We start from the raw sequence: 1,013,253 nt of genomic DNA, 5'->3' as shown, positions 1-1,013,253 counted from the left end.
AAAAAGGGACTGGAAAATAGTGTTGATGAGATAGTTGTGCTATATGTGAAGGTCCCAATCCAGAAGCCTGACTTCATATGGCCATCTCTACAAAGGAGCCATGGTTGCTAGCTAGCATACCATACTGGGAATATTTAGAGGAAAATCAGGATACATTCAAAATTAGCTCATAATTTTCACCTTGGTCTTTTTGAGGAGTCAAAAAATAAGTGTAAAGCTCACAGCAGATGTCATCAAAATATAACAGGTGCTCCTTAAATGTTTGCTATCGACAGGGAATTGAATTTTTGTTTACTGAATATTTTTATACTTCAAAAGCTATAACGAGAAATGCTGGTAACCTTCATGGTGAGTGAATTTATCCATGCAGGCCTTTTATTCAGTTCCACAACAGTTGCAAATTCATGACCCTTGCCAGAGAAAAGATTGATACCTCAGTGATAGAACTAACTAAACCTAAAGCATACATATACCTTGCTGACCTAAAAGTATCACTTTTAAAGGACAAGATAACACACCCAGCTCCAGATAACTGAAGGAACGGATTGAGAAAGGCAAGTGACCAGTTTTTCCAAATCTTGGATCTACCCCCCAAAACACCTCTTCATTAAAATTGGACAACTTCATCTACTTCCCATTCTGCCTTGGACTGATGTCAAGTGGTTATCAACTCAAAACTGAACCTTAGCAATAGCTTGGTTCTTAATGCATAATTAATTGAGAACGGCTGACAAAAAATGAACATTCAAACCATTTTTTATCTTTTATACCAAAACAAGACAAACCAATACTTTGGATAATTCTAAGTGGGAACCTACAGAAACATGCTAAGCACTACATTATGCTTAGCAATACAATTATTACTCAGCTGCCAGACTTTCAAACGTTCTCGATTTAACTACTTTTACATCAAAAACAGTTGAATTCAAATGGTTTGGGATTTTAAAAATTAAAATACTAGTACCTTGATAAGAGTTGTTCCCTGATTTGCCTCAAGGTGATGGTCATCTACCTGAAATGCGTGAGGACTCTGTCCTACAAAGTATGGTACAGTTGTGCCAGTTCAGAGAAGAAGCCATCAAACCAAATACAGTCAAATTCAGATAAACACCTGTTGATATCCCAAAAGCAATAAACTAATTTCAGGGACATTAGACCTGGTAAAATGCCAAACGGAAAATGGTGCTCTAAAAGGCATCTATTTACAATGTAAGGAATGAAGTAAAACCTCATTCACTTGGAATTTTTATCACTCAGGTCAAGTATTCTAGTTGAAATTAAGAGAACAGTTCAAACTAAGGACAAATTTTTACTTCGGAAGTGTCTAGTCCCCTTAAATGTCAGTTACGTATCTTACCTATTCATTAAAGGGAGTCTATAAGTAATTGTACTAAGCAAGAATGCTGGCAGTATCTTGTGCCAGTTTACTGTATGAACTTGAAAGCAATAAAAATGTTTTTTTAAATAATTGTATGATACAGACTTTTCACTACTGCAGGTTAACCTTCCAACTGGTAAAGCTTCTTGGTACCTATTTGTCTCAATGTTCACTTAGAAAACCAAAATTTCATGCCTTGATTTAACTCCTTTCCTATTCATATCTTTCTCTGTCCTTTAGAGAGCTCTGCTCTGCTTCTTTCCAAATGGTATTTTCCACAGTAAAGCTATAATTTTACCTTTTTTTTAGTATGTGTGACTAATCTCTTCAACTGAGTCCATGATTTTTCTGTGATGTATAATACTTAATGCAAGCTTATTTTTCAAAGGAAAACAATATTCTTGGAATGTTCAAGCTAAATTCTGCCACCATCCCACTTTGAGATGAAGCATGTCTTAGTCACAGAGATCACTTGAGGTGTCTTCATAATCGCCTCGCTCACTTCGTATAGTCTCAAGCATGAAAAACCTTTGAAAACTGAAACTTGGGAAGGGAATTCTAATAGCCAGAAACAAATGTCAATTTTTATTAATCCTAAAGAAGGAGTTAATAGCTGTTGGCAGCATTTCAGAGACAGTGCCATGAGACTAGCGTTTTATTTAGTAGTATAATGTGGCCAGTTAGTGTTATAAGGCAAACCTACTTTGGTGACTGAGGAATGGCCGGCTGTGATGATTGGTGAAAGTCAACATGCTGATGCCTAATGGCTGTTCTAGCATTTCCAAGTTGTTAACATGAAGGTGGGGAAGGAAATAGCACCATGGCCCATTGTGATCTAGGAAACTCTTCAGTAGACTCGCTCCAAAACAGTACAAAATAAACAAAGTTACATTAACACTCATTTTCTGGGAAACCCTGTCAATGTCACCGGGTAGGTGGGAGGAATCCTGGTCCTGGTCTCTCAGGTCCCCGTCACGTTAGCTTTTTGATAGCTTCGATCCACTCGGCTCGCTCAGCCTTGCTGCTGGCCTGGATGTAATAGTGTGTGTCGTCCTTAGTAATCACTTTGAAGAGATTTCCCTGGACATTCCCTTTAACACCTAGGCAGAAAATAAATCAGTGAGGAAATATCCATGTCTGCTTTCAGCTGGAAGCAGCTGAAAATCAACTAAGATACAGACAAACACAAATAATGACATATTTATTAAATACAAATGTACATGGTTAGGGAATCCCACCAGATGCGTGGTGCTTTCTTCTTTACCTCCCTCCCATCCCTCCCTTTGCCTGTGCCTCAAGGCCTGCCAGTGGTATGTCTAGACAATTGTTTTAAATATTTGTATTGATTTCAGAGAGGGAGAGAGAGAAATATCAATGACGAGAGAGAATCATTGGTTGGCTGCTTCCTGCATGCACCCCACTGGGGACTGAGCCCGAAACTGGGACACAGGTCAATGCTCAACCACTGAGCCACTCCGGCCAAGCTGTCTGGACATTCTTGGAAGCCTTCATGGTCTGCCACTTATGCTAACCCTAGATCTACAATGTCATTCACATAAAAGAATCTAGTATCCTATATAATAAAGAGGTAGTATGCAAATTGACCCTCACACCCTTGTGTCACAAGATGGCTGCCCCCATGTTGTCACAAGATAGCCACCCCCACATCACAAGATGGCCACCCCACATCATCACAAGATGGCCACCCCCACATTGTCACAAGATGGCCAGCAGGGGAGGGCAGTTGGGGGTGATCAGGCCTGCAGCGGAGGGCAGTTGGGGGTGATCAGGCTGGCAGGGGAGCAGTTAGGTGTCAATCAGGCTGGCAGGAGAGCGGTTAGGGGCAATCAGGCAGCCAGGCAGGCCAGTGGTTAGAAGCCATCAGTCCCGGATTGTGAGGGGGATGTCTGACTGCCGGTTTAGGCCTGATGCGGGATCGGGCCTAAACCGGCAGTCAGACATCCCCCGAGGGGTCCCAAATTGGAGAGGGTGCAGGCTGGGCTGAGGGACATCTCCCCCCCACCCCACCCCAGTGCACGAATTTCGTGCACCGGGCCTCTCGTGTTTATATAAAGAGAAGGTACAGATTTAGGATTTAACTTTAAACTGTTTAACTTCTTTGAACCTCAATTTCCACATCCATAAAATGGGAATGATACTATCTTCCTATCCTAGCTAGTTAGTGTGACAATAGATATTAAAGTATATCCCTAACCCTTAAACACTGTGTAAGCTAATATTATTCTTAGGTGGAAGCTTATGGACCAGTAAACACCGAAATTGAGGGGAAAGTATTAAAAACAAGGATTATATAGCTATATTGTTAAAACACTAAGAACACATGCCCTTTTCTCTAATTCTGAAACTGGCTTCAAAACTCACACCATTCATGGTCTCATTGAGAAAGCCCCACTCAGCTCCCACAGCTCAGTCCTTCGACAACAGAGCATTATTGAGAGTGCAGGAGGGAGGCCCTTGAGCTCTCAGGCCGGGGCCAAAGTTGGACCTTACCCGTGGGAACGCCATTGTCCTCCAGAGCAGACACGAGTGAACCACGAAGGGAAAACCCACCCACTGGCCGGTTCTCTTCCTGCAGAGGGAAGGAGACCTATTAGGAATTGTGTGGACGGACAAAAGGGAAGAGCTGCACTCTCGCCTATAACACCCTCAGTCGTGCCAGCCAAGGAAGTTGGCGAGAGTCACGTGTAACGAAGATGAGGCAGAACTTGGCCTTCTTGCAGCCAACCTACAAGCACCAGTGAGGAAGTTGGGACTCTGTTCACACCAGCTACAGCAGGGCCACAGCCTCCCGGACCCTCGGCTCCCGCTGTGATCCGTCAGGACCCCAGGCCCGCTTCACGCTCCTTCACATCCTGACAAGCTCAGTGAGGGAGGAACTGCCCAGGCTTCACTCTTTCAAAAAGTGAATGAAATTCCTACATCTTCCAAAGTCAAGGTTGAACAGGCCATCTGAAAAGCCATTTTTCTTCTCCTTTGACTGAAATTAGATACAGTTGGCATGCAATAATACTATTATCTGAAACTCAGAATAGCAATTCTTTGATCAATTAGAAAAAAATAAAATTAGTAAATTATGGCTTAAATATTAACGAGTAAAAGAAAGTTTGAAAAACATTGGCAGAGACAAGAGGTTGAGGGAACAGAATCCCTGGGATCTGAGGAGAGAAAGGGGTGAAGAGCTGGGAAGCACCAGGTTGGCGTCTGCCAGCCCCTCCCCCTCTGCAGCCACGTGGCAAGCTTTGGAGAGACTAAAAGATGCATTTCCTCACAAAATAATGAAGATCCACGGAGCAGGCAATGACGTGATGAAATCAGAGAGCAATCCTCCCCTTTAAGAGTAGCTGGATGTGGAAGGAGAGGCACAGTGCGGCAGAAGTTGTGGTAGGGATGCTGAGTTAAGGAAGGATGTGGAGCCAGCTGCCTGCGGTGCTTGGGAGAGAAGTCTCCGGAAGCCTCACACGGGGACCACGCGAGCACGCGGTACTCACTTTGGAAGGGTCGTAGTAATGCAGGAAAGCCGGCTCCTTCCTCAGGACAAAGCGCCGCACCTTCCAGTTTTTCCTCTTGTGGCCCTGCGGTAAAGGAAGGGTCAGGCTCCCGGGGACAGCGCCGAGCGCCTCCCGCCCACCTCCTGGTATCGAATGCCAAGCCTCCAAGCCAGCTGGCTCCATGGGACCACTTCCTAAGAAGAGGCTGCCGGAGCCCCAAGGACGGCAGCGATGTGTCATGGACTTCCCTGCTCAGTGGCACTGAGCAAAAACACTGCCGCCTTTAGCCGAGTTGACAGAGCCGAGGAGGGTCAGCGCTGAAGGAAGGGGGGACATTGCCCGGACACCACGCAGGACACCAGGAGGACAGGGAGGCAGCAGGTGCCAACTGGACTGAGAGCTCACAGGCGAAGTTGGACCCAAGGGCATCAAGTCAAGTGTCAACTTGTTCCCCAAACAAACCTGCAGCTGCACGTACACACGTGCACACGTGTACAGTAAAAAGCACTTTACCATTCTGCATCAGAAAAGTAAGAAATGACCAATTAGGTGCTAAAATCTAAACGTGTAAGATACAGACGAGTGTAGGATTCCCTTTGGCGTCAGCCCCTAGACCAGTGGTCGGCAAACTCATTAGTCAACAGAGCGGCAAACCGCAGCTCGTGAGCCGCATGTGGCTCGCGAGCCGCAGTTTGCCGACCACTGCCGTAGACCACTAAGCTTCCTTCACCCTCCAGTCTGGAACACCGAGTCCCCCCCACGCCCTCCTCGTGGACTCCCGGGCAGTTTCATAATGTAAATAGTCTGAGACCAGATGGGGATCCTCGTGTGCAAGAAACAGGTGACAGCAACAGGTGCTCTGAGAAACACGGGAATGGTGCTCAGCAGCACACGTGTCCGTGGTGCCGACAGGCACGTGCACACGTGTGTGAGGTGCACACCAACACAGGGGACATGCAGGGGTCCACGGACACTTCCTGCGCCGCCACGCAGTCCTTTTGTTCCCGAACAGCCTTTCTGTCAGGCGCAGGTAGAAATGCCGCGGTGTGACTGTGACATGGATGTCTCCTGCTTGACAGGGCTGCTCTCCCAAACACGGCTAGGAGTGGTGGCCCTGGTCAGTTTTCAAACACTGAGATGACCCTGTAAAATTTCATCTTCCACCTACGGAGGTGGGCTGTTGGGAAAGTGTATCAAGGGGGCGTGCAGAGACCCACAAAAGAAGGCAGAGACCCCAGAGAGCCTCAGAGAGCAGAAGGCAGCAAATGCAACCACCAACCCAGGAGGCAATGCCCTCCAGACACATATGAACGTAGGCATTTTTAATGTTGTCATCATTACTTGTGTACCTGTTCCCTGAACACCCCTGTGTCTGGGACTCATGGGGGGGGGGAGGGTGTTGGGGGATGAGGGCGGAGTGAGGGTGGGCACATGCATCCCCTTGACCTGCTCCCTGTGGCGCTGCTGGACCCCCGCTTTAGCTCATCCTGCTGATAATTAGTGCCTCCGGCCGTCTCAGCCCTTCCCACCCTTTGGGAAATTCCTGCCTCCCCTGAGGTTGAGAACTGTCCATCCCTGCTCCAAGGCAGCCATACCTGCTTGGCCAGATAGCCTTGTTTTATCACCGTGCCACTCAGCTCCATAGTGCTCAGATTAATGTCTTCCCTGAGACTGATCTTCTGCTTGTAGCTCTCAGCCTCGTGGGAAGAAAACAAGGATTCTGTCACAAAAAGTCCCAGTTACAGGCTGTGGGGGCCACCATAGGAAAAAGGAAAATCCTGCACAGAGAAGCCCATTCCACCTGGGGTGAAGCTGTCCCCCAAACCCGAGGCCTCACCCATGACTGTGGACCCCTTGCCCCCGCTCTGTGGCCGCCCCCTTCCCTCTGCCCTGGTGGCAAGAGGAACCCTCTCCATAACTTACAAAGGTGTACAGGGCCGTGGAGTCATCCAGGAACTGCTCGGCCAGGTCCCCAGAGCGAACGGCTCCCGTGCTCCGGGCGCCGACCGGCTTCAGGAAGTTCTCCTCCAGGAGCATGGAGGCCAGGGTCACGGCCTCCAGCCGGTTGGCTGCAAAGCCGCTGGAGATGAGCCAGTCCACCAGGGAGGAGCCTGCATCAGAGCGAGGGCAGCACCCGTCAGACCACAGCCTACCGACCGGCCTCCGTGGGTGGGGGCCTGGCTGTGTCCTCACTGACTTTGACCTCCTGGGCAGCCTTGGGGCTCTGCACAAGAGCAGACCAATGGCCACCCCTGCTGCGTGGCGCTGTGGCCACTCCCACACGTGGCCATCTCCGGCCAGCCTGTTGGCCAGCAGGCAGCTCTGGCCTCAACACGAGCTGGGCAAGCACCGCTACGTCCCAGTTCACCGCGCCCCGGTTTCCACTTCCCTCCGAGAGGGACGGCTCACCAATGAAGGTCTTTTTGTAGGTGCTTCCCTGTTCCACGTTGGGGCTTGGCCGGATTCCACTCGCGCTGTCGTGCATCTTGTCCACGATGCGACTACACGGGAGGAAGGCAAGGTCAGGGGCCCCGCATCACACTGACAGATATGAGGAAGTGGCAAACGGTGGATACGCACCACAAAGAAAGAGGGGGCAGACTGTGAGAGGTAGGTGGGATTTTGGATCTTTTTTTTTTCATGCTCATCTAAATGTCCTAATATTTCTATCCGAGACAGTTACTGCTTTTGTAGTAAAACTCAAGAGCTGTGACTGCTGCTGCTTGGGGGTTAGGAGCTCCTCCTGTAAATGGGCTGCTGTAAGTTTCCAGGATGGGAACGCCTTTCTTACACCCCTACTTTATACTCGCGCCTCCACTGCCAACCTGCTCTCCTTCTGTTCGGTGGGATGATTCCTGCCACCAATGGAAGGTCTTTTCTCATTTGCTAATTACGTACTTGGGCTGGAAAGCCCCTGAGACAGGACCTTGCTTATCCCCATCTGCATCTCCTGAGGATCTAGTGCTGTGAATGGCGTGCAGTGGGCGCTCAAGAGCTATGTCTTGAGTGAATGAATGAATGAATGAATGGATGAGGAACACTACTGGGCAAGAATGCAACTGCTGTCCTAACCGGTTTGGCTCAGTGGGTAGAGCGTCGGCCTGCGGACTCAAGGGTCCCAGGTTCGATTCCGGTTAAGGGCATGTACCTTGGTTGCGGGCACATCCCCAGTAGGGAGTGTGCAGGAGGCGGCTGATTGATGTTTCTCTCTCATCGATGTTTCTAACTCTCCCTCTCCCTTCCTCTCTGTAAAAAAAACAAACAAACAAACAAAAAAAACACAAAAAACAAAACAAACAAAAAAAAACAATAAAATATATTTAAAAAAGAATGCAACTGCTTCCAGAACACATCATTCTTGCCACCAGGGGGCGAACATGCCCATGACTGGTGAGCGGAGGTTCCTGGAGCTGTGCTGTAGCCCTGAGCACCTGGCTGAACCTGGAGGGAGGCTCTCAGACGCTGAGGTGGGAGGAAGCAGCCGAGGCCCCAAAGGGTTACGTAGGAGCGGGGCCACTCCCAGGCGGAGAAAAGAATACAAACAGGGCAGTGACAGCAAAAGGCCCTGAAGCAGGTTGGCGGAAGCAGTCAGGCCCAATTAGCAACCACAGAGCCCCCGCCCCACTGCACACAGACACAGACACAGACGGACAGGCCGCAGCAGAGGCGGGCGGAGTGCGGACAGCGGGCCGGGCACTCACTGCAGGCTGATGTGAGGGGGCAGCTTGAAGGAGTTTCTCTGTATGTGGAGCTGCTGGACCTTCCCCGGCTGCCCAGCGTGAATCGCCCCTGTGATCTCAAAGGCCCAGGCGTCCCTGTCCTCCCGAGAGCAGGCCTCCAGGAAGTATTCTGTGGATGTGCGAGTCTTCAGCTTAATGAGGAGCTGCGGGAAGAGACAGCCAGCCAGGCCGGCACTTAGACCTAAGGTACCTTCTTTGTGGATCTAGCAATCTTACTAGGAGCTTCCTTCCTCCTGTGGGTCTTCCTAACAGAGGTTCCATCAGTCCATTCGCTCACTCAAAACCTTCAGGGGCTCCCCGTTCCCTCCACTGGCCCCGGCCATTCGCCCGCTGCTTCCTCAGGGAGCGTTCTCCCTGGCCACACTGGCCATCCTCATCTCCAAATCTACCCCTCCCGCTCCCCGCACTTCTCCTTAAGCCTGGAACGTCCACCGGCCTGGAAGGTCTGCCTCTCTCCTCTTCTAGATCTTTGCCCCCCATCTCCATTCCTCGCAAAGCCACACCGGACCCAGCCGTCTCCCTTCTCTGCGGACACAGTGCTCTCTATGGCTGATAATGTTGGAACCACCATTTGAAACTGAATGTTTCTCGACTAACCACTTGCTTTCCTAATAAGATTATTAACTGGAGAAGAAGCAATTTTACTATTTCCTTCCTCAGCTCCTCCAAGCCTAGCTAATTTCTTGGCACACACTGGGCCTTCGATAAATGATTGAGTCAGATACTTTTTTGATGGTAGGGTGGATGCTGCCCCTGGCTTTTGGAACATGCACCCCTTGGGGACGAAAGCCATCACATTTTTTTCAGTGCCTCCTAGCCTACAGGATCCCCGTCGCCTTCATGGGACATAGGTATCATTTTTTATCCCATTTTATAGAGGAGGAGCTGAGGCTCAGAGAGGTTCATTACTTGCTCAAGGCCACATACCCGGTACGTGGTGCAGCCAGGATTGGAACCGGGTTTTTCCATGATAGCTCAGCTCTTCCCATTACCCACACCCCCATCACCAGAGGCCAGCGGGGGAGGAGGCTGGGGCAGGGAGGAGCTGGGGAGCCAGCCTTCACTTACCGGTCGGTTTTCATACTCCAGGCAGGGGCAGGTGATGGTGCAGCCATCCAGGAGGATCTGGCCCTTGGGAGGGGTCACCTTCCGACCCCCCTCGAGCTTGTAGTACAGCAGCGTGTTCTGCCGAAGGACGAACCATCGCGCCTTCCAGTTGTGGACAATGTGACCCTGAGGACAGACAGCAGAGCCCTGCAGTGAGGTGTCTGGGGGACAACACTGTGTCCCCGGAGAGGAGTCCCAACGGTGCAGGGAGCCAGCCTGTGCCATAGGACTGACTCTCCAACAAGGGGGGCAGCATTATCTTTTTTTTTTTTGGCTTAATATTTTTTATTTTGAAATAATTTTAATTCAGAAAAAAAGATGAACTTTTGTTTTTTTACAGATCCATTTAAGAGTACATTTTTAACATGATGCTCCATCACTTCTGAATATTTTATTGTGTATCTCCTACAAAAAAATAAGGATGTTTTCAGCATAATCACAATGTAACCATCAACATCAGGAAATGTACATGAATATGTTGTTTTTAGCTATTCCACAAACCCAGTACAAGTTTCACCAGTTGCCCCGATAATGCCATGAATGGCCAAAGGATCCAGTTCAGAATCCTATGTTTTATTTTCATTTTCATGAAGAAAGTATTCTTTGTCTGGATATCTTAGTCATCTCCTTTGAGTATGTAATAAAGACCTGTGGCACTGGCCTTCTCATTCCTACTTGGCCTTTTTTTCCGGCTATAAACCTTGGAAGACACTGCTAAGTATTATCAGGAGACAGACATTGCTAACATTCAGTACTTCCTTCTAGTCTTTTTTTCCTTTTAGTATTTACTTTCTAGTTGTTTTTTAAATCAGGACTGTATTACATATACTTTCATTTTCTAGTTTTTTTGTTTTGTTGAGCTTTGCTGAGTATCATCTCACACCATTACATTTCTCTAAAATGTTTTTAAAATATATTTTTATTGATTTCAGAGAGAAGAAAAGGGAAGGAGAGAGAGAGAGAGAAATATCAATGAGAGAGAAACATCCATCAGCTGTTTCCTGCTCGGCCCCCCTACTGGGGACTGAGCCCGCAACCAGGAGAGGACACTCAACCAACTTAGCAACACCAGACAGGCTAAATTTTTAAATGACCACTAGGTGGGTGCATGATTACTTGTCAATCTCCTGCATTTGTAACAGGTCTTTTGTTTTTTATTTTGAAGTAATTTTTGTTTTGTTTTTTACTATTATAAACAATTCTGCAACGAATATCCTTGCATATAAATTTTGCTCTGCATTTCTGATTTTTTTTCCCCCTTAGGATATATTCCTAGAAAGACTATTGCTAGTCAAAGGATGTGGGCAATTTGTCAAATGGAAGCCACACATGGTCTACCAGTGCTAAGGATGCCAAGTCTTACCTGCCGCGCCAGGCCTAAAAGGCAGGGTAGTTTGGGAGCTCTCAGAAGGACCAGAGAGTCCATGGATAGCACAGTCCAATGAAGGCAGAGAGCCTGTTTCTAGAACAGACCAGAGGATGGGGGGGTGTCTGCTGAGGAATCAGAAAGGAATGGATTTAGAACACACTCATGAATCTACTTTCTTGGCATGTTTTCCGGAGCAGAGCCTTATACGGGCTAGATTCTAACCAAGAGAGGCACTTCACCTGAGCCAGAGACCAATTCCCCGATTCGCTCATTTCCTCACCGAGCGCCTATTCCCTTCCACCCTCACTCCTGTGTGCTGTGACTCTATGCCATGCTCAGCGTGGGCTGAGTGCTGTTAGGGAGCCAACAGCTGTAAAAAGGAGTTCGACTCAGGAGCACTGGCCTGCACCCCAAGAGAATTTACTGTGACAACGAAATCAGACTTCTAACAGAGTTCATCTCACCGGAGCTCATTACTTCGTCCACGTGTTCCCACGCTGCGTGCTGATCAGCTGTTCACACGAGAGCACTCAGGCAGTCAAGTTGAACTTGACACCTTTGCTCTCTCCACTCTGTCCCGCACTTGGAGCCCATGAGATGACAGCTAACAGCTTTCCTTGACATGTCAGATATGTTTAAAGAAACAAAACATTTGGCTCTGACTCCTCAGCAGGTGGGGTTCTCTACCGCCCTGCCCCTGGCCTGTCCCGATGACCCTGCAGGGGCCCCTGCAGTAGTGTCGGCAGCAAATTGCTGGCACACGGATTACGGCTGGTGCATCGAGAGGAGAGGGCGACCTAAGTTGATGATATGGGAGCTGATGTGAGGTAGAGAAGGGGCAAGGATGGAATCATCTTAAATGTAAAACACAGGTGTTAGGAGCTGAATTATGTGTCTCTCCCCAAAAAGGATCATACATGGAAACCCTAACCCCCACTACCTCAGAATGTGACTATTCAGAGATAAGGCCTTTAAAGAGGTGATGAGGTTAAAATACGGCCTTGGGTGGGCCCTAATCTAACCTGTTTGGGGTCCTCAGAGCAAGAGGAAATTTGGACACACAAAGAGGCATCAGGGAGACGTGTGCACAGAGGAAAGACCGTGTGGCCACACAGCCAGAAGGTGGCCACGTGCAAGCCGAGGAGAGAGGCCTCGGAGGAAACCGGTCCTGCTGACACCTTGATCGTGGACTCTGGCCTCCAGAACTGGGAGAGAGTAAATCTCTCTTGTCTAAGCTGTCCTGTCTGTGGCATTTTGTTACAGCAGCCTGAGCAAATTAAATCGCCAGGGAAAGCCCTGATGGGTTTGATAGAGTGGATGGAGTGTCAGCCTGTGGACTGAAGGGTCCCGGGTTTGATTCCAGTCAAGGTCACATGCCTGGGTTGTGGGCTTGACCCCCAGTGGGGGGGGGGGGGGGTGTAGGAGGCAGCTGATCAGTGATTCTCTCTCATCATTGATGTTTCTATCTCTCTCTCCAGCTCTCCCTTCCTCTCTGAAATCAATAAAATATATAGTTGTGGGTTTTTTTAATCACCAGGGAAAGAAAAAAGGTGGCAGGAGAAGTTACAGAGAAAAGTGTAACCAACAGAGGTTGAGCAGAACAAGCCAATAAGGAGATATTGTTCCTTCCTGGACACCATGCTACATTTCCCAGAATCCCTGGCACAAAAGGAGCAGGTAGCTGACCAAGTTGCTTCCAGTCACATGCATTGAGGCCTGTTTGGCAGCAACCAAACATGAGAAACAGGAATTTGTGGCAAGGACGAGCTGGAAGAACAGACGCGGTTCTGACACCAGCCCCAGGGTTATCGGGCACAAGTGGCAAACAGTGTCAGCCGTGGTTCCCACTGGGAACGTCTGGGGGCGCTGTTGGGCATTTTTGTCTGGCTGCAGCATCCCTGGCTGTATGGCATCCCAGCCAGGTTCTCTGGCCCTCCCAAATACTCCGGAGTTCCTTCATATTTATTATTCTCCGTGAAACCCCTACTGCTCAAACTCGCTAGTGGTGCGTGTTAGAAGCGGCTAAGAGTCATGACTGCTGGCAAAGGAGAGAGGCTGAGGAGAAAGGCCGATGAGAGGGATTGACTATGTAGGTAGAAAACTCAAAGCAGCTGGTGGTCCTGGTAAAAATGTTCAGATTCTGTGACCCAGTAATTCCACTTACGGGGCTCTGTGCTAAGTAAATATTAGTTTTATGTATTGAGACCATCAAAGGATCATAACTTATGAGAGTAAAAACATGCAAAATATAACAATACTGTGTGCTGCCGTGGAGGGATTCCAGTCCTAACAGATGGCAGGAGCGGCCACTGGGGGGTCCCCAGGTCAGACCAGCGCAGCCATGGCCTCTGACATGAGCAAAGCACTCTTACTTGCATTACTTCGTATGAGACCCCAAAAACAACTCTACTGTTAATTTAGAAAATTTCTGGAAGGATACCCCCGAAATGTTAGTGCTCATCCTCTCTAGGCACTAAGACTGGATGTGTGGAGTTAAAATGGAAACTTATTTTTCATATTCCCACCCTTATGTTTCTAGTGTGTGTGTGTGTTTTTTTTAAAATAATATGCACGTGTTGTTTTTATAATGGAAAATGAATTTAAATTCAAATAAACAAAAATCCTGCTAGAGATTAGGGAAAGCATTCATTCATTTTGTCTTTCCATTCAACGACCAGTGACTAAATGCTACTGCACCAAGCACAGTGCTGGTCGCAGGAACACCAAAATGAACAACTTCGGACCCGAGACAGTGGGGGTGACAGGGGACGACCCCACTCAGGGTGGTAAGTTCCAGGGCGGATGATGGATGCCCCCACGATCCCCACCTCCTGGTGTTCACACCCTGTGCAGTCTCTTCCCACACGGTACAGGGGTTGGTCTTTGTGACCAAGAGAATATGGCAGAGGGATGGTTTGTCACTGCTGACATCAGGTTATAAGACTCTGTAGCTGTACTCTTGGGCTCTCTGTCTCTGTCTCTCTGTCTCTGTCTCTCTCTCCTCTCCCTCCCCTCTCTCCGCCCCCCAACTCTGGGAAAATGAGCTGCCACATTGTGAGCGCCCCTGTGCATAGTGGAGAAGTAGAAACGGAGGCCTCCAGCCACCACCCATGTGAGTGAGCTTGGACGTGGGTCCTCCAGCCAGTCAAGCCTTGGGCAACACTTTGGCTACAACCTCACGAGAGTCTCTGAGCCAGAATCCTGCAGCTGAGCTGGTCCCGGTTACCTGACCCTAAGCAACTGTGCGAGGTGATAAATGTTTGTTGTCTAAGACCTGAAGCTTTGGGCTAATTGTTACACAATCACAGATAATCAATGTAGGGCATGATGCAAACGCCAAGGAGGCGCTCAGATGGAGGACGGAGGTCATTCTGAGGTGGAGGAGGAGGTGCGCGGGGTGAGCAGGCCCCTGAGGAGCGGATCCTGGGCTGCGTGCTGAAGGTTGTGAGGAGTTGGCCAGGTTAGGAAGGCAGGAGGGGAGAGCAGAAAACTGCTGCGAATCTGGAAAACTCCAAATAGTTCTGTAGGGAGGGGCTCAGGGGCTGTGAGGAAGGGATGAGGGACCAGTCGGCTTCAGGTCCTGTGTTGCAGAGTTTGGTCTTTATATTGCAGCCGGAGGGGAGTCTTTGAAGACTTCTAAGCAGAAGGACGACGAGCCTGAGTCCTCCTGTTAAAAAGGTCACAGGGCCACGCTGTGGCAGGGCGGGGATGAAGCAGCCACACGCGGGCGGCTCAGCGGGGCTGCTGCAACAACCCACAGGACGGGATGAGAGCAGCGTCACCGCCACTACAGATAAGCCTCGCCGCGCTCAGAGGGCACCAGGGGCTGGTCCAAAGTCCCAGGCCAAGGAGGCCAGAGGCTGATGACACAGTGGGATAAGCTGAACAGGGCCCTCTAGCTCCTTGTCTGCAAGTGGCTGGCTGGGGCCAGAAGCCGGCTCACTCCTGAGCCCCTAAAGCTGCTTCAGGGGAAGGAGGGGAGTCTGTATGCTGGATGGCGACCCTCGGTACAGAAGTTACAGCTGGAGGGACCCTTTGAAAAAGCCTATACTCCGCAACTGTCATGATGAGGAAACTGAGCCTCAGAAAGGTCTTGCCCAAGACCCTACAACCCCAAAGAAGCAGATATGCTACTTGCTATGGGTTGAATTACGTCCCCCCAAAAAGGTATTGAAGTCTTAACACCTGGTACCTCTGGATAGGATCTCACCTGGCAATAGGGTCTTTGCAGATGGAATCAGGTTGAGATAAAGTTACATGGATCAGGGGGGCCCCAGTGAGGCTAATATGACTGGTGTCCTCATAGAAAGAGGACCATTACGCACTGAGAGACACACGGGGAGAAGATGGTCATGTGACGCTGGAGGCAGAGATTGGGGAGATGCATCTCCAAGCCAAGGGACGCCAAGGATTGCCTGCTTTGAGATCACAGGAAATACATACATTGGTCTCCGCCCCTGGCACAGAGCTCCTGAAACCCTTGTCACTTCCCAGGTGATGTCATGTCTTTATTCTAATGAGGCAACTCTGGGTGAGCTCCTGATGGCTCCTGGATAGGGGCTGCTCACTGGAAAGACCAAGCCAGGATGAGAAGCTTGGAATTTCCAGCCCAGCACACCCATTCTCTTGAGAAAGGGGAGGGGCTCTGATGGAATGAATGATCAATCGTGCCTATGAGATGAAGCCTCCATAAAAATCCACACAGGACGGGGTTCGGAGAGCTTCTGGGTGGTGAGCACTGGGAGAGTGGTATGCTAGGAGAGGACTTAGAATTGCACACACCTTCCCATATACCCTGCTCTGTGCGTCTCTTCCATCGGGCTGTCTATCATACCCTTTAGCATATGCTTTAATGAACTGGTAGCCCTAGCCGGTTTGGTTCCGTGGATAGAGCGTCGGCCTGTGGACTGAAGGGTCCCGGGTTCGATTCTGGTCAAGGGCACATGCCCAGGTTGTGGGCTCAATCCCCAGTGGGGGGGCGTGCAGGAGGCAGCCAGTCGATGATTCTCTCTCATCATTGATGTTTCTATCTCCCTCTCCCTGCCTCTCTGAAATCAATAAAAATATATTTTAAAAAATAAATAAAATAAAATAAACTGGTGAACATAAGTAAGTGTTTCCCTGAGTTCTGTGAGCCACTCTAGCAAATTAATCAAACCCAAGGAGTGGGACAGTGGGACCTCCCACAGGCTTGTGACTATGGCTGAAGTGTGTGTGTGTTGGGGATGGGCAGTCTTGTGGGACTGAGCCCTTAGCCTGCGGAATCTGACACTATCTCTGTACAGACTGTGTCAGAATTGAGTTAAATTGTAGGATACCCAGCAGGTGTCTCAGAGAATTGCTTGGTGGGGGAAGACATTTGGTGACCAGAAGTGTCAGCAGTGGAGTGTTCTGTGCAAAAGTAAAGGAGACTCACGGGATAACCCCCCCCCCGCCCCCCCATCACACACACACACACACACAGAGTAGGGAAGAACCAGGTTTCTCCCTACACCGGAAGGAAAAAAATCTGGGTGATTCCTTGACAGCCTGCAAATGCCAGAAGCAAAAGAGGCAAGGAGGCATTCTCCCCTACTAGTTTCAGGAGGAAAACCCTTGATTTCAGGCTTCTGGCCCCCAGAACTCCTTCTAGACTTTTCTCTGCTACATTTTCCCTTACTTATACCTTTAACATTTTTACTCTTTAAGTTATAATATTAAGAACATTTTAAACATCATTTCCTTAGTCATTTGTCTGTTGGGGGGATAGATAGGTAGTTTCCAGTTTTTCACTACCTACGCAACACTTGGTTCATAAACCTTTCACGGTGTTTCCTTGGGCTAGAGCCCCACTAATGACATTTCTAGGCCGAAGCACGTTAACCTGGCCATTTTCTGGGCGTGCCATTCAAGGAATGAAGGGGGCAGCAATGTCTGAAGTGCCCCCGCCTCTTCTGAGAGGAAAAGCGGTCCTCCCCACGCGGATCCTGGCTTCCTCCCCTCACCCCACCCCTCCTTTAAAGCCAGGCCTAGGGAGCAGCCTGCGTGTTGCCTGGAGTTCTACTTCTTGTCTGGGCAGAATTAGGAGCCAAAGCCTTCATGCCCCTGCCTGCCCCTGCTTCACCCTCAGCGCGATGACTGTTCTGTGCTCTGGGCTTCCAGCTACGGCCCTGCCCACCGCGGCACTGCAAACCCTCCTAAAGCTGGAATGAGCTTCAGGTATTTAAGCCAAGCCCCTATCGTGCGTTTCTGGGGTCAGGCCCGTGGACTGTCCTCAGTTCTCTGCACCCTGGACTCTGTGGGCTGGACACGCAGGCCTGGCAGCCTATGCAGAAGGGAACTCACATCCTCCCCTCCTGTCCCCTGGCTCTGCCTGGCCGCAGGCGGGCAATCAGGTAAGCTAACCCCTGGGCATGTGGGGGGTGGGGGGGGGCGGGGGAGGAGGTCCACAAGGGGTGTTCTGAGGGAGTCTGGCCTCCACAGGCCCCTGCCAGGACCCAGCTTCCCAACCATCAGTGATGCCCAGCAAACCCCCCTGCCCAGCTCAACACCTTCCCCCAAACTTCAGAAGCTGCAGGAGTGGAGACCTCAGAGGTCCCCTCACACGTGGTCTCGCTGAGCTGCATCTGCCTCCACAAGCCATAAGGGACCAGCCTACGGCCTTAACCACAGTGGCATGAAGCAGGAGTGGAGTTTTGTACCTGCTTTATGCCGTCTGACCCTTGATCTGGCATCAGCACTCCTCTGCTGACAGTTTTGAGCAAACAACACACCCACCTTCCTCTATCAAACAAGGTGTAACATACCAGGGCCCCATTACCTACGGGCCTGGAGGCGACTTGGGACTCCAGGGCCCATCTGGCCCCCGGAGGAGGCGATGGGAAGGAGAGCACAGCCATCCCTCTCTGCCAGCCCCTCCCAAAGCTGTAAACGCAACAGAAGCACGGAAGGCTCACCCCCAGGGCTTATGGTCTGCCCCTATGTTAGCAAAAATGCTGAGCATGCACATCCGCGCTAGGACTTCATCGTTTTCTACCTCGATCCTGTGTCCGGTTTTTGTCTGGACTCCTGCCTGCTGTGGGCAAGGCCACCTGGGCCAACGGGGAAGCGCCGGGGATGGAGGGGCCAGGTCCTATCTGTGGTTCGCCCTGGGGTTCTGGGAGGAGGATTTCGTCTTCCTAACCCTCAGTCTCCTCATCTGTGAGGGAGTGATAAGAATGCCCACCCTTCGGTGGGCAGGAAGAGGTCTGGGGTAGACCTGAGTGGGTTTGATCCTGCCCCATCACTCGCTGGCACCCAGGTCCTGAGCCAGTTACCCGGCCTCTGTGCGTTTCCTCCTCCCCTTGGAGAAGGGGGATCCTGTGGTACCACCCTGGGCTGTTGGGGGGATTGAAGGAGACAGTGTCGTCCCCCTCTCACCACCCCCCCCCCCACACCCACACACACACACACACAGTACATAATTAAGAGGCACAGGCTTCCTCCTTGCTCCCGGGTTACTGTGAAGCGTATGGGCGGGAATTACATGGATGGGCGCTGTGAACTGCAGGCGCGTTTACGTTGTTTCCATCCATCGTATTTAAATACTAACTACTCTAATAAGTTGTTGTCATTCAGATAGCCACTTGGGTAGCCGCCACCCGCACCCCATCCACACTGATCAGGACTGGCCTGGCCTGTGCCCTGGCCCTTTTCTGTAGACAGCTGCCCGCCGGCTCTCCCCACGGACACGCGCTCTGCCCCGCAGAGCCCCGGGCGCCCGCCCCGCCCCGGAGCCGGCGCTGGGGACGCCGCTCAGGTGCGCGGGAGCCCGCCCGCCGGCCGCCCCGGGCAAAGTCCGGAGAGGCTCCGGGCGCTCACCCTCTTGACGAGGAAGCCCTCCTTGAGCACGCCGCCGTCCTCCATGTCGCCGCCGGCGAGCCCCCCAGGTGCGCTGTCCCCGCGCCGCAGGCTCCTCCGCGCTCCTCCTCCGCGGCCCCCGCGCGCAGGAAGCGCAGGAAGCGCCCAGGACCCGCGCGGGTGCCGCCTTCCTGGCCCGCGTCCAGAACCTGGGCGCCCGGGCGCCCAGGGAGGAAGTCAGACCTGGTTGGGATCCCTGACGTGCCCCCCGCCCCCCAGGTGCCCAGGTTAGTCCTGAAGGTACAGAGTCTGCCGCCTGGAGTCGCCCCCTGGAGAGCCTTCCCGCCTCAGCTCTCTCCACCGGGCAGGGCGCCCCATCCAGGCGCCCCGGGGCGCTCGGTGCCTCTTACTTTTTCTGTCTCTGCCCATCTTCCTCCTCCCCCAGCCTTAACCAGGTGCCTGCCTGGCACTTAGTGTACTGCCCCTGAGTAATAGTTAGGGAATTAAATGGAACTGAAAAGATTTCAAGGATTTTGAGCAGCGATTCCCAGCCTTTTCCATCTCATGGCACATATAAACTAATTACTAAAACTCTGCGGCATACCAAAAAATATATTTTTTGCCGATCTGCCAAAAAAAAAGTAGGCATAATTTTGATTGATTTACAAAAAAAAAAAAATAATAATAGTGATTACCTACCTACCCTATTTGTTCCAAAGTGACTTTTTTTAAAAAACCAGGTGCCTATAAGAGTATATAAGGGTTTCTGGCACTAAGAATTAACCAATCAGATGCAACCTTATTATGTGGCATGACCAATAAGATGCACTCTATTGTATGACCTATATACTAGTATTTATGGTCCAAGACAGGGCGTTCACACTCCAAAGCTATTGTGTTGGCTGTTGTCATTTTTTTATTCGCCAATCTAAGGGACAAGGGCTCAGTGCCCCGGACTAAACAGTCAGTTTTTTGCATGTTTTAAAAATTCTTATGGCACACTGGCTGAAAATCACTGATCTAGCGTCATCCCTGAGTTCAATTGAAACGGGGGTGCGAGAGTGGATGCGGTGGCACCAGGGTAGGAACTTACCCTGGACTCTGGCAGGGGCAGAGAAAAGCCCCCATCAGCAAGGTCACAGGTTTAAGGAAGCAGGCACTCACTGTCTGCGGGGGCCCTCTGCCCCCCAAATACATCCCTCCCCAAAGGGCTAGAGCTGAAGATTTAACCCTTGTGCAAAATTTAAGGGCGTGCCAAGGAACTCCGCACTCTAAATAAATAACATTTTAATGCAAAAAATTTTTTTTAATTAAAATGAATGCAAAAATCCATGTTGAAGAAAATACCAAATTTTTAAATGACGACTGAATCAATAGCAGACCACATGGGAGCCTGAAACAAAAGGAAACCTCAGTAGCACTGATTCTGTCCAGTAATCCTTAGGACACAGTCGTTGCGTTCATTGTGTTCACTGCTCGCTGAAGCACCCCATTAGGATGGCTCACCAGGAGGGGGAAGGGCCCCAATGCCTAAAAGGGAAGAGAAGGCTCTGGATTGGGAGAAGGTGCCTCCAGCTGTGGAAAACCAGCTGTGCCTGTCAAAACCAGCCTGGAGCTGACACCTAAACCACGTGAGATGTGGGGGGTGGGGGGTGGGGAGATGGGGGACGTCAGCCTTCTGCACGGACTGACTCTCGATCTCCCAGCCAGTCCCAAAGCAATGGTGCTTCCGCCGGGTTTCAGCCCGCAGATTGGCTCAGCACCTTCTGAAGCCAGGCCTGTGGTGGGTGCTAGGTTTTATGTAATGCACAGCAACCCACGAGGTGAGTTTATTATCCCATTCTTTCCAGCCAAGGAAACTGAAACTTGAGGCAGTTAAATAACTTGCCCAAGGTCACCGATTTTTTTAAAATATATTTTATTGATTTTTTTTTACAGAGAGGAAGGGAGAGGGAGAGAAGAGAGAGTTAGAAAAATCGATCAGCTGCCTCCTGCACACCCCCCCACTGGGGATGTGCCTGCAACCAAGGTACATGCCCTTGACCGGAATCAAACCTGGGACCTTTCAGTCCGCAGCCCGACGCTCTATCCACTGAGCCAAACCAGTTTTGGCCCAAGGTCACCGATTTTAACGCCAGGGCAGTGTGAATGCACTCGCTCCTCAGTTCCTGAGCAGGGAGAGGAAGAAAGGGTACTCTGAGCTCTGAAACGTGGTGGGCCGGGAAGTTGGAATGGGGATTCTTATCTCCTTTGGCTCTAACTAAGCTGTTATTCTCCTTCTTCCTCCCAGATGCCAGGGGAGCAGGCAGTGGGCATACAGGTTGTTTTAGTCTTACCCAAGCACTACCTTCTGAGGCTTAGAAGGGGTGGCATTGTCTTTGGCAAGAAGAGTTCCTGAATGAGTTCACAGGAAGATTGGTTCTCTCTCCGGGCAGTGCCCCTCAGGACGGAGCTAGGCCTCTGTATACTTAGAGCCTGCTTTCCATCCTAGGACAGCCCCTGTCCAGCCCACCCTAAGTCTGACTCACCGAACCCAGGGCATGAGTCATCCCCCGCTCCCCTGGCTGTGGTGGCTGAGCCATCAGCCCACCAGGGAACCACACTGACAGAAGCCCAGCTCAACCACAGGGAAGAGGATGCAGACAGAGGAAGCAGACAGAAGGTTACGAACAGCTGACTCGGGGAAGGAGCAGGGAAGGGAAGGAAGCTCAGGACCCGGGAGCTTGTCTCCTCTCCTCTGCTGCTCAGGGTCAGACACCGGTGTGGAAGGGACCCTGACTCTGTCACAGGGGCCCGATAATGTCACACCGTTTGAAAATTGCTGACCTACACAGAAGGAATTTTTACATGCACATATATTTTATTAAATTTTATTTTAAAAGTTTGAGCCCTGCCTTTTTCATTTATAGTAGCAAATAAACGCCTTATCAAATCATTAAAAACAACTCAAAAATATAACTTTAATGGCTGTATAATATTTCATCATGCCTGTATCATAATGTCTTTAATCATTTCCATTTAGGTTGAATTTCCTGTTTCACTGTATAAATGTTGCTATGATAAATATCTCTGGGCATAACCATTTTGCCACATCTTTATTTCATATAAATATGTGGAGCATACTTTTATGTTAAAGGGCATACATTTTTAAAATTCTTGATACATATCTCCAAACGGCTTCCTAGAAATGTACCACATGATGCCCTCACCAGCTGTGCATGATAAGTCCAGCCTCCGATGTCTACCAGCACGAAGTGCAGTATTTCTAGAAACTTTTACTGATTTTATCAGAATAAATGGAGACCATCCCAGTTTCTCAGGCTCTGTGTAATCCCTGTCAGGTGGACCCCTTGGGACGCCCAGGAGTCAGCCAGCTGGAGGAGGTCCCCCTGGAAGAGACTCAGAACTGACAACTGGCTGGGGAAGAGGGGGATATTCTGTTCAATGACGCAAGGCCTCAGTCATGCACTGGAATGTCCTGGCTGACTCCCTGCTTCCCCACCAGCACCATCAGCCCTGCTGGCCCCCTAGAGCCCAGCCCTGCAGGAGAGATGGCCCCTGGCAGCTGTGTCATGGCCAGGAGGGGTGGAGCAGGATGCAGAGCATGACTCAGCTGTGCAAGCAGGCAGAGCTGGGCCTGTTTAATATAGATAAGGGCCCTCCCTCCTTCTCTTTCCCCTCCCCGCCTGTCCCTTTCCCTCCCCTTCTTCCCTCCATTCCCTAAACGTTACCCCTGGAGGTCAGGCTTCCTTTTGCTTATTTTGTGGGGGCGAAAAAGAAAGGGGCATAACCTTGGCCTGAGAATGCCTGAGGAACCCCAGCAGGACGGTGGTGGCCAGGGGGCCAGGTGCTGGCCACAGTGGATCACATCGGTCACAGCCGCTCTCCAGCCTCAGAGGCTCCCTCTTGGCTGATCATCAGACTCACCTGCAGGGCTTTAACCAGCCCCACCCAGGCCACTGCTCACAGCGAGGCAGGTCGTGTATTGTACAAAGAGGCACGTGGCAGTCCACGCTCCACAGTCCACGGCATGCTCCCCCCGCCCCTCCCCGCCACACGGCTGCATTGCCCAAAGGGAGGAAAACTTGTTCTTTACCTAAAAGTCTCTGTCTACCTGCCAAGCCACATCCCAGCGGGGCTGCCCCTGCCCCGCGTGGGGCTCCTTTTTCTATTTCCTACAAAAGCAGCAGGGACCACGTCCATCCCCGGGAGATTCTGCGTCATGGGTTGGGGAATCCCTGGTTTAGAAGTCTTGAGAAAAGACTCTGGGAGGTTGAGTTGGCTCTGGGAACCCCAGCCCTGGAAAACCCCTGAGTTTCTCAGCCCGCCTCTGGGAAGGGCCCTCTCCGCTCCAACAACTGAGGGTGTCCGCTGCAAATCAGCCCCCTTGCTGAGGGGAGCCCTGACTACAGTCCTGCAGCTCCCCAGTGATGAATACTTGGCGCTAAACTCAGGTGAGCAGCCAATCTCCAGCGTGGCCTCCATCTGCACCCCGAGGCTGGCGTGAATGCATCCCCAGGCCCCTGCACCCAGCTCCGCCCACGGAGCAGTTTGCTGGGGACATGAGAGGAGGGTGAAGCCAGCCAACCCCAGCCATCTCCAACACAGAATTTAGATTGGTGAGAGGTAGAGGGTAGCCGCGAGCTTCCTGGGGTTAGAAATGGTAAGAGATGGTGGGGGGATTGGATTCTGAAGCTGAGCAATCACGCCCCTTTGGGGAGGTGCCCCAGACCAGAAATGCCCAGGGCTTGGAGCATGCTTCCAAAGCGTCCCAAACGCACCACAACGAAGGCTGCCAAAGAACGGGTGGTCCCAAGCTCCAGGTTTTTGTAACGTCCCCATAGCACCGGCGTGTGTGTGTGTGGTGTGAGGGTTGGGGGGTGGGGGGGGGGGTTGGGGGGGTGTGGGGGGCGGGGTGAAAGCAGGAGCCTAGGTTGCAACGTTTAAGGAAGCACGTGCTCTTAGTAGTGCAGGTGCAGCGCTGGTGCCTGGAAGTGCGTGCTTCCTTAAATGTTGCTCCTTAGGCGTCTGCATGCCAGCCCAGGTGCTGGCAAAGTCCCCATCCAGTGTAGGGGCAACCTCTGAATTTGGCGGCGCTTCTTACAGCCTGTGGGGTGCCCACCCGCCCACGCCGCCATTCAAAGATTTGGGGGCCCTAGAAGCCCATCTCCCATAGGCGGGTGAATCTCCAGTCTCACTTGCAGATCAGACAGTGAGGTCTCAACTATGCAATTAAAGATACTTTCCAGTAAATGCAGACATGGAAGAAAATAGCAAGCAGTGATGGGATTGCAGCTCTGAATGTGATCTTGTTAAAGTGCAGATCTGACTGGGGCGAGGGGAGAGCTATGGGCCTGGGACTCTGCATTTGTAACTAACTCTCAGATGATGCCATTGGATGGGGACCACAGGAGCATTTAGCTCTTCCAATGGGGAGACTTTGAACCAGGACTGGCTGCGTAATTTGCAGGGCCCCATACAAATGGAAAGGTAAGATCTTGGTTCAAAAATGAAGAATTTCAGCAGAGTATTAAAACAACCACTGGGCCCTGTGCCGCTATCTGATGGGGTTAGAGTTAGCTTTGTAAAGCGCCCCGCACCTGCGTGTGGCAAATCCGGGGTAACGTTAGTGACCGTTACTGTCCAGCCCCAGACAGCCTCTCCCTGAGCACAGGCTGCGAGCTGATGTACTAGTAGTTCAGCCTGCATTTTACAGAAGAGGAGATGGAGCCCCATGATAGGATAACAGGAGCTCAAAGAACTAATGCTGGGTGCGTGGGGCGACTTGTTGAGGGTCCCACTCAGGCCTGCAGTCAGCAGGGCTCTTCCTTTCAATGGGCAAAAATAAAATAATAAATTAAATAAAAAATAATAATAAAATACATTTTAAAAGTTGATGACAGCTGGGAGCCATGGCCTCTCTCCGAAATGCTGAGGAGCGCTGGCCACTGGATGGGTGAGAGTTGGCCCCGGACGAACCCAATTCCAACCACTGGCTCGTGCACCAGTCGGACTCCTAGAGGAATGTGTTCTGAGCCCGCAGGCAAGAGCACGGAGTTCTGCGGGGGCCGCGCAGGGGCCTCCCACGCTGCCTCTGAAGCAGATCCAGCTGCTGCGTGTTGTGGGCGCTCGGTCTGCTCTCCATAGTTTCTCCATCTCCTTCCTTACGGCCAGTTGCCACTTCTCCCGGCTGTCAGGGCTCCCGTCTTCACCAGCTACGCTCTAAATCACTTACAATCGGATTAGACTCAGACGAATAACCCAGGCTATTAGGATGGTGTCGAATGGTGCTTAGAATACGGATACAGGGCATCAGAAAGCATTAGTGCTTTCATCGTGTCTCTTTCAGCTTCTTCAGCTCTTTTTGCTTTTTTTTTCACCTGACTTCTGATTCTGGGCTTTGTTTTGCACGAGTGAGGTTGCCAGATACTGAATTCTGGGTGAAGGAGTTGTCACCGTAGCAGTAGAAAACTGATAACAGAAAAAGTGCAGGTTTGAAAAATGATTGCCATTATTCTTCACTGCTTATTCCACGTCAGGGGAATCCATGCTGCAGAGGCAGGGAACCTTCTCTTCCTCGAGGCCACCTTCAGGCAGCTTCCATTGAGGACAGCACTTGGCTCTGACCCCCAGTTGCACTTTCGCAGGGATGTGCAGAGGTATGAAGATGGGTGGAGAGCTATCCAGCCCTCAGATTTGTGTCCACACCAGGGCACAGATCATGGCCACTTCTTCCTTCCCTCCCTCTTGCCCTTCAAGCTGTCTCATGACTGGCCTGGGAAGGGAGATGGGTGAGACTCTGGCTGTCAGCCCAGTCCGGTAACCCCAAGGGCTGAGCAAAGCAACTGTCCTCTTCCCACAATGGTCCTCCTCACTTCCCTCTCCAGCATGGCCCAGCGTGTCTCTCAGATCCACCTCAGTGGCCCCCTCCAGCTACCCTCAGAGTTGTGGCTCAGTCCTGTGTGTCACCGCAGCTTTAATAATAATAATAATTATAATAGTTATAGCTACCATATTTGGGGCACCGCGCTGTCGTCCATTAAGCCCAACAGCCCTACGAGGGTAGCTTCTGTTGTTCTTTGCATTTGCAGTTGAAGAAACAGAAGTGACTTGCCCAGGTTGCACAGAGCTAACTCCAAAATCTGGGCTCCTAACCTCAGTGGTGCCCTGACCGTGTATCATATTCCATGGAGATGATTCCTCTAAGGAGCAGACCCGCATGGAGGCCTGGAGCTCCCATGACTTCTGAATGAAATGAATGCATGCATGAATGCATGAATGAATGAATGAATGCAGGTGTGGATGCAGGGGATGGAGGCATCTCGGAGCGCAGGCATCTCTGCAGACAATTCCAGGGAGTTGCCTGGGCCTCCGGGGCTGAATGCTCTGCTTCTCCTTGTGGCCACGGCCTGCTCAGGATACTGCTGGTTCCTGGAAGTGGACTTGGGTAGGAAGCTTGTCCCCTATGATGCCGAGGTCTCTGGGAAGTAGGCCTGATGGAGAGGAATAGTTGTGTTTCCCTCATGACCAGGAACAACGTTAGAGAATGCAGTATGTGTGAGTGAGAGACCCAGAGGTACTCGGGGAGGGCAGACCTGGCTCCCGCTCAGCCCAGTCCCCTCTTATGTGACCTTAGAGGACAGATTCCTGGGAAGCCCACTTGTGTTACCCACCGAGGCCTTGTCTCAGAATCCAGGTAGCGGTTGGGGCTGTACACTTGCATCTCGTAGCTTCACATGAACTGTCTTCCCCTTCTGCCTCGGAAGCAACACTGGGGGGCTCTTTCTTCCTGGGGCCCTGTGTCAAGACTGGATTCCGGGGCTGAGGGCTGCCCCCAGCCTTGCTGTCTCACTCATGGGGCAGGTTGGGGCCTCTTGGTGGGCTTTCATTCTGTGACGTTACCCCCATCCAGTCCTGCAAACGATGAGTGTCGATGAGCTCATCGGGGAGGGCTGAAGGCTGGGCCCCTGGCCTGTCTACCACCCATACACACATGCCCGTGCGCACACATGTGTGCACACACAGGCACACACACACACATGCCACTCTCCCAATGAGTCCCTAACAGCCAGTTCATTCTGATCGCTGACGTGGTCCAGCAGTGAGATGACCATTAAAACAAACAGACCTCCTGTGTTGTCCAATAAAACTTTCTGTGCTGATGGAAATGTTCTCAATCTGCTCTCTCCAATGCGATGAATGACTACTGAGCACTTAAACTGCGGCTAGTGTGAGGGGCTGAAGCTTAAATTGTATTTCATTTTCATTGGAATTTATACAGCCACCAATAGGGACCATCATGCTTTCGAAATAAAAACTCAGAACCTGGGCCCGGGAGGTGGAACTGGACCTGTAGGGCAAACTATTTGAAATTGGGATTAGACTGCTAATTCCTGAGGCTAGATCTGTGTTTGAGCCCTAGCTCAGATTTTAAAACCTCATCTTTGTCTCTCTTTTATACCATTTTATTTATAATCCTCACAGCAACTCTGCAAAGATCATTTTATATATGCCCTTTTTGCAGGCGAGGCAACTGAGGCTCAGAGAGCTAAGTGACAGCCCCAGGCCGTGCAGAAAGCTAGGGTTCGGCCTCACCCCAGAGCTGTCTGGTTGCAAAGCCGGGCTCCTCCCAGTGGGCCACAATGCTCCTCCTTAGGCCTTTGGGAGGCAGCTCCTCTGGAAGGTGGCCCAGCCCTCCCTCAAAGCCCCAGGCACTGCTTGGGTGAGAACCTGGGAGGAAGGGAGTGGCTGGCCCACCCACAGAGCCCAGCCTGAACCCCAGACTCTCCCAAGCAGAGCCCACAGGTGTCTTGAGGAGGAGGGCAGGAGACTGCTTTGTGGGAGGTGGGCCCCCCTCCTGTCTAAAATTCTTTGCTTGCTGTATGAATTCCACCAGTGACTCTCTCTCTCCTCCCCCCTGCCTCCCCCACCTCAGAAGAAAATATAGGAGAAAATATCTTGGTTTATGGGGAGGAAAGGGGGGTTTTGATAGTGGGAGAGCCATTTGAAGGGTGGGGTAGAAGGAAGAGCAGGTCTGGGTGGAACCTTGACACAGGGTTCCTGGGGGACGGGGTGGGGTGAGCAAAGAAGCAGGCGGCAGGGACAGCTGGTAGGCCAGATTTTGAGAAGGCACTGAAGGTAAAATTTTCAACCCATTTAAATTCAGTCTACTCCTCTCAGGGATCTCAAGCCAGTCCCGGGCCTTTGCATGCACTGTTCCCTGTACCCCGAGCCCTCCCTCGCTTCTGCCTGGTTCACCCCTTCTCCTCCTCCAGCTCCCAGCTTAGAGATCACTTTCTCAGGGACAGACATTATACTGTATGTGTTGTTTCACATGTCCTCACAGCGTCTGCTCCTGTCGTCCATGTGCTTAGCTCAGCTTCTAGTTATTTGCTGGTTAGGATGACTAGTTGGCTACTGTCTTACCCCCTCATGCTTCAGGAGGACTGGGACCATGTGTGGTTTTTCTTGATTTTAGCTACAGCAACTCGCTATGATGCCTGGCACATGGTGCCACTCCATCAGTATTGGCTGAATACGTTAAGTAAATGGGTGAAGTGGGTCCATCCACCATGGGAATGTCTGCCCCTTTCCACAAAGAACTTGGGTTTGCCCATGCTCAAGTCCCCCTGAACTTCCTTCTCTCAGACACAGAAGAAAATCAGTTATCATGCGTTAGGCTGCAAGTAACCAAAAAGTCAACCAACAGTGGCTTAAACCCCAGGGAGACGTTTTAATCTAATTAACAAGGAGTCTGGAGGCAGGCGATTCCCTTGGAGTCAATGGCTTGATCTGCCACCAAAGAACAGGCTTTCCCATGTTTGTGTCTTGTCATCAGCAGTGCATTTGTTGCCACAGCAACCAACATTATTCTCACAAAATAGTATCCCAAGCAGGAAGGAAAAGAACAAAAAGAGATTGGGAGAGCATTTGCTTGTAAGATTGGATTTAAAAAACAAAGCAGCCACCTGTATGGACCTTCAGGATAGTACTTATGACGTGGTTCTATAATTATTTCTTCAACTATGCCCACCCCTCCCTAGTATCCTCCAACCAGCGGCTTTATAACAGAGACTGTATTTGGGGAATCTCCCTCAGCAGCCCCTAGCTCAGCCCAGGCACCCCTGGTGCTTTCAGAAGGGGGAGACTTTCAGGGGAGCAACGTGAAAGGTGGGAGGGGCCACGGAGGGGGAGAGGCCAGGCCTGAGGAACTCCGAGGGAAAGTGGGCTTCGGGATGCTGGAGCCCAGCAAGGAGGAAGTGGTAAGTCTGAGGAAAGACAGGAGAGAGTTGTGGCAAATACTGGCCCAGTCGGCAGGGAGATGCAAAAAGCGGAAGGGTGTAGGCCCCGAGGTTTGTGCCAGTGCAGCGTCCTCTAGGTCCCAAGTGTTTCCTCCATGTCAACGGGCGTGTTTTCCTCCCAGAGAGGACGAATGGGTGGCTGTCACCCTACTCAAGCATCCAAGTGCACGTAAGCCCTTGGGGAGGGGGGCGGCGTTACTTCTGATGGCTCCTACAATAGTTGCAGGAATTAAAGGATTTTAGATCCACCTCCCTCTTTGCACATCGTAGGGTCCAATGGAACTGAATGCTCAACACCAGGCTCTTAAAAAAAAGTAGAGGGGGAGAAGCTAAAATGTTGGGGGTAGTTAAGAGAGAAGGAAGTGGAACCAATCCCCTGTCCCACCCCCATCTTCCCTCTCCTGTCCATTCTCAGCATCTGGCATTCTCCCTGGTCTTGGGTCATGACCTGTCCCTGCAGAGGCTTCCATGGGTGTGGGGGGTAAAGCTGACAGGGTCGAGCTGGCTCTCAGGGTGCCATCAGATTAGGTAGGACACGCCCACTGCTGTGATCCACCTTGTGTTTGCAAGTTGGTTCCCCCAGGACCCCAGCCCCGCTCTGTCCCTCAGAGCAGGCCCCGCTCCCCTGCCTTGCATCCTCCCCTCTCATGACCTATTCGGAAAGGAAGGACATCACCCCCATTGGCGCCACTGCTTTGTCTCGCCTGGGGAAACAAAGTTAAATTCTAGGGATGAAATCATCTTAATGGCTCGCTTACGCTGCCCAAAACAAAACATCTCTAAGTGGTTTCTCAAAATAACACATCAAAACCCAAAAACACAACATCAAACATTTAAAATATTCAGTGTGACTCTCAGATGACCTTTTCCTGCAGGGAGAAAATCAGAGCCACAGTGTCTAGGACATGCCCCACAAAAAAGGAGAATGTTGTCCGGGCGGATAGCATCTGGCCGCGCTCCTGAGGAGGGCGGAAGATTTGAGCTCACCCTCCGGGTTTTCAGTGATCTCAGCAGAGGAGTGAGGAACCAAAGACCAGGGACCGTGGTGGGGAGACCCTGGAAAGTGCGGGAACCTCTGTAACCTGCCCTGTCGGGGGTTTCAGACCTGCCACTCCCTTCCCTGTAGAGACAACCCGTCAGCTCTCGAACGGTCGGCTCTCGAACCTTCAGCAGTGGCACAGAAGGGGCAGACTTTGTGTCCGGTTTTAAGAGGAACTGAAAGTCTGAAGATGCCTGGGGCTTGAACTCGACAGCAAAGACAACTCTGAGCAGTTCTGGCCTGAGGCATGTCCAGGGTGCCAGGACCACTGTGTGAAGGGGACGGTGTGGCTGAGTGCAGGGGGCTGTCACATTCTCCAGCCCACTTTTGGGTCCAGTGGATGGAGCGAGGACCCAAGGTCCCAGAGGAGTCGGAACTCACCCAGTCCTTCCCAGGCTGCTCCAGGCTCCAGGCTCCAGGCTCCAGGCTCCTTCCCTCCACCCATGAGGAGAAATCAGAGAAGCTCAAGTGGCTGAAGACTATGGGGAGTGGGACGCACACTCAAGCCATAAAGCTAATATTTGTGACAGTGCCTTATAACTAACTGTAAAGCACTAACCAAATGCTATCTTATTCTTATATTAATTACATAATATAGACTTTATTTGTAAACATATATTCCAATTTTAAGAGAAGAACTTCTACATAGTAGCCACTAGGGGGCAGACAAGCCCCATATGGTGGATTTGGTCCCTGGCCTGCTAAGGTCCCTGGTCCACTAAGGGCAGGAGAGGAGCGGGCAGCCCGGCAGCCCGGGCGGGCTGTGGCCCATGGAAATTCTGCCAACAATGGACCTGGTCGCCCTGAGGCAAGACTGAAGCAGGCCACCTTTGTTGGGTGCTTCCTTCCTTCCTCTCTGGAATCTGCACACTACACCCACAACACTCCGAGCTTCCTGCCTGCACCCACGGCCCCACCCACCTGCTGTCCCACACAGAGCTGTGCCCAGCGACCTGCCACATCCACTTTTAGTTCTTATTCCCTCCAGTTCCACCAAAATATTGGCTAATCTGAGAAACTCATTTGCACCGAGGAGCCAATAGCAGATGACAATTCCCTTTTTGGTCCATCCAAGGGATTTGATCCCTAATAATGGTGGGGTAACCTTCGTTCTCTCAGGCCCCTGCATTGAGGGCTTACAGTAACTGTAAGACACAGTTTCCTGGCATATTCTGCCACTGTTCTGGGACCGTCCAAAAAGTTTTTTGCACACATTTCTGAGACTTGCCAGAGGGTGTTGTAGGGAGTTCCACCTACACCCCAGAACTCCACAGTCAGCATGGAGATGCCTCTGACTGTTTCTGCTGCAACATTATAGGGACTCTGCTCCCCCTACACAAAGCCCAAAGCAGTACCTTGTTTTCTGTCTATAATAATAAAAGTGTAATATGCTAATTAGACCAGACGACCTGCTGGACGAAGCTGTGGTGGTGAGGGCCGAAGCGGAGGTGGCGGGGAGTGGGGGGAAGGGCGAGCCTCTTGCATGAATTTCATGCACCAGGCCTCTAGTTATAATAATACTGGTGACCTGATGCACGAAATTCATGCACATTAAAAGGGAATTAATTAGAGGAAATATTTTAATATTGCTATTTGTCCTTTCTCTATAATAGAAGTGTCAGAGATGAAAGAAAATTAGTAACATGTATATGAAAATCTTCCTCCTGTCATAGTCTGGGGCACGCCACAGGAACCAGAGTCAAGTCCCTGCCTATCCACATGCGCCTTGAAATTGTGCAAGACCCAGACCCGACTGCCCCTCCCCCATCAAGCCCCACTGAGTGGAGGGGCACAACAGCAGGTCGCCTGGCCTCAGCGCCATGAAGCCTCAGGTCCATGCTGATTGCTCATTAAGGTTCATTACGGGAACTGGGCCTCAGCTGTGGGCACAGCCAGCCTGTGCTACGGGATCCCCACCTCTGCTGTGGGCATAGCCATCTTGTGTTATGGAATCCCTGCCTCCACTGTGGGTGTAGCCATCTTGTTATGGTGTGATGGTCAATTTACATATTCCCTCTTTATTAGATAGGATTCATTTCACAACAAGCACTCACATAGTACTTATCACATGCCAGGACTTTCCTAAATCCTTATGTACATTTAGTCTTCATAATAACCAGTAGGGGAAACTGTTGTTACTACCCTATTTCACAATGAGAAATTTGAGAAAACCAGAGAGGTTCAGTACTTTGACTAAGGTCACACAGCTGGTAAATGGAAGAGCCAAGACCCAAACCCAGGCCTTCAGGCTCTGTAGCCGGGTGTGTAACCAGTGCGCACACTGCCTCTTCAGCCTCTCCTCACAGCCTCCTTTCTCATTAGGGCTCCGTGTGAGGCAGACTCCTGACATACTCAGCACTACCCCTTCCTTCGGATCTCAGAATCTGCTTTCTCAGGTAGGCCTGGGCCTGGCATTTCCTCCTTTAGAATTAGCTATCTGCCAGGCTTCTCCCACAGACAAGCTCCCCACGGCCCCTCCCACCACTGCCCTGGGATGCAGACAGAGACGGGCTTGGGTTTGGAGATCCCCATGGACTTTGGCAGCCTCTCCGATTTCACCCTGTAGGAAGCAACCTCATCTGATGACACTAATGGCAGGAATGACCTCATTGGGGTCAAAGGGAATTCCGACTTTATACCCATAAGGCAGAAGGAATATCAAGGCTCAAGACCTATCCTCTCATTTTACATCAAAAAAGAGCCAGCCGAGGTAAAACACTTACTCAAGGTCACAAAGCTCTATAGGGCTGAAGCCATGACTAGAAACAAGACCATTCTGTTAGTAACAACATCTGACATTTGTTAACCACTTACCACCTGCCAGGGACCAACACTACGCCCTTTGTATGCATTATCTCACTTAAGTCCTTCAACAGCCTTGGAGCCCAGCTGATCTTCATTTTACAAATGAAAAACAAAACAAAACAAAACAAACAAAAAAATGCCAAGATTCCAAGAGATTACGTTACTTGCTCAAGATCACGTGGCTTGTGAACTGTGGAGCTGGGATTGACTCCAGAGCTGAACCATCGCAGTGCGAAGGGAGTCACAGCTTCCCTATTAAACCCCCTCAGAGGAGAGCAAGCCTGGTTATGTCTCGGGGGGAGCCCAGGCTCGGGTCCAACGGCACATGGAGACAGGCCATCGTCACACATCCCAGTCCCCTCTTACGCTCCACAAAACCGCACACCTGACCCAGGGCTGCCTGGGACAGATCCTGAATCCTGGGCACAATTTGCGTTCATCGGTATACAGTCGGGGCTGGGGGAGGAGGTTTGGGAATTGACACCAGGGCACAGGGAGGGGAAATTGCTGCCGGGGAGGAAGGGTCCTGGCCTGGTGGCTCTGACTCAAAAACAAAGTGCCCAGCTGAAAGGGCCTTCCTGTTGGGGGCTCAAGTGACTTTGCTATAAGCCCCCCCCACCCAAAATAAGGAAGGAAGAGGGCCTTTCTCTGGGGGCAGAGAGGCAACCATGTGGCGTGTCATATTGACCAGCTAGAGCTGATGGTCAAGGGGACAGAGCTCAGGGGGAGGCCAGTGGTGACATGTGGAGAAGTCGGAGTCTTGGCAGTGAGGGGCTGGTGACAAGTGTCAGATATGGCCCCAGGACATAGAGCCAAGGGGGAGGGCCCAGATGAGACCTCAGGACCCTGGAGGGCCCCTCGGCACCTGGCAGGGGTGGGGCAAAGAGCTTCATTAAGTGGAGTGGACCTCAGGGCTCGGGTTTCTCTTTCCAATTCCCTGGGGATTCCCAGCAAAGCAGTCATTCTCTATGCCTTTGGGATGTGCCTAAGACCTCAGCATGCTCTGGGAAAGCGTCTTCCCGAACATGCCTTGTCTTTACACGCAATCCTGGAAGTTGCCCCAACCCCTTGGCAGGAGGGTCCCCATTCTCTCTAGACTCAGAAAGACAAATCAGACCAAGTGAAACCCGTGGCAGGGCTGGGCACCCAATTCTAGTTCCCACACTCTGAGTTAACAGGAGAAGGAAAAGATGGCTCAGGAGGTGTGACCTGGGTTGTATCCCAGGAGCCTCCACACCAGGAGCCAGGGTGGGGGTGGAGGTGGGGAGGGGGACGGAGGTTCCCACTAGAGGCCATCGGTGTTCACACCTCCAGATGTCATCTTTGGGTGACATTGGAAGCCACGCAGGTTTTTTTACTTTCCCCGCTTCATTGCACATTGAAATGGTTTTTTAACAAATGGTTTTCAATATATCCAAGGAACAAAAAGAGGTACAGTGTCCCCGTGTCCCTCCCACACTTTCACCCTGTCCCTCCTGCCCCGCAGGCAACCACTATTGGCGGTAACACCTGCCCAACGCCTTCCCGTTTAAACAATGATTTCCCATAAATTATCTCATCAGCTCCCGGGACAACTCCCTAAAATATGTCAGGGATACAATTTTATTGTCTCCATTTACAGATCGGGAGTCTAGCTCGAAGAGATTACTCGTAAGTGACCTGCTTAGAGTTACGCCTCTGGTAACAGGCAGGGCAAGATTTAGACCCTTGGTCTGAGCCCCGCTTCTGAGCCCTCCGGGTTATGCCACATTGCCTCCCTGGAGAAGGGTCCTGGGTCCTCAGAACTTGGGATAGGCTATAAATAGTTCGCCTTCTACAAAGAGAGACTTGTGGCTGGTCAGGAAACAGGAAAACTCTCATCATTTCTTGAGTATTTACATTCCAGAGGGGACTGTTCATTCTCTGCGTTGGGGCAGGTTTACAAGGGTGCCTCTGCCCTGCGAGCTAGATAATCCCACAGTGAAGTCAGGGCTGGGGCGCTTTCGGGCGAGACCGAGGATCCTGCGTGGGCCAGCCTCCTGGGGCTGCCAAACACAAGACCACAAACGGCGTGGCTTACATCAACAGACACGTATTCTCTCACAGCTCTGCGGGCCAGAAGTCTGGAATCAAGGTATTGGCAAGTCTGGTTCCTTGTGGAGGCTGAGGGAACGTCTGCTCCAGGCCTCTCCCCCAGCTTCTGAGTTTCTGGTGGCTGCCGACAATCCTTGGCATTCCGTGGTCTGTAGACGCATCACTCCCATGTCTGCCTTTGTTGTCACATGGCATTCTTCCTCTGTGTGTGTGTGTGTGTGTGTGTGTGTGTGTGTGTGTGTCTCTCTCTCTCTCTCTCTTTCTCTCTCTGTTGATCCTCACCCAAGGATATTTTTCCCATTGATTTTTAGAGAGAGTGGAGGTGAAGAGAGAGAGAGAGAGAGAGAGAGAAACATCGATGTGAGACATATCAATTGGTTGCCTCCTGCATGTGCCCAACCCAGGGCCAGGGATTGAGCCTGCAACCAAGGTACATGCCCTTGATTGGAAGTCAAACCCAAGACCCTTCAGGCCACGGACTGACACTCTGATCACCGAGCCAAACCAGCCAGGGCTGTTTTCTCTTTTGTAAAGACACCAGTCATTGGATTTAGGGCCCACTCGAATCCAGGTATGGCCTCCTTTTCACTAGTTACATCTGCAAAGACCCTATTCCTGAATATGGTCACATTCTGAGGTTCTGTGGGGACATGAGTTTTGAGGGGATACTTATTCAAGTACATGATAGCTTCCTGTTGTTGTTTTTTAATAAGTAGGATGGCACTTCTAGAACTCTCTGCGCCTCCCTTGACCAGCTGTGTCCTAACCCAGGAAGAGGGTGCTGGGACAACTCTGCCCACCTTACAGGGAGGGAAAGGAGGAGGAGGGAGACAAATGGGGTCTCCAAGATCAGCTCAGAGGCTGCTGGCCGAGGCCAAGAAGCAACATATGCTGGGCCGGGTGGGGGCGGGGGGCGTGGAGAGGGGATAAGGGGAAATGTATCACTTTATCTTCATGGCTTTTGGGTCAAAACGCCTGTATTTTAGTGAGCATGAGAATAAGAGTAAGAGTGGGATTGAGCGAAGGAAAAGGCGAGCTGCCTTCCCCCCCAGTAACTAGTTGGAAATTAATTTAACTTGGAATAAATGATACTTTTTCAAAGGAAATTTTAAAGGAAAACATGAGTGAATGAAGAGCTACCCCCTGATTCTGATTATGAAATCTAATTAAAGTTAAATTACAATGGAATATAAATTAAAGACACAGATGCATGGTAGGGTTTAAAAAATTAAAAGTAAGCCCTGTCCAGGTGGCTCAGTTGGTTGGAGCATTGTCCTCTATACCAAAAAGGTTGCGGGTTCGATTCCCAGTCAGGCCACATACCTAGATTGCGGGTTCAATTACCGCTTGGGGTGCGCATGGAAGGCAACCAATCAATGTTTCTCTCTCACATAGATGTTTCCTCTCTCTCTCTCTCTCACCCTTCCTCTCTCTCTAAAATTAGTAAAAACATATTCGTGGGGGAGGATTAAAAAAGAATAAACAGTAAAACTCATTTGGAGTATGAGTGGGCTAAAAATGTTTTGGGGGACTTAGACTAACTAGACAGCTGTCACTATATTTTATTGGAGTAAAGACAAGAAAAATAGAATAGAACATATAGAGACAGATTCAACTTATTTAAGGACTTGATGTGAGATGAATAGCATCAACACAGAAAGAGTCACTATTTAAAAAACATCACCTAAGTGGTAGGACATCAGCATGGATCAGAATTAGCTTATATCCATATTTTTTCACACCATGCACTACAATGCATTTCAAATGGGTCATAAAAAGCCAGAGAAGGAAATGGAAAAGGAGATGTATTTTGATTGTGATGAGGCGAAAACATTTTGTCTATTGAAGAAATAGATACCGGGGACAGAATAGATGGAACGAAATGTGTTTTAAAAAGCCTTTTGTGCCACAGACCGTAATAAAGCAAATACAAAAAAGAAAGCCACAGAAGCGGGAGAAATACATGCGGCAAATAAAGCTTTTTATCCAAAATAGCTGAGGAATTGATATAACTATAAAAGGCCGGCATCCTGCTCCTTTTCTGATAAGTGGAGAGAGGAAATGAGCGGATCGTTCACACACAAAGCTTTGCATAGAAAAATGAGCAGCCCCACTATAAATCTTGAACTTGCAATTTGAGCAGCTCTCATATTGTTATGAAAATCCATTTAAATGCTAAAAGTTAATGTTCAATTATTCAAATTCCCTGGAGACTTAGCTTGGCAAGAACTACAAAGCAACTGCTATCCTCTGATTCCATAATCCTACTTTTAAGGAGATGTGTAAAGAGAACAGTGCAAAAGAAAACATGATTTCTACAAAGTCTTCATTGCTTTAAAAATTAAAAAAATCAACCACCTGTACAATGATGTCTAAGTCAGCGTTTCTCCAAGGGTGGTCTGAGGCCCCTCTGCCTGGGAATCACCTGGGGAGCTTGTAGAAATGCAGATCCCAGGGCCGTGCTTCAGACCTGGAAGATCAGAACCTTATCAAGCGACTCATGTTCTTCTCAGGCTGACTCGGGATTTCAGTGGCGTTCGAGAGCCACTAAACTCAGCAAACTGCAGACGGTGGGAACGTTTGGAGGACTACACTGTGTTTCAAGCGACAGACCCTGGGCACGCACAGAGCTTGGGAGGGAATAACGATGACGGCAGAGCCATGGCCAGGGCCCCTACAGGAGAGAGTAAAGTCGTGGGTGCATCCTGTTCTACAGATTGTTTTAGAAATTCATCATAGTCATACAGGTTTTCATATATTTGTCAAACTCCCAGGAAGGTCACTCGAAGAGTTAACAAGAACACTTCCGAAAAAACTCCAGGATTCCCGTCTCAAGCCATACCTGCCTGGATGTCACCCCCTCCCTTTTCTCACCTTGGACCCCCAGTTCCCAGGTGATAACTGTTATCATCCTTTCTCGTGTTAGAGCCCCAGTGCGGGGTGTAATCCTTTCATCAGGATATTTTACTGACCAGGCATTTTTGTCAAGATGGCTGAATTGGGGGGTAGAGGGAGAATTGAGCAGACAGCATGCTGAACACTGTGGAGTATTTTTTTCAGGATGAGAATGGGAGGAAAAGAGCTTGTGTTCTAGGAACTGCCAGTTCATTGGGGTTGGGGTTCAGTGGATGAGGGCAAGGTCCTATGGGCTGAGATGATTGGAGGGGTGGGCAGGGGCCAAGCCAGTCAGGCCAAGTTTAGGATTTTGGTTTTTGTCTGAGTAACATGGGAAATCACTGAAGGGTTTTAAGCAAATGACATGATCTGATTTAGATGTTCAAGCATCACTGTGGCTGTAGGTGAGGGAGGACAGGGGCTTGGACTCCGGGATGGAGTGGAGAGAGAGGTGGGGGGTTGAGACATATTTTGGAGGTTGGACCTAGAGGACTTGCTGATGGGGTGCAGTGAGGAAAAGGGAAGAACTGAGGCTGAATCTCCTACTTCCAGCATGAGCAGCCTGCCCATGGGTGGTGCCACTTATGTCGGTGAGGAAGACCGATAGGAGGGGAGGGTACCAGGAGTGGGTGATGGGAACAGGACAAGGTCTTCAAGGAAGTCATTGTCTCGTATTCCTTCCCAGCCTCTCCCGTTAGGCCTGTTAATCCCATTTTGTGGGCTGGGAAAACTAGGCTGAGCACAGTGAGTTAAGACCTCAGTTGGGTAGAGCATCTGCCTGATACACCAAGGTTGTGTGTTTGATCCCAGGTCAGGGCACATACAGGAATCAACCAATGAATCCATAGGTAGGTGGAACAACAAATCAATGTTTCTCTCTCTCTCCCTCCCTTCCTCTCTCTCTAAAATCAATAAATTAAAAAAAAATTTTTTTTAAAGAGTCAGGGCTGAGAGATAACACCAAGAAGCCAGTTTGCACTTGGGACCTTCTGCACCCAACCTAGTACCCTCCTTCCCAGCCCATCTATGGACTCCCTCCCCGCAAATGTCTCACCAAGGCCACGTTGAGCCATCTTGGCAAGAGCTCTCAGGATGGGATGCTCTGGACCAGCGTCCAGAAGGTGGGGTGCTCCTGCACTGGGACAGGAACCTCAGAAGCACAGAGACCTGGGCCTGATGCTGTTTTCTGCTCCTACCTGGCTTGGGTCTATTACTTCCCTTCTCTGAGAACTTCCTATTTCTGACTGCAAAATGGGACATAATCCCTCCTTTCTTTATGAGGTTAAAAGTAGGAGCTTTAGGGTTAGGAAGATCTCAGTTCAAGTCTCAGTCAGCTCTGTGACCTTGGGCAGGTCACCTCTCTAAGCTGCAGTTAGGTCACCCAAGAAAGAGAAATGACACCTTTCCTATGGGAGGGAGGATAAAGCGAGAGGATGGAAGCCAAGTGCCTCGCACACAGACCATCAAGATAGATGGTGACCAGGGCTATTGTGTTGTTGTTGGACACTTAAGGAGACCATCCATCAGGGGACTGTGGACAAGCAGCAGGTCCTGAAGTAGGTGGGATTACAAGATCCAGGATAGTGAGCCTCCCTCTACATGCCCCAGCCTTAGACACACACATACATTTTAGTCTGACCTCTGCAGAGTTAGGAAAGTCCAAGATCAACTCAGTACTATGTGGCTTCATTATTTTGTCTCCGTGCCGCAGTGTCCTCCTGGGCAATCTGTGAATAATTATTATGCCCTTCTCGTGGGGCGGGGGTGGTGGTTGTGGTGTTGTGAAATTTGAATTAGCTTTTTAAATACTAAACATGTAAAGTGTTTAGAATAATGTCAGAAATGGGCTCTTGTTGGATTTTAGTAGCAGCTGTAGCGATAGCAGTAGTAGCAGCAGTAGGTTTTCATCAGCATGTGTCCTTTAGGGGGAAGGATGGCTAAGGGCTGGGCTACTGACAATGCACAGACTGGCAATTTCTGAAAAAGGTGCAGAGCTGAAAGATTGATCCTACCACATTAGAGCCTAAAGATGGACCCGGGAGTGCATGAAATTCAATAGTCACCAAGCTCCGGGCATCGGAGCAGTGCCAGTCTATGATGATGCTTCCTCTCAGTCTAGGGCAATATGGGGGGAAATTGCAATCAATCTAGTGGATTTTTTTAAAATCTAAATTTGTTCCATGTTCAATTTTGTCCCTTACACTTTTGGTGTTAAAACAGTCTTTCTTTTATTTTTTAAAATATATTTTATTGATTTTTTACAGAGAGGAGGGGAGTGGGATAGAGAGTTAGAAACATTGATGAGAGAGAAACATCCATCAGCTGCCTCCTGCACACCCCCTACTGGGGATGTGCCCGAAACCAACGTACATGCCCTTGACTGGAATCAAACCTAGGACCCTTCAGTCCGCAGGCTGACGCTGTATCCACTGAGCTAAACTGGTTAGGGCAAAACATTATTTCTTTTATAAAATGTTGGAGATAGTTGTTAATGATGTGGTTCTTTATGATTATTTAAACTGGTTCATGAAATCCAAAATCTAAAAACCACTCATCTTTTTACAAATGAGGAAATTGAGTCCCGGAGGAAGAATGACTTGCCCAAGGTCACAGCCTGGCTTGTGCCAGAGCCAGGACTAGAACCTGGGTCTCCTGCCTTTCGGGCTGATGTCCTTTCACTGGACTCTTCCACAACCTGTTTAAGGATCTTGTACTTACCATGATTGAAACCCAACTCAAACTGGCTTAAGCAAAAAAGAATTTCAAGAAAAATTTCAACCCAAAAAAGGAGAAATCGATTTTTTAAATATACATTTTAATTGATTTCAGAGAGAAAGGAAGAGGGAGAGAGAAATAGAAACATCAATGATGAGAGAGAATCATTGATTGGCTGCCTCCTGCAGGCCCCCTATTGGGGATTGAGCCCGCAATCCGGGCATGTGCCCTGACCGGGAATCCAACCATGACTTCTTGGTTCATAGGTCAACACTCAACCACTGAGCTACATTGGCTGGGCAAGAAATAGGTTTCTGCCAGGGGGGAATAAAAACAAAACATTGGATGTCCATTAACCCCCTGGAATAGACCCTATCATGACCAGAGTCTCCCTTCTGTGGTTCATAACCCATGACTAGATTTCCCCAGTCTCTTCCTTATTCCCCACCGCACCCCCTCAAACACACACATCACACAAATACACACACACCACACACACACAAACACACACCACACCCCTCATTCTGAGAAGCCCATTCTTTGACTCATTCCACCCTGACTCGAGCCTTCTCTCAGGGTGCACTGTCCACCTCCACCTCCAACCCATCTCACCTGTTCCTCAGACACAGCTACCTCCCCAGCAAGGTCAGAGCACACACTGTCCCCAGCAGCCTTTCAGCCATGATTTATTAGCCAGGTCATTATGGGGAGCATCTGCATTTTCTTCACTGCGCTGGTGACGATCTGCACACATCCAAAGAACTAAAAATAAACAGCAGGAAGGCTGACGTTTTGGAAGCCGGGTCAGTGTTTATTTTCCCAAAGTTCAAACCTCCTTGATATGGATGTAAAGTCACATGAAATGGACCTCAGCTGCATGGACCATAATCTGTGGTTTGAATATGCAGGTGGGTAGGATTTAACTGAAAATCTCAGCTGTGAAATCTCTGTTCCTCTCACCTTGCCCTGCGCCCAGATCCTGCCTAGAGCGTGGAAGACACACTTGGCAGATCTCCAGTTCGCCCTGGTGCTGCCTTGATTCTATTTCACCTCCTGCCTTGACACATTGAGCGAATGGGCACCCTTCCCTAGGCCTTCCTCCACCACCAAATGGGCAGATGGAAGAGAGGGTGGGGAAAACGGCAGAATATTGATCTTAACTGTCGGAGTGTCATTAGCCTCTGACAAAAAGCCTCGGAGCTGGCCCTTCTCTCTAACCCACTTTTCTCCCAGTCAGGGGGCCAATATTCCAGGAATAATGAAGCCATGGGATAAACACGGAGCATCAGCTTTTACTCAACAAAATAGGGGGAAAATAAATATGAATATAATATGGTATAGAATGCAAAATTTAGAGGACATTTTAAAAATGCAAGATCAAGTTGCAAAGAAAGCAAACCAACCTGCGGTCCAAGTTCATGCTCCTCTGACTTAGAGGAAGCTCTGCTCCACCCCGTCCTGCTCGGCAGACTTCACCTCCTGGGGGCTCAGCCTACACCAGAGATGTGTGACAAGGGGTGGAGATGGTTTGTGACAGATAGATGAAAAGTCAATCCTGCAAGGCCCTATTCACACACACACACACATACACACACACACACACACACACACACACACACACACACACACACACACTTCTCCCAGCTAGAAATTAAAAGGCATGGGCACCAGCCCCCAAGCTCAAGACCCCTGGCAGCAAGCCCAGGTAACCTCTGTGTGTGCAGAGCCATCTCTCCTGTGGGGCCCATTCATGAAGTGGTAACGCCAAGAAAAGGCCCTGGGCACTGGGCGGCGGCGGCGGGCGGGGGGGGGGGGGGGGGGGGGGGGGGGAGGGGCGGGGGGGGGGGGGGGGGGGGGCCTTCTCCAGCAGGCTCACTAGACAGAGTGCTTAAGGTCGTGCCAGGGTTAATTTTATGTGCCAGCTTGACCTGGCCAGGAGGTGCCCAGGAATTTGGTTAAGCATTACCCCGGCTGTGTCTGTGTGTTTCTGGACAAGATTGGCATTGGAAGTGGTAGACCAGCAGAACAGATGGCCCTCCTCAATGTCGGTGGGCCTCGTTGAATCTGTTGGAAACCTCAATAAAACACAACAGGGAAGTTCTCTCTCCCGGACTGTCTTCAAACAGGGACATTGACCTTGTCCTGCCTTCAGTCTCAGACTGGACCTTACACATTGCCTCCCCTGGGCTCAGCCCTTTAGATTCTAACTAGAACTATACCATCGGCTCTCCTGGGTCTTCAGCTTGCTGACTGCGGACTGTGGGGACTTCTTCGCCTCCAAGACTGCTTGAGCCAATCTCTTATGATTAATCTCTTTCTGTATTTATATATCTATATCTATAGCTACGTGTCTCCTATTGGTTCTGTTTCTCTAGAAGACCCAGACTAATACAGATCCACAAAATTTTAGAGGCCCATAAAATGTTTTAACTTTAATTTCTTTCAAAATCAGGAGACTATAATAATAATGAATATATAAAAATGAGTCAGGGCTGGATGAAATTTGTCTTTATACCAATGTAATCTTTTTTTTTTTTTTTTTGAGCCAACATTTAAAAATTTTTTATTTTAGAGAGAGAAACATCAATGTGTGAGAGAAACAGCAATTGGTTGCCTCCTGCACTCACACTGACCAGGGATCAAACCCACAACCCTTTGGTACACAGGAGGATGCCCAAGTAACTGAGCCACACTGGCCAGGGCCAATGTAGTCTTAAAATATAATTTTTAACATATTTTTTATAAAGTAATGGGCCCGCAAGGACACAACTGCCTAAGGCCTATGAAAATATACCATGACCGCCAATACCGCCAGTGCCCCATCCTCGAGGATTGGGGGTCTTTTTACCTGGGAGCCAACGTCCACCCATTGGTTCAGTGGGTTGACCAGCATGTGTCTCTATGGCCTTGCACTGACCTTGGAAAAGAGGTAGGTTATTTCTGGAGCTGTCAGTCTTGAGTTATATCTGTCAATAGAACCATGTGTGTTTCTAACGGGGGATGGGTCTAGCAGGGCAGAAGGTAGAGCAAACCAGAACCAGGCACAGGATAGCAAGAGCTTCTCCTTTGAAAGAGGGTGACCAGCAAGGAGCACCCTCCTTGGTTTCACCGCCAGTTCTCCTGTGTCCTGTCCTGGCTCTTGTCTAAGCGGTGGACCTCTCTCCCTTACAGACCAGGACTAGATATGTAGTGAGCCTACATGGTTTGTCCGATCCTGCTCAGGGCGAAGATAGACAACTAGATGCGTACAGCCTTTGCCGGCAAACAGCCTTGGCAGGCAAACCGGCAGCTAGAGCCCAGAGTCCACAGGGCTGTGGGATGAACCGCAAAGGCTGCACAGAGGAGGGAGCACTGGATCAGGGCTTGGAAAAATATGATTTTTGACCACAAATATAGCTTCAGAGAAAAAGGGAGGGTGGGCATGTGTCTTTCCAACCTCCCATAGGGAAGAACTTGTTGGTGATGGTCAGAAAGGTGACAGAACCAACAAAAATCAGGTTAAATGAGTTCTGTAAGTTGTAAAACAAAATGTACAGCTCTGTTTGTTCTGTGACCGTGTAAAATGATTTATTCCAGGCCCCCACCCAATGTAAATTAAGAGCACCATGTCTTAGAAGAGCTACCGCCATCATAAAGTATTCTGTGCCCCCAAACCTTTTTATACACCTGCAATCTGATGGGACAAGAAGGGCATTCCAAACAGAAGGCGTGGCACAGGCAAGGGGAGGAGGGCCGGGTTCTGGGCATGGCAGGAAGTCCTGTCTAGTCAGAAATGGGAGTGTGAGAATGGTGTGTCCCTCATCAAGCTCCTTACCCTAAGGGAGGGAATGGGTACTAAGAAAAGGAGTATCCTGCCCTGGCTGGTGTTTCTCTGTGGTTAGAGCATTGGCCAGCACACCAATGGATCTCAGGTTCAATTCCCAGCCAAGGGCACCTACCTGGATTGCAAGTTCAATCCCCGGCCCTGGTCAGGGCATGTGTGGGAGGCAACCAGTCCATGTGTCTCTTTTACATCAATGTTCTCTCTCTCTCTCTCTCTCTCTCTCTCTCTCTCTCTCTCTCTCTCTCTCTCTCCCCCTCTCTCTCTTTCTCTCTCCCTTTCTCTCTCTGTCCCCCCCACCCCCACCTCCTTCCCTTCCACTCTCTCTAAAAAGCCAATGGAAAAAATATCCTCAGATGAGCATTAACAAAAAGAAAAAAAAAAAAAAAGCCTGGGATGTGGCTTAGTGGATTGCATGTCACCCTGTGCACCAAGAAGCCACCGGTTCGATTGCTGGTACAGACTCCTAAAACCCTTGGGCTTTCCTTGATAAGAGTGTCTTCCATTTATTTATTAATTTTTAATTTATTGGGTTACATTCTCAATAACATTATATGATTTTCAGGTGTACAAGATTATAATTAGACACCTGTGTACTTTGCTATTCATAACAAGCCCCTGTGAACACACCGGAGTTATGCTAATGAGGTGACCCTGGGCGGGGGGACCATAGCTTCAGGATGGGTGACACACCCAGAGAGGCCATGGAAGCTCCTACTCCCCCCACCCCCCCATTTCGCCCCTTGCCGTCTTTTCCATTGGGCTGTTCCCTGAGCTGCATCCTTTATAATAAAGCGGTAATCACAGTAGAGCACTCCCCTGAGTTCTGTGAACCGTTCCAGTGAATTCTCGAATTTGAGGTGGGGAGTTGTGGGAACCCCCTGTTCGTAATTGGTCAGGCAGAAGTAAGGGTCATCTGGGACCCCGACCTGCAGTTGGCATCTAAAGAGAGGTCAGTCTTGTAGGACTGAGTCCTTTATCTTGTGGGATCTGATGCTAACCCCAGGCAGCTACTGTCAGAATTGAATTGAACTGGATTGTTGGACACCTCGTTGGTGATGGAGGCATGGTGCGGGCAAGGAGAGGAGGACCTCTCTCTCTCCTCGGAGAATTGATGTGGGAAAACAACACATATTTGGTGTTGGGGAAAAACCCGCACTTTATGTCAGGAAAAAAATGCATATAGGAATGGCAACTCACAAGGAAACGCCATCAACCGGGTTTAAGAGAGACACATCACAAAGCAGCTCATGCACTTCACAGTTGGCATTGGCTATGGCTTTAAAGCCAAGCCTATGAGAAACAGTCCACACACCAAAAAGGGGCTTCCCAGGAAAAACCAGGTCTTCTGTTCATTTTATTGGCAGGCGAGGAGGCCCAGATACACAGCTCCCCCGTCCCTGTCCTCCCTGTCACTCACTGGACTGGAGCAGCAGGGCTCCGGGGGCTTCGGGGCCTGGAATCTCACTGGAGCCGGGTTCCTCTGGAAGGACACGGAAAGAAGCAGCAGGACCCGGGGTTCCAGGCTGGCTCTCCCACAGATGCCCTCCGGGCCTTTGCGCAAGTTGCTCCCACCTCGGCTTCAGCGTTCTCCTCCGTAAAAGGAGAGGCGCTGGATTAGATGGATGACGCTAAGGTCCACTCAGCCCTCAGAGGGGGATTCCATGGCTCGGACTCAGGGAGGGGGCCCAGGTTGTTGGAGGACACAGTAGAAGAGTGGCTGGTAATTATTCGATGGTCACATTGAATAATGAGTGTTGAGAAAAGAGTTCTTCAGAGAAGCAAACAGCCTAGACTATGCCTTCTCCTCCAGATGCCCTCCACGAAGTGAGAGAGAGAGAGAGAGAGATGGCCCCGGGTCAGCAGAGGCCGAGCTCCGTGTGGTCCGAAGGGTGCCCTGTCAAGCATCCCACCCTTTGCGGCCCTGGCTTCTATGTCCTCTCCCAGGAGAGGTAGCACGGTCACCGGCCACCGCAGTTTCTGGGGCCTGCGAGTCTGATGGACCATTAAGACGTTGAAAGCTCATGCGATATGCGCAGGACACAGAGCTGCTCCGCTGGATGGTAGAATCAGGGTTCAAAAATACGCCTGCTGCCCTAGCCGGTTTGGCTCAGTGAATAGAGTGTCGGCCTGCGGACTAAAGGGTCCCAGGTTCTATTAGGGCCAAGGGCACATGCCCGGGGTTGCGGGCTTGATCTCCATCCCCAACCCCACCCCCAATAGGGGGTGTGCAGGGGGCAGCCGATCCATGATTCTCTCTCATCATTGATGTTTCTCTCTCTCTCTCTCTCTCTCTCTCTCTCTCTCTCCCTTCCTCTTTGAAATCAATAAAAATATATTTTTAAAATATACGCCTGCTGACTTGAAAGATGGGTTGACGCTAACAAGGTTCTGTTTGATAGGGAGACTTGAAAATCCCAAGCTCAGATCAAAAAAGACCAACTAGACCAGGAGTTTGCAAACCAAGGCCTGCGTGCTAGGTCCAGCCTGCAGTGCAACCAGGTTTCCCTGGAACAGCCACACTCATTGTTTATGGACTGTCTGTGTCGCCTTTCATGCTACAGCGGAAGGGAATTGTGTGGTCCACGGAGCCTAAAATATTCGTCATCTGCCTGACCCCTGAACTAGGCAAGGAAGTCCAGATGGGAAGATTTGAAGTGAAAGGTTTTTGTTTATTTTTAAACTTGTGATTATTTAGTCTGTTAATAACATTATAATGTTAAGACAATGATTGTGTTATACCGGTCTCCTTTAGATGTCAGTGACCAAAACTAAGGCAAAATTAGCTCATTTCAGGAGGAATGCACGCTGTGGTATCTCACAGATAGCCAAGTCCCGGGGAAGGCGGGTGAGCCTCAGATACAGTCTCATCGGGGACTTTCTCTCCACCTCTCACCTCTTCTGCCTGTATTTGCTCCCCGCAGTTAGACCAGCTTTCTGTACGTGGCAAAAACCATGGTGGCTACAAGTTTCCTGTTGCTAGTTTGCTACTTTTTAAAATATATATATATATTTATTGATTTTTTTTTTTTACAGAGAGGAAGAGAGAGGGACAGAGGGTTAGAAACATCGATCAGCTGCCTCCTGCACACCTCCTACTGGGGATGTGCCTGCAACCAAGGTACATGCCCTTGACCAGAATTGAACCTGGGACCTTTCAGTCCGCAGGCCGAAGCTCTATCCACTGAGCCAAACCAGTCAGGGCTAGTTTGCTACTTTTCACCAGTCTTTGTTTTTTTTCTTCTTCCAGCAGGTAGGAAAATGACATCTCCATCTCCCAGCCTCCCCTCCAGGTAGTTACGTGAAGCTATAGACTGAAATCTGACTGGGGATGTGGGTGGAAGGAATGTGCATCACTTCAGGCAGAAGCCATTCAGAGCGGGTGGCCTTCTCCGTGCCCTCCCCTAGCCCTCCCTCCCCTCTCCCCCTTCCTCACAGCTCCAAGTGAAATGCATCCTTTGAGGACAGAGCCTCAGGATAGACGGTTCTTAGATCCCTGAGTCACCCGTTGGAGGAGAGCTTCCCAGAAGAAGCACCCAACACCATTAAACCTAGGATGAGAAGGAAATATATTTTATTTGATTAACCCACTAACACTTCAGGGTTGGTTCCACAGCCTAGCCTACTGCATCCTGGGTGACATAGCTGCCAATAGCCACTGCGTTTTGTATCTCACAGTTTCAATCACCAGAGAGGCACTCAAGCCCCCCGATCCCAGAAAATGAATTGATTGGAGTGGCTCACGTGTCGTGCCAACGTCTTGGCCAATCAACTCTCCTTGAAGGCAGAATCATAGGTGGATGTGGCAGCCCCTACAAGGGCCACACGGATGAAGTTTTGGGGTGCAGTTTCCAGAAGAAGGCCTGGAGAGCTGGAGGGCGGGGAACACAGGGAGACAATAAACAATAGTGCTGGCCTACTGAGTGCTGGCTCATTGCATTTTGCAAGGGGCCCTGAGTCAGGATTCCTGACAAATCCATTAGAACAAATTGGGAAGAGAGGGAGTGGGGAGGCGAGGAAGAAGCCTCGAAGGACTCTTGCCTAAGAGGCAAAACTGAAACAAGTGGGGGATGTTTAATCTAGAAAAGAGAAGACTTGGCAGGGGCTCTCTTCAGCTTGGCAGAGGACTGTCCCAGGAGGGGGGCCCCGCGCTCCTGCACACGGCCACACTAGGCCCAGAAGGTGGACCTGACAGGAGAGTCAGGTTGCAGCCCAACACCAGAAAGAACTCCTAACTGTCTGGCCAGCCAGGGAGGGCTCAGACTCTCTTGGAGGGGCGGAGCTGGCCGTCGGAGGGCACACCAGCCATCTTGGCTAGAGCTGCTGAAGGTGAGATTCTGGTGTCCTGGTTAGCCACACTTGCCCCTCCAATACCAAGAGTCTCAGAATTACTTTAAACTGGTCCCAGTGCAACCAAGAGGCCAAGGAAACTCTAATGCGGGGAAGGATACGACCCATCAGCCTGGTCCACATTGTCCAGAAGGCAGACGCTGCCCTCGCGGCGCTCTGGAGATTCAGAGGAGGGTGCGTGGGAAACCCTGGGACAAGCATGTCAAACTCGCAGCCCACGGGCACATGCGGCCCACAACGAATATTTCTGCGGCCCAGCCAACATAACGGTATGTAAGAAACGTTTTGTTAACAATTTTGTAACTTAATTTTTGCAATATCCTATTATACGTAATCCTATATAATAAAAGCGCAGTATGCAAATTGTCCCCTCGACCGGGAGTTGTCTGGGAGTTCGACCAGGGAGCGGGATCGGCTGGCTGGGGGAAGGAAGGGAGGCCATAGCTGGCAGGAAGCTGGGGGAAGGGAGGGAGTTCCTGGCCAGCAGCCGGCAGCCACTAGGAACCCTACCAGTGCACAAATTTCATGCACTAGGCCTCTAGTTATTAATAACGAACTGTAACATTCGCTAATGACTGGTTACTATAATTGTGTTGCATTCATTTCCCTTATGCACCTTACACGCAGGCGCACCATTTCTCTCCACTAATACCAGCAGCAAATATTTTAGCAGCCGGTTGCCACGTCATTAGTCTTGCACTGACTTGTTTGGTGTGTGCAACAGGAAATATTTCGCTTTCAGAGAACAAGAAAAATAGGTTTATTTGCATTATGCTTATTAATTTGTGCAGTTATTCAGTGTCTGGTAAGTTAATGTTCAAGAAAAAATATTAATTTTTATTAAAATGTTCTATTATTTTATGTTAACGATCACTCATTTATTTCAGCCCTTTGTATTCAGCATGTCTCTATCGAAATAAACCTACGTTTCTATAAAAATTGAAGCTTTTTTTTTTGCGGCCCACATAAACTTAAACCTTGTTTATTTGGCCCTGTTAGCCTTTGAGTTTGACAAGCAGTCCCTCACTGCTTACCCTTGAAGCCAAGGCTAGGAGGCAAGGTATGGCAATGTGGGGCAAAGGGGGCGCAATCTCCTGATAACTGTCCCCCCACTTTGTGGGCCAATGGGCAGAGACAACACACTCCCAGAAACATCTTAGAAGCTAAGACAGTGCTACATAGTGTAGAGTCAGGAGTCTTCTCTCCTCATTTTACACACGAGGCTCAAGGGACGCTGTGACCTAAGTTACTGTCAGGTCTAGGATCAGAATTCTGCTCTTCAAGGTGTCCTAGGAAGCAGGGCAGTGCAGGGTGGTGATCAGGAGCGCAGGCCAGAGTAAGGGGGTGTACTTAACCTCTCTGCTCCTAAGTTTCCTCACCTGACTCTGCTACTTCCAAGCTGTGTGACCTTAGGCAAGTTAATTTACCTCTCTGTGCCCCAGTTTCTCAAGTACAAGATGTGACTAGAGATAGCACCTACCTCAGAGGGTTGTTTTGAGGATTGGATTGGTCATTATTTCCAAGGCCCAGAGATTCGCATAGACAGGAAGAGGCAGATCTAGGATTTGAACCCAGAGCTGCCTGATCCCGAAAACCACGCTCCTCCTGGCCACCACCCTCACCCTGCTGCCTTCCTCAGCCCACAAATGGAAATTTTTCCTGTTATTGTCTCAGGGAGGACTCCCTTGGTCAAGCCTGTGTGTGCTAGAAGCTTGCAAAACTACATGGGGAAACTGAGGCACGGACTGCCACAGTGGCATGTCACCTGCAGGAAGGGGAAATGAGTAGTGAAGCCTGCATCCGATGTCCTTTGAGTCGGGTTCTTGAGGTGAAAGTAACCCGTGTTCGCAAGCTGTTCAGATGACCCTGGCAGGCCTGGGTATGTGCTTGGCCCTAGGGCTCTGTGTCAGAGAGGCTGGGTTGGATCCAGTTCCCCTTTCCCCGGTTTCAGGTGCATCCTGAGCCTGTCAGCCCTCGTGCAAAGGCAGCCCCTGAGGAATGGAGCGGGAGAGCAGGATGGGCAGCCCCGGGAAAAACATCCCGGCCTCCAAGTGGTGAGACAGAGGGTCTGCCTGAGGCTCCAAGCCTTGCCTGGGAGGCCTCCCATTGGCCTGCAGGTCCCTGGGATGCTGACTCGCTGAATCCTTAATCACCTTCCCCTAGGTCAGGCTGTCGTCTTCCTGTCCAGCAGGGGTGTATAAATAATTTTAACTGCACCTATTTCCCCCCCAAAAGTTGCTGATGGAATTAGTTGTTCCTAATCCCGTGCCAGGTTGAGATGGTATCCCTGCCGCGGTCACTGTGGGTTAGCAGCTCGGAGCTGGGATGGCGAGATGGGGAGTAGAGAAGGGGCTGCCGTGTTGGAAATGTACACGTCATCTGCCAGGCCTTGGCCGAGGTTCCTGAGCTGCAGAGGGAGTGGCATAGAAAATCCCAGGCTCAGAGCTCAGCCGAGAGCATCCGGGGGACACAGGAGGCAGTGAGGGCTGCTATTATCATAGATTCTGGCTCTGCCACTTACCAGCTGGCTGATCTTTGGCAAGTTAAGCTCTTTGAGCCTCAGTTTTCTCATCTGCAAAATGGGAAAGAATAATTTCTCCCGCTCAGGAAGATCTTTTAAGAGATAGCTGGAGGGCAGCACGGGTAGGGGGTAAGAGACTGGCTTCCAGAGCCTGGCTCTGTCACTTCCTGGCTGCTCGGTCCTGGGAAGGGGCGGGGGGTACTTAACCTCCCTGCTCCTCAGTTTCCTCACCTGTAAAATAGGCACAGCCATAGTTAAATGCTTCATGCAATTATTATGAGGGTTTAAGTGGTTTAATACTTGCAAAGCATTTAGAACAGGGCTTGATGCATAATGCACAAGAGGCTGCTGCATACCCAGCCAACGTTCTCATTCATCCTTATAAGAGCATGTAACTTCACCAGTAGAAATTCGTTTTAAGCATCTGGTAAACAAATCCTCCTTGAAACTGTCATCCCTCCTTCCTTTTAAAGATGCGCTGTCAATCCCTTCTTTCTTCATGTGGCACTAACTGCACAGCTCCCCTGACCTTCCTTTTCTCTAGCCATCTGGATCCCTTCTCCTCCAAAAGGCAGCGGGGACCCCCATCCACACTCTCCTGTTTGCAGCAGGGCTGAGCAGGGGCTTCCTGACTAGAAAGCCAAACATTATCCAATGCATTCCTGGTCTGAGGGGACTTCATTCACTCATTCATTCTTTCATTCATTCATACATTCATTCATCAAGCACTAATGGGGCACCTACTATGTCCCAGGAACTCTGTGAGGCACTGGTGGCATAGGAGGACTAGGCAAGGTCCCTTCCCTCAAGCAGCTCACAAATGGAGAGACAGGAAGACAAAAAAGTAAGAAAACAGAACATTAAAATAGACGTTTGTAAGTTAAATGATAAGGGGCAGCTGGTTTCCATGGAAATACAGAGGAGGAGCCCTAACCTAGGCTGAGGGGTTGGGAATAGGCTCCTGGAGGAGGTGACATCTCTCCTGGCCCAGGGCATCGACTGAGCACATCTGGATGCTGCCGGCATCTGCTGCTGCTCTGGCCTCACCAAGGGGGCTGACCCGTCTCCATGGCCTTCCTCACTTCCTGGCTGTCCCCTCGCCCCGCTTTCTCCTCCATGCACACTCCCTCCCATCACCAGGCCTTCTTCCGTCCCCACGTTGGCTTCAGTAAAGGACTTCCTTCTTTCGCATCTTGGCTCACACAATACTTCCCCAAGTAGCTTCCGCTGACCTCTGACTGGGTCAAATGCCTCCATCACAGATGCTTGTAGAACTTCGGACTCCTATTTTGTAGCTCTGACATGCACATTATGTGACCACAGATCAGACACAAGGTTGAAAGAAAAATTGAATCAATAGTCAATGAATAAGGCAGGACACTGTATATGTTATTACTCCTTATGGACTATGGAAATGACTACCTCCTTTTAAAGTCACTTATAAATTATTTATAACTAGTGGCCCAGTGCACAAAATTTGTGCACATTAAAAGGGGATTAATTAGAGGAAATATTTTAATATTGCTATTCGCCCTTTCTCTGTAATAGAAGTGTCAGAGATGAAAGAAAATTAGTAAAATATATATGAAAATCTTCCTCCTGTCAAAGTCTGGGGTGCACCATGGGACCCAGGGTCAAGTCATCGCCCACCCACATGCGCCTCAAAATCGCATGAGACCCAGACCCGGCCGGCCCCCCCACATTGGGCTAGATCCAGACCCGGCCAGCCCCCCCACATTGGGCTAGATCCAGACCCAGCCGGTCCCACCCTTGTCAAGCCCCACCAGGTGGGGAGCACAGCCTCAGGTCCCCAGGCCTGGTGCCAGGGTGGGGGCGTGGCCTAAGGTCCCCTGTCAAGTCCCATGGGGGTGGAGGGGGGTGCGCAGCCTCAGGTCCCTGCTGATTGCTCGTTAAGGCTTGTTACAGGAACTCGGCCTCTGCTGTGGGTGCAGCCATCTTGTGTTAAGGAAACCCCACCTCCGCTGTGGGCACCGCCATCTTTGTGGTGGAGTGATGGTCAATTTGCATATTCCCTCTTTATTATATAGGGTAATTATCACTTGTATATAATAAACATTGCAAAAGAGTTCATTTGTGGGTTCGTTTATTCATTCACTCATTCACAAATACTAATTAAGCACCTGCTTTGCTTAAGGCACAGTTCTCAGCACTGGGATGAGTTAGACACGTTTCCTGCCCTCTGGACCTTACATTTCGGTAGTGAAGACAGAGAATAAATAGAGAAATGCATGAAAGCAAAGAAATCAGACTTTGGAAAACGACCAGTTTTCACAGCCCCACAGCTGTAGACCTCACAGCTTGTCTTGTCCTCTAAGGTATCACAAGGAGAAGGATGACATTGACTTAAGAAATACAGGAAAACTCCCTGGGAAAGTCCAGCCAGGGGGCCAGGTGGAAGCCACTCCAAACTGGCTCCTTAGCACAGGCTGGCCAGCGAGTCTCTGTTGTGGGTACCAAATGCCCAGGAGCAACAAGCTGGCTGCACCAGGACGGAACGTCTGAGACTCCAGCTGGTGGCGGGGAAGGGCATGGCTGCTCTCCGGTGCCAGGCGTCCTCAGCTGGCCGGGGAGCCGATGTTGGCTGCTGACCCCTACGGCCTGACATTTCCCTGCTCAGCAGCCAGGAGCGGGAGCTGAGAGCAGAACTGGTCAGGCTCTTGTGACAGTGAGTCGTGCAGCCCTTGAAACCCGAGGAGATGGGCCGAGGGCAGTGCCTGCCTCTGCTCCGTTATGGGGGGTGAACTTTAGGCGTGGGTCCTTGCTGCCCTGAATGAGGGGCTCCTTAGAGTGGATTCAGGGGTGGCAGGATCAGGGTGGGGACTGCTCTCGGGATGACAGGTGTGGGGTCGGGTTGGAGAGGTGTCAGCCTCCTCCTCGGGCTCAGGGTTGACGGGATGATGTGAGGTTCTCTGCCCTTGATGGACTCACAGTAACACCTGCCGGTTCTCTCCTGGTCCACTCATCAAACGCTTATGATGCCAGACCCACACGGTGCGGGGTGTTGGGGTGAGGCGGTGAATGAGATGTGGTCCCCAGGCCCTCTCAGATCATTTGAGCAACGTTTTGTTCTTTCTGAAGCACTTGTCAGGATTCCAAATGACCTTCCTTCCAGTCCTGCGTCCTAGGAGAGCGGCCTGTCATTCCTAGTTGATGGGTGGGCAGGAGGAGGCAGAGCAGGTTAACTAATTAGCTTCAAGGCAAGTTAAACAGGACCAGCAACCAGGTGTTGTCTAGTCCTTCGCCAACTGCCCCCCTCCCACCCACCCACCTCCCCAACAAGGGGATTCAGGGAAGTGGTGTTTCATATTGATTTTTAAATGGACTTTGAGAGAGAGGAGGAGGAGAGAGAAAGAAACATGGATGTGGAAGAGAAACATCCACCGGCTGCCTCCTTTGTGCCCCACACTGGGGATCGAGCCCACAGCCCCAGCCTCTGCCCTGCCTGGGTACTGAACGGCAACCTTTCCATGCACAGGGCAATGCCCACATGTTGACTTTTAATGGTTCCCCCTGACTGTGAACACAGTGCAAGTTGATGAGTTAGGAAGGGCTTCCTGGAACCCCTGGCCTTGTTTTCCCTTTGCACCAGGTCATTTTTAGCACCTTCCTCCTGAGCATCACAGGCCCTTGGCAGGCGAGGGACACAGCAGAGACCTATTTAAAGTTCTTGCTTTCACCACTCTGGCCACACCCTTCATGTAACCCAGTTACCTTAACTACTCCCCTAGCGCACCTGCGCCGCCCTCTTAGAAAGCCTCACTGGCTGGGCGCGCACCCGGCCTGGCGTGACGCTGAAAGGCCTCTCGGGTGACACACAAGCTTTTTAAGGGTCAGTGACACGGCTTACGCTCCCGTGCCTCCTCCAAGCACCGAAGAGCGCCCTGCTCCCCACGGAGGCACTCAACAAACCCTAATTGATTCGTTGATTGGGAACAAGGAATATATAGTCAACGTGCCTGGAAATACCATCTCCCAAAGGCTGCCCGCCAGCCGGGAGCTCCAGGGACAGGTGTTTTCGGATCAATGTGCTTGCTCATCCCCAAAGCGGAGTTTAAGTGCGTGACTGAGCGTTATTTTAGAGCAGTGCAAAATTGGAAACATGCAAATGCCCAGCAATAGGGGAATAGTTAAGCTAACTGGGTTATATAACGATTCTGGAAAACTCTATAGTTTTTAAAAACGACAATACACTACACTGCATTACATTACAAGACAATACAGAGAAATATGTACCACCTACCAAAGTGGGAAATGAAGAATATGAAAAGATTGTAGAAATGTACCTATATAGCCCTAGCCGGATTGGTTCAGTGGATAGAGTGTCGGCGTGTGGATCAAAGGGTCCCAGGTTCAATTCCGGTCAAGGGCACATACCTTGGATGCAGGTTCCTCCCCAGCCCAGGCCCCTGGTCGGGGCTCATGCAGGAGGCAACTAATCGATGTGTTTCTCTCACATTGATGTTTCTCTCTTTCTTTCCCTCTCTCTTCCACTCTTTCTAAAAATCAGTGGGAAAATATCCTCGGGTGAGGATTAAAAATAAAAAAAGGAAGGAAGGAAGGAAGGAAGGAAGGAAGGAAGGAAGGAAGGAAGGAAGGAAGAAAGAAAGAAAGAAAGAAAGAAAGAAAGAAAGAAAGAAAGAAAGAAAGAAAAGAAAGAAGAAAGAAAGAAAGAAAGAAAGAAAGAAAGAAAGAAAAAAAGAAAGAAAGAAAGAAGGGAGGGAGGGAGAGAGGGAGGGAGGAAGGAAAGAAAGAAAGAAAGATTCCTATATACACTTATGAAGATGAGAAGAAGCTACTAAACTTCATTATTTAGTAGCTTCTTTTTTTTCTAAGCTCATTAAGCAAAGGGAATGGTTGTAACAGGGTCATGTCCATCGCACTGTGTGGTATGATGCAAAGCGTCCCTGAGACAGATGGCCTGGAGACCCAGGGATCCTGGTGCTGCCAATCATGGACCATGTGATCTTGACCAGACCACGACCCTGATCCTTAGTTTGTTATCTGTCAAGTGGGAATTTTATTACGTGCCCTGCCTTTCTCACAAGGTAAGGATGTAAAGCCACTTAAAGTCTTTATTACCTCACTTAGTGTGATATTCAAAGGTTATATTATAGAAATAATAATGTGTTTGACTAAGGGGTGCTGACTCACACCTGGCTCAGGAGTTACAAAATACAGTATATATGCCTTAGCTGGTTTGGCTCAGTGGATTGAGCATCAGCCTTCAGACTGAAGGGTCCCAGGTTTGATTCTGGTCAAAGGCACATACATGCCTGGGTTGTGGGCTCAATCCCCAGTAGAGGATGTGCAGGAGGCAGCTGATCAATGATTCTCTCTCATCATTGATGTTTCTATCTCTCTCTCCCCATCCCTTCCTCTCTAAAATCAATAAAAATATATTTATTTCAAATAAAAGTACATATATATATATATATATATATATATATGCACATACATACATATATACAGCATATAATTTTTTTTCTTAAATCCAAAAAGTCTTGCAAAGTCCTGTGGGTTTGGAATAAGAAATCATGGACCTGTACCAAGAATATTAGACATATTATATTTTTTAACTTAACCTTTATAATAATCCTATAGAGTAGGTTCTATCATTCGCATTTTATAGATGAGAAAACTTATATGTATAGAGGTTACTTTGCTTTCCTATCCTATATAATAATAAGGCTAATATGCAAATCAACCAAACAGCTGAACTACCGGTCGCTATGATGCACACTGACCATCAAGGGGCAGACGCTCAATGCAGAAGCCGGGCTCATGGCTGGAGAGCAGGAGCCTCTCCCGCCTCCGCAGCAGCGCTAAGGATGTCTGAGTGAGGGCTCCGGACTGTGAGAGAGCGCAGGCTGGGCTGAGGGACACCCCCTTCCCCCAGTGCACACATTTTGTGCACTGGGCCTCTAGTTAACAATAAGTGGCCCAAGTCCAGGAATCCTTGCTAGAGCTTTGACTTCTGAGACTTACAAAGGAGAACACATCTCCTAGTGTCTGGCATTGATTGCATGCTAAGCTGTTGATAAGCATCATCCCATCTGATCTCCACAGCACTGGAAGGTATGGACTATTATTAGCCCCATTTTTAGATGAAGAAACTGAGGCTTAGATAGGTAATGTAACACACTCAAGTGAGTCAGGGACCTTGGATTCAAAGTCAGGTCCAATGAATGACCTTAAAGCCGTTTGCATCTTTTATTGGGCAATCAGGAAGTTCCCAGAGGAGTGTGGAGTGCGGAGGGCCACATTCTAGAACGACCGAGAAAGGGGGTGGTTGCAAACAGTCATAAATGTGAAGCAGTCTGGCTCCTTCTGTTTCCTGGTCTTGCCCTTCCCTCCTCCCTCCCTCGCCCCCGCTCTCCCTCCTTCTGGACAAGGTCAGCTGTCATCCAGGATGTGAAATGTAAGCCGGGATTGGGTGTCAAGTAATTCGGCAGAGTCATAGGGAGGAAAAAAAAGCATGTGAATACCGAGAAGGGCTGCACAAACATGTCCATCGGGAGGAGAGGAAAGCTGCTTCTCAGGAAGCTCGGAGCCTCCACAAAGGCAGAGGGATGAGATATTCCTGCAAAGGTGCCATCTGGTCCTGCTGGTCAGCAGCCCCGAGGTCCTGGGGCACGGATTGAGGGAACGTCAGCAAAATAACACCGAACGTCCTTTGGCTTTCACTTCTGAAGGGATCCAAGGAGGGAGCTCGCCCTTGGGTGTTGAAGAGGTGCAGACCAGGTTCTGCCTCCGGCCTTGACCTTGGGCTTTGGTGCAGCAGGAGAGACTGGGCAAGCCAGGGAGGCAGCGGGCACTCGCTGTCCTTGACTGTGTCCCCAGAGAGGCTCGGCGAACTGTGTGCCTCTGAAGGACTCCTGGGGACCCCATGCAGGAGAGCAGCGCTCCTAAATCAGATTTATCCCCGTTTCAGCAGGAAAGTCCCAGGTTCGGGGAAACCCCTTAATTCCAGCACAGCTGGTCACCGGACACCGGCAGGGTGGTGGGCAGACTCAGCAGGGGAAAATTCCCCCAAGGCAGTTCCCACAAGACTTTTAATAACAGAAATGTCCACTTTAAGATGTTTACTGTGCTCCCCTGGAATCTCGTGCCCCCTCTGGTTGCTCCAAACCTTCAACATAGTTCCTTTTACATTCAGCCTTGGAGCGGGGGCAGGGGGAAGGCTAGAAAGTGCTCCCAGGAAATAAACCAAACTACGCAATTTGCACTAAATCCACAGAGCGAAGTCCCAGAGGGGCTCTGTGTCTTGTCAAAAGTCAGGCAGAAAGTGAGTGGCAGAGGCAGGGTTCGAATGAAAGTCTGTCTGAGTCAATACCTGAGCTGTTCCCCCTCCTCTGCCCTGCTCTGTGTGTGTGTGTGTGTGTGTGTGTGTGTGTGTGTGTGAGAGAGAGAGAGAGAGAGAGAGAGAGAGAGAGAGAGAGAGAGAGACTTAGTTTGTAAAGCCTGGTACAAGCTGCCCCGGAGGGCAGGAGTCTTATGTAACAGGAGGAGAGAAAGGTTTGCAGAAACCAAACAGACCCAAGTTTTAGTTATGCTGACCCCAAACCATGACCCAGCCTCTAGGAGGACAGGACAGATGCCATGGGCACAAGGGACCCCAGACTCTGCCTACCAACTCCCCCTGCCTGGCCCTGCCCCTCAGGAAGGGTTCCCTGGAAGGGGCTGGGCTAGCGCCCCCCCCCCCCCCCCAGTTCTCCTTTTGAAAATCTCTCATATCCATCTATCCACCTGGTCCCCTCCCCAGACCCAGGCCTCCAGAGCCCTACACACTCTGACCCCTGCCCGCCTCTCCCACCCGCATGCTGCATTCCTCACCCGCTTTCTCACCAAGCTCCAGCCATACCAACCTTTTATCTAGTCCTCAAACTACCCAAACTCCATCCATCTTTGGGCTTTTGCCCTAGTGGTCCCTTCCACATGGATTAGTCTTTCCCCATCTTCACATGGCCGATCCTCCTCATTTTCAGGATTCAGCCCAACTATCCTCTCTTGCCAAAGACCTTTAAAAATAAATAAGTAAAACTGCATTTCTCAGACTCCCTTTCAGCTAGACGTTGAGTGCGATTTTTAAATATATATATATGTTTTTATTGATTTCAAAGAGGAAGGGAGAAGGAAAGAGAGATGGAAACATCAATGATGAGAGAGAATTGTGTGTCTCCTGCACCCCCACACTGGGGATCGAGCCCGCAACCCAGGCAGGTACCCTGACTGGATATCGAACTGTGACCTCCTGGTTCATAGGTCGACACTCAACCACTGAGCCAAAGACCTTTTAAGGGCTACCCAATCTAATGAGCTCCCTGCTCACTTACATACCACTCTGCTCTAAGGCGATACAGCCTGTTATTTTCTGTTTGTTTATCATCTGTCTCTCCCTGCCTTGCTTTACAGACGTTTTGTGACCCAGGTCTGGCTCCTCGTGGACTCCATCACTCACCCCTGGCTGCTTCAGCAGACCCACGGGCAGCCTGCTATCTCTGGGTTCCCCGCCTTTGTGTGTGTTGTCTTTTCTATCTGGAGGCCTGCTCTTCACCTCCCCTCCCACTTGCCCCCTCCCCTGGCTCTACCAGACATAGAAATATTTCCTGACCCCCTAAATCAAGTTAATTCTTCTTTCTCTAACCCAGCTCATCACAGTTCTTGGCGCCCTGTATTTCAGGGGAAGGGAGGGCAGAGACTGGGTCTGCCTTGTTCACCGTAGTCCCACAAGCCTAGCGCAGGTCCTGGTGCATGGCAGGTGCATGGGCAAATGAAAGTCTGCTGCATCGACTGCACTGGAAGAACTTAGCTCCTGCTGCTAGCGGGCTGTCACATGGAGAGTTTCCAGGGAGACAGCTCCCATCCTGAGTTTGCTGAACTAAATCGAGAGCTGGGGCCAGGGAGAGCTGGAAGTAAACAGACAACCAGTGCTGCTGGCTGTGAGTGAGCGCCCCGGTCTCTGGTTGGGCTAAGAGAAGGAGTCAGAGTGTTCCAGGGACAGGATCACAGGGGCTGCTGGCCCAGGGGCAGGGAGCAGGGAGCTGGTGGGGAAACAAGTCATTTTCCCTGGATCGAGTGGGACTGAGGGGGGCGGGGGCCGAGAAATGAGGCCAAACCGCAAAGGGCTGTGTAAGCCTCGCTAAGGTGGCGAGCTTGATCCTAAAGGTAATGGGAACTCATTAAAGCACCTGGAGGAAGGGTGAAATGGTCAGATCTACATCTGAACAGAAAAATCACAGCAGCCACAGGAGGTATCTTGGAAGGGAAAGCTCCATCCTCAACCTAAGTCCTTGAGTTCTCTCTCTCGAGTCACACCACACGGTACTTCCAGTTCTCACTCTTAATGAACTCCTAAATGGGTACAGGATGCAAGGGCTCCAGCAGGAATCTCCTTCCTTAACCCCCATGGAGGGTTGAATGGTGGCCCCTCAAAAGATATGTCCACATCAAAATCCCTGGAAAAGACTTAATTTGGATAAAAGGTCTTTGCAGGTGTAATTAAATTAAGGATCTTGAGTTGAGATCCTCCTGGATTATGTAGGTGAGCCTTAAATCCAGTGATAATGGGTTGAATTAGGAAGAGGCAGAGGAGAAGACAGAGACAGAAGAGGAGGAGGCCATGTGGCCATGGAGGCAGAACTTGGAGCGATGCTGCCACAAGCCTAGAAAACCAAGAAGTGTCACAAGCCACCAGATGCTGAAAGAGGCAAAGAACGATTCTCCCCTAGTGCCTCCAGAGCCTCCTGCTGACACCTTGATTTCGGACTTCTGACTTCCAGAACTGTGAGAGAATACATTTCTGTTGTTTTAAGCCACCCCATTTGTGGTACTTCATGATAGTAGCCCTAGAAAACGAATACAACCCTACATTCAAACTAAGACACTTCGTTCTCAGGAACCTTCCTCGTGGATGGACCTTTACAAACCAGAAAACTTCCTTTCTGGTTGGGAGGTGTGATTGTAACACAGGCAAGGAGCCAGACCAGACTACCCGCAGATCCTTCTTCTCTGCACTGCTTGGCACTCAAAGGACAGCTTTTCCCACACTAAGAAATGGTATCACCAGAGTGAAGCTATGGACAAATCAGTGGGGCTGGGTCTTTGGCCAAGGTCCAAAGGCTCTAAGAGTGAAGCTGGGGTGCTGGCGGGGCTCTGCAGAGACTAGTGGTTTGGGAAGAGAAGGGAGGACAGTGAGTTGCTCTACTGTGGTGAGCAAGATATGGTAGGGAGGTTATCCAAACAGGATTCCTAGCTTCAGGTGCCAAAGGAGCCTTGGTGCTCTGGAACATTCTGCCCAGCCTTTAGGGTAAGCTTACTGAGATTGAACCCTCGATAGGACTTCAGTGATCACGAGTTCCTTAGAGCACCCACTATGCGCTGGCTGTGCTTTGCACTATACCTGTTTAGGCACCTCCTGGGGTGGCGTCCCTGTAGACCAGTCCGGTTCCTCTGTTGGAGGCTTTTCCTTCGGAGGACTATTAACCCTGCAGTGATACAACGTCTTTCTCCCTGACGAGCTGTACACACCCCAGCTGTGGTGTCCAATAAGAAGTTGAAGAACTAGCCACGTCAATTCTCAGATCCATCTGAGTTTTCAGAAGGAGAAAGTTTTCCTTTGGTACTTTCAAACCCTCTGAGAATACCTACAGTTAAGGGGCCCAGACTTAACCTCAAGTAATAGAAACAGGGTCAAAGGGAAAAGGCCCAGGGCATAAACAAAACACTTGTAGGAGGGAGACGTTTCAACTCTTAAGCCCAGGGTTTCAAGAGGCCAAAATTTCACAGGGATGGATCCTTGTGGCAATTGGTTCAAGTCCTGGCTAAGATGGCCTCCCATACCTTCTTCCTCATGACCCCAACTCTCCCTCTCTCAAACAATAATTTTTCTCTGCAAATAGCATTTGGTCTCTAACACCCATAATCTCATCGAAGTACAACAGAGTACCCTGACTCATCACAAACCCTCCCAGAAGTGTCTACTGCTTCCGTTGAAACAGAGTGCTGCGGTAAGTCAGGGTTGCAGACCGGCTGCCACCAGACCTCCTCTGTGGGACAGGGAACCAACAGTGCCCACCTCTCATGGGAGAAAGTGTGCAGATGCCCTTGACCACTCATTGCAGGGCCTGGCCGCTGCGGCAGTACGCGGCATCGTGGTAGGAAGCGCAGCTGTTGGTAAAATTAAGCCCGGTCCCTCTAACCGGCAGTATGATGAGTTGGTCACTTTTGCTGGACCTGTTTCCCTGCCCACCAAACAGCCGTCCCTGGGTTGCACCAGGGGGCCGTACGGCCAATACACCCTCCTGAGACAGGCACCCCCAGCAGGCACGGCAAGGTTGTGGTCATTCATTCCTGTTATTAATTAGGCATCAGGCTTTGGCAAAGCTGGGGCAGATTTCATAAGATGCAGCCAAGGGCCTTGACCTTAGCTTTCCTAGAGAACTTCGCTCAGTGTAGTGTTGTCACAAGGTCCCCCTGGATTGGGCGAAGGGAGTAAGGAAGGAAAGTATCAAGAAAGGGAGGCACCAGCTGAGCGGAGGACAGAAGGAGGGTCTTGAGCCCAGCCGGTGTGGCTCAGTGGTTGAGTGTTGATCCATGAACCAGAAGTTAATGGTTTGATTCCCGGTCAGAGCACATGCCTGGGTTGTGGGCTTGGTCCCCAGTGAGGGGGGTGCAGGAGGCAGCCGATTGATGATTCTCATCATTGATGTTTCTATCTCTCTCTCCCTCTCCCTTCCTCTCTGAAATCAATAACAACAAAAAAATTTTTTTTAAAGAAGGGTTTTGAGTGCCCTCAGTCTTCTTGTTCTGAGCCCCACCTCATGCCTCTTCTCTGAAGTTCCATAACGTAGACCGTTTCATTATGCTTGCCTCTTTCTTCCTATAGAAACCTGCTCTAAGGAATGGCCTTATAGATTTATTTACACTAACATGTAAAGGACTGCTGGGGCTTTATACTTGCTCACTTTTATAAGGGGGAAAGCTTTCAGTCAAAGAAATAAGTAGCTTCAGGTGAGTGGGGGAGGTCGAGCGCTGTCTCAGTGATTCAGAAAGCACACTGCCTACTCCATCCAGACAACCAGCCAGGGTGCTACAGCCTAGCTGTGGTGGGGGTGGGGGCTGGAGTGGGAGGGGTCAAGCCATGGGTGTTTAGTTGAACTGAACCCTCCACCCTCTTCCTGGAAGTAGGGAAGCGGTCAGGAGAATCGTGGGAGGAAGGGACAAAGGCCGCTAGATAGAGCAGAGGTACACGAAGGAGGGAGGGAAGGCAGCGCTGCCAGGCGAGTGCAGACTTCTGTGTCTTCCAAGTGTGACTGTTAGCACAGTGGCAAGTAGGGAGTCTGGCCTTCCGGCTCTTTGAGGCATCCTCAGCCTCCTCCCTTGTGCCTTCCCACCCCGAGACATCCCAGGTCATGGCTGGCATGTTCGAGAGGAGCTCATCTCATGGGCAGAAACAGCCAACCTGTAGCCACTCTGGATACGCCCGGGACTCCCATCTGCCCTGTATCCTGGGACCAAAGTAAGGCCTGGACCAGATTATGCTCCTGGTGGGCAGGCAGGGGTTGGGTGGAGAATTCAGGTTTCCAGAGAGGGTCAGAGCAAAGACAGTGAAAAGGACTGGTAATGCCACCTGCCCTCCCCACAGGGCGGCCCCACCCAGCAGCCCTCTGGGTTCAGGATAGGGTGATGCCTGGGTGTGAATGGCCTCGCTCCCGGCAGCCCTGGGGAAGGGGCTCCAAAATAGAAGAAGACAGACATGGGTCAGAGCCAGTCCTGGAACACAAACACCAGTATATTTTATGTGCACGGATGTGAAAAGAAGACAGAGACACTAACGGAGACAGAGCAGGCAATGGGCGCACAAACCAGTCGTGTGTCCTGCTGAGGAGCTACCGCAGTTGAGAGACAGTCCCACCTGCCTCAGAGCCAGGACCTGCAGCTCCTGCAGGTCGGGGTGGCCTCAGGGTGGCAGGTGAGCTCCCCGCCTTCCCCGTAGCTCCTCCAGCGGGGGGCCTCAGCATCCCCTGCGAAGACACTCTGCACAGCCCAGAGCTCCATAAACACAGGTTCTCACGAACTGACCCACTCAGCGGCTGCCTCTCCGGGAGACCCATGCAGAGGGCAAGAAACCAGGACAGAAGGACTCATGGCCACGCCCTAGGTATTATTGCTGAGAATAAGCACAGGCCATCGCGATGCCATTATGACTCACTGGCATCCGAGGGAACAGGGCACAAGGGGCAGGGCAGCCAGCAGACACGGAAGCAGTCCAACCATGCGGGGCAGCACACGGCGGTCTGTGACTCAGAGATGCTGGGATGCCCAGCCGAGAGGCCCAGGACACCCAGCAGTTCGTAAACAGCAAGCCAACTCTCTCGGCAGGCACAGGATTACTCTAAACCTTGAGGCCCTGGGCACTAAGGAATTGGGGCCCTGGAGATACTAAAAATAAAGAGGAGTGGAGGTCTGGGCTATCCCCAGTGAGCTCTGAGCCTGCAGACCCTGTGGCCACGCCCTGGCTCGCTGCCTCCCTTTGCAGGGGGCTCCATGAAGCAGACACACGATGCTCTGCACACTGCCAGGGAGGCAGGCCTACTCCAGGACCTCCTGCACAGAGGAAAGAGGGTGCCAAGGCATGTCCATAGGGCAACATCTGGAAAGGCCAGATCCAGTGGGCCATCCAAGGGCTTGGCCAGGCTGAGAACTGTGGAGGCCTCACGCTGAGGCCAGATGACATCCACAAGCTGACCACCAGATGCCATCGTGGAAGGGGAAAGCGAAGGTGGGCGGTAGGGTCTAGGGGCCCACATGGGGGGCCTGCAAGGGTGTGGGGGTCCAAGAGACTGAGCATGGAGTTGAAGGAGAGGACCAAGGGAACCATTCCCTAGAGGGAACAGGGAAGCCAGCCAACAGTCTCCCTCTGGAATCCCCCGCAGCTGTACATGGAGCACCATCTACCCCCACTGGCAGCCTGAAGCCCCTAGGAGCCCCAAAGCCCTAGAATTGGGGCCACAGGTAAACCAAAGCCAGGGCTGGCCCCTGCAGAATGCAGTTCGTGCCTGGATGTAGCCTAACCAGGACACGGAGGCTGGGAAACGCCCTTCATCCCGTCCCGGACAAGGTCAACTGCAGAGAGCAGCCCTGCCAGAGAGTCTCCCCGCCCCTCTCCCAATCCTGGACACCACTCCTGCCCACACCCGCCCGCCTGCCCTGGCCCGGGGCTGTCCGCACGATCTGGGTGGAGCAACACAGCAAGGAAGAGGAGGTTCTCTCCACAGGTGGCATGATCACTTTTTAATGTTCTATAAAAAGGGAAAAGGCTAATTCCTACCTAAGAGTTCTAGTGTGGTCAAGTAGAGACCACGTACCATGGGAAAGGCTGTGTTCTGATGGACCCTCCCCTTGGCAAGTGGGGGCAGAGCCGGAAGTGGGCTGGAGGGAGGTTTTCACCTGTCCACTGCCAGCAATGGACCCGTCATTAACCATGAGCGTGGTAGGGTTAATACTGTTTGAGGAGCAAGCTCGAAGTGTCAGTCTTGCTGGGGAGGGTGAGGAGGGGTGGCCCTGAGGAGGTTTTGCTGCAGGGCTGGGGCTATGGCAGATCCAGAACTGATCCCTTCCCACCAAGGATGGGAGGGTCTCCCTCACTCATTCTCCATGGTCTGCAACACTGGATCCTGCTCCCCCATCCCCTAGATTGCTAGACTGCCCCTGACTGGCCTGAAAATAAACCAGCAGGCGTGCCTTTACCGCCCTCCCCACAGCACCCCCCCCCCCAAACACACACACACAGATTTGTCTCTGGGTCCCCACTGTGGATCTGCAGGGCCCATCTTGGCCTGACTGTGTTGTGGGTGTCATTCACGGTTAGCTGGGCCACGGCGAGGAGGGGGCATGGATGGAGAAGAGCACCAGGCACTGCCACAGCCCACCGGATTGGGGTAACAGTGGAGGGAGGGCGGCGGAGGGCCGGTGGGGTGTCTCAGGGTTCTATCTCTGGCAGCTGCTGTGTTGGCCTGGGAGTTGGGGGTTGGTGGGTAATTGACATGGATAAAGGGCTGATAGTGGAAAAGGCCTTAAAAAAGAAGCGAGAAAGGGGGGAAACGCCACCAAAAGCACAGGGACTGAAACCTCCAAAAGCCCAAGGTTGGTGGGAATCCAGCACCAGGGGGCCCCCAGGAGGCCGAGAGAGCAGCGTGGGGCCCTGGGGGAAGGGAGAGGGGCCAAGGGGAGGCCTCCCAGCCCTGCACACTAGCACGGCTCCAGGCAGCTGCCTGGCTGCCCGGTCTGTTCTTAGGCTGCCGTCCAGCAGGCCCCCGGGGAGGTATTGGTTGCAAGCAAGCACCTGAATATTGCCTAACGGAACCAGCCAAAGCCCAACTAAACCAGGCGAGAAGGAACCAGGGGGCCGAGGCAGCAGCCCTAAGCCTCCTCAGACCTGCCTCTCGCCTTTTGCCCATTTCTCAGAGTCCCTTAGCCAGGGCAGGGCCTGCTGCTTCCAACCTCACCCATGCAGTCTAGTCCCTGTGAAGCCTCAGGCCTCCTGCCCCAGCCTCTGAGCTGGGTGAGATCCACGGACCAACCCCCAAGTCCTTCTGCTGCCTCCACAGCCCGCCCCCAACACCAGCCCACAGTGGAGGGCTGGGGCTGTGTGCGCCCCGCAGGGCTGAGGCTGGGGCTGTGTGCGCCCCCCAGGGCTGAGGCTGGGGCTGTGTGCGCCCCGCAGGGCTGAGGCTGGGGCTGTGTGCGCCCCGCAGGGCTGAGGCTGGGGCTGTGTGCGCCCCGCAGGGCTGAGGCCGGGCTGGGGCTGTGTGCACCCGCAGGGCTGAGACCAGGGTGAGGCAGGGTTTGTGCTGTACAGAGGGGGCAACTCCACCAGCTTCGTACTTTCCTCCACAGGGTCCATGAGAGACCCCAGCCGTTCCCCCACGAGTCCCCCACTCAGTCAGTTTTGATGTGGCCGTTGGCCAGGGCCAGGGGGCCCCCGGGCTCCCCCGGCTCCGCGTCCTTGTCGAAGCGGAGGCGGAGGGTGTTCCGGATGATGAACTGCTCCATGATGAGGGCCCCGCAGAACCAGGGCACGGCGTACTCCAGGGTGATGAGGCCCATGAAGTCAAAGTCGAACTGGGAGTAGTCCCAGGGGCAGGCGTTGAACTGGCGCAGGATGAAGCCGGTGGTGAACTCCCACAGGTAGGTCCAGAGCGTGTAGATGAGGCAGCGCACCAGCAGCGGGCAGCGGGCCCGCAGGCGCAGGTACATGCGCTCCACGATCAGGATGGAGGTGCCGTAGATGAAGAGCGCCCACACGCTCGTGACCCCCGGGAACTTCCAGTTAAAGTTCACCACGAACTCCCAGGCCGCCGTGAACATCACCTCGCAGAAGTAGCCGTGGATGGCGTACAGGTACCAGCGGGACAGCGCCGTCAGGGGCTCCACGGAAGCCATGGCGCCCACGGGAGCCAGCTGCTGGGGACACGGAGGAGACAGGTGAGGAGGGGAAGGAGGGAAGGAGGGAGGGAGGGAGGGAGGGAGGGCTGAGCCTCTCCTGCTGCCTTCCCACCATCCAGGCCAAGGCTCTGATGCAACCAAGGCCGAGCGGATTTCAAACCTGCCTCTGCCTTTCCCTTTGGTTACCAACCATACGCTCGACCTGATACCATGGTCATGACTTCATCCCATATGCCTTACCTGAGCCGTGGGCATGAGAGATGAAGAAAGCAAACCACCCCACTGGCTTCCTCCGAGTAACTCTATGCCTCCGCAAATCCCATGCATTGTGTTTGGTGTGCCTTTCTCCTCTCACCTGCACAAGCACAAGCCCAGCTTCCAGGTTACCTTTAGAGCAAAATCTTTTTCATCCTCCCAGACACAAGTCCTCTCTTTTTCCTCTGAATATCCACAACACTTAATTCTGTCTCTCTTTGGTACATCTAATTTTCAGTTGGTTTTTATTTGTTTTTAATATTTTATTTATTTATTTTAGAGAGAGAGGAAGGGAGAGGGGTAGAGACATAGAAACATCACCGATTGGCTGCCTCCTGCACGCCCCCTACTGGGGATTGAGCCCACAACTCAGGCATGTGTCCTGAGCGGGAATCGAATGGGGCCCCTTTTGGTTCATGGGTCGATGCTCAACCACTGACCCACAATGGCCGAGCTGATATTTTGTTTTATCACGTGCCTCAGTTTCCCTGCAGCCCCCAGCCAGGCATCTTTCTTGTGTTCTGCACCTACATATCCCACTCGTTCCTGGACACGTCCACTTAAATGTCCCATAGGCACCTCCAATTCCTTTCCTACATCAAACTCATTATCTTTTCCTCAAAACCTGTTATCCGGGGGGAAGAAAAAATGGCGACGGAATAGAGTCGGGTTTGGAGTCTGTTCCTGGGGCGGAGAGTCGGAGCAGCAGAGGCTCGCAGAGGGAGTGTATGTGGGCAAGCCAAGGGACAGCTAAACTCCAGGAGAAGGCGGGGGAGTGCTGGGCAGTGTTCCTCTGACCGCGCAGCACCCACAGGGGCTGGGTCCCCTCCTGGAGCTGCGGGCTCGCCGGGCGCCTCGCCATCTTGCAAGGAAAGGAGGATTTTAGGGGAAACCTGACTTTCCGCGACAACTGCAAACACTGAACTGCTGGGAGCACCAGACCACCGGTCCCCTATCAGCGCAAACATTTGGATTCAAAGAAACTCTTCACTGCACCACCGAAAGGTCAGATTTTGTCTGAAATAAGCTGCGGTTTCTAATCCCCGCGGTGGGTGAGGGAAGCGCTGGGTGAGGGAAGTGCGGCAGCCGCAGGACCGGCAGGAGCCTGGAGGTCTGTGCCTAGAAAAATCGGCGGCAGTTGGAACTGCCGTGATCCGTGAATGAGGAGGGGGGTCTTCTGAGCTGCTAACAGAAGTGACCTCTTGAAAGCAACTCATTTTAATCTGACGAGGAGGGTCAGACTAAGAATTTTCAAAGGAGTGCAGGCTCCTTAGTCTGGGGCACAGACCCACGCTCCGCACACCAGGGCTCTTTCCGACTCTGATTGCTAAGCCCAATACAGAGGTAAACCCAGGTGGAAACCCTGAAAGACTGCAGAGGGAAGGTGTTTTTTCGGAACCTGGGGCCAGAGCTGCGTGTGACCATCAGAGAGGCAGCTCTGAGGCGCAAACCTCCACAAGCTCTGAGGCGAATACCTCCACAAACCTGTAGTGAGTGCCATAGAGGGGAAAAAAAAAAAAAAAAAGAGCTAGAGAGGCCCGGAAGTCAATTCAGAAACACTGCCACCCAGGGGCTGAAACGCTAATTGTCTCTGGTGTAATCAAAAATAATTACGAGAAATTAAGACAGGGCTGGCTTAAAAAGCAGGACTGGCTTCCAACACTGAGGAGCCCTGGAATGAAGCTGAACTGAAATACCGCCCAGACTGGGAAAAAGGCGTACCAAACAAAATAATAGAGGAAGTGAATGACAGCCGCTACTGCACATTTTAGTCTTCCTATTTTTTAATTTTCAATTCTTTTTTCAATTTTTTAAATTTTTTATTCTCATATTTTTTTATTTTCATTTTTTGCATCTTTTACTTAAGAAACTAATATTTTTTTCTTTTTCCTCACTTGATTTTCACCTTTTTAATTATTACATTTTTATTTTCAATCAGCACTATTATTACTATTATTTTACTTTTTTTTTTTTTTTAATGTCATTTGATTTTCTCTTTCTTTTATTTTTGGATTAGTGTCCTACATTCGACTTGCATCTTTCCCTTACAATCGCTTTACCCTATCTCAAAGCTAACATTATGCCATCACTCTCCTCCTAACCTTTCCCCTTTTGGTCCCCAGTTTATCTTAACCCTTTCTGGCTTTAGATTTTCCCTACTTTTTCAGTTTACTCCCTGCTAAAACTTCACCCTACTTATATATCTAATTCCCAACCCCCTGCTCCAAATCCATACAAACCTCTCTCTACGCTACCTTTAAAAAATTATTTTTCTCTCGGGCCTTTTGTTGTTGTTTGCTTGAATGTTGATTAGATTGAATTTTTATGCTTTTTTATGAGATTGTTTTGATTATTCTTTTTGTTGGTTTGGTTAGTTCTTTTGTTTGCTTTGTTTTTGTTTGTTTTTTACTTTAGTTTTCCCTTGCCTCACTTGATATTAGCTGCTGTTGCAGTTAGTATTAATCTCCAGGCTCGTGTTGCTGGAATTTGCTGGGAATAGTGGTTGTTCTAGTGGAGTTTACTCCCCATATATATAGTTTGTTCCCCTTTTCTCTCTTAGTATCATTCTTGTCTCTCTTACTTTTTTTTCTTTTCTTTTTCTTTTCTGTTATTTCTTTTCTTTCTTTCTGCTCTTTTCCCAAGTTCAGATTCACACTCTTTGTTGTTGTTTTTTTTTCTTCGTTGTTATTCTTTCTTTTTACTCTCCCTCTTCCACTCCTATTCCCTAATTTGTGTTTCTCTGGTGGTTACCTTTATTGGAGGTTATTAATATCGTGAATACAATTCTGTTCAGTGCCTTGTCTGTTGTGCCTGGTTGTGTTGTATTTTATACCTTTAAATCAACGCCAGAGAGAGAAATCTATATAACCAGACATCCGGAGAAGAGAGACCATGGGGAGACAAAGAAACAGCCCCCACAGGAAAGAGAAGCAGGCATCACCAGAAAAGGAAGTAAACGATTTAGAGGCAAACAACCTATCAGAGAAAGAATTCAGAGAAATGGTCATAAAGTGGCTGAAAAGGATGGAAGACAAATTCGACAATATGAGTAAGAACCAAGAAGAAATGAAGAAGAACCAAGAAGAAATGAAAAATGACATCGCTGCTGTAAAGAACTCAATAGAAAGCATCAAGAGTAGACTAGATGAAGCAGAGGACCGCATAAGTGAGCTAGAAGACAAGATGGAAAAAAATACCCAATTACAACAGCTTCTAGAAACAAAAGTTAGAAAGATTGAGGAGAGCGTAAGGGAACTTCGGGACAATACAAAACAAAACAACATCAGGATAATAGGGGTGCCAGAAGGAAAGGAAACTGAGCAAGGAATAGAAAACCTGTTTGAAGAAATAATAACAGAAAACTTCCCTGATATAGGGAAGAAAAAACCCACACAAATCCAAGAAGCTCACAGAGTTCCAAGCAAAATGAACCCCAAAAGACCGACGCCAAGGCACATTATAGTTAAGTTGGCAAACACCAACGACAAAGTAAGAATCTTACAAGCGGCCAGAGAGAGACAGACAGTTACATACAAAGGAACCCCCATCAGACTAGCAACTGATTTCTCAACAGAAACTCATCAGGCCAGAAGGGAATGGAATGAAATATACCAAGTCATGCAAAGGAAGGGTCTAAATCCAAGAATACTGTACCCAGCAAGGCTATCAATTAAAATTGAAGGTGAAATCAGGAGCTTCAGAGACAAAAAAGGACTAAGGGAGTTTATCACCACCAAACCAGCAATGAAAGAAATGCTAAAGGGTCTGCTGTAAAAAAAAAAAAAAAAAGAAAGAAATAGGAAGCAAAGAAGGTACACAGGGGTATAGAATAAAAATGGCGTCAAATAAGTACCTATCAATAATAACTTTAAATGTAAATGGACTGAATGCCCCAATCAAAAGACACAGGGTAACAGACTGGATAAGAAAACAAAACCCAGATATCTGCTGTCTACAGGAAACCCACCTCAAAAAAAAGGATGCATACAGACTGAGAGTAAAGGGATGGAAAAAGGTTTTCCAGGCAAATGGAAATGAAAAAAAAGCTGGGGTTGCAATACTTATATCTGACAAATTAGATCTCAAAGTGAAGGACATAACAAGAGATAATGAAGGCCACTTCATAATACTAAAGGGAGAAATCCAACAAGAAGAAATAACTCTGGTAAACATATATGCACCCAATACAGGAGCACCAAGATACATTAAAAAACTCCTGGAAGATATCAAAGGAGAGATTGACAGTAATACAATCATAGTAGGAGACTTCAATACCCCACTATCACCATTGGACAAATCCTCTAAACAAAAAATCAGCAAAGAAACATCAATCCTAAATGACTCACTAGAACAGATGGAATTAATCGACATCTTCAGAACATTTCACCCCAAAGCCACAGAATATACATTCTTCTCAAGTGCACATGGGTCATTTTCAAAGATAGACCATATGTTAGGACATAGGCAAAGTCTCTCCAAATTCAAGAAGATAGAAATCATATCAAGTATCTTCTCAGATCACAGTGGCATAAAACTGGAAATCAACTACAATAAAAACAACCCAAAGAAATCAAACACTTGGAGACTAAACAGCATGTTATTAAACCATGACTGGGTTACCAAAGACATCAAGGAAGAAATAAAAAACATCATGGCAACAAACGACAATGAAAACACAACAATCCAAAATCTATGGGACACAATGAAAGCAGTCCTGAGAGGGAAGTTCATAGCTCTACAAGCCTACTTCAAAAAACAAGAAACAATGGTAATAAATTACCTAACCCAACAACTCAAAGAGTTAGAGAGAGAGCAACAAGATAAGCCCAGTGTAAGCAGAAGGAAAGAAATAATAAAGATCAGAGCGGAGATGAACGACATAGAGACCAAAGAAACAATACAAAAGATCAACAAAACCAAGAGCTGGTTCTTTGAAAGGATAAACAAGATTGATGGACCTCTAGCCAGGCTCACCAAGAAGCAAAGAGAGAGGACCCAAATAAACAAAATCAGAAATGAAAGAGGTGAAATAACAACAGACCCCGACGAAATACAAAGGATTGTTACAAAATACTACGAACAACTCTATTCCAACAAACTGGACAACCTAGAGGAAATCGACATATTCCTAGAAAAATACAACCTTCCAAAACTCAATCAGGAAGATTCTAAACAGCTCAACATGCCAGTAACTATGGAAGAAATTGAAGCAGTCATCAAAAAGCTTCCGGCAAACAAAAGCCCGGGGCCAGATGGCTTCACAGGAGAGTTTTATCAAACTTTCAAGGAAGAACTAAAACCTATCCTCCTCAGACTATTCCAAAAAATTCAAGAGGAAGGAACACTTCCAGGCTCCTTCTATGAAGCCAGCATCACCCTAATACCAAAACCAGATAAAGACAATTCAATGAAAGAGAATTACAGGCCAATATCCCTCATGAACATTGATGCCAAAATCCTCAACAAAATTCTAGCAAATCGGCTCCAGCAGTACATCAGAAAGATCATACACCATGACCAAGTAGGATTTATTCCAGGAATGCAAGGATGGTACAATATCCGCAAATCAATAAACGTGATACATCACATAAACAAATTGAGAGATAAAAATCACATAGTCATATCAATAGATGCAGAAAAAGCATTTGACAAAATCCAACACCCTTTCTTGATAAAAACGCTCAACAAGGTGGGAATAGAAGGCTCATACCTCAACATAATAAAAGCTATTTATGATAAACCCACAGCAAACATCATACTCAATGGGCAAAAACTAAAACCATTTCACCTAAGAACAGGAACAAGACAGGGATGCCCACTCTCACCACTCCTGTTTGACATAGTACTGGAAATATTAGCTATCGCAATTAGGCAAGAAGAAGAAATAAGAGGCATCCAAATTGGAAAAGAAGAAGTGAAGCTGTCCTTATTTGCAGATGACATGATATTGTACATAAAAAACCCAAAAGATTCCATCAAAAAACTAATAGACTTAATAAATGAATTCGGCAATGTAGCGGGATACAAAATTAACGCCAAGAAATCTATGGCTTTTCTATACACCAATAATGAACTTACAGAAAGAGAGACTAAAAAAGCAATCCCATTTACCATCGCACCAAAAAAATTAAGATACCTAGGAATAAACTTAACTAAGGAGGTAAAAGACCTATACGCAGAAAACTACAGGACACTGAAAAAAGAGATAGAGGAAGACGTAAACAGATGGAAGAACATACCATGTTCCTGGATTGGTAGAATAAACATCATTAAAATGTCCATACTACCCAAAGCAATCTACAGATTCAATGCACTCCCCATCAAAATACCAACAGCATATTTCACAGACCTAGAAAGAACTCTCCAAAAATTCATCTGGAATAAAAAAAGACCCCGACTAGCCTCAGCAATCCTCAGAAAGAAGAATAAAGTAGGTGGGATCTCAATACCAGATTTCAAGCTGTATTACAAAGCCACTGTTCTCAAAACAGCCTGGTACTGGCACAAGAACAGACATATTGATCAATGGAACAGAATAGAGAACCCAGATATCGACCCAAACCACTATGCTCAATTAATATTTGACAAAGGAGGCATAAACATACAATGGAGTCAAGACAGTCTCTTCAATAAATGGTGTTGGGAAAACTGGACAGATACATGCAAAAAAATGAAACTAGATCACCAACTTACACCATACACAAAAATAAACTCAAAATGGACACAGGACTTAAACATAAGACGGGAAACCATAAAAATACTAGAGGAATCCACAGGCAACAAAATCTCAGACATATGCCACAAGAACTTCTTCACTGACACTGCCCCTAGGGCAATGGAAGCTAAAGAGAAAATTAACAAATGGGACTACATCAAAATAAAAAGCTTTTTTACAGCAAAAGAAACCATCAACAAAACAACAAGAAAGCCCACTGCATGGGAAAACATATTTGCAAATGCTATCACTGATAAAGGTTTAATCTCCAACATCTACAGGCAGCTTATGCAACTCAATAAGAGGAAGATAAATGATCCAATAAAAAAATGGGCAACAGACCTAAACAGAATATTTTCAAAAGAAGACAGAAGGAAGGCCAAGAGACACATGAAAACATGTTCAAAGTCACTTATTATCCGAGAGATGCAAATCAAAACAACAATGAGGTACCATCTCACACCTGTCAGAATGGCTATCATCAACAAATCAACAAACGACAAGTGTTGGCGAGGATGCGGAGAAAAAGGAACCCTCGTGCACTGCTGGTGGGAATGCAGACTGGTGCAGCCACTGTGGAGAACAGTATGGAGTTTCCTCAAAAAACTGAAAATGGAACTCCCATTTGACCCAGTAATCCCACTCCTGGGAATATATCCGAAGAAACTAGAAACACCAATCAGAAAGGATATATGCACCACTATGTTCATAGCAGCACAATTTACAATAGCTAAGATTTGGAAACAGCCTAGGTGCCCATCAGCAGATGACTGGATCGGAAAACTGTGGTACATCTACACAATGGAATACTATGCTGCCATAAAAAAGAAGGAATTCTCATCATTTGCAGCAACCTGGATGGAATTGGAGAACATTATGCTAAGTGAAATAAGCCAGTCAATGAAAGAAAAATACCACATGATCTCACTCACTTAGGGATAGTAAAGAACATTATAAAGTGGTGAACAAAAAGATAGATACAGAGACAGTAAAGCATCAAACAGACTTTCAAAGTACAGGGGGAAAGTTTGGGAAAGGTGGGGGAGTTATGAAATCAAACGAAGGACTTGTATGCATGCATATAAGCATAAACAATGGACGCAAAACTCTGGGGGGGGAGGGCATGTGTGGGTGTGGGGTGGGGGGGTAATAGTAAGATATGTACACATATAATACCTCAATAAAAATATTTAAAAAAAAAAAAAAAAACCTGTTATCCTCCTACGACCCATCCTGACTACTGGTACCACCATGCACCCAGTTAGCAGCCAGGAGTCCTGGCGTCATTCTGGCTTCCTCTGCCACATCCCCCCTCTCACATGAGCTCCCTGCGCGTAAGGACCTTGTCCGTCTGGTTCAGCACTGTGTCTCCCGTGCCTAGATAGTGCCTGGCACACAGTAAGCATTCCACACAGGAACCAAGACATTTCTTATCAGTTAGCAACCATCACATAACAAATCATCCCAAAACTCAGTGGCTTAAACCTACTCATTTAAATCTACAGCTCACGTGTCCACGGGTTGGCAGATCTTGGGACTCATGACTTCCATCCTAAGAGTGCGAGTCCTCTGGAGGCTTGTCCTGTTTGGCTGGGGTGACTCTCTTCCACTTGTCTCTCATCCTCCTCCTGAGCCCAGGGGACTACCCCCAGCATGTTCTTCTCAGGACAAGGGCAAAGGCACAAGAGCAGCAAGCCCAATGGCACCAGCGCTTTTCAAGACTTCGGTTAAGCCCAGCCCATGTGGCTCAGTGGTTGAGCATCAACCCATGAACCAGGAATGTAAAGATCCAAGATAGAATCGATTGAGCCCACAACCCGGGTGATTCTCGGTCAGGGCACATGGCCGGGTTGCAGGCTCAATCCCCAGTAGGGGGTGTGCAGGAGGCAGCCGATCAATTATTCTCTCTCATCGTTGATGACTCACTCTCTCCTCTCCCTTCCTCTCTCTGATAATTAAAAAAAAATAAAAATAGTCTATTGAAAAAAAGATACTAATGGAAAAAAAAAAAAAGACTGGTTAAGTCACGCCCACTAATGTCTGGTTGGCCGACACAAGTCACATGGCAAAGCACCAAGTCAGCTATTAACGCCTGTCCTTTCTACCTCTTAAATATCTCTGAAACCCATCTTCTTCTCTTCATTCCTCTTTCTCATTGCTGCTGCTCTAGTTCAAGCCTTTGTCTTCTCTCACCTGGATGACTCCATCATCTCCTCGCCTCCTTTCCAATTCACTCATCACACGATGAAAGAGTGTGTACAAACAGCAATCTTTCCAAAATGCAAATCCAATGTTTATCCCCATTTAACCATTAGTGGGTCTTGAACATAAGGCCCAAACCCCTGGGGATGGCAGGTAAAGTCGTGAGTGACCCCCCTTTGCCTCAGATTCTATCTTAGGTCTTTGTGTTGCTGTTTTTTGCTACCTGGGGTACCCTTCCCAACTGCTACCTCTACCCCCACCCCCACCACCGCCTGTGAATTCACAGTCCTTCAAGATCCAGCTCCGCCGTGAAGACTTCCCTAAGCGCCTCCACCACCAGAGCTGCCCACTGCCCTGCTGTCACCTCTGCAACAGCCGGCGTCTGTGACGACACGTCACACTCAGCTTTGCCAGACCTCGCCCGGAGCCGGCACTAGTAGCCGCTTGATGAATGTTGACTACAATGTTAAGAGAAAAAGCTGGATTCAAATGTGAATAGTTAATATAATTTTGATTTGGCAAAGGCACACACACACACACACACACACACACACGTGTAAATAATACCAAGAATTTCGCCACAATCACCTCTGGATGGTGAGTGATATTAAGTGACCCTTGCTTCCTTCTTTGTAGTTTTCTGTAGAGACGAAAAAATATTTCCAACAAGAATGCATAATTTTTATAAAAATACATATTCTCTTAAAAATCGTTCCATGAATATGTATTACTCATCTTTGTGCCTTGTAAGGAGAAAATGCTCAATAAATCTGCCAGGCAAATGAACCCAGGAAACCTGAACGCATGTGAAATTAACACAGGTTCTTCCCTCCTGAGCCACCCCCTACAACAGACCATGGCTCCCAGGTTTGGATCAGGTGTGGGGGTTAAGCGCAGGACTTCTCTATCCTACCAGCCTGGGTTTGCCTCCTGGCTGACACCCTCCACCTGCAGGATCCGTGCCTCCGTTTCCCTACAGGTAAAGTGACGATAACAAGAAGAGCTATCCCTGAGGGTTACCGTGTGGACGAATGAGCGAACACACTACTGAGAATACAGCCAACACTCAAGAAAGGGTGGCTGTCGTTTCCGGCACAGAGCCAGGCTGGCTGGTCAGCTTCTCCTACTGCGAGAGCCCCCTCCCCCCCTAGGCAGGGTCCTCCGGCCCCTGCCCTCACCAGCGGCCGGGCAGCCTTCTTTGACAAGCAGGTCAGGCCTTTACCTCCACCCAGAGCACCAACCTGGCAGTCACATAACCCCGTGAAAACAATAACCGCACAAGCAGCCGCAGGGAGAGCACCACCTCAGGTGAGGACGGTCACGAGCTTCCGCGTGGCTGAGGCGGGGAGGCCCGGCTGGAGGAAAGGGGCTCAGCTTCTCACACCCTCATTGTACCCTGAGCTCCCAACAGACCACTGTCTCCCGCCCCCCTCGCGCCTCTGAACTCGGGTCTGTCCACCGACCTGCACTTGAACCCCACGCTCCTCCATCCCACAGGATCCGGAAGGGGCTTCCTACTCAGCCAAGCACACAGCGACGTCCCTCGCTCAAGTCGGCTCCCACCTTGATGCTGATGTTTAAATCCTGCTCGCTGTGCCCCTTGGTCTCATCTTTTGGGACGGCCAAGCATGGGCTCCCCGATCGGTAACAAATCAGAGGCTCCAGAGGCCCCCGGAGCAGGCCACCTGGAAGAGCTGGACTCCCAAGCCTTACGAGCAGAAGCAAGAATAAAGAGAGAGCTGTCACAGGGGGAGAGAGAGGGCAAGCTGCTGAACAGGAGATAATGAGGGAGAGAACGAGGTGCCAGAGGCCTGGGTTCTGCTTCTGGAATCTTCTGTGCCAGGACGTAGGTGGAGGGGAAGCATATCTAAGCAAGGCCAGACCGCATCTGAGGTGTCGTGGCCAGAGAACTCGCCTGGTTCACGCAAGATAAATGGGAGAACCCGGAAGTCCTGGCTGGGGCCAGGAGATGGGGGTGAAGACAGGGAACCGCGAGGTAAGACAGTGTAGTCAGCTGGGATGGGACAGACACGAAGGTTAGAGGCAGGCAGTGGCTCGGGTGGGTTTTCAGAACTCCATGTCTGATCACCACAGGTGCCGAGCTTACACTGAGCTCACCCACCCTCTGCTGGGTCCAACCGACACCTCTCCCTGCCTGGCCTCCACCCACCTGCGCCCTTTGCCCCCGGCCCCTTCCCGTACCTCCTTGCTCGGCCCTGGGATCGGAGCCCTGGGAAGAAATGGGTCCGGAAGAGCCCGCCGCGCACTGAGCACACTGGATGTTGGCCGCTTTCTCCCGGTGACAAACACACCATCCTGAGAACCAGGACACAAAAATGGAACAGCCCGAACAAGAACATGCAGGGTGGAATAAAGAGGAGAGTGTGGGCAAGGCTGAAGGCAGGAAAAAAGTCTGGACGGTCTCACAAGAGGGATTTGGGGGAACAGCACTCAAGTAAGTACAAGTGTTGATGAAACTCCTCAAACCTGTTGGTCCATGGGCCTGGGAACACGGAGTTCCAGCAAAGGGCTGGGACTCAAGGGCTTTCCCGGCAGCACACTGCTCCTCCAAGGACGGGTGGTGGGAGGGGAGAGGGCTGCCCTCCAGAGCCCTGCTCCCTAGGAGTGTCTCCCCTCCTGAGCTATTCCTCAGAGCGAGCAGTTGAGAGGAGCAAAGAGAATGCATAAAAGCCCAGCGCAGGCTAGAAGCAGAACCAGATGAGATGACTGTCCTTGGTTTTGCCAAAAACTCCCATCTTGTTCCAGGAAGCTGAGGTGCCGCACACAATGACTCGGGGAGGTTTTGTCCAGAGGAGCACCTTGCTAGAAAATCGGGCTTCCCCTCCATGTAGCCAGGCCAAGTAAGCCTTCCTCTTTCACCCCATTGACTTCCCAAATTTCACTCCCCATCCCCAGGTACACAAATCACTACAGTTTTATGCTCTGGGGAGGTGTGGTGGGGCACAGTCCTGAGAGCAAGGCAGTGGGGGTGGGGCTCGAGTGACCGTGAGCCCAGGCCCCTGACAGACCCTGTACTGCAGGTGAGTGGAATCCATGAGCTGCCCTTGCGTCTGGGCAATCTGGGTGCAAGATGCAAGGTCTGAAACCATCTTGAGCTTCCCCTGTGGTTATCAAGTTGCGGGGGAGGGGACAGCATGAGCTTGCTTCCGGACCGGAAGGGAAGCAAGTGGGGGAAAACACCTGTAGTCACTGGCTGGCCCCCATGCCAGACTTCCACCCTCTCTTGCTGTGGGCATCCCCTAAGAAAGTCCCCTGGGATGGTCCTCCCTCCACCTCTCAGTCACAATCTTCTATGTATATAAAAGGCTAATATGCAAAGTGTCCCCGTGGGAGTTCGACTGGGAGTTCTATCGCTTGCTATGACGTGCGCCGAGCACCAGGGGCCGGCGCGGAATGAAGGAAGGCCCCAGCTGGCGGCCAGCAGCGGCAGCCGGAGAAGGGAGGCCCTGGCCGGCAGCCAGAAAGAAGGCCCCAGCCAGCAGCCAGAAGGCCCCAATCAGCCCTGATCGCCAGCCAGGCCTAGGGACCCTACCCGTGCACAAATTTCATGCACCGGGCCTCTAGTAATATTAATCATCAGGCATTCTTCTCAGCATTTTTCATGTATTAACTCAGATACTCTTCAGGCCCATTTTACAGATGGGAAAAATTGAGGCAGAGAAAGACTAAATAATTAGCCTAAGTTCTTACAGCTATACAAGGCAGAGGTGGGATTCGAGCCCAGCTCCAGAGCCTTCAGTCCCCCCAGGATACTGACTGCTCGAAGCTGACTACAGGCTCCTCTGAGGGCACTACCATTTTCCGAGTTTCTGCTCCCGGAAGGCTGGACGGTATACGGAGAGACACCAGGGAACAAGAAGGATATGAGATTTAAGGTAGATCATCAGTGAAGCTCAGAACGGGTGTCAGAGCTACCAAAGGCTTTCAGACTGTGGTGGGAGACCATGTTCTGTTCTGAGGCCAAGGTCTGGCAGGATCTGCACAAGGGTCCCCCAGGGTCACAAGCTGACCCTCTCAGGACCAAGGCAGCCACCTCTCAGGGCCTCAAGGGTGCCCTACCAGGACACACAGTACCTGCAGCCCCCCCAACTGCCAGCTGCCCCAATACTGCTGGGAATCTCAGATGGCCCAGCCCTGCCCGCCAGGAGCAGTGGCCAACGCGCAGGCTGGCCAGAGAAGCCCTGTGCCTGGACCAACAGCAGCCAGAGTGTCAGGGGCAACCGCTCCACACAGGCCAGCAAGCAGGGGAGGGTCTCAGATGCTAAGCAAATCCCAGCGGGCAGGCGCAGGGGGAAGGTGGGCTTGAGGGACAGTCAGCCCCGACCCAGAGGTTCTACAGGGCTCACGCAACAAAGGGCGCTCGCGATGGGCCCGTAGGCTGGGCATCCTGTGCAGTGCCGCAAGGCTCCCCCAGACCTCAGGTGGCTGCCTCCCTGCTGTCATTTAGGTCTCAGTTCAACGTCACCCCTCAGACCTCTGATCTCCGACCCAAAATAGCCTCCCTATCACTCACATCACCCCATTTTGTTTTCTTCACAGCACTCTCACATTCTGATATTTTGCTACTTGTTCATTGTCATACCGCCCCCCCCCCCCACCCCCGCACCCCATTAGAGAAAAAGCTCCATCAGGATAGGAGCTCTGTCCGGTGCCTAGGACAGTGCCTGGCAACAAGACCCACTACTGCCTATGGAATGAATGAATGAATGAATGAATGATTGGGCCCAAGCAGGCACAGCCCCTTAAAACACTGATGAGAGCAGATATAAATAGCTAGCCAGCTTAACCTTTCTATTCTCCTCTTTCTCCTGTTTTTTTTTTTTAATTTCAACTCTATCATTTCAAAATATCTTTATTATTTTTTCTGATTACAAATGTAACATGCTCACGGCTAAAATTTAAACATTACAGAAAGGAATGACTTAGAAAGCAAAGTCCCCCATCACCCCACATCGTAAAGAAAGTCACCACTAATGGTGTGTTGTGTATTCATCCAGATTAAATTTTGTTTTGAGAGAAAAATCCAGGCATCTTAGAAAAGAAAAGGCATGCCTAATTCCACCAAACTAGCAGCCATTATCATTTCCTCTTTGCAATCTTTTCTCACAAGTTTATTTTACAAGTTACCCTAACGTACTTGCTCTGTAACCTGATATTAGCACTTACTATATCACAATGGCTTTTCCACATCGGTGTATTGCCTATGTGCTCATTATTACAATGGCTGTGTAATACTCCACAAGTAGAAAACTGTCATTTGCTTGACACAGATGTTCAACAAAGGGAGAACAACTGTTTCCCATTTCCACTGTTACACCGACTCCACAAGAAACGTCTTGTTTTCTGCCTGGAACAAAATAGTTCAGCCCTTTTCTTCTCTGGGACTATCTGTTAATGAGGAATTCCAGAAGTGGGCTCACGGGACAGAGGGTACCCCGTTTGAAGGCTGGTGATGTAGATTGCTCTGGGGACGTCTGTGCTATGTGGGGAAGAGGTCTCCTGACTGAGTCACCGCATTCCCACAGCGGCCTCCAGGGGCCTCTCTCCACCCCCACGCCCCTCCCACGGTCCAGGCACACTCACCACTCGCCGGCCACAGAGCAATCCCAGAGCACGCTTCCTGAAAGACCCTCCCAGCACAGACTGATTTTGCAAGCCCAGACTCAGCCAACACAGATGCTAGCCCTGAGTTTTATACTCTCAGCTGCCAGTCGAGTCAAGCTCCACCTAAAGCTGAGAAATACCTGGTTACTCCTTTCCCTCCCTGCAAGCTCCTCCGTGGAACTAAGGCTCCAGCTCCCAGGGACCAGCCCAGCTGCTCCTGAATGCTTGTCCAGTCAGGAGTGCACCCCCTCTCCCTGCTGGTCCCTGGTCCCACAGACAGAACAGCCTTCAGGCCTCTGGGGCTTGGAAATGCTGACAATTGCCATGTTTAAAAGCATCATCCAGGAAAAGCCAGAGGCCAGGGCTGGAAAGAAAGGCCACGTGAGGACAGGCGACGCTCCACAGTGGGGGGCCTCTCGCCCTACAGGAAGCTTATCTGGACTGAAGAGGAGACGCCCCGATGGCCAGTTTTATGGCAGCTCGGGTGCCACAAATCCCTCACCTCCCAGGGCCCTGGATGCTCTACCTGAGACACAGAAACTGACCGTGGCATCTGGGCAGAGACCAGTCCCAGGGGAGGCACGGTTCCTACTGACAGAAGGGGAGCCCAAGGCTCAAAGCATCCGTGAGCCTACAGACAAGGAGGGTTTGGAAGATGCGTCTCCTGGGTGCTGGGCGTCTCATGCCACTCACGTCGCCTCTGAGTCTGGCCTTGTTTTTCGAGGCCATGACTCCAGCAAGGGACATGGCCTGACACTGCTGGACCCTGCCTGCCCATTCCCGCCCTATTCTCCTCTGGGACTACTTCTTAATGCACAATTCCACAGGGGTTACAAGGGCCCTGGACAGGGGTTATGGGGGCCCTGGACAGGGGTTACGGGGGCCCTGGCAGGCCCTGGGGCAGAAAGCAGGCTCAGGCCAGACTTCCAGACCTGGTTCCACGCTGCCGAGGCCGCGAGGGCTGGCTCTCCCCGGGGAGCCCGTCACACACTCACTTATCACACCCTTCAGTGCGCAGCTCAGAACAGACATCGGGATCGCTGTCCAGGAGTGTCCTGGGTTCACCTTTGTCCTGGTGCCTGGTTGGGCGACCGTGCCATTCTCAGCAGCGTGGGCAAGCATCAGTCCCAGGGCTTAGCCGATCCTCGGCTAGTGGGCAGGTGGCTTCCATGTGTCCCTGGGAACAAAAGAGAAGGTGTTCGTTAGCTTCAACTGTCCCCAGCTCCGAGCCACCGGGGCCAGCCAGAGAAGCAGCCTCAAGGCGAACACCACAAGGCCCAGCTCCAGGCTCAGCACTCGACACTCGTCCTGCCCACACTGCCTGACCCCTCCCCTGGAACCGGCCACCTCCTCCAGGCCGCCCTGTCTGCTCGGGGCTGGTTAATCCAGCAACGAGAGCCCTGGATCCATCTCAAGTCACATCCCCAGGGGGGCCAGGACTTAGGACTCCTTTTACCACGAGGGAGTGTGTGCTCACTCATAAATCAGAGAGCGGATATAATTTTACAATCCAGCTCCATTCTTACTTAGCTTCAGCCGACACTCACCTTCACCCTGTAGTGGGTACATCTGTTCCCAAGGGTGGTCACGAGCCCCATGGCGGGGGAGGCAGTGTCAGAGGCTGGTTTTCGCATTTAGGGAGTTAGGACAACACGCACACCATCAAAATAGGTGCTAACCCCTCTACCCACAATCCCGCCACCCCGACACTTACTTCATTCCATTCTTTTGTCATTATTGTTGTGGAGGCCTTCCTATTAACACCTGTAACTGACTACAGCTGCCATAAATCTAACCTGACAACGTCCCTGGCCACGTACGTATTTCCAATACATCCCTAGGACTTGACCGTTGGATAGAGATTCCCAGGTGTTTTGTTTTAATATGAAGGGGCGGGAGCTTCCCGGAAAACCCCTTAAACACAGCACCACCTGCACAAGCCCAAGGTCAGGTGCAGCACGGCCTACGGAAGGACGCACTGGCCACTCGGAAGCGGAGGAGAGTGTATGACTGGGGAGGGGGAGAGTGGAGGGCAGCTGGCACCATCCCGCCTGGATGGCCAAACAGGGTGGGCCACAGAGGGGCTACCCGCTGCTGACACCTCCGGTCACCTTCCTCCCTGCCCCACCCCGGGCCCTATGAGCAGAGGGGCCTCAGGCCTTTGCTCCCTAAGCTGACAACTTGCAAGGCAGCGGGGGAGCCAAGCAGCGACAGGGCAGGGGTTGGGGACCTGAAGTTCATTGTGTGCACATGGGCTGGTGGGTGGAGACGGTGTGCACCCCCGGGTCTCTCCCCTGCACTGAGAAATGGAGGGCAGAGGCTGTGCTGGGCACTGTCCCTGTCCTCTGTCCCTCCCAGCTCCTCCACACACAGGAGCCTCCAACCCTGCCCTGCCCCACCCATCAGCCTCCCCCCCCCCCCGCCCCCGTCTCCCTGCCTGCCTGATAGGGGCAAGAGGTCACCAAGGCACATACCTATCCCCTCGAGGAAGGGCTTGAATGGGGCATGTCCGCCACCCCAGCACCACCATGACCCTGTGCCTGGGGAGTTCAATGCCACCCCTGGGTACGGGCACTTCCCCTTCCCTGGGCCCTGAGCAGGCCACATCCACCGCACAAGTCAAAACGAAGACAGAAAGAGAAACCAAAGCCCACATCCTGGCAGCAGAGCCTGCTGGTCGCTGCCGTCAGCCCTGGGAGCCCAGCCCACTGCTGGTCGAGGTACCACCCTGGCAGACGAAGCCGTGGCGGTCAGAGCAGGCTCCCTCCTGCTGGGCACCTCCTGCTTCCTAGTCTTCCCCAGGGAGCTGATGGGGCTGGATGAGGAGGTGATGGTATAATGGGGGGGGGGGAGTCCCAGCCCCCTCCAACACTTCCTGCCCCCTTAGAGTAGGTCTCAGGGTGCACAGGGCATTAGGCTCCTCTGTGGACTGCATGGCCTGAACCAGTTTTGAGAGTACATGCATGTGTGAGGAGCCCTGAAAACGACTAACATGTGCGTAGAACTTAGACTTTTTGGAGTATATCATCTCTCATGATTTTGCTGAGACTCCTGCAGGGAGGGCAGGAATGATCACCCCTCACTCCCATTTTAGAGATGAAAACACTGAGTCTCAGGATATTAAGAAATGGGGCCACATCCACACCTTTGCTTCAAACCCTGGTCCTCAGGCTCTAGAGCCACCCCTCTCCCCACACAGCAGGCCTTCAAAATGCTTTCGGTCCTGTCTCACTCTTAAGGCACATGTCTGCACTTCATTAAGTGTCACCTCCTTAGTCCGTTCTGCCAGCTTCGTATTTGTAAACATACAGCCGAGTCTGTCCGTACGGTTTTCCCCTCGACAGGCCAGGCGCTGCTGGGAGCCTGAAGAGCAGAGACCCCGACACGGGTTCAAGCCTCTCTACCTGCCCTCCTCCGCAGCCCACCGCACCCGCTCCTCCTCCAAGACCCTGCCTCCCACCTCACCCCTTTGATGATGCTGCCATCTTCCCACAGTCCCCCATCACCAAGGTCCCCACGGGCCCTTTCCTTCTATTGAAACGTAATTTTCCAGACTGTTGAATCTCAGAGGGAAGGCAGGGGTGAGTGGGAAGAGATCAACCCAAGGATTTGTATGCATATATGCCTAACCCATGGGCACAGACAATAGGGTGGTGAAGGCCTGGGGCAGGGGGCGGGGGCAGACTAGAAGGGGTCAATGGGGGGAAAAAGGGGGGGCATATGTAATATTTCAACAATAAATATTTAAATTAAAAAATAAGTTTTAAAAAAGAAACACTGTTCCATCTTTAAAATCATTATGTGTCTGTTTCCCCCTCCACATAATGAATTCCAAGACCATGAAATTTCTGTTCGGTGGCTAGACAAACAAGGAAGAGAAGGGCCCAGCTAAATTCTTGGGGGATTGCACGGTCCAGTGTTATTAACCAAACCTAGTGATGGCTGGGAATCGTCCCTCATTTTCAGGCTCTCATCATGGAAGGGCTTTCTCTGGAGATGAGGGATGAAAGAAGGATGCTCATGCTCCTTTCTCCCACCTCCAAGAGCCATCACCTGGACTGAGCGGTGTGGATAGACGAGGTGGGTGCCTTGGGTGTAGACCCGTGGTCGGCAAACTGCGGCTCACGAGCCACATGCGGCTCTTTGGCCCCTTGAGTGTGGCTCTTCCACAAAATACCACGGCCTGGGCGAGTCTATTTTGAAGAAGAGGCATTAGAAGAAGTTTAAGTTTAAAAAAATCTTGCTCTCAAAAGAAATTTCAATCGTTGTACTGTTGATATTTGGCTCTGTTGACTAATGAGTTTGCCGACCACTGGTCTAGACAATCCGGAAGACGTGTCACATGAGAAAGTCTGGGGCAGGATTGAGGCGTCCCAGGCGTCCCCCGGGACACTGCAGGCTCCAAGCTCAGGGTCAGGCCGGAGAATGACAATGCCTATTCTGTTATTTCTACAACGTGCTGGCCCTCTCAAAAGGCACATCCAGTTTTCATGCAAGTGGAATTCATTTCCCGAAGAGGTTTACCCACCGGCTGCTGGCAGGAAATTCCCTCTGCATCATTCTCGCTCCTCCCCTATAACTATGTAGGGTAAGCTGGGTTTGCAGGATTGAATCTCTGCTTCTCTGACCGGAACCTAAAAACCAAATCTGGCCCTGGCCGGTTTTGCTCAGTGGTTAGAGTGTCAGCCTTCTGACCGAAGGGTCGAGGGTTCGATTTCTGGTCAAGGGCATATACCTCGGTTGCAGGCTCGATCCCCAGGGCCCGGTTGGGGCAAATGCAGGAGGCAACCAATCGATGTGTCTCACACCCTCTCATCCACTCTCTCTAAAAAATCAATGGAAAAATATCCTCAGGTGAGAATTAAACAAACAAAAGCAAACAAACAAACAAAAAACCAACAACAAATCTACCCCAACTCACCGCCCACACCTACATGGCCCAGAACCTGAGACTGGAGCCAGGAAGCAGCAGGCAAAACACTATCCCTCTCTCTCTCCCACTCTCCTCTTCCTTAACTCTCCCCAAATCTACTTCACCCCGGGTTCCCACAAAGGAAAGAGAAGCTGCCCCGAAGGCCCATTGCAGAGCCCTCTGGTTACTCCAAGTCCTCCCAGTACTTCCCATGTGACACAGAACGAATGCTTGTACTTGTCCTGTAGTAAGACCGGCCCTGAACACAAGTGGATTTGGCAACTTCCCCAACCCAGGAGTGACCACACACAGCTACAAATATAACTGGAGCTCCAAATACCCCGGGGAGCGAGGAGACCCAGGCCCTGGGCACCCGACTGGCATAGGCAAGGTGGGTGAAGACAGGGGGTGGACGCCACCTGACCTTGCCTTCTACTCTGGGCCCGCTCCCTCAGGGCTTGGAATCTGGGTTTCCCCGTTGGCTGGACATCTCGCCACCCAGCCTTCTGTCTCACCTGAGGCCACCTGTCCTCTCTTCCTCCCCGCCTCCCCCCCCCCCACTCCAGTTCACTCTAACTACATGCCCCTCCCATGTTCCCTCTGCATGAACCCTGACAGCCCAGTCCCTGTATCTCAGAGGGTGGTCTGGCCCCATGCCCCTCTCCTGTCCCCCCACCCCCCTGACTCCTGGCACTGGTAACCACTGCTTGCTGCCTGAAAGGCTGGACAGCTGCTGGGCTCTCTAATTAGCTGCCTGGCCGCCGTCCCAGGGCGAGGCATGTGTTACTGTAAAGAGCTGCCTCCCGCCCCTTCATCAATAATCCCCTATGCAGCTCCCATCAGGTGGCAGCTGAAGGGCCCTGGAAATCCTTGTCACATGAGACCAGCGAGCCTCCTCCTGCCAGCCGTGCTCTCACAGACTCGCTGACAAAGTGACCACACATTTATTTATCTGGGTGCTCCCTGTTATCGCCGTGTCCTTAGGGTGTCCTCAGGTTACCCCATTGATTTTTAGAGAGAGTGGAAGAGAGAGGGAAAGAGAGAGAAATATCGATGTGATAGAAACACATCCATTGGTTGCCTCCGGCACGGGCCCTGACCAGGGCCCAGGCCGGGGGAGGAGCCTGCAACCGAGGTATGTGCCCCTGACCGGAATCAAAGCTGGGACCCTTTGGTCCGCAGGCTGGCGCTCTGTCCACTGAACCGGCTAGAGCTATACCGTAATTTCTGATGTCGGGGCACAAAAAAGGGGAGAGGCCTGATAGGGGACAGAAAGAAACGGGATGTTAGAAAGTGAGTCTTAGCCGAAACCGGTTTGGCTCAGTGGATAGAGCGTCGGCCTGTGGACTCAAGGGTCCCAGGTTCGATTCCGGTCAGGGGCATGTACCTTGGTTGCGGGCACATCCCCAGTGGGGGGGGTGCAAGAGGCAGCTGATCGATGTTTCTCTCTCATCGATGTTTCTAACTCTCTATCCCTCTCTCTTCCTCTCTGTAAAAAGTCAATAAAATATATTAAAAAAAAAAAGAAAGTGAGTCTTAGACTTCGGTAAGGAGGTAGCATTTGGGCATAGGTCAGAAAGATGAGAAGAGCTTTGGGAAAAGCATTCCAGGCAGAGGGAACAGTCAGTGAAAAGACCGAGGTAGGAGCAAGCTAAACCAGTATGGGAAACAGCAAGGCCAGAGAAGCCAGAGGAGGTGTAGTTAAGCAGACAGACATGTCCTACCCCGTATCGCACACGTCTTCTCGTGGTCCCTGCAGTGCCAGCGGGGCCAGCGCAAGACCCCCAGTCGCCAAGTGAACATGGCCAGTCCACGAAGATTCGCCCGGCAGGCAGGGGCTGGAAACTGTGGGTCCTAGTCAGCGGTGCACCGTGTTCATTAACAAACGAAAGGAACGTGAGATCATATGACTGATGGCCTGTCGTTTCCATCAGCTTCTGAACAAAAGAATTTAAGTAACTTTACCAGGCCCCTCGCTGGCCTGGGTGTTTCACTTTAACAAGAAAGTGAATGTTCCTTTTGACTCCAGCTAGGTGGTTGGGCTTTCTGTCACTTGCAATCAAGAAAATCTGGACCAACACAAGTGATTTTTTCCCCCGTTCTGGAACACACCTCGTTGGCACGAGGATCACGTATCTGAGCACCACCTGCCTACCTCTGCTGCTGCAAAAACCAGACGGTAAGGTGCGGGACGAGAAGACAGGTCAGACGCCTGGCCAGGCGGATCCATCTCAGCAAGGTGGCCATAGCTTTGGGGGCGTCCCTTCTGGCTACTACCCCGACTTTGTCATGTCCTCTTGACTGGTAGAGAGGATAACTCACCTGACTCTTGCTAGGAACCCAGCACACCCTGACTATCTTCTGTGAACAGGATACATGAAAACTAGCAGCCGGGAGATCAGGCACAAGCCAAGAACAGGTAGTGCACACATATATTATTTCTCTACAGACTCCAGAACTGCACTATTCAAAGTGATAGTCACTGCCTACAACTGGATATTTAAATGTTAATTAACTAAAAGTGGGTAATATAAAGAATTCCGTTCCTCAGCGGCACTAGCCACATTCAAGTGCTCAGCCGCTACGTGTGGCTGGTGTCTACCAGACTGGACGGTGCAGAGGTAGAGCATGGCCATCACCACAGAGGGTTCTACTGGACCGCACCGCTCTAGGACTGACCAAGGGTGAGCAGAAGGCTGCCCAGCACACAGACCGAAAGCTGAGCTCCGTTTCCTTGCTCTTGGAAATCCTCCCCTTTTGAACAGACACCCCTGCCCTGGCTCTTCCTCAAGCTCAGGCCACGTGAACCAAGGCTGTCACTGTGAGATGGGGGGAGGGTCACCCCTTGTTCCATGAAAGTCACTGTCCACTGCCTGAGGAGTGACTTACATCCAAGAGCCCAGGAGGGGGTCCTGCCTACCGGTGAATGAGGCCAGCCACTAGGTCTCTGGCTATAACTCAGTCTAGGGATGCTGCTTGGGGTGTTAAAAACTCCACACCATTTACTGGGCATCTTCTATGTGCCAGGTTATCTCATTAGTCCCCTCCACACACAGGTCACCTCATCACTCCCCTCCACAAGGCTATGAGGCAGACATTAACTCTGACTTTACTCAGGAGGCAAGAGAAGCTCAAAGAAGTCAATGGGAGGGCCAGCACTTTGCCCCCCTACATCACTCATGAGATGGGGACGTGTGGATGGAAACTAAGAGACTTGATTTACCTGTGGCAACAGGCACCTACAGGTGGCAATAGGTTCTCATGGCAGACAGTCAGTCTTACGTGAGCTGCCCTTTCCAGCCTCCTCGAGTCCACCCAGGGGCTTGGGAGGGCCGCCTTCCAAGGGTCTGCTCATGGAGGCCCAGGCACTGAAGACATCCCATCAGAACCACAGGAAGGCCCTAGCACAGATCAGCCTGGGACGACGGTAGGGGGGTCAGAACACGGACATGTGGCATTTATCCTGGGCAAAGAGGGGAGGGGCGTGATCACACGTTTGTCTCAGAAGGCAATCTGTTCCTCATCTCCGCTCCCAAGCTCTGGACAACACTTGACATACAGGAGACACTCAGTATCCACGGGTGAGGGGGCCTGGCCAAGGGGAGCCAGAGGGCAAGTGCATTGGATGAAGGACTGAGGAATGCGAGTTTTTCCGGGGGAGCTGTGACGGACGCTGTTTGCTCTACACTTGACCCCAATCCAACTGTCTCTTTCGCTGATGCCCTGCCAAGGCATTCGGGGTGAGTTAATGAACTGACCAAATACAGCAGGCTGATTTTTAAGTTGATAATTTTGTATGGCCCGGGAATAATGTTATAAATATCCAAATGGCCCTTGGCAGAACAACGGTTCCCCACCCCTGCGTTCCTTTAAGGAATGGCACAGAGGAAACGGCAGCATCCACTGGGCTGGGCACTGGCTGCAACCAGGCCCTTGCACCATGGGCCTCAGCCAGGAAGCCTGGCTCCTCACTCCGTCTCTCACACGACAGCTCCATCTACCTCTAAAGAAGTGAGCCTGGCAACATGCTCAAAATATGGCTCCAAACAGCACTGAGGCAAGAGTAATTAAAGGGAATGTTATCTCACTCCGTCTCTCATTAGCCACGTAATTAGACTGCTGAAAATAATTAACATTCCTTTTGACAAAGGAAACAGAGGACCCATTACATTCATTAGGACAGCCTCAACAGCCTCAGCAAGGCCCCTGCAGGACAGAGTCAGCATCCGGGAACTCTAGGGCGAGCTGGTGCTCACGGGCCCTGATGTATGCACTACAGATAACAATAACACTTGTACACAATCAGAGGAAAAGAACTTGGAGGAAATGCATGGCTGTTTCTAGACGGGAGGCCAGGGGCATATGCCTGCCTCCCCGAAGGCCCTAGAAAATGACCAAAAAGGCCTTTTCTATGGAAAATAAATCCATTACCGTCCTAGAAAACAGGAAGGAATTATATGGATTCCCTGAAGATGGAAGGTCGATGGGAATAAACATGGAGAAACCACAACCCCCCCAAAATAAAATCATGATAGAATAATCATAATAATCGATACTCCTATAGCACATATATATGCCAGACATTGCTCTAAGAACTTTGGCACACATTATCTCATTTAAACCTCACCAAAAATCCTTTGAGATAGAGAATATTATTATCCCTACTTGATAAATCAGACCCTGCGTCACCCGGCTTTCCCAAGGCACAGAGCGAGGGAGTGTCGGGGCTGGGATGTGAACCCAGGCAGGGTAGCTGAGGACTCTATGCTCAGCCAGATGAGCAGCTCCGGGGGCTCGAACTCTGGAGCCTGCAGATCAGAGGCCCAGGAGGAGTCCTGAGTGGAGGGATTCTCATTAGCCACGTAAACGGGCTTCTGTCCACAAGCCCATACTAATGAGGCCCATACTAGTGGTGGGCCGCTGACCACCTCTCCACCCAGGCCTGTGCCCTGGACACTGGGCGAGGGACAAAAACCAAACCTCGAAAGAAGCACCAAATTTAAGAACAGAAGTTCTAGCTAGAAAACAAAATGAACAAAGTCAACAGAATAAATTATTTTTAAAGGTTCGATTAATAGCCTCTGAGGGGCAAGAAGGGCTACTGAATCCATGAAACAAAACAAAGCTATTTGCAGGAAAAAAAAATTAAAGATCTTAGAAATGAAGGGACTACGCAGCGGTTAACTGGTTACCTCTGGATCAAAAATAGAGGGACTTCGTGAAAATTTTTCTTTACGTATTTCTATCTTTCTAAACTCCCTATACTGAACATATATTACTTTAGAATCTGGAAAGTTTTTTTAAAAGCCCGAGGTAGGTGCTCAGTAAGATTTGGTTGCAAAGTAGTTGTTCTGCAAAGCAAAAGGGGATGGATTCTAACCCTCCAACAGCCCTTGGCCCTATCCAGGCTGGTCCCTAACTCACACCATCCATGCTCCATCTCTGGGTCTCTGTGCACACGGTTCCCCTCCTGGAAGGCCCTTGTCTCTCCTCCCCGTTTGCCCGTACTTGCCGGTTCTTCAATGCCCACTCAAAGATCAGCCTCATTAAGGAAAGGTCTCTGCATCCTGCCAAACCCACACGACCCCTCCTCCCCCAAACTCCGAAAGGCACCTAATTCTCCAGGCACCTCTGGTTGAGCTGTCCTGTGGGGTCACCGTACTGATGACTTTTACACCCTTTACCTTCCAGGGAGTCCAAGCCTTGTCTCCCCAACTCTGTGGCTGGCTCCTTAACGACACCGAGAGGGCACTGGCCTTCTCTTCATGCCCCGCTGTGCCCAAATAAACCTGAGGCGCTTTCGCAAGAACATCCTCATATGTCAGTTGAGTGGATGACGGATGAGCTTCTGTTCCTGGTGGGAGTAGGAAGAGGAAAACGACTGTCGAAATGCCAGTTTTCAACAGGGCTGTGCCCACCATCGCACACGGGCGAGGCCCTCGTCAACGATGCACCTGGTCCCAGACAGCTTTGCGCTCCCACACCCGTGTGGGCTCCAGAAATACCTGCAAACCCGGAGTGGGCGGTTGGGAAACCTAGGGGTGACACGTTGATGAAGAGCAGGCTATTGACACGGTCTTACGGTATCTCCCCCTAGATTATTAGTAACGAGGGAAAACAGTGAATGCACGGTCTTACGGTATCTCCCCCTAGATTATTAGTAACGAGGGAAAACAGTGAATGCACAGTGCAGAAGCTGGGCCACACCGTGACCGAGTGGTCCAACTTCACACACAAAGGGCAGATGGGCATCCAGTGCCTCTGGATGCAACACTCTGAAAAGGACGCACATCACCCTGTGTATCCCAGCCGGGAATGCATAACCACGGTCTACAGAGGAGGCAACATCAGAGAAGGGCATTCTTTTTTTTAAAAAAAAAAGGGGGGGGGGGAGGCTACATTCTTCAAAAATGTCGATGTCATGAAAGACAAAGGAAGGCTGAGGACCTTTCTAGATGAAAGGAGACAAGAGACATGACAACAGGATGCAGTTTGGGGCGCCTAGACTGGATCCTGTGCTGGGAGGAAGCATGCTGTAAAGGACATGACTGGGTCAACGGACAAAACCGAAATACAAGCAGCAGATGAAAGTATCGCACAATGTTCAACGTACTGCAGGTGAGATAAAGCGATGTCCTCTTCTTAGGAAAGCCACACTAAAATGTTTAGCGTTTAAGGGCTATGATGCAGGCAACTTACTCTCAAATGGCTCAAAAGAGAGAATGAGAGAGAGAAAGAAAACATAAATGATAAAGCAAATGAGGCAAAATATTTAAAAGAGTGACTCTGGATAAAGAATATATGGGTGTCTTGTACTATTCTGGCAACTTTTCTGTAAGTTTGAAATCAATTTCCAAATAAAAAGTTTGGGGGAATAACAACGAGCGAGCCCCTTCCATTCGACAGGGGTGGGGTGAGGGTGGAGCCAGGGAGGACACCGGTCATCCCATGTCTGCACTGGACACAGACGATCCAGCGCTGCCCAAGTGTCCCTCGCGAACACATTCCCTCTTCCAATGTGGCCTCCTCCTCGTACTTCTTCATCAGGCCACTCCTTCCTCTCCCAAGGCCAGCGATCTTCCAGGAGGCCTCCCTATGATACCGGCGTTGAGTGGCCCTTTGGGTCTATTCTTATATAGAGTTAATATTTCCTGGAAATGTTTCAACGCCTCTTTTGTCTACAAGCCCATCCTAATGAGGCAAGTTCTACTTATTAAGCCTTCTAGGTTTTATAAGGTCTCTCTCTCTCTCTCTCTCTCTCTCTCTCTCTCTCACACACACACACACACACACACACACACACATACCATTTTGTGGCTAATACTACTCACACTGCCTGAGTCTAGGCGTTTAGGCCACGTTCCTCCCTTCTGAGACCTCGTGCAGGCTTTTTAGGTTGGATGCCCTGGTTCCCACACCACCATCACCATCACCAGTGTAACCCCAAAGTAATCCCCCCCCAAATCCACACACAGGCACGCCTCCCTCCCCCAGTTCACGGTCTGTCACAGCTGGGTGTGGTCACTTTAGCTCACAGACAGCCAGAGTCTCTTTAAGCTGCCTCACAGCGGGCTAAAGGGAATCATTTACTTATTAATTCAGAAATGCGCATATGCATCTTTCATGTGCAGACTATGCAATGGTGGGCAGGCCAGAGTGTGAAAGCTGAAGCACTACTGTGGGGCTGGCTGTTTTTAACACAGCGGAAACATAAAATCTTGGAAATTGTACTGTTCTATCAAACACCAGAAAGCTAATAATAATAACAACTTACATCTGACAGTGCCTTTTACTTGAGGCCTTTTCAAGTCCATCTCATTATTCATGCATGTTCATCCACATGTTCATTAAGTAACTAGTGTCTATGTCATGTTACCAGGTACATGCAAAGACCCAAGCCCTGGCCACAGGAGGCTGACGTTCTAAGTGGCCCTGGATGGCCCAACTGGCCCACGAGACACCTGCTTAGGGTGCCGCCCAGGATGGGGCACCAAAGAAAACTACTTCAAAGAGGAGAGGAGAGAGCATCAAAAGGGGCTTTGTGGCTTCACTGCGCAAGTACATTCTGTGGTTTCTAAAACCACGATTTTCTGTTATAACTTAGACCTCTACTAATATATTTTTAAAGACTTACGGGACCCTGACCTGGTCAGCGCTGAGGGCCTCTGAAGGTGTCCATCCAGCCCACAGAGCAGAGGCTGCAATCCCAAATGCCAACACAGGTCAAGCAGGCAACTCGACCGAGTGACGTCCTGAGAGCTACCAAGAAAGCAGGACTGACAGGACTGGGTGAGGGACTCAGCGGAGGGGGCGAGAGGGAGGAGTGGTGGATGACTCCTGACTTCTCACTTGGGCCATGGCGGTGTCATCCCGAGAGCAGGATACAGGAAGAGGGCGCGTTGGAGGTGACTCACGGGGAGCCGCTGCGTTTCAGATGCTCTAAGTCTGAGGTGCCCACGGGATTCCAGGCTGGGCAGGTCTGGGACCCCAGCAGCAAGGAGCAGCACAGGGGAGGAGCGTGCTGGGGAGAAGGTGGGAGAGGCACCGTCCAGGGCTGGCAGAGGTGCTGTGAAGGGGCCTGAGGAAGGGCAGGGAGGCAGGAGGACACCCCGGAAAGGGCCCTGTCCGGGAAGCGGGGGCAGGAGGGTTTGGGGTGGTGGTCAGTGCAGAAGCAAGGCAGACAGGGCAGGAAGAGATTCAGCAGCCGAGGCCATTGGGGACCACTGTGGGAAGAGCAGTGGCTGCAAAGGAAGGTGACTGAGACAGTGTGTATGGGAGACTCTTGAGAAATTTGCTTGTGAAGGAAAGAGGACAGAAAGCTGCTGGAGAAGGAGAGATGACAGGGCTGTCCTTCCCCTCCCTCCCTCCCTTCCTTCTTTCCCAGGTAAGAGAGACCTCAGGATGTTCAAATGCTAAGAAAAACCACAGCGAGGGGGAGCTTGTGGGCGGGACATAGACCGTGGGGTGCACATGGATGCTCTGGCCGTCCTGAGGCACTGGACGAGAGCGCGATGAGCCACAATCCCGAAGGCCAGCAGGACACGTGTGTCATTAACTCCCCTTTACAGATAGGGGACCCTAACACGCGGTGTTAAGGTCACATAAATATCGGGGCACTAGGGCCCAGACCGAGGACATAGGTCTCCCAGTTCCTGGTCCTGGTCCTTCTTCCAGATCAGCAGTTCTCAGTGGGGGGCCCTCTCTCAGCCCCACGGGAGGGAGGGCGTGCTCCAGGTACTGCGGACATCCTCCAGGTCACATGAGCCCACGAAAGGACTCTCTCACGTGACTTTAGAATGGCCCACTGGACAGCCGGAGGCGAAAAGCCCTTTGTAATGATCTGCATCTAGAGCCAAACACCCTTTCTAAAATAAGCACAGAGGATTTTCTGCTGGGTTTTAACACAGACAGGCAGTCCTCGGGTTACGTCGGAGATCCGTTCCTACGGTGCGAGGTAATGCGATTTTCGCCTTAAGTCGGAACCCGCCTACATAAGCACCTACGTCACGCACATGGAGCACTTACACAGCAGTAATGAAGTGAAACAGAAAAAAAAATGTAAAAGAAAGATAACAATTCCTGACCTTTACTTGTGGTAAATAAATAATAAAAAACATAAAGCACATATGTACATACATCGAAATGACGGAACTTTTTCTATATATATATAAATAAATGAGTAATGGCAACGTAACCACGAAACGACGTACGTCGAGTCCGACGTAACCCGAGGACTGCCTGTACTGAGTTGTCCGGGAATGCCACTAGAGTACGAATCGAGGGGGTACCGTACTTTATGTTCGTTGGAACTTTACCGAGAGTGGCTCCCCAGTTTGGAAAATCACACTGACGTCAGCACCTCCTCCCTTGGGATTCGAGTCACCCACACAACACACCTGTATCTGGTGGGTACTGGGCTGCTACCTTCTCAGTGCGCAGGTTCAAGCATCTGACTCCTTCCTTCTGGCTTCGTGTAGTCACGCTCGAGCAAGTATATATTAAGAAACCAGATATTGTATAACTAACTTGTCCTGTATTTCTCTCTTACTATATAACAATTGAGGCATTTTATTGATACTTGTAAATTTATATAAGTAGGTAGGTCATATTATCTAGGAGTCCTAGTCAGGGTAATTAGGAGGCATTGCAAATATTGGCTAAATAAAAAGGGGACACCATTCCGCACCGTGTACCCCTAGAAGCAAGAGAAACTGCGGTGTGAGGCAAAGGCAGGGCTGAGCAGAATCGGAGCGGCTTCATGGGATCAATCCCACAGAACAAACTCAGTGGTCTCGTACAGAGACCTACATGAAGCTCCTGGATGATGGGTCTCCTGGCGATAGGGCCACTGTGTGGGGCTTAAGAAAACTGTTCAGTTGGGCACCCTGGGGAAACTTCATTTCTGTGATTAATTTAAATCGTACCCTGTCTCAGCCTTTTCCAGCCCAACGACACTGGGTAAAAGACCACGAGTCAACCTGCAGGGGCCAGGGCCATGGTAAATGGTTCAACGCCCAGAGGCGAAGAGGTGCTTACCAGAAGCCAAAGCAATGGGTGCCAGGCGCGGGCTGGGGAATATCTCCTTAATGGGCGAGAAGATGAGCACACAGTTCGTAAGAGGATGCTCAAGGAGGTGTATTTATGGAAAATGCTACAGCGTGAGGAACTGTGGGCAGGCGCAGGGATAGAGACATCATCTCAGAGGACCTCCGATAGGTGAAAAAGGCAGGCCAGACATACTCAGGGCTCAGATGCTGAGAGGGGCTGGTTATTTAACGGTGGGGATAAGGAGGCATACATTCCCATGGGCGTGCCCAGCACTGCCAAACAGGGACAAAGGGGAAATAAATGTGCCCTCGATCAGCTAACTGACTCGTGTGCCTTCTCCCTACGGAGGGCAGGGGGGCCTGGGGAGAGAGGAAGGGGCGGCCTGCTGGCTTGGAGTGCACATGGGCGGGCTCTTCCACTAACACTCGCCACTCGTCTCCTCTCCTCTCGCTTTCCTCATCAAAAAATGAATAAGACACTTCAGATTCCATCATTTTCCCATTGTTTTTGTATTTTTCCAGGAGCACTTGTATATTTAAAAAAAAAATTTTTTTTAACATCAGGTCAAAGCAGCTGTAGGCATGAACAAGCAGTCAGACTCTCAAATGAGTAGCTGCCTCACGTCCCCGGAGAGAGCAGAGGACCCAGGCTCAGTGGGGCTCCAAAGGCACACCCACAAGGAGGAAGTGCATCCAGGAATCAGTTTACAAGTCCTTCTGGGGAGCTGACGCGGCCGAGGGGCCAAGAGGGCCCACACCCATGACATAGGGACACCAGCAGGTACCTCCCTCCCCGAGGGCACACCAGTTCATCTCCGAGATGAGGCAATGGGAAGAGGAAGAGCCTTCCAGGATTCAGAGTCATGCAGGGCCAGGACTGACGAGGGTGAAGCAAGAGAGCCATTTGCTTCAGGCACAAAATTTAAATTTAAGATGTGCCAAAAAAAAAAAAAAAAAGCTTAGTAATCAAGATACATGATATTGTAATGCAATATTTTACAAAATCAAGTTGGTCAGCTAAGGTGCAGGCTGTAGGTGTACTGGAACCAGGGCCAGGATTCGGGCCAGGCCAGTGAGGCAGGGTCAGGCGAGGTCCTGGGATGTTGAAAGCGTCGCACATCACGAAGCCCGGTCCCACCCCTGGTGCCAATCACGCCGCTGTGGAGAAACAAGGCACAGCACCCTATCCGAAACCCTTACAGTTCAGGGTGTTGTTGTTGTTGTTAATCCTCACCCGGGGATGTTTTTCCAAGGGAGACACTTCGACTGGTTCACTGGTTGCCTTTCATAAGAGTCCCGACCAGGGCCAGGATCAGGGATCGAGCCCTTGACCCAAATCAAACCCGAGACTCTTCAGTCTGTGGGCCAACGTTTTATCCACTGAGCCAAATCAGCTAGGGGTATAATTCAGGATTTTTTTAAAAAGGTAATGTCGAGTACATCTCATAGATGACATAGTCCCATAGCAGGGTGCAGGCAGGAAACCCCTCCTACCCCCCCATCAAACGAGGGAACATTTCTTCGGCCACATCTGTGAATATTCCACACTCCACAGAACAGACAACCAGCGGCCTCACATTAGTCCAGGCCAGGTTTTGCCGTCACGCGAGCTAAAGAAAAGCTTTCCGTTGTAGACCATCGTGGATTTTGAGAAATATAAAGGAGTGTGAGTCTTAATAGCATTTACATTCGTTTTCTTATAGGAAAAAAACCCCCAGCAGATTGGATCCAAATCTTTTGTTATAAACTTATGCAGACAGGACAACTGCAAAGTCCTCACCAGTGATCCTCCAGAAGAAGGCAATTTCTAACGGCTGGTCAAGCCCAGAGCAGACTCACAGCAGCATTTCCTACCAGCCAACCAACCGCTATTATTAAACACCGTCTGTGTGTAAAGCCTCGTGCAGAGTCCTGGGCGGTACTAAGACGCACAAGACACGGTTCCAGCCCTCAAGAGCTTAAAGGTAGTAAGGACAAGAAGGGAAATACAAACCATAGAATTCTGACGACTGAAAGGCACTAGTCCACACTCACACTTTAGAAATGATGAAGCCAGGCAGTTAATGGCAGAAGGAGAACAGAATCTGGGTTAGCTAACTGCCCTATAAAAATAAAAATAATAATATAAATAATATATATATATATAGATTGATTTGAGAGAAAGGTAGAGAGAGAGAGAAACACCAACTTGTTCTTCCACTTATTTGTGCATTTATTGGTTGCTTCTTGTATGTGCCCTGACCGAAGATGGAACCTGCAACCTTGGCATATCGAGACAACGCTCTAACCAACTGAGGTTCGGGGCCAGGGCCTTCACTGCTCCTTCCATGTGCTTCTTGCATAATCATTGCCCACGCAGGGATGAAATTACGAGAGGAGTAAAAGATCCCAGCTCAAGTAGTTTGGGTCAAATGTACCTTTGAAGCGAAAATGGCCTCTGACTTGAAAAAGAACTTGTGTTTGGGGAGCCAGCAAAGCAGACGAGGGCCGTCCGGGCAGGAGAATGACAGGAGATACAGGGTGGGCATGTGTGTGGCAGCTGAGCCAGGCATGTGGATTAGTCTCTGGCAAAGGCACGGAAGGAGTTGGGAAAGCAGGGACAGCCGATGCAGGGAGAGCTGACGTGCCAGAATGGAGAACTGATGATTACGTCCGCAGCAGCACTTCCCAGCCATTCGCCTCCCCCTCCAGGACCGGTCACGGCGGCCCACCACCCCGGAGGGAAGAGCTGGAGTGTGGTGGCTTCCGACCGTACACTCTGAGGTCAGAGTCTTCCCATCGGAACCCAGGCTCTGTGGCCAACTGTGACTTTGGACAAGCTGCTTAACCTCTCTTTGCCTCAGTTTACTGGTTTGTAAAATCAAGGCCATGCAGGTGCCTCTCTCATGAGGGTCGAATGAAAGAGCATGTTGATTGTACTGAAAACAGTACCTAGTATTCTAAGTACTCAATAAAGGTTAGATGTCGTTAAGACGTTTTATTTAAGTTAAAATTTCAGTTAAGTATATACTGTAGCCTTATCCTAAGCAATAATATCCGAGAAACCATGGGCTTCTCACGACAGTTATGGCTTTGATGATTCACATATAACAAGAGGTTAAATCAAAAGTGTTCACTAAGGGACCAAGCACAATAGGTCTGACGCTCCCAAGCTGGCAAGAGAGGCTTCCACAGGACCAAGAAACTTGATGCCCGACCCTGCAACTGGGAGGGTGGGGTGGACTGGCATCTGACCACCACCTGAAACACCCGCGGTATGAGACACAGCCTCGCCACCCGCTATTGGAGGAGCCGAGGGAGATGGCTGAGCTGGGGGGGGAGGGGGGGTCAGCCTGCATGCCCAGGTTCACAGTGCCAACAAATGTGCGATTGTTTCCTTGCACTTATATACGGGCCACTTGCAAGAGAGGCCCCTGTCCAAAAGGGCCCCTCTGACAGACTGAAGGACCTTAGCCGAAAGAGGCCGAAGGTGAATCTCTAAGTTTTAGAGGCTAAGGAAAGAAGAATGATTTAGAATAAAGGATAATTTGCTCTTTTCAAGACAAATGGAAGTGAATGATCCCAGCAACTCACGGCGGGGAGAGATGTCTGAGAAACTATGAACTTGGCCAGAAGAGAAAGAATCGGGGGAGGCATGGAACAGACTGACATGCCTCGAGGTGGGGTTGCGGGGGACAAGAAGAGATTAAACCAAAGAATTTATATACTTACTAGAGGCCCGGGTCCCTCAGCCTGGCCTGCGGGAATAGAGCCAAAACTGGCTCTCCAACATTCCCCGAGGGGTCCCAGATTGCGAGAGGGCGGTTCTCGGGTGGGAATCTGGCTCCCTCTTCTCTGGTTCCAGGTGCGTCACCCGAGAACCTCAGCTGCCAAGTCACCGCAGCTCAGCAGCTCCTGCGTTGAGCATCTGCCCCCTGGTGGTCAGTGCACATCATAGCTACAGGTCAGACGGTCGGCTGGTTGCTTAGGTTTTTATATATATAGATATGCATTGCCCATGGACACAGGCAATAGGGTGGTGAAGACCTGGGGTGGGGTGTGGGGGGGGGGTAAAGGCTGGGAGGAGGGGAGAAAGCTGGGGGTGGGAGATATCTGCAATACTATCAACAATAAAAAATGTATTTTTTTAAAAACACACCTCTGTTATATTTTTTATGGACAACAAATAAACACACAATCAAACAAAAAATAAATATATACCTCCAGGCCCAGGAAGCTAGAAGCTGGCAGACAGCAGTGCTAAGCCAAATGAACGCTTTCCTGTCCCTCCCAGCCCACTGACAAAGGACTGGACACATGAAATACTGAATTGTGACTTAAAGTGACCACAAGACCTTCTACTGCCTGAGAATGCCCATAAAGGTATGGGGACTGATCGAGTTTTCATCCCAGGACAGGGAAAGGACTAATCCTGCTGAAAAAAAAAACATAAAGGGGCCGTAGAAGACAAAATTAAGTCACTTTATGAACACATCCCAATGAGTCATGTTTCTTTACACTAATTAGAAACATAGTTATTAAAACGGAACGTGTGTCCCTGTACCAACTAAAATCATCTCTCATATTCCCACTGGTAAAGTAAGCACCATTAGAAATAACTGGTATAGGGCAATAAGGAACTAAGGGAAAAAGCAAGGCAGGCAGGGGCAGAAAAGATTAGTCTGGTGGCTTCAGTGGGAACTCATTTGCTCCTCAACTCTGAATATGATGGAATAAAAATAGAAGTGTATCAATGGATAGCAGAACCCAAGAGTCCTTGGACAAATGGCTTTGTTCACAGGGAAATCCAGGTGGCCCAATTGCATGTACAGAGAAGCTGTGACTCCCTGGGTTCCTAAAATGAGTTTATGATATGATCTTGCTCTTTTAGGCCAGAGCAAAGGCAGCAGAGAAGAGGCGCGCTCTCAGGACACTGAGTCACCTGGGACGCATCAGCCAATGTCCCCGAATCCTGGAGCCCTGGAGGGGTCTGGAGCCAAACCAGTCCCTGGAGTCTGCCAAGTCCAAGTGCAGAATGTAAAACACACCACTGCACAACTTCCCTGCTGCCTTCACTGAGGCAGCTGGAACGTGCCGGGGGACGGGGGGGTGAAGTTTACGTTTAAGACAAGATACAAGGGGTGCTTGCTCCCCATGGTTTAGGACATGGAGAGTACACACCTCGCAGCTGCCCTGTTTACCAGCACACAGTCAGGGGAGAAATTACCTGACCCAGTCCCCTTTTGCAAGAAGGTACTTACTCCAGCTCTCACTTTGCCCCTTACCGTCCAATTTGGCTTCTTTCTTCTGGGGTTTCTCCTTCAACCCGACCTCTGTTTCCCTAGCTCTGTCTTCTGAGTTATCCCCTGAGTTGGGACCAAATTAATCAGATTCTACTGGATCATCCAGCATTATTGTGCCAACATTCTTATTTTACTAATAAGGAAACTAAAGGACTCAGAGTCACTGAGCTGAGACAGGAGCCCAAGTCCCCTAACCCCTAGCACAATACTCCATAACACACCATCGTGCTAACTCTCCAACGGGGCCAGCTCACCGCCGCCAGGCCACCGCCTCAACCTTCATTCTTCTTCCACAAACGCCTCAAAATGGTAGGAGAGCCTCAGAGTTAACTTGCCTGAAACCAACAGGGATGAAAGAGATGAGAATCATCTCAACGAACTAGCTGGTCACCCTTGAATAGACTAACCAGTGGCCACAAATCCTTTCTCAGAAGAACAGGATAGTCGGCTATACTCTGCAGAGCGTACCCGGGACCCAGAGTCATGATAGGTCTCCACAGCTGAACTGTAATAATGGGCAGGGGGAGGCGCAGAAATGAGGTTGGAGGATGAGGACTGGAGTCAAGAATCTGAAAAGATAAGCTGCTGTGACTAGTGACAGCGGAGTGACAGAAAGAAAAACGCTGCCCAGAGAGCCTGTTAAGCAAGAGAAAAAAAAATTGGCACCAAAATGAAATGGGGTTTACGAGATACATTCTATTCTCCTTACAGCAACTCCCAGGCCATCTGGTCTACTTCCTCCATGCAGGGTACTGACCTCTCTCTTCTTCCCCGACATTCACTGGGATGGTTTTCAAACGAGAATCTGGAATGCCAACTCCTTTTAACGAGCTGTGTTTAATCCACATAAGCCCTCCTTCTTATCGTTTAACTAACACCACCTCCACTTTTGCCTTCTTCCCAACATGCAATTCATAGACCACGATGGAATCAGGCAGATCCCAGTTCAAATCCCAGCTTAGACCCTTGCTAGCTGTGTGACATGTGCAATCATTTTAACTTTCAGCGAGCCTCAGTTTTTCTAGCTGTAAAATGGGGACAAATAAGTAGCTATCTCATTGCTATGAAAGAAGAAGAACATATATCAAGTGCTTAGCCCAGTGCCTGGTATATAGTAAGTACCTAATGAATGATGGCTGTTACTGCTACTATTGCTAAGAGCACTGAAACCTGCTGAAGCTCCATTTGCGGAATTAAGTCTCAGAGGGCTGAAATGGGTTGTCCAAGGTCACACAAGTGAGACAGGAAGGAATGCAGATGTCCTCATTCCAGAAGTCTTTGTCACCTGTCAGCTCCTACACAAACAACATCACTGCCCAATGACCTAGAAATCTGGGTATCTGATCACATCCTAGTACCACAGCTGATTAATAAGCCCTCACCATGTTCTAGAAACCATGCAGGCTATATGAAAGCTTTAAGGCTTCTACAAATCAAGGCAGGAAAGTCATCTTCTGTTATGGCAGGCAAAAGCACAATTAAAATACAAAAATATGGCCTGGCTGGTGTGGCTCCGTGGCTGAACATTGACCTATGAACCAGGAGGTCACGGTTCAATTCCCCGTCAGGGCACATGCCTGAGTTGCAGTCTCGATCCCCAGTAGGGGGCATGTAAGAGGCAGCCAATCAATGATTCTTTCTTGTCATTGATATGCATCTCTCTCTCTCTCTCTCTCTCTCTCTCTTCCTTCCTTTCTGAAATCAATACAATATATATTTTTTTTAAAAAGAGAGAAGTGTCTATATATATATATTTTTTTAATTTATTTATTTTTTTTAATCTGGAGCTGTTGCCCTGTCCGGTGTGGGTCAGTTGGTTAAGTCTGTGGTCGGCAAACTGCGGCTCGTGAGCCACATGCGGCTCTTTGGCCCCTTCAGTTTTTAGCAAAGGCCAGCTTAGGAGTACCCTAATTAAGTTAATAGCAATGTACCTACCTATATAGTTTAAGTTTAAAAAATTCGGCTCTCAAAAGAAATTTCAATCGTTGTACTGTTGACACTTGGCTCTGTTGACTAGTGAGTTTGCCGACCACTGGGTTAAGTGATGTCCCATGCACTCAAAGGTTGATGGCTTGATTCCTGGTCAGGGCACGCGCCCCAGTTGCGAGTTTGATCCCTGGTCGGGATTCATACGGGAGGCCACTTCGATGTTTCTCTCCCACATCAATGTTGCTCTCTCTCTCCCTTCCTCTCTCTCTAAAATCAACAAAACATTTTTTTTTTTTAAATCTAGAGCTGCTGCTTGCTTGTGTTGCCCAGTGGTAACAACACTTCTTGTCCATATTTAAGAAAGTAGATGAAAGTAAGACCAATGCCCTGACTGCCTTTTTCCCAGCTTAGGAAAGGCACTTTTGATTGGGAATAAGAGGGAGAGAGATCCGAGGGACCAGGGACTAAAATGGGGCTTGGCTAAGGACAGCAGTAAAAAAAGAAGATGGGGATAGCAGTGGGCTAAATATAGGCCCCTGCCACTGCTCCAAAGAAGGGCAGTTACTGTCTACAAGGTGGGCTTCGTGCTGCATCAGGGCCTGTCCCTCCAGGGATGGCACAAGCCACGAAGCCATGAAGCCCCAGGAAGCACATTTATCTTGAAGCATGAATCACCCTCAGAGGCCCAGAAAAGAATCCTCTCTTTGTGGCCCTTCCATCTCCTTTTTGGCTGGCATCCCTCTCTCCTCGGGGCTGGTGTCAAGGCCTTATGAAAACGCAGGCTGAGTGACCTTTCTGATAGAAATGAAGCATTCCAGAAACTCATGTGACGGGGTGTCTCTTAAACACGGAAAAGGAAACAATGAATGAATGAACCCGCTCGGAGGCATTCGTCATTCACGTCCAACCACGGAAGCGGTCAGAAATGGCTAGTGTGTTCTGACTGCAGGGCTTCTGGAGTGGAAAGAAAAGCAGAAAGTGTACTTTCTGATTACGCCCCCAATCTATTCCATCTCCCTACATTAAGTTCGTACTTGGCCATGCAAGTCTTTTTTTTTTTTTTTAATCCACCATGCTTCTGTGGAGCAGCAGGAAAGCGCAATCTGAGGCCGTGTCCACGTAGACTGTGTGCTCTAACATCAAGAATGCTGTCCCTTCGACCACACCAGGCACACTGGGAGCCAAGAGCCCGGCAACGATATCAAACTGCCTGTTGGGGAGCCAGCAGAGTAGAGGATAGTGGGGAGCTCCATGCTCAGAAACAGGGCTTGGCAATGCCCTTGGTTACTCCTCAAACTGTCACACTGGACGGTGACCGACTCCAAGGTAGAAGCACCAACACCCGCGGCGGGTGGGAAGTCACCTTTCGGAGCCACCCTTCCAAGGAGCAGAGGGCCAAGACCACTCTGGGACCTCGACCCCACTGAATTGCACACAGGGGAACGGATGTTAAAATGAACCACGAGGACAGCCTTAGGGTGGAAGCGAGCGGGAGTCCAACCTGCAGGATGGGACGAGAGCAGACGGGAGGGAGCGGGGCCTCCTTCCGCCCGGGAATGGGATCGATCCCTTATTCTGCCTCAGTTCTATGTACGGATGGGAGTTGCAGGGGTGGAAAACCACACCGTTTCCTTAAGTCACAGCAGCACGGAGCTCCCCACAGCTCAGAGTCCCAGGCCAACATCTATCTGAAACCAAGCACCTGGGTGCCTGAATTCTATCAGCCCGCGGAACGAATGAAAAAGTGTAACCCCTGGGTCTCTTCCAGTGCTTGAGTCCAAACACTCTGAAATGCCAGGAAAGGAAAACTTCCCCAACACAGACGTTCAGTCAAACCACGGCCAGGGAGCTCACGCTCAACGTGACTCGGTTTCCCTCCAAGGAAATCGTAAACAGAAGTGCCAGCTCCTAGCCCTTCCCCAGAAATCAGCTACACTTGCCTTTTCAAACACCGAGCCTCTGATTCCCGAGAGGCGGTGGTGCAGGAAGCAGAAGACCTGACCAGAAAGGCTGACTCCTCCTGCTCGGAATCCCTTCCAACATTCCCTCCTCGGCCAGGTGTCGCCACAAAAAAGCGCTGAGAGTTTGCCAAGTAAGAAATTACCCGCACCTTAAAAGGAATGTTCCTGCAATGAAAAAAATAAAACTCCAACATCCTTGTCTGTAAATTAGGGGGGTGGGGGGATGAGGGGAGGAGGGAGGAGAAAAGTAAAGAGATACAAATTTGAATACAGCCTGGCTGTTGTTGGGAGGGTTAGATTTCCCTTCCCTCAAGGACAGCCAGATCTTCTATGGTTGCTGATAAGACCAAGCAGCTTCACTTTACTGCCCTCACCCAGGTCTCAGCTTCTAACATCAGTGTCCCCAACCTCCTCAGAGACCCTTCTCCCAGCGTGGAGGGTGGACTGTCCCTGCTGCCCAGACTGGACCCTGTCTGGGGAAACCCTGCTAGGAAGGAGCTCTAAGACACCCGAGGGCAGAGGCAGACACAAAGACACTTGCTGCCCATGTGCTACCACAAGCGCCTTTCTGATGAAAAACTATCCTTTCAAAAACCAACACCGAGCTTTCCCTAACCACAAACGCTGTCACTTAGCCCTTTCCCCCAAAGTGACACCTTTCCCTCTAGAGACAAGCGGCAAATCCGACACAAGTGAAATAAAAGACAGTGTAAGGCTCCCTAACTCATTTGACATCTTTCATTCAATGACCTGAGGCTCTTAAAGTCACTTTACAAATGCAAAAATTCACACCTCATCACTTTAAAGGAGGGAGTCAGAGGAAGTATCATTTTCCCATGCTACAGTCAGTGCATTTGAGGAACAATCCACGGAAAATCCCCTTCTCTTATCATTGGGGGTAGAGGGGTCAGGACTCCATATCATTATCCTCATGTTACAGTCAGTACATCTGAGGAGCAACCCTCAGCTATAAGTAAGTAGCTTGGGACAAAGCCAAAGGGTGGGGGGAGGCTGAGCAATAGCCACCCTGCCCGTGTAGAGGGGAAAGGGCCCCAGAAGTGGGACTGGTGGTGCTCTCTGGTCTAGAACCTGCATCTGACTTTCGCCACAGTTCCAGGACCACAGATCTATAGCTCAGGGGCCTTCTTTTTCCCCTGCTGCTCCTTGGTGGTCCTGAAACATCCCTCACTCCTGTACCTTTAAGTGACCGAAGTTATTTCGCTCCAAGGATCAGATGAAATACATTGGTCCAGCCCCCACGGTCTCCCACGTACCCATCTCTGTCCCCAAATACAAAACCTTGTAAAGGGGGGCCAAGCCTCATCTCAGCCCACCCCTCCATGCCTCTATAGACCAAGATGTCCTGCAGCACCCCCCCCCTGCCCCCACCTTCCTGGCCCAATCACTTGTATCATTGGCTCATTCACAGGAGCAGGCAGGAGAGAATCCCAGCAGACCAGCTACCCCTCCTACCCAATACCTTCTGTCTCCACAGGCAAGCAGATGTAGCTCGGCCTTGCAACCAGAGGGAAAAGCCAACTGTCAAAGGGCTATCCTTTCTGAGGGAAAGAAAGGCAATGGGCAGTCCTGCCACAGGATAGAAGCTGATGATGGTCACATGCAAGCGGCTTGGAGCTGGAGGTACCTCATTCCTGAAGACACAAGATCAGGGATCAGGGACCTGGGACCTGGGACCTGGAACCTGGCCCATTGTTTTTCTAGAGAGAAAGACACTGTACCACCCCCAGGGCAGGCCATTCAGCCCTCCCCTCGATCCTTCTTCCTGGTTACACAAAGACAGAACCCAGGCCTCCTGATGACCCAAGTCTGAAGGCCAGAGCAACAGCTCATTTGTTACTAAGTGCTGTGAACACAATAGAATTGATGAGCAGAGCCCCCAAGGTTACACTGGCCCGGATCTCCCAGGGTCCCGCTCTTCCCCCCCCCCCACCCCCCCACCCCCGGGCGGGCGTGAAGCAGCATCAGAACCACCTGCCACCCTAGGCTCTGTACCTGAGGCAACTAGACTTCCCCCCAAGGAAACTGGAGAAAGAGGGAGACATAGTCCTGAGAAGGAAGGGAAGGGGTCAGCTCTGCCTGGGCATACACAGAGAGAGGGAAAGAAAGACACCTGGGAAAGAGGCCAGCATCTCTCTGCCCTTGCCAGAAGCAGGGATGAACGGTCTTCATGTCAGCCCTGCACCTCCCACCGATGAGTGGAGATCAGAGAGGGAGAGAGAGAGCTGGCAGCCAGGGGGCTGGGCTGGGCCGGGCCCCAGGGTGTGCGGTCCACCATCACCGAGCTTCTCCAAGCACCCCGGAGAGAAGGCAGCAGGGTCCTTTTGGACGGTTCCCATCTGGAAAGCTCTCAGCCTCAAACTAAGGAGGGTCTGTGATTTCCACTCCCAAGCACTGGCTCCCTAACTTCCAACAGACTGGCGCCCCCCTTTGCCCTCCCGAGGTGGCCTCGTGGGGTGCTCTCCGCCCGGAGGAAGGGGGTGTCAACCTTCTGCAGCCAGAGCTGCCCGTCTGGCCCCTTCCCCTGGCATCTCCTCCATGCCCCTTTGTTTTCCGGCGGGGAAAGTTGCCAGCAGGCACCCCTTCCCCAACACGCCCCCCTGTGTGCCCATCCCCCTCAGGGAATCCAAGCCCCGGCGCACCCGCTAATCTGCCGCTAGCTCTCGGGCCGGGGCAGCCGCTTCGAAACCGAAAGCAAAGAGGAAGCGGGACGGGGCAGCGCCCCCAGCCCGGTCTCCCGGTCTTCCCATCCCCGCATCCCGCCCGCACCTCCTCACTCGCGCCGGCCGCCCCGCGGGGCCACCTCTCCGGGCGGCGGAAAGGCCTCTCTGCGGGCATCGGGGGCACCTACCAGTGCGGGGCCGGGGCCGGGGCCGGGGCCGCGGGCAGGGCAAGGCTGGGCCGGCCGCGTGCGGGCAGGTGCGGCCAGGAGCGCCGTGTCGCCGGCTCGCTCCCGCTCCTCCTCCCGCGCCCGGACTGGGGCGCTCGCTCTCCTGCGCCGCCCGCTCCCCGCCCCCACGCCGGGCGTGGGGCTCCCCCCGCGCCGAGTGGCCGGCCGTGCCTCCCCCACGCCGCCGGCCTCCGGCGCCGCGCCTAGTCCCGCATGGAGTGCCGGCGCCCGCCGCGGGGGCCGGGAGGCTGCAGCCGCCGCAGCCCGGGCCGCACGGAGCCCCCGGCGGCGGCGGCGGCGGCGGCACTCACCCATAGTACGGATGCGAGGCCGACTGCACATGCTCGCGTCTGACAGGCGCCCGGCCTCCGGCCCCGCTTAACTCCTTGCTCGCCTGCCGGCCGCCGGGTGCGCTCCCTCGCTGGCCCCGCCGCCTTTCGCAGCCCGGAGTCGGCCGCGCCCCGGGCGCCAGGAAGCGCGCCCCCCGCCGGGCCGCGGCGCAGGTGGCTGCAGCGCAGAGCTCCCTGGCCCTCAAGGCCCCCTGCCACGTGTATTTGAGGTGTTGCGGGAACCCGGAGGAGGGGACTACCTCCCAGCTCATAGGAGTTGTGGGGGCTGCATGTACAAAAATCCACGGTAGGTATCCTGCAGGCCATGACCCATCATTGTGTTCTGTGCATCATTGTGTTCTGTGCAGTTCATCCATTGAAACAGCCCTGCAAGGTTGTTTTCATTAGCCCCATTTTCAAGGTGGAAAAACGGAGGTCTATGGAAGTTAAGGAATTCACCTAAGGCACATGCTGAACCTCCAACGTCCACAGTGTGATCTACAGCAAAGATTAAACAAGATATTTCTGAGGCCAATCTAGATTCCTCGGTTGGGAGGTAGAAAATACTGGATGTCGGTTGGAAAGCCTGGAGATTCTGGAATGTGGACGGGCGGTGGGGAATCCTGACAGAGGGCCCTGCCTTGAGACGGGCCCCTCTGATGGGTCCTTGGTCAGGTCCTAGTTCAGGTCCTGCAAAAAAGCTGAGCAGGGAGTGGGAATGCAACCCAGCCCTTGTCCCCACGCCAAGCCTGAGTCCTGGTACTGGGTGCTGCAGCCAAGGGAAAGGGGCATTTTAAAAAATGTGCAAGGCTTTGTGGGGTGTCCTTTTGTAAATAAGCCATGCAGAGGGGGTGCCCTTTTCCAATTCTCACACAAACCCTATGGGTGCCAAGGGCCTGACCTGAGAGGTCTGATTGCCACTCCTCTCCTAGCTGTCTCCCCCTTTTTATTGCATGCCACAGTGACAAAGCGTTCTCAGAGGTCTAAGGCAGCATGGAGTCTTCTAAGAAAAGGAACCTGAGGTTCATCCAGCTGGCCTTACCCCACTCTGGGTGAGAAGCTGGGCTGCCTTCCCACTGTCTGAACCTAATCCGATCCTGTGTCTCCCTCTAATTGCCTCCTGGGGCCGGGGGTCTTCCATCAACCTCCTGTGCCTGGCCGGGATATTCAAAAGTGCACCCCAAACTAGAGATGAGTGATGTGGACAAGGAGTTCTAAGCCCATCCCAGACACGCCCTGTTCTAGAGCTGGCTTAGTCATTCTTTCAATGGGGGCAGAAGGAGTTATGGGGAGTTTCTCAAACCAATGGAGGAAGTACATAGCGGCCATGTGGTGTCCCTGTCAAGAGCGCTTGGCTTCCCTGAGTTAGTTCCTCCTCTGTGAAATGGAGACAGTACTGCCTGTTTCATAAGTAGATTTTCATGACTCAATGCATACAAGGTCCTCCGCACTGGCCTTTGATCATAGGAATGTGTTTTCTGCTAGGATTACTCTGCAGGGAGAGGAGAGAAGGGATCAGGCGGCGGTGAGGCAGGTGAGCTGTCCCTAGAACACTGTCGGAGAGGCAGGAGACCGCCCTCTCTGGGGAGAACCTTGGCAAGAAGCGGCTTTAGTTAATCTGGCCGCAAAGCCCACCTGCTGAAGAAGGACCTCCCTGTGGTGCCTGGCCTTGGAGGCCCAGTTCTCCGGCTCTGGTTCTCTCTCTGTCTGTGACTGGCAGCTGGCGTGGCTCCCTCCCAGACTCTGGGAGGCAGCATTGCATAGGCAGTGGTCGGCAGACTCCTTAGTCAACAGAGCCAAATATCAACAGTACCACGATTGAAATTCCTTTTGAGAGCCAAATTTTTTAAACTTAAACTTCTTCTAACGCCACTTCTTCAAAATAGACTCGCCCAGGCCGTGGTATTTTGTGGCAGAGCCGCACTCAAGGGGCCAAAGAGCCGCATGTGGCTCGAGAGCCGCAGTTTGCCGACCACGGGCATAGAGGAAAGCATAATGGGCTGGAAAGGCAAAAGATCTGAATTCAGGGTGACTGAATCCACGAGGCACAGGAGGTGCAATGCCTAGTAACTATCATATTTGGGGACCCATAAAATGTTTGACTTTCTTTTAAAATCAGAGATAAAAATTAAACTTGGAAGTCTAGGAAAATGTTTTCATATATAATGTTCATATTTTCATCCTTAGTGTAGAAGCCATCGCATACATTCGCCAAGGTGCCAGTTACAGAACCAAAAAGAAGGAAGAGTTAGTTAGGAGCTAAGGCAGAAGACTTGGCATCAGCCCGTCCCTACCTTGTCCAGCTCTCCCATGGATGTAACTCCATGATCTGAGTTTTCTTCATTCCTAAATTAGGAATCATTTCTTCCTAGCAAAAATGTATGTAATGCCTTACAATTGACATATCTTCTCTCTTTGGGTAAGGTAGCTATTTTACCCCCGTTTTGTAAGTGAGGAAATCAAGGTAGATTATATGTTTTGGTCAAGGTTATACTAGCAAAGGCAGCATGCAGTTCAAACTCAAGTCTTCTGGCACCCCATCCACAGTCCTTTCTGTCTTCCCTGAGAAGATTTCAAGTAAGATCAAGGCCGAGCAGTCTGCTACAGAATCAGACCTAAAAATGCACTGAGTGCTCCCCTGGCTTTTCACGCAACGAAGGCTGAGACGTGCACCCGGTGTTGTGTGAATGGGTGAGGAGGGTGACCCTGGGTGCAGGTGGGCACAGTAATGGTGGACAGGGGTTCACATACAGACTCACGTTGAAGGGCCCTGAGACAAACTAAGCCCCAACAGATGCCAGCCCTTCCTTTGCCTTCTTGCCTTGTCAAAGCAACCTGGAGTTGATTCAGACCCCACATCCTAGGCAGACAGCTGAAGGCAGTCTGTTTAACCTTTGTGAGCCTGCTTCCGAACCTGAAAAATGGAAATAGCAACAATAACCAAGCCCATGACCGCTGCAAGCATAAGTAAGACGATGCATGTTGGGTAGTTAGCATGGGGCCGGGCACATGGACATGCTTAAAAGTCCCTGCCGCCGTAGGCAGGTGATGCTAGTTCCCTTCACCAAGCAGGGAGCAGAGTCTTTCAAATGTCTTCGCAGCCTCCGCAGTGCCCTCAGTGTGTTAGCACCTCAGCCACATTTTCTGAAAGACAAGCAGTTCCTACCCTTCTATGAAGTCAGCCATTCGCGAAGGGGTTGCTCTCCTGTAGGTGATTTTCTTGATGACTTTCTGTACTCTTGTTAGTGCGGACTGGTTCCCTGCGGGTTGCCCTCTGACTGTAAGTCAGGAGCCATGTGGATCATGAGGGTGATTTCAGGGGCGGGACTGGCCCGCAGCCAAATTGGGAAGAGCCTCCTAGGGAGCATGGAAATAGGGGGCCAAGAGAGACTAAGTATAGTCTGTCCCAGATGCTGGAAAAGGGAGCAGGGAGGTCGGAGCAGGGAGGCAATGGAGCCAAAATCAGTCTTGCGTTTGAAATCATTTGGACCAGCTTTACAGGAGAAAGAGCTGCTGAGAGAGAAGGGCGGGGCGGGGGGGGGGGGGGGGTGTCTCCGAGGGAACCCAGGCTCTCTAACAAGCATACAGAAATCTTTCTGTTTCCCCTGAAAGTCATCAAGAAATTTACTGATGGCGGACAAGAGCAACTCCTTTATGGATGGTTTGCCTTTTAAAAGTTCTTCTCTTTCAAAAACTAGAGACAAGGTCTTGGCAGTAAGAGTGGACGGCAAGGTAATTTGCGGGAGTTGGAAAATGGAGGAGTATCTTGGTAAGAGTGCCCTTTTTTCATCTTTATCGAATTTATTGGGATGTCACTGGTTTACAAAGCAGGTTTCAGGTGCACAGTTTCACATCATTGTGTGTTCACCACTCCAAGTCAAGTCTCCTTCCATCACCATTCATCCCCTCTGTACTTTCCGCCACTTCCCCCTAACCCCCCTCCTCCAGCAATCACCACTGTTGTCCGTGTCCATGAGTTTTTTTCTCTTTTTTTTTTTCTTTCTTGCTCAATCCCTCCACCACCACTTCATCCAGCCCCGTCCCCCACCCTGACAGCTGTCAGCCTGCTCTCTTCCTAGGACTCTGTCTCTGTTCTGCTTGTTAGCTCATTTTGCTCATTTAGATTTCACATATGAGTGAAATCATACGGTACTTGTCTTTCTCTGACTGGCTTGTTTCACTTAGCATAATGCTCTCCAGGTCCACCCGTGCTATAACAAAGGGTAATATTTCCTTCTTATTTATGACTGAGTAGTATTTCATTGTATAAATGTACCATAGTTGTTGTTTTTTTTATCCACTTATCTACCGATGGACACTTGGTAATAGCCCCTTCTTGAAATAGGAAGGCAAGAGGCTCAGGTGTGTGAACTAGCATCATTTGGAATTCTTTGATTCCAAGCAACAGAAGCCAGCTTTAGCTATCTTAGTCTGAAAGGAATTTATTGGAAGGATATGATCAAGTGGCTCATGGATCTCAAGAGAATGTTGGGAAAATGCACTTGAAAAGGCTAGGACCTGGACAGCTCTGGGAGCCCAGATAACAGGAAGTATTTGAAAGTCTCCTCAGGGCCCTTCTGCCAGAACAACTTCCATCTTTTTACCACTTCTGCTCAAGTGTGAAAGAGTCAAACTTGCCTTAGTTCAACCATGCAGCCACCAGGAAGCTCTGAAAAGTGCCAGGACAGGAAAGCATGGATGGCTGAACAAGATCACTGCTTGTTCTGGGTTTGGTCTGGCACTGGAGACGGGCAGGCCAGGAATGAGTGAACCTTGGCAAGTGCAAAAGGTCGTTAAGGATGTCCTTGAGTGCTCATAAATTGCCTCTGAGGGTTTGAAGGGAGCACCCGTGGAGGGAGGAAAGAGGAATTAGACCTGGGAGAAATGGTCACGTTGACTAAAGCTTTATCAGGAAGGTTTGCTGTCCATCTGTCCGTGTGGGAAAGGGGTATGTACTTGCACAGAGCTCTCAGAGAATGTGTGTTCCTGCGTTGGGGATATTTAAAAGTCATGTCCTCCCTCTTTTTGTAGTCCTCAAAAGAAAATACACTGGGTAGGACTATGCAGTATTCATGGACACCTTGAGCCTGAAAGTGAAGACCTCACCATGCTGTGATCATGTGAATTCATCCATAAAGCATTGAGACACTAATGTGTGTGCACTGAGACAGCCCTGAAAATTAATGCAGTTTCATACGGCTAGCGGCAAACTGAGGTGAGGGTGGGGGAGGCCAATGCTAAAAGAAATTGAAGTGAAAAATGAACATACATGGAAACGACACTACTCCTTCCTTCTAAGTGTGGGTTTGACTGTGAAGGTTGTAAATTTGAGGCCGGGGTAGGGGGGGGGGGGGCCACGCGGGTAGGGTTGATTATGAAACTTGGGAATCATGGGGAGAGCCACCCCCACTCCCCAGCTGCTCTCATTTCCAACTCAGCATTCAGCCCAAGTGCTGGGCAAATTTGAAAGAATTTCTGCCCTAGAGATTAGAAACCAAACTCCAGGCTGGTCACCTCCCCTTCGTGCCTCCCTTTGCCAGGATACAAGGAGCTTAGTCGTCTGAGGAGGGACAAAGGGGTATTGTTGAGGGGAGCCTGGTTACGAGAGGCTTTGCGACTAATAGCTTTCATGCTGCTATCTAAGCCATTCTGCCCGGGGGACACTGCGTGCCTGTCCCCACTCCACTGTATCAGTTCAAAGAGAAATTTCAGCCAGGCGCAGTGATTGCAGAAGGATATCTGGGGATTTGGCAACATTAATAGGTTAAGATTTCCTATCGGGACATCTCATCCAAGTCTCAATGCCTGGCCCGTACTAGGTCCTGGGATGGGTTCGAGTGGAATAATCTTTCTTTTTGTAAATCTGAGTCAAAAAGTTTCTCCCACGGGCTGGCTGAGAGGCAGCCCAACCTTGGGGTGGGGTAGGGGTGTAGGTTGCATCCTCGAGGGTAGGATAAAACCCGTTTCAATTCTTTCCACCCTCCTCATCTAGGCCCTTCTAGGAGAATTCTGCCACCTTCAGGAAAGGCTGCAGAAGCCCGATGGGTGAATGCTCCCAGAGACTCTGTCTTGTCTGGGGAATTGAGTTGCCCTGTTCGTCTCAGACGCTAATTGATTAACAAGTAGGTATTTAGTGTCTTCTCTTCCCTAGTGCTGCGCCGTGGCAAAGAACTTGCTATCCAATTCAGCAACCATTAATGTGTCGTGCACTGTACTAAGGATGAGGGTCAGACAGGTAAAAAGATTGAGAACTGCCGTATGGAGATGGGGACAATACACAATGGTCTTACCCACACTCCCAGGGATTGCTTTCAATGCTGCACCTCCCATGCCGAGGGAGGTGCGTGATTGCTTGTGTTCTATGATGGGGCTATTTCTATGTCTGGCTGTATAGCTACCACACTCTATTTGTCAAGGAAACTCCCAGGCTTTGGCTCAAAACTGACCAGTATTTGCACATTTACACACCTCTTTCTGTCAAAAGAATCTCAGCCCCTCTTTCTTGCCCACAGCTTAGGTCAAGGTTTGCTTCCTCTTATGTCCTTCAGCAAGACGCAGACATAGGAAGGGGGCAAGGCCATCTTTGGTGGATTTTTCCAAATCTGTGGGCAGTCAGGTCAGGCACAGAGGACTGTAACCTCCCAGGGAGTACAGTAGATGGGTCTAGGGACAGGAAGGGCAGATGGTGGGGTTTCTACTAACACAGGAGAAGGACACGGACGTGCTCAGTGCCCTGCTCTGGAGCTGCGTGTCTGTGCTCGGATGCATAGCCTATGAAGGAAACTGGTTGCTCAGGGCCTCATCTCCATCCAGTAAGTGTCCTTCTGGGCGTTTCCGTGATGGAGATAAATACTATAGCATATCCTTGAGCTTTTACTATCTAAATCCCAGTTGGTGTTCTAGGAAGACACAGGGCCCAGTGGGTCCCACTCCCTGTCCTAACGGCCGCTTGCCCCCTTGGAATAGAGCTGAATGATGTTCCAGACACTAAGAATGTCAAAGGAAGGGTCAGGAGGTCTCCGGTGCTGCAGTGATGGGGCGAGGAGGAACGTGGGAGGGCGTGGGAGAGTGAGAAGGGGTACAGGGAAGGAAGACGGCTCCAGACCTTCTCCTGGAACTCATTTACCGCACTGCTCCCTCTCAGAACCTCACGAAGTCAGGCCTCTGGACTACACCCAACTAGCTTCACGTTCCTTCTTTCCTCAAAAGGAGAACATGGCTGAATACGGCATTTCCCTTGAAGGATGTAAAATGGGTTTGGATTAGAACTAGGCCCAACTTAACTCTGTTTCCAGACTTGTGTCTGCTCCTTCAAGACCTGGACAACTGCCAGACCACAAGAACATGGTGTATAATAGGAATCCAGTAACGCTGTTGTGGTCATAGCTTAATTGCTCTGAAGAGGTAACAGAGATCCAGCAATGTGAGTCCCTCTGATCAGAACACTGATCCCCCCCCCCCCACTCCCCCAGGTCTCCACTGGCCATATCCCTCCCCAAGATTTTAACCAGTTAGAGGCAGTTACTCTGAAGGAATGGCATTAAATGTAAGGGATAGAAAGTTCTGAGGGCAAATTCTGACTCTTTGACGGGCAGATTGTGGCTTTATTGAGTTATTTCTCAACTTCCCTGAATCTCAGTTTTCTACTTTACTGGTGAGATCAATGCTTTTAAAACATTTTAATAGCTTTCTTAGAAAAAATGATTCATACTCCTTATAAAACATTTCTATAATATAGAAAAGAACAAAGCAGAAACTAAAAGCATTCAACCAAATTTCTATACCCAAAGATAATTGCTGTTAATGTTTGAAAAAAAGATACTCTACCCATATTTATATACATAGATATACATCTAGTTATGTATATACATACATACCATTCTACATAAAATAAGCCATGTTATACATACTTTTCTAGAAATTGTTTCACTTGAAATTAAGTAATAAATATCTTTCCATGTCACTAAATATAATTCTTCAACATAAGTTTTAATGGCTGCAAAGTATTTTATTTTCTAGATGAATCATAATAATTTACTTAGTAGGTTGAAATAGATGGATATTTAAGTTGTATCTTTTTCTCTATTTTGTTATTATTGCTGCTAATAAATATTGGGGACAATATATTCCTGTCAACCATCCTTCTGCTAACACAGACTGTGAGGAATATTGAATGATGTAGCTCAAGAAAGGACACAAGAATCCTAAAACCATGCCAGTGAAAGCAGGGGTTTAAAGTGGAGAGCCCTAGCTGGTTTGGCTCAGTGGATAGAGCGTCAGCCTATGGACTGAAGAGTCTTGGGTTTGATTATGGTCAGGGACACATGCCTGGGTTGGCTGTGCGTTTGATCCCCAGTAGGGGGTGTGCAAGAGGCAGCCTATTGATGAATCTCTCTCATCATTGATGCTCCTATCTCTCTCTCCCTCTCCCTTCCTCTCTGAAATCAATAAAAGTATATTAAATAATAGTAATAAAATTAAGTGGAAGGCAAGGTCCTAGAAAAATTTTAGTGATCCTCACCTCTATAAATGACTTCCCATCTCAGGACCATCACTGCATCTGCACAATACTATCTCACTGGCTTTGAGTGGCAAGTGTATTTAGAGAAATTTCTTACTCTGAGTATTCTAGTGGATTTATTTCAACACTAATATTTTGTTTAGAAACAAACAACCTCTTCCCAAGAGTATGTTTTGTTCCAGAGAACCTGGGTCTACATAGGAATGATCCTAATGCCCCGCAGGGAAATTCCTGCTTTCAGGATCAGATCATTCTGGAAGACAACCGAGAGTGTCCCCAATGGCCAGTGGGACAATGTGTAGTGTTTGAGCAATGCCGGTCAGTTTCCTACCCTAGGAAGCTATGTTCTGCTCCATCCCAGCCTCCCTTCTTATGTATGAGGCCTGTCTGTAGGCACCACCTGGTTCCTTTAGGTGAGCTCCATTCCGTAAAGGGAAAAGGACGAGTTGTCCCTCCTTTGGATGTGGCTCACAAAATTCAGAAGTTGGATATGTGGAAATTCCTTTCTGGAAAGGTACACTGTGCACACCACTTCTCTGTAAACTCCAAGGCTCACTCCCACGTGAACAAAGCTCCCAGAATGTGGATTCCCTCACTATCCCGCGCTGAGCAGTTTGGTTCCAGCTCTATGTCCTGTTACTTAATCTGTGGCAAAGCAAAGGTGATCCTTAACCTTTTGCACTCAGATGTCGAGTGTGACTCGACACGGTTAGCATTGGTAGCAGCTCGAGAAAGAAGCAAGCGAGTGCAAAGGGTTAATCCACGGCTTGGACTTTGCCCGGAAGAGACTCTTCCAGTCCCTTGCCCTTATGGCATGACTGGGTGACATGGAATAAGTGCCCAGCTGGTGGTCTATGCATTGCTGGAGCCAGGCATCCAGAGCTGTGAAGGGGGAGGATGTTCTTTCCATCTTCCCTACTTCACCCCAGTCTTAATACCGTGAGATTTTCCAATCCCCTTTCCTGAAACTATGCAAAATTGAACAGGAACAAAGTAGGCAGAGTTTAAAGTCTCCACTTTAGGCAGAGATTAAAGGCCCACTAACCACCTTCTGAGGTGACTAAAGCACGCTGTGGTCAGATCAGAAGGGAATAGATCTGGCCCTAGGTGTGGATGGGAGTAGAAATGCTGGGGCTCAGGGCCCTTTAAGAAAACAAGCCATCCTAGGTGTCAGACAGGGGGGTGCTAGACTCATCAGGGTGATCACTTAATATAAATGTATAATCACTGGGTTGTACACCTGAAATTCATATAATACTAGAGGCCCGGTGCATGAAAATTCATGCACTGGAGGGGGGGTTCCCCTCAGTCCAGCCTGCCCCCTCTCACAGTCTGGGAGCTCTCAGGGGCAGGAGGCGACCTGGTGATCAGGGAAGGCAATGCCCCCATCACACCTCTGCTGCAAGCCTCGGCCGGCCCTGGCTACCTGAGCCTCGGGCAGCCGCCATCCGAGGCTTGCCTGCGCCTTGGGCCGGCCCTGGGCACCGCCATCTTGTGGCTGTGGGCACCACCATCTTGTGGCTGTGGCAGTCAATTAGCATATTCCCTCCTTATTGGCTGTGGGTGCTGCCATCTTTGTGAGGGTGTGACGGTCAATTAGCATATTCCCTCCTTATTAGATAGGAAGGATTGTGTGTCAACTGTAACTGAAAAATTTTTTCAAAGAAAAGCCACCCTGACCACTAGATGGCGCTGAGAGATAGCCTGCGATGTCCCAGCAGGTCAATGGTCACCACCAGGACTTCGATAGGGAAGACAGGTTATGTCATCTGCACTAACCCCCCTTCACAAAAAGGATCTAGCAAAGAGAGCTCCCAATAGGACATGAGCCCTGATGCTTCCAGTAAAAACCCTGAACCTGAGCATGATGATCAGAAGCACAAGATGAAGGCCTGATTGGTCAAAGGAGATAACAGACCTATTGGTTTCACACCGAGACACTGAGGGAAGGAAGGGGGAAGAGCTGCAATGGCTGCGTCCTCTGAATCTATTCATGCATTTCCTGTCTTCCCTTCTCTGTGAATCCTGGAGCGCTGGTTGGCTCACTCTTGTGGCAACCACTCAGCCGGGAAGGCACCCTGTGGAGGGGTGCGTGCATCCCTGAAGCAGAGGAAACACTCTCACAGCCCTACGTGCAGGTCCCCACCCCAGACGGCAGGCCACTTCCTGTCAGGTGAAGCAGCTGCTTCCAGGAGGAGAGGCAGAGAGGCTCTCCAAGGTCCGGTTCGCCCTGGAGTGAGCCACCTACTCCCCCACACGCTCCCTCCCCTGCATCCTGGCCCACAGTGGACACTTCCCAAACATGCGTTAAATGCATGAAAGCAGAACCCTGGCTCACCAGCTCTCTCACACTGCTCGACTCTGGGACGAGCTGGTGGGAAACGCAGGCAGAATTGAGTGTGGGGGTAAAGTAAGGGGTGCGGAGGAGACTTTTCTCTCTCTCAGCTTGGGTCTGTCATCAGCGGCAGAGATAATAATGGCCAGCCTCTATGGAGTACTAACTAAATGCCAGTCCTGAGCTACGTGCCGGAGCTGGGATTTGAACTCTAGAAGTAGGACCCCAGGGGCCAAACACGGTCACCTTGAGAATTCAAGTGTCTGGGACTGCTACACACAGGACACAGAAGGAGGAGCCGAGGTGCCAAACCAGCTCCCTGGTTGGCCTGAGCTTCCTTGGCTTCTCAGAAGCTGGCGTCTCCCCCCACACGGGCTCTCCCAGCTGCTTGAGAACCAGCCTGCTACTTGGATCTGGGCCCTGCCCAGCCCTCCTGTGAGCAGCCATTGTTTACGATGGAGATAAGATGGCTGGTTGAAAACCATGATGCTACTGGTACAATTTGTAAAATGATCTAGAATCCCAGTCAGAAGTCTAGATTTACCCAGTCCTCATTCCCTGAGTTCCATCAGCTCCCAACTTAGCTCCCATTTCTCCCTCCCTGCCATCTCCCCTGCCCCTTTTTCACCTCCCCTTACTGAGCCCCCCTCCTCCTGACTCTCTCCTGCTTGGGGAGCCCACAGCTGCACTGGACAAATCATTTTACGCTGATGTATGTTGTCATTACATCAGCTCTACCCAGTTCTCCTCCACTGTTGTTGCTCTCTGAGAAGATCACGGAGTGTTAGAGATGATGTATGACAAACCAGTCACTGCCAGGCACCCTACTGGTCCTAAGGACCATGAAAATACAGATCCCTGGGCCTGCTGATCCCAATGCCCGGGATCTGAATCCATATTCTAATCAGTGCCCCCAGGATTTTATGACGTGAGGTTAGATGGAGAATCACTGCCTACCTTCTCACTGGAGTCCTTCTCCACCAGACCCCCCTTCCACCCGTTCCTCTTTTGTTACTTTCCAAGCCCCTAGTCTGTGGGCATCTTGCTAGTCCTTTACCCCTTTAATACTTTCCTGGCCTTTCTAGAGACCCCATGTCCCAACCCCATTTGTTTTCTCTGAACTGGGCTCTGGGCTCCAAAGAGATCCCTCCTGACTCACGGAGGCCCTCCTAAATTAAGCACCCATTGCCTTACCAGGTGCCTACAATATGCCAGGCACTAGGGCAGACCCTTCATCTCCACCTTCACAACCACCCTGCAAGGAAAGAATTCTGTTTCCTGCTTTACACATGAAGAACACCCCCCAAACCCTCCCCCGGCATCATCCACCTGGCTGTCTGGCTCCAGAGCCCACAGCTGCCCCGAACCGATCATTTGCAGTGATATGTGTGGTCATTGCATCTGTTCTTCCCCATAATCCCTGCCGGGAACAGCCAGGACCCAACGGCAGGCAGGCCTGGTTCGAAAGCCTGTGCCCTGAGTTTATTGGTCACACTGTTTCTTCACACAGTGTCTGGGAAATGGTAAATATTTGTTAATGAGCAACTGAAGGAATAAGTGAAAGAAGAGTCCATGCTCAAAGTTAGGACATCTCTCCCTCCCCCAACATGCACACACATACACGCTCACACACACAGAACTCTGCCTCTGGGCCACCTCGTTTTCTTCCTACCCTGCACCCTACACTTTGCATGTCTGACCACCGCCCTCCCAGTCCCCCTTGGACGGTGACTCTGAGCCTCTGTGAGTGGTTGCCCTGGCTGCTTCCAGAGAATCAGCAGAACTAGCCTCCTGACTCCTCTGTAACCCAAGAGCCCCCAAGCTTTGCCCCTAGCTCTGGGCACAGGGCTGGACCAGGACTGACCAGGCCTCCTGGGAATCCGAGGCCCTCTCCCCCTTCTCCTCTTTCCTCTCCCTCTTTCCCTTTACTCTCTTTCCAAGCAACAGAACCAGGCCCTGAAGACAGAAGAATGGGTGCTTAATTTAGGAGGGCCTCAGTGAGTCGGGAGGGGTCTCTTTGGAGCCCAGAGCCCAGTTCAGAGAAAACAAATGGGGTTGGGACGTGGGGTCTCTAGAAAGGCCAGGACATGGGGAAAATGAATTGGCAAACAAACGCGTCACCAGTTCTCCTAGTTCTTTTTGTCTCTCAGGCCATCTTGCTTATCTATGGCAATCTTATAACAGAGAGAACGCCTTGGGAACAGATACCACCTCTGACGCAATAGAGCAGATACCTGGAAACCTAGTAGAGTAGCTGGTAAACATTAATCCTCCAGCAAATATTTGTTCAAAGAGTAACAAAAGCTACCCTTTATATAGAACTTGCTACTGTACCAGACATTATATTATCTCATTGAATCCTTTCAACATCCCTAACAGTTAAGAATTACTGTCACCATTTTACAAATAAGAAATGAACGCAGAAAGCACTTATGCAAGGCGTGCCCCCCCCCCCCCCCCCCAGGATTACATCAGCACAGAAATGGTAAAGCTGGGATTGAACTGAGGTCTGGTCAGTTTCAAGGTCCCCATTCTTTCCAACGGTGCTGCCTAGGGAACCAGGCACAGATTCTGTCGAATGTATTCAGTCCAAACCATTGGTGTGTGTATATATACCCTGACTCTCCGCTCAGCCCTAGAGTGGTTAGTTAGTCAGCCTCTGAAGCACTCTAATCAGGAATCCATACTCTAGAGGGTGGTTACATAAACACTTCAGCCGTCATCCAACTCTACACAGCGGGCTGAATGTGCTCGAGGGATGCTAGAAACAATCCTCTGTTGGTGAAATAAGTGGTTTTCAAAATATGGAGAGAGCCAGAAAGATGATCTGGGCCCTCGCATGAATGATGTGCACAAACCAGGTAGGCCAACTCCCCGGCTCCCTTGAGGATTGCGGGGCTTTTTGTGCCTGCCTGCTAATAAATGTTTGCATATTTGCCAGACTTTGGCCTCGGCCATTTTTAATATCCTACCTGTAGGAAGGGACAAATGGCCTCCACTCACCTCTCATCTCCAGTGGCTGCAAATAGATGAGCCTGAATTTCGGGTTCAATCAATCCCAGGTCGGGGCACATACGGGAAGCAACTAATCGATGTTTCTCTCTCACATCCATGTTTCTCTCTCTTCTCTCTCTAAAATCCGTAACATCAGCCCTTGCTGGCTTGGCTCAGTGGATAGAGTGTCAGCCTCTGGACTGAAGGGTCCCAGGTTCAATTCTGGTCAAAGGCACATGCCCAGGTTGCTGGCTCGATCCCCAGTAGGGGGGCATACTGGGGATCCCCAGTAGGAGGCAGCTGATCAATGATTCTTACTCATCATTGATGTTTCTATCTCTTTCTCCCTCTCCCTTCCTCTCTGAAATAAAAAAATAATAATAATAATAAATTTTTTAAAAAAAGAAGAATGTTTCACTCTCTGGCCAATAAAAGGATTTAAAAAAAAAAATCACATTCTTGGGTGAGGACTAAAAAAAGAAAAGAACTTGACAATTGCCAAAGGGCCACATTGGCCCAGACCTGTTCCCAATGAGTGCCCATCCAGGCCTCATCCTCCCCTCAGAAGAGAGAAGGAGGCCCTCAGTTTCAATGACCCAAGTGACCCTTGGACTCTGGGCACATGGTGGCTTTCTTCCTCTCTCTCTGCTGTAAGGCCACTTATAAGAAGCTAACACCTGCCGAAACCGGTTTGGCTCAGTGGATAGAGCGTCGGCCTTCGGACTGAAGGGTCCCAGGTTCGATTCTGGTCAAGGGCATGTACCTTGGTTGCGGGCACATCCCCAGTGGGGGGTGTGCAGGAGGCAGCTGATTGGTATTTCTCTCTCATTGATGTTTCTAACTCTCTATCCCTCTATCCCTCTCCCTTCCTCTCTGTAAAATATCAATAAGATATATTTTTTTAAAAAGAAGCTAACACCAAGCGGAACGAGCTGTAGGTGTGGTGGGTACCATTTCTCCAAGGATCCTTGCAGGGGTCTGGGGGTCAGAGCCTTCCCAGCAGGCTTCCCAGGCCCCTGGCCTCCCCAGCCCTTCTTGCTCTCCTCCCTCTCCCGCTACAGCACCAGTCCAAGATGGGGCCCAAGATGGGGCCCAAGACGGCTTTTTCTTTACTTCAGTTTTACAAAGTCCCCCTCTGCTGTGGTAACTCCCTCATAATCCTGCCTTTTTCTCCTGCTCTCAAATCCTCTGACCTGAAGGTAGCTGGGCTGACAAAATCATTTCTCCCTTTACAACAAGACATATGGAGCCAGGAAGCAAGGAGATGGTTCATCCAAGCTTAGAGTTGGGCATTGAGGGGCGCACCTGGGACACCTTAAAAGTCATCTACCATAAATGAGGGGGGGAGAAGAGGGGGACTTAGGTGTCAGTCAGCTGATGTCATTGTCTGGATTTGGCCAGAGGCCACAATTTGACTCTCAGCCTCAGTTCCTCTATACGGCCCCTCAGAAGGGCCATATAGAAAGTGCCATAAGACAGAAAGATCACAGGAAAAAGACAGTGACTCAGTCATTCCAACCCTTAATCTCAGGTTTCAGTTGGGGTACGCCAGCCTAGAGGTCATAGGGATTCATTCCTGAGGTGGGGTGGGTTGGGGTGGTGTGGTTCAGGGTGATATAGGAGCCAGGTCTCATTGGAGTCAGAACAGCTGCCTCTGCTGATTGGGGACCAGTGGGGTTGTTAGAGAGGACACCAGAAACCCAACCCGAGTTGCAAGAGGTGGGGGAGTTGCTGGTGGCCAGCATGGGGTGGCTGGGGTCAGGCAGAGGAGGCAACATCAGCAGCGGTGGCTGGTGGGACAATCCTGGTATCAGATGGGGAACTGCTTTCCTGTGAGCAGCCCTCATGCCTGGTTATTGCCTACCTACAACCCCCAAAGAATGCCAGCGTCTAGGGCTGTGGGAGTCACTCTCTCGCTGGAGCAGAGGCGGGGATGAGCCCATTTTCTTCTAACCATCCATTCACTCTGGTGAGTAGTAGCTAGGAACTAATAAAAATAAACAGAAGCTCTAACCGGTTTGGCTCAGTGGATAGAGCATCGGCCAGTGGACTGAAGGGTCCCAGGTTCAATTCCGGTCAAGGGCAAGTACCTTGGTTGCGGGCACATCCCCAGTAGGGGGTGTGTAAGAGGCAGCTGAATCGATGTTTCTCTCTCATCGATGTTTCTAACTCTCTATCCCTCTCCCTTCCTCTCTGTAAAAAAATCAATAATATATATATTTTTTAAAAATAAACAGAAGAGCTATAAAACTCAGCTATAAAGAACATTATTGGGACAACTGGGGACATTAGACTATGTCTTGCATCGAACATGATAGTATTGCATCAGTGTTAAATATTCTAAGTGTGATATTAGGGTGTTCACCCTTGTTCTTAGGAAGGTACATGCTAAATATTCAGGAGCAAAAGGTCGAATAATTGTGTAAAAAGGGGGGATAAAAAAGTGGTATGAAAAAAGAAGATAAAGTTGTGTACAACTAATTATCAAATGGGTGAGAGACAGAGAGGGAAAGAGAGAGAAAGTGGTAATATGTTAACAGTTGGTAAATCTAGGTGAAGAGTATGTGGGTAATTTTTTGGTAACTTCTGTAGATTTGAAATTTTCCAAAAAAAAAAGTTGGGAGGAAAGTTTGAGGAAAAAAGAATAGCTATCACTTATTGAACAATAATTGGATCCCAAAATTTATGTAACTCTTTTATCTGACTTAATTCAGAGAGAGACGTTACCATTCTCATATTAAAGTTAAGGAAACTGGGTCCCAAAGAGGCTAAGGAACTTGCCCAAGGTTACCGAGCTGGGATTGAAACAGACTTCAAAGCAGGGGGCAGTCACACAGAGGAGTGTGGTTAGGGGAACTAACCTCTAACACTTTCTTGAGCCTTTCTGTGCGTTAGCAATGTTCTAAAACTGTCCGTGCACATCAACTCATTTAATGCTCCCTTCCTAACAGCTGTGTTCTTTGTGAAGTCACTTCACTGGGGGTGGGGGTGGGGTGGCAGGGAATGAAGGGCGAATCACACACGTTGATAGAAGTGTAGGTTGGTGCAGTCTCCTTTGAGAGTAAGTTGGCAGCATCTGTTGGAATTTAAAATTCCCATTGTGTTTAGAGCCGTAATTCCACTTCTAGGTATTAAACCTTAAAGATAGTCATACATGTGGAACAAGAAGTATGTACAAAGACAGTCATTGCAGCAAGATATATAATAGCCAGAGATTGAAAACATCCTAAATATCCATCATTAAGAATATTAGGGGACCATCCTATATAATAAGAGGCTAATATGGAAATCAACCGAACAGCGGAACGACCGGTGGCTATGACACGCACTGACCACCAGGGCACAGATGCTCAATGCAGGAGCTGCCCCCTGGTGGTCAGTACACTCCCACAGGGGGAGCGCCACTCAGCCAGAAGCTGGGCTCACAGCTGACAAGTGCAGCGGTGGTGGCGGGAGCCTCTCCCACCTCCGTGGCAGCACTAAGGATGCCCGACTGCCGGCTTGGGCCCGCTCTCCCAAAGCCATCAGTCGGACATCCCCCGAGTGCTCCCGGGCTGTGAGAGGGCACAGGCCAGGCTGAGGAACAACCACCCGCCCCCCCTCCCCCCCCGAGTGCACAAATTTTGTGCACCGGGCCTCTAGTTAAAAATAAGGCGTCTCTATTTGTGCTGATATGTCACACTCAGAGTCAACAAATGGTAATGTCAGGGGAAAAAAGCAAGGGATATTTCCTAGTGTTGAAAGAAGGATATGAATACATATGCATTTATGAATACATGAATACTTATGCATGCATAAATATCTTGAAAGGATACACACAAAACTAATGACGGCCCTGGCCGGTGTAGTTCAGTGATTAGAAAGTTGACCAGAAAGGGTCTTGGGTTCGATTCTGGTCAAGGGCACATACCTGGGTTGCAGGTTCTATCCCTAGCCCATATACAACCAATCAATGTGTCTCTCCCACATCAGTGTCTCTCTCTCTCTCTCTCTCTCTCTCTCTCTCTCTCTCCTTTCCCTCTCCTCCTACTCTTTCTAAAGATCAATGGAAAAAATATCCTCGGGTGAAGATTAATAAAAAAAGATACCAAACTTACAACAGTAGTTGCATTTGGGGAGGAGTGATGTGATGTGGGGGGCAAGGGAGAGGGTGGGAGGAAGACTTTTCATCGTTAGCCCTTCTGTATTATTTGAAATTTATACTATGTCATGATTACCAATTCAGTGAAGGAATCTATGAATGAATGAATCTCCCTTACAAACGGCAGACTTGCTTTTGGGCTTCCTTAGGCAATTTCCAGAGTGTTGAAGGGGACAGGAGAGGCCAGCGTCCCAGACTGTGAATCTATGTGCAAGTTCAGCCCCAGGAGTCCAATTGGCCCAGTTGAACTTTCACCCTTGGCCACCTGAACTACTGGGACCATCTTTTCATAATGTCTGGGCTCTCAAAACTGTGCATGAGAATCACCTGGGGAACTTGTTAGCCGGGCGATTTGCCAGCTTACCTCCAGAGATTCAGATTCAAACCTGGGGTGGAGCCAGGGGATCCCTCACCACCACCTGGACTGCGTCTCTTTATTAAAAAGCCCCTTTGGAGAATCCGGTCCTGGTGTTGTTTGCCTCTGTTCATTCCTTTGGGGAGGAATGTTTTTACCCCATTCCCACCTATCCTAAAATTGAGTGATCCACACATCCCCTCACCCCACCGTGTAGGATTATACTGGTGTGAGCTGAGGGACTGTAAGCCCTTGAAGAACAAGGGTGCACTGAAGAAACTGCCATAGGCAGTGTCCGGTGTGCCTTTCTGCCTTCTGGGCCGGCTCCTTTAAATAAGTAAATACATACATACACACATACATACATACGCAGGCAAGTTACCGTGGGCTGCGGTGACTTTTTTTTTTTTCTTTTCTTTCCAACTTACAAGTCAGAACATTGGTCCCCGTGGGACAGATGGTTTGCAATTAGAACTTCGGCTTAAACATCTGGGCGTTAACGTTTTCGCAGGTCGCCAGACCCGGACTGGAACCTCCTTCGGCGGTGGAGGTGCTCGGGGGCTGGTCTTGCGCCCTTCCTGCGAGGGTCCCACGCTTGCTGGGAGCAGGACATACCCAGGGGCGCCCTCGCCGCCCCTGGTGGCAGCTGGTGGCGGCCTCCGCAGAGAGCTCGGGGACGGAGATCGGGAGAGCCCCCCGCCCACGGGCCCCACCGCCCGGGCCGGGACGGGACGGGACGAGCGGAGCGGAGCGGAGAGGTGGGAGCGGAGCCTGCTGAGGTCATTTCCTGTGCCCGTCCGCGGGCCGCCGAGCCCCGCCGGCGCTCTGCCTTTAAGCGGCGGGCGGGGCGGAGGGAGCGCGGCGGAGCGTTGAATGGGGCGCGGGGAGGTGCGGCTCGCCTCGCCTCGCCTTTGTGCGGCCAGCCTGCGGGCACCCTCCAGGCCCCAGCCTCTCCCCGCCCCGCCCACCCCGACCCCTGCTGCCGAGGAACGGAGACCCGGCGGCCGCTGTGGACGAAAACGACGCAAGGTCAGCGGCGGACGCGCGCGGAGGGCGCGCGGGTGCCGGGTGCGCGGCGGGGACACCCGCGAGCTCGGCGGAGGTGAGTGGCACCGAGCGCCCCTCGGGCAGGGACGGGCTGAGGGCGTGCGCCGGCCCGGAGGGTGTTTGGCTGGGCGGGGAGGGCCGGCTCCCTGCGGCCGGAGGGCGATCCTGGAGCAGGTGCCTCTCCACCTGGAGCCGAGCTCCCTGCCGCCGGGAGCGCCGGGAGCGCCGGGAGCCGCGCGGGGCAGGCGGACCTGGGAACGCACGGAGAGGCGAGGCGTAGGCTTTCTGGGGAAGACCGGGATTTGGGACCGGCTGGATCCAGTTGCTCCCGGGAGGGGCCCTCGGAGCGTACTTTTGCAGGCGTTCCGCTGCGTTGCCTGTGCTCTCTCTCCGTTTCACCCCTCCCTCCACCCTCCCCACCTCATCTCAGATTGTTCTCTTCTGTGATTTCTCGGTGGTTCTCTTAGGGCTCCTAGAGGCAGGTCAGCCGTGCAGAAAAGAAAACAAGTTGGGCGTCAAGTGACACCAAGAGCTTTGTGTCCTACGAGCCTCAGACAGGAATCGGTCACCGGGGACCCGGGGGGGGGCGGCAGAGGCATGAAGACCCTCATCTGAGAGTAGAATCCGCCCTCTGTTGGATCTCTCCCCACCAGGACATCTCCATAAGCTTTTACTGTGGATCCACCTCGTAAAAAACTCTTCCAGGCAGAGCCGTAGTTCCAGCTAAAACTTCTGCTTGAAAGATCATTTTAATAACAATTTCAATGGAAAAGTCATGGGTTCCTTCATCAGACTTTTTGGGACTATATCTGATATGGGCCAGGCACTGTATATGGTAGCATCACCTAACACTGTATAAAACACCGATCCTAATGTTTCTACATATTATTATCTCCATTTTACAAAAGAGGAAACACCCAGAAAAATTATTTGCCCAAGTTCATATAACTAAAAAGTGGAAGAGGCCAGACCCAAACCCAAGCCTCCTAAATTCCAAGGGGTTTGGTCCACTGTCCAGTCACCCTCCCTCCAGTAGGCTGCTGGGGTGGGTGGGATCTGCTCAGAGTTGGGTTACGGTGGGGTACACCCTGTGCTCCCCAACTCATTAAAACTAACAGCTGAGAAAATGGGATGCCCCTGCCCGCTCCAGGAATCACCAGCCAAGAGGGAGAAGTTTGTACCTTCCACTCTCCTCCCCTCCTCCCCCTGAGCGCCCCCTCCTAGTCCCTTCTTGTCTCCGTGAGGCTGCGAATCTGTGTGCAGAAGCTGTGCTCGCTGTGGGCGGCACGGTGCCTTCTGCGTGCTGATGGCAGGGTGCCTTCACAGCAGCCTGGCTGCTGAGCCTCCAGCCGGCATTCTCAGGCCAGCCCAGCAGAGCCCTCCCTCCCTTCGGTCAAAAACTAATTCACAGCTGCCCCCCTCCCCTCCTCTGTGGAGAAATGGGCACTTGTTGCTGGCTGGAGTATGAATTAGAATAGCCTCAAAGGAGGGCAGTTTGGCCATTTAAAAACGTAAATTGCTTAACCCCGCAATTCCATTTCTAGGACTTTGTCCTTCGGATATATTCTGATGTGTATACTCACTGAATATTCATTGCAGCATTGTTTATTTTAACAAAAGGTTTCAAACAACCAAATACCCAATGAGAGACTCGTAAATACAGTCACGCACCACTTAACGATGGGGGTATGTTTTGACAAATGCAGCGGTTGGCGAGTTTGGCGATTTTCCGATTTCATCGTGTGCGAACATCACTTAAACAAACCTAGGTGGTAAGCTTACTACACATTAGACCCGTGGTCGGCAAACTGCGGCTTGCGAGCCACATGCGGCTCTTTGGCCCCTTGAGTGTGGCTCTTCCACAAAATACCACGGCCTGGGCGAGTCTGTTTTGAAGAAGTGGCGTTAGAAGAAGTTTAAGTTAAAAAAATTTGGCTCTCAAAAGAAATTTCAATCGTTGTCCTGTTGATATTTGGCTCTGTTGACTAATGAGTTTGCCGACCACTGCACTAGACTATCGCTCCTAGGTTATAAGCCTGGACAGCATGTGACTGACTATACAAAACATGAGATTAAATCAATCACAAGACAAAGTGAGGCCATTAAGAGACTTTAATAAGTAGAAAGAGTACAGTCTAAAATAACAATAAAATGTATTGTGTAGTAAATACATAAACCGGTAACAGTTGTTATCACCCAGGATTATGGACTGGACATGATTGTATGTGCTGCACTTTTCTACGACTGGCAGTGCCGCAGGTTTGTTTACATCAGCATCCCTGCAAACACATGTCATGTGCATTATGACGACAATGACATACCTAAGCGAAAGGAATTTTTCAGCTCCATTATCTTTTGGGAACCGTTGTACATGCACTTCATCACTGACTGAAGCATTATTATGTGGCACATGACTGTAAAATCATGTAGTAGACACACAATAGAATACAATAAAGCTGTTAAAAAGCATGGAGGGGAAATGTGTATCGATACAGGAAGAGATGTGTATTAATACAGGAAGATCTCTAGGTTACATTAAATTCAGTATGCCACCATTTTATGTGTGTGTGTGTGTGTGTGTGTGTTTGTGCGCACACGCGTGTATGCATGCAACATATACACGAATGCTTGTTTATACACTGAATATCTCTGAAAGACACAGAAACCCTTAACAGTGGTTGCCTCGGAGTAGAACTATGGATGAAGTACAGGGGTAGGAAGAAATCTTACTTTTCATCATTTACCTTTTGGTTCAGCATTCAGAAATAAAGAGAAAGTCATTTTAAAAAAATCCCCTGACCTCTTCCAGATGGAGCTGGTGATACATCCGCGGGTCCATCTCATATGCCCAGGGCACGGTGGGCTTGCCTTTGTTTGCTGATAGTAGCCATCATTTATTGAGTGCTTACTGTGTGCCAGGCTTTAGTAGTATTTCCTTTAATTCTCAAAAACACCCGGCAGAATGTGGTCTGTGAAACTGCCAACTTTGTTTGGTTCAACCTAATGTTATTACCCTCTTTTGCAAATGTTATTACCCTCAATTTCAAAATGGAACTGATGCTCAGAGAAGTTGAGCACATGATTTAAGGTCACAGGGTTAATTAGGGCTGAGCCAGTATTCAAACCGAGGCCTGTTTGGCGCCAGAACACGGGATCTTAATGACGATACTTTGCTGTTCCTCCTTACTGGTTTTGTTCTCAGGAGACGCTCCTCCCGGTTGTCCTCGCCCCTTCTGTGGGGCACCATCCTCAGAAAGGCGGCACAGAGCGCTTCCTCTCTCACAGTTGGGCAGGTGACAGTCTAATTTAGTGGAGCATTTTCAGAAGGTGGTTGTAGCCCATCACTAGCAAGTGGAAATCACAAAAGGTGCTCACACAGAGGGAGTGAACCGTAGTGAGGTGCTGTGGGAGAGCCCAGTGGAAATTCAGAACAGGGTCCCTGTTACCCTCTGATGCATCGACCTCTGACCTCTTTCTTTTAGGCTCTTGTATTGATTGGCCCCCTTTGCAGAGAAGTTCCAGGATATTCAGCCTGTAGACCTGAGCCCAGTGGTCGGCAAACTGCGGCTCGCGAGCCACATGCGGCTCTTTGGCCCCTTGAGTGTGGCTCTTCCACAAAATACCACAGCCTGGGCGAGTCTGTTTTGAAGAAGTGGCGTTAGAAGAAGTTTAAGGTTAAAAAAATGTGGCTCTCAAAAGAAATTTCAATCGTCGTACTGTTGATATTTGGCTCTGTTGACTAATGAGTTTGCTGACCACTGCTTTAGCCTCACAAACCACCAATCTTCATTCATCTTTATGGGCCCGCACATTGCACGTAGGAATCACTTAACAAAAGTGGGTTGAGCCCTGGCTGCTTTTGCTCAGTGGTTAGAGCATCAGCCCACGGACTAAAGGGTCTTGGGTTCAATTCCCAGCCAAGGGCACGTACCTCGGTTGCAGGCTCAATCCCCGGTCCTGGTTGGGGCGAGTGAGGGAGTCAACCCGTCGATGTCCATGTGTTGATGTTTATCTCTCTCCCCCCTCCTCTCTCCCTTCCACTCTTCCTCTAAATCTCTGAAGATCAATGGGGAAAAAATATCCTCAGCTGAGGATTTTTTAAAAAGTTGGTTGAATTAAATTTAATCTCGGCATTTTGTCCATTTCTGATCAAACTCCTCAACTTGCCAGAGCCATCCCAGGTCAAATCTGTTTTCTCTGATGCAGGCCCCAGAGTCTAAAGTCACCTGATAACTAACTTCGTGTCCTCTTTTCACCCAGCCTACCCAAAGCCCCTTCCTCCGAGGCATCTCTCTGCCGCCTCTGTGGCTGTGCCAGCCCCGGGTGCTGGGGACTTAGGGAGTCCAGAGCAGGTGCCAAGCCGTGGCAGTCACTTGCCTCACGTGCGAAGCAGTTTAGCACGCTGGGCACTAGTGGGAATCGAGAGAACTGGTTTCACAAGAGTGGCCGTGAGTTGATAATTGTAGCTGGATGGAGGGTACTTGTGGATTTATTGTACTGTTCTCCCTACTTATGTGTGTTTGAAGCTTTCCAGAATAAAAAATGAAAGAAGTGTTGAGCTTGGTTTGGTCCCGGTCTCATGTCCCTTCTCTCACTCCCGCATCTGTTTTTGCCATCGATGTTGTACGTGTGTGAGGCTAGCCTGGCAGCATGAGACTCCACCGTCGCTGCTGAAGCATCTTCGTGGAAGGAGGATGCTCTGTCTGTTGGGAGGTGAGGATTCTTGGCCCAACTCTGACACGGTATAGCTGTGTCTCCGAGCAAGTCACAGAAGGGATGAGTTTTCTCGTCTGCTCCTTGTCCTGCTTCTCGGGGATACTGAGAGGGGAAGGAAAGAACGATCGCCGGGGGCAATGCTTGGAGAAGTTAAGGACCATTCTCTAAATGTATTTCTGCTCGTCCTTGTGCATCTTCACGGGGAAGTACAAGAGCAAGGTGACTTAGCAGGTGAGATTCAACTTACTGGCACCTTCCCTTAGCATCTCCGGTTTTATAGCTGCTGCTCTGACCACCTGCTTCTGTCGAAAGAGCTTCCGGGCCTCGTGCTTGCCAGCAGGCACCTTGTTCCAGATGTGTTTCGAAATTTCTTAGCTCTCCTCCCATGTGGAGGCAAGCCTGGCACGAGGCCAGCCCTCTGGCCAGGACCCCCCAAGGCAGGGAGAGGATTAGCCGGCCCCTGACTGGTTCAAAACCATGATGTCGTGAAGATGCTTGACTGGGGAAAGCACTCCCTTCGGTCTAGGTGTGATCTCGGATGTCAGGGCTAGGCCGAGGCCAGTGATGTGTCTGTTTTCTTTCCAGAGGCCCTGGAGATTGTGATGATTTGGGTTTCTACTCTCCCCCATGGAATCAGAGCCACAGCTTTGACAATAAGAGGCAATTAAAATCCACCAACCTCTTTCCACACCACAAAACAATTAAGTTTCTCCTGCCCCTTGGTTTTACTTGGGTGCTGATTTCTTTAGCCCTAGGCTAGGTGTAAGACCTTCGGATCCTAGTTTCAGATCTATCACCTTTTTTTTTTTTTTAATCTAAGGAAAAGCAAAAACTCCCTTCAAGGACAAAGCAAAGCAAGTGCAAAGCCTCGGGGCCTTCTCTCCAGGAGGCCCCACAAGTTCTGTTTTGTCTTTTCAGCGGTGACCTTAGCTCAGAAGGTCATGTTTTGTTTCTGTCTTTTGTCTTCCTGCCCGTTCCTGTTGGTCCAGTCCTTTGAGGTGGGGATGGCTGGGAGGTCACAATGTCGGGATTGTGTGGGATGACAGTTCCGGCAGAGCAGGGCTGAGATCATACGTCCAGTGTTCCGAGCAACCCAGAACCGAGAGCCCTCAGACACCAGACCTGTCAGTGGTTTCATTGTTGGGCCTTTCTCTGCGGATCTATTGACCCTGTTTCTTAAACGAGTCGTCGGGACGCGTGGCAAATGCCTGTGCTTGTGGAGTTTATGGTGTCAGAATAGTTGAGACCATAAACTGGAAAATCCGGAATATAGGCTCCTCTTAGCGCCAACGATCCTGAAAGATCTTATAAAATATTTCTTTCCTCCTTAATAATCCGCCCCACCCTTTGTGAAATCAGAACCTTTCCAGTTTCCAGGTGGGTTCAGAGCACAGTGCGTAAGAACAGGGGCTTTGGAATGAGGGTCCAGCTGTGGGACTCTGTGTAAGCCAGCCAGTCCCTCGGCTCCTCCGTGTCCTCAGGTGGGTCCGGGGACTGGCGCCCACCCCGTAACTCATGGGCTGTGAGCACTGAAGAGCACACGCGCCTGGCGTACGGCAAGAACTCAATAAACGATAGCTATTTGTGGTGTGTAATGGGAGAAAACTATAGAAGTCACATGTGAGGTGAGAATCGGTATTGGTGGTTAACCCATTGGGGACAGGGTCTCCGGGGCACCAGGGTAATCCTAGTATTTGGCGACAGTACAGGAGGTGGCTGGGTTTTCTGAGGCCATGTGGCTCCTGTAGAAAGGGAAAGGGGGGTGGGGGGGTAACAAAATAGTCAATTTGCATTACGGAAAATTCCAGGCATGTATTCAAGTAGAGAGACCAGTATAAAGAACCCTCATAGACCCATCACACAGCTTCAGAAATTAACGTTTTGATGCCCCTGTGTAGTGTGGCTCAGTGGGTTGAGCGTAGTCCTGTGCACTGAGAGGTCACCCGTTTGATTTGCAGTCAGGGCTGCAGGCTCAGTCCCAATGGAGGGCATGCAAGAGGCAGCTAATGATATCTCTTCTCGTCTCTCTCTCTCTCTCTCTCTCTCTCTCTCTCTCTCTCTCTCTCCTCCTCCCCCCTCCCCTTCCCCTCTCTCCCCCTCTTTATAAAATAAAAAACATTAAAAAAAATTAACTTTTTGATAAATCTTATTTCATGTATCTCCCTCCCCTCCATGGAAGTGTTTTAAAGCAAATCACAGATATTATCATGGTACCTATAAATCATTTGTATTTCTAACAGATGACATTTTAAAAATACCATCCTAAAAAAATGAACCATCATTCTTTAAAATCACCTAATACTTGCGTTATCCTCTGTCATGGTTTGGGACAGACCACAGTTACGCTTGTTGCCAAACGTAACTATTGGTAGCGCTTTAGGAGGTTTTTTTGGTTTTTTTTTTAAGTCCTGCGGTGGCCGTGTCCTCCAGCCCTTCTCTCCTCTGTGCTCACCTGTGCCTGTATCTCCTCCCCCGCGTGCACACATACATCCTTCCTTCTCTCATTCCAGCTCCGTTTGTCTTCTCTAAAAGATGTTCAGGGGACCTCTGGGTAAATTCCCCTGACTGGAGAAATTATAGGTGTCTTCTGTTCTGAATTCGTATAAAGTGTTTCCCAAAGATTTGTGGCTTTCTCCAGCAGCTGCAGCAAAAATATCTACCATTTTCTGGTCTTTATTTCATAACTTAAAGGAAGGAATGAGAATCTGTTCCCGAGCAGGACATTCAATGACAACCACTGACAAAATCCCAACTCAATAGGAAATTCAAAGCATTACCTTTTCTTTCCATGTGTCCCCATCTGAAATCCACACAGCTGTGGCAGAACCAGGACTGACCTGGAAACCAGAGTTTTGCCTTCAGTTAGCTGATTGAGCTCAACATCCCGCCCCCATACACCCCCACAGTCGGCCCCATTTCCATGCTCCTGTTTATCTGTAGACTGATTAGCTATTGTGACTGCATTGTAATTTTGCAGTTAGACTTTCTTGAAAACGGCAAAGACGAGAGACCTCTGTTATGTATCTTTGCATCTCCAGTGCTTAGAACAGTGTCTGGCACATAAATGTTTGTTGAAGGGCTAAAATCTTGTTACATGGAATTATTGAATGAAAAACGAATGAGCCCCATGTTTCACTTTTGCAAAAATGATACTAGGTTCTCGTTATGGTTTCTCGGGTTTTGTGATCCCCTGAAGTTGCTCAACGGACTTAAGATAAGACGTGACACACCGAGCTAACGACGGGGGCCATGGGACAGAGGGACGGGCTGACTTACCTCCCCAGCTCTGTTTTTCTCTGGTCTCCTCTCCTCCTTCCCCACCTAACCCTTCCTCCCACACTTATTTGTCGTTTCCTCTCTCTGTGTGCTGGTTCTCAGGGGCCCCTGAATATCCAGAAGTTGATTCCATCATGGCTGAGCCCAAGGCAGAGACCCGGACCAGCATGGACTGGCAGAAACGCTACCTGGCCCTGGAAACCCAGCTTGTGCGGTTCCGCCTGCAAGCCAGCAAGATAAGGGAGCTGCTTTCTGACAAGGTGAGTTCTGGAGATCAGGGAGCTGCCTGCCCTCACTGCAGGGGTCCGAGTCAGAGAGGGCCAGCATTAGAGAGCGAGAGTTGGGGAGGGTGATCTTCCTTTTTTGGGGGGTTTATTTTATTTATTTATTTTTAATTGAAATATATTTGACATAACATTGTGTGATTTAAGGTGTTCGACATGTTAATTTGACACATTTATATATTATAATATGACTGCCATCATAGTGCTGATTAGAAGCTCTATCACATTATACAACTATCATTTCTTTTCAGTGGTCGGAATAATTCTAGTCTTGTAGCAAGTTTGATGATTATAATACAACTAGAGGCCCAGTGCACAAAATTCATGCACTGGTAGGGTCCCTAGAGGCTGCCGGCTCCAGCTGGGTACTCCCTCCCTTCCCCTGTTTGCCTGTTGCCACCACCGCCACTGCCCGCCAGGGCCTCCCTCCCTTCCCCTGGCCAGCCCCGCCTCCTGGTCGAACTCCCAGACAACTCCCGGTTGAGGGGACAATTTGCATACTACGCTTATATTATATAGGATACTGTGGTCTGTATTCACTATTCTGTGCATTTGATCCTTAGGGCTTACTACTCATTGCAGGAAGGTGAGCTTTGAATAAGATGTTTTTCACACATGCAAAATGAAACTCACCCAAGGTAGTTGTTGTTGGTTTTTTTTTTTTAAGACCAAAATCAAAGCTGTCACCTGGCATTCTTCCCTGCTCTGCTTCATCGCAAGGCACACCATTGAAGTGACACAAATCTTGGTTCTCTGAGTCACATGTGGCTGCAGTGAAGGTTCTAATAATCCCTTAACATCTCTTCAGTGGTGGGGAGGAGGAGGTTTTAGGAGAGAAGACTGGAAACCTCCATCCTACTGCTCACCCTCTACTAAGCATAGGAGCCGAGGAAGGCAGCTTGCTTTCCTGGTGACAAGGACACAGGCTTTGGAGCCAGACTTACCTGGCTCGGCCACTTACTAGCCCTGTGACCCTGAGCAAGTCCCTTCACCTCTAAGGCAGGGCCACAAATGTCTGCCTGTTGGAGTTATTTTGAGAATTTTACCAGATCACATATACAAAGGTTCTGGCATAGAATAGGTTTAAATGGGTACAATTATTATCTTTACAGACTTGGATGGGCTGGTCTGGGACCACCATTTATAATGTTTCTATGGGAGGATACATTCTAAATGGCTGAGGTGTTGTTGTTTTTTTATGTTTTTATTGACTTGAGAGAGAGAGGGAGGGAAAGGGAGAGAGAAATAGAAACATCTATGAGAGAGAATCATGTATTGACTCCTCTGGCATGCCCCTTACTGGGGATCAAGCTAGCAACCCATGTCTGTATGGGAATCGAACCCGGGACCACTAGGTACATGGGCCAATACTCGGCCAACTGAGTCACACTGGCCGGGCTAAATGGCTGATTCTTTGGAGCATAACCCATCTAGAGAATAGACACCTGCACTTAAATATATATATATATAAAATCTTAATTGAATCAACCATTCTCTCTATAGTTTTGTTTATAGTATCCATCTGCTGAGCAAACCCTTCTTTCACAGCATAAAAGTAAAGTTCACTCCGCCCCTCTCCAAGTAATGTCGAAGTCTCGATGAGTAAAGCCTGAGTAAGTGACCTGTGTTCGGAATAGGCCCGCAACCTGGAGCCCAGGAAGATAGGTTTCTGGCGTCACCTCGACCTTTTCACTGCTGAGGGGCGTGGCCCTGGACTAGCCAGGACTAGAACTCGTGAACCTTGGGCCTGTTGGCATTGCATTCTCATTCCGGCTTTGCCGAACAGGTTGGCAGGGTTCCTGCGGGTATGGTTCAGGCGCTGCAAACATAAAGGGCAGAATCCGACACCTCGGGGAACAGGAAGCGGGCCTTGGACAGGTGGTTCTCTGGACCGCCTGTGCCAGAAACCTGCGTGCTTGTTAAGCAGATGCATTCCTGGGCCCCACCCCAACCCTCCTGACCCGAGTCTCCTTGTTAGTTTGCATCTTTAACAATCTTCCAGAAATGGGTTTCAACACTGCAGAGCTTGAAAACCTTGCCTTAGGTAACGGTTATTGGGAAGGTGTGTGAGGGAAGGCAAGGATCCGTGGGGATCAGCCAGCGGCTCTAAGCACATCTCAGAGGGAAGAGACTTCCTTTTGGTTATATGGACAACAAATAACTAAAACGTGGCTGTTATGAAACACCCAGGCACACTGCATTAAACGTTTAAACTACCCTTCTCAGTTTAAAGTTGCACAGTGAAAAAAGGGGAATCCTCAGCGGGCAAAATAAAGAGGAAAAACCCACGTGGGACTCCAGTTCTGGCAGCTGAGTGGGATGGGGTGTGTGACTGGCCTCCCTTGAGTCATGAAAGGCTTGAGGCTTACCATCTGTGGAGATAGAAGTGAGGTCTGGCCATTTGGAAGCTGGGCCTGACACCGAACCTTCCCTGTAAAGTCAGGCCTATTAAAGGGCTTCACCCTAAATGAAAAGGTGACAGAAAACATCCACCAGCCCAGGGGGATGGCGGGACAGCGTCTCATACTTAGCCAAGGCTCTGGGCCAAAAAAAAGCGCCCTGAGAACCTGATGATAATGGTTTAACATTAGAATGGATACTGTCTGTGTGACTTAGGAACCCTAAATCCTGGGCCAGAGGTACCGGGAGACCTTGTAAGAACAGACACAGAATCCCCATGGGGGGGCGGGGGGGAGCCTCAGAGAAGATGAATATATGATCTAAAATGACTAAATATTGAGAGACTAATGTGTGAACTTAATATTTTCATTAATAAAGAGCTCTACCACCACGAACTCCTGCCGGGGCTTTGCCCCAGGGCCCCATTCCGCTGTCCTTCTAGTGGATGCCTCGAGCACCATGTGCCCAGAGGAGGTCCTGGGGGGCAGCAGTGGGACCTACAGACAAGACTTAGAGCCCTTTCTCTCCTTCCTCGTCTATAGTAAGATACCAGGGCAGCCCCACAGTCGTGTATCTCTATATATAAAAGCCTAAGCGACCGGTCAACTGGTCGCTATGACGTGCACTGACCACCAGGGGGCAGACGCTCAACGCAGGAGCTGCCCCCTGGTGGTCAGTGCGCTCACACAGCGGGAGCTCCGCTCAGCTGACCAGTGGATGCAGCTGCGAGGGCGCAAGCCTCTCCCACAGACGCTCCCCCTGTGCGCCCCTCCCCCATCCAGACTGGGCGTGGCATCGGGACTGACTGAGCGTGAGCCCGCGGCTGCTTCTTGGTCATGGGCGCACCGGTATCGCACGTGGAGACTCTACATAGAGCCCGCCACGGAGCAGTGGTGGCAGGAGCAGCAGGGCTGGGATGGGCGGGAATGGCGTGGTGCCTGGCCGGGCTCGCGCTCCTCCCCGGCCACCTGCCACTTCTTGCAATACTACATCCCTCGGGGGATGTTGGACTGCTGGTTTTGGCCCAATCCCCCCAGGCCACGCCAAGGGACCCCACCAGTGCACGAATCTGTGCACCGGGCCTCTAGTTTCATATATTTGGGAATAAGCATATGATTTAAATTGAATAAAAGAAAAGATCTACTTTAAAAATAAAGTTGAAAACCATTATCTTTGATTAAAGCAGATTTAACAGCTAAAACTGGGGTTTGCAAACTCAAATGCTTGCAGGTATCTTAGATAAGGGACAGGGTGGGTTCCAGGGAGAATTCAAGGGAATGTGCGATAGCTAGAGGAGGGAGTGGTTATTGCCACAAGAAAATGTAACTCTAGTGTGTCCAGACCTTCTTCTGAGTTTTCAGGAGAAGCTGAAGTCGTGCCTTGTTTGTGGAATGTGGCTCTTCCCGGGACACGTGAGAGGCACAGTGGCCGCCAGTACAGTAGACTCGGGAGCCAGTCCTCCTGAGTTTGAATCCTGGCTCTGCCTCTTAGCTGTGTGACCGTGGGCAAGTTACCTGATTGCTGTAGTCAGTTTCCTTCTCTGTACAACAGGGACAATAGTACCCGTCTCCTAGGATCGGGATGAAAGCTAGACACGTTAATACACGGAAAGCTCGTGAGCCAGTGCCAGACACATAGAAGTGGCCTGTCTTTTCTATGTCTGTGTCGGCTAAATGCCCACCGCATTGCTGGTCTTACAAGACACTCTGTAGGCTAATGGTTGGCCACCTCTGGCTTAAAGCCATTCTTTCTGTAAATGGATCCTAAGTTACCTCTAAACCAGGACACCTTTGAGACAGGAAGGAGGCCCTATTACTAGTTATTCCAGATGACAGCCTGTCCCAGCCAAACTGTGCCTGGTCCCACGTGCCATCCTCGTGTATGAAAAACCAACAAGTAGCTGCTACCTGTATCCTGCTGGGTAGGTGCCAGGTTGTACACATGAGTTTACAGGAGGCGTCCTGTGCAATCTTCACCAGCAACAACCCTGGGGGAGAGGGGGCAGAGACTCGTCAACTCCCTTTTTTACTGGTGGGGAAACTGAGGCACAGAGAGGCTAAGGGACTTATCTAAAGCCACACCATGGCAGAGCCAGCCGGGTTCCAGAGCCTTCGTGCTTGCCTGTACCGTTTTCTCCAGTGGGTGCAAGGCGGTGGTAAAGGACATGGAACCTCCTTTTCAAAGGGAAGCTAAGACCCAGGATGGCATGGCTCTTGGCTCGGGCCACTGCCCAGCACACTGGGCTGCGCTGGGAGCGCAGGGGAGCACCGCTGCTCCCGCCGCCGCCGCAGGGCTGGTATTCCACAGCATCACCGAGTGTTACGAGGAGCCGTGGACGTGGGGGTTAAGTACCAGGTCGGTGCCAAGCGCATTTCGTCAGGTCACTGCAGCCAGTTCCCAGGCAGCTCATGAGTCATGTGCGCGCCGCAGCTGGTGAAAGTGGATCCTGCCCGAGAGCCAGCCGCCTACACCTGACACCTCCGTGGCTGGCAGGGCACCCCAGGCCCACAGGCTGAAGGACAGCTGAGGACACGATCCTAAGGAACCCTCTGAGAGGAGACACAGGACGCAGGCGGGGTGGCCCACCCACTCCAGCATCGCAGAGCTCCAGGTGCGGCCCTGTAACCGGTTCAAAGAAGAGTGATCTGCCCTCGTGTAAGGGGTGGATGCTGGCATTGAGGGAAGATACTCCGGCATGGACACACTGAGAGCTGTTTCAGCGGCAATGGGGAAAGTGTGTTTTCATAAAAAATGGAGGGAAAACATTCTCGTCAGACGCGGACAGCAGGGTTTTGACAATAGTTGGAGTGCAGCGATAGATGCGTAGATGGTTCTTACACTCTTTTTAAAACATTTCCGATGTTCAGAATGTTTTCCACATTCAGAAGCTAGTTTCAGAGGAAAAAGAAGACGCCAGCGTGAAGGTGGATACAAAATGCTCTGAGTCTCAAGTGTCCTTGCCGAGAAGATAAGAGCGGGCGGGAGGATCCGCAGCCTTGAGGGCTGGGCGGAGACCTTCCTTTCTCTCTGCTTGGGTGATAGCGCACTTTAAAGGGGTATTAAAATCTCGAGGGGAAAAATGCTCACTATGTTGTCAATAATGGAGTGATTGCTGGCTCTGACCAGTGTCCTTGGCCACTCTTGGCCCAAATGGAAAGGTCTAGCTGGGAAGTAGGACTCCGTTCATTCTGTTCTTCACGCTACCTTGGTTCTCCATTTGTAAAGTAGGAAGACGAGTTTTTCCATCCGACGAAGTGACAAGATATCCAGCAGGCATTGCAGAAGGTCACACATAGGAATTCCCACTCCCTATGGAAAACCTCTGTCTTCTGAGCTACAGAGCAGATGTTAGGTCTAAATGGTCCAGCTAACGGTCAATCTAGGAGACTTCTCAGGAATCCAAAGCCTTCCCATTCAGTATTTCATTGAATTCTTGAAATGCGCCCGGTCGTTGCGTTATTTAGGCTTGTTTCTGTTGAGGGCAAACTCCAACTCTGGCCGGCCTAAGCCCGCAGGGACTGTATTAGGAGGATGTGGGTCAGCTCACAGAACTGAAGGAACTACCCAGGGATCGCGTTGTGGGGACGTCGGTGTGTGTGCTCAGATGCAGTCCCCTGGCTCTTGTCTCTGGCCTCTCGATCCCAGGTTTCAGATTCCTGGGCGAGAGAACCTGATTGGCCCAGTTGGATCTGGTGTCCGAGTGGGGAGAGTTATTTGGTACTAACCTGGTCACTATGGGCCACCACTGTGTGTCAACCACCCCCCACCAAGTAGAATTCTTTTTGTGTCGGGCAGCCACCCTGAAACCATCATGTTGTTTTGTGCTGTGCTCTTATCTTCCTTGTAGCTGCAAGCGTATGTCTGAAGGTCAAGGGACTCCTGTGAGACAGGCCCCAGGACGGGTTGGTTTTAGAAAGATCGTCTGGCTCTGATGCCTGTGTCTGGCCAGAGCTAACCCGCCACATCAGGTTTGAGTGGAGAGGTTTGGTCACGATTATTAAACCCCGGAGAGGAAGGAAGAGATGTAGGCAGGCACCCTTGGCCTGAGCACATGAATACCTGTCCCAGGTGGTCCTGTCCATTGGGAGCCCAAGGAGCCTTTTGTTTTAAATCTTGAGTTTTACTTGGGGACATTAGACCCTTTCAAAGGGAATGTGCACTGGAAACATCGGTGTCTCCCCCATCCCCAAAAAAGGGGGGGAAATGGATGAGGCAGGGCCGCCCTGAGGAAAGAGGTGCCCCAGGTTCGCAAGTGGGAGCTCCTCGGAGGTGCCTTTCCGCGCCTCCTCTTTCACCCTTTTATCGGGGAGAGAAAGCAGAATTTGAGCCGAGAAGGTGAGAGATTGGGAAAGAAAAGGAATCGCTCAGTTCACGGGTGAATATCAAGTCGGGGTCCAGGCCAAAAGGAGAAGGTTGAGTAGCTGGAGCCAAGGCCACATCTGCAGAGACGGGTGGGCGAGCACTGGGGGAGGGCTTGGACAGCAGGGCCTGCCCGGCCTCAGGGAGGACGAGGCTGGGATACGGTGCCTCTGATGGATGTTTAAGGCATGTGTGTTGCTCCGGGGCAGGGCCGGGCCGTTGACTGACTAGGCGTTGGCATGTGGCGTGGCATTTGGCGGGAGAATTGGACGTGTGACTCAGCTCTGCTTCTGCAGGGCCTTTGTGTGATGGTGTGTGGTTTGGGCAGCACACAGCCGAGCCCTGACCAGGGGCAAGGTGGGAGCTGAAATGCAGCCACACGCCACTCGCCAACCCGCGGACTGGCAAAGCTGCAGAGATGCCGTGTGGGTCGGGCTGCTGAGCAGCCCCTGAGACTTCAACGTGGGTCTGGTCCCTGACAGGCATCTGTGTATAAGGACCTTGGTCTGTGTGCTTGGGCCAGTTGGCTGAAGATTCCAGAATTACCAGCTTCCTCAGGCCTGAGTGACATGCCTCTACGGATAGCAAGATAGAATTTTTAAAATGTGTCATGAGCCCCTCTACTTCTTTAAGATTAAAGAAACCCAACAGAAAAATAAAATAAATAAAAAATAAAATAAATAAAAATAAAGAAACCCAACAGGATGATATCTATGAATGCCATTACAGTCAGGGTGGGGAAGTCTTTGTCCCCAGCCAGTGAGCTCTTCCGAGGTGGGAAGGGACATTCTCACTGATGACACGATGGCAGCTCCATGCCAGGCACACGGGTGAGCAGCGGCAGGGCACTGTCTGCGACCCAGGGTTGCGGGAGGGAGGCCTCAGGGAGAGGAGACCGGAGGGGGACTGAGACTGGGGTGGGGGTGCCTCCGGAGGAGTGATGGCCTTCCTGCTGACCCTCCCTGGGAACCTTGCACAAGGAAGGGGAAGAAGGCTTTTACTCCCCCAGCAGGAGGACAGCTCCATGGGCTCTTCCCCTCCCGTGAGTTCAGGGTATGAGAGCCAAGTGTTACCCAGACACCCTTGAGCCCACTCGAGATGGGCGGTTCCAGCCTGGCCTTGGGGAGGGTCTGCACAATTCACTTGCGTTGCCCTGATGTCATGTGCACAGTAGGGACACCTCACCCACATGTCCTCTTTGTCTCCGGTTGAGCAGATGCAGGAGCTGGAGCAGAGGCTGCAGGAGGCCGAGCAGAGAGCAGAGAACGCGGAGACCCAGGTAACAGGGGAGAGGGGATTGAGAAGAGTGTGCAGGGGAGGTGACCCTTGGCCGTTCCTGCCCCTTCCCCTGAGCTCATGTGGACCTACTCATCACACGGATGAGCTTACAGGGACAAGGAAAACCCGCAGTCATGCGTCAGAACTGCTGAACAAACTAAGGTGCAGGGAGCTTTCTGTGGGTGCGAATGAGTCTTTGGTTAATGGTCCGTGCAGGGAGTGGGTGAGTGGACTAGTCCAAATAGACTAGGTTTTATGCTGAGATAACAAGTTAAGTCTGACATCTCAGTGGTTTATCACGTTTCGTTCTCACTCGTGGTACTTCTCCAGGGCAGGTGCGCCGGGGATTCTGCTCCACACGGGGACTCAGGGATCCAGGCATACGGAGCTCTCCATCCTCTAGCTGGGCCATCTGGAGCATGCAGCCTCCTTGGTTGCCATGCCAAGGAAAGGGAGCCGGGTGCTTGAGCCCAGCAATACGGGTCCTTCCCCTCAGGCCCACTGACTGGACAGAATCCCATGCTCCTCTCACTGCAGGGGCTGGAAATAATCGGGAAGCCATGGACATGCCGTGAGCAGCAAATGTCTGCCGCAGTGAGGCCGGAGCAGTTCCTCTCCAGGGCTGTCTGTCCTGCCGGCTCATCCCCACCAGGGCTCCAGCATTAGGGGACCCAACACCCACCTGTTTCTCCCTGTCATTTCCTTTTTTTTTTTTTTCTGGCCCAGATGAGGCTTAGTAAATGGTCATTGAATTAATGGGCCCCACTGCTCTGGGTACGGGCTCTGCCTGGGAGTCACGGGCTGGGGTATCAGGAAGTGTCCCCTCCCGTGTTAGTGGCCGTTTCACACAGCACATCCCAACCCTGTGAGGTGCTTGGTCCTCTTCAGGTGAGTGTGATGGAAGAGAAGGTGAAACTCTCCAACCTGAAGAACGTGGGCTCCGCAGGCAGCCTGCACCGGAAGTACCAGGAGTTACTGAAAGCTGTGCAGGGCAGAGACGAGCGCATCGGCCGGCTGGAGGCACAGCTGGAGAAGCAGGTAAGGGCTCCACGCAGCGGAGCGCCGGTGCCCACGGCAGCACCTGCGCCCGTTGGCCCAGCTTCTTGAGCAGAGCCCCTCGGCTTGACCCTCCCGTGGTGGGGCGCTCACTCCCTCTTGAGCCTGTTCTGTCCTGCGCCGATTTCATTCTTGGGAGGCACCCTAGGAGCCAGGCAGGGGATACCGCGGGAGAAGGACCTTGGAGGCAGACGGATCTGGGTTCCAGTCCCGCCTCTAGCTCCCGCTGCTCTCGAGCTGTGGGCAGGTTACCTAAGCTGCTTCTCATTTTGCACGTCCATAGTAGAGGGGCTGTCACACGTCAGAGGGCTGTCAGGAGAATGAGCTAGTGATACGTGTGTTGTGTCAGGCCGGAGGTTGGTGTTTGGTAAGGAGAGCTGTTCCTTCCCCTCCCTGGCATGTGCCCTGCCCGCATGAGGGACATAACCCCGGGCCGGAGGATCGGAGCAGCAGAGCCGTCCCAGCAGCCTCGGGTGGCCAGAGTCTCTCAGCGGCCCTGAGTCCATACGTTGCTGCTGCTTCTGAAACGCGGCCTCCTGTCCTGAGCACACGGGAGCCCAGGAGGGCCACTGCCCCGCATCCCAGCTACAATCGCACCTTTGCTCCGGAGACGACGTCTGGAACATCCCCCACCCGCTCCCCCTGCCCAGCTCCTCCCTTTCACAGTCTCATTAACTTCGTCCTAGTTCTGCCCCTCCCCTCTGCCTTTGGCCGTGCCTACCAACTTTTCCTGGTGCCCCAGCTCCATCCTTTCCAGCCCATGACCCCGCCGCGTGGCCAGATGACTTAACTTTCCACATGTGCCCTCTCCATACAGGTCCCCGCTAATCCTGGCCGGACCTTCCCACCGTCAGGGGCAAACACACCATCGTTCGCCAGCGTTCACTGACGTTTCCCTTGTGGGTGTGGCTCTGTAATCTGCGCGGCACCAGGTGTCCCTGGAAAATCATGGGAAAATAGAACTCTGACACATGGACTCTAATCTGTTCCCATGGATTTCAGAGATTCCTTCTCTCGAGTGGTTCATAGACGTGGCAGATCTGGCGATTGTTGGGCAACAGAGTCCTGCTGGAGCTTAGGTCAGAAAAAAAAAAAAGGTTTTACAGCCATAATAGGTCAAGATCAGGCTAGGAAGAATGCTGCTCTGTAAGTCAGTAGACCTGGTTTTAGTCCCAGCTGTGCCAGGAGCGGACCGGGGCAAGGCATTTCACCCCTCCGGGCCTCAGTGTCCAAGTACGTCAGGGCTCGGTCAGCAGACTTTTTCCATAAAGGGCCAGAGAGGAAAGATGTTCGGCTTGCGGGCCACATGATCTCTGTTGCAACTACTCAACTCTGCTGTGGCAGCGCGAAAGCCGCCCTTGCCCACGTATAAATGAGTGGGCAGAGCTGGGTTTCAATACACTTTATTTCCAAAAGTAGGCAGGCAAAGCGGGTACGGGGAGGGGCGGGGGGGGGTGGGGGCAGGGACAAGTGGAGGCTGGGTTTGGCCTGTGGGCCAGTTTGCAAGCCCCTAACCCAGATGACCTTAACTTAAGGTCCTTCCAGCTCTGCAGTTGTGAGTCGAGTCGGACATTTCCATGTTCCCATCTCACTTGCACAGACGCCCTTGTTGGGAGCGTCTGTCCGTCACACGTTTATGAGGCAGTTTTGCCCGGGAAGTGTAGCCAGAGTCGGCATTGCTGGTCTGTACGCTGCTGCAGAATGTCCCGCACCCCCATGCGTTTAGGTCAGGGCACTTGTGCTCGCTGTGGAACTGGTTGATTACCTGGGCCGCCGGCACCGGGCTGGGCACTTGTGACTTCGTGGTCACAGTCCTCCCGGAGGGAGCTGTGCCGCCCCCCAGCCTGGAGATGACACGCAGGCCCGAGGGTCAGGTGCCCACGGCAGGTAAGCCTCAGAGGCAGAATCAAAGCCCCAAAGCCTGCCTTTCCTTCTAGCCCGGGCTGCTGTGCTTTCCATACAAACCTCGCTTTTCTATCACCTTAGGTGCTCCCCTGATTATGTTGAGGGAATGGTGGTTCTCATGAGCTAATTCAGCTTCATTTTCTGTTTTTAACTGCCAAGATAATACATGAGTCTGGTAAGAAGAGCATAAAATGACATTTTCCCTCTGTCCCCAATCCTTCCTTCCTTCTCCTCCGTTAACCACTGTTGGTTGTGAACGTGTCTTGGGTAGCAAAGCACAGCATCCTGTTTTCATGTTTATTTCTCCCTTATGTGTGGAAATTTGGTGATTTTCAGTGTTGAGTTGTTTTGTCTTTGTTGCTTTATCAAACTGCAGCCGACGGTTCCTGAGCGCAGGCGGTTTACTAGTTCAATAATATGTACATTTAAAACGTTGACAGATATTCTCAAATTGCTCCCAGAAAGACTTAGCCAGTTCATGTCAGAGGGTTATTTTCCAACATTCTTGATAATTTGGGACAATATTAAACTTTTAAGTTGTGTTAGTCTGATAGAGGAAAGTGATGTCTCGTTTTTATCAGATTTCTTAAAATTATGATGGAGGACGAACAGCTTTTTCATGGGTTTCGTTGCCTCCTTTTTCTGTTGATTTCCTGTTCATATCCTTTGGGTTGTTTATTTCAAATTAGACCTTTGTGTGTGTTGCAAATCATCCTCCAGTTTGGTCTTTTGATTTTGTTTAAGGGATTCTTTTCTTTTTTGGCCAGATAGTAATTTTGGCCAGATGGTATAGATTTATTAGTCTTTTCCTTCGTGACTTCTTGGGATTTCTCTGTGCTTAGGAAGGCCTTTCCCACGTTAAGAATATTAAACATATTCGTAAGTGAATTTATGTTTTTCTATTAGGGCGCCCTGTCCAGTCGCCTGATATTTCTTCTCAGGGTTTCCCGCCTCCAATTAGTCACTAAAACAGTGACTGTTGTCATTAACTGAAGGTCCTCTCTTTCTTGTAGAAGCAGATGAGAGCCGAGGAAGCAAAAATTGTTCAAGAAAAAGCTGCAAAGATCAAGGAATGGGTGACCCTAAAGTTAGCAGAGGTGAGTCGCACACTCTTCCCCGGAGCCTGGGATGGACATGAGTGCTCACGCCCCTCAGCCTTTTTCCGCCTCCTGTGTGAGGGGCCTTGACCGTCCTTCATTTTGTTAACCATTTGCCCTTCTTTCAGCCCAAATGCTGAGACCCGCCACTTCACTTTCCCCTTCCTCTGTTGTGGCTGGGTTCCCAGAGCTCCTGAGTAGCTCTGTGCTGTGTGTAAGTTTGGGGAAAAGCAACGAGCCTCACTTCTGTAGAGTCGCATCAGTTCCCGCTGAGGCGCACACGCGGCCCTTAACCATCCGCGCTCTCCACTTTCTCCTCTGTCCTCTCCATTCCTTTTAATGTTTAAAAATGTACCTAAGTTGTACCATTGTAGCTGGGTTTTAAGTGTAAATTGTAGTGGCATTAAGTACTTTCACAACCATCACCACAGTCTGTTTCCAAAACGTCTCAGCACCCCAAATAGAAGCTCAGTACCCATTCAACACTAACTCCGTTCTCTCCTCCCTCCGCCTCCCAGCCCCTGACAGCCCCGGTTCTACTTTCCACAAATGGCATCACCTTCCTAATTCATCACTTGCTATAGCTTTGTTTAGGAAACTGGGGACTAGACGCTACAGTGCTACTAACAAAACAAACAAACAAAAAACAGAAACAATAAAAAACCTTCCTAAACACAAGGAAAAGGAGTTAAAGTTTGGGAAAGGATGGGAGCTCATTTGTTCCCCTCTGTCCTGACACGTGTGGCTCACACCTGTAGGGGGTCATCTGTCCCCTTCGATGGACACACATCTCAGGTCACCTGCTAGGCTACAAGTTCCTGGGGACAGAGCTGATGATTGCACAGCCCTGACCTCTTGCTAAAAGGTATGTTGGATTTCATTTAAAAGAAATACATCCTTAGCAGTGGATAGAGTGTTGGCCTGCAGACCGAAGGGTCCCTGGTTCGATTCCGGTCAAGGGCACCTACCTCGATTGCAGGCTCCTCCCCAGCCCGGGCCCTGGTCAGGGCTCGTGCAGGAGGCAACCAATAGATGTGTTTCTCTCACATCGATATTTCCCTCGCACTTCCACTCTCTCTAAAATCAATGGGAAAATATCCTCGGGTGAGAATTAAAAAAAAATTTTTTTTTAAGAAATGAAGCAACCATGAGGATGGATCTCATGGACATTGTGTTGTTTGAACGAAGCCAGACACAGAAGTACATGGTGTATAATTCCATTTATATAAAGTTCAAAAATGGGTACAAAATCCATATGGCCTTACCTGTTTGGCTCAGTGGGATAGAGCTTCGGCCTGCAGACTGAAGGGCCCCGGTTCGATTCCGATCAAGGGCACGTCCCTCAGTTGCAGACTCAATCAATCCCTGGCCCTGGTTGGGGCACGTGCGGGAGGTAACCAATCTATGTGTCTCTCTCACATTGATGTTTCTCTCTCTATCTCTCCCCCTCCCTTCTACTCTCTCCAAAAATCAATGGAAAAATACCCTCGGGTGCGGATTAACAACATTTTTTAAGAATCGATATGTGTAAGGATTCATACTTAGATGGTAAAACCCAGAAAGCAAGGCAGTGAGTCTCTTAAGCTTAGAAGAAGGGTTGTCTCTGGGAGGGAGGGACGTGTGATTGGAAAAGGGCAAGCCCAGGGTGGTGGAAGGCTGGAGAATTCCTTGACCTGGATGGTGGTCACGTGCGTGTTCGCTTCAGCATCATTTGTTACGCCGTGCATTGACGTGCTGTGCAGTTTTCTGTGTGTGTGTATTTCACAATTTTAAAAAGCTTAAAAATGAAACTAGAAAGAAAAGGGCAGGGATTGCCAAATGGAACTCTATCCCAAACGAGACTGGCTAGCCCAGAGGAAGGGAGGAGCTCAGGGCAGCACTTTCCGAAGGTTTGGTCTTTAAAAAGGATTTTAAGCTTATTTTGAATGATGTGTCTAAAGCGGTAAGCTGAGGATTCTCAACCTTCCGCTTTCCTTGTGCCCAGCTGGAGATGGAGAACCAGCACCTGAAAAGCTGTAATCAGCGCCTGGTGGAGCAGGTGGCAGCCCTTCAGGAAGCCCTAGAAGGTAAGTGGGCCAGTGTGTGTGTGTGTGTGTGTGTGTGTGTGTTGTGTGTGTTGGTGTGTGTGTGTGTGTGTGTGTGTGTGTGTGCTGGTGTGTGTGTGTGTGTGTGTGTGCCGGTGTGTATGTTGGTGTGTGTTGGTGTGTGTGTGTGTGTGCGCGCGTGCGCACGCCAGGGTCTGTGTGTGTGCCAGTGTGTGTGTGTGTGTGTGTGTGTGTGTGCGCGCGCGCGCGCGCCGGTGTGTGTGTGTGTGTGCTGGTGTGTGTGTATGCTGGTGTGTGTATGCTGGTGTGTGCGTGTGCACGGTGTGTGTGTGTGAGTGTGTGTGTGCGCGCGCGCGTGTCCCAGGGTCTATGTGTGTGCCAGTGTGTGTGTGTGTGTGTGTGCGCGTGCCGGTGTGTGTGCCAGTGTGTGTGTGTGCGTGCGCCGGTGTGTGTGTGTGTGAGTGTCGGGGTGTGGGGCTGAATTAAGATAGCTCTCGACATGCCTGCTTTTGCCCCAACCATAGCTCTTCAGATGGCGCTTTCCGAGAACCTGCTGGTGGCCCCCCAGGAAATCCCAGAGCAGGATTCTGTCCCTGCAGGGCCAGGAGCCCCGCTGATGGGGCAGGACAGTGGTGCTCAGGCCCAGGACGCTCTGAAGGCCGCCCTGCCGGCACCCGCCCCAGGCTCTCTGCAGAGCGAGGACTCTGTCCCTGAAGTGAGGAGCGCGCTGGAGGAGTTCAGTTCCATCGTGGTCCGTCCCGGGGGACTGTCAGAGGCCAAGACCCTTCCATCTCGTCTGGGAAGAGAGGGCTCTCCTGGCCAGCTGTGCCTGAAGACTTGCACCCCCAGACATGCTTTGTCGTCCTGGGGTGAGGTCCTGGTCACTGCTCAGGGAGGGTCCCTCCCTGGGACAAAGACCTCTGCCAGGGAAGGTGGCCCCGGCTGCAGCCTGACCCTCCCGAAGGTGCGGGCTCCCGGCACCCCCTCCGACAGTGTCCAGCTGGCCAAGCGGCACCACAGCCAGCCCCCCGTGGGCCCTGAGCGCTCCAACCACGTGGTGAGCGTGGGGATTGGGACCCTGGCCGCCCCCCCACACTCCGGCCTTCCCGAGGTGCCGGCCCCCGTGGGGCTCGAGGAGGAACCAGAGAAGATGGAGATGGAGGAGCCGCCCCCAGCCGGGAGGAAGGAGGAACGAGAGAGCCGGAAGGTCTCCACAGCGGAGCTGGTGGAAGTGGATTTGGGAAGCAAACCACCCACACCCCCCTTGCACCGGTTTCCATCCTGGGTAAGAGGCCCCCTGGGGGCTGGGCAGGGCTGACGAGGGTGACCCGCGTCCTCGAGCACAGCCACACACTGAGCAGGGGCCGGGCGGTCGTGCTCACGGTGCTTCCAGGAGCTGGTTCCACGGGGCCTGCCCAGAGCTCCCAGCCAGCCAGGGGCAGAGCCGGGATGGGGGTGATTGGGCGGAGGCCAGCTCTCGTGTCCTAAGCCAGCGCCCGCCGTGTGCCACTCGCCAGGTTGGTGCTGTGCGGGGCGGTGTGCACGCCTTCTCGTCCGGCCTCTCACTCTTAGAGGTGGTGCGGCGTGGGCGCTAAGGGCAGGGCTTCCAACGTCAAATCACGAGGGTGGAGTCACTACCTCTGTGACCGGGGCAAGTGGCTAACCCTCTGTGCCTCGGTTTCCCTGTATGTAAAATGGGGATAATGGTGCCCGCTTTATCGGGTTAATAGTAGCAAGTACTTGCAGGAGTGGGTCATGGGGAGTGGCACGGAAGTGTTGGCTGTTGTTACTTCTGAGCCTGGGCTTCCTCCCTTGCACCACAGGGTAAAACGCTGTGCTGTGGGGGGGCTGCTTCAGAATCGGTGATCTGGGTGGGGGTACCGATGAGACGAGACCGCCACGCACTAATCCCTGTAGAGCTGGGCGATGGGTCCGTGAAGTCGTACTCGATTCTGTTCTCTCCACTTTCGTGTCTCACGTTTTCCATTAAATGGGAGGGGGGTGGGGATGGGCGTTGCTAAGGCTGCACGGGTCCGTGGTGAGGGTGAGATGAGATCACGGATGTCGGAAGCTGAGCACGGAGCCCGCCACAGGCCAGGACTCCTCGCCGTGTCTGCGCAAGGAGTTGGGTGCTGTTTTTCTTTACAGATCGGGGAACCGCTCTCCCTGCAGACTTAGTTACGTGGCCAAGGTCATGTAGTCGTTAGTGAGGGACCAGGCTTTAAGTAAGACACCCTCACGTGGGGCAGTGAGGGTGTTCCAGGAAGGGCCTGGAGTGGGGCAGATAAATGGGCACCAAGTCGTAAAATTAGGCACAAAAAGATGATTACTCCCAGTGGTGGTGGACCGGCCCCCTGAGCCCGGCTCTGACTCTCCAGCTTCCTGCCTCTTGGAGGACGTCGGAGAGTAGCTGTCAGCCTCTCCCTCAGGGTCTGACCCCTGCATGCTGCAGGGGACGTCCGTCAGGCTCCTGGCAGCACAGGGAATTGTGTGCTGGGGCGTGCCCCCTCCCCCTCCTCCCCATCACTGCCTGGGAGGCCCACCTTTCAGGGTCTCCTTTTGAACTGCCTCATCACCCAAGCTTATGGGCTGCGTGCTTAGCAGTGATTTCCACAGGGAGACCTGAATGACTCAAGACACACCTGCGGGGGGAGGGCCAGGAGGTCCACAGGCCAAGGATTGCCGAGCTCCCTGAAGCCCCGGGGTCCCGGCAGGGCCCCAGGAGGGTAAGGCAGGGAAGCAGCAGGTGGACCAGGAGCGAAGGGGCAGGTGGGACAAGGTGGAGAGGCTTTGAAGCTGGGGGAAGGGCCAGGCCGGGCTGGAACGCCATCGGGACCATCCCTCCTCTTGGTCACTGTGGTCTTGTAATTACAAATGCCCTTGGAGCCCTAAAGCCGAGGCGGGCAGCGAGGGAGCTCTCAGCAAGGGACCGGCAGGGGGCTTAGCTCCACCCAGGCCCTGAGACAGGCTCTCCCATCGGCTTAGGAAGCCACAGTGGCCAGGGCGCCCGGCCTTTCTTCTCAGGTGAGACCAACTGGGCAGTGACCATGGGGCGGGGGCGCGCACCAAGACTGAGAATTACAAGGCGATCCCATCCGAGGGAGTTGGATAATCTTATTTGCCAATTTAGGGTTTGCAGAGCCCTTTTTCTGTGGACCTCCGAAATAACCCTTGTTAGACATTAGATGGCCTTTTGTGAAACACTCCTATTTGTCCAGTGATAACTGCCTAAATCCCTAAATCATGGTGAACCTGAATTCCTCAAGCTTCGCTTTTTCATGGTCCGCCACCACTGAGAGTAACAATCTTCTTGATGCCTAATTTTACTACGTGGTCCCAGTTTGTCTGCCCCACCCCAGTGCCCCAGGAGGGGACCCTAACTGCCTCACACGTCCTACCTGACATTCCCAGGCCCTTATCTGGGGATCTCATCCCAGCCCGGCCCTCCTCCCAGGTGCCTCAGCCCCACTGCCCTGCCCCCTGAGCTGACCTTCTTGGTCCTTGTGACTCACCAGTCACCTGACGGGGCCTTGTTGTCCGTTTATCTTGACTGGAGAAAAGAGATATGCAAAGGCGAAGGTGGGGCCATCCAGGGGAGAGGCTAGAGTTGAGGGTGGGTGTTCCCCATCCACGCCTCTAGCGGCTTGTGGGTGGGGTTCTCCGTTTGACACAGGCTTTGTGGGTCGGACCAAAGCCTAGCCGTGATGGGGCATTATTACTGTAGAGAAAAATCTGTGTCCCAGCTTCCAAACTGACTTACAGAAGGTCATGCCCTCACCTCGGGGCTCTGACTTCCTGGTGGTCCACACCCCACTTCTAGGGGTGAGAGCCTGAGACCCAAGAGCTGGGAAATGGGTCAGGCTCAGAGACACGCCACCGACCCCTCCCCTCAGAGTCTCCTTCCCCCCGAAGGGAGGGGTCAGAGAGGTGAGTGGCTGTTGGGCACTGGTTAAAGTCCAGGTGTTAGATGTTCACATCAATAATTTAATTGGATTCTCACAACACCTGAGTCTGTTACCCCCCATTTCAGAGCTGAGGCCCAGAAATGATGTAACTGGCCCGATTCTCCCTCCTGTAAGCGGCCGAGCCTGGATGTGGACGCAGGTCTGGCTGCCTGCAAAGCCCTGCTCTTCCCCACACCCAGGAGGGGCTGGGGTGGGCGTAGCCATGGGCTCTGACCCTCCTGGGACCTCTCGTTCCAGGAGAGCCGCATCTATGCCGTGGCCACGTCAGGCATGTGTCTCTCGGACGTACCTCCCCGAAGTAGTGCCACCTGCTTCGGTGAGTCCCAGGTGGGGTGCCCATGGTGGTCAGGGTGGACGTGCAGCGGAGGAGAGGCTTCTGGGCAACACCCAGGGCTCTGGTCACCTGGCACCCCATTTCCACTTCCCCCCACCCCCCAACAGGTGAGTTTCAGGGGAAATCCCACAGCCAGGGCTGCCTTGGAGAGAAAAGGAAACTGCAGATTCAGCCCATTACCTGCTGGGTGGGCGTGGTCTTGAACAGGGTTGTAGCCAATCAGAGAGCTGGAGGGGACTATAGAGGAGGGGTCCCCCAGCCCAGCCCTCTACCTGCACTGTGGTAAAGGCGTGGGGGGAAGGGGCCCCAGTACCTTGATTTATGTGAGCCCCTGAGAGAGGCCCATCCCCACCACAGCCTCCCGAGTCCCCGGGCCGGCCACAGAATCCCCACGGGCTGTGAGCGCCACGTAGCGCTTGACGGGTAACTCGCTTGACGGGTAACTCGCCTTGGCAAGAGTGGGAACAAAGGCCGTGGCCCTTATCCTAAGATCTGTCCCCGGAGTGCTGTTCCAGGGAACTCCGTCTGCAGCTTTCCTCCTCCTCCCTCTGCAGTCCCCACACCCCGTCCTGGGCCACGGCCTGGAGCTCATCGCGTCCCCCTTCCCTGCCCCTCCAGGTTCAAGGCCTCCCTCTCTTTCGTCCCCTGGGCCTTTCTCGGGCCTTGTCTACAAGAACTGCTCGGTGCCTGTCTACACAGTCCTGAAGGGGGTAAGAACTGCTCTCCAAGGACGGCTGCCCCCCCCAACCCCCCCCTGCCCCCGGCTCCTTGTCCAGTCAGTGGCTGGAGTGGGGCCCCAGGGTCAGGTTTCTGTACACACACACACACACACACACACACACAACACACACAACACACACACGCACTCACACACACAACTCTGGGCAAGAAGCACAGCCCACACCGTAAGTCGTTTTTAGTTTTATCATCTTTATCAGACTTCCAGTAGAAAAGTTCTATATTTACAAAAATTTGAATAAATATGATTGTGGGCCAAGGAAAAAGTGAAAGGTTAAGCCTATGGCTGCTCCGCCTGTCCCCCCATCTTGTCACACGCGTGTCCCGGAGGGTGGGGCTCCTTTTAGGACTTTTTACGTGTTCAGACATACACTCCCATATAAACTCCATACATCCCCACACTTTTTAAAACAAAAATCAGATAAAAGGGCAGCAAGTTTTATATGCATTTTCGTCTCCTTTTATGATTAGTTTTTGAAATCGTAACGGTTATACGTGGTAAAACTTTTTATGGAAGAATAAGAAGCCGAGAGTGGAGTTTCCTCCCGCATTGCTTTCCCCCAGCTCCCCGCCCGGGGCCGCTGTCCTTCGTGGTCTGGAACTTGTTCTGGAAGGCCTTCTGCTGTGTTTGCAGCTGCGTTCACAAAGAGTCGCTCTCTCTCACTTGCACATACACGTGCGTGCACACCGAGGGGTCACACTGCGTGTCATTCTACCCCTTGCTTGTTCTCCCAGCCGTGTGCCAGGCCCTCCTGCCGTGCCTCCCCTGGAGGGCTGCCCAGTCCCCTCACGCAGATGCCCACAGCTACCTTAGCCTGTCCTCCACTGATGGACAGTTTAGGACACATCTCTGTTTCTCTCTAAAATCGATGGTGTGATGAACATCATTGTGCAACTCTATCTCTGTGCACTTTCGTATACATGTCTCCGGAGGACGGAGGTCTAGAGGTGGACTTTAAAGGTGACAGACAGTGCCAAGTTGTCTTCTAAAAAAAAGCCTCATCACACTACAGAGAGCCCTTTTCGCTCCAGTTTCACCGGCATGGAGAGAAGCAATCTGAGCAAATGTCTGTCCGTGGAGATGGTCTTTCCTAGTCCCCGCACGTTTGTGAAGCTCCTGTCCTTATCCTTAGGCTGTGGCGTGGCTTTCTGGCCCCCTAGTGGCAGGGAGTAGGGGTCACAGTGGTTAGGAGTTAGCTGGGATGGGGCAGCTCTTTTAGGGACCACAGAGGATGGTGTACACTCCCCCACCCCTCCAGTCAGCCCAAGGGGGAAGGTTGGGAAGGGACAGTTGTCTGGTGGGTGGCCTGGCTGGGTGGCGGCGTCCTTGTGCCCAGACAGGCTGTGCTGGCCACACCCTGAGCACCTGGAGCCAGAGTGCAGGTCAGGGGGTGGGGGTGTCTTGCAGCCCGAGCTGCATGGGCCGGGGCCTGTCTTGCAGAGAGTCACCCAGATCAGCACCGTGCCCTTTGTGGACGAGTCCTCGGGGTCCGATGACGACTGCAGCTCTCAGGCGAGTGTCCAGAGTTCGGTCCCCTGCTCTGAGCCCAGGAAGACCAGTGGACTAGGCAGCCCCCGGGCTATCAAGAGAGGTATGGAGCAGGGGAGCTGAGGGGTGTGGGCAACAAGGGGCCCCTCACCTCCTCCCATGGGCAGCCGTGCATGGGGTCCCTGCTTGATCTCTGCCCGTGACCCTCAGCCCCAGACTCGGGGGTCCCGGGTGGCTGAGGAGCTGGGGTTGGGTGGCATGGGACACAGGCCTCGAATCCTCCCCCTTGGCCAGGTGTCTCCATGTCCTCTCTGAGCTCGGAGGGCGACTACGCCATCCCCCCAGATGCCTGCTCCCTGGACAGCGACTACTCAGAGCCTGAGCACAAACTACAGCGCACCTCCTCCTACTCCACTGAGGGGCCGAGCCTGGGCAGGGTGAGCTCAGGGTGGCCCCACCGGATGGGGCTGAGGCGGGGCAGGGCGGGAGCTGCCTGCCCGGGACCCTCAGCACACTGGCCCACCGAGCCCCAGGGGTTACACAGAGTACCTCGTTTTAGCTCCATGCTGACGCTGGGATGCTGGGAGCTAACATTTCCTGAGTCCTTACAGTGTGCCAGGCACCGTGCTCTGTGCTTCTCACGTACTGTCTCAGTTGTCCTCGCATCCTCTCAGGATTATTACCCCATTCTGTGGATGAGAAGCCTGAGGCTCAGAGACATGCTTCTCCGGAGCCAGCCGTAAAGCCAGATCCCATCCCCAGCCCTTGCTCCACACCACCGAGCTGCCCTGTCTGAATCTGCCCCGCCCCGAACCCTCCGCCCCAGCCTGATGGACGTGCCCACTGTTCCCCAAACCTCTCCCTTCCCTGCTGCCTCAATGGCCGCCCTCCTCCTCCTCCTGGCTCATCTTTGAGGGAAAGGCTGACCTTTCCTGAAGGCCCCTCTCCCAGCCAACCTCTCCCTTGTGCAGCCCCTGACCTGCCGCCTGCTCATGGTCAGGTGTGCTCCCCAGCCAGCAGGACTCTCCCACAGCAGGGCCACCCATGTTTGATGTAGTCTTCCCTGAACCCTTAGCAGGACACAGTGCCCTGAAAATACACACAGTAGGTACTCAATTTTTTTTTCTAACTGGTGACAAAGCAGTGACTCAGCTGGGCTCCGTGGGCCTGTGTGATGTCCACACCTCAGTGAGTCCCCCTTTTTGCCCTTCCCCTCTGCACCCTTCCCCCCGGCAGGAGTCGCTGGAGAAGTCGGGCTACCTGCTGAAAATGGGCAGCCGGGTGAAGACGTGGAAGAGGCGCTGGTTTGTCCTGAGGCAGGGACAGATCCTGTACTACAAGTCCCCGGTGAGACCCTCCTCCCCAGGACTGTCGTCTAAGGGACCCCACCCAGCCCCAGGACTGTGTGAGGAGAGCTGGAAGAGGGGCAGTGTGGCCCATGCCAGGGGGCAGAGGTCTGGCAGGTGGGAGAGGCTTTGAGCCACACCCAGACCCTGAGACGGGTCATTGGTTCTCACAGTGAAATCAAGCACTGAGAAGACAAAGGCAATTCTAGATGAGTTGGCTTGGACACGCCTTCCTTCAGCAGCTGAGTTCTTCTTTTACCTGGTTCTGTAAAAGAACTGTTCTAAAAGGCGAGCCCAGCCTGGCCAGTGTTGCTCAGTGGTTGAGCATTGACCCATGAATCAGGAGGTCACGGTTCCATTCCCGGTGAGGGTACATGCCCGGTTGTGGGCTTGATCCCGTGTGGGCGTGTAGGAGGCAGCGATCAATGATTCTCTCTCATCATTGATGTTTCTATCTCCCTCTCCCTCTCCCTTCCTCTCTCTCTGAAATCAATAAAAACATTTTTTTAAAAAGGAGAGCCCATTTCCTCCTCCCCATCTTTCCTAACACTGTTCAGAATTAGGGAGCCTTGGACACGGGGACTTACTTTGACAGGCCCTCCCTGATCAATAACCAATGTTAATGTTTTAGGGGGGGCAAAAAGGCCTTGTCTCCTGTGCAAATCTCGTTGATTGGTCGTGGCTGTCTCAAACACCTTGTTAAGGATTCTGGGCCTGGATTGCTCAATAGGCAGGCATGCTCTGATGGATTAGTAATGTCTGCAGTGGCACTGGAAATGGGAATGGTGATATTTAAGCCACTTATTTGCCACACTTGATATAAAGGATGTAGTAGGAAAAAAATGTAAGGGCTTTACAGCTTAGTAATAACTTGGTGGCTTTGGACCCAACATTAAAGGCTCGGTCGAAAAAGAACAGAATCTTACCATTTGCGACAGCATGGATAGACCTAGGGGGTATTTTGCTAAGTCTGTCAGAAAAAGGCAAATACCACATGTTTTCACTTAAATGTGGAATCTTAAATACAATATAAATGAACAAACAAAACAGAAACAGACTTAAAGATTCAGAGCACAGACGGATGGTTGCCAGGGTGGAGGGAGTTGGGGGCTGGGCAAGGAAGGTGAAGGGATTGAGAAGTACAGGTTAGTCGTCACGAAACAGTCACAGGGACGTGCAGTGCAGCCCAGGGAGAACAGACGTGCTGTAACCGCGGGGGGTGGTGCCCGGTGGGCACTGGAAATGCCAGCAGGACACCTTGTGAGGCCTCTGATTGTCCAGCCGCTGTGCTGTACACCTGACACTAACACAAAAGGATAGTGATTGTAAACTGTAGTTTAAAGTAGTTTTAGAATTTTTTTTTAAAAAAAGCAAAGAAATACAGGCTCAATCTACGCTTTCTGAGCTGGGTCAGAGGGACCCAGGTCTAACCATTGCTCCATTTGGCCAGACCCAGGATGCAGAACACGTTACCCACCATGCATAGCCCAGGGAAGCGTGGAATCACTTCCTCCTTTGCCGTGACCTAGAGTGAGATCATTCCTTTCTTTACAGAGTGATATCATCCGGAAACCTCAAGGGCAGGTGGACCTGAACTCCCGTTGCCAGATTGTTCGAGAGGAGGGTGCACAGACCTTCCAGGTGAGCAGGGAGGTGCTGGTTTGGATGCGGCTGTGGTGGTTACAGAGGTGGGGCAACGCGGGCATGAGTGAAAGACACCTGGGTGTGACCCTAGTTTGTGAGTCCGAGGAAGGAAGAGGACACAGAATGGGAGCGAGAGTGAAGGGAGGAGAGACAGGGAGAGCAAGACGAGGGGGGAAAGAAGGGGCGAGTACCAGGGTGGGGAGCAGGATGGCCCAGTGGGCGCTGCGGTTTGTGCCGCCCAGAGCCAGTTTCTGTTACTCTACCCTCCTGTCTCCCGGCCCCGCCCCATCCCCCCTCCTGCACAGCTCGTCTCTGAGAAGAAAACCTATTACCTGACGGCGGACTCGCCCTGCCTGCTGGAGGAGTGGATCCGAGTGCTGCAGAGGCTGCTGAAGGTCCAGGCCCTCGGGCCGCCGGCCCTGCCTCAGGGGGGCACCAAGCCCACCGTGAAGGGCTGGCTGACCAAGGTATGGCTGTGGCTGGCGCGGGGGAGGAAGGCGGGCCTTCTGAGAGTCGCATTCAGGCGCGGGAGTGCCAAGGGGCACGGGGTCCCCTCTTGATCCACGGCTCCTCCAGGGATTTCCTCGCAGGGATTAGCTGGTTGGCTTCAAACACCGTCTGACCCCACAGGGGATGGATGGTTCCCTGGAAACAGGGTGGGGTTGTTAGAACAACAGCTATCCTCAAGACTGAGGAATGTGCCCATTTTGAGGTCATTAGGGGTCCCCCACCCCAACCTGAACCCGCCAGTATGAATAGTGGGAAGCTGGGACCTAAGCGAGGTGGGTGTGGCCACTTAAAAACGTGTAACATCCCAGGCCGGCCCTGAAGACGGGTTAGTTAGGGCTCTTCTGGTTGCCAAGAGCGGAGAAGCACATGTGAACCCCAAGTAAGGGGGGACGTTAACAAGGAAGCATGTGACCTGGGCCCACAGCCGCCGGGAGGCAGAGCGGCTCGTCGGAGCACGCTCGGTGGGTGCTGCGGCTCTCTCTCTGCCTCTGCGTCCCATTCGGTCCCCTCTATGCGCGTCTGCTGTTCCCACACCATTTATACTGGCCTCCCTGCCCTGCCCTTCCTCTCGGCTTTCTGACCACTCCAGCCTCTGCTAACGCAGGTCCTTCCTCGGTCACGTTCCTGGGACAGGACGCCCGATTGGCCTGCTCTAGCTGGGATGGACGGGGCGTGCCCTGGGGCACACCGCGGTCCCTCGCTGTGAAAGGGCTGGTTCCCTCCGGGAGTCTGGGCGTCTCCACTGAGGACCTGAGCTTGACCAGGGCCTTTTACGTCTGCCTCCCTGTGGCTTCCCTGTGCCAGGCCCGGATGTACTTCGGGGCCCCCTGGTTCTGGTGATGCCGGCTCGTTTCTGCCTCGCAGGTAAAGCATGGCCACTCCAAGCTGGTCTGGTGCGCTCTAGTCGGGAGAACCTTCTTCTACTATCGGAGCCATGAGGACAAGGTACTCCCGGCCTCGGACAGCACCGTTCCCTCTCCCCCTAGACCCCAGTCCTGGGGCTCCACTTTCCCTTCTACCCCGTAACCCCACAGCCAGTGCAACGCCAGCTGGCGGGCTCCCTCCACAGAGCATCCCCCCTTGCCCCCCCCAAGCAGGCAGCCAGCGAGCTCTCGTCTCCTGTATCTGTCCTCACCCACGATTCCCAGCCCTGAAGGGCCGAGGGTTCCGAGAGAGGAGTCCCCTGTCCCCGGGCTCTCCCATTCACGGAAGCCTCATGTCCGCAGCGACCCCTGGGCCACCTGCCTGTGCAGGACGCACGCATAGAGGAAGTCGACCGATCCTGTGACTCAGATGAGGACTACGAGGCCGGAGGAACCGGGCGGCTGCTCTCCTCCCACTGCACCCTGGGGATCCACCCCCCGGAGCACAGCCCCACCTACCTCCTCATTGGCACCAAGCACGAGAAGGCAAGGGAGGGCCGGGCCCCCACAGCCACGCGTGGACCTGTGCTTCTCGTCGCCCCTTCTCTCTTTCCCCGCATCTTCCCCACGTTCACGTTTATTTCCCTCCCGGACATCTTGGCAACCAGCGTCCCGGGTTGGGAATATTCCATACGTTGACTTGTTCCCAGTGACCACCTCTTCCCTGAGGTAGAACCACAAGCTTAGAAACCTGGGTTCGATCCCAGGTCTTTCCTCTCCGACACTGGTGGCCCGGACTTCTGCTCACCAGGCCCAGCTGAGCCCCACCTGGGCTTGGCCCCTTCAAGGAAGCCCCTGGGAGCTCTTGCCCCATCTCCCCGCCCAGCCCCAGCAGACGGCTCTCTCTCCGTCCTCTTCCAGGACACGTGGCTCTATCACCTCACCGTGGCCGCAGGGGGCAGCAGCGCCAAGGTGGGAACCGCCTACGAGCAGATCATTGGCAAACTGATGGATGATGAGGGAGACCCAGGTAAGGCAAGCACGGCCCTCTCGGCCCGGGTTGTAGGGCGGTGGCTGGGTAATGGTTGGTCAGGAACCCAAAGAAAGCACTGCTGGACCCTGACGCTGTTTTAAAACCGTCAGAGCCGCAGAAGGGCATCCCCATCCCGAGCTCCAGAGCCCCTGTCTCCGATGAAGGGACTGAGGCGACCCCTCAGGCTGCCCAGTGGTCTGGGCCAATGTTTGACTTTGTCACCTGCAGCTTTGCTGGTGGGGAGAGGCCTGATGAAGGAGGTAGCTGGTGGATCTATAGTGAGGGTTGTAATAAGCGAAGCCTAAGCCTGGGTCCCTGGGGTCTTTATTTTGCTACTGATTCTGAGCCGGAGGCACTGACAGCACACACCACACCCCCTCCACTGCAGCCACAGCTCGTTTATCCAGGCTGATACGCACCCCTCCATCCAGGCTGACCCTGCAGGCCGGGCCTCCCCTGCACACACATGCTTGCACTCAGATGCCCACGCCTCGCACACTCGCCCTGGGGCAGCCCCAGGAGCAGAGCAGTAGGGGCTCTGTGAGCTGTGCTTGTGAGCCCCACACTCTAGATGTAAACCCAGCACCACCGTGGGCCCCAGACGTTAAACCCTTGTCTTCCCCGCAGACGAAAGGGGTGGTTGGGAGGAGAGCTCCCGCCCAGGGCTAACTGCTGCTGCTCTCTGCTGGCAGACTCCCCCCTCTGGAGGCACCCCATGCTGTGCTACAGCAAAGACGGGCTGTACACGTCCCTCACCACCCTGCCCTCCGAGGCCCTGCAGACCGAGGCCCTCAAGCTCTTCAAGGTAAAGTGGGAGGGGAGCCCCGGCCCACCCACGGGTGGGGGCGCCCTCGCCATGTGCCCAGGCTCTGCCCCACGCAGTTCTGCCCCCCATGGTGATCCTCGGGTGAGGAGGACATGCAGTTAGGGATTGGCCCACAGAAGGATCTCAGAGGAGGTGGGGGAGTCCCACAGGGTCCCCACACGACCTGTAGGCCAGGGAGGCGGGAGCTCTGGGCCTTCATTCCCAGCCTGGGGGAGCGCCTGTGAAACTGGCCCTTGAGCTCCCGCCCCCTGTGATGGACAGGAAAAGGCAGGCCTATGTTGTTTCTGAACCTGAGGGATTCTGGCCTCTTTTAGGATGTTCTTTGTGCCTGTCTTGAATATTCTATCTTTTCAGAAAATGAGTCTGTCTTGCTTATGTAATAGAAACATTTAACGAAGGAAAGATTCTAGCCCGAGGTAGCCTTCCCCGCGAGCACAGTGCTCCCTCTTAGAAACATTCTCCCTGTGAGCAAGCCTCCGAGCCCTGGGGCGGCCCCGTCTGTCCATTGGCTCAGCACCTGCCAGTGCCCGCTGTCATGTCCCTGCCAGTGCTGCCAGCTCTTCATCAACGTGCCCGTGGAAGCCGCCTCGGTGGACTACCACGTGTCCCTGGTCCAGAGGGCCCTGCAGGTGTGCCTGGTTCACCCTGAGCTGCAGAGCGAGATCTACTGCCAACTCATGAAGCAGACCAGCTGCCGCCCGCCTCAGAAGTACTCCCTCATGCAGGTAGGGGCTCCCGGGTGAGGAGCGGACAGGAGCCATTGGCCAGGGCCACCCAGGAGGCGGGAAGCGGGAGGAGGTGACTGCGCGGGTATCCTGAGCCTGGTGGCCAGTGGGCCGTGCTCAGAGCCGCCTCGGCACAGCTGCCCTCCCTGTGCCCCTTTGGGTGAGGTCTGTGTGCAGTCAGCTTGTGCGACTGCTGCTCTGGTCAAAGCCTGACCCAGTTGGCTTTGGTGCCCGGAGAAGGTGGGGGCTCCGGTTTGGAGAGCGCCCCGAAGGCTCTGTAGCTCAGGGCCCTGAGGCGGGGCATGCGGGCCCAGCACTCACCCCACTGCCTGTGCCCTGCAGTGCTGGCAGCTCCTGGCCCTGTGCGCCCCGCTCTTCCTGCCTCAGCACCACTGCCTCTGGTACATCCAGCAGCAGCTCCAGCGCCACGCAGACCCCCGGTGAGTGAGCGCCGTTTTCCCCGCTGCCCCTTCGCTCCCGCTGTGGCATGATTCAGTGTCACAGGGAAACGGGTCGGATCCCCCCACCCTCTGAGACTTGCTCGGTGGCCGTGGGGACTTCACCGATGGCTGTAAACACAAACACGCACGTGGAGTTCTGGGCAGGCCTGGGCTTCTGCACACCCGTTCACGTGCGCATGGATGTTTTGTGGGGGCCGTTGCCTCCGGATTATTCCCAAAGTGCCATTCTCTGTTGCCATGTTCATACGGGCCCTGAATGGCAAATTAATACCCCAGGCCCGTCTTCAGGGCTTGGCTCACGGCCTGCCCCAGCGGCTGACGTGGTCCTGGCCGGGTCTGGGCTGGGAACCAAGGTGGCAGGGAGGTGTGGATTCCGTGGTATTCCCTTCTTCCTCACCTGTCCTTTTAGAAATGAAACTGGCCAGTATGCCACCTACTGCCAGCGGGCCGTGGAGCGGACCCTGCAGACTGGGGAGCGGGAAGCCAGGCCATCGCGCATGGAAGTGGTGTCCATCCTGCTGCGGAACCCCTTCCACCACTCCTTGCCCTTCAGCATCCCCGTGCACTTCGCCAACGGGACCTACCAGGTGAGGCAGGCGTGAGCCCTGTCCTGCGTCTCTTCCAGAGGGGAGTACCTCAGGGCCAGGCGGGTGCTAAGCCTCCTTAGGATTGGCAGGTTCTTGATAAGCAAACCAGCAAAAGAATGGGCCTGGGACTTCGGGGTGGGAGAGGGGGTTAGTGCCCGCGTGGCAGGAGAGAGGAGCTTGAATCGCAAAAGCGCTCCACTGTTGGATGTCCTGGAAGTACATCTTTGAACCCATTGTGTGAACAGGAAACTGAGACACTGACCAGGAAGATGGCATGAAAGGGCCTCCCAAAAAGTGACAGTCAAGGGCACACAGAGCTTTTGTCGGGTTCGTCTCCAGTGGGCGGGCTCATCCCCTGGGCATGCACCCTCTGCGTGTGAATCCAGAACAGACGCCTCCTTGGCCCTTGCATCCGCCCTTGCTCCTTTTAGGCAAGCCTCCCCACCTCTGGACGCAGACCCCTCCGCGAGCCCTGGCGGGCGTCCCTCAGCGAGCCCCCCCTGGGGCTGATACTCTCCCCTGCAGGTGGTGGGCTTCGACGGCTCCTCCACAGTGGATGAGTTCCTCCAGCGGCTGAACCAGGAGACAGGCATGAGGAAACCGTCCCACTCCGGCTTTGCCCTCTTCACAGACGATCCGTCCGGCCGGGCCCTGGAGCACTGCCTGCAGGGGAGCGTCAAGGTGACGGCCTCCCCGCGGAGCCCTGAGCCCCGCTGACCCACCGCCTGGCTTCGGGGTTTTGGTGGGGAAAAGCCTGTCCTGCTAGGTGTCTGGCTGCGTCCCCCCTTCTATGCCATCCTTAAACGTACCCAGGTGGGCAGAGAAAAGATGTTTGTGCTGTTGTGTCTGGAGAGAAGAGCTCTGTATCCCTCTCTCCCTGGGGTGGCTGTGCGGCATCCAGGGGAAGCTGCTGCTCAGCTGGTGTGGGCGGGATAGGAGGCACTTCTCAGCAGCAGCCCGACCGAGCCTGCCCGTTATACGCACGCGGGCGCACACGCGTGCACACGCACACAGGGACACGGGTGGGCACCTGCATGCCCAGCGTCCCTGGATGTTGTGTCTGCCAGGGCCTCTGCTGTGTCTACAGGTTCAGCCACATTTTTAGGAAGTAGGTCCTTATGGTACTTGGGTATTAAAGGCTCTTGAATGGGACTGAGGACTATCTTGTATTGTGGTCTGAGATTAGAGCCGTGGCGCGTGTTAAGTGTTTGAGGGAATGTGCTGTAGCACTTGATGAGCGTGAGGGTTTGGGTCCGTCTGCTTTCTTTATGGCAGCAGGACAAAGGCCTGTAGTCCTGTACCATTGCCGGAAACACTGTGCTACATGCCTTCCCTGTAGATGTCGGGGCATCTGCAAGGCTTGGCTGCACAGCAGGCCTCTGGGCATATTTGCTGAAGAGGAGAGTGGGGTGGGATGGAAAGGGAGCTGGTGATGTGAGGCCATGGTGTTTGACTGGGGCCTGCCTTGCCTCGGGGTGGGTGGGGCTCAGATGGTAAGGCCAATAGGGGAAGCTGTGCTTTGCTGCTCACGCCAAGTCAGTGAGGAAGCGCAGGCACCTGGGGTCCTGGCCCCTCAGGTCATCCTCTCCATGGAGGACAGTCACTCCACTCTGCCCTGCTGCTCTGCCCGAGTCCAGCCCTGCCTGGACCTCATGCCCCTCATCAGGTGCTTTTCTGACTTTTGTCTTTTGCCTCTTCAAGATCTGCGATGCCATTTCCAAGTGGGAGCAAGCCCTGAAGGAGCTGCACTCCAGGAAGTCTGAGGGTGGCACGCGTGTCGTGAGGCTGATGTACAAGAGCAGGTCCTGAGCACCCCCAAGGGTGGGGCCAGGCGTGAGGGCTGTGCCTGGGGTGCACAGGCAGGAGGCCCACAGATACACTACCACATGGTGCTCATTAGCTGGGGAGCCAGGCCGACTGGGCAGCTCAGCTCTCGGTCCCTATACTGCATGTACACACACATGCATGCATACACACACACAAACATGCCAAGAAAACAGACCAACCTCATGAGATGGCTGCATGTGTTACCTTAGGAGAGTGAGATTTTGTCTGAGCACTAAATTTACGACTAGAAATAAATCGCTCCTATACCAATTCCAGGGAATACAGAAGTAGGCATCCTGACTTTTTACCAATTTGAGTAAGAAAATTCCATCCCAGCTGTCTCCAGGCAAATAGTTTCCATTAGTCTCTTGGCTTCTTAACTCATCCAGTTCCCTAATAAGTTGTGATTCCTGGTACCAGATCCCTTCACCAAATCCCGTAAGTCTAACAGTGTATCCAGAATTAACCACACGCTACAGTTGCCATGAGAACTGTGGGCTCTGTGTCATGCTTGCTTAAATATTTTGGAGGCAATAGAAAATAGGCTTACAAATGGCATAAAGAGTCATTTCTTTCTTTGGGAGTCAAGATAAACAGATGCCAAGATGACCTCGTCCTTTGGGGATCCCAGCTGACCTGGCTTCTCGCCCTCTTCCCTGCAGGCTGTACTTTCGGGGTCAAGTCAAAGGGGAGACGGAGCGCGAGCGTCTGCTGCTTGCCTTCCAGACCAGTGGCGAGATCGTGGCAGGGAGGTTTCCTGTCAACAAGGAGCTGGCTCTGGAGATGGCTGCCCTCATGGCCCAGGTACGGGTCTGTTTGGGAATCAGGAGGGTCAGGCACCACCTTTGGACTCGCAGGCGGAATGCGCCACACAGCCTGGAGCAGGAGATTCTGCAGATGGGCGGTGCCAGAGGAGAGGGTGGCCTTGACCCTGGCTCCTTACCCAGCTGAGCTCCTCATGGCTGCGTGCAGAACTCTGGGCGGGAATCCAGAGGCCTGGGTTTGAGTCCTGGCCACTTCAAGCTCTGAGGTCTTGGCCACGTTACTTTACTTGTCTGTGCTTTAGTTTCCATTTCTGTGGACTGAAAACAAAGACACCTCCATACCTACCCCCACAGGGTTGTTGTACTAAGTATGTTCTTAATGCATATCACATAATGTATGCGATAACATTTGTACTTAAAGTTGTCAAGAATTTTAACTAGAATTAGGAAAGGAACACACATTCCGAATTTGACTCTTCTCCCTGTTACCTTTAGGAGGCCATCTTGCCAAAGGTATCTGGGATACTGTATGGTTCCCATAGATCTACTTGCTGAAAAAGAAGAGGAAATAATAATAGTTGATCTTTAGCCCTACCCTGTCTGGCTCAGTTGGTTGGGCATCATCCCATGTACCAAAAGGTTGTTGGTTCAATTCCCTGACAGGCCACATACTTGGGTTGCAGGCTCCATCCCTGGAAGGTGCATGCAGGAGGCAGCCAATCGATGTTTCCCTCTCACATCAATGTCTGTCTGTCTCTCTCTCTCTCTTCTCTCTCTCTCTCTCTCCCCCCTTTTTTCCCTCCCTCTCCTTCTCTCCCTCTCTCTCTAATAACTGATCTTTAATATAATAGACATGTATTAAATACTCTATAGAGAACCCTGTGCTAAATATTTTATACTAGAGGCCTGGTGCACAAGGTATTCGTGCACTTGGGGGGGGGGGGGGGTACCTTAGCCCAGCCTGCACCCTCTCGCAGTCCAGAAGCCCTCAGGGGATGTCCAACTGCCAGTTTAGGCCCACTTGTACTCAGGCCCGATGCACAAGATTTGTGCACTTGCGGGGGGGAGGGGGGGGCGTCCCTCAGCCCATCCTGTGCCCTCTCGCAGTCTGGGAGCCCTCAGGGGATGTCCGACTGATGGCTTAGGTGGGGAGTGGATCTAAGCTGGCAGTGGGACATCCTTAGTGCTGCCATGGAGGTGGGTGGAGGTGGGAGAGGCTCCTGCCACCGCTGCCTGCTTGCCAGCTGTGAGCCCAGCTTCTGGCTGAGGGGCGCTCCCCCTGTGGGAGTGCACTGACCACCAGGGGGCAGCTCCTGTATTGAGCGTCTGTCCCCTGGTGGTCAGTGTGTGTCATAGCGACCGGTCATTCTGCCATTCAGTCGATTTGCATATTAGCCTTTTATTATATAGGATGTATTATCCCATTTAGTTCTCATCCCCACATAATAGGTGAGGATATTGAAGCTCAGAGAGTTTAAGTAACTTGTCCAGTATTACAGAGCTGGTAAGTGGAGAGTGGGATTTGAGCCAGGTGTCTGACTCTAAAGGCCACATTTGGAACTCTGCTAAAGTAAGTCAGTCCTCACTTAGCATTGTCAACTGGTTCTACAGCTTTAAGCGAAACATCTCATCAACATTACAATGAAGTGACATTGAACAAAACTGTTCTTCGAGGACCTGCTGTACTCTAGGATCTGTAGCATCTTCAATCCTATGTCCCATACTTTTGGATTGGAAGCCAGAATTTCTACATTGTTTTCCCTGTCTGCCCCTAATTAACTGTGTCTTTGGATAAGGCACTTAACCTCAGCTGGAAAATGCAAGTTGATCTAGATAATCTCTAATATTCCAGGACCCTAAGGTTGTTTGTTTATCTCTAGTATCTGTGAAACGAGATAAAGGGCCAGTTCACAGGAAGTGTTTTTTCACATCCATTCACACCTCCCCAGTAAAGTTATGAAAAAAAGGGTGTACTACACCTTTCTCAACAGCCTACCCCCATCCCACCCCCACCATGTCCAGAGTCTTGACTTGTGCTTCCATGTGTTTCTATCACAGGTAGAGTTTGGGGACTTGGAGAGGCACCTCTCGCCAAGCCCTGGGGGCACACCCCCTTCCAAGGCTCAGCACCACCTACAGCAGGTGCTAGACAGGTTCTACCCGAGGCGCTACAGATACGGGACACCCACTGAACAGCTGAGGTAGGCTGAAGGGCTTACGGGGTCTTGTGGGAGATGCGGGCTGCGGGCTCGGGGAGGTCTCAGAGCTGCCATGAAAACACTTAACAAGCACCATTTCTCTCCCTCTGTCCATCCAGACATCTAGTAGATCAGCTGACCACAAAGTGGGCAGCACTGCAAGGCTGCTCCCCTCCTGAGTGCATCCGCATCTACCTGACCGTGGCCCGGAAATGGCCCTTCTTTGGTGCTAAGCTCTTTGCTGCTCAGGTAAGTGCACGTGGTTTCCAGTGGAAGGAGTGGTGACCACCCCCTCAGGAATGCGCCAAGTATCTTCTGGAGCAACTGTCCCTCTTTGGTCATGTTTGAGTCTGGTCTGCAGTGCCTGCCTGCAAACTAGCAACCACCAGGGGTCGCTATCTCTCCAACCCATTTCTGACCTACTCCCAATTCCATGGTCCAGAGCAGTTGTGAGTCATTGCTTTGGGGCCAGGATTCTTTCTGGGTGTCCCTCATCTTTCTTTTATTGACTTCTTTCTCAATGCTACCCCTGTGGGGAGAAGATAGCATCAACTAGTTATAAGGGCATATAACACAGGGTCCCACTCGGTCTGGGAAGGTGGGGAAAGCTTCTGAAAAAGGTGGCATGCCTACCTCCCCAGCCTTTTGGGGATTGCCCTACTGCAGCGCTGGCAGCGCAAACAGTCGTTCCAGGAACTGTCCACTAAATAGCCACTTTTCGTACTGGTAGGGTCTATCGCCCGTAAGATTGCATTCTTGCTTTCCTGTTTCGTTTACCGTCCCTGTGAGATTGATTGAAGTAAGATGCACTCCAGCTGGGAAAGGCTGTGGGCGGAGTGCCGTCAGTGTCTGAGAGCTGGGAGAAAGCAGTCTGTTCCCCACGCCCATGACAGAGCAGCCAGGGATGCTCTCTTCTACGCACAGAGCTTCCCAGTCGGTGGGCTGTGGCGGGATAGGCTGTGATCTCCTCCCACTCGGGATTGTTAGCAGGTAGCCAGGGCCCCAAGGCCAGAAGCCTCCTGTTCGCTCCAGCATGCTGTCCAAATGCCATCTTTTACGTTTTCCAAGATAAGGAAAAGGTTGGAAATCACTGCACTGCCTAGCAGATCCCTGTGTGCCTTCCTCCTCACAAAGCTCTCATGGTTCAGAATCCATCGCTGTGGATGTGTCTGATGGGGTTTTCCTGTTTCCCCAGCCTGTACCTCTGTCTTCCAAGGAGAATCCTCTGGTGTGGATTGCTGTGAATGAGGATGGTGTCAGCATCCTGGACCACAACACGATGGTAAGGAAGGAGGAGGGCTGGCTCCCCGATCCCCTCCTTCTCCTAAATAGTATTTTCTTCTCTCTCGACTCAAAAGCCTGAGTGAAATGACCATGCCCCCCGCTCCTTACCCCCTGCCCAAGCACCAAGCACCAAGCACTGCTGTTCTCTAGTCTAGACACAGCGTGTAGACATTGGAGATGCGTCTCTCTAGATTATGACCACTGCAGAGTTCTTTCCTGGTTAAGCTCCCTGTGCCCCGAAGAGACAGGATGCTGGTTCCTAGCTCGGGAGGCAGATGGAAAGTTTCCCCGGGACTAACTAGCTCTTTCCCACAGCAAGTACGTGTCACCTACCCCTACTCTTCAGTGACGACCTTTGGTGGCTGCCGGGACGACTTCATGCTTGTGATTAGATCCATTCCAGACCAGAGCTCTGGAAAAGGCCACATTGAAAAGCTGACCTTCCGGATGGCCGCTCCTAAGGTGCGTCTGAGAGCTACTGAAACATTTTGCTCTGAGCTGTAATGTAGGAAGAGGTGGACTTGGAGCTGAGAAAGGAAGCTGGGGTTGTGACCGTATCCTAGAAGAGCCCTGCCCCAAAGGAAACTTGGCCTTGTCTGTAATCATGGCTCCAAAGGGTTCAGGTGGAATTGCTCGGAAGTCACCGCTGGGCAGGCAGGGAGGGCTGGCTAGGGAGGGCACTCACGCTGGCCCAGCTGCTCCTGTGCCCTTCACATGACCTTTCCTGCTCTCAGGCCTCCGCACCGTGCAGGCTGGAGTTGGGTGCTCACTCACTGTTCTCCTTGCAGCAGGACCAGGGCAGCTGCCCCCTCAAGATGTTCTCACCTCGTCCGTCCTGGGCTCTGCTGTCCCAACACTAGTCGCAAAGTGGGACAGTCTGCACATGCTCCCCTGTCCTCCGGGTCTTGAATTCCGCCCAGAGACCTCCTTTGCCTTAAGGGCTTTATTCCCACAGGAAATGTTGACTAGCAAAAGTAAGAACTACAAAGACTCAGAAACCTAAGTCCTCATTTTTAGGTTCCTGACTCCCTCTGAGAGTTCACTGGAAACCCTGTTGCTTTGATCCTGAAGTTGGAGGTTGCCAGGTCTCCGCCTCCTTTTAACACTCCCCTGCCAAAGGAGAAGATATGCGGCCCTTTGCTCCAGGGAGCCCCTGCCCCAGCTGGGAGCTAGCCAGAGAGGAAGTGGCCCTGTTCTTGGGGGTATTGTGCATCTCACAGAACCTCCAGACCAACAGGCGCCCATTTCTTTGGGCCTGTGAACCACAGTAATGACCCCTTTGGACGATTTCTCCCAGGGGGGTATTTTAAGAGATGAAGGAACTGAAGCCCAGGAAGGCTGTGTGAGAGAGCCCGTGTTCGAGCCAAGGCTAGTTCATGTCCTTTGTTTCTGTTTCTCCTTAGATTGCAGAGGCTACTCTCCTCATGGCCAGCTACATGAGCCACTGCTCCATAACTGTGAACACTCCCACCAAGCCACCTGCTGCCCACCAGCCATGGGAGCTGGCTGGACAACAGCTCTTCGCTTCTCTTCCACGGGCTGCCAAGGGGCCAGCGTTGCTGTGAATATTTCTCCTGGCCCGTTCCCCATACGAATCCTGGGGTAACACTACTGTGATGGGTCCAACACCCTCCCCAGCCCGCCCTGGTTTGTTCTGTGAAGTGTGTGTTTCAGCGTCCATGAAGCCTCTATTCTCTAGGTGCCTTACGTTTCAGGGCCCAACTTTTAAGAAGCCAGGCCCAGTATAAAAACCACTGTGTTTTTTCCCCACAAGAGTACTGAGCTCTGGATTCTGCCTGCTCCTAGACAGACAGGGAGGTCTGTTCCTGAGGGTGTCAGTGCCATAAGTCAGAGCTTTCCCCAGTGGCACCCTCGGGGAGGCAAATCTGTTTTATACTCTATACGGTCCTCATGTGGGGATTTATACTTGAAGTTTTCCCAACATCCTCAAATTCTGAGGACCAAAATTTCCCATTCACCCCAACTCTGACAAAAGCCTAGACCTCACTAAAACTAGACTTCCTTTCGCAGATGGGAAGGGGTTGGCAGGGCTGGAGGAAAAGGAGCAGAGGCCTGTCCCTCCTCGACTGCCAGTGAGTAGGCACTCTGCAGTGCCCCTTCCCTCTGGGCAACAGCTCCTGTCTTTGTGGGACAGGAGCTCTCCCTGCTGAGATCGAAGCTGCTCTCCCTCACACTGGACTAAGCCCAACTGGGTACAAGCTAAGGCAGGGCAGGTCTAACTTGGCCTCCCCATGTCTCCTTTTAACTACTGGACGGGGCTCCATGAAGGCTGTGCTCACTGCTGTAGGACGAGGTGGCCATCACTGTTCCCTGCTCTTTGAAAGACCAAGCAAATGCACTCTGCTTTTTGCTACTCGGGGAGCCACCAAAATGAGTCAGAAACAGGAGACCTCTTAGGGCTTGTGGGCCTGGATCTGCTCCTCAAGACGTCTGGCGAACTTCTGCTGGGAATTAGTTTGAGGACAGAGGACATGTGATGTCTGTCCCAGAAACTGAATGTTGCTTTCACATTTGCCTCCCTAACGATGCCAGTATCCCCCTATCCCTCTGAGACCTTCTGTTGCGTGCAGAGGAGATGATCATTGTTTCCACCCTCCCCTAACAAAGTAAGACGAAAGAGTTCATTGGTACTCTGATTTTCCAACATCAGAAACGGAGTTTTATTTCATAGCTCTAAGACAGTCTTACCATTTGTCAATAAAGTGCTGAAAACTGTATGGTTTTAGCAGGAGCACCCAAGAACCAAGCATTTTACCCTGACTGTATGTGTGTGTGTGTGTGTGTGTGTGTGTGTGTGTGTGTGATACTGCAGAACCACTCGGCTGGAACTAGTTTATGTGAGCACTTCAGCTGCTGCACGCTTCCCCTCTCATCCCTTATACCAGGGGTGGAGAACCTTTTCTCTGCCAGCAGCCACGTGGATATTTATTACATCATCTCGGCCCATACCAAGTTATCAACTTAAAAATTAGCCTGTTGTATTTGGTCAAACATTGCTGTTCCTGCCTTTCGCCCAGCATTTGGGTTTAGTTGGGACATTCCTACCTGGAACACATTAACACATCACACATACCACAGGCTTCTGAAGAACCCCTCCAGGGCTGGTGTAAAAGGCAGAAATGGCAACTCTGGTTTTGTGATACTTGAGTGTCTCTAAGGCCCATGAGGATAATATTATCTACCTGGGAGTTTTTAAAAACTTAGGATCTGCCCTGGCTTGTGTTACTCAATGGTTAGAGTGGCAGCCCACACACCAAAGGGTTTAATTCCTGGTCAAGGGCGCATAGCTGGGTTGCAGGTTTGATCCTTGACCCCAGTCGGGGCATGTGCAAGAGGCAACCAATCAGTGTGTCTCACATTGACGTTCTTTCATTCTCTTTCTCTTCGCCCCCCCTTCTCCCTTCCACTCGCTCTAAAAATCAATGGAAAAAATATCCTTAGGTGACGATTAACAAACAAACAAAAATTAGGATCCCAAAGAAAAAGTAAGGGAGAATGGAGCTGTGTTCATACTGAATTTGGGGGTCAAGTTATTTCCCCCACCGTGTCTTCTTCCCAATCCTTCAGGAATCCTCCCTTAGTTTATGAATTTTATACAGAAGAAACTGTCTTACCAACAAAGGCTTCTATACTTTGCATGTTTATCCTTCTTTAACATGTTCCTGGAAACCAAAGTCAAATTTCTGTCTGGACTTTTGTCTCATTCCTCTTAGCAAAAGAAGTTTTTGAGCAACAGAAGAGTATTAATGTGCTTCACACCCTGACTGAAATGCCACATTCATGTTTGTCAGTCAAAAGCAGATGTCTGTGAACCAGGCAATTACTGTGACGTTTATTAAGAGAGTCACCATATTTAACCCTTACAGACAAAGGAGATAGGGGGCCAGAGTCTAGTCTTGTAAGACATTTCTTCCCACTAACCCAGTGCCTGAAGGCCTGGACTATTTTCTTAACTTTGATATATCTGGAAATTGTCTTTCTCAAGAGATCTGACATCAGTTTCCCAATGTCTTGCTCCACAAATTTCAACAAAAAATAACCTTGAATGTGCTTAGAAAATTCGCAAAGTGCTCTGTCAGCATGACCTTTGACATACCGTTTCTTAAGGTCTCCTCTCAGTTGGTAATGTACACATACATACCTTACGAGGGGAACACTGATATACCAGGAACACTTGGCTCAACATCACACAATGAGCTGAGTTCCAGTCACCTGCTCTGTGGCTCTCAGCTCCACTGCATCCATCCTGGTTCCTAGGACCGTGTCCACATGATGTTTGAATACAGTAAAAAACACCAGCCCAATGGCTTAGGAGTCATTTCCCACGGAGACAGTACTGGCCTTCTGAATGCTGGGGCTCATGGGCTTGTGGACGTGGCTTTCTGGTGTGCCAGGATCTCCTGGCAGCTCCTGTACACTTCAATCAAGCAGTCCAGCCGGGGCTTGGCACTCTGAAGGCCAAAGGGAAGAAAGGCACAGTCAAGGTGAACAAGGGAGAGCTTAGGAGTGCTGCATCCATGTGCAACTTCAATCTCTCACCCACACCAAGGGGTCTATAGGCACAGGTGGGAGCTCAGAAGGGCAGAGTTCAGGCCTCACAGCACCTTGCTGGGGAGTCCCTTACTAGGCCCTCAGCCCAGCCTGTGAATTCTGCAAAGCCGGTTCTCAAAAGACAGTTTGTAATCTGTATAAATTTCATGATCTCCATCTAAGAGCAAGAAAGAGGATTAACAATGAGACCCTCCTGGGGAGTGTCACAAGCTGTGGAACAGTCCTCAGAGAAAAGAAGGGCAGCTTAACTTATAAGTATTGACAAATACTGTTTATAATGAAATGTAATACAACTGAATTAAAAGGAAGTCACAGAATGGGAAAAAGATGAGGATGGCATATTTAATAAAAGTTTGCTACCCAAATATATAAATTGTTATCAATACATAATTAGTATCTAGATTCTACTTGACTAAAAGAGAAGGTACAGATAGTTTAAAACAAGAAGAAATTGTAATAGGTAGATACAAAGAAATATGAAAAGTCCCTGTCTTTAAAGAAGTACAAATTTAAAAATTTTAATTCCTTTACCAACATACTAAACTAAAGAAGCTATACCCATTGTTAGCCAAGACTAGAAAAGCACAAATCCCCCCCCAAAGCAGTGGTCGGCAAACTCATTAGTCAACAGAGCGGCAAACGGCGGCTCGCGAGCCACAGTTTGCCGACCACTGCCCCAAAGTGTATAAAGTTGTCCAATCTCTAGAGTCAAATCTCAAACACTGTAAAAATCCATGAAGTACCCTAACCAGTTTGGCTCAGTGGATAGAGTGTTGGCCTGCGGACTCAAGGTTCCTAAGTTTGATTCTGGTCAAGAGCATGTACTTTGGTTGCGGGCACATACGCAGTAGGGAGAGTGCAAGAGGCAGCTGATCGATGTTTCTAACTCTCTATCCCTCTTCCTTCCTCTCTGTAAAAAATCAATAAAATATATATTTTTTAAAAATCCAGAAGCTATTCATAAATGTTAATAAAATAATTTTGAACTATAATGCAAAAGAATTTTAGGTTAGCTGCCTTAAATCCTTTGAGAAACAGGGCAATGAGGCAGTTAACTGCATATGTGAATTATACACCTAAAAGGGATTTATTACAATTATGTTTGTATAAGTGGTTTTTTATAAGAGAAGAGCAAAAAATACCCTGGATGTGATTTCAAAAGTTAGCAATAGAGTGGCTAAATAAACTGATACTTGAAATGATAGTAAAATCCTACCTAATAAAAGAGTAATATGCAAATTGACCCTAACTCCGCTACACCCACAAGCCACGCCCACCAGCCAATCAGGAGCATATATGCAAATAAACCCCAACCAAGATGGCTGCCACCACAGAGAGCAGGAGGGAGGCTTGGGTTTCCCCAGCAATAGAGGAAGCCAAGCTTTCCACACACACTGGCAGGCCCAGGCCTCCACTCAAGAATACAAAGTTTCAATTATAGAAGATAAATCCCAAGAAAAATGGCGGCAGCCACGGAGCTGGAGAGAACAGGCTAGGGTTGTCCCCGGTGACTGAGGAAGCCAAGCTTTCAACCTTCCCTGGCCAGCCCAGGCCTCCGCTTAAGGCTACAAAGTTTCAATTATAGAAGGTAAACAAATCCAAACAGAAATGGCGGCAGCCACGGATCGAGCAGAAGGCTTGGCTTTGCTCCAGGCTACAAAGTTTCAATTGTAGAAGATAAATATATCCCAGATACCAGGGCCTCCGCTTGGGTCGCCAGGGGGCATGGCCGGCCTGCAAACCACCACAGGCCTCTCGCCCAGGCTGCCCCATGCCCCAAGGGAATCCCCACCCTGATCCGGGACACCTTTCAGGGCAAACCAGCTGGCCCCCACCCATGCACCAGGCCTCTATCCTATCTAATAAAAGAGTAATATGCAGATTGACCATCACTCCAACACACAAGATCAAGATAGCTGCCCCCATGTGGTCAAAGATCCTGCCCCCATGTGGACACAAGATGGCCACCACAAGATGGCCAGCAGGAGAGGGCATTTGGGAGGGACCAGGCCTGCAGGGGAGGGCAGTTAGGGGTGACCAGGTCGGCAGAGGAGGGAAGTTGGAGGCAAACAGGCTGGCAGGGGAGCAGTTAGACATCAATCAGGCTGGCAGGGCAGTGGTTAGGGGGTGATCAGGCTGGCAGGCAAAAGTGGTTAGGGGCAATCAGGAAGGCAAGCAGGTGAGCAGTTGGGAGCTAGCAGTCCTGGATTGTGAGAGGGATGTCCCACTAGCCTACATGGGCAGTGGGACATCCCTCAAGGAGTCCCAGATTGGAGAGGGTGGAGGCTGGGCTGAGGGACACCCCCCGCCATGCACAAATTTCATGCACCAGGCCTCTAGTTATTTAAATAAGTACAGTGGCCTTTTGTATATGCATGAAAATATTCATGTCAAATTTAAAAAGCAAGATGCAAAACAGTGTATTAACAGTATGTGTAGATCAGTAACATCTACATAAAATCATATTGGTAGACTGACAGAGCCCAAGGAGATGAATAGTGATTTACAGGCCGAAGTTGCTATCTATTTTTTCCCTAAAATATGTGTAAATTTGTAATATTTCTGAAAGCCTGTATTTGCCTCAAAAAGGAGTTCTTGAAAGAACTAAAATCCTAATTCTCACTAAAAATAGCCGTCAGGTATCCTCAAATGTTCCTGACAACAAAAGTTTACATTGCTACTGTACAGAAGTAGCTGTGGATAGGCAGAGGGGTGGGGGGAAGGTAGAGGATTTCTTTGGAGAAGAAAGTTAAGCCAAGTGTTCTGTGCTCACCTGGAAGACAGGTACTACTTGGGATATTCCATTTGGTTCCATCGGATCGTTCAATAAAATACAGAGGTAGTAAATCACCTTCTGCTGTAAGAAAATACACCAAATAGAGATCTAAGTGAAACTCACTTTGTTTTATTTTTCTTCAAGGGATGGCTAAAACTTTTTCATAAATGGTTATCTTTAAGTAGAACACTTGATAGTTTTTGAAGTGAGGGATAAATACATTCTCATGCCAACAATCACCACCGAGATGATTCTGAAGCTGAGCCAAAAATAAAATTGAAATGCTGACTCCCTATCCATGAGAACCTGCTGTGTCTCTTTAAAAAGGGACACCCTGGTCAGGCAGCTCTATTGGTTAGGGCATCATCCCCATATGCCAAGGTTGTGATTCAATCCCTGGTCAGGGCACATACAAGAATCTACGAATGAAGGCATAAATAAGTGGAAAAACAACAAATATCTCTTTCCCTCCCCCCTTTCTTCTCTAAAAATAAAAAAAATAATATAAAAGGACATATCTTTTTTTCAATATAAGTTACTTTTATGGTTTCAGACATGCCAGCCCAAAAGGAAACACTGCAAGTACTGGAGCAGAGTCCTCAATTTTAATTTTTTGACATTAATACTTTAGGTACTAAAACAGTTCAAATCCAGGCACACTCCATGGGCTACGCCTCCAAAGAGGCCTGTGAGACCACTTACATACTTACCATATAAATAGCCTCATTAATGATGACATCCTTCACCTTGCCCATCTCAATGAAGGTGGTGCTTTCTTTGCCAGAGGCATAGGATGAAGTCATCTGGATGCCCAGGGAATCAATGATTAACAGAGTCTCCTGATCAATCTTCACAAAATGGAGGTAACCAAGAAGGCCTATGAGGGTGATGAAGATTGCAGCAGAGAGGATCATGCTGTTCTGAAGAGAGAGCCAGACACCGGCAGTAAGATTACCAGATGGTCTTCTGCATATGCCACTGTTTAATGAGTCAACTCTAGGCCATGCAGGAAAAGCCTTTGTTCTGCTGTGAGTTGAACAGGTAAGAGGGACATGCATGGAGGAGGAGGAAATCACTTTCATTTGTGCTCTGTAGAGCTATGAAAGCATGATGAAATACATCCAGACAACAAACGGACAGATCTGTGGAAGAGAACCTCTATCAGAAAATATCCACCATCAGAGATTTTTCTTCCAAAATTGCAACTTAAGGACTCAGACCTTTTCCTCGCACTCTCCCTCAGAATAATATGTAGTGCAAAATCACAAAATGAACAATCAAATGCTTAGCACAGTGTAATAGATACAACCCAACCACTCCTCCTTCCTAATACAACTTCAAGTGAATCATGATTGGTTCCCACTTCTGACTGGTTTAGAAATGGACACGTGACACAACTCTGACCAATGAGATGTGAGGGACGATCTCCTGGAGGGGTTTCTGGAAAACCAAGTCCATCTTAAAAAGAGATCTAAGGAAGATAAGGTCCCTACATCCTGAGGGCTTTTTTTGTTTGTTTTTAATATGTTTTTATTTATTTCAGAAAGAGATAGGAAGAGGGAGAGAGAGACTGAAACATCAATGATGAGAGAGAATCATCAATTGGCTGCCTCATGTACAACCTCTACTGGGGATCAAGCCTAAAAGCAGGCATGTGCCCTGACTGGGAATCCAACTGTGACCTCCTGTTCATAGGTCAATGCTCAACCACTGAGCCACATTGGCAGGTAATCCTGACGTTTTGATATCTGCAACTACTATGGACTCTGTCAGACCATGTGGAAAGCTAGGCTGAGGACAAGTAGAGTACACCAAGATGAAAAAAAGAAAACCAATCTACTGAGCCTTTTATGCCCTCTAGAGCCCTCCTACCTCCTGACATCTTGTTTTGTTAAATAACAGAAAATAACAGAGATTCTCATTTAGATTTTAGTTGTTTTGGGTTGTGACTAAATGATGTGTTAAGGTTGACTGATGAGCTGATATGACTACCTGATGTGTTAAGGGCTCAAGATGGCATTTATTCCTTTGATTCTAAGACACATTTACAACCTTTTATCATTTCTGATGTTGAAATATGTTCTTCTATTGATGTGTGTTTCTTTCATGAGGCACTGTTTTCTTTTTTCCATAAAGCTATTATATAGAAGGATGGCACCAGCAAAAAATCACTGACCTGGAATCAAAAGAAATTCAGCAATTTGTGACTGTCAGTCCTTGAGGGCAGGAAGTGTCTTATTATTCTTTGTGACTGACAAGGTGCACTCCTTGACCTAACTCTAGTCAAGCTCTTCTAAGCCCCTGACCCTGGTGTCCATCATTGTTGGGCCTGCATTGCCCAGTTGTAGCAAGAATCTTGCAAAGTCAGTTTAGAGAGAACTCCCACCTGGCTGGTCTTCAGCAAGAATCCTGTCAAGTCCGTTTAGCCGCTGATGTTTCCTTTTAGTAATTTCCCATCCACTGACCCCCACCCTGCTCCTCGACTATAAATTCCCACTTTTCTAAGCTGTATTCAGAATTGAGCCCAATTCTATACTGAGGTCTTTTTTCTCCTATCCCAATGGTTTCTGAATAAGGTATGTTTTTACCACTTTAACTATTAACCAGCTCTGATTTTCTTTGAAAGTACCTTCCTTTAAATTTTTTAAATTTACTTTTAGAGAGATACAGAGCAAGGGAAAGAGGGAGAGAGGGAGGGAGAGAGGAAAAGAGAGAAGGAGAGAGAGAGAAACTTCAATCTGTTGTTCCACTGGTCATTTAATAAGTATCTGTTCCCTCCTCATATGACCATATATTATAAACTAGAGGCCTGGTGCACAAAATTCGTGCACAGGGTAGGGGGGGGGTTCCCCTCAGCTCAGCCTGCACCCTCTCCAATCCAGGACTCCTTGGGGGATGTCAGACTGCCAGTTTAGGCCCAATAATCCTGGACCACTGGCTCCTAATCGCTCACCTGCCTGCCTGTTTGGTCGCCCCTAACTGACCCCTGCTGCTGGCCTGGATGCCCATAACTGACCCCCCCTGCCGGCCTGGTCTCCCCCAACTGCCCCCTCCCCTGCTGGCCTGGTCGCCCCTCACAGCCCCCACACCGGCCTGGCCGCCCCACACTGCCTGGTGTTCAGTCATTTGGTCGACCCTCACTAACCCTCCTGCTGGCCTGGTCGCCCCACGCAGCCTGCTTGTTCAGTTGTTTGGTCGTCCCTCACTAACCCCTCTGCCAGCCTGGTCATAGGCAGCCATCTTTTGAAGGCATGACAGTCAATTTGCATATTACCTCTTTATTATATGGGATTAAATCTTTTTTCTTTTTTTGGGGGGAGAGGGGGGAACAGGACTGTCCTGGCAACTTAACTGACTTACGAAGAAAACTTTTAGATATAACTTGACACAAATTAGGCAGTCCTAATTATGCACATATCTATGCTTGAATGGCAAAAAAGCTAATGGATGCAATAAATGATGCAGTAATGGAAGCAATATCCAAATTAAAGAATAGTCCTGCTGTGCTTACTCTGACCAGATCACTCCTGAAATAATATACTCAATTCAGGGCACTACATACGAAACTGAAAAAGGCAATGAGGGTGACTCCTTCTATTTGAGGGCTGTCACAAAACCACTGTACGTGACCCTCACAATACTGTGGAGCTGGCATGGCAGACATTAACTCCATTTTAGAGATGTGAAAACAACTGGGACAATAGGAATGGTCTGGAAATTGAGCTTAAAAAAACCTACCCATCTCTGAAATGTCCTAACTCTTTAGAAAGTACTTGAAGTTGGGGAAGCAGTTGGGAGGAGGGGGATATAGACTGCCTTGAAAAAGAGAGATTAGGAAGAACTGTCAATGTGAAGCTCTTAAATAACGTGTGTGTGTTTGTGTGTACGTGTGTGTATACTGCCAGCGACGGTCTCTGCGCAACTATAGATGAGGTCTGGGGAGCAGTGACTCCCGAGGAGGGGAAGTGATGGGTGAGGACGATTCACCGAACAGCTCTCGGGTCCACGGCGCATGGAAGTTGAAGTTTTAGGCTGCCGTGCAAGGACCCGGTGTATACTGGGCGGAACCAGAGCCCAGCAGCGATCCAAGGGAGGGAGAAAGGACAGGGCACAAACGCCACTAAGCGGAATTTAAAGAGCTGTCCAGCAGCGGGAGGGCGTCCCCAGAGCCAGCGAGTTCCCGCCCGCCGGCCCTGCGACTGTCGGAGGGTCCGCCGAGAGGTCGGGGCTCGACCCCACGACCCCACATATCCTTCCAACATCGAGTCCGGACGCCGCCCGCAGGGAGGGACGGCCCGGCCATTACCTCGCAGAGGGAGAAGAGTCCGTAGGCCGCCAGCCACACGGAGCAGGTGACAGCGGTGAGCGAGCGCAGCGAGAGCCGCGGGCAGCTGAGGCAGAACTCGCGGCAGGACGGGGAGTAGTAGCGGCGCTGCAGGGCCAGGCGGCCGCCGTAGATGTCCGAGAAGCTCAGCTCGTCCTCCATGGCCGGAGGGCACTCACCCCGCCGGCCCACCGCTGCGGCCGCCCGCCCCAGCCTCCCGCCCGCGTCCTCTCGCGGGCTCTGATCCACTTCCGGGGAGGGGGTGGCCACGCCCCCTCACGCTCCACGCAGTCTCAGTTCCGCACGGCCAGCCGGAGCGGCGGTCCTGTGGGTTCAGTTGTTGGCACTCCCGCGGGGCTGCCATCCTAGGATTGTCTGCTCCAAAGCCTCAACGTGCTGTGCCGCGATGAACTGGTTTCTGTTTCTAAGCCAGAGCACACCCCAAGGAGACAGTCCACAGGTGTTCATCCATTCCCATTCATTCATTCAGGAGCGGAGGGTGCTGCGGTGAACAGTGCGGTCAAGGTCCCTGCCTTCAGGAAGCTTCCTTCCTGGTGAGAGAAACAAAATGGAAATCACTTCAGAGTGCTCTGGGCAGTAAGGTGACTCGCAAGGATGACAATCAGCAGTGCGGTCAGGAAAGCCACTCTGCGGACCGACCGATGCTGGAGCGACTCGGGTGAGGAGGAGCAGACTGTTGGGTGGGATCTCTGGAGGAGGAACTGGCCCGGAAAGAACAGGAAAAGCAAAGCCCCTGAGGCTGAAACAGGGTGGGCTTACTGGAGGAATAAAGGTCCGGGAGGCTGACGCCCGAGGAATGCAGTTGGGAACTGGGGAGGTATAGGCAAGGGTCAGATCCGGGAGGGTCTTGTAGGGCCTGGTAAGGATTTGGGGGAGTAGGCAGACCTAGCTAGGAGGTAAGCAAAAGGGGAAGATGCAGAATGTATGGATAATAAAATTAATAAACTCATGAGTAATTGGGGCCTGTGGGTTCCCTCTTTCTCCTTAGGATATGGCCCAAGAATGGCAGTGTGGCCTGTTAAAGAGTTATGAAGCTTCAGGCCTGAGGCAGCATCATGTATGTATTAAAGAAGTGATCCCTTTGTGTATAAAGATATGTTGTGTAACGACCTCACAACTTCAAGTCTTTCTGATGAAAGTGAGGTTAAGTTACCCCATCGTCATCCAAGATTTTTGTTTCCTTTTTTTTATTTTTCCTCCTAAAGGATTTTCTTCAAGTATTGCTTTGTTTTTCCAATTTGTCTATCGTGAATCTTACCAAGCAATACACTCCTCTCGGTTTGGAAAATATCGTGTGATATGTTTTATGATTATAAAAGTTTGACTATGGTGGAGATTTTGAAAAATACAGAAAAGAAGAAAAATGTTTTCACCACTCAGAAATAAACACCGTTGATGTTTTGGGGGGACCTCTAGTCCTGGGAGTTCTTAACCTGGGCTCCATGGATAAAGAATAGAGTTTCATCTTTGGTTTCATTAACTTCTAAATAAAATTTAACATTTCTTTTTATTATGAATGTAGGCAATAAACCAATTAGTATTAGCAATACTTGTGATTTTTGTCACTGATAGAAACCCCAGATATTTTCATTTCATAATAATTGTTATCTCAATGTCATTTCCACTCATCACTACTTCAAAATTGCAGTAATTTTTAGACCCACTGCTAGATCTCGTTATTTAATGTGTCCATAGAAACACATATTACTATAATACTTAAAATATGTTATAACTGTATTTTAATTTTTTAACCCTATGTATTTTATTCATTTTTAAAACATTATTGTAATTAGGGGTCTGTTAGATTTATCAGAATTACAAAGGGTCTGTGAACCACAAAAAAAAGGCTAAGAACCTGTGCAGGCTCAGAAGGTTCATAATACAGAGTCACAGAAAAAAAGAAAAAGACAGCAAAATGTACTTAATTTTTTTGAATATTAAATTATTAGGGATAAATACTGTGGTGATAGAATTCCAAAATCTTTATAGCCACTTTGCTCTGTCAGATCACAGCGTCATCTTAACTCTGTTATGCAGTTTGGTATCTCAGTAGAAATTGAAACCTATGTGTTTGCCATTTACCTAGAAGCCAACTGGATGTAAGTGACCAGTTTTCTTGCACATGACCCTGTGGAAACGGCAAAGAATGATTCTTTAAGCTCTCAGTGTTGGGCTTCAAAGTACTAACCAGCCTCCAAAGTTCAGTGGACTGTACAGCAAGGAAGGGCAGCTAATGAAAAGAACGTCGACTTGGTTGGCAAGTTTCTCCTGGGAGTTTTAATATCCTTTTGCGGGGTCACTGAAAGAATCTCGCAACTAATTCCCTAGTACAGTGGTCAGCAAACTCATTAATCAACAGAGCCAAATATCAACAGTACAACGATTGAAATTCCTTTTGAGAGCCAAATTTTTCAAACTTAAACTTCTTCTAACGCCACTTCTTCAAAATAGACTCGCCCAGGCCATGGTATTTTGTGGAAGAGCCACACTCAAGGGGCCAAAGAGCCGCATGTGGCTCGTGAGCCACAGTTTGCCTACCACGGCCCTAGAAAATTCAATTGTGGAGAAGCAGAAAATGGAAGCATGAGAAACACGTGTACTTGATATTTGTCAAAGTAGGCTAACTGCTATTTTAAAAAAACACACATTTTAGTGGTTTAACACAATAAATGTATATTTATTGTCTGTCTACAATGCCATTTGGGTGCTCCTGGTCACGTGGCTGGTAATTTTTGCGAAGTGGTGGTTCAGAAACCCAGGCTCCTTCAATCTAGTGGCTTCACCATGCTTGGGCCCCGTCATGGTCCTCTCCATTGGATCCTCTGCACCTGGCCAACAGATGAGGGGCAAGAATGGAGGATCATACCTGGGAGGATGTTATGGCCATGCCTTCCACCTACATTCCATTGGCCAGAACTCATTAACATGTTTTAATTTCAAAGGAGGCTGGGAAACATGGCCTATTAGCTTGCCTGGTGAAGAAAGAGAAAAGATTTTATGAACAACTCATCAGTCTTTTAGCTATAGTTGCCAAGAGTTCTGGCTACAAGAACCAGAAATATGTTTGAGTGAATTGGGCATCATGATGGCAGTACACAGGATTAATCTGACATAAGATAGGTAGTTAGTTCTACTGGTAAAGTTATTCTTGGAACATGAGTGTCTATGAATATGAATAATAATTCTATATAATAAAAGCCTAATATGCAAATCGACCGAACATCAGAACAACCAGTCACTATGATGCGCACTGACCACCAGGGGGCAGACGATCAACATAGGAGCTGCCCGCAGGCTCCAGGCCAACCAAGGTGGGTGCCAGTGGGGGACCCCCAATTGCCCCACCACTCATCCCACAGAGGTGACCAGTGGCAGCGGCAGGGGGCGGGGCCAGCAAGCAGGTGGCGCCAGGCCAGCCAAGGCGGGTGTCAGCGGGGGCCCCCTGATCACCCCATCGGTCACCCCACAGAGGGAGGCTGTGCCATGCCAGCACAGCCAAGGGTGAACCTGAAGAGAGGCGGTAAAGGATTACAGAAGGCAGACAAGAGAATACAGCTGGGGCCCGGTAGATTTCCTGTGCCTGGATGAGGACACAGAAAGACCCAGCCTGGAAGCCAAAGCTTTATTTTATAGTCAGATCAAAACAAGGGTAGTGGTCAACATGTTTACAATGTTCTTGTGAGTTTCACCCTGTTTTGGCAGCACTTGCTGCACCTCCCACAGCCCATTAGCTACCTAGGAAAGAACTAGGGAGGGCTATAAGAGTCAGCTTAATTATGCTAAGAGCTGGGACTTGTTTTTGGCCCTGCCACAGGTCAATCCGAGGCTTGACCCTATAGCCACTCCCTACAGGAGGCGACCAGGGGTGGCGGCAGGGGGCGGGGCCAGTGAGCAGGTGGTGCCAGACCGGCCAAGGCAGGTGCCTGTGGGGGCCTGCCTGTCACACCACAGGTCGGCCCTAATCGCCAGCCAGGCCTAGGGACCCTACCTGTGTATGAATTTCATGCATCAGGACTCTCATCTTACCTAATAATAGACAAACATGTAAATTGATTGTACCTCCGCTACACCCACAGCCAATCAGGAGTGAGTATGCAAATTAACCCAACAAAGATGGTGGGTTAATTTGCATATGCAGGCGTGGAGCGGCGGGGCGGGACGACTACTATGAGGAATTGCGGGGGGGGAGCGCAGAGGGAGCTACAGAAGCTGTGCCCCGCTGGGAATGGGGACTTGGCAGCTCCCGGGCAGCCCAGGAGTGGGGACTTGCAGGCTCCTGGGCGGCCGGGAGTGAAGTCAAGGGAAGGAAGGCCTATTCTTGCACGAATATTGTGCAACGAGCCTCTAGTCTATAATAATAAAAGTATAATATGCTAATTAGACCAGACAGCTGAATGACCTTCCAGATGAAGCTGGGGCTGCGAGGGCCGAGCCCTTTGCACAATTTCCGTGCATCGGGCCTCTAGTCCTATCTAATAAAAGAGTAATATGCAAATTAACCATCACTCTGCTACACCCACAAGCCACACCCACCAGCCAATCAGGAGCGAGTATGCAAATTAACCCAACCAAGATGGCTTCGAGCAGGAGGGAGGCTTGGGTTTCCCTGGCAATGGAGGAAGCCAAGCTTTCCACACACCCTGGCGGGCCCAGGCCTCCACTCAAGGCTACAAAGTTTCAATTATAGAAGATAAATAAATTCCAACACAAATGGCAGCAGCTACAGAGTTGCAGAGAGCAGGAGGTTAGGGTTGCCCCCAGCGATGGAGGAAGCCAAGTTTCTGCAACCCTGGCTTGCTTTGGTCTCCACTCAAGGCTACAAAGTTTCAATTATAGAAGATAAATAAATTCCAACAGAAATGGCTGCAGCCACAAAGCGAGCAGGAGGCTTGGCTCCGCTCCAGGCTACAAAGTTTCAATTATAGAAGATAAATAATTGAAGGAGGGAGGCTGTGCCATGCCAGCACAGCCAAGGGTGAACCTGAAGAGAGGCGGTAAAGGATTACAGAAGGCAGACAAGAGAATACAGCTGGGGCCCGGTAGATTTCCTGTGCCTGGATGAGTGGTGGTTCAGAAACCCAGGCTCCTTCAATCTAGTGGCTTCACCATGCTTGGGCCCCCTCATGGTGTCCCAGCTTGTGCATGTGCAGCAGCTGCTGAAGCTCAAGATACCAGGGTCTCCGCTTGGATCGCCGGGGGGTGTGGCCAGCCTGCAAACCACCACAGGCCCCTCACCCAGGCCGCCCCTTGCCCCAAGGGAACCCCCACCCTGATCCGGGACACCCTTCAGGGCAAAGCGGCTGGCCCCCACCCATGCACCAGGCCTCTATCCTATCTAATAAAAGAGTAATATGCAGATTGACCATCACTCCAACACACAAGATGGCTGTCCCCATGTGGTCAAAGATCCTGCCCCCATGTGGACACAAGATGGCCAACAGGGGAGGGAAGTTGAGAGGGACCAGGCCTGCAAGGGAGGGCAGTTGTGGGTGATCAGGCCAGCAAGGGACGGCAGTTGGGAAGGACCAGGCCTGCAAGGGAGGACAGTTGGGGCAATCAAGCCTGCAGGGGAGGGCAGTTAGGGGTGACCAGGCCAGCAGAGGAGGGAAGTTGGGGGTGACAGGGCCTTCAGGGAAGGGCAGTTGGGGGGGACTCAGGCCTATGGGGGAGAGCAGTTGGGGGGGACCTGGCCTGCGGGGGAGAGCAGTTGGGGGGTACCAGGCCTGCAGGCAAGGGCAGTTAGGGGCAAACAGACTGGCATAGGAACAGTTAGGCATCAATAAGGCTGGCAGGTGAGTGGTTAGGGTGTGATCAGGCTGGCAGGCAGAAGTGGTTAGGGGCAATCAGGAAGGCAGGCAGGCAAGCAATTAGGAGCCAGCAGTCCTGGATTGTGAGAGGGATGTCCGACTGCCCCCGAGGGGTCCCAGATTGGAGAGGGTGCAGGGCTGGGCTGAGGGACACCCCTCCCCCGCCCCCCCGTGCATGAATTTTGTGCACCAGGCCTCTAGTCTATATAATAAAAGCTTAAGCAACCATTACGGTGAAACGACTGGTTGCTATGATGTGCACTGACCACCAGGGTGCAGATACTCAATGCAGCAGCTGCCCCCTGGTGGTCAGTGTACTCCCACAGGGGGAGCACCACTCAGTCAGAAGCCGGGTTCACAGCTGACAAGAGCAGCTGCCACAGCAGGAGCCTCTCCCGACTCTGCGGCAGCCCTACTGAGCAGTGGCAGCAGACACAGCGGGCTGAGATGAGCACAAGTGGCGCAGCGCCCACCCCCGGTTCGGGCTCCTCCCTGGCCACCTGCCACTTGGCGCACTGCTACATCCCCTGAGGGGTCCCAGACTGCGAGCAGGATGCCCAACCGCTGGCCTAGACCCAATCTCGGTGCTGTTCTCTGTAGAAGGCATTCAATCTGAACAACTCAGGGAAGTGCAGGGAACTCAGGGTGAGCCTGCCTCCACGCTTCACTCACCCACTCGATGGTGTTCACAGGACAGACCATGGTGGCCCAGCTTGTGCATGTGCAGCAGCTGCTGAAGCTCAAGCAGCAGGCCGTGCAGCAGCAGAAGGCCATCCAGCCACAAGCCGGCAGTCGGACATCCCCTGAGGGGTCCCGGACTGTGAGAGGGCGCAGGCCAGGCTGAGGGACACCCCCACCCCCCAGTACACAAATTTCATGCAGGGCCTCTAGTAAACATATAATCAAAGAATTCAATTAACTTAATTTTTATGGTTCATGCTGGATTCTTCTTTTTAAAAAAATATATTTTTATTGATTTCAGAGAGAGAGAGAGAGAAACATCAATGATGAGAGAGAATCATTGATCCGCTGCCTCCTGCACATCCCACACTGGGGATCAAGCCGGTAACCCAGGCATGTGCCCTGACCCTGACTGGGAATTGAACTGTGATGATGCTCAGCCGCTGAGCCATGCTGGCGAGGCCATGCTGGATTCTTAAAACCCTTTTAGTATTTACTTACACTTACGGGTTGAAAGGTTGTTCTAAGACTACCATCTTATACTGTAGTTTTTAATTCCATTTACTTGTTTATAATTAACTGAGAGTAGGTCTCCTTCTATTTAGGGCCACTTATTCATAGGGGAGGAAAAATAAAGACCCTTATAAATATAAAGAAATCCAAAATAGGCTTTTAAAAAGATAAGTATTGCTAATTATACCTCAATTTTACAAAAGCAAATGGAAAGAAATTATAAAACTTGTTGCAATTTAGTGAAATTGATCAGTAAATTAATTTACTTTGCATAAAAAGATGAGTATAGCATATTTTATCTTTCCATGTTTAGAATTCCATTTTGCTTTATCTATACAGTGTTTGGGAGTATCTCTTTATGTAGCTTTGTGAGTGGTTGCTCTAGGTGTTACATTATACTAGTATACACAAATATTTCAGAGAAAACTCAGCCTTCCTCTTGTGTTTCTCCTTTACTCTCACACTGCTACCACACTCACAACACTTCTGACACCAAATGTGTGTGTGTGTTTTTTCCCATATCAAGAGCAATTCTCTGTGACCAGCTGGGTGGGTATCCTACAGTTTAGTTCAGTTCTGACACTATTTACCTGAAGATAACATCAGATCCCACAGTTGCTTACATTTAAGATTTTAAGGCTTGAAATTCCATTATATGTATCAAAACTACTAGGGATAAAGGAAACAACTTTGCAGTGAAGTAACATGTTCTCAGTAAAAGAAGGTGTAAGGTATGGAAATACGTTTTTGAAGGAATTAAAAGAAAGTGGTATGTTCTAAAATCTTTTATTGTCACCTTGATTAAATGGATAATTATCCTATCTAATAATAGAGTAACATGTAAATTACCATCACTCCGCTACGCCCATGATTGGGCGGCGGGAGGCTGGGGGGCGGGACTCGAGGTGGCCTATCTGGCCATTGAGAGGCACGGATCCGCTGCCACTGAGGGGGGCTACCCTGCTGTTGAGAGGTGCAGGGGGCGGGACTCCCGCCCCCTGTGCCTCTCAATGGCCAGATCCACGGCCGCTAAGGGGGCCTGCCGTGGACACCCAGCTGCGCCTCTCAAAGGCAGGGTAGCCAGGTGTCCACGGCAGCCCCCCTTAGCGGCTGTTGAGAGGCGCAGGGGGCGGGATTCCCCTGCGCCTAGAGAAACTTCTCTCCCCCACATATAAACTTACAAGTAAATTATATTAAAAATTAAGATAATGTGCATACACTTAAAGCCTATCATTGCCTAATTATTTTACTAAATCTTATTATTTATTTACTAGAGGCCCAGTGCTCTGATTCGTACACATTGAAAGGGAATTAATTAGAAGGTGGCCGGCAGGGCAGGACTGGGCGAGATGGGCTGGACACACCCTGGAGCCAACCTCCTGTGATCCCTCCCCGGCCGGACCTGGGGAGGCGCCGGGGCTCAAAGGCCATCTGGGGAGTGAGGGGGGTGGGGGGGGAGAAACAGCGATCAGCTGCCTGCTGCATTTATATGGTTGAAATATAATACCATGTTTATATGGTTTACTTCCTCTATCTGAAGTAAAATTAAAAGAAGACCTGCTATTTGAACTTTGGGTGGTTGTTTTTTTAATGAGTTATAAGGTATTTTAGACATATAGAATAAATTTAATTTTAAAGAATAATAATAACATAACAATTTACTATTCACTCCCCTGATGCATAATAATGAGGAGTTAGTAATTTACCTCTTACTAAACCATGGGTAGTGGAAAGCCACTGGAAGTGACATGCAGGATTAATTTAGAATGATCAATCAGGTGGCTCCCAGTAAGTGCTCAAATAGAGGTTTTTGCAATAATCCAGGAGATACTGAGGTAGTCTGTGCCAGTACTAACTTCAGAAAACATAGGAAAGGGGAGAAATTGGATGTGGTGATGGGCAAGGTACCAAAATAATTCCAAGGATCTGAGCAAGCATGGCAGTAACCGTGGCTGAATCCCTGACCACATCTCTACTGTTCCCTACAGCTCCCCACCCTGGAGAACTTCTTAAAAGTTAGGTTGCTGGTTCCCCATCCCCAGAGTAACTAAGTAAGCTTGGGGTAGGGCCCAATAATTTGCACTTCTGACAAGTTTGCAAATGTTGACGCTACTGGTCTGGGACCATACTTTCAACATTGCCTAACAGTAGTACCTGCTTTATTTTGCTAAGGCTTCAAAGACATTTCTTTGTTAAACCAGCAGGGGGAGACAGGAATAAAATTTATCCTTAAAATAAATATACTGCCTGACACTACTACAGCTGCTTGAAGTTATGATGTTGCCATGGAGACCTCTGAAATAATTTGAAAAGCAGCATGTAACTTGGCATCAGGAAATATTTTTCAGGTGTTTACATTAACACCCCTCTCTCTAAAAATCAATTAAAAAATTATTTTGGTAGGACGAACGTCCAGAATCATACAAGCTGTGGTGACATAGTAAGAATTTAGAATCTGGAGTCCCAGAGCTCTGCCACTTCCAAGCAATATGACTTTGGGAAAGTTACTTATCTGATCCTGATTCCTTGAATTTAAAATAGTCCCTATTGTAGTCCCCCTTTATCCCCGGGGACATGTTTCAAGACCCCCTCTACATACTTAACTGTCACTTAAAGGAAGCACCCTGCAGCTTCTCTTTGGCATATTTGAATCGCCAGCATCACTACTCTTGCACTTGAGGCCATTATTGAGTAAAATCAGGGTAACTCCAACTCAAGCACTGTGATGATGCAATAAGGACCAGTTGATCTGATAGCCGAGACGGCTACTAAGTGACTAATGAGCGGGTATCATACATCTGTGGATATGCTGGACGAAGTGATTCACAGCCCAGACAGGATGGAGCAGGACGGTGGAGATTTCATCAGTAACTCAGAATGACATGCAATTTAAAACCCATTAAATTTTCCATTCAATCTTTTTGTACCGTGGTTAAATGAAACTTGGGAAAGCAAAATCAAGGATAAGGGGGGTGGGGGGTGGCTACCGTACTTTATGGAATTGTTAGAGGGCTAAAAGTTTTAAGAAACTTTGTTGGTTATTGCCCTAACCTGTTTGGTTTGGCTCAGTGGATGGAGCCTCAGCCCGAGGACTAAAGGGTCCTGGGTTCAATTCCAGTCAAGGGCATGCATGCACCTTAGTTGCAGGCTTGATCGATGTTTCTCTCTCATTTATGTTTCTAACTATCCCTCTCCCTTCCTCTGTAAAAATCAATAAAAATATATTTAAAGAAAAAGAAAGAAACTGTTGGTTACTATTATTAAAATACCAGAGACCCAGTGCATGAAATTAGTGCACGGGGGGTCAGGGGGGCAGGGAGGGAGTCCTCTCAGCCCAGCCTGCACCCTCTCCAATCCGGGACCCCTTGGGGGATGTCCAACTGCCGGTTTAGGCCTGATCCCAAACCGGCAGTCGGACATCCCTCTCACAATCCTGGACTGCTGGCTCCTAATTGCTCACCTGCCTGCCTGCCTGGTTGACCCTAACTGCCCCCCCTGCCGGCCTGGTCACCCCTAACTGCCCCCTGCTGATGGCCAGGTTGCCCCCAACTGCCCCCCCTGCCAGCCTAGTCGCCCCTCACTGCCCCCTCTGCCAGCCTAATCGCCCCCAACTGCCCCCTCTGCCGACCTGGTTGCCCCATGCAGCCTGCTGTTCTGTCGTTTGGTTGTCCCTCACTAACCCCCCTGCTGGCCTGGTCATAGGCAGCCATCTTGTGAGGGCGTGAGGGTCAATTTGCATATTACCTCTTTATTATATAGGACTAGAGGCCCAATGCATGAAATTCATGCAAGAGTAGGCCTTCCTTCCCCTGGCTGCCGGCATTGGCTTCCCTCTGGCACCCGGACCCAGGCTTCCCTTGCAGCCCCGGCTTCATCCGGAAGGACCTTTAGTCTAATTAGCATATTATGCTTTTATTATTATAGACTAGAAGCTCGGTGCACAAATTCGTGCACCAGTGGGGTGCTCTCTGACATCCTCTGAGGGGTCCCAGATTGCGAGAGGGCACAGGTCAGACCGAGGGACCCCACTGGTGCAGAATTGGGATGGGGAGGGACATGGGAGGTTGGCCAGCCAGGGAGAGACTGCGGGAGGGCTCCAGGGCATGTCTGGCCCATCTTGCTTAGTCCCGATCAGCTGGACCCCAACAGCAAGCTCACCTACCGGTTGAAGCGTCTTCCCCCTGGTGGTCAGTGCACATCATAGCAACTGGTCGACTGGTTGACTGTCTGCCCCTTGGTGGTCAGTGCACATCATAGCGAGCAGTTGAGTGGCCTTAGCATATCATTAGCATATTACACTTTGACTGGTTGAACGACCTACTGGACGACCAGACACTTAGCATATTAGGCTTTTATTATTATTTTTTAAAATATATTTTACTGATTTTTTACAGAGAGGAAGAGAGAGGGACAGAGAGTTAGAAACATCGATGAGAGAGACACATCGATCAGCTGCCTCCTGCACACCCCCCTCTGGGGATGTGCCCGCAACCAAGGTACATGCCCTTGACCGGAATCGAACCTGGGACCCTTGAGTCCGCAGGCCGACGCTCTATCCACTGAGCCAAATCGGTTTCAGCTTAGGCTTTTATTACACAGGATTACTAATACTCTAGTTAATTGTTACTTTCAGCTAGTCCAGAGATGTTGCTATGTTTGGTTTTTAATAACCAGTATTCCCATTATTCAGGTAAAGAATTGAAAACACCTGGAAGGTAATTGTAAATCCTAAGCTCCCCATCCAAAACACCCAAACTAGGTGGGATTTTGTTAATATGCCTGGCCCAGAGGGCTCTGATCTAGATTTGATTTCCAAGCCTTCAATTCCCAAAAGTAAGCGCGTTTTTTGGACCTTGAGCTCTGAGATGGACCGGAGCAGGTGGGTGCAGGCTTGGTCTCGGCAGGGCACTCACTTAGGGTCGGGTGAGACCAATCTCAGCCTAGCCTTCCCTTTTCCGTGATCAGCGAGGACTGGCCGCTGCCCAGAAGGGACACACCTGTTTGTAACCATCTCTTAATGGCCAGACCCTGATCCTGGTTTCACGGTGTCAGCCGCTGGGGCTCCCTTGGATGGAGAGCCGGCTCGGCGTTGGGGTGACATCAGTGAGCGGTGGGCGGGGCCTGCCGGAAGGTGTGCGGGAGGCTGGTTGGGGGCCCGACCGGCGGGGGCGGGGCGGGGCCGTGACGTCTCGGGGCTGCGTGGGGCGGCCCGGGCACCAGTAGGTAAGCGCAGCTGCCGGCGGCGGCGCTCACTCCAGGCGGCGAGCCGCACGGAGCAGCCGGTCGCTGGGCCACGTTCCGCGCTGCCCGTCATGTCCTTAAGCGGCAGCCTCGCGCGTCTCCGGACGCAAGTGCATCTCGTTCTGAAAAAGTCCGTCCACTCCGTGGCTGTGGTCGGAGCCCCGTTCTCCCGGGGACAGGTGAGCGCTAGGACCCGGCACCGTGGAGCGGGATCTCCGCCCGCTAGAACCCGAGGAAGCGGAGCGGGTGGGGGTGGGGGTTCGAAGAACCGAGGAGAGGATGGGGGGAAACCTAGCGGTTCCGGCGATTGGGCACCGGGGGAGCACGTGGGACTTTTTTTTTTTTTCTACTAGAAAATAGGGAAGGCGGGAGCGGATGGAGGGAATCCTGTGTGCGATTCGGCGGGGGGTTCCGAGCTGGCGGCTTTGTGCGCCTCCCCGGGAGCGCGAGGGGGCGGTGGGTCCCGCCGAGGGTGATGGAGGAGGAGGAAGGAGGGAGGGAGGGAGGGAGTCCTTGGAGGGGCGGGAGGCGGAGAGACCCGCCTGGGTCCCCTGTGTAAAATAGAGAGAGTGGGGGGTAAAGGGAGCGATTTCTAAGAACTCGGGATGCATCCTCGGAGCATTGCCTGCGGAGGAAATTGGCGCTGCCGCTCCAGCGCCCGCAGGGCGGGAGGGGCTGTTTGTTCCCTCTTCGCGAAAGGGAGCCCGGCGGAGCCGCCAGGGACCTGGCCGCTGCCAGCCACGTCCTCCCGGCCGCCAGATCCTCACCTGGCTCGGCCCGTCTCGGCTCCCGCTTGCCCTTCACACATGGGGCTCGGAAGGTGAATGTGACTCCGGTGATGGCTGTTTTCCCCTCCTTCCCTGCAAGCGTGTGAAATGATCAGGCCTCGGGGTGAACATATTGATAATGTCAGGTGTTGAGAGGGTCTGTGGGGGACTGAGATCAGTCGTCCTCTCTTGGTGTCCCTTTCCAATAAATATTTCAGTGACCACACTATCAAGTGTGGTCCGAAAACATTAGATTGAAATTCTAGACATAAACAGTTCACAGGTTTTAAATCGCAGCTATTGTGTGCAGTTGTGGTGAGTCTCAAGCAGTCCTGCGCTGTCCTGTCCAGGATCCTTTGTCCCGTGCGTTCCTGCTGTTGGGCACCGCCCGCTGGTTCGTCAGTCTTCTTAGTTATCACACCCAGATACGGCACTGCTTGCTCAGCTAACCCTTATTTTATTGTTGTAATTATTTTATCATTAGTTATTGTTGTTAATCTAGTATTGTGCCTGATTTATAAATTCAACGTTGTCACAGGGCCCAGGACTATCTGCGATTTCAGGCATCCACAGGGGTCTCTTGGAATACCTTCCTTGCGGATACATCCCGTATAGTGTAGCGGATGTCTGTATGTTTGTGAACTATAGTTGTCTTCTTTTCAATCATCTCCCCTCGCATCTCATTGTGTGATTTGTGTGACAGAAAAGAAAAGGAGTGGAATACGGTCCCGCTGCTATCAGAGAAGCTGGCTTGATGAAAAGGCTCTCCAACTTGGGTAAGTGGGGGATCTGAGATGTGTGTGCAGGGAGGTAACAGACGTTCAGTCTTCTCTCTCACATGCAGGGACCGCACGGTGTCAGCTGTGCATGCTGGGAAGTGTCTCTCGTCTTCTATTGGATTCCACCTGCAGTTGAAGATCTATCAGAGTCTTCAGGCGAAGTCTTGTGCAGTAAAAAGTGTGTGTGGAAGGCAGGGAGGTAGAGAGGCAGGGCCTGGAACAAGCTGCTAGTGACTGCAAAGTGGTGCTAAGAATGCTAGCCCCAACTCTAACTGTACAATCTTTCCCCCTAAAATTCTGACTTTCTGACTTTCCCAACTCACTCATGAGGTGCTTATGACTCATCAGTCTAGCCAGTTTCCCTCTTTGAATCATTCATTTCTTCCCGAGGATTAATAGCTTTATATTACTATAAGCAGAGCCTTAGATCAGTGTTTTCCAAACTTTCCTGATTATGAAAATCCCTTGGGCTATTTGTTAAAAATACTGATTCCTAGGCGACTCCGTGGAAGAGTCCGGTTTATTGGCACTGAGGTAGGACCCAAACAAGTGCTTTTCACCAACACCCCAGGTACTCAAAGTTGCATTCTTGTAATTAGTGTGGTACTCAAATGTACAGGAGCAGAAGTCAGTGGAACCCAGCGATAAATGCCATTTATGTAGTAATGGAGAACCCTTTTTTTAGTAACAGGACATCTAATTCCATTACCTTTGTAGTAGGAAGGTTCTTCCTTATAGCCAACCCAAGTGTTTCTAGTAGATGTTAGGAGCCATTTTCTCCATTCATATTAGGACCATTCATATATCTTTTCCGGAGCTGTAAGTGCAAAAGGCATGGCAGCAGGAAGCTATAGATCCTGGAGCTAGTAATACAGAATCTAGGTGAGCATGTGCCCTGACCAGGAATCAAATCGTGACCTCCTGGTTCATAGGTCAACTCTCAACCACTGAGCCATGCTGGCTGGGCAATAGGGTCTTTTTTCTTTTCTTTTTCTTTCCTTTTCTTTTCTTTTCAATATATTTTATTGATTTCAGAGAGGAAGGGAAGGGGAGAGAGAGACAGAAACATCAATGATGAGAGAAAATCATCCATCGGCTGCCTGCTGCACACCCCACACTGGGGATGGAGCCTGCGACCCAGCACCCTTCAGTCTGCAGGCCAACAACACTCTATCCACTGAGCCAAACCTGCTAGGGCAGTGGTCGGCAAACTCATTAGTCAACAGAGCCAAATATCAACAGTACAACGACTGAAATTTATTTTGAGAGCCAAATTTTTTAAACTTAAACTTCTTCTAACGCCACTTCTTCAAAATAGACTCGCCAATGCCATGGTATTTTGTGGAAGAGCCACACTCAAAGGGCCAAAGAGCCACCTGTGGCTCGTGAGCTGTAGTTTGCCGACCACGAGGCTAGGGCAATAGGGTCTCTTTCTTAATCATTTTATTTACTCTCCAAGTTCACCACCAAAGATGAAAGATAAATTGGTAAGATTTAGTGTTAATGTGGCACACATTACTTAATGGAGGAGGTTTTTGGTCCCGCTTATAAATGAGGATACTGTCCCTTTATATCAGCTATACACATTCTGCCTTTTAAAAAAGCAATCTCTGGCAATCACTGTTTTTTAATACTGGATCAACCTGTGCAGCCCATCTGATAAACTGGGCCTGGCATTGCTCGACTTGCCTGCTCATTGCTGGATTCTGCCTCGAGAGACTCTTGACAAGAATCCTTTTCAGCCTCACACAGGAGACAGTATTCAGCTGAGGCTGCTGAGCGAGGGGGAGGGGCACATTTGTAGCAGCCTCTCCTCCCCAGCCTTGCAGACCTCCTTTCCTGTCCCAGCTCATGGTATTTTTCCACTCCACCCTGGGGCAGCTGTTCTCCCTTAACTACCATAATGCTTCCTCTGTAAACGCTCAACCTAAAGTGATGGTGAAGCTTCAATTTATTTGGTTTTCCCTTTCATTAAAAAAAAATATATTTTTTTAGTTTTATCATTTATATTCTTACCTTGCAGCTGATTGGTAGCCCAGTTGGTAGCCAGACTGCTGGTGAGCGGTCAGAAATAGAATCTCACTGCATATTAATAAGATTGTGGCACTCAGCAGATTTCCAGCCTGGGGTTGGGCTAATCTCCAGGAACATGTTAGAGTAAAATAAAGTACAGGGAAGTTCCAAAGCTCTATTCAGAAATAGTACCAAAAAAATTTAAGTTCTTCGAGCACTTTCACATAAGCAAGATGGATAAGTTTCAAAGGAGAGGAGACCCACGGAAAGGTTCACTTCCACAAATCCCTTTGTTGTTTGCCTTCTGCTCTGATGTCGCGGGCTATCAATGTTGCCATGGCAATGGTTAAACTTCCCGTTTTCTGGAATGAATGTATTTGACCTGGCGTGGGGCTCAGTAGGCACACTCAGTGGCTCCTCTCTCAAGTAACCACTTACTTTGAATATATAAAGAGAACCTGAGAGGAGAAATGAAAGAGGCCAGGGCTCTGGCAAGGCTCAGGTGGAGTGCCTCTGCTCCTGATTGTGGTCAGCGCTGCCAGCCATGGTCATTTGCCCCTTTTTTCTTCAGAAGTAGAATGAGTGTGGGGGAAAAGAGCTGTAAACTAAGGTAAATAGTTTAAGGTCTCCCTCATTATAGTTATGGTAATTTGACCTCCCTGTGGTACTTAAAAAGAGGTGACAGACAGCCTCTGGCACAATTATCTAATGTGCCACTGTGACCAGGCCAAGAGTCCTGGAGTTCAGGAAGTCATTTGGGAGCTATCCTGACCTATTTGGGGCATCTATTCCCATTTACTTGTCCCAATTTGGGACATGGGTTCTTTCTGTTCCATTTTAACTGTGTTAATGCTTCCAATGCATGAACAGGAGCTATATGTCCATTTCTTTGTGTCTTCTTCAATTGCTCTCAACAGTCTCTTACAGTTTTCAGTGACTAGATCCTTCACTTCCTTTGTTCCTAGTTTACCCTTTTTTGTTGCAGTTGCAAATAGGATTGTTGTTTTTGTGGGTTTTTTTCATTTCTTTTTCTGATATTTCATTGTTAGTATATAGGAACCCAGAAGATTTTTGTATATTGATTTTGTATCTTGCAATTTTTATTGTTTCTAATAGTCTTTTGGGTGGAGTCTTTAGGGTTTTCTCTAATAGAATCATGTCATGTGAAAAAAGTGACGGTTTTACTTCTTCATTCCCAATGTGGATGTCTTTTATTTCTTTCTCTTGCCCTAATTGCTCTGGCTAGGACTTCCCAGTGCTATGTTGAATAACAGTGGCACAAGTGGGCATTCTTATCTTATTTCTGGTCTTCGAGGAAAAGCTTTCAGTGTTTCACTATTGAGTATATTAGCTGAGGGTTTGTCATATACGGCCTTTATTATGCTCAGGTACTTTCCTTCTATACCCATTGTATTGACTGTTTTAATTATAAGTGGGTGTTGTATCTTGGCAAATGCTTTTCCTACATCTATTGATGAGACCATAGGACATTTTATCTTTTATTTTGTTAATGTGTGTATTACATTAATTGATTTGCATATCTTGAGTCATCCTTGCAACCCTGGAATGAACCCCACTTAATCATGATGCATTATCTTTTTAATGTATTGTTGTATTCGATTTGCTAGTATTTTGTTGAAGATTTCTGCATCTATGTTCATCAGATATTGGCCTGTAATTTTCTTTTTTTGTGTGTTATCCTTGCCTGGTTTTGGTATCAGCATAATGTTGGCTTCACAAAATTGGGAAGTATCTCTCTTCTTCAAATTTTTGGAGGAGTATATGACCAAAAGAACCTAGAAGGCAGAGGAAGTGTCTTCTGCCCCCACAGTTGGCATCACGAATAGGATACCTCACCAGCTGGGCACTGCTTATGCTGAAGTGCCTGCAGGAGAAAGATCCTGGGACCTCTAGAATGAGCAGGCAAAGGTAAGAACTCCTGCCTAGGCACACTCCCAGATCTCTGTCTGCAGAGTCCGGTCATGCACTCCTCCAAAATATTTATATTAGAAGGAGAAAATTTAGAGTCATATACCACCTAATTTGTCATATTTACTTTGGTTTTTATTTTTTTAATTAGGTCTAAAGCTTCCTACTTTAAAATATAACTTGCCCCTCCAATAAACAATGAAATCTCAGGCTGTGTTAAATACATCTTTCTAATATATTTTCCTTTTAATGGTTTTACATTTTGGTATTTGTCCTTTGATCACTAATGGCATGTGTTCCACACTTAACAGCCTATAGGATAGGTCCTCCATAATTTGACCTTCATCTACCTCTTAGACTTATTTCCACCCACATTCCACCTTGTTTTCATTGCAGCTAGGCTTGTGGGCACTTGACGGAGGCTCCACCACCAGAAGCACCTATCCTAGACTTTGATTCGAATTTCAAGGAGACGGGGCAGCAAATAACTCATTTTGCGATGGGCAGTGATGGCAGCAATTGGTCCGTAGCTTCTGTCCATGCAAGCTGCCCTTCCCTGGTAGTGGAGGCACCAGCAGCATCTTCACTGTACCATCCTGCAGTGTGATGGATGGGCCATTATTTCTGGGCAGTGTGGCCTTTAAACCAGATTAGGGCCCTCGAGGGCCCTAATTAAAGATTCTAGGAATTACAATAATTAAACAGATAGATTTTCTGCTGGAATTAGCCAGAACAGGTTTCTGTTGCCTGAAGCTTAAAGATCCTGATTGATGATAAAACAGTTTACAAATTCCAATGAGAAACAAAATTTTGGGACTTGCCTGGTTGATCAGTGAGAGCATTGTCCCGATTCACCAAGGTTTCAGGTTCTATCCCCACTTAGGGCACATACAAGAATCAACCAATGAATGCATAAATAAGTGGAGCAACAAATCGTTCTCTCTCTCACTTTCTCTAAACAAACAAAAACATCAATTTAAAAAAATGTGGACTGGAATCTTCCAAGGTCTTTGTTAATAAATTCTTGTCCTTTTGCTTGCTTTTTCCCTAGTACTTTACACAATGTTCTTGATAGTTAATGTAACTCATTAGGTTACAGTTTCTTTGTCCTTTAATTTATGACTATATTTTAGTCCCTTTGGATTTTAACAACTCTCTGTTCTCTTGGTGCTTTGATTTTTGAACCATCATGTTTCTTAATATGACTTTTGAAAACAGCAGCCTACAGTTTTAATTAAAGATATCTCCAAGTTCCGGGCCTACCTGTAGTAAACAGACCTACCATAATGTGTGACTGTGAATTATTTTAAACTAGAGGCCTGGTGCACGAAAATTTGTGCACTGGAGGGGTCCCTAAGCCCAGCCTGCCCCCTCTCACAGTCCGGGATCCCTCAGGGGATGTCCTACTGATGACTTAGGCCTGCAGGCCTAAGCCGCAGTCTGGCCTCCCTCTGCGGGAGGCGACCGGCCCATCAGGGGAAGGTGACGCCCCTATCACACCTCTGCTGCTGCCATTGCCAGCTGTGAGGCTGCCTGAGCCTGAGCCCTCGCAGCCACTGCAGCTTGCCTGAGCCTTGGCCCAGCCCTCATTGCCTGAGTCTCAGGCCCTCACAGTGGCAGCCGCCATCCGTGGCTTGCCTGAGTCTTGGGCCAGCCCTGGGCAGTGGCAGCCACCAATGGTGGCTTGCCTGAGCCTCGGGCCGGCCCTGGGCAGCGGCAGCCGCCATCCGCTCCCTCGATGCACCTCCTGGTCCAGTCCCCACTGGGACGCAGTGTCAAGTCCCCGTCCACCCACGTGTGCCTCACAGCTCACACAGCCCCGCCCACCCGCATGCACCCGCTGCACACGGAGCCTCCTGGTGATCGTTCATTGTGGCGTGAGGGTGTCATGGTGTGAGGGCGTGATGGCCACATAGGCTTTTATTAGTAGAGAAGATGTTTCATATCTTAAGTGTGGTGGTGATTACAGGACTGCATATATGCCAAAACTCATTGAACTAAAAATGTGAATTAATATGAAGTATGCATCAAAACTGTATAAACATCCTTTCCAGGTTTATTTTTCTTAGGAGCTGCTTTTAGTCACTAAAACCTATAACATGTTCATTCATTCACTAATTTGTATATTCAACAACTTGAGCACTACCAAGTCCTAGGTGCTGAGAATACAACAGTGAACACAACAGAAATTCCTGTTCTAGAACTCTGGGGGATGGTTTGAAACAGACAAAAGTAAAACATATAGTATCTCAGATAATAATGAGAGCTAATGAGTGAATATGGGGACAGGGGAAGCCTTGTATATGTAGATCGGGAGGCCATACTGAGAAGGTGTCATGTGAACAGATCCCTGAGGCGAGGAAAGGAGCCGTGTGCATAATCGGGAGAAAAGCATTTCAGGCAGAGGAAACAGTAAGTGCTAAGGCCCTGAGGTAGAAAGGTGCCTAGAGTGTCCAAGGAAGAAGCTATCGCTGGGCTCTAGCCAGTGGATCCCACGTGGGCAGGGGCGGGGCTTCTATTGTTTTATTTTTGGTTTTCCAAGACAAGCCAGAAATCTGGATTTTTTGTGGGAGATTTGTTTAAAAAAAAAAATTGTGATGTAGCCATACAATGGGTGAACCTTAAAAAAGCATTATACTAAGTGAAATAAGGCAGACACAAAGGCCACATAGTGCCTGGCTGGTGTGGCTCAATGGTTGAGTGTTGACCAATGAACCAGGAGGTCATAGTTCAATTCTCTGTCAGGGCACAGGCCTGGGTTGTGGGCTCAATCCCCAGTAGGGGGCGTGCAAGAGGCAGCCGATTGACTTTTCTCTCTCCCTTCCTCTCTCTCTAAAATCAATAAAAAACATTTTTTAAAGAAAAGTATTGTGCATTTAAAGATACCTAACATTATATGATTCCATTATATGAAACGTCCAAAAATAGGCAAATCCATAGAAACAGAAAATAGATTAGTGGTCCCCAAGTGCTGGGGGGAGAAAAGGATGGGGAGTGACTGCTCATGGGCACTGGTTTCTGTTTGGAGTGTGATGAAGCTCTTCTGGAATTGGTAACTTGCTCATGTCTTAGCAAAGGCCTCCATCACCAAAGATGTGCCTGAATATAGGCAAATCTGTTATTAAATTTCAATATAACTATATATTTCCTGCTTATATGAGCAGCAAATGGTTTAATTTACATCTTTTTATTTCAAAGTTGTTCCATATCTAACATTTACCATGTTCTCTAGACAATGTACTAAGCTCTTGCTATTATGTCATTCTTAATCTGTTAAAAGCAAGTTAATGATGCCCATTAGGATAGCTAGTGTAAAAAAACACACAGGTTGGTAAGAATATCGAGCTATTGGAACCTCTGTGTCCTGTGTAAAATGATATAGGCACTATGGAAAACAGTATGGTGGTTCCTCAAAAAATGAAAAGGATGATCCAGCAGTTTCACTCTGAGCTTATATCCAAACATTGAAAGTAACGTCTCGAAGTGATATTTGTACACCCTTGTTCATAACAGCTTATCCGTAATAGCCAAAGGGTGGATGTAACCCACGTGTCTATTGATGATGAATGAATGAGCAAAATGTGGTTAATACATACAATGGAATATTATTCAGTCTTAAAAGGGAAGGAAATTCTGATATGTGCTATAGAATAGGTGAACTTTGAAAACATTGTACTAAATTAAATACACCACTCTCAAAAAGACAAATACATGTTGGATGAGACTACTTATGAGGTACCTAGAATAGTCAAATTCATAGAGACAGAAAGTAGAATGGTGGTTGCCAGGACTAGCAAGAGAGGGAATGGAGAGATATTGTTTAATGGGTACAAAATTTCAGTTTTGTAAGATGAAAAGAGTTCTGGAGATAGATGGTGTTGATACTCACAGAACAATGATGAATGTGCTTAATACCACTTAAAAATAGTTTAAGATGGTTATTTTATGTGTATTTTACCACAATTTAAAATATAAAAAGGAACATTTAAAAGTAAATTAGACGGATCAGACTGTCGGGCTTCAGAGAGAGGGTAGGGGAGGGTGGGGGTAAAGGGGAGAGATCAACCAAAGGACTTGTGTGCAAGCATATGCGCCTAACCAGTGGTTGGGGACAACAGGGGGGTGGGGGCATGTGTGGGGAGGGGTGTGGGATGGGAATGGGGGGATGAGGACAAATATGTGATACCTTAATCAATAAAGAAATTAAAAATAAATAAATAAACTAGAATAGAAATGTATGAAGAACGAGGAAGGTCACTTGAGGCTGTAGCTGCTTCTCATATGGCCATGACAATGTGGTAGGTACAATTGCACATGATAATAAGAGTCCAAAATAGAGGTTTAAGAAAAATAGTTCATTTCACTCTCCAGGGAAGAGAGTTTAGAGAGAAGTCCGGAGCTGGTTTAGCAGCTGTTCCTGGAAGTCCAGACCTAGATTCTTATCGTGCTGCGCTAGCAGTGGGCCTGGGTCTAATGGTCCAAGATGGCTATGGCCTCAGTTCTGGCAGCAGGATGGAAGAATGAACGAAGAAGCAAGCAAAGGGAGAACTTGTGCTTTCCCTTAAGGAATGTCCCCAAGAAGGTGCTGCAGGACACTTAATGGGTCACATGGCCACACCCAGTTACAGAAGGTGGTGGTGAAGTTAGTCTCTCTTCTAAAAAGTCATGCTCCCAAGTAAAACTCCTGTCTCTGCAGAAGGGAAGAACAGATATTGCACAAGCATCCCTTGGCCACATCATCTCCCTGTGCTCTAGATCCCTAACCCTCCTGTGTTCTGAGGGTCCTTGTTCCTGCTGTTATCCCTTCTCTCGCCTCGTTTCTCAACTTCTCTCCATTCACCTGTCCCTGCGATAATTAATCTTATCTACCTGCCCTCTCTCCGCCCCCCCCCCCCCCACCCTTGGCCATATGTAGCCTTCAAACTGTTGTACAGTTTTGTTCTCTTCAGAGCTGCCATCCTGGCTTCCTCACTGCCCTTTCACACTTCACCTTGCTATAATCTGGTGTCCCGGGCTATCATTGCAATGGAACTGGTTTTCCTGGGGTTGGAGACCAGCTACATTCCATTCACCTTATTTCCTTATTGAAACTGACACCTCTCTCTTCTGGTTTTAAGTCTTCAGGTTCCTTTGCCAGATCTGCTTCCTAACCCTTACATGTTGGTGTTCCTCAGGGTTCTGTCCTTGATCCTCTTGTTTTATGCTGTGCTGGCTAACACTGTCCATTTCCATGGCTTTCCTGTCACCTGTATGCTGATGTCCAAAGCTTTGTCTCCAACACGTGTTTCCCCGCCCAGCTCCATACATGTACACCAGCTGGCTTCCATGTATCTTCTCTTTTTATTATGGAAGTGTTCAAACATAACAGTAGTAGAGAAGGTAGCATAATGGATTTAATACATATATCTCCCAACATCAGTCATCAGTACACAGGAATGTTTTTCACTCTACCGCCATACCTTTTGAAACAAACATCATATTGTTTCATCTGCAAATATTTCATTATCTTCAAAATACAAGAATTCTTTAAAACTTATCCACAATACCTTTACCTCATGTAAAATAAGTTAGTATCAAATACCCAGTGTTGGGGAAATATAATTTTTTAAAATATATTTTTATTGATTTCAGAGAGGAAGGGAGAGGGAGAGATAGATACAAACAGAGAGAGAATCATTGATCGGCTGCCTCTTGCACACCCCCCTACTGGGGATCGAGCCCACAACCCAGGCATGTGCCCTTGACCAGAATTGAACCTGGGACCCTTCAGTCCGCAGGCCAGCGCTCTATCCACTGAACCAAAACGGCTAGGGCGGGAAATATAATTTTTTAAAAATCTCCCAATTGAGAAAACCCCTTCAAGAAGTAGAGAAAGAAAACAGTTTATATTGAATAAGCCTTAAATCAGGCAACCTGCTAAAAGATTACAAAGATAAAGAAATCCACTCATTTATATAGCCAAGAAGGTGCAAGACTTAGATGTTTTCAAGATAAATGATAACTGGTCCTCCAGTAAGAGAACTTGATAGTACCTTTTGTCACATATAGGGCATCCTAACTTAAGGAAATTGGAGTGGCCACCTGTGTTAGTTGATTCCATTTATCTGAAGGGTAAACAGATTTTTCATCTTAACAGGGGAGGCAGTTTTGCAAATTGGAGCAAGGCACTCACCACCTTTTAGGTGTGGTAAAGGTATTGTGGATAAGTTTTAAAGAATTCTTACATTTTGTGCCCAGAGAAGTTAGCCTATTATTCTCCCACTAGAGGCCTGATGCACGAAATTTGTGCAAGGGTAGGTTTTCACAGCCCTGGCTGCCTCAGCCCTTGAAGCCCCAGCTGCCTCGTGGCCCCACCCCCTGCCCACTGGTCTTTCAGGAAGGTCATTCCACCGTTCAGTCTAATTAGCATATTAGCTCTTTATTATATAGGACTAGAGGCCCGGTGCACAAAATTCGTGCATGGGGGGGAGGGGTGTGTGGGGGGTTGTCACTCAGCCCAGCCTGCAGTCTCTCCAATCTGGGACCCCTCAAGGGACCTTCATTTTTTTCTCCAGGAGTGTGGTGGAAAAACCCTAGATCACCTTCTTGGATTCTTATAATCCAAATTACCAAGAACAATGCAAGTGGCGGCCTAAAGGGAGCTTAGTCAATGAGTTATCAGAAAAGGTATTTACTCTCAAACTGGTTTGGCTCAGTGGATAGACCGTGGTCCTGCAGACTGAAGGGTCTCAGGTTTGATTCCTGTTAAGGGCATGTATCTTGGTTGGAGGCACATCCCCAGTGGGGAGTGTGCAGGAGGCAGCTGTTTCTCTCTCATTGATATTTCCAACTGTCTATCCTTCTCCCCTCTTCTCTGTAAAAAAATCAATAAGATATTTTTTAAAAAAGGTGTATCCTCTGCAGCTCATGCAGCCCCTGGGTTGTGACCACTGGGCTAGGGGCGTGTCCCTGCCACCTGGTGGTGGCTGCCAGGGTCTATGCACACCCCAGAGGCCAGCAGCCCTCCCCCTGTGGAGGGCGCTAGGCTGGGGGTGTGGACACAAACCGCCACTTGGTGCTGGAGCTTGGAAAGCCTCTGGGGTGGGGCGGGAACATCCCCGTCTCCAAACGCCCCGAGGCCAGCAGCCAGCCCCACCATGGGCCCCAGGCTCGGGGCATGCAGGGACCCTGGGCAGCACGCAGTGGTGGCCACCAGGGTCTCGGTACACCCCAGAGGCCAGCAGCCAGCCCCTGGTCCTGGGAGCGTGGCCCCAAATCGCCCCTTTGTTCTCGAGCCTTTGCAAGCTGCTGGGGGCAGGGTGGGAACATCCCCGCGTCGCTATAGCTGTTCCTGCCTGCCAGGCAGCTTGGGGCCTGCACCCATAGGCTTTGAGTGGCCAGGGGGCGTTCTGGGACCCCTGCCGCTCAGGACCTAAGCGCGGGCCTACAGGCTAGGAGAGGCCTGGGCCTGGAGGATGTTTCTGGGATGCAGGCCGCTCAGCGCCCGCATATGCAAATTAACCACCATCTTATTTGCTCTGATTGGCTGTTCGTGTAGCGAAGGTACGGTCAATTTGCATGTTTTTCTTTTATTAGGTAGGACAGGAACTGGGAAAAGAGGGCTAGATGTTTGCATTTCAAAAAGATGGTTCCAAAAAAAAAAAAAAAAGATGGTTCCCAGATCCTTGAGGAAACCTTCTTGGGTTGTGAGACTGGCATGGGCTCATTTAGTCATTATAAAGATTTAAATAGATTTGAAAAGGACAGAAAGAGAAATTTTGAAACAAAGTGGGGGCGGGGGCACGGGAAGAAGGTCTAATTTCAATAGGGACAAGTAAAGTCTCTTCAATTTGTATCTGCCCTTATACCTTTTAATGTTCACACTACCCCATTAACTTAGATTTTTAATGTTTATTTTTACAATTTGAGTTGGGATCCAAATATTGATTGCTATCTCTTAAGTCCTTTATAGGTCCCTTCTCTGTTATTTCCTTCTTCTTTGCAGTTTATTTCTAGAAGAAACTAGGTCATGTGTCTGCAGAATCTCTTAGTTTGGATTTTGCAGATCGCATCCTCATGTCAACCTATGACTTGTTCTTTTGTCCTCTGTATTTCCTGTAAATTGTATTTGGACCTAGATCCTTGGTCAGATTTAGGAATAATTCCCTCCCCCACCCCCCGGCAATTCTGCTTCCTGGATAGCAGTATACACTTCCACCAGAAATGATGTTATCAGCCATTAAATATTGTCTAGAATAGAAAGATTGAAACATTAAGTACTGCCTAGGCTAGAGACATAGAAACATTTTGATGAGAGAGGAACATCAATTGGCTGCCTGCTGCATGCACCCCTACTGGTGATCAAGCCCACAACCCAGGCATGTGCCCCACCCGACAGGGCCTGGCTCATGGGCCCATGCTCAACCACTGAGCCATACCAGCCAGGCTGCAGTTTCTTATTAGAGGACTAGAGGCCTGGTGCATGATCAGGGCCAGGGAGGAACCATAGGAGGGCTCCAAGGCGTGTCCGGCCCATCTCACCCAGTCTCCATCGCTGGACCCCAGCAGCAAGCTAACCTACTGGTTGGAGCATCTGCCCCCTGGTGGTCAGTGCGCATCATAGCGACTGGTCAAACGGTCGGACACTTAGCATATTAGGCTTTTATTATTACAGGATAGTTATGATTATGTGCTTTCTTGAGGGTGGTCATGCCTGCAAGGGGTCTAAAAAAAGGATTACTCTGGCATTATGAAGGTGTGTTAACCTAGAAGCACAGAAACAATGGACAGTTTGCTTAAGGAATAGATATACTAAAGAAGTTATATGTTTGGGCCGTGGCTATCCACCATGACCTGCCCAGATAGTAATATATGCTCAGATCACCCTGTGAGGTTACTTTCAGTCATGAGACCTGTCAGATTTAGAGCCTCGCTTTCGGTCACATTTCATTCACATGTGACCTATGGGATTTTCCCAGATCACTATTTCCTTTTTCTTAAAATGATTTGCTCCTAGAAACCATTTGGTTTTCCAGATTTTTAAGAATGTATGACTCAAAGAATAACTCTCATATATCAAGTTAACTCTTACCAGTTGATTAAATTCTTCAAGCTTAAACGTTAGTAGGTGATAATGGCCAGGTTTGCTCCCTTTTTGAAACATACTTGTTTTTGAGCCAGGACCTGAGTAGCTAATTACGGCTGCTTCAGGTAAGGCTGACCTCTAGTTATTTAGACAGCTGTTGCATTATTCCTTCAATATCCAAAATAACACAATTCAGAGGCTCGGAACCTAAGGAATTACTGTGATTGGTTTAAGAAATTTGCTCCCTATTAATGACCAAACTCTTGGTAGTGTGTGTTAATAGAATAGGTATGGCAATGCTCAGATTTAAAGAGAGACGGAATCTCCCTGGCTCCCTCCCTCACCCCAAGAGGCCAGAACCACTGAATAGGAAGAGAAGTAGAAAATACTTTCCTGTGTGACTTAAGAATTGAGTCACAGCAGTGTGTGTCATTGTGGTTAGGGCTTAGGGTTTCCCAAGATTTAATTAGCTGTCTCCATACCTGTAGATTTTTGTTTGTTTTATTTGAGCCAAACTGATGACAGTTGCTGAGAAGCAAGATCTCAAATGCTCTTGAGAATGACAATTTTGCAGTTGCTTTTATACATTTGGAATTAAGGAGGGAATGTAAGAAAGATGACATGAAGGTGGGAGAAAGCTAGGTGGGGTATGTGTGTGAGTGGGTCTCTATGATTGGATTGCAGAATAGTTAACAAGATATTCTCCCTTGAGGGCGGGAAGGAAGCTTGGAAAAGACTTCTGTCATTTTAAGATACACAAGAACAATGGACAGGATTTGCTTAAAGCAAAGATAAAAATTTTATAGGCTAGGGGTGTGACTACCCACCATGATCTTCCCAGCTAAGAATTTATGATCAGATCACCCTAGCAACTGATCATACTACAGAGTCCCTTTTTCATCCACAGTTTCCCCCTTTTGGTCAAGTTGTCTGTGACAGCTGGACTCTTTAGGAACCATTTCAATGAGAAATCAGTGGATCTGTATTTGTTTTCTAATTCTTACCCAAAAGTCTATCTTTTAAAATGACAGTCATATTACAAACATGTTTTGGGAAGTCTTAGGTTACACCATCAGTTTCAAGGGAAAGAAAAAGGGTCGGGTGAGAGTGAAGGGGTTCAGAATAAGCCTCCCCAAAATTGCCTCTTTGGCATGTGTATTACTTTCAGAAGTCAATCAAGGCCCAGAAGACTCAGCAAGAGCTTTTCACTTCCCCTTTAACTACTCAAATAAATTTAGATAGAAGGCCTGGTCCAGGAAGAGAGTTATTGCCAGAGATAACTGCAAAGAGTATAGGCAAGGCGTGGCAAGCTGGAGGGAGGTCCTGTTTGTTCAAAGTCCAAGGTCCTCTATTTCTGCCTACTATGGCAAACAATTGTTTACCAAAAGTTGGGTCTTCCCATCTTCCTGTGAATTGTCTTCTTTCCCTTTGAAGCCCCAATCACCTACCCCCTTTTCCAATTGTTTGGGGGAGTTGATTTAACCAGCCTAAGAACCTAGAAGGGAAGAAAGGAAACGTTTTCTTCCCCTGCAGGAGAAAAACCACCAAGATGCCTCACCCAGTTAAACTGATATGTAATTCTTGGCATATATGGGCTTTTTCTTATTTAATCCTTGTAACAACTGTAGTAAGGTTTATTTTTGCCTTAAGCAAGCCCTGTCCTTGAGGTAGGACAAGCTTGGAAACTGTACTTGGTTGGACATCTTGACTCTTCTAAGAGGTTACGGGCCGGGAATTTTTCCTTTGCATCTCGTGTGGCACTGGACCCACTGTGGCAAGATGGGCAAGAGGCGATGTTGCAGCCCTCGGCTCTCAGCCCAGAGTAGTTTGGAATGCGTCCCAATTTGAGGTTCTTGGAGAACACACATCATGATGCTAGCCCAGGGTCTGAGGCATGGAGCTACACATCTGGACTGATAACTGGCAGAGCCATAGTCACTAGCCTGATGCCTCTTCCTTTAAATCCTTTCTGGAACAAGGTGAAGTATCAAGAATTTAAAAAGGATCACATTCTGAAGAGCAGTACTTTATCCCCAGGATTCTTGCTATCTCTTCCTGTGGTTATTAGACATTGGAATAGCTTGAAGTTTGTCAGCAGAACGTTTTGCAGTGACGCTCAACCGTCTTGTCCTGAATGAGGGAAATTGGTTTTGTTGTAGTGACTTAGGAAGCCAGAGAAACCCTCCTCTTACCTCCATCCTGCCTGCCCTGGAACCAGGCTGCTAGGGTGCCATCAGCTGACAGTCTGCAGAAGACCGAGCTGACTCACTATGACCTATAGGTGTTCAGAGGGTTGACATGAGTTTGGTTCATAGCAGCATACATTAGTAAGCCTATCTTCAGACAGTGATACTCTGTTCTCCTCAGGAAAGAAGGACAGATGTAGCTGGAGAAGCAATTATCAGGAAACCTAAATGGTGTTACAAGTCATCTCAGTTACGTGTCGGGAGCCAAGTTTTCAAGTTTATTTTTTTACTCAATAATCACATTTATGCAAAGGCATTTATTAACACCATGTTTGTATCAGCTAATCTTAACTGTGGTATATGTTAAATGAACATGTCCAAAATCACTGGCCAGGATGCCCGGGGTCACCTTCTTATCAAGGCCAAAGGTGACATCTGGGTCTAAAAGGTCTTAATAGTATTCCGTGTATTTTTATCACCAGCACTAGGAGAGAAGCAATGAGGCTGTCAGTCTATGTAGAGCTTTGCTTTTTTTGCAAGGCAAACATGAGAGCCCTTTCAAGTTGGTTCCAAATCTGTTTGTCATTGGAGCTCTCAGTACCACTCTCCCTGCCACGGTGGTGGTCTCTGTGGCTGACAACACCTAGCTGTTGCAGAGACAACAGGAGAGCAGAGTGGGGAGGAAGCAGATGTTGAGAGTGCTGGTTAGAGTCTTTTCAGGAACCATGAAGGAGTGAACTAGAACAAATATGTGTACCTGTGTGATATGACCTCTTACCAAATATTTTGGAGACTGGGCCTGAGGAAGCAAAGAGCTGATACACACACACACACACACACACACACACACACACACACACATGTGTGTGTATCTATTAAAATATATATATAAATATTTTTTTATTGATTTTAGAGAGGGAGAGGGGGAGAGAGAGAGAGAGAGAGAGAGACATCATTGATGAGACTCATTGACTGGCTGCCTCCTGCACATCCTCCAGTGGGTACTGAGCCCACAACCCAGGCATGTGCCCTGACTGGGGAATTAAACTGTGGCCACCTCATTCATAGGTAAGAGCTCAACCACTGAGCCACACGGGCTGGGCAACGAACTGATTTTTAGATACCCCAGCACATTACTTCATGAGACTTTACAGCCTTAGGGAGTTAAATAAACTAAGTAAAATTCAGACTTCTTCATTTTATTGGTGGAAACCATATGAGTTTACCTTAAGTAACAGTCTCTTCAAAAGTTCTTACCCAAACCACATTTTAGGGATAAGAGCGATTTTGCTTACTTCAAACGGACTGAATGGCCTGTGGCACTCCTTTCCTAGACTGCCTCCAGTAACACTGCAGCTTTGTTTTCAATAAACTGGTTTTCCAGGCACAGCTTTGGGGTTCTAAGAATTAGCAGGAGCAGGCCTTTAAAATACTAGAATTCCCTTTGCATGGAGCTAGATCTGTCTTACAGAGTGTTTGAGTCTGTAATTTTAAAAGCCATTAGGATTAGTAGTCTCTCAGCGCCAAGTGAGATCTCAGCATCTTTGTTTTTCTCCAGGTTTTACTGATTTGTTATTCCTGACAAGTCATAAACACTATTCTATTTCAGGCACAGTCTGAAAAAAACAAACAAAAAACTGCACACTGATGGGCCCTGAGCTTTCCTCCAAATCCACTCTTCTGCCCATGGACTGCCTGGGGCTCGGTGGGTTATCCCGGGTCAGCCCATCCCCCTCCACTTGCTGGGAGCCTTGGGAGTAGCTGGAGCTCCCCATGAGCGGAAGGCAGCAGTAGGGAAAATGAGTTACCTTTATGCTATTGACAAATGCCTGCTCACTTTTAACATTGTCTTCTATGAGTCTCCAACCAAAGGGTGATTCAGGCTTGCTCTAAACAGCTGGAGCTATTTAACTGCTGAATTTCTCGGGTGAAGTATGTGAGACCCACGAGGGTGTGGAGATGAGCAGCTCTCGGTAAAGCAGCTAGCACAGTGTGGTGTGTGGAGGCAGATACTTACCCTCCTCGTTCTTCTTTCCTGTCCCTGGCTGCTTGCCGGGATTCACTAGTGATCAGGACCCTAAATAGAAGTGCTGTCTGCAGACACTGCTAAGGTCAGGTAGGGCTGTTTTGATTTCTTCCCTACCAGATGGTTGCATCATTCTGTTGATGCACTTGTGTTCTCGTTTCACTCCAGTGGAGCCTGGAGATGTTTATCAGGGCCAAAGGTGACACCTGGGCCTAAAAGATCTTAACAGTATTCGGTGTATTTTTTATTGCCAGCACTGGGAGAGAAGCACTGAGGCTGTCAGTCTATGCAGAGCTTTGCTTGTCCCCCCTGCATGTCAAACAGCAGAGCCCTTTCAAGTTGGTTCCAATTCTGTTTGTCATACGAGCTTCCTTGCAGTTTCAGGTCCATTCTGTCCTACAGTGCCTTCTTAGAAGACAGGAAAGAGCAGTAATAAAACACATTATGTCTTAAAAAAACAACAATAAAACATTGTCTTGCCATGGTGGGTTTTGTCCAGTGATTAGAGTGTCAGCCCACACATCAAAGGATCATGGGTTCGATCCCCAGCCCTAGTTGAGGCACATGCGGGAAGCAACCAATGGATGTCTCTCTCTCACATCGATGTCTGTCTGTCTGTCTGTCTATTCTCGGGTGAGGATTAACAACAAAACATTATGTCTCATCTGATCTAGATTTGCAGAGGGTTGACCTGAAGCACAAAATAGTTTAAGAAAGGGACAGCTCCCTCAAGCTTGACAGGCAGACATTCCTTCCATATTTATAATATTTGCTCTTTTCACTATTACTCTAAGATTCTCTAAAAATTAATGAGTAGAGCCCTGGCTTCAGTGGATAAGGCATCAGCCTGTGGACTGAAGGGTCCCGAATTCAATTCAGTTGCAGGCTCCCGGCTCTGGTCAGGGGCATGCGAGAGGCAACCAATCGATGTGTCTCTCTCATATCAGTGTTTCTATCTCTCCCTCTCCCTTCCACTCTCCCTAAAAATCAATGGGAAAAATATCCTTGGGCGAGGATTTAAAAAAAAATTAGACCATTTCTTGTGCCCTTTGAACTAGATTTGCCACAGCACTCTGACAAAGTCATAGCTTCATTATTACTCAGTTCATCGGGCTCTTACAAAAAAATAACCTCCCATCAGCCTCCCCACTTCTCAGAAACTCTGGCCTGTGGGTTGCAAATCATGTTCTCGACAACCTCATATTGCATTGCTCCAATATGCAAACTTCTCATTTCTATTAAATTGCTTAACTGTTTTCCAAACATGGAATGTACAGTTCTTCTTTCAGGCCCTTGTTCATCTTTAGAAACCAATGCTGTGCTCTACTCCACTAGTCCTTTGGGTGCCACAGTGCTATGGGAACAGTAGGTGTTAGAGGAGAAAGCTCCTAAGAGGCTGTGGCAGGATGGCATAGTATATTCACTGATTCAGCTCTGTAATGATTAGAAGTTAGGATTACCATAGTTAGGATCCATAACGTAAGCTTTACTATTTGAGTTCTTAGTTATTAAAGATTATGGCAGGTGTGGCTCAGTTGGTTGGGCATCATCCCATGCACTGAAGGGTTGCTGGTTCAATTCCCTGTCAAGGCACATGCCTGGGTTGCGGGCTTTATCCCCAGGAGGAGGTGTGGTATGGGGTGTGCTGGAGGCAGCTGATTGATGTTTCTCTCTCACATCGATGTCTCTCTGTCTCCCTCCTATCTCTCCAAAAAAATAAATAAATAAAAATATTTTAAAAACAAAAGGGTATGGCAATAGAATTTAAAAGAACTCATTTTGCTTCTGCCAAAATCCATTCTCATCATCTTCTGGACATAGCTTAGACCTGCACTTGCTGGCTAATGTCATGTGAGCAGGAGTGATGTGTCACTTCTAGAGCAGGGCCTTTAAACGTAGAGGTGTGCCTTCTCAACGTCTTCTTCCTCTCCCACTGCCTTGAACCTGGGACCCTAGGCGTGGCAGAACCATAAGTGAAAGAAGCCTGGTCTCTGAATCACTGCGTGAAAGAAAGCCTCCTGCTAACCTATAATATCTACCTGGATGTTAAATGAACAAGAAACCAATTTACTGTGTTTGAGCCATTATTTTGGGGAGGGTTCATTACAGCAGTTTGGCCTACTCTAACAACTTTATTTAAAAGAATAGTGCACAAAATAAAATAAAAGAATAGTACAGATTATGTTTGTGCATAAAGGTCTGGCTGGATAGAGTAGTCAAGCCTAGGGAGTAGGATAGGGGTCTGTCACCCTTAGGCACTTCCTTATCAATTTTACAAAAAAATTTCTATTACCAGTAAAGAAAGAAAACAACGAAAGTTAGCAAAACAGTGCTGGTACTAACTTTACTGGTTGTAGGAGTCATTCCTTGACCACCCCGATTGTCACTGAATTTCCTTTCATTCCTTTAGCACTCATTTTCCCTAGTACTTACCTGAAACTTATTGTGGAAATGAAAGAGCAGAGTTGGGAGTCATATAGGGAAGGCCGCTCAGATAAGGCCTCTCAAGACATTAATCCCTTCAGGGGGTCTGACCATCCAGGAACAGAACTCTTTTTAAAAATATATATATTTTATTGATTTTTTTTAAAGAGAGGAAGGGAGAAGGATAGAGAGTTAGAAACATTGATGAGAGAGAAACATCAATCAGCTGCCTCCTGCACCCGCCCCCCCCCCCCCCCCCCCCCCCCCGTTTTACTGGGGATGTGCCCGAAACCAAGGTACATGCCCTTGACTGGAATCGAACCTGGGACCTTTCAATCCGCAGGCCGACACTCCACACACTGAGCAAAATGGTCAGGGCCAGAACTCTTGATATGTGCAGAACTTAGCATGCTCTCAGACCCAGAGATTCATGCTAACCATGATGTATAACCCCAAATGCGTATGCGTAATTATGGTGAGCAACAGCTTTCCAGGATCCACTGTCAGGAAGCCCTCTTGCTTATATGAGGGCAATTGGGAAACTAAATAACCAGAGGCCTGTTCCCTGAACAAGCAGTCAGAGAAAATGGAGTTGCATAATCATGAAGAACCGACCATCCAGCCTGTGAGTTAATTTAGTGTTCCACTCCACAGTTACATATTTAATGACCAAAATCCTTTTAGGAAATTCAGTCTCTCTTCCTTGAAGTGTTGTTAGAAGACCACCAAATTCTCTTTAGGTTCCTTTTTAAGCTTTCCACAGCTTCTGATAAGTAAATAATAGTCAAGTACTGTTTGCTGTCACACTTCTCTGAGTCCACATCCTAGATTCCATGATTGGACTTGAGTGCTCCTCAAGTTCTGTCACTTATCCACCAGGTTGATGGCTTTAATTTTCATGTGCTACTTCTTGGTCATGTAAGGATTAAATGAGTTAAAAGTAGTTTTCAAAAATTATTTAATATGAACATTATTTAGATTATACAACCCATATAAAACACCAGACATGCCCTGATATCCTAAACCTAGTATGAACCTAAATGCTTGATTCGGTTTCAGGAGGTGCTGAGGTAAACATGGATGTGGAAGTAGAAGCATCCAAGTGTAGGTACTGCCATTCAAAATCTGCCCGTCCCAAGAATGTGTTGTCAACAATGGCAAGATCTGATACTGATTTGAAAGTTAAAGCTTCATTTCTCTTAAATCTAAAGTGTCCTGCATATTTTGAGATTTGGTAAAGTGCATAATGACTTTATGCATGGCTTTTTCCCCCCCTTGATTTTTAAAGATTTTTATAGATGTTTTATTTGGTCTTTTTTTCTCTAGGTTCCCAATGTCTTTGGTCTGTTATCATATTTTTCTTCTCCTATTTCAACACCTTCCCCCTTTCTTCTGTTTAGTTGTCCAGATCATCTCTAGTTCTAGGCCTTTTAAAAAATCATTTTTTAAAATTCAGTGACCAAAAGACACATAGAATTCTAGCTGAAGGTGCATTTTACCTTTAAAAGAAAATAGGATAAGGTTTTGCTTCCAGATCCCTTTTAGTGGTGATCCCTTGGTTGATCAAGATGGGTCCATGCTGGTCTTAATCCAAATCTTTAACACAAATTTCTGCAAATATTAAGATGTCTATCCTGCCAAGCCAGTGTAGCTCAGTGGTTGAGCATCAACCTAGGAACCAGGAGATCATGATTTGATTCCTGGTCAGGGCACATGCCCAGGTTGTGGGCTCGATCCCCAGTAGGGGATGTGCAGGAAGCAGCTGATCAATGATTCTCTCTCATCTGATGTTTCTATCTCTCTCTGCCTCTCCCTTCCTCTCTGAAATCAATAAAAATATATTTTTAAAAAGAAAAAAGATGTCTATCCTGGGACCACTTCCCCTCCTCCCCCAACATACGTGTACTTCAGTTTAAGCAGGACCTTAAGGATACAATCTATGGTAATGTTCTGTTCTCTGGTAATTCAGATTTTTTTCCTGATAGAGTTAGATTATTTAGTCCTCATCCTAAACATGGCTAAGATGGAAAGACTAGTTTTCCACCAAAGATAAAAATTAATGTTGTAGTGACCGGTATCCCAGTTCTTTGAAATATGTGAAACCTTAGTGGGGAGAAGTTACAGCTTATTGTCAGAATATATCACTAGTTCTTTTCTTGTTTATTCTTTTAAAGAGAAGTCAGTGCCTTCATTGGCTGAAAAGCTACTTGAGGGAAATGAAGCAGGAGTGGGTGTCTCCAATGCCGGGCCAGCCTTGCTTCATGGGCTTTGTAGGCAATGGAGAACTCGCCCAGGTAGTGCCAATCATCTTGGGCTTGATTCCTACCTGGGTGAAGGTCTTGCCAATGGAGACACCCACCATGCTGTCCACTGTCCCCTGCAGGATGATCCTGTCCCGCAGGTGTGTTCACCTTGGCCTCTCTCTCCTGGTTGGCTTTGTACAGGGGCTCCAAATGCTGCTTCGGCCTCTGCTGCGGGGTGCTGTGCAGCTGTGTCACGGTGACAGCTGCTAGGAGGCCATGTCCAGCAGCTGGTCAAGGTGCACACCGCGGAAGGTTTGCTTCTGCTCCAGCTCCATGTCCGCTGTCTTGTTGGCTCTTCAGAGAGGACTGTCTCGTTCTTAAAGTGGTGCAATCAAGAGGGATTCTTTGGGCCCTAGCTGGTTTGGCTCAGTGGATAGAGCATCGGCCTGCCGACTGAAAGGTCCCAGGTTCGATCCATAGTCAGGAATACAAACTTTGGGGGCAGATAGCCTGGATTTGTTCCTGATTCTGGCATTTAGCAGCTGTGTGACCTTGAGACCTAGTTTATAACATGAAAATTTCTGTATGTGTAGTTTTGTCCTAAATTAACTTTAAATCCTGTTGGTATTTTACTCCCATGCTATGACTCTGGAATAGAGGTTTAATTGCTCCAAATTTTGTGATTGTTAATGTCAGTTAACATTTCCGGGCTTCACTTTCCAAAACCTCTTCCTCATCTGCAAAATGGTGTTCCTGATAGGATCTACCCCACAGGATTGCTAGGAGGTCATCCTGACAGTCATGTTACATTTTGAATTTTACTGAGACAAAATGAGGTTGTGTACTTGGTCACAAGTTATTATTTGTGGCCCAGGCCAGTAAGAGTTGGAATACCATTTCCAATTAATCTTATCATCCTCCACTTGTTTCTAGGCTGCCACCTAAAGGACTTTGGTGATTTGAGTTTCACTCCAGTCCCCAAAGATGATCTGTACAACAACCTGATAGCAAATCCTCGCTCGGTGGGCCTCGCCAACCAGGAACTGGCTGAGGTAGTTAGTGGAGCAGTAGCAGGTGGCTACAGCTGTGTCACAGTGGGAGGAGACCACAGGTAAGTTGGGAGCCAGTGGTGGTGGTGGGCTACATTGCATGGTGCTTTGGGCTAATCAATGACCTTGTCTCAGTTTCCTGAGTGAACTATCCTTCATTATTTTTAGGGTATGATGGGAAAAAAAATTAATAAGCAGAAACTCATATGAAATAGAGAGGCCAGAAGCAAAAGCTGTCATGCCCTGTCAATTGATCTTGAAGCACAGCAGCAGGAACTCTTTGTAACAGCCCTTCCAACTTCTTTCCCCCTGTATAAAATAATTCCCTCTCCTGTTTTAGTAAATTTGCATGTGGCCCGCCACGGTTACATGTTCGGGGTTACAATTCTGTTGTTTCTGAAGAAACCCATTTTCCTGGGGGAAAATCTGGCTGACTTTTAAAGTCAACAATGCATAACAGCATTTTTTAAAATAAGCATTTATTTATTTATTTTTACTTAATTTATTTGTTAATCCTCACCCAAGGATATTTTTTTCCATCTATTTTTAGAGAGAGTGAAGAGAGGAGGAGAGACAAAGAGGAACATCAATGTGAGAGAGACACATTGATTGGTTGCCTCCCACACATGCCCTGACCAGGCCACATGCCATGACCAGGGCTGGGGATCAAGTGCACAACCAAGGTACATGCCCTTGACCGGGAATCAAATCCGAGACCCTTCAGTCCTCAGGCTGACGCTCTATCCACTAAGCACAACCAGCTAGGGCCATAATAGCATTTTGATGTAGAAGATTATGAGCTGCTGGAGGCACATGTAGTTTTTTTTGTATAGTAGGAGGACAAGTTCAAAGTAAACTAAGCAAAGCTTTTAGACACAGTCCAGTGTTTCATGCTTACCTCTTAGAAAGCTTTCTTAAGAAACTGTCTTACGACTTTCATTTGGCTATTGGGAGGATTGGAAGGATAGGCTGGACTTTTTGAGTCTTTTTTTTTTTTAAGCATTTCTGCTCATAGGTTTGTTCCAAATTCCCCACTTGTCATATGAATGCATTCTCTGTCTCCACAGTAACTGACCCTAGGTGATTGACACAATAGATTCTTCCTCTCTTAGTGAATCAGCATGTACTGTATTGAGCACTGTTCTGATGTGTTCTCAAGGGATTGTGGGAAACTTGTGACCGATTGGGCCTAGATAAAATAAATATGCATGGAATGAAAGAAATTAAATTCTACAGAATTTCAGAGATCAGTCTGGACTAGAGTAGTCAGATTTCACAGGGGAGCTAAGAAATGACAGTTTTTGTTAGAAAGAAAAAAAATGGCATTTAAGTATTAGGAATATTAAGCACTTCATATATATTCTCAGTTAATCATCATAATAATGACATGAGTGGAGCAAATATAGTTTTATCTGACTTACTGCTGGGAATACTGAGGGTCAGAGGTTAGATAACTTATCCAAGGTCTAGAGCCAGGAAGTAGAGCTGGGATTAAATCCAAAAGGCAATTCACTTTTCTTTTGAATTCCAATTTAGCAACTTTCCTTAAGATGCTTAGAGAGCTTTTCAGATCACTTAAAAGAAGTTAAATCTTTGTTACAACTGGAAAGCAGGTAGATTCTTCAGTATGAGTAAAATTTTAGGTAGAATAAGAAAGTAGTCCTAGGTTCTCTAATGAGATGTAATTAAATCAACCAGAGTGTAGGTCTCCTGCCTCTTAGCTTAGTGCTCTCAAAGTTCATTTATATTGTCTGTCTTCTCATTTTCTCAATGTTTGGAGACTGCTTATCAGTATGATTATCATAGTCCTTGGCTTTTCTTTTGTCTGTAGCTATCTATATTGCAGCCCTGTCACTGCTCCCAATTTCCTATTCAGTGCTAAAACCTAGGCTATCTGGAAGATTCTAGACAGGAAGGGATGAGTGTAAAACCTGAATAGCTATTGAACATTTTAAAGAGGAATTTTTTGTTGTTCCCAAGGATATTTTCCCACTGACTTTTAGGGAGGGAGGGAGGAAGGAAGAGGGGACATCAATGTGAGAGAGACACATTGATTGGTTGCCTCCTGCATGCATCCTGATAGGGGGCAGAGGGGAGGGGAATCGAACCTGCAACCCAGGTATGTGCCCTTGACTGGAAATGGAACCTGAGACCCTTTGGTGCACAAGGCCGATGCTCTGACCCTCTAAAAACTGAGCAATACCGGCCAGGGTGAGGAACAGGAATTTTTAGGGTCACTGCTCCTTTTATATACAACATACAGTATGGACTTAATCATCAAACCAACTCTGACGTAAACAGACTGAGATTAGTATCCCTGCCTTTTAGAAAAGGAAACTGAAGTCTAGAGAAATTAGATGACTTATCTTAGATCATACACCTCTTCCTGGGGGCGGGGGCGCGTGAGGAACAACACAGCATTCTGACTTAATCCACTGCTTTTAGCCCTGGACCATGCTATTTCTCAAAAAGGCCCTATGTGGGGCATGCAGGTGAACATGCTTTCGCATGCTATCCTGACCAAGAAGGATGACTACAATTAGTTCCTAAGATGCTTAAGCTGCATTTCCCATCTATGTCAAATTCTTTGGTTACAGAAGATGGGAAGCTTTCCAACCACTATTTCATCTGCTATATTTCTACAGCTGAGACAGGCTAATGTAAGGAGATAACAAGGATAAGGAAAGGCAAAAACAGAAACAATGATATTTGAATGTCATACTAATGTATATAACATGCAAATAAACTTGTATTTTATTCAGTGATCTAAAAGAGGTTTTTAATTGGGTTGCTCTGTTAAAGACTTAACTTTGATTTTTCATTTTAGAAAGTATCACTTATTTTTAAAAGCTATAAGGCTGACTTTTACCCTTAAAAAGTTAATGTAACTAATTCTTTGAAAGTGATAATTAGATCTCCCTGGTTTCCCTTAAAGAGGTATTTATGAGTTGTTACATATAGACCACATCCTTTAACTGGATTTCCTTCTTGAACAAATATTTAAGGTTCCTCTCTGGATCAAATTTTAAGGATTTGGGGGCAGTCTGTCACACCGCACGGGATAACCAGTGGTTAGCTTTGAACGTTTAGAGCCTTCCATTTCTCCCTAACTCACTTAACCTCAGCCCCGTAGATTGTGTCTCATCCAAATCCTGCCTTAGTCTGGGGCCCCGACTTTGCCCCGAGGACAAAGGATGAGCTGCATTGGCTGGGGATATTTGTTATTGGTGATGTTTGCCAAGCAGAGGGCCTTGAAGATTATTGGAGACTGGTGACCCTTGAACAACTCAGGGGTTAAGGGCACTAACCCCCCTGCACAGTTGAAAATCCAAATACAACGTTTGACTCACCAAAAACTTAAGTTGTCCCTTGGTATCTGCAAAGGATTGGCTCCAAGGCCCTCCTGCCAATACCAAAATCAGTGGATACTCAAGTCCTTTATCTAAAATGGTATAGATCAATGCATATAGTTGACTCTCTGCACCCAAACTTCCAATTGTGGATTGAAAATAGTTACGGTTTGTTTCAATGGTTAGAGCATCGGCCCGTGAACTGAAGGGTCTTGGGTTTGATTCTGGTCAAGGGCACATACCTCGGTTGCAGACTTGATCCCTGGCTCTGGTTGGGGCACATGTGGGAGGCAACCAATCTCTCTCTCCTCTCTCTCTCTCTCTCTCTCTTTCTCTTTCTCTCTCTCTCTCTCTCTCTCCCTCCCTTCCTCCCTCCCTCCCTCCCTCCAACTCTCTCTGGAAAATCAATGGAAAAAAGACACTGAGGTGAGGTTTAACAAAACAAACAACAATAAAAAATAGTTACAGGTATTTATTGAAAGAAATCCATGTAGTTCAAACCTGTTGTTCAAGGGTCATCTATATTTGTTCTTTACAGCTTGGCAATTGGTACCATTAGTGGCCACGCCCGGCACTGCCCAGACCTTTGTGTGATCTGGGTTGATGCCCATGCTGACATCAATACACCCCTCACCACTTCATCTGGATGTCTCCATGGACAGCCCGTTTCCTTTCTCCTCCGAGAACTACAGGACAAGGTCAGTAGGCCAAGATGAAAAGAAAGTCGAATGGCTTGCAGGGGCTTGAGGGTACAGTTCAGTAAGATTTCTGTGAAGGATGGGTTGCCAATGGTAGAAATGCTTACAACGCCTTCATTTGTTCATCAAACATTATGGGCCAGGCAGTCTGTTACATGCTAGGAATATAAACATGACTAGGGATATAAAGATGGTCCCTGCTCTTGGGGGTTCATAATCATCTAAGAAAGGAAGGTGGTCCTGGGTAACTCTAGTGATCGATACACCCACAGCTTGAGGACTTCTTGGTTACAGGCTCCCAGGCCTCACTTTCAGACGCATTTGTCTAGAATCCAAGTAAAACCATGATTACCTCTAGGTAATATTTTTCTAGGCTGTTCAAAAGACACTGGAGTCTAGGCATAGACTAGAATCTATTTATCCCTCCCCTCAGTGAGGGGCCAAGTTAAACCAGGAATAACAAAGGTTATTCATTAGGCAGAATTCATGTTTTGGCTGTCGGCAACTTGAGATGACAACTGGGTTATGTTCCAAGAACCAATCTGTAAATAATTCAGTAATATGAAAAGGGCTAATCAGCAGTATTCCTGCTATTTAGGTAAGTTAATGAGAAACCAAGACCACCTTAGGAGAAGAAATTTTTATTCTGCTTGAGAATGCTATACTGTGTTCTTCAGTTGCCTTTCTAAATCATTTCTACTTGTATCAATTTTCTTCCCAGATCAAGTGTGTCTTGTGTTGCTTAAGCATATCTTGTAGATGGATGACAAAGCAAACTGCATATAATGGGAAGCACGTGGTGATTATCTTGGCGAGACCAAAAATCCTTGATGAATCCTGTTCATTCCTCTCTCTACATAGGTGCCACAGCTCCCAGGATTTTCCTGGATCAAACCTTGTATCTCTTCCCCAAGTATTGTGTATATTGGTCTAAGAGATGTGGACCCTCCTGAACAGTAAGTTGAGATATAGGGTTAAACTTTGGGCCCATCCTGGCCACTTCCGTTCCATTTGATAGGTTGTTCCTTGCCTTAACTTGTTGTAGACCACTGTAGAGAAAAACCCCATCTAAATGTGCATTTAATTTAACTTGCTATTTAAACTAACGATTCCTTCCTTTATATCTCATTACAGTTTTATTTTAAAGAATTATGATATCCAGTATTTTTCCATGAGAGACATAGATAGACTTGGTATCCAGAAGGTCATGGAACAGACATTCGATCTACTGATTGGCAAGTAAGTAACTACAACAGATGTCTACACTAGGTTCCCAGGGTAATATAGCAGCTCCCAGGGGGCAGCATACTTTAGCTTTTCTCTTGATAATAGCTTTTCTTTCAAATAAAAGCAAAACATGTACATATAAAAATTTCAAATAATTTAGAAAGGGAGAATATGAAACATAGGTAATATTCTTCCTCTGGGGTTGCGAGGGGGTTTCCTTGAAATCATTGCCCAGATTCTCTCTCTCTCATGAATTTCTCTTTAGCTCCATTTTTAATGCTTATCTTTTGAGATGAGGAGCATTCATTGTTCTGATTGTACCATTCTTCCTAGCCTCACTATTTCTTCATCTGAAAGGAGTTTATTTTTGTTTTGAATCCTCATCTGAGGATATGCTCTTTCAAATTTATTTGAGAGAGAGGAAGGGGGGAGGGCAAGGAACAGAGAGAAAGAAAGAGAGAAAGAGAGAGAGAGAGAGAGAGATGTGAGAGAGAAACATGGATCAGTTGCCTCCTGTACATACCCCAACCGGCGATCAAACCCAAAACCTGGGTATGTACTCTGACCGGGAATCAAACCTGTGACCTTTCAATGTACAGGATGATGCTCCAACCGAGCCACACTAGCCATGGCCAACTGAAAAAAGTTTTATATTAAGCAAAACTTGGTAGTGGATAAAGATGGCAGGTGAATGCTAATCAAATGCTAGTAAGAGCATTTTCTCAGTGCTGAGTCTTTTTAACTGCCATCTGCTAAGAAATTTAGTTGTTTAGCATATAGGTGTCATATGTTAGTTTCAGTCATTGAACACCTGGGATAAATTAAAGTTAGAATCGGGAGATGATAAGATTGCAGATCTAGCCTTGGCCGTTGTGGCTCAGTTGGTTGAGCATTGTCCCATGTGCCAAGAGGTCACCAATTCGACTCCCAGTCAGGACACATGCCCAAGATGTAGGCTTGATCCCCAGTAGGAGGAGTGCAGGAGGCAGCTGATTGATGTTTCTCTCTCTCTCTCCCTTCCCCTCTCCTTCCTCTCTATAAAATTAATAAAAACATTTTAAAAAAAGATTTCAAATCTAAAGTCAGAGTTAAGTTCAGCTGCTGTTACACTCTGAGAGAATAAAAGCAAATGTAATACAAATGAAATTAGAATCTATCAGAGCCCACGGTCATATGAAAGTGAAGAATTCCCTCTACTGACAATTGTTAATGTAAGAGGCTTTAATTTAATTCTCAGGGTAAGTCAGAAATATAAATTGGAATTAGTCTGAGGCACACAGAACATGGCAAAATTATGGAATGGGGTATAAAAATTAATAGGCAAATACTCAGTAACTTCTAAAATAGAAAACCTGGAAATCTGATGCATTAACAAAGTACCAGGACTAACAGCAACAAAATCAAGAAGTTACATCTGCAGGGAGCATGAATGTTCAGGCACAACCAAATGACTATTCTCTTATCCTTCTCCTTTCAAGAAGACAAAGGCCAATCCATCTGAGCTTTGATATTGATGCATTTGACCCTACACTGGCTCCAGCTACAGGAACTCCTGTTGTAGGGGGACTGACCTATCGAGAAGGCATGTATATTACTGAGGAAATACACAACACAGGTAAGTAGTGATTAACCTGTTCACTACATAGGTAAATATGGTGAAGCCTCTTGTCTGCCAGAGGAATCTTTTCTCCTTTTCATGTCATTGTAGACATTGTTTTTGCCTAACCTGGTTATTGCTAAAAGTCATGTGGTCAGGCTACTATGGGATAGTCATTTAGAGGCATGTTTGCATCTGGCTCATACCAAAATATGGTAAGGAAATACTGAATAAAAAGTTGTCTTCTTATTTTTTCCACTGCTTTTCAGAGAGAGTAGAAGGGAGGGAGGGAGAGAAAGAGAAAGATTGATGTGAGAGACACACATCGATTAGTTGCCTCCTATGCGCACCCCAAAGGGGGGTTGAGGGGATCAAACCTGCAACCCAGGTACGTGCCCTTGACCGGGAATTGAACCCGAGACCCTTTGGTGAGCAGGCTGAGGCCCTAACCACTGAGCAACACCAGTCAGGGTAGCTGTTTCCATTTGTCTGAAAGCTTCTTAGTTTTAAGGCTACTTTAAATGACCTTTAATTGCAAAATTTAAACAACTCCCGCATGATACTTCAATATCATCTCATGAAATTAGGGTCTAAATAGCATAAAGACCCCAGACTGAAAGGTCTAGCCAGGGCAATAGGAATCCCTTGACCAGTTGGGATAGATGTGGGAATTGAGAAATGGTCTCCCTGGCTCTGGAGCCAACTAGACTCTTAGGCACTACAGAAAGGAAAATAATGCTTATCTATCGGATCTGACAGAGGCAAGGTAGTCTCATTCTCAGGCTCACAATCTTAGACGTTAATCGTCCTTGGGTTGGTGACAAGTGAACCTGTGAGTTCAATCCTCCATTTTGGTTCCCAGTGACACCACTAGAGCCAGGGCTTAGTAACAGCTAGTACTTAGAAGGGGCGGTGGTCATACCTTGACCCTCTCTCTCCTGTTGCAATGTTTGCAATGTTACTCTATTCTAAATGACTGTCTATCATGACACTGTCAATTAGACACATAAAATAGTTTGCTTAAATAATTTACAGGGTGGCAATAATATAGAAACATGGGTAATATATGTTTTTTTAAGAGCTCAAACCCTTTTGATTACTTCTGGGCTCTGCTGAAGGCCCAGCTTTAGTCATTGGAATTCGGACACACAAATTATCAGAGATGCAGATGCATGTGCAGGAATTGGTGGAAGTGGTACAGTAATGTGCTGCTCACCAAAGTTTTGCACAGTGCACTGAACTACACATTGCTAACACTGAACAGATGTAATGGCAATGAGCATATCATCTATAATAATAAAAGCGTAATATGCTAATTAGACTGAACAGTCAAACAACCTTCTAGAGTCCTTCCTGACGACCTTCCTGACGAAACCGGGGCTGTGAGAGCTGAGCCCCTTGCACGAATTTCATGCACTGGGCCTCTAGTGTACTATAATGTAATACCAATAAACCATTAGCAATATTCACTCATGTTTCCAGGCTTTATGGCCACTCTTAATATTCTCAGATACTTGTATTCTCAAATACTAGTTTGTTCAGATAACTCTTGAAAAGGTAGATTAACTTCACTCAGAATACCCAACTAAAAAGTTAACTACCCCAGAGAAGTGGGGGTGAGGGAGTGGTGGTGGTGGTGGGGAATAAATGTAGAATCTGCCCTCAGAGCTCAGACCTGTAGGAGTGAGAGTAAGATCTACAGTAGTAACTATACTTCAGGGCACGTGGTGCCTTAAGTATGTGGATACAGCATCAGAGTCAAAAGTGGGAATAGAGATCTGGCTACATGTAGGCAGGCATCTGGAAAGTTCCTTAATATTGGAAATGGCACATATTTTCCCAACAAGTAGGTTGGGAACTCCTTGACCCACAAACCCCCAGCTATGCCTTGTATGTCAGTTGAGGAGGGATGATTGATTTTATTACCTTAAAGGTTTCTTTCAATTCTACTCTAATATAGTAGTTTGGTGCTTTGTTTTTTTGGTGTGTTTTTTTTTGTCAATCCTCACTAGAGGATATTTTTTCCCCATTGATTTTAGAGAGAATGGGAAGGCAGAAGGGGGAGAGAGAAACCTCGATGTGAGTCACATCAATTGGTTGCCTTCCCCACCAGTGAGGGTAGGGAACCTGCAACCCAGGTACATGCCCTTGATCAGAATTGAACCTGTGACACTTTGGTTCACAGACTGATGCTCTAACCACCAAGCACGCTGGTTAAGGCTGGTGTTGTGTGTGTGTGTTTTTGAATGTTTTTTTTTTTTTTATTTGAGAAAGGGAGAGAACCATCAGCTGCCTCCTGCACGCCCCCTACTTGGGATTAAGCCTGCAACTTGGGCATGTGCCCTGATGGGGAACTGAACTGGTGAACTCTTGGTGCATAGGACAATGCCCAACCAACACTGGCCAGGGCGATAGAGCAGTATTTTAATAAGGTATAAGGGGCTTCCTGACAGTGGCTGTTATAGTAGAAAATGGTTGTTTTTTTACCTTGGTTTATTCTGTCCAGGTGGTACGACCCTTACTGAAAGCAGCAGCTAGGGGATTTTCTGAGGTTTTGTCACACTTTGTTCTTTCAGGGTTGCTGTCGGCACTGGATCTTGTTGAAGTTAATCCTCAGTTGGCTGCTTCAGATGAAGAAGCCAAGGCTACAGCTGGCCTGGCAGTGGATGTGATTGCGTCAAGTTTTGGTCAGACAAGGGAAGGGGGGCACAATGTCTATGACCAACTTCCTACTCCCAGTTCACCACATGAATCAGAAAATGAAGAACGCGTGAGAATTTAGGAAATACTGTATGCTGACACATTCGTCACAATGGGCATTCCAGAGTTGTGAGGTGTTTGAGGGGGCATACTACAAGGTCATCTGGGTCAATACTGCCTTAATGAGAACATTTGCGTATTCTCACAATAGTAAAATTTCCTTTCCCTCTCCATTTTGGTGACCAATGATACTAATTGTAAATGTATTCGTGGGTTTTTTTGCAATTCATGGGGTATTAATATGTTGGAGTACATGTAAATTTAAAGAAGTCATAAACAGCATTTATTACCTTGGTATATCACATTGGTCTTGTGGCTGTTTCTTCACATTAACTGGTTTTCCATCTTCCCTCCCTCTTCCCACAGTCTGGCTACACAGTGCATCCTTGAACCGTTAGCTCACAGCAGCAATACACTTATTCCACATCTGTAACACTATTCATTCTCAGGGTCAAAGTTCTGGTCCACAAACGCTTCCGTGCAGGAAGTTTAGTGCTTGCGAAAGAATTTGTAATAAACCAGGCCTCCCAGGATGGCTATCTCCAGTAAGATGACAATGGAAAGTAGCAGCTTGTTGGTTGTCACTCTACAAACAGAAATAAGTGAGCAGTCAGAAGTCTTGATAACCTTATTTCTTTCCATTCTTTTTAAAAAAATCTATTTTTTATTTTAGAGAGGAAGGGATAGGGAGAGAGAAATAGAAACATCAATGATGAGAGAGAACCATTTATCAGCTGCCTCCTGCACACCCCACACTGGGGATCTGAGCTCACAACCCAGGCATGTGCTCTGACCGGGAATCGAACCATGACCTCCTGGTTCATAGGTCAATGCTCAACCACTGAGCCATGCCAACTGGACTCTTTCCATTCTTAATACATTAAGGTTTGATGTGGGACCAAGGCTAGACACTGTGAAGTAGACTGAATTTTTGTTTGATCTCATAGCCACTTAGCAATAAGTATATACAGGCATAACACAAAAATATTGCGGGTTTGGTTCCAGACCACTGCAATAAAGCAAATACAGTAACAAAGTGAGTCACATGAATTTTTTTGTTTCACGATGCATATGTTATGTTTACACTAGACTATAGTCTATTAAGTGTGCAATAACATTATGTCTAAAAAAAACAACACATGCATACCTTAATTTAAAAATGAGCTTATTGGAAAAATGGCACTGATAAATTGCTTGACACAAACCTTCAATTTGTAAAAAAAAAAAAAAAATGCTGTATCTGCAAAGCGCAATAATTCAAAGTATGCCAGTATAAGGTTCTTTAGCTGGTTAAGAGACAACTCGAAAGCTTCTTTAGCTATCACAGAGAAAAAACACTATCTACCTCCCAGTAATGTTGAAAACTGGGACTATATCAAAGGTAAAAATGCTTTTTTATTCTAAAATGTCTTCAAATAGTAGTTACTTCCTCACTTTCTTTTTTTAAAACCTCACCTGAGGACATGTTTTTATTGACTTGAGAGAGAGAGAGAGGAAGGGGGAGAGAGAAACATCAATGTGAGAGGTTGCCTCCCATAATGCAACCCAACCAGGGATCAAACCATGCAAACTTTTGGTGTACAGGATGATGCTCCAACCAACCGATCCACCCAACCAGGGCTACTTCTTCACTTGAGAACTAGCTTTTCTAGGAGGGTCTAGTTAGGAAAATAGTATTAAATATAATATGAAAAAATATACCTATTCTGAAATCAGGCTGAATCATATTTCAAAGTTAACACAGTATCATCTAATCATATGGAGCCATATCAGTTACAAACTACAGTTGTGAGCATATGTTAGAGGAGTATTTGTGGCAGACTCGCCAGGGCTGACGTGCAGCGCAGGAACAGGTGCCAAGTAACCAGAAGCTGGGTAGTACCTCTCTTACCTTCTCTTTTTCCCATGGGTATCTCTACAAAGGCAATATAGGAGCTTCAAAGAAAAATCCACTGTCTTTTGTTAATACAAAGAATCCAATCTCTGGTTCTCATGTTCACTCTAAACTGAAGGTTTCCCCCTATTCCATAAGGAATTTACAACTGTTTAGGAAAATCTCACTCTTCTGATAATTACATGACTCAGTTGTGATTTTGATCCATGCACACTACCACTTACCCCCAATTCATTTTGTTGTTAGCGCTTACATCAAGGGTTTTTTTTAAAACAACTTTTTGCTAACAAGACAGAATTCCCAGGTAAGGGATTGACTCCGATGAAGAGCAAGCAGAGCCAAAAGTAAGTATTAAGCAGTAGCAGTGAAAATAGTTTTCTAATCAAGTTTTTACAAATATGAAGCTGTATTACTCCCATGTGCTGTTTTCTTTAAGGAATGTAAGTTGGGAATAAAAGTACTTTCAGTGGCCTAACCGGTATGGCTCAGTGGCTGAGTGTCAACCTATGAACAAGAAGGTCACAGTTTGATTCCTGGTCAGGGCACATGCCTGGGTTGCCAGCTAGAGGGCGTGCAGGAGGCAGTGGATCAATGACTCTCATCATTTATGTTTCTCTCTCTCTTCCTCTTTTAAAATTTACATATATATATAGATATGGACAAATTTTACAATGTTCCAAATCAGAGCAGCATACACTTTTAACAAAAGATTTTGTCTTGGGATATTTAACTACACGAGACAATATTATTTATTTCTTCAGCTTTGTTAGAACCTTTGCAAGTCACAGTTTAAAGCTTTTACACTCTTGGTTGACAGGCATGAGAGTTAAGAGAAATTAATTTTGTGACTATTTTTAAAACTTACTTTCTGGACATTGACCGGAGAATCTTTCGACTTTTGCTCAAGTTTTCATTTGTGTTTACCAGCTGAGAAGAGAAAATAGCGATTATTTTCCCCTTCTTTCAAAAGTATACATTCTAGAATTTGAACATTCCTAAACTGACAGTGGGCATTGAGGATATGTTGAAATCAAACCAATTTAAAAGATGGCCTCTGAGTATAATTAGAAGAAACTGGAGAGGACAAGATACTTTAGTACTTGTCAAGTAGGTTTAGGAATTATATCCCAAGGCTGTGTGAGGGACTTCTGGGACAGAGCTCATGCTTGGCTACTCAAAACAGAAAGGCTTCAAGTGTACACCTTGCCAGTAACTGAAGCAATTTAAGATTTGAATTTCACCAGTCTAACTCCAGGAGAGCCTCTTGAGTTACAGTCTGTTTTCATAGGCTGGTAGATTACCACTCCTGGAATATGGTTATTTTTTTCTTTATCCCTTTAAGAGATACTTACATTGAACTGTGAAAGGAATTAATCCTTTTAAGCCTTTTATATATTTTTTAAACCTTTCCCTTTTGCTTGCCTGGTACTAATCTATATAGCTGGAGGATATTTCAACAGATGCCACTTGCCATCTGTCTCCAATCTCCAGTGGCCTTGGTAAGTTGATCTCAGACCATTCCTTGGCTTTTGAATTCAGCCAATTCACCTGGTATGTACAAAAGTAAAAAATCAAGTCTGTAAGTAAGCTACCTTTTCTAGAGTTTACCTTAAATTTTGTACTTTATTGTGAATTTTCACAGAAGGAAGGGCATCAGTCTGACTCATTTTAAGAATGGAAAATTAGAGCTATTAAGATATATGAGAAAATTATCTCAAACCCCCACACTGAACCATATTTTCCCATTTAAATCTTGCCCACAGTATCTGTTTTTTAGTTTAGATTTGCCTCGTGCTATTAAGAGCACAGCATTCCATTGGCAAGTTGTACTATTTCCAAAATTTCCATGCAGATGTATGGAAAGGAATGTTAGTTTTCAGAGCCTTTTAGAGTGATAGATTAGAGGCCCCAATACAGCCAACACTGGCCTATTTCCATTTGCTTCCCACAATGATCCAGCTTACCTTAGGTAACAGTACAGAGTTACAGTCCAGGATTGAACCTCTACAAATTGTCAGTGGTACTATTTTATGACATGTGGAAAATAGCCTTGGTTCTAAATAACAGGAAAGCTAGGATCTTGTCAGATGATACTTTCATAAGAATAGCAGAATATCCCACTAGATGTAAGAGAAACCAAAACCTCAGAGTGGTAATACAGGAATAAAAGGATAGAGTGGCTGCAATCTTGTTTATTTGAACAGAAATGCAGAAATCAAGTTTCTTCAGTCTTTCTTTTTTCCCCCTCCAATGATCTCTAAATCTCAGAGTTAAAATTACTTCCAAGGGAGATCTCTCAGCCATGCAAACTAAAAACAGAAAAGTATAAGGCCCTAAAAGGCCATTTACTCTGAATTCAGAATTGCTGAAGCTTTGGGCAGGAGCAAGCCATCAGGGTTTAATGGGCCCACCTACTTTACCCACTCTTGCCCCTTTCCTCATTCGCCCATACTTACTCTATTTTTGGTACGTTCCAACTGGTCACGTTGCTCCCCCAGCTCTTCTATAATTTCTGAGCCAATCTGATCAGTTTCTGTGGCAATCCGATGAGAACGCTCAATACTCTGGGTGGCCCGGTTCAGGCTATCAGTGCCTTGCAAAAGCAATACCCTCTGAGACTGTAGCTGATTCTGACAGGATTATGAAAGAGAAATGTTAGACTTCTTCCACTATAAAGTAATTGCCAGCACAATCCTTATGACCACTCACTCTTATGTAAGAAGGGATATAGTATGCAATAAGTTTCATTATTTTTATTTTTAATTTTTATTTTTTATCAAGGTTAGGACTAGGGTTAGTGTTAGGGTTAGGGTTAAAGTTAGGTTTAGGTTTAGGGTTAGGGTTAGGGTTCAGGCTCAGGTTCAATTTAATTATTTTTTAAAATAAGTTTTTATTGATTTTAGAGAGAGAAGAAGGGAGAGTTAGAAACACTGATGAGAGAAAAACAGCAATTGGCTGCCTCCTGCATGCCCCCTACGGGAGATAGAGCTGAAACCTGGGCATGTGCCCCAACTAGGAATCGAACCAGTGACCTCTTGTTGTACAGGAGGACACTCAACCAACTGAGCCACACTGGCCAGGACTAATTTTCATTACTATTATTTTTTAAATATATTTTTATTGTTTGGCTGCCTCCATGCTACCTAATGGGGATTGAGCCCAAAACCCGGGCAGGTGTCCTGACTAGGAATCAAAGAGTGACTTCCTGGTTTCTAGGTCGACACTCAACCCTTGAGCCACGCTGGCTAGGCTAATTTTCTTTATTTTAAGACATACAAGGATAGTAATGAACTCTAAGATCCTATTCAAGGTCAGACTAAAGCAGGACTTGGAATCCAATCAGGATCACAATACCTCTCACTGCACTGCTTGTTATACCTAAGTGAGGCAAGGTAAGGAGGATTAAAAACATCAGAGCATTTTCCCTTGTTTGTAATGAATTTGAACTGGTTCATGTGCTTCCTGAACTAGCAACTTCTGAGAAGCAGTGGCCCAGATTTGGGGTGTAGGAGCTACTTGAAAGTGCAGATAGCTTATAACTGATGGGCAGCAACCAAGCCAACTAAACTCTACAGCCCTAGAACATATTAATTCACTGAAGATTCCTACCTGATTGGTACTGAGGATTAAGGGACCAAGCATAAGCTAATCCTTTTCAGTACATATAGAAATCAATGAGAAGTCTGGGTGGGACACTGCCACATTCTGGAAGAAAAAACTTAAGTGGCCACACTCTTGGTAAGCCCCCAAAGAATTTCACTTCAAGCCAAACAGAAAACAAAAACTGAAAAAACTTAAGTGGCCACACTGGTGATTTGCTCTCAGGGAAGAAGGTATTTAGGGCCAAGTAAGGTGGCCTAGCTGCCCTAATTTCCCAAGTGCCCTAATTTTCTAAATCCCCATCAAAGTTTTACTCCACCTATAATCCTAAGCACAGAAGACATGAGGAAACAAGTAGCCTTTGTCAGGCCAGAATTAACCACTGACAGAAATAGGTATAGCTCTAGTTTGTAGTTATGGCCAGGTAGCTCAGTTAGTTAGAGTGCCGTCTCAATACTCCAAGGTTTTGGGTTTAATCCTGGTCAGGGCACATGCAGGGTCAACCAATGAATGCATAAATAAGTGAAACAATTTATAGATCTCTCTCTCTCTCTCTCTCAAAATTATAAATACAAATATTAAATTATTAAAAATATTAAAGTAATTAAAAATACTTTTAAGTAATAAAAATATTTTTTAAAGCATACATGTATACACACACACACACACACACACACACACACACATTAAGGGGCCAGTTCACAGGGCCTATTACTGAGCACTAGATCCCACCATTAAGAAGCCAAAAATGGGCCCTGGTTGGTGTGGCTCATTTGGTTGGAGCATCGTCCTGTAAACCAAAAGGTCATGGGTTCGATTCCCGGTCAGGACACATACCTAGCTTGCAGACTCAATCCACAGGAGGCAATCAGTTAATGTTTCTCTCTCACATTGATGTCTTTCTTCCCACCCTCCCTCTCTCTAATATATAAACATTAAAAAAAAAAAAGTCAAAAACAGGTTCCCAGGTCAGAAGTAACAAGAAGTCCTTATACATGGTATATGGACCAGGGGATGAGGAAACTACTGAATGAGGTTAAACTAAACCCCAGGTACTTTAGCTTAAAAGAAGCAGGAATAAGGCTTTTTAAAAATAAAAGATGGGGTTTTCAACTGATTAGGTTGAGAAAGAACAGGAAAAGATGGTAAGATCACATAAATCAATCTCAGATTTGGAACAATAATTCTACTGAAAGTGGTATATATCTAAATTGTGTTTATAATTTCTGAAACTGATCATTTTAAAGCAAATTTATTCTCTGGACTTATCTCCCCCTTTTTTGTGTTGGGTGTGTGTGTGTGTGTGTGTGTGTGTGTGTGTGTGTAATAAATGACCAAAGTCACTTTCACCTCTCATCTCTCTTTAACAAGCTCCACCTGCCTTTTTCCAGTCCCTCCCTTCACAAGTGAACTTTGAAAATTTTACACCATTCTCAAATACTCTAGTTTTGACATCAGCAATGTCAGGCTAGTAGCATCTGAATGTCTCTTCAACTATAATAAGGATGCATTATGAAATGGGACTTTTTTTGTTTGTTTGTTTGTTTTAATATATTTTATTGTTTTTTTACAGAGAGGAAGGGAGAGGGATAGAGAGTCAGAAACATCGATGAGAGAGAAACATCGATCAGCTGCCTCCCGCACGCCCTCCACTGGGGACGTGCCCGAAACCAAGGTACATGCCCTTGACCGGAATCGAACCCGGGACCCTTCAGTCCACAGGCCAATGCTCTATCCACTGAGCCAAACCGGTTAGGGTGAAATGGGACTTGTTTAAAATGGTATTATCAGCTTTTCTACATATGTGCAATCTGCACGTCCATTTCTCTCCTATGCTACTTGCAAGGCCATTTCAACTTTGCACTATGGAATACAACCCAAAAAGCAACACATTGTTTAAGCTTTGTGAAGTTTTATTCCTTTAACTCTCTAGCTTCTCTAGATAGTTTCAGAACATAGATTTTTCTATCCAGTCAGTCTAACTTAATAAATCAGAATACTGAGGCAAGAGGCAATCTGGCTCACTTTCTATTGCAACAGAGCAAGGCATTAGTCCCTTCTTAAGAAGCATCCTGCCTTCTCTACTGTATCTGGGCTACTGAGTCATCATATAAATGTAAAAGAAAGCTTGTGTTAATTTTGTAACAATACTCTGATAAATTAAAAATCTAACTGAATTTTTTGGGCATATGTGAGAAAGAAACTAGATCAATGGGTCAGAATACAGAGTTCAGATATAATAAGATTAGGTAACGCGTACCACCGCTACATACCAAGCACTGTTTTACATATAAAGGATACAAAGAAAGTAAATAAGCATATGGTTTGGAAAGATCTGCATTACATACAGTAGGGTAAATACCCAAGAAAAGGAGAACTGGATGCAGGAAAGAGGACGGTGGGGGAACGAGTGTAGTGCAGTATACACTGTAACATGAACTGTACTCCACAATATGGTTAATTCTTGTATACAGGCCCAAAGGGGGAAAAAACAACTGAAGCTTACCATATGCTCATTCTCTGCAGTGTATGTGCCATATTTCATGTCTCCTCGGCCCCCAGGTGTGGCTGTCAAAGGCGTGCTTCTCACTTCCCGGTGGAGTTTGGCAAGGTCCTTCCGGTAGTTTCGAAGCTTGGACATCATAGGGTTACGAAAAGACAGGGGTGCATAACGTAGTTCCTCTTCCATCTCTGCCAGCTAGGAAGGCAGAATATAGTGAGTGGACGGCCTGGTTCTTTTCTTTTTCATCTTGACATATGCCTAGTTTGGACTAATCCAACTCCAGACAACCCAAAATAAGTACTCAATGCTATGCTCCACGGGGGCAGGGAACACATGTGACACACTCACTCCACTGCTCTGATGTCTGCCCAGTGCCTATCAAACACAGAACAGGTATTCAAAAAGTATGTGATGAATGAGTGAAAAAATGAACAAGTACCTTATAGCTTATTAAACGTTTTTATATGCATTCATTTAATCCTCATAGCAAATCAACAAGGCAGGAAATATTATTTCTATTTCATATATAAGACTTGAAAAAAACTGCCCTGGCCAATTTGCTCAGTGGCTACAGCGTCAGCCTGCAGACTGAAGGGTCAAGAGTTCGATTCCCAGTCAAGGGCACGTACTTCGGTTGCAGATTCAATCCCCTGCCCTGTTTGGAGCACATGCTGGAGGCAACCAATCAATGTGTCTCTCTCAGGTTGTTTTTCTCTCTTTCTCCCCCTCTACCCTCCCTTCCACGCTCTCTAAAAACCAATGGAAAAAACATCCTGGGGTGAGGATTAAAAAAAACAAAAACCTGGAAAAACCTCAAGATTACATAAAAAGAGAAGTCAGGATTCAAACTCGTCAAATTCTTTTTTCAGTATACTGAGTTCTTAGCCTGTTTTGGTTCAGGTGCTATCATGAAGCACTTTGAGGTGTACTGTACAAAAGTGCTAAGGATCTGGCGTCAAGGTTCTTCCCTTCTTCCTCCTCTGTCTGAAAATCGATGGTCTCCATGTTAGAGATTTCCATCTGTTTGGGATAAGTAAAATATAAAGCCTGAACATGTACACAAGAGGACATAAATTATTTTCATCTGCCTAGGATGGGGTTACTTTTGCTAAGTTCAAAGAAAGAAAGCACCAAATAAATCGGTGTAAGCTAAAAGATTTTTTAAAATGCTACCAAGATGTTAACCAAAAAAGAAGACTGGCTCTGTAACAGGTACCATGGATATGCCCATCTATACTCAGGTATTAAGAAAAGTTTCTAGCTCAGCCGGCATGGCTCAGTGGTTGAACGTTGACCTATGAACAGGGAGGTTATGGTTCGATTCCCGGTCAGGGCATATGCCCGGGTTGTGGGCTCAATCCCCACTGTGGGGTGTGCAGGAGGCAGAGGTCAATGATTCTCATCATTGATATTTCTGTCTCTCTTTCCCTCCCCCTTCCTCTCTGAAATCAGTAAAGATATGTTTGGAAAAAGAAGTTTCTAGTATTCCCATTATGAAGGAGATAGGCTCCACAGTCTGATCCTTCTTAAAGTAGATGTGCACCAGAGAAAAGGATGCAGATAAACTTAACTTCTCAGAACTTCACTGAAATAGGGAAGTTGTTCTTCAAGCAATAAGGAAGTTCTCTGGTTTAAAAAGAATTTTTCTTCTCAGTCTATGCTGGGGTAGCAAAAACTAGGGGCAACTATTTCTGCCGAGTACTACTAGGGACCCGGATGTTAGCCCCAATCTCCTGAAGGGTCTGCTAAAGCTACAGCATAATGGAGACAGAGGATTCTTCTGATAGGTAAGAGCAAAGCTTTATTATTATTATTTTTAAAGCCTCAGGTTAAGAGAGAAGCAGTTGTTACACTGCTCAGCAACCTGGTCCAACTTCTGACAGCTTTGGGTTCTGATTGGGAACTCATTTTGTCCTTGTATGTCTTTACCCAAGATGCCAAATCCAGTCACAATGCTCTTTTAAAACGGAAGGGAAAGTGACTTAGAACCACCTGTGAGCTACATTTTGTGACAGTATGTTTAACAAAGAAAATGAATGATCTTGGTGGACATCTTTTTTCTTTTTTTTTTAATGTATTATCAAAGCCTCACTTTGGGACAGTCTAGCTTTACCCATTTGTGTTTGTTAACCCCTACCCCCAACACCCATCCCCATCAACTGGTCTCATTTAGTCAAAAATAATCAAAATCAGGATCAATAAGCAGGAACAATTAATCTGTGATCAGGTCATAAGCATCAGTTTTGGAAAAGATGAACACCAGATAAAAGAAACAAGGACCTGTTCTCTGTTCTCACCGTTTCATTTGCTTCCTGTTGCTTTTCATCAAAATCTCTGATCAATTTCTTCTTCTCTTCTGGAAAAGATAACACCAGTCTCAAATGCTCAGTCCTGCTTCCATACATTTGTAGATCCCATTCCCTCTGAGTAGAATAAACTCCCCATTCCTTCCTTGTTGGGGGTAATAGCTCTTAATCACTTCTAAAAGGCATTTAGAAAAGTACGGGAACTTGTTATGACAATGACTAGGGGAAGGGGAGAGGGAGAGTATTAGTACTGGCATTTAGTTAGTGCCTAGGGAACAAGAATATCCATGCTTGGGACAGTCCTGCATAGCAATGGCCTGGCCCCAAAGGCCAATAGTGTCCGTGTTAAGAAGCACTATACTAGTAGGTCTAAGTTAATCACTGTTACCCAATCCTAACCAAAAGACCAGACACACTATCATCAATGAGAATGCTTAACAATACTTCTTCTGAAATCCGGATCCCCACCTTCACGCACACCATAAAGCACTTCTCTATTTAACCCTCATCCACTGCTTCTCTACAAAACAAATTAAAAGCCCACCTATTCTGCTCACTGGGGAAGCAGCACATTGTAGCACTTGTTTCTCTGCCATACCCACTGGTGGTGGTATGGAACTGACTCAGTGAGAAAGTCACCCCTTTTGATTCTCTTTCAATCCTTCGTATCACGTCTTTTTGGTGCTAGTATGTCTTTAGAGGCTTCAGCTTCAAAGCAATTGACATCGAATTAAGACAGCATTGTTTTGCCTTCCCTGTATTTTTCTGACCATTTAGATAGGTTCTACAGATTTCCCATTTAAAGTAGTGATATAAATTTTTATTTTAAGTAACTTCATGTATTAAAAAATGTATTTTACATGAAATAAGTTGATATAAAGAAAGCAATTAAGTAATAGTGAAAATGGTACTTGGACATGGCAGAAAGGATGAAGGGAGTCCTGGCATGCTGTCACCTGGTAAACACAACAGGAGAACCGCAATAAAATGAGGTATGCCTGTGTTGCCCTTAACAGGGTCTCTTCAGCCTATCCTATCTATATATATAAAAGCCTAAGCAACCATCACAACTGAACAGACAACCAAACAGGCTGCGTGGGGCGACCAGGCCGGCAGGGGGTTAGTGAGGGGAGACCAAATGACCAGAGCAGCAGGCTGCGTGGGGTGACCTGGCCTGCAGGGAGGGCAGTTGGGAGTGACCAGGCCAGTGGGGCGGGGCGGGGGGGGGGCTGGGGGGACAGTTAGGGGCGATCAGGCAGGCAGGCAGGTGAGCAGTTAGGAGCCAGTGGTCCCAGATTGTGAGAGGGATGTCCAACTGCTGGTTTGGGCCCGATCCCCAGGATCGGGCCCAAACCAGCAATCGAACATCCCCCGAGGGCCCCGGATTGGAGAGGGTGCAGGCTGGGCTGAGGGGACCTTCCCCCACCCCCCCGTGCACGAATTTCATGCACCAGGCCTCCAGTCCTATCTAATAAAAGGCTAATATGCAAATTGACCCAAGGGTAGAACCGAGCTATGACGCTATGACACACACTGACCACCAGGGGGCAGATGCTCAACACAGAAGTTGCCCCCTGGTGGTCAGTGTGCTCCCACAAGGGGAGCAGCTCAGCCAGAAGCTGGGCTCACAGCTGGCCAGCCCAGCGGCAGTGGTGGGAGCCCAGCGGCAGTGGTGGGAGCCCAGCGGCAGTGGTGGGAGCCCCACCTTCGAGGCAAAGCTAAGGATGTCCGACTACCCACTGGGGGTCCCAGACTGTGAGAGGGCTCAGGGCTAAGCAGGAATCTCGTGCACCAGGCCTCTAGTATTTATATATTATCATCAACCCACTAAAACGGGGATTGTAAATCTTTTCATTCCAATTTGCAGTATTAACAGCATCTGGAGCAGAACCGGGCACCCAATAGCCTCTCCCAATAAATACAAGTTAAACAAATATATGAATTTCACTCTCACCATTCAATTCATATGACTCTGGGTAACTCACATAGCTAACACAAACTCTGACCCCTGAACTTATCCACCAGACCAAGAACTGTGCTTCCTACAGATTTTACAGAACTCTAGCTCCTCCAGGCAAAGCTTGCAGCAACCTGAATTTTGAAATAATGGGGCAGGAAACAGTCTAGCAGAAAGTTCCTAAAGAGGACCATATGCCTAAATGCCACAATCCTGATTTTAAAGACCAACCCCCCAAAACTGATATTTACCAACCCCCAAAACTATTATTCCTTTGGGTGTTCTTAACCCTTTTGGTGCTACGAACCCCTTGCCAGTCTGTTGAAAACTATGGGCCTCTTTTGATAATCATTTAAATATATAAAACAAAATACAGAGGGCAATCCATTTTACTGAAGTACAAAACCGAATCTTTGAAGTCTCCTATCCTTGCCGCAGTGAAAGTGAGATGAGAAAAATTTGGAGGATGAAGAATCCCAAGGAAACGACACTGAGGCCCACCACTGAGCACCCTACTTGGCAGCGGGGAGGTCCTGGGCCCCGCCAGCTCTAGAGGGGGGCGTTGGAACACCAGGAGAGCAGCGAGGAGGGCTCGGGTCTGGGAAGAGAGTGGGGGCTTCTCCTCCTAGAGCACGCGGCACAGGGCTCGGCCTGCCCTACCTCACCTGTGCCCCGAGCCCCCGGCCCGCCCCGCCTCACCTGTCCCCTCAGTCTCCGGCCCGCCCCGCCTCACCTGTCCCCCCAGTCTCCGGCCCGCCCCGCCTCACCTGTCCCCTCAGTCCCCGGCCCGCCCCGCCTCACCTGTCCCCCCAGTCCCCGGCCCGCCCCGCCTCACCTGTGCCCCCAGTCCCCGGCCCGCCCCGCCTCACCTGTCCCCCCAGTCCCTGGCCTGCCCCGTCTCACCTGTCCCCCCAGTCCCCGGCCCGCCCAGCCTCACCTGTCCCCCCAGTCCCCGGCCCGCCCCGCCTCACCTGTACCCCCGGTCCCCGCCCCGCCCCGCCTCACCTGTGCCCCCAGTCCCCGGCCCGCCCCGCCTCACCTGTCCCCTCAGTCCCCAGCCCGCCCCGCCTCACCTGTCCCCTCAGTCCCCGGCCCGCCCCGCCTCACCTGTACCCCCGGTCCCCGGCCCGCCCCGCCTCACCTGTGCCCCCAGTCCCCGGCCCGCCCCGCCTCACCTGTCCCCCCAGTCCCCGGCCCGCCCCGCCTCACCTGTCCCCTCAGTCCCCGGCCCGCCCCGCCTCACCTGTCCCCCCAGTCCCCGGCCCGCCCCGCCTCACCTGTCCCCTTAGTCCCCGGCCCGCCCCTCCTCACCTGTCCCCCCGGTCCCCGGCCCGCCCCGCCTCACCTGTGCCCCCAGTCCCCAGGAGCCGCTCCGGCACGCCCCGTAGGTCTTCATGGAGGCCGCGGAAGATCTCGTGCAGCTTCTCGAAATGCTCCGAGGAGGCGGCGGAGGTGGCCATGGCGCAGGCCGCGCTCGAGCAGCGGCCGCCGAGATTCGGGACCCGGGCCCGCTCCACCCGCGGTGGTCAGCCACCCAGCCCCGCAGGCATCACGGCGACCACCACCGCGGCCGCCCGGGAAGAGACGTTTCCGGGGCCGCGGCAGGGGCCTCCGGACCGGAACGCCCACCCTCTTCACGCCATCACTGAGGGGGCGCCGGGCGCAAAAGCCTGACGGAAAGGCGGGCGGGCTGCGCTGCCCGGGAGGCTCCTGTGAAGCCGGCGGCGCGCCCTGGCTGGCGGGAGTCTCCCGCCTCCGGAAACACCGGGTGCGGGCTCGGGGAAAGCGTCACAGCCGAGGGGCTGCGGGGACCGCGGGTCGGGCAGCGCGGCCGCCCCTCTCAGGGCCCCGCCTCCGGGCGTAGGGCGGGCGCTGCAGTGCATGCCGGGGGCTGTAGTTCGGCGGGGAGGGCGGGCCTACCCGGAGGTCACGAGTGGAGGGGCGCGGTGGTTCCCCGGGCGCCGCTGCTGCCCGCGGGTGACGCTGAGCGAATTGGTTTGGTGTCGGCGTGCGACTGGACGTTATCTTGTCATCGCACTTTCTGGCCCCCCTGACTTCGTTCACGTGCTGACCGAATGTTAGTTTTCGGCCCTTGAAAGGTGGCCAGGTTCCTGCCTGCCCTCGAGGGGAGGTCAAGCAACCAGGGGACACCTGCTTTCAGAAGTGGTCACCGGGCATGGTGACCCCCAAAATATGAACTCAGCAGATGTCTAATGGTAATGGTCACTGTGCAGGGTCAAGGCCATGCGTGGGTGATTGAAAGATCCGCTCTGCGCCTGGGTAATTTACAACGTGGCGAGCAAGGGGGACCCGGCTTCAAGTCTCATTCCCACTCAGTGTAACGTGCTCAAGTCCTTTCCTGCACTCCATGGGTGTTCCTGGTTCGATGGAAGGGAATTCCTATTTTCACCCATTTCATGGTCTGCCTATGGGGCCCGTTACGAAATGTGTGTTTGGCAGTCCAATATTTAAATCTGCCCACACACATGAAAAGATACATGTCTGTTCAGGACGACGATTTGGTGCTTTTAATCTCCTGGACCCTTATTTTTATTAGATTGAGTTCATTAACCATTGATTCAAGAAACTTTATCTCCTAAAATTAAGCATATGGACAGAGCAAAGCCTGAGATTGTCAGCGGCAGTGTACTATGTTGGAGAGTGGGAATTTTTGAGCACTCCGGAAAGGCCGTGGACTATACCCCAGATAGAGTTGCCAGGGTTGACACCAGGCCAGGCCTTGAGATATGGCTTCATGGCCCCTTCCCCTTGCACCTCACAAAATAGCCTTGCTAGATAGAACACTGTCAGCTTTCTGAAGAACAGGATGACCCTGTGAGTAACATGGTCGTCATTGGCAGAATCTTGATGTTACTTGGGAAAAACTGTTTTGTCTTAGGATTACTTGTTCTGCAAAAACAGGATGTGGTTAATGTGCTTAAAAGTGGTCCTACACAAAGGGTCGCTGCTGCTCTCTGACCTACCTCTCTGGAAGGCAGATCAGCCGCCAGCCAGCAATAAAGGTTCCCTAAATTTTAATTTGGTTTGGACTCCAGTGGTCTTTACTCGCGTTTGCTGCACAACATACTGTAAGATCCCATAGTTACCGAAGGGGCAAGTACAAAAAGGAGAGCTAACCTGGGGTGGAAAAAGTAATCTTTGAACAGCATCACCAAAGAAAAGTAGAAAATGGGTGAATGAATGATCAAATTATCACACAACTGAAGTTAATGGCATTTCAATTGAGACTGTATTGTAGAAAGACTCTGGGACAAATTATTCTTAGAATGAGAAATGATTGCATACCTGTAATAATGAAGTGTTTCTTCTTTCAATTATAATTAAACTTTGTTTTCTTCTGTTGACTCTAATTAAACTTTCTTTTAATCCTTACAGTTTTTATTCTGGTAAATTAAAACACAATAAATAATCAAAAATTTTTATTTGTCATTGACACATCAATATAAATTAAGTAAAATATTAATTCAGTTATTCCACTGCACTATTACAAAAATTTTTCCAATTTTTCCATAAAGTGGCCACTTCTAAATATAGTCAAAACAAGTTCAACAAAAGATTATTAATTTACAAATATGAGAAGACTTGGTCCTATAACGCTTTTCCCCACCAAAGTATATATATAATTGTTGGTCCAAGAAAATCTCAAACTCTTACTAGACTAACATACTGTAAACAAGTGATGAAAACAGTAGCAATTCTTCAGATTTCCTTTGGCAACATTACTTTTAAAAATATATTTTTTTTTATTGATTTCAGAGAGGGAGAGGGAGAGATATAAACATCAGTGATGAGAATCATTGATCAGCTGCCTCCGGCGCACACACACCCTCTCTCCCCCGGGGATCGATCTGGCAAGCCAGGCATGTGTCCTTTACCGGATTTGAACCGGGGACCCTTCAGTCCACAGGTTGACGTTCTATCTACTGAGCCAAACCACTGGGCTGGCAACATTACTTTTGATAAAAAGTTCTCCAAATAAGCCCTGGCCAGTGTGGCTCAGTTGCTTGAGCGTCATCCCATGCACCGAAAGGGAGGCCACCGATCAATGTTCCTCTCTCACATTGATGTCTCTCTCCCTTCCTCTCTCTCTAAAAAATTCAAAAACACATTTTAAAAAGTTCTCCAAATACAATGTAGATTTTTTTTTTTTAGCAAATAGTCATTTTAAGCTTGTCAAGATATGTAAGGAGATACCCTAAAAGGGTATTAAATTGACTGTAACTACCAATATCAGTCCTTAAGGTAATTTCGCTAAATAAGGAATTGAGGGTATTTTTTTCTGCCACATTGGTTGACTGGTGCTTAAGATAGTGCCCTATCAGCCTTGCTAACTCGGGTGCTCACCCTTAATTCTAGAGCTGGATATTACCATCTACAGCTTAAAAAAAAAAAAAAAAGTCCTTTAGTCCTTTCATTACCTTCCAGGCCTATTATCTTTGAATTTCTTTCCTGCTACCCATGTGCATTTTGGTGGATAGTTACCAGCATAAATAGTATCTGCTTCCCCTTGCAGCTCTACCCATTTGTATCAAAGACTGGATGGCACTGGCCTACTCCATCTCTAATCATTTACCTGCATCAGGGTCCAGTTTAATACTGTTCCTTTGTGGCCATTTCAAATTTTGTGAAAATACTCCCAACTGCAAAAGTACATAGGAACACATATATTCAATAACAATCACCAAAGAGAAACTACAGCATAAAAAGGAGGCCTCCATGGGTCTGGGGCAGTAACTGATGTCAGGAGGCCTACCTTCTCAAACTGAGCCTTTCATTACCTCCTTGGTGGTCAGAGAAATAGCAGGAAAATGAGAGTTTAAACTTCATTTTTATTTCTGCCTTCCCCCATATTTCTGCCATCTTCCCAAACCCCCAAACTTCTTAGAAAAGGAAGCTTTTCCATGGTTTAGGCATGGGAACGTGTCTGAGCAGTGGCTTTAGGTTGTCAGAGATACAGCCATGCCACAATCCAGATTCAGTTACATTTTCTGAAAGAATCCAGATGTTGGCACTATGATGGTCTTCTTAAGAGGTGAGGGACAAGCCCTGCTCTTGCGCCAAGTAAGCCACTGTGACTCCTGGAGTTCAGCTCCGGCTGTAGCGTGGCCCTCTCAAAGTGAAGGTTGTTTGATTGGGAGACAATACACTGTGAACAGAGAGGGTAGAAACGAGTCCAAACTGCCACAAATCAACCCTGCCATCGCTTAGGTTCTCCTAGGTAGTACGTCTCAGAAGGAAAATATGAGCTTGCAGGTCCTGAGGGGGTACTTGTCCTATGATATCTCTAGTAACTGGCAAGAACGGGAGCAAAGTCAATGTGGACAAATGCAAGGCGTTTCGATGACTCGGGCAGTGCGCCCTGGGCTTTTCTCAGAAAGCTGCCACGGCTGGAAGGTGTGCTCCCTTTGTGCTCCAGGTTCTGGCCACCCCGAAGGAGGATGATTTTGGCAGGGAGCACTGAGTAGTCTGCTGCACACTTCTCGGGTCCAGCTGCCACCACCTGTCAATCCATAGGGATGCCCAGCAGGTCACAGCTGACGTCCCATAGCCGCCTTGCTATTGTCATATTCCGAGCCTGGGCAGAGACCCACGTCACACGGCAGTCACTAGAAGGGAAAGAGAGAGGTTAAGAATGGAGTCTGTTCTCTGCCTGGGATAAGGAATAGGACAGAAAAACAACCCAGGGATGACATGTCCTCTAGGCACTTCACAGACCCAGTGTTTGTCCTAGCTCTTCATCCTCCAATCTTTACCCCAGAGAAAATGTAATTACCATTTTACTATTTTTTTTTAACTACCATTCTCTGGAGTATTATCTCAATCTATTGAGATTTTTTAATTGATTTCAGAGAGGAAGGGAGAGGGAGAGAGAGAGATAGAAATATCAATGATGAGAGAGAATCATTGATCAGCTGCCTCCTGCGCGCCTCGAGCCCACAACCCGGGCAAGTGCTCTGACTGTAAATCAAACCGAATTGAACTGTGACCTCCTGGTTCATAGGTCTACACTCAACCACTGAGCCATGTCAGCCCAGCTGTAATTAGCATTTTAGATCTCACTAGACCACCTCTGATCAGAATGCTTTGTTTGATATAAATGCCTATCATTTAGTCTTAACATTCTCCTTTGTATGTATATATTTAATTGTAATATCAGTGCCTGCTTGACACCTATGTATGTCCATTTTGTTCAAATAAATCTCTGAGGTCCATTCTATAGGACCTTGTACAGTGTCATGGACCTGAGATCCTGCTATTTACATTGGTCACAGATGCTTAGAATAATAAATAAAACAACACAAAAACAACACAAAACACTTATTTCTGGTCCACCTGTTTTTAAACTAAAAAAACACACAAAGCAAGTCAGCTTCATAAATAATGAAAGAAGAAAAAGAGGATAGCAGAAAAGAAATGGTAGCAAGGCATCCAGTGTTTCATACACCTTCTCTTCATTGCTGTAATTCTAATTATTTTAAGTCTCCATTAAATGCAGGGAGATATCCCAACTTTGCACCACCCAGAAATTTTTTTCAAGGATAATACTTTTATTCAGTTTTGTATTTTCTGCATCTAGAACACAGTAGATATTCATTCAATGAAGGTTTTTTTGTTTTTAAATGATTGAGTAAACAGATCACAATCTTTGAAATAATATAAAAAGCAAATTTTAAAACTAACAACCTCAAGAAAACTGCTTCCTGAACATACTAAGCAAATTCCAAAGGTAAAAAGCTGAGTTGCTAAGTCTGAAATCGTGACGTGAAGCAAGCCCCTGACACTGTGTCCAATACGACAGTGTGGGCTGTGGACCAGCCGCAGGAGCGTCATCTGGAAACCCGTGAGGAATGCCAATTCTCGGGCCCCACGTCAGACCTACTGAATCGGAATCTCCGGGGAGAGGCCCAGGAATCTGTTCTTCACCAGTTCTCCAGATGGTTCTTAAATGCACGAAAGTTTGAGAAAAATGACTTAAATAAATCTCTGCATTTAAAAACAAGCCTCACAAATAAAGTGCTTCGGTTTAATGAACTCACCAGCACGGCCTGCCTTTTCTGAGTGAAAAGCTCATCACCGAGAAGCAAAGGCTCCGCGTGCCTCTGGGAATGACTTGGCCTCTGCAGCCTCCACTGCACTGTGCCTCCCACTCTCCATCGTTTACGGTGAAGGGCAAATGACACACGAGGCATCAAAGTGCCTTGGAAGCTACGATGTGCTGTAAAATTTATTCAAATACTATAGCCTGGCTCTTCCGTCTCCTCTTTGGACCGGGGAGTATCCTCAGATTTTAGTAAATTCCCTTCTTGCTTATGCTAGCTAGAATCCAATTCCACTGCTGTGGAATCAAAGAACCCTAAGTTATACACATTATTTTTCATGTATGCTGTCTCAGTTAATGTCACCATCAATCTCCTAATAACTCAGGCCTGAACCCACGTCACCAAATCTTCCCCTACTCTCTCACTCAGTTAAGTCAACAAGTGGCAAAAATTCTGCCTTTCTCACCTAACCGCTCTTTTCATTCCAATTGTCATTACCCTAAATCAGGAACTCATTATCTCTCACTTGGGATACTTAATTCATTAAACAAAGTCACCAGGGATGTTTTTTTAAAGCACAGACCAGATTATGTCTCTCTCTCTACTGAAAACCGTGGCTCTTCTCAGTCTGGCATTATAGGCCTTTCATGATCTGACTTCCTACCTCCAAATCCAATATTAATTTATTTATAGTCCATCCTCTAAAATTTCAGGTCATTTCCATAAAATCTTGAAGGTAGAGGTAAAAACACCCTAAGAATTTGATCTTATGTAATATCTGGGATTTTCTTCAAAATAATATGAGATGAGAAAAATATGGGAAGGGTAGTGGTTTCATGAGGGGTTGTAGATTGGGATGGGGCAGGATTGGCCGTGGGTAATGGTTCTTGAGGCTGGATTATGGGTATATGGGGATTCAATATGCTATTTTGTCTACTACTGTGCATATTCAAAATTCTCTAATAAAAAGTTTTAAAAAGTCTTCACTTATTCAAGAAATGAGTCCAACAACAACAAAAAAAATAACAAAAAAAAAAAAAAAAAGAAATGAGTCCATTGATAATATTTCAGTCCTGAAGACAATAAAAAAAATACAGGTTCAAATTCTTTAAAAAAATAAATAAATAAATAAAACTAGGATTCTAACAAGGAACAAAGAAAACTGGATTGACAGCACAAAATATAGGAATAAAAGAAACAACCAGAAAGCATAAAATAAAAGATGACATGAATAAAATCAAACCTAGCAATTATCATAAAAAAAGTGTGAATGGGTCAAATTCCCCTATTAAAAGGTAAAAACCCTAGAATTAAAGGACAAAAACTATGTCAGACAATGTGCTTTTTAAAAAGGGTATACACCACCAAACAAATCCAAATTATTTCCTTTAGGCAATAAAATTTCATCTTCAAATACCGATACATTCCTACCTGAAATGATTCCCACTTAGGATCTCAAGACCTTCTGCCAAGGCACAGTGCAGGCTGGTCTGGGCTCCCTGCTCAGGGGTCTTGATGAAGAAGGAGAAAAGCCGCCACATACATCTCATGAAGAATGAGTGCCGAACCAGTTCCGAGTGGACTGTGCCAGGGTGTACAGAATACACTGAAACGCCAGAGCCTGATGGGGGTGCAATAAAGGGAGGGGAAGACAGGACTTAATGTTGCTGAAGGGCCAAAGAGAGCAGAGGACATGAATACACACTGCCCTGTTTCAAATCCCAGCTTTACCACTCATTAGCTGTGTGACCTTGGGCAAGCTCTGGATGGTGTGACTCAGTTTTCCTCATCTGTGAAATGGGGATAATCATAAGCTCTGCACCTCACAGGATTGTTCTGAGGACTCAATGAGTTCATACAAGAATGTACAAGAGTTTAGAATAGTGTCTGGTGTTGTCCTGGGGGGTGGGAGTGGCCAGGGAGGGGTCCATCGGGGTGGGGGGAAGGAGACATATGTAATACTTTAAACAACAACAACAACAACAACAATAATAATAAAGAATAGTGTCTTGTACATTTATACATTTACCAGTATAAATGGCATTTATGCATATGCTATTTTAGGTCCCCAATTCTTCACTGGAATCCTTGGGGCCAGAAATGTTTCCAATTTTTTTCTGTATTATAAAGGTAATAAGATACATATACATATTCTGTCTATTACCTACTCTCCCTAGTACAGATGAAGTTTTGTTGCCCAATGTGTTCTGGTGTCAACTTATACAAAAACTGAATTTTTAGTCCTTTGTAGATTTCACAAGTGACAGATAAAGGACTGTGGATTTTTATTTATTTTCAACTCAAGATGTACTCTTAATGACCCATATTTTATATTCTATGTTTGAACCATACCGGTCCTCCTTCTGTTTCTCAAACTGAGCCCCGAACTTCATGCATTCTTCCCCCTCACCCCCCTCTACCTGGAATGTTCCCCAGCCCCCTCAACCCACCCACACACTATAACCCATTTAATTTCTAATCAGAATGTCATGTCCTGGGCATAGACTGGACATGTGAACAGAGCTGACCAATGGGGCTCCTGTCTGAGACCTCCGGCCTGAACTCTGCCCACCTCAACTCCAAGGCAACTCCAACTGTCCACCCTGGATTTCCTTTGTCTTTACTGGAAATCCAGAGCGGACGATGCTAAGGAACTGTGTTTATTTGTGACTGGAGTGTCCCCTCCTCAAGCATACATTTCCCTCTTATTTGACCCTTTGCTGTTAGGGAGACACCCCCCACTTCCCACCCACCCTTGCACTTGGCTTTATCCTAATGACTGTATCTAGTGCCAGTTCAGGTCCCTCGCTTCTACTTAGTTTCACTGTGAGTAAAAAACCTTGACTTGCTCATGAAGCCTGAATTAATTATGACAACAACCCGTGAAGTAGTTCCACTTTATATATGAGGAAGTACGTAAGCCTCGAAAAGTTAACTTGCTGCAGGTCACACAGCTAGTAAGTGGTGAAACCAAGCCTTCAGCCTCACAGTCAGAATGTCTCATCCCCTGACGGCCATCTCCAATATTCCCTAATGGGCGGTTTACTAAGCCTAGACCCAGTTACAGTCATGGACGCAGGCCCTGGCCGGAGGACAGGCTCCAGGAAACAGTTTCTATTCCTGTGGCTTTGAGCTACTTCCCCGACTCATGTCTCCACACTCATTTCCTCTAAGCTTACCTTCCAGCCTCCGGGCCAGCTCCTTGGTGAAGAGGATGTTGGCTAACTTGCTATGACAGTAGGCCAGACCTGCACTGTAGAATTTCTCGCCCTGAAGATTATGGAAATGGATCCTTCCCAGGAGATGTGCTAAGGAAGACACATTCACTACCCTTGATGGGGCTGATTCCTTCAGCTTCCCTAGCAACAGATGGGTCAGGAGGAAGTGACCTGTAAGAAAAACTAGAATTAACAAGAGTTCAGGGCCAATGCAGGGGTGAAGGGAGTAGCAGCGAGTAGGGCTCAGCTATGGGAAGCAGAGGACTCAGGAATAAGGCTTTTTGCCTCATTAATTCATTGTCAACTACAGAACAAGTTCAGTGAGGGTTTGGGGAAACAGAAACAGTCAAAGATTTTCAGCTGGTGTGCCGCAAGAATTTTTAAAACATGCAGTGCCTAACTATTTAGTCAGGTGCACTGACCTTTTTTCACTTAGGCTGTCAAATTAAAAAATGACAACAGTAGCTCTGGCTGGTGTTGCTCAGTGGTTAGAACGTTGGCTTGCGCACCAACGGGTCGCAGTGTGTGCAGAAGGCAACTAGTTGATGTTTCTCTCTATCTCTCTCTTTCCCACCCCTCTCTTCCACTCTCTCCTAAAAGCAATGAAAAAAATATCCTCAGGTGAGGATTAACAAAAATGAATGAATGAATGAAATGACAACAGCCTACACGGCCCTCTGGTGGGTAAGCCCTGTCTTGAACCAAAAATATATAGGTCATATAATAGAGTTTCATCTTCTTGTTCCCATTGCATAATAAGGTTGCATCTGCTTGATTAATTGTTGGTACCAGAAATCCTTATATAGAATTATAGGCCCCTGATTTTTTATTTTAATCTTTATTGTTGAAAGTATTACACATGTCCGCATTTTCCCCCCATAGATCCCCTGCAGCCCTCCTTGGCCCCCTGCCCCAGGCCTTCACCACCCTATTGTCTGTGTCCATGGGTTATGTATATATGCATACAAGTTCTTTGGTTGATCACCTCCCACCCACCCGCCCTCCCGCCACAAGATTCTGCACTCTGTTCCATGCGTCCATGTCTCTGGATCCATTCCATTCATCAGTTTATTTTGTTAACTAGATTCCACAAGAGTGAGATCATGTGATACTTGTCTTTCTTTAACTGGCTTATTTTGTTCAGCATAACACTCTCTAGGGGCACCTGATTTTTTAAAGTTACTTTGGACCAAAAAGTTAATTACTATTATTTGTAAATCAATTGAAATTATACCTTTTTTTTTTTTTTTTTTTCTGGTCAGGTTGGCAAAAAATATATTTTTTTGGGTGCCACAGAATCTTAGTAATTAGTTTATGTGTGCCATGAGATGAAAAAAGCTGAAAATCGCTGTTGTATGAGGTAGGTCTGGATTATGTGAATATGAAGTCCCATCTCATTCCAACCTTGGGTAACACCACTCTTTAAGAGCAGGCAGCCTCTATCTGATGCTGGCCACAAGGGTCACTACAAAGAATGCAACACAACCCTCAATACAATTACACTGTTCAAAAAGGCCCCATGGTAAACAGAATCTGAATCACAGATTAAAAAGTGGTGGAATTGAGTGAGCCTCAAGTTTATCCCTGAGCTTTCAGGAAGGACCATGATATTTATTATTTACTTACTAGAGACCCAGTGCATGAAATTTATGCATTTGGGGGTTTGGGGGGAAGGGTCCCTCAGCCCGGCCTGAGCCCTCTCGCAGTCTGGGAGCCCTTGAGGGATGTCCGACTGACAGCTTAGGCCCAGGGGGAGCAGGCCTAAGCTGGCAGTCAGACATCCTTAGCGCTGCCATGGAGGCGGAAGAGGCTCCCGCTGTGGGAGCGCACTGACCACCAGGGGGCAGCTCCTGTGTTGAGCATCTGCCCCCTGGTAGTCAGTGCAAGTCATAGCGACCAGTCGTTCTGCCATTAGGTCGATTTGCATATTAGCCTTTTATTATATAGGATGGTCTATTATGGCCGAGAGGTCTAAACACACTATAAAGAAGGCTCAATCTCGCCCCTAAGTTTTCCAGGGGGAACTTCAGGCTCCTTCTAGCTTTTGTAGTGAGACCAGATTTCTTACCCAAGTGGTTGACTCCTATATGCATCTCAAAGCCATCTGCTGTCTTGGAGTAGGGACACATCATCACTCCTGCGTTGTTGATCAAAATGTGGAGATGCTTTTCCTCTGTAGGGAAGAGGGAATGGAGCCATAGCTATTACATCTTAGACATCTGCCTCACACCTAGGCTCTGAAAATGGAGATGTAGGACTTCAATCTTTCCTCCACGTTCCCTTCATACTTACTTTGTATTGTTTTTATTCTAAGCCTATAGTAGAATCTTGCATACTGTACTTTTACTACGCAGGACAAAATTCCATCTTACACTATCAAAGGGCCTTTCCAAGATTTCCAATTCAGGAGCTAAGTACTTACTCTCTGCTTCTGGGAAGTGTCCCATCCACCTCTCCCAACAGAAAGACTTCCCAGCTGGATGGGAAGATTCCAAAGCAAGAGAAGAAAGGACATTCTGTATGCACCCCCACCTCTGAGGTTCAGGCACCAAAAGAAGTACTGGCTTCACCTTTTTGTTGCATCTGCCAACTTTCTCTCAGGTTTCCCTTTCTCATGTGGTTAGTAATTTCTGACTAAAAGCTCATTATGCTGGAAGTTCTTTTTCTTGGGAGGCCTAGCTCCCTGGGTTATGAGGGGATATGCCTATAGAATGCTCTCGGATTTGCTTTTCATGTGATACTACGGGGTTTTATGTTAATTTCTCAGCTTAAGATTCTTAACACTATTCAGAGGTGTAGATTCCCCCGCCTCATAGATGCCAGCTGGGGGTTCTAATTTCCTGCAGATGATTCTTTATCCATCTGTGTCCTGAAGAGATGATAAGCTTCTTTGTCATGTTCCTCAGCTGGTAGCCTGGGCTTTTTTAAGCTCCTGTACCATGGACCAGATGGCCTTTTGTGAATCCCAACCTTCCTTATGTGGAGCCTCAGATACAGCTCCCCAGCTCTCAAGGGCCTAAGACCTCATCTCCAGACCCTGAAACCCATGTTGAGTTCTGACACTCCTGTGAGATTTTTGGTTTTAGTTCTTACTCACTGCCATGACTTTTCAAAATTCACTTTATATTTCTGCCTCTAGAGGATTTCCCTTTGTTATCAATGAGTTCTGCAATGAATCAAAAGGTGTTTTTGTTTTGTTTTGTTATATTTTATCTAGCATTTCTATATATCAGACAGAAAGAGGGATCTTTTCCTTTTATCTAGGTCACAAGACCCACAACATAGTCTCAGGTTATGCACTCACCTGCTAAGAAGCCCTCAGCAAAGGCTCGAATAGATTTAGTATCAGCCAAGTCCAGTTTCCGCACGAATACTTGTTGGTTCCCTGTCATGGTCTGAATCTCTCTTGCCACCAATTCCCCCTTTTGCACATCCCGGCAAGCTATATAGACACGTGCTCCTGTCAACCAATGCATAAGAGACAAACTGTCAGCTCTGTTGTTGAATGGGTATTATAGACGTAACTAGAGGCCCGGTGCACAGATTCGTGCACTGGTGGGGTCCCTTGGCCTGGCCTGCACCCTCTTGCAATCCAGGAGCCCTTGCGAGATGTTGGAGAGCCAGTTTGGACCCATCCCCACAGGCCAGGCTGAGGGACCCCACCGGTGCACGAATCCGTCTGAGATTCATCAGTCTGTTCCATGTTTCCATGCCTGTGTGTTAAGCATCTGCCCCCTAGTTGTCAGTGCACATCATAGCTACCGGTTGAACAGTCGAACGGTCGCTTAGGCTTTTATATACACTGAGTGGCCAGATTATTATGATCTCTGAACGCATAATAATCTGGCCACTCAGTGTATATCCTATATAATAAAAGACTAATATGCAAATTGTCCCCTCAACCAGGAGTCTGACCAGAAGGCAGGCGGGCCAACCGCCCATGTCCCCTCCCCCTGGCCAGGCTGGCAGGACCCCACCTATGCACAAATTCATGCACCAGGCCTCTAATAATATATATATATATATATATATACACATACATACACACACACACATACACATACACTGAGTGGCCAGATTATTATGCGTTTGGAGATCATAATAATCTGGCCACTCAGTGTATATAGATACTGATGATGGATGTTATTTCTAGTGTTTTATTTATTTTATCCCTACTTCACAACAGAGGTATCTGATGAGTAAATCAGGAAAGAAGATTAATCAATAATACTCATTTAGTGCCCATTATATAGAGACCATTGTACTAGGCTCACACCAGCAAATCAGTGGGGCACTTGGAATGTTCTTGAATTCCAGGATTGGGAGGAAATAAATAGGAGGTAAAATGGCAGTAGCAGCAGAGAATTAGAAGTAGATAAACTTGCCTCTTTGAGCCAGCTCTTTGGCTGTCTCCTTCCCAATGCCTGTGTTGGCACCAGTAACCACTGCCACCTTCCCTGGAAGCTGGGCAGTCGATGTACACACCCCGTTGGATAGCATTTTCCTGTAGACACAGAAGGAGAGCTCATCAGTTCTTCATTTTCCTTGTTTCAACCAGAGGATCCTGCAAACCCCTGTGTCTTCAGATCTGAAGGATAAGATTTGCTTTGGTACCTTCTACGGCTGTCCTTTTTAAAAAAAAAAAAAAAAATATATATATATATATATATATATATATATATATATATCTTTATTGATTTCAGAGAGGAAGGAAGAGGGAAAGAGAGAGAGAAACATCAATGATGAGAATCATTGATTGGCTGCCTCCTGCACATCCCCTCTACTGGGGATCAAGCCCACAACCTAGGTATATGCCCTTTCCAGAATCGAACCTGGGACCCTTCAGTTTGCAGGCTGATGCTCTATCCACTGAGCCAAACCAGCTAGGGCCTATGGCTGTCCTTTTATAGGTTTAAGGAAGGTTGGAGGAATGAAAACAAAAGTTTTCTGTTCTCACTCAAGAATGAAAGTGAGGCTATTACAGGGCAATAATAATTAGAGCAACTGCCTACAGGATAAGAACTGAATGAATATTTGATTAGCCAGGCAACTGGCTTCTGTTTGAGCTCTTCTATGATTTAGGGAATCACAAGACTCAGCCTGGAAGAAGAAAGAACTAGTCCACTATATCAATCTGTTTATAATTAGAACTTAATGGCCTCGAAAAACAGCTAATCCAACACAAAAGTTAAAATTATGAAAGCTTGTCAACCTGGGACAAAACAAACAGAAAACACACACACACACATGCAATTAAAAATAAGACAAAATGAAACCTAAGTACAAAAAGGGAGCGAAGATTCAAGTTCTGGTTTAATTCACTAGAGTCCTTGTCCTTAAGCAATGCACTATTCTTCATTTCTACAGAAATGAATATACAAACAGTAATTGGCAGGCCTCAGATTGTTCGTTTCTCTTCTCTGCAAATCTTGAAGCTCAAGTTGAAAGAATCTGTTCACTAGGAGATGCATTTTTAAAGGGCATTTCAGCTTTTTACATTGAACTTGGAATTGCAAGGTACACACTCCTAGCCACTAAAGTTACCCGCTTAGTGCAAAGTGGGCAGATAAGATGTAAGCCTCCCCGGCTCAGTTTCCCACATCTCTTCAGCTTTAGCTGCAGGAGGGACAATGTATTAGGACCTCTACTCAGTCCTTTCTTCCCACTAACCAGCAGGAATGAAAGACGAGCTCTGGCCTAGCTCCCATGACCTAACTAGGTAGCTGGGAACATGACTCTTGGAGTATAATCTTCCTCAGAAATATCTCGCTGAGGTCTGAGCACTATTTTCATTTCAGGTTCAACTTTCCATTGAGAATCTATGTAGATAAGAGGTTCTGGTGTTGGAGAGATAAAAAGCAGCCCAGCGGAGTGGCTCAGTGGTTGAGCGAGGACCTAAGAACCAGGAGATCACAGTTCAGTTCCCGGTCAGGGCTCCATCCCCAGCGCGGGGCAGGCAGGAGGCAGCCAATCAGCGATTCTCTCTCATCATTGATGTTTTTCTCTCCTTCCTCTCCTTTTAAAAAAGCAGCCGTTTTCTGCTGAGTCTGGGCACCCAAGTGTGCCTAGAGGTAGGAGCACTGAGTGTTCAGAGGGGAGGAAAAATACAACTGGATGAGGGGCAAGAAGGAGGTGGGGAGAGGGGAAGAAGAGGTGAATTCAATAAGAAAGAAGAGAGTCGTCTTGCGCGCCTTCAAGTTCCTCCGGGCAGCGACTGCATCCCAGCTTCCGCCCCTGCACCACCCGCCCCTCAGGAGGCTGTGTCCTTCCAGTCACTGGTTCGTCGTCACTACTGGTGATTTACTCAGGCCAATCGGCAGGCGGCCTGTTTTGCAGCTCGCTGCTGATTCTCTGGGGACACTTAGCCAGCGATTGCCTGATGTATCACCAGGTTAATAGAGCGCTACCCTCATCCTCTCCGCCCTACCCTGAAACCCCAGGGACTGACTCCGATCCCGATAATCCTGCTCTGAGGACAGGGTTGGGTGCAGGGTATCACGTTTTCTCCTTTACAACATCGCCCAGAGAAAGAGCGCATCTAATAGTAACAGGAGAGCAAGAATGGGCTGCAATGTCACGATTCCCATGGAAGGCCAGTTTCGAAAAGCAGAAAGTTGAACGGCTGCATTGTACTTTACAGGCTGGAAGCAAGAGGCTAGTTAAGGCTGGTTCAAGGCGTGGGGGCTACGGGGAAAACAGTCTTGAGGTGCACACCTTATTTTGGGGTCTGAAACCCCCAACGCGGTAAACTTAAGTGTCTGAGGTAGACCTGCACTCGGGGTTTGCTGGAGCCGGAAGCAAAGGCTGCTTAGAGGCAAAAGGGCGGGGGGAGGGGGGGCAGGAGAAGCAAAGCAGGGTGCTCCGGCATGCAATCCCTTCCCTCGGCCTGGGGTCTGATGGTGTGTAGCCCTCCCCGCATCCAGGGCAGCCGGACCTCCTGAGACCAACCAAACCCGGCCTAGGCCTACATGGAGCCCACCGGGGAGTTTTCCTTTTCCTTCTTTTGAAGAACAGAGCTTCCGTGAGGATTGATGCCTGCCCCCCCCCCCACCCCCCCACCCCAGAAGATTCACAAGAGAAGACATTACATTTGCACAGACCTGATTTGGGGTGCAGCGATGAACAGGAGAAGGGGGAGAAGGAGGAGCAGGAGCAGGACCCCAATCATCTTGCAGCAAGCAACACAGCGAGATGCCCCGGCGGCGCTCACCAACTGTGGTTTCCCTCCCCAGGCGCGCCCTAGTACTTCACAGCCAAGCCCGGGAGCAAAGCCGTCTGGGAAATGTAGTCCAAACCCTGGCGTGGGCTAGCGGCAGTGAGCTTGCTGTTCCCAGTCACGGAGAAAAGTTGAACCGTGCGCCAGATACACTGCAGATCCCCAACCGTCTAGCGTCCAAGGCCTTTGGGATCATCCAGCCAGCTCTCCCACAACCCTTCTGGCCACCTGCAGTTTTGGGGATATCTCCCCAGACCTCTATCTCCCGGTGCCCAAGTCTAGACTCCGGTTCACTTTTCCCCAATCATTGTTAGGCAGTTACCACATCGTTTGTCCTGGAGATCAAATATTGGCATCTGGGATATGTTTTAAGGCCGATTACACAGAAGAGGAGCGGTTGAGTCTAACAGTTGGTAAGGCAGGGAGAGGTGAGAATTCTTCCTCCTTGGGGATTCCAATGGAGCTGAAGCAATTGGTTCCTGAACCCATTCCCAGGAGAATCACTTGATTGTGTTTATTTTGATAACTATGATAATTTTCCTGGCGTTTGATGAATAATTGATAGTATAATATAGTTTTCTTGATGACTTCAGTTAGTTATGTTAACTCCCAAGGTAGCAATGAATTTCTCAGGTTAGCAGCACAGTTGGTTTTGCCAATTCATGAAACTGTTTAATCCTGTCTTCAGGTCATGATTATGACCTGAGAATAAGCAGGTTCCCTGTTCAGTCATTTATTTAAGTTTTGCCATCTGGGGCTTATATCTGGTTTCCAGTGGGTGAAGGTGAGGGATGTTTAAGTAGTCAATATCTTGCTGTGATTCCTGATGGCACCACCCTAATGTATTCTGGATCTTTCTTCCAGATAATTCATTTTCACTTTTTTGAAAGACATGTGCTCCAAGGTCAATTTGAATGATGAGAATATGGAGCAACTGGCATTCTGATACACTTGGCAATTTCTCAAACTGTTAAATATGTTAAACATACACTTATTATTGTGACTCCTAGGTAATTTTCCAGGAAAAATAAAAAGTTATTCATAAAGATATGTATATGAATGATCATAGAAGCTTTATTTGTTATAATCAAAAATAAGAAACAAGCCAAATGTTCATCAATAGATGAATGGATAAACAAATTGTGATATATCCACATAATGAAATACTACTTATCAATAAGAAGGAATAGAGTTTTGATGCACTTAACAGCTTGAATGAGTCTCCAAGTAGTTATGTTGAATGAAAGAAGCCAGGACCCCCCCCCCCCCCAAAAAAAAAAAAAAAGAAGTGCATACTTATGATTCCATCCTATGCAATAAAAGCCTAATAGGCTAAGTGTCTGGTCATCTGGTCATTCATTCAACCAATCAAAGCATAATATGCTGCCGAAACCGGTTTGGCTCAGTGGATAGAGCGTCGGCCTGCGGACTCAAGGGTCCCAGGTTCGATTCCGGTCAAGGGCATGTACCTTGGTTGCGGGCACATCCCCAGTAGGGGGTGTGCAAGAGGCAGCTGATCGATGTTTCTCTCTCATCGATGTTTCTAACTCTCTATCCCTCTCTCTTCCTCTCTGTAAAAAATCAATAAAATACATTTTTAAAAAAAAAGCATAATATGCTAATGATATGCTAAGGCTGCTCAACCGCTTGCTATGACATGCACTGACCACCAGGGGGCAGATGCTCCCACCAGTAGGTTAGCTTGCTGCTGGGGTCCAGCAGATAGAGACTGAGTGAGAAAGGCTGGACACGCCCTTGAGCCCTCCTGCAGTCCCTCCCCAGTTGGCCAACCTCCTGCGTCCCTCCCCAGCTCAGAGTGCACTGGTGGGGTCCCTTGGCCTGGGCTGTGCCCTTTCAGGGGATTTTGGAGAGCTGGTTTTGGCCCACTCCCACAGGCCAGGCTAAGGGACCCCATTGGTGCACTGCCGGAAGCTAATTCCAGAATGTCATAAATGCAAGAAGTTTCATCAAAAGGTTGATGGAACCTTGAGGACTGCCTGCTGGAAATGGCTAAGGGCATTTCCCCACACCTAAAGATTTGCATAGATGATTGCTTGCTGCCAGACAGCTGAGGGCATTTTAATCTACATGTTATTGCCTCCTACTGGCCAAACACCTGAACAGCTGTAGGCAGTTCCCCCAATCTGACAATGGGATTTTGTATACTAAATCTTGCCTTTGATATGTATATCTACCTTGCTTTAGGACAATTTGTGTTAATAAAAAGCAAAGGGTCCAGAGAGACAAGAGACTTGGTTTCTTTAGCTAAGTCTTCTCTGGCTCCCCAAAATGCCTTCCAAAATTATGTTTCGTCTCTAGACTCTTTAATAATTTACAGCAGCCCTTCTCCAGATTTCTGCACCCTTCAAGATGCTGGATTAAGATGGTCTTAGGTGACCCTGCTAGCGGTTCTCAACCTGTGGGTCGAGACCATCGGAAAACACAGATATTTACATTACGATTCATAACAGTAGCAAAATTATAGTTATGAAGTAGCAACGAAAATAATTTTATGGTTGGGGGTCACCACAACATGAGGAACTGTATTAAAGGGTCGTGGCATTAGAAAGGTTGAGAACCACTGTTCTAGAGTAACCAGGACAAGGATGACCAGGTGGCCAGTGCATTATGACCTCACTTGAATCCAAACCAAAGGTCAAGTCATGGAGCAGCTTTCCATCTTCACAACATGCCCTCCCCTCCGAGGATTGCGTTACCTTCTGACCTGTGATTCATGTAGCAGGAAGAGTGCTTCTCAATTCTTTGCAAGCCCTAAGTGAGTTCTTCATCGGTGAATTATAGGTCCATTCCTGCACTGGTTCCTCTGGTGTTTTCATCATCCTCTCTACTGAACCCCGTCCTGCACTGCCAGGGGTGAACCTGAGGAGGGACGGTGAAGGATTAAAGAAGACAGGCAAGAGAATACAGTTGGGGGTAGGTAGGATCACTGTGCCTGAATGAGGAAACAGTGACACAGCCTGTAATCCAAAGCTTTATTTCATAGTCAGATCACACAAACCAAAACAAGGGGAGTGGTCTTTGGCAGCACTTGCTGCACCTCCCATAGCCCATTAGCTATCTAGGAACAAAGGAGGACTATAAGGTCAAGCTTAATTGTGCTAGGAGGGCTCTGCCCTCCAAGCTGGGACTTCTATGTGGCTCTGCCACAGGTCAGTCCGAGGCTTGAACCTATAGCGGCCGCTCCCTACACACTACCACATATTTCTATTCTATCTCGGATTGAAAGTCCCTAAAAACGCATGGATTGGTCTATGACCCTTTTGGTGTCAATGACAGTGATAAAGTAGGTCATGATGATGGCTTTGCTTATGCGTCAACACACGTTTAAGAGTGTCTCAACACCAATGTGAGAAATAGCGTTGTTTTGTGATATCACAATGATTAATTTAACCAAAATGAACAGGTTGTTTCAGAGTTATCTGGTTATTTTTGCTATAAATTTTAATATTTAATAAGCCATAGGTGAAAAGCCACCTAATCCTGTTCCCCTGTTCTCCTAGAAGCAACCATTGCTATCCCTTTCTTTTATCTTGTTTCTTGTCATCTGTTACACAAATATGTCCATCTATCCCCTCCATTTATTTTTATTTTTTTTAAATATATTTTATTGATTTTTTACAGAGAGGAAGGGAGAGGGACAGAGACCCAGAAACATCGATCAGCTGCCTCCTGCACACCCCCTACTGGGGATGTGCCCGCAACCAAGGTACATGCCCTTGACCGGAATCGAACCTGGGACCTTTCAGTCCGAAGGCCGACACTCTATCCACTGAGCCAAACCGGTTTTGGCTATCTCCTCCATTTTTTTATCCTCACCTGAGGATATGTTTATTGATGAGAGAGAGAGAGAGAGAGAGGTGAGAGAGGAACATTAATTGGTTGCCTCCCGTACGCACCCCAACAGGGACCAAACCTACAACCTAGGTATGTTCCCTAACCAGGAATCGAACCCAAGACCTTTCGGTGTGTGGGATGATGCTCCAACCAACTGAGCCACACCAGCCAGAGCTATTCCCTCCTTTTTAAAACAAATAGTAGCATATTGTAAACCGTGTTCTGCTCCTTGCTTTTTCACCAAATATGTCTCAAAGATTCTTCCATATCAATATGTTAAAAATAAAAGTATTTCATAGCTATATAGTAGTCATTGTGTGGCTGTACTATTGACAGGCATTTAGAAGGTTTCCAAACTTTTGCTATTACACACAATGGTGCAATGACATACGTGGAAGTGGAAAGTTCAGGTCAATGAGTACGTGCATAGCCTTATTAGATGTTACCATACTTGTCTCTGGAGGCTGTAACAATCAACTCTCATACAAGCAATGCATCATTATTTCTTCACACTCCTGTGAATGGACTGCCTGAAAGTCTTTTTTTTTTTTTTTAATCCTCATCGAGGACATGCTTGAAGAGCGGAAGGACATGCTGCTCTCCCCACATGTCCTGACTGGGAATCGAATCGGGAACCTTTTGGTGCACAGGATGATGCTCAACCAACTGAGCCACTCCAGCAGGGCTATGTGATAGGCTTTTTGATCTTCGTCAATCTGATAAGTGGCTCCCAGTGTAACTTTAATTTGCATCTCTCTTATTCTGAGTTAGGTGGAAGAGCCACTTATATTTCCTTTTCTGTAAACTGTTATTTCCATTGGGCTGCTTATTCTTTTCCTTAGTGATTTGTAAGAGATCTTTATATAATAAATAAATTAAACTCTTGTCTACAATACGTGTTGTGAATAGTCCCCACTCCATTTCCCCAGTTTCTCTTTTGTTTTGCCTTGTGTATGGTGGTTTTTGTCATGAAATTTTTATTTTCTTCTTTCATTTTCTGTGTTTCCTATCTTATTAGAAAGATCTTACTACTCAAAAATTATTTAAAAATTGGCCCAGCTGTCATGGCTCAGTGGTTGAGCGTCAACCTGTGAACCTGGAGGTCACGGTTTGATTCCCAGTCAGGGCACATGCCTGGGTTGTGGACTCGACCCCCAGTCGAGCCCACAGTGTGGGGCGTGCAGGAGGCAGCCGAACAATGATTCTCTCTTGTCATTGACATTTCTATCTCTTTCTCCCTCTCCCTTCCTCTCTGAAATCAATAAAAATATTTTTAAAGATTATTTAAAAATTTGCCCAATGCGTCTTCTTAATACTTAAATGGTTTCATTTTCCATGTTTATATTGTTGATATATTTAAAATTTTGGTGTAAATAGTAAGGTAAGGATCAAGTTTCTCTTTTCCCAAATGGATAGCAAGGTATTATAATACTTGATTAAATAATTCATCTTCTCCCAACAATGATTTGAAATAGTATTTTTAAAATTATATCTAAATTTCCATATCTATTTGGGTCTATTTCTTGGTTTTACCTTCTGTTCTAGTGATTTGTCTGACTATTCACCTGCATGTACCACACAACTTAAATTATAATAGCTTTGTAATATAGTTTAACATTTGGTAAAATTAATCAATCACCTAATGGTAAGCTTTGGGTAATAATATTTAACATGTTTTTAATAAAACCATTTGTATATTTCCATAATTCTAGATGTCTTATATGCCTTCTATATCTTCTCTATGTTGCTCTAGAGCACCACATGCTGTTTCTTAGGGTTCTTTGCTTTGCAGACAAACTCAGGATAAATTGAGCATCATCTCCACAAATTCAGGGGATCTTGGATTTGATTCAGTAGAAATGCAGAGCTCAGAAGACATTATTACAAAGGTACCCTTATTTGAGCTATCAGATGTATGTCCCTTGCATGACATAGCATTGTGTCTGTCCCATTGGTTGACTACAGGCCTGATTACATGGGAAAGGGAGAACTCTAAGCAGAAAGCACCATCAGATCTTGTTTTTACCTATAATCTTTGAGGTGTGGCAGACCCAATGTGTTGGGAGGAAAGGACTCTGTCCAATCAGCAGGACCACGTTGACCCAGTGGACATTAACTTCTAGGAGGCTCCAGCAACACAATCACAGGAGCTTCTAGAATGTTGAGGTCTCTGCAGTTGACACTCTAGATTTCTGTAGGGAACTGGAGCCAGAGTGAGAGAAGTGGGAAGAGATGGGAGAGGCCCCTGGGAATCAAGAGAGATTCACCTGTAAATGATCTGATTACTCCTTGTTCTATTTATCAGGTCCTTGGGATTCCCACGAGGCAGGAGTACTTGGAGTACTTGGCACAATGCCTGGCACCAAGAAATATGCAGTAAGTATATTTTATTTATTTATTATTTTTAAAAAATATATTTTATTGATTTTTTACAGAGAGGAAGGGAGAGGGATAGAGAGTTAGAAACATCAATCAGCTGCCTCCTGCACAGCCCCCACTGGGGATGTGCCCGCAATCAAAGTACATGCCCTTGACCGGAATCGAACCTGGGACCTTTCAATCTGCAGGCCGACGCTCTATCTACTGAGCCAAACCGGTTTCAGCTGAAGTAAGTATGTTTTAAATGGATGGATGAATTGATGAGTGAGGGAGTGGGTACCTGCATGCCACAGGAGCCTTCTTTCATCACATGTGTCTTCCTGGGGCCTCCAGTAACTTCACAGGAAGGAGCAGAATGGGGACATGACTACTAAGGTCTTGTCCTGATTCCTTTGTCCTGTCCTATTGTCCTGTCCAGGAGAGAAATGCTGAGTGAGCAAGTGCTGTAAGCCCTGCTCATCCACCTCCAGAGGGCTCAGAGAGTTTCTGCTAACTTTTTTTCTTGTGTTTCCTCTTTTCTTCAATAATATTCAATATTGAAATGTCACCCTCATTCATTACATCCCCCTTTTCTACACCAAATCCTTGGGTAATGCGAGGAAAACAGCTAATTTTAACAGCCAACTCTTATACAGTGTTTACTATGTGGTAGTCTCTGTCTCAAATTATCTACCTATTTAATTATCTCTTTAATAGTTAAAACAGGTAGGTATATACTTTTATTAAGCCCTTTGTACAAATGAGGAAACTGAGTAACACAGTTTAGTTACTTGCCTGGGGCCATGGAGCTTGTAAGAAGATCAGTTGAGATTCGAACGAGGAAGTCCATGCACTGAAACACATACCTTTCCTTGGTATGTTCATGGATGTGTTCATTGAAGTATCACATAAAGCACAGAAAAGTGCACAAATCAAGTGGATGACTCAATAAATTTTCACAAAGTGAGCACACCTGTTTAACCAGCACCCACCTCAAAGAGCAGAACACTACCGGAGTTCCCAACACATATCTTCCCAATCTTACCCCTTCCCCACCAAGAGATACCACTGTCCTGACTTCTCTCACCATTCTTCTGGGCTTCCTTGTCTTCCTATTTTATTTAATTTATATTTTTATTGATTTCAGAGAGGAAGAGAGAGATGGAGATGAGAGAGAATCATTGACTGGCTGCCTCCTGCATACCTCCTACTGGGGATCGAGCCCGCAACCCAGACATGTGCCCTTGACCGGAATCAAACCCAGGACCTTTCAGTCTACAGGCCGACGCTCTATCCACGAAGCCAAATTGGCCAGGGCTTGTCTTCCTATTTTAATCACATTTGTATTTCAAGTATCATGGGGCCTGTTGCTTAAGCTAAAAATATTCTATCTTTCAGGGGTGGAGGTGGGGGTGGTTGGAGAGAAAACATTCCCTAGATAAGAGAAATAATTGAGGGTAGGAAAGTTGCTGCATTGCCCCTCATTCTCTTTGCTGGTTAGTGTGAGGTTCCACGCCTTCCTCCGTCCTCCTCTCTCAGGACTACATCTCCCAGCAGGCTGTGCTCTGACAGCTCTCGGATTTAAATAGGATTCTGGGCTACGCTGAGAGCCAGGCTGTTGCTGAGAGCTGAGAGGAGCTAGAAGAGGGAGAAGCAGCCCGAAGCAGACAAGAGTTGGAGGCAGACCAGGAGCCCGAACCCGAGTTAGAGTCGAAGGTGTTTTTGCTCAGGAGCAGAAACTAAAGAAGTTGGAAAGATGATGGTTATCTTGGGACTGCTCACCTCCTTCCTTTCCTTCCTGTATGTGATGGCTCCATCCATCAGGTTTGTCTTAATTCAGTGACTCATACAATATTTTACAAATCCCTAAATTGGGAGCCATGGAACTTGTAAGTAGACGAATTCTCTCTCGGCTGCTGAAAGAAGAGGAAGGGATAGAAGTCAGGGGAGAGAAAGCCAGGGCAGAAGAAACAGAAAGGAAGGAGGTAATTATGGAAATCATGAAGGAAAATAAGAAGGAAGCACCTGGGCTGGGAGGAGAGGGGCTGCTTTGAATCCCGATGCTAGTGGAAGGCTGAGTGGATGAGTATGAAGTTGCTTGACAGACAACTTAGGGGGAAGTCCTTGCTCTTTCACTCTGTTCCCCTGGGTTCCTTGGAAGGTCTTCCTTTCTTCATTGTTTCTAGTGAAGGTGGCCCTGCTGGGTTACTGTGGGTGTTCATTGCTGAGGGACTCATTAAGTACCAGGCATTTGGGGAAGGAAACAAACTCTCTTTCCTCAGCTAATGATGTTTTGGGATGGCTCTTTTGCTGTGGGATTTCTGGAGGTGTCGAAGAAATGTGTGTCTGAGTAGAGAATTTTCAAATTGCTGATGATTATGAAGGTTACATGGACATATGAGGGACAGAGTGTTGCTCTGGGTCCTGGCATAGAAACCTGGGTTCACATTACAGTTTTGCCACCATTAACAAGTGACTTGAACTTCTTTGAGCCTCATTCCTCCCCCCCCCCCCCACCCCCCTTGCCACTGTAATATGGGGATAGTAAGAGATCGGTTGAGAGGATAAAATAAATTCCCTCTGGAAAGTGCCTGAGAGTTAAATGGTGCTCAGAAAATCATCTGTCCCCACCTCTCTCCTCTTTTTGGAACTTGTCAAGTAAACTTTATGTAAAAAGATGCTCTCTGCACAGAGGTCTGGAAAGAGAGGGTTTCTCAGTGTGCTGATAGCTAGAATGGAATCTCTGAAGATGGCAAAAAAACATGTGAAGATGCTGTCTCTCTAAAACTGGAGAGGGAGCTCAAGAGCCACACTTGTATGTGGGACCCCTTGAGGTGCCATTCATCAGTTATTCACTGTTGATGCTTATTGAAGACGGAGGGCTCAGGACCAGTGAATCCTTTAATGCTCTTTGCATGTTTTTAATGCAGGTTAGAGGCAGCTGACCTCCAGGAACCTCTAGAGATAAGAGCTTTGTTATCTTTATCTAATAAGGAAGGTCTCCCTTGGCCCCAGCTCAAGAGCACTTCCTCTGTTTGCCTAGATGGCCATCTGTAGCTTCTGGACACATGCCCTTCCCCCCCTGAGCTGATGATCAGGAGACCCCCTTTCCCACTGGGAAAACGTCCCCTGAAGATTAGCTTGTTTAGGTCTCCCGATGACAACTGGAAGAAATTCTTCTTTGAGGCCGGATGGATGTTATGTATCTCAGCTGGGATTGGGAAGGATGGCACATGAATGCTTTTGCTTCCTTTGCCCATAGGAAGTTCTTTGCTGGTGGGGTTTGTAGAACAGACGTGCAGCTTCCTGGGAAGGTCGTGGTGATCACTGGCGCCAACACCGGCATCGGCAAGGAGACGGCCAGAGAGCTCGCTCGCAGAGGCAAGTCCCTCCACTTCCATGTCCACAGGGCAGCACCTCCTGCCTCTCTTCCCCGGGCTCTGCCCACATTTCCTTGTCTTTTCTCCTGGGCTTGGAGGCTCTGGTCAGGAATTCAAGGGACCTGGGACTCAAGTCCCCCTGTGATGCCAACTCACTCTCTGGCCTTAAACAAACTTCCCTTCCTCCCTGCTCCATTATTGTTTGTCTTATATAAAGTAAGACAAACAATGATGTCCATGTATAGTACTGGTCAAGTCCGTTATTCTAAAAAGAGATACTAAGCAACATTAAATGCCAGAGTGTAAAAACCAGGGTTCCCAGCCGGAGTTAAGCTAGTAGCAAGGAGAATGAGCAGTGCTGCAGTGGAAATCCTAAAGAGTGGCAATACAGCACTCACGGCTTTAGAGATGGCTGGAGAACACTCTGTATACCAGTCCCAAGCTCACTTACTATGCTCTTCCTCAGCCTACGGTCTGAACACATTGCCCTCTTTTTTTGCCCCAGGAGCCCGAGTATACATTGCCTGCCGAGATGTACTCAAGGGGGAGTCTGCTGCCAGTGAAATCCGAGCTGATACAAAGAACTCCCAGGTGCTGGTGCGGAAACTGGACCTATCGGATACCAAATCCATCAGAGCCTTTGCTGAGGGCTTTCTGGCAGGTAAGGCCCTGGTGGGTAGCCAGAAAAGCAAGAAGCTGGGTGTGGGAGGGGCCGTTCCACCCAGACCTGTCTCTGACCCTTACATCAGAACTATCATGGATTCCACTGGACGGGTTCTGCCACATGAACCAGAAGGGCAGGGAATTGGCTAGGGGACGGCGGGTGGACCAGCTGGGCAGGATCCTTATCATGGGAATGCCTCTGCAATGGGAATGTTGGAGGTATCAGCTCCCTGTCTGGGCTTGTACCTTGGCATCAAGGTGTGGCTTTGATGCCACTCTCTTCTTTCATTCTGAGAAGCAACCTTCTGTGGCCACAGGCACCAAATGAGGTTATGTTGCTGCCAAAATTCTGGTGTTATCTTGGAAAATAACCAGCTTTTACTAATGACTATGAAATCCATGAGGTTTAGGGACCATGCCTGCCCTGTTTTACCACTGTATTCCCAGCAGAGTGGGCCTGGCCCAGAGTCAGTACTCAGTACATCTTTGCTGAATGAATGGATGAGTGAATGAATGAATGAATGGTGTCCAGGAAGATATCAATAACTAAAGTTAGAAACCCAAATAATAGTGGTTACTGAATATCACTAAGATAGGTCCAAAGGCAAGAAGTAAATACTCAGGACGGTGCTGGGCAGCTAGCAGGCTTCTTGCTAACTACAGGGTCTCCTTGGTTGTGTTACAGAGGAAAAGCAGCTCCATATTCTGATCAACAACGCGGGAGTGATGATGTGCCCATATTCCAAGACGGCTGATGGCTTTGAAACCCACCTGGGAGTCAACCACCTGGGTAAGTATTTCTGAGTGACTGAAAAGCACGGCTGACCCCATCTTGTTCTCTGTAGGTGTAGATGACCGTACACTAGTGCTGAGAATCTCCAGTGGTCCTATTGGAGGCCAGGGTTCCAATAGACTGGACATACTGGATTTTTGTCCACTATCCCTCTCCTGACTACTCTAAAAAAGTGAGGTCCTCCTACACATAGCATTAAAAAACCCCAATTATCAGAGGGAAAAGCGGGTGGGGGGAGGTAGGAAAGGGTATGAGGGGATAAATGATGATGGAAGGAGACTTGGTGTGTCGAACACACAATACAATATACAGATGATGTATTATAGAATTGTATACCTGAAACCTATATAATTTTATTAACCAATGTCACCCCAATCTATAATAATAAAAGCATAATATACTAATTAGACAGGACGTCCTTCCTTCCGGACAAAGCCGGCGGCCACGGCAGAGGCCCTGCGGTGGCGGCGGGGGCCGGGACCAAGGCCCTTGCATGAATTTCGTGCTTCAGGCCTCTAGTAAATTCGATAATAAAGTAAAAAGAAAAGAAAAAGAAAAAAAAGAAACCCCATAACTTTGAAGATACCAGGAAGAAAAATGCCATTCTTGGATGAGGCTGTGGTAGCACGAGGCTTGCCAAGCAGGGCCAGGCATGGGGGCTGCAGGAGCCTATGTTTGGCTGGAGGGAGTCACACCTATAACTGAGGGCTCAGAAAGCCAAGGGTTGGTCGATGGAGGAGGCAAACCTTGAAGACTTGAGGTATGAGAGAGGCTGGGGTTCAGAGTTCAAGGTGATGGCTCTGGAGAGGAGATCATGGAATATGTTCTCTGATCCTAGACAAATGTAATTTTCCCTAACTCTTCCACTCTTCCCTTTGTACACAGAAATACCTGAACCCACAGTTGTGTGATCATGACCATAGTGGGGTCAGGAGGTTGTGTTGCTGCCAAAATTCTTGTGTATCTTGGAAAATAACCAGCAGGTAGCCTTTCTCCTGATTGGGGCAAGGGCAGAGCTTCAAACAAGTACAGATTAAGTCTATATTGCCTCACCTATAGGCTAGCTCTGGCCTTTGCCTTAAAGAATTCACTAACTCAGACTGCCTGACCATTAGCACTGAGTTACATAAAAATTTGTTCACACCCAGAAGATAGGGAGCTAATGCTGAAGTCCTGTCCTCAGCTCCCACATCCTGAGCCTGGGCAGCCACTCCACACTTTTTTTTTTTTTAAATATATTTTTTAAATTGATTTCAGAGAGAGAGGGAGAGGGAGAGCTCGAAACATCAATGATGAGAGAAAATCATTGATTGGCTGCCTCCTGGGAGCCCCCCACTGGGGATCGAGCCTGCAACCTGCGCATGTGCCCTTGACCGGAATCAGTCCGCAGGCCGACACTCTATCCCCTGAGCCAAATCAGCCAGGGCAGCCACTCCACTCTTCAATCTTCCCCGCTGGCTCTCCTTGCAGGCCACTTCCTTCTCACCCACTTGCTCCTGGAGCGGCTGAAGGAATCTGCTCCTGCACGGGTGGTGAACCTGTCATCAATGGTCCACATTGCTGGCAAGATTCGCTTCCACGACCTCCAGGGTGAGAAGCGCTACAGCCGCGGTTTTGCTTATTGTCACAGCAAGTTGGCCAATGTGCTTTTTACTCGTGAGCTGGCCAAAAAGCTCCAAGGTAAGTCGGGAGAAAGGGCCAGGGTTAAGGTGGCGAAAGCAGGGTTTTCAGGTTCACAGAAATTTCTGAACACCTCAAACATGAACACTACAGTGGTAGGTAGCTCTATGCACTGAGGAGAATGCCCTTGGGAAACTTAAAGTTGAGTAACAGTTAGGGACCTAGGAAGTTACCTTACATTTATGTCAAATCTTTTATCTATTATCTGATATTATTTTTCACAACAACCTCTTGCAACAGGCAGAGCAGGTATTATTATTATATGGTTCCAAACTGAGGTCCAAAGAAGCAGCCAGTCCACGTTTATACGGCTTTAAATCCAGGGCACTTCCTTCTGAGTGCTATTTGCTGAGATTCACGTGGTTAGCTGAGCAAGAGAGGTGCCACTGCCCAGAGTCAGGGAGCTAGGGCTGGACGTCAACCCCCCGGGTCTGAGTTCTTGCTCTACCACATAGTAGCCACATGTGTAAGGACATGTCCCTTTATCTTCTCCTGACTTCATCCCCTCAACTTTAAAATGAGGTGGGGCCTCTCTTAATCCTGATTCTTTTTTAAAAAAATTGATTTCAGAGCGGGAGAGAGAGATAGAAACATTAATGCAGAGAGAGAATCATTGATTGGCTGCCTCCTGCACACCCCACACTGGGGATCGAGCCCACAACCCAGGCATGTGCCCTTGACCGGAATTGAACCTGGGACCCTTCAGTCCGCAGGCTGACGCTCTATCCACTGAGCCAAACCGGCTAGGGCTAATCCTATGATTCTTTCCCTTCCTGGAGTTTTCCTTGAGTTGCTGGCTTTGGGATCTGGAAATCATGGGGACTATTTGCTACGCTGAATAAGCCAGAGTTCGGGACAGTGGTATTTGCTATCAGAACACAGAAGGTAGAAGAATAGGGCAATCATTAAAAGAAATAACAATGATGACAATAATAATTGAGAGTTTTGTGTGTGCCATGTACTATACATGTCTTAACTCATTTAATACAACATCCCTATGAGGTAGGTGCTACTGTTTTCCCCTGTTCCACAAGCAAGCAAGCAAACAAACAAGATAGGCACAGATATATATACAACTTGACCTAGCAAGTTTCCTAGCTGAGCCAGGACAGTCCAGCTCTGGAGTTCATGCTTTTTACATCAGAGTCCAGACCTTGGCCCTGTAACCTGCTAGGGTATGACCTTGGGCAGTCACTTTACTTAACCTCACTGTGATGAGACCTCAGTTTTTTCTGTGGTAAATGGGCATCTTAATATCACTTACCTCACAAGCCTCTTTGAGAAGCAAATGAGATAATGCAGGTAAAGCACGTAGTAGGCCCTTGCACATAATAAGTACTAAAAATAGTGGAGGCACAAGTGGTGTCTGGGGGGCATGTTAACCCCCATCATCTCCATCAACACCTACATAAAATGTGCTTGCCCGGCAAATGCGGCTCAAGCCACTAACTTCTTTTCTTTCAACCACATTTCTTTCAACCACATTTCTGCCAAGGGCCATTTGGATATTTATAACATCATTCACGGGCCATGCAAAATGATCAACTTAAAAATTGGCCGGCTATATTTGGTCAAACGTTTCATTAACTCACCCCTAATGCCTTGACAGGGCCAGACCAAATGGTTTCGAGGGCCTTACACAGCCCGCGGGTCAGATGTTCTCTACCTCTGGAAGGCTTTCCTACAGAAATTCCAAAGATGCCACTGTCAGTAATTGACACTACTACTGCTGTAGTCGTATTAGTAGTGCAACTGGTACATGTTGTTGTTCCCTATTATTAATACTTAAGTCACAGAGAAAGGTGACATTGACATAGAAGGACCTTCAACCAAGCATTCATTTTGGAGCACAGTAGGCTGAGAAGGCTATAGATCTTTCTGGAAGAGATCAATTAATTACTAGCCAGATTTTACCTGGCTAGGCGTGGCACCTTCTAAATCATAGAGTCCTGTTTTCTGAGTCCCTTCTTCTCACTTGTGCATTTTACAGCAGGAGGTGAGCTGTTTCGGGGGCTCAAGAGTGTGAGGGGGTTCAGTGCTCTAACTGTGCTCTCACAGGGGGCTCAGTGCTCTAACTGTGCTCTCTTTGCCCTAGGCACAGGGGTCACCACCTACTCGGTGCACCCGGGCATCGTCCGCTCCGAGCTGGTCCGCCACTCCTTCCTGATGTGCCTGCTCTGGCGGCTCTTCTCCCCTTTCCTCAAGTCAGCGCGGGAGGGGGCGCAGACCAGCCTGCACTGCGCCCTGGCTGAGGGCCTGGAGCCCCTGAGCGGCAAGTACTTCAGGTGCGTGGAGGCCGAGCAGGTTCTCTCCCCACCTGTGCGCGGTGAGGCTTTGCACCCCAGGTGGCCGAGTTTGCGCCTCCTAGCAGAATCCAGGATTGCGTTCGGTTGGGCCCGCGAACCAAATGCTGTTACTTTGCCAAGGGAATTTACATTAGAAACTTGGCAAGAGAAGCTTTCCTGGCTCTATTTTATATCTGTGTGCCATGTTTCCCGGAAAGAAGGCTTTGCAGCTTTCTGAGAGCTGTAAGAGAAGGCTGTGCCTCGGGAAGGATATCAGCAGGCTCCCTCGTTGACCCTTTTGGCTGACGTTTCCAGGCATTCCTTAATACCACTTAGCACAAGCACCAGGGCAAGGCCACGCTCCCCAGGGTGAACTCTGTCTCCCCAGGCTGCCAAGATCGGCACTGGCTGTTGCAATATAGAAATAGACATTTCCGTGTTGAGTCTGATCACAAATTCAGTCTGGGAATAAAGGGGAGTCTGGGATTAAAAGAGGGAATCACTATATATCTATTTCTGTACAAACAAAGCAAAGAAGAGTGTAAGGAAAAGTAATCAACGCATAGGCGTTTCTTCTTTATCAGGACTGCATTTTCCATGAATGTAGGCAATGAACTGCAGGATTAGTGGTAATACCTGTGACTTTCTCACCCATAAAACTGTAGTGTTTCCATGCCACATGGCGGTTGCAGATTTCTCAAAATGTCACTTCTGCTCGCCACTACTTGGAAATCCGGTGGTTATTAGACCCAGTACTTGCTCTTGTTATAGAATATATTAGCAAAGAAGCTTATGTATTACTATGCCATAGATTTTTTTACAATATTTAAAACTGCACCCCAATACAGTTAGTTTCTTTTCATGCAACATATTTTATTTTATTTTTTAAAATATATTTTATTGATTTTTTATAGAGAGGAAGGGAGAGGGATAGAGAGTTAGAAACATCGATGAGAGATAAACATCGATCAGCTGCCTCCTGCACAACCCTTACTGGGGATGTGCCCGCAACCAAGGTACATGCCCTTGACCGGAATTGAACCTGGGACCCTTCAGTCCGCAGGCTGATGCTCTATCCACTGAGCCAAACCGGTTTCAGCTCATGCAACATATTTTATACATTTAGAAACGTATTCTGAGAAGAGGGCATAAACTTTTCCAGACTGTCAGTTTGCACTCCTGGATGTTTACATTCTTTCTTTGCCCTCCAGTGACTGCAAGAGGGCCTGGGTGTCTCCCAGGGCCCGAAATAACAAAACTGCCGAGCGTCTGTGGGCCGTCAGCTGTGAGCTTCTAGGAATTCAATGGAAGTAGAGCTGGTAGAAGAGCCGCGGCTTTATCAGGTCCGGTCCGCGCCATCACGAAGGGGGACCAAGAAGGCCAACCCTGAGGACTGTCCTCCCGGCTGGCTGCTGCTGTGAATCCTGTCCTCCTCCGATTCTCCCGACCCTTCTGGAAACCTCTGTACACCCAACCCTCTTGTGAGGCTGGCTCGTGGTATCAGATGTTCACGTCTACAGAGCATTCTTCTCCAAGACTTGCGGTCGGCCTCCCTCTCGTGGCAGGAGGAGCAGGCAGAAGCCAGGCTGAGCACAGGGATGGCAAAAGAGCCTGGGAAACTGGGTCAGTTTCCTCACCGGAACCAGGAACGCCAGCCAGCAGGCTCCGCGGAGGTGGCAGGAGCACCAGCGTCACGTATTTCCAGGGACTATAAACTCAAACTCGTGACTAATCTCTTTCCTCTTTAAATTCTGCATCCCAATTCTGGTCACAGCTCTGGAGTCTGGACCAACTAAGGAAAATCTTGGCTTAACCTTGGCCAACTTTGGTTCCTTCCTCTGAGCACCCTGAGTCCCTGCATGAAGGTGGGCCTTGCCGTTTTCTTTTTCCACTTCTTTTTTAAAAATTGAAAAAAAAATCTCTAACTTTATTGAGATATAATTTTTAATCATGCAGATGGTTTCATTTTCTAAAGCATTCCCTTTACCTCATTTTTAAAATAGTTTGCTGATTTAAAAAAAAAAAATAGAGACAGGAAGGGAGAGGAAGAGAGAGATAGAAACATCAGTGATGAGAGAGAATCATTGATCGGCTGCCTCCTGCACGCCCCCTACTGGGGATCAAGCCCACAACCCAGGCATGTGTCTTTGCTGGGGAATTGAACTGGCTACCTCCTGGTGCACAGGACAACACCCAACCAACTGAGCCACACCAGCCAGGCTTTACCTCAATTTTTAGAGAAAATAGAATACACACCCCATTGCCTTACTTATTTTCTCAGGGTAGCAAGAGAGAAACGGAACAAAATGGGGGAAGCCAGCCTTCTATTTTATTGAGTAGTATCTCACCCTTCTCACAACCCATAACCTTGTTATAATATCACATCTTAGAATGCATTATTAAGATGGTGTAAAATAAGATGTTTCGATTGGATATTTCTTCAAGTTGCTTCCAGCTCTCACGTTTTATTATCTAAGTGACTTCAGTTACACAGTTGCTACATTTCACTATAGATTGAGGCCAGAGGGAAGGTGGGACTTGATTGAATTTGATACACAGATGCAGAAAAACCACGCTCTGATAAACCCTCTACCTGAACTCAGAGGTCTTCTCGCTTCTGGCCTCCCTGCTCTCCTGTGCTTCAGCCCCTGCTGCTTGCCTCAAGTGCTGACGTCACCAAGAAGAGGTACAGAGATTAGGTACTAATCTGTAGCCAATTAACCCATGAAGTCAGGTGATTGGTTTCTGTTCTAAAGCATCCAAAGAGCATCTGGTGACAAAAATGCCCTATTCATCCATAGCAAGTAGACTTTTTTTTTTTTAAATAACCTTTTTATTAAGGAAATGTTTAAATAGAAACAAAGTAGAGCAAATGGTATTTTGAATCCCCATGTACCTGCCTGTCATCCAGCTTCAACATTAATGTTCTGTCAGTCTTGTTTCATCTATATTTCCTTCAGGACATTTTTTGGGGGGGTGGGGTGAGATAATTGAAAGCACATTCTGGACATCACACATCCATTCATAAATACTTTTTAACGTGTGTACCTAAGTAAGAACATTTGTTTGTTCATTTGTTTGTAACTAAATCACAATGCTCTATGTGAATGAAAAAGGGACTATGTAATAAACCTGACAGACTCAGTGATCAAAAGTAACCACACAGGTTGCTCTGATCACAAAGTCCTAAATGAACGGGTTATAGCAGTCAGTCACATCCCAGGTCTATAGCTTCCTTAGCAAAGGTCAATCTTTTTTTTTTCTTTTTTTTAAAATCCTCACCTGAGGATATGTTTATTGATTTGAGAGAGAGAGAGAGAGAGAGAGAGAGAGAGAGAGAGAGAGAGAGAAAGGCAGGCACTGATGTGAGAGAGAAACATTGATCAGTTGCCTCCCGTATGCTCCCCAATCATGGACCAAACCTGCAACCTGGGCATGTACCCTGACCAGGAATCAAACCCGAGACCTTTGGTGTATTGTACTAACTGAGCAACACCAGCCAGGGTAGCAAAGGTCAATCTTTACCTTAAGTGAGCTCTGTCCATTGCTCTTATGTGCCTAGGATAATATGTTTTTGAAATGTCAGAGTAGTTTTATTTTCTAGACCCCTCTTAAGGCACAACTACCAGCCCCAGAGCACAAAACCACAGAATCCCTCGTTGTTACCTTGTTCCCCATATACCATTTCTATGTGCTGTGAATGTTTATTTTTAACTATTCTCTGCCCATCAATGTAAAAGTGTTTCTCCATTTTGCCTTTTATCCAGTCCCATGTTTCTCTCCCCACCCTCTAGCCCATGCTTTCTCCCATCTCCTTAATCTACCACCAATGGGTTTCATGTAACCCTTCTTATGACTCCTCCTTTGATTCCAATCCTATCTATGAAAGGGTAATATGCAAAATAACCGTCACTCCATCACAAAGATGGCGGCGCCCATAGCCACAAGATGGTGTCGCCCAGTCCTCTCAGTCCCGCTGGAGTCCCCCAGTCCTGGGGGGGTGGCCGCTGAGAGTGGGCAGCATGAGTGGCCTGGTGGAATGCTTGCTTCGTCGCCATGAGGCGAGCGTTCCACCCCGGCCAAGGAGGGCCTCTGGCCAGGCTGGGGTGCAGAACGCTTGCGTCATCACCGCGGCAACGAGGCATTCCGTGCCCAGCCACAGATGTGCCTCTGGCCAAGCCAGGGCATGGATGGGCCTCTGCGCCATGGAGAGCCTCTGGGCAGTGGGCGTGGAGCGGCCAGGCCCCGCAGAGAGCTACTAGCACACGGATTTGTGCGCGGGGCTACTAGTGTATAAAATAAGCTGCAAAACTGCCATTCTCTGGAGCATTTTCTCTATCTGTTAAGATTTTGCTTCCTGTCATATGTCATCAGTTTGGCTCAAATAAACTCATAAAAATTCTATAATTTTGAACTTTCCTTATGCTGACATGTAACTGCTAACAACATGAATAATTCCTGAGTATCATTTACTACTTGAGGTTCAGGTTTCCTTGGTTGTCTCACAGAAGTCTTTTTACCACTGGTTTGTTTAAATCAGGGAAAGAGAGATGATTCTCCTGAAAAAAAAAGAAAAAGAAAAAAAGAAGTGGAAGTTTTTCCCCCAGAAGCCCCAGTAAATCTTGTGCCTCATTGGCCTGAATACATACTGGGCCCTCTCCTGAACCAATCACTATGGCTAAGGACGGGCTACGTTAATTAGCTTAAACCAATCACATCCCACCCCTGAAGCTGGGGTCCATCTCACCCACCCCACCCAGTGGGGAAGAATAGTAGCTAATATAAAGCACTTACGTTAATTAGGATGAGCAGTCCCCACAAGTACCCTCTAGGGTAGTTACTATTGTTATCCCCATTTTACTGATAGGCATCGAGACGTTCAGTAGCTTGCCCAAGTTCACAAGGCTGATATATGGTAGAGTGGACCCTGGTAGTCTGACTCTAGAACCAACGTTTTTAACAGCCATGCTCTATGGCTTCCCAAGGTGGAGGAAGCAACAAATTCCCTCAAGGAAAACTCCGGGAACATGAATGAGCAGAGGGGTGAGGGGAACAGTGGGGAAGCAATCAATATGTGCTCCCTCCTGAGACCCGGTGCCTCATAGGCTGTTGGGTCCACTGGAAAACCCGGTGAAGAAGGAAGGGGAAAAGGAGGAGGGGGGTGGAAGCAGGGAAAGGCCATGCAAGGGTGGGAGACAGGGCTGGTGAAGAGCATGCAGGGCATCGATGATCCCGGATTTCTCCTCTGGGCTGGAAGAACAAGCAAACATCGAAAACCGGAAGCATGCAGGGCTGCTGTCCATGCAGGAAGAGAGCAAGCAGCCCATGAGTGTGAGAGCAAAGATTCACACCTGTGTAAGGGTTTAAGCGAGGAGCAATGCAAACACCGAGGCAAGAGGCATGGGTTTGGGGTGAGGCCTTTGATGCATGTCAGAGATGGCTGGTTGTAGGTAGAAGAAACAAAAGCCATGCACATTGTCCCAATTAGGCCTCAATTAATTGGTTATCTGTCTAGACTTAGTGGGACAAACGCAGGTGACCAGGAGTCAGCAATAGCGGCCTATCCCCTGTTTACTTCAATGTCTAGACAGCTGAGCCGAACCGGAACGCATGACACACAAGACAGAATTAGTATGCAATCGCACAGGGTTTATTTACCTATTCCTAGTGGGTCCTAGGCTCCATCCAGCAAGGGCCCCCCGGCGATGCACACTGCAGGACGGACGACGAAAAAAGACAGGCGGCCGCAGTTGGTTCAGGCTCACACAGCAGAGCAGTTAGGGCCTTGTCTCACGAAGCGACGTGGAGTCCTCCTCTATCAGGCAGGAGACGTCGACTGAAGAAGGTCCTAGGCTTATATAGCCAGCAGTAAACAACTTGTGTCCTTATCAGTGTGGGCCAGGCGGTGTGCCTTATGCTAGGAGCAGGGCATTTATACTTTAAGCGCTCAGGGCTTTTACATCAAGATAGTGGGGTGGTGATCAGTTTTGGAAGTTACAGAGTATTGGGGTTTCCACACAGCAAACATTTCACACAGTAATTATTTTATACATTAGAGGGGTTTCCTTATGACCGTAACATTATTATCACACACGGGCTGCAAGGAGTTGGCTCCAGCTGCCACTTCTAGGCAGTACGCTGGCATTGCTGTCGGTAGCAGAGGGTTTTTTTTTTTAAAATATATTTTATTGATTTTTTACAGAGAGGAAGGGAGAGGAATAGAGAGTTAGAAACATCGATGAGAGAGAAACATCGATCAGCTGCCTCCTGCACACCCCCTACTGGGGATGTGCCCACAACCAAGGTACATGCCCTTGACCGGAATCGAACCTGGGACCCCCTGAGTCCGCAGGCCGACGCTCTATCCACTGAGCCAAACCGGTTTCGTCAAGCAGAGGGTTTTTGAGTAAACCTGCTCACAAGGCTGGTTTCTTCCACTTCCACACATTCAACTACAGTCATTTTTTTATTAAATTGGACTCTTCTCTCTATAGAACTTTTTTTTTTTCCTTCAGAGAGAACAGAATGCTAACACATTCAAAAGATTGTTCCTTATAATATATGGGATCCTTATAGCATGTGTGCTTGGAACCCTTTGGACTATTACATTTTATGACTTTTCATGTTTGTCAGACTTCTTGTCAGTATGATTCGCTTAATAAAGGTCATCCTATTCTTGATTTGTAGCAAATATCTGAAATCTGAAAAACCTTTTTGTTTTTTCTCGAAGATGCACAGAGGCCTGGGGGCTGAGTGCTGGGGACAGGGGGCTCATAGCCTCAACCTGGAGGAGAGGGGCTGGGCAATAGTAAGATAGCAGGGCCTGGAATTCAGGGCCAAGCCAGGAATCTACACGTAGGATCCGCATGGTCTATAAATGCTAGGAGGAAAGCAATTTGAGTGAGATTCTGGCACCCAAGAGGGAAGAACTTTGCTTTCCCACAGTATAATGGCCTTAGGAACTTTGGGGGGCTGAGGGCTGATCTTAAGGTCACAGTGTTTGGTGAAGAAATCCTTCCCATTGAGTGTTAGGGCAGGGGAGCATTCCCTGCATTATCATCTAACCATGATCTGGGAAACACAGAAATTGCCCCAATTCTACTTTACTCATCACAACGTCCGTACTGTACATGCTCTTCCTTCCTGAAGAACAGCTCTGCCTGAAGTATGCATCATTTCCTGCCCTCCTTGGCAGGTGGCACAGCTCAGCCAGATCAAAGTAGTACAGGGCTGGAGTGCTTACTTCTAATCATAAGGCCTAACCTCATTGAAAGAAGTCTGTGGCCCTAGCTGGTTTGGCTCAATGGATAGAGCGTTGGCCTGCGGACTGAAGGGACCCGGGTTTGATTCCAGTCAAGGGCACATGCCCATTTTGCGGGGCCAATCCCTAGTAGGGGGCGTGTAAGAGGCAGCAGATCAGTGATTCTCTTTCATCATTGATGTTTCTATCTCCCTTTCCCTTCCTCTCTGAAATCAATAAAAATGGTTTTAAAAAGTAATAAAAAAACAAAGAAACCTGTGCAATATTACCTGGCCAGGGAAAGTATTTTAAATCTGAAGTTTTCTATTTTATCTCGAATTGTTGGGTGCACTTATACTCAACAGTAGTGACACCAAATATGCAAGAGCTAAGCAGCAAAGAATGCCAAAAAGAAAAAAAAAAAGTGAGTATTGGTTTTACATGTTGTTGGCATTTTCAGAATGTTGAACAATCGTTGTTCTCCTTGCTTAGATTCTAGGCTCTGTCACTTCTCTTGGTGGTCCGGTGCTTCCACAGACTCAGCCTCCCTCAGCACCGCTCCCTGGGAACCAGCTCACGCGCCAGCTTCATCTTGTCTCTGTGTAGCTGACTGTCCAACACCGAAAGTGTTGTCTAGTCTGCTCAGCCCGGGCAAGGAACAAGTGCCAGCCTTGGCCTCCTGTCATGGTTCCAGAAGAGACTTGCCTCACGTTAACTATCCAGCAAGGGAAAGAAAGGCCTTAGCTCAGCATACATGACTTTGGGAATCTGGTGGCTGAGTCACCATTCAACTTTCCCACCTCTGCTCCTTAGATTTTCCCATGACCACAGAGGCCATTTCTCTTGAAATCTGTTTGTGCTAAGGATGTGGCTTCCTGCCTGGCAGAGTGCCCTTAGGTTACAGGAGGCAAGATCTGGATGGGAAGGGCTCAGGGATTACAGTCATCCTAGACTTCTCTGCAACGAGGTGCTTCCTTCGCTGCCCCAGGCCCGCTGCCTTCGCTATTCTTGGCTTCTGTTAAGCTCTGAAACCATTGGCTAGCCTAGTCCAGGTGAGGAAAACCTTTCCCTCTGGCTTGACAGAGACTGGCCTAAATTTCTTCAACATAAAACTTGTCTGGGACACTAAAGGAAAAGGAAACAAAAGAGACATTTGAAAATCAAGAGGCAAAGAGTTCCAGAGCATAGATGACCTATGTGATGTCTAACTGCACAGATGACCTTGGCTAGCGCCTGGCCCTCGTCAGATTCAACTCTGTATTCAGCATGGAGACTCTAGCTTACATCTTTGCCTCTTTTAGTTACAAGACAGACACCCACTTTGAACAAGCTTAGGCCCAACACCATAAAACATTTTGCTCATAAATTCAAGGAAGGGATGAGAGTAAAAAGTGGGAAAGGGCTCTTTCTCTTCTGGTCCCAGATGCTTTGAAAACTGGGTGCATCGGTGTAAACACGGCCAAGTCCAAGAACGACACCATGCACAACCAGTCCTGAAAATGGCACAGAAATGGCATCAAGAAATCCCGATCACAAAGATATAAATCTCTTAGGGGGGTGGACCCCAAATTCCTGAGGAACATGTGCTTGGCCAAGAAGCACAACAAGAAAGGCCTGAAGAAGATGCAGGTCAGCAATGCCAAGGCCACGAGCGCACATTCCAAGGCTATCAAGGACCTCATAAAGCCCAAGGAGGCCAACCCCAAGATCCCAAAGGGTGGCAGCTGCAAGCTCCATCAGCTTGCCTTTCATTGCTCACCCCACACTTGAGGAATGTACTGTGCCCCCATCGCCAAGGATCTCAGGCTCTGTCGGCCAAAAGTCCACGACCAAGGCTCAAACCAAGCCCCAGGCTGCGGCTGCAGCTCCAGCTCCAGCTTAGGCTCCTAAAGGTTCCCAGGCTCCCAGGAAGGCTCCACAGTAAAGGCCTCTGCCTGCTGATGTGAGGGCAAGAAGGACTAGTGTGATCCCCTGGGCTGCTGTTGCATGGAGCTGATGTCCTCCTGTGCTATTTGTACAAATAAACCTGAGGCAGGGTCTGTCAGAAAAGAAAAAAAGGAGTCTATGTAGCTCAAAAATAACTGGAATTCAAGCATCAAGCACCACCATGCTCCCCTCCCTGTAATAGTCACTTTTCTCTGATTGTAGACCTCACTTTAGAGTAAGTGGCAGAAACTTGGCTGTTGAAAACTCAAGCTTCATACCTTGTGGTTTCTACTATGTGTGTGTGTGTGTGTGTGTGTGTGTGTGTGTGTGTGTGTGTGTGTGGTTTCTACTATTGAAGAGACACTGCAGGTATTTTTTATTTGTAGTATTTAAAGAACCTCAGGTTTGGCTTGGGTTAGATGCTCACTGTGAAGCATTCAGCTATGGTATGGGAGGGAGAGTCAGGTAAGAATGTGACAGCTGTAGGAGTGGCATTTCAAATCAGTGAGAATAATATAAACTATTCAATAAATGGTGTGGGGCAAATGGCTATCCAAATGAAAACATAGGGTAGATTTTCTATCTTGCACTAGTCATAAAAATAAGTACTAGATGGATTCAAAAGCAAAAAATTGTAGAGGTTGCCCCTGGAAAGGATTGATGGGAGATAATATTTCAATTTTTAAAAAAGCAGAATATTTTCACTTTTCACTTGGAAATAAAAAGTTAATAATTTTAACAGACATTGTTGGTTGCCACTGTCATTGTCACTGTCCATGACTGATTAAACTATTGTGGTGCTCTCAATCCTAGCTGTATTTTAAAACATATAAAGTGCCATTGCCTAGGTCTTACCTCAGAGATTCATATTTCATTGTTCTATTCTTGGGCAAATGTTTTTGAAAGTTCAGAGTGATTCTGATGTACAGGCTGGGGCTGTGAACCGCTGGTCCAAGGAATCATGGTGATCACATTTCCTTTGCAAGTGATTGGTTATGGAAAAGGCATGTGCCTCAATCATGGCCCATGGGCTGTGGAAGGAGTTACTTTAGTAGCTTCTGAGAGGGGCTTCCTCATTGACCAAAAGTGAGACACAGGAAGAAATTTTCTGTCTTCTTTTGTTAGCCGTTGTCATGGCCAAATCTACCACAATTACCTTGAGTCGTGACTGAAGCTGAGCTGGCCCAGCGGCCAAGCTCACATGCTGAGGACGTTAGAGGGAAAGATGAAAGGAACCTGGGTTGCTGATGATAAAGCCATGAGTCACTGAATTAACCAAGACTGGAGCTGCCCTCCCTTGAGACATCTTGTTACATGGCACAATAAATTGTTGAAGTCAATGTCCTGATGCAATAGTATTATGTTGAGCCATATAAAATTACTGATAGTCTACCATTTTTGTGTTTTCCTTTAAAATTTTTTATTAAATTTATTGGGGTGACATTGATTCATAAATTTTATAGGTTTTAAGTGTACAATTCTATGACACATCATCTGTATATTATTGCATTGTGTGTTTACCATCCAAAGTCAAATCTTCTGTCACCAAATATTTGATCTCCTTTACCCCTTACTAACTCTCCTCACCCCCCTTCCCCTCTGGTAACCATCATACTGTTATCTGTGTTTATCAGCTTTTGTTTGTTTGTTCTGTGTTTATTTGCTGCTTTCAGTTTTATAGCCCATATAAGAGTGAAATCATATGGTTCTTGACTTTTTCTGACTTATTTCACTTTAGCATGATATTCTCAAGATCCATCCATGTTGTTACAAATGGCAGTATTTCATCTATTCTACCATTTTAAAACCCACTTTGCCCCACCAGTATTGTTGATCCAAGGCAGATGTCTTTTTGACCTACTTTCATCACCTTCAATTTCCTCATCTGTAAAGTGAAATTTTGACACCTGTTTCATTATATTTTTCCCCACTGCAAAGATTTGTCATCTTCTGTTAATTTCAGCATTCAAAGGGATAACTGAACTAACATCTCAATACATAGTCTAAATCAGTGGTCGGCAAACTCATTAGTCAACAGAGCCAAATATCAACAGTACAACGATTGAAATTTCTTTTGAGAGCCAAATTTTTTAAACTTAAACTTCTTCTAACGCCACTAATTCAAAATAGACTCGCCCAGGCTGTGGTATTTTGTGGAAGGGCCACACTCAAGGGGCCAAAGAGCCGCATGTGGCTCGCGAGCCGAGGTTTGCCGACCATGGATCTAAATAGTTTTGGCATACTTTCACAGGGGTTCATCCAAATTTTAATCTATGTGTACAATCTATTTTTTCTACAGGTAAATTATGCTGACTCTTAACCAAAACAATCAGCTAAGAAGATCAAAGAACATGAGGTACAATTTGTTCTGATAGGAGTAGATTAACTGCTAAAACAAACAATGCTAAACGTTAGTGGCTTAATACAATAAAAATTGATTTCTTGTTCACATCACAGTCCAATACAGGGATGGGAGTGGGTGGGAGCTCTGCTCCACATGGCTTTCAACTCAGTAAAATCATTAACATTGCTATCATCATCCAAAATTTTGTGTGCTAATGGCACTAGTTAGTTAACTAAAGGATTAAAGAATACAAAATGTAATTATATTCAAAGTATATACAATTTAACCCTTTGCACTCGCTTGCTTTTTTCTCGATTCCTTTATTCTAATGCTAACCGTGTCGAGTCACACTCGACATCCGAGTGCAAAAGGTTAAACATACTTTCATAAAAATGTAAATTATCCTTGGCTGGTGTAGGTCAGTGAGTGGTGTGGGCCTACACACCTAAGGGTCTCAGGTTCGATTCCTGGTCAAGGGCACATACCTCGGTTGCAGGTTTGCTCCCTGCCCTGGTTGGGAAGGGTGCAGGAGGCAACCAATCGATGTGTCTCTCTCACATCGATGTTTCTCTCTCTCTCTCTCTCTCTCTCTCTCTCTCTCTCTCCACTCCCTCCCTTCTTCCCTTCTACTCTCTCTGAAAAAGCAATGGAAAACATATTCTCCGGTGAGGATTAACAACAACAAAAAAGTAAATTAATGAAAGGCAAAAATAAAAATTATTTTTAAATGTCTTAGGTTATTTTTCTTCTAAAATATTTAAATTATCTATCAAAAATTAAAAGGCAAAATACACTATTGCTATGAATATCAACATTTTAAATCAAAGCTATTTCAATAAAGCTGAATTTTTTAGTTTTCTAAATTTAATTAGTTCTATGAACTTTTATAAAAATTGAACTATTCATGATCTTAATGCTCAATGTCCATTTAGTTGCCAATGTAAACGTGGATATCATGCCTCATGCATGTTTCCTCTACACTAGTGGTTGGCAAACCGCGGCTCTCGAGCCACATGCAGCTCTTTGGCCCCTTGAGTGTGGCTCTTCCACAAAATACCATGGCCTGGGCAAGTCTATTTTGAAGAAGTGGTGTTAGAAGTAGTTTAAGTTTAAAAAATTTGGCTCTTAAAAGAAATTTCAATCATTGTACTGTTGATATTTGGCTCTGTTGACTAATGAGTTTGCCGACCACTGCTCTACACCTACATGACATGTCTATCAATTTTAAAGCAATATGAATTGTTTATTATTTAACCCCCATTAAAAGTGTTGCAAAAAAAAAAAAAAAAGTGTTGCAGCCCTAGCCAGTTTGGCTTAGTGGATAGAGCGCTGACCTGTGGATCAAAGGGTACCAGGTTTGATTCTGGTCAAGGGCATATGCCCGGCTTGCTCCCCAGTTGGGGGCATGCAGGAGGCAGCTGATCCATGATTCTCTCTCCTCATTGATGTTTCTATTTCTCTCCCCCTCTCGCTTCCTCTCTGAAATCAATAAAAAATATATTTTAAAAAAAGTGTTGTAAACATACATCCTATCTAATAAAGAGGGAATATGCTAATTGACCATTACTCTGTCATAAAGATGGCTGCACCCACAGCTGAGGCCAAGTTCCCTTAAGGAGCCTTAACGAGCAATCAGCAGGGACCTGAGGCTATGCCCTCCCCCACCCCCGTGGGGCTTGACAGGGGACCTCAGGCCGTGCTCCCCACCCTGGTGTCAGGCTGGGGGACCTCAGGCTGTACCCCCCGCCCCAGTGCCAGGCCAGGGGCCCTCAGGGCACCCACCGGCAGGGCTTGACAGGGGACCTCAGGCTGCGCCCTTCTGCCTGGCTGGGCTTGACGGGGGACCTCAGGCCTCACCCCTGCCACGGCGCCAGGCCAGGCAGGGCTTGACAGGGGATCTCAAGGTGCACTTCCCGTTCTGGTGCTGGGCTAGGGGACCTCAGGCTGCTCCCCCCACCCCGGCACCAGGCCGGGGACCTCAGGCCGCACCCCCCAGTCCCAACACCAGGCCAGGGGACCTGAGGCTGCGCCCCTCTGCCTGGCGGGGCTTGACAGGGGACCTCAGGGTGCACCTCCAGTGCTGGGTTGGGGGAACTCAGGCCATGACCCCTGCCCAGCGGGGCTTGATGGGGGACCTCAGGCCATGCCCCCCACGCAGTGGTGCTTGACTGGGGATCTCAGGCCATGTCCCCCACCTGGCGGAGCTTGACGGGAGACCTCAAGGTATGCCCCCTGCCCAGGTCTGGCCTGGGGGACCTCAGGCCACACCCCCCATCCTGGCGCTGGGCCAGAGGACCTGAGGCTACGTCCCCTGCCCAGCGGGGCTTGACAAGGGTGGGACTGGCTAGGTCTGGATCTAGCCCAATGGGGGCGGGGGCCGGCCGGGTCTGGGTCTCACGTGATTTTGAGGCGCATGTGGGTGGGCGGGGATCTTTGGCCCCTTGAGTGTGACTTGACTCTGGGTCCTGTGGTGCGCCCCAGACTCTGACAGGAGGAAGGTTTTCATATACATTTTACTAATTTTCTTTCATCTCTGACACTTCTATTCTAAAGGGCAAATAGCAATATTAAATTATTTCCTCTAATTATTCCCTTTTTAATATGCATGAATTTCGTGCACTGGGCCACTAGTTAGTATATGAAGAGACAAGAAAATAGATTTAGCACTACTGAAAACAAACCTGTTTCAATACAAGCATCTACTAAACTCACACTGAGAAAGAATTTGACAAGTTCATTAATTTGTCTTTTCTCCTCTCCAATTGCTCTCTGTTCAAATCCTTCTTGCACTCAGAAGTAGCAGCATAATCTACACAGCTTCAAAACATTTGGATGCAGTTGAGACATGTTTCCCTGGAGTTTAGTGTTAGTCATGAGAGCAGATGTTCAGGCTATTTGATTGTGATATGTCAGAACTTAGCACCAGAGCCTCAGTAACAGAGATGTTCACTTAAATTCATTTACAGACTGACATACCTCGATGTGGGGTTGGGGGGACGAGAAGAGATAAACCAAAAACATATATATTTATATGCGTAGCCCATGGACATGGGCAATAGGGTAGTAAAGACCTGGAAGGGGGGGGGAGGGGCTGGGAGGCAGGTAGAGAAATGGGAGGTATCTGTAATACTATCAACAATAAAAATATATTTACTATATGCTTGTGTAATCCTAAATAAATTTATTATATTCTTACATGTTTTTGGTGAAATGTAGGGCTTTCAAAGGTGCATGACCAAGGGAAGGAGCCCTTCTTGCCTGGGTGTAAGGGCATTACTGTTTATATAGTCCTGGAATGGGTACTGGGAGTCCAGCCCTGGGAATTCCCAGAAAAGAGGCCCTTTTCATGTGCCTGGACCCATGTCTACCATAGAGGTTTACCGTCAACCTGGGATGTAAGAAAGTGTTTGCTGAACATATGGTAATTTTGCCTCACACAGCATCTGAGAGAGTACGAGGCAATAGTAAATAACTCAGATAACAATATGGTACTGTAGGGAGACAAAGTGAATGGTGAGGGTGTATATGGGTTGCCCAAAGCACTAGTATTTGAAAGTGTGCCACATGCCTACTCAGATTTGGCTCCCTGATTTCCTCAGCACTGAACTTATTCCCTCCTCTCAGTCTCCCATTCCCACGATAAGGACTACACCTAGACACCTTGTTATCACACGAGCTTGCTGCTCCTCAGATATCTTAACTTCCAACATCCCACTCCAACCGAGCCTCCTACTCCTCCAGCTTTTCCCTTTGCCAGTTCTCCAGCTACACTATTACCCATGTCTAGCAATGGCCAAGCATGGAAGGATCCAGCTCTCTGATTTCTATATGCCAAGAGTGCTGCAGGAGAAAATCACGCCACCCAGCGGACTGGGGCCACTATCAATCACCAATCACTGATCAACGATGTCAACTGGGCTTTCAACACTGCCTGATCATCTGTTCTCCCATACCTAGGATGGATGCACGGAAGCTCATACAATTTGTGGGGCCATCTTTAAGAAGAGAATACAAAATTAACAGACACAAAATTAGGTACAAAAGTGGATGTTGATCTAAAATGAGAAAACAACAACCATGCATACCGGGGGAGGTGGAAACTTAAGGTCTTCTGAGATCTCTTTAGGATTTTACCTGCAATGCTTGCATGAAAATGCTTTCTGATAGCAACTTGGTTTCCCCTCCCCAACTAGAATACAATCCCAGCAACTCACAGAGGCCAGGTAAATTTCAAAAGCTTCACAGTGAACCTGCCTCTGAGTTTACACCTAATTCATGTCCTCTCCTATTCTCAAGCCATTCAACCCACCAGCTCCCTTGAACCATTAACAGGTGATTTTTCCCTCTGACTTCATAGATGATATCGAAGCCATCAACTCCCTCAACTATCTGCTCCCAAACCAGGAAACTTACCTGCATCCCACTCATATTTTCTTCCTTTTCACCTTCTACATTAGAAGAGGAGTTACTCCATCCATTTTTAATCTTCATATTGTGAATTTCTCTTACAGTGGTCTTTTAGTTTCATCAAAGATAGAGTTTGCTTCTGTTTGTTGCCCTCCTTGGCTCTTTCCTGCCCATCTAAGAGGTGCCCACCTTAGTCTGGAATAGGGGGCTGGAGGGTGTCAATTGGGGATATAGAGGGACATATGTAATAGCTTTCAACAATAAAGATTAAAAAATAAAAAACAAAAGAGAGATCACAGAAGACTTCCTAAACCAAGTGGCCTGTGTTTAAGCAAGACCCAAATGATGAGTCGCCAGGTGAAGAGGAGGGAAAAAGTGGTCTAGGCAGCTGGCTCAGAAGGCAAAGAATATGTCTCCTTTGGGAACCTGAAAGAAGGGTGTGGGGTGGAAGGTGAAAAATGAGCCATTCAACCTTGAGAAGCTTAGTTTGGAAAAAGACCCTTAAACAGATACTTCAAAATGTTCACTTTATCAACGATTTCTGATTCAGTATATGCTACAGTCTATACAATTTAATTCAACAAACCTTCATTTACTGGTAAATAATGCATAAATAATTTGTAGGTAACTCAAGGTGAGCAAGAGGTGATCCTTGCCCTCAGGAGGTTATGGTCTATCAGGTAATCAAATAAATACAATTGACTATCAAGTGGGAAGAATAAGAGAGCTTTAAGTGACACAGAAGGGTTAAAGGAGTACATTTTATGTCATTTATATTTTAACCATAATAAAAACAATTAAATGTTCCATGGATTCTGGGGTTTATGTCTACTTAAGACATTTCATACCTCAAGATTATAGAGAAGTCTGTTTATTCTTCTAGAAGTATTATTTAATCTGGAGTTGGTTGGAGGTGCACCTTTTGGATGGGTGTTTGAGGTGAAGAGGCGTCTGTGACAGTCATGGAGGAAGTGACAAGGACCTGAAGTGAGGTGATGAAGCAGAAGGACCAGGTTCTTCCAACTGGGAAGGTAGGATAGGAACTGGCTTTCAACTGGATATGTGCTTAATGCATGGTAGGTATTTAAATGTTTGTTGAATGAGGAAGTGGAAGAAATAGTCAATACAGAGAACTCCTGAGGTTTCTAACCCAAACAGCATGCATAATCCAAATATCCACTGAAGGAGAAGATAAAGTTTATGGGTGGATTAGGATGTGTTACATTTTGGATGTGCTAATGTTTTTAGGTGCAAGTCAGTCATGTGGGTGAGTTCCAGAAAGCAGTCAAAAGGCAGGTCTGATGTGGAGAAGAATTTAGGCAGACAAATTTAGTTTAGAACACATGATGACTGCTGAAACTATGAGGTTGTATGGGAGAGTATAAGAGTGTCAAGAGAGAATAGAACCGTAAAGAATTTCAAGTGGAATGAAGAGAAAGTATAGCAGAGAAGCGAATAATTTATAGAGATGGCACTTGAAATGGGCTTGAAGAAAGGGTTTTGACAACAGAAGACTGCAGGGTGAGGTAGTGGAGGTGGTGAAGGAAGGGTTCCAAGCAGAAATAACATGAAGAACAGGGAGCAGGGAAGCACTCCACCAGAGATACCATTCAGAAACCAGAGGCCATTCAGTAACCAGCTGAATGACGTGAAGAAGAATTGAAAGTTTCAAGGATGGGTTAGTCAACATTATTACTGTGAATGAAAGGATGATGACCAAGAAAAGGCCATTTTCCTCAGGGACACTGTGACTATTGCTGTTTGGTTGCTTGGATATGAAGAGTCTAATAGCATTTGATCTACTTTGTTAAGTTCAAGCCAAAGATATCTGGTAACTTTGGAGTGTCTCAGGTTTCTAAACATAGTTAGTGGTCCTGTATGCTAGATTTAGATTGGGGTCCAATTTGCTTTGTTGTGACACATCTCCTTTTGTTTTTTATTTTTTAATCTTTATTGTTGAAAGCTATTACATATGTCCCTCTATATCCCCAATTGACACCCTCCAGCCCCCACCCCAGGCCTTCACCTCCCTATTGTCTGTGTCCATGGTTGGTTACCTCCTACCCACCCACCTTCCCTCCAAGATTCCACACTCTGTTGACACACATCAGGTGGTTTTCAGGTGTACTTTTATCATTACTTTTGTTTGTGTGTTTTTTTAAAATGAGGAATTGGAAGAGATCATGTTTCTGGGGAAGGGAGATAATGGTAGCAATGTCCATGGCTCAAATGTTATACTGCAAACACGTGCTCCAAGAAGGTGGCAAGAAAACAAGTTAAGCCAAGTTCTGCTTTCCCCAAAGACCCTATACTTGGTTTCAAAGAGTCACAATTGGGTTGATTTTCAAGACATAGAATTTAAAAAATGACAAACAGCATTACAAAATATTTCAGAGTGTCATTTTTCATTCATCACATAGGCAAAGACCTGTCAAGTTTGATAACTGTTGAGGCAAGGGTGTGGGCAAGCAGGCACTGCCCCACACAGCTGGGGGGACATTTATTTGCTTGACCTCTTTGCAAGGCAACTGGCAAGACTTCCTAAGGGCACATCCCCTCTGACCCAGGGTATTCTGGACAAGATAATTAATTGCAGTATAATTTGTTGTGGCAAACGATGGCAATGACCTAAAAGGTCCATGAATAGCCCTAACCGGTTTGGCTCAGTGGATAGAACGTTGGCCTGTGGACTGAAGGGTCCAAGGTTTGATTCCGGTCAAAGGCATGTACCTTGGTTGCGGCACATCCCCAGTTGGGGGTGTACAGGAGGCAGCTAATCGATGTTTCTCTCTCAATGTTTCTTACTCTCTATCCCTCTCCCTTCCTCTCTGTAAAAAATCAATAAAATACATTAAAAAATATATAAAAGGCCCATGAATAGAGCCTGGTTAAGTAATTAGGGCATATCTTTTGGTTGCAGGCCATGGGATACTTTAGTTGTTACTGCTGTTTATGCATGAAGTAGCTCTGGAACTAGAGACAAGAAACTGTGGACACTGGTAGTGTTTGAGAGGGGACTGGGCTGAGAGGACAAGGATGGGAGGGACTTTTCATTTACCTTCTATACCTGATGAATGTGTGATCTCCACCTACTACCCAATTAAAGCAAAAAAAAAGTTTCTGGTAGTAGATTGTACACTAATAGTCTTTAATACATAGGAAACTTGAGATAAAGTCATTAGTTATAATGGGAATCATTTAGAGAAGTTTAAGAGTTCAAGGCCATCTGATCTTTCCCACCCACTTTCTCCACACAGACCATGAGGCAGGAAGGAAGGGAAGGGTAAGAGCAAGACAGCACAAAGAAGTCATGAAGCCAAGCTGGTAGGAAAGAGAGTTTATTGTGGCTGCTTGTAGTAAAACATTCAACCATTCCACATGTTGTTTGCTTTGCTGGAGACCACAGTGTGATGCTCAAAGGCCTTTAACTTCATCTTATGTCAGTCTAGTCAATGGTTGCCTATGTTATAGCTCAAGTAGTTGGAAGAAAAAAGTCAAGAAAATCTGGTTTAACATCCCAAGTCAAGGGCTGCGAAATCTGCAGACCATTCATATAAAGTGCTTATGTTCAGTGCAAAAAGGGCAGGCTCAGAGGGGCAAGCAGATACCAGGGAATGACGCTTCCCGGGAGACAGGTGCATTCTATGACTCAAAGAAGGAAAAGCCACTTGTCAAACTTCCCCCAAAAGGGATCAGTTATTTTGTTTGCAGACTTCCTGCTATCAGGATGAACACTCTCAACCTGATAGATGCCTAATACTCGTTTATTTTACTATCAAAATACCTGGCTCCGAGGGAAATCCACAGGGTTCTAAGCACCAAAGATACTGACTTCGCTTCTGGTTCCTGTTTGTCTCAGCAGCAAATGTGAGATCAGCAGGCTGAGCTCTGGCCGGTGGGAAGCTCAGAGCTGCGGAGCTTCTCTTGGGCCTCTCCTTTGCAAATCCACGTCACTGGTCACTGCGCACGACAGACCCTCTCTGAAACATTGTCACATCTTGGGTGGGAATACAAGCCCATATGAAAGGAGCTCATCACCTCATTTCACCAATGGATGGGACCTATTCATTGTCCCCTGGTCTGACTCTTGCCTGCAGGCCACCTCCAAAGCAAACCCTTGACCCCCATGACCCTGGGTCTCTGCTTACCCGCTCTGAGGCCCTGAAGAGATTGCAGAGAAGCAGGAGAGGAGAGGAAGTGGTTTCCAGTTGAAGGGGCACGAATAGGACTGCCACTCAAATAGGCAAAGTCTTGCCATTCATTGTAGGATTCTGGCTACCATTTCTCGCCCCAGACTCTCAAAGAGGGAGCCACATCCTCTCACTATGCAGCAGGGATAGTCACAAAAGCCGGCTGTGCTTGTAAGCAACCCCTGCATTCCGTTTGGAGAGGCTAGCCCTTCTCTCCCTGTTGGATGAAGTCAGTGGTGCCCCTCCTGTCGTGTCTGGGGTTCCAGACCTGATCACTTGTATGTGCACCCACAGCTGTCAGATGCCAGCGCCTGGGGGAGGACCCTTCTGTTCAGACCACCATCCAAAGACTCAGGGTAACTCCTTGTGCTTTGAGAAGAGACACTTGGAGCAGTTTTATTCCACAGGTAGCCTTTGCCCCAAAGCCGTCTCTGAATGCTGGGAAGGCAAGGGAGGGGAAGAGGCAATCCTTCCGGTGCTGCTCTGTAATTCATGATGGAACCCTTTAGTTACGAGGAGCTACTGAAGGACATGTCTCCACAGAGGGGACTGTACACAAACAGGACGACCCGGGTTAAGAACCAAAACGCAGGGGAGGTCTCCAGACAGGCAGAAGTCTAAATAAAGTGCCTCTTTTCAGTAGGGGAAGAGTTTCATTTGTTCAGAAATGCTTGCGCGTAAACATGAGTGTGCAGGAACATCCATGCCATGCACTCACTCTGAGGTAGGAAGACTGGCCATCTCCAGACAAGCGGCGTCCACAATCTTAGAGAAGCCTGGCACTTGTGTGAAAGGCCCGGTCTTTGCCCAAGATGGCAAGGAGGGTCCAATCCAGCTCTTCCAACCTGGGCAGAGCCAGAGAAGTCTCTCTGTACAGGAGGAAAGAGGTGGAGAGCATCCCGATCACTCCTGTCCCAGTCCTCAGGGCCCACTGCCCATGGTCACTTCCGGGAGCCGGAGCCAAGAGCACCCCGGGCCTGGCTTGTCAGTAGCCACTGGGTGCAGATGTCTTGCACGACAGCGTCCCCACTGCTCTTGGCGGCCTGCTGCACCTGCTGGACGAGGGCTGTGGCCCGTGAGTGTTCCTGCTTCACGGCAATCAGATAGGCAGAGCGCAACTTGCAACATGTCAGGTAGGCCTGGACCTGGCAATGGGTATGAGAAGTGGAAAGGAAACGTCACTGACGGATCACCGAGAAACACACAGCACTGCACCAGAGCTCAGGCACACAAGCTGCCCCTTCTTGCCCACCAGATTAATCACTGGGTTCCTACTTTTCATTATATTATTAGAGGCCCGGTGCATGAAATTTGTACATGGGTAGGGTCCCTAGACCTGGCCAGCGATCAGGGCCGATCGGGGCCTTCTGGCTGCTGACCAGGGCCTTCCTTCATTCCTTGCCACCCCCTGGTGGTCAGCACACATCATAGCGAGTGATAAAACTCCCGGTCTCCTGGTCAAACTCCTGCAGAGTTTGCATATTAGCCTTTTATATATATAGATAGCAACTCCTTAAACATTCTGGACACTAGGCTATCTACACTAATAAAAGAGAAAAATGCTAATTGACCGTACCTTCGCTATGACCACAGCCAATCAGAGCGAGTATGCAAATTAACCCAACAAAGATGGCGGTTAATCTGCATACGCTGAGGGAGGGAGGAGTGAAGACTGAAAACAGCATAGAAGGAAGAGGGAGGGAAAGCAGAAAGCAAGGTGGCTGCGGGAGGGAAAGCGCGGGCGGGGTGGGCGGCGGGCGGCGGGCAGCGGCAGCGGTGGTGGGAGGGAAAGCACAGGGGGCGCGGAGGCTGCAGGAGGGAAAGTGTGGGGTGGGGGGCAGAGACGGCGGGAGGGAAGGGAAAGCACCAGGCGGTGGCAGGAGGGAAAGTGCAGGAGGGGGGTGGCGGCTGCGGGAGGGAAAGTGCGGAGGGTGGGGGGCAGTGGCGGTGGGAGGAAAAGCGTGGGGTGGGGGGTGGGGGGCGGGAGAGGTGGCGGTGGTGGGAGGGAAGCCTGCCGGAAGCCCTGTTCTTGCAGGAATCTTCCTGCATCGGGCCTCTAGTTATAAATAAGATATGAATTTCAAAGAGAAGGAGGCAAGCAGGAAGGCAGAGTCTGGCCTCTGCCTTTCCCTCCTCACTATCTTGGGCTCTCCAGCTTCCTCCTGGCTTCACTGTCTACAAGTTGTGACGTTAGTTACTTGGATGATTATTTGATTGATGTCTGTCTCTGTGACTAGAGTTTAAGATCCCTGAGTACAGGAACAGTGTCTGCTTTTCCTGCTGTGAGTTCCTGGTGCCTAGCACAGGGCCCGGCATGTAGTGGGTGTTTAATTAGTATGCATCAAGTGAATGAATGAATGAACAATTATCCCTGTCCCCTACAATGGGCACACAGATCCCACTCCTTGCTTTTTGTTTTTAACCTGCTGGATTTAAAATCTTTTAGCAGGAAATTTGGGGAATAAAACTTATAAGCATAATTAGAAAAGGTCTAATTTTTGTTGTTTGGATCAGAGAAAGCTCTGTTTCGGGTACAGGTGGTGTTTCTCCTTTTCTCTGCACACCCTCGATCTCATGAATCCCCAGCTTGGTGAAGACAAAAACCCCTTTTCCCCTGGCCCCGATCTCACACCAGCACCTCCCCGATTGGCCAGTGTGCCAGGCCAGCCAACAGTGAGGCCCTCACAAGTGCCCCGAGCTCTCATTAGAAGCTGCCTTTCTGCTGTGACAGTCCCTCCTGAGGGATGGAGGGGACCCTTCTCTTTCCTAAGCTCAATTCATCTCCTAAAGCCTGATGTCTAGCATGTTCTGAGCTCACTAAAGTGGTCAAGTCCTGCTGTTTGGATAGCCACCTGTTGCCCCATGATATTGTCCTCTCGCAGGCGCCTATGTGTGTTAAATATGTTACACAAGTTGGTAGGCAAAATTTCTACCAAGAGAAGGAGGGCATTGTGCCAGAAAGGCTGGAATAGGAATGAAATGAGCCTATTTTGGGGCAAGATTTTGTAGCCTGAGATTACTAAAGTGCATTAAAACAGCTGCTGAGCCCTGGCCGGGTGCTCAGTGGTTTGAGCATCAGCCCGTGCACTGAAGGGTTGTGGTTTGATTCCACTCAAAGGCAGGTTGCAGGTTCAACCCCCAGCCCCAGTTGGGGCACATGCGGAAGGCAATCAATAGATGTGTCTCTCTCACATTGATGTTTCCCTCTCTCTCTTACCTTTTTCTTTCTCTTTCTCCCCAGCTCCATTCTCCCACTCTCTCTAAAAAAAAAAAATCAATGGAAAAAATATCCTCAGGTGAGGATTAACAAAAAAAAACCAAACCAAAACAAACAAAAAAACAACACTCTGAAAAGCAATGACTCTCTGGATATTAGTGCACGTCTTTCCCAGGGACAGAGCCCCTGTACTGTTGAGTGGGAGGCTGACTGAAGGCTTGAAAAAGGACCACAGTCTGGGAGTCAGGGAACCTGGGTGTCTGGCCCGGCTGTCGGCTTCTCATTTTGATTCTAGAAAAGTAATCTTCCACATTTCAGAATGTCAATTCCATCCTTTCCACAGGATCTCATCAGGGTGTTGCAGAAATAAAGAAATGTTAAGAACATATTTGCCGTAAGCCCTCACATGAAAAATGCCCTGAAAACGCACTCCAGGGATTAGCACTATTGTCACTGGAGCGGCTCTGTGGTTGCTTAAGAAGTTGTTTGCCTGACACTAGTTTTCTTCACACTCAGCTGCTGGATCATTCCTCTGCTAGTGGCTGCAGAGGGCTGGGTTTTCCTAAGCCTGTCCGGTCCTCTGGATGGCAGGTGGATCGGGCCTGCTGTGAGCCACAAACAGGGGTAGCTGGGGATACTCTGACTCTGGCTGGCCCTCCTTGCAAAGGCAAGGCGAAGCAAAGGTTCCCTGGTTTCTTACTAAACAGGGAAGAGCTCAGAGGCCGCAGGAGAAAGGCTTGTTCCAGGGAATGTGACACCAGTGGCTATTTGTTGGTCAAGGTTTGGTGTGTTTTTTTCCTGCTGTAGAGAGTACCTTTTTCCTTCCAGAATAAAGAAATGCCTGCCCACTCTGAGAACCTCGTTCAATCTGTCACCTGATGATGAAGTGAGGGACTTCAGAGGGCTGCCCGAGAGAAGACCTCCACAGAAAATGAAGGTTCAAGAGAGGCCTAGGGCATGTTTGTCTTGGGGATAAAGAAATGGAAAGGCAAAGGCTCATGCGGTCAATGGCCATGCATTCCCCATCTATTCCCTCCCATCACACCCCATCTGGGTCCCGCACCCCCTCTGGATAACAAGGAAGCTGAGAAGCAGGTTGAACAGAACTGCCAAGGGGAGCAAGGAATAAAGGGGACAGGGCCAGTCTTGGTGATGTGCATGAGCATCCCGGGGTAGGAGGCGGTGCTGCTCACCTTGTTGTCGTCGTGGTGTATTGCCTGGATCAGGCCCTCCAGCTCCTGTGAGGACAGAAACACAGCCGATGTGAGAGCAGGAAGCGTCCCTGGGAAAGCTGGGGCCCAATCCAGTTTTAGCCCAGCTGGTCTGACTCCAGGATGGTGATGCCTGCCCAACTTGTTCATAAACTCAGCTCCTGCCTTAAGCGCAACAAAGGGAATCTGATGATAACACTAAGCTTAGGAATTTGAGAAGGATCGGCTCTCAAGAGGCATGTCCTTGGTCTTCACCAATGAGGTGGCTCTGCCACAGGGGGACACTCTCACAGGCAACATGCCTCCAAGGCCATCTGCAGACCTCGCTTTGAGGCATAAAGTGCTCAACTCCAACAATCCATAGATACTTCCAGGTGCAAACAACATTAAAAATGGAGTAGAGGGCCACTTTCCGGTATGAGGTTATCACCATGACTTTTCTTTCCAGAGAAGGGTTGATTAGAGTGAGGCCGTTATTATAGTGGGTTAGAAAAATAAAGGAATCCTGTAGAATTTCAGGTGCATTGTGGGAAACAGAAATCTAAAGAGGGGATGTGAAGATGCTGAAACGGAGGGAGGAGCCAGAGGCTGGGAGTGAGCGCACCTGGGGTGGAATTCTCTTGAAGGCTTCCAAGCAGTTGAGGAGGATGGTGTCCCCGTCACTCTTGGCTGCCATGCCTGACTCGGAGACACATTTGAGCAGCTGTCGGATCTCACTGTATTTCTCCCTCTCCACCAACTGCCGGGCAGCTCGGCAGTAGGTTGCGGCAGCATCCAGCTGGAAGTCCTAGAAAAGAACGTGGATGATGGGCTTAGGGTGGCATGGGCATCAACAGAGGAAAGAAGGCAACCTATAAAAAGCTCCCACTATGTTTGGTGAAGTAAGCCATATTGATTGTAGTTACAATAGAAAACACACATAAACAAACAAAACGAGCCAAAATTCCTCTTTTGGAGTCCAGCAGACATTTAAGAAGCAACCATAAAAATCATAACCTTAACATCTAAACTGGTACATCTTACTCGCTGTTGTATCACTTTATGAAAATATTCTAATCAGATTCACAACAGCAGTTCATTCTCTCTCTAATGAGCCACCTTTTCTTGGGAAGACGGATGTTGGGGCTGGTATTTGCTGTCCTGGACACTTGGTGCTGTTAAGAGGTGCCTTCGGAAACAGACCAATTCATCAAAAGACTGATTTGCTGGAAACATCAGATAGCCTTGAACTTTAAGCCTGGTCTAGGACAATCCTCCCTGGGGTCTGGGAGCAGCTGCCACTCTGCCTGTCACCAGGGGTGTCTGTGTGTGGAGAGCTTTGTCCAACACTAAAAATGGGTGGGAAGAAATAAATGTTGGGCGTTCATGAAGTCGTTGATCCTTGAGACACGCATAAAGCTTACGTTTATGACCCTGCCTGCCCAGAATGATGGTCCTCAGGGTTTGGTGCAGCTGTGCGGTGGGGGGTGGTCTGGAGAAACCGCTCAGCTCCCTGTGGTGTCAGTGCACTGCTCTAGCGCTGCTCCAGTGACACAGTTGTACCTGCGTCCTTTACTCACAGGCAACAGAGAATGTGCTCATCAAGCCAGCTCCTGGGCAGATGGAGGATGGAGGGCCAGCCCTTGTTGCCCGCTGAAGAGGAAACCCCCCGGCCACCTTCTCTGGCCATGCTCCCCTGCGAAGGCGAGCTGAGGCTCTGCAGGGAACCAGTGTGGGCAAGTGTCCTAGACTTGTTTCAGGAATTTATTTGATAGCTTTTGATGAATTTGTCCCTGGTTACTTGGCTTTTGACAAAGTGGCCTAGCGTCTTGAATTTGACCCAGTTCTGTAACAACCACCTCTTTGATTTCATCCTGATACACATGTGAATCTACTATTCTGGGGATAAAGTTTTCTGAAGAATAATCTGTCACAGAGCTGGTCAGGTGCTGATCGCCCTCAGCATAATCTCGAGTAATCCAAGTCATACCTGCAGAACACGGAATGCCATTCCAAAACCATCTTCGACATTTTTCCCTCCTAGCATGACCTGAAAAGGAGAGGGAAACAACAGAAGCAATAATTACAGAGTAGCCCTCAATCAAGAGGGAGGGCCCCCATTTATTCATTTATTAAAAAAATATTTGTTGAGATCTACTAGGGGCCAGGCACTAGGGATACAAGAGCAATCTAAATGGACTTGCTCTGCCACCTCCTGTGGCCCACATTCTGGTGGGTGGTGGCCATCAAACAAACAACTGAAATAATATAAATGTTATATATGTTCCGAAAGAGAATAGTCTCTGCAGGTCTGAAACATTGTGCGTACCTTACAGGCAACATCCATTTTCATGTGGTTATTTCCAAACAGGGTTGGCAGAGGCAAGGTGGTGATCTGAGAGGTCCCGGCACTTTCACACCGGTGTAAAAACCTGGTCACTTCCATCTGCAGCTGGAGGGTGTTCATGTGCCTACAGGGACAGGAGACGCACAGGCTAGCCTCCTGAGGGGCTCCAGGAATCACATGACTAGGGCTGGGGACTGAGAAATCGTAATGAGATGGCAATGGAAAAGGCCAAAGAAATGATATGGAAGGAGAAGAGATCAAAACACCCTCTGAGCAGTTATAACAGCACAGAAACGGTGGTCTAGTGCCCTGAACAGACTCACAATAGTTCAGGTGCTCTGTGGAACTGGGTGAGGTCCAGTCCTTGAATCAGTATTTACAGAGCATTGATGTGCTGCTAATAACAGAGGTCAAGAGAGACATGAGCCCTGCCCTCACAGAGTCCATCAGCTGAGGAGAGATGAATAATGAACAAACACATAAAGCAACTAGCAACTGGGTCTATGAGGCAATAAATGGTAGCGGTGGAGCATTTACTTAAAAAAAAAAAGTTTTTATTGATTTTAGAGAGAAAAGAAGGGAGAGGGAGGGAGAGAGAGAGAGAAACATCAATGCTGAGAGAAACATTGATCGGCTGCCTCCCACACGCCTCCTACTGGGGTCTGAGCCCGCAACCCGGGCATGTGCCCTACCTGTGATCTCCTGGTTCATAGGTTGACACTCAACCACGGAACCATACCAGCCAGGCAAGGAGCATTTATTTTGGTGTTGTGCTCTAGGCAACAAGATCAGTAGGAATAATTCCTTTTAGATGAGTATTCCCCGACTCCCCCCGACCCCTCCCCAAGGGCTTAGAGATGGGCAAGAGCAGCTTCATTCCCACAGACACTCAGCTCTAGTCTTTCTGGCCGCCCTGATTGTTCCCTGAACCCGCCCCGATTGTTCCCTGAACGCGGAGCTACCTGGACACATCAGCTGCAGTCATCTTCTTTCGGAAGAAGTTGGTCTTCTTCCTTTTAGAGCTGCGGGAGGTTTCTTGGAGGTAGATCTTCAGGTGGTCCTTGGCCTTAAGCAGCCACGAGAGCTTCTCTCCCAGTTCCGTGTATGTCTTCGCTTTGTGACTGAAGAACCGAATACAGGTCATGGCAGCCCGGACTTGGTCCTAGAAGAGAAAAACAAAAGTTTAGGTCAGATGAGGTCAGGGATCTGGGAGGGTGGGGTGTAGGGGAATTCTGATCTGACTCCCACCCATGACGCTTGCGTGCCAGCACCCATTCCCAATGCCACCTGCACTGCTCTTTGGCATCAGTCCCTCCTAGGTCCAAGAGACCCCACAGTGAAGTGACTGGCTAAGATCTTGGGTAGGCTATTATTCTACCACAGAAGAGATCTTAAAAAAGATACTTTTGATTTTCCATTCAACTTGGCTTCGCTCTAACTGTGGCATTGAACAACTCGATTTCGCGTGATTTAGTTGGCTAACCTCAGACAGATTGGGAGAAACTTGTTTCCTCTCCCTTCATGCATCTTCTCTGAAAACACTCCATCATTCCTTATAAATCCTCATTCATGCCTCATGTTTATCTTGAAACTACTATCTCTGACATGCCTTCACTTCTGAAGAATGCCATTCCTGACAAGATTCAGGTCTCCCTCTTTAGAACGGGGAGAGAAATCCTCTTACTTAGCAATGCTAGACGGCAACCTGGATTGCTCTAGCATGAGCCGATTAGCAAGGCCAGGGACCAAACGACAGTCTTGTTCCCTCCCCTTTCGCAGTCTCCCCTTAAGCATGGCAGGGCCTCAGTGACAGAGACAGCAGGCAGGCTGGGCCACCCTTACCTTCATAAACTGCTGCAGCTCGTACAGAATGTGGTAGTAGTTCTTCTTCTGCAGATGCTGGCAGGCGGCAAGCAAGTACTCTCCCCAGCACTCCAAGGTTGGATCAATGGATTCTAGCAAGTTTTCCAAAACGTGTAGCTTTCCACTTTTATAGCTTGGCTGGAAAATGCCTTCTATGAAGACTTCTGGAGGACTCTCCTGGAGCAGGGTGAAGCAGAAAGTCAGAAGTCTTGAGCCTGGGTCTGGAACTGCCTGGGACCCATTCTGAATTTCCTTCAGCCTCTTCCCAGGGCAGTGCTTCTTAATGACTGAGGGTCACAGACACCTTTGAGAATCGCAGGTGGGGTCACAGACACCAAAGGGTCACAGACACCTTTGTGACTGTCCTACTCTTTCCTTCCCTTTGCTGAAAGATCCTCAACAGAGTTACCTACGCTCACCGTCTCCTATTTATCTCCTGGGGCTTTCTCTTCAGCCCACTCCTCCATACCTTTGTACCCACAGCTCTGAAACTGCCCCTTCGGTCACCAGTGACTTCTATAGTATTAAATCTAAAAGTTAGTTTTTGGTCCTTGTTTCTGTTTGATCTATCAACAGCTTTTGATAGAGCTGATGGCTTCTTCCTCCTTGAATAATTTTCTTTATTTGGCTTCCAGAACGCCACCCTCTCCAGGTTTTTTTTTCTACTTTTCTGGCTACTTCTTTTCAATCTCCTTTGCTGATTCTCCCATTCTCCCCAGGGCTTAAGAGAAGACTGTTCATTTTTCTACCTATAGTCGTTCTTTTGGTGATTTCTTATAACCTCACTGTTTTAAATACTATTGATTTGCTAACTATGCCTAAATTCCTATTTCTAGCCTGTTCGTTCCTTCTGAGCTCCAGCACTGCATAACCAACTAATACCCAATTGCCTATTCAACATGCCCTCTCAGGTGTCTAGTAAACCTACTACACCTAAAACTGCTGGTGATTGTTTCTTCCAAATTTGCTCTTTCTGCAGTTTTCTCTTTCTTAAATGATTTCCTTCTAGTTGTTCAGGTTAAACACCTCAGTCATCTCTTTTCCATATCCCAACATCAAAATAATTAGCAAATTCTATCAAAACAAATACAGAATATGCAGGAATCTGACCACTTCTCACCACCTCCACTGTACTCCCTGGCCCAAGTTATCATCTCCATTTGCCTGGATTTTTGCAATAGCTTCCTCCCTGGTCTCCCATTTTCCACTTCTGCCTCTCTTTTGTCTAAAGTCAACCTGAGTGATTCTGTAAAACCTAAGTCAGATCACGTTATTCCTCTGCTCAAAATCCTCCTATGGTTTTCCCTGTCACTCAGCGCGAAGTCCAAGTCCTCACAATGTCTACCAGGCCCTATGAGACCTGGTCTCTGCAACCTTTCTGACCTTTTCTGCTCCTACCTGTCCCCAGCTTACTGCTCCAGCCACACTGACCTTTGTTGCTCCTTCCCCCTGGACTGGGCTTCCTCCACAATCTGCACGGCTCACTCCGACCTCCTTGAGGCCTTTGTTCAGATGTCATCTTCCCTTGGCATCCTATCTACAATTGCACCCCGTCCCCTGTTTTATTTTTCTTATTATTACTCATTACCTACACTATATATTTTATTTACCTGGCTTACTGTCTCTCTCTGCTATAATGTAAGTTTTATGAGGACAGATATTTGTTTCTGTTTTTTTTTTTTTCCACTGCTGTATCTTTAGTGTCCAGAAGAGTTGTTGGCTATTTAATACATCTTTCTTGAATGAATGAATAAATGACAAAGAGTATGAAACTTCCCATGAAAGTAGACACATTTACTAATCCCCTTGCTTCTGAAACTCATCTGTGGTTCAGAGACCCTGAGTCATAAACCCCTATTCCACAGTCATGGAAAAGAAAATCACTTTGGCATTCAGATCAGGAGTAACTAATGGAGGGTAAAGGATGGCTATCCACTCACGGCAGTAAAACCATCCCAGCCCAGTAGCGCTGGGCACGAGCTGTATAGACGTGGATAAGACTGGGCTTTGAGAACGTCCACAGTGGGTGAGCGCTCCTTTCCTGACTCTGCCTGTCTGAGAAACCCAGACCTAACCTCAATGTTGTAGGACAGACTCTCAGAAGCAGAGGCCTCAGCTCCATAGAAAGGTGGAATTCCTCATAAGAGCAACATCTTAAGAACTTCTACTTCATCCATTCATCTATCCACTCATTCATTCATAACTAGGCCAGGTGCCGAAGACACAGATTAGTAAAATACAGGCCTTCTCAGTCCAGATGTGAAGACACAATTGTAACTAACAGTTGCAATCCAGGGGGATAAATGCAATAACAGAGCTATAGCCTAGGTATCATGGCGGTGAAAAGGAAGGATTATTAACATCGCTTGCATGTTCTATGAATGCACGTTCTGTGAACACACAGAGAGGGCCTGAAAGGATAGATAAGCATTCTCAGAGAACGTAAGGAGGGGCAGGGCATTCTAGGCAGAGGGAACAGACCTGTGGAGGTAAGAAAGTACACGGTACAGCCAAAAAAATTTAGGTCATTGGGTAAGTCTGGAATGTAGGTTCTAGGTAGCATTTGTATGAAAATAAACTGGAGAGAGAAGGGGGCTTGATCCTGGTGGGCCCTGCATCTAAGGCATTTGGACTCCATCCTGTGCCATGGGTCCCACTGAAGGCCTTTCAGAGAGGGAATAGCAAGAATAATGAGTAACAGAAACAGCAGGTATTCATGTTTTAGAAAGCTCACTTTTAGTGTGGCAGGTGAAGGGGTGACAAGGACAGGGAATAGGTTAGAAACATAGTGTCTTCCACACTCTCTGTAGGCATTCAGTTGTTGTCACAGTGTGTGTGTGTGTGTGTGTGTGTGTGTGTGTGTGTTTCTGTTGTTCTCAACCTGCTTGAGATTAAGGTAAGATATTTCAGTTCAAGGGTACTTGAGATCACAGGAGATAAAAGAAAGCTTCCATGCAGCTCTCACAAATGTAAAGCAGGGGCAATGCTATCGTCAGCTTTTGCCAAGATGAAGTAAGTAAGCAGCTTAGCTCTCTGGACTAGTCCTTAATTACAAGACACGGAACTGGGTGATTTCTGTTGTCTACCTGTGCTTGGGAAAAGCAGATTTACCTCAAAACTCATTTGGAAACTGAGGAAATGTTAGCAATTAAACTCTAACTGATAAAACTTTCAAATTATTCTTGAGACCTGGTTGGTAGCTAAGGCAGCAGAGAAAACATTTCCCTCTCACCGTCCTGTAGGGGCATGGTCATGAAGACTCTGACCTGCTGACTTCACTTGGAGCAATCCTACATGATCTATTTGCAAATCTTCATCAGCTGCCATTCTGAATTAGAGTGGCAAACTGAAGTGAAAGCATACCTTGAGGTCTTTTACTTTTATATGAAATTTGGTATGAATCAGCCAATACCCCATAAGGTTTTCATAGAATGTACAGATTAAAAAAAAAAAAAAAAGGCCTGCCACAGGGTCATGGTGAAACCGAATCCTGACTTAGCTTCACCATGGCTCCAAAGAAATGTTGCACTTCGTGGTGCCTGTGCCTTTGTGGGAGGAGGGCGGCGGAAGCCAGGGGTAAAAAGAGCACACTCTCCCTCCACAAGACACTGCAGCCCAAACATAAGATGTGTCCTAGGGGTGATCCTGGGCCTGTGGGAACAACTCTGAGTGATGAGCAGCTAATCGGCAGCGGGACACAGTCCCAGGGCAGGTGGAGGTGTGTGGAAACAGAGAGGTTAAGCAATTTGCTCAAGGCCACACCGCTTACACCAATCATCTTATTCCAGAGATCATGCTCTCAACCACCATTTGATTCTGCTGTGGGCTTTGGGAGAAGGGATGGAGTTTGTCACTGCCAGTGGAGGGCAATCTGGGATCCAGGTTAAGACTTGCTGCACACTCATCAAATCATGATCTGTGTAGACAGAATTTTCCATTGGGCCTCCCTCTGCCAGAGGTGTCTCATAGCTCACCGCTGGCTTTAGTGGAAGGGGGTTATCGCCCCCACCCTGTAAAGCTGAGTGGCCCACCGAGGAGGGCAGAGCAGGCATTGCCGCTTGAGAGCTGCATCTGTGTCTCACCTTGTTGAGCAGGTGCAGCAGGGCTTCCCGCAGACAGCTGTGCCTCACGTAGAAGCTGATGATGGCCAGGTTGGTGCTATAGTTATGCAGGTAAAAGAGGCACTCTTGGTAGTAGGTGTTGTTCATGATCTTCCCTTCAGGGATCACCTCCAGAGAGAGGCTCTGGGTCCGAAGGGTAGCTTCCAGTTCTTTCAAGGTGGCCAAGTAATCATCATCTTGCTGACAGGGAAGGAGAGAGTGAGGGAAAATGGAACTCAGTATGCTCTCTGCAGTCCCCGAAACTGTCATTAAAGAATATTTAATAATGTGGAAAAATGCTCAAGATACAGTTTTAAGGGTAGAGAAATAGGCAGGATACAAAATTCTATAATACTGTGTAATATCAATTTCATTCCAAAACACAACATAGAAAGTTCACCAAAATCTAAATACTATTTAAGTCTGGGTATGAGATTATATGTGATTTTTATCAGTTGAAAGTAGTTTTCTGTAGTTTGCTTTAATTAAAAAAAAATGTGACTCTGTATTACTTATCTAACCATATCTAGTTCTTATCAAACTATAATAGAATGAACAAAACCCAAGCCTGCCACTGTCAGCCGAGTGGAACTTGATCTTGTCCCCAGATCATTACTGCTCCTGGGTCTCCCTCCCTGAGCGGACCCTTCATCCACTGAGCTCTTACCAAGGATAGGAGTGGCCTCACTGTGGACTCCAAGTACTCAACCACATCCTGTACCAGTCTTGAGCCATGACTCAGCTGATTGAGGTCAAAAGGGGGCTTCAGACAGCGACTGAACTTCTCCCGTGCGGCAGTGAGGTTCCCAGCTTTGAGGCAGGCCATTCCCCAAGCATGCCACGCCCCAGTGGGATCCAGTCCAGTCTTTGTGGAGACCTGGAGGACAAATAGCTCCTGTAGTTAGAGGTACTTACATCAAGGCCCGAGAGTCCCGAAGACCTATTCTATCCCCTTGTTGCCAATCATCTCTCCCCACCCCCCACCTAGGCAAACTGGTCATGCCTGGGTACTTGCTCATGGCCAAGAACTACTGAGATGCAATACCTGTTTGCAAGGCAATTCATTACAGTAGGGTAGAAGTAAGCTTTGTCTTTGTCTCACCTCAACGCCTAGTTGGTAGTACTCAGCTTCCAAAAGCTGGTTCCTTAGCCTGGTTACTGCAGCTGGCTGCAAGATCTGATCCAGAGATGGGACATGGCGATAGGCAGCAGCAACTAAAATATTCAGTACGTCTACCTTGCTGATGTAGCTGCAGGGAGGAAAAGGACAAGGCAATGAGGCTCCACAGAGTCTTACTAAGAATAGTTGCTGCTTAAAGGTGTGCTATTTATTTCCAATGGAACTGTGATAGTGAGAGCTGAGAGGTACAGAGACACTGAGAGATGGCTGGAGCCAGACTCTGAATCTCAACTCCATCATTTAGCTGCTCCATGATCTTAGGCAAACTAGTTAACCTTTCTCTGTCTCAATTTACTCATCTGTAAAATGAATATAAAAATGAAATAACCCAAGTGAAAGGGCTTAGGACAGTGTCAGGAGCTTCGCAGGCACTCATTAAACGTTAGGGATTAACAGGTGGAGCGGGTCACTCAGGTCTTCTACTTGAGGCAAGGCCTTTACACTGAATGTTGGAAGCTCTTAAGTTTCCTGTTTGCTTTTTGGTCCTTTTTAACCCTGCTTGCGTGGGACAGAGCACAGAGACTGTATGGACGGCCTGCACTCCTGGTCAGCACAGGGCTCACATCATTACCATTCCCGGAGGTGCTGCTGGGCAGGGCTTCCTGGCCTTTTCCTCGGATTCTAGTCTCCCGGACTCGACATCCTTTCCCTGGGCTAAAGATGGGCTCTCATCACCGCCTACTCAGACTGCCACCTTTCAGTGCTCCTGACACCTGGTGATTGCAAAACCTTATCATAACAGAAAGCCCAGAGAGCTGGATTATTCTGTCTAGTGCTCAAGGTTCTTAAATCTTGTAACATAATTCTAGCAAAAGACCCTGTGGATCCTGACTTGTCCACCGATTTCCTTGAACAGGGATTCAGTGCGTTACTGATTCTCAGCTAGTGGGAATGGAGTAGGAAAGAACAGTGTGAAAAAGCAAATTTGTTATCGCTACATATTGTTCATTTGTAACAGAGGGTGTGAGTTTTTTATGAATTAAAGACGTAGAAAAATACTCTGCAAACCAAGAATTCTCAACACACATGGGAGATGTATCCACTCCCCTCAGCAAACGGGCATAAAGACAGTGATTCTCCAGAGTGGGTGTCTCTGAATCCGGGTGGGGGGGAGTGAGGGAGGGCAGGGAGGAGGGAGAAAGGATGTGCAATCTGAAACCACTGCTGAAGCCCCAGCCACCTGGGGGTGGGTGAGAATCCTACTGAACTAAGGACTTCCTTAACTTATGCTGCCCTCAGCCTAAAGTGGCTATTTCCTCCATCCTATATAATAAAAGCGTAGTATGCAAATTGTCCCCTCGACTGGGAGTTCGTCCAGGGGGCGGGGCTAGCTGGGGGAAGGAAGGGAGGCCCCGGTGGTGGCAGGTGGCCAGGGGAAGGGAGGGAGTACCTAGCTAGCAGCCAGCAGCTGCTAGGGACCCTACAGTGCACGAATTTCGTGCATTGGGCCTCTAGTCTATAACAGATTTTGAAGGAAGTATAGGAATTAATGTTAAGTCTATTCCCCTTCCCAATCTGAGTATTTTTAAAAAAATAAATAAAACTTTAATATCATTTACATTATTAATATTCAAAATATTCAGGGTGGGGCAAAAGTTGGTTTATAGTTGTTCATATGGAAAATAACACAATAATTAATAAATACAAGAATAAACTGTGTTTCATGTACTTACAACTGTAAACCTACTTTTGCCCCATACTGTATTTAGACATATTTTAATTTTTGCTTTAAGTTTACCTTTTTGCTATATGAAGGGGTTTCTGTCCCTGTGTACCCTTCTTTTCCATTTCTGATAATTGGTAGCTTTTTGGTTCTTTTCATGGTTATTTATAAACTTTATTTAACATGTTATATCTATTTATTAATTTATCAACTTGAGAAATGATGTAGAATCTAGTACCTCTTGATATGAGTGAAATTAACTTCTTCAAACTTCCTTCTATTTTTTGTCCCACCTCCTTTTATCTTTCTCAACCTTTTGTTTTTTGTGAATAAAAACAATAAAGCTGCTTGGCTGGTGTGACTCAGTGATTGAGCTTTGACCTATAAACCAGAAGGTCACGGTTCCATTCCAGATCAGGGCACATGACCGGGTCGTGGGCTTGATACCTAGTAGGGGGCATGCAGAAGGCAGCCGATCAATAATTCTCTCTCATTGATGTTTCTATCTCTCTCTCCATCTCTGAAATCAATGAAAATATTTAAAAATAATAACAAAGCTAACATTTTTGGAGTAGTAGGCCCAGTTCTTAGCCCTTTACATGGATATTCTCACTTTGTCCTCGTAACAGCCCTATAAGTATTATTGTCATACCCATTTTATAGAGGAGGAAACTGAGGCCCACAGTGGTGAACAGACTTGTCCAAGGTGACAGAGCTTGGAAGTGGGGAAGCTGAGATCCACTCTACTCTATGCCAGCTGCTGAGTTTGCAGGCAAGTGCCCGAGGTACTTCCTTCCACTCAGCTAGGACTGAGTGCTGGGAACACACAACATGAGTCACACAACTGGGTGGATAAGCTGAGAACTGGGAGTTTTCACTGTCAAGTTAATAAAAGGAGGCAGAGCAGGTTGTGCAGGGACCTGAGGCTTAATCATACCTTTTCCAAAGATATTTCTACTTTATGACTCAGATTCCTACCTGTGACACAGGGATACATCAGTCCCCAGCGTGCTTTACAGGTCTCTCGTTAGAACTCCCTGAGGCCACAGTCTGAATTTGGTCAAGGTTGGGGTAGAGTTTTGGTCAAGGGTAAGCACTGGACAACTCAGGGAAAACACATCTTTAAAAGCCAGAAAGTTCCACAGCGATTAAAGGTGCTCCTCTAAATTGACTCTAACCACAAATCAACCAGAGTCTTGGAGTTCTTTCTGACTGGGTACAGCTAGAGAATCCTTGCCTTGAGGATGCACTCAGGGACAGAGAAGGACGGACACAGGCTGCTCAGGTAGGGTGAGGAAGACCACTTGTGATCTGGTAACAGCATGACATTAACATCAAATTGCGATGTAAACATTTCAGTATGTCTTGGCAGAAAGGATGGTGAGGTGAAAACTCACAGTGGGGCCAGGAAGAGAAGCTGGATAGAAATGACTGCCAGGCAAAAGGACAGACACTTACTCCCATTACCTGTCACAAAGAGCCAGGTCCTGGCTGCGGCCGGCCTTGACAAACATCACCTTGGCGCTGAAGAGCAGCTGCTTCATGATGTCTGCGAGCAGCCCTGCGTCCACCTCTGGGTTGGCGAGGCCCTGGGACAGCCTGCAGCAGTGCTCAATCAGCTGGTGGCCACAGGCAACGCTGTCCCGGTGCAGATTCAGGATGGCGATGCACAAGGAGGCGCTGGGGGCCTGGCCAGTGTGGAGGAAGAGAGAAGCACACAGGGAGTTCAGGGACCCACGCGTTCTTCACAGGCAGTTAGATGGTGGGAATTACTCTTCCTGCTTCACAAAGCGTGGAAAACACTGAAGGAGGAGCCAACATTCCACAGCAAAGCGGAAGTGGAAATGAACAAATTCCATGTGTTCTAAGCAGCACCGCCAAAGCTCTGGCTGCTAGGTTTCATCACCTTACTGGGAGGAAAGCAGCTGTGTTCACGTGTTCCCTACTTCCTGGGAATGTTCACAGGACCCTCCTCTTTCCAGTCTATGTCCCACTAACACAGGTTTTCTTTATTACCGGCTTGGAGTATGATGGTCACCTTGCTTGTCTGACCACCTGGAGAAGCCTTTGCTTAAAGTCACTGAACACACTGATGATAATTCATATTCCAAAAGCACATTCCAGAACCTTTCACTGTCCCTGATGCCTACTAAGGACATATTCCTTACTGCAGAATTCAAGTCCCTAAACATAAATAGCCTGTTTTAATCCTATCTTTTACTACCTCTCTACCTACACCCTATCCCTTAAAATTAAACCATCTCCAATTCTCCACCTGACCTGCAATTTATGACACTGAACCTTTGCTCAGATGTTTTAGTTTTGCACTCTTTGCCCTTCCCCTATCTTCACTCCCCTCCTAACCCCCAAATTTCTGCTTGTCAAACTTCTACACACTTCTAAGGCTCATCTTAAATGCTACCTCTTCCAGGAAGCCTTTCCTGATCTCCTCGTGTGCATTTCCTATGATGCTCTTCATTTTCTGCCGTAACTGGTATACTTGTCTTAGCTCCCATATTGTTTAAACTAAGCAAGTGAAGGCCAGGCTGTGTTCACCTATCTCTGCATTTCCCACCATACTACTACACATCATAAAGAAACTCAAATGGCCATTGAATTTTATTGCTGTTACCTGTTCATAGTAAAATTCATTCCGCACCAGCTCATTTTCCTCCTCATTCAAGTCCAAAATCCATTCTACCTCAGGTGCTTTGGGGACTCTGACCACAGCTGAGTATGGTGGGCTTTCATTCTTGGCGCTGTCCGGGGCTGGGAAGAGAATGCCATCTGTGTCAGCCACTGGCCAGCAGGCGATTCTAGCCCAGCCCCATGAGCTGGCGTGAGTTGCAGGCAGATCCTAGCCTGCTGAGTGCCCTTTCTCTTTGCTTGGTCCTTTTTATTTCCTCTAGGAGACCTCCTTAAGGAACCTCAAACTTCCTTCCCCAGGGGAGACCTGGGATGAGTATTACAGTGTTTGCCACACAAACCTGAACGGTTCATGTCAAATGGACTGCTGAGCCACTGGCTACTCAAAAATTGACCTGCTGTGGAAGAGTATAGGCCAAAGCTATTAACAGAGGTTAATTAGGAGGAACGAGGGAGCCTTGGGAGGTAGTATGATGGTGAACAGGAACCTAGGGGTTAAAAAACACCACAAAAAAACCACACTCTGGCCGGTGTTGCTCAGTTGGATGAGCATCATCCCATATACCAAAAGGATTCCTGGTCAGGGCACAGCCTGGGTTGTGGGCTCAATCCCCCAAAAGGGGGTGTGCAGGAGATAGCCGATATATGTTTCTCTCTTACATCGATGTTTCTCTCTCTCTCCCTGTCCATTTCCCTCTCTCTAAAATCAATAAACATATATTAAAAAAATTTTTTTTTGAAACCTACTATAAGTTAAGGTCCAAGTTATTTGGTTATTGGCCTTCTCATTGCTAGAAAGTAATGGGCCAGAATGATAGACTAATATGATGATAAACTTTTAAGGGAAAGAGCTTGATTGAAATGCGAAGAATTTTCTTGGGCCAACCGGTTGGACTGAGGGGACCTTCATGAGCGGCCCGCTGGTCAACCCCAACCCATGCTGTCAAAGGGCATGCCAATTGCAGCTGACAAGGAAGGAAAAGCCAATCTGAGCATATAAACAAAGAGTCCCAGGCAACGTGGTTCAGCCTTACCTTCTGGTTGTCCTGGATTCTCCTCTGGCCCACTGGAAACAGAGAAAGAAAAAATGAAATGCCTGAATCTCCTCGTTCTCTTTGATTTGAGCTTGGTATAGCACTGACCTTTACTCCGTTACCCGGGTGAGATAGGAAATTATCCAAAACTCTTTCCTCTCCCTCACTTGTCAGCCAATCACTCACCAATTCCTGTCCATTCCATCTCCTAAATGCCCCTTTAAATATCCCCATCTCTCTCTCTATCCTTGCCTCAGAGAGGGTCCTCATCATTTACTGGTAGAGCCTTTTCCATAGCTTCCCATTCTGTACTTTACAGCTACAGCAACCTTTCAAAAGTGCAAATCTGGTCAAACGATGCTTGTGCTTAAAATTCTTCATAATTTTCAGCTTCTCAGTAGCTTCTCAGGGTAAAACCATTTCACATTGCAGTTCAGCAGACAATGTCCCCTGTGACCTGACCTGGCTACCTCCTGAGACCATCTCCTGCCACTCACAACCTATGCTCAACCCATAAAAGTCCAAAGGAGTCAACTCTACCATTGACTCTGATCAACTTCAGGTGACACTACAAGCCAGAACTCAGGTCCTGAGTCATAAATCGTGACCTGCATGAGCAGCCCGCTGGTCAACCCCAACCCATGTTGTCAAAGGGCATGTTCCAAGCCTTGTGCCACTGCCCAAGTCCTCCTGGCTCAGCTGCCAGCCTCTAAGTCCAAGGTACACTGGCCAGAATCTTAGCACATCTCCTACCTACTTACACTTCCTCAATGACCCACACGTTCTCCTACCCTTACCCTTACCTTTGCAGTTGTTCCTCCCATTTCTGGGCATGCTCTGTTTTTGCTTCTTTTCCTACTAACTTCTCATCCTCTAAGACTCAGCCCGGGTGCCACACCTCGGAAACCCACCTGACCACTGTGCTTATTCAATGACTGTGTGGTCTGTTTGTTGGCTGCCTCCCCGCTAATTGGGGGCTCCTTGAGAGCAAAGTGATTACTGCTGAGTGACTAATGAGTGAAAGAATCCCCATCAATACTAACTGCTCATTTCAAATCTCCGCAGTATGGTAGACAGATAATTCTCCCGTCCCCACACTGAGGGAGGCAGTGGTATGCCAGGGTCACAGAAACTATAGTATAAGCATGGCATGTCTTCCTTCCTACAAGATCAGTAATCATCATGGTAAATAATGACAAAAAATGTTCATTTTAAAACAAACACAAAAATGCTGTTACACCTCTGAAGAAAATGTAAAATCTATTTAAGTCTGTAAGTAAAACATGAAAAATTCAAAGTAATTTTGCTTTTGGATAGTTGCTTAGTTTCAGCCTCCTCTGCTGCTAGAAGTAGTGGGAATAATTGAGCAACACCGAGTCAGCCAACACAGCCCTAATCTGTCTTAGCAGAGGGATGAGCAGTTTCTGAAATTTGTCACCAAGTGAACTGTGTGTAGGAACACACAGGATTACTGGAAAGACTCTTGTAATTACGGATAACAAGCCAGGATGACTAGATAGATTAGAGCTGATGAAAGTGATGCCCAAACATTCAGCAGGTAGGAATATGTCCCTTGAAGTCCAGCTGAGACCATCTGGAGCAAGAGTGGCTGTAACACAGGTGAGGAGGTTGGTGAACTGAGATCAGTGACCCGAGTCAGGGCTTGGGCTGTAGAACAAATGTCCTAATCTCAGAGAAAACGTCACGTAAGAGCCTTATACTTGGCTTCCTCTCACTCTTATTTCCTTTCTTAGAAGTTTCTCTGACCAAGGACAAACGTTTCATTGTAGAGTTCATGGCATTTCAGTGTGAATGTTAAGTAAAAACATTTTTAACCAGATTTGAGATTCTCTCCTAGGAGCCTCCTAGGAGTGCAAGGACTTGAGGGAGGGTGTGTGGTCAGTAACAGTAGCAGCCCCACTGCAGAACACTCACTCTTTGTTGTAGTAACGGTAGCACTGGTCACACACGCGAGTAGGGTTCTCCCTGCAGCCTTCCACAACCATTTTCTTAGTGGAGCAGGAACTGCACACTAGCCGGCCGCAGCGGCGACAATGATGACGTCTGTTAAACTGAGGGGTGTCAGAGGGAAGAGAAGGAAGGGGAGGAAGAGTAGGTAAGACTGTGGGAACTGTGAGTAGAAGAGTTAATCCATTTATCCTTGGTGTCAGCCCCTGTGACTTATGAAGAACACCAGGTGCCTGGCCTCTGTTGAGAAAGAACACACTAGTGCTTGCCTTTGAGAAGCTGAGATTTAAAGATATCTCTCAGCTGAGGAGCAAAGGTGCCTAAGTAAGTCATGAGCAGTTTAGCAATGGCTCCTGATAAGATCTACCTGTCTGTGGAGGCAACATAGAAATATATAGCAAAAAACAGTGGAGAAGGATGGACTTTCTCAGCCAACGCAGATCAGATTTCTCCATGGTATTCATGATGACGAAAAAGTGTTCTTTTTTCAAAGTATGTCACAAGCACTACCTCATTTCATTATAAGAGGTTGGTAAACATATTCACCTCTTTTATAAAAGAGGAGGAAACAGACACAGAGAATTTACATCATCCTCGTTTTCATCAGCACTGAGTAATATACCAGTCAGGCACTGTGTTAAGTGTGGTGACATCTGTTATGTAATTACCCCTTACAATGACATGAGCCAAATGACATATCATCCTGAGTTTATAAGTGAGCATCTGAGACTGAAGAAGTTAATGGTCACAGTGCTAATAAGAGGCAGAGCTGAGATTAGAACCCAGGTCTTCTGCTTCCAGAGACAGCACATATAACCATTACCAGTCACCCGTCTTATTGTGAAAGACAGGGGAGCTTGGAACAAGGTCTTCTGATGTTTAGAGTCCTGCTCTATCAATCTGCCTCTTTTATGTTTTTTCATGAGAATGGCAAAGATTTTAGAATTTAAGGCTCTTTCAGGACATCTACCACCTGCTTGAATCCAAAAAATACACTCTGGTCAGGTCAAAGATAAATCCAAAGTCTTAGATTTGGTAATTCTTCTGAAAATACCAATAATCTTGGGGACATGAGGTGATTACAAACTCGAGTTTCTCTTTAGTTTCTCCCTCAGACAGAGCCGGAGTCGGATGCTGCTCACCATGGTGAAGTGCTCCCTGCAGCAGACCATGCAGAGGCTCTCGCTCTCATCCGGTACCCACTGGTGCCTGCCCGGGGGCGTCGCTGGGGGCACAAACTCCAGAGGGGGCTGGCTCTGTGGGACACTCCTCTCCTTCGGACTGGGGGAACGTACAATGGAGACACCTGGGAATCAGAGGCAGAAGTCAGAGACAAGGTGATGAATAGTTCAGCTCATAAATGAGGAAGGAATGAGAGAATTAGAATTTCACCACTTTATGAATCCCTAGTGAAATAACAAGGCAGTTAATGATCATTACTGGGTGATTGCATCACAAGAAAAGAGACAACTGGACACTGTGTATCTCCTCATGGGGGGCACACAAGCACCCATAAAACATACTTACCCCAAAATATTAGGCCTGAATCAAATCAAGTTTCTAAGATATCTCTACCAGAGTACACTACAAATATAGGGATAAAGACCCAGATTGCCACAGGGCAGCAGCCAGCAAAGTCCAGCATGTGGGATGCTCTTCAGGACAAATGACCCACTTTCCTCCACAAATAAAAAATAGGGGGTGAGGGGAGAGGGAAGATATTGATTAAAAGAGATTTAAGAGATATTTTAGCCAAATGTCATGTGTGAGCATTATTTAGATCTTGATTCTGGAAAAAGCAATTCTAAAAAAAACTTTATGAGACAACCGGGGAAATTTGAATAGTGACTGGGTAGTTGATAATAGCAAGGAATCATTAACTTGTTTTTAGGTATGATAATAACGTTATGGTTTTGTTTTATAAATTTCCTTACTTTTAGCAATATATACTGATATATTTATAAATAAAATTATATCTAGGATTTGCTTCAACATAATCCAGTAGAAGGACAGGGGTGTAGATGAAACAAGTGTGGTCATCACGGGACGATAATTTTTTTTAATTACTTTATTGATTAAGGTATCACATATTTGTCATCAAACCCCCCCCCCCCCCGTTCCCTTCCCAAACCCCCCCACACGCATGCCCCCCTCCCCCTGTTGTCTGTGATCACTGGTTAGGCTCATATGCAAGCACACAAGTCCTTTGGTTGATCTATCTCCCTTGACGGGACGATAATTATTATAGCTGGGCAATAAGACTTCATTGCACTATTCTCTCTATTCTTGTGTTTTGAAACATAATAAAAAGCTAAAAATAAAAACCCAAAAACATAAACCAAAGTTGCTCAGGCCGCCTTGCGGAGACGTGTGAAGCTGCCCATACACCTGTAAGTCTGAGCCCTCCCCTCAGGTCTGATGGTTACCATGAAGCATGACTAATTCTCAAAGCATGGCCATGAAATGCCACAGTCTTTCTTTATGGCATCTAAGGAGATTTCTTGTCACCTTGCAGAGCAATGTTGGCAGGTCACAGAAAAAGAAAACTGAAGAACATAGTGACTCTCAGCAGCACCCAAAAGAACAGAGGCTATAGATCTCTCCCCAGAATCCTGCTCCAACTGCTGGCAAAACAAACACTTGCTGAGCTTCTTTCGAGTGTAGGCCATTGTGCAAGGGGCTGGAGTGTAGGCCATTGTGCGGGAGAGCGGAAGGGATGGTAAAATGGGGTGACCAGCACATGGCCGAGCCTTCAAGGAGCTTGCCTCCTGTGTGGGTGACGGACATAAGTAATTAAGTGCAGCACAGCAGCAGAATAAACACGAGGACTAAATACAATCAATCCTCCTTATGAACAGATTCCATATTTGTGAATTTGCCTACTGGCTAAAATTTACTTGTAACCTTAAAATCAGTATTTATAGTGCTTTCAGAGACATGCAGAGCAGTGAGTAATTTAAGCCTCCTGACAGGTTGAAAGGGTGATGTTCTGCTTTCTTGTTTTAGTTCAGAGGACGGAAGATGGAGATGGTAGGAGACAGGACAGTGCATGCAAGACGCTCAGCTCTGGGGCTGGCTAGACAGGGCTTGAATTCCAACTCTAGTACCAATAGTGGGAGGCCTCAGGCACGTCACTTAACACTGCTGAACCTCTTTTTCTCTTTTGTAAAATAAGTAAAATAGAATCTACTGGTACAAACTGTTTTCAATTTAAGATTATAATCTGTGATATATATATCTAATCTGTATATATGATATATATGTGATTGCCCCTCTGGCATGCCTCAGTGGTTGAGTGTTGACCTATGAACCAGTAGGTCACTGTTTGATTCCCGGTCAGGGCATGTGCCCAGGTTGCGGGCTCGAGCCCCAGTGTGGGGCGTGCAGGAGGCAGCCGATCAATGATTCTCTTTCATCACTGATGTTTCTATCTCTCTCTTCCTCTTCCCTCCTCTCTGAAATAAATAAAAATGTATTAAGAAAAAGATATATATGTGATATGTATCTATATACACCCGTGTACATAGTTTTCCTAGCAGCAATGGTTCAGTATTCACTAAGTTAATGTTAGTAGAAACTAAAGATATACCACCACAAATAATGAGGGTCAACTATATGCTGAATTTTCTGGGGTATACAAAGTGGAACAAACCAAGAAAAACAGTGAGGATGTTGTAATGGGAAATTTAAAAAAGGGGTAAAAGAATCAGAAAGTCAGAATTCTGTAAGATTGAACTAAAAGTTGGGAGACTCTCAGAACCGGTCCTTACCCTGACCAGGAGTAGTAGCGGAAGAGAACTCTGCTGATGGTGACCTAGTCAAGGTCTCGAGGTCTGAAGCCTGACCCACACTTTCCTGGAGGTGAATCTCAGAATCTGTAGAGGGGAAAATGCTGTTAGAATATCGTTCTACCGTAAGCATCTTCACTGTGCGAGGTATTTAGTTCAAAGCCCTGTTCCTTTCACTGGCTATCACTCCGTGATCCTACCAGGTATAAAAGGAATGGTAGAGCACTTCTAAGCCTACTTCTTAAAGTCCTCAACAAAGTATGTTTATAAAGGCATGTGAGAAAATAAAGTAGGTGCTAGGACTTTACAAAATAAATCCAAGTACGTCCAGAGGGAAGTGAAAGATAATGCCACTGGAGGATAGGGAGTAAGAACAAAAGAGCTGGCTGGGAGCATCAGCCCATATTGACTTCATTTTCTTCATTCTTGGAGACCAAGTCAGCTCACATGCCAGTGGTAGCTGTTGAGACCCTCTATACATTCTGGCACTTAAAGGCCTTCTGCACCAAGGCCACACAGAGACCACTTCCAATACGTTCGTTTCCCAAACCTTTATGCCATCAAGCACACAGTGATGATCTACCATTTAAAAATTCTGGTTAGCTTGCTACTTCCTCCAAGACCAAGATCTCTCCTACTCTCTTTCAATCCCCATCAACTCAAAATAATAAAAGAGGATAAATTAAAACTAAGGATGTAGCATAGTACTTCTTACTCCATGTAGAACCGCCCCCCTAGGGTGTTGGCAGTTACCTGATTGTTTCTCCCTCAGAGAGTATGGGAAGTCCAGGGCTTTCCCCGCATATCTGGAGAGCAGTGAGTCAACCTCGTCCATGGTGAAGCCGATCTCCTGCCTTGCTAGCAGCGGGTGCAGAGTCTGCACAGCCACGGTGGCCCAGTCTACTTTCATGTTCATGAGCAGTTGCTCTAGCATGAGCAGAGGCTTAGAGGACAAGTGGGAATAGCTGGCCCGGTGCTGCTCAGGCAGGGTCAGCAGAACCTGTTTGTGGGGTACAGAGTAAAGAAAACTGTACCCAAACCTCAGAAGAAAGCCGAGATTCTTACTGGGAAAGGGAAGGTGCTAGGGACCAAGGGTACATGGCTAACTACTGAAACTGGCTAGTAGTCTTGTAGGAAGCAAGGCTGGACTCCTATCTAAATCCTCCAGGCGGCAAACAAGAAGCACATGCCAGCCCGGCCGGTGTGGTTCAGTGGTTGAGTGTCGTTCCATGCACCAAGAGATCACTGGTTCTATTTCTGGTCAGGGAACATGCCTGGGTAGCAGACTCCATCCCCAGTGTGGGGTGTGCAGGAAGCAACCAGTCCATGTTTCTCTCTCATCGATGTTTCTATTTCTCTTTCTCTTTCCTTTCCTCTCTCAAAAAAAAAAAAAAAAAATCAATAAAAACATTAAAACCCTAACTGGCTTGGCTCAGTGGATAGAAGGGTTCCAGGTTCGATTCTGGTCAAGGGCATGTACCTTGTTATGGGCACATACCCAGTAGGGAGTGTGCAGGAGGCAGCTGATCGATGTTTCTCTCTCATCGATTTTTCTAACTCTCTATCCCTCTCCCTTCCTCTCTGTAAAAAAAGCAATAAAATATATTTAAAAAAATATTAAAAAACTAGAGGCCCAGTGCACGGATTCATGCATCGGTGGGGTCCCTTGGCCTGGCCTGTGGGGATCGGGCCAAAACCGGCTCTCTGACAGCCCCCAAGGGGTCCCAGATTGTGAGAGGGTGCAGGCCAGGCAGATCGGGGCCAAGTTTATTTATAAAAACCAGTATGAAAATTATCAATTTTTTCTTTAGGTGATAACTTATAGATCTGATATACTATGACTGATTTGTTGAATTAAATTTTAGTCCAGCCTGGCTGGATAGTTCAGTTGGCTAGAGCATTGTCCTGATACGCCAATATTGTGGGTTTGATCCCCAGTCAGGGCACATACAAGAATCAACCAATGAATGCATAAATAAGGGGAACAACAAATTGATGTTTCTTTTTTCTCTTTCAACTCAATAAATAAAAAATTAAAAAAAAAATTTAGTCCAGTATAGTAGTTAGCAAGGGAGTGTATAAAACTAAAAGTGGTTGAATAGGTGGAAATTTTAATTACTTAACATAATTAATATGTATAATATGTTTTATGGCATTTAGCAGCCTAATATTTGATATATATTGAACCAAATTTAGTTTTAGGGTTAGAAATGATACTTAAAATTCAGCAGATAAGATTAACCAAGTGGTAATAAATACTGTCAGGCTATTTTAGAAATGATATAGTTGTTTCATATATAGATGTTGTTATTTATGTTTATATATTTTACTAGAAGCCCAGTGCACGGATTCGTGCACTGGTAGGTTCCCTTGGCCTGGCCTGTGCCCTCTCACAATCTGGCTTGGGAGGGACCACGGGAGGTTGGCTGGCTGGGAAGGGACTGCGGGAGGGCTCCAGGGAGGGCTCCAGGGCGTGTCCGGCCCCTCTCGCCCAGTCCCAATCAGCCGGACCCTAGCAGCAATCTGAACTACTTGTCAGAGCATCTGTCCCCTGCTGGTCAGTGTGCATCATAGAGACTGGTCGAATCGCCGGACACTTATCATATTAAGCTTTTGTTATATAGGATATGACTCAGTTGAAGCATTGTCCCATACACCAAAAGGTTGTGGGTTTGATTTCTGGTCAGGACATATACTCAGGTTGTGGGTTTGATCCCCAGCTGATCAATGTTTCTTTCTCACATTGATGTCCCTCCGCTTCTCCCCTCCTCTCTCTCTCAAATCAATAATAATAAAAAAAAGTACACTCCAAGTACCTTCACCTAGAGGAGGGGTCAGCAAACTTTTACTGTAAAGAGTCAGACAGTAAATATCTTAGACTTTGTGGGCCATATGTCAGTGTAGTGGGAAAAAAGCCACAGATAATACAAGTGAATGCATGCACTTGTGTTCCAATAAATCTTGATTTCAAAAGTAGGCTCAAGAGTGCATTTAGTCCACAGGTGGTAGACTACTGACCTCTGGCCTAGACCCTTCAGAAATAGCTGAGCTCTGTCTCACCTTAAAGCCACAATTCTGTCCATTTAAGGCTTTATTAGAATGAGCAATTTAAGATGATATCCATGGATTGCCTAACCTGGCATCTCCAATATCCTACAGGTGAATGATTATTCTGAATTTCTGGAGGTTGTTATCACTAGCCTTGAAATACGTTCATTAGTTCTGCTCATTGCCAGTTTTCAAGGAGTCCCCCATTTAGTTACAATGCATCAAAAGAAACATTTTAGGAACATTTTATGTAGTTGAACTCTTAGCAAGTGGGCCAGTGGTCATATTCCTGGCTGTCCCAGTGCTCATTCTGTTTGTGGGCAGTCTATCTGACTGCCAATCAGAATTGTTAGAAGAGTGTCAGAGGCCCCATCTCTCTCCAAACACTCCTTCACTGGATTACTTTTTCTAGTTTATGATTTTTTTCTATTATTGTCTCTAAGGTTATGTATCAAAGGTAAGGGCCTATTTCCTCATCATATTACCTAGACAATTAACCCTTTATCAAGCAGTAGTTTTAAATCCTCACACCAGAATCCCTTTGGAAGACAGCCAGGCCCTGTTGCAAGAGATTTAGTTCTAATTGATCTGGGGGTGGAGGTCAACTGCTGGTATTTTTAAAAAGACCAGGTGGTGCCATGGACAGTGTGGTTCAGTGGATAGTGCATTGGCCCAGGTCCTGGGTTCACTTCCTGGTCAAGTTCACGTACCTGGACTGCAGGTTTGATCCCTGTCCCCTGTTGTGGCCCAAGCAGGAGGCAATCAATTGATGTTTCTTCTTCTTCTCTCTCTCCCTCCCTCCCTCCCTCCCTCTCCCTTCCCCTCCCCTTTTTCCTTTCTCTCTCCCTCCCCCTCTCCCCAGCCCTTCCTTCCATTCTCTCTAAAAATCAATGGGAAAAATATCCTTGGGTGAGGATTAACAAACAACAACAACAAAAAGTCCAGGTGATTCTAATACATGCTCAGAATTGATACAGCAGATGCCAGGGATAGCATAAAGAGAACTTAAAAAGACCAGATAAAATTCACGTTGGAGGTGGGGCAGTAAAAGAATGACAAGTCCTAAGGGACTCAGCTAGGATACTAGGATATGGTGGGCTGCTAGGGTACAGATTTTATATAGCACAGGCCAAAGATGGCGGGTAAAGAGCCACTGACAGGGCAAATTCTGTCGTGGGAGCTGGGCCAACAGTCTCTCCCTCGAGCATGCTTTCCCAATACCCGCTTTTCCTCTTTACCTTGGATCCCATGTACAGTGCCTGGATTTCACGGTGTCGAACAGCAGTCAGTTTTCCATAGAAGTGGGTGGTGAGGTAGTTGGCCAAGAAGTGAGATGTGGCCAAGCTAGGGTGTTGGTCAAGGGATTGCTCTGTGACCTCAAGGCACATGGAAGGGTCAGGAATTCTTCGCAGAAGCTGTTGTAGGAGAAGGGTAGAGGAGAAAGGTGAAGCTTGTAGAACATGTAGTCCAGCCTTGCTTTGTTTGAGAACAAAATATTTATGCATTTTAGACTAACTCCTTCTCTGCACTCATTTTTTTCACCATACCCCTCAGCTCCACAAATGATGGCTTTGACAGGATCCAGCAGAATCCTGGACCCAGTTTTCCCTCTGCTACCTAATGCGGAGCTAGTCACAGTCTGCTCAAGATTCAGACTATAACCACCTCCTGAAGGACAAGAAGGGGCAGACCTGAGATCGCAAATATTTGCACAAAATTAAGCAGGAACAAAGCCATCTGATTTCACTAACCTTCCTGTATCACCCTACCCCCGCCCAAATGGAAAAAGTTAGAGGCTTACCTGCAGAGCCTTTTCATGATCTCCTCCTTCTAGAAGATAAAGAAGATGCTTTTGATGTAGGCTGATTAAGTGTTCTCTTGGAATGGGGTACAGGCAGCCCCACTCCTCACACAGTCCATACTCCTGGAAGGAAATACACACACACACACACCTTCAATACCTTTGCATGACTGGCCTTGGCATTCATGCAGCTTTTGCCTGATTTTTCTCAGCATTCTTGAGTCTGCTAAAGCCCCAGAAAGTTTGGTAAGTGCTGAAGGGAATTTCACTAAAGGGTTAAAGTGGGATCATAAACTCAAAGGACTAGAGGGGCAGATAAGTTATGAAAATGATGGAAGCAGAGTGACTGTTAACGATATGATTTTCATCTCAGCTGTATTATAAAAAAGAAAAGCAGAAGACATACAGTGACTGACACTTGGTGTCAGCCCTGAGAGATACAGTGTAAGTGGACAAGACTGAGAAGGCCATCCAAAGGAGACAACACCTACTCAGCTTTGACTATGGCCACAGGAATGTGCCCGTCCAGAGGTATTAGTCTTAAAAAAAATTAAAATAATTTTTAAATTAAAAAGGTCCCTATTTTAAAATGTTGGCAATGAAATCAATATAAAAAATAAAAATTCTGCAGACCAATACTGCATGGGCCAAACAGACATGTGTGGGGTTGGATTCCACCCATGTCCCTCCTTGCTACTCCTCACCCCCAATTTGTGAACTCTGGATCACAATTCCAGGGAACAGAATCTCCTGGGCTTTGTCCAAGTATTCCAGCATGGTGGCATTGGGGATGCCCTCCCCACAAGTCTGCCTGGTATTGTCTTCTTCAGGATGCTTCCTTGTTTCTCAGGCTACGCAGATGCCCCGCTGATGCTCCTGCTACAATCTGGGCTTACTTCTGTCACTTGATAAATAATAATTTCCTAGGAATACTGTCTCTCATTGGCCCACTTCCCAAAATGTGAGCTGCTCTAGCATAAGGACTAAGCTTAATCATCTTTGTTTCACCACCATCTAGCACAGAGCCTAGCAAATAACAGGCACTCAATAAATGTTTCCTGGATGACTGAACATCTGAATGAGCATATCTACATTTTGAACGATGGTATATCAGCTCCTTAGAAGGTAGACAAATTCTATATAGCTTTCAAATGTCTAATAAACACATGAAAACATATTCAAAGTCATTACTAATTATGGAAATGAAAATTAAAACAATGAGATACCGTCCTATTGGCAAAAAGTGAAAAGTGGGGTAATACCAAAAGTGAGTAAGGATATGGCGCAATAGGAACTGGGAGTGGAAGTATAACCGGGGCAACTGATTTGAAGAGCAGTTGGCAACATCTTAATGAAGGTGAGATGCTCCAGGCCAATGACACAGCAATTACACTGCTACGTATACATCTTGTACCCAGTGTATACAGTGCAGAAAATGAATGCAAGGTGATAGCACAAAAGCATCAACTGTTATTATTATTATTTTTTTTTTTTCGGGAACTGTTATTATTTTTATACTTCTCTGTATATTGGTAATTCTCTCTCTCTCTCTCTCTCTCTCTCTCTCTCTCACACACACACACACACACATACACACACCAGAAAAAGAATGTGATGTAGTTATAAAAAAATTTGGACATTGATAAGGGGGAAGGGTCTACACAACTAGCCAGAGAGATGTAACTCTGAAAAGAGAAGGAAGGGGAATATTACTCAGGAAAATGGTACCTTTGCTTCTAGAATCACATTCATGACAGTTGATGGGTCGTCAACACAACAGTTTCTCAGGGTCTGCCAGTCACACCACTCTGGGGTAGCCTGCAAACCTAGAATCTAAGAAAAGACAGGAAAAGCTATCAAACCACAATGCAGCTTCTTCCTCCATGAACGAGTCATTGGAGTTTCCAGGGATGAGCCATCCTGAGGTCTCTGTGCCAAAGCCAGCTGTCATAACTTGCCAGGAGAGAGAAGGAATGGAGCAAATAGGGCAAAGACTGTTTAGAAGAGAGTGAACTACCGGGGAAGCACAATCAGGGCCGAAGACTGAGTGGTGAGGTCTGGATGGGGGCCTTTCACTTGTGTGGACAGTTCTCAGAGCTTTCTGTAACAGCTTGTTCTAGGGTCACTTGCCCCATGCTCCTCCACCTCAAAACTCTACCCAAGACATTCTGCTGGTCTGAATGCTCTGTGGGATCACCCTGCATGCAGCATTTAGCTCCTAATGAAAACTGCTGAGCAAGAGTGGAAAGAACCTCTTTTTCATCTGCCTTTCCCTGGTGGGGCTCTGTTCAGTTCCAAGTACACATGGAAAATTAGCTTATATTTTATATTTGTTATCACCTAAATCTGTCTCCCTGAGCCTCTTGATCTTGAATGTAATACATATCCTGTAATAATCTTTCACTTTTGAAATAAATGCATCCTTTCAAAATGGTTTTTGAAATTTAGCTGAGATTTAAAACAATCTTTTAAAAAAACATATTATGAGATAAGCTCTAGAAAAACTCTTGAAGAACAACAACAAAATCTCCACATTGGACATAAAACATACACAAACTCAAATATACAGGGTGGGGCAAAAGTAGATTTACAGTTGTTCGTATGGAAAAAACAATAATCCTATATAATAAAAGCATAATATGCAAATTGACCAGATGGTGGAACGACCGGTTGGCTATGATGTGTACTGACCACCAGGGGGCAGACATTCAATGCAGGAGCTGCCCCCAGCCCGCAGGTCCTGATCACCCCATCGGGGCCTACCGGCCAACCTCTTGGTCTCTCTCCCCGGCCAGCAGGCTCTGATTGGCTGATGGGGAATGGGGAACCGGGGGTGGGTGGTGGTGGATGCGGGCGGTGCCGGGGACCCCACCAGTTGCTCCACACACAGAGGGCAACTGGCTGTGGCGGCGAGGGGTGGGGCCGGCTGCTGGCAGCCAGGGAAGATTGGCCGTGATTGCAGGCCAGGCCTAGGGACCCTACCCGTGCATAATTTCGTGTGCTGGGCCTCTAGTTAACAAATAATAATACAAAAATAAACTCTGTGTTTCATGTGTTCACAACTGTAAATCTACTTTTGCCCCACCCTGTATATGAGAAAAGGCTTTGTGGACTATAAAGCATCATCCAATGTTAAAATTATAGGAGTAAATAAAATAAGAACCAGACAGGAGGCCTCCTCGTTATTCACTTAAGAACAGAAGCCAGATGCAAAGCAAAAGCCAGGCCTAGATTTTGTTTCTTAGAATCCACCATCACATGAGAATAGACTAGACACAGTTGGTAACAGAGTGAGAAATCCAGGTCCTTTCTCTTGATGCCAGGATCTGTACCTTCTGATACATCTGCAGCTCCGCCAGCTTTCTCTGTAGTTCACACCTTAGTTCAGCTTGGACAGTTGTGTCTGAAATGCAGTAGGCCAGGATCTCCAGGCACGACTCCAGGGGCCACCTGTCCACAAACTTTAGGGTTAGCTGACTTCTCAGGGATGCATCCTTCACAGGAAACAGGTACTGCCAACCTTCTTGGTCTACAAGACAAAAAGATACCCAGAGGCAGCAAGCCTGGCACCAGAAGAGCTCCAGAATCCAGATTACTTTTTAATTTATTTAATAATTTATTGACTTTTAGAGAGAGAGGAAGAGAGAGGGAGAGAATCATCGACGTGAAAGCAAAACATTGCTGCCTCTGCAGCCCCCCACTGGGGACTGAGACCACAACCCGGGCATGTGCCCTGACCAGGAATCAAACCAACAACCTTTCAGTGCAGGGATGACACGTATCCAACTGACCCACACCGACCATGCTACGTCACTTCTTAAGAGAAGGGCCTTGTTCAATTTCAGGAAACAGAAGTTTGGAGGATCTTTAAGATCCATCTGACCTTAACTAGTTTTGACACTTGGAAGCACTACTTCATGGCAAGGAGAAATGTTATACCCTCTGTTTCTCTTTATGCAAACTTAGTCATGAGACTTTATGAAAAGAGAGGAAGAGAAGGAGAAAAGAGAGGAAGAATAGGAAGAAAGAAAGGGAGCACGAAGAGAGGAGAGACAGAACAGATGAAGCTCTCCATGTTCTGGCGTGCTGCACATATAGCAATATTTCAGACTCAACGAGTCAGTGCAACTTTTAGTTTTCCCTGCAATTTCCACTCTGTGCCACACATAACTACTTGAACGTTATTTCAGGTAAACTAGTTTCACTCCCTCAGTATCCTCTGTCATTATCAGATCTCTCTCTCCCCCCCCACCCATTTCAGAGCTGAAAAACAGACTCCAAGCGGAGGAAATTGCATAACCATTCAGTCAGGGGATTTCTTCCCCCTTCTCAGGATGGATTTTCTTCTTTCCACAGGGAAGCCAGGCCCTCTACCCAGAAACCATTCACCACACTACACGATCTTGCTCCCCCAAGTGGAGTGTTGTAGGTCATTGGCTCTCAACTCTGGTCACACATCAAAATCTCCTGGGGAGCTTTTCAAGTAGGGGTTTGTCAGGCAGGCCTAGGGGCTGTTTCTATAATTTTTTTTTACTAAAATATAGGCATGCTCATTTGTTTCTATATCCTCTATGGCTGCTTTCATTCATGTTACAATGGAAGAGTTGAATAGTTTCAAATGAGACTTTATGGATTTCAAAGCCCTTAAAAGAAAAAATTTGCCTGGCCAGTGTGGCTCAGTGGTTGAGTATTGAACTATGAACCAGGAGGTCATGGTTCCATTCCCGATCAGGGCACATGCCCGAGGTTTCAAGCTCGATCCCCAGTGGGGGACATGTAGGAGGCAGTCAATCAATGATTCTCTCTCATCATTGATGTTTCTATCTCTCTCTCCCTCTTCCTTCTTCTCTGAAATCAGTAAGAATATATTAAAAAATAAAATAAATTTGCTGATCCTCATTTTAAAGTAAACATTTACCTAATTCCATCCCAGGCTTTTGGGGATGGAGCTCAGATATTTGTGGTTTACTGAATTTTCCAATGATTCTGATATGCAGGGTTCAGAATATTGGTTATGAATATGTGTTCTAAGGTTAGACAGACCTAGGTTATAAGCGCTGCTCCACCACTTACTATCCTGGGCAAGTTTCCTACCCTTAAGGTGGCATCTTCCTCTAGAGCCGTGGTCAGCAAACTGCGGCTCGCGAGCCACATGCGCTCTTTGGCCCCTTGAGTGTGGCTCTTTCACAAAATACCATGGCCTGGGCAAGTCTATTTTGAAGAAGTGGCGTTAGAAGAAGTTTAAGTTTAAAAAATTTGGCTCTCAAAAGAAATTTCAATCGTTGTACTGTTGATATTTGGCTCTGTTGACTAATGAGTTTGCCGACCACTGCTCTAGAGTTACTGTGAGGATCAAATGTGATGATACACTCAGTGAATGCTAAATGTTATGAACAGTAGTGAAGGAGAGAGATGTAGCTTTCTGCTCACCACTTGCCACAGCACAGCTCAGGACTGCATCCCGTATGCTGCTCAAGTCGTCCATGTCTCGACCATACACTTCAGTGAGCTGAAGGGCCCGGGGCCAATCTCTGGCCACCAGGGCTTCCTTGAAGGCCTCAGTGAGCACATCCAGGGCAACAGGAGAATGCAGGCCCAGGAGGACGGTAGAGAGACTAGCCTGGCCACAGAGACTCGCTGCCAGACTCTGCTCCTGCTTGGAGGACCCTCGGAGGGGCTCCCAGGCGGCCAGGAGCGAGGCCTCCAGCATAGGGAACTGTTCCAGAAGGCGAACACACTCCCGGGCTACCTGTTCTGCGGTGAGAGGTACCTCCCTGCGGCCACGAAGCTCCTTCCATGACAAGCTGGGCTTGGTGACCTTTGATCCCCGGGAAGCCCCCAGACAGGCCACTGTAGCCAGCAGCTTAGAGCGGGATTTAAGGAAGGCCAAGGCAGAGGAGGTGAGGGCTGAGGGTGATGAATCCTTTGAGGAGGAGCTGGGCTTTTTCTCTGATGTGGGGTTCTCAATTGGCTTTGGGGAGCTCTTTGCAGAAAGGGGGAGGTCCTCCAGGCAGTGGGAGGTGTGCAGCTGGGCCAGGATGCCCAGGTGGGTCAGGAGAGATGACATCTGTTGGCTCTGCAGGGAAGGGCAAAGGGCAAGGGGCTCACAGCAGCAGTTGACGATGACCTGAGGCACACTCAGACTGAGTCCCTCTCGGGCCAGAAGGGCTGCAAGCCTGGAGGGAGAGAAGCAGAGGGAATGCAAAGCCTGAGTGCATAGGCACCATCACCTAATCTCTGACTTTTCCTAATGTTCACACGAGCAAATGTACATGCAGGCTCTTTAATGCTCTCCCCTTTTCTTTCAAACACAAAAGGTTGCCTATTAGACATGCTGCCCTGTCCTTTGCTTTTTTACTTAATAACGTATCTTGGAGATCTATTCATATCCCTCTACAGAGAGGCCCCTCAGTTCTTTTGAAAGTACATATTACTCCATTATGAGGATGAAATATAATTTAACTAGTCTCCTGTTAGGGACTATGGGTTTTTCTGATCTGTTGCTATCTATAATAATAAAAGCGTAATATGCAAATCAACCGAAGGACCGAACAGCAGAACAACCTTCCAGACAACCTTCCGGACAACCACACTATGACACACACTGGCGCCAGGCCAGCCAAGGCAGGTGCGATGTGATTGGTTGGGGAGTCATGCCATTGCTCCACGATCGCTCCGCAGAGGGAGGCCCAGGCCACCCGGCTGGCAGTGCTGTGGCAAGTGGATTGGGCCTCCCTCTGTGGGGCGATTGATCTGGGGGCCCCGTAATCCATCACCCCATAGAGGTAGACCCAGGCCACCGGCCAGCGATACTGTGGCGGGTGTGTGGGGCCAGCCAGCGATCACCCTGCAAAGGGAGGCCCAGGCCAGCCAAGTGATCGCATCCCACACCTGTCGCCTGAAGAGGGAAGCATTTGGTGGTGGGGCGGGGGGAAAGGGGGAGGCAGCAGTGGCAGCAGCGGGGGCGAGGCTAGCTGCCAGCAGCCAGGGGAAGGAAAGCCCTGATAGGCCCTGATTGCTGGCCAGTCCTAGGGACCCTACCCGAGGAGTCCTGGATTGCGAGAGGGCGCAGGCTGAGCTGAAGGACACCCCCCCCCCCCGTACGAATTTTGTGCACCAGGCCTCTAGTTACATATAAGGCTGTAGCAGACATCATTTTTCATATGTATAATAAAGCCACAGGATAAACTCCCCAACATGAATTTTTAGGTCAAAGGTGAATTTGTAATTTTCGTAGATATGGACAAACTGCCTTCACATAGGGGCTTGTGGAAATTTATATCCCACCAACCCATGAGAACGCTTGTTTTTCTATAGCCTAGCCAACTAATGTGTTATCAAATTTTTAGATTTTTGCCTATTCCTAAGATTCTTCCCTTAATTTTATATTTGCGATGTAAATTTTAGTGGTGGCAAGAGAGAAAGGAATTTCAATGTAGCTGTATAAGAATAAATGCAAATCAAGGGCAAAGTCTAGAAGTAACTTCACTCCCTATACTGAACCCAGGCACCACCCCACGAAGCCCTCAGTGTCCTTGATGAAACAGTTAGGCAGGCCCATGCTCGACTCCCATGGGGGAGCTCCTACCTGTCTGGTGGAACTTGTCGCTCAAGCAGGAGGTGTGACACCAGCTGGGAAGAGCTTTGTTGCAGGAGAACAAAGGGATTTCCAACTCTGACCTCCACGTGATCTGCAAAGGTAAAGAAAGTGACCACTGACTGCATAGTTCAGAGCCCTGTTTTCCAGAACCAATAAAAAAGCAGTGAGCTCATCCTGCTCATCCAACGTGACTGGAGTGCATGCAACACTCACTCTGCTGACGTAAGTAGGAATCTGGCACTCATATCAGAGACTTGGTTCCTCCTCTGGGTCCTCACGCCCACAATGGGCTGAAGGTCTTAGGTCTTTTTGAGGCATTAAAGCTGTCAAAGTTTATTGAGCACTTCATGTGCTGCACAACTATACTAGGTATTGGGGAGACAAAGGTGAATAAAACACCGAAGACTAAGAGAAGACCTTATGAATTGAGTGTCCTTGGCTACAGAACCTCTTAACTGAATCTTACCTCTTCCTCGCTCTCAACACTTGCAGACCACTCATGACTCTTTTTTCCTCTTTCTTGCTACTTACCAGGCTCAGAGCGCAAACTCTGAACAAGAACTGCAGCCAAGGTGTTGCAGTAACTGGAGAAGGTGCCCATGTAGTCCGTCTGCCCGCTGCCCACGGGGGCCTGTCTGCCCAGGGTCTTCTGGAGGAGCTCAGTCTGGATGTGCACAGGGTGGGCCTCTGCCTCCGGAGTTTTCTGGGACGCCTGTTCCACCAGGGACGAGAGCGGAGAACTCCTGGGCTCTGAGAGCAGCAATGGTGGAAAGGATGGAGGCTTTAGTCTGTGTGTCCAGCTTGGGTCAATTTCCAACACAATTATGTGAACTGGGCTTCCGTCCACTGCATGGGGACTTCCATAGCTCGGGCACTACACTTACAAGGCAGCTACAAACTCCCAAGTTGATTCCCAGCCAGCAAGAGCTTTGAGTTGGGAGAAATCAGGGTGAATGGTTCTGTGCTTACCCCTGTGACTCTGGGGTTGGAATGGCTTTTGGGGAAGGGTTAACCAATATTTACTGAGTAACTTTGGGGTATATTGCTCCTTAGGGATAAGAAAGATGTATCAGCTAATGAGTGCTAACCATCCCTTCACTTGAGAGGCAGGGGAACAGTGGAGTTAGCTAACTGGAGGGCTAGTAGGGCTCACTGCTGAAGTCCTAAGCCTCTGCTCCAGTTTCCTCTCCCCAGTTCAGTCCTCAGCTCCCACGCTTGGACCAGTACCTGGCAGCTCCAGTGCCTCCCTCAGCGACTGAAGGATCTGGTCCAGCTGCTGGGAGAGGGCGGCATGGCTGGCGGCGCAGTCCTCAGTTAGGCTGGGCCAGCACGTCTGAAGCAGCTCAGCAATGCTGCACCGTGCAAGGCCTCCTCCTTTTTCTTCTACACTCTCTACGGAAAGCAAACAAGAAAGAAAAAGTAAGGTTGATGTTGACCTAGTGTTCCGAGTCCGGGAGAAAATAAAAAGGGAGAAAAGCAACTCACCTGATTTAGTTTGTCCGGCTGATATAAGTGAATAGTTGAGAATCTTACTGATTTGCTGAAGAACAACTGGAAAACCTCGAATGCCATCAGCACTGAGGAGGACATGGTCTAGCTGCCGACCTGGGAACAGATGAAGGAAGAGGGAATGCAGAAAAAATAAGGTACTTTCAGAGACTGCTCCTCAGTCCTGTGCTTACTTGTGCAATTTTATCTTCTCCAATATTAAAGAGGAAATAGATGCTGTGCCATTTTGGGTGACAGCCAGCACAGCCGGCTTCTCTGCGCCTGAGATGCCAAGGCCATCTCCTGAAAGATGCCTCAGCTGTCAGTGCAGCAGGCCGAGAATCTCTGGCACTGCCATGCAATCGCCATCCCAGCCAATCAGGCACTTCCTGTGGGTTTGCCTTGGTACTGCCCTCAGCTGAGGACTTGACCTGAGATTGTATCTGTCTTCTCTAACTGCTTTAAGTAGGATCTTGAATCTTCACTATGAACAATTTTATGAAGAGATGACTCATTATACCTCCCCTGTACCCCATATACTTGGGGATAATCTGGAGACACAGTAGGTACTAAATTAATTTCTGATTGACTAGCCTGAAACTATTTCAACTACTAACAGTTTGAGTAATATCTCCTTTTATTTTAGAACTAGAGACCCGGTGCACGAAATTTGTGCACTCAGGGGGGAGAGGCCCCTCAGCCCGGCCTGCATCCTCTCGCAGTCCGGGAGCCCTTGGGGGATGTCCAACTGCAGACATCCTTAGCGTTGCTGTGGAGGCGGGAGAGGCTCCCGCCACCACTGCTGTGCTCACCAGCGTGAGCCTGGCTTCTGACTGAGCGGCACTCCCCCTGTGGGAGTGCACTGACCACCAGGGGGCAGCTCCTGTGTTGGGTGTCTGCCCCCTGGTGGTCAATGCGTCTCTTAGCGACCGGTCATTCTGCCGTTCGGTCAATTTGCATATTAGCCTTTTATTATATAGGATAAAAGTGCTAGATGAGGGGGAGGAGAATTGTTCCTCAAAAGAGAATCACAAGTGACACAGTATACTTTCTTAGAAGGACCATGTGGACGGCATTAAAGGACGGTTTAACCAGCAGCTCAAAAGTGATTTGGAGAGGTGTGCAGAAGAGAGTTAACACAGCAGGCCTGAGACTTCTGTCCTCAGAAAGGCCTGCTCACAAGGTGGGCCCTCGGCGGTATCTGTGACCTTCACTGGCAAACGATTTCCTATATTGCATAAAAGTTCCCCTAAATGATGAGAGTGTACAGAAAGTGTGTACAGAGAGCGTAGGCACAATTCCTCATTGTGCCTACGCTCTCTGTACACCGTGGTTCAGTCTGAACACCTGCTTTCCTTCTGAGAGTCTGGAATTCTGGGACACAATAGGCAGAGGGTGCCTTTGTTACCAGCCCAGTAAAAACCTTGGGCTTGTGTCTCTAATGAGCTTCCCTACAGGCAACACTCCAGCCTTGTCACAACTCACTGCTGGGGGAATTAAGCCTGTCCTGTATGCCTCCACCGGGAGAGGACTCTTGGAAGTCTTTTACCTCATTTCTACAGATTACCCCATGAGACTCTTCCCTCTGCTGGTTTTGCTTTGTACCCTCTTGCTGAAATAAATCTTAGTCATGAGTGTGACTACATGCTGAGTCCTGTGAGTTCTCAAGGAATCACTGAGCCCAGGAGAGCTGTTCACATTGCAACCTGTTCACCGTTCCTCGTCCCCATCACTGAGAGAACAGGTGCCTTTCTCCATCCCGGGTCAGTCCTTCCAATGTTTGCTGTGTGTGAACTTTACCCAAATGTATCTTCACATTCTTCTACCTTCATTCCTTCAAGAATTCCATGTACACATTTTGATATCATTTACCTCAAGGTACAATCTTCCCTCCATGTTTTCCCTTATACGTGGTTTACAAACTCAAGACTATTATAGGCTAAGTGGGGTTCACTCAGGAGGGGGAATAGTAGTCTAAAGACAAATTCCATTTACACCATTTTTGAATGTATATTTATTTTTTAAATTTCTCTGTAAATCAGAAAATAACTTCTCAATCGACTGCAGAATGCTATGTCTAGTGAGAAGGTGAAGTTCTCAACAGACTATATTTATGCCACCAGGCTGCACATGAGGAAATTAACTAATCCGTTCTCCCTGCCTCTCATTCCCCAGTAAGTACTTTCTTCTTGCACATTTTCTCAAGTACCTCAGAAATCCATTTGAGAAGGGAGGACTAAAGCTGAAGCACTCACCCCGGCTCTCAAGGCTGCTGTTCAGACGTCGCTCAGCCGTTTCCAAGAGCTGCTTGCAGGTTTTCCAGAGCTGGCACTGAGAGCAAGCGAGGTCGAACGCAGCCATGGCGGGGGGACTGAGCTCTTCCAGAACCTCTCTGAGGGGGTCAGTGGGCTCCAGCAGGGTGCTGCTTATCCAGAAGTCCTCCTGGAGCGTGGGGATGGGGTCTCCAGAGGAGCTGAGCAGCTTGTCAGTCACGTCTGAGATGGAATAAAATACCATCCCTGGACACCAGCAGTGGAGCAGAAAGTAAGATTAAAATGATTCTATACACCACTTCTATTCTACTCTATTCTATTCTATTCTATTCTATTCTATTCTATTCTATTCTATTCTATTCTATTCTATTCTGGTCCTTCTGCACAGGATATCTTCTATGCATATTAGTATCATCATTGCAACCCATTCTTATGGCGTCAAAACTAGGGCATGGAAAGAAAGACCAAGAGAAACCAAAATGGACAAGATGAGTGAGGGCTTCTTCCAAATGGGATCTAAAAGTAGGCTGAGAAAGAGTGAGGTGGATCTGTGTGTTAATCAGAAAAGATTTCTAAAATATGCTGTGAAAAAGCAAGGTAGACAACAGTACTTGCTGTAAGAGCCCATTTATATTAAATGGCAAAAAGTGCATATATATTTTTGAATAGCTATTAAAAATTCTGGGAGAACAGAGAAGGAGTAACATGGGATGCTACCTGGTACACAGAGCCTAGGCTAGTAAGATAATGTGAAAACGTGGTTCAAGAGTCCACTTTCAAGAAAAGGCATAGGTTTTTAAGAAAATGGCAGGCCCCTCCGCCTGGCTCTCTCATAGTGTCCCATGCAGAGCAACTGTGGCCTTGAACCATTGCCTGGCCTCTGCCTGTGGGCTGGCTACAGGCACTGAGGCAGGTTGCACAGTGGGAAAAAAAGAAATAATGAAAGGATCAGTTTTTGCAGTGCAGCCAAAGTTGAGAATTGATACCTGTGAATCGCAGGCCATGAGTTAAACACAACTTTTTCACTTTACAGAAAACTGAAATAATATGCTTTATCCTGAATGGTTACATGGAAGGAAATAAACTCATAACCATTTCCCAAAGCACCATGAAAACACATGGTGAAAAGAGCATTCACATTCTTCAGTGTTGGTCACACTGGACAAGCTTAATGGAGTAGCTCGAGTGGTAGGTACGTGACCGCCATGGTCAGGGAAGTTGGGCACAGCTAGAAACCGACTCTCAATATGCTGTTCTTCAAGGCAAGTGTCCTGCCCGGGATTTCTGCTCACCTTCATGGTGATGAGCCTATTCTTCGGGTGGCTTGTCCCCTGAGACCCTCCTTCCCCAGCTACCTCCCCACCTGTGGTGGCAACGGGGAAGCCTGACCTGCTGCCGCAGCGCTGCCAATGGCCTGTAGAGTTGAGCGGCCACTGCCAGTTCTTCGAATGGTGCTGCTACCCCCGTCTGAGTTCTGGTTCTCAATCTTGTGCTCGACACGGGCCAGCTCCTGGATCACCTCCTGGTAGCGCTCCACGAACATCAGTTCCCCTGAGCTGGGCGAGGACTTCAGGTCGAACATGAACACCACCTGGTACAAGACAGGCGGGAGTGTGGCTGTGATGGGCCCATGCCTAGAGATACGGGATCTTGCCTATCATTAGACTATGGCCCCAAAACATCCGCTTTGTAGGGTGGGAAGAGCACTGCATGTTAGAAGAGTAGATCAAATATAGAAATTACTTATCCAAGCCAGCATGAAAGCCACCACAGCCCCAGTAGAAAATTGGCAGAAGATGTGGACAATATCAGAGAAAATGAATGACTAATACATAGATGAAAAATGTTATCCCTTTTAGTAATCTAGGGAATTTCAGTCACATTAATACCATTTTGCATCTATCACAATGACAAAGTATAAAAATAAGCCCTCAGGGGGTGGTGGTAAAATGAACTGTCACAACCTTCTTTGAAAAGCAATTTGGCAATCCATAAAGCTTTAAAAACGTTTATATTCTTTGACTCAGTAATTTTCATGAGAAACTTTTTTAAGGAAACAATTCAAAAGGCTTAATGCCTAAAGGTGATAATCCTGGCACTATTTATTACAAGGTTGAAAATAATCTACATGTTGAGTAACAGGAGAATGGTCAAATGCAGCTGCCTGCTCAGACTACTGTAAGGTCATTAAATCAGGTACAAGGCAAATGTTAAGAAGGCATTATATAAAGTTTTAAATTCAAAATAATCTTGGCTATATAAAAGTCACATGGATCTTGGAAAAATAATGGCAAAGAGTATACTTTACTTTTAATATTGGTTCTGGACAATACAGTTACAAGTAATATTATTTCTTGTTAATACTTTTGGTATTTACTTGTAATATGCATGGCTTATTCTGTAACCAGGTTAAAAAAATAAAGCTTTTATTTAAAAAAAATCAAGCCCTGCCGAAACCGGTTTGGCTCAGTGGATAGAGCGTCGGCCTGCGGACTCAAAGGTCCCGGGTTCGATTCCGGTCAAGGGCATGTACCTTGGTTGCGGGCACATCCCCAGTGGGGGGTGTGCAGGAGGCAGCTGGTCGATGTTTCTCTCTCATCGATGTTTCTAACTCTCTATCCCTCTCTCTTCCTCTCTGTAAAAAATCAATAAAATATATTAAAAAAAAAAAAAAATCAAGCCCTAGCTAGTTTAGCTCAGTGGATAGAGCATCGGCCTGTGGACTGACCAGGTTCGATCCTGGTCAAAGGCACATGCCCGGGTTGTGGGCTCGATACCCAGGAGGAGGTGTGCAGGAGGCAGCCAATCAATGATTCTCTCCCATCATTGATGTTTCTATCTCTCTCTCCCTCTCGCTTTCTCTCTGAAATCAATAAAAAATATATATATTTTAAAAAGGTGACTTTCATTAAAAAAAAAAAAAAATCAAGGGCCCAGGAAAGGAAGCGGAAGTGAGGACATTTAGGGGTAAAGGATCAGGGGCTCACAGTTGACTTAACTCCAGATTTGGGTGTAAAAAAGGCTGGTGAGGGTCCTATCCTTCCTAGAGGGTCAGAATTACCATTGTCATTAAAGTATGGAACCTACAATGACCAGAGGAAGCTAAGCAAAAATTCTCCTATCGCCTAGATTTTATCCTTGATTTATTCTTCAACAACTGAACTAAAATGGAAGAAAAATTCTGACCTGCATGTTAAAGGACGAGCACAGTATGATAAATATACCAACGAAGTTTTAAAAATTAGAAAGGTAGGTTTTCATGCTATTAAACTTAAACAATAGCAGAGGATTCTTACATTTCTCACAGCTTGTACAGAATCCTCTTAACCCCACGAGGTAGAACAAGCAGGTATTATATTTAACTCTGAGTTTTAAGTGAGGATACAGAAGCTCAGGGAGGGCAAGTCTTTCTGATTTCTTCTTGCGCTCATCCCTCGACAACACGAACATTTTATTTTATTTTTTTAACATTTAAAAAAATATATTTTATTGATTGTTTTACAGAGAGGAAGGGAGAGGGATAGAGAGCTAGAAACATTGATGAGAGAGAAACATCAATCAGCCGCCTCCTGCACACCTCCTACTGAGGATGTGACTGCAACCAAGGTACATGCCCTTGACCGGAATCGAACCTGGGACCCTTCAGTCTGCAGGCCGACGCTCTATCCACTGAGCCAAACCGGCCAGGGCCATCACGAACATTTTAGTTTGGTAGCCCTTACCCTTGTATATTGAACCGGCATTCTATTTCTATTTTTTAAAATATTTTTAATTGATTTTTTTTTTATAGAGAGGAAGGGAGAGGGATAGAGAGTTAGAAACATCGATGAGAGAGAAACATCGATCAGCTGCCTCGTGCATACCCCCTCCTGGGGATGTGCCCGAAACCAAGGTACATGCCCTTGACCGGAATTGAACCTGGGACCTTTCAGTCCGCAGGCCGACACTCTATCCACTGAGCCAAATCGGTTAGGGCGGCATTCTATTTCTTATTAAACATTGTCTGCATCATGACTTTTAACTATTAAAAACATGTATGTGTTCAGAGAAAGCTTATAAGGAAACAAAAATATTTCCATGTTTTGAAATGGTGAGCTTGTCGGTAAATATTTTATCTTGTTAAACACTGTTTATGTAAAACAAACCAATGATTCAGCAGCTTAAACCTCCTCCGATCTGGGTCTTGAAATCTGCAACGCTGGGGACTGGGCCTTGTACGAGGAAACTCTCTCCTGTTTCTCCTGCTGGATGTGGCCCCTCAAATGCTCCCAAGTGGCTCTGGTTGCACAGATACCCAGCTTTGCCTGAGGCCCAGCAGGTTCCAGATGGCTAGAGATAGACTTCACATTCTTTACTATGACAAGGTGAGGCCCAGGCTACTAACACCAGCTGCCCAGCCCCTTACCTGATGGGCTTCTGCAAAGTTCCCCCGGAGGATGCAGGATGCCAGCAGCGACTCAGGTGGGGAGAACATCATGGGGATGAATGAACTTTGAGTTTGGGGCTGCAACAGGCCATCCAACTCATTCCTTCCAGACACGATGTTCAGGCTTCCCTCTGTTGAGTCATAAGAACGTGGGGCCAAGGAAGCAATAGAAATTGAGGAAAAACTATACTGCTGTAACCTCCCACCAAACTCTTTATCTTCAAAAAGTTTCTTTTTTAAAAGGTGTGTAAGTGGGTATTAATTTTCCCTCAATTGAAGGGCAAACCTATGTTATCATGTTTGAATATAATACTTAAGTACATTCTTAGGTAGTCACCTCTGTTCCTCTCTGCTAATGGGTAACTTGATTGATAGTGAAACAGCCTTTTCCCTACTGAAATCTGTTTGGCCATGGGCAGAACCAAACTTCTTTTTAAAAAAATTGATATATAATTGACATATAACATTGTATTAGTTTTAATATGTTGTGATTTATTATATTGTGAAATGATCACCAAAGTTTAGTTTTCACCATCACACATGGTTGCAAATTTTCTTGAGACTTAAAATCTACTCTTAGCAACTTTAAAATACACAATACAGTACTGTTAACTATAGTCTCCACGCTGTATGTTACATCCCCAGGACTTATTTATCTCACAAATAAGAACTGCGCCCTAGCCGGCTTGGATTAGTGGATAGAGCGTCGGCTTGCAGATTGAAGGGTCCCGGTTCAATTCCAATCAAGGGCATGTACCTTGGTTGCAGGCTCCTCCCCAGATCGGGCCCTGGTTGGGGCTGGTGCAGGAGGCAACCAATCAATGTGTTTCTCTCACATTGAAGTTTCTCTCTGTCTTTCCCTCTCTCTTCTATTTTCTCTAAAAAAATCAATGAAAAAATATCCTTGGATGAGGATTAAAAAAAAAAAAAAAGCACTGCTCAGTCCATGTTTCTACACCAGGGTGTGTGGCAACTCCGTATCAGGGCAAAGCTGCTTGAAGTTGGCAACTGGTTGGGATCCCCATACCTGAAGTACTTGTGCTCAGCTCACTACTTGTACTTTCCAGGGATGGATTGGAACCTCTGTCCCGGCCATCTAGAGGTGACAGGAAGGAGAGAGAAAATCAACCACCAACTCCTTAAAATGTAGAAAGTGAGAAGTTGGCTTGAAAATTAAGATCTGGGTAGTAAGAGTGAAAGGATAATGGTTAACTACTATATCTACTGCTTCTTCTACAGCAAAATGCAAGTTCCTACAGACCAAAGGTGAAGGGTGGGCTTAATATGGCGCCAATGCTCATTGGGTAGCAGCTTATACCAGTGGTTCCAACCTGTGGGTCTCTCAGAGCCCCAGGGCTTTCAAGTTACTTCTAGGGGTCAGCGACCTGTCTGCTCACTAAGCACTGTCAATATTCCGAAGGAAAAGAAAAAGCATAACTATTATGACTAGAAAGTAGGAGGGTGCAGAGGGGGGCACAAGTTTTTCTGACATTGCAAAAGTTATTCTAATGCTAACGACCACATTGTTTAGTGCCCTTGTGGAAAAGCTCCTTCGTAACACCGGCTCTTCATAGCAAATGGAGGCTCACTCTTCCTAGGGTGGTCACTCCAGGGTAATATCAGCCCTACGCAAGGGTGTCTGCTTGGTTCACATTAGGAAAGGACACACAGCTGTAGGAAAGATGGCGTGTGCATTCTTGGGGTGGATGGGTCCAGTGGATGCAAGCCTTTCACTCAAACCAATTAACTGAGCAGCTTAAGGGCTTTAGCAACTCAGCCTTGAGGTTTTCCAGGTTTCTCTCATAATATCCTCCATTCTACCCAGTATGTTCACTTTTCTCATCGCCACTGCTGGAGCCTTCTCATTCTGAGCTTGGTTCAGGAGCCAAGTTTTCCAAAAAACCTGTTTCCCTGACTTCTGTAGGCTATGCTAATCTCTCCTAGAGACAAATTCTGTTTTCAGGCAGTGCCTCCGTGCAGTTGAAGTGTTTCATGTATACCATCTGTGCAGGTACATTATCAATCATTTGAAGGCAAAGTCCTGATGTAAGCCTCATTCACTTCCCTCAAGATACCTCGTGTTATTTAGCACATAGGAAACTCTTAAGGATTCCGTTAATTATTTAAAAACAAGCACCAAAAATCATAATGGAAAATTTATTATCTAAAAATTTAACACACCTGTATAATGGTCCTGTATAAAATTCTGTAAGAAAAATTCAAATTCAAAATGAAGGGGAAAAAATTAGCATATAATGACAGAATATTACCCATAATGTATAAAAAGCTTCTTACAAGTCAATAAGAAAGATGAACTCAACAGAAAATATGGACCTCAGACATGAATAGGCAGCTCAGAGAAAAATATAAATGGCCAATAAATATATAAAAGACATTCAACCTTAAACTAAAAACTAATATTAAAACAATGATAAACATTGCTATATTAATCATATTGGCCCAGATTTGAAAAAATCTGATACTACTAATTTTTAATGAATGTGTGTGCAAACAGGCACTCATATACATTTGGTGGGAATGTGAACTGGTCCATCCTTTTTTTTAAGGCAATTTGGTGATATCTTTATTTTATCTTCACATATCTTTGACCTTGCTATTCTACTGCTAGGGTCTTATCCTATAGCTATACTCACACAAGTATGCACAGACATATGTACAGGGTTGTTTACTGAGGCATTGTTTATAATAGTAAAAAAATTGGAAACAACTTAAGTGCCCACAAAAGGGTACATATGACAATGGAATATTAAGCAGCTTTTAAAATAAGTGAAAAAAGTCAGTTGTCAATATACAGTATGAGACATATAAAAGGTGAAAAAAGTTAGTTCTCAATGACACATATGAATACATGAAATGATATATATACTTGTACTGTGTGGAAAATTTCTAGAAGGAAACTATTAGCAAGGGTTACCTTGGTGGAGTGGGACTAGGATAAGTTTAGGTCACTTTTTGTGTGTGTGTGTACCATGGGCTTTATCTTACAGAACATTAGACAAGAGGCAGCATGCCACTTGCCTGGTGCATGGGAATAAGGCATGAGGAGAGCTCATCAATTACCTGCCCGGCTCCTTCGTGTCCGACGACCCCGGCGGAGACTAGGGTGCCGTGTGGCGATGGGCCGGTATCTTCGGAAAGGTTGCTCCTCTGAAACAGCAAACCCAATGGGTAAGGCGGCAGAGAGATCAATTTTGCTTTGACCCACCTCGTGGGGTAACAGGTAGGGGAAGATTTGGACTGGGCTCTGAGGCATGGTTCTGACACTAGTTGCTATGTTATATGCCTTGAGTTATGGCGTGACTCCCAAGCACTCCTCCTCGCTCTCTCCCACATTCCTGGGGTTTTTCTCCCTCCTCATTTTCTGGACCCACTGGTTCTGATGCCTCCTCTCACCTGAGCTCTGGTTGCTTGTTACCACCTTGTATCTCCACTGGGCCTCAGAGAGAACCTTGGAAAACCGGTGCAGGCGGCTCTGCGGTCCCTGTCTGCTCTCCGGGCAGTTCTGGCCTTCCGGCAGCGCTGGGTCCTCAGGTGGACTGTGGCTGCTGAGCTCCTCCAGCTGGTCCTGGAGGAGCCTGAGGAAGGCCCCCATTGCAAACTCATCAGCCAGGAACCCGCTGACACCACTGGTAAGGTGCTCGAGGTCCAAAAAGCTGTGCCCGTGAGGCTCTGGGGAACTGTCTTTCGGCTCTGTCTTCAGACAGCTTGGAAGTGTATCAGCAAGGCTCCTGGGGACTCCTAGGGAACCCCGTTCTGACTTCCTTTCAGGCTGTGCTATGTGCTGAGGGCTCTCTGGTGGGGACCTCAAACCTAACGGGTCCTTCCCCTCAATGTCATCCTCCTCAGCATAGTCCTCGGGCAGGTGAGGCTCTGGGTGAAGATCGGCAGAGGTGATGAGGAGCAATGAGAAGATGTTTTCTAGAAGTTCCAGGCGCAAAGAGTCAGGAACACGGCACAGATACTGCTGACACCTGGCCAGGTATGTTGAGAAGAGATGTGAAGCACCTAACGTAGCATGTATCAGAGAAGAGGGCAGAGAAAGTGCAGACATTAGAAACATTACTGGTCAGACTCAAACATTCACACAACTTTAACTCATTTATTTTATGTTTTAACGACTAAAGAAATTGCAGTTACAGTCAGAATAATAAGAGACTCCTCATGAATGTCTTTTCATGATTTGCAGAGTTTGTACGTTAATTAGAAGTACAGCTCACTGAACACTTGTTATTTTGTTTCTGCTTTTTAAATATTACATTACTCTTCATCTCTCACAAGCACTCCAGCATACAGGCTCCTTATTCCTCAATTCTATTTTCACTCATTGTTACACTAAAGATCAAGGGCTACCTAGATCTCTTAAGAAATACTCACTGGTCAAAAATGACCATGCTCAGAGGAGAAGGTCCATCCCAAAGCTACAAGAGAGAGAGAACTGACCAGCAGTCACACAAGGCAAGTTAAATGTTGTAAGCTATTAAGAAAAATGAGAGAGGATAGGAAATAGGTCCTTTCACACTGTAGCTGTGATCCATGACACTGACTTAGAGCAGGGGTGGGGAACCTTTTTTCTGCCAAGGGCCAGTTGGATATTTATAACATCATTTGCGGGCCATACAAAATTATCAACTCAAAAACCAGCCTGCTATATTCAGTCAAACATTTAATTAACTCACCCCCAATGCCTTGGCAGGGCCAGACAAATGATTTTGTGGGCCTTTATACAGCCCAGGGGCTGGATGTTCCCCACCCCTGACTTAGAGGCTGCGTTTAAAAAAAAAAAGAAATGTCATACAATAGAAAAATAATCAAGAGTGCGCTCTGTTTGGAAGGGTGAATATATCGTTTCTCAAAAGTTTAGTTTGTATATCACTTATCTACACATATACACATACATATATAAACACACAAATTAATACCTAGGTGCAAACTGAAGTGTGATGTGAAATGCTATTTTTATTGCAGATTATGAGGGCGGGAGGGGGGAAGCATTTGGAAAACAATGCACCAGGTGATCAGATTCCATTAGAACTTAGGCAAATCACTTGCTTTCTCCATGTCTCTTTGATTAACGAAGGCGGATTAATGGAAGAAATTATTACTGGGCATAATAAAACCAAGGGCCACCTCCTCCATCCTGGTGGAAAAGGGTTCCCACATAAAGAACTCTGTGGAACAGGTTGCATCAGGGATCGGCAGGGAGGGGGGGGGGGGGGGGGGGTTTGGGGAGGGGTTTCTGTACCTGAGGAGGAGACAGAATCATTCACTGGCTCTGTAGCCACAGCCAGGTCCTCTGGGAGACTGTCTTTGCATTCCTGGCACTGGGTGTGCTGGTGTGAGTTCACACAGAGGGCATAGATGGCATACTTCATGGCACAGAAGCTCCGGTAGAGTGTCAGGTTCTGGCACTGGCTCAGGTGCTCAGGGCCCGGAGCACCAGCTGAATCTGAGTGGGAGAGAGGAACAGGCAGCATTTCAGAGCTGTTTTTTTTTTTCAGGACGCAGCAAGCACGCTGGACTAGAGACGCTGCATTGCTCTCTCCTTTCCGCCAGTTTGATCTTCGACCCTCCCAGGCCTTTTCCTCCACAGCATCAGCTTTCAGTCCTCTCCATTTCCTTTTTCCCACCGGCCTCTCTCTACATGTCTCTCTAACGCAGCCCTCATGGCTATTTAATAAGTCTTTTCTTTATATTTCTTAACATTTTGTTCTTCCTTTTTTTTTTTTTAAATTAAAACTTAAAGTAAATGTTTGGAGGAGGTATGGGGGGAGTTTAAAAGGAAAAAATGTTTAGTCTATCTAGTGCCACATTATCCAAGAGGCAGGCTTAAAATGTGTATAGATTGAGTAACGAGAGCAAAGGCAACAAAATTTTTTTGGAAAAAAAATTGATATACATTTAAAAAATACATATTTTATTGATTTCAGTGAGGAAGGGAGAGGGAGAGAGAGATAGAAACATCAATGATGAGAGAGAATCATTGACTGGCTGCCTCCTGCACGCCCCCTATTGGAAATCAAGTCTGCAACCGGGAATTGAACTGTGAACTCCTGGTTCATAAGTCGATGCTCAACCACTGAGCCATGCCGAACAGGCAAAAAATGATATTTTTAAGAAAGCACTGACACAGACATCATGGGGAAAAAACACAAATGCTGTTAAAATTCCTTGTACTTATTTAATAATTATAATTTCTCATTTAAAAAAACTGAGGAGAAAGAGAGGGCATCATAATCTTTTAGGATCTCTAACCATCTTAATCTGGCTTGAATCCCTTTCATAGTAAAAGTACAACTTTCTTAAAGAAAAGGCATTAAATGTAGCAAAGCAAAAAAGAAGAAAATATCACCCATGATATTACCAGCTAAACACAACCATTAACAGTCTGTTTTAACCCCTTTGATAATTTAGCATATACGTGTGTATGTTGAGTATAATGACATTTTCTATACTATTTAATTTTCCTACTTCTTAAAATAAATGATAGTATAAGCATTTGATTATGCTTCTTCATACACTGCATTTCTGATGGCTGCATATAGTTCTACTGAGGCAGGGCACTGCAGTAGTTAGGAATGCTTTGCTACTAGGATGGTGCAATAAATCCTTGTGTGTATAGGCTTCCTAATAATTACTTCTTATAGGAAGCTCAGTTTTGCCAAAGTCAGGGTAAGAAACAGAACGAGATCAATATTGTTCCATGCCCCTGGCCTCTATGTGGCATTATTGCCCAGGGCCAGGACTTGCAAGCACTGCACAACCCTGAGAGTAAGCGGCTCCTTAAATTTTGTACCCCAGATGCCTCTCTTGCCTCACCCTAGTCCCTGTCCTATTATTGCTCCTCTTTCACCTTTTATAAGTTCTAAGTGTGTCCTGGTGGGTCACCAGGGATCAGATTTAAACCACTTCTTTGGAAGCCTTTTGTACTTGTATGCAAACAGAAAGTTCCAGTTCCTTTATGAAATCTGTTAAACAAGTTGCCTACCTTCCTGGAAAAAAATATAGAATGTAGTGACATGGGTTTTCCAGTTAGTGGTACATCCTTTCTCAAAGTCAATCTAAGTGATATCTAGGCTGAGCAACATCTACTGCCATATGGGAAGGTTTGTTTCTCTCAAAGCCAAATGTCCCAGGCCTGTTGTGACTACACTATGATACCATTTTTGAGAGCTAAAGAGCTTGTTAATGGGGATTTTAAATTTAAGCAAAGATCTAAGATTAAAACAAGACTTTGCTATTGTTTCATGCAAGTCTTCTAAACTGCTTTATGTGTTCAATAGAGTATGAGGGAGCTATGGGAGGGAAAGAGGGTAGACACAAAGTGTGCTGTGAGAAAGCATATGAAGAATGGAGAGACTCTCCAAGAATTGCATAAGTATTGCCAGAGATAATGCTGCGAATTCAGAGGGCAGTTCCTAATTCTGTTCCTTGGCATGAGGGTATCCTAGTGGTTCTTGAGATGGTTCCAGAGGATAAGGTTCCTATGGAGCTGTTCTCATAGGGTTCCCTATACCTCATCCAGAGAGGGGAGGCACATTCCTACACCCCATGATCACACTGGGACAAACAGCACTAATTTAGAGGCACCTGCTAGCCCATTTTGACAGATTACACCTAGATAAGTCTTTGCTGAAAGGAACCTGGGCAAGATTGTCCTAAGAGGAAACCATGCCCGAGTGACTCCATCGGCAACTTACCGTGCTCTTGCTGGGGCTCTTTGGCTGGCACCTTCTGTAAGAGCTTGAGAACTTCTTCCTCCCTGAGGGCTGGAAGGTTTGTGAGGTGATGGAGAGAGTAGAGCACTGAGTGGCTGTCTCCACCGTGTAAATGACACAAGAGATCCCTCTTTGGTATGGGGCTGCTGGAAGGGAGAGATGGGAGGATGCGAGGAGAGGCAGTTTATAAAATTGCTCTGAGAAAAGACCATTCTTGATTCTTTCTCTTGCTGTCTGGCCCATAACACCATGGGTTTCACTTACCCAAACACTACATTTCAGTTGGTCTGGGATACAGCAGAGCATTTATTTACCCTCTGGGAAGTACATCCATAAAATCAGCTCTACTCATCTAGAAAGGCCCTAGAAAGGGCCTTCTTGGTCAAGAGGGTCCAGAAAAAGCCTGCAGAGTAAGCTTCCCAATTTCTGTGCTCTTCTCAGCTCAGAAGCGGCACAGCTTCTCTGCTTTCCTTTGAGTAACGGCCTCTCACTACTTCCCACTTTGCCTACTCTACTTCAGGAAGTGCTAGGGAAGCAGGTGAAGAACAAAACAGGAACCCAGTCCTGGGGAAGCCCTGAGGCTAATTTATCAGGGAAACAGGGCTTAACCAGTTCAACAGGTTACTGAATAAAAGTGTGACCGGCATAACACATGGCCAAGAATGTGGACCACATTACTGTCACTTTGGGCATGTCATCCAACACCTCTGGGCTTCAGTTGCCCACCTTTAAAATTAGGATAATATTGGTAACCACTTCATAGGATTACTGTGAGGGTTAAGTGAAATCATCCACATAAAGAGCTTGGAGCTATGCCTTGCATATAGTAAGTGCTCAGGAAATGTGAGCTATTGTTCTTTATCATTGTCATCCTTAAATTATCCTCTAGTTATAACCTTATGGCTATAGTGAAAATAATTATTACTTATGTTTCATTCCTGGGTTAATAGTTGGAATAATTATGAGTTGCTGGTCAACATTGTCAACTCAAACCGTTATGTGGAAGATGTCTTGAAATGGTCACATGCAGAGAAAACAGGATCAAGTGTGCCCAATGGTGGGAAGACTACACAGGGCTGTACCTGCTCTGCTGTACACACCACTCCAGGACCTCCAGGTGAGCCCACAGCCCATCACAGGCATCCCTGAGGAGCTTATCACCACCTTGGTCCTATACAGACACAGAAGAAAGAGATGGTGACTCAGGCATCTGGGGTCAGAGACTGTAATGAACTTCAGGACCTCGCATTCTGCCTCAGCCCGAAGTCCCACAGCACTCACTTCTGAGCAGCTCAGGCTGCAGAGTAAGTTACCTGGGTCCTATGCAGGGTCTGCAGCAACCTCTTGGCTGATGCTAGGCTCTGGCAGTGTGTCCAGCCCAGGAGCACAAGCAGTCGACTGAGAGGCCTGAATTCTCTATCCAGTAGGCAGCCAAGACTTGGGAAGTCTTCCTCTTTCAGCAGTGTCAGGGCTGTCACCTGTAAGTCAAAGGAGGCTGCTGTAGGCAGTTACATGGACTTGCTGCTCATTAGGGGAAGAAGCTTTTGGGCATAGCAGGGAGATTTCTGACAATGACAGAAGAGGCCAGTTGAATTAAAAAGGTCCACAAAAACTCTAGACCATAAGCTCTTTGAAGGCAGGCACTGACTTTCACAGTACAGGGCACAGAGGATGAGGTTAACAAACATCTAATAAATAAACTGAAGCTCAGTAGCAATCTGGGAGAAATTTAGAGTAATGAAATTCCTGTCAGCTAGACAATACACTGTTACCGTCTTTTCTTCCTCGCACCCTCCAGAAAGCTTACAAAAATCCAACGTTGTAGTTCCTGCCAAAGGACTGATATAAAATGACTGCAGCTCTAATTATGAATGACGCTGGTTCTCGAAGACTTCTTCCCCTGGGACTATGGGATGGACAGAACCCAATGCTCACCACTGATTAGACTGCGGTGTTGGGTAAATGAGAGGGAGGGAAATGAGGAATGAAAAAGCCTGTGGAGTCCCTGGGTACCTCTGTGATGGGAAATATTTATGTCTGACCTACCAGGATCTGCTCGAGGAAGTGCTTGCTGTTGCTCAGGCAGTAGAAATAGGCCAGTTTCCAAGCCTCGGCTGAGTCGGGATTGGAGAACAAGGCTAGCATTGCCCGCTCGGGATCCAGATGATCCGGTGAGACTGAAAATCAAACCAGACAGGGTCACTGGGGAACCAGAGCTCTTCTTTCCTAAGCTCAAGCCCATTGGAAACACCAACGTTAGAGTTCACTCTTTTAAAAACTTAAACCAGGCTTCCTATACTTCTATATTAAAGGCCCTTTCCTTCTCTCAGTAGCTTCTGAAAAGCTCTTTGCTGCTACTGTTATTACTTTGTTTTTTTTTTCCATCACCACTCCATCCTAGACTATAAAATCTGTGCTTTTAAGAAAATGCCTCCCCCTTTTTTGCTTAGCCTTTCCTATTAGACTCTCTGAGCAACATGAAAGGCCCCAGCCGAGGGGAACTCCAGAGGGGCCGGGCACAGTGGGATTTCCAGCACACAGGAGCAGCAGCAAAGGGAACACACCTTCTCCCGACGATGAGGCCTTCAGTGGCTTCACAGCGGCCTTCTCTGCATAGGCCTGGCCGTACAGGGAGAGCAGGCCCCGTCCGGCCTTGTGCAGCAGGCAGCTGAGCAGCCGCTCCTCCTGCAGGGGACTCCCCTCCGTCCTGCAGGCCTCCAGTAGTTCCTCACACAGGAGACGCAGCTCAGCCCCCAGCGGCTCTGCAGGGCAACGCAGAGTCCGCAGGGCTCCGTAGATGGCCTCCACGTCCCCCAGGGACCCAGGGGCAGGGTCCTGCAAAGCTCGCAGTGCCTTTCGAATGAGGTCCACCAGTGCCTTCTGCAGAGGCCAGCCACCAGGGCCGGTGCCATCGTCTTCCCTAAGCAGAAGCTCCAGCAGGGCCTGAGCTGGCTGGGGAGCCTGGCTCAGAAGACCCAAGAGCACAGAGACAGCTTCTGAGCTGAGCCGAAGGGTCCAGCTTTCCGGCCTTCGATTTTCATCAAGCACGGGGTCTGCGGTGTCTTGTGATAAAGCCTCATACAGCTCCTAAACAGAGGATGAAGAGAGGGATGCATGCTCCCAATGTCTAGAATGTTATCACAATGTCTAGAATGTTATCGGCTCCCAATGTCTAGAATGTTATCACCTGTATGCCTTTATGTTTCCTCTTTTCAGTACATATGTGTGTGTGTGTATAAAACAGTAGCAGCAGCAAACACTTCTGTAGTAGTTACTACATGCCAGGCCCTTTACACAGAAAAATAAACCTTAAGAGGAAGACACTACTATTATCACCATTTTACAAATGAGGAGACTGAGGCAAAGAGATGAAGTCAATTGCCCAAGGCCTCCATGCTCACACTTGCCCCTCTTACTGCTTCCAGAATGTGCACTGTTGCTCTAAATCAGGGACTACAAACTCATAGGCCAAGCAAGTAACAAATGCGTATGACACTATGCCCAACTCAAGGCATTTAAATTCAATTTTTAAAAGAACATTACACACCCTGGACTGTGTCTCAGTTAGTTGGAGCATCGTTTTGTGAACCAAAAGGTAGCAGTTTGGATTTCCAGTCGGGGTGCATATTGGAGGCAAACGATCAATGTTTCTCTCACATTGATGTTTCTCTCTCTCCCTCTCTCACTTTCTATATCTCTCTCTCTCTCCCTCTCCCTGCCTTTCTCTCTAAAATCAATTAAAAAAATAAAAAAATAACATTACGTATTAGTTTTAAATCTTTGATCTAAATCCTAGTCCCAATATGTTCAACCCACACAACTCTCCCTTTTTAATGGGCTTTCAATGTACTCACAATTAGTACCACATGGTTTATAATTGTCTCAAGTGTCTGTTAGTCCCTCCTCCCTGACTAGACTAAACCCTTAAAGGCAAGAACCTCTATAGCAAGAACCTCTATAGCAACCTCTATAGACATGCTTGCTCTATAGCCTATAATTTGTTTGCAGGGTGGGTGCAGAGGGAGAAAAGGGAGTGCTTTAATACCATGCCTATGGATGGTGCTCAGGGATGCTTCTTCTTGAACTGCCTCCAAGATGGGAACAGAACCATGAGTCCTTGACTTAATATAAGTGAAAGCATGTACTTTAAATCCTACAGCTAATATGTCTTTGTTAGCTGATGGTAGAGTGATGAAGAAAGTAAGTACTGAGCCTCAGAGCATACCTCAGGCACTTAAGTATAGATCTAGTTAAGATTTAGTTTAGCCTTGGCCTGGTGGCTCAGGTGGTTAGAGTGTCATCTTGATATGCCAAGGTTGTAGGTTCAATCCCTGGTCAGGGCACATACAAAAATCAACCAATGAATGCCTAAATAAGTGGAACAACAAATAGATGTTCCTTTCTCTCTCTCACCCTTCTTCTCTCTTTCTAAAATCAATAAACAAAAACTAAAAAAAAAAACAAACAAAACAAAAAAACTTAGTTTAAATCTAGCCCCAGAAGATTGTTAACTCTAACACATTCAGTGTAGCTCTTATAGAACCACGTATTCAACAAAAACTATTTACTGTCTCCCTTCACATTCCTTACCATATACTGGTGGAAAATTCAAATACCTAGTTTAAATCCAAGTTATGTATTCCTTTTACATGAAATGAAAAAAACTTTAATTCATAGTTGTACTTAGTACTTCTGGATAATACACCTCTGAGAATTCTAAAATCAGTTAAGTTTATCCTAATTTTAAACTCCCCTCAGAGGGGCCTCTATCTAGCCTGGTCTTGCCTGAGAACAGAGTACACAGCCAGCATCTAGGGGACCTATCTCCGCCGGATCCCTGGAAGCTGAACTGGTTGAGTAACTGTGACTCTGGGCAGACGGCTCCCAAGCCCTCTCTCACCTTGAGGATGTCCTCTGGAATGTTACCTTGAAGGTCTTCCGATAATAAAAGAAATTCCAGCTTTCTCCGGAAAACAGCTGGGAGCAACTTCTAGAAAAATCATAAGAAGTAAGCACAGTGATTAGGCATATGCTTTAGTTAATAAATTATAAATAATTCTCTCCAGTGACTTTTTTTTTACTGCGAAGAAAATTTTATTTTATACATCACTAGCCATGCATTCTTGTCACCAGTTATTACATAAAGACTACTTGATACCATTATCCAAGTGGCATGATCATCTTCTGTCCACAATTCACTTTGTCTTTACAGAATTTTCATGATTTACATATATACATCTATCAGTGAAGGTTCAACATGGAGATGCAATCTAGCATCCATAAAATCTGATGTTTTGCAGATACTAATGTAGAAGAGATGTATTTTTAGTCACCTTTTTATTTGAGTCACCTTATGTTAAAAAATCAATAACTTAGAGGTTCTAAATCTCTAATGGAGATTCTCCAATGTGCTCATAGAAATGGTTAAACAGTAAGACTGACAGAAACAACTCCCATGTCCACATCCTCTTGTAGTTTCTGTACCACTTTGTCTGCCAGCTGCTTTCCTTTGCATGCAAAAGGGGCCTGGAGGAGATCCACGTTTTGCTTGACTTCTTTGATGTCCTGAGCTTTCTGTAGTTCTTTATATTTCTTCAACCTACTCATTATAAATGTTGCTTGATGTCTCTATTTGAGCTCTTCGACTCTCTTCAGTGCAGTAATCATTTCATTCCACAGCTCTCATGGCTATTTGACAGGTTCATTTCCACATTTTTCAAATTCAAATGGATTATCCACTGTAAGCTCTTTACCAGCTGCTTAACAGAATGCTTTAGTCCACCTGACCTTATAAGGATTGAGCTTCTTTTTAAAGTTTTTATGACACTGGGATTTACAGAACCTGAACACCTTGCAATTGTTGCAGATGAACATCATGCGTGGCCGGGGTATATGGGCCCGAAACAGAAATAACACTTCTTGATCTCTCCAGTTACTCTTATTTCTGCTGTTTCTCTAAGATAATCATTAAATTCCTAGAAACGTGTTGAGATCCTTTTTTTTTTTTTTTTTTTTATAAACAAGACAGCTAAACTTGGATGCATACCCCTCTTAAATACTAACACTTAAATCTCAGACTCCCAGGTTTGCTCATTTCATGGGACTTTTTCTGTCACTTGAAGTCCTTCTCCAAGAACCTCCCTTGGGGACCTGGAGAGTATTATGCTAAGCAAAACAAGCCAGTTGGAAAAGACAAGCATCACATGATCTCACTCATATGTGGAATCTAATGAACAAAATAAACTAATGAACAAAATAGATCCAGAGACATAGAAGCATGGAACAGACTATGGAATTTCAGAGGGAAGGTGAGGGTGGGTGGGAAGTGATCAACCAAAGAACTTGTATGCATATATATGTATAACCCATGGACACAGACAATAGGGTGGTGAAGGCCTGGGGAGGGGGACAGGGGTGGGCTAGAAGGGATCAATGAGCGGAAATAGGGGACAAATGTAATACTTTCAACAATAAATATTTAAAAAAAGAAGAACCTCCCTTGCAGTGACCAAAATACCCAGTTATGAGTAAGCCTGCGAAGGCGTGAACCACATCCTCCTCTTTGGTCCAAATCCTTGATTTGGTATTATTTTAAGTTGGAAAACAAAAGGAAACAGAAAGGATCTAATGTTTATTAAACGCTTATTATGTGCCAGGAACTGTGTGCTATGTTTTAAAAAATCTCATTTAACCTCTAAATCAAACAAACCTCTGGGATAAGTAGATATTAAAAAAAAAAATCTTTACTAAAGATGAAGTGGTTAGGAAGTACTTTCCAATTACTTCAAGCATGAAAAGGAAAGAGTGATCCCAGTGTTGGCTAATGGCACTCGCCATGTATAAAGGAAGAGAAAGCCTCTGCCTGTTTCGGGACTAACTTGTTTCACAATTACTTCCCTTCACCAGGTTCTTAAAACTAAAACTACAGTCTCCTTTTCTCCAGACACAAATACAAATAGATCAAGCGTAGGAATCATCTTGACAAACGCAGCTTTATATCAGAGACACCTGTAAATCATGTAGCTGGTTAAAGCTTCCAGAAGCTGGGTTTTATTGAAAGGTCTCCCACCTCAAGGCAAGAAGGACTTGCAGGATTGTGTGGGAGGGGAGTTTACAACACAAGATCACACTTATTGTATTCGTGCCATTCATAAATCACATCAGAGGCTAACATGATCTGGCATGTTCTTGGTTCAAAATTCCTATTTCTTCTTACCACACCCTTCTCTAATGCACCTGCGCCATCTGAATGCTTGCATAACACTAGTGATTCGAAGTTGGAGAAAATTCATGCCGGGAAGCAAAGATTAGTGCTTCTATTGAGGACTAAAGGGAAGGAACAGGTAAGATGTCTAGACAGCAGCCCTTAATAAAAGAACAAAATCTGGTTAAGATTTTAGAACTTTAATCTAGAATTCTAATTAATTTATATTTTATTTCACTGGTGAAATTATATTATGCATATGCATGGCCATAAATGACTAACATTCCTAAAACAAGCAAGAATTTGTTCCATGTTTCTAAGCACAGATTTTCTTACTATAAAAGCAAAGCATGTTCAGTGTAGAAAAATTAGAATATACAAATAGGCAAACGAAACCCCCTCCTCACCCAGAATCTTTCCACTTAAAAAGAACTATTAATACTGTGGTATAAGGGCATTCAGACCATTTCAGACCATGCATCTAAGCATGCATACCAAAGCTACTGTTTTCTAAACCTTTTTTTCACATGGCAGAACATGAACATTTTTTCCATGCCACTGAAATTCATTTACCACCCAATTTTCATAATGGCATTTTACAAACAGATGAGTCCATGCTGCACTGTGGACATGGGAGTTGTTGCCAGCTTTCCTCTATCAGAAGCAGCATGGCAGTGAACATTTCTGCAGTTACTCATGTAGAGATAAATCACTACAAGATATAAAGGAAAGGGAAAATGGAATCATCGTTTCAACTAATAATTACAAAGGAAGCTTTTGGCAGGAGGTGGGAGACTGCAAAAGGATAGGCCGCCAGCTAGTGCCCGGAAGATGAAAGCCACTCCAGAATAATGACTGGCCTTGAGGAACTACTCCAAGAATTCACTTGAAATCTTAGTCCTTGTATAAAGTTTTAAAATTCTCTGAGGTCCTTGTTTAAAGTTTAAAAGTCCTACAACTTTTTAAATAACTAAGGCATTGAAACCTTATGGACCGAAGGAACTTCGGTGCTGGCAAACGCAAGAACAACCCTGAGTCTGTGCTAAAGAGTCAGGGAAGTGAAATCCACCACCTGCCCTGGTTGAGCCAAGTGCCCATAAAATAAGCAACCAATCAGCCATAAAGTAAGCAAATACCCTTCAGCGAGAGTAAAATTCATCTGGTTGATAAATTTCTTGTTTGTACTGTAAATATCCTTAGTAACAATAAAACTTTTTCTCTTTGAAGCTACTATTAAATATTTTAGCTCAAGTTTTTCTCTTTTAAATCTGAAACTATAGTGAACTCTTAATTATCCTGGGGTTATTTTTCGATTATGCTTCTCTTTTTTCCTCCTAGTTTTTTCATCATTTCTTTTTGCAGACAACTGGCAAACAGCTGAATAAGAAATATATTTAGATTAGTAATTTCTGTTACTTTTGACAGCTCTGTGGAGAGAAGGGTAGGGGTGAAGTACAACTGGAACTAAAGACAATATTAGTTCTGATGACTGATGGGAGTAAAGAAGAAAATTAGGCTAAATTATAGATATTTACAAAATAGAATATATAGTTTCTTACATTTAAGCCCATGAAGGCTAAAACTAATATTGAGGTGGAAAAAGCAGAGGAATGGGAATTCAAAGTCAGAAGATCTTGGTTCCAGCTCTAATTTTGCCAGCTTCATGGTATGACCTTGGGCCAGTCATTTTTCTTCTGAATCAGAGATTCCTCACTTGAATCTTAAAATCTTAGGTTTAATAAAAATTGCCTCAGAGCAATACCTTTAATGGCTATCAATTTCTTTCTCCTTTTTTTTGAATCATATATGCATGTTTATTTCAATATTGCTGGCAGTATGGGAGGGCAGCAGGTCATTCACAAAAATCTGCTCTGCAGCCCCCCCATAAGCCATCTGCTTATATAGAGTAGGACAAAGATTACATGGGAAAATATGGGTTATAGGTATGGCGGAAGTAGGGATTACAGGCCTGGGGAGGTAGGAAGCTGGGATGGGACTCCACTGTTTGGGCAACAAGGTTGTTAATCTTTCCATGAGAATGGACCGCATTCCAAGGTTGACTTCCAGGTAGTATGGTAGACCAGAAGGTGGCGGGTTCGATTCCTGGTCAGGGCATGTACTCAGATTGCAGTTTCCATTATCAGTCAGGGTGTACTGGAGGCAACCAATTGATGTCTCTCTCTCTCTCACTCTCTCTCTCTCTTCCTCTAAAACCAATAAAGTTAAAGTTAAAAAAATTAAAAAAGGCTTTTCATGGCAATTTTTCTTTTGGGGAAAACAAAGCACTTCCTCACAAGTTTCTTTCAGGATTTATTTGCTCACTTTGTTTTTATATTTAGTAAGTTATCATCCAATTCATGTTAATTAATAACTTATTAATAATGAGGTTTAAATCTACAAGATTTCACTGCACTGGTCTAGTGAAAATAAGATTTTTGGAAGAACAAACAAGTTTCAGCGCAGTCCATTCTCTATTACTTGGGTATTACGAGAGTCATATGTCACTCCCGACCTTGTCACGTTCACTAAGTTCTGCAAAGCTCTGTTCAGGCACAACTCTCATGATGGTATTTAGCAGAATGGTATCACCTCAAATGGTATTACATGCTAATGTTATGTTAGTGAATTAACGAGCGAATTTAGGTAAGAAGACATCAATAAAAATGTAAGCCATTCTAATGTAAGCCATTCTCACTGTCAGTACAGAGAGAGGATATTACAAACCTCATAATAAAGGAAGTAACAGACAGAAGGGAAATCTCATAACTACTGCCAAACTGTTCTCAGTCTCGGCCTCAGGAGAAAATTTGAAATAGAAACCTACTTACTTTTTCTTGGGCAAACCATTTTTCCAGTACAAGAAGCCAGACCCAGGCTAATCTTTGAGGGTTGATGTCCTGTCCACATCTGAAAAACGTAAAAAGAAAGAATTTCTACTGACTTTTTCTCTTTTGCCATCCAAGATTTAGATTTTAATGCTCAGTCTATTTTAAACCTGAACAGGCAAGATGTTGTAATGATAAAATTTTCAAATGTACATGACAGATCAATAAAACTAGAATCAGAATAGAGCTAGCAGCTTTCATAAAAAAGAAAAAAAAAGGTCTTAACTACCTCTACGTCCCTATCTAGTCTTTATTATTTTTAAACAAAATATTACATAGAAGACCATAAAAGCAAAGCTATCTAAAGCATATTCTTGAAAACAGAAACTGAATCAATTAGTCTTAAAGAAAAAAGGAACTTGACAAAAATTTATTTTTAACTCTATGCTACAAAGAGGGTTATAGGAACTCATAAGCCTTTCTTTGATGTTAGTAATATAAATTAGACAGTAATAGGTTGGAACACAAATTTTAAGTACTATATTAACATATATAGGGTGGGGCAAAGGTAGGCTTACAGTTGTTCATATGGAAAGTAATACAATAATTAATAAATAATACAGGAATAGACTGTTTCACATACTCACAACAATAAACCTACTTTTGCCCCTCCGTATATGTTAATACAGTACTTAAACAATGTAACATAATTGCCAAAGTAATGAAAATTGAGGGAGAAACTGAATAGTGCATTTAATTCCTATACTATTAGTTATTAGCACTGTCAGAAAGAATTTCATTAAATATTTAGATAGAGAACAATGGTTGTCTGTGGGCAAGGAGAGATCAAAATACAAAGAGGTATGCCCAGGGAGTGACGGAATCCTTTTGTGGTGATGAAACAGTTGTGTATCTTGATTACAGAATTCTTTTGTGGTGATGAAATAGTTGTGTATCTTGATTATAGTTACGTGAATATCCGCATGAATAAAGTTGCATAGAACCACACACATAAAAATGAATGCAGATTAAATCATGGTGAAAACGGAATAGTCTAGTTAACAATCATTACCTATATTAATTTCCTGGTTTTGCTATTGTACTATTATGAGATGTCACAACTGGGGGAAGCTATTGAAAGGGTACTTTTTGTATTATTTTTGCACTTCTTGGGAGTATAATTATTAAAAAAAAAAAAAAGCTTTAAGTGAATTCACTCCCAGTAGTTTTGAAGTGAATTAATTCACATCAACTTCATAAGTCAGAAGAGAGTAGGGTTTGTTTTTTTGGAGGCAAAGAAAATGCTTTTCAATGCAGTCCCACCATCTACTTTAATGATAATAAACAAGAAATGGTGGTTCCATATACAATTTGCTGGCCAGGCTTACACACAGTTCCAAATGATAATTCAAAGCCAATATTAATTAAGTAATAGGTATGTATTACAGAGGTAAAATTTCAGAGCATGTGAAATACACTCCCCCTCTGCTAATTCTTCAGGGAGTCGTTGAGTGAGGCCCATGGACCAGAGCCCAAACATTGAACCTTGTGTCCTCTGCCCCGTGACTGCCTGCCAGGAAGAGAGAGATCCCTTACCTCAGCTGATGTGGACACACCACCAGCGCCTGTAGAATATCCTCCACCTTCTTGGGGACATCCCCTTGTGCCTCGTGTAGCTGAGGTACACATGCCTGTGCCAGCTCCCACTCTCCTCTCCGAAGGCACTCACAGAAAAATCCAAAAAGCTCCTTCTGGGAAGCGGTTTCCTCTGTTCCAAATGGATGATGCATTTTCCCAGCACGGAGTGCAGGGAGACAGAAAGGGATGAATTACGCAGAACACATGGTCAATTTTCTCCTTCGTGGATCACCACCTATGCACAGGATACACCAGAGTGGGAGGAAATGGAAGGAGTTGTATTTAGACAATTAGTAACTGGGAAAAGCGGGACTTATTTTCCTCACTATCACTGCAAGATCGATTTGACAGGTTCCCGTCTTTGAGAAGTTACACCTTTCCCCCAAGGGTTGGATCTCATCTCTCTAGGAGCATCTGACACTCAATTAATAGTAACGGTCGTATTATCCCGAGGCGCAGCCCCTCAACTCCAGTTCGCAGCCCCTCCGGAACTTTAGACGCCGTCCGGCTCCGAATCCCCAGGTGGTCGCCCCCTTAAGGATGAGAAATTCAGCAGGACCCCCCCCCCCCCCCCTAGTTGGAGCCCTCCCGTAAAGCAGAGGATTGGGGGTCCGGAGATGAGTCCGTGTCAGAAGTGGAGGGCGGCGGGGTGGGGGCGCAGGGGCGCTCCCTGCACGGGTCTTGGAGAGCGCTCCCGCCTTCTCTGGGGTGCCTCACCCTCACCTGCTCCCGGTGCCCACAGCCACAGTGCCCCCAGCGCAGCCATGTTTCAGTCCAGTCAGGTGACAGGTCCCATGCGGGGCTTGCGAGGCAGGGGGCGGGGCTGACGATGGACAGCGGCCACTCCGATTGGCCAATGGAGGGAAGATGCAAATAAGGCGCCATATTTGTTTGGGTCACGTGACGCCACCTCTAGGAACTAGCGAAAGCTCGGAGGCCGGGAGGGAGTGCCTCGGCTACCTGTCTGAGGAACATTCCTTTTAGTCTGGACGATTCCTCTGCGCCACGCCTTCCGTTCTGCGTTCGGCGGAGCGGGTGGCAGGAACTGCTGTCTTCCTGGATTTTGTTCTTCCGCCCTCTTTTCTCCCTAGCGTTTGAAGGCAGCGTTTACTGAGCTCCAATCGGTGCTTTGCCAGGCCTTGGGGGGTTACTCAGAGCAAGACTTGAATCCCCCTCCATTTTTTAGTCTGTATACCTTGGGCCCTTTTATAATCCCAGAACCCTGCGTTCTGAATTCCCATTTTCTTCTGTTTAATTCATGTGTTTGCTCATTTACCCGACAACCGTTAACTGAGCGGTGTGCTAGCCTTTCGAAGCTGAACAGGTTGTGGCCCCTGTCCTCAAGGAGCTCAGTTTAGTCGAGTCAGGTGACAGGTCGAGGGGCGCAATAATTAGGATAAAGTGGGCTACATTGTAAAATAGAGGTATTCACAGGGGAAATGAGAGCAAAGCATGAGCAAAAGTTCTTCGCAGGTGGAATAATCTGAAACTGAGAAAGTGACGGCTGGAGCAATTTTATTTGGCATTGCCCAAACTATAATCACTACCAAAGGGTGGTGAAAAAAGCCAAAACAAACCAAAAGCTTCTTCCACAACCTCTCCTGTGATAGATGGATTTCCAGAAAACTAACCTAGTCTCGGATCCATTAAGCAATTTTTCAATGTAGTGACAAAATAAAGAAAACACTTCAAGCAAGGTTTATCCTGGTTTCATACCCTTTTTGCTTATGTTCCCCCACCGCATTTTGATAATCACTAGACTGAGAAACTGGCATTTATTTCAGAGTGTGAACTACAACTCCCAGCAAGCCGCGGAGCCGACTGGCTCCGCCTGCCTCTGATTGGCTATTTCCCCGGACGACGACCCAACCAGCGCTTAGGTTGTTGCTTTGCAGCATTTTCCGCGGGGAACTGAGTGATGGGTGGGGGAAACTTTGAAAGTTGGATGCTGCAGACCCGGTACTGGAAAGTCTCATCTTGGGGGCAGTTGTGGGGAAGTGGGGTGCGCGCATTATTTTCTGCTCCCTCTCTGGGCCTGTGGTATTCATATTGGGGTAGCGGAGAATCTTTCTTGGGTGCCGGGCACGCCCCCTTAAGTCCGTAGGGATCTTAACTTGAACCCTGTCGCGGATCTGGGAGCTTCTTTGCAGGTTTGCGAGGAAGCTGGGCCTTGTTGAAACAGTTTTTTTTTTTTAGGGGATTCTGCGGTGTTGTTTTTGCCTCTTGATGCCCACCCACCTTTTACTTCCGGGCAGTTTAGGGGTCTAGACAAGGGAGCCCGTTTTTGGGGGAAGTTTAGGGCCTGCCTGTCTTCAGGTAGATAATAGCGTGGAATCTGGAGTCAGATCCCTGGATTCGAATGCCGACTCCATCATATGCTAGCTGTTACAGACTGTGGAAGTTTTCAACTCAGTGCCTCCGTGTCTTTAATCTGTAAACTGGGGTAAAACATCCGAAGCGCTTGGAACAGTGTAGTGGGCGTCATAAGGGCTCAGTAAATATTAGCTATTGTTACTTCACATTTTTCATTGAACATCTAACAGGAGGAGTTTTCTTTCAATGAGGAGGAGAGGATTCAATCTCCAGGGTTGAATATCTTCCATTCCCACTCACATGAGCGTATGCACACACATACAGAGCAGGAACTTACAGTCTCTGGTGGAAAAATCAAACATGCAAGCCATAATAATACGTTAATCATCGGGCAAATATATGTACAAAGATGAGAAAATTGGAGAAGAAGAGGCTGAGTTTGGTTAAAGCTTTGTGGAGGCAAGTCAGGGAGGCAGGATGGCTATGATTGCCTAATCTACCAATATACTGTTGTGGCTGGAGAGCAGGTCATGTGAGGCAGCAAATGATGTTTTGCTGAACAAACTGATAATGATGATTAACCTTGAGCATTATGTGAAATCCTTTAACCTTCATTACATTCCTATGGAGTAGATATTTGAATTACCCTCGTTTTACAAACGGATAAACTAAGGGAGGTGAAGTAACTTTGCCGGGAAGGTCAGGATTTGGGCCTTGCGATTTGATGTAGTAATGAGGGGAAAGGAGGAAACAATTTATGAAGCGTCTTAATCCTGAGGAACTTACCCTGTAGGCTGATGGTTCCATGGGCAGTTTTAAAGGATGAGAGTGACAGGATTGGAGCAACTTTTTAGGAAGCTACCTTGCAGGCCAGTTTGGTGTGCCCCCCTGTCCACAGCACATTTAAATACCAATGGCAATACTTATTGCATGACTAGTTATTTTTGTATACATTTCTTTTCACCTTTTACTGTGAGTTGCCGAAGGGGAGGGAATATGATTCTTGTATCCCAGAACTTAGCAGAGTGTGTATTTAAAAAGTGCCTGTGGTCCTGGTGTGTGGCTTAGTTGGTTGGAGCGGGGTTCAAATCCTGGTTGGAGTGTGTGTGTGTGTGTGTGTGTGTGTATGTTTTGGAGGGGGGGCATGTTTCTCTCTGCCCCTCTCTATAGAAATCAGTAGACATATCCTTGGGTGAGGATTAAAAAAATGAAGTAAAATAAAATAAAGAGTGCCTGTAAAAGAGGCAAATGAATGGATTTTGCATGTGTGTGTGAGGCAGTGAATGACCAGAGCAACATGCAATAGTCCAGGCAACTGATGGGAGTGGCCTGAATAAAGGCAGAGATAACAGAGTTGGTCATTGTTTTTTCTCTGTGTGTGTGTGTGTGTGTGTTTGTTTTTTAAAAAATATTTTTATTGATTTCAGAGAGGAAGGGAGAGGGAAGAGATAGAAATATCAATGATGAGAGAGAATCATTGATCGGCTGCCTCCTGCAAGCCCCCGACTGGGGACTGAGCCTGCAACCTAGGCATGTGCCCTTGACAGGAATCAAACCTGGGGCCCTTCGGTCCACAGGCTGATGCTCTATCCACTGAGCAAAACCTGCTAGGGCTGTGTGTGTTTTTTAAGATTTTTAACTGATTTTTAGAGAGGAAGAGAGAGAGAGAAAAAAACATTGATGAGATGGTAAAACATTGATGGATTGCTTCCTGCACACCCTCCACCAGGGACTGAGCCTGAAACCCAGGCATGTGCCATGAGCAGAAATTGAACCAGCAACCCTTCAGTACAACACAGGATCCCCAACCGAGCCACACTGGCCAGGACTAGAGCTGGTCATTGTTAAAGTCCAGGTAGTTTGGGTTTACTGTTCTCCTTTTTTATTGAATTTATCACTCTAAATGGTGCCCTTTTCCAGAACTACCTCATCTGTAAAGACACTAGGCAATGACATAGCACATGTCACTTAGTAAAATTCCTTCTGCGGAAAGAGAAATGAGTATTGACAAGTTCCCATTAAGAGAATTGAGAGGGATGTATTCTGTGTTTGTGGGAAAGGGTATATGAGTGTATGAGAGAGAGAGAGAGAGAGAGAGAGAGAGAGAGAGAGAGAGAGAGAGAGAGAGAGAGAGAGATATTGATTTTTAATCTGATACACAGAGATGATCTGATTCAGAGAATTTAGGTAGAAATTTGGGTCATGGTATTGAAAATAAATACCCACATTCTCAGTATATATTTTTGTTTCAAAATTTTACTTTTCTGATAATTATACTGCTTTATCCCCTGAAACAATGAAGAGTTCCTGTTTCTATTCTAACCAGAGAGTATTTTGCCATCTCAATGAGGTACACAGCCTTTCCTTTGCATACATTACTAAGGGAATCACAGTGATTCTGTTCTAGCACCTAGTATAGGCGAGTGTGATCAATTAGTATAGTATGTGGGAATGTGGGAAGCTAGTATACTAAACAGCAATTCAGCTTGTAAATACTGATAACACCTAGGATGATAAAATCTAATTTGATTCAGAAGATTTGCTTAGACTCATAGAAAAAGAAGTTAAATATGATCATGGACTTGCAGTAGAGTACAAAGGTTAGGAGGATAGACCTCAGAGTCAGACTTCCTGGGTTTGAAGTCTGGAACCATCATTTACTTTTTCTGGTGATAATAGAATAGCTAAACTTTCTAGGCTTTTGTTTACTCATATGCAAAAATGGGGTCCATAACCTTTCTTACAGGGCTGTTGAGAAGATTAAATGTGATACTTTATTTATAGCAACCGTGCCTGGCATAGTAGACGCTCAATAAATTTATTATTGTTACAACCCAATGAAAGTAAAGACTTTCTAGGAGTGGTTTCAAACTATGCCTGGAAGGTTATTTGTACATCCAAATTTATAAATGCATTGAAAATCTCAAGATGCTTTACAAATGTCAAGTGGGATTATTATATTCATGTAATAACTATCTAAGAATGGTGTGAACTGTATATTTTTATCTTGCCTTGCTTCTCTGTGTACTAGTATATGCTTCTCTGTGTGTATGTGTGCCTTCCTTTATTTTATCAGTAATATTTTAAATACTATACATTTCACTATGCACATGGAAAAATTTGAAGAATTTTTTTTATTGTGTAAAGTGTTTTAGAAAGTAGCCATTTATTATTGCTTATGCTATTTTCTGATGTTTTTTCAAGGTGTGTTTCCCCCATCCCCCCACATCTGGAATCATGGGTAGCAAGAAACTGAGACGAGTGGGTTTATCACAAGAGCTATGTGACCGTCTGAACAGACACCAGATTGTTACCTGTCAGGTAAAATTTATTTAATTTTTTTCAATGAGAAACATTAAGTACAAATTAATTTTAAGTATACCTTAATAACTCTTAAGTAGACCTGAAATGTAAAAACTTAGGTTTATAGAATAAAAAGGATAAATGATGGTGTTTCTCTGTAGACTAATTTTAAATGATGAGCCATTTAGGTTATACTTCCAAGTATGATTTCATTTATCCAGGTTTAATATTTTTACATTTTGGGGAGAAGGATGCTCATGGGATAAGGTGAAGTACACATGTGCCTTTATTTGGGGTTCTAGAGAAGTTTCACCTACTTAAAAAGAAATTTTGTAATTACATGAGAAATATGACTCGAATGAGGAAATGGTATTCAAAATGGGTAATTCCTCTTGAAAGCAAGAGAAATGAATAGTTAGGACCATTTTCCTATTGATGGAATGAGAAATGTATAGAGAAGATGTTGCATTTGTAAGCTCAATAGTGAAGCAAATCTCTTTTGGGTTAAATGAGATTTAAGGTTTTAGATTAGGATTTAATCCTTAATAACACAGACTTTCAGAATATGTTGTAATTTTAAGATATTGCTCTGTGTGTTAAAGGTCTTTTTGGTTCTTCTGTTATACATATAATAGTCCTCATGTTCATATTTTGAAACACCCTTAAAAGTATGAAATTTAACATTTCATTCCATAGTCAGTTTTGCTCTCTGTCAATTATCAAATACTTCCTCTGAATGATCTCATGTAGCTTAGGAAGAAACACATTTCCACCTGACACTTTCTGGGTATTTGTGCCCAAACTTTTCAGGTACTAGTGCAGTGTTCAAACACAGATGGGTTGGATGCTGCTGCTATGTGATGTTACTCAGTGAGTCCTTTGGCATATGCCAACTAAATAGAATAATTACAAGTTAAGACTATCATATGTTTTAGTTAAGGCATATTTTGAAGGGCAAGTACTATAAGGAGCACATAAATCTTTGATCTGCAATAAATTTCACTTTTATCTACACATGGATAGTATCATTTGAAATTTTCCTTTTAATTCCATTATCTTTGTTTCATATATGTTTAAAACATTTTCTTTATGTCTCTTTAGGACTTTTTTTTAAAAAAAATCTTTATTGTTGAAAGTATTATATATGTCCGCCTTTTTCTTTAGGACTTTTTATGTCTTTCCCCATTGGAGCTTATGAAGATCACTGGCCTTAGTTATCGAGGTGTCCATGAACTTCTGTGTGTGGTCAGCAGGGCCTGTGCCCCACGGATGCAAACGGTATATTATATTTTAAAATTATGATTTGGTTATTATTTTTATTTTGATATTATTCTTCATCTCATTTAAAATCTTATTTGGGGTGAGGTAGAAACAAAAATAGAGATGAGTACCTCAAAAATATTGACTCTTACACCAGAGTTAGTCTTCTAATGAGAACATATGTGAAAATTTATGTAGTTTATAAGCTCATGGAAGATAGTTCCTAATTATGGGAAGGAGGCGACAACAAAGTTTTTTTTCTTTGTAGCTGAAAGTGATATTTCAAATGGTCATCTTTCTCTTGTTTGTTTGGGTAGGACTTGTGGTCCTCATGGTTAAATTTTAATATACTTCTAATTATAGATTCCCCTATTTCTATAATACTTTTACCATCATCACTTACTGTACATCATAGGGTATACATATTAGGCTTGCACTTGCTTCTTAATTGAATAAATAATACTTAAAAACTTATCCTCACTCTTGAGAAAAGTAAAAGTCTTATAACATCAGGTTGTACTATTTTTTCATATTTTCTGTCTCATGACTAGCTTTTCAAATTGTAAGTTTATGCATGGTGGAGAATATATTGTTTTTCCAGAATAAGAGTTGCCTAAAAGTCTGTTTAGTGATTTGCAAATGTATTTATTTATGTGGATTGTAAATTACTTATTTTACTCTCTCAGATTGAAATTTGGTAACCACTGAGCAATAAAGTAGAGTTCAATTCTACGAAGTAGGAAGTGTCATTTGAGACTTGTGAAACAATGGACGGATGAAGTACTTTCTTTTGTTCAGCTTTAGCTTGTGATCTGAGGAAAATATCTTAAAGGCAGAGCAGGAAGAAGGAGAATTAGAATCGCAGTTGCGGTTTGGCACTACTATTAGCTTAGCCAGTGATCTCTAGCTTTGGACAGCTCACTTTGAGCAGAGAAGTTAGTTAAAATAGTGAGATGATTTTGTGACTAGATTCAGAATAACCTGCTACTATTTCAAAGGTTGTAAAACACCAGGAAAACCTTTTAATTAGATATTTTTTTATTGCATCCAGTCAATATCTATGGCCTATTTCTAGTTAAGTAATAAGAGAGCATGGGCAAGAAATTCACTTTAGCCTCCACTTACATTATAACTTCAGTTGCAATTCGATACCATTCCAAATGCCAATTCAGGAATTCATCTTTCCCTTTTGCTATACATTCACTCTTGTAGCATTCTTTAGATTTGAGTCCTGCCTTAACATTGGCTTAGCCTTAGTTCGTTCCTTTAGTAAATTTTTTTTTTTGCCTATTTATTCAGTCATTTATTCTTTCCACCAATATTTATTGAGTCCAGCCATGTGTCAGGTACTTTGTCAGGTACCGGGGATATTGTAGTGAACAAGATTGATAAAGTTCCTACCGTCCCGTAACTTACAGTCTAGTGGGAGAAGTCAGACATTAACAAATAATTACGTAAATATTTAATTAATTGTAGTAAGTCCTGTGAGGGAAAAGTTCAAGGAGTCTTGAAAGTTAATAACAGGAGACATTACTTAATTTAGGGAAAGGCTCCCACAAGGAGCAACACTGGGGCTAAAACCTGAAGGAGGAATAGGAGAGAGATAAGCAAAGGAGTTGGGAAGGGAGGTGAGGGGGAAAGACTTCCCAGGCAGTGGGCCAGTCTGTGAAGGGAAGCAGAATGGTGCTTGCATGGTCATAAAATCAAGCTGGTGTGAATGGAACGCAGCAGTGAGGAAGAGAATGGCAGGAGATGAAGTCAAAGAGTAAGCAGGAGTCAGATCATTAGGGCCTGCAGACAATGTTAAGGGTTTTAGACTTTATTCTGGGAGCATTGAGAAGCCATGAAAGGGTGTAATCTAATGTGTTTTTAGAGACTCAGTTTTGAACATAGGTGATTGAAAAGGAGCAAGAAATATTTGTGAATAATAGTTAGGTATCTATTAATATATTCCAGACAGAAAGTGATTGTGGCCTGGATTATTAGTGTGGTATTAATGCAGATGGTCTAATGTCAATTAATTTGAGAGAGACTGAGGAGGTAGAATGCATAGGATTTGGTGATTGTCTTTGGGTGGTGTTGAGTACAGGAAAGTGTCAGATGATGCCTTGAGTTTTGCTTTGAGAAACTGGGTGGTACCCTTTCCTGAGATAAGGAATACTGGAAGAGGGTCAGGTTTGAGGAAGGCAGATCATGAATTCAGTTTAGTACTTGTTGAAATTAAGGTGCCCGTGAAACTTTGAGTGGAGATGTGAAGTAGGCAGTTAAATGGAGGGTGGGGCAAAAGTAGGTTTACAATTGTTCATATAGAAAATAAAACAATAATTAATAAATAATATAAGAATAAGCTTTGTTTTTAATGTACTCACAACTGTAAAGCTACTCTTGCCCCAACCTGTATATGGACATGGAGCTTGGAGGAGAGGTCTGCACTAGAAAGATGCATTTGGGAGACTCAGGGTAAGTATGGTAGTCAAAGCCATGGGAATGGATGAGCAATTCCCTGGGAAGTTTTTATAGTTAGAAGGTAAATATACCCAAGTCCTGACCAAGATCAAGTCCTGATTGAAGCCAACATTTATTTATTTATTTTATTATTATTTTTTAAAAGTATTTTTATTGATTTCAGAGAGGAAGGGAGAGGGAGAGAGATAGGAACATCAGTGATGAGAGAGAATCATTGATCGGCTGCCTCCTGCACACCCCACACTGGAGATCAAGCCTGCAACCCAGGCATGTGCCCTGACTGGGAATTGAACCGTGACCTCCTGGTTCATAGGTCGACACACAACCACTGAGCCATGCTGGCCGGGCGAGTGAAACCTACCTTTAAAGATGAGCTTAGACAATAATGAGTCTGAGAGGAAGCAAGCACCAAAGTAGAAGAAAAGCTGGCGGGATGTCATATCACCGTATTACTCTGTCTCATTTATGCACATATGTTATTTCTGGAGTTTTGGTCTTTTAGTTTATTTTATTCTCTTTTTCTTAAAAAGAGAGTCACAAATCTATTATTCTAATAATTACACTTGTAGTTGCAAGTGAAGCACTTTAATGCTGACAGATGGGGCTGCCTTTACATATTTGACTAAGTATCCCCACCCGTGTCCACCCAAGTTGCCTGATTATGGATTGTGGATAATATTCATGTATTTTTAAATCAGATGCAAGCCATACAACTTTGAAAGTTTTTCTAATTATTATATGTGCCTGAATATAGCCTTAAAAAAAAATCTGTGGTAATCGATGGTTTAACTAAAATAAGAATTCAATAGGTAAAGTTAGAGAAGAGTGGACACATTTATGGCTCATAAATATTAGTATGTTGGTCTTCCTACATCCTCACAGGGGCAGAAGAGTCTTGGATTTGAGACATTGATTTATTAAATTGTAAACTTTAAGTGGGTAGACTTTGTTTATTTGGTTTACCATGTATTTCCAGAGCTAATCATAGTATATGGCATCAGTAGGCCCTCTAATTTATTGAATGAATGCATTTTTATGGTTTCATTTCATTCATAAAAATGAAAATTTTAATGGTAGAGATTGCAAGAGGCAAGCATACTCATACATTACTAGAGGGCAGGTAATCACGTTAATCACATCTGCAAAGGTTCTTTTTCCAAATAAGGTAGCATTCCCAGGTTCCAAGGATTGGATGTGGATATTTCTCAGCCTACCACACCTGCCTTTTAGCCATTCCTCACAAACCAACCTCGGTTTGAAATGACAGCTTGATCATGTCATTCTGTTGCTCTCAGCATAAACTCTAAACAAGGCTCTTTATGATTTGGCCCCTGCTTATTTCTCCAGCCTCATTGCTTTTCATACCACAGCCACACGCCATCTTTCAGCTGTTCTAAATGAAGTCTTTATTTTTTGTAGTTTTTGTTAGTTTCCATGTCCTCCTTTTTTTGCTTCTTGACCTTTCTTTGTACATTTTCTCTTTGGCAGGAACATGCACACTTCCTTTGCTTGTCCAACAGTTATTTCAGATTTCAGCTTAGTCCAGCTCTTCCAGGAAGTCTTCCTGGATTATACAATCCAGGTCAGGTGTACTGCCTTTATGTCTCCGCTTTCCCTTTCACAATCTCTCTTATTAATTGTATAGAAATTGTCCAGTTTCTAGTCCTGATGGTTGACTATAAGTACTGTGAGGGCAGGGGCTGTCTGCTAAATCATATCCCTATCATCTAGCCTAGTCCCTGGCAAAGAGTAAATATTTGTCAAACAAACAAATAATAGAGGATAAAAAGATGGAATTGGCATTCTAACTGCTACAGTTTGAGGTTTGGAGTTGGTTTATGTTTTTGAGTAGATATGGAGGTTGAAAAGAACTTAATCTTTTTCTTGTTCAGGCTTTTGAGATAAAGGCACAGAGGTCTGCTGCTGTCTCGCCAGCATTCTTACCTACAACTCTTTCTGCTTTGGATGAAGCCCTGCATGGCGGTGTAGCTTGCGGATCCCTCACAGAGGTAAAGGAGACACTTTACGAGCCTTCTTTCATTAAACTATTACTTTCAGAGCAGGGGAAAAACTTTAGTTAAGAAAACACATTCTTCCTTGAATATTAATCTGAATTAAATTATAAACACCCAGGACATGGTTTTCTACTCGGTGTCTAGTATAGTTGCTCTGCAACAAGATGTTAAAAAAAAAAAATCCTTATTGACTGACTGGTCTGCTTTGGTTGCTGTTCGTTTGAATTAACTTGGAAAGAGATGAATATTATGAAATAATATTAAACAATTTGGAGGAATTAAAAAAAGAATCACTAACTTAGTGTATTAGGAAAGAAAATTTGAAATTTTATTGACATGTGGGAAAATTACAGTGTTAAACTGAAATGAGCTATATTTATTTCCTGTTGAGGATAGAATTTGGTTGCAGGAAGTGATAGATCTTAGTTATATACTGTTGCATAACAAATTATCTCAAAACTAAGTGGCTCAAACAACAAAGAGCGCTTACTGGTTTTGTTTCTTTGGGAATGGCTTAGCTTGGTGACCTTGGCGAGGATCGCAGTGTCTGGAGGCTTGATGGGGCTGGCGGCTGTTTCCAAGGGGACTTACTCAGGACTGGGAAGTTGGTGCTGTGTTCACAGGAGGTCACAGTTCCTTCCCAGGCTGCTTGAGCCTTCTCATGACATGAGGGCTGATTTGAGGGCAACAGGATGGATGATCCAAAAGAAGGCAAGATGCAAGTGGCCATGCCTTTGATGATTTGACTGTGGCAGTTACACATCATTACTTCTGCCACATTGTCTTCATTAGAAGTGAGTCAGTAAGTCCAGCCCAAGTTCAAGGAAAGGGAAATTAGGCTCTACCTTTGAAGGAAGAAGTGTCAAGAAAGGATCTGAAGACATTTAAAAACCAGTTCTTTTCCTTGAAAGCTGCATTGGTTTGCTCACTGGTCCTGATGTGGTGAATTGATAGACTATGTTTACCAATACACTCCTGAGGGACTTCTTACCTGAGAGTTCCAGGGGCGTAGATACTTTAAGCAGACTTCTAAACAGGAGGACTCTTACATTCCGATAGTCATACATTTAACTGTAAATTTTTTTCCTTGAAGATCTAAAACCCTGTTTTAGATACAAAACTATATCTTATTTCCTGTCTTTCAGGAAGGATTAAAAAAGGTGTGTGTACTATGCCCAGTATTTGCCTATTAGATAGTTGGTAAATGAATGAGTGAAGTAACCTTTAAAAAAATAAAATTAGAACCTGCTGTTGCAGAGTACCGCCACCAGATGGTGCCAGAATTCTATTTTATTTAACCTTTTTGTGATTTAGTTGGACTTTTGCTTGAAGAAGTTTAGGACAATAGTGATCCACAGTTATAAACTTATTTAAATAACAAAAAATTGATGTAAGGAAGATTAACCAATAACTACTTCTTGTTTCTTAAGTTTTAGAATAATTTTCAATACATTTCACTCAGTTTTTATCAATTCTTTCTGAATCCAAGCCATAGTTACAAGCTATTTTTAAGTGTTTTTCTTTTTCATGATCTGCTGGGCTGAATTGGAATAGAAATCTCTGACTATTTATTAGTGGAAAATTCTCTAATTTTTGTTTCAGCCAAAGGCAGCCCCTTCCATCTTCTTGGGAGTTTTCAGCTGAATCTAGGAGTATTTCTGTTTACTTTTTATTAAAAAACAAAATATTTATTTTATGTATACAGATTTAAGTGTATCCTGCATGTGTAAGTTGTGAACTCCTGGAGCTCATGAGCGAATATAAGAAGCAGAACAATACCTAAACCATTGAAACTAGCTGTGGACTCCTCCCTGATCTTTGGCCTTCTGTTGGGAGATAACCTCCATCCTGAATTTCTGCCATTCTCTATTCCCCCCCTGTAGTTTCCTTTACCTTTACCACCTATATACATTAGAGATATAACATTTTACTTAGTTTTGGTTATTTTTGAGCTCTATGAAGTCATATATCTGTGGTTAAATCATATCATATCTCTTCTCTCTCCTTCTTTAACTTAGTATTGTTTTCTAAGTTTTATCCATGTTGTTGCAGGTAGCAAGAGTATAATTCACTGCTGTATCATATTCCATTTTGAAAATATGCTACAATTCATTTATTCCTTCTCTTGTGAGTGAACATTTGGATTGCTTCCCGTTTGCTCCTAATGTAAACAAGTTCTGTGAACCTTGCACTTGTCTCCTGGATCACCCGTACAGATATTTCTGTAAGGCAGTGATTGGCGAACTACTTACTGCTCAGTGGTCAGACCTGGCTCACTGCCTGTTTTTGTAAATAAAGTTTTATTGGAACATAGCTATGCTCATTTGTTTACATTTTGTCTGTGACTATAAGGCAGAGTTGAGTTAGTTGTGACAGAGACCTCATGGTCTACAAAGCCTAAAATGTCCCTATCTGGCCCCTATCTAGGGTATCTACTAGGTGTACCGGTTAATAATAGTGGATTTTGTAATCAAAGAAAACACGATAATTTCAAGAGAAACATCAAAAGTGCTTTATTCAAAGAAATGTCCATCGCTAGCTACACATTTCCCCATCTTTCAGGTAATTTGTGGATACCATCCCAATAGAACTTTTGTTTTGAGGCAAACCATTCAGAGACCCAGTTTTCCATTTCTTCGCACGATATGCATCTTTATCCAATAATGCTTGTAATTGTTGGTCTTCAAACTTTTTTGGTTGACCTGGACATTCTTTGTCTTTCACGTCAAAATAATCACTTTTAAAGCGTTTAAAACAGCGTTCACAAGTATCTTGAGATAGAGCATATTCACCATAAGCTTCCCAAAGTATATGATAACTTTCAGCAGCACTTTTCTTCAAAATGAATTAAAACTTCCCGCAAATGCTCTTTTTTTGGTATGAAATTCGACATTTTTAAGCGTAAAAATATCTATGATGTTAACACCTTCAGAAAATTTGACATGTGAAGTTTTGAAGCTTGTTGTCAATACAACAAAATAGCATACATATAAAATCACATATATATCAACATATGTGTAACTCCATCTATTGAAAAAAATCCTCATTATTAACCGGTACACTTAGTATATAGTGCTTGTTTACTATAATGCTTGCTTTCTGCTGCCTCTCTTATACTTCCCCCTTTGATCTTTGAATAACCTAAACTTTAGGAACTTCTAATGTTATTGCTATTGCAGGGTATAGTATTTATTTATTTATTTATTTATATATTTTATTGATTTTTTACAGAGAGGAAGGGAGAGGGATAGAGAGTTAGAAACATCGATGAGAGAGAGAGACATCGATCAGCTGCCTCCTGCACACCTCCCACAGGGGATGTGCCCGCAACCAAGGTACATGCCCTTGACCGGAATCAAACCTGGGACCCTTCAGTCCGCAGGACGACGCTCTATCCACCGAGCCAAACCGGTTTCAGCTATAGTATTTATTTTACAGTATATACCATTTGTTTTTTCAAATCATCAAAATAGCACATTTAAAGAATATGATTTTTCTACTTAATTAATTTTCCAATGAATACCAGTAATTCTTTTACTTTAGGAGTGTTTTTATTATATGTTTTTAAAGTTGTATATCTCTAATGTCTCTGTATCTATATATCTATATATTATTTTTGTTATGTATTGCTGTTTAACAAATCATTTCAAAGCTCAGTGCCTAAAAACAACAATAAATATTTCTCTCACAGTTTCTGTGAGTCAGGAATTCAGGAGCGGCTTAGTCAGGTGTTTCCTGTTACAGTCTCATGAGGTTACGGTCAAGATACTGGCTGAAGCCCCCGCTCTCTCAAAACTTGGCTGGCGCTGGGGGAGATGCTTTCGAGATGGCTTCCTTAAGTGGCTGGGGAGTCGGTGCTGATTGTCAGCAGGGGGACTCGTTATTGGCCACATGAACCTCTCCACGGGGCTGCTTGAGTGTCTTCCTGACGTGGCATCTGACTTTCCCTAGAGTAGGTGGTCTCCGAGAACAAACTAGAAACGGCACTGTCTTTTAGGGCTTAGCCTTGAAGTTGTAGACCATCACTTCTGCTGTGTTCTGCTGCTCACACAGGCATGTCCCATACAATGTGGGAGGGTGGGGGATCACAGGGTCCTTCTTAGAGGCTGGCTATCCCTATACACGTGTTTGTGTGTTTATATATGTACTAGAGGCCCGATGCACAAAATTCATGCAAGAGTAGGCCTTCCTTCCCCTGGCTGCTGGCACCGGCTTCCCTCTGGCACCTGCACCCTGGCTTCCCTCGGGCCGCCAGCAGGCACCTGGGACCCGGGCCCTGCCCACCCCCCACCGCCCACTGGTTGGTCGGTTGGTCGCAGCTTGCCTCAGCCCTCCCAGCTGCAGCGTCTTGCCTCGGCCCGTGTAGCCCCAGCTTCAAACAGAAGGTCGTCTGGAAGGAGGTCTGATCTAATTAGCATATTATGCTTTTATTATTATAGATGTATGCATGTATGTGTATATGTGTGTGTGTTTAATTTATTGCCTCTCTCTTCCTTGAGATTTTGTGGTAGGCAGAATTTCGAAAATGTCCTACAGATGTTCTGCTGTGATCCCTGTAACCTGTGAATGTGATGAGATATTGCTCCCACAGTTATGGTCTGTTATATGTCACAGTTGACTCTAAGATAGGGAGATTCTCCCAGTCTCAGCCCATGAGCCCTTAAGAGCAGTGAGTGTTCTCTGGCTAAAGAAGAGGGGGAAGCCAGAAAGATTCAAAACATGAGGATCCAAAACATGAAGGTGGAAGGGGCCATGTGAGAAGGAATGTAGGTGGCCTCTAGGCTCAGTAAGCAGCCGTAAAATGACAGCCAAAACGGACACAAGATGCTCAGACCCACATCTGCAGAGAAGTGGATTTTGCCAATGACCTGAATGAGCTTGGAAGGTGATTCTACACCCTATCCTCCCCTCTCCTCCCAACCTCCACAGAGAATCCTAGCTCAGCTGACATTTTGATTTTGGCCTTGGGAGACTGAGCGGAGAACCCAGGCCAGCCCATCAGGACTGCTAACCTACAGAACTGTGAGATAATAAATGGGTGTTGCTTTAAGCTGTTAAGATTGTGGTAATTTGTTACATAGCAATGGAGAAGTTGTCTAATGAATTGCATTGCACACTCTTTGTTTCTGGTTAAGAGGTGGAGCCTAGAGTCCCAGACATCAGGCAGAAGGTAGATCCGGTGGACGTGAGGGATAAGGCAGCTGGTTGAGTCAGCTTAGACTGGGCCTGGAGATGACTGAGGGAGGAAGAAAAATCTGGAAATATTCTGCTGTCATTTGTATGGCTGCTCCTTCCTGACTCTAACGTCAAAATTCCCTGATTTATTTATCATCAGTTTTGATTTATGAGAACGTCACCGAATCTGTGTATATTCAGTTACAGACCAAAAGCAGAAGCCGCAGAGGAATATATGAGCAGATAATTCTGCGTCTGTTATAACTGAATATTGGTAGCAAAGACATGTTTCAAGTTTAAACTTTAAAAGTTTGCATTCTGTGGAGATCACACCATGTGGTGGTGGCTTTGCCATATGAGAATAATAGAGATCAGACCCATGTTTCTCAATCCTTTTTTCATTATTGCCCCCTAAGGAGCTTTATAGACTTTTCCCCCTTAATCATCCCGCCATGCCATGAGATTTGAATACTACACATATACTGTATATTAGTTGATGTACTGAATGTATATCAAAACCAAGTTTCACCCTTGGGTTAGTATCACCCCTCCTGAGAATGCCTAACAAAGATGCTAATGTGATTAGGTAAATTTAAGACTGTGTTTAAAGGGACCATCAAAAAAGGTATTTTCGTATTGTAACCCAGAGATTACAGGACTAGAGAACTGGCCCAAGCTCAAGTTAGCAAAAAGAGATGTAACATCTATGTATCTTAGTTCAAGAGTCCCTCTGGGAAAGTAAACCCGGGAAGCACTGCCAAATCTTTATAGCATTTGAGTCATGATTAGATCCTTGCTCTAAGTAATAAGAAACACTGTAGCACATTTCTACATTACTCGCTTTGTTCGTGACTGCAGGAGACCTGGAGTCCTTGAGTGAGGCAGTTTTGCTTTGGAAATGACTATCCTGTCCCAAAAAGGTAGAGGCAAGAGGCCAGAGTCCTATTTTGGCATCCTAATCTTCCCTCCAAACGGTTAAATGTGACAGTTCTTTTTCTTTCTCTTCGGCAGAGTGAGCTGCGGCCTATAGGGTCACAGGGGTTGTAAACTCAAATGCCTACAAGGGCCAGACACGTAAAAGAAATGCATAAACAGCGAAGTGTAAGACATAATTGTTTTGTTGGCCAATTTTGGTTGCTTACACTCTTACAGCAACAGCAGAGTTTGCTTTTCTTGCTCATAGGTCTGCAGGCCGGTCAAGGTGGGTCTCGTCTCCCTCAGCTGCAGGAAGGGTCAGGCCAGCTCTGCGTACAACAGTAGCAGCAGCAGGAACGCTAGGAGAGATTTCTAATTGGCGCTCCTTGGCTGTAGCGTTTTGAGCGGCAGGATAATCAGGCGTCTGCAGGAGTTTAGCATATGTTGTTGATTGGAGTATAGTCCCCAATTTTTCACTTACTCACTGATTTGACAACTTTCTCCACGAAGGTTTTGTAGCGTCTTTCATATGGCACATGTTAATTGAGTGTCAAATGAATGATTATAACCGTTGATACTGTTCTTTTTTTTTTTTTTTTTTAGATATGAAACTTGGGGCCCTTGTCATTTCCATGTCCTCTTGCCTTGTTTTCGGATTTATTCCCCTGCCTTCTCTTTTCCCCTCCCTTCCCAATTTACTCCAAAAACAGCAGTTGTCAATATGAAATAAGAGGGACTGGTGGAGAAAACCCAAGATATAAAATCTTCCACATGTTGGTGTAAAGTAATTTAAGATCAATGTTTCTTTTACAAGGCAAAGTGCTACCTGGCCTTTCTGAGCTTTTTGTTTGTTTTAAGATTTAGAGAGTTCGTTATTTTTAAAATGAATTCTGTAGGTCTGAAGACCTAATCATATTTCTATAAAATTGTAGAGCAAATGGAGACAAATAGTTAGACGCTGGGGATTTGGGGTGGCCATTAAAAAAAAAAGTTTCCATATGCTTCTTTCTCAGATCAGAACCAGGCAGTCCTTAAATTGTCTTCTGTAAAGTATTGGGCTTTAGGCTGCCCCCATCTTGAATGTGGGAAGAACGAATATGGCTAAGAGTTTAGGCCCTAACAGGTCTGGTTTCACGTTCATCTCAACCGTTTAATCTCAGTTAAAATTAAAATGATGAGGCTTCATTTTTACTTTAGTACAATTAGACTTCTTGGGAATAATTCTCTTTCCTCTTTAAACCAATGAATAAATCAATTATTAAAGCAATTGTTAATACTTTGTATTTGGTATTTGATGGTCTTCACAACTGGTTATTTCCTCTCAGTTCTTTTACATTTCTCAGGCAGGTTGAAACGCAGGCTCTCACTATCTGAAGCTAATTGTATTTTACTGGTGTCTTCTGTGTGTAAACGTTGTATTCATTCTGAGTTTCCAAGAAGCAAATAACTTAGACTATTCTGGTTTGGCATGTTCTCTCTCTCTAACCACATTGGAGCTGAACCTGGGAACAGAACACAACTTGAAATTTTGTGGTTTGGCTGCTAGAATTTGGAGCTAAACTATCTGAAGCTAAAAATTATTAATGTTGAAATGTTTTAACCTACTAAGTAAACCTGAAAAATAACGAAATTTAACTTTTATCTGGATGTCAGATGTGTGACAAATGCTTGAAAATGATACCAGTGTTGCTAATTTTATATAAACCTGACTGGAAAAGCATGGAATTTCTATAGTACTCTGTAATGAGATGGGGAGTGACCATGAAGTTCATTTGCATTACGAGAGCTTCTTTGGTTATCTCCCAGCAAAGATTGTAAAAGAGTTGTTGAATTTAAAGATGGACAAAGAAAAAATTTTTTTTTTAAATGAAAAGATATGTCAAATTTGCCGACCTTTTCTTATGACCAGTGGCTACATTACATGCTTCATAGCAGATTAAAAACCAACCGACCAACCAACCAATGGAACACTCTTACTCCATCCCTTCAAAGTAAAAGTGATGTTTCAACAATAAGTGAGATAGTAATAGCCTTTTTAAAGATAGAGATTAAAATGCAGAGAGACTGTTTTTTAAGTCATTGCTTGGAAATGTTTCTTTTGTAATGTGATTTTTGTTGTCAGAGATATGTGTGTCTAATGAAAACTTTGCCATCTGCACACTGTAAAAAACTTATAACAATATTTTTTATACTGTTGAAAAGCTTCCAAATAGTTTCAGTTGATTTCTAAACCAATTGTTAAAAATGCAATATCTTTTGATTACTTTGTAAGAACATTGATAGGAGGGAAGACAGACATTTATTAGCCAAATTCAACAAGAACTAACTAATGGAATTTATTGAAAAATGAAAATACTGGCTTAGTAAGTACAAAAATGACATACTACTTTAATTTCAGCCCTTGCAAATTTGCAATCAAGCCCTTCCCTACTATATAGCCATTACAATTAAGTACTGAAATAAGCAGAACTTAGGTCCTGACATTTCAATCACTGAATTACAAAATATTTAAATCAATATTTAAAAAACTAGAGGCCCGATGCATGAAATTGTGCAAGAGTAGGCCTTCCTTCCCCCAGCTGCCAGCACTGGCTTCCCTCTGGCACCCGGGACCTGGGCTTCCCTCCAACCGCCGGCAGGCACCTGGGACCAGGGCTTCCCTCGCAGCCCTGGCTTTGTCCGGAAGGTCATCTGGAAGGACGTCCGGTCTAATTAGCATACTACACTTTTATTATTATAGATAATATAATTTCATTTATTTTCATTATTATCATTCCTCTACTGAAAGTATTAATGCTTTTATGAGAGTGAAAAGACCTAAGCAGCTGTTGGCAGCAAGACAGTACCAGGTGTTAGACCGGTGGAGTCAGACCAGATCTTGGTACTTGAGTTCTGGCTAAGAAAGAATTCAGAGTCAAGACTCAAACTACAAGAGAACCAACCCAGATGCATTGGCGAGAAGTTAATTCATTATATACAGTGGACATCTCTGGAAACCCAGATTAGTTGTACTGTGTTTGTGGGAAGTTCTTAAAGGAGTTTGCTTGTGATAACAGATTATTTTTTTTAGATTACAGGTCCACCAGGTTGTGGGAAAACTCAATTTTGTATAATGATGAGTGTTTTGGCCACATTACCCACCAACATGGGAGGATTAGAAGGAGCTGTTGTGTACATTGATACAGAATCAGCATTTAGTGCTGAAAGGTAGGAGATTTTATTGTTTTCCATTATAATACTCAGTTTTGTAACATATATCAGCATATAACATTTTCAAACAGGTTGACATTTTTTTTTTTTTGAGAACACAGAATTTAGATACTGTTTTAAAGGAATTGTCCTTTTACCATTGATGGAGCAGTTTCCTTTTACCTTTTCTATCCCTTTATTCGTTTAAGTGGGGTTCTGGGATAAGGTGTGTTTTGCAGAAAGTCAGGAAGAAAGAAGTTCAGGAAGAGGGAGAAATGTAAGTGGAAAATGGGGAAGAGGGAAAATTAATAAGAAAGACAGAGGTAAGCTGCTTTGTAACTAATTTCTAGTTGGAAGTAAAATATTAGTGAATGGAAAAATTGCAAATTTCAAAACATTTTTTTGATTGCCAAGTATTTCACTTTAGCCTTTGAAATAGTATGGAACACACTGATAGTAAGTGTATCTGCTTGGAAAGAAAAGATTTACTTAGTTTGGAAAGGACCTTTAACATTCCATGAGAGAGGCATTTAGTCATGTGTGTATTTCTGCACACCTGAAAATAAGTCTGGTCCTCATCTTTCCGTGCTCTAGTTGATAGTCATAAGCAGGAGTGCTTGTACATCTGGAGACTGATTCTATTCTGTTCTCTTGGTCAAGTTATATTATAGGTATAGTGAGTCTTTCTCTCACTATGTTATTGTGAATCATCTCTTCCTTATTGCTCTCAAGGAATACTATTTAAATCAAAGCATATTCCCTGACCAGATATGTTCCAAATGGATTATTTTGATTAGAGTTTATTTGCTTTGTTTACATCACTTGGGTATCTATTCTTTGTAAGTATATACCACAGGGTTGTCAGCAATTTGTTTTGTTCCTGAAGTATCAGCATGAAAGGGTTGTCAGGTTGAAAACTGAAGTTTTGGTTGACAACCGAGAAGTTTTGGTGAACAATTTGGTTGAGAACCGAATTGTTCAAGATGGGAGACGTTTGAGAAATGAGGTTTCACTGTATATTTTAGCCAGGTCTGTGTGGATTCCAGCCTGAGGTGCGGGCTTGAACGTCAGTAAAGAGCATGCAGGAAGCAGCCCATAGATTTTTCTATCTCTCTCTCTCTCCTCCCTTTCTCTCTCTAAAATCAATTTAAAAAACATATTTTTAAAAGCTGAGTCTTAGTACTACAAATAGACATGTGAGGAACACTAAGGGAAATGGGGAAGGAAGAGATGGGACCCAGGACCCTGGAAGGGGACATGGGGAGGTAGGGTATAGAATCGGAATATCATGAAGTAGAAGTAGACATTTCTGAGTTGTCATGAAATCAGAAAAGCTTTGAAAACTAGGAAGAAGATGTAGTTCAAAAGGGGAAGAAGCCAATCAAATAATCACAAAAATGTAAAATTATAAGTCATAACTAAGTATACACAGGAGAGGTATGTGTTGTATTGGTACTGTATGGAAGCCATGGCTATGCTTAGGTCTGAAGGAGTTGTTGTACTTAGTATGTATGTCACTTCTGAGGGTGTCAGGTACCCCAAAGCCAGTGCCCTTTATTATTTATTTATTTAACAATATATCTTCATTGATTTCAGAGAGGAAGGGAGAGGGAAAGAGAGATAGAAACACCAATGAGAGAGAATTATTGATTGGCTGCCTCCTGCCCACCCCCACAGGGGATTGAGCCCATAACCCGAGCATGTGCCCTGACCAGGAATCAAACTGAGACCTTCTGGTTCATAGGCTGATGCTCAACCACTAAGCCACACCGGCTGGGCAAGCCAGTCCCCTTTAATTCTTTTTTTTTTTTTTAAATTTCTTTATTGATTAAGGTGTCACATATTTGTCCTCATCCCCCCATTCCCATCCCACCCCTCTCCCCACGCATGCCCCAATCCCCTGTTGAACTTAACCGTTGGATAGGCTTATATGCATGCATACAGGTCCTTTGGTTGAACACTCCCCCTCCCCCCACCCTCCCCCTACCCTCCCCTATCCTCCCTCTGAGGCCCGATAGTCCGATCGATGCCTCCTTGCTTCTGGTTCTGTTCTTGTTCCTCAGTCTATGTTGTTCATCATTTCCCCTAGATGAGCGAGATCATATGTCACTAGATATATACTAATAAGAACTGAATGTGAGACGAGCAATAATAGTTATGCTGACAGGCAAATGAATCAATCTGTAGCGAGCTTCCCCCTGGACCAACAGTTCTTTTGAGACCCAATTTCGATGTCCAGTAGTTCCTTATGTGTACATGTCAGCACTGACCCCTCAGCTCTGGATGGTGGACAAATGGTGGTAATGGAGGTCCGACTCCCTCTGGTTTGGTCTCGGCCGAACCCAGGGGCACGGCGTCACCCGGACTCAGGGGCACGTGGCCTCACCCATACCCAAGGGGCGCGTGGTCTCACCCGGGCCTGGGACCCAGCCTCACCCGGATGGATCCAGGGGCGCACGGCCTCACCCGGACCCAGGATCTGGCTTCACCCGTACCCAGGGACGCTTGGCCTCTCCCAGACCCAGGGCCATGTGGCCTCACCCGGGCTTAGTTGCACAAGGCCTCACCTGGATCCAGGGACACATGGTCTCTCCCGGACCCAGGGACGCTTGGCCTCTCCCAGACCCAGGGCCACTTGGGCTCACCCGGGCCTAGGTGCACGAGGCCTCATCCGGATCCAGGGACGCATGGTCTCACCCGGACCCAGGGACGCTTGGCCTCTCCCAGACCCAGGGCCACTTGGGCTCACCCGGGCCTAGGTGCACAAGGCCTCACCCGGATCCAGGGACACATGGTCTCACCCGGACCCAGGGACGCTTGGCCTCTCCCAGACCCAGGGCCACTTGGGCTCACCCGGGCCTAGGTGCACGAGGCCTCACCCAGATCCTGGGACACATGGTCTCACCCGGACCCAGGGACGCTTGGCCTCTCCCAGACCCAGGGCCACTTGGGCTCACCCGGGCCTAGGTGCACGAGGCCTCATCCGGATCCAGGGACGCATGGTCTCACCCGGACCCAGGGACGCTTGGCCTCTCCCAGACCCAGGGCCACTTGGGCTCACCCGGGCCTAGGTGCACGAGGCCTCATCCGGATCCAGGGACGCATGGTCTCACCCGGACCCAGGGACGCTTGGCCTCTCCCAGACCCAGGGGCACGTGGCCTCACCCGGGCCTAGGTGCACGAGGCCTCACCCGGATCCAGGGACACATGGTCTCACCCGGACCCAGGGACGCTTGGCCTCTCCCAGACCCAGGGCCACTTGGGCTCACCCGGGCCTAGGTGCACGAGGCCTCATCCGGATCCAGGGACGCATGGTCTCACCCGGACCCAGGGACGCTTGGCCTGTCCCAGACCCAGGGCCACTTGGGCTCACCCGGGCCTAGGTGCTCGAGGCCTCACCCGGATCTTGGGACACATGGTCTCACCCGGACCCAGGGACGCTTGGCCTCTCCCAGACCCAGGGCCACTTGGGCTCACCCGGGCCTAGGTGCACGAGGCCTCATCCGGATCCAGGGACGCATGGTCTCACCCGGACCCAGGGACGCTTGGCCTCTCCCAGACCCAGGGGCACGTGGCCTCACCCGGGCCTAGGTGCACGAGGCCTCACCCGGATCCAGGGACGCATGGTCTCACCCGGACCCAGGGACGCTTGGCCTCTTCCAGACCCAGGGCCACTTGGGCTCACCCGGGCCTAGGTGCACGAGGCCTCACCCGGATCCAGGGACACATGGTCTCACCCGGACCCAGGGACGCTTGGCCTCTCCCAGACCCAGGGGCACGTGGCCTCACCCGGGCCTAGGTGCACGAGGCCTCATCCGGCTCCAGGGACACATGGTCGCACCCGGACCCAGGGACGTTTGGCCTCTCCCAGACCCAGGGCCACTTGGGCTCACCCGGGCCTAGGTGCACGCGGCCTCACCCGGATCCAGGGACACATGGTCTCGCCTGGACCCAGGGGTGTGTGGGCTCTCCCAGACCCAGGGGCGCTTGGCCTCGCCCGGGCACGGGATCCAGCGTCATCCGGGTCCAGGGGCACATGGCCTCACCCGGACCCGGAGTCCGGCCTCACCTGGACCCAGGGGCATGTGGCCTCACCTAGACCCAGGGACGTGAGGCCTCACTTATACCCAGAGGCGTGTGACCACACCCGAGCCCAGAGGCGCGCAACCCCGCCCGCACCCGGGTCTCAGCGGGGCCCCGTCTTCCCGATCCCAATTCCTGCCGGTCAATCCCCCCTCAGCAATTCCCCTGGCCATCCTTCCAGAGCTCCAGTATGGCTGCTGCAGAACTCGTCGGGCGGCGGCTCGGCGAAGCTCCAGTGCACCCGGTGCATGGCGGTGGGCCGGTCTGGCGTCGCTGCGTCGGCCCTTGGGTCTGCATCGGTGGCCGGTCGCCGAGCATGCGCACCTGGCCGCTTCCGGGGCGTTGAGATTCTTGACGGACTCAGAGGTCAGGAAGCGCGGAGTCTCCCACCCCATGTCTCATAGGGGCTCGTTTGTCCGTGCTTGGCTGCCAGTGGAGCCGTCCCCTCAGCCGGAGACCGCCGGGGGAACTGCGCCGCGCACGTTCCAGGCCGCTGTTGTATCGCCTGAGCCATAGTTCTTTTGTGTCGCCTGAGCCGTAGTTCTTAAAGTGTGGTCTTTGGGTCACCGGCATCAGCATCATCCCACATACCCCTCTTTTATTCTAGTTGTAGAGCATCTACTCAGCCAGCCCTATGGTGGTCTTGGATGGTGTCTGCTCTGCTCTCTTGTCGTAGTCTCAAAGTTGTTGTGGTAGGCAACAATCAGGCTTCCGCCCTATGCCTCCATCTTGGTCCTCCTTTGTATAGTTAAGTCTTGATTGTTGTTGGTGTCACTGGGGGGGCTCTCTTTGTCTATAAAGGAAGAGTTGCTGTGCAGGAGACACGTTTATGGGCCGGGTCTTGGTGCAGCAAAGCTTTGGCGCTCACTGAATATTCCCGTTGAATGTGTCCCTTATGCACGTGGTTGAAATCTGGTGTCATCTCCCACAGACCACTAGATGCCCTCGTTTCTGGGTCTCCAATGGGGTGTAGATCAGCTACTGCCTTAGGCACTCAGCAAGGATTACAGCAAAAACTGTAGTTTCTTCCTCCTGTCTGAGTGGCCCTGGAGCAGTCCGACTAGAACAGCAGTTCATCTGGTCCGCTGCCAGAGGGCAGGCCACCCACATGCATAAGCCGTTGCTTGGGGCGCAGGTGTGCCTGCAAGACTTGCGGGGCAGGTCTTCAAAACGTGCGGGGCGGGTCCCAGGGCGGGGCGGGGTCTCAGGGCGCCAACAGGCCATGGTGCGGCGAGCCGCGATGGCTGTGAGTCTGGTCCTTCTGCCTTCCACGTATCTAAGTCCCCTCGTTCCGCACTCCAGCGCAGCAAACACTGATTGCTGGGCGCACCTCCGCAAGAGTCCCGCCTCTCCCCGCAGGCATCTGGGTCTCCCGGGGTTCGCCAGAAGATGGATTTCAGGGTGATGGAGAGCTAATCTCCCCCAGGTTTGGAACAAAAGCCCCTTTCCCCCGCCACCAGCCAGACCCACGCGCCTCCACACCTCATCCCCTCCGATTTCGCTGGGTGCGAGGCAACAGAACAGCCTTTAACCTCCGCCGCCATCTTTTTCAAACTTCCCAATTTGTACTTCTTAATCCCTTCATTTCAGTCAACTCTACTGAAGTCTAGCGCCGCCGGGAGGTGCACGGAAAGGGCGCCCGGGCCTCCGTCCGGTGCGCGGTGCGCGCGTCCCGCGGAACCAGGCGCGCGAGGGCCGCGCGGCTGGGACGGGCGCTGGGCGGCCGCCGAGCTCCAGGCACCGCCATCGCCGCGTTCCGGACGTCGCCGCCGCGGCGTCCCCCCAATTTGTACTTCTTAATCCCTTGAATTCAGTCAACTCTACTGAAGTCTAGCGCCGCCGGGAGGTGCACGGAGAGGGCGCCCGGGCCTCCGTCCGGTGTGCGGGGCGCGCGGCCCGCGGCACCAGGCGCGCGGGGGCTGCGCGGCGGGGACGGGTGCTGGGAGGCCGCCAGGCTCCGGGCGCCGCCGCTGCGGCGGCGTCCCCAGCGTCCCGGGCCGGGCGGCCTGCGGGGGCGGCGGAGTTGCGAAAGTGAGTGAGTTTCCCAGGGTTTCGCCCGGAATGGGGTTCAGTGCAATCGGAGCCGGCGCTCAGCGCACTCCGGAGCCTTTATCTCCTTCCTGCCAGTGAACTCCGGCCAGGTCATCAGCCGCCCCTTCCTCTCCGGTTCCATCCTCCCCGCAGGCGCGTGTGCTCGTGTCTCCGCCCGTTTCTCCATACCTCAGGCTTTTACTTACGGCTTCCCCGACTGTCCCCGTGGCCTTCTCCTTCCCCCCAGCTGTGGGCATTTCAGTCCACCAACTTTCCTGTGGTTCTGGACGATGTCCGTTCTGACCTCTAGTTGTATTTTTGAAATTGTTGTGCCCGGCTGCAGGTTAGGTGTTTAACCTATGCCGCCATCTTGGTTTCTTCTCCCCTTTAATTCCTGCCAGACTATGTAAAGTGTCACTCTTTCTGATTCAGTGTATCAAGAGTGAGGCATAGAGGGGTAGTGGCCAGCCATGACTTTGGCTGATTTTGAAGGCAGTACTAGTGTGGTCTTAGTCACTTATTTGCTAGTTGGTACAAATTCAGGATCTTGGAGTCAGAGGTAAATAGGGGAGATAAATTCCCTTACCATTTTTTTTAGATGGTTTCATGAGTCTGGCTAGGTTCTCCCTAGTCCAACTTCAGCTGCCTTATCATTTGTGGATCTAGGTGAATTAGTAGGAAGGGAGATCTTGAAGAGTTCCTAGGATAGAAGATGGAAATTAGTTTCATGTACTTATTATTACTAAAACAGAACTTTGGAATCTGCTGGAATCTGTAAGGTACTAATAGATTCACATGTTTAGTCATCTCACAATGCTGAGCAAGTACATATTAAATTAATGAACAGGAAAATATTACATAGGTACAAGAAGCTTTTAAAAACCATGAACTTGTATTTTAGCACGTTAAAAGGACTTTTTTTTTTACATTAAGAATATGTTTTATTTCAAGTTGGCATGTGGTCACTAATATAAAACTTAAAAAAATTATTTTTATTATTTTTTTTTAATCCTCACCCGAGGATATTTTTTCATTGATTTTTAGAAAGAGTGGAAGAGAAAGGGAAAGACAGAGAAATATCAATGTGAGAGAAACACATCTATTGGTTTGTACCCCGACCAGGGCCTGGGCTAGGGAGGAGCCTGTAACAGGTGTGTGCCCTTGACTGGAATCGAGTGTGAACCCTTCAGTCCGCAGGCCAATGCTCTATCCACTGAGCCAAACTGGCTAGGGCTAAAGCTTTTAACTTTCCACTTATACAAGAGCTGTGAAGTAACAGGGAACTAATAACAGAAACCTTGATTCGAATCCATTGTTCTCCACTTCAGTGAGTGGTGAATTCCGTTCTTCCAGATGCTGACCAGTTAGTCCAGAAATCCACTCAGCTTCTCTTTTGAACTAGATCTTGGGTTCAGTTACTTCTAATCACGTGAGCTAGTCTCTAGTTGAAGACCCCATCTGGACTACTGCACTTGCTGATCTTACTTGCACCCTGGCCCATCTACAGCCTCTTCTTCATTTGTATTTAGAGTGCTTCTTTAAAAAGAAAAGAAGTCAGGCTATGTCTGTCCTGCTCCTAGGCCAGTGATGGGCAACCTTTTGAGCTTGGTGTGTCAGACTTCACCAAAAAACTGAGCATAACTCGGGTAGTGTGTCACTTTGAGGAAAAAACATTATTTAGCAAATGTTTCATCCTCAGGAGCAGCAAATGTTTCATCCTCAGCGTGCGGCCGCTGAGTGTCATCAGAAATGGCTACACGTGTCAGTGCTGACACGTGTGTCATAGGTTCGCCATCACTGTCCTAGGCTTTCACTAAATAAAATCCAAATAAAACCCACGGACCCAAGGATCTTGTGTGTTTTGCTCCCTGGCTAGCCCTCTGACCTTACTTCTTTTTATTCTCCCTCTTGCTTTCTGTGTTTCAGCTACGTTAGCCTCCTTATTATTTTCAAATGCCCCAGGCATCTTCTTACACTGGGCTTTTGCACTTATCGTTCTCTCTTCCTATGCACTGTTCCACTGGACAGCCACATGGTTCATTTTTTTTTTTTTGGTCTCCCTTAAACCTTTGCTCAAATGTCACCTTATTAAAGAGGTTTTCCCAGACCACTTTACATAAAATGTCACTTGCTTCCTTCCATCTGTCACAGCCTGTTCTCTTAAAACTGGTACACTTTTCTTTAGAGCATTTATTATCTGATGTATTTTATACTATATTTCTTTGTTTCTCTCAGTAGAATGTAAGTTCCATGAGGGAAAGAATCTTTGTTTTGTTTTTGTTCATTGCCATATCCTTAGCACTAGAACAGTGCCTGGCATATAGTAAGTCCTCAATAAATATTTGTTGAATGAATGAATCTTTTTAAAAAATATATTTTTATTGATTTTAGAGAGGGATAGAGAGATAGAACATCAATGATGAGAGAGAATCATTGATCAGTTGCCTCCTGCACGGCTGCTACTGGGGATCGAGCCCACTACCCAGGCATGTGCCCTTGGCTGGAATCGAACCTGGGACCCTTCAGTCCGCAGGCCAACGCTCTATCCACTGAGCCAAACTGGCTAGGGCTGAATGAATGAATCTTAAGTGCATTCTTTGAAAGATGTCCACTAGATGGCATTGTTTTCAAACTTAATGTAATTAACGTATGGAGCAAAAGAAGGGTTCTTTTCTGTTGCTTGCTCCAAACAAAACAGATCTTTGTTATGAAGATTGTCATGAGAGATTGCTATGATTAACGTAGGCATATAGAATATTGCATTTATATTTGGTTTTTGATTTATATATTTTTAGAAATCTTTTCTAAAATTAAAAAAATCACTTAGAGAAACTTAAAGAAAATCACAGCATACTGGTATGTAAATAACCATTTGATACAATTGTTTGGTCTGGTAACTATGGTTATTATTTTTATCTCTGTGCACAATTCCTAAGTTTTTCAGGTTTATTGACCCTAAGTTAGTCTAAGCTCATTAAGCTTGACCTTAAAGGCACCACCACCATCCCACTTAAACCTTCTGGCAAAAACCCTGTATGATTTTATTTCCCTCCTGCCATCTCCAATGTTTATTTAAGTCAGTAAGGCTCTTTTAGTTTATTTCCTACTAAACTAGATAAATTGTGCATTTTTAAGATGGAAAGAAAGAAAATACTCCCATTGCCTAGTAATGGAGTACCCGATATATTTAATGTCCAGAAGTAAATTCCATCATTAGCAAGAACTGTGGTTTCTATATTTCGTGGTGTTAGTGATATTGCCCCTAACCCCACTCTCCACCAAAGTATCAGGGAAAGAAGGGGGCATTACTATGAATAAAGTTAGCTCATGTCCATGCCATGGCCACCTTCCTTCTGAGGGACGTTAATGGCATGAAGAGCGGTAATGAGTTCCAGAGCCTTTCACCACTTAAGCCACTAGTTGAAATCCAGTCTAGTGTTGGAGGCAGAGAATTACTGTCTGTCAGCTGTTCACTTGTTGCCAATGAGTTAGGTACTCTCAGTCTGGTTCCTAATCAGCTGGGCATCCAAATTTTGAAAAACTTCTATGTTTCAGATGGATGTTGTCATTTCTATCTTGTTAAAATTCAGTGGGTTCCAAGTACCAGAGCTTTTTAGCTGATTTCTCTGACTAGCACTAAATTCAATAAATAATTGTCCTAATAAAAATATTTACACATTTCCCAAACCCTCAAAATATACCTGTTCTACCTTTTCTAATGCCATCTTATTTCTTCTTGCTTTTATCACTTACCTTATTTTTAAAAAATTTCCCAATTCCTATGCCTTTCTTAGGAACTTCTCTTGAATGATCATTTGATCCATTTTGTTCTCACTCTTTACACATCTTTTAGTACTATTCCTTACTCCTAAAATAATTTTTCTTCTTCCTGTTCAACCTAATGTTTTTTTTTCTTTTCAAATTGTTCAAAATATGCTTTAAAAATGTTATTGACTAGATTTCTTTAATGTTTCTTCCTGTTTTAGATTTTTCTCTTTTATTTCTGATTATAGCATATGTGAGGAACTTATTTTGTTTATTTAAAGTTCTCAGCCTCTTCTTGGAACTCATTAACTGTCTAATAATGAAAAAATACTGTCCTTTTGTACTTTGTGTCTTTAAATGGAACATAAAATATAGGATCATTTTTGTGTTCCCAGGCCTTCTTCCCGGTCACCCTTGGATGATAGTTCAGTATGGGGCTGATAAAGTATCATTTTAAATAGGAGACAGTTATACTCTAAGGTTTACATTTTCACATTTTTAATCCGAAGTTTCTGGTGCTGCTCTCCATGTCTTGTACTATTAATGGTGGTAGTTGCATGTGTTTCAATTGTCACTCTCCTATGCTTGGCCTGCCCCATGCATTAGAACTAGCTTTGAGGTCAGAATTCAGTGTTTAGAATATCATTTTTTACTTACAACATTTGTTTGTGAAGAAAGTAATTTTCTGTCTACCAAGGACTTATTGGATAGCATTTTTTGTTTGTTTGTTTTTGTAATCCTTACCCGAGGATATACACTGAGTGGCCAGATTATTATTATTTTAAAAAATATATATTTTATTGATTTTTTACAGAGAGGAAGGGAGAGGGATAGAGAGTTAGAAACATCAATGAGAGAGAAACATCGATCAGCTGCCTCCTGCACACTCCCCACTGGGGATGTGCCCACAACCAAGGTACATGCCCTTGACCAGAATCAAACCTGGGACCTTCAGTCCGAAGGCCGACGCTCTATCCACTGAGCCAAACCAGTTAGGGCTGGCCAGATTATTATGATCTCTGAATGCATAATAATCTGGCCACTCAGTGTATAACCTATATAATAAAAGGCTTATATGCAAATTGTCCCCTCGATCAGGAGTTCGACCAGCAAGCAGGCCGGCCAACCGCCCATGTCCCCTCCCCCTGGCCAGGCTGGCCGGACCCCCCACCCATGCACGAATTCATGCACTGGGCCTCTAATAAACACACACACACACACACACACACACACACACACACACTGAGTGGCCAGATTATTATGCGTTTAGAGATCATCATAATCTGGCCACTCAGTGTATTTTTTCCCATTGATTTTGGAGAGAGTGGAAGGGCGGGAGGTGAGAGAGAGAGACAAAGAGAAAGAGAGAAATTTTGATATGAGAGAGACACATCGATTGGTTGCCTCCAGCATGAGCCCCAACTGGGCCCAGGGATCAGACCTGTAATGGAGGTACATGCCCTTGACTGGAAATTGAATCTGCGACCCTTCGGTTCACAGGCCCATGCTCCAGCCACTGAGCCAAACTGGCCAGGGCACATTTATTTTGTATGTATTAAGTTTTAATGGACAAAACATATCTTTTAGGTCTGTGACATGGAGACCTATTGATATTTGAATGATAATGTATTTGTTCAAATATATTTCATTCATGAAAATGCATTTTTCTTATTTATTAAACATATGTTATAGCTACTAGTCAGAATATCATTTATTAAAAAACATGTTTATTCCCAGAAAGATAAACCTGAGAGGCATTAGATGCAAATTAAAAGCCCTTGCTGGTCTCATGCTCCATCTGCTAACTGCTCTTAGTGCTTATAAAGCAGGGCTTACATTCCAGACTAGTATATTAGGCCGTTTTACTTATACCTGCTCTATTGATGAGGCTTTCATTCTAGTGTTCCTTGTGGCTTATGAGTTTCCTAAGTAAAATTCATTTAGAGGTTCAGCAATGTGGCCTTAAATATCATTTACTATTTTCACTTATTCTGTTTTTTCCCCCATAGACTGATTGAGATAGCAGAATCTCGTTTTCCCAGATATTTTGATACTGAAGAAAAATTACTTTTGACAAGCAGTAAAGTTCATCTTTATCGGGAACTCAGCTGTGATGAGGTTCAACAAAGGTATGCTGGTTTAGATTTCAGTATTTTAGTAACACTTTGAAGATTTTTGTTTTTGTTTTTAGTTTCTGAGTGAAAAAAATCCCTACATATTAGGTTTATGAGCAATAAAATTATTTCCATATTCTTTATTCACTATGGCCTATTAATTGAAGTATTTCTTTAAAAATGAAAAAACACAATAAAATGTTTTATATTTAATTACCTAAGTGGTGTATTAATTATGTATTGTTTCATTAACAAATTACCCCAAAGTTTAGCAGCTTAAGGCTCACTTGGGATTGGAGAACCTTGAAGAATTCCAAGGTCACACATGTAGATGCTGGAAGGCCTCCCTTCCTTTCTCGATGTTAGCTAGAGGCCTCTGTTCCTCACCCCATGGGCCTCTCCACAGGGCTGTTTACAACACAGCAACTAGCCTCCCCCAGAGTGAGGGATCTGAGAGAGCTGAGAGGTGAGAGAGAGCCCAAGGTGAAAGCTGTAGTCTTTTATAACCTGCTCTCAGAAATGCCGGACCATCATTTTGTCATACCAACCCTAGTACAAGGTGGGAGAGACTCTGTAGGGTATGAATTCTGGGCTATTTTGGAGACTGGCTACCACAAGTAATTTCACCCTAAGATTGGAGCTTTAGCACTATCAAAGGCTAAGGAATGAAACCATTTTGGTTTATTTCCAAAAGCATGCCATATGTATAGAAGAGATATATGAAAATAAGTTATGTTTATTGAATACTTGCGATCATCACTATAACTTAGGAAAGAACAATTTGTTTTTAAGTTGGTTAACCTTTGCAATGCCCTACTTTTTAAAATTATGTCTTAAACTTTTCTACTATTTTACAAATTCTGCTTTTACAGGATTGAGTCCTTAGAAGAAGAAATTATTTCGAAAGGAGTTAAACTTGTGATTATTGACTCCGTTGCTTCTGTGGTCAGAAAGGAGTTTGATACACAACTTCAGGACAACATGAGAGAAAGGAACAAGTTCTTGGCAAGAGAAGCAGCCTCCTTGAAGTATCTGGCTGAGGAATTTTCAATCCCAGTAAGTTTTTATTTCTCTCTCTTTTTTTCTTTACCATTCTTTTATTATTATTATTAAAGTCCACTGACATAATATCAATTAATATAATTAGAAGGAAATGTAAAACAAAGGACTTTCTAAAGGTAGCATAGTGTAATAGCTAGAGTAAATGTCACCATCTTATTAAATTCATTCTTCTATTGAGATTATTTCATCCTTTTTACAGTTTGAGCCTGGAATAGAGTTATTTATTTATTGGCATACAATATTATACTAGTCTCAAGTGTACAACATAGTGATTAGACACTTACAAAAGTTACAAAGTGATCAGCCCATTACTGTTGGCATGACTTTCAGTGGTGGGAGTTGTGATGAGGAAATCTGAAGATGAGGATATGTTGCAAGGGTTTGCGGTAGGTGAACTACAAGATGCAAGTGTTCGCTGAGTGTTCGCATTCCCATTACCAGTGTGTGGGAGAGTCCTGCTTCTTCAGCCTCACCAACATTTAGTATTATCAGGCTTTTCAGTCTTAGCCATGCATTATCTCCACAGAAGATAAGAAATTTCTTAAATTGAGATAACATTAGTTATGATTTTATCATTTTTAGATTTGTGTTTGGAAAATTAAAATCTTGGATCTTTTTAACATAAAGAATATGTACCAAGAGTGTTTATGTTTATGACTTGTGAGAGGGAAAAGAATGTATGTACCAACTTTTGACATTTGTTCTTATCACAAGCAAAAATTCAGGGCTTGCATTTCTATGAAAGTCTAATGAACTTTCTCTGATTGTAAAATAGGAATCCTAGACTCTAGATATATGTAAATAACCCATCAAAACTCTAGAGTTATATTTTGCTGTTGTGTAATGCTATTGTGTGATTTTCCAGAAATTGTGTAATTTTTGGTTTATTGTGATAATTTTCATATTAATTCCGGACAGCAAACACTATAAAAGGTAAGAAAAGTCCTTCAAGTTTTTTTCTTCAGTGCATTTTATTTATTCACTCACATTTAAACTCAGATTATTTTTAAAGCTACCCTTTATTCATTCAGGTAACTGAAACTCACACAGTAGACTAAACCTTTAATTCATCTTTCAGTGATAATACTTCTAGAAAAATTATATCTTTATTTTTTGTAGCTCTTTATAATTTATAAAACTTTGCTTTTTTGTTGACTAGAGCAAAAAGGTAGAAATAACTTAAAAGTTAATGAGTAGGCGATTGGCTAAATAAATGGTAGTACATCCATATAACAGAATATTGTGCCAATATTAAAATGAACGAGGTAGCCCAGAAATGCATTCACAGGTTTTATAGGAAAGGACTAGCTCAGCTGGCTTGGGGTGCTGAAACCAGCATATTCCGAAGAAAGGTCTGTCTTCAGGACTGGTCCTCTACTAGCTCCTGGGAGATGAACTCAGCCACTGGGATATTCTGCCTAATAAGTGTGTGTTTGTGTGCCTGAGGCCCTGGACCACATAGAACCAGTTATATTCGATAGTTTATGCAAAACATGTGATTTATGGTGAGCACCTATGTTACTCTGGGGACTGGAATCTGAATAACTGAGGTCAGTGATGCAGGCCCTGTGTGCCTTCTGAATGCCCCCCCCCCCCCCCCATAAAAACCATGGACACCAGGGCTTGGGCAAGCTTTCCTGGTTGACATCACTTCACTTGTGTTGTCACACATCATTGCTGGGAGAATTAAGTACGTCCATGCAACTCCACTGGGGGATGAACCAGGAAGGTTGTGCCTGGTTTTTCCTGGACTTTGCTTATTCTTTTCTCCACTATTTCAGTCTGTGTCCATCTGCTATAATAAGCCACACACATGCGTGTACAGCTTTTCTGAGTCCTGTGGGTCCTTCCATGGTGAATCATTGAGCCAGAGAATTGTCTTGGGGACCCCTGCCACACAGAAGCATCAATAGGCATGAGCAAGCATATTTATGGCAGCTCTATTTGTAATTGCTTGAAACTGGCAAAATGTTGTTACTAGTTTTGCCTCAATCTTAATGTATTGGTTTTGATAATTGTACTATGGCTATGTGAGATGTTAACATTAAGAGAAGCTGGATAAAGGGCATATAGGAACTCTCTGTGCTCTTTTCGCAACTGTTGAGTCTCAAGTTATTTTAAAATAAAAATTGAAAAAATGGGAGAGTGAGTTTGGGTGCTTTTATATGCATAAGTTGGTTCTGGAAGCTCATAAAGAAACTCCTTTGGTTGCATCTGGAGAAGGAAAATAGGGGCTAGAAGGAGAGTTACATTTGATGCATTGGATCGCATCCGTTTAGTCATCTGTCTATAGATGTTATAATACCTCTTTAATTTAAACACTGCTCTTCATCTTTCAGCAAATCTAGTTGGCTCCATTTCTATATATAGTCTATACTTGATTACTTCCTACTCCTTCAGTGCTGTTACCCTGGTTCCTGGTGGTGCTGACTTTGGAATTAGATGTTGGTTTGAAGCACAGCCTCTCTGCTAATTTTATTACGTTGAGTAAGTTATTTATCCTTGCTCCAACTCTTAGTTTCCCATTAGAAAAATGGGGGTAATAATATCTGACTCATGGGGTGTGAGGATTAAATGAGATAATGTCTGTAATGTTCTTTGCACAATGTTTGACACATTCAGTAAAAGGTAGCCATTAATGATTAATTTTAGTAGTTAAATCCCAGATGCTTGGTGTCTTTTCTCTATCTTCTCCTAATATTTTGTTTCCACAAGGCTTCAAGCTCCTCAAAAAGGAAAATCATCTTACTCACTATTGTGTCTCCATTGGCTGTTTTGTTGATGGATATTGTTACTGTCTGGACCCTCCTATACCTGGTTAACTCATTCTTGGGACCTCAGACTCTCTCTTTTTCTTTTTAACACCACGCTCAGCAATTGTGTACAAAACTCTGTACCAGGCACTGTTAGATCATAAAGATGAATAAAACATAGTCTTTGCCCTTAAGGCTCTATAAATAAGTTAACTTTAGGAGACAAATAGCTTTCTGTGGCATAATGGAGAATGAAATAAGTATCTTGTCTACTGTTCTTTTTTTGTTTCCAACAGATGTAAGTAGCTTGGTATCCAGTTCTCTGTTTTTTCTTGGGACTGTAGATTACACAGAGAGAAATAAAGGCAGGTAGCATAGATCTTCATAAGCTCTAGTTAAATTCTTTATTATGTCTAACCTTGCTGTCCATTCTTATTCAGAGAGTGCTTGTTTAGAGATACAGTGGTTAAACTGATAAAGCACAAGCATAATTCCAATGTTGTTGCTAAAAAAAAAATGAAAGTAAGTTGCTGCTCTTAGTCTTTAGATTTACTTTACATATAGTACACAGTGCCTAGATGTGTTTGTAAAATTTTCCAGTTGAAGGTTGTTGCTGATGGCAAATTTCAGTTCTCAAGTGAGAAGAGGGATGCAGAGAAATGCAGTGATTTATCTAAGATTGTTCAAGAAGCAATTGCATAATTATTATCCATTGCTACTACTCTCCTGGATTATTATTACAACTAGAGGCCCGATGCACGAAATTTGTGCAAGGGGCTTGGCCCCCGCAGCTGCGGCGGCTTGCCTTGGCCCTCACAGCTCCGTCTTCGTCCGGAAGGTCGTCTGGAAGGACATCCGGTCTAATTAGCATATTATGTTTTTATTATTATAGATGTCTTAATTGGCCTGCTTATCTTCCTCTCCCCCTCCCTCCCCCCAATAGGGACATACTATTGACCTTAAACAGACAGATATGGTTTTTATTCTGGAACAATATGCTGTTTAATTGCAAATAGCAAACATTCTTTATAGAGAAAAGGGGAGTTCAGGGGCTGCTATAAAGAAGTAGTCCATTGGAGGAAACTGGGTATTTGAAGTGGCTTTTCTTTGGCTGAGTGGTTGCTGGGTGAAGAGAAGATTGTCCTTCTTCCTGTTGGGGTAGTAGAGCAGAAAAGCATCTTCCTGTTGAAATGGGAAGTATGTCTCTTCCTGTTTGGGGTAGGTGATGACAAGTGGTAGAGTGTATAGGGTAGAGCCCCACAGGCCCTCTGAACTCCAATTTAAATAAAGTTTCTTTTTATTAATCTTCACAATATTACTGCTACATAATTTTCTCAGAGTCTATCTCTCAACACATCCTCCTCTGCTCAGAAGCATTGCATGGTACCATATTTTTTTATAGAATATATCTACTAGACTTTAACCACTATGAGGGCAGAGAACTTATCTGTTTGTTCACACTTGTATCCTTTGCATCTAGGACAGTTCATGGCACATAATAGTTACTTCAGTTTAAATTCGTTAAATGGTTAAGACTAAATTCCTGCTATGATGTTCATGGTTCGCTTCCATCTTGCTCCAACCCACTCTTCCTATCATTTTTTTACTCTTCTGTGCAGGCTGCTGGTCTGTCTGTTCCTTTTTATGTTTATTCTAGCTGTGGATGTCTTTTCCTTTCATATATCCCTTTCTAAATTTTACTCTTCTTTCATGTCTGACCGCTCAAGTTTTGTCTCTTTCCATAGATTTTTGTTCTGCTCTGTTTTAGCTCCAGTCAATTTTACCTTTCTTTGTAGTACACACACATTTTAGCCCCCACCAATTCTATCTTCTTTTGTAGTATATATGGTCTTAACTTTTTTAAAAAAATTAATTTTATTGGGGTGACATTGGCTAATAGGATCATATAGGTTTCAAGTATACATTTCTATGATACAAGATCTGTATGTACTGTGTGCCTACCACCTAAAGTCAAACCATTTTCCCTCATATGTTGTGCCCCCTTTGCCCCTATTTCCCCTCCAACCCTTTCCCTCTGGTAACTACCACACTGCTGTCTGTATCTACGAATTTCAGTTTTATATCCCACAATATGAGTGAAATCATCTGGTTCTTAGCATTTTCTGACAGACTTATTTGTTCTTAACTTCTGAATTAGAACTTTAATCATTTATTGCCTTGCAGTGCCATTTTATTTTATTTATTTTTAAAATATATTTTTGTTGATTTCAGAGAGGAAGGGAGAGGGAGCGAGAGATAGAAACATCAATGATGAGAGAGAATCATTTATCAGCTGCTTCCTGCACATCCCCTACTGGGGCTCGAGCCTGCAACCCGGTCATGTGCCCTTGGCTGAAATCAAACCCGGGACCCTTCAGTCCAAAGGTGGACGCTCTATCCACTGAGCCAAACCAGCTAGGGCTGCAGTGTCATTTTAAATTTTGATCTCCTTAGTTTATTAGAAAGCTCCCTCAAAACAGAACTGTCTTTTTTGCCTCCTCCCTAGTTGCCTACATCGAATAGTGTCCATGTTCAATAGTGCTCTGTATTGAATAAATGTCTAGTACATATTTGCATAATGATTGCATCACTTTTTCTACTTATACAATGTCTGAAATGCATATTTAACTAAGTGCCTACTTCAATTCTAATACTTCTTAAAGGGAAAACATTCTAACATTCATTCTAAAAAGTGAAAAGATATTTAGAAGCCAAACTTTGGTGTTTCTCCCCTTTCTCTTTCTTCTTTAAAATTAAATGGAGAGGCTTTGTTGATAATTTGAAAGCTCTGAACTTTTGATTGAGTATGATGCATAAACTTGGTGTGAGATTTTATACAAAGAGCTACGACCATCAAGCTGGGATTGTAACATTAGTGCTCTGTATATACTATTAATATAATGCCTTGTCTATAAGTTTAACAGTGTCACATTATATTATACTTACGATTTCTAACTTATCAAAAAAACCCCAAACAACAGTGCAGAGAAATTGGATCTGTGTTTAATGGAATCGACTGACAGCTCACTGTTTAATTAAATTCAAATAAACAATTTGAAATACAACCTTGGCTGTATGAGAGATTGGTCAAAGGACACTATCTTATGCTTTTTAATCAAAGACAAAAACTGTTTCTTTGGTTAATATTGTTGCATGCTCTGTGTCTTTCTTGAATATTCCCATTGAGTTAATATACTGATCTTCCAAGTATATGTTTTTTATTTTACTTTTTTTCCTTTTAAATATATTTTTTATTGTTGATAGTATTACAGATATCTCCCATTCCCCTCCTTTACCCTCATCTTCCCAGCCACAAACCACCCCCCCTCCCAGTCTTCACTACCCCATTTCCCGTGTCCATGGGCTATGCATATCTATAATAGTAAAAGCATAATATGCTAATTAGACTGGACGTCCTTCTGGTTGTCCTTCTGGACGACCTGGACAAAGCCGGGGCTGCGAGGGAAGCCTGGGTGCCAGGTGCCAGAGGGAAGCCAGTGCCAGCAGCTGGGGGAAGGAAGGCCCTACTCTTGCACGAATTTCGTGCATCAGGCCTCTAGTAAGTATATTAGTTCTTTGTGTTTCTTTTTTTTTAAAATATATTTTATTGATTTTTTACAGAGAGGAAGAGAGAGGGATAGAGAGTTAGAAACATCGATGAGAGAGAAACATCGATCAGCTGCCTCTTGCACACCCCCTACTGGGGATGTGCCCGCAACCAAGGTACATGCCCTTCACCAGAATCGAACCTGGGACCCTTGAGTCCGCAGGCCGATGCTCTATCCACTGAGCCAAACCGGTTTTGGTGGTTCTTTGTGTTTTTTATTTTACACTTTAAAAAACTTGGTCTTTAAAAAAGAATATTTTATTTTGCTTTGAACTTAATTTTTGAGGAGCTTAATTCTTTGACATCCTAAATCTTGACTTCTTTTTGGAAGCTTCCAGTCTTATTATTTTTGTGTGTTTTTTTTTTATTCAGTCAGTAAATTTATTTCTCAGATAAATTTATAATTTTAATAGAGTTTAAAGCCCTGGGCAATGTTTTAGTCTTAAAACAGAAACAACTTTAATTACTGCAGTTAGAATATTTTCCTTTATTGAGTATAAGAATTGAAGTAGGTACTTCACTTTGTAAGAGTTGAAAATATTTTTCAAACATTTAAGAGTCTAGGCAGGGGTCCTCAAACTACGGCCCGTGGGCCACATGTGGCCCGCCAAGGACATTTATCCGGCCCGCTGGGTGTTTTTGCCGCCGCTGCCTGTCCTGCTTAGCAGCCGACTCGTCCCGGGCCCGCAGTGCGCATGTGTGGAATGTGCTCCGCACTCTCCGACTCCCCTCCTTCTCTCTGAGGGACAGTGAACTGGCCCCCTGTTTAAAAAGTTTGAGGCCCCCGGGTCTAGGGAAATAAAAAGAGTCTAGGAAAACCCATAATAGCTATGTTTTAAAGGTTTTATCTGCCTTCCAATACAACTATGATAATTTATAGTAGAGGATATTAAAAGTTAGATATTTCGTCCTGGCCTGTGTGGCTCAGTTGGTTGGGCATCGTCCCATGCACTAAAAGGTCACTGGTTCGATTCCTTGTCAGGGCACATGCTGGGATTGTGGACTTGATCCCCAGTAGGGAGCATGCAGGAGGCAACCCATCATTGTTTCTCACATCATTGTTTCTCTCTCTCTTTCCCTCTTCCTCTTTATGTCTAAAATCAATAAAAAATATTTAAAATAAAAGTTAGATATTTATCACTTGAACAGTTTGTTCCCTCCCCATTTTTGCCTTCTGATTATCCTTGATATTGAAAAATATATAATCATCAATTTTATATTTTCCTATTTGTTTTGATTCTCTTACTGTTGATTCAGTCTCTACTGGGCAATGTCTTATTAAAAATAAAACATTCAAATAAAATGATAGCTCTTTAATCCCAAGACTGTTTTGATAGTTATAGGAGAGAAAAGTGTGTGTGGTTAGAAAGAGAGCAAGGACTCTTGTTCTTATTAATGGTTCGCAAAACTGGCCTCCTTTTAAAATTACCATTTTGATCATTAATGATTTTTTAAATTTCTTTATTGATTAAGGTGTCACATATTTGTCCTCATCCCCCCACTCCCATCCCACACTCCTCCCCACGGATGCCCCAACCCCCTGTTGAACTTTCATTAATGATTTTTTAAAAATTGAAATCTGTTTTTATTGATTTTAGAGAGAGAGGAATGGAGAGAGAGACAAACATCCGTGTGAGAGAGAAACATCAATCAGTTGCCTCCTGATCGGGCCCACAACCCGGCCATGTTCCCTGACTGGAATGGAACCGGCAACCCTCCCCTGCATGGGACAATGCTCAACCAACTGAGCCACACAGACCAGGGCTAATGATTGTTTGTTTTTTAATTTTTAAAAATTTATTGATTTGAGAGAGAGAGAGGAAGGGAAAGAGAAAGAGAAACATCGATTTGTTGTTCCACTTATTTATGCACTCATTGGTTGCTTCTTGTATGTGCCCTGACTGGAGATCAAACCTGAAACCTTGGCATATTGGGACAATGCTCTAACCATCCGGCCAGGGCTAATGACTGGGTTTTGAAGGTCAGGGACCTTACTTAGTACATCAGAGTTTGTGTTGTTTTTACTGACAAATGTAAGTAGTTGTTGAAATTGTTCTAGTTTATTTAAATAACATATAGTCTTAAAAGGCTGTTAATAAATAGCTGAATCTTATTGAATACTTACTTTTTAAAAAAATATATATATTTATTTATTTCAGAGAGGAAGGGAGAGGAGAGAAAGATAGAAACATCAATGATGAGAGAGAATCATCGATAGGCTGCCTCCCACATGCCCCACACTGGGGATTGAGCCTGCAACCCAGGCATGTGCCCTTGACCGGAATCGAACCTGTGACCCTTCAGTCTGCAGGCTGATGCTCTTTCCACTGAGCCAAACTGGCTAGGGCTTGAATACTTACTTTTGTTCCAGGTATTGTAGTGAGTACATTTCAAACATTTTAAAATACTTGAAAAACTTTGTGAGGTAGGTAATATTATTCCTGTTTTATAGATGAAGAAATTGAGGCTTATTAGGGTTAAATAACTTTCCCAGAATCACATGGCTAGTAAGTGGAAGGGGTAGGGTTTGAACTCAAACCTGTTTGATTCCAGTGTATGTGTTCGTATTCACAATGGGACACTGCTTCCCAGTGCAGAAGTCAGTACTGTTCTCCTCCTTTGCTTCTTATTGACTAAAAGTTATTCAATACTCAGAAGTCTGTCTTCTAATTCTTTTTCAATGAAAAGTTTCACACCTTGCCTTATGCTTTTTTGCTTTTGCTTCTGTTGTGGTATCAGTATTTCAAGTAAAAGAAATACTTAAATACTTCAGCTTTGATTGCATTTTCACTTGCATAGAAATCCTATGTGTATGTTAAGATTATAATTAATTAGAGGCCTGGTGCACGACATTCATGCACTGAGGGGTGGGGTAGGGGGTGGGTCCCTCAGCCTGGCCTGCGCCCTCTCACAGTCTGGGAACCCTCGGGGGATGTCCCACTGCTGGCTTAGGCCTGCTTCTCACGGAGAGGCTCCCGCCATCCCTGCTGCACTCACCAGCCGTGAGCCCGGCTTCTGGCTGAGTGGCACTCCCGAGTGGCGCTACCCCCTGTGGGAGTGCATCTCAGCCAGAAGCTGGGCTTGCTGCTCCTTAGTGCTGCCTCGGAGGCGGGGGAGGCTCCCACCACTGCTGCTGCGCTCCCCAGCCTTGAGCCTGCTGGTGAGCCCAGCTTCTGGCTGAGCGGCGCTCCCTCTGTGGGAGCGCACTGACCACCAGGGGGCGGCTCCTGCGTTGAGTGTCTGCCCCCTGGTGGTCAGTGCGCATCATAGCAACCAGTTGTTCCGCCGTTTGGTTGATTTGCATATTAGACTTTTATTATATAGGATGCCTTTTATCTGCCAGTCAACATGCTGAAGATTTGTTGGGTGTCTGTCTTCTTACGCTGAAATTGGCAAACTTGTAGCTTACGCCGTGATAAGTATGCTGTGTTAGGAAAATAATTACTAAATACTTGTACTTTGGACCTGTTTTGGGGAACATCTGAATTATGGACAACCTCCTAGGATTCTGCTTTGAGGTTTAATGAAGACTCAGTCTGTGCGGTGACTGAACAGGAGGCTTTTAGTTTCATGGCACTGCCAGATGTGTCCATAAAACTGGCTGTTTGTGAGTTTAATTAAAAGTCCCTAGGAACTTATAACCTAAGGTAGTTTTTATAAGCATCATGTTCAAAGGATCTTTGGCATATATATTTGAGGGAGGGACAGTTCTGACATGAACTGGAAAGGGATGCTTGCAGTTATGTGGACCAAAGTGCAGTATTTTAAAGAAATACTGAAAATGTTATAATGTGAAAAGGTGTGCTTAGTTTAATGCGCCTCAGTTAAAGTTACTAAAATTGGTTTCATTTCTTAGCTTATATTGTAGTGGATCTTTTTTGTTTTCTTTGTGATCTATAGTTTAGTTTACTGGGTTGTCCAATAACATGAGATGACCTTCCCTGCAGCCTTAGAAATGATAGTTTTATGCCCATCAATAGACCTCTCCTTTCACTTTCTCTTGTAATCTTTGGGAATCATGCTTTTAAAGTAAACATTATACAGAAGCAGCATGATCCACCAGAAAGTACCCAGAATTTTACATCAGAAGATGAGTTTCAGTACCGAGTGTGTTTCAGTTGGCTATGTGATCATGGACCAGTCACTTCTCCTTTCTCAGCCTTAGTATCCTTATCTGTAGAAAGGGGATAAAAGGTCTTGCCTCATTAAGACTTATTATTATTGCTAATAATAATAGTAGATGACTAATAGTAAATATATATTGCTAGATTACTAACCTTTATAGAGGTTTTTACAGTTTGCAAAAACACTTTTATATAATAATTTTATAGGAAAATAAACCTATCTAGATATACACATGTATATACAGGATACCCAAAAAATGTATACACACTTTAATAGCTGATAGCTCAATTTTGAAAACGAAATGTATTTTCATAAACACTGCCTTTATAATTATTCAAAATGAGTGTATACATTTTTTTGGGACACCTTATATATACAGTTGGCCCTCCATATCCACAGGTTCTGCATCTGTGGATTCAACCAACCTGGGATTAAAAATATTTGGAAAAAACCAACAATGTTATGTTGTTGTTGGTATGTACTGTGTACTTAGGCCTACCATGGTTGCATCTGTACTGAACATGTACAGACTTTTTTTTTCTTGTCATTATTCCCTAAACAATACAGTATAACAACTATTTACATAGCATTTATATTGTAGTAGGTGTTATAAGTAACCTTGAGATGATATAAAGTATACGGGAGGATGTGCATAGGTTAACTGCAAACACTATGCCATCTTATATAAAGGATTTGAACATCCTTAGATTTTGGTATCTGCAGGGGGTCCTGGACCAATCCCCCATAGATACTGAGGACGACTACACCTATACCTATACCTATACCTATACCTGTACCTGTACCTGTACCTGTACCTGTACCTGTACCTGTACCTGTACCTATACCTATTTATCTATATCTATAATGTGATATATATATATATATATATATCTATATATATATATATATATGAGAGCACTTCATAAATTCTGAAGCTCTATGTGAATATTAGTTAATATTTTTACAATAAACTGGACCTGAATTAGTGGCTAATTTCAGCTGTAGTTATTTGAATGATGAATGAGGGTTTTTTTTCCCCTAAATTCAGATAATGAACCTTTATTTAGCTAAAATAAAAGTTTTGGAATGTTTTTTGTTAAGATTTATTTTAAAATTAAATTCAGTAACATCTGTCTGGTTTCTATATTATTCTTATTATTTTAAAGAAATAGATATATTGGCTCAGTATAACTCATGAGTGGTCAGGAGTACTTGGGGGCTAGTATCATTTTGGAGAGTTACAGTGAGGTTCCTGCTCCATTAAGAGTAAGTTTATCATTTAGTTATAAATCAACATGATTATTTAAGAATAGATATTTAGGAACTTTATGTTTACAAAGTGCCCTGCAGTTGTTAATTAGCTTACACTAGTGTTTATCTCTATATTTTGTGCAGGATTTCCAAATACTGTTGCAATGACTTATTCTAACTCTGGAGTTGGTTGATATTTGTCTGTATAACATAAGGGATCTTTAGAGATTATTCGATTGTTCAATTGCACCAGCATTTTCCCAGAGAAATTATTCTGGAAAATTCCAGAAAAAATTATAAAACCTTTTCTCTTTATTTGTTTCAGAATCTCACAGTTTCTAGGACCTGGAAGTTCTAAAATGAAATCTAAATATTTCCATTCAGAAGTTAAATAGCTAATATTTTTAGAGTAACCACTATTTAAGGCATTTTGTAATGAAATAGTCTTTGCCTTGAAGACTCTATTATGTTCTATTAGTGAAGAAAGACATATATTTAGGAAAAGATCAACATGATATAAGGTAGTACATAACAGTTAAGTAAGTGGTTGTGGCAGGTACTGCTCATTGCCTATCCAGTACTCATTTCCATCTTCCCCTTGCTAATAGAACCCTGATTGTGTTTTAGTGGCAATGTGCCCACCTTAATCAAAAGTTTATGGCAAGCATGTCCACTGATTTCCCAGGGTGTTCTGCAGTGACAGGTGGGCCATGAGATACAGTGCTGGCCAATGATACCTGTTTTCATTCTGTATCACCGTTTAATAAATCATTCTAAAATGTCGTGACTTAAAACAATTACCATTTATTATTTCTCATATATTATTTCTCATCTGGGCCTGGGATTCAGATAAAGCCACTGGGGACAGATTGTTTCTATTCCATGATATCTGAGGCCTCAAAGACTTAAAGTCTAGGGGCTGGATTCGTATGAAGACTGGCAGTTAATGTTTCTGTCTACTGGGGGCCCAGCGAGAACAGTCACTCATGGTTTCACCGTGGTCTTTTGGGTTTAAAGATCTTCTTGAGAGAGAGTCCCAGATGGAAGCTGCCTCAGAAGTCCAATGGCATTACTTCTGGGGTACTCTGTCGAGACTTCACACACACCCTCCCAGATTCAAAGGAAGAGAATGTGACTTCTCAGTTGGAGTATCTATCACATTGTAGAAGGAACATGTGGGATGGGATAAATATATTGGTGTGATCATCTTTTAAAAATACAGTTTGCCACACATTTAAAGGAAGACTTGTTAGTAGGGAGGGGAAAGCTACTAAGAAAGCTTTTATTCCCCAGGTAAAGGGAGTGATATTTCTGGCGTGGTCCTTTGTTGTTCGTTCTGTCCTTCTGGCTGGGAGGAGCAGCAACCACCTGTGCCCATGCTGTGACAGACCAACATGCTAAGGATGTTGGCATTATTGGATGTCAACTCTGGACTCTTTGCTTCCAGACTTCCTCTTCTATGAGGCAAATAAATACCTGTTTGTTTAAATTACTGTTGTAAGGTGTGTGTGTGTGTGTGTGTGTGTGTGTGTGTGTGTGTGTGTGTGTGTGTTTAAATAACCAATCATAATGACCAAATCTCATGGTTTTCAACCTTGAGCATACATAGGATTCACCTGGGTGGCTTCCCAGGGCTGACTTAAAGGGAGATAAGGAACGTGGGATAGATAAGATTTGGACAGTTAGGATGAGGGGAGCAATTTAAATATCACAAATGGTATGAGCCAGTATATGCAGGCAGAAAAAATGTAAAGATTATTTTTTAGGACTCTGAGGCTTTACTCTTTGACCAACATTTCCCCATTTTGCCTACCCCACCCCTGCTAACCACCATTCTACTCTTTCTATGAATTTGACTTTTTTTTAAAAAAAAAGATTCCACATATAAGTGGCTCATGTCTTTCTCTGTTTGACTTATTTCACTTAACATAATGTCCTCCAGATTCATCCATTTTGTCCCAAATGACATAATTTCCCCCTTTCTAAAGACTGAATAATATTCCTGTGTGTGTGTGTGTGTGTGTGTGTGTGTGTGTGTGTATCACATCTTCTTTATCCATTCATCATTTGATAGACACTTTGGTTGTTTCTATATCTTGGCTATTGTGAATAATAATACCCTTAACTTTTTACATTTCACTAGATTTGTGTAGTGCCATATTTATGCAGTGACTTGAATTAGGTACCAATTAGAATTCAGGTTGAAAAGCATAGATCTATATCTGAAGATAGCCTTGTGTAATAATTTATATTGTGCATTGCAGACCTGGAAATAGTGAGCCCAATCTGTGAAATGAACACATTCCTTTAGTATTACTAGTTTAAACAAAAAATATCTCATCTGTTAGTGAATTATGACTGAGATGTTTGCCAAGTTTTTCCTAGCAGCAACTGTTGTGCAAGCTCTGAGCCCACATAGTTGACTCCAGCCTTTGCTTTCTGTTGACTATCAAGGAGTGCTTCTTACAGAGAACATTACACTTCCTGGGTCTCAGAGTACTGTGAGGTAGAGCAGCATTAAGGATCAGATCACATGGCCCACGTTTTTGGTCTTGCTTTCAGGGATCTCTGCTGCAGTTAATGCGACCCTGATTTTTGTTTAAACTAAGTAGTAAATGTTTGGCATTTGTGACATATGTGGCTAAGACTTCTTTAGACATTTTTCTCCACAAGTTGTTGTTCTGTATTATTAGAGGGAAGTGTTTTTTTAAACAGCCTTATCTATGCCGGAACCGGTTTGGCTCAGTGGATAGAGCGTCGGCCTGCAGACTCAAGGGTCCCGGGTTCGATTCCGGTCAAGGGCATGTGCCTTGGTTGCAGGCACATCCCCCGTAGGGGGTGTGCAGGAGGCAGCTGATCGATGTTTCTCTCTTCTCTCTCATCGATGTTTCTAACTCTCTGTCCCTCTCTCTTCCTCTCTGTAAAAAATCAATAAAATATATTTAAAAAAAATAAAAAAATAAAATAAAACAGCCTTATCTATAATAATCTATAATAATAAAAGTAATATGCAAATTGACCGAATGGCCGAATAGCGGAACAACCGTCTGGATGACTTTCCGGATGAAGTCAGGGCCGCGAAGGCCTGCTCTTGCTCAAATTTCATGCATTGGGCCTCTAGTTGAGGTATAATTTACATACCACACAGTTCACCCTAAGAGGAAATTTTGCTTCCATGTGAAGATTGATAGATTCATGACCAAAGCCCACACTTCTTCATTCATTCACTTATTCATTTATATATCCTGCAATATGAATTTATTTCTTACTTTACTGCTAGGCTACCATGTATCCTGTTGTCATTATTCTTATTATGCTATAACTTTATAGATTTGGAATAATTAACTTCTCATTTTGGATTGATAAAAGTATTTTGAAATTGTTTTTATAGTTATACTCAAATATAAATAAATGCTAATAGATGAAGGAGCGTAGGGAGCCATTGTATAGAATGATTTTTAAATACTATAAGCCATCTTATAGTAAAGATTTTAAATATGTGCCAATATAGTAGAATTTCTAAAATCAGAAAAAGTTGATACAGTAGATTCTGAACAAAATGATAGCTTTGATGGGATGAGGGAGGAAAAAATTTACTTATATTGGATGTTGTTTATTGCCTGCTAAGCATCTGTTTCTCTTTCTTCATCCTAATGACCCATGATATATTTTTTTCTGTAACCAGTAAGAATCAGGAAACTTGATCTCACCCTCAGTTCAGAGATAGGCCTTTTTGGCCCAAGGGTTATCTACTCTCCTTTGCTAGTCAGTGGTTCAGGCGTGAGCACATGACCTAATTCTGGCAACTAGGATATAAGAAAAGCCTTTTAAGCTTCTGGGGATGTTCTTCCTTGCACTTAGAAGAGATCCATAGGAAGATACTTTGTATCTTCTGCAGGACATGATCAAGGAAACATGTAGCCCTGGTTATTATTGTCAGCCATACTGTTTCCAAGAAGGTAGAGCTAAGGTTAGGATGAAGCTGACATTTTAAAAATTTAACTATTTCTTAAAACTTTTATTTATTGGTTTTAGTGAGGGGGGAGGGGAGAGAGAGAGAGAGAGAGAGAGAGAGAGAGAGAGAGAGAGAGAGAAGAAGAGAAGAGAAGAGAAGAGAAGAGAAGAGAAGAGAAGAGAAGAGAAGAGAAGAGAAGAGAAGAGAAGAGAAGAGAAGAGAAGAGAAGAGAAGGGAAGGGAAGGGAAGGGAAGGGAAGGGAAGCAAAGGGGGGGAAGGGAAGCGAAGTGGGGGAAGGGAAGCGAAGCGGGGGAAGGGGAGGGGAGGGAAGGGAAGGGAAGAGAAGAGAAGAGAAGAGAAGAGAAGAGAAGAGAAGAGAAGAGAAGAGAAGAGAAGAGAAGAAGTTTGTTCCACTTATTTATGCATTCATTGGCTGATTCTTTTATATGCCCTGACCTGGATCGAACTTGCAACCTTGGTACATTGGGACGATGCTCTAACCAATTATGAAGCTGACGTTTTGGATGGTAGAGCAGAGAGATAAAAAAGTTATGGGTCCTTGATGACATTTGTCTTTTCTCTCAGTTTTCAGATATGTTAATCTGTATATTTCCTTGTGGTTTAAGTACTTGGTACTGAAATTGTGGTTCATTTACTGGCACATTAGCATCACCTGTGAGCCCATTGGAAAGGAAGGATTTTTGTCCCAACCTGAGTCCTACAGAATCAGAATCTCCATTATAATAAGATCCCCAGATGATGTACATGCTCAAAAAAGCTGGAGAAGTGTTATTTTAAGCCACTTTGAATTGAGTTTTTATTTACTTAAAAATGAAAGCATTTTGATATGACATCCTAGAGTTTTTTTTCTCCGAGTTAAACTTCCTTCAAGCCTGCCTTATAGAAATAATTGGGGGAGGCACTATTTCTGATTATAATGGAAACAGCATAGATTGGATCATGGTAGAGTTTTAAAAATTCTCATCACGCTTTGACTGATGTGTGGTTTTTTATTTTTTGTTTTGTTTTGTGTGTTTTTTTTTTGTTGCTTTCTATAGTTATTTTAGATGAAACCTAAAGCTATAGTCCTTACTACTTGTGGTCACAAGACCCTAATGTTATTTTTGGCAAGTCAGGAGATGTGAGCTTAGCAGTGCTGGCTGAAAGCCAGCTTTGAGAGTTGCATTTTATCTCCCTTAGGATTACTCCTTCTCATTCTCTTCTCAGCTCCATTCTATTTCAAGTAAGGTCTGTACTGTATTTCTCTTCCAGAACGTTCATCTCTGGGGAGGGACTCTTGTAAACTGCTGACTTTTAGACCAGATGTGTGTTTTGGTCACATGAATAGAGAAGAGAATTTTGTTCCCCTGCTGTAAATTGTAAATTATCTGAGTATATGAGGGTTAAAGATAGCATGAATAAATTAAATCCTGTAGCAATCTAGGGATTTCATTTGTGAATCCCCCCGCCCCAAGTTTTTATAGTTAGATGCAACATTCTAAAACAGCAAAACATATAATAAAATCCTTGTTTTCCCATTTTCCAAAGGTCTTCGTGAGCCTGTGACAGTATATACTGAATGATCTGATTCACAAATTAGGTTATCATCTCTATAACTAATTGAGAAGGAACTGTGTCCATGGTATGCTTTAAAGTGAGGATTGCCAAAGGTCTGTATCCACTCAGAAAGACTTAGCTCTAAAAGGAGTGCTTTTAAGGGAATTGCAACTATGCTGATTAATTTTTATTATTGTTATTTGTTGAGTTTTTAGTATGTGTTAGGCATTATGCTAATTACTCTGAGAATTTAATCTCTGATCCTAAAAAGTAAATAATTTTATCCCCATTTTAGACACGATAAAATTGAGGCTAGAAAGGTTAAATAATACTCCCAAGACCATGTCGTTGGGCCCAGGACTGGTGCTCCTGAGCCCACACAGGCCCTTAAGGAGCTTCCTCTCTACTGAATGGGAGACTGGCATGTAAACAGCTCCTGTACAATGTGAGATGAAGTAAAATTTAAAAATGAAGTAAAATTTAAAAATAGAGATACAAAAGGCATTTAGTGAGAACATAGAGAAAGAGGGAATTAATTCTGACCAGGAAGATCAGGAAAAAATAATTTATCTCTCTTCTTATTTCTATAGTTCCTTAATAGGCTCCTAATTTCTCTCATTCTGTTAATGGTGTCACCATTTTTTCAGTAATCAAAGCTCAAAACCTTTGATGTTTTAATTTTCTTTATATTCTTACATTTCAGCAATCTGTAAAGCCTTTTAGTTCTTAATAGAGTTTCTAATTATCTCCTACTGTCCCATTCTCACTGCTAATCCTAGTTTAATCTATCGCTAGGTCAGTAGTTATTAACCTGTGGTGCACCTAAGATTCATCTAATGGTGCTTTGTCCATGTAGAGATTTGATTCATTAATTCAAGGTCACAGGTGATTCTGCTGCACATCAAAGTTGAGAACTGCTTACCTAGGGAAGTGGTCTTCAAAATTTGATCTGGGGACTCCTGGGTGGTACTGAGAGACCCTGGGAGTGCAAAGTGATAACTATTTTTATAGTTTTATTAAGATGTTATTTGCCTTTTTCACTGTGTTGACATTTGAACTGATGGTGAAAAGCCAATGATGGTTAAATTTGTAGTGCCTTACACAAATTAAGGCAGTGGTACCAAACTATATTAGTAATGAATGCATTCTTTGCTGCCATACACTTGTGGAGTTTTGCTAAGAATGTTCTTAATGAATTAGTAATAATTATTAATGCCATTGAATCTTGCCCCTTGAGCACTTACTTTGTTATTATTCTGCTTGATGAGGTAAATACTCATAAGGCACTGTGTGCCCTGACACAGGGTGGTTGTCTCGAGAAGCACTTGGCAGTTGTTTGTGAACTAAATTAGCTGTGTTTTGTTTTTTTGTTTTTTCCTCGTGGAACACCATTTTTGTTTGAAAAATAAAAGACTGGTAGACAAACTATGGTTATTCAGACTTTGATATTTGACAAAAATTTTCAAAAGTCTTCATGAACAAGAAGACTTTTATCATTGCTAATGACACAATTTAAGCTTTCAAACAGAAATGAAAATGTGGAAAACCTCCCAATACTTGGCGACTTTTCCGATGAGATTGGTGGTGTTTGGAATGTGTTAACATTGGGAAGATCTTCACAACAAACAGATTCCACGTGGTCAGTGCATGGGATTATAAAATCATTCAAAGTGCAGGTAGAACAATGGATTTCAATGTAATAGAAGTTCGTTGATAAAGCTTCAGAATCCAAGTTGCAGCTTACCTCTAAAAAATGACCACTTGAGTTTCTCAAGGACGGATAGCCATAATTATCTGAAAAAGCCATTGAAGCACTTCTTTTCCCACCCATGTATCTGTGTGAGGCCAGATTATCTTCAGATACTTCAACCAAAACTATACACTGCGACAGATTGCAGAAGTAGGTATGAGAATCTAACTGTCTTGTATTGTGATTTGTAGACATATAAAACAGTGCCATTCTTTTCATGAGGTTTTTGAAAATAGTTATTTTTCACAACAGTGTGTTGTTTAAATTAAAATACAAAGAGTTTATTATTGTTACATTAAAATAAATGAATAGATAAGTATTTAAGCACTTAATTAATTTTAATTTCTAATGTGGCACATATGGATAGAAAAGGGGCTGTGCAATAAATCTAGCCAAAAGTAACCTCGCAGGGTGATCTGATCATACATTCCTGACTGGGCAGGTCATGGTGGGTAGTCACTCCCCAGGCGTAAAAAAGGTTTATTTTGCCTTAAGCAAGCCACGTCCATTGTTCTTGTGCATTTAGACCAGCAATTTTTAACTGGTGTGTCGCAGGAATTTTTAAAGCATGCAATGCCTGACTATTTAGTCAGAGGCACTGACCTCTTCTCCCTTTGATTGTCAAACAAAAAAAAAATGAGAACAGCCAATACAACAATAGCCATCCAGTGTGAATGAATAAAAATTATACCTATATTTTCGGTAGATCAGCAAAAAACATATATTTTTTTTTTTTTGCAGAACTTTGGTAATTAGTATATGTGTGCCATGAGATGAAAAAGGTTGCAAATCGCTGACTAGGTTAACCCATATTTGAAATGCTTCTCTTTTAGACCCCATGGAAGCATAGCCATCTTCAAGAGAGTACATAATCTTGTGAACCACCTGTAATTCAATCATAGAGATTTCCCTGCGTTGCTTTCCCTCAGGTTCACGTAATCATCCTCACTTCCCTCCCTAATTCCAGATGTATAAAAGAAACTAAAATTGTCATTCTCTGGAGCATTTGAGATCTTGCTTCCTGGCATGTCATCAGTTTGGCTCAAATAAACTCTTACAAAAATTCTCTACAGGTTTGGATGTTTCTTATGTCGACACAAATATCAATGAGTATAACCCTCATATAGAAACGCTCTTTGGGTCCTGGCCGGTGTGGCTCAATTGTTTGGGCATCATTCCGTACACTGAAAGGTTGCAGGCTCAATTCCTGGTCAGGGCACATACCCGGCTTTTGGGCTCAATCCCCAGTAGGTGGCATGCAGGAAGCAACTGATTGATGTTTTGCTTTCACATTGATGTTTTTCTCTCTCTTCCTTCCTCTCTCTCTTAAAAAAAAATCAATAAAAACATCTTTTAAAAAAGCTCTTTGGGAACCTCAATAATTTTTAAGAGTGTAAAGGGGTCTGTAGTGGGCTGAGTGTCCCCCCAAAATATATGTTCAAGTCCTAATCCCTGCTCCCTGTGAATGTGACTTGATTCCCCCCGCCTCACCCTCTACCCCTTTTCTCCAATTCCCTGGCAGGCTTTTCTTCATGTTACTTACCAAAATCAACCTTTGCTTCTGACTAAAATACTACTTCTTTTAAGATTACTCTAGCTGGATATAATCCCTTATTTCTATTTCTGTAACACTAATTTTATTCTATAATACGTTTGCACTGAGCTGTATTCATCACCTGGCATGTAGGATGGACAGATCCTACTAGCTGATTGAAGGTAGGAACCTTGTCTAATAGACTGTGGCAGACTTACCATCATATTATAGTAGTCTAACTTCAATCCAGAGGGTTCAAATGATTCCATAAGGACTTGGTCTTCTTTCTCTTGCTCTTTCTGTCCTACCTTCCTCAATGTTCCCCTCATTCTCAGGGTCTACTTTTGGCAAAATTGCTTTAGACCTATGTTGTCTCTTCTTTTTAGATCCTGCACACGTCCTTGAAGTTCATTCAGATTGGACTAGCCTGGTCATCTGCCCACTGTGGATGGGGAATTTGTTGCTCCTGCTGGACCTGGTTGGCAGGCTTTCCCTCTATTGTTAGGGATGCAACCCCTCCCCAAACACATGGAGAGTCTGGAGGGGTAGTTTTCTAAAAGAAATGGGATATATTTATCAGAAGAAGGTGGGATTAGATACCACTCAGACACAACTAGCAAATCTTTGCTGCAATACCTGAGTAAGTTTTACTGGATAGACTTGAGTTTAATAGTGAATAAAAAACATGGTGGTACTTTGGAGAAAGTAAAGGGCGGGAATGAATTCTTTGGGAATAGACTCCTGATGGCTTGCTTTCTCCCTTGCTTTGGCAATAGCTTACTGTTTCTCCCAGAATTGATTTCTCTAGCTTTGTGGGCTCTATCATCCTTGCTGGAGGGAAATGATATCAGGTAAGTGGGGAGTGTGAAGGAAAATAAGCATAATGGTCTATTTTCCTGCAGCTTTAGTCCTTCCTACCAGACCTACTGCCAAAGACACATAAAAGGCCTTGTCCTAGCTTTCGTCTTGACTTTAGGGGGTGAAATTTGTCATTCTTACATAACACATAGAATATTTATCAAATTATATACTTGTACCACAGGAGTTTGATTTTCTTTGTTAGTATTGTCTAAAATTGCAACATGTAATACGTCTCTATCCTTGCTTTCTATGCTTGCCAATGCAAAAAAAGTATTATTTCCTTTTGGAGCCTGAAGCTTTTTTTCTCTCTAGCTCTTATTTAAGGAGAATATGTAATTTAGATGTTTGAATAGGAATAGAGGAAGTAGCCAAAAACTTTTCAATAGTGCAGTTAAAATACATAATAGCATGTGTTTAAAGTAAATCTTTGGAGGAAAGGTTGGAAAATTCTGGATAAAGTCATATATTATGTACCTCAAAGGCATGCCTTGCTAAGTAAAAGTGGGAGGAAGCAGTATGTATCCTAACAAGGGGTCAGGGGTTCTTACTTAGAAGTTTCTGTGGCAACATTGTTCCCATCTTGGTAGTTGAAGGTAGTTTCCAACGCTTAATCTTTGGGATTTTGTGTTGAGTTAAATGCCATCACATTCTATACCTCACAGATTTGCATAAACACTTTCCCTCTGAATTTATACAAAGGAATATTTTTTTTCCTGTATTAGAAATATGACACCCTCCTGAAAAATAACACCCCCACCCCGCCAAAACAACTTGGAAGTCTGTGGAGAATTCATCTCATTTTAATCACAGACATGGATGAGGGGCAGTCTAACTTACTAGTATACATGTGGACTTTGGCCCCAGGCCAACATAGGTTCTAACCAGGTTTTTTAATGTTTTGGGTATGTGTCCTTACACAAGTTAATCTCTATAGACCTCACTTCTTCCATATATAAAATAGTTGTTCACTTATTCATTCCACAAATATTTAATATTAATCACCTTGTAGGTGTTGGAGATACTGATGTAGAAAAACAATGACGATCTCTTTCTTGGTGCAGCTTATGTTAGGGGGGAGAAGCAATAAACAGAAATTGTGTGTTAAAGATAGTAATTACTGTAATAAAAGAGCAGGGTCGGGGAGATATGGAATAAGGCAGATTTAGGGTAGTCAGGGTTGGCATCATTGAGCAAAGACTTGAGTGAGGTCTTCAAAGGCTCACTCTGGTTGTAGGCTTGAGGATAGACTGTAGGGCAGTGGTTCTCGACCTTTCTAATGCCATGACCCTTTAATACAGTTCCTCATGCTGTAGGGGGTGACACACACAAGCAGAGAGAATTGTTAGGAGGCTCTCATAGTAACCTAGGTGAGAGAGGATGGTGACTTGAAGCTACTGCTGCTGAAGTAGCTCCTAACAATCTCAGCTATTGAAGATGGTGAGAAGTGGTTGAATTCTGCATTCATTTGGGAGGTTCAGCCAACAGGATTTGTTGACAGTTTGGGTATGTTACGTGAAACTAAAAGAGGAGCCTGGACTTTTGTCCTGAGAAACTGGATGGATGGAATTGTTATTAACTGACAAGAGAAAGACTGTGTAGAGCAAGTTTTAGGGGGAAAGATCAGGAGTTCAGCCCTGTGTATATATTGAGTTTCAGATGTGCGTTAGGCGTCTACATAGGGATAATGACATTTACCTATAGGTTGGTGGATAATAAAATATGGTGGATGTAAATCACTTAGCATAGTACTTAACATAATTATCGCCATGACACCAGAGAATACATTGTGACATGAAACAATAATAATGGGTTGTAAAAGGGATATTCAGAGCAAAAGAGCTCATATAATAGGAGAACTTAAAAAATATTAGATTGAAAGATTGAGGAAATCTTCCTGAAAATAAGAGTCAAAGAGATGCAAAAATATTAGAAACATATTAGAAATGATAGAGAATCTGTGAAAGAGGTCTAACTCTTTGCTAATAGGGCTTTCAGAGAGACAGACCAAAGAAAATGGAAGGGAAGAAACTATCAATGAAACAATACAAGAAAAATTTCCAGAACTGAAGGATACGAGTTTCTAAATTGGAAGTGCTAACCACGCTGAGTGGGGGAAGAAGGGAGAGATACATTACCAGGACATTCCAGAGCAGTAGAGTAAAAACAAGTCACACAGAAACGGGGCTTGGCAGGGTGTCAGCCTTTAAAAGTGACACTGGAAGCTAGCAGACAATTGAGATGTGCCTCGAAAGTTCTGAGGGAAAATGATCACAAACATGGATTTCTATGTCTCTGAGGAATAAAGATATTTTTAACATGCAGGTTCTCAAAAAATTTATTTCCTATACATCCTTCCTCAGGAAGTATTGAGGGGTCAGAAAGAGAGGTGCAACATGAAAGAGACATGAAAAAAGAAGACACGAAACCCAGAAAAATGGGGTAGAGCACTGGGGAGAGATGAAGGAAATTCCTAGGATGATGGTGAAAGAAAGTCCAGGATGACAGCTGGCAGCAGGTCCTAGAGATGACCAGTCCGGACTGGAGCAGGAGGATGTAAGATCCAGGGAAGGGGTCTCTAAGAAGGAAATTGAACTGAAACATGATGTATTTGACCATTCTGAGTTTCATAGGGTTTTTTTGTTGTTGTTTGTTTTGTTTTAATAATTGGGCATAAACTGTTCCCAACTTAAAGGAGTTTACAACTTTAAGGGGTACACAAATAAATAGGCAATTATGGTATCCTGTCAGATTTGTAAAGTTTAGCACCCTGTTCCTAGATTCACCCAGAGTTGGAATGGAGGCTTAGAAACTTAATATTTAGCTCCCTGAGCATCTGTAATTGAACTGTCAAACCAACAGCTTGGGGCTGACTGTTGGATTAGCTGAGAAATAGTCCTGCCACACTTTAGAAAAGAAAGGTTTTTGTTTTTATTATTAGTTTTAAAATATTCTTATTGATTTCAGAGGTGAAGGGAGAGGGAAAGAGAGATGGAAACATCAATGACGAGAAAGAATCATTGATTGGCTGCCTTCTACATGCCCCTTGGTGGGGATCGAGCCCACAACTCAAGTATGTGCCTGGAGTTTTGCCTCACAGGTGGCTTCCCCCGCTGGTCCCTCTTAGTGGTCCATTCTTCATAGGGTGGGTGTACTCCTAAGCACTCCCTTTCCTCATCTTCCTTTTACTTCATGCTTCTGCACTTGGATCATTGGCACTGATAAGGCCCTCTTATGTGCCCTCCAAGGGCTGCTGTCTTTTTCTTGCCAGGCAAGCTGCATACTCTACAGCAGCGGTCGCCAACTTTTCAGACCTCATGGACAACCAGTGGTCCGTGGACCACCAGTTGGCGACCGCTGCTCCACAGTCCTTTTTGGGGCTTTGGGCTTTGGGCTTGTACTACTCTAGCTAGTTGTCTTCTTTCAGAGATCTCCAGACAATTATCTACATACTAGTGGCCCAGTGCATGGATTCGTGCACATTGAAAGAAAATTAATTAGAGGAAATAGTTTAATATCACTATTCGCCCTTTCTCTATAATAGAAGTGTCAGGTTGTGCCAATAGTTGGTCTTCACACATATGCTGTTGACGCCGCTGCTTTCTTTCAGCTTCAGAATGTCAACAAAAACAACCAAGTTCATGATCGACAATGACAGATTAAAACACATGCATGCAATTGGCACCAGCGAGAGCTTTATATGTACCATGCATGTGTTAGTCAACGTTTATTTTTAAATCGCCAGTGTGCATTGGACGTATGGCAGGTCACTTAGTCTTTCATGTATATATCCATGTTCAGCTGCATATAGGTGCTGCAGCTCATTAAGCAGCCAAGTTGGGACCAAGCTGCCAGCCTCTCCTTCTTCCAAACATCTCTGCCTCCAGTCTGTATGAGCTGCTCTTCTTGAAGTGCTCACCTAGTTAATGATGCCACCCCCAGGAACCCAGATTCCAGGCTCTCCCTTCCCCTGCCTTAGTCTGTCCTTGGAGGGTTGGTTGAATGCACCACCAGTTTTGTTACTTCTTAAACCTTGGGGGAGATATCTGGACATAATTTTTGGTGCTTTCTCTCAGATTTGGTCGGTTTACTGCCTCTTGCTCTCAGCTGTGGGCCCTCATCATTGATTCTGGGACAATAGGACAAGTGCCACTTAACATCTTATTAGATTATGATCCAGTAAGTTTAGGAAACATTATTGCAGGTAGTGGAAAATATAATCAGATTTGTATTTTATAGTGTTTAAAGTATAATTGAAATAAAAGATCTCAATTGAATTGTACCTTTGCTAATTCTTTCAGACTTAACACAATTTGTGTGCTTTAGGGTAAAAAACTAAATATATGTATGACTATGAATCTTTGTAGAGTGTCAACATTAGTAACTTCTGACAGCTTGGTTGTATATATGAAAATACATGGGTTCATGGTGTCTAATGCTGCCAAACTGGCACAACAGAAGAACTGAAATTCATATGTTACTGATTTCAGAAAGGAAGGCAGGAGAGAAAGATAAAAACATCAATGATGATAGAGAATCATTGATTGGCTGCCTCCTGCACACCCTCTATTGGGAATCGAGCCTGCAACCTGGGCATGTGCCCTGACCAGGAATAGAATCATGACCTCCTAGTTCATAGGTTGACACTCAACCACTGAGCCACCCAGGTTGGGCTCATCGATGTTAGTTAGCTTTCAGGTTTTCCAGTTTTATTATCTGATACCTTTTGGCTAAAGGGAGCTTAAACCACTAGGTGGCACTTTATAATTAGAAAATGGAAGTGCTTTATTGCTACCTATGGCCAGTGACACGAACAGCTGGTGGCAGTCCTAAAACATAGGTTTAAAAATAAGAGAGTCAGATAAACAGAGAGAAAAGAAGTAGGAGGGAAAGAAAAGAAGAAAGAAAACATATTTTGTGAAGGAAGTTGTAAAATGCCATCAATTACCTCAGGAAAGTGGTTCCAATGGCATTTGTTGCAGGCTCATTTCTTTGGTTATTCATTTATTTGACATGTATTTAATGAGAGTCAGGGAATCTGGCTGAGGATACCATAGTGAAAAGATTTTCTCTCTACCCCCTGAGTTTATTGGTTACGGGAGCTTAAAACATTTGAACTTAAAACCTTAACACCTTCTTTGTAGAGTATATTAAATAATATGGAAAGTAATACTTTTTATTTTTATTTGTTTTATATACTTTATTTCCTTTTTTTTCCTATCAGATAAAACCCCCCACCAGTCCCTGGCAACTACTGTTTTCTGTCTCTATGGGTTTGCCTATGCTGGGAATTTCATAAAAATGGAATAGGTGGTCTTTGTGACTGGCTTCTTTCACTTAGCATATTATTTTCAAAGTTCCTCCGTGTTGTAGCACATAATCAGTACTTCATTCCTTTTTATTGCCAAATAATGTGCCATTGTAAGGATATCCTCATTGTGTTTATCCATCTATCAGTTGATGGACATTGGTTTGTTTTTATTTTTTGGCTATTATGAGTAATGCAGTTATGAGTATCCATGTACACGTTTTTGTCTGCACATATGTTTTCATTTCTCTTGTTTATATACCTAGGAGTAGAGTTGCTGGGTCACATGGTAACTGTGTTTAACATTTTGAGGATCTGCCAAACTATTTTCCAAAGTGGTGTCATTATTTTACAATCCCATCAGCAATGAATGAGGGTTCCAATTTCTCCACTTCCTTGCCAATACTTGTCTTTTTTGTTGTTGTTGCTTGTTTGTTTAATTATAACCATCGTAGTAGTGGGTATGATGTGGTACCTCATTGTGGTTTTGATTTGCATTTCCCTGATGGCTAATGAGGTTGAGAATCTTTTGACATGCTCATCGCTCATTTGACCATTTGTGTATCTTCTTTGGAGAAAAGTCTATTGAAATTCTTTGCACATTTTAAGTTGAATTGCTTGTCTTTTTATTATTGATTTGCAAAAGCTCCTTACATGTTCTAAATATGCCTTTTACCAGATACTTGATTTTCAAATGCTTTTTTTTCATTCTGTCTTTTCACTGCTTACTTCTCTGAAGTATAAATATGTTTATATGCATATAGATGCAGTATTTACAACCTAATGAAATAAGGAGGTTTAGACTTACTGCAGTGAGTGTGCTTGGCTGTGTCATGTAGGTTGCCATGAAGTGGCATGAACAGGGTGTTGACAATTGCTTTTACTGATACTCAAAGCTGTTCCTAAATCAATAGGGAATGCAGTTATAGGAGGCCAAAAAAGAGCTAGCCTACTGAGAGTGAAACACAATGTCCTCTAGCCTATGACACCCTTCTTCATACTGTTATCCTAGTTACAAACCAGTAGAGAAACACTAGAGGCTGGGATAGTGAGAAAAGAATAGTTGTTTCCTTCTTTTGTGGCCCACACACGATATACTCTTAGAGAGATAGCTAAAAATGAAATAAAAACAATGAAGGTTCCAGAAGGGATTATAGTAGTTCTACTTTTATTAAGTCACCATTGGAGAAATAAATGCCTTCACAATTGATCTACATCATACTGCTGCAAGCTGTTGTCTCTCTCTGAATTTAGGTTTAGTAAGAGTGACTCTTTGGATACAAGCTCATATTTAGGTGGTGGAGGGGAGGAAGGTGGAGAAAATGGAGTATGTCTTTGTCACAGCCTGATTGGAGCTGCTTCCCTGTTATTGAGTAGGTAGACTGCTTTGATGCTCATGGAGTGACATACTGAGACGGTGGCGATTGCTTGCTCATCCGTTTGGCTAGTATCTCTGAGTAGCACAGTTGAGGGAATTCTTTGACCCCTTACTGCACTTTCAGCCTGATACCAAAGTGCAGTGGTAGTAGTGCAGATGTTTTTAAAGTTGACTTAGATAAACTAAGAAATGGCCATATCTGACAAACGATAGGGACAGATGAGTGGTCTTTTTTCTTTTTCTTTTTTTTTTTTTGCATTAAGAGTTTGAAATAGAACACTAAAAGCCTTCTGAGAAAGATGTTTATCTTTTCAAGGTTTTTCCCTGGAATGATCTATCAAATTCAATGTGGATTCTTGACCAAGACTTCTCAGCTGTATTGTTGGAGAGATGTGGGCTTTGTAAAGTAGCCTGGTGTGTGCTGTAGTGCTTGTAATTTTTTAAATTTTCATTTTTTTTTTTTACAATATGAGAACTAATTCCAGATTATAGTCCAAATTTTTGTGAACAGTTCTTTAAGCTTTGCTCCCTAAAGTGTAACAAACCCTTAGGAATTACAATGCAGTTGTCTCTGAAGAAAAATACTTGAGATTGAAATCTTATGACCGGTTTAAGTTCCTCAGGCACATTTTTTCTTGACTCCGCTCCACACCCAGAAAGATATTTTGGACCCTTTTCATCTTAATCTTGTGCTTTGATCAGAATGAAGAGATGAGTCAGAGGAGTTTGCTAACACTAATACTTCTGGGGGAGATCACACAATATAATTTTGAATCTGAAAGCGGCATTAACTGTCAGTTTTGCTCTTTCAGGCTGATGGACAAATTTGTAATCATGAGCATGTTGCATAATGGTGACATAATTGAGGGTGTAGGCTCATCCTTTAGAACATAGCCCCCAAGAGACTTGTGTTCAGTACATAATGTAAAGCTATTTTAAGGTGGTTGTGAAAGTCTTTGCTGTCAAATGGCGGGGACTTCTCAGTCAAGTTGTGTATAGTTTTCTTTGTAGATGATGTCCTTGATTAGAGAACAATCGACCCGTCCATGTCTTACTGGCCTCTGTGGTTAAGTATGGCTCCAATCAAACTTTTGTGTGATAGCATGCTCTCTCAGACTTGGGAGTCAGCACTCTCTGAGTCCTGAGGAAACCGTCTCATTTGACAATTTTACTGCCACTTAAGATTTTATCTAGCGTGTGATGAGGTGATGCAGTGACTGTTATATTGGTTCATGGTCCGGGGAGATAATTGGTAAACGTGGGCCTGGGGCTAGGAGATAGGAGACCTGTCACAGAAGAAAGCAATGATGGAAAGAGTAATCTTTGTTGTTGACCAGCTCTGCCTGTGAAACATTTAAGGCATTTGGGCTCTAATTTGAAAGACTAGTTGAAAAATAATTATTTGACACTTATTCTGTGCCTATCATTCTGCTAGGTTCTGGGAAGTTAGAGCAAATAAAACATAATTCCTGATCTTGAGATGCTTACATTTGGGGGAAGGCAGACGTACAGGTAGATGCTATTTTTCATGTATTTGGATAAGGACCTTTTCTTCCCAATGTGAAAGCATACACAAAGAGGGGTTTACCAAATACATTTGAATACTCCATCAGCTGAGGTGAAAACGATTTTTTTGAAATGTAAGAATAAAATAAATGCACAATTCAGAATAGTGCTGGCCAACAGGAGGGAGGCTGAATGATGGGCTTCAGGCGGGAACCCTGTGTAACTTCATTGGGATGGGGAATATTCTTATTGATGAATTGGGTGATGAGTTCCTAGGTATGTAGGTTATCATTATGCTGCTGCATAACCTACATTAGATATACAGGGTGGGGCAAAAGTAGGCTTACAGTTGTTCCTATGGAATATAGTATGATAATTAATAAAAAATAATATAAGAACAAACTCTGTCTCACATACTCACAACTGTAAACCACCCTGTATATATTTTTTTGATTATCAAATGTATAGAATTTCAAAAAACCCCAAGATATTTCTCTAAACATTTCCCAATCTTAATTTATGAAAAGCTTTCATTCACCTAGGATAAGTTGTGGGAAAAGAGCTCACTCAATTAGCCAAAAGATTTCTGTCTGTCTACTATCTATTCATCTATCCCTCTTTTTTTTACTTTGATTTTTGAAACAGTGAAAATAATATAGAAGTCTTTTCTCATGACCTGAATGTCCTGTTTCCCTAAGGTTCCATGTACTCTGTCCAGGCTCAGTTTATAGGTCAAAAGGATTCTGTCTGGGCTGGCCAGCCAGACATCTAAGTATTTAGTGTGTGTGTGTGTGTGTGTGTGTGTGTGTGTGTGTGTGTGTGTGTGTGTTTAATGTTTGTGCTTGGCTTAGCTCGGGATTTTGAAATCTTTGTAGGGTTTTCCTATTTGCTGGGTGGTTTTAGAATTGAGGGCCATGAGTAGAAAAAAACAACAAAGAAAAATACTATTTCCTCTTTCATCTATGTCCCACATTATACAAGTGTTCTGAAATAGCACCAGTTTTCTGGGAAAGGTCACGACTGAGACTTTCTCACCCGTTACCCCTTCTCTCCAATTCATGTTTCCTTCTTATAACATGGTCATGTGCTCGCCCAAGTCTGGCTTGTGAACCGTGTAGAATATTCGTGCAGTTTTGTTTTTCAAGCCCTCCACTGTGCACATGATGCAGTATTTAATTTGGAACGAGCTCCAAGTTTAGTCACACGTGCTTCTTGTGGTGTTTATCTTGGAATGTGCAAGTAGGAGGGAAGTATTTTTGCATTTTATACATCTGGACATTGTTCATGGTCCTCCTGTGACTTGGGAATTCTGTGTGGGGCAAAATCCAAAGAACAGTATTAAAAATAACATGGACTTACAATGGCATCTGAGTAAAAACCCCCGAGAATACGCCCCTAATCCCAGCAGAGTTTGATTTTGGTGGTGAACTTTTTCAATTATGTGGTTCACTGTTGGCCTGAATAGATTGCTGGGATTATAAAGTTACCTGATACCCTCGCATGTAGGCTAATGGGCTGCCAGACTTTCTGAAAGTCTACAGCAGATTTGGCTTGCGGGGGGGGGGGGGGGGGGGGGGGGAAAGATTTTTGCCTTGATTTTGTATGGGTTAAGACAGGTAAATTCTGCTTACTGCTGCTGTGCCTCTGCTACTCTCTTGCTCTACAAGCATCTGAAGAAAGACATGTGAGGTCACTCCCTAATTCTGCCTCATTCCACCTAGCTTAGAGCTAAAGGTTGGCCCTGAAAACACCTCAGAAATTTGTCAGGATGGGAGTGGGTGGGTGGGAGGGACAGTGTATAGTATAGTAACCTTATCTTTCCCCTATTCCATTTGATAGGACAGTACATACAGTACCTCCTCCTTTTGGCTAGGGGTCTGCTAGAATGGAAAAGTGGGAAGGAATGTAAGGAAGCATGCTGCTCTGTGAATGAGTTTGCATATGGACCGCATTGCTTTTTGGCCTTCATGGAGTTTTCGCTCATTCCACATCTCATCATTGATGCAGCTATAGAGAGCAGACTGGGAAAGCACAGTAAAGGCTCCCAGCAGATTTGCACTTGAATAAAAGAGTGATTTCTCTTGTTCAGAGTACAGACCAGTTTGGGGAGAAAGTTGTTTGCTTTTTTACTTTCTGGTTAAGGACTGTTTGCTTCCCCCTTCAAAGGTAATAAAGAGTGTGTGTGTGTGTGTGTGTGTGGGGAAGCTAATAAAGTAGTTGGACCTGCTAGTTATAATTCATATAGAATTTTCAAATGTGTTCAATAAGTTTACTCATATGATTATGAAAGAAGTAAATAATTGGAGGGCAAAGGTCACAATTCTGTTGAAGTTTCAGAATCAGTTGACTCGGAGGCAGTTTGAGTGCTTGGATAAGACCACTTGAGTAGAAGCTATTTCTCTTTGCTGGTTATTTTGGCCTTCCCTTTGGGAATTCTCCCCGCCCTTTACTTTTGTAATGGATTTTGCAACTTTCTGTTAAAAAAATCCATTAAAGTTTAAACTTTTAGTGAATAAACACATCCTGGGAATCACCACATTGCAGGGGATGGGGTGACTTCAGCTGGAGAGAGGTTAATAGTAGGAACTCCACAGGCTGATACCAAGATCATGCTTGTTTAATGTTTTAATGACTCCAAAAGGAAATGGTGAAATCTGCTGATGACTCCAAATTGTTTTTGCTGATCCAAACACGGATTTCTGGGAAGCTTCTTCAGAGTATTTGGAATAGAGGAAGAATTGGGCAATGTGGTGGCAGACACACTGAACTTGAACTGAAGGTTTGTGTGAAGTAGCAGCAGTAACGTCAGTGTATTGACATTACAAAGCCTGCCAAGTCTCTCAAAGAAAGACTGTGGAGTCCCTATAAAGGGCTTAGCTTTGATTCCGCTTGTGAAAGGAACACTCAGGACAATGAACATTTTGATGTATAGAAAATGAAAACTACTGTGGTGATCATTGTAATTATGAAGTGTAGTGATTGAAAAGTACTGTGTCTGAATTTCCTTATTAATGCCCGCAGTAGTACATCCAAATAAAAGCTGTTTCCCTTGAAGTGGTCACAGAAGATTACATACTCATTTATGCATGTTCCTTTTTGGGGGAGAACAGCTCCTTGTACATTCTTTGGACTACTTTCTGTGGCAGCAGGTCTTCATTTTTTAGGTTACTCTCTTTTCTCTGCTTCTGTGAGCTTGACTTTTTAGATTCCACATATAAGTGAGATCATGCAGTAGTTTTCTTTCTCTCTCTGGATAATTTCACTCAGCATATGTCCTCCATGTTGTCACAAATGGCAGGATTTCCTTCAGAATAAGTCCCCGGTTGTTTTATTTCACAAATGTCACTCATTCAGGTATGCAAGTTATAGAGGCTTGTTAAAATGCTTGTTTCATTGCACTGGAGGTACAGTATGTTTGTAACTGACCTTCTTTTTAAAAAATTGTTACAGTTCTATGTCCCCAAGTAGACTCATAGGGAGGAAGCAGGAGGCTGTGTTGTAATTGGAGATTCCTTTAAGGCATTGATATTTTCTTGCTGGAGCCTACATCTATGTAATGAAAAAGACCCTGTGGGTTAATAAATAAGATAGCCACTGTCACAGGAGCTGTGGGCTGGCCATCTATATCCATCCATCCATCCATTTACTTCCAAAGAACATGAGTCACAACCCCTTACCTCAAGATGCTTGGTTTTGTTTACATGGTGGTATTTCCACCAGTGTCCAGGGAGTACTTGCTTTGGGTAAGTGAGGGAGAGATGGGAATGGTGCTGAATCCTTGCCTTCTCTTTTTTCTCTCAATGGAAATCCTGGAATAACTTTTGAAAACCACTAATTCGGAGAATAAGTTATCTGGAGGGTCAGAAGAGTTTGTGTTCAGAAGTGTCTAGGGATGCTTCATTTCTCTCTTACTCTTCTGAGATTATTAAAACAAAATAAAAAATGTCCATTTACCAATCCTGTGTCTCTACTTTGAAAGTCAGTTTAAACACAAAATCCCCACATATTTATTTATGATTATTTTTATTTCAGAGAGGCAGGAAGAGAGAGAGAGAGAGAAACATCAATGACGAGAGAGAATCATTGATCGGCTGCCTTCTGCACGCCCTGGGATTGAGCCCGCAACCCGGGCATGTGCCCTGACTGGGAATCAAACCGCAACCTCCTGGTTCATAGGTCGACACTCAGTCACTGAGCCACGCCGGCTGGGCCCCCACATATTTACGTTTATGACCGAGTTTTGCCTTCACAATTCTCTACATTTAAACTCTTAAAATAGAATAAAGCGAGGAGGACTTTAGTCCAAGAGTAAAATATGTCATCAAGCTCTGTGTGCTAAATACAGGGCCCACACAGGCTGTGTCAGAGTCATGAGGAGAACTTGTTAAAAACGAGGCTTTCAAATTCCAGGGCAGACATCAAATCAGAAACCAGAGTAAGGCCCAGGTATTTCAACAAGGTTTTCTCTGCATAAAACAATACCCCCTAAATACAGATGTACACAGAATAGTCCGAAGGTGGAATGATGCTAGAATGGATTGAAATAAGCTTGATGTCAAGTTTGTCTTATGCACTTCAGATGACAGAGTGTGATGAATAATTCTTTGAACCACTGATAGTAATGGAAAGTTTGGTATCATGGTTAACGGATTCTGGAGCCAGAATATCTGTGTTCAGCCATAGTTTGTCACTTAATAACAGTGTAACCTTGAGCAAAGTTTTAATAGTAATTTCTCTGTGCCTCAATTTCCTTATCTGTAAAATGAAGATAATATTAATGACATCTGCTTCAAAGGGTTTTTGTGAAGATTATAGGAATCACGAGTGAAAAGCACTTAAAACACTATTAGGCACACAGTATGCCCTCAATAAAAATTGCTATTATCATTACTTGTACCTCTAATTTATAAAAGTAAGCATTTTGCTTCCTATTGTGAAGTTTTTTCATAAAGAGCTCAGGCCTACTTAAAAAGAAAGTGGAAAAATAAAAAAAGGAAGGAACAATGATTGCTCAGATGAGAGAGAGAGAGAGAGAGAGAGAGAGAGAGAGAGAGAAGATATGCATTTATATCTAAATTCATTGTATTAAAGTATGTAATGGGGAAAAAAGCGCACCCTCTTTAATTTTTTTGGAGTAGGATTTTAAAGTAACAGATTCTAAATTTGCTACATTTTGCATTTCTGCAGCACTCTGTGATAAAACCAACAAAAGTGATATAATCCAGACAGACACGGTAGATGGCGCTTTAGACTTAGTTTTAAAAGCAATCAGTACAAGATGGGGAAAACTGAAGCACATTTTAATTGGGCTTTATTTTTTCTTCACCACTAAGACGATTTCACCGTAGAGTACGTGCCTCTAAGAAGTAAGGACTTTTTGGAAAGAACTGGATAATAATTTTAGCAAAAATAAATCTCCAAGTTGCTATGTTTGGGCCAGGTTTGTCACTTGGAAAGTATTGTGTTTTCAGTCACAAATATATATGGAAGTTATTTTATTTCAAAATACTGCCTTATTTTATGAGAGTTTCCCCCACAACTTTGTCTTGGTATTAGATATTTTTGCTCCTAGGTGTGTTTTTTTGCCCATTATTATTATTTATTTTATAAAAATGTAGTCATATTTAACAATTCAGGTATAGTTATTCTAATAGGTCTTCAAATACAAGTCTACATTAAAGGATGATTATAGGACTTTTATTACCACTGTACTGTGCTTTACGTACTTGATCTTAATCTTAGTAATAACTCTATGAGGATTATTATTTCCTTTTTCAAATGATAAACAAACTGTTTCAAAGATGTTTAGTAACTTGCCAAGCTCACATACTTAATAGCTGCTTTAAGAGTTACATTCATGCATTAAAGTTGTATTTTTTGAGAACCTACTGTGTGCTGGGCATGCTGAGCACAGGGCATACTATAGTGGCCAAAGCTGCCAGGGGCCCTGCCCTTGTGGACCTTGTCGATTATTAGATACCTGATAGAATCTTTGAAATCTATAGGATTGGAAGTAGGTCATGGGGATGCAAAGATGTATTCAGTCACATGCTTGCTGGATAGACCAGGGAACACTTTCAGCAAAGAGAAAGAATCATACCTACCTTGAATGTATTACTGTATTAAAATATTTACTTAGGTGCATTCATTGTAGCCAAGGAAAAGCAAGACCTCCTTTCTTCTCTCCAACTCTTGACAATTAAATAATTGAATCAACAGTAAAAAACAACATGAGCTAACTGTCTTCTAGATAAGAATCAGGACGAGTAAGAAAATATGAGTATACCAGAATGTCAAAATTTTCCATTGGTTAAATAGTACTAAAACATCTAAAGCAAGACAGTGCCAGTCAGTAGTGGGTGTCTGAGAGACTAACGTAGTTTGTGCACAGTAAGAACATGGTAACTTCTAGATGGCTTGTGCCATTTGATGTTTTATGTACAACCAGGCTAGTGATACCCTGAATTGCTAAGAACCCCTTTCATCTTGGGACATTTACATTTTTCTTTTAATTACTTTTTCTACAAAAAGTTTTACTCTGTTTTTTTCATATATGATCCCAAGCTCCCGTGGTATAGAAAGGTGTGTAATTGATGGGGGAAAATAGACCAAGAGTTTAAAATCAATTTTAGAACTCCTGACATGGTGTAAAATTTTATATATATGTTCTTAGAAGCATTACTGTTTTTTTGGATACAGGTTCAAGGGGCAGAGGATGCATTTATGGCTCCTTTTCCTGTTACTTGTTTTGTCTTAACTTTTGCATATATCTGCTGAAGAGCAGGCAGTTATAACTTAAACTTACAATTAGCTATTTCTGATAAGCTGTTACCTGTGGTTCTAGGTAGAAAAATCAAGAAGTAAAAATAGTTTCTTAATTTGGTGTATTTAGGTCCCTTGTTTTGATGTAATATTTTTGGAATTAATAGTGATCTTTTAATACTAGCCCTGTCACACATAATAATAGTATCTATCCAATAGTGTATGAGAGGATTCAACTAAATAATAAATGTAATGTTTAGTGCAGGATATGGAATGTAATAAAGCTTAATGTGTTAGCTATTGTCATCATCATTACCATCATGAGTAACATATAGTATATATCCTTATGACTGAATGTACAACATAAAACATAAATAATAAAATCACCTAAAGACAAAGAAGAATGGGAAGGTCAAGTTGATTAGCCTCTTGTTTCTAGGAGCAGATTATTCTAGGAGTTAGGAGAGAGATTTTGCAAGACATGTTTAGCTTTTATTCATGGATTGATGACAATATGGATAGCTCTGTTGATGTAAGAAAAATATAATAATGTTATCAAATTGATTGTAAGCCTCATTGAGGGCAGGAGCTGTATTTTATTCACTTTGTATTGTTAGCTCCCATTTTAGTGTCTGGCCCATGGTTAATACTCCATTAAATATTTGGATTCATCTGTCTATGTTTTCGTATTTGTTTTTCATTTAGTTTCCAAAATAGTTGCTGTTTCCCTATTCAGAATTTCTTATGAGTCACATGAGCAATGTGACTCTTTTAGAATTATTGATTAAAATACACATATTTTAGGGATGAGGCTATTTTGTTTGAAGCAAATTACTTGGGAGACAAGAGTTAATTCAACTTAAGGATATTTAGGCTTAGCACGTTTTCCATAGAAAGGCAAATATTTGGTCTTAAGAAACAAAAAATCTTTATCTTCATTTTGTACACAGGGTGGGGGAAAAGTAGGTTTACAGTTGTTCATATGGAAAATAATACAATAATTAATAAATAATAACACAAGAGTAAACTGTGTTTCACGTACTCATCACTGAAAACCTGCTTTTGCTCCATCCTGTATACCAGGCAGTCACTAATGTTTAACACTTAAGTTACCTTGTGCACTGGTGTATATATGGTAATGGAAAAACTTGCTGCCTAAAAAGCTGTATCTTCAATAAGATATGTAAGATATCTCCTATTTTAGAGAATTTCACATAGCCCAACAAAACATTCACAACTATAGGATACATGGTATTTTTCAGAAATGAATACTGATTGTAGAGAAGTGTGTCCACAATGACTAAGTTAGGCAAATACTTTAAGGAAAAGCTCTCTGTCCTTTGGAGTTGTATTTAGGGTAAGTACTAAATTGGACATTGGGGTTAGTTAGTATTCCTATTGCATACACAGGCCCAGAGTGACTCATCATGGTCTATAGGAACATTGTCGATATGAACCTTTGAAACAATGGACTATCAGGCTCGGTTGTTCTAGAATCCCCCAAGGTCGAGTTCAGATTAGGGGACATTTTGTACTTCTTTAGTCATAGAATTACTGTCTCCTTATTTCCTACAAATAGACAATGAACTCTGGGATGTCTTTGGGACAGAGTAGAAATAGTATGGAACTCTTGCAGTAGGAATTGGGGTCTGGAGATAAATGCTACTCAGTATGCAGTGTTACAGTGTTTTTGTTTTGGTGGTGAATTTGCTTACAGTATATGCAGTTTGTAGCTGTGGTTTTGTATCCATTGAAATGTACTATCATTCATTGGTCTGGAGTTGGGTGAGGTTTGGAATATCATCTAGTTGTCAAAGGGCTTTTGGTCTTTTTCTTCTATGGTAGTGTGCTATTAGTCAAGGGAAATTTTTATGAACATTTTCCAAAGAACAGAACATGAAAATTAAATTATTTATTAATCAAATAAGGCAACTGCCTCTAGCCTTTAATGTAGCATTCATTTTTCCCTAAAACTTACTGTCCCCTTTGTTTAAAAGACTTGGGCAGAGAGGAGTAAGAATGGTTAAAAATTTTGAAATTGAAAAGTTGAAATCTGTCTCCTCTTGATCCTATGATCACAAGAGGTGCAAACAGTGGACCTCTTTATTAGTAGATTAGAGTTCAAGTTTATCTGAATTTAGAATATTAATTATATTTTAACCATAGTAGCATGTTTTTAAAATTTCTGTAAAACATAATTGCCTCGATACTATTCTGTTGTTTTGTAAGGTGATCTTATGTGGCTACAAAGTTGTTTATAGTTAACCCCAAAGTTACCTCATTTTCAAAAGGGCACCTTCTCCAGCTTAGTGTTTATTTGCAGAATAAACCACATTTTCCCTGTCTTATTAAAATGATGGAACCGTTTTCTAATACATGGGAACATTTCTGCTTCTCATGTTCTTTTGAGCACACAACTCCATGTGATTTACAAATGTTGGTTAATGCCAGGGTGATATCCAGCATCTAGAAGGGTTCAGGAATCTGGAGAAAGGCTGTGTGTAAATTAATAAAGAGCCTAGAAATATAATACAAATTTGTCATCCATGGGGGAGCCAGAGGAAGCTTAGCTGTAGTAGCTAAGTTCTCTCTCCCTGGACCCAGGGCTCTTTTTATTCCCACATTTTTCCCTATAGCAAAGTAGATATACATATCAAAGGTAAGGTTTAGTATATAGTAGGCATTGTCAGGTTGGGGGAAATGCCCTCGGCTGTTCAGCTGTTTGGCCAGCAGGAGGCAATAACATGTAAATTGGAATGCCCTCATCTGTCTGGTAACAGGCAATAATATATGCAGATCTTCAGGTTTGGGGAAATGCTTTTGGCTATTCCAGTAGGCAATAACATGTATTCAGCCCTGGTGTATATAGAAGCCCATCAACCTTTTGAGGACTTCTTGCATTTATGATGACATGCTGGAATTAGCCTCCAGCATTGGTAAAAGCAATCGATAGTTCCAAATGCTATTAGAATGTTCAAACTAATATGTAGCTATTAGATTTTTTTTAATTGGGATAAACAAATGAATGATTATTAGTCATTCTTTCCAATGTTTTAATTTCAGAATTTCTTTAGTTTTTATTGCTAATGTAGTATCAGTATCATCACTAAAGATACAATAGTCATCTCCTCATGTTACTGAATGCTGCTCAAACCAAAGGCAGAAAATTCTCCCGGTTTCATTATAGAGAAAAGCATAACTAGGAATTTTAAAAGTTGTCCGAAGTTTTGAAAGTATCACTGTCAATAACAAAGTGCATACCATTGTTCGACTTTAAGCAGATAAAATCTATGAAGTGTTTCTGTAATATTAATGAACTAGAGGCCCGATGCACAAAATTCATGCAAGGGCCTCGGCCCCCACCTCTGCGGCAGCCGGGGGCCTCTGCTTGGCCTCCGCCTGCCGTGCCTTTGTCCCGAAGGATGTCCGGTCTAATTAGCATATTATGCTTTTATTATTATAGATTACCAGCTATGCAGGGAGAAGTGATATTAAACCATGTCATACATTCTGACCGTGTATGAACATAGCCAGGGCGCTTATAAAAAAACAGAACATATCGCTGCAGCAAGATGTGTGCCTCTTGTGGTCTAAACCTTTTTCTAAGTGACATCTTGAAGTTTGGCCCAGTCTAAAAACATCTTTTGAGGAAGGACAGATGGTATAGCTGCTATCTTCAAGGAAAAAAGAGAAGTGACATTACAACCTTATATTAAACTAGAGGCCCGGGTGCACGAAATTCGTTCACTTGCGAGGGGGTCCCTCAGCCCTGCCTGTGCCCTCTTGCAGCCTGGGAGCCCCGAGATCAATTGCCCTGCAGAGGGAGGCCCTGCCCACCCACCACAGCCTGCCGGTGTGTGGCCTGGGCCTCCCTCTGTGGGGCGATCATGGGGCAATGGTGGGGCCCCCCCACCAATCGCATCGCACCCGCCTTGGCTGGCCTGATGCCAGTGGGTGTCATAGTGTGGTTGTCTGGATGGTCGTTCCACTGTTCGGCTGTTCGGTTGATTTGCATATTATGCTTTTATTATTATAGATTATTATAGATGTAATGAGATGAAGTAAAGATGTCCTCTGAAAGACTGAGCAGGAAATAGTTGAGGATTAGGAAAATATCTTTAGTTGCAGTTTGATCCATGGTCCCTCTCCGGTCAGGGTGAGTATGGAAGGCAACCGATCAATGTTTCTCTCTCTATCTCCCTTTCCCTTACTCTCTCTCTAAAACCAATAAAAGCATATCCTTGAGTGAGTATTAAAAAAAAGGAAGGTTTGGTGGTTTTGAAGTCACTGCTGGTCTTTTTTAGTACAATGATAGGGGTGAAAGCATCCAGGAAGATAAAGATGAAATAAATTATAAAGAAAATGAATGAGAGAGATGAAATGTTATCTATAGGAGCACCAGGGTTGAAGAAAGGCTATTTTTTCCCTTGTCTTTAATTATTATTATTATTTAATTGGAAAATGAGCACATTTGTAAGCAGAGGTAAAGGAGCCTTTGGAGGAGGGAGAGAAGGTCCTGGAGAGGAGGGTGTTGATTACTGACGGACAGATCTTGGAGGAGTCTGGAAAGAACAAGATCAAGTGTATGGGTTGAGGTTTAGACATTGGGAGGGAATATTTAGAGGTCAGAGGAGAAGGAGGACAAAAGATGGATGAGCTACAGAGGAGCTTCCTAGTGGAGGACAGATGCTATGGGAGGATATGCCACATGACCTCAGACATCTTATTAAAGAAAGGTAAGGCCATCATCTGGGAATGAGGAGAAAGGAGAGAGGAGGAAAGATGTGGTGTAGTTGCAGTGATAAGTAGTTAAAATGAGATAAGTTGCTGAATTTCAGTGAGGACACAATTGAGGATAAACAGTTAATTTTATTTCTTGCCTTTCTTTAGTAAAATTCTTTTTTTTTTTTTTTGCTTGAAACAACAAAAGAAAATTTCATGAAAGCTCTCAGATTGTAACTTTTTTTTTCTTCTCATAATCATTTTCAGGAACCTTAATGACTTCAGTGTCTTTAAAGCTCATAACATGGCTTTACTATTGCCAAGAATTGTGAAGGCTTCTGTTGTCAGATACTTTATGCTGATGTACGTCTTGGATTCAGAAATACAAATGATGCCCTGGTCAGTGTGGGTCAGTTGATTAAGCATGGTCCATGCTCCGAAAGGTCGCCAGTTCAATTCCTGGTCAGGCACATGCCCAGGTTGGGGGTTTGATTCCTGGTTAGGATGCGTGCAGGAGACAGTCGATCTGTTTCTCTCTCACATCTATGTTTCTCTCTCTCTCAAAAATAAATTAAAAAATTAAAAAAAGGAAATATAAATGATGATGGTATTGTTACTGCTTATAGCTGGATCACAAAAAAAAGCAATATGTATACTCAGAACCTGAAGGTATTTTCAAATGTTACAAGAAAACAGAATCTCTCCAGGGACTTGTTCTAGGAATGTAGGTTGGGATTTTTCCAAGCGTATCGCTTCTGTCACTTAGTGGCATAGTTTTGCATGACACAATGTCTGACTCCTCTTGTTTCTGACTTCCTCTGCTTCATATGAAAGATATGCTCTAGGTTTGGAAATACACCAAATCAAGAAATAGGCTGATGTGTAAAAGATGTTTGACTCAATCCAAGAAGACTTTTAATTTTTAGAATTTGTGGTGATAATAAAAATGAAACATTACATATAGATATTGGTGATAGTTCAGGAAAGTGAGACATTAAATTCTACGTGGCTAACATTAATTGTATTTCATAAACTTGATGAACATCTATAGAACAAAGCAGAGGGCTCTGTAGGTAAGACAGATCCCATCCTTTTACCAAGGTGAATGCTTCATGAAGGAGGGGTTTGTGAACCAGACATTGCAGTAGATGTAGAATTGAGGCCGATTAGGATGGGATGGGGCTAAGAGTGAGACTGTTGGTGAAGAAATTGGCACGAACAGAGATGGAACAGAGGTGGAGATGTGGGACGTATTTAGGAACCTTCTTTCCTTGGTTCCTTCTCTGAAAGGAAAGCCTTTAGGTCGTTGCTCATTGATACTACGGAGGACACAGTCCAGACAACATAGCATCTTTTTTGTTTTGTTTTACTTTAATGGGAGTTGTCTGGTTTTACCTGCTACTCTTAAACTGGAAAGAAACTACAAGAGATACGAAGGTCTTTACATTTGAACAGGTGGTATCTCAGTTCAGCTTAACTGTACAGTGTTTTCAAAATAAATTTATATATAAGATGTTATATATAAGATGATGATGAACAAGATAAAAATCCTGCTCTCAATAATTGCATATTCTGTTAAGAGAAATTTTACTACAGAAATTTTAATTATTAGAGCAAACTGTATTAATGTTCAGTATATTAAACTGTGTAAGCAAAACAAGTTATGTATATTTTATATTCCCATGGTGATTCTAGAGCTGCACTGTCCATTATGCCTACCACTGGCCACATGTGGCTGTTAAAGTGAATGAAAATTAAAAAATGTAAAAAATAAAAATAAAAAAAATAAAGTGAATGAAAATTAAATAAAATTAAAAATTCAGCTGCACTGTCATATTTTGAGTGCTCAGTAGCTACACATGACTAGCGGATACTGTACTGGACAGCACAGATACTGAGCATTTTCATTATTGCAGAAAGCTCTGTTGAGAAGTACTGGTCAAGAGGTGTAGAACGGCCCTGGCTGGTTTGCTCAGTGGTTAGAGTGTCAGCCTGCAGGGTCTCCGGTTTGATTTCTGGTCAAGGGCACGTACCTCAGTTGCAGGTTCCCCATCCCAGGTAGGGGCACATGCAGGAGGCAATCAATGTGTCTCTCTCACTTGGATATTTCTCTCTCTCTCTCCCTCTCTTTCCTCCTTTCCACTCTCTCTAGAAATCAATGGAAAAAATATCCTTGAGTGAGGATTTAAAAAAAAGTAGGTTTAGAACATATTTTAATTGTTTGGGTCACATGATTGGCTAGTCATTCATCTCTTCAACAAACCTTCTTTAAATGCTTCCCATGTGTCTGGTGTTGTGCTAGAGCCAGGAGATAAAGAAAAGTCCTACTTCCTGCCCATATGACATTCTAGTCTTGTGGATCATAGAGATGATAGATGAATAAAATAGGATGTGGCACATGCCAATGTCAGAGGAGAAGTCCAGGAGGCTGTGAACATATTTAAGAAAAGGAAAGAAGCAAAATGCAAGACTTACCTCTGGGGAGAAGTGAGTAGGTATTGGCCTGGTTAAGTTGGAGAAAGTGAGTGAAAGGACGATCCAAATAGTGTAAAACACCTGGATATAGAAGAACATGGCACAGCTTAGGTACTGAAAGGTGTTTTCTGTGCCTGGATAATCTCTTAGGTCTTGTAATTCAGTGTCATTTTATGATGTTTTTAAAATATTTAAAAAACAGGCTCCTTCCTTTTTTGAAACTGGAGGGAGAAAGGTCCCTCTATTTGGGGAGCCTCTTATAGGCACCTTATCTGTGTAGATCCCACAGTTAGAGGAGAACAACAACAACAAAAAAGGTGAAAAGAAAAGCAATTGGAAAAAATAAGGAACAAAGAGATGAAGATGTCCAGAGGAAGTTTCAGAGAAATAAAACAGGTAACATTTGATGGGGAATGACAGTACTGTTTATAATACTCATATTCCCGGTCTCTAATCAAAAGTTCAGGTCAACCATTTCAAAAGTTCATGTCCCCAGATGGTTAACTGGTATCACCAAGTATATCATGGGAGAATATTTGTGATGAGAGATTTAAAAATTGAATTTCTATCCTGATTCACTTCATTAGAAATCATAATAGAGTTTTCTATGCTATATTCTCATGAGACTATGCACTTATAGTATATACAACCTGGAAGAAATTTGAATGCTATTATTTCATTTTTATAGGCCAACAGATAGTCACTATAAGATTAAAACCCAGGGTTACACGAGGAGTCGGAGACAGAGCAGGATCAGGACACAAAAGAACTGCATCTTTACCCTACCCCCACCAATTCCAGAGACCATTCCACGTATTACACAAAATCCACTGCACATCATAAATCTCTCACATTTTGTAAATATTTAGCTGTTGTTGATTTATTTCTGCCCACTGGCAGCCATCATGTCTCTGTTCTACACTGTGAAAGTCTGTTTATATGTCTGTGTCGACACCATCTGCTTTTGCATGGAGGCCTCTGGAAGGCAGGAATCATGTCTGTTTACTTTGCATAATGCTTAGCATAGAGCTGTGTACACGAAGCTTTCTTTTTATTTGATGACACTGATTTCCTTTATGCATTTCTTTCCTTTCCTGTCTTCAGATTGACGAGATCTGCTGATAACTATTAATCCAGTAGAATTACAGAGAGGTGGAATTAACTGCCGACTGCCTGGTCAGGCCAGGCAGCAGAATGTCTCACACAGCTCTATGAGGTCTCATGCCACTGCAAAGAGGTACCCTTTTGTAAAAACGATGAAAAATACAAAGACGCCACCCACGTTGGTTTTTATGAAGGAAAAATCTGGTGTCTAGTTTTACCACCAAGTGCTTGTCAAATAAACTTGGTATGAAATCAAGACTGAATATAGTAAACAGAAAATTCAGATAAAAGCTGCAGTGAAGAAATACTCCTCTTTACTCTCTTCCCAGTTCTTATTTGGGGCAGGCCTCTGGAATAGTGCTGACGGGGAATGTAAATTCGGTGGAATGGAGCTGGAGCCAAGTGAAGAGTCTCAGTTTATTTTTGAAGATGCTCCAGCTCTTGTTTTAGTAAAAACAAATTTTACTACTTTATCCTCCTTCACAGTGTCCATCTAGTTACCTCGTCTCACTAAATTGTGAAACAGGGCATCCACACTGTTACAAGATTATTAAATTTAGTTTTCTTTGTTAGAATGTTCCAGACACTAAAAAGAAACTTCCTAAACTGGTATGGTAACTTTTAAGTAATTCCTTTAAATCCTTTCTTTTCCTCCTTATCTTGCCTTGTCTGCCCTTTATCTAGATTTAGCATGAAATTTTAAATTATATTTCAAGGAACCTTCAGGGGTTACTAGCTACCTTTTTTTTTTTTTCCCTTCTATATCTTTTATTGTCAGTTTTTCACGTTCCTCATTTTTATTTTAACCCATTATAAGGGACATTTCTTGTATTATTTGATTTCTAGATTCTTCGGTTTTATGTTTATTCTGTAACCTATTGAGGTTTATATGTGTACTATAGGAACCAACGGCCAGTGTCACCACTCCTGGAATTTAGGTTATGATTTTTGTTATCTCACAATGCTTGTTTGATTCTCCTGGCTTCCTTCGGTTAATACGTTAGCATTGAAAAATAAAGATAGCCTTTATCAATTATATATTTGCCTGTTCCTGCCAAGAATCATCAATCATATATTTGCTTGTTTTTGCCAAGAATAATACCTTCTTTGTAAAATCACTTTATAAACTTTATAGAAATATATAAAGTTAATATTCTATATTAAACATTTAAATGGACTACTTGGCAGAAATAATACTGTTCACCTACTGAGCAAATGAAGAATCAAGTTCAGAGAAGCTAAATGGCTTATTCAGAATTCACACAGCTTGGAAGGAGCTGAGACTCAAATCCAGGAATGGTTTGACTCCACTTCACTTGATCTTTCTATGACATCATTTTTCTTCTTCCTAAAAAAATGTTTTTTCAAATATTTTATGATTGTTTTCTATAAATCACATTTGTTTTCTTAACCATCAATGAAGGTTCTTGTTTTTTTTGCTCAACATTTCAGATAAACAACATTTCAGAGCCTGTAGTGTTTATCTTTCACTTTGAAAAAATAGGTTTTTGTTCTACGACCCTGTCCCAAGGTTTTAGGAATGTGCTAGTATCAGAGTATCCATATATTAATACACCCACAGTATATCTAAGAGGAAATACATTTAAGAGAGCTATCTTTTCAAGAACCCTGAGTGGAGCCTAGACATATTAAGCAATAATTTGCCAGACTGAGAGGAATTTCCTTCTCTAGATTCAGTTCTGATGGAGAAATTATATGAGGTCTGTAATTGCTGAAACCCCTGAAACAGAAGAACAAAATCAGTCAGAAGAAAGCAGGAGAGGTTTTCACTCACATTCATTGTGTATCTGAAACGCAGACTGTGTGCTGGTGATCAGATTGCCGACACAGTTCACTTTCCTGTTGTTCAAAGACTACCACTACATGTAGCTTGAGGAAAAATATTATTCTTGGAAAATTATACATTTTGGATCATTGATGTAAAGATGTTTAGTCCTTGGCTGGATACTTCACTTCTCTTAAAATGGTAGCTATCATGTCAAGCAAATATCTTAGAAACAGCATAATGTAGTTAAAGGATACCATCCCACCAACTTTATTTAGATGAATTATTTCACTTCTTTGGTCTCAGTATTTTTACGTAACATGTGATTTACACATACTTTTTACGTTTACAAATAATAAATTTTAAAAAATAGTATTGTATTGATGAAAAAGAGATTTCACAGGACTGAGGAAACAAATTGAAGACTGGCACAACACCATTGAAGAACTAAGTGATGTGGAACCAGTAAGGAATAGAATAGAGGTAGCTGAAAAGTTAATGCTTTGGAGCAAGAGCCTGAAATAATCACAGTAAACACAGGGACAAAAGACTAAAGCAGTTTAGTTAACAACGATAGGACACAACGATGAATCAAGAGGATTACTGGTGTCTGTGAGGAAGAGGACCCAACAGATTGAACTAAAAGTTTTTAGAGAAGTGATACAGCAAAACTTCATTGAAATTGAAAACTAAATCTGCAGATCAAAAACATACATTGAATACAGAAATTGGTAAAAAAGAATCAGTATCAACTAGAATTCTGGTTGTTACTGAGGAAACACTTCTTCAGTCTTTCTGGCAAATAATAATAATAATACCAAAACTCTTGTATAAGGCAGAGAATTAGACTGGTCTCAGACATCACAACAAAGTGCAATACTAGAGGAGCAGTGTCAACAAAGTTTTGATGAAAGCAAGTATGGCCCAAGAACATTGTTCCTGGTCAGGATGTCATCCCATATAATAAAAGGCTAATATGAAAATTGTCCCCTTGACCGGGAGTTTGACCAGGGGGTGGGGCTGGTCCACCAACCACCCATGGGCCCTCCTCCTGGCTGGCCCTGCCCCCGATTAGCCCCACCCACCCCAATTGGGACGGGCCAGCCAGACCCCACCCGAGTACAAATTCATGCACCACGCCTCTAGTTGAGGAATAAAGGAGACAGGCACATAATCCTCAAATGTGAAAGAATTCAGAGAATATAGCATCAGTGAAATCTCACTGGGAAATCTACCTGTTAAAATTTAGCCAACCAAGAGATGAATCAAAATAAAAGCTGATTGTGAATCTTAAGTAGATTTACATATAAAGCTTAAGATTTAGAAACTATAGACACTGTGTTAACAGAACAGAATGGGAAATGTTATACATCATGGCAAATAAAATAAAAGTTGAGAGGTGGAAAGGAAGTGGAAGTTATTAATCTACTTATCTTTTACTAGAGGCCTGGTGCACGAAATTCGTGCACGGAGGCCGGTTGTCCCTCAGCCCAGCCCGTACCCTCTCCAATATGGGACCCCTTGAGGGATGTCCGACTGCCCGTTTAGGCCCGATCCCACTGGGGACATCTCTCTCACAATCCAGGACTGCTGGCTCCCAACTGCTTGCCTGCCTACCTTCCTGATTGCCCCTAACCGCTTCTGCCTGCCAGCCTGATCACCCCCTAACCACTCTGCTGCCAGCCTGTTTGCCCCCAACTTCCCTCCTCTGCCGGCCTGGTCACCTCCAACTGCTCTCCCTTGCAGGCCTGGTCCTTCTCAACTGTCCTCCCTTGCAGGCTGGGTGCTTCCCAACTGCCCTCTCCTGCTGGCCATCTTGTGGTGGCCATCTTGTGTCCACATAGGGGCAGGATCTTTGACCACATGGGGGCAGCTATATTGTGTGTTGCAGTGATGATCAATCTGCACATTAGTCTTTTATTAGATAGGATAGAGGCCTGGTACAGGGGTGGGGGCCAGCTGGTTTGCCCTGAAGGGTGTCCTGGATCAGGTGGGGGTTCCCTTGGGGTGTGGGGCGGCCTGAATGAGGGGCCTGTGGTGGTTTGCAGGCCGGCCATGCCCCCTGGCAACCCAAGCGGAGGCCCTGGTATCTGGAATTTATTTTCCTTCTACAATTGAAACTTTGTAGCCTGGAGTGGAGCCAAGCCTGGGGCTCCCTCCGAGGTGGGCAGCCATTTCTGTTGGGGCTATAATTGAAACTTTGTTGCCTTAAGTGGGGGGGCCCAGCCAGGGTGTGCAGAAAGCTTTGCTTCCCCTGTTGCCGGCAGCAACCCTGGCCTGCTCTCTCAAGCTCCATTCTGCCACCATTTGTTTGACTTTGTTTACCTTCTATAATTGAAACTTTGTAGCTTGAGTGGAGGCTTAGGCCTGGCAAGGGCAGGCGGAAACCTTGGCTTCCTCTGTTACCTAGGAAACCTTGCTCTCTGTGGCTGTAGCCATCTTGGTTTGGGTTAATTTGCATACCGGCTCTGATTGGATGGTGGGCGTGGCTTGTGGGTGTGGCGGAGGTATGGTCAATTTGCATATTTGTCTATTATTAGGTAGGATAGCAACAATTCGGTCAATACTGTCTAAAATTTAATAGTTTTAGCCCTAACTAGTTTGGTTCAGTGGATAGAGTATTGGCCTGTGGACCCAAGGGTTCCAGGTTCGATTCTGGTCAAGGGTACCAGCCCGGCCCCGATATACAGCTTTTTAAATCATGTTTTTTCCTCAAAGTTAGAGGGATTTTTACAATTAATATTCTTGGAGTAAAGAATTTATCTAAGGCTTAAGTTTTCCTAAAAAATGTGTGTGTGTGTGTGTATATATATACATAGACATATATATATACACATATATATGTTTTAAAAGCAAGTAACACTCTTATCCCAGAAATAATAAATTTATTTCTGTTCATTCATCTACTTGAAATAGCTGTCTGGAGTGATTCTCACTAAATGTTAATACTGAATATTTCTCAATGGTGAGATATAGGATGATTTGTTGTATTTTTCATTTGTTATTATTTTATATTATTTGAATATTAATAGTGACAATGTTTTAGTGACAGTGATACAATGAATTTATTAGCCTGAAAATAGATGTATGCCTACATGTTTTTTATACACAGTTTTATATCCTCATTTCTTCTAAAGCTTTTCATGACCTTTCTTCTCTTGCCATCATGTTTAAGAGCTGAACCATATTTTATGGATGTGTTATATTTCTTCTTCCAATCTTGATTTCAGTTTCTTCATTTGGAATGACAGTAAGATTAGATGAGTAGTTTGCAATGTTTTTCTTTAAACTGTAGAACATTCCAATAAATAAAACAATTTATAACTCTTGGAATATAGTTTCAAAGCTGTACAAATTAGGTAATTTCTGAGGTTTATTCCAATACCATAATAACTAGTTGTTTTCTTCGGAATATTTTTTTGAGTGACTGCTTTCCATGGTTAAAAAAAAAAAAAATCAGATAATAGCCATAATCTTGAGTCAAACTTTTAAAGTGAAAGGGAGGGGCATATAAAAACCATCCAGTCAACTTTTCTAACTTTTAGATACAAGGAAACCAATTTAAGTTGCTTGACTAAAACGAATGAGACTTGAGCCCAGCTCTCCTGACTTCCTGTGCTGTTCTTTCTTCAATAGTACATGTAAACACATACACACACACACACACTTAATCGACGGGCAGGAAAGATACAATTTTATCTTAACCTATTTCACATGTAGACTAACTTGTAAATGTCAGGAACTGTACCTAATTTATAGTGTATTTATTTTCTTCCTCATGAAAAGGGATCAGCAGTGCAGGCATTGTTGAACTCTGAAGTTCCAGGAGTTAGAAAGGAAAGTGAGTGGGATTCAAAAGCATTTACTTGTCAAAGATTCGGAATTTACTGTGGTTACTGAGATTAAAATAAAACTAAAACTTGACTTGGCAGAGGATTAAAAACCAAGCAGCTCCAAAGTGTGTGTACATCATCGAGAAGATGCCATTTTCTCTTCTGGCGTCCATGGGGGGGGGGAGGGGGAGGGAGTATTGTTTCTTTGTGTAGCTGGAGCTGATTTATTTAGTTTATGATTTCAACATGCCTACAAGGCAAACCCCAGAAAACAATGCATAACAACACTCACCAGAACAAATGGTGCTTTTTTCCCTATATCCCCTTTAAGGTTTTTCAAATAAAACAGCAGTGTTTATTTTTTTTTAAATTTCAAATTGTTTAAGTGTCTTTGATATGTTTGACTATTGGGTGTGGCAGGTTTTAGAATCTTAAGTTGTAGTACAGGTTCCTGAACAAGAAAGAGAATGAAAGGTGATGTGGCTTGATTAATGGAATGTGCAGAATGTAAAGTTGTGACAGGTATTAGAGTCTGCCTGAGGCTGCTTTTAGTAATAGACCTTCTTGTTAAAAGCCCTATTATTATTGGAAATTTATTTTGGAAACAACGAAAGAAGAAATTTGACAGAAAAGTAGAATAAACCACTTTGTCTCATATTTCCTTTCTACATAGGCACTTTGAAGAGATACCTTAAATATTGTGAAGTCTTAATTATCCTGGGAGAGAATGCCATTATCACTGTCCTCACAAACTTGAGTAAATGCACATGGCATTGCACTAGGTATAGCACAGAGAAAATTAGCAAACAAGATCCTTATCTTTTTGGAGCTTACAAAGAGTTGATATCCTAGCATGCAGTTCCACAAACCCGAAACTCATTTCTCCACTACTCTGTAAACAGCCCCTCCCTTCCTGTATTCTCTATCTTCAATGGCCTCCCGGTCCTCGCAGCTGGCAACCTCATATTCATCTTGAGTCCTTATGTTCCCTTAGTCTCCACAGTGAATCTATTGACAAGTGTTGTCTCTTCTGTCTCCAAAATTGCTTTTGAATATCTTTGTCTCCTCGTCTCCATTCTCATAACCATTGCCCTGTTTAGGCCCTTTTTATCCTTCAGTCCCATTCTTAGGAGCGCTGCTTTTCCCCGTTTAGGCTTTCCCAGTCCATCCTCCCTACTTCTCTCAAATCTCTTCTTTAAAGACAGATCTGATCATACCATTCTCTGGCTTAAAAACCTTTGGTGGGTCCACATTACGTTAAGGGATAAAGTCTAACTCCTTAGCTTATCATGCACGGGTTTCATCGTCTGGCTCCATCTACTTATTCTCCACTCATTTTCTACCACAATTTCTCCCTCCCCAACTCTCTGTTGCCAAGCACACATGTTTACTCTTGTCCCACCAACTCCCTCATAGTTTCCTTGAGCTTGCTTTTTCAATGTGGTTTGATCACACTGTTCTTTGCTGGAGCTTATATGGAGGAACTGAAGAAACCAAGATTTTACAAAGAACACTCTTGAAAGAGTAGGACAGAAGAAAAAAGCCATGTTCCCAGAACCAAGACATATAGTATTGCTTTATTGCTTTGTGTTTGTGTGTACTTTCCCCACAAAAACAGTACATACTGCCTCTCATTTGGCAAAATTGCTTTTTAGATTTTACAATATATCTTGGAGAACTTTTCATATTGGTAGATATAGATGATTTATCACATTTTTTCCCAACTTCTGCCTGGTATCATCTTTAATGCTAGCCTGACTTTTTCCTCTTCTCTTGGTGGTCTCACATGGACAATTAGAAGGTAAAAGGGGGAAAAATTACAGCAACCAAGTATTGATTCTGATGCCAATTACGTAAGGAATAAGCTTGCAATTGTTGGCTGGGGGAGGAATGTTTTCCTTAAAAATTAGAATGTTGGACCCAGTTCAAAGGACATCTTTGACATTAACACTCTCTCCCCTCTGTTTACTTCCCCCCTCTCCCCCTCCCAATTACTGGCATCGCTGGAAATTAAATGGAACCAGGGATCTTTGTGGTATATATATATATACATCTGGTTTTTCCTTTTCCATATGCCTAAGTCCTCCCTTCTCCATTGCTTCTGTTTAGCAATTAATTTAAATTCCCAAATTAATTCAAGAAGCAAATTTGAAATCTGTAAAATGAGGGGATTAGATGATCTTTTAGGGCTTTTATACCTCTAGGATTCTTTTATGTTATAGACAAAAAGAAGTATAGGACTGAGTCAAAGTGAATGGGAGGTTCTGAGACATTTGCACTTATTATATGCTTTGATTTTAGAGATTTAAGAGGTACTATCATATACCAGGAGCAAAGGGTGAGGAGTCAGGAATTGAGGGAATCAGCCCCAGCCCATCACTGACTCTCTGTGATTGCAGGTCACTCCTTGCTCTTAAATTTTCCATCTGTAACATGTAATAGATTATTTCTGGCTCTTAACTTGCCCAGGGATGTTTTGTAAAAAAAAAATAAAGATAATCACTGCCTGTTATTCTGTGCTCCTTGGTACAGATTCTACATAAATTAATGGCAGCAGTGGGGTGGGTATTTAAGAAATTTCTTGAGAAGTACCCAGAATAGGTCACCTAAAGTTTTCATTTTTTTGTCTTAGGCCAACGAAGAGTGTTCTATTTTAGGTAGAACAATGCTGAAGACTGATAGAAAAGTAAAAGGTTTGTAACACTGCAGGAGCCCATGGATGCTGGATATGGCTCTTTCCAACTGTAATGTTCTGAGTCATTTGGTGCCTTTTACAATAATTAGCAACCTATCTTTTAGTTTAGTTTTTTTTTTTTTTTTTTTGTATATTTGTATGTTATGTTGTTCAAATATTCTCTGTGAGTAGTCATTTAGATCATCTTGGGATAGAAAGTCATATGTAAAATTTGCCACTTTACTTGAATTCTAACCCTTCTTGTCGACTTATTGTGTCAGATTCTCATTCTAAACTCCCTTTTTCACCTTCTTGTGATTGGTTGCTTTTTGTTATAAGAAACATGTAAGAAACTCCTTGAAAAATACCTGTTGTTCTTTCAGTTGATACAAAACACCAGTAAACTTTCTCTTTAAAGAAAAAACAGTTGTAGAAAGGAGCTATTTCTCTGAGGGAAGACTTTGAAGAAATGGATTCTTTTCTCAGTGCACTGCTTTCCAAACTGTCGTCAGCCCAGGGGGTGTGAAAATTCTTCCCAAGCTTCCTGTCCGTCGGGTGAATAACACTGACACACGATGGCATGAAGTCCAGACGTGCTCACTGTGTCTCTTCTGCATCTGGAGGCTATTCTGTTGTGATATGAAAAATTACGATTACAATTTTCAAAGTATATATTTCACAATCAGAGTATTTATAAATACATATGAAACTTGTTCTGTGTATAACCTATGAGAAGTGGAATGGTCATGTTTATAACTCAGTAGGTAAACCGCTCTGGAATGCATCCGACAGTCTCAACTGAGGCGAGACGTTATGAACTGATTTGGTCAGGAAGGGTCTGTTTCCTTATTCAGCAGTTTCATATGAATTTAAAAAGATGGCTGGTGTTCGCTTTAGTTTCCAACTTAAGTTTGTTATGTCAATAGAACATGTTTTCTTTCCATCTGTAGATTTAGTAGAATTGGCCTTGGAATGTGGCTTTGCAGATAAAAAATAAAGGTTACTTATTTGATTCCTCTTGAACTTTAGAATTCAAATCAGTCAAGTAATCAAGAAGGGCAATTGGGAGGATACGCTGTTGTTTTTCCTTTCTTTACTTGAAAACGTAAGCTGAATTTTTTACTTTAAAAATTACTATTGAAGTAACAGAAGTTTAATAGCATCATAGAAAATTTGGAAAATGGTGAGGGGAATGAACTGTAAGAGACAGGATTTGCCCTGGTCTTGAGGAATACAAAGTTCTTGATGTATTCCAGACTTCCCGTAGCACTTTTTTTTTTTTTTTTTTTTCTGTGTGAATGTTGTATGTTACGTTGTATGCCTGCATGGGTCATCCTGCCTTGGGGGAAAGAGTGGTATATTTATTTTCTAATTACAATATAATTTTTACATGTGGACTTGGATGAGTCACATCATTCTGCCTTCATTTCTTCATCTGTAAAATGATAATGGTTTTATAATTTGAGATTTATTTAATTCAGTGGAGGCAAATCTTTTAAGTTACAGAGATTACTTTCACTGTGAATGAATTTAAGACAGGAAGATAGCATTGCCACATTTGTGCATTCTTCTACCTTTAAGAATGGAACCACTTTTTTTCCTTTGGCATAAAAATAGTGATTAGGCTCCCAAGATAGTTTGAGTGCCTCATGCATGTTCTAGCTGGCAACAATCTGAACCATCTTGCAATTCAGCATCTGGTTTATACATGAGACCCCTATAATTAGCCAGTAGTATTTCTCGGCCTTGTCTTTCAGGAAGATTTATGGCATACCTCAGGTGGTGTCAGATAGCAGGCAGAAGACTAAATAGCGAGCTCTCTTAATTTAGAAAAATTCCGTCCCCCTGATACCAATATTGCTAAAATAAAATATTATTCTTTATAAAAAAATCGGTTTCCCTCTTCATTTGAAATGATTGATAACTTTACTATCTGAGCCACCTAAGAGGTTTAAGCTCCTTGGGTGTGGTTTTAGAGTTTTAGGAAATCTTGGAAGAGCTGGCTTTTGGAGGGGATAGGCTGGTGGTGTGTTCTGGAGTGTTATGCAAGGAAGACTTATTAGGCCGGGTGCTTTTCATGTCTGTATCTGCCAGAGTGAAAAACTGTGGAGGCAAGAGTTTGTCTCAGTAAAAATTTTCATGTGTTCTCTTCCCAGGACAAAATGACTTTTTAATGCATGCAAGAATCCAAATAATTTATAGGTAATCAATATCAACAAAAGGTGTGCTTATTTCTGATGAGTTACAAGTTAATACACACTCCTATGGCTGTGTTCTGCTTAAACTGTAATTATCAGAGAAATCTTGTTAAACAGATTTTCTGAAACGAAGCCCGTTAATTATTTCAGACCCTTTGGTTTTATGTGGCACTATTATCATGGCGTGAATTGAAAGCTGGTTGTGCAACCTACTTATTTGGAAAGTTCTTCACCTCAAATTTGGCTTCAAATCCATGACTTCTATTAGAAAGGGCACAGTGAGAGGAACAGATTTCTAAGCCGAACTCTTTCCCTTAAAAATCCCTCAGTGATCAAATTGCCTTGTATGAGTGGATTCCCATCAAGGGTTTGGGTTTGGTCAGTTTCAGGACATCTTATCTAAACATTCTTTTAGGGATGTTTAGACCCATAGAAATCAAAATTATCAACACAGTGATGACAGTGTAATTAGCCACATCTATCAGCAGTGCTTAATCAACTATATCTGAAGCTGCTGAAAAGTCTGCTGTGGTAAAATTCTGGTGCCACCCTTGACTCATATTAATGACCCTAAGGATTTTGAACTGAGCTCTGTAAATGGCATTGACTCTAACCTGGAATTTACACTTTACCTATAGGTAAAAAGTGTACAAAGTTAGGAAACTAGATCAAAACCAAACTCACCTTACAGCTAGGATAAATGATGGTAGAGTGAAAAATGGACAGTAAGAAGTTTTAGTGAGTAGGACCCTCAAAGGAAGCTTAAATAAGTGCTTTTTGCATTCAGGTTTAAAAAAAAAAAATCACCGTCTAAACTGTTACAGTAGATTTTATGTAAATTGTTCGTGCTAAATATTTGCAATGTATATTCCTATTTCTTTATACTTCCCATTTGATGAGGTTTTTAAACCGTGGTTTGCTGGAGGGGAAAAATAAACCCAAACCTAAACCACATAGAACAAATTGAATTACAAACCTGGTGTGGTCCTTTAACTCAATTACATCTAATTTGTGTTATTTTAGCCATCCCGGGTGGCAGCTGTTCTGTGTGAATGCCCACAAACATTTTCAATGTAAGAATTTGTCCTGATTATAACTCCTTAAGGTTAGTAGTAGTCTATTTCTATTTTAATGGGCAAAGTTATAGATTAATTTGGTGTATCAGGACCTTTTTAAAAACTAAAAATTTAGTTGGTTTGTTCTTTAAATAGGCTTTTAAAAAATTAAACATCTAATGTGTACTTTAAATGTTAATTTAAAAATATTTTTATAACTTTACCTTATTTTCTTATTTCTTATGCTTCTACTTAAGTTTCTCCTAAAAAATAACCTCTTAACTACTTTATCCAGGCAATTATGAATTTGAGGGCAAGGAAATACCAAATTTTAGATTTTGATATACTCAAATATTTTGACATCCTAAACCAAAACTTGGAATGATCTGGGAAGAAAGACATGAAAAAAATATTGTTCGGTTCAATATAGTTCAGTTAGAATTGAGTTAGGGTTGAGTCTGAGCTTGCAGAAATGAAGAAATTGGAATCCAAGGGATTCATGCAAAAGCGGATACAGGAATCACTTATATGATTGGTGTCTAACAACTGATAGTACATCCTTCACTCATCTCCCTTTCTTTAATTACTACCTTTATTTTTTTCTGGAGATTCATCTTTTGAGCAAATACTTAGTTTAATTCATTGCATATTACTAACTTGAATAGGAAAAGGACATTTAAGTGTCTATAATCTTAGAAGTGAAATATGCAGAATATCAATGCAGAAGAGAACATGTGATAGAAGGACTTCAACTAATTTTCTAAGGTGGACAAATGCTAAGTAGAGAATATAGTGAAGCAATACTATGTAACAAAGAGAAATGGAAGAAAAATCTTAATTCTTCAAAAATGACCTGTGAATATACTTGGAAAGTCATTGTTTTTCTACTACATTCAGTAATTTTCTATTAGCAACTGAACTGCTGCTGTGGGTTAGGTATTGTTCTAGGTACTGAGCCTTCAAAGATGAGTTAAGTTACAGGTCCCTACTTTGGAGGAACTTACCTGTAATAGTGATGGCAAGCCTGTAAATAATAATTTCTAGCACCATGTGGTGAGTGATAAAGGTTTGAATAAATTCAAAGCTTCATATTTTGTTATGGGGAGAATATAGGATTAAAGTTAGGATATTAGATCAAAACAAGTGTATTTAAAAAAAATGTGCACTACTGTACATGTGACATACTTTTCACAAGCCATTTACTCAGTTGCTAGTTGATCCATAGACTTAGGAATATAAATTGTTTAAATTTATGGTATCTATCACTGTCTACACTACTTCCCTACCATTCTCTCCTTAAGGTGGAAAGTAACAACATGATCATTCGAGCACTTTCTTTTACATTATTTCACTTTAATTAGTTTTTAACTATATCAAGTTCAATAACATTTTTTAAAGTTTTCATCATCCTGTATTTCTCTTTCATGTCTGACCTTGACTGTCTACCTTTCTACTACTTAAAGCTTTCCCCCTTGGGAAAATGGCAGTGTGTTTTTTGATTCCTCTCTCCTTGCTTTTCTAACCTTACTTGGTGTCCCCTTTGCTGGCTTCACCTCTGTATTAGTTATTCATTGCTATAACAAATTACTTTAAAATTTAGAATCTTATAATAATGAATATTTATTATCTCACAGTTTCTGTGGGCCAGTAACACTCTATCTTTTTTTAGTGTTTTTTTAATTTAATTTTTTTAAAATTCTTTATTGTTTAAAGTTTTACATACGTCTCCTTTTTCCCCCCATTGACCTCTACCCAGCTGCTCCCACCCCTCAGCACAGGCCCTCAACCCTCTACTGTCTGTGTCCATTGGTTATGCTTATATGTATGCATACAAGTCCTTTGATTATTTTATCTATCTTATTCACATTCACGTGATAAACGTTTCAGCATTCAGTAGATAGTGTTGAATGCTTCATAAATGGATGCTATTATTCTAGTTGAGGTTCTCATCACTTCACTCTTAAATGTCTCCACCATCTTCTTTGTGGCTTCCAATCTTTACCCCCATGCTGCTGTTAAACCACTCTCTAAAGAGATTCATGCTGCTGCTTCCCTAAACAATGACCAAGTATGACTCTCATTGGCCTAATCTTTAAATTTACATTGGTCTTCTTGGCATTCAAAGCATTCCATGTACCTATTTATTCAACCATGTTTCTTAACAAGCACATACTTTACTTAAACTGATTACTTATATCTTATACCAGTCCCTGTCCCCATCCCTAATACTATGTTCAATCTTTCTTCTTGACTTTATTATTGATTTTTTCCCTCACCTATAATGCTTACTCTCCTTTTTTTCCCCCGTATCTTAGTATTCTGTCTCTTAGCTCAGATCTTGTTACATCACTTTCAGTGTTTTTTTAAAATATGTTTTTATTGATTTGAGAGGAAGGGAGAGGTAGAGATAGAAATGTCAATGATCAGAGAGAATCATTGATCGGCTGCCCCCTTGGCGCCCCCCAGTGGAGATTGAGCCTGCAACTCGGGCATGTGCCCTGACCTAGAATCTAACCATGACCTCCTGGTTCATAGGTCAACACTTAGCCACTGAACCATGCCGGCCAGGCCCTTTCACCTTTTTCATAAAGCCATTTTGAACCTTCCTGGCTCAGTCTAATTTTTATTTGAATTTCTTTTATATTAATGCTCAATATCAAACACTGTACTTCTTTATCTTTAGTTTGAGTTAATTTCCCTTCTCAACTAGAATTTCAATTATCTCAGAGCAAAATCCTTTCACTTATGTGTCTATTATACTGAGCCCTTTAAGTACATGTTGGTTGATTGATTGAAAATTAGAAAACTTGACTCAGCTGTAAAAAATTCTCTTTGTGGTGCTTCTGGATGAATTTTAACTCCCAGAGCCATAAATGAGGATAAACTTGGACTTAGGATAGTTTGGAACTACACTTCATCTTCATGGAGAAGTATTGCTGTATAAAGAGATTAATTTTTAAAAATGTTCCCTCTGGCCAACTATCAAAACTGGCTTTTAGCCTTGAACTATCAAAGCTAAAGCTTCAGTGTAGCCTGGAGCAGAACAGGTATTAAGTAGCAAGCAATTCAAGGTCTCTGATCCCTAGCCTACTTCAGCTCTAGGTCTGGCCAAGCCCTTTGGCACAGATAAGTAGAACAAGGAATGTACTTTTATCTTCTCTCTCTTGAAAGTTTCATGGATTCGATTCACAAAGAAAGGGCAGTAATTAAAATTTTGTGTCAACATCTTCTCATTCATCTAGAAAAGTTAAAGGCAGGTAATAATAATCAAAATGCAAGTACACGTACAGCCTGAAAAGAACGTTGGGGTTAATTGTGTTCTATAATATTCTCGGTGTATTTTGTACCAGCCCTGGAGAATGAGGCCCAAGAGCCAGGAGGAGCTAAAGCCTAGGTTCTTTTGGTAACTTGAACTTCAGTTCTGTGCTTTTGCTGAGATGGAACACCATTCACACTATTAGTTTCTATTAATATTACTTTGTATCTATTGCTTAGAACTTCTCTGTTTTCTCTCTTTCTTTACCTTTCTCTCTTCATTATCCCCCTCCTAAAGCCATAGGTAGGGTATTTAGTCATAGTTAGAAAGGGGAACATTTCAAATTTTCATTACAGCCATCTGTAATTCTTATTAGGTTTGTATTTTAGGGTTATTTATAATATCAGGTCTGTGATTTAAGTTATGATTTGCACGTTTTTGGTTTCCCTGTGGCTGAATTACTGGTGTTTATATAAAAAAGTTTCCCCCCCTTGTCACTTGTTCATGTAGGTGTTTCAGTCAAGAGTGCCAACTTTAGCACTGGAATATTAGAAGTAGGGAAATTGAAAAGGTTAAAGCTCTTGATTCTTGCCTTTTATCCTTACAGTAATGACTTTTGGACATGTAGCTTGGAGAAGATACAGAATATCAGTTGTGAATTTACGTGGTTACTGCCCAGATCACTTTAATTCATACATCCTGCCTCTGCAGTTCCTTCCTCTAGAACCCCTGCACTTGGGGGCCTCCTCATAATAGCCATTCCGGTGGTAATAACTCTATTACATCTGAGTTTTCTTCTTCTTCTTCTTTTTAAAAAACACACATATTTTTAGAGAGGAAGGGAGAGGGAGAGAGAGAGAGCGAAACATCAATGATGAGAGAGAATCATTGGTCAGCTGCCTCCTGCATGCCCCACACCTGGGGATGTGACCTGACTGGAAATCGAACCATGACCTCCTGGTTCATAGATCGACGCTCAACCACTGAGCCATGCTGGCCGGGTTTAGTTTTCTTCTTTATTCATCCTCTACTTCTCCACATGTGCTCCACTTATCTACCCAGTGAGCAATCTCCAGCTATATTAAAGGTAAAAGTGGTTAAGAAGTCAGAGGAGGGAGAGAGGCAGGGAGGGACAGAGACAAACATGAAAAAATGTCAGGGAGCAGCAGTGTGATGTCAACCTCAAAGCACTCTAGTCCAACTTGATCTTGTTGCCACCCCTTTAAAGTTTCTAAAGGGAGTTTAAAATAAAAACTAAATAAATGTGTTTGTATTTCAGTCCTCAACACACAAATAAGATACTTTTCTGAAAATCTTCAATGATGTTCTTAAAACCAAATCTTCTGGTTTTTGCTTATTTCCATCTTCCTTGATCACTCAACTGCATTTGATGCAAATTTGAATATTCCCTTCTTGAAAAAAGGAAGTAACTTATTGCACACAGCTTTTGCCACATGAAATCTTGTCTAATCAGCCTCATTTGAAAGTGCATATTTTGTTTGATGGCATTTGCAAATTATCCCGCCCCCACCAGGACTTGCCATATGAAAATGCTTCCATATGCTAAAAGTTAGCTTACTCATTTTGCTGAAGGAGGAAAAAAAAAAAAAAAAGAAAGAAAGAAAAATGTACTTTACTGACATGCTGTCTTATAAACAGGAAGCTGCAGCGTGGGCAGGGTTGGCCGTGGCAGCCCCTCCGAGCTCACTGTAAACAGCGCTGCAGCCTTGGGGCCTCCCAGTTCAACATGAGTGTGCAGTGTTGTTTTTGCCCCACAGAATTAAATGGTTAAAAATGCAACTGATTCGTATATGATTGGAAAATACTTAAATACAGTTAGCATATAGCATTTAACTCTGATTTCTAACAGATCCGAACATTTTAAATACTAACTGCTTTTGCTTTCAGATTCTTTGTGTATCTCAGGGCATTTGTTTCAACAGCCACAACTCTGGTCTGGGCCCCCAACACCTCATGCCTAGATTACAGCAATAGTCTTCTCCTTGATCTCCCTAACATCAGTCATTCTCCCTTTTAACCTGTCCTGCTGCTGCTATAAGATAATCTTTCTTAAACAACATTATGCCTTCTCCCATCAACTGATCTCATTTATCGTGATCTCACTAATATTTCTCTCAAAACCTGATTTATAATTTCCTGTAAGGAGTCTTTGTGATAATCTCATTTGGCCCTGTTTTTCCACAGTATTTTTCAACCACACTCCTACTCTATTACATTTATGTTGATTTATTGCAGATTTTAAAAAATTATTGTATGTGTGCTTTTCTTTCCAAGTGTATGTGAGTGTGATGGAAGTACTGTCTTCTATTTCTTTTGAATGGAGTCTAATATACATATCTGGTATAATGAACTCCCATATGACATTCACATAGTTTTATCTACTGTTAACATTGAGTTACATTTCCTCTTTCTTTCTCAAACATACATATATATACATCTCAAATTATACATTTATTCAGAACAATTTGCTATTAAATTACAGAGGTTGTGACCATTCACCCTAAATACTTTAGCAAGTGTCCATTAAGAACAACGACACTGTTTTACACAGTATATTGATCAATTACTGTATTGTATTATTATCCAGTATATGACTCTGATTAAAATTTTAGCTATTGTCCCAGTATGACCTTTATGGGTGATTGGGGATATAGGATTTTTTTTTTTTTTTTAGTCGTGTTTCTAGTTTTCTTTACTAGAGCAGCTTCTTAGCTTATCTTGTATGACATTGACATTTTTGAAGAGTACAGGTCCTTATTTTGTGGAATGCCTCATTTGGATTTGCCTAACTATTCCCACTATACTTGATCTCCCCGCTTTGTTGTAGTTTAATTCTCTGTATGTGTGCATACATATGCTATGTGCTTATGTGTAAGTCTTCTTTTCCAAACTAGACTATAAGTTCCTTGGAGACAGAAATTATTCCTCTTGTTCATTTTTGTTCTTCATGCTTTCAAGCACATATAAACTTTGCCTTTAACAAAAATTAAACATATTCATAAGCCAAAAGTTCTTACCTATTCTAGATTAAAAGGATGCTTTAAAACATACAGAGAAAAATATATCAGATTAATTAAGTCTCAGTAATTAAGGACGTCAACGAATGCTATGGAACAATGGAAGCATTATGTTTTTCTTTAGAGTCTTGAAGGAAATTGGCTACTGCAGAGTGTAATGTAATATGGGGCATGCACAGAACACTGTGAATCCTGTACTAATTGACCTGTGTTGTTTTCATCATTCCTCTAAGAAAACCCTTAGCAATGGTATTAGAACTCTTTTCCATAAACAGAGTTCCAAATAGCGTTTGCATCTGACCTGGTATTTCAGTGGGCACTGAAGTTAGCATGAAATATCTTAGACTTTAAAAATATGTCTCACGAGATTGCAAATATCTAAGGTTGTCAAGAAAAAGGTCTTTTATTATCCGTAGTTATTCTTTCATTTTTAACTAAGTAAAGTTATAAGAAAGTGACTTATCCAAAGTTTTAGGGACAAGCACAAGTCAGAAGTTTTTCATTTTGAAGTCAGCATCTGAAAAGAGTATTTTAGAAGCTCTGAAACCCATTACTTATTTGTAAAGGTCCAGAATAAGTTTGAATTTGTTATTTAGGATTAGGATTTCAGGAACTTTTAGAACATCATTTTCTCGTTTTGATGAAGAGCATTTAATATACTGGTTTTCTTAGTATTGACTTTCATAGCTCATCTGGAGGCAGTTATTATCCCAGTTGATTATTTATCTCTGAAGGCCTAGTCTAACTCTACATTTGTCTGAGCTTAGTAAATAGCTCCACATTACTCAGCACACACTGCCTTGAAGATACTCTGAGGAGTAACGGCTGACATTCTCCATACTGTGGTTTGTCTCTGTGTATGTGCCTGTGGATAACTTGGCAATCGCTTCCTCAGTGAAATAACAGTCAGTATGGTTCAGCCAAAGTTTAAAGGAATAAAATAACCGAAGTGGGAGTTTTTTGTACAATGCCAAATGATACTATCCTTGCTTCTTTCTTATTGAATTGTTCAGGTAATAGGTAGTGTTTCATTGCCTTGGAAGGTCTTAAAAACAAAGCAAACAAACAAAGAAAAACCAACAAACAGGAAATACCAGGTAATTCAGATAATCTCTTTTCTTGCCACAGTATTAAGCCAAGAACACTTCCTGTAACTCAAAAATGTATGCTTAGATCAGAATCTGATTTTGAGAATGAAAAACATCTATTTTTTTTCCCCAGGATCACGTTTAATAGAAAAGTGGTGATGCACTAATTTTTTCACAGACATGATTTGAGCATATTTCATATGTTTGTCAATTAAAAACAAGTTCTTTGAGGTTTGTTCCTACTGCAGCAGGCAGAGGCACTGTGATTCACTGAGATGTGTGAATTACAGGCATGATCAAGGAACGGGCCGTGGAACGTGATGGCCCCTGCAGTGTTAAAAGTGCTTTGATCTTCTGTTTTGACATGTTGAGTTTATCTTTAATTATATGTGATGACATTTGATTACTATACACTTAGATTATTATACTGTGGTTTGTAAAATGCAGTTTGTACTCTATAACTTCAGCACCCGTTTTTCTGTAGTTTGCAGAGAGATGTTTTCCTTTTGTTTATGTGGAAACGATTTGATTTCTGAATTAGTAGACACTTCAAAGGTGAAGTAGTTGGCTGTCAGGAAAAGCATGCTTCGTGTATAGTAGAGATTATCAGTGTGTTCTGTTGGACCTAGTGTCTTATTTTACAGAGGTGACAGAATTATATGTGCTTATTATTTCTGGTAACTGGCTGCTTGACTTCAGGTAAATCTCTTACGTTCTCTGGAGCTCTGAAAAATGAAAGCTTTAGACTACATGTTATCACAGGTTTCAACTCTGAAATTCTATGATTCTACTCTTCTTTAAAAGTCATGACAAACATAATTCAGAATACAATAGAAATTCCTGACACATTTTTTAAAAGAAAGATGTTTTAAAAAATATTGCATGAGTTACTGGCTTTTGACATTGCATTTTGATATGAAATGAGGTACTTTTTAAAAAAGCACAATGACTTTTTCATTGCTGGGAAGAGGCAATGTGGTTGGTGGCAACCCCACTATAAGGCTACAACTGAAGAGAGAACTTTCATTTAGAATTTCCTGTATTATGCCATCACCTTAGCCTTGGGGATATGATGCCTTTCCTTGAAATTACCTGCTTTGCTTGCATTTACACGCCAAGCTCTGGATTCTTCCCAAATATATGCCCCACCTATGAAAGGTCCTTGAGAGTTTGAACTGATTGTAATTCTCAGAGGAAATTACAAAATAATTCTTTCTTTTTGAATGGTAGCCAGATATAGTGATTTGACTTTTAACACCATTTAAATCAGTTTTGCCAGTGTTCCTAATGGGACAATTAGGCAAAAAAACAAAAGCAAAAATGAATAAACAAACAAAATCCTTTAAGTTCAGCGGCTATTTTATTTGTTTAGTGATGAGAGAGAGAGAAACATCGATTTGTTGTTCCACTTATTTATGCATTCATTGTTTGCTGCTTGTATGTGCCCTGACCAGAGATTAAACCCACAACCCGCAACCTTGGTGGATTGGACACGATGCTCTAATCAATGAGCCTCCAGTGTCTTATTTAGAACATATCATTAGAGAGCATAATATTCCATCTATTTTTATCCTGGATTTTGTTTATTTTGTCACATAACCAGTTCTTTACTTGCTAAGAAGGCTTCTATTGCAAGACACCTGTTCCTAACTAAGGTTAGGACCTTCTAGATACATATATAGTGATAGATCCATAGTAGAAACTTAAATATTTAAGTGAATTGCAATATCAGAAACACTTTTTATACATAAACCTGAAAAACTTAAAAAACTGAATTAATATTTGAAGTTATGAAGCTTCTTAACCAATGCTAGAGTTATCTTTGTAGCATAAATTAGTTGTATTTTTTTTCCTTCTATTGGCTATAAGATTTATTACTTTAAATTCTCATCTGTCAGACACAATTATTATTCTTTTTAAAAATAATTCTTTATTGTTTAAAGTATTACATATATCCCTTTTTCCCCCCATTGATCCCCTCCAGCCCACCCCCCGTGCCCCGCCCTCCCATGCCTTCAGCAGCCTATTGTCTGTGTCCATGGGTTATGCATATATGCATAAAAGGTCTTTGGTTGATTACCTCCCACCCATCCACCCTCCCCCACCTTCCCTCTGAGATTCTGCACTCTGTTCCATGTCTCTGGATCCACTCTGTTCATCAGTTTATTTTGTTACTTAGATTCCATATATGAGTTCCATTATGTGATACTTGTCTTTCTCTGACTGACTTATTTCACTTAGCATGATACTCTCCAGGTCTCTCCATGCTGTCTCAAAGGCTAAGCGATTCTTCTTTTTTACTGCTGCATAGTCTTTCATGGTATAAATGTACCACAGCTTTTTTATCTACCCATCTACTAATGGGAACTAGGGCTGTTTCCAGATCTTAGCTATTGTAAATTGTGCTGCTATGAACATAGGGGTGCATATATTCTTTCTGACTGGTGTTTCAGGTTTCTTAGGACAGTGGTCGGCAAACTGCGGCTCGCGAGCCACATGTAGCTCTTTGGCCCCTTGAGTGTGGCTCTTCCACAAAATACCACGTGTGGGCGTGCACGTACAGTGCGATTGAAAATTCGTGGCCCATGCGCAGAAGTCGGTTTTCAGCTCTCAAAAGAAATTTCAATCATTGTACTGTTGATATTTGGCTCTGTTGACTAATGAGTTTGCCGACCACTGTCTTAGGATGTATTTCCTAGAAGTGGGATCACTGGGTCAAATGGCAGTTCCATATTTAATTTTTTCAGGAAACTTCATACTGTTTTCCATAATGGTTGTACCAGTCTGCATTCCCACCAGCAGTGCACTAGGGTTCCCTTTTCTCCACATCCTCACTAGCACTTATCATTTGTTGACTTGTTGATGATAGCCATTCTGACAGGTGTGAGGTGATACCTCACTGTCGTTTTAATGACTTTGAGCATTTTTTCATATGTCTCTTGGCCATCTGTATGTCCTCTTTGGAGAAGTGTCTATTTAGGTCCTTTGCCCATATTTTGATTGGATTGTTTGTCTTCCTTTTGTTAAGTTGTATGAGTTCCTTATATAATTTGGATATTAACCCTTTATAACAGATGTATCATTGCCAAATATGTTCTCCAATACAGTGTGCTTCCTTTTTGTTTTTTGATGTTTTTTTTTTTTTTTTTTTTTTTTTTTTTGCTATGCAGGAGCTTTTTATTTTGATGTAGTCCCATTTGTTTATTTTCTCCTTAGTTTTCTTTGCCTTAGGAGATGTATCTGTAAACATATTGCTTGCTATGAGAGATGTCTGAGATTTTGCTGCCTATGGTTGTTTTTTTTAAGGATTTTTATGGTTTCACGACTTACATTTAAGTCTTTTATCCATTTTGATGGTGTAAGTATCTGTGTATGGTGTAAGTATCTGTCCAGTTTTCCCAACACCATTTATTGGAGAGACTCTCTTGACTCCATTGTATGCTCTTACCTCCTTTGTCAAATATTAATTGAGCATAATAGCTTGGGTCAATTTTTGGGTTCTCTGTTCTGTTCCATTGATCTATATGCCTGTTCTTGTGCCAATACCAGGCTGTTTTGATTATAGTGGCTTTGTAGTATAACTTGAAATCTGGTATTGTGTTTCCTCCAACTTTGTTTTTCTTTCTTAAGATTGCTGCAGCTATTCGGGATCTTTTTTGACTCCATATAAACTTTTGGAGTATTTGTTCTGTGAAATATGCTGTTGGTATTTTAATAGGGAATGCATTTAATCTGTAGATTGTCTTGGGTAGTATGGACATTTTAATGATGTTGATTCTACCAATCCATGAACACGGTATATTCCACTTGTTTATATCTTTTTCTATCTCTTTTTTCAATGAGTTTTCCTGTAGTTTTCCAAGTACAGATCTTTTGCCTCCCTGGTTAAGTTTATTCCTAAGTTTTTTACTTTTTATGTTGCAATGGTAAATGGGATTGTTTGTTTAGTTTCTCTTTCTGGGAATTCATTATTGGTGTATAAAAAAGCCACTGATGTTTGGGTGTTGATTTTGTATCCTGCTACATTGCCAAATTCATTAATTAAATCTGGTAGTTTTTTGGTGGAGTCTTTAGGGTTTTCTTTGTACAATATCATGTCATCTGTGAATAATGAGAGTTTTACTTCCTCCTTTCCAATGTTGATGCCTTTTATTTCTTCTTCTTGTCTGATTGCTGTGGCTAGGACTTCCAGTATTATGTTGAATAAGAGTGGTGAAAGAGGACATCACTGTCTTGTTCCTGTTCTTAGGGGAAATGCTTTTAGTTTTTGCCCATTGAGTCTGATGTTCTCTGTAGGTTTGTCATATATGGCCTTTATCATGTTGAGATATGCTCCCTCTATTCCCATTTTGCTGAGAATTTTTATTAAAAATGGGTGTTGGATTTTGTCGAATGCTTTTTCTGTGTCTATTGATATGATCATGTGATTTTTGTCTTTCATTTTGTTTATGTGATGGTATCACATTTATTGATTTGTGAATAGTATTGTACCAGCCTTGCATCCCTGGAATAAATCCCACATGGTCATGGTGTATGATCTTTTTAATATATTGCTTGATCCGATTTGCTAATATTTTGTTGCAGATTTTAGTATCTATGTTCATCAGGGATGTTGGCCTGTGATTCTCTTTCTTTGTAGTGTCTTTATCTGGTTTGGAATTAGGATAATGCTGGCCTCATAAAAAGAGTTTGGAAGTGTTCCTTCCTCTTGGATTTTTTGAAATATTTTGAGGAGTATAGGTGTTAGTTCTTCTTTGAATGTTTGGTAAAACTCCCCTGTGAAGCCGTCTGGACCTAGGCTTTTGTTTGCTGGCAGTTCTTCTTATTATGGTTCTATTTCATCGGCCTATTCAGGTTTTCTGATTCTTCCTATTTCAGTTTTGGGAGATTGTATTTTTCTAGGAATTTGTCTATTTCATCCACATTGTCCAGCTTGTTGTCTTTGAGTTGTTCATAGTATTTTCTTACAATCCTTTATATATTTCTGTGGTGTCAGTGGTTACTTCTCTACTTTTGCTTCTGATTTTATTTATTTGGGTCCTCTCTCTTTGTTTCTTGTTGAGTCTGGCTAATGGTTCATCAATTTTGTGTATCCTTTCAAAGAACCAGCTCTTAGTTTCATTAATTTTTTGTATTTTTTTTTTTTTAGTCTCTATATATTTATTTCTGTTCTAATCTTTATTACTTCCTTCCTTCTACTTACTCTGGGCTTTTCTGGTTGTTCTCTTTCTAGTTCTTTAACTTGTAGGGTTAAATAGTTTATTGCTGATTTTTCTTGTGTTGTTTTTTTTTGAGGTATGCCTGTAGTGCTATGAACTTCCCTCTCAGGATTGCTTTTGCTGTGTCCCAGAGATTTGGGGTTGTTGTGTGTTCATTTTCATTTGTTTCCAGGAACTTTTTGATTTCTTTGTTAATCTCGTCAATAACCCATTCATTGTTTAATAACATGCTACTTAGCCTCCATGTGTTTGAATCTTTTTGGGTGTTTTTACTGTAGTTGATTGCCAGTTTCATTCTACTGTGATCTGAGAAGATGTTTGATATTATTTCAATCTTCTTGAACTTGCAGATACTTGTTTTGTGTCCTAACATGTGGTCTATCTTTGTGAATGATCCATGTGCACTTGAGAAGAATGTCTGTTCTGCTGCTTTAGGGTGAAATGTTCTATGAATGTCAATTAAATCCATCTGATCCAGAGTGTCCTTTAGAGTCACTGTTTCCTTGTTAAGTTTTTGTCTGTAAGATCTATGCAGTGAAGTCAGTGGGGTGTTAAAGTCCCTACTATGACTGTATTGTTGTTTATCACTCTGTTAAAATCCTTTAGAAGTTTTATTATTATTTAGGTGCTCTTATATTGGGTGCATATATGTTTACCAGGGTTATATCCTCTTGTTGGATCGTTCCCTTTAGTATTATGTAGTGACCTTTGTTGTCTCTTGTGATGACCTTCATTTTGAAGTCTATTTTGTTGGATATGAGTATTGCTACTCCAGCTTTTTCTTTTCTTTTCCATTTGCATGGAAAAAAATTTTTCCATCCCTTTACTCTGTGTGTGTCTTTTGTTCTGAGGTAGGTCTCTTGTAGACAGCATATAGCTGGGTCATGTTTTTGTATCCATTCAGTTACCCTATGCCTTTTGACTGGAGCATTTAATTCATTTATATTTATGGTTTGCAGGCCGGCCACGCCCCCTGGCAACCCAAGCGGAGGCCCTGGTAGTTTCTTAAGGGTTATTATTGATAGATACTTATATATTGCCATTTTAATTCTGTATGCCTAGGTTTCTCTCTCTGTTTCTTTTTCTCATTACAGCAGTCCCTTTAGCATTTCTTGTAATGTTGACTCGGTGGTGATGTACTCCTTTAGCCTTCTGTTGTGCAGGAAGCTCTTTATTTGACCATCTATTTTGAATGATAGCCTTGCTGGATCTAGTAATTTTGGTTTCAGATCCTTACTTTCCGTTACCTTGAGTACTTTATGCCATTCCCTTCTGGCCTGTAGAGTTTCTGATGATAACTCAGGTGTCAGCTTTATGGGAGCTCCTTTGTATGTTACAGTTTGCTTTTCTCTTGCTGCCTTTAAATTCTCTCTTTGTCTTTAATTTTTGGCATTTTAATTATTATGTGTCTGGACGTGGGCCTGTTTGGGTTCTTCTTGCTTGGGTGCCTCCTGAACTTATGTGACTTTTTCATTTATCAGGTTAGGGAAGTTTTCTGCCATTATTTCTTCAACCACATTCTCTATCCCTTCCTCCCTTTCTGCCTTTTCTGACACACCTGCTTTCTAGTATTGTTATGTTTCACATTGTCCCATAGCTCCCTTAAGCTGTCCTGTTTTTTACTTTTTGGTTCTATGAATGAGTTTTTCAAATCTGTCTTCTAATTCACTGATTCGATCCTCAGCTTCCCCTAATCTGCTGCGTATTCCTTCCAATGTGTTCTTTATTTGTGCTATGTCATTCTTTATTTATGTTTTCATAGTTACTATATCTTTTCTCATGCTATTGAACATCTTTACCATCATTACTCTGAACTCTGTTTCAGATAAATTTCTTATCTCTCCTTCATGTATCTCTTCTTCTGGAGAATTCTCTTGTTCTTTCATTTAGGGGTTCTTTCTTTGTCTCCTCATTTTGGCTGCCTGTTTGGGTTTGTTACTATGTATTAGGTAGATCTACCATGCCTCTCAATCTCTCTAGTTCAGGACAGTGTCAAATGCTGTTTCTGACTAATTAGATCAGGCAAATACTCAAAGCCTCCAGAGACTACCTCTGCTTATAGATCAGTGGTTCTCAACCTTTCTATGCTGTGACCCTTTAATACATTCCTCATGTTGTGGTGACCCCCACCATAAAATTATTTTCGTTGCTACTTCATAACTGTAATTTTGCTACTGTTATGAATCGTAATGTAAATATCTGTGTTTTCCGATGGTCTTAGGTGACCCACAGGTTGAGAACCGCTAGCAGGGTCGCCTAAGATCATCGAAAAACACAGATATTTACATTACGATTCATAACAGTAGCAAAATTACAGTTATGAAGTAGCAACGAAAATAATTTTATGGTGGGGGTCACCACAACATGAGGAACTGTATTAAAGGGTCACAGCATTAGAAAGGTTGAGAACCACTGTTATAGATGGATAGGATTCCAACTTAAATTGCCCTCAGGCAACTGTCCTCAGGTGTGGCGAGAATTTTTTCAACAGGGTGGGCAGTTGCTTTTGCTTGGAGGCTAATTGTTATTTTTAGTTTCTTAAGTGGCCTCGGGGAAGGTGTTTTACAATAGGGTGGGCCAACCATTTTCCTTCTAGGCAAGGCCGCCTGCATAACAAAGTCTCTGTGGGAAAGATGTCCTCCGCTGCATGAGGGAATAACTCAACACAGGAAACTGAGGGTGTCTGCGTCCTGAGCTCTAACCTCTGAGTCCCCAATCCTGGCTTCTGCTTACACAGCTCCAGTCCACTCTGCCTTTTCTCTGCTGGAGCACAAGGTGGGTGGCTCCACAGGGAATTTTGTGCATTGTTCCTTTAAGAAGGTGCCTGAATTTCCAGCCATCACTGCCTGGCAGATAGCAACCCTGCTGCTTTTCACAGCCAGATGTTATGTGGATACTCTTCTCAGTTCTGGTGCTCTCTGCCCATCAAATAATAGATGAGTTCTTAGTGGCAATCACCCACAGCTGAGATATCTCTCTGGGACTTCAGTTGTTGTCTGTGGGCTCCCGGCCAGCTCTTTGACACCTCCGCCCCTCCTACCACTCTCTATGTGGTCTTCACTTTCGGTCTTCAGCTATCAGGGTTCTCTCCTTGCAAGTCTTCCGTTGATTATTCAGGAAGTTTTTCTGTATTTTAGTTGTAATTCCAGTTTGTTCTTGGGAGTGGTTCATGCAGCATTCACTTACTCTGCTGCCATTTTTAATCTCCCTGTTGTTCTTTTTATAGTGTTTAAAAATAGGTAAACATCCCTAGCTGGTTTGGCTCAGTGAATAAGAGCATTGTCCTGTGGATTCCACAATTATTGAATACTAGAGGCCCTGTGCACGAAATTCGTGCATGGAGGGGGGTTGTCCCTCAGCCCAGCCTGTACCCTCTCCAATATGGGACCCCTCGAGGGATGTCCGACTGCCCGTTTAGGCCCGATCCCGGTGGGCAGTCGGATCCCTAAACGGGCAGTCGGCCATCCCTCTCACAATCTAGGACTGCTGGCTCCCAACTGCTTGCCTGCCTGCCTTCCTGATTGCCCCTAACCACTCTGCTGCAAGCCTGTTTGCCCCCAACTTCCCTCCTCTGCCGGCCTGGTCACCCCTAAATGCCCTCTCCTGCAGGGTTGATCACCTCCAACTGCCCTCCCTTGCAGGCTTGGTCCCTCTCAACTGCCCTCCCTTGCAGGCCGGGTGCCTCCCAACTGCCCTCTCCTGCTGGCCATCTTGTGGTGACCATCTTGTGTCCACATGGGGGCAGGATCTTTGACCACATGGGGGCAGCTATATTGTGTGTTGCAGTGATGATCAATCTGCATAGTACTCTTTTATTAGATAGGATAGAGGCCTGGTACAAGGGTAGGGGCCAGCTGGTTTGCCCTGAAGGGCGTCCCGGATCAGGTGGGGGTTCCCTTGGGGTGTGGGGCGGCCTGAATGAGGGGCCTGTGGTGGTTTGCAGGCCGGCCACGCCCCCTGGCAACCCAAGCGGAGGCCCTGGTATCTGGAATTTATTTTCCTTCTACAATTGAAACTTTGTAGCCTGGAGCAGAGCCAAGCCTGGGGCTCCCTCCGAGGCTAGCAGCCATTTGTGTTGGGGTTATAATTGAAACTTTGTTGCCTTAAGCGGGTGGGCCCGGCCAGGGTGTGCGGAAAGCTTTGCTTCCCCTGTTGCCAGCGGCAACCCTGGCCTGCTCTCTCAAGCTCCATTCTGTCGCCATTTGTTTGAATTTGTTTACCTTCTATAATTGAAACTTTGTAGCTTGAATGGAGGCTTAGGCCTGGCAAGGGCAGGTGGAAACCTTGGCTTCCTCTGTTACCTAGGAAACCTTGCTCTCTATGGCTGTAGCCATCTTGGTTTGGGTTAATTTGCATACTCGCTCTGATTGGATGGTGGGCATGGCTTGTGGGTGTGTCGGAGGTATGGTCAATTTGCATATCTGTCTATTATTAGATAGGATGATTATTTACTGCCTAAGAACTAAGCATTGTACTTACATTTGAATTTTGTTGTCTTGGGTTTTTTTTTAACTGAAGAATCATAGTAAGCACTTTGGGATTTTTTAAAAGCTAAAAGCCTATACATACGTATAATTGGTAGTAACTAGGTGACAGGGTGAAAAGCGAAGCCTGTAAGATATTATTGTATAGCTGCATCTCAAGCCACTCTTTCTTGCTCACAGACTATGTCTGTGTTAAGATTTTAGCATTTGTTTCTTTTTAAAGAGAATGGAAAGGTGAAGCCTTAATATAAACCATTTCAAGGTAGTTAACAAACAGTAGATAATAATTGCTCTTCTTTATTGGTATAAAGAACATGGGAAAGGCATTTGGGAACAGGAGCTGGGTGGACACTGCACTTAAACATGGGGAACCCATTGTTGGTGTTTTCTCTCCCTCTGCCTATGTCTGCAGCTTGGTCAGGATCCTTTGAGATAGAGCTTCAGGCAGGAGGATGAGGGGAGAAAAGAGAGAACAAATCACTGAGCCTGAGGTAATAGCATCTGTAGATTCTCTTTCTTGTTCCCCACCCTGGTAAATCTTCAGTAAAATTTCAGTTTAGATGATTTAGCAGATGGCTATTCAGTACTCAGAAGGAAAAATGTTGATCTCTAGGTACCAGCTTGAGTTTACCAAAAAAAAAAGTTATTATAGATTAACCTAATTTAATTCTTCTTTGGAGGGTTATTAGACCATTAATCACACAATGTAAGTGTCTTATTTTTATGCAGCTTTTTGGCATGGTCTGCCATGATATCATTGTGGGTAAAATGGACAAGAATGATGTGATATGATAATATAGTTATGTTGATATGTTACTGGCTTAACAACCTTCTGAAAGAGTGTTTAAGAGAAAAAGTGTTAACCTGGAAGGAAGATTCTGGGATGCCACAGGAATTAGGAATCAGTCTTCAGCTTCATGTTACATAAACAAAAAGTTAAAAGAAAATATAACTAGCACACTGATCAAATTTGTAGATAATACACAATTGGGGAAGGATGGCTAAAATTATTAGATGATAGACACAGGAGTCAAAAAAGGTTTAAACATACTAGAATGATGGACTTGACCAAGAAGGTAAAATTTACTGAGAACAAGTTTATATATTACTAGAGGACAAGTTTATATATTACAAGTTTATATACTACTGATTCGTGCACCGGCGGGGTCCCTTGGCCTGGCCTGCGGACATTTCCCGAGGGGTCCCGGATTTTGAGAGGGCGCAGATCAGGCCTAGGGACCCCATCCGTGCATGATCAGAGCCGAGGAGGGACTGTGGGAAGGCGCCAGAGCATGTCTGGCCTGTCTCACCCAGTCCCAATAGGGGCCAATTGGGCCGGCCACCTACTGCGGAGAGACCACAGGAGGTTGGCTGGCTGGGGAGGGACCATGGGAGGGCTCCAGGGTGTGTCCAGGCTGCTTGCCCAGTCCCCATCAGCGGGGCCCCAGTAGCAAGCTAACCTACTGGTCGGAGCATCTGCCCCCTGGTGGTCAGTGCATGTGATAGCGACTGGTCGAATGTTTGAAAGAACAGTTGGACACTTAGCATATTAGGCTTTTATTATATAGGATTATATATAATACTATGTGTTACAGAATAGTGGAGAAATGGCTTGGATGTAGGGGTAGGAAAAAAAGAGACAACATCCTTAAGTTAACTAAAAATATAATATGAACAACTTTGTTATATTACTTTCCAAAAAACACAGTATGATCTTAGGCTACATTAACAGAATGTCTAGAGTAGGGTTGGTGAGAGTCCTGCTTTATTCTAAGTGACTATTTTGTATGAGATTATTACACTTTGAGGAACAAGCTTCAAGCACATCCAGAAGAAAATGGCTAAACTAATGAGGGGATTTTAAAAAATATAAGCAAGTTCAAGCAAGACAGGATGTTAGCCTATAGGGGGTCATAGTAGCCATGATCTGATATTTGATGGGCAACCCTATAGGAGAGAGGTTAGAATGAGATGGTGAGGTTCCAGAATGCAAAATGACAACCAGTGGTTAGATGTTGTATAGAGATAGATTTTTGCTCCATATAAGTGTCCCTGAAGGTAGAATGGACTGCATTTGGAATTAAGTAGTGAATTTTCCAGGGTGCTGCTGAATATACCTCTGGGCCTGTGGTAGTAGAATAAATTTATTCATCAGATAGAGACTAAAACTAGTTGATTTTTAAGATGCAGGGTGACCTTTTTTGGTTGTGTGTTCTCTATTTATTTATAAACAATTTTTCTGTCATTTGGCTAAGAAGCAGAGAATAGAATCTCTTTGACCAGAAATTGAGAAGCAGGAGTCATCTGTTAATATCAAAACACTAGAGGCCTGGTGCATGAAATTCATGCACTTGTGTGGGGGTGGGGTCCCTCAGCCCGGCCTGCGCCCCCTCACTGTCTGGGAGCCCTCAGAGAGGCTCCCGCCACCGCCGATGCACTCACCAGCCGTGAGTCTGGCTTCTGGCTGAGCGGTGCTCCCCCTGTGGGAGCACACTGACCACTATGGGGCAGCTCCTGCATTGAGCTTCTGCCCCCTGGTGGTCAATGCACATCATAGTGACCAAGTTGTTCCACCGTTGGGTTGATTTGCATATTAGCCTTTTATTATGTAGGATGCCTGTTGTTTTTGCAAGGAGCTTTATTCTTATCTATTCACTCCTGCAATATCTTTCTGAAATTCAAAGTACTTAATATAAGAGTTTAGAAAGGATAGTAATGTTGTTTCCAGGAAACATTATTTACATATTTTGCACATTTTGATTAGCACCAAAACCAAAGTGATCATATGGCAGCTATTAGAAGATAGTACTATGAAATGAATACACACAGACACATCAGGATAACCAAATTCATTGGTTTATTAAATCATTTGTTCTTTTACACATTCATTCATTGATATTTTTTCTACCTGGTAGGTGCTGGACATTCTGCTAGGTGCTGGGAAGTTGATATATACTACAGTTTCTGATTAAAAAATCTGTTAATAGGCATTGTTTCTTATAATGTGCCGAAAAAACCCACTTTTATTTAAAAAATAAACAAGTACCACTTTTATTTATTTTTTTATTTTTTCATGATATAAACTAAAAAGGAAAGTATAAAAGAAACTGTGGGAAATCCTGAGTTTACTCTATATGTCAACTATTGTATGTAGTCATACACAAATCACACCTTTGTGCACATTGTCAGTGTGAACATTGCTTTGAAAGTGAATTCTGAGGTGGAATGTTGTTTTTCAGGATTCTCTTCCTTTAGTACCAGAGTTTTGCATATTTTTTCTTTTTCTTTTTTAGAAAAGAGTGGCTTGAGATGCAACTTCCATGTTCCTCTTTGAAAGGAAAAATAAAATATTTTATAAGGGGTTTAAAAATACATACCAACCACTATTTTTTGAAGGAAAAAAGCCTTTCTAGCTCTCTTGGCTAAGTGTTTTCAGCTAGTTTTAATTTCAGTGTATATTACTGCTAGGCAGACAAGAATGATCTTGAAAAGAGAAAGCTTTTGAAATATTAAGCCAACAAAGGTATTGCCTGCAGGATAAGTTTATAGTTGAACATATTCACTGGTTACACTGCCAAGTTTTATCTTTAATTTATTTTAATACAAGATGGTTTGCTCTTTGTCTTTCATCTTAAAAATACACCTATTAACACTAGCTTATAAATCATTATCACACCCAGGTAGTGGGTAGATTAATAGTACCTAGTTTTACAGTTAGAAATATAAAATGAGAAGCCAGTGCTTCTCTGTGTGACTGTAGCCAAGCAGGGTGTAAGGCCAGGAGGGGTCCCCACTAGTTGATCTTCAGGTCATCTATACATGTCCAAGACTGCTGTTCCTGCCATGCTGTCTTCCTCTGAAGTTCACCAGGATTCTTTGGCAGAATGTTAGCTCCTGCCCATCAGTCTTCCCCTCTGCAACTTATAGTCTTCTCTGACATTTCCCATAATCATTTCAAGATTGCAGAGAAATGGAAGAGATAATTGTACACTCGTGTTTCATGGCAGCAGTATTCACAACTAGAGGCCTGGTGCATGAAAATAAATGCACTCAGGGGGGTCCCTCAGCCCAGCCTGTGCCCTCTCACAGTCCGGGAGTCCTTGGGGGGGTGGTGTCCAATTGGCAGCTTAGGCCCACTCCCTGGGAGATTGTGCCTAAGCTGGCAGTCAGACATCCCTCTGACAGCCTGGGAGTCCTTGGGGGATGTCCGACTAACTGCTTAGGCCCCTGGGGAGCGGGCCTAAGCCATTAGTTGGACATCCTTAGCACTGCCGCAGAGGCAGGAGATGCTCCTGCCATGTCTGCTGTGCTGGCCAGCCATGAGCTGGCTTCTGGCTGAGCAGCGCTCCCCCTGTGGAAGTGCACTGACCACCAGGAGGCAGCTCCTGCGTTGAGTGTCTGCCCCTGGTGGTCAGTGTGCATCATAGCGACCAGTTGTTCCCCTGTGTTCCACCATTAGGGTTAATTTGCATATTACCCTTTTATTATATAGGATAGCTAGAGGGCGAGATCAACCCAAATGTCCAGGAGTGGATGAATGGTTAAACAAAATGTGATGTATACATACAGTGGGATATTATTCAGCCTGAATGACACATGCGACAACAGGGATGAACCTTGAAGACATGGTGAATAAGCCAGTTGCAAAAACACAGGTTCACAGGACAACACTCAACCAACTGGCCAGGGCTGGTATACTCTAACTTTTGGGAATTACTATTGAGCTTGTTTAGCTTTGCTATCAGGGTGTGACTCTTCTGGAGTGTCCATGCAATGCTCTAGATCAGTGGTTCTCAACCTTTCTAATGCCGTGACCCTTTAATACAGTTCCTCATGTTGTGGTGACCCCCAATCATAAAATTATTTTTGTTGCTACTTCATAACTGTAATTTCGCGACCCACAGGTTGAGAACCGCTGGCAGGGTCGCCTAAGACCATAGGAAAACACAGATATTTACATCACGATTCATTAACAGTAGCAAAATTACAGTCTTTGAGGTCTCTACTTTAGCTGGTCAAAATGTCTCACAATCTTGTACGAGTTCTGGATATTATTCAGATTACCACCCATGGTACTTTGCTTGACTTGGTGCCATTTACTCTATGCATATGCAGTTTAGTTTTCACCCATAGTCTCAAGAGGACATCTGTGCAGATTTCTCAAGCTCTTCTCTGCATAAACTCCCTCTCATTAGTACGTTAATACTCTCTTCTGTAGATTCTATCTCTTTCCTCCTCGTTAAACTCTGAACTCTGTTCACCTGAAGTCAACAAGACATTTATACTCTGCTTGAGTTATCACTGCCTGTGTTGCATTACAGACAGTGCTTTCAGACACACATCGGGGGCCATTTGGGAGATTACCTTTTTAATTTTCCTTTGTGTAGGGATCATAGTCCTACTCTGACTTTTGTCCAATGTGTGACAATAATATTTTTTGTATATTTTGTCCAATTTTCTCACTGTTTATAGGAGGACAGCTGTGGTCTCAGTTACCCTGTTATGTCTAGAATCCATGTCCTTATTTTTTAAGGTCTCAAGGTCACATGAGAGCTAATTATATGAGAAAAATGAACATTGTATTAATTTCTTCACATTATTTCTCCGACTACTAAAGTGTTGTATGTTCTACATACCAGACACTGTGCTAGGAGCAGAGGATTCAAACCTATAAAGCCTCTAAAGCTTTTACCTTCCAAGATCTTTTAACCTGCAAAAGCAGACCAATATATAAACAACTCATTGTAAACCAGTGTATGATAAAGGCTATAACAGAGGCAGCATGAAGTGATGTAAAACCCATGGACTATGAAATCAGGTAGGCTCCATTTAAATCTCAACTCCGTGACTTATTATTGTGCTTTGTAGCCTCTCATAGCCTTAGTTTCCCATTCTGCACAAGGGAGGAAACAGTACTTTGTAGGATGTTGAGAAGGTTAAAATAATATATATATTTTTTATAGAGTACTTGACATGCAGTAGAGGCTCATTAAGTGCTGGTTTCTTTCTCCTTAGAATTAGCATAGGACAGAAGAGCAGTTAAATATTACTGTAGAATTCTTCAGGGAGGAAATAACATTTAAATTTTGCATGGAAGATCGAGTAGGATTTTGATATATGTTAGACAGGCTCCAAGGACATTCTACTTTAAAGGAACTGAGTGAGCCATGGCTCTAAGGTGTAAAAGGTGGGGAAGCCTGCAAATATACTTAGAGCCTTAAGTTTGGATCTTAAAAACAAATAAAACAAAAAACCCACCACCACCAAGAACAAAAAGCCAATAGTAGGAAAGTAAAAATGAAGAAAAACAAAACAAAACAAAATATAACCCATGGTAAAAGTATACTTCCTTAGGCCATTCCTATTTACTGCCATGACTAATAAATTTGGGAAGGCCTGTGGAAAATTCCTGTGGGCTGATATTTTTCTAACCACTATACAAAACTACTTTAAGTTGATATCCTAAGCTGATCATTTCATTAATATTAAACTCCAGAACGTGTCCCCAAGTTTCCTAAATTGTTTTTTTCTGTTATCTGTTTCCTAGGGTTACTTCATTGTTTTTCTTTCTCATCCTGTAAAAATTGATTTCCTAGGTTTTCTAAGAGATTGATAATATGAAAAAACTAAAAAGACTTTTCTTAGCCTCTGGTATGTCTTTCTGTGTTCACATTTGGTAGGAATACTGTTAAACAGGCGTCCTCAAACTACGGCCCCCGGGCCACATGCGGGTGTTTTTGCCGTTTTGTTTTTTTACTTCAAAATAAGATATGTGCAGTGTGCATACGAATTTGTTCATAGTTTTTTTTAAACTATAGTCCGGCCCTCCAACGGTCTGAGGGACAGTGAACTGGCCCCCTGTTTAAAAAGTTTGAGGACCCCCTGCTGTAAAATATATAATGTACTTTCGACATTTCTTTGTGTGGGGGTTTCTAAACTTAAGTGCCTGTGGCCGGCTGGAGGGAGGGAAGCCCGGATCCTGGTTGCTTGCGGCTGGTCGGAGGAGGGAAGCCTGGGTCCTGGGTGTGGGGGCCGAGGCAGAGGCAGTTAGGGGTGATCAGGCAGACAGGCGAGTGATTAGGGGGTATCAGGCAGGCAGGTGAGTGGTTAGGGGCGATCAGGCAAGCAGGCAGGCGAGCGGTTAGGAACCAGCTGTCCTGGATTGCAAGAGGGATTGGGCCTAAACCGGCAGTCGGACATCCCCCCAAGGAGTCCCAGATTGTGAGAGGTTGCAGGCCAGGCTGAGGGACGCCCCCTCCCCGCCCATGCACGAATTTCATGCACTGGGCCTCTAGTATGCATAGAAGTTTCCCTTTTAATCTCTCCCCACCACACCTTCCCACCCCCACTTTCCCTCTGAGATTTTTCAGTCTGTTCCATGGTTCTATGTCTCTTGATGTTTTTTACTCATCAGTTTTTTAAATTTAAATTCTTAATTGTTTAAAGTATTACATAAGTCTCCTTTTTCCCCCATTGACCTCTCTGGCCCCTTCCCTACCCCCCCCCCCCCCCCCCCCCCCCCGCTCCTGGTCTGTGTCCATTGGTTATGCTCATATGCATGCATACAAGTCCTTTGGTTGATCTCTTACCCCCTCACCCTCCACCTTCCCTCATAGGTTGGACAGTCTGTTCCATGCTTCTATGACTCTGGTTCTATTTTTGTTCATCAGTTTATTTTGTTCATTAGGTTTCACAGATGAGTGAGATCATGTGATATTTGTTTTTCTCTGATTGGTTTATTTCACTTAGCATAATACTCTCCAGGTCCCTCCATGCTGTCTCAAAGGGTAAGAGATCCTTCTTTTTTACAGCTGCATAGTATTCCATGGTAAATATGTACCACATCTTTTTTATCCACTCATTTACCGATGGGCACTTGGGCTGCTTCCAGATCTTAGTTGTAAATTGTGCTTCTATGAACATAGAGGTGCATACGTTCTTTCTGATTGGTGGTTTAGGTTTCTTAGGATATATTCCTAGAAGTGGGATCACTGGGTTAAATGGCAGCTCTTTCACTCTGCTATGCTGCTTTAAAAAAAAAAATCAAAGGAGATTCCTGGGGAAGGTAACATTTGAACTGGCTTTGAAAGAAGAATGAGAGTTTGCTTGGGGTACAGTTGGGAGAAGGGCATTCTAAGCAGGGGGACCACCATGAATGATGCTATGAATCATGGTTGTACAGGTATATTTGTATAAAGGACCATGTCCTTGCTTCCAACTCTGAAGGACATCAGCAGAATTTTATAACTGGGGTGTTGTAGACACTCTGGCTGCCAACCTTGTCAGCTGATTTAAAAATATTTAATGTTGTCCACCTCTGGCCCACATACAATAGACCTAAACTGCCCAATACGGTAGCCAGTAGACACCTGTGGTCACTTAAATTTAAATTAATTAAGATTTAAGTAAAAAATTCTGTCGATGCACTGGCTGCATTATAGGTACGCGGTAGCCACAGGTGCTCAGTGGTTACCATACTGGACAGCACAGACACGGAACATGCCCATCTTTGCAGAATGCTCTACTGGACAGCATTGTTATAGATAGTTAACAAATGACTAGATAGAGGACTCTAGCAAAACATTTACATAGAAGAAGAGAATAGTGAGGGGGAAAAAAGTTTCCCAAACTAATAATGCTTTAGAAAACAGAGTGAGGAGCAGTTATTGGAAATTCTAATCTAATCAAGCTTTAAAAGGCCAGTTAGGCTTTTGTTTTTCTTTATAGATGAAAACTTCAGTTTATTTGACTTGGATAGGGATACAAAGCCAAAAGCTTCATGGTCTTGGCAAATCACTTTATGGATATAGATTAAAAATCATCTAGTACGCCGCCTCCCTCCTCCCTTTAGCCTGGCTTGCCAGAACAAATGGCGTCAGCAACTCTGGATAGCCAGTCCTTGATCTAGGTTCTGAACCATTTAGTCTGATCATTCATTAAGTAAAGAACTGATTTTACCTAATATGGATCTATAATCATCTTCATAGTTATAGAAGTTTATATCCTGGCTCTTCTCACTTTATAAAAACTTCACATAAATCCTCAACTATCCCCATGGAGGTTGGCTTTATTTCCTCAGACACAGAAATAAGAGTGCAGACTGACTTGTCCAATATCATATAACCAGGAGGTGGCAGAGCCAATATGCACTCTCCGGTTTTCTGATTCGGAAGTCAGGTGCTCCCCAAATTCTCTTTAAGGATACATCTCTTTAACTAAGATAAAAAGGAATGTAAAACTGTTATGACCAAAATCAGAAGAGCTCAGATGAAAGGTAGGATGAGTCATTAGAGAGGTGACTATTTTGGGAGCAACAGGTTGACCCTCAAAGTCATTGGAAGTCACCAAAGTCTTCTCCTTAGAGTAGAAAGAGAAGCATGATGAAAGTAGTCTGTTGACATTTTGGTAATTTATTTGCTCTTCTGAGGAGCAACTGGGTGAGAGATTATGTTTGATGTTGGGAGTCATGGAGTATTACAAACAAAAGATGGCCTATGCTTGGACTTTGTTAGTAGAAAGAGATTTAAGCAGGGTAGATTAAGATACATTTTGAAGAAAGAATATACATTATTTGGCAAAAATACCATTATTCCAACTGACACTCAGGTTTAAAATGAAAATGTTGGTCTTCCCAGTTCTACTCAGGATTGTGTCATCCTCTGGGCTACAATAGCCTGTTGTTGACACAGTATTATAATATTCATTTTGGGCAAATTTCATTTTTTAAATGGATATTATGTCTCCCTTAATAGATTTTGAGCACCTTGAGAGTTTATCTATATTTATATTTTTGAGTGCCTTGCACAAAGTAGGTTCTCCATAAATGTTTGCTGAACTGAAATTAATCATCTTTAACCATTCTATCTTATTCTCATACTTAATAAGTTACCAGTTTGTGACTATTTTCAGGCTCCCTCAATCTATTCACTTGTTTCTATGCTCATTTTCTGTTTCCCCTCCCACCATTCTATTCAGGCACCAAGCACCTAATTTGTGGATAATTGGATAGTTTCTCTTTTTATTTTAAACAATTTTTTAAAATATGTTTTTAAAATTGATTTTTTAGAGAGGGGGGGGGAGATAGAGAGAGAGAGAGAGAGAGAGAGAGAGAGAGAGAGAGAGAGAGGTGAGAGAGAACCATCGATCAGTTGCCTCTTGTACACATCCCAGTGATCCCAGTGACCTTTCGGTTCACAGGACGATGCTCAACCAACTGAATCACTCCTGCCAGGATGATAATTGAATAGGTTCTTAATTTTGTCTTGTTATTTTCTCCAGTCCTTCAAAACTCTCCAACCTGCACAAAACATCTGGAATCTTCTTCAAGTAATTGTTATTATCATTTTCCTCTTTAAATGTTTTTATTTATTGATTTTAGAGAGAGAGAGGAAAGAAGAGAGAGAGAGAGAGAGAGAGAGAGAGAGAGAGAGAGAAACATCGATTTGTTGTTCCACTTATTTACTATGCATTTATTGGTTGATTCTTATATGTGCCCTGACCAGGCATCAAACCCACAACCTTGATGTGTCAGGACAATGCTCTAACCAACTGAGCTACCCGGCCAGGACTATCATTTTTCTTTTTTTTCAGTGGCTTGCCATGATCAACTGAATTAAGTGCAAATCCTTAAATTGGTGTGCAAAGCTCTTTGTATCCTTAGTTGATACCTACTTTTCCACAGCACCAAAGAAAAGTTGTTTTAAAGCTTTATTGTTGAGATTATTACAGATGTCTCTCTTTTTTCCCCCATTACCCTCCTCCTCCCTGATCCTGCCCCACCCTAGGCCTTCATCACCCTATTGTCTGTGTCCATAGGTAATGCATATATGCATATAAGATTCATTTAATCTCTTCCTGCCCCCTTCCTTCCCTCTGAGAATTATCAGTCTTATTTCTATGCCTCTGATTCTACTTTATTCACCAGTTCATTCTATTCATTAGATTTCTTATTCATTTATTTTGACTTTTAGATTCTTCCATTTCTTTCATTTGTGACATGTTTCTTTGTCTCCTCATTTTGACTGCTTCTCTGTGTTTGTTTCTATGTATTGGGTAGAGCTTCTATGTCTCCTTGAGTTGGTAGAGTGGCCTTGTGTAGCAGGTGTACTATAGGGCCCAGTGGCTCAGCCTCCCCAGTCACCTGAGCTGGGCACTGTAGGCGCACCCCTTTGTGGGCTGTGAGCACAGTCTTGTTGTAGTTGAGACTTGATTGCTGTTGGTGTCACTGGGAGGAATTGACCTCCAGACCAATTGGCTGTGAGGACCAGCTGCGACTACACTGGGAGAGCTGCTGTGCAGGAGACACCCCTAAGGAGCAGGACTTGCTTCAGTGGGGCTTTGGTGCTCACTGAGTCTGCCCCTTGAGTGTGTCGCTTATGGATGTGTAGAGTTGTAATCTGGATGGTATGACAATGACCACTGGGTACACTGGTTCTTGGTTTTCCAGAGAGGAATACAGTCAGCCACTGCCTGGGGCCACCCAGGAGGAGTTAAAGAGAGATCTCGAGATTCCTCCTCTTTGTATCTTCTTTGTATCAGGTGTGGAAGTGCTCAGATGAAGTCCAGCTATGAAGCAAGGCAGGCTGGTGCTGGTGCTGGGTCTTGGGCCTTTTTTTGATAGGTGTGGGGCTCCCTGACCCAATTGCAGCTTATTTGAGAGCTTTTAGCCTGAGCAAGGACAGGCCATTCATATGTATATGCAAAAGCTGCTGCAGGCAGTGTGGGTGGGGTTGTAAATTGGATGAGGCAGGTCTTAGAGAATCACCAGGTTAGAGCAAACATAAATGGCTGCTAGTCAGCCCTGCAACCAGAGAGGTCCCAGCTTAGGAACAATGATCCCTACAAGCACCTCCATTTGAGAGAAAGCCGCCCCCCGAGTTCCTGCTCTGATGCCAGACAATCCAGTTCCTCCTCATCTGTGTCTCTGTCCCTAGAGCCTCGCCCAGCACTGGAGCTCAGAGGAAGCGGGACCTTGTAAGTTCAGTTCATAGTGCCAGCCTTTTAAAGGAACAGCTGGGTCTCCAGCAGCCTCTGTGTCACTGAGCCCCAATCTGCACTGTTTTTACAGCCCATAGTTCTCACTACCCTGTAGGGACTTCTTTTCCCAGCTCTGGGACCCTGGGCTTGGGGTTTGGTGTGGGGCTGGGACCCCTTGCTCCTCCAGCAGCCTCCACAGAGATGATCTCCTGCCCGATTAAAAAAGCGGCCCATGTGGGTGCCGGACCAGCCCGTTCTGTACCTCTGCACCTCCTACCAGTCTCAGTGTGCTTTCAACTTCTCTAGTTGTAGGACTTCCATTCAGCCAGCTTTCCAGTGGTTCTGGATGATGGTTGTTCTGTATTTTAGTTGTAATTTTGATGTGGTTATGGGAGGCAGCAAGTACAGCTACCATCTTCCTTAGGACCAAAGAAGAGTTTTAAGAACATCTGTAGTTCATAAGATTTGCTTATTGATATGTTTAGATAGCTATGTGATTCAAAAACTTTTAAAGACATATAATAACAAGAGATTACTTGAAAACCATACAAACCAATATAGTGTTATCGAGTGCTTGACCATGTAACTAGTCCACAGAGTCTATAGAAGGTCATTGAAAGCTTATGTCATCAGACATGCAGCTTCATTGGAGAAACTGATAGTTGTTTGGGATCCTATAACCCATCCATTTTATTTACTCAGACCAAGTCTCCCCTTATTTTTCTAATACAAATATGTAAGGTTTTAGAGTAATAGGATCTGTTTCACCAGTATAAAAATACTTCCTGTGTCAGAATTCAGATACTTATAAATAGATACTCCTGCTTAAATGCCATTATTTTAAATTTTATTGGATCTCTTCCCAGTACTTGGAAAATGTATATACCTGAGCTGTTTCTTCTGATCAGCTTCTACTGTGGACACTTAGTTTGAAGTCATATTGGAGTAATTTGAGGAAAAGTAGAATTTGGCAAATATTATTGCATTTGAGTAGCCATCATAAAATTTAGGTTTTAAACAGGGTATGGCATTGTTTAAGCTCAACTTATGATAGAGTTTGTCAATTATGTAGTAATATAAGTTCAAAAGTGCTATTTTTATAGGTGATAGATTTTTCTCTATGGTTAACTGCTCTGTTTTGTGTGTACTTAATACAAAGAAATTTATATTGTTTTGTCTTTGGAAGTAAGAAATTTAGAGAGTCATACACAATATTAGAAATGTCAGATGCCTTGAAATAATACTTATAAATTTTCAGGGATTTCTAAAAACAGAGGATGTAAAGTGGCTAGCTGTGCCTTTTTAGTGATTGGATTGGTTATTTTTCTCGATGACTGTTCTATCTAATTGATTTAGCAAGGCAACTAATTTCATTAACATGATATGGCTAATACCTTAGCTACTAGTAATCAACTCATATCTATTCTCAGTCTGTAAAGAGGGCTGTCTATAAACCTATACTTATTATTTCTTACTTAAACTTTATTTACTTTTGTATTCCTAAGAAAAATGAATAAAACACTTTATATATATGAGTTCACTTCCTCACTCCAATACTCATTCCAATTTCTAAGGGCCTTCTGATTTATAGGCTCTCAAAAAGTTTTCCTCTTCCAATTTGAATTTAAGTAATTAGCTTCTTCCTAATTTGGAACCTCAATTTGAAAACATGTGTGTTTGATTTGGCATTAGGGTGGTCATCTTATTCTTAAATCAGATCATGTAACTTCAGTTTTAGATTATCACAGACATGTTTGCCAAGCAACAACTTTGTAGCTTTGAGGAGACTGGAAAATAAAATGTCTCTACTATTATTGTGATTCTCCTTGACAGTCACTTTAACTAGTTAGGTATGGCTGTACCAATTTCAGTTTAAACAACTGGACTCTGAACCTGCTTTTGTTCTGATTAAGAAGCTTATTTATATATTCCGGAATACAGAGGCACAACCTGTTAACAGCTGTAAATTTGCTTGATTAAGCTGTGTGTGGACAAACTTATAGACAAAGAAGAATATGTGATAAAGACTTCAAAGACTAAAGTATTTATTATCTGGGCCTTTAAGAAAAAGTTTGCCAACTCCTGGTTTATATTAGCAATAGTCATAATGATGATCCATTACAAGGATTCAAAGAGTGCCATCTGAATCAACAAAGCAAGATGAAAGTATAGTTTTTTATAGCTTTAGTCTTGGGATATTTTATTTCTGATGTGCATGGGAGGTATAAGATAGAGATGATACAGTATCCTTATAGGATTTTTAAGAGTGTTAAATCATGGCTCTTTACAGTACTTTACACATGGAGGACAGTAACAATTATTGCTGTTGTTATAAAAATATGTGTATTCTTGACAGTTGTTTCTACTTTGTTTTATGAGTCTCTATTTGTTTTATCTCTGCTCTTTTTGCATAACATTTAATTTTGTAATAGACTGAGAAAAATGCTTCTCAGAATGATAGCTTGCAGCCTCTTTTATGCATTTGGAATTAAAGAGAGAATGTAAGAAAGATTACATAAAAGTGGAAGACAGCAAGCAGGGGGTTAGATTATAAAATAATTAACAGGATTATGTGCTCTTGAGTGTGGTTTCTCTTCTGAGGGATTTGATAAGAGGCATTTTAAAAGTGTGTTAACCTAAATGCACAGAAACAATGGACAGGGCTTGCTTAAGGCAAAGGTCAATCTTTTACTAAAAAAGTTAATATGTCTGGAGCGTGACAACCCACCAAGGAATTTATGATCAGATCATCCTGTGAAGTTACTTTCCATAAAACCCCTTTTCTGTCCACACCACTTTAAAATCTTTTTTATTGTAGCTGACAGGCAAATCTTAAGTATATCAGTTTTATATTGTAGGATAACAATGGCAGTGTAACAAATTATCCCAAAATTTAGTGGCATGAAACAATCAGTTATTATGTTTACAGATTCTGTGGATCAAGCTTTTGGACAGGGCACAGCCAGGATGGCTTCTCTTTGTTCCACAGTGTCTGAAGCTGGAAAGCAAAAAGGCTGGGAGCTGGACTATCGGAAGGCTCATTCATTCATATGTTTGGCAGTTGTTGTTGGTTGTTGGCTAGGAAAGCTCTCATTTCTCTCCACATGTGTCTGTCCTTGTGATCTCTCCAAATGGACTAATTTGGGCTTCTTTAAGTGGTGTCTGGGTTCTTTGGAGTATGCATGCCAAAAAGAGAGCCAGGCAGAAGCTGTATTCTTCCTATGACATAGCCTTGGAAATCCCAGAGCAACATTTCTAACCTTCTCTGTTGATCAAGGACAAGAAGTCACATGTCCATCTAGGTTCAGGGGAGAAAAATGGACTCTCTCTTTTGATGGGGAGGGGCAAGGTTCTGGAAGAGCTTGTGGAATCAGAAATATGCCTGAGGACATTTTTGGAAATGCAATTTACCACAATTATATTACTTAATTTAATTAATAATCATATAGCACTTAATCTATATGCCAGGTATTATTCCAAGTACTTTATAAATATTAATTTTTTATTTTTAATATATTTTTATTGATTTCAGAGAGGAAGGAAGAGGGAGAGAGAGATAGAAACATCAATGATGAGAGAGAGTCATTGATTGGCTGCCTCCTGCACGCTCCCTACTGGGGATCGAGCCCACAACCTGGGCATGTGCCCTTGACCGGAATCTAACCTGGGACCCTTCAGTCTGCAGGCCGATGCTCTATCCACTGAGCCAAACTGGGTAGGGCATAACTAACTAATTTATTTAGTCCATAACAGTCTTACTTAACAGATGAACAAACTGAATCAGGATATGGGATTAACTGGAATATAATTTTCTCTGACCTTAAAGAATAACAAATAAGTTATTGTGATTTTTTTAAGCTTGCATAGTATTTATTTAAATGTTTAAAAATATTTCAAATGCATATTTATTTTCTTTGTGTTAGTTTGATTTGAGAGGCATGGTTTCTAATAAGTAGTTTTTTAAAAAAATCTTTATTGTTGAGATTATTACAGATGTCCCTCTTTTTTCCCCCAATTACTCCCCTTCACCCAGTTCCCACCCCACCCCAGGCCTTCACCACCCTATTGTCTGTGTTGCTAGGTAATGCATATCTATATATATACTAGCTAAAGCCCAAGTGACCATTGCAACCAAACCACTGGAACGACCAGTCGTTATGACACGCACTGACCACCAGGGGGCAGATACTCAATGCAGGAGCTTCCCCCTGGGGGTAGGTGCGCTCCCACAGTGGGAGCACTGCTCAGCTGACTGACCTGTCCCAGCAGCCCACCAGCCCAGCAGTAGCCACTCACTCCCGCAATAGTCCTGTTGGTCCAATCTCCGGAGAACTGGCCAGGCACTGATAGACCAGCGCCACCGGCACAATCGCAACAGCGGCGCCAGCCTCCTGGAAGTTGGCCTCGGGCACTGCAGCCGCTTCCCCTCCCTAGATGCTTTGCAAGGAAGAAACGATATAAAAGCAGTGGCCAGGTGGCTCTCGGCAACTGACGCAAACATCAGCAGGACAGATCCCGATCCCGGGCCAATCCCGGGCAGCAAGGGCGTCCCACCACGCACCTGGAGGGCCGATCACAGATCCCACCGCCCCCTGGGGACCCCACCCATGCACGAATTCATGCCTTTAGTATGCATATAAGGTCTTTGTTTAATCTCTTCCCATCCCCTGATTCCCTTTCCCTCTGAGAATCATCAGTCTGTTCTATTTCCATGCCTCTGATTCTATTTTATTCATCAGTTTATTCTGTTCATCAGATTTCTTATTCATTTATTTTAACTTTTAGATTCAATTGTTGATAGGTATGTATTTGTTGCCATTTTGTTGTTTATATTTTTGATTTTTTCTTTTTCTTCTTCTTCCTCTTCTTAAAGAATACCCTTCAACGTTTCATATAATACTGGTTTGGTGGTGATGAACTCCTTTAGATTTTTCTTGTCTGTGAAGCTCTTTATCTGACTTTCAATTCTAAATGATAGCTTTGCTGGGTAGAGTAATCTTAGTTGTAGGTCCTTGCTATTCATCACTTTGAATTTTTCTTGCCACTCCCTCCTGGCCTACATAGTTTCTGTTGAGAAATCAGCTGACAGTCGTATGGGCACTCCCTTGTAGGTAACTAACTGCTTTTCTATTGCTGCTTTTAAGATTCTCTCTTTGTCTTTAGCCCTTGGCATTTTAGTTATGATGTGTCTTGGTGTGGTCCTCTTTGGGTTCCCCTTATTTGGGGCTCTTTGTGGTTCCTGGACTTATAAGTCTATTTCTTTCACCAGGTAGGGGAAGTTTTCTGTCATTATTTCTTCAAATAGGTTTTCAATGTCTTGCTCTCTCTTCTTCTGGCACAATGTGAATGTTGGTACACTTGAAGTTGTCTCAGAGGCTCCATACACTATCTTCTTATTTTTGGATTCTTTTTTCTTTTTGCTCTTCTGGTTGGGTGTTTTTTGCTTCCTCATATTTCAAATCATTGATTTGATTCTCAGAATCCCCTACTCTACTGTTAAATCTTGGTATATTATTCTTTATTTCAGTCAGTGTATGCTTAATTTCTGATTGGTCTTTTCCTTTATTTTTTTATTTTTTTTTTTTAGGTTTCTAAAAGATTCTTGAGTAACCTTGTAACAGTGGTTTGAACTCAATATACAGTAGTTTGTTTTCTTCCATTTCTTTCATTTGTGACATGCCTCCCTGTCTCTGCATTTTGGCTGCTTCTCTGTGTTTGTTTCTATGTATTGGGTAGAGCTGCTATGTCTCCTTGAGTTGGTAGAGTGGCCTTGTGTAGTAGGTATTCTATAGTGCCCAGTGGCTCAGCCTCCCCAGTCACCTGAGCTGGGCAATCTAGGTGTGTCCCATTATGGGCTGTGAGCACAGTGTTGTTGTAGTTGACACTTGATTGCTGTTGGTGTCACTGGGAGGAATTGACCTCCAGACCAATTGGCTGTGAGGACCAGCTGCGACTACACTGGGAGAGCTGCTGTGCAGGAGACTCCTCTATGGAGCAGGACTTGCTTCAATGGGGCTTTGGTGCTCACTGAGTCTGCCCCTTGAGTGTGTCGCTTATGGGTGTGTAGAGTTGTAATCTGGTATGGTCTGACACTGACCACTGGGTACACTGGCTCTTGGGTCTCCAGGGAAGAATACAGTCAGCCACTACTTGGGGCCACCCAGCAGGAGCTACAGAGAGATCTAGAGATTCCTCCTCTTTGTACTGGGTTTGGAAGTGCACAGATGAGGCCCAGCTGTGAAGCAAGGCCGGCTGGTGCTGGTGCTGGGTCTTGGGCCTTTTTTTGATAGGTGTGGGGCTCCCTGACCCAGTTGCAGCTTGTTTGAGAGCTTTTAGCCTGAGCAAGGACAGGCCTTTCATATGCAAAAGCTGCTGCAGGCAGTGTGGGTGGGGTTGTAAATTGGATGAGGCAGGTTTTGGGAATTGCCAGGACAGAGCAAACATAAATGGCTGCCAGTCAGCCCTGCAATCAGGGAGGTCCCAGCATAGGAACAATGATTCCCTGTGAGCACGTTGGTCTGGGAGAAGGCACCCACCCATCCCGAGTTCCTGCCCTGATGCCATACAATCCAGTTCCTCCTCGTAAGTGTCTGTGTTTGCCAGAGCCTCACCCTGGTGCTGGAGCTCAGAGGAAGTGGGACCTTGTAAGTTCAGTTCCTGGTGCCAGCCTTTTAATGGAACAGCTGGGTCTCCAGCAACCTCTGTGTCACTGAGCCCCAATCCGCACTGGTTTTTACAGCTTGTAGTTCTTACTGCCCATAGGGACTTCTTTTCTTAGCTCTGGGACCCTGGGCTGGGGGTCTGGTATGGGGCTGAGACCCTTTCTCCTCCAGGCAGCCTCTGCAAAGACGATCTCCCTCCCAATTAAAAAAAAGGCACACATGGTTGCTGAACCACCAGTCCCACACCTCCTACCAATCTCAGTGTGCTTTCTTTTTTATTTCTCTAGTTGTAGGACTTCCATTCAGCTAACTTTCCAGAGGTTCTGGATGATGGTTGTTCTATATTTTAGCTGTAATTTTGATGTGGTTGTGGGAGGCAGCAAGTACAGGCGTTTACCTTCACCGCCATCTTCAAATCTCTCTAATAAGTAGTTTTTTAAATAAGTACAGCAGTCAGGCCTTCAAGATCCCATCCTTATGTATCCTTAGAGCTGGGTTATGGTAAATGAGTTGGAATTTGTTCATGAAGGAGTGCCCAAATGAAGCAATAAGTTATGAATACTGTTCTGTTGGACAATAATTTTGTACTAACTTACCAAATTTAATTGATAAATTTATTCTATGTCCTTTTAGGAAAACAAATACAGTATCTTGGCCTTGCTGTGATAATCTTACCTAATGGCTATCTTTTCCTTCATTGATATTGAAATGAACAATATGAGTGCTTGTTGTACATATTTCATGTGCTGTTTTGTTTTTGGTTTTTTACATCCATTGATTCTACCTTGGAGATTTGGTAGTCTCTGATTAAGTTGCTTAGAGGCTTTTCAATCTTGTTTGTCCCTCAGAACTTAGTGGTGCTATTTTAAGGTTGGGCCAAAGTGACTTTCACCCTGGTACATTTGTGACACAGTTACTATATCTCCTCATCTCTGCTACATATATAAATATATAACAAGCGTAAAGTACACAGATAAGAAGAGGGTATCCTTGTTAGATGATCAAAACTCAATGGAGTATCAACATTCTTTTGGAATATTTACATATTTTTCTTTCTAATTGGAAGATTGGGGATAGTCTTTTAAAACAGATACTTGATTAGGAGGACATGTAGAAACTTGCATGATCAAAACCATATCTGAGCTAACTTATTTTATATTTTTAAATATAGAGATCTAAGAGAGAGACCTGCACTATAGTGAATATGAATTAACAGATTATATTGATGAAATTAAACTGGGAAGGCTTTATAATAATGTGGGAAAATGGCATATGTTTAAGTGGGGAACAAAAGGAAAAGATAGAGTATCTAATTCATATGAAATGATCAAAAAATTTTAAAAGTATAGAAATATGCTAATTAGAGGGGAAATATTAGTGTTTGGAGAAGATGAAGATATAGCTGTGTTCTTTTCTTTGTCCTCTTCATCATTTTCCAAGTTTCCAGTAATGAATGTATTTTATATTTATAATGAAAAATAGTATTTTTGTCGCAAAATCAAAGTATAATTAATAGGTCTAATTTTTGTTGAGTTAAAAGGCATTATTGAACTAGATCTTTTCTGTTTAGAAGTTATATATTTTCTTCTAACAACCAATACAATATACAAATTAATTTGCTTTTTATAGATTAATATTGGATTCATTCCCCCCACTACATCATATAGGCTATCACAGATTTCCATGGAAGAGTTTGAATTTTTATAAAAGCATCCTACATCAAAATTGTTATTGATTTCAGAGTGAGGAAGGGAGAGGGAGAGAGAGATAGAAACGTCTATGAGAGAGAAACATTGATCATGCTCCTGCATGCCTCCTGCATGCTCCCTCCTGGGGATTGATCCCACAACCTGGGCATGTGCCCTCACTAGGAATGGACCTGGGGACCTTCTGGTGCATGGATGATGCTCACCCAACTGAGCCACCCTAGCCAGGCCTACATTAAAGTTTTTTAAGCTCCAGAATTATCCATTTAAAAAACTGCTTAGTAACCCTACCAGTGTGTGTACTGTACAAAGTTCACTGCCTCCTGCCTCCAGCATACTTTGCACACACATCAGGCAGCACTCCCGGGAGAAGCCCTTAAAATGCAAACACTGTGGCAAATCATTTGAGTACTCAGGACAGCCATCTCCGCTGCTCACACAAGGAGGGCCAGGGCCGCTCTTGTGGCAGCTGTGGGAAAACCTTCCCAGATAAAGACGCCCTGTGCTCCCACATAAACTTCATGAAGACTCCTAGCCCTCAGAGAGGTTGGGGACAAGGAGGAAACTAAGGACTTGGGTTCTGCCTTTATTTTTCTTGTGCATGTGTGTGTTGCGTAAACAAATGTTTCTACTGAGAGAAGAAACAGAAAAATGGAACTGACCGATAAGCTGCAATGACCAGATTTATCAACTGTGGTTTTAACAGATTTTGAAGAAATGTTTTTCATAATTTCCAATAAGAATAAAATTTTGGTGAATTTACCGATAAATAGTGAAAGCTGGCTGTTAATAATTCTTGAGCAACCTGGAAAATCAGAAACCCTGAAAACAGGGCGGGCATATTGAATTTCTGGGGTGAAAGAGAAGCCTTTTCTTGCACCCCCAATTGTAATATGGCTGTGGTCATCACCTGTTAAGTATCTTCATAGAATAAATTATTTTAAAAATTCACTAAAAAATAAAAATTAAAAACTACTTAGTAGTTCAGTACCTATCGTTTTAAGAAAATCAAAGATATATTGTTCCAAAATAGAGGCTGGGTCCTCTGTGTCCCACAGTCCTGTCTAATCCATTCATTGTTAAAATTTTATTTGACCATTTATAGCTCTTCTTACTTTTGTGAAGAAATTTTTCAGAGCGTTTCAAATTATCTTCAAATACAAGCCGATTATCTAATTTCACACACTGCCAGAAAAGAGTTTTAAATTTTTCCTGTACCTTTTTAGTCAATAACTGGTTAACTTTAGTAGACAATTTAGGAAAGCTAAGCTTCTGTGTAATTTCTCCCCTCCTCCCTAAAGATTAAGATGTGATGAGACAAAACACCTGTGGCATACCTTATAGAAGGAAATGCTTTCTTAGTGACTTTTAAAAGGTACTAATTTAAATGTCAAAGTAAGTTCTTTTAAGGTTTTTATCTTTAATTCAAGGTTATAATGTCTCTTACCACTTCATTTACTAAGTTTGGATGGGTTTCAACAAGGATTTGATTTAAAAGTAATTTTCTATATGTTTACGCAGGAGAAATTGAAGCATTTCATAATCTCTTGAACTCAGCAATCTCTCTCCCCAAGTAGTTATTATTTCTGTGTTTTTCTCATGTATTATTATTAACTGTTTGAATTATTCACTTTATTTGTCTGGATCTTCTCTCTAAAATACCATAAACTCCTTGTAGAAGAGACTGTGTGTGCCATGAGGTATATAATGTGTAGTAAACTTTAGAGTAAGATAGACCAGGTTCAAAGTCTGACTTCCACTTACCAGCTATGGGATCTTGGGTAATTATTCTTCTGGCCTCAGGCCTCTTATCTATGAAATGAATATAGTAATCTCTAACTTGTGGGGTTACTGAGAAGATTAGTGATAAAATACGTAACATTCCTGGCCTATAGTAGGCATTCAATACATAATTAGTTATGTATTCAGCAATAATTGAGTGAATGACTGTATATGAGTATTCTTGAGCTGCTAGAAAAAATATCATAGGCTGGGTACTTAAGCAACAGAAATTTATTTTCTCACAGTTCAGGAGGCTTAGAAGTCCAAAATCAAGATGCTAGCTAATTTATTTTCCCTTCCTGGCTTGCATATGGCCAGCTTCTCACTGTGTCCACCTCACATGGTGGGAGAAGAGAGAGAAGAAGCAGCAGCAAGCTTTTTGGTGTCTCTTCTTATGGGCACTAATTCCATCATGAGGGCCCCACCCGCATAACCTAATTTAAACTTAATTACCTCTCAAAGGCCTCATCTTTAAACACCATCACCTTGGGGGTTAGGATATCAACACATACATTTTGAAGAGACATGATTAAATCTATAGAAGACTGTTTCAGGGAAATCTTGATTACTAAAACAGCCATTAAATACACATACAATATTTAATCATAGTCAAAATAGTTTAGAGAAATTGACCATCAGATTATAAAGAAGCATTGTAAGGAAACTGAAAAATAGCAAATAAAGGCATGGGCGCAAACTCTACAAAGTATTGATTCAGTGGAGAAAAGAGTGTCAGAAAATTGGCATGGTTGACAGTGGCAGATTCTATAGGGAATTCAAGTGGAAGATGGTTGAGAATTGGTCATCTTTGAATTTGGTCATGATTATTATTTACCAGTTTCTCTTGGTATTTTTTATTTTATTTTTTAAATTGATTTGAGAGAGAAAAAGAGAGAGAGAGATTGAAAGATTTGTTGCTCCACTTATTTATGCATTCATTGGTTGCGTTTTGTATGTGCCTTGACTGGAGATTGAACCCACAACCTTGGTATATAGGGACAGTGCTCAAACCAACTGGCCAGGATCTCTATTGGCATTTTTTAATGGTCATTGTTGATAAAGATATAGGGCTGAATATAAGACATGCTGGAAGGAAAACTGTCTAAAAGGTAATTGCATCAGTTAACATATAACTAAAAAAGAGTGATCTATCTTACTGCTCGCTCTCTGCTTCCTCATTCCTAGCATCTTGCCTCCTGGTTCAAGCCACTGAGATCATAGCTGGACAGAAGGAGAGAAGAAGAAGAGTATGCCCCTTCCCTTTCAGAGCACTTCCAGGAAGTGGCACATGGCACTTCCTCTTCGGTTAAAATTTAGTTACATGGCCACAACTAACTGCAAGAGTGGCAATCAGGAAATATTGTCTTTTGGTTGGTATTAATGTATCCAGCTAAGAATTGGGGTTTTTATTACTAAGAAGACGAGGAAAATGGGCAATGGGGACAGTTAGCTATTATGCTGCAGAAATAATTTTTATTTTGAAGTATTGCAATGTTTATTAGGCAATTGATAATGGTTGGCTTTTTCTTTTTTTCACTCTAAACAACAAATAATTTTAGTTGCTTCAAATCAGTCATGGAATAAATTTTAGTTACTAGTCCGAATCTACAGAAGGTGATGAGTATGGCCTCTAACCCTGTTTTGCTTTTCTTTCTCAATATTTGAACTTTCAATGTCATTTAAAAATCATTTAAAATTATTGTTTTAAAATTACACTAGAATGCAGTTTCTTTTAGACAAAAATCAGAAAATATAGAGGACTAAAAAGTAGAAAAGTAAAACTACCTATAATTTTACTATCCATCATTAGCATTTCTGGTATATGCTTGTTGAGACTTTTCTCTCCTTTCATGTCAGAATTCATTGTTTTCATGTAGTGGGTACAGAGATTACATTTGGGAAGATGAAAAATTTGGAGATAGATGGTGCGATGGTTGCACATCAATGTGAATGTTTCATGATACTGAACCGTATACTTGAAAATGGCTAAAATGGTAAATTTTAAATTATGCATATTTTACCATGATAAAAAATTTATTGTTTGCAGAAATGAGATCATATTCAGCATCTTATTTTATAACCTGCGTTTTATATTCAACAATGAAAAGAGAACCCCTTTCCACATAAATATGTTTTGCACTGTGATTTTTGTGGCCAAATATTTATTTTATCCTTTGGATGTACCACCTTTTATTGAGGGCAGTGTTAAAGCAAATAAAAGGAGCACTAGCCCTTTCCTTTTTAAGTGGATTCACAGAGAGCTTTGTGATGCATGGCAGAGGACTGGGGAAATAACCAGATGGTGGAAACTGAAAACCCCCCTGGGTCCTTAGACTGTGTCTGCCTTGTTCGAATGACTCTCTAAGTAAACTGCTTTACTGTTCTGATGTCAACATGGCAGCTTCACTTTTTTTTTTTTAGCCAAGTATAATTTTTTTTTTATTTGTCTAAAAGGATGTTTATTCCAGACCAGTGGTTCTCTTGGATTCCTTCCCTACTACGTTAATGTCATATTAGAGGAATCATGGCAAAAGAGAAGCATAGATAGAGAACATCCCACCTTGAGAAATGGTTCCTTCACACAAGGATCAGATGCCAGTGATGGCAGGCTCGTCTGAAATTTCAGCATGGGTAATACACTCTTAGGAGGAGAGTTTCCTCCCGACTTGAGGTCTGGCTCTCCCCTGGAAGCCATTGCCCCTGTGGTCTTTCTGAGAGGATGCTCATCATTTTCCTCACCTTCACTGTCACAAGATCATTGTCCTCCTAGGTCCCCCTACCACTTACAGACCACCGTCTCTCTGCCTGCTGTGAAATATTCTGCTCCTTTGAGTATACTTTTGCTACTTAGCTAAACCAACTGTTATTTCTTTTCTGTGCTATCCTTTCCCCTACTTCATTCTTTGTCTTCTTATACAGTAGTCCCTCCTTATCCATGAGGGATATATTCCAAGATCCCCAATGGATTCCTGAAACTGCAGATAGTTCCAAACCCTATATGTACTATGTTTTCTTCCTATATGTATATATCTATGATAAAGTTTAAGTTATAAATTAGGCACATTAAGAGATTAACAAAAATAACTAATCGTAAAAATAGAACAATTATAACAATGTACCGTGATAAAAATTGTATGAATGTGGTCTCTCTCTTAAAATAACTTATTGTTCTGTACTAGTACTTACTCTTTTTCTTGTGATGATATAATCAACCAGATGAGATGAAGTTAGATAAATGACATAGGCATTGTGACTCAGCAGTAGGTTACTGTAAGGGTTACTTAACACAAGCATTGTGATATCATGACAGTTGGCCTGATAATTGAGGTGGCTATTAAGTGACTAAGGGGCAGGTAGCATATATAGCATGGCTCTGACGGACAAAGAGATGATTCATACCCCAGGTAGATGGAGAGGAATGGCTTGAGATGTCATCACACTACTCAGAATGGTGCACAATTTAAAACTTAGGAATTGCTTATTTCTGAAAATTTCCATTTAATATTTTCAGGCCATAGTTGACTGGGGGATAACTAAAACCCCAGAAACCAAACAGTGGGTAAGAGGAGGGACTACTATACTTGTACCTCCATTTCTCCCATTCTTCTTCTTTTAATACCCTGGTCTTTCCATTAAAAAAAAAAAAATCACATGTTTGAAATCCTTTTCTTCCATGCCATTTTCCTACCATCTTTTTATCTCTCTTCTGAAATTCAGATGTTTTCCTCTTTGGCCAGAATTTCTTTATCTTTTCAGTATTATCTTGAGCCTTATACCATAATCCCAATTGCCTAGAATAGGACCCAATAGGTAGTGGGCACTCAGAAAATTTTGTTCAGTGAATGAATGATAATTTCAGTATTTTCTACTCTTCTCAAATGTCTTACTCGTTAATTCTGTCTTGATACTTGGCAAATGATTAGTTTTAGGTCAATAGAAAGATAGAAATTTTTAGATGGAAAACTCCTTCCTCATCTGCCATCAAAAGTGTAAATCTTCCCATGTGGTTATCTGTCCTCTGTCCCTTCTGTTGTGAAAATAGATTTTCCTTCATTTCTTAAAGTCCCATCCTTTTCCACCATTGAGGGATCTTGATTTCTCTCTAATCCTGTCTCTCTCCCAAATCCTGTATGTAGTCTAGTGATTATGAGTGTTGGGCTTTGTAATCAGATACTTGGATTCAAATTTGAGGTCTGTCTCTATGAAATCTTGGGTACGTTATGTAATCTCTCTCAGTCTCTGCTTCCTTGTTAGTTTGGGATAAACATACCAATGTCATAAGGTTGTTGTGAAGATTAAAAGAGATAATATCTTTGCCCTGGCTGGAATGGCTCAGTTGGTTGAGTGTGGTTGAGCGTTGTCCCATGCACCAAAAGGTCACCAGTTGGATTCCTGGTCAGGGCACATGCCTAGGTTTTGGGTTCGGTCCCTAGTTGGGTGCCGTACAGGAGGCAACTGATCAATATTTCTCTCTCTCATCAAGGTTTCTCTCTCTCTCTCTCTCTCTCTCTCTTTCTCTCTCTCTTGTTCTCTCTCCCCTTTCTCTTTCAAAAACCAATGAAAACATAGTAAAAGGGCAGGAGCAGGGTGGAGTGAGGCAAAGTGGTGGTGGTGGGGATTAGGGGACATCTATAATAGAGTCAACAATAAAAAAATTAAAAAAATTAAAAAAAGTGGTAATATCTTTAAAGTGCTAAGCTCTGTGGCTGGTACAAGGCACTCAGAAATAAAGGCCCTTGTATTACTACTACTACTACTACTACTACTACTACTACTACTACTACTTCCCTTTCTACTGGCTCCTAAACTTATTAAGTTTATCTTTAAAAATTGTTCTAGTTCGCCCTGCTGGTGTGGCACAGAGATTGAGCGTCGACCTATGAACCAGGAGGTCACGGTTCGATTCCCAGTCAGGGCACATGCCCGGTTTGGGGGCTTGATCCCCAATGGGGGACATGCAGGAGGCAACCAATCAATGATCTCTCTCATCATTGATGTTTCTCTCTCTCTCTCTTCCTCTCCCTTCCTCTCTGAAATCAATAAAAAATATTTTTTAAAAATTGCTCTACTTCAACTACATATTTAGCACTCAATCTTTTTCTTTCCCATCACACCTATTCTCTACTTTTTACCTCCCACTCACTTTGGAAGCCACTTCAGTCTGGCTTCCCAAGCATTTCGAATTTTATTCCCATTTGTGATCTCATTACTTCCCCTCCCTCTCTCTCCAAGCCTATTCTGCCTGCAGTGACTTCATCTCCCAGTGGTTCCAGTCAGAAACCTGGAAGATACCCTTGTCTCCTTCTTCTCCTTCCCTTCCTCTATTCCATTACCAAGCAGAATTCTGATAATCTTGCCTCCTAAGTATTTCCTGAAATTTTCTACATCTCTTTTACTGTAGAAGCCACCATTCCAGTCCAAGGAGCTATCATTTCTCACCGAGTGGTGACAGTGGCCTGCTGCCATTTACTCCTGCACCGCACTATTCCGTATCCTACACTGTACTGATCTTCTGAAAACTGCAAAGCTGGTGATGGTGTTCCCCTCCTGAACACCGCAGGGCCTTCTTATTGTCCTCAGGGCAGAGCCCTTTTGATCAGGTCCTGCTTATCTCTTCAGCTCTATCTTGCACCACTGTTCCCCTTGTCCATGCCCTCACCTTGTTGAAGTTAATTTTTTTTGCATTTTGTTCAACTGTCTCTTAACTCTGAGCTATCTCACATACATGTTCCTCTGCCTCTTTCATCATCTCTTTTAAAAATTTTTTTTTAAAATTGATTTCAGAGAGGAAGAGAGAGGGAGAGAGATAGACACATCAATGATGAGAGGGAATCATCGATTAGCTGCCTCCTGCACCTTTCACCCCCACCGGGGATCGAGCCTGCAACCCCAGCATGTGCCGTGACAGGGAATCAAACTGTGAGCTCCTGGGTCATGGGTCGGTTCTCAACCACTGAGCCACACTGTCCAGTCTCATCATCTCTTTTTGTCTAATTCCTGCATAGCCTTCTGGTCTCAACCTAAACTTTACTTTCTCAAATAGGACTTCCTGCACGCTCAGCATCCTCATTGTCTGTTCCATGTGACCCATCATCTTAGTGTTTGTTACATGTTATGGTTCTTTGTCTCCTGGCAAGACCCCTGATGGCAGAGCCATGTTCTTTTGTTCATCGATATATTTCATAGTAGACACTCAGGAACATTTTGTTAAATGTTGTTGTTAAATAATTAATTCAGTGAGGAGAAAAGCCATCCTATATCACATTTGTTAGGGTTTAGAGCTACATATGGTATTCCTGTGTTTAGCTTTGAATATTTCTTGAAACATAAGTAAATGTGGAAAATAATAAGCCTCCTTCAACACATGCTCTTATTTTTCTGTCCTCGCACATTTTCTTACTTTAAAGTCTTTTAATATTTGTTTTTATTCTGTACTACAAACACCAATCTCCCCCCCTTCCCCCCCCCCGCACACACACACATCCCCACTTGGATGCTTTTGAGTGTAAAATGCCACTTAATATCAGCACTTCTGCCAACATTTATTCAGTCTTCCAGTTACATTTGGGTGATATTTCCATGATTATTTTGTGAAGTTTTTCAACTAGAAGTTGAGTTTAAATTATGCAGCGTTCAATTCTGTGCATACTAAAAGATAATGAATTCTACTGAGCTGTCTTGTTCTCCAACAAGCTAAGTAGAAAGCACCAGGAGGGCAGAGGGCTGAGGCCCTTTCGTAGCCAATGGGACCGGCTGCTGCACACCCAGAGACTGGTCAGGGGGACCTGTCCATGGATTGCTGGTCCTCTCCATTCCAGTCACCATTGGGCTGAAGCAGGCAGTGGAGCTGAATCATCTCTGACATGGAAACATGAATGCCATGGAAAGACCTGGGCAAATATACCTGCTGGCTAAGAAGCATTTCCTTCAAGTTTATTATGAAAGCTTTATTGTGGAAGACAGTTGATACTTAACGTGTTTTACTGTGTTGCTCCTAGGACAAACGTCTTTTTAAAAAAATCTGAGGTACAAATGGGTCATTGTACATTGTTTTCTTTGCCTTACAAGTATGACCACTAGCTGTTTGACTGTTTGATAATATATTTGGGGGGAGCTTTTGTTCCTTTTTTAGTGCATCTTGGATAAAAAATATAAGTACAAAAATTTTACAGGGAAATATTGCTAATCTTGCCATGACTGGGCCTTTCATACCATTGGAAGATGGGGTTTGTTGGAACTCTTTTCTGCCCCAGCACAGTTTATACTTTTATTTTTCAATCAGTAATTATTATTTGCCTTTAAGTTAAGCCCATAATAGCAATGTTAGGACGATAGTGTATTTATATAACCCTGTTTGATACAAAATTATCATCACCTAGAGTTAATTAAATAATGGTTGTTCCTTGTGCAGTTTCAGGCAGACTGAGATACCACTCTTAGCATAAAAGGTAAATCTGTTGTTTTAAAGTCCCCCAGAGAAGGGCATGCACAGTTATGAAAAAGTCCTTTAGGGAGACAGACGGAGCCATTCCATTTTTGTCAAATTCTTCTCTGACAATTGTCTGCACCCAGAGAACCGGACAGCTCGCTGGAAGAGCTAGGAAGGGATTCCTAATGTTGCAAATCAGGTGAACCTACCCCCATGCACCTTGGATTTCAAGCCGAAGCAGTAAGGGGATATGACTGGAAGGACTGACTTTGGGTGTCCAAAGTTAAATAAATTCATGCTGGGATAGGTCTGGTTTCTGGTTGCAACGTGATCTCTGATTCGTTTGGACTCTGATAATTTAATGTAGCCAGTTTTCCCCCTTATATAGATTAAACTGTGGAGAGTTGTATTCATGAATTTCATCATTTTATCTTTTATTTCCAGAGGCTGACTCTGTTTTCTTTTTTTATCTGTTAAAAAATAACAAGGTGTTTGTATATTAGGAAGGTTGGCAGGATGGCAGTTTTAAAGTGTTCAGTAACGAACGGTTTTTGTTTTCTGTACATGCTCAGATACTCTGTGAAAACATCAATAAACAAGTTAAATTAATTCAAGTCTTTAAAAAGTGAAGAATTACTTTCTCACAGGTTAATAGATTCTGAGTTACATTCTTGGGTTGGATACGGAAATAAGCAAATATAATGTTGATCTCCCGTTTTTGAGTATTAATATGCAAGGGAAGCATACCCGTTACTCTTTTACAGCTGCAACACTGCAGAAGGTGGGATCTGGCTGCCATTTGTAAAGTTAACTCGATTTGTGTGGGAAAAAATCTATCCCGAGTTACATAGGGAGCAGCAATCAGAACAGTTTGCGCATCTCACCATTTCCCTCTGCTTGATCGTGGTACGAAGCTGCCACTGATAAACTGGACACTGCGAGGGTCATGCCTCCCTCTGGTAATATAGGAAACACTGCTCACTGGTGGCAGGTGCCATGGCATCGCGGAAGAAACACACACATCGGAAGCTCAGATCCCTAGTCTGCAATTTACTTGGTGTTTCATCTTAAGCAAACCGCCTTTTCTGATGCTCAGAGAGATTAAATGACTTTGAAATGAAGAGTGAGAAAAATTATGACATTTTATTTTTATGATCTGATTCATCAGGTAGAGCATCCCTCCTGTTATAGAGCATTTTAGACACGATCTTCAGAGGTCTGCTACTATCATCCCCTATTATTGACCTTGATACCAATTAATTAATGACATACACTGAGATTTATAAGAAAACATAACGTTCAGGTATCCTGGTAGCACAAAGAAAACATCAGAATCGGTTAAAGCTGGAAGAATTTATAAGTGATCTATCACTCTTTCCTAGTAGATGGTAACGATTAAAGATTGATTATATGGTAGATTTCAAACCCTAAGGATTAAGATTGTCAATGGAACAAACACAGATTATGTCAAAATATAGATGTTTTGCTAAGATTGTTTAATACTCAGTTATTTTCCTTTTTTTATGCTGTGTGGTTTCATGTCACATTATAAATCTCTAAATGCTGTTTTGTTGTCGTATAGTATGTTAGTGAGAATCTGGCATTTGAAATGTGTGGCTATTGTGAATCAAATGTCTAGGGAAAGAAAGAAATAAACAGTTGCCATAATTTTATGTCCAATAGTTAACAAATAGAAATTATGTATATTACAGACACAAGAGACTTTGGAGAGAAGATTCCATTGAAACCATTGTATCCAGTAACTTAAATGCAAATACTGGCATATATCCAGGAATTAAGGTCAATGAAGTGTAATTGTTTCATCTTGCAAAATCGTTTTTCCACCAAGAAATCTTGGCAGCCATATTGATGACTTCTCATGAGAGAGTCAGAGGGGACTGTAAAGAGACCCAAAATCTACTTTTTAAACTAACTTTCTAATTCCTCATTTTTTTAAATGTCAAGAGGAGCTAGGTCTAGGGATCAAGCACCCTGGTTTTTCCTCTGGTTTTCCAATCATGAGTCTAGTTACTCTTACCTGCTCAGATGTTATAATTTGTAGTGATGGCATAAGTGGATGTAAAAGAAGTGAAAATTGGATATGATCTAGATGGCAGATTATGGGCTTAGTTTCAAAGGCCATTTTTACCTGGAGAATAAATAAGAAGAGTGAACAGGCATTTTCCAGTGATCAGTGGTTTATCTGTTCCTTGTGTTCCACCTTGACTTCACAGTGCAGTCTCCGGACCCTCTCAAACCTCTCCTGCCTATGTCAGCACTCATTTTGTTCCTCCTGAAGAGATCAAAGCTTTTATGGGCATTATTTATTGTAGCCTCGCAATTCTAAGGAGCTAAGTAGAGGCTATGTGGCTCCATCTTGATTTTTAAAGCCAAGTAAGGGACAGATAAATCTCTTCTCTGAGGTTACAAAATAAGGCCTTGCTAGAGGCAGAAATAGCCTCCTTAGTCAAGCATAACCTAGTTCTGGCCCTTGTGTCGCAGATGCAGTAGATTGTTTGGCCTTTCTCTAAACAGGCCTTGACGCTTAGAGTGTGTGGAAAGTATGCGCTTCCGTCAAAGAGTTGTGCTTGTTTGGTTTTTCTTCGCCTGTTAAAGCAATGACCAGAGGACTGAAGAAAATAGAAAGAACATCCAAGACTTATTTCAGCCTCTGCACTCGGTACATGTGAGCTTTGGACAGAGAGTGCTTTTATTTCCTTGGCATTACTTTTCTGTCTTTATACTCGACTTAGAATTTTTCTTCATGCCCTTTGATATTCAGAAATTTGGGGGAAATTATTTTTTATTAAAGCTTTATGTGTACAAATTAGACTTTTGAAATAATGTATAATTCAATACCAAACCACCCTGAAAATGTAGGTTTAGTGCCCTTTTTACTTTTTTTTAACCTAAAAGTCATTGTAAAATGGATTCTGTTTTAAAATTGCCTTAATTTAGCAATTTACATTGCTATGCATTAACATTTTTAATAAACCAAATTGTTTGTTTTATAAAAAATATTTGGTTAAAATGACTTTTCTGCATTTCCATTTGAGCACTTATCGCTCAGCAGCTATTTAATTTATGATTTTAATTGTTTTACTTCTTTTTATTTTGAGAATCCATAATGCTTATTTGGAATTTTTAATACAAGACAGGAATTGTTTTTCTTCTTTCCTCTTTTAGGGGCTATTTCTCAAATTAGCCTGCCTGTCTAAACCTGTGTTATAGTTCAGAAACAACAGTGGAATCTTTTGCATACAATCTTTTTGTAAAGCCGGGTTAGCACCACTGTCCCCCTGATCTCTTCAACATTATAATCTTTGTAAACTCTTCCATGGGCCTCCAGCACCCCCAACTTGTGAACGAATCTCACTATATTTATCCCTATTGTGTATGTCCACATGTTTGTTCTGCAGTATGATAACACTTGACAGTTATAAATTTTTCCATATGCTCCATCTTGTAGAGATAAACAGTGTGTGTGCTGTACATTTCCCTCAGCTTTGAAGACTTGCTTTGGAAATAAACAATTCCATAGGATATTCCAGTCGGTTTTGGAAAGTCATTCATGCAAACATATTCTCCATGAGAGGGAAGGTAGTGGATTGTCACCCTTTTAATATTAACTGGTTAATTGAACTTTTTAAAGGGATTGAGAGCAACTTAGCTGCTTTTAGTTTTTCAAAGATTTACCAGAGCAGTGCAGACCTGTGTTTGAAAGTCTTTAAAAGTGCTAGTTAATATTATACATGTCCATTTTGTGGAATAAATTCTTTCATTCTCTCAGTGGTTTACTTTTGCTAGAGGGATTAATGAAATAGCTTTGGATTTCCTCATAATTTCCCTTTTATATTTTACAAATTAAAAAGGCATTGAAATGTAATGATGACATCTAATATATGGTGGTTGTTTGTCTATAGGGAAAATCTTTATGATTCATTATAAGAGTTATTTCTTTTTAAAAATTTTATTGATTGATTGATATTTAGAGGCACAGAAAGGAAGGGAGAGAGACAGAGAGAACCAGACATATCAATTTGTTATTCCACTTATTTATGCATTCATTGGGTGCTTCTTATACGTGCCCTGACTGGAGATTAAACCCACAGCCTTTTCCTATCTGGATGATGCCAACTGAGCTACTCAGGCCAAGGCCTAAGCAGCTATTTCTTTTATTTTTAGTTCTCTTTCTGACCAGTTTTATTTGTAAAAATTGATGTATATATCTTTATTCTTAGTTTGATGTCCCTTTTTACCCAAGCAAATATCTATTGCCTGCATTTCTTTCCCCCAAGATGCCATGCTGCTTTTATTAGTTGATTTCCTAAAGGCTTTGTTGAATAGATGTTCATAAGTTTTCTATTGTTAACTACACACTTGGATGCATACAAAATGCATATTACAGTATCTGAGGTTTTTTGCTGTTGTTGCTGTCTCTTTAGCACATAAAGTTTACCGCATTTCCCAAGAGATTTTCACCTTAGAAAACTCAAGTAATATGTAAGACTGGCGGTGTTAGCAACAATATGTGAGATGTGTGTGTGTCCAGTGGTGTGCTGGAGCCAGCCCCCACAAGCTCCCAAGAACTAACCATTCAATTTTCAGAAATTTTGTGAGATGGTTATATTAAAAATTAAACTATATGAGATTATAATTAAATAAAAATTATACAAAACTCATCACTTCATAATTATTTTGCTATGTTTTATTGTTATCTCTGCTCTGGAAGTAATTTGTGTGTATTGTGTCTGTATTTGCAATACTATCTAATGATGTATAGAATTGCACATCTCTTCCAGCTCTGTGTTCACTATTGCATGTTGGTAACTTGAAAGCAGTCATAGAAGTATTAACACCATGGAAACTGGCAAATGCAGCAAATCAAGGCTTGATTTGTTGTTTCGTTAATTGTCTAGACTTAAGAAAGTGATGGAGAAAATGTCTATAATGCAGATTTAAAAGAGTGTGTCACGTGTAGAGCCATTATGAATTGCACACACACACAAACTTTGAGAACATATTCTTCCAGTATTTGAACCTGTTATGGTGGTTCACATCATGGACGAATGAATGCGTGAAGTTCTGACATGTATCTGTGTTCACTTCTTCTGTTCATTAACTTGAACAAAACCAACTACCTACAGCAGAATTGTTCCAAGTATACCAGACATCAGATGCTGAATACAGCAGGAAGCCTTTCATAGTTCTCTTTGGAAACTGTGCTGCTCACAAACATGCCGCCCCTTTTCCAACTCACAGGACTTCAGACTTCCTCTCTTTGCTCCACAGGTTGTTGTTAAAGGGTATGACCAATTCCTTTGTAAAGCCATCGGTCACTCACATCCATTCCTTTGCCCACAAATTATGTTAGGATGGTTTTACAAAACGTTGGTGGGAAAAGAGAAACATCATAATACTGGATTTATGAAATCATAGCTGTCCTTACTTGGAGGCATAATTCTATTAGCCCACTGTTGGGAAGTAGTTTATATTGGCTAATTTGTGTATTAAAAGGGGAAATGGCTTTATTCTGTGGAATTTTTTTTTTTTAGAGTTATGGATAGTTTGATGATCTGTGGTAATATAGTTATGCAATATGCAGAAGGATGGGTAAGAATATAATTTGGTTAATGTGTGGCCAGTTGGAAATACATTCAGAACTCTCTTACATACTTGTTCTTTATGATGGGCTAATGGAGTAGTCTGGTCAAGCTCCTGCCTTTAGAAATGCAGTAATCTTGTGTTAATTGACGTTTCTCAAACTTTAGTCCGTTGAGTATCACCTCCATCACTTTTGTCATATCCAGGTACCTCTTGTACCTTTATTTAGTAATTTTTAAAGTTGACTTTTTCTTTTAACCTTAGCTTTATCTTAAGTGATAACACACATGAAACCATGAGTTTAAGGTAACGGTTACTTTTTTCCTAATACCAATTAAAATATTGCTTAATGATTATAAAGTTTAGAAGTTTGTTCTTGTACCACCCATGGAATGTGTACCACACTGAAGGCAATATTATGCAGGTGATGGTAATAACTAGGCATTAGGCTAGCTAGTTGTATTTCTCATGTCAACTTTATGAGGTAGGCATTACCACGTACATTTAATTAAGAAGGAAACTGAGAAGTTAGAGCAGGTCAGTAACTTGCTCAGGGTCATGTGGTAAGCCAGAATTTACCTGACCAAGATCTGTGCTAACTCTTGCTATTCAAACTATGATGTGTGGAGCGGCAGTCTTAGCATCACCTGGGAGTTTGTTGGAAGTGTAAAAACTCTGGCTTTACTCCAGACCTGATTAATCAGAATCTGCATTTTAACAAGATTCCCAGGTGATTCTCCTGCACTGTAAAGTTTGAGAAGCTTTGATCTAGACTCCAGAGCCGTCTGCCTCCCAGAAGAGAAGGTGGATGACTTGGCCATTGGTTTGGCTGGGCTCCTTGTCTCTGCAGTGTCATTCCTACCTGTCTTGCTACTCTGAGCCACAACTATTTTAAAGAAATTTGGTATTGATGGGAAGGTGATAATGTTCTCAATCATTTTGATTATTTTTCTCTCTTAAAGTCATCTTTTGTCTGCTTTCCTTCTTTCCTTAATTGGTGTAACAAGATTAAGTTGAGAGGTCGTCATTTCCACTCTTTTCTCTCTCTGTTTCCTTTCCCAGCATCCACAGATCAATTTCTTGCCCTTTGCAGTGGCCTTGTGGTGGTTCTTCTTCCTCCTCACTCCTCCCCTGCTCCCCTCCTCCCCTGCTCCCCTCCTCCTTTCCTTCCCTCCTCTCCTCCTCCTCCTCCTCTTCCTCCTCCTCCTCCTTCTCCTCTTCCTCCTCCTCCTCTTTTGCCTACCTCAAACCTACATAGGCCCTGAGAAATGTCGGTAGACCTACAACTAATTTTTAATTATTCTTGGATGTTTTAATGGTATGTATACCATCCTGACTCTTGGCTCCTTAACTTCTTGCTCCTGCTCTCTGCCACTCATCTAGATATTTTACTGCTTGCTTTCTTTTTATTAAGGTGTGCCTTGGCGTTCCTAAGGCCTCGGTTTCCATTCTACCATGGGTCTCACTCTTGCTGTTCTCACAGTTGTAAGTTTAATACTGGCAGAAGCCTCAGGAGATTCCATAAAGACAATTTTCTGGAAATGGTCAAAGTGTTGGGAATTTGATGGTTGGATCTGGGAATATCAGGGTTGGCAGTGACTGACGAGTGTAGCTGGCTGTAAGTTCTGAAGTATTCCAGTGTGTCATCAGCATTTCATCAGAGTATTGTCTTTGTGGTTTCTTCATAGAGTTTCCCTGTGAATCCTATGCCTGGAGCAGGATTTCTAGACACCTCGCCCAGTTTGTACATTTACGGCCCTCTTTCTTAGTATTTATATAGTTGTTTATTATATCTCAAAATGACTAGTTACTTGGGATGAATAGAAGTTGGACCTATTCATGAAGCCAGAGCTTGCCTTCCTGCTCACTGGCGGCTCCACACAGGTTATAATAGTATTTTATTTTCTTAACTTTGAATAGTGTTAAAGGGAAGTTGACTCATTTGAATTATACGAGGTACTGAAAGAAAACTACATTATTCATTATATTTTATAAAGCAAGAAACAAAAGAGAAATAGTTGCTTCTTACCACAGTAATTCCAGACTCTGAAAGATTTGTTTATCAGCCAACTGTAGACACACCTATCCCAACCCAGATTTTTTTTTATAGGTCTTCAGCTTTGCAATCATTTCGAATTGAGGGTCTTTCCTTCTTTCTGCCACATTTTTTTTTTGTACACACCCTTCTCCCCTCCCTTTTGTCCTACTTTTGTTTCTTTGAGAAAAGGAGAGTCCCTCTTAGCGTGTAGAATAAACATTTCTTTGTGAAGTGTGACTTATTTATGCTCCAGGGGTTGTCAGTGTCTACACAATAGAGAAGGTGATGGAGGCTCCTAGACATGCCAAGTCAGCACTCTGTGCGTGTTAAAGCCAGAGAGCACGTTAAGCAGGCTGAAAAAAATTTTTAACAAGTCAGAACATTTTACCATTTCCATATTTATCAAGCATGTCAGGAGATGGGATCACAAAGCCTTCCAGGGATTAACTGCCTGGAGGACGTGAACTGTTTTATTAAGATGGAGGAACCCAAGTTCTCAACACCCCAGGATTTGCTCTAATAACCACAAGAGTTAGAATGTAGGTGATCTTTGTTGAATGAAAGGTAATCCTGGGGCTAAAACACGCTTTGAATGGGGGGAAAAAAAAGAGTCTTCTCTCAACAGATGAACTGTATGTGAATCTACTTGACAGAGCTTTGGAGTTTAAAGTTTATTTACTAGAGCTTCAGCTTGATTAATTCTTTCGTTGGTGGTTCTTGACCTTTGACACTCAAGGACTTAGAAGATGAAGCCTAAGTAGGTGTTCAGAAACATACATTCTCAAAGAGGGGTGGCCACTGGCTTTTTGGAGCTTGGCAAAGCCTCCTACAGTCATTATTTGTTTTCAAATGTTTGGGGTTTGGCAGATACCTATATGCATTTTGCCAAGCACTTTCCTTTGAATTTTAGTACAGGAATATCTTGGATGGAATTTAATTGCTTTATTGGTGATTCATTTGCGTTGTATCGATCAGAGTGGTGTTTTGGAAAAGGTATTTGATGACAGAAATGTTAGGAACTTTACAAACAGTTTTTTAGTACCAACTTTTTCTTAGATGGGGATCAAATTGGAATTCAGGCCCCAAATAGTTTCAGTAAGATCTGGAACTTGGAATCTTTAAGTAGTGCTTTCCAAATTTGTCTGTATCACTTTTTCCACAAAAGCAAACCAGACTCTACTTCTCTGGCTTGGTCCGCAAATCTTTAGAAAAGTTGCAGAGCTGATCTGCAACCCTGGACCAACACTTAAATGGAAAATTAGTGTTAAAAAAATGTTTTCAATAAGTCGTAAGAGAGCAACCCTCAAATAAGTTGGAATTAGAACAACAACCCTGGGAGACTAAGCATAGGGTAGATTTTTAGTTCTAAAGCCAAATTACCAGGGATGACAAAACCCCTGAGAGGACTAAAGTTATATAAGGTGCCACAGAGTAGCTTTTCCATTACAGTTTGTAGGAAAGGTTGTAAAAGAAGGTAGCATGCTGAGACTTTACAAATGAGGACGAAGCCATAAACGTTTTAAAGAACCAGGAAAGGACCAGACTAAGTATGGCACTGAACTTCTTATTGCCCAGCAGGTCACAATGAAGCATGATGATAAAAACAGGTTTCTGACCGTCTGTCAGCTTCCTATCTTTTGTAACAGGCCCCCAAAAAAACATTGCCAGCAACTTGAATGACTACTCACCATATCTTGGAGAAAACAGTGCAGATAAGCATCCAGCAGGAGAAGGAAGAAGCATGGAAACAAATTGATCTTGGATGTTTCACGTTCAAATTATTTTGAAACCAACTGGTAGGAAGTGTTGGGAAATTCTAGTTCTGAATTCTGCAAACCAGTGTAAGGAAAAGGACACAGTGATGCAGGCTTATATGTGCTTCAAATAGTGGAGTGCAGGAGGTTATAGGCATGTCATTGGGCTAGTGTTCATGGTTTTCTCTTCTCCCTTAATACACATGTTCTGTAAACTGTTTACAATGTCAAAGAAGCAAGGCGATCTGTTTTGAGTGCGTGTCTTTGTCCTGGCATTGGTGTAGCTGGTGAGAGTATTAGGGTGGTCTGCCGAGGTCCACACTGGTGTAGGCCTAAAACGTTTCATTTGGGCCAACTTTCCATGTATTTCTTTAAGTAATTCTAAGTGTTTCTCACAGTATAAGAAAGAATTTATGCTTTTCTTCTTAAGCTTTGGTCCTGGCTACTTAAAACAGACAAGTTATTAGTAAAGATAACATTTTCTTTCTTATTTCTCTTCATTCTCGTCCTGTACCCCTCTTTTCGTGTCCCTCCCTCCTTCCCTTTCTCACTGGTTATACTCTAATTAGTAAGTGTTTATGATGACCAGTGGGAACATTGTGACATTTTACTTTTTGCCCCACTGGGGTCTGTTCTAACAGGCAGGATTTGTGTGAAGTGGAGAGGAAAAGATGGATCCCATGAGTCTGATGCTATTACTTGTTAGAAAATTGAAATGATTTGTCACATTGTTGAGAGCTTACCTTAGGTTTGGGTAACAGAGAATATAAGGAAACATTTTAAGGGCAGCTCTTGTTTTATACTTCTTATCTCTCACAGTGCCTTTTAAATAGAAGCTGAATTTTAAAAATTATTACTGATTTTAATTCAGTTGATATCTTAATATGAGGGAAGATTACTTAATTCTCTATCTTAGTATGTTCAGGAGTGGTGAACAATATTTTCTGCCAAAAATCCATTTATCTTACATGAAACAAAAACCAATGAGGATCATATAATGAAAAAATAACTTAATTTAGTTTTTATAAGTTGTTGTTTTTTAGAGAGAGAGAAGCATAAAATATTCTGTACATCTGCATTTAAAATTAAAATCAAGGAGCAAAGCATTCTCATGAGTAAATATACCCTATATAATAAAAGCATAATATGTAAATTGTCCCCTCAACCGGAAGGTGGTCTGAGAGTTGGACCGGGGGCCGGAGCTGACTGGGGGAAGGGAGGGAGTACCCAGCTGGCAGCGGTAGCCACTAGGGACAGCTACCTTCTTGCTCTGTACTCACATGGCCTTTCTTTGTGCATGTGTGTGTGTGTGGAGAGAGAGAGCAGGCCCCTAGTGAAACAATAATGTGGAACAATAATGTTTTGTATTTATTGCTATTCTACCGTCGGTATTGGTGATTGGGGGACAATATGTGATAGGAGAAAAGAATGTCTTAGCTCAGGTTGTTATTCAGAACACCTTAGACTGGATGGCTTAAACAACCTATCTTTATTTCTCCTATTTCTGGAGGCTGGGAATTCCAAGATCATGGTACCTACAGATTCAGATCTTGGGGAGGGCTCTTTTCTCCGGCTGCAGATAGCTACCTTCTTGCTCTGTACTCACATGGCCTTTCTTTGTGCATGTGTGTGGAGGGAGAGAGCAGGATCTCTGTGTTCCTCTTCTTATAAGGGCACTAATCTCATCATGAAATCCCTACCTTCATCACCTAATCTAAACCCAGTTACCCTTAAAAGGCTCCACCTTCAAATACCATCACATTGGGAGTTCCGACTTCAATATAGGAATTGGGATGGGGGCACATTCAGCCTACACTAGAGAGCAAGTTATGTCAGCCCTCATGGATGATTACTTAAACTGCTTAAAAAGAAAAGCCTTGCAGTTTTCTTAAAGGTTTTACATTGTTATGTTTAAAAAATATAGGTATTTTAATTTTACTTCAAATCTGGAAGTGGAGGCCTTCCTCATATTTCCTCAGTTTTTCTTTCCTTAGATTTAGCAGGAGCAGCACGCTAAATCTGTGGCTTCCTCCTATGGAAATTGCAGAGTACCATAGCTCATGTGGAGAAAAAGGTTCTGTGGAATAGCTTGTTTCCCTTGTAGCCTTTTGGAGCTTCTAAAAAAAAAAACAACAACAATAAAAAAACGAAACTTAAAAAATACTCATAAAACTTTAAAAGGCATCTACAAAGTTTGTGATTTTCAGGATAAAATGGGATTGTTACACTTCTCTACAAATCAGAATTATGCTTTGCTCCAGCCCATTGGATGAAAGATCTTCCATTCTAGTATAGTGTTTATAATATGTGTATGTTTTTAAAAGTTTTAAAAAATAGGATAATAGGAATCTGGGGATTTTTTAAAATTCTAACATTTCTACCGTATAAAGAGGCCATGTCACATCATATACTCACTACTGGAGACTTTTATTAAAATATGTATCTACATAAAGAAGATTTCTACTTAGAAGTAAGCTTCTTTAGAATTAATTTTTGTTCATTAAAAACTTTATTCTATGAGATCAGAAAGCAAAAGAGAGAGTAGTAGGTAGACAACTTTCAAAGTCGTAGAAGGAACAGTGGAAGGAAAATAAAGTTATGAGAAGAGGTAGGTCTTGCCATTCAGGGAGCCAAGGTGTCCGGCAAGGGGAAAAGACAAGACTCTACCAGTCTCTACTTGCCAAGAGCAGTAAATTCCTCTCAGGGCCCCTTTTCTGTGCAAACTTCAGTTACTATTAGATATTTTCACATTATGATTATAAAAGTGTGTAGAACTTGAAAAGAATGAGGAAAAATAAAGAAAAAACAGCAACCAACCATTGAACACTACCACCTAGAGATAATGACTATTTTTTATAGTTGCACAACTTCATTAATATAATTTATTTATTCACCTTTCAACTTTGTTGAACTATAATTGACATATAACATTGTGTAAGTTATGATGTACAGTGCAATTACTCGATACTAGAGGCCTGCTGCATGAAATTTGTGCACTGGTAGGGTCGCTAGGCCTGGCCTGCGATCACGGCCAATCCGGGCCTTCTGGCTGTCGGCTGGGGCCTTCCTTTGTTCCGCACCGCCCCCTGGTGGTCAGCACATGTCATAATGAGCGATGGAACTCCCAGTCTCCTGGTCAAACTCCCGAGGGGAAATTTTGCATATTAGGCTTTTATATATATAGATATGTATGTGTTGAGAAATGATGACCAGAATAAGTTGTTAACACATGCATCACCTCACATAGTTATAAGTTCTTTTTTTTTTAAGATTTGTTTTTAAGATCTATTTTCTTAGCAACTTTCAAATATACACCATATTATTGTTAACTATAGTCACTGTGCTATGTATTAGATCCCCAGAAATTATTCATCTTAAAACTGGAAGTTAGTACCCTTTAACTTCCTTCACACCCCTATCCTCAAGCCTCTCACAAACACCAATTAGCTCTCTGTTTCTAGGAAAAAAATTTTAAATATATTTTTAGTACTTTTTAGTGTTGATAATATTACAGATATCTCCCATTTCTCCCCCCCTTAACCCCTCTCTTCCCAGCCCCTACCCATCCCCCCATGTCTTCACTAGGAATTTTTTTTTTTAGATTCCACATATAAGTGAGTTCATATAGTATTTTTTTTTAGGTTCCACATATAAGTGAGTTCATACTTTGCCCGACTTATTTTACTTATTAACATAATGCCCTCAAAGTCCAACATTTTGTCACAAATGGTAGAATTTTGAGATATATTTATCTCAGTACCACATTTTCTTATCCATTGATGGATACTTAGGTTATTTCCATGTCTTGGCTGTTGTAAATAATGTGGCAATGAACATGGGGGTGCAGTTATATCTTTGAGATGATGATTTTATCCTTTGGACATATACCCAAAAATAGAATTGCTGAATTATATGGTAGTTCTATTTTGATGTGTGTGTTTTTTTTTTTTGAGGACCCTCCATACTGTGTTTCATAGTGGCTGTACCAATTTACAAACCCACCATAGCATACCGGGGTTCCTTGTTTTCCACACTCTTGCCTGTACTTGTTATCTCTTGTTCTTTTGATAAGAGCCATTTTAACAGGTGTGAGGTGATATCTCATTATAGTTTTGATTTGCATTTCTTTCCCTGATGACTAATGATGTTGAGCATATTTCCTGTTGCCCATGTGTATGTCTTCTTTGTAAAATGTCCATTTAGGTCCTTGGCTCAGTTTTAATTGGACTATTTTTTTTTTCTATTGAGTTGTATGAGTTGGTTATAGATTTTGGATATTAGCCCCTTATGGTAAGATATATGATTGGCAAATATTTTCTCCCATTCAGTAGGTTATTATTTATTTATGTATTTATTTATTTATTTATTTATTATTTATTTATTTATTTATTTTTTGCTGTGGACTCTTAACTTACTAGCGTATTTCTTTCTGATCTTTTTCCATGTAATTTAATATAATTGAAATCAAGCTGAATAAACACTGTTTGGGGCTGCTTTGTTTTCGTTGACCACTATTTTATATTTTCATTCTGAGTAATTACAGTGTGCCAGGAACTGTGTTGAGCAGCTTATAATGATCTCCTCTTATCAACACTATGAGGATAGGTATTATTATGCCTTTAGCTTAAGGTGACCATATTTTAACATTGGTAAAGCGGGACACCATTGACCGGTGGGGGGGGGGGGGGTTCTTTTTTAAAAAAAATATATTTTATTGATTTTTTACAGAGAGGAAGAGAGAGGGATAGAGAGTTAGAAACATTGATGAGAGAGAAACATCGATCAGCTGCCTCTTGCACACCCCCTACTGGGGATGTGCCTGCAACCAAGGTACATGCCCTTGACCGGAATCGAACCTGGGACCCTTGAGTCTGCAGGCCGATGCTCTATCCACTGAGCCAAACTGGTTTCGGCCCGAGGGGGGGTTCTTGATTAAAAATTTGGTCTATATTGTAATCGCTTTTGTTTTTTTTAATAAAAGGAAATTCACTTCTTAGATCATCGTTGAATTTGCACCCTCTTTTCTTACTCATTATGTTAAAAATCTAAAAAAAATAATTTAAAATTATATTATAAATTATTATATACATATTGCTTAAAAACACAGTAAGTAGGTACATAATTACATGAACATATTTTGTTGTTAGTTTATAAATTAAATTAATTTGATTGTTATAAAGTAACTATATTTTAAAAATTATTTTAATCCTATATTTCTTTCTAAATAATAACAATACTAACTTGTATTATTTTTCCTCTGAATTTGCTGTAATGTAAGTCGTAAGTGTCACTTTCAAGGCCGGCGCTAGACTTTTTGCCGCTACTATAAAATATAAATAATACGAGTACTGTCTGCTAAATTCAAGAAAATTTATGTATTTATGAAATAAATAAATAAATTACTTACCTAAATTATCTGAATAGCTGATTTGTAATGACATCACTTGTTTAACTAGCTTACTAGCAGCAGTATGATTTGTATCATCTGAGAGACAGTTACAAAATGTTTTCATCGTTGCCAATCCCAAAAAATGCCATTGTTCATTAAGTCCAAACAATGGTGGTCGAATTCTAACAACTGATCAACAATGCGAACTTTGATAAGCAGTTCTCGATAATCAGTTCTCAACAATTATTTGTTATTATTAAAGTTTAACATTATAAAATTAACAAAAATAATATAAAACTCATATCCTGGCTAAATAGCTACATGGCCGCCGAAAACCGTATATTCCCTTCCCGTTCTCCCGCCGTTCCCTAGCTTGTCGTGCATTCTTTCCAAAAATCGGGACTTTTTAAAAACGCCGCGGGATGCGGGACAAATTGTTAAAAATCGGGACTGTCCTGCCAAAAGCGGGATGTCTGGTCACCTTACTTTAGCTTGTGTGTCAGGGAAGGTCTGTAAATAAGTTGGCTTTTTAAAGTAGGCCTCACTGTATGGAGAGAATAGAGACAAAAGGAAAGAAAGCTAGACATTTTTCATGTGTGCTCTTTCTCTCTGAGGTTTTATTTTGGAGAGAAGGAAAGGAACCTGACTTATTTAAAAAATTTTTAATTGATTTGAGAGAGAGAGAGAGAGAGAGAGAGAGAGAGAGAAGATATCAATTTGTTGATCCACTTATTTATGCATTCATTGGTTGCTTCTTGAATGTGTCCTAACCGGAGATTGAACCAGCAACTTAGGCATATCAGGACTCTAACCAGCTGAGCTACCCAGCCAGGATGGAACCTGCACTCTCTTTAAAAAATAAGATATTTTTAACTGAAACCATATCTGCAGTGTTTAGTGTGTCAACAAATTGTAAATTGTGAAGAAGTCTTATCAGAAGAAATGCTGCTTTGAATTTGATAAGGGCATATTTATTGAGTGTTCACTTCTCCAATGCCGAGATGAAGTATACAATGGAGCAACTGTGAATTTTACAATATTTAGATAGCTATATAGTGAGTAATCAAAACATTCCTTATACATTTAATAGGTTAAGATCAGCCTATGTAGAGCTTACATAATAAACTGAATCAAGGACTCAGTAACACGGACACTTTGTTAGCTGTCAGAGATGCTACACAGACCCTGGGCCAGGCCAGCACTTCCCTGTAAAGTTCCAGGACACGTCAGAGTGCACAGAGACTGACTGATACTTCCCTCAGAAAACCTATCCGACAAAGTGCCCCTGCTCCTCCACCAACACCCAAGGCCTCTCCATCTTTCCTTCTCAGGGTCACTCCTTGCCCTAGCCTTCCTAATGAATTGGTCCATACTCCCAAGGTTCCAAAGTAAACTTTAAGAGCCCATTTTTTTCATACATAACTCAACCTTGCAGAACCATTCATGAGAAAATACCCCCCTCCCCAAACTACATCTAAAGATCTAAAATAAAAGCAGTCCTCCAGCTTCCCAATTCTGAAAGGACTATTCTATTAGAAAACTAATCAGTATTTAAATGGCAGCACCCACAGCTCAATTAAACATGAAGGTAAATAAACATTCTTTCCAACTGAAGGGGCAGTAGAATTGCTGATGTGAATCCCTTTTTCTATGGATGATCAAGTTTAGGTAGGTGACATATAAATATGGTTCCCTGTAAAACTAATGGGTGCTAAGATACAGAACAAAAAGAGGCAGAAAGGGCACAGTTTGGTGTCCATATGACAGGGAGGCATGGAAGTGAGAGATAAAAGGAAGACACTAAGACCGAAAAAGGAATAAGGGTAGAAAAGGAATGCCTAGGCAAATCTTTGGCAAGAATAAGGTGTCTTTGTGGTTATCCAGTTTCCCCAACACCTTTTATTCAAGAGACTGTTCTTTTCCCATTGTATGTACTTGTTGTAAATTAATTGACTGTATATGCACGGGCTAATTTCTAAGTTCTCTATTCTGTTCCACTGATCTATGTGTCTGTTTTTATGCCAATATCACACTGTTTTGATTACTATAGCTATGTAATATTGAAATTAAAAATCATGGTGCCTCCAACGTTGTTATTTTTTCTCAAGATTGCTTTGGCTATGTGGGACCTTTTGTTATTACATGCAAATTTTAGGATTGTTTGTTCTATTTCTGTGAAAAATGTATTTGGAATTTTTATAGGGATTGCATTGAATCTGTAGCTTGCTTTGGGTGGTATGGGATTTTTTAATGATATTAATTCGAATCCATGAGGACAGAATATCTTTCCATTTATTTGTGTCATTTTCAACTTCTTTCATAAGTGTCTTATAGTTTTTAGTGTACAGGCCTTTCACCTGCTAGGTTAAATTTATTCCTAGGGTACGGCTGGCATGGCTCAGTGGTTGAGCTTTGACCTAAGAACCAGGAGGTCATGGTTCGATTCCCAGTCAGGGCACATTCCTGTGTTGCAGGCTGGATCCCCAGTATGGGATGTATGGGAAGCAGCCAATCAATGATTCTTCCTCATTATTGATGTTTCTATCTAGTTTCTATCTACCTCTCTCTCCCTCTCCCTTCCTCTCTGAAATCAATAAAAATATGTTTTAAAAATTTATTCCTAGGTATTTTATTATTTTTGATGCAATTGTAAGTGAAATTGTTTTCTTCATTTCTCTGTCCCATAGTTCATCAGTATAATAGAAACACAACTAATTTTTGTATATAGATTTTGTATCCTGCAAGTTTACTAAATTTGCTGATTAGTTCTGACAGTTTTTTGGTGGAGTCTTTAAGTGTTTCTATAATTAATATGATGTCATCTTCAAATAGAGACAGTTTACACATTCCTTTCTGATGTGAATGCCTTTTATTTCTTGCCTAATTGCTCTGGCTAGAACTTCCAATACTATGTTGAGTAAAAGTGGTGAGAGGGGCATTTTTGTCTTGTTCCTGAAAAGCTTTCAGTATGATATTAGCCATGGACTTGTCATATACGACCTTTACTGTGTTTAGGTATTTTCTCTATATCCACTTTGTTGAGAGTTTCTATCTGAATGAATGTTGAATTTTTACAAGTTTTTTTCTGCATTTATTGAAATTGTCATAGGATTCTTATCCTTAATTTTGTTAATGTGGCGTATCATACTTATTGATTTGCAGATGTTGAACCATCCTTGCATTTTTGGAATAAATCCCACTTGATCATGGTGTATGATCCTTTTAATGCATTGTTAAATTCAGTTTGCTAATTTTGATGAGGATTTTTGCATTTAATTAGGGACATTGGCCTGCAATTTTTTTTTTCTTGTAGTATTCTTGTCTTATGTTGGTATCAGGTTAATACTGGCCTTGTAAGATGATTTTGAAAGTGCTTTCTCCTTAATATATCCATCAGGGATGAGTGAGTATTTAGTTATGTATTTATGTATAGCATGAGTATCCAAGAACTCTGATGATATTTCTGATCTACAGACAAACAGTATTAGTATATATCATTTACTACCTACATTAAAAGAGAATAATTTTTATCATGAAAGGCAATAGTTCTCCCCTAAAATTTGTTCTGAAAAGAGGTTAAAATGCCAACAAATTGGACAACCTAGAAGAAATGGATAAATTCCTAGAAACATACAAGGTGTAACCAAGACTGAATCATGAAGAAATGGAAAATCTAAACAGACCAATTGCTAGTAAGGAGATTGAATCTGTAATCAAAACCTCCCAATGAACAAAGTCCAGGAGCAGATGGCTTCATTGGAATCCTATCATGTGAGATGGAGAGCAATCATGTGATAACAGCAGCAAAAGATCAATAATGCTAGACACAGAATTCTTGTTGAACATTAAAAAATATAAGATCACATCTTATATCTTTATAAAAATATAAAATAAACACACACACTTTCTGGATATTTATAATGCCTATTAGAATTGGGTTACAGTATTGTTGTTTGCCAGTAGATGCCACTGTCTGATATGATATTCTCTTAACAATCAGAATGTTATATTTCTTACATTCCAGGACTCAAATGCTCTTAGAAAGTTAGTTTCCACCATAATCTATTTTATAGAATTGAAAGTCTATATTTCAAGTTTATGGAAAATGAAGGTTATTCCAATTATCTTAAATATTTAGCATGTACTTCTTCCTAAACTTTGGTATGTTTGAGAAAGCAGAGAATATCATAGTAGTATTTTTCCCTTCATTATTAGTTGTAGTATACAGAGTAAGGCAAAAGTAAGTTTACAGTTGTTTGTATGGAAAATAATACAATAATTAATAATACTACAAGAATAAACTCTGTTTCACATACTCAAAACTGTAAACCTACTTTTGCCCCACCCTATATATTACTAACAATGTAAATAGTTTAGAATTAGAATGAGCCAGCCTATCTCAATGAAATCTAAACCTTTAGTTGATTTTTATTTTATTGCTGCTGCACCCATGTTATCTGAATATTTAGTCAAAATGCATTGAAAGTATGAAAGGTAAAAGACAAAAATTTCTTAAAGTGTGTATTTTTCTCACTGTATATGATATTAGACTAAACCTATGTCATCTATTTAAAAATGAATTTTACCCATTTCCATTTGTTTCCCAAAAGAAGATTGCAGCTCGTTCCCTATCTCTCTCTCCCTCGCCCTCTCCCTCTCTCTCACACACACATACACACACACACACACACACACACACACACACACACACACCTTACCAAAAATTAAGGTCCACGTATTTTTCTCCTTTCTCCCACTTCTTTTACACCTGGCTAAAATTATACTCTGTATGCATGGAGGTGATACTTACATATTATCTGGTAGTTATTAAGTAGTTCACAAATTTCCTGAAGAACAGGTAGGAATGACAAAAGGGGACCTTCTAGGATAAAAACCAATTAGAACAGTAGAGTATGACATTGGGAAACTTAGTGTTCTTAATCCTTACTTTTATAGCCTGTAAATTTTTTCCATTTTGTTACATTTCTGCTTCATACCTTGATTTTTCTATTTGCAAAATAAAGATGGAAAGAGTTGCTTCCTATTTACTTCATAAATAATTTAAGGACAAATAGGCTATTGTTTTTGTCCCCAGATGTATCAACTTAATCTTATTTGTATATTTTCTGTCCATACTTCTGATTCCATAATGCCCACTTGTGTATATATTTTCTATTCTTTATTTACATTCTTTTCCTTCTCTGGGATTTTTCAAAATCAAAGTGTGTTAATCACATTCCATAATGCACTTGAGTATTCAAGATATTTTTCAAATATGGGCAAATGTTTGAGTAGCTGCATTTGTTCTTTGAGTGTCTATCAACACCCAGGCTCCAAACCTTTGAAGGGTATACCAAGAGAGGTGTCCCCAACTTGAAGTGCAGATAGTTTCAAGGTAAGTGTTTCAGCCTTTTCTGAAAGCTTTTCTCTGGTCTACTCGGACATCTTCTGTTAGATGATCATTTATGAAACAATGGTGTGCCTGAGGTTTGAGGTTTGAGTTTGATGGTCTCTTCAAGAGCATTAACTGAAAAGTCTAATTTCTCATCTGAAGGACAGATGTTTTCCCACAATCCTGGATATGTAACTGCCTGGTCTGTCTTACACCGTTTGAAAAAAAAGAATAGGTTAGTGGTCAATGTATGGTGTCACCATCAATTACTTATAAACTATTAACAGTTAAATTTCAACATAAGTAAAAAATAAAGAAGGCATTGAAACTTACACATAAACTGTTCTTTGATAGAATTTCACTGTAGGTCAGAGCCAAAGTAATGCCTTACCATTTATTAGGCTGTCCGAAAACTGGGCCGAATCTGATTTATGAAGTCCAGTGAAAGTAAGTACTTAGGTGAAGAGCCAATGTTTTTTAGCATTAACATGACCTGGAAATATTTATCTTGTTCTGGTAGCTTTTGAAGTCAGGAGTTCACAATTATAAGTCTCTATCACTTTAATAGAGAATTCAAAAAAATTTTGTCCTATAATGAGATGCTTTTAAAAGTGTGGTACCTGCTCTGGCCCACGTGGCTCACTCAGATGGTTGGGCATCATCCCATGTACCAAAAAGTTGCTGGTTTGATTCTTGGTCAGGGCACATGCCTGGTTTCAGGCTCCATCCATGGTAGTGGGGCATGCACATCAATGTTTCTTTCTTTCTCTCCATAAAAAAAAAAATCAATAAAAATGTTTTTTAAAAATGTACGTAAGAAAGACAGTTAATAGGGGAAAAAAGCCATTAGAATGGTTATATATTACATTGGCTTGATGGTTACTTGATTAAGATAGTAATGGAGAGTACTATATTTCTTATTCTCAATTGTGAAAAAATCAGTTTTTATTCATGCCAGAAGCACTTTGATTTAGGTTTTTTGTTTTCATCTTTTCTGTGAGAAATATAATAAATTCATTTATTTATTTTTTATCTTAGGAATAGGAAGCATCAACAAGTACTACAGACAATAAAACATATTTCCCAACTATGTTATGATTGGTTAAATAGAGTGGAGAAGTTAGAGAGAGGATGTGAGGGAGAAACAATCTTTTTGTTTTCCAAAGCCATTAAAAAACAAAGATAAAACACTGTGTATGTGCATATACGTGTTGGAGTATTTTGTTACTGTGTTTATTTTTTATGTCAGTGCATAGAGAAAGAAACCCTTCAATAAAGAAATGAATAAATTATATTGGAACTCTCTCTCTCTCTCTCTCTCTCTCTCGTTCCAATATATAAATATATATATAATCTCCAGAGCTGGAATGTTAAACCATTATTTAAATTTTATCTTCATCTTTTTATTTACTCTAGCAAGTGGAATGTGTCATATTTCATTTTACAGAGGAAATAAATAGGTTTATTATCTTATTGTGACATCCTGGTGCAATTTGGAACTAGTATTACTATGGTAGTGCCTTGTTTTTGTAACTGGAGGCTTGGGCATTTTTGACATTTAGGGCTGGATAATTCCTTTTTGTGGGCAATTGTTCTGTACATTGTAGAGTATTTGGCAGCATCCCTGGCTTCTATCTTCTGGATGCCGGTAGCAATACCCTCTGTGGGACAAAATCATTCCCAGTTGAGAATCGCTACTGTAGACATACCTGCTGGTTCTACACAGCCGATTTAATGTGGCTCCCACACAGTATTCAACAGTCTCCAGTATTCAAACACCTCCCTAGTCTTTGTGATCAGGAATGGCAAAGCAATATAAAGACACAAATTTGGAGGCAATGTTTTTTTCCTAAAACCACTACTCAATTTTTAGTAAATTTTCCAAGAAACATTAAAGCTAACTTGGGGCTCTGAATTGATTGGTTGATTGGTTGATTGATCAATTGATAGATTCATTTATTCAACAAAAATATATTGAGCCCCTGCTGTAGGCCAGTCTCAGTGTTGGTGAGTTGTGTAGTGCTGTGTGGCTCTTGTGGCTGTATATAATGATTGGTGGGTAGTCAGCCTGCAGGTAGACCAGTTAAAAGCTGTTGGGTGTAATATAAGTAAAAAATGATGTTTGCCTGGATTTGGGTAGTGACAGGGGGATGATGATAATAGATTTTATGTAGAGACTAGAGGCCCGGTGCATGGAATTCGTGAACTCGGCGGGTGTAGGGGGGCATCACTCAGCCTGGCCCTCTTGCAGTCTGGGAGCTCTCTGGGATGTCTGACTGACAGCTTAGGCCCGCTCCCCAGGGGGAGCGGGCCTAAGCCGTCAGTTGGACATCCTTAGCACTCCTGTGGAGGCAGGAGAGGCTCCCGCCACCACTGCTGTGCTCACCATCCGTGAGCCCAGCTTCTGGCTGAGTGGCGCTCCCCCTGTGGGAGTGCACTGACCACCACCGGGCAGCTCCTGCATTGAGCATCTGCCCCCTAGTGGTCAGTGCACGTCACAGTGACCAGTTGTTCCACCGTTGGGCCGAAACCAGCTTTCTGACATCCCCTGAGGGGTTCCGGATTGTGAGAGGATGCAGGCCAGGCCTAGGGACCCCACCAGTGCATGATTGGGGCCGGGGAGGGACAGGGACATGGGAGGTTAGCCAGCCGGGGAGGGACTGTGGGAGGGCTCCAGGGCATGTCTGGCCCATCTCATTCAGTCCCGATCGGCCGGACACCATCCCCATCTCATTCAGTCCTGATCGGCCGGACCCCAGCCCATCTCATTCAGTCCCGATCGGCCGGACTCCAGCAGCAAGCTAATCTACTGGTTGGAACGTCTGCCTCCTGGTGGTCAGTGCACATCATAGTGACTGGCCAACCGGTCGACTGTCTGCCTCCTGGTGGTCAGTGCACATCATAGCGACTGGTTGACCGGTTGACTGTCTGCTCCCTGGTGGTCAGTGCATGTCATTGCGAGCGGTTGAGCGGCCTTAGCATAGCATTAGCATATTATGCTTTGATTGGTTGAATGGCTGAACAGATGACTGGACACTTAGCATATTAGGCTTTTATTATATAGGATATTTAGGAGGTACTAGGTGTACCAGTTAATAATAGTGGATTTTGTAATCAAAGAAAACACTATAATTTCAAGAGAAACATCAGAAGTGCTTTATTCAAAGTAATGTCCGTCACTAGCTACACATTTCCCCATCTTTCAGGTAATTTGTGGATACCATCCCAATAGAACTTTTCTTGTTTTGAGGCAAACCATTCAGAGACCCAATTTTCCACTTTTTTGTATGTTTTGAAGTGCTGCCCAGAAAGTGCGTGTGCCATTGATCGGAACAAGTGGTAATCTGAAGGAGCAAGGTCTGGTGAATATGGCGGGTGGTAATACTTCCCAGGCAAGATCTTTTAACGTGTCGTTAACTGGTTTTGAAAGGTGTGATAGTGCATCATCATGAAGCAAAATTAATTTGCCATGTCTTCTGGAACATTCTGGTCATTTCACGATCAAAGCATGGTTCAAATTGATTATTTGTTGTCGGTAGCGATCAGTATTAACGGTTTCACCTGGTTTTAGAAGCTCATCATACACCACACCTTCCTGATCCCACCAAACGCAGAGCATTGTTTTCTTTCCGAAGCGATTTTGGCCTTGCAGTTGATGTTGATGGTTGACCTGGATCAACTCATGATTTTGTGCATTTGGGATTCTCAAAATAAATCCACTTTCATCGCCAGTCACAATTCGATGTAAAAAGACTTTCTTTCGTGCTGTTGAAGCAACATTTTACTGATGATTTTTTGGTTTTCCATTTGTCTTTCGTTCAGTTGATGTGGCACCCATTTTCCTTCCTTGAAAATCTTTCCCATTGCTTGTAAACAATCAGAAATTGTTTGCTGAGCAACGTTTAATCTTTCTGTAAGTTGTTTTTGAGTTTGACACGCATCTTCATTCAATAATGCTTGTAATTGTTGATCTTCAAACTTTTTCAGTTGACCTGGATGTCCTTTGTCTTTCACATTGAAATCATCACTTTTAAAGCATTTAAACCTGCATTCACAAGTATCTTGAGGTGGAGCATGTTCACCATAAGCTTCCCAAAGTATTCAGCAGCACTTTTCTTCAAAACAAAGTAATGAATTAAAACTTCCTGCAAATGCTCTTTTTTTGACACAAAATTCAACATTTTTAAGTGTAAAAATATCTATGATGTTAACACCATCAACAAATTTGACATGAAGTTTTGAAGCTTGTTGTCAATACAACAAAATACATACATATTGCATATATATCAACATATGTGTACCTCCATCTATTGAAAAAAATCCGCATTATTAGCTGGTACACCTAGTAAAAACTTTAGGATTTGGTGATTCATTGGAGAAAGGGAGGATTCAGAATAAATTCCCAGGTTTCTGGCTTAGTTAAAACGGTGAAGAGTGGTGGCATTCGTTAAGATGTGGAATAGAGTGGGAAAAATGTTGTTTTTTTAGGTGTGGGGGAACAGATATTGATTTCACCTTTTCACACTTTCAGTTGGAGATGCCTTGAGGACCTCCAAGAAGATGAGCTGGAGAATGAACTTGGGAATTGCAGGAATCATGTCTGTTTTGTTCCTTGCTGAATCCGTCATTCTTTGGGTGGAGTCTACATTTCCAGTGATGGAGACAGACTTAGATTTGGTATTCTTCGGAGTATAGCCAGTTTGATTAAAATCAAGGAAGCAGCTGAAATTGTCCAAGAGAATGCCAATAGGGCAAAGAGGGCCTAGCATTGCAACATTCTGGGAGATATGTTTGTTCAAGGAACTGAAGAGGAAGGGCTAGAAAGTATGAGGAATATCAGGAGTGTATGGGTCTGGAAGCCAAGGGAAGAGAGCATTTCTAAATGAAGGGAGTGTTTAATGGTTTTGAATTCAACTAAGAGGTCAAGTAAAATGAAGACTGAGAAGACCATTGACTTTTGCAACCAAGCAGTATTAAATTCTTAGAGCCTTTTTGGCAGACCAGTGGTTGCAGAAATTCAATGCATTTGTTTAAAGAGGAAGTAGAAGGAAAGTGGATGGAATCAGCAGGTGCAGGTCATGCTTCCATTATTTTGGTTATAAAGAAGAGAAGAGACTTAAGACAGTTTATGAAGGAAGTATGGGCTGGGGGAGGTATGTGGTGGGCTTACATATGTTTAAATGCTGATAGGAAGGAAACAATGGAGACAGAGGTTGATATAGGGATGGATGGGTGCAGAGCACAGGGAGGAGTACTATTCTTAGATAGGGATACCCTTTAAATGGAGGGATCTTGTTAATGATGGAGAAGGTCCATGTTCTTCTGGAATTAGCTTCCAGTCTTGAGGCCTTTCTAGGGAAATCTACTTCTGAGGCTTCCTGAAGGTTCAGAGTTACAGAGGCATTCAGAGACTCCTGACAGAGTCCATACAATTTATAAATTCCCTAAGGTCTTTTGGTCCTCCGAGGTTACCATTCATTTAGTGGCTCTCTTTATTTTGGGTAGCAGGGATATACTAGAGTTGGATTCTGAACCTATGGATTAGGTGAGGGCTTGGGATCCAATTCTAGTCTAAATAATCTGAGATGCTATGGAAACACACCCAGCTGTTGAAGTACAACCTGGAGGTCAACTATGACCAGTCTACTTTGATTAGCAAATATGTCATTCTCATTAGGACTTTTGATTATTACTGATCTATATGATTGATTATTAATTGTAGAAAACTCTGGGTTATTGTAGTACTAAGCTTAAAAATCTGTACTGTTCAAATGTGAAAGGGTTTTATTACAGCTCAGTTTCTTCTGTGTTTTAACAGAGGTAGGCTTTGGAATAAGAAAAAATTGGGTTAAAGTCCTGGCTTCATCATTGACTAAGCTTAAGCGGCCTTGAGCAAGTCGTTTACTATATAATATCCTCATTGTGATACCTGGTAATATCTAACTTGTATCCTGGTTGCAAAGATTAGAGGTCATGGATATATGCCAGCACATTGTTGATATTAAATAAATAGGAGCTGGCATTATTTTTTAATTACTTAAAAATAATGTATTATTTGCTATTACGAGGCCCTTAGCGAACATACTCTGAATTTGTTGTTAGAATTCCAAATCAAAATCAAGAATCTTATTTCTCTGTGAGTCTAAGAGAGATTAGTGGTGACGTTCTTGGTCTAAGTTTTGGGAGGGGCCGAAAATTACATAAGTAATCCTGGGCCAGCTGAAAACATCTTTTATTGGCCTACATGTCATTACAGTAAATAAAGAGAAAATAATTAAAATTCTATTTTCTTAAGGTATATGGAAGTAAATAAATTTTTTATTGGATCCCTGTCATTTTTCATTAATGTATCTCAGAAGATGTTTTTTCTTTTTTTACAGATTTAGCTTCTTCAACCGTCTTTTCCTCTAATAACTCCTTTTCCCTTCTTGTCCCTCTTCCTCCTTTTCTTCAGATTATTGGGAACTTTCTCATGCTGCAGCATTTGCTGCAATCAATCATGCCAGGAAAGGGATGTGTGCATGGAAGAGAGAGGGGTGGGGGCAGGGAGAGGAGTGGCGGAAGTTGGAGGGAAGAAGGGAGAGAAATGGTGTCTGGGGTACTTGTGCTGGTGTCTCTTCCTCCCTGAGAGAAGCTTCAGATGTCTGCTTTGCTCTGGCTCCATTGCTCTGTGGGTGCAACTGGAGAAGGGGGCTGAAGAGGGGGAGGAGGCAGCTAAAGCCTTGAACACTGTAAGGCTCTTAATTAAGTGGTGAGGATGGAAAAATAAAATACCTTGGGCTTTATTTCTGTTCTCCCTTTAAAAGTCTGCTGAGGGATTGGAGTTCATATCCCTTAGAAAACATAAAGTTCAAAGTGACAACACTGGGAAAAATATTTATGTGCTTTCCAGATAAAGTCATCTTTATTTGATTTCCCTGTATCCTCCTCCCACCTGCACCATCTCCAACACTGAATGAAGCACAGCTTCTCTGGAGTAGCAGTGGAGACACCTCCAGTCTAACTGCTCCTTTGTTCAGCTTGCTTTTGGTCCTCGCTGGGAAATGCTCTGAAAACCGAACCGGCTACTGCACACAAAGCCCGACCTGTGCTGTCCCTCCCTGTAACGCACCGTGTGACTTGTTCCCACCTCCTGTTCATGACTCATTAGTCCCTAAGTACAGAAAAGGTTGCTCCTCTGGAATAAAAGGAAGGGACCCGGCTTGGAGTCCTTTTTCGCCTTTTCCTGTGTTTTATTTGGGTGCACTCACAGTTCTCCACTTTCATTAGTGACCTGCCAGGGGGCTGGCACGGTGCTGAGACCAGCTTTTGCTGGTTCCCTGGGGTGTATCAAGATCTCAGAACTCAATACCCTGCTACAAAAATGAAATACTGTGCTTCAAACGACCTTTTGATGGAACAAAGCCATGCGTCCCAATCTGCCTGGGCCTCTCAAGTTGCCATTCTGGCTAAGAGTCGCTCTTGCATTTTGCACAAGCCTCCACCCCCAGCTTTCCGCTCCTCTGAATGTGGTTCTTTTTTGGTAGCCTCTGTGTCAGGTAAATGTTTGTGTGTGTGTGAAAGTGCAGGCTTGGGGCAAGGACCCTTTGCGTTTAAAGCATACCGCAGGATAGTAGTTTCTTATGAGCGATGTAGGAAGCAGATATTTGTGGGCTTATATGCCTCAAGTATTATTCATTTCAGATTTATATGTGAAGTTTAGGAAAGTACGTGAAAACTAGAGATGCTATAGAAAACAGAGTTACATATTTATAATTCAAGTTTTATTCCCTACTTGCCCAGAGTGACCAAATAGTTGTCTTATTTAAAATCCCCGGCCCTGGTGGTGTGACTCAGTGGTTGAGCATCGATCAATGAACCAGGAGGTCACAGTTCGATTCTCAGTCAGGGCACATGCCCAGGTTTTGGGCTGGATCCCCAGTTGGGGGGCGTGCAGGATGCAGCCAATAAATGATTCTTATCATTGATGTTTCTATCTCTCTCCCTCTCCCTTCCTCTCTGAAATTAATACAAACAAACAAAAATACCGGCACCTGGAGAACTTCCTCTGACTCCACAGCCACATGTGTGTGAACTCCATAATGGAGCACGACACGAACAACATTGCCCATCAAACCTTTCTTTAAAGCACGTGGGATATGCAGAGCATTGCGCCTTGGTATGCTTCCGGCAGTTGTGTGTGTAATTCCTGGGAACTGATTAATATGCTTATTTTTAAGGTAGCATGGGGAAATAAAAATAGGAACATTTTGTTGTTAACAGACCAGTATAACCTTAGAGAACTCAACTCTCTTACCATTTGATTGTTACCACATCATAGCTATAATAATAGGGTAAGATTTGCAGTTTTAATAAATTATTCTAAATTCCTTAAATACAGTCTCAAAAGTAGATTGCTATTACACTTAAATAATATTATTCATGCCTGGCTGCCGTGGCACAGTTGGTTGAGCATCATCCCGTACAACAAAAGATAGCAGGTTCGATTCCTGGTCTGCGCACCTACCTGGGTTGCAGGTTTGATCCACAGTCCAGGTGCGTTCAAGAGGTGGCCAACTGATGTGTCTGTTTGTCTCTCTGTCTGTCTGTCTCTCCCTTCCTCTCTCTCAAATCAATTAAAAAAAAAACTTTAAAAATATTATTCAGACTGAATGAGATATTTAGGGCCTTTGTAGAGAGTATTCAGTTAATTTAAGAAAAATTCCCTTGATTCTATAGAAATACAATAAACATTTGCAAGTGTGAGATGTTATTTTTGCTTTGTGCTTCAGGTGTGCAGGCATGCTCTAATTTTCTACAGAAAGTTGGTGATAGACTCTTTCTTTGAAAGAAGTTTATAGAGATAGATATTGTCATAGTTTGGGTCTACACAACTGTATATGTCCTAAAAAAGGAGTGGCTTGTCTCTTCTTTCCGCTGTCACGGTGGTGTGAGGGGCATCTCTGTGCTCTCAGGCGTTTGCTCAGGAGTGGGACTGCCGGGTCGCCAAGAACACACGTTCTGAGTCACTAGCTGCTTCCTGGGAGGGCTGCACCAGTCATCCCACCCACAGCAATGGATGCTCCTTGCCAAGGTTTCATATATCTAGACTTTCTCACATTTCCAAACTGAGGGGTGTAAAATGATATTTCACTTTAATTTGCATTTCTCTGATTACTAATGAAGTTGAGCATGTCTCTATAGACTAGTTATTTGGCTTTTTCCGGTACTACCGTGACTTGATTGAAGGCTTTATGATGACGGAGACCATTTTGGTTTTTCAAATCTGTCACTTTTTCTGTTTCTTTTCTTCAGTCTTACAGTTTATGCTTTTAGGATTCAGGGCCACAGGATTCCCCTCTGATCTGACAGTTCTTTTCTGTTTCACGCCTTACACTCAAACTCTAATTCATGTCAAGGCCACTTTTGGATGTAGCAGGGTTGTTTGAGGTCGCAGATTCATGCTCTGGAATACAGTGCAACAGTCTGATCTGAACTAAAGGGCATACTGCCTTATGGTTACAGTTTGGAAAGATGATTTAGTGAAAAAGAAAAAAAGGCTGTGCATAGTACATTACCAAGTTATGAAAAATTTAAAACGTGTAAATTCTCAAAACATAACTTTATATATTTCAAATAAACAATCCTTTTCCAAAGACAGATGCCAGACAATTAAGTGTTTGCTCATGTAGGAGGAGAGAATGAGGATTGGAAATAAAGGCGAAGGGAGAGGGGTTTAAAATAAAATAATAAAATCCCCAGTCTATGCAAGAGAGGGGCCTTGCATAGACGGATAGTAATAGTATACTCTGGACTGAGAATTGTGATTAACCCTGAAGTCTGGGGATGGGATGAATATAATTTAGGAGAGATGACCAGAAAATAGGTTAGGTGACCAGCCAAAAAAGGCTAATTGAAGGAGAAGAAAAATACAATATTTTAAGTGTTATGATTTATAAGTAAGATGCCTGTAAGGAAAAAAAAATGCTCCTAAATAACTACATCTGGTTGTGCTTTTTTTTTTTTTGGCTTTTGAAGCTTTTTGGGAGAAACAGGGATTTCTCTTTTTTTCCTTAGGTGACGATATCTGTAAGAAGGAGAGCAGATGTTACTTCTCAAGTGCATGTGTGCACCTGCCGTAAGACAAAACGAGTAGTTACTATTGAGAACAGGCTCTGGTTGTTTTTTTTAAATGTTGCTCGTTAAATTAAAATTCTTTTCCTGGCAAGTATAGGTTTATAATTAAGTCATTTATCATAAGGGTTCTCTTGGCTGCATCTTACATTTGATGACATACAGAAGTGATATGTGGGTGGTTACTTAGAAATGAGATGAATGAGTTATTTTATTGGCCTTTATCATTTGATATATAGGTTCTTCCTATTTATAACAAACATTGAACACTGATGAATTATATGTAAGGGAGGGAAGCAAAAAAAAATATTGGTCTAGGACTGTGTTCTCAGCTGATTTTCAACCCACCAACACTCCTGAGCAATATGATACAATCCCAGTAATAGAAGTGTGCTCTCTAGGCTTCATACTCGGTTATGTTACAGTATACACGTCCTTCTCAGCCAGATGTGGATTCCAAATTTCCCTCTCCTGACTGTCATGTATACTATTGGTAGTCTGCCCTGCACCCTCTCATTTATTTTATGTTCACATACTCAGTGCTATTTTTTATCTCATTTATTCCTCATTACAACCTGCACACTATGCACAGAGGAAACAAATTCACAAAGGTCAGGTGATTTTTCTAGGGTCATATAGCTATCAGTAACAAAACCAGGATTTGAAGCCAAGTGTCCCCTTATTTCTACCTAACTACATTATATTTTTCATGGGATGTCTTCTATAAATCCATATTTGTGTAGAGTGCAATGTCTTCATTAGGCCTCTTAATTTTTAAATGTATTTTTATTGATTTCAGAGAGAAAGAGAGAGGAAAGAGAGAGAAATAGCAATGATGAAAGAGAATCATTGATTGGCTGCCTCCTGCACGCCCCCCAGCAGGGATTGAGCCCACAACCTGGGCATATGTCCTCATTCATAGGTTGATGCTCAACCACTGAGCCATGCTGGATTGGCAGGCCCCTTAATTTGTAAAAGAGGACTTGAACCCTATTCTGCTCCAGCTATTTATTGCTAAAGGATATGAGCACCTTAAAGTTAAACCACAGACAAATCTGTGTTCTGGTTTCTTTGAGAAAGATTTGAACTTGGAACTCTCTGCTAAATGCTCAGAAACCTCTCTGTAGAAGATGTTACATCCTGGCCTTCAGTGATGGATGTTCAGCAAACAGCTGGATGAAGCTCACTATTTTGCCTGGGGTGGAGTTTTTGAGGAAGCCATGGAGGACACTGCACCTCGTCGTCTTTGAGAGACCTGGAAGATGGAGTTCACCTTAGCTCTCAGGGTCAGGAAACATTAACCTAACCATAGCTTCACTAGAGAACTGGAATGACCCTGATATCTGTAAGAAGGAGAGCAGATGTTACTTCTCAAGTGCATGTGTGCACCTGCCGTAGGACAAAACGAGTAGTTACTATTGAGAACAGGCTCTGGTTATTTTTTTTTTAATGTTGCTCATTAAATTAAAATTCTTTTCCTGGCAAGTACAGGTTTATAATTAAGACATTTATCATAAGTGTTCTCTTGGCTGAGAGAAAGAGATAGAAATATCAATGGTCTGATTTAGATGCCTTTTCTCCTTGCTCTCATATCCCTTTATGCACAGTGCCACAACATGTCCATATTAAACTCCTAATTATATTCACCCATCCTCGGACCACTGGGTTAACTTCCTTAACCAGAGGCCTGTTCTTAACATAGGTTCTTTAGTCCTAGACAGTGTCCAACATTTAGTGAATAACCAAAAATAGTGAATTGACTTATTCTGTGAACTAGAATAAGTATGTAGGTTATAATCCAGTCTAATCATGTATTCATTCAATGCCAGATATTGCTTGAGAGGCTGGGCTTACTGCAATGAACAAAAATAGTATCAATTAAAAAGTAAGCAGGAGGATATACAGTGTTCGGTAGCATTGGGTGTTGTAAGGACAATGAAGAAGGATAAGGAGATTCTAAAGCATACAGTCAAGTAAGGCACATCTAAAGAGGAAGCCTTTGAGCAGAGACCTGTATGAAGTGAGAGAGGAGCCATGTGGCCATGGTGGTCACATGGTGTTGGGGAGGGGTGTTCTGGGCAGAGAGAATAACATTGCTGAGTGCCTATTATGTACCAGGCCCAATTCTAGGGCTCTGGAAATGGCAATGAGCAAGACTGTTGAACATCAGCATTGTTTATTGCTTAACTGTGCAGTCTGTTCTTTTTCAATATTATATATCACACCTTTCTTTAATTGCTTGATTTTCTGAAATTGAAAAAAGTCCCTTTTTTCTCCCTAACTGCTTATCACTTCCTTTCTGTTCTCAGAGGAGAGCCATGGCTATTTATTTATTAATTATATTTTTATTTATTTCAGAGAGGAAGGGGAGAAGGAGAGAGAGATAGAAACATTAATGATGAGAGAGAATCATTGTTCGGCTGCCTCTGGCCTGTCCCCCACTGGGGATCAAGCCTGCAACCCAGGCATGTGCCCTGACCTGGAATCGAACCAGACCTCCTAGTTCATAGGTTGATGCTCAACCACTAAGCCAGCCTTGCTGGGTAAGCTTATACTTTTTATGCTGGCTCCTAGCACAGTAGGATACTGATTAAGGTGACAGACTCCAACCTGTCCATATTTAATCATGGTGTTCAGGGTTGTGTGAAAGTGTCTTTGAGTTGATCTGAATTGTGGATGTATGTAAAATTTCATTACCTACTGTTTCCTAGGCCCCCAATCCAGCCCACAACTTTGGATAAAACCTTCTTAGACCCTTTGACCTCAGTGAGACAAGAAACCATAATTTTTGGATGCTATTCCTCATTCTGTCTCCTGCTTACTGCCCAAGTTAAGTCTGTTCTGTGGCAGTTTTCCATTTGTAAGAAGGGTACCCTTCCAGTTAAGTTGTAAAAATCTATGTTTAAATAAGCCCCCCATGGCCTCAAAGAATAGGAGCTACAAAGTCCAAAGAGGGGGAAAGAGAAAACATTCCTAAGAAAACTGTGTAAATTTGCAAATTGGTTGTTCTCTGGTGGCAGTGACAGGTGGAGTGACACCCCAACCAAGTAACAGTGGGGCCATTGTGATAGGAGGGCACCTAATATTGTTATTGTTCCACTCAGATGATGCTGGTCGGGGCTCTGCCAGCTCCGTATTGAGAAAGCCCAGTCAGGCGGAAGACCTTTCTGTTTCTGCAGTTAGAGCGGCCACAACTGAGGAACACGATGAAATGTGGAAGGTGGCTAGCTCACTTGACAGGCTTCTCCAGGCGCCTTTGCAGAGAATCAAAGATAAATAAATACCACGTTTTACGAGAGGAGTATGGGGTGAGAGGGAGTGCCTGGACAGGAGTTAAAGTTTCAAAGCGCAGGGAACCATCTCACTGACTTTCTTCCTGATCAGACTTGTCTTGTGACCTCGTTCACGCTCGGATTAGAGCCGGCCCTTGTAAACGTGTGAGCTCCAGAGGAGAGGAAGGAGATGGAAGTGCATTTCCAACAACCCCAACTGGAGAGGGCAATGATCAAATGCAAACTTCCTTATTAGGAAAAGATGGCTTTTAAAACTTTTATAAATCACATTGAATGCTCATTTGCCTTCGGAACATGTGAAAACTCTGGCCTGTGACACAGACATTTCATTTTGAAAGTCTGTCATTTCTTTAGGGAAAGTTTGTGGACTTTCATATGGTCCTTGTTCCAAGTTCAGTGAGCTACCTCAAGGTCAGATGGTCCTTAACTCCTCTCTTTACCAAGTATGGACCCTGTGTTCTCGTCCTGCCATTGTGCCTTACTTATTTTTGAAAATTCTTTATAAATAGTATTTACTTGAGCTTGACCTACCCCAGAGGGGCCATGGATATTTAATTGGCTAAAAATAATTCATTTTTTTCATATATTTATAGAGCTTTGACCCACCTCTGCCACCTTGCAAAGAGTAAACGGAAGCCCAGAGAGGTTAAGTGGCTTGCTTGGTGATAGGGGCAGAAATAGAATATTGGGGACCAGCTATAATTCTAAGAAATATTAATCATGCTCTGATAACCATGATTGTTTTGTTCTGATTTAAAAAAGCACATTCTAACTTGGCTGGGAGTTGCATGTGGGACTTGGGAACTCACCTGAAAATGCAGCCCATCCTCCCCATTAGGGAGCTGCCTATGATCATGGAAAGATTAACAGATTTGTGGCAGAAACCAGAGCTGCCAGCTCTTTGAAGACCCCCAGACCTTGGCATATCACTAGCCCTTTGAAGACCCCCTCCTCCCTTCCCCCCTACGTCACCCCCCCCCCCCCCACCGCCTTTTCATACCTGCAGGCCTTTGCAAATCTCCAGCCTGCATTACCTGTTAACTGCCCATTTGGCATACCCTTTTGCCTACTTCCCCATGTAATCTTTGTCCTTCTACCCAATATAAGCAGCTGGCTTATGGTGGGGGGCAGAGCAGGTTTGTGTGAATGACCCGCTGCTCTCCCATACTTCGGGCAGTATTGGAATAAATGCTCATATATCTGTCTCTGCTTAATTGGCTCAAGTAGTGACAGCACGGACCCATTGATGATCGGGTTACACAGGAGACTCTGATCAGATCCTGACCCCAGTGTGCTTTTCTTCCTGTACCAATGCATGTCTGTTTTAGCGGCTTAGGCTTCGATATTACATACAGTGGAGAGCTCTAGCAGCTTACTGACTTATAAAGAATAATTAATAAAATAATTAAAGGCGTTTCTTGTATAATTCAAAACTTCATGTGAGTCACCAAAATAGTTTCAATCTTTTTTCCATCAAACCTTTTATGAGAGCAACTAGGAAATAAATTACCACGTTGGGTTTCAATTTGTTATGTTTTTCTTCCTGCTGCGGAGAATATTGTTATTAAAAGTAATAAAATGAAGTAGCCCAAAGTTAGGCAACTGGGAGGTAAAGAACAAAAGCAAAGGTTTTAGGTTATTAGGTGCCAGTAATAGAGATTCTAAACGGTTACTCATATAAATATAGCGTGGGTTGCTGTGACTACCGTTACAATGTTTTTTATCTGTCTCCACAACCTGCAGTGATTTCTCATTCCCTTTTCTCCAGTGTGCAAGTTAACTTAAGGCGTTAGTATAAACTGAGGAAGCTTTTCTCAGTTTTATTAGTGGATAGCTGAGTAAGGACGGGTCCTTGCCCCAGGTAGGATAAAGAAGCTGTATTATCGACTACTTCTGACAGATTACTTTAGACAGATTTTTTTAAAGAATCAATGAGAAAAAGACATTAGTATAAAATAAGTCCTCAAAGAAAGGTGCTTTATGAATAAAACATAGTTAATTATGCCTGTAAAACGCAGGAAATTGTTCAGGTTCAATATATTTTGTTCCCTGTTAGAAGTGATAGTCGGCATTTGTCGGTGTTAGTTGTGGCTTGCCTGGCCCATCGTCCTCCTGTCTTTGTTGTAAGGAATAGAACTCCCCAGTCCCGGTGTTCAGAGGACTGATGTGGCCTCCTTCAGAGTGACAGTCTTGTTGTTTTTGTTGGAGACAAACCCCAGAAACCCAATGTAACAACATACACAGAGTGAGAGAGTATACGAGGAGGTTTTTATTTGGCATTTTTACTGCTAACAATCTACAGAAGCTTTCGTATTTAGTGCCAGGTCAGGCTGAAGGGGCAGTTTCTATAGCTGTGTGATTTTGAAAGGTTTAAAGAATCAGCCACAGATTACATAATAGATAATAGAGACTGGAGAGCCTGACTTCTATAGCAACTTGAAAAGATAGGAGGGAAGGCAAACAACTGCTTCTTGTTCTTGTTCTGGGTCTTCTTGTTTTTAATGAAAAGAGCTCACAAAGAACAGTAAGTGTCGTGGTTCTTTGAGCAAGGCCTTTGTCAAGAGTCTCTGAAACCCATCCCCTCTCCAAACTAATAAATACTTTTGTGGTCCATGTAAAAAACAGGTAAACTGAGAAACAAAGCACTTAGAAGATAGGCCTGGGTTTCTTGGTGTGACCAAAACAATTCCGTGTCTTAAAGCTCAGTTATCTAATCTGCCCCCTCCATTGCTTCTTCCGCTAGCATTTTGAATCAAGAGTCTTTTCATCACTTTAGAGTTTTGCTGTGAACACGGAGCAGGGTTATCTCTAGACTCTGTTGACATCATGTCTCTGCTCACATACCAATTGGGTGAATATAGCCCACATGATTCTGGTAAGCGGATTACAAGGGATCCACGATAGATTTCATTTACTTCTGATGAAACCAGGAACTTTCTCTGGTGCGCTTCCTAATGAGATATCCTTGTTCATTTATTACTCGAGGTGTATGTTGGGGCTTGTTAGCTCTCTGAATTCTTAGGCGCTCAACCGAGAAAATCAAATCCATCATTTTACTGTTCTTGCACAGGAGTTAGCTAAATTCATAAGGTTTCCACTTTATTTTCACTTGTTTCCATAAGACTTCAGATGTGCATAGGGCTGTTGAGCCGGCCTGGGAGGCAGAACTCCTGTTTTGGATGAAACGGAATGATAGAGTGAGAGGAGTGAAACAGTGGGAGAGACTTTAACATTTTGTATCTTCTTCAATTTAAACTAAACTTCAGGAAGTTTATTTTTCCGTTTGAGAAAGATGTTCTAAGGTCCATTAGGAAATAATAATGCTTTTAAAATCATGCAAGGAAGAAAACACTCCAGTAGTGAGTTAGGAATAGCTCTGGGAGTTAACTTTGAACAAGTTAGCTAATTAACCGAGTTTCAGTTTCCTGAACTATAAAACAAGGAGATTGGCAAATGTTCTCCAAAATTGCTTCAAGCACCTAGGTTCTCTAATTACTATGTTGTAATCATATACAGATAATTATAAAAAATTAGGTATATGCATAATTTTATGTTTTAATAAAGGAGATTGTTTATATTTATCAGTAGTAGAATTGCACTTTCTTTTGTGTATGTATGATTGGTTATACTCGCCAATGTATGGAAAATTTCAGGTTGTTAATAAGGTATAGTTAAGAGTGATTTCTTTGGGGGAGTAGGGATACGGGTCTGTGGGTAAGAGCAGGAGAATTTTACATTTATTTTATACTATTTGTTAGCTAATATATATATGTTATATATAACATGTTATAACATATATATGTTTAGTATGTCCATGCATTATTTAAAAGTTACAAAATTAATTGGTCTTATTATTTTTAAAAAGATAAAAAGAAAACTCAAATCATCACAGAGCATACCAGGATAAAAATATTTGGAATTTAATTTCAGACTCCAAATATCTTATCTAACCTTAAAGTGTTATTTGAAATTGTCAGTAGATTTTTGCTTTTATCATATTAATAAAGGTCCTTTAAATCATGTCTATCAAAGAGAGCAGCTACTTTTGTTTGATGGGACAAGTAGCTTTAAAATCACAGCAGCAAGCTTTAGCATGTTAATGACAGGATTACAGAGCTTCTATTTATTGGTCCTCTGTCGATCTTATTATTTCTTTATCCTATTTGTGACAGTTTCTAAAATCAGCTTTCTTGGATTTGCAGCAATGGGAATGAAAGAGGTGGGAAAATATTGGTTTTCAAACCAATTAGTAATGAGGAGCATCAAGTTCAGAGTGCCTCCGTCTGATTGCCAGTCTTCAATGTAAAGCAGTAGCTCCCTCATGATCTTTTCAGAAGATAAAACTACAGGAAATGAAAAAGCCTGTGGAAACACCAGAAGGCATTTTTAGAGGCTGCACATGGCGGCTTGACTCAAATTTTGGTTTCAGCATTAGTTTTTGTCCTTTTTCCCTATGTTTATAAATGCTTCCATGAAGTTTTAAGAAACTATAAGAACCGAGAAACTGGATGTTTTTAGCCTGGCATATTAATGGATTCTTTTTCTTTTTATCTTTTTTACTTACCTTTCTTTCTTTTTGAAAAAAATAAACTTTACAGAGAACCTCAGGAACATTCCATTCTATTTTTAAAAAATTAGAGTACTTCTTAGCACTGTTAATGTATGTATCTTATAACTAGTATAATATAGACGTGGTACTTTTTTTATTTCCAGTTATTGTATCAAAACTTGAACATTTCCCCATATCTGAGACAATGTTTTTTAGACTTTCCCATATTCAACAATAGCAAGTAAGCAAAAGATGAAGTGCCACATTGGTGTTAAAGTTTTCCTTTGTTCTTATCAGATTTGCATCATTTCTGGCTACATTTATTTGTACTTTCACTTCATTCAAGTTATGGTATCACTGTAATTTGGTTTACTTATTACTTCTTTGGAACATTAGGTTATTTATGCTAATGTTGATCATCTCATGAAAATGATGATTATAACTATTGCTGTCGTTTATTAAGCCCTTAATTTTGCTAGATACTATGTCAGATGTTTTGTTAATTCATTTAGTAAGTATTTATTTAGTACTTTCTATGCCCAGGCATTGATGTAGGGCTAATGATATAGCAGTGAATAAGATAAAACCCTTAAGAAGCTATGTTTCATATATTGTTTCTAATCTACAAATTGTACAAGGTAGATTCTGTCTTAATTTTTAAATGAAACAGCCGAGGCTAGAGAAGGAGAACTTTTTCCAGCATTCTGCAGCCTGTATGTGATCATGATTTAGTTTGAACCCGTCTCATTTGATTCTGGTCTGCATTCTGCTCCATTCTACTGCCTCATGATAACCAGTACTGTTTCCTTCTTCATTAAAGATGTTTATAAACATCCAGTATTAGTCTATACATGCTTGGCTATGGATGTAATTATTCCTTTTTAACCTTGGTGCTTCAAGAAAGCTAGAAGAGACAGTAAAACCTAATACGTTGCGCATAAAAAAATAACACCATACCTAGGAATAAATTTAAACTAAAAAATTTGTAAGGTTTATACACTGAGAACTATGAAATATTGTTGAAACAATTAAAAAGCTTAAATAAATGGAAAGAAATATCATGCTCATGATCAGAAAACTCAATATTGTTAAAGTGGAAATATTACCTAAATTGATCTATAGATTCAACACAACCCTTATCAGAATTGCAGCTGACCCTAAAATTCATTGAAACCCAGAATAGCCAAAACAATTTTATCAAGAACAACGTTGGAGGACTCACACCTTCTAATTTCAAAGCTTACTACAAAGCTACAGTAATTCAAATAGTGTGGTGCTGGTATAGGCTAGAAATATGGATCAATGGATTAGAATTGAGAATCTACAAATAAACTTTTATTTATGGTTAATTGAGTTTTGACAAGGTTACTAAGACAATTAAGTGGAGGAAAGAATAGTCTCTTCAATAAATAGTACTGGGATAACTGGACAGCCACATGCAAAAGAGTAAAGTTGAGCCCTAGCCAGTTTGGCTCAGTGGATAGAGCGTCAGCCTGTGGACTGAAGGGTCCTGGGTTGGATTCCAGTCAAGGGCACATGCTGGGGTTCCGGGCTTGATCCCCAGTGGGGGGCGTGCAGGAGGCAGCCAATCAATGATTCTCTCTCAACATTGATCTCTCTCTCTCTCTCTTTCTCTCTCTCTCTCTTTCTCTCTCTCTCTCCCCCCTCTCCCTTCCTCTCTGGAAAAAAAAAAATATATATATATATATATATATATATATATATATATATATATATATATATATATATATTAAAAAAGAGTAAAGTTGAACCCCCTACTTCACACCACATACCAAATGAATTAGACACTTAAATGTAAGTTATAAAATTCTTAGAAAAAAACATATGTGTAAATCTTCATGATCTTAGATTGAGCACTGTTTTTTTAGGTAAAACATCAAAAGCATAAGCAACCCAAGTAAAAAAAAAAATAGAACTTCATAAAATGAAAAATGTTGTGGTTCAAAGCACATTATCAAGAAAGTGAAAAGACAGCCCACAGAATGGGAAAAATAATTGCAAATCTTATATCTGATAAGGATCTAGTATACAGAAAACATAAAGAACTCTTAGAACACAACAATAAAAAGATAACCCAAATAAAAACAGATAAGACGTTTGAATAGACATTTTTTCAAAGAAGACATACAGATCAATAAGCAGATGCTCAACAGAATTAGTAATTGGTGAAATACAAATCAAAACTATGATATCACTTTACACTATTAGGATGGCTTCAATGAAAAAGACAGTCTATAATAAGTGATAATGAGGTGTGGGAACATTAAAATTCTCATGCTCTGCTAGTGGGGGTGTAAAATGGTGCAGCCACTTTGGAAAACTCAAAAAGTTAAACATAGAATTAGCATATGACCCAGCAGTTCCACACCTAGGTCTGTGCCTAAGAGAATTGAAAACATGTCCACAAAATTTTTTAAATGAATATTCAAAACAACATTATTCATAATAGCCCAAAAGTGGGAACAACTCAAATGTCTGTCAGCTCCTGAGTGCATAAACAAATGAGGTGGTATATCTATACAGTGGAATAGTATTTGCCAACGAAAAGGAATACAGTATTGATACATGCTGCAACATTATGTTAAATGAAAGAGGCTAGTCACACACAGCTACATATTGTATGATTCCATTTGTATGAAATGTCCAGAATAGGCAAATCCATAGACAGTAAATAGATTAGTGGTTGCAAGGATCGAGATAGAGAGAAATATGGTCAGTGTCTACTAATGAGTTTCTTTTGGGGGTAATGAAAATGTTCTGCACTGAGGTATTGATGATGGTCACAAAACTGTGAGTATATGAAAAAATACTGAATTGTATACTTTGAAAAAGTGAATTTTATGGTATGTGGATTACTTCTCAATAAAACCGTTATATGTATTTTTAAAAAGCTATTACTTTGGTTTTGGGGGTTTGGATTCAAATGAATTACCTATTTCTGTTTGAATTATTTCGATTTGAGTACAATGGAAAATAGACTTTTTATTATCCACGAGGACCTTTAATCTTTATTTTTATCTTTTTCTCTTGGCTTACTTTATACCAACTAACCTTATTACACAGGCAAAAACTACGAAAGAACATTATGATGTAATTTTCTTTATACTTCCTTCTTGATCCTTTCAGAGAGAGGAAGGGAGAGGGAGAGATGGGTAGAAACATCAATGATGAGAGAGAATCATTAATCAGATGCCTCCTGCACGCCCCCTACTGGGGATGGAGCCCGCAAACCCTGCACGTGCCCTGACCTGAAGTTAAACTGTGACCTCCTGATTCATGGGTCAACACTCAACCACTGAGCCACACCAGCTGGGCTTGATCCCTTCTTTAGAAATCTTAATGTTATATTAATTTCAAACCAAGAATGGCATATTGTTTTAACTGTGTCACTTCGAAATGTAAAATGTGTTTATTTTCAAGAGTATGAATTTGATTTAGACATTGCTTTTTGTTTTGTTTTGTTTATTTGCTTGGCCAGTGTGGCTCAGTTATTGAGCATCAACCCATGAACCAAAAGGTCACCAGTTCAATTCCCGGTCAGGGCACATGTCTAGATTGTGGGCTCAAAACCCAGTAGGAGGTGTGCAGGAGGCAGTCAGTCGATGTTTCTTTCTCATCGATGTTTCTATCTGTCTCCCTTCCTCTCTCTCTAAAATAAATAAAAACATAAAAAAGAACAAAAGAAACTGCTTTTTTTGTGGCCATGGCACTTGATGGTCACACACTTGAAATGCTCCCTGGCCAGACCAGAAGAGTCTTTGAGCAGTTGGGGTGGGGGTGTGGGTGCAGTGTAAAAATGTTCATGGTTTGATAAAGTGCAGGCAGGTTGACTATGACTTTTATAATGTGGCTGTGAGCCCAGCTCATGGGATGAATTCAGACATGTCTCTTTTATTTGTAAATGTGGAATTGAAGTAGATTTTAGCATATTTCTTGAATGTCCTGGCATGGTGCTACTGAGAAGTGTGTATCCAACTCAAAGTATCGTATGACAGGAAACAGCATTTTCTGAGAGAAATAAGGAACTTGGTAGGAAGAGAAGATAATCTTTGCTGGGGAATAGTTCTTTTCCATTGATAGTCCCAGTGCATTTTCCCAGGGTGTGCCTGGGATCTTCTGCTGAATTGCTAGACAATATTCCCTCGTATCCAAATGATTGGATAAAGAAACTAGTTATTTGGGGCTTGAAGTATAGACAGCAAGGAGCCATGGTTCTGAATGTGGGATCTGGCCCAGGCCTCCTTGCTGGGGATGGCTGCATATGCTGGGCAGGACAGAGTGAGTGGCAATACTTGATAACACCAGGCATTGGCATCACCAATTTCATTTCTGGTCTTCCCTTTTAAAATAGGTTATCTGTTAGCCTCTTGTCAAACTGAATGCTGACATCCCTGTTGCCATTGCCTGGCAAGTCCTTGATATATTTGGAGAGGATTCTCTAAAGCAGTGTCATTTCCAGCACATTTGAATTGTTCATTGTAATCAATTCTTTCTGCCCAATTCAAGTGATAGCAACCTCCAAATTTACCTCCCCAATTCCTGACTGACCCTATAGTTGTTGCTTTCAGTGGCCCCACTGGCGGTTGGCATATTAAAAAATTTTTTTATTTTCTATTCTTCAAAGCAGTTTTGAACCTAGATTAGTATGTGATCCATTTTACTTAAACTAGCATAGATTATTCAACTTTTCTATGTGGCTGTTTGTTCACCTGAGTTTCTAAACAAAGAGGTTTCATGCTAAAAACACATTTTTTTAAATTACTTTATTGATTAAGGTATCACATATTTGTCATCAACCCCCTGCCCCCGTTCCCTTCCCAATCCCCCCCACACGCAAGCCCCCCCTCCCCCTGTTGTCCGTGATCACTGGTTAGGCTCATATGGAAGCACACAAGTCCTTTGGTTGATCTATCTCCCTTGTCCCCACCCTCCCCTACTTTCCCTCTGAGGTCTGACAGTCTGATCAATGCTGTTCTTGTTCTTCAGTCTATGTTGTTCATCTTTTCCTCTAGATGAGTGAGCTCGTGTGATACTAGGAATACACTTATAGGAACTGAAAATGAGACAAGCAATAATGGTTATGCTGAGAGGCAAATGAATCAGTCTACAGTGAGTTTCTTTCTGGGCCAACAGTTCTTTTGAGTCCCGGTTTCTATGTCCAACAGTTGTTAATGTGTTCATAACAGCAATGATATTTCAGTTCTGGATGGTGGACAAATGGTGGTATTGCAGGTCCGACCCTCTCTGGTTTGGTCCTGGGCAATCTGCAGTGACGCATATCTGCTGACTGCTAGTATGGCAAGGCATCATCAGCATCTTCCATCTCTGGACTGTTTCTCTTCTGACTTCATGGCTGGAGCACTCCTGTCAATTCCTCTCTGTTGCAGGAATCCACATGTCTCGGAGTTGTTTTCTGAAAATATACAAATAAAAACACATTTTAATTATTTCACCATCCTAGAATTGAATGGGATCTTGAGCTATCATTCACCCTCTTCTTCCTAACAGAATGCTTTAGCTAAAATCATCCTAGGAAATGACCAGTCTTAAGTAATTTTAAAAACCTCTTAGATAACTCATTCCAAAGTTTACCAGTTTTCACTATCAGGAAAATTGTGCTCTAAATTTTTGTTGTTGTTAATCCTCACCTGAGGAAATTTTTCCATTGATTTTTAGGGAGAGTGAAAGAGAGAGGAAAGGACAGAGAGAAACATCGATGTGAGAGAAACACATCGATTGGTTGCCTCCTGCACGAGCCCAGACCAGGGCCCAGGCCGGGGAGGAGCCTGCAACCAGGTATGTGCCCTTGACTGGAATCAAACCCAGGACCTTTCAGTCCTCAGGTCGATGCTCTGTCCACTGAGCGGCTAGGGCTGTGCTTTAAATTTTTAAAAATTAATTTCCTTTGGAAGGTTAATTTTGTTTTCTCATTAATTTTCCCCTATTATTACCTGAGGTAGATGTTGTATATATTCAACCTGAAGCAAATAATTCTTCTCTACTTTACACTCAATATTTCTTCCCCAAATAGGGAAAAATCCTTTGGACAAGCAGCTTTGTAGTCACCCTTGGGTTCACATTGTGTTTGAATTATACATAGAAGTCTGGCTTTATAACCTGGAGAGATGCTGAGCCTTAAGTATGAGAGTCTTTAACACCAGATTTTGCTGAAGTTCATTACTGGATGCCTGTTGTTCCCAAGGACTGTTATGTTCAGGAGCTAGTAAGAAATGGAAGAAGTAAGTTTAGTGTGTCTTCTGTGGAAGGTGGAAGTTTAAGGGCAGAGGGGTGTACAGGGACAGCTGGCCTGTTTTTGAGGCACCTTTGGCATTTGAGATGGGTTAGAAACTCAGAGAGAGGTACAATGAGCTTCAGGGGGTTGGAAAAAAAAAAAGTGGAGGATGAGGAGATTCTTAACTGTGCTGAAAGAAATCAGAAGGTACGCACTATTCCAGTCCTCTCCTCTTACCACCCTGCTTAGGTGAAGGACAAAACGGCATTTCCTCCTTTTTCATGTTTATCTCGATCGTTTCCTACATTGGATGGAAAGGAAGTGGGAAGGGAACAAAGTGGCATAACTTATTTTAGTTTCGTTTTTTTAGGTCTTTGGGTGCCAAAGTCTTATTGATGGTCAAGTTAGGTTTTCATGAACAAAAGAAGGAATAAGAATTATTACCATTTATTGAACACTAGAGGCCCGACGCATGAAATTCGTGCACGGGTATGGTCCCTAGGCCTGGCCTGCACCTCAGAGCCATCTTCCCCAGCTGCCGGTAGCCAGCCCCTCCCCCGCCACCAGTCACCCTCTGTGTGTGGGGCGACTGGCGGGGCGGGGGCCTTGGCCTGGCACTGCCTGCATCCGCCACCACTCACTCCCGGTTCCCTGTTCGCCATCGGGCAATCAGAGCCTGCCGTCTGGGGGAAGGAACCGAGAGGTTGGCCGGCAGGTGATCGGGGCCTGCGGGCTGGGGGCAGCTCCTGCATTGAGTGTCTGCCCCCTGGTGGCTGTTCTGCCATTCAGTCGATTTGCATATTACTCTTTTATTATATAGGACTAGAGGCCCGATGCATGAAAATTGGTGCAGGAGTAGACCTTCCTTTCCCCCAGCTGCCAGCACCGACTTACCTCTGGCATGTGGGACCCAGGCTGCTTCCATTTTCCAGCCACCTGCAGGCACCAGGAACCTGGGCTGGCTTCCCTCAGGCCTCTCGCAGGCACCCGGGACCCAGGCTGGCTCCCTTGGGCTGCTCACAGGCACCCGGGACCCAGGCTAGCTTCCATCCGGCCCTGGCTTCATCAGGAAGGACATTCGGAATGACATCCCATCTAATTAGCATAATACCCTTTTATTATTATAGATAAGGATTGTGCTAAGCACATTAGGTACATTCTTTTATTTATCTACTAGAGGCCCAGTGCATGAAATTCGTGCAAGGGGGAGGGGGGTCCCCTCAGCCCAGCCTGCACCCTCTCCAATCTGGGACCCCTCGGGGGATGTCTGACTGCCGGTTTAGGCCCAATCCCAGGGATCGGGCCTAAATCGGCAGTCGGACATCCCTCTCACAATCCGGGACTGCTGGTTCCTAACTGCTCACTTGCCTGCCTGCCTGATCGCCCCTAACTGCCTCCCCCTGCTGGCCTGGTTGCCCCCAACTGCCCCCCCTGCTGGCCTGGTCGCCCCCAACTGCCCCTTGCCAGCCTGGTCGCCCTCAACTGCCCACCCCTGCCGGCCTGGTCACCCCTCACTGCCCCCCCTGCCAGCCTGGTCACCCCCAACTGCCCCTTTGCTCACCTAGTTGCCCCCAACTGCCCCACCGGCCGGCCTGGTCACCTCCAACTGCCCCCCCCTGCCAACCTGGTCACCCCAACTGCCCTCCCACCAGCCTGGTTGCCCCCAACTGCCCCCCTGCCAGCCTGGTAGCCCCACGCAGCCTGCTGTTCAGTCATTTGGTCGTCTCTCACTAACCCTCTTGCTGGCCTGGTCGCCCCACGCAGCCTGCTGTTCAGTCATTTGGTCGTCTCTCACTAACCCTCTTGCTGGCCTGGTCGCCCCACGCAGCCTGCTTGTTCAGTTGTTTGGTTGTCCCTCACTAACCCCCTGCTGGCCTTGTCGCCCCATGCAGCCTGCTGTTCGGTCGTCCATGTGGTTATTTCGGTTGTGACGGCCCCTGGCTTTTTATATATTAGGATATAGCTCTATAATATAAGCATTTCTCTAAGTTAATACATGTAAACACTTAGAATAGTGCCTGAAATATAGTAAGAGCTAAATAAATGTTAATACCCATTTTGGACATAAAAGAAATGTATCTTAGAATAGCATTGGAAGAATTTGAATTCATGACTTTTAAACTCCTTCAAGAATACAGCCTCCTTTACAAAAATCTTTCCTGATATTCTCCAGTATGTACATACTAGGATCATACATGTGTTTAATTCTGTGTTCTGACTCGTTCCAATTCGTGAGTTCTATTTCCTCCCCCCACCCCTGCATTTATCCCCAGGGAAGTTCATTTTTCAAATTATCAAGGTCTGGACCAAATTTATTTAGTGAGAATGTAGAATTTTTCTTACAAGATTTTAAAAGGACAAGTCAGATCATTACATGAAAGGATCTGTTTAGGCTCTTTTTGCATGGCAGGGGGTGGACCAAATAACCTTTGGATCACTTCCACTCGTATAATTCACCGTTCCAGCAGGACGGCAACATTTCAGGCCAAAGTTCAACTTTTTTTTTCATTATTAAATTCTTTTATCGTCGCCAGGAAACTAGAGAAAATGAATTCTTCACAGTGTGCTTGTGCGTGCAACATGAAACGGTTTGCACACTAAATGAAATTAAATGAAAGACAGCTGTTTGGGAAAGAGCCGCCAGAAACTGATTGGGTTCTATTAGAGGAGAATAGAGGCTGGGAACACATTTTCAGAAACAGGATATCAGTGGCTTAAAAAGCAAGCACATGTACATGCACCAAAGCTCTCCTGCGGTCGTGCTGTTGCCTGTCTCTTCAGTTCATCCACCTGAAATTATTATTTGCTCTTGGCGAGTGGGTGTCTGCTTTCAAGGCCTCTTTGCACATATCAAATGTGGGGCAGCTCTTTCTTTTCTTAGAGGTAAATACAGCACAATCCCACTACAATGCCTTTTTTAAGTACTTTGGTTTTGGCTAAATTGCAAACCAAACCACTTCCTTTACCCAGACCTTTTTTTCCCTGTCAAAATACTGAAGGTTGCCAGAGGTGCCACCAGGGTCCCCTGAAATGGCTACCAGCAAAAGGGGAGCAGTTGCACCCCCAAACAGACTCAAAGCAGATGGTTACCTGAAGTGATAAGTATCACAACTTTTTTAAGCCTTGATTTGTGACTGCTCTGTACTTCCCAGGCACTCAAGGTATGTTACCAGGTGATGCTCCTCCCCACCCCACAAGACCTCATTGCTCATTTTTTGGGCATGTGCTCTTCTATTTTACCCCAAAGCTCTGCTATGCTGACCTTCCCACCTTCCTGCTAGATGGTAGTTCACAGTAGGATTTTAGCCATACAGTGTTACACATGGAACTGCCTTTAAAGGAATTTTGTTGTTGTTTTGTTTTGTTAATCCTCACTTGAGGATATGTTTTCCATTGAATTTTTAAAGAGAGTGGAGTGGAAGGGGGGGGTGGGGGAGAGAGAGAGAGAGAGAGAGAGAGAGAGAGAGAGAGAGAGAGAGAGGAGAGAGAGAGAGAGAGAGAAAGAGAAAGATCAATGTGAGAGACACATCACTTGGTTGTAATTGGTTGCCTCCCAACCAGAGCTGGGGATTGAACCTGAAACCCGGGTACCTGCCCTTGACCGGGAATTGAATCTGCGACCCTTTGGTCCATGGTCTGATGCTCTAACCACTGAGACAAACCAGCCAGGACTAAAGGAATTTTTTTTAAAACCCCAAAAGGGTTTACTATTGAAGCATAACCTATGTACAGCATAACCTCATACAGGAAATTCAGTTAGCATTCAAAGTTAGGAATCCTCGTATAACAGTGCACTCGTACAGCCTTAGTCTCTGGAGGCCCTGCTTACATTCAGTGTTTACATTTTGACCCTTTTTTAACAATGGTCTTCCATAATTCATTCAGGCCCCATCTCAACTGCCTTCCTTTGAGATCTCACTTGCTTATCCCCTCAATCCCTTCTTTATTTTTCTCATTCAAAATACAGCCTCTTCTTTGGCTGAGATTAAGGAATCACTCCATCATAGTGTGACCAGCTACAGTCCTTCCTTATCACAGTGTATATCGGGTCACCGCTCCTGGGGTACTTGGACCCAGGTCTCCAGGAGACATTGAACTAAACGTTCCAGGACCTGCTGTATATGCATAAGCTCCCATTGATCACAGCTCCTACACTCCACAGAATAAATGGGCCGACGTCCGATCAGAGGCATCAGCAAGGTTCCCCATCTTTAAAATGACGTGTACTTCCTTTTCCTTCTGGTTACAATCCAGTGTAGATACTAAAAATATTCTGCTGTATAATTAGGAAGTTCTCGAGTGCTCATTCTGTGAGAGGATGGTTGGAAGGGACAGTCTATGGAAATTAGGAATATTCTACTTATTGTTTCTGCATCACATGAAGATTCATATCATCAGACTTGTCCCAGAGTCACCTAGTTTGAGATTTAACTATTGTATAACTTTTCTCATTCATTCAGAATGCATTTATTGAATACCTGTTTGTATGCTAGGCACTGGGGAAGGACTGATGTCAGGAAAATTGGTAAGCTGTGTTCCCTTCTCTTGGGAGCTTATGGTCGATGAGTTGTGTTGAGAAAGTATTTTTCTGAGTGTTGACATGATTGCTTGCTCTTAATGGCATTTATGTCAATAAAAGGCCTTAATAATATATTTCTCTTCTTTATCTGGACAATATAATATATTTGTTCCCTTTACAAAATATAATCAGCCCTTTTGTCTACCTGCCCTCAAATGAGGTGACCAAATGTACATAAGGATATGTGATGACACAGCCACAAACATAATTCTTTATGCAGATAGTCTTTCTGAATTCTTGGTGAATTAAAAATGTTTAATGTTGTGAGTCTTAGCCATAGTCATTCAGATTTCATTATCACGTGATTAAGCTGGGGTGATTGGTTTTAGTGCAGCCATAGGAAATCAAAGCTGACAGCTGGGCTGCAGCTGTGTCCCAGCTGGTTCTGTTGAGCTGTATTCAGAGGGAGCAGTGGTGGCAGCTCCCCAGGCTCCCCAGTGCCAGGAGATGGTCTCTTTGGTTATTCAAGGCAATACCTACCAGATGCTTTTGAAGCCAGTGCAATTAACACTCAGGAAGTGAGACTGCAGTGAAATGAAGAATATAGTGCTTGTTTAGTGGCATGTCATCATTGCTTTCTTCTTTACAAATTCAATAAACTCACTACATAGAAAGAATATTTACCTTATATAATTAATGAGGCACTATTTCCCCTAAATTATAAGGATATGCTTTTAAAATTGGCTGTCTTAAAGTTCTCTGCACTGTCATAAGATTTTTAACTGGAAATCTTTTATAGATTCTTGTGGGTAGACTAGCACACTTACGTTTGAAATATACTCAGTTGGTTTACTGATTTTATTAAATCTCACCAGAAATTGCTTTAGCTACTTTTAGTTTTCTTGGAGGAAAGATATTATTTGTAGCTCAGATTAATCAATGTTGTACCTATTATAAATGATACTGTAATGAGAGCTGGAATAAAAATTTTGCAATGCATAACAAATGACTGGTCTATTTAAGCAGAGAATTTGAGAGTCATGAGATTATATTGTGAACCTCTAATTTTTTGTACGTAACTCTGTAAGTCATTCATTGCTGGTACAGACCCTAACTAGAAATGCTGAGTGAATGTGCTTAACTGTTACTAAGGTGCATTTAGTACATGCACAGGCTTCGAGCATTTGTGAATACCACTTGGTTTTCGGTTAGTTGTGTTTGTTCCTGGTTCTGCGTCCTGTTGAATTGGAATTTGCTTATATAAAGAAGTGTCTATAAAGCCACAGGCAAGTAAAGTTGGAATTTCTTCCTTGGGGAAATCTGAAGTGTAGAGTTATAAGCAAATATTAAGGTTCAAAGTAGGCAATATAATGAGCACATTCAAGGAATTAGTAAGTATTTATGTAACACTTCATGTGTGCAAAATGTTTTATAGCCATATTCATTAATTTACATAAGTCCCCTGGAAGGTAACAATGTTATTACATCTGTTTTATAAGCAAGACGGGCAAAATATAGGCAAATTAAGTGGCTGAAAGGAAAAGAAATTAAGACATTGATTCTAAGGTGTAGTCCTATATTGTATGCCATGTTGCTTCATTAGGGAAAGAAAGGAATAAAGTGCTTCCGTTGTGTGTGTGTGTGTGTGTGTGTGTGTGTGTGTGTGTGTGTGTGTGTAATCTTTATTGAGATTACTAGAGGCCTGGTGCACGAAATTCGTGCACGGGGGTGGGGCGGGTGTCCCTCAGCTCAACATGAACCCTCTCCAATCTGGGACCCCTCAAAGGATGTCCGATTGCCCGCAGTGGGATCGGGGCTAAACGGGCAATCGGACATCCCTCTCACAATCCAGGACTGCTGGCTCCCAACCACTCACCTGCCTGCCTGCCTGGTTGCCCCTAATTGCTTCTGCCTGCCAGCCTGATCACCCCCTAACCACTCCCCTGCCGGCCTGGTCACCCCTATCTGCCCTCCCCTGCTGGCCCAGTCACCCCTAACTTCCCTCCCTTGCCAGCCTGGTCACCCCTAACTGCCCTCCCCTGCCAGCCCGATTGCCCCTAACTGCCTCCTCTGCTGGCCTGGTCACCCCTAACTGCCCTCCCCTGCCGGCCCGGTTGCCCTTAACTGCTCTCCCCTGCCAGCCCAGTTGCCCCTAACTGTCCTCCCCTGCAGGCCTGGTCGTCCCCAACTGCCCTCCCCTGCTGGCCTGGTCACCCTTAACTTCCCTCCCCTGCAGGCTTGGTCACTCCCAACTGCCCTCCCCTGCAAGCCTGGTTGCCCTTAACTGCCCTCCCCTGCTGGCCCGGTCACCCCTAACTGCTTTTCCCTGCTGGCCTGGTCCTCCAACTGCCCTCGCCTGCAGGCCTGGTCCCCCCCAACTGCCCTCCCCTGCAGGCCTGGTTCCCCCCAACTGCCCTCCACTGTAGGCCTGAGTCCCCCCAAACTGTCCTCCCCTGGCTGGCCTGATCGCCCACAACTACCCTCCCCTGCTGGCCATCTGTGGTGGCCATCTTGTGTCCACATGGGGGTGGACATCTTGTGTGTTGGAGTGATGGTGAATTTGCATATTACTTATTTATTATATAGGATTACAGAAGTCCCTCTTTTTCCCCTGCTCATTGTTCCCCTTCACCCGGTTCCCACCCCACCCCAGTCCTTCACCACCCTATTGTCTGTGTCCATAGGTAATGCATATATGCATATAAGATCTTTGTTTAATCTTTTCCCGTCCCCCCCCTTCTCTCTGAGAATCGTCAATCTGTTCCATTTCCATGCCTCTGATTCTATTTTATTCACCAGTTTAGTCTGTTCATTAGATTTCTTATTCATTTATTTTGATTTTTAGATTCAATTGTTGATAGGTATGTATTTGTTCATATTTTTTATCTTTTCTTTTTCTTCTTCTTCCTCTTCTTAAAGAATACCCTCCAACATTTCATATAATACTGGTTTGGTGGTGATGAACTCCTTTAGATTTTTCTTGTCTGTGAAACTCTTTATCTGACCTTCAATTCTAAATGATAGCTTTGCTGGGTAGAATAATCTTGGTTGTAGATCCTTGCTATTCATCACTTTAAATATTTCTTGCCACTCCCTTCTAGGCCTGCATAGTTTCTGTTGAGAAATCAGCTAACAGTCATATGGGCACTCTCTTGTAGGTAACTAACTGCTTTTCTCTTGCTGCTTTTAAGATTCTCTCTTTGTCTTTAGCCCTTGGCATTTTAATTATGATGTGTCTTGGTGTGGTCCTCTTTGGGTTCCTCTTGTTTGGGACTCTTTGTGGTTCCTGGACTTACAAGTCTATTTCTTTCACTAGGTAGGGGAAGTTTTCTATCATTATTTCTTCAAATACACTGAATGGCCAGATTATTATGATCTCTGAATGCATAATAATCTGGCCACTCAGTGTATATCCTATATAATAAAAGGCTAATATGCAAATTGTCTTCTCAACCAGGAGTTCTATCAGAAGGCAGGCCGGTCAACTGCCCATATCCCCTCCCCCTGGCCAGGCTGGCCAGACCCCACCTATGCACAAATTCATGCACTGGGCCTCTAACATATATCCTACCTAATAAAACAGTAATATGCAAATTGACCGTACCTTCGCTACACCCATAAGCCATGCCCACCAGCCACGCCCACCAGCCAATCAGGAGCAAATATACACATTAAACCAGCAAAGATGGCGGGGGGTTGGGATCCAAGTAATGATGGTGGACTGTGGCAGGCGGTTAGCGCCAGTAGCTGGCTGACCAGGTCCCAGATAGGGGCTTCAAAGCCCCTATCAGGGATGACGGACCAGGGCAGGCGGAGTGGGTTAGCGCCGCCAGCCGGCTGACCAGGTCCCAGATGCCAGTGGCGGCTGACTCGAAGCCCCTATTAGGGATGATGGACCAGGGCAGGCGGCATGGGTTAGCGCCACCAGTCGCCTGACCAGGTCCCGGATAGAGGCTTGGAGTCTAGCATAACAAAAAGAATATTCGGCAAAAGCAGGAGACAAGGTTTCATAAGTTCTCCCCCAGGTCACCACTGTTCTCTTATACATTTTAATTATCCCAGACTTTGCCTGATGGGATTTGATTTGAATTATGCCTGATAGAGATTACATGCCATGAATTGTAGGCTCATTCTTTTTGTGGTTGCCTGACTGAGAAAGGCCTTGGAATAAGAGAAGACACTTTTATTTTCCTTTTTCATTCCATAGAGACTGAGGACTTACAGTTATATGAAGAAATTAGTGAGAGAATGAAAGTCTCATGCTATATTTTTCTGTAAGTTTTATCATGTGGACTATCAAAAACTTGGTGGGATCCTTTTCAAGAGGTGTTACAAAAATTATGTTGGAATTAACATTCAAGAGTAAAAGGAGAGAAGTGAGTGGTGGGTAAAGGAAAGAACTTTGTCCTAGAAACCAAATAGAAGCCACATAAACCTTCAGATTCTTACTCATTGTGCTTTGGAGGTATTAAAGGATAATTTTTTAAAAAGGTAAAATCATGACTCATAATCTGTATAGATAAAAGGCTAAGTGACTGACATTTGTCCATCCATCCGACCAACCGGTACACATGACGCACACTGGAAATTTAAAAATAAACTTTGACTCGCACACGTGCCATACATATAAGCTCTCGCTGGCGCTAATTTGAATGTTGCATTTGGTGGGAAAGTTGTTTTCAGAGGCAATATTTGTGTCACCATGCTATACGATTGGCCATAGTACAAACGAGTTTGTGACCTAACATTATCAAAGCTGAAATATTAACAGGATCTGCTGAGGGAGAGATTTTTCTGATTCCAAGAATTGATTTGTCCCCATCTGACACTGGCCACTCACTTAAATTAATTCAAAGATAGTTTCCCGTTATGCCAACATTTGTGATGACCATTAATAAATCACAAAGACAAACTCTAGACAGAGTAGGAATATTCCTACCTAAACCCGTTTTCGGACATGGTCAGTTATATGTTGCTTTCTCTCTCTCTCTCTTTTTTTTTAAAAATTATTTTTAAAAAATATTTTATTGATTTTTTTACAGAGAAGAAGGGAGAGAGTTAGAAACATCGATGAGAGAGAAACATCGATCAGCTGCCTCCTGCACACCTCCTATGGGGGATGTGCCCGCAACCAAGGTACATGCCCTTGACCGGAATCGAACCTGAGACCTTTCAGTCCACAGGGCGATGCTCTATCCACTGAGTCAAACCAGTTATGGCTGTTGCTTTCTCTTGAGTTCAAAGAGCATGTTACGTTAAAGTTAAAGTTGTAAATACTTTATCTCAAGGGAAATTAGTCAAGCACTCTGAAAGTGTTTTTACTCTTAATGTGGTATACAGGGAGATATTAGAATAAGTTTAATCACTTTATCAGTCATTATTTGCATCAATGTTGTTTTTATATTATGAGTTTGTTATTGTTGTTATATCATTTTGTTATTGTTTAGTTACTAATAAAATTATGTATTATTTTCATATACATTGTACTCATTTCCTTTTATCTCTCACACTTTTATTATAGAGAAAGGGCAAATAGCAATATTAAAATATTTCATCTAATTAATTTCCTTTTAATGTGCACGAATTTCGTGTACTGGGCTACTAGTATATATATATATACTGAGTGGCCAGATTATTATGTGTTCAGAGATCATAATAATCTGGCCACTCAGTGTAGGTTTTCAATGTCTTGCTCTCTCTTCTTCTGGCACAATGTGAATGTTGGTACGCTTGAAGTTGTCCCAGAGGCTCCTTACACCATCCTCACATTTTTGGATTACTTTTTCTTTTTGCTCTTCTGATTGGGTGTTTTTTGCTTCCTCATATTTCAAATCAGTGTATGCTTAATTTCTAACTGGTCCTTTCTCATTTTTTGAAGGTTTCTAGAAGATTCTTGAGTAACCTTATAACTGGTTTTGAACTCTATATCCAGTAGTCTACTCTCTCCCATTTCTTTTATTTGCAGCATGCCTCCCTGTCTCCGCATTTTGGCTGCTTCCCTGTGTTTGTTTCTATGTATTGGGTAGAGCTGCTATGTCTCCTTGAGTTGGTAGAGTGGCTTTGTGTAGTAGGTGTTCTATAGGACCCAGTGGCTCAGCTTCCCCAGTCACCTGAGCTGGGAGCTCTAAGTGCACCCCTTTGTGGGCTGTGAGCACAGTCTTGTTGTAGTTGAGACTTGATGGTTGTTGGTGTCACTGGGAGGAATTGACCTCCAGACTAATTGGCTGTGAGGACCAGCTGTGACTACACTGGGAGAGCTGCTGTGCAGGAGACACCTTTGTGGATCATGACTTGCTTCAAGGGTGCTTTGGTGCTCACTGAGTCTGCCCCTTGAGTGTGTCGCTTATGGATGTGTAGAGCTGTAATCTGGTATGATCTGACACTGACCACTGTGTATACTGGCTCTTGGTTTTCCAGGGAGGTGCAAAGTCACCTGCCTGAGGTCACCAACCAGGAGTTAAAGAGAGATCTGGAGATTCCTCCTCTTTGTATCTTCTTTGTATCAGGTTTGGAAGTGCCCAGATGAGGCTCAACTATGAAGCAAGGCAGGCTGGTGCTGGTGCTGGGACTTGGGCCTTTTATTGATAGGTTTGGGGCTCCCTGACCCAGTTGCAGCTTGTTTGAGAGATTTTAGCCTGAGCAAGGAAAGGCCATTCATATGCAAAAGCCACTGCGCACAGGTTGGGTGGGATTGAAAATTGGGAGAAGGTGGGGCCTTAGGGAATCACCAGGTTAGAGCAAACATAAATGGCTGCCAGTCAGCCCTGCGACCTAGGAGGTCCCAGCATAGGAACAATGATCCCTGCGAGCACATTGGTCTGGGACAGTGATGGGCAACCTTTTGAGCTTGGTGTGTCAAACTTCGCCAAAAAACTGAGCATAACTCGGGTAGTGGGTCACGTTGAGGAAAAAACATTATTTCGCAATATTTATAGTTTAAATAACATAAATGTTTCATCCTCGGCATGCGGCTGCCTCAGCGGCCGCGTGTCATCAGAAATGGCACTGACACGCATGTCAGAGGTCCGCCATCACTGGTCTGGGAGAAAGCCGTCTCCGAGTTCCTGCCCTGATGCCAGACAATCCACTTTCTCCTAGTATGTGTCTGTGTTCGCCAGAGCCTCACCCTGGTGCTGGAACTCAGAGGAAGCAAGACCTTGTAAGTCTGGTTCGTGGTGCTAGTCTTTTAAGAGGAACAGCTGGGTCTCCAGCAGCCTCTGTTTAACTAAGCCCCAATCCGCATTGGTTTTTACAGCCTGTTGTTCTTACTTCCCTGTAGGGACTTCTTTTCCCAGCTCTGGGACCCTGGACTGGTATCTGGTGTGGGGCTTGGGCCCCTTGCTCCTCCAGGTTGCCTCTGCAGAGATGATCTTCCCGATTGAAAAAGTGGGTGCCAGACCAGCCCATTCCGTGCCTCCATACTTCCTACCGGTTTCAGTGTGCTTTCTTCTTTACTTCTATAATTGTAGGTCTTCCATTCAGCCAGCTTTCCAGCAGTTCTGGATGATGATTGTTCTGTATTTTAGTTAAAATTTTGATGTGGTCGTGGGAGGCGGCAAGTACAGGCGTTTACCTACGCCACCATCTTCCGAAATCTGTGTGCTTCCGTTTTATTTAGACTTGGACATAGTGCCTATTTGGGTAATTGTTTATATATATATATATATATTACTTCCTTGTTATGTGATGCAAATATATATTACTTCCTTGTTATGTGATGCAAATATATATTACTTCCTTGTTATGTGATGCAAATGCCTTCCAACACAAATCCCAGTAAAAGGATATCTGAGGTTATTATCTGATGGATAAGATACTGGGTTAAACATTCTCAATAAAATGTTGCAGCTGTGATGCCCAGCAGATTAGTGAATATGTCCGGTGGATGCTTCGTATTGATCTTGGTAGAATACGCTGTGAGACCAACAGAGGCATGACCTTGTTGACTACACGCTGCCTGTAGGCAGCTCTCTCTCTGTCACTCTGTGTTCTTATTACCTTTCTCCCCCAAAGAATAGCAAATTTATGACAAAGAGTAATATGTTTGCTTATTCCCTCAAAAAGTAAAACGAGAAAATCTGCCATAACAGAAGAGATTAAAAAATCACCCAGACTCTTGCATTAGAAAGCAGGAAACATGGTAAATTATTGCATTCAATTAAATTCTCGTTTGCTTACTGAGTGCACAGAAACTGCTTTAACACTCTGAGGTGTGACCATAAGGTAATGAAGAGTGATTTTTTAAAATAAATATACCTTCAGGTACACTGTTTAAATGAGTGCTATTCTTCCACATAGCCACTCTACACTAATCCAACAATATTGTCACTGCAAAAAAAGTATTTTTAGAACTTGTCCTTTTGAATTGCCTTTAGAAGCCATTTATGAACTTTAAAAGAAAACAGTCTCCTATTTACTTAAAGTCACACCATGCTTTCTTAATCAACCCTTCCCCTGCAAAGAAATTTGTTACCCAGATAGATTATTGACCTAATAAAAAAATATTAACTTATTTTTTAAATTTTTTATTTTGAAATAATTTAGACTTACAAAAAAGTTATAAAAGTATATCCTTCACCCACCTTCCCTAATGTTAACATCTAACTTAAGCCTAGTGCAGGTATCAAAATCAGGAAACTAGCATCAATAAAATACTATTTGTTAATCTATAGACAGTATTTAATTTCTCCAGTTTTCCCCACTGATATCCCTTTTCCACTTCTGGACATGGTCGCGGATCCCACACTTCATTTAGTTGTCATGTCTTCTTAGTCTCTTCTGATCTGTGACAGTTCCCAATGAGAACATTTAAAAGAAGTACCCCACCACCACCACCACCACCTAAAAAAGAAGAGCCATAGAATCTGAATGTCATTCCAAAACATCTCTGTCTCTGTCCCTGTCTTGTCAATCCTTTCTCTCACATATGTGATTGTGAGCCTACTATGTGCCAAATTTGTGCTGATTGCTGAAATAAAAACAAAAGTAAGATTTGCTTGGGCACAAAGGAGCTCCCAGTATATGAAGGCAACAAGCCTGTCTATCCAAAACCATGTTGCAGGTATATATCGAGCTCCGTGCATTTTTTTATGATGCTCAGAGTCTCTGCCCTTCTTTCCACTTCTTCTGCCATTACCTTATTTCAGATTCTCACTCCCTCATGCCTTATCTATTGCAGCTGTTTTCTAACTGGTCTCTTTTGCTATAATTCCCCTCCCCCCACCAATTCATCTAAAATATCTCTTTATATGTATTCTCCCTCTATTCAGTACCTCTTTGTAGCTCCCCCCAATTTTAATTTCTTAATAATGGTCCATTTTCTTAACTTAGCAGCTCTAATGTTTCTGATAATCACTGGGACTTACCCTAATAGCATCCTAATTGGTTAACCCACATCTGCTCTTGTATCCTCATGTAGTCAGTGTGATCTTCTCAAAATATAGATCTGATCACATCATGTTTCTGTTTAACTCTTTCAGTGGCTTCTCATTGTTCTTAGGATGCCATCCAAAATCTTTGGCAAGACCTATCTGCCTGTATGATATATATAATATGATTGCCTCATAGGGCTTTTGGAAGTGTTAGAGCAGTTAGAACTAATAACATGCTTAGAAAAGAGCCTAGAATGATTTCACTTATATGTGGAATCTAAAAAACAAAATAGACAAACAAGCAGAAAGAAACAGACTCATAGATACAGAGAATATTTGGATGGTTTCCAGATGGGAGGAGGTTTGGAGGATGGATGAAAAAGGTGAAGAGATTAATAAGTACAAAATTTGCAGTTACAGAATAGTTATGAGGATGTAAAGTTCAGCATTGGGAATATAGTCAATAATCCTATATAATAAAAGGGTAATATGCAAATAGACCAAAGGGCAGAATGACCAGAATGCCTATGGCCCGTTGCCCTGGCTGGCCCCGCCCCCCAGCGGACCCACCTACCTCGATCAGGAGCGGGGCTGGCTGGTAAACTGCCTGAGACCCCTCGCCCCGGCCAGCCCTGCCCCTTTTCAGCCCCCTGGCCAGCTGGACCCCACCAGTGCATGAATTCATGCACCAGGCCTCTAGTATTATAATAACTATGCATGGTGTCAGATGGATATCGGAATGATCACTTAGTTATATAATGTCTGATCACCTGAAACTAATATATTATATGTCAACTATAATTGTACAGGAGGCAACTGATAGATATTTTTCTCTCACATCAATGTTTCTCTCTCTCCCTCCCTTCCTCTCTCTAAGATTAGTAAAGAACCCCCAAAAAACAAAAACCACTCATTGTGAAAAAAATTATTTAAAGTAAAAAAAAATGAAATTAAAAAATATGAATAATAAAACAACAACAAATACATAACTATGAACAATTACTTTAAATGCAAATGGATTAAATGTTCCAATCAAAAGACATAGTGGCTGAATGGATAACAAAACAATACCCTTACGTATGCTGCCTACAAAAGACTCACTTTAGATCAAAAGACACACCCAGACTGAAAATAAAGAGATGGAAAAAGATATTTCATGAAAATGAGAAAAAAACAAAAACAAACCTGGGATAGCAATTCTTATACCAGACAAAATAGACTTTTAAAACAAAGGCAGAGGCCATTGTTCCTTTGTTTTACAGACAGTGAAGGACACAGCAATTCCACTTCTGGATATTCATCAGAAGAAACCCAAAACACTAAATCGAGAAGATATATACATCCATATGTTCATTACGGCATTATTTACAATGCCAAGATATGGAGTAACCTAACTCCATCAGTAGATGAAAGGATAAAGAGGAGGTGGTGCATACAGGGAATGAGATATGACTCAGCCATAAATAAAGAATGAAATCTTGCCATCTGCAACAACAGGATGGACCTAGGTGGCATTGTGCTGAGTGACAGACAAATGCCACTTATATGTGGATTCTAAAAAACAAAATAAATGAATAAGCAGACCAGAAACGGACTCATAGATACAGAGAACTTGAAAGTTGCCAGATGAGAAGGGGTATAGGAGATGGGTGAAAAAAGTGAAGAGATTAAGAAATATAAATTATTGGTTACAGAATGATTGCAGGGATGTAAAGTGTAGCATAGGAAATATAGTCAATAATATTGTAATAACCATGAATGGTGTCAGACAGGTACTAGATTTATTGGGGTAATCACTTATTAAGTTATATAATGTCTAATCACTGGGTTGTACACTTGAAACTAATATGTCCATGAGCTGTAATTGAAAAATAAAAAATTATGTAAAAATAAAATAAGGCTCATAAGTCATAGTTGAAAAGTTACTATATGATTAAAGATAATATATGTAAAATGCCTGGTATATAGTAATAATAAGTTATAGCTAGTGTTATTAATCTATGAGATAATAATAAAAAGGGTTCTAATTTGTAATACTAAAGAGTTAAGTCTATAACTTCCATGAGGTAAAGAGATAATGTCATGAATTCAGAGACACTAACTTTCTTATAACACATCCAACCTCTCAATTTTTACATTATACCATTTTTAAAGAAATGATTATTAGAGTTCTAATTATGTTAGAAGATGAATACATTACACCTAAAAATTCTGGTTAAAATATAAAATCTATCTTTTTAAAGCATGGTTCAGTTGGAGATAAAATAAGAGAAATAACTATAGGCCAGAAACAACATTTCTCAGAAGGAAAAACTCCAGGATTTTCCCCTGACAGCAGCTGCACATCCTTTGTGAACTAAAGCTTGGTTTCTACTGGGCACATGACATACTTGTAGTTGGGGGAACAGGTCACAAAGCTGGGGCCCAAGCAAGATAAGAGGTTAAATGAGAGACCTCTACTTATAGCTGAGACTCCCAAAGGGTGACACCCTCAATGGATAAATTAGATAAAACACACCCTTCTCAGCCATGGCTATGGATGGATCAGGGAAAAGAGGTGTGTGTGTGTGTGTGTGTGTGTGTGTGTGTGTGTGTGTGTGTGTGACTTTCATTAAAAAATAATGCATGAGATCCTAACCCTAACTCTAAACCTATCCCTAAATCCTAACCCTAAATCCTAACCCTAACCCTAACCCTAACCCTAAATCCTAACCTTAACCCCTAACCCTATAAAAAAAACCACACAAACAACAACAATGCATGAGCTCCTTTGGTCCACAAGTCAGAGACCTAAAATGTTCTATTCAAATCATCTAGCAAATAGATGTTTAGAGGTGGAATTCCTCCCCCATTACAAAATTTAATTTTGTAGGGTGACTAATTGTGTGATAAGCACGTATGAAGATTGGAGCCATCATTTTGGAACTGTCCTTAAACAGAAGGAAGGAATGTAAACCCAGTCCCACACTGTAGTGCAAGTCAAGCCTTATTTTTTCATCCCCTACTACTGACCTACCGGGTAACTCTGAGAAAGCAGTTTCATTCAATCTTGACCTCAAGCCTTTGTATTCCTCATGAAGGAGCAATCCTGTCGGCACCTCTCTTATGCAGAGAGTGGCAGATTAATGAGACTGTGGGCAGTTTCAAGCTTCTAACTAGACAAAAGGACATTTCTATACAAGCTGGTGTGATTTTGCACTTACATATTCATGTGACCATCTTCTTTGAGGCTATATAAGACAGTCTTTCCTAAGGTAAAAACAGTGAACTAGCTCCTTGATGTTTCTGAGTTTGCAAACTGTTTTGAAGAGTAAATACGTCTCACAAGTTAATAATAATAAAAAGAAGACAGGTTTTTTACTGTCATTTTAATGATGAGATAACGATACAGTTGAAAGAGATTAGGTAACTTTCTCAAGGTCTCATGACAAACAGGTGACAAAGCTAAGTTTTCCCACATAATGTTATACTGGGTGAGAAATGTGTCCTTATTTAAAATATTACATCAGCGAGTCTTAGGCTTTATGGAGCTCTCAACGCCAGCAGTAACATTTCTGAGCCCCTACTGGGCACATGGCAACGTGGTCTGAAAACTGGAAAGGGCTCTAGCATTCATTTATACGGCATTCAAAACAAAATTAATTTAGAGTCAAGCCAGTGGAACTGCAGAATTTAAGGGGGTGAGAAACGAATTGTCTGTGTCCACTTCTTTTTTTATCCTCTCATTTTCTTCAGTTGATGTTCTTCTCAGATGCCAGAGACCAGTCATGGTTGCCAGATGCTGGGCTCGGCTGGCTCGTCAAGGGGCTGCGCAGTGCCTGTTTCCATGAGCGCTGGAAGAAAGATGCAATGGAAAAAGCACACGCAGCCGTTTTTAAGTAGCTGGCTGGGTAGCTCTCTGCCCCGTGCTCCTCTAAATGGGAACTCAGTCTGATCACTCTTAGAATTGCGGCTTCACGAATACCAATTTCAGTGCATGTGGGCTGAGCTTCAGTGCGAGCAGGGGCAGAGCACTGTGGTTAACCATGTCCACACCCAGGATTATGGGGATAATCTGCGCAATTTGACTTTGGTCAATTTGATTGCCAAGAGGATTGGATATGCCTGGGAAAAGACATCATTGTCTCATGGCTGGAGATATTGTAGCCATTTAGGTATTTAAGAGATGTATTTTTTAAAGGTAAATCTCTTTTTTTGGGTGATCAGACAGTTGGTCTGCCATGTCATGCCATCGGCCCTGAAATTTGATGGTAGGCTCTGTTCTTAGAACTGTAGTTCTGTCAAAGCGCATTCTCATGGTGACATTTAGAAGTGTACTAAATAAAATAAGGTCCCATAGTATCGCATATAAACGGTGTCTATAAGGTAGTTTCTGAAATGATACTGATGAAGTCAAAGCAAGATGTCTCGTCCTCCAATCTGCATAATGACCGTCAGTATTTATGTTGTTGGGAGCGTGAACTCAACCTTTCCCGTGGCTTCTCTAGTGCTAGATCTGACGTGAACAGTGCAGCTGCAGTAATTGTACTGAAGTGGAGATTGAATTATATACATCTATGTCTCAGGGACGTTCAGTTTCTTTGGACTGTGTGTTGTTTTTTTTTGACATAGTAACAAAAATCATCTTTTAAAATCAGTTTTTAAATACTCATACTTAGCTTTCAGTGTGTGTGGCCTACTCTTCTGATCACTTTCATGACGTTGGTTCTATTGTTCATATTATTTTTCGGGGGGGACCCATTTAGTTCTTGTGTATGCCAAAACACATCACACACGCAGCGGCTGCATAGCTTTCTTCTGTATGGATTATTCTATATTCAAGTCCTCTAGTCCTAAATCACTGTCAGCAAAGATTAGAAGCAGCAGTCAGAAGTGGCCTAACTCCTTTGAGCAACTATATAAAACTATACCCTCCCGCCTCCAAGATGTGTTGTATGTTGAGACACCGCTGGTCGGTATGAGACCGCTGCTGGCCTGGAGAAGAGGCTCTGGAGAGCAGAGGCGCTTTTCACTTCCTTCATCCCAAACGGCAGCATCTGCGCCGTCCTCAGAAGTGAACAGCTTGTTTTCCAATCAAAATGGATTCTTCTGCAATTCGACCTTTTTTGGAAATTAGGTATACTTTCCAATGTATATGTTTTGAGGCCCTTGGGTATTTGAACCATTTCCTGGTCTACTTTCCCAGACATAAAAGATACCATGTGTGAAATATGTGGAACAAGAATGTCAAGGTGTTTGGGCGGATTCTTTCTGCAGAAAATATATTTGCTTATTGCAGTTTCTCTGTAAAGACTTTAAAGTCAGTGAGGGAAAGTCTAAAAGCACCTCTTCAGAACTGAAATCATTTACGTCTGCTGTATAAATAGAACCTTCCAGAATATAGGCCAATGAGCCACCTCCAATACCACCTCCTTTATGAAGCCCTCTTCAGCGCCCTTGTGAAAAGAAAGCAGACCTGCCCTGCCCTGCTTTTCCAAAGCACTTTCCACTTCCTTAAAAGCACTTATCTCATATCTCAATCTGCCTCGAATTCTATTTTTCTTTTTCTTTTTTTCCCCGTCTACCATTTAAATCAGAATGGAGATTTTGTCTAATTTTTGTATCCCCTCTATTGGTGCCCCCAGCCCCTTGAATGTAGTCATAGATCAAGCATCCGCCCCTACCCACCTGGTTTCCTCCACTAAGAAGGTCTGTTCACTCCCGGGTCTCTGCTAGGAGTATGTGCTCTTAAAGCACTATTCACACAGTATTCCAACGGTTTGTTTGCATAGCTGTTTCTTCTATTAGACTGTAAATTTCATGGGGACACGGCTATGCCCTCCATGTGTATTTCCCCAGGGCCTAGCACGGTGCTGGGACACAGAGAGTACTCATTAAATTTCTATTGAATGAATGTTGGACTTATTCAGTATACACTGACCTTGAGTTATACACATGGAAAAGGTAGGGGCCCGTTTTCCAAAGTTAGCTTGACTGCATAATAATAAGGCATACATAACAAGTGCACATTATAATACATATACATGCTATAGTGGGTTTTATCCCTGAAAAGCTGTAAGTACCAAAGAAGTATTCTGCTTCATTATGTTCATATCATCATGACAGGAAGAATATATTGCTTTTAACTCTAAAACCCAGAGGTGGTAATGTGCCATCTCTTAGAAGGTTAAATAGAATTGATGCTTATGGTATTTTTCCTTTGTAACCGGATTTAGACTTGGATTTTTGGTTTTCATTGTATCTATTGATAGAATTGCCTGTTGATCACTCTGTGCCCCTAGGAATGTAAGCACCCCGAGTGCAGGCACCATGCCTCTTATCCCCAGGTTGCTAACATGGAGCCTGGGAAATATAGATGATCAATATGTATCTATGGATATAAAGTGGAATGTGATCCACTTAGAAAAACCTATACAAACTCTTTATCTTAACTTTAGAGTGAAAGTTCTTTTTACTGTTTGGGAAGAATCGCTGGGACCACATGGCTTTCAAGAGAAATGTTGGCTCTTTGCAAAGGTGCTGGTATTTACAAGTTAGAATGTGGGTCTGGTGTTGGTTGGTCCCAGATTTCTTCCTTTAGCAGATTAAGCTTCAATTATTTAGAAACTTAATCCTACCTGTTTTCTCTCTCTCTCTCTCTCTCTCTCTCTCTCTCTCTCTCTCTCTCTCTCTCTCTCTCTCTCTCTCGGATTCTCACCCAGAGAAATAGACTTCCAGAAAAGGTGATGTGAGGAGACATCAATTAGATCACAAGAATAACATTGTCAGCAATCAAATTTTTTGTAATTTGCAGATCGAATCTGACAGAAGTGCAGATTTTATGAATAAGGGGTTTATAGATCCTGTTCTGTATCGCTATTCTCACATGAAATGAACTTGCTAATAAATATAAAGCTCTTAATAAGTTAGTCCCTTACTCTTAAAGTGGCATTGAATTTAAACTCTCAAGCTAGATTTGGTAACCTTCTCTTTAAAAGTTAACATGTAGTTTGTCACTGAAATTAACATCTCTTTACTCCAAGAGATAACTTCCTTGAGACGGAGAGGTAACTAGTCTTTTTTTTTTTTAAATATATATATATTTTAATTGATTTCAGAGAGAGGGAGAGAGAGATAGAAACATCAATGATGAGAATCATTGATCGGCTGCCTCCTGCATGTCCCACACTGGGAATCGAGCCCGCAACCCAGGCATGTGCCCTGACCTCCTGGTTCCCAGGTCAACGCTCAACCACTGAGCTACCTCAGCTGGGTTCTAGTCTTTTTTCATTTCCTCTGAGATAGTGTATAAACTTAGTCACGTGCAATGGCATTTACTACTTTGTATCTTTCTTTCATCATCATGGACACTGGCCTTGCTTCTGCAGGAATGCACGGTGAATGAGAGCAGGCACACACCAGAAGACCTGAGGACACAGAGGCTCTGAGATGTTAACTGACTGCTTAAGATTGCACAGCTAGTCCATGGGAGAGCTGAAACTGGAACCTAAGTCTCTTCATAGCTCATTCAAGACCTTTTATTCTGTGCCTTGTGGGTTTTGTTTATTTAGTGAAGCAAGATGCTCACTTCCAGACCAACACCTGCTGCTGAAATATATCAGAGTTGTATGAGTTGAGAGCTTTAGGTGGCCACACACAGCTAAAATGTAAAGGCTTAAATACATTACATTATTCTTTCATTAGAGAGCCAGACACTAGGTGCAATGTAGGCACCACAGGGGAGCCATAGTGAGGTGCTTCTTACCTAATGAGGGAAAGGTTTTTCCTGAGAGAGTTAAACGGGGAATCAGTACGTACTGGGTCACAGTGGAGAACTACACAATTGTCTTAAAGAGTTCAATCCCAAAGCAAAGAAAGACTTAATTGCAAAACTAAATGCCAAGTATTAACACAGCCCACATACCCAAGGGTGTGTCAGTCAGAAAATATGTCGGTCCGCTGTTGAAGCATAGATAAGGTGGAGTCACAAGGCGAAGGGTTGCCGTGCTTACTTAAGCATCATGTAGTGGTCCTCAGACTTCAGTGTGCTTCAGAATTACCTGGAGGGCTTGTTGAAATACGATTGCTGAGCCCTACGCCCAAATTCCTGGGGCCCAAGAATTTGCATTTCTGTCAATCCCTAGATGATCCTGATGCTGGTTGGGGGGGCTATACATATTCTGAGAATTACTATCTATAGGTATATTAGTTTTTTATTGCTGGGTAACAAATTACTAACCTGTAACCAATTTACAGTTTAAAATAACCCCTATTTAATAGCTCACAGTTCCATAGGTTACAGATCTGGGACAGCACGGCTGAGTTCCCTGCTCAGGCTGAAATCAAGGTGTTGGCTGTCAACATCCTCATCTGGAGCTCGGGGTCTTCTTCCAGGTCCACTTCTGTTATTGGCAGGATTCACCCCCTTGCAGCTGTAGGACCGAGTCCTGTTCTCTTGCTGTCACCTGGGGACGGCTCTCAACTCCTGGAGGCCACTCTCAGGCCCAGAGAGGCTGCATTCAAGGGAGAAAATAGGCTAGTCTGGCTGACTCAAGTGTTCCTGGTTTAGGCAGTATTGACTTTCTCTCCAGAGGTGAATAAATCCGTATTCTGATCATGTGCATCAGCCTCTGTGAACTTACTTAATGTAAGGTCCCATTCCTGCTGTGTTGAACAGATTGGGTTTTGAGACTGATGAGCTGAGATTCAGATTCTGGATGAAAATAAATTCACCAGATGAAAACCAACGTTGGAGAGCAGTTGGGGCAGCCCTCCTGGGCATCACCCCTCTCAATTGCTTCACAAGGGTACTTGGTCTTCAAACTTCTCATTATAGAGCCTATCCTAGATTAAAGCCACGATTAAAAGTAAAATGGGCCATTATTCTGCCTATAATTTAGTATTAATGTTATTTTTATTGCTAATTTTGTAATAAAAGAGGTTCTATGCTGTTCTTTACTATGCCACATAATGATAAGATGGTCTGCCACATATTAAAATACACTGAGTGGCCAGAATATTATGATCTCTGAACGCATAATAATCTGGCCACTCAGTGTATATCCTATATAATAAAAGGCTAATATGCAAATTGTCCCCTCGACCAGGAGTTTGACCAGTAGGCAGGCTGGCCAACTGCCCATGTCCCCTCCCCCTGACCAGGCTGGCCGGACCTCACCCATGCACGAATTCATGCACCGGGCCTCTAACACACACACACACACACACACACACACACACACACACACACACACACACTGAGTGGCCAGATTATTATGCGTTCAGAGATCATAATAATCTGGCCACTCAGTGTATTTTGGTTCTAAAAAAAAAAAAAAAAAGTAAAACGGAAAAGTTCTCAGAAATTCAAACAAAATATCTAATGATTTTTCTTTAGTCAGCTCCCCCAAACTCTTCGTACTGAAGCCTTGAGATCTCTGAGCAATATTAAGGCAGGCGTTATATATTTATCAGAATAGTCGTTCCCAGGTTACAATGCTGCAAAACAAACTGGCTTCCTGATGGAGAAGAGCATTGCGGTTTCTCTGAGTACTGGCCTCACTTTCTCTCTCGGCACTCTCTCTCGTGTACATCGTGTGAAAAAGTGCCTGAGCTTCGCATCTCACACCATTCCAGAGAAATGTCCACTATCGCATTTAGCGAGAAAAATCTTGGGAAAAGAGTCAGACACCAGCTGTTCAACTTTAAGCAGACCAAACCACGCCAAGGCAGGGTATGCTCAGTTTGGCTCAAGTGCCTTTTCTGCACTGAACCGGGGTATGTGGAAAATTGGCTCTTGGTAGAACCACAGTTGAGAAAAGCAGCTCGCAGAAGGCAGAGGGATGCTTTTGTCAGAAGGGAATGTGGTGGGCAGGCCAAACATTAGCGTGCCGTGCTCTGTCACTGTGTGTCCAGACGAAGGTTGGATCAGTCAGAGGTGTTATAGAGAGGATTCTTATGTTGGTGGGAATCTGAACGGGAAGACTTCTGAGTTCTTTCCAACTTGGAGATACAAAGATTCCCGCTTTCTAGTTAAGGCAGGCACATACTGGTTTGGGGTTATATCTGAAATTGTATTATTCTGTGTGTTTTTAACTCAAGGATTACCCTGGTTGGAAGCCAAAGAATGTTTACTCAACTATTGTTTTGAGTTTGAAAATGGAAGACAATATTTTATTATTTAAAAATTAATGTCCAACAGAGGAGGAGTCATCATATTTAAAAAAAAAGGTAAAGATACCTAGGGACTTAAAATCACATAGATTACCTTGAAGGGACAGAACACTCTGAAATCTGCATGATTTATTTAAAGGAATCTGTTTTTTTTGTGTGTTTTGTTTTGTTTTTTAGTTCATCACCGCCAAACCAGTATTATATGAAATGCTGGGGAAAAAAAATCTGTGTTTTTTTTTAAATTAATTTTTAAATATTGAAACAAGTATAGATTCACAGGTAGGTACAAAGAAATGCCCAGGAAGGTCTTACGTACCCTTCACCCAGCCTCCCTTAATGCTAACAACTTGCATGGTTCTAGTACAATATCAAAACCAGGAAACTGACATTGGTAAAACCCATAGAACTTACTTAGTTTTCACCAGCATATGTACTCATTTGTGTGTGTGTAACTCTTTGCAGTTTATTCACACATAACCACCAACACCATCAAAATACTTAGTACTTAACTGTACCATTACCGCAAGAGTCTCTGTAGCCACATCCACATCATCCCCCAGTCCCTAACCTCGGCAACCACTAATTTGTTCTCCATCCCTATAATTATATTATTTCACAAAAGTTATATACATTGAATCATGAAGTATGCATGTTTTAATTGACTTTTTTTACTCAGCATAATTTTCTTAAGGTTCATCCAAGTTGTTGCATGGATATAAAATCCATTCCTTTTTATGGCTGAATATTATTCTGTAGTATGGATGTGCCATCGTTGGTTTAACCATTCACCCTTTTAAGGATATTTGGGTAATTTCCAGCTCTGGCACATTATGACTAAAGCTGCTAGGAACATTCATGTACAAGTTTCTAAATGAAAATGAGTTTTCATTTCTCTGGGATATGTGCCTAAAAGTACAATCCTGGGCTGTGGAGTAAATCCATTTTTAGTTTTAAAGGGAACTGTCCAATTATTTCCAGAGTGGCTATTCCATTTTACGTTCTCACCGGCAATGTGTTAGTCATCTAGTTTCTTTGCATCCTCTTCAGCATTGGTGCTGTCACTGATTTTTATTTTAGCCACTTTGATAGGTATGTAGTGACGTATCATTGTGATTTTAATTTGCATTTTTCTAAAGGCTAATGTTACTGAACATCTTTTTATGTGCTTACTTGCCATCTGTGTATCTTCTTTGGTGGAATGTCTGTGCATATTTTTTTGCTCTTCCAAATGGAGTGTTTGTTTTCTAAATGTTGAGTTTTGAGAATTCTCTTCATAGTCTAGATAGACATACTTAGTTGGCTATGTGGTTTGCAGATATTTTCTCCCAGACTGTTAAGTTGTCTTTCATCCTCTTAACAGGCAGGGTCTTTTTTAGGGCTCACGTTTTAAATTTTGATGAAGCTGATTCCATTTGAAGTAATGAAGGAATAGATTTTGCATATTTGTGATTGATCTAAAGAGTTGTAGATTGCCAAATTACCTGCTCCATCTTCTCCTTTTTCAGGTTATACATGGTTACATTTAAGATGAATAAAATCATTCACTATACAGTGTTCAAGTGTAGTGGGATGCCTGTGTATTCCAACACCTGTTTTTCTCATCAGTGGCCTTTTAATTAACAAAGAAAAAGAAAGAAAATTTAGCTGTTTTAAGGAGGTAGTTTCATTTTGAGTTTCAGTAAGATTTCATTACAGACTGGAAAGAAGACATGTAATTGTACTTGTACCACTGACTTTGCAAATAAAGACACCCCATATTACTAATATTTCCCTCTCCACATACCCCAAACATGACAGTGCCTTGTGTGTACACATGTAGTCCATGTTGCCTTATGTGTACACATTTAGCCTGTGGCCTCTCCCTTTGTCAGTGCATTTGTTGATTACACAAATACTGCACACCTACCAGGATGTCATGGTTGTGCCCAGTTCAGGGCTATAATGAGGAGCAGGATACACAGGTGCTGTCCTCATGGAGCTTATACCTTTATTCTTATTTCTTACCATTTTTGGCTTGAGTTGTATGTCAGTGTTTCACGGATTCAATTAAAGATTCTTATTCCCCATCTCTATTTGCAGAATCGTTCTCTCTCATCTGAAATACAGTGTGTCTAAATCTCAGTGAATGGTTTTAATGCTTTGGGAGTGGTTGCATTCCATTAAGATGAAAACCAAGCTAGGCAAGTAATACTTACAAGCATACACATGAGAATATGTTATGAAGAGGAATATCCTCATATTTAGTTACTTCCTTGCCAATAAGGGAGGTTTTTGGCAGAGACTTACGTTACCTTGAGCCTGATTGAAGAGTTCAAATATGATATCTCAAAGGCTACAATTCACCTTATTCTATTAAATGAGGCTCAGCCATTTGAATGACCCAGTTAATCAAATACCTGTTGGATAGTCCATGATTTTAAAATTCTGTTCTTGTATTATTTATAAAAACTGTGATTGCATGTTGGTTTTAGGTTATAAATGAGATACTTTTCCTATCTGTAAATTGGCTGACTTATTTGTAGTGTGGCTTAAATGTAATGTGCCCAAACACAAATGTGCCTAAAATAGGATCTAAACTGTGTTAGTTAAAAACATAAAAAATAAAATAAAAATTAGTTAAACATTCTGAGTTGAAGATTTAATTTTGAATTAAATTTCTTTTTTGTTACCCAGTAGTCTTTAATATTTTGTTTGTGGTGAGTAGTTTTATACATGATAGGTTGTAGATAGATCAGCCATATTTTAAGAAGTTTATTATAACACTTACATACTGCTTACTCTGCACTGGGCATGTTTTATCTTCTTTACAAATACTTACTAATTAAATCATCATCCTATTATTAGGTAATATTATTAGCCCCATTTTATAGATGGTAGAACTGAGGAATAGAATGGCTAGATTATCTGCCCATAGCCATACACTTAATAGGCAGCAGAGTCAGGATTCAAAACCAGTCCATCTGCCACCAGAGAGGCTGTGCTGTTAGCCACTACATGGTTTCATATTGTAGCTAATTAATTACTCTTCCTTATAACACAATAAAGGCATTGAACTGAGACTTTCCTATCTTTGAGAAAGTAGTACAGGAAAGGAAGTAACAGCAGTTTTGGTAGGAGAAAAACTGGGCCTAGAGTCAGAAGATTTGAGTTCTAGCATTACCAACACAAGCTGGGTGATTTAGGGGAAGGCAACTATGTATATTAGTTTCCTATTGTTACCATAACAAATTACAACAAATTGAGTGGCATAAAACAATACAAATTTAGTTCTGGAGGGGAGAAGTTTAAAGTCAAGGTGCTGGCAGGGCTGCATTCCTCCTGGAAACTGTGGGGAGAAATCAGTTCTTTGCCTTTTCCAGCCTCTAGAGGCCCTGCATTCCTGGGCTCATGGTCCCTTCTTCCATCTTCAAAGGGCATCACTCCAACCTCTGGCTCTGCTGTTACACCTCCTTTTACTGTCTTCTACCCTCTACCCTCCCTCTTATAAGGTCCTTATAACTACATTTGGCTCACCTAGATAATCTAAGATAATCTTCCCATCTCAAAATCCTCAATTTAAACACATTTAAAAAATCCCTTTTGCCATATTAGCAAATTCTGGGGGTAGAACATGGTCATCTCTGGAAGTAACCACAGTTACTTTATTTCTATGGACCGCAGTTTTCTCACTTGTACATGAAGGAGCTGAACTCCGTGATCTCTGAGGATACTTCTAGTTCTGAGAACACTGACCTTTCTACTCCTCCCTGGAATTCTTATTGCCTTCAGGAAAAGCAGAACTTTTACTGTGGAAATCTTGTTTGGAAATGCAAAATATTTTTTATATTACATTTCAATATTAAATTAAGGAGGAAAAGGTGACAGGATAAATGGAAATGAGTAACACAGGGAGAAAGACACCAAGGTGCTCAGATCTGTGAGACAATATTCTTTAGCGTTATTGTAGCCAAACATTGGGACCTACATTGAAGTGGAGAGTTCTTGGTAGATTTTAGTAGTGCACTGACTGCTTAGAACCTTTTTATTAGAGAGTAAAAAATATCAGCAAAGCTCTGTTATTAGGTTGCATCTGTCTATAAGTTACCAAAGCTTCAACTACAAAGGACTTAATAAGGACATTTATGATTTTATTTCACATGATAAGCGTACAGAGTTGATAACAATTAAGCAGCTCTGTGATTCCATTAAGGATTCCTATTCCTGCCACTGCTCTGCTCTGCCATCTTTAGTTGGTAGGCTTTGCCCTGAGACGGGCTCCCCTCATGCTCACAAGGTGCCTGCAGGATTTCCATCACCTTCTAAACCAACATTTCCGAAGACAGAAGAGAGACCATCTCTTGTGTAACTTTTTTAGGAATGAGGAAATCTTTTCCAAAAACCATTTGACAGACTTTTTCATTTGTTTTATTGCCTGGAGTTCCCTTACATGCCCATTTTAAAATCAGTTTTGGGCAAGGAGAATAGGATTACTACCTTTGACTAGATCCCACACTGTCCAGTAGAACTTTCCTAGTGATGGGAATGTTTTGTATCTGTGCGGTCTAATATAGTAGGCACTAGCCACACTTGGCAATTATTGAACACTTAAAATGCGGCTAGTGCAACTGAGGAAATGAGTTTTTAAAATTAATTTAAATTTAAGTAACTGTATGTGGCTGGTGGATAGCATATTGGACCACATTGGACCAGATCAGTCATTTGGGACAGAATGGACGTTGGGTAGTACACTAACTACCATGTTCATTACATCTTTAAATAAAACCGCTATGTATTTGACTTTAAAACTTAAATCTAATCCACCTGGGGAGCGTTTTTGGAGACCAACCAATCAACCAAATACTTAAAATCAGTGCATGTTTGCAAGGGCTGACAGTGGCAGAATCTCGGGATCCTGGTGAGCAGAATCTCGGGTATCCATGTGTGAGCATGTGGCATAGTTCAACCAATAGTGTAGGTCTGGTTGGGATAGAATTGGCTGGGAACTCGGCTGGTGAGTGCCAGGCTGCTATTTTCTGTTAGGAAGCTGGTTTGTTTTGCAGTATTGTAAGCAGGGGGTGACAGTCTGATTAATATATAATGCTAAAGCCTGCCTGCCTCGGAGATTGTACTGGTGGGGAAATACATAGTTAGTATCTGGCAGGATTCATTCAGACAATAAATATTTAAAACTCACTTGCTTTGTGCCCAGAACTGTTCTAGGTCCTGAAAGATAGTAAAGGAGATTGAGTCCCTATCCTCATGGGACTTAGTTGTTACAAACAAAAAAGTAATACATTTTAAATTGTGATAAGTGTTAAGAAGAAAATAATGCAAGATAATAGGAGAGAGTGAATGAAGTAAATCTTAACAGATGCCTAGATCTGTGACTTTCTTGTCAAATGCTCAGGGTTTGTAAATTTTTCCTCTGGGAAGAGGGCATTTGGTTTATAGGGTTATTTAGTTTTACAAAAAATAAAAGGGCTCTGTTTGGATTAGCTCATTGTCAATAGAAAGAAAAATTAAATTTGTCCCTGAGAAGGCAGTTTATTTCTCTGTTTAAAAATTAACTTTTGCCTGCTAGGGTGAGCCTTGCAAGGCCCAATAATAGGATGAAGTTTATTTCCAGTTTGATCATATTCTGCATCCTTTGCATTATCGGGAGAACTTTGGCTATTTTAAGGAAACTTCTGGGCTCCAGCTTTCTCAACCACAAAATGGGATTATGATTGATAATTACACATTTTCATTAAGATTGAGCAAGTCATTTAACCTCTCCAGGTCTTAGACTTTTTAGTGTTAAAACATAGTATTTGTAATATTGTTAAGAATGTTAGTAAACAGATCCTCTCTTTTAGTGCTGGTACAGATGGAAGTTGGTAACCTTTCTGGACAGCCACTTGGCAGAATAATTACCAATTCTTTTGAAAATGTGCATAACTTTTTGCCCCAAGGAACAGAACTAAACAAGTGTTCAAAGGTGCATGTTTAAGGATGTTCATTATACCTTTGTTTATAATGGCAAAGGACAGTAAACAAATGTTGAGCTATAGGAATCTGGTTCAATTATGGTGCATTCCATGTGGAATTCTATGCAGCTACTAAAGATGACGATAGTGTTAATAGGTATTAATGGAATTGGAAAGAAGTTCACAGTGTACTAGCATTTGTGGCAATTTATGCCTCTTCACTTCAGGGTACTATAATCAGGGGTAGTAATTAGGGTCACTTTAAAAAAAAATCTAGCAATAATGGCAGATAATAGTTGAGCACTACTGTGCTCCAGGCACTACACTAAGCTTTGTCTCTTCTCTGGAAGTTTCATATTAACCCCATTGAATAAGAACAATTTGGAACCTCATTTTGCAGATGAAGAAACCAAGGAACAGAGAAATAAAGTAACTTGTCTAAGACCTTAAATGCAGAGGTGGCAGAGTAAGAATTTGTATTCAGGCATTTGATCCAGAGCCTACATTTTGAAACCCTCAGCCTGACTGCCTTTCTGTGAACTGTCTTCAGGTTTTACATGGGATCACCATCACAGGTATATTGTGCAAACTCCTTCACATCCTTTCCTGCTGTAACTGCACTAATATTTGAGAGTACTTTGGCCCAGGTGTGTGGCGGAGGGAGGGGTGGTCCACACTGTAATACGGAGGCCAGCTAACTATGGTCCATGGGCCAAAGCCAGATGCTGCCTGTTTTTGTCAATCAAGTGTTACTGCCTACAGCCATGCTTATTCGTTAGGTATTGTCTATGGCTGCTTTTGCACTACAAGGGCAGAAATGAGTAGTTTCAACAGAGACCATATGGCCTGCAAAGCCTAAAGTTTGTATTATCTTGTCCTTTATAGAAGAAGTTTGCTGAGCCCCGCCTCAATACATTAGAAATCTGGAAGTTATGTTTGCCCTATTACAGTGACCACTTTTCTTTCTTTAAAGAGCGTAATTTAAAAAAACAAAGCGAACCCATTTTAGGGTTCCCATCCTGTCCAAGTTCAGGCCACAGGCACACAGGCAGTTGCTGATGGGCTTCTGAGCCGAACAAGAGCGGCCTATTGCAGCCCTACTGAAGGCCCTCTGTGTAGGGCAGACTGGCATTCTCTCCCTGGGCTGATTGGCCTGGAAGCTCCGCCTGTTGCTGCCCCTCTGAGATGGAATGTGTATTCACAGAAAATGAGGCACTCCATTAGTCATGGTGCATTTCCTGGGCCCTGGAGACATGGGCATGACATCACCAAGGGCCAATGAGAAAGGACCCTCTGGCCCGCAAGCCCTCCGACCTCTTTAGAGGACTGTAGACTGTGTGTTCTGTTCGCGGGCCCTCGGGGTGTGATTTGAGACTGCCTTCCTCATCCAGCCATATTCTGGGCACAAAAGTCTCGCTTCCAGACCCTAGGGGCCAGGGCAAGCTCGAAAATCTGCAGAGCTGGAGGCAGATTCCCATTTAGTATTTTTTTCCAGGGCTCAGGTTCGTATTCCCACAGTTTTCCACTCCTAATGACGTTGTTACTTCATGTGGTGAATAGTGGGTGGTGAAAGATGAAGTCTGCATGAGATAAAAGACACTTGGCAGTTAGAATTTCTGGATAAGTATAGGTTGGTAGCATAACGAAATCAGAAGCATATTTTGCCGTTTCGTTACATTGCTTTTGTGTGGAGTTTAACATAATAAAACAACATCTTTTAGCAGCAAAGGCTGCTAGCAAAATTAGTGTGGCTTAGCATAGGGCAATTACCAAAGGAACTTTACTGAGGGGATTAGTCGCTCATTAAATCTTTTATCTTCAAGAAGAAAAGAAACTTTTTTCCCCCCAATTCTCTTTTCTTAAGATTTAAGAATGAATCTTGAATAAAAATCTCTCTCTCCTTTTCTATCTATTTATGAAAATGATTTGTGGAATTAAGTCTCAGGAATAATAACTTTGTTAATTCTAGGTACCAGAAAGTTTATTCAAAGACTTGTTTTCTAATTGGTACTAGCTTGGTCTCTTGTTAACAAGCCATAATTGTAAAACCCCCCTTTTAAAAATTACTTAAACAAACTGAGGCTCAAGACCCGATGTGAGATGACACTAGACAGATTTTCATAGTTTAATTCAAGAGGTGCGTCTCCCCATCTCATTGGCAATCTGTGGTTGAATGCAAATGGTCCCCCTAGTACTGGTTCATGTTTGCATCCTGTTTTGGTGAAGCCTAAGAGAAACTGGGAAAACGGCCGTTTTTGTTAGTACATTATCTGTGGCTGCCCTAAACCACAGAGGATGCCACCCCTACCGCTTTAAAAAAAAAGAAACTCCTTGTTGTTTCTGCAAGATGAAGATGAATTTTTTTGTAATTATAGAAGTTTTTATTTTAAAAACATCACCTGAAGGCATATGCATTTATTCCTAATTCTTAAGAACAAATACACCAGTAATTGAAGAAATTTTTTCTAGAACTGTGCAATGTACTAAAAAGAGGGCACTTTGGAGAGCCTCCTCAAAGATTTGTGCAATTCAAAACATTGGTTATGACAATTTCCAAGTGTCTCTTGGAGATCCTCTAAATGGCATTTTTCAAGCTTGTATAGATGGGGAGCTGGATGCTCTGCTGGGTGTTGTTCAGAGAAGCGGATATGGATGTGTAAGTCACCCTTATCAAAACCCTGAAGAGGACATTCCTCTTTGTCTTTAAAAAAAAGTTCTTACTGATTTTTTTTTTTTTTAAGAGAGAGGGGAAGAGGGATAGAGAGATAGAAACATTGATAAGAGAGACACATCATTGATTGGCTACCTACTGCATTCCCCACACTGGGGATGGAGCCCACATCCCAGGCATGTGCCTTGATCAGGAATCGAACCAGTGACTTCTTGGTTCCTGGGTCAACGCTCAACCACTGAGCCATACCAGCCGGCTCCTCTCTGTCTTCACATAAAATTGTCCTCCTTTTCCTGCGACTGCTTCAGGCTTTGCCTCATTAACAGCAGTGCTTGTTTTTCACAGCCCTTAGGTTGGGACAAAAGGTTGGTCTAGCCTCCCAGAACCGTGGGAGCCCTGAAAGGGGTCAGTTGTCCTGGGGGTAAAAGTAGGCTCTGAGAGCTGGCCTACTGCCTCACTCTTGGCAGAGGGCTTAATTCTCCGCAACCCTACCCCCAGTTTTCCCCACCTGAACTAATATTTGCCACCTCTCGGAGGGTTGTCATGAACAGTGATGAATTTAATGCTGATAAAATGTGTGAGCCTTGGGGAAGAAAGGTCTTGTATAAGCACACCATTAGCCTTGGCCCCATGACCCGTCGCAAGTTTCTTGAGTGGGCTGTGGGCACCCTGGGAGTAGGTTGACCAGACCCCCGTTTTGGTGGGGACAGTGTCTGCAATGGGACCTGCTGCTGCTTTGAGAATACACCGCTGGTTTGAAATGTTGAAATCCAGGTAGATCCTTAAAGCAGCTTCGCAGTAACGTCTCCTCCCTGCTCCTGTTGCCTGCGAATTTGGGGAGCAGCAGATGCCTCCCTCAGAAACCCTCCTGGAGTGTCAGCATTACCATGTTCATCATCTCACTGACCCCCCAACTTTTCCTGAAGAAAAGGCTAGTCCAGACTATGACAGCGAGAGGTCACGACAGGACTGGTTTATGTAAAGTTAAGGATGAGTCACGTCACTCCTAAAGGGATTGGCATCAATTTATTACACAAAATCAAACTCTGCAAGAAGAAAGCCTTTAGCCTCATTAAGGAACCCAGACAAAAATCCCACTTAATCCATCTTACTTTTCCTTTTCCTCTAACTCAGCTGGTGCGCAGGTGTAGGGCAGCTTGGCAGGAGCTTTGAACGTTTGGAAAAGGGAGTCATTACTGAAAGTCACTGACACACACTTCCCTTGGAATGCTGCTGATGTCATGGAAAGCTGGGACCTTCGCCGTCACCCCTGACAACCAGAGCTACAGTAAACAGTAACTGTTACCCCCACCAAGGCCCTGGGTTTTGAAGAGTTTTAACAGGCGAGGGCTTGCCAGCCACAACTCGTAAAAATGTTCTTATAATTTCACCCTCCTCTCCAACAGCACTGGGTGACTGCCGAGGTTTCTCTGCCACCTGGGGATGGGCAGCCAACTTCATGTCAGCTTCAAGGTTCACCCGTCAGAATTTACAGCACTTCTTTTCCAGTCCTTTCCGCACCCCCTGCCATGCTCACCGGGTTCAGCCTGGTAGGCTGAATACTTTTTCAAAGAGGTCTCTTGTCCTGCTGCATTGCCTCAGTTTCTGGTGATTGGCTGAATCTCTGTGTTAGGTTTTGCCTAGTGTTTTATTAGCCTCGTGGTTAACCCAGTCTGGTTCATTGGTAGCCCTCAATCTATAGGTTATATGCTAACCAATTTGAAACAGTTGGGCCGAGTGACACCCTATGGTTCAGATTCCGAGCTAGGTGCATCGGGAGAAAACAAGCAGCACGTGTTGTCAGGTGGAACTGTCAGGGATGATGGTTGTCAATAGTTTAGGACAGTGGTCGGCAAACTCATTAGTCAACAGAGCCAAATATCAACGGTACAACGATTGAAATTTCTTTTGAGAGCCACATTTTTTAAACTTAAACTTCTTCTAACGCCACTTCTTCAAAATAGACTCGCCCAGGCCGTGGTATTTTGTGGAAGAGCCACACTTAAGGGGCCAAAGAGCTGCATGTGGCTCGCGAGCCGCAGTTTGCCGACCACGGGTTTAGGAAAGCAAACGAAGACACAGAAACCGAGGGATCAGGAGGAATTTCTCCCACGATTGGCTGCCTTTTAGGAGAAGTTGGTGCAGTATCACCGTGTATACCAAATGCGGCATGGCTGCTTCTAGGCCTGCCCACGACAGGGGGAGAAGCAGGATCTCGCACTGCTTTGGCAAGGCATTGTCAGGGTGACCACATAATTTATCACTCAGACGAGGATACTTTTGAGAGGGAAGGGGCTCTACTAGTCATTACTCTGGGACAACAGGAATAAACCAGGAATGTCCCAGGCAAGGGAGCCATAGGGTCACCCTCCTCATTGTGCCAAGACCCACCCGGCCTTTCGAGAGGGTAGTCTTCACAGTGACAGAGAGGGTGCACTGACCCGTTCGTGCAACCTGGGTTGTCTCAGTTACAAGAAAAGTCCACTCTTAGAATTAGCAGGCTAAGTAATGAAATACGTTACTGCAAGATATCCCTAGGTCAAAATCTCGAAGTCATCTTGAATTCACACTCTGAATATACTAAGTTTTGAACATTACTTTTATTTCTATCGACGAGTGATTCTTAAAATGTAGTCTGAGATCTCTGGGGGTCCCAGAAAATCCTTGCAAGGGTGTGTGTGAGGTCAAACTATTTTCATCAGAACATTAAGACATCATTTGCCTTTTGTGTTCTCATTTCCTCGTGAATGTGTCGTGGAGTTTTAAGGGGACATGGGAAGTATGATATTATAACACCTGGAATGAAAAACCAACTACCAGATTCTAGCTCTCAGCTAGTAAGCCAGGCGTTAAAGGGATTTATAAGAATGTGAAACAATGCCATTCTCCCACTAAGCTTTTTTGTTTTAGAAAATATAGTTCTCTTTATAAAAATACATCGTTTTTGTTAAGATGTTATGTGTTTACTAGTTTACTTTTACATGAATGAATAAACGCTTCAGAAATTCATCAGTTTTAATTTCTAATATGGCAAACACATGCCTCATAAGTAAAAGCTCTTTGAATCCTTAATAGTTTTAAGAGTATGAATGGGCCCTGAGACCAAAAGTTTTGAGAACTGCTGCTCTAGACCTTTCTCTCTCCCTGAGAAGGAACGGACAGGTAACGTGAGATGATCCATTCCCTGACGAGAGAGACCAGCTTTCTTCATTATATTCACTATATTCACTGCATCTGCTGCCGCACCCAGCACGATGCCTGGCATCCAGCTAGTGCTCTCTGTGAAGGTGGGAGACAAAGCTCCTGGGACACTCTGAAGCGTGGCCATGCTCTCTCATGTCTGGGCGTCACTTTAACATTAATGTCTACTTTGTTTTAAGTCTTTATCTTCTGATATTTAATATGTTCTAGTACTCTGTTAAAAATCTTACTTTGACCTAACAATAATAATGTCATTTTTTTCTTCAAAAGTTTTATGGAATAGATCAAATCCTCGTATGAAACAAGTACTAGTATGTTAGGTAAGAAGACATAAAGAATATTAGAAGAGGGAGTTGTTTCCCCTCCCCCCCCCCACCTTTTTTTTTAAGCCTGGCTAATTCTTGCTTTCCTTCATCTCAGCACCTTCCTCAGTTAGCCTTCCTGACCCTTCCAGGCTGGCCTCGTACCCCTCCCAGGAGCTTCCAAAGTATCCTTTATCACTGATGTGCTAGTCGGGGGCAGTCCATGCACATTTTGGTTTCCCCCAGTTAACTTTCAGTTCCTTTATGTCAGAAGTAGTGTCTTTAATCTCCATATTCCCAGAATTGGATAGTGTTTTGTTGTTGTTAATCCTTACCAGAGGATATTTTTCCATTGATTTTTTTTTTTTTTTTTTTTTTTTTTTAGAGAGAATAGAAGGGAGGGGGAGAGACACAGAGAGAGAAACATCGATGTGAGAGAGACACATTGATTGGTTACCTCCCACACTCACCCAGACCAGGGCCAGGGATCAAGTCTGCAACCTAGGTATGTGTCCTTGACCGGAGTCAAACCCAGGGCCCTTAGGTCCCCAGGCTGACGTTCTGTCCATTGAGCCAAAATGGCAAGGCTAAACATTTAAAAAATAACTGTTAGATGAAAATGTACTGTAGGAAGGAAAAGTTAGCTAATTTCACTAGTCAAGTGTCTCCTCCATCCCATCCCAATCAATGAAGGGCATTTATAACATCTTTAAAATAGCTTTGGAGCCATTCAGCATTTTGTTTCCATAGCTGGACAGTTTTTAGATCTTATTTATCAGCCTGCTGAACTGTCCTTTTTTTAAGACATAGATACCATCCCAAAAGTTGGATATTCTTGTTTATAACTATCGTGGCTTGCTGAATTAAAGCAGCAGAATTTGACACAGGTTCAGTGTTGTTTCCTTCAAGAATTAACTCATCTTTCTGGGCTTGAGATACCTTGGGTATGTTTTTCTCCCCAGGAAATTTTGGATTTCAACAAGAGATCTGTTCTGAACAATGATGCTGCTGGGGCAGCGGGCATACCCAGGCTTCACCTTGTGACAGAAGCCCAACGGAAGGCCCTTGGTCATGTTCAGTACGTGACTGCAGATAGCGTGAACCATAGCAGTCATTTCCACTCCCACCACTTGCCAACCTGGAGCCTCCTTCAAGGAGACTGAGTTCTACGTTGATGTGACTAAAGGGTTCCCCTGGGACCCTTCACAACTGTGGTCGCTTCAGCGTGATGTCGGCATTTTCTGAGATGTCCACAGCCTGGTTGTTGAGAATGGTATCTTCACAGTAGATGCAGCAAAAAGAGGTGATGTTTTTGTTTTCTTAATATTATATAACATGGTTTCCATCGTACTGAAAACTTTAGTAGAAGAAACTAATTTGAGGAAAGAAGATAGATTGCTTTGTTATGATGTTCCCTGTAAACTGATATATATCCACCTACCCCTCCGCACTCACACACTCCCTTTCAGAGTCAGACGCTTCTAAGCCTTTAAAGGTTACCTATTTCTGAGAATGTAAATCTTTCTTAGTATCAGAAGTTATTTCCATTGGCAAAAAGGGGAAAATTGTGAAATAATTTTTGTAATGCAGGTTCAGTTTTATCATAAGTAACATTTCATTCTGTTTTGTGTGTTTTTTTCTTATTTACTTTCAAGTGAAGATATTCTCTTCTGATTTTTAAATTTGTTTCTTGAGCTAGAAACACTATTTTTTCCCCAAAAAGTACCTGCTTAATTTAATTTTAAAAATGTCTCCAAGGCCTGAAATTAACCTGCTACTTTGTAAATCAATGTGGCAAGATAAACTGAGGTCACGGTTTTTGTGGATAGCAACATTACCTTATGATTTAATAATCGTGGCAATCTATAATAATGAAAGGGTAATATGCTAATTAGACCAGACATCTTCCGGACATCACTCCAGATGTCCTTCTTGACAAAGCGGGGGCCCGAGAGAGGCCAGCCCGGGTTCCGGATGCCTGTGGGCGGCCCGAGGGAAGCCAGCCCGGGTCCTGGGTGCTGGAGGGAAGCCGGTGCTGGCAGCCGGGGGAAGGAAGGCCTACTCTTGCATGAATTTTCGTGCATCAGGAATCTAGTTATATATAAGTGAAAGTCAAAGTCTGAGTTTATGTAGCTAATTTTTTAAAAAATACATGTTTTTATTGAGTTTTTTAGAGAGAGAGGAAGGGGGAGGGATAGAGAGATAGAAATATCAATGAGAGAGAAACACCATTGATTGGCTGCCTCCTGCACGCCCCCTACTGGGGGTCGAGCCCACAACCTGGGCATGTGCCCTGACGGAATCAAACCAGTGACCTTCTGTTTCCTGGGTTGAAGCTCAACCACTGAGCTTCAACTGGCTGAGCTATGTTGCTAGTTTTTAATGGCATGCATTCTGTGAATGCTATTGTCTCTGAATGCTGTTAGTAATATAAGTTTCCAAATTCCTTTTTCTCAAGATCTAACATTTTGGATAATTGTTTAAACTTTCTAGTACATGAGAATGTTTTATCAGAAAACAGAGGGAGAGAGAATGCATTACAATTCTCATCAAGTCCTCCTAAAGAAAAGGGGTGTTTGGGGGGAAATAAGCATGTCAGCTGAGACGGAGCCTAAAGGAGCACCGATTTTTGCAGGCAGGACACTGGCTGGATGGGAATGGGACAGCTGGACACTTGCCCTGACTTTGCTGCTCTCTAAACGCTAGTGCGATTTTGCAGATCACCTTACTTCTCTTAATGACTCCTAGCTCCCCGTCTGTAAGAGGAGGCTGCCTTAGATGGTCTCTGAGGTCCCTTGCAGATCATCTCATTCTGCAGTTTGTTTTGTACCCCTGTCAGGATTTCATGCTCTTGAAGTCCCCAGTGGGTAAATACGGCGTGGGAGGAAATGACACAGTGTTGAATAACCAGAATGGATTTTGTCCACGCTTACGTGCTAATCCCCAAAGAAGAAGAAAACACAGACGAGCCAGGGGCTGAACATGAACACGGTGACAGTGAGGCAAACACCGAAGCAGACAGCTGAGCGCTTCGTTTCCTGGCCCGCCTGCCATGAGAAAGGCCGGCCTGCCAAGGCCTCCCGGCAGTCAAGGCCAGAACTTTGGCTAACTCTTATTTTGAGCTCCCCTCGTACCACACACACAAACCACACAGAAAAATGGTCCCTCTGCCTTCAGATTTGTGCCTTTTGGCTACACTTCTGTTCATGCCAAGTCCTCGCCTAAGCCCGGTCCTTGCAGCTGGCATTGTCTCTCTTCTGTTGTTTCCAGGGGCTTTGAGAAGCAGCTGCAGTCATCAGTGGGAGTTCGGGGGTGGCAGCCTCGGTGGTGGGTGCTGTTAGGGTGTGTGGACTCTGGCAGAAGCAACAGTCACTTTACCTTGTTTGTAGGCCGTTTGAACAGTGTTCTTACTCTCCTTGCTTGGCAAATGTCAGAGCTGATGGCTTTAATTTTTCCCCTCCCTCCTCCTGGGGCAGTTTCCCTCCCCCTCTACATTCCTCAGCCTTTTTGTCTGCAAACATCCTGTGGAAGATTTGGTTTGTCTTAGGTTCTTTTGCCAGGCTGCTCATCTTTTTCTTTCTTTTTCCACATAAAACATATTTCTCTATCTAGAGAGCTGAAGATGGAGAACCAGAGCCTGTGTGCCCTCTCAGCCTAGACATTTGGCCCCTTCTCATCTCTGACAGAATGAGTATCAGACCAGTAGGTCTCCCCAGGCCCAGAGAGCTCTCGCTGCTGGTTGTCTGTCCGCCCCAGACCAGTAGGTCTCCCCAGGCTCAGAGAGCTCTCGCTGCTGGTTGTCTGTCCGCCCCAGCCAATGCCGTGCCCTTTCACCTCCCACCTGTGAAGTTTTCCTATGAGCGTGTCGGCGTGCATCTCCTGTTGCCTCTTAGTGATGGCAACTAAGCAAAGAGGCACTTGGTTCTCATCGTTTTAGAAAACAGAGGAAGAATCAGGAAATCTGATTGAAGAACCTTGGCTGAATAAGGAGGAGCCATGTATTCTGAAGGTTTTAAATCACTGTATTATGCACAGACTGACCTTGCTGGCCTGAATATTGAAAGCAAAACAAAAGAAACCCTCCCCAGTCATTGTCTTTTCTAGGAGAGCTGTGTTGTATACAAACTGTTCTCTGCCACTCTTTCCAGGGACTCCATCAGTTCTCTTGCACCACACCTGGCAGTGCCAACCCCCCACTTCTGTGTATGTAAGAGGAACCGCTATAAGTCTCCAAAACCTTGTGAAAAAAATAAGACTCAAAGCATGTCTGTATTTGGATTTGTCTGATGGTTTCTCATGTCTGCATGTATTTTGTATTTTATTTCAAATAATTTAAAGGTTAATTGATGTTAAATTTAAATAGGTGAGTCTATTTGATAAAATTTTTTATTTAAAAAATATATTTTATTGATTTTTTACAGAGAGGAAGGGAGAGGGATAGAGAGTTAGAAACATCGATGAGAGAGAAACAGCAATCAGCTGCCTCCTGCACACCCCCTACTGGGGATGTGACCGCAACCAAGGTACATGCCCTTGGCCGGAATCGAACCTGGGACCCTTGAGTCCACAGGCCAACGCTCTATCCACTGAGCCAAACCGGTTAGGGCTCATAAAATTCTTCTGTGTAACTTTATATATACTATATAAAGTCTTTTCATTCATATTGGGAATATTATATACTACAAAGCCATTTTTATTTCATTTCTGCCTGTCTTCCTCAACCCCAGATTTGTGTGGCTATATTGTTGCTACTGCCCAATTAACCCTTCTGTCTCTCATCCTTCCCCCCTCTTCCATGTTTTTGCCTCATCTATAATATAGACTCATGCTTTGGTAGAACATTGGTGCTGGAAGGGCCCATAGATGTTAACTACCCAAACTCTTCATTTTATAGATGAGAAAAAGACAGCCGACAAAAGGAACATGATTAGGCCAAGGTCACACACTAGCCAGCGCCTAGACTCACAAGTGTTTTTCCAGTGTACTAGTCCAGGCCCATGTGTGAGGAATTTTCCAGAGTACTCGACCAGTAATAAATACTCAAATGGAAAGGGAGTGCATCCTACTGGAAAGGGCACAGGTTTGGGAGCCGGACAGATTTGGGTTTGAATATATTGCTCTGCCATCTATTGGCAGAGTAAGTAGGGTAAGTCACTAAAGCTTTGGGTGACTCTGTTTTTTCCTCTGTAATATGGGAATGATTACAGTAATACTTTGGGATTATTGTGAGTGTTGAATTATATAATCTGCATAAAGTGGCTCTTATGTATTATGTTCAATAAATTATTATTATAATAAAATATATTGACCATAGGGATATGTTATATCATATGTATAAACATAATTTAAAATAGGTACTTTATAATTGGCTATTCTGAGTCTCTCTTATATAATAGTATTCTCCTAAACTCAGCATTAAAATATGAATGGAGTGAGTTGTCGGGAAGTGAATTCCTGAAGGTTATTTATGCTATGACTGTGATTCAAGCATTTCCTGTTTCTTTATGGCTTTCATCTGTACTTAGCTGCAGTGTATCTTGTCCAAAAATTTTTGTACAAGTTGAACTCATTCAAAGAAGACATCTGGAGTGTCTTTTGGTTTGGTCCCTGCTTTTCATTTAGCTAAACACGAGGATATAAATCTAGAATATAATCTGTAAGGAATGCTACACTCATATTTTTGAGACTTTTGAGATGGTTAGTGTTATTCTGAAACTCATTGAACTGTGTGATGAACAACCTCCATGTGAAATTGTATGTACCTGTTTGAAGTACAAGTAGATGTTATCTTATGTTCAATGTAAAGGGGCCCAAGATTGTTCTGTTAAAAGGAAGCAAAACTACATTGTTGAACCCCATAATATGGGGAAAAGGAATGAGTTAGAAACAAAAGCTAAGATTGAATTAACAAAGGCCAGAAGCAACAAAAGAAAGTTCGGAAGCTTTAGAAGAAGTGATTCAGGGGGAATTTCAGTTGAAGGCTTTTCAGATTGCATGGATGTCGTTGGCTGACTGGAATGTACTTTAAGCTTGAAGTGGATATAAGGACCTTGAGAAACTCGATAGAAAGAATTTTGCTTCTCTAATAAAGAGAGGGCTCAGGAGAAAGAGCTTTGGCGTAGATTGTAGACAGAAGTGCAAGTAGAAAGAGGTACTGTGTACTTTTCTCCTTATGGAACCCTTAATTGCGGAGGAACTTTCAAGCTCATGTAATTTGGTCAGTAACTGTGATTAGATACGTAAAAGCTGTAAACACTCTTAGGGGTTTCTTTATGATTTTTTTCAGTGAAAGTGGGTGCAGCAGTGATGGAGAGTAGAAAGGGTCTTCCTTGTGCCTATTTGTACCTAATATCACATATTAGCTGAAGAACTGGAGGCCAGAAGTTTCTTAAACATAAAAGTAGGCATCCATCCTTTTGGAGGAATATCGGACAATCTAATATAGCCAGGAAGTAGAGGTGCTATTTTGCTATATTTTGGGTTCACTCAGATGAGATCAAACCAGAGGAATTTGGCAAGCATTGGGACTCACTGCTTAGAACCACACTGAAATAGTTGTGGTAGCAAAATAATTTCTCCAGGAGTCTTATTCCACTTGAGGCGTAACAGCCAGAGCTTCCTGGTCCTTGAGTGGAGAGTGCCAAAGTTGATGAATTTTAGAATAATCCACTGAAGTCTATAAACTCAGGAGAAATAGTTCAATTAGGTGACACTGGGACTTGTGTGTTTCCATAATTGTCATACAGAAGACATACGCTGAGTAAATGTGTCTTAGAATCCACTGTTTAAAATGAACTCTTCCCTAATCTCATATTCTCCCATTGAGATTTAATATACTGCAGTCTATTAAATGGGAAGATTATAAAAGAATTTAACTTTAAGAACTGGTATTTGGCTTTTTCTGTATTCTGTTTGAAATTCTGACATATTAACCTTGCCATTTTTTTAAAAAAGCTTTCTGGCAAGAGCTCTCCATGACCTAAAATTTGCCTTCCTGTTTAATCATCTTCTAAGCCTTTTTATACTCTAGCAAAGTAAACTATACCTGCCAATATACTTCATCATCATCAAGGGTATTACTTGTCCCTTGAAATCTGACATCTACCTTATATCATCCAATTATCCCCTTTAACTACCCAATGCACTGACTTATATAGAGTCATTGAATCTTTTTTATTTAATGACGAAGTAGTTCTTTATATTTTAAACAATTATTATGGAAAGAGACATAAGTATATTTATATGAGTCTATTTCTGGGCTCTCTATTCTGTTCCTGATCTAGTTATCTATTCTTTGACTGATATCACATTGTATATATTATTGTAGTGTTGATAGTAAGTCTTGAAGTTGGGTAGTTTCAGTCTTCCAACTTGGTGTTTTTTTTTCTGTTTGTGTGTGTGTGTGTGCTTTTTTCAATATTGTGTTGACTATTATGGGTTTTTGTTTTTCTGCCTTTCCATATAAACTTTAGAATCAGTTTATACATATCTATAAATTGAATGGAATTTTGATTGGGATTGCATTGAAGCTATACTAGTATATCAAGTTGAGAAGAACCAACATCTTGACAATGTTGAGTCTTACTGTTCATGAACATGGAATATCTCTTCATATACTAGTATTTAGATTTTCTTTGATTTCTTTAATCAGAGTTGGGTGGTTTCCTCATATAAATCTTGTACATACTTTTTTAAGTTTATGCCTCAGTATTTCTCTCTTTTTTTTGTGGTGCTAGTATAAATGTAGTTATGTTTTTAGTTTGAAATTCCAGTTCATTGCTAGCATGTGAGGAAGTTACTGACTTTTGTAAATTAATCTTGTATCCTGTCTTCTTTTGGATTAATTTTTTTTATCCCACTTTACTTCCTTTCTTGTCTTATTAGCTGTAACTCTTTGGTTTAGTTATTTTTGGGGTAGCCTTAGTATTTAAAGTATACATCTTTAACTTACCACAGTCTATCTTTAAGTGAAATTGTGCCACTTCATATGTAATATAAGAACCTTACAGTAGTTGTCATATATTTTACTTATATAAGTTTTACATAAGTATAAAACCTAAAGTACAGTTTTGTTTAAGCAGCCAGTTATCTAAAATATATTTTAATAAAAAAAAAATTTACCGTTTTCAGTGTTTTTCATTCTTTTGTATAGATCCAGATGTTATTTTCCTTATGCTTGAAGGACTTACTTTATCATTTATTATAGTGCAGGTCACCTGGTGATGAATTATTTCAGCTTGTATACTTTTGAAGAGATCTTTATTTTACTTTTGTGTTTGAAAAATAGTTTTGCTTGGAATAGAATTCTAGGTTAACACTTTTTTCTTTCAGTTTTATAAAGTTGTTGCTTCACTGTATTTTCACTTTGATTGTTTCCACCTAGAAACTGCACTCATCCTTATCTTTGTTTCTCTGTATATCACATATTTTTCCCCTCATTTTTTGTTTTTTGTTTTTCTCTTCTTAATGGTTTTGAATAATTTAATTATGGTGGACCTTTATGTAATTTTCTTCATGTTTTCAATGCTTGGGGTTTGTTGAGGCTTTTTGTTTGGTTGTTTTTAGCTCTTTTTTTTTTTTGATATGTGTTTTATAGTTTTTATCAAGTTTGCAAAAATCTTGGCCATTATATTTGAAAATAGCTTTTCTTCTATCTTTATCTTCTCTTCCTCTTCCATTGCACTTATATTAAGCCACCTGAAGTTGTCCAATGGCTCACTGGTGCTCTTCATTTTTGTTCTTTTATTCTCTGTATTTCATTTTGGATAGTTTCTATTATTATGTATTCAAGTTCTCCAATGTGTAATTTACCATTAATCCTATTCAGTGTATTTGTCATTTCATACATTGTAGTTTTTATCTTGATTTGAGTCTTTTTAGTATTTCTAACTAACTTTTCCGACATATGAAGTATAGTTATAGTCACTATTTTACATAGTTGTCTGCTCATGTCTGTTACATAGTTGTCTGTGTTAAGTGCTGAGTCCATTTCAGTGATTGAATTTTCTCCTCATTACTTTCCTGCTTCTTTGCATGTTTATCTTTGATTGGATACCACACATTGGAATTTTATCTTCTTGAGTGCAGTGTGTTTTGTATTCTTGTAAGTCTTGAGCTTTGTTTTGGGGTGCTGTTAAATTATTTGGAAACAGTTCGATCTTTTTGGATCTTGCTTTTAAGATTTGTTTTGGCAGGACCAGAACCATTTAGTTTAAAGATAATTATTCTCCACTTTCTGAGCACTCTTCCCAGTGCTCCATGAATTATGAAGTTGTCCAGTCTGGTTGGTAGGAATAGGAATTATTCCTGGCCCTGTGTGAGTGCTAGACACTCTTCTCTCTACTCCTCTTAGATCATTCTTTGTCAGGCCTCAAGTAGTTTCCTGACATGCATGCACTCATCAGTGCTGAATGTTTAAAGGAGACTCTCCATAGATTCCTCTTATGAATTATAGTTGCCTTGTTTTTTCTGGATGTTAAACTGCATCTCCTCAAATCAGGGAGTTTGCTGGCCTCCACCTGGGTTCCCTCTCCCTGCACCATAGCTTTCCAGTAAGGTGGGGCAATGAGAGAGCTCCTCTAGTTTGTTTCTTAATATTTAAGGGATCACTGTCATTCATTGCTTGTGGTCCAGTGTCTTAGGAAGAAAGTTGTTTCATGTTTTGTCTTTAAAATATGTGTGTGGGGCCTGGCCGGCATGGCTCAGTGGTTGAATGTTGACCTATGAACCAGGAGGTCATGGTTCGATTCCAGTCAGGTCATATGCCCAGGTTGCAGCTCAATCCCCCGGTGGGGGGCATGTAGGAGGCAGCCAATCAATGATTCTCTCTCATCATTGATGTTTCCATCTCTTTCCCCCTCTCCCTTCCTCTCTGAAGTCAATAAAAATATATATTTTTAAAAACGTGTGTGTGTGTGTGCGTTTTGCAGGGAGGATTGTTATAGGTGGTAGGGTAAATTTGGTTCCTGTTACTCCATCTTGGTCAGAAGCAAAAGAGCTTCTTTTAAGTTTTCAGTGGTGGTTATAGAAATGACCAATAGCAGGACAGGGAATCTCTAAATGAAATAACTGTGATGTTTCATCATAAATTGAGAGTTTGGAAAGAGAATTAATTTTAGAATTACATTATCTATTCTTCCTCCCACTTACATCCTTCACAAACATTTGCATAACAAAATTCCTTGTACACATTGTTGACCACATCAATGGGTAGATAATTGAATTTAGGGGGAATAGATAGATGAGCCACTAGATTTGTAAGTTTCATGAAACACAGAATATAAAAAGGAAATGATGCAAAGGGAATTGAGTTGGTGTTATTTTAATTTACTTACATCACTAAATAGCTGTGAGATTTTTGTTTTGTTATTTGTGCTTCACTGGGAAGCCAAGTGATTTTTGGCAAAAAAAGGAGAAAAAAAATACCAAAAAACTAGAGAAAAGTAGGTTATTTCCTTCCCTATAATGTCAGCCAAGTCAATAAATGCTTGCAAAAATCAACCAGAATGTGATAAGGTAGTTCCTGTAACTGCTTTCTCCTTTTAGAGACAGTTTGAAAAGTAGAAAAGTTCATGGATAAACAGAAGTGATTAGAATGTAATTGTGAGTTTAGGGTGCAGTTTGCTAGTGTAAGTTTCATATTGACGAGGCATACAGCGTAGAAAAAGACCCTTCTAAGTTTTACTAGTAACACACAAGATTTGGAGTTCATCTGCCGAGTTTTGTGCGGCTAATTAGCACTTGGAGTTTCTTCCATAGAGGCTAGTGAAGTAAGAACTAGATAATATCTTGTAAGATCTTTTTTCTCCGCCTTTCTTCTGCCTTGTACTTCTTAAAAGAGGGACTTGGACTGTTGAACTGGAATGGAACAATTAAACAGACTTAAAAATGAAGCCTTGACATGCTGGCTGCTTGCCTGCTCTGTCAGAGCAGCTCTGGCTCCAGGGAGAGAGAATGCTTTTTTTGTTTATTTGTTTGTTTTCAGACAATTTCCTGCGTCATCACATTTTTTTGTGTGAGCCAAGTGTTGGAAGTTGGTGATGTTGACAGAGCCCTTGAAATGGAAGGAGTTCATCTCCACAGAGAAAGGCTTTTATGTTTCAAGTTTTAAAATTTCAGAATATTTTTCTATTACTTTGTTATTCCTAGTTTTTTTATGCCTCTTTGTGGTGGTCTCCCATTTACCTACTTATCAGGTGGATCCCTCTTTTAAGCTGAGAAAGCACTTTAGAAAAGCTGTTTCTTTTGGCGTTTATGAAGCTCACAACAGCATATTTTGCTCTGCATGGGTCTTAGTTTGGCAAGTTGTGCGCGCACTATATCCCCAAGGGTTAGAGTACTTTTTATTATAAATTCTATGTTAATTCATATTTAATTTTACTCTAATGGGAACATTTATTCATAATGTGTTTAGGAAAATGAAAATATGCTTGAATTATGATGATTTTCATTTATTTACAAATTTCCCTTTATTAATAATGTACCCCAGGTCATTCTTGACAATTTGAGAACAAATTTTGATACTTCTGTTTTTCTGATAAGATGTTGAACTTTTTTTACATATAGTTTTAAACTCTTACTCATAATTGAGTCAGTCCTCAGTCTGGTTCCATGCCTTTGATCTAAAGAGGGTATAAAAGACTTACCTTGGGTAGTGGGGGTGGTAGTGTTGGGAAGGTAGGGGATCAAGGAGGAGGGGTTAGGTATGCAAACATTTACCAAGCATCTAGTAGGTGCCAGGTGCTGGGCCAGACAGCTATATATTATCATTTTATAAACTACCATTTGTGAGGCTCAGAAAATGGCCTGATGGATCAGGTGGGATTTGGAGGGAAACTAGAAAAGATTCTTCTATTTTTTAAAAACTATTCCTATAAAAGAGTGCTATTAAAAGGTCACTTGATAGGAATGCCTTTTTTTCTTTGCTTCAGATTTAAACAGTTTTCCTGTAAGCTTATCAGTAAAGCGATGATTCACGTCTTTAAGCATGTATATGAAAGGGCTGGCATTCTGAAAAATGGGGGCACTGCATAGAAGTAATAGAATAAAAGGCATGGAATTATGTAGGTAGTCTAAGAATTTTAGAACTGAACATAATCTTAGAACTCACTTGGACATTGTATGTCACCTGACAGATGAGAACACTGCTGTCCTCAAGGACACTAGCCTTGCCCAATGGAGACAGTTGGGAACCTAGGTTGCTTAATTACCAGTTCACTATTCTTTTTACTATATTTTAATTCTATTTTCTGCCTTATTTTAGAAGCAACAATCCACATAAGCTCAACATCCTGAATAAAAACAATAATAACAGCAATACCAAACTATGCTGTTAAAAACATAATGTAACCCGATTTATTTGTTGATTGGTTTATTTATTTTTATTTGATTTATCAAAAAGCCTTATGGAGCCAGTTGTTGGGCAGGTCATGGCCTCTAAAGTTTTTCCAAAGTTGGAGAGAAATAATTGAAGAGGACTCCCCTTCTTCCATAAACATTTAAACGATTCTTTTGAATGTTCGGGGAGTTGTGACCTCTTCTGTGGTGGTCCTCAAAGACATTGCTTGGGTTGCAGCTCGGGTTGAGGCCATAGAAGAGAAAACCTTTGCTCCGATGTGTTCCATGAAATGAATAATAGGCAACTTTAGGGAAACGTGGCTCATGGCAACCTATCATCACTATACCTTCCCTCAGCTTTTTTCCCCTTTCCCCATCCCATCCCATCTCCACCTGCCTTGACTAAATGCAATGAACAGGAACCATGGCATGAATCGGAAGGAAAATGTTTTAAATATATGAAGTTATAATGACCTGGTAAGTGCTATAAAAAAACACCTCTGTAACTGAGTTGGAAGTTGCATCATCCACGCCTGTGGCACTGTGGACTGGGCCCAAATGGTATAATCCTCAAGTGTAATACTGAAGTCATTTTTCATCTGCCAAGTAAATATTTTAGGTTTCAAACCTATGAAATGGCAAGCTATAATTATTCAATGCCAGTGAACCACATGTGCATTTAATTTTCTTCCTTTACTTTTTGCTCTCAATCTTTAGGTAGGCTGAAGCAACCAACTAAAGATTGTGTTCCTATGTGAATCCACAAAGTGGGCATTACAATCAGTCAATATATTTAAATGCCTACATATTATATAGCATTACTTATTTAAATATAGAAACTCCTTAATAGAGTCTAAGTCCATTTCATTGAGAGAAAACAATCATTTTCATCCCCATAGCTACACAAATAAAAGAGTAACATACTAATTGACCATACCTTCGCAATGCCCACCAGCCAATCAGGAGTGAGTATGCAAATTAACCCAACAAAGATGGAGGGTTAATTTGCATACACAGGCACCCAGTGGCCCGGGGGGAGGGGGGTCATGCGTCGTTGCCATGGTGACGACACAGGCGTTCTGCACCATCCCAGCCGCTCCGGGCCTCTGGGCAGCATGGGAAGGCGGAAAGGCGGCTCTGGGCCGGAGTGGAAAGGCCGCTCTGGCCAGAGTGAAGGCAGTGCTGGCAGCCAGGGGAAGGAAGGCCCATTCTTGCACGAATCTTCGTGCATCGGGCCTCTAGTCTTATAATAAGGATAGAGGTGGCATATCTTAATGACAGAACATGGGGATCAGGAAAAAATGGATTTATTTTTGTCCCAACTGTTGATTTTTCACTTGATCTGGTTTGAATCATTTCCTTTTTCTTTAATTTCAATATCTCCTAAAGATGAATAATAATACTTTTATTTGCCACACAGAGGTGCTGAGAGAATGAAAGATAATTCTCCCAAAGCACTTAGAGCTGCTTCAAAGAAAGACTTATTTAAACAAAAGTTTATTTCATGTTCTATTTTGTTTTTTTCTTAGGTTTAGAAACCACATAAGTGTTAGAAAGGGCTCAGAAATTTTGGTTATTTTTCCTAACTTTATTTGTAGGTATAAAGGTGAGTGTAATTGCCTGCATTTTACAAACAAAGAAACTAAATCCCCAAAAGATTTGTTCATTTTGAGGCTTAAAATGAATAGCCCTTTCTGAGAATTGGGGGAAGTTTGTGGGACTACAGATGCAGTAATATTGGCCATGAGTTGATGATTATTGAAGCTGTTAATGGGTATATGAGACATCATTATACTGTCCTGTATACCTTATCTGTGCTTGAAATTTTGCATAATAAAAAGTTAAAAAATAATATTGATTAAAAAATAGACCCTGTTTTTATTGACAAACTCCTTTTAAAAAGCTTCTGGAGTCCCTTTTTCTCAGAGGCATGGAGAACTCTTTATTTCTTAGGGTTCAGCAAAAAAAAAAATTATGTGCATGGACCTGAGCACAGACATTTTTTCATATTCAGTTTTTATGTTTCCAGTGTTTTCTAAACCACTTGCTACTTTTAGCAGTTTTAACTTAACATGCTATTTTTAAGAGCTTACTTTTTGTTTTAAAATCCTGTTCCAGATGCTTGTCACCTTCTCTTTGTCATTGTTGATTTTAGATGTTCATTTTCCTATTTCTGTAAATAGTTGGGAATTATGAGCAATCACTTATTAACCCGATTACTTTATGCTTCAATGAACTTGTCAGTGGATTGCCATGGGAATTATTTCAGCCTTTAGAGACACAGATCAGCCATGATACCCTATGCCCAAAACAGAAAGCCACCGGCCTCCCCATTGTAGGATCTTCTAATTGAATGGCACTTGGAACATGTGAGAACACTCATATCAAACAACCAAAAAAAAAAAAAAAAAAAAATCACCCTCCACCTGGGTTATTTTCACTGGTAGAATTTAATCATAGAACTTCAGAGTTAAGAAAGATCTTAATAATCATCAGGGATAGCTCAGTGTATATAGGAGAAAACTAAAGATTAGAAAGGCCAGCCTGGCTGGTGTACTCAGTGGTTGAGCATCAACCCATGAACCAGAAAGTCACAGTTTGATTCTAGGTCAGGGCACGTACCCGGGTTGTGGGCTCGATCCCCAGTAGGGGGAGTGCAAGAGGCAGTTGATCAATGATTCTTTCTCATCATTGGTGTTTCTGTCCCTCTCTCCCTCTTCCTTCCTCTCTCTGAAATAAATAAAAACATTAAAAAAAAAAAAAAGGCAAAGTAATTTGCTCAGTTATAGACCTTAGTTCTGGTTTAGCTTTCTATTCAGAGTTCTTCACTGGGTTGTCCTTCAAGTGCATCTAGGCCCATGATGTTAGTGAGCACTGGATGTGTCTCTGCTTCTTACAGCTTAGAAATTTCACTCCACTTGCAGTGCCATACTGCGCCATCTTGGAGTCTGAGTCAAAATGAAAAATCAGTGACACTGATCCCGTCGCTGTTTTTAAAAAATTCTGTTATTTTCTTCATCATGGACTTTTGGCATTTTTGAATGTTAAAAATATTGCATTAAAATATAATTTATCTTGATTACTGAGTTTTGGGTAGCCTCTAAAATTTTGCATCTGAGGCAGGTGCCTCACTTGGTTCATCCTAGTCCCAGCCCTGCTATTTTGATTTAATCCACAAACTCTATAAATACTTTTTATCCTTCTGGCAATAAAAGAAAATCAAGTTGTGGAACCTTTCTACTCAAAGCAAACTCTTACTGTTGGCCACCTAAAAATGATGGTAACAAAGAAAACAAACCAGAATGTGTATGTGCTATTCATTGACTTGATTGTAGGGAACTTGATGTTCAACAGTGTTTGGCTCCATGAATTTGGGCTCTGTTAGAATGTATACCAGATTACTGAAAAGTATCCAAAGCTAAGTCATGGGTCCTATTGTCTGATCCTTCACTGTATTGTTTTTTGAACTTTTACATAATTGTGTTTGTTTTGATTTTTATAAATTGGAAGTCAATGGAAGGAAGTGCTTTATAGGCCTATTGTGTTCATTATTTTACTTGGTCCTCTCAACAGTTGTTTGAGATAGTTAATTTATAGGATAGGACTCTTTTGGTTCCAAGTGATAAAACCTAACTCATCCTACCTAATAATAGATAAATATGCAAATTGACCATACCTCCGACACACCCACAAGCCATGCCCACAAGCCACACCCACCATCCAATCAGAGCCAGTATGCAAATTAACCCATCCAAGATGGCTACAGCCACAGAGAGCAAGGTTTTCCAGGCAACAGAGGGAAACAAGCTTTCCGCCAGCTGTTGCAGGCCTAAGCCTCCACTCAAGCTACAAAGTTTCAATTATAGAAGGTAAACAAATTCAAACAGAAATGGCGTCAGAATGGAGCTTGAGAGAGCAGGCCAGGGTTGCCACCAGCAATAGGGGAAGCAAAGCTTTCTGCACACCCTGGCCGGGCCCACCCGCTTCAGGCAACAAAGTTTCAATTATAACCCCAACAGAAATGGCTGCCGCCGTGGAGGGAGCCCCAGGCTTGGCTCCGCTCCAGGCTACAAAGTTTCAATTGTAGAAGGAAAATAAATTCCAGATACCAGGGCCTCCGCTTGGGTTGCCAGGGAGCGTGGCTGGCCTGCAAACCACCACAGGCCCCTCGCTCAGGCCGCCCCATGCCCCAAGGGAATCCCCACCCTGATCAGGGACACCCTTCAGGGCAAACCAGCTGGCCCCCACCCCTGTACCAGGTCTCTATCCTATCTAATAAAAGAGTAATATGCAGATTGATCATCACTGCAACACACAATATAGCTGCCCCATGTGGTCAAAGATCCTTCCCCCATGTGGATACAAGATGGCCACTACAAGATGGCCAGCAGGAGAGGGCAGTAGGGAGGCACCCGGCCTGCAAGGGAGGGCAGTTGAGAAGGACCAGGCCTGCAAGGGAGGGCAGTTGAGAGGACCAGGCCTGCAAGGGAGGGCAGTTGGAGGTGATCAACCCTGCAGGAGAGGGCAGTTAGGGGTGACCAGGCTGCAGAGGAGGGAAGTTGGGGGCAAACAGGCTGGCAGCGGAGTGGTTAGGGGGTGATCAGGCTGGCAGGCAGAAGCAGTTAGGGGCAATCAGGAAGGCAGGCAGGTAAGCAGTTGGGAGTCAGCAGTCCTGGATTGTGAGAGGGATGTCCGACTGCCCGTTTAGGCCCGATCCCTAAACAGGCAGTTGGACATCCCTCCAGGGGTCCCAGATTGGAGGGGTACAGGCTGGGCTGAGGGACAACCCTCCTCCGTGCACGAATTTCGTGCACCGGGCTTCTAGTATAGATATAAGTTAAAATGGAATTCCTTGGCTAATATAACTGAAAAATCTGACGGGTAGATCTGACTTCAGGTATTACCTACTCATCATTTCACCAGGCCTCTGCATCTCCTGAATGTATTTGCCAGTAGCTTGGCTTTTCTTACACAGAAGCTCTAGTCTTATACTCTATTAGAGGCCCAGTGCATGAATTCGTGTACAGATGGGGTCCAGCTGGCCCACCCTGATTGGGACTGATTGGGCCGGCCGGCTGGCCGTGGGAAGGGGATGCGGGAAGTTGGCTGGCTGGCTGGCTCAGCCCCCGATCAGGGTGTGGGGGGCCGATCAGGGGCAGGGCCAGCAGGGGGGAGGGGCCCCAGGCAGTTGGCAGGCCGGCCCCGCCCCCTGGTCAAACTCCTGGTCGAGGGAACAGTTTGCATATTACCCTTTTATTATATAGGATTAGCTTAACAACTTAAGTAGAAAGGGGATGAATCTTTCTTGATTGCTCCAGCAAAAGCCTTCACATTGAGTACAATAGGCCCAGCATGGGTCACATGTCCATGCCCATCACAGGCCTGGGGGATGCAATTATTTTGTTGGCTATATCTGGTTCACACACTCAACCCTGGAGCAGGGACTAGACTGAGAGTGCTGAGAGTGGAAGGACTTAAAGGAGGAAAGGACTTACCTCCTTTCCCCCAAAAGGGATGCTGGATGACAAATGTCTACTAGAGTGTTATTTCCATTTCATTAATGAGGAAGGCAAGACTTAATTAAGTTAATTTTCACAAGGCTCCACAGCTAATGAGTGAGAGTCCTAATTTGGACCCACATCTGCCTAACTCTAAACCCCATCCTCTTTTCTCCATTCTTTGTGTCTCTTAGGATACCACGCTCTCCTAAATGAAACTGGTGGTCACCATTCCTTATAACAACAGTGTTCAACTGGGGGGTGATTTTGCTTCCAGAGGAAACTTGGCAATGTCTAGAGACATTTTTTGGTGTTTAGAACAGTGAAGGGAGGGTAGAGGGGTGCTACTGGGTAGAAACCAGGGATGTTGGTAAACATCTTACAGTGCACAAGACAGCCCCTCACAACAAGGAATTACCCAGCCTAACATGTCCATAGCACTGAGGTTAAACCCTGCTTTATCAGTCCCATGTCCAGGCTATTACTATTAACATAAATTTCTAAAGAAATATGTGATACAGAGCAAGATTGAAAGAATTCAAATATCTAGGTACAATTAAGTAACCTCAATTCAGAGGAACTTTGTTTTATTTTCATAGTAGCCAATTTTAGAATACTGAATACTTTTTTGTTTAATGAGGGTAAATTGGAATAGTCTCTACGTTCCTTTATTTTTAAAAAATACTGTTGTTTACAGGTTTTAGCTAACTTTCCAGGTGTAATTGTTTTTATTCCAAAGTCATATAAATTGTTCTCAAAATATAAATCTTGGGATATAATAAATCAAATACCAAATACTTTTAAAACAAATACATGTTTCTCTTAGAAGCCCTTTAAACATTTCAAGTAGAAGATCCTATACCAGGGGAAATAATTGTTTTTAAAACTGTCAGCCAAAGCACTTTTTAAAATTCTGATGATAATAGATTTAACATACAAGAAAATACACAAAAATTTTCCTTCTCGAAGCAAGTGCTTTTTGAACAAATGATGAGCACAGAAGAGTGATTTTAATGTGCTATGGCTGTGAGCTTGGGGTTTGACACTCCAGAGAAATCAACCTTCTCGCTTAATGACAGGAAAATAGCCTGAACTGCCGACCTCCTTGAGGCTGCACATGGTTTCTGAATTGTGCAAATCTGAGTAATCCTCGGAAAGTTGCGCAGATAGTCAAACCGCAGATAGTGCTCCAGTAGAATAATTGAATGATTAGAGGGATAGTACAGATGGCATTCGCATAAGAAACCTTCCCCAATTCAGCAAATCAAACGTATTATTGCAGTTGGAAGATTTGGGACTTAGCATTTTCTAATTTTGCCAACTTACACAAATAATTTTTCGGTATTATGTTCCAGAGGCCTCCTTGACTCTGTGCCCGCATGGGATTCCAAATCCATCCCTCACCCGGGTTCTTTTCAGTCTCATCAGACCCAACCCAGATCAACAACATCATCTCTGATTTCAACTAAATAATTCCTACTTGCTTTGAAATCTCACATGGAAGACCCTGCCGTCTCTCTTAACCACTTGAGGTTCCTCCGAGTCATGCCTGTCATCCCCAGGGTGGCTTCTCTTCTTCACCTGATCATACTGCCGAATCCAGGACATATTCACAGCCTTTTCCATTTCTCCTGTTTTTCTTCTTTGTTGTATTTCCTCCTTCTCCCTTCAGTTTCCCAAGCCTTATTTCCTGGCTGCATGTCCTTAGACTTGCCCATTTCTTAGTTCATGTCCACACTAAAGTGTCTGAGGTCTACCCCCTAGCATATTGTGGTAAGGTATTGTGTACAGGCAAGCCCTCTATTCCTTAGTAGATCCAGTTTGCAGATAGTCAAACTGGAAGTGAGGCAGCGGCTGGTCTTCAAACCACTCAAGGTCTTAGTCACTAGAATGTAAGTTCCTTTGTCACATTAAGGGGACAATGATATTTGTCTACAAAAAGATGTTGGAAAAATACCTCGCTAAATGGTACCGGGTAAAAGGTTATAATTTATGATTAGCAAAGTTCTGTTTTTCTTGAGAAATGATCTTGGAGACTTGGAATTTTTTATGTATTTATAAGCATTTTCCTGGTGCTGTCTGAAGTTTACGTCTCTCTTTGTGATGTAGGTTGGTATTCCCAGTTTTATAGAGCAGAGAGATGAGAGGGCACTTTTCCAATAAACAAGTCATCTGACTTGTTTAGAATTTCACAGCAAGCTAATTGCAGAGCCCTTGAGTTTCCTGTCTCTTAGCTCCCTGGACATAAATAAAACATGATTTATTTTGCATTGCTTATTTATATTGAGTGCCTTAGAGCATTTACTTTCCTTTAATAAAACTGTGAAAACTATTACCTGGTAAATAAATTGTTAGGATGGAAAAGAAAATGAACTAGACACAATGTACCTCAATTTGGTTGCCGCCTTTTCAACTGGCTTGTTTTTCATTAAAAAAAAAAAAAAAGTTTAATCTTTTTTTTTCTGTTTTATCTCCAAATTTTTTCTTTATTGTTCTCCTTTTGAATTGAGAAAACTGTACTCATTTTATCCTTCGTTGATGATGTTCCTTGAAGTCCTTTGAAGGGGAAAAAATAGAGCAAAATGTTGTTACTGATTAACTTGAAATGACCATGTTTGTTTGCAAAGCTCCCGGTGCTCACTGAGGCAAGTGATCCCACTGGTGAGTTTGGCGGAGTTTGGTGGGAACCAACCATGTCTTGGGAATGTTTTTGGATTTCTAGAACCATTTTCCTGTCGATTGGAAGTGGGAAAATAGTTTGTGGAACTGTTTTTGGTGCTGCCACGAGTGTGTGTGTTTGGGAAGAAGGAGTACATTCCGATGGTATGTTAGGGGGGTATTAACTGTTCAGGAAAAATAACCCTTACCAAAGTTAATGGCTCCCACCAGCATTTTCAGTAACATGTACCAGATGTGGATAGTTAATTATTCTCAGATCTGATAAGTACCTGCCAGCCAAGGCTAATTTTATTTTCAGTAAACAGTGGCCAAAGGTCCTTAGCTGTTCATTTGATAGGATGGGGCCTGTTTGCACTTATCTATTAATAAAAGCACAACACTCCTTTAGTTTTCCTTTCCCAGGGCCAGATAAAACATTTCAGACACTCAACGTATTTGTCTTAGTAAATCAGACAAAGTAAACAAATCTGGTAGATTAACTTGGTAAACAGAGAGCGGTTAAGTGTTACCTCTCAAGTTTAGCTCAATGCCATTTAAATAGCATTAATTGCGTGATATTTTCAAACCCTTATGTAGCAAGAGTTTTTCTTTCTTTCTTTCAAGCACTAGGGATATAGCATGTTTCTTAAGTACTTTCAGATGTCCTTCTGTAGGGGAATTTGAAAATCACTCTAAAATGAAATTTATTATTTTGTCCCATTAGTAACACATTGGGAGCTTTGCACCAGTTAGTATATAAACCTGGAAACTCTGTGGTTCATCTCAGAAGGAGAGAAAGACTGCACAGTGGTGTGCAAGCCTTGGCAGACAGAGATAATGACCACCTAGAGGTTATTGATTTGGATGGAGCAGTGAGAAGGGGGTTAGTTAGCTTTCATGATGGAGAGAGAGGGTAGGTAGGCGGAAATTCAGACTTCATTCATCCAGATCTTTTTTCTCTTGGGAAGAGTCCTGTCAAGGTCAGAAGTGCTATTTATTTTGTGGTGTAGATGCTTGTCTTGTGAGAACTGGTGTGAAACAGACCAGTTATTTCACACTGGCCAACAGAGCACTATTCTATCAAAATAATGTCTAGCCTCACTCAGCCTGGACGAGATTGGTGCTGGTGGCCTGGTGGTGCAGGGCTTCGAGGCGCACGCCAGCTTTGTATTGTCTGGTCTCCCTCGTTAAACTTTCTTTTCTGGTAGTGACCAGAAACAACTCTCATGTATTATCTTTTGCATTGAGGTTGCAAGTACTTTAATAAAAAAAAAAATGTAGTTTTCTAAGCTATGTAATAATCCACTTTATTTAGTAATAATGACACATAAAAGAAGTAGTTGAAAGGCCACAGAGAAAATTCTCTACTTACACCTTTAGCCACCCCTCTGATAATCTCTGCATTATTATCGTACTCTATAAGAGGGCGGCTTGGCACAGTGCCATGAATGTAGTGCCAGGCACCCAGCTGTAACACCCTATGGGTGACTGATGATGACAGTGTAGAGGAGAGAGCGAAAACCAGGAGTCCAGATGTCTGCGTTCTGTTTCCAGATTCACTCTAATGACCTGCTGGGAAATCACAGGCACATTATTTCTACTCTTTTTTTTTTTTTTTTTAAATCCTCACCCAGGGGTATGCTTTTATTGATTTTTAGAGAGAGGAAGGGGGGGGGGAGGGGGAGAAACATTGATCGGCTGCCTCCTGTACGCTTTCCGACTGGGGATTGAACCCACAACCCTTTGGTGTATGGGATGATGCTCCAACCAATCGACTCAGCCAGGGCTTTTTTATCTGTATGTTTTAGTTTTTCCAGCTCTAACATGAAGATTAAAGTCCTAGTTCATTTGCCTATCTGACAGGCATGTTGTTAAAACTAATGAGAGAAAATATAAAGGTCTTATAGTTTGAAGGAAAAAAGATGCTTAAACCAATGATAGAAAATATTATTTATACAGTTCAGAAGCGTAAGTCTTTGGAGTAAACTTTTTTTGCGTGTGATTTTTACCAGTCTTGTATTTAACAATCATTTGCCATATTTTAATGGTTTTTCTCTTTTAATTAGACCCAGAGAATAATAAAATCCATAGCATGACTTTAAGAAGCAGTTATGTTATCTGTACTAACTCTTCAACCAAATAATATATTTTTAGCTATAAATCAGGTTGCATCTTCAAAGTGTTGTTTATTTTAAATGGTCTGAGAATACATATCTGGTGGCATACACTAAGTAAAGTAGGAATAAAGAGAGTGTTAGAAAAGTGTTGCTGAATTCATAATTAAATAGTCCCAGTTTGTTAATTATTCTCAAATCTATATTTATACTCCAGATCCTGTTCCTGAGTTCTAGACCCATAAACCTGAGTAGACATATTCTCTACCTGGATGTCCTATAATAAGTTTCTAGTTCAACATGTACAAAACTTAAGTTAATATACCAGTCCTGAATTTCCTCTCTGTGAATGTAATCACCTACTTCTCAAGCCAGAAAACTCTCCCCCTTTACCCTCCAAGTATGTCAATTTGACTACTTATTATTTTATGCCCCTTTTCACTACTCCCCTGTTATTATTGTAATTAGACTTGCTCTTCTTTCATTGGACAGCTGCAATTGTCTTCCTGCCACGAGACTTATTCAATCGCAGTCTACTCTCATACCATTTCCATATTAACCTTCCCCAAATGCAAATCATAAAGTATTACTTTCTCACTTAAAAAGTCCATAGTGGTCTCTTATGTCCTACATGATTTAAGCTTCTTATGTTCATTATTGAGGTCTCATGATTTTCACTTTGTTTCTGACTTTGAACCCTGTTGTCACCTGTGTTACAGTCGAACATGAAGTTTGTGGGTCCTTCAACATGTTGTTGAACATGCTACACATTCTCCATCCACTTCTTTGATTGGCAAACACCTATTCATTTTTCAAAACCCAGTGCCAGCATGAAATCTCTTGTAACTCCCATGGAGTTAGCTGCTCCCTCCTCAGTTCCCATCATACCCTGTGCATACTTCTTACATCGCTCCTATGAAAACTATGACGCTTATTTTGTGGATGGCCTTCTCTTTATACTTGATGACTTGAGGGATTGTATCATGTTCAACTTTGATTTTCATGTCCTGCTCAGTGGCTGGCACAGAGGGAGGACTTGGTGCATTGATGGATGGATAAAGTCTTATGACCATATCTCTTTGCTCAAATTCCACTCCCTTGTCAGTGTTGCATGGAAATGGCCTTAAAAAGTACTCCAATTAAGACTGGCTCTTCTTTGAGCATGGCCGCACCACCTTTCTTCGGGTGCTTCTCCTATCCTAAGCTCTAAGGGTCCCCATGAGACTTGCCAAGGGGAGCAATGGGGAACAGCGGCTCATCCCAGGCTTACTCCCTGATCCTGTCTCTGGGGGCTTTTCCTTTGTCTCACTGTCCCAAGCTTTAATAAACTTACTCTCGCCCGGCCGGTGTTGCTCAGTGGTTAAGCATCAACCTATGAACCAGGTCATAATTCAATTCCAGTCAGGGCACATGCCCAGGTTGCAGGCTCCATCCCCAGTAGGGGGTGTGCAGGAGGCAGCCAATCGATGATTCTCTCTTATTGATGTTTCTATCTTTCTATCTCCCTTCCTCTCTCTGAAATCAATTTAAAAACATTTAAAAAATAATGTACTTACTCCCACTTAAAAAAAAAAAAAAAAGTACCCAGATTAAGATTTGGTTGTTAGGCTAGGTCTTTACTTTATTGGTATGATTGAAGGGCCAGCCTCTGCATACTCACTTATTAGTTAATTAAGATAGTTTTCCAGTGCCTGGTAGAGCACCAGTGTGAGTTTAAAAGTTTTCCAGTGCCTGGTAGAGCACCAGTGTGAGTTTAAAAGTGAATTCGGTTGGGCTGCCGCTCTGTGACTTTGACACAATTCACAATTTTTCCGTTGAGTTCTCCACACGGGACAGACTCCACATGTGTAAGGTTGGAGTTATGCCTAAGAGAGTTGTTATGCCTGGGAGGCGTGATGTTCTTTGTCTGTGGTCTGCACCCCTCGGACAGTGAGACTGTTCTGTTAGAATGTGAGAGCTTGGAGATGTCCCATCATCTTGGCAGTGGAGGTTATTAGTTACAAAATAGGCATCTATCTCCCCTTGGGGAGGGCTGCATGCTCATGCACCCAGAGACACCAGGCAAAGAGACATTATCACTTTGTAAGTGAAATTTTATTAAATATAATAGAAATGGACTTCTAGGGTTTTATGCCACCTAATTAGGAACAAAATACAAGACAAAACTTTGTGTATTGTCTAGTGTAGTGCTTAGCTCCGCAGAGCCCTTGCACGCTTTTCGTGATGGTGGTGGTGAAAACTTAGAAGCGGTTTTCGCCCACATATGTATGCCATGGGAGGTAATTTTCTTCCTTCGCAGTCGAGGAAGAACATTATTTTTATGGAACTCAGATACAAATTCTGTCCGCCAGACGATTTGCCCGAACCCTAAAAATATGGCATGATTACACAAGCACTCCGGAATTTAGATTAAACGGCATTCAATTTGAAAATCTAATCACATCATCTAAATATCATTAAGTTATAATAGGCTGATTGATAGGGACCAAAGCTGTTTTTGCCTGGTGCTTGCATGCCTTTCACTCAGCCAGCCTTTTCAAACCAAGATGGTGATAAAGGCGTCTATAAATCTTAATAGTTGGAGACAGTTTAAAAGCATAGTTCACTGAGTAAGGTCACACCCACTTAAGTGACCTATTTTGTATACTTTTCAAAAATAGGTTAATTAACTTAATAGAAATAATAGGACTCTCGTATTGATGTGCAATTACTACTAAAACAAGTTTTTTTTCTTTCCAAGTGAACATGATGTTCATGAAATTGAGGGCATAATAGCCATGACAAGAACCAGGCTTAGCGAGGCAGGTCATGTTCAGCGAGTCCATTTCAGATGCCTTTTAAAACCCTCTTTCATTCCGGTCCTGGGATGTGGGCATCCCTCCACCGAAGCATTTCGCTCCTGGCGCTCTTCTGTTCCAGTTTCCAGGAGGGATTAGTCTAGCTGTTGTTGTCCTGATCACTGCAGCAGCACTTTGTACGGGCCCTGCTCCCTGAAGAATGCATCCTGCGCAGGAAGCTCCATGAATTTGGGGCTCTGTTCTTTTTAATCTGAGACTGTTTTCTTCATTCTCCCCCCGATGGCTCCTCTGGTACCCTGGGAGAAGCATGGTTTCCGAGGAGGCTGCAGTGTTGGGGGGCAAAGGAGTGCCCAGGCCAGAGTCATATTTGGGAGAAGTTATATTATCCTAAAGTACCCTGGCTTCACTTATTTGTGTAGTGCCTGATTAAAATGTTTCACTCCCCAGTCATTTTACCCTATTCCCCACCCTGTTGTTGATGGTTATAACCTTCTTATTCTACCATGAGCCACTTAACTTTAGACAAGTTGATTTTTCTATTTGTCTGTTTCTTAAACAATACCTCATTAATATCTTATATTTTAAGTTGAGTACATGGGTGTTTACTATAGTATTTTTCAGAACTTTTGAATATATTTTAAGTAGCATATTACACTTTAAGAAGTTACTCCCCTTGTGTCGCAAACACCTCTCTCTGTGGATATTGCTGCGTCCTCTTGGCTTGAATTCCCCTGAGGCCCAGGTGGTCTGAGAGGCAGTCAGTGACATCCCTTCACACAAGGGGAGGGTCCTGCAAGTTAGTCGTGATGGACACATTTTGAACTGGTGGGCGAGAGAACCTAGCTGGACTCCTAGTTCGTCTGACAGCAATGCCATTCCCCACTTGCACTGTCCTCCCAACACAGCCTTTTCTAAGTGGAAACGTCTTGTTTGTATGTATGTGCTCACGTACGCAGAAACTAGAAGGTAATACTATCCCAGGGAGTCTTAGCTTTGCTAGAAAGAACCTTGTAACCATCTCTCTGCCTTAGGTCCTTCATTAGGAAAAATATATATATATTTTTTACAGAGAGTTGTAATGACTGTGAAGTTCCGTTTCCTGACTGCTTGGTTAGAGTGCAGGCACCTGAGAGGACTCTTTGGTGTTATGTTGAGCAATGGAGCGGTTCATTCTCCTGTGCAGGAGGAATATGAATATGCTATATTCCTCTGTTTCCCAGGTGGATGTTGGTGGTTTTCTCTCGCAAACATTATCTCTGCAATTTAGTAGCATCCCTTTCTTGAAAGGAAAGACCTCATTTCCCATTTCTGTTATATCCTCTAACTTGCCTAGTACAGGGTCCAGTTCTGAGCAAGCATTCATTAAAAACTTTTTAGTAAATTAACTACAAAACTTCTAGATTGGCTTTAGGAGAGAATGAAAGATTGGGTAAGATAAGTCCTGGCATGCAGGAAAATTAAAATCAAGAGATTTTTGTTACTCTTTTTCTTTGATAACAAAAGTATTATGTGTACCTTGTGGGAAATTTGAGAGCACAGCAATGTTTTAAAAATCACCCATCTGCCTAGCCAGTGTGGCCCAGTGGTTGAGTGTTGACCTATGAACCAGGAGGTCACGGTTCAATTCCTGGTCAGGGTACATGCCTAGGTTGCAGGCTCAATCCCTGTGTGGGGCGTGCAGGAGGTAGCTGATTGATGAATCTCTATCATCATTGAGATTCATCATCTCCTCTCTCTCTCTCTCTCTCTCTCTCTCTCTCTCTCTCTCTCTCTACTTATCTTTGAAATCAATAAAAAAATATATTTTACAATAGTAAAAAATAAAAATCACCCATCTGCTCCTAGGTGTATGCCTGAGATAACTGAAAATAAATTGTACACAAATGTTCACAACATCATTATTTTTGTATAAATACAAAAAGTAGAAACAACTTAAATATCTATTAATGATGAATGAATAAATAAATGTTGCATGTCCATGCAATGGAGTATTACTTGACAATAAAAAGAAGTAAAGTGCTGGATAAACCTTGAAAACGTGATGCTCAGTGAAAAAAGCCAGTCACTAAAGACCACACATTATATGATTTCATTTATATGAAATGTTCAGAACAGGGAAATCTAAAGAAGCAGAAATTAGATTAGTGTCTGCTTAGGGATGAGAAAAGGGGGCACTTGTAGGTAATAGCTAAAGGATATAGGATTTCTTTTTGAAGTGATAAAAATGTTATAAAATTGATTGTGGTAATGGTTGCACAACTTGGTGAATATATTAAAAACCACTGAGATTTTTTTCAATGGGTGAATTGTTTGGAATCTGAATTATCTATATACTAGAGGCCCAGTGCATGAAATTCGTGCATCGTGTGTGTGTGTGTGTGTGTGTGTGTGTGTGTGTGTGTGTGTCCCTCAGCCCAGCCTACACCCTCTCTAATCTGGGATCCCTTTCACAATCCAGGACTGCTGGCTCCCAATTGCTCACCTGCTTGCCTGCCTGATTGCCCCTAACCACTTCTGCCTGCCAGCCTGATCACCCCCTAACCACTCCCCTGCCAGCCTGATCGATGCCTAACTAATCCCCTGCGTGGCCCGATTGCCCCTAACTGCCCTCCCCTGCCAGCCTGGTCACCCCTAACTGCCCTCCCCTGCCGACCTGGTCACCCCTAACTGTCCTCCCCTACAGGCCTGCTCGCCCCCAACTGCCCTCCCCTGCTGGCCCGGTCACTCCTAACTGCCCTCCCTTGCCAACCTGGTTGCCCCTGACTGCCCTCCCCTGCAGGCCTGGTCCCCCCCAACTGCCCTCCCCTGCAGGCCTGGTTGCCCTAACTGACCTCCCCTGCCAGCCTGTCACCCCTAACTGCCCTCCCCTGCTGGCCTGGTCACCCCTAACTGCTCTCCCCTGCTGGCCTAGTTGCCCCCAACTGCCCTATCCTGCAGGCCTGGTTCCCCCCAACTACCCTACCCTGCAGGCCTGGTTCCCCCCAACTGCCCTACCCTGCAGGCCTTGTTGCCCCCAACTGCCCTCCCCTGCTTGCCTGGTTCCCCCAACTTCCCTCCCCTTCTGCTGGTCCCCCCAACTGCCCTCCCCTGCAGTCCTGGTTGCCCCCAACTGCTCTCCCCTGCAGGCCTGGTCTCTTCCACCTGCCGTCCCTGCAGGCCTGGTCACCTCCAACTGCCCTCCCCTGCAGGCCTGGTCTCTCCCACCTGCCCTCCCCTGCTGGCCTGATTGCACACAACTGCCCTCCCCTGCTGGCCATCTTGTGGCGGCCATTATGTGTCCACATGGGGGCGGCCATCTTTGACCACATGGAGACGGCCATCTTGTGTGTTGGAGTGATGGTCAATTTGCATATTACCTCTTTATTATCCTCTCTAATAAAATGGCAATATGCAAATTAACCATCACTCCGCTACATAAACCACGCCCACCAGCCTAGTCAAGCCCACCAGCCAATCAGGACGAGTATGCAAATTAACCCCAATCCAAGATGGCTACAACCACAGAGAGCAAGGTTTCCCAGGTAACAGGAAGCCAAGCTTTCCATAGCCGTTGCAGGCCTAAGCCTCCACTCAAGCTACAAAGTTTCAATTATAGAAGGTAAACAAATTCAAACAAATGGCGGCAGAATGGAGCTTGAGAGAGCAGGTCAGGGTTGCCGGTGGCAATAGGGGAAGCAAAGCTTTCTGCACACCCTGGCCGGGCTCAACCGCTTAAGGCTACAAAGTTTCAATTGTAGAAGGTGAATTAACTGCCACAGAAATGGCTGCCGCCCCGGAGGGAGCAGCAGGCTTGGCTCTGCTCCAGGCTACAAAGTTTCAATTGTAGAAGGAAAATAAATTCCAGATACCAGGGCCTCCCCTTGGGTTGCCAGGGGGCGTGGCCGGCCTGCAAACCACCACAGGCCCCTCGCTCAGGCCGCCCCACACCCAAAGGGAACCCCCACCCTTATCTGTGACACCCTTCAGGGCAAACCAGCTGGCCCCCACCCTTGTACCAGGCCTCTATCCTATCTAATAAAAGAGTAATATACAGGTTGAACATCACTGCAACACACAATATAGCTGCCCCCATGTGGTCAAAGATCCTTCCCCCATGTGGACACAAGATGGCCACTACAAGATGACCAGCAGGAGAGGGCAGTTGGGAGGCACCCGGCCTGCAAGGGAGGGCAGTTGTGAGGGACCAGGCCTGCAAGGGAGGTCAGTTGAGAGGGACCAGGCTTGCAAGGGAGGGCAGTTGGAGGTGATCAACCCTGCAGGAGAGGGCAGTTAGGGGTGACCAGGCTGGCAGAGGAGGGAAGTTGGGGGCAAACAGGCTGGCAGCAGAGTGGTTAGGAGGTGATCAGGCTGGCAGGCAGAAGCGGTTAGGGGCAATCAGGAAGGCAGGCAGGCAAGCAGTTGGGAGCCAGCAGTCCTGGATTGTGAGAGGGATGTCCGACTGCCCGTTTAGGCCCGATCCCAGGGATCGGGCCTAAACGGGCAGTCGGACATCTCTTGAGGATTCCCAGATTGGAGAGGGTGCAGGCTGGACTGAGGGACAACCACCCGCCGTGCACGAATTTCATGCACCAGGCTTCTAGTATAGGATATAAAAGGCTAAGTGACCGACTGTCCATCTGACCTGCTGGCCAGTACATATGACGTGCACTGGCAATTTAAAAATGAACGTTGACTCAGACATGCGTGATTCATATAAAGCTCTCCGTGGTTCCAATTGCACGCATGTGTTTCAATCTCTCATTGTCGATCGTGAATTTGGTTGTTTTTGTTGACATTCTGAAGCTGAAAGAAAGCAGCGTTGTAGACAGAATATGTCTGAAGACCAGCTATTGGCACAATTGTCCCCATCTGACACTGGCCACCCATTTAAATTAATTCGAAGACAGTTTCCCGTGATGCCAGCATTTGCGATGACTATTAATAAATATAAGGACAAACTCTAGACAGAGTAAGAATATTCCTACCTGAACCTGTTTTCAGACATGGTCAGTTAGTTATATGTTGCTTTCTCTCAAGTTCGAAGAGTGTGTGACGTTAAAGTTAAAGTTGTAAATACCTTATCACAAGGGAAATTCGTCAAGCACTCTGAAAGTGTTTTTACTCTTAATGTGGTATACAGAGACATATTAGAATAAGTTTAATCAATTTATCATTGTTTTTATCAATTTTTTTATAATGTTTTTGTTTTTTTATATCATGTTTTTGTTGTTTTTATATCATGTCTTTATTGTTATATCATGTTGTTATTGTTTACCTATTAATCAATTTATATATTATTTTCATATACATTTTACTAATTTTCTTTCATCTCTGACACTTCTATTATAGAGAAAGGACGAATAGTGATATTAAAATATTTCTTCTAATTAATTTCCTTCAATGTGCACTAATCTGTGCACCAGGCCACTAGTATCTTCATAAAGATATTATAAAAAATTAATTACCTAAAACCACACCCTGAAATATCTACTGTTAATAACTTTGTTATATTTCCTCATAGTCTTATTTTATATAAATTTAAATTTTTACATAGTTTAGCTCATATTTCATGTAGTTTTTATATAGTACTAGAGGCCTGGTGCACAACATTCGTGCACTGGGGTGGGAGGATCCCTCAGCCCAGCCTGTGCCCTCTTGCAGTCCAGGACCCCTCAGAGGATGTCCATCTGCCAACAGTCAGACATCTCCCGAGATGTCCTTAGTGCTGCCGTGGAGAGGGAGAGGCTCCCGCCACCATTGCTGCGCTCACCAGCTGTGAGCCCGGCTTCTGGCTGAGCAGTGCTCCCCCTGTGGAAGCCCACTGACCACCAGGGGCAGCTCCTGCATTGAGCATCTGCCCCCCTGGTGGTCAGTGCACATCATAGCGACCAGTCGTATATTAGCCTTTTATAATATAGGATTTTCACTTATTTTATCATAAATATTTTATTATCTTATTAAAAAATTTTCATAAACTGACTTCTAATGTCAGCATAATCGTCTATCTCATGATTGTAACAATTTCCATAACTATTCTACATGTTGGACATTTAGATTGTGTCTGTTTTTCACAATTGTAAATAGCAAGTTGCATTTTGGAAAGGCTATGAAAACTTCTCTATGCTCATTTCTAAGCATAAAAAGTTTTTATGTGAAAGGAAAATAAATGTGTAAAGAGTAATGCCTTCATTTGAGTTTGAGACCAAGGTTTCCAAAAATAAAAGCTTTGTGTCTTGGTTGCAGCCTTTGGGTGGCACGAAGTGAATTTTTATCAGGAGTCACTGACCGGGCAAGCCCCACCTGTGCAGGAGTTCTAGGTCAGCACACAGAGGAGCTCCTCTCCACACCCCAGCGAGTAGCAGAAGCCTCTGGCTTTTCTGTGTGCACAGGTGGGCAGCTTCTCAGCCTGACAGAGTTCATGTGTTTATATAAGAGTTCTCTTTTTTCTTGAGGAGGTTCGGCCTTATTTGATCCTTCATCATTTTCTTTATTTTTTAACTCTAGAGCCTGACAGAATGAAAAAGAAATAAGACATTCTGCAGTAGAATCCTTCCTGGAGAAAAGGATTAAAGACTACAGTCTCTTACTAGAAATTTTTATTTTATTATTTTCTAAATAAAAAATTAAATACAGTGTTTTGGGTGGTGATTACCTTTCATTGTATTCATCGTATTTCATATTCCTATTTTAGGCTGATGAAAATATTTAAAACTTTAACTCCTGTGTATCATTTAAATCTGTATATCCACCAGCCAGTGTTAATGAACTTCTTTCCATTACATTCTGTTTGGTCTTCATTTGGGCAGTACCTCCCCCAGTTCACTTGGGCCTTTCCTTCTCCTTTTATTGTCCAGTTCTCCTTTAGAAGGGTAAGGAAGTGCTTTGTCAGTTTTTGAGAGGAGGATGTGGTTCCTGTATGTTTTCCTGTCATTACATTCTTCACCTATTACATGTATATTTGTCCTGTCTTTACTGACTTGACCTCTGACCACATTGCCAAGTGCAAACATTACTTAAAGAAAGGAGAGCCAGGCACTCATGGGCTGGTCCCTTCGTTAGCCAGGGCCCAGGTCACAATTTCTCTTTTCTAACTTGGGGGAATAGAAGCTTAGCTAGATGAGGAGACTTGTCTAAGTCACATAGCTGGAAGGTTGATTAAGAACTCTTGCCAGCCCAGCCGGTGTGGCTCAGTGGTTGAGCGTCAGCCTATGAACCAGGAGGTCGTGGTTCGATTCCCGGTCAGGGTACATGCCTTGGTTGTGGGCTCAGTCCCCAGTGTGGGGCATGCAGGAGGCAGCCAGTCGGTGATTCTCTCTCATCATTGATGTTTCTATCTCTTTCTCCCTCTCCCTCCCTCTCTGAAATCAATAAAAATATAAAGAATAATAATTAAAAAAGAACTCTTACCAAACTCTTCCACAAGAATTCATGAGCTTGTGGGGCTTATTTGTATTATAATAGGAAGAGGTGGTGTAGGTAAGAAAATTGATCTATATATTTGGGTTGAACTGATATCTCCCCAATTTCAAGTGAAGAAAGTACCTTAACAGAGGAACTTAAGAGAATGAAAATGATGTGACCTGAACCATGGTTTCTTTCCCAGTTGATTTTTTTTCCTTTTAACCACCCAGAGCTGTTTGTGCTTGGCTGGGTATGTTTCCAGCTAGTCAAGCCCTTGTTATGAAAGAGAAATAAGACACTTAATCCTGTGAATGATTAACCTGCACTGGCCTCCCTCCCCAGTAGCTTGCCCTTCCTGTAGTGTAGTCTGTTTACTCATTTCTGAGCCAAATCTCCAAGGTCTTTCATTATTGAGTGTAGAGACACCCAGATCGCAGGGAGTTGGGCCTTTGTTTTATTCTGAAGATGATGTGACTGATTATACAGCTCTAGCATTTGCATTTTTCAAAGGCACTTTAAAGTTTATTGGTTGTGAAAACCCAGTTAGTGAAATATCATTTTTAAAAATGTTACAGATGAGGAAGTTGAGCTCAGGGGAGTTTTGACTTGCCGAAAGTTCCACAACAAGTCAGTGGCAGAATTCAAGTGGGTGTCCACTCTTATATGCTTAGCTCAGTGTCTAACTCTTGGAGGCACATTTTTGTTTCTTATTTATATAGCCAAAGAGGGCTGGCTTGAGTCATTTGTGGTTAATAAATTTTGGTGTTTGATCTGTTGCCACTGAAGCCTAGGTGAGCCTTAAAGAGAGAATTCTATTCTCCGCATTCTTTGCAAAGAGCTGATTGCCATTTGGCCACACTGTTTGCGGGGGAAAGCTGACCTTAAAACCAAGACTTGATTCTCTGAGACAGCAGTCAGTGGGTGCGGGGAGACCTCATTGGAGAGTAACCTTTGGGCTGCAGGTTTTCCTTTTGTGAACAGGAAGTCCTAATCGGGATCTCAGAGGTGACAAGAACAGAGTGAGTGATTACTCCTTGATTTAGATTCCAGGGTCAAGGCACCTTCTGTGGGGTAAGAACCACGTGGAAGGTGAGTCATGTAGTGTAAGGCCTCTAGAATGTGGTCCAGGGGCACCGATGGTCTCAGTTCCTCTGTGGAGGAGACTTAGAGAAGAGAGGACTTCTCCGTTGTCATAATGAAAAATGGTAGCAGAATATGGGGCAGCATCCTTGTTCTTTGGCTTCTTTCCTTGGGCTGTAACCACTGGACGGCAAAGATAAATATTTACTCAAGGAAGAATGCATAGCACTGAAAGAGTGAAGTCTTAAGATGGGTAAAATATACAAAATACTCTGACATGGGTCATTATATTGACATTTGTGGCCACATGTTGGTCCATGAAGGGGAAAGTTGTAGCCACTGAAACCTCCGTGGCTGGAAACTGGCTCTGCAGGGTGTCTTTGTAATTATGGTGTTGACTGGCCTCAGCTTTGGGTGATTTCATCACGATGTTTCCAGTGTAGCACTGACTATACAATGTGATTAGCAGTTGCCTATTCCTCCTCTCCCCCTCCCCTTACCTTCCTAATTTTTTTTCTGTCTGTTCTCACACTGCACATACCACTAGTAGTTACTCTGCATGTTTAGACTTCAGCGGAGGTGCTGTTAAGTTCTCCTTTCTGGCAGATTTCACAGTCCAGGATAGTCAAGGAATAAAGAACAACAGTAGAAAAGAGAAAAAAATATCATTTTGACTAAGACAAGGATATAATTTTGATGGGCTTCAGTGACCCCAGGCTAGGATAAGAGCAACTTAGATTTAGTATTTTGAGCCTTGATGAGAGATATTTAAAAATAAAGCATACGGGCACAGGATAAGGATACATCGGAAACAGAACAATGCTGGAGTAGCCAAGGGCATGTGCTGAGACTCTATTTAGTGAGGCCAAGGCCAGGGGCATTGGATTGGATCAAGGTTAGTGACTAAAATGCTCATCTCCCGGATACACACATAACTAACTCCCTCACTCTCTGCAAGTCTTTGCTTGAAGGTCACCTTCTCAATGAGATCTACAAATGTATTCTGACCTACATATTTGAACTTGCAATTAATTGAATGAATTCATTGAAAACTCGTGTTAATGATTAATCCTGCATTACACAAGAAAATTTAATTCTATATATGGTGAACTTAGTGGTATAATCCATTGTCTTGGTTTTTAGTTTAATGCTCTTGGCAAATAATGGTATTTAGTTAGTATAAATAGTAATAATATTAGCCCCTCAGAAAGGAATCGGATGTTCCCCCCCTTTCTCCAGCTGTACTTTGAATCCTGGTGATAAAAATGAAATAAAGCAATAGATCGATTTAGTTGAAATATGTGGTCTTTGTATATACTGATACACCACATTTTGTCATTTCATTTGTTTCTTTCCTGTGTTTTTTCCCTTCTCACTGAACATTTGCAACTTCAAACTTTTTCTATCCTTTTGCTGTCAGTGATGAGGGAAAGAATTCAAGGTGCATTTGTTGAACTTAAAGCTACCTGGTGTGTTTATAGTAGAAATAAAGCATAACAAAGAGGCACAGTTTTTGAGTTTCATCAGTCATATGGGGCAATTTAAGTATTAAATGCGTCAGACTGATTGTTTCCACTCTATTCATTGTAGGCATGGCTTACTAAGAGTTGGTAGGTACACTTGTCCATGGTCCTCCCACCTGTGTTTGGGCTGAACTCATCATACCTCATAAACCTAGCTGACAGCAGAGTCTTTACATAGAAAATAACTGGGAAACACCTGTTTGGGTTGCACAGGATGAGCTATGACTGACTCATTCTGCAGTGCTTTTCTGTCCGAATCAGTGCTGGGGCACGACATGAAGTGAGCCAGCGCCTCACCAGCAGGACCAGGGTTCTCTTCAGTTCCCAAGCCCAATTCAAGTTCTGGAGTCCTGGTGTCTGTTTAAATTTCAGGTGGCTGAGCTAAGTTCTCAGTTAGCAGTTTACACTTCGGAATTTTATCTCCTTGTAAATTCAGAGTATTAGTAGAAAATGCAGACCAGTCTGACCTGATTTCAAATCCTTTTACTACCGCATATTGTATGAGTTCTGTTGAGTAAACCTCTCTGGGCCTCTACTTCCTCCTCTGTAAAATCTGACAGTCCAATTTCTCAACTACATATTCACTTTTTAGAACAGTTGCAAAGAATTTGTAGTATCTGTTTTCCAAGTGTTGCCTGGTCTTCCTCCCCTTGCTGGGTGTCATGATAGCTGACCTAGCAGCCTGCCCACTGCAATCACTCTAATGGGCTGGCTCCTCCACTGAGCTGGGCTTCCATCTGGTGCTGTGTTCTGTTAGCTGGGCTCTCAGAGTGTGTGCCAACTTGCCAATTAATCTAATCCTTAAACTACCTCTAGGAGTTGAGGAGGCAGATCTTATCTCTTAGGTATGCATTTTGGCAAATAGACCAACTCACACCTATCTGGTTTTCTGGGGCTGTGCGTGGATGGGTGGAAAGGGAGGCAACAAGAGGTTAAGCCACACGTCCAAGATCCACAACAGTGGGTAGTGGAACTGGGATTCATACCAAGGTCCAACTAATTCTGAAACCTGTGTTCTCAAGAGTTAGCTTTCAAATCCGTCATCATTTTTAAAAATAAGATACAATCTAGTGCTGCAATAATGGATCAGGAAATTCAGACCCAACTTCTCAGTTTCATCAGCAACTCCCCTCAGGCTGCTCAGTCCTCCTTGGAAATGAGGGTCATGCTGTCTGTCCCTCAGGGGTAGAATAAGCATAAGAAATGAAACAAAATAGCATTAGGAAAGCCCTATGGCCTCCTGAGAGGATGAACATGGCATGAATTTACAGTGTTAACAGTTCATATTGAAGACTTCTTAGCATGTCCATTTTAAATACAAAAAGGTGAACTTTGGACCATGAATATCCTGATTCTGGGAATTAAGTGGTACCCAACCTTGAAACAGTTACAGCAGTGTCCAAAGAGGGTAGGCTCATGGCTCAGTATCACCCAGGTAACTAGCAGAGAAGCCTTCTGGATTGTTTCAATTAGCAGCGAGAGATGAATTTCATGGGCCCAGGGCATATTAATCAACTGCACTATGCCAAGATGGGGTTCTGTTTTTTTACTAGAGATCTGTTCTAAATCAGTTTGTTCATAATATTGTCATCGGGTTTGCCATCCACAAATGAGGCACGTCGCAGAACGAGCAAAGGAGATTTTATCCCCCTCAGAGCACTACCAGAATGAGCCAAGAGAGAGAACATTGAGGATTAGGATGTGTTTCTGTGAGAGGTTTTTCTTCCAGACTCTGGAATGCCACTGAATGTACATTGCCACATCCACTCACAAGGGCAAACATCACAAGCGTACCCTGGGAAACTTTGAAAAGTACCACCATTTCCTGGGTGCCAGGAAGGCACTCAGCCCGCTGGAGGCGGCCTCTGCGTGTGCAGGTGTGTGGGCACACGCATGTGAAAGCACCTGGGTGTTCTGTTCTTGTTTCTTAGAATGATCCTTGTTGCTGGCCAGTGCCAGAGTGATCTAATTATACTTATGCTTTACTGATCCCCATTTACCAAAATCCATTTTTCAAGTTTAACTAGGATTCCTCAGTGAACTTTTCCTTAAAAATATGCAATCAATCACATGTAGTTATCTCTTCTCTCACTAGGATAGAACAGAAGTCCATTCATAAGGAGAAAATATACAAAACTGTTTAAATTTTTGTATTGTCGTTGAAGCTTCTCCATGCAACTCTAAATTTATGAGAAAGGCGGTGGGCGGGGGTGGGGGGCACGGTGGGAAGAAGAAGAAAAAGGAGGAGGAGGAGAAGGAGAAGGAGGAGGAGGAAGAGGAGGGGGGGAGGAGAGGAGGCTGAAGGAGGTGGAGTGGGGGGAGGTGGAAGAGAGGACAAAGGGAACAAATGGAAATGAAAAGCAATTAAACTTTACAAAGTCAGCTGAAACTCCTGGCAACATATATAAATAAATTTGCTTTAAGAAAGCCTTTCAAGGGTTTACAGAAGTTAACTCTCCTGCCAAGAGGTTCAGACCTTCTGACCTTTGGCTCACCTTTCACCCTGTCCTGTCTATTGATCATTGAACCACTGTTGAGATGAACAGATGACCAGGTGCTGAGCTCACTTTTAAAAAAGTTTCTTTGCTGGGAAACATTTCCCTCTTCAAGTATCTGTAACAGCTCAGTGCGCATGACCTTGGCTTTACCTGAAAGGAGGCAGCTCATCCAAGCAGGTAGAATACTAGGCCATCTTGGCACTGCTTTTATTCATAAAGCTCTTTCTCTAAATGGAGCTGGTGACTATGCTGCCTTCTCCATTTTGCAATAATTACGGTCTTCTTTTTCCTTTCCCACCTTCCTTCCCTACCCTGAGGTTATTTTGACAACAACAAGCATAAACTGAAACCCATATCTCTTTGCAGAACAAAGACTTAGAATGAATTCATTAATAAGTAGCTTTTTTTAGTACTTAACCTTTGGACCCATTTATCAAAAATTTTCTATAAAAATTGTTTCCTGTTGACCCAGTTAATTGATATATTCTCTCTGAAGCAGTGGGAGAAAGACTGGTATTATTTTAGATGCTTTTATCATTAGTTTTTATTTTGCAAAGTGCCATGAATACTTACTTTTTTCTGTCGTTTCTCTCCCTGCCTCTACTCTCCGGTCTCCTGAATAAAGAAATAGTATGTTAGCTGCTTCACCTTTACCACACGAGGAGCGTCCATTAGGACTCCAGTCCTCCACGCATTGGGCAAGGCACAGCCCATTCAGGCCCTTTCCTTCTCAAATCCTTCTTTGTTCACAGTTTGAAGGTCAGGAATTTTGATTTTCTCTTATTCCTTTAAGTCAACAAAGGAATTTTTAGGCTGTGTTCGGGGGTTTTGACTTCTTCCCAGTTCTGGTTCATAGCTAGCATATTGGAATGGGCAGAAGGTAGGATCAAGAGAGTAGGGAGTTCTCAGTAAAGCACCACAAAGATGCCCCTGCACCACTACATCCCTTTCCTTCCCTGTTTGGTAGGACTGACAACCCATGTTGTTTGGGTTGTTAAAAACACAACTGCGCTCAGCCGGTGTGGCTCAGTGGTTGAACGTCAACCTATAAACCAAGAGGTCACGATTCAATTCCTGGTCAGGGCACATGCCTGGGTTGCCAGTAGGGGGCGTGCAGGAGGCAACCAATCAGTGATTCTCATCATTGATGTTTTGCTCTCTCACTCTTCCTTCCTCTCTGCACACACACACACACACACACACAACACACACACACACAAAACAGCACCACATCTTGCCCCATTTTTTTTAAGGCAGACTCAAGACAGGATTCGTTGAGATCAGAACTAGAGGAAAGTATCTGATTTTGTTGAAGAGCTGAAATAGGAAACATTTGAGGGAGGTGTGTAGATCTACGTGTTGCTTTGGTCTGTAGCACAGAGAATGTCAAATGTTTGGTTGCAGAGGGATTGTGGGTGTGCTTCTGGAGTGGCGTTTTAACCTAGAAGCGGGTGAGATCAATGCCCCTTCCTGCAAAGCACTCTAAAACCCCTTCTTCCTTCATTAACATTTTCCCTTTGAAGATAAAGGAGCTGCTCTCAGTGCGTGTTATCATTCCTTTTACAGTCAAATTACTGTTTATTGTTATGTGATTTCCTTGTTGTAGTAGAATGTGGTAGATATTCTTTGGGTGTAATCCCCGGATTTCAGGCTTTGTTTTTAGGATGAGGCTCTGTTATCTTTTTTTTTTTTGGAAAGAATCTGTTTGGGGATAAGACACATTTCATCATTTCATGTAGCAAATTAAAAATAAATATTTAAATTCATCATTTGCTTTATTTAAAAAGTTCAAAGCACTTATATTCTCAGGTCAATCCTCTGAGACAAATGTATTTATTTTATCATTGACCTACGGATAGAAAATCGAAGTACGGAATATTAAAGGCATAGATTCACATGACTTATACTTATTAGGTTCTTAGTAAATGTTTGGAATTTACTGAATAGTAGCTTTCCTTCTGATAGCAGTCTAGAGCAGTGCTTGACAACCTTTCTTATGTCTTGGTACACATAGAAATTAGTATGGAATATATTTTTCAAAGAATATCTCTAGTAACAATTTGAGAGACATACAACTTGAAAAATGTTTTGCTATGTTATTATTGCATTATTGCATCTGTTGGGAGGGTACTACCAGAGAGCCCCTGTGTTAGAGAGCCTGTTTGTGACGTGGGTAAACAGACAGTACAGCCTCCCACGGTGGGAGGGCTGTGCCTAGCACCTGCTGGAGATGCAGATGGCTTATAAGGGACCGCAAGCACTGGGACTCCAGCCAGTTTAGGTCTTACTTCAAGACAGTGGGTTCTTGTGCAAATGGTAAAAGTGGGTATGCTCCACATTCTACCCTGTATTGAGATCTGGAATTTTGTGTCTAGAGCTGGGCCTATGGCACCAACCCTTTCTCAGTCCTAAAGAACATGAATAGGTGAGAGCATTGCCTAACTCAAGTAGCCATCCGAAGGGTCAAGGAAAAACGTTTTATCACCTGTCACCTTCACATACCCCAGCTTCCAGGAGATCCTAAACCATTGCCTAGATTTTTAGAGCATTTAGTTTACTGGAGTACAGTGTTTTGGCAGCTCCATCTCCTTCATCATTATTTTGCCCTTGTGTCGTATTTTGCCCAAACTTGCTTATCCTGTAGCATGCTTACAGAGGCCTCCGTTGGCCCTGGCTAGTTGTGGTTTGGGAGTAGGAAGTCATCCTGCCCATTGATAGACAAGGGAGTTACACTGTTAGAGAGGGCCAGCTGGAGTAGTACCTTTTAAAAGAAAGTAGTTAACATTGATAGTGAAGGTATTATCACGGTCATCATCATGCTAATTGAGTGCTTTAGGACTTTCTAGTCACTATTCTAGGATTCTAGATTTAATCCTTACAATAACGCTAAGTAGCATTATTACCCCCATTTTACAGATAAGGAAACTGCAGCAAAGACAGGCGGAGGAACTTTTCAGTCGTCATACATGTAGTGAATTACAGAGCCAGCATGCAAAACCAGAAGGTCTCATTCCAGGGCCTGTGGCCTTTTGCCCTCCTTCTTCCCCAATGATGGGGTTGGGGAGAGGCACCTTAGGGAGCAGACGCACAGAATACAGTAATCATAGTGGCAGGGCAAGCCCTATGCTGAGCTTCAGGGGTACAGAAAGAGGTTGGGAATTGTGGGAAGACAAAGGGATTTTCTGAGTGGGAGCAGCCGTACTGCACTGGATGCCATGGATTGGTGGGAGCCGGCCTGGCCATACGGCAGGACTTTTTCTCCATCCAGGCTGGGGCACTAAAGTGGAGAACTGGCAAGGCAGGTGATGAAGGGGAAGCAAACAATAGAGCATTGGTGTTTTGTACTTCGATGAGCACGTAGCCTAATGCGAAAACTCACTCATTAGTTACAACAACAGGGATGCACTTTAAAAGGTTTCTCAGAAGAGGTATGAGAATGATTTGAGGGTGGGTTCTGGTCCTGACCCTGTGCCACAGCAAACAGAATGAAACTTTCCTTGAGCTGAAGGTAATTGAGATGAAAGTGTGTTTACAGAGATGAGCAGTGGGATTTATCCGATGACTCTGGAAGGTAATCCCAGGGTTCAACACTCCATGAATACCAGGCCGTGTTCCTAAGCTGGTAAATGACTGTGAGCTTTTACGACAATGGATTGTGGGAAGCATCTCGATGACATCCAGCCCGCTTCCCCTCGAGTCCGGGGCCCACTAATGCAGTCCAGGTGTGCAGGCTGCCGAGGCTTTCTGCCTGGGAAGCCTCAAAGAGGGACTTTCATCCCCAAAGGGAAGCTTTGAAGAATACCAAGGGCCTTTCTATCTCTCCTTGTTTTTTGTGTTTTTCTGCCCACATTTGGTAATTGGAGATATTTGTGGTGTTAAAGCCAGACTTGTTCCTTCTCAGCCTGCCCCTTCAACGGTGAAATTTTAAGCCTGATTTCTCTGCAGTGTCCCCTCAGATGTAAAAGGAGAACGGCTGAAATCCTAGAAAGGGGGATATAGGAAATCACCAAACAACAATTTTCCACGTCTATAGATCCTTTCATCTGAGGGCAAAGAAGCTGGAGTGGGTGCCTCCACAAGGATGGGGGGCACAATTTAAAGCTCTGGTTATGGGCTAAGGAACTAAAGATCAAAGGGCCGTGTCCTTAGAATTGCACAGTGAGTCACTGGAAAAACTCTGACTAAACTCAGGCATCCTGTGCTCCAATCTTATATGGCGAATAAGTACAATTGGCTTTAAGCAATACGTTTATTTATTTTTTCCAGTTAGACCCAACACTTTCCTGAAGAATATAATCACATGTGCCTTATAGATGAACATTTTGAAGCTCTAGAGTATTAGGAGCTATTTTGCCGTGATGGTAATAGTGGGTGAAGTGAAAAGGTACTTGAGATGCCCTCACATGTATTGTGTAGTCCCTGTGCTCCCCTGGGATATCAGCCCCTTTACAAACCACTGCCACTATTCAGGCTTCCATGTAGAAGTTCCCCTTTAAGAGAGACTTTCCCAAAGCTAAATTAACAGCTATGACGTGTACTGGGTATGTTCGTGATTGACTTTTCCCAATTTTGACTGCTATAAGCATTTCAGTCTGTTGCCCACCAGTTCAGATGAGCATATTTGTTTTAACTTTATCTCCTAATGTGATCTAACATATTATAGACAGATGTGTTTGCAGAGTTGAGGGCAGCAGGATTTGCTTGAATAGAGAATATGTAAGTCCTATAAATTACGTTTGGTATTCCATTTTATTTGGATTCTATTTCATATGTCCTCTTAATACAGGGGTGGGAAAAAGTAGGTTTACAGTTGTTATGGAAAAATATATAATACAAGAATATATAATGCAAGAATAAATAATACAAGAATAAACTTTGTGTTTCGCATAATCACAATTGTAAACTTACTTTTGCCCATTCCTGTATATGTTGGTTTCTGGTTGTGGGTGATGTGATTGAAGATTAGGTGACTTGAAGTGCAGATGGATAAATTGCGTGTGTGTGTGTGTGTGTGTGTGTGTGTGTGTGTACTCATACATGTGCATGTGGCTGTTCATATGGTAAAAGAGAGCCAGAAAGATGTTAATCTTCTTACCAGAAGCTGGAAGAAACATCCACTGCAGAGATGGGTTTCAAGGCGCCTTTGCCAAGCATGTTCTAAGAGGTCACCTCCTAGGGTAAATTTTGAGTCATTTGCCTCTTTGTTTCTTAGAGATTCAAGGGGCATTGACTCTCTGTGACTGCATATGGAGCGGGGCAGTCACCTTTGGGGTCATCCAAGAAGTGCATCAGCGTCAGGGAAATTTTTGCAAATCTCTTGAGAGGTGTGCAAATACCAGGATAGCAAGAGTATGGTGAAAAGAACATGAGCTTTGCAGTCAGACAAACTAGGGCTAATGTTGGCCCACCACTTCCTAAATGTGTGACTGTTGGTTGATTACTTGACTGCTATGATCCTCAATTCTCTCCTTTGTAAAAATGAAGATAGTAATAACTACCACACACACTTTTTGTGATGATTGATTAAGAATATATATGTGAGAGCTTCTAAGATATAGTAGACTTTCAGTAAATATTCGTTTTACTTTCCCTCTGTCTTAGCCACCTTCTCTCTCTAGCCTCACATGGCCAAGAGCAGAGAGAGAGAATAAAATTATCTTGGGTCTCTTCTTATAAGGGCACTAATTCCATCAAGACCTAATGGCCTCCCAAAGGCCCCACCTTCAAATACTACCACAGTGGAGACTGGGGGTTCAACATACAAATATGGGGAGGGGGGGGGCAAAACCAATTTATAACACTTTCCCTCCCTTTTGCATATTGATTTGGAAGATCTGTATGCTCTGATTTCTTTTAATTATGTTTTTCTCCCCATAAAAAACGATCAAAGTCTTCTTAAAGCTTGAGTGGACATTTGGATTTTGTTGAAGCCTTTCATGATTTGCTTATAACATGTGTCTGACTCCATCTGTCACTTGATTTTCCTAACCCATGTGAAATTTAGAGTAAGAGTTCACAGGCAGGAAGTAATGCAGCGTGCTGTTGGCATCTGCCTATCAGAGCCTGTCCAGCAGGTGTGGCCCTAGACGGAGGAAGACAGGCTGACCCAGGACTGTGTCAGAGCCTGGCTTTGCCCACATGGCCACCTATCAGGGAGCCTGTAACACTAGTTGTTGTTATCCATAAACCCCCAGATTGAGACGGCTTAATAAACAAACATTTATTTTTTGTTCACATCAAGTTTAATTAGATGTTCCTGATTGGTGGGAGGCTGTTCTCCAAGCACAATTTTCTTCCATCTTCTGGCTCATTTTATATTATGGCTCCACCATTTGCAACAAATGACTTCTCAGGTCACCCCAGAAAAAGAAAGAGCATGAAAGACTGCAAATGGGGGGTCCTTAGGGGCCAAGCCACTCCCTCCATTGCCTAGGACTTATGTGGCCATACTGAACTGCAAGGACAACTCCCTCCATTGCCTAGGACTTATGTGGCCATACTGAACTGCAAGGGCCACTCCTTCCATTGCCTAGGACTTATGTGGCCATACTGAACTGCAAGGACAACTCCCTCCATTGCCTAGGACTTATGTGGCCATACTGAACTGCAAGGACAACTCCCTCCATTGCCTAGGACTTATGTGGCCATACTGAACTGCAAGGACAACTAGAAAATGTGGTGTAGCTCTGTGTGCAGGAAGGAGAGGAACCAGTTTTGTAATCAGCCAGCAGTCTCTGACAACGAATTTGTTGGTTCGGCCTGATCCTTCCAGACTTGTACTTCTTTCCTCTCCCTGATTGACCCTTGTTCCAATATATGACAGTGGTTTGTGAATTTGATTCTAGTTTGGTTAACTCCTTAGTTATGGGAGTTTGACTCACTTAACTTGCCCTCATATGCTATCCTTTTGAATCAGATTCTGGACCCTGCCCTCTGGCCATTTTTAATTCAGAGATTCGAGTTGTTTCGGAGTTAAAGAGAATTTTAGAGATAATTGAATTTGACAACTGTTTTAGTCCTAGAGATGCATTTTCCCAAAGACCATTGGTAAGTTCACTTAGAAGATGGAAACAAAGCATAGACATATCAAAATCTGTGTATGAAGTTTCTTCTTTATAATGCTTGGGCATTCTGAAAGAGAGACAGGTTAGTAAGAGGAAAGGGACTTACTGGTGTGATGGAAAGTGTTCATGAGTTTTAGCCTTAGCTTTGACTCTCATTAGCCATGTGAGAATTTTCTCATTTTTAAATGGGCTTAGTGGAATACAGAGAAGAAATATTGGAAGCCAATTCAATCAAGTATGAGTAATGTTACATCTGGTGGTGACACTAGGAATGGTTCTTGGGTTTGGTTCTTTTTCATTTTTGTTTTTGAATTTCCCCCCTCCAATTTTTATGCACTGGGAATGCCTTCCTTTTGCATTCATTGCCCCTCCTGAGCCAAAAAGCTCTTAAAACGTAAAAATCATGAAGAACAAAAAGGATGGAGATAATTTCCAGCTTGAACTACCTCACAGAATTAGTATGAGAGTCACATGAAACAGTGCATAGGAGTGCACTTTGAAAAATGAAGAATAACCGTATGATAAGGTGTAGCTCGCAGGCCATTGCCAGCAGGTTCGATTTAGCTGGAACATCTGTGCAGGGGAATGGGGTACATGCAGGAATCTTGACTCTTGAATTCACCATTTGGCTTTGTTGCTCTTTCAAGAGGAGAAATTCTATGGGCTCCAAATGTGTATTTGTTCTCACAAAGACAAACTGAAGATAATTTGCTGCCCGTACAAACTGACAATAAATTCATCAGCATTACCAGTCCACATGAAAAAAGTGATGTTAGCAAGGCATACTATGTTCTTGACTCAATTAGGGAGGGAGAATAGAAGGCAGAAAGATGAGGATTGCCTGATAATCTGCAAACTCCCTTTGGTTTGTTGCGTTGACCACATAGAAATGTGTCGAACATGCTTGTTAGTGTGCATTTCGTGTGGATTCTCTCTAGCAATGGGCTGGTGAAAACGAATTAAATTTAAGGGTGATGTTGTTCTGCTCTGGAAAGATGGTATGAGTTATCCACCTAGAAACAAATGTGATCCAGTCACTCTCCTATTAAAAAACCTTTCTCGAATTCTCCTCTACAGGATAGAATCCAAATGTATTAACTTGGCATGCCAGATTTTCTTGGCTCACCTCTCTAGCCTCAACTCCTAGCTCCCCATTCCATGCACATATGCTTCAGACACACTGCTTTTCTTTTCCCGTGTCTTTGTGCATTGACTTACTCACTGCCGGGATGCTGTTCCAGCTCGTTTGCTTGGTGAAGCTCCTATGTTGATTGGTTCTTTGGTGAGGCCTTGCTAGATTCCCTTTTCTCTCTTCTCCATTTCTATTATGGCGGTTCTGATGCTACAGTATAACTTATCTATCTGTCTTAATCGTTTCTTTTAATTTTTTATTGTGGTACAAATCTTAACTATATATATAGCTGATGAGTTGTCATGTCTGAATTTGTACCTGGACTGTGAGCCTTCAGAATTTAGAGAAACCATATTTTAGAGATACTCAGTAAGTGCTGAAATGAGTGACCACTATGATTTCTGCAGTTTAGTATAGATTTCTATAGGAAAGGACAGTAAAGGGTGTTTTTTGTAGGACTGTGAAACCAAATAATATTTGTTCACTTCCTTGCCATTAGCCTCAAAAGTTAAGAGATAAAACCTAAAATATTATTGATTTTCTCAGTCACAGTTATGGATCCAGGAATAGAAACAAATTTCATGCATTTTTCTACTCATATGATAAAGTTTATTAGAAACTATAAATCTTAAGACGAGATATTAGACAGCAAAGAGATATGGTTAGGATCCAACTGCCTTTCCCTTATTATTTATTCTTTGTAGAAAAAAGCCACTAACCCCTACTTTAAATTCCTGAATCTAGGTTTAGATTGCTTAAGAAATGGAATGACATTTAATTTCAAAGTTGCTTCTCCCTCTAAAAGTTGCAGACATATTAAAGGAAATTGTATTAATGCCTGTGTTGTTGTTTTTTAAGTTAGATAACAGAAAACTTGCTCAGAGTAATTTGATTTAACAAAAGGGTTTAGTAGTCTTCCTTGAAAGACGATCCTGAAATCAATCTCTTTAACTTCATTAGACCCTCTGAAATAAACACATTTCTCTATTTAAAATGAGGCTGGCCCAGTTACCTCTCCCATGCTAGGAAATCCACGCTGAAATATCATTACTTTGCACTGACTCAAATTTTAAACTCTTCTTTGGAAAAAAAAAATGTAGACACCGGTCAATAATAGCACCAAATGGACATTTTTTTTCCTACTATCCTTAGTGACTTAGATGGCCCTTCTCAGCTTTTCTTAGTTTTATTATACTGCCCATCTTCCATTAATTAACCAATCAATCATCTCATTCATTCACATAATCAGCTGTTAGTGATGCCTAGTATGAACTAGATACTCTGTACTCTGGAGATACCAAGATGACAAGTCCAGATTAAAATTTATTTCAACTCTCTATTTTTAAGAAATTATTTGGCTCCCTGTGGTTAATTGGCTTAATTTAAATGAGTGTCCATTTAGGATCTAGTGCTCAGTTCTGTTCAAGATCATTAAGTTCTTCATGTGGTTAATGTTACATATTTCATTAGTAATAATGAAATTCAAGCAAACTCCTCTTTCCTGGGAAATATGTATCTCTTTAGTTCCCATCCCATTACTAATTGTCTAAATGCTATACCGCTGTAGGCCTTTAAAAAAACGCACACCAATATCCTTTTTAGAAAGGGTATTGTAAATTCACCAAGACTGTGTGTTAGATAAATGTTATGATTCATTTTTAGAGGAATGGAGTGATTTGTTGGCAGAGTTGGGAGCAGAAATGTGACTGTGTAAATCTTAAGTTGTGCTAAGATATAAAGCAGTGACAGACAAAAACTAATCGCATGTGTCTCAACCATCATTTTGTAGAGGCCGAGATCTGCTTTATGGAAACTTGAGTTTCTGTGTAACAGAATTTAAAACAATTACTGATCAACCCACTCAGTAGAACAACCCAATAAAAGGTAATTTGAGGTCCTCTGATAAGAAACTGTCCAGGTACTAAGTGATGTGACGGCTTACCAACTGAAATGAGAAAAGTCAAGCTCTCCCTTTAGTTTTCATGTGTTATGGCCCTGGGGAAGGTAGTTCTTAGAATCAGGTCCTGAGCCCACCTAACTAAGACTTGAGGGGCTCTGGTAACTTTTCAGAGCATACTTTCTAGGGAGAGAGATCATGGAAGCCCCTCTTCCCTGTCTTCTGTGGTCTCCAGTTGAGAGGCCAGGTCTTACACAGGAATAGATTCTGATACAGAAAACAGATTGCTTTGGTCCTAGCCTATAAATCAAGAGGCAACGCCTTTTCTGTTCTCTTAAGAGAGTCTTGCCTTCAGTCGAGGGCAGAGGAGTGTATGCTGTTAATCACTCGAGACTTGTTTACCATGTTAATCTAGGGGGCACTTGCCCATGGCAGGCAGTAAAGTTACCTTGGTTGTTTAATAATAACCTGAGTGGTTTACTCAGACTCAGACTATTTGCAAATGTTTGGACATTATTCAAGGGCTGTCCTAGACTGACCAATTAGCTTTATTTTTCACTGCTTTTCTCAGATTCACCTTTACACCATCCAATCACGTTGAGAGGAGCAGGGGTTCCCCGAAATTGCAACATTACTGACTTTCCAGCCATGTGACATAGCTTTTCAGACACCGAGTTAAATTTCAACCCAGACATTGCTCTTCAATTCAGGTCACCTACAGGCCAGACAAAACCAAGGTCATGTGTTGAACCAACAATATAAGGAGTTGTGTTGGTAGCAGTAACTATAATGTTATTCACTGAGTGAAATGCTATACCAGGGTTACTCATAAGTTGCAGCTGTGGTGTCCTTGTGCTTAGGAGCCCTTGATCAGGACACAGCCAGGGCCGCTGTTTGAAAGGGGCCTTTCAGAGGGTCTTCCTTTTGGGTGCTCCTTCCCTTTCCTTGTGAAAAGAAGCAGCCCTGCAAACAGTTCTACCGGCTTCTCTGAAAACAGATTTTTCTCTTCCAGATTGAAAGGACCAAACTGTAATCTTTATGTTTCAGCTCATGACAGCAGCAGCACTAAACCAGTGCTCTCCAGATCACTCCTTTCCGTTGGCCCCAAACTCGATTAATTCTTAAACGTCAGTCAGACATTGGCTCTCTGGAAACAGATCTTGTGATCTAGAATTCAGGTCGTCTGTTTCTAACCATATGTTTCCACTGATGTTAATGTAAACAGACCAGATCTCTCCAGGTATCTCTTTTCACTGCTCTCAACCGGATGGATGGGACCTTCAATCAGTCAATCTCTCCCTCTCTCTCTCTCTCTCAATTTTATATCCTACTTTACTTTATGAGAATTCATTTGTGAGTTACCCTTGAGGGGTGGGGAGGGGGGTTCATATTCAGGAATCTTAAAAGGATCACAAAAGGTTTATTTTGGAATAAACCATTTAAATGAACGGATTTTTAAATCTAAGAATTTCGTAACAATTTGTTGGTTTGTCAGCCTCGTCCCAAATTGCATCTGTAACGCTGACGCTGGTGTAGCTGCTTTTCCTTGAGGCACTCAAGATATTTCCGAACGTTAAAATCACATGGACTTGTACTGATAGCGCTTTTGTGGATTTCACTCATGTGGACTCTGTCTCCTCCCTTGATGTTCCCTAATGAACCCTCTGCCGCAGACACTCAGTTTTCATGTAGTTCCCCTGAACAGAGCGTATGCTCACACACCTTTATGGCTTGGATTATGCTGTTACTCCAGGCTGATATTGTTTTCTCATCTCCTTCTACAATACTTACCCTTCAAGCAAGGCTCAAATGTGTCTTCCATCATTCCATTCCGCCCCCTGCTCTCCACCTGCTGCTCTTTGCATCACTGTGACCTGTTACTGAAGCACTTGGCTCACTCGGCCTTGTGTTTTAATTAATTTTGCACACATTTCCTCCTCTACGAGAGACAAACATATTGAGGACGAGGACCATATCTTCACGCTCCATCCAAATGAGTGGCTTGACACAAAGTTGCATGCATCTCTTATTTTCTTATAAATACATGGAAACAATGATATTTAGATTTCTCAGAGCTGCAGCGAGGTAGGGCTATGAGACTGTCAGTAAAACACTGGTCAAATTCAAATTTCTCTTAAAATTTGTTTCTTTTTTCCCCTTTCAAAATGAATAAATAACTCAAGTTTTCAGGGACAGATACGTGGCATAACAATTTGTGTTTTTGTAAGATACCTAAAAATCAAGATGGCTAGTTGGGCATCATAAAAGGCGATAATTGCCTTCAGTCCCCATTTTGACCACCTCAGGTTGAGGCAATGAGTATCTCTGACCGAGCATGTTTGTTTAGACCCCCTTCAAGCTTCTTAACCCTGGCTTCCTCTCTGCCATATCCACCTTTTCAATGCCTTTTTGGGGGAGACGGCACACTAGCTCTAAGAGATAACAGGAATTATACTCACTGCACCAGCGATAGTCTGTCTTCTGTGATCACATTCAGAGGGCAGTTGACTACCAGGGACTCCAGTGGAAGCAGCAGGGGACATTAACCAAACAAACAAGCCTCGAGGGCTGTCTGGGACCAAAGGAACAGTTACTGGATTTGTTTAAAGAATTAAGCTTATGAGTTACACTTTCCCCGTTTGCAGCACAGATAAAAATCTTCGCTTCAGGAATATTTCAACATCACAGCTGCAAGGATAACTTATAATGGAAACTGTTTTTTATTTTGAAAAGTGGCAGTTGCTATTTGGTAAATGGAAGACCCGGATGTCTGGAGATAAAGCTTGCATGCAAGACCAGCACAGCTCAATGAAGGGAGCGGTCTGGTGTAACAGCCTCTAAATCAGGAGATCTCCATTGTGATCTTACTGGTAGCTCAGTCAAGAAATATTAAGTGTCTGCTGGGTTCAGGACTGCTGAGCATCATGGGGAGTACAGTGAAAGAAGACGACGCGGTGTCTGCCCCTGAGGGGGTGGAAATTCAATAGACAGCTCATATGTACCAGGGTCAACAAAGAATGGTGTTAGACAGGGTGACATCGAGTGCCACATGGCTGACTACAAACCGGAGGGAAGGAATGAATTACTGCAGGCTCTGGTGCTCCGTTGCTTTAGATTTCTTGGATATTCTCCATGACTCGTTTATTTTCTTTTGAACTGAGGATTATACCTGCCTTCGATCTCTATACCAAGTATATGGGAATCCTCTGAGTAATGTTTAGACTGTGCATTTAGAACTTTGAGTCTCTTGCAAACCTGTAAACATAAGTGAGAATAAGAGATGACGGTGTGGTAGAAGAGGACTCTTGAAGATTTATTAGTTCTCTCTGAAGGGAAAGGAGTAAGAGTGCTTTTATAGTATGGTTATAAAGAAAGATATTTTTCTTTTCGTTTTATAAAATGTGGGAGGAAAGGTAAAATCTATCCCAAGTTCATGTACTCTTTCTTGACTAAGAAATACAGGACATTTCATTTTCCTGTAGGCTGATGACTATTTCATTTTTATTTTACTCCCTGCATTAACTGATTCAGTGGGTAGTTACTGAGCATGTGCTATGTGTAAGGTCCTGTGGAGGGGCCTGGGGTATAAAATTGAAGAAGGCTTGGGCCCTCACTCTAAAAGGTTCATGAGGAGACTGAGAAACCACAGGAAAACAAAAACTACATTTTTACTGTTTTAAACAGGTAGGATAGATTCCCCCCCCCCCCCACCCCACACACACACAGTTAAATTTAAAGAGAACTATAATTTTAGCTAGATTTACTGTGCCATCTTCATTAACATGTGTGTTCAGTCACCCGTTCATTCATTTTTCAAGTTAATGGATGCTAGAAACCTGAGTCATCCTTGACTTCTCCCTTTTCTCCGCCCTGGAAATACAATCACAGGTCCTCCTGAATGTCTGTCTCCAGGACCTGTTGAATCTGTCCACTTGGCAATATATTTACCATCTTGACTACTTCATTCTTGACTACTTCACTTACCTCCTAACTGGTCTCCCTGCTTGATTCCCTCTAGCGGCTTTCAAACTTTTTTGACTGAGTCCCCTCACCCCCCACCCCCACAATACATTTATGATACCCCAGTACATATATATATATATATATATATATATATATATATATATATATATGTAAATCTGGAACAAAAGATTCATAAAATAAGACCTTTACTCTGTGTGATGCAGTTTGATATTAAAAAAAAATTTCTACTCCTTTTTCATTCTGGGCATGATCAACTAAATTCATTTCATGACCCACGAATGGATTAAAACATGCTGTTTCAACACAGCAGCAGGGTGATGGTTTTCTATCGTTTCCCTGCTTAAAATATACATATATTTGTTTGGCTTCCGTTTGCACTTAGGATTAAACCCAGAAATAATAGTGTGGTCTACAAAGCTCTGCCTGGCCCTGCCTCCGCTTCTCCTTCACTCTTTCCACCTCTCAACACCTTTATACATGTTCTTTCTTCTCCGTGAAAATGTCTTCCTTCCCTCGATCTTCACCTGGCCACCTCCTGTGCCCTTTCATTACTCAGTATGAAGATCATTCCCTTAAGAAAATTAGATTTCCCTCATACTTCCTCATTCTTCTCTTTATTTTTTGTTCATGGTATTTATTGTGATATTATGAGTTTATTTGTATGGATTTCTGTTTGATATTGGTGGCTCCCAACAGGACTATAAGTTCCATGATAGCCAAGGCCAGGGCTGTTTGGCTTATTGCTGTATCCATAGCACCTGGCACAGTCAGCAAATAGTTTTGAGCATCTACTCCGTGTCAAGCTCTGTGCTTGGCCCTAGGAGTACAAAGGTGAATAAGATGTAGACCCCACTCTCAAGGAGTTTGGCTTTTTTTGGCATTTAGTGTGTCTGAAGATAAGATATCTGAAAGGCACAACAGGCTAATAAGTATGTTAGAAAGGGTGTTAGAATGTTGGAATTCCTAAAAATAATGCTTTCTTCAGTTGAAGACCCTACCTGGAGGATGGTTTTCCTTATTCACTCATAATACAAACCCAAGGAACTGAAGTGGAATGATTGAATGCCTGTGAGCAAATTTATACTGACATGAAGGGTTTAAGCAAACGATAAGTGCCTTTAAAAAAAAATAAAATAAAAAATTGATTTTAGAGAGGGAGGAAGGGGGAAGGGGAAAGGGAGAAAGAAAGAGAGAAATAGAGGTGAGAAAGATACATTGATGTGAGAGAGACACATTGATAGATTGCCTCCTGCATGCACCCCGAACCCTCAACCTTGCAGTGCATGGGAGGCCGCTCCAACCAACTGAACCACAACTGCCAGGGCTGGTGTGTTTTATTTTAAACTAGAGGCCCGATGCACGAAGATTCATGCAAGAATGGGCCTTCCTTCCCCTGGCTGCCAGCACCGCCTTTGCTCTGGCTGGAGCTGCCTTTCTGCCTTCCCATGCTGCCCAGAGGCCCGGAGCGAAGGCGAGGACACAGGCATTCCGCACTGCTCCAGCCGCTCAGTGCCTGCATATGCAAATTAACCCGTCATCTTTGTTGGGTTAATTGGCATACTCACTCCTGATTGGCTGGGGGGTGTCATGAAGGTACAGTCAATTTGCATCTTTCTCTTTTATTAGTGTAGATGTTATTTCTATCTCATCCTGTAGTTCACAGACTTAGAATCTTTAAGTCTGAAAGAATCTAAGGAGGCATGGAGCCCAGTCTCCCACTTGATGCTGGAATATTCAGTTATAACATCCCTGACGTTAGGTGTTCATTAGACTCGACTCCTTCTAATGCCGGAGAAGTAAATGTTACACGAGACAGCCTACTCCATTTTATAACAGTTTGAATTGTTAGAAAGTTATTTTGTTATATAATTTCTGCCCATTTGTCTGCCCTTTGGAGTGGGGGAGATAAGTTTGCTCTCTCTTCCACAGAACAGCTCTCTGGATCTTAACAGATAGCTAACCTGCCCAGGAAGTTCTTTCCCAGGGAACAATAATCATTTCTCCAGTTATTCCTCATATGACATGATTTCCACCCTTTCTCTTCCTGGGACACTCTAGACATGCTCCAGTTTTCTTGGGTATTCCTTAAGGCTTGGCCCCCGGAATGCGGCCACACTCCAGCCCTGTCTAGACCAGTGCGGAGCCCGGGGACTGTTTTTTTCCATACTCTGAACACTATACTTCTGCTAACCTGGCCTTAAATTGTATTGGGTTTTTCAGCAGCCAAGTCACACTGTTGGCGAATGTAATGTCCACAGTCATCTAAAACCCCGAGATCTCTTTCACACGAACTCTTGCTCAGCCTGGTCATTCTCATCCTGCACGTAGTCATGGAATAGTTTTCTCTCTTGTATCCAAGCAATAGATTTTTACATTTATGCCCCTTCAGACTTATCTTATTAACTTCAGACCAATCTCCTCTTCAGTCTTTTGTGGAGTCCACAGGCTTGGCCAAAGAAAAAAAAAAAACTCCAACTCCAGTAAATACCACAAACAGTTATTTGCTTTAAGTTCAGGAAATGAAAAGTTATGCTGGTTTTAAGTTTCTCAAGTTGCCTCCCTCCTCCATCCCTCCCCCTCCAGTGTTTTGGTCTGAGGCCCAGGGGAGGATGTCTGCAGCTAGACTCTGAATTCAGGGAGGGCCCAGCTCGCATCCTCCACACACCATTCCTGAGCAAGAGCTGGGGTCTGTCCCGGGCTGCGCCGGGGGAGCATCCAGCTTCCCCAGAAAGCCTTGCTGCCTAGTGATAGGAAACATGCCCCTGGCTTTGTTGGCCAGGTTTGGCCCATTGTCTCCCAGAGAAAACAGAAAGCAGCCTCCCCCTTCCCTTCCCACAGCCTCTTTTGTCCCCACAATCCAGCTCTGGAAAGTATCTGAAGGCCACAGAAGTGGGAGTACCCTTTGATGTTTATATTGGCTGGCTCCTTTTCCTTTTTACTCTTTTTTTTTTTTTTTTTTTAATAATCAGAGTAGTAGAAAATGTGGAGAATTAACCGCATGACAGCAGCGGAGGAATTCATTAGAGAAACCGAGATGAATTCTGCTCAGATTTCAGGCTCTCCGGCGGGAGTCACAAAGGAGTAATCGTCTTCGTGTTGTTTTTAATCATTTCTTTTGTGGCACCTTCCTTGTCCGTGAAACCAATCTCAGTGTCCGGCCTGAGAACACGGCCGTGGGACGGAGGCTTTGATTTGGGGATTACTGCAGCGATATTAACTACTTCCTTCTAACCCCCCCTTGGAGAGACGGAACTTGTCCTTCTTGGAGAAGGCCGCTCTGTGTCATTGCTTTTAAGTGTTACCCGTTGCAGATTCGTTTTAAAATTGTAAATAATGTGCATAAGCTATAACTGCAGAAGCTTCTTCAACAGCCTCCAGAATTCCGAGGAACCAAATTTCGCAAGTGTGTTCTCTAACTTAATCCTCAGAAACCTTTCCTTTCATGAGTCTCAAAGGCAGCTTCACTGATGGCTTTGCCCAGGACTTAATTTATGCTTAAAAGTTCCCTTGGAGGAACTCCGTGAAGTAAAACAATGATTTTCTCTGTAGCTGTTTAACGGCAACTAACTGCTTTGCTAAGTATCGCAGCTTCACTGCTATTCTCATGCCTCCCAAATCCGTTTTTAACATGAAATCCCATAGGAAGTTCCCTATTGGAACTATTTAAGAGAAAAACCTTTTCTCAAGCATTTTCCCACACTTCAGGAGTCCCTATTAATATATAATGTATTGATCTAATAAATGTAAATCATTTGTACCTATTGACCGAAGCAGGCTCTGTGAAGCCCTGCTCAGTTAGACATTGTAGCACAGTTTTAATAAACACATCTACAGAAAGCAAGGAAAAGGACAGTTGTTGAATCTTGATGTTTTTGGGCAGAGGATTTGTTAGCCTGAGGTACTCGTGCATATAATGAATTTTAAGCCATCTGGTTTTAACTGTAAGCTGGCCTGGTCAGCTTGTGCTTTCATCAGACATTGAGGCCTAACCAGGACAGGTCTAGTATCACAAATCAATTCCCACGCAACTCTTTTCTCGTGGCTCGTCTTACGGCACAGACCGGAGACCCTACTCAGAGACTCAGCCTCAGACCATTGGTGAGCTAGTCACCTTTTCATGTCATGCTTCTCCTACTGGCCAAGTGGAGACGCAGGTACTTGTCACCTGCTTGTCAATGAGAGAGAAAATATGTCTTTTTTTGTCTCCGTGCTAAGCAGGAAGGAGTGACAGCTGTGGCCTGTGGAGGTTATAGGGAGACTCTGTGAAGGTGGGAGACTTTTTGAGGCCTGGAAGAATACATAGGATGTCAGTCATTCAATGATCAAAATGATCAATGATTAAAAAAAAATACACAACAAGATCCTCTTTTGAGGACTTCTGATACAAACACATTTAAGATATGCTGCCTGCTTCTGATTTGGATTGGCATAGAGGAGGCCTGAAGGCAACATGAGAAAGGGAATAAGAGCATATGAGTGAAAAAACTCATAGTGTGTTTGTATATAGTACGTAGTAGAAGATGTGATCCAATTTAAGTTTAAAAATCCAGCCATTTATTCTAAGGAAATCATTGAGTTGAGTACAAATATGTATGTAAAATATTTTTATTTATGCTATTTATTCAAATGAAAAATTGGGAAACAAAACCCCACAGAGAACCGATTAAAGAAGTTAGATTACAAGGGTATATTAATAGCTCTATAGCTATTAAAAATCATGTGTATAAAAATATGTATTGAAATGGGGAAATATTCATGGTATAGAGTGGAGTTAAAAATCTAGTTTATAAAACAGAATGTACAGTATGATCACAGCTTTATAAAATAGATTTATTATGAGGAAAAAGTCAGGGAGGCACACAATAAGCTATTAGTGGTTATGCTCCTATTCTGAGAGTGAGTTATTTTGATTTTCTTCTTTGTGCTCTTCGATATTTTCAACAATGAAAATACACTATTTTGCAACTAATTTTTTTAAGTTAGGCTAAGAAGTTAGGCATTTATTTGTTGTTGATTTATTCATTTATGTTGAACAATATAAAATCCATTGTGGAAAATTGGAGTAGATGAGTGACAGAATAGAATTCATATTGTTGGGGGACAAACCCTATATAATAAAAGCTTAATATGCTAAGTGTCTGGTCGTCCGGTTGGCCATTCAGCCAATCAAAGCATAATATGCTAATGATATGCTAAGGCCGTTCAACTGCTTGCTATATGTGCACTGACCACCAGGGGGCAGGTTCTCTTACTGGTAGGTTAGCTTGCTGCTGGGGTTCGGCCAATTGAGACTGAGCGAGATGGGCCGGACACACCCTGGAGCCCTCCCATGGATCCCTCCCCGGCTGGCCAACCTCCTGCATCCCTCTCCACCTCTGATCATGTACTGGTGGGGTCCCTCGACCTGGCCTGTGCCCTCTCGCAATCCAGGCTAAGGGGACCCCATCCCCATGCCAAGTGCATGAATTTCGTGCACTGGGCCTCTAGTGTGTTACATAAATGCAAGATGTTTTGGAGAGAGCCTAGTGCTGGAGTGAGGAATCTGTGGATGGTAGCAATACTATATTATACAACGATAAACATATGAAATAGGATGATGGTGATGGGGATTCAAAAGATGGGACAGATGTGAAGCATTGCAGAGGGTGTTTGCAATGTATGGTGCAATGGCTTTGAGAGGTGAGAATCTTGATAACAAGTACAATTTTTCAAGCTTGCTTGGCAGAATAAAGTCAATGGGAGATAGAGGCATCTTGCTTGGAAGCTGGGATAAACAGTTTCAATCTAGGTTCACTTGTATGGTTGGCTTTTTTACTTTTAATTTGGAAGTACAGAAGAATTACAAGAATAAAAATAGCACTCCAATACCTTTACCCAGATTCAACTATTGCAAATATTTTACCACACTTGCTTTATAATTTATTCTGTCTACCTACCTACCTACCTATCAATCATCTGTCTACATGTGATATACATATACATAATATATTTCTGATCTATTTGAGGATAAATTACATTCATCTTTGTTCTTCACTCCCAAATACATCAGTATGTATTTCCAAAAAAGGAGATATTCTCTTGTATAATCATTGCAGAGTTCTCAACTTCAGTAAATTTGATTTAATCTACCATTTGTATTCCAGTTTTGTCAATTGACCTAGTTACCCAATAGTGTCCTTTATAGCATTTTTTCCCTTTAGCACAGGATTCAATCTAGGTTAGGTATTGCAAGTAGCTGTCATGTCTCTTTAGTCTCCTTTAATCAGAAATATATCCATAGCCTTTCTTTAACTTTTGTGACTTTGACATTTTTGAAGAATATGGGTCTCCTCTGCCCCATGCCTTTTAAAACTTGGTTGTTTCCTCATGATTAGATTCAGGTTATGACTTATCAGCCAGGTGATGTTTTGTTCTTCTGAAGTTATCGTATCTATAGGCATACAATGTCCATCTACACCTCATTGGTGATGGAAATTTTGACCACTAAGTCAGGTATTATCTAATTTTTTCTCTACATAGTTACTACTTTTCCTCTGCAAGCACTAAGCAGTCAGTGGAAAGAAAATATTTTGCTCCTCCTCATCCACACAGATGCTTCTTGCATAGTCCAAGCTCTAAAAATAGCTGCAAAATCATGATTTTCCAACTCTGACATTCCCTACACATTTGCCAGTTATCTCTAGACATTTTCCTCTAAACAAGGGAGCTCTCTCTTCTCCTCATCTCTCCATCTATCCATTCATTGATCAGTTCATCGATTCATTCCTTACCAGTCTGGACTTATGGATTCCTATTATTTTGGTGCTCAAATTGTCCCAGATCTAGCCTGTGTGTTCTTGTATTATATGCCCACCATTCTTTTTATTTATTTATTTTTTAGACCTTCCTTACTTCTTGGCATAATAGGTTATCTTAAGCTCATCTTGTACCTATCATTTCTCAGCTCTCAAATTGCCAATTTCTCCAAGAATCCTAAGGTTTTTGTAGTGGAAATGGTATTAGAGACCAACTTTTGGGGAGTAAGTGTACTTGTTACTGTTGACATGTCTTTGCTTCTTGGCCCTTTCAATAGACAGAGCTGGGAAGCGCGCGTGCGCACACACACTCACACACACATACACACACATTCATATTTTAGAAATCATGAATTCATTCTGATACTTCCAATTTCAGTCCATTCCACTAGGGTTTTTTTCTTGCTTGATTCAGTTTTGTATAGCTTCCAACTTTGAAATAATGATGAGGCAAATGGTAAAGTTGCCTCCCGTGCAGTGGAGGAGAAAGAAAACTGAAACTCACATGAGAGAGTCAAGTTTAGTGGTTAAGGTTAGGATGTTATTCATACTGAGTTAGGGGTAAACACAGCCAGAGGTTGCCAAGTCCAAAGATGAGACTGTAAAAGAAAGATATTGAAAGAGAAAAGCGCAGAGGGTGGCCACTAAATTTTGAGATTCATGAAGAAGTGGTGGTAGGAGGAGAAAGAGACAAATAAGAATATCCTAGCGAGGAAGATGTAGAAAATGAAGTACTGTGTAGAGACATGGTCAAGATCGGGAAGATTTTCAGCAAATACTGCAAGTGGTCAGAGGAAATTGAAGACTGAAACTGGACCTCTGGATTTGATATTTGGTTACCACAGATTTCTAAAACTGGATTTAAGAGCTCATTTGAGTTTATAACTTTAAAGTAGCAATGCAGCTCACACTAATTAAAATTTGATTAATGTTTTGGGGACATTTACATTTATTTTTTAGCTGTGTTCACCAAATACTATTTTGTTTCTAATTACATGCTAGGCAACTTACACTCTGTGTATGAAGTGCCAAATATAAGAGGCATTGTAGACAGGCTATTTTTAGGGAACTCATGTTTTTCTTTAAAAGCTCGGTTAACATTTGGAATTGATATACAGTATAATATTTAAAAGAAAAACAACATATTTCCTCATCCCCCAAGAGATTTCTTTAAATAGCATGTAATCTTACCTACAGTGGGAAAAGTCTCAAATGTTATAAATTGGGTCGAATCTAACTCAGATTACCTGACCAGGAGAGTCCCCAAGAAAAACAAGGGTGGTGAAGGTTATAGTAATGGTAATTAAGAAATTTGTGTCCTGCGTTTTGGGCCTTCCTCACTAAATGCAATGACCCAGCTTGTGGCTACTGGCATCATTTCTGCTGCGGAGACATGCTGCTTTTTAGAGAGAAGTCCAAACCAAACCTTTTCCCAATTTGAAAACCAAAATATTCTTCTCATTCCTTTCAGCCACAGAAAGGGCAGAGCTTTTGCTAATAGGATCCATGTCTTTGTGACCTGTCGATGCATCAACCTGCTTTCTCTGTAGCGTGTAAGCAATAAAAGGTTTAATTTCAGTTGCTTTTCTTCACAGAGCCATGGAGTGTTAGAAAGGATCTTCAAGGTCAACCACTTTAAGCCTCTCAGTTTCCAGATGAAAACACCAAGGCTCAGGGAGGTGAAATAATGCATCCATGGCCCCTCAGCTGGAAAAGAGTGGAGCTTGAATTCGGGCCAACTGACCCTCCTAGGTCTGTGCCATGCATTCTAGCATCTCCATTCAAACCTCTTCGGCATTGTGCTTTATACTCTAGATGTGTGTCCAGTCTGTGTTGTGACAGGCTGTGCTGTATTAGGTACGATGTGTAGGTGCAGTTTGGTAGCCAGCACCCCACAAGCAAACCCTAAGGGCAGTTTCAAGGTAAACTTTTTTCTGAGTTGAATGGAATTTGAGGAGGCTTTTGATGGGCTTGTCTTGAGGTAAAGCCTGAAGTGGTTGAATGGTTGATGCTATTCTCTAGGCTGTAGCACTTGGTGAAGATCCTTTCCTCTTTTACGATGGATGACTCAGTTCAGGGACTCTGATATATGAGGGGGGTTTACTCATCCTTAACATTGCAAGACTTAAGGATATTAGATTCCAAAGAGTATTTATTTCTCCTTGATTCCAATAGAGAATAATTCTACTCTCGTACATCAGTGTCTAACACTTTGGGACAAAGGGAAGCCTGTTTCCATTTCATCTGATTTCAGTGGGAAAATACGTACAGAAGCTATGTGAGCCAGGCAGCGTGCTAGGCACCGTGACACTAATGATGGTGTCTGAAAACCACAGGGGCAATGACCTAGCGCACAGCGACCACTGCTGACCGGCCCTGCTGTGGCCTTGGATGGGTGCTGTCTCTGGCTCTCTCTGGCTCTCAGGGCCTCGTATTTCCACAGCTTCACTGGTGCTCCCTCAGGGAGACTGTCCCTCCCACCAAGTTTCCCTTCAAAAAGTTGAGGTTTTCCAGAAGAACTTTAAAATGTTCTTTGTTGTCTTATTCACTTCATTTTTCTTTAGCATTTGGAAGATCCAAAGTGAGGAAAAGGAGAAAGGGAAATATTTAGCTTGACTACACTGAAAAATGTAAAAGTCCCCTTTAAATCTACAAAATATTCTATACCCTCTGGGTTCTACTGCCCTTTGGATACATATGCCTTAACTCCTCTCAAGTTAGAAGATGCTGTGTTTAGGCTTCAAAGACAGGAATTATACTGGGAACTTTTGGTGGTAATTCTTTTATTGTAACCTTGGTTTTCTTCCTCCTGCTAATCTTTTTAAATGGGTGTTGCAGGAAGCAGCTTGCCCGGCTGTAATGTACCTCCAAGGAATGTAGCACATGATCTCTTTCCTGATTTGGCCTGAAATTTCATCGGGCTATACTAATTTGAGTGAAACACACTCTAGGAATATTTTTTAAATAGCTCTAGAGTTAGAGAAGTTGAGGCCTGGTAACAGTGGAACCAGAGTTTTCATATGCCACGCCCGAATATAAAGGTGATCACTACTCGTGTTGCCATATTCAAATACAGCAGGGGCAAATGCGTTGGCTGCCCTGCACAACATTCATGCCCACGTGTGTTTTATTGCTAAGATGTTAGGGATGATAGAACAACCTTGTGTGTGTAGACATGAGTCATTGCAGAAACTGGCCTTGCTGGTCTGGGTGACTAGGCCTCAGCTAATGAAGGTAGTAAAGTGATCACGTGTGTGCCCTGGTTGTCATCAGTGAAGTCTGGGTGGGTGTGGTAGCAGCTCTAGCTGCTGTGGTATCAGGGAGGGAGGGGGGATTTGAATTTACAGCAGTTTCTTTACCTGTAACAAGTTCACAGAATCTCCACCTCCCAGAGTATGTGTGAGGGTTCAGTGAGAACATACTTGGGAAAGTGCTCCGTAATCTCCACAGCCTCTGCAAAAGCGAGGAGACGTGCTTGTGGTCATTATCACTGTGACCCGAGTGAGTTATTCCCCAGGTATTCATGATAAGGTTGTCAAAAGGGAATAGGTGGGTCCCTTTACCAAACAGAATTCTGAATGTGCCACAGAAACTCCCAGTTTGTGTCCTGAGTGACCGGGGGCAACGAGAAGTGTGCTTCATTGAAAATGCTCATTTCATTTTCACATTCTATCCTTCCCCAGCACGTGGTTTCACTTCATTTCCAGTAGCTTTCACTTTCCAGTTCTCAAGCTTTGGGTTAGCATCAGTGATATTCCCACACTTAAATCTTTGCATTTTCTTCCCTGGTCTTCTCTGTGGGAAGTCTGTTTATCTGACTAATGGTGCGCTGTGGTCAGAATGAGAGCATCGCTCACGGGTGCGTGTACTAGGTAGGAATGTTGAAAATCAACAAGTGACTGAGCCCTTCCTCTCCCCTCCCCACCCAGTGCCTGGGGACTCTGATTTGTTTGTGCTTAGGGCTATTCCAGTTTTAGTTCCAGGACCCGATTCCCTGTGCTCAGGGCCCTTTTCGTGGACTGTGGTTTGGAGCCCTTAGTAGTGTCTGGCTACCTGCTTCTTTCATAAGTGAGAGTATTGTAACAGGCAGGGGACCTTTCCATGACTGACCCTTGAAGACCCATGGTGGTCTGGCTCAACCTCAGGAGTCATGGTCTAGAAAAGATGCATCACATATATCTTTCTGTCGTCTTTCAGTACCCTTCTCATAAAACCTAGACAATATTTAGCCTACAAGACAAGCTGAGCACGTAGGATTATGCTTCGTTTACTCTCTATGCTGGTGTGGGGCCTCTAAGTGTCTAAGGGGAATAGGATGAGATGTGTCCTTTGGGACCCCAAGTGATAGAACTCAGGCCATGGGTGGAAGCTACACAGAGGCAAATTTTGACTTAACAATATGAAGATTGTCCTAATAGAGTTATCCAGAGATGAAATGAACTGCCTCAGAGTCTGAGTTTCTATTACTGGAAGAGTGTAAGAGTAAACTAGACAACCAGTGAAATATATTGTGGAGACTACTTATACTATTGAGCTAGGTAACTTCTGTTTTATTTTTTAAACTGAATTGGAATTTTAACTATGAAAGTAACACATGCATTTTATAACAGATAAAAAAAACATGGACTAAGAATAAGTCAATAATCATTTTTCTTTCGCTTCTCTCTGCTCATATTACCCTCCCTATGCCTCATTTCCCCGCTGAAACCAATGTTTGGAGGAGATAAAATAATGTCAACAGAAAACAGAGAAAAGAACACCTTAAATTCTATTTTTGTACTACTTTCACCAACTGAATATGGTAGATATGTCTTTAAGAGGTAAAAAAAAGAAAAATAAGAATGATAGTAGGAGAGCTCCTAGCTGTCTAGCATGGACTAAGATGTGGGGGTTACTCAAGGGAAATAATAAATATGCTGGAGGATGGATCAGAGCAGAGTTGGCCAAGGTCACCTAAAGGGAGTGATTGTCTCCAGGCCACAGACTGGCCTAAACAGAAGTAAAGCACAAATGTGTCAGAAAGGGAACTGGTCATCACCAGAAGTACCCAAAGATGAATCCTGGCTCTGCCCCCCCCCCCCCCATACCTGAACAAAGGAATGGGGATGTTGGCAGCCTTCAAGTTTCAGCTCCGTTAGCAAGAACTCTCCTTTGTGGGAAATTCAAGTTAACATCAAGTCCTATAGTGAACGCCTCTTATTTTTATACCTTGTGACCATAATTTGCTTTTTTAGGAAGAACTGTCTGAAGGGGAAGATGTTTTGGCCACTCTGTTGAGAGTATCTGGTCTGTAGAATAGATACATCACTAATTGTAAATTGTCATCTGCCCCAGTTTGTTATGAATGTTGTAGGGTGAGACACCATGTCTAAGTCTAGTCAATTCTGGGATCCTGGCAGTGTCAAGTTTCTGGGCCTGCGAGGCTGGTACTAGACCCTCGTTGTACAGTTCACATAGCCATAAGATGCCATTGAGCACCACAGGGAGATATTATAGCACTTGGAACGAAGTTTGGGCTCTAGAATCTGATTGACCTGGGTTTGAATGCAAGATCAGCCATTTACAAGCTATATGGCATAAACCTGTTTCCTTCTCTATAAAAAGGAGAAGATTTGGCTCAGTGGATAGAGCGTCGGCCTGTGGACTGAAGGGTCCCAGGTTCGATTCTGGTCAAGGGCATGTACCTTGGTTGTGGGCACATCCCCAGTAGGGGGTGTGCAGGAGGCAGCTGATCAATGTTTCTCTCTCATCGATGTTTCTAACTCTCTCTCTCCCTTCCTCTCTGTAAAAAAAATCAATAAAATATATTTTTTTTAAAAAGGAGAGAGATGATCATAACACCAACCTCAAAGGGTTATTTGAAGAATTAAATTAGGTATCCATGTAGAATGCTTGGCTCAGAGCTTTACATATAGCTGCTATCATCACCACCCTCACCCCCACCCCCACCCTCACTACCCATTGAAACATCAATTGATTTTTCCACTTATTTATGTGGCCTGACTGGGGATCAAACCCTCAACCTCGTTGTATTGAGACAACGAGCTAGCCAATTGAGCTACCCAGCCATGGCTATGATGAATATTAAGAGCCAATATGAGCTAAGAACAAAGCATTACTATTTCTAACATCCTTTCATACTTTTACAGTTCATCTGATTGGTTATGGGAATGCCATGAAGTGGATTTTTATTTCCAGGAGAAATATGGCAGAGACTTTTTATGATTTTCTTGTTGTCTAGTTGGGGTTAATTAAGTAGATTCACATCTGGCTGACCAAGTGATTTTGAGCTGATCGGTGTCCACCATGAAGGAGGTCATCATGGTAAGCCTCAGGAGTCTGTTTGCTGAATGCTATTCTGTCTAATTTTCTCATTTAAAAATTTTAATGAAAGCACAAAGGATGTGCTTTATAACATGGGTGGCTCAGAGTTGGCAGAAATGGCTAACACATCCTGTAAAAGAGAGACAGGACTTTAAAAAAGATCTGTGTAGGTTGACGGGAAAGATTTTTAAATAATAACCACAGGTAACATTTATTGGGCACTTACTATGTGCCAGGCAGAATGCTAAATGTGTTACGTAGATTCCCTCATTTCACCCTCACAGTGACCCTCTGAGGCTATACTGTTAATATTCCATGTGATAGGTAGATGGAGAGGCACAGAAATGTTCAATTATTTACTCAAGTCCCACAGCCAATAAGAGGCACAGTGGGGCAGGAACCAGTTATCTAACACCAAGCCTGCGCTCTTAACCACAATAACGTGCTAGAACCGGTAAGCCAGAATTTTACAGAGGTCAGTGTAAAGTCCTACACTTAAGTTGACAAAATGCAAGTGACAGGTAAAAGTTTTAAGGATGTTTATTGATGAGAAACTCAAAGTGAGTTAACACTGTCATGTACTTGCTTAAAAAAAAAAAAAAGGAACAATGACTTTTGTCCTCTGAATGAGATAAAGGAACGAAATTCGAAATTCGTATCTGCACAAAAATCCTTCTTGGAATCCTTGGAGAGGGCTGCAAAAAAGGCTGTGATGTTATTGTAGCTGGTGGAAGCCTTAGGGCAGGGGACTTGTGTTACCCGTGGTATTTGTCAACCGTAATTCCAGGGGGCAGCCACGCTGGTGGGAGATGTGTCCCTGAAATGTCCAGGGTCTGTGTGGAAAAGACTCTTCTGGCATTGGGGCCTTTGGGGTCTAGATGAGTTTTAGAGCCCCCCTCCCTAAGATTCTCTGACATCAGTTAAGACATGCATTTAACAATAACAACTCAGAGTTAAGCAAGTTGGTGGTTTAAGAGCTGAGTTTGTTTGAGCAATGAGAAATGGTCAGTGATCTGAGTAATGCTGCTCATGTTCTGAAGGTGGCTTTGCTCCAGCTGTTTGTTCACCAGTGTTTCGAGTTAAAGGGAATGACAGTCTACAAATTTATGTACATGGCACTTCACAGAACAGAAAAGGCCAACTTCTGGTCTCCTGTCCACATGTAACAAATATAGTTATGTCCTCCCCCAGGACTCAATTTGTAAGCCTCTGTTGCATTGTGCTGTGTAACAAGTTCCCGGTTTTGTGGGCATCTGGGAAACTATCTTTCCCTTCATTTCAACTTTGTTGTTATTGTTTTGCATTTACACTATGAATTCAATAAACCCTTAGGGGTTCCAATTATATTATGGAAAAAAGAACTTGGAGTTCTGAGAACCTGAAGAACATTCTGTTTTCCTCAGCTAGATGTTCAGGACTTTTAGGATTTGGTTACCATTTTCCAAAAATTTTGAGAAGATTAATCATCCCTGTCATTTCAAATGGCAGAGATAGTATATTCATTTCACTCCTGAGTTATAATCGTAATAACCCTATTTTTATATGGTCTTTTACATTTTACAAAATGCTATTTTACACATGATAATGATCACAAACAATCCTGTTTGGAAGACTGAACAAAGGAGACAAGACAGGTATTTTGCCCCATTTCAGAAACTGAGAACCTGAAACTCAGAGAGTGCTGGTGGTAACAATTATAGTAGACTAGAGGCCCGGTGCACGAAATTCGTGCACGGAGCGGGGGGGGGGGGGGGTCCCCTCAGCCCAGCCTGCACCCTCTTCAATCCGGACATCCCTCTCACAATCCGGGACTGCTGGCTCATAAATGCTCACCTGCCTGCCGGCCTGGTCACCCCCAACTGCCCCCCCCCCGCCACCGGCCTGGTCGCCCCGAACTGCACCCCTCTGCAGGCCTGGTCGCCCCTAACTCCCCCTGCCCCCGCTGGCCTGGTCACCCCTCACTGCCCCCCTCTGCCAGCCTGGTCGCCCCTAATTGCCTCTGACTGCCAGTATGATCACCCCTTACTGCCTCCCTGCTGGCCTGGTCGCCCCCAACTGCCCCCCCCCCCCCGCTGGCCTGGTTGCCCCTTACTGCCCCCCTGCTGGCCTGGTCGCCCCCAACTGCCCCCCTCCAGCCGGCCTGGTCACCCCCAACTGCCTCCCCTGCTGGCCTGGTTGCCCCACACAGCCTGCTGTTCAGTCGTTTGGTCATCCCTCGCTAACCCCCCTGCCGGCCTGGTTGCCCCACACAGCCTGCTGTTCAGTTGTTTGGTGGTCCCTCGCTAACCCCCCTGCCGGCCTTGAACGCAGCCTGCTGTTCGGTTGTCCATCTGGTCGTGACGGCCCCTGGCCTTTTATATATTAGGATGTTTTCTGAACACCAACTCATTGCCAACTTCCTGCAATAGTTCATTTAATCTTTGTAATAATAGGTTTGCGAATTAGGTATTATTATCTCCACTGTGATATGGGAAAGCTATGGCTCAGACAGTAACTTGTCCAAGGACACACAGTAGTAAACAGAAGAACTGAAATCAACATGGGACTTTTTGATTCTGAAATTCATGCTCTCAGTCAATAGGTTATTACCACCAGAGAGGTTGTGAACCTGTCCAGGGCCATCTGGCTGCCCAGTGGCCTAGGCAGGGTCAGAATCTATGTCCGTAGACTGTTTCGTGTGTTTTCTACTATACACTGCGCTGCCTCACTGGTTTTCATTAACAGTTGTTTCTTTTCAGTACATAAAGAGGAAACAAATGAAAGCTGAGCCAGATTTTACTTTTATAACATAGAGAACCCACTCAGAACTGAAGAGAATTACAGGCACTTACAGCATTTTTAAGTGCCTGCTGTTCTTTTCAGATTCTGTTTGTTCTTCCCCACTACCACCATCATCTCCAGTTAATGCAGGTGGTTCTTGTCTGATAGAGATTCACCTGCAGTCTTATGTCAGGTACACCTATTTTACTATGTTTGACATTTGTAGAAGCAGTAAGTTTCCAGATCAATTTTTAGGAAATAAGTTCTGATATTAACTGTAGCAGAAAAATAAATAGGAGAGGCAATGAGGTTTAGCAGAAAGCTCAGGCCAAACTTTGGTATCAATCCAAGCAGAGTTAAAAGTTCCAGCTCAGGCCCAGCTGGCATGACTCAGTGGTTGAGTGTCGACCTATGAACCAGGAGGTCACAGTTCGATTCCCGGTCAGGGCACATGCCCAAGTTGCAGGCTTGATTCCCAGTGTGGGGTGTGCAAGAGGCAGCCAATCAATGATTCTCTCTCATCACTGATGATTCTCTTCTCTCTCTCCCTCTCTCTCATTCTCTCTTTTTCTTCCTCTCTGAAATCAATACAAATACAAATACACACACACACACACACACACACACACACACACACACACACACATATATATATATATACTAGTGGCCTGGTGCACGAAATTCATGCACTGGGGAAGGGGGGTTGTGGTGTTCCTCAGCCCAGCCTGCACCCTCTCCAATCTGGGACCCCTCAAAGGATGTCCTACTGCCGGTTTACAGGGATCGGGCCTAAACCGGCAGTTGGACATCCCTCTCACAATCCAGGACTGCTGGCTCCAGCTGCTCACCTGCCTGCCTGCCTGCCTGCCTGCCTGATTGCCCCTAACCACTTTGCCTCTCGGCCTGCTTGCCCCCAACTGCCCCCCCCCTGCCGCCAGCCTGCTTGCCCCCAAATGCCCCCCTACCAGCCTGATCACCCCCAACTTCCCCCCTGCTGGCCTGCTCACTCCAAACTGCTCCCCCCACCGCTGTCCTGATCACCTCCAACTGACCCCCACTGACGGCCTGCTCACCCCCAACTGGCCCCCCTGCTGGTCTGCTTACCCCCAACGGCCCCTGCCATCCCATCCTGGCCTGATCACCCCCCCACCCCACCCCGGCAACCCAAGGTCCCAGCCCCTCCTTTTTTTCTTTTTCTTTTTTTTTCAGTGCCTCCTTGAGTGGAGGCCAGGGCCGGCTGGACAAGTATCTAGGATTTATTTATCTTCTATAATTGAAACTTTGTAGCCTTGAGCAGAGGCCAGGGCCCGCCAGGGTGGTCGGGAAGCTTGGCTTCCTCCATCACTGGGGGCAACTCAAGCCTCCTGCTTGCTCCAGCTCCATGGCCGCCACCATTTTTATTGGGATTTATCTTCTATAATTGAAACTTTGTAGCCTTGAGTGGATGTCAGGGCCGGCCAGGGCAGGCAGGAAGCTTGTCTTCCTCCATTGCCAGGGCAACCCAAGCCTCCTGCTTGCTCCAGCTCTGTGGCCGGCCACCATCTTGATTGGGTTAATTTGCATACTCGCTCCTGATTGGCTGGTGGGCATGGCTTCGTGCAGCGGAGTGATGGCTAATTTGCATGTTTCTCTTTTATTAGTGTAGATATTTAAAAATCCCAGCTCAGCCTCTTCCAAAAGGAGGCACCTTAAATAAATTACTGAATTTCACTAAAAATCTTTATGCACCTTAACGTGGGGATAACACTTGACTCATGGGTTTGTTATAAAGAACGAATGAAAGAGGTAATTAAATGTTTATTGGGCATATAGCATATGGTAGGTGCTGTGGTTACATTTAACCCCAATCACCATGACAGCTCTAGGAGTAGATATTATTAGGAATTATCCCACTTCTAACCATTAGATAGATAAGGGAACTGAATCTCAAGGAGATTTTATAACTTTCCCAAGGTGAACTCTACTTTAGTGTCTTGTAAAAGTTTAAGAGGGCATCAAATCAAACATACCTATTTCAGTTTCCCCAGAGCCATGAACTATCACTAAGTCTCCCCAAAAGATTTCATGAACAAGGCTGTCAAAGTTTTCTTAAAGAATCTCATCTAAGTTTTAGTATATTGGCTATTTCTTCACCTTTTTATTTGTTGTCATGAAATTAATCTAGAATTACATGGCAATATTTTAAGTGTATATGATATTCCTCTGTTGTATGGATTTATATATTACCTCCTTCATCATCGGGGATCAAGAGAAGTATATATACTTGGATAGGATCCCATTTTCTTGGATTTCCTCATCTCTATCAACAGGGGTCAAGGGGATCTCAGACAGTCACCCCTCTCTGAGAGCCACTCTCATCTCAGCTGAGTCACCAGTCTCTGCCTCCAATCACTCAGATCTAGTCTTATTATGCTTAGAGCATGATTCAGATGCCATCATAAGAGGCCCAACATGTAGGAAACCCTTTATCTCCCAAACTCTAATTCCTCTCTTCCACCCCTTATTCCCTTCTGCCCAAGCCCTGTGTCCCCTAGAATTCAGAATCCAGCATCATCAGGACCTTCTGTGTCCCCAGCCTCCTCATGGAACATCTCTTTCACCTTCTGACTCTGACAGAAATGTGTCAGTTTCCTGAGCACTCTGCCCTCTTAAGTGGTGACAGTTTCATTTTCCTCACTCTCCTACTCTAGGCCTTTTCCTCGTTGCTGTTTTCACCCCAGTCTTCATCCCTTCTTCCTAAAAACCCCGGGCTTTGAGTCTCAGGTTATCACCAATGTAGAGACCAGAGAGCTGAATCCTGTGCAGTGTAAAGACAAATCTTTTATGGTTGATTAATATAGATGGGGTGTCTCTTTTACAAAGGAGGCTCCTTTGTAGAAGGCCCCTGATCAAGAACATAGCTGCTGTTTCAGTCACTAAGTCAGGGTTGTGTGATGGGTGTGCAGGCAGGGGAAGTGGTTTCGGTTTCCAACAGGCAGACTGGGAGGTGGGACCTTACCCCACAAAGAGTGCAAGGGCTGCTGTATTCACAGGTGGACACATGTCTGAAGCATGCTACTAGCTTCTGTGCTAAACATTGAAAGTACACAATTCCGCTCTGGCTGGGTGGCTTAGTTGGTTGGAGTGTCATCCTATACACCAAAAGGTGGCAGGTTCACTCCCTAGTCAGGGCACATATCCAGGTTTCAGGTTTGATTCTCGGTTGGGGCACATGTGGAAGGCAACCGATAGATGTTCCTCTCGCACATCAATGTTTTTCTCTCTCTCCCTCTCTATAAAATCAGTAAAAAGTGAAAGAAAAGATACAATCCCAGGCCTAGAGAGATATTCACAAGATACTTTATTTAGTGGGATTATGTGGCTGTGAGCCAAATTAAATTTGACATAAACCTCATTTTCATAGCCTTTGTGGAGGAACGGGACTTGAAAAAATGTGGTGTAGAGTTGGGTACTCATGTAGAAGAATATTTTTCTAAAACAGAGGAATTCATGGAAGGCTCAGGGTCTGGAGTGTAAAGTGCTTGTCTACCCAGTTTTGAAAGGACAACTCTGCATATACTAGCAAGGCCTTCTTGTTTAAGGTGAGTCTCAAACAAGTAAGAGAGCCTTGTTGGATTTCTCCACACTTCTCCGTCGTTCCCAGAGGTCAGAGTGGCTCCTTATCTGTACACAGCAGGTCTTAGATTATAGACCTACTGGGGATATAACTTTAATGTCGTTCAGTTAAGCCAACTCCACACCATTTACCAGACATGTCATACAACACTGAAAACAAGAAATTAGACTATGTGGAAACTATGCTGCTAAAGTTAAGCAGCATAAGGAAAATTAATATAAGCCTATAAGTCACAGCTTGACTTCAGTTTCAGGAGCTGACCCAGGGGCAATGGAGCCAACAACAGTTTTAAGACCTGTTCTGTTCTGACTTGTGAAGATTATTTGATGTTGTCTCCCCACCCCCATCTCACTTCCAAGGTAGTACTATGGGTTAGGAAAAAGATTGGAATACAGTCTGATTTATGTCTGCCCTAACTTTGATTCTGGCTTTAGTAAGGTGAGATGTCTACTTCTTGTTAAGTATCACTGGAAGTTGGTAGTACATTTTCTAACAGTTTATGCGCTGCCAGTAGTATTTGTGATACTCTGAGGATGAGCACTGGAGAGATATGTGCTCATCAGAACGCACGCAGTTTGTCCATGAAGACGTAATTTTGCTATTGCCTGCTCATGAGTGCTAATGATGTGGCATTAACATCGACGTTATAGCTATTTAATCAAGGGACAGACGTTTCAAATGTACGATTATGACATCAGTATATTGGTCTTTCATTAGAGGTGAAAAACACATAGTTAAGAACCATGAAAAATTGCCCTAATCATATAAAAAATGTCCATGTCGAAGAAGTAGGCAGCGCACATAGTTTACAACATAATCCAAAAGCTTGGATCTGTGGAATTTTCAGTATGAAGAGATGATGTGTTAGATGGTGGTGTGTGTATAGGTTGTCAAGGCACAATATTCCAGCCTGGCTCTACTGGACATGGTAGGGTGTGCAGTTGATGGAGAGTGGCCGGGAGCAGGCGCGGGCCAGACAAGCACCAAGTCTGCCGGGCGCTGGGAACATTCCCACAGCCTGACACACGGGTGGCTGTCAGGCTGACAGCAGAGGCACTTTCAGAATTCAGGAAACTACAAAATTCTACAGAGATTAAGAAAGAGAAAGGAACTTCTAAGTAGGTAAAACTTCCAGCATCTGAGTGTGGCTGAGAGCACCAGAGCCTTGCATATCAAAGCTCCTAAGTTCATTTGGAACAGAGCTTGATAATTCTTTTTCTTCTTCCAAGAGGATGCTTTATGAAGGAACATAGTCAGAAATGGTAGTTATTCTGAAGAAATGTACTTTAACATAAACCTGTTTGGACTTCATTACATCTTCCCCTCTATCCCACTCATCAGTTACTCTAAAATAAAAAGGGTACCCCCTAGAGAGCCCTAAGGACAGATTCCCAAATGTGGCTTTAGAACCGTTCTCAAAAAATCCTGAAGCCTCCGCCTTTGTAAAGAGACCTGCAGAGGCGGGGCAGCCGCAGCCTCCGTTAGTAGCATTGCTGTAAGTCTGTTCGCTCTGCCTCTGTCTTGAGTCCCTTCTGTTATCTTTGAGCCTCTTTCTGCTCTATCTTCAGAGGAGATGGGAAGCAGCTGGTTACTATTCTCGGCTTAAGAACCCCTATACACTTCAAACTGTTATTAACTCTCCCCCTTTGACTTTGGATTTTTAGATAGACTCTTTCCTGTTTCTGAAGTCTTCCATATAAGTCTTATTTTCCAAGTCTCATCAGCTTCCCGGCTGTCCCGTAAACCATCTGGATCCCAGAACTTGATGCGTTAGTGCTAGGGCCTGACCAGTTCTTTAATAAAAAGAAGATTGTTTGGGGATTCCTACGTTTTCCTTTTTTATGACTCTCATCTTCTTGCTTGATTTTTTTTTTTTTTTACTTATAATGTTTAATTGAGCTAAAATCTACATACCATAAAATTCATCCATTTAAAGTCACAATTCATTTCTTTTTCAATATATTCACTGGATTGTACAACCATCACTATTCTCTAAGTCTAGAACATTTTTATCCCCCCGAGAAAGAAACCCCAGTGCCTGTTAGCAGCCACTCCCTCTGACTTGCCGGAAACCACTCTTCCATTTTCTGTGTGTATAGATTTGGAAGAGTCGCACATTCATATACATGGAGTTATTTCTTTTTACAGCTGAACTTTATTCCTTTTTATGGCTGAATAATATTCCGCTGTATGAACACATCGACTTTTGCTTATTCTTGCTTGATTGTTCAACTCAGAGCTCCCCCAGGACGCTCTGTCCAATTTGAGTTTTTGAATATTATTTAGCTTTTTAATCCTTTATTCTTCAATTTAATAAGATCCATTTGAATCCCTAATTTTACTGCCCAATACGGTATTATTTACAAACTGAAGAAAAGACCCAGTGCCAACCTGCAGACTGCACAGAACATTACTTGTTCTATTTTTCAGGTAGACATGTTCATTATGTGATGGTAATGGATACAATAGCCCCCTTTCATTCATCCAGTTTTCACTCCTTCAAAGTTTGGACATTCACTAAATGGTCTTAGAGAGGAGACCGTTCTCAAGGTGTGCCAACTAGTTTCCTGTTCCTGAGGTGGTCCTGGGAGTGGGTGGGGGTGGGTGAGGGGGTTTGATGGCAGATCCTCAGTTATTACAAAATGTCCCTCTATCCCTGATGTCGATCATTTGTTCACTCTTCAGGAAGAGTAGATACAGCATGAGGACATTTTTAAGAGCATTTGCTCTGTGAACATGAGGCAAATGTGGGTGTCTTGGCAATGCCTATTTGCCAGGTTTTGTTCTCTGCTGATCTATGAAATGGAGTAGAAGTGACAACCTTGTAGGATTGTCGTGACGCTGGAATAACTTCTCCAGAGCACTTAGAAACAGTGTCTGGCACGTGTCTGTGCTCAGCAAGTAATAGTGATTATTCACATGCGGAGTCTAGAGAACTTTAAAAAGAGCCAAATGGTATAGTGGCCCCTGATCTCAAGGGGCTTAGTATTCTAATGGCAGAGACATTGATAATTCTCAATTTAAGAACAAAACAAACTTAGAAAAGTATACTGAGAAGGTATAGAAGGCTTAAAATAATATTTTCTTATGCCACTTTAGTAAATATTGGGGGCTAGTATAGGAGAAATACCACTGATATCAAGAAAGATATTGCTGTCTTGCACTGGCCGGTGTGGCTATGTGGTTAGAGTACCGGCCAGAGGACTGAACTGTGGTGGGTTTAATTCCTGATCAAGGACACTTACCTGGGTTGCAGGTTTGATCCCCAGTCCCAGTTGGGGCTCATGCAGGAGGCAACCAATGGATGTGTCCCTCTCATATGGATGTCTCTCTCTTTCTCCCTTTCTCTTCCCACCCTTCCTCCCTCCCTTCCACTCTCTCTAAAAAAATCAATAGAAAAAAATCCTCGGGTGAGGATTAACAAAAAGAAAAAAGAAATGTTGTCTTAGTCAAATACTCATAAGAATAGTAATCTCCTTAAGGGCTGGAACTCCATTTTCTTTTAAATATGTGTTTATTAACTTAAGAGAAAGAAAGGCACAGGGAGGGAGAGATAGAAACATCAATGATGAGAGAGAATTACTGGGGATTGAGCCTGAAACCCAGGCATGTGCCCTGACCAGGAATTGAACCCTGACCTCCTCTTAGTTCATGGGTCAAGGCTTAGCCATTGAGCCACACCAGCCAGGCATGGAACTCTATTTTCTTTATCGCTCTATTCCTGAAGGTGTTGACTGAATTGCTGTCTATTACAGCATTCTAGATACCATCCTGGGTTCTCTTCTCACTGCACATTCTCCCTTGGCGATCTCTCATTTATGTCTAGGGAGTCCACCCAGGCCCAGACCCGTCTGTGGTCTCTACCTCTAGCCCAGACTTCTCTCCTAAGCTCCAGGACCATGTGTCCAAATGTTTGCTGGAAATCTCCTCCTAGATGTGGTACAGCTACCTGCAACTCAAAATGCCCAAGCCTCAGCTGTTAGTCTTTCTTCCCAAAATGACCATCTCACATTTTTCCTGTTTTGGTTAGTGGGAAATCATTATCTACATAGTTTCCTAAGTTACAATTTGGGGGCATAGGAACTCTCCCTCCCCCTTACCACCCACGACCAGTCGAATGTGTTTACATTCCTTTCTCCTTCTGGTTTAGGATCCCCTCCAAGACAGGGTCTCTTTCTCATTACTTATTATTATCTCTGCCTAACCCAAGGCCTACTCCAGGATATGCATGTTTTTAATAAACGTCTAATGAATAGGCACTTTTTTCTATAGTTTTTCATTTTTTTATTGGAAGGACATACACCCACAAACACATGTGTATGCCCGTGAGCCCATACATGTAGTATTCACATAAGTCCTCCAGGTCCACCAACTCCTGTCAGTCCTCAGCTTATGGGTGACATTCTTATATAGCACAAGCCTACAGTCGTGTGTAGTTGTAAAGGGGCTGCGGACTGAGAATCTGCCATGATAAACTCAGCATTCCTTCTGGCTAGTTAAGCCACATACTCCATTCTGCCAAACCATTCTCAGACGTTTCTCAACCATTTTCCTTCTCCTCTGTTAAACAATTTTCAAAAATTTTTTTAAAAAAGGGGGTGGGGAAGAGAGAGAAGAGAAAATTGTACCCTAAGAAATGATCTTGGCCACGATGAGAATATAGTTTGGATTCCCCGTGGACCATTTTCCATTCTGTCATTAAGATGTATTTGGAGAACAACAATAAATAACCCCCGAGCCCGGCCATTGTTTCTTCATGGTTTACGTTTCATGCTCTGCTGCTTAGCCCGCAGGGAGGGAGGCTTAACTGACAAACCCAATTTCTGTAGCTGCGCTGATATCATCCATGATTCAAAGCCGCAGTGAAAAATTACAAATCAACCTCAGCCACATTTTTTGTTGTTGTTCTTCTTGCTGAGAAACACACATGCACAGACAAAGGCGACCCACGCTTGCCAAGTGGGACCAAACAGTCTTGGTGCGGAATGAAGAAAAATTGTGAAACCGTAGCGGGTGAAATTACTGAAACCATAAAAAGCAAATGACTCTGTTTCCCTGGATTGCCTGGCCTTTGAAGCCGCGTCCTTTCATGCCGTCTCCATCCTGCACGAAGCCTGTTGCATTAATTAGTTGTTTTCTTGTCCTGAGATTGCCCTGAAATGGCGTGACTCTGTTAACAGCACTTGGATGACTTCTCGAGAACAGCTTTTAGTTGGAAAAGTTATTGTAAAAATAGCATCTCTCCAAAACCCCATTTTGTTCTGTTCCGGTCACTCCTTTGGCCGATGTCTCATGAGCTGTGTGTGTGTGTGTGTGTGTGTGGTGCTGTCCTGCCTTCCCTCGTTCACTGTTCGTTCTGCGTGGCATATGTTTCTTCAGCTTGACTGTCAGCTGAACTCCTCCTCATGCCTCATGTTCAACTTAAATGTCATCTCCTCTGGAAAGCCTTTCGGGTTTATGTTATGCTTTGTTCTGTCGTCCCGCTCTATGCGTACCTTGTGTGTGCTCAGCAGGCATCTGATAAATATTCTTTAAATTGATGTTCATAGATGGCTCAGGAGATTGCTACTTTCATACCACCATGATCTTAGTTTTTTATGCAAACCACAAAAGACATCTTAAAAAGATAACTTTCTTTTCAAGCCTCGATAGCATGTATAGAAAATATAAGAGAAAAGTATGTTTGTTAAAGAAAAATTTAGACATGCTATTATGGAATTTAGGAAATTTTTTAAAAATATTTTTATTTCAGAGAGAAAAGGAGAGGGAGAGAGATGGAAACATCAATGATGAGAGGGATTTATTGATTGGCTGCCTCCTGCATGCCCCCCAATGGGGATCGAGCCCACAACCTGGGCATGTGCCCTTGACTGGAATCAAACCTGGGACCCTTCAGTCCCCAGACTGACGCTCTATCCACTGAGCCAAACCAGCCAGGGAAGGAAAATTTTTTTTATAAAATATTGTAAATTTAGAAAAATTGTGTAAATAAACAGAAAACACTGTAGGAATGATACATGTTAAATAAATTGTGCTTCAGCAGCTCATTCCTTCTCAGGTACTACTGAATTCCCTGTCTATACTAATGTAGGAACAGTGATACACAAAACCCAAACCTCCTTGCATTTATATCCATACACAGTTTAGGATTCTTGTTCGGCTAGTTTACTTTCTTCGTCTTACTTGGGTTCTTATTAAAGTTTGCCTCCCTAGCTGCTTGGAGGAGAGTATTTGGAAGTATGCTGAGAGTTGGGAGATTGCCAGTTCAAGTTTAAGTTTGCTGTGGATGGGGATGCAAATAATCTCCTTTTAGCCTAAATTAGTGTGGCCTATAGTTTTACAAACCAAAGCCCAGTCTCGGAATGCTAATTTAGGGAACTGTCCTGTAGGCGCCGTGGCACAATCAGCTTGCTAGTAGACATTCAAGTCATGGTTGGAAATTGTGCCCAGTGCTGTGATTACTAATTCATGGGGAGGGGTTGAGTGGAGAGGTGCCTGAGAGTTCAGCCACAAAGGTGATTAAAGGATTGGGAAAGAAGAATTATGAGGGAATTTAAAGAAACTGGGATTAGTCAGCTTGGAAGGAAAGGAGGACAAAGGGCAGTTTAATAGCAGTCTTTGTGTGCTTAAAAACATTTAGAAGAACATAGTGACCCGTGTTTTCCATCTCACCTGAGAATAACCAAGAGGCTTAAATTGCAGGATGAAGGATTTGGGATAGACACAAGGAAATATCTACTAACAAGCAACACTGGAGTAGACTATTGAGAAATACGGTACAATTTTCATCTCTGAGGATTAAACTTTATATACGCTATTTTCTTTTGGTGTTTTATGATGAATCTTGCTCAAGACAATCATGTGTGTTGTTATTTTTAAAGGCTTCTTCCTGGACAGCAGGAGAGAAGCAGATACACCTAACAGGCCAGGAAGCAGTGTGTGGAGAAGAAAGGCAGCAGGCTGAGGGCCGAGGGGCCTGATTGCTGTCTTAGGTGTACTGTAACTTTGGGTGATCTTGGACTTGTCTCATACTTCTCTGTGCTTTAGTTTCCTCATCTGTAAAATGAGGGAGCCAAGCTAAACGAGAATGGAGTTTATAAGATGGAAAGCAGCACACTACGTTAACACAGGTTTTTTTTTTAAAAGCCTCTTCTGGGACATTGAGCAAGACTCCTTTACATATTATCTCACTTATAGATCATTTCATCTCTAAGTGAGATAATATGAGCCAACTGAGGGCCAGAGAGAATAAGAGACTTGCCAGTTTTATACAGCTGGATTCAGACTGGGTAGAATCCAAACCTCCTACCTCCCAGGCCAGTACCACTAATGAGCCAGGCCTCTGATAATCATGCGGTGATATACTCTTTGAGCATCCTAACTTTCCTCTTCTTCTCTCCAGAAATGTTTACTGTGTCTTATCAACGTGGTAGGCACTGTGCTAGGTGCTGGTCACACAGAATAGAATTTTGATGGAATAAGCCTTCAAGGATATTTTAATTCAAAGAAAAAGTGTTGCAGGCCGTGAACAAGGCTTTTGGATTTTTCTAGGCATGGAGATACCTTTAATGATCCAATGATAGCTCCTTGTCCCAAGTTTGTGGTCAGAGGCAGACTTATAAGAGGTAGAGATATATGTCCTTCAAGGCTCTGTCTGAGAAGGCAGTGGGGCCCTCCTGCCTTTCTCCAGACAGTCCCTCCCAGATTTTCTTGCCATTCCCTCTGGTATGGACCGCCACATGTCTGAGACAGAGTAGAACTCTTCAAACTCCCAGAACCAGGTTCTGGAGCCTCAGGATCACACCCTTGGGGCTCAGGCTGGAGCCAATCATTCTGTCTAAAAACTCACAGGATTTAAATCCCTACTCAGCCACCCAACAATAACAACTCCTCCTCCTCCTCTCCTCCCTCCTCCTCCTCTCCTTCCTCCCTCCCTCTCCTCCTCCTCCTCCCCCCCCTCCCTTTCTTCCTCCTTCTCCTCCTCCTTCAATATTTCATATAATACTGGTTTGGTGGTGATGAACTCCTTTAGCTTATTCTTATCTGTGAAGCTCTCTATCTGACCTTCAATTCTAAATGATAGCTTTGCTGGGTAGAGTAATCTTCGTTGTAGGTCCTTGCTATTCATCACTTTGAATATTTCTTGCCACTCCCTTCTGGCCTGCATAGTTTCTGTTGAGAAATCAGCTGACAGTCGTATGGGCACTCCCTTGTAGGTAACTAATTGCTTTTCTCTTGCTGCTTTTAAGAGTCTCTCTTGGTCTTTTGCCTTTCAATTTTAATTATGATGTGTCTTGGTGTGGTCCTCTTTGGGTTCCTCTTGTTTGGGACTCTCTGTACTTTCTGGACTTGTAAGTCAGTTTCTTTCACCAGGTAAGGGAAGTTTTCTGTCATTATTTTTTCAAATAGGTTTTAAATATCTTGTTCTCTTCTTCTGGCACCCCTATAAATGCGAATGTTGGTACACTTGAAATTGTCCCAGAGTCTCCTTACACTATCTTTATATTTTTGAATTCTTTTTTCTTTTTGCTCTTCTAGTTGGGTGTTTTTTGCTTCCTCATATTTCAAATCACTGATTTGATTCTTGGTATCCTCTAATCTACTGTTGAATCTCTGTATATTATTCTTTATTTCAGTCAGTGTATGCTTAATTTCTGACTGGTCCTTTTCCATTTTTTTGGCATTCTTACTCAGATCCTTGAAAGTCTCACTCAGTCCCTTGGAGATTTCTACAAGATTCTTGAGTAACCTTATAACCATAGTTTTGAACTCTGTATCTAGTAGTTTGCTTTCTTCCATTTCTTTCATTTGTGACATGTTTCTTTGTCTCCACATTTTGGTTGCTTCCCTGTGTTTGTTTCTATGTATTGGGTAGAGCTGCTATGTCTCCTTGAGTTGATAGAGTGGCCTTGTGTAGTAGGAGTTCTATAGGGTCCAGTGGCTCAGCCTCCCCAGTCACCTGAAGTGGCCACTCTAGGTCAGTGGTTCTCAACCTTTCTAATGCCTCAACCCTTTAATACAGTTCCTCATGTTGTGGTGACCCCCAACCATAAAATTATTTTCGTTGCTACTTCATAACTGTAATTTTGCTACTGTTATGAACTGTAATGTAAATATCTGTGTTTTCCGATGGTCTTAGGCTCTACAGCAGCAGTTCTCATCCTGTGGGTCGTGACCCACAGGTTGAGAACTGCTAGCAGGGTCACCTAAGACCATCGGAAAACACAGATATTTACATTACGATTCATTAACAGCAGAAAAATTACAGTTATGAAGTAGCAACGAAAATAATTTTATGGTTGGGGGTCACCACAACCTGAGGAACTGTATTAAAGGGTCGCGGCATTAGAAAGGTTGAGAACCACTGCTCTAGGTGCACCCCTTTGTGGGCTGTGAGCACAGTCTTGTTGTAGTTGAGACTTGATTGCTGTTGGTTTCACTGGGAGAAATTGACCTCCAGGCCAATTGGCTGTGAGGACCAGCTGTGACTATAGCGGGAGAGCTGCTGTGCAGGAGACACCCCTATGGAGCAGGACTTGCTTCAGTGAGGCTTTGGTGATGAGTCTGCCCTTGAGTGTGTTGCTTATGGATATGTAGAGTTGTAATCTGGTATGGTCTGACACTGACCACTGGGTACACTGGCTCTTGGGTCTCCAGGGAGGAATACAGTCAGCCACTGCCTGGGGCCACCCAGCAGCAGTTACAGAGAGATCTGGAGATTCCTCCTCTTTGTATTGGGTTTGGAAGTGCCCAGATGAGGCCCAGCTGTGAAGCAAGGCAGGCTGGTGCTGGTGCCGGGTCTTGGGCCTTTTATTGACAAACTAGAGGCCCAATGCAGGAAATTCATGCAAGGGGCTCAGCCCTCGCAGCTGCGGCTGCTTGCCTCAGCTCTTGTAGCCCTGGCTTCATCTGGAAGGTCATCCAGAAGGCTGTCCAGTCTAATTAGCATATTATGCTTTTATTATTATAGATTTAGGACTTCCTGACCCAGCTACAGCTTGTTTGAGAGATTTTACCCTGAGCAAGAACAGGCCCTTCATATGCAAAATCTGCTGCACACAGCTTGAGTGGGGCTGCAAATTGGATGGGGCGGGGGCTCAGGGAATCACAAGGGCGGAGCAAACAGAAATGGCTTCCAGTCAGTCCTGCGACCTGGGAGGTCCCAGCATATGATCCCTGTGAGCACCTCGGTCTGGCAGAAAGCTGCCCCTGAGTTCCTGCCCTGATGCCAGACAATCCAGTTCCTCCTCAAATGTGTCTGTGCCCTCCCAAAGCCTCGCCCTGGTGCTGGAGCTCAGAAGAAGCAAGACCTTGTAAGTTCAGTTTGTGGTGCCGGCCTTTTAAGAGGAGCAGCTGGGTCTCCAGCAGCCTCTGTGTCACTGAGCCTCAATCCACATTGGTTTTTACAGCCCGTAGTTACGGGGACTTCTTTTCCCAGCTCTGGGACCCTGGGCTGGGACCCCTTGCTCCTCTGGGCGGCTTCTTCAGAGACTATCTCCCTTCCAATTAAAAAAGCGGGACATGGTGCTAGACCTGCCCACTCTGGGCCTTGGCACCTCCTACCAGTCTCAGTGTGTTTTTTTTTCTTTACTTCTCTAATTGTAGGACCTCCATTCAGCCAGTTTTCCAGAGGTTCTGGATGATGGTTGTTCCGTATTTTAGTTGTTATTTTGATGTGGTTGTGGGAGGCAGAGAGTACAGGTGTTTGCTTATGCCGCCATCTTGTTCTCTCCCATGTATTTGTTTTCATTTCTATAGAATTGTTCTACAGGTCATATTATTATACCATTAATTATTATTATTAGTGGTGATAATGATAGGTAATATGTTGAAGACCGAGGTAAGTGATTTATATACATTGTGTCTATTTTTTACAGTAATCATCTAGAGTAAATGGTTTCTTCCCCATTTCAGAGATGAAAAAAGATGAGAGTAAGGGTGGGTTAATAATTTGTCCAAGGTCACAAACTATTAGTGGCGGAGGCAGAATTTAAACCCAGGTTTCTCTAGCTCCAAAACTCATGTTATTTTCACCATCGCTACCTTTTAACCGTCTTAGGCAAGACTAGAGGTCTCATGTCTAGGCCAGGGCTGGAGGTCATAATGATTTCTTGGCCTTACTAGGAATACTTTCTAGGCCTTAGTTTACTAAATTAGTCAAAATGTTCTCTATTGTTAGCAAAACAATTCACACCCTGCTTAATTGATGTTGAATCATTATTTTTAGGATCGTACAACATTATTTCATCTTTTGTCTCAATTCTCTTGCCTTTACCCTAGTGTGAAAATATACTAAAACATTGAGAGATATTACTTTTAGAAGCCAACTTTGATTTTTTTTTAAAGGAACTTAGTTCTATTCATCATTTTGTGCATACCTATAACAGTTCCTGGGATATCAGATGTGTTTCATAAATTTGTATTGAATGAATGAATGAAAGAGAATTAACAGCTTTGTTCTAAAGCACTTGATTATAGTGAAACAAGCTCTGGACATAAGTCAGATAACCTGTGTGTGAGATTTATCCTGGCCAATGACCAGCTGTGTGACTTATATCAAGTAACTACTTCTTTTTTTGGGGAAGGTGAGAAGGATCAAGGTAATTACTTCTGGGTTGGCCCTCACATGCAGTTAGACATTTGCAAAATGATGGAATTTAATCTAAGTGATTGCTAAGGTTCATTCTAGGTTTCAGCTTTTGTAGCTTTTTATAGACTGTGTGGGAGTCAAATATGATATTCTCAGTGACCTACCTGGAACCCTAGAAACTAGCAGATTTGGGGAGAAAACAATGTGTTTGAAAAATTCTACAGAAGTTCTTCACTTATAAACATATAGGTTCCAAAAGTCTACTTGTTCCTAAGCCCCCAAAGCTACTATCTATGCAGGAGCTAATCTCTTTTGCTGATGGGCAAAGTGGACTGGCACATTTTGAGACATAGCTTTTTGTTTTTGAAAATTCATAAACTGTAAGCTCACTTGTAAATAAATGTCTATAGCCAGCTGAGAAGTAATTATTTTCTCTTACATTAAGTTATATACTATATTTAAATCTTTTACATTGATCTACAGTTGTCTTACTGATCAAGCTAACATTTTTAATGGCCAGGAATTGGAGAACCTAGTCACAATTAGCCTAATTGTGTTCTTTGCCCACCTGTGGAATTCTTGGCGGTTAGGGTTTCTTATAAAACTTTTTTCTGTCCTGGCGGGGTGACTCATTTGGTTGGAGCGCCATCCCATGCACCAAAAGGTTGCAGATTCGATTCCCAGTCAGGGCATACCTAGGTTGTGGGTTCAATCCCTGGTCGGGGTCCATACGGGAAGCAACCTAATGAGGTTTCTCTGTCACATTAATGTTTCTCTCTCCCCCTTCCTCTCTCTCTAAAAATCAATAGAAACATATTCTCGGTGAGGATTAAAACAAAAACAAAAAACACCCTCTTTCCTGGAGGGGCCTTTGTGGATAAGATGAGCAACACATTGCATTTTAGATCTGTACGTGATCAGAATCAAGATGATGAAACTTCTGGGCAATTTTCAGTGTAGGAAAGAGTGTGACATTATATAAGATGCCTCTGGCTTACTCTTCACTGTGACAGGAATTACCACTTTCACCATCTTATTTGTTGCAAGGTGAGAAAGAAAGAACCTCATGGAGTAGATATCTGCAATGAAATCTGCGCAAGCCAGTGTCAGAGTAGAGCAATCTCTAGGATGTTGGTAGTAACAGCCCCAGTCTCCACGCCTCGGCTCAACTACCTTCCTACAAGGCCCTTGGCATATGCTGGACAGTGCTCCCTCTTCAGTAGTAGGTCAGTCCCTGTGTCCAGACAGAGGCTGGCCCTGAAAACTGTAACCAACAGGGAAGTATCCCAGCTCCAGTGTGGGGCGTGCCGTATCTTTTTGGTTACACAAGCCTCCCATCTGGGGCCAGGATCAGAGCTGTGTTGTGAATCAGTTGCATCTTTGTATCCCACCCTGCTCTCTAGATTGCCACATCTCCAAATTAAAGGCTTAGGATCTGACAGAATGGTTTGGACCAGTGTCTGGTACTAATACAGGTCAGGCTACGACATCCTCATCTCATACTAAAATTTCAACTTGGACTTGAAATATCTCATATTATTTCTAGCATGTCACTGCATTCTGCCCTTGCTCTTCAGAATCTGTTAAAAACGTTCAACTGTGTTTCCAGGGCTGAGAAGGTACAGAGAACAGGCTGGTAGCTAGTTGAGAGGTTATAAAGGCATCAAACTGTAGGACAGTCTTACACAGATGACTTTTTGATTCAACATAATGTGGATTGCATTGGTTGAGACTTTTTGGTTACAAGCAAAAGAAACTAACTCTGGCTAACTTAAAAGAAAACAGGAAGTTTTAATGGCTATGGAAATCTAATCTAATAATAGACAAATATGCAAATTGACCACACCTTCGCTACACCTAAGCCACGCCCACCAGCCAAGCCACGCCCACCAACCAATCAGGACAAGTATGCAAATTACCCCAACAAAGATGGCGGCTAATTTGCATATCAAGACAGCGTGGAAAGAAGCTAAGAGCTGCAGAAGGGAGTAAAGCTTCAAAGAAGCAAGCAAGCTGGGGGGGGCGGGTGGGGGGAGGGGAGGAGAAGGGAGGAGCGAAGTCAGGGCTGGGGGCAAAGGGAAACGCAGGCGGGCTGGCGGAGAAGGTGGGGCTGGCGACAAGGGCGGAGCGGAGGTGGGGCCGGGGGCGAAGGGAAACGCAGGCAGGCTGGTGGAGAAGGCGGGACGGGCGACAAGGGAGGAACGGAGGCGGGGTAGAGTGCAGCAGGAAATCCTATTGCAGGATTTTTCCTGCAACAGGAACGCTAGTAGGTCATGTAATTGAAGAAAAAGTAGTAGCTCTAGGAAAAGGAAACAGAAACTAGTAGTTACATCATGGTTCCATTTCTGGGAAGAACCCACTCCAGACATTTCCTGATCTTTATTGTTCAGCTGATTATTCATATTTCCAGGAGAGGTTCTGATTGGCTGATTAGTTTGGGATATAAGCCTGCCCCTTGGCTGGGGAAGTCCCTGACCTTGATTGACAGTCCCACCAGCACCAGCTATAATGAGGGTCAGGCTAGTTCCTCAAACCAAATCAGGGGAGGTTCAAAGACAACCAATGTCCACTACAAATCTGTTTCACAGGATTCTACAGGGTAGGAATCCATTAATCCTTAAAGCCAAAGAAATGGGCAGCTATGCAGGGATTTCTTTTTCTTAGGAGTTGCCATGAAGATACTTATTCAGTTTTGGAATGCATGGCTATACTTTTCATGTCCTTTTAGAATTTACATCAGTAATTAGCAGGAGGCATCATTGGTTACCGAAGTTGTCTGTAGCAAAATGAATTTTAAGAATTCTTTGAATGTGATAAAAATCACCACCATCGTCATTATCACACATGGAAGGCCAAAATAAGGGCCAGTCATTAGAGGTAAACTATGGGAACATCCCAGTGAGTTGCTTTCTCACTTGTGAGTTGTGTAGATTGACAGGATTTGAGTCTTTGAGGGCTTTGATGAGAGTGACTGACTTCAAATGAATCAACAAGGAAGCTATTTCTGGTTCTGTAGGCAGAGGGATTTATAACAAGAAGCCATATTGTGGAGAGTAGATTACAATAACAAAGGGGATTTTAAAATGAGAATGACACATTGATTTGGAATGTTTTCTCATCTGTATTTACTTATTCCTAAATATTTTCCTTCATGCTTCTTTTTCAAGTGGATGCATAGCCAGCTGTGTGCCACCTTTTCCTTTCCTCTTTGCCTCTGTTCCTGATTTCTTTCTTTTCCTTCACCTCTCCTCTTTCCTCTCTCTAAATCTTCTTTTCTCCAACCCTATTTCACCTCTCCCTTTCTTTTCCTTATTTGGTCTGACAGTCCATAACTTATGTTCCTTTTCTTGAAATTCCCTCCATTTTTCCTTCTCCAAGTCAGCATTCTATTCTCCTTCTCCCAAGCTTCTTATCTCTTCACTGTTAATCCCCAATGTGTTTACTGACCTGTGGGCCGAAAGGCAAAATCCCCAGGCCCTCTCTTCATGCCAGTGCCGTGAAAGCAGCAGCTATCCTTGCTCTGCAAGTGCCCCAGGAGGCATGAATCAATGCATTGGAACCCTGTCAGTGAAAGTTTACATATATATGTTTCTGGGCGTCTTTGAGACATATGACAATGTTCAAGCAACTAGTTTGCTGAATGGAGAGGTTTTTGGATTTTTTTTTTTTCTTGGCAGGGAAGAGACTTCAGCAGAAAGCTTTACCTAAATTTATTTCTTTATTAAGTTAATGGATGAGATCCTAAGAAACTATGTAAGGAAAATAGATGATATGAAAGAGAAAAACAGGGACAAGAGCCCAATAAACAATCAGGCATTAGGATATCCTCTGACAGGTTAGTGATAGTGGACATGAAGAATGCATCGTGATGCAGTGACAGAACAGAAAACAGAACCAGGAAAGAGAGGGCAGTAAATGGCACTAAAATCCAAGTGATTGATGTTTAAGTAAAAGAGAAGAAGAGGGCAGTGTGCATCTCGTGAAAGGGCAAGAAAATGGAAGTAGAGACATACCGGTGGAGACAGATCAGAAATGTGAGAAGCTCTCCTCACATCATAATACGCTACATGTTAAATAACAAACAGGGAACATGCAGTTATACTGCTCAGATGCAGTGTTGGAGGTGCTGTATGGGGAATAAAGGCTAGATATTATTGGAGTAATGTCTTTAAAAAAATGCAGCCCGGCTATTGTGGCTCAGTGGTTGAGTCTCGACCTATACACCAAGAGGTCATGGGTTCGAGTCCCAGTCAGGACACATGCTCGGGTTGTGGACTCGATCCCTGGTGGGGGGGTTTGCAGGAGGCAGCATATCAATGTTTCTCTCTCATCACTGGTGCTTCTCTCTCTCACTTCTCCCTCTTTCTAAAAGGCACTGAAAACATATTTTTAAAAATGCAGCCCTGGCCGTTTTTTCTCAGTGGTTAGAACATTGGTCCTTGGACCTAAGGGTTGAGGGTTCGATCCCCAGTCAAGGGCATGTACCTGGGTTGCAGGTTTCATCCCCGGCCCTGGTCGGGGCTCGTGTGGGAGGCAGACTATCAATGTGTCTCTCTCATGTCGATGATGTTTTTCTCTCTCCCCCTCTCTCTTCCCCTCCCTGCCTCCCTCTCTCTAAAAATCAATGGAAATAAATGTCCTCAGGTGAGGATTTAAAAAAAAAAAAAAAGCTTCAGAAATCAAGTCCCCGATTGAAGGAATGGAAAGATTCTGATGGATGAAATGAGGAACAGTGGCAAGTGGCACCAGTCTTAAGCAGGAGAAGTGACCTTAAATGGCACTGTTAGGTTAACAATTGTCAAAAAAGACAAGGTAAGGTGTTGCTATATAGTTGGGAGAACAACCTGGACCAGAAAAGAGCAGACCCCCCTACTGTTTGCCAAGTGCTGTGCTAGTTGTACTGTACATACACTCATCATTTAAGCCTCACCTATACTAATAAAAGGGTAATATGCTAATTAGACTGAACATCTTCCAGACGACCTTCTAGATGTCCCTCCGGACGTCCTTCCCAACAAAGCCATGTTGGCAGGGACAAGGCAGAGGAGGTTAGAGGTGATCAGGCAGGCAGGGGAGAGCAGTTAGGGGGATCAGGCTGGCAGTCAGGTGAGCGGTTAGGAGCCAGAGGTCCTGAGGGGTCCCAGATTGGAGAGAGTGCAGGCCGAGCTGAGGGGACCCCCTTCCCATGCATGAATTTCATGCACCGGGCCTCTAGTGCTACAATAAAAGTGAAGCCAAGGAATGAGAATGACATCCATCGGGAGGAAAAAGCAGAGGGGATTTTCTGGGCCAGTTCCAAAGTCATAAGCCTCAGGGGGAATAACTTCGGTTTTGTCAAGTCAGAGTGAACAGCCAGAGGCAGCAGACAGAGGATATTGTCAGAGGTAAATCACCCGGTTTGGTCTGTTCTGTCTTTATGGTGAGGTCAGAGGACCATAGCACACCGGCCAAAAGTGTTCAGCTATGGAAATCCCCGAACTTTCCAATGGCTGTGGTCCCGCAGGGCTGAAAGGTTTTACTCACACAGTGGCCCTCTGCCAGCTTTCAAATCTCTCCAAGTTGATTAATCATTTTCTTCTTGTGACTCATTCAGGCCTCTAGAAAATAACTGTAGGTGCTGGTTAGCTGTGCAGATCAAGGAGGTCAGCTGAGTTAACTTGAGGTTGGTTTATAGAAAATCCTAGAAGCTACTGCCCACTGTCCTCAGATTGAGGGGGGTGGGGGGGTCTATGGCCAAAGGCCACTGGCTTACTCATGTGTTGGAAGCGTGCTATTTTCAGGTGCATTAGGAAACTTGGGTATGTGTAGGGATTTTCCTTTTCAGTATAGCATCAGGTATTATAGGCTGCTTACTTTGACAGTAGAATTCCATTGTGACAACTTATTTTTTATATTTATTTAGATGGGCTAGGGGTCAGTTTATAACCCTTTAATATAAGGACAACAACAAACATACATACAGAGCTTCTTATTTGTCAGGTACTATACTAATTGTTTTCCCTAAGAGACCATATTCATAGGACTGAAAAGTCCATTCTGGCTGGCTAAGCCAAGGACATATATATTGTGATTACATAATTTTGTCTGGCTAATATTCCTCATCAAGAAGTTTATTTTAGAAGAAATGTTCATTGTTAGATTCATGATTATCGTTTTAAGTTTTAATAGAAAGTCCAAGAAAGAGTAACTTGATTATGTTTTCAGAAGAGACTTCTGATGATAGTGTGGGGTGGGTGAAAAGAGGCTGGTCAGAAAGCTGTTGCATAGGCTAGAGTGGTAGTTGCAGGGGCAAAGGTGCAGGGATAGATTAGATATGCATCTGAGAAGTCAAATGGGCAAACTACAGTGACTGGTTGGATACAGGAGTTGATGTTTGAATGATGCTCAGGTTAGGGACTCAGGTCAGCCTTGGGGAATGATGAGGGCACTTTGTGACATGCTGAGTTGAAATTAAGGTGCTAATGAGACAAGATATTCAGGTGGAGAAGTCCAGGTGGCGATCATAGTATGGGTCAAGAAAGAGGTCAGTTGAGAAGTATTTGAAGTATTTGAAGGGGGTTAGATCAATTCAGCAAGAGAGAAAGGGGGCCAAGGACAGTAGAGAGTGTATTTTGTTTAGATTGTCGATCAGGAATCTACTCGTGCTGTGGAGAGAGATTTTTAGGAATCACTACTGGGTATTTCGCAACCATGTTTGTTGTTTCTATGGCAGAACATATTTTAAATTCTGTTATATTCCTACACGTGACTAATACATTTTTAAAATGAGGTTGGGAGCTCAGTCAAAGGCTAGCAGGACACTGACCCTTTCCAGGCCATTATCTGTGTGTGCTGCTCTGGGGAGTCGTTCTTGGAGACACAGAAGTACATGTTCCCACTCTGCTTTCCCTGGCTGACCTGGATTCTAAATGACTGCTGGCTCTGTAGAGATTTGCAGATGTCCACCCAGAAGGAGTGTCATTTGTATGCAGTCCTTAACTAACTGTAACAATCTGTTCCTTATGTCTCTGAGAAAGCACACAAATCGATTCTCCAGCACTTGCTTATTTCCAAGGACACCTGTATGACCCTTCATCAAGTCAGCTGACCCCTCCCCCTTTATTCACCTGCTATTTCAATTATGTGAGCAGTGATATATTTGCCTCCAAACTCCCTGTCCTGGGAAATTTCTTGAGAAGAGAATTATTGGAAAAAAATATTGCTTGCTTCTGAGCCAGCTCAGAGATTTAAATCTCTTCCGGCCCATGGAGCACCTGGATTCTAGTGTCTGTCCCCTCCTGACTCTGGAAGAATGAGCTGCATCTTGAATTGATGCTCACAAGCACATTGGGAGACTGTGAGTCCATTTCCTCCTGCTGTTCAATGGAGCAATGAAAAATGAACCAGATAGTCCAGAGCCAGCTTAAGTATCACAAGATGAGCCAGCAGTGTCCTAGAGCTCAGGAGCCTGGCTTCAATGCCAATCACTTAGCGGCCTTGTGCAGGCTGCTGGAGCCCCCTCCCTCACAAATGCCACACTTTCCATCTGCAACTTACACTCTTGTTTCACACTGCCTCTGCCTTCTAGTGCCTTACCTAAGAGGTCTCTGATAAGTTTGTCACCTGGTTGGTTTGTCACCTGGGGGTTACTTAATATATAAAGGCCTCTGAGGTCCTTGAATGCAATCAGCTTTACTAATGGCCAAGAAAAGGTGGCACAAGGTCACAAGCTGGCAATCACGGGATCCTCAATCATGTCTTTAAGAAAGTTTGAATTCTGTGTCAGTATTAAAAAACTGAGAGACAGCCTGGCTGGTGTGGCTCAGTGGTTGAGCATTGACCAATGAACCAGGAGGTCACGGTTCAATTCCTGGTCAGGGCACATGCCTGGATTGTGGACTCGACCACCAGTGGGGGCATGTGCAGAAGGCAGCCAGTCAATGATGTTCTCTCATCATTGATGTTTCTCTCTCTCTTCCTCTCTGAAATCAATAAAAATATATTTTAAAAAAGCACAACAACAACAAAAACTGAGAGACATAAAAATCCAGGTTCTGAATTCTCGAAAAGTGGAAGATCTGGCAACACTGGGCTGCGTTTTTGCAGGTTGCTGACGGATTGCACCTGCATAGCTGCTGCCTTCCTTAGAGTAGGCATGCTCCTCCCACTGCCCAAGTCCCCTCCACTCCCTATTTTTGTTCCACTTGACCCACCTCACTCATCTATGCTCCATCCTTGCTTCGGTAGGCCTTTCTTTATAGGCTCTACTAGCAGAATTATTTAGAACACTTACAAATTAGCATGGTGTTTCAAAAACACTTTTAGCAGTTTTATTGAAATGTAATTCACATACCATAAAATGCAGTAGTTTTTGGTATATTCAGTGTTGTGCAACCATTGCCATTATTAAATTTTAGAACATTTTCACCCCAAAAGGAAATCCTGTACTCATTAGCAGCAGTCACTTCCTCCTCCCTCCCCTCATACTGACCCCCACCCCTAGGCGACCACTCATCTACTTCCTGTCTCTGTGGATTTGGGTTGTTTCTACTTTTTAGATATCTAATTAAATCATGCTGCTGTGGACATTTGTGCACAAGTTTGTGCAAGGACACGTTTTCACTGCTCTTGGGAATACACCTAGGAGGGGAAATGTTGGGTCTTGTGTTAATTCTGTGTTTGAACATTTGGGAGAACTGCCAAATTGTTTTTCAAAATGAGTGCACCATTGAACTCTTCCACCTTCAAGGTATGAGTTTCTCCACGTCCTCACCAGCACTTTTTACTGTCAGTCATGCATTTTACTGTCAGTCTTGCAGCCATCCTAGTTGTTGGGAAGTGGTTATTTCATTATGATTTTGATAAAAACAAAACAAAACATTTTTTACAAAATAGAATTCATGAGTTTTTACAAGGAAATGTATCTGACAGATTATGCTAACCCCGTACTCATCACTGGACCTCACAGCTTGGTCTCAACTCTTACGGCCAGGCCATGTCATGCCATGCAGCACATTCCTGGGTGGTGGAGCCCTCAGGGGTGGGATTAGTGCCTTAAAATGGAGGCACTTAGTCCTCAGCCCAGAAAAGGGTTCTCACCAGAACCGCTCCACACTAGCACCCTGACCTTGGACTTCCTAGCCTCGAGAACTGTGAGAAATTTCTGTTGCTGACAAGCCACCCAGGCTATGGTCCTTGGTTACAGCAGCCTACACAGACCAAGACTGACCTTCCAGGGGATGGAGCAGTTGTCCTGCTCCAGACTCAGGTTCTGCGTCTCCTCAAGAAGCTGTACTTCTCCATACTCATTTGTCCCCAGGGACTCCACTCTAGTGCCTGCCTTTGATATGTTTTCTCCAACTTAGAACTCTCTGTTTTATTTTCTCCTTTTATTCACTGCCCCTCTTCTTTCACTCTTTCTCGCCTGCACCTATCATCCCTGCCCAGTGGAGCCTGGGAGCCTTACAGTTCTGAGATTCTGGAGCCTTCTTTAGTATCACCACCAGCCACAAGAACCTCACGAGGCCTCTTTGTCCAGCGGAGTCGGATATAATTATCAGAGGTTCCACCAATCTCATTTCCAATAGTGTCTCCCATTGTCCCTCAAATATACTTTACTGACAAGGGTTTTAGTTGGGAGAATTTGGCCACCCTAAGTGTAATTCAGCATCTCAATTTAAAAAATGAAAGCTCTTCATTGGATGTGAAAAAGCTGCGTTAGCCACATGGTTCTGGCCCACAACTGCTCCTTATTTTTGCGTAGTCTACCCCGACGGCCACCGTCTGACCTCGAGGACATCCACCAAGGCATCTGGAGCCGAGAGACCTTTCACTGAGTGTGACACGGACACTGTCCAGGGATCCCAGCCCCTCTCTATCAGCAGCAGCGGTTTTTACAGGGCACCCTTATTACCCCGGGTGTCACACCTGCAATAATAAAGACGGCCTCCGACCCTCCGTTTCCTTCATCTCAGAACAGACCTTGTGGTGTAGATTAGAGCCACAGCCCGTGCCTGTTACTCTGTAATGAGGGGATGACTTAAAACAGCACCTTTCCCCCAGGATCTGGAAGCCTTTAACAGCCTCAACTCCACACTTCCATACACAGCGCTGAGGGAAGGGCAGACGGTAAACAGGACCTCCTGGGGACCGTGTGGTCAGATGGAGAGAAAAAGGATGCTGTGCCAGCCAAGGAGGCCCTTTTCCCTCCGGCCATTATGACTTGGAGCTCACGTGGTGGTTCTCTTTCTCCAGCATACATATGATCGATACTTTCTACCTACCTAATCTTTCGTTACAAGTGCTGTACTCTGCAGCTGCCGGGAGGCAAATGGTGATAAAGGCTGACTGTTTCCCTCACTAACGAAGTCGGAGGTTGCAGCTGGCACGGGGACTTGCTCTCTGTGGTGAGTCGCTGGTAGGACGAGATAACGTGTCCAGAGGACAAAAGGCCACTTGTTTTCCTGCAGCCTGGTGTTTGTTCATAGCCCTGCCTTCGTCCACCTCTCAGGAAACAGGTCCCATTCCCACACCCATCCCAACGCACTCGCAGGTGACACAGGGACTTCCACTCCTGGAGACTGGCCTCGTCTTTTCTTTCTGAAGCTCATGGAACTGTTTTATATCTCTCCAACTCAAGCTATCAGAGGAAGAGAGGTTGTCTCACCTTTTTGTGGGATGGGATGGGATGGGATGGGGAGAAGCTGAGAAGGAAAAGGGAAAGAACTAGTATTTGCTTTGCCCCAGGCGCTGTACTGGTCCCTTCACTTCCGTTATTTCATTAAACGAAAATAAAACCCAGTGCCCCTAAGGCAGGTCTGCTGAGAAAAGCGGTTCCAGTGAGCGCGCCATCTTGGCATGGTCATCATGTGTTCTGTTAGCCAGTAGCGGTTGGTATGTTATCAGGGCTTTGACCCCAGACGCCCACCAGGGCCTGCTCTGTGACACCTTCCTGTCTCTCTAACATGTGGCTCTGGGACAATGACAAACCCAGACTGCACGTCCTTCCCTCTTGTAAGCTGCTATTCAGGGTCACACAGGTTAGCAGCAAACAGCCTTCCCTTTCTCTCCATTTTTCTCTCTTTTCCTTCTTCCTTTGTTGTGAGAAAAACATATTTATGCTCTTTTTAAACTGTCGATCACAATGTCATGATTAAAATATTCGGGTCGTTATTTTTGCCAAGTCTAATAAATATAGGTTCCATTTGAATTGAAATTCTTTTGCTTCTCAGACTTTACTATTTTAAACTTGTCATTTCTGCCTGCCTTCCCCAGCCCCAGCCCAGGCAGTCTTCAAAAAGCATAGCGTGGTCCCCTGCCCCAGCGTGTGGATTCTGCACAGACTGACTGAGTCTGTACCCACCTGCCTCACGTCGGAGTGTGTGACCTTGAGCACACACTGCCTCAGGCTCCCTGTCTGACAATACTCTCCGGGTTATCATGAGGACTAAATGACTGGTGGTGTCCGCCCTGTCTCCAGGCTCCCCTACTTGGGCCTGAGAGGAGTTTCAGTCTGTCTGGATCAGTCTTTCTCAGCCTGGCCATGCCTTGCCATGGCATCTGAGGTCCTGCCAGGCTAGTCCACACGGCCCTTTCCAGACCCATCTCTCCTACGCCTCCACGTGAACTCCCGTCCTCCAGCTGGCCTGGACTCAGCATTCCCTAAAGATGCATGGGCTTTATTTTATTTTATTAATTTTTTTTAAAAATATATATTTTTATTGATCTCAGAGAGAAGAGAGAGAGAGAGAGAAGAGAGAGAGAAACATCATGACAGGGAATCATTGATTGGCTGCCTTCTGCACAACCCAGGCATGTGCCCTTGCCTGGGAATCAAACCTGGGACCCTTCAGTCCACAGGCCGACTCTCTATCCACTGAGCCAAACCGGCTAAGGCGCATTGGCTTTCTTCTTCTTACACTTGGCTTAGCCCATACTGTTTGCCCAGGATAAATCCCTTTTCTCATCTTTACTCATCAGAAATCCTATCCCTCTTCAGGGGACCCTCCATAGCCATCCTAACTAGGGAGCTATGTTGGAGGTGACCTCTGAACTCCTGGGTAGCCTGGACTTGGATGGCTTGTTTAGCACATCTGTTTCCCCGACTAGGTTGTAAGCCCCATGGAGGGAGGAAGTCCATTTTTTCTTACCTGCCACCGCTGAATAAATATTTATTGAACAAATAAATAATAAAGACTCCTTTGTCACCTCCTTGTCTCCTCATTTTACATTTGATAGTTTCCTCTAATGTACAAACAGGAAAGTAGAGTATTTATGCAATCAGGAGTTTGCCTTACTTCATCAATATATACTTTCTGAGTAACTGCTAAATGTTGGGAACTGCGAATTGCTGGGGATAAAGTAATAATTATAGCTACAATTTACTGAGCCCTTCTTAGGTGCTAGATATCATGCTAAGTAAATACTTTTCACATGACCTCACTAAATACTCATGACAACCTCATGTAAGATATTATCATGTAAGCCCTAGGTCAGAGAAGTCAGTAAGTTGCTCAGGGTTTCCCAGCTAATCAGTGACAGAGCCAAGACTTGAACCCAGGTTGTCAGCCCCCAAACCGGTGCTCTTAACCAGATACATAAGGTATAGTTCTGTCTTTGAATTACTACTAGTAAGTGTCCAGTAGTGAACATCTGTGAGTAGGTCTATACCTTCTCTGACTTATCTCATAACACGGCACTTCAGCCACACTGGTCTTCCTGTGTCCCTGCAGCACGCCAGCTCGTTCCTGCCTCAGGACCCTTGCACCTATAACAGTCCAAACACCTGTCTGGAACGCTGTTACCCCTGAACTTCATATATCTGGCCTGTCTCATTTTTCAAGTCTTGGTTAAATAATCATCTTCTAGAGAGACTTCCCAGAACTCCCCAGCTAAAGTAGCACTCCATTTGCCTGGCCAGTGTGGTTCAGTGGTTGAGTATCAACCTATGAACCAGGAGGTCATAGTTTGATTCCCTGTCAGGGCAAATCCCCCAGTTGGGGGCATGCAGGAGACCAGGAGACAGCCAATCAATGATTCTCTCTCATCATTGATGTTTCTATCTCTCTCTCCCTTCCTCTCTGAAATCAATAAAAATATATAAAGTAGCACTCCACTTACCCCCCCCCCACACACACATACCCTCTACCCCCCCCCCCCCCCGCACACACGCACACACACACACACACACTCTCTACTCCAATTACCCTGTTTTATTTTCTTCTGGGCATTTATTACTGTCTGAATTGGTCTCATTTACTTGTTTATACATTTATTATCGTTTCCCCTGCCATGATTGAAGCCCAGCAAAAGTAGAGATTTACTCATCACTGAATTCCCAGTGTCTGGAACAGGCCCTGGCACATAATAGGTGCTTAATAAATATGTGTTGCATGTTAAAGGAATGGATGAATTTTTGAGCAGCTAACATTTCAGGTTGGCTTCCACAAAAGCAGATACTGAGGTGGACTTAGGGGTGCAAGATGTTGTAGGGATCAGCACTGTGAAAGGAGAGGGAAAGGTGTAGAATCGAGCAGAGGGGGGATTGAATTGTGATACAGACCCACCAGGGCTTCAGCCAGCCCTGTGCCAAGTTAGTTCCAGTATAAATAAAAATTAAAAACCCACCCACTGGACTAATAGAGAACTAGCATTGTAGTTCATAACCAGGTTCTGGAAGGGCATGACCTTGGACAAGGAGGCCCTCTAAAGCTGAGGCAGGCCCTGAAGGGGCTGATGCTGGAGGCTCTCTGCTGACCATGCTCCCCACAGCCAGACAGTTGGTTCTTCCTTGAAGGAGCCTTTAGATAGAACGTTTTAGTGTCTACTAACTAATGGTAATACCATAAGTAGTGTGTGCCTTATGCATTATTGTCGCTGTTATTAATTTAAGATGTGGTTTTCAGAATTAATTTACATTTAAAAGCTGAGACTATTTATACCAGAAATTTTAAAGCAAGTCAGTACTTGTTGCTTACAAATCACTCATTGCTTTGATTCACATATAATGATCAATGTCATTTCTTTTTCCTTTTTTGTAGCCACAGTATTTGGTATTACAATTTCTGGAAGTGCACCAAGCACTTGCTTGGAGTTATTACTCCTGTTTTCTAGTTAGGATGATCACATTTTAACCTTTGCAAGTTTCAGCAACCCTGCCCCCAAATATTGTTCAGATTTTTTTCCTTATATTTTGCAAACCTTTAGGCAAAAAGAAAAATTTCTTCTATATTATTTCATATTTTTAGAACTTTATCTGGTTAGGTCATTGGGCAGTAAGAATTATTGAGTAACATCACTTTTAAATCGTCGTGGTTGGTGGTGAACTTTCAAAGGTCTTGAGCTTGTTCCAGCCTTTTCCTTCTTTGGGGAATTCAGTTTCCCATGGTTCACTTATAGCTCTGCTGTGTGCATGGTTTGGAACCTCGGCTTTTATTGCTTCAATCGCTCTGTAGTGATTGACACACTACACATTCCCAGTCCCGTGTTCCGTTTACATGTGGACGCATACCACGTGATGACTCAGATAGACTATAATGAATCCCTTTTATCCTGGGATATCGATTCTGGCTTGCTGTGTCGGTCTGCTCTCCTTAAACATGGACTGACAGCATGACTATTGGAAACAACTGACCTTTTATTTCTGCTGGCATCTCATCGCCATGGGCGCATCCCAAGGCAATTCTATGATGATTTGTAATCAACAGAGGCTTCCTCTCATTTAGCTTTCTTCTGACTTAATTTTCTCCCTTTTTGGAAACCTCCAGGATTATTATACCAATTTCAGTTTCTTAAAACAGGTTCCCTTTCATGAAGGCCTGCTTCCAACCTATGTCTTCTCTATTCAGTTACTTAGTCCACCATGTCATCTGTTTGAAAACAAACAAAACAAAAATGCTGATATGTTGGTGGGCTCCATGTTGCTGCCTCAAATGTTATGGAAGGAGCCATTTATGTTATTATTGTTGCGATGAATTAGTTCAGTGGCCCACATCTCTTTGCTATGTAAGATGGACTTGACCTTAAAAGAAAAAAATCTTCACCAGAATCCTCACTGAGATCTGCTTTGGCTAAGAAGTCATCAGCCCGGCCGGCGTGGCTTAGTGGTTGAGCATTGACCTGTGAACCAGGAGGTCATGATTGGATTCCCTGTCAGGGCACATGCCTGGATTGTGGGCTTGATCCTCAGTGTGGGGTATGCAGGAGGCAGCCGATCAATGATTCTCTTTGATCATTGATGTTTCTCTCTCTCTCTCTCTCTCTCTCTCTCTCTCTCTCGCTCTCGCTCTCTCTCTCTCTCTCCCTCTCCATCTCCCTTTCCCTCTTCCTCTTCCTCTCTGAAATCAATAAAAACATGTTTGTTTGTTTTAAAAGAAGTCATCAAAAACCCAGAAGCTGCATTTCCCAGGAAGTGGGGCTCTCTCCCACCTGTGGGAGTGGTAAAGGATCTGCCGAGACCAGGGAACAGGTACAGCCTTGTAGGCAGGCAGAGCTCTTCAGAGCAGGACTTCCTTTGATTCCCCAAGCCCTCTCTCCCGTTGTCTCGGAGAAGATGGGGGAGTACCAGACAGAAGCCGCTTCAGGATTGTCTTTTATTGATGGGCTGCTTGTGTGCAGCGATTCCTCTGGCCCCAGTGTCTGCTGGACAGTTGGAGGCTTTTTGAAGCCATTGTATTGTTGGAGAATAATTAGGGTGAATGAAGCAGGGGGTAGGGGTTAACAACAATTCTTTGTTGCGAGCAATTGCTAGTCTTGGCATCAGTATTGGTAACAAGGCCAATCTACTGGAAGGAATCTAAACAAAAGATGGAAAGGTTGCGGTTGGTTTGTCTAATCCATCCAGCAAATCCACCCATGCGTGGCCATTGTGCCCTGGGAGCTCCCTGGAAATGCCTTTGGTCACACTGCATTCCACGCCGCTGGGTGGGGGATCTCTGGGCAGCCTCGTGCATGGATTTCCTAGAGTACTTACCAGAGCAAAAAAAAAAAAAAAAAAAAAAGGTGGGGGGGGGGGCGGGAGAAGGGATGCATAGGTGTTGCCTGGGCAATTAATCAGCATACTTCATAAAGAAAATAATCTCCTAACATTGGGGTAGATGAATGAGGGCTGTCTGAAAGGCTCACGGTCATTTCCTTTGAAGGAGTTAGGGAATGCCCTGACACAAACAGGCTGAGGTGTATTGATTGACACCATGTGAAAACACCTAGGCGGAACCATGACCTGTGTCCTCACTGTCTCCTCCATCCTCTCCAGGCCAGTCCGTCACTGTCCTGGTCCGAGGCGATCTTCATTCCACTTCTGTTGTGACCTTGAGGATCCCCAGCCAGGGTGGGGTCCAGCAAACCGATGTGGTTGTACATTTAATACTTTATGAAAGCGATTCTTACTGGAAGGCTTTAAAACTGGATGCCTGACTCCCCTCACCAATTTGGGGAGCTGGAGCTGCTGCAAATTCCTGAGTAAGTGGACGTCCAGCTGTGGTTGATCAGATTCTTAACATGTTAATAATATATGGGATGGTGCCTTCCATGGGGCCCCAAGGTCCTGCTTAGTGTGTGATGCTTCTTACATCCTCCTAAATCAGCCTTCCGGCACGGAGACACCTGCCTCAGATATTTGGTGCAAACGATGCAACAAAAGTGACCCCATACGTCTCTTCCCGTGGCTCATCGAAAAGCACAGAGAGACAGAGGCAGTTTGGAGGTGGAGGTAGGCATGTCTCCAAGGAGATTTTGACCTCAGACACACATCCCCAAAGGGTGAATTCCTGCTCTCACATATTGAACAGGGCTCTAATTCCACAGTCTGGTTTAGACCAATGATGACTTAACGTTTGAAATCTCAGACCAGGAACATTCAAGATCGATATTAAACTCTGCAGTGAAGCACAGGTGGGGTCACCTACTTCTCACTTTGAGAGTCTGCCTGGGTCTGTGAGCAGCGGTGGTTGTTCCAGGGGGTGGAGGTAGGGTAGGGGGAGGGGGCAGGAGAGTGGGGGGTGCGGAAGATGGTATGTGGAGGAGGGAGGGGGACAGCAGTGTGCTTATTTTCAGTTTGTCAGCTGCTCTGGAAAACTGCCAAAACGAATGAGATACAACAAGCCTTCGGGGTTGTTGTGAGCCAAGGAGAGGCAAGGCTTTTAAAAGGCTCTGTGGAATTCAGACTTCAAGTTTCATGTGTATTTGGTTTGGGGCAATCCCTGAACTTTCCCCAGGAAAATGTGAGCTCCCAGAAACACGCAGCAGCAGACCCGTAACTCTCTGGACACAAGTGTGTCTTGAGGAAGAGAGAAGAATGGTGCCTTTCCGTTCAGCCTCCTGGCTCCGTTTGGCCAGTGGAAGAAGATTGATGAGAACCCTGATTAGATCTGTCTCCATGGCCTCCAGCAGATTATTGGAAAGGCCTGACAAAATCCTTTTGATACCGGGGTGGAAGTTTCAGTAGATGGGGGAAGGGAACGGACTAAATTTTCCTGGCCAAATGTGCCAGGATGTATATACACAGCAGCCAGGGAGACGGAGCAAAGTTGAGCATTTTTACAAGAGCAGGGACTGGCATCATCCTAAGGAGAGGGAGTCTGGGGCATTTAAAACAAGGAGCTTTGTATGGGAAGAGCTTGTAAAGCCAATGTGGTCGTGATTTCCGAGAGAGAAATCTGGGCCGCGTTTTTCTAGGCATGAGTTGTAGCCTTGCCTGGCAATCACGTGCCAAGGCTGATTCCTCTGCAGTGTGACTTGGGTCATGAAAACTCCAGGCTGTGTTTGCTGCACTCCCAAGTACTATTGACATTTGTCGGGAGAGAGGAAATCTGGATAAATAGAACTCTTTTCTTGGCGTTGTTAAAAATATTACTAAAAAGAGCCAAGGGTGTTTTCAGAGCTCATGTCAAGTCTTTCTTTGGAATTTTGAAAGCTCAGGTAGGTGGCTGGGTAAGCATTTTCTCGCCGCCCGGTTTTTATTTAGCTCGCAGTGGTTTCTGAGCAGCTCTAGGAGATTCTGATGGAGAACACAGACACACCCACACTCCGGCGGCCGTCTCTCCGGCACTGTCCCTTCGGACTTGTGTGACTGAAAATGTATGACTTTTAGGACTTTTCTGAAGAATTACACTAAAGCTAGTCTGCCACAATCTCCCCCATCCCTACCCACAAATTTATTTTTATTGATTTCAGAGAGGAAGGGAGAGGGAGAGAGAGAGAGAAACATCAGTGATGAGAGAGAATCATTGACCGGCTGCCTCCTACACGCCCTACACTGGGGCTTGAGCCTGCAAACCAGGTATGTGCCCTGACCAGGAATTGAACCGTGACCTCTTGGTTCATAGGTCAACGCTCAACCACTGAGCCACGCCGGCTGGGCCTGCCACCATCTTTGAATCTTCTTTGAATGTTGCTGTCAGAAGCGGAAGAAAACTTTTCATCATCATAGAACTTGAAGGAGCACATTCAAAAACTGAAATCGAGAGCAGTTAGGTGCCGGCCTGAAGTCACACAGCGTCATGAGTGTGGGAACAGTTTCCCGCTGCCTAATGCCTGGGTTATTATCACCATGTAGGCTCTGCCCACAAGAAGACAGCTCAGTTCGGGTCTTCTGTAACTTTAAGAACTTGGGCGAATATATCAATTTTAGTAGAAACAGCTGATCAAGATAGCATTATCATTTTTCAACAGGATGTAATTTTAAGGAGAAACATTTGGAATAACCTGATTTTAAACTCTAATGCTAATTCTTTATTAGCCTAGTGGGGAGATTTTTGCATCTATTGCATGAGATAGATGAACCTTTTCTCATTTAATACTTCTTTAACCATAAAAGCACTTATTTGAGAATGAACACTAGCACGCCAGGACAAGTTCATCACACAGCCCTTCACACAGAGGCCCACGTACATGAGTGACAGCCACAAACCGGAGCAGGGGATACCAGAGTGGGGGAGATGGCCTTCGCAGCACTTCATAGTTGACAGAATTCCTTCACGTATACATACTATCTATTGGTCACTTTTGTGGACGTGGGAAGGATAAATGAAAGTACAGCTGTTTTCCAGAAAATGAAAGTGAAGCTCAGACATACTGAGCAGCCCACCCAGCGCAGCGAGGAAGCTGCATTCATTCTAAGCCCACAACCAATTTCGTCACCGCCTCCCGGTGCATTAGCGATGGAAGTGATAAGGCCTGGTACAGTAATCCCTGCCCTCTCTACTTTTCTCTCTCCTCCAGGTAGAAACTGCAGTGGCTACACTTTCTCTGTCCAGTTCCGGATGGTTTCGCCTCCTGGACTGTATTATTCTATTACTGAATTGGTGGTATTTACCCCACATGGAGGGACCAGGCCTTTGAAAAGTCGTTAAAATGTGTTTTAGTGTTCATTTCTCCTTCACATCCTAAACTTCAGACCTAATGCCGTCTGGCTTCCCGTGCAGATGAGAAAGACTCTGGTGACTGTTGGCGAGGTCTCCCTGGGCTGCCAGCATCCATGAAGGATGCTCTTCTTCTTCAGAAAAAATATACACTTTAGCAAAGTTCTTGGTTCCTTTTCCTTTGTAGCAGTCTGTATTTTTGAAGGTGTTACTGGTTTATTTTCATGCATAACACTAGGTGGCAGAATAACTACACCACAGAGACTGATACCCTTTGTTTCCTGCTGCTCAGAGCAGGGACCTGAGGAGTGAGGCAGAAACCATCTGTGGCTGCATGAGATCCGACCAGCCAACCTGGCCAATATTTTTTTTGACAGGGAACTGGCTGCAGTGATTCTAAAACATATGCTTCCAAGATACTGTCTTTAAGATTTCCCTCTTCCTTTGCTCTCCCCCCCAGCTCCGCAGCCTTTTAATTTTTCTGCGCCATTGCGTTCATGTAGCAGCAGGCGGACAGAGCCTGCAGGCAGCTGCTTTGAAATGGCACTTTGGGGCGGATGCACCCACTGGCGCTGGCACTGCTGCCCTTTGTGCCAGTGGGTCGTGGAGAGTTTGGGGGAGAGGCCTGAACCCCTGAACCCTTGCCCTGAGCCGTGCCAGGTGCTCTAGGCTGAGCGGCAGCGGGGGCTGAGCTGGGTTAGCTGGAAGGTGCTGCCCTCCCTAGCTCAGACAGACATAACAGGATTTTGTTTTTAAAGAGCGGCCTGATCATGGTTCGGTGCTAGCTGGTTTAGAAACCCTGCTGCACAGGCTGCGGGACACGGCCTCCAGTTCTCTCTCCCCGTGACTTGCTGGTGTCTCAGCGCTCCCGACGTGTCTGTTCCCCTGGATGCCTCGCGTGCCGCAGGACACACTGACGCTAAATAAAGCTGCAGCACCAGCTTTGTCCTTTCATGTTGTGAAGAGTGTGAACTCGGGCTACAGAAATACTGCTTTGAATTTTCACTAAAAAAGAAAAGAATAGCATTAAATCAAAACAATGCACACATAAGAATAGTGGTAATACTCCAAGTATAGTCTCGCTCAGGAGCCCCAGTAAAACCAAGTCGGAATTAATAAAGTTGATCAAACAAGAAGAGTTTATTTTAATTACAAAAGCATTCTTTACAACTGGAACCACAATCAGATTTCATTAAATAGCAAGTTCCTGATGTGAATTGTAAAAGGAGAAGGAGAAGTATTTAAACCTTGACTTTTCAGGAACCCACTTGTTGCATAAACAAAGACAGACTGGACTGTAGTTTTACACACATACACCACACCCTCCACTGTTTTCCACCTGGGAACCTCAGGATTTCTTTTTTTCTTAGTTTGTGGGGTGCTGGTAATATCCTAATTTTGCAGACAAGGCACTGAGGATGTGAAGGGGCCTTGTTCACGTGACCCAGAGTCACAGTGATCAGCCTGGAGGCCAGGGGCATGGGCTTTTGTTTATTTGTTTGCCTGCCAGAGCTGCTAGTTTTTCATAAGGAACACATTTTGGGGAATACCCGAAACAACATATATACATCAGACCAAATCTATCAATCACAGGCCGCCACCACCAGTGCTTCTTTGAAGCCAGAAGAAGGTTGTGAGACCTTGTTTGTTGAGAATGAAATGTCATAAAAATTCCAAAGCAGGGCTCAAATTTCCAGGGGGAGGGGACCTTTTTATTGTTTCCTCTAATAGCTGCTTTGGTGCTTTAGTGAATAAATGTGTTGCACAAAATAACCCTAGATTTAGTCTCTGAACTACAGCCTGGCTTTGCTCCCACTTTTGTATTTAACATCCATTCTGAATTATTGATTTATGATATTTTTACTGTTGTTTGTCATTCCTCTCTCCTCCCTCCCTACCCCGCCCCCCCACATTTATCCCCGCTTTATTTTTACACTCTCCAATTAATTGCTATCTTCTGCTCTCAGGACTTCAGCAATGTTGTGTGCATTTTATGCGGTTCCTCACCATGTAGGCCATGCTTTTAGTTTCTGGGCTAAAACAATGGTAAAAATGAGTCACGCCTTGCTTCTGTGTTTGTTTCCAAGTCAAGAAGCTTCATTTTCTCATTAGAATGCTCAAGGTATAGAGCTATATAGTTGGGTTATTTTTAAGGGAAACAGCCAAAACTCAGTTTCTTTAATTAGATGTTTTTCAAACATTACAGAATTCTTTGCATTTGTATGTCCAAAATAAATCACATAGTCCAAATGAACTACCACATAGTGGTAGTAGTTTTATTATTTGTATCCATAGGTGGAAAAAGCATGCCCCGAGGAGCCAAGATCCTCCCGGGAATTCTCTGGGAACAGAGCTTGTGGGTGTTGCCCAGGGCTGCGCATGGCCCCAGAACACCAGCATTAATTCACTGAAGGGCTTGTACCTACATCTGAATGACAGCTCAGAGCCAGAGGCCTGAGGGGCTGGGCTCTACCAGCAAGAAGATAGGAGAGTAGAGGAGTAGAGGGCACTCACAGGAGGGGAGAGAACGTTGGTAAAACAGGATGGCAGGTGCGCAGGCTTCTAGCAGGGGGTGCTCAGAAGTGTGGCACCTCTACCCTCATGGACACAAGCTGTAGGTATCAGTTTACCACAGTTTTCAGCATAAAAACCAGCGAATGTCCTTGCGTGTCAGTCTATGCGCTCTCCAGTGCAGCCTCATAACTTACATTAATCGGGAGGAAAATGCTTCCAGAGCAAAGGGAGATGCTGGCAAAAGAACTTTGTCTTTGACTAGTTGTCAGGGCCCTGCTGTGGGAGTCACTGACAAGCCCTTGGTTCGTATATGACAGATCCAGAGAAGGGGAGCGATTCATCTTCTTCTATTGCACCTTTCAAGGAGGAATTTTTTTTTAAAGACAGATTTTGTTTATGGACTTAACATTGCTGGCCCTGGGCAGTGGGCTCAGACTCCTTTGTAAGGTATAATTTACTCTTGCGCTCCTCCCTCCGGAGTTTGTGCACCTCCAAGAGCTTCATCCCATTAAAATTCCTTCTTAAAAGCATAAGGTGAAAGAGCCAAGCATATGTTGTTGTTTTTGTAAAGGGGAGTGGGACTATAGGAGGGAAGAGGTCCCCGTCCTTTTCTCTTTTAAACGCTGGTAAATACTGTCGCTTAAAGCCTGTTAAAGCGTTTGAAGGAATGTGGAGGAGTGGTCTCTTGATTCTAAGATTCAGGAAAACAATATAAAGGAAATAATTTCAAGAAAGGAGACTTTCCACCCTAGCCAGTTTGGCTCAGTGGCTAGAGTGTCGGCCCGTGGACCAAGGATCCTAGGTTCGATTCCTGTCAAGGGCATGTACCTCGGTTGCAGGCTCCTCCCCGGTCTGGGCCCTGGTTGGGGCGTGTGCAGGAGGCAACCAATCGATGTGTTTCCCTCACATCGATATTTCTCTCTGTCTTTCCCTCTCTCTTCAACTGTCTCTAAAAATCAATGGAAAAACATCCTCAGGTGAGGATTAAAAAAGAAAGAAAGAGACTTTCCCATGGTGGGCTGTGTTCTCTGCAGTGTCCTGCGAGTGTCACGTCTGTTTCTCTGGACACACAAACTAACTTCGGCTCCTCCGTGTCTCCTGGGCCCAATATCTTTGCTCATTGCCCTGCTGAATTTTTCCAGACTTTTGTGTCGTACTTTTTCAGCTCAGCCCTTAGAAGTGTGAAATACTGTTTTGTTTTGTTTTCTTTCTTTCTTTCTTTCTTTCTTTCTTTCTTTCTTTCTTTCTTTCTTTCTTTCTTTCTTTCTTTCTTTCTTTCTTTCCTTCCTTCCTTCCTTCCTTCCTTCCTTCCTTCCTTCCTTCCTTCCTTCCTTCCTTTCCTCCCTCCCTCCCTCTCTCTCTCCTTCCCTTCCTTCCTTCCTTCCTTCCTTTTTCTTTTTTCCTTTCTTTCTCTTTTTCTTTTTCTTTCTTTCTTTCTTTCTTTCTTTCTTTCTTTCTTTCTTTCTTTCTTTCTTTCTTCCTTCCTTCCTTCCTTCCTTCCTTCCTTCCTTCCTTCCTTCCTTCCTTCCTTCCTTCCTTCCTTTCTTTCTTTCTTTCTTTCTTTCTTTCTTTCTTTCTTTCAAAGTATCTTTTTATTGATATCAGAGAGGAAGGGAGAGAGAGAAACATCAATGATGAGAGAGAATCATTGATCAGCTGCCTCCTGCACCCCACACCCCACACTGGGGATTGAGCCCACAACCCAGGCATGTGCCCTGACCCGGAATTGAACTATGACCTCCTGGTTCATAGGTTCACACTCAACCACTGAGCCACACCAACTGGGCATAAAGAATAGTATTGTTTGAAGATGATATACTAATTCATTTATGTAAATAGTCTCTATTTTCTAAAGTTATAGGAAAAATACCAGTGTCTTATGAATGAATATCGCTCTCAGCTACATTATCTCAGTCATGCACAAAAAGTTGACCTGCTGCCATTTGGGGAAGCCTTCATAACCTGTAAGGCACAGGAAAGAACTGGTTTTTATTGAGAATTTAAAAGAGTGTGTTCACAGCCTTTTTCTTGAGTCCTGTGTTTCTAAAGGGTCTTTTGCAACTTCCACAAAAAAAGAGCTCAAATTCCTCTTTTAATCCTACAGCCTGAAGGGATTGAGTGCACCGATAGCCAGGCAGCTAAAATGTGAAAACAGCAAAATACAATGTTAATAAACATTTTTTATTGCATTTTAGTTGTGGAAATTTTGAGCTTTAGAGCATGATTAGTTCCTGGTTTCCTTGGAAATAGTCTGTGTAGAGACTCAAATATAGGTCTTGAGAAATTATATGAATGGGGGATGGAGAAATAGGAGCCATCTGAAGTAATGTAAATTTAGCTTGGGTATGTATTTTTGAACTTACATTTTAAAATGGTCCTATCTTATAAGTGTATTTCTAATAGCACATGATCTCACTCATCTAGGGGAAATAATGAACAACATAGACTGATAAACAAGAACAGACCCAGAAACAAGGAGGCATGGATCAGACTGTCGGGCCTCAGAGGGAGGGTAAGGGGTGGGGGTAAAGGGGAGAGATCAACCAAAGGACTTGTGTGCAAGCATATGAGCCTAACCAGCGGTTAAGGACAACAGGGGGGTGGGGGCATGTGTGGGCAGGGGTGTGGGCTGGGAATGGGGGGATGAGGACAAATATGTGATACCTTAATCAATAAAGAAATAAATAAATAAATAAAATGGTCCTATCTTAGATTCTGGAAATTCAATATACTCCTCCAGGCCTTAATCTGTTTCCCTACTTCTCCTTCACAACTGGTCTCTCTCTCTCTCTCTCTCTCTCTCTCTCTCTCTCTCACACACACACACACATACACACACACACACACACACACCTTTCACCACATAATGGAGAAATATGCACAGTATTTTTAATGGGGTTAGACTTAATAAACTGTTTTGCAACTTGTTTCTTTTTATGTAAAAATTGCAGAAAAAATACTTTATTCTTTTTTAACAGCTGCCTATGAAGTCATATAGAAAAATGTATACATATATATGTTTTAACTCATTTGTTATGGATGATCATTTAGATGGCTCCTAATTTTTCACTATTTTAAGCAATGCTTCAATGTCATGTCTTAATTGTAAGTTCAAATTCTCCATTCACAAAGGCAATAAAATATAAAAAAGAAAATAAAAATCACTTATTCATTATCCTCTATCCAGAGATAATTTTAACTTTCTGGTATGTTTCCTTTCATGCTTTTTTCACAATCTGTGTGAGTATTTATAAAATTGGTATATATAGTTTGGTCCTATTTTTTTCTACTTCATATTTTACTTTAGGTATTTTCTTACATTCTTAAATCTTCTTTTGAACAAGTTTTCTTTATGTTTATTTTGTCTTTTTTGAGTTGTCTGCTTATGTCTTTTGTTTAATTACTATGTGCTTTTATATTGATTTGTAAGAATTCTTTATATAGTGAGGCTATTAACTTTTTGTCTCGCATATTTGTTTCAGTTATTTTTCTTAGTTATTCATTTGCCTTTTAATTTTGTTTATAGAATCATTGATATACAAAAGTCTTAATTTTTTTGTGTAATAAAATACATCAATATTTTTCTATATAATTTCTCAGATTTAAAGGGACCTTAAAAGAAGTTATAATAATAATAGTGGTCACAGACACATTTTTTAAGTAGTTAATTACCATATCATCTGTTTTATATGTATTTACTCTTTACAACAAACCTATGAGGTAGGTAATACTATCTCTGTTTCACTGATGAGGGTATTAAGGTACAGAGAGTCATATAGATTTAAGTGGCACAAACCCAGGCAGTCTGGCCCATGAGCCCACACCCTTCCCCACTTCATTATATTGCTGTATGTTTTACTGGTATTTGGTTAGCCTAAAGTACTTTACTAAATCCTGCTCTGTCTCAATAATCACTAAAAACAAAGAAGAAAAATCTCCGTATTTCCTCCTAGTGTTTTGAATTGTTTTAATTACATTTATGTCTAATTTATCCAGATCATACCTTGATGTGTGGTATGAAGTAGGACTCATATTTAACTTTTTCGATTAGTCATGTCCCCAATATATTAGCACTTCTTTAGGAATTTGGAAAGCACTTTCTTTTTCCAAGAAACCTTTATAATTAGTACCACTTTATGTTAGTTGTTTCTTAAAATATGTTTTTTAGAATTGTTGATTTCCTCAGCAACTTTGTTTGTGGAATCTCATGTTGCACATAGAGTCAAAGGTTCATAAAAGAAGAGAGGCTAGCTTTTCAAGTTGTTTGCATTCTTTATATAAGAATAGGATGAGATTCTTATCCTAGGATCAATGGACCCCCCATCCCCAAATTCAGGATAACCTCGAACTTGAATAAGAAAAAAACTACCTCTCTATTCACTCACCTTTAACCAAAAATGAGCATTTTCTTCCACGTTGAACATAGGCAACAAACCACAGCAGTATTAGCAGTACCTGTGGTTTTAAACTGCAGATACTTAATATTACGTTTCAGTTGTTCTGGGTGCTTCGAGCTATTCTTTACATTCATCACTGCGTTGGCATTATAGTAGTTACGTTAGACCCAGCACTAGATTTGGCTGTTTCGTAGAAACACATTTATTAAATTTCACATATTCAAAAATTATTTTGAAAACCGGCTTTCTATAAAATTGGTTTCCTTTGTAATCCTGTGTTTTTTTCCGAGAAGGGGTTCATAGGTATAAACACATGAAGAGCACAGATTTGAATGCAAGGCGTACCGTTGGGCTTTATAAATACTCACCAGGTCTTGAGTCACTGAGAGGTGATTTTGGAGAAACTGGAAAATAGTCCAGTATATCCTCTCTATTGCCTTGATTCTTTCACTTCTGGAATAATTCTCTTTATCATCCTAAATAGAACTGCTTTTTCTCTTCTCTTCCCTTTCATCTGCCTAATCTCCCCCCCCCCCTTCACTTAGACCTCTCTCTTTTCCCACTCTTTCATTTCTTTCTCATTCTTCACTTTTCTCTTCCTCCCTTTCTTTTGCTTTCTTTTCCTCTCTCTTTCCTCTCTAAAAACAATATCTTAAGGAGTTTGTGTTTCAGCTATTTAAAAAAATACTTCCTCTATTGAATCTAAGAATGAATTAAAGGATTGGCATAAACAAAGGGTTGATAGGAAGAGTTGATAATATCAACAAGAAGTTGAAAGCAAGATTTGCCAAAGGTAAGCATAAGGTAATTACCTTGAGATAATTAAGAACTGACCTCACATGGCACCTACCTGTTGTTTGGCTCCGGGAAATACCTCGTGTTTCTTGGTTCTGGCCCCATAGTTCTAAGTTCTGCTTTCATATCTGACTTATTCAACTTCTTTTATAAGTTGTTTGCCTCATAAGACAATTTTTTACTCTGATTTTTGAAGTGCCCACAGGAAGGAACCTGTTAGGAAAGAATGAGACAATTAGACTGTATTATTGAGTTGCAGTCATTACTTTGGGATTAGTTCAAAAGCATACATACTTACGGGCAAAAGTTATCACGCAATTTGCTCACCTAAAGTGGAACATTTCTGATGCCTGGAATAAGTTAGTATTTAGTTTCTGAGATGCTTGTGCCATGGTCTCACCTACCTGCCAAAATATAATAGTGATTCATCTTAGTCATTGGTCATGGATGCCTATTGATACAATCTGTATGGCTATAGAATTTTTCCTCTTTTTCTTCAAGTAAGTTCTATGTCTGGGATAATGCCATTTTTCTACACTAAAAACATTAGCTCGTCTTACAGCTAACATAAGCTGAAAATTAGAGGTGCCTTGGGGAGGGAAATGAGGCCGATGGATTGTTTACATGAGTGCTATAGTTTCACTTTTTATGCACCAGTCACCTTGGAAGAATTAATGCCCTGTAAGTTTGCCAATCAGATTGCTTCAGTCATCTCTAAACATTCCATTTGGTTTATTAGAATAATAAATACTGTGCAAAGAAAGTTCATCTGGATCCAGGACATTATACTGTGGTCAACCAAAGAAATATGTGCTGCACCTTGCCTCCGACTAGATTTGGTCAGGTGACACACTGAGTTTGATAAGTGGATAGATTTATCATATTTGGCATTGAATTTGAGGACTGGTTGCTGGAGTCATAGTCCTTATAACTGGAGTTAGAGAATCGTCGTTACCTGTCATAGCCATTTCTGTCCTGCCTCTCATCCCCTGACGCCTGCTGGGTGGGAAAGGAGTGGAAGGTCTCTCTTCATCCTGCTGGGTAGATTGAAATGTTCATTTAAGTGTTTCATCTGATTTGGTGACTAGGATTCTGACTTAATTTCAGCTGGGGTAGCCCAGTGTTTATGCCTGCTTCCAGGTCCCTCCCGAGATGGCCTGCTCTGCCTATCGCGGCTCGTGGCAGCTGTTCCCAGCAATATCTCTGCGTCTGGCAGGGAACGGCCCTGGAAGTCACCCTGCTCAGTCATTGTACCTTGGTATTTCCCTTAAGCTGTTTTCTTTGCCTGTAACATCCCTTTTCTCTGAGGTCTCCAAAACCTGGACACCCACCTCCTTCGGTGTCTTCACCTTTTCCTGAATCCTTCACCGATCTATCTTGCTGCTGAACTTCTACAGATCCGACATTAGGTACAAAAAGATAAACTTTTGGTACAGGAAGCAATGGAGTAGAATCAGATAAATACTAATATCATCAACATAAAATCTAGTTTTATTCATATAAGGTATATTAAAGAGATAAAAAATAATATTTCTAAGAACAAACTTTATATTTTAACATTTTATTGCTGGGGATGTAGGTCCTAGGAAAAAGTCTGAAATTTAAAAAACATGGCAAGTGACCAATGCACGAATCAAATTACATGCGTATATGCATAACCCATGACACAAACAATAGTGTGGTAGGCCTTGGGGGTAAGGCAGGTGTGGGAGAGGGGGAGGATGGGGTCAAAGGAGGGGAAAAGGGAACATATATAATACTTTGAATAAAGATAAATTTAAAATTTAAAAAGTATGTTACTTGTTAAAGAAAAATATCTAGAAAAAACAATAACAAATCAGTTGCAGCATTATTTAGAAAGGGAAAATGCCTTCAATGTCTAACAATAGAAGAATGACTAGTTAAACTATAATATGCATACATAGTACACTATTTATTTTAATTGATAACAATTTAAATTATGACTTTGAAAACTATGCATTGATAATGATTTTTGTATAATGACAAGCAATAAAAGCAGAATATAAAATTAAAAAAATGTATATATATATAGATCAAGATGAGATGACATGGATAAATAAAAACAATTGATTTGTTAAAATAGTGGGATTGGTAATTTTTTTAATTCAAAGATTCTCATCCTAAAGACATTATGAAACCCTGAAGTTCATTATATGAATATATTGGAGTTTTAAGGTATTTTGGTGTGCTAACTCAATTTGAAGTGCTGAAAAAGTGGGGTCCATTATGTCCTTTTTGTTTTTATTTACTTTTTAAAAATCCTCATCTGAAGACATGCCTTTCATTGATTCTAGAGGGAAAGATAGGGAGAGGAAGAGAGAGAGAGAGGGAGGAGAGAGAGAGAGAGAGAGAGGGAGAGAGAGAGAGAGAGAGAGACGTCAATGTAAAAGAAAAACATTGATCGGCCGCCACCTGTAAGTGCCAGGAATGGGGATCCACCAGAAGCCAAGTATGTGCGCTGACTGGGAATGGAAGCCATGACCCTTCTGTGCAAGGACCACACTCCAATCAACTGAGCCACGCAGGCCAGGGCCATTACGTCCTTTATTTCTTCCATATCCTGTGCTTTACAATGGTGGCGAATCAGCCCTGGCTGATTCTGTTCTTCACATATGCCCAGGTTGTGAATTATATCCTGGGAATTGTGCAGGTGGCAACCAATCAATGTTTCTCTCTCACATCCATGTTTCTCTCTCTCTCTCTCCATATCCCTTCCACTCTCTCTAAAAACTCAAAAATCTTTTTTAAAAACAGCGGAGAATCACACAGTAGATAGGTAATACTTTTGATTAATGAATAGATTTATTAATTATGAGGAAAGTAAGGACATTCAAACTAAAGGGTAGATCATTATCTTTTGAATACTTACTGTGTGCTAGTCACGATGCTGAGTGTTAATACAGTTTCTTTCATTTAAATATTAATAAAACCCTAAGAGAAAGTTATTACTACTCACCTTTTGATGATGAGGCGAGATTCAGAAACATGAGTTGTATGAGAGGACATGGTTAGTAAGATTTGAAAGCAGTTGTTGATTTTAATTCTTTGTTTTTGTTGTTGTTCAGAAACATCTCTTTAGCCAGTAATAAATTATTGTGATCCTGGAAAGTTTCCATGGGCTTTGTGTCTTAATAAAATTTAAACGTTCTGGATTCACTAATAAAACTGTGTGTGTGTGTGTGTGTGTACGTGTGTGCGCGCGCCTGCGCGTATGTATTACTAATAATGATTTACATAGTTTCTTAAAAATACAGTTATTTTATAAAACTATGTCATCTTAAGGATAGAATTCACAATGCAGACCCTGATGGCAGATTGTGTGTGTGTGTGTGTGAAACAGTGGATGCACCTTTCCCACCATAGTCTCACTCAAAGCTTTCCCACAGGTTGCCTGTTGTTTGAGGGCAGCTCATGACCATCCCGTGACACAGTTTACTGGAGAGCATTACTCGCCTCCTTCACACATTGGTACTATTTGAATTCAACTTTTGTGGATGTGAAGAATAAAGACTATAAAGGAGGAAGTATCTCATAAATTCAAGAACAGGAGCCATGATAGTGTGAGCTACACGGAGGCTGGTACTAGAGGGTGGGCTTCAGCAGCAGGAATCTGTGGGGACTTTCATAGATGTGTCTTAGCTGCAGTCTGAGCAGCCCTGGACCCACCACCCACTGGCAAATTCTCCCCTCGCCTTCTGCCCTTGACTCAGTTTCTTAACTCTGACCTAGTCAACTTTAGGAATGGACAATTCTGGTCTGAAAATGACCACCTGGGCCACTGGCAATGGAGGCTCTAGAATTTTATACAGGAAGGCATAGGAGCAGCAACATAGTTGGGGAGAGGGGAGGGAGGATGCCACTTGATGCTACATTTGCAGCAAAATTTATAGAAAATTTCATTTGTCACCCTGACTGGTTTGGCTCAGTGGATAGAACGTCGGCCTGCAGACTGAAGGGTCCCAGGTTTGATTCCAATCAAGGACATGTACCTTGGTTTCAGGCACATCCCCAGTAGGGGGTGTTCAGGAGGCAACTGATCGATGTTTCTCTCTCATCGATGTTTCTAACTCTCTATCCCTCTCCCTTCCTCTCTGTAAAAAATCAATAAATATATATTTTTTTTAAAAAAAAGAAAATTTTATTTGTCTATATCAAAGTCTGTGAAGAGGAGGGAAGGGCTGTACATTGTACCAGTACTGGTAGAGGTGACTGCAATAGATGATCTCCCTTAGAAGGAGAAGGAGACACAGTTGTGGTAGAACAAAGGGTCTAGTATAGGGACACAAAACAGAATATTGTTATTTAATCAGGCACTTGGACTTGTTTTTAATAAATTACTGATACCTAGACACGTACTTGGGCTCTGAGTTCACTCAGAGGTAAGAGTTAGATTCCAGTTAGAGATGGAAAAATATACAAAACCTATAGGGGAGAAAATCAGACTTATGGAATGTCACTTTGTCAACTCTAGTCATTGATCAACTTTCTGATCTCCGCTAGGCTCCTGACTCCCTTTCTCTCTACATTATGCTTATTATTATTCATGATGACCTCATTACCCATGTAGATATTCTATCCAGCATTCTGGCTTCTTAAGATGACTCCTGTCCCGCAAGGATCTTTTCCTGCATCTTATTTCAACAACCCATTCTGATGATCTTACCTTATATCTGATGTTACCCGTGTCATCCTCCCCTCCTATAAAGTCATGACTCCAAGTGTCCTTTTCTCTGACCACCATCTCCTCTACTAGTAGGGTATTTATTCTATAACCCCCACTCCAACAACACTTTGACCACATCAAGATCCCCCAAACCAATGATTATCCCACTTTTAAGCTATTTTCAAGTCCTCAGTTCCCTTTTTACCTGAAACTGAGTCCTTGGGCCATTGCAATAATCACTACAGTGTATGTACCCTTAGCTTTCCTTTCATCACACTCACTTAGCGAGACTTCTATACTAGTTTAACCTAACTCTTTGTCAACTCTGCTCTCCCTGAAGAAAAACAAATACTGTCTGAATTTATCTTCATAATCTTTACTTAAATGGCTTCAGTCCTAATCCCTCTTTGAAATAACCATTTCACATCTCCTTTCTCTAACTTCTAATACTTCCTCTCTACTCCTCCCTGATGACATTATTTTTCTAATTTCACCGAGAAAATTGAAGCAATTAGAAGAGATAATTTCTTATTCTTCCCTAACAATTTTATCAACTTCATTGAACTGTCTTCCTGTCTAAGCCTAGCCCTCTATGTGTGCACTGATCCCACTCACTCTCACCAACTCGAACAGCTCACACCTTTCTTACCTTATTACTGTTTCCCTCTCCACCTCCTATCAGCATTAACACATGCTGGAATGACTCTCATCGTTAAAATATACCCTAGATTTCACACTTCCCTTCTAGCAACCCTTTGTTTCCCTTAACTCAAAAGTCTCATCTAAATCATCATCCATTCTCCTCTCAACCCACTCTGATTTGGCTCTTGTTCCTTCCATCTCACTGAAACACTCCTGTCAAGGTTGCCAATGACCTGCACCTGTTGATTCCAAAGGCCAGTTCTTGGTTTTCATCTTATTTGCATTCTCAATAGTATTTGACACAGTGAATCCATGACACATTTTTTTCACTTGCTTAGCTTCTGAGACATCATGCTCCCCCCGCCCCCACTTTTTTTAAAGTGGCTGGCCTCTCTGTCACTTTCTCTTCCAAGCTCAGAGTAGCCCAGGGCTTGGACTTTACTTTTCTATCTTTGCTTATACCTTATCTCATAACTTGAAATATCATCTATATACTACACGGATGATTCCGCCTCTGACCTCTCCATGTTCTTGGCTCATAGATCCATATGCCTCATAACACTGCCACTTGCATGTCTAATAGGCATCTCAAACTCAACATATTCAAAGTAGAGCTCTTGATTGCTCTCCAAAGCTGCTGCTTCCATAATCTTTATGATCTCAATGAGTGGCACACTCAGTTGCTTAGAACCAAGAACCTCAGTCATTTTATTCCCTTTTCCCTCACTCTCACATTGAATCCATCAACAAGTTTTTCAGCAGTACTTTCAGTATAAGCCCTGAACCCCATCTTCTTCCCACCCCTTCTGCCTCTACCACGCTAAGCAGGTCAACATCATTAGTGATCTAAGTGATTGGAATAGCCTGGCCTCCCTATTTCTACTTCTGCCCTCTGAAATCTACTCTCCATTTAGCATCCAGGGTGGTCTTTCTGAAATATGAATCATGTCCTATCACTCCTCCACTCAGAAACCCATCTCTCTCAAAATATAATCCAAAACCCTTATCAAGGCCTCCATGGTTTTTCACGGTATCCCATCTTCTGATCAGATTTCCTCTTGAATACAGCTGCACTTGCCTACTTGTCAGTGCTCCAACCAGCACACCAACATAATCGTCCCTACTGCCATGCAGGCTCCTCTAGGGCGGAGGCCTTGTTTTGGCCATTGCTATAATCTGCACACCTGAAGCAGAGCCTGTCACATACAAGGTGCTCTATAAATATGTGTTGGATGAAATGACTTGAATTACACAAGAGTTTCTTTTTCACAAAAGAGGGAGGAGTGCTAAATGAGCATCCTCTGAAGCTGTCATCAATGAATACAACGAATTCATTCAAAGTATGGGATCTTTCCTTTACTTCTCTTTCATATCTTCCACCCCTAGAAATTACATGATTACAATGCCCTACTAAAATTCTTGATATTCTCAAAGGCATCTAAATGCTGCTTCTAGATGTCCTGAATGAATTTTTAAATGTTGAAAATCACATTTAGATTGAAGCATCTAGATTTTAGGAAGTTGTGGAGGACAGGGCCATGAGCATACTGGTCTTTTCCCATTTAACCTTTATCCCACTAAACCTACCTCTTCTCTTGCTATTCTGAAAAACAAGATAAAACACTGAATAAAATGTAAAGAAAAGGAGGATGCCCTGGCTGGGTAGCTCAGTTTGTTGGAGCATTGTCCCATACACAAAAAGGTTGTGGGTTCAATTCCTGGTCAGGGCACATACCTATGTTGTGGGATTGATCCCCTGTTGGGATGTGTAAGGGAGGCAACTAATTGATGTTTCTCTCTCACATTCATGTTTTTCTCTCTCTCTCTTCCTTTCTCTCTAAAATCAATAAAACATATCCTCGGGTGAGGATAGATTTTTTAAAAAAAAGGATAATTTTAAAACTTTCAGAGCACATGTAATTTAACAAGAAGGCATTTGTCTGTTTTTAGGGACTAAAGAACAATTGGACAAGGTTAAGTATGCAATGCCAGTCATACTCTGCCAATCCTATATAAGAAAAGCCTAATATGCAAATTGTCCCCTTGCCCAGGTGTTTGACTGGGAGTTCCACCGGGAGTTGACCAGGGGGCGGGGCTGGCCAGCCAACTGCAGGAAGGGAGGCCCTGGCTGACAGCTGCTAGAGACCCTACCCATGCACGAATTTCATGCACTGGGCCTCTAGTGTGGTTATAAATGACCATAGTTTCATATGATTCCAAAGCATGATGGGTAATAGACCAGGGATAGTATGCATTGGACATATGCACTGAGCACCACCAGTATATTTTTACATTAGCTCAGGTCCATTCAAAAAAGCTGTTGACACATTTTACGAAATAAATTCTCTTAGTCATCCTAGGAAACTTTGGTAAGCAGCCAGTGATTACATTTACTTAGTCTTTTTAAAAATTTTAGTTAGATATTTTCCAGGGGGTATTTGTACCAAAAATTCCTGCAAAATAGATGATATAGCTCAAAATTGGTCTCATTATTCCTGTGCCATCTGGAAAAGAAATTGCATTCTGGGATCTATAGCTTTCCTGAATTACCTCCTTTTAAAAATTTGTTTTTAATTTGCAAGTTCAAGTAGTTTTCACCAAAAAAGCTGGATTTGGAAAACTTGTTTGATGTGTGGTTCTCTATCTCACAAAGATGGGGTAGGGATAACTTGATCAAGGAAATGGTTGTGGGCAAGTGAAAGGAGGTGTGGATGCTGAGTCTGAAGATTTGGGTCCCAATCCTGATGTGTCCACATCATTACCTTTATCACATCTCTCCGAGCTTTGGTTTTCTTGTGTAAAAACCAGGGTAAAAACTGTGTATCTACTTTACATCATTGTTATAAGAATGAAATAACCTATGTAGAAAGAGCTAGGATGATGCCTGATTCATGTGAAGGAACTTGGGGCAATCTTTGTTTACTCATTCATCATGATTTGTTACTATTATGCTACTTTCTCCTTGACTCTCCAGTTAGCTAGTCCGTATTTTTCACAGCTCGGATTAAAGGGACACATAATTTTTTTTTTTATTGGTTCACTCAGCTTTCTGTATATTTTCTTCTGAATGGATTGATGATTATAGTAATTAGTGATTCTTGAAGCAAGCACTCCTTGGGCTTCTTCTGGTATGTCCAGTCAGCCTCGTCATGTGTGTGTGTTTGTCTTATGACTCCCACCATTCTGTTGTTGGTGTTGAGCCCACCGATTCTTTCTCATCTCAGTAGCCTCTGTAGCACTGTGTGCAAGGTCTGCTCTACAGTGTGCTCAGCAAAGTTCTGTTGAATCAAATTTCAGTAAGTGTGATACAAGAAAGTAGGCATATTCTTTAGGTCAAGGAGGAAAGCATTACAAGTCTAAAGGTTATGTTATAACCATGCTTGCTTCCCCCATAAGACCCTAGATTAGAACCCTATGTTCTTACTGAGTCTGGCTGAGCCAGGTAGAAGGAGCCTGGTGTTAGTTAATGGCATAGGAACTTGGTTCTGTTAGAGGTCTCAGGCAGGGATATAGACCTGATACTCATCACAGGCAATGGTTCTGCATCTATGATCTTTCTCCCTCTTTTTAGTAGGTATATAGGGAAATCTGAAACTAATCAATTCCATGATAATTCTTGACTGTCTATAATTTTAGGCTCTTTAAAACTCTCTTTTCTCTCTTATCCTCTCCTAGTATTTTGAGGTAGTGATTTTCAACCGGTGTGTCACAAGAATTTTTTTATTTTTATTTTATTTATTTTTGTTAATCCTCACCTGAGGATATTTTTCCATTGATTTTTAAGGAGAGTGGAAGAGAGAGGGAAAGACAGAGAGAAACATCGATGTGAGAGAAACACATTGATTGGTTGCCTCCTGCACGAGCCCTGATCAGGGCCTGGGTGCGGGAGGAGCCTGCAACCAAGGTGCATGCTCTTGACCAGAATTGAACCCGGGATTCTTTGGTCTGCAGGCCAACGCTCTATCCACTGAGCCAAACCAGCTAGGGCACAAGAATTATTTTAAAATGCAATACCAGACTCTCTAGTCTGGTGCAGGGCTGGTGCATCTTCCCTTAAGGCTGGTGCACTGACCTCTTTTACCTTAGATTGTTAAATCAAAACATTGACAACAGCCAACACAACAATAGCTATCTGGTGTGAATGAATCAAAATTACACTATTTTTTTGGGGGGGGGGAGGGTTTAGATTGGAAAAAATATAATACATTTGTTGGTGTGCCACAGAATTTTAGTAACTAGTTTATGTGTGTCATGAGATTTAAAAAAAGGTTGAAAATCCCTGCTTTAAGGTATCAAGACACCGGCCCTGGCCGGCTAGTTCAGCTGATTAGAGCATGGTCCCGATACAACAAGGTTACTGATACTATATTTAAAGATATACTTGGGGAATGAATTCTTAAAAACAATAGGCACATTCACAAAAACTTTTAATCTCCCAATAATTTTTAAGTGCTTAATGTAACTTTTGTTTTGCCCCACACTTCAGCTGGAATGCATCGTTCTTATTTATTCCACATGATTTCTTAGGATTGGTTTTCTCTTAAGGCTGGTGCAGAGCCCTTCGGCCCATTGGTGGGAAGACCCTGGGCTCCTCAAGGCTGTGTCTGTGGATGGTGCCCTTTAAGGACCTATCTTTCACAGCCTGGAGAAGTTATTGCCTGCATTTTTGAGCAGCTTTCTCTTTCAGAAATCTTTTGTTCCTGCCACAAGGCAAAAACAGGAAAAGAGATCTGTGTGAAAGAATGCTCTCCCTTTTCCTTTTGTGGTGATTGTGTATCTTAAGATGTGGCCTCTGAAGTTCCCGGAGCTGCCTGTCTTTTAATGTAAAGGGAGCCCTGAAGCCTGTTTAGAAGTTTGTGAAAAGCCTGTGGGTGTTGGGGGGAAAGATCCGGAGAGGAGCATCAGCGTCCGTTTAATGTATTCAAGTTCCACTATGCTCTCTCTTTCTCGTATAGAATTAAAAATTTTGCAGAATTGTATTTTGCACTTGTAATCTTAGTTATGCACTTATGCAGTTTACTGTATACACATATTACTATGCAGTGTTGTAGCTATATAGTTTGTACTGGGAGGTTGAAGGGATTTTCCGGGGTAGTTTTGACTATGTAAATTTTGCCTTACTCTAGATTGCAAATCCAGTGTACAGTGCAATCCTCTGTATAAGATATTTTAAAATCCCTACTTCTTCCAAATTAAAGGAGTGGGTATAACTGGGACTCATATTCACCTATCACCCCCAAACCCATAACAGGCATAGGGTTGGTAGTGGGCTTTGTGAGTAGCAAAAGGATGAGGCAGAAGGGACTTGTGATATTCAAACAGAAAGGGCGGTCGGTCAAGGAAATCTGAGGCAGGAGATGGTGGGTCAGGGTTCCAAGGTCAGGCCGGGAGGGACTGAGAGTGGTTCCTGGGTGAGACTGTTTCTCTGGTCACACTAGCCAGGAGACCAGCCCCTGCTAGCTGGATGCTGCTCCTTTCCCTAGAACCCCTTCACTTTGTGATAATGCTGCTTGTGCCTTGTTCCACGTGAAGGACACTGTGTGTGTATTTGTGTTGTATACAGAGTAGGAGGGGAGAGCAACAGGGCAGGAAAGAAGAGACAGGGAGGCCTGAGTATTGGGACTCCAAGATTTTAGGAGCAGGTTCTGCCTTTATGGTTCTGGGGCTGGGGCAGTATTAGCTGGGGAACCTGAGATATGGGGGCCAAGGGGGTAGAAGGTTAAAATTGTGTGAACCTTGCATTCGGTATCCCAAGCCACCGCTCAGTGCCATTCCCTTTTTTCTCCCCCCCGCCCCCGCCCCCGTCCCCAAGTCAGTCTGTTTAATCAGACGCGGAAAGCGTTTGGATTTGGTAGTGAAGAAAGATAAACAATCTATCCCAATATGCCATGTAAACTTTTTAATAAGTGCACTTGACATATATATTCATACCCCCCCTGCTGTGGGATTTTCACCTGCCCCCTCATCCCAGCTCTTTTAGGAGGCTGGTAGGATTCTGAGTTGTATCCGCCTGGGTTGGCATCCTCTCCTGGACTCTTAGCCCTTAGTTTATGAGCCAGTCTTTGAGCCTCAGTTTCCTCATCTGCACGGAGGAGAGGACACTTACTTGGCTGCTGCCTTGTGAGAGTGAAGGTAGCAAGACACCTGCAAGCACTTTTCCTCAGATTTTGCAGATTGCCTGTAAAACAGACTGCCCCCGCAAGAGAGCTGGAACACAAGCAATTCTCATGCATCGTCATTTCAGTCAAGACTCTTTCTTGCAGGTGATGAAAACCCTGACATAACTAACTAGCTTGCACAAAAAGCGAATGTCTTATTTCATGGAAACCAGGGAAGACCTCGGAGTGAAAGGAAGCCAAGGGTGTGACAACCACAGAGAAGGGATGGGATGGGATGGGCGCACAGGGCAGACAGTCCAATGATGTCAACGAATTATTTTCAATCAAAATTTAAATAAGGCTTTTGAACTTCAACCTTATTTTATAATAATATTCATGATGAATAATTAATGCTAACTTTACATTTTAGATTTACTTAATGTCGGCTACGTATATGGTAAAGATCAGCACATTTCACAATGCTTTTTTCCCCTGACTCTAGTTCTTGTTTGAACCCGTAAAACTACATTTTACTTTAAGCAAAAAAGAATAGGTCAGGCTTTCAATTCGGAAACCTGAGTCAAATCTGCAAAGTCTCCTGGCGAGGAAAGCTGTAAGACCTACGTTCTTTCATAATGGGCCTAGCCCTTCCCCCTCATCTGACATTTTCTTGTGGAAAACATCTGGTTTAAATGAGCACTAATGGCAGCCTTGGTCATCAGAAACCAGAATGGGAAAATCATAAACAATGTATAGTAGGTAAAAGGGATGCCAAAAAGCAATGCGCAGAGAAAAGTCAGCAGCAAATTTATTTAATACATACATTTCGCCTTTTGGGTGCTTGTCTTCTAACTGCCTTATACTTCTTTTTCAGGAAAGACCAGGCTCCCAAAACACAGGGGTGGGCGATTATTCCACTCTGCCAAACCCCTGAGATTGCTTTGCTAACATCCCCTCTGAGCCACGCTTATCCTTGCCACTTCATCTGGAGTCAATGAAAACACAGGAGAGAGCTCTAGGGACCAGGATGCCTTGCTAGACTAAGGGTGAGGATTGTATTTATGCAGAACGATGCCTCACAAATTAGTGGGACCGTTTGACTAGCTCTCTTCTCCTGGGAAGCAGGGTTAGAGATGTCCTGCTGTTGCACATGCCCAGTCCATTGGGACCACCCTAAAGGAAATCGGAATGCCTAAAAAGTTCCTAGTTTTGACTTATAGGCTGTTAATGGAACTAGACTCCTAACATAAGCTTAGCAATAGAATTGATCAGAGTGGAAAAGAAGAGAAAGTTCTCTGAGCACGGGGTTATTTTGGATGGCCAGGGGTTTGGAAGAAGATTTTGGATGAGCCAGTGAGAGATACTGTGGAGTAACCCTCTCAACCTGTGGGGATGCCAGAGGTATGGGAGATATCTCATAGGGAAGAGAGAAAAGGGAAAGTAGATACAAGTTGTTATTGGAACTTTGATGGAGCCTTGCGACAGTTATCAGGGGCAGGAGGTTGAGCAGGGATTAGTTCCATCAGAGAAGAGGACTGTTGGGAGTGGGGGCAGAATGCTGAATAAGATACCAAAAGACTTCAGGATCCAAGGAAAGTAGATGGCATGAAGTGTGAGAGAGGGGTTAGCACTGTGTTTAACCTCCTTTACCAGTTCTCATCTGCCTTGTCTGGATATTACCTATCTCAGATTGCAGGTATGTGTATGGTGTGACTGCATAGTTTAGTGGGAAAACATGGAGTATGAAGGCCTTTATCTCTTGGAAGGATATCTCCACAGTAGCATATAATACTTAACTGCAGGGTCTGGTGTGAAATCAGTGGGATGATAATCTAGGCCAAGTGGATTAGATGGAACACTGGCCAGGTGGCCAGATGTCTTAGCATGAGTGGGATAGTCTCCGATTTCAGCTGCCTATCCTGTGTCCAGTTCACTTTACTAACAGGGCTTCCTATTACCCTGGTGTCTGGAGTGAGTAGACCCTTATGAGCCAGAGACCTACAGCAACTTTTATCAGTGGTTAAAATAGAATTCTTAAACTGGATTTGGAGGTAGGGTTATAATGGCAGGGTTACTGTGTCTTTGGGACAGGGATTTGGCCTCAGTAAAGTTTGATCTTGTAAATTTTATCACTCATTTATGGCTAAGAATATCGCAAATAACTGGTAGGTACTATAGTTTTTCAGCAGTCATTTCCTTGGGATCTGCTATGTGTTGGGTCCTATGCCCTGGCACAGAGGTGACTGAGACACAGTCCTTGCTTTTAAGGCGCTCCCAGACAAATGGGACAGACTGGTGTGAAAATAACTACACAGGGTAAGGTAGTCAATGCGAGCCTATTGGTCTGAATCAAGTAGCACAGAGGAAGCAAACAAGTCACTCCAGAAGATGAGTGAAGCGCTCACAGAGGAGGGAGTGGGTTGGCTGGTGTTTGAGGGATGACTATCATGCTTAGCAAAATAAGCATTATAAATATAGCAATGCTGGAAATGCAGTTACTGAGATGCCGTGCTTCCAGGCGGGGTAGCGTGTGCATACTGGATTTATATAGAGTAGATGGGCGATCCCATTCTTTCTGTTCTTTCTTTCTCTTCCTTGTCTAACACAGTGATCAGTGTTTGCACCATTGGAAATAGGCTCTAGATACTTCCTTCTCTGGACGGGGATGGCCTTCTGATCCAAGTGTAGTTATCAGAGGCGGTTAGAAACGAGTAGAGGACAGGCTGTGGGGCCAAATTATGACCCCGCCACTTACCAACTGAGTGTCCCTGACAAGTTACATAGTTTCCTGGTGACTGTGATATCTCTCTGAAACAGGATTGAGAATGGCGCCAACCTCACAGGGCTGTTGCCTCAAGTGCATTAATAAACGTGAAAACACTCTGTAAAGTGCTGTGAAAATATGTAAATGTTATTATTTTATCAAAAACACCAGCAAGCCGTCCATTTATGTAGTTCCATGTACTATGCAGAGCTGCCGAGACAGAGGGCCCATGTTCCAGGAGAACAGAATCAGAATTCTGAATCGGCTTCACAATGGGAAGCCAAGCCTTGCGTTCTCAGGGCACTTGCCCGACGAGCAGACGTGTGAGTGCACCTTGGTGCATCGCCCCGGTGCGTTCCCTGGTGACCTGCGTGCTCCTCGCCAGGTGGAAGGCAGCTTGAAAAGGGGGAGAGTATGTGCTCTTGGGGTTTGCCCTTAAGACATTTTTGCTCTTTTGGTTTGGAGCTCTGAATGCGAGTGATCCAGTTAATTCAGATCTCCAGAGTAGCCCTAACAATAGGACAACTGTAAGAACCACAGATACTAACTACATACCTCAATTTAGGCAACCAAGGGAAGGCAAATATATATGGCATTGTATGAAAAAAAATCCCCTATGCAAACCTGGAAGCATAATTTAATGTCATAGCATTTAACAGCAGAAGAATGATGACAGAGAGGACATGTTTACCACTAGAAGATTCAAATGAAATATTAGTCTTCTGGACAAAGGCAGTAGAAAGAGAATAAGGAAGATCAATAATTTGTTTATGGAAAGCAAAATTGGGAGATTACATTAACATCAAAATTTTAGAAACTTAATTTACATACAGTGACGTGGATAGCTTGATGAGTTTTGGCAAATGTGTCCACTTACTAACCACATTTTCTTTACCCCCAAAAGTTCCCTTAGGTTCCCTGGCAATCTGCCTCCCTCCCAGCCTAGGCAAACACTGATTTGCTTTCTGATCCTATAGTTTTACTAAAGTTTAATTTATATTTTGCTGGTTAACAGAAATGATGATAGTTGGACATCATCAAAATTTAGGATTCAAATCCTACCTCCTTAGAAAATGAAATTTCAAAAACTTCCCTGAGCCTTGGTTTTATTAAATGAGTATAACAACAACTTTTCTATTCACCTCAGAAGGTTGCTATAAAAGAATCCAAAAAGATAATGAATGAGAATTAGGTATTTAGGATTTGATGGATTCTTTAGCAAGTATTAATATTAATAAAAAAGTATAGCACTTCTAGATACGAGCCATTTTTAGAGGAATTTCCATGCCAGAGCTGCTGAGGTGCCTACATGGACTCCTGAGGGCAAGCGCCCCCTGGTTACGGAGGAAGTTCTCTGTGAAATAGTTGGTTGGCTCATGTCTCTAGCTGACAACAGAGGGTATAATCTATTCAGCTGAAAGTCTGAGTTAACATCAGTTTTAGCATATACATCACTCGAGGTGTGAATGTAACATAAAAATGTTCACGGTGGCTACTGCTTTCCTAATGCTTTATCATAATAAACTAAACACCTTATTTCATGCTCAAGTTCCCACTGCCCCGATTCTGAGGCCTGTCAGTTTTAAAGTTGCCACTTATTTTTGAGTGTCCACTGACTTATTTATTTACCCCTTTTGTTATTGAGGTGAAAATCACATCATCTAAAATTGACCATTTTGAAGTGTATAATTTGGTGGCATTTAATATATTCACACTTGTAAGGTTCCCATTTTACACAGATATAACTGAATTTTTCGGATGTCAAGTCATCAGACTTCCACGTTACGTGTATCAGCTGCTGTTATAAATTGCCATTCTTTTAAACAAGTGACCTAAATGCCATTTTTACTGAAAATCGTTGGGTGGAGAGCAGAGTTTAACATATGTAGGATTGAGGTCTAACATCCTTTGAACAGCAGGAAGGGAATGGACATGCCTGCTAGCCAGAGAAACCAGGCCAATATTACCTTCCCTCTCACTGTAGAGACACTTGACAGATTCGGGTCTTGCTTGTTTTTCTTGGGTGAGCTGTTAGAATGCGTGTGTGTGTGTGTGTGTGTGTGTGTGTGTGTGTGTGTACACAGATCACGTGTAGACCGTGCCTTTTCAAAAAAGACAAATGATCACCAGCTGGTCACTCTCACTTCCTCCTGTGGACATTTTGTAGCTTCCCCATCGGGAAGTGAAACTGGTGGTGGGTTGGAAGAGATTGAAATTTGCTGAAGTGGATTTAGCCAAGTGGCTGTTTATGGGTGACCTTTGCCTTCTTGGGGGCGAAAGCAGGAGGAGTTACAGAACCCTGGCAGAAAGGTCACATCTCATTACAATTAGCATTCTAAACCATGGGCTTTGTGGGTTCTCTCACCTGAGACAGGGATGAACCAGACTCCGAAGGCCTTGGTTTGAGCTCTACCTCTAACATCTCTATATATGTGAAGATAGTTTTGTGTAGCACTGTGGACTTTTGCTCTTTTATCTTCCCTCTGAGATTTTCAAATCCTCAAAGGCACCCTGCCTCTGTACTTTACACAACATTACTTTTTCATCCTGTTTCTGCACTGCATTTGGTAGAGATATTATAGGCACTTGCTGACCGACAGAGTGGGACCCATCCCACCTTGGATGAACTGGAATTCTATTTGAAGGTGTTTTCAGCTAGAAATACTCTGTGTTGGTGTTATTGCTGCTGATAAGATTCAGCGGGAGCAGTGTGATCAGGCACCTTCTCTGCCCGGGTGTCACCCTCCGGCCACCCCGAGAGGATGGGCTGTGAGAACACGCCCCAAGCTCCAGTCTAGACTCCAATGTGGGGTCTTCTGTGCTACATTTTTGAGACTTTGGGTTTTGGTCTCTCATCTCTTAGCACCCTGAAGAAGAGCTTTAGTGGATATATCCTCCCTCTCTCCCTCCCTCTATCCACCCCGCCCCCTGCTTCTTTCACCAAGAGAGACTATATTCTCATGAATATTTTAAGTGGGTTTCACAGAACACAAAATCTGTACCTTCACAAAGGGGATTAAAACTCCAATGTTGGAGTTTCAATTCCTCAGAATCAGCACATTTTAAAACATAAAACAGATCATGTCAGACTCCTACTTGAAACCTGCCAGCGGCCTTCACCACCCTTAACACCAAACCCAGAGCCACTGTGCTGGCCTCCAAGACGCTGCTTGCCAACCTTGCCCACCTCCCAGACCCCTCTTCTCACTCAGTAGTCCAGCCTCTGGCCTTGGGTTCTTAGAGCCCCCAGCCTGTTTCTGCCTCAGGACCTTGCTACTTGTCTCTTCTGCCTGGGGCTCTGCCCTGAACTCTGTGCCACGTCAGAGTTGTCCTCAGATCTCAGCCCAAATGTCCTCTCTCAAGCCTTCTCTGGCCATTATACCAGGAGCCCACACCCAGTATTTTATTTTCTTATGTCACCTATCATATCCAAGATTGCTTGGCTCATCTCCCGGTTTCCTTGTCTGCTGCTGGACCCTGGTAATGGTGCGCGCTCATGCCCAGGGCAGGCAGAGGCTTCGTTAGTCCTGTCTGTGCCGCAGTTCTAGATCTTAGAGCAATGCCTGCCCCCCAGTTCGAGCTCCGTAATCATGTGACATGGACTCAGGGAAGGCTGGAATCTGAAGTTATTTACCTCTCTCTCGGCTGGCGTTTCCTTCTCTCTTTCTCTGTTTCTCTGTCCTGTTTTTTGCAGAAACTGCATCCTGAAAAGCGGTGTGATGTAATGTTGGAGCATGGGCCCTGGATCAGGGCTCTGGGTTCACCTGTCACTTGATCTGAAGCTCTGGTCACACACAGCTGCCAACTGGAAACAGCTACGGTAGAGCCACTCTTTCTCCATTGGCCAGCAAGTCATGTGTGTACTTACTAACATTAACTCTGGTGGTAGCTTTTCACCCTGACCTTCCAGTACCAGACTGCTTCCTCAGTTCCCTCACTTGTGAGATGCCCTGTGATCTAGCCCAGTGGTCGGCAAACTCATTGGTCAACAGAGCCAAATATCAACAGTACAACGATTGACATTTCTTTTGAGAGCCAAATTTTTTTAAACTTAAACTTCTTCTAACGCCACTTCTTCAAAATAGACTCGCCCAGGCTGTGGTATTTTGTGGAAGAGCCACACTCAAGGGGCCAAAGAGCCGCATGTGGCTCACGAGCCGCAGTTTGCCGACCACGGATCTAGCCCAATACAGGAGCGGCCCTATAGGATATATATTGCTCTATACTCAGATGTGGCCAAAGAAATGTGCTGTGGACTGGAAGGGGACGATGGTCAACTAGGAGTCACTCATAGAGGAGGCGAAGTACCAAAATTTAGGGCTTAGCTTTAGCTCTTCATTATTAGAAAGTTGGGACTTGAAGGATGCGTTCTCTGGGTTTTCCTAATAAAGGAATTTTTTTTATTTGGATTAAGAAATCATGTCTGTGGCTTCCCACAGTCATAGCTGAACTCGCAGATGACCTTGCAGTGTAATGAGCTCTGACAGCAGGATGGCCCGGGCTTCGTGCATCATGGACAGTGACGTGCAGCTTGCCTTGTTGGTTTTGCTGGCAATGTCACGTTTGGGTCACAGGAGGTCAGCCAATCTGACAGTTATGCAGAGCACTGTGATGGGAATAGTTCTATAATGCTAACATCTGTAGGCAGAGCTTCAATAAGGCATCACCCAGATCACCTGGGAAGGCTGCTTTCTTTGGGAGCTAATTCTTGATAGGAAAAGTATTTAGCCTTTTTTTCTTCCTTGCCTACTCATAGCCTCCCATTCGTACCATTTCCACCTGTAATGGGGGACGGGCTGTATGTATATACTTCTGGTCGCCTTGCAGTATACATTTTTGGCATATAGATGGCAACACCAAGACCCGTGGCTTTTTAGCTTTTCTGCTTCTTTGGTATTTCTACATGAGATAAGATGTGAAAGAGTTAGAGGATTTCTCTTTAAAGATTTCTGGTGAGGTGATATAGAACTTACTGATATCGCCATGCCTGCTGCCCTCAGCTCCCTAAGCCTATTTTCTCCTTTCATATTTCTCCATTTCTATGACGCCTCTCTTTCCGCTCGGATTAAAATTGCAACCTGTTCCCATACCTTTATACCAGCGATTTTCATCCGGTGTGCCCAAGAATGTTTAAAACATGCAATACCTGACCTTTTTCTTAGATTGTCAAATTTAAAAAAAAAAATAACAACAATCACCACAACAAACTTTGGTTGACAAACTTCTCCACGTCCTTCTGATGTATTTTTTATTTAAATTCATTGAAGTAAAACATGTCTATTGTTTTCAAATCTAATACTCATGTGTACTTCAACTGAAAACCAGGGTTGCCCTGCCCCAAGTCTCCTTCTCCCTTTGACTCTTACTCTCAGGAAGGAGCCTCTTTCAGATCACTGAGATGCTGGTTCTGGCTAGATACCTCCATATTTCCCAATCATATGCTTGACTTGCTATTTCTTTTTTCCTATTGGAGATGACGTCAGTAGAAGATGGCCATTGAACAGTTCCACCACTTTCTCTTTCAGTTTCACTCTTCACCTTCTTTCCAGTATGGTCATATCTTGATATTTAGTTAAAACCATATTTAGCATTTATTTTATTGTGCCAGTGTAAGTACTCATGGTGACCTACTAAATGCAGCATGATTATTACCTTCCTCCCTCGTCCCCTCCCTCCCTCGCCTTCTTTCTTGTTTGTATTTTTAAATTTCTCTCTAAAACATATATTTCTCCACCTGTTTTCCATCTTTAAATGGATAAGGGCAGCTCTGGCCGGGTGGCTCAGTTGGTTGGAGCATCAGCCCATAAACTGCAAGGTTGCGGGTTCAATTCCCAGTCAGGGCACATACCTATGTTGCCAGTTTGATCCCCTGTCAGGGCACGAATGGGAGGCAACTTATTGATGTTTCTCCTTCACATTGATGTTTCTCTCTCTAAAATCAATGAATGTTCTTAGGTGAGGATTAAATAAATAAATTTGTAAAGGCATTTGAAATCATGTCTTTACCATATCTAGAAAAATTAACAATTCATTAATATCATCTAATACACAGCCCATATTCACATTTTTCTGATTGGCTCAAAGATGTCCTTTTACAGTTGGTTAGTTTGAATAAGGATGTAAATAAGGGAAACCAATTGCATTTAGTTGTTATATTTTCTAAATTTCTTTTATTCTATAACAGTCAATCCCTCCTTTATTTGTGACATGGATTTGTTGGAGAGATTGGATGTAGAATACTGCCCATTCTAGATTAGGCTAATAGCTTCCTGGTGATGTTGTTTAACTTGTTCTTCTTTATCCCATGAACGAGTGGTTATTTGATTAGATTTATTTTTAGGCAAAAAATATTCTGTAGGTGATGCTATCTACTTCCTATTTTATCATGCCATGAGGTAGTACTATCTGGGTAATCATCTTTAATGGTATTAGTTTGATCAGTGGATTCAGAAGATGGTAACCAGATCATTCCATTGCCAAACTCCCTATCATCTTTCCACCTAATGATGACCCTTACCTAGATCCATTATTTTATGGGGCATGGAATCTGTCCTTTCATTGTGTGGTTCTGTTCTAAGCCAAAAAAGTACTGATTATCTAGTTCAACTCCAGAAGGTCACCTTATTTTCCTTACTTTCAAGTCTTGGTTGGGGTCAGGGGACTTCTCTGTGACCCACATATACTATCAAATAACTGGCTGAATTTACATGAAAGTAAGATGCTTACACTATATAATAAAAGCCTAATATGCTAAGTGTCTGGTCAGCCGGTCGGCTGCTTAACCAATCAAAGCATAATATGCTAATGATATGCTAAGGCTGCTCAACCGCTCGCTATGACGTGCACTGACCACCAGGGGGCAGTCAGTCAACCAGTTGCTATGACATGCACTGACCACCAGGGGGCAGATGCTCCAACTGGTAGGTTAGCTTGCTGCTGGGGTCGGGCCAATAGGGACTGAGCGAGATGGGCCAGACATGCCCTGGACCCCTCTTATGGTCCCTCCCTTGCTGACCAACCTCCTGCATCCCTCCCTGACCCCCCCCACCCCCCGATTGTGCACTGGTGGGGTCCCTCAGGCTGGCCTGTGCCCTCTTTCAATCCAGGACCCTTCAGGGGATGTCAGAGAGCCAGTTTTGGCCCAATCCCGCAGGCCAGGCCGAGGGACTCCACTGGTGCATGAATTCATGCACTGAGCCTCTGGTATATTATATTGATTAACATTTTTATTTAGACATGTAGTTAGCTTTGCTGTTGGCTTTTAAAACATAAATAGAAAAATGGAAAGCTTGTCAGTCATGTTGAAAAGTAACTGGCAGGGGAAAAAAAGGATGTTTGTGAAGTAGTGGAACAAATCAGGGGACTGTTCTTTGGCTTATAATACCTCCCTTCTCCAGGGTGGAAAGACTCTGAGGTCTAGTGGGGTCTTTGTGCCTGTGAGGGAGGTGGAGGGAAGCTTCCAGAAGGGACACTGATGACACAGTCTTTGAGGACTTTTTGGTTGTTTTGTTTTAGTTTTTACTCCCCTAGTTTGCTGAGAAGTCTTTCATAAAGATTTTTCCTAAACCCTGTTGCATATGATCTTGGGCTTTTCCTTCCCTCTGTAATGGGCCTGGGGACTCTTTGATGTGTTTTAGCAGAATTTAGCTTCTAAATACAATTTGAAACTTAGCTCTACAGTTTGAAATACACACACACACCCCGGCTTTCTCAACCGACCTTTTTTTTTTTTTTTTAACTTTAAAAACCTGCCCTGTAGGAACCAACTTCAGGGGCAGGACAGACCTATAGGCCATAAACGTGCATCTCCTTCCCGAAAGGCTGGGATGTGCAGACGTGAGAAATTGCATGAGGAGGGAGTCCTCTCCAGGTCTCCATCCTTATCAAAGTCCTCCCTTTAGAGGCAGATGAGTTCCTGGCATAAATGCCTGTCTGTTATCTTGGAAAGATAAAGATTGGCTACCTTTTTAGTAACTTCCATCATTCCAGAGTTTAAAGTCCTCCTCTGAAATACTCTGCAGATCCAAGTTTTCATAATATTGAGGCCTCTTCTGCCATTTGGAATGACCTTCCACGTGCCTCTCAATGACCAAATTGTGCCCTTCTTTCAAGGCCCAGATCAGATGACACTTTCCCTCAGCCTCCCAGCGAGATGCCATCACTTTCCATCCTCTAGACGCCCCAGCTCTCTCTCTATCCTTTGACAAGAGTGATTTGTCCCTTCCATTATGGTTCGGTCACATACTCATGTTACTCCTTTTTATCAGAAAAATATCAGTGTTTTCTTTGTATTGACCATAAGTTATATTTAATAAATATCTTATCATTTTACATTTTACTAACTTAATTACTTGGGCAACTTTATTTTATCCGATGTTCTGCTCATATTTCAGCTATGCTTCAGATATCTGTAGGGGAATCTGTCCGTCAGAGGGAGAGCCAGATTTTCTGTTTCAGAAGAGGGAAGAAAGCATGTGGAGAAAAATTAACATGGATTTGGGAGTCAGAAGACCAGTTTCTCGACTCACTTCAGCTCTTCAGAGTCAAGGAATGGGCGTGTCACTAGGAACCCCTTTTGGTAACATGGAGACCTGTGCAGGAGTTCCCTAAGATGTAGTTAAGGTTTAGTTCATTGGAAAGAGGGGAGGGGAGAAAGGACTGTGTAGATGTAGGAGCAGTCATGGGTGGTGCAGAGATGGAGTCTTGGGCTCTCAAAGCCCTTCTGGTTAGTGCTGGCCGGGGACAGGAGGTCTCCCAGGGGTTGCACTCTAGTTGTGCTGGGAATGATGAGTGCACAAAGCCCAGGGAATACTCGGGGCAGAGAGAAGATGGTGGGGCTTGGGGAGGGGGCCTAAATACGCACTTTACTCTTTAACCTCGCGGTCTTGCCCTGAACCTACCTAGCCCCAGCTATGCTTTCTCTCACTTCCTGCTTCTGTTATTCTCTCTTGGGAACTTCTTGGCTAAACTAATGAGTGGGGCCACTTCTAATAAACCATAACCAGCACTTACACTGAACCTCACATTAGAAAGGGAGGGCCACCTCAGAGAGCGACAGAGGTTCTAGCACTATCGATAGTCGCCTCTGCAGAGAACATAAGTGAATCCAAGTTCTCCATGCACTGGGCACCTCCACTGCACAGGCAGCTGGTCCTTGTTTCACAAAGACGTTGGGAACCACTTGGAGGTAATTCCTTTACCATCCGTCTGCCTCTCTCTGGGAGGTACACTCCCCTTCAGGATCAAGGGGGTATAAAGAGCATGGGATCTGGCATCAGGGGACTTGGGTTTAGATCTGTTTATGTGCCGTAAACTTTAGGCTAGTTACTTTCCTCTCAGATGTGGAAAGAGATGTAATACCTCCATTATTGCTAGATGGTAAGGAGGTTCAGGTGAGATTTTATATTCATACTAGTGGCCCAGCGTGTGAAATCGTGCGCAGTAGGCTGCCCGCTGCTTCCGTGGGAGCCAGCGGGAGCCGCAGCACACCCGCGGGAGCCAGCAGGAGCCGTGCCGCTTCCACAGGAGGGAGGTGGGTGGGAGCCACCACTGCGCATGGGAGGCGGGAGTGAGCCGCCACCATCGCCCATGGGAGCTGGGGGGGAGGGACCAAGAGGTCCTCCATGTATCTCCTGGTGACTGGTCGCACACGCAGCCCCGCCAACCTGCACACGCCTCGCCACGTGTGCAGCCCTGCCCATCCATGTGTGCCTGCTGTGCATGCAGCCTCCTGCTGATTGGTCGTTATGCGTGAAGATGTGACAACCATTTGCATATTAGCCTTTTATTATATAGGATATAATAGCACCTTCATTATTCTAAAGCACCATAAGGAATATTTCCCCGTTACCAACTTATTTCAAAGGCTACATCTTACACAGGTGAGAATCAGAGCCCATGTTGTGGTCTAATGGCTGGCTCTTCTCTTACAAGTGTGAGCAGTTCCCTACACTTCCCGGAACCTTGCCTTCCTCTCCTGTGAAATGGGCATGAATACTAGTTGTCTAGAGAAGAAACTTACCTAGAGTGGAAAATATGCCAAGGAGACCAAGGACTGGTGATTATGCTATTTCCAGTACTACCTAATTAATTTTTTCCAGCAGGATTTAGAATGCCACAGTAGTTTTCTGGTGTCATGCTTGAACACTGTCTATCTGGTTGAAAGAAGTGATTTTGGAGTCCCATAGATGTTGCTGCTTTTTGCAAGTTAGGCAAGTAACTGAATGCACGTATCCTTAAAGTAGAAGAATAATGTCACCTCCTTGTAGGGTCGCAATGAGGACTAAAGGAGGTCATGTGAATAAGCCATCAAGCATGGTGTTTGGCATCTGGTGGGTACTCAGTGTTAGATTTCTTCCTCTAGACCAGGGGTGGGGGACGTCTGGCCCATGGGTTGTATAAGGCCTGCGAAATCATTTGGTCTGGCCCTGCCAAGACATTAGGGATGAGTTAATTAAATGTTTAACCAACTATAGCAGGCTGATTTTTAAGTTGATAATTTTGTATGGCCCTCAAATGATACTATAAATATCCAAATGGCCCTTGGCAGAAAAAAGTTCCCCACCCCTGCTCTAGACTATCTAATGCTCTTCCATGTTACCCTCATCAAATAGCATTGACTAAAAGTTCCAATAAGGCCCAGTACTAGGCGCTTTTACTTTAACAGGGTTCTAAGGGAAGGTCAGGTTGAGGTAAAGGGCGGAGGGAGCCAGTCATGTTTGTTTATTTCATAATAAACAATAGTGGTAGCTCATCTCCTTCCCCTGGTCCTGAGCCTGCTGAGTCACTGTCCGGCCCCTTGGCCCCATGATCTCTGGCTGGGTCTATGGAATACAGCAAAACCCACAAGAAACCAGCACTAATAAGTGGCAGAGCATTTTGAGGGATTTTTGTTTGCGTTCCTGTGCTTGCTCTCCTGGCAAGATAGGAAACCTTTAATGAGACTTTTCCTAAATGATGCTGCATGTGCAATGCGGATTTTTTCCCCTCTGTTCTCCTACTAAATGACCATTTCATGAGGTCTCTTTTCTTTTTTTTTTTTTTCTTCTTCTTCTTTTCTGCTTCTCAGTACATTCCACAAAGAGCTTATTCCTCTGCTGGTTACTGATTGATGGTTCTACTCTGTGTGCCCTTTAATTTTGCAATAAACCAACAAGGAGTTGAGACCACAAACTTAAAGAGAATTGACTTATTTATTTGACTGGATTCACTGGAGCGACAGGCAGACTTAGTCATTTCAGTGTGGTCCTGGGGAGGGCAGGACGAGTCCATGGGAAGGAACACTGGGCTGTCAGTTAGACAGGAGACAGGCGAGAGCTTACTTGTCCCGCCCGTTCCAGGGCAGCGGGGCATCCGTTCTCAGCCTCCCAGCGGCGGCCCTTTCCAGGCCCAGTGGAAGCAGGAAGTCTTCCCCAAGACTTGCCACCGATCCAGGATTCTGAATTCACTGGGACTTTATTTGTTGGAAATGGATAGCCACTGCCTGAGGGTCCTGCGCCCCTTTTTTTCAAAGGGATCATAAAGGACTGCAGGGACCTGCCTAGGCTGGGTGCCCTCAAAGACCAAGAACAAACCTCTGCCTCCATTACCACCTCCATTCCCGCTGTGGTTTCACCCCAAGGCCAGGGGCTCCATCAGATGTCAGAGGCACTAACACACTTCACGAATTGACTATCAAATACACTAAGAATCAATGAACTCTTTTCTTACTTAGCATCACCATTGTACATACGGAGTGACCAGTCTGAAAATAACACAAACATCATTTGAAGTAGAAAAACAAGAACAAACTTCTTGAATGGTTCAAGTGGATGCTAAATTAACTAAGGATAGCCCCTGGTTGAAAACATAAATGCTATTATCATTCCTGTGTCAGTCTTACTCCTTGCCCAGGGCTACTCCCCATGAGTTGAAGTGAAGCTGGAAGGACAAACTCGCGCAGGGAACGTGTCCCAGCTACAAATTCCTAGTCCAGAGCCCAGTGTTGGTTGTGGCTCTACCACATTGAACCGGCTAACTGCCTGTTCTTACTCTGCTCTTATGTGGTGACCTTTCTTCTGAAACTCTTGTCATCACATTTGAGCAGAAGTGAAAATATTAGCAGAGTGGTTCGTGGCGAAGACAGAAATAGAACCCAGGAGTTTGCGCCCTTTCTCTCGCCGTACCTGCTGGAGCATGCTTCCGTCCCGGCCTGCCGACGGTTTCCACCTCTGCCAGGCAGCCTGCTGAGAGTTCACCAGCTGCCTCTTGCTGCTGAAACTCTGGTTCTTAAACATTCTGTTCAGGTTGCCTTGACATGAGATGTTGCATTAAACAACGTGAGACTTGGTCAGTCTGAAATCAGCAACTGCTCTGCTCTGAAGAAATGAATCATCAGATGCCCACGAGGCGATGAGTGTTCAGGCCGAGAATCTTTTACGTGGTAGAGCCAGCAAAGGCCAAAGAGCCAGACGGGCTGGGTGTGAATCGGACCCTCCCACATGCTATCTGTTTGGTTTCCAAAAAAAAATTGCTCAACTTCTCTGAACTCTAGTTTGCTCATCTTCAAAACTAGGATAATGGTGTGTACCGCACTGAGGTGTGAAGATGAAATGAGTTAATGTATGTCCATCACTTGATACAGGGTCTGATACATTAATTGCCTCCCAGCTCCCTTCTCTCCTTTAGAGTGGGGACAGGGATCTGGAAGTACGCAAACTCTCATAACATGTACACTGGAGGGAGAGAGAAGAATAACATACGTGACATAATGAGAGAAAACTCGTACGAAATTACTTGGTGTTGATTCTAAAGTGGGAGTATTAAGAACTGAGAGGTCAGTTGGGCCTAGTGTAGTTAAGAAAGATTTCATGGAAGAGGTGGTATTTGAACTGCCCCCAGGAAGATGGGTAAAGCAGGACATTTCTGAGTGGCGCACTTGGGCTGGGGCTGAGGGCCAGAGGGAGCTATAAGAAATACAGAGAGAATGACAATGTCACAGCCTCAGTTTTTCCACTGAAGAGAATAATAATAATGTCACAGCCTCAGTTTTTCCACTGAAAAAGCTCATATTTGTTAGGTACCTGCTAGGTATTAGGCGCTGTCGTAAGTGCTTTATATGCCAATCATTTATCCTTACCACAGGTACAATTGTTATCTTAATTATGCAGTTGAAGAAAGTGAGGCACAGAGAGATGGAGTAATTTACCTGAAATTGTACAGGTAGTAGGTGGTGGAGCTGAGGTGGAAACCCAGGAGGTCTGACTCCAGAGCCCACCCTCCTTAACACACAACGGCTGCTTCATTAGTTCCCAGCTTCCCTCACGAGGTCGTGAGGGGCAACTAAGACCACTTGTGAGCATGCTCTGAAAACGAAAGCACCATAGCACTCTGTGCACTTATATGGGGCGGGGTGAGCTGCACTTGCGCCTCACCATCCCCTCTAGCAGCTCAGAGGCCTGCTACGAGCTTCGCTTTCCTTTAGGGCAGTACTCCAGGGGGCTATTCCCAAGCACCAGAGTGGGCGTTTGTCATCTGGCATTAGTGCTTGTGCCTTGCATGTGAGCTGTCCTTGGCTAGGACATGGTTTTATGGGCCTGTAGCACGTGATTGGGAGTTGGCTTGTCGGTGACCATGATGGGATATCTCCACTCCAGGGGCATTGCCATGGAAGGAAGCTGCCCCTGCTCACCATGTAAATATTTAGTCATTTTAATGTATTTGTTCTGGACCTATTCTTGCGTCTCTCCTATGTTGACTCTGTTTAATTGGAGGCTATTATTGTTTGTCTGTTATTGTTTATTTGCCATTTATTTAAGTATGGACATAGCATTGATTCTACTCCCACACCCACCTCACCCCAACTCCTTTAAAACAAAACAAAACATCTGACACAATATCCTTCCTTGAGGGTTATCAAATACATAGTTTTTGTTCAAAAAGCATTTCTGATGAGGCTGCTGCCTTGGGAATTAGTTCCTAGGCAGACAGTTAACCTCCTTTTGGACAGATAGCAAGTCACCTTTGCTCCCATTTGATGCCAGAACTGGCTGCACACCTCAGTTCCAGAGTCTGGAGATCCTCGGTGGCATAGAGGTAGGAGGCACAGACCAGTGCCGCCATCCTCCTGTGGAGGTTTCCCGCCAGGGGGTGAGACCGAGGCCTGTCTGGGCTTCAGCTTCTCCCTGCTGTAAGCCATGGTCTGTGCAGCCGGGCTGGGGCTGGAGAATAGCGAAGCGCTGTCTTATCAGGCTGGACTCCCCCAAGAGCAGTATTTTCACACAACCCTTCACCCCCCAGGGAGCAAGTGACTCAACAGAACTGTTTTCTTGGTTTCAAATGAGTCTGAGGAGGGGAAATCAGTTAATACCGTAGCAGCCGTCTGTGATGGACTGATCACAAAGCTGTGTCTTTCTAATCCTCCTTACAAATCAAAAGGAGGGGAATCCCCAGGGCCCAGGAGTGCCCATGAATAGAAAGCACCATCAAATGACAAAAACACCTAAAAAGGTCAGCAGAAACTCAGGGGGCTGCTGGAAATTCACCTCGCCTGCCTGTCTGTGGGGCTCAGTGGGCAGCCAGGGAGCGTGGGCTGAGACAAACAAACCACGCAAAAGCCGACTGGGCCACCGGAAACGTACAGGGCAGTGGCAGGGCGGTTTCTTCCACGTCCCTGAACCTCAGAGGCATCCGACAGCTGGCCTTGTTCCTCTCCGAGTCCCGGCTGCCGGAGACCTCTCGGGTCCGTGCTGACCGAGCAACTGCACGCGGTTGCTGAAGCCATTGAAGCTGCTGTGAGCGCACACGCAGCTCCCCAGTGTGCGTGCCGTTTCCTGCAGTGACAGGATGCCGCGAGGTTGGCTGCAGGTGGAAACAGCACCCCAGCCCGCTGTCTGTGGCCTCGTTACCACTGCCGTTCCACCCGAGACCCGGAACCGACACGTGCTGACCTCACATGAGCGTGGAACAGCTCTTCACGCCCACGCCCGGCTCAGTAGTTGCTGGCCCAGGGTTTCCGCTCCGTCCCCTGCGTGTGCGCCCTGCAGAAGTAGGCCAAGGAGAGAGCCGCTCCGCTGTGCCACACAGCTTTCTCTCGTGTTTATTTTGGCCAGATGGCAGGTGCAGTCCTACCTCAGTGCATTTCCTCTGAACTCAGTGGCCTGGGCAATGGCTAACATGAGGCGGGAGAGGTATTATTATCCACCTTTTGTGATTGAGTGTGTTTGTGCAAAGCTGTGGGGGGATTCTTTTCCTCCATCTGTGTTGCCTTGTGCTGGGTCAGTGTCTTCTTTAGGGACTTGTATGGAGCAGAGTGTTTCTCTAGCTGTGCCTGTGAATTTCACAGTGAACACTACCAAAGGGATTTATTTTTTTCCTCCAGGTCCTTAAGAAGAGGTGTGAATTTTATGAAGATTTCTCCCTCATTCTTTTTCTCCCCCCCCCCCCCCCACCCCCTCTAACTGTGCCACTGCCAATTAGTTCTGTGTAGGATTTCTTAAGGTTGGAGATGATTAGAATCAAAGATAATGGATAAGTACAACACCAATACCAATTGAAATGTGCAACTTTTTGTTTTTTTCATAGCAGCCTGCCACATTATAGTCATAACACATTCACTTTCTTCACATTTTCTGTGGACTTAACACTTTTAGGTACAGAGAGTTTAGGGGCATTTCCCAGCATTGCACAGCAGGTGAGTGACAGAGGCAGAAATAAAAGGCAGCTGCCCAACTCCCATAGCAGTGTCTTCTTCTAGCCAAAATGAAGTTTGATCCTTTGACCACAAATATTTCAAAAGGAAAATCCCCCACAGCCTTTCAGACTTTCCCAGAAAACAATCGTCACGCCGACCTTCACGATGGAAATAGCAGGCTGCAATCCTAGAACCTTATCAGGTCCTTATTCTCGAGCTGACAGTGGATATTCTCCGGGCTGAGGCTAATGAAGAATTATTTTCCCCATAATGAAATGATTTCGAATTTTCCAGAGCTTGGCAAAACTAAGCCCGTGAATAGTAAAACCAGATTTCTGATGCTCAAACTCCAAAATATTTGGTCTGATTTCTCACAACCAATATTGGAGATCAATTTTCAAAGCTACAAGTGATGATGGGAAGGGAGTTGTCAGGGGAGTTGCAAGGGTGACTCTAGATCCATCTTTGGGGAGGACATATCCTTGTTCCCTTCCACTCTTCTTGTCCTTTTCCCTCTGCCTCGTACCCTGTACCCTTCCTCCCCCCATCCCCTCCCCCCCCCCCTTCTCTCTTTCTCCAGCTCCTACCACAGCAGATGGGTAGGGGAAGACACCGTCATGGTTGGAAAGCAAGAGGAGAGTTTGGTGAAAACCACTCCAGAGCCTTTCTCTCAGGCCTTGGTGATGAAAGGACTCGATGAACCTCAACAGTTTCCCACAGGAAAATTCTGGCCTGTCTCCTTACAAGCAAGACATTGAGCAACCCTTAATGGAGCAGGATTAAAATTCAGGATTTCTGACTTATCCAAGGCCTCTGCTTGGATAGAAAGGCTAGGTCACGGTCATAGCTGTGGATCAGAATAATTTTAGATACCCAAGGTCACATTGTTAAAAAGTGCACTTTAAGCTGATAGACCATTTTTAATGCAAAAAGAGAGAAAATGAACGATGCCTCCAGAGCCCGTGAACTGCAGAGCCCTGTCATTCAGGTGGCTGTCTGTGGGCAGTCAGCCCCCAAGGTCCCTGTCTGTCCTTCAGGTGCTGCCTCCGCTGCCCAGGCTGTGCAGCGGGCGGCCTGTGTACTTGGGAGCTGTAGCAGGACAATCACTGCATCTAGCCCTACATGCCCGGTCAAACTGATTTTGAAACTTCTCTGATTCTCTGTGTTAGGTTGTGGCAGATTTCTGGCAAGGAGTGGGCGGGAGGAAGCGGGTGTTTTTAGGAGGAGGAAACGGGTGTTTTCACGGGCTGAGAAATGTCCCTGAGATGCCTGAGGTGGCCTTGTGATTCCTCTAGCCTAGCCTAGCCTAGCCCTAAAACTGGGTTGCACACAGACAGGAATTCCATGAAAAGTTTTTGTTTCCAAGCCTCCGGTGGGCCTTGAGAGTGACAAGCCACAAGCATCTTAGGGCACTGAAAATCCACCAAAAAGATGGGCAGAATTCAACTAGGATTGCCTCCAATGCTTGGCACCTCTGTAGAGGCTGAAGCTATTTCCCGGTTTGACTTATGGGCATTTATGAGTGTTAGAGTCCAGAAGGACTCTTGTCCCAAGATTGGGCTTGTTACAGTGTAGCATTTTGATGATTTTTTCGTGTATTCCTGGACCTTCTTTTCTAGCCGTGGACATCGAGGCCTGGAGAGCTCACCTGTCCCTGGGTCTGGGCTGGGAGTTCTCCCCTCTCTCCGCCCAGTGCTGCCTGAGGAGGGAGAGTGGGCGGGGAGGCCTGCACATCCCTATTTTGAGCGATGATGAACAATTGATCTCAGACAGGTGATTCTAGTTCATGCTATGGAAGGTGTGGATTACACAGAAAGTGGAGTGAGGACATGTTTGTGAGTCCTTAAAAAAATCTTCCTTGTCAATGTTGAGTTGTGTTGCCTACCATAAATATCTCTTCTGTGGAGCAAACAGGGCCAGGTAGCCCGTTCCAGCCTATTCTGTCCCGGCTGAGCACAAACCCCCCTTCTCTGTCCCCTTCCAAAAGTCAAATAGAAGGAGCTTCCTTCCTTAGAGGCTCCCATTGTTCCAGGGCTGACCCATTTTCTCTCCTGTCCACAAGGGTTGAATAGACTAAATAGCTACTCATGGAGGCCCCAGCAAAGAGACTCCCAAATACTTCAATGTAGGGTGGATCAGACTAGACACATACGTGGCCCCATAAGGCAGAATGTATTCTGGACCAGGAGCAGGAGTGTGAGTAGGTTGTGGATATAGCCTAGATATAGTCTGGTCATAGCATAGATGAGGAAAGATGGGTCCCCATTAGACACAGGGACTAGTGGAGAGTCAGGCTCCATCAGTTAGTAGACTCTAGCTCACCAGCCCCTGACCCTCGGGGCTGATGGTTCTGCTGACCAGCACACTCTGCTCCTACCCTCTTCGCTCCTTGTACTATCTTTTTGATAGTTAGCAGAAATGAGTCACATGTTTTTGTCTGCTTGTGTGTTGGTTGGTTTTTTCATCCCTCCTCCTTCTGACCAAAATGGCATTCATTCCCACCCACCCATCTGCCTTACGAGGTCATTTGCTCTTTAACTGGTTCCTGTCTCTTCATTTCTTTTCTCTAGCTGATGATACATATATTGGGTATTTCTGAATCTGTACTCTGAAATTTCTTCTTTAGAGAGCTTCATGGTTCTGAACTGAATATAGATGTTATACTGCTCTATAGAGAAGGGTGGAGTAGGATGCATTTAGAGGACCTAGGAAATGGAAGACTTGGAACCCAGGGGCATGGTCTTTGAAAGGAGAAGTCTCCCTCATCCCCCGTTTGCCTTTGGAGGGGAATTCTGAAAATGAGACTCAAGGGCTATGTGGCACGATAAAAGGGGCTATTTCCTATTCAAGTGTACCTGCAGCATCCTACAACCCAGAGAGCAGTGCAAGGAGGCCCTGGAGTGAGTGGTCCCTCCACACAGAAAGCTGAGTGGAGACAATTGTTACTCTACTTACCAGGCTTCCTATTGTCCACAGTAGGTGGATGTACTCTTCTTCCTGAAGAGTAAACTAGGTAATCATAACTATTTAAAAGAATATTTCTTCCCCTTGGTCCAAGAGTCCACTCTAGTCTTTTGATTTGTAGTAGGTGGTAGTATGTGTGAAGTGGGGATGGAGGAGGGTGTTGTATGTTTTAAATAAGCCATACTTTTAGAAAAATGGCAGGTGCAATTTCAATTAAATTTTTGTTGCTTTTGGAATATATCAATAGCAACTATTTGTTCTTTGTCAGCAGTGGGCTGTATGCTGTACAAAAAGGGGGTCAGGCAAGTTACAAATCGGCAAAGAATAATTAAAGACACGATGGGGCTGACCTTTAGTAAGTATTTTCCATTGGCCAGGCACCATGCAAAGGACATTATCCAGTTAAATCCTAGAAACCCCGTGAGTTAAGTATGATCACGCCCAGAGAGGTTATGAACTTGCCCAATGTCACACAGCTAGTAATTGGTAGAACCCCGGATCTGAACTCAGGTCTGTCTGACTCCAAAGCCCTCACCCTAATCACTGGTACCAAGCAAGAGAGGTTCCAGTATTTCCATGGCTGTCGAAGAAACGGGAAAGCTCCTTAAAGTGTCAGTCAGAACTCGTTGCCAGAAACCAGATAGTGTTAAGACGGTTGATAATTTGCAATAGTATTTTATAAGTTATTTTAAGACTGTAGTTTTCAAGTGTCCAGGTTGCCTCAGAGGCCAGCACATCCATAGGCTTCTGCCCAAGTTGTGATTATTTGCCCATCGATACTATTTGGAAATGTTTCCATTCTATCATTTTGCTGTACCCAGATTTAGAAAAACACAATTCAGGAAGATGGTGTGATTAGCAACTCCCCGAGTTTGATTGCTTTGTACCTTCAGTGATTTGGATTTCGGATTCATGATGAAAAGGGAGAGGATTATTAGCAAAACCACTTAGCAGCTTGTTCTCTTGCCGCTGGGCAGTGAAAATGTTTTCTTTTCCATCCACTCTCCCATTGGGAATGGAACTGAAAGTGGTTATCTTTTGAGGTACATCTGTAGAGTAGTTTGGTTTTAGGCTGTGAAGGGTATCATTTTAATAGTTATGTGCAGTAAAACCATATCTCAGTACAAGTTTCCACTCTGGGACCAATGAAATAATAAAAGTGAGAAACAGTGGTCTGAATATTTTAGCAAGTGCCTTATCTTTTAACATACAAGTTTCTAAAGAAGACATACAGTGGCTTCACATCTTTATTTTTTCCTCTGTATATGATGACATGCTTTGCAAGATAGGTATTCAATAAATTTTTATCTTATTACAGTTAGTCTATCATTAGAGCTCTATTTATTATCACCAAGCCATCTTTTAGAAGAACCCCTTTAAAAATAGAACTTACCATATTTAGATCTCTTGGAAGTTCCTCATTGTTCTTTTTACTAGGACAGACAGATTTCAGTGGTAGGTAAAGCACATGGTATTTTCAGACCAATGTCAGGATCCTATTGGTCTTGCTTAAATGATTATTATCTTTTTCTTACTGAGAATTTTACACAAATTATTTTAATTACATAAAACTTAGAACCAATATTGGTAGACATGATCAAGTACTAAAGTATATCCTGATGTAGAAAATCGTGATGTAGTGTTTTAGGCAATATACTAACTCACTCATCTATACAGCATCATTCTGAAGGAAATAATGACAACAGTGGCTTCTACTTATTGAATATTTACTCTGTGACAGACACTATATTCAGTACCTTACATGGATTATCTCATTTAATTCTCAAAACAATTCTATAAGATAGATGTTATTTTACCTATGAACAAACAGAGCTCCAAGGTTTACGTACCTTTTCCAAGGTTCACAGGGTCAGAGTCAGCATTTGAACCCAGTTTTATTGAACTCCAAAGCCCATATCCTATATTATAAAGAGAGAAATGATCACAATCCCTAATTCATGCTCCCAAATATGAATATTTGTTTCTTATAAGAGCTGACTGTTATTTGACCATTTCCAGCCATTTTAATTGAAGACATATCACCGGTGGTTCCTACTGGTCCAAATGAAAAGTAGCAATATAAAAGAGTATGAGCGACAGGATTAGCACGTTCTCAGTGGGATGCTGCAAGAGCTGAGCTGAGCTGTAAAGTAGTGGAGACCCATCAGCCTAGCTGATACACAAAGACCTTGGGGAGCTTGTCTTTGCTATTAGAGGCCTTCATTTCGTCACTTGACCTTGCCATCATGCTCCCATCTCAGCCCTCAATTAAGCTGCCATTGGCATAGGATTTATAATGTGTCACTGGCCATTCAAGAGACAGCAGCAGAGGTGTGGCTGAAAAGCTGAACAATAAAGAATGGAATTGATTTTCATTTCTGTTCAAATCAGGAAGATAACAAAACCATAACTGACCCTGGGACAAAATAAGACAGCCCAGCTAGGTGCAAATTTCAGGTACTAAATGCCTAGTAACCTTTTCAGAAGGTACATTTTCTCTGACAGACCAAGATGCTCATGGTTTATTTCTGCCCAAACCTTAGGAAACGATCAGTGTTGGTGATGCCGAGCTTTTCCAGGAGAGAATCTGTATCTCATTTTTCCTGTCTGTTTCTAAACAATAGAATAAATTTTATAAGTGAGAATTTTTAAGGAAAATAAGTTGTTTTTTTTTAACTGAACCAAATGTAAAAATATAGCATGGCCACGGACCACATGAATGAGGTAATTTTAGAGTCTTTTTTTCTAGGAATTTTGAGTGTTATGAACTTTATTTTGCATGGGTAGGATGATATTAGTTTGTGTTTTAAGTAAATAGTGAGACTGGAATTCTTTTGTTAGACTATAATTAATTCAAAAGAAGAGTGTTCTTCCTTTAGGAATGAATCTTATTTTAATTTCATAAATTCGGAAATACAACTCTGACTTTTGATTTAACAAGGGAAGAAGCCACAGGTACCCTAATTTTAAATTATTACTTTCATTCAGTACTAGTAACTAGGGTTGTGGATATAATTTTAAAAATGAAAGTTTAATAACATGTTTACGCTGGTGTATTAATTTTCTGGTTAGCCTTCTATCATTCAGTCCCAACTTCCTCAGCATTGAGGAAGAATTGATTATGGTTTATGTTCTGAAAGACAGTCCGTTTCCTGTGTTGTGAATGACCTGTGGGCTTTGCCAGATATACTGGCCTGCAGATAAAACTGATGAAAGTCCGCAAGGGGGTTTTCCTACCTGTGTACTTATCAGTCTTCCTCCAAGCCACAGTCTGCCTTTTGAGAGCTCTAATAATTAATTTGGTCTTCTCTCTTCTCCCTTTCCCCCCACCTTCTCCCTGTCTGTTCACAGGTTATCTTGACGAATCAAATTACAACCCATCTGAGTGGAGCCCTAGCTTCTCAGGCAGACCTGGTGTCTCCAGCTGATGACTTGTCCCTGTCTGAAGGTAAGGGATCTGTCCTAGAGGGGCTGAAACTTGACACTGACCTACAGCCCCACAACCTCTCTGCTCCTGGGAGAGCCCAGAGACCAGCTCGCAGGCCCTGGCCAGTGAACCCAGCCAGAGACCAGGGATGCAGGCTTGGCCACCTTTCCTGGCATCCGATCCCTTATATTTGGAGAGTCTCTTGTTCTGTTACTGTAAGTGAGCTTCCTTTTCCACCCGAGTGAGTCGTCTTAATGGATGGGCATCCATCACCTCCGCCTTCAGGCTTGTGGCTCCTCTGTAGGTTGCTTTGGATCCTTGGTGTGAGGGCTGGTGACCTGCTAACTGACTCTGTTTTTGAGACGGATGCTTAAAGGTTGGCTTTATCAGTGGTCCCGCAGCCATTTAGCCTCTTCTCGTGCTGGGTACTTTTAGTCCTAGTAAAAGGATACACCAATGTGATGTGCCGGTGATGTGGCATTCCCTGTCAGCTTTACAAAAAGATTAAGAGAAATGCTCCATGCTGGTAAATCTGCAAAATTTTCTCCACCCTCCCATGCTAGCAAAGGTCAGGCCAGCTACAGTTTACATAGCGAGGGGAATTACACCTCTGAGCCAGTGGGTGGTTTCTAGTTTTATTCAAAGTTCTTACTTGACATTTCTGAGTTCTGCTAGTTGTACTCTTTCAGGGCAGAATACTGTGGGCCTGTGTGTATGTGCCTAGCTGTCCCAGGCCGCTTTGCACTTTCCTTTTTCTGAGAATTATTCGTGATGGAATATGTGGGACTTCCAGGCCTCACAAGGCTCCTGACTGCCCAGGTGATCTTCCATTGATCTTCCAGTTTATGGTCCCCCAAATACAAGGACTATACCCCTGCTTCTCAGTGGTGTTTTTCAGAGTGAAAACTAATTATTTATTTAAAGCAGTAGTAAAATGCACTCAGTACCCTGCTTCCACACCAGTGATGCACTATCGCTCCCCCAGCACATGGACTGAGAAGCGTGAATCATTTCATATCCCTTCCGCCTTATATTCTTTTCACCATCAAGTCTATGTAATTCTTCTTTCCAAATATATCTCCCCCATCCCTCCTTTTTTTTTTTACAATTTGAATTGTGGTCAGCTGACTCATTCAACTTATAATTGGATTATTTTATTTTATTTTTTTTAAATAAATTTTTTATTGTTTAAAGTATTACATATATTAGTACATATATCTCCCTTTTTTTCCCCATTGACCTTCCCCCAGCCTCCCTTACCCGCTGTCGCAATAATTGGATTATTTTAATAAAATTCCAGTATGTCTTCCCAACTGCAAACTCTGCCATTTTCATTCTGCCACTGTCAAGTGGAACTTACTGCTTGGGCTGTGTTTTCTTTGTCACTCTCCTACTGAGAAATCTGGGAGATGTTTCAGCCTGTGTTTTGAGAATGGGCTAAAATCAATATGCTGATTTTAAAATATTCAGGACTTTGTGATTTGTCATCTGAAAGTCGGCCAGAGTGGAAGTATTTACACCATGGAAATCAGCAACTGCTAAAAATCAGGTTATTTTTCTTTTCTTTTGCATGAATCTGTTTCCAAAACACCACAAGATAAAGTCAGTACTTCTTAACACTTCGCAGTCTGGTCTCTCCTTCCTGTTCAACCCTCATTGACATTTCCTGGGCTCCTACGCCAAGTGTGTGGACTTACTGCTCACCTCTCCCTGTCCCCCACCGCGCCCCCCCCACCCCCACCCCCCACCTCGGCTAGGACAGCCCACCTGATCTTGAACAGCATTTCCCTTTTTCACTTCTACCTCTGCTTCTCTTCCCAGATCCTCCCACTCCTTCGAGGGTTACAGGCCACCTCTTCCACAAAACCTCCTCGTCTGTCCCAGTAGGCATGGCTCTCACTCTCTGTTCCTCCTCTGTGGTCCCTCTACCTGCTCCGCTATATAAAGAAAAGGTCTAGAAAATTTAATTTAACTTTTTATGGTTTCCCGACTAGATTGGCAGATATTTTAATGACACAGACTATCTTGTATTCTTTTTGTCTCCATGTTGTGCCTGAGTGACTATCAAAGCTCTAGGCACATTTAGGCAGTAATTAAATGCTGAATGAATACCCCAGCTAATACTTTGTAAAAATAGTAACCATGAGAATCACATAAGGCATCTATGAATATCATGAAAAAATGTTGTAATTATTTCACATGCCACAGACACACACCGCACACATTTATTCAGCTCTGAGGAAAAGAAAGTATCTTGTTTCTTTATTTGAAAGCCAGTAAGTAAGAGTACTTTGCTTTGTCTTGGCTTCCTGGTTTATCTTAAACAAAGAAGAGTCGGTAAAACAGATAACCAAAGGAAATTGCTTTGGGGCTCCAGTGTAACCTCTTCAAGAAAACAATAACGAGGTATTTGCGGCAAAGGAAGGGTTACCAGCTCATTTTTAGACAATATTTTCTTATTATGGAATCCCAGGGATGATGGAAACAATTCATTTTTTTTTTTTTTTAGGTCTTTTTAGGTCATTGTTTAAGGTTTTTACTTGCATAGCTGAGCAGGTGAAGAGGCTATGGAAATATTTTTCCTGAAGTCTATACTGAAATTCCTTACCAGTGAATTAAAATGAATAAGGTTTCTTAGCATATTTATACCTATTTAAATGCATTCCAGTGTTCGTTAATGCTACTGTGATTCATATGGATAAATGGCTTTGTTGTTGTTTCAGGCATTCGTGGTTTCATTAGCTTGGTGATCTTGAGCAGGTCTTTTAATCACTTTGGTCTCGGGTTTTTTTCTGTTAAATGTCAGGTGAGATGAGTATAAGGTTGCCAGAGTCTTTTCTAGCTCTAACATTGGACGATCATACTGTGGGTCTGAAGATGAGGAGCATTCACTAGGTGATGGGTATCGAAAAGCCTGATTTTTCAGACTGGGAAGAACGACCTTGTTGTCCTAGATTCGGCATCATAGGAAGGATCTTCAGAAATCGTAGCATTGATACCTTTGGCATGCCTACAGCAGTCTCCTCTCCCTATTGCTCTCTCTTTCTCTGTAAACTCTCTGGTCTTGTCTGTCCATCGCTTGCTCTCTCTGCCTTTCTTCCACACAAACGTGTGCACAAGAGCTGTGTGCAAACCAGTGCAAGTGGGAAACACCCTGATGAGTGAGCTCAAGGTCCCCCCTGACCTGTAATGGATTTCAGCTGCAGAACAGAGGGCACTGCTGAAAAGGCACTCCCTTGCAAAGAGTTGGTGAGAACCAGCGGCCACTGGGCAGCCGCCGATAAAATGATCCCAGGTGACCTGAGAGAAGTACCCAGCAGGGGCTGATTCGGGAAATGAAGTTTCTTCTGCTCTGACACAGAACAGGGAATGCAAGTGACCTGGCCCAACTGAGAGATCTCTTCTACCCCAGTGATCCCTACTATTAACATCTACCAGCTGCAGGCCCAGAGCATCCCCCTGCTGAGATCAAAAGGACCCCTATCTTGGCTGGAACAAGGTCATCTGCACAGGGCTGTAAACAGGCCGGCTGGCTCAGGGACCTCTGTAGGGGAGGAGAAGTCAGGAGAGGGGAGGTGCTCTCTCACGCTCCTTTAATCTCCAAGGACCAGCTGTTGCCTCCCAGTGTTTGTAAAGTGGAGAGTTCTTGTTTTTGTGTTGCTTTCTCCCCTTATTAAATGTGTGGCTAGGTTGTTGCTTGGATTATGTAGACCCAAGTCCACTGCTTGGGCCCATTGTATGGTTCCCTTCATTGAGATTTCATTCCCCTGTTGAGTTATCCAGCTCCCAAGTGGGAGAGCCGCAGAGGGAGACGTGGACCCTGAAGGCCAAGGACTTTTCCCAATGTCGCTCCTGCCGCATGGTATTGTGCCTGGAGAAGGCATGAGAGGACAAGTTGAATTTTCTCTATTTAGTTAAATAACTTCTCATATGTACAGTGTGCTTATTAATTTTTAGCCTGCCTTTCACAAATATTATTTCATTCAGTTGTGATAATGAAACTTTCAAGACTTATGCAAATCAATCAAAATTATACTGTGAACCAAAGGGCAGAAATCAGGATTTTCGTTCTTTATAATCTACACTAGAGGTCCATCAGCCCAGCCTGCACCCTCTCCAATCTGGGACCCCTGGAAAGATGTCCGACTGCCCGTTTAGGCCCAATCTAGGTAGGATCAGGCCTAAATGGGCAGTCGGACATCCCTCTCACAATCCAGGACTGCTGCCTCCCAACTGCTCACCTGCCTGCCTTCCTTATTGACTAGGTTATCGTGATGGCTATTGATTACATTATTGTGTTGGTAACTGACTAGGTTATCATGACTGTTCTGGCCAAGGACATGTTTCTCAGATGCCCTGGCCAGTTCTTCCTGGTGGTCAGTGAAGATACTAAGAATGATTGGAACTTGGTCACAGAGAATGTCCCTTTTGCCCATAGTGATTAGTAAAGAAAGGATCTAGCAGTCCAGCTGGCCTAAGACACCACATTTTATTCTGAAGTCACCTGAGATTGGACCAGAAGGACTGGCTGGACCCCTGTCCAACAAGCACAGTTGGTAGGTGAGATGGACATGCAGTGACAGCAGGGCCTGTGTAAGACTGAAGCTCTGCTCAGCATAGGCTGCTAGCTTTTCCCCTCTGATGATTTAATGGGATAGCGTTACTTCAGTGTGCCGACACAGCCCGTTTCAGCAACCCCCGAGGCTTCGGGGAAAGGAAGCACCATCAGGCTGCCATCCTGGCATTCCCAGCATTTGGCATGTTAGTATTCTTCTATCTGCAGTCATAGTTTTTGATAGATAATAGCACTTAAAAACTAAAAATGGCCCAGTCGGCATGGCTCAGTGGTTGAGCATCGACCTATAAACCAGGAGGTCACGGTTTAATTCCCGGTCAGGGCACATGCCCGGGTTTCAGGCTAGATCCCCAGTGTGGGGCGTGCAGGAGGCAGCTGATTAATGATTCTCTCATTGTTGATGTTTCTATCTCTCTCTCCCTCTCCCTTCCTCTCTGAAATAAATAAAAATATATTTAAAACAAAACCTAAAAATGAAAAGTGCATGGATGGGTTGAGGAAAAAACAAAAGAGAAAAGGCAGTACTTAGTAGAACCAAGAGTGGTTTCTAATTTTTGTACAGGAAGCCTTTTTATTTCGGTTGAATTGATGACTTATTTCATGTGCAAGAGAAAGTATTTTAGGATTCATTCTCCCCAAGAAACCATCCTTGCAAAAAGCTGGAGTCCACTTGAAAGAGTATATGCAAGTACGTGGCTTGTGTCTCTTCTAAAATAAATTCACCAAGGAGGAACAGCCCAGAACAGTTGGGGCGAACCAGGGACTCATGGTTGTGAGAGAAGCCGACTTCAAAGCATGGTATGAATTTTCAAGTTTTATTTCCACTCTTGCTTTCCAGCTGGATCTGCTCTGGATTTACTGCAGGATGTTTGAAAATGTGGCTCCCTGCTAATCTCAGACAGTTGCTATGATCAATGGTTTCTTTCATTTCCGATAAAAAACACTGGTGTTTCTGCTTAAATTGTGTGTACTTTCAGCTTTATTATTGTAGTCGTAATTTATTGTCCAGCATTACCCAAATTTGTAATCCATTAACGACAGACTTTGGGGTGGGTTGGTCAAGTTAGCAGAACTCTCTCCACACTTGGGCTCCAAGGCCCTCCGCAGCCCAGGCCCAAACTAAACGTTCACCGGTGTGGGCAGACCATGTGCGAATGGGTACGGGTGGAGCCGCCTGAAAAGTCCACCTCTCAGGGCTCTGGAGCGGGGTGGCTATAATTAGTGCTTTGAAAACATAAAGTGTCACCATGTGACTGCAAGGTTAATATTAACAACTGTGATCAACATTGTTAACATTAGCATTTCCATAGCATTTTAAAATGTCCTAAAATGATGAATCACTTAATCCACCTCAAACCACCGAAGCATGAAGGAGACTTGCTCCAAAGCCACACAGTGATCGAGAGGTGGTGGTGTCGGGAGCAGAAGTCAGAGCCCCTCCCATGAAAGCCTAGATTTGGACACTGCTGCCCCTTAGGCTTGAGTTTTAGATAAAAATGTCCAAGTATCCTGGTGACCTTTCCATTTTTGATTCCAAAGCCACAGACATATATCAATACAAACAACAGTTCCAGCAACTGTTCAGATGCCATGAAAGGCCTAATTTATAGAAAAAGATTAAAAGCACCCAAAACCTTTGGTGTTTAGCTAAAGAAAGCCTAAATATTATGTGAGTGGGGTGGTGGTGGCTAGAGCTGAGAGGATTGGGCATAGTCTACAAATGTCTATAATTCTCAAGAGGGAGAGGAACTTGAGGGTTTTCAGCAGGGGCCAAGGGGCAATAGCACCACGGCAGAGGGGTCAAATGAGAGAGGGAACACTGAAGTCAACCACTAGGAAGTACTTCCTGGTCAGGAGCCCTGTTTTGCTAGTGACAGTTTGCCAAAGAGAGACACGTGTGAAGCAGGATCCAATGAAATGGGAGCCAGAGTATTCTTTGGGAAAGTCTTTGAAATGGTTCATGGGAGGCTGGGCTAGATTTTTGAAAATATTTTCCCCTTACCCTCAGACCTCTTTATTCTTTAGAACTTAAAGGTTAATTTCTCAGATGCAAACGTTCATGTTACGCTCAGGGTCATGAAGGCAGAAAGGATGAGAAGACCAAAGCCAATTTTGTTAATTGCTTCAACTACAGAGATGATGGGGCCAAAATCCCAGAGAATGGGATGCCAAGAGGTGGTGTGATCTCAAAGAGCTTCAAGGTGGAAGGATTCTCTTGTTTACCACCATTAAAGAGACTTCTATACCAAATACGAGAGGTCAAAGATCATAAAGAGAGGCTGGTTTCTAGGAGTGGTGCCCAGGCGATAACTTAGTTTGTGTTGTAATGTAGCATGCGTTTTTTGATGTTTACTAGGATTTGGGGAGGATTGTAGCAAGGTCTGCCAAGGTGGTTTGTCCAAGGACAGTCCAGCTGAGCTCTGACCTAGGTTTGGATCTCTCTGACGGCATTTCTTCTCTTCATGTTTCTGATAAGCCACTCAATAAATATCAGTTGGATTAAACTGTATTCTATTCGGTCATACTGACATATCCTGTTTATTAGCTGCATTCTTGCATATGTTAGCATAGTTTTAGAGTTATGGTCCCTCAGAATTATTTTTGGCTGGATGAAGAAACCTTCAAGTGCCTTTCATGTGTTGTGGAGCCCGTACCACATGTACTATGTTAATGTTACAGGAAATCCAGAAATTGACAAGATGTGGTCCCTGCCCTCCCGATGTTTACGGTGGAGTTTGAGAATTATTCTAAAGGAGAACAATATGAAGGAGAATATGTGTGCTGCCTTCAGACAGTATGGCATGAACCAGAGGCTCGAGGACTTAGGAAGGAGGGATCTACCAGCTGAGGCAAATCTGAAGGGTTCAGAGAGGAAGATGTAAGAGATAGGCCTGGGGGGAGGGATATGGTTTCAACAGGCAGAGAAGAGTGAAGATCAGGGAATGCTATAAATAAAGGCTTAAGTTCAAAATGGGCCACTCTGCTCTCCCGTCATGCTCCCCCCTCTCAAAATCTGTTCTAGCCACAGAGCCTACTCTCTTGTTCCTCAAACTCACCAAAGTGTTTCTGCCTCTGGGCTTTTGCATTTGCTATTCCACCGACCAGAGCACTTGTGATCGTCCTTTGTCCTGCTCCCTTACTACATCAGTCTCACTCCAGTCTCCTCTTCTCAGGGAGGTCTGCCTTCATCCCTTTAAGACACAACCCCTATCCCTATCCCATCCTTCTCTACCTCCTAACCCAGCTTTATTTTTCTTTATTGCCGTTATCACTGTCTGACCTGTATTAGAAATTTATTTGTTTGTGGGTTTATTGTCTGCCTCTTTTGTTTTCACATAATCTCCTAAAGGGCAGACACTTTGTCTTGATCACTTTTGTAGCCTCTAGTTCCTGGAGGGTATTCAATGCATATGGGATCTAAGTTGCAGGGAAATGCAGGGTATGTTGGGAAGGGAGCAACGGCAAGTGTAGGGAGGTCATGTGCAGTAACTCTAGGAGTAGATTGGGGCCAGACTTTTGAATATCAGACCGAATTTAGACTTTATGCTAAAGTGATTCTAACTGTGCACTCTGAAGGCTGTCTGGATGAGATGTGTGGAACGGCTTAGGGGTGGGGGATTGAGGTAAGGAGACAATGAACTCATCAAATATTTAGGAAAATGGGGCACCCATTATGCACCAGGAACTGTTCTTGATGCTGAGGATACAGAGATGACATTCTAGATAGATCTATCATTACCAAAGACACGGTGGCAAAACCATAGCCCTTTGAAGCACTGCCAATCGTTCCCTATGACTGGGCGTGCAGGGGCCACACAGGAGAATGGCATAGGGTTAGGCTTGAGAAGTAGGCAGTGTGGAGCATGGACATCTGGCATGCCATGTTAGGGAGCTTATGATTTTTTTCTGAGCCCCTGTGAGAAGAATATGAGGATAATCCATTGGCAGCTCATCATTTCCTTGATCAACATGATTGATGAGGCTTATTCGACTGGCTAGGAATGTTTCTCTTTCCGCCCTTATAGTTCCATGTGCGTCCCTTCCAAACCCACATGCTCAATCAAAGAAGGTGGATGGCTCCCCAGAGAGAGCAGGCTGTTCTTCAGTCAAGGATATGGAGTGATTGTGTTTCCCCACCAGAACCTTTATTTCCAGGGTTCTCAAGCCTTAGCGTGCAGCTGAGTCACCTGGAGGGGTTATTAATGCACACACTGCTGGCCTCCCACTCCCGAGTTTCAGTCAGCTGAGCAGATATTATTGTACGTTTGCTAAGAGTGTCTGTGTACCTCTGTTGATCCCTCTAGTCATGTCCATTCTCAGCATTCTCCCTTTTTTCCAGATCAAATTTTCAACATTACCTACCTATTCCTGGTCCATGCCTTGAAGCCAGTATACTGGATTTAAGGGAAAAATTTGAAAACATTTTATTTCCAGTCCCAGATAACTACCTGGTTACTTTTTGATCTGATTTTCTTTATATCCACAGTCAGCCCCAGAGTTTCTCTTCAGGGGAGAGAGAGTTTTTCTTCTGTTAATCTGGAATCCACTACCTACTCTAAACAATTATTGTCTGATAAGATATGAGGCCTAAACTTACCTGCACATGTCACCTCCTATCCAGGGACATACGACCAGCAAACTAGCACAGATTATACCCCAGGATCAGTCTTTATTTACCACTGCTCAGGACAAGATAAGCCAGAGAAGCCAAGATGGCGCTGGATAACTGAAATACTTGCGTTGGAGATCTCTAGATTTGAAGTGACATCTTCTCCATAATTTATGATATTCTTGCAAAATTACTCCCTACCTTCAGCAAAGAGTCTGATTTTTATGGATTAAATGCAAGTGTGTGTGTGATGTTGATTCTCTTAAACACGCTTCTATGCAATGGCCCATAAGAAAACCTGTTTCCTGAGAGTATTACTTCCAGCCACAGAGGATGGGTGATACCTTAGTGGGCCAGGGACTTGTTTGGTTTTTAAATCTAGTATAGAGATGAAGGAAGCTAGAAAAGTGCTAAAATAAATTGCTCCTGAGTTGAATAATAAGGAGAACATGCCCCCAAGAGAGCTCTAGACCAGAAAGAGATTAAATAATTGAAATCTTTAAGGTGTAGCCCAGGAAACAAATATCAGTGACTAAGGGGCTGCCAGAGCCCAAGGGTGGATCCAAGGTTCTGGGCAGGAAGAACCCCCTTGTTCCTTCAGGGACCAAACCGGAACCAAGAGAAATAGCTTGTACTTTGATGTTAGTACAGAATTAAGATAAATTAACAAAAAAAACAAAAAAAAGGAATCCTGTCTTATAGTCATTAGGATAGAAGTTCCTTGAGGACAAGAATCTTTGTCTCCTTTGTTCACTGTTGGATCCCCAGAGCCTAAAATAGTGTCTGGTAATTGTAGTTACTCAAAGAATGAGGCACCCATAGCTACAAGGCAGGGCAATCAAAGAGCTATTTAAAGCTTTAGACCTGTATTCACCTAAGAGAAGCATGAAACTGATGCATCATGTATGCCCCAAAGTTCCTAAAGGTGCAGTCAGCCTTAACGATGTACCTGCACCGACTGTGATGGACAACAGTGGGCAGCTCGGGAAAGTGTCAGAACAGAGACCAGGAACCCAAATGCTGAGCTTTAGAAGGAGAAATCTCCTACATTCACACAAGAGCGGTGACTGAAGTAGTTTAGTCTGATTTACAATAAGGAGATTTATTAGGTACCTATTCTCCACTAGGTCCGGTGCTGGGCAGATGCTCAGGATACAGAGACAAACGCTGCAGTCCCTGCTCTTTGGGAAACTCAGTCAGAAGGTGGTGGGAATCACTATGGACAAGAATACTAAGTGCGTAATGATGGCTCTAGGTTCAGATATTGCTGGGGAAGCACAGAGGAGTCCTGTTTGGGGATGGGAGCTCTCTAAGAAGGCTTTTCAGGAAGGAGACACTTGAGCTGGATGTTGAAGGATCAGTAGCAGTTCCCCATGGAGAAAGAGGAGGGAAAGGTGCTCCTGGTGGAAGGAAAAGCCCATGTCATGGACTAGAGGTGGGGGTGATGGGAGGTCCACTGTGGCTGGCATGGAAGGGAGTGCCAGGAGGATGGTCTGCAGAGATAGGCAGGGGCCAGACTGTGAAAGGTCTTACCCAGCAAGCTAGTCAGTGTGGATTCTTTCCTGAGGAAGATGGGGAGCCGCTGGAACGGGGAAGTGATAGGATCATTTTGTCCTTCCAGGTGATTTCTCAGGCAGCAACGCACAGGTTAGAGGGGATGGAGATGGAACTAGGGAACTTGGATGTGGATCTCTTTGAGGGGAGTCACTTTTGCATGGGGCTTTCCCCTAAATTTCTTAAGGCAGTGGGAACTTTACAATCAGCTTTTCCCATTCTAAAGTCCGGTGGCCAGGTCTGGCTTGGATTTCTGCCTCATCAACCTGGGAGAGAGCTCTTTGGTACCCTAGACTTCTGAGTAACATCGGGTGAGCCCCCAATGTATCAAGGTACCTCCTAGTTAGAAATGGCTCTCTCTAATTCTTCGCTGGGTGGTGAGAGAAAATATCAGGTGATTTAAAGTACTAAACAGCACTATGGAAATAAGTACATTTTTATGTTCCTTTTGCCAGTGATTATAATAACATTAAGTGCCTATTATGTGTCAGGCACTAGACTATGCATGAAAAATTCCAACAGCCTTTGTGGGGTTCGGTCATTACCCCCCCATTCTACAAACCAAGAAACTGAAGCACAGAGTGTTCACATAACTTCCTGATGATCCTCTAATTACTGGTTAGCTGGGATTTAAACCTAGAAGGTCTGGCTGAGAGTCCACCACGCTCTTGACCAGTACGCTACACTCAGCTCTACAAGACAATAATGCAACGACTTCATATTTCTGTCCTTGCCAGGCTGAGAGGGTGCCATTCTTCAATGTGATAATTGTGGTCATTTCTTTGTATTCACCCTGAAATCTCTTTACAGACAGACATTAAGGAAACAGTGTGTTTGAACAGCAGATAAGGCCCTGCATTTGGAATTAGGAGACCTGTGTTCAAGCGCTGGTCCTGCCACGAAGATAGCTGTTACTTTGAACAAGTCCCTTAACTTCTCTGGCCTCAGTCCCTCAACCCACAGACACAGGGGGGCACATCAGCTGATGCTCCTTAAAAGGCAAATGGATAAGTTTTAAGCTTCATACAGACTTCTCGGTTTTTCTTTTAAAGATGAACAAAGCAAACCCCAGGCTAGACCAACCCCTCTCTGAGCAGTTAGGTGCATCCCTTTGTCACTGTTATTACATGGGTTATCTAGAGCAGCAGTCTGCACATTTTTTGAATCTCCGACCCATCGTTTTGGGGGCATGGAAAAGTAAAACTGCTGGCTGTGAAATATAGTGCTCCTACGCTGTTCAGTTACATAAAACACACCAGAAATAGAGTGTGTGTGTTTTTTTTTTAAATGAGATGGGCTCTGAGATTTTCTTCCCACATCCCAATGAGTCATCACACATATGCCTGTCAGTGATGTCAGGGGGGAGTTAAAACTTCTCCCTGCCTTGTGTTCATTGCAGAGCTCTTTACCACCCCAAGAATAATGAGGCTGGACCCCACACTTGAGCCTTGGCCTCAGTCTTGCAGTTCTTCATTCACTCAGTTGTGGAGCATCTATAATGTGAAATGCTGGGTGTTCACGGGGAGCAAGAATGGCACCAGGCTTGGCCTCTGCTCTTTAGAACATAAAGGCTGATTCTGATGTGTGTCATTCACACCTGGCTGGAACCCTCGATTCCCTGCATACTATCCTGCAGCTAATCCTTACATCCAAACTGGCTGCGTCTCACTCCAGTGGATTCGACAGGAAAATTGAGGGAAATAAGGGAAGGCCAGAATAGGAGCCCCCCACACATGAAACAGTTAAAGTCACTCTGTAGCGCACTCCTGTGAATTCCCAGAATGAGGGGCCCATTTTTTAACATCAGAGGCTCTCAAGGAAAGAAGAGAACATGTGACCTTTTGGTGGCTTGAGCTACTATTTTAGGATATCAGAGCCAAGCGAGGGTGGGCTCCCTGATCACGGTGTCCTGAATCACGGGGTATGGTGAGCTCTGGATATCCGCCAGCAGACACCGTCCATCGCTGGTTAGACCCACTCGTAAAGTGGCAGGCTATAAATCAGCCCACGTTTCACTGAGGACTGGCCAGGCTGGCCCGGGTAGCTCGCTGTAGTTTAGCACCTGCGGTGGGCAACTATTTTTCTTGGCCAGCTGTTTAATGAGCACCGAGTCAGATAAACTGCGCTTGGCTTCTATGCTCTCTCCAGACACAAACAATTAAGCACATCCTGCTGGAATGGCTGTGTTGGGGAACCTGGCTTTCCTGGGCCGATCATCTGGTTTTCCTGCCCCTCGGGGCTAGAGTTTGGAGAAGTTATTGAAGCAACCTTGAGAAAGCTGTTAACCCTTAAAAGTTAGCTTTTTATCACCCAACATATTCAGAAATGGTTTGCAGCCGAAGCCTTACTAGCTATGGCAGTTTTAAATAAAGAACAAAATCATGATTTTATTAATTTCACCCTCTACTCGGTTGGCTTAGAGAAGTAAGAGATTGTAATGTATGGATCCTTTTCTGGTTTTGTAACCAACTTGCACTCTCAAGTTGGGGTAAAAACATTGCCCTTCTTAGTCTATTCATCTGTGACCCAGGCTAAAGTTGCCCCTGTCTCTGGTGAAATTCATGAATAAAACCTCACCTAGGGTTTCAGATGTTGTAAGAGATCACTTTTCTTCAATGCACACATCAGCTGAGACTAGCGTGACTGATTCTAGGCATGAATTGCAACAAGCCCAAGCTGAACAGTTCTCCCAGAACTAGTCATGCCAAAAGTGGTAGGGGTGACCCAGGATGGCCTTTGACCAGCTGGCGTCGGAACCACGATGGGCATGGAGGAACTGTAACCTTGATCTCTTGGCCTACTGATCAACGTTCTTGCAATTCTAAGTGTACTTGGAGTTTGCAATAAGTGTGTATTTGGGAAACCTTAGAAAACACGCACGTTAGCAATGCTGTTTATTTGGGAGGATGCACTTACATGTCCTTGATGACTGAAGGGAGATCCAGTGGGAAGGGCCTGGTGGAGAAAGAGTGAGTAAGCGCGTGTGTTACTCACTGGAGGACAGATTGTGGTAGTGAATTGGTAGTGAATTGCCTCATCAGCAAAGGCATCTAGAAGGGCAGGAGACCCATGAGAAAGGAGGTGACTTCTGTTGACAAGTCACCATTGTTCAGACCCAGTGGGGCCGAGAAAGGAAACCCAGAAACCTACATGACAGCCTCCCTTGGACTGGCCGAAAATATGGATTTTTTTCCCCTAGCTGGAATTTGACAGGGTCAGTTCACGTCTGGGTTTTCAGCACTTAATACAGGGCCCTTTTGTCTTGGGAGGCGGCTGGACTGGTTTTTCCTCCAGGCAGGTGCACAGAGGGCGTTTATTGTAGCCTGAAACACAAACACCAAGCCCCTAGGCCCCGATCCCCACACTCTCCAGCATGGCTCAAGGAAATAAAGTGAACAATGTCTCTTGCAACAGGCGAGCACTGTAAATGCCACTCCTGAATGAAATATTTCTTAAAACTTTGTATCCGTAACTCGATCGCCTCTTAAAACTTAATTATATGTCAGGGAAAAGGAAGCCATTGGCTCCTCCAGCTGTCCAGGTTGAACAAGAGCGCACAATGGAGCATATCCGATTCGCGGCCTTACTTAGGTAATCAGATTAATATCTCCTGAATTGAATTTACCCTTTTGATACGGAGTCTTTCAGCTGCCTTGTTTCACATCTCAAATTCTGACAAAGCTGTGCGGCCTTTGAGTAATTTCCCCGAAATCTATATGCGGGGAAGCCTGGGCTCTTTCGAGCACTTTTTGGGACGTGGACCAATTAAATCTGTTTCTGGCACACTTTTAATGGCATACTTTCCCCTGAGTCAACAACTGCTCCAAAACCTGAGGTCATTTGTTTAATTTAAAAGCAAAGGTTATGAAACAACCATCTCAGGCTTCACCAGCCAAGGCCCTGTGGCTTTGAAAGTGGTGATGAGACAGGGGAAAGGCTCATAAAGTGGATTTCTTACACACGAAATAAATTAATTACTGTGTTTCTGTTCAATCAGTATGAAGCCAGGTCTGTCCGCACCCCCCTGCCAACCTCGCTGTCCCTCGCTCTTCAAACACATCCTCCTCTCCTGGGGCTGTCACCCTCCTGGTTGAAGTTCACCCTTTTGCTGTTGTTTTAGCAAAACAAACATCTGGACTGGATTTTTGTCAGCTGGAGTTGAGAGAGAACTGTAAATGATGCCGTGATTTTTTTTTTCATCCTTATTAAATTTATTTATAGCCAGTCTAAAGCCAGGAAACATATTTTCAAATGGCTAGAGCCCTTGATTGGAGGTTCTAGAGGAACATACAGGGGATGGTATCCCTCCCCTGCTGCTGTTTCTAAATAATATCAAGGGTAGAGTTACATAATTCCTCATTTTGGTGTGTTTTTTTTCTTTCCTGAAGGACCCTTCATTAGGACATTTTGTGCGTCAGAATTCTTCCATTGTAAAGGCTTATCTGATATGCTTTGTTTTCTGTCAGTGAGAGAAAGGGGAATGTCACTGCTATTTCTGAAAAGCTGCAAGGATGACAGTGAGTTTCTGGTTGTCTGAGACATGAACCAGTGGCTCGGGTACTTCCTTTTGCCAAAGCACACAGCTTGGATCCTGTTCCTACCTTTCCCACTTAACAGCCTCTAAAATCTGAAAGCTGCCAAGTCTTAAAGAATCTCATTCATTTTCTCATTATTTAAGATAATAAAAAGCTCCACAAGGGGCTGACTAAAATAATTTATAAAATTCTTTGCCGTGCCCTTAGACCTTATTAAATAACAATGCCTTAGGGTTTATATAATCAGTTAAGAAACAAAACCTTCTGGAGGAGGCTGTGTCCGGTGATGATTTTTTGAGGGCCCTTCCAGTTTTATGATTTGAGATGATTCTTTGATTTCTTTCACTGTCATTTAAAAAGAAAGAGAGAAAGAGAAAAAGAAGGAAGGAAGAAAAGGAAGAGAGAGGGGGAAATAAATAATAAGTAAGTAAGTAAATAAATAAATAAATAATAGGGGTGTGGAGGGGGAGGCTGCTTGGGAATGAGGTTTGCTACCCACACGCATTTTCTTCTTCAGAGAAGATACTGTTCTACTTCCTGCCACCCAGGTCAGTCTTCCTCAGTCTGAACAATGGAGCTTAATGTTCTCCATCTTGCTAAGGGTTAGGCTCCAGTTGTTATGAAAGTGAATTGTAACCAAATGCACTTTCTATTGGAAAAGCTGCCATTGATCTCAGCTCATAGACAATACTAAGAGGGAAGGCGCTTATAAACAGAGGGAAGGAATCCTTGCTGTCATATCACAACACCAGTTACTTCACTAATAGACCCATGAACACATCTTGACGCAGCATCACTCCACTTCATGATGTGCCTGTGTCACTTGAAGACTGGTGTTCCATTCTTAGAAATGTTCACAGATTATTTAGTGAATGATCTTGGTAATGGACTGGGAGAGCTACTCTTACAGCAAGACCCTTCATTAACTGAGAGGGCATAGAAGATAGGTCTCCTGTTCTCCACCGAGAAAGGCCGCTGTTTCCCCTTTCTGATAGGAAGGCAGCGTTTGAGGCACCGTGGCCTCACCAAATGTGGGTGTCTGCTGCCCATTTTCCAGTTATTACAGTTAAAGCCAAGTCCATGGCATGGATACTGGCCGTGAAGTGAGCCACAGTGAGGTCATCCTTCATCACTAGCATCGTGATTGTGAGCTCTGGCTCAAAAAAATGGCAGGCCCAAGGTAAAGAACATTTATTTTAAAGCTGGAAGAAAGGAGAAAGAGAGAGAGAGAGAGAGAGAGAGAGAGAGAGAGAGAGAGAGAGAATGATGATGATTCCAGCGGACATTAAGCAACACCGTATTTTCCAAGACCCTGAAGCCAAATAACTCCTGCTTTATTATGCTTGCAGATGAGAGCAGATGAGAACCAGGGTGGATGGCAGTGCCTGGAGAGTAGCTGCCGTGGGCACCCACGCGAGGGGCACAGCGTTCTCAGTCTGCACTTAGAACCTGAACCTTGCACGGGATTTTCCTAATGACAATACCACCAATAATCACAATAATGAAGCTAGTGGTCACTTTTACTAAATCCGCCTAAGGACACATCCTTAAGTGCAGTATCATTTGCTATAAAGTATTCTAACTCATGGCAGAGTCAGGATCTCTGCCCGAGAAGCGGTGAGGGAGCTGACACAGACACCAGCGGGGTTAGTTCCTCCAACCACAACAGTGAGTGATCATGGGAGCTGGTCATTCTAGCTGGGAGGCTTAGGGGATTTCAGTCCAGTGTGATGGTATATAAGGAATATTCTTAGATGGACCAGGATGGTGCATGTAAATCAACATGACTGGCTAGCATGGGGAAACGTAATTTGATTAATATTAAGATTTTTTCGTAAGGCCTTATGTGATTCTGCTGTATCTTATGTTGGTTTGGAGTCATTGTTAGGCATGGGCATTCTTTCAGTTATATTCCTGTTTTCTGTACTAGCAATTCCAGGCCTTAGAAGTTAATTTGTTTTTAGTCAGGCAGTTGCCTCATTGAGGCCCCCTCATGAGGACGGCCACATCTCTCCTTTGACAACAGATGCGATCTCAACATGTCGGGGGAGAACCACTCTTTGGTCAGGACTGCTGCAGGTGTGAGTGCTCGGGGTGGGACCAGTTGGGCATGTGAGGGAAGGAGGACAGTCTTTAAAAAGCAGATCACTTTTCTCTTTTCGAAAGAGAGCTGGTTTGTCTAAACAAAAATAACCCCTACAGAGTGGTGAGCAGCGGTGCTCTTGGAACCAGGTTCCATTCTTCTCTCTTGCTTTTTCTCACTAAATGCCTTAGGGAGCCATTTCCCTTCCTTCTCACGCACTGTCCCAAGGCATTGCAGGCCTGGTGTGGCCTCCCCTGTGGAGAAAGTCTCAGCTTTGTGCTCCTAGCAGGGAGCTCCTGTCTGTCATCAGACAGTGCACATTGAAGATAGACCCGTTTAGATGGCGGCCTTGTCCCTCCTCATCTCCCATTTCCCAGCCCTGTACACCTACCTCATCTTGGTGTGGATGAAACTCAGGAAGTTTCTGAGTGGAGGAATGCAGAGAAAGTGTTGATACCATGGCCACTTTAACTGCAGCCCAACATGTAATCTAGTAAAAAAGAAAAAAGAAAATCCAACAAAATCAATTTTAACAGACTACCCTTAGGCAGCTTTGTCTGAAGAGGAAATAATTGCAAAAAAAAAAAAAAGAAAAAGAAAAAGAAAAAAGAGACTTAAGTAGGCCATTTGGGAACCAGGCAATGACTGATTTTAAAGGCTTGAAGTTCTAACATATGTGTTTGCTTTTTGCCCCCCTCATCTCTTGCAAATAGATAATGGTTTACGTCAAGAGAAAATTCAGGAAAAGAGCCTTTTTTAATTTCCAGGAAATCTGGCCCTGTGCTCTGCAGCCAGTGATAAATGGCAGTGCCACCAGCAGTGACCCAGGACATCCTGAATTCCTGCTCTTGTGAAGCGCTTGCATTCTCTTTTCAAAGGGCATCCTGTTCCTATTGCAGTCTTCATGCTATCTCAGCGCAAGATCATCTCCCCCACCCCGACCCCCCATGACCATCCTTAAAATAGCAGGAGTGCTGGTCCAGGTCTCCGCACATAGATGTTGATGTCGTCTGGGGGTGGGGGGGAGCAGGATGAAAAAAGAAGGTAATCGGATATTGGCCCCAAACATATTCCCCTTCAGCAAATGGCCCAAAACTCAAATGTTATTTCAACTCATGTTGTATAAACATGTTATTTTGTCCATTTGTGCTGTTCACCCGCACAAGCCCAAGTCCATACAGGATGGTAGCCCCGTGGAGGAGAAATGTGGTGTTTACAACAAAAGTTCCCGTGAAAAGTGTTGCACGCAGGGGTGAGTTATGAACAGGGCAGCTGCTTCTGATTATGAAGACTGATTCACTTCGTCTTCACCGACAGGGCCCCAGTGAGTGGGCGGAGCAACAGGAGGTTTCCGGGAGCCTCTGTTGCTTTGTCTCCCCACACATTGAAGGCAGAATGTAGACCCCATCCAGGATTCCCCACGGCCTTCCAGTCTAAAACATGTGAAAACTGAAGTCCCGCAGGAGAAGACTCCGTTGCTTTACTTCTTTCCCATCCAGCCATCGGGGAAGGTTGTAGGGGGGTTTATTCTTCACAGACCATGCCGACCCCTCAGTCTTAAACCTGGTGTCATCTAAGGTTGGCTGGGTCAACAGGTACACCCTACCCCGCCCCCCTCCAAAACTGAGGCAGCTGGAATTTCGGCGGGCGGGGGGGGGGGGGGGGGGGAATGGGGGGAAGTAGGGAGGCCAACCCTAAAAACAAACCACTTAAGGAGTTTCAAAGCCCAATTAAACTTGAATGCCTTGTCAGCATTTCCTTCTGGCTTATGGGTTTTGCCATCATTATCATTATCATTATCATCATCGTCATCAAGCTTTTATTTTCCTCTTTCCCACTGTCTTGTTCTGTTTGATTCTGTCATATAGATAGCCTTTCTATCTGAAGTGGTAGATAAAATAGTGGCGCAATTTGGATAATACTGAAAATATTAGGAAAGAAATGGTGGGAGGAGCCATTGTCAACAAAATAGCCTAGTTGTAAGTATTAGGCTTGGAAGAGAAGAATTAAGGTGACTTGGGCTATCTAAGCAAAATACTTTTGTTTTATCAACCACAGAAAAAGCCCTTGCTTCGAGTGTCTTGAAGAGTCAGAACCTGGGGTGGTTTCCAAACCAGTGGCTGCTGCTTTCAGCCCTGTGCATCCACCACCAGACGTGTATAACTCCCAAAGTGTAGACGGAAGGGGAATACTATGAGTTTTGAGATCTTTGCTGGTTTCTTATCAAAAACATTATTTCATTTCCCAGTAGGAGATTACAACTGGGATTAATTTGTGATTGCTTGTACCTGGTGAATTCTAATCTTTTGTATGGGAATGGCCCTGCATGCGTGTGGGGGGCCTTCCCATCTGCCTCCTCTGTGAATCTCTTCTCCTTTCAGTGCCTCCAAACTTGGGCCCCAAAGAGGGGTACAGCAGCTGAATGTCATGCTCTTGGGCCCTGGCCAGACATGCATCTTTCTGGAAGGATGACTGGATCCTGTTCTTAAGTCTAAAGTTCCCCTTGATTAGCAGCCCCTTTTGTCGCTTGTTTTTAACGGCATCTTTGTCTTTTTCACGGGTGGCGTACAGGGATGTGTTTGAGAGCCCCTTCCAGCTGGGATGCTGCCCAGCTCCTACCAGCTGAGCTGGGGGATGGCTTCCCTTTAGTTCCGCTGCTGCCTGTGGACAAGGACTCCACTTCCATCCCCGGCCACAGTGGCCCTTGTCTGCCGAGCAAACTTGGCTCTGTCCTCCGGGTTTTCATTCTCCAGCCATCTGGGCATTTTGAGCACCCCTCTTATCTTAGTGCCTTGGCACTCAGGACCGCATGCCATCCTATCATAGAGATGGAAACAAAGCGATCCTTCACGTTTGGCCTGCAGTTCCCCAGGAACCATCATAGGTTGAGTGACAGTCAAAGAGATTATAGGGGTCGGGGATAGGTCTAGAGTGATGTAAATGGTTTTGCTGATAGAAGACAAACTGAATGGTGTGACAATAGCTAGGATTGTTCAGTCCCAGGGTTCCTAGTGGCTTGTTTCCTCCTTTTTCCCTTGGCTAATCGAGGAGCAAGGAGATAAAGACCCCCATGGCCTCTGATAGCTGTGGCCTCTCCAAGCCTGGCCGCCTTAGCTTAGGAGCCAGCAAGGGCTGTGTGCCAGAGGCATGGATCCAGCTCCCTACTAAGAAGTCTGTGTACATCACCAGCTTTTAACATTCCTTCTTCCACCTCCTCAGTTTCTGATTTGGGGAGGGTTTGGTCAGAGTCATTCACTCTTCAGAGGAGTGTCTGGAAAGATGAGTCCAAGAGTGCTGACAGCAAGTTTCCTGTAAGCGCTCTGCCTAGAGAAAAAGAAGCATTTGATCAAAGGACAGTTCCACTGCCCAGGTAGCTCCCACGCCACTGTGTCCTCTCCCCAGCCCTCAGAGCCCCATGCGCTCATTCACATCTCTGTGCAGAGCTCCCTCAGAGGTGGTCAGCGAGGCATCGCCAGCCAAAGGAAATGCAGCCAAACAGTGTTAAGTCACTTCCATTTAGACCTTGGTAGCTGGGTGGGGCTTCAGCTTCTTGAAAGGCAGACCTAACATGCTTGCTGTTCTCAGAGAATCTGATTTCACATTTGGCTGCTGATCATTTGGTCACTGGCATTCACTCATATATTGAAGCCCAAAGCTTTCACACACTTGATTCTACAGAGCAGTAGAATATTAACAAGACATGTCTTGATTGTGGAGCCAAAAAGGTGATGCAACCTCCTTTCACACCAAAGTGGGTGGGTATATTTATTTGTGTTTTAATAGTTGAGGGCAGCAGAGACACAGGGAGGGTCAGAAATTCCTTCAGGATCATCCAGTGAGTCCAAGTTTTGATCCTCTGGCCCGTATGACAAGGAGTGGTGATCACTTTCCTGTAGAGCATGTGGCCAGTGTAACTAGACCCGTGGCTCTAAATATGACTCCCTCTCCCCACTACTGCCACCACCCTCCAGTTGCCAGAAGCCTGCTGGTTTTCTGTGGAGCAACAGCTGACACTTTGCATGGGTTCCACCAGAAGGCCTTTCAGTCTTTGTCTCATTTAGGTGAACATCTCACTCAAGAAGATAAGTCTTCACTTGTAAAATCAACTCCCTCTAGTTTCTACTTTCTTTCCAAGATTCACCCGCGGTCAGTCTCTAGTCCTCCGTTGGGCAAACTTAGAAGAAACAATGTGGTACAGACGGATCGTTGCTGCCCATGCACTTGAATGATGCCCTTCACTTCGCTAAATGCATATTCTCTGGCAGAAGCTGGCTCGACCACATGCTTTAAAGTAAATGGTCATTTCGCATTAGGAAGAGATACTTGGAGCAGTTTGGCAACAGATCTGTGGCCGGGTAATTAATCTAAGAACTATAGCTTTCCTCTACAGAGGAGATTAAATACCAGTCTTTAGTCAGATCAAAGTGGGCCTCTTGGACTATCAGATGTTTGCAAAAGGCTCCACGTTGGGCCAGCACAACAGTCTTTGCATGTATTATTCCCTATGTTGTTGGTTTTTTTAAAAGATTATTTTAATGTGTTTAAGTAATGTCTGCCAGTGCTTTTAGTGCTTTAGACCCAAAGAGAAACTTTAGTTTTACTTGCTCTGACTTTATGTCAATTTCTACTACAAACACAAGTCACTGTCTCCCAGAGTTTGAAGAAATGTGGGGCTTTTATGAATGAAAATAGCAGCATTGCTCTTTGGTAGCATTCCAATTAATAACACCTTAGAGTAAGATGGCATTTTCTTCAGGGCATTAACAAATGTAGAGTTTATATAATCTCTCATTCATTTTCTTGACATTTCATTGAGACAGTTTGGATACTGGTGCTATAGTCCCCATCCATGAAATGGAAAGAACCAAAGTATTAAGTTCAAATGTAATGGATTATAAGAAAGAGTGTAGTCATTTGTATGATCTGTGTTGCCAAGATGCAGCCTAGAGCTTTTAAATTTTGTAAATTATGCATTTCACCTACCCACAGGGATCTGAGCAGTATATACTTTGGGCCAGAATGCAGTAGGCCATGGCCGGATTGAACTGGACAAATAAATGGAACTGGTTCCAGTTTACCAATCTGGCACTAATTATGTGCTGGTCAAAGAAGTGTTTTTCAAATCATGGGGAACCGCTAGTGGAAATCCATTGGTGCTTTGATGGTGGCCTTTGGAGTTACTTTTATAATTTGAAACCATTCTCATGGCAGGGACAGGGAGAGGTCTACTTCAGCCAACGTGCAACATGAGGCAGAAGAAATGGGCCCTTTCTAAAGGCGGAGTTGACCCGTGGGTGGGCCCTCGTTCACATGTTTCTAATTAGGGATACAAGAGAGAGTAGATATTCCACGGTGACTCTCCTTTCCTTCTCGGCTGGGAGATAGAACAACGGCGCCTTTGTGGTGACCTCTGCAGAGCTGTTTACATTGCGTGACCTGCCGAGCACTGCTGCCAGCGTGGATGCTCCTCCGGACTAACAAGGAACAGCCATGCTATCTGTTACCATGATAGGCCCTGGAGGTCACAATGAAAAGTAAGATGTTTTCCTTGTTGTAGAATCATCCAAGTCAGTGTTTTTCAACCTTTTTCATGTCATGGCACACATAAACTAGTTACTAACATTCTGAGGTACACCAAAAAAGATGTTTTTTGCCAATCTGACAAAAAAAAAAGTGCAATTTTGATTCATTCACACGAGATGGCTCTTGTCATTTTTTTATTTGACAATCTAAGGGAAAAGAGGTCACTGGCCCTGACTAAATAGTCAAGTATTGCATGTTTTTTATCTTAATAGTTTATTTATTTTTAGAGAGAGAAGAAGAGGGAGAGAGGGAGAGGGGGAGAGAAAGAGAGAAACATCAATAGGCTGCCTCCTGCACATCCACTACTGGGGATTGAGCCTGAAACCCAGCAACCTCCTGGTGCGCAGGACGATGCTCAACCAACTGAGCCACACTAGCCATGGCAAGTATTGCCTGTTTGTTTGTGTTTTTTTTTTTTTTGTTATTGTTAATCTTCACCCAAGGAATATTATCATTAGAAAGAGTGGAAGGGAGGAGAGAGATAGAGAGAAACATCGATGTTAGAGAGACACATAAATTAGTTGCATCCTGCACACATCCCAACCAAGGGCCTGGGAACGAGTCTGCAACCAAGATACATGCCCTTGAGTAGAATCAAACCTGGGACTCTTCAGTCCTTGGGCTGACACTCTATTCACTGAGCCAAACCTGCTAGGGCAAGTATTGCATGTTTAAAAAATTCTTGTGGCACATGGTTGAAAATGACTCGCCTGAGTTCATTTTTTACAGATTTATTGAGGTATAATTTACATACCATAAATTCACCCATTGTAAGTATAACAATTCAATGATATTTAGTAAATTTGGAGAGTTATATTATCATTAGCACAATCCAGTTTTCAAACTTTAGTTGAACTTATTTTTAAAATAATTATTGTAATTGGAAGGCAGGTCATGCTGACATGCAAAATAAAGTTTTGAAGCTATCTTGAGCTAGGGAAAAGGGCTACCCAGAAGTAATTTAAAACAACTAAGTTTCAAAGAAGCCCCTAGCTTAGCATTTATATTTAAGAAGATTTTCTATATTTTTGCGCATCTAATGATATGACCTATTTGAAAGAACTGAGAAACGATTTGCTACAGAACCTACCTCACATATCAACGTCAATTAATGTTTCTTGATTATAAAGAGAAGGCACAGAAGATAACGTGTGGACCCTCCCCTCAAAAAGCTTATAATCCACTTTGAACATTTCATTCAATATTTATTGACATGCCTGCTCATTTTCAGCTATTGTGTGAGGCACTGCAGACATATAGATGAGTGAAACAAGGTCACTACCTTAAGAGCTTGTAGTCCAGCAGCTTATGTGTAACAGATAATTTCAATATGATGTCATAAATTCTGTGGCGAGATAAGCACGGTGTGGTATCAGAAAGGTCATCAGCAAAGATTTCCTAAAGGCGATATTGCTAAGAAATCAAAGATGCAGTTAATCATTGCATCAACCCTGCTGACATAGTGCCTGCCCTCTGCTCCATTTGGCCGAGGCTGTCAATGGCATCTGGTCCCTGCCTTCAGGAGGCTTAATAATTGGTGAGGGAGATAAGTCCATCACTACATAATTCCAATAGATGTAATAACTGTATAAAAGTGGAAAAAGCAAAAGACGCTAGGAATTCAGAGGCAAAAGAGAGACCATTGCAGGGACATGGTCCCAGAACAAGTAGCCCAAAGTCTACTTCAGAAGCTTAAAAAGCTCAAAAGCTGAGTTTTGATAAATAGGTAGAATTTCAGCAAGGGAAAGAGCGTTGAAGAAAGAAGGCTCAGGGGCAGGAGAGCATGGGATGTGTGTTGAGACCAGTGAGGAATCCACGCTGGATTGATACATATGTCAGGTAGTATCAACTACGGGTATTTCTGTGTCTCTATATCAGACTCAGGGAAGTCAATGAATCACAAGCTCAAGACTTCTCCTGACTGCATCAGGGCAGGCTTTCCAGAGAAGCGCTCATCTCACTCCATCCTCATGTACGCTCTATGCCAAGGAGACCAGATGATTCGTGTTCTTCTGCCGTGTTTTTCCTGATTTATCGTGCAGCCACCACCTCTTGGGCCAAAACAAAGCACCCGTGGATTTCCACTAGTGCTTCCTCATGGTTTGAAAACCACTTCTTTGACCAGCACATTTCTGTGCCCGGTTGGTGAGCTGGAACCACTTCCATTTGTTTGTCCAGCTCAGCCTGGCCCGAGGCCCACTGCGCCCTGGCCCAGAAGTATACTGTAGCACTTTCAAGGATTAAAAAAACACACAACTTCTTGAAACATTGGCCACTAATCTTTGAAGGGATAATATCTGTACCTGACTAGAATTAGGAAGTGGATGGGAGGGCTGAGAAGAAAGAAGAAGAAAAAGAAGAAGAATGGTACCATTTGCTAAATTCCCAGGCTTCCATGGGGTAAGCCTATTTCTAAATTTAAGTTGCTAAGGACCTTGACCCTGGGGTTGTTTGGGGATATTTTGGAAAGTAAGGAATATTGTTGGTTTTCAATCAGGAAAGAAAAAACTTAGTTGGTTTTGATATAAGCAAGGAAGGGGGAGTTTTGCATATGCTTGTTTGCATGGACAGTTCACTACTGTGTGGCCTTGTTCCGAAATGGCCGACCTCTCCCTCTGGGGTCAGTGTCAACAGCTAGGCTGCAGCTGGAGCTAGAGACAATGACCAGCACCATTGGGCACTGCCCTTCAGGCCCTCAAGGTTAATTTCAGAGTCTTTTGTGGCTTTGAACCTGCCAAAGAAAATGCAGCTTCATTTGGGGAAATATAATGTCTGTCTGTGTATTTTTTTTCGTGAAGAATAAAGAAGAGAGATTTTTGGAAGAACATATGTATCCTATTGGCCTTGTTAGACAAGCTAAAAAAAAAAAACAAGAGGTCATTACTCTTACAAGCGTCATGTCTTAAACGTCAGTCTACCAATAATTATTCACATGCCACCAGAGGGGAAATCCCCGCCATTGTTATTTTCTTCTCTAAACTGAGATACTTAAAAAAAAAAAAAAATCCCTGAGTGGGGATATGATACATTTTTTTAAAGCCTGTAAATTTAGTACTGTATTTGCTGAGAAGAGCAGCCCTAGAAACTGGGGGGAGAGGGGTGGTGTTAGGGAGGGAGTATTATCCAATGCAGTCCTAACTATGGGTGGGAGGTGACTTTGCTTTGCCACTCTGCAGGTTAGAAAAGGCAACTTCTTGACCACTGTTTAGGGTTGCCAGAAAAAATACAGAATGCCCCAGTTGAATTTGCATTTTAGATAAACAACAAATAAGTTTTAAGTATAACTACATTCCAAATATTGCACTGGGACATACACTAAACAAATAGTCATTGTTTATCTGAAATTTTAACTGGTGTCCTTATTTTTATTTGCAAAATCTGGCAACCCTACGTGACTTCTGGAATAAAAAGGCTTCCCAAGGAGACTGGGAGTTTTTATGATTACTGAAAGTCACTATCTGTTTTGAACCAAAACAAAATAATATAGGAGATAAAACTGAAAATAGAATCAGGCCAGTCATACAAATGTGAAAGCAGCCCTTTTTCATTTCTTTATCTCTGTGTAGTGAGCTCTGAGGATTCATTTCTATGGGGAGTGGCACTTCTAGGTCCACTCTAGCTGTGAATCAGACTTTGTAGATCACAGGGATGGCTTCTTGTTTCATTCTGAGGATCAGGTCAAAACTGGACTCCCTGTAAATCCAAAGTACTTGACCTTAGGGTAGCTTTGGACCCACTTGAATCCTCTCTTCTGTAAAAGTCCCGTTTGGTCTAATGAAGTGGGGACTGACTAGACATGTCACTGGGTGTCTAATATGTGCTGATGCTTTACTACATTGCCTACATCAACCTACATGAGTTCACATTACTCCTAACAACCCAGCGAGACAGGCACTATTACTTTCATTTTACAAATGAGGAAATGAAGGCCCCAAAGGATTAAATAACTTGATGTAGGTCACAGAGCCACTGAAAGGCAGAGCTGGGATTAGTACTCAGGTCAATCTGACTCCAAAACCCTTTGCTTAACCACTGCACACACAGTGCCCTTGCAGACGAGCTCCTCCCCGCCCTCCCAGCCCCCAGGGGGGCCTGAGAGCATAACAATCCTTTCTCTCCTTGGTCCCGACCAGCTGGACTCGCAGAGAACTTGCCATCTGATGTTGGCCCTCAGTGGTCTTTGTCTCTGTGTGTCGTGCTGCAATGCAACAGACTCCGAGCTCTGGGCACTGGATATGTTAACTTTGGATACTTCTGTTTTATAGGAAAATGGTTAAACCAATGGGGACAGAAAGCCCAGGAACTTTATTACAACATGTTTAAATGTGTCATCATTTTAATATCTTTAAAGAGCCTAAAGAGACTTTTAAGCATTAGACTGTAAATAGCTAATAGCTCCAAGATGAGCTTACAGAGGAATCACATGATTTTTCCAGAATGGCCATTTGTCTAAACTCTGCCGAGCTGCTGCAGTGCTCAGCCAACAGTCCTGCCAAAGGCAGAGGCCCTCTCCCCGACCCACTCCCTCCTCCTGGTAAAGAAGTGGCAGGACTCTATGGCCCGGCACCATTTTCTTTTGAAGCCAACACGTGGTCCTCCTGGTTCACTCCTTATATAACGTGATTTGTCAGCGTTTTGAGCTCATGAAGTAAAATGTTTTACTTGTCCCAGCTGGGAAAGTTCATGAAGTTAGCCATTCCACTCCCATCATCTGCTGTGGCCACAGTTGTTAAGTGTAAAATATCTCAATGGGTGTGGTCTACCAAGCGTCCCAGTGGCATTTCTCAAACTGCGGGTTACGGACCCAGGGTCTGGGAGAATTTCTTTCATAGGGTCACACTGGGACATTGGCTCTTTCTGTGAGAGGCCGTCTCAGCCTCTCTCTCCTCGGACTCCCAACACGTCTCTCATCTTTCTTTCCCCATGTAATGGATCTGCTCTTTCCCTCTGCACCCTCTTCATCTGTCTCCTCGCCCCCACTCTGTTCCGTTTCTTCTACTTCCTGTTCCTTTTAGCTACCCCCAACTCCCCACAGTTCTAAAAATTAAGTCCATCTAATTCTAAAGGGAAATTAAAAAAAAAAAAAGGAAATTAGAAAAGAGAGCAGAGGTGGGGCCATGGTGTTACAATCGTCTTCTTTAGTCCTGGACATCTGAGAAAAGTAATCTTTTCCTATTCTCCCAGACTAGGGCAGCCCGGCCACTCCCCGCTGCTCTATGCTCCGTGCTCGCATTCCTCTGTCCTTTGTAACCCTGCTCCCCACTTCAGGTCTAACTTAGTCAACTTATGCACTTGGTGAACTTGCAAAGTGTGTGTTCTCCTCCTTTTGGATGACGGCGTGGGCCACGGGGGCTTTCAGGAGCAATTCAGGGAGTGAGCGTCTTAGGAGATCTCTAGAGAAGCCCTGGGAAGACACCTGAGTGGCCGGTCTCTGCCCTCGGTGTTTCAGGGCCCCTGAGAGGCTCAGCAGACAGAAGCATTTGGCTCACAGTTGCCCTTCCCCTGGAGCAGGCAGGCAGCGCAGGCAGAGACCGTGAGCAAGTCCCTTAAACTCTGTCCTTTTGTTTCCCCGCCTGTAAAAGAGGCAAAGTAATCATTCTGGCTTTGTAACATTGCTGTGAGGATTCAATGAGTTAATGTCATAAATCACTCAGAACAGTGCTTAGCACATAGTAAGCACTATCCTATATAATAAAAGGGTAATATGCAAATTGAACGAATTAGAACGAACGCCTGCAGCTCCTCGCCCTGGCTGGCCCTGCCCTGGAGCGGGCACCCCCACCCCGATCGGAGGTGGCAAACAGCCCACAGCCCCTCGCCCCAGCAGGCCTGCCCCCGATGGCCTCCATTGGGCCAGGCCTGCTGGACCCCACCAGTGCACAAATTCGTGCACTGGGCCTCTAGTATTAAATAAGTAAATATAATGAAGCTAATAATACTAATAATGTCCTTCCCTTGATCCATACCTGAATACCTACATATATTCAACTTCTGTATGACACCTTAAAGGTCCAAAATAAAACCAAGTGGCAGTTTGCAAGGACTGCAAAATAACATATTCCACAATTTCACAAGGACTTTGGTAATCTAAAGTACCTCTTCACACCTGTATTTTCACCAGACCGATTAACTGATTATTTTTCATTCTAGCTCCCCATTCAAATCTCCTACCCCATCCCCTCCACATGTATCCAATTGCCTTTGCTGCCTGCACTTCATATTGGCCATCAGCCTATGTGACCAGTATCATTGGGAATCTATTTAAATGCTAAGCCTTCTCTTCTAGATCATAAGCTTCTTTTGAGGGGTGAAGGCTGCGTTTCTGATGGTTCTGTATCAGTCTTCATGGCTGCACGTAAGTGGTACTATATAAAGCTGTTTCAATTGGCTAATTTGAGCTTTTGAAGACTAGGAAACAGTTGGCCTAGAGCTAAGTGGAACTTAATCGAATATTGTCTCTAGGCCTTGAAGATGTATTCTGTTGAAAGGCCGCCTCCTGATTTGTGTTAGGAAGATAGAGCCTCCGGGGCAGACCAAGCCGCCGTGCTGTTAGGGGTGCAGTTAGGGGTGCCAGGATTCGAATGTAGGGTAAAAGGAGGAGTGCCTGCAAGACAAAGGCTAAAAGATGTTGGCTTTGCACAATCACCCAGAATGTTGGTGTGTTTTTTTAATCCTCACCGAAGGATATATTGAAAGAGAGAGAGAGAAACATCAATGTGAGAAAGAAACATCCATCAGTTGCCTCCCATACGCACCCTGACTGGAGCTTGAACCCACAACCTATGTATGTGCCTTGACTAGGAATTGAACCTGTAACCTTTTGATGCACAAGGCGGCACTCCAACCATCTGAACCACCCAGCTAGGGCACCAGGAATGCTTTTAATTAGCACCTTGAAAGAGTTTGCTTAAAAGGAAATAATTAAAGTATACATTTTAAAATGCAAAGAGCTGCCTTTGAAAATCTTCCAACTTTGCAGGCCTAGTGGAAAAAGGACTAAATCACAGCTCCTCTGATAACAGGTGTACAGGTTGGAGCAAAATGGAGAAATTGGCATATTCCATTAGTGGCACTTTCTAATAAAAATAAACCAGGAGTGTGGGATTGTTTGTACCGTGTGCATTTTGGGTGCATAGATAAAATTATATGGGAAAAACTGTTTTCTGGAAATAAATCCTGCTGCCCTAGTCGGTTTGGCTCAGTGGATAGAGCGTTGGCCTGCAGACTGAAGGGTTCCAGGTTCAATTCTGGCCAAGGGCACATGCCTGGGTTGTGGGCTCGATCCTCAGTAGGGGGTGGGCAGGAGGCAACTGGCCAATGATTCCCTCTCATCATTGATGTTTCTATTTCTCTAACCCTCTCCCTTCCTCTCTGAAATCAATTAAGTAAGTAAGTAAATAAATAAATAAAAGTAAATTCTGCCACTCCAGCACAGAGGTATGTATGTCCACACTTTTACAAATGTATTTGCACAAACCCACATGGCCATATAGCTCTCACATGTTAAAGATGCATTTGGCAAAGACAGAAGAATTTAAAGGTACTGTGTGTTTTTCCCCCATTTGTGGGTAGCATTTGATGTTCGCAGAGGCTTCAAGGTTTCAATAACCTTCACCAGTAGATACACCAACTGTGAGAATTTCCAAAGGGGAAGCAAGAACCCAGAAAGCAAGACCATTATTGTTTCTAGGGGGCAGTCTCCCTGCAGCACTCAGCGCAGGGACCAGAGAAATAGGCCTTCCTGACCCAATACAGGAACACCAGGGAGACCACAGCATCTGGGAGTGCAAGCATTGGGCGGGGTCAGATGTTCAGGGTGAGACTGGGACTAGCTGAGGGGCTGGACAGTCCATCCGTTTCGGGCAACTGAGCATTGCTGCCTCTGCATCCAGGGGCAGGGTCCCTCAGAGGCTGGAAGATGTGAGCACTCACTTGCTTGTTTCTTCACTCATCAGCAAACCTTTACCAAGTGCTGATCATGTGCCAGGCACTGGCTGAGCTCCCTTGTGACACTGAGTCCCAGGCCTTGGCTAAGGTGGCGTCCCATGGGGAACTGAGAGGTCTGCCCGCGGAGGCACAGTGCAAGCAGGAAAGCCCTGGGCAGCCCAGCCCTGCCTCCGAGGGAGCGGTGCACACATGCTCTGTACCCGACAGCAGGAGCAGGAGCAGGAGCAGGAGCAGGAGCAGGAGCAGGAGCAGGAGCAGAGACATTTTTCTGAGGGCTCGAGCTTGACTTTGGACCGTGATATTTACATACTGAGGGAGCTTGCAGTAGGGGTTCAGGATGCAGTTGACCAGGGCGTGCCACTGTGAGTTCGTAGTTTAGAAGCTACAGTGACAGCCAGGGTGGCAGGAAAAGAAGCTGAGAAAAGGAGCCAGGACAGGCACCTCCAGTCACTAGTGGATCATCAATAAAACCACAACCACCATTGCACATACTGTAATTGACTTTATAAAGGCCCAACTTATCAGCAGGTTGTATGTAGTTTTCCTACACTTCTGCTGTGGTGGGTTCTCAAATAACCTCTTGTTTTATGTTCACAAGCCCACTCAGCTAGTGTTAGGATGGCCCACCTGAACCCAAGCAGGTTGGACAAGTCATCTCCCAGTCTGCAAAGCTGGAGAGGATGGCTCTTGATGAGCCTCCCGGCTTCACCCTGTAGACTGTTTGTTCATCTCTGTTATCATGGGCATCACAAAGTTTTGTAGTAAATTGTGAAGCAGTTTGTTGTTTCCAATAAACTGTGTGCTTCCTGGGGGTGAGTAACAGTGCTCCTGCTCCTCTTTCTCCGGTGCCTGGCACACGGGGGACCCAGAACCAGGCCGCAGGTGGATGTGCTGGCCTCGGACATTCTCAGTTTGTGCATGTTCCACTCAGAACTTTCCTGCTTTTCTTCTTCTTATTATTATTTTAAAAATAATTCTTCATTGTTGAAAGTATTACATATATCCCCCTATGTCCCCCATTGACCCCCTCCAGCCCACCACACCCCCCGCCCATAGCACAATTCAAAATCACTTGAATAAAAATCTCAAGGAAAAAAACTTTTCAATGATATCTTCTAATAATGTCAAAGACCTGATTTCCCTAACATTCTTCCTTTTATATCAAGTGAACAATATATTTAAGAAATAAACTTGTGTTTCATCTTATAGATTAGTGTTGAATATTCAGTACTTTTTCCTTCTAGAGTATGACTATTTGTTCTACCAACCACTTCACAGTTTCATCTGGATTTCTGTTCAAGTTCCCTTTCCTTTGAAGTTTGTGTCAACTCTCAGGCCACTTTTGATCATCCACTCAGTGTTCTACCTCAGCAGCCTTTAGGCTGTGCCCCAGTTATTCCTCACCCGTGCCCCGTGGTATTGTTAATGCCAGTGGCCCTACTGTGCGTGCTTTCTTCAGGGAAAACTCATAACATCTCTGCCTCTCCCGCAGCAACGAACACAGCGCCTCACACTCCAGTAGATGCTCAGCAAATATGTGCTCATCACGTGCACCAGCGGTAAGGTAGTTGGAGCAGGTGTTAGCTCATTAGTGAGGGAGCAGCCGCAGACGAGTTCAGAGCTCACGGATTTGAGTGGAACTACCTGAGTTCTAATCTTAGCCCCTTCAGAAAGTACTTTCATGACTGAGAAATCTTCTGGGCTTCCCTGTGTCTTGACTTCTTCATTTTAAAACGAGGGTAACAATAGTACTACAGAATAAAGCTGAGGTGGGGGCTAAGTGAGTTAAGACGTGTGTACCTAGCACAGTGCCCGGCCCTTAGTGAGAGCCATCAGCAACAATCATAGGTATTCATGATCAGAAGTTGGGGCTGGAGTAAAGAAAGTTCCTCCGGGTTCATTCTTGCCAAGTCTGGACTGGAATGCACCGCCTCAGGTTCTCCCCGGAGCACACTGTGGCCCTGCCCTTTTCTACCCAGGGAACAGGTCTGCTTCAGGGTTTTGTAGACCACCGTGACTAAGAGTATTTTTTTTTACCCGTAGTCCTTGACCTATTTTCATCTGCTGGTGTGCAGCAGGTATCTTGCTTTTATCAGATTCTCAAAGGGGGAAATCCATGACCCAAAATAGGTTAAAACCACCGAGGGAGCCATTGATGATGTTCTGTTAAGAAGAATGAGAGGGAACCTGAGCACACAGCAGAAATGTACACTCGAGACACATAAGTGTGGCTACCCACGGCACTTACCATCCTTCTGTCCCTTAGAATGTGACACACTAATTCATCTCAGTAAGTTTCCACGGGCCCCTATGGAGTGTCAGGCACTGTGCTAGGTGTGGGGGCCAGAAACATGACTGAGACGTGCTTCCTGTTGTTAGAGGCATAGGGTTATATCCGTTTCCTTTCGTGTTTTATTAAATACTAATCGAATCATTTTGTTACTCACTAATAAGTAAGATGTCTCCCCAGTGAACTTGCTGTGTGCTTTGCACTGTCCTCGACACTATTACACGCAGCGCTGTTGGCCCACCACCACCCGAAGGAAGGGGAGGGTCAGAGGTGGTGGGGATGAGGTAGGGATTTTGAGGTCAGCGAGGAGGAGGCCCCAGGGATGTGTCCATGTCATGAAAGCCAAGCAGTCCCGTTCCAGCCCACTCTGTCTTTATGTCTCAGTTGTGAGTAGAGGACTGGAGGCTTTTTTGGTCATAAACCTCCTTAGGTCTCGGCTTGGCCTGTATTCAACTCTAATAAAAAATAATAGTAAATGTCATGACTAGAAATAAAAGGAGGCACAAGTTACCATTAGTACTTTTTCTAGAACCCAGTTCTTTTTTCTTCAACCAAATACATGTTGTATCAGCCTGGAACCCATCACAAAGAGATGACACACTGATTAGGATCGTTCAGGAGACTAAAATAATAATGGGTATTTTTAGTGGAATGGACAGGGTGCAAGGAAGCCACGAGGGCTTGTGCAATATTCCAGGGCTGGTAATAATGGGGCTCCATGAGCTCCCCTAGACCAGAGAGGGCCAGGGGCTGGGCTGGGTTCTGGAAACAGGAGATTGGGAGGAGTACAGGCAGATCTGAGACCTTCTAAGAGGCTCAGGCAACCCCTGGCCCAAGGCCACTCTACCATCTCTAGTCTCCTGCTGGTGCTGCCCAGTGGTCGAACCCAGGAAAGGGTCCTGTTGAGGTCCACACGGGTCAGGCTCCTGAGCAGAGAGCAGGGTGGAGAGGGTTGAAGAGTAAGCCTGGAGGTCACGCCGTAAGATACCCAGCACACATGCTCTCATGTTTGATTTTAGAGGTAAGAGTGTGTGTTTGCATTTTTTTTTTTTCTGTTTTAGCAGGCTAAATTTTTAATAGGTAATAAAATATTTTCCCCATAATTATTACTCCATCAATTTGATGATCTCAGTTATTTTTCTCCTATCTTATTAGTTTAGCCCCTTTAAAAAGGGGGAGGTTGTTTATAAATGAGCCCGTTTTCCTCCACAGCACGCAGAGAATAAAAATGCTATTCTTTAGAGATCTTTCCTTTTACAAAGAGAGTTGTTCCATTTCCCCTCTCTTTTTCTCTCCACTGCTTTCTCCTTCTATGCTTAGGCCAAGAGTATATTACGTTTGGAGGCATCTAGCATGGTGCTTCCCAAACCTTTCTCAACCAAAGACTCCTTTGGGAATTCAACTAAATTTCCTGGTTCTCTTTTGCTTTGAAAACCAATGCCCATATTAACCAACGAGGTTATTTTTATTACTTACAAATATTTTTATAATTAACTTAAGACTCAACAAGGAACCAAAGATAAACAGACTGTAATTATTTCAAGTTCTAACCACTATGAGTGGATATTAATCTTTGAGGAGGTATTATTAAAACACAGTATAAAATAGTCATAAATTAAATATCAAGTCATAATTGCAAAGGAATCACTATGATCATAAAAGGCAAAATAAACTAGAATTTAAAAGTTAATCACTGTGCCATAGTAAACACGAGTGTAGCACATTTCAGTACAGCATTTGTGAGTCTTAGAATTTTGTAATTATTCACAGATATGCATCCATTTTACTATGATATTCAGCAAGAAACCCTTTAAATCAATTTCAAAGGGCAGATAATTTTTTAGAACAGCTGTCCTCCCTCTGCCGAGAGCCCTCCAGCACTCACTTCTGTAAGTTCTTCCTCCCTTCCCATTAGCTACCTCCTGCATCTTTATCCAGCCTTCTCTCTGTGGCCACCCTGACTATTTTACTGAGCCGCCCTAAAGTCACTTCAAAATTTTGATCCAAACTTCACTGAACCAGGGATCAAAGAAATAACTAAGGGAATTCTCATTAAAGGTTTTAAGTATATGCTTCTTAGATCCATGCAAGTGATTTCTCTAATTCTTGGGTTGCCCTCCCTGAAATTACACAGAAAGGGCTGTGTCTTCTCAACTCTTCCCCCTTCACCCCTCCCCCACCCTACCCAGCAAGCATCTTCTCTTGTGCACGGCTGGACAGTGCTGCTGTTGTCCTGAAGGGTCTCGGGTCTTGTGCTGATAAAGGGCCAGCGGTCCCAGCGGGGCCAGGCTGCTGGCCAGTGGGTTCATTCTTTAAGCCTTTGCTGATTCCACACTGAGTGTCACACACTGCCTTTCGTGGCTCCTGAAAGCCTTGAGGAGACACTGAAGGGCTCTGAATGGGAAAGTCCCGTGTTCTCCCCTGCCACGCTCCCCTTCGCCCTTCTTTAGGTAAGAAGATGTTCCTTCGGTGAATTACTCCTTCTGAGTCTCCCTGCATGTGGTTCACACGGGGCTGGTGCCACTCTCCAGCTCTAGAGGTTGGCTCTGAACCTGGAGCAGACCAAGCAGAGCTTTGGTGATCGGTTTAGGAATAAATACGTGACCGGGGCTGAGGATGTGGGACTTCAACACGAGAGTTTGGCTGAACTCCCCGGAAAGGGGGCCCCCTCCATCTGCTAGACTCACTGAATTGGTCGAATGTAGGCCTATAGGCACCACTTCGGGGGAGCTTGCCTACAAATGCAACACCAGACAGCAGAGCCAAACACGAGAAAGGCAGATTCTCATCACCATTTGAGCACTTGGTCCCGCCCCCTGGGCAATGTGACCCAGTAGTAGACCCTGCCTGCTGTTTTGCCTATTGTGACCATTTGAGTTGGCACTCTGTCACTTTCAACCTGGGCCCCCGAATATAAAACATCCACACATCTGATAAGCCAACACTTTCCTACTAAAAAGTTGCTATGGTTGGCTTGAGATGGCGAGTCCCAGAGAACTGCAGAGAGGATTTTCACTTTTCTTTGATTTCAGAGAGCATGTTGGTACACATCTGGAATTAGGGCAATCTAGGAGGAGACGTGGCACTGATAACAAGGCATATTACCAGCTGTGTGTGGCATCTGTGATTAAATATGTTAGAACCCTGTGAGGTCTGGATTTTACCTTAGAAAGAAACCATTCTAAATGATTTGAGGATTTTTCACTTTGTTGAAAGTCGATGTTTAAAATATTTTTTGATAATATAGTTAAAGCGATCAAAGTAAAGAACCCATTTTACATATGTGTGTATGTTTAGATGTATATTTTAAGCACACTGTAAGATATAACATGATGCTAGGCTATGTTAGTAGGAGCCTAGCATGAAAAGCGGAGTCACCATACTCAGCACTAATGAGATGCTGAGAGGCCAAGCCCTCACTCAGCTCCCGTGCCCTGCTCGGGCTTCTGCATTTGGGAGGATGTGGAAAGCAATTGCAATGATTAAAAGCATGGAAAATCAGATCTCTGCAGAACGATGAAAGTGGGCTATTTAACCTAAAGAAAAGAAGATTGAAGGGAGAAAATAAATGGTATTTAAGTGTAGAAAGGGTTCTTAGAAAGAAAAAGGTGGCGGTTGTTTTTCTCCTCCACTCAAGTACATGAAGAGAAAATTGCCTTAGAAATGCCGTTTGTACAAAAGAAGGATTTTTCCAGCAGAGAGGATTCTTGTACTGGTTGAGAGATGGGACTAGGTGTCCTTTAAGATGCCTCTTCACTATGATTCTGTGATGACTAGATTGAGAATTTGCTCATCAAAAGAATTGTGAAACCATTTGCTGCATATCTTAAAAGGTAGGATGAACGAACACCGGCTGGTTTGGTTTAGGAGTCGTTCTGTCTGGGAGTCACGTCAGCAGCCATGACATGCCTGTGAAGAAGCAAATATTGTGTATCGACAAACAGCACATCAGAAAAGACAGCAACCTAGTGGTAAAATAATGATAAACCCTAGGATTTCTATTTTCTACTCCTTCATTTTCGCTGTTAAGCAGCAAATCATAATTAATTTCTGCATTAACTACATACATGAGACAAACCACGGGATAGAGTAGCATTGGTGCTAGTATTTTCGGAGAGGTAGAATTCAGTGTATGGGTTCCGTATTGAGTCCAAAGCATTGCATGTTGGCTCTGGTACGTATCTGGCTTATTTCCTACTGTAACTTGACTAGGCTAATTTGGGATCCAGAGACTTCAAATCAAGACTCAGGAAAATGGATTTAACTCAGAGAAATAGTTCTACTTTTGCATATGGAAAAGCTATTCTAAAGAACAATAGCTTTAGCATTATTGCTGCTCTGATGGATCTAGATTTATTTAAAAGTTAGGATTAAAAAGTAATTAAAGGCCACATGTTGCCCCACTTTCTTCTCCACTACTAGGGCCATTCCATTAAGTTCTGCTATGTGACGGCTCGTGATGCTTCGTGCAAGTACGAGCCCCTCTGAATGTAGTTTTCATGCATCCACATTGCTGCTAATTAGTCCCACAATTGTGTTCTGCAATTTCCTTGGCCACATTGCTCAGCCACTGCAGTTTCCGCATATTACACGCCAGCAGTCATTTCCCCTTCGTGGAACCCACATGGTCACTTAAAAGTAATTTACCCAGGAGGCTTTCCAGCCTTTAAATGAATCTGCTAATAAGCAGAGGTTGACTGACTTCACAGTCAGCTTTCTAAATAAATTCAGATGATAATTTCTAGATCTGTATTTTGCAAGTGACAGGAAATATCTGGGAAGAGGGAAGCATAGCAAGTCCACAAACCTGTTGCTGAAAGTATTGGAGGAAGAATTTGCTGGAGATGGTGATTTTGGTGGGAAGGGACCGTACAATAGCCCTTCCTCGTTTGCCAACTGAATTATGCAAGAAAAAGCAACTGAGAAACAAAACCAAAAAACCAACAATCACAATCCCTCCAAATAACCACAGCAGCAAAAGCCTAACTTCCAAAAAGAGTTCACATTATATGTTTACTTTTTAAAAACTGATTTAGCAACAGGAAGCTAGTTTCTGAGTTTATTTCCACACTTGCCCTCTGAACCCTGTCTTGTTGAATGATTCAGGGTATCAGATTCTCTCCCATAATTTCCTTTCAACAGAACTTACTGTATTACCCCCCCATCCCCCAGACGTAAATGGCTAAAACAGCTGGCTCTTTCACTCTCGGTATATACACACAAACACAAATGAGGCACACACACACATACGTATAATATACATCTCTGCATATATAAACACACACTTTGGTCATTTATTTTTTTAACAGCACAAAGGTCATTAATCAAAATATAATTCATTTGAACAGTCAAGGCTTGACACGAGATCATTATTTCAAGAAAACCCAAGGAGACTAAGCTCCCTTTCATAGCATTGTTTTCTCTCTCAGCCTCTGTAGGATGCATGGCTCTTCTCCACTGAGAAAGTCAGGCTCAGCACCACGGAGCAGCCTCGTGCGTGGCCCCCGAGTTAAAAGACCTGCTTTCTCTTGGGGAGGGAGTCCATGCCCCATATTCACTCGCCTCACAGAAGAGGACATTTCACATCTGCTGTATTTCTACCTGGAGGCTGTCTCTAGTTAGCCCCAGCGCAAAGATAACAAAAATATGTCCCCTGTTTCTCAAGAAAAAAACTGAGGTGCAGAGAAATTAAGATAAATATCTCTTTCTGATTTCATTTCAGTTTAGTTTCATCTGCACTTTCCTTAAACATTTTATAAGCTGAGAAAAAAGGTATTAAAATCATCTCATCTACGGGAAACCTTTCTTTAGAAAGCCCCGACGTTTTCTCCTTCGTCCTGTGACTCCAGGCGAGAGAATGAAAAGGCTGGTACGTACTCTCCTTCCTACTGACTAGGAAGGAGAGGGGTTGAGGAACAGAATGACCAGGACAATGGCCAGCAAATGAAAGAACCTAAGAGTTCGGTCTACACTTACACACCAAACAGAGTAACCAGTTGGCTGGTTTCTGAGTGGAATGATCTCACTCTTCCTGTGGGTGAATTAGGCTCTGCTGCGGAGCCTGCCCACAGATTGGGCGGCCCATTGGCCCAATCAGGACCAAGCCGGGGCTCCCAAACAAACCCTTAGCTGACTCTCTAGCCTTAAGAAGTCTGGCATATTCATATTCTACAAATAGGTCATAAAAAGACACTGACCCAATTGAAAAATGGGCAAAGGCTATCAACTGGCAATTTTTAGAAGAAGAATCCTGAGTATTAAATTTTATAAGTCATTATGGAAATAAAAGTTAATGCAAAAATGAGATAGCACTCTTTCCACACCTCCCCCCAAATCCCCACCAAAATAAAAACAAACTTTAAAAGCCCTAAATGTTGGTGATCTTGGGAGGAAAGGAGAACTCACACTGCTGATGGGAGAGTGAACTGGAAGCCTCACTGCAAAGAATCATCTGGCAGCATCGACTGAGCCGTGAAAGGTCACCAACACCGCAGCCCAGTAAATACAGTTCTGGGCTTTATTCTATGCTCCACAGATAAGGTTATGTACAAAAAGAAGCCATATAGATAGATAGATAGATAGATAGATAGATAGACTGGAAGGATGAATACCAAATTCTTGATAATTGCTTTCACCTGGAGAAGGTAATGCGCTTGTAGTACTTCAACTTCATTTCTTAATACACAAGACACAAACCAAAGAAAATATAGAAACACTGTTCTATTTTCCTCTATACTTTTCCATATTTAACTTTTTTTTTTCAAAGTTATAAAAGCAGGTAGCTATCCATGCATTTGACTAGTATGATCAGCACATTTTATTTAGTCCTCAGTCATTTTCTGGCTTGTGTCTCTGGGTCCTGAAGCAGTGGGCTTTTCTTTATGATGCTAACAGATGCCACCACAACTCATTTGTCTGCCTGGAGCTGTTGTGAGCTCTGTGAAGGAGGTGCTGATAAGGCCCAACGTTGGGGGGAGCTGTGGAAGAGGTCAGGGATTTTCATAGCATTTCAGAGAGTTGGAAAATAGCCTCAGGAGTCATCTAATATAATTATTTTATTTAGATGAGGAAATTGAGGCCTCAGGAGGCTTGTTCGAATTAACCTGGCTAATTAAAGGTGGAGTAGGGACCAGAATGTGTGGCTACTGATTTTCCTGTAACGAAACATTGACATATGGAAATAATGGAAGCTCTGCAGGTCCTTCCTACAGAGCCTCCCGTGTGGACAAGCAGGCCCCACCCCGGGTCTGGAGTTGTAGGAATGGCTATTAGGCCAGCAATACTTTAAGAGATGAGAGGAGAGAAGTGGAAAGTCTGTATGGTCAGGGCAGTCTATGAAGCAGGATAGCATCAAGTGTGTATGTCCTGGCTCGGCCATTCCCAGCTATTTCACCTTGGCTGTTTCCTCTCTGTGCCACGGTAAGCTGAGAATAATAACAGAACCTATTTCAGGGACTATAATGAGCATTAAAGGAGTTAATAATGTAATATGTGAAAATGGTGTCTGATGTATGTGTTCAACAAATGTTAGCTATTATTATTATTACATCATATGTATAATAAACTATTGAAGAAACTGAATATTTAATGAGAGCTCTGCCATCTTTTGCCTTAACTCACATACCAATCTCTCAAAGTTGTCGTTAGTATCTTTGCATTTGACTTGGATGGGTCTCAGTTTTGCAGTTAAGAAAGCAGAACTCAAAAAGGTAAGATAATGTGTTTGTCTAGATTCTAGAACCATGTCATAAATGTATGACAGTGATTATATTTTCTTATTGTATTTCATTCAACACTCATTCTTCCCTGGTGCACTTGGGCCTACACAAGGGGGATACCAAGCAATGAAATTGACAATTGAAATAGAGGACTCAGTCCTCTGGGATTACCGTCCAGTCCCCACATTGCAATCACGATGCTCTGCAACCAGTTACCAGCAAGGTCTTGAAGCTTTTCAAGAAAGAAATACCACCCCCACCCAATTCTTATAGTCATTTTGACAGAAGTGCCTTAAACCTTAATGTAAGATGATGACAGAGTTCTACCCGCTGCCAACTTTGAGTCTGTTATGTTTGCAGTAGGAGGTTTCCAGACCCCAGATCAGCTCCTCTTTCTCTGCATCAGTTTATTGAAACTCCTGCTGCTGTACATTAATCCTGATGTGCCTGTCAGACACTAACCTATGCACTGGTGCAGAATTCATTCCCAGGGTTTGCAAGACAGCTAACCATGCTTCAGTTTGTTCCCAGTGCCTCTGAACCCAATAATGTAATTCTTACAAGATGCATTTCTCTAGAGCAGGCGTCCTCAAACTACGGCCCGCGGGCCACATGCAGGTGTTTTTGCTGTTTTGTTTTTTTACTTCAAAATAAGATATGTGCAGTGTGCATAGGAATTTGTTCATAGTTTTTTTTTTTAAAACTATAGTCTGGCCCTCCAACGGTCTGAGGGACAGTGAACTGACCCCCTGTTTAAAAAGTTTGAGGACCCCTGATCTAGAGTATATTATCAATTTCCTTTTTATGGTTGTTGAAAAGCATTTTTTTATGAATGTTATAGTAACCTTTCTCATCTACCTCAAAAATGATCCCCTCTCTAAAGCTGATAAATTTCTTTGTCAAAGTAATAAGAGGGTGATTCCATTTGGAGTTTTACTTACTAATTTATTCCATAATTTGGGTATTAATCTTGCTGTCAGATGAATACAATCAACTTTTGGACTCAATTTCTCCCTGTGCAGGGGAGAATTTCTATACCAAATTTCCACTTAATTGCCTCTTTTGCACACACCCACATCTTATTTTCATTTGTGCTTAGCCTATCGCCACAACCTATAATTGTCCAACTAAGAATGTGTATTTTTTTTGTGTGTGATTTGATGCTTGCAGGTATCAAAATGATTTAGATTCAGAGCTGTAGGGGATAGTTTATTGATATGTGAATGAAACCTGAAATAATTTGAACCCTTGGAGCTTTAAATCTCTCGCATGATAGATAGGTGACTGAAGTTGACCGCAGTGTGGTCAGTGTGGAGATAGACGCTAAGATTAGTCACTTACAGCATGCAGCTTTGTGGAAGTGGTGGGGAACTCCTGCATCCTCCTGTGATTTCTTCCCTTTTTGCCATTGTTATCTAGGTCCGAAAGGTCCTTTTCCCTTTGGTCCTAGCTTTCTGCTTCAGACTAGTTGCCATTCCATGAGCAGTAGTTCTCAGGTTGAATTTAAAATTCCACCCACCTGGGCTCTGTTCCAGACCTGCTGAATCAGAAGCCAGGGCAGGGATATGTGTGTTTGTAACAACCTCTTTCCAGCATTCTTATGCCCAACCAGTATTGAGGACCACTGTCATCTTGCCTAGGTCAGATCTCTTAAGTTTGATATTGGAATTGAAACCCACTCAAACAACCTTAACAGAAAAGTGGAATTTGCCACAAGGGAGCAGGAGACTCTTGCATAACTCAAGGGTGTGAGGTCTATCTGGTCTTCGTGAGAGACCAGAGCCTGGACCCGCAGCACTGACCAGAGCCTGGACCCGCAGCACTGACCAGAGCCTGGACCCGCAGCACTGACCAGAGCCTGGACCCGCAGCACTGACCAGAGCCTGGACACGCAGCTAGTCCCACTCCCCGGCGGGTCCCTCTGGCTGCCCAGCTCCCATCAGAACCTTGTGGACTCAGAGCCTGTTTCTCTCTGAACAACTGCTTCCTTCTTTTCTCCTGTTCAGCTGGCCACTGTCACTGCTTCGTGAGCACATGGCCTAGCATGGTGCCCAGGCTATATGTTCTGCCTTCAAGCTGACTAGCATCCCTCAATCCAAATTCCTGCAGGAAGGTCTGATTGGCCTAGGACCGTGGTCGGCAAACTGCGGCTCGCGAGCCACATGCAGGCTCTTTGGCCCCTTGAGTGTGGCTCTTCCACAAAATACCACGGCCTGGGCGAGTCTCTTTTGAAGAAGTGGCGTTAGAAGAAGTTTAAGTTTAAAAAATTTGGCTCTCAAAAGAAATTTCAATCATTGTACTGTTGATATTTGGCTCTGTTGACTAATGAGTTTGCCAACCACTGGCCTAGGAGAGGGGAGGTGTCTACCCTTAAGACATCAGACAACATGGTTTACGTATAGTGGCTGCCAAGGGCACACCCACATGTGAGTTCAAATCGGAGGCTGTTTGGATATTTCCAGTGATTCTCTACATTTGCCTTATTCTTATGCATTTATCCCAAATAGCTTTATTTCTGATTTCAGCTTTATGGTGATATTTTTCACCTTTGAGGAAGGTGAGAAGCAACAAATTCTATACATCAGGGTTGACTTAATCATGCAGATACCACTGAAACATTGCATATACTGTCTTTCTCTCTCTCTGTGCCTCCTTCTCCCTCTTATAAATATGACTCCGTTAGAATGCTGAGAAAATAGAGCCTCAGGGAAGCTGCCTCTCTGGTGGAGTAAGATAGCAATCGAATGGCACGGTCATTGTCGGTAATGCATATAATCTTGATCATAAAGCAATGTTTAAAGGATTTGAGGTAGTTTATCACAGACAATGCTGATATGTGACCTTATAAGAATCTCCCACAGAAAAGGCTCCTGCATTTTCTGTGTCGACACAGGGTTCAAAAAGGAGGGAATGGTTTCAGGAGGAATGAACACAGTGCCTGGTGCAGGGTTCGTATTCAATAGTACGTTGCTAATTGTGTTTGCTCAGAAATATTTATTCGCAATAACTTTCAGGTGGTTTTGAAACACTGGAATGAGTTGCCGAGGAAAGTAAATAAGCTTCTATTCTTTCTATTTGTCATCCCAACCATCATCTTGCACATGTGGGATATCCATGACACTGGCCCTCCAAGAGATAAAAATTTGGTCGGGAAAGTAAAATACAGAAGACATACATCAGCTTCCCACCCTTGCTCTTCAGAGAGCTCTACGTGCTCTCACCTGTCCTGTCTCATTCTTAGGGGGGAGAAGAGGAAACCAGGGTTTACTGTCTCTGCTTTACGCTGAGTAGACAGGGGGATCAGTCATTCCTACCGATATATTCACCTTCAGGCAATGTGAAAAGCAACAACCCCCACCTACCGATGGTGACTTAACCTTGCAGATGCCACTAGGTGAACTGGGCAGAGAGAACGTTAAGATAAGGCACAATGCTAACGACTAAACTAGAACTGAAAATGAATTTGGTCCCTAAAGGACAGCAAGAGCAAACATGAATGTCTTTCAGCAAATTGTAATGCCAAAAAAAAAAACGCACGATGGATAAACCAGAGAAATATGAATTAGTGGAAGCTGAGCTATAAGAATGAAATAACAGGAAAAATCAAAACTAAAAGTAGTAGTTGATAAATGATACCGTATCAGAGTGGCTTTATCATTACATAACACTGTGACTTGTAGAATAATTGGCAATTCCTAGAACATATAGTCCTGAAGCAGTGAGGGTCTTTATAAAGTTTTGTGGAAGTCTCAGCTTTCTATCACATCAAGGATACAATAGGAACAATCTGTAATAAATGTTTCCAAGTGATTTGTAAACTTATGACACATTCTATACTATCCGGGGCTTTTGGTTATAAGTAACAGGTTCGATGGGATTTCTTGGCTAATGGCATTGGGAAGTCTGAGGTAGGGGGCGTTGTCTACTGGCTGTCCCAAGTGTCATCATTGTTTCTGCCACTATTTTCATCTCTCTGATCTGGTTTCCGCCTGTTGGCTTTATTCTCAGTAGGTTTTGTCACATGCTGGCAAAATGGTTTCCCTGGCTCTCATCACTTACGATCCGAAGAGGCATGAGGTCCCTTTTCTTCCTGCCTTTAAGTCAGTACTCCCCAAAAGAGTCCAGTTGGGCCGCTGGATTGCTTGCCTACCCCTCTGGTGGGAAGACAAGGGCCCCACAGATGAGGCTGGGGCAGTTCTCCAAAGGAAAGGGAGGCTTCTGTGGCCAGAAAAGGGGGAAGAGGTGTTGAGTAGGCAGAAGAGCAGATGTCCACCCATACATTATGCAACTGCATGCCAGGCACTTCCACATCCTGCGGCAAGTGAACACCCTTCGCTAATGAAAAGGAAGTGACAGCTTGAAATATTGTAAGCAGTGAGAGGAAGAAGTCAAGGTGCTTTTTCATGTTCTCTCCCATGCCCAGGGTTACTATAGTTACTACCTCCTCTTTGCTTCCTGGCATTTTGCTTAGCCCTCTCCTCTGCCACTTGGTTATCTTCCCTCTACAGATCTGTCCTCCTCAATAGGGTGTGAACACTGGACGATAGAATCCTGCCTTTTACCTCTATTTCCAGCCCCTAGTCCATTGCCTGGAACACAGAAGCCACTTGATGCGTATTGAATGGAATTGGATTCTACTCTATGTACTGCTTAAGTCAGGAAAATAATAATAATAGACAGTTTGTTAGACAAGGGCGTTAGGGGACAGTCCTTATTCTGCATGAGGAAGGAAGGTTTCCCCTCGCCACTTTCCGCCTATCTCTGCCTCTCCGCCACGCCTCCTCAGGGAAAGGAATGGCTCCTCTGATTGGTGAGTTTAGGATGAGGGAGGAACATCTCACATTCAGGTATGGTCCTGCACCAGCCACAGGCAGGGGCACTGCCTCGTCCAGGCCAGGGGAAGCCTGCTGTTGCTAGGCACCCAAGCAATATCTTCTGCCTCCTCTGTTGTTGTTTTTTCTTTTCTTTTTTTTTTTTTTAATATTTTTAAAACATATTTTATTGATTTTTTACAGAGAGGAAGAGAGAGGGATAGAGAGTTAGAAACATCGATGAGAGAGAAACATCGATCAGCCGCCTCCTGCACACCCTCCACTGGGGATGCGCCCGCAACCAAGGCACACGCCCTTGCCGGAATCGAACCCAGGACCCTTGAGTCCGCAGGCCGACGCTCTTTCCACTGAGCCAAACCGGCTTCGGCTGTTTTTTCTTTTTTTATGGGTTCAGAATAAAGTGTATAATTTAGTGGTCCCCTCAAACCTCACAAAAGAGTTTAGAAAGATCCTGTATTTGTCCTTGGATATGTGCAGAAAATGGATTTAAAAAGTAAACATGGTGGCATTTTATATATTATTTATTTACATCCCATCTTTTTCCAAAATAGATTTAAGGTGACTTCATCGTACATGGTAGTGTAGTTCATGACCCTCAAAAGCCTCAAGGACAGGAAAAGAATTTTTCGAGACACCCTGAAGCACAACTCCATTTGATATGGTTTCCTAGCCTAGATTACAGTCAGGGAGGCACCGATTCCTTTTACTGTTATTTTGTAAGCAAAAAAGATGCTGTTCCTCCCCCTCTGGGCCTGCTCATGGTGAATAGCTCCACCACGGACCCTGTCACTAAACCACAAACCTGGGATCCACTCAGACTCCCCTTTCTCGCTGCTGTCCTTTCCCCGACATCCACTCCACATGTCCCACAGTCGCTTCCAGGCTTCCTTCCCTCAGATCCAGTTCCATGCCCCGTGTCTGAGTCCACACCCCGTGTCTGAGCCCAGGCCCCGTGTCTGAGCCCACGCCGTGGACGTTCTCGCGCCTGCCCTGTCCGGCAGCCCTCTACAGGCCTCTTTCCCCGTCTGGGCGGGAGCCAGCGTGCTCTCTAAAGCAGCAGTGTGACTGTGCTGCTCATGCATTTGAAAGCCCCGTGCCCTTTTACTGCCGCTAGGATTCAGTTCACACGCCTCAGCGTACACACGGGACCTCAGGGCCTGGAAGGGCCTGGCCATCTCTCTCTGAATGCTTCTCTCTGGGCCTCGTTCCTCCATCACCCATCCTCTCCCAGAACACATACACTGAAGCCCTTGTGAGGTCCTCAGTACCTCTTACAGGCTAGGCTGTTTCACATTTTTGGGTTGCATTTGCTGCTCTTTTGCCTGTAATTAACCGCTTCCAGCCTCCCAAAGCGGCTCAGCTTTGAAGACCAAGGGCCACCACCTCTCCGAAGCCTCAAGAAGAGTCAGGCGCTCTCTTCCCTGTAACCTCTGTGAGGTGTGGTCCTCAATGCATTTTTTTTCATGAATTATTTGCAACACTGTTCGCCTCCAGTGGACTGAGAGATGCTGGGGCCTGGGCATAAGTTGTGCTCGTCTTACTGTCTGACACACGGCGCTGTACCTGGCACTTCCGCGATCTTCCCAAAGGGTTTGTCCACCAAGTCATGTTTATCGGCGTGAATTTGCAGTTTAAGGATTTTCATTAACAGTGTTCCTTTACTCCCTACGACTTTGAGGATATAAAATTAGCTGTTCCCACAGAATGGTTGGGGTGGAGGGGGGGAGCTGTGTTGCAAAGATTTGGCTTTGAGAAGCAGGCTTGTGACAGCAGCGGCTCTGCCCACAGCTGCCTCAGCTACTGCTGTTAGCAGCCTTTGTTTCTTAAGGGGTCAGAGGGCTGTGGGTCACTTTGGTCTTCATCTTATAAACGCCCACACCCAGAGAGCATGCGTGGGATCCAAGCAGAGGACATTTGTTTGGACCGGCTGAGGCCTTTAACACTTTAGAGCCTCATTTTTCTGGAGTGGTTTGAATATGCATCTCTCCGGGCAGGGGCGAAGTCAATGAGTTTGCTCAATATTGCATCCAGGCTCTGAGAACCAAGTCCACACGTGGAGAATAGTGGTAAAGTCAGCAAGTATCTACCAGGTGGCCACTGCCCTGCTTGTGCTGTGGGGCACAGACAAAGTTTAAGTGAAGAGGCCAATCCTGAAATAGTTTACAGTCCAAAGTTATTAATGTTATAAAAATGAACACACCTTCTGTGACAGGTTCTGAGCATAAATGTAGACTGCTTTTAAAAAATCATCTAAAAATATGAGATACTCAGCAAAGCACAGACAGGTTGGTGTGGTTGAAAAGGGAAAGTCCAGGGGATGTTCAGGGTCTAAATCAGATTGCAAGCTGGTGCCTGTTGGGCCAGAGTCATACAGTATTTTCAAATTCAGGAAATTTCTAATAAAATTTAGATTTCTTACTTACTTGTGGTTTCTGCCTGGCTCTTAAATTCATTTGACTTTGTGATCTCAGGTCTAAATGGTTCATGCATGACTTAGTGTTTTGGGGGAAAACTGTATAAAGGCTTTGGACTTTAGATATAGATGGATTCTCATATAAACATAAGGAATATTTAACTCCCTGGTGAGTTTCTAGGCATAATACATAGGTTTGTTTAAAAAACAAAAACAAACAAAAAATGGCAATTGAAGATTAACATTGCCTTTGTTTTATACTTTAGATTTGAGATCAGCCAACCTTTTCTATAAAGGGCCAGATAATAAATACAGGGTGTCCCAAAAAATGTATACACACTTTGAATAATTATGAATTCCAATGGATTTAATCTGAAAATAAAGAAACATTAATTGAGCTCTCAGCTGTTAGAGTGTGTACACGTTTTTTGGGACACCCTGTCATTTAGTCTTTGTATTGCAGGTCACATGGTCTTTGCTGCAGCCATTCACCTCTGCCATTGCAGTGTGAGAGCAGCCATAGACAATACATGAACCATGAGGATGGCTGTGTTCCAATAAAACTTTATTTATGAACACTGAATTTGAATTTCACATAATTTTTATGCCACAAAATATTAATTTTATTTTGTCTTTTCCCCAGCTTCTTTAAAACCTAAAAACTATTTTTGTCTTATGAGCCATACGAAAGCAGGAGGCACACCTGATTTGGCCCATAGGCCTAAAGGACACTGGATGATTATGCATCGCAAAATCTTTTATTTATTTATTTTAATATTTTTATTTATTTCAGAGAGGAAGGGAGAGGGGGAGAGAGAGATAGCCAATCAATGATGAGAGAGAATCATTGATCGGCTGCCTCCTGCACATCACACCCCCTACTGGAGAGGGAGCCTGACCAGGAATCAAACCGTGGCCTCCTGGTTCATAGGTCCATGCTCAATCACTGAGCCACACTGGCCGAGCAAAATCCTCTTTTTTAAATCCTCACTTGAGAATATGTTTATTGATTTGAGGGAGAGAGAGAGAGAGAGAGAGAGAGAGAGAGAGAGAGAGAGAGAGAGAGAGAGAGATCTGTTGCCTCCTATACATGCCCGACCTGGGATCTGGAATCCAACTCGTGCAACTTTTAGTGTGTAGGATGAAACTCCAACCAACTGAGACACCTGGCCAGGGCACAAAATCTTGGTCTTAGGCTTTTTAGACCTGGCTTACCCAAAAAGAACAAGCTAGGATGTCTGTTTTTATTTTGTACAAGGGAATTCTCCTTTCCTCACTTTTTCATATTCCGAGGGAGCCCGGTTGATGTCCTTCTTGAACGTGGAAGAGCCAAGTTGTTCACCTTGCATTTCCCAGAGCTCAGAGGCTGGTCTGCATTTCAGACAGTTCAGGTGATGAGTGAGCCTGTGTTTTCCATGAGGAACTTTATCCCATAAGCATCTGTATCCCAGTCATACTTAGGCATGGAACAGGCGAAGTAAAATCTATTAATATCCTAGCTAGAAAGAAAACTATAAAATTACACATATATGCAAGCTTGTGTGTATTCTGCAGTTCAAAGTGTAGTCAGCAAAAAAAGCCTGCATGCTATTGCACTGGGAGGAAATCGGTGTCTTTGAAATCAAATACCCTGCCATTGGCATATCCAGGCTTGAAACCCGGCTGCAGCTTTTAGCTTCCACCACATGTTTACATTGGAAATCTCTCTGTGCGCATATAGAGTTTGTTCTCTTATGAAATCATGTCTCTAGGGGAGGATAATTTAAAGCCATTTCCGTTTGTTATGTCTGAGCTGAACTAGACTATTAGGGCTTGTTAACGCGGGATAAACTTGAGCCCTATAACTGCCTTCATCTGCAGATTATAGAATCTGTCCAACAAATTGCATTCTGATGTTTTCAGATGAAGGCTAAGCAAGCACGGGCCTTTTAATTTATATTCTATCACCATGGTTGTCTTAGGAATCACAGTTTTGACTTTCATGCCTGCGTGGTAGAGCAGAGATAATATGACTCTGGAACTGACCAAATCCAGAGGTAACTGAGACACTAGACTCCATCAGCGGCTGCTGCAGCGGAGCTGGCAAAGGCTGCCCGTCAGAAAACTGCTGGCTCAGCATCTTTCTCCAGCGTCCCTCCCTTCCCCCAGCCTTAGCATAAATCAATGTTAGGTCCACTGAAATATCGTGTGTGGTCTGCATTCAGAAATTTCACTCGAAAATTATATTGTGGCAACCATGAGACAGATGGATAAAGTAAAACAAGTTTTCTTTGGGCTCGTGTTAAGTAAATAGAATTAAGTGAAGATAGACGTTTCCCTGATTTAGTGGAGAGGAGGTGATGGCTGCCCCGGGGTATCCTACGCCCTCCACCTCCATCCATCAAACCCACTGGCCACACTCCCTATAATGCTTCCATTTAAATATTTGGCTGATCATCATTCTCCATTTTAGATAGTGGGGTATTGGAAGGAAGGAGTTATATTTGTTTGACTTCTTTTTTAAAAAAATGTCTAGCAGAACTGCCAGGTCAGCATCAGTGTGACTAGACAATGGTGTAACTAGACAACATGGCGTCACCTAATTCTAGAAAAGGAATTCTTCCTGTATGGCCCCAACCTTATTAACAGTATCGCCACTGAATCTAATTCTTTCCAAACTCATGGAAGGCATTGTCCTAAACCGGGAGGTTGGTGACAGGGTGATGGTGGAATTATAGAGACAAGACCTGGGTCCTCTCAAAAGGTGACTGTGTATAAATCACTCTAATCAAGACCAGATTCACAGAATGAGGGGCAGACACAGGCCAGTGACATTTAAACTGGGCTCTGCATGAGAAATTGCGTTTTAACTAGCAGGAGGAAGAAGAATCTGCTAGAACAGTGGTCGGCAAACTCATTAGTCAACAGAGCCAAATATCAACAGTACAACGATTGAAATTTCTTTTGAGAGCCAAATTTTTTAAACTTAAACTTCTTCTAACGCCACTTCTTCAAAATAGACTCGCCCAGGCCGTGGTATTTTGTGGAAGAGCCACACTCAAGAGGCCAAAGAGCCGCATGTGGCTCGCGAGCTGCAGTTTGCCGACCACGGTGCTAAACTAAGGGAACAGCATGAACAAAATTCCAGAAGTAGAAAAAGTACAGAACTTGAGGGAGTGTGAGAATAAGGCCTCTCCCTGCTTCCTCCCTTCTCCCTTTCCCTTACTCAAGACTGAATGGTGCCTGTGCTACAGCAGACAGACTTGGCCCCTCGCCGCACACAGCTTGTAGTCTAGAGGAGGAGCCAGGCTGAATTAAACAGGCCTGAAGTCAGGGACACATTACACCCGTGGTCCTTACCTCAGAGGAGAGGGTGCATTAGCTGAGAGAGAGCATCGCAGGAGAATCCAACATACTTTTCAGGGCTTTGCTGGAGAAGCATCCGCGGCATGAGGAGCGTAGGCATGGGTTACCAGAGACACTGCATGAAGGCAGGCAGAGCGCACGCAGTACGTGTGAGACACTGCAAGGTGGGGATGTGTGGTGGGAGGTGCAGCTGACCGCGGTCAGGGAGCAGACCAAGGCGGGGGGGTTTGTCTTTACTCTAAGAGTAAAGGGAAGCCATTGACTTGTTTCCAGCAAGGAATGGAAGGAGGTGATGAGGTTTGCTTTTTGGAACGATCACTCTGGCTACGATGTGGAGAATGAATCAGAAGTATAGAGAGGGGCCAGGGCGTCTGCTGGGAGGCTGATGTGGTTGTCCAGGTGGCATATGCTGGTTGTTTGGTGGGTAATGGTGGTGGGGATGAGGAGAATGGAATGAATTCAAGGTCTAATTATGAGCTTGATCTTGGAGATACTGAATTTGAAGTACCTTTGAGACATGGAGAAGATATACTGGGAAGATGTAAAGAGTCTGGAGCTCAGTGAAAAGATCTGGGCTAGAGATAAACATTTGAGAGTCATCTTTCTATAGGTGATTGAACCTTGAGTGTGGATATATGTTAGTGAGTGAATGAATGAAAGAATGAGTTAATGGATGAGATTGGTGAGGATAGAGCAGAGTAAGAAGAGGCCTGAACAACTAGTTAGTTCTGTAACTAAGTATCAGTTGTGGTAACTGACTGTCTTGTCCTAGGACTAGCTCTCACGCCTTATATGGACATATGCTGCAAGCTAACAAGAACCTGGGAAGTGAGCGGCCCCTCCCCTTGTCCACACGGAACACCTGTCCTTACCCTTCCAGCTGACGAGTGGATGGGCTCTAGGAGTTCACATCAAAGATGGTTGTTTGGATTGTAAAACACTGCTCCCCAAAGAAGCACTAGGTTCCTCGGCTGATGCCACCAGGGACCCAGATCGATCAGGGTTCTTTCTGTGAGACATTATGTTCAATAGGACAGATTTCCCTCATTGCTGCTTGTGCACTGACCTGTGTACTCTCCTCCCATCCCACTGGCCAGGCGCTGGGAGACAGGACTATCCACATTGCTGTCATTGGGAGGGGCTTAGTGACCTCAGAGAGGAAACTCCAGGGTTTCTGGGGCTCCGATGCAAGCCCCTGAGGCTCTTCTAGATCTGCACTTGAACCCATTCACTCTCTTTTTATCTTTCTGAGGACCCCAAGAATTGGCCAGCCTGTGTCCCTTGCTTTTACTACCAGCAAGTAGGTATCTGGTGGGGTTAGGGGTGGGGGAAGGATATAAGGTCCTGTTTCTTTCCCCATGTTTAGATATAAATATAGTCATAAAACTTTTCCTCATCTTCCTAGTTTCTGAGGGTTATTACTACTAACAAGGTCAGAAAGCAGGTTGAGAGCAAGCAGCCCTCTTGGGGCCCCGTCCCCAGCCCGCCCTCATGTTGTGCTGTTTCCCTGGGATCTAGGAGGGACAGAGCCCCGTTTCCCAGGCCGGTCTTTCTTTGTGCCTCATGTCCTGGCATAATTGCCATTAGCACCCCCTTTCCCTTTTAAAAGTTTATTACACAAATTATGGCCCCCAGTTTAACCCCACAGGGAAATAAAAAGTGATGCATTGATGGTAATGGTAGATTCACCAAGAATTGAATCACCTGTATCTGCATTTTAGTGAGACCAGATGAGACAGCAGAGTAGCTTCCTTGGTATTTTGTCCCAGGAGCTGGACTGGGCCGGTGCTTGTGTAGGTGAGGGGATGAGGAGGCAAAGGGGAGGGCTGTGAGGAACTGGAATTACTGGAACTGGGACTAGAGTGCCCTGCAGAGGTGTGCCTGCCCTCTCTCCTGTACCTCCCTCCCTCCACAGCCAGGTCGGCCACAGGAAACTCACCTGCTCTGGGCAAGAGGGTGTCAAAAACCAGGGTTGAGGAGAGCGGGTTTCCAGGCAGCATGGGGTGAACAGCAGAGAGGATACAAATTTGGAAGCTGAGGTAGAGGCAGGTTATGACAGAGTGAGGTGTCGGAGGGAGGGGTTCGGATCATTGTCTGATTATTGCGCCAGGGATAGAAGAGCGCGGGATTGTCAACATAGCCCTTAAAACTGTTCTGAAGAGGTGCCCCTTTGAGGGGATGGTTCAGGAAGACTTTCCCTGTGTCTACGTGGCTATCTATACTAATAAAAGCATAATATGCTAATTAGACCCGACAGCCGAACGACCTTCCGGACGTCCTTCCGAAAAACCTTCCGGACGACGCAGGGGCTGCAAGGGCCGAGGCAAGCTGCCGCAGCTGCGAGGGCCAATCCCCTTGCTCAAATTTCATGCATCGGGCCTCTAGTACTTCTCTAAGAGGCTCCTGAGCCGCTCAGGCCACCCAACTGCTGAAACCACATGGGGCACCCCAAGCCCCCGGGTCTAAAAGAAATGTACTTAAATCACATGCACGCAGTATAATGAAGTTAGTCACTCCTGGGTGCACAGGAGTTCAAAAGCCCGAAGATCTTATGCTGTCTGCTGGGGAGGGGCTCAGGCCGGTCCTCTGGGAGGCTGCCTCCCAGCCTTGGGCTCACTCCTGGTTGAGAATGAAAAAGGAAACGACATGGTGGACTGAGAACTGGATCTGGAACTGGGAGCTCCATTCAGGCTGAGGTCTGAAATGCCTGTGCAAGCCTCCTAGTCGTGCTGTGACTCAGTTTCCCTTTCTGTATAATGAGAAGATGACCCAGTATTAGGGTGGTATCTGGTACCTTGAAGCATTTAGGAAGCCTCCCAGTGAAGCGCGCTGTCTGACTGGAGGGGCCCGTGGTGCACAGTGAGGGGACCCTGCCTCGTCACTGGAGGGCTGCAGGCAGCTGCTCAGGAGCAGTAGGGGTGGCACCCCTGCTCTGGTAAGACCAGTGCAGATGTATTTTTTATCCCAGATTTAAATTGCCCATTTATGGAGACCCAACTTTTTTTGTTTTGTTTTTACCTCTTATAGTGCATAAAAAGCAACAACATTAAGACAAATATCATTGAATGGTAGGTTAAGTCCAATAATTTCAGTCAGTTGAGCATTTTAAAATTCGCCTTAATGTTATCTGAAACCCAATTTGCCTGGAAAGTGTCGCTCCCTGTTTTATTACCAGCTTCATAGCCACCTGATTCTGGGAACAACCAAAAATAAGTAGAACTTGGACTTGGCAGTTCCCTGGATTCTCCAGCTAAACCCACCCACATGTCTCCGGGGATTTTCATCCGCCCCCGCCTGTTCCCGATGCTAATAAACTCTTTCTAATATCATCTGGGTCATAGTTGCCTTTCTGGTAAATACCTCCCCCTCCCCCCAGAACTGCACTGAATAAAATCCAGGGGCTTTGCATCAGTGTTTGAAGGCCTAGATTGTCTGGGGGTTTGGGATTATTTTCCCCCCAAGATGAAAAGAGACATCGTTATTGTTGTTTCCTGAATTTTTAAAAAATGGAAATAGAAAGGAAACAGCCAGTTTAAATCATGCGGCTGAAAGACGTCTCTCCGACTGTGCATCCTCCTGTTCACATGAGCGATTCTTAGAAAATAAGATCACACTGTACTGGCTGCTGGTGACCTTGTTTTTTCGCTCAGCAGTCTGTTGTGGATAACTTTATGCTCGTAAATGAAGAACAACACCATTAATTAGAGTGGCTGCATATAATACGCCATTAGATAGCTCTGCCATAACCTATTTCTGCATTTTTCCAGCTGTTGGTCTTTTAGGGTTTTATTGTTTGTTTGTTTTTTAAGTAACTAAACATATTCAATCATTTCAACTCTTTTAATCACTGTCCCTTTTCTGGCTTTTTCTTTTCTTTCTCAAAGATTTTCTATTGATTTCTAGAGAGAGTGAAACATCCAGGTGAGTAACACCAGTCAGCTGCCTTCTGCATGCCCCCCACCAAGCTCTGCATGCCTCCTGCCAGGATCTAGCCCCTGAATGCCCTGCACCGGGTACCAAGCCCAAAACCCGGCCATGCACCCCACCCGGGAACCTAATGAGCAACCCCTCAGTGCATGGGACAATGCCCAACCAACTGAGCCACAGTGGCCAGGACTGTCATTTAGGGTTTCTCTCTCTCTCTCTCTCTCTCTCTCTCTCTCTCTCTGTGTGTGTTTACTATCAGGAAAAAGTCAACATTATAATGCTCATTATTTTACATGCATATTTCCAAACTTGTCTAATTATCTCTTTAGGATACATTCCTGAAGTGATATTGGTTAGTGATATGAATGTTTCTATTTTTATATGTACTGTATTGCCAAACTACCCATCAGGAAGGTATGAATTTGCATGCCCATCATTTGTGTTTGTAAATTCTTGATCCTCCATACCTGTGGTCGGCAAACTGCGGCTCTTTGGCCCCTTGAGTGTGGCTCTTCCACAAAATACCACGGCGTGGGTGAGTCTATTTTGAAGAAGTGGCATTAGAAGAAGTTTAAGTTTAAAAAATTTGGCTCTCAAAAGAAATTTCAATCGTCGTACTGTTGATATTTGGCTCTGTTGACTGATGAGTTTGCCGACCACTGGGGGTTATTTTTCTTTCAATCTTTGTGAATCCCTTAAGTGAAAATGATTATCTCATTGTTGTTTATATTTGCTTTACATTGCTTGCTGGAGAGATTGAGCATCTTTTAGTGTGTTTATTGCCGGTTTATATTTTTCCTGTTGTGACTTGCTTGTTTGGTCCAGCTTGAAAACTCAGGGAGGGCAACGTCTGGTTGGCCCATGGAATGCAGGACGTGGGCTAGGAATGACTCTTCAGTTAGACTGCATGGCATAAAAGCCTATAATAAAGAAAAATTTCAAAACCATTAGAGAGTTTCATATTCTATTTTATGAATAACTATACCGTGGTATTTGAATTTCCCTAACCAAAGAAGAAACTCACAAGGCTATTTGGAGGTGCCAGTCCCAGAGAGGGTGGGGCTGCGCTGGGCCCTCTGCTGTGGTCCCTGCAAGCAGTGGCCGCATTCTTGGGAACCTCCCCACACTCACCCCCCCGCAGAGGAGCCAGGGCATCAGCCCAGCACGCCCCACCTGCGTGAAGCTGCCATGGGCCAGCCTCTCCAGGTTTTATGATGCATCTGAAATGAACTTTTACTGCCTCCTCCCTTCAACTCAGGAAAAACCACGGGGAGGAAAGAAAAACAGAACCCACCAAGAGGAACAAGCAGACCTGTCCAAGGCCGGGGAATTGGCCACTCCGTGGGGCAGCGGAGTAAGCTACAAAAGACATAAAGCACACCTCGCTTTAATCCTTTCCATCCGCCCGGAGCCCCCAGAAAGCTCATAAAGTCTCCCTTTCTGGGTGATTGGACTCCTTTAGCTCAGGGGCAGGCAGGGCTGTTTTGTTGTTTGGGGAGCGGGCTGGAGGAGGTGAGGGGCTGGAGGAGGTGAGGGGACGGAGAATGGCAATCGCTGGGGGAGAACCAAAACCTAGTCCCTCTCTTTCTGCTTCAGGTGGTAAGTGGTAAACCAAACAGCTGCTGCCCGGACACACAGACTCACGGACACACGCGGGGCTGGGTAGCCAGGCCGGTCAGTTGTGAGCAGGCCCGGCCGCTCTGAGTGGCACTGCCTCCTCAGAAGCCACGCATAGCTGCAAGTTTTTTCACCTTTTGAGGGCTCCCCTTGGCTCACTCAAAGGAATCGTTCTGAATGCTGCTGGCAAAAGTGTGGCTGAAGGTTGTGTGTGGTGGGCGGTGTGTTTTTTTCTCTCTCTAAAAAGAGTGGCTGTTCTCTGCCAGCATTTAGAAGCTGGGACTGTCTGTTCTTTTTGTTTGAAATAGACTTTAGAGACCAGTCTTTTCAGAGCCTGGAAGGAGGAGAAAGAAAAAAAAAAACCCTCTGGTTTGCCTTTGGCCTGGGGACTTTGGGCTCGTTTCTTCTTTGACCTTTCACTGTGTTTGCAGGCTGCACGGGAACCCTGGGCAGCCTGGGCTGGGCCCCTGGGTCTCCAACAACAAACACTCAATCCAAAAAGGAAAAAAGATGCTGTGGCAGTTCGAAAAATCTCCTAAACCGTGCCTCGTCTTCCTTGTTTATGAACTCCTGGTGAGGGCAGAGGAGGAAATGCACTTGCTCCCTCTTCTCCATCCTGGGGCCCAGCCACCCTTCCAGAGCCTCTCATTCTTCCCTACTCCCTCCCCGAAAACACCCTGAGGCTGAGCTGCTTCCCAGCTCAGACACCGCCTTTGGGGCCTTTGGGGCTCATCTGCCTGTGGAGGTGGGGAATGCTTTTCCCCATCCCTCACTGGGTGCCCCAAATGCAACAGGCTTTTCCGCCAGGGACTGATATCCTTGAAGGCAGGCCCAGCCTTAGGTGTCCAGCACACGCCTGAGGCACTAACACAGCAGTGGTGTTAGCGCTGGCAGCAGGAGAATCATAGGAATACCCTTTATGGGACTCTGCTGGGTGTTTCTCACAGGTCCTCCCAACAACCCTACATCACAGGAGGGATCGTCTCCATTTTACAGATGAGGACATTGAGGCTCAGCGGTTAGGTTACGAAAGTCAGCCAGCATCACGTACCTAACACATGGCTGGAACAGAGTGGGAAGGCAGGTTCCCCTTTCCCCTCTTACTCAGGCCTCTCATTAGATGCTCAGTAGATACCTACTGATGGAACGCATGGCCCTGACATTGTTTTCTCGGCCTGGGGAAACCCGTCCAGGAATTTCAAGAGCCACCGCTGTTATACTTGGTCCCTTCACTGGGTTCCCTGTCTTCTGTACCTGAAATCATCTTGTCTCCTGTTTTTCCCTAAAAACCATACCCTCTCATCATATTTTAGCTGCGGGGAGGGTGAGGATGGAGCAAAGGTCAGACTTGTTGTTTTGTGTTTCCTCTTTTCTTAAACTAGTCTTTGTTTCCCTGAAGTCTCGATAGTCACCCCCCCAAGAAATTAGGCGAAATTAAGTGAAGACACTGTTTTTACAGATCAAAGGCAGTTGAAGATCAGCCATATTATATGGTTCAAATTAATACAAGGTCTCTGAAAGAGGCCTTAAGATGCCTGCAAGCTTCCCTCGTGGAATTGTAAGAATATAATACATACTAGAGGCCTGGTGCACGGGATTCGTGCACTGGTGGGGGGGCGTGGCCTGCGGGAATCGGCCTGCTGTGGGAGTGCCACTCATCCTGGTCAGCCACGTGGCTGTGGACCCGCCCTCTGAGTGGCTGCTCCCTGGTCTGGCATTTTCCATGGAGCCAGAGCACTCGCCTCTCCAGGGGACCTGGCCCAGGGACAATAGCAATGAGAGGCGGCGGAGTAGGCCTCAGTCCCGTGGGGGCCACGAACCCACCTCCCAGCCTCCGGGGCCATCTCTGCGAGCCTGGCGTTGGCTGCGCTGCATGGCCTGCGGGCGTCCAGAGGAGGCAGCAGGGAGCGAGGAGGAGGAGCCTGGGGCCAGGAGGCAACCATCAGAGCCTGGGTTCCTACCTGTCGGCCTGGGGTTCACAGCAGGAGCAGCCGCTCATCCCGGTCAGCTGCGGTGGCAGCTCCTGCATTGAGCATCTGCCCCCTGGTGGTCAGTGTATGTCATAGCGACTGGTTGTCCAGTCGTTCTGATCGTTCCACCATTCGGATGCTGGACTTTTATTAGATAGGATAATACATGTGAATGCCCCCTAGTGCCTAATACATAGTGAATTCTCAAAAAATGTACATGTTGACTCCTGTCATTATTTTTATTCATATTTTACTGGGGTACTAAAATTCCTAGAAGAGAGCATGATGAAGGAAATATACTAATTAATATTAATAATTACTATAACAATAATATTAATTACTATGCGGCATGCACTATTTTAAGGATTTTTCATGTATTAACTCAATTCTCATAAGAATTTGAGGATATGGGTACAATCACTGACCCTGTTTTATAGGTAAAGGGGTGGAGACAATGAGAAGTTAAGTTGGGGAGTTCAGGTTCAAGTTTCTGATTCTGGAACCTATACCTACTACTCTGAAATAAAAACAACAACAGTAGCCTAGCCAGTGTGTTTCAGTGGTTAGAGCACCCCCCCTGCACTGAAGGGTCGTGGTTCGATTCCTGGTCAGAGCATATACCCAGGTTGCGGGTTCGATCCTCAGTCAGGGTACATGGGTGAGGCAACCAATCAATGTTTCTCTCTTTCTCTCTCCCTCTTCCTTCCTCTCTCTGTATAATCAGTGAAAAACATCCTCAGGTGAGAATTTTTTAAAAAGCGTCAGGCCTAAAAGAAGCACAATAGAAAAGTAATATATTAATTCCTCCCCATTCTTATCTCTTGTGTGTATTTTTTCAGTAATGGGTGTATTTTTGCACAGTCCTAGGCCCCACCAGGAGGAGGGAGGGCGACCTAGAGATGTCTGTGTTCCTGGGAAACAACTCAAAACGAGCAGAACCAACTTCTCCAGACCCTTACTTCCCCGTTGCCAGCTTGGCACCAAAAACTGCATTTCCAAGTTGAGGCTGTTTTGTAGGGAAAGATTTTTGGTACAAAATTATTTCTCGTATTCAGCTACCTTACCACTCTCATTACCCTTGAGACTGCAAAACACCATGGCTCCATTTACAGAGGCCAAAACAAATTCTAGGAAAAAAACACAGTTTTTGCAACTCTTTTTCAAAAATTGGTGCTATGCATCGAGTAAATATTTGGTGAATGAATGGAGGCGATTAAACAGTCAGCAAAAAGAAGTGTATACAGCCATACACTACACATTTGCATAGGTATTGCACACATTCATAAAAGGGATTTCATACATAACGGTATGATATAGTTATGTGTATATAAAGGTTAATGATATTGAATGCTTTCTGCTTCTCTGTGTTTTCTGAGCTTTCCCCAGTGTGACAGAACATCTCCACGTGTGCAGGCTTCGGGGCAGGCAGGCCTCCCCCTGCAGCATGCTCTCCTGAGCCCGCTCGCGGCCTCCTTCCCCACGTTTGCTTGTCACCCCGTGGTTAACATCGCGATGGTTCAAGCAGGAGGGCAGGGGCAGAGGCTCTGAAGGTTAACTATGATGCTCTGCTTCTGGCAGCCTTGTAACCTGCCAGGGAGAGTGGGAACAGACTGGCGGTGGTGATGGTGTGTGTTGTTTATGTCCCTGTGTGTGAGAGTGTTGTCTGTGTCTGTGTGTGTTGTCTGTGTGTGTTGTGTGTGTTTTTTCTGTGTGTGTGAGTGTTTTCTGTGTCTCTGTGTGTGTGTTTTATGTCTCTGTGTATGTGTGTTTTCTATGTCTCTGTGTGTGTGTGAGAGTGTTTTGTGTGTGTGTGTGTTTCTGTGTCTCTGTGTGTGTTTTTGTGTGTGTGTGTGTGTGTGTTTGTGTGTGTTTTGTGTCTCTGTTTATGTGTGTTTTCTATGTCTCTCTGTGTGTGTGAGAGTATTTTGTGTGTGTGTGTGTGAGAGTGTTTTCTGTGTGTGTGTATGTGTGTGTGTCTGTGTATGTGTGTGTTTTGTGTCTCTGTGTATGTGTGTTTTCTGTGTGTGTGAGTGTTTTCTGTGTGTCTGTGTCTGTGTGTGTTTTGTGTCTGTGTGTGTGTGTGTTGATGGTAGGGGTGCCAACTCAGTAAGCTCAGAACCTACACCTCACTGTTGTGCCTCTGTGTGCCCACATGGAAGATGGACACTGTGCCAACTGCTCTAGCAGACGTAAGATCGGTGCCGTGGAAAGGCAGCTCTGTTTGGGCCGCCTGCTGGTTTTGCGCGGGCGCCCTGAGTGAGAGCGGGGACCCAGTGCGCTTCCTTCTGCAGCGCCCACAGTTTGTGGCAGAACACAGGTCTGTTCTGTTCGGTAGTTACTTCAGCTTTGCTCACCATCCAGCTCATCCTGACCCTCTCTCCTCCCCTGCCTCCCTCTCCCTCTCTGATGGCCCTGGTTTGTGGTCCCTTCCCCCTCATCCCACATTGCTCCCCCCACATCCCACATTGCTCCCCCCACCCCTCCACCACTGCCTCCTCACAGGCTCACAGCAGCCTCTCTTGGCTCCAGACACCCACTGAACAGAGAGGCACTAGCCGTCACTGGGCACTTGGTGAGGAGGCCAGTTAGAGGCCAGCTGACGGCGAGCAGCGGGGCCTCTAGAAAGACGCTTTGCTTCTGGGGAGTGGGAGCCTAATCCCGTTCCTGGCTGGCTGGAGGCCGGGGCCTCCACCTCGGCCCTGCTGGGCCTGGAGGGAGCGCATGGAGGCCGCTGCCCATGGAGGGCGGCCCGCTCGCCCAGCCCCCTCCGCCCAGCCCCCTGCGCCTCTTTTCTTTCGCAGTGACACACTCGGCAGTGCCTCTGAGGTCATTTGTTTCCCACAGCCTCACAGGGCGCTGTGGCAACACGGGGACAATGATCTCTCACAGGAATGATGGGAGGCCTTGTTTTGCCTTAAATAAGCTCCTTCAAGGCTGCAGTAAGGTCTGTTGTGTGTGGTTTGTTTTTTCAGAAAATCCTTTTGCACGTAGTTCCAGTGTGAAGTGCTCGGGCAACTTCAATGGAAGACATAAAGAATCTTACGTGTCTGTGTGTGAGAGGGTTTAATTTTACTTTTATTGCTGCTTTGAGACCAGGATCATGTTTTCCCTGCTGCCAGTTACCCTTTTCCCACTCACGCTCTCTAGACCCCCGCGTGCTATGGATGGTGTTAGGCAGGAATGGATGGTTTTAGGCAGGAACGGGCAGGTATTGGGGCCAAGAGACGCCCCTGTCTCCGCGCTGGCATCTGACTGCCCTCAGCGGGGGGAGGCTGCTCGGGGTGAACACATCGGGAGTCAGAACTCAGCAAGTTTCCTGTCTCATCCTGGGCCCAGAAAGTGTGTGGGACTTGGACGTCTAGGGCTGGAGTTCGCAGCGAAATGAAAGTGCAGTGGGAGGAAAGAGAGCTTTGTGGGCCACCTCGGAGCAGACCGTCGGCTGCGGTAACCAGAGGTTCAGGGGAATGTGTGGAAAGAAGAAGTCCTGCTTATAAAATGGGAATAAAGAGAAGTCAGGTCCTATGCCCAGTTAAGCTGTTTAATGAGGAAAGATATGATGGCATCGCTAGGAAACACAGAGCCGACTGTCCTCCGCCCTCCAGTGCTCAGGTGGTTTAGCCCGAGAGCATTTAGGTAGAAGCAGTATTACTTGTAAAGGCATTCTGTTGGGCGAGTCATGCTGTATCGCGTAATCTAGATATTTCGTCTGGAGAAACTGAGGTCAGGCAGATTAGAGTCTTTCCACATGATGAATTCATTTCAAGGTCTGAGATTAAAACCCAGGTCCTTTAGTTTCCAGATCATTAACTAATCAGTGTGATCTGTGAATTCTTTCTCCTTGTTCCAAAAAAGAGGCAATCAAGACATTCTCTCGTTTGAGCAGTATGTCTCAGAAACTGGATGGCTCTCTGCATGTTATTTTAAAACTATCTTTTCTTTCTTTATAAATATATCTTCCTTTTTTGGTAAATCATATCTTCAACTCTTTACAAAATTATGTTTCCTCTTTCCTAACGCATCAGACTCAAACACTGTTTAGCTTTATAATTGGGCCCTTAGAAGAATATAATATTTTCCCTTACCTTTTTATTTCCTGACTTTTTTCCAGCGATAATTTTAATACATCTGTGAAATACTTAGGCAAGAAGAAGAGTTCTCCAGATGTTGCTTTTGATTGCCCTATTGCATACACAGAATAATTCAAAGACTGGTATCACTTTTTTGGTAAACTGGAAAACATTTATTTGATAACTAGTTATCCTTGAGTTTTATAAACATTCCTAAGATTAACTCGTAACAAACTTAATGTCATTTAAATTGTTCACAAATTCTGGAGTGGGAGTCCTAGAGGTTTTGATAAATGGATTGACTTATTTGCCTTATTTTTCTGGACCACCTGATAAATGCTTATTCTCAGCTGTTCCCTGGCTTCACATAGCAAACCCACCGCAGTCAGTTCCCACAGACAGCCCATGTTGATAGGACGCTGGCCAGACCAGCTTCTCTCTGGCCCCGATGGAAGTGTTCCAGGCAGAGCTAAAGCTAGACTGATCGTGCTTTCATATTCACCAACAACGAATACATAAAAGCCACTCATGTAAGGTTTGTGGCAGGTGACGAATGGCAAAAGAAACCCCCTGAACTGCATTAACAAGCTACCTCTGGGAACGTTGGACTTGGGAAGTACAGCATGCGCCTGGCCTGCCTGGGCTCAAGCAGCCTTCTCTTGGGGCTCCTCTGAACACCTCCAGGGGTTCCTCGCCTGCTGGCTAATTCCATGGTGTCTTCCCGATGCTGGGAAGATGCGTGTGATGGAGTCCAAAATGGTCACCAAAAATGTTGAGTAGCAAGAAACGGGCAGTGGTGGCTTTGGGAGCTGGTAAACAAATAACAGGCTGTTGTCCCACACCCCAGTTTAATGCTCTCAAGAGGTTCTTATGTTGCTCGCATTAGTGGGCATGTAAATGAAACCCCTGTTGGCCTTGGCAGATATTGGCCTCTTCTGTGACCTTGTTTGACTGAAACAAAAAGTCATTGGTGGAACAAAATTTCAGAGCTCTGCACTTGGTTGAAAGAAAAGGGCAATTCTCTGAATTGGGTAATTGGATCACCCTCCCAAGTGCCCTCGGGCTTATATCAAACATATAAGAAGGGGATTAATAACTTCAGTGGGTAAATGAGCTCCAGGCGGCCTCCAACTGTAACATTTCACTCTCAGGAGCTTTCGGACATAAAAACAGACTTTCCAGAGCATTTTGAAGTGCTCTTTATAAGATGTAGGAAGGGACTTCAGACGGCTGCGGAATCCTTGTGATTGTGTCTGGTCCAGGCTGGTGGGTGGGCCACCTGAAAGCTCGACAAATAGCCACTTCATAAAACTGATCAGGAGCGGTATTATTGGAACTAAAAGACAATGACAATCATAGTTTTACAAACTATGCTTGGTATGCACTTCCTGGGTCATCGTTGTATCACCTAGGCTAAATTCGATGTGTCTGTCAGGCTCACCATCTTTCTACTTCTTAGAGTCGGGTCGGAGGACTCCAGTCTTACCACAGACCTTTTACTTATGTGTGAGTTGTAAGGGGCCATTTGAGAAGCTGAGGACTTAAAATTTTTTATTTGTTTGTTTGTTTGTTTACTCACTATTTATTTAAAGCCTAATATACACTGAGTGGCCAGATTATTATGATCTCTGAACGCATAATAATCTGGCCACTCAGTGTGTGTGTGTGTGTGTGTGTGTGTGTGTGTGTGTATTTTTTTTTTTTTCTTAGAGGCCCGGTGCATGAATTCGTGCATGGGTGGGGTCCGGCCAGCCTGGCCAGGGGGAGAGGACATGGGCGGTTGGCCGGCCTGCCTGCTGGTCGAACTCCTGGTCGAGGGGACAATTTGTATATTAGCCTTTCATTATGTAGGATATACACTGAGTGGCCAGATTATTATGCATTCAGAGATCATAATAATCTGGCCACTCAGTGTATACAAGGCTTGAGAGAATAAAAGGGCATTTCCTGGGGTGATCACTTTGTAAGTTAGTATAGTAATGTTTAATCACTATGTTGTGCACCTGAAACTAATGTGATATCATATGTCAACTGTAATTGAAAAAAATTTTAATCTTTATTGTTGAAAGTATTACATGTGTCCCCTCTTTTCTCCCATTGACCCCTTATAGCCTGCCCCCACCCTCCACCCCAAGCCTTTACCACCCTATTGTCTGGGTCCATGGGTTATGCATATATGCATATGAATTCTTTGGTTGATCTCTTCCCACCCACCCCCGCCTTCACTCTGAGATTTGACAATCTGTTCCATGCTTCTTTGTCTCTGGATCTATTTTGTTCATCAGTTTATTTTGTTCATTAGATTCCGCGTATGAGTGAGATCATGTGATACTTGTCATATATTTATATATAAAAAACCCATGAACAGATATTTGAAATACAGGTTCATAAGGATTGAAGGAACATGAGAAAGGAGCCATTACTTCTTAGGAATGAGGTGGGGTCAGAGAGGCTAAAGGAGGTAATAAGAAGTGAGTCCATGAGGCAGAAAAAATTATTTCTATAAAGTGGATACGTTTTTTTTTTGTTTGTTTGTTTGTTTTTTGGATACATTTTTTTATTATTATTGTTAGTTTTCTGTAATACCTGGGTGCTTCTAGCCAGAGGTGGCAAACAGGCTTCATCTTCTTTCCACTCCAGATGGTCAGCAGCTAAGGGCTCAGCAGCAGCTCCCATAGGTAGGTTCGACACTGGGGCGTAGGCTACCTGTCTGTTGTCAAAGCTGTTGCTTTAGAGCAATGGTCGGCAAACCGCGGCTCGCGAGCCACATGCGGCTCTTTGGCCCCTTGAGTGTTCTAACGCCACTTCTTCAAAATAGACTCGCCCAGGCCGAAAACCGGCTTCTGCGCATGGGCCACGAAGTTTCAATCACACTGTACGTGCGCGCCTGCATGTGGTATTTTGTGGATGAGCCACACTCAAGGGGCCAAAGAGCCGCATGTGGCTCGCCAGCCGCGTTTTGCCCACCACTGCTTTAGAGTCTCTACTTCACCCCCAAAGTTGAGTGAGATAAACCAGCTAAAGCCCTAACACAAGAAAACCATGCTGACTACCAAACTAGGAAACATTCTGCTTCTGCGTCAAGAAATGGAAAAGATCAGTGAATTTGCATGAGAGATTTTCAGTTTAAGAATTAGAAGGGAACGCCTGAAGGGGGCTAAATGAAATCAATAGATCACAAACATCTGACATGTGACTACAAAATCAAGTTGGGATTTTTGTGGTTCATTTCAGGATAGCCACTCAAATCTGTACATTGTTTTCTTTTCTTTTTTTAGGGTTATTGTATTTTCCCCCTCTGAATAGAGTTAAGATGGCAAACCACAAAAAGCAACCACCTCCTGTGTCCCTCGGCTGCCCGGTTCAGCGGGGACCAGCTCTGCCCCTGCAGTCAGCACTGGCTTGTCCTGGGCAGGCGGTGACTCATCCCTCTGGGGAGATGAGATGTGGCTCCATGGTGATATCACCCAGTGGGCTCATCGCTTGAATCCCCAGATTGTTCATGTGTTTGTTGACTTTTCATCTAAAAATAAGAGTCACTCCAGGCAAATAGCTTAGTGCCAGTGGGTTTGGCTATTTGTAAAATTTAGAAACCCATTTAGGAAACCACCCTCTGGATCTTCTTGGCGTTGTGTCAGGTTTGGCCTATTGCACGTCAGCACCCAAGCGCTTGTACGGATCGGGTCCACCAGCTGAGTACGGAAAACCTTCCCAAGAAAATCGAAACACTGGGGAAGTAGCACTGGTGATCCCAAAGACATCACCGTGCCCTGTCAGGTCCTCTCCTGGTCACACCATGGTTGCTTCTCCCAGGAAAAAGTGTTACCTGCGTGGCTTTGGAATTTTGATGTAATTCAACGAGGGGCTTTTCTCTTCCATAAACTACTCCTGTTCTTTAAAATGGTGCCACACCCTTCATTTTCCTCCCGAAGTCACTAGACATTATTTCTGGCTGCTAGATTCCATTCTAAAGCCGACTGCACCCAAGTCATGGAGGGCATCATTGTGATGGCGAGCGTGGTGCATGCTGCAGAATTGAAGACCGTGGCCTAGTCATCTCTCTGGGTCACGTAGAAGTCACCTCTGGACAAAAAGTGCTGTATACAATGTATATTTTTAAAAACGATCTTTTCTTTGTGCTGCAAAAACAAACTTCGAGGGGATAGTTCTCTCACAGGATATGGAAATGGCCTTGGACCATGTCCAGGGTTAGTGACACAGCTGCTGTTTCCTGCAAGGGACATCCCACATCCACCAGGGGAAAAAGACAAAGTTAAATATATAGCAGGAGGGCAATGACTGAACATATTAACAAGGACGAGAGGATTTGCCTGTTACACAGGCTGTAATAACATATGGCCATTGGCAGGAATTACAGTTTATGTTTAGCAGACATATTTAAAACTCTTTGCCAGAGGTCAGCTGATCCAATAATAACCAGAGCACAACAACATCATTTACTTTGGGCACCTAATAACTTTCAAGTTTCTTTGTATGTCTAGTTTTATATTCACAACAACCTGGTCAGGCTGGTGAGTTGGTTGGAGTGGTAAGCACGGGCTAGGGGATGTAGAGCAAGGTAAGGAGTTTGGATTTTATTCTAAGTGTGATGCAGAGTTTTAGCCACGGATGGACAGGACACGATTTATATTTTAGCAAGATCGTTCAGCCTGCTGTATGGACTACAGACTATAAGGGGTCAGAGTGAAGCCAGGAGACCAGTCAGGAAACAGTGTTAATTCAGGTAGGAGATGATGATGGTTGGGCTGGGTGATGGTGGTAGAGGGGGTGAGAAGTGCTTAGATTAAGATGAATTTTGATGAAACTGCTTGCAAGGACTGCAAATAGATTGGATGTGAATATTTTTAAAAATTACGAATTATCTCTAGATTTTGGAGCCTAGATAACTCTGAGAGTGGTTTTATTTTTTCCTGTGGAGTTCCATGGAGTTATTTAGATTATAAAAATCTAGGAATGCTGGAGCAAAGAGCAGATTGGGGTGGAGGGAGCAGGGTAGGGATTAGGAGGCCTGTCCTGGAAGAGTTGAGGTTGAAGTGTCTGTTAAACATGCAAGTGGAGATGCCAAGCAGGAGCTGGATGTATGAGTCTGGAGTTCAGGGGAGTGGGTTGAACTTGGGATGGGAAGAGGGCTAGGGGCTGGTCTTGGGGATACAGCAACACTTACAAGTGGGAAAGAAATCTATAAAGGAGACTGGGAGGGTGTGAAGAAATCCATGAGAGTGTGATTTTCTTAAAGCCAAGTGAAGCAAGTATTTCAAGAAGGAAGGAGCTAGATTCAATGCTACTGAGAGATCAGGTAAGATGAGGACTGAGAACTAACCTTGCTTGGATTTGGCAGGATACAGTCAATGGTGACCCTGACAAGACTGGTTTCAGTGCAGTATTGGGGACATTAGTTTGACTAAGTAGGTTAAAGAGAGAATCGGAGGGGAGGAAGTAAAAAGAGAGGGCTTGGACAACTTTTAAAAGGTGTCTTGCTACAAATAGAAACAAGGAAATGGAGTGGTAGGTAGCTAGAGAAGTCAAAGGTGTTATTTTGTATTTTTTATGATGTACATGATTAGTAGAAAGGAAAAATGTGATACTGCTGGAGAGAAAAAAGAATAAACCACTGGTTCAAAAACCTGGAGGATGTAGGAAGGGATGGGATACAGGTCTAAGTAGGTGGGGGTGGGGTTTAGGTTGACGTAGGACTCTTTATCTGTTGGAACAGAAAAGACTACATGAATATAAATGCAAGTGGTTTAGTAGATTTGGTGATGTGAGGATGAGGTAGTTCTTATGGCTTCACTTTTCCCAGTGAAATAAGACATGAGATGGTCAGTGGAAAGTAAAGAGATGAAAGGGAATGTTGGAGACTGGAGGAGAGAGGAAATAGTCTTTATACTTTGCCACCACTGCCTTTGAATCCGTAATGATTTCATGAGAAAATAGTTCCCAAGTCTAGACTTGGTAATTTGCTCAAGAGCGAGCCCAGAAAAAAAAGTTAGGACTCCCTAAGTGGCCGACAGTTCGGTGAGCTCGGGGAAGTGGGATCTATAAAGAAAGAGTGAATGGTGGTGTCTGTGTCGAGTGAACCGCCTCTGAGGACTCGCCTGCCCCTGTTTACATCCCCCAGGAGGGTGTGTGAAGTGAGGAGGCTGCCACAGCCTTTGCCTCCTTCCAACGTGCCCCACTTAGCTGAAGATGTGGGGTTTGAGGCAATGCTTCCCGGCTCTCCCAGGGGCAACCTTGACCCAACTCATTCTGTCCCTTACCAGGTTGCTTAGAGACACACCAAACAAACAGAGTCCCTCCACATCCACACTCGGCCTCTTCCGTATTTGTGAAAGGGACTTGGCTCCCAGGGCTGCATGTACTACAGACCAAACAGCGGTGCTGAGGGAAGGGAGAATGTTGACGAGAGGACTTCCCAGATGGTATCTGTCCATTGTGTCCCTTGGCAGATAGTTGGGTTCTGCTCAGAAGCTGTCAGTTTGCTGGAGTTAATTAGAACTCTGACATTCTAACACTTTGCTTGGTGTTCTGATAATGAGAAAGTGAAACAGCTGGGCTTGGGGATGACGAAGAAGAAACAGTGAAATTAAAGGAGGTGTCTCCTTTTTCTTCTGAAGCCCCTGGAAGAGTGGCAACGCGAGAGCCAAACAGGACTTTCTTCCCTCCTCCAGGTGGACCCATGGCCCCAGGATCCTGCGTGAGGGTCTCTGTTCTTAGGGTAATGAGACTTGCTTTGACACATGTTTTTGTATCGCCGCAAGTAAATGAAGTAGATGGAAAAGAGTACGTGCAAATAGTATTATGGTGATTGAATCAAAGCAGTTCCGAGACAGGCTCTGTGTGAACCTGCCCTCATCAGCTGCTAATCGCCCAGTTAGTTGGCACTGCTTGTTGATCACCCTAGGTATGTTGAACTTACCAACTTATTGAATCCTCAAAACTGCTCTATCATTGCCGTTGTGAGGAGAGGACACGGAGGCCCAGGGCGGTTGAAGTAGTCGTTCAAGAATCTCGCTCTGGTGTCACTGTTTCCAAAGCCAGCTCTGTCCCCGACACCACTCTGCCTTTTATATATGGTCATTTCTACTTGTGAAACATCTTTTATTGAAACTCTGTAAATATTATTATCTTTGTGATTTGGAGAAGGGGGTGACAGAACAAACATTTGTTGAGCACCTTATGGGTCAGGTGGCATTTTAGGCACTTTCATATACCAGGTAGGTTATGACATCTTACAGGTGAGGAAACTACGTTTCCCAGGGCCACAGCCCACAAACAAAGGAGTAAAGAGTCAATCCTTAGATTTTCCTTGGCAAAATCTAAGCTCCATTGGAGCAGCGAGTGAATCTTTTTTCAATCACTATTATATCCCTAGTGTCTAGTACAGGGTCTGACTCTGGCACACAGTAGGTGCTCAGGAAAAGCTTACCGAAGGAATAATGATTGAGCATGTGGTAAGCTGAAATTTGAATGCATCGAGTCTTGTGTACACTTTCTGGAGTCTTCCAACGGATGTCGCTGTGATACACGAGAAGGTTCTGAAAATGGATCAGTGAGTATCTGTGTGTTTCTGGTTGCAGCTACATCATTCTTCTCATAGCTGTGCAATCTGAGTGATGGAGTGGCCTCTCTATTGGGAAAACCAGAGTACAGAGTTACCTTGGAAAAGACTGCAAGTCAGTGGACAATTTGTGGCACTCCTGAAATCCTGAGATTCTCACCTCTACAGCCCTAACCACTTAACAATCCTGTGGTCCTAGTGGGGTTATAGCTCTCCATAAATCTGGTGCTTAATCATTGAAAGAGATGGCAATTTATCTTAACTACGCACCTTCTTATGGGTGTGACACACTTAGCACAGATGGTCTCGGAGTTTTTCCTGGCTTCCCCTACCCTAACAGTATCTAGTATGCTAATGTCAATATTAGCTTTACTGTTTTAGGTAACTCTGGTATGCTTCTCATTAGCTGGAACCGAAAAGAGCTCGGTTTTACCTGCGCTGAGGGATCGCTAAATTCCTGTTGGCATCTGAGCGCACAGTCCCATGTCAAAAGTGAGGTCATGTTTCTCCTGGATTGTGCCTGTATCTGATGAGCCTACGCTGGCGTGCATCCGAGACAATGAAATAATCACACCCATTAGCTCACCAGAGCCCTGTTAAGATGTGGCCTGGCTTTCCATCTATTTCTCCTGCTCGGAAAAACTGACACAGTCATGGTTTGTAAAGGTTAGTGGAGATGGAACGGCTTCGACAGCCGAAACTTAGCACTCCCCTGTTCGCACTTGGGCCAGTCTGCTGCTTGACCTTGGGAAATAGCCTTCAGGAGCCGGGGTACAGGGATCTTCTTTAAGCATCTTGTTTGTGGTGATGGACTTTTCCTAACCCTCCATTTCCCCATCTCAGCTTCTGTGGCTAGTGGGTCACTCTGTTCCTTTTCTTTTTTTAACTTTTATTTCAGAGAGAAAGGGAGAGGGAGAGAAAGATAGAAACATCAGTGATGAGAGAGAATCATTGATGAGCTGCTCCGGCATGGCCCACACTGGGGGTCGAGCCCGAAACCCGGGCACGTGTCCTGACCAGGAATCAAACCGTGACCTCCTGGTTCATAGGTCGACGCTCAACCACTGAGCCACACTGGCAGGGCTCTTCACTGTTTCTTATGATTCTCTTTACAGACCCTGCCTCCTGAAGATTCAGGTCTAGTAAGCACACTGTCACAGTTAAATCATAGCTCAGTTTTCTTGTGGATACTAATGTCATTATGCTGGATCTTCTTCTGCCTCCCATGGTACTTTCTCAGGAACACCTTCCAACTTCTGGGTTGTGGTCTCCGGTTACACCTCAAGTTACCCTTGACCTCACCCACAGAACCCTTTTCACAATTGTCCTAATTGTTTGTGTAACTACAGGGTGTCCCAAAAATGTATACACTCTTTAATAGCTGATAGCTCAATTTTGAAAATGAAATGCATTTTAACAAACACTGCCTTTATAATTATTCAAATCATGTGTATACATTTTTGGGGGACATCTATATTTGCTTGTCCATTTTGTAAGCTCCAGGAGGACAGGGACTTTGCCATCATGTTCACACCTACATGCCCAGGGTCTAAGTCTTTGCTTGACACAAAGAGGGCACTCAAGCAGCATTTGTTGAATGAATTAGCTGAATTAATTTCAGTGAAAAATAAAAGAAACCTGTCCCTCATATAGTGTAAATTTGATAGAATTTTTGAAATACTGACTATAGCTTGAGTGAAAATCAGCAAGTTTGGGCCTGGCCGGGTAGCTCTGTTGGTTAGAGTCCCATCCCAATACACCAAGGTTGCAGATTCGATCCTTAGTCAGGATGCATACAAGAATCAACCAATGAATGCATCAATAAGTGGGAACAACAGCCCTGGTCCGTGTAGCTCAGTTGATTTGGCGTCATCTTGTGCACCAAGAGGTTGCCGGTTCTATTCCCAGTCAAGGACACATGCCCGGGTTGGGGGTTGGATCCCCAGTAGGGGGTGTGCAGGGGGCAGTCTGTCAATGTTGCACTCTCATATTGATGTTTCTCCCTTTCCCTTCCCCCCGCTCTTTAAAAATCAATAAACTATTCTTTTTTTAAAAGTAGAACAACAAATCTCTCTCTCTCTCTCTCTCTCTCTCTCTCTCTCTCTCTCTCTCTCTTTCTCATCAGTTTTTAAAAATCACCAAGATTAGAATAAAGGGTTAACTCTAGGTGGGGGAAAAGATCATCATCTTTTATACAAGAGGATTCCAGAATACTGGTAATATTCTGTTTCTGAGCTAGGGGACTCCTAGGGACCCAAGAGCCCCAGACTTACTTCTGAACTAAGGGATCAAGCCAAATAAGCCACCTGTTATTTATTTCCTCCACACCCCAGGCAAAGCTGCCTGGGCCACCTAAGGATTTTGTAAAAAGTGAGGGTATTATTAAAGTAGCCTTTGTTACTGTAAAGATCTTAGGATTGTTCAGCTAACTGCCTTGAAAAATGCCTTTTTTCTCTGCTCACATCTTTGGAGACATTGAGAACCACTGTAAACAAGCTATCCTGTCTCTCTCTTTTTTTTTTTTTTGTATCTTCTACCTCTTGAACCCATCTCACTTTCCTAAACTACTCATTTAAACGAACTCAAATTGAAAACAAAAAAACAACCAATCACCCAACAATGGTTAGTTGAACACCTACTGTGTGCTTGTATTATAAACTATAATTAGAACTAGAGGCCCAGTGCATGACTGAATCATACATGTGTAGGGTCCCCTACATGCTTTCGCTTTCGATTGCGGGGGAGCTGGGTGCCTGTCCACTGGTGCACCAGGCCTTTCAGAAGCCTTCGCCGCGCTGGAGGCTTCCGAAAGGCCTGGTGCCGGAGCCGATAGGCACCCAGCTCCCCCGCTTTCGATGGTCCGTGGCGGGATGTGAGCTCACTGCCTCAGAGGCCCCTTCTGTTCCACAGCACAGCCATGGCGCAGACGCTGGCCCAATCGGCTACCCCGGCCACCCCGAGTCCTGCCCCCCTGCGCCTCCCGCTGGCCCAATCGTGGGTGTAGCGGAGTGATGGTAATTTACATATTACCATTTTATTAGGTAGGATGCCTGGAGTCTGGTCCTGAGCTTCTTGGGGTCTTCTAGTGGCTATCATCACACAAGAATGGGAAAGTTATCAGAGAATGGTCTGATGTTAGGGCAATTGTTTAGCCTTTCCTAAAGATCTGATACCCTCCTGTTGCAGGTCACAATCTTTGAATGCATCCGAGATATGTTGGAAAAGTCACAGCACTTGCCAACACAGTTGGGCAGGGACCCAAGTGGGATGAGCTGTGCTGCTTTGCTCCCTGATAATTCTTGCTGGGCCCCACTCCTGGGGCATGTCAAGGGAGCAGGCCCCGTCAGTCCTCTCATCAGATAGCAATCACAAGTCTCTTGATAAATCAGTAAGGCTGAAAATATTCTTGGCAGTTTAAACAGGCAGTGGTAAGAACATGCTTTCTGTAGTTACAATGAGTTCATTATCCAAGGGCCGGAAGTAAGCAAAATCATTGATTGGCTAATTATACATAACTCAAGGGTCATAATGCATTAGTCATTATGTGGGACTATTCATGAAGCATTTGAGTTCAGCTCCAGTAAGGAGGGGAAGTGCATCTAGGGAAATTGCAGGGTAAAAGTCTGGGAATGTAGATGGTATAGGATATTACTGGTCTGAAATGGAAGGTTTCATATAGAGAGTCTTTCAAACAGATTCTTGGAAAACAGATTCCCTGAATCTTGCCCTGTGTTCAGATGGGATGTAAAACTAGAGGCTCTAACCTTTACTTGTGGTTGTCTAAAAATCCACCCTATTTTTCTTAGGAAGGGAAGCAGTTGCCTTAACACTTGGCCAGAGTCCCAACATGTACAGGGTGGCCTGTTTAAAACAGGCCTGTGGATGCTTCAGCATGGGGAAAGGGGGTTGTTGTAAAGTACCATGTGTTTGTGGGTGTTTAATGAATATGAGCTGATTAAATTGGCCACCCTGAATTATAACCTCATACCTTTTGCAATTTCTCTTCGGTTTTTAGCTCAAGACAATAGTCTTCCTACTTTTCTGCCCAAACTTGTTAGCTGTTAAAACGGCTTGCGTTTTCTACCCCAAGTATTTTTATTTCAATGGTGAGCAAAAGAATCCAGCCTTGGAAATACCTCTCTTCCAAATCGCCGGCCAGCTGCAGTGATGTTCTGTATCCGCCACACCCACACCACCTCCCCTGCAAACCTCTCCATCTGCTTCCCCGTCTCTGAGCGAACACAATACCACTATCTGTCTGGAGCAGAGAGCAAGCTCGGCCACAAACAGAGGAGCCTTGTCCAAAGGGGGAACGAGCTCTGCTCTAGAAACCAGGCAGCCTGGGCTTAGGGCTCGCTTTTGCGAACAGCCATCTGTGTGGCTTAGGGACTAACTTTGTCTCCACAGGCCTGAGTTTCTTGGACGGGTGAGACAGAAATCAAAATTTCTAAGATTGGGGGCTGTGGATACTTGAGATCTGCAAGTTCTATGAGATTTTAAATTGTTTGTGTTTTTTATTTTAATGATTTTTTTTTATTATAAATATAATACCTTGCAATCAAAGATGTTTTTTAAAAAAATTCTTAAGTTTTCTAAGTTGGTGATTCTGAAACTGGTCTGAGGTTACCTAGACTCAGTCTAAGGCCTCCTAGAGGTTTTCAAGTGTGTTTTGGATAGTGTGTCTCAAATAGTTCTTCCCCTTTAAGAGAGTCTGCTTATCACTTCAGTTTGAGGAGCACTGGGTTGTTTCCTTATACATATTCATAGACTGGATGTAGAGGTGGGACAAAATATTAGCTTCAGCTTTCTTATCCTCATCCTGTTCAACTTCATTACTTTTGGACCATCCCAATATATTGAAGTCTTTTAGCATATGGGCTACTTTTGTTTTATAACTGAAATATTTTCTCTTTTCAATCACTATATATTAACCTATAAAGAGTCTGTATCTTTCCATAGCTACTTCTCTTTCCCTTTAAAACTCAGATGATTAATTTATTGGTGACTGAACTGACCGAGACCGCCTTTTTCTTTAAAGGCTTCTGTGTCGTTTCAAGTGAAGAGATGCGCTCCCCATTATCAGTAAGCTCGAGATTAAGTAATCGCAACAGCGGCTTGTGTGTGCATTCCACTTTTGTAGTCTACAAAGTGCTTTCTCTCGTATACATTATCTCTAGATTCTCCGCAGTCTCTCTGGCAAGTGAAGCAAGTAGTGTGATCACCACTTTACAGATGAAGACACTCAGGCCCAGGGGGGTTGCTTCATATCTTCTGACTCAGTTTACTTGTTCTTCCCAACAGTGCTTCTCACCCAATAACAGCAACAAGTATATAACGTGTAGCTGTATGACACACACTGAGCTGTCATTCGTTTCAGGAAACCGTAACTCTCATTCAAGGGTAGCCTGACATTAGTCACATGCCATTATTTATTAAAAGACCCAGCTAGTCTCCCCTAGCCCATTTCCTGCTACATAGAAGTTACTCAGTAAATGTTTATTGGATAATGAGTGAATGAATGAGTAAAGCCCCCCAAATCATCCCTCTGATTATAATTTTTACATTGGAGATCATTTTTGCTGCACAGATTTATGCTGACATTTTTTTCAAGTTCCAAGTGTTGATTTGCTCAAAGACTACTGAGTGCTTTAAGGGGAAAAGAACAAGGAACTACAGAGAGAGAGAGAGAGAGAGAGAGAGAGAGAGAGAGAGAGAGAGAGAGAGAGGCGCACTGGGCCAGCAGAGGAAATCCCCTCGCTGGCTTTATCTACCTTCCTGTCTATGATGGTTTCCTAGGCTTCCCAGGGAATATGGGAAATGGGGTCACTCTGTCTGCCCCCAGTTCGCTGGGTTATTCACTCCCACCCTAGGGAGAGGACAGGAACGATGGAGGTGTGTGAGAGTAGCTGCAAAGGCAGACAAACGTCACAGTTGGAAGGTTGGGATGGAGAGCAGGAAAGCTGGTGGGAAGACAGTTTCTGTGGTCAGGGTATGTCTGAGAGAAAAGGGGGGAGATGTTTGGTCTGCTCCTTCCACTGTGTGGTTTGGCTGTTTTCCCTTCCCTTCCCAAGAGAACTGTTAGTGACCAGCACATCACATTGCAGTCCAGGCGGCTCTTGCTGGGCTGGGGAGCTTGGCGCTCACCGTGTCACGCAGTCACAGCAGGGTGAGAGGGAGGCTTCTTGTCTCAAAGGGATCCCCTCGCCCCTCCGCCATTGGTGACCGTGGAATCTCTAAACATAGTTTGCAGACTCACACACTCAGAATGCTAGGTATTGTCATTTGGCTGCATTATCTATGAAAGTGGACTGCCTGGGAAAAGTAATTCCAGTTTATTTTCATATACTCGTCGTCCCTGGAACCACTTTCTGAGATTCCAGGCTTTTATGTCACAGTCATCCTTTTAAATTGTCTCTTTCTCAAAGCCCCAGGGTTCTGGAGATGCCCTCGCACTTCAAGTGTGCTTCTCAGGAGCTTCTGGGAACTGCGTGTCCGGCTCCGCTTGGCCAACGAGGAGGCCCCGTTCCCTCCCAGTGGCTCCTCTCCGATGGGTTTTGGTCATCTTCAAAAGCTGAGAATGCGAGGGGACCGAAGTGAGATCGCAGAGCGTATTCACCCAGCCAAACCGAAACACACGTGATTAACTGACCACACACCTGGTCTCAACATGACTTCTCACTTGGGGAGTAAACCCCAAGGTGGCGGTTAGTGCCCCAGCAGGCCCCATGGTTAGAGCAAATACACACCCATGCTTTCGGCCGGTAGTTGTCATCGGTTTCCTCAGGATGCTGGCGTGTGTGTATAATTAAGGGTATTTAATTGCATTAGAATTCCCCACAGAGAGATGGGTGGGGGGCCGAGGGGGATAACCGGCCTTTGCAGTCTCAGGGGGAGTCACCAGCTGAAAGAGAAACAGAAAAGCCACGTCTCCGGCTGCTTCTGTGCCCCAGCTCCCGCGGAAGTGGGGCTGGCACCGCCGTCATTTCAGTGAAAATGGAATCCCAGATCTTCCCAGAGTTCTCGGGGTTCGGTTACAACAGTTGGATTGCAGGAAGAAAACTGGGGTCCAATTCTCTCCCCATAAGCCCACCTAAGGCAACCTCCAGTTTGAAGTAGTGACCCCAGTCTTGTAAAAACAAATGGAGATGGGCACTTAATTCATGTTAAGTTAGATTTGATCAGTAGGGTGAGTTTAATCGTTACCTATTGGTAGACTTCTAAATTAAAAGAGCATAATCTAAGCTGTGAAGTCATTTTCATTTATTCTAAATCCCTCACTTTTTCTAATTTCCCTATGCATTCTCTTGTCTTTATCCTATCAGCCACCAAATTTAGCTCTTATTTTGGACAACAAAACCAAGCCTCATTGACAATACCTGATTTTTCAGAATCTCTCAACTTGTTAACTCATTAGCATCTGGCTCACCAGAATTCTAGTCGGTCCACTTCACCGAGTAGGCATCTCTGGAAAATGTATTTTTACCTGTTTCCTAGAATGATTTCCCTAATGTGAACCTCACTTAAAGCAATACTGGTGTATTTTCTAATCCTCCTGAGTGTCTGTTAAAATAATAGAGTTTCCCTATAAGCTGACTCTAAACCCATTTCTCCATTCATTCGTTGAAAGAAAAGCTATCGCAGATGACACTGTGTCAGTCATTTTGCTAAATCTAGAGGAGAGGACAGAACTCCCACAAGGACTCAGAACTTAATGCTCTAGATTCTATTCAGTCCAGCTGATTTGCTCACCGATGCTAATAAAGTAAACTTATGGGGTTGTATTCCCTTATCTGGCATTAACATGGGCCAGCCGGAAAGCATCCTATTCACTCCAAAATATCACCTTGAAGACCCATCCCACTGCTAGCACGTTGGTTGCTTCCTGGGATATGAAGGTGGCGTGGTTAAAGCTGAAAGGGCTCTTGGGAACAAGTGAAAACAACAGCACACCCCCCTCTGCTAAGTCACTAGCAGGTGGCTCTTTCTGGCCCAACTGGTCCTTAGACTCTGCCCACAGTACTTCCTGCTGTCTGTAGCCTTGTTTATGTGCATCCTAGATCTTCAGTTTACTCTGATCCCTCTTTCTAGATAAGAATCCACAACTGGAAAAAAAAAATCATTAGTTCTTCACGTGCCCTTAATTTTTTTCCCATTGGAAGGAACCAATGCCTCTTGTCACTTGGTGCTAAGTTCCCTTCAGTGTTTTAATATCTTTGGATACTTATGAGTAGGAGTCTAGTTAAACAAGATACAAATATATTTTATAAGTAATTAGTTAACTTCTCGAAGTAGCAACCATGAGATTATGAAGTCTCTCATGTTCTCTCTTTCAGAATCTTTAGCTAATACTATACCCATGGTCCTCATCCCCGGCGATATGGCCCTCCAGGGGACATTGGGCAGTGTCTGAAGTCATTCTCGTTGTCATAACTGGAGGGAAATGCTACTGGCATCTCCCCAGGGATGCTGCCATGAAGAAGAAGCCCCCCAAGCAAGGCTTATCCACCCCCAAATGTCAGCCCTGCTGAGGTCGGGAAACCCTGTGGTGTGAGATGCAGACATCCCGTTGGGGGAAACGTAACTGGACTAGATGTTGCTCGTGTGTCAGTTTCACTTCTTCAGGCTGCCCTCCTCTTCTAGCAAGGAAGTTGTGCAGGTTCCTTCCCATGAAAGGCGGCTGACCCTTCCGTGCTGTGAAGTGTGTTCCACAGTGAGGTTCCACTTCCAAGAGTGTTATTTTGGTTCCCTCACCGTGTTACATTCTCTGTTCAGGTTTCCCAACAACAAATTTTGCTGCCCCTTATTATCAGGCAGATGATGATAGGAGAATAGAAACACTTCCCCAGATACCTTGTGGTCTAAAGTGGGCCTTGTCAGCTGATAAGCTGCAAGTTCTTACAGCCGATCACTTGTGCTCAGTGTCAGCCCAGGGCCCTGTTCTAAGAAGATAGACGTGAGCAGGTAGCCCCCGAGAGGGTCGCTGGGTAGGAAAGTTGAAGAGTACACTTTCTACTTCCAAGTTTCTTCCTCAATATTCCTAGTTAAGTACATGTCCTATTGAATAATTCAGTGATCACCTAAGTTTCTTCTGATGAGTCAGCTTTTCACTTTGTAAAAGCAAAACCTATTTGCATCAATGGAGTTTAACTTAATTTTTTAAGTTTCTTACTATTTTATTGAATGAAATAACTAGGTAGAATAGGGGGGGAAAATAAACCATTTACCAAAATGCATAAATCAGGGATCTTTTAAACCTCCTTCTCCTCCTAAAAGTCTTCTGTTGTTTACATGGTCAGAATTTTATTATCAAAGAGATTTTTACTAGAAAAAGGAACCGATTTCTGAAAGTATCAGAGAGGATTTTCCCATAGAGCTGTGTGCTGGCTGACCTTGATGCCGGGCGAGTCTGTCAGCTGCTGGCACAGTAATGCCACCTGGAAACAGTGACCATTGGAAAAGCAGCAGAAAAGGACCCGAAGAGGCACAGGGTGTCGATAACTTGTCAAGCAGTTGTGTGCCTCCCAAAGTGGCAAGCTTGGCATGTCTGGTCTAAGCACCCACTAACTCACTTATCACATGGTAAATGTGATAAACGCCTATGAAGGAAACTATTCCACAGCCTACAGTTCTGACTTCAGATAACTTGTTTGGGCGTCAGAATAAATCTTCCCTTTTCATGTTTTCGTCCCCAAGTTGCAACTTATCCCCCCTTTTAGCATTCTCATATACAACTGTCTACCAGTTGTTATGAGACATTATGTCTCAAGTATAAAATAGCAATTCCATAAAAATAACTTGGCTTTTCCTCTAGATCCAGAGGTCATTATCCCTCCAAAACATCCGAAAGACCTCCTTCCCACCCGGTACCCCAGTGGGGCTCGACAGTTGTGTTTGGAAATCGGTACTATAGCTGCTTCTCATGCAGGATAATTTCTCCGTGACCGTGATCTTCCGGGTGGATGGAGAGGGCTGGGCAGAGTTAGATAGCACGAGGACAGAGGAGACGCTCGTGGGAGTGCACTGCAAACAGAGACGGGCGAGTTAAGTTACTGCAGTTGCCATCTGTCTCTGTTTTGCTAACTCATTAGCTCGGACACCACATTGTGTTAATCCCCACTTCCCCTGGCTATGAGCTTGATCCAAGTCTCCAGGGAGTCTCGGGCCGGCTCAGGCTGCCTCTCCCGTCAGCTGGGCCGCAGCCTTTCTGCAGCGGGCAGCTTGCCAAGCCTGCCACCCTTTCCTGCGGCATCACATCGGGTGGACGCTTCCCCCAGCCCTCCCAACAGAAATGCAAGCCTCTGGACTCAGCTCTTCCTTCCAGAAGTCTCTCTATCAGTATAATCGATTTCGGTCTTTCACCTTCCAGTGCCCCCTTCCTCCCTTCCTCTCAGCACCCCTTCAAGGCAACTGGCAATTTCAGGCTGACCACCTTGAAAGCTTACCACCAGCCAAATGCTATCCCAGGCTTTTTGTGTCTCTCGGAAGGGCGCACCGGGCAGCTAAGAATGACTAAGGCCTAATTTGTTCTGAGGACTATACACAGAAAGACGTCTGTCTTTTGGTCCTAGTCTAGCATTGAGATCATCCAATGATGACACTTGTGTCACTTGCTAAGCACAGTTGTTCAGCAATGTCATTGTCTCTCTGATACGCAAATCGTTTCTATTGACTTACTTTGACGTCTCTGGCCCTTGGTTTTCTCATCTGTGAAAAGGGTGTTTTCTGAGAAGGACTAGATATTTTGTAAAGTCTTTTCTAACTCAAAAGATGAAAGTAGCCTGGCTGGTGTGGCTCAGTGGTTGAGCTTCATGGACTTATGGACCAAGAGGTCACGGTTCAATTCCTGGTTAGAGCACATGCCCAGGTTTCAGGCACAATCCCCAGTAGAGGGCGTGCAGGAGGCAGCCGATCAATGATTCTCATCATTGATGTTTCTCTCTCTCCCTCTCCCTTCCTCTCTGAAATCAATAAAAAAATATATATTTTTTAAAAAGATGAAAGTATACAGTTCTCATTAATAGCAAAGTTTCTGATATTTATATATGTGGCACACTGCTTAGGCATTTAACATATATGAACTTATTGAATGGCAGTACCATTACTCTCTCTGATTTCCACATGGGGAAACTGAAGCACTGAGAGGTTAAGTCATTTGTTCAAAGGCACGCAGCTAGCAAGTGGCAGAGCCAGAACTGAAACCCCAGGCTGGGCGCCAGAATCTGTGCGTTTAGCCACTTACTGTGGTCCCTTAAGGGGGTCCCTTAATCACTCCATCTGCTGTTTCCTCGGCACTCCTCCCAAAGTTTGCAGGACCTTCGGAGGTGCTCCCATCAGCACGTAGGGCAGTTTCCTTTGTAGGTTGGTTATTGTGGCCCCCTTTTTACAAATGGAAACATTGAGGTAAACGCAGGCACTTACATAAGGCCACACACAGCTATTGGCAGAACCCAGGAGTCCTGCTTTCCTGCCGGGGGCTCTGTCTGCTCCGCTTCTCTCCCACTCATAATTACGGTGAGGGTGAGCAGAACATCCGAGCCTTAGAGGCTAAGGATTTTTTTGACCTCCTTAACCCTTTCAACCAGGGCAGGTCAGGCACAGCTGCATAGACAACTGGGTTAAGTTCCCAACTCAAATGCTGAATGATCTATGCAGGATATGAAGCATTTACAAGCCTGTGACTCATACAGATGGAGCAATCACATACCATTCCCCATTCCTCTCCTTGCTGTTAGGCACCCACTAACTAGCTTACACCTCTCTGGATGGCTGGAGTTACAGCGAATCCTGCAAATCTCCTCCCACCTTCAGTGCGTGCAGGGCTCATCCAGGAATTTTAACAGCAGGAGATGACGGAGAGCTTGCTCTCTGGCCCTTTCTTACTATCTGCCTGATACTGCCCAGTACCCCACTGGTCTTTCCTGCCTCCTCCAGTTGCTCTGGATTGTATGTGCCTTTAACACTGGAGGTTTTAAGAGCCGATCCAGAGCTCCCCTTCATGGAATTCAGTGTCTCCCTCTCCCCAGGCAGGAGTGGTTTCCCATCAACCAGTGGGAAAGTGATTGTCTCTGCCTCTCATTTAGTCCTGCCTTCCCAACTTACTGGCTCGAAACTGCCTGCAAAGAAATCTCAGGAGCTGTGGCTGCATAGCAGTTCAGGATGCCCAGGGACTGGTCTGTGATGTGGAAAAACTGGAATCAAGATGAAACTGCATGTTCATTGATATCACTTCTTCCGGGCCTGTCTGGACCTCATAGAGCAGAATGAAAGAAGGTCCCAAATACCGAACCTTACGTATGGCATTTAAGTCACAAAGGGAATTAGGCAGTGGGGTCAGAGATGGCTGCCGCTTTTTCCTCAGCAAAGTCAAACCACTGACCCATTCCCTCAAACTCCAGTTCCATGTTTCACTGAAGACACACAGAAGTAAATGTGTGTTGGTAGGAAGACAAACCCTGAGATGGAGCAGGAGGTGTGCTGGCTGATAGAAAAGCTGTTGTTTTCACTTCTTTCACATTGCCGCGGTCCGTCTCGGGTGGGTAGTGTCCAGGTAACTCGTCTCAGATGGATAGTATCCAGCGCCTGCACCTTATTAAACTCCCGTTTGATTCAGAATTTACAGCCAAAATGCACCTGGAATACTTCAAGTTGGAGCTCAACTTTGGTTCATTTGTTCTCAGAAGGGATGTACAAATTGATTGCAACCTACAGCAAGTGACAGGAAAACCTTCAGACTAGGGCTTTTGTTAATGACTTTATTTCTTGATGTATGAGTTCAGCGATGCTGGTTTAGTGTCAGCTCCTTGGCAGGCACTGGCCTGTGAAACAGGTGCACCCGTGGCCATGCTTCCTCTCTATGTATCTCTATGTGTTCGGATTATTTGTATTGCACAGGGCAGACACCACGCTCCAAGTAGCTTAAGCAGAAGGTGGGAATTATCATCAGGATACTGGCATACCTACAGAGACGAAGGACTTGGACACCGCTGACAAATACCCTCAAGTCCCTCTCTCCCTCCCTCTCGAGCTCTCTCGTGCCCCATTCATCTTTCTGAAAAAAATTCCACCAAATAGGCGTCCTCCTAGACCCGCACTCTTAATCCAATAGCCTCTAGATCAGTGGTTCTCAACCTTTCCAATGCCGCGACCCTTTAATACAGTTCCTCATGTTGTGGTGACCCCCAACCATAAAATTATTTTCGTTGCTACTTCATAACTGTAACTTTGCTACTGTTATGAATCATAATGTAAATATCTGTGTTTTCCGATGGTCTTAGGCTCTACAGCAGCTGTTCTCAACCTGTGGGTAGCGACAGGTTGAGAACCGCTAGCAGGGTTGCCTAAGACCATCGGAAAACAGATATTTACATTACGATTCATAACAGTAGCAAAATTACAGTTATGAAGTAGCAACGAAAATAATTTATGGTTGGGGGTCACCACAACATGAGGAACTGTATTAAAGGGTCGCGGCATTGGAAAGGTTGAGAACCACTGCCCTAGATGCATAGCTGCAAAGCGCTTGAAATGCGCTCTAAGTATAAAATGCACACTGGATTCCAAAGACTTCGTATTGGGGAAAACAATATAAAATGTCTGCATTTTCATATTCATTACATGTTGAAATGATGATGCTTTGGATGTGTTGTGCTAAGTAAATATATTAAAGTTTATTTCGCCTTTTTATTTTTTTTCATGTGGCTAGAAATGTTTAATTACATCTGTGGGCTACGTTATATTTGTATTGGACAGTGCTGTTCTAAATGGCTTCACCAAATACCTACAGCAACACAGACCTCCCCGTGCCTTAGTTAGCCTGCCTGAACCTGAGGAGCACTGAAGGGACCACAGAGACACATCACCCATCAACTACATATGATTGTACACCATCCCTTCCCTCGACTGTCCATGGAAACTTCTACTAGAAAGTTAAACAGTTTCTTCTTTTTGGCAGTGAATGTATACACTCACTCACTTCAAAAATATTTATTGAGCCCCTCCCTAGTCTGTGCCGGGTCTTGCATTAGGCACTGGGTTACAAGGTCCAGCCTTCACGAAGCACCTCTTCTCGCAGGTTTAGCCACTTGCAGTGCGTTTTTATGAATGTAAGCTCCGTGCAGAAGTGCGCCTCCCCGTGTGGCTGCCTCTGGTCCGGGCTGATTCATCCACCCACACAGGGAGCCCGAGTCTAAGAAAAACTCGGATTTCCAGTCACCGTCAATACAGCGCCGCCAAGGGAGGCGTGGAGGACGGCGACGGCCGCAAATCAGGGCCCTTCCGTGGCATAAGGTGGTGCTTCTCTCCCTGCTTCATGGAGCCGGGTTTCAGAGATGGAGTTGGGGGATATTGTTGTCATCTCCGTGGGATCGCCACCCAAAGGAGATCATTATACAGTTGAAGCGCAGTTTGAAATATCCCTCCCCCCCAACACCAAGGGGTCGCTTTTCTAGATTTCCTGACAGTGTGTGTGAGGCAGCCTTGGGAGTCCGGCTTTATTTTGTTTTAATTTAAGTAACTTTTAAAATGAAGTAATACACAAACAAAAATTGTACACATCATACATGCACAGCTCCGTGAGCTTTCTCCGTGAGCACACATGTGAAACCAGCCCAGATTAGAAACAGAACATAACTGTGCCCCAGGAACTCCCATGTCCACCCTACCTCCCCTCCCCCAAAGGCAGCGAAGGTCTGGGTTTCTACAACCACAGATTAGTTTTGCCTGTTTTTGAACTTCATATAAACGGAAGCAGATGGTAGGTTTTCTTTGGTACTTGTCTCTTTTGCTTCACATTATGTATAAAATGTATCCATGTTGTGGTATATACCAATAGAAAATATGATAGCCAAAACAGAGGATAAATATTGCAATGCCGTCATAGCAAGATAATGTAAAATGTCAGTGTTTGTTATTCTGGCCACTTTTCTGTGCATAGAAATACTCATGTAAATTGTTCTCTAAATATTAGACCATAGTGTATGTACTATTTTGTGATTTGCTTTTTTGTTTACTATATCAGATCTACCAAAGTGTTCTAACGTTAGTGTACCTTAAGGAGGCTGCATTCTGAAATGACCAGAAAGGTAATATAGAAAAGTGGAAACTTGTTTTAAAAAAATCAGGAACACACATCAGTATCTATGTTAGTAATTTTAATAGGTTTGGCGCACCCTGGCCAGGCTTCCAGAAGGCTCTGAATAAAGGCCGTAAGCAAATAACCTAGGAGTCGCCAGGGAGAGCTGATACTCGAGCCTGAGACCGGGCTCTGTTCCTCCATGAATCTGCTGATTTTTCTTCTCTACTGTTTTAAACCCAGGTGTTTGGGTAACGTGGAACCCATTGGGAATCCAGGTAACCTGTGAGTGGCTTGTTGGAGTCTGTTCCGGTCCTCGCTTACTCTATAACCTGAGACAAGTCTGTAAAAAATGTTCCTTGTTTCTCCAATGGAAAGCCTCATTTCCACATCTGTTTGGTATCATAAGGAATAATACTTACATAACATTTCAGAGCCCTTGAATGAAAAGTTCCTTGGAGTTGCTGACTGTCCTTAAAATTTCCTCAACTGACATTGTGGAAGTCCATTGTTGTGGAGAGAGTTGCTGAGCGGAGTCATAGCTACACAGCACATCTTGGGCAGTGGACACATCTAAGCCTTGGACGTCCTAGTCATTTACTTAAAAAGCTACCCATCTATACTCCCTAGATGTTCGCACTGAGGGCCTACCCTGTTGCAGTGTTGGTTCACATGCCAAATCTTCCGCCTGGGTCGTTATCCTCGCCCAGTTTGAACTGTATCCACTGGCACCCGCTGTTGGGTTTTCCTGAGGGAGGTCACCTGGAACACTGGCATTCTGACGTTCCCTCTCCTCTGCAGGAGTGAAGAGGAGTAGATAGGCCTGCTGGCCAGTGCAGCGTGAACTCATAGCCTGAGACCCAGACACCTTCAGGGACCCCTGGGGACCAGCCATAACGTAGCCCACAAATTAAAAGACAGAAAATATACCGTGGGAAAATGCTGGGCCCATCTAAGCAGAGACTCAATAGCAGTAGGGCATTTTAGAGATGGAAGGATGTCCTCCTCCCTCATTTTTCAAATGAGGAAACTGAGGCTTAAGGAGGTCACAGAATGGAATTGGAAGTTTGCTTTGATGTTCCATCAACTACCCCAATGCCTGTGCTATATAGGAGGTCCAGGGAAAGACAGTGTCTGAAGGATGATGAGGGGACTTCTAGACTACATTAAACAGTGCCATCCCTGCTGTATCGCAAGCCGTATTCTTCCCCAGACAATAAACTCAGGGTATTGACTCCTTCTTCCTCCTTCCTCCCCTTGGGATTGTGATGGTGAGAGGAACTTGGCATTTTACCTGATCAGTTTTGGAAACGTGGTCTTCTGCCAGAGAATTCAGAAGTTCAGTTTGGCAGATGCCTTCCTCCAGAATCAAGTGATGTGATCAATTATTATTAAATTTCTCTCTCTTTCTCCCTACCGCCCTTCCGCTCCCCCTCTCTCTCCCTTTCACCTTCCTTCCTTCCGTCCTCCCTCCCTCCCTTCCGTCCTCCCTCCCTCCTTCCTTCCCTTCCTTCCTTCCTTCCTTCCTTCCTTCCTTCCTTCCTTCCTTCCTTCCTTCCAGTATTATTTTTTAAACTTGTTTCTGATGACCTCTTAATCTTCAATGACATTTCTGATGTCACAGATAATATCAGTTTTTGAGTCCTTCAGTATGCAGAGGTGCTGAGCTTGTCCTTCTGAAATTCTTCCGGGGTCAATTTGCCTTGTGGTCAAGGTCCAGGAAATGAGAATATTTCCAACTCATCAGGGATTATCTTGGCCTTGAGCAGAAGTGGCGTCTGAATCATTACCTAAGAGAGCTTTGTAGATTGTCACAGTTGGCAGCCTCGGGACTTGAGCTAATCCTGGAAATTCTTTCACTTCCCAGAAAGAAGGTTCCACAAGGTCAGGCTGAGGTCCTCAGGGAGAGCAGATGGAATAGAGCTTGCAACTAGTCGCTTTTACAGCTGGACTTGAAGATAAATAAAATTACACACACACCCCTTTTTTGGATCATCAGGCTTTGGTTTTCAGGAGATATCTGTTCTTTACTCTTTTTTTTTTTCTTTCTGTATGTGGAGGAGGAAAAAGGAATATGGTACACTGTAATCACTGAAATAAAAGCAAGTAAACTTGTTGACTCAGTTCCCATGGTGAGTGCAAGGAAGCCAGGCCAATAGAAACACCCGAGATATTACAAAAATGTGTTTCTTGCTGGCAGCTGCACAGTCGGTCCTTTATACCCAGGCACTGTGCTCGGCCCATCACCCAAAGCTCTTTCCAAGGCCATTATTCTGGTTGCGGGGGCTGCTTCTTCTACAAACAAATGTTGATTTTGCTAAATGTGCTCTCTCTCCAGCTCTCTTTGTGGCAACAAAGAGTGTCAAAGCATCATTGAGGAAGAGAACATGTAAAATATCAGGAAGATAAAATACTCAAGGCTTTCTAAAGGCTCAGGGGTGTCTGGCTCATGCAGCACATTATAAACAAGCCACCTGTAAAATCAATTTTAATGAACTTGAAGGCACATCAGTGTTAGTTCATTAAAATGAAATTCCGTTTAAATGGAAAACTGCCACTACAGGGTACATTACAGCATTATTTGCATGGGTTTGGGGTTTGGCAAGTGAATTCTGTATTTAGAAAAATCAAAGCAAACCCTGTTTCTTTGGGGTCTTCTTATGCTTTGAGACACTTATCATGGGTCCCTTGGAATGTAGGGAGTGCCCCTGGGTAGGGCCCAGGCCCAGCTCAATGTTGTTGGCCAGTTCTTCTTTCCATGACTCTTCCAGCCTTCTCCCTTCCTGCTTCCTGCTCCTTGCCTGTCTCCATCTCTCCTTAGTCCTTGGCCTTGAAGTCCTCGGACTACCTCTTCCATTTCCCACCCCACACTGACGGACTTGATCCCCGTGAGCATTTGGGTGGACCATGGATGACAGAGAACACAAAGAGATAAGGATGCTATTTCAGCTTTACCGAGAGAAATGAAGCCCAGGTCGTCACACGGAGCTGGTGAAAAACACAACCCCTCTTTTGGAACTCTCACTTCACTGATTTATCTGAGAGCTGGAAGGGACTTTAAAGATCCTCTCATCAAACCCCCTCCTTTTCCTGGGCCCTGGGACTCAGGGTGAAGTGACTTGTCCGAACCAGTCAAGGCCATCAAGTGGGGCTTCTCTATCTCTACTCCTGCCCTTCCCCCTCCGGCCAGGGCCCAGTGCTGGGGACCTGTTGATTACCACACAGCCCACAGCGAGAAAATCCGCCCTGTCAGCAGAGCGGCGAGACGAGCTGACACAGGACATGTGCACATTTGGAGTCAAGAGTGGGGTTTAGTTCCAGTTCTGCCTCTGCTGTGCTGGCCACCGAGTCCCTTCTTCCTTTGTCTAGTTCCCCCGATGGTTGGTAATGAGGAGATAATGAACCTTTCCACCTATCAGGCTCACTTGAGTGTTATAAAGAATAATGAGGTGATATTTGTAAAGTGCTCTGAGCGGGCGGGAAGGAGGAGGGGTGGGCTCCGTAAAAGCGTTCTTCGCTGCAAGCACTTATCCCTGGAGCCGGCGAACAATAGCGGAGAGAGGAACAGTCGGAAATGAATCCCAGGGACCAGCCCTGCTTTGAATTTCGGAGGAGGATTAGTGGGGACCTGATAGGTATTGCAGGGCTCCAGTTTCTTTAGTGTGCGTCAAAGTAGGAAAGGCAATTACATTCCTCTGTGGCGGATTCAGCCGGGGTTTCAATTGGGATGTCAGAGTGTCCTCGTCCACTATTCTGAGGCCCAGGCTGTGTTAGGTTGTGATTGTTCGAGCATGGGGCATCTTCTGTCCCCCGGGGGACTCTCCCTAGGAACTGCACAGAGTGATTGCTCGGTGGTGTCTGGGCCGCACTTTGTAAGGTTGATCGGGGGGGAATTCTGCATCTAAAGCGGCCGGGGAGCAATTTGGAGGCAGCAGGGAAATGAAAGGCGAGGTCTTCATTGTGGCTGATCTTTTCCTGTGCTGCTCCTGGGAATTCCCTCAGCCACTCAGATGCACATGCAGCACAAAGTGCGGGGCTTGGCGGCTATTGCGACAGCCTCTGCCACGGGGAATGGAGACAGCCCAGGTGCAGGTAAACCTGCCAGGTCACTATATTTAGAGCCACCTTTGAACTTCCCTCCCTCCCACTGAGGGTTAGGTGGGGGCCTGAGAAATGACATGCGGGAAGGTTTCAAATGACTGTTTTGATGAAGGATCTGTTTCCCCAAACTCACCTCCCCACGCCCCTGTTTCTAGATCCTCTGTCTCTGTCATTCTCAGAGTCGGGGAAGCAGAGAGGGAGATTGGAACCGGAGAAATGTTCTGGGCTGTGCAGTGCTCTGAGGGCCACGGGGCAGTGAGCCGGGGAGAGTGTGGCTCCCTCCTCAGTGGGCAGGAGCAGGGGGAATGTTATCATCATCCTCTCCAGGGTGTAGGGAGAAGTCAAGAGGTCATCTGGAGCCAAAATGTTCGAGATCAAAGTTACAGTAAGGAAATTACACTGATTTCATCTTTGCCCCCTGAAGTTTATGGGCCTCTTTGTAATCACTGCTTCCTCAAGCCCTCCCCCCCTCTGCTGAGTCCTCAGGCCTCCCTGTGCAGGGCCCGAGGGGCTTCCCCCTCCTAGGACGCCAGAGGGTCACTCTGTGTGACTGGTGAGTCTCCCGGAACATCCTCCAGGGTGGCGCAGCTAAGGGCAGTGAGCCCGAAAGCGGTGCACCCAGATCCTGTCCCGAGCACACGCGTCCCCGTGTGCCCTCGGCCTGCGCCTCGGGCCCCGCCTGCCATCTCGCGTTCCGGCGAAGCCCCACGTTGAACTCAGCACCTCTTTGGGGCTGACTCAGGCCTCTGGATTCCTTCCTGAGTCTGCCACATCTCATTTTGTGTTTCCTCAGCACATCTCTTCTCTGCCCTGGGACTCCGTGAAGTCACATGGGATTTACATGGCAGGATCCTCTGACCTCTCTCAAGGCCAGAGTAGTTCGAAAGCCTCAGTCCTCCCAAAGCATTTGGTCTGTTTTCTTCATGTTCCTCTCCCAAGGTATCTCTTTTGCCCCAGATGTGCCTCCCCAGTGTGTTTTCAGGGGAGGATGCGGACACCCCGGGGCCCCAGCGCCTGTCCTCCCCATCACCTCTGCCGGGGCAAAGACCAGCGCTGGGCTGACCTCTGGGCGGCCAGGGGAGAAGGCTTGGGAACCCCCGCGCCCCACTGAACCCCCGCGCCCCACTGCCCTCCCCTGTGGCCACAGCTGCTCGCCCTCCCGGCCCCTCGCCGCGCCTTTTCTCAGGGAGCCTCCACGCCAGCGCCCAGGGAGCCTCTGGGAACGAGGTCTGTCCCCTGCTCGGGCCTCGGCTCCCCACACTAGAACATTCAGGCGTCAGTGGGAAACAGATAGATCTGTCAGCACCGGCCCTTTCTTCCAGGCTCTGAGGGCCACATTCTCCACGGCCATCTGTTCCCTTTCACCTCTCGGACAATGTTGCTTTTTAAAGCCAGCGATTCTTCCTCCTTTATCCCCTTCTCGCCCGCCCCCCACCCCCACCCCCCGCCCCTTCTGCGCTCCCAGCCTTTCCCCCTCATCGCTCTCTCTTCCCAACCCTCTGAAATCAGCCTCTCCTAAGAGAAAAACGTGCCCTCTTCCACACAAAACTGTTTTGTGACCACTATGGGGTTTTGAGTTTTTATTTTTAAACTTTTTGAAGTCAGAGTTGGTTACTTTTAAAGTTTGTGATTGTCTGGGAGGGGGGTGGGTATTCTTTTGAGAGTGAGGGGGAGGGGGAGGATGGAAACCTTGTCAGTCAAGCACAAGGAAAACACAGAATACTAATGCTTTAGGTCCTTCTGGCCGGCACTTATTTGCCTCTTGCAAGAAGAAGCCCTCCCGTCCTTCCCTGATGATCAGAGAAAGGAAATGCTGAGACCCAGAGGTTTTGCCGCCGTTTCTTCTCTGATTATTTTGTTGTTGCTGCTGTGCTGTTTTTCATTAGGAGCGGGCACAGCGGTCCCTCGGTCTTCCATACAGCTGTGCGCAGAGGTGCAGAGCAGGCTGGAGGCCCCGCTGTCTCCGAGCGGAGCCGGAGGTCCCGAGGCTCGAGGAGTGTGTGTGAAAGGGCTTTCGTCCCAGTGCCGACCCGTGACCAATGTGTGACCTGAGCCATGTCACTTTCCTTAACAACAGTGATGATAAAATCTCCCGCTTAAAAAAAAAAAACGCTTAATACACGACTCTTCTGTTTGTTCCATCACTGTTTCATAAACGAGACGAGTCTATGGTAATATCTTGAAAACTTTATGGGCCATACTTGGCTAAGGACCTTACAATAATCCACTCAGATGTACGTACAGTGCAAAACATCAGACTCAGCTGTTGACATGGGAAGTCCGCTAGAACAAGGACTCCCAGCCTTGGCTGCTGGTCAGAATCACGGGGAAGCTGGAGCATGGGCTCCGGGGCCCGGCGGCCAGGGTTTGAGTCCTGTCTCCATCACTTACTCACTGTACAAATGGGGATAAGGTTTCATCATCTGTAAAATAAAGGGCAATAATAGCATCCGACTTCATATCGTTGTTGAGATGATTAAGAGATGTTTAGCACGGAAAGCACCTGGAACCGTTTCGGGCCACACTGAAGTGGGTGCATGTAAATGTTCGCTGCGATTATTGTCCCCCTTCCCGTCCCCCAGACACATTACAGATGAGAAAATGGCCTCGCTGGCTTCTCGTGGGGCTCCGCTGGCTCCATCCCATGTACCCTCTGCTCATTTTTCATTGCAGAGCTCACACTGATACATGGAAGAAGGTAATTTTCAGTGGGGTTGTAATGATGATTAACATAGCAATTCTACTTAGAAATGTCATAAAATACAGAAACACCCTAGAATATAAAAAAGGTAAATAATCATGCACTTCTGGCGAAGAAGGTGAACCAGATGTGGGGATTAGAGCCATAGAAGGAAAGCCAGTCATGGTTTTGGCAACTGAGGTTCTTTTACGTGTTTTCAGTTGGAAATCCACAGAACCTGATTTATTTTTCTTTGGTATCAATTTCTAGAAGCCTATCACATGACGAAGAGTTTCCCAACAACAGGGAGAGAACATCATTCACGTACGCTTTCCTAGACAGGCACAGATGGCTCTGAAGGAGAAACTGAATATTACGATTTAAGGAGGAAAAGAAATGAGCATCGAGGGGGTGCAGTGAGGGGGGCTCCCAGAGTTTTCCCTCCCAGAGAAAGAAAGAGACGAACGGTCATTCTAGTCATACTTTCTAAATGGCTGAGAGAAACAGTGAAAGGAGCAACTAGGCAGATGGCTGGGTTCAAATTCTGGCTCTGCCACTTGCCGGGTGACTCACTTTCTCTGCAGCTCAGCTTCCTTCCCTGGGAAATTGGTAGGATGATGGTACCTCCCTCATAGAGATAATGTGTGTGAGGTATTGAGCCCAGTGCCTGGAACTTACTAATTATCCCAGAATGTTACCCCATAATTCTTTGCTGTGATGTCCTGTATCATCTGACGTCTGAGATGTGGGACAAGTCACACCAAGTTGGTGGTCTTGATCACTCTGTGGAATCTAATCATTTGCAGTAAACCCATAGTTCTTTCCCATTTCTACATAAACAGTGGCCTTCAAGGAAGAAGGAAATTGCTTTGCTCAGGAACTCATATTTCACAGATGTGTACTGACCGCCTGCTGCCACCAAACCAGTTCCCCCAATTAAAATAACCCTGTTAGGATCAGCATATTTTGTTCATCATTTCCCTCTCCCGCCACGAGGCTGCTGCCTGGAGTACGTGGCTGTACCGCTGGGGATCCAGACACGCTTGCGAAGGAGCACTTGAGGAAGTGAAATTTATCTCCACGCCCTGGCAATCTGCACATCACTCAGCCCTGGCAGCTTGTGATCCCGGGGCCACTGGGAATTCCTGTCACACACAGAGGTTCCCGCCTCAGTGCCTCCAGTTTGGTGTGAGCCTTACGTTGGTGTGATGGCCATGGGATATCCCTCACGCGACATGCCCACACGTGTGTGCACACCCCAAAAAGGGAGAAAGAAAGGCAGCAGTTTCTCTTAGCCTTGACTCAGTTTCTCTTAGCTCCAGAGTTCAGGGAAACACACACTGAACTGAAGAAACTCGGCAGCCAGGCTGAATTCACCAGTTTGGGAAAAGAAACCCAAAGAACCTTTGGCAACTCAGGTGTCGAGGACGCTGGGATTGCCTCGCCGAACTATCAACAGTCTACTTCTTACCCCCGTCCCCACCCCCTGCTCAGAGCCTTCAGGGGCAACAGACATATGTGACGCCAGCATTCCACTCCCTCCCACGTCTGAGCGCATCCTGATTCCTATCGTGATCATCCCACTTCCCAAAGGGGTGCTTGATATGGGGCCGGAGGAAAGCACAACCATAAACCTTCCACTCTGTGCAAGGTGCTAATTAAAAGCATTCTCACAATGGGGTGGCCTGTGATGCCAAGAGGGAGGCAGCTGGGACAGCAGAAAGCTGTAGAATGCCTGGGCCCAGGCCCCACCCAGCTCTGCCTCTGACCAGGTGGGTTCCGGGCGTCAGGTCACCCCTTTGTCATGGCCCGGGAATGGTAGTTACACCACTGTTGCAGATGGAGGGAGGCAGTATGTGTCAATGCACTTAAAGTTGCATTCATCAGGTGCACGTGACTACTCTGGAGTTTTCCAAGCCCCTCGGGGCTTCTAGCTTCTGTCCCCCTTTATTCTCTTCTCTCCTTCACTTACACGCTGTTCCTGTTGTTTCTAAAGAAACAAAGGGAAGCTTGAACTCCGAAAGCTGAGCTATGTTTGGCGTCTAGAAGAAATGCAGGTCACGGGTGCTGACTGAGGAGCCTTAATGAGGGTCTGCGCCTGAGCGGGGGCTTGGGCTCCATCACCAGTCCTGTCCTGTTTCATGGCACCGGCTATGAGCTGCCCCTCCTCCACTTTGGGGATTAGGGTTTTGGGTGGCTCCTCTAAGAACAACTCCAACCAGATGAGTTATGGCATTTCTAAAGGGCATTTATATCTCTCCCCCTTCCCCTTGGAAGTAGGGTGAGGGATAACGTCAGCAGATAGGAGCCAACAACTGGGCCAAAGGCATTCACCAGAATGGTGTCTTCCATGATGACCAGGGTGCGGAGCCACATCACAAGGTGAAGGTGGAGATTTCCTAACACAGATGTGTCCAGGACAGTACACGGACCATCCGTGGGGGCTGAGAAGTCTGCAGTTGCAAGCAAAACAGCAAATGCCTAATGCATGAGTTGTGTTGTGTTTTTTTCAGACTTTGGGGTATGTAGGAATCACTTGGGAGAGCAGATTCCTGGGCCTCATCCCTCAGAGATTCTGATTCATTAGTGGGATTGGGGACAATGATTTTGCATTTATTAAAGGAAACCAGGTGATTCTGATGCATAAAGACACGTATGAAACACTGCCCCAGGAATTCCTCTAGAGAGCCCGTCCCCTGTCCTTATTTCATACAGAGACCCAGGCCATCTCCTAGGGTAGGCCAACCTACTTAACAAAAAATAGTTTAAACACGCATACAAGTTCCAAGGGAAGTTGAATGAACTCCCATATACCTTTCACCTAGATTGTTAACATTTTGCCACATTTTTTCCTCATATTATTGTTATCCGTTTTATAATATTTATTATTATTATCTTTGCTGAATCATTTGAGTCAGTTGTAGACATCATAACCCTTCATCCCCAAATATTTTAGCATTTATCTCCTAAGAACAAGAACTTCTCTTACATAACCACAATACAATGATCTCACCCAGGAAATTCATGCTGATATAATACTGTTACTAATATATCAGCCTTCATCAAACTTTGCCAGGTGCCCCAGTAATATCCTTTTAGCAATTTTGCGGTTGTTGTTGTTGTTGTTATGTGTGTGTGTGTGTGTGTGTGTGTGTATCCAGGATCCATTCTAGGATTAGACATTGCATTTAGTTGAAATGTCTTTTTGTGTTAATGATATATTAAGCCACTGATGTTTTCACAGAAGTGTTTTTCTTCAGGAACAGATTTCCTGATTAACAAGAGCATTCCGCTCTGGCCAGGTGGCTCAATGGGTTGCAGCATCCACCAAGAGGTTGCAGGTTGGGTTCCTGGTTAGGAAGGCACATGCCTAGGTTGTAGGTTCGATACCCAGTGGGGGTGCATACAGGAGGCAACCGATCAATGTTTCTCACATTGATGTTCTCTCTTTCTCCATTTCTCTCTAAAATGAATCAAACAAACAAACAAACAAAAAACCCACAGCATTTCTTTTTCCTTTCTGTCCCTATTACTTGCATAGAGCCAGCGATCTAGGGCCAGCCCGAAGCCTGGCAGATGTGCCTGTGCCCAGCTCTGCGCAGCCAAGGCCGTGGGAAGGACCTTGTCTCGGCCCTGGTTTGCCTGGTGCTGATTTCCCAAAGGCAACCCCATGACTGTTAGTGTCCCTTTGCTCTTCAGACAACAGGGCTATCACCTGCCCGACTCACAGTACAGGCCGGTTCCTTGGATGTGTAAAGCTACCAAATATTCCTTCACTGTAGTTTAACACCGAGAAAGGATGTGCCACTTTTTACTCTTCCCAGCTTTTTCCAAAGGCAGTTGGCTGAATGCACACATCTGAGCGGGATTTTTCCCCCAGCAGCCAAAACAATAAACAATCTGAAATCAGAATAAGATACTTATCAGAATAAGTATTTCTTCTGCTTCTGCCAGAAAGAAAAAAAAAGTTACTTGAAAAAAACCTAATGATCATAAAATGAGATGATGACCGTGTGGGAACCCAGCTGCCTCTGAGTCTACAAAGGGAGCAGAAAAGCACAGGTCCTACCTCGATGGCCGATTGGCACAATCGGAGGAATTCGCTTGCCCACAGTGAGCAGATGGAACACGCTGTTGTGGGGAAAAGCCTGTTTCACATAAGCATCTTCTTAGCCTATATTCAGTGAAGCCTACGTTCAAAAAGAAAATGCCACAGATTCCCTGAAATGGTTGGGTTTTTGTTTCCTTTATTTTATTTTCTAGTATTTACTTAAGGATAGTTTGTGTTTTCTTGTGAGTGAATTTAGTTTTAATGAAAGAGTTCTTTTCAAAGGTCAGGAGACCTAGCTACTGGTCACCATTCAGGGTTCTCCCCTCCCCACAAATAGAAGGTAGCGAGCAGGAGGAAAGCTGTCTCATTGGAAAAAGGATTCGGAAGCATGGCCTCCTGGGGAGTGTTGGAAGTTGAGCCAGGTGGGGAGGAAATTGCTTCCTTCTATTCAGATAACCTAGTTCAAGCCTATTGTTTTCCTAACTGTCTTTGAAGACATTCATGGTTGTCACGGCAAACATAGCGGAGAAGTCTTACACAGTATCCCCTGTGGGGCTTTTGGTTGATAAATGTGCCGAAGTCTAGACTGACCATTTATTGTAGGGTGAGCATCCTCGTGCTGATTTGGGACATTTGCTACATGGTGCCTCTATAGGGCTACCATATGTCTTGGTTTGCCCAGAACAGTCCTGACTTATCTGTTACCCCAATATAATTATTAAAATGCCCCAGTTTCATTGTCAAAAGTGGCCTTATTGGATGATAACTTGTATAACCACTGTAAGACTCTGGGAAGATTAAAGTATTTTCTTCCCCCACAACAGCCAACCGAGTTGTTTCAGTGGTTTGTGCTGGTGCATTCCAGTCTTTATCCCAGTGATTAGCTCACTGTTTCTACCTTTGGTTGTGGGGGAATAATCCATCTCTGACTCTGGCATTCCAAAACTTCTGATCGCCCCACCTTTTCTCGTCTTCTTCACATTTCTTACCTTCCTCAGTAACGAGTTTTATTGGTAAGACTTGGATCGGCCTAGGTGTGTTGTGTAAGTAAAGACTCTGAACTGCATTCACCTCTTTCACCTCTAGCCACGAGACCCTGGGAATGAAACTCCCCACTTTACCAAAGTGAAGGAGCCTTATTCTCCACCCGGCAAATGCCTTCCTCAGTGGGCAGCTGATATTGAGGCAGTTATTATGTGGTTTTATGCCTCAGATCCTTTATTTGTAAATCCAAAAGAAGACTAATAGCTTAAGAGTATTTTGAGAATCTCAAAGCTCTGAAGATTATAAATAACAAAAGATTTTTTTTTCCTCATCTAAAATGGCAGCACAGAGTCTGCGGTTACTTGCTTAATAGATAGCGTGTGGTCCCTGGACCATTTGCAGCTGATGGGTTTTTCCAGTGCTCTATTTATAGAGCTAGGTCAGAAATATCACTTCCGTTGGAACTTGACCTACAGACCATTGTCAATTTTAGAGGCCCAAGGAAGTACAGGGCACTAAATACAGCTGGTTCACGGGTTCAGTTAGTGAACCACAAGCCCCCAAGGAAATTAATTTTGCTGGAGGATAGATGTGTGAGCCTATGTGATGTGATACCTTTGCCCTGTGGTCTCATGGAGTTTGTAGGTCGTCTTGAATGCTTCTTCTAGAAATAGCCTTTGCTAGGCAGTCTTCCTCTCTCTTTTATTCCCCACTTACCCTTTTTAGCATTGGTTGCTGAAATTCTGTCTTTCTGCATCACATAGAACAAGAGCTAATGACCCACTAGCAGAGGTAATCCAGGATACTCTGGGAAATTTGGGGGAAAGCAGATCTAAATATTTCCACCTGTCATCTTTCTATTGGGGCTCGCTGAGATTCTCAGTCCCCTCCCCAGTTCAAATGAATGACCCAACATAAAACATATGCTGTAGCTCAGCAACTTCCATGGGCCTGGGTTTAAACAGGAGAAACTGAATTTAGTGGATGATAATCCACTTTTAATCTCTGCTTTCTCACTCAGACTCCCATCTTTAAGCTTCGTTATTATGAAGTTGTGTTTGCTGGGACTTGGCCACAACTTATGATTTACCCATCAGAAGGTTTTAGTGGGTAGGACAGACTAAGAAACAGTCTCATCTGGAGAGAAATCTGCTCCCAGGGAAAGAACCACACATCAGGCTAAATGGGTGCTGGGTAGATCATAGCCATTCCAAGTTAGCACATAGAGTAGAGAAGCTATTTTCAACCAGAGTGCTGCAAGAATTTTTAAAACATGCAGTACCTGACTACTTAGTCAGGGGCACTGGCCTCTTTTCCCTTAGATTGTCAAATAAAAAAATGATAACAGCCAACTCCACAATAGCCATCCGGTGTGAATGCCCTGTCTTGAACCATAAATACAATGGACCTATAATAGAGTTGCATCCTAATGGTCACATCACATAATAAGGTTGCATCTGATTGGTTAATTCTTGGTTCTTGGTACCAGAAATTCTTATATACAAGTATAGGCACCTAATTTTTCAAAAAGTCACTTTGGAGCAAAAAGAGTAGGTAATTACTATTATTTTAAATTCTTTTTTGGAAATCAATCAAAATTATACCTATTTTTTTGTCAGATTGGCAAATACATATATATTTTGGTGTGCCACAGAATTTTATTAATAAGTTTATGTGTGCCATGAGATTAAAAAAAAAAAAAAGGTTGAAAAATCACTGGCATAGAGTGTTCTCAAACTTTCTGGAAAAAGGGGGGTCCAGAATGAGGAGCTGATTTCTTGTCATCAAAATACCATAGATTCAAAGTTCCTAGTACAGGCAGGAACTTTTGAGAACAACCATTTCTTGTCACGGATGAGGAGGAAACTGAGGCTCAGAGAAGTAAAAACCAAAAAAACACTGGTCATTACTAAGGCCTACTCTAATGTTCATTGTTACCTCCTCTTCTTCCTCCATCTGGTCTCACTAAGAGCCCACATCTAAGTCAGAAGTAGAACTCCAGGGTCCCGCCTCCTAGCCAGCAGCTGCCCATATGCTATTGTGGGCTTTACAGAACATGCTTTAGAACGTGAAGACAAGAGATAAGAAAGAGAACGTCAGTTCCAATGGTAACATACCACCTCCTTCCCTTTCAGTCCTCAAAATATTTTTCTTTTCTTTTTTTTTAATTTCCTCTTTCTAGTCTCAATAAGGTGCCTTTCATCTGAAGGGATAGGAGGGACCCAATGTCCAGAATATCCAGCCTCTTAGGCCATGAACTTTCCTTCCCTCGTGTTCCTATTCTGGGAGTAACTGCTTTGTTTACACTTTAATTTATTTCAACATGGAAAAGCCTATTCTTTTAAAGTTGACCTTTTGCTGCACAGCAGACACTTTTATGTTATGTATTGGAGATTCAGTTTGACCTCCGAGAAATGCTAAGCCACAGAAGTCATAAATTGAAATGTTTTCACAGGAGCTTTTTTTCGTTGAAGGCTCCCCATGCTGACACGGGTTGGTACCAGAGGCCCATTACCTTGTTGGAAATCAAGGCTACATAGCAGCCTGATTATCCTCCTCCAGTCTGATTGCACAAGACTCCACACCCTGCGTGTACAGCACAGAGAAAGCTCCTTGCCTTGTGAGAAATGCGTCTTCGTAACCTACGCCCACTCCTAAGGAGGGGGGAATTGGATCCAAAAGATAGCGTGTAGTTATGAAAGAGATTCCAGAATCCAAATCCTGTTGTTTTAACCAGTTCATTACTGAGCTTTATGAGCTTGCCTCATTATTAGCAGAATAAACAATGTAGAAGATGATGATTAAATTTGTTTTCTTCCCAGATTCCATCTATAGTGTTTGATCATCATTGTTTCTGTCCTTCATATATACCAAGTATCTTCATCTAAAGGTCACCAGGAACCTTTGGTTGCCTGGGGGCAAGAATTATTATTCACATTTTACAGATGGGTAAGCAAACACAGAAGGAGAACATGCTTTGACTTACCTAAAAGAGTCTCTGAGAGAGTAGGGAATGAATGTTCCCACAGTCTTTTTTACAGAGACCTGACTTCACAGTAAATCAATTACATCTCTCTCCATAGTGCATTCAGATAAGTCTGCAGGCTCAACCGGTGACAGTGAAAAATCCCCAATAATGAAAATACTTTTAAAACCCAGTTCGTTTATTTGATTTTTTAATTTGTGTTGAAATCAACCTAATTCCAGTACAATGAAGTCATGTTGCCTTGGCAGGTCTAAATATCAGTCATCTAAAAGGAGGGAGGGAGAGAGCGCCCCAATTTTCAGAACTTCCACTTAAAATGAGCATAGAGAAGACTCTCTTATCTATTTCCTGACCAATTAGGTCATTGGGCAGGAAATCGCCTTTTCTGAAAAGCCAGTAAGCAGATTCCTTCTACCTTAATTTCCCCATGAACAGCAATAATGATCATTTAAGCCAGCCTTCACATGTGAATGCTTGAAAGTTAACAGACCTGAGACCACTGAGTTTTCCAGTTGAAAAAAAAGTTACAAATTGATAGTAACTGACAGCTTCCTCACTTCCCTTTCTCTCAATTCTCTCTCAAGTGATTCCACCACCTAAAACCACCCTTCAGTTGTTTTCCCATACTTGAGACTCCATTAAGTGAAATAACTTTCTAATTCCAGTCAGATTGTTAAATCTTCAACCAGAGAGGGTCAGCTTTAGGCCAGCTGGTGAGCATGAGTCCAGCTGTGGGCCAGTTGAGCTAGGTGAAACACCTTGCCAAACCAGGCCAGCATAGCTCTCTGGAACCCCTTGCTCTGGGTATCACTGTGCATCAGGAAAGGGGAAGCTGAGTGTGGAGTCCAAGGAGCATGCAGAGTTGAGATGAGTGATAAGATGCTCCCAACACCCCGCATGAGTGTCTTCCCCAAGATGGACCTTCAGCCCTTCAGGCCCTTCCTGGGGGCCCTCCTGGCTGGCAGAGCAGCAGGCTATTCGACATCAGGAGCCCGGAGAAAGCTAATTGGAGAAGAGGTTACAATTCTGTCAGCCTGGTTTCCAACGCCGGCTCTGTCATTAACCAACCATGTGACCTTGGGATAGTTACTTAGTCTCTCATAGACTTACTCTGTCAATAGGAACCATATTACCTATCTCATAGAGTGGTTGTGAGGATGGAATGAAGATATGAAACTCAAACAAGACATAAAGGGCTCCCTATATAAAGGGCTTACCTGGTGCTTAGCATATGGTACCTTAAAAATATTGTCTTTTATTATTAACTTTCAAGGTCTTGCTGTTATTGCACTTGTAGGTGGCTCAGTGTCGGTAGAACTCCTGAAAATTTATCTCCTCCAGCTATCTCGCTCAGGGTTTCTTCCGGAAACTTTTCCATGGGCATTTGCACTCATGGCCCTTAGGACCCGAACTTGCCTGTCTAAAAACCAGCAAAGCATATGGTACTGTTGAATGCTGTTTAGGAACATGGAATTCTTTCAATAGTGACTACTGGCCCAATGTGGCTCTGATTTCTGAAAACATCTTCTGGACCTGGGACACTCTTACAGTTTTATTACCAAGAACATTTTTGAGTGCTTCCCTCATTATCATCTTCTAGTGATTCACATGTAGCCTTTCCCTGGCAAACTCGAAAACTCAGCCTCTCCTATCATGTAGCAGGCATCTAAGCAACAAGCTTCTAGAGTTTGCTTGAAAAAGGTAAACCATTAATTTAGCTTAAGCAAGATAGTATTAAGAATATAGATCTGCTAAAACAAATACATCACATGGTTCAATGTTTAGTAAGAATAACTTATTAACTATTTATCTAACCAGTATTTATTAAGCATCCTGTGTCTCAGACCTTGTGTTAAGTGATTCAGGCGTACTAGCATGAATCAGACATGGATTTGGTCCTCTTGAAATATATACTCGGGGAGAGAAGTAAAGCACACAAGTAGCATACCACAGGATAGAAAATGACAGCAGCATGAGAGAGTGAAAGTTTTTAGGGGTGTAGATATGAGGATCAGGGAAGTGGTATGGAAGATAATGTGTGGACATAGAGGCATTCCAGGTGTAGAGGGGTCATGGAGCAGAAGTGGTAAGTTGGGGCAAAATCTACATGAAGTGGAATGGAGTGGAGAGGTGTGGAAAGGCAGTGTGGGCATAGGCTGAAGAGCCTTGAATGCCAATCTTGGGAATTTAGAACTCTTTGAAGGCACATGGAGACCATACAAGGTCTTTGAGCATGCTGATCGTGAATGAAGGGTGGCGTGCTTAGCTGTGTGCTTAGGGAGGCCAATAGGGCCGGAGAACGGAGGATGGGCTTTTATAGGGAAGGACTGTCAGCAGCGTGGAGACCAGGTAGAAAGCTATGGCCCTCGTCCCAGGTGGAAGCTCATGTGGGTCTGATCTAAGGTTGGGGTAGGAGAGAATGGAGGGTTGGGAAGGATGCAGGTGAGGGTTTCAGTCAAACCAATAGGGCTTTACAATTTATTGGACGTGAGGAGCATGAGAGAAGAAACTTAAAAATGGAACTCAGGTTTCAAACCAGATTAAATGGAAGGCCAAAGACAGGGACAATGAAAGAGGAGTGTGTCTCTGTGGGAAGATATGAGCTTTATTGGAAGATAAGGAATTTATGGTGCTAAAATTCATTACGTCAGGCTTACAGTTCTTGTGGTTCAAAACAGAGGACAGGTGCTGAGGCAAGTCAGGGGCTGAGACAAGGGCTGAGGAATCATCGGTGTGGAGCAGACATTGCCGGCTTGGTGGGAGTGAGTCATATCTGGTGCATACGCATGCTTATTGTGTGTTTAAAACACATAACTAAACCAACACTTGAAAAATCAGGAGATTGTACTTAAAATATTGATGTCTGGCTTCTCTTTTAAAAACCAAAAGATGTGGCTGACTATGAACTCAAATTGGCACACGATATCAACAGTCAGAGCTGAACAGGGCTTCCCCCTTGAGGTCCTGGATGAATTCCCTAATTCACCACAGTTGCCTGGGGCTGGGGCTGGGGTAGGAAAGAAGGGCTGGAGGCTTATGGTTAAGGGTCTGGGGCTTACGTTTGAGGTGAGAAGTGTCCTAGAGTTTGATTGTGGTGATGGTTGAACAATTCTGCATGTAGTAAAAGCCATTGCACTTTAAGTGGATGGTTTGTATGATGTGTGAATTATCTCAATAGAGCTGCTTTATAAAAATGCAAAAAAAAAGAAAAATCAGTTGCTCAAGCCCTGGCCATGTTGGTGTACTTACAGCAGAAAACATTTCTCTATTAATGTGTCTCTATCAAGAAAGGAAAGACAGACTGAGATTTTTAAAAGAAAAATGGAAGAGTGTACATCTATTTTGTGGTAGTAAAGAATTTCTGCGTGTTGCAATGCAAACACCTGGCCTCTGTATTAATTTATTTCCCAGCCACTGAAGGCACTTAGGTATTAGGAAGAATTTTGGTCATGGCCAGCTCTCTGCAGTCCACCCACTAAGAAGAAGAGGCCAGACTATTGGATGTCAAAGGAGGGGGAAGCTTTATCAGCTGCTGACAAGAAGTCAGGGAGGTTGAGGACAGAGAAGTCAGGACATTGCAAGGCACCATCCAGGGAGAGAGCTTACAATGGTGGGGCCAGAGAGGGCTACAGGCGCAGATGACCAAGTACGCTCAGGAATTAGTACTTTATCCTCAGGCACAAAGGGTAAAAGACCAGAATTCCTCCCCTGGCCCAGGCCAAACATGGGCACAGGAGTTCAGAGGCGACCTAGATTATGACAGCAAAGGCTGGCTGCTAGAGGATGGAACCTATTCGCCTGCCTGGGAGAAAGAAGAAGAGGAGGCGAGCAGAATAGATGTCAAGAGGCACCGTGAAGCTCTGGAGGTGGAAGACAGTAGCTGAAGTACAACTTGGGGGAAACTAGAGTTTGCTTCAGGTCCTCCCCTTTTAGGAACGTCTTAGGTGGTAAAAGAATGTTTCTCTTGGGATAAGAATGTCTCATACAGAGATATGAAATGGTGAGATCTTCCAGATTCCTCTTCCAGGTGTGTGTGTGGGGGGGGGGGGGGGGTGCGGGTTTGGAAAGGAAAAGGAATTTTATATGCATATGCCACCATTTCTATACTGATAAGGAACACCGAGTTAAAATTCTTATCAAGCCAAAAACGTTTTACAACCCTATTGAACTAAGACTATTTCATAATCAGCTCTTACTCTTTGCCTTTCTACCATGGATGTTGAGTGGCTTGATTTAGTATTAGCAATGGTTCCAAATTACCTTGCAGTGGGACCTCTTATTGGTGTGTAACTCTGTTACCTTTAGCCTGTAGTGGTCACTTTCCCTGAGGCTGAAGGAAACTCATGCTGGCTTTTATTTTTGGTCTTATATTCTTTAACCCCTCTCCTTCTCTAATTCACCAGCTTCTGTGGTCGTGAACTGAGCCTCCATGTGCTCTAAGCAATGAGCAATGACTGGACTTTAGTGAAACGCCATCACAAGAAAGGGCATCAAGATCATAGCTATGTTCTGCTCCGTTTCAGGCCCTTCTGGATCCAGCTGTGTGACAGCTGCACTAGGCAACACCTGGAGCCACAGTGTGAACACACGGCTGATTTTCCAAAGCCTTGGTTCAGAGAGAAGACAGGTGAGTGCTTTGACCTTGTTCGTGATTGTCAAGGTCATGTTGTCTATCCTGGCCCAACACAGGGCGTAGGGAAAAATAAAACAAAAAGCACCCCTAACTGCCCCAACAGCAGTAAAATGAAGTGGGGACACGAGTCACAGAAAAAATACTGTAAGTATAGACCCAAGAGAGTTTGCATGGTGGCCAGTAGCTTGTAAGTGACCTGATGGTAGCCAATAGCTTGTAAGTGACCAAGGTACACACCTCTAGGGATCTCAGGTTCTCTATCAGTAAAGGGTGAATGATCATGCTATTGGTCAAGCACTAGGGCATTCATATACAAATTAAAAAGTGATGGTGCTTTTTCTTGAGATGAATGTGCTTTGAAAACCTTAGGCCAGGCAGACCTTGCCAAGTGAATAACTGTTCCCCAGGTCCTGGGTACTTTTGCATCAACTCATAGCCAGTAGTTTAAAGGACTGGGAGATGCTAGAGCGATCTCTGAAAGGATGCTGCCTCTAAGAGCTCCCTGTTGGTGGCTTCTGTCCTGGCCTCAAATGAGAATTTCCCCCTCACCCAGAAGGGTTCATTTCTACCCCTTCTTCATCTTCCCTCCACCCCCTAAGAAAGGACCACCACTGTCTGACCTTTTGGAAAGATGCCTCCTAATTAGGACATTTCTTCTTCCTGATGGCTAACTTCAGCTTCATCCTGTGTAGACCAGGTTCTACCACAACCTCCTCTGCACACAGGAGAAGAGGGAAGCCAGGGTGATTATTCTGATGTAATGGATGGGGCAAAATGCAGAACCCAGATTTGCCCATTTTGCTAAATATATAACAAATCCAAGTCATTAATTAAAGAGGCTTGAAATGTTACGCTTGCTGGTGGCCCTTCCCAGAGCGGGTGGTGGGAAGGGCGTGTGGCCCTTTACCTGCATTTGGTGAACTGGCTCTTTTTCAGGGAGTCAGGAATCATCCAAAACAGACGGGAGCCCTTGCCTGTTCCAGACATAGCTTTCTGAGTGCCCTTGGTTACAGACCAGAGGACTCCTCTTGGTTCGCTCGGACTGTGTAAATAGCGTTCCAGCCGAGGACTGAGTCAGCTGTGTTCTGAGGCGATGGAGCTGCTTGTTTTCATTCCGGGGAGCATTCTTGAGTTTTCAGGCCCTGGCGTGCTCATTGCCTCCATGAGGCCTTTTCTCTGATAACTCAAGTTTCCTGGGTTCTGCATCCATTTCTTTTCTTTTCAGTAGGATGCATCCAAAAATGTTCCTGTAGAACCTAATGACCTTAAGTTGGTACCCCAGGTTATAAGTGTTATTAAATAAACCCTGCTTGCAGCTCTCAGGCATATCTCTAAGGAATGTCAAGCTCTGTTCCCTGGACTCCTTGAGGAAGCAGGGTCCTGTGGGTCAGTGTTGATTCGGTCATTTTCATGGATCCTTAACCACACTCCTTGAAAACTTTAGTACTTTATCTCTGTTTTAGATGTTAGATGACACACACTGATTTTGTGATTCAGTCTATTATACGTGGTATTGTGGGTTCCAGACTCCCAGATTCTAGTTTTACTAATTCTAGTTAGTGTTTATCCTATATAATAAAAGCCTAATATGCTATGTGTCTGGTCATCTAGTTGGCCGTTCAACCAATCAAAGCGTAATATGCTAATGATATGCTAAGGCCGCTCAACTGCTCGCTATGACATGCACTGACCACCAGGGGGCAGACAGTCGACTAGTCGACCAGTCACTATGATATGCACTGACCACCAGGGGGCAGAGGCTCCGACTGGTAGGTTAGCTTGCTGCTGGGGTCCGGCCAATCGGGACTGAGCAAGATGAGCCGGACATGCCCTGGAGCCCTCCACGGTCCCTCCCCAGCCCCGATTGTGCACTGGTGGGGTCCCTTGGCCTGGCCTGCACCCTTTTGCAATCTGAGACCCCTCTGGGGATGTCAGAGAGCCAGTTTTGGCCCAACAGTGGAACAATCAGTTGCTATGACATGCACTGACCAACAGGGGGCAGACACTCAACTCAGGAGCTGCCCCCTGGTGGTCAGTGCGCTCCCACAGGAGGAGTGCCACTCAGCCAGAAGCCAGGCTCATGGCTGGTGAGTGCAGCAGTGGTGGCAGGAGCCTCTCCTGCCTCTGTGGCAGTGCTAAGGATGTCTAACTGACAGCTTAGGCCCGCTCTCCATGGGCCTAAGCCGTCAGTCGGACATCCCCCAAGGACTCCCAGACTGCGAGAGGGCGCAGGCCGGGCTGAGGGACCTCCTGCCCCTGAGTGCACGAATTTCGTGCACTGGGCCTCTAGTTAGAAAATAAAGAAGTTAGAGCCACATTTTTTTCATTTGTTTTACTAAATTAACCAGTCATCTCTATTTTGTTAGTGTCAACAGGAAGTAGATAGTAGAACAAATGCTATTATTCTGTGTCTCTTTGGTGACTGGAACATTTTGGTGGCTGTTGGTTCTTAGCTCATAAGGTCAATTGTAGGCCACTGGTTAGGAAAAGAACCCGGACCAAAGCGTGGATAGATCAGTGACAGCCTACCAGCTCATATCCCATTTAGAGGGGTCCGTGGTGTTATCTTAATCTATAAAGGACATTGCTAATCAATCATTGCTAATCAATCAAGAGCAGAGTTAAATGCTTTTGAATCATGTTTCAAACAATAATGAAAATTTAAAGTAAAATACAACCTTCGTTAAAATGGCCAGCACAGGCCAAAGAACGTATGCTTAATTAATCTACAGAAATGTATGTGCCTTTGGGGACCAGTCGTTTCGTTTGTGGCCTGATAAGTAGGATAAAGTTTAATATAGAAAACACGCCTTGACCTGATGCCCTGATCTCAGCTCACCAGAGGGTGTGCTGAGTGATTCATCGAGCCTTTCCTGTGGTCCTACTTCATGACAAAGTAGAGGAGCCCCATGAAGACACACCTTTTCTGGGATATGTGCTTTTAAGGTGATTGCTCCAAATAATACCTTTTATAACACCACTTAGAAGGAGGACATGCCTAGATCATTCCATAGATAGATATGAACACCAGCTCCTATGGGAAGTTACAGGTAGAGCTTTTGTTTTTTATTCTTTTTTATTCTTTTTCTTTCTCTCAATGCGCAAGCAGAAGCCACATGCCAAGAGATCAAGGTTATGGAATGAAGGTTACGTTTTATCCCGTTTCTATGACATTGAGCTCTGCACCAGGGCTCAAATGTGAGGCTTAGTCTGAGCTGAGGCTGGAAGGGGTCAGGGCCAGCTGAGCCGACCGGCGAGCTGATGAACCCAAGTTGGATTGTATAGTCCGAGGGACGGAGTCCTCCCCGGCTGATTATTTTCTTTACACCCTGGAAACGTTGTAGAATTATACAACCAAGGAAGAAATCTCCTTATCAGGGCACAAGCCAAGTTAATTCTCTTGTTTATTCTGCTTCAGTGTTTGTAAAAACGCTCTTGTGAAGCTGGGAAGCATTTTCTTTTGGACTAATTTAGCCTTTTTTCCATTTGACTTTTATTTACTCTTTTCCTCCTTGGCTTCAATCCTGCCCCACCCTTTTTGCAACATTTTTATTCTTACTAAAGACATGTCCTTAGAGTTGAATTAAAATGGCCACTGCCGGGCGTTTTGTGTTTGCGTTTTAGTGGATTTGGTTTTGTTACATAAATAAAAGTATGACTTGGTTCACCATGTGCATGGCAGGGGGATGCAAAGAAGTAGCAGACAGTTCCTGCCTTCAAGTTTCTTCTGGTCTAGTCCGAGAGATGACTGAGATATATAATACACACGCATGCCCACACACACACTCGTGAATTATCGAAAGGAAGTGCAGGCGTTAAAGCACAAACTAGTACTGAGATGCTATCACCTGGGTTATTACCTAATACGTGGTTAGCACCGCTCTGAGTCCCGAGGAAGGTAAACTCAAAAGAGGCACGTTGGTCTTATTAGAAGAAGGTGGGACTTGAGTATCACTTTAAATCTGTGTTTCTGAAGCCTGGGTGTCCGTAGACCTCTCCCAGGAGTAGTTACAAAATACCAGCACCAGGGCCCCACCCTGACCAATGCAGTCAGCATTCCTGCTGGTGGGGCCAGGCCTCAGTGTGCGTTTTATTTGTAGAGCTCTCCCAGGTTGGAAACCTGATATAGATCAAATCGGGTTATAGGGAAGGAAAGGGAAGATGTTGGGGTGAGGGTGGAGCAAAAGGAGAAAGACAGGAGGTCAAGTCATAGATTCCGAAGACTTGGGTTGGTTTTTGCCTGAAAACATGAGCATAGGATGTGTGTACCCATTCATTTGAAAAACCTTTATTTAATCTTCTCTGCTAGTTACTGTGTAAGATGCTTGTAAGAGATTCAACGTATAAGTAAGTTGATGCCCTGCAGTTGTTCACAGTCAACCTGAGGAAATGATAAACATGTAAACAGTAGGTGCTGCGTGTGCGCACCTTGAGCCAAGTGCGCCTTCGAGGAGAGGGAGGGCCCTAGCACAACTGGAGGTCCTGTGCTGACGAATGGGGCAGCAGCATCCACACTGGATTGGCTGAGGCCCACCTTGGGAAGTTCTCACGGTAACCAGGCACCTTGTATTGAGGGACTAGAAAAGCTAAAGTGAGGGTGGGTTATACTTGAAAGAAGGATGAAAAAACTTGATGAAATATTCATACTATTCCTCATCAAATCTTCATGCAGTCTGTTCCTACAAACCACATATGGGATTATATAAAATTTTAAGTGCCCTAGAAGGAGTACTGAAGTAAATTAATCCCAACTAAGCTTCACACTCCCTTGATGAAATAAATATTATGACTCTCTTATTTCAACAAATTGGAAAGAGGTGACTTTTTCATCCAGAAGGTTTATTTAAATGGGCTTTAGAACAATATTTTCATCTTCCATGTAGAAGGCACCCTGACGTGCCAGATCACTGAGGAAAGAGACTACTAGTAAGAGATGCACATTGTTGACAAGACCAATAACATCACTCCACTCCCGGTCCTTATTTCAATCGTTGGGCTTTTCTCACAATCCCAGGTTGTTTTGCATCTTGGAAGTTATTCAGTGTTTCCTTTCTGGTGACAGAACTCTTCTTTCACTGCCCATTTTATATTTTGAAAGACAAACACCATCACTCTGAGGAACCCAGCACCCCAGCCCTAATCAGGCCCTCTTCTCTCAGTCTTGCCCGCAGTTGCACCTCAAATTTTGTCTCTGTTTTGGCCTGTGTGAGACCTGAAGGATGAGCCCCATGACGGAATCTTTCCTGCATCCCCTCAGAGGCAAGATCAATGCTTGACACTTACATATGCAATACATTTATTTAGAAAGAGAGAGAAAGAAGGAAGCAAACTCCTTGTAGCTGTATGTGAGCCCAGTCTTGGGGAAGAACACACTGCTTATTTAGAATCACTCTTCTCCATAGCAACTGAGTTTTCCAATGTAATAGTTCTCCCAAAGTATTAGTAATGTCCATTTTAAAAGTCGGCATCAAACTCGACAACTACAAGCAGATACTTATTTAGAAACACTGTAAGAATACAGGAACCCTTTTCTTGTAGAACCAGCCTGCTGGGGCTATGGGAGAGTGGGAACCAGGCTTCCCTTGAAATCCTGGTTGGAGTTCCTTTGTGTAAGTAAGCCGAACCCTAAACACAGTTGCCCTCGTTCAAAGATGAGCCCTTCTCCCTTTGTAAAATGTTCCCAATCACCATGCTTATTCTTTTTTTTTCTACCCCAGCTCATCTGTGTTTTTAGGCAAGGAGACCCGTGTGTGTGTGTGTGTGTGTGTGTGTGTGTGTGTGTGTGTGTGTGTGTGTGACTGGATCCAGCCAGAAGAGAAGTTTGGCTGTGCTGCAGGCCTGGGAGAAATTATTTTTTAAGCATAAATATCTGCAGAAATAGCAGAGGGAACAGAGAATCCTAGCCAAGTCCATTGCCTTGGGTATAAATGTTTACTCCCTTTTCAGAGCTGCTCGAATGTGAAATCTAACCCCCTGCTCACACCCTTCCATCAGACGAGCTCCAACAGGTATTGAGCAGATTGGGAAAATGTGTAAAAGGGGAACCCAGAAGGGTGACTCTTCAAAAGATTCCTTTTTTCAGGTCACCAGTCACAGGTATTAAAAATCTGAGGAAATCCTACCTGCAAGTATGCGGGAACAGCACACAAGTACGTGAGCTGGGACTCACGGAGTATAAAGACTGGCTCAGCTGGGAAAGGTCCATGCATGTACCCACGGGCACACTTCCCATTGCTATCTCCACACCGGAGAAAAGAACATCAATATCTTCCCGCCACCTACACAAACAAACAAACAAACTCCACGGGACTCCCTTTGAAAAAATGTCAGTGTACTAAAAAAAAAAATAATAAAAATCACTATTTTGGAATGGGCTCAAGTAGAAAAAACTTTCCCTTGAAGAGTGCCGTTGGAAATAACCAGTTAAAAACGCATCCTACAGTTGTTCCCGTGGTTCTGACCGGGGTCTCCCTTTCAGATGCTTTGGCTGTGACAGACCATGCATCTCTGCTGAGGGGGCAAGTTCGTTTTTCCTAGGAGATTTTGAGCCACATAGGGACAATGAAAGTTCAAATTGAAATCAAAACAAAACAAGGGCGGGGGAACCACCATAGGGTTTAGATACCATTTTTCATCAAGTAGAGTTGTATCTGTGACTAAAGAATACTACTGTAGCCAGGCTGGCATGGCTCAGTGGTTGAATGTTTACCTATAAACCAGGAGATCACGTTTTGATTCCGTGGTCAGGGCACATACGTGGGTTGTGGGTTCAATCCCTGGTGTGGGGCATGCAGGAGGCAGCCGATCAATGCTTCCTCTCATCATTGATGTTTCTATCTCTCTCTCTCCCTCTCTCTTCCTCTCTGAAATCAATAAAAATATATATATTTTTAAAAAAGAATGCTACTGTAAATTCAATACATTTGTTTTCATGGGAAACAAAACGTGTCCTTATTTCTCTCTTTGAGGTTCGTGAGCTCTGACCATCGGTACCTGAACGCCTAGTTCACTCCCAGAATATTTAGGTGACTTCCCCTTTAATGAGCCACTCATTTCGCCAGTATTTTATCTCCTCTGTCATTCTCCGCCAGCTCTGACTCGTTTTATTTGTACACACTGTCTGGTACCAAATCTTATGCAGTGACCCCTCCAGCTCTAACTTGCTAAGTAAACCAGGGCAAATATGTGGATGAGAGATTTCTAGAGAAATCTCAGCTGCTGCAGGAAGTAGAAGAGACACAGGGCTTTGGAACCAAACTGAAGCCCTCATTGTCGCGCTAGGGAAGAGAAGTGCTTTTAGCTGGAAAACAACATAGGAAACAGCTACAAGATCTCTTGGACGGGCAGTGACCGGCGAGTCAAGGACGCTGAAATTTATTTGGCTCCTTTGAGAGTGAAGGTTGGACAGGATGTGGTATTTTAGCCTTGGTTGGTTAGCTGTGAGTGAGAAGAAAATGGGTCAACATCTTTGGTTTGAAAAAACAAAGGGGAGAAAGGATTTAGTATCTACATAAACTCTGAACTGATTTATAACCGAAGCAGCACTCTCACTAGAAAGAACCCTCTAGAGATCTTCTGATGCAGTGATTCTCAGCTGCCATGAGCTTAAGAATCACAGGTGTTTGTTAACAGTGAAGGTTCCCAGGCCCCCGGTTCTCACAGGGGTGGTCCTCAAACCCACACTCTGTTCTGGCCCCTCGTTTTAGATGGGGTAAGTAATGGAGGTGAAGTGACTTACTCAGGGTCACACAACTAGTAAGTAACACAAGTGGAACTGGAATTCAATTCTCCTCACTCCTAATCTGTTGCTATTTTCACTGTACTGTGCTGCCTCTTAGTAGGTAAACTGGACCAAAAAAAAGTCCCCAAGTTCAATCAAATTACCGGGTTTGTGGGAAATGTGATATTTATATCCCCAGTGACTTCCAATGGTTCCCAAAAGGGTTCCACAGAACCCTGCAGCAAAATATTTTTAAAAGGCACCCTCCCACCCCACATTGCATGAATTACCAGATAAAAGTCAGCATTTTAATTCTTGGGTCCAGCCATGTAAATAAGTAAGTTTTTCCAAGTTGAACTTCACAGGGAGCATAGACTTCCCAGCCAAATGACGTTCCTTATGGACAACATCCTGCCAACAGGGCTGCCTTCCCTTCCCCTCTCCTACAAACAGTCATCTGTGCCCATGGAGGGTCACCCTCGAACCTTGGGCCTCCTGTCACCTATCCTCATAGGATAAAGGTGTGCGGTGGTTTGGGAAAACTGGAGTGTCCTGAGCTTTGGTTTGTCTGGTCTTCTCAGCATGGGAGAGGCTTTGTGATTATCATATGTTTGAGTCTTTGGGTCAGAATGGGGACATAGAGGACAGGAGGCAGGAGGAAGCCTGTACAGGGACCCATTTCCCATCTTCGGTAGTGAAGAGCATCATTGCTCCGTTCTCGTGCTCCGGGCAATGCTAATTGAAGCCCTCTTTATTCTCCAGGGAGGGTGGGGAGTTCATTTTTATCGAGTACCTGGGGCTGCAGGCCTCATGTTCCAGCCTTTCACATGCCTTATTTCCATGAACACTGACAACAGCCCTTCGGCATGGATCTTGTCATCTCCCTTTCTACACATACAGAACCTGGGCTGGGAGGATACGTAACTTGTATTCAGTAGGGGTGTCAGATTTGAAACCAAGTTTTTGTAACTCCAGAACCTACCTTCTTTTTGTTACATCATGTTCTATTAGATGTAGGCTTTTAAAAAAAAGAAAATATAGGAATAAAATGAGGTACTGGAACATGGAGCCTTGACTAAGTGATGGTTCTTGGACTGGCAATGCACGGTTCTTACTAACTTTCTCTCTGAATTTCCCCCAAGGATGGCTAGCTCTACGATGCCACTTAGCACACCTCCAACGCGTACCGGGTTACGTATTAGAGTAGCGGCTTCCGCTCTGAGACAGGGACATTAGGAAGGAGATGATGAGCCGCTTCTTGCTTTTTCTCTTGCTCTTTCCATCGTTTGCCTTAGAAATGCATCTGGCATGTGACCAGGGTTCAGAAATGCTCTTTGCCCTGTGTGTGTTTGTGTGATTTGAAAAGCATAGCTTGTCACACATGTGGCCAAAGTAGACCCAGCTTGGAGATTTCGGAGCTGGTTGCCGTTGCTGGGGAGTTGGCTTGCCTGGGGTGGTGCGCTGCCTGGGCCTGTGGTCGCTGCTTTGTTTCAGGAGTCCGCTGTGGCCGTGAGGGTCACAGCACGGTACAGTGGGGTGTGCATGCCAGCCGGATCGGGCGGTGGGTGGGGTGAGGCTGCAGGCCCTTCCATAATCCTAATGGCTTATGAAATTAGGTGTTGGGGGATGGGAAACAGCCAAAGGATTAATGTGGTAGAGGTGTGAGGGAAAACCCAGCAAATCTATCTCCAGCATTTGATCTGAATTTGTGGAAGTCTGATTATGTTACCATAGCATTTGAAGATTTGCCCAACACTATCCAGGGCATGAGTGAGGGCTTGTCAGCTGCAATACAAGTCGCGGAGCTTTCCTGGTTTCAGTTGCCGTAGAGTTTACGCTCACTCCTTCCTCACATTGTCGCCCTCTCTCCACAGGCAATAACCTTGCCTAGATTTTTTAATCAGCCAATGGCTCCTGGCAGTTGCCTTAGAGTTCAAATGCTAGAAGCAGAGATTTTTCCACAGAGGGTCCCTTTCTGAAAGTTTTCCTTCTTGGCTTGGCGGAGCTTAAGAGTGCTGGCATCTAGGACAAAGAGCATGTGTGCTTGCGCCTTGGACCCTTGTTTTATTGTTACCAAAGGGCCTGTGACTGCGGGAACACCTTTGGAGAGCCAAGCTCCAGTGGCCGTACCCACGGCCTCCCTCTGAAGTCTTGACTCAGAATTGGCAAGGAGCGATTGAGCTGGGATGTTGATCCGCGACTCTAAGTCACAGACTTATCTGAGTGTCAGGCCTCCAGAGCGAGGCACATCATTATAAACCTTAAAAAGGTGGCCCCGAGGCACCGGGTGTAGCTGGGAGGGATTGAGCACGCATCACCCAAAGACCCCACAGCCCCAGCTTTCTGACTGCTTTGCTCTGTCTACCCAGACATTTATTAAGAGTTTCCTTTGTGCCAAGTGGCCTTATGGGTATTTTCTTGTTCAAACTTCACAACTACCCTATGAGATAGGTATTACTAGGTATACTTTAAAGATGAGTACATTGGGCTTTATAGAGCTTTTAAAAATTGCTCTAAATCACATGGCTTCTAAGGGTCTCCCCCCATACACATACCCCCCCCCCCCAATCCCTGGGTTTTTAACCATTTTCCCATACTGCGTCCCATGTTAATGTGTTCATGCACGCCGCCTGGAAAACTTCTCCATTTCGCCACTGGTGCAGCCACCTTCAGTGACTGTACCAGGTGGAATGATCCCTTCGAAGAGTGGAACGAGTCGTTGCTTTGAGAGAGCTTTTTCTATCTCTGTGAAATAAAAATTAGTTATTGCCTGTAACAGCGTGGCAACAAAACATTCTTGCGGAAGAATGAGCTCCACGGGACGTGGTCCTCTGAACCTTGCCATTCAGTCGGCATATCTGGGACCTTCCTCTCTCAACTTCCAAGTTCTCACCTTTCCAGCCAGCGTCTTTTCCATGTCTGGGCTTGCCTTTAGTGTTCTGCTATTTGCTGTCAAAACAAAAACAAGGAAATGAAAGAATGAAGGCAGGAAGAAATTAAGAAAGAGAAAGGAAGGAAAGAAGAGAGAAAAAGAGGGAGGGAGGGAGGGAGGGAGGGAGGGAGAGAGGGAGGAAGGGAGGGAGGGAGGGAGGGAAAGAGGGAAAGAGGGAAAGAGGGAGGGAGGGAGGGAGGGAAAAGAAAAGTCTCTGTGGAGTCGGGCCCACAGTGAGGACAGGCCTGTACACCCCCCCACTCCCCCCTCCCCCGCCCCGTCCGTGACCTCCTCCAGTGAAAGCCTGCAGGGCCAGGGGGTGCAATGGTGCACCCAGTAGGACATCCCTTCCCTCATAGATGACACAAGATGACATATAAGTAGTGACATCTCTTCCTTGACTCTTTCCTTGCAAAGTCACTTTCCTCATATTGTGATCAATTTTCTGGTTTACCTTTAAAATCTTTCAGAATTGTCTGTTCTCTGAAAGCATGATCCGTACCCTGACGAAGAACCCGCCAGGCCAGTGACCTGGGAGGGCTCTAGCAGTCCTGCCTTCTGTCCCGGCGCCTCCTTAAAACGCAGCCTCAGTAGACCCAGTGCAGCCTCTAGCCCTCACCAGCCATGCTTATACCAAGCCGATCTCTTCCTTGTGGCTATTTATACAGTATTCTCTCCAGATATCCTCTTCTGTGCTGGCTGCCCTGGAATGTGCGGCTCCTCTTGTGACGGATCTCCATTTCCTGCCTATGACTCCATCTGGCACCAGCCTTGCCCTTTTATCCCCTCTCCCCCTTTCCTCATTTACTCTTGCTCCAAGATCCCTGTGACTGGCTCCTAGAAGAGTATGTCAACATTTGAGCCCATTGACTCGAGTAGGCGACTTCTCAGGAACCAGCCTATAACCTCAGTTTAAATTAAACAGCAGGCATTTCTACCCAAAGCTTCATTTGTCTCTGGGACCCCTATGCATAGGGGGTCTCGTTACATGTTTTGGTTGTCCAAAGGCCAAGTCGTTTCAAAGAAAACCCACTGAGACAAAGTTGGCTGAGTGACTACCATAGCATCTGTGAAGTCTTGGTCACTTTTTTCATCTCCTAAAAATCTAATATTTTTCCTCAATTAAGAAACGGTGTACATTACAGCTTAAAATCTTTAGCAATAAATCTTCCAGAGACTGTAATTGTAATAATAGTCCTTTGTGTGTGCTCTAACCATAGGCAGGGATCCTCTTATAACTCTTCTATTTTTATCTAGACAAGACCATTAAGTATTCTTTGTGTTGGACACTCCCTTTTCATTCCACCCTTCCCTCCCTTTCTCCTCTTTCTCTGCTTTCAGATCTTTTCTGGGTAGATATGTGTGCCAAATGCTGGGAATATTCAGTCCAATACAGCCCAGTGTCCTGCCCTGAAAACCCACACCAGCAGAGGGAGAACACCTGGTAGCGGGAAATAGACATGTAAATACAAACAAGAAGGTACTGAGGGATTGAGACAGAGGAGTGTGGGCGTCAATGTTTGGAGGGTCAGAACTCTCAGAAGAGAAGGCATATCAGGGAAGGATTCAGAGGCGATAAGACTTGCAGGGTGTGCCAGGTAGGTGGGGAAGGAGGCTGAGGAAACTATATGAATAAAGGCTTCAAGGTGGGAACTGCAAAGGGTCTTTCTTTAGTGCTTGGGAAAGGGTATGCGCGTGTCTGGACAATGGGTGGATGAGGAAAATGGGGCCTATATATAACGATAAAGCAAAAAAGGAAAGATAGGGCAAATCAGATTTGATTTAAAGGCTCTCAGATTTCCACGGAGAGACTCCCAGCAGAGCTGTGACATCAGAATTGGACTTTTCAGGCCTCTCTTAGGCAGGAGTTTTCCATGCTGGTTTGGAGGGATTTGAAATAGGATGCAAAAAAGTGAGGGCCTGAACCGAAGCAGTGGCCATTGACATAGAGAAGAAGGAAGAGATACGAGATGGTAAGAAAGCGGGATCAACGGCATTTATGTACAGAGAGAGAGGTCCTGCAAGGAGGTTGGAAGGAGCGGTTGTTTCGATGTGAAGGTAGATGAGGTTATCACTCACCGAATGGGCTAGCACAGGAGGACGAGCAGGCCTGGGCGGGAGACAAGAGCTGGCTCTGCTCAGGACACACATAGTTCCCTGATGAGGTGGCAGTGTGGCTGCTTCCACTCTTCCACCAGACCTCAATGACTGCCATTAAGGATTAGCTTGGAGATCAAAAGGGATTGCTTATATTGTGCAGGATTTTGAATCAAAATCACTACCTCCACACACACACCCCATCCCATGCCCCCATTGCTTCTAGCCAATCATTCCCTATTCTCCACCTTCAGTGCTTTTTCCATCTGGGAGTACTCTGGCTTCTATAAAGAGACAATGGTCGCCCTGGCCAGTGTAGCTCAGTTGGTTGGAGCCTCGTCCCGTATACAGAAAGGTTGCTGGTTCGATTCCTGGTCAGGACACATACTTAGGTTGCAAGTTCGATTCCCATTTGGGGCATGTCTGGAAGGCAACCATTCAGTGTCTCTCTCACATCGATGTTTCTCTCTTTCTCTCACCCCCCTCTCTAAAACCAATAAGCATATCCTCAGGTGAGGATTTAAAAAGAAAGAGACAATGTTCATCAGAATGTGTGAAAAATGAAGTTTGGAATCACCTGGTGAGAAAGTGAACGACGCGAACTAGATTTGCAAAAGAGCTCTGGGCGGAGAGGGCCCTGTGCGTAGCTGTGTCTGCCTCCTCTGTGAGTTCTGGCCAACGTCAAGTTCAGGGTGTGGGGTAAGTAGCTAATTTGGGGAACCAGCAGTTTAGGCCTCGATGTTTTCTAAAAGATTTCCATCTACAAGTTGGGAATCAGGGATCTCTGCCTTCGTGGGCCATGCCAGTCAAATGCTTCTTGGCTCTTAGATGCACTCCCGGCTTTCCCTCTTCTCCGCTTGGTATCACCAGGAACTGGCCCAGCAATCTGCATTCCTCAGGCTCCCTTTCCACTCATTCTGCTTGGTTTGGGGCCCTGGAGAGAGGGCGAAGGGCAGAAGTATGGGAGAAGCCATGCGTTCCTGCCTCCCTCTCTCTGCTTCCAGTGGGGTCTCAGGCAGTTACATCGGTTCCTCCTTCACGATCTCTTTGTGGTTCCAGCTGCACCGAGAGCTGGAGTTGGTCATCTCTCCTCGGGGTTCCAGGGACAGCACCTCTTCCATGGTTGCTCCAGCTCTAGGGATGGGGTGGCTTCGGACTGTTACTAATCTTTGGTTTGCCTCACTGTCCTCTATTTTCCTTTCAACTCTTCCAGCACATTTGTCACTAGTTCTCAACATTAAATTATCTAAAACGGCCTGGGGTGAGTCCTGTTTTTCTGGTGGGCCTTGACTGACAGGGTCCACACAAGTTCTCTGGTTGGCACATGGTTAATATAACACGCCCAATGTTCTCCACTGGTCCTCTTCCCAAGAGGGCTCCTCTGTCTGCCATGGTTCTCCAGCCTTGAGTGTAGAGTTCTGGGGCTGGGCTGTCTTGGAGGGCAAGCATTTTGTGCTGTGCTTCCTGAATGGCATGAGAAAAGGAGCTCTTCTGGCCCAGTCTCCTTCCTGTGGGATTTTCCAAAACTTTCCAAATGTATCTAAGCTCAGGAAACATTTTAATGGCTGGAAATAATGCCCTGTGGGCGGTGGGGGTTTAAAACCAAAAGATCCTCCTCTAAGCGAAATGTGTTGCAATGCACGGATCCAGACCCTGCTCCTCCCTGTTGGGAGCATGGCAGGCTCCCATTCTGTGTTGGGTTTCCGTGGAAGAGGAGTTGGCATTCTCTGATGCACTGATGACCCAGAGCAGAGCAGCAGCTCCAAAGGCCAGGCTTCTCACCAGGAGGGAAGGATGCTTAAGTGGTTGGCTGTGTATTTGGATTCTAATTCAGATTCCACCTCAGATTCTATGGGAGGCTTCTATACTCCCCTTCTTTGGCCAATCATTGTGGTTGTAAGATTGACCTAAATCATAATAAATATTTTCTAAGGCCATTGTTACTGACTTAGTGAATCAGAGCAGTCCGTGATTCTTATGAGGATAAGCATCATCCAACTGGAGAATTCAATTTCTGATTTCTTCAAACAGGCCAGGGCTTTCATGTTGCTATGTTGCCTACATTTCATAGCAACTTTCAGAATGGACTCTGTTGGAGGATGAAGGATATTGATGTCCAAGAAAAGCAGAAGTGGAGGAGCTGTACTTGTGTACCTTCTCAGGCCCTTTAGTATTGGACCAAGAAGTAGGAAGTAATCACAAAATTGCTAAGAGACTCTTACATGCTCCATCACTACAGGGAACCGATGAAACTCCACCATTTGGAGAATGACTCTGAGTCCAATCCCATATTGATTTACTTGGGCTCTGTCTAGGAAGTCCCCAAATTCTTAACACAGTAGCCACTAACTAGGATACGCATGTGGTTATTTGATGACACACAGAACATTATAGACCTCGGGGTCAGGTATATGTTTTATATTAGGAGAGTAGGATTTTAATGAAAAGGAAGCAGGTGGTGTACACCAATGCGAATACAGTTTCTGGTGTCTCTGAAATGTCCAGCATTACATGGCATTGTTACTTCTCCCTTCTAACCAATTTTCTTCCTACAAGGGAGCTGATGGAATGAATCCTAGCCCCAGAAATAATGGGGGAGGACTTTTCCATTTGGAAATGGATGTATGTGTTTTTATTCTTTCAGGGGTTAAAATTGATTCATAGATTCTGGTATATAATATACACACATAAGCTCATTGTCTTCACCTGTAGGGATCTAGAAAAAAGATTCCCCATTGTTAAAATGTAATGATACTTTAGAATCATGTTCTAGCTTAGTCTCTAATTAGATATGTGAACTTGGGCAAATGACTCTGAGTCATAGGTTCCTCTTCTGTAAAATAGTTAATGATCTAGAAGCAGCAGCGCCATGCTATACCTCATTTGCTCTTCTGTACAATAGGAGTATTCTTTATTTATGCCACGTTGCTTGTTTGTGCTAAACCATGGGCTATACCGTAGCACAATGCTCAGTTATTTATTTGACTGATGACTTCCTCTTGTGTTTCTTGATCTGTGGTCAGAGGGATACCTCTCGGAATCCACTGGCTGAGCTTGTTAACATTCAGATTCCTGGGCCTTCCCAGACTAACCCAGCAGCACTGGAATGGGCGCAGAAATCTGTCTTGTTACACATTCTCCGGATGATTGTTAGGTAGACTGAAGTCTGAGCTCCAATGCCAACTGGCAGCACATGGTATACTCTGTGGTAGGGATTAGTTTAACTCTCCTTACTCTTTGCATCCAGTCTGCAGGGTCTTAGCTCTGGGCCTACTGACTAGATGATTTGGTCACACCTTTCATTTCTCTAGGACTGTTTTCTTATTTATAAAATGTGGGGGCTGGAGTATTTCTAAGGAATCATTGGGGTTTTAACAGTCTAGGAAAACAGTCACTAATGACCTTTCAAAGTTACTGAACTGCCCTGGCTGGTGTGACTCAATTGGTTGGAGCTTCATCCATACACCAAAAGGGGGTTGGGGGTTCGATTCCCAGTCAGGGCACATACCTAGGTTACGGGTTCTATCAGGGTGCGTATGGGAGGCAACCGATCAATGTTTCTCACTTCAATGTTTCTGTCTCATATCAATGTTTCTCTCTCTCCCTCCCTCTCTCTCTAAAACCAATAAAAAAAAATCCTCAGATGAAGATTTTAAATAAATAACTAAATAAGAGTTACTGAACCTATCTTAACAAATCCTATTTCTTGAGTGCCTACTATGTTCTGGGCATTGTACAACTTTTACATTTGTTCCATTTGTTCTTTACGGTAACCTATGATATCAATACTATCGTTATTCACACTTGACACACGGGAAGCTGAGGCTTGGAAGAGTGAAGTAGCTTGTCCAAGTCTCCTTAGTTAATAAGTGGAGTTTCAGGGGAGTGGGGTTAAACTGGGGTCATAAACACGGAAGAATTGCCTTGGTTGCTGTGCCCCCAATATTTCCAAAGGCCTGGGGCTGGTCCAGTGTACCGCTCATTCACCCTGTGTTCCACTCGCCCAGAAAAGGAGCCTGGTTTTGGTTTCCTTGGATGTTTATTTGGCCTCTTGCTTAAGCATTTGCCTTTCCTACTCAATAACAGTGAAAGGACCAAAAAAATAAAAAATAAAAAATCCCAGGGCTGGAAACATTTTGTTTCCTACAAAAAGATTATTTTGCAGCCAGCTCTGTGGTCGAAAGTATTTTTCCTGTGGTCTAGGGATGGGTTGGATCCCATCTCTTCTTGGCCAGTGTCTGAGAACCGAGCCTGTGGCTTCCCAGCAAGTCAGCACACAGAATGCTATTTCTTAAACAAGTGGCTGGTGATGTCGAGTGTATGCACCAGTGGACGAGGAGGTCTGTTTGGGTGCAGAAGAATGTGTACATGTACCTCTGGCCTCTGCGGGGCAGAGAGAACCTGGGAGTGGTTTTCCACATGCTGTACATATCAACGTAGCTTTTAAGTTTTCATCACTCACCCGACAAGCAAACAAATTCAGATGCTGACAAATGAGAGGAGAGTGATATGTGAACCTTATGTGGATTTGCAAGTAATCAAAAAGCCAAGGGAATCTGAGATTTTGACCTGTCACATTTCTTTCCATTTTCAAATGTTCAAAACGAAGACATGGGGTTGGTTTTATTAGATGGCAGGGTGGTCTGATGGTGATGCAGAAAACGGGAATTCTGAGGTCTGCCTCCAGCCTGGCCACTTGCAGAGTTCAAGACGCTGATCTTTGCCCAGCCTTGCACAAGTCACTTCTTTTCACTGACTGCATTTTCCTGTCTAAAAACACAAATTTGTTAAAAAACAACAACACAGAAAACAAAAAAACAGCTTTGTGCTTCAAATAATAAGAGCTCTCCTACTGTAAGGTAAATTTTGAGCATTCATACAGAATTCACACATAAGAATATTATTGGTGCAAGGTACCTTTTCTTTACTCATAATTTAGATGTGTCCAGTAAGACTTTGCAGTGTGTGGGAGTGCCCAGAACTTTTCAGCCTTGCTTCCTTTGCTCCGACTGAATTACCTGCCTAGAACGCCCTTCCCTTGAAGAAATCCCACTTTTCCTTCATGGCCTGGCCTTGACGATACCATTTCTTTACATTCTTCTCTACACCGTGCAAAGGTGGCTCTCTGGGTTCCCATTGCCCAGGGTTTTAAGTGCAGTTACCTGCTGCCTCTTCCCTACCACCTTAGAGGTCAGCTCAATTAGAAGGCAGGGCTGGCTCACTCCTAAAAGTCCCAGCACTGTGCACAGAGCAGGTGCCCAACATGTATTCGTTGATGTAAATGAAATACACTTCTCCAAAGATGACAAGCTACTATTTGTAACTTCAGAATTTTTGTGTGTGTCCTTTATGTAGCTTTCTACTAGGGGATGTTTTCAGAGTTCAAAGCATCACATTGTCCCAGGAGAAAAGTGGTAGTCACTGGATTTCGGGGGGGGGGGGCATTTGAAGAAACACACAAATCCCAGGGGTGGAAGGAGTTATGAATCCTTCTCTTTATACATTGTAAGGGGAAAGATGTTAGAGAAGATTTGAAACACTATTTGGAATAGAAGTAAACCATCAAGAGTGCTGCATTCTAAAGGAGCAGGGATGGAGATAGAGGTGAACCCCACGCCCGGATTCGGCACCTCCCCTGACATGCAGAAAGCTGCCCATCCAAGTCAGCCAGTGGGGAAAAATGGCCACAGACTGATCAGGGTTCACCAGTGGGGAAAGCTGGCATTTGCTCCGTTTCATCACACAAAGACAGTGGAGCTATTCTCACGGTCGGGGTGGGGTTGGGGTAGTGGTGGTGACTTTAGTAAACCAGTTTTCCGATGACGGGGATGTTTCTGTTTTTATCCCTTCACAATGAGACAACAACCCAAATAACAGATCCCACAGTAGGTGGAAATGCCAAGGCTAAATGAACTGGTGGAACTTTGTGGCTTTGGCTCTTGGCTCACAGGCCTATCCATGCATTAGGGCCATGGCTTGGCAGTAGACAAAGCGGCTATGTGGGTCCTCAGGGAGTGCTCTGGCTCTGTGGCTTTCTTTGATATGCAATTGAACTTTGGCAAATTTTCTCCCTCAAGTTTCTGTTTATGAGGGCCAGAGGTAAGCAGAGACCCTCATTATGGAGCCCAAAGCCAACAGGCCAACAGTAAGCTAGAACTGCAGGATGTCTTCCCACGTTCACACTCTGCTTGCAGGCCCAAGAGCTGGTGGTCCACACGGCTTACAACAAAGGGGCAGCTCAGGGAAGAGACCGCTGAATTCTCTTCCCAGCTGTGCAGGCTCTAAATCTGTAACCATGGCTAGATTTCATGAACTTTCCTTCTTTCTGAAGGAAAAGATCTATTTGTCAAAGGACCAGTAAGATCATTAACTTACTGGTTTCCAGTACAGTCATGTTTAACGACAATAGCAATCGCAGCCAACACTTATCAAGTGCTTAGCCATTTACCATTATAGCTGTAATTGTCCATTCAATGGTTGTGTCTTTGTAGGCAGGTTCCATTATCTCCATTTTACAGATAAGGGAACTAAGGCACAAAGAGGTTAAGTAATTGTTAGTTGTTGTTCTTAACTGTTATTCATTAAGTTTAAGGAATAGCTCTGCAGGTATAACTTAAAATCGACTGGCTTTCCCAAAGGCCTACCTCCTCAAACTATGTCCCTGGGCCACAGATAATAAAATGGTTGGAATTAGTATGCTCAGCATTCTTAATTGCTGACTCACTTTAACCTTTTGCACTCGGATGTCGAGATTTAAATTACTCTTTGAATGTATCAATAATTTGAAATATAAAAAAAATCCAAATAAATAAGTTTGTATGAAAAGAAACTCCAGTTTTTTATTCTACTGCCGTACTTTGTAAAATCTGGGGTATTTAAAAAATTAAATCCCGAGTAGAAGAAAGGAATCGAGAAAAAAGCAAGCGAGTGCAAAGGGTTAAAGTATAACTAGGCATTGGCCATTTTCAAGTTATATTATTCTTATGTTGGAAAACCTAGAACTTTTTCCAAGTCATGAACAGGTATATAGAAAGTGATCCATTTGGCAAACAAGTGGGATTGCCTGTCCTACTGAACTTGGACAGCAGAGGGAAAACAAATGTGGTGATGGACTGAGACGAATTTAAGGAATTGGATTCTGTTCAAGTGCCAAGATCAAGCCAGTGGACTCCAGAGGGCTGAAAAGTAAGGCTGTCCACCCCAGTGTGCATCTAAGTTATCCCCTTCATTCCTGCTCCTTTATATGGGAAAGAGCCTGTGGTGTAGCCTTATGCTTTCCACAGCTTCCCGAGAACACGGATAACACAGCAGCTGCCATTTCTGTGGCAGGCACATGATAAGAGCCATTGTCTTTGTAATATATTGTGAGGTGAGTTCTTACAGTAACACTGTGAACGGTCATACCACCCTGATTTTACAGATGGGGGAATATGCTCAGAGGGGTTAAAAAGTGTTCTGGATCTAAAACAAGTAGTAAATGGCAGAAAAGGAGTCAAACTCAGGTATAACTGTGAAGTGACTTTCAGCCACTAGATTGTCTTGCTTCATAAATAGCCTCATAGACAATGTGGTATTGCCGCTTGCCCTTAATCTCTTACCCCTTCTTCTATACCTAAACCCTGATTTTCTAAAGAAACACCCCTCTTCAACGTTCAGCCTGTGTTACCTAGATAGGGCCAACTGTACCCGGAAGCTCTTGGTCTGACCAAAGGAAGAATCATATACCCTTTCTGTAGGGATTGGTTGACGGTACTCAGTTAACACAAGCTGAGCCAGTTAGAGGAAACCCAGGGCTTTGCTGGAGCAATTGGGGTTGCTGAGTTAGTGACATGTATGCCTGGAACTCCTGGTGGTCTGTCTGCCATGGTCCAGAGGGAAGCCACTGGGGAATGACAGTGAAGTCAACCTAGAGGGAAACAGAACCAAGAGAGTGAGAGAGGGTAGTCCAAGTTCTGAGGTCATCATTCAAGGTCCTTGGTCCAGTTACCAAGCCTGAGGTGTCAGTTACCCCTGAACAGCCCAGGTGTGAGTGCCAGTACTTTTTGTTTGTTTGTTTAGTCTCAGTTGCATGTCTGTGACTTGCAACAGAAAGAATACTGAACAATAAGCACATTAGATGCTCATAGTTATGCACAAATGTGAGGCCAGGAAATTCTAACTATAAGAACTTGTATTATTAAATTGGTGTTTATATCCTCCCACTAGGTAGAGACCAATTCTGATTATTCAGGTCCACCTTCGTTGTTTCTAGAAGATTCCATTCTTTTGCTTCTCCTCTTCTTTATATGTTGGCTTTTTCTCTCCTTGGTTTTCTTTTGGCCTTTTCATTATTCACCTCCACTGCTGTAGAGAGAAAAATGCATGAAATATCTAGCTCAGTACTTCCTTCAAACAACTTTTCTGGGTTCTAGTGCTCTTTGAAAAGGTTCAGATAAAGAGTAAGTTAAAACTAATGACTTAAAGGCAATTAAAAAATCATTTGGGGTTTTAGTTACCATGATTTCTTTCCCACATATTAAGCTTTATGAAAGTCTTGATGTCATTTCTTCCATGATAAAAATACAACATTTTCTAGTTTAATCATTAATGGTGGCCTGTAAAATAGTCTTTCCAATTCAAAAGTGGCATCAAAAAGTAACTGAGATGAAATTAGTAATAATTTTGGACCTGTGGCCATTTTAGCAACCTGGCCTTTACTGAACATCTGTGTGTGCTAGACTAGGCTCTGGAAAAAGAAAGACAAATAAAACAGTTTTCAAAATGTAGCTGGGTCGGCAGGCCTAGGAAGCACTGGTCATTGTGCAGTGTGATGGGCTAGAGGACAGTAAAATATCAAACAACAGGTCCTGCATAGGAAGGGACTGGCGGAACAGATGCCAGCCGTGGAGGAAGGGGGTCCTGAACGTCCCCCTCCACTCAGCAGGCAGTAACCTCTTAGTTCCTGGATCAGGTAGGAGGGTCCTGGGGCTGGTGAAGCAATGGGCCCCGGGGGCCTTAGGACAGCAGCTATTTGCCAAGTGGCCTGGCAGTGTTTCAGTACTTGAACAAGGCAGAATGGGCCCTATAAGAGCCTGGGAGCTGTTCGGTAATCAGTCTCCTAAAGCGGAAGGGAGAGGAGCCAGCGATCCTGCCCAAAGCAGAGAGAAGGGGCAAGGATCCAGCAGAGGTGACCTTGGAGTAGGGCTCTAAAGTAGTTCATGCAGGGCAAAGAGACAGCCCAAGGAAAGGCTTGCCTGACCCTGACTAGTTATTCAGGTTTGAGAGTGATCAGGAGTAGGAGAGGGGAAGGGGGAGAGGAGAGAAGGGAGAGGGGAGAGGGGAGAGGGGAAGGGGGAGAGGGGAGACTGAAGCACCACATTAGCCCATTGAAGGAGCTGCTAAAGACTTTGAAAAACAGATACTAGGGACCAAGAATGATGTGCAAGATCTTACAAATGTGGGAGGCCAGCAGTAAAGACTTGGGGTTTATATGCAGGGTCTTGCTTGTCTGATGGAGAGAGAAAACTCTAAGATTATATAGATGTATGAGCAGTACACTCTACAAGAATACTTCTTTTATAAATCAACCACATGAATCTGGGAAGGCTGGGAATACAGGCATTTAAACCATAAAAGCCTTGGATTGCTGTTCCCTTAGGCAAAGGGGGGAAGCAAGGGTATTTCCAGCACATGTCATCTTCTGGATTCCCGAGGCCTCTGGGTTACTTCAAAGCTGACCATTTAGCTTCTTATGGGCAGGGACCTCATCATATTCATCTCTGTTTTCCCTAATATCTAGCTCAGTACCTGGGACATAGGAGGTATTCAGTAAATATTTGTTCAATTAGTATAACATGAAATAAGTCATTCAGTTCTAAGTAACCATTGCTTACACTTACTGTAAATATGGTTTTATATAATTGCAAAGATCGTCTGCCCTTTTTAGGTTCTGTATTTTCATTCTGGCATGGGCTGCTTTCAGTGGCATTCAGCTGGAGTCTATGCCTGCTCGACAGGACATTTCTGGCAACAACCAAGGGCACATCCTCGCCGGGCTGATGACTAGTATGGCAGAGCATTCGCACTCTTTCACTTCACTTTCCCTACCTGTGTGACGGAGAGGATGTTTTTGTTTATTCTGAAATGGGAAACGTGAAAGTAATTCATGCTTATCATGAAAAAAAAAAAAAAGCAATATGGAATAATACAGAGGAGGAGGAAAAATCCCCCAGAGGTATATAATCTTCTAGACGTTGTCCATGCATATTTGAAAATGTGTGTGGGCTTACATATATAACATTCTGCAACCTGCTTTTAAATCATCCTTGCATCCTAGATAACCCTTCCATGTAAACATAGTTACTAATCTCTTTTCATAGCAGCATAGTATTTCATGTATGGATATACAGAAATGTAGTCCAGAGGATAATGACATTAGAATGAATGAAATATTATGTTGCTAAAACTCCTATCTGAAAGTATTTAAGTATTCCTTTTTTAAAGCATATTTACAAAATAACAAACAACTTGATCCAAACAGCTGGCTGTGTCTATTAATATTGTAGGCATGCTTTGTTTCATCGTTAACCTTGTCTAGCCTCTTCTACCTAGGAAACGCCAAAGAGCATAGTAAGAATACAAATACTCCATAAAAGTTGTTCTGTACTGGTGTGGACTGAATGGATCTTTAAATATAGTTGTTATTTATCAATGTCTTTTAATAGAGCCCGCTCTCTTGATCCTAATTTTAAAAGAGAAAATGGCCCGGGAAATGGTTCCAAGTCATCAAATAAATCCAAGCTCAGAACAATGAGAGGCCTTTAGGCCTATCCCCCAAGCTGTCCCCAAGATCACACTCTCTCATCATGTGACTTTGATTGTCCGAGATTCCCTGGCTGTGGGAAGAGGTCTTCTGGCTCTTGTGTGGCTGAACCTGGCTTTTGCTTTTGTTTTTTGCTCCCATTCTCATTTTTCTTGCCTCTCTTCCTCTTTTGGGATCTCATTCCTTATAGAGCTCTGGCTGGCTCCTCTGGGAGGGAGACTGCCTGCCTGTATATACAGGAATGGTAGTGCCATTAGGGTAGTCGCCTCGCATTTGTTCCTGGCGCCATTAGAAGAACTCTGCCTGAGCATGGAGGGAAACACTCCAAGGTGGGGGCTCTTGTCTTTGTGATAAAAGCTTTTGTCCCATAGTAATTAGGCGGAGCTCTAGTTTACTTCTAAAACATGATTAACTCCTTGGGAAGGAGGGGAACCAGAGCCCTGTGATTTAAATGGGTACCCTGGGGGGACAAAGAAGAGGTTTTCACATTGCAGTGCCTCCTAATTGGGCCAAAGGATTGCTGCATGAGTCCCTGAGGCAGCTCCCTGCCAGGGAGAACCGGAAGGTGAGAGATTGAAGGTGAGGTTGGAAGGGCCTGGGACCAGAAAGAGTTTAGGACTTTTTAAGGCCAGATCTTCTGGTCTTGCCTCATATCCCAGCTCTGAAGGGCCCCAAGGGAGAAAGGGGAGCTCAGACCCCTACCCTCTGCTCTGTAGTTTCTGGCATCCAGGGTCTCCCTCACCCAGAATCACCGAGAAGGAGCTGGTTGGCTTCATTCCTCATAACTCTCGGTCCTGCTTGAATTGTTTAGAGTGACCATGTGTTATTTATATAACCATAAAAACATAAGCTGCATTCACAGTGTGGGGCGGGAAAAGAGAGAGAAAGCCAACTAGTCCTAAGCAGTCAAGTCCGCTTAAGACTAAAAAGATCTTGATACTTGAAAAGACCCCTAAAACGTCTGATCAGGGCTAACCCTTAGCATGGTAACAGAATAGGAAGACTTAACCCCTGCCCCATTTCCTTCTTTTGGGGGCCCAGTGCCTTGCTGTGCTGGACCCCCCCACAAAGACCCCTGTCCAGGCGTCCCAGGCCTGGGAACATCTTATATCTGAGAGTTTTCTGACCCCCTGACGGTCACTGTTGGTCTAGATTCTCAGCTTCAGGGTCCTGTGTTTCAGGCAAGATTATCTACTGACTCATCCTGGAGAATGTGCTCTGCCTGGTGGTACTTGTGTGCTAACCAGGGAGACCGCCTGGGGACACAGACTTAGTCCAACTGTATGGTTCGAATGAAAATTTTAGACCCCGACAATCGGTGAGAGGAGGAAGATGTTGACTAGGAACCTTCTGACACCACCTCAAATCGGATCCCATGCGTTGTCATCGGGTGGGCTCACTTGTTCTTTGGTTTCTATAAACAGTTCTAGGCAGGGGCCGCCAGACACGTCTCTGTAGCAATCAGGAGGTTTGCTTGGCCTGTGCCTAAGTTGCCTCATTGATTCAATGGAGATAATAATAGTCTTTACTCATAAGGTTGATATGAGGCTTACATGTGTCAGAGCACACAGCAAGAGTTTAAGTAATAAATGTTAGCTTGTATCACCCGGATTATCCCAAGTCTGCCAAGAGTCTTGATGTTTGACATAGGCCCCCGATGGAAATCTGTTGAGTTCCCAAAGAGATAGGATAGTTTTTAACTCATAAATCTAATCTGGTTGCTATCCAGCTCTTCTTACCAAGTTCTTTCTAAAGTCCTTCTGCAGATCCCCAGTTTTTGGAATGATGTTAGTCTGTGAACCTATTTCTGTGGGATAAAGGTACCTTAATTCCCAAACAATACTTGATAAATGAGTCACTCTATGTTCCTATACAGTGTAGGCTTTAGACACATTGAAAATATTAAGAAAACAAAAGCCTAAGCTGGCAAGTCCCTGGTTATGTCCTGACAACACCCAAGGGAGCTATTGTATCAGGCTCCTCTCCACCGTCCTGAGCTTGTTTCGAAGACTAGTTCAAACTGGATTTAGTTTAAGCCCCAAAGGAAAGGATGGGGAGGGTACTCTATTGTCTTTCCGCTACACCCTTAAACTCGTCTGAAATCCTGTCTGTGTTTCCTTCTTGTCCTTTGCCCTTTTTTTCCACTGGAAAAGGCTTTAGGGAAATAATAAGAATGCTGTGGTAACAGAGGGAATTAATTTGATCGTGCTCTGAAGAAAGAGTGTTGCTTTCCCATTAAAATAGTTTCTCCACCCATCAGAACAGGGCCAGGGATGTGGTCCATTACACACCCCAGTCCCACTTGACCAGCTGTTTTTGGATCTCGCCAGCGCAGAGTTCGGCCTCTTTACTTAGAAACATGTTGCCTTCCTCGAATCGATTCCCATGAGACTCAAGAAACTCCCGTGTGGCCCACGCATGATGTAACAGGGATGTGTGTTTCAGAATTCAAGACACACCCTCTGAGTTCCTGGCATCCCTTTACCATAATAATTGCACAGCCGCAGCCTTCCTTCTGTGACCCTTGCAGGCGGAGCTGCCTGGCTGTGGCTGTGTTTTCCCGAGGGCCGGGACCAGAGCTCCAGCTCTGCTTCCTGCCGGTCTGTGGGCCGCTCCGGGAAGCCGGGCTGCCTGCTGGCTGCTCACACAGCTTAGCGTTACATCTGCCCAGAGCCCCTGTGCATCTCGTGTTTCTGGGCTCTCGTATGCTCCTGATTCAGGGTAGGGGAAGGGAATGCAGCTCTGTCCCTTGAAATTGCCTGTGATAGTATTTGGTTGCTTTGATTGGAGCTAGATGGAAATTTCCAAATTCAGATGGCAGTGAAACCACATACTTGTTCGTATGTATTTATTTGAAAGTTACATTAGCTTTTGATTTAAAAAAAAATAATGTAAATGTAGTTGTGAAGTTACAAGTGATACAATCAGTTTTTACTTCTTCCTTTAGCAGCACCCAATGATAATAGTAACCAATGGTAGGTGGGGGGGGGGGGGGGGCGGGAGGAGGGGAGAGGCGGGATAAACCGTGATGGAAGGAGACTTGACTTGAGGTGGTGAACACACCATGTAGTGTGCAGGTGGCCTGTTGTGGACTTGTGCACCTCATGCCTGTATAATTTTGTTAACCAGTGTCACCCCAATAAACTCAATAAAAAGAAGGAAAAAAAAGACAGCAGTAGAATGGTGGTTGCCTGGGGCTGAGGGGAGGAGGGAAATGGGGAGTTGGTGTTTAATGGGTACAGTTTCTGTTTTACAAGATGAAAACATTCTGGAGCTGGATGGTGGTGACGGTAGCACAACAGTGTGAATGGGCTTAATGTCACTGACTTGTACACTTAAATATGGTTAAATGGTAAATTTTACGTCAGGTGTATTTTCCACAATAGAAAAGGTTCGTTGTAAGCATTAAAGAACAGCAAGTAGCTAAAATGCCTACCATTTTATCAGCATTCAGTCAGCAGTAACAGCTTTTACTAGGGTTGGACATTGTATTTTAATGGTGACGTGATATTTCTTCCTGTGGCTATCCCATAATTTGCTTCTTTTGTTTGTTTGTTTGATTTTGGATTTATTATAATACTCCACCACTGTAATGATGATGGAGTGAATTTTCTGTGTATGCATGTGTCTTTTCCATTGTTTGGAGTTATATCTTTGAGATATACTGTATTTTCTGGATCATTTAGGGTGAATTAATTTTAATCTTTGTGGCTTTTTCTGCATATGCCAGTGGGTTTTCAAATGGGTGTAGCCATTTACACTTCACCAGCCAAGGAAGGTGCCAGTACTGTAGCCTCCTCATCAGCACTAGGGACACTTTCAAGCAGTTTTGCAAAGTGTAATAAGTAAGAGATGCTATGTTAATAGTTCCACGTGCATTTATTTTCTTTTACCACTCTAAGTGTCAGGCATATTTTAGTCTTCATTGACATTTATATCTTCCTATGTATATTTACATCTTTTGCCTATTCTAGTGTGGTTTCTATGCTTTTCTTACCAAATCTTTTTGTCATGTTGGTAAACATTGTTGCCATTTTTAATATTCAGAGAGTTTTAATTCTTACGTAGTTAAATCATTTCTTTAAACATTTCAAAATATAAAATAGTAATATTTTAGAGTGGATCAAAGTGGTTTTACAGTAACATGATTATTATACTTAATGCATCTTCTTCCTAGAACTCCCTCATTATTGTTTTCATATCTGTTAGCATAAAATCTGCTTAGATGCTTAACTGACATGACTATACTATTTGAATTAAAATTATGTAGACTGACCAATTAATAATAAAACATTAATAATCCAAGGTAAAAAGGACATTACAAAAATTAGAGCAAGTCAGAAATTAAAATTATTAATAAACATGACTTTTAAAACTCACTAATAATTAAATTCATTGAAATTAAAAATGATTCTATATTCTAGCTATAAATTGGTTGAGATAAAAAAACATTGTAATAGTGACTGAGACTGCAGTGGGGTGAGAAAATCGGCAGTTTGCTGTTAGGTATCAAGAAACTTAAACACACTTATACACATTGATTTAGAAATTCCACTTACGTAACTGTGGCTGGAGGCAGCCTCAGGGAATGTGACAATATATTTACATTCATAGATAAAAATAGTATTCTATCTAAATGCCCAATGACAGGGAATGATTGACTAAGAAATAATACTGCAACCCTCTTCGGAGTGTTCTATAGTCACTATAAGTGGTATTTTTTAAAAATGTCAGTGATATGAGGAATACTCATAATATGCTGGTAAGTGGATAAAGCATGATGCAGTGATTACACTAAAACAAGTTGTATGTGGTGTGTGTGGGGGGGGTGGGGGGAGGATACATAACCAGAAAGAGATGAGTAAAAAATATTGATAGTACTTATCTTATATGGTGGAGTATAGGTGATTTTTACTTCCTTTTTTATACTTCTGCACATTTTCTAAGCTTCATATTGTTTGCAAATTATTGTTTCTACAATCAAAAATAAATTTATATATTAAAAAATATTAAAACAAATGAACAACAACAACAAAAACTCCACCCACAATTGGTAACATTAACATGTCAGTAGTGGTTAGAAATCTCATTTAAAAACTAAATGTACAGTGTTACAGCCTGTGAAATTGTACATTAGCTTGAAACAGACACCCTCATGCAGGCAGCAAGGAGAGGCAATTAGATCTGAACTCTCTAGCCTTCAAGTTACTAACTTCCCTACATTGTCACTTCTCCCACCACAGTGGAAAGAAACCAATATTTCTTAGGTTCTTATGAAATGCCATATTTTTCCTTAATGTCACTCATCTCATTGATTCACACAATACATCTATGAGGATTGTGCCCATTTTAAAGATGAGGGAAGTGATGTTTACAGAGGCTGGAGTTTCTGAAATCATATAGCCAAGATCTGAAGCCATAATGGACTAAATGTGTCTTCCATTTTATAAGAAGGATGATTATACTTGGCCCTCCGCTACTTTTTCTTAGCCCCTTATAAGAATGATTTCATGATAGTTAAAAATGATATTGTACACCCTTTAGAGGAGTTATTTGCCAAACGTATATAGTACTCATACATATGGGGCAGGGATGTAACTGACCCTGAAAGCTGGTATTATGATAATGGCACCAAGTCACTAACCGACTGTCAATAGAAGAACTAAAGCTCACAGAGGGCCTCCTTTTAATGTGGAGACTTTGACCAGGTATGCTTATCTCCATCTTTTCTCATGATCAGTTTAATAACAAAAGTAATATTATTATCCCCAAAAAGGCAAAGCAATTGAGAATCTCTTTAAGACATCAGTAGGTTTCAACAAAATAATGGTGGGCAGGAAGTGATAGAAGACTGACAGATTGACAAGATATAACAGAAGAAACTGTAAATCAAACAGCCTTCAATGTAGTGTAGCGGTAGAGCACGTGGGATATTTTCTCAGGATTTGGAAATACCAGATACCACTGAAGGCAGAGAAGATGAAAACAGCAGGTTAGCTGAAACTTGTATATGAAATATATGAAGTCATCGGCCCCTCTTTCTCACCTTGTACAGCTGCGTAACCCAGGTTAAGGGCCAAAATGTATCTTTGGAGAACATGAATTGGAGAAATTTCAGACTCAGGACTCCCAACAAAGCAGAGGACCCTAAGAGGCATTCTGCTAAAACAGGGATCACCTCTGCCCAATGGGGAATCTGAGCCCCTTTTTCAGCCCTCCTTCTTGAATGCAGCAACCAGACAAGGGACTGGAGAGCTCTCTCCTGTAAATGTCAGTCCACCGCTGAGAAGGCATCTTTATGTATTGACATTGGTCACTCTTCAGTGGACACCACCCATGGACAAATGCTGTCCACAGACACAGTACTTCTGATTATATTTTTAGAATAAAATATATTTTATAATTTCAATATGACTGAACAACCAAGGATCATCAGACTTTGTTCACTTCAAAGAGAAAACAAAACGAGCAGAAAAAAGAATCAGGAGGAATTAAAGGTAATACAAGACTTAGAAAACAACTTAAACTGTCATTAGTATTCTCAGAGAGTTAAAGGTGATATAAAAACAGCAATAGATTTTGCTGAGTTAGAAATAGAAGATGATAAAGAGCTCCTAGATATTAAAAATATGATAGCTGACATAAATTCAGTTAAAGTGGTGGAAGATAATACAAAGTGATGCTATTTGTTTACTATTTTAAATTATGTGTAAATATTAAGTTGACTAAAAACAAAAATAATCAATCTTCTAGAAGTGTGAAAATGTTTAAAATAGAAAAAAAAGGTGGCAAGGTTGAATGGGGACAGATAACAGAGGTGGATATTATTGATTTTATTTCATTGTGAGTAGAGAAGTTTGCATGGTTTCATTAAATTTATTGAAGCTTTTTTGGTGGCCTAGTATTCAGGGTGGGGCAAAATTAGGTTTACAGTTGTTTGTATGGAAATGAATACAATAATTAATAAATAATAATATAAAAATAAACTGTTTAAACCTTTGGCTTGGGATACTCAGCATACAGAATGGTGGAGTAAGACACTCACAAAATCTGCCCCTCCACAAAAGCAACTAGAATATTGACAAAAACTGTCCAAATCAACTTTTTCAGGACTCTGAAAATGAACTAAAGGCTTACAACAATCTGAACCATGTTTATTCAAGTAGGTCAATCTCAGTAAGAACAAGATTTGTGGCATTTTAACTTTCCTCTGCAGCTCTGCAGTAACCTTGAAAGCCAACTGTCTTGCAACTATGGTAGTTTTATAAGCCAGCAGCATAGCAGCCACTGGAGTGGGCAGAATAGGTTTGGAGCTTCCCAAAGCCTCATCCAAGAGAATTACCACTATTTGACCTGTTGGACAGCTCACTGACAGTTCCATTGTCAGGGCTTCTCTTTAACCTCAGAGCTTGGGCTGTGTGAACGGCCCTGCCCACAGGGCACTTGCCAAAAATAATCTGTGGCAATTGCTTATCATCATGGCTGCCTACGGCCCCATTACCAGGGAGGTATAACAAGAGGCTGAAAGTGACAATGGCGGTCAGCATTTGTTCTGCAGTGAGCCACTATAGAAGCATTGAGAGTGGCACCCCCAAGCTCCTTCCCTGGGAACTACACTCTGCACTTCAGCATCAAGCTGCCATGTTACTGAACTATGGCTGTGAGCATCTGAGCTTTATCTTGATTTATTTTGGGCAACTGTTAGCAAGATGTGTCCTGAGGTATTGAAAAAGCCTTTGAGAGCTCATAAGGATGATACACTTAGCATGAAACTGGATGTAATTAAGTATTTCAATCGTGGTAAATGAAAGACATTGTGTGTGCATTAAAATTTTGGTCTGGGAATGCTCAGATTTTTTTTCCATATAAATTAATGCTTCTTCAATATTTCAGTCTATGAAAGGTTTCATGGGAATGCTCTACTTTTGGATAGCAGGGGGATCCTATATTCAAATTGTTGTAACAAAGACTGTCAGTTGAAAGTATAAGGATGGAAAAATATATAACATGCAAACAGTATCAAAAAGAGAGCTTGAGTGGCTATGCTAATACCAGGCAAAATAGACTTTAAGACAAAAATTATTACTGGAAGCAAAAAAATGACATTTTAATAATGATAAAAGGGTGAATTAATCAGGAAGACATAACAATTTTAAACAGAGATGCACCTAACATTCTCCTGGATAGACTGACTATATAGGGTTTGGCAAAGGAGATTTACAGTTGTAAGTACGCAAAACACAAAGTTAATTTTGTATTATTATTTATTAATTATTGTATTATTTTCCATATGAACAACTGTAAACCTAGTTTTGCCCCACCCTGTATATTAGGCCACAAAATGGGCCTCAATAAATTTAATGAAATCATGCAAATGTCTCTAATCAAAATGAAATAAAATTAATAATTAATAACAGAAGGAAATTTGGAGAATTCTCAAATGTTTGCAAATTAAACACTCACTCCTAAATAAGCATTAGGTCAAAGAAGAAATCACAGGGGAAATTAGAAAATATTTTGAGAAAAAAAGGACAAAACTACAACATACCAAAACTTATGTGATGCAGCTAAAGCAGTGCTCAGAGGGAAATTCATAGCTTAAATGCCTATATTAAAAAAATTATTACATGTAAATTATGCTTCAATAAAGTTGGTATTTCATATAGAAATAATTAATGACCCATATTCTTTGAATGTATCAATTTGCATATTGTCATATATATGTAGTCATTAAATTCTTTCTGATTTTAGTATCATTTGGGAAAAATCACTAACTCAAACCACTTGTAAAGTTCACAGGAAAAAATCTCAATATGGTATTAAAAATATATGAACAGATATTAAGCTTACTAGTGGCCCGGTGCACGAAATTCGTGCACAGAGGGGGGGGTTGCCTCAGCCCAGCCTGCACCCTCTCCAATTGGGGACCCCTTGGGGGATGTCTGACTGCTGGTTTAGGCCCAATCCTATGGGATCGGGCCTAAACTGGCAGTTGGACATTCCTCTTGCAATCTGGAACTGCTGGCTCCTAACTGCTCACCTGCCTGCCTGCTTGGTCACACCTAACTGCCTCTGCCTGCCTGCCGGATCACCCCTAACTGCCCTCCCCTGCCGGCCTGATCTCGCCCCCAACTGCCCTCCCCTGCCAGCCTGGTTGCCACCAACTGCTCTCCCCTGCTGGCCTGATCTCGCCCCCAACAGCCCTCCCCTGCTGGCCTGGTCTTGCCCCCAACTGCCCTCCCCTGCTGGCCTGATTTCCCCTAACTGCCTCTGCCTTTCTGGTTGCCCCTAACTGCCCTCCCCTGCAGGCCTGATCTCGCCCCCAACTGCCTTCCCCTTTCGACAAATTTGATTCTGATTGGTTGGTTTCTATGCCAGTCAGCGTCAAAAGCTCCGCCTCCTAGGCAGCCATTGGCTCCTTACAGTTCACCCAGATTTGGTTCTGATTGGTCAGTTTCTACACCAGTCAGTGTCTCTGGGCCTATCTCCGGGCCTGATCAGAGAGGTGGGGCTGATCAGCAGCCCCCATGGAGGACCAGAGAGAAACAGAGGCGTGGCTGCTGGCGAAGCCTGAAGAGAAAGAGAGAGGCAACGGCTGATAAACAGCTGCCACGGAGGCTGCAGATCAGACCCTGCCTCTCTCTTCAGGCCTCTCTCCGGGCCTGATCCGCAGCCCCCTTGGCTGTCAGTGCTGGGTCACCATGCCCACACCAGCGGCAGTCAGTGCTGGGTTGCCATGGCAGGACTGACTTCCTGTGTTCGGTTGAGCCTTCAGTCAGCTGTTACGGACCCTGGGTTTTTATATACTAGGATAGTTCATTATATACATGCTAGAGTGTTTAGAGGATAGTGCCTGACATTTGCAATTTACTTTGAAATGTGACAACAAAAAGAATAAGATAGGTTGATATGATAAATGATAAATTATTTCATAAGTAATAAAAACACGTTTAATAAAATGTTAATAGTAGAATCTACTTGGTAGGTTTATGGGTGGGTAGTCACTATAAAATTCTTCCAACTTTACTGTATGTTTAAATTTTTTCATAATAAAATGTTGGGCAGGGGGAATAAACCGAAGATGCCACTCTGACCATGAACTATTATCATCCCATGATTTACTGAGGTACTATCCTATCAATCCGAAGAAATTTTTTATTTCTTTAAGAACCTAGATCTTTTAGTTTATATACTTTGGGAATTTTATGTATTACAGAAAAACATTTTTAAATAATCACCCAAGATATGTCATAAAAGATTACAGTGATACTCCATGGGGAAATAAGATCTTGTAGCCTCAGGGTCAAACTTTCAAGGAGAATCTTTCCAGGGCCTAGAATTATATTTCATTAGGGAATCAGATCAGCTTAATTTGTCTCCCCAACTTGTGTAGGAAAAGTTGTGAAATAGGCCACATATAGATAAATGAATAAATTCATGCCACTCAATACAGTTTCTTTTTCCCACCCTATCATTTTCCAGCCCTATATTACATCTTACAGATGTTACTCCCATTTGAGAAGACAGTTTAGATGCCATGAAACTCATTCTCTACTCTCCCCTCAGAATCTTGCAAAGTTCTTCGTGCTGAGGCTTCGTGTTCTGTGGAGAGTGAGTTTCCAAGTGATGAAGCAGATTTTAATCAGTACAAGATCCCGATATGGGCTGGGAGCTGGACCTCTGCCACTTTTCCCTCCAGCTCTTCTCAACACAATGACTAGGGAATTCCTTTGAGGATCACCGGGTACACTTCAAGCCCCCCTGATCCGTGGCCTCCTTCCAGCCACAGAGATCTTCCTGTCTGGAGCAGTTCCGGCCCTTCTGTCCCTTGGCTTGGGGAGTTCAGCTTAACCTGGGGAAGGGACAGAAGACTTGAGGTTATCAAAAGCCTGTTGAATTATCTGATGCAAGACTCACTGGCTTGTTTGCTTCCCTGGCTTTCTTCCTGGGCTTCAAAACAGCTGAGAAAACAACCTTTTTCTCGGTCTGGGACAAGGAGGAAAATCCCTGGCATGAAGGATTTCTGTCGCAGACACTTGGCACAGCTAGAGGAAAGATTTGTTTAGCTTAGCAATGGGTTTCATTAGCCCAGGCATCAGTTGAAGTGAGATAATAGGGTACCTGTTGCAGGACATTTCAGAGTCAATGGGTTTTCTCTTGCTTCGCAGCAGGACCCTTACACACAGATGGGTCAGCAGGGACATCACCACCAAATTTATCAACAACCACACAATCTTGCTGATCACAGGAGAGACTGAGACGGGGTTAAAAAATCAGCAAGAGCCCTAACTGGTTTGGCTCAATGGATAGAGCGTCAGCCTGTGGACTGAGGGGTCCCAGGTTCGATTCCAGTCGGGGGCATGTACCTTGGTTGCGGGCACATCCCCAGTGGGGGGTGTACAGGAGGCAGCTGATCGATGTTTCTCTCATTGATTTTTCTAACTCTCTATTCCTCTCCCTTCCTCTCTGTAAAAAATCAATAAAATATATTTTACAAAATTAAAAAAATCAGCAAGATAGGAAATTATAGATGGATGCAAAGTCATATTTCCAAACTACCTCAATTGCTTCCCAGTATTTTTAGCTGAATTATTACATAGTCTTTGGGCTCCACATCTTATAGCAAAGAGTAGGGATAGAAAGCCAGCCAGGCCTACCACCTGCCCCTACAGGAAACATGCTTCTGCTTACACTTGCCCTCTGCTAGCTCTTTTTCCTCTGCCCTTCACCCCCTGACCAGTGTAAGAGTTGGGGTGGTGGGTGGGAAGGGGAAGGATGTAGAAGAGAGGAAAGATCCATTGCCAGTCTGAAAGGAAGCTGATGACACAGGAATTGGAGGAGGGACGGTGGAAGAGCTGGGGCCAGTTTGCTCTCAGCCATGTCTGCCTAATTGTGTCTGCCTTCCTGGGCCACAAAGGCAAAACTCACTTTTTCCTAAATTGGGCTCTGTTGCAAGAACTCGTGTGAGCTGCCAGAATGCTATAAAAAGAGCCTCCAGGATAGCCTGTGCCTAAGATCCCTGACTGTGCTTCTGGCTCCACACGGGCCTCCCTGGCCACCTGTGGAGGACAAGGGATGAGCTGGCTTGGTCCAGATGAGCATGACACCTGTACTTTAAAAGGAGGACGCAGGCCTTTTCTTTAGAAGGTATCACCATCCTGGTTCCTGTGCCCAGCACTTTCTGTCCTATGGCTCCTTTTCCACGTTCTGAGCCTCTTGGAAGTGGGATCAGGCCAGGAAAAACATCTGATGCTATAGCGAGCTGAAAGCAAAGACTTGACTTTGGGCCTGCCCAGGCTGAGAATGTTGGCAGCGATGGATTGGGAAGCCTGTCTTTTCTGTGCCATCTTCGAAGTCCCCAGCTTTGCGGAGGGAATGCCAGATAAGTCCTCAAAGTGGGTATGAGTTAGAGCTACTGAAGTTGCATTTCATAATTGAGGTTCTGTTATGTTTATAGCACCATAGTAGAGGTTGGTGGGACCAGGAGCAGCCACAATGATGATAATGGCCTCTGCCTTCAAATACACGGTAGTAAATTCAGTAGAGAAAGCACTAAATTCAGGGGAAACACAACTATTAGAGATGCAACTAGAGAGAGATTACCTCAGACTGGAGAAATCGGCATAGGCTTTCTGAAAGAGGTGACATTTGTAGGAGTTCAAAGAGTAGGCAGGATTTGGACATTTAGAAAGGAGAGACAGAGGAAGATTGCCAGAATGGAAGCTCATAAACGATAGGGCAGCTAGCCTGAGGCCCTGTCCAGTTCTCTTTTTTGTCTTCAGTCGTGGAGTGTCTGTGCTGTGGGAGAAATGCCCTGTTTGCTATTATGTGTCCTGCCTCTTTGATTGATTACCTCAGGGAAGTGGATTGATGTGTGCACAGCGCGTTCGGGGCTGCCACCATGCTGGTTTAAAGTACAGGCTAGAGAACCAGATGGCCTGGGTTGGAATCCTGGCTTCACTACTTAGGAGCTACTCCCTCAAAGGGGTGTTGTGAGGAATAATGTGTGTTGGCTGTTGTTTTCATCATCGTCACCAGTTCTGTGGGAACCCTGGAAGGGTGATCCTGCAGGACTTTCTACCACTTGGGATCCATTACTCTCCTTTGAGAATCTTACATTAAAATACAGACACACCTGAAAGGGTAACCCTGGAAGGTTTAAATCCGCTGTCACCTTAGAGTGAAGGAAAATCATCTGAAAACTAATCTGCCCTGCCTTCAGGTCCCTGAAAGGAGAAGAGGTCTGGGAGGGGAGGCCTTGAGCTCCAAAGGCCGTCTTCTCCTTACACAGTTGGTGCAGAGCACTTAGGCCTCTGTGTTGTCACTTATAAGTTGGGAGAAACTGTCACACATGCAGCAGAAGGATAAAGTGAAGAACAGTGAGGAAAATGCCCATCGGTCATTGTAGGAGCCCACAGCCTGCAAAGCACTGGACTGGACCCTAGAGCAGCGGTCACCAACCTTTTGGACCTCACGGACCACCAGTGGTCCATGGACCTCCGGTTGGCGACCGCTGCCCTAGAGAAAGGGAGGTGAAGGGATCAAAGAAAATGCCCCCAATCTTTGTAATCCTGTCAAAAATTCAGAACATACATCTAAAAATAAATTGAGGTAGAAACAGATGGCACTCTTTGAAAAGTGCAAATTCACACAGTACAAATTGAACCTTCCTACCCATCGTAGGTACTCAATAAATGTTTGGGGACGGATGGGTTGAATGAATGAATGAGTGAATACCCAAGAAATGAGGGGCTCATAGTAGAATGTTAAAGTGAAAAAAGTCCAAGGCCTAAAGGCTCCCCTGTACCGTCTATCTTTGCCACCAGACGTCAGCTGCATGAGAGTGAGGGCCTTGCCCCTAGAGCAGTGCCTAGCACAGAGGAATGTGCCCAGTGAACATTCATGGATTAAATAAGTGCATGATGGATTGGTGGATGGTGCAAATGATGAAAATTACTTCCAGATGGTAGTGGGATTTGGGACCCAGCATCTAGTTCAAAACAAACACAATGCTTAAAAACACTGATGACCACTTTTCTTACAATCATAGCTGAAGAAAGGAGAAAATCTATTCATTAGGGTGTACTTAGAGTCAGGCTGGTCTGATATGGGGAAAACAACAACAACAACAATCTAGCTGTTTGCAGGAGGTGGAATTAACAGCTCACAATACCACACACCTGCCTGGTGGGGCTCTAAGCTCTCTGAGTCACACATCTGCACTCATGCTTGGCCGACTACATATTTCCATGAATCCTCAGAGCGATCCAAAGCCAACTTCACACGTTGCACACGGGGTTCAGTGTGATAAAATTGTTTCACTGGGGTCCAGAGTTTAATTAAACAGCCAGGTCCTTCCTGCAGGACATTATCTATTGAAGAAGATAGAACGACATTTGACAACAGCCCAAGCGGACAATGATTAGAACACCCCAAATTTATGGCATGACGGAACATCTGAAACAGAACAGCCCAAAATAACTGCTAGGAAGGGTTGTTTGCCTTGGAATAGGATAACTTGTAGTTTGAAAGGCATACATGCACAGAGCATGAGGCATTGATTCAAGTCTGAATCAGAGAATAGTCTATCTGTAGTCACAAAGATACATGGCAAGCATCACTCTTTCTGAAATCTGTTAGTCTTAAAGCTAATTCACACTTCCCTTCTCTACCGGGTAGCGCTACAGAGTATCCAGATCAGAACACTCATATTAAAAGCATTATGCACCTTCATGCTAGATAGACCTCTTACCATAGTGTTGGCATTGAAGTGTTTGTGGTCATGGGTTGCTTTGGGTCTAACCACCTTGGTGGTCCTCCACTTGTTCTGTCTGTCAGTTTCCCTTTTGGAATTTGGACTCCAATCCAGACACATCACACCCAGCATGCTTTGCTGAATGAGGAGCAGAGCCGGATCATCACTTCCTTGCTGTAGATACTGTCTCCATTTATACACCGGAGACCACACTAGTTTTTTGTGAACCACATCTCACAACCAACTTGTATTGCACTATAGTTAACTAACACTCCCGTCCCATCTTCTGAAAGCTAAATCTCATCTCCCCATTCTGTAACAATGGCTGGTCCTTGTTCTCAAGGAAAAGGCCTTACATATATTTTAATAAAATTGCATCCTAAAAGATTTGTAGGATTGGTTCAAATATTCTAACCAAATTAAGATGTGTTTTGATATCATGATTGTCTAATATGTTATCTCTTTATATTTTTCATCTTCTGTTGTCATATTCAGCATTCCATCAATGGGTTTAGTCACATGACCCCAAGTTCAAATGTCACCTTTTCAGTGAATTCTTCTCTTACCACTCTATTTAAATTTGATCCAATGAATGTTTTCTCTGTCTTTTTTCTCCATCATATTATCATGTTTATGATTATATAATCATCTAACACATATAATCATCTAACATACCATATATTTTACTTACTCATTTTGTTTATTATCTTTTTGCCTTCGTTAGAATATAAGCTCTATTAGGGTAACAATTTTTGTCAATTCTGTTCTCTGCTGGATCCATGTTTGTTGTATGGATGTGGTTGAGTACATCAGCGTCCTATGCAGGTCAGTAAGAATGTGGAATATGACAGAACCAAGACTACAGTACAGCACATTCTACTAGAGGTTGCTGCCCCTCACCACATTTCTGTCAGTCCATCAGTCTGGGAGTTCTCTCCCTGCTTAAAAGAAAGGAAGTAGGGTTCATCTGACATAACTGATCACTTCCTTTTTCTAACTGCACACAAATCATTCTTTCAATGACCCAGTTTAAACCCTGCTTGAGAAGGGTGCGGCATTAATCAGTGGCCTGTCCAAACCCCTTGATTCTCTGGAAAGGAGGTCCTTCCAGATGTGCGGTCCCTCCAGGTGAGGTTCTCGTGGCCAGGGTGCTGCGCTTGCTCAGAGTGGGCCTGTGTTCCCTGGAGAGTGCGCAGTCATGTTGGCAGCAGCACCCTGAGGCTCAGATGTTATTTGTTGTGTTGCATTGAAATATCACATCCTTCCCCCCACCCCCCCTCCCCGCCACCCTCCCGGGTTTTACTTTTGCAGTTTATAAAATAAAAATGATAATATAGTTTTCAAAAATATACTAGGGTACTTTACTGATTATTATTTATTTATACCCGTTGCTTCATGTAGACAAGACAATAAAGATCCAAAGTTTTGGATATGTTTAGTTTATTTCTGTTGTTCTTTGATCTAAAGGGTTTATATATCTTCTATCCACCTCACATCTGGAAGGACCTCCTTTTGCCACATTCTTGCTAACGCAGTTGTGGTTTAGGCCCTTGTCATCTCATCACTGAATGATCACAATAGCCTCCTAACTGGCTTCAGGACTCCGTCTCCTGCTTCTCCATCTCAGGCTCTTCCCTCAGGCTAGTTTCCTGGAGCCCAGCTACTCAAAATGTGGTCTGTGGACCACGGCAGCAGCACCTCCTGAGAACTTGTTAAAAATTCGGACTTTCAGACCCCACCCTGAGCCTGTGATTCAGAATCTGTCAACAAGACCCATTCATACCCATTAAAGTTTGAGCGCACTGTCCTCTCTTCTCTCATGCCATCCCCCCGCCAGGCACATCCGTCAGCTTCACATTGAACCATTCCCAACTGTCCTATCAGGAAGGCTCCACCTTAATTTAAAGGTGAGATGCTTTTGACATATGATATTTTTGACACTATCTACACATTGATAGTGTCAAATTGGAGTGAGGAGCAGGGGTGAGTCTCAGACACTGGGGCAAGGACTCCACACTGCCTCAGAGCCCTCTTGCTTAGCAGGCCGAGGGACCATGAGCAAGTTTATCTAGATAACTTTGGAACAATTGTAGAAATTATTGAGATTCAACTTAAGTGGAATCCTTCTGGTAAAAGCAAAGAATATTGGATTTTGATGAGTGAACATTAAGGAGTGCTCGGGAAGCATATATGATGAGTTGTTGGAAATCTTCTTGTTAGTTGGACACAGTAACAGGCATTTTATAGACTTAATTTAATCCTCACAATAATCCCATGTAGGTAGGTGGTAATATCCCTATTTTACACGAGAGGAAACTGATACTCAAAAAAGTTAGGTTGTCCATAGCCACAGTATGGGTTAGAATTCAGGCTACAGCATGGTAACAAAGACTCCAAAATGCAGTGGTTCACAGTGGCTCTGTCCTGAGGTGGACAGGTGACCCCAGCGGGGAGGCATTGATGCTTTATGAGGTCGCCCGGCTTCCTTCTCCTGGGTCTCTTTGTCATCCCCAAAGGTATCCACATCCATGTGGTTGAATCTGTTCCTGCCCTTGGGGCAGGGAAAGTGCAGAGCACACATTTTCTTACGAAAATGTCAGCCAGAAGTTCTACCTGATACACTCCTGTTCTGTTAGTCAAATGGCCTCCCTGGTTGCAAAAGAGGCAGAGGAATGTTGAAACCTGAGGAGTTATTTACTAAAAAGAAGACTATTAGGGGGATGGCTATTAGGGGACAATCACAAGCTTTGCCATAGGCACAGAGGTTCAAACTCCACGACTAAAACCTGTGATCTTTTCACCACATTATTCCACCATTTCTCATAGCTGACAGTCAGTAAATATTTGTTGACTTGAGATAGATTGAGATAGTTTGTGTGAGCTTTTTGGTTATTTGAAATTCTTTCTTCCTTCTTCCTTGCCTCCCTGATTACCTAAGTAGCTCTGGGCCAAACTGTCACTATTTTTGATGATGTTAATTTGTGGAACAAGAAGCTGATATTCATCTTCCTTTAGGGGAAATGTGATAATAACCCACCAGTCCTTAGGAGTTCTGTAGAACCATATGAGGTGTGATAAAGGGTTAGTGATAATGACCAAATGACCAACCCCTTTAAGGTAGGTATCTTCTTAGGAGAATGCCATTGCTCAAAATATGTTTGGTCTTTTGTGTTGGCTGGTAGGTCAGTCAACTCTTGCTGCAGTAATGCCTCATGACAACACCCACATCTCAGAGGCATGCAGTAATGAGCATTTCACCAATGTGTCTGTGGGTCTCCTTGGGGTCACTATTTGGGATGGGCCCGCAGGCCAGCTCTGCTCCAGGTGTCTTTCACTCTCCTTCTGAGACAGCAGGTTAGCTTGGATATATTCTGTTTCTAACAGTACCAGAGGCATCAGAGAATAACTAGAGATATATTGGGCTTCTTGAGGCCTCGGCTGAGAACTGGCACAGCCTATTGATCCAAACAAGTCATGTGGCCAAACCCACAGTCAAAGGCCATGAGAAATACTCTACACCAGTGGTTCCCAACATGGGGCACACACCCCACAGGGGGGCAATTTGATTTTTAAGTGGGGCAATTCAAGAATGAGTTATTACCAGTGAATTTTTTTGCATTTATTATGGTTCTAGGGTCCTCATCTACAGTATATAAACATATATTGTGACATATTTATGCATTTCAGTTCTCTATTATATGTTCTGAAACTTGAGTTGCTATTTTTTCATATCACTTCATTTTATTATTATTTTTTAACCATTTCTTAGTGATTTCTTCCTCAGTACTTCAACTGTCCTTTTGGTCTTTCATTTTTCTCTTTCATGGATGCCATGTTCTTTGGAAGTGTGTTTTAGACCAAGTTAATGGCCTTTTAGGCTTCCTCCCACATGAATAGGCGTTCACTTTTTGAATAAGAATCATATGTCACAGGCGGGGGGAGGGGCGGCATCAGGATTTTAGAGATGCTTAGGTGGGGCATGGCTTAAAAAAGGTTGGGAACCACTGCTCTACACCTTAACCAAGAGGAACTGTAGTCACATGGGAAAGGGGATGAATACAGACTGGGTGAAGAGTTGGGGTCAAGAATGCAACCTACCATGGATTTGCCTTTCATAAGTTATTTTGAATATCCTCAATTATGGTAAATCTTTATCTCTTAAGGGAGCTTTGAAAAAAAATTTAGTAAAATAGCTAAGTTTATGAATAAAATTATGCTAGTTTTATCATTGGACAGAAAGATAACTGTTGAAGCACATGACATACAATAATGAAATTTATTTCTAGAAAAACTGGCTCAAGAATATGGCATTCAAGGGCAGAATAGTTGGAATAAATGTATAGTCTTCCAAGGTAATCAATTGATTGACAGAATAACACTCATTTGATTCTAAAATAATTTTTAAAACATAAATAAACCTTATGACTTGTGGTCGTATGGTTCCAGTTTGTCTCAAAGTGGAAAGGGGACTGAATGGGGGCTCCCCTCTGATCTCTCCTGGACTAACCCTGGGCAATGTGTTTGATGCGCAGATTCTCATCGCCAAGTCCCCGCTGGCTCCCTTCACCTCCTTTGTCTACACCATCGAGAAGGAAGGCCTGGTTCTTCAAGGTAAGATCCTTGGATGAAGCCCTTTCTTTAAGCTGATTGTGCTCAGAGGTGCCCATTGCTGGTGATAATTACTGCTATGCTCCTGATCGAAAACGACTTCAGGACAGAATCAAAGGTCAAGAGGAACTGGCCAGTGGTCTTTATCCTGGTGAGATGAAAGAGATTGGCAGTTGTGGCAAGAATTTGAAGAAGGTGGTTGTGGGGCTTAGAGAGAACTGTAGAATTTTCTATAGTTAACAGAATAAGGGTCAAACCAAGCAGGCTAGGAACTGCTGCCACCCAGTCCTCTCACAGATCCTGGAGTGAGGAGCAGGGGTGAGTCTCAAACCCTGGGGTAAGGACTCCGCACCACATCAGACCCTCTTGCTTAGCAGGCTGAGGGACCTGTGCTCAAGTCCTGACTGGGGGGCCAGGCCCCGCTGGCCTCCACCTTATGACATGGGCCTGGGGCTCAGAAGGCGCCGAGTCCTGGCTCGTGGGAAAGCACTCAGGAATCACGGGTCCGCTCTGGTGGTTCACTCCCAGATGCTGCATCCTCTGGCAGGTAGGAGAAGCATCCAATCACAGGTCTGCCCAGAAAACAGTGAACATGGGATCGATTCAGACACTAATGAACTTGGCCCACAGGGTCCCAAACTGCTTGGTCCGTTGAGAAGCTTCCCCACAGAAATGCTCAGGATACACCTCTGTCCCCCACTGCCAGGCAGGAGGCCCTGCCCACAGAGATGCCTAGGTGGCCATGTAGCCTGAACCACAGAGGACCACACTGTCATTGCTGTGCGTGGGAGCACCATCTGCCCTGTGGGATTTATGAGTTGAGCATTTTCCCCAGGTTTGTGAAACAGGGCGAGTCTGTATAACATCCCAGTGCACTGCCGAGATCCAGCCGGAGTTGCGTGGGGCAGGCTGGAGAGTCCGTGCTTCTGTCTGCGCGCAGGCCGCAGCCTTCCCTTTCCTCCCCTCCGGAAGCGCCCGCTTCGTCCTGGACCCCAGAGCAGTGTGTTTGTTTGGTGCAGCTGAGCTCCTCAGCAGGGACTCGGGGCCGGGGAAATTTGGGGTAAGAACTACTGACCTTTGGCTCTTAGCCTTTGACTTATGCTATCCAAGTTCCTTGGTAAATATTTTTTTTACAATTGCAAATATTGTTTTCTGACAAAGAAGCCGAGATTTTAAGACCAGATTAAGCAAAGCAAACAGCAGGCCCCTTTGTTACACAGTCTCTGAGGGTGTATAACTAATAAGCCATCAGAAGGCTAGAGTTTTGTTTACTCAGTGCACGGTGTGGCTTTGGCTCTTCGTTTTTAGAGCCTTTCTTAAAAGATTAAGAGTCTATGAAATAGAAAATTTAGATGAAGATTTCAAGAAATTCTGTGGAAGATCAGGAGACAATTTCAGGGCGGGGGAGAGCAGGGAGAGCCAGGTCTACCCAGACGCCTTGTGTTGAGAATCCTGATTTCCTAGGCATTGTGGTAAAAGGCATGTCTGCGCCCGGTCTAGTTTGGAGAACTTTTAGGATAGTGTTTGTGGAAACAACATTCACCGGGTTGCCTCTTTGACAGCCATTGCTAGGATCATGACTTTGACAGGAAAGATGAAGTTGTTAGAGAAAGCAGAGGCTGGAATTTCAATCAATCAGTGGAGGTTTAAAAAACTACAAAGGAAGAATATTAGAAAAAGTTGGAAAACCGGGGAGAAAATGAGTTACTAAATGAGGCGGCCCTGGAGTTGTGTGTCTAGGAAAGAAAAAAATTCAGGAAAGTGTCCGATGATCCAAGAACCCCAAGGGATAAGGGAAAATGTCTGAGGGGCCGCAGAGCCTCACCTGGTTGCTTTGAAAGCTGTTTTATCCATCCCACGCCCTCAAGCTGCACCTCCATCGCTGGGGTTTTCCCAGGCAGCAAAACCCTTCGGCCCCTGTCAGCAATGCCACTGAGTACAAACCTCTGGGCAGGCCATTCCCTCCGGCGGCATGCTCCCAAGACCTTGGGAAAATCAAAAGCTGTGACCCTCAGAAAAAATGGGGACCTCTCCTTTATTGGAGAGACCCCCTTGGATATCTGTTCCAGCTCTGCTGTGATCTTGAGAAAATCTAGTTTTGTCAGCTTGAAAATGACAGTGTTGACCTTGATTCGGCACATTGCAAATTGTGTCACGACCCATTCCTGAGTGATAAAGTAAAATGAATGAGTCACAGCCAGCATATTGTATTGTTTCATGAAATATTTGTTGTGTGATTGTGTGTGTGCATTTTCAGTTTCTGCACGGAGGTTGCAATGCAAATGTTTTTCTTCCTTGGATTGTAGTCACTGGCCTGGACGATCTCTAAAGTCAGCCGTATCTGATTCTCCGAGGAGATGGGGTACTTATCGTTCACTCGGCCCAGTAGGGCTATCTCCTTCAGATCTCCACACACGGGAACATAAAAGCTTATTTCCCTCCCGCCACTCTTACCAGATGACTGAGCTAGAAAACACCTGCAGATTTCTCTAGGATTAAAGCAAAGAAACCTTTGATCCCTGGGTGGTAACCTTGGAAAGGTACCAGCTGTCAAGGCCAATAAGCTTTTTTTTGTGTGTGAGGGGTTGCTCTGGCATGATAGCCCTAAGTTGGCATGGAGGTTGGTACCAAGAGCTGGCGGGGACAGTGTGGCATTCCTGCCTGGGTGGCAGAGAGGGGAAGGGCAGGAAGATGAGGGTGGTGCCAGCTAAAAGAGGAACTGCCAGCCCTGCCACCTGTGGCTCCACTGTGGTGATGCAGCCTGGAAGGGTGGGAAGGAGGAACCCTCTACCTGGCGGGGGCGGGGTGGGGGGCACTATTAGCGAATGTGGGAAGGATCCCTCAGTGCCTTTCATCCCCCCAGTAAGCCCCAAGATTCCTGCTGGCCTGCTAGGCGGAGGTTGTATAATACCTGCCAAGCTCCCGCGTGCATAGTAGAGGGAGGGAAGAAAAGGTGAGGCCAACATTCAATTTCCCTGCTCTGCAGGCCACTCCTCTCACCGGTTTTCAAGGATTAGGATGCTGGGAGCAGCGGGCCATGGGGCCTGATACCCTTCCCCCACCTTTGTTCACTGGGCCGGAGGCGGGAGACACTGAGGGGCTTGCTTAGAGATTTCTTAGGCTGCTTTTTGAAACACTTGAAGGAGCTGGTCCATGCTATTGTTGTAGTAAAATAGAGAGCGGAACTATTCTCCTTTTGCGGGAAAAGAAGAAAAGGTAAAAGAAAGAAAACCCACCCTCCCGGCATCTTCAGAAGGCTCCCTGGCTCTGGCCATTGCCATGGTAACCCCTCTGTTTGCATCTTCTTTGTCTTTCTGGGCTTGTTGGGCATCCTGGCCTCTCAGGGTTGGGCCCAAGACCTGGGAAATACTTAGGCCCCAAAGGAGAAGGAGCTCACAGCCACCAGCTCCTGATGGTTCGGCTCTGAGAGGGGCCAAGTCCAGCAGAGGGAGGGTCCAGCTTATTTGTGCAACTGAAGTGGGAAGGTGAAGGGGTAGGTGCCGTTAATCCATTTTAACTTTGCCCCTAGAGCTCCCCATGAAACCCTCAGCACCCAAGAGTGGAAAAGCTGAGAGGCGTGGCCAGCCCCAAGTGCAGAGGGAAAAGCAGGGTGGGCCCACAGAACCACACGGTTGCAGGAGGGAGGGAGAGTTGATGGGCTCCGACATGACTCGCATCTGCTCTGGTCTTGTCCGTTGTTTCCCTGGGAAGCCCCAAGTGTTGTGCCACCCAGAACACAGCTGGGACCCCTGGGCCTCTGTGTCAAGAACAGGAATAAAGATTCTATCATTAAAAGCAGCCAGGCTGCCCTAACCGGTTTGGCTCAGCGGATAGAGCGTCGGCCTGTGGACTGAAGGGTCCCGGGTTTGATTCTGGTCAAGGGCATGTACCTTGGTTGCGGGCACATCCCCAGTAGCGGGTGTGCAGGAGGCAGCTGATTGATGATTCTCTTTCATCGATGTTTCTAACTCTCTATCCCCTCTCCCTTCCTCTCTGTAAAAAATCAATAATATATATATATATAATATAAATATACATATATATTTATATAAATAAAAATAAAAGCAGCCAGGCTGTCCCAGCCAGTGTGGTTCAGTTGTTGAGTGTTGACCTATGAACCAGGAGGTCACAGTTCGATTCCCGGTCAGGGCACATGCCTGGGTTGCTGGCTCGGTCCCCAGTAGGGGGCATGCAGGAGGCATCTGGTCAATGATTCTCCCTCATCTTTGGTGTTTCTACCTCTCCCTCCCTCTCCCTTCCTCTCTGAAATTAGGAAAAATATATTTTTTAAAAAAATTAAAAAGCAGCCAGGCTGTGTGGCTGATGCTGCTGGAAGCCTGGGGAAACTGGGGCCATCCAGGCTTTTGTGGGGCTCATAGCAGTCAGGCCCATCACCTGGGTAGAGAAGCAGACCCGAAAGAAGGGGCTGCCGGGGAGGATGAGGAGGCTGGGGGGCCTCCTTGCTCACTCTGCCTTTGCTGCGCTCTCCTTTTCCTGGGGGCCGGAGGGCATTTGAAACACAAAAGCCAGGTTGCTTTGAACAGAACAGAAGATAACGGCTTACTTTCTCAGCAGGACAGAATTATTTTTTTACATTGTTTTTATTTTTTAATCAGGATCAGGTATCATAGGTTGAATTTGGATTCTGGGGCTGTCCTCTGCTCGTTTAGGTTTGGGTGAGCCACATACACCTTGGGATAGAGACGGGGAACCTAAGGAGAGCCAGGGGACCCTGAGATAGATCCAGGGAAGGTGCTGGAAACAAAGCTAGTTTCCTGTTTTCCTAGCCACTTAGTGCAGGGACTTAGAAGAAAGCAGAAAGCAAAGAGGTAAAACCATGATTTTTTAAAGAGCTGGAGCGCTATGGCTTCATCTTTCTTGTAAATGCAAGGGTGGATGTTTGATTGCCTTTTAAAGCATATTGGGAGGGACATTAATCTCCTCTGTTTGTTCCCTTGTCACAAAGTTGGGTTAGATTCTTCTACTCCATTTTCTTAGTCACTGAGCCAACAGGATGATTTATTGAAAAATTCTTTCCCCCCCCAAATACCACCATCTGAGTTCATCAGATTTCAGTCTGAATCAGTAACCCATCTAAATGTTTTCTGCCTGGTGGACTCAGAGTGACCCTGAAGATTCTCAATCTGTTTCCATCCAGGTATGAAGGTGTCTGCCTGGTAAATACCACCCACGTACTTGGCACAGCCTGGCATTCTCATGGGAGCCTGGGCAGAGAGCCCTGGGAGTCAGTGGAGCAGAGAGAGTGAACTTCTCGCGCAGGGGTCACAGAAAAGAGAACAGAGCAGGCCTCGTGCATCGTCCCCGGGCTGCTGGCGCCACTGCAGCCCAGAAAGCTCATCCAGGCCCAAGCATTTCCCCGTAGCTTCTGCCTGCTGCTCGGTGAGGTGCCTCCCAGAGGAAAGGAGGGAGGACTCCCGTCTGCCCAGTTCTCTTCTTCCCTTTAAACATTCATTTCACACCCCCTCCCGGCGTGACATCTTCCCACACTGGCCCTCTGCTATGTCCACTTTTTTTTACTCTGGCTATTAGCCTCAAAGAGAGATTTGTTTGGAGGGCATTCCAAATTTGCATCAATGGCTTATTGCACACATCATGCCATAACTTCTTTTTGTCCCTTAATGTCATGTTGTTGCAGTATATCCACCTTGATACACATAAATCATGTTCTTTCACTTTAATTGAGGTAGTCACATCCATTGTTTGAATATACCACATGTTGGCCATTCCTTCCTGGATGGAAATTACCATTATTTGTTAATTGAACGAATTCTGTTGCACATGTTTCTTGGTAGGCAGGTGTGAGGGTGTCTCTGGGTCTACATCAAAAAGTAGAATGGCTGGTCAGAGGGTGGGCAGTTGTCAACCTGGAGGCCAGGAGCACGGCTAAATTTTGGGAGTTATATTGCTACAAGCAAGGGAGATGAATGTGCAGTGAACATCCCTCTTCGAGTCCAGTTGTGGAGGTTAGGCAGTACAGACCTTAGGGCTGGGCTTGTTGCATAATGTTGAAATGCTACATCAATATTATGTGTTAAAAATGCTGTCAGGACCCTCTTGTGTGGAGCCCAGAGCAGAGAAATGGGGCATCACAGTTAGTAATGACACCACAGATCAGCACCCAAAAATCTTGGTCCCCTACCCAAAATGGAATCTATCTCAAGCAGAAACTGTAGTGTATGTTTTGCTATTATGCACCAAGCAAGAAAGATATTTGAACAACACCTACTAGTGCTTATAGCACAAAGCAGGGTCTGAATTTGGGCCCAAAATCACAGACTAAACACTTTTTTCTCCCCAAAATGTTTTTTCCTGTCTCCACAATGTTTTAAAACATGGAACGAAATGTTCGTTGGAATAAGGTTCCAGAGAAAAGCTCTGTTCCAAGGCCTGGACTATAGTTAGTCTGAACCCACACTCCTTTAGAAGCTGCGAGCCACTTGGCCATCTTTGCCGGGTCACAATCTGCATTTGTGAAGATGCCCAGGTAATAATACGGAAGGATGTTAAATCCATCCGGGTTGTTGATTTTCTTTGAAAACCTCTTCCAAAAGGACGTGGTGTTCTTTCTGGAATATGACATAAGCTTTATTTCAGTGAGTTCAGGTATTTGTTGAGTATCTATTGTTTACAAACCATGGGGGATATGAGGCTGAAAAAAAAAAAAAAGGTTTCTTCCTTTTAGTAGCTCAAAATCTAGTTATTTCAAACAAAAATAACTTTGATCAAAGCCAAACTGTGACACATGACACATATTATCAAGGTTAACAAAGGAGCATGGAAGGATAGGGGAGACAGACTCGTTCTAACTGGGGTGGCTGAGGAAGCTCCCGAGAGCATGTGGGGCTGGAACTGGGCGTCAGCTCCCGATGCTGATGGAAGGGCCTGCAGTGCATCTCCACAGAGACCAGGTTCTTTTGCCGCCTGAGGACAGATCCGGGGACCCTGGGGAGTGCTGATTAGTGCCATGTGACTAATGAATCATGCTGACTAATGTGCTCTGAATGGATTGATTCAACAATAAAGGGAGCACTGAGAGTCAAGAGTTCAGATCCTGAATTTCACCATGAAGTATAAATCACTTACGCTCAGTACTTCATTCTTTTTGGTCAATTAAAACGTGCTCATGATGAGAATCCAAGGCACCTTGACCAGAAAGTGCACCCGAACTGTAAGGAGAGCAGAAATGCTCCCCAGCACCACCCAGGACAGGCTTATGCAACCTCAGGTTATTCATAGGACGTGCAGAACGAACCCATCACATGCTGCTGCCAGCCATGCAGAACTTTTATTTCCTCTCACGGGCCATGAGAACCGACACAGCGCACGGCGCTCACACCAACTGACAGACAGAGGGGCCTTTGAACAATCTTCCTGTCTACCTACTGGGGCGTCTGTGTTTTTCTACAACAAATGTCGCCACAGAACTAAGAGCTTGCGTTGCACACACAGCTCTTTCTCTCTTTTGACATCTCCCCAGCGAGGCTGCTTGAGAACCTGGCCTTCCGTGTCCAGATGTTTACTGAATTCCGCAGGCCCCCCAAAGGGCCCGAGTTCCTTTGTTGCTCTCCGAATCATTTCCCACAGAGACTGACCGATGTCCTGAAGGAGCCCTTCAATAGGGAGGATAAATGGAGGCAGATGAAGACATGACCCCCTGAGGTTCACCCACGTCCACGCTAACAAAGGGTCTGAGGCACAGCCTTGTAAGGAGCGTTTTGGTCAGCAGCGTCCCTTTCTAGAGGCCACGTCTCCCCCACGGGGCCGCTTTCAATGGCTACGATCAGAGTGGAAGTGCTGGGCGTCGGTGAAGGGCCGGGCTGTGCTAGGTGTAGCACAAAACGTCTAAATCACGGCCCCCTGCCTTTGTGAGGACTTCCTGGCTGCAGATGGCAGCTGGCTTTCTCAGGGGAAACCTGGGGGGAGAGGAGGAAGCGGAAGAGGGGCTCCAGCTTCTCCGGGTGACCTCTTCCCACCCAGCCCAGGAAGACTCCCCTTTTTCTACAGCCATCCAGCCTGGGCTGCAGCACCCTAACCCACACCTGTGCAGCGTCACAGACAGGTGTGCGTGGAAGTGGAACCCTGCGGGGAGGAAAGCTTACTCAGACTGCTAGTGACAGGTTGGTGCATTTCACAACAACAACATTTTTGTTTTGTTTTTTTCAAACTTTCTTTCTCTCCCTCTTTTTTTCCTTTTAGGCCAGCAGAGGCCATAGGGACACTGTGACCTTTGTCTGGAGCTGATGGGGGCGTGATTTGTGAAATGAAACAGGACTGTGCTGCGTGGAAGAAGGAAACGGAAGCCTGCCTAATGGGGATTAATTAGTTGATTGCTGCTGCGATGGTAACAGATTTGCCCTCATACCACTGCGCCAGCCATCGCAGACCTAGCGGGGAAGGTGAAGACGAAGGAGTCTTTGTTCTGGCCTCTAGATGCAGGGGGCTGTGGGCCTTGCCGCCATGGGATGTCAACAGCCATAATAATAATAATTTGCACTTATATAGCACCTTTCAGCCAGGCACCTCAAAGCGGTTTAACCACATTAATTAATTAAAGCCCACAATCCCCCTGGGGAGAGGAGGAGGAGGACTAACAGGATTTGTAATTACAGGAGGGAACATTTCCGAATAAAGTATTGTTCACCAAATAAAAAGAGGAGGTGTATAAGAATTGGGATCTCCAAAGAGTAACTGATTCAGAAATGAAATCATGGAAGGATGGGGGGAAGGGGCATGGGCTTGGGGGTCTGTTCTTGTGTCAGAGGGAGGTCGACGGGCTCAGAATTCACTGACAGGTTTGGATCCCGCTGAGAAGCGGAACATGTATGGTGTTAGTGGCATTTGGAAGGTCATTAGTGGTGCAACTATTGTGGTGTAAATTCAACTTTCACTAATAAATTGTGTATAGCCCCGCAGAACAAAGACTGAGATTCTTGCAGTATTTAATAAAGGATGAAATGATTTCTTTAGATTGAAAGCCCAAAGCTGGGCCAGTCAATTAGCAAATAAATCAATTGGTGACCCATAGGATAATTTAGTCGTTTCCAGCACAACACCAAGCTGACCCCCTCCTACTGCCATAGGCTTCCCACCAAAGCTTCAAGACTGGTTCAGTGCAAGGCCTGGGGGCTTCGGCCCCTTCAAATCTTCCCAGCCTTTGGCCCTGGTACCTCTCTCACCCAAGTGGTTAGTGACCCTGAGTTGTCCTCTATATGATCACTTTGTACCTGCTCCCCCTCCAGGGGTTTTTTAATGCCGTGGAGGCTAGAATCAAGTCTTATCCTGTCTCTTGTCTCCTAGACCAGTGGTCGGCAAACTCATTAGTCAAGAGAGCCAAATATCAACAGTACAACGATTGAAATTTCTTTTGAGAGCCAAATTTTTTAAGCTTAAACTCTATAGGTAGGTACATTGTTATTAACTTAATTAGGGTACTCCTAAGCTGGCCTTTGCTAAAAACTCAAGGGGCCAAAGAGCCGCATGTGGCTCGCGAGCCGCAGTTTGCTGACCACTGTCCTAAGGGTACCCAACAGTGCTATGAGCAAAGCAGGTACAGACTGGTCAGGAATGGCTGAACAACTAAGTCCTCAACAGCTCATATCTATTGAGCCCAGACCAGGTGCTAAGGGGAAGCTCAGAAGCAATAGGATATGAACCCCATCCCGAGAACTCTGTTACAAGGAATGGGAAAGACTCATATACTACTAACAATAGCATAAAACAATAAAATAAAATGACATGGTGGATGCACGTTCAAGCCTCATGCTGCAAGGGCAAAAGAGAGATCAGGGAAGGTATTCCTGGGGAGCAAGGGGTGCACTGGGCACCGGCTGGTGAGTGGTGTGGGCAGACCTGGCAGAAGAGGGCGAGGCTAACTTTCCGGACTGTGGCCCTTTGCCTCCCTCTGAGTGAGGTGCATTCTGAGAACTTGGGGTCTTTGATTGAACATTTGTGAAAAACAAGCTGAGTTTTTGCAGCCGATTAAATGTAAATTTCCCATGAATTCTTACTATATGAATTGGCCTATTTCAAACATCAAGGGAGTATTTAAGAAATTAGGAAAGATGTTTTGTTCTCTGTAACTATTAATTCAGTCTCTCTCCACTTTCACTGTTCACCAAGTAAGAAAAGCCAAACAGTTCACACGTAAAAACAGGGCACTCAAAAGTGTCTGAAAAAGGTACAAGGAAAACACTTCTCCGTCACATGTGTCAGAGATTAAATGGCTTCCTCCTGGAGACTTTTTTTTTTTTGACCCCTGTGCACACTAAGACAGTGCTCTACACCCAGCAATTAACGAGCCAGTCCCCACACTCTCCCGCTCCAGGGCCCACCAGGGCGGCTCACCACAAACCACAATGCCGGGATGGACCTCATGCCAATATTTATTGAGTGTACTGCATGTCTAACACACACCATACGTGCCTAAGCGTACACAGTCCCCTAACAGTCTGACAAGGTAGGACTTTTATCATCCCTCTTTCCAGATGAGGAGAAGGCAAGAAGAGTTCAGTCCCTTACTAGAAAGTGATGGAACATGGATTTGAACCCAGGCAGACTTGCTCCTTCCTCTCTCCCCCCTCACCAACCCGTGTCCTATTTCTATTCATATCTATTACAACCTCTCTTGGCCATCCTCAATTCACTAAAGGGCTCAGCACCATACTATACACATAGCAGGAACTCAGTGAATATTTTCCAGATAAAAGAATTGCTAGAGTAGTGGCTGCAAAAAGCCTGGGCTGTGGTGCTGAGAATAAGGTAGAGTCCCCATCACCACCTTCTTCTCCCTTCTCCATTATTAAAGACTAGAGGCCCAATGCATGAAAATTCATGCACTGGAGGGGAGGTCCCTCAGCCCGGCCTGCCCCCTCTTGCAGGAGGCGACCTGGCGATCAGGGGAAAGCGATGTCCCCATCACACCTCTGCTGCTGCCACTGCTAGCAGTGCAAACCTTGGCCAGCCCTGATTACCTGAGCCTCAGGTGGCCCTGGGCAGCTGAGCAGCCACCATTCGAGACTTGCCTGTGCCTCGGGCCGGCCCTGGGTGGCTGGGGGGTTGAGGGGACTGGGGGACTCCACAGGCAGGCACATGGGGCTGAGGGGACTGGGCGCCACCATCTTGTGGCTGTGGGCGCCACCACCTTTGAGGGCGTGACGGTCAATTAGCATATTTCCTCCTTATTGGCTGTGGACTCCACCATCTTTGTGAGGATGTGATGGTCAATTAGCATATTCCCTCTTTATTAGATAGGTCTAGAGGCCCAGTGCATGAAATTCATTCACAGGGGTGTGTGTCCCTCAGCCCAGCCTGCACCCTCTCCAATCTGGGACCCCTCGAGAGATGTCCGACTGCCCGTTTAGGCCCGATTCCAGTAGGATCAGGCCTAAACGGGCAGTCGGACATCCCTGTCACAATCCAGGACTGCTGGCTCCCAACTGCTCACCTGCCTGCCTTCCTGATTGCCCCTAACCGCTTCTGCCTGCCAGCCTGATCACCCCCTCACCACTCCCCTGCCAGCCTGATTGATGCCTAACTGCTCCCCTGCCAGCCTGTTTGCCCCTAACTGCGCTCCCCTACAGGCCTGGTCCCCCCCCCAACTGCTCTCCTCTGCCAGCCTGGTCCCCCCCAACTGCCCTCCCCTGCAGGCTTGATCGCCCCCAACTGCCCTCCCTTGCAGACCTGGTCCCTCTCAACTGCCCTCCCCTGCTGGCCTGATTGCCCACAACTGCCCTCCCCTGCTGGCCATCTTGTGGCGGCCATCTTGTGTCCACATGGGGGCAGCCATCTTTGACCACATGGGGGCAGCCATCTTGTGTGTTGGAGTGATGGTCAATTTGCATATTACTCTTTTATTAGATAGGATTAGGAGACGTTGCCCCAGGGAATGTTCACAAGAAAGAAGACACAGGCCGTATTCATGAGCTGAAAATCTGCCAAGCTGGTACCACCCATGAGATGCGAGTGAAGCATCTTGAGCTGTTAATTACTTTCATTGAACTCAGGTGCGATGTGGAGCTTTTTTCTTGGGGGGCATGTACATGCACATATGTAGGCAAAGTCCGACTTTGTCTCCCTGTCTGTGCTGGCATCCTAGCTGCTCCGTGCCTGTGCCACGGTCCTGGTGAAGCATCAGGAGTGTGTGTCCCTATCAGCCCACAGAGCTAGCGTTTCTGGATTAATCCAGAGGAGCTAAATTCCTCGCATAGTGTCTGCTATGTTGTATGTTGTGAGCAACATTACTGCTCTGAGACAAGATTATAAAAGTTCGTCTGGCAAAACCAGAGGAGATGGGGAATGAGGATTAGGTAATGGGGGAGAGGGAATGAAGACAAAAGTAAGTGCAAAATATCAGATTCTGACCTAAAAACTGTGGTCTTAAACCCACTTGGCAGTGTCTTCCCCCCCACCCCCCCCCCTGCTTCGGTTTTAATGTCGTCACCATCACTTTTGTCCCATGTCTGTGAAGGGACATTCTTTATTCAGTTACAGAATTCAGCAGAGGCCTCTTTTGCTCAGACAGAAGGAAGAAGCCCGACCTACTTCTCAAACAAGCATTCTAAGTGTTAGGGAAGCATGTTGCCTACTTCTCTAAATGTCCTTGAGGGTGGGTTTCAGATGCAGCACAAGTTCCCCAGATCTGGGCGGAGAGAGGACCAATAGACAGCGGGCATGTGTCAGGGTGGACTTGTGCCTAAACAAACAGCCCGCCAAATCTCAGCGACTTAACATCTCCTGGGCCGCTGTCCTCCATGTGGTGCTTCACGTTCCATGTCAGGACAACCACTTCCACAACTGCCTCGGGGGGTGGGCAGGGCGGCGGGGAGGGTTGGGTCGTGCACTTACAGGTCGTGCACTTACAGGAACAACGCACATCACGTCTCTCAGGGCCAAGCAGTCACGTGGCCACTCCCAACTCCAAGGAGTGGAAGGCACAAGCCCACACTCACCCCGTGTTCTGAAGGGAAGGAGAACTGGATATGCGTGACCCCTTGTCGTGTCTGTGAGACCCAGCGAGCTGGCAAAGGTCGCCTTTCACATCCACTCCTTACCTTGGACTAATGGGCATCTGTCAGGCTCATGGGGTGATGTTGAGGAAGGAAGACCAAATCGTTCTGCAGCCCATTTCAGTCTGCGGGGACCTTTTGGAAAAAGAGTTGACAGGGAAGACTAGTTCACCCCGGCTTTCCCTTGGAGCTCCCAGACTAGTCACGTTAGAAACCCAGGCGAGGGCCATCCTGATTTCAGCAGGACGCCTGAGACTGAACGACAAGTCGCCCAGGGCCATCGTGCTTCGTGAGAAGAGGCTCTGGAAACCGCCCTCTGCCTCCATTCCTCCCTTGTGACCAGACATGATTCAGATCCCCTCAGCCCTGTGACTTTCCAGAAAGCAGCTCTCCCCGCAGCAGAGAGAGGGGGGAAACTTTCCCTTATTATTCTTCTAATAATGAATTCCTGCTCTGAGTGGGCGCTTCCATGTGTTTTCAGTCAGTGCTGATGGCAGCCTGGCCGGGGGGACATTTCCAAGAGGCTGTGGACATAATAGATGAGGCCTCGCATTGACAGAGCTGCTCTCAGCTTTCCTTCCAGCGCAGCCCTCCCGAGGCCTGAAATCGGAGACGAGAAATGATTCACGGGATCATGTTGTGAACAAACATGGCTGCCCCACCTCGTCGTTCCTGTTAACTAAGTAAGAAGGGATGGTTTCAAAGCTTCCCTCGGAGAGATGTGCAGACCTGGATTTTAGTAACTTAAAAGGACCCAACGTTCTCAGGCCAGACAGTTCTTTGTAGATGCCAAGACCTCCTGTGCTCAGGGCTCACACAGAGTCTTAGCCTACCTTGACCTCATAAGAACAAAGGGAGAAATGAGGTCATTCTCAAGCACACGAGATGCTTCCAAGTGAGCAATGGTGGTAGGCCCTGCGTGCTAAGGGGTCCCACCTATTTGTTCCCCCCAAAGCGAATGTCTTCAGATAATACCTAGTTTCAAATGACCTGCAGGGGACTTGTACAAACGGCTAGTTATGAACGGGCTCTTTTCCTGGAGAAGAAAGTCAGTCACTCGGGTGAAGGGACAGCTGTTGTTAAGGACACAGTTGTCCTGGAATTGGAAAGCCTTTGAAAGCAGAGGCCGCCCTGCGGATTCACTGCCTTGGAGTCTCTGCTCCTCTCTGCATTTCTACCCAAAGCCACCCTCTTGCCCAGCAGACCTGCTCTTCAGACTGTCCTGCTCACTTGAAACTTTAGCTTGCGCGTGGCTCACCCTCGTCTCTTGAGCTCCTCTCTCTACACTGCAGCCTTTCAACTTAAGTTCCCATTGGCTCTTTCCCTTGGTGTTCTCTCTTAAAATTCCTAAGAGAGAACCTCATTGGCTTGGGCTGACCTTATTGTTTTGTCTCAGGTAACATCACTGGTCACTAGCCAGCCAGTCAGTTGTGGGCCGAGGGGGGAGCTGAAAGCAGGCTGCCTAAGCAGCCGCAGATGTGGGCAGGGCAGCTGCCCTAAAGGGGCTGGTTTCATGTTTTTAGGGGACTGGCCATGTGTGGTGTTGCCCTGTTTCAACGAAGTCAGAGGAGCTTAGTCTGAATTCATTCATCAATGGGAAGACAGGGGATGGGGGGCGGGGGGAGAAACTGGATTACGACATTGGATGTTGTCTTGTATTCATTAGAGACCATTGCGTTCCTATCTCAGCAGATGGTTAAAAGGCCACCCCAACTCAGTCCAGATTTCAGCATTTCCATATTCGTGAGAGTAGACATGGGGCTGGAAGTGAATTAGAGGCAAATCTAAACAACCCGGTGTTTCTCTGCTCTTTCCTGAGCTCTATGTCCATATTGATTAAATCATTGGCCAGCCCTTGTCCTGTGCCTGACACTTGTACCTACTGCCTAAAGCTGCAAGTGATGACACAGAAGGCCGTTCTGATGGTGTTTCCAAACCTGCTGCTGTGGGTTCTAGAGCCAGTGTCTCTGGACCACTTCCAGATCTCTGCTCATTCCATGTAGAATCTGGGGTTGAAGTCTGTGGCCATCGGCTGTCCCTGGGATCTGAGAACCCATCTGGGGTTTGTCCAGCACCAGCATCCCAACTCCTGAGTCATTACCATGTGAACATCTTGAATGTGGATGCAGAGATGAAGCAGGAGCCAGCCTGGCTTTCTCCCAGTTCTCTAGGCCCCTCTGGGGCTAATCAGCAGCCACCCATCCCTGTGTTAATAACATAAGCTCTCTAATGAGAACACCTGGAGGAAACTCATAGGAAGGCTTGAGATGAAGCCAGTTTTGCAGTAATTATTCCTACCATCATTCTGTTTTAGGCTGGACTCAGACTTTCCAGTCAAAACAGCTTGTTACACCCAACCAACTAGATGGACGGACCTGTACCTCACAATTGTTCCTTAAACCACCTCGGGTTTTACTAAAACTCTTCATGTTCACATCTCAGCTCCAAAGTCTCCTTACACCTTGAACGTCAGGCAGCGTATCCCTACTTCAGGGATACAGGGTTTAGTGTAATGTCCTGGGTGCATCTCGTGGGTGGAATTCTTTGGTGGTCTCTTCCCAGCCCTTTTGCCACCCAACCAGCCCATCTTGAGGGTGGTGTTCGCACCACTGGAGAAATAATAGACCTTCTTACCTGGAATTGCCTAATCAGGGGAGAGAGGATAGCGGCTGGGGAGGTGAAAATGGTGGGCAGGGCACGCATGGAAAACGGGTCCCTGCTATATTTATTAGCCTGCTCAGGCTGCCCTAGCAGAATGCCAGCGAAAAGCCTAAACAACGGACACTTATTTTCTCACAGTTGTGGAGGCTGGAAGTCCAAGGTCAAGGTGCCAGCAGGTTGGTTTCTCCTGAGACCTCTCTCCTTGGTTTGCAGATGGACACCTTCCCGCTGTGTCCTCACATGGCCTTTCCTTTGTGTGCGTGCCTAGTGTCTCCTCCACTGTAAGGACACCAGTCTTATTGGGTTAGGTTCCCACTTTGATGACCCCATTCAATCCTAATTACCTCCTTTTAAAGGCCTATTTCCAAGTACACTCACGTTGGGGGTTGGGGCTTTAACATACGAATATTGGGGGGGAGGGCACAATTCAGTTCATAACACCTGCCATAACTCTGTTTTCTTCAACAGATCATCTCTCATCCTCTGATGCTGCCCTTCTAATTCTGAGAAAAGTAGATATTGGTCGAGAAATGGCAGGTGTGACTCTGTGCAGTGAGTTTGAGAATGGCTCAGCTAGGTATGGAGGGGGCCTGAGATAAGCAGAGTGAGTAGATGGATAGGTGGGTGGTTGGATGGATGGATGGATGGATGGATGGATGGATGGATGGATGGATGGATAGGAGGATGGATGGATGGATGGATACATAAATAGATGGCTGCATGAATATACACATGGATAAATCTATGACTTGGGTAGTGCATCAGTGGTCCAGGGAAGACATCACATTCTCTGTCTTTAGGGTTGTAGGTTTTTGCACTGCTGGGGTTGCAAACTCAAATGCTACTGTTAGATAACAGAGTTATCTGTTAATTACTGAATAATTAATTAATTAAAGAGGCTAGTGTGCAATAATGGGAAGTAGTGGGGACTGTGACAAATTAGAAAGAGTATGACCTGCCTAAAGGGACCGCATGTACTCAGTTCCAGCCAGTTGTTACTTTGTAGGATGCCAGCCCAATGCTGCCAGAACTTCTGATTTTTCAAGAGAAGCCAGAAATCGGAATTTTTTCAAATGAAATCTTTCTTTAAATAAATATTTAAATTATGGCAACCAACTCAAAATTGATAAAAATATTGGGTGGGCCAAAGAAACACGTTTACAGTCTGAATGAACCCTGGAGTCTGTGGGATTTCCACTTGTGCGATGTCAGCGCACGCGGATGTAGGTGTTTCAGGGCTTGGGCTCATGAGTATGCTGCCCGGGTTCAGATTCCAGCCCGCTACTTACTAGCTTTGTAATCTTGCGCAGGTTATGCATATAACACAGAGTCGTTAAAGGGTGAAATTAGTTAATACATGCAGATGCTCAGAACAATGCCTGTTGCTAGTGGCAAAGCAATAACTGAGCCAGTATTATTAGGAAGTATCACTAAACCTCGGGGTTTTCTCGTCTATAAAATGGGGACAACAGTTGTCTTACCTGTCCCCAAAAGGAAAAGAAGAATATGCAGGAAAGGGCTTGCAAAGCGTGCACACCACTAAGCAATACACCATGCATTGCTTTTGTTACTGTTCCCATGAAGGAGACTGAGCCTTACCCGGGCAGGGCAGGGGGTCCCTGGGAGGAGGAGGACAGCAGTAACTAGATCCATCCTCTTGGTTCCGAGGGACATGTGGCTGTTTTGCTGTTCTTAGATGGTGTGGTTTTTTTTATTTATTATTTGTTATGAAAATGTTAAACCTTCAGAAGAGTAAACATTGTGATGAACACCCAAGCACTCTTATCTAGCTGTAGTCATTGCTAACGTTTGCCACCTCATCTCAGTGAGTGTTGCTGGCAGTGTGGGGTGGATGTGGCCGAGATGCAGTAAGAGATGGGACGGAGGGAGCCTAGTGGCACCGAACAGAGAGCCAAGAGCTTCCACTACTCGGTGACTCCTTATTGCAGGAAAGCAGGGCCCGGTGGGCTGTGGATGGTTCTCTTTGGATAGGACCCTGAGGGGTGTTCTGTGCAGGGTCGTTTCTCATAAGTGATGCATTGTTACCACCTTAAAGTGGTAGAAACTGGGACACGGAAATTCTTTTCATTATTTATTTTTGTTTATTATTATTAAGGTTTTAATTTTTTGAAAGAGAATATATAATTATGTATGCCTCATGTAACTGAACATGTCTAAAGAGACTGGCTGTGGAAATGTCACTGTCGTAAAGAATTCAGGAATGGAAACCATGCTGGGGTCTGTGAGAAGCTCAGTGAAATCGCGGTGATAAAAAGACATGTTGGTCCCTAAAAATGAAAGGTTTTAGGAGCAAAACACTCAGATTCAAAGAAAGTATAAAGGGCTCTTTTTGTTAAAGTATTTAAAAGAGTCTCTAAGACATATTGCCCCATTTCTCAGCGTTCGCTATGACTGCATTTAAATGTGAAGGCTTCTCCCTCTTAAAACGTGAAAGCAACTAAACTTCGCTTGAAGATTCCATTATTCGGACCCTTCATTAATTTAAGCTGACATTCCTTCTCAATTGGGGCAAATCATCAAAGCTTTATTGTATTGAGAACCTTGAATTCAGCAACAAAGAGTGCGGGGTTTGGAGGGAAATGTGGGGAGGGGGTGGGGGAGATCCTGAGGCCCAAAGAAAGGAAGGGAGGAAGGAGCTGAGAAGGTGGGTGGGAGGGAAGGACTGGAGCATTGAGAGGCGACTGGGGACAGGGGCGGAGTTAGCAAAGCAGAGAGAGACTATGGAGGGTTGTGGTAGAAGGAAGGGGCTTAGAGGGGCCTGTGCCCTAAAGCTGCCCTCGGGCCTCCGCTAATCAAGACAGTAGAAGCTAAACCAGCTGGCAACTTTACCCTCACAAATTGGCTTCCAGAATAAGGATGAAAAGGAAGAGAAGGCATAGAGGAAGAGAAAACATGTTCCTATCTTCCTTCATTCAGGTGCCTCTCGAATTTTCTGCCAGTAGAGTCCTGCCCTGTAGCAGTGCCCGGCAGGAAGCCCGCTGGGTGGGCCTGGCCTGGCACCACAGCCCTGTCACCAGTCCTGTCCGGCTCAGTGGCACCTCCATCCACCTGGACCCAGGCCGCTGGCAGGGCTCTCTCTTCCTTTCTGGTGTCATTTTCCGTGGGATGGATGATGTGGGATGTCCTAGGGGCACTGTATTGGGTTCCCTGTTGAGGAATAAGGCAAGGAAGGATATTTAGAAATGTGAGTAAGTCATACACAAACTTTTAGATTTATAACTAGAATAAAATAAGATTTGTAAGGTGAACGTTAAAGCCTCAGGGAAAACTGGGTTTTTCCAAGGTGTAACATTAATAATAAATGAAATACTGATTTCAAAAACCAAAGCAGTCCCTGACAGTCTTTCCTCTGCACCGAAAAAGTCCACAGGACACAAGAATTTCAAGTGGACACTGTGGTGTAAATAGTTCCCGGTGTCCCACAGCCCATGTGAGACCAAGTCAGTCAGGGAGGCTGTTGGCCATCAGTCCCCAGCCCACCACCTTCCCACTCAGTGCCCTCAAAGAGCTCCCGTGACCGCTCTGAGTCACAATTTCCCAATGTGTGGAAGGGGAATAGAAATAACTGTCCTAGCCCTGGCTGGCAAGTTCAGTGGTTAGAGCGTCGGCCTACAAACCAAAGGGTCGCAGGTTCGATTCTGGTCAAGGTCATGTACCCGGGTTGCAGGTTCCCCTCCCACGTTGGGACCCACTGGGGAGGCAACCAATTGATGTGGCTCTCTCACAACGATGTTTCTCTCTCCCCTCCCTCGCCCCCCACCATCCTTACCCACTCTCTCTAAAATCAATGGAAACAATATCCTCCAGTGAGGATTAATTAAAAAAAAAAAAAAATAATAATGATCGGCCTGATCTTCACCCCTGGGAGCCTGTAGGGATGACCACATAGATGAAGGATGATTTTCCCTCCCTCACTGGCGGTCTAAACCTGGGTTACTGCAGTGATCGATTCTCCCGTTGAAGACATAAATCAGATGGAGCTGTTCCTTCCGCCCAGAGCTCTGAGAGGAAGCCCTTTTCACTCAGATGGAAGCAAGGGCCTCCATGGTTCCACCTCTGGTTGCTCCCTCCTGGCCCACCTGCTGGGCCACCCCAGTCTCCAGGCTCTGGTCACCAGGCACCCTTCATAGCCTTGGCACTTCGGGACCCTTCGCTGGCAGGCTTCTCCCCCAAACAGTCCCACAGCTGACACCTCACCTACTTCCCCAGGTATTGGCATGACTCCCTCACCGCTAAGGTTTTGCTAAATGTCACCTTCTCTGTGAGACACCCCCCCCCCCCCCCGATTACATGGCAGCCCACTCTCCTCACCCCCATTCTGCGCTGCTTTTGCTTTCCCAGAGCTGCAACCGTACACGGGCTGGAGGGCAGACATCTCTCATTTGTTCACGGAGTGACCTAGCCCCTATAGCAGCGTCAGGCCCAGCAAGCACGCTCAGTCAACAGGTTGGCTCTTGCTCAGAGGAAACCGATCAAAGATGGCCTGCTCTAGCTGAAGGGAACATGAGCTCAAAATCTCTACCGCCATTGCTGCAAGCTCTCCACGGAATAACCTTTGCTCCAGTGAGCAAGTTTGAAAACCGACATGTGTTCTCATACGTAAAACCCATGTTGAAACTATAATGTGCTGTGTCATGTCAGGCCCAAGGGCCTGGCACAATGTACACAGCAAGAGCCCAATTGTTAGAGGGGTTGGGGAAGAAAAGTGGAGGGGGAAGGGGGTCAAAGATCCCAGGACTGGATTCTTGCTCTCATTCAAGCCTCAGCTCAATCATCAGCACTCAGCAAAGCCTTATCTGCTACTCTGTCTATGATCCATACAGCATGACTGTCATGATTTTAGGTTGGAGAAAGTTTTATAAGGACGTTTGTTAAGCAGCTACTATAGGCTAGACAGTATCTGTGCCCAGTTTACTACATAAGTGATCTCATGAAATGTCAGCCCTTTCCCCATTGTCTGTCCAGTACCTCGTGCCTGGCCTGGCACATGTTAGGTACTCAATAAATGCTCACCTAATTTCCTAACAACCCTCTGAGGCAGGTACCATTAACTCCATCTCACGGTGAGGGGCCAAGGTTCAGGTTTAGGTAACTTGCTTAATGTTGTCATACATGTGAGTGACAGAGCACAGATTTCAATTCCACTCAGACCAGCTCCAGTCACTCTGGTTCTGAGAGAGAATTTGGGTTAGACCATCCCTCTTGACCACACCAGCGATGGGGGGAGGGCTCTCTCCTGTAGGCCACACCCAAGCACCCCTGGTGGAAAGCAGCAGTGGGGCAGATACCATTAAGTCCTGGAATTCTCTTCTCCACGTGGACTGACTTCCTCCCTTTGTCCAGTTAGCTCACCTGGAGGGGTCTCCTGCCACCTTCTTCTGACTAATGGGCCTGCCTGTCTCACCCTCCCTGCCTGGATCACCCTAGCATTAGTGGTGGCTCATCTTGAATCATAAATCACATTCTAAAAGACATTGCAACTTTGTGCTCAAAATCTCCTTAGAAGTTAAATTTTTTTTTGTGAAGGTCACTTGCTTATGAGTAGAATGATGGGTTCATCAAGTCTGTCCCTTTAAGAAAAATCTGGATAGTATCTAGTTCCCCCTCCCCAGCCCTCCAAAAAAAAACCACCCAAAAAAACAGCCCTACTTAGTCCACTTAATATAACTAATTCCCCAAGGACCCCACACTCAGTTTCCACTCTGGCCACACTAAGGAAAAGCGCCAATCATGTTGTCTCGGTACATAAGCAGAAATCATTTGTAACTAGCGTGTTCGTTGTGCTTCTCGTATACCCATTCTTCGGTGGGAGTTTCTTTCTTGGCCGTTGCTGAAGTGCAGCATGCCAGCTGTTGACACTGTAGAGGGACATCGCTACTTAGTGTACGCCCGGACAGACCTACTTTATGGAAGCTGAGAGTCAGCCTCTGACTCTCTAGTTCCCAGAACTCTAGTTCCGGGAGAAAGCATCTCCATAAATCTGAGGTTTTCTGCCAGATTAATAATCGTTTGCATTGATTTCAGAGATGCCAGGCAGGTTTTCATTTTCTGGGTGTGTATTTCCTCTAGAACCAGCAGTGGCCTGTGGAGACTCTTCCTGGAGGTTTCGGGTTCAGAGACTCGGGGTTGAGTGGAGTGTCTGAAACGGCCCCTGCCAGCAGGACTGCCTCTCAGTTAAAGGCTGAGGTAGCTCTTCGGTTGTGTGGGACTGTCCTGCCCTCCCCGCCTCACCCACAGAATGCCAGGTGCATCCCCCAGTCCCTGTAAGAACCAGAGGTGCCTGTAGGCCACACCCAAGCACCCCTGGTGGAAAGCAGCAGTGGGGCAGATACCATTAAGTCCTGCAAGGGGGTCAGTCTGCAGCCAGAGGTCCCTCCCTCCCAGTGCAAGTTGCTTCCTACCCTTTTGCCTTCAATGACCGTTGTTTGCCTTCAGGTCCGGTCTTGATGAATACTGTTTCCATATTCTCAAGAGGAAATGTCCTCCTGAGAGGAGTCCTGTTCTCTGGAATGACTTTGGACTCTTTTTCGATGTAATGATTGAGAGCGTTTATGAGAGGTAGGTTCCCAAGCCCAGCAGTCAGAGTCTAGGATAAAAGAGATCGGAACAGGGACAGGAACAAATGGATTCACCAGGACCCAAACACGGGGCTGCAACAATGGGTCTTCTCTACCAGCCCTGCCAAGCCCTGAATGCTGCTCCTCTGCTGCCCCACAAGGCTGGACAGGTTCTCTCTAATACCTAGAAATATCAACATTCTCTGCAAAGTAAATGGCCAGAGTCAAGATCTTCTAGGACGTGGATTCTATAACCCGCGGTCCCCAGATGCGCATGACCGTCTGTCAGGAACCATCCCAGGGGCTGTCAGATGAGTCACTGTCTGCTCTTGTCCTGCTCCTCGTTTCTCTCGGGCATGATTAAGCACATGCCAACGCCCCAGCTCAGGGCCATCTATTCAGCCTGCATCCCGTCCGTCCGCCTGTCTTGCTGGGGCAGTGCTCTGTGCAGCCCTCAGCACATCCTGTTTGTTCAGTCCCCTTTGTCTCCCGCTGGAGCAACGGGGAGCGAGGATTCCTCTGAGTCCTTTGGCTTTGGGCTTTGAAATCAGATCCTGGCACACCTGATTACACTCAATAGCTGGAAATGGTAAGGATGTCCGATGGGCAGAGGGCTCTTGTTTTAAGCTCTGCACACCAGGAAGGCCGGGGCTGGGCCTCCTCCTAGGGACTGCCCTGGAGGGGGCAGGATGCTCTGGCAGGAAAAGCAAACAGCGTAACTGAAGGGAAATTCACTTGAAAAAGAACTCACAGCACCTGTCCATCAAGTGGCACAGAACCTTCCCTGAGGACATGAAGTGGGTGGGGCTTAGACTCATTCCTCTCTCCCTGCACTTTCCTGAGGGCCAGGCTCAAACCTCTGGGTCCCGCTTTTTCTGTAGAAGTGTTGCCTTTGAGACCTTGGCAAAGGGATTAAAAAACTGAGGATGTACACGCCGCCACAGGGGGAAGCTCAGCAGGCAGAGGAACACGGGCGGGCAACTCCTTGCTTCCAAGGCCTCAGCCGCCACTCACGGCAAGCTCTCCAGCGGAGGTGCTAGCCTAGCGCACCTAAAGGGGACTGGTCCACTGAAACGCCATTAGGGCCGGGCCAGTGCGGCTCAGCTGGTTGAGTGTGCGAGAGGCAGCCGATCGATGTTTCTCTTTCATCAGTGTTTCTGTCTCTCCCTCTCCCTTCCTCTCTCTCTAAAATCAATAAAAAGATATTATTTTAAAAGAAAAATCACTATGGAAACTTCACCCGGACAAAGGGCATAAAGAGCATGCTGGCACCCACACCCTGCTTAAGAGATGAATTACAGATGCAGTGAAAGCCCTCAATGTCCTCCCTGAACCCATCCTCTTCCCGGCCTCTCCACCGACACCCTCTCAGTCATTCCCGGCACTTCCTGTATGTCCCGATGATGTGTGCGGCCCTCATTGGGGTCATCGCTTAACCTTTTTGAGCCTCCTGCCTTTTCTGTATAAAGGGCTTATTGACAGGATTAAAGGAAATTATTTATGATAAATATTTGACTGTTCTCCTGAGAAGGAAAAAGTCAGCAGAAAGAACTGGGTCAAATGCAAGGTCCTTCCCAGCCTGGCTGACGCACCCAGACAGCCTGCTTTCTTCTCTGCAGCCCTCTCAGCCCTGCAGGTGCCGTGTTCCCAGCTACACCACCTCTTTCCCTGCCTCGGGGCCCGTGCACATGCTGTACTTACTTGCCTGCGAGGCCCGTGCCCTATCTCAGTCCTTCTTCAACTCTCGGCTCAGATGTCACCAAGTCTGGGAGGCCTTTCCCTCACCCCAGGCAGTGACACCCGTTCCTCTCTCTGAGCACTTGCGGTGTGGCCAGGACACTCTCCATGGGCCTGCCCTGCTTTCGCATGGAGCTGTACATGCAGCAAAGACAGGGCCTGGGGCTTCTCTGGCTCTTGTAGCCGGTGGCCTAGCCCATTGCCTGCTGGCCTGTGGCAGGCCCGTGTTCAGGGAGGGAATAAGTGAATGACAGCTCAGGCATCAGACTTACAACTTTCTGCCCCAATTAGTCCAGGGAGGTCCCCGTGTCCCAAGCTCTCCTTAGAGGCATTTTTTTCTCCTTTAAGTCCCAAATCTTCTCTGTTCTAGAAGCATAAAACGAACAGGTCTCTCCCTGTTCCTCAAATGCATTTGGAGCAAATGGAAGCATGAACTTTCTCCTCGTATAGGTTCAGCAGACAAGTTTCAAAGAGAATCCTGAGTGTGCGAGAGGCAGCCGATCGATGGTCCTGTACATCTTTTTCTAGGTGTCTTGCCATTTATGTTCTTTTTCTTCTTGCAGATTGCAGACATTTTTAAAGGCAGAGTAATGTACAAACCTATTCATCTTGCTTAGAAAAATCCATGTTACCACCACCAAAACAAACATTGGCAAACACCAGTCTGGCTAAGAAGGTGTCCTCACCCACACCCATTGTTCTCTGCTGAAGTGTGGTTGCTACTGTTGCAGACTCAGCTTTAGTCATGGAATTTTAGAGGATGTGTCTCAGAAGTGGGATCAAGAGCAAGCTTGGCAGTAATCTGCACCATAAGCCGATCTGGTGCCCTGGCACTGAAAATGGGCACACAGGTCTGCCCAGGAGGAAATGTGGACTGAGAGCCAGAGTGGGGGTGCGGAGGGGCTTGTGTGCATGACCAGATTTTTTTTTTTAACTTTTCATTTTACATTTTTTACTTTTATCAAGGTGCAATTCACATAATATACAATGAACCATTTAAAGTGGCAGTTAGTACATTCACACTGTTGTGCAACCTTCAACTCTATCCAATTCTAAAACATTGTCATCGCCCCCAAGTTCTTGCCTCGACGTTTTAGCCATAAACCAACAGAGCATTTTGTAGGGTTAGTGGCTGTGGCAGACTAAATGGTGGCCCAGGAAAAGATAGGTCCACATCCCAATCTTTGGAAGCTGTGGATATGACCTCCTTGGGGAAAGGATCTTTTCAGATATAGCAAGTTAAGGATCTTAGTTGAGCTCACCCTGGATGACACAGGTGGGCTTCAAAGTCAATGCACGTGTCCTGATAAGAGGCACACAGAAGAGAGACGTGAAAAAGAGGATGCCACTGACCACGGAGGCAGAGACTGCAGTTAGGCAGCCCCAGCCCAGGAACCCCTGGAGCCCTGGACGCTGGACGAGGCCAGGCAGGCTTCTCCCGAGAGCTGTCAGGGAGCGTGGCCCCGTCCACACCTTGATCTTGGACTCTGGCCGCCAGAACTGAGATAAAGGTTTGTGATCATTGGCTGTGGCAGCCCTAGGAAACGTATACAGTGGGGTTGCACAGAGAGACGGCGTGACTGGAGAGCGAGAGAATCGGAAGGTCTGAGAACTGAGTTCGGTGCCTGGATTTGCTGCTGCTGTGCCTGAGGTGAACTTTGTGCTGCGGGTCTGTTCCCTCTTGTGTTCCTCACGTGTTTGCTCGTCATGGCTGAGAGGATGGGAGGAGGTCAGAGCAGCCCCTCACGCCTATTTGAAACGGTGGGAATAATAAGGACCACACTCTACAGAATGTTTGCCACTTGCTAGGGAACTTACATACATGATCTCATTTGATCCTCCAAACAATCCTACAAGGTTAGTATTCTCAACCCCATCTTATGGATGAGTAAGCGGAGGCTCTGAGAGGTCATGTAGCCTGTTCAAGGTCATTCAGTGAATGATGGTAGAGCCAGACCTTGAGCCCTGATCTACCTAGGCTTGGTCCACAGCACGAGAAAGATGGTTGGTCTGGCGCCTCATATGCCTCCACAGCACCTGCTGGCTGATGAGGAACGATTTTGTTTATTTTCTGAATATTAGCACCGCTGGCCCTACAGTTTGGGTGGTGGATGGATGGAGATGAAGGTTGCTGCGAGCACCTGTTTAGACCCTGCTAACAGCACGCGGTTGGCAAGGCATATGCGTTCAGAACTGATACTGAGGGAGATCCTCTGGCCCCAAGGTGCGAGCCTTTCTCCCTCAGCCGCGGTGGGGCAGACAGGAAACCCTTAACCAACGGCTTCACCTCATGAGAAGCTGCGCAGTCCTCAAACGGAGCACGTCCTGGCATCACCGCCTCCCTTAGCCAGGACCAGGAGAAGAGAGGAAGCTGGCTGGAGAGAAAGGCTCTGAAGGTCCTGTCCTGGGGGCCCTCAACTTCTCTGTTTGGGGCTTGCCACTCTTTGGGGTCCTCTCTGTATCAGGATGGGCTCAGGCGGGCTCTAAGTCTGTGCCTGTCCCGGAGTCCCTCTCAGTTTTGGGAGATGGAGGCGGAGGCTGGGGTGGGGCTGCCACCACGGCAGCTTCTTTGCTGTCTCTCCAGCATTTCACAGGGGAGGGAGCACAAGAGCAGGGAGCCGGCCAGAGCGGCCAGATTTCCTCCCACACAGACCTCGGCTCAAGATAAAGTCAGACTGAGGCTGTGCCCCAGGACAACAGCCTAATAAATTCCCCTCCGCCTCCTCCGGCTCATTGTTCTGCGGCAGGGGTTGTTTTGAGTAGGATCAAAGGAAGGAAGAGCCCTGTGCTATCAGGCTGGGGAAGGAGGATGCTCTCCTGACCGCTCCTGTTGCCCTTGGCCACCCTCGTTTTAAATATGAGGAAACCAAAGGGCAGCGTGCAGCCTAACCCCGTCCGCATGGCGAGGCACCGCAGGCCGCGCTGGCCCTGCTGGACCTCCTGTGAGGCGGCAGCCCCGGCTCAACCCGCCACAGCCCCCATGGTCACCCAGCCCTTGTCCTTTCACCCAGACCAGGGGCCTGGGCGGCCCGAGCACAGGGTCAGCAGCAGGTGGGGCAGGAGCCAGACGTGGACCCTGGACTGGATGCATTCGCTGTTGTTTATCCCTTGGGCTGAGAACGGAGGCCAGAAGGCCACAACCGTTGGAAATAATAGGCAGAAAAGGAACTTCCCGAGTTCGGCTGGCCTGGTGCCCACCGCTCAAGACACTGAACAGCCCAGGTTCTCGGTAACGCAGCGAGCGGCAGGACTTGTGGCCTTTCCTGCCCTCAGCCCGGGGTCAGGCATGGGCAGGGCCATGTGCGCAGTCAGCCCCGCGGCCGGATTCCTGCCGGGAATCAGAGCAGAGAGCACGGGCTGCCTTTGGCCTGGACTTCAGAGGCGGGAAGGCGGAGCCGAAGGTTCCTCCTGACGAGCTCTCAGGCTCAGGGAGCCCTTTGCTCCTCGGGGACGTCTACCCTGCCGACGCCCAGCGTCTGATTCACCGGGTGCCCGGCTGCAGCCGCCTGGTCACCTTTGTCTGGGCTGCAGGCCACGTCTGAGCCATCAAAGGAGCCTCCATGGGAGCGGAGGTCAATGTGCTTCCTCAACCAGAAAGGTGGTTTGAGCTTGGCCCAGGCAGCCCGGGCGAACAAGCAGAAGCCTGTCAATGGAAAGATGGGGGCTGCTGGGAGATTACCCGACAACAAAATGAGAACCGTGATCAGTCTCGCCCCAGCCCGAAGGAGGGAGAGCCTTTGAAGCCACAGGCACGCTGAGCAGAACTTTCCACCTGAGAGACGCTGGAGACGGGAGGTCAGGCTGCGCGCAGCCCCCACAGGAACGGATCAAAGCTGCTGCAGAAGGGAGGTGCCCGCAGCTGCAGACCCGCGCCCCAGGGGGCCGCCCAGGGCTTTCTGAAGCCACCGGGCTGCCTTTGCGGGGGCCTGTGGGAAAACCCAGCACCGATGCGCGGGGAGAGGGGAAATGAGCCCCTCAGTGGTCCTGAGAAGCAGAGGCAAGGAATCCAGGCCCTCAGAAATGCTGAGACCACCCACCCGAGGAGCGCCTACCTCTCGGAAACAAATCACTCCTAGCTTCCCAGGCACATTCTAACAGAACAGACTGAACACGCAGCCTCCACGCTCCACACACAGGGGCTGTGGGAAGCCTGGCCCCTTCTAAGCAGCTTAACTGACATTGTGTTGGCCTCTGTGAGGCCTGCTTCAGGCGCCCCTGCACCAGCTCTCCTCCCTGCATCCCCTCTCCTCCCTGAATCTGCTCTCCTCCCTGCATCCCCTCTCCTCCCTGAATCTGCTCTCCTCCCTGCATCCCCTCTCCTCCCTGCATCCGCTCTCCCCCCTGCATCTGCTCTCCTCCCTGCATCCCCTCTCCTCCCTGCATCCCCTCTCCTCCCTGGCAACCTGAGGAGCAGAAAGGAGCCTCAGTGAGGGCGGGGCTGGGTCCTGTGTAGATGCCTTCGGGGTACTTCTCTAGACTGCACCAAGGACCCTGCCTGGGGTTGTTGTGGGGGCACCTTCCAGGCGGGGTCCTAGGTGGACGGGTCCCTCAGGGACAGCCTCAGCCACCTGCCTGAAGCTCGCCTTTGGAGGTCTGGCGCTTCATGGAGCCCACAGTTTGGCCTTTTCTGAAGTGGGTACAACAAAGAAAGCCATTTCCACTGTGCTCCTCAGGAAGGGGTTTGGAGGGAGGGAGCAACGGGATACTAATATGGAGGCCTTGGCGGTATTGGGGCGCAGGAGGGAGTGTATGGAAGAAGCGGGTTGCCCAGGAGTATGGGGGTGGGGGAAGACTAGGTGAGAAAGTTCCAGAACTGCTGATTTAACAGCATTCTTTCCAAAATGGATGAAGCAGACTGGACAGAGGGCCTCAGGGAGGAGAAACAGAAGTGAGGATGGAGGCCCCTTGTTTTCCCTTCTCCAGAGGCCAGATCCTAAGGAGGGGAGGCATCTGGAAATGACTGAACTCCCCCCCCCACCCCCCCGACATACTGCTCACTAGGAGATTTATGTCCTGTTTTGGATTATCTCCATCTCACAGGTGACAAAACAGAGGTTCTGAGAGGTGACCAAGGCTCTCCGAGGACACACACGGGACTGTCGATCTAGAACTCAGCCCTCAGGTGGCCTGGCTCCCGAGTTCATACACCCGCTCCCCTCTCTCCAGTCCTGCCCTGCCTCTCCAGGCTAGGTGTATGTTAATAGGTATTCCAGAAATATTTGTGAAATTGATCTGAACTGAGCAGCTCAACACACGCAAGCCTCTTCCACCTCGACCAGGAGGAATCCTTTGAGGGTCCGGGTTATGCGAAGAAGTAAGTTCTCTGAGGCACCAAATAAACTCCTGCTCCGAGGTGCAAGGAGGCCTTTTTTGAAATTAATACCTAATAAACTTTACACGGACCCCCAAAGGCAAAACAGAAGGGAACTGGGACAATAAAAAGGCAGAGTAGGTAGATAATAAAACTTCAGTGTTGTCTTTCATCCAAGAAGCACGGAGTGTTCACAGGCTCTCATTCCATCTTGGTCCCCACAGCCCTTTCTGAAGTTGGTCGGTGCGTATGAGTGAGAGTCCCCCCATCTTAGGCATGAACAGATTTGGGTACCAAAATCTTTAGCGATTCTCTCCGAGGCAAACAGAGCACAGAGCTGGACCTGGGAGCACAGCCTCTTCCCATAAACCTGGGCTGGAGGTCACCTCTCATTGTGCTTCCTGACTCAGCAAATAAAGCCAAGCTCTTCTCTGAGAGGTTGGGGGTCAGAAGGTCAAGAAATGAGTGGGGGCAAAGCCAAGGCATTAGGCCTCACTTTTGCCTGCACACAGTGTAAGTCCCCCTTTGCTTGCATATAATTATACATGCATGTTCTTAAATTTAGGCATGTGTTCATTTGTATACATCAGTGGGTGCTCACAGTCACGAGGGCCCCAAGGCCTGGCCTGGGGCACCCACTATAGGTCCTACTCTCTGCCCCCAGATAGTAAACACCTCTGATGCTGAAGCTGGAAAACAGTGTCTGGGCTGATACCCATCCAGGAAGGTCTGCGGGAAACAGCTTCCAGTAGACACAGGGATGTGAAGCTCACGCTGCTGGTGATGGGCAGGGGGACTTGATTGCAAAGGAGTGATCCTTTTTTTGCTGGTTCATGTCCCATCATGCCACCTCTTTGGCTTTAATGTTACAATAATAATAATAATAATAATTGTGCATGGCTTTTTAATGGCTCCCCGTTGCCAAATAGCATTAAGCAGTAGTTCCTTCACTGGACCCCAGAGCCCTCTCACAGTGTGACTCCATCTGGGACCCCAGTCTTGCTTCTTGCTCCTCTCCTAATTTCTGTGCAGCGATTCTCAATTGGTGGGCTGCAGCCATGTGGAGGACCATGGAGTTTCAGCAAGGGGTCCCTAACTCCACACCCGCGGTTGCGAACTGGTGGTCCGTGGACCACTGGGGGTCCGTGAGGTCCGAAAGGTTGGCGACCGCTGCTCTACACCACACTGAATATGGATGGGCTGCAGCATGAACTACTAGTATGTAAAATTAAGGCTTGTCACATTTCTAGCAGCTCTTGGTCATTGTGTGTCCTGGGGTACTAACGTTCAACAACTATCACGAGAAAGGGCCTGCATTCTAGCAGTGGTTTTCAAACTGGGATCCAAGGAACCCTTCAGAGAGTCCAGCTGGGATGGAGCCACAGCAGATGGGACCCTCCGCCACCAACACACACAACTAACTCCTCCCCTCTCCTTGTGAGATTTTATTTGAAGAAAGGACTCTGCTGGGGAGGAGAATGGGGTTGAGTTTACAAGCAACGCCGAGGACAAAGTGCACGGACTTCCAGCCAGCCCCTTGCCACTGTTCAGGGGCGCACAGTGAGAAAGCCGCGCCCCCCACCCCCACCCCCACCCCCACCCCGCCGCTGTGCATACCACGAGTGAACTGTGTGTGGTGTGTGAACGATGCAACGGAAGGCATCCCTCTGTCCAGACCCACACAGTGAGCACCCGGGTTTGTAAATTTCTTCGATGCGTTAAGTCCATCTGGCTCTTGGAAATAAGAGAGGAACTGGTACGTGAGCCAGTCCAATTGTCAGGCAAAGACAGCGTCCCCTTTGTTTAGGCAGCGCAGCCTTTACTGCGGCTTGGGGAGGGGGAGGGAATTCTCTCCGAGGCAGGTCCTTGTTTCACTCAACTCTGTCTCATTGTAACGTTGATGAGGGGGAAAGCGTCACTCCCCAGCCAGAACCACTGTTCTCCCCATGTCTGCGTGAGTGTTCTTCCTCATCCCAAAGACGTGCACATCGGCTAAACTGCCGTGGCTACGCGGTCCCAGTCCGAGTGAGTGTGGACGTGGGTGTGTGTGGGCGCTGCAATTTAATGGTGTCCTGTCGGGGGTGAGCTTCCGGAAGAGGCTCCGGCCCCCCGAGAACCTGAACTGGAATAATTGAGTTGGAAAATTATGAGGCTACTTATTTTTATTCATCTTTCGTAGATGTGTGTAGACCTCACATTTATTTCAATGTTTAATATTAGAAGTATTTTGGTTCTTTATTCAGAAGTTTGGTGAAGCTTTTGTGACCAGAAATATGTGTAGAAACTTAATTCTTGTCTATGTCAATGAGCCGATGGTAAAGTTGGTTTCATTATACGCCGTTTTGCTTTAAGTCACCGTTTCCAAGAACCTATCCACCACGTTAAGCCATGTGCGATTTTTATTATTATCGTTAAAGCCGAAGTTCCCAGAGGAGTATCGGTCCCTTGGGGCCCATTTCCATCTCCCTTAGGTTTTACCCAGATTAGCCTTTGCTCCTTCGGCTGGTGCCTCCCACCCAGGCACAGTTTGCCCTCAGGCCTCCTGGGCCTAGAATAATGGGAGAGAGAAGAGGTGGCAGAGCAGGGCCCTGAGAGAGACCTTCCAGAAAGTCTTCAGCTGAAGAGAGAAACACCCTCTCCCATCCTCCAACAATCCAGAGCAGTGCTCATTAGCGGGTGAAACTCAGGCGGGAGATTGGAAGAGACGCCTTTGTCCTTGCTTTCCATGCTGCCATCCACATGTACTTTTAAAGAACCATCTTACCAACATGCAGGCCGGGGGTCAGTGCTACGAACGGATGGCAGACCTCTCCGTTACATGAATGCCCCTTAGAGGCAAATGAGAAACGATAACAAGCAGACCCAGGCCTGTCCCAGCGATGACTGAGCCAGTTGGAAAGTGGCCGTGTGTGTGTGTGTGTGTGTGTGTGTGTGTGTGTGTATGTGTGTGTATACACATGGGAATGTAAACATACTTGGCTCTTGAGTTCCCGTGCCCACAAGGGCAGAAAGTTCTGTGTGCGTCTGAGAGGGTGACTGGAGTGCCCATAAGCTTAGACGCTCACATTTATAGATGGGGTGGGGGGGTGGGGGGCAAGGGGAAGTTTCAAGAGTGGGAGTGTCTCTGGACATGAGCACATATCTCTGATCACGTGTTGGGGGAACTGAGGGGAAATTTTGCATCTGGGTATGGGCATGGTGCCCTACTACCAGAGTCCCTCTGTCACCCAGGCAGTCCACAGCACGGCGGGGGGTGGGGGTGGGGGGGAGACAGGGGGGCGGGGCGAGCATTCAGGTGTGCAGAGGGGAAGCCGAGAGCAAGTTTCGAGAGTCTGTGAAAATTCTCAGAGAAAAATCTGGCAACTCCCCATACCGCAGGTTGGTACACATTCAATGCTTGTGAAGTTCATTTCCTGTCCTAGCTACCAGCCCTTGTTTATACAGGACACAAACCATGATTTAGAGCAAAAGCTGCCGTATCAGAGGTGAGGATTCCCAGAGGGTGGGGAGGGAGCGTGGACGCGGGGGCCACTGCCCTGTGTCTTTTGAAGGACCAGTGAAATCAATTTTCAGTATGAATCCACAATTCCCACGCTTACATGTTTGGGAAGGGAGAGCTCTAAGTTTGAAATTCTGGCCTCCTTCATTGCTCTGAGCCATTTTAGCACCCAGTCTGCTCAGCCAATAGCAGCTGGACGTTCTTGTGTGTTTATGTGTTTTTAAGCTGGTCTGGCTTGCTCTGCTCTCGGCTTTAGTTCGTGAGCCCGGCCCCAGGAAGTGTTTATGAGCTTTTTCACTCGGCTTGATTCTGGCTCGCCTCTGTCCGGTGGCACAGATGGGAGAGCTCGCCTTAAGCCCTCTGTTCCTCGTACGAGAGCCCCAGATCACTCAGGGTCCTTGGACTGGCCTCTCCAGCAAAGTTAAGAGTCTAGCCCCACCCCGCCGTGGCATGCATACGGGCAGACATTTCTGAACGCCTCGAGATGGGGAGAAATCGCACTCCACAAACAACTCCTTGACATGTGACCTCCTCAGACGCTGTCTTGCCAGTGTGTTCAACCATGTGGCACCCAGCTCATAATAAATGCTCAGTGGCTGCTAATTAACCAGGGTGCGTTCCAATCTATTCCAGGGCCGTGAAGCCATTACCAGAGTCAACAGAGCCAGCAGTTGCTCTGCAGCACAGCTCAGGACCTGGCAGGAGCAGGTGTCCTGCACCCCGCGTGGGGTCCTGACACACCCGTGTGAGCGTCACAGCCTCTGCTCTTCCTCTAGTCTAGACTTGAGGAAGCAGCAGCAGAAATCTCCTGGCTGTTGGGTTCCATGGAGCAGAGAGCCTGATCCGATCAGGAAACCAAGTCTAGACAAAACAGAGCTGTGAGGATTACACCCACAATCCTTTGGGCTGGTGGAAGCAAAGAGTCCCCATCAGGGAATATGCTAGAGGCTCCCTGGGGGTAGAAGTCAGAGGAACCATACCTTGTCCACACATATGTTCTTCCTTGGCTATCCGCCAAGGTCTAAGCCCTGGTTAAAGCTATTTCTGGGCACAGGGTCCCTATGAATGGTGGGACCCAAAAGTGCTGATGGGGTCATTGCGAGGCTTTGCCCTGGTCTAGAGCAGGGCTTCCGTTGTTTATGGTGTAAGTGTTTGCTTTATACTCCACCTCTACACAGTTGGGGTCCCTCCAGCACCCCAGGCAATTCACAATCTTTAGTCACTCGGACAACTTTGAAAAATAGCAGGACTCTAGCCCAGCCCGGTGGTTCAGTTATCAGAGTGCCATCCCATGCACCAGAAGGTCACTGGTTTGATTCCTGGTCGGGGCACATGCCCAGGTTTCGGGTTCGATCCCCAGTAAGGAGCGTGCAGGAGGCAGCCAATCAATGTTTCTCTCTCATTGATGATTCTCTCTCTCCCTCTCCCTCTCCCTTCCTCTCTCTGAAATCAGTAAAAACATATTTTTAAAAATAGCAGGACTCTAAAGGTTGGGACCCATGACTCCTCAGTGAATTCTGAAACTCCTTTGAGGCCCTGCCTAAAGTCCAGGAACAAGCTTGTCAAGGAAAAGGGACCTGGGGATAGCAGAGGACACGAAGACAGTGAGGGATCGACCATCATCCTTTACAGAAACTCTCAGCTCCTGCTTGCTGGGGGCTTTGACACAGAGGCCCCACTCTGTCCATCCGTGATTCTGGTCAAGGCCCAACATAACCACTTCCAGAGTGTGGCACGCCCGCCTCTGTGATTGCAGCCTGGGGTGCCGTCCTTCCTTGGCCAGAAGGGTCTCCACCTGGAAGCGGGGCCTGGCCCTGGAGGAAATGGGTTCCCCTGGGAAGAGGCCTGCACTTCCCTTCCTGCTCCAGGGCAGCGCTTCTTGGTGTCACCCGTTTGCCTGCCAAGACTAGTCCGGGAGAGGATGCTGCCCGTCCCCACAGTGAGCCCCAGGCCTTGGAAGGGGCCTGATTGACTTCCCAGCCGCGCGCATTTGCACTGGAGGCTCTTTACTCGGGCTTCCTCACAGAGGGGTTTGCTCCTGGGGAAGGGTTGACGTCCCTTCCTCTGTTCTCCCCAAGCACCCCATGTCCCCTCATCACTATGCTCGTCATGGAACCCTCTTCTCCCCTCCTTGTGTCTTCCCCTGCCCGCCTGGAAGTCCCTGAAGGCACAGGGCTGTTTTAGAGGCACCCTTAGAGAAGAGTGGGGGGCAGGCTGGGGTCCTGATGGAGGGAGGGTCACCAAGGGTCCAGAAGGCCTGGGCCGAGTTCCGCAGCACTCACTAGCGTTTGGGTCTTGGCTAGAGGTTCTTTTCAAGGGGTATTGCAGTCTGGCCTGGTTCTCAGCGCCATCCACTCAGACTCATTTCTTTACCTACAACATGGAGCTCTATTGCCCCAAGCCCCTCATTGGATTGTCTATAGAATCATATATGAAAAGCTTTGTAAAGTGGCCAGTGCGACACCCTTAAGAAAGTGGTGTCATGTGCAAGTCCCCCAACTCCTCTCATTGAACGCAAGGTCTTTCTGTAATTCAGAGGCTCAGCTCTTTCTAACTGTGCTGCCTGTCTCCCACGTGACCCTCAGCGAGCTGCTTCTCAGAGTGACTCTGTTCATCTGTGAAACGGGAGTGCAGGGTTGTCAGGGATCTGGCCCGTGGTTCACCGACTCCTGCTGGAGCTCATGACATGTACCCAGTACAACTTAGGAAATTACCTTGTTGAGGATAGGTGAGTAGAGACTTTGCTCATCCAGATCCTTGATTTTAACTGTTTCCGCAGGCCCAGGTTCACAGTGGCAGGACCCTCGCCACCTCTTCACCCTCCTCCCCCAGCTTTGAGAGATCACAGGCTCATTCAAACCCACCCGATTCCTGGTGAGTGGAGTTTTTGTTCCTTCCAGGATCCATCCGCCTCCCTTACCCCATCCAGGGCCTTTCCCAGGCCATCCCATTTGCGGGACACACAATTTGTAATCTCCTTAAAACCAAAGAAGCGAGGTATCTGACTCATGTAGATTAGAATCAGCTGCAATCTATTAATGGCCCAGAGCCCAAGACAGATTTTAGGAAACAAAAATACTGGACCAAATTAGACTGAACTGGCCTCTGTCTCCAGGGGAGAGGGAAGGGGTAGGAGGCTGGGGGTGAGGGGAGTGGCCATGTGGTTTTAATTAATTTGGATTCTCGTCCTGAAGCTAATTCACCCACACAAAGCATGTGTAGCCTCATGGAAGCGGCCAGCCTTGGATCTGGGCTCTCCCCCCCGTGCAAGCCCCAGGTCCTGTTGGGGGGCTGGGGCTGGTTGTGTGTCTGCAATTAACAGGTTTCAAAGTGGTTATTTTGGAAAAGAGAATTTCAGTGGCGCGTTAAAATCCTTTCATCAGCCATCAGCCAGCGTGCAAGGCCCTGGCCACTCACGGCTTCAGAGGAGAGCTTTGGATTCCCAGGGTCTTGCTTGAGAATGTGGCGGCTTTTGCCATGGGTTTTATTAGGCTGATGGTTGCCGTGATTTTCATTATGTGGTTTGGTTCCTGGAATCATCAAAATGTTGCTGTCTTCCTAGAGTACTTGAGAATGTTACGGAGTAAAGGAGAGCCCTGCCTTTATGGGATTTACATAACATAAAGCTGTGACCGCCGCTCCCCCCCCCCCTGCCCCCCCGCCCTCCATGGGAAAGGGCTGCTCTTCCCCTGGGCCGGGGGAAATCACAGGCTGGAAGAAGGAGGGCGACAAGCTAGCACCCCATCCTGACCTCACATCTGAGGAAACTGAGGCCGAGAGAGGTGCCCAGCTGAAGCTGGCCCGGATGCCTGCTCCTAGACTCCCGATCGGTGTTCCTTTCGCTCATATGCATCAAGGCTGTGAACAGTTGGAAAGGTAAAGGAGTCCAGAGTCTCCTGGCTGGCGCTTGGGGACACGTCTAAGAGTGGGAGGAAGTGGTCCGAACTCACACACCACGCACAGCCTAAAATAAAATGCTGCGGTGGACAGGGAGAGGATGGGGACGTGCTGAGCACTTGGATGGCCTCCCCTCGGACCCTCCAGTGGCCGCACTGAGGCCCAATGCAGGAGTCTCTGGAGCCTTCATTTGGCCCCCCCAGCCCTGAGCTGCGGAAAGGAGGGTAATAGGTACCAAATCCCACAAGCCACAGAGATGATTTCTTACTGACATGAATATAAAACCTCTGAAACCTGGTCAAGCTCCCCAAATCACCGTATGGGGTGACAGGAACTTTGGTTAAGCCTGTGTTATCTGATAAATGGAACACCAGCCTGGCTTACTTCCTGTTTTGATGATGGCTACCTTCCAGAAACTTCTTTCATGAAAAATATTCTGGGAGAATTGCTATTAAATAACTTCTGGTGCTTAAAAACAATGGACGGCCTCCAGAGCAGCAGGCCTCGCTTCCAGTAGGACGCAGGTGAGACCTGGTCCACGGCAAAGCTACGAAGTTCTGAGGATTACAGTGTCATAACTAGGAGGGGAATTTGAGTCCAGCCAGTCCAGGCCTTTGTCTTACAGATAGGGAAACCGAGGTCCTGGAGCTGGAGTGGGGGGGTCCAGCCCATGGTTTCTGACTATGAGGGTTTGCTCAACTCTACCATTTTTCACCAAATCCCTGTTCCCCTTTGCCTGGACGTTTTCATTCAGTCATTATTTATGGATTACCTCCTATTTGTCAGACCCTCCGAGGTCCTGCTAATTTTGTTTCTTTGAAGTCTTTGGAGGTGGAATAAAAGAGATATGTTTCTGTGGAATACATTAGAGGAGGAAAGAAAATCTTGCCCCCAAATCCAGGTTTTAGGAAAACTTTGTGAGCCTGGCATTCTTAGCAAACACTTGCTATTCTGGGTGTGCCTTTCAGATGGCCCAATGATTTCATTGTCGTGTAGGGATGGGACTTACCTAGGCTGCCTCTGCTTAGAGTCACTGTCTCACGCCCAACAGCCACCTGGCCCAAAGGATTCTGGGAGTGGAAATTGTCAGGGATTGTCTGGATCCAAGTTTGAGCAAATGCTGGTAGGAATCCAGACCAGTTGAATGCACGTAAATTGTATGGGTCCCTCGCTCTGTTTCCTATCAGTCTCCTCCTACAGTTCACTTGTCAGTCCTTTGCTCTTGTTTACCTCTATGTGAATAATTCCTCAATTATAAATCAGAGAACCTGGCACTGGGTTTTGCATTATCTGTGATTGTTAACTTTTCCAGGGCAAAAGAAATTAAACCAACAAATCTCTTTGTTTCTCATGGCTCAGTATCCAAATCATGGACGCACTGATCTGTGTAGAGTGAGCCAAGCCTGAGTCTCCCTACCCCTCCTTACCCCTTCACACTCATGGTAAGCAGTCATGCATGCATTCTTTCACTGATTCATTGATTCATTCAACAAATACTCAGTGAGCATCTATGTGTCACACTCTATTGGAGATGCAGGGTAAAAAAAAGACAGTGTCTCACTCCATATCATTTACATCTTAGTGGTAGTGATGGACAATAAGTAAACAAACCAACCAAATACATGCCTTGAAAAAAGTAATGCGAAGTAAACAGAGAGGAGTGAGGAGTGCATTATTCTTCTACACAGAGTGGAGTCCAAGAGACTTCTCTGAAGAGGTGACTGGCAGAAATTGAATGAAGGAGGAGTAAACCATGGTCGAGCCTGGGAAAGAGCCTCTGTAGAAGGAATCATTAGTGCAAAGACCTGGGACAGGGACCAGTATGATGTGTTGGGGAACACCAAGGAGGTCTGGGACGGGAGCAGACTGAGCGATGGGGACAACAATGGGACATAAGGTCAGAGAAGTGGACAGTGGCCAGCACAGGGACTGAAGACTTTAGCTTCTGTTCTGAGCATCCTGGGGTGTCTTTGGAGGCCTTGGAACAGGGGAGTGGTGTGGTTGAGATGTACCCTGGAAGATTATGGGGAAGCTGATGAATGGTGATGGCCCAGCTCAGGTTAAAGGTTGCGCCCAGACACATGGCAGATGACAGCTGCACTCATGGGCGGTGCCTGAAGTAAGAACCTTTGAGGGCTACATGTTTCGACAGGGTGAGGCTGGGCCTGAGAGCTCACTACCTCTCTACCAATTAGTCTTAAGCCCCAAAAAAGGAAATGCTGCTGTTTAAATAGCAGGGTTGGGACCCATGAGTCATAGAACCCTTAATCAACCAGGCCAGCACTGGTAGGCTCTGGGAAGTTGCTGGAGCAGGGTCTCCAGCCCCCAACTGTGGTGTTTGGCTGCCTGCTCAGGCCTCTGTTGGGACCTCCAGATGTACTCAGAAGAAGCAGGCTCAGATACAGACCTGGCCTTTAGGGGCCTGGCTTTATTTTTTGCTGACGGTTTACTGTCTGGTCAGATTCCTTCCCAGGCCTTTCATTTTTCCAAAATGCAGGCCACCTCACGGGGGAGCAGAGGGGAGAAGGGAAAGCCATGGACTTTGAGTTCAATCAGCCCCTGGGATGCAACCCTTGCCTTGCCACTTCACAAGCTTTTGGAAACGCTATTGAACCTTCTAGAACTGTGCTGTCCAATATAGTAGACAGTAGCCACTAGTTGCATGTGTCTATTTACATTTAAAATGAAGTGAAATTAAAAAAAAAAAAATCAGTTCCTCAGTCCCACTCAGCACATTTCAAGCACTCGGTAGCCACGTGGGCCTGGACAGTGCAGATATAGAACATTTTCATCAAGGCAGGAAGTTCTAGTGGACAGTTTCACTTCTTTAAAAAGGAAGTAACCCATGAGAAATGAACAAGTTAACACACACAAGGCACAGGATACTTCACCTGTCTTATTATAGGGGCTCCACACATTGATAATCATCATGATTTATTATATGAACCTCTGTTCTGGCTCTGCTCCTGGCTAGCTGTGGGGTCAGTCATTTAACCTCTCTGAGCCTCAGTTTTCTGATCTGTAAAATGGGAATAATGAGAAATGCTGCGTGTACTCCTCACAGCATAACATGACTTTATTTTTTTCTCAGTTCTCTCTGGGCCTATGAGAACTTCTTTACCAACTCTCAGCTGACTCATCTAGATCCGACTTTGGAATCTCCAGTCCTGCCATACTTAGCAGGAAGCATGACTTACGCTGTGGCTCAGGAAGGGACTCGGGAGACTTGAACCATTTTGAAGAGTCTGAACATGGTTAGTGGTATGAAGTTCTAATGAAACAAATGGGCAAGTTTGATCAAGAACAATCATCATTTTGACTCAAGTCAGATACTGACCTGCTCTGTTGCCCTGAAAGCAGCCGTGCCTTGGTCCCTGGCTCGGAGCTCCCTGATTTTTCCTTCTGTGCATTCAGCCCTGGGGGAGAGGCTCTCAAGCAGAGCTCCTGGTATCTGGGCCTGCAATCAGTCTTCCTTTTTCCACTTTGGGATTTTGTTGTTGTTTAACGTTTATTAACTGCAGGCATTTGGTGGGTGGAAGTTGGGACTTGCCTGGGGCTGGAAGGAAGTTATTTTCTAGGCCAGGATAAGGTGTGGTTTAAGAGTTGAAGCTGGAATCCCCTTCACCTGCTTAATGCATTTCAGGGGAGATTTGTTTTCAACTCCCAAATTACCTGCTAGGATTTCTAGACCTGAGATCCTATCTCCCCTGGCTGTTTTCTTTCATTTCCGATAAGAAAGACAAAGAAAAAAGAGTGAGAGGCTGAAGAACAGCATTCTTGCACTCTTTTAAATGAAATTGCATGCCGTGAGTGACTTCCTTTACTGTCTTCTATAAAGCAGGTGGTAGAAGGACCCGTACAAGCCATCAGAACTCCATTCCTGGGGAGGTGGGGGGAGCAAATGCCACGGGTTTTACAGAAAACTCAGAGACTACATGTGTCTAAAGAACTGTCTAAATCTCTCCCTCCTGCAAACTGCTCCACCTGCAACTTTCTCTTCTCAAGTGTTAGGCAATTCCAACCTTCAAGCCATTCAGGCCCAAAACCTAAATGGAATCATCCTTGACCCGACTTTCTCTCACAGCCAACTTCTAAGGTGCTGGGGATCCTACTGGCTCTACTTTCAAAATCTATCCAAAATCAAACCAATTCTCACCACCCTCACTGCCAGCATCCTGGTCCAGGCCACCACCATCTCTTCCCTGGTCAACCTTCTACAGTCTCCCTCTGTCCACTTCCACTAACTGGTCTTCCTGTTTCCAGTTGCCTTAAACAGCATATTCTCAACAGAACAGCCAGATCAGAGTACATCCCCTTCTGCCTCAGACCCCCAGATGGCCTCAAAATGACCCCATCTCATTCAGAGTAAAAAGCCACAATCCTTACAGTGTCCACCAAGGCCCTAAAGGACCTGGCCCCTGTTAATGCTGGCCGTCTCTTGCTTTCTTGTCCCCCTCATTCATTCCCCTTAAGTTGCACTGGCCTCCTTGCTTTCTTCAAGCACATCAGACATGTCTACATCAGGGCCTTTGCTTCAGCTGTTGCTGCACCTCTTCAAGTCTTCACTGAAATTTCCCCTTCTCGCCAAGCTCATTCCAGCTAATCTCACAACTACCCTCATTAATCACACAAGCTCTCAGAATCCTCTTGTACTCCCACTGCTTCTACCTTTTTTCCCCATAGCACTTACCATTTTCTAACATACTACATAATTTGCGTATTGGTATTGTTTATCGTTTCTCTCTCGTCTCACTTCTAGTATTAGAAGGCAAGGACCCTGGTCTGTTGAGTTCACTGCTCTCTCTCCAGCGCCTGCAGGCCCAGGACTCAGAGCTGCTCTTCTTTGCCCACCAGTGACCAAGTTTGTCTGCTGGTGATCCCCTCTTGGGGACATGGGCTGTTCAGGAGCCTGATCTGAAAATGGCTAGACTTGAAGTGAGTCCCAAGCATTGTCAGGCAAAAAACAACCACAATAAGCCAAGGTTATGGGAGCCCCAATAAATTCAAATTCAGAAGAAACAGCTAGAAGGAACTTCCCCCAAACTCATGCAGGGTAAGTGTGCCAGAAGTTGCTAAACTATAAGCAACAAGACAAAAAATAAGGGGGAGAATGAGGAGGGGGAAAGACACTTGTAAGATCTCGATCAATTCCTTTAGGTTAGCAGCTCTCAATTTTCTGATTTTAAGGATCCTTTTATACTTTTAAATTTTGCTGCAGACCCCATAAAGCCTTTTTTTATGTGGGCTGTATCGATAAATTCTGGAGTTGCTGGCTTCTAGGATATCCCCCAATGATCCTGTCTTCTGGCATTTCTGCCCCACTTGTGTATTCTCCTTCTACTGAGTCAGGGCTGGTCTACGTGACCAATAGAAAGTGGCAGAAGTGAGGGGTGTGATTTCAGAGGCTAGATCATGAAAGGGACTCCAGGTTCCCACTGGATCTGTTCTATTGTTCACACTGGAGAAAGCCAGTGGCCATATTTTTAGTACACTGGGAGAGGCCTACATAGAGAGACCTACTAAGGTCCCCTCTCAACAGCCAGAAACAAGTGACCAGGATTGTGAGTGAGCCATCTCAAAAGCAGATCCTCTAGCCCCAGTCAAGCCATCAGACGACTACAACCTCATGAGAGACCATGAGCCAGAACTACTCAGCCAACCCACTCTTGAATTCTTCATCCACAGCAACTGTGAGGGGTTGATGATGATGATTGTTACTTTAAGTCACTAGGGTTTGGAGTGTTTTGCTATTTGGTGATAGATCATTAAATCATTTACCATCTATAATAATAAAAGGGTAACATGCTAATTAGACCGGACAGCCGAACGACCTTCCTGATGTCCTTTTGGACGTCCTTCCGGATGAAGCTGGGGCTGCGAGGGCCTAGCCCCTTGCACGAATTTTGTGCATCGGGCCTCTAGTATTAAAAATAAAAACACAAAAATATGTAATGTTTTAATTTTAATACTCAATATTAATAAATATTGATAACTACCAATAAATGTTGAAGATTTACTTGCCAACCCATTTATTTATTTGCATGAATACATTTATATTTATTAATTTAATCGTAAATTTAGTGATTCGTTAAAAATAACAATCTTATTGTAAAAATGACTGTGTTTCCTAAACACAACAGAACAAAATTTAGTGAGAAGAGTGACAGTGTTTTACATTTTTCCAAATCTCTTTAGTGTCTGGTTTAATAGAAGACAGCTGGGTTCTCATATCTGCTTCTGCATTCAATCAGCTGTGATAATGTTGTTTTGGTTGAAGCATGTGAAGGAAACCCAGCCTTGCATAGATATATAGCTGGAAAGGCAGGACTATTTTAACAGCCTTTTCAGATAATTGTGGATATTCTTCTTTGACACTGCACCAAAACTCCACAAGCAGTTTATCAAAGGTCACTTGCAACCTGGAATCTGAAACTATATCAATGAACTTTTTGTACTCAGCTCCATGAAGCTCCATTTGGTCTGCCTTGCACGTTGAATGGATCTTTTGCTCAGGCATAGTTTCATAATACCATGCATGGGTCACTTGGAAAATATTGCTTCACTAAATTATGCAGATCTTTCTAATTTGATATACTCGTTCATGATGAAAACTAGAAATTTCCATTTGTTGCTATCACCATTGATCTCATAGGAAACTTTTGTAAGTATTAGGAAGGTGTTACGCTCACTGGGGCAGAGACAAGCTTTCAAAAATTCTACTTTTTGCTTGAAAGCTTTTATTTTGGCAACAAATACTGTCAATCATCTGTCTTGAAGTGACGAATGCCGTTTGTTCACTTCAAGAAAAAATGTCTGTGGAATAAGCAAGTCTGAATGGCCATGGTTGTTTGGTCCTTTCCAGTGACCACGGGTTCCCTGAGAGCGGCTGGTTCAGCTCACAGTACAGACACGCGCAAGAGATTTTCATCCCAACATGGTTGTACTCTGGGCTACACCAGGAGTGCTTTGTGCTCACCTTCCGATTCACCACCTAGAGTAGTAAAAAGATGTAGTTTGGACAAGATTTCATAAAATTAATCATTTTTGCTGCTTCATCTAGGACCTTCTTAAGTGAAACTGGCCTCTCTCTCTCTCTCTCTCTCTCTCTCTCTCTCTCTCTTTTCTCTCTCACATGCAACCTCGTGGCAGTGAAGAATGTCATGACTGCCAGCAGTGGTCTGGCGCCAGCAGTTTTCCCCAGATGTCAACACAGTGAAGAAGGCAAATAACATCTTGGTATCATTATGAACATAGTTTTGACTTTGCACATATCCCGATAGGGTCTCAGGGACCCCAGGGGCCATCGAGCTCGTTTTGAGGACCATAGCTTTAGGGAAATGGGCGCTGTTCATCACTCCTAGCATTTCTAGGTGAATGTGCTACCTGCTAAGACAGGTCAGGTCTTTGTGTAAAATGGTGATGGCCACCATGTGTTGCATAAGCTAGAAATCGTTTCCTTAGACGTCACCTTGGTCTTGTGGATGGACTGGATATGAGACGGGTTCTTTATTGACGGGAGGTTAGGGCTTTCCTATGCTTTTGTTTGCCCCACTTGTAAAAGGTGCTTGGACAGTGATGGGGAGCTGGGCTCCGAGCGATGCCTCAGCCTATCCCTGCTGAATAATTAAGGAAGCTAACGCTAGCACCCCTTCCTTTGTAAGCCTTGTCTTCTCTCCCTTTCATCCAATGAGCAGTGAAAAGACGTCCTTCAGGGTAACTGGGCCATTCAGGCTCCCTGCTCAGAATGGCAGAGATCTCGCTCACATGGGCAGTGCCCACAATACGGGCGAGAGAAGCCGCAGGCCCCAAGGCTGCATGTGTTCAGATGATCGTGGCACCCAGAGGACTTGGATGCTGATCAGGAGTAAGGCATTGCCTTTCCTGGGGTCCCCAGCATTCCTATACAGTGGACTTCCAGCCCGATCATGAGGGCAGCGGTCATTTTCCCTCCTTGTTCAGTTTACTTACATGCCCTTGTCGCTGCAGAAATGCAGAGTAGTTTGAAGCCTGCACCTGACTGGCCGCAGCTACTCGGTGAGTGACTGGGTAGCTGCTGTGTCTGCGATCACAGGCCGTGTCTGCAGGCGGGGAAACAACAAATGCTTGTGTCCCCAGCCCTGGGAACCGGAGACCTTTCCACATCTGTTGCCTAGTCGGGGGCCGGAGGAAATCACCAAAACCCTCCAACATGGGCCGGAGCAGGGGCACAAAGGGGAAGGCTTAAGCCGCTGGCAACCCCGGGTCATATGACTGCCCCGTGGTCCTCCCCCATCCCTTTCATCCCCTCAGGTCCCCAACACCCAGCCTTTTCATCATTCTCCAGGTCAGCAGGAGCAGGTTTATGTGAGTCACCAGAAAGCTTATCAAACAAGGCAGACGCAGGTGTGTGAAAACTTCCTCTCTGCCGAAAGCGGGTTAAAGAAGGTTGTCAGTGTGGCTGAGGTCAACATCCCCCACTAATTGCGTTTTCTTTCCTGGAGCTGTCTCTCCCTTTCCTTTTTTTTTTTTTTTTTTTTTCTGGTTTGGAACCCCTAGAAGTCTCCGGGAACCAGTCACCAAAATGAACCATTCAAATAGCTAAGGATTTAGGGGGGATGTGACATCATGGGCTGAACAGTGGCCCCTTCCGTGCCGGAGCCCAGGGACCACCCTTCAGGGCACCCAGTGGTGTGCTGGAGCTGGTTCCCATGAGCTTGTAAGGACTGAGTGCACACCCTGTTTCCCAGCTTCAGAGCTGTGGTGTCACGTGGCAGCTTGAATTGACCACGGTGGGAAATCAGCAGGCTGCAGACCAGGCTTTCCCTGCTCCGACGCCAGTTACTAAACATTCACCAGCACGCCAGGGCCTCCACTAGAGATTGCTGCTCCTGGTCTGGTTCTCTAATTATATCAGCGTTTCCTAGGGAAAGGAGAAGTGGGGGGGGGGGGGGGGGGTGCAGGATATTGTAATTACAATGCATATTTCTTGCCCTGGCTGGGTGGCTCAGTTGAGTTCAGCATCGATTTGTACATCAAAAGGTTGTGGGTTTGATTCCTGGTCAGGGCACATACCTAGGTTGCAAGTTCAATCCCTGGTCAGGATGCAATGGACCAATGTTTCTCTCTCACATTGATGTCTCTCTCTCTCTCTCTCTTTTCCTCTCTCTCTCTCTCTCTCTAAAAATCAATTTAAAAATATATCCTCAGGTGAGGGGGGAAATGCAGATTTTTCTGGCCAACCTGAACTAACTGAATCAGATTCTCTGGAGGGGGGAGTCTGGGGAAATGCATGTTTAGCAAGTTGAGACGGTTATTAATAAATTCAATAAAGTTTGAGACTTCAGGCTTAGGGAGTGGGAGAGAAGAGTGGGTGTACATCTGGCTCTTGGCATCTGGAAGGAACAGCTGGCTTCAGTCCCAGTTGGCCTGAGAATGGACAGCTGTTTTCCCTCGAGATATAAACTTCATGACAAGAAAAGGAGGTGGGAACTCTGAGGTCCCAGCCACCCACTGACAACATGATTGGTTCTGCCTTGGATCTCAGTTTGTCTCCACTTTCCAACCTTGAGATTTGGATTCAAGACAATATGGGCAAGTGCCCAGACACATGCATCAACATGGAGAAAGTCCCTGTCGTTTGTACTGTCGATGGGCCCGTGGAGCCAGGGAGGGCCCTGGGTCAGTTTTCCACACCAGCTTGCTCAGGACAGCATTCTCCTTTCAGATTTGCACAGGCATTAGCAAGAGCTTTCACAATCAGATATGGTTTGTAAAGAAAGGACTTTGTTTACGTTAGCCAACTGAGCCTGGAAGCAGAAAGAACAAGAGGAGAAAAGGAGAAAAGAGAAATCTTTCTTTTCTCAGATGTGAAACAGAAAGTTTGTTGAGGGCCCAACTCTGCTTTTGACTTGTTTTGCATCTACCTGAGGAAGTGGTTCAGATTAATTTTTCCTGAGAACTTGACTGTGTTTCACAACAGTCCTGAGAGGCAGTCCTGACAGTGATGAGAATACAAAGACCAGGACATGTACCTGATGTGAGACAGGTTCTTTATGAAAACAGGGCTAGTAAATGGGGGAGCTGGAATGTGGACCCCAATTCTTACGACTGAAAAAAACCAAGGCACTTTCCTCTCCCAAAATATAACAACGCAGTATTTTTTCTGCATGTGGTTGGAGCCCAGTAGGGGTCCTTTGTAGGCATCTGGGAGAGTAGACATTGGACAGATGAGCTCAAAGTGCTGTGAATTCCTCAACCTCCAGAGCTCCTCCATATCCTCACACAAATTCAGAAACATCATCCAAATCTTGTAAAACTTTCAAGATTACCAACAACTGAGTTACAAACTATTAGATTACTGACTATTAGATTATCCACTGGGATGGATAACTGAGAGTTGATCATGCCTGTGAATATAAATTGGAAACTCCCCATATCAGACAGTTAGGCTTACAGCAGATCCTCAAGTTCAACAGCCTACTATGTTTAAGGTGATGGCCTTGGGAGGGAAGACATTTTGAGGTGGGGTCTGTGACTCTACCTCCCCCACCTCCTTTATCCTGTTCCTGCAGCAGCCTTTCTTCCTCCGCTGCTGAATCCAGAGAGTCTTGAAGACCCCACCACTTTCCGAGTGGCTCCCGTGGCCCCCATGGCCACGCCCTGCTGAGTGTGTTAGCTAACACAGCGGACACCTGATGAGCACTCACTCTGTACAGGTACGTGCCAAGCACTTTCCGGGGCTGACCTCTCTTAGATGTCACAGCAGCAACCCTCTGAGGTTGAGCCAGTCACAATTTTCCGTCTATAGGTGAAGCCCTGGAGGAGTAGCGATGTGAGTCAGCTGCCTGTGGGCATAGCTAGTAGGATATTTGAAACTTGCTCCCCAGTCCACGCTCAGGGCGGTGGAGGTGAGCCTCAGACGGTTCGGGTTGGGTTTGCTGTCCCGAGAGCACAGAAGTGAATCCTCAATCTGGTTCTCTAGCTTAATTGGGCCCCGTTCTGAGGTTTCACAGGGGGCAGTCCAGGCCAAGCCTATAGTGGGGTGTCAGCTTCTGTCTCTTGAGAGAGAAGTACCCTGCCAAAAAACCACACACCTCCTGAATCTTCTAGGATGAGGTCAAGGACACAGTGTTTCAGGCAGACTGCTCGGGCAGAGCCTGACGTGACTGCAGAAGAACAGGGAAGCCACCTTTCCTCTCTGAGATGTCCAGATTCTCTTTCTGGAACAGAAGTCACCCTACTCCTTCCTCTCCTGGCTCAGAGGCCCAGCTACCCTTGATAAAACAACCAGAGCCATCAGATGTGAAGCATGTACCGGCTCGTGTGTGCAAGATAGTAATTACCTCCGATTCCAGTTAGGAAGCTGAAACCTGCCTTTTTCATGCCTCAAACAATTATGGAAGCGCCTTTTGAAGCTCAGGATAGAATAGAAAAGCAAAACAAACCAGAGCCCATGAGAGCCTGGGATGTGAGGCTGGCTTAGTTTCGTGCAGCGGGACTCCGGAGGAACTGTGAGGGAGGGTCAGGGGTCACCCCAAACCTCCAGCTGCCGAAGACTTTGCCCAAATCATTATTTTGTATTCAAAATCAAGACCCTTCTCCCTGGCTGGGAACTGTGTGCAGCTACCGCCTCTGCATCAGCTGTGAAGACGACTCCCTGATTAGATAAGCCTGGAATGCATTTGAAGTTCAGCAAAACAGTTCTCTGACAGCTTTCCTTACATGCCTTAGAATGTTTCCCCCTCCGCTGCAACTTGGTGAGATGCATTGAATCCCCAGGGACTCGTTTGCTTCGGGGTGTGTATCTGAGGTATTTATGTGGCCTGTGTGCCATTGGGAGGTATGGTTCTCTGGCCCTGAAGCTCTTCTGGACCCCGTGGTGGAGTCTGGCCATCTTGAGGCAGGCTGCTGACTGCTGCTATGAGAGCGGAAAATAGAGCACCGGGCATGAGGTCAGAGGTCGGCAAGCAGCCCTGGAGTGAGGCGTGGAGCCTCAGGACTCAGCTTCTTTACGGGACCCACGGCTGTTGTTCCGTGGTGTTCAACCCTGTACAGCAAAGCACAGAGATGGGGCGGAGCTGGGCATGGAGGTTTGAAGCCAGGTGAGAATGGTCTTGGCCAAGATCTGTTCATGGGAAGGATTGCCCGATGGCCTTTTGAATTAATAGGCTCGTGTTGACTATTAGGGCAACGTGACACTGTCCTAGGAGGCTCCCTTTGAGTGTGGAGTAAGGTAAACCATGGGCACGATGAGCCCCAAGAGAGCTCACCGTGCTGTCTCTGTGCCCCTCCCCCAAGCTGAGGAGAGATGCTCTTGGCCCTGGTATGAGTATCAGCTCTCCCTCTGCCTGTCATTCACACACGTGACAGTGGGCCTTGATGTGTCCTTTTGACTCTAAGAAATGGCCTTTATGGGAAAAGGACTCCTGTAGAGCAAAACAAAAAGGGACTTCGCTTAAGAATGTGTCTGCTGTGTCGAGATGGGGTGAGTATCACTGTTCTAGAGGCATCAAAATGGCCAGTTCTGTGACTGTAAGAGAATAAGTGTATGTCTTATTGGATCTTTTGATAATTATAACAGCCAAGATGTATCACAGCTTTACCAAGTACCCTGGGCTGTTCCCAGGGCTTTGCGTGGCTTGCTTGTTTACTCCTCACTCCAGCCCTGTGAGGTAGGTGCTACCATCACCCTCACATTGCAGAGGAGGAAACTGAGACGGGGAGCAGGCAGGCAGCCTGCCCATCACACATGGACTCAGTGCTGCAGGTGATAGACCAACAGAGCAGGCGATTGTCATGACCCCAGAGTGGCTTAGAAGCAGCAAAAAATAAAAATAAAAAAATAAAAAATAAAAAATAAAATAAAAATAATAATAAATAAATAAATAAATAACAAGATGCTTACATTTTAAAAATCCAACCTTTACAGGTTGGTCAGACTAAAGTATATGGATAGGATAAATCCTGAGTGGGTAACCCCACAGAGTGCTGCAACTAAAGCCCTCACTCCTGCACACTCCTGAAGGAGCTATTTCAAGACCAAGAAATATAAGCACGTTGTAAGCACTATACTTACTCTCCTAGGAAATAGACAGGCTAAACATGCCCACAGGCTTAAGCTGGTTTGAAATACAGTGTGCCTAACAGATCCAAAATACATGATTAAGAAATGTCCTGGATACATGCTTCTGAGATCTTTAGGGCTGAATTAATTGTGGAGAATGTTCATGTTCTATAAACTGTCTCTGGTGGCCATTGCTCAGGAGGCCTCCCAGCTGCCTGTGTCATTGACTGGACCCCTTGGCACGGTTCTTTCTTACGGGTCTGATGGGGTGCAGAAGCACTGCAGCTCTAGACCTCTAGTCGTTGGACTTTTCTCAAGAAGATGGTTGCATCTGTAGCTCTTTAAACACCGTGTTTGATCTCCCAACCTTTTCTCTGAAGAGGTCCCCAATGAATCTTCTCCAGCGTGCAATACAGACTGCAGGCTGCTTAGCAGGCCCTCAACTGGGGCTTCTCAGCTTTCCCATTTGGGTTAGGCTGTAGTAGGCAGAACACTGGCCTCCCAAAGGTGCCCGTGTCCTAATCCCTGGAACCTGAGAATGTTATTATGTGATGGGAGAATTAAAGTAGCAGATGGAATTAAGGTTGCTAATCAGTTGACTTTAAAATAGGAATATTATCTGGATTCTACAGGTGAGCCCAGTGTAATCACAGTGTCCTTAACTGTGGAAGAGGGAGGCAGAAAAGTCAGTGCCAGAGTGATGCGATGTGAGAAAGACTTCATGGGCCATTGCTGCCTTGGAAGATGGAAGGGAACCATGAGCCAAGACATGTGGGCATCCTCTAGAACAGCGGTCGCCCACCGGTGGTCCGTGAGGTCCACAAGGTTGGCGACCGCTGCTCTAGAAGCTAGAAAAGGCAAGGAAATGAATTTTTCATTCGAGATTCTAGAAAGGAACACAGCCCTTCCGTCATCTTTATTTTAGCCCGGTGAGATTGGTGTCAGACTTTTGACCACCCGAGCGATAAGGTAAATTTGCATTGCGTTAAGCCACTGCATTTGTGGCAGTTTGTTACAGCAGCAATAGAAAACTAGTCCAGGGCATGCTTGGCAGCTGCAACACACAAGACAACAACCTCCTCCGTGTCCCATGACTGGGTTAAAACCATGATGGCCACCTCAGCATTTTCCCAATGACTGAAACGCTCAGCACCCTCCTAGCCAAGCACCATCTACATGTGTACACTCAGGCCATCACTGTTTTTCCTGGATGGTTCCTCTTCTTGACTGGGGATGTTCCACTCTGGGCAGTGTTGTCGGGAGCGCCCCCAGTGTAGTCCAGACACCCTATGGTATTACAGCGAGCTGCTCTTTACTCCCATCCAAAATGCCAGACACTTCTGGCCAGCACAAAGTTTGGGGGCTTTTTCTCCCCTTCCAAATAGCCAGCTACAACTTCTCTCAGCTCCGGAATTAGCATGACAGAACCTAGACAGGCTAGGTGTGGGAGGACAACCTTGGATTTGGCAAGCTATCTTGGAAATTTTGAGATTTTTCTCCAGTCTCCCGCCATTCCTCTCACATGAACATCCAAGTCAACTTTTGAGCTGGGTTGAGAAGCTAGAATTCCCAGGATTCTGGCTCAGCCTCTTGCTAGCTCTGTGACATTGGCCAGGTTACTTAAAAGTCATTGTGCTTCAGTCTTCTCATCTGTAAAATGGGAGACATACAGGAGTTAATACATGTAATGTGCCACACATTTAGTGCTATTTAAGTGCTCTTTGTTGTCACTACTGATGATGTTCTGGTTGTTTTTATTATTAAACTAGAGTCCCAATGCATGAAATTCATGCAAGGGGCTTGGCCCTTCAGCCCCGGCTTCGTCCGGAAGGATGTCCAGTCTAATTAGCATATTACGCTTTTATTATTATAGATGGTCCTGAACCTCAGGGGCAGGTCATTTGGCACATCAGGAAAACCTGCTTCATGGTTTGCCATGTATTATCCTTCCAGCAACAGAGATGATGAACACCTCACAGAGTACTGAAGCTCAGGTGTGTAACATCCTCTTTTAGAACTTTTCTCCACAAACAAGTCCTTCAGGAAGCAGGCTCTGGTTTTTTCAGGGCCAGATGAGTGACAGGAAAGACAAAGCCCTGTGTTTAGAGTTATGCAAGTGTAGTTCAGAGAGGGCCTCTCAGTTGCTGATTCACATCCCCTGGCACCCCATCCTGATTCATCCAGACTGCTCAGAGCTCTCTGCTCAGAGAATCTCAGCCCACTGTGTGGCCAACCAGGAGCCCTGACATTTAGGCCTTTTGCTTCTTTGAGGCTCAGCTCATAGGTCCCCAAAAGTGATGACAGCAAGGGGAGAAAATTGGCCAGTTTTCATCCAGGAGGCACCCCGGTGCCCGGAACACTGCTTGTGCTGACCAGGGATCACTCACAATAGGCTGCCATGTGGCCTGGGTGTGCACGGAGGGAGCAGGCGCTTCATGGCTACTTGGGGGCTGCTGCGAGACACTTCGGTCTGTGACTGACTCGAGCAAAGTTTCTGGCTAGATGAGGGGGCTCAAGTGAGAAGAAAGTGATATCTGCACAAAGCTCCAGTTATAAACGACAGTAATAATAACAACAAACAAAAATCCTCCATGCTCTGTAGTGTCGTTGAGACTGAAAACAACAGAACTGGCATTCTCAACTTTCTCTTACCTTTATCCCCATAAAAGAGGTTTGAGGTACAATATTTTATCAAAGTAAATACCATCACAATAGCTTCCAGAGCCAACAGGGAAGCCTAGAAAATGTAGCAAGAAGGGGGGCTGGGTGGGATGGAGAAAAGAAGAGAGTAGGGAAAGAACGAGCTCCTTCTGCTTTCTGTGTTGGCCATTTGGGGTCCTGAGCCCACTGAGCCAATGTCAGGCCCAGACATCCCCATGCCCAGGAGTCCCAGGTGAGCAGCTGGGGTCAGGGACATGCCTGTATCTCCGAGAAGCAGCACCTGGCAGGAGAAAGAGATGATGCTGCACAGTCAGACACACCCGTGTTTGTAGTTTTGCTCCTCCTTTCACAGTGCATGAACTAGACCAGTGACATAACCTCTCTGCAAATTGGAAAACTGTCTGGTACCTGTAGGTATTAGAATGACTGGAAATACTAGTATAGTGTCTGGAGCACATTAGGTGTTCAATAGGCGAGTAGGAGCTCTTCTTACTATCTATATATATAAAAGCCAAGAGACCAGAACAACCGGAACGACCGGTTGCTATGACATGCACTGCAGCGGCCAACTGGCCAGATCAGGGCCCCAATCAACCCCCACAACCTCCTGCAACCCCTCCCCCCATCGGCCCAACCTTGATTGCCCCCCCTCGATCGGGGGCGGGGCTGGCCAGCCAACTGCCCATGGCCCCTCTCCACCACCCCCCAACTGTCCCAGCCCCAATCAGCCACCATTGGGGTGGGCCTGCCGGACCCCATCTGTGCACGAATTCATGCACTGGGCCTCTAGTTAAATATAACAACCACTTGGGCCGAAGGCCACCAGATTTATAGTCACATAATTAGAAGGAAACTCAGCTGATGTAAGTACGGATAGAAAAATGTCTTAAAGGAGATTCATTAAAGTTTTAATAATGATTTTTTCTAGATGATGGGATTTTGAGGATATTATTGTTTTCTACTTTATACTCTTTATTTTCCAAATCTTCAGTTATAAGTGTTTTTATTATCTAAAATTAAAAAAAAAAACATATTGTTTAAAAAGTCATCAATCCCTGTTTCCTGGTTGCAGTCAGATTTGTACTAAGCCATCAAAACAAGAGTCGTCCTACCTGTTGCTGAAGTCATGAGGAGAGATTCTACCATCCACCTGTAAAGATTTTCCTCTTCTTCTGCACCGTGCAACTCGAATGGAGCTTAAACCCCAAATGGTTTCCAGCCCATCATAACCTTATTAAACTATTTAAGAGAAAACTTTAACCATTGCAAATTATGTCACCCAATCTCTTTTTTGCCTTTAGCTGCCAGAAGCCTTGAACAAATTTAATGCTCAATTATGGTAATGATTAGCTCAGGTTTTAGGCATAATTATTTTCCTCCCCTTCTCTATGGTTTATATTTCTCTTTTTCTTATTCATCCAATTTATAATACATGTGTCTTTTGTTGTAAGCTATCTCAAGGATCCTTTGAAAGTTGGCTAAAAGTCATAAAGTATAAACAAAATAAGTGAAATTTTGTCTGATCTCTTTTAAAAAGAAATCAAGTAAAATTTATGTTATTAAACTTCTTGACCAGTAAGTACCAGGAGGGAAGCATGAAGGAAAAAGTCTAGTTCTTATATTTAGTGTGTGTGTGTGTGTGTGTGTGTGTGTGTGTGTGTGTGTGTCGGGATAGGGGAGGGGGTTCTGACTGCAAATATGGAGTTGTTTGAAACTAAATGTTTACCTTTTAAATGATTGTTTAATAGCCATTCTAATACATACTATGAACATCTACTGGGTGCCAGGCACTGTTTCAAACTTTATCCCATCAATCTTATGAGGTATTATCATTTCTAATTGACAAATGAAAAAAACTGAGGCTCAAAGAAATTAGATAACTTTCTGCCAATCTCCCAGCTAGTAAGTGATGAGTCTGTGTTTGCCACCCTGGTCTGTCCAACTCTAAATAATTCCCAATCCTATTCTGCTCTAGAAAATGCAGCTGATTTTTTATTCTAGGTGGATTATGTTGAAATGATGAATAGAGCTGAAGCCACAATTATATAAATTCCAAGTCCATGAGCAGGACAAGAGGCTCCCAAAGAATGACAGAGACTAAATTGCTCAAAGTATGGTAGATGACTGGGGTTAGGCTCACTGCTTGAAATGAAACACTGAGGTAGAACTTTATCATTAGGAAAGGAGGTTGTAAAAAATGCTGATGACACTAGCTTGAACTACTTCTATGAAACTGTAGGCTTTAGGAGGCAGGAAGAAATAGTCACCCCAGCAGCCAGAAACCAGAATGCTTCCATTACTCAGGGAGAGATCACAATACCGTGGCTAGGCAGAATCTCAAACTATCACTTGGTTCTGAACCAGAGACCTCTATAAAACCTCTAGGATACAAAAGATGAGGAGCAACAAAGAAAGAGAACCCCCCACTCAAGTTATCACCCAAGCAGAGATATCCAACACTAAGAAAAGGAATCAATAAAACTAACATTTATTAGATGAATTTTCTCCAAGAGAAATTAATAGAACAATCTGACAAAGACTTTAAACTAAACATGTTAAAATACTCAAAGAGGAATAACATCTATTTTAAAAAGGAAATTGTGAAATAAATCAGGTATAAATGAAACAAGAATTGTTAAATATGAATAAAAACCAAATAGAAAAGTAAAATCTGTAGGTAAGATGAACTCTAGATAGGACATAGATGAAGAGGGGATTTAGTGAGTTAGTATTGAAGAAGTAATCCAAGATGCAGCCAAAGTCAGAGTTAAGGGCATAGAAGATAGTTGAGAAGTTCCAATTTAGGTCTAGTAGGAGTTCTGGAAGAAAGGCATTGAGGGGATGGTGAAGAAGCAACATTTGAAAAAAGGCACTTTGAATACTGAGCAGGATAAATAAAAATTAAATCCACATCTACATATTTTGTAGTGAAACTATAGAACCTCAAGATTAAAAAAAGAGAGAGAGAGAGAGATAATATTGAAAGTTACTAGAAGGAAAGAGATTATTTATAGTCATGAAAATTGCATTGATAATAGATGTCTCAATAGCAATAGCATGTTTTAAAAGACAGTGGAGTGGTATCTTCATAGATCTGAGAGAGAGAAAAACTGTTAATCCAGAATTTTATACCTAATTAAACTAGCATTTAAGTTAGTTTAAGGGAATTTTTAGAGATTAAAAAAAAAAAGGAAGCCTTGGATCTTCACTAAAAGTACCATTAAAGAGTATATTATAACAACAAGAAAGTGAGTCTTGAATAAGGTATGCAAATCAAGAAACCATAGTGGGCACAAATAAATTGCTTAAAGTCCACTTCAATTAATTATAAAAATTTTTTTTAAAAGTCTGGAGTTTAAAATAAAGGTTAAATCAAAATAACACAATATAATGGGAGAGGGAGTATTCATTAGATAGTTTAAACTGTACTAAGACCCTGCCTGTTCAAGAAGAGGATAAGATACTGAAAATCTTTACACTTTGAAACATTTATGGTTAAATGTGTATGGTAAAACTTTAGGGTAATCATGAACTAAAAAGAACTTTAATTTATAGCTTCCACACCAACAAAGAAGAAAACATAGACTATAAAACACCCTATAAGTTTAAGAGAAGTCCAGAGAGAAAAAATAAACAAAGAAGAAAGATAGATAGAAAATTCTAAATATAATGGAAGAAATAAGTCAAATATAATAGTAACTACAATAAGGGTAAATGAATTAAATGTATGTACTAAGCTCTAGCCGGTTTTGCTCAGTGGATAGAGCCTCTGCCTGTGGACTGACGGGTCCTGGGTTTGATTCCAGTCAAGCAAGCAACCAATCGATGTGTGTCTCTCACATCGATGTCTCTCTCTCTCTCTCTCTCTCTCTCTCTCTCTCTCTGTTTTTTCCACTCTCTCTAAAAATAAAAATCAATGGGAAAATATCCTTGGGTGAAGATATATATATATATAATATATATATATATATCTCCTTGGGTGAGGATATATATATACTAAAAATCAGAGATTATCAGATTAGAATTTTTATGTATCTAGCTATAGGCTGTTTTTCAAAGACACACCTAAGTCAAACCACACAGGAAGTAAGAAATAAAGAGATGGCAAAAAACAGGAAATACTAACTGAAAGAAAGATGATGTCAGAGTACCAATAGCTGATATAAATAGTAATCTTGGAACAATTCGAGTGAACTTTATAGGGAAGCAATGTAGGATTTCTGGGCAATATTGAGAACTGCAGTAGTCATAGATTTGAAATGTCATCAGTCCACTCAGGGTATTATTTTCTTCATTAATATTATTACTACCTCAGGGCCATTGCAGCCTAAGCCAATAGTTGGGTTAAAAACTAGCTTGGGGTTGTACCAGGCAAGTTTGGCATAAGGAGAGAGGGGTGAAGGAGTTGCGGCTATTTATTTGCAGGCCATGTTTATAAAAATGGGCCATAGATTTGATGGTGGCTAAGAGAAAAATGAGGACATGTGAGGAGGTGATAAATAGAACAAAACAGAGTGAACAAACAAAAGTAAATAAGGAAATAGGTGAGACTAATTGATTAGAGGAGAAATACTAGAAAAAGTTAGCTGGAAAGATGAAACTGGTCGTTGGATCATATGACAATTGAAATCGAGACTTGAAAAGTGGTGACATTTTAAAGTAGCTGAGGAAGGTGGAAGAACAGATCATTGGAAGTTAGGAGGTCAGGAACTTGGAGACCATGGATGTTAAAGTCACCAAGAATGATGACGGAAATAGGGGTGAAAGGGAGGAGGGTGAGCTGAGTGCTCCAGTGTTTTGTAAATGAGCGATGGAGAGGTTGATGACAGCAACAAAATGGGAGAAGGGTTATATAGTCTGAAGGACTGAGCACCCAAAGAGCTGTAGTTTGTAAGGGATAAGGAGGAGGAAGGGTATGGCAAGTAGCAGTGGGAAGCAAGGAAGCCAAAATCCCTATCTTTAGGCTCTGGGATATGTGGACAGTGAGAGAGAAAGCTGACCCCACTGTTGAGTGCAATGGAGAAAACCACATCCTCAGGGCCAAGTAGGTTTTAGTTAAGGAACCAAGATGAACTGAATGTTTAGTGGAGATAAAGATTTAAAGAAGTTCCAGAAAAGTTGGTGGAGAAAGCAGACCTTAGATCAGATAATAATAATTGGGTCAGATATTAAGAATAGCACCAACAATTTTTATTGTCCCTCTCCCACTAGCATATAAACTCCCTGAGGATTGGGATCTTTGTCTATTTTGTTCATGGATATACCCCCAGGACTGGAACAGTGCCTGGACCAGCATAGATGCTCAATAAGTATTTGTTGAATGAATAATTGTAGCTAATAATCATTGAGCATTAATGTGCCAGGGTACTGCTAAGTGCTTTATGTGTATTATTATTACCACCCCATTTTATAGATGAGGACATTGAAGCACAAAGAGGATAATTTGCCTAAGTGCATGGGGTTAGCAAGTAGTAAAGCAGAAGTTCAGACACACTCTAGTTATAGTTTGGCTCTAGAGCCACTATAATCTTAACCTCCAAATCACCCCACCTCCCTGTGGTTGGTTGGTGGACATATAGAGCAATATCAAGATGAGAGACCAGATGATGGTAAATGTCCACATAGCAACAAGGTTAAAAATTAAACAATAGCCCAGCTGGTGTGGTTCAGTGGTTTAGCATCGACCTATGAATCAGGAGGTCACGGTTGGATTCCCGGTCAGGGCACATGCCCAGGTTGCAGGCTCGATCCCTAGTAGGGGGCATGCAGGAGATCAATGATTCTCTCTCATCAATGATGTTTCTATCGCTCCCTCTCCCTCTCTGAAATCAATACAAATATGTATTAAAATTTTAAAAATATTAAACAAATATTACTACTGATTTCAAAACTTGCTCCAAAAGGTAGTATAAGGCATTTGCTGTCTGTAATGTCGTATACTTTTTCATCTCCCACTGTGACACAGGCACTCTCTGCTATCAGTTCCACGTGTTTTCATTTCCTTCCTCCACATCTTTACCCTCCCACTCCCATATCTCCCTTCTTTGTTATTTTTAGTTCCACCTGGCAAAACTTCAGCCTTTTCCACTAACTTTTTTTTCAAGGCAGTCAGGCGCATTGGAACCAAGTTTCTAAGCATGTGATATTGACACATCGATCTTACAGCAGGCCTTGGGATCACCAGGGTGACTCACTGTCATACTGATTCCAACTACATACTCATTCTGGGAGTGCCCTTTGAAGTGCTGAGATTCCGCTGGCCATCTTACGAACAGCTCATCTTTCTATGAAATGAAAAACGAACTGAGCATTCCAACATGCCAGAAAACCAAGGAAGAAAATGAGTGTGTGTAACTGTGTAGAGGAAGCCTGGGACAGCGCCACTGTTCCTGTGTTAAGCCTCTGCATCATATCCCTCCGTGAGACATATTCTCCCCTGGGGTCAGAGGAGCATGGAAGGTCTCGATAAGCATCTGGTAAATTGGACTGAAGGTCAGTACCCACAGTGCATTGGTGCTATTGTATCCACCTAGGTTCTTCGGTTGCATGCAACAGAAACACCTCTGACTAACATAAGCCAAAGGGAGTTTTAAAAAAGGATAGAGGGGCCTACAGGATCAGGGGAAGACTGGTCTCAGAAAGAGGCAAGAAGCAATCAAGTTCCAAGAAGCAACGAAATAAGCACCACAACAAAGGTCACAGAAGTCAAGTCAGGATATACCACTTGGATGGGATGATGTCCCTAATGTTTCCATTCTCTCTGTCCCTCTGCTCAAAACTCACATTCTGTCGAGGGAGCATCTGGTTGACCTAATTTAAGTTACAAATTTTCTGGTTAGCAGCTCTATCCAGACTGTACCCTACAGGGGAGAGATTGTCCCCCCAAATGAAAACAGGGTGTTGTTAGGAAGGGGAAATGGAAGCGAGGCATTCTAGCACAATAAACACCCACAATGCCCAACTGCTCCAGGGATATTTAAGAAGACACAAAACCTTATCTCCTCTCTGCTGTACTTTCAAGAGTCAGTCCTGGCTTGGTCTAAATAGGAAGATATCTTTAGTGCCAGGCTAGGCATGCTTTGGCATGATTGTCAATATCGAACAATATTTGCTTGGAAGGAACTCTTAAAACGACTGTCACATAAATGCTTCCTGATATACCAAATGACCCTTTGTACAATTTTGTCTCCCTCTGTGGTTTCGACGTTATTTTCCCTTAAGTCTTTAAAAATAACATTCCTGACTTGTTATTGATTTAGATCCTTATGGAAATTTTTAGGTTTTTTTTTGTTTTTTTTTTTTTTTCATTGAGAGGGAAGACTGTCAATGAAAAGTACTATAATTTCAGTTCTAGACTTAACGTGTACCTTGGGGTAAAATATATTTTAATGAAATACTATGAGTGAGATCTTCATATACATATATATGTTTTTCCCCTTGATAAAATGTGTCTGTGGCAGTTATAATTTCCTAATCATCCTTTTCACCCCCTCTATTTAAAGTATTTTTTTGCTGCATAATCTCATTTTATCTCTCAAATGAGTAGGTTAGAAAAGGTATTTTGGCCCCATCTGATTCATGTAGAAACTAATTCATCAAAAGATTGTAATCTATGCATGGTCACATAGCTAGTTACTCATAAAACCAGGCCAAAAATCAAGATGTCTTCACTTCTGGGCATTTGATTATTTAAGTCAGAGATCTCAAATTGATGCCAGTACTACACTTAGATCTGGGGGGGCGGGGAATGTGGAGGAGGTCTTGGATCCCAAACCTCAGAGGGCCTAAGTTTGGTCCTTGTCTGACCCCATGGGCCAAAGAGAAGAGACCACCCAGAGCCCATGCTGTTCCTTCTTGACCACATTCTGGGTCCCAGGAGTTTTCTGTCAAATGTCTCTAAGCCCATTTGGATGTCCTCCCAAGGGCAGACTGCACCCTTGAAGTGAGCACCAATAAGCCAGAGGGCAGCCAAGGGGTGGCCATTTGGGGTGTATGGGGAGAGCCGAGCTGGGACTTACGGGCTGGACTGTCCACATGGGTGTCCAAAGCCCTGATGATGCATGAGGGAGCTGGGGTGGGAAGAGAAGGTCTGGGTGCCAGGAGCCAGCTTCACCCCTGCTGCCCCAATTCTATGAGGAGCTCCAAGGTGCCCCAGAATTCACACCTGGCTTCCAGGTGGCTGAGCAGGCATGCTTTTTCACTGTGGGCAGACAGAACCCACTTCCTTTAGCAATTAGTGAACTTGATTTGTACTTTTTCAATATTTAGGCCTATGATATGTGGGCTTCCATTTGTGCTCTTGCCTCCAGGCTCTGCAAATGTGTGGGGTGGGCTTGCGGTACCCCAACATACTTTGTTTGGCTAGCATGCTGGGCGTCTTGATTTTTTAACTTCTTGGAATAGTTTCCAACTTTAACAATTAGAAGATTTCATATAAGAATAGAGATTTCTGGCTTCTCTTTTTAACAAAACATAGAAAACCATGCCATTCAGGGCCCGCCTTACCGGTATGGCAGGAAGGGCTCTGGGCTGTGTAATGACTGCCGGCTTTAGCTGGGACAGATGTTTTCTCATTGGCCACAGTTCCCACCTGTCTCCCTTCACTCATTTTGGTGACCTCTGTGGCCCCTGGGGGCATTTGCATTTGTCACCCCCAATTTAAGTCCTTCATTAAGTATCCTTTCGATATCAAGCCACCATGCTGACACGTTTAATACATTTTTGCCTCTTCTCTCCAACTTCCTCCAAGAAAACTGTCCTTTTTTTTTTTTCATTAGCGGACTGTAATTCCCTAAATTTCAGTTTGGATAAGTGCCTATAATTTTGGCAGGCCGGTCTCTAACTTCTGAATCTTGGGGAATCATTAAAACAACAGCTAGGAATTTCAAGAGAGCAGTCTCCCAGCGGAGCTCACCAGGCCCTGCGAACTGGAAACCAAATGGAACGGAGTTTCTCACTTTGACCCCGGGGAGGGAGGGGGGTTTGTGATAACCGACAAAGAGCTTTTGTTCAGGGTTGCGTCAGGGTAAATCAGCTTGTCCCCCTGCGTGGCCCCTTGCTCTTCCAGGCTCATCTTCCCTCTCTGCCCCAGAAGAGCCCCCTGCCCTTCCTCCCATGTGCATGGGGGCCCCTGCCCTCCTTGGCTTCAGGTCCCCAGCACGCTACGCACCCCCCTCCACCCCGCCTCTCGGTCTGGAAAACAGCTTTGCAAGTTAACCTCCCGAGACATTCACTGGGTTTCCAGCGGGGTCCCCAGCCCCACAGGCTGCCAAAATAGGCTCTTTACACTCCATAGATGGGAGAGAAAAATCTGCTTGTTCGGTTGCAACTGTCAAGCAAAGGACGTGCTGAGCTCAGATAGAAATAGCAGCAGGGTCAGGGCAGGGCAAGGCCCCAGCATTTCATTAGCTCAGCCAGCTAAGGGTGATTAAATGCACACAGTGGCCCATGAATGGGGCCATGGAGGGCAGCCACAGCGCAGCACAGAAAAATCATTCTTTGGCCGCTGTCAGCTAGCTGAATGGGACTTAATTATCGGGATAATGAGAACTGATTTTCATTGTTTTAATTTTGGGGAAGGGGTGAGAAAGGGGGGACTTTTTTCTCCTCATCTAGGTGAAAGGAGGCTAAACTCTGGCCTCCAACAGGGCCTCTCATCCTCCAGGCCGCTGTGGGCTAAGCCTCCCGCGTCTGCTCTTTGGCTTTTCTTCACGGATGCACTAAGAAAGGGTGTTAGGCTTGTCTTCTGTGTCAGTGTTCCTTTTAGGCCCTGTAATCCTGGCAGGAAGTGTCCTTGTAAGAGCATGTCTGTGCTGGCATCTGCCCCAGCAGCTGTACCGAAGTAACAGACTGAGGGAATCCACTAGACGGATCTGTCTGTTCCCAGCCCCATCCAGGGGCTTCCAGGTCACGAGTGAATCCCATCTTGTTCCTTTGTTTTGTTTTAATGCAAGATCAAGAGGAGCCAAATCAGCTGCTCAGTCAAACATAGGAGAAGAATTCTGAGTTCCTTGTACTCATTTTGAGGCTTAAGATCCTGGAGTTTCACTGCAGACCACACGACAACAGTGTGAGAGTTATCAGAACTCTTTAAAAGCTAGAAATCCTTGACAATTGAGCTAAGTTTTGACCCCATGAGCCATGAAAGTCATTAGTCCCTCACCCCCTATTCAGCTTGATTCACTTGCCACCCTCCTAAGATCTTGCTCTTCAAATAGAAATGAGAGGGTTTTTTAATTCTCCAGCTTGATCACTCATTGCTATGTATGACACGATTAACTGGATGGTCAAACAATAAGTATTTGTAAATTTGGGTTTAGCATGGTTTAGGTTCCATGGAAATACATAATGAATCAGCTGGGTAGACCCGAAACAATTAGAGAAGCACATGAGAGACCCCAATGGAGTGTGAAACTCTAGCTTACCTGGAGAAGGAAGAGAGGGTGGGTTTAGGAGCAGTAAGGGAAGCTTTATGAAGCTGATGGAGTCTTGCAAGTACTCCAAGGTTGAGTAGAATTCCAACCAGGAGCAAAGGATTACATTGGATGGTGTGTTTGAGAGAAGGAACAGACATTATTGGAACGAAGAATCCATATGAGTAATAAGAGTTAAGATTCAGTTGCAGAGTAAGGCCAAATGATGCAGAGTTGTGATAGCCAGAGCATGCTTTTCTTCCCAGCCCCATCTTTGGCCATAAAAAGTGGTGGTTGTTGCTTTTGTTTTGTTTTTATTTTCATTCCTCCCCGCCTCTCCGCCCGCCCCCCCCCCCCCCCCCCCCCCCCCCCCCCCGCCCCAAGTGCTTTAAGAAGAAAGATTGAGAGGAAGAAGGCATGTCTCCTTCAGGGAACACAGGGACAGAAACTCACATTCATGTTCCAGGGTTTCTAGGTTTAGGCTCAAGATCAGTGCTGGTTCCTCCTCAGGTACCAGCAGGCTGTATCCCCCGGGAAATGTCACACCTCCTGACCCTGCCCAGTTCAGTGTAGCCTCTTCTTTTCTTGAAGTATAGGTTAAGTTCTTCAAATCTGGCAATTGGGTTCTTTGGAGCAAGGAATAGATGGCTTAGGAGAAAGGGCTATAATAGGCTAATGGCCAACCAGGCCCCTTTCCAAGAAGAAAAACCATACTCCTTCCCAGAAGCCACATCCTATACGCACAGTCTTGATAGAACGTGTCTGCCCGTCAAAATTAATTAATCATGCCTGTCAGCAGTGGGAATGGCCCTCTCTGGCTGAAACAGTAGCTACATCCCTCCCGATTAAAGAATCCTTTGCCTCGGAAACCCATGTGTGTCAGAGGGGAAAGTTGAGTGTGGATGGCATGCAGTTTTCTTAGGGAATGTTTTCTCATCCCTGAAACCTGCCCTGTGCTTTCGTGTCCCCCAACTGACTTTGCTCATGGCAAAGCCATATTGCCAGTGCAATCTTCTGTGACCTCGCTTGGACTTAACACCATTCGTTTTGCAAAAAAAGAGAGAGCTGGCAGAGTGGAGTTTGTAATAACAGCTCTTAGTAGTTACACCTTTTGTTTCAAGATCTCCAAGCACTTAAAATGGTTGAAGTGGTCGCTCCACAGCAGGCGTCTCCTTCTCCACATGGCAACCTGGGGCATCTTCCTCAAAAACAAGCCTAAAACCCTCTCCCCGCTTATTAAGACCTCCATTGGTTCTCTATGGTCTATAGAAATAGTCTCCAAACTTTTTTCGATTGAACCTTCAAAGAGTGAACAATTTTTGAATATGTACTCCCAACAATGTGTATTTATTTTTACATCATGCACATGTATTACCTTGCTAATACATTATGTACATTATAAAATATACACAAAATTAAAAATGTTAAAGGCTGAAATAAAAAAGTAAGCAATTGCTTAAAATATCTTGCTAATTACGGTGGTTTCTTCATGCTATCATTAACTAATCACAAAACAACAAAGACATTGGATGAAGTTCATCGTAAGTGATGGTGGATGTAAGTCCATGTGTGTAATAGTTCTTTTGGAATTTTCTAGTTGTTTTGGCTTGACTTCTTGTCACATGGGAAAGTATGGCTGAAGAGAACTTGTTCTAAGGGACGAGCTACTAGTCTTACTGTTTGTCTATGCTTGTACTACTAATATTAACTTCGGTCTGTTGTTTCTGTGCAGCAATATATTTAGTCCCCTTGTCCACTTTTGTGCATATGAGGTTAAACTAGATAATATTCATACTCTAATGAACCAAGGAAATGTAAACTGTGGTGGCTCATATTTTGTTAAAAGCTTGGGAAGAGTGAGGGCTGAGGACACCACTGTTGGCCCCTGTGCACTGTGCAGTTCCTGATCTTGGTGCAGGATGCTTCATTCATGAAACATCTGTGACGTGTGGCCATATGCCGTGGATGGAGTAAGGAACCCACTGTCAATATCTATATTAAATATGATAAAGCCAAATGTCTTAGATAAAAGTAAAGTTAAAATTCTAATAATTTCTGCCTGAATCCTCAAGGATCATTTTGTGTAACTCTGGGGTGCGCATCCCATTTGGAGACCAAAGGTCTACAGGATGCATTTCAAACACATTAGCATTGACGTAAGGGGCCTTCTCTGTCCAACCTCAGCCCATCTTCCCTGCCTCATTTCCCATTGTTCCCTGTGTTGCATTGTTGAGACTTCCCATTGCTTCCTAAGCATGAAATATCCTTTAATAACCCCCTTTGATTCACTGGAATGCCTTTCTCCTGTTCTCTACTTGGCTAATTCCTACTCAACGTTGAGACTCAAGTTAAATCTTTGAAAGACCTGATTCCCTTAGACCAGAGATCAGCAAACTTTTTCTGTAAAAGGCCAGAGAGAAAATATTTTCAATATTACAGGCCATACTGTCTCTGTCCCAACTACTTCATCCTGCCATTGTAGCGCAAAAGCAGCCCTAGACAGTATATACACAAACAAATGAGCATGGCCGTGTGCCAACAAAACTTTCTTTACAAAAATAAGTGGTGCCTGGATTTGCCCTAAGGCCATTGTTTGCCAGCCCCTGCCTTAGAGAGCTGGTCACGCTTCTACTGTCTCCCTCCCAGCTTTCTCTCCTTTTAAAAGCATGTCTTCCTCAAAGCACTGAAGTCCTTATAATCAAAGACTTTTCTTCTTATTCCATAGATGCTAGAAATCTGGGACCTAGAAGCCATTCATTAAAGATGTATTCTTGATGATTAAGCATTACCATGATATTCTTGATGGGAAAATGGAGAAAAATCATCTTATTCAGTATAAGATTGAATGGCTGACTTCTAAGAATGCTCTCAAATAAAATATAAGAATCCTGATAGTGAGATGAAAGGCTTTGGTTTGAGTTGGAAGTAAGCTTTCTAACATGGCAGTCAGTGTCCTGCTCACCTGACCACCCACGTTCCTGTCCTTGTCACATTGTTTTGGCCCACAGCTTCCATAGAACCTGGAGAGTCACTTCCTTTTCTACCGCACAGCCACTGGTAAGGCTAAAGCCTTCAATATATTTATATGTTACTTTATTGTTTTCAAAGCAAGTAGGGCAATTCCCATTTTGTAGATGAGGTAGCTGAGGCAAATTAAATGATTTGCCCAGATATAGCTGGGACTTAGACTGTGACTTTCCGATTCTCCAAGTAGGTACTTTCATTACACAGCCTTTCAGGTAATTGGGAAAAAAAATGACGCAGTGCAAAATTAACTCAGAGAAGAAATTAATCCCATTTGAAAATTCCAAAGAGACCTCAGGACAATGCATGTGAGAATTTCAATGGTATTTTGTGGAGCTGGCCCAGTAGACGTATAACGCCTTGCCAACTTTGTGTAAGATACATAAATCTCAAAATCAATTTAACTAACCTTCATTTATCTTGGAAACACAAAAATTTAAACTAGCACTTGGCTTGAATGAAGAGATTCACACCAAGCCTGCATGCCCGCTACTCTTGTAAAATGTTTCATGAACCCCAGGGTTGAAGACCTCACTGTTCTGTTGGACGGTGAGGGCCGCCCACGCACACTTGCTGCCAGGGGAAGGCTAATACTGACTCAGAAGCAAGAGGGCCACTGACTGAATCACCACCACTTACTCCACTCCTCTGCTCTGTATTCCTTGGAAACCTCTTGCCTCAGTTTGGGTTTGAACCAACCCACTTAGAAGGAGAGAGAGCAATTTTACAGCCCTGCATGGAGTGACTCCAAGCCAATCGTATCTATTTCCAAATGATCTGACGCAGCGAGTGGATCATATTTCCTTTGGAGGCTTGGCTGAGGACAGTTGGATTGGCACCATTGAACCAGAGTGAATAAAAAAAAAAAAAGGCTGTCAAGAAAAATCTCAAAGGGTTCCTACGGACCATTAGTCCTGGACCCTAGAACTAATGAAATGCTCAGGTCAGGGGTGGGGTGCTTTCTGGGGAGACTGAAAAAAAGAAAGGAGGACCAGGTAACCATGTGTGAAATGTAAAGAAATCAACATTGATTTGGGAAAGCCAGGCAGATTGGCACATGCCCAGTACCTTTCTGAGAGCAGGCACCAAGCCTAAAAGCATTCACAAAATCTACCTCTTATTTTTATTCTTACCTTTAATCAGACTTTTTATTGGATTTTTTTTTACGATTGGTTCCCTGTCCATTTTCCACCCCAATTCAACCGCTCCCTGCCAAAGGAGGCAGGGACTCTAAATCTATTTGCCAAAGAGCAACAGATCTCTGTGTTCAATTATTCTGGTCTTAGGGAATAAAGATTAGGGAGTTCCAAAAATGGGATGTGGGACGAACAGAGAAGCTAAGCTTCATGTAAGGTCCTTGCACAGAAACAGGCTGTGAGGATGGGAATGGAGCCGGTTCTTCACAGATCCTGAGAAGGAATAAGCCGAGGCCTACTCCCAACCCAGGGGAGTTTCTGTTCCCATGGATACCGGCAGATCTTTGAGCACCAGCTTCTGCGGGCACGCATCTGCTTCGTTGTTCTCTGCTTTGGTTGTGTAAAAATATTTTCCAAGGCATGGATAAAGTGACAAAGTTAGGCTCTTTGAGGCTGTTCCTTGAGCAAGAGGAGGTGTGTGCCTCTGGCTGTGCACTTGGCAATGGATGTCTTCACACTGCTTCTTTCCACCCAAATATTTTGGCCACTGGAGTTTTTGGTTTTTTAATGGAAAACAATTTAAAAGGACAACAATCACTTCCGTTTGCTTCGTGCTCTTTACACTCAACTCCACTGGCATGTTCAGGCACCACTGTGTGCCAGGCGTGTTTCCCAGAATGGAACAAGACTGCCCTTGCCCTCAGTGCCTTCGCGGTCTAACAGGAGAGACGGTCCAATGTTATAAGCACCTGGGGCAGAAACAGGGGCAGAACCACTGTGGAGACGAGGGGAAGGAGCCAATGTGAGGAAGCTTCACCAAAGAGCAGATGTGAGAAAGGGGAGAGGATGTGACTGTAAAGGGGACCCCGTCCATCATTCATTCATTCACATGTTGATTCCCCAAACATGTATTATCTGCTTGTTATTTGCCAGAAACAAGGGGCTTGGGATTCAATGATGAATAGGACATGGAACATAGGCTAGAGGGGAGGCAGGAAGCAGGAAGTGGTGGGAAAGGAACTGGAAGAAAATAGTAGGGGCAAGATTGGCAAGAGCCTTATTTGCCAAGCTGAGGAGTGTGACCTGGTTGCATAGGCGATGAGGGGCCTTCAAATGCCTTTATGCAGGTGGTGGCACAGATATCCACCCCAACCCATTCTTTCCCACCCCAGCCCTGACTTATTTCTCTGATGGCACTTACTACAACTTAGAAGTATTTATTCAGTTCTCTGTTTTGTGCTTATTTCCTGTCTGCCTCCCCATTTGGGATGAGAGCCCATGGGGACAGGGGCCCTATGGTCATATTCCCTGTGATATGCCCAGTTCTAGGCACAGCATGAGCCCTCAGCAAATATTTACTGAATCAGACCTGTGTTTAGTGGTCTCCTGTTTGTGGAGCGGAGGGAGATCCAAGCCTGAGAGATTCAGTATGAGGGACTGGAGTAGCAGAGAGATGCTAAGAGCCTGATCTGGGGCACTGGTGGCACAGATGGGAGGGAGGGGGGTTTAAAGGATTCATCGGGGTTAACGCTGACAGACCTTGATGAGGGAGAGGGAGGGTCAGGGGTGACTCTAGGTCTCTATTGGGATGTCTAAGTGGCTGGTGATATCACTGACTGAGAGAAAGGCCAAGGGAGGAACCTGAGGAGGGCCTGCCGTGGGAAGCAGGAGAGCGTAGATAATGAGATCAGTTTTGGACATGTGTGATTGGAGACAACTGGAGAATGTCCAACTGGAGATGTTCAGCAGACAGTGGGAAATATATGTGGGCAATTCAGGGGATGGCTGGGGCTGAGGTCACAGGTTTTCGTTGATAAATGAAGCCAACAGAAAGCCAGGTTGCTCAAGGAAAGCAGAGTTTGAAGAGAAAACACCAGCTCAAACCTGGAGGAAACGCAACTTAACGGGAGAGTAGGAAAGAGGAGCCAGTGGAGAAAACAGAAGGCGGTAGGAGGAGAGAATAGAGGGGGGCTCCTGGCCACTGTTGAGAAATCAGTTGGTTGGACATTGTCCCATGAACCAGGAGGTTGCTGGCTCGATTCTCAGTCAAGGGCACATGCCTGACTTGTGGGCTCTATCCCCTGTAGGGGGCGTGCAGGAGGCAGCCAATCAATATATTGCTCTCACATTGATGTTTCTCTCTTTCTCTCTCCCTTCCTCTCTATAAAAAAATCTTAAAAAAAAAAAAAAAGAAAGAAATATGGGTCCCACCTAAGACAGAGCATTGGGAGGGAATAAGAGCTGTCATTTGGGGTGACTAATTCTGCCCATTTCTTACCATGTTAATGGTGTGGGGAAGGTCTTAACAATCCTGGGCCACTGAGAACAGAAACACATCTGTTTATCAGGATTGTCTTCCTCTTACAGACCCTGAGGGTTGGGGGAGGGGGGGACAGGTTTAGTCATGCACCAAATGGTGTGCCTATTGGAGGATGTCCTCGGCTTGGAACCATCTTTCGGATGGGCAGCTACAACACAAACAGCAGCAAATCCTCCTACCAAGAATGCTCATGTGGACGAGACAGAGGCTTAACAAATGGCCCCCACATTGGGGTCAGGGTTCAGGTTCCAGCAGGGTTATGGCAGACAGCGCCGGGCCCAGTTCTCTCAGGGTGGACGGCTTCCACTGGGGGCTGGTTCACATGAGTGCTGATGTTGGCCTCCCCTCCCCTCTCCCAGCATCCCCTGCCACATCCCGTCCTGTTCCTGCAGGCACCTCATTATGCCCGCTTTCTAGCCACCCAGCCTACGAGTACAGGCCAGGCTGGGATCGAGTGTGGGACACCCTAACACAGAACATCTCCCCTCATTCCCATCCTGTCTCTTCCAGACTCCAGGCCCTTTTTATGAATGGGGTCACTCAGTCTGCCAAGGCTGCTTGGGAAAGGGGCTCACAGACATGGGTTTTCCATCCCCATGACACACACACACACACACACACACACGCACACACACACACACACACACACACACACACATTGAATTTAAGGGATCCTGTTAGTGAGGCCTCAGTAGTTTCCTCTTATGGTGGGAGACAAAAGGAAGAAAGGGAGAAGCTTTCTAAAGTTAGCATCACAGTCCCATATTCTCTCTCTCTCTCTCTCTCTCTCTCTCTCTCTCTCTCTCTCTCTGTGTGTGTGTGTGTGTGTGTGTGTGTGTGTGTGTGTGTGTGTTGCTCCATCTCTTTCTGGAAGATGACATGCCGAGGCTCCCTCAGCCCCTCCCGCCTCCCTTAGAGTTGGGTGAGTCCCTCCACCACCCTGCCTGGGCCCGTCCGCTCTCCCCTGTGGCTCGCTCCCCCTGGTGCCCAGCCCAGCCATGCCGCATACTTCTCCTCAGCTCGTGCGTCACTGCTATTCATCTTGTTTAGTGCTGGCTTGGCTGCAGATGCTGTAAATATGGTAATTTTAGACTCCCTGATTGGAAAGGGTTGCAGGGCAGGGAGGAGAGCGTTTGGTTTACTCTGTAGGAGCCAGTTCCAAGCTGGTTCTGCCACTCTCTGTGCACCCCTTTCTGCAAGCGGTGGCCCCGCCGGGGCCCCCCTCTCTTTGTGTTCAGTCCCGACTGCTGAGCCTGGGAGGAGTGAGAGGGACGGTGGAGATGTGTCTGGGCTCGGGGCCTGGAGAATTGCAGGTCAGCAAGGAGCTCCATGGCCCAGGGGCCAGCAGGCAGCCAGTGATGCATGGGTGGGGGTCCGACCCTGCCTAGACAATGTGAGGTGGGGGCTGGGGATTAGCCCCCTCCCCAGGGCCCTGTTCCAGGGCACACTGGGGACGAAGTGGGGGCCACCAGAGGCCTCTGACCCCTCCAGAGCTCTCTCCTTTTTTTTGTTCTTTCCCTTCTGACCTTCCCCATGGGGGGCTGTCACTCCCAAGGGTCTTAGGCGGGTGCTCCCAGGGTTGTCAGCTAATCCCTCCTCCCACCCCTTTGGTGCTTAAAGGCGTCATTTGCATTTGATTAAAGTGCCCCTGAACAGTCCATAGATTCAGATCTGCAGGGAGTGACTGCCAGGCTGACATGTCAGGGGCAAGTCATGGTGGGAGCTGAGCTTTGAGCCCAGAGCCATGTCAGGCCCTTCAAAAGCTCCCCGATCTGCTGCCCGCCCCTCCTCCTCAGGGGCAGTCCTGACTCCAGGCTCTGAGTGGGAGTGGAAGAGTCCCAGCTTCTAGCCACTGTCTATAAGTCATGGAATGTCCCAGCCCGGGAGCCGACTCCGATTTCTTTGTGCTTTAAACCCCCACTTGACCAATGAGAAGTGACTTGCAGCACAGCACGGGGCCAGGGAACCACAGCATCGTTAGCCCATATCTGGTTGTCCGTCCCTTCCCTGGACACATCTTTACAGAAGGCTCTAGAAGAGGGAAGGAAGGGTCTGATGGGTCTTTCTTTGTTGCTGGTTCCTGGAGCACAGGCCCACTGCTGTCCCTGCTGATAGATGCTGAGCTGATGTTCGCTCGCCTCTGGTTATCCATGGAAACTCGCCATCCACGAGGCAGCCTATGAAAATTTTGGTATAAGAACTCTGTGCTGCGGCAAGCTGTCCTGCTGTCCGTCCACCAGCACCTGTTCCATGGGTGGGGTGGACGGGAGGAGGATTAGGGGGTGTTTGAAGGAGGCATAGAACTAGTGGGACTCGGATGTCTTCTGAGGGTGCAACATGACAAGAGGGGCTCACCTCTTCAGTGGGTGTCGGGGCGGCATAGGGCTCCATGGCAGCGTCCAGCCACCACACCCTGGGATTGTTCACTTTCCTCCTGGGAATAGGGACACGAGGGCATTGTACTCACTGAGAAACAACGTCTTTTTCCTGGAGGACTGTCACGGTGTGTGTTTCCCACAGACAATTGCTGTACAGCAATTACTGGGGTGACGTGATGATTTTTGGAGTCTTCCATGCCAACGATGATGCTCTGTGGTGAACCCGCCCTGGCTCGGGCTAATTCAGATTATGGTCTAACGAACCTCCGGCATCAAACATCCCCAGCAAAACAGTCTTATCACTGTCCAGCCCAGAGCCATGGCGGGCCAGCTCTTCCCTGGGAGAGGTGTGGCCGGTCCACGTTGGAGAGGAGAAGGATGGGCCTTGTGTGTAAACAGCATTTTGCCTGTTGGAAGGTACATGGTGCCGGGGTGCTGGGAAGCAGTTCGTCCTTTTAGTAGATTAACAATTTCCCCCTGAAAACACTGTCCCGCAGACTTTGCTAAGCACCCTTCCAGCGCAGGGTAGAATATTTAGCAACCCGTGGCAAGCACACAGCTGTTGGGGTTTATAACCCATCCTCTCTGCCTGGGCCGCCCCTCTCTGCCCTTCCCTATCTGGACTCCATTCTCCCCACCCCACCCCCTCACCTTCCCAAGAAGTGCCTGTCTCTGGTCTCCTTTAAGTGTCTGATGTAGGTCACATTCTCACAGCTGGCCGGCCATGATGTTTAGGTCCGAGGTTTATCTCTTTGCAGAACGAAACACCTCCGGGTCAAGGGCTTTCTCTCACACGTATCTATCAGCCCTCAGCACCTAGTACAAGGTGCTGTGCACAGTCAGAGCTTATTTTAGACTGTGCTCTCCTTTGTAATAGCAACAGCTCTGCTTTATTAAGCATTTCCCGTGTGCAAGGCACCGGGGACTCCTCCTGCCTGCCTGAATCTTCAGAACAAACCCACGAGTGTCCCCATGGAGTTCTGTTCTGTTATGAGGTGGGAAAGCGGGGTTCGGAGATGGTCGCTGGCCTGAAATTGTAGGTCCTGAATGACAGAGCCATGCTTTGAGCCCAGGTGGGTCCCCTCCAGAACTTGAACTTGAGCTCAAAAGGGCTGTTATACTCTTCTCCTGGAGACAGGACTGTGTCTTTCCCAAAGACAGGGTTGCAAATGAGCAACCCAAGGGCCCAAACTGGCCCACGGATGTGTTTTGTTTGGCCCACGCGGTGTTTTTAAAAATCAGGAAATTTTACATCATCATCTACATTTCTGGCTTCGCTGGGAAACCTGGGCGATCCAGTTACCCCGAATGTCAGCGTGGCGATGCCAGGCTCCTGCTGCCCCTCTGTCTCCTCGGTCCCTCCCTGACATCGTCTCCGTGTCCAGTGCAGTGTCTCTCCTCCACGGTGTTGGCACTGGGCTAGGTCCATTCTTGGTTACCTAGGACTGTCCCCATTGTAGACTATTTAGCAACCCTGCACTAAATGAGTAACACCCTTCCTTCGCTCATTTTGACAACCAGAAACACCCCCAAACACATTCCTGAAGCCCTTAGTGAGGGGTGTCACACTATCCCCTGTTGAGACTCGTTGGCGGATAACCTGGTGTATCCCCAGTGCTGGCGCACAGTAGGGCCTTAGGTCAACGGGTTGGACTTACTAGGAGAACGAAATGTCCATAACTGCATGGTTCCGCCTGGTAAAAGTTCCCATGAAAATGGAGGCAGAGAAATGAAGTAATCGTAGTGTTTTTAAAAATAAATTATCTGGAGCAAATTTAGCGCATTCCACTAAACACCTGTCCCAGAGTGGGGGTGGGGGGATTAGTAATAACATGTTCCCGTGGAGGCATTTTCACTCTGCACGCCTCGGTCCCCGCTGTAATGTTAATTGGCTATGGTTTTCTTTGGTTCTAGCCCTACATGTAACGAGAGTTCCTGTGCAGCTGTCAGCCACACACCGCCCAGGAAAGGCTGCATTGGAGGGTCAGCAAGAAGAGCTGAATCACAGGCCGCTTTTCCATGGAGAAACGTTGCTAATCATATTTTTGCCTTTTCTTCGAATTATAAAAATACTCTGTGGTAACAGTAGGAATTTCAGAATATAGTAAGGTACTAAGAGTAAGTAAAAACCACTCATAATTTCATCACCTGAACATAATCACTGTTTATATTTTTGTATATTTCCTTCCACCTGTTTTATTTTTTTTTCCCTGTGCACATATTTGTGTTCATTGCTGCCAGGTTTGTTTGGCTTTTAGCAAAATTGGGATTGCACTGCTTATAACGTTTTCCTTGCCAACTCGTGGCTGTTCCCATAATCAGGTTCACCAATGCCCTTACGTTGAACATGGAAGTGCTCCCCAGTTTTTGCCATTATCAACGGTACAGCAACCAGCTTCCTTATTCATAAATCCTTTGCGTCCCTCTGGTTACTTCTATAGAGAGTGTGGTACGGTTGCCAGGGCAGAAGAAATCATCCCCTCCGCAGGCGTGGGGGATGGTGCCGGCTCCGGGTCACGGGTGGGTAAAGGGTAGACTGAGGTCTGATAAGGAATGTCCAGGCAGGGAAGAGCCCACATTGTTGAACTTGCACCTCTGGAAATAGGGACCAAAGCCAGGTCATGTGCCTGGAGCGAGGAGAGGGGACGTGGAGTGGGGACTTGGGTTTAGCTCGCACTGCAGGAAGCAAACAAGGACTTAACCAAAGGATGGGCATTGTTTGGCAACATTGAGAGCCCAGGGAGGCCACGCCACGGGATTTAGTAATAAAGGCCGTCGGCACAGACATGCAACTCTCCCCAGGGAGGCTGAGACAGCAGCCACCGTTGGGTGGAGGTAAGGGTGGGGAGCGGAGGATGAGCTCAGGTTTGAGAAATGGCCTGACAGATCCAGCCAGAGTTCAGAGAGCCTCGTGAAATCTTTTCCTGCCCCAGATAGTAAGGTTATTGTAACACCGAAGTAAAAACTGTCTTTGCAACCTAGCAAACAGATCTTAAAAATTTCCCTGCCGAAACGGCTTTACAGACCTCACATGAGCTGGACACAGACCCTGAGTTGCTTTTCTGGTAAAATAATAACAATGAACAATCTCTACAGCACGTCACAATTTACCAAGTGCTTTTTACTAGTACACTGTATCAGCCCCGTCTCTTGGTGCGAAAGAGAGCACCAGGGCTCAGAGAGCGAGCTCTAAGTGCGGGCAGGTGGCAGCAGTGGGATCGGGCTTCAGCCAGCGCGAAGGACAGAGGCATGATCAGTAATCCATGCTCTGTGACCATCTCTTCTGTCCTTAAAGATGACTTTTGTTGGAAAACAAATATATACTACACCTGTGACCTTGACCTCCTTAGCAAGATGAATTACCCAGGTGAGCTACCAGGAAAAGCCAGTTCTGTCTGTGTTTAGAGAGCAGCTCAGTGTCCTCCCTACCAGACAGGTCCTCTGTGCCTTGAACAGACCACGCATGTACCTGCCACAGGAGTGTGACCTTTGCACCTAGAATCTTCTCTCCCAAATGTGGCCAAGGCTCACTCCCTAGCCTCTTCAAGTCTTTGCTTTAATATCACCTTCTCAGCAGTGTCTTCCCTGACCACCTCATTTTAAATTGCACCCTTCCCACTGCTGACCCCCACCGCAGACACTTTCTATCTGCCTTTCCTGCTTTATTTTTATCTGTAGCATTGATTACCTTCTAATATATTATGCATGCTATTCATTTTCTTGTTTATTATTTGTTTTCTCTGCAAAAATGTAAGTGTGATGAGGGTAGGAGTTTTGTCTGTTTTGTTCCCTGCTGTTTCCTATGCCTAGAACATAAAGGTGCTCAAAAAGTAATTGAATGAGCCCTGACCAGTTTGGCTCAGTGGATGGAGCATCAGCCTGCAGACTGAAGGGTCCCAGGTTTGATTCCAGTCAAGGGCATGTACCTTGGTTGCAGGCACATCCCCAGTAGGGGGTGTGCAGGAGGCAGCTGATTAATGTTTCTCTCTCATCGATGTTTCTACCTCTCTATCCCTTTCCCTTCCTCTCTGTAAAAAATCAATAAAATATATATTTTTTAAAAGTAATTGAATGAGCCCTGGCTACTGTGGCTCAGTTGGTTGAGTGTTGTCTCACGATCTGATAGATTGCCAGTTTGATTCCTGGTCAGGGCACACACCCAGATTGCAGGTTCAATCCCTGGTTGGGGTGTGTACAGGAGGCAACTAGTTGATGTTTTGTTGTCATATCAATGTTTCTCCCTCTCCTTTCCCCTCTCTCTAAAATTAATAAAAACATATTTTTTTTAGTAATTGAATGAACAGCATTAGAGGTATGAAATAAGTAAAAAATCCTTAAATGCACTAGCACAGGGACTAGTTCATAATAGGGAGTCCATATGTGCTGGTTCCCTTTCTCTCCTTCCCTTCTCTTGTGCTAAATGTTATCTGCTCAGCACGGTCATCTTTTAAAATTAAAATTCTTCTGAGAGATAACACATCGAGCTTGCCATCCAGTCCAGGTAGCAGGTATTGCAGGAAAAATAACCCAACTGGCCCTCACGTCGGGGAGGCACACCCTCAGCCAGCCCGCTGTCCTTGTCCATCTGCCAAGGAGTGGGGGGAAGTGTGGTCTGGGGGACGTGGGCAGTTCAGTGCTGACTCTGATCCCACCCAGGTGGGCATCAGTGTGGGGGACCCCGATGAGGGAGGTTTCCTCTCTTCCCCAACAGCTGCGCAGGTGCATCCTGGGTCTCCGCTCAGCCACCTGTGTAGGGAAGGAGGTTTTCCTCCACCCTCTCAGGGACCTGGCTGGGTCTGAAAATTAAACTGGCAAAGATGGATTAGCCGCAGAAAAGCATACACATTTATTTTGCGGACACAGGAGACTTCGCAAGGAGGCAAAGCCCCACAGAAACAGTCTGATCTGAGCGTGCTAGTGCTGGGCTGGATGCAGGGAGCAGTCGTGGGGGACAAGAGAGTTAAGGAGCAGGAGGGAAGAAGGGTAGTCAGCGGGGAACGTGGCAAGGCCTGTTGGTTAGGATTCCTCTTGGCGTCCCTGTGTCTTGGGAGATAAGCATACCTCTGGGTGTAGCAGGGCCCCTCTCACCTGGGGGCTTTGTGACGCTCTCAGGGGAGAAGCCTGGGGGGAAGGTGAACGTGACCTTCCTGCTTCTGCTGTTTCCTCAGACTCCTCCAGCTTAAAATATTGGGTGCGGCCCAAACCCATCACCTGCCATGGGGTTGCAGATGGGGTCCTGTTTGGTGACTCACTGACACACTCATCCCTTCGGCCCGACATTCATGTATCCAGTGGGTGTGCACCGAGCGGCCGCCGTGCGTGTGCCCCCGCCGAGCCGGGGCTGGAGAAGCCTTGGTGAACAGGACAGGCACGGACTTGGCTCCTGTCAAGTAAGGGGGGCAGACCTCAAACATGAACGCGCGTCCAGACCCACCCACCCTTTCCACATCCCGAGTGTCTCGCTGTCCCCTGAGTGCGCCACGTGCTTTCCTCCTCCTCTCTCACCCCGTTCCTTGCTGTCCTCGGGAGTCCCCCCATCTTCTGCAGCGCCATCCTCCTCCTTCTGTTCTCAAACCCTCCCTGGTCTTCACGGCTCTGCCAAGAGCCTTCTCTGCCTCTTCCAAGAAGCCTTTGCTGACCATGAGCAAGCACCTTCTGTTCTTCCCCTCCAACCTCTTGAACATTCCCATACACTCCCCGGTGTGGAGGTCACTATCTTGACATCCATGACTTAGCCGTTGCACCACCTAGGCTATAAACCCTTTAAAGACCAGAACGAGGCATTAAAATTCCTTTTGTCCTGCGCAGACTTACTATCATGCCTGCACATGGAGCCCCTTAAATCATTGCCGATGGGCTCAGCTCCCCAGAGCAGGCCGTGGAGAGGCCGCCCATGGCAGGGGCTGCTGGCAGAGGCCCTCAGCCTCCCGAAGGGGCCTGCCCGCTCTGGGTCTGGTCCCTAGAAGCAACGCCAGTGGCCTTGAAGAATTAATATTGCTGTCAGAGGGGCTGCCCTTCAAAGGGTCCTGATAGCTCTTGTTATATGCAAAGTGAAAAGGTAAGGGGACTGCTCTCTGCATTTCCTGCCTTACAATTGAGTGAGGACAGACAGATGATTTATTGGGCATTTCCTAGCCTCTCCTTCACCATAGGAAACCAGCCTGAAAAAAAAAGGTGCAAATTTTAAAAAGATGTGTGGCTGTTTTAGGGGGTGACGGGGGAGAATTCCTGCGCACCATTAAAGTAAAAAAAGAAAACTCTCTAACAGCAGGAACTCTGATCTAGAGGCAGAGTAACCATAAATTTCCACCACCCTCCGAGAGCTCAAAGCGCTGATGCAGGGAGAGCGGGGCAGGGAGAGCGAGGCTGTGACGGGCCTCCTTCAGCTCCCATTTCCAGATGATCACGCTTGGGCTTAGGTGGTGGCAGTGTGGCCTCGGCCGTCAGCCATCACCACAGAGGAGCACGGGTGTAGGGGCCTTCCGAGCCTTTCAAGTGTTCGTTTCAGTTGGAAACAGTTAAATATCTCCAGCCCACCCCTTCCCCTGAGAGATAGAGAGAGAGAGCCATGGAAAGGGGCCAAGAGCCATGGAAAGGGGCCAAGAGCTGGGGGCTCAGCAGATGCATAAGCCTGGCTGACACGCAGGCCTAGCTTCCCTCGCTCTGCCGTGGGAGTTGTGTTAGTGTCCTAGGGCTGTTCTAACGAGGTTCCACACACGGTGCTTCCCGCAGAAACGGGTTGTCTCACAGTTCTGAAGGCCAGAGGTCTGCAATCAAGATGTCAGCAGGGCCATGGACCCCGCAGGCTCTAGGAAAGGGTCCCTCCTTGCTCTTCCTGTCCTCTGGTGGTGCCCAGCAATCCTGCACATTCCTTGGCTGCGGGCTGCATCCCTCCCATCTCCGCCTCCACCTTCACGTGGCCGTCTTCTCCGTGTGTCTGTGTCTTCTCCCTACGTGTGTCTATCTTGGAGGCTCTTCACTTCCAATCATGTTGGAATAAGGGCCCACCCTCCTCTTGTATGACCTCCTCTGAACTTACATCTGAGTTACATCTGCAAAGACTCTATTTCCATATCCACAGGTAAGGGCTTCAGCATATCTTTTCAGGACACAATTCAACCCATAGCAGGAGTCAAATGTTTATTGTCTATGGCCACATTGGGAAGACTTAGGTTACTTAACCATTGACTGTGTGTGTGTGTGTGTGTGTGTATGTGTGTGTGTGTTTGTATTTATGTGATGTCATATATATACACACAAATACCTATACATGTATGTGTTGTGTGTATAACACTATATAAATATGTATGACACTATATAGATGACATATACGTACAAATGACAGGTATTTGTGATTTGTAAATGTGATGAGTGACATCATATAAATACATATGACACTAATAAGTATCTATGACACTGTATGAAGACAAATCATAAAAGCAATTCTGAGTAATGCCCTAATTTTATTAATCTAAAGTGTAAGCCCACAGAGCTGTTCTTAAGGCTTTTCCTGTGGTTTGCCCACTAAGGCGGCAGTGGGAAAGTCTGTCTGTGCCGCAGACACCAGCACTCACCCAGCTGGACTCTGAAGAGGACTCAAGTGTGTGGGATGGATGGAGGCAAGTGTCTGCTCGGACATCCCCAGAGCCACAGGGCGGCCACACTGCTGGCCACGCAGGGTTCTCCTCTACCTGGTTTCAGAGGCAAACCCAACCCCAGAAGCATGAAGTGGCTCATCCAAGTCATGGCATAAGCAGTTCTAGAGGTGGGAGTGAGCCTCTATGCACCCAAGGGTGCCCCCCGCCCACAACACTGCCTTCTGTATCTCCTCCTTGCCCCACTTTCTCCCTAATAGGCAGAATTTTCACTTGAATTTCTTTCACTGAGCATGTGATCACAAAAATAGCGCTATTTTCCCTTCCAATGAGCTGAGGAATTATTTTCATGGAGGTCTTGCTACATGCCAAGTTTAAAGTACTTTGTGTTCAGTTGTCCTGGAGTTGTTGGTGAGATGGGGGTCAGAGGGGCTTCCTTTTTCAATTTTATAAAGATTTTTCTTTCATTTTCTTAACCCTTTGTACGCCATACGCGTCTATAAACGCTTTATCTCATCCATGAGAAAATCAATGCGATCGTATAAGAAATTCTTTTTTCATTTGTTAGATTTTTCATTGCTGAATGCACATACGTTATATAAACTGAAAGGAAATCGCAATATCACACCTGATGATTTCCAGTTACAGGTAATCAGGCAATTATAATATTCATTGCAAATTGATTTTTTAAATTAAATTCAAAATATCACGGCGTGTGGGGATGGTTTCCGTTTCGGACGTGTGGCAGTTAACTGGTTAAACTCCAAACTGACTGACCACGCGTTTCCGCTCACTATCTGGACACAGTGGCCTGCCTGGCTGTCTTCTATCGATAAGTTGGAGGCGCGGGTCTCTCAGGGGCCGCCTCTCTCCTAAGCCTTCAGAAGCCTTGTCGTGGCTGCACCCTCACAAGCTCCCCTGTGCCCCCAGCAGCCTACCTGGGTCTCCACCCGCTCTCTCCACATTGAGAGGCTGCCTGACTTCCCTCTGCAAGCACTCAGGCCTGACTCACTCTCCTTCCTCTTGCTGGGGTCACCTGGCAGGAGCCAGGCGGTATTCCAGAATGCTTTCCCATGGGGTTCTGGAGGCATTCTGCTTGGAACCTTCGCTGGGGAGTTTCGTGCCAGGGCCTTCGCCCACCCAGGACTTCTAAACGACTGGCAGAGATATTGTGCAGCTTCCTACCCCTGCCTCAGCCCTTCCCCACTTCCTTTCGCCCAGCCTCCCCACCTGAGAAAACCCTGCCCGTACCCAAATACAGCCCGAGCTCTTTGCACAGGCCCCCTCCACAGCCTCTGACAGACGCGAGGCAGCTCTGAGTGGCACTGCCTGCTTTAATGCATCCTAATTCAGAAAAAGCCTGGATCGTCGGCTTCCAGCTTTAGGGACCCTTGGGGGGCTAGTTTAAAATGCATGTTTCCAGGCCCACTGCTGAAAATCGTATTGAGAACCTGCACTCTGGAAGCACCGAGAGGATTCTGGTGCTCGTGGGCTCGGGGGCCACCGCTGGAGAAATATGGTGTAATTCCTGGTTGGGTGTGCCGACGTGGGGTAGTGACTGGAAGTAAAGTCCAGAAGGGACAGGGTCCAGGCTGAGGCAGGAAAATAAATCAGGTTGGCGAGGGCGTGGGGTGGCTTGGGCCTGGGAGGTGGGTTGAGGAAGGGCAGGCACTTCCGTATGTGGCTGCTCGGGGACCAGCAATGTCGGGCTCCACGTGGAACAGTTCTCTGCTGCAATGTGAGGGCCCAGAGCCTTGTCCTGGGCCTGGGCCGGGCCATCAGGCCACACCGGAGCTGTGTGATTCTGAGGGGGGGGGAGCTCCTGGAGCTGTGGTTGGAGGCGCACAGCGTGGTGAATAAAGACCCTGCCTGGGAGAATGTCGCTTGTCTGGTCCCTCTGGGTGGACAGAGAGCTACGACCTGTCTCTGTGCCTCTGTTTCCTCGTTTGAAAAGGAGGACATAGCACCCACCTCACGTAGTTCTTGAGAGGATTGAGTGAGGGAATACTGCAAAGTCCTGAGCAGCCCTGGGAGTGGCGAGGGCTGGATGAGCAGGAGCTGGGGCCTGGGCTCCCAGCTGCCCCCATCTGCCTCAAAGCCCAGCTTCGAAGCTGCCTTCTGCAGAATTAGACCCCAGGAGTAAGCTGGACGGCCCGTGAATGTCCTCGTCTCGCTGTTCCCAGGAAGCTTCTGGCTTCCCCTGTTGCTCCCTCTGAAAGCCCTCAGCACCTGCGAGTGCCGATTTGGAATAGGTATCCCCTTGCTCTCCAAGCGACCCCACCTCATGGGACACTCACAGCCCGAAGGCCCCGCTCCACAGATGGGGGCCAGACCTCTGCACCGGAAAACTCCGGTTTTGAATTCCAGACCTCTGCCTGACGAAGGCTGCATGATCTACAAGGTGAGATCGGGAGTTCCAGGTTGGAATCAAAGGCTCCTGAGCAGATGGAGAAAGGAAATGCGCTCGCAGAGGCCCGGACGGCACCCAATCAATCCCCCATCTGCGTGGAGGGGGCTTTTGTGCTGGTTTCCGCCTCAGAGTTCTGTCTGCCTCGGTTTCCTCCTGCAGGGGGAGCCAGCACCCACAGGCGTGCTGTGGCACCTGGTAAACCAGCGCCTCGTACGTGCTGTGCTGTGCGATCCTAGGAGCAGCAGTGCTATTGGCTCTCTGTTCCAAGTGATCAGCTGTGAGGAGCTAAGCGAATAAGAGTTGCTATAGCTTTAGCCGAGTAACCTAGCGTTCCCCCTGCCCAGTTATCATCCCCCTGGGCCAGTGGTCGGCAAACCACGGCTCGAGAGCCACATGCGGCTCTTTGGCCCCTTGAGTGTGGCTCTTCCACAAAATACCACGGCCTGGGCGGGTCTATTTTGAAGAAGTGGCGTTAGAAGAAGTTTAAGTTTAAAAAATTTGGCTCTCAAAAGAAATTTCAATCATTGTACTGTTGATATTTGGTGCTGTTGACTAATGAGTTTGCCGACCACTGGCCTGGGCCAAGGCGAAAAGGTGTCCTCCCCATGAAACCCAGACACCCCACGCTGCGTATTCCTGAGGCAGAGAAGGGAAGAAAGGCCAAACAGCACCTCTGCAAGACAGGGAATCAGAAGCCTCTGGGCAGTTTCTAGATGGAGATCATTGGCCGCACATCTCGACACCTGCCATGTGTCTGTCGCCAGAGTGGAAGACCTCACTCCTATGCTCCGTGGGGGGAGCTGGGTCCTGCCAGGTTTCACCACGGGGCACCGGCCAGCCAACCTCCTCCCCCTGGCGGCTCCCTGGCCAGTGGGAAGGCGGCGGCGGAGAGGAGCACCCCAGTTTGCCATGTTGCCTCTGTGGAGTTCAGAGAGGGCTTCCCATTTGCCGGGGCCAGGGAGAAAAGTTCTTTATTCCCCCAGCCTCCAGGCGTGCCAGACCCGAGGCCGAGCGAGCAGGTCTCCCTCCCTGCCTTGACCCACACACTGTGACTTGCAGAGTTCAATGAAAAGCGCCATGGACTGGGCCAGGCTGGGTGTGCAGCGAGCCTGCTTTATCCCCGGGGCATGCTCATTTCTCCCTCCAGATCAGCCAGGCGGGCTGGCCAGGGACACTCCTGAGCTGGCTCTTTTCTTTCTTTTTCTCCTAAGTCTAGAGCCCAGTTATTTACCCAAAGAAAACAAGGAAGTGACAAGGTAACAGAGTACACATGTTGTGAAAATATGCAGGCTGAGGCCGAGGAAAAGAAAACATTCTTCCATAAGTAGCTGCCTTGTTAATTCATTTTTTTCTCCAGATTAGAACCAGCCATTTCTTGTGCTCCTTCAAGCACCTTCTGTGGTTTCCTGACAGCTGCCTTCAAGGGTGAGATTTGGCTTGAAAAATGGGCCATCGGTCATGCTTCCCGGAGGGGGGGGGGGCGGGGGAGGGCAGAACCCAAAACTCCCAGATTGCTCAAATTCTCAGCTCCCTTTCTCGATGGGAACGAAGGAGGAGGAGGTGGTAGGGAGAGGATTGTATAAACTCTGAGGCGTCACCTGATTTTCTATAAGAAATGACAGCTCGGGAATGAACGGTCCTTGGGACGCGCGTTCTTACCTCCCCTGGAAGTGTTTCCGATCCCTGGCAAGCCTCTGCACTGTGGCCTTGAGCAACAGCCACAGGCCGATTCTCGGCAATTAAAGAATAATATTGGCCCTGATAGAGAACTCTGGGACACCCCCACACACATACACACCCTTTTCATTAGGTGCCAAAGATCACTTTCCCAAACCTGTTTCGGAACAGCTGGCCGCGTCTGAGGAGCAGGCTCCAGCCCTGCATCCCCTGAGTGGATGGGGAGGGGCCCGGGTTATTAATAGCATTTGTTCCACCTGGTGCTTGGGGGTAGAAGGCGGGTAACCTGTGTCTTTTGGGGAAGTTGGGCCATAATCAGTTTGAGGCTCAGTTTTTCTTCCCCGGGCCCTTTAAGCCTCCCGACTGACAGAGGATGGCGGAAAAAGCGGGCGGAGAGGCGGCCAGCATCCCTCCGGTGCAAATCCTCATGCTTCTCATTTTTCCTTCCTCGGTCTTCCCGGCCTCCTTTGCGGCCTGTGGGTGTTGGCCCACAGCTCGGCCAGACTCCCTTCAGGAGGGGTCACACCGCAGAGGCCTGGCCAGGCCGTGTTAGCATTGCTGTGGTCCTTTCTGTTAACAGGCGGCCTCTGGAGCTGGGCTGTCCGTCCCAGCATGGAACAGGCCTGTGAGAAAGTGTGAAGGGTCCCCTTTCCCAGGGCGGAGGCTGGTTCCTGCGAGGGAGCGCGGGTTAAAGGAGCCCCCCCATCCCTTGATTGCAGCCACAGAGTCCATCAGCTCCCCTCCCCCCCACAACCCCCACCAGCACCCAGCACCCTTCACCTCGGGTTGGGTGAAAATCCTGCTGTCTGCCCACATGCTTGCTGCCACCAAGGCACCTTCCTGAGAGCCCAGGAGAGGGCTGGACTTCGGCCCCAGAATGATCTTGATCTGGTCAGGTTGAACCCGAAGTGGAAAACTAGAGCTCGAGGTGGATTGTGGGTCTGGCCTCCGGGTAGATGTCTCCCACTGAGAACTGTGGGGCAAAGGCACTTCTATCAGAGCCCGAGGCCCAGTGGTCAAGGGAACCTCGGAGTGCCAGTGTCAGGGGCCAGGGCTGGGGAAGCCCAGCCATGCCCCCTGGTGAGTACCCTTAATAGGGGCCACCAGGTTCCCACTGGGTGAACACAGCCTCTCCCCACCCTGGGCCAGGCTCCAGCCTCTGGCCGTAGGTGAAAGACTATTTCCGATGATTGTTTTCAGATATACTACATCCAGGGCATGAAAACACAATAGTGACAGGAAAAATCCACTACCCCGGCTCTCCCCCACACCCCACCCACACACACACACACCACCACCACCACCACAATGCAAAGGTGGTCCTATCTCTCCCTTTGAGAAGGTCAGAGGACCCTTTTCTCATTCCAGTCCTTGATGTGGGTCCAAGGGAAGCCGTGCCTTTGAACTCTGCGACATCCCAGCAGGCCCAGCTGTGAGGGTGTGGATGGGGAGGCAGACAGGACGTGCGCCTTATCAGGGGCCAATCTCAGGCCCTCCCGTGAGGACCGAGCTTCCTCCAGCAAAAGGTGACTTAGAGCCATTTGGTCAACCATCTGAGGAGGGCCCAGGGGCAGCAGAGAGGAGTCTGTCAGAGCCAGGCCTTCCTGTGGGGAGTTTCTGCACAGAACCTTGATAGCAAACCTCACTGTGTTCTAGTCCCAGGCAAATCTCCCCCTGGAACTAGGCCCTTCGCTTTCTCACCTCACCATTCTGGCCACCTTTCAAATGCTTCTGAGCAGCAAATGATGGTGCAGAGAAATGACTGCTAAGCCCTGGTGAAGAGAGAATGAATTTGGTTGCCACTCAGTTTTAAGAACCAGCCTTTGGGCTTCTATGATTGTTGCTGACAGGTTTTCCTCTGGGTCCTGGGTAAGGCTGGTCCTCAGATGCCTCTTCCTCTTCAGACCTGGGCCTTCCTTTACCAGAATCTGAGATTTGGAGCATTGGAGGGCTTTGATTGGTCATGGAACCCAACATCCCGGCAATACAGGATGTTCCAACAGACGACCATCCTGGGGTCTGAATTCTCCAGGATGGGGTACACACTACTTTGTAAAGACAACTGAGCCACTATTTGAAAGTTTTCATCCTCAGGAAGTTCTTTCTCACCTGGAGGTAGAATTTGCCACTTGGTTTTACAATAATTCTGGAGAGCTGGGCAGCAGGATGGCCTGGTTCCAAGGTCAGGCAGAGGGTGTGGATGGGGAGGCAGACAGGACATGCGCCTTATAAAAAAGGCCGAGCCCTTCCCCCTCTGCTTTGCTCTGCATCTTACGCCTGATCATTAATATTTTGATTATGTATTGGACAGACTGACTCCTGGCTTCACCCTTGTGTATTTTCATGATGGGCTTTAACATCTTCGTGTCAATGTTATTTGTTAAGGTATTTCTGAAAAGATGCTGTTTTGGGAGAATGTGCTCAAAGGAAGCAACTGCTCCCTGTATGTCTCACTCCATGGGGTTACCCCAGGGCAGCTGGGTGTGTACCTGGACCTCTTCTTACTCTGGTGTTTCGCTGCTCACATCCTTCCCTAGTACCACTGTGGCCAAAGCCACTGTTGCCGAGGAAGGTGTATCTGTCTGCATCCCTTGGGTACGTTGGATGGAAAATTTGAGGACTACTTTTCTAGAACAAGATAAGCTTGTTGCTCCTTCTTGGTGCCAACCCCTCCTATTTCCTTGTGTGTGTGTGTGTGTGTGTGTTTTAAGTTATTATTTTTTAAATATATTTTATTGATCTTTTACAGAGAGGAAGGGAGAGGGATAGAGAGTTAGAAACATCGATCAGCTGCCTCCTGCACACCCCTACTGGGGATGTGCCCACAACCAAGGTACATGCCCTTGACCAGAATCGAACCTGGGACCCTTCAGTCCCGCAGGCCGACGCTCTATCCACTGAGCCAAACCGGTTAGGGCTACTTCCTTGGGTTTTTTTTGTCACCTATCTCTCCTGGCTTCCCTAGGTTATGCAGATCCAGGACTCACCCTTGTCTACAGCGGATGAGAAACTTTATTTGGCTTCTTACTAGCATGTTAGCTCTGGGAGGGCAGGGAGTTTGCCTATTTTCTTTGCTGCTCTGTCCTCAGAGTCTATAGCAATTGGTTGAATGACTGACGGGTTCCCAAGATACTGAAAACCACATCTATCTCTCTTCCACTCTGTACTAAAAATCTAGAGAATAAACAAGAACCTGGTCCATTGTCTACAGAACTGTCTTATTTATCATCCTTGTTAATTATTATGAAAATAATATCAAGGCCAAATTTCAAACAGCAAGTGAGCAGCAAAGCCAGGCCAGCCCCCCAGGCTTGACCATTCCCTGTTTCACCTGCCCTGTTATGCCAGTTTCACTCATCGCGTGACCTGGGTCCATGTGTAGAAGGCTGGTGCTCGGGGAGCACAGTAGGATCTCAACCACTGCTGCCAGATCAACCGCGCTCTGTCCCTGATAGTCATAGGATCACAGCACACCTACGGAGCCGGGAGCAACTCCTGGTACCTTGATGACTGGGAGAATGTTCTAGTCTCTCTTCCCCTTAACTTCTCATCAAACCCTGCTACTGTAGCTACTATTTTTATTCTATTTATCAGCTCGAAAGTCTATCGGGCCTTCTTATATTCTCCAAAATCAAGCCCCAACTTCTCTGCTTGGCCTCGGAGGTTCTTCATCACCTGGCCCACCTTACCTATCCACTTAATTTCTCATTCCCTTCAGTGTGTACTCCCTTCCACCACCTATGGTCAGGCCCCATTTTCATTGTCTCCCCCATGTCTTCCTTTTTCAATATGCTTGTTTTTGTTAATATCTCCCAATAAGCTCATACTTCTAAGTTTTTTTAATTAAAGAGACTTCCTTTTTTTAGAGCAGTTTTAGTTCACAGCAAAATTGAGCAGGAAGCACAGAAATTTCCTATATACCTCCTGTCCTCGCTCAGTCCCCTATCAGCCTCCCCTCCCACAGTGGGACATTTAGCTACAATCCATGAACCTGCATTGACTCATCATTATCACCCAAAGTTCACAGTTTACATTAGGGTTTGCTCTTAGTGTTGTACATTCTGTAGGTTTTGACAAATGTATGATGACAGGTACCCAGTATTATCATATCATACAGAATAGTTTCACTGCCCCCACAATCCTCTGTGCTATCCATACCTTCTTTTTTATGATTGTACAAAAATTTGTGCACTTGGGGGGGTCCCTCAGACCGGCTGGCACCCTCTCGCAGTTTGGGACTCCTTGGGGGATGTCCACCTGCTGGCTTAGGCCCACTCCCCAGGGGATCGGGCCCAAGCTGGCAGCCAGACATCCCTCTGGCATCCCGGGAGCCCTAAGCCACAGTCGGATATCCTTAGCGCTGCCGCCACCGCCGCTACACTCGCAGCCATCAGCCCGGCTTGTGGCTGAGTGGAGCTCCCACTGTGGGAGCACACTGACCACCAGGGGGCAGCTTCTGCATTGAACGTCTGCCCCCTGGTGGTCAGTGCGCATCATAGCACCGGTCGTTCCCGGTCACTCAGCTGTTAGGGTCAATTTGCATATTACCCTTTTATTATATAGGATTTTCTGCTCAATCCTCATGGGTAGTACAGGTTCTGCTTTCCCAGTGGCCATAGTCCACACAGCTCTCTCCTTCCTCAGAACTCCTGCTGCTCCCACCCCTGACTGTGCCATCCCACGTCGGCTCTGTCTCTGTAACTATGGTAAGCGGCTAGTACTTGGACTCCCCACTGTGCCTAGCCTACTGTAGGAGCTCCATAAGCACAGCCTCCAGATTGCCAGCTCGTAGAGCCACATTCACATATGGGTGGGGACCCTGGAGTCATGCGATGCCATGTCCCTGTTCATAAGTCCTTGGTGATTGAATAAAAATCTAGGGCCTTAAGAAGAAATAATTATCCTCATCACAATTCAGTTCCATCTTCAGGTGGTTACTGAATAGCTGCTCTGTGCTAACCAGCAACAATCCCAACATGAATAAAACGGTAATTCTACCCTCAAAGGAATTATAATCTTGTGACAGAAAAGTGCCTCACCTGATCACCATAACACAATGAGAACAGTGCTAAGGTACAAATACGTAAGCCTATGTATAGCTAGCCCTTGCTATGTAGCGGCAAAATCGGCAGGAATTTGCCAGGTGGGTGAGTGGGTGGAGGGCGGTCCAGCAGGAAGGGGCAGCATTGGAGCAGTGAAAGTACCTGGCACGGTTAGAGGCTTGCCTGTGGCACAGTTCCTTTCCCGTGATAACACTGGGAGCCCGGTGGTCAGATGATCGCCTGTGGTCCCCACGTAAACCTGTACTGGGTCACTGACCCAGCAGACTGTTCACGCTCAGCCACTGCTTCTGGAATCAGAAACGAGAGTACAGAGCCCTCTCCTGCTCAGCCGTGTCTTGCTCTTCTGAAGACGGGGTGTGGGAAGCCCCAGAGCCCCGGGGTACTACACGATGCTGTGCTGCCTTGTGCACAGCGGGGTGTCCATTCCAGCAGTGGAGTGGGATGCTCCAGGCCCGTGGTCGGCAAACTGCGGCTCGCGAGCCACATGCGGCTCTTTGGCCCCTTGAGTGTGGCTCTTCCACAAAATACCACGGCCTGGGCGGGTCTATTTTGAAGAAGTGGCGTTAGAAGAAGTTTTTAAGTTTAAAAAATTTGGCTCTCAAAAGAAATTTCGATCGTTGTACTGTTGATATGTGGCTCTGTTGACTAACGAGTTTGCCGACCACTGCTCCAAGCCCTCGCAGGCAGCCCCGGGAATGGGCTGTTATCCACAGGCTTTCGGAAGCTTGCACTACTTTAGCCTACCTCAAAAATGTCTCCTTCCTCTTTCGAATTTTATGAGTCTGGATATTAGAAATCTGGTTTAATCTGCTGGAAGCCAGGGTGGGCATAAATAGAGCCGTTTCTGCCCCTTACCTGGCTCCCTCTCCCCAGCCCAGTTGCTAGGTGCTTGGCCTGCGGCCACCAGGCTGGAGCTTGGCCGTGACTGGGCTTCCACTTGCACAGCCCAGTCCCTGGTGGGAAAGGAGTGCTGGGGTCTGGCCGGATGAAAGGGCTGAGGGCCAGTGTTGTGATTCTGGGCACCTCTAATTTCCCTTTTCTCCGTTCCCCTCTGCGTCATCAGCAGGAGTTTGTTTGAGGCTTCGAGGGCCCGGCTTTGTTTCACCTGGGAAAGTCCCTGCCCGGAGAGCGCGGATCTCCCCGGAGCGGGCCGGGGCCCTGACCTCTGTCACCCGAATTGTTTGGACCCAGAAGCCCCCATAGGGGTTAGGAGGGTGATCAATTGGCAACTTACGGAGTAAAGACCTCTCGCTCCCACCCCTCCCTCTGCGTATTGTGCTTGGAAGGGCAGCGGGGTCAGCGGCAGCAAACTGAAGGGCCGACCAGCGGAGCCTTGAAAGGGCTCGTTTTGTGTTTCAGTAATGAGCACTCTCTCTCCCCTTGGATGCACTCGGATTTCATGAGTTACAGGGAACCTGTCAACTGCTGTTTTCATTGTATGGGGCTCACGGGGAACTTGGATATAGGGCAGGCTTGTTTCAAAGAAAGCAGGGGAAAGAAAGTGGTGAATAGATGCAATGTGCTGTCATATGCAGATCACAGCCCCGGTTGCCATGGGACACCTCTGCCCGCCCAGAGGGCAAAATGCCGAAGGCCCTGTATTGAAGAGGCTGCCTCCTTGGAGATGGGAATGCCACTGCTGAAAGGGCACAGCCAGAGCCACACTGCCATGGGCTCTGGGGTTTGCCACCGGGCTGGCCCAACAGCCTGGATCCGCAGCCTCTGCCCCACCCCCCCCCCCCCCCCCCCCCCACCCCCCCCCCCCCGGCTGCTCAGCGGGAGCCCTCACCCAGGAGCTGAAGGCACAGACCCAGTAACCCTGGAAAAGGGAAAAGGGGTGGATAGAAAGGGCTTCTCTTTCAGAACCGCCAGGCCCCTGCTCACAGAGGGCCACGGGGCCTGGTCTGGTCGGGAACTGGGCCCTGAGGCTAAAGACAGGTTTTCACCTTCTTTGTTTGCCGTGCCCTCTGAGAACACTTGGCAATAACATTCCTTTCCTGATGGTTCATTTTGTAACTGAGGCATTGTTTTCTTTCCCCTGTTTACCTAAAGTGGCCCAGAGTAATAGGACAGGCCGTGCCAACAGAGGGAGGACTGAGCCTGCTCTGGTGGCCCCTGGCTCCCCAGACCAGGTCTCTCTGCCCTACAGCTCCTGGTCCTGCATCCTTCCCTCCACCTCTGGGAACAGAGTAGCCAGAGGCTGTCCTGCTGGAGCAGAGGCTGCACGGAGCCTGAGGTGAGGAGAGGACCCAGAATTAAGACTCTCCGCAAGGGTCCTCGGGCTGTGGGATCAAACCAGGCTGTGGGAAACTGGTCTTGCCACTTCGCATAGGACAGGCCGGGGTAGCCAGGACCAGAAGCATGCAGAGGAGTCCGTGGAAGGAGCGAAAAACGAGGGGAAGGCACTGAGAGAAATACGTCTCCAACAGCTGTTTCCTGAAGACCCTACTCTATTTAAAGGGGCAAAAGCATGGCTCTGTCATCTGGGAGTTTGCGTCTGGGGGCTGCGGCTAAGCCGGAGGTGGGGCCAGTGCGCTTGGCAACCTATTGTGACCTTCTGACCCTCTTGTTTTCACCCCCGTGCCCACTTTTACCACAGCAAAGTTTCTCCCTGGGAGTGTTGCCAAGATAAAGAATTCAGTCCAAAACCCTGTCCTCAAAGGGACTTCAAATCTAGTGAGAGAGTAACTTTTGCATATTATGGGCCTATCGTTTAAGACATTAGGGGCAGTGACTAAGGGGAGAAGCTCTGGGTGTTCGGAGGCCATGGGCTGATGGCTGGAGAGTCACACACACAAAATCTCCTACTGCGTTCACCTTCCAGTTTGCCCTCACATGTATATCATTTCTTCTCCACTTCACACCAACTGCTGAGGTGCTTTGTAAGCCTGAAAGCTCTGTGAAAATAGAAGACATAATGACTCTCCAGGGAGGAGTCTCCAACAGTGGCCAAGGTGAGAGGCAGGGATGGTCAAGGAGCAGCAAGTTGCCCTAACTGGCTGAGGCACAGGACAGGCAACCTGGTGGACTATGGCTAGAGAACCAGGCTGAGGGCCCCACATGCTATAGTGCTGGACTTGACCCTGTGAAACACAGAGAGAGTTTGGGTGCCTAGTGGGTTTGTTTTCTGCTGCTGTAACACATTGCCACAAGTTCAGGGTCTTAAATAAACACAAATGTATTATCTTCCAGTGCTGGAGGTCAGAAGTCTGACATGGGTCTCGCTGGGCTAAGATTAGGGTTTTATCTGGAAGCTCTAAGGGAGAATTCATGTCCTTCCCTTTTCTTGCTTCCAGCATCTGCACACGCCCCCTGGCTCGTGGCCCTTCCTCCACCTGCGAAGCCAGCAATGGAGGTTGAGTCCTGCTCCCATCCCATCTCATCACTTTGACCTCCTCTTCTGCCTCCCTCTTCTACTTCTAAGGACCCTTGTAATTATATTGGACCCACCCAGACAATCTAAGACAGTACATATGCTTATTTTAAGGCCAGCCAGTTAGCGGCCTTAATTCTCCTCTGCCTTGTAAGGTAACATAGTCATAGGTAACAGAGACATGGACATTCTTGTGGGGCCATTATGCTGCCTACTAGATTTGGTTAGTAGGTTGGTTATTGGTCAGTTATTAGTTGTTTAGTTGGTTATTTGTTGTTTGGCTGTTTTTTGAGACACACCGTGAGGTCCTCACCTAAGAGCCAGATAATAAAGGTTGTTAGAAGAAGGGAAAAGCAAGAGTGAGCAGTCTCATGGGGAAGAAGGAGTTCCTGAAGGCAGACAAAGGAAGTGAGCATTGATTTTATCTCACCGCCTATCAGAATAAATCCATAAAGCACAATCCCCAGAACTAGAAAGCAGGCCATTCTGGAGAAGTTTGTTAGCCCACACACCCTGAGACCCTGGTGCATAGCTGGTTCAAACTTCATACAAAAACTTGGTCTCAGATCCTTGGTTTCTGTCCCGTATCCTCTGGTTTAGAAACGGGGATATTTGTACTCCATTTTTGAATGTCTGGTCAACCTTTTGAAACAGTATCTCTAATCCAAATACACTAGTGGGTTCTGCTAAGTGTCTAGTGGTCCCCTGGAGCCTCTCAACCCTACAGTGAGTTTAAGTCCTTCTACCACATCAGTGCCAGCCCTGCCTATTGGGCCCTGCCCACTGCCTCCCAGACTCCACATCTTGCAGGCTGGACTGCCAGCAGCTGCCCCGCCTCCTACCTTATTGAAGCTGAAGCTTGCCCTTCAGGAAGTCCATCAAAACTCTTGAAATAAAATGTGGGCATTGGTCACTTGCTCTTGAGCCATCCCTGCAGCTGGGCAGTGCCTCCGTTGGGCTGTTTGAAGAAGCCCTTCTTTATGCTCTGCCCAGGACCCTGCTCCTTATTTTCCAGTTTCCTTCCCAGGAGCTCCCATTCCAGTCCAGCCACCAGATAATGCCTGGGTGTTCCCCACCGCCCACTGTAGATGGTCACCTGGCCTCTGGAGCTGGGCTGTCCATGCATCCTTGACCCACTGCTTGCCCTGACCTCCCAGTGAGTCCGGGCTTCCATGACTGACCTTCCATGACTGGCTTCCAAGACTTCAGTCTTGATACCCCTTTGCACCTATAGACCTTGACTTCACATCTCCAAACTGCCTGTGTTACACCAGCAGCAATATCAGCAGAGTAATAATAGCTAATGTTTGAGCTCTTACTATGTGCCAGGCACTGTGCATACATTACCTTGTTTAATCCTTATAACAACCCTAGGAAGAACCCCAGGAAGAATGGGTACTAGTCCATTTTGCAGGTGAGGAAACAGCACAGAGACATTCAATAGCTTACTCAAGGTGATATAGGCCGTATGTGATGAGGTCGGTATTCAAACCCAAGGCCGAGGGATGCCATCATACCTCTCCTGAATTCTTATTATCATCACCCCTTTCCACTTTACCCCACTTACCAGCAGTCCGTGTGATCTGTGTACAGCAGATCATGTCCCCTTTGGGCTTACAACCCTCCAGTAGCTGCCATCTTACTTAGCAAAAGCCAGAGGCTGACAGTGGCCAGCAGACCCAGATCTAGCCCCGTTCCTGCTCTGCCCATCACCTCCTCACCTCTCTCCTCCTCGCCAGCCACACTGCAGTCCTTGCTGTTCCTCAAGGAAACCAGGTACCTGCCTGCCTCGGTGCCCTTGCACTTACTAGTCCTCCTTGATTCCTCTCTCCTCCCCATACCGTGGCTGGTTCCCTTCTCAAGGAGGTCTTTGCAGACATTTTACCTTTGCCGGCCTCCCTACCCATCCCCCTTACCCAGCTTATTGTCTCCATAAAATCGTCACCTAATAACACATGAGACATGTGTCTGTTGTTTATTCTGTCTCCCCCACTGGGAGCAAAGCTCCAGCATATTCCACCGGGAACAAAGCTTCAGCATGTACCTGTGGAATGAATGGATGAAGGCCAGGACTCCCCTCAGAACCTAATGTTCCTGCGAGGCTCCAGCCACCATCCAGATCCCCGGTCCCAACCTAAGCCTGGCCATGGGCCACCGGGTGGAAGACCTTCCATTCAGCTCACAGGTGAAGATTTAGCTTCACCCTGGGGCTCAGTTCCCTCCACACAGCCTGGTAAACACGAACACGCAGCACATGTTTCTGGGCTAAAACCAATTCTCCATTCTCATTGACTCCGTGTGTGTGTGTGTGTGTGTGTGTGTGTGTGTGTGTGCGCGCGTGTGCGCTCACTCACCTGTTGAGGTTGAGGATGCATGAAGCTTAAAACCCTTGCTCTAAGGCAGGTCTCTTGGCATCCTTTCCATGGCGCCTGGGGATGAGAATGAGTCTTACTTTTCCGGTAGAGACACTACAGCAGTGGGCATGACTAGCCCTGAGGGATGGATGCAGGGAAACATTGTCAGGGAGGGGGCCAGGCCTTGGAACTTTAGAGCTTCTGAGGTAAGAGACATCCTTGCCTCTTGACAATTAGATCAGTATTGCTCCTCAGGACTCTGTTGTTGAATTGGCTGTGTTGGAGGCAAGATCTGGTTTGGATCTTGAGTTGAGGCAGGAGAACAATGTAAGCAAAGGGTCAAAGGTGGGTCTGGACTGGGTGCTGGTTCTGGACTCAGAATCTGTGCTCTTTGCTGAGCTCATCGCTGCCTCAGCACAGCAGACCCCAGCGGACATATTCTTCGAGAGCAAGAGAAAACATTTAATTTTCTCTTATTTAGAAACAAGCCTGGATAAAGGAGGAATAAACAGTGCCATTCTACTTGCGGTTTGCTGAGATTCCCTGGAAAGCAAGTTTGGGAGGCCAGAGCCTGTGTCGGAACATGAGAGCCCAATGCCTTCTCCAACACTCGTAGAAACAGAAGAAGCTCAGAAGGAATTATGGAGAGGAAAGCAGAACTTCCAGTTTGGTTCCAAGTCTTTTCCGGCCTTGACCTAAAGGCCAAAGAGCCAAATCGATCTCCATGACTGCAACTCAAGAGGCGATACCAGCGGGCAAGGAGAGAGGAGGCAATGCTAGGTTAGCATGTTCCAGGTTCAAGGGAACCTGAGGAACTGGCTGCCCCTCATGGGACAACCACAGCAAAGCCACTGGTCTCCCCTTGTCCTGTGGCCTTGTCCTCTGGAAATGGAGGCCCAGCCTCAAAAAGGAATAACCAAGGGCAAATCCTTTCTCCTCTAGATGCTTTTACAGTGAAATGTAAAATTTTTATTCTTGTTATTTTACTCCTTGTTCCTTTGATTTTTACTTAAAAGAATAAAATATTGAATCCAGGGCTGGTCATGGCCATGGGGTCCTAATCACAGGTCATGAGCCTAATTTCCTGCCTATCACTCTTCATACCTTCCTGACACTCCAGCCTGAAGCTTCTGTGCAGCTTCTGTCTACCTGGGACCTGGCTTAGCCCTCTGCCACCAGCCATTCGACCTGTGGTGAGACCCTGCTCTGGACCCGTTTCCTCTCAAAATGAAAAGATGAGGCTGGTCCCAGGCTGGTCCCAGGATGCACTCCCCATCCCCCCTTAAAGGGCACATGTCTGGTGGCACCTCCTTAGTCTCCTGCAGCTGATGGCAGCTCTTTGCTGATACAGTGACCGGCTGAGGCATCTGCCCCACCTTTCTGGCTCTGTGCTGTGGACTGTCTTGCTTTGCCTTCTCGTTGCACTTGGAGACGAGAATGTGTTCTTGCTGAAAGTCAGGTTCTTCCAAGGTGTGTTTCTCTCAGCAAGGGAGCTGTTCCCACTTCATGAGAATCAATCTCCTCCTTGTTTTACCTCTAATGTAGCCATTTCTGGAAGCTGGACTGTCTTAGCGGGACAATGTGTTGTCCTTGCTTTTTCTGAAATCTGTCCTCCCAATCTTGGTCTGAATAGGCCTGGATGTAGACAGATGAGCCTACAGTCATGAGTGATAATTACTAACAGTTACCATTTATTGATCATTTGCTGTTTGCAGGCACAGTGCTAGGCTCCTTATTGATAGCCTGGCTCAGTCACTTGCCCAATTTGAAAGAGCCCACTCTAGGAGCCACTACATAAACAGGTTCTTCTCTGTCTTCTCTCATTTCATCTGCCTAGAGTCTTCCCTACAGCACCCACCCACCCAATCATAGCTAGCCTTTTAACTCTACTTCATTAGACATTGCTGGGCCCACACCTCTGGTTCACAAGGCCCCAGAGCCCATTACCAGCACATGATCATCTCCACCCAAGATCTACCTATATAGCCTGGCTTTCATGCCCTCGGAGGGTCTCCCATTGTATGTGCGTTAAGTCTCACTGCCTGCTCTGCTAGGTGGAAACTTGGTTGTAGGTGCACCAAGATCTGCCCATCTCCCTGAACTCCTCCTCCAGGTTCAGTAGAACAGGTGTAAAATCCATCTTAGATCCATCACTTACTCCCAAGGCTATTCTTGATTTATAAAACCTATACCCAAAAAGACTCAGCCCTTGTGGGTGACCTGACTGGCCATGGAGTGCTGAGCATGGCTCTGCAGTATTGCTGCTGAGTGGCAGAGAAGGTCCTCAGGGACCTTTTTCTTCTCTATCTTTATTTTCTCCCTACATGATCTCATGCTGTCTCATAGCTTTATATGACACCCGTCAGCTAGCAGCTCCCAAATGGAATCTCTGGCCTGGACCTCTCCCTTAAATTCCAGAACTACATAGCTAACTGCCTACTTGACATCTCCACTGGGATATCTATTGGGCATGTTCAGGTTAACATTTCCAGACTCAAACTCCTGGTTCTCCTCCCAACATGCTCCTCTCTCCGTCTCCCAATATCTGTAAAGGGTAATTCCATCCTTCCAATTGTTCAGACAACAGATGTGGAGCCATCCTTGCCTCCTTTGGGAATTTCACACCACATATCTAAGCCATCAGAAAATTCTGTTGGCAGGTCCTTAAAAATAACCCCCAATCACCTCTTATCACCTTGATTTCCGCTTCACTCCTCAAAGCTGCCATCATCTCCTGCCTAGATAATTGCAAAATCCTTCACCTGGTCTCCAACCCTCCACATCCCCCTTCAATCTAGTTTCAACACTGCAGCGAGAGTGAGTATTCAAAAACATAAACCAATCGTGTCATACCTCTGCTCAAAGCTCTCCAGGGGCGTCCAGCCTCACTCAGGGTAAAGGTCGGAGCCTTTACAATGGCCTACAGGCCCTGCCTGACATAGCCCTACCCCTCTTCCCCACCTCTTCTCACTGTGCTCTCTTTGCTGTAGGCACACTGACTGGTCTCCACACTGTTCCTCCAACACAATGGGTATGGTCCCACCTCAGGACCCTGGTCCGTAATGATCCTTCTGCCTGGAATGTTCAATCCCCTGAATCCAGGTGGTTAGCTCCTCACTTCAGGTCTCCAAAACATCACCTTATCAGAAAAACCTTCCCTTATCTCCCTGTATAAAAGGCAACTTTGTCTCCCCCAAGAACTGTCTGTCCTCCTTCTCTGCTTTATTTTTCTCTATAGCTTTTATTTTTACCTGACACATTTGTATTTGCTTTTTAATCACCTCCCCCTCAACATAGATACGCACTCACGCACGCACGCACGCACACATGCGCAAATAAAGGCACAGGCTTTGTCTACTTTCTCCAATCCTGTATCCCCAACACTTAGAATAGAGCCTTCCATGTAGCGGGTGCTCCATAAGTATTTATTGAATGAGTTAATGAATGAATGAAGTCAGACATGTCCTTAAGGGTAGGTTCAAATGAAAGGGAATGTTGGGTGTGCCTACTGCTTTGTAGGACTTCAAGTTGGCCCAACACTTGGGTCATTGCCAACAAGCAAAGTCCTGAGAAACAGACTAACCTTCCTGATTCTGTGGGGTGGGTTCCCATGCAGCAGAATGTGGTGATGGTGGTTGGAACTCGTTGCTAATGGAAGGGAAAGCAAAGACAGCAAAAATACATAATTTACCCCTATGGATAATGTGACAAGGCAGCCTTCATAGAGGTTTCAGACTGTTCTGGCCCTCCTCATGCATGACCTCCTACACCAGTGGTCAGCAAACTGCGGCTCGCGAGCCGCGGTTTGCCGCTCTGTTGACTAATGAGTTTGCCGACCACTGACCTAGACTCTTGATTCCAGTAATTACAGGCTGTTGTTGTTCCTTGTGATTAAGCCCCTATCCCAGTGGTCGGCAAACTCATTAGTCAACAGAGCCGCAGTTTGCCGACCACTGTCCTACACAATTAGTTAAAAACAAATCAGCAAAGCTTCACATCTGAGCTCCAGGTCCTGAATGTCTTTTGGTAACCTCTCTCCTTGAGGGATATGTCAATTTGTGGAGAAAGGGCCTTGTTCATTAACTTCTGAGACTAAATTAGAAGGAGCAGGTCATAGGATCATGAGGACCAAAATCCAAAAGGAAGTTCAAGGAAGGTGGTCTGGATTTAGCATCGCGCCCCAACTCATATACCTTCCAACACATGGCTGATTGAGGGGCGACAAGAGAAAGGAAGGAAGGAGTGTGTGCTTGCGGGTTGTCTATAGACTGTGTTTCATCCTAGTTACCTATTGGGAAGTACTGGGGTATTCTGTGATCTGGGTTGTAGGTGTGGCTTCCCTCCAACAAGACCACCCATTTCCCTTTGCACACATGGACTCACTTACTTTAAAAATTCAAGAGTCTGAAAACAAGTCAGTTCAGAGCCTCCCATGTAAGGAGCCAGTCCCTGGTCTCCTATTGCAAGACCTTTGTCTGACCGCTTCCAAACAGCCAAGCTCCGCCTCTGCCCCCATCCAGCTAATCCACAGAAATAGAGGCCCCACCAGAGTGGGCTGGAGGAGGGACCCCTTAACTTGGCACTTGAGCTTCTCAGACAATGAACGAAGGCAGCTCAGAGATTTCTTTTATTCCTGCCGCACAAGGATTTAAGCAGGTCCCCCCAGATCAAAGGCAGAGACCAAAGCCTGGGCTTCTCTTTGTCCGAGCCCTGGGAGCCAGGCTGGGGCTTTGTGTTTGAGGGTAGCATTGCCGGATTTTGCAAATAAAAATAGAGAACACCCATTTAAATCTGAATTTCAGATAAACAGTGAATAATTTTAGGGGTTCAAGTGTGCTCCATAAAATACCTGGGACATACTTATGCTGAAAAATTATTCTTTGTCTGAAATCCCAATTGCATTAGGTATTCTGTATTGTATTGGGTAACCCTATTTGCACAGCCCAAACACACCAGCAACTCCCAAGTCAGAGCAGCCACTTGCTCTACTCATCGGATGGCCTCTGTTGGCCTCACTGTCCCAGGATAAAAGAGGGCCTGGGCTCCGGGATCCTCTCATTCCCCCTTTAGATTTATCTCCTCTCCTTCTTCAGTCCCCACAGTGTTCTGGAAGGTGATGGGCATGGACATCTTACGGACAATCCTGTTCAGGAGGCCCCCCTGCTCTGCCCCACATCCCCATCTCCTCACAGACCAGCTGATCTCCCAGGTTTCAAACCCATCCCAGCCTTGTACTAGCCTGGTGACCTTGGAATACTTAGTGCCCTGCCCCTCAGTTTCTGTCTGCAAACGGGGTCCCTTGTCAGGATGAAATGAGTCGATACGTGGGAAGCACTTAGGACAGTGACCGGCATGGGTAGACACTGTTGTATGATATGTGGTTGCTTTCCAATTCTGCTGCTCCACTGAATGGCTCCCTCAGTCACCCCCACTGATTTTGTTTGGGGGTCCAAGCAAGAGCACAATGGAGGTCAGCTTCTATATGTCTAGATATTTGCAAATTATAAGTCATGTTCTCCTGATTTACCTTGATGAATATACCTTCATGACATCCTGAAGGCCAAGTTTGAATTGAGAATTGGTAGACTCCTTGGAGTTCCACACTGGAACGTGGTGGGCTAAGGAGAGCCAGCCCTGGGCTGGCTTCATACCTATCTCCATCTGGTGCTAGGCAGGGCTTAAGCACATGTGTGTGGACATTCAGCCCACATGTCCAAACTCTACACCCCCCAAAAGTCACCTCTTGGACACCCTGAAAGCCCACAGATATGACATTGTAACACAGTCCACCCTTGTTGGCAAGATTGACTTAGGTTGGAGGTCTGCCTTTGGTTAAGGTTGGGGAATTGGGCAGGGAACTCCAGTACCTGAAGCAAGGTCCAGCAGCATAAGATGTGTGGGCTGTTGGTAGCCATGGCCCTTTAATCCATGGAAACCTGGCCCAAAGCTGCTGAGCTGTGGCTGAAGGAGAACCCTAACGTAAGGGCTAGTGCCCCATCGGGGTGAGGGCAGCCGATGAAAACAGGAAGAGGGAGCTTTGGAGGTTTCCTAGAAGACATCTCAGGGTGCCCAGGCTCCTCACTGTCAGGGCTGGGTGTCTGCCCGACACCTCGTGCCTCGGGGTCATTCAGGTGTCACCGTCTAGCTACTGACAGCGGGGAGCTTGTTTTCCTCCTCTCACACTCCCTAAGTCTAATCCCCACCAACCTGTGCCACTTGGCTGGCCTCCTTGGCAGAAAGGTGACAAAGGAACCTGTCTCTGGAGAGTCAGATCCCTCGGCCAGAACCCAAAGCCTCCTTGGAACCCCGTGTGGCAATAGCCAAAGGTCCTGACCTCCAATCGCCAACCTGCTTTCCTCTCACCTCTCACTGCTGGCATGTTGGTGGGAGCCACTCAAAGCAGGTTCATTGAACTCCAAAGACGCATGAGCCGTCACACTGCTTAGAGCAAGCCTCTTCTCTTCTCTCCTGTACGCACACTCCGCCCCACTGCCTGGACCAGCCTTCTCTATTGAACCTTACCTTCCAGTGCCCCAGCTGCCTTGACTCCAGCCAGCTCACCCCCTCCCCTGGGCTTCTCCCCTGCTCCTAACATCTGCTCATCTACTCCTGGCTCCGTTTTCTCCTTGTTTCTGTCCAAATCCCTTTCATCTGTCAAGGTTCACCTCAAGTTTCACCTCCGTGATATACCCCAATACTTCCATTAACCCTTCTCCTGGGCTATCACCTGTGTTGCTTACCACCTGGACCCCACATTGGGCCCATGAATTATATTCATGGTAGTACTTTTACCATATGGCATTCCTATTCTTTACTTGTTACATAAAAACCCTAAGACCAGAAGACACCTAGTCCAACCCTCATTTTTTTGAAGATGAAACCGAGGGAGAGAAAGTTTTCATAACTTAGCCAGACTGAATCTCCTGGAATTACACTCAACCCTCTTGACCCAATCCAGGAATTCCTCACGACCCCCTGCAGTCAGTGTGACCCATGGGATGGCGTGGTCAAAAGGGCAATGACATGATACACTCATTGACCGGCAAGTGGACAGAGCACAGGGCTGCAGCTGTCTTCATATACCTGACTTGTTTTCGAGTTCTTTGCTATCCATTTTTTAAAAATATTATTTTTATTGATTTCAGAGGAAAGGGGAGAGGGAGAGAGAGAGATAGAAACATCAATAATGAGAGCAAATCATTGATCGGCTGCTTCCTGCATGCCCCCCACTGGGGATCGAGCCTGCCACCCGGGGAATGTGCCCTGACTGAGAATCGAACCCTGACCTCCTGGTTCATAGGTCAAGGCTCAACCACAGAGCCACTCCTTGTGGGCTTTGCTATCCATTTTAATAACCACCTGGCAAAAACTGATTACCAGAAGTCACCCAGATTTTCGCAGGCCAACCCAGTTCCCCGTGGCCTGCTCTTTCCTTCAGAGAGAATAACCCCAATTCCTGCCCCACCATGGCCGGCGCCAGCCCCTCCTCTGCCAGTTCCCATAATCTCCTGCATTTTCACGTTGGAAGCCTAGATGCCATCTCAGCAAGCGTCCCCTTCAACTTTCCCAGGGGCTGAGCAGCCCCAGGCAGGGCGCTGGTGGCCGTGGCAGGAGTAAGTAAGCAGCCGAGGAGTAACCGAGGGAGGGTCAGGCTGGCTTTAACAGACAGAGGGAGCCAGACTGGGGTCAGAGCAGAAGGGAGCGCTAGGGACATATTTAGGGTGACCTGCCCTAAATAAGACCCCTAAACTCCAAGTAAATGCCCGATTCAAACTCAGCCAGAAAAGGACAGAGCAAATGTTTTTCCTTTCTCCCTCCCTCGCTGGTTGCCCTGCTCACTTCAAGGAAGAAAAATAGAATAATGAGCCACGTCGTCGAGTGTCACCCGAGCAGCGCCGGAAGGACGTGGGCAGACGCCTGGCTGGGCGGCCGACATTCTCTGTTTCTGGTAGAGATTTTATAAATTCTCAGGGAGTTTGATCTGAGGCTGGCGGTGGGGACGCCAGGGGAGCCGCAGAGGGGGGAGATAACAGCCCACGGGGGTTCTTGGACCTCTCCGAGGCCTGCTTTCCATTAGTGTCACCACGGCAACTGCTCATCTGCTGCAGATCCCATCACGCCCTGCAAAGCATCCACAGCACGTTCCTCTTTTCCTTTAATAGTGAATCTGCTGCCATCAGCTTTCCTCCGAACCCCCTCCCCTCAGCCCGGCACCTCATAGCCTGGGGAAGAGAAAATAAGTAAAGAGAGAAGAGCCTGGATCCCAGCTCTCCAAGGCTGGTCTGGGGAGACAGAGCTGCAGTCGTCCTGGTCCAAGGGCAGCGATTTGCCCAGGACGGCCAGGCTGGGTGGAAGGAGCCCCCAGAACCAGTCAGCCTCAGCACAGCACTCCAGTCCCAGTTCCTCCTCCGCTTTGCACACACAGCCTGACGCCTGTCTCCTCGCCGCGTGACCTGACCTTTCCCCTCCTCACACACCTTTCTTCTTGACCCAGGCAAGCATTTGCTGCGCTCCCAAACACCGGCCTCGCCATGCCTCATCCTGATACGTTCCAGATGCCCTCTGAAGTGCACCCCGTGTGTCTCTGGTTTTCACCAAGATGTCCAGTAGGTTCTACGAGGGTGGTGTCAGGGGAGGTGGGCGCTGCTCAAGGGAGAGGGAGACCCACGTGCCAGGCCATGTGAGAGTGGGTACCCAAAGAGGTGATGGTTTCACCGTGGAGAAAAGCTAGCCAGGCTGAGTGACTGGCACGGCCAGGCCAGGATGTGCACCCAGAACTGGTAACCCCAGCATCACAGACACGCCCCTTCTAGTGGAACTCCACTGGTGTGTTTCGAATCAGCTCCCTCCAGCTGTGAGCTCCGTGGAGCGCCGGCCAGGGAGTCCTGGGCTCTGCTCCATGCCAGCTTAGCACAGCCCCGTGCACAGCAGCCCCTCAGTCATGCCTCTTGAAAAGAGGGACAAGAAGGAGCATTGTCCCGGGCGCAGGGGCTGGGTTTCCAGGTTGTCTTTGTGCTCCTGAGCAAACCCAGCCCAGCCGCTTCCAGCCCCTCCGGTCTGTGGAATGCAGGTCTCCTGAAAGGTCTGTACTCAGAGCCGGAGGCAGCCCAGGGGCTGCAAGCAGAGAACCAGACGAGACCCTCCCCAGCTACCCGTGGAGCAGAACCAGCACCCCAAGTCCGCTGGGCTCAGACAGGAGCAGCGCCTGCCTTCTTGCCTTTTGTTCCTTTTCACATGAGGTTGGCCCTGGAGAAGCAAACCCAGTTCCTCTGCTGGTCTGAGCAGGAAATTCCTGTCAGCTGGTGGGAGAGGCCAACAGTGGGTTGGGGGGGGGGGGGCGGAGTGAGGAGGGGTGGGGAGGGGAGTCTTTCATCACATAGATTTCCCTCGAGATACAAAATCGTATCAAAGTCTTGCCCTGGCCCTGGGAGCAGGGCCTCTGCCACCATGGCTCAGGCCACTGCCAGCCTTTCTTACCCAAAGCCGAGGCTGAGTTTTTAACACAGGGAGGAGTGAGATGATTAGCAACAATTAGTGCACAGCGTAGCGGAATGGCCCCACAGGTGGTCTTTTGGTCCATTCTGGTGGCAAAGCTGTACTGAAGAGGCAGAGACATGCCAGTCCCAATGGCACACGTAAGTGTGGGTAAAGCATCCTCGCTCCTCAGTGTGGTCCCGGGCCTGCAACACGGCCATCGACAGACACTGGTCACAGACGCAGAATCCCAGGCCCCTTCTGAATTGGGGGTACATTGTAATACGATGGCCAGCTGATCCAAGGCACCTTAGTGGTGGAGACACACTGGGGCACAGGGAGAAACATACACAGGGTGCTTCCATCTCTGACCTTGTGAATTCTAATTCCAGCTCTGTCACTCCATAACTGTGACATTGGGTAAGTGAAGCGCCCTCTATGGGCCTCAGCGGTCTCACCTGTAAAGCAGAGGTGATGATACCTACCATAGAGGGTTGACATGAGGCAGATGCCAACCCTAGTCGATGTTAGCAGCAGAGTTGGTGGCTCAGGGAACGTTCGGATCATTTTAACGTTGATCACTTGATCAGTCTCCAAGTCAGCTGCCCAGGAGATGGGATTTCACATTTGTATTTTCTGGGGGTATTTATAGACCCCTGACCATGAACCCTGAATTTCCCCCCCCCCCCATCTATACTAATAATAGAGGAATATGCAAATTGTCCGGGACGCCGTCACAGTAACAGTAACAACCGAACAACAGGCTGTGTGGGGCAACAAGGCCGGTGGGGGGGTTAGTGAGGGACAACCAAATGACTGAACAGCAGGCTGTGTGGGGCGACCAGGCCGGCAGGGGGGTTAATGAGAGATGACCCAACGACTGAATAGCAGGCTGCGTGGGACGACCAGGCCAGCAGGGAGGGCAGTTGGGGGTGACCAGGTCGGCGGAGGGGGAGGGGGGCCAGTTGGGGGTGACCAGGCTGGTGGTAGGGGCAGTTGGGGGTGACCAGGCCGGCAGGGGGGGCAGTAAGGGGTCACCAGGCAAGCAGGGGGGAAGTTAGGGTGACCAGGCCAGCAGAGGGGGGCAGTTGGGGGTGATCAGGCCGGCAGGGGGGGCAGTAAGGGGTCACCAGGCAAGCAGGGGGGGCAGTTAGGGGTGATCAGGCCGGCAGGCAGGCAGATGAGCAGTTAGGAGCCAGCGGTCCTGGATTGTGAGAGGGATATCTGACTAAACCGGCAGTTGGACATCCCCCAAGGGGTCCCGGATTGGAGAGGGTGCAGGTTGGGCTAAGAGGATCCCCTCCCCTCCCCCCGTGCATGAATTTCATGCACCGGGCCTCTAGTGTGAAATAAGATCCTGGGTGCCCTGTGGGAGGAAGGATAGCTGTGGGTGAAGGAACTCCAGGAATGTGGCCGGGGGGACACAGCATCTGACTTAGGTGATGGAGCCTTATAAACGGCACAGTGACCATTTCCCACAAGCAAGTAGTATTGAGTCTGGATTTCTTTTCTTGAGAGACTACTTCCCTCTGTTTTGTGTTGGTGCATCCTGTAGCTATAGTCTCCCCCCTTCCTCCCACCCCTCCACCCCCTACTTTCCCAGGCTAATGCAGCAGAGTCCTGGACCAACGGGCCACAGGGCCTGCTGGGACCTCCAGGCCTCCACAAGTGTCCGGCTCGCTCTGCAGAGTTGTTTTCCCATCAGAGCTTGGCTGAGCTGCTTTTCAAATCAGGTTTTTTTGGGGGTTTTTTTTTGGGGGGGGGAGTTGGGGGGGGAGAAAGTGGGCCGACCCCTGGGTGCTCCTTGGAATGTGCTGGCTGGTGACCTGGCCAGCTGGGCGAGTCATTTAACCTCCCTAAGCCTCAGTTTCCTCCTAGGATCACAGTGCTAACAGGAGAGTCTCCCCGAAGTTGCCATTCAAGTCTCCACCTATTCCGGGGACAATGGGATTTCTGGAGGATTAAATGAGGTGATACTTACAAAAACGGTGGTACACAGAGAGAGGTATACGGTCAATCGTGTTAGCTGCTGTTCCTGTGGCTGTTAGAAAAGGTGGGCCTTGGACAGTTGGCCTAGGTAGGAAATCACATATAAGAGAGTGATTTCCATTGACAAACAGAAAGCCCTGCCTTCCCGTTTCTGTGCAGGTCAGCAACTGACCCTCCCCTCCCCCACCTTCATTTTTTCTTTCCTTCGCTGCAGGAGTTGAGACATGTGGCTCACCAGACTACCCCAGTGAGTTTAAAGCTTTAAATAAATACATGCTGGAGACTGCTGTCACATCCCTGCCCCCACGACGCTGCAGGCCCCTCCTGACCTGGGGGGCGCCTCTCCCTCCCTTCCCTCTCGCTTCCTCTCCTGCTGGAAGCCCTGCCCAGGCTGAGCCCTGGGGAAGGTATCTCCTCCACGCACGCACGTAAGCCGGTCCCAGGGGCCCTGCGCAGGGCGGACCAGGCCCGGCCTGATCCAGCACAGACTCTCCTCTTCCTGGGTTTGTTAGAAGCCTGACCAGGCTCCCAGTCTTATGACTTGAACAGATGTTTCTGCTTAAGCAGCCCTGGCATCTTTATGGCCTGTTTTTTCCATTCTTGCTTCTCTTCCTCCGTCCCTGCAGCCCTGAACGCAATTTGGACTTCATTTTCTTCCTAATGATTACAGGGATAGAGAGAACTTTTATTCCTTTTTCTTTTTTCTCCCCTTCCCCCTTAGTTCTTCAAGTCACACACACGCGCGCGCACGCACACATTCCATATGCGTCCAGATCTGCGTTCATGGTGTGTATCTGTTAATGTCGCCCTGACATCTATTTTCACTTCAGACTTAGGCCTGTTTCCAAGCCTCCTTCCCTGCCTCCACCCACACCTCACAGTCCCCACACAAGTCACCCCTACTTGTCCCCACACAAGTCACCCCTGGGCAACCCATTGGTGGGTCCTCCCAGATGTTTGCTTCACTGGCCTTGGCCTCCTGCCGCTCCCGCCAGTGAGACAGGAAGAGCCTTGCTGTCCGTCAGGCTCTGTGGGTTGGGGAAGGTTTCGGCTGATTGATGGAGCGAGAGCTGGGATGCAGTCGCTTGCGTCTCTTCAAACCGCCCAGCCAGCCGGGCAACCCCGGCTCAGGTGGGGCCAAGCTGACAGTTGTTAAAAAATGGAACCAGTTTTGCACGGCCACGTGACAAGCTGGAAACCAGTCTGGCCACTCCTCACATCAACACCTATAATCACCCAGATGCTGGCCTGGTGGGGTGTTCCCATTTGCCTGCCCTGCAGGGTTCAGGGTCACCTGTCTCAGAGCTTGGTTCCCAGAACGGAGCAGGTCTGTCCCTGTTGATGGGCACCTGAGGCTCAGAACCCCTTACTGCCTCCAAGACGGAAGGGTGGAGCTGGTTTCTCCTCGGGCCTCCCACGGGGGGTGCAGACAGATCCACCTGGAGTGCTACATGCTGACACCGCCGCTGCCTGACCTGGCTCAGCCCATTGCTTTGAGGGGCATCCAGGCTTAACCTCTTCGTGTCTCTGCAACATTTCCGCCTGAGTGTCACCTCTCAGGGTATGTTGGTAATTGAGCTCACCTACTGAAGACTATCCCGAACTGACCTTGGAGGAGGTGGAGTCTCCAGAATGTTCCACTTCAACACCCTCACCTTGAGGGGCCTTCCCAGAGAAGCGGTGGAGGGACGGCTGAGCTAAGCCCATGACATCCTCACTAGGTGACCGCCCCCCCCCGAGAAGATCTGCACTATAGTGGGGTGCCATGTACATCTCCCCCGGAACCCTTTCTTTCCTCCTTCCTCCTTCCTACTGAAACAGGCTAAACCCTGGTTCTTGGTTAGTGTTTTGGAGACTGAGTGGTGACACCTGCCTTGCCGTGGATTAAGGGAGCTGCTCGGAGAAGTCGGCAACAGTGGAATGAGCTTGGGTTCCAATAGTGGGAAGTGGAGGTTGGAAGAAGACCCAGAAGGAGGAGCAAGAAGAGAGACGGTCCTCCATGCTGGCATCTGCCAGGGAAGCTGGGCGAACTGGACAGGAGCCACGCCCTTGCAGCAGAATCTTGAGGACACCCCTTCCTGGTTGCTTCACTTGTCACACCTTCACCAATGAGGAGGGAAAGGGGAGCTCGCTCCTCAGCTGTTCCATCCCCTAAGTCCCCCCAGAACCCCCCTCCACCATGGATGCTTCCCAGAAACAACGCTATGGTCATGTCAACCAGAGATCCTTCTCCTGGTGAAAACCAGATCAACACCAACAGCCCCGTAGGTCTGGCGCTCTCTTTCCCTGGGCAATTCCCCTCCTGCGTGCCAAGCACTCTTTGTATGAGTTGGAGGTGGGGGCAGGGGCTGGAGAATTGCTCATTGCATTTGTGCTGCTTCCCAGGGTCCCCACAACAATATCTGCAATGAGCATCTTTCCCTTGTTGCTAAGGAGGGCTGCTTTCCTGCTACCAGGGGGGAGCTCTGGCTCTGCCATTAGACTTGCAGGCTTGAGCCCTGGAGAGGTGGAACGGACTACCCAGCCACCAGAGGCCCAACACTGTCCTCCTGTCACTCCTCTTTTCTCCTGTCACTACTGGACCCCACTGGAGGAATGAAGCGCTGGGAAGCTGCCCACCACGCTAGACTGTGTGGAACCAGGCACAGACACGGGTGGCAAGTGACTTTCATATGGTCGGAGGGAGGCTCGCTCTCCCTGTTCTCTGAAGGTCCCGTTCACTGAGGGACCCGGTCAAACCCTTCTTTCCAGCCAGCTGTGATGCCATGTCTCTCTATATCAAGAGTGAGGAAATGGATGCATCAGGAGGCCCCGTGTCCATGGGCTGTAAGGGGACCTGCAAAACCCCAATGCACCATAAATGTGAGGGAAGAAGTACCGTGGGGTGTGTGTGTGTGTGTGTGTGTGTGTGTGTGTGTGTTTAGTGAGGAGAGTGAGAGGGTGTGGTATATGGTGTGGGGGTTGTGGGTGGTGTGTATGGATGTGTGCTGTGGTGTATGGGGTGTGTGTGTGTGTGTGTGTGTGTGTAAGTGTGTTCAAGGGAAGGCAGAGAGGAGCTGAGCAGGTGTTTCTTGAATATTAAAGGGAGGAAGATGTCCCAAGAAGAAGACTGAGGGGCCTAAACTCCTTTAAACATATGCATCCCAATTTTAAAAGAATCACAGTAGTAATAATAATTTTTTTGACTGCTATTTAGTGAGATCTTTCTCTATGCCAGGTACTTAACATATATATCCTCCAAAAGAACTCTGTGAGGTACAAGTATTGTTATGTAATTTTTCAAGTGGGTTAGGTAGGGAGAAGAAAACTATTAGCTTCAAGAGGAGGGAGAGATGAAATCTAATGGGACAGAAAGGAAATTCACATCCTTGGTATAGCAGATGGGCACATGGGCATGGGACTGACTCTTCCTTGCCAGAGGCCAAGATGCAGGTGCCTGGTCCCTGGGCTGGTTGGCAATGAAGCATTTCTCTGGGCAGGCATTTACAGCGGTGCCTCTGTTGTCCAATTATGGGCACGAAGAGGCTTCTGCTGCAGTTGCACAGCTTCTCTATCACCCAGGACAGGAAAATTGATCTATTCCCAGCATCCCCTCTGTAAAATTCCCCAATCTCAGGCTCCAGCTTGGAAGATAGACAGAGGTGGCAGGGGGGAGTGGTGGGAGGCAGTAAATCTTTTCTAGAAGCCCTGCCTGCTTTTCTAGGAAAGGAGACAGCTGAGCTCATCAGCCAGGACTGGATCGGCCTGGAAAGAATCCATTCCGGCCTCCAGAAGACCCCTCGGAAGCTTGGGAAAGGCATGACTCACTGGGGTGCTTCGGTTGTGGACATGGGACTATCAGACTGGGTAGGGGTGTCTGATGACATATTAGAGCAACTGACATGGTTGGCGGGCGGCCTTTTGGAGGCGGGACAGACAAGTTTGCCTGAGAGGAATCTTGTGATTCCTCCAGCTCCTCACCCAGACTCTCATAGAGAGCTCCCTACTAGGACTTCTGATATGCATGGAGACAACGATTTCCTCTCCCAGAAACCCCATTAAACTGTGTGTGTGTGTGTGTGTGTGTGACACCAGTGTCACTTCCCCACCTACTTTTAATTTCTCAAAGCATCGTGTGCATTCCCATGACATTCCCCTTGAACTCTCTCCATGAAGTCTTTCTCTAACAGCTTATTCCTGAAGCCACAGGGCCTCGGAAGATGGCAAAAGGGTCTGGACTTAGAAACAAGAGCTTCCTTCGAGATCTCATCATCCAACGACTGCTGAAGATGTGAGATGAGAAGTTGGCAAAGGCCTGGGCGGTGGCCTGCTGACCTAGCCCACCCACACCCAACCTCCCAGGTGTACAGCACCTGCCCCTCTACCTCAGAGCCTATTTCCGCCTTGGCTTCCTGCTGGGCTTAAGTGCCAATGCTATGGAAACAAGAGATGTCTAAGGTGCACCCCATGTTGAGTTTCTTGAAGTTGAGCTGAACCAGGAACCGATAACCTAGATTTTGTCCCAGATTCTCAACTGGGCGTTTGCTCAGTGCCCATCTTTCCTCTCTGCCCAGGCCAACAACAGTCTTTTGGGAAACTGTTTGGCATGCTGAGAACCCTAGGTCTGTATTCTATTCCGCTCACCATTATCTACTCTAATGGAGCAGAGCAATGACACCAAAAACATTACACATGAAAGATGATTCAAAATGATGATGATTCACTCCAGAATTCATGCTTCCAGTTACCGCTGCTGATTTACCTTGCTAATTATAAGCTTCCACTGCTATTGCAACGAGTTTGCCTTCCTTTGTCCAAAAGATGACCCAGGGTCAAAGGGGAACCCCTGTTTTGTCTGAAATAGTGCATCTATGAATAAGTGAGATGAACGCAAGAGTTTTTTTTTTCCATTGGTGGCTGTTTCTGTGGAATTAAGGGAACGTTCAGGGCTGATGCCAGTGTGGGCAGATTAAGTCTGTGCTTGTGTTCTGAGCAAGGGCCGTAAAGTCAGCTGTGATGCAGTTCTCTGGCCCACAGAATGACAAATGACTTTGGAGGGAGGACTAAGTGACTTATGACCAGGACAATGGAGCAGCCTGAGTCAGTCTCCCCAGTGTGTACATTATGTTATTTACAATAGCAAGAAATAGATACAGCCTTAATGTGCACCCACAGGGTATTAGCTGAAGGAACAGCTGGATGATGGAACACTCGGCCGTCATTAGAATTATGTGCTAGAAGAAAGCTTAATCTCATGGGGAAAGTTCACAACATATCATTAAAGGGAGAAGGCAGACTATAAAGCAGTATGCACAGAACATAGCAGTCTTGTAAGGAAAAAGAAAACATTGTGTATGTTTTTTAACTAGAATAATATGTATAAGATCATTAACCGTGCTATCTCTGGGTAATAAAATTTGGCTTGACTTTTATTTTCTTTTTTGGATTTGTCTCCATTTTCCAAATTGTCTCCCAGGAACATTTATTATTCCAAAATCAGGGGGGGGGGGGGAAATTACATTAAAGAAAGATTATCTGAGGGATCAGCAGATGTGTTTCCTGTTTCTTCTCCCATGTCTATTCTATGGGAGGTTCAAATTCCTCAGCCCCTCCCACCACACATGCTAAGGAGCAAGAGGCCCGGAGTGGCTGATGTTCTAAACAGCATCGCCAAGGAGAATTCCTCACGAACAGTAACAGCTTTGCAAGGGTTTGGTTCCCACCTGGCACTGGGAATGAATCGTATGCAGACCATTGGTTTTTGGTTTTGTGTTTTGTTTTTTTGTTGTTTTTTTCTAATTGGGAATGAGCTTCTCCGGCGGATCTTAAGTAAGTGGATAGGGGCTCACGGAGCGCAATTATAAACGTCTACAGCTTCTTCGTGGGCTTTCAAACACAAGGGTGACTCACCCCTCCTCCTTGGCCTTTTTACAGCATTCTGTCCCTTGGAGTTTTGAAAATTCACTGTCACAGTGAGAAGGCGAGGGGCTGGGAGAACCACAGTCCTTCTCCTTTTATGGAAGGACGAAGAAGGGAATGGGAGAGAAGAAAACTAAGGGACTGAGACAATTCATAGGACGGTGGTCTGCTTAGATACGTGCCAGAGGGTGGACAATGGGAGCAATAAGTGAGCCCGGAGGAGGAAACCCTTGGGCTGCTGTAAGATCTGCTGCAGAATAGAGACAGGCCTGGCGCACGCCACTTCTGGCACAGAGGTAAAGAATCTATCTAGCTCTTAGCTGCTCCTCATCACCACCTCCTTCCAAAGCAGAATGGTCGAGGTCATCTCGCTTCTCAGCACAGGAAACGACACCACCAGTGTTCCAGCTGTCCTGAAGGCACCGTTCCCATCCGTGGCAGATCTCGGTGACACCCTAGAAGGTTGTGGGGAGCACCGCTGTCCCCCCAGCCCACGGCCCCAGCCCATCGACTGTGCCACTCTTGGGAGGCACGTTATTTCTGATGCATGATCAGATGGTGGCTTTTGCCAGTCTCCCTGTCCTTAGAAAGTTCGTTCCCCCATTGTATTGGAAAATTCCTCCTGTGCCTGTCATCACACACATCAGGAGACCACGGTTTCCATGTCCTCAGAAGTAATTAACCAGCTACTACCACTGAGAAGGCTGTTCCTGGAATATTGTACTCATCCTCTTACAGCCATAATTCAACCCCAGGCGCCGAGGTCTGAGGCAGGGGCCTGAGTCCTCCCCAAGCAGAAAAACCAGCTGAGACTAGGCTGGGCTGTGCATAAGTCTGGGGTCCATACCCTCTCAACCCACCACTGGAATCACCTCCTGTCATCTACTCTGGATTGCCTGGGGACATCCGAGTATTAGTGGATATGTGCCATGAGGTGAAAAAGGTTGAAGGTCGCTGATCTGTTGAATGCCTTGTGTGGGCATGAACCAAATACTATGCACTACCTGCCATCCCTGCAGGAGCTCACAGCCCAGGAGGAGGGCACTCGGGGAACCAGAAATTACAATCAACTGTGGTTAGAGCCCAAAGCAAGGTAACCAGGAGCCACAGAGCACGTGGCGAGTACTGCTCACACTACCCATGGCTTCCGGAGGCTGCTCACAGTCAAGGCGACGTGCAAGTTGGGGTTGACGATGAGTAGGCGTGTCCCAGGCAATTGAACTGTGTTTTCACTGTAGACGTGAGTGTGTTGCACTGTGCGTCTGAGTTCCAGGGATGAGGACACAGTGACTGACAGTGATGACATGTAACCACCCCATCAGGAGCCTTGGCTGTGTTCTTCAGCAATGAGCCCGGGTGCTCAGTGGCCCAAAGCAAAGCCTTAATATTTGGTGCAGCCACAAAACAACTCAGACGGAGTCCCGAAGCCAGTGGCTCATTCATCCAAGGATGGTGCCTTTCAGGAAAATGAGGGCCCAGCTCTATTGAAGCACGGAGGCAAACATGCCCAAAAAAAGATTAGAGAGGGCTGGCACAAGGGTGGGCCCAAACTTGCCATGGGCCTTAGTCCTTAGGTCATGTCCCTCGCTCCCTCCACGCACCATAGCTGCCCCCCTTCTCCCCCAAACATCTGATGGATATCTACTCATGGTTCAAGACTCAACTCAAAGACATCTCCTCTGAGAAGACTTTTCCAACATCCCAGGAGCAAATGGTCGTCTCCTGTCTTCCCCCACCCCCACCCCTGGCACGTCTTCCATCCTACCCATCTCAGAAGTCACTGCATCCCTTTGTGGGCCCGTCCGTCTTCCTGGGAGCAGGAGCTGGGCCTCCGAGCTCTGTAATCCCAGTGCCTAACTGAGTGCCTGGTGAGCGTTATCACATGGACGCAGGCTGCACTTGCGCACTGACATGCCTAGAGTCTCCTAGCAGAGCAGAAGGCATTCTACTGCGAAGTCCTTCCTGGTAAAATCACAGAGTGTCTAATACCCCTGTTTCACGTAGAAAGAAACCCAAGTGTGAAGGGAGGCAAGTCCAGAATTTGTGTAAATCCCAACGTGGACTGCAGAGCCTGGGCCACCCCAAATCAGATGACATGCCAGACCAGCCGGTGCCTCGCCGGGTCGGTCCACCGTGCTGGGCTCCAGCGTGTTCTGGAAGGTTCTCCCGGGCTGTGCCTCCAGCGGATGGGGTGGGGAGAAGCCCACGGGCCCAGGGCAGTGTCAGGTTCCCCCCTTTCTGTGAGCAGGCATGGAAGGGCCTTTAAGAAAATGGAGTATTATTATTTGTTTGCTTTTACAGTGACTCATCTGTCGTAACTGGGTTAAAGTCCACTTAGAGAAAAGGAGAACAAAAGACCTCCTGTTAGTGCTGGAAGTTTGCCTCTTAAGATATCACTGAGGGGAACTGGGAAGGAAAAAAAAGCCCAGCAGGGCGGAGGAAGCTCGGGCCCTCAGGAGCACAGCGGCGCTTTGGAAAGGCAAACACGGCGGCTTTCATCTCCGGCCCTATCGGAGCTGCTCCCTGGGCCGCTGCTTTCTGACCCACTGCCCTGCGGGCCTCAGACGCGGGCCAGTGCCCAGTTCCCACACTGCGAGCTCAGGGAGGCTGCCAGGCGCTGGGCAGTGCCGACAAATGCCCGCGACCAACCAACCCCAGGCTCAGGAGGAGGAGGATGGTGATGGGACTAACGGAGAGCTCACTGCATGCTGTTCTACCATCATCGGTCATAACTCCTTTCAGGAATGCCCAGGAGGCTAGCGTGCTTCCTCCCACTATAGCAGATGGACAGACGGACAGAGAGGCCCTGAGGCAGGAACCTGGCCTGCGCTCTCCGGAAACCCGTGGGCCTCAGGGCTGGTGGGAGAACCATGGGCCTTGCAGCCTCCCACATCCAGTGGGACCACATTTCCAAGCGCCACTTTCCAGGGTGCAAACTCAGGCCCTCTGACTCCGAAACCCCAAGACGGACCGTTTACTCTCTTCAGATGAAGGAAGTCAGAGAAAGACAGGACTTCACAGTTCTCTTCCCACAACGTCCATCTGACCAGCCGCCTGCTGTAGACCGGCACCGTGTCCTTTATCAGTCAGCCCGTGGAAATCCTATCCCCGGCCTCGGACAGCACACACATGGCGGGTCTGTGCCATGAATGCCCATGCCCAGCCCGGCCCACCCTACCTTCCCTGGGAGAAGCTGGAATTCCTCTGCTCCGAGGCTGGGAAAGAGGATGGGGCACTAGGAGAAGACAGGAATTCCCTAAGATTCCCAGGCCCACCCTCCTCTCAGAGGCACTTCCATCCCCCTCTTCCTTCCCAGGGGTCAGCTGGACCCCAGAGATTCGGCCTGGCCTGTGGGTCCCGGGCCTCTGCCCTGCAGGGCGGCCAGGCCTTCTGGGCTCCCAATTCTAACAGTCAGCCCTAACCTCTCCGTTTCCTGAACAAGACATGTTTTTGGTAATTTCTCACCAAACACTAAGGATTCTTCAATAGAAACCCCAAAATGAGAGCGTTACCGTGCTAATCTAGCCTCTTTCCTCTGGACATCCACGTTCCACGGCGCAGATGACGGGCGTGGGAAAGGCCTGTGGGCCTCGAGAGGCGCCTCGTCGAGCTGCCCCGTGCGGCCCGGCCCCTGGTTTTCTGTGCGCTGCTCCGTGACTTTGACGAGATTACTCGCACTAACGAGCAAGGTCGCTGCAGACAATGGGTTGCAGGGAAGACTCAAAGGAAGCCGATCCCAGGCTTCTCCCTTCGGCTGGCCTCACGGGGCTCAGGCCCCCGGTGGAATCACTGGGGATTTGGGGCTTAATTAAACCCTGGCTTTGGGCCAACATGCCGGTGGCCCCTTGAATTTCCCAGGTCCACCCAAGTGGCATAAACACCGGACTGGGAATGTGAACCGACGAGCTGATCCCACAAGAGCCCCTCCTCATTAGCTAAGAGCTGGCTCACAGGGCGCGGTGCAGGTCGGCAGCCCCATCCTGGGAGTGCAGGGACTGGAAGTTAGTGGTTAGTTAGTGGTCCCGACATCTGCAGTCTCTGAGGCACCTCCATCCCTGGGACCTTCGGCAGTCCTTCATTTCTTGGTTCGATAGAGTCCAAGCTCACCGCCCAAGGTGACCAAATCATCTTCCTGGTGGGAAGCCCTTGACTATTCTTTGCATTTAGAGGCCATTTTGCTTCTGAGCAAATGGCTGGATCTTACACAGCCTGAAGCATAAGGGTAGGAGATATTTCCCTACTCGAGGCCACTCGAGAACCTCTTGCGTGAGGGCACCCCTGAAACACACACGAGTGCTTTCTTGAGTTTGGCAGTTCTGGTGTTGCCTACACTCAGCGTTTGCTTGCGACGATGCTTAAGGACTCAGCATAGTAAACTGCTCAGGTTCCCATGTGGCCTGGGACTGAGCAACCAAAAGGTCCATCCCCTGACCCCACACAGATGGCTGATCTGGGGATCCCTGTGGGATTATTCTGCAGCCACCTCTCGGAAGTATTGGACCCTGGAGTTGGTCTCATGGCCAAGTCTCACCCAGTAACATGGGGGTCCTGGCAAGATGTGAAGGATTGAGGAATGGCCTAGCAGCAAAAGAGGGAGAGCCGGGTCTGACCCCTTCCACCCTGACTAGCTCTGTAACCTTGGTTGTTAGCATCATTCTCATCGGGGCCACAGTTTCCATGTCCCATCATTCTCATCGGGGCCACAGTTTCCATGTCCCATCATTCTCATCGGGGCCACAGTTTCCATAAACATAATGATGGTACCTGCCACCAACTTTTCCCTGAAGGAGAACAGGAGGGTGAATTATTTATTGAGCACTTGAAGCTCTTTGGAGAAAGACTTTTATAAATATGACATGATTAAAGGATAATGGTTTGCTAGCTCTTAGAGGAAGTGCTTAATGGGATCAGGGCTAAATATCTTGATAATTGAGTTTCATTCTCTATTCGGATATGCACAGGGCTCCCATCACTCAACCCTGCTGTCCACTCATGTTGTTAACCTGTTGTTTTCGTTTTACATATAGTAGTAGGTCCAACAGATGATACTCTCCTGCCATGCTTACCCACTGCCTCCGTCCCTTATACCAGCTTCCATCCCCTGCACTGAGGTCACCAGGACCACCTAATTGTCAATTCCGGTGGCTTTTTCTTATTCCTCATTCTCCTTGTCCTTCCTGGACCATGACACTGGTCACTACCCCCTCTTCATCTTTGAAAGTCTTATTCTGTGGTTTCCTCAACCCCAACAGGTTGAAACTGAAGTCATCATTGTACCCAAGCCTATTCCCGACCCTGACTGCCCTATTTCTCTTCACATTCTCGTGGGGCCCAATCTCCAGATCCCCCTCTCCATGGCCACTCCCCAGGGCAGGCCCTTATTCTCCCAACCTGCTTGGTCCTTGAAAAACTTCAAGGCAGGTGTGATGTGTGCATGTCCCTGGATGCCACACAGAACTCTCTGGGCCACCTGGACCTCTGGCCATCCTGTTCCCCATGCCACCCAGGTGTACCCTGCCCCATTCCTGTAGGCCCCTCCTATAGTCTTCCATACACTTCGGGACCTGCTTTCCTACCTGTCCGCCTTCCTCAGGGGACTTCCTAAACCCAGACTCCACGCTTGCTCCCAGCAAGCTGATGGAACTGACTGAAAGTCTAACAGGAGAGGTCCTTTCCTAGGGAAGACTCATCCCCGGCCTACATCCCCCAACAGGCACAGACATATAGACACACATATTCACTTGTGAAGATAGACACACACATATAAACACATAGAGACAGAGGCACACACAGACATGCAAACCCATTCATAGATGCACACACTCATGTAGATGTACACAAAACGATACTCATATATAGACACAACATGCATGCTTACCTAGACATACAAACACATACCTCCACACATACATTTTTGCTGCCCTCCCAGCATCTTGACAGGCTAAACTGGTCTCCCTCACCTGCTCTGAGCAGCCATTCATTCTTACTCCTGCCTTTCTTCTTGCCCAGGTGTATTAGTCAGGGAAACAAGAGTATAAGAAACAAGAGTTTATTCTTGTATTATTATTATTTATTAATTATTGTATTATTTTACATACAAACAATTGTATATACACATACATACATGCACACACACATAAATATACATATACATTTACATACACACATGTAGAAAGAGAAGGAGAGATTTTAAGGAATTGGCTCGTGCAATTGTGGACACTGGCAAGTCTGAAATCCACAGGGCGGGCCAGCAGGCTGGAGACGCAGGGAAGCGTTGATGTTGGAACTCGAGTCCAAAGGTAGTGAGGGGCAGAATTCCCTCTTCCTCAGGGGACTTCAGTCTTTTCTCTGATTGGATGAGGCTCACCCACATCACGGACGGTCATCTGCTCTCCTCAAAGTCTACTGATTTAAATGTTAATCACATCTAAACAATACCTTCAGGGCAACATCTAGACTGGTGTTTCATCAATACTGGGTACTATGACCTAGCCAGGTGGACACACATAATTAACCATCCCACCATTCATCTGCAAGCCTGGGCGCATGTAAATCTCCTGAACCGTCACCCTCGTCACATGGTTGCTGCTCAATGAAATACCTTCACCCCTGACTCACAATGGGCACCAGGTAGATATTTGCTGAGTGAATGAGTCATGAATAGCCTTCGTGATGGGCACCACTGGGCCCAACGCAGCAAATTATTTTGAGGGCCCCATAGTGAGCTTTGCTAAGAGCTGAGAACACAAATATCAAAAGTGTGTTTTTTGTCTTCTCAGTCTACCTTCTTTTTTCTTTTCTTTTTTTCTTAATCCTCACCCGAGGATATTTTCCCATTAATTTTAGAGAGAATGGAAGTGAGAGGGAGAGACAGAGAAACATCGATGTGAGAGAGACATATCGATTGGTTGACCCCTGAATATGCCCCAACCAGGGCCGAGGATTGAGCCTGCAACCGAGGTATGTGCCCTTGATAGGAATTGAACCCACAACCCTTCAGTCTGCAGGCTGATGCTCTATCCACTGAGCCAAACCAGCTAGGGTGCACTCTACCTTCTTGAGGCAGGGGCCATGCTGCCGAAGTCCGTGTTCCCCAGAGTTTCGGATGGAGTGCTTCATACAAAGCAGGCCCTTAATTACTAGTACTATGAGTTCATTTCATTCTTTTTGCTGATCCCTATATCAAATGTACATGAAATATAACAGATTTTAGGGCTTCATTTATGAAATTATGCATTGTAGTGCCAAAGTCCGTCTCCACTTTTATTTTAAGGTACAGATGTTAAGAGACATTTTCACATTCGGGAAGGTTACATGTACCTCAGAACACTGACAGTGGTCTCTAGGGGTGGGGTTGTGGCGGGCTTCCATTTGATTTTTTATTCTTTTCTGTGTCTTCCGAACTGTCTTCCATAGTCTGTGTTACTTTTAATAAGTTTTTTTTAAAAAGTTTTTAAAAAGTTCATGTTTTTTTCCTTCTTTTTAATCATTTATGAGTAGGAGGAGATTCAGGGTTCCTCTCTCTGCTCCTTCTCGGGCCCTCAGCACACCTCTTGGCTTCCCTTGGAAAAGAAGGCATTGTCCTTGTAAAAACCTGAGGTCATAAAAGATCAAGCTGACTGTAATGGTTGTTCTGTGTGTTTTTTTAAATATATTTTTGTCGATTGTTAGATAGAGAGGGAGAGAGAGATAGAAACATCGAAGAGAGAAACACATCGATCGGCTGCCTCCTGCACGCTCCCTACTGGGGATCGAGCCTGCAACTCAGGCATGTGCCCTGACCGGGAATTGAACCCTGGACCTCGTGGTCCATGAGACAATGCTCAATCCACTGAACCACACGAGTCGGGCTGGTTGTTCTGTTTTAATGATGTTCCAGTGTCAGGGAACATGGAACTTGTAATGGAAGCATTCGGGGTGTTATAATTGCAGCTGTTTTTCAACTGTCGTTGGGAACTGGGAACCCAGTTCCCTGCATCTCGCCTCAATCCTCTCCTCCGTCCGCAGGCCCCGCTGCTGCTCCTGGGCCCCATCAGCGCCTTGTCAGGCTGCGTCCCCGCCAGAGGAACAACCCCCAGCCTCGGTGGAAGCGACTGTTCCCTGAACTTTGCTTCAGACCCGCCTGCCGGGGTCTCCGGAGGGAGGTGTTCACCTCTAGCCCAAATGAAATGGAGCTGCAGGAAAACCACAGCGGAGGCCACAGCCTGAACTTTGGATTTCTTAGGCTGCCAGAACTCCCCAACTGGGACGGGGAGACCGAAGCCCAAGGAACCAGACACCTTGTGGCTAGAGAGTCTGTCTGAGAGTCGCCCTGGACGGGGTGGCCAGGTGTGCCGGGCAGTGGCTGGAGCCTGGAGAGAAGGCGGGGGAACCAGACCAAAGAGGCCAGGCCGGCTCCCAGGCTGAAATTCCAAGAAACGTACCCTGCACAGGCCAAGTCTGTGAAATCCCCCTCGTGCTGGAAAGGATCCTACGCAAAATTGCTGGGCTTCCCAGTGTGATATTTGATAAGTGTGAATGGGCTGAAAATGTTCTTGAGATTTTTCAGTTTTGTACAATTAGTGGTGGCCGCCGCCGGGGCCGTCTCACCGCTTACAGCGTCCCGCCAGCGGTTATACCGGCCGGTCGGGCGGAGCCAGCAGCTGTCCCCGACCACTCTGCCCTCCAGTAAAGCAATTCATCATCTGTGCCGCAGAGGAGAGCGGGGGTCCCGCTCCGAGTCCTCATGGCACGTGTCCCCTGCAGCCCCTCCTTGGCCCCGCCCAGGCAGAGACAGGAGCATCCCCCAAAATGCCCCAGTAGCAACATGATGGCCCCCGACCGGGCCCTCCTCCTTGTCCCTTTTGGTCCCCAGATGTCTGAGCTGGAAGGACTCTTGGTGCTCACTGACCAAGTCTCCTCACTGAAGACGCTCTCTGCCTCCCTTTTCCCCGGAGTCCGCCCTGGGCACCGCTCTTCTTTCAAGGATAGCAGTCACGGGGGATTAGGGCCCACCCTGCTCCAGGACATCATCTTAACTAATTACCTCTGCAGGGACCCCATTTCCAAATAGCTTTATGTTCTGAGATTCCAGGAAGGACATGAATGGGGCGGGGGGGTCGGGGTGGGTATCCAACCCAGTACAGCCGTCCTGCCCCACCCAGCAAAGTTCTCTCATTGCCCGCCTCCCCCAACCTCCCGGCCCTTTTCTTTCCTTGGGGCTAAGGGCATCTGCCCACGGACCCAACCATTATTGGGAGGCAGAGGGTAGGAAGTTGTCTGTCAGCCACTGTGTCCCCTCGGTGGACATGGACACTCCAGGGCTCCCCGATATCCAAGACTGAACCGCCCGTCAGTATTTCCAGCCCGCAGTGCAGGTCAGAATCACCCAGGCAGCCCTCGGAACACGTGACCCCAGTCCCAGGCATCCTGCCTCTCTTGGTCAGGGGGAGCCTGGCAGGGGTATTTTTCAAAAGCTTCTCAGGTGCTTGTAATGTAAAGCCTGGGCTGAGCAAACTGGCAGGTGCTGTGGAAACAGTTCTCTCCCTGAAAGGGAACGCAGCCCCCTCCCCACCCCCACTCCACTCGCCAGGCACCGGGGCTTCTGCCGCTCCTGGCCTGGTGGGCTCCAAAGACCCACCCATCAGTAGAGAGCGGGTCCAGACTGGGGGGTTGGGTTGCAGGGCGGGGGGGCGGGGGGGGGGCCTGACACACAGCAGCAAGCACACGTCCTCTGGCAGGGGTGGGTGTGCGGAAGGTCTCTGTGGCCTTGTTCAAGGAGAAGGAAACGTCCTTGAAGTTTCCGGTTTGACTTTTACAGTGTGAATTTTGCATCCTCTTCTGTAGCATAGCCATCTTGCTTTATACTTTTTTTAAAAAGACTATTTGTGTTCCCTCTAGAAATATCCAAGTGTAGAAATGAGGCTCCGGAAAGATGTGCCGCGTTTAAACTGCAGCTTTGTATACTCCCTGACACACCTTTAGACTCCCGCTGAGATTCCTGACTGAAAAGCCCGGCCACAGAGAGGCAGAGGGGGCGGCAGCCGATCTGTTTAAACTCTGGACGGAATTGCACCTGACAGAGGAAAGCGAGGCTCCGAGAGAGAACATAACTCACCCAAGATCCTATAGCTCGTCATTCACTGAGTGGGAACTGTATCTCTGGACCACCTTTGCCACTGCTCTGACCTGGGTCCTCTGCAGATGTGCTGTGTGACTTCGGATGGGCCTCATTACCGCTCTGTGTCCGTCTTCCTGCCCATAAAATGCTGATGCTACCTGTTCCGCCTCAGAGGATCTGTGAGGAAGCACTTTAAAATTATACGTAAAGGCAAGGCACTATCATTGTGGCCGCTGCAGCCCAATAACTTCCCGGGGAGGCATGGCGATTCCAGCAAGAGGGACCCCTCCAGGGCCGTGCTGAGCAGGCGTGTCTGAGGGAAGACCAGGGTGGCGCACCTGCCCCTTCCAGCAGCGGAGTGGTCAGGTGAACTCCCTGATGTTCCAGGCCCAGGCAAGGCTGAGGCCTTGGGAGCTCATGCCCAGCGCTGCTAGCCCTTCATCACCGCCCCACCCCCACCCCACCCCGCTTTTATCCGCCCAGCCCCAGCCCCAGTAACAGGCCAAGGAAGCACTCCCCAAACAACCTTCTTGTCCCAGCCCTGACAGTGTCTTCCAAAGGGGAAGGCATGGAAATACGCATGACACACAACAGCAGTGCCAGCATCTTTCTCCTTGAACAAGGCCACAGAGGCCTTCCGCACACCCGTCCCTTCCAGAGGACGTGGGCGGCCAGCCTGCTCCAGACGCCTCCCTCCCTGGCCCCGGCCAGCAAGGCTCCCCAGCCCAGTCCGCCTCCTCTGTTTACACTGGGAGATGAGCTTCTGCTGAGCCTAAGTGCAGTTCTGGCCCTTTTGTTTGTTTTTAAGTCAAGTTGCAACTTTGCTCCTGGATTGATTGCAAATTCCATTTATCTTCTTCGGCCCAAGGTCTCTGCACAAATCCTTCCCAGCTTCCCTCCCCCTCTGCGGACAAATAGCCAGGGCACAGGGAAGGGGTGAGGAGCACAGGGACAGACGGACAGGACAGACGTGGAGGAAGCACCTGTCAGGAAGGTGGTGCTGGGGAGAGGGAGCAGGGCTGGCGACGCAGGAGCAGCTGGAGAGATTGTCCGGGGAGGATGGTCCGGGCCAACAAGGCCGGAGGAAGGCCGGCCGCCCGATGTGCTGCCCCTTTCGTACAAAGACCTCCTTAGGCAGGAAGGCCGGGCTGAACGACAGAAACGGCAGGCCTTCGAGGAGGGAATGAAGAAAGCAAGGTTCTAATTTGAAGGCAAGAGGCCCATGGTGGTTGTTGGCAGGGCGTGGTAGGAGGTCAGTGGTCCCAGGGCCTAGAAAGGGCACCACGAGGGGCTGTCTGACAAGGGCTGCAGGTCTGAGGGCTGGGCGTGGGCATGAGCCCATGGAGGCCACCCCGGGCGCGGCTGGGCACCAGCCCAGCATCCGAGTTCCCTCTGCTCTTTCCTCCCCAGACACCGTCGTTTCCATGAACTGCTGATGACGAGCAAACAACTCCAACTGGCGCTCACCAGGGAGAGAAAGAGAATCAAACTGAGCCGAACAAGCTGAGAGTGGGATGTCCAGCCGAGCTCTTGGCTGGTCCTCCCGAGGCAGGAAGTGCCCGTGGCCTGTCCTGCTTCCCTCGCAGAGTTCCCCAGCTCAGCGGTGTGCAGGGGACACTCACCTGCTTCCAAAGGGCCTTGTGGCGGGGAGCTGGGTGGGTGGGGCCGGGTTCCGAGGGGCTGGGAAAGTGGGAACTGCTGGGCTCTCAGTGCCTAAGGGCTTGACCTCAGGATGGGGTGTGAACCTTCCCTGGCCTGGGAGAGCAGCTGCAGGCAGCTGGGGTGACTGCAGTGACCTTGGGCAGGCTGCAGGGTGGGGGGTCAGCAGCTGAAGGAGTCGCCTGTTGTCATGCCCTCCTCTCCAGGTCATAGTTCAAAGGCATGAGACTGAGACTCAGCACTGCAGCCCAGGGCCTCCCTCAAGGAGCCTCGAGAAGTGGAGGCTGAGTGAAGGAGACAGGACAGGGCCCCTGCCTCTGGGAGCCATCCCACGGGTGCTGTTGCTAATGAGTAGATCTTTCCCCAACAATTTCCCCAGTCAGGCCTTGGGCTCTCCCCCTTCTGGTGCTGTCCGGCCCTGGTTCCTCCCGTCACTCACCACCCTGCCAGGAGACCAGCCCAGCCCCATGCTGGGACCCTCCTTAGGCCTCCTCATCTCTCCACTCTGCTCCCCACCTGGCCCCTCAGACACCTCCAACTGCTCTCCTCTCCTCCCCTCGCCTCTTCCTCTCTCCTGCCCTCTCCTCTCACCCTGTCTCTCCTGCCCACACCCCACACCACGTCCCTTTAGGAGCTTCCCTTTTGACCAAGCTCACTCACATCTGCGCCCTCAGGCTCCGCAGGCCCGGTGGATGGTTCACTATCCATTCACTGGCTGCCAGCTCACCTGAGTTCCTCTCCTCTCAGGCCTGCAAGTCAGCCAGACCCAGACCACTGCCCTTGACCCCCAGCTCCCCATCTCTGCCTTCCATCTGCAGATCACCACCCACCTGACCCAGAAGGTCCAGACCTTCCCACAGGGACTCCCTATGTCTCCTTGCCTCCAAGAAACATCCCCCCCATCACCCCTTTGCTTTCCGCCTCGTCTGAGAGCAGCTGACATCCACCTCCTTTGCAAACCTCGCTTGCTTACCTGGGTCCAAGATGGCGTGGGTGGCGCCTGTCTCACTGCTGAGTCAGAAGCTGCGCGTGTTAGCAGGGTTCCCTGTGATCCGAGGGCACGTGTTGCAGAAGCAAGGCCCCAAAGCACAGCCACGCAGTCCTCATGCTAAATGGCTTGTGCTGGCCCTGCATTCTCTCAGCCACCATCTTCCTGCCCTCATTGCCTTGATCCCCAGCTTCTTTATAAGGTCCCTTCCACCTGCTGCTTTTATTTCCTCTGAATCTGGCTGCTGTGACAGGCCATGTTCACAGGCCTCCCTCACAACAGTGGCTCAGGGGCCAACCTCAGACCTCCTCCTCCTCCTCCATCTCTTCGTCCTCCTACTCCACCACCTCCTCCTCCACCTCCTTCTCCTCCACCTCCTTCTCCCCCTTCTCACTGGGCTTGGCCCCACCCACCACGCAGCTCCTTCCCTGTGCTCTCCAGGTTATTTCCCGCCAAACTTAAGTTTTCCTCTCCAAGTGCTCATCACCTGCGCCTCTTCCCAGCCAGCCTCTCCTCTCCTCCCATCCCCTCTCTCTCAGCCACGTCCACTTCTTCAGCTGTGACTTCCAAGAGGCCCCAATCTCCAGCTACTGAAATTGCCACAATTCCACCTGCCCGCTGGCCATCTCTGACAGTCTCCCTATACACATCCCAAAGTCTTTCTGCACAAAATTAAACTGATCATCTCCTCTCAAAACCCATCTCTCTTTTGAGCTTGCCCATCTCTGCCAATGATTTTCCACTCTCCCCACTGCCTAGACCCCAAAACCCTCAAAATGGCCTTCATCTCCATCGTCTCCCTCTCCTTGCACCTCTGATTAGCCTCTGGGAGCCTGCAGAATTTTCTTTGGCACTATTTTTTCTATCCCTCCCCACCCCAATGTTGCTATCTACATGCAAGCTCTGGTCATCCCTCCCCTAGACATTTTCTCGTGGAGGGGGGGGCTCCCCTCCCATGGTCCACATGTCCTTGGACACAGAGCCCATCACAGTGTTCTGTCTCCCACATGGGCTCCTACTGCTATGGCTCCCAGCCAGGGAGAAGCCCGGTCCTCACCGCAGTCCTCATCGAGCAGCAGGTATGGCCTGAGGTCCTACCAGGGGGCGTGTACCTGTGCTTGGTCCACCCTGCATTCACCCAGTTTGCTGGTGCTTCGTTCTGTTCACTTGTTTTCTCTGCCAGAGATGCCTCCTCTTCTTTGCTTCCACATCCACCTCTCAGCACCTTGTCCAAACACTCAGCCTCCCTCATAGCCCACCTCCCCCAAGAAACCTATAGGATCAGCCCCTCCCTTTCCCCATTCTCCCTCACAGCAGAGTTTGTTTCCTATTACAGCTGCAGCCAAAGGCACATGTGTTCGTGTGTGTGTGTGTGTGTGTGTGTGTGTGAGAGAGAGAGAGAGAGTGAGAGAGAGAGAGAGAGAGAGAGAGAGAAAGAGATCTCCCTGGCTGTGTGGTCCTACACAAAGAAGTTCTTATCAGTTCTTATCCAACTTTGTAGCCTACACATACGTAGGAGAGTTACATTTGAGTCGGGTCCTAGTCCCTCATTTCACAGATGATGAACCTGTGGCCAGCGTGGCCCCACGTCTTCCATGCTGGGCAGTGGGGGAATCGCATCCCAGCCTTAGCCTCCGGGTCCCTGTGCAGTTCTCAGGAAATACGGAGCTCCAGGCTCTGTTGCCCCGTGTCTGATCACATGTGCCCCCCACAATGTGCCCAAGTCCCCACCCTTCTCTTCCTCCTACGAACTGGGCGGGCTAGAGTCAGAGCAGAGGCCTGGAGGAGCAGCCAGGAGTCACCGGCCCATTTTTCTAGGACCACCCCCAGGTCTATATTGAATATCCAACAGCGAGTATAATTCTGGTTTTTGAACCTCCAGGGAAATTGCTTCCTCGCCTTTTTTCAGCAATGGCTGTGATTGTCTTATAACGGCTCCAGTGAGCATCTCTCTCCTTCCTCTTCCCTGAATCCCCCTCCCAGCCTCCCAGCCTCCCAGCCTCCACGCTGCAGCATCTCCTTCCTCCAGCGGCTCCTCCCTCACAGCCTGCCTTGTGTGGGAGGAGTTCTGAAGCCCGGTAAGGCTCCTAGCTCCTAGGAGGAAATGTTCCACAGAAAAACACACAAATTAGTGTGTTTGGTAAAAATCAAACAGGACACCACGTGTCTCCATCCCTGTCCACACTGGGCAACCACGCAGGAGGTTTCATAGGGGCTTGGGAGGAAACCGCTTCTTCCCCGGGCGGAGGTTCTCGCCGTCTCTGTGCCCGGAGGCCCACACGCAGAACGCACTCAGCCCTCCACCCCCAGGTGGCCTGTGAGCTCCAGCTTCATTTTCAGGTCCCCCTGCTCCCAGCCTCGCTGAGGCCTTGCCTCAAACACAGGGAGGGATTCTCTCTGTCAGTGAGAAGGAGTGGGCCACTCAGCTTCTCAAACGCCAGTGGAAGGATCATGCATGACACTCAAACCCTTGCTGTGAGATTCAAATAACTAGGCACAGTGCTGTCAGGCCAACCTGCGCATCGGTGGCCTCGGTTGCTGCTGGTGGCGGCGGTGAACGCGGGCGAGTCCTCCCCGTCGATGGATGTAAGTTGGCAGAGAGCAGCAGCCATTCCTCCGGAGGAGCTCTTGCTCTCCTTGGAGCGGGAGCTGCACGGCTGACCTAGGGCACAGGCAGTTGCATGTTTTCGCTCGCTTGCGTGGGAAGTCCAGCTGTCTCACGGGGGCCGGAGACAGACAGACGGGGGGAGAATTCCTGTGTTTGGGCTGGGGCTTGCCGAGTGGCCTGTGTGTAACACCCGGCGTGCAGAAGAGCAGAAAGAATGTCCAGCTGTCGTCGTCGTCGGGGTGAGAAAGCCCCCCCTCATTCTGACCGCGGCTGTGTTTGTGCTCTGGACTCTCCTATCACTCCTCCTGGGCTGGCGACCCCACCCAACACCCAGTCCCAGGGGCCAGCTCTGGACCGAGGTGACCCAGATAACCCTGTGCCACCAAGAAACACAAGTGGCCAAAGGACCCATGTGGCAGGACTCTGCTCCTGTGAGAGGATGCTGCTTCCGTGAGGTACTTAGAACAGTCGGATTCACAGACAGGAAGTGGAACGCTGGTTGCCAGGGGCTGGTCGGGGAGAAATGGGGAGCTGGTGTTTCCTGGATATGGAGTTTCGGTTTGGGACGATGAAAAGTTCTGGAGATGGATGGTGGGCAATGGGAATATATATACTCAGCCTTACAGAATTATATACTTAAAACTGGTTAAAATGCTACATTCTGTGTTATGTATATTTACCACAATTGCTTTTAAAAAGGAAAAAATACACAAGTGTGAACTCTGCCCTGGTCACAGCACTGCTGAGGCAAAGCAGACAAGTGACTTGATTCCCAGCCCTCAACAAGAGTGTGTGTGTGTGTGTGTGTGTGTGTGTGTGTGTGTGTGTGTGTGTGTGTGTGTGTTATGGTCTCACAGGAGTGAAAATGGGTCCAGAAACAGCGTGGTCAAGGAGGTAGGAGGTCCTCCGCCCCCTGATTCATGACTAATTTGGGTTCTTTCCTCATAATGCAGACCTATGGAATATTCTCAGTGGAAGTTGTTGTTCAGATGCCAGAGAACCTGCGTAATATCCTTGGAGGGCTGGATGGAAGGCCTTTTCTCCATGGCCTGTTCAAAACTGCATTTCAGTTGTTCAAAGAAAAACAGATTTTTGGAGTCAGAAAAATCGGAGCTAGAATTTAGGGCCTGCCACTATGTGGCCAGTCATAGCTCCCAATCTAAAGGTAAATGCTTACGATCGAAAGAGTGGTGAAGATGAAAATGCTCCTTGTAAACTCTCAAGCCGCCCACCCACCCCCAATCATCTCTTATCCTTTCAATGGGCCGGGCTATGAGACCAGTTAGCAACAATTTTTTAAAAATATATATTTATTGATTTCAGAGAAAAAGGGAGAGGAAGAAAGAGATAGAAACATCAATGATGAGAGAGAATCATCGATCAGCTGCCTCCTGCACGCCCCACACTGGGGATCCCGCCCGCAACCGGGGCATGTGCCCTGACAGGGAATCGAACCATGACCTCCTGGTTCATAGGTCAGTGCTCAACCACTGAGCCATGCCAGCTGGGCTGTTAGCAACAGTTTTAAAGAATTCATACTACAGGAAAGTTGGCCTGGATCTTCAAGTACAATTTCAACCTGCACTGTGTTATAGGATAGGCTTCGGAGGCAATAGCAACCACAGGTGAGAAGAGTCAAAAGTCCTGGGAGCTAGACTTTTTGAGAAAATAGATTATGTAGCCTTTGGGCAGAGGGCCCAAGTTAAATCAGCTATTCCTGAAGAGAGTGGCCCATGGAGCCTTTATCAGTTATCAATACTGGGGCATAAAGTCATTTCTGTCAGATCCTTCTTTTTTTTATTCACATACCATAAACTTCACCATTTTAAAGTTCACAATTCAGTAGTTTTTAGTATATTCACAAGGTTGTGTTAGCATCACTACTATGTAATTTGGAATATTTTCATTACCCCTGAAGAAAGCCCATATCCATTAGCCGTCACTCCCCAGTCCTCCCTCCTTCCAGCCCCTGGTAACCACTAATCTACTTTGTATCGCTAAGGATCTGCCTATTCTGGAAATGTTGTATAAATAGAATTACACATGTAACCTTTTGTGACTGGCTTCTTTCACTTAGAACAATGTTCTCAAGGTTCAACCTATGTTATAGCATGTATGAGAATCTCATTCCTTTTTATGGCTGAATAATGCCCCATTGTATGGATATACTACATTTTGTTTATCCATTTATTATTTGATGCATATCTGGGTTATTTCTACTTTTTAGCTATTATTAATCATACTGCTATGAACAGTCACGTAAAAGTGTGTGTGTGTAAATGTTGGATACATATCTAGGTGGGGAATTGCTGGGGCATATGGTAACTCTATATTTTATATTTTTAGCTCTTTTTGAAGAACTATCAAATTGTTTTCTAAAGCAGTTGAACCGTTTTACATTCCCACCAATAATATATGAGGGTTTCAATCTCTTCATAGCCTTACAATACTTGCTATTGTCTTTTTTATCACAGCCATACTAGTAGGTGTGAAATGACATCTCATTTGATTTTGATTTGCATTTTCCTAATGACTAAAAATGTTGTGGGTCTTTTATGTATTTATTGGCCATCTGTACATCTTCTTTGGAGGAAAGTCTATTCAAATCTGTTGTATATATTAAATATTTGGGATGTTTATCTTTTTATTGTTTCATTGTAAGAGTTTTTTATATATTTTGGATGCAAGTCCCTTATTATATATGTGATTTACAAATATTTTTCCCATTCCGTGGGTTAATTTTTCACTTTCTTAATAGTATCCTTTGTGCACAAATGTTTTTAATTTTAATTACATTTAATTTTTTTTCTATTTTGTTGCTTGCTTTTGGTGTTATAGCTAAAAAAGACATTGCCTAATCCAAAATTACAAAGATTTACATTTATGTTTTTATCTAAGAGTTTTATATTTTTACCTCTTAACATTTAGGTCTTTGATCTATTTTTTAGTTAATTTTGGTATATAGTGTGAGGTAGGGGTCCAACTTCATTCTTTTACACATGAAAAACCATTTGAAAAGACTACTGTATCCCTATTGAATTATCTTGGTAAACATGTCAAAAATGGATCTTTCTTCTCTAATATAAACATTTAAAACCTTAAGTTATTATTTGAATTCTAAGTGAAAGAAGCAAAGCACTAAAGGCCACATAGTGTAAGATTTCATTTATATGAAATGTCCAGAATAAGCAAAATCAAAGAAACAGCATGTAGATTAATGATTTCTGGAGGGTAATAGGTGTGGGGTTTCTTTTGGGGGTGATGGGAATGTTCTGGAATTAGATAGTGGTGATTGTTGAACAACATAGTAAATATAGAAAAAGAAAAACACTGAATTTGACATTTTTAAATGGTAGTTTTTATGCTACCTGAATTATATCTCAATTTTTAAATGCTGTGGTGGTTGCATGGATAAGAAGTTGGCAATTGTAACTTTATTGCAGTTGCAAAATAATAGCAGTTTCTGAGGGACCCTAGGAAGATAATCCAGATTGTGGTGATGGTTGCCTGATTCTGTAAATTTACTTACAATCATTGAATCACCCACTTAAAACAGATGGATTTTATACTATGTAAATTATACCTCAGTAAACATGTTTTTAGTAAGACGTTTTAAAATTCTACTTAAACTCTGCTTTAGCGGCATCACATAAACTTTGATATGTCCTCATTTTCATTCACTAAAAAATAATTTTAAATTCTCTTTGCATTGTCTTCTTTGACCCATGGGTTATTTAAAATGTAATGTTTAATTTCCAAGTTGAGTATTTTCCAAACATCTTTGTTTTTATGTCTAATTTAATTGTTTTGTGATGACATAAAATTTGTCTCGTTTTTTGTTATGACCCAAATGTGTAGTCTACCTTGATGAATGTTCCATGGGCGCTTGAAAAGAAGTATGTGTCCTGTGTTGCTGAGTGGAGTGATCTATAAATGTCGGTTAGGTAAAGTTGGTTGATCATGTCGTTCAAGTCTTCTAACTTTTCCTGACTATTTTTCTACCAGTTTCTGAGAGAGGAATGTTGAAATACCAAAGCTATAATTGTGGATTTGTCTGTCTTCTTTCAGTTTGGTTTTTGTCTCATGTATTATGAAGCTGTATTAGTAGGTGCACACACATTTAGGACTATTATCTCTTACTTTCTTTGTATCATTATGAAACTCTCCCTACTTATCTCTGGTAATATTCTTTGTCTTCAAGTCTTCTTTTTCTGTTATTAATATCATCACCCAGCTTTCTTATGATGTGTTGCATGGTATATCTTTTTGTTTTTGTAATTCTTTTTATTTTAAGTTATTTTTTTTTTACATTTAGAATGGGTTTTCATTGCATGCTTTTAACCCATTTTGGTCATCTCTGCCTTTTAATTTGAGTATTTGGACTATTTGCATTTAATCAAAAGTATACATAATATACTTACAATATGTTTGATGAAAATATGCCACCTTACTCTTTGTTTTTTATTTTTCCCATCTGTTCTTTGCTCTCTTTTTCATTTTTCTCTGCCTTATTTTGGATTGAGAGTTCTTTATCTACAGCTTTGGTTTTTTAGCCAAATACTCTTATGTCCTTTATGCAATGGTTGTTATACCTTTTACTTCTGCATATGTTGTAAACTCCACAGTACTTTGTCATTATTTTTGCTTTAATATTTTAAAGGGATTTTTTCCATTTTGAAAATGCTGTTCAGCCTTGGCTCACCTCATTTACTTCCTTTATCTAAGGAATCACACAGTCTCGCACTGCCTGTTGTGCAGTACCTTAAGCCTTCAGTACTTTTGTCTAGTTTTCTAGTTGTTTGTGGTGGGAGGGTAAATCTGTATCCTGATGCTCTGTCATGGCCAGAAGCAAACATTTTAAGAACTAAATTATGATAAAGAAACAGCAGTGGGAGAGGGTCATCCCCAAAACGGAGATACTGCTGACTTGGCTGGGGGTTCCAGGATATAGGGAGGCATCAGAAAAATTCTAGCATCTGAAACCATGTAGGGACAGGTATGCCAATGTAGAAGGAAGGAAAAAAAATGTGGAGGCTACCAAAATCCAATCTCCCCTGTTTTCTCAGGTGGCTGGATACCTTCCATTTGCTCCTCAGTTCTCCTCTCCACCCTTCCCTGTACCCCAGAGGATTGACTGGTCTATATTGCATCAGTGGGGCTCCTTTTACCTCAGGCAAAGAAGGTAACAGCAGGGAACTGGGAGGCAGGAGGATTAGTTATTCCCTTAGTTCACTCCCTTCCAAATTACTGTGGATTTGTTTTGTCTCTCCACCCAAGGCCACAAGTCCTGTCGGGCAGTCCTCTCCTTACAGGTACTCTCTGAGTTCTAGTATCTATTCTTTCCCCTTGAACCTTCAGACTTTGGGATGCTAATACCTCAATGTCATCAAACCTAAAATATCACACTATTTTTTGTTAGTTCCCTTAAACCTTGCCCATACCTTGCTAAACAATCCCTTCCTTCGATTCTCTTTTTCCCACCTGACTGATACAACAGAGTTATTGATGCTGGCCCTAAATGTGAACAATCTACTGCCCACTAGTTGTATGACCTTAGGAGATCACTTGACTGTCTCCATCCTCAGTTTTCTCCATCCTCAGTTTGCCTTGACTATTTGGGGCCCTATAAATCAGAAGCTCAAATTCAGGAGGCTGCACCACAGCAGGAGCCTTGGGGCAAACAGTGCTCCTTCCCCTCCATTACCTTTTTCTCCATCTTCTAGTCCCTCCCTGCAATTCTTGGTTTAGCTGTTTTGCTTCTTAAGGGAATCCGAGTTTCTCCCTTGGCAACAGGTACCACCTGGTGAGGGCTAGGTGAGCAGCCGGCCAGAGGAAGGCCACTTACATGGAGATGGCCATCAGTTGGGGATCATAGTCAAGGTCAAGTTCCTACAAACTATTCAGCCTTTAGCCCAGGCCAGCAGGGCTCAGCACTCAAGGAGCTTTTTTCCTCCTCCTCCTACATGCTCCCTGGAGAAGACTTATTTTAATTTTTAACTAGGAAAACAGATAAAAAGCATGAGTAAAAAAAAAAAAAAAATGTTAAAAGTCCATGATTTTAAATAATAGAGAGGGAAAAGTCATGAGTTTTAAAAGATTGTAGAGTTATTTAAAGGTTGCTCTGAGGTCAAGAAAGCAAGTTAGACAGAGCTGGGCACTGTAGCCTCCCCCTGCCTGAAACAGATTTAGAAATGGAAACCAGAGATATGATGGAAAGAATCCATGAGCAGGAAGAACCAAAGTTAGTGGCAGCCTACCCTGAAAGACATTAGGCCACAGTGAAGACCATTAAAATGAACACATAACCTCCCGGTCCAGCATCCCCAGCTCTGTCTGAGAGAGGACGATGAAACGGTCTTTCCCCCTTCTGTGCAAACCCACGCCACTTCCTTGCTTTCCTGGGGAGGTTATTTGTGCACAGTGTTCCTTCGTATCTTCTCCTTGATCAAAGGAACACTTCAGACCCTTTGGGGGATTCCAACATGACAAGCCTATTCACTCTCCAGGGGTGATGTTTTCTGCTATGTTTCTCTTGACCCTTGACCCTTGACCCAGGTATAATGCACCTTTCCCCTGCTCACATTGGGCCTCGGTGCCAAAGCCTGCAGGACCACTACTCCCAGGTCATCCCTGTTCCCTCCTTCTCCCTCCCAGGCTCCTTCCAAGATTTCAGGTAAGGTTTAGAGTCCCTTGGGAATCAGACCTCCTCGTCCTTATTCTTCCACAGGGTTGAGCATGACATCGCATCTTTTTTAGAGAAAAGGCCAATGTTTCGCTGTTATTTGTTGACATTAAAGACAACATACTCAAGCAGGTTCTGCCCGCAGCCCTGGGATTCCTGAGTGAGTCGGCAGGCCCAGGGGTAATGGAGGCCTAAGAATGGCTCCCCTTCCCTACAGTTCCTATTGACGCCCCTTCTGACCTGCCTCCACCATGGGCAGCTGTTGAAATCTGACTCAAAGTTCTCTCTGCAGCTCTGGCCTCTGATAAGGTCCCTCCAGGAAAGAAGCATTGCTCACCCCTATGCCAGTTACCCCTACTATTGGTTCAAGGCTTGGAGGGTGTAACCCTTTGAGCCCTAACCCTTGACCCTGACCCTAATGAATCATTCCCACTTGGCCTCCTATACTCAACATTTTTCTACCAAAGAGAGAGAAGAGACAATCCACTCAATGCGTTGCTATTGTTAGAGTAATTAATACTCCAAATACCTGAGTAGGAGGGACTGGAAGGCTTAGAGCTCTTTAACTCTTCCTATTCTCAAACTACTCCGAAGCTTATTTCCCGGCCTCCTCTAATCATGTTTCAGGCCCTCACCTGTCTGTCCACAGCCTAATTTACTTGGTCTGGGGAGTGATTTGGTGAAAGCAGACTCAATGCCTTGCAGTTAATCAGTAGTAAGTCTGGAGATTCCCTAAAGGAGGACCCAGAGAGCTGGGTGAGCAGATGCTCGGGGATTTTTATCCGGGATCTTTGTAGAGTAAACACTATTTTTCACTGAGATTGCATATTTGTTTAAGATGGAGATTGGAAAGGGAGGAGAGAAGGTCCTTTCAAACCACCCTTGGCACCAGCATTGTAGTTGAGAGTGCTTCACCCCAACATTGGGATTCTCTCTTCTCACTCTATTTCTGCCCCCTTTCTACTCATTCAACTCCTGGCCAATCCTTCCACTAGTCTTTGTCCTATTCATCTAGCCATCCAGCCATCCAGCCATTCACCAGCCATCCAGCCATTCACTCATCCTGATGGCAGCTGTTTCCCAATGGGAAGCAAAAGCCTTTGCCAGAGAGAAACCCTATTGTTTTCACCCCTGCCTGCGGGGTCACCCACTTAGGGTTCATGTCACAGAGGGTGCCCACGTGGCTGATGGCATCATTGCACTTCTCTACAGACACCTTTCTCCTCGTCCCGTTCCCTCCCCATCCTTGTCTCTTCTGCTCTTAAGTTCCTTTTCTGTTTTCTCTTTTTTTTCTATTCTTTTTCTTTCTCTATTCCACGTGCTTTAGGCAGCCCCATGAATATTTTGTAGCCATTCAAAACCAAAAGAGGCACCTGAGCCCAGTCCTAGGAGAGCTGATAGCTCCCCGTCCCAGGGCCTCCTTCACCCCAGCCACCCCGGGTTTGCTTGGGGCAGAACTAAACTAGCCTTTTCTGCACTGGACACCAGGATCTGGGTTTTAAGTCCTCACTGGGGAACGCAGGACATCAAAACTCCATGCTGGTGCCCTGGGGTGGTTATAGCCCATCCTACAGGAGAAAACATAAGCACCCAACACAGAAAAATCTGTCTTTCCTGCTGTTACTATTGACAACCGAACAACAGAGCCAGGATTTAGCTGTCAGCAACCTTGGAGCAGGGACCTGGGTTCTGTGCACAGTGACAGTGAGTGTTACCAGGGCCACGGCTCGGAGTGCAGGAAGAAGGCCTGCAGCCATGGCTCCGCTTCCCTCTCCATCTCCTCCTGCCTTTGGGGGTCCGTTTCCCCGTCCGGCATACATGGGCAGGAGGTAAAGGACAGGTCAGCCCTAGGCCCATAGAGGGCTCCTCTTCCGAGCTGCCCTCTCCGGTCATATCTTTCTTTTCTGAAGAGGGTCCTGGAACCTGGGCATCTGGGATGGCTCTGCAAGCAGCCTCTAACCTCTAACCTGGCCTGCACCTGGGCGCTGGTTATCCCTCTGCCCAGCCCTCCAGAGCCCCATCTGCCCTGGAATTGCTGCCTTTAGGCTGGTTGGGATCATCATCTGGTCCCAACCCTCTCAGAAGCAGAGGGACCCCTGCCTGGGATTAGACCCCGCACAGGACCTGGATTTCCTAAGCACAGGAGCGTCCCAGGAAAGGGAGCCACGCTGACTTCCAGGACACTAGGTGGGACCCAAATGGATTCAGGTCACCCATATTACGTGGAGCCACATGGGGCCAACATTGGTGCTGATGCATTTGGCTGAATGTAGACATGGTCCCCATTTCCTAAAGCTGTCTAGTGGGGAAGACAGAAATGGAGCCAGTAATTAAAGTGCAATGCTATTTACACCAAAAGGGAGTGTGTCCAGAGGGTCCCGAGTCTGGGAAGAGTATTCAGGGGAAGCCTTCCCTTGGAGGTGGCGCTGAAGCCGAGGCAGGAGTGGCTTTTCTCATTGGCCTCCTCACCCAGAGCCCAGCGCAGGCTGGCACATGGCAGATATCAGGGTGACGATATGAATGGATGAGGAAATGAATAGACATCTCTAGTTTCCCGGAGAACCCTTGGTTATTTACAGGATTTGGTGCTGTGTCTATTAATGTATCTATTTACAAAAGCAAAGCAAAACAAAACAAAACAAAAACTAACAAAACTGGAAGTCGTGAGTCCTCGTGAGGTCTCTTCATGTTATGGACGTGCTAGGTGCCGTTCATTCCGTCTTAGAGGTGCGTATGCTGGGTCACAGCTGGGGAAGATGATACCCCTGAGATCCCACAAGGAGTCTTCCGGACTCACCCCCTCCCGGACGATCACACCGCGGAGAACTCTGTAAATGGACTCATCAAAGCAGGGAAGGCCAGCCCCTTGGCAGGTGATTGGATTTAGATCTGAAAGCAGAGATGGGTTAAAACTCCCTGCACCCAGATGTCCTAACCACAGACCCAGGCTCACAAGGAGGCCAGGGGAGAAGAGCGCACGGGCCTACCCTCTCTTTCCCCACAGAAGGTAGAGGGTTCCTGGAAATTCCCGCAAAGCGTCCAAATGAGCAAATCCAGGGCTGTTTGCCGTCAGGTTTCCCAGCAGGATTAGGGGCAGGCTGACCAGCTGTCCCATCCCCCAGGACTGCCTTAACTTCAAAGACTGGGTTCTCTGCCCCAGGAAAAGTGGGCCCTCCTGTGAAATGTCCCCAACTCTCCCAGAACTCAAAACATGCCCACCTCAAGGTGTTGGTCTTGAGCCTCCTGGAACCTGTCTGTGTCACACAGCAATGAGCATCCTCTCTAGGAAACATCTCTCCAGAAAAAGAAACTGGAGCTGGTGACGTTGGGCAGAGGTAGGGCCACCATATACAGTCTCTTAGGCTGTTCATCGCACCAGAGGGTAGGTGGAGGCTGAAATCCAGCCCTCACTCTGCTTGCCAAGCTGTGCCCTCTGGCATGGCTGCATCCACAAGAGGTGGGGGTACCTTTTCTAACTTGTACATAGGCACCAAACGGGCTAGCAGTGACCCTGGGTGGAGAGCCCAAAGAATTGCATCCAACCAGGTGTTCCTCCAGTGATCAGATATGCTAACAAGGCAGATTTCTTAGGCCGTAACAGAACATGATGGCTACACCAGTAGGCCCAGGAAGGCTTTATGTTCTATTTTTCTATGTCCTGAGTTCAGATAACAGCGAAAATCGAACTATTGAGATGTGCTCAGGAAGGATCAAGTGTCTGCTTTTCTGTTAAGCTACTCTAAGGAGAGTAAAGATTTACAATACATATAAACCCCTCTGTGCTGGAAACACCAGGTCTTTGGAGTCTTTCCCAGGCTCCGGGCTCTAGCTTCACTTATCTTGAGCCTGTTGGTCAGGAAGTGAGGCCTGGAAAATGAGGTAAAGTGGGCATTTTCTCAGGAAAACGACGCTCCCCATGGAGGGCCAGGCTTCTCACCAGCAAACACACTCCACACTCAGCATGATTAGCTAACAGTGATGTCTGAATGGTGGCCCAACCCAGATGTGCTGCTTGGAAAAGGAGCTAGGATTCGAGCAAATGTTTGATGGATGCAGAAGAAAGGGCTGCAGTCTCCTGGCTGGTTGCTTTACATCACAGGGACATTTGGCAAAGGTAACGCAGACCCTGGGTAGGGGCAGCTGCCCCTCTCAGAAAGGCTTCCCCGGGTGATCTCCTTTGGTATCTGTCCCTCTGCCCAGTCTTCATGGGAGGTCAAAAAATGAGGTATGGCTCAGCCAGCATGGCTCAGTGCTTGGGCGTTGATCTATGAACCAGGAGGTCACGGTTCAATTCCTGGTCAGGGCACATGCCCGGGTTGTGGGCTCAGTCCCCAGTGTGGGGCATGCAGGAAGCAGCTGATCAATGATTCTCTCTCATCACTGGTATTTCTCTCTCCCTCTCCCTTCCTCTCTGAAATCAATAAAAGTATATATTTTTAAAAAATCTAAACAAAGTATGGCCTGGGGAAGCTGTGAGGAAAGCTGATCAAGGAGCAGGGCCTGCAAGTCACAGCTTCTGGTGTTTCCATAGACTGGAGTTTGAGGAGGAGTCAAGAGACGGACCCGAAATGCTTTGTGAGGCTCTGGGGACCCCCTACCTCAGTTCCCTGCCCTCACCGCTCCAAGTACGCTAAGGACCATCCCCTGGTCTTACCCACAGGAGACACAGGCCCCAGGGCCATGTGAAACAGAGTAAGTTTCTTGGTGGCAGGACACGCGTCAGCATCTTGGCCAGGAAAGTCAGACCGATGTCATCTGGGTCCTGTGTAACCCTCTCAGGAAGCAGATCACTGGGGCAGCCAGGTTCATGCCCAAGTGAGACTCCCTTCTCCTTCCTGATTATCCCTTTTGTTTTTTCTAAACAAAACCTAGTTGTCCTGCCTGTCAGGACCTTGTAGGTAATTTAACGTCCAGAGCCTTCCCATACTTGGAGGGAAGCACACATGATAGGAGCCAACAATTCTTGAGCACCTCCAGGTGCCAGACATGGAGCTAATGCTCACTGTGCGGCAGGATCTCATCAAATCCCCACACAACCCCGAGGTGAAGCACTGTTGCTGTGTGTATTTTTACTGATGCGGAGTTAGAGTTTCAGAGAGGTTAAGCAACTAGCCCAAGATCACACAGCCAATAAGTGGTGAAGCCAGGACTTGGACCCAAATCATGTGGCTTTAGTGCCCACAACTATTACCACATCAAAGCACAGAGAGTTTCTCTCTGAAATATAGAGAGAGAAAGGGAGAGGGAGAGAGAGAGAGAAACATCAATGGTGAGAGAAGGAGAGAGAGAATCATTGATCGGCTGCCTCCTACACGCCCCCCACTGGGGATAGAGCCCGCAACCAGGGTATGTGCCCTGGACTGGAATCAAACCCGGGACTCTTCAGTCCACAGGCCAAACCAGCCAGAGCTCCAGGTTTTTAAAGGAGTCAGAAGGCTGGGTTATAATGAGGAGAGAAGACCTCAGCTCCCCTGTCTCTCATCGCAGCTAAGCGCTACCCACATAGGTCACATACGTGCTTGAGGCACAACACTCCCAGGTGACGTTAAACTGGGAGCGGGGACTTCGCCTTACTTGGATTTCTTCTAGAATGGTGGCTGGTTTCTAGAGCAAGTGTCTCAGGAGTGGAGGTTCTAAGAGACCCAGGTAGATATCATAAGGCTTCTTATAACCAAGCCTTAAAAATTCTAGAATGTCACTTCTACCATATTCTTTTGGTCGTGCAAGACACTATGGCTAGCCCGGATTCAAGAGAAACAACACACAAACACCTGGAGGGGAAGACTGAGCGCTGCCATCTTGGAGACTGTCTATCACAAGTGTCTTGGTAGAAAGATAAAGCTCCTTTATGGAGCTGGGGGAGGGAAAAGACAGGAGCTACGGGCTGGGGAAGCCGAGAGGAAAGACCTTGTCCCTCTGTCTAGAAGAAGGTACTTCTCCAAGTCCCTCCCAAATTTACTTTACGTCTCCAAGTACATTCTGGGCCAGAATGTGGAAGAGAGTGGAAAAAACCGCTATGTCATCTAACCAATCAGCCCTCATTTGAGGATGAGTTTGCTACGTGACTGTTGCCGCGAAATTGTTTATCTGCCCTTGCTGCAGTGTGGCCTTTAAGGGACACGAACTGCTACCAGTGACGTCCTCACAGTGGTTGCCCTGGAGACCTGTAGGTCAAGGATAGTAAGGGAGCTTCTTGCCATGATGCCCTCACGTAGAAATCACAGGTTCCTGTGAACACGTGGTAATTGAGCCACAAAAGAGAAAGAGCCGTAGATTCCTCAGATGTGTGTACACAGGCCGAGGCCAGCAGAGTGGGCTAGTGCAGAGTCCTTGCGTGCAGGTCACAAAATGTCCCTTCGGTTCCCTCCACTACCCCTGACTTGCTCTGACAGGGACTGTCCATCTAACCTGCTGGACTTGGGCCCAGGAGCCCGGTTTGGAAGGCTATGGAATCACCTGATGGTTTGAGACAGCCCTTCCCATCCATCTGGATAATTCAAGCATAGTAACTCCCCTCTAAGTCTGCAGTTAGCTTCCCCCAGACTCTGCCCGTCACTCCATTACATACATATAGGGAGAGACAATCACTGCCAGTGTAAGGCAGGATGGGGTACTGTGCACTTCCCATCCCATCCCCCCTGGTCCCTCCTGCTTGAGAGGCCTCTTCAATCTCTCCCCGCAGCACAACAAAAGATGCTTTTTTCTCTTTCTTTCTGTAAGACACTCTCGTGCATAGTTTGGATTAATTCTACTCCTTGGTTCATGACCCAATCCCTTCTCTATACCATGCACACTCCACTTCTATTTAGTTATTTTTAAAAAAATAAATAAACACCGGCCAGCCCACAGCCCCAAACAAAAGTCAGGACCTTGACAATAAGGAACATATCTTCCAAATCCCAAGTGACAGTAAACAGGAAAATGAAACAGCCGGTCGCCCAGCAGGCACAAGACAGAAGCTGGTCCCATAAAAAGGTTTCGCTAGTGTCCAAAACAGGCTTCCCATGGCCCATTAAATCCCAGCCATTTAAGATCCGGGTTCCCAGTTGGTATATCATTTTACTTTAATGATGTGTGCTTCCTAGAGAAGCATGGAGAATGACTATTGCTTTTTTCAATTAGACAGGTAACAGCCAGCCGAGGAAGCCTGCGGGGAGCTGGCGGGAAGGGGTTAAGCAAGCCCCGGCGGCGGGGGCTGGAAAACGCTGGGTCACCCGCGCGCGCATGCGCCCAGGAGCCCTCCGCGCGGCCGCCCGCTGCCCGCTCGGCTTCCTCGGTGCACAAAGGCCTGCTTTGTTCCC

General features: G+C 45.2%; 10 protein-coding genes, 1 long non-coding RNA gene, 1 other non-coding gene and 2 pseudogenes across 24 annotated transcripts; 7 read left to right on the top strand and 7 right to left on the bottom strand.

Annotated features, from left to right (window-relative positions):
* Positions 1-1,441: 1,441 nt before the first annotated feature.
* On the bottom strand, positions 1,442-19,082 carry PLEK2 (pleckstrin 2). 2 transcript variants are annotated; one of them, XM_008138931.3, is made up of 9 exons: positions 18,943-19,082; positions 9,696-9,860; positions 8,589-8,770; positions 7,297-7,388; positions 6,811-6,998; positions 6,483-6,584; positions 4,888-4,971; positions 3,890-3,968; positions 1,442-2,478 (listed from the first exon to the last, which is right to left on the bottom strand). In XM_008138931.3, the coding sequence occupies exons 1-9, from the start codon at positions 18,985-18,987 to the stop codon at positions 2,351-2,353; spliced, it is 1,065 nt and encodes a 354-aa protein (XP_008137153.1). In that variant the 5' UTR covers positions 18,988-19,082; the 3' UTR covers positions 1,442-2,350. The 2 variants fall into 2 exon arrangements, with proteins under 2 accessions (XP_008137153.1, XP_054571954.1); XM_054715979.1 differs by lacking the exon at positions 18,943-19,082 and adding an exon at positions 11,098-11,160.
* Positions 19,083-67,228: 48,146 nt separating this feature from the next.
* On the bottom strand, positions 67,229-110,263 carry TMEM229B (transmembrane protein 229B). Of its 2 annotated transcripts, XM_028141539.2 has the most exons (3): positions 110,205-110,263; positions 83,700-83,881; positions 67,229-67,922 (listed from the first exon to the last, which is right to left on the bottom strand). In XM_028141539.2, the coding sequence occupies exon 3, from the start codon at positions 67,902-67,904 to the stop codon at positions 67,401-67,403; it is 504 nt and encodes a 167-aa protein (XP_027997340.1). In that variant the 5' UTR covers positions 67,905-67,922; positions 83,700-83,881; positions 110,205-110,263; the 3' UTR covers positions 67,229-67,400. The 2 variants fall into 2 exon arrangements, with proteins under 2 accessions (XP_027997340.1, XP_054571949.1); XM_054715974.1 differs by lacking the exons at positions 83,700-83,881; positions 110,205-110,263 and adding an exon at positions 77,668-77,695.
* Positions 110,264-130,008: 19,745 nt separating this feature from the next.
* PLEKHH1 (pleckstrin homology, MyTH4 and FERM domain containing H1) lies at positions 130,009-174,551 on the top strand. The gene is made up of 29 exons (XM_054715971.1): positions 130,009-130,020; positions 138,060-138,217; positions 146,217-146,279; positions 147,167-147,316; positions 150,253-150,336; positions 152,321-152,402; positions 152,906-153,666; positions 156,584-156,662; positions 157,299-157,390; positions 158,860-159,010; positions 159,202-159,344; positions 160,144-160,254; positions 161,808-161,894; positions 162,203-162,364; positions 163,272-163,352; positions 163,634-163,816; positions 164,192-164,300; positions 164,996-165,108; positions 165,678-165,854; positions 166,197-166,294; positions 166,725-166,902; positions 167,428-167,583; positions 168,604-168,704; positions 169,392-169,533; positions 171,552-171,694; positions 171,811-171,940; positions 172,887-172,973; positions 173,291-173,437; positions 174,379-174,551. Exons 2-29 carry the CDS (start codon positions 138,092-138,094, stop codon positions 174,538-174,540), a joined length of 4,098 nt encoding a protein of 1,365 aa, XP_054571946.1. The 5' UTR covers positions 130,009-130,020; positions 138,060-138,091; the 3' UTR covers positions 174,541-174,551.
* Positions 174,552-175,616: 1,065 nt separating this feature from the next.
* On the bottom strand, positions 175,617-184,894 carry PIGH (phosphatidylinositol glycan anchor biosynthesis class H). 4 transcript variants are annotated; one of them, XM_054715973.1, is made up of 5 exons: positions 184,630-184,894; positions 181,034-181,243; positions 180,321-180,404; positions 178,373-178,457; positions 175,617-177,447 (listed from the first exon to the last, which is right to left on the bottom strand). In XM_054715973.1, the coding sequence occupies exons 1-5, from the start codon at positions 184,807-184,809 to the stop codon at positions 177,416-177,418; spliced, it is 591 nt and encodes a 196-aa protein (XP_054571948.1). In that variant the 5' UTR covers positions 184,810-184,894; the 3' UTR covers positions 175,617-177,415. The 4 variants fall into 4 exon arrangements, with proteins under 4 accessions (XP_054571948.1, XP_054571947.1, XP_008137150.2 ...); XM_054715972.1 differs by having other exon boundaries at positions 180,321-180,401; positions 184,630-184,877; XM_008138928.3 differs by lacking the exon at positions 178,373-178,457.
* Positions 184,895-184,983: 89 nt separating this feature from the next.
* On the top strand, positions 184,984-186,178 carry LOC114230604 (uncharacterized). The gene is made up of 2 exons (XR_003616530.2): positions 184,984-185,326; positions 185,657-186,178. It is a non-coding gene; the product is annotated as an uncharacterized LOC114230604 (long non-coding RNA).
* Positions 186,179-196,885: 10,707 nt separating this feature from the next.
* On the top strand, positions 196,886-231,324 carry ARG2 (arginase 2). Of its 2 annotated transcripts, none has more exons than XM_054715970.1 (8): positions 196,886-197,089; positions 198,381-198,453; positions 221,275-221,452; positions 225,279-225,438; positions 226,300-226,394; positions 226,573-226,677; positions 228,147-228,280; positions 230,839-231,324. In XM_054715970.1, exons 1-8 carry the CDS (start codon positions 196,982-196,984, stop codon positions 231,042-231,044), a joined length of 1,059 nt encoding a protein of 352 aa, XP_054571945.1. In that variant the 5' UTR covers positions 196,886-196,981; the 3' UTR covers positions 231,045-231,324. The 2 variants fall into 2 exon arrangements, with proteins under 2 accessions (XP_054571945.1, XP_008137147.1); XM_008138925.3 differs by having other exon boundaries at positions 228,144-228,280.
* Positions 211,948-245,134, bottom strand: VTI1B (vesicle transport through interaction with t-SNAREs 1B). 4 transcript variants are annotated; one of them, XR_008556077.1, is made up of 7 exons: positions 244,628-245,129; positions 241,317-241,375; positions 239,023-239,214; positions 235,373-235,546; positions 233,782-233,843; positions 231,313-231,608; positions 211,948-213,592 (listed from the first exon to the last, which is right to left on the bottom strand). XR_008556077.1 is itself a non-coding variant. In XM_008138927.3 (6 exons), exons 1-6 carry the CDS (start codon positions 244,740-244,742, stop codon positions 231,512-231,514), a joined length of 699 nt encoding a protein of 232 aa, XP_008137149.1. In that variant the 5' UTR covers positions 244,743-245,129; the 3' UTR covers positions 231,279-231,511. The 4 variants fall into 4 exon arrangements, 1 of the variants encoding a protein (XP_008137149.1); XR_008556078.1 differs by lacking the exon at positions 211,948-213,592 and adding an exon at positions 225,198-226,487; XM_008138927.3 differs by lacking the exon at positions 211,948-213,592 and having other exon boundaries at positions 231,279-231,608.
* Positions 245,135-248,112: 2,978 nt separating this feature from the next.
* Positions 248,113-260,769, bottom strand: RDH11 (retinol dehydrogenase 11). Of its 2 annotated transcripts, none has more exons than XM_054715969.1 (7): positions 260,662-260,769; positions 257,947-258,065; positions 256,866-257,021; positions 255,630-255,734; positions 253,523-253,744; positions 251,775-251,964; positions 248,113-248,909 (listed from the first exon to the last, which is right to left on the bottom strand). In XM_054715969.1, exons 1-7 carry the CDS (start codon positions 260,727-260,729, stop codon positions 248,807-248,809), a joined length of 963 nt encoding a protein of 320 aa, XP_054571944.1. In that variant the 5' UTR covers positions 260,730-260,769; the 3' UTR covers positions 248,113-248,806. The 2 variants fall into 2 exon arrangements, with proteins under 2 accessions (XP_054571944.1, XP_008137145.1); XM_008138923.3 differs by having other exon boundaries at positions 253,523-253,732.
* Positions 260,770-263,475: 2,706 nt separating this feature from the next.
* On the top strand, positions 263,476-278,472 carry RDH12 (retinol dehydrogenase 12). 3 transcript variants are annotated; one of them, XM_054715476.1, is made up of 9 exons: positions 263,476-263,711; positions 266,425-266,521; positions 266,938-267,008; positions 270,253-270,371; positions 270,876-271,031; positions 271,719-271,823; positions 273,297-273,506; positions 275,602-275,791; positions 277,003-278,472. In XM_054715476.1, exons 2-9 carry the CDS (start codon positions 266,492-266,494, stop codon positions 277,103-277,105), a joined length of 984 nt encoding a protein of 327 aa, XP_054571451.1. In that variant the 5' UTR covers positions 263,476-263,711; positions 266,425-266,491; the 3' UTR covers positions 277,106-278,472. The 3 variants fall into 3 exon arrangements, with proteins under 3 accessions (XP_054571451.1, XP_054571450.1, XP_008137144.2); XM_054715475.1 differs by lacking the exon at positions 263,476-263,711 and adding an exon at positions 264,471-264,504; XM_008138922.3 differs by lacking the exons at positions 263,476-263,711; positions 266,425-266,521; positions 266,938-267,008 and adding an exon at positions 268,620-268,814.
* Positions 278,473-280,818: 2,346 nt separating this feature from the next.
* LOC103283902 (60S ribosomal protein L29-like) lies at positions 280,819-284,955 on the top strand (annotated as a pseudogene).
* Positions 284,956-296,416: 11,461 nt separating this feature from the next.
* On the bottom strand, positions 296,417-361,729 carry ZFYVE26 (zinc finger FYVE-type containing 26). Its single transcript, XM_028141521.2, has 42 exons — positions 361,657-361,729; positions 360,892-361,168; positions 359,299-359,377; positions 354,167-354,256; positions 351,831-352,353; positions 351,313-351,443; positions 350,580-350,744; positions 350,349-350,437; positions 349,249-349,412; positions 346,794-346,997; positions 344,945-345,556; positions 344,612-344,698; positions 342,558-342,626; positions 341,510-341,661; positions 338,494-338,695; positions 337,087-337,350; positions 334,829-334,948; positions 334,571-334,735; positions 333,875-334,093; positions 333,332-333,434; positions 331,174-331,919; positions 329,076-329,272; positions 327,472-327,576; positions 325,744-325,866; positions 325,181-325,357; positions 321,648-321,894; positions 320,877-320,981; positions 318,249-318,412; positions 317,074-317,210; positions 315,139-315,170; positions 314,091-314,227; positions 312,926-313,146; positions 309,718-309,865; positions 309,283-309,492; positions 308,598-308,816; positions 304,495-304,692; positions 303,615-303,814; positions 302,635-302,776; positions 302,296-302,355; positions 300,931-301,113; positions 300,309-300,353; positions 296,417-297,043 (listed from the first exon to the last, which is right to left on the bottom strand). The coding sequence occupies exons 2-42, from the start codon at positions 361,083-361,085 to the stop codon at positions 296,840-296,842; spliced, it is 7,632 nt and encodes a 2,543-aa protein (XP_027997322.2). The 5' UTR covers positions 361,086-361,168; positions 361,657-361,729; the 3' UTR covers positions 296,417-296,839.
* LOC114230715 (small nucleolar RNA SNORA42/SNORA80 family) lies at positions 337,891-338,028 on the top strand. The gene has a single exon (XR_003616677.1). It is a non-coding gene; the product is annotated as a small nucleolar RNA SNORA42/SNORA80 family (small nucleolar RNA).
* On the bottom strand, positions 354,605-359,033 carry LOC103283864 (probable ribosome biogenesis protein RLP24; annotated as a pseudogene).
* A 1,129-nt stretch (positions 361,730-362,858) lies between the features above and the next one.
* RAD51B (RAD51 paralog B) lies at positions 362,859-881,327 on the top strand. Its single transcript, XM_054715968.1, has 11 exons — positions 362,859-362,892; positions 366,451-366,567; positions 367,714-367,827; positions 372,168-372,284; positions 381,451-381,587; positions 393,458-393,577; positions 394,435-394,618; positions 724,264-724,360; positions 829,380-829,483; positions 872,327-872,405; positions 880,620-881,327. The coding sequence occupies exons 2-11, from the start codon at positions 366,484-366,486 to the stop codon at positions 880,634-880,636; spliced, it is 1,053 nt and encodes a 350-aa protein (XP_054571943.1). The 5' UTR covers positions 362,859-362,892; positions 366,451-366,483; the 3' UTR covers positions 880,637-881,327.
* The last annotated feature ends 131,926 nt before the right edge of the window (positions 881,328-1,013,253 follow it).

The sequence above is a fragment of the Eptesicus fuscus genome, chromosome 5 (assembly GCF_027574615.1).
Source record: "Eptesicus fuscus isolate TK198812 chromosome 5, DD_ASM_mEF_20220401, whole genome shotgun sequence".
NCBI classification, from domain to species: domain Eukaryota; kingdom Metazoa; phylum Chordata; class Mammalia; order Chiroptera; family Vespertilionidae; genus Eptesicus; species Eptesicus fuscus.
The sequence above is the reverse complement of the archived record's forward strand: the minus strand, read 5'-3'. Positions and strand labels throughout refer to the sequence as shown.

Bases quoted from the DNA above. Each gene is read 5' to 3' on its own strand.
- PLEK2 (XM_054715979.1), bottom strand. From the start codon at position 11,160: ATGGACTCTCTGGTCCTTCTGAGAGCTCCCAAACTACCCTGCCTTTTA. The intron at 8,771-9,695 runs GTAAGTGAAGGC...CTCTTCCCGCAG, and splicing joins TGGAGTATGAAAACCGACCG to CTCCTCATTAAGCTGAAGAC. The intron at 7,389-8,588 runs GTGAGTGCCCGG...CCTCCCGTGTAG, and splicing joins CCCCCTCACATCAGCCTGCA to TCGCATCGTGGACAAGATGC.
- TMEM229B (XM_028141539.2), bottom strand. From the start codon at position 67,904: ATGGCTTCCGTGGAGCCCCTGACGGCGCTGTCCCGCTGGTACCTGTAC.
- PLEKHH1 (XM_054715971.1), top strand. From the start codon at position 138,092: ATGGCTGAGCCCAAGGCAGAGACCCGGACCAGCATGGACTGGCAGAAA. The intron at 166,295-166,724 runs GTGAGTGAGCGC...CTGTCCTTTTAG, and splicing joins CAGCGCCACGCAGACCCCCG to AAATGAAACTGGCCAGTATG. The intron at 167,584-168,603 runs GTGACGGCCTCC...TGCCTCTTCAAG, and splicing joins GCCTGCAGGGGAGCGTCAAG to ATCTGCGATGCCATTTCCAA.
- PIGH (XM_054715973.1), bottom strand. From the start codon at position 184,809: ATGGAGGACGAGCTGAGCTTCTCGGACATCTACGGCGGCCGCCTGGCC. The intron at 181,244-184,629 runs GTAATGGCCGGG...CTCTCTCTTCAG, and splicing joins GACTCTTCTCCCTCTGCGAG to AACAGCATGATCCTCTCTGC. The intron at 177,448-178,372 runs GTACATGCTCTT...TTTGGCCTTCAG, and splicing joins CGTATGTGCCCGCAACCAAA to AGTGCCAAGCCCCGGCTGGA.
- ARG2 (XM_008138925.3), top strand. From the start codon at position 196,982: ATGTCCTTAAGCGGCAGCCTCGCGCGTCTCCGGACGCAAGTGCATCTC. The intron at 226,395-226,572 runs GTAAGTTGAGAT...ATCTCATTACAG, and splicing joins GATGTGGACCCTCCTGAACA to TTTTATTTTAAAGAATTATG. The intron at 226,678-228,143 runs GTAAGTAACTAC...TCTCCTTTCAAG, and splicing joins TTCGATCTACTGATTGGCAA to AAGACAAAGGCCAATCCATC.
- VTI1B (XM_008138927.3), bottom strand. From the start codon at position 244,742: ATGGCCACCTCCGCCGCCTCCTCGGAGCATTTCGAGAAGCTGCACGAG. The intron at 241,376-244,627 runs GTGAGGCGGGGC...TATCTTTTCCAG, and splicing joins CCTGGGGACTGGGGGCACAG to AAGAGAAGAAGAAATTGATC. The intron at 233,844-235,372 runs GTAAGTATGGGC...TTCTCTTCTCAG, and splicing joins TGGAACGTACCAAAAATAGA to CTGGTAAACACAAATGAAAA.
- RDH11 (XM_054715969.1), bottom strand. From the start codon at position 260,729: ATGATTGGGGTCCTGCTCCTGCTCCTCCTTCTCCCCCTTCTCCTGTTC. The intron at 258,066-260,661 runs GTCTGTGCAAAT...CTGTGTCTACAG, and splicing joins ATCGCTGCACCCCAAATCAG to GAAAATGCTATCCAACGGGG. The intron at 255,735-256,865 runs GTGAGTGCATAA...TCTTCCCTACAG, and splicing joins TGCTGAGGGCTTCTTAGCAG to AGGAAAAGCATCTCCACATT.
- RDH12 (XM_054715475.1), top strand. The intron at 266,522-266,937 runs GTACCCTTATTT...TCTATTTATCAG, and splicing joins CAGAAGACATTATTACAAAG to GTCCTTGGGATTCCCACGAG. The intron at 275,792-277,002 runs GTGCGTGGAGGC...TTTGCCCTCCAG, and splicing joins CTGAGCGGCAAGTACTTCAG to TGACTGCAAGAGGGCCTGGG.
- ZFYVE26 (XM_028141521.2), bottom strand. From the start codon at position 361,085: ATGCATCATCCATTTGGAACAGAGGAAACCGCTTCCCAGAAGGAGCTT. The intron at 331,920-333,331 runs GTAGGAGCTCCC...CTCTCCCTCCAG, and splicing joins CGACAAGTTCCACCAGACAG to GCTTGCAGCCCTTCTGGCCC. The intron at 308,817-309,282 runs GTAAGAGCTCAG...CTTCCCTGTCAG, and splicing joins TGAGGCCACTCCTATCCTTG to CAAGATGATGATTACTTGGC.
- RAD51B (XM_054715968.1), top strand. From the start codon at position 366,484: ATGGGTAGCAAGAAACTGAGACGAGTGGGTTTATCACAAGAGCTATGT. The intron at 393,578-394,434 runs GTATGCTGGTTT...CTGCTTTTACAG, and splicing joins TGTGATGAGGTTCAACAAAG to GATTGAGTCCTTAGAAGAAG. The intron at 724,361-829,379 runs GTAAGGGATCTG...GCTCCGTTTCAG, and splicing joins TGACTTGTCCCTGTCTGAAG to GCCCTTCTGGATCCAGCTGT.